At 46.5% G+C, this 1,153,433-nt stretch overlaps 1 protein-coding gene across 1 annotated transcript; it reads right to left on the bottom strand.

Moving 5' to 3' along the window:
* Positions 1-109,147: 109,147 nt before the first annotated feature.
* LOC138480617 (collagen alpha-1(XXI) chain-like) lies at positions 109,148-812,546 on the bottom strand. Its single transcript, XM_069612315.1, has 30 exons — positions 812,359-812,546; positions 594,882-595,001; positions 548,852-549,412; positions 543,771-543,936; positions 540,239-540,464; positions 523,013-523,186; positions 520,993-521,070; positions 473,135-473,146; positions 472,961-473,044; positions 424,323-424,376; positions 415,163-415,216; positions 403,194-403,247; positions 374,636-374,680; positions 372,636-372,689; positions 371,892-371,945; positions 356,172-356,225; positions 340,090-340,143; positions 283,701-283,745; positions 275,396-275,449; positions 263,893-263,946; positions 263,747-263,800; positions 260,483-260,554; positions 231,920-231,955; positions 215,277-215,321; positions 215,133-215,165; positions 166,467-166,613; positions 163,842-163,896; positions 160,096-160,284; positions 111,781-111,858; positions 109,148-110,401 (listed from the first exon to the last, which is right to left on the bottom strand). Exons 2-30 carry the CDS (start codon positions 594,976-594,978, stop codon positions 110,211-110,213), a joined length of 2,874 nt encoding a protein of 957 aa, XP_069468416.1. The 5' UTR covers positions 594,979-595,001; positions 812,359-812,546; the 3' UTR covers positions 109,148-110,210.
* Between the last annotated feature and the right edge of the window lie 340,887 nt (positions 812,547-1,153,433).

Genomic DNA, 1,153,433 nt, shown 5'->3' on the forward strand with positions numbered 1-1,153,433 from the left:
ATGAGCGCTTCAGCCTTTTCAGGTTTCTTCATCGGGCCTGTGTTTATTTTGTGGTCATGCAGGACTGAGTGTATCTACCATAACTACAAAATTGGCGTCTCTTTATATGCGTTTATACATCTGTATTTCATGCAATATTGTGGTCGTGCAGGGTTTCTTAGCACGGCCCTCTCCCCCCTGGTTCATTGCACGTCTATCTATGGGACTCACCTCACTCTAAAGCGCCTAGGGGGGTAGGAAAGGTTCATTTCCTTCCCAGCAACAGTGAGCAGCAACAAGGTCAACTACAAATAGAAGACTTTGGCTGATTACCTACTGATGACAGATGATGGTCTGATGGGATTCAAACACCTAAGTTTTGTTTCACGTACGTGCTGCTAAGGAGCCAAAAGTCTAAGGTTGGGATAGTATGCAAACCAACCAGTGGGGATGGGGGACAGCCTAACATACAACGTGGCAAGCGCCAATCCCCTAATGTTGTGTTGATCATAATCAGTACGGTATGCATTTAGTGTTAGTTCAAGGCATGCCCTACAGACAATGGGTAGCCAATGAAGCACAAATACCTATATATTGTATAAGTAGATATGTTGCCTTAACCAATCTCTCCCTTCGATAGGTTTTGAATTTTGCCATGTAGAATGATGTCATAGATGACATATATTGGGGTATAAAACCTCCATGTAATCAAGTTGCTGTGTGAGTGTGCAAACATCAGTCTGTTGTCTGCCAGATGATCCTGCTTTATTAAACTGATAATAAAGTAGTACTTTGCCATATTCTTGGAGTCTGTCTGGTTATTTGGTCTAAGATCTATTATTGTAATTCCATCTAGCACAAAAGACACTTCAAGATGCTAGAACACATTTGGTAGCAGTGCGGATGGTTACGGTCCAGTCGACCGAGGCCAGATCCAGACCCCCAGACGATTGGCTACTCCTGCCATTAGCCAGACGACCTTGGAATTTCCTGTGGAGCGTGGCAGGCAGAGTCACGTGTAAAGATGATCTGGTTGACAGGTCCTTCTTTGACGAAATTCCTGTCCGGTCCGCGCAGGTGCCCCGTGGATGAAAGGTGAACTGGCCGGTCGAGGGAGAGTCGATGCCGGAAGACTCAAACTGAGTTACTGGTGTAAGTAGAACAAAGAAAGTGGCAAAATAAGAGCAAGGGTTTGTGTTATAAATAAATATGTGTAAAAAGTAACAGAATTCTTTGGGGGCGAGATTATAAAGAGAAAAATATACCTCGATTCCTGATCCCAAGAGGGCAGAAGGGTATGCACTAAGTTACTTAAGATTCCTGAGACATGGTCCATAGACGAGTGCGTATCAAACTCCGGAACGGAGAGACATTGAGAAGGGATACATTAACTGAAATAGTAAAAAGGTGTAAGTAGTAAAAATATTTTTGTGTCTAGACTGATGAATATAAAAAAATAGTAACGCATATAAGAGATTAGTGAACATTTTGACCAAGAGATTGACGTCAATCAGGAAGGGGGAAATCAAAGGAAAATAATATACAAGTAAAGAAGAGACTCTTAACATATAAATAGTAAAAGAACGATATAAAAAAGATTAGTAGAAAGTGTAAATGAAGGAGGAAACAAAACACCATATTTTGATTGGAATAATAAAGAATGATGGATGATGCCTGCACCAATTGATCAGTGTGGTATATTTGATAAAATAAAGAATCAAATAAAACAACAGGTAAGTATCGATGATCGAAACCGATCTGTAATCATGGGGGATACACCTTGTTTATATTTATGTAGGACACTACCTAGATACACAACGAAAAGAAGGAAATATCATTTAGAATGGGTTTGAGACACGGCCAATAAGACACTAATGCCATGGCCTCAAGAAGGTTAGTTGTCAAAAGATGTTTTGCAGCATATGACAAAATATTTGCATGCCACATATTAGGGAAAAAAGCTGCAGAAAAGGTTGGCCATTTTAGAACTTTGGAAAATGTACTAGAGTGAGAAGGAAGATCCAGCCTATAGGATAAAACGCCTTTGCCTCCCATTTCCCCTCCTGAAGAGAAGAGTGCAGACACAGGAGAAGGGATTTTACCCTCTGAAGGAATTAAAAGCAGCGGCGGGGTATGCTAATCCAACATATGCGCCCCCGGTTTACAGTAGCGAGGATAATGCGAAAGAGAACAAGAGCAGAGAACGCAAGAATATATCAGCACACAATGAAAGTAAACAGCGTGATGAGAGGAAGGACAGACAAGATATATACAAATGAAGGTGGAGGAAGAAGCAGGGAAGCAGAAAAAAATAAAAGACAAAGCTATGGAAATAATGATAGTTCAAAATGAATGGATGAGTGGACAAATATTACTTAAACTAGACGAAAAAGGCATTGATGGGGTTCGAGAAAGAGAGGAGACAGAGGAGCGGGAAAGGAAAGAAAAGGATGAAGAAAGGTCATTTGAAGAAGAGAGGGACAAAGTGTGCAAGCAAAGGGAAGAACGAAGAAGACATGAGGCAAGAAAAGAGAAGGAGAGGCTAGAAGAGAAGAAATGGGAAGCGATAGAAGCCCAAAGAATGAAAGTACATAGGTTGCAACAAAGGCAAGAGGAAGATGAATTAAGGGAGATGAGGAGAAAAGAAGGAGAAATGAATAGGAGTAGGGGTTAGAAGTCGATGAAATAGAATATTTATGCCATAGGAGCATTGTACTAATTAATGCACAAGAACGACTGGAGGTGGAGAGAGGGTCACAAAAGCCCCGTAGGGAGCTGCAATGAATGCTGCGGTCAGCATAGGCTGGTGGGTAGGATACAGCAGACATAAAGCGTAGGCTGGGAAGCTATATAGGCAAATGAGGGACAGAGGAAGGCACGAATCCCAAGAGAATATAGAAGGATCCCCATTAAAGGGGACTGAAGGTAGATCAGGTGACATCATAACAGACGAGTATAGAACATTGTATTTAAACAGATTAGATATTGATGATTGCGGAAGGAGACAATAGCCACACAAGCTGGGGTATAATGATGTCAGACAAGGAAGGGGAGGAAAACGAAAGAGTGTGAAGAGAGGGTGCATGCAGGTTTTCAAAAGAATTGAGCGTAGATAAAGGGGTAAAGTTGTCAGATTTAGATGATTCTAAAGAGAGGACACCAGAATCAATTCCATATACTGAACAACCGCAAGCAAGATCGTGAAGTGCAGGTGCTATATGCCCACCATATGTAAGTAGGTTAAGATCATTACTGGGAAGAAATCAAATGGGCGAGGCCAGTTCTGCTGTGAAGACAAGGAGTGTAGGTAAATATGATTATGAATCAGGCTTTTCACAATTCCCATTATTGGAAAAGGGGGAGGATGACCACAATATATGCAATGTCCGCAGATGGATAATGATAATTTAAGGTGTAAGTTGCAGTTTAACTTCCGGTGCGGTAAAATGGATTTATGAATTAGAAAAGATGACATCAGGAATGACACTAGCTATAGGTGACATAAAAGGGCTGCTAGTGACTATTCTAGGGGAGTGAGTTGACGACAATTGGACATGAGCAGGATATGCAGGTGTGACTGTGCAAAACACAAAACACAATGGAGTGCCAATATCCCGATACATCATAAATGGGTGTGATTATAACTAGGAAAGTGGGAGAGGATGAAGATCCTATTGTTTATATTCAAGATATTCAGGACAGATGGAGGCAGGAAACCTTGGGATAAAACTGTAGCATTATTGTACCACATTTTGTGTCAGGGGCTGCCTGAGCCAGTGCAAAGGCAATTGAAAAAACAGGTGGGAATGGAAGCAAAGCCATGTCCAGTGATACAATTGACAATCATGCATCACTGTCGATTAATACAGGAAAAAAAAATAAGAAGAAAGCTAAGAATAGAAAGCAGGAGCAAGTTAGTTCAGAAGAAATTGTCCAAGATAGCCATGGAGGGAGCAGTATTGACAAGTAGCGAAGGAGGGGTGACACAGGAGACATAGTCAGGGCAGCAAAACAACACTGGATATCCTGCAGATCAGATTGGCTAAAGTTTTTGGCCAAGAGGAAGAGGGAATGGGGTTAGAGGAATAGGACAAGGTGGATTTCAAAACTCTCTGGTAAGAGGAGGATTTAATGGTGGATAGCCGCAGCAATGTTGGAATTGTGGAAAAATGGGACATATAACTAGGACATGCAGAAGCAGAGGAGACATGCAACCCTGAGAATACAAAGCTGAGGGAAGCAAAGTTAGTTCAGAAGAAATTGTTCAAGATAGCCATGGAGTGAGCGGTATTGACAAGTAACGAAGGAGGGTTGACACAGGAGACACAGTAAGGGCAGCAAAACAACACTGGATATCCCGCAGATCAGATTAGGTAATATTTTTGGCCAAGAGGAAGAGGGAATGGGGTTAGAGGAATAGGACAAGGTGGATTTCAAAACTCTCTGGCAAGAGGAGGATTTAATGGTGGATAGCCACAGCAATGTTGGAATTATGGAAAAATTGGACATATAGCTAGGACATGCAGAAGCGGAGGAGACATGCAACGGAATTGGCAAGCTCCAAAAGGGTGGATGGGTTATACTCCTGAGCTTAGAGCCCTTTTGATAGCACGCATACAGTGGATGGGATGCAGAATAACCCTGACTCCGAATAATTGAACCAACTCAGGAAGATGGCAAAGTTTTCTGTTTTAATATCAATTGTCTAAAATAGGGAGTTACAACGGACATCTACGGATGTTCGCTCGAGTCTCTCAGCACATTTTACTAAAAATCACATCTTTATACTAAAAATGTGTCATACGTGACGTCATACTACATGGCAAACAAGAAACACCTACAAGGGACTGTGATACGCTCATGGGAATATCTAAGTATACTTTCTATAAGGGCTGGTATTGTGATAGGGTGTCTACTGTCAGGTGGCCAACTTGTGCCTACCTCTACTGCAAGTGATCTTCAACACTATTATGTGCATGGATATCCTCGGCTCTCAAACTATAAGGCCCTTCATTCTACGTCTCTCTACAATTGGTTGGCACGCTTGTGCCATGTCAAGAACATTCGGTTCACTTAGCAGCACGTAAGCTCATACCCAGGTGCCAGGAGGTGGACATGACTTTACCTCCCAACCCAATTAGCCCAATGTCTCTCATCACCCATGCCTTCTGCCATGAAGATTGTCTTTGAACTTGGCCTTGCAGTGTACTCTTGTCTCTAGGAATATAAGGGAGTATCGGGCCCCACTATCGTAGTTTCGGAATGCCATGCCCAGCTCTATTTTCATCCTTGGCTCACGTGACAGGAGCCCACAGTTTGGACAATTTTTCAGCATTTAAATGTGTTAATTGAATAGAACTTGGCATGCCTGCTGTTTTTTCTTTGCACCTTAACAAGGGATGATTCAGCTTCTCACATTTTACTTTCTTTGAGAATAGATAACCGGCCTTGGCTTGCGTCAACTTTAGTATCAGGCCAGGCAGCCTCACCAATCATGTCCACGATCTGAACTAATTCTTTACTGTGACACAGCTCTCAGACTTTCCTCTCCATGGGTCTGGGCTTACTAATTCATGACACTGATGTCCAGCTTCTATATAATGGTGGCTCTGCCAGCAATCTATTCAATATGTAAAGCTAGCTTCTAAGATCACTTAGCCTACTTGCGTTTCTGCATCTGTACAGTTATTGAACAGCTTGCATTTTCTGCAGTGCGTCGTTGCACACGCATGCACTCTTCTTTTCTGCATATTAAAGTTTACTCCATTCTTAACTTCGTCATCAGTTTTTATAAGGTCCATGCATTCTCTTCAGCCAGTCTTCTTTAGTGCGTCACTCTAATTTTTTGTGATGTCACTAGCTCCTCTTTAGCTCTTTCTCATATTCCTTCGGGGAGATTCTTACTCAGATTGTCGTCTCTTTGGGAATACATCTGGTATGGCTTTCTCAGAGGGTATATTCTTTCAAATATTTTCTGTGGTATGGTCATAACTGTTGGTGTCAAGCATGGCACAATTTCAGGCTCACAACATACCAGAGGTAGGGAGCAGGACTTCCTGCAGAGGCATTCAGCTGCTCCTCTACACTTCCCCCTCTATCTATCAATCACTCCTTCACCACTCTCCACATCTTGGTATTTTCTCTAGAAGAAGTGCTTCTTCGGAGTCCAGATCTTCATCACCCGCTTCAAGGTGCCAGCTGATTTGACATGCTCATCCACACTCCATGTCATGTAACTGCACTGTCCATTCAGATTACAATAGACCCATCATCCCACGTACTTCTCATGATTCTTGGGATACAGAAACTTTGTTCCTTCAGGTGCTACAATGCTAGCCTTTATGCATTATTTGATCATTCAACTCCTTGGGTCTGAACCCTGATTCAACAGCAATCATGATCTTCTTTCCTACTGCTTCTTCGCTGTTTTCTTGCACTGGGCGATTATTATTTTGATTATACAAAATCCAAACATCACCATGAGCAACAGTGCTACAAGAAACTTGAAGATATTCGCCAGCCACTGCGGAATCCATGAGAATGTCAACACAAACCAACTGTCATCTGTAATGTCCTCAGTTTCGTCTTCCATCTTGGTAGGCAGGTTCGTCAGCAACGTTATGGCCTCTGTCAAGGTTCAATTCTCATCATCGTGAGAAGTTATGAACCTGCAACATAATGGCCCGATTTTGGCACAAACTCCTCCTTCCATCGCTGGGATCATATCAAGGACATATCTGTTCTGGAGAGCCATCAGTCGTATTGCCCTCAACTCTTCCTTGATAGCATTGAATCCATTTATGGTGGTGTTGATTGTCTGCATGAGCTCCCATCTAGTAATTTGCAACCATTTTGCATTGCCCATTGTATGAATCCCAGGCATGAAGATAGTTGTGAATATCGAAGCAGTCAGACTGAACAACCTATGATAATACAGAATGGCATCAAATGCTTCTATCGACTTAGCTGAGAAGTAAATCTCTCTTCTGGTTTGAATGAGAAATTCAAGTGCTCTTATCTTTCTCAAATGTGCATCTACCTTTGGAAATTCTCCAATATTCAGGTCACTCTGAGGAATCACTAATGCTGGAACATGGACGAGCACCAAGGAACATGTTCCTTCCCAGTCCTTGGGCAATTTCATGTAAGCCCAATATCGATCCATCAGAACAGCTGTTCCTGCTCCCATTCTGGAGATGTCAAATGTAGTTTTGCAACCTTTGTTATCTCCCACACAAATTCTTCCTTCTCTTCGGAAGCACAATGTTGCATTCGCAAATGGAATCACCATCATTGGGCCTGATTCGTTTTCTACCCATGTCAGCAGTTTGACATGCTTTGCCCATGACTTCAAACACCCATTGTTTACTCTCTGTACGTTTTGCACATACTCTGACGTCAGTAGAGGAGCTGCACCGGACATAATTCTTGCTTCCTATCCTTTCTTGGATTTCACTTGTCCATATACTAAGAATTGAGTTTGTTCCCAACATCCAGGCGATCCAGCTATCTCTGTTATATCAGGGCATTCGATTCTCTTCATGTCCTTTATAACTACTTCTTCCTGACCATTTTCAGGATACACAAGCATCTTGCTCTCCCATCCAGGTTGCTTTTCCATCTGTGAAGTCTTGATTTAATTATCCTGGAATGGAAACAACCATTTCGATCTCCATCTCAGTTTAGCCCAACGTCCCTGAAATTGTCCTCTGGTCATGCATGCTGCAAGATGAAAGAGGCATCTGGCATCATGTTCTGGAATCTCTCTAGAAATTAAAGTTTGTGCTGCATTCATGTCATCGGGTATGAGGGCACAGACATAGCAACTTTCCTCAGATGTTCTTTCCCTCACATTTTTCATGTGCTGATACCACATGTTATTACCCACGTGTGCTGCATTATCTAGGTAGGTATTTATCCACTCGTTATCTTCTTCTGCACTTCTCTTACGTCTCCCAAACATTAGGGTTGCATAATACAGAATACGGAAACAACTCTAAAGCAGCTATCATATTGGGGGGAAACTATGATAGTTTCTTTCTTAGTGGTAGTGGGCAAATCAACGGCAGTTCCGATAGTGGTAGGAACTATAGTGGCCTCTGCCTCAGCAGAAATACTAATGTGATAGAGACTGTGAAAAATGAGAAATAGAAAGACAAATAGTGTGATCGTGCAGGCATACATTATACACCATAACATAAGTAACCACCTTTTGTGACATTTTGGCGCTTGTTGGTCATCCTCTAGAACTATATCAGCTTCCAAATTTCTCATCTCTAATACAACTTATCAAACTCCTTTATACCTGCACTTGCAAAATCTTTTCAATAATTGCAGTGAGCCGCCTTCTCTTTCACAGGGCCATTTTTAGGATCCTGTAAAAAAAGTGTGAATATCAACGTCTCTTCTGACAAGAGCAGGATAAGATTGAAGTATAAATACAAAAACAGCAAGCACAAGCCTATGCACATCAGTGTCAGTGAGAACCATAGAGTTTTACTGCTTAGAACAAGTATGCACCATTAAATGAATCTGGATACTGAGCTTGTTTCAAATTTCTGATCAGGAACTGACATTTAGGCATAGCTTTTAATACTTCAATATATCTATAAAGTTCATTTTTTCAAAATTCCTGTGGCTCTCAGCAAGTCCTGGATTCCTATTACATTATCTATAAGGAGTGTCTGTTTGAACCACAGTCCAAATGCAAAGTCTGCATTTATCAGTTGATCTCCTTATCGACCTTCTTCTTTGTCATCGATCGAGTCTGCAAGCACTAAAATTCTTCTTCTTGTCTTGCATCTGGATTGGCAACAGTGGGAGGATAGGTCTCACCCTTACATGCTTTCACATCGCCCAAGTGAAGCCAAGCCCGCTTCCCTTGGACTTTTAGTGCTGCAGGGGTTATATTTTCCACACAGAAGGGGCCATGAAAAGGTGGCTCATGCCACTTCCTTGTGAAGTTCTTGATTAGAACAGAATCTCCAACACACAACTTTAGTGCCGATAAAAGTTTACTTGATCTGGTTGTTGAATTGTCTTCATCTGAGTTCGACCCCCCTGACGCATGCTTGATCTGAAATGACAGTAATGCTAGAGGTCATATATAACAAATAATCATGCAATTCATCACCTAGAATCTTAGCTACACTCTGGGCATCACTTCTACTCCTAGCTCGTGAGGGGTAAGGTGATGATCTGGACCAGGCTTATTCTGAAGGGCATATAAGGCTAAGAGTAGGCAATGTAGCCATACCTTCTTTAATGTGAATTTAATCTTGGCAATCCTTTGTTTAAGGAGGCCATTGAGTCTCTCACATATCCCTTTTGGTTGCGGGTGATAAGCAGAAGAAAACCTTTGTTTAATACTTAATAAGATCCCTATCTGTTCAAACACCTCATTAACAAAATGTGGCCCATTGTCAGATCTCAGCACTTCACACACACCTCTATTTTGAGAGGACTTATCACACTACAAACATTGCTGCGCAAGTGGCATCAGGGTGTGTACACGGACCTGCCTTGATCCACCTGGAGAAGGGACACACCACCACTAATAGATACCCAGATCCATTACAAACTTGCAGCATACCAACGTAGTCAATATGTAAATGCTGAAATGGACAGTTCGGTCGAGTCATTACCCCTCTAATTTTTCTCAGTGTATGCCCAGCCGTAAACCTTTGATATACGATGCAATTCACCATGAAGAATGCAACCTGTTCTAACAAATTTGGAACTAACCAGTCTTCCGCAATGGTTGCAGCAAGACTCTCTCTAGTTACATGTGCAGGGTAATGCAGCTGTTCAAGCTCAACCTTTAATAACGCCACTGGCATCACCGACTTTCCAGTGCTTGTCATGATGCCTACCCCCAGGCATCCTGACCAAGTCCATCAGCCCCGGGAGCAGGCGCCAGGCTCATAGTCATTACTTACCTCAGGCAAACCATGCTGCAAATGACTCCAATACAACATGAAGCCTAAAAGGGACTATTTTTCTACAGGGACTATTTTTTACTCAGGTGTGGTTCTAGGGACTTCTCACCTGGGACTACTTTTGAGGCTATTTAAACCACACCCGACCAGCAACACACGCTTCGCGTTACTCTGCATCCAACAGCGTAACACTCACCGTGCCTGCAGCCTGCATCCAGTCTTCTGCCACACCCGCCTCGAATCCGGAGCTCCTAAAACAAAGAGGAAAGAAAGGGACAAGGTTTGAAAACAAACTTATTTCTATTCCACACCTGATTCTGGATCCATCTTGTCTCCGGACCTGTAAAGAACATCATTTCTGCACGCGCCGCACCTCCAGCTGCAGCGCCGCACCATACTCACCAGTCTTCACAGCATCCTTCGGGTCGGCGCTGCCTCCATCATTTCTTCGCCGAACTTCGGCACCTAGGAGACAAAAGAAAACCACAAGGTGAGCCGAGGGAACCAACAAATATAATTCTTACCACCATAGACTTACCTGATTTACCACCGGAGGCATCCTTTTGTGACTCTCCATATTTTCACGTGCCGCATCTGTAAAGAGAGACAAAACAACATGTTTTCCTCGTGCAACATTTACCGGACAGCGCCAGGTAATACAGACTCTTACCTGAGCGCCACCAGCTGCCACAAGAGCATCTTTTCACGAGCCAGCTGCAAGACAAGAAAGGAAGGGGGGATCAAGAGTGAACATCGGACATATTGAACTCTATGAACTTAATACTTACTGGTCCTCACCAGGAACCTCAGAGTCAATACTCTCCGGAACTCTCCCGAGCCTTCAAACCAGTGAAGTAACTGGAATCGACGCGCCGTGCCCCTGCAAATCCACGCAGGATGGAGAGCTCAACTTTTAAGAATATAAGGTGAGATTGCTGTGAGGGCATTTCGGAGGTGATTAGTTGGGGAGGACTGTGGGGGTGCCATCACTTGAATCCACAAGTGGCTAAATCCATCTATCCACTTGCAGGAGAATATATCTACGGGTTAAGCAGACAAGATTAGGAGGGCAGATCCAGTCAGTCATCGCTGTACTACGCATCACGTGGGTGGAGACCGCAGCTGTCCGGGTCCGACCGACGCCCCTGTGGGAGCCAGGTGAGCGTAACAGTGCTGTCTTGTCAACATAATGCTTCAGTGGGCCATAGAGAACACTCCCTTCGTTTTCACAATTCCTGCTATTTCTGCGGTGCAATCTCTTGAATCTCCATTGATTGGGTCATTGACAATTTTTTAAACCCTTATTATATCACCATGGTCGTGACTACCTTTTTGTTAAAATTCGGAGTATCAAAACTCAGAATGTCTGGAGAATATGTAACCCTTTTGGCTTCTACGTCTGCGGCTTCGTTCCTGCAAGAAATAAAATAGGTTTGCTTAGTGTGCTCTGCGCACTTAACGACCGCTGTGGCTACTGGGAGTTGTAGTGTCTTAATAAGCCTGTCCAATAAGGATGCGTGCTGCACTGGAGTGCCATCCGCACAGAGGTAGCCCCTCCTTTTCCAATGCGCTAGACCTGCGTGTACGGTTGACGTCACATAGGCAGAGTCTCTGTACACTGTCACTTCCTGCCCTTCGTGTTTCCCGAGCGTGACAATAAGCGCTACCAATTCTGCTGCTTGAGCTGAAAAGTGAGATAGTAGCCTTGTACTTGCTACAACTTTGAATTCTCCATTTAGTCTGTGTCTCACTACCTCTGTACCTGAATGTCTCTCCCCACTAGTCTGATCAATTTTCGAAGAACCATTTATAAAGAGAATTTCCCCTCACGCTAAAGCATTTTTTTCTTTTATAAAGGTTATTTCATCATAAAATTCAACATAATTAGCACAGTCATGCACACGATCACCTTCTGCTACAGGCTCAGCTATAAACGTGGCAGGGTTCACTATTTTACATTGGACAATTTGAATCGTTTGGTTTGAAATCATTACTTCATATGCTGAAGCTCTTTGGGATGTCAATGTGCCTTTTAGTTTCTCTAAAATGGTAAACAGAGCATGCTCCACAAAGAGAGTCATAGAGCAGCCCATCACAATACTTGTGGACTTCTCAATTGCGAATGCGGCAGTTGCCAATGACTCTTCGCAAGGAAAGTGTCCTTTCATAATTGGGTCTAGAATCCCACTGTAATGCGCTAAACGCTTGTACCCCTATGTGGTTCTCTATTTAAGCACTGCTGTCATGACTGTCCCATTTGTGTGCGAAAACAGATCAAATTCCTTGGCATATTAGGGAATTCCCAAAACAGGGGCCGTACAAATTGCTTTTTTCAACTCCTCAAACCCTTCCTCCATTTCCTCAGTCCACTTTATTTTTATCTTGTCCACTTGTGCTTTCTCTAAAGCTTGCAAAAAAAGGGGTCTTGTGTACGAACTGTAATCAAACACCCATGCTCTAACATAGTTACATAACCCCAAAAACTGCTGCATCTGTTTCACTGTATTTGGCTTTGGGGTTTTTATAATTGCCTCAGCCCTTTCAGGTGTCACCTTCTTTCCTTCATGTGAAATCAACTGTCCTATGTGTAACAGCTCTTCTTGACAATATTGTAACTTCTCCTTGCCTACTTTGTATCCCTTGTCTGCTAGAATAGTCATCAACTTTATAGAATCTTTTCTGCACTCATCTTCTGTGGCGCTACAAATTAAAATCTGTGCACTGTATCACCACCCCCTTAAGATCAATATTGCCTAAATTCATCTGTAGGACTCTGCTAAAGATCGATGGACACTCACAGTACCCCTGGGGCAAACGGGTATGTTTCAGTCGAGTTTGACGAACGTAAATTAAGTCAAGTCTTGTGAATCTTTGTGCAATGGATCAAGAAAAACACATTCTTCAAATCGATCACAGTGAAATATCGAGCTTCCACTGGGATACTGCATAGTATCGTTGCCGGGTTAGGCACTAAAGGAAACTCTGCTTCTACAATCTGGTTAATCAGTCTCATATCTTGTATAAATCTCCATGACCCTCATTTCGATTTTTTGATCAGATACACAGCTATGTTACACGACGATTCCGATGGCACCAGAAATTCTTGTTTCATCAGTGCTGAAATAGTTTTTAATATGCCCTCATCAGCCTCTCGAGACATGGGGTACTGTCTCGCTCAAGGTCAAATCGCTCCTGGCTTCAGCTTTATTTTGACTTCCTCTATTCCCTTCAGTAAACCTACGTCATAAGAGCCTGTGGTCCAGATGACACACTGCACCTTCTCCAAGTCTTCCTGAAAGTATGCTGGATGCTGCGGCATTATGGCCATTCGCTGTGGGACTTCCCACTTTTCTACCTTATCCAGTATGTGATGCTCATAAAGAACACCACTTCATCCTCTGTTTGGTCTTCCCTAAACACGTTGTCATCAGTGATGTCAGTCAATCTGTATCCTTCTTCGAGAGCTATTACTGTTCTCCATGGTCTACCCTCATTGTCTACTCCTTTGAGCATTGCCATTTCCCTTCCTACTATGGCTGATTCTAATTCTATAGGGATAATGAATGTTTATTCTGCACTGCCTGCTATGCCCAGTGTTGCCCCCATGCCAAATGCTGATACTGCTGATACTGCTGCCCTTATGTCCAATGTCGATTCTGCACGGCCTGCTATGCCTAGTGTTGCCCCCATGCCAAATGCTGATACTGTTGATACTGCTGCCCTTATGTCCAAAGCTGATTTTGCACTGTCTGATATGCCCAGTGTTGCCCCCATGTCTACTGTTGCTACTGCTACCCCCATGACCAATGCCAAAGTCATATTACCCCCCATGCCTGACCCACCTACCGCGCCCACCAGGCCACCCACCTCTACACCTCCAATGGCTCACACGCTCAACTGTGCCCTGCTCAACGCTCGTTCCGTACCTGCCCACGCCCTTGACATCAACGACCTGATCATTAAGGACAATCTTGACCTCCTATTTCTTACAGAAACTTGGCTCAACGAAAGTTCAGGCCCGGCACTATCTCTGGCTATTCCTTCTGGGTACTCCATCTTTAGGAAAGACCGCACCTCTCAGAGAGGTGGAGGCGTGGCCCTCATCGCTAGGGAAACCCTTGCCATCAGAGAAGTAGCAGGGCAACTTGACCACAATAGTGACTACCTCCCACTTAAAATTAATGTCTCCCCTAATCGCACCATAACCATGCACATTGTCTAAAGACCTCCGGGTCCCTGCACTGACTTCCATGACACCCTCATCTTCGCACTGTCCGATAACATCAAAAAGACCTCCCAGGTTATACTCTTGGGCGATCTCAACCTAGGGCTCAATGACCCTAAGGACTCCCATGCCAAATCTCTCAAGAATGCCTTATCCACCTTGGGCTTCGTGCAATCTATTTCTGACCCCACCCACATCAAAGGGCGCACCCTTGACTGGATCAGTCACCATAACAGCTCCTTACTTATCACTGCCAACACTCCCATCCCATGGTCTGACCACCATAACATCCAATTCAACTTTTACACTAAAAGAAAAAGAGAGCCCCTCTCACCTCCCTCCCCGTGCCCAGCAACTTTCGCAAGGAGCTCTCGCCAACTCACAGTTGAGAATATAGCACCCTACCTTCTCAACTCGGCTCTGCAGGCCCCATTATCCAACAACCCAGAAACCCTAGCCAACACATTCAAAGATGTCATCACCCAAGCAGTTGACGCCATTGCGCCACTGACCCTCAAAAAAGCCAAGAAAGCCAAACACTCCAACTCATGGTTCTCCAAAGAACTCCTTGACCAACGCACTCAGAAGAGGACTGTCCTTTCCACTTGGAAAGCCAACCCATCTGAAGCCACCAAAATGCATTCAAAGCCATCTCAAAATCCTACAAAAAAAACATCACCCTAGCCAAAGCTGCCTCCTTTAACGCCAGGATTTATGATGCCAAATCTGGGTCAAAGGAAATCTTCACCATATTTAGGGAATTGGAAAAACCATCCTCTCCCCCCCCCTCTCTCATCAAAGATGATAACTGGTGCAATAGTATTCAATCCACAATGCTAGACAAGCTTAACACTCTTCAAACTAAAATTTGTGGCCATCAAAAAGCCCTCTCCCGCCTCACAGCTAACCTGCACTGCAAACCCACCACGCCCACCATGACCAATTCCTCTCTACCATTTGACTTCAAAGATATTACTGACAGGAGGTTATTGCCCTGCTCAAGTCCATCAAACCCTCTAACTGTAAGGGAGATGCCTGTCCAGCTAGTCTCATTAAAGACTCGGCACAGATCCTAGCTCCCTTCCTTACAGCATTTATTAACTCATCCTTCCAGTCGGGCCACGTTCCAACTGGACTTAAGGAGGCTTGGGTATGCCCACTCCTCAAAAAGCCCTCGCTGGACCCAACGGTCCTGGGGAACTATAGACCCATCACCACTGTACCTTTCCTGCTTAAAAGTTCGGACAAAGCAGCCTACCTGCAAGTCCAAAAGTTCCTTGAAGAAAACCGTCTCCTCGGCCTGCGGCAATCTGGAATCCACCCACGACACGGTACCAAAACGGCTCTCCTGGACTTAAAGAACCAAATGGACAATCTAAGAGACGCAGGGAAACCTGCTCTCCTACTGCTCCTGGATCTATCCGCTGCTTTTGACTTGGTGGACCACAACACCTTGTGCCACCATCTAGCCACGCAAGCTAACTTCTCCCCCAAAGCCTGTGAATGGATTACCTCCTTCCTCCAAGAAAGGGTCATGAAAGTCTTTTCTGACTCAGCTTGTGCCACCCCTAGCCACATCACTTGCGGTGTTCCACAGGGCTCGTGTATCGTGCCCACGCTATACAACCTCTTCACGAGGCCCCTGTTCAGCATCCTTGATTCCCTGGGCATCTCGTATACGAACTATGCGGATGACACACAGGTACTCATGCCACTCACGGCTGACTACCTAGCGGATACAAAAACACTCCCCACCATCTACTCCACTATCCAGTCATGGATGGCAGATAACTGGCTATGCCTCAACAGTGAAAAAACCGAACTCCTCCTCATAGGGGCACCCTCCACCCTGGGGAACCTCGGTGAACAGTACACTTCCTTCACTATTGACAACATTCCCATCAAGGTCTCCAATCACGTGAAGACACTCGGAGTCTACCTAGACTCTGATCTATCCATGGATAGACAGGTCAATGCCATCGCCTCCTCCTCAGCCTACTACTCTAAAGTCCTCAACACTGCCAGACCTTTCCTGTCACGCCAGAATTGCCTCACCATTGGTAGGGCAATAATTGGATCAAGGTTAGACTACTGCAATGCCCTGCTCGTTGGGACCTCCAAAGAAACCTGGCCAAACTTCAGCTAGTTCAAAATAACGCACTGAGGGCGGCCACAGGTACCGCGATAAAAGACCACATCTCCGAAGTCAGAAGACAGGCCCACTGGCTCCCGGTCAAAGAGAGGATTGTTTTCAAAATACTCGCCCTCACCCACAAAGGTCTCCTTGAACTCGCTCCACCATACTTTACCCAAAGAATCATCAAGCATACTGTCACCAGACCATTAAGAATGTGCTACTCCAACACGATTGTCACGGCCAAAACGCGCAAGGTGCACGCCGGTGGCGCCAGTTTTCCCACCCGGGCCGCCACTCACTGGAACGCACTGCCAACTCACGTAAGAATGATTGAGTCCCACCAAGCCTTCCACAAAGCCATTAAAACCAAGCTCTTTGTATGAAACGTACCTGACTGCATTCTATAACTGTACAATGCATATCATGCATCACTTGTAACTATTCCTGTATTTGTGTAACCAAGAGACCTCTGGTCACCTGTAGAACCGCTGAATCAAGAATCCAACATTTACTTGTAACAGCTCCTCGATGCCCCTGGGCTGCAAGTGCGCTATACAATTGCAAATAAATAAATAAATAATCTGTCCCCCCTCTTTGTCCATTGGTATTCGTGGTCTGAACAAGAACTCGTCAGGTATCCTAACAGTTTTTTTAACTAAGCCAGGTAGCCATGTCAGCTGAAAGCTCACTCCATAGAGGAAAACCTCTGGATCTACTGGAACGCCTCGCAGAGCCACTTGCCCTGTAAATGTTAGTATAAATTCACCCATGTTTAAATAGTGTATTCCTGGAGTGGAGCACACTATCCCTTGATCAGTAAATTAAATCGTCATGTTAGGTTTCATCATTAAATCTCTTCCCAAAATATCAACTGGGGTCTGTCATGAATATAGCAAAGGAATAGACATGTCACAGTCTCCTATAGAAACTGGTAATTCATCAGTAAAAGGAACTCAACTTGTAGCTGCAGAGAACCATTGAGTATTCATGGCAATTCCCTACATTGGATATTTGCCCTCTCGTATACATGAGCGAGTAGCCCCAGTGTCTACTAGAAAAGAAAAGGATTTGCCTCCTATTGTTACATCAACCTATGGTTCCTCTTGGGGGTCTGGTGTCACAGATAGTACTGAACACATCAAGTCACCCTGTGAGCTGTCCTATTGTGGGTACAGGCATATCACCGTTCCCGTGAAAGGATTTCCTCCTACCACAGTAGCACCTCCTATTCTGGGTGCCAGAACTTGTCCTGTGTTTGCATACTGCTATGTTTGCATAGGGGCTTGTTGCGACTGTCTTTGTGGTGGATTCATTTGCACTCGCTCTGGTTGCTGTACCTGCTGTACTCACGGCACTTGTGTCTGATACACTGTGTGATCTTGGGCAAACCCTTCTCTAGTTTGTGTGCTATATGGTGGAGGATATGATGTCCCCCCTCTTGAGAACTGGCCATTCTGTGCATTCCCTTGGCTCCCACATACGCGTGCCATGTGCCCTGTCATCCCACACGTCCAACATATTGTGAGTGCTCTTCTAACAAGTCCCCATTGGTTGCTCTGGTTCTCCTTTTGTGTATTCTGAAACCCACCTTGATTATTCTGGAATCCACCTCTTCTTTCCATACCCCTGCCTTGTTGCACAAACCCATATCTATCCACCTTGATCCATCGGACGCTGATTATTCACCTGCAATGTTCCTATTGCCTCCTGCATTCGCAATCCTTCTTCGCTTGTCAACACTGCCCCTTCTTGGGCATATTTTGACAATTTCTTCTGAACTAACTTGGCTTCCTCGATTTTCCTAGCCTCATCTTTCTTCCTATTTTTCTCCTGTAATAGCCGACAGTGATGCATTATCGTCAGCTATATCTCAGCCCATGGTTTTGCTTCCATCCCCACTTGTTTCTTCATCTATCGCTGTACTGGCTCAGGCAACCCCTGACATAAAATGTGCTAAAATAACGCCATAGCTTTTTCCCACAGCTCCCGTGTTTCAAGCTCCCATTTCTCTTGAATATCCTAAATGTAAGCAATAGGGTCTTCATCTTCCTTCATTTTATGTGTCATAACCGCAACCATATTTGATGTATCGGGGTACTGTACCCTAAGGTCCCTCCACACATCTGCTCTACAATTGTTAAACGGCGCTACATCATGCGTTGTGTTTTGTGCTGTCACACTTGAATACCCTGCCCTCCTCCATATTGCCATCAGCTCTCGCCCCTGGAATAGCTGCCAGAAGATCTTTAATGTCCCCTATGGCCAGCATGTTTCCTCCTGCCATTTTCTTCTAACTCATACATCCATTTCCCAGCGCCCGGTTTGAATTAGGCGTTTTTCTGAACCATTTATACAATTTAATAAACACCCTTGAACTGTGATCACTTGTGTCTGTCTTTACTGTTGCCACATAAGTTCCTTACATATGATGTCAGGAGTGGTATCTGATTCAACTGATAAAATTGAAACCCATGCTGATAATTGTCGTACCACCAGAAGGGGAAAATAGAATAGTTGAACTCTCGGACTCTGACCATGTATCCACACTAAAGGAGGTGTTATTCTCCCAACTTCATATCCATACTGGTCAACAGGATTTGTTCTTTAAGACTCCGGTATTATTAGACACCCTTCCTCTTTCCCATTATAATATTATAATATACAACAGTGGGATCGCATACTACTGAAAGTTCGACCCATCTTTACATTCATTAGACCTAGTGCTCTTAACTCCCCCCCTTCAAATCCTTTTTTTTTGGCACCCAAGATTGTTGTCTATAGTGGGGTCTTCGAGGCCTTTTTTCAGCAGTTTCGGACTCAGAAGAATTAGAAGAATTTAAGGCCTTATAAGAGGGAGTTGAGAGTTGCTTCTTTTCCAATTCGGAACCCTCTACTGAGGGAACCCTTACACCCCCGGAAGAAATGGCCAACCTAGCCAATGTGATCAACCAGTTAGCGGCCCATCAGATGCAGGCCGAGGCTACACGCCAAGAAAACATGACCAAAATAGTTGAATTGCAAGCGAGACCCCTACTACCACAAGGGGTACTTCAACCATATCTTGAAGCTGAAGATTTAGGAAATCTTTTCTTGAACTTCAAATGCCTGGTGACCAACTAGGATGGGAAGAGAAACTCAAAAGGTGCTATTTGGGCCCTTTGTTGAAAGGTGGATAGCAAACCTCTTACCAACTACTTAATCTTGCACAGGGCACCACCTTTTTACCCATCAAAGGGGGGGCTGTTAAAAAGAGTGGGACAGACCTGTATTTTTATCGGCAGAAGCTGAGAACTGTTAGATTAAACCCAGGAGAAACCCCCTTAGAAATGGGCTAAGGGGTCAAGAACACAGTGGCTCTGTGGATCAACAACAAATCCTTAGAAAAACTGATGGAGATGTTAACCCTAGAACAATTCACTAATTCCCTTCCCCCTTTTTTGCAGAAAGCTGTGCTGCAATTAAATCGACCTACCTTAGCCACGGCCATTGAGATTGCACAAAACTGCTCAAATGCAGCTAAACAATTCCACTCAGCCCATCGGTGGGAGGATCAGAAGGATCACAAGCATATGCACTGACCTCAAACTCAGGGAATAGATAAACAAGGAGGGTCGTATAAAATTAAAGAAGGGATACACTGAGAAAAAGTAGAAGTCAGAAAACAGATCCTAAAACGAAAGATGAACGAAAAAGGGAAGAAATAAAAGAAGCAGACCACCTCCCCCTGTCTGTTTTTCATGTAGAGAAACTGGACATGTAGCTAGACACTGTCCCAAGAATCTAAGGGATGAACCTATGGAAATAGGTTGTTTAAAGGGTGAAGAATTGGAAGAACCTGAAGAAGAATTAGAGACCTTTAGTATGTGTTTATGCCAGTCTTCGAATGACTTCACATACAAAAAGGCATGGGTAAATGGGCGGCAGGTAAGAGCCTTGATTGATTCAGGCAGTAAGCAAACAATTTAGTTACAACCAAAGACCTAGGAAATACAGCTCTAGTGAGGGAGACAATGAAGTGTACCCTAAAATGCTTGTATTAATATCCGGGGCGAATCGTGTCAAATATTGTCAGTCATAATTCATGGACTCCCCTAAGAAGTCCTTCTGGGGCCGAATATCCCTTCCTTCTCTACTCTCTTACAAGAAACCCCACCTCCATTTGGGGATTTTATACCCCAGAGTCATTGGCAAGCAGACTTCTACTCCCAAAACTCTCCAATATGGGACTGGGAAAACTCAGAACCTAGGAGACCTGAACCAACCCTCGAAAACCACTTCAAAGGCTACTGTAGAGAGACTAGTAAAAACAATACACGTCTACCAACACCAACCATGACAAACCAATGGAATATGCAAGAGTTTTTGGTCATCTCTCGTCCCTGTTCTCTTCCAGGTCTTCACAATGAGGGACCTGGACAAAGAACAAAAGTATCTAATCTCATAGGGGAAGGGTATGTGAGAAACCTGAAGGTGTCTTGCTCGCTAGTCTCCAGAGATCTGTCATCCAGGTGGCCAGGACATGGCCATCACTATTGGATCCAGTTCCTGGGGTTGGACCAGTGGGGAAGGATCACCTGGATGGGGGGGGTCTATGGGGAGTGGAAGTGGGACACTGATGGGTAAGACGCGGTACCCCCTTCCTTATAATACCTTTCTCCCATCCTACCCCGTAGGATACTTAGAAGCTCTACCCCCCGCTTTCTGACAAAAACACTTTCTTACACTGTGAAAGACAACGGACTAACACCAGAGCCGTTTACCTGATGTGTCCCAATACAAGGGTCAGGCAGAGTCAGGCAATTGACAATAACTACACACACTCAACAGCTCTTTCCCTTCCCCGCAGGGATAAAAGGCAGAGCACGATAGCACACTTTGAGCAAGGACAAACGCACGAGGTGGCAGCTATTCCATGATGGCAGTTCAAACAGAGAAGAAAGATAGCGAGACCAGAAAGGACCAGGAGGGAAGTGCCCTTGCCCTTTTCGACCCAAGCACGCAAAGCCTCAGTTGAGCGAAGGTTGCAAACGGCAACTTGTTATGAACAAAGAACTTGTGTACTACTGAACTTTTAAAACCCAGGGAGACCAGCTGCAGAGTGGTCTGGTGCCACGTGGGCATCCATTTGTAAACTCTGTCTGGTCCCCTTTTCTTGTAAATAATATAGGAACAAGAGGCCGTAGGAAAGGCCGGCATACAGAGCTAAGGTGGTCATACAAGGGTCGAGCCAAAATCCCTTGTACAATCGAAAGTCCTTAACCCATTACCAAAGTTGTGACAGTGCGCAACAGGCGTGTGCGCCCGGCCGAGGGAAAACGCCATATGAACGATAAATGTGGAAAGCCTGACTGGGGGCTTGAGAGAAAGCCTGGCTAGGGGCTGGGAAACACTAAGGGAAGTGAATCCTGCAAGGTATTACGAATAAGTAAACTGTGTTAAACTGGCAAATGTAAACCCAGCTGAGGGTTGCCCTTGAATGAGAGCAAAACGTAACACCCCATAAACATTGTGTCGACCAGCGTGAACCCGGTTGAGGGATGTCCAGAATGAACGGGTGTTTAAAAAGACATTGAGACTCTTGAATGTTACAAGTTGCTGAGATCTTGAACAAAAGGCTGTAGTGAACCCTACGGAGGGAGGCTAATGTTGCAAAAGGATCAGAGCCCGGGTGAGGGGGATCAACGTGTGAAAGGAAATCATCCGACAGGAAGATTACTGAAAGGAGCTTTTTGTTTGTTTTTTATAGTGCATCAGGCCCTCTGAGGCAAGAGACTTGGTGTAAAAGAGACTTGGCCACAGAAGGCCCTGATATTTTGGAAACAAACTATAAGCTTGTGCTGAAGAAGCCCAGGAGTGTGCTGTGTTTGAGAGCCCTGCCTTGTCCCGTGCTAGAAACGTGGGAAGGGAGACCCCAGTTATACCGCCCTGACTTATCATTTTGTGAACACTTCTCTCTTGTCTGATGAACATTATCCCAAGCTAATTTGTAACTTAGCGGTAAAGATGGGCAATAGTTCTTTTTATTTTTTCTTATAGGCCCTTTTTATTTGACAAGACGCCACTAGGACTACCTTATTATTATCTTATGTTCGTATCTTGCTCCCATCTTAGATTTAGGTTTCGATTAGGCGTTTTTCTCACCCATTTATACAGTTTAATAAACACCCTTGAACTGTGATCACTTGTGTCTGTCTTTACTGTTGCCACCATGAGTTCCTTACACATCACACAAACACAATAGGGATGTGCCCATTATCACACATCCTATCAGACACAGGCGCCACAAGCACAGCAGGCACAACAGCAGGGGCCAGTGCAAATACATCCTCCGCAAGGCTAATCGCAACAAGCACCTATGCAGACACAACGGAATGTGAACACAGGGCAAACACTAGCACCTAGGATAGGGGGTGTCACTGTGGTAGGAGGGAACCCTTTTATGGGGACAGGGATGACTTTCTACCCTCAAGAGGACAGCTCACAGGATGACTTGATGTGTTCAGTACTGTCAGCGACACCAGACCCCCAAGAGGAAATAACGGTCGATGTGACAATAGGAGGCAAATCTTTTTCTTTTCTTGTAGACACTGGGGCGACACGCTCTTGTATAAGGGAGGGAAAATACCCAATGTCAGGTATTGCCATGAATGCTCAAGGGTTCTCTGGAGCTAAGAATTTAGTTCCTTTTACTGATAAATTACCTGTTTCTATAGGGGAATGACATGTCCCCTTGTTATAGTCGCGAGAAACGCCAGTTAATATTCTGAGTAGAGATTTGATGACGAACCTTAACATGACGATTTCATTCACTGAGCAAGGAATAGTGTGCTCCAGTCCAGGAATAGACTATTTAAATGTAGGAGAGTTTATACTGGGATTTAAAGGACAAGTGGCTCTACGAGGAGTTCCGGTAGATGCAGAAGTCTTCATTTATGGGGTGAGCATTTTATTAACATGGCTACCTATATAAGCAGGGTAAATTGTGAGGATAACTGATGAATTTGTATGGAGACCACAAGTACCCATGGATGAGGAAGCAGGGCAAATTATTCCTATAGAATTGGAAGCAGGTATATACGAGGGGAAATAGCAATGCTTGAAGGAACAGATGACAGAGGCAGAGCATGGAGAACAGTGATAGCTCTTGAGAAGGGATACAGATTGACTGATATGACTGATGAAGATATGTTCAGAGATGAACATATAGATCAAAGACGTCTTTATGGGAGGGCAAAAGGGGCACTTGCCCCGGGCCCGGATCTTGGAGGGGGGCCCCACAAGGCTACATGATCTTTAGAAACCAGTTTCCATTGTTGACCAAACATAAATGGCACATGTTAGAATATTTTATGGGCTGCTGCTGAGGCTTAACATATTGCCTGTCTGTTGTTGACAAGAACATTCTGCTATGAATAATTCATCCTTTAATGCTTTCTTTGTTCACTGTGGTATACATAATGTGTGTGTGTCCACAATAGCACACCTCCCGTAGCATTTTTACCTTTCTGTGAGGACCCTATTGATCATGTGCAACAGCCAAAGTTGAAATGCATATTGATACATTTGAGAACTGCGAGGGTGCAGAAGATAGCTCAGCATGTAAAGCACTCATTGCTGAGATTACAAAACCAAATTCCTGCACGGCAGACTCAACCTTTCCTATGTCTGAAGTTGATAAACCTGCATGTCTATGTACTTTGCTTTTTTGCACATCAGGTGCTATTATCAGAAGTGTACCTGCACCAGATAGCGGTTGCTATAAAAACAAAGAGCATCAGTATAATGAAGGTCTAGAAATCAGAAGTCAGTTGGTTGTAAAACCTAGGCAGCCACCCCGAATGATGAGCATAATGTGTTAATTCAAGATTGTGAAGCCAAGGCGTTCATGCTTGTGGCCTGGCTTTGTCAGCAGATGATACAGTCACCCTGGACAGATCATTTTATATAAGCAACAGTACTGTGCTGTCTTCTGTGAAATGTTTGCCTTATTACATGCTGGTAGCATCGTTTAGCACATTACCGGATCTTACTTTTTATATAGGTAATTTGAGTGGAAGGGGTTCTACACAGAAGGAAACGGACCAGATATTCCATGCCTCTGGAAAGCATCTTTTAAAGTCTGCTCATTTGACACACAAAATGGTTTGCTTCTTTGTACAATGCAAAGGTTTATCTGTGCATTTATAAATAAATAACAATTTCACAAGCCTGTGTTTTGGGAATGTTTAAAGCATTAAAATGCAAAAGAGAAACCGAGATAAAATCTTTTAAGATCGCATCTATTAGTATGCAGGCACTTAAATACTTCCCTTGATGATAGAGAAAATGAAGGTAGAATCAATCCCCATTTTGCAAAATACTCTGCTATAAAATGTAGTTTTTCAAAAACTGCCATGTTGTGTTGTGTGACTTGTGTACTTTCCAATACGCTTCTATACAATTAGATTATTTTAGTTCATCGGAAGATCTGGAAAATAAACTTGCAGAAATTTCAGAATGGGCACGAATCCCAGCATCACCACTTAACCAATGTGTGACCCTCTTCTCATTTAATCTCATATTGCCTAATTTGTCGAAATTACCAGTAGCTAAACCTTTCAAAAATGTCACTGCTCAGAGTGATTTCATTCTCAGGGTAGGGTCTTCAAAAACGCCTCACACATGCTTTCAATGGCTACAGTGTTACTTCCCTATAATAATAGTGAGCATTTAAATACTGCACCCCACAACCACTTGTTTCTTTGCTCTCCAATGGTAACAGTACATGAAAAATATGCCTTTCTAATCTCAGTCTGTCTGGATACGGACACCTTGTTAGTAGCTTCTAATCTTCATCCAGTATTTATGCAATAGTAGGTGTAGCTTCCAGTTGGTCTCCTGTATCCATGCTTGATCTCTTTTGGATTCTGTGAGGCAACTAATCTAAGTCGTCTATCTATTCTGGATTATGTGCACCTTTTTCAAGGGATCTGTGTCCTGCATTCAAACTATGGCCAGTACACATTCCTTGTGGCTTCTATTAATAAACATTGTCTTGTACCAATGCTAGAACACATGTACTCTTTTCGTATGCTGCTATTGTTGTCCTTCAAATGCTACTTCTTTATCATTCTGATTACAGCAAGAATTAAGAGCGTAATGGGACTGAAAGGTAGAACCTATGCTTGTTTTTTGAGGCAGCATATCAAGCTAAGAGTGGTGATCGTGAAGAGAGGGGGTGCAACCAGATATTTGGATCCCTTAATTCTTTTGGTTCAGTGGAGGGGGGCCCCACAGGTGTCTGTGCCCTGGGCCTCAAAAGTGCTTATGATGGCCCTGGTATAGATGATGAGGTAGTGTTATTTTATAAGCATTACATATTGGATAAAGATTGATAAAAGGGAAGTCCCACAGCGAATGGAACTGATGCGGCAAAGACCAGTGTTCTTTCAGGAACACATAGAAAAGGGCCCATATGATGTTTGGCCTTTTGAAGGGAATGGGGGAGGTTAAAATAAAACTCAAGCCAGTCGCAATTTTACCCTGAGCAAAACAGTACCCCATGACTCAAGAAGCTGATGAAGGCATATTTGAGACTGAAATAGGGAATCCTAGTGCCATTGGATTCCTCATACAATACTGCAATGAATCCGATAAAAAATTCAAAAGGGGTGTCGCGGAGATTTATCCAGGACTTGCGCCCACTTAATCAGATTGTAGAAGCTGAATTTCCATAAATTCCAAATCCAGCGACAATATTGTGCAGCATCCCAGTTGAAGCTAAGTATTTCACGCTGATCGATTTGAAAAATGAGTTTTGCTCGATCCCGTTGACAAACACTCAGAGAACCTTACTTTCTTTACTTTCAGACAAAAAAGACTAAAATATACTCATTTGCCTCAGGGGTACTGTGAGTCAACACCAATTTTCAATAAGGTCCTACCGATGGATTTAGGTAACATTGAACTCAAAAGTGAGGTAATTCAGTACGTAGATGACATATTAATATGTAGTGAAACAGAGGATGAATGTAGGCAGGACTCCGTTCAGTTAATGACTGTATTGGCAGAAAAGGGAAACAAAGTAGATAAGGATAAATTACAGTATTGCCAGGAAGAGGCGTTGTACATAGGCCAGATAATTTCACATGAAGGAAAGAAAGTGACACCAGAGAGATCTTAGGTTATCATGAAAACACCAAAGCCAAATACAGTGAGGCAAATGCAGCACTTTTTGGGCCTATACAATTATTGTAGGGCCTGGGTGTTCGACTATATCACATACACAAAACCACTTTTGCAAGCACTTAAGAAAGCACAAGTTGGTAAGGAAAAGATAGAATGGACTGAAGAAATGGAGGAATGATTTGAGGAATTAAAAAGAGCAATTTGTACAGCTCCAGTTTTGGGAATTCCCAATTATAGTGAAGAGTTTTATTTGTTTTCACCCACCAATGGATCAGGCTGTCACAACCTTAGTCTCAGGCCAAGGAACTCGGGCTCTCTGGCCCTCGCCAGAGTATTTTAACAAGGCCCGAAGGGCCCAACTCTGCCCCTCTCGGGTCCCTTGGAGTCAGTCCTGGTGCTGTTGGCATCAGACTCACATGGCAGGTGTGGGTTTCAATGGGCAATGGACTAACATGGCTGCCCCCACAAGGACCAATGGGGAACTGCAACATGCAGTCTAGTATCCGGGGCGGGGTATGCCCCGAAGGCACCTGGGATACCTGCTGGGTATTTAAACCACGCCCGACCCGAGGCACGCGCTTTGCGTTATACTGCTCTTGCAGCGTGATGTTCACCGGGTCCTGCTCAGCATCTTGGCCTGCACGGGCGAGAGCAGAAGAAGAACCACAGTCATCCTTACCTGCCCAGCTTCAGCTCCTCCATCCCCCCGGAATCTTCTTGGTCATCACTATTTTCCTCAAGCAACATCCCTGGGAAGAAGGACGAAAATAAGACATTAAGTAAGCTTACTTACGAAGTTCTCCTGGAAGGCCATCGCCACTCGAACATCGTCCTTTCGGCGACTGGTCCCTTCGATCACCTTCTTCCAGGATTCCTTCCGCAACCTGCAAGGAACAACAGCACAGGTTACCCAACTTTCAAGGACACTTTATCGAGCTCTGCCTCCAGTATCAGCTCGTTTTCCATCATCATTCCTTCAGCATCTGCAACAAAGAAGGAGGAGGTTACTCGGAACATATACAATTAAAGACATTCATTCTTAATACGAAAGACTTACCTGAAAAGTGGAGTCACAGCCGGTCTGGACTCCAGGCCCACGCTAGTGAAGTAACTTGGCGGAACGGTGCCCAGCGATGACGCGCCCCTTCCCAGTACGGCAGGACAGAGAGCGCACCTTAACGAAAACCAAGGTGAGAGAAGTCCCAAGGGGAGCCGCAAGGGAAGCATGGGAGGTGGGCCTTTGGGAAAGAGTAGTAGCTAAAATCCACCTCCTGTCTTCTAGCACTGACCCCTGGCAGCACGAATCACGGAGAAGGTGCGGTGTTCCCAGAAGCATCCCAGACCAGTCGAGTGACGTCCCTGTGGAGACAAGGTGAGCGTTACAGAACGCGAAGCCGTACTTAATCATCCACCTGGGCACCTAGTGTAGAAACCTCGGAAACGGACCAGTTGGCCCAATTGTTGGGGCAGTTACGCGCAGAGGTCCACTCAGCCTGACAAGAAACCAACGCCTTGCAGAGAGAACTAATTGTGGCCAAAGAACGAACTGACGACCTTGGCAGACAACTCCTTCAATCGCAAGCCGGACAAGCCCCGTTGCCAGGAATCGGCCCTTCAACGCCAACTCCAACGAGTAATCCGTTCCAGATCAACCTACCTGGAACAGTACCATTAGCTCCACTGGGGGGTTTCTCGGGGGACCCCCGAAGATACGCGACCTTCATGAATCAGTGTTGCCTCCATTTTCTGTGCAGACCTGGGGCATTTCCCAATGACCAATCGCGTGTGGCCTTCGTTCTATCCTACCTGAGTGGAAGTGCAGCAGATTGGTGGGTGCCGTTTATCAGCCGGGATGATTCCCTGTTACAAGACGTCAGAGGTTTTCAGCAAACTTTTGTCCCTTTGTCAGGGAAGCCAGGATCTTCTGGTCTACATCACCACTTTCAATAGACTGGTGGTCGAAGCAGATTGACTGGAGGACAAATGGACCACCTTGTTCCACCGGGGTCTGTGAGGGGAGCTATAGGACGTCTTAGCTCAAGTGGTGGACCCACCCCGGGATTGTGCCGAGTTCATTAGCTTGGTGGTGCAACTGGACCGGCGACTGCAAGATAGGAAAAATTACTGTAGTAAGCCAGAGACTCGTCCCATATTTGTGCGACCCAAAGATCAAGCCCCGCAAGGATCCGAAGGTGCCACTGAACCCATGCAAATAAGAGGAGTCAGGCCTCCCCTGACCAAAGCCGAATGAGAAAAGAGGAGAGAGCTGCAGTTGTGCCTGTACTGCGGGAAAACCGGCCACTTCCTTAAGGAATGTCCTGTCAAGCCGCCAAGAAGAAATGTCGGAGCTACGGATAATGAGACCTCTGGTGAGGAGTCAGAAAACTGCCAAGCCCGGCAATTGTAGGGGTCCAATTGTCGAGCGAGGAGATTCAACTACAGACCTCCCATTTTGCTCTACCCGTGATCTTAATCACCCACCAGCAGCCATCTAACATGCACTCATTGGAAGCTTATATCGATAGCGGAGCAGTGGGGAATTATATAGATCAGGACCTCGCAGCAAAGATGGGGCTACCACTCTGCCCTAAACCAACCACTGAGACTGTAACCACTGTTGATGGCACTGAGATCGCCTCGGGTCCTGTGTCCAAACGCACCACAGAACTCACTCTCCTGTGTGAAGATGGTCACTGTGAAATCATCACCTTTGATTTATCAAGGCACCGCAGTTCTGGCTAATCTTGGGGATGCCGTGGCTAGTCGCTTATAACCCACGGATCAACTGGCGTGCTTGTGAATTGGTTTTCCCCCACGGCTGCACACACACTTGCTACCCAAAAGGACGGAAGAGGAAGCATGCTAGTTCTCCCGTTCGAGAGGGTATTGTAAGTGTCCTTGGAGGAGTCGCTACTCTGCCAAAGCAATACCCGGACTTCCAAGATGTTTTCCAAAAGGAGCAAGCGAATACCTTGCCACCGCCACAGGCCCTACGATTGCCAGATTGATCTGCTACCTGCAGCCCGGATTCCATGTGGGCGTATTTACGCACTCACTGAACCTGAAAACCAACACCTGAAAACGTACCTGAAACAATATCTAGCCAATGGTTTCATTTTCCTGTCCAAGTCATCGGCAGCGGCTCCGTTATTCGTACCGAAGAAGGAAGGAGAATTGAGAACGTGCATCGACTACCGTGTTTTGAACCAAATCACAATCAAGAACCGTTATCCCCTGCCTTGAATCCGGAGTTATTAGATCAGGTCAAGGAAGCCCAGATTTATACCAAGCTGGACCTTAGATGTGCCTACCATCTAGTGCGTATTAAAGAAGGGGACGAATGGAAAATGGCGTTCGGTACCAAGTATGGCTTGTACAAATATCAAGTGATGCCGTTCAGCCTGTGCAATGCCCCAGCTGCGTTCCAATACTTCATGACCGATGTTCTTAGAGAGCTCATTGAGGTCTGCGCTTTAGTTTACATCGATGACATCCTGGTGTATTCGGCATCCGAACAAGATCACGTTGAGCATGTACGGGCAGTTCTGACCAAGCTCCATCAACACCATCTCTACGCCAAGCTGGAGAAGTGTTGGTTCCATGTTACGGAAGTAGAGTTCCTGGGCTTCATCCTTTCACCGAAGGGCATACGAATGGATGTGCACAAGGTCGACGCCGTCCTCAACTGGCCGGCGCCAAATTCAATCAAGGGAGTCCAGAGTATGTTAGGCTTTGCGAACTTTTACTGCTGTTTTATTCCCGGGTTCTATCAAATAGTACACCCGATTACTTCATTATTGAGGAAATGCAACAAGACATTTTGTTGGACAGAAGAGGCTGAAAGGGCCTTCCAGGAACTCAAGGCAAAGTTTACCACCGCTCCAATCTTGCGACATCCACGCCCAAACCGTCCTTATGTAGTGGAAACGGATGCATCCAGTATGGCAATGGGTGCAGTTTTATTGCAACGGGACTCACACACTGGCCAACTATATCCAGTGGCCTTTTGGTCTCCAGACACACCATTACCGTAATAACGGATCACCAAAATCTCCAATATCTGAAGGATGCAAAGGCTCAATCACCTGGGCGGCTACGCTGGGCCCTTTTTTTTGCAGTGTATGACTATGTGATCACGTACCGGCCCGGGGTTAAAAATGGCAAGGCTGATGCCCTCTCTCGCATGGGCACCGATAAGGTGGCACATGTACCTCCGGACCCCGTGGCCATCATCCCACGGGACAGAATGTTGGGCATCACAACCACCATGACTCAGGACGAACTTCTATATGAAGTCCAGCAAGTTTTAACTCAGGAGCAACTACGAAAATGGGGTTCCAGAGGAGAACCCTACTGTATTAAGGATCAATTGCCTTATTACAGAAACCGGCTGTTCGTGCCGGTGAAAGAACTTCAAGAACAGGTCATCTCGGAGTACCATGACTCCCTCATGGAAGGCCACCCGGGAATTGCTAAGACTTGGCTAAGGTGAAAAGAAGTTACTGGTGGCCAACGTGGCGTAAGGATGTAATTGATTTCATTTCTTCTTTCGGTATCTGTAACCCAGAACAATTCCTCCAAGCAAAACCCGCTGGACTCCTACAACCTTTGGACATCCCACCGGCCCCATGGCACACGGTATCATTAGACTTTATTACCGATCTCCCTTCATGTCAAGGTTACAACACCATCCTGGTGATAGTGGACTTGTTTTCCAAAATGGCCCACTTCTTCCCGTTCAAGGGTCTGCCCAATGCATCCTGTCCTTACTTACCAAGTTCTCCTGGAAGGCCATCGCCACTCGAACATCGTCCTTTCTGCGACTGGTCCCTTAGATCACCTTCTTCCAGGATTCCTTCCGCGACCTGCAAGGAACAACAGCAAAGGTTAGCCAACTTTCAAGGACGCTCTCAGTGCCGCGCTTTGTGCATCTTTTTCCTTCTCGAGCTCTGCCTTCAGCATCAGCTCGTTTTCCATCATCATTCATTCAGCATCTGCAAGAAAAAAGTAGGAGGTTACTCGGAACATCTACAATTACAGACATGATTTCTTAATACGAAAGACTTACCTGAAAAGTGGAGTCACAGCCGGTCTGGACTCCAGGCCCACGCCAGTGAAGTAACTCAGCAGAACGGTGCCCAGCGACGACACGCCCCTGCCCAGTACGGCAGGACGGAGAGCGCACCTTAACAAAAACCAAGGTGAGAGAAGTCCCAAGGGGAACCGCAAGGGAAGCACGGGAGGTGGGCCTTGAGGAAAAGAGTAGTAGCTAAAATCCACCTCCTGTCCCAGAGAAGGTGAGGTGCTCCCAGAAGCATCCCAGACCAGTCGAGTGGTGTCCCTGTGGATACAAGGTGAGCGTTGCACAGTCATGAAAGCAGTACTTACTCAAAGAACAACTCTAGGGTATAAACTTTTGGCCTATTACAGTTGGATTTTAGATCCAGATATGAGAGGACTCTTCCATGCGAACAATCTTTGGGTGCTGCCACATTTGTGATTGAGAAGTCCACAAGTATTACTATGGGCTGTGCAACGCTATATGTAGAGCACGCCTTATTTGCTAATTTAGAGAAACCCAAAAGCACATTGACGACACAAAGAGCTTCTGAATATGAAGTAATGATTTGTAATCCAGTGATTAAAAATTGTGAGATGTAAAATAGTGAACCCAGCCACATTTGCAGCTGAAGAAGGTGATCATGTACACGATTGCACTATGTTGAATTTTATGATGATATACCCCGGGTGAAAGAAAATGCTTTAGTGGGGGGGGGGTATTCTTTTTATTGATGGTTCATTAAAAATTGAGCAGACTAGTGGGGAGAGGAATACAGGATCCGGAGTTGTAAGACACAGATTAAATGGTGAATTTGAGGTAGTGGCAAGTGCAAGATTAGCGTCCCATTTTCAGCACAGGCAGCAGAATTGGTAGCGCTTATTGTTGCGCTCGAGAAACACAAAGATCATGAAGTGATGGTGTACAGTGACTCCGCCTATGTAATATCAACCGTACACACAGGGCTGTCACATTGGAAAAGGAGGGGTTAGCTCTGTGCAGACGGCACTCCAGTGCAACATGCATTTTTAGTAAGAGCTTATGGCATTTTAGTAACATGCGTGCAATGAATGGGTTTACAGAATAACTCTGAGTCCAAATAACCAAACCAACTCCGGAAGATGGCAAATTACTGTTTTATTAACAATTATCTAAAATGGGGTGTTACAATGGACATCAACGGACGTTCGTTCAATTTCTCTCAGCAATCTTGTCACAGAACATAGACTTTATATTAAAAATACGTCATAAGTGATGTCATACTACGTGGCAAATAATGGAAAACCTACTAGGGATTGTGATAGGCTTAAGGGGAACATCTAAGTATACATTACATAGGAACTAGGATTGTGATTGGCTGCCTACTGTCAGGTGGACAATATATGCCTACCTCTAAAACATGTCATCTTCAAAACCATTAAGTACACCGTTTTCAATTGGTCTCCAAACTATAAGGTCCTTCGTTATACGGACCTCTACAATTGGTTGGCACACTTGTGCCATGTCTGGAACATTCGGTCCACGTAGCAGCACGTAAGCCCAGACCCACGTGCAGGGAATTGGGCCTGGCTCTACCTCCCCATCCCATTAGCCCAACATCTCTCATCCCCCAAGCCTTCTGCCATGAAGATTGTCTTTGAACTTGCCTTGCAAAGTATCATTGTCTCTGGGAATACATGGAAGTGCATGCACTCACTATCGTTGTTATAGGACTCCAAGTTCGACTCTATTTTTATCCTTGGCTGAAGTGACAAGAGACCACAATTTGGTCCATTTTGCAGGTTTTAAAGGTCTTAAATTAATAAAACATGGCCCTTTTGGTGTTCTTTTTCTGCACCTTAACTGGAGATGATTAATCCTTCGCACGTTCACTCCTTTCAAGAATAGATAGCTGACCTTGGTTGCTTCAGTTTTAATGCCAGGCCAGGCGGCCTCGCCACGAAGCTCCATGATTTCATCTTATTCTTGCTGCAACACAATTCTCCCTCGCTTCTACATGGGTCATCGCTTACTAAAATTCATGATACTGATGTCCAGCTTCTATACAGTGGCAGATTTTACTGCATTCTCTTCACTACATATATCTAGCTTCTCTGATGACTTAGTTTACCTTGCGTTTCAGCGTCTGTACAATTATTGAACGGTTCATTCTCTGCAGCACTTCGTGCACGTGTCATCTTCTTCTTTTCGTATTTAAAAGTTTGTTTGACTCTTTTCTTCATAGTTAGTTTCTGTCGGATCCATAGACACTCTTCAGCCAATCTTCTGAGACGTCATTCATATTCTCTTAGGACGTCACAGACTTTGTTTTTTTCTTCTTTTTCATATTCATTCAGTGAGTTCCTCCCTCCGATGGTCGTCTCGTCAGGGATTTATTTGATAGGATTGTCTCAATGGGTATCTTCTTTCAAATATATGTGGCGGTATTGGCACAACTGCTAGTGTTATCTTTCTAGCTCCAAACAAACGATCAAAGAAGTTGGTTTTCTAACTTTAAGGCAAAGGTAATCTCGGTAAAGGTAGACAATCAGAATAACAGCAAACTCTCTTACCTTGTCTTCAAACTCAAAGTGGATATTAGGGAAATACCTGAGTCCCCCTCTCCCAGCCTAAGGAAACAGGCGTGGAGTGGAGGCGTCAGGGAAACCCTTGGTCGGGAAAAACCCTTGTTGCTGGGGATCGTTGAGAGTTCCCGACGAGGACTGTCGCGGCTCGTGAGCGTCGGGAGACAATCCCCGGAGGTACGAAGGAGTCGAGGATGTCGGTGTCGTTGTTTTTTGCCTCTGACTGTTGATACAAACCACAAAGGTAAGTGTTCAGTCTTTTATGGTAAAAGATACTCAAAAAGCGGGGAGGAAAGGAATTTCGTACCTTGGGAGGAATTCTAAAAGGTTTCAGGTGTTGGTAACAAGGTGGCTGGCGTTCGGCAGTCTGAGAAGGGTTTACTGGAATTCGTTCTGAAGATATACAAGATAAAGATAAGTAACGAGTACTATTTGACTGATCTAAGAGAGCGGGAGATAAGTAGCGTACCTACCCTAGCATATAATTCCTTCTGTGAGAAGTCGTGACTTCCATGGAAGAGGAGGAGTCTGGGTACTGTAGTTCAAGAGGTGGAATGGGTCTGCCTTTGCTAATACCGAGTGGGAGAGAAAAAAGGTTAACTGCGGGTTCAACTGAGAAGGGGAGAGTTGTGAGAATCGATGAGCTTACTTACTGGGAGGCAAGTGCCGAAATGACTAAGTAAGAGTTGGGTGTCGGGAATGGCTGGCCTGTGAATTGGTCCGCGAGGAGGCAACTAGCGGAACAAGAAAAAAGGGATTAAGCAAGCAAAGTAGGAAAAGAAGAGGTTACGTAGAGCGGTCTGGGATATCCAAATGAATCCTAAATTACTCACGGAGCGTGGCTCACGATAGTCGTAGCAACGCGCTGGTCCATCGGTGTTGATGTGGGAAATACTCTTCCGTGCTGACGGGGAGGAGTCACACCCTCCTGATCTGATCGAAAGACTGGACCAGCGCACGAAGGACTGGGCGCCATTTTGGAAGGATAACTTCGCACCCCTTGTACATACCGCCAACGGCGCCACACAGACCAATTCCGCGTCGCACTCGTGACAGTATGCCCCCTCCTAAGGGAGGCAAACCCCGGCTTCCCCGGATGGCACCTATAGAAACGATGGACCAAACGCAGGGCATGAACAGCCGAAGCAGGTTCCCAAGTTCTGTCCGCTGAGGAATACCCCTTCCAATCCACCAGAAATTGGAGGATTCCTCTTCTGTATCTCGAATCAAAAATACCTGACACCTCATATTCGGGCCCAGTACTGGTCAAGATCGGAGGGGGTGACCCCGAAGGGGTTTTATGGAAACGACTGCGAACATCTGGTTTGAGTTGAGAAACATGAAATGTAGGATGGATACGATTCCAAGAGACAGGAAGTTGTAACCTGTAGGCTGCGGATCCCCTTTTTTCGATCACAGAGAATGGTCCTAAATACCTAGGGGATAGTTTGGAAGGAATCAATCTCCTAGGGAGGAATTTACTTGATAACCAGACTAGATCCCCTTTCCGTATGTCTGGCGAAGGGGTCCGGTGTTTGTCTGCCTGTATCTTGTTTCTGTTCTGAGCTTCTACCAGTGCGGCCTGAGCGTCAACGTGGCCTTGTCGAATGGTTTCTACCAATCCATCGATGTTAGGACAAGGGGAAGACTGTGGCGTTTGATAGGGAAAAACAGAGGGATGAAACCCATAAGTGCAAAAAAAAGGGCTGGTATGAAGAACAGAATGAGCGGAGTTGTTATATGTAAATTCAGCAAGAGGAAGTAGGTCCTTCCAGTTGTCTTGGGCGGAAGAGATATAACATCTTAGATATCCTTCGAGGGTTTGGTTCAAACGTTCCGTTTGCCCGTTGGTTTGTGGGTGATACCCAGAGCTCAGGGCTCTGGAAATACCTAAGGTGTCACACAGGATTTTCCAATATTTAGAAGTGTATTGAGGTCCTCGATCAGATAGAATGGTATCCGGCAGCCCGTGTAAAGAAAAGATGTGCTCTAGGAATATTTTAGCCATTACTGCAGCCGAGGGAACTGAAGGGAGAGGAACAAAGTGTGCTAATTTCGTTAAGGTGTCTATTGTAACCATGATGGCTGTACAACCTTCGGATTCTGGAAGGTCAACCACGAAGTCAGTGGTGATAATTTGCCAGGGTCTTGTAGGGAGAGGCATCCTTACCAATTCTCCGAAGGGAGCTTTTCTGGTGGTTTTAGATTGTAGGCAGACAGGGCAGGAGGCGATATATTCCGTGATATCCTGTTTTAGATTAGGCCACCAAAAATACCTCTGTATTACTTCTAATGTGTTATAGATCCCTCTGTGACCAGCTGCTTGCGAATCATGACACATCCGTAATACCTCTGTTTGTAATCCTACATTGGGGATAAACATTCGCTCCTCCTTAAATAGAAGTTTTTTGTGTTCTGTTAGCTTTAAGCGCGGTGCGAGATCAGGTTGTGAGGTTATCATTTTCTTTGTTTCTCTCTGGATTTGGGTAAGAAAGTTTCGTATGACTGACACAATGAGTGCTGTTGGAAATAATTGTTCCTTTTGAAATGGAGATTTCTGTAACGGGTCCCTTCTGGATAGGGCATCCGCCTTTAGATTCGATTTCCCTGGAATAAAAGAAAATTCGATTCTGAAAGGAGAAAAGAAATGTGCCCATCGCGCTTGTCGACTATTACATGTCTGCGCATATTGAAGAGACCGGAGGTTGTGGTGGTCCGTTCTGACTTCAATAGGTTGCGATGAGCCCAGTAGAAGATGTCGCCATTCCTCAAATGCTCTTTTTATTGCCAGCAGTTCCTTCTCCAAGACTGTATAATTGAGTTCTGCTGGGGACAAAGTTTTGGACAGATAGGCAATAGGTCTTTCAATGTTCCGATCGTCGGGTTGCAGAAGTACCGCCCCTAATGCATGTTGTGAGGCGTCTGATTCCACGATAAATCGCAGTTGTTGATTAGGCATGGCTAGAATGGGCACCTGGGAAAATAGAGTCTTCATTTCCTCAAAGGATTCTTGTGTCTTTGAGGACCATTGAAAAGGAATACCCTTCTTGAGCAAGTGAGTCAAAGGTAGAGTTAACGAAGAAAAATGAGGAATGAATCTCCTATAAAAATTTGCGAATCCCAAGAATCTCTGGATTTCCTTAACCGAACTGGGGATTGGCCATTCCTTTATTGCTATCACCTTTGTTGGGTCCATGGAGATGCCCTCACCGGAGAGTATGTAGCCCAGATAGGCCACTGAAGTCTTGTGGAATTCACATTTTTCCATCTTGCAGAATAAATGGTTCTGTTGTAAACGGCGCAATACTTCGCCTACGTGTAGGTTGTGTTCGGTTGTAGTAGAAGAGAAGACTAGTATATCATCTAAATAGACAATTACATAGTGTAAAAGTATGTCGGCGAAGATGTGATCCATGAATCGCTGAAAAACAGCTGGCGCATTTGATAGCCCAAAGGGCATTACCCGGTACTGATAATGTCCGAAGGGTGTCCTAAATGCCGTTTTCCACTCATCGCCGGCCTTGATGCGTATGAGATGATACGCGCCTCTTAAATCTAGTTTAGTGTAAATGTGAGCTCCCCGGACTGCCTCTAGAATATCCGGAATGAGGGGCATTGGGTATTTGTCGGGTATAGTGATCTTGTTCAATCCCCTAAAATCAATACAGGGACGAAGTTCCGTAGTATTCTTTTTTGGGATAAAGAAAAGAGAGGCAGCTGCAGGGGAATGGGACTCTGTAATAAGACCGTTCTGTAAATTGGTATGAAGGTAGTCTCTTAGTACCTCTTTCTCTTTGGCTGATAATATGTACATTCTGCCAAAGGGAAGTGGGCTGTCCGGGATGAGATCTATGGCACAGTCATCTCTGCGGTGTGGAGGTAGTTCGGAATATTCCGTCTGGGAAAAGACAAGATGGTATTTTTTATATTGAGGAGGCAGCGTGGAGATTTCGTTTACCGAGGCTTTCAAGTCCTCCTGAGGGGTTTTCTGGATCTCTTTCTCCCTCTTTTCTGCTTGAAGACCCATGCATCTACTGACACAATATTCTGAGCCTAAAAAGAGGGTCCCAGCCGTCCAGTTTATATACGGGTTGTGTCTCTTTAACCAAGGAAGGCCCAAAATGACAGGATAGTGAGCCGTTCTTATGATGTCCAATTCTATGGTTTCACTATGGTTGGATAAGGACATGGAGAGGGGAGAGGTGTGATCGGTGATCGGACCCGAAGTAAGGGGACTGCCATCCACACTCTCGACTGGAATAGAAAGGGTTTTCCCTATTCTGGGAATACTATGGTTCTTAGCCCATATGTCATCTACAAAATTTCCTGCGGCTCTGCTGTCTATTAGAGCCGGGACATTTTCAAGACGAATGTTCTTCCAGGATAAAGATACTCCCACTACAACCATGGAACGGTCTGTGGAGGAAGTTTGCGAGGAGGAGAATGCTCCAATGGGGGAACAAAATTTATGGAACGAACCCGGCCCTGTAGTTCCCTTCACGACCGGGCACTGGCGTTTCCCGTCTTCCTGAGTGGAGCTATAGGGCATTCCTTGACCGTGTGGTTGTTGGCCCCGCAATACATGCAAAGTCCTAGGGACTTTCTCCTAGTCCGCTCTTCCACCGAAAGAGGGCCACGAGTAGTCCCAAGCTGCATAGGTTCTTCGTGGGATGCGGTTTTAGATACTATATGGTGGTTGTCTGCTAATGGTCTAGGATTCTTGCCCTTTCTTCTTTCTCGATTTCTCTCTTGCGAGCGATAGTCCAGTTGCATGACTAATGCAATGAACTCCGCCATGTTCTGGGGGCGCGGGACTCGGGACACTTCGTCCTTTAGTTCCTCGGACAGACCACGCCGAAAGACCGTGACTAAGGTATCATCCGCCCAGGATGTGTCTGAAGCATACTGTTTGAATTTAGTAACGTAATCCAGGATATCGAGATTTCCCTGCTTTAGGTCCATAAGACGTTCTTGAGAGGCTATCACTATTTCTTGCCTACCAAACATGCTTTTGACACTGTTACAGAAGGCCGGATATGAATCTAGAATTGGGTTGTTATTAACCACTAAAGGGGTTGCCCAAGCTAGAGCTGCGCCCGTCATTTGGGCTATCATGTGTCCCACTTTATCCCTATCTGTTGGGAAGAAGGCTGTCTTGAAAGTGAATTGAATGGTACAGGATTCCAAAAATTCCTTTACCATATGCGGGTTACCATCAAAACGGCCCAAAGGGAGTGGACCTGGCGGGACCTCCGCACTATGGGCGGCTCGGTGATCCTTTTGTCTTAATGTGAGGTTTTCTTGTTTTAATTGCTGTAACTCTGTGGAGAGCGCTTGGACAGCGTTAACTAATTGCTGTATCTGCTGTTCCATAGTGTCTGGATTCAGATTGTCTTCAATATCTAGATCACCAAAGTCTTTTCTTTTTTAAAGGCGTTGCTACTGTTATCTTTCTAGCTCCAAACAAACGATCAAAGAAGTTGGTTTTCTAACTTTAAGGCAAAGGTAATCTCGGTAAAGGTAGACAATCAGAATAACAGCAAACTCTCTTACCTTGTCTTCAAACTCAAAGTGGATATTAGGGAAATACCTGAGTCCCCCTCTCCCAGCCTAAGGAAACAGGCGTGGAGTGGAGGCGTCAGGGAAACCCTTGGTCGGGAAAAACCCTTGTTGCTGGGGATCGTTGAGAGTTCCCGACGAGGACTGTCGCGGCTCGTGAGCGTCGGGAGACAATCCCCGGAGGTACGAAGGAGTCGAGGATGTCGGTGTCCGTGTTTTTTGCCTCTGACTGTTGATACAAACCAGAAAGGTAAGTGTTCAGTCTTTTATGGTAAAAGATACTCAAAAAGCGGGGAGGAAAGGAATTTCGTACCTTGGGAGGAATTCTAAAAGGTTTCAGGTGTTGGTAACAAGGTGGCTGGCGTTCGGCAGTCTGAGAAGGGTTTACTGGAATTCGTTCTGAAGATATACAAGGTAAAGATAAGTAACGAGTACTATTTGACTGATCTAAGAGAGCGGGCGATAAGTAGCGTACCTACCCTAGCATATAATTCCTTCTGTGAGAAGTCGTGACTTCCATGGAAGAGGAGGAGTCTGGGTACTGTAGTTCAAGAGGTGGAATGGGTCTTCCTTTGCTAATACCGAGTGGGAGAGAAAAAAGGTTAACTGCGGGTTCAACTGAGAAGGGGAGAGTTGTGAGAATCGATGAGCTTACTTACTGGGAGGCAAGTGCCGAAATGACTAAGTAAGAGTTGGGTGTCGGGAATGGCTGGCCTGTGAATTGGTCCGCAAGGAGGCAACTAGCGGAACAAGAAAAAAGGGATTAAGCAAGCAAAGTAGGAAAAGAAGAGGTTACGTAGAGCGGTCTGGGATATCCAAATGAATCCTAAATTACTCACGGAGCGTGGCTCACGATAGTCGTAGCAACGCGCTGGTCCATCGGTGTTGATGTGGGAAATACTCTTCCGTGCTGACCGGGAGGAGTCACACCCTCCTGATCTGATCGAAAGACTGGACCAGCGCACGAAGGACTGGGCGCCATTTTGGAAGGATAACTTCGCACCCCTTGTACATACCGCCAACGGCGCCACACAGACCAATTCCGCGTCGCACTCGTGACAGCTAGTGTCAAACATGGCACGATTTCAGACTTCCAACATATGGGAGGTAGGTGGGCGGGATTTCATGCAGAGGCATGCAACTGCTCCTCTACATTCCCCCCTCTGCTCGAGTCCTTGACCACCTCCTCAATTATTTCCACATCCTGGTGTTTTCTCTTGAAGAAGTGTTTCTTTGGCATCCATATCTTAATCACCCCCCCTCTCAGGGTGCCGGCTGATTTGACATGTTCATCTACACTCCAGGTCATGTAGTTACATTGCCCATTCGGATTGCAATAGACCCATCGTCCCACATACTTCTTATGATTGTTTGTTCCTTTAGGTGCTATGATACTGGCGGCTATATATTTTCTGACAGCTTTATCAGTCAGTACCTTGGGTCTAGGTCCAGATTCGACATTGATTATGATCTTCATTCCTACCACATTCTTTGCTGTTTTCTTGCATTGGGCAATCTCTATCCTGATAACACAGAATCCGAACATCACCAGCACTAATATTACTCCAAGGATCTTGAATATATTTGCCAACCACTGCATAATCCATGGGAACAGGGAGGCAAACCAACTGTCATCTTCAATGTCATCTGTCTCATCTTCCATTTTGTTATGCAGGTCTGTCAACAACGTTATGGCCTCTGTCAAGGTCCAATTTTTTTCATCATGAGAAGGTATGAAAGTGCAACATGATAGACAATTTTGGCACACACTCCTCCTTCCATCGCCGTGATCATATCAAGGACATATCTGTTCTAGAGGGTCATCATTCGTATGGCTCTCAGCTCTTCCTTGATTGCGTTGAATCCCTTTATGGTAGCATTGATTGTCTGCAGAAGCTCCCATCTGGTGATCCGTAGCCACTTGGCATTTGCTACTGTTTGGACCCAGGCATGAATATAGTCATAAATATTGTAGCAGTCTTGCTGAACAACCTGTGTTCATCAGGAATAGAGTCATATGCTGTTATTGATTTGGCTGAGAAATAATTCTCTCTTCTTGTCCGACAGAGACGTTCAAGCAATCTTCTTTTTCTCAAATGGGAATCCACTTTTGGAAATTCACCAATGTTCAGGTCACTTTGTGGAATCACTAATGCTGGAACATGAATGAGCACCAAAGAACATACTCTGCCCCAATCGTTGGGCAACCTAAGATAAACTCTAGATCCACAAGCCCAATATCGGTCCATAAGGACGGCTGTTCCATCTTCCATGCTAGGAACGTCAATTGTAGCTTTGCATTCTTTATTATATCCCACATGATTCTTCCTGTGTCTTCGGAAGCACAGTGTCACATTGGCCAACGGGATTACAATTACTGGGCCTGATTCATCTTCTACCCATGTTAGTAGTTTGGCGTCTTTAGCCCATGACTTCAAACACCCATCATTCACCCTCTGCACTTCTTGTACATATTCTGTCTTCAGCAGATGAGCTGCACAGGACATCATTCCTTCTTCCTATCCTTTCTTGGACTTCACTTGTTCATAGATCAAAAATGTAGTTTGTTCCCAGCACCCAGGTGATCCAGCTATTTCTTTCACATAAGGGCAGTTCATTCTCTTCATCTCTTCAATGATCACCTCATCCTGTCCTGCAGCAGGATACACAAGCATCTTGCTCTTCCATTCAGGCTCCTTTTCCATTTGTAAGGTCTTGATGTTGTCATCCTGATATGGAAACGACCATTTCGATCTCCATCATAAAGTTGCCCAGCTTCCTTGGAATTGTCCTCGAGTTGTACATGTTGCAAGATGACTGAGGTACCTTGCATCGTGCTCTGAAACCTCTCTGGCAATGAATGTTCGTAGTGTATTCATTGCATAGGGGATGACAGAGCATACGTAACAACCCTCCTTAGATGCTTTCTCCCCCACTTTTATTATGTGCTGGTACCACATATTATTCCCCAAATGTGCTGTGTTATCTAGATAGGTATTTATCCCTTCACTATCTTCCTCTGCATCTCTCCTATGTCTCCCAAAGGTTGTGTAATAATCATGGAGTAAATCAAAAGGCAATTTTCATAGTAGGGAGAACCATAGGGACTTCTCCTTCAGTGGAAGTACTAACATGATAGAGACTGTGAAAGATGAGAAATAGAAAGACAAAGAGAACAATCATGCAAGCATATATTATGCATAGGAACATAGGCATTCATCTCTCGCACCATCCTACTACTCGTTGCACTTGCTTATCTTCTAGAACTGTGCCACTCTCTTCATTAATCATTTTTAATACAATCATCAACATTCTTTATGTTTGTAACTGTAACATCTGTTCAATTATAGCAATAAGGAGTCTTCTTATTGCTGGGCAATTTTTAGGATCCTGCAAGAAAGTGTGAATATGAATGTCTCTTCTAACAAGAGCAGGGTAAGATCGAAGTATGAAAACAAAGACAGCTAGCACAAGCCGATGAATGTCACCATCGGCAAGTACCATATGTTTAATCACTTAAAACAAGTATTCTCAATGAAATGAGTCTGGATACTGATCTTATTTCCAATTTCTGATCAAGAACTGACGTTTAGGCATAACTCTAACCCTTCAATATATATTTCTAAAAGTTATTTTCAAAATGTCCTGGAATTCACCGCAAGTCTTTTCACTATCTGCAAAATATCTATAAGGAGTGTTCATTGAATTCCAGTCCAATATAAAATCTGTATTAATCACTCGTTTTGTTGTCCTTCTTCTTTGTCATAGATCTGGTTTGCACACGCTGAAATTCTTATTTTTGTCTTGCTTCTGGATCGGCAACAGTGGGAGGGCAGGTCTTTCCTTTATAGATCTTCAAATCGCCCATGTGTAGACAAGCTCTTCTTCCATGTAATCTAACCGCAGAAGGGGACACTTCTGCTGTGATAAAAGGGCCATGAATACATGGCTTGTGCCACCTTCTGGTAACATTTCTAATCAGGACTAGGTCTCCAACATATAACTTAGGTGGTGAAAATAGTTCACTTGGATTGGTTGCAGAATTATCTTCTTCTGTGTTCTTAGAAAGACCCCCCTGATGCTTGACTTGATCTTAACTGAAAAAAATACTCGGGGTCATACATAATCTTGCATCTCATCACCTAAAGTTTTAGCTATGCTCTGGGCATCACTTCTACTTCTAGACAGAGATGTAAGGGGGGTTCACATTCGATCCCTGTAACTAGCTCATGCGGGGTGAGGTGTGGCCTGATCCTGTCTGATTCCGAAGGGCATATAAGGCTTGGGGTAGGCCATAAAGCTATCCCTTTTTCAAAGTCAATTTGATCTTGGCAATCCTTTCTTTGAGGAGGCGTTGAGTCTCTCACATATTCAGTTCGCTTGCAGGTGGTATGCAGAAGTAAACTTGTGCTTTATGCTTAATAGAAGACCTACCTGTTTGAATAGTTCATTGACAAAATGCGGCCCATTATTGGATCTCAGCATCTCACACAAACCCCACCTTGGGAATACATCGTGCACTAAAAACTTTGCTGCCCAAGTGGCATCAGGGTGTGTACACGGACCTGCTTTGATCCACCTAGAAAACAGACACACCACCACTAATAGATATCTATATCCATTACATATCTGCAACATGTCGACATAGTCGATATGTAAATGCTGAAACTGACCATTTGGTCAAGGTATTACTCTCCTAATTGTTCTCAGTGTATGCCCAGTAGTAAACTTTTGACACACAAAGCAGTTTACCATAAATAGTGCAACGTGTTCGAGCAAATTACAAATGAACCAGTCTTCCGCAATCGTAGCAGCAAGACTTCCTCTACATACATGTGCAGGGTAATGCAGCTGTTTGAGCGCATCCTTTAATAAAGTTACTGGCCTCACTGGCTTTCGGTATCTGGTCTTTCCATCTAACACCTTTCCATCGAATACCTTTCCATCAAAAATTATTAATTGAATGCCTTTCCATCGAAAAGCATATTCATTGAATAATATTAGATGGTTAATTTCAATGGATAGGGTTAGTGTTAGAGTTAGGGGTTAGGATTGGGGCTAGGGTTAAATTTAGGGTTATATTAAGGGTTAGATTAAGGGTTGGGTTAGGGTGAGGGTTAGGGTTGGGTTAGGGTTAAGGGTGGGGCTAGGGTTAGATTAAGGGTTAGATTAGGGTTAGGGTTGGGGCTAGGGCTAGATTAAGTGTTAGATTAGGGTTAGGGGTTAGGGTTGGGGCTAGGGTTAGATTAAGGGTTAGATTACGGTTAGGGTTAGGGTAAGGGGGCTGGGCATGGGGGTTGGAGGAATGGGGGCTGAACCCCCCCAATATACAAAAAAAATTAAAATGTCACAAGGTGCTGGCCAGTATAGAAATTTCAGAACCGGACACCTCCATGTAATGTTTTAATGTAGAAAATAAATGCATGGAAATGCTATCTTTTGTATTTAAAAGTACATATCCATTTGACGGAAGAATTTCGATGGATATGTACTTTTAATGTAAAAAATAGAATTTCGATGCTTTTATTTTCAATGCATTTTTTCGATGCATTGTCATTTCGATGCATCTTTTTCAATGCAATGACCATAAACCCTGGATTTCCAGTGCTGTCCTGTTGTCATAAAGCTTCTGTGGGGGATAATGAGCACCCCTTTCGTTTCCATTATTCTTGATCTTACTGTGGTGCGCTTCATTGAATCTCTATTAATTGGGTTATAAATAACTTATTAAACCCCTCTTGCATGCTAGCATTGTTGTAACGACTTTTTCTTTAATACTCTCAGTGACAAAACTCGATATTCCTGGAGAATATGCAACTGTTTTGGCTTCCTCGTCTGTGGCTTTGTTCCCGCAACAGATAAAAATCTGTTCACTTAGTGTGCGCTGCACATTTACTGACCACTACGGCCACTGGGAGTTATAGTGCCTTAATGAGCATATGCAATAAGGATGCATGCTGCACTGGCGTGTCGTCTGCGCAGAGGTAGCCCCTCCTTTGCCAAAACACTAACCCTGCATGAACGGTTGACTTCACATAGGCGGAGTCACTGTACACCGTCACTTCCTGCCCTTCATGTTTCTCAAGTGCGACAACAAGCACTACTAATTCTGCTGCTCGCACTGAAAAGTGAGACAGTGTTCCTGTACTCATTACTACTTCAAATACTCCATTTAATCTGTATCTTATTACCGCAGTGCCTGAATGCCTTTCCCCACTAGTCTGATCAATTTTCGAAGAACCATCAATAAAGAAAATCTCCCCTCCCACTAAAGCATTCTCTTTCACATGGGGTATATCATCATAAAATTCAACATAATTAGCACAGTCATCATGCACATGATCACCTTCTTCTACTGACTCAGCTATAAATGTGTCAGGGTTCACTATTTTATATCTTACAATTTTAATCGCTAGGTTAGAAATCATTACTTCATAAGCTGAAGCTCTTTGGGATGTCAATGTGCCTTTTGGTTTCTCTAAAATGGCAAATAGAGCATGCTCCACGAAGAGGGTCATAGAGCAGCCCATGACAGTACATGTAGACTTCTCAATCGCGAACACGGCAGCTGCCAAAGATTGTTCGCAAGGGAAGTGTCCTCTCATATCTGGGTCTAAAATCCCACTGTAATATGCCAAAGGTTTGTACCCCAAATAGGTTTTCTGTGTAAGCAGTGCTGTCATGACTGTCCCATTTGTGTGTGAAAATAAAGAAAATTCCTCAGCATAATTGTCAATTCCTAAAACAGGGGCTGTACAAATTGCTTTCTTCAACTCTTCAAATCCTTCCTCCATTTCTTTAGTCCATTCTAATTTTGTTTTACCAACTTGTGATTTCTTTAATGCTTGGAGAAGTGGTCTCGTGTATGTGCTATAATGAAACACCCAGGCTCTAACATAATTATATAAACCCAAAAACTGTTTCATCTGTTTCACTGGTGGTCATTACGACCCTGGCGGTAGCCGTGCTGGCAAATACCGGCACGGCTGCCGCCGGAGTCATGAATTTTCCAGCGACCGGGAATGGGCAATTCCCGGGGCATTACAGCCCCGGCGGACCCGGTAATTGCCCATTCCCGGGCACCGGAAAATTGCACTCCCCATTCCCATTTGAGTCCAATGGGAATAGGGAGTATGGATGCACCGGCACCGTTAATAACGGTGCCGGTGCATCCATCAAGGCCTGCAAGCAGGTACCATTCCACCAACCAGGTCAGACCTAGCGGGCTGAAAGGCACCCACTCACAGACTCATAGTTTGCCGGTACTGTTGTTTCCGGACCGGCAAACTTGTAATGAGGCCCAATGTGTTTGGTTTTGAGGTTTTCTTAATTGCCTCTGCTCTTTCAGGTGTCACTTTCTTTCCTTCATGCAAAATCAACTGACCTATATATAACACCTCTTCTTGGCAGTATTGTAGTTTCTCCTAATCTACTTTATATCCCTTGTCTAGTAGAATAGTCATCAACTGAACAGAATCCTGTCTGCACTCATCTTCTGTGGTGCTACAAATCAGAATATCATCTACGTATTGTATCAGCACACTTTTAAGATCAATATTGCCTAAATCCATCCGTAGGACTCTGTTAAACATCGATGGGGACTCACAGTACCCCTGAGGCAGCCTATATGTTTCAGTCTTTTTTGGCAAAACGTAAATTAAGTCAAATCTTGTGAGTCCTTGTGCAAAGGGATTGAGAAAAATGCATTTTTCAAATCCATCACTGTAAAATATCGAGGTTCCACCAGGATACTACACAATATTGTTGCCAGATTAGGAACTAAAGGAAACTCAGCATCTGCAATCTGGTTTATTGGTCGCATATCCTGGATAAATCTCCACAATCCCTCTTTAGACTTTGTATTTGGATACACTACAGTATTACACAATTATTCTGATGGCACCCGAATTCCCTGATTCATTAGCGCAGAAATAGTCTGCAATATACCCTCATCAGCTTCTCGAGACATGGTTACTGTTTTACCTGAGGTGAAATCACTCCTGGCTTAAGCTTTATTTTAACCTCTCCTATACCCTTCATTAAACCTACGTCATAAGGGCCTGTGGTCCATAGGGGGCATTTGGCACTTTTTCCAAATCTTCCTGAAAAAATGCTGGTCATTGCTGCATCATCACCATTTGCTGTGGGACTTCCCTTTTCTCTATCCTTGTCCAATATGTAATACACATGAAGAACACCACTTCATCATCTGTTCGGTCCTCCCTGAATATATCGTCATCGGTTATGTCAGTCAATCTATACCCTTCCTCAAGAGCTATCACTGTTCTCCATGGTCTACCCTCATCGTCTATCCCTTTGACGATTGCCATTTCCTTTTGTAGTATGGCTGCTTCCAATTCTGTAGGAATAGTCTGTCCACATTCCTCATACATAGGTATTTGTGGTCTGAACAGAAACTCATTAGGTATCCTCACAATCTTTCCCACCAGGCCAGGCAGCCATGTCAGTAAAAGGCTCACTCCATATGGAAAAATCTCTGGATCTACTGGAATGCCTCGCAGAGCTACTTGCGAACGCCAGGATAAACTCTTCGATGTTTAAATAGTGTATTCCTGGAGTGGAGCACACTGTTCCTTGGTCAGTAAATGAAATTGTCATGTTACGTTTCATCATTAAATCTCTTCTGAATATATTTACCTGTGTCTCTCCTGAATATAACAAGGGAACAGGGCATGTAACATCCTCCTATGAAGACTGGTAGTTTATCAGTAAAAATAACTCGACTTGTAGCTCCAGAGAACCCTTGATGGCAATACCTGACATTGGATATTTTCCCTCTCGCGTGCACAAATGAGTTGTTAAATTGTCTACAGGAAAAGAAAAGGATTTGCCCCCTATCGTCACATCGGCCCTTGGTTCCTCTTGGGGGTCTGGTGTGACAGATAGTACTGAACACATCAAATGACCCTGTGAGCTGTCCTATTGTGGGTAGAGGCTCATCCCCGTCCCTGTGAAAGGATTTCCTCCTACCACAGTGACACCTCCTATTCTGGGTGTCGATACTTGGCCTGTATTTGCATATTGCTGTGTCTGCATAAGGGCTTGTTGCGACTGCCCTTGTGGCGGGTTCATTTGTACTTGTCCCTGCTGTGGTAGTTTTCTCTGGTCTGTGTGCTATATGGTAGAGGATAAACTGTCTACCCTTTTGAGAACTGTCCATTCTATACATTCCCTTGGCTCCCACATACGCGCGCAATATGTCCTGTCATTCCTCAATTCCAACATACTCGAGGAACTCTCCTATTAGTCCCTACTTTGTTATATCCTCCCTGAACATTCTGGTTCTCATTGTGTGTACCTTCAAAATTCCACCTGATTACTTTGAAACCCGCCTCCTCTTCCTCTGTAACGCATACCTTTACCTCGTGGTGTGAACCCATATCCACCTTGATCCATCAGGCGCAGATTGTTAATCTGTGTTGTACCCATTGCTTCCTGCATTCCCAATCCTTCTCTGCTTGTGAATACTGCCGCTTCTATGGCAAATATTGACAACTTTTTCTGAACTAATTTAGCTTCCACTATTTTCTATTCTCATCTTTCTTCTTAGTCTTCTCTTGTAATAACCGACAATGGTGCACTATCGTCAGCTGTATCTCAGCCCATGGCTTCGCTTCCATCCCTACTTGTTTTTTCATCTGCCTCTGTACTGGCTCAAGCAACTTCTGACATAAAATAATGCCACTGGGCCTCATTACACGGTAGGCGGTAAGGGTTTACCATTACCGGTAAGGGCACCGGTACCGGTAAACCCTTACCGCCTTACTACGAGGTCCCTTTGCGGGACCCGACCTTAACGGCTGGTGTAGACCAGCCGTTAAAGTTGGGACCCACAAAGGGACCTTGTTGCTAATTACGGTACCGCAATTTGCGGTACCGTAATTAGCTCCTTCCCCATTCCCATTGAGCCGTATGGGGCAAAAATGGGAATGGGGAAGTGCCATGGAGAAAGGGGGAATTACCGCCCCGCCAACCTTGGAATGGGGTGGTAATTCCCCTTTTCTCCATGGTGGTACTGGTATGGTACCGGCGGCAACCATGGTGCTAATATGGTTTACCGCCTACCCTGTAATGAGGCCCACTGTCTTTTCCCACGGATCACGAGTTTCAAGCTGCCATTTCTCCTGAACATCCCGAATATATACAATAGGGTCTTCATTTTCCTTCATTTACGTGTCATAATTGCACCCATATCTGATGTGTCAGGATACTGTACCTTGAGTGCCCTCCAAACAACTGCTGTACTATTATTAAACGGTGCTCCATCATGCACTGTGTTTTGTGCAGTCACACTTGAATATCCCACTCTCCTCCATATGTCATCAGCCCACTCACCAAGAATAGCTGCCAGGAGACCTTTTATGTCCCCTACGGCCAGTGTATTTCCTCCTGTCATTTTCTCTAATTCATATATCCATTTCCCAGCACCCAAAGTCAAACTAGGGAGCTTGCCTCTTAAGTTATCTTTGTCCATTTGTGGCCATGGAATGTATAGTGTTCTTGCTCCCCCTTTTTCTAACAAGGGAAACTGCATGAACCCCGTCCCATGGTCGGATCCCACTATTAGTCTATCTATGGCAGGGATAATCATCCCTGTCTGTCTCTTTGTGGGTAATGATCTTAACCTGCTCACATATGGTGGCGACTCTCCCTTCTCACTATGTGATCGTCCTCGGGGACGCTCAGGATATTCTATAGGATCTGGTGTTCTATCTTTAGGTTGTTCCAGATCAGACCATCTCACTTCTTTATCCATTTGCAGACTTTCTTCAGGGGCGCACGTGTTCTCTCCTTCTGCCCCAAGATCAGACTCTCTTTCCTTGTCTGACATGTTTAGTTCCTAACTAGTGTGACTATTATCCCCTTCACCTTTGTCTAAGTTCAGTCTGCTCAAAGACAATGCCCGACATTCATCACTGAACAGGTCTCCCTCCTCACTTTCTGATTGAGGTACTGGGGATCGATCATCATTCCATTGAGATTCAGACTCGCTATTTTGCCTTAACTGTTGATAGACCTTATCGATCCTTTCGCCACTGCTTTCTGAATCAAATCTTTCTTTGTCTAACACTACTCTAGATGCTGCTGGTTTTATCAGAAGAATCTCTCACTCTATCCCACCATATTTCTGTGCTCGGCCTCATTTGTTCTTTATGAATGAGACTGGCGTCGAGACCTTGCTGTCTCCTTTTCCGTTCTATTTCTTCATCTATTTCTCTTTGCTTTCTCGCATCCCTTCTAATTCTTTCTTCCTCTTGCCTTCATTCTTTAATCAATTCATATCGCGCTGCCATGAGCCCTGAGGCACGAGGGTTCAGACAAAGACAACCAGGTACAAGAAACAAAAATAGGCGGAGTCACAGCGGGTTAAAGAGGGCATTTTTGATCAAAGTAAATTTCAGTGGTAAATAGAAGAGCCAAGTCTTCTCCTCTCCTTACTTCTTCCCTTCTTTCCTCTTCTTTCCTTTGTCTCTGTAATCTTTCATCCCTTAATCTTTGTGCTTATTCCTCCTCTCTCTTTCTTTCCTTTCTGTCCCTTTCCTCTATCGCTCTCTGTCTATTGTTGTTCTTTCTTTGTTGTTCTGCCTGTTCTTCATTTTTCTCTTGTTCCTCCTGATGTATCTGCTCTCGTCGCTCCCAGCATTTCCTGTTCTGCTCATCTTCTTTCAATCTCTTCTCTTGTTCTTTATCTTTTTTTCTTGTTCGTCCTTATCTTCTCTTTGCCTAACTTCCTCAATACTTTCCCCATCTTTTCTTAAGTAATATCTGTCCTCCCACCCATTCGTTCTGCACAAGCGCTATCTCGTCAGCCTTAGCCTTCTCTCCTTTCCATCTCTTAATCACCCTCTCTATCTCTGTCGATAAATTTGACCGTTCACTCTTGTCTTCCTTGTCTTGTATGATCTTATAAATCTCTTTCTTTCTTTTATTCTCCTCCAGACTATCGTCAATACTAAGTGGGGGGTTCATATATTGGATTACTATACCCTGTTGCTGCTTTCAATTCTTTTAAAGGATGCACTCCTATTTCTTCCATGACAACATCCTTTGCTTCGGATGAGGTAAGGTAACCTCTGCTGCTACGCGGAGTGTTTCAAAGAGCTTCTTGTGGGGGTTTTGCAGTATGGAGTCTGTGGCAGTCTTTGGTGAGTCTGTGGCCACAGACCCTCGTGAGCATTATGGACACTAGGGAGGCGAACTTCAACTTAGCGAACTTGAGGCGTCTTCCTTGCGGTCTCCGTGCCCCCATGTCAGCAACAGCAATAGAGTGGTTAGTGTGGGTGCGGGTGCCAGCACGTCAGATCCACTTTGTACAGCTCATAGTGACCGTCCTGTTATGAGCCCCCCAAGAATCTGTTTGCTCCTTACCCTTGTCCCTTCATTGTTGAGGTCGAGGTTATGGCAAGCGCTGCAAGTTGTATTGTTTCTGCAACTACCAGGAACAAAGACCCTTTGCGCATTGAGGAAGGGAGAGCCCCTAACAAGGCATGTGCCCCTTTCACACTGATGGCTGGGTTGTGTACTGTTACCCCGGTGCTGGTGCCGGATCCATGTGGGTCACCCTCTCCTTCCCCTGCCCCGGCTCCAACCTTACTCATTTTGACTCCCCCAGTTGGCTCAATCTCCCTCCTCTCCAGTGTGCAACAATCATGCTTGCTGCCTGCAAGCTTACCTTCTGTTACACTAGCTTATATGAAAGAGGACCCTGTGAAGCCCCTGTCAGCTGATGCATTCCCCCATAACGAATGCCTTACATCCACCTCACCTACGGAATCAACTTTGGGAGTTAAGGACAAACCCCTCATGCCCTCCTTTCCACTTGAAAACTTGACTCCATTTTTGACGCCACCGATTCGCAGCCCAGAGCGAAAGGCTATCCTCCAACTCGAGATTTATCGCTGGTAGCGAGCCCAACGTTTAATCTCAGTTGTCCAGCCTTGGTTCCTGGCAAGTCCTCTATCTCCTTGCTAAAGCAAATTTGGCATCCTACTGGCTTATCCTCAGGATCCTTATTATCTAGCCACATTTTTTTTTTTAGCATAAGCGAACCAGTACTACTATTTCCAATGCAAACCCATCATCCCTGATTGCGCCTTCACAGCCTCCCCCTGACTCACGAGCCAGCGAGGAGGTGGCGGACCACGTGCCACTGGAAACCTTTGAAAACTTTGAGCAGGGAGCCCTAAACAAGTCCTCAGATCAGTTGAATAGACACATGAAGTGTCCCAACAACTGTGAGCCACGTCAGAAAATACCTAAAGCGGTAGGACTGGGCCCTACCAAACCTAAGTGGGCATCCCTCACTAAGGCTCCAAAGCATTTTCCCATGTATCTGGAAACTTCAGAAGGGGGGTGACTGGCGCGAATCACACCGTCAGCCAGGATGCCCCTTTTCAGGCAGACACTTATAAAGCGCCTAATAAAAGACCTAAGCTATCTTCTAACCAAGGCAGTGAATTGTGCGAAGCTGAAGAGGTTGCTGCCCCTCTTAGCTTGCATAAGTCCACATCAACAGCCATATGCACGGAAGACAATTCCAACAGTGCAATAGAGAGTATAAACCTAAAGTCATCCCTGAGCATTGACGTAAACATGATGGCAACGCTAATGTTAACCCTGGCACCTTTTATGAAGCTACATCTAAGCCTCAGCGACCAACTAAAAGACAAAAAACCGTGCTAGCGATGCTCCATTCAAAAATCTTATTTATGGAAGGCTTCATGACAGCCCTGGAGTCCAATCTGGACAATAATGCGAAACAAACGACAAATATATTGCACAGCATTTTGGATCCAATTATTATGGCAAAAGATAACCGCAGATCTGAAAGATCTGCGCTACCCATGCGAGGGGCCCTCAAACATCATTTGTGACCCCCCGTCATCACCAGATAGTCCCCTGCAATACAACACAACTGCACAAGCTAATGAAATGTCCACCATGAAACCAAGCTCTTTGAAAAGACCCTTTGCTCCCTTGATTAACAGGAGAGGACTACCGCTCCAGGTACTAATGAGCAGGTCAAGAGACCCAATATAATCCCTCTGGAGGATCTCTCAGTTGAAGGAGACTTAACAGAGCCAGATGTAAATGGAAGCAGACGGGTCATGGACGGTGTCGAGCCTAGCAAAGTAGCCCACCCTGTGGATCAACAAAACATAGTGGAGAACCATGCAACACAGAATATATTGAAATCTTCCAATGAGGACCCGATGGCCCAACAGAAATATGACATCTTTCACGGTCCCTGAAAGGAAAACTTAAAAAGGGGGAAGTTTATTCAAAGGGACCGTCCTAACATGGGCTGGAAAAAACATGATGAAAACAAAGCAAGTTAAAGAACCCACCAGGGAAAAATCTAAAAATGCCAGTGCCCTCACCAAAGTTCGATCAAATGAGAGCAAACCGTTTATTAGAAAAGTATCCTTACCCACCATCAAAGACCCTCGGCCAACAGCTGTGAAGAGGAAAGAAAGAACATTAGTGGCGGGAGGCAGAACTATGGAGACACTATTGCCTCTACCGCCACCTTTTGCAGTGGACACGCTGTCTTCTTTGGACCTATGCAGGGGTGTTGAAGAGGTCCTATTAAACATCTCTATCTATACCACATCGATTGGGGACGAGACGAGGCAGGACATGAGTGTAACTGACAATCGAGATAGAACAGACGACTCGCCCGGCTCATCCACTGACCATGTATCTGCCTCTATCCAGCCTGGAGAGTCGGCGTGCAAGTCTGATTCTGAAGTAGAAGGCTTCCAGGCTGACATTGGAGCCTCTGTTCAACCACCAGACGTAGCTTCTGGGCCAATGGCTGGGAGTTACAAAGAATCCAAATCCTGTTTGAACAAGCCCTTTCGTCACTTCAAGACCATGGAAATTAAAACAAACCAAAAACAATTATTGAGTGACAAAAGAGTATCCACAGTCTCAGCCCACAGGCAAATCAAGCACCCATGTGGCGCGTGCAATGGATCAGACATAGAAGTCATGACCCGAGAAAGAGCAGCAAGACTATAAGTCCTTTGTGCTTGCTAGAGCACTGGCTCGAAATAGCCCAACTCTACAGGAGCAAGTGGGACATAGACTGGTTACTGTTAGACATCTACCCGCCAAAGGAAAAGAGCGAGGTAGCACTTTAGATCATTCACATCCTACAACCAGAGCCTGCTCTCCATAGGTCCTCAAGAGTCCGAACCATTTTCTAGTAAACGAGAAGTCCAATACGGCCCACCATAGCAGCAGGACAATATCCAGAACGCACGCCGGAGTCCAGTCCGCTGGTTCCCGAACACCCCCATCAGGTGAATTTGCCCTGCTGCACGAACGGATTGTCTATATTAAGGACGGGTTGATAATGCACAGAGCAAATGTTTTAAGATTAATACACCATATTCCCAACCTCAAATTAATTACCACAAACGATTTGAGAATAATAGACTTTCCTGAGGAAGACAGACTTGACATGGTGATCATCTACCTTCAATCGAACTTTGTCAAAAAACAATTACTGGACGAGGCGCCCAATCTATTAAGAATGGCCTTTGATTTAAGGGAATTCACCGCACGAGATGAGGACACTCGAACTGGAGCCAAAAAATCCTCGGTCATGTATAAAGCAGAGAAATCAGACAAAGCCCAGACCCCGAGACGTGCGCTAAACGATCTAGGGGGTTTCAGAGTGACGACCCGAACCTGGGAGTGAGATCTAACAAATGCAAGCTAACAGTTTCTTGAGCGGTTGATAGCCCCAAGAAAACATTAGCCTGTAATAAGGATGTACTATTAAGAGGAGCTTGTCACGATGCAGAAGATTGGAGTTGGTTGATCGAATCCTGGACAGCGGATGAAGCTCGATTATAGCATGATAATCAACAAGAATCTAAAGACCTGATTATGGGAAGTTGGACTACAAGAGGGTTTAGACATCTGTTCAGACAGGAAGGCCTGGCCCCTAACTCCTACACAATGATTTGCCTTCGGGAAACGTGGATGACCAGCCCTCCCATTTTGCATGGCTTCAAAATCTATTTCAATCCAGGTTTCAAAGGTTTGAGGGGTTGACCGATGTCCGATCTGGTGATAGCGATAAAACAAGAAGCGAATTGGAATGTTTTGACCATGGAGAACCCAAGTCCGTGTATCCAGATCCTAAACATCAGAATGGGAGAAGCTAACTCGAGTAAACCAACAATATTGATTGTTTTCAATCTTTCCTGGAACCCACTGGGGCGGGAACATGCCTCTTTTTTAACAATCATCATGGATCTTCTGCCAAAAGGGGAACGGTGGGAAGACCCATATTTAATTCTTTGTGGGGACCTTAATATTCTTTGTTTTTTTCGATCAAACCAAAAGCCTCACCACCACCCATAATCTAGCAGCAACTGAAGCTGAACTGAGATGCCTATCATGGCGCAAGGAGGTTTTGCAGAGGAACATCAAAATCTTGAACGGATGCACAGAGGGGGACCGACCGGCTGGAACAACTTGGGGAAATGGAGCGGGTGAAAATACCTTGGACTTCTTTTTCACCTCGCGCAACTTTCTCTCCCAAGTGAAACATCTAACAGTCTTGAAGACCTCTAAGAGCGATCATAATATATTAAACCTAAGATGTAAGGCATTTGTCACGCAGTTGTCTAATCACCTAGCACCAGCCCTTGAGCTAGCTCTAGGAAGAAACCGCTTACTTATACACTCAGCGAGCATTAAACAAACGACTAATACATTAAAAATCTTGTTTTTCCACGACGTGAACGATACCTCCAAGCAGATTTTGAATTACCCGCAGCTACTGATGGAGTTTATGGAAGTGAGGCGACCACGTATAAAACCCACCTTTAAATCAACACACGTAATTGATGCAGCGGTGGCTGAGAAGAAAAAGATCCTCAACCGTGAGCTTAGGATCACCAAAAAGGTGGGTTCGGAGGAAGCAATGAAGCAGTATAAGAAACTTAAACAAGCATATAGGAAATGGACAAAATTAAGGAAATGCGCCATGGTCCAAGTGAAATATGGCAGCTGATCAATGGCTTGAACGCACCACAGGAAGCTCTACTGACAAATGCTGCCTCGCCGAGCTCTTGGACTGACCATTTCTCAGCGCTTTTTTAGATCAGACGATGCGGCGCAGATGATCAATTGCCTCTCAGAAAGCAAAGGCTGGTCTTTTAACACTACCAGAGAAGACATCTTACACCTGATTAACAAAGCTAGTAACTCGAGAGCTCCTGGCCCCGATAGAATGACAAATGCCATGCTCAAAAAACATCTGTGGGTCTTGTTTAGTCACATCAAGAAATCAAGGAAAATCCAGAGCTAATGAAAAACTTTGATAGTCGTTCCGATTTTCAAAAAGGGCGACTGTTCAATTCCTACTAATTACAGGCCTATAGCACTGTTGGACGTAGCAGGAAATATCTTTGCTTCCTTGATACTGCAGGGCATGGAAAACTTGACCAAGACTTCAGGACTCCTTGATACGCGACAGTCTGGCTTTGTGAAAGGTGTAGGCACTGCCCTGAATGTTTTCTTAATAAACATCTTGAAATGCTGCCTGAAAACGAATACAAATTCTAAAACATACTTAGCCTTTATAGATCTTGCCCAGGCCTTCAACACAGTTGACAGCTTGAAGCTTTGGGCGAAGTTGGAAGCTCGGAACAGATTACGTAAGGGAGTGCTACCGGCAACTTCTGGACCTAACGTGTTACCAACATTTGACTGAAGACCCGACATTACGACTTTTGAAGACAATCACCTTAAAATTCACAAAAGCTAAAGAAAGAGGTTAGATCAGCCAGAAATATTTTGACTTCCTTATCAAGGATAACCCCCAGATCCCAAAGTTTTATATCCTCCCAAAAATTCACAAGGCTGCGATTTTTTTTTTTCAAAGTATTTTATTGGTTTTGTGATAAAAGTGAGACAATACAAACTTATGGATTAAAGCAAACAAAAGGAAAAACAACTTAAACAACAGAAGTCTTCGTGTGATGTAACATGTAGGGTTCGAGATGGTGGTTCAGTCCAGGTTATGACTTCTCAGGAAGTGGAGGGGAACAGTTTCAGGGGACATCTGCATTGTGATGATAGGAACCTGTTACTACAAAACACTACAGGTGTTCAGGGGGGCTTATGGTCCGCGTCGAAGTGCATATCCATCAGAAGAGCCTTCCAGGCGACCAGGGTGCCGCTTGTGGCGTCCCCACTGGATGTAGTTCCTTCCTGCCAGGCTCTGGTTTCTGCAGCTGACCATCTCGCCATTTCGTTTAACCAACGTTCATGCCTGGGGCCTGCGGGTGTCTTCCAGGCCATCGCTATGGTCCTTTTAACAAGTATACATGAAATGTCCATTAGCTTCACAAGGTGTTTGAATTTGCTTGGTCTGGGGTATGTACCCAGTAGGCATTCTCCGGGTGACCATTCATATCTCTCCATTCCGGCGTCTCTGCAGGACTGCTTGGCTTTTGACCAGAGTGGCATCGCTTTAGTGCAGGTCCAGAACATGTGAATCATGTCTGCCCTGTCGTTCCCGCACCATGGGCACACCGGTGGGACCTTCGCGTTGAACGAGGCAACTCTGTGGGGAGTCATGTAGGTTCGGTAAAGGACATTCAGCTGTATTTGGCCAAATCTGGAGTTTCTTGACACTTTCTTGGGGAATATTAATGCTCTTTCCCATTCTTTATCAGTGAGTGGGGCTACGAGGTCTGCTTCCCATTTTGCCCTCAGCGCCGCTCCCTTAGGGTTAGGTTTATCGATGAGCTTGTTGTACAACCTGGAGACCGGTCTCCATCCATCGGAGAGGTCGTACATTTCCTGTAGTAGAGGGTCAGAGGTGGGTTCCTCTGGCCAGGAGTGCCACTGCTTCTTGGCGGTTTGTTTGAGCCTATGGTACCAGAGGAACTGGCCTTTGGATAGTCCTTTGATGTCTTGTATCGATTCAAAGTCCCTGAACACTCCATCTTCAAACAGGTCTCCCCATGTATATATAGCAGCTTCCTCCCACCTCCTTGCTATGGGAAGGTCTGCCTCCGTTTTGCACACATCTGCCATTATGGGATGGTCTGGAGAGTACGGGTGTTGTACCTTCCTAATGTAGCAAGTCCTGGCCCATATCTGTCTGCCAAGCTCCACAACCAAAGGGGTTTCCGGGGAGCGGCAAAGGGGGTTCCATAGGATTTCCTTGGGAATTAAGTTGGTGTGAGGTTGCTTCAGTAGCCCCAGTTCAGCTGAAGGTTCGTCTGACAGCCACCTCGTGATGTGGCTGAGCTGGGCAGCCAGGTAATAGAGCTGGAGATCTGGAAGTTTTATTCCACCTTCTTTATGCGGCAGGGTTAATGTAGCTAGTGACAGTTTGTGCCTGTGGGGCCCCCACAAAAAGTCTTTAATGATGGCCTCCAATTTCTTGAAGAAGGGAGGCCGTACGTAGTGGCAAATGTTCACAAAGAAATACAAGAAGCGGGGGAGGATTATCATCTTGACAATCGCTGCTCTCCCCACCATTGCCAGTGGGAGTTTGGACCAGAATTTTATAGATCGCCGGAGGTTGGTGATAGCGACTTCTGTGTTGTGCTCATGTGTGAGCTGTGGGGTGTGGCTGACATCAATCCCCAAGTACCTGAACTTCTCGGGTTGCCATTTTATCCCTAAATTTGGGAGGTCTTCTGCTAAAACGTCTCTCAATCCGGCCAGGGGGAATGCTGAGGATTTGTGTCTGCTAAATTGGATTCCAGAGTATCTCGCGTAGTTGTCGAGTACCTCCAGTGTTGTCGGCGCGTTGATCTCGGGGTCTTTTAAATACAGGAGAACGTCATCTGCGTACAATGATATTATGTTATAAACGTTGCCCACCTTAATGCCGGCGTCAAAGAGCTGTTGACGGAAGTATATGGCAATCGGTTCCAGTCCCAATATATACAGCATGGGCGAAAGCGGGCATCCTTGTCTCGTGCCCCTCTGTATTTCCCAAGGTTCCGAGACTATTCCGCCTGTCTTGACCCTGGCCACTGGGGAGTTGTAGAGAACCTGGACCCATCTGATGAAGCCATTTCCGAAGCCAAAATCCCGCAAGGCCTCCACCAGCCACTCCCAGTAGATGGAGTCGAAGGCCTTAATAGCGTCAAGCGACAATATCGCTAGGTCTTCCTCAGAATCGTGAGTTTCGGCCATGATGTGTTGAAGCCTCCTCAAATTAGCTGTGGTGTTGCGCCCTGGAACAAATCCGTTCTGATCTTCGTGAATTATAGACCCTACCACTCTAGCAAGTCTGCCGGCCAGTATTGAGGTGAGGATCTTGCTATCGTAGTTGAGCATGGCCAGGGGTCGGTATGAGTCGCAATCAGTGGGCGGTTTGTGGGGCTTAAGCATGGGGATGATTATAGTTTCTCTCATGGTGTTGGGGAGGATCCCGTTTGCGTAAGCTTCCTGGTAGACTTCGTGTAGGATGGGGGTGAGAATGGGCTCGTATGTTTTATAAAATTCCGGCGTCAGTCCGTCGCTGCCAGGGGTCTTGCTGGTAGCGAGCGATCTGATGGCCCATTTTACATCATCGAGAGTGATTTCCATGTCCAGTTCAGTTCTCTGTTCGGTGGATATTTGGGGTAGGTCAATCTCTTCCAGGGTATCTATTATTTCTGTGGTGGGGATCTGGGCTTCATGAGCGTATAGTTTTGAGTAAAACTCAGCAAATGCTTTGTTGCTCGCCATCTGTGTCCTGTGGGATGCACCTTCTGTGTCTATTATTTCCGTTGGTAGGTGTTTAGGGTGCTCTCTTCTGCACAACCAGGCCAACAGCCTACCTGGTTTGTCTGATTCCCTGTGGGATCGGGCGATGTACGTGGCAAAGTCGAATTTTTCCAGCCTGTCCCAGGAGAGCTGACATTTTTCTCGGGCTGCTTTCAGTTTCGTTTCGACCTCTGGGGAGGCGTCAGGAGTGGACTCCAGACGAGTGATCTCTGATTCTTGGGCCTCAAGTGACGTCTTTAGTTGCCTGCGGGTGCCACCAGCTCTTGATATGATTTCTCCTCTGGTAACCACCTTCATGGCTTCCCACAGTGTGCTCCAGGTGGACACGGATCCTTTGTTGATTTCGACGTACCCCTCTAGTCTCTCGGCAAGGTCTTCTCTGAACTGTGAGTCCTCTAATGTCGCGGAAGGCATTCTCCACATGGGGATCGGGGGTCTGGGTCCCCTCTGCCGCCATTGCATGGTTAACGGAGAGTGATCGGAGATAGATCTCCCCAGGTACTCTGTGGCTATTGCCAGCGGGACCTGGTCCCGATCAATGAACAAATAATCTATTCTTGTGTAGACGCTGTGTGGGGCTGAGTAATGTGAGTAGATCCTGTCAGCTGGGTGTTGTATCCTCCAGATGTCCACTAGATTGAGTTGGTCCAGTGTCTCCGCCATAGTACGGGTTGCGGGATTGCTCGATTGGGGGGGAGGGAGTGATCTGTCCATAGTTGTATCCATGACACAATTAAAATCTCCTCCCCATATGAAGGTTTGGCCTCGGTGGTGTGCCAGCTTGGGACTCAGTGTACTGAGGTAAGACGGGATTCCATGTTGTGGGAAGTATGTGTTAGCCAAGCAGATCGGGGTCTGTTCTATAGTTCCCCACATTATTACGTATCTTCCGTCCTTATCGGATTCACATCCGTGTAACTGGAAAGGCACATTCGGGTTTATCCATATTAGCACACCCCTTGCGTATTTGGAGTATGGGGATCCTCTCACAGTCCCTTCCCATCGGTCTGCCAATTTGGACAGAGCGTCCTCGGTGAGGTGCGACTCCTGTAACATCGCAATCGAGACTTTCTTCCTCCTAAGATAAGACTGTATGCGGTTCCTCCTGAGGTACGAGCCCATTCCCCTTACGTTCCACGTCATCACATTGAGTTGTGATGCCATTGGTTCAGTGTTCCGGGTTTGGCGTGAGGGACAATTACGATGGCCTGGTGCGGCATCAAGGCGTGGTTGGTAGGCTGTAGGCGATGGACCTCTGATTCGTCCATTCCTGGAGCGTATCTTGTGACCATCTCGATATTTTCAAGCATCAATGGGACGAAGACTATGAAACTAACTAAACTAATAACATAACTCAAACTGGTGCGCCCAGCGACTACAACAATGTCGCGGTGCTCGGGCGTTCCCGCGCCGTCTAAACCCATCCGGGAATCGGGCGCGAGTTGGGTCGGGCAAAAAAGACCGAACTAGCCCGGTTGGATCTTTCGCTGGGGGCGGGGCTGCTGTGAGGCGGCGAGGCCGAACGAGGGTCGTTTCCATACGATATACTGTTAATTGGATTACCTTCTTGGGTCCGGCTGTTTATGCTTCATGTGTGGGTGGTGCGGAGGGTCCCTGGTGTCCAGTTTTCCTCCCCCGGGGTTCAGTCTTCCTCTCCTGGGTTATCCCCACCGTCAGCGAGGTTATTGTCCTCTAGCCACATGTTGGCTGCTTCCGGGTTTTCGAGAAATATTGCTCGCCCTTTGTGGATGACTTTCAGGCGGGACGGGTACAGCAACCTGTATTTAAGGTTCAGTTGGCGAAGCCTTGCTTTAATCGGAACAAACGAGTTCCTCTCCCTCTGCACTTTCTGGGTATAGTCAGGGTATATGGAAATCTTAGAGTCGCCCTGTACGATAGGGCCTGTTTCCCTGGAGTATCTTAATATAGTTTCTCTGTCTTGGAAATTTAGTATCTTGGCTATTATTGGCCCCCCCGGCTCACATTAGTGGATGTGTGCCGGGGGGAGGTCGTTTCTGGAGGGTCCTGTAGGCCCTCTCCACCGCAAATCCCTGAGTCAACTTGCCGGCCCCAATCTCCTGTAACAGCAGGGTTTCAACATAGGACGTAGTATTCAGGCCTTCATTCCCCTCCGGGATACCCAGGATCCTGATGTTCCCCCGTCTAGCCCGACCTTCGGCTTCCTCTGCCCTTTCTTCTAGGAATGCGACCTTCCTTTTCAGGTTCGAGACTTCGGATTGTAGGGCTGCTGTGGCTCCGGACTTTTCCTCTGTAGATTTCTCCATGGCCGTCACCCTCTCTGTTAAGTTGCGGGCATCTTGGCGAATGAGTTGTATGTCTATTTTGAACTCGTCTATCTTGGAGTCTATATGAGTCTTTAATGAGGCAATAGCGTCCATTATCTGGGAGTGATTATCATTGGGCTCTGTCTCTTGCGAGCAAATGATTTCGGTGGAGCCAGCCCTGGCTTGGGTGGGAGTCTTTGCCCGGGCTGAGACAAAGGAGTCCATGGTGGCAGCTCTGGTTTTGTTTTTAGCGGCCATGTTAGAGGCGCAGTAGCGGTTGCCCTGGAGTCCTGAAACTGGTGGGGTAGGAGTCAGGGCCACTCGCTTATGTGGCCTGGAATGGAGTTCCAGAGTGGGCTGTGCCCCGAAAGTATATTATTGTCAGTGGTTAGGAGCTGTCCGGGGCGCAGCGCTCTGGAGTTATGTATTCCACTGTGCGTTCAGATGCTTTATCCGCCACCTTGGCGCCTATGTCGCTGCCCCTAGACTCGGGGGTGATAGTGTTGGAGCGCTTAGGGCAGGAGTTGTCACCACTTGGTGTGTGAGTCCAATTGGGTGGCCCAGCCGTGGAGATAATGCAGGCTGTGGTTGGGGGGAGCAACAGGGGCCGCACTAACAGTTGTTCCGTGGTTTTACGCACCTCGTCTCCCAGGGCTCCGCCGTCGCAGCTTTCCGAGTCGTTTCTGGTTTCTGAGCCGGAATCCGATCCTTTGGGTGAGGTGGCGGATCGCAGTGACCCAGCGGCTGTTGCTCCTCCGGCTCTGCTTCCCGGCGGCGGCCTCGTTGCAGTTGGATGTGGGCCCGGGGGGCAGAGGCTGGTGGTGCCTCCGTGTGATCCCGTCCTCGGGACGTGTGCCGTGCTTATTTTTTATTTTTTTTTAATATTTTTTGGTAGGTCGCTGGCGGAGGGGAGGAAGAACGAGAGTCTGGTGTGTAGTGCGGTCAGGCGTTGCGTGGAGACCCTCACCGCCGTCTCCGGGATGTGTATTGTGCCGCGGTGGAGCTCCGGGGATACTGCGGCTCTCGCTGTGCGAGGCTCCGGCACGTAGTGTCAACCGGAGCCGTCTGGCGTGGTGAGGGGGGAGAAGGGCGAGGGTCTGGTGCCGACCACAGTCGGATGTTGCAAGGAGGCCAGCTCCGCTGTGATACTCCTCCTCAGTGTTCCCAGCCGAATGTGCTGGCGGGGGTACTCCGCACGGAGGCCCCGCTAAGCTGTGTGGGGCGCCATCTTGGGTCCAGGCACGGCAGGGGGAGGGAGCGCGTTCCAAGACCTGCGCTGCCGTCCAGGGGGCCGGAGAATCCGACCTCTCGAGTAGGTTTTGTGCGGGATCGCCTCACGCACCGCTGTGTACTTCTCAGCGGGCTGCTGTCCCGCTTAAGCCGGAGAAAAAAGATTCGGAAACGGCGTCTCGGCCGGAGCTCGGCGAGTCAGCCTCTGCACGCCATCGGCTCCAGGCCACGCCCCCCACAAGGCTGCGATTAATCCACCGGGGAGACCAATTGTTTCGGGGCTGAATTTGGTGCTAGAACCCCTATCGTGCTTTGCGGACAAATTTTTTCAACCTCTGGTTAAAAATATGGCTTCATTTGTACTAGACACTACACAAGTCATTTCTGAGGTAGAAGGGATGGACTTTGATCCACAAACCGAGATCCTGGTAGGCCTGGATGTAGTGGCCTTATACACAAGCATTCCCTAGAGAGCCACATTGGAGGTGGTAGGGGAGAAACTACTCAGAGACCACATTGTGAAAACCACCCCGGTGTCCTTCATCCTCTGGTGTGCGGAAATGGCCCTAGTGGAAAGCTACTTCCATTTTTAAACAGATACAAGTGACAGCTATGGGTGCAACCCTGGCCCCGAGCGTAGCTAACCTCTACATGTAGGGTTTTGAGAATAATATATTCATGAATGTGACCAACCCCTTCACTAACCACATTAGAAAATGGCGACACTATATAGATGATATTCTGATCATCTGGACTGGCAATGGACAAGAACTGGAACTCTTCCTTGAATGGATCAACCTACAGAACAGGTGCTTACACTTTATGCATCAACACAGCGTGAAATCCATAGACTTTCTAGATATTACGATATCTGCCGATCCAGAAACCAAGAAACTATACGTCAAGCCATTTAATAAGCCCACAGACAGGAAATCCCTGCTACATTACTCCAGCTTCCATCCCCGCCATGTATGGGATAACCTACCACTGGGTCAATTCATAAGACTAAAAAGAAATAGCACCAAGAGAACAGACTTTCAGGTGGAAGCTGAGAAAAGGAAAGACAAACTCACTGGCAGAGGTTACCCACGAAAAGTCACAGAAGACGCTTATAAATGGGCAAACAACAACAATAGAGGAGATTTGCGGGAATACAGAGAACAGCATACACAGAAAGAGAAATCCAAACGAATAGCATTTGTTAACACATGCAGCCACCTTTCAAACGGGATAAAGAAAATCATTGGTAAGAACTGGCATATCCTACAAAAAAGTGAACACCCAGTAGCAAGACCAATAGTGGCATTCAGGAGAAGCCGCAATATGAAGGAACATATAACAAGGAATGACGTAAGAAGGAAACCTCTGAAACAAAAAACACTACCACAACAATGGGGGTTTCAAGATCTAATGGGACACGTACCATGTGGCAAATGTACGGTCTTCCCATTTACTTTTAAAAGCACAGCAGTAGATATTGCTTTGACGACATTATGGCAACAGAAAACATTCACAAACTGTAACTCGAAGATGGTCATCTATGCAGTATGGTGTCCCTGCAAAAAAATGTATGTGGGGAAAACGGACCGGAAAATAAAAGTCCGGATTGGAGAACACAGGAGTTGCATTAGGAAAAGGACTAGAAATGCACCCTTAGTAGATCACTGGATCGAGTTTTACCACACTTTGGATGATCTGAGCTGGACCATTCTGTTTAAACAGAAAACAAGTATGGATGGAAACAAAGACAAAAGGACACTCCTCAAAAAAGAACAACAGTTGATTTTTCTCACCAACAGTATGAACATGGGACTTAATGAAAAAATTGACTGGTGGGCATGAGAATGAGGAAACATAACCATTTGATTAGATGTGACAAATCGATTCAATTCACACTGCTCGAGGGCACAAAACCTACTTTACTAACACTATCAAAAAAACCACAAAGATTGTTTTTTTTTGAGATAGCTAACCCATGAAAACTTCAATCAAGAAGGAGTTTACGCTGAGCAGTGCATACAGCACAATAGGAGTAGTCCGCCAGGGTAAGATAGAGCGCACAGTAGTAATCCGTGACACACGATGAACACAGATGTGGCCGGGAGCGCATGAAACATAACCGGTGGACAAATCCATGATGAACCGAACGCGAATACCAACATTTCAAATGAGAAGTGTGATACAAATGGAGGATAACACAATGTAGAATCCCGTATACGTAATACGAGCGAGTTACTGAACACAGATGAACCTTGAAATACGGTAATTAGTAAACTAACAACGACGCATGTGCCAGGTGGAGATGCAGGAATAAAACAGCCGGAAGCGTTCCCGAGGAACTCAAGCCTCCCCGGAAGCAGATGATGTCGGAAAGATCCGGAAATAGATGGTATCGGAGCGATCCCAAGCAAATCAGAGTGGGTGAACCTGACAGAACCACGGGATAAAAACGGTAAGCAAATGTGCATAATGTCGACGGCAGTAAAAAACTAGTACCAGTACATCTATGAACTAAACGAATGGGAGTATACTACCGATAGCTCATATGTCGCACTCGGTTTCACCTTCGATAGAAAGCATGCGGTCAGCTTAGACAAGATGGGATCCGTTGGTGTACTTTTAGGCGTATACAAGACGATGCCATTAGACATGGGCACATGATCCTAGGAGATTAGATGAACAAACATGTCCATTTCCCTTTATAGTGTCAGCTGCGCGGACGATTACACAGCACGCTAATATTACCCTGCGTTAGCCCGGGTTGCCAAAATTGCACGTGTCCATGAGACTGCAAAGAGTGAGATGATACAGCGTCACCTTTTTGCTGATGAAACTCTTCACTAGGAAAATGAAGTATAAATGTGTCAAAAGCCCATGAATTCGCCGGGCCAGTGCATTCTGCTAAGGGTAGTAGGACCAGCAAATCTAGCTGTAATCAAAACTAATCCAGAGTCAATGACTCACTATTAACTACAATATGTTTTTACCTTTGAACTAGTGAGATACGACTCAAAATAGGATCAGCCACATTAATACGGGAACTATAGCGGAACAAGTAAATACCACATTTTCTTCACGAGAGAAGGACTGAACACATGGACTTGATTAATGAGGTGAGCCTTAGTAGGGCACAAGAATGTAATCATAAAAGGCGTGGCGGGTCTTTGTTCTAATTGAACTTCTCCAATTACCATGCAGAGACACCGTGATTGTGAATGGTGAGACGGTCCCTTTGCCAATGAAATTCCGAAACACTACTTTGAGGACCGGATGACACAATTGAGATATTTCATATGACACCATAACGGTGAGTAGATTTTACCTGCACGATGGGTAACCGTTGATGATGATATCGAGATGAATGTAGCACAGGGATGATTAAGAATATTGATACTCCAACTTGAGTTGAAATTAGGAATCTGGCGATATAAGACACTGAGGGTGTAGGTCACCAGATTAAAGCTGGGACCTCGACACCGAAATATGCACCGTCAGGGTGATGAGCCTTGCATTAAGTAATAGAGATGTATTTCTACTGTACGATGATGTCGTTAGACACTAAGCCAAGACTCCTGTTACTTAGAAATAGTTGTCTGTAAGCTGAGCAGCATGAATAGGTTATTGATATTCCTATTTTTTATCCATTGCTTCCTTGTAGGAGGAGATCCCCTTTTTTTCCGGGCACAATGACCAAAGGGTAATGTCAACCCATGGACTAAGAAAGTTACTATAACTTCAAGAAGGACATTGCAAAAGACTGTTGTGTAGTAGAAACCGTTGGTTTTTGGTTTTTCATTGTGGAGAAAACTTTTTGAATGTTGGTGCAGACTTTACTAACTTCTTATGCTAGCCCCTGAAGAATTTCCATGTATTCAACACAAGACACTAAGATCGGAAAGAAACATGACGGGCATGATACGTGGTTGTTAAGTGATTTTAAGAAAGTGAATGCAAAGTGGAGTGAATGAAATAGGAGCAAGAGTGAGATGTGTAGATTGAGGTGTGACCCCGTGTGAACATCAGCACAGCATAAGACACTTTTTTGCACAGTCAACTGAACTAACATGTTGATTTGATGAGGGGGTAAAGTTGTGCACATATCATAGTGATTGAGTGCTTTGTTCGCTCATTCCATTTTGAAAGGACTGGTTAGATACTACAACAGAATCAGTTATGTTTTTAAGATTTGTATACAATTGAAAATAAAATAAGTATATTTTTGTATAAAGACATTGGTCTATCAGAAATGGTTCTTTATAATGCTGTGAATTAATATGGCACTGGAATAGGAATCTCCTGAGAAAGGTAGCAATCACAACCACAAGCTTTGTGTTTCAAAGTATTAAGTGTTGATCCCTTTAGTTTAAAGGGTATGCTTGTGGATTGCATATCCCTTTACCTCTCTTTGTTGTTTGTATAGGAAGCCCGGAACTGTCCATCAGACATCTTGGAAACTATAAAAGATCTATACACCGAGACCTCATTAAGGGTCAAACTGGATGCAAATGGCTTGCTATCAGACCCATTTAAGAAAGGGCTAAAGCAGTGCTGTCCTCTAGATCTGATGTCATTTAATTTCTTTATTTTGGATGTTGGCGACTCTCTGATGAAAGCTAGAAGCTTCCCACCCAAACTAGGCAGCAAACACCTCGATCACCTTTTGTATGCAGATGATGTAGTGCTCATTGACCAAACCCTGATAGGCCTGCAGAGGCCACTCGATGCCCTCCAAGTATACGTGGACAAAAATGGGCTTAAGATCAATGGAAGGAAATCGGAGATCCTTATATCGGAAGTATCAACTAGCAGGTAAAACAACAAACTTTCCTGGGTCCTGAAGGGTAAGAAACTTGAGAAAGTAAGCTCGCTTACATACCTGGGAATGAGTGTAAGCATCAGTAACAAAGATGCCCCTGCGAAGCAAGATCAAGACCTTAGCGACCCAGGCTAGGATCATACTGAGCAGATACTGCAAGTTTAGCATTGATCCACTGCTGGCATTTTATCGGATGAAGGTAGTTCCCATCATCACCTATGGAGCAGAAGCATTTTTTGCCCTCCTGGTCAAAACCTGGCCCCTTGTAGATGGCTTATTCTGGAAGAAAGTGTTGCACCCGCCACAAAGCATACCAATTCAAGTGATAAGAATGGAGCTAGGCTTGACCTCCATGTATGTTATGGTGGTTTGGCAATCACGGATTTGGCCGATATCGCAAATGTATTGATCCAAAACCTCTTATGAGCTTTAGGTTGGTACAAGAAGCTGTTGCGGAAGGGCTGGATGGTACGTTGAGAGAATGGAAGCTGATCTGCATGGCTAGCCTTGCGGACCTGGGCACTTCGGAAGATTGACTTTTTACTGATCCTACCGGACCAGAGTGAAACACAAGCTATGGGTGCAAGATTGGATTTGCACCCAAGAAGAAAGATATGGTTTTAAACTTTATGGCTCCAGTTACATGAAAGCAAGAGGTTTAAATGTGCTTCCAAAATACCTCAAGAAATTCCCAAACCCTCAACTACAAATATAGTGTATGCGTATTAGATTCAATCTTTATCCGACGCAAGAGGTGCTGTGCGCCAGATCTACAGGACTCAATGGAGAACAAAGTTGTCGATTGTGCCCTCAATCGGGTCTGAAGATAACCCTGCACCATATGATTCTCTTGTGTCAAGGACTAACTGAATTAAGAACCAAGTATTTGGGTACATTTATCATAGAATTTCCGTCGCTGAAGAGTGGTGGAGAATTCTGTTACAAGGGGAGAGACTGTCACTGACAATTGCCTTGATATCTTTTCTAAAGGAATCCTTTCTTCTAATTGAAAAACTTTGAATTAAATTGATTACAGGAGCAACTTTTAGAAATTATTGTAGGGAGTTAGAAGGAACTACTCCTTGAAGATTGGATAATCATGTAAATGCTAAAAGTTTTTTTTTAAACCACATGTTAATAAAATAAAATAAAAATAAAAAAAGGGGAGCTGAGGGGTCAATACCTTCCTCCTTATGCTGATTAAGCATCCACTTCTCAGGTGGCGGGTCTTCTCTCGCCTCTTGATACATCTTCCAGATCTCTAAAATCGCTAATCTTTTCTTTAAATTCTTCCCTATGTACGCAGCATACAAGTATGCGGTCATGTGTTGCAATACCGCTTTTGACAATGATCCCCCTTGTGGCTACGGCATGAACATTTTATCTGCCGTGCCTTTTACCCATTCTGTAATATACTGTTTAAGCTTGGGCATATGCTTTAGCAGTGTCTTGCATAGGTGCATGAGAGGAGTATCCCCCATAATGACAATTCCTAATTGACTGTCGATACTTACCAATTTGTTAAATAAACTTTATACCTTTGCTTAAATCACGACTTTTCAATGTTTTTAAAACAACTCTGAGCAAGAACCATCAATCGGTGCTCAAGCCTCTAATTCTGGCAGCCTATCTATTCACTTGCTTGGCGTAGCTATTCTCTTGATTGGCACCAATCATTTTGCTACACTCAATCACTGTTGCACCTCAAGCTTTTCAATTTTTTTCAATCTCTAATGCTCTTCGATATTTTTTCTCAACAAACAACATTCAGACTAGTTAAACATTACACATTTATAAACACTGTAATTACCTGATCTCTCTTGCATTTATTTATACTCTATACAGGGTTTGAAACATCACCTTCCGTAATCCTGATTACGTTTTATATATTTTACCCTACTCCCATTGGAGTTTGCAATGTCTCCTTTTAACTCCCTTCAGGACTTCTAGGTGCTTCTTCTTCTTCACAATATTTTCCCGTTAATCCAAAATTATTACAATCCCGTCCCCTTATTTGCCATTCCCCCCAGTCTACTCACCAGTCATTAATTGACTCGAGGCCATCAGTATCGACTCCTCCTTCAATCCGACCACTTCGCCTTCCATCCGTGGAAACCGGGCAAGGATTTCATCAAAGGGGGACCTGTCCACCGTCTCGGTTCTTCTTGCAAGTTTATTTCTATCTGCCGACTCCACAGGATACCCCGCGAACTTACAGCTAATGGCAAAGGATGCCTGATCATCCGAAACTCTGGAAACAAACTGGTTTGGATCATTAAACCATCTGCACCACTACCACGTGAGCTTATGGCCCTTTAGAAACGTGCATGCAATGGATGGGTTCACAGAATAACTCTGAGTCCAAATAACAGAACCAACTCAGGAATATGGCAAATTACTGTTTTATTACTAATTATCTAAACGGATGTTTGCTCAATATCTCTCAGCAATATTTTCACAGAAGATAGAATTTATACTACAAATACATCAGAAGAGACGTCATACTACGTGGCAAATAATGAAAAACCTACTAGGGATTGTGATAGGCTTATGGGGAACATCTAAGTATACATTACATATGAACTAGGATTGTGTTTGGCTGCCTACTGTCAGGTGGACAATATTTGCCTACCTCTAAAACATGTCATCTTCAAAACCATTAAGTACATGGCTTTCGATTTGGTATCCAAACTGTAAGGTCCTTCATTGTACATACCTCTACAATTGGTTGGCATGCTTGGGCCATGTCTGGAACATTAGGTCCATGTAGCAGCACGTACGACCAGACCCAGGTACAGGGAGGTGGGCCTGACTCTACCTCCCCACCCAATTAGCCCAACATCTCTCATCACCCAAGCCTTCTGCCATGAAGATTATCTTTGAACTTGGCCTTGCAAATTATCCTTGTCTCTGGGAATACATGGGTGTGCAGGCACTCACTATCGTTGTTCTAGGACTCCAAGTTCGACTTTATTTTCATCCTTGGCTCACTCTTGGTGTTCTTTCTCTGCACCTTAACAGGAGATGATTCATCCTTCGCACGTTCACTCCTTTCAAGAATAGATAGCCGACCTTGCTGCTTCAGTTTTGATACCAGGCCAGACGGCCTCACCACGTAGCTCCACGATTTCAGCTTATTCTTGCTGCAACACAATTCTCCCTCTCTTCTTCATGGGTCATGGCTTACTAAAATTCATGATACCGATGTCCAGCTTCTATACTGTGGCGGCTTTGCCTGCATTCTATTCACTACATATAGCCGGGTTCTATGATGACTTAGTCTACCTTGCATTTCAGTGTCTGTACAATTATTGAATGGTTGATTCTCTGCAGCACTTTGTGTACGTGTAATCTTCTTTTTTCATATTAAAAGTTTGTTTGACTCCGTACTTCGTCATTAGTTTCTGTAGGATCCATACACCCTCTTCAGCCAATCTTTTGAGGGGTCGTTCATATTCTCATATGACATCACAGACTTCGTTCTTCATTTCTTTTTCATATTCCTTCAGGGAGTTCCTCTCTCAGATGGTCATCTCTTAGGGGATACATTTGATAGGGTTGTCTCAATGGGTATCTTCTTTCGAATATACGCTGCAGTATTGGCACAACTGCTGGTGTCAAACACGGCACGATTTCAAACTTCCAATACATAGAAGGTAGAGGGGAGGGATTTCTTGCAGAGGTATGCAACTGCTCCTCTACAATTGGACAGGCTCATTAAGGCACTACAACTCTGATTGGCCATAGCGATCATAAAATGTGCAGCGCATACTAAACAAACATACTTTATTTCTCAAAGAAACAAAGACGCATACTTAGAAGCCAAAAGGGTTGTGTATTCCTCAGAAATTTCAAGTTTTGAAACTGAAAATGTCAAAGAAGTATCAAAAAGAAGTATGTTGGTACAAGAGGGATATAATATGCTGTCAATAATGTAACTAATAGAGATACAGGGTAGAGCCCCACAGAAGAGCAGGAGCTATGGAGACGTAGGAGGTGTTCTTTATCCCGCACTGAAGCACTATGTAGACAGGAAAGCACTGGAAAGCCAGTGATGCCAGCGGCATTACTGAAATTCTTTCTTGAGCAGCTGCATTACCACACACATATAACCTGAGAAAAAAATCTTGCTGCCACTATACAGAGGACTAGTTTGTTCCCAATCTATTGGAACATGTTGCACAGTTCATTGTGAATTGCATCGTGTGTCAGATGTTTACAGCTGTGCATACACTAAGAACCATCTGAGGAGTAATACCCCATCCAAATGGCCTGTTTCAGCATGTGCATATTGATTACGTCAATATGCAGCAGACACATAATGGATATAGGTATCTATTGGTGGTGCTGTGTCCCTTATCTCGATGGATCTAAGCTGGTCCATGTACATATCCTGATGCTGCAAAGTTATTAGTGCGCAAGGCATTTCCGTGATGGGGTGTATGTGAAGTATTAAGGTCCGAAAATTGGCCACACTTTGTCAATGAGTTACTTGAACAAATAGGGCTTTTATTGAACATAAAGCATACGTTTTCATCTGCTTATCACCAACAAGCAAACAGGATACGTGAGAGGCTCAACAGCCTTCTTAAAGAAAGAATAGCAAAGATTAGATTAACTTTGAAAAAGGGATGGCTATATTGGCTACCCCTAGCCTTGTATGCCCTTCATTATCAGCCAGGTTCAGATCATCACCTTACGCGCCATGAACTAGTAACAGGGCGCTGCATGAGGACACCCTCATGCCCCCACCTAGAGTTAGATGTGATGCTCAGAGTGTAGCGCAGACTCTAGATGATGAAATGCATGATTATTTGACATGTATGACTACCAGTGTTTCTTTCATTTCAGATCAAGTCAAGCATTAGAGGGAGGGGTTGAGGAACACGGAAGTGGATGGCCCAGTAACTGATCCAAGTGAATTATTGTTACCACCAAAGTTGTATGTTGGAGATCAAGTGATTTAAAAAAATTGTACACTTAAATGGTATGAGCCAAGATTTATGGACCATATAAAATAGAGGAAGTTCTTCCTACTGCAGTTACGGTGTTGGGAAGAAGAGCGTGGTTACATTTGGGCGACATCAAGATCTACAAAGGCGAGACCCTTCCTCTAGTACCTGCTGGTTGGGAAGCAAGACAAGAAGAAAAATTGCAAGTGTGCAGACTTGATCGATGACCAAGAAGAAGGACAATAAAGCAGTGTGATTAAAAAACATTTCTTTTGGACTGGAATTCATTGGGCACTCCTTAAAATATTAGCAGGAAGTGCATGGACTTGCAGAGAATTTCAGAACTTAAATGTACTTTTTAGAGATTCTTTGAAATAGTTAAATCATATTGACACTATGCCCAAACCCCAATTCCTTATTAAAAACTGGAAAAGAGATAAATACCCAGATTAATTTTGAGAAAATATATTGCAAATATAGCACACAACACCAGTCAATAGTGACACACATAGGTATGTGGTTGCAGTTTTAATGTTTATACTTCAGTCATACCCTACTCTCCTTAGGAGAGATGTTAACATTCTCACTTTTCTCCAAGATCCAAAGAACAGTCCAGTTATAAGAAGGCTTTTGATTGCAATAATTGAGCAGATTTTGCAACTGCAAATGTGATTTGAGTACATGTATTAGGCAAGCAATTCAACAAGAAATGGCATGGCACACAAAATGTTTTTCTAGACTCTTTTGCCAGATATACATTCCGAAGACTTTACCATTCTGATGGTTCAATTGAAATCACCACACATGTGATTTTCCCCAGTATAAGTACAACTGATGCTAATTTTCCTTGACCTATTTGGGCATGTCAAATGACATAAGAGGGATATAGAAGAAGATAACCAGGGGATAAATAACTATCTTGATAATTTAGCTCACATGGGGAATAATATGTGGTACCAACATAGCAAATCGGTGGGGAAGAGAGCATCTGATGAGAGCCTCTGATGAGAGTGGTTATGTCTGCTCTCTCATCCGCTATTCCATGAGTACAGTAAGAACATTCATTTCAAAAGTGATGCCGGCACATGATGCAAAGTGCCTCAGCCATCTAGCAACATGCACTACCAGAGAACAGTTCCAAAGGAGCTGGGAAACCCTGCGATGGCGATCACGACAGACTTTCCCATACCAGGATGATTATATCAAGACAAAGCAAATGGAAGAAGAGCCTGGATGGACAGGCAAGATGATTGTGCATCCTTCTGCGAAACAAGACAAAGTAATAATTGAAGAAATTAAAAGAGTGAATTGCTCTGATAAAACTGAAAAGGCTGGAATGCCTGGATGCTGGGAGCACTCACAGCTGTTAATCCATGGACGAGTGATTATGACCAAAGGATGGGAAGATGGGATGATGTTCTGTGCAGCTCATCTACTGAGTAAAGAACCAGTGCACGAGGTGCAGAAAGTGAATGATGAGTGCCTAAAGTCATGGGCCAAGAACTCTAAACTGCTGACATGCGTGGATGATGAATAAGGACCAGTGGCTGTAGTCCCATTGACTAAACTAATGCAACAATGTGCTTTCGAAGCCAAGGCAAATTCTGGGTTAGAGAGAATAAAGGGTGCAAGAACATCATTGATATCCCAGGAATGAGGACAGGGATTGCTGTCCTAATGGATCGATATTGGGTCTGTGGATCCAGAGCATATATGAAAGTTGCCCAGGAACTTGGCGAGGAGTGTGTTCCATAGTACTCATCCATGTTCCAGCCTTGGTGATTCCCCAGAGCGACCTGCATATCAAGGGATCTCCAAACGTGGACGAGCACCTGAGAAAAAGAAGGTCACTTGCACTCCAGCGGATGAAGAGAGAGAATTATTTCTCAGCTAAGTCACTAGAAACTTACAATGAGATTCTGGATGATCAAAAGTTCTTCAGCAAGACTGCTATGATAATAACATCTATATTTATGCCTGGACTCCAAGCAGCAGTGAATGCCAAATGGTTGCAGATCACCAAATGGGAGCTGTTACAGACAGTCAATGCAACCAATAAAGGATTTGTTTGTTTGTTTGTTTGTTTATTTATTTATAATGCGCTCCAGACCCACAGGTTACCGGGCGCAGCAGCAAGCATATGCGAGACTTACAATGTTACATGAATAAGTTTACAGTATGACAATATTACATGAATGTACAAATAGCAGTTACAAAATTACAAGAATGTACAATTGACAATATACAGAGTTAACAGTTATATACATAAGGGTCACTAAAACATCTAGTACATTGGGTGGGGCTGCACGTGTGAATGGTTCATAGCAGGTGTCTAGTCGTTGTTAGCGTTAATGTGTTTAATGAAGTTCCTTCGGAAGTGTGGGAAAGGTTGGTCTACTCTTAGGTTAGGTGGCAAAGCGTTCCACAAGTTGGCAGCTCTCACAGGGAAGCTGGCACCACCGATTTTAGCAAGTCTAAATCTGGGTACTATCAGGCAGTTAGAGTTGGCGAGTCTCATAGGTCTACTAGATGTTTTTCTTTTTATTTTGTCCGTCAAGTAACTAGGAGCAGCATTATTTAGAGCCTTCTGGGTCAAGGAGATAATTTTTAGGTGGATTTTGTTATCAGTGGAGAGCCATTTGTGTTGCCGCCTAATAATGGAAATATGTTCCCTCTTCTTTATGCCTAGTGCGGCTCTAAGAGCATTGTTTTGTAGAGTTTGGAGTCTTTGGGTGGTGGCTTTGTTGGCACCACTATAGAGGGCATTGCAATAGTCGAGTCGGGAAAGTATTTAGGCTCTGGCCAAGATCAAACAACTAGTATTGGATAGGAAGGGCTTGCCTGCTCTTATCAATTTACAGGTGTAAGCAGTGGTGGGAGGCTAGGGAGTTGACCTGTTTGGTGAAAGACAAGGTAGAATCAAGGTAGAAGCCGAGTGTTTTTACTTCCTTCGAGACTTTGATAACATTTCCATCTATGCTGAATGCGGAGTAGTCCGGGCCCAATTTGTTAATATTGGCTTGTGTACCCAGAATGATTAACTCTGTCTTATCATCATTCAGGCAGAGACCATGAGTAGCCATCCATGCCTGAATGATGAGATACACTTTATTCACCAACTCCCTATCCCTACTATGATCCCCAGAAAGAGGGAGGAGAATCTGTGTATCATCTGCATAGTTAGTGTAGGTGATACCAAGATTGTCCAGATCATCGAACAGGGGTTTGGTGAAAATGTTGTATAGAGTCGGGGACACGCAGGATCCCTGAGGGACTCCACATGTGATGGGTATAGGGTCAGCGGCTGCCGATGGGGAAAAAACTCTCATAGTTCTCTCACTCAGAAAGGATTCTATCCAACTGATGGCTTGGGTGGAGAAGTGAGCGGCAGAGTCCAAGTGTCTGCAGAGGACCTTGTGGTCCACAAGGTCAAACGCAGCTGAGAGATCTAGTAAGAGGAGAAGAGCTGTCTTACCTTGAAGTCTCAGTTCGTCTATTTGGGTCTTTAAATCGATAAGGGCTGTTTCCGTTCCATGTAGTGGGCGGAAGCCGGATTGTCTGGATCCTAGTAGCTTATGCCGTTCAAGGTGTTTTTGAATCTGTACATAGGCCACTTTGTCCAAGATTTTCAGAAGAAATGGAACTGTAGTGATTGGACGGTAGTTAGTGGGGATAAGTGGCCATAAAGAAAGAATTGAGGGCCATAAGGTTAATGACCCTCCAGAACAGGTCAGGCCTTCTTGCTGTACTTTCATACCATCCCATGACAGCGAGAATGGGACTCTGATGGATGCTATAACTATGCTGACAGAACTGCATACGAAAATGGAGGAGGAGACAAAGGCTATTGGAGATGATGATTGGTTTTCATTTATGTTTGCATGGATTCCCAACTGGATGGCAAATGTGTTTAAGTTCCTTGGAGCAATAATGGTGATGATAAAGTTCGGATTCAGTGTTATAAGGATAATAATTGGACAATGCCAGAAAAAAGCAAGAAAAGCAGTGGGAATGAAGATCATGATTGATGTGAAGGATGAAACAGAAGACAACGCGCAGGCTGAAAGTACCATTAGAGACCACATAAATGCAAGTATTGTGACACCTGAAGAAATGCAATTCCTGTATCCAAGAGATCATAAGAATTATGTGGGATGTTGGGTCTTCTGTAACCTAAGCTGAGAATGTAACTACATGACCTGGAGTGTGGATGAACACATCAAAAATGTGGGCACCCTGAGGGGGGTGACAAAGATATGGATACCAAAGAAACACTTCTTCAAGAGAAGATTCAAAGAAGCAGGAAAACCTGAGGAGTTTGTTGAGGACTTGAGCAGAGGGGGCAATGTAGAGCAGCAGACGTACACATCCGCAGGAGATCCTACCCGCCTACCTCCACTGTATTGGAGACATGAGACTGTACCCTGTCTAACACCAGCTATTGTAGCAATACTGCACCAAGTATTTGGAAGACGGTATCCATTCAGACAACCGTATCAAATGTACCCTCGAAATGATGACAGCCTGGGGAGATTCCTGAAGAAATATGAGAAAGAGCTAAAGAAAATGAACTGATGATATCATAAGAAAGTGTGCAAAAGTCCTGAAATACTGAATGAAGACGATAGGCCTCATTACACGGTAGGAAGTAGAGTGATAACGGCGCCGGTAGATCTGTCGGTGCCGTTATCACTCTACCGCCTCATTATGAGGTCTGCTCATGGGTGCCGCTCTGGACGCCTGGTCAGACCAGACGTCCTTAGCGGCACCCGCGAGCAGACCAGGATGCTAACAACGGACCCGTCATTAACGGGTCCGTTGTTAGCATCCTCCCCATTCCCATTGAGCCCTTTTGGGGCTCAATGGGAATGGGGATGTACCGGGTCTGGGTCCTGGGAATGGGAATTACTGGGCCCACAAATGTCGGCATGGCCCGGTAAGTCCCTATTTCTGGGACCCAGACCCGGTACCCGGTTTGGGGGTAGCCATGCCGGTAAGAATGGCATGGCTACCTCCAAACACCTAATGAGGCCCAATGTATGGGTCCTAGAGGAGAAATGACGAAGTGAAGAACCACATGAACCGTAAAAGTGTAAAAGAAGAAGATTACATGATAGAAAGTGCTGCAGAAATCAGAAGTATAATGAATATACATATGCTGAAATGCAAGATAGATCATGTCATTGTATAGGCTAGCTACAAGTAGTAAATAGAATTCAGGCGGAGCCGCCATTGTACAGAAGATGAATTTGAGGTTGTAACAAGGATGAGGTTGCCTTTGAGTTATTCAGCACATGCTTCAGAATTAGTGCCACTCATTGAAGCACTGAGAACATTTGAGGATGCTGAAGTGACAGTGTACTCTGACTCCGCCTATGTGACATCAACCACGCACGCAGGTTTGTCACATTGGAAAAGGAGGGCTTCCTCCAGGCAGATGGCACTCCACTGCAACATGCTGCACTATTGGATAGGCTTTTAGAAGCATTGAGTCTTCCATTAACCCTAGCAATTATAAAATACTCAGCACATTCTAAACAAGCAGATTTAATTTCCTGCGGAAATGAAACCGTAGACATAGAGGCTAATAAAGTGGCCTACTCACCATTCATATTCAGTTTAGAGAAAGAAGATGTTAAACAAATGATAGGACGATGTATGTTGGTAAAGGAGGGCTTTAACATGTTGGGCCTCATTCCGAGGTTGGAGGTAGTCATGGCGCTATTAGCACCATGACTACCTCCAATACCGGTACCGAGTCCGCCCTCGTTCAATGAGGACTTACCGGTAAGTCCCCATTGAAAAAGCCATTCCCCATTCCCATTTCAGCCCCCATAGGGCTCAATGGGAAGGGGGAAGGTGCTAATAACGGTACCACAAATTGCGGTACCATTATTAGCTCTGAAGTCCCTTAACGGGCCCTGTCCATAACGCCTGGTAAAACCAGGCGTTAAGGAAGGGACCCGCTAAGGGACCTCGGAATAGGACGCAAAGGGATTACCGGCACTGATGTCCTTAACGGTGCCCGGTATCCCTTTGCGCCCACCTCGTAATGAGGCCTGTTGTCTATTGTCCAGTTAATTGAAATACAAGGTCAAACTCCATACGAAGAACAGGATCCATGGAGGAAGTGGGGGTATTCTTTATCCCCCAATGTGGCAATTTGGAGGCAAGATAGTACTGGAAAGCCAGTTATGCCTCTAGCCTTATTGAGAGTTGCACTGGAGCAGCTTCACTACCCAGCACACATGACTTGAGAGAGTCTAGCTGCATCAATTGCAGAAGAGTGGTTCTCAACCAATCTCCTGGAACATGTGGCACAGTTCATTGTGAATTCCATTGTGTGTAAGGAATGTACTGCAGGACACACTTTGCGAACAGTATGAAGATCATTCCCTAGACTAGATGGCCCATTTAAACATTTACATATATATTATGTATATATGCTACAGATATATAACAGCAATAGATATATGCTGGTCGTGGTATGTCCTTTTCCTAGATGGATCGAAGCAGATTCATGCACACACCCTGATGCCTTGTGTGCTGCCAAGTTTCTGGAACGCGAGGTGAACTGAGGGTCCTGGTCCCCATCCTCCATCATACACCAGGCATCCATGAACATTCCTCAGAGAGAGAGAGAGAGAGAGAGAGATCAGGCACCTGAGAGTTTCTCAGCAGTCTTTATTAGCTGAAGTTACCTGTTAGGCGATCCTCTGCACACCGATCCACTGCACACCAGAATACTGCTCACATTTCCCCAACACCTCCCTCCAGGGTTCGAGGCTCATGTGATCCGGTTCACCCAAAGGACCGAAAGCTCCGTACCAGGTATGATTTACGGGCTCGATTGCAACCATTCCTGCACTGGCAGTTGCCATGGAGAACATACAGCAGAAGGGGCGGCGTTACATCTCCACGCCGATCGGACACTTGCTCACGTGATCCAGAGTGGCGTTCCTCACGTGACCTTGGTGGACGTCACATGACCCCGAAACGCACAGTATATAAGGCTTGAGACACAGAACACTCATTGCTTCTCAGCTGTCTTCAGACCCTGTTTGGCGTTACGTTTTGGTTTGCTTTTCTGGTTTACCTTGATCTTGGAACTCTCTCTTGGACTCCTTCGGATTACCCCTTGGTAGCTTTGTTTGGAACTGTTTACCTGTTGCTGAATTTCGGACACGAACCTGACTTGCCTTCGGATCATCCCTTGGTACCTTGTTGAACTTCTACGCCATTTCCCTTTTTGGGATTCAAGTCACGCCTTCAGTCTTACAGGTGGTTTATCCTGCATCCACACTTGTCTGCGGTCCTCATGTTCTAGGGACCGGCTCATCTGAGTCTCGAACCTCCCTCCTAGGTTTCCTGGGTTTTTCAAACACCGGATAGGTAAGGCTATTCAGATTCTTTGGTTATTGTGACTATATACTGTAATTGCCTTGTACTTGACCTCGTTCTTTTTGACAGCAGCATTGGTGTTCCAGAGGTTCCGTGGATCCGGGAAGTAACATCTCCCACCTGTGGCCCCAAAGGTCGCACAGCGGGTTTCTTTTAGTTCCCCTGTGCGTCACTTCAGGACGGAGGTTTCAACGGTCTACACGACACTCAAGTCAGAACATTACCTGACACAATCTGGACACACTCAAAGAAATGTTGCCTTTCCCCTATTTTTGTAGTCAGGTGTACACCAAGCCCACATTAGTCATAGCTGGCATCCACAATTTTCTCTGATGCACAAAACTGATAAGCTTATTTTAGACTTGGCTGGACACATTTATGACAGTTCTCAACTTCTGCCAAAAACACCTTGATCACATCAATGTCTACTCTTTATCTGATTTTCGAGGTCCTGCCAAGTTAGTTAGTGCCTTATACTGTTGGAAAAATAGATAAACTCTAGTATATGGCACCAAATAATACAGCTGGTCTCTCAAAATGGTCTGCATGAAGCACATTGTGCCCTCCTCATTAAGAACATAGAAAAATGTATCCAAGTTTCCCTTGCTTTATCTAGCTTCATCAATAATCTTGTCTGCTTTTCCTGCCAAGTTCCAAGTTTAACCTCACAACCCTAATGACCTCACTGCGAGATGCTACCAAAGACTATCTCCAATCTATCAGACTCTGTTGCTTGTCTGAAAACTCTTTGCATGAGTCATAGTTTTTCAAACCTGGTTTAAGACTGGACACCATTTTGTACTTGAGTTATCCATTTTGAAATATATTTTTGTCTGACACTATATTAATTCTCCAGAGAGCTATTATTTATTTATTTAAGCATCTCTCACTTTATATCCCTTATTCATAATATATCTTATGGTATGTGTGTGATATTTAAAGCACCATTCACTTCCTGGGTCATCCTAACCCAAATATGTGCAGTGCCATATGCGCTTTTTACCCTAAATAAAGGCACTATAATCCTGATTTCTGCAATAATAGAACCATTTGATCTACCTATCATGTTATCTATGCTCAGTTGAGGGGGGAGGGGTTGGCACCACGTATATATTTCCCCCCTCTGGTCAATATTTGACCAGTGTTCAATATTCGACCACTACACCCAGTGTCCACCCTCCACCATATGCAATGTACCTATGCATCTCTATCTCAGTCACTCCCTCAGTGTAATGCTCTATCTCAGTGATCGCCAATGTGTAGCTTGGGAGCAACATGTTGCTCACAGCACCCTAAATTGTTGTTCGCCAGTTGCTCTGGGCCATAGTGTGGGGGCCTAGAAGGAGATGCTAACGGGATGAGACCTTAGTAGTATAGCCAGAACTGATCAAGAATGTTGGCCAATGAGCCTGCTGTGGTTCAGGTTGGCTTATTTTTGTAGATGCAACATTTGAGTTATTGACACCATGCAATTTCTTTTTCAGTTAATATCCTTACTTATTATATCAGTGTCAGTGTTAAAACCCTGTCATCTTCAGAGACGTTACTCAGCTGAAAACTGTGTTAATGAGCAACGTAAGTGAACCATGTTCCCACGCTGGTTTCCAGGAGAAAATTGACATCTTCTGTTGCTTTGTACAGCTAGTAGGAGCATAATGGACCAATAAGTGGCATGCATACCCAACCTTCCTTTATTAAATCATTTGCATGTACTGCTTTTCGTACAATTGAGGTTTGTGTTTGATGCCATCATGCATTATATGTATCAGGAATATTGCTTTTATTGTCACCTATATTTATTATTAAATGTCCCAGTGGAAAATTGTCATTGTTTGATACTCTGCCCATGTGAATGATAGGCAGATAAGACAAATGCATGCCACGTTTTTCATAATTCATTTTCACTATATTCAAATCCAATTAAGTTGCTGTTAGATTAAATGAACAAACCAATTAATGAATACAAATACCTATTGAACACCACCACACCCCTCTATGAAGTTGTTGTCAAATGCTCTAGGTTTTGACCAAAGTTTCCCACTATGTTTTGTGTATAATCCTAATGGAAAGAGAAAAGATGCTCTAAATTCTTCATAAAAATATTATTTGTATTCCTAACCACTTTTTTACCAATATAATATGCCCTGATTACTCGATCAATAGTTTTTTTTAATCGTATTTCTCCATTAAGTTAGCAACATTCAAAAACATGTATCATATTTCATAAAATTCGCAACGCACAAGCCCAAAATGAAAAGCAGTTTTTACATATTCAAACAAGCTATATATAAAACCCTGATCATTATTATTAATATTATAAAACATAGCTTCCATGCATGTCCATGCTTACACATAACAAAGAAACAGTGATAAATTAACAGAAAATGAACCAAATGTTCATTGACTCCCATTTTGCAGGCCCATTTTGTGCTTCTTTCCTGCCCACCTTCATTTATTGAGTGGTGGATACCTTTAAATGTACCATTAGCATCAGCATCCTGCTTTCTGGTGATCTTATTTCACATATTTCCCTTTGCCAACTTACGTGTGTAGATAAGTCTGCATATAAAGTTAAGAGGTAGCTTATGTATATTTCAGACATTGCCTCTCTCCCCATCGGACAAGCTCTTGCTTTAAGAACTATTTTAAGTTGACTTAATGTGCCAAATGTAGTTATATCCCATCCTCCTTTCAAAATGTACAGTGCCTTACAACCCCACCCCCTCTCCAACAAGTACTTTTCTTTACAAGGGTCAACACCTTCAAACTGGACACCCCCAATTCTGCTGGCAAGGTGCACCTGGAGGGAGATCTGCTATTTGGCACAGGAATTATTTTGCAACCCCTCCAGGACATGACAGTTCAAAACAACCCTAGATTTTGCTACCATAAAAAATCATGGAACAGACCTTTCCTTTCTACACCCTCAGGCACTTGTCCAATCGAATGCCCCAAACTTGAAATAAAATATTAAAAAGCCCTTTAATCCTTCATGATGCCCTTTCAGCTGTCTTCTTAAAATGATTGACCCAAGCACCGCCCTTTGAGTAGATTAGGCTCAAATGAAAATTTTACTACCTCCTCATCTCTTCATTCACTTTAAAACCAGCTACAAGGTTTCACCCTTTTCCCAAACACGACCATTTTAGTTTTTATCATATTTAATTTCAAACTATAGTCCCAAAATAGTAATTTGTGAATAGCAGACCCTGTTGGAGACCTGCCCGGGTTAAGCCCAAAAATAGCGGTGTCATCGGCATAAAGAGCATGCTATAGAATGCACTCTTTTAAGAGGGTGGATTACATTTCCTAAGGGAATCTCTAGAGTCAAAGGGGCTGATTCATGGAATTTGTGCGCCGAAAAACAGAGATTTGTGTGCCATTCTGCCTGCAAATCCCTGTTTAACAAATGGGGATTTGCGGGCAGAATGGCGCACAAATGCCCGTTTTTCGGTGCACAAATTCCATGAATCAGCCCTAAAGTCTGAAAGGAATAAATTGAGAGCAATCACATTTATTGGTGGGGAAAAACAATATAATATTCACCAATATTGTCTATCTGACAGACATTGAGGTGTCTGCATATCACAGTTGAATAAGAATTAATTAACCATTAGGGACCCGAAGAAAATGTAAATTACACCACAAGATGTTTCTATCAATCAAATCAAATGCTTTCTCCAAATCAGAAAAATGCCACAAATAATCTCTCTCCCTTAAGCTTGCTGTATTTCTCCATGATGATTCTCAGAGTGAAGCAGTGGTCCACTGTACTAAGGCATACGCTAAAAACCGCTTGGGAGGGCCCAAGATATTGTTACTTTGAGCCCACTCCTCCAATCCAAACCTTTTAAGAGTATCTTACTGGTAATGTTCAGTAAGGAAATTGGCCTATAAACGTGGGGGCTGGTGGTCCAAGGAATACTTGTCCAAGGAGATGGCAAAATACCTGTCTCGACAAATGCATTCAACATAAAACAGTTTGGTGTCATTTGAAAACGCGGCCTTCTAAAAGCTCCCATTGTTGCTCAATACATTCTTTTTTTTGGTCTTTTGGCAATTTTGATATGCCCCTTCCAAACTATAAATCTGACCAGCTCCACGCCACTCATTAAATCATGGTTCAATTTTCTTTTCAAGATTATACATTCTACCTCAAACCATGTGGCATCCCTTTCTATAACCTGGAACTCCTGAACTGGGGAAGCCGTTTGCCAATAGCTTGGTCCCGGATAGTTTCAACCGAACACCCACTGATACATTCCTTTGTGGCTTCTGAACTGTTTAACAATTTTAAGAAATATCTTAATTTCTTGTGAATTAGTAATTCCAATGCCTCCTTGTTGAGCTTAGGCATTGCCAACCAGTCCCACTGACTGTTGGGCATCTTCTTCATGGTGCCTACCACTGGCCATTTGAAAATTAACTCAAGAAGATAGTGATCCTCTCTGTTCAATCAGAAATGCAAAATATCATGACATTCCTGAAGAAAAAACAGTCCACAACACAGTAATCAATGACTGAGGAACAGTATTACTGGTCGTGTATGCACTCGGAAACTCCCTGGGCAGAACCCCAAATTATACCTGAAAATCAGTGCTGCATTTGTGCTCAATTTGACTGTCCATACATTTGCAGTACACTTCATTAAAATATTTTGCTTGAGACCTTGAAGGCCCTGCTAATGTTTATTTAGTCCTACTATATCTTCGAACAACTTGACTGGTCCTATCCGTCTAAAAATGTCCTACTACTCTGAGGCAACGGTTGGGGGGGGCATGAGAATGCCCCAGAATGAGTGGCCCAAGAGATTATGTACCTTAAAACTATGGGATTGTGTCGAACTGATTGAGGGTGTAATTTGATATTCTGTCATGGTGCCCAGTGTGAATACTCTGTATTGCCAAATGTGCGTCACTTTTGAGCATATGTTCTATGATTACCTCTTTATACATAAGTTCTGGCAACAACGGACATATCGTACAGCATTTTTTAAATTGATATCCCTCTTTCCTTCACCAATGTTGTTTTGGGGAGAATGACCATTGGTGCGGCAAAATTACAATCCTCCTCTGTCCTGTATGATCTGTTCATCGTCATCGCTATCAAACCTATCACTGCCAACTTGAAACATTTCCAAAACATTACTATTAAAGGCTGTTGAACACCATTTGCTATACACACAGGGTTGAACATCGCATGGCTACGTATTGTGATTTGATACCCAAGTACAACATTAAATGGGCTTATTTCATCAACTATCTGGACTATCATAACATGTCTACACACGGTACATGATTTGCCTTTCCTTTTACACCTATTTGAACATGTTCATTGAAGAAAAAAATACTATGCGCTTTTAATGCTGTTGATCCACAACCAACCATCTTTAATGTGCCATCCTTCCCCACCCGTCTTTCCCTTTTGTGACTCATCTGTCTCCATGTTTGTCCCCCTGTGAGTCCAGTATTCATTCATTCTCTTTTCCTCTGCCGATTATATTGCATTGAGCATTCATCTTATATATTTACAGTCTTATTACACTTACTGTACTCTTCTGTATTTGTATTTATTTTATTTGTAAAGCTCACCAGGCCCGAGAGCATCCGGGCGCATAACTTAGTTACAACATGGTAAAAAGGCAAACCAGAACATTACACTTACAGTATAAATTACAGTTATATACATAAGGCACATTACAGAATAAGCAGAAAAAGCAAGAGGCTATATACATACATAAAGTGAGGCTGGTAGCTATTGCATGGAAGGAGATTGGCCAGTGGCGAGGAGTGAGTCTTGGGCGGATAGCCAACCTTTGGTCACGTTTTTGAATCTATGGAAGGAAGGTTCCGCTCTTAGCAAATTGGGGAGCGAGTTCCAAAGTTTAGCAGCCAGTACTGGGAAACTAGTGCCGCCTGATCTTTGAAGGTTGAAGCGTGGTATGGAAAGGCAGTTTGTCTGAGCGATTCTGCAGGGTCCGTTAAAGTTGTGTAAGGTGAATCTATTAGCTAAGTAGCAAGGTGGTTGGTTAGCAAGGCATTTGTGGGTAAGAGCAAGTGTTTTCAGAGACATTCGTTGTGAGACTGAGAGCCCGCGTATATTACGTCTGGTGTCTGAAATGTGTTGGTTCCTAGGGATGTTGAGAGCTGCTCTGATGGCATTATTTTGGATGGTTTGTAACTTGTTTAGGTTACAACGGTTGTTGCCCAAGTTCCAGGGCATTACAATAATCAATTTTCGACAACACAAGAGTCCTGGCAAGTGTAATGCAGTTAGCTGGTGATAAGAAGGGGCGGTTAGCTGTGATGAGTTTACAAGTGTAAGCCGCTGCAGAGGCGACTGCATTAGTTTGTCTGGCCAAGGATAGAGTGGAGTTGATGTAGATCCCTAGGGTTTTTGTGCCCTTGGAAACCTTAATGATATTACCATCGATAGTGAAGGATTTGAAAGAGGGGTCTAGTTTGGTTAGAGCCAAGGATGGCTTATCTTTTCGTCATTCAGACAAAGTCCATGCATGGATGACTTGGTATATGGCATTTGCAGAGAGTGAGTCAGATGCGTAGTCACCTGAGATAGGGATGAGTATCTGGGTGTCGGCATAGTTGGTGTATGTGACACCCAGATAGTCCAAGATATCAAATAGTGGTTTTGTAAACACATTGTACAAGGTGGGAGAGACACAGGATCCTTGTGGTACCCCTCAGGTGAAAGGTGAGGGTAAGGCTGCTGCTAAAGGAGAAAAGACACGCATTGATCTGTTGTCTAGGAATGAGCTGATCCAAGCTGTAGCTTTATCTGAAAAGTGTGCAGCTTGTTTAAGGTGTCAATACAATATTTGGTGGTTTACAAGATCAAATGCTGCAGAGAGGTCAAGAAGGAGTAGCAATGCAAGTTTACCCTTGTCTCTTAAGTCTTCAATCTGCGTCTTAAGATCGATAAGGGCCGTTTCAGTGCCGTGACGCGGTTGAAACCCAGATTGCCTTAGTCCAAGGAGTTTATTGGATTCGAGGTATTCTTGAATCTGTAAATAGGCAGCTCGGTCATGGATTTTTAGTAAAAACGGCACTGTGGTGATGGGCCTGTAATTAGTTGGAATGTTGGAGTCCAGAGTAGTGGGATAACCCAGGCGTCCTTCAAATTGTTTGGTACGATCCCTGTGCTGAAAGATGAGTTAATGAATGTGGTAATGAAAGGAGCTAGCTCATGGGCGGCCTCCTTGATGATAGGCGTGGGCACAGGTACCCCTGGCAGTTGGAAGGTTTGAGGCTAATGATAATATTTTCCACTTCAGAAATGGAAAGAGGTGAGAAGCTAAAAGGAGTCAATGATTCGGGGGTAGGGTTTTTTATTATCGGTTGAATGTTAGGTTGTGGGTTGAGTTGTGGACTAGTTTGTTTGTCATTAATTTTGGCTTGGAGGGAGGCTATCTTGCCAAGGAGTGCGTTTTGAATATTAGTGCACCATAATGCAATCTTTGGTTCACGTGTCAGGTGCCGAGACAGGGGTTTCCAGTTCTTTTAAAATTCTAAACAGTTCTTTCGTATTAGATTTGGCTTGTTCGATGCGTTTGTTGTAGGTGTCTTTTTTGGCCTGGAGTATGGCTTCCTTACAGTTTAGCATTTCTAAAATGATGCTGGTTTTATTAGCTTCCGTGGGGTTACTTTTCCAATGTGATTCGGCAATTCGTTTTTCTTTGCGTAAGGTTCTGAGCTGGGGTGTAAACCAGGAGTTAAGGTGAGCTCGAGGTTTGGGTTTTCTCAGTTTAGATGGGGCAATGTGGTCAAGGGCTTTCAACATGGTATGGTTGAAGATGTCAACCAAAACAGGATGATCAGTACATGAGAGTGCCTGTTCATTAAGAGGTGGAAGGATGAGAGGGAGAATTTTATCACAGGTTATGTCGTGCTTATTTCTAGTGGGGATAGCAGGTGCAACGTCTGGGGTGGAGCTAATGGTTTTGGCGAGGAGGTTAAAGGTGATTAAATGATGGTCAGTCCAGGCACAGGTTGGTTAGATTCGACGTTCATTTCAAAGTTATGGTCAGCTATCCAGTCAAGGGTTCTCCCCTTGGAGTGTGTAGGATTGTTAATATGCTGAGTAAAGCCTGAGTTTGTGAGCACATTGTCAATCAACAGGGCAACCGTGTCATTGGCGTCGGCGAGGCCCAGGTTGAAGTCACCTAGTACGATGATTTGGGAACTGATTTTAGTATTGTTTACCAGAATGTGGGATAGGTCTTCAGAAAAGGTGGATATGGGCCCTGGGGGACTGTATAGGAGGTGGAGTATGATGGTAAGGTTAGGAGAAAGGGCAGGTTTGGCTGTTAGCGCTTCCATCGTCACCTAGTACGATGATTTGGGAACTGATTTTAGTATTGTTTACCAGAATGTGGGATAGGTCTTCAGAAAAGGTGGATAGGGGCCCTGGGGGACTGTATAGGAGGTGGAGTATGATGGTAAGGTTAGGAGTAAGGGCAAGTTTGGCTGTTAGCACTTCCATCAAGGAGATTTGATGCACCGAAGAGGGACGGAGGTTTAGGGAGTTTTTGTGGATGATGGCAATGCCGCCGCCTTTGGATTGATTGGTATTGCGGTCGTGTCTGATGACATTATAGTCTGTGGGAATGGCTAGAGAGAGTAGAGGCCCAGAGGCAGCATGAAGCCAGGTTTCAGTTACGGCCAAGAAGTCAAGGTTGTGAGTTAGGATGAAATCAGCCACATCTAATGCGTGGGCTGTAAGGGATCTTGCATTAATTAATGCCCCTTTGATAATATTTGTGGCAGCATTGTCGACTTGGGGGGTAGGTGTGTGTGGAGGGGAGGCGGTCCTAGCGATTAGCTAAGGGTGTTTATTCTGACGAATGGGTGTCATGTGGTGGTGAGAGGCATGGGAGAGTCTTGAGCCAAGTCTAGCATTTCTCATTGAAAGTGAGCATGGTTGGTTCGAAGTGGGTCTGGTGGCAAAATGTTGGAGCCATAAGGCAGGGTTATTGAGGTATGGGTTAGTGTGTGGAAGGGTGATGGCCATGGTTGTAGTATTGTGATAGCGAGAGTTGGGTACCAGGGCAGTACTAAGGTTGTGCATGGAAGCAGCATGGAAGGTGAGGTAGAATGTGGATACAAAGGCTAATGCAAATAGCTTTGGGAGAGGAGGTCTAAAGGAGTGATTGGCTGCTAGAGGCCGGGGCATAATGGCAGATCGCACAGAGGCTTGAATGCAGTTGCCGTATTATAGTACTGAGTGCAATTTAATGTGAATACGCAAAGATGCAATTTGGCTGAAATGAATCCTACTGAGCAGTCCCAGCAAGGTAGGCTAATGGGGATACAAAAGTGTGCCTCAAATGCAACATCAGCTAAATAAGAAAAACAAACATTTCACTGAATGCGTGCTATGAGGCAGGCCCGGCAGGGTGGGCATATGGGAGTAAAGTAACGGGACTCAATGCAGCATCAGCTAAATAAGAAAAATGAACATTTCACTGAATGCGTGCTACGAGGCAGGCCAGCAGGGTGGGCACATGGGAGTACAGTAACGTGACTCAATGCAACATCAGCTAAATAAGAAAAACGAACATTTCACTGAATGCGTGCTATGAGGCAGGCCAGGCAGGGTGGGCACATGGGAGTACAGTAACGGGACTCAATGCAATATCAGCTAAATAAGAAAACAAACATTTCACTGAATGCGGGCTACGGGGCAGGCCGGGCCGGGTGGGCACATGGGAGTACCGTAACGGGACTCGAATGCGGAATCAACTAGGTAGGCTAGAAATGCAATTCGGCCAGGATGAATGTTACAGAGAGGTCCATGTACTGAAGGGCTAGGTGAAATTGCCATATAATAGCACAGGGGTTAACAGTTACTACTAAGTTGCGTTTTTAATAGATTGGATAATGCAGAGCTAAGGTGCTGATACGTTGTGTGGCACAACGTGCAAGTGCAGTGAGGTAGTCAAGACAGTTGAGGTGGCAACGAGGCGGTTGTAATGCGTATCATAGAGTAGTGCCATGAAACGGGGGCGATTCTAGGCTAACACAGGTGCGCAAACCACGCTCGCTCGGTCAGAGCGATGTGAAGTATTTAGCTCTTCCGAGTGAATGTGCTTAGGCTGAGTTGTGTGGGCTCGCTTTGCTTCTCTTACCAGATCCCTACCTAAGTAATAAATCACAGACAACTTATGTGTATGGAAAAGTTGTAGGCCGTAGGCATTTTATTTTCTTACAGAAAATACAACACAACAAAATAAATACACTGCCATATGCTTTTGGGCACCTTGTGTCCAGTCCTGAAGTTGCCCAAGGCTCCTCCTGAGTCTTTGTTATCCCTGGGTCTTCGTTCCTGGGCACATGCCGCCTACGACATGTCTTGGACCGTGTACCGAAAGAGTACTCGGCGTTCCCTCTTCTGCCTGCTCCTTCTTTTCTTGGACCGTGTACCGAAAGAGTACTCGGCGTTCTCACTTCTGCTTGCTCCTTCTTTTTTGGACCGTGTACCGAGAGAGTACTCGGCGTACAGGCTCCTGCCTGCACCCCTCTTCTTCCGTTATTATTGTAGGGTGGGTTGGGTGGCAAACGTTTTTCCTTCCCCTTATCCAGGCACTAAGAGCCTACCTGAGAGAGGTGAGCTCTTACCTGGTTTGTGCGTCTCTCCTTTTCCTGGCTTACTTATACACCCCCGGCCTTTTGTTCCTTCTTGGGGGCGGCCGGGTTACCCCCCTGACCCCTTGCAGTTATATTTCGCACCTTCCCAGGTGCTGTTTCTTGCCCCTTCCTGGGCTTTTGTTTCTTGTGGGGCCGTTCGGTTTTCCCCCACCCCGCGCCTAAACTCCCAGACCTTCTATCGTCCCACATTTCATGTGGCCTGGGGCCTGGGTCATAGGCTGAGTAGTGTGGGCTCGCTTTGCTTCTCTTACCAGATCCCTAACTAAGTAATAAATCACAGACAACTTATGTGTATGGAAAAGTTGTAGGCCATAGGCATTTTATTTTCTTACAGAAAATACAACACAACAAAATAAATCCACTGCCATATGCTTTTGGGCACCTTGTGTCCAGTCCCGAAGTTGCCCAAGGCTCCTCCTGAGTCCTTGTTATCCCTGGGCCTTCATTCCTGGGCACATGCCGCCACACCTGAGCGGGTGTTCCTTACACCCGCTCAGGTCCCCCCCAAAAGCACCCTACCAACAACCTCGTTCTTGGAGTGCCCTAAAAATGTTGTCGAAAAAAACCCCATCCCTTTCCTTGATAGGTGTACCCCATCCTGGTGAAACATGTCTGGATTGTTCCGGTGTAAGCCATGTCTTATGAAGTGCAGCCCTGTGCTCCTGCAGTACTTTTCTATTGATTTATTTAGTTTCTTTCTGGCTATTTCGATTGCGTGCCTCTTCTGTGCTCCTTACCAGACCGTTCTTGGTATTATTTCTGACATAAAAATCTCGGTTTTCCACCAGCTGCGGGCTATGTTATGCAGGGACTCGCAAATGTTCCTTTGTAATTTACCCCTATTTGTGCTCACCAGGTCGTTCCCTCCGAGATGTATAAGTAGGTACTCGGGGGGGTCCCTGAAACTTATCCGGTCCGACAGCCTGTCGTGAATGTCCTCCCAGTGCATCCCCGGGAGGCCCCACCAGGATGTAATTGTGTCTCTGAAATGTAGTCCTTGCTTCTCCTCTTCCAGCCACCTGCCTGCCCGGGTCACGAAAGAGTGCCCCACTATCTATGCCGATTTGTAGGGTCCGGCCTCTATGGAAACGGGGAAGATAAGTGTTATATTAGTTCCTCCCTTATGTATTTTTTAAAACATTGCGACTTCCATCCCCCGATTCTTCTCACCTCCTTCGCTCCCAGGCCCCCCGCCCATGCGGAGGTCGCTGCTCCTATCCTGAAAGAGTGTGTTCCAAATTCGGCTGGATCCCATCCTGCCTTTGCCACCGCCTGTTTCAATACTGCCTGAAACTGGTACCTGCTGACCGTCGACCTCTGGTCGAAGATCTAGGAATTCTTGGGTGATGCATCTGGGACAGTGGTCCTTCTCTCTGATGCAATTGAGGTCTATTGCTCTCCCCTTCCCCGTTTGGTCTGTTTTAGATTTCTTTAGCATTATAGACATCCCCTTGTTTCCCATACTAACGTCTTTCCTTGCCAGGCCGTCTCCTGCCACCGTATTACTCACCACCAGTTCCCCTACTCTGAAAGCCCCATAGTATGCTAGCGCAAATGCTGCCCTGAACAGCGCGGTTTTGTACGTGCTGCTGCATGTGTCTCGCAGTACTTTTAACAGAATTATCAACTTCCCAAAATTTACCGGCCTCTGTTATCTGGTTTCATCCCCTCTAATTTCGCCCATCCTCTCATAGCGTATTTTATTTTAGCGCTGTCGGTCGGGTCTGGTATGCCCGCCACTTTTGTGGTATATGCCACTGCCGCTAGGTGCGCTGCTGCCCAGCTTTTCTTTTTTCCTTTGACAAATGCCCCTTTGAGAAATTCACACATTTTTTCCGTTGAAATGTTTTCCACCTCTTTTACACCTGTTTCCACCAACACATCTTTTACATGCTTTTCGTACTGCTTACCCGTTTTGTACGTTAGGGTGTTCCTGGTCTGCTTGTCGATGACCCTTTCCTTACTCCGTTCTTCTCCCACTTCTTTTGAGTCGACCTTGTGGCCAACCATGCTTTCCTTTCTAGTGCCTCCAACGGGACCCATGCCTTCCGCGGCATGGGCGTTCTTTCCTTGTCGGCGTCCGGTCTCAGCTCCCTGAATTTCTCCCACTGAAAGCGAGAGATTGCATCAGCCACCACATTTGCTTCCCCAGCGAGATGCCTCGCCTTTATGCATGTATTCATTTTTAGGCTTTCCAGTGTGATTGCCCTCATTAATTCCAACACTATCATGCATGACGCACTTCCTTTGTTTAACACGTGCACCACCGCCATGTTATCTGAACATACTGCCAACTCCTTGTTTCCTAGCTCTTCCCCCCATGTGCATAACGCGACCCATATCGGGAAGAGCTCCAGCAGCGTTATGTTTTTTGTCCATTCCGCCACCTGCCATGTTTTTAGCCACTTGCCTGCACACCATTGCTTCCCCAGTATTGCGCCAAAACCAAGGCTACCTGCTGCATCGGTGAACAACACCCTTTTACCTTCCTCGTTCACCGGTGAGCGCCATATCACCGACCCATTGAAGTATTCCAGAAATTCTGCCCACACTTCCAGATCTCTCTTGATTCCTCCGCCTAGCCTGACTCTGTGGTGCCCCTTTGTAGCACCTCTCGTTTTCAGCTCAATACTTCTCTGGAACACCCTTCCCTGTGGTATGACTCTTCCTGCGAAGTTCATCTTTCCTGCCAGCGCTTGCAATTCTCTCGCTGTCGCTTTGTTTTTTCCTTGTAGTTCCTTTATTGTCTTCAGTAGATCCGTTACCTTGTCCTCCGGGATCCGACACCTTCCTTTGTTTGAGTCAATTTCTATTCCTAGGAATTGGATAATCTGGGTTGGGCCCATCGTTTTCTCCTCCGCCAGAGGAAAACCCCACTTGCTTGTTATTTCCACGAATTTATCCAGGGTTGCCCTGCATAGCTCTGAACCTTTGGGTCCAACGAATAAAAAATCGTCCAGGTAATGTACCATCATGGACTCCCTCATCTCTTCTGTCACTTCCCATTGCAAAAATGAACTTACCCTCTCAAAATATGCGCATGAGATGGCGCACCCCATCGGGAGGCATTTGTCGACGAAGTATTCCCCCTCCCAATGCATACATAACCATCTTTGCGATCTGCTGTGTACTGGCAACAGGCGAAATGCCGATTTAATGTCTGCTTTCGCCATCCATGCCCCTTTTCCCGCTTTCCTGACCAGTTCTACTGCCTCCTTGAAGTCTGAATATGATACTGTTGCATCACTCTGGGCGATGCTGTCGTTCACTGAGGCCCCCGGGGGGTAGGATTGGTGGTGGATCAGCCTGTATTCCCCTTCGTCCTTTTTCGGCACCAGCCCTAGCGGAGAGCATATAAATTCTTCAAATGGTAAGGCTGTAAAGGGGCCCTACACCCTTCCCAGTTCTACCTCTTTCCTGATCTTACTGGTCACTATATCTCTGTTTTCGGTTGCCGACTTTAGATTCCTAGGAATGTCTTGCGCTACCTGCCCGGTAAACGGGATGTTAAAACCTTCCTTAACCTTGTCTGATCTGGTCTGCCGTTTCTTGGTCTGGGTATTTCTGGAGCCACCTTTCCATCCTCTCGATTTTTACCGGCGTGGCCCCCTTCCTGCCCCAGTTCTTATTTCTGCTTCTCCTCGCTTCTGCCGCTTGGAGCTGCGGCCCTTGTGCACTTGGAGCTGCTGTGGTCACCCTTACATCCCTCGCACTTGTGGCTGAATGTGCACTTCCATCCCCAGCTACAGGGTACCCCCTTTTCAAAACTCCTACATTGTCCTGGTTTGGCTAGTGTTGTCACCGTGCTCCCACTGCCCCCCCCTATGTTGTCGGGGGCAGGCTGCTCTGCCACCCTCTCTGTGACCCATCATTTCTGCTCCGAAAACTCTGGTCTCTATTTCTGTCATAGTTGGATTCGTACTTTCTGCTATTGTATCTATAATCCGCTTTGTAATCATTCTGCCAATACTGCCTTCTCTGCTGTCCCCCGGTGCTCTGCTCCTTGGAATCCCATTTCTCCTTTAGCACATTAAATATGTAGAGATTTCTTCATCCCAACCCATATCCGGAAAGCAGTCCATCTCCTTTCTGAACTCGTGATCATACTCCAGCCATGCGTCACCTCCAAACACTGCGTGTACCTTCAGCACCCTCTGTTGATACGCAACTAATGCTACCCCATCTTCCGGGAATTTTTGTAATATAATCGTAGACATTTTGGTGACGGCCGACATCCAGTTGTCAAAATTCCTTACTACTGGCCCCTTTTTTAGTAAACTTTTCTCATCCTCCTTCATGTCCTCCAGGGCCACATTCATCCCCCTCTTTTGACAATCTAACAATGTAAAGATATCGATCAATTCCTTCCTCCATATTTTTTCCTTTACTTTGTCATTTATGTACCAAGCCATCGCTTTCATTGACCTGCCCTGTGCATCTTTATCCATGTTTGGCCTGCCATATTTCGTCATGAGTAGCCCCCCTATTTTCTGCCGCTAGCACTGTCGGTGCTGCCCCCGGTGGTGTGTCCCCTGCCACTATGTTTGGCCCTGCCGGTGCACATTTTGGTGCCGGGATTATTGGTGCCCATTGTGGCACCGGGACTACTGGTGCCCCTTGTGGTGCCGGGACCGGGGTTTTCCTGGGTTCTGCCCCTGTCCCCCCTGCCCCTCTCTGTTTTTCCCTGCTCACCACTCCTCTCCATTTTACCCAAGCCCTTAGATGATCCCTTTCTTCGTCATCACTGCTTGCTTCAGTTGAGGAACTCCCCTGCTGCTCCTCCCTGGATCCCTTCCCCCGTCTGCTCTTCTTGCCATTGGTTCTGGGTGACTTACCCAAAACCGTGACGCAATTTTTTAACATTTTTACGATTTTATTCCCCACATTATTATTCACAGTACTTTTGTTTTTATCTTTTTTCTTTCTCTTGGTCGGTGCCTCTGTCTGTTCCTCTGATCTCTTCGACTCCGCTCTTCCCCTTTTCTGTCCTTGCGGTACCTCGTCTTCTCCTTCGCTGCTGCTGTTCTCCATGAACAGCAGAGGTGGCGTTGCCTTCGCCCTTTCTTCTTTCTGCATTATCTCCAGCACCAATTGTGCCCCATATTCCTTCTCTGCCTTTCTCGCCCATTCTGAGAATTCTTGGGCCATTTTCGCTCTTCCTTCCGCCATCCTTCTCATCTGAATTCTGTCAGCCACGCTTCTCGTTTGACCACGGCGAAGGTGCTTTGTTCGTTCGTAGCTGGTACTTCTGGGTCGCTCCTGCTCCGGCACCATTGGGCGACTCGTAGCCACTGCGTTTAGCATGAAATCAGAGAGGTAGAAAAATGCGTGAGCCCGCAAGAGCAAATGTTTTTCCTTCCCCTTATCCAGGCACTAAGAGCCTACCCGAGAGCGGTGAGCTCTTACCTGGTTTGTGCCGCCTCTCCTTTTCCTGGCTTACTTATACACCCCCGGCCTTTTGTTCTTCTTGGGGGCGGCCGGGTTACCCCCTGACCCCTTGCTGTTATATTTATCACCTTCCCAGGTGTTGTTTCCTGCCCCTTCCTGGGCTTTTGTTTCTTGTGGCGCCGTTCGGACGCCCCTCCCTATGCTTTCACGCTGTTTTCCCCCTCCCCGTGCCTAAACTCCCAGACCCTATATCGTCCCGCATTTCATGCGGCCCGGGGCCTGGGTCAATTTCAGGGAGGTATGGGCAAGAGTGGCAACGAGCAGAGGTGGTAGGAGGGCTAGAATAGGGAGCTGGTTACTTTGGCCAGTGGAAGGTGCGCGTGTACTAGTACCAACTCAATAAAGTCTAAGGCAGGACGCACACAACGCACAGTACATGTGTACATATACATGGGAACATAGCGGTCTCACCTTGTGAAAGTTAGTAGAGTCAATGGAGGTAGTAAACTGATGTGGGTGCAGCAAAGTACACGACGGCAGAGCTCAGGGACTACGAGCAGCCCGCAGCACGGCACGCTCGGTCTGTTCCTTTTAAATTGCTATACATCTATTCCAGCTTGTTACTATCAAATTTGCTGTATACATTGTCTGCATATTTTTCCCTGAATTTACATGGTCGTAATCTTTATTGGCTTTTGCTCTAATGCTCTACTGTTGTATGTAAGCCTTAATAAAAATGATAAAACTAAAAAAAGAGTGCACGTGTAGAATATTCAAGTAACATTTGGTAACTAACCAAGTTCATTATCTAATGTTTGAAATTGAGTAAGGCTTTCTGCTTTACTCAAAAACATGGACATTGGTACATTTTATATATGGCCCGAAGTGATTGTTCATCCATCCACATTTTCGATCCTCTCTCTTGCAGAGGCAATCTGCAGCCAGTAGGTGCGTATTTTGATCATATGTCTTTTTTTTGGACTTTCTTTCCCAGTTCTCCTCACTCTTATCCTTGCACACACATTTATACATGCTCATGGTTGACTTGCTATGCTGATGATATTTTGGGTTTCACCATTCCCATTCTGTGAGGCCTATATTCATCCTTACTTCTTCTTTTGATCTTAAAGAGACTGCGACCCATATGTGTTTGCAAAATAACCTACAAGGTAATCCTTACTTCTAGGTAAATTCCTTTTTTTCCTGTGGGTAAACAGTCCCAACGCTCATGTTATGTCTACGCTAAAGGTGATTTCCATTTCCTGGCAGGCTTTAGATATAATCTCTGCTTCCGCTGCCAAAAGTACATGTACCTGAGAGTGGCTGGTGTAAAGCCATTTTCCTCTGATGACAAGGAATATGCTTGGTGTGTACAAGCTTATTCGCTATTTGGGTCATCACTAGTTGGTAGGAGACTGAACAAATCTTTGGCATTTCGTACCAGGTCGCTAGGTGCAATATTTGGTGGGATCTCTCCACTTCCTTCTATGCCATCAGTTATCTGTTAAGGATAGCCTCTAAATACTCAAAGGAAATCATGAAGGACCGCATTTTAAGCATCATCCAATAACAGTCACTGACGATCCCTTTATTGCCCTCCTCTTAATGAAAACAAAAGAAACCTTGTATTCTGGTCCAACTCCAGCACTTGGCTTGACATTTTCAATGATATTGATATTTTATTTATATCGTGCCCATACGCAAGTGTTTCAGAGTGCGACAAGGCAAGGGAGGGGTACAGGGTAGAACAAAAACAACGATTTTACTAGGCCCAGTGACATTGAGAACGCGCAAGTGCATGGGAAATGGTTTCTATTCAAGATTCTGCCATTTGAAACTACCAGGGGTTCATGAGATATCAATGCCACCTCGCATGGCCAACCACCCTGATTTACAATTACCATGTAGCATAATGGCAAAGCGATCATTCACAATAATCAACAAAATTTGACTAAATAAGATAGAAAACACCAGACTGGCTCCCGACCTTCTGCCTAGAACACATTCTATGGCACTCAGGAAACTATGACATCACAGAAAGGCACTGCAAACACCCCTAAGAGAATGCCTTCCCTGTCTTCTTGAATATCTAAAGTGCAACACAGGGTATCTTCACGTATCAACCAATAAAGCCAAACACCTCTCACCATAATACAACCAAAAGCAAGACCAATCATTTGAAATCCCAACGTAAACACGAAGAATACTCCCCATCTTTTGACTAACCCTCAGTTAAGCCTCCACCTTACTCACCATATGCAAATGCAAATCAACCATTTGCACACGGCTTAAAAACAAAAGACCCTACCCCCAGACTTCAAAAATCACATATTTACACCTCTTACTACAACTGACATACTCAGCCCCTGACCAACACACACCTACACATAGGCACTAGTACGTCCCTCTGGACCTGAGAGCCTTCAATGCCTCCTACACTTCACACCTAGAAACTTCACAAGCATGCAGAGCTCAGAGTACTTCTGATCTGTAACCTCAACACACAAGAATTCAAATCTTGCCTTTTCCATTTCTCCAAACTAGCCCACCCCACCCCATTTCTTTCAGATCCACCAGCGAGTGTGGAGACCATACAAATGGCAGCGGTGCGTGGCACAAATCCTAATAACGTAACATAATGTAACTTCCTTGAACTCAAAGGAGAAGTATACTACACATGCCCTGTGCCTCCTGATACCTCTACATCTCAAACCCCTCAAACCTCACCTAACGAGAGCCCTGCAAGGGCACACCTATGCTGCAGATTCACCTGACTGCCAAGTCAACCAAAGAAGTCAACTACACCTGAACATTCCATACGCAGGCCTTAGCTACATTATGGACTCTTTATGATTCCCAGTCTGGTGACGCACAGCTTGAATGCCAGGCCCTCTGTCATCCCAGTGGAGAATCACCTCATTCCATGAGCAAACAGCCCCATACGCTCTCCTTACCAATATGGCCAGCTAAAACCTCACCCAGCTCCAGCAATGGTGTCATAAACCACCTATTGCAAATTGCTTCATTAGTCCAGGACCACCCTCCATCCCACCAAAATGTCATGAAGCCAAAAGGCCCACCACTCCACACCAGCCTGTGGTAGAAAGGTTGTGCTCATCATCACACCACAATCATCTCACGTCTCCTTTGGCACACATGCTTTCCATTTTTCTACTTCTGAAACTTGAGTGTAAACTTCAGCACTTCTCAATATGGCCAACATGCACTACCAAGCCTACAGTATAAAAGTAAGATCAGCAGAAAGGTTGCACTGAAGGTTGCCTACGGACCAGTGATTTTTTTGTACCAGAATCACTTCACATACCTCCATGATTGATCAAGAAGCTTTCCAGAGCTGCCCATTTCTGAGCACCTGGAAAAGCAGAAGCACAAGCAGGCTGAGCTACCCTGGCAGCCCCTGATGGCAGCTTTCCTCTGCCCAGTGGGTGTGCTTTATTGCCTTCCGCCCTAATTACCTTCCCTTTGCACTTCTCACGTGGTCAGAGAAGATCTGCAGGTTCACAGCACCACCCAGAGGAATCCTTTTGTGCTGTCCCCCATTTACCAAGAGCGAGACTTGCCGCTCAGCGTTGGACCCTTTCCGTTTCCGGTGCCTCTAAGGTATTACAGTATCTTTGGTTATGAAGCCGGGTGCATGGCTGCTGGGCTCCAAGTTCAGCCTTGTATTGTGCCTTTTAACTGGAAGTACTTGTTGTGGCCTAAATAGATGACAGGACGCTGTAGGGTTTCTAACATTCTTTATTGACTGGCAACAAGTGGAGAGGTTCTAAGGCGGCCTGGTGGCGCGGGGCGCTTACTCACTGTTCAATGCGACCAAGTCCTGTGCTTCCCCAGTTGCTTCACTGTGGATGGGTTGTGCTCACCGGTGGCACGCTGTAAACTCCTAGGGCTCCCATGAAGCCTCCAGTGGCTGTGGTGTTATGCCCTAGGAGCTGTGGTGAGAGTTCTGCAACTCACTCTCCTTCTCATGTAGTCAGGAGCAGTGCTCCTGCACGACCGCTTCAGCTGGCAGGGTCGCCAACTCTGAAGAGGGAACGTTTTCCCGCGGAGCGTGGGCTCGCGAGATCCCGTCTCGCGAGATCTCGTGAGAACATGCTCCCGCGATCACGTGATGTCCCCACACACCTCCTCTGCTGGAAAAAAGAATGGGAGGTCACTCCATGATGAAGTCCGCATATTTCCTGGGTTTCCTTCTCTCTCTCTGGGGCCTGCCAGGATCCGGGTATGGAGTGGGATCGATGAAGTGTCCTTGGGAGGGTGCTGGTGATTCGGGTTCTCTTTGTCCAGCTCCTTGCTGTGATCCCCTGGGTGTAGTTGGGGGAAGGGAGCTTGCGAAGTCGTTGTGATGGTGCGGCTCTATGATGTCTCCACTTGGGAGGTGATGGTTCTCGTATGGCTCTTGGCAGACTTGATCTCCTCCAGTGTCTCCTGGCGAGTGTACAGTGTCTTCTTTCCTGCGGTACATGGCTACCCTCTCTAGATTCCATCTCCTGCCATCGCTGGTGCAGATGTGGTTTGTCCCTCTCTCCATGACTTCTATGGGACTGCTGTATCTGGAACCTGTGGAGGTGTCCTTGTGGGGAAGTCGTATCTTCACCAGATCCCCTTTGTTGACTTGTGTGTGTCGAGCGGCTCGGCGCAAATCCCCCTGTGCTTTCATTGCTTCTTTGTTGCGCTGCATGCGGCACGTTACGTCAACCATGTCAACGTCTTCGTCGGCCCTCACTTGCTGAAGCCATGGTGGTACCAGTGAGGATGCCGCCCTTCTCCCCCTCAGCAGATGGAACGTGAAACACCTGTGACGGCATTGGGGGTGAGACGGTGGGCCGCTACAGCTTCTTTGACCGTCTTGTATGGGTCTAGGCCCGAGGCGTGAGCCAGTTGCAGCGCCCCTTTGATGAAGCGGTTGGCCCGCTCGACTAGGCCATTTGCCTGTGGGTGATATAGGCTTGCTTTTCGCTGTTTGATGTTGTTGAGCTTGAAAAATCTTTCCATTTCTCTGGAGACTAGTTGGACTCCGTTGCCCGTGACGAGTTCTTTGGGCAGGCCCTCCCGCTGGAATATGGCGGTGAGTGTTTCAATGACTGTTCCCGTGGTGATGTCCTGGGTGAAGTCAGCTTCGACCCATTTGGAAAAATAGTCGACCAAGACTATCCCGTATCTGTGCTCTGGGGGCATGTTGTCCAGCGGCCCTATGAAATCCAGCCCCAGTTTTTGCCACACCCCTTTGGGGACTTCGGTGGGCAGCATGGGGGCTTGCCTCACGGCTAGGCGCTTGTCGCTGTTGGAGCATTCGTGGCACCTATCGACCATCTGCCGAACGTCCTGGACCATACCTGGCCATCAGTATGCGTCGCGTATCCTTCTTCTGGTCATGTTGCACCCTAAATGGCCCGAGTGTGCTCTGCACAGTATGACTTTGCGGATTCCGCTGGGTGGGATGATTTGATCACCTCTGAGAATGAGACCGTTCATGGCAGTGATTTCCTCGTTCACCTTCCAGTAGGGACGAAGGCCTTCGGGGATCGCTCTCTCGTTGGGCCATCCATTTCGAACCCAGGTGCTTACGTGCCTTAGAGCGTAGTCCTGCTCGAACTCTTCCTGCCAGTGGCGCTCGCTCATTTCCATGTACTCGACGTTCCTCAGGTCGCCGATGGACGCAACGACACATTCGTCTTCCAGGAATGTGGTGCCGGGGGCGCTTTGGTTGAGGAGCCTGGACATGCAGTCCGCTTGTGGGTTTTTCCAGCCCGCAATGTGTTGTATCTCATAGGTATATTCTTGGAGCTTCGCAGCGATCCTGGCCAGTCTGGGGGTGGCCGTCTTGGTGCCGCCCGGGCTCAGCATGTGAATTAGGGGCTTGTAATCGGTGATCAACTTGAATCTTGTCCCCCATACGTATGATCTGAAGTAGTCGACGGCCCAAGCGCATGCCAACATCTCTTTCTCTACCGTAGAGTAATTCTTCTTGGATGAGGATAATGCCTTGGATGCAAACGCCACAATGTTCTCCGTGTCGCCCTTTTTCTGGGTCAAGGTGGCCCCTAGGCCGTATGCGCTGGCGTCAGTGGTGATGTAGGTGTCCCATTCAGGGTTGTATGGTTTAAGGCACGGCGCGTGTAGAATCCTATTCTTGATTTCGCCGAAAGCCTCATCTTGTTCTGTGCCCCAAGAGTACGCTGCCCCCTTCTTCAGGAGCTCCCTCATGGGAGACGTGGTCTCAGAGAACCTGGGGACGAATTTGGCATAGTACTCAGCTAGGCCTAAGAATGAGCGTAGTTCCTCTTTGGACATCGGCGCCGGTGCCTCAGTACTGGCCTCCATGAGGTTCCTCTTGGGGCTTACCCCATCACTCGAGATGCAGTACCCAAGATACTCTACTTTGTTCACCCAGAAGACACACTTTTCATGGCGTAGGTGAATGCCTTCCTCCTGAAGTCTGCTTACGACTGACTTGAGTGCCTTGTCATGGGTCTCATTGTCCTTGGCGTATACCAGAATGTCGTCTTGGAAGAATGAGACATTGGTGAGGCCTTTCAGTAGGGAGTTCATCATCCTCTGGAATGCGGATGCTGCGGAGATAACCCGAAAGGCATGCGGGTGTATTGGAAGGTGCCAAAAGGAGTGATGAACGCCGTCAGGGGGCGGGAGGACTTGTGTAGGGGAATCTGGTGATAGGCATCACGCATGTCCAGCTTTGAGAAAATGGCCGCCTCTTTCATCATGAGGACGATCTCATTGATGCTGGGGAGTGGGAAGCTATCCGTGATCACCTCCAAGTTCAGGCTTCTCAGGTCGATACAGATCCTGAGGTCGTTGCTGGACTTTTTCTTTACTAGTACTACCGCCACTCCGAGGATTCCACGGTTTCAATGGTTCCTTCTTCGACCATCTTCCTCAGGTGGGCGTCCAAAGCTGGTCTTGCGGTGGCAGGTACTGCCCTTACTTTGTGCTTGACTGGAGTGGCGTTGGGATTCAGCCGAATTTTGTGGACAAAGTTTTTCACTTTTCCCGGTTTCTTGGAAAACAGGCTTGGAAAGATCTCCTTGTAGTTTTGCGCTGCTCCTGACGAGATCATGAGCACCTGTTCCGGAGTGCTGGGATCTAGTTTCATGCTGAGTTTGTGTTGGTCATCCCACCCCAGCACGGCTGGACCTTTGGGAGAAAAATACACTTTGGTGGTGGTAGACCTCCCCTTGAAATCGATACGGGCCTTGATGTAGCCCAACAGGTCGACGGTTGCTCCTCCAAACACGGTGGGTTTTTGCCTGGTTGATCTAATCTCCACTTTTTCTTGTCCCATCATCTCCTTGTACGTGTTGATGGGCAGAATGGTGAGGTCGGATCCCGAATCAGCCATGACGCGCGTTTCCATTCCGTCCACTTTAATGGTGCAGTGGGGCTTTTCTCTTCTGGCATGGGGGGCATTGACCATGACAACCATGGGTCTGTCCTGCAGTTCATCCTCATCGGTTGAGGTGCAGTCACCGTCAACACGGGACACAGTTTTCTCCCGCCACATGCATGCTGGAGCCACGTGGCCAATGCGTCCGCACTTGGAGCACTCCTTATTCCTGGCGGGACAGTCGCGGTCGTTCGCCATGTGCTTGAGGCTGGCGCATCTGTAGCATTTCGGTGCCTCCTTTTTCCTGGGACTTTTGTCTTTGGGGCCGTCGCGGGATTGCTTGTCTCTGCGACCTCTCCATTGCAGCGCCGCCATTTCGGGCACGGGCAGGTGACTTCCCGCCTCCTTGCGTCTGCTGGAGGTTTCTTCCTCCGCCCTGGCAATCTGGATGGCTTTATCGAGGGTGACCTCCTTTTCTTGGATGAGCTTGTCCTGTACTTTCCTAGAGTTGGTGTGGACAACGAGCATGTCGCAGATGACCTGTTCTGCATTTTCTCCGAAGGCGCAAAGAGAAGCGAGTTCCCTCATCCTGGTGATGTAGTCATCCACGGGTTCGCTCCCTTCCTGTTTGCGAGTGTAGAATCTCAACCTGTGCAGTACAATGTTCTCCTTGTTGGTGAACCTCTTCATGATGCGACGAGTGGCTTCTTTGTAAACGTCGTCGTCTTCTGCGTCATCGTCGGCCGCAGGTATTTCTTTAAGGCCGGCAAAGATACGCTGACCTTCAACCCCTAGCGCATTCAACAGCATCGCCCTCTTCCTGATGGGGGCATATCGCGTGCCGTCCACCGCTTCCAAGTAGGTGGAAAAAAGGGGTTCCCATTGCATCCACGGAATCGCCGGTGTCCCTGGCAAGGGGAGAAACGCAGGGGGTGGTGTGGCGCCTTGCATGGTGGGTCCGTGGGACTTCAGGTATCCTCGTCGCCAGTTATGTTGTGGCCTAAATAGATGACAGGACGCTGTAGGGTTTCTAACAGTCTTTATTGACTGGCAACAGGTGGAGAGGTTCTAAGGCGGCCTGGTGGCGCGGGGCGCTTTCTCACTGTTCAATGCGACCAAGTCCTGTGCTTCCCCAGTTGCTTCACTGTGGATGGGTTGTGCTCACCGGTGGCACGCTGTAAACTCCTAGGGCTCCCATGAAGCCTCCAGTGGCTGTGGTGTTATGCCCTAGGAGCTGTGGTGAGAGTTCTGCAACTCACTCTCCTTCTCATGTAGTCAGGAGCAGTGCTCCTGCACGACCGCTTAAGCTGGCAGGGTCGCCAACTCTGAAGCGGGAACGTTTTCCTGCGGAGCGTGGGCTCGCGAGATCCCGTCTCGCGAGATCTCGCGAGAACACGCTCCCGCGATCACGTGATGTCCCCACAGTACTGTACATGTATGCCTGTTTATAGCTGGTAACCTTGGTGGTGCATCGCCATTTTGTTTTCGAATTCTTCACTGTTACTTTCACAGCATTGCTACTGTCAAAGACCTGGCGTTGGGAGCTTGCACGCGCCTGTCATCCGTCATGCTGCCTCTGTATCACCTCCCACTTTTCGCTATAGAGTCACTGATGGTGTGCTCAACTTGTATGGTCTTTTGTCTTGCTATTCTGCAGGCTCCTCTCCTCGCCTGCACTCTTCTAGGATCGCTTGTTGATGTGCCGGGGGTTCTGCATGTACCCTTTTGCACTCACACCTACCCCCTGGACTAATCTGATCTGAACAATGCAAGGCTGTGAATATCAGTGCTCCCCTTCGCCCAATCCCCACTTGTGATACCACTTAGTGGCTGCTCTTCATAGAGGGTACCTTATAAATCAACTATAAATAAATGTACCAATTAAAATATTTACCTTAACTTAGAAGTTCCTTATTTTGCCCTCAAGAGCTTCTGCATGCCATAACCTGTTGTTTGGGCCCAGGTAGAATTGCACTTTGTCGCGATAGATGTATAGCAAGCCTGAAGAGGACGCGAGGCAGTGTGCACATCCTCTACACGTGACCCTACACCCTTATTGATATGATAGGTTATTTATAACGCGCTTAATACCCAGAGGTTTCTAAGCACGGACCCGGGGATCGAACCTGTGGTGCTCTGTGTCGTCTTGCTTCCAAGGCGAGCACATTGCCCCTGAGCTATCCTCCCGACACCTCATAAGGATGCATCCAATGCCAGTGGAGTGCTGTACAGGGGCTTTATTGAGATCAGCATGATACCCCTTAGCCTACTCTTGAGTGTGCTGTTGTCTGTGCTCATGATCATAGCAGGGGTGATGAGCCCTGCAAGCCATCACATACTGAGTGCACCCAAGTACTATTTACTGCCCTACTCTACTCTAATCTACTATTTACTACCCTACTCTATTGTACCCTACTTTCTCCACTGACCTGGACTACGGTCCCCAAGCGCATTCAACCCACAGCACTTTGAGATCATACCAATATTATATAAGGTGCTCTACAAATGCACAATAACATAACAAATGGAATGTTGTCAAACCATCTCATCCAAGGGTTAGGTACGGGGACTGTAAGATGCCTTCCACACATGTGGACAATAGTTTGAGCAAGCATTGCCGAATGTGCAAAGGTATGAGCCTGGGTGCCAATGCTTCTTCTCTGTGTTTAGGATTTAGATTTTCAGCACTGTGGTTGGGACCTGAACCTGGTGCAGTAAAATAACGTAGACAACACAAAAGGTTTTCATTGCCTGTCATTACGGGCAAGCTGCAAGCACGTTTTTCATTGGGTGGGACCGAATTTATTGACTTTACATGTCTTTCCCATATATCATGTTTGTCGAGATAGGCCAAGAATTTCGGAAATCCTTTCATACCTTATGCGCCCTACATGCATGTCCTGGCAGCATTGGACTTCATGCCCTAGGTAAAAACCTGATAACATTTTCCATTGGTGGCCTCATTCAAAGATAGTTCATGCAGAGATTTAATTTCACCAAAATGCCAGGGATAGTAGAAGTGATATCACATGACCCTTGACCTCTGAAGACATCAATGGAAGTGATGTCATTTGATCCCACCCTGAAGTGACATCACAGGAAGTGATGGTACACAACCTTTCACCACTTAACAAAACAGGAAGTGGCTTCACATAGCATTGTTCCTGAGTTCACAAAGATAAATATGGTTACGATATCACTTTAATGTGATATGCATTTCATACAAGAATGAGTCACCATATGTGTCTTTAATATCAGTGTGTATAGGCCGATGATATCAAATGACTGTGAATGTAAGCATACGTCCAAGGCCAAATGGTAATGATGTGTTATTATATAGCACTTACACTTAAGCGCTTTATATAGAACACATATACATACAATATCACCCAACCTGTGTTGGTACTCATTTATTGATCTCAGAAGGATGAAAGGCTGAGTTGGCCTTGCCGAGATTCAAACCTGCAACCTGCAGATCATACACACATTGCAGCAGTGAGTGCTCAACCCAATGAGCTATCTTACTAGCTATACCTATCTCACTGGCTATAGTAAAATTAGCAATTACATGTCTGAACGTTCTCAAAGTCAGAAAGCAAAAAACACTCTGTAGTGGATACCAGTACATTAGTAACTGAGATTTAACAGCAGGCCAGTTCATCTGCAGGTCTGGTGCAAAGTTGGCCACATGTCAAGCCTTCATGGATCTACTTTTCAGGCTTCAGAGGTTGGTAAAACACATACCATTGGGAGGGTTCATAACTGTGAATGAAAGAATTTAGAGTAGCAGAAGGAAAGCAGCTCACTCACAAGGCATCCCGTACTCGTTACCTCATACATGCAAACAAACATCCTGAACAGCATGCCAGGGAGATAGGAAAGATAGACACATTACAACAAAGCATAAATTGTGGCACAATGAAATCAAGGGCCACCTGTGCTATGGTCAAACATTTCTACACTGAGGACACCGAGATAGAATGTCTTGAGATGATCGTAACAGAGATGATGGCAGAAAAAAACATGCTATAACTGCAACTTGCGAAAAGCAAAATACGTATAGTTTTTGTCTGCATTGTGAATTTGAGGTGTTTAAGAACAGACTAAATCAGACTAAATCAGTGACTCACCCCCTGAAGTGTGCCTAAAATGAACCTTTAATGAGTCTAGGAATTATTATATAGAATTCAGAAAGACTATTGATTATTCCTATTCTTTCTTATTTAGGGTCACTGCTCAAAGTGTTACACTTGTGGAACCCCCTGTTTTTTTAGGAGGACTGAACAAGAAAGCCAGCCACTCCAGAAACACAGTCCAGGCGCTTCCATATAAAAAACAAACAAAAAACATTTTTGTTTCGTTTTTTAGGGGTAGCAAGGGAGACCACAGGGGTAGCAAGATGGTGCTGGCGCAGGTGGTAGCGGAGAGGAGGCGCCAGGTAAGTGGAGGGGTATTGTTTGTGTAAAAACATGTAGGTGGGGAGGGACGGGTGTCCAGGTTAGTGGAGGCAGCACAGTGGTTCAGTCTGCATTCCAAGCAGCCATATTGACTGCACCCTGCAAGCCACGTGTTCCTGTAGCACCGGCCCTGCTGAATGGAATGTGGATGCATGCTGGACAAAATAAAGAAAGACAACTTTGCTCACATATTTTATTCTTTTATTGAGTGTTCTCCGTAATCTGAGCGGCAAATGGAGAAATGCTTGTTTGTCAGGAAGGTAAATGGATGCCAGGTCTATCAAATGACGTTTTAAAATCCTACACGGAGTGCCAGACATCTGACTGGATCACAGAATATTGTGCAGAGAATATTAACACGTATAGTGTCCTCACAGTGCTGTTGTGTCACCTTTTTTCTGGTGGTGCTGTAAACCTTCTATTGGCATTTGCAATGTCCAACGCAAATCACTTCTCTGGCAGGGGATCCACACAAGAAGCCACACGGCCGCAGGGTTATAAGCCATGCCTTGTGAACGACTTCTGAACTTCGTGACTTGTGAGCTTTGTCCACCCAACCTGTTCTCCACCTTCAAAAATGTCTAACTTTACGCCTTCAAAACTCATGCCAAAGGTGTTTCTCCTTTCTTGTCGTCTACTTCTCCCCTGCCCTTTGCCACGCAATTCCATGCAACTTACCTTGCCCACCCACCTGCCACCTGCAGGCATCGAATGCTACTGACAACTGTTAGTGAATAGCCTCCTACGTGTCTCCTGGTGGCAACACGTTCCATGTTATTTAGGACACAGCGCTAACTTCACGCTCCTTCACGCTTGACAAACTGTCCTTACTAAAGTAAACTAAGGAAAGTTTTTCATCTTTTAAAAGCAAAACGCAGAGTGTGTGCTGGAATTGTGGTAGACAATGTAGGTCTTCGTGAATTTTATTAACTTTTCCCCAATGGAACTGCACCTTCACTCACTGTAGTCAGGTGCATTTTGGGCTCACACTAACTACCTTACGTTTTCTGTACATTTACTTTATTGATGATTTAATCAAAAATATCACACACAAAATGCATCTTTACAACATTCAAATAATAACAACAGACATTTTACAGATATTTTCACAGAGAGCGGCTTCCTTCCTGAGACTAACGTTGTATTCCACTCCAGGTATTGAGGGTCACCATGGAGTGGCTGGATGGAGGGTGGAGCGGGAGATACCATGCATTCACCGAATCGAACATGAGCTCAGATGCGTTAAGAGTTGGGTCCTTTCCTGAAGGGGTCTTCTCTCACATTGTAAGCAGCGTAGCATGATGACAAGTCACAGACGCCATTGTTGCCAGGTAGTCCACGCTTTCCATGAGTGCCTGGGGTTCCATCCATCCCTGGATTGCCAGGAGGACCTGGCCGACCTTCGCCGTTGTGTCCAGGAGGTCCATGGGAGCCTGTGTACAAACACATATAATTAGAAATGTACACATTTCAAAAGAGGTCATTTGCCACTTTTGATGATGTGACTTTTTGAGATACATAAATGGAGAAAAAACAGAGTTCCACTTTTGGGCTGTGTTTTAAACCAATCAGAAAACTATTTAAGAGCCTGAAGGCTTCTTTCTGCAGGCCACATCACTCCACTCTCTTTTTTATAAGTAGTTGGTCATTAAGGGCGGGAAAACAGGGATCCCACGTGCTCAACGCAAATGTAGGCTATGTGGTGAAGACGTCTTAGAAACACTTGAACATATCATCATTACATGCACCAGTCTTGTTGCCCTAAGATCAAAGTACATGAAGTCGTATTGAAACCGATTAGACTCTACAGACTTATGTTTGATATGGAGGGAAATTATTTAAACCTTACATATTTCACTGTAAAACTTTACTGAATAACTGATTTTTACTTTGATTTTAATAGTATTTTATGGAGTATTGCATTTTATGGATTGTTGTTCTTATGTTGTCTATATATGTATATGAAATTATTATTCCTTATTTGATGACTGTTTTATGTTGTATATACAAAGCTTAACGCTATAAGTATATTAAATGAAATAAGTAATCAAAGTAACCTTCCACGCTCCAGAATTTTCTATGCAAGCACAAGTTATAAGCTATGGCAGGAATCTTCTGTGATGTTTCCAAGCCATACTTTATTTATGCTTTGTTTCCAAAAAAGCTTTGTACATCCGGGTATTCGACTTTGTCTTAAGTTAAGAGTGTTTCGGGGCAGTTGTGTTCTGTTCAGAAACACACATGGCGTAAAAGTCGTGCAAATACCTGTATAGGAAGGGTGATCATTGGACCCAGTGCTATTGACTCTTATGGTCTCATGTTTGCGGTATCAGCAAAAGGCCATTAAACTGCAAAACACTCAGGGACAAGCTCTCTGCATGTTATCCTCCGACGGCCATTTTGGTGTGGGGTCCAGGATATAGGGGGCACGGAGTGGCAATTCCTCTCTGCGCTCCTTCTAGCTCTGTGCAGGGGAGCCTACACTGCCTCTTCCCACATTCTAATTTAATGCAGGCGGGGAGGCTGGAATCCCTCTGGATTCTACATGTTTGTTTTTTGTTGTCTGAAATAAGCGGATGAAATCTTTAGGGAATATTTGTGACGCTGGCCCGCCATATGCACACGATAAAAGTGGATTCTACCTGGGAGGAAAATGGCGCGAGAACGCGGGAGCTGCCCATGTAACAGTGCCATTTCCTACCTAAATTGGAAAGGTATTAAAATACAGCTGAGTGGACCAAGGTCGCATTCACAGTCAGCTCCACCAGCATTCAAAATGAGCCGATTACGGTCTCCACATTTCTCTTCTTACCTGTGGGTCCGGGTGGTCCAGGAAGTCCTATCTGCCGCTCTCCTTTTGCGCCTCTGTCGCCTTTCAGTCCCTTTTCACCTACGCGGAAACGCAAGGTTGCTTTAATAAGTCAAATTCTAGGTGCATGCAGTTAATCATTGTTTAAATCACAGTACAGCGCAAAGTAAGTGCCAGTGCCTCAACATTAGGCATTCCTGTTACTAAACATGTTCATTTGCAATGTAAAATGTCACTATAAGCATTATTTTGTGAGATAAACGATTATTGTCTCCTCCTGCCCCCCATTAAATATTTGCTATATCTACCAGTGCAAGGACAGCTCACGAAGAGACCACACACAATCAGGCAAGTTACATTGCCACACAGGCAAACCGACTCAGGGCCTGATTTTGAGCTTGGGATAAAAGTAGTGTGGAAAGGCCACATTCTGCCCTTCAGTTTCCAGCACCACGATTTGGAGGTGGGTGGAAAGACTGCAGTGAGATGCAGTGCTTTCCAGCAGCAACATGTACCAAAATCTATCTTTGTGGGGCCAACCTGTGCCGCAGTATCACTGTGAGAATTTTGTTAAATGACTGTCACTTTTCAAATTTATAAAAGTCTCCTTAAGCATTCAGTAAATTAGAAAAGTGGTGCTGCGGCCTGGGAAGTGCTAAAGCGGAAAACATGTGCAGTAGATGTAATTTAACGCCTTTATTTTGACATGTAAAAGCAGGGCAAGATGAATCCCTCGCAATGTCTGTCTTCCATTCCCAATGGTTACCAGGTCCATAAATCAGGCACATGCAAAATCCAAGGCTTCCATGTCAGTACACCACATTCTTTCTTTGTCAGAATATGGTGGGTTTAAGAAATGTGTTGTTCCTGCTTGGAACAACACATTTCTATTTTCACACAGACCTCTATATCGGGCCCTGATTCCGAGCTCCATATAAAATAATAAAAGTGTAATTTTGTATTGGAACTACACTTTTGTTATTTGCTTCATATTCTGTATCTTTATAAATGTAGGTACGGAATGTGGAGAAAATAAGAAAAGTGTCCTTCCATCTTTCAGTGAAACTTTTCTTATTTTAAATGGAGCTCATAATCAAGCCCACTGGCCCCAATTCTGAACTTGTGATAAAAGTAGTGTGGAAAGCAGGCATTCTCCCCTCCAGTTTACAGCACGACCATTCTTAGGTGGGTGAAGGGATTGGAGGGGAGATGTCATGCTTTCCTGCAGCAAAAACTGCTTAAATCTCTCATTGTGCACCAGTGGCTTTACAAGCATTTCTGTAAAGACTGCCGCTTTTCTACTTTGCGAAAGTGTCTTTAAGCTTTCAGTAATTCAGAAAAGCAATGCTGCAGTCTGGGAATTTTTAGAAAGGGAAAACGTACAGTGGAGGTGAACGACACCGAACAGGAGTCATATTGTAACTACTCTTTCTTGGCATTGAAAAGAAGGGTTCTTTATATATATAACATTAGACTGTAACATGCCTCCCTTTATAAAATGTCAGTAAGCTATATAAAACGTTAGCAACAGTAAATACACGTTCTCTACTGATTGGTACATTAGGAGAAACCAGTGACCTCCTACCCCACAGATGAACCTGCATCTTTTGCCATGCCACTGGACGAACTGCCATGGCTCAAATCCTTAGTACAGAAGAGTGTGCAGTGAGAAAACGCATGCTGAAAAATCACTTTTCTGGATTTACATTTTGTGACAGCACGTTGTGAGCCCTAAGTTTGGATTTTTTTCAGAAAATGTGCACAGAATGTAATTTGCTGAGTGCGGATTATACTGACTTGATTATTAACGAAGGTGATGCTTTCCAAGAAGTAATTATTTTTGATCAGTAAAAATAAGCAGGCTATAATACTACAGAAACATTAGAGTCGCCCTATCCAGAGCGCTATAACTGCTGTTATTGTCCCACACTCGAGTCTTCATCAAGAGGGTAAGTACAATAACAAATGTTAGAGCCTTCTCCCCAGTGCTGTAATACTATTATAAGATTGGGAAGTTTCTGTGGCCATTGTGAACAATGGGACGGCAGAGATCCTTAACCACTATTAGTACCCGGCGAGAGTCAAGCAGAATGCAACACACATTCTGATTGGCTCTCGCCGGGTCATTACCCGGACGAGAATCCCTCGATTCTCGGCCGGGATTCCAGCCGCCTTGTCCACGGCGGGGGCATGGCAGCCCCTCAGCCAATGAGGAGGATCGAAGCGGGGCCATCCCCGCTCCGAGCCTCCCCACGGTTGAGAAGCTGCCTTTGACCCCTGCCGGAGACTCAGGTAAGGATTTTTATTATTTTTTTTCTTCCTCTTTCCTCCCATCTCCCTGCCCTCTCCACCCCACTTACCTTCTGCCTCCTTTGTCCGCAGCGGGCAGCGTGGTAGCCTCCAGACATGTGGAGGCTCGAAGTGGGGCCATCCCCGCTCCGCGCCTCCACATGGCTGGAGGCTACTATTGTCCCCTGCTGGGGATTCTGGTGCGCATTTTTTTTTCTTTTCCCTCCTCCAGCCCCCAACCCCACTTACCTTCTTCTCTATCGTCTTTCGGGAGCGGACGCGCTGGGAACACTTCTGTTCCCAGTGCGTCCGCTCCCGATGGCTGCCATGGAAAGGGAAAACGGACTCTGCTTTCTCTTTCCCGGCGGCCATTTTCTTGGTCGATTTTTTCTTTTTCTGTCCCGAAACGCTGCAGCGTTTCGGGATAGAAAAAACAGCTTTTAGTGCCCCGGTCAGGCAGATCTTGCGGCCCTGGGTACTAATAGCAATATGCTCCTCGCGGTGGGGGCATTACCGAGTCAGCTAATGCCCCGGGGCCTTCGTTAAGGGGCATTACCTGACTCAGTAATGCCCCCGCCGCTCGGGGCATATTGCTTAATTAAAAAGCTTGATATTTCTCTTCAAACATTCTGGCTCAGTGCTCAATGTCTCCGTTAGCCAACATTCCACCAGAACAATGGTCACATGAAGGTTCTGAGCATGTTCTATAACTGGTTTTGTTTTTGTTTGTTTCTAACCTCTTTTTAACTAGTTTTTATGACTTAGCAATATTATAATTAGGCAATAAATCTTGAGATGGGAGGCATTAGCAGGTCAGGTAAGGCCCCCGGGCCTAAGTTACAGGCCGGAGCAAAGCAAGGGCTTTAACATGAGCCCATGAGCCTTATCACATCTGGTAATGCCCCCCCCATCAACTGGTGTATTGCTTAATTAGCACCACAGCATGTTTTCCAGGGTGCTATTTTTGTTTTTTTTATAAGCAGAGAAATGGCTCTGTGGCTGTTTCTCTACTAAAAAAACACTATGGCCAACATGAACGTGGGGAGAAGGGAACTAAACATAGTTCCTCTTCCCATTCTATGGTGGCTACTGCAGTGAAGGGGAAGGCTCGTAACAGTGAGTGTTCCAGGACAGGCGAGGGTCGAGGTGCCTCAGGTAAGTGGGGCCGGGATAAGGGAGGAGAGTGGGTCGAGTAGTTGGAAATGGGGAGGGGTTCGGAAAGGGAGTGCATGGCACTGAGGACTCACCTGCCAGAAGATGATGCACTGCTTCTGAGGAAGCTGAGAATGAGGGCAATACCATGAGGTATAGCCTGCCTTATGGCTTTCTGATGGCCTTGAGGCCCCTTGCCCTCCCCGCTACCTGGTGCTTACATAGCAATAAACACCAGTTTGGTGGCCTTCACTGCCCAGTAATGGCTCTGAGCCTAGGTTATAAGCCCGAGCGAAACAAGGACCTTAACATCGGGTCCCAGTGCCGTTACCGAGTCAGTGAAGGCCACCAAATGGGTGTGTGGGGTGAAAAAGCAGCCCCAGAGTGACAGAGATTGAGAGGCCATTGAAGGCCCCATTGTAATAATAAAGCTTGCCGATGGGGATACCCATTGGAATATGCAGGCCAGTCCAAAACACTTCTTTTACAACATGAGGCCTGGTGAATGAACGAAAATGGGCCTCCCTCAACTTTGTCAAAATGCAAAGGCACTCAGCTGAAGGATAGTGTGCATCCGAACTGTAACATTGCTAACTGTGTCCAATGGATTCCAAAAAGACATGTGGTGCTGCAAATGCTGACTTTGTGTAAACTGTGAAAAGGCACATTTTAACAAATTCAAAACTGCAGCAGTACACATGGGAAAAGATACATTGAAATGCTAGGCATTTTAAAAATAAAAAGGAGTAATTGTGCCTTTTATTTCTAAAAAGTGAAGCCAAGTGACATATTTCATTTAACACAGAGAAAGACACTTACCTGCCACAAGTAAACAGACATTTAAATGGAAAGGCCTACTTTGTTTTAAAATGGACACTGGTTTCCCATGTTAAATAATAGCCTATGTGTGGAGAAGTCGAGAGGAACACTCATGTATTTTCAACCATCTGACTAAAAGAAATATATTAACACAGGGACAAAAGCCCCATAAGCAATGTAAAAGGTTACATGTAAACACATCTTTTTTGATTTAAAACACTATCTTTCTCGGAATTTTGCATGTAACCGCTTGCTGCTGCTTCCCCCACTGAACTGCTGTGTATCTGGAACTGTGACCTCCAGACCTTTGGCTGAGGCCCACAAGGAGGACAGGCCTGGTTTTCAGTTTAAAATACAAAGAAATATAAAGAATTGGATCAAAATTGTGAAGGTTGCAGATAAACCAACCAACAGAAATGACCTTTAAGGGCTGACTTGACACCAATAAATGGCATCTTAGAGCCTTAATGGATCTTCAAACACTGTGATGAATCAGGCATCTATTGATAAGTAGATGTTCACGTCACATATGACTAAGGAGAAATGAAACTCATGACGGGCTTTTTTGGGAATATGAAACCACAACTTTTCATATGAATGGTTGGCCATTTGATTAACATTGGACTCCCTTTTCCTTAATAACAGGATAACCGTGCGTTCCAGTGGGCTCAGCCAGGACTCATATTAAAGCCCATTAGTTCTATGGGCCTCATTACGAGTCCGACGGTAGCCGTGCCAGGAAACACCGGGGTATTATGACCCCAGTGTTCCTGGAAGTCAGGTGCCGGAAAATTGTTAATCCCCATTCCCATTTGAGTCCTATAGGACTGAAATGGGAATGGGGATGACCGAAGCACCAGCACCATTAATAACGGTGCCAGTGCTTCCGTGAAAGTCTGTAGGCGGGTGCCGCCCTGCCAGCTGGGTCGGACCTGGTGGGCGGAATGGCACCCGCCCACAGACTTGGTGTGTGCCGGTCTGGTAACAAGAGTGCCAGTAGGCTTACCGGCACCATTGTTACCGGACCGGCGCACTCGTAATGAGGCCCTATGTATCTCTTAATTTTCTGTGATGTATAGAATTTGAGTTAGGAAGAAAACTATGATCCTAACTTCATAATTCAGAGGAATTCGAATGTTGGCGAGGTGATAGATTATGAAATTAATGTTTGAATTGTGAAGTGGCATATTTTTTACTATTTCGGCTCAGGGGCAAATTGCAAAAAACAATAGCTCCTCCCGGGAAGGGCGTTCCGAAGTGAAATTAGTATTTCTCGATTCGCCATAAATTGTAGAATTCAAAAATATATATGTTTCTGCAGTTATCTGAAAAGAAAAGGCAGTTGCCATGTAGTGAGATTTCTAGGATAAAACAAAATGTAAAAACATGTAATTTTGAAATGATTCATCTTGCTCCTCCCCCATTATCCATATTGCAGACCTCTAAACTCCTTGCCCTATCAGTTGGCAGTGGGCGTATTAGTGGGAGGGGTAGAAAGTGAGATGTCCAATGCGTACCGTGGGAATATTCATAAAATGTAAGTGTCAAAAGCACTATATAATATCAGTTTTCAATCTAAAGGGGGACAGAGGGAGAAAAAGAGGAGAGCAGACGGACAACAACAGAGAACTGACAAAAGGAAGGCTGACACCCAGGAGAGCAGATAGACAGGAGACCCTGGGACACTTGCTGGGGACCTTTGCCTGGAAGCTGGGAGCCCTATTTGAGAGAGAGGACTAAAATCTGCCTGGAAGGACCTTGCTGTGAATAGAGACCAGTGGTGTGAGCTGCATACCTATTCCTGAAAGAGGGTCTAAAATCTGGCTGGGCTCCTGAGCTAAGAACAGAGATTTCCCATGTAAGTAGATATATCCCAAAGCTATCACTTGTGTGGGGATCTACCTGCCTTAATCCCTTTCCATTAGAAGCAGTGTTGTTGTCGCCTGAGGAGAGCCACGTTATAAACTAAGTAGGTGGCATGGGGGAACTGAGGGCTAGGGGCAGGATAGGCAGAGGGGGGACAGGAGATTAAAGTGGGGAGCGGGGTGATGAGTGGGCTGCAGCTGGATGAGGTTGGCTGGAGGGCAGGTGTATTGAGCACACAGGTTTCTCCAAATCTGGGTTTAGATCATTAGATTCACCCAGAGTTTGGAGCACCCTAACTGTTTAACGCAGATGCCGAGCGGGCAAATTAAGCTTTATAGACCCTGCATGAGAGCCGTATCGGGAATTTTGGGCCCTGCAGGGCAAGTTAAAGGCACAAATGCATCAAGGACATTTAATGAGTTTTACTGGATATCACTCCCGGCATGGCCCAATGATGGAGTCTATAAAGCTATTATGTTCTGTTTAGGGATTTGAAGAAAACAGGCCTGGGAATGAGTCTGGGCCTGGCAACCATGGGGGATTGGATGAGGAGTAACTGGCTCATGCTGAATGGTAGCAAAACTGAGGTGCTGGTGGTGGGCCCTTCTTCTTCAGTTGCTCTCTGGACCAATGTTCCCTCTAATTATTTTTCTACAAGTGCAGATCTGGTTGCCTTTTGTGCACACTTTATTTTCCATGTGTGCAACTGACTAATGATGTAAACCACTTTGCGAGCATGTCTTGTTAATGAGTTTCCATCTCCGAAGAGTTTGGAAAGGAATTTCCCCTTCCCAACCACTGCAATTTTTTACCAATCTGTGTACAAGGTGCATCTTACAGCTCCTTTTCCAAACACATAAGCTAAAAAAAATGGTATATGTGATTATAAAGAGAACTTAACAACCAGTTCAAGATCTCAAGATCTGCCACAGTAGCTAGCAAATGTAATCCTATGTAGAGAAACATGTGTGCTTTATGCTAGTCTAAAAAAAAAACACTCATGTGTATTACAAAAACAAGTATTGCTTTTCATAACTGATGTGGCTGTCAAAAAATCAGACCGGTTACAATATTTGCAGATGGAATAATGGCAAACAAAAGGAAATGGGACAATAAAACATGCCAATAGGAGTTCATGTGCCACTTTAATGAAGTAATTGAAGGGCCAGGAGAACATGCCTCTCATGAGTTGTGTAAGAATGAGAATTACATCACAATAACTGCATCACTTAACATGATGATCAAAATTCCCTAGCTTCTGATTACTATCCACATTACGTTGTCATGTGAGTTGTGACAACACTTACTCAAAACCAGCCTTACAGTCAAGAGACATATACACTATCAATGTTTACTCCCTAAAAACAGAAAAATGTGCCCAACAAAAACAGGAAACAATGAACACATATTAGCCAACCCCCAGCTTCTGCCCACAAAGCTCCACTGATATCTTTTCAAATCAGTGACCAGCATAGCAGTGGCATAGGAAGGAACTCCAATATTATTGCCCAATCTCAAGATATATTTTAACGGGAAAGAACATTTTTAAAAAGCATAACGTATCCTAGTTGGCAAAGCTAATTACTTTTTGACTACCTGAAAAATCATTTCACTCCAAGTAGGAAACAAATTCTTATTGGAACCTTGCTTGTTACACTGACATAGGGAGTAAAATGACAGGGCACATATTACTTCATATAGTTTCAGCCACCCTTCCTCACCACAGCCTAGATAAAAATTGAAAAAGAGCCTACTGAGGTTTCTTATGAGGCTCGGCTGAAGAAAATCGCATATATATGCCTTTTAGATTAATAGCATCAATGCTCAGCGGTACAACAGCTTGAGCGCCTTTTTCTGTAACTAGGGACCCCGCCGTAATTCATTTGTATCAGTTAAATAAGATCCCGGGGGATACTAGAGTCAACATATTTATATTGAAATGTCCTCAGCAGCTGAGCATAGAAAAACACTGAAGGTGCAGTTCTATATACTGTTACTATAGTTTCCTATCCTTAAGCAAACAAACACATTTCCTTTACTTTGCTGTACTGCCGAAACAACTGACTTGGTTTTCTAAAGTTACTGATTTGCTAATCACCCGCAAGGAGTGTTCTTCTGTGCCTTTCCAGTCGTACCACTCTCCGGCTCCTGTGGTAGCTTCCAAAACTAGTTGACAGGGCACGATAAAAAGTGATGGTTCGCAGCAGTAAAACACTCACTGGGATATTTTCAGACTCATAATACTTTGTAGTTAAAACATATTGCGTGCGTCACCATGATATGATATGCATTTTAAGAAGGTGTCATGAATCTGCATGTACACTATTATTTTGCAGTGCATACAAGATTGTTTGCAACTTATCCCACCCTTATATCGTTGGGTAGGATTATACCACTGATAAGTGAAACCGTTTTTGTATAGAAGCGAGTTACAGTATAATTTGTTGAGGTCTATGCTAAACACAACTCTGAACACTTGGAAATGATGCAGATTGTGTGAAAAACATTCTATTATCTGAATATCTGTTAGTAATACCGGGGTTAGTCCATACCAATTATCCCTTGCAGACCAAGTAAATATTGCAATTTTACTCTCTTCCTATAGGGTATTGTTAGCAGTGCTAAAGTAGGAGATGCTGAGCATAACATTTGTCTACTCAAAATCCATAGAGAGAAAATTTATATTTGAGTTTTATAATGCATCAGCTTGCAAGGGGACCCCTTCAAAGCGCTTGCGGGAGATATGTTCCAAGAATAGAAAGCATAGGATGAGGTTAGACATCCATATAGCCTGCTTACTTACAGTCAGTATCCGATATTAAAGATGATATTTGGTTACATGGTGTGGGTGACACTTTCATTATTATTATTATTAGGGTATTTATTGAGCGCAGACTTAGCTTCGGGTAGCAACAGAGCGCTTTACAATCACAGTAAGCGAAGTAGAGAAAAAGGGAATGGGAGCTAACGGGAGGGCAATTTGCAGCAAGGTATCTACAAGCAACCAGGGTAGGAGACAGTGAGCAGCTATGTGTTACAGAGGAGCCATTCCTTAAAAAGGAAGGGCTTGAGCTCTTTCCTGAATGGTAGTAGCAATGGGGTGAGTCTGATGACCGGCTCGTTCTTTTCTTGCTGTGCCATCGGAGTTCAAGTCTGCACATGTCCTGACTTCTGGTGGATCACAGGCCTCAGGAGATGCAGAGTTTCTCAGTGAGGTATCTTGGGCACTTCAGTTTGACAGCCTTGTAGAGGCTTGCAGCAGGAGCCAGTGCAGTTAGAGGAGGGCCAGGGTCGAATTTCCAGAGTCCTTTGATGTGTCGTGCTGCAGCTTGCAGAACACATCTCAGGGGTGCCAGTGTAGTCAAAAGGGCACTTTTGATAAGGCACCATAAATAATAGAAGGTCTGTTGCTTGAACGTTATTTAAATTACAACAAACATAAAATAAGTGTGATGTCATCTTTGATGTCCTGGGTGTTAGTCTTAGCAGTGCACGGTGGTGGCGCGAGTTATGGTTGCTTAGCTTACCATAACTGGTGAAAATCAGGGGTTTTTCGTTTTTACTTGGAACCATAACATCACTTTAACAAAGTTTTTTACTGAATTTCATAGGTTTTTAGTAGCGCGACTTAACCATAACGTCCCTTTAATAACGTTTTTTTACTGAATTTCATAGGTGTTTAATAGCGCAACTTAACCATAACCTCCCTTTATCAAATTTTATTTCACTGAATATACATATTCATAGCGTGAATTTGATAGATGTTTACTAGGAATCCCTTACTTTATATACATGTAACATAGAACATACTGAACCATCTGCTAATGATTTCGATGTCCGTAGACTGTGCGTATGTCTGCGAACGGATGCAGACAACATCAACACTACCCAAACACTCAGGGGGTATCTTAAATTGTTCTATCATGCCATATAAACACCGCACAAGTTCAAAAAGCAGCACATAAACACATTACATGTGATTATAAATAAGAAGTGGAACCTATATATCTAACACATCAACCATCCATTTAAATACCATATGTACTAAAATGGAATATACCAAAACAAAAATGATATGCCTCCAACATAATTACCTCACAGAAACTGCACAGCTAGGAGCAACAGTAGACCTACACAACAGTAAGAATACAACTTAACAGAAACTAATAAGTAAACTTAATTTTTCTTATATATTTCTAAACTTTTTGTATTAGGTACACTAAAATTAATATATTTTTGTTTTTTACACAGAAATTCGCAAGCAAGATGGAACTGTTCTTAGAACACACTTGGTGTTCGGGATGTCCATAAATGAACAAAATGGGGGTGTCCTAAGGACACTATACCTGTCCGTACCGTTCACAGCCAAGATGGAACTGTTCTTAGAACACACCTGGTGTCCGGGATGTCCGTAAGTGAACAAAATGGAGGTATCCTAAGGACACTATACCTGTCCGTACCATCCACAGGCAAGTTGAAACTGTCCTAAGAACATGTGCGGTGTCCGGGATGTCCGTAGTTAAACAAAATGGAGGTGTCCTAAGGACACTATACCTGTCCGTACAGTCTGCAGAACATCTACGCACATTCGCACCACACCCGTAAGTCCTGCGAACATCGTGCCTGTCCGTAACTGTCTGTCTCACTTGTGTTGCACTTTTAATTTGTTTGAGGACCCGAACACTATCCGTAGAACACCCGCGCACATGCGCATGACTGTTCCCGTGCATTTGGTGTCCTGCGGACACCCGTTCCCTTCGCGGACATGTTCCCGACATCATCAAGTGACCGCACCCACGCTGAGCGTGTGTCCTAATTTGCGGACACTGTCCGGTTCCCCAACATTTTAAAAGAACTTTTTCAGACAATCCAAATTATTTTACAGTGAAAATTCACCGTTGCACATGTCCCAGACAATGACCCTGGCTTTCCACATACTTTTTGGAACTTAACCTTTTTGGGGTGTTCGATCTGTCCGCGAAGCACACCTCTCCACCCCTGTAAAAGGCCACACCACAGAGCTGATCTTCATTGTACTTCTGGCTATTGCAGATTGACTTTTGCTGCCCTTGCTGCTCTTGCTGAGATTATCTCATTAACCCTAATGGCATCCATGGCTGCTGTTGCTACATCTTCCTCAGCACCACCCCCAAACCCTCCAACACCACCTCCCCAAGGGCCTGCAGAGGCGAACAGGCATGAGGATGTAGAGAACGAGGATGAAGAGGATGAGGTAGAGAAACTCCCTACTACCAGCACTCGCCAGGAGTCTTGGGTGTGATGGTTGTTTACCATTCATGGTAACATACCAAAAGCATGTGCGAACAAGGTCACCTGCAAACAGTGCAAAATGGTGTTGAGTCGTGGGAGACGTGGTTTGTACAGCTTTGGTACAACATCCATGAAGCGACACCTAACGTCGTTTCACAGTGGGGCCATTCGCAAGGTTGTACCTTGTGATCAACGTAGCAGGTTGAGTTCCTCTACCACATCCTCCATTTCTGCTCCTCTCACCACAAGAGACACTCCTGTGGGAGAGCGCATCCCCCAGCTGCCTCACAGGCCATTCACAATGCTGTTGACCCTTACCTTTCGAGGGTCACAATATTGTGTATGTACTGCGACGCAGTACTCTGCAGGGGGGAGAGTCTTCGAAGTGCTTTCGAGACTATGGTCACAGAGCACCAGAAGACCTGCTACCTACCTAAGTAAGGCCCACCCTACATCTTCCTCTCTCCACCTGCCCTTTCTTATCCCCGTGGTTGGTGTCCCTTCATTAACCTCCTTTCCCCTCCTCTCCTAGTGTGTCGTGTGTAAAAAAAAACAAAAAATATAAAAGAACAAAAATAAAAAAAAGGCTCTTCTCAGAGCCGCCTTTCACAGTTTTAAAATAGAAGTGGCAAATAAACAGTGCAGGGCCATGTGCATTTTTTGGAAGTCTGCGGACAGTCCTAGGACATATAAGGTTTTAGGGTGCTGCCCTAGCAAAACCAATGCACTTTTCTCTGGGAGGAAGTGGTGGCTCTGAAAAGAGCCTTTTGGTGGTGGTTTTGTGTGTTTGAAAAACTTGAAATCGTCAACATCTACTGCAAAATAGATGACTGTAATTCCAAAAAAGGTTGCAATGCATTTTGTACATTTCTCAGAAAAATCTGATTGCCAGCATAAGTAACATAGACTCCATCTCTGCGGAAAATGTATGTGTTACGAAGCATAATATTTTCATTGTGAAAAGAGGACATGCCAACATCTCTTAGAAAGGCACAAACAGCCTTATTGACATTGCGCCTCACTTTCCCCATTTGTGGACCAAATGAAGAAGAATGCAGCACATTTGTCTTTGGGCAATACGAGAAAAAATTACTTGGGAATTTGGAAAAATGTCCATGACCTTCCCAAGTCTTTCTTTCATTGCAAAATGCAAAGAAATTCCAGACACATGTCCTAAACTGTTCCCTCCACAATGAATTATAATTATGTCTGGATGATGCTCTGTCTCTAAAGTAGTACAGAGAGGTACCAAGTCCAGCCACTTCATTCCACGCACTCCATGCCAGTGCACTTACACACGAGGGAATCCAAGATCTGCAGCTACTCCACAGCGTTCTGCATGCACCTCCAACCAATGTATCCATGAGTCTCCCAAAATCCAGATAATCTGTTTTCGGAAACACACAGCCATAGCTATCTGTTCTTCTCTCAGGAAAAAGACGTTCTGACAAACTCTCTCCTTACACAACACAACCAGTAAACTTTATTGACCAATGCCTAGCTCTGATCATTCTCATTTGCATGCCTCTCCGCCACAAAACCCCGGTATGTAATAAGCGGTGTCCGCGGACTACTGCCATGTCCGCGGACATATCGAAAATCTGAGCGTGGTGAATGTACATTTAAATAGTGTGCCCCAGTTCCCCTTTGAGGTTGGCTCTGAAAAGAGCCATTTCTTTTGTATTTTTTTGCCGATGCTTGACAAACACCTGTTATTTTGTATTTTTTGTTTTTGTTCTTCTTTCTTTACTACTAAAATCTTCATATAACCTTCTCCAAAGCAACCCTTATATTCCAAAACAGCATAGCATTTCCCAAAAAAGATAAGGAAATGGCATCTTCTTTAAAATAAACAGCATTACTGGAATCAATATTCTCAGTATTACAGAAAAATATACCAGCTCTAAGCATGAAAGCACACATGCCTCGGTTGATTGCACACCTACCAATGTTTTGCTGAGGACAAACAACAGAACTATTGTCCTATATTGCCCTAGGTAGTAATCCATAAAAAATTACTTTGGCATTTGGAAGGATGTTCATTACTGCTTGAACCAAGTGTTCCAAATCTGCCAACAAAGTAGCGGCACTGATGTAGCCCAAATGGAAAGCACCATAGTGCAAAACTACCAGATGCGACTGTTCATCCTGCCCATATCTTCACAAAGTTGTACAATTCCCTGTACATTGCAATCAGGCACAGTGCTCCACACCACCTCCACTCCTTTAACATCGAAATTGTTTGCCACATGTCTGCATTGAGCATACTGCTGTAAACCATGCACAAACATATCTCCAAGCACCAACACCCTGACTTTCTCCACCTCTGCCATCTTCACTACACACAGTCTCTTTCAACACAAATCTACATCCTCAACATCTGATTGGCTGATCCCTACAGTTCCCTTTCCATGCTGGATTTGCTGTGTGTGCGGTGTCCGCAAAGCGCGTAACTCTTAGCCAGCCCTTTTACCCTTTCCACATCACTCTCTGTGCCATTCCCTCATTGGATACAGCTAAGCAGTCACACAACCATCCACCAATCACATCCAAGACCTCTACATCTAAATCCATCATCAGAGTTCCGCACTTCAAATGTACTGTTGATCACTCTGAGTACAAGTCTCATATCATTGGAAAACACCTACTACAAAAACTACTCTACAAGTACCCAAGATTTCTACTTACAGCTGCATGCATATCCGCATGCATGAATGCAAACTACAGGTATGCATATTTTATTCACAGTACATGTACAACTCTTATGAATGCATATAAACAGAGTAATGCCACTAAACCTGCATAACCTATAAAATGAACTTATTGCAATTTTTCCCATCTACTATAATCAACTGTCACTTCGAAACCAGTCTGCTATCTACAACACAACTTTAAAAAACCAAGTGAATTTCATACACTTAAAATTCTACTCATTTGAAAACCATGTTGAACTAACATATTGTAAATAAAATATAAAGGCTGCACATAGTCAAATGAAATGCATGCATACACTATGTTCATATATCAAACAAGAATACTACTACAAAAACATAAAAATCAACGTCTAAATTAACATCAGTGCTATAAACACACAAAATTACTAACTTCTTTCTTTTACAATTGCAGTGAAGACCACTCTCCTAAAAAGCAGCAGCATCTGAACTACAAACAACATATCCGAAGAAACCGGCTCATTCCACAAAAAAAGAGTAAGTACAATACTACCTTAATATTCTTACTGTTACTCAAACACACTGTGTAGTTCATTCATGTAATTTGCGCACCAAAAAAACAGAGATTTCTGAACCATTCTGCCCACAAATCCCCATTTATTAAAGGCATGGTCTAGTAAAAATTTTTATTGCCACGTTTTTTTAAGCCTAAGTGGCTCGATTTTAGAAAACTTTCCTATGGACCTTACCCGAGTTTTCGTCCATTAAACGCACGTGAAAACAGGCACCAGGCAGACGCCATTTTGTGATAATCCTATCACTTGCCGCATCGCCCTGGCTGACCTGCTTCTGCGGCACTAAACCAATTCCCCCGCCCATTTCCCAACGCCAAAGCACGTCTTGTGTCAACATTCGCTGCGCTTCAGCTAATGACGTGTCGCCATGGAAATGGCAGGACGCCTATTTCCTCAATAAGTATAAACAGACCGTTTCACAACACACAGCAGCAGATTTTTGATTCCATTCCTCTCTCTGTGTTACTTAGAGTATTTTGTGACTCGTTTCTGTGCTCTGGTCAGCTACCTTCGCCGCTTGTAGCCCGTGTGAACACCTGTACCATCTCGGTAAATTATTTTACTTTGTTTACCACACAATGGCTACAATAATGCCCTACATGTTCGAGCCGGAGTATACCGAGAAGGAACTACTGGAAACGGAAGCACGCGAAAACGATGGGGATTCGGACGGCAGTTGGCAGGACGAATCAACAGATGAAGAGCCTGGGCCTAGTCGCATGGACGGCGTCTCCACCTGGTGCGCATTCAATCGGTGCAAGCTAATGCCAACCGAGGAGAACTGCTGCTGCCGAGAAAACTCGGGATGCCTGGCCTACATTTCGGAAGGCGAGCCACGATCACGGAGCTGCCAGACTGCAGGGCAGCCTGCCTCACACGGGCCGTGTTGAGAATAATGATGGTGCTTATGCACGAACTTCGCGCAACTGTTTGTCCTCGTAATCCGAGTAACGAGTAAGTATACTCTGCTTGTCATGCCACTCCTATTTCATGGTCTTCTACTATATCCAAAATTATATATTCATATCATAGTAACGCATGAAAGTCGTTCAATAGTGTGCATTGTCTAGATAGCATTTGCCCATGCAGAATGCCATTAGTTACAAGAATTGTCATTGACAACAAACGTTTATTAAACTTATCTTGGTTATTTAAAAACAGTTTGTTTCATTCCTTTTCACAGGTGGTGCAGGCTGGTGGCCTATCGTTCCTTTACATGGTGGCTCCACGGGAGGCTTGGACACCGCGTTCGAAGAGTGATACCCGCCTGTGCCGTTCGTGCCATAAGAGAAACGTTCCCAAGTGACAGCGGTCAGTACAGGGGATTTTCACTCGCTGTGCTGCAACCTGACCTGTATAATCGTTAAAGTCTTGTATTTTTGTGTCATGAGAATAAGATACACAATAAAACACCACATATATTTTAACAACGGTTGTTTCGATTTTTTAAATGAATCAAGTGTGTCTCCATTCAAGGATGGACGTCAGACATCTGTGCTACGAATGGGTGAAGGTCTGGTCGCTGTGAAGCAGGGTGGTCACTATCTATCTAAGCTAACATAACATATCCTCGATAATGCATGCACTAAATAACACTTGTTCCAAGTCTTTCAGTAGGTTATGGGCCTCATTACGACCCTGGCGGTAAGGGGTTTACGCCAGCGTTAGCTGCGCCGACCCCTTACCGCCAATTACGAGGTCCCTTAGCGCCATGGAGCTTTTAACACCCGCTTTTAGCGGGTGTTAAAATCCATGGCGCTAAGGGACCATGGAGTTAATTACGCCACCGTAATTTACGGTGGCGTAATTAACGCCTTCCCCACTCCCATTATGCCCTATGGGGCAAAAATGGGAATGGGGAAGGGTAAATGGGGATTGGGGACTTACCGCCCCGCCAAGGTCGGAATGGGGCGGTAAGTCCGCCAACCACCATGGCGTAAACGTAGTTTACGCCATGGTGGTAAAGTGACGGCCCAGGCGGTAACTTACCGCCTGGGTCGTAATGAGGCCCTATGTCTCTATAAAAGTCACACATATATCTATAATAACAATTGCCATTGGATTATACAGGCCTTAGGGTCTTGACCACTATAATACACTGGTTGAAGTGTGGGTCTGTGCTCACAAGAATCTCCGGTATGTGGCATTTGTTATTGATAAGCAACGATATACTATCAAAGGCGGTTCGCACCCGGGGATGAGCGCTGGCATGGGGGGCTGTCAGGGGCGTGAAAGGCCAAGGTGCCAAACTACATGTACACTTCAAAAGATATCCCACGCCAAGGGGCCATCGGTCACATGGCCTCCTCAGACCCAGTGTCTCCAGCCAGGCCTCCCCTTGAAGCAGGCCGCCCCCCTGCAATCCACATAAGTGTGTCTCCATTCAGCAGTCTTCCTGTGCCTTATCTGCACGCCCCAGGCCCATCCATCCCACCCCCTCTATCAAAGGCGGTTTCCGCCAGTGGATGCGCGCTGTCAGGGGCGCGAAAGGCCAAGGTGCCAAACTACATGTACACTTCAAAAGGTATCCCACGCCAAGGGGCCATCGGTCACATGACCTCCTCAGACCCCGTGTCTCCAGCCAGGCCTCCCCTTGAAGCAGGCCGCCCCCCTGCAATCCACATAAGTGTGTCTCCATTCAGCAGTCTTCCTGTGCCTTATCTGCACGCCCCAGGCCCATCCATCCCACCCCCTCTATCAAAGGCGGTTCGCACCCGGGGATGCGCGCTGTCAGGGGCGCGAAAGGCCAAGGTGCCAAACTACATGTACACTTCAAAAGGTATCCCACGCCAAGGGGCCATCGGTCACATGGCCTCCTCAGACCCCGTGTCTCCAGCCAGGCCTCCCCTTGAAGCAGGCCGCCCCCCTAATACCACGACATACATACGTCATTCATTCACAAACACACCCCTGTTTCTAATACTTTATAAACCACTTGAGATGTCTCATGAGAACATCTTTGTGCTTTGCAAGTCAACTCCTGAACGTGCTACCTGGCAACCACTGAGATCTACGCTAATCTGCTCGTCGTCGTGCTATCCGTGAACTTCTGTGACCGCTTAGAGCAAACCCATCAGTGTGCTACCTGTGGCCACCCACCTATTCTCCTGCAACATACTGCTCTGCTTGCTAAATCCAACTGTTTGTTGGTCAAGGTAAGGCCATGTATCCTAGTCATATTTCGCAGATTTTTAAATTTCTATCTATTTGCGAGTAGAGTACACAATAGTGCTATGTTCATTGGTCTCATTGATATTGACTCGAGTTTCCATTGCTATGCTATCAATAGATCTATTTATTTTCATCTGTGTCTATTGTCATTGAATTGCATCCTTCGGGGGTCCAGTCTATAATGTAAGCATGTTTCCTTCTCGTGCAAGACAGAACATCCAAGGGACGAGTCACATGTTCAGACTTTAGTCACATCATTTATACATTTCTGCAACTTATGCAAATACTAAGCCGCACATAATGAACTGGTATAGTTCCTGCGACCAAAACAAACCTTGCATTGATCATTGTATCAAATCTTTATTCTTGAAGATTGTATAATAATGTCGATATTTACTTTTCAGATTTATCAACAATGCCTGCCTGTTCGATTAGCGGTTGCCCTTCGAAGACCCATGCGAAATCTGAAGGCACTACAATGCATGTATTCCCGAAAACTGTTGATCGAATAAGAGAATGGGTCAGACATTGCGGATATCCACTGGATGAGCTGGAAAGTAGAGTCCAACAAGTCTTACAGGACAAGAGGGGAGATAGATACCGCATCTGCAGCCGGCACTTTTCCTTGGACATGTAAACAACATCTTAGGTAACAAAGAAGAATAAACGGCGAACGACACGGAAATTGCTTGAAAACGCTATTCCCCTCTATTCGTCCACATTCCGCCACTGGTGAGTCAAGTGTCCGGATTTAGCTTTAGGCCTTGCGGTAGTGTGTAGGTAGCCGAATGGATTAATTGATATTGTAGGTGTTCTATCCCTTGTAATAATTTCGATATTGATATGAGTGTATAGTTTTTTGAATAATGACATTTATCAATATATTCTTTTTCGATTTCATAACCCACAAACGCAATGTATATATATGGGAACGGGGAACTGTGCTGTATTGAGCATTTTTCAAGTATTCTGTCGCCTTACATGGCTATTTTTAATATTGGCATTTCATTATCAATCATTAATTTACCTTTACAACTTCTTGACTATCCCTTGAATCTGAAGCAAGAACATTCTACATCCTTGACGTGGTCGCAGTTATCAACCACTTCTAGCGCGTATCAGGTAATCTTACTAGGCTAATCCGCTACAGACTTGTTTTATGCATGTCAAGTAATAGTTTTATTCTATCGTGTAATTATTTTACCGAATGTTTGGTTAGTGCTTTCCAATGGATATATACCTTAGTTATCGTCCACTGGTGGTTGTTTTCAGTTATAATTAGTGTTATCCATACTAATGCAAGTACTGTCTTTCAGGGAGATGCTGAAGCGTTCGCCACATCTACAACATTTCTAGATGTTCTTCACCAGCAGGAGGTATGGATACTGACAGCTCCATCGAGCGTCATCATCAGAGCTGGAATTCTTGTTGTTTGATTGTTCTACACAATGTTTCATTCGTGGTTAGCCGTTGATATGTACCTGTGCTGTTGACCCCAGGTGTGTGTTATGTTTTCACTATTGTAATCCTCACTAATGCAAGTACTATGTTTCAGGCAGTTGATGGAGCATCAACCCCTGCACTTGATGCAGAGCCTGACATTCAAATAATTCCAGGGGAAGTGGAAGCGGGACCATGCGTATACGAATCTGCGCAACAGCTTTCGGAAGTGCGCACTACATTTGCAACATCCATAGATATTCTTCAGCAGCACGAGGTATGGATACTGACAGCTCCATCATGCGTGATCATATAACGTGATTCCATTTGTTATACTTTCTTCCCTATTAACGCAAGTGCTGTGTTTCAGGGAGACGACGCAGCTTCCACTACAATCACAACATCCCATTTAGATGATGCAGATGTAAATAGATCGGAGAAATAAGTCGATGAAATGTGATCATATTTAGATTTTCCTTGATTCTTTTAGACAATGCATCATTTGTGGTTATCTCTTTATATGTACCTGTGCGTTCGACCCCAAGTGTGTGTTATGTTTCCAATATTGAAAACCATAATAATGCAAGTACTGTGTTTCAGGGAGACGACGGAGCTTCCACTACAATCACAACATCCCATTTTGATGATGCAGATGTAAAGGAATCGGAGAAATAAGTCGATGAAATCTGCATACTTATATTTTCCTTGATTGTTTTAGACAATGCATCATTTGTGGTTATCTCTTTATATGTACCTGTGCCGTCGACCCCAAGTGTGTGTTATGTTTCCAATATTGAAAGCCATACTAATGCAAGTACTGTGTTTCAGGGAGATGCGGATGCCTCCTCTCCAATACAACCATTCATGGCAGTCCATGCAGAGCCAGAGGTATGGATACTGACAGCTCCATCGAAATAGATCATCACTGGTCGAATACTTGTCGTTTGATTGTTGCACACAATGTTTAAATCGTGTTTGGCTATTGAGATGTACCTGTGTGTTCGTCCTCACGTGTGTTTTATGCTAACAATATTTTGATACATAGTAATGAAAGTACTATGTTTCAGGGAGACAATGGAGCCTCATTCCGTGCTGTCTATGCGGATACAGAAAATATAGTCGTTGCAGCGCAAGAGGAAGGGAGGACATGCGGAAACGAATCAGAGCTACAGCGTGCAGATGTTGAAGGTCGAGTCAAAAAAGTTGCAAAGAAAAAAAAAAAAAATGTTAGTTACAAACAGTTCATAACTTTAAAAAAATGTTTGTGCTGGGGACTATTTTATGTTTTTTCCAGTCAATTGGACTACACTTTATCTTGTGTTTAAACTGAACATCCCTTTTCCAATCTCTCCTCCAGTTACCCGTGGGTGTCAGAACTATACATACACAGACAGTGAAGCGAATGAGAGATGTTGCTTGCCAGACCATGTACACTATGGAGGAACTATTAATTGAGGCGAGGCGTGTTCAGGCTCGAGATGCTCATGTCCAATGGCCAGAACATGAATTAACTGTGTTTGGAGAATACAGCAAAGTTGCATTGGACCATTGCTACAGTGCGACCGCACCACCACAAGAAGATGTTATTGAATGCATTGAAGATTGCTCTGAAGTAGTTGCAGATCAATTCACACAATCTACACCCGCCAAAAATTTGCCACCCAAAAACCTGTCGACATTGTTGTGTTCTCCCATCAATGTTGAAGTAATAGATGTCGAAATGACAGAGAATGAACCAGCCTCAGCATCCATAGACGCATCAGAACTTGATATCAGCGATATTACTTTCCAATGTGTTGAAATCTCCACAACGTCACAGGCCGAAACAACGTTGACGCAGGATGACAGTCTAATGAAAGAGAGAAAATACATTGTATTCGACAGTTGTTTGATGGAAATTATAAGTATGCTGAAATGTGTGCATTCCGTTAGAGGGAAAGTATGTGGGAAGCCATTGATTAATGTGACTCGTCAAATAAAAGGCAGTAACGTCAAAATAAATGCCGCCTGTAGATTAAATCATAGGTTCTCATGGTCTGCACAAACGATGCTGGGCAAAATGCCAGCAGGCAATCTACTGTGTGCAGCTGCATCACTTTTTAGTGGCTCCAGTTTTAGAAAGTTAGAGGCTTTCTTTCAGTTTGTGGGACTCCATTTCATTTCTAAATCGCTCTACTTCATATACCAACGTGATTATCTGTTTCCGGCCATTAGTGATGCTTGGAAAATTGAACAATTGTCTCTAGTAAGTACATTCGAAGGGAAACGTTTCAGGCTAGCCGGCGATGGACAGTGTGACAGCCCTGGATTTTCTGCCAAGTACTGCACCTACCACTTTCAGGACATGGATAGTAAGAAAATTGTGAGTTCGGTGGTCGTGCAGGTAACACAATGTACATCCTCAGTGGCCATTGAGAAACTAGGATTTATAAAATCAGTGGAATATCTACAATCAAGGGGAATGCACATCGACCTCATAGCCACGGAAAGACACGTTTCAATTGCCAAGACAATGAGAGAGAAGTTCCCACATATTAATCATCAATTTGACTTATGGCATCTTGCTAAATCAATCAGTAAGAAAATCTCAGCTGCAGGAAAAAAAAAAGGTTTTGAAAGTATTTTGCAGTGCTCCCATTCTATCACCAACCATCTTTGGTGGAGCTCAAAAACTTGTGAAGCGTCAGTGGAAATACTACTTGAAAAATGGCGGTCACTGATGCACCACTGTACCAACGTTCACCGCTGGACAGAAAATCAACATTTCCACCAATGTGAACATGGCCCTTTGTCCCCAGAGGAGGCACGGAAGAAGAAGTGATTGATTCCATCTTCACCGACACACAAAGCCATTGAGAAGATTGTTTTCGACAAAACTCTATCAAGAGATTTGAGAGGACTGACAGAATTCTGTCACACAGGAGATTTGGAGGTGTTCCACAATATGTGCCTAAAGTACAGGCCAAAGCGCTTGCATTTTAGCTTTCGGGGCATGAAACATCGCACTCTACTAGCGGTCTTGGCCCATAACAGCAATGTCGGACGTGAACAATCTAGGAATAGGGGTAAAGTAAGGATGCCTCGCTACACTAAGGTGTTTTCAAAACGAAGTAAGTAATGGGTGATCAAACCAGTCTATGATGAAATGCAGTTCGACTTTGTGAAAGGCCTTATTGTTGCTGTGTTAGAGAAGCACAGATATGGAATTTTGGACGTTTCTGTGCAGAGCAGTGATCCATTGCCACCGAACATTGCAACTGTGCCATGCCCACCCGAAGCACAGCTGGTTGTGAAGTACAAATCCCGGTTTAAATAATTGAAATACGATTGTCTTTTTGTAAATAAATGTTATTGTACAGTGTATCTGTAACCCTAACCCCTACCTTCACCATCATGGGTGGCGAACAAGCTGAGTGTCATCTTTGAATTCTCTCTATTCACCTCATATATGTGTATGTATATATTTTTCTCATGTCTCATCTCATGTAAATGTAAATGCTGCGCACTGTTGCGCACTGTTAACGGAGGGGAGGCTTGCGTATTGCAAATAATAAAACAAACAAACAAAAAATAAATCTCACTTTAAACTCAACTCCTGTGGTACTTTATACTTTCCCTGACCTTCCACCAAAAATTAAATGTCTCCATTTGGGCTGCAAAGCTCGCAGACAACGGGGACAAAATTGGGGGCCTTAGAACGCGCCAAGCGGGCCGTGGCATTTGGGAGAGAAGCCAGTTCGCATTTGCACATTGAGGCGCACTACATAGAGGGATTCTAAACTTCAAGTTCTCACAGATGCCTTTACTACGTGATGTTGCAAATAAAGAATGCGAAGGACAGCGGCTTTGATTTTCAGCTCACGCCCAGAAGAGGCCCACAAGTCGAACTGGAAGAATAATGGTCTATTGTTTTTTGACCTTGAGATAGGGACCATGCCGAAAGAACTACATTTGAAGGGGGTGCGCAATAACGTAAGAGACGATAAGGCAGAAAATGCAGAAACTAGACCGAGTTTCATTTTAGTTCAGTATACGAAAAATCGTTGTCAAGAGCACGGTCCGTTTTACAGACTGCATTACGAAGAGACACAATGGAAATTTCAAATATAATGTGAGTAAATCATTAGACGCTTTTATACCGGAATGAAGATTTAATTAATGGATGCATGAATAAATGAATGAATGAAGAGCTAGGAAAAGCAAGGAAAACGTGTTCGTAGTGGGCACATGGGCATGCAGGTCCACTGGTCTCACCGATCTCGGTCCTTGGCCCAGCCACTTTTCCCTGCACTGCCTACCTGCACTACGGGACTGTCTCTGTATCCTTCAGCCCCTTCTCCCAGCATTTAACTTGCACTTGCCACCAGCTGGCCCTATTATTTATCTTGTATTCGACTAACCATGTACAGCACTTTTTCCCCCCTCCCCCTTCCCCATGCGCGATCAGAAAGACACCTGGCCTAGTAGGATCGTTGTCTGTCTGCCCTTGTTCCCCACCTGCCTTGTCGCGCCTTGAAACACTTGTGTATAGGCGCGTTACAAATGCCATATCATCTATCATATCATTCCACACGCATGTAGACTAACTGTCGTTTATCATTGTGTGTTGGCCTCGATTTATTTTGTTACTTTTCGCATTGATTTTAGAGCCGAACATACTCCATTGAACTATCCTTGCAAGCAAATAGTTTCTGATCGGCTGTAATAAATAAAATGAGTAATATTAATGAAGATCGGCTGGCGAGACTAATTATCATTTTTTTGTTTTCATAACAGGTATTTGCTCCCCTTCTGCTACTGTCATCGGTTTGAGACACCGGCAGACGGTTTCTTCGTGAGACACCTGCAGCTTCGTGTGAACAACTGGAGCACACTGACAATTTTATGGGATGATCGCCAAGGGCCCACATGCCCTTACGCTGTACTAGTGGCTAGAAGCAACATATCAACCTTTACGATGGACGAGTGCCTAGTTGATGGAACAGCCTTGCCGTTCACTGTGCTTCCAAAGTGCTTCTGTTAACGAAAAGCACAACCCTGTGTACCATTGCGGATACAGATAAAAGAAAATAAATGGCTTTCGGAGTTCATATAGCAATTGCTGAATATTCTCTAAACATTTAATGTCAAATATATGTACTTTACCAAATGTACCATGTTGCTGTCTGATTTTAAAGTACAGTTTCATATTCCGAATTGTGGCGCGCTGTGTTGTGAGATGGTCTGTGTTGGTTTCCGGGTTCTGTGGGAAGTCGCGTAGAAGACGACTGGGCGCGTTTGCCTACACAGTACGGTAACGTCACGGAGAGAGGTGGGGAATATGAATGTTTTGATAATGTCAGGCTCAGGGGCGGGGGAATTGATTTAGTGCCGAAAAAGCAGGTCAGCCAGGGCGATCCGGCAAGTGATAGGATTATCACAAAATGGCAGCTCCCTGGTGCCTGTTTTAGCATGCGTTTAATGGACGAAAACTCGGGTAAGGTCCATAGGAAGGTTTTCTAAAATCAAGCCACTTAGGCTTAAAAAAACATGGCCGACCCGTAGGGACAATAAACATTTTTACTAGACCATGCCTTTAAACAGGGATTAGCAGGCAGAATGGCACACAAATCCCTGTTTTTTGGAACACAAATAACATAACTCAACCCCTAGAATGTTAGTACTACAAAACAAAGAACTGTTTTAATTGTATACCATTAGATTTACTATTAGTGCTTCTCCTCACCACTAGCTCAGTTTCTACTGTCATCTGAACCACAGTATAGTAACACACAAATAGAGGAATAGCCTTCACAACTAATTGTAGCTGCCCAATGCACAATCACACACCACCACATACATCTTTACCATCATACTCAGACACTCATGCACACAGCACACATACATTGCAGAACGGCCCAACCCATACCTTATTTTTTTTTCAACAGACCCCAAAGAATGCCTGCAAAAAAGCAAGTCCGTAGAAAGCAACACAGAAATAGAGCAAATGAAAATAAAAGTGTTCAAAATAAGCATCCATCTCTAGCAGAGATTGTACAAAAAGTTCAAACAAAAGAGCTAATACAGTCATTTAGCGAAACAAAACAAGCTTCCATTACAGAAACTTTGCCTCCTCTATCAAAATGTAAAATGAAACAGAAAATGATTAACAAGAATTCAGCTACCACTACTGCTATATAACTGCTCCTATAAATCTTGATATAATAGCAAGTAACCATACCAAAAAAGTATTTTAGCAAAAATGTTCTGCCACAGATTCCTTCAGAATCTTATAAAAACAGGAGACAAATCATGCACAACCCTTAAAACCTACCGTAGAAAATTAATCTTAGAAGCTTTGATAGACAGTGCAATCCTTCTCAAAAGAAAGTTATTTATTTTAGTGTTAAACAGAATGAAACCACTAACAAAACTAACTACTAAATTACAAAAAAGACTTCTCAATAAACGGAATGTCAACAAAAATAACTTAAATATCTGTGGAGGTGAATGGAGTCACACCACCAGCACAGAACCATATTTTAATGAAGAAGCATACAAACAAAACCAAACAAACACTATTACTCTACATAGCAGTGGGTGAGGTTATGAAAAACTTAATAATACCATAATGCAACAACAAATACTGCTACAAAAATATCCCCAGAAAACTCAGTATTACCTCTCCATTCAACTGAACCAGAACGTCCAGTATACAAATGGCCATGCACGTCAATGTGTAACATTCCCAAAAAATCTTTCAAATCTTTACGCCAGTTCCTCAATCAGTATGTGAAAGGCAAAGACAAAATCAAAATGAAAGTGCTGCAAAATATGAATACCTGTCCAGTGCGCAAATACACAGGACTACAAGGACATTCATTAGCCTGCATTTCAGGACCTATTTGCAAAAGCACCTTTCATCATATCAAAATGATATCAACACATCATTCAACTATAAGAAATTCAGTCTATAAACTGTACTATGCTAAAAGTCCCTAGCCAATTTAAATAACAATCTTCTACAGACGCACTCAAAAAAATCAAGCATATCCAGAAAAATATTTTGGAAGTGAAAGCAACTTACAAAATGCAATAGCTTTACAACAGACTAGCAACAATTCTACACATGGCACCCTTCTACTACACACATACAAAAAAGAAATACTAAAATTTAAAAGTACATCCGCTGAAGTACCAAACCATTTGCGTGTGTGTTGCAGCAGAACTACTTATAAAAGTAACACAAAAACTGTAGATGTAACATACAAAATAGAAGACAATGAAGATTCTGTCACAAGTCTCTCCCCTTCTCACCTGTTTCTCTTTGCTTGCGACCTTCTTGGATGTGTTCTTTCGCATGGTCTGGGATTTATACAGGCCCGTGTGCAGGTCTTCGGATTCCAGCGTGAGAATTGCAAGTCCTACGCCAAGTAGCCTTCAAATATCCAGGACCGGGAACCAGGAAGGAAAAAGTATCCTAACTCGGAGGCGCGGAACGCTGTGACCCGAGCACAGGAGAAATACAGGAGGAAAAGCATGGAAGAGGGTAGTTCAAGGAAGGGGAATGGAAAAAGGAGTGTAATCAGGGAAATGGGAAAATGGAACTCGGAAGGAGGCCCCGAGCGAACTCTGGCAACACATGTCTGACTACACTAAGCGGTAGCATTGAGATGCGCATAGCATCGGGGTCGTGACTGTTTTGTAGGAAGTTGAACGTAGCGCGTAAAGGCTGGTAAACTGCGTTTCATATTCAACGGCCATGTTGGAAGGATCACGGAATTCAGTCCTCTATGGGTCAGGGACCACGATGTCTAGAACGGACGTAATCAGCGGTTCATGACAGCATGCCTCCTCTGAAGTGCCGCTCCTCTGGGTTTGCCTGGGTAGACAAAATGATATCTTCGCATCAGCCAGGGGGCATTCATGTTTGAGACGGGTTCCCAAGTGCGCTCACTGGGAAGATACCTTTTCCATTCAACCAAATATTATAGTTGACCTCATCGGTACGTGAAATCACAATTCTAGAGACCTCATATTCAAGTTGGTTATTGACAATCACTGGAGTAGATCTTGGAGCAGTTCGGTGAGGACTGCACATATGGTTTTAACAGAGAAGTGTGGAAGACTGGATGAATCGTTTTCCAGGACTCTGGAAGTCGGAGTTGAAAGGCCACTGGATTAACAATTTCCTTTATAGAAAAAGGTCCGTAATCAGTGTTTCAATCCATGAATCGACCGCAGGAACTGGGTTAGGATGTGGGAGAACTGATGGTAGAACTGAAGGGTGAAATCCTTAGCTACAGAAGAAAGCGCTGGTCTTGATAGCTGAATGATCCGAATTGTTGTAAGCGAATTCAGCCACAGGTATCAAGGGTGACCAATCATCCTGGACTTTGGTGGCGAAACAGCGAAGATACTGTTCCAGGGTTTGGTTTACTCGTTCAGTAGCTCCATTGGTCTGTGGATGATAGCCTGAGGACAAGGCATGTTAGATCCCCAATATCCGACATAGTTGTTCCAAAACTGGGATATGTACTGGGGCCCTCTGTCAGAAATGATTTTGGAAGGTAGTCCATGAAGCCGGAATATTTGTTCTAGACAAATCCTAGCTAGTTCACATGAGGATGGTAGTTTGTATAGAGGTGTAAAATGAGCCATATGTGTGAACAAATCAATGGTAACCATTATAGTCGTGTAGCCTCTGGAAGAAGGTAATTCCACGATAAAATCCATGTCAATGATTTCCAAGGGTTTTGTTGGTATTGCTATTTGGTGTAGGAGACCCGCTGGTTTTCTATTGTCATGCTTATTCTGATTACAGACTGCACAGGCCTGGACATAGGTTTTTATGTCATCCTTCATCCTTGGCCACCAGAATTGTCTTTGTATAAGACGGAGGGTGTTGAAGATTCCACCGTGTCCTGAATGGAGGGTATCGTGGCATAGGTTTGTGATCTTTTGTCTCAACCCTGGAGTGGGAATGGCTAGCCGAGTATCCTTGAATAGGTATCCGTCTTTTATCTTGAGCTTCCACCGATTGTCTCTTCTAAACTCCTTCCAGAGTTCGGAAGACTGAGTTTGAGCTCGAATATTCTCCAGGAGAGTAATGGTTTGAGCTACAAATATTGTGTTTGGAAACATCTTGGGAAAGGTCTGGTTCTCAAGGGGTTCATAATCAGGACGTCTGGATAAGGCATCGGCTATGATGTTATGTGTTCCAGGAAGGTGATGGATTTGAAATTGGTATTGGGCAAAAAAGAAGGCCCAGCGGGCTTGACGGCTGTTTCTGCACTCCAGGGATTGTAGGACTTGAAGATTCCAATGGTCCGTACGGACTTGTACCGGGTGTTTGGCTCCCAGAAGGAGATGACGCCAGTCAGTGAAGGCTTGTCGAATAGCTAGCAACTCCTTCTCCAGGACGGAATAATGAGTTTCACTGGGAGTCAAGGTGCGGGAGAGATAGGCAATGGGGTGTTCTATCTTGTCATCAAGTTCCTGTTTCAGAACTACTCCAATGGCATAGTTGGATGCATCAGTCTCAACAAGGAAAGGACGGTCTGTGTCAGGTTGGGCCAGGATGGGAGCTTGTGTAAACTCCGACTTCAAGCGTTGAAACACCGAGTCTTGAGCTGAGGACCACTGAAAGGGGGTGTCTTTCTTTAATAGTGTGACAATGGGATGTACAATCTCAGAAAATGCGGGTATGAATTTCTTGTAAAAGTTAGCGAGCCCCAGGAAGGATTGGATTTGTTTCACAGTGGTAGGAACAGGCCAAGATAGGATGGAATCAACCTTGGAAGAATCCATTCCAATCCCCTTTGGGCTAAGAACAAATCCAAGAAAGTGAACAGTTGACACATGGAAAAGGCATTTTTCAGGTTTGGCCAGGATCTTATGTTCTCGTAAACGTTGTAAAACTGCCTTAACATGTTCTTCATGTTCCCGAGGTTCCTTGGAGTAAATCAGTATGTCGTCTAGGTATACAATGGCAAAGAGGAACAACATGTCAGAAAAGACTAGATCCATGAAACGTTGGAAAATTGCGGGGACATTAGCAAGTCCAAAGGGCATAACCAAATATTCAAAATGGCCAAAGGGTGTTCTGAAGGCTGTTTTCCATTCATCACCTTCTTTTATACGAATAAGATGGTAGCCACCCCTGAGATCTAGTTTTGTGAAGATGACTGCACCTCCCACAGCTTCCAGGATGTCCGAAATAAGAGGCAATGGGTAACGGTCCTTGAGGGTGCATTGGTTAAGGCCACGGTAATCCAAACATGGTCTAAGCTCCTTGGAATCCTTCTTAGGAACAAAGAAGAGGGAAGCTCCCGCTGGGGACTTGGATGGTCGGATAATTCCATTTGCCAAGTTGGTGTCCAGATACTCCCGGAGGGCTCTTTTTTCAGGTTCGGATAGAATGAACATTCTTCCGAAGGGAATCACTGCTGAAGGCTCAGTGTCAATGGCACAATCCTCAGGTCTGTGGGGTGGAAGAGACTGAACAATAGCTGTTGAGAACACATCTGAGTATGCCTGGTAAGCCTGGGGGATCCGAATAATGTTGGAGACAGTTACTGGGAATTGCTGGGTTTCTTGGGGTTCTTCTAAGGAACTTGGTAAGGTGGTAGGTGACAAACAATGGAACATAAAATGTTCTGAACCAAGAAACAAGGAGCCTGCTGCCCAATTGATGTAGGGGTTGTGTTTTTGCAGCCAGGGCATGCCTAGAACCATGGGATAGTGGGCAGATCTTATGATGTCAAATCTAATCCTCTCTTGGTGGTGGTTTATTGAAAGAAGAATCTCTTTGGTTTGGTGGGTTATGGGTCCTGAAGACAAGGGTCTCCCATCAATGGCTTCAACATGTTGCATTGTCTCTCGTGTTTCGTGGGGAACATTATGATTGATGACCCAATCATGATCTATGAATATGCCCATGGCTCTGCAGTCCACTAAAGCCAGGGTGGGGTAGGATTCTTTCTTAGAAGGTGACAGGAATGCCTGTAGAATCACAAGATTGCTTAGTCCTGGAGAGTTCAAGGAAGGAATTGGTGAGGAGCAGACATCTTTCTCCCGAAACTGTGCCCCACTTAGGATCGGGAGCTGGCGTTTCCTGAACGCCGAGGTGGAGCAATAGGACACTCTCTCACAAGGTGTTTATCAGAGGCACAGTACATGCACAGTCCGGTATGAATCCGACGCATCCTTTCTTGTGGGGTAATGGGTCCTCAGAAGGCTCCTAGTTGCATGGGTTCTGGGTCCGGGGTTGGAGATGCAGCGGTTTCTGGTTTGTATGGGTGGGCCGTAGCAGCCTTTTGGGATGTTGGCTTAGACTTCCTTTTCTCTGCCTTTCTTTCCTGGATCCAGAAATCGATTTGTAGGGAGAGGTCCATGAGAGCTTGGAAGGAGCTTGGGCGGGCTACCCTGGCTAACTCATCCTTTATCTCTTCATTTAGGCCTCTTCAAAAGAGGGGGAAGCTGGCTTCTTGGGACCAATCAGCCTCTTTTACTAATTGTTTAAAGCAGGTCACATACGTGAGCATATCCTGGGACCCTTGTTGAAATTCAAGCAGTCTTTCCTGGGCACTGTAAACAAGTTCTGGGCGATCAAACATGGACTTTAGGGCTTCCACAAACCCATCATAATCATCCAGGAGTGTGTCGCCCGTATTGACTAGGTGGGGTTGCCCAGGTCAGGGCATTGCCCATGAGATGTGATATCATGAATCTCACTTTTGCTCTTGGGGTGGAAAAGTAGTATGGCTTGAAGGTAAAATGTACCAAACATGAATCAAGGAAGGCACAGAGGGTTTTTGAAGAGCCATCGTATTTGTCCACTACTCCTCCCAACAAGACACTTTCTTTGGCTGCAGAGTCACGAGATAAGACTAACTGCTTTAATGCAGCGTTCTCTGCCTTAAGGTTCTGGACTTCAGTGGTTAGTTCCTGCATACCTCACTTGAGGTCTTGAACCACGGCTTCCATCTTTGTATTTGTATCGGGTTTAAGGCATCTCAAGTCTCTCCCCTTCTCACCTGTTTCTCTTTGCTTGCGACCTTCTTGGATGTGTTCTTTCGCACGGTCTGGGATTCATACAGGCCCGTGTGCAGGTCTTCAGATTCCAGCATGAGAATTGCAAGTCCTATGCCAAGTAGCGTTCAAATATCCAGGACCGGGAACCAGGAAGGAAACAGTATCCTAACTCGGAGGCACGGAACGCCGTGACCCGAGCACAGGAGAAATCCAGGAGGAAAAGCACAGAAGAGGGTAGTTCAAGGAAGGGGAATGGAAAAAGGAGTGTAATCAGGGAAATGGGAAAACGGGACTCAGAAGGAGGCCCCGAGCGAACTCCGGCAACACACGTCTGACTACACTAAGCGGTAGCGTTGAGACGCGCAGAGCCGTGGTGGCGTGACTGTTTTGTAGGAAGTTGAATGTAGCGCGTAAAGGCTGGTAAACTGCGTTTCGTATTCAACGGCCATGTTGGAAGGATCATGGAATTCAGTCCTCTATGGGTCAGGGACCACGATGTCCAGAACGGACGTAATCGGCGGTTCATGACAGATTCCAAATGGTTTGAATTAGCTCTCTACCTTGTAGCAGAAAACAAATACGAAATAACTGACCCCTTAATACTTTGCAGTTACTGCACTACAAAACTTGACAACAACCAAACTCCTTCATGTGCTATCACAAATAACTTGGAATTATTCCCACTACCAAAACCCCTACAACAACTCAATGGCCCTCATCATAAGGTTGGCGGAATGGGTTTACCGGCACCAGTAAAGGTGCCGGTAAACCCATTCCGCCCTACCATGAGGTCTCCCCGCGGGACCCGCAATGGGCGTCTGGAAAAACCAGGCTTCCATACCCGGTCCCGCGAGGACACCAGGGAGCTAACAATGGGCCCGTCATTAACGGGCCCATTGTTAGCTCCATCCCCATTCCCATTGAGCCCTATGGGGGCTCGAATGGGAATGGGGATGGACCGGGTCCGGGTTCCTCAGATGGGTGATTACCATGTCTGCCAAGGTTGTGATGGTCCGGTAAGTCCTCATTCGAGGGACCCGGGCACGGATTGCGGTAAGGAGGCAACCATGCTGCTAAAAGCGGCATGGTTTCCTCCAACCTCCTGATGAGGGCCAATGTATATGAGAGCATCATAATTCAAACAGTGCACCCATTTTAAGCAATAATACACCTTCAACCAAAAACAGCAAAATTACCTCCCTCTGAATTGGTGAAAGGCATTTGTGGCAAAGTAGTTTATTTACCATTAGATCTGAAAGAAAATGTGCACACTCTGGGAGTGCAACATCCAATAGAGCAATCTTTAATTGTCTTAGTAAATGGTGTACCAACAAAAGACAAAAATATTTGGCAACAACTCGTAGACTTACATAATGTTAGACAGGCCTTGCAATATCTAAAAGACAATAATGAATACTACAAAGAAATATATATTGAAGAAAACTTAAGGGAAACAACTGAAATAATTCAAGAGTCACCAGAAACTGGTCAATTTGAACTTCTAGATCCTGCTACAGTATCCAATGTTAGACCATTATACAATTCATCCATTACACTCTAATGACACCATAGATGATGCACTAGAAATGTACCAAATGCGACAAACCAAAGGATCACCAATCAGAATATGGGAAAAAAGTATAGAAGCACGTGCTTTTCCTCTGCTCTTTCCTACTGGCAAAGGAGGAAGGTACGATGATAGACCTAGTCAGATAACAGTATCAGAATACCGCTCATTACGAATGTATTCTGAAGATCCCAGATTTAGACAAAATGTGGAATACATATTCCAACTAGTCTTGGAAAGTGAACTAGCAACTCTGTTACGGAGTTGCACACACATTGAAATCAGGAACCCACTTTCAAAATATGTCAGCTACGCAATTAATACAAAAAGTGCAAGAAAAAGATGAGGTTTTACAATCAAGCATTACAAATCGGTTAGCAAACATGCGTGGTACAAAAGAGTACTGGTTCCGACATCACAGAGATGTAAGTTATATGATAAGAAACCTTGGCCCACGCATTTGGTTTGTTGCATTAAGTTGTGCCGAATATGCATGGGAAGATTTACATGATTTCCTACGCATATCAAACAAAAACAAAACAAACATAGATATACAAACACCTGGAGAACTTTGCTCTCTAGATCCTGTTAATGTTTCAAGATATTTCCATCATCGTTTCATTGCTATGCTACACTTTATTTGTAATAAAACTGTTCCTCCCCTCAGTGAAGTGCAACACTTCTTTTGGAGAAAAGAATATCAAGCCAGAGGAGCACCACATATCCACATGGTTTTATGGATTAAAGATGCTCCTAAATTTGGACAAGACAGTGATGCCACTGTTTTACAGTTTATCGAAAAATATGTCACTTGTGAAATTCCATCGGAAGCAACAAATAGTGATCTTCATGCACAAATTGTACAATTTCAAAGACACAAATGTGGCAAATATTGTCATCACAAATACAAAAACAAAGGGAAATACTACACCAAATGCCGCTTTGGTTTCCCTAAACCAGTTACAGAAACAGGTGAAGTGAACAACTTCATGTCTTCAGTTAGACATAGTGTTAAAGGTAAATCACCTAAGAACATATATTACATAAAAAGAACAGAAGAAGCAAAATATATCAATGATTACAATGCAATCATTGCCCTCTTATGGAATGCAAACATAGATGTGCAGTACATTGCAGACAATTCCACTGCAGTTGCACGATATGTTACAGCCTACTTAACAAAAGCAGAAAAAACAGAGCTTCAAGACCTCTGGAATGACCTATCATCGGACAAAACACTATCTCAGAAATTGTACAGCTTAGGCATAAAAATGCTCTCTCATAGAGAATGTGGCTCCTATGAAGCTGCAGATCGTTTTACCGGTACTGCTTTGTATGGAAAATCTGAAAATATAGTATGGCTTAGTCTTGGTCCTGCTAAATCTAGAAAAGGAGTTCTCAAATCATACAACGACATAGAAACAATAGCCAAAAATGATCCCAACAGCCAAGACATTTTGAAAAACAAGTTACTAGACACGTACTACCCAACCAGGAGTACCACTTTAGAAACCATGGGGGTCATTCCGAGTAGGGCGGTAAGGGTTAACGGTCACCGGTAACGAGTCTGGTGCCGTTAAACCCTTACCGCCCTATTCCGAGTTCCCTTTGCGGGTTGGTACTTAACGCCTGCTTTTTGCAGGCGTTAAAAAATCAACCCGCAAAGGGACCTAGGAGCTAATTACGGCACCGTAATTTACGGTGCCGTAATTAGCGCCTTCCCCATTCCCATTGAGCCCTATGGGCCAAAAATGGAATGGGGAAGGGCCCATGGTGAATAGGGAATTACCGCCCCCGCCAACCTTGGAATGGGGCAGTAATTCCGCCATTCACCATGGCGGAGTCGGAAAGATAACAGCGTCAACCAAGGCGCTAATAGATAAACCATGGAGAAAAGAAGAAGAGATACTAGAGAACTATGACTCATATGAAGACGCTTTCAAAGCAAATGAAAGCACTATCACCGATGCAAACTTTACACAGTACAAAACAATGTTGCACAATGAACAGCAACACAAAGAAGAACTCCAGGCCCAACTAGATAAGGACACTCCTGACAGTAGTCAACCTTCTGTAACAGGAAGCCAAGAACCACTGGCACAGCCACTAATAGCAAATGAGGCAGAATTCGCTATGACAGAAGTAGAGAACACCATGTGTCACTATGAAGAAGATACAGAAGACTTAACTGTACTACAATCAAAATTGAACAAAGATCAGCGTACCATTTTTTAAGGAGTAACACAACAAATTGCACATGGTGTACAACATGAACATAAAGAATGTACCTGCCAAAATTACAAACCTATACTACTATACGTCAGTGGTGAAGCTGGTTCAGGCAAAACATTCTTAATCAAAATCATCAGCAAGTTCCTTCAACAATTGACAAACAACCAACTGTCATATGTTGTAACTGCCCCCACAGGTTTAGCTGCCAACAACATAGGCGGTGTCACTCTACACCAATTACTACTCCTTCCAGTAGAACACCAAAACAATTTAGAATATTACAAATTTCTACAGAAGCTTCAATGGAACAACGCAGAGTGTTAAAACAAATGAAAATGCTACTGATAGATGAAGTGAGCATGGTGTCCAACCTAATGTTGGCTTTGATTCACCGCAGATTGCAAGAAGTACTTAAAACAAACTACAAAGAGCTCTTTGGAGGAAAAACCATTATTGTTTTCAGAGTTCTTCAATTGACACCAGTGAAAGGTAAACCTATTTTTAAAACCTTAGGACACAAAATCTGCCGTAAAACTGGTGGCAGCATAGGAAATGTCAACCTTTGGCAACATTTCCAATACAGAGAATTAACAGAAAACATGCGCCAATCTGCAGACCTCACTTACGCCAACATTTTAAAAAGTATTAGAGTTGGTGTACTATCTCAAGAAGCACAAACAATATTAAAAACCTGGCACATACATGCACTTTATGGCCATTACTCCTGTGCTACTGATGTCATGGAACAATTAGCACACCAAAATGTCAATTGTATGTCCTTAATGCCAACTCTTGCAAGCTGTTCCAAATTCAATGAAACAACGTTGAAAAAAGAAATGCAACCAATAATTGAAATTTGCTCCACAGACAAACTGGATGTACATGGTATGACACTACCCATGTGTCAACAAGCCACAACAACACTAAATACCTTCGAAAATTCTATCTCCAACACAGCTGGTTTGGAGAAAATATTAAAAATATCCTTAAACTGTAGAGTAATGCTTAAACGTAACCTTGATGTGGAGCAAGGACTAGTTAATGGAGCACTGGGTACAGTTGTTGGCTTTCAAACATACCCACATGACAACAACATGCAGTTTGTCAATATTCTCTTTGACAAACTTTCAGAAGTAAAAAGGATAGGGTGCTCAACAGCTCAATTCCTTCTTTTCAAAGACAAATATGTACGCAGAGAACAAATTTATCTAACTCTAGCATACGCAGTCACCATTCACAAATCACAAGGTCTTACCCTAGATAAAGCATTGATAGATATTGGGAACACAGTCTTTAAAGAAGGCATGAGCTACGTAGCACTATCACGCTTACGTACACTTGACAGCCTATTTCTAATCAACTTTGATGCAAGTAAAGTAAACGCTGATATTCCTTGCATTTTAGAATATAATAGACTACGTTCACTATACACCCCCATCTAAAAACATATCCTGTTCCACAAAAAGGAAAACGTTGTAAAAGAAAACTAATTCAAACAGAAATGCAACAGGATCTCACTGCAAATCCTCCAAAGAGAGTAAAATCAGCTAATACTTCATCAATTACCACAACCGAAGAAGAATCTATTACTCAAAGTAACTCAGGTACTTCTTCAAAGAAGCAACACATACTCCGTAAAAATGACTTGGACACAGAACTATCTGGTCCATTTAAATTTTCAAATATAACTGTTGTAAATTGCTACGCAAATGTAGCAATCAATATTCTATTTCAATTGCCACCAATTGTTGACAACATTTACTTACACAGTACAATTTTGTTTGCAAATGTTAGTCCTTCATAGAAACGCAACAAACAATCCTGACAACACATATAGTGTTCATAGAATAAGATAAGAATTGGACTACTGTGCTGGAATGGTGAAATTCTCTATAAATTCACAAGAAGATCCACAAGAATTTCTAATGTACTTACTACAAGTACTGGAAAACAAAAACATACCTATAAATTAAATCTTCCAGATTTCACACATGTGGAAACATACATGCACTCTCTGCAACTCTCTGCAACGATGTGGTACAGGAACAAATCCCTAATGAGCGCTTCGTGTATGTATCCATACCTAATTGTGAATCCGTTCCATTTCAGCAACTTGTAAAAAATGCAAACCATGGTAGATTATACTACCTGCAATTCAGATAATCGCTCCACCTTACTAATACAAACACATAGTAAATACATAATACTAATACTTCTAATGTTACAATGCAGATGGTACCAAAAACAACTGCAAGCTGACTGGATTCACACATGGTCAAGTATGACTTGGTAAGAAAACCTTCACAACAATAGGTATAATCTACCACGCAGGAGCCACAACCAATGCAGGTCACTACACTGCATATATATAAAAAAGAAATGTGGATGGTTCTAATGTAATGGTAGTACCATTACTCTAAAGCAGAGATTACCAGCAAATCTTACAAAAGCTTATTTAATCTTCTTAAAACCAAAATTTAATAACTAATCTGTACTTAAACATTAACAAAACTTCAATTAGAAAACTATAAGTAGTTAGAATACGCCAACAGGTATCTAACTGCCCCAAGATTTTGCAACAACCAAACAGATAAATCAATACCACTGAAAAATGCAAGAAATAAACAGTTAGAATACACCAACAGGTACCTAACTGCCCCAGGATTCTGCTTCAACCAAACAGATAAATCAATATCACTAAATTATAAGAAGAAATAAACAGTTAAAATACGCCAACATGTATCTAACTGCTCCAAAAATCTCAACAACCCAACAGATAGATCAGCAACTTGAGAATATAAATAAAAAACTATAACCAGTTAAAATTCAACAACAGGCATGTAAAAATCTGCAACAAGCCAACAGATAGAAAATTAGCCAGAAACAACAAGTGAACACTGAAAACAAACAAACAGACTGAAGCATAACAAAAAAAGTTTTTTTTTAATCCAACATGGATTTTTTTCCCACAGACCCAATGATTTAAAAAAACAAACACAGAAACTGAGCACATTGCACAGTACACTGCTTTGTAAACTACTAAATATGAGGGTCGAAAAAAAGCTGAAATGTCTATTTTGCAATGTAATAAGTCTTTATAAAAGACCTACACTAACATGATCTTTTCTTTTATCACAGAAATTGAAAAAGAATATCTGCTCCAGTTACCCAACTCATGAAAAAAATATATCCAATCACAAAAATCAAACAGTAAGTATATTCTAATAGAAGGCATAAATACTGCTGCATAACAGAACCATTGAAGCAAACATCTAACCGTACACCAAAAGACAAAATGTTTACTTCCATGGATATGTTATACTGCAGTGCTTGTTACCAAACTCTACAATCTTAATGACATGACGTAGCCAAAACCTCACATACAAACTATACAAGTCAAACAGTACACAAACTGTAAATTTGCAAATATTTGATAGATATTCAATTCTATGGGTGTGATCTATGGGTGTAATATGTTGCGGTGGTTGTGGCCAGGGCCGAGAGTCTTGGGTGCATGGCCTACGGCCCTGGCCACAACCACCGCAGCATATCACACCCATAGATCACACCCATAGAATCAAACATTTTAACTGTGTCATATGGGCATTTTTTATGTCCGCGGACACCGCGCGTGTCCTTAGAACAGTTTCAACTTGCCTGCGGACAGCACAGACGGGAATAGTGTCCTTAGGACACCCCTCATTTTGACTAATTACGGACATACCGGACAGCGCGGGCATGGCGAATACATCAGGGGCACCTGCCACCTAAACAAATACAGTATTTGACCCATCTCTTACTCCCCAAACCTCCCCAAGCACTCCTGCACACCAAAACACTCCCCAAAACTGCATTTTGCCTCTGTTCACTGCCGTGCTGTCGGCAGATCGAAGATGGCGGGTGCATCGGAACAATCTGACGCACTTCACGCTCTTCACCATCCAATCAACGAACACGTCACATGTCCGCGGACATGACGTGAGCTGATCAGTCAATCGGTTTCCTGTCCGCGCATTTTTTTTAAAAAACTACTGGACGGATTTTCACCAAATTTACAAAAGCACGCTTTCGGGACCAAGCCGCTGCTCCTGCCACGAATTTGGTGAAAATCCATCCAGCGGTTTGGGCTGTAGGCATGCACAAAGTTTTTTCCCCATTCAGTCTATGGGAAAAAATACATTTTGGGACCCCCTATAACTTTGCCCCCCCCTGGACCAAACCTCACCAAACTAAACTTTGCAAAAAAATTCAGAGTGGGCCATGTACTTTTTTTTTGCAAAGTTTGGTGAGGATCCGTCCAGGGAGAGCGAAGTTATAAACCACCCAAAAAGTGCTCTTCCTATCGTGGCTGTGTACTATATATATATATATATATATATATATATATATATATATATGGAAGATAAGAGGATACTAAATAAAATTAGTAGCTAGTGGGGGCATGACTTTGTCCTCCCAGCCAATGAGAGGCTTGGAGCAGGGGCATTACCATACCGTAATCTTGCCACTCCGTGACTCCATAAGGCAGGAGTCCGCCATCTCTCCCGTAGGGGAAAAAGCTAAGTGCACCCCCGCATCCGCAACCCTCTGTTGCCACAGATCTCACTCCCTCCCCCTCCTGTCCCACTTACCTTCTCTTTTCTGGTTGTGCACCGGGAACAGTAGTGTTTCCGGCGAGTCCATGGTGGACATCTTTTCTTTATTTGGCATTTCACAACTTCCGAAAAGATTCTATCAGTACCCCGGTCCAACGGGCTGGGTACTTATAGCAATAAGCCCCTCGTTGTGGAGGCATTACCGCTACAGGTAATGCCCAGGGACCTGTGCTAGTATGGGCCCGGGGCATTACCTGAAGCAGTAATGTCCCTCCTCGGGGCTTATTGCTTAAATTACATTTTGGTGATTGATATAGCACATTATGAAGATCAGCTTTTAAGCGGCAATAACCAGTATCACTATTATTACAAAGTCATGGTACTCAATGTATTGACTTTGGGTGATTTAAGAGCAGAGTCAGACTGACCAGGGCATTGAACTCATGTTGCATGGTATCTGCCTGTTTTCAAGATGAGGGCCTTGTGCTTGAGCTATCCGACAAGCAGCAGTGCGCCAGATTTAGGCTGGTGACATATAGGAAGGACTTTAGTATTTTGGGAGGGATTGGAAATACAGGAAAGCCAGACTGGGCAGGGGAGTGAGTAGAGGCTCCAAGAATGGCTCTAACTGGCCCACAGCGGCAATAGACACTGCTCAAAGGACCAGACCAAAATGCCATTGGGAGCCAGTTTTCTTTGCCATTGTGGAACACAGAAATGACTTGACGCACTGCGTAGCTGGTAGATTTAGCCGTTGTAACTGACCGAAATGCCACAAAATTTACTATTTCCCAGTAATCTCTTCAAACACTCTCCCACCCACTCACCCAAACAGCTTGTTGTGCGAAATCACAAATTGCGATCCTTAAATGTGTGCTAATTTTGTTTTTGGTGGGCAGGAGTATTTTTGTCCCATTTCTGGTTAGAAAGATTGGGAAGGCCCTGACATTACATGCAAATGAGCCCCTTTGCAGTGGTACAGGGAGAGAGAATGAGACATCAAGAGGCACATTGAGGAGTAGAAACGAAAAAAAAGTGTTTGCAAAGACACCATTGCCCATGAAGTCAAGTAGAGCCATATAAGAGTTGAAAGATGTCAATGGCTGAGATTGTTGATAGAGTTTAGAACAAGGATGAGGATTTACAAGTGAATGCAAAAGAAAATGGTGGGCCAAGGAGCCAGTGTGAAAGAAAAAAAATATGAGACGAACTAGGAAGGTGGAAATCAGAATGGGTGGGGGCGAGGAGACTATCCCTGGGAAAGGTAGGGACAGAACAGAGGGTACAATAACTGAAACAGATAAGAGTGAGGGAATGGCCATTGTTGGAGAAATCTGGGTCAGAAAATGACAGATCTTATAGATGCTGCTAATGGCATTGGAGAGACGTGGGTAGTGACAGAAAAGGCTTGTTTAGAGTATATATGTGGTCAGGAGTGAATCCCCTATCAAAGAGACAGAAGAAAATGCACAAGTGGATGTATCCTGAGAATGATCATTATATGTAGTCCCATTCGTCTCCTTTTATAATTTTTTTAATGGTTTTCAGACCTGTTTTTTTTTCAGAAGCCTTTGATTTTTCTAAATTGGAAGGCAGAATATGGCGAAAGGGCTTAAGCTTACCTAATTGTTTTCCATCTGTTATTGTGAGGTATGAATTTGGTTTAGCATCCACAAAAAGTATTCTGCTATGCACAGTAATGTCTTTTTATAGGAAAATCATTATGGGGACACCTATTTCTTTACATGCCCTAATTGGTAAAGAGATGGAACTGTGGTGAGGCACTTTCCAAATGAAGCATTAGTCTAGCTCTGTTAGTGACAAATCTTACAGCTGCAAAAAAAGAAACTACTGGATCTAGACTGGTGTGAAACCTTTGATAAAAGAAGCTCATTTCAATGGTTTAGTGATTTCTGCCTTGAAAATAAAGGAAGAGGAAGCCTCACAGTTTACATTCTTAAGTGTCCACAAGGACGTGTAGTGAGGACCTTCTTGAGAAGACCGTTTAAGTTAATTCATACACAGGCGATTGATCCTCTTCATTAGGAAGATGTATAAGTAATTTATGTAGGTTTTGTCATCATGATGACGAGTCATTGAAGCATCTCTCTATATATTGCACCTTTCACCAAGATAAAGGACAAGATGTGCTTGTGATGTAATCTACTTAAATGAAATGTCTTTTTGGTTTGTTATTAGATGGACATTCAACGTCTTTATTAATTGTTGCTGCATCATTCCTAAATTCTTTAAAAATGGTGGATAATCCTCTGAATCCAAATTAATACGGTCTGCATTTTAACTGTGATCTCTTGATTCACTCTGCTGTACAATGTGAACCTATACTATGTAAGATATGCGCTCAGCTGCCTCAGGGCACCGACGCGCAATACAAATAAATAAAATACAAATACAAATACAAATTAATTGTGATATGGTTTTGAAATTTCTTTTATGATATTTTGTACTTTTTATTGTTTTTGTTGTATAAGGTTTGAATAAACCAGTACGAATAAACCTTTGAAGCAGAGAAGAAGCATGGAGTGAACACAGGAATTCAGAAAGCAGTTTGTTCTAGAGGAGAGGAAGTTACTGACGGGCCCATTGGTCAGTACTCACCCTCTGGAACTTGTAATACAAGATAGCTGCACCATGTGAGGACAGGGTGCAGGATTCACATACTCCGGCACGGTTCAATAATGAGGACTCAATAAGTTGGCAAAGGGAAGTCAGTTTAATGACAAGTACATCAATAACTGGAAATCAGCAGCATCGCATTCACCTGTCTCGCTCCGACTTCCTCGAACTTCAGTCAAACAGTCGTTTTTATAGGCAAAACTCATCATCATTGACGTCTAATTCTATAAAAAATCATCATGCCATATAATTGGTCAGAAAAGGTAACTTAAGTATAGGTGCTATATCTGTATATGACAACAGAGCATTCGGATTGGGTAACTCTTATCAGGTGGGCATCTACACCCATCCCTCTACATCACACGTGATTGACGTCACTATAAGTACGACGTCCTATTGGTTACAGTGTCTATAGGAACCCTAGATTACATGGTCCATTGTGATTGGGCAAGTTACACCCCTAAACATAAATCTCCAATTTAATTAGCAGCATGCAGAACGGACACCCAGGTGCCTAGTGCTCCAGGATTCACCCTGCCTCCTTTCCATCAATCAGTGTTTTAAGGCGATGTATCAATTAGTTGGCTAAGGACAGCCTCGAAACTGTAGTCTCTTATCAGGAAAAGTTATGGCATCCTCGGGTTCTGGATGACATCAGGCGGTGGTACATCTTCGCGCCTGGCTGGTCACATGTTGGTTCACCATGAATCTGCTTCAGTTTCCAGCTCTTCGTGTACTTAATTCTCCATGTAGCTCCGCCACCTCCCTAGGCCTCCTTAGCTTGACCTTCGCGTGGCAGGCTGATATGCTTTGAAGTTTCGATTCTCCTTAGCTGAAGCTCACCTCCCCTTCTTGGGTTGACCTCGAGTTCCCAGGCCTGAGCCATCCTCTGTTAAGTTTCGATTCTGCTCTTTCCCCTGGCTTGGGCTTGGATACGAAACCCGGCCAGTCAGGTCTTAACCGCCTGGGCGTACTTCTGCTTTTACAAAATGGAGTTGCACGTGCACATTGTGCCATGTTGAGGTAGATATATAGTTGGCGATTGCCGCTCTATTCTTCTACTGAGCATTGCACGCAGTATCGATTACTTAGCTTCTTGCGTTCCAAGCTTATTTACACACAGCTGATTCGATTCTTCCATCTTGGTTCTCAGCTATGCTTCTTTTATATTTCAACATCGTATCATCTTTTGTGTCTCTTGTACCTGTTTTCATGACTCTTCGCACTTACGTGTTGCCTTTTATCGTGCGTTAGTCTGTCCGGGCCCTCGTTTCATCAACATTTGCCTTCCATCAGAGCTCTTTGTGCCTCCTCATGGACAGGCTGCAAATACTCATCATTTCGTATCAGCGGCTGGTATGGCTGTCTGTTGGGGTAACTTGCTGCCCAGGGTTGTCTGGTCACGGGCGCTTCAACAGGTACAGCTCTTTTAATGTATACAGGGCAGAGGCCTACTACAGCTATCTGTTGGTTCAGCTGCTCCTCATACGTCACATACCTTGGCGAGTACTTTACTAGCAACTTGAAATGAGGGGCAGGGATGCAGGCCACGTCTGGGACCTCCTCTACAAGTTTATAATAATTTTTTTCAAGATCATGTATTGTGAAAAAAAGATAAAAGTATGGCGCGCTATATACCTAAAAATGATAGGTGACACGGACAATCAGGTATATGAAAGTAGCGCATGTGATGAATTAAATGCCCAATTTTCATAAAAAATGACAAGTCCCTTTATTCACAAAGATGAAATGTCAATTTCAATGGGGCTGTGACCCAGGGCAAAGGATGCAGTGCCCAGCCCCCTTGCATACATTACTGCCGAGAGCACACTCCAACCATTAAGGTATGACAGCCTCCCAGCACCCACGTGAGTGCTGGGAGTGGATTTCTCAGTGATGGTCCCCTAAAGGTCCTTTCATTGTGAAATGTTTAAAAAAGAAAAACAAATTTCTATCTACATTTGCAAGAGGGAAAACAACAGTTCACGCTCCTGCTGGCCCGCTTGAAAATAATTGCATGAAAGAGTCAGTAATTACACTCAAAGGTATGGTGCGTCCCCCTATTTCTTTATGACAAGGCACAAGGGAAAGCTTGTTTTCTGGGCCTTGAAATGTGCAGAAAAGACGCCTATTTTTGCAATTGTGCAACGGGGTTAAAAAGGGCTACCTGAGCGTCTAGGATGCACGGATTCAGGTGCCCCCTGTAAACTGAGCCAAAGGTTTTCTTGGCAAATGTGAAGGGGATGCGCTACCATAGGGCCCCATACAGTGGACTTAGACGGTTGCTTTTCCACGGAGATAAATGCCACTGACAAGTAAAAAAGTGTAAGTCTGGGAACATGTTTGTGGAAGAAGGGAAGAAAACAACAGGAGGCCAAATCACAAGGAGTTCATGTTCTTCCAATTCACAATTTGGCGGCGGGGAGCTGTTACGTGTTGACATACACGTAGGCGGCTCACCGCCGCCAAGTTCTCGTCATTTGCATGGCGGAGTGCAGCAGGCGGCGTACAAGTGTACGTTACCTGTTGCCCTGCACTTCTGCACTCTGCAGTGCAAAGTGAATATACTCTGACTGGCATGCTCGCATGCCAGGCATAGTTTACTTTTAATTGTGAGTGCTGCTTGCTATGCACGCATGGTGAGCAGTGTTCACAATTGCAATTAAAACCTGCCTGAGGGGTTTAAGTGTAATTGTAAACACTGCCTGGCAGGAACCATTTACAATGGATCCCTAAAGGCTCTGCCTGCTTTATGATGGTGCATAAAGCTGGCTACCACACAGGGATCTTCAGGGATGTCATTTCACCAAAATGCCAGGGGTAGCGGAAATTACATCACATAACCCTTGACCTCTGATGACATCACAGGAAGTGATGTCATTTGACCCCACCCCGAAGTGACATCACAGGAAGTGATGGAACACAACCTCCTTTCACCCTTTGACAACAAAATAAGTGGCATTGCATAGCAGTGTTCCTAAGTACACTACGAAAAATATGGTTAAGATATCACTGTAATGTAATATACATTACAAACAAGAATGAATCACCATATGTATCAGTAATATCAGTGTCTATAGGCTCATGTTACCAAATTACTGTGAATGCAAGCAGACGTCCAAGGCCAAATGAAAATGATGTGTTATTATATAGCACTTAGGCTTACTTAAGCTTTATATAGAGCAAATATACATACAATATCACCCAACCGATGAAAGGCTTAGTTGGCCTTGCCGGGATTGAAACCTGCAACCTGCTGATCACACACTAATCGCTGCAGTGAGCGCTAAAACCACTGAGCTATCTTACCGGCTATAGCTATCTTACCGGCTATAGTAAAATGTGCAATTACATGTGAATGTTCTAAAAGTCAGAAAGCAAATTACACTCTGTAGTGGATACCATTAAACTGGTAACAGATTTAACAGCAGGCCAGTTCATTTGCAGGTGTGGTGCAAAGTTGGCCAAATGTCAAGCCTGCGTGGATCTACTTTTCAGACTTCAGGGGTTGGCCTCACCTGGCATCCCGTACTCTGGGCACTCGTTACCTCAAACATGAAAACAAACATCCTGAACAGCGTGCCATGCAGATAGATAGACAAATTACAACAAGGCACAATGAAATCAAGAGCCACTGTACACACGCTTTTAGGACACAGAGATGGAATGTATTGTGATGATCATAACAGAGACAACATCATAAAAAAACATGCTATAACTGCAATGTGCGAAAAAGCAAAATGCATAGTCCAGAATTGATGCTTATTCTACTAAAAATGCTTTTTGGAAGTTTTTGTCTGCATTGTGAATTTGAGGTGGTTAAGAACAGACTAAATCAGTGACTCACCCCCTGAAGTGTGCCTGAAATAAACCCTTTAATGAGTCTAGCAATTATTGTATAGAATTCCAGAAAGAAAAATTATTTGTTATCCCTATTCTAGGGTCATGGCTCAAAGTGGTACACTTGTGGAACCCCCTGTTTTTATTTTAAGAAGCCTGAACAAGAATGCCAGCCATTCCAGAAACAAAGAGCCACGTGATGCTGGCCCCAGCCCAGGAGCTTCTATCTAAAAAAAGAAAAAGAAAAAAAAAAATATATATATATTTTTTAGGGGTAGCAAGGGAGACCACAGGGGTCGCAAGGGGGACTTCAGGGGTCGCAGGTGAGACCCCAGGCGACCCCTAAATGACGTCTCTCGGGATCTCCAGCATTTGTGCCGGCATTAAAATCCATGCCGGCACAAATGCTGGAGCATTTGAATGGCGCAGTGGAAGAAAGGCGTCGGAAGCGCAAGTTGTGTTCTGCCCTTCCTCTGCCACATACAAATGAAAGAAAATGGGGGGTTACGTTAAAGGAAGGCATAAAGCCTTCCATTAACGTTGCACCCCCCATACAAAATGAGCACAAAAGAATCCTGTTTTCGGGTAAAAGATTCTGCTGGCATACATTATGCCATCATCTGTTCATTGCTCTAATTTGAGGGGGGTTCACAAACATTAGAAGTGAATTTAGGTGCACTTGACTCACAGCAGAAAACGGAAATCGTGTGTTGTGTGCCCAAGTCACAAACGAGAGAGCCTGGTATGCCTGTTTTAGTAGGTGTCTTGCCAGCACACATTGTGGTGGCACAAGTTGCACTGCTGCAGTCACAGGTGGAACACCAAGGGGCCCGAGTCATGGAATTTTTGGCACGGGTCGAAGTGACTTTGCACTGCTGAAAACTGACTTTGCACTGCCGACACAAACCCTGATTCATGGAACTGTGCAAAGTGTATTTCTGAAGTGCAAAGTCAGTGCAACGTTCATTTTGTTCTGCAAAAATACACTTGGCACAGTTCCATGAATCAGGGTTTGTGTCGGCAGTGCAAAGTCACTTTGAACCGGGCCAAATATTCCACGAATCGGGCCCAAGGTGTTATTCGCTAATTAATCCGACAATATTTTTTTCGCCTACTGCAAAATATTTTTTTGGGTATATTTTTACTTTCTCCACAGATCCCACTAATTTGAATGGTTACCTTTTCGCTTTCACAGTTCTCATAAGACATTTACACGCAACAACATTTAAGTGTATTTTGTGAAAGTTTTCTAAGCTACACCTTTGTGGGTGTGTACCTCTTTACCACTGACACACCCACACATTCACTGGCACACTCCTTGACACACCTATTCCAATGGATTGACTGCTTTGTGTGTATCAGTTATATGCGTGCAATTTGCACCGCTTCTTGCAGGACATGGAATTTGCGCCCATAGAAAGGTCACCATCATTTTGTGCTTTGGAATAACTTGTGCCATTGTAAGTTACTCTTTTTTTTCCGAGCAGTAAGGAGCATTTACTCCTAGGACAGGTTTTTGGAATCCGCCTCTTACTGTTTAAAAACTGACAGATGTGGGTACTTTATTGGGTATATTTCTTGATCCGTGGGGCTGCACTCACACATGCAATGTTACATTGTCCAGTAGTGCAAGTAGCCACATCTTTGCAGGATATTATATAGTGGTGGAGTCTTGTCGATTTAGTATCAAAATCTCAGCGCAGGTTTGTGGGAACCTAAAGATTCTTAAGTAAACATCTGGTCGAAGAGGGAAGGCACATTGATGGCTAATATGACTGTTTTTTATAAGGAATACGCGTGATGCCAGGATCTCATGCATGTTTTATTATCATTCATGCCCTTGTGTATTAAAGCAATACTGCCCCCAGCCAGACAGCATCAAGACATGTAGGGTGTAGGAGGACTATAACTCGCAGAATGATGTCTGTGTTCACATATGAAATGGTCACACTCATGGGGGCTTATTTCTCAATAATTCTGGATAGTGCGGGTGTTTTAATAATTAGTACACATGTAGAAATAATCACAGCAACTCAATGAATTAGTGCAAAAAGCATCTTCTCAAAGATATATCAGAGATGTTCTGGTACTCTTGAAGGATGCTGTTGGCCACGTCCTACTGCACACGTACCACTGTCTACATCATGTTAGCAAACATACTGCACATGTGATGCTACCTGTTAGTCCTTGAGCTCCCTGCATCCCTTGCAGGCCAGGATAGCCCTGTCTCCCTGGTCTTCCTGGGTACCCTGGTAGCCCTCTGTCGCCCTGTCTTCCTTGAAGTCCTGGGGTTCCGGGCACACCTTGCTTTGCCTCGCATGTCTGACAGCCGGTCTTTAGGTTCTGGAGGAAGGATGGAAGCTGACCTGTAAAAAGAAAAATGGTAGTGCTGTCAAAACCTCCTTGCTTCCTGACTCATCCAGGATGTAATCAAATCTGTTTCAAGGCTATCCAAAATAATCCTCAGGTTAGAGCCCAGCTACCAAGTCCATGCCAGCCACATGTATATGTTAGAGGCCTGAGGCCTGAGTCTAGCTAATCTAGCCACTGCAGGAGCCAGAGGTTCTTTCCCTCTGGCCAGAGACAAAGGAATCCTGTCCAGAATCACTCATGGCATCTGCACTACAGGCCAGTCGTATGGAGATTTTAAATCTGATCTAGAGGTAGCCTGTCTTGCAGAGGCACTACCCAAATATATAATTCAGAAACTGAATCACTCACTCGCTCATTCACTCATGCACTCAATAGAAATGTGAGTTGAGGTTCCCTTTGAAATGACAAAACATATTATGAAATGACATTGCATGGCAGCAATGATATGTGACGTTATATATTATATCATGCTATGTTATTTTAACTCATAATAATCCGTGGCATGATGCAAAAGGTCATCCCCAGTAATCTCCAGTTTGACATTTCCAGTACGTTTCTAGTGTGACATTCCCAGTAAGCTTGTCATTTCCACTCCGCTCCCAGTAAGCTTGACATTACCACTATGACTGCAGTCAGAGATTGCCATTAAGCTCTCAGTTTGACATTCCCAGTAAACTGCCCGTTTACACAAGCCCAAAGCTCCCAAATTAGCCACACACATTCTAGAGCGCAAGCTGCCATTGCAGAAAAAACTTCTCATCCCTCTGATACTGAAAAGACACAACGCATGCATCTATGATCCATAGAGCATATGGACACACATGTCGATGCAGCTTGGGACACATTACATGGAAACAAAGCTTTCCAGACCTTCTGGAAAAATGCAGTACCTATGATCCAATGAGGTGACAATTTGACATTCCAAGTAAGCCCAAAGTTTTACATTCCCACTACAGACAGCATTATGACATTCCCAGTAAGCTCAGAGTTTAACATTTCCAGTAAGCACCCAGTTATATATTCCCAGAAAGCTTGACACTCCCATTAAGCACCCAGTTTTCACATTGACAGTGAGCATATATCTCCCAGTACTCTCACTTTTACACTTCCAGTTAATGAGAATCTCAAAGTGTGAATTTAGCAGGAATTGCAATCTTCATACAGGAGAAGTATCCAGCTTTAGTGAGAAGCCTGAGCCACAGGTAAACAGATACATGCTGCTTACAAGGCGAGAGGTCAGAAACACATGTATACTTGGTTAGGGGTCCCATCTCTCAGTTGCAGGGGAGTTGTCTGGGCATCTCCTCTCATGAAACGTCTACCCCTGTCGTTGTATTCCTTTTACCTTTGCAGCGAAAAGCGTTGAGTGGTATCACTCTACATGGGACTTAATTAGGTCAATAGACCTTTTTTCAAAAACAAAAAAACGATTTAGTGTGTGACCACACAGAGCAGTCTTTCTAAATCGAACCGTCAGCCCCAGCGAGTCACACGAGTAGGTGCAGGGGCTGACAGGCACGCCAGGACCCGGAAGCGGCCACAACAGAGAATGGGTATGTGTTGCATTTGTGTGTGTGTTGCCTGTTTTTGTGTGTGTTTGTTTATTTTCGAGGGTGTGGGGGGTGGTGGGTGCTGAGGGAGGACGGTTCGGGGGATGAAACCCGCTGATTTTAAACAAATCCCGTCGGGGAGGGTGCGGATGGGGAGGTGGGGAGTGAGGCAATGTGGGTTTGCGCTTTTTGTAGGCTGCCCAAAATCAGCCAAAAAAAAATTATATTTTTGTGCTGGCGACCTACAAAAAGTAAAATGATCACATAGAAACAATTAAATATTTGCAGAAGCCGCTGCGGCCCGTGGGTCATACAGCAGAGGCTATCTCATCATAATTAGAATCTATATATGTGTCCTAAGGCCAACACACACTTTCTTATGCCATATAGTTATGGTCTAATGGCACAGGATGGGCTAAACCTCAGATTTCTGATAAAAAAAAATGTTTTAATCGCCTATATTTGGTTATGCCACTCTTTGCAAGGCCGACACTCCCCGGGATAGCCATTTGATGTCTAGGTGAATATCTGTTTCTTCCGACTCTGATTCTAATGTAGGATTGCAGAGAACTTCTTCATCTCCAATACTGAGTCATTGCTTCAAGAGTCAGTGGGCCTCATTACGATTCCGGCAGATACCGAGGCAGTAAAACCGTCTGGTTACCGCCGGACTCGTATTACCATTCCGCCTCCGTGATTCCCAGAATTACCGGGGCATTACAACCCCGGTTTTCCGGGAATCATGGAGGCGGAATGGTGTTAATCCCCATTCCCATTGAGTCCTATGTGACTCAATGGGAATGGGGATCATTGAAACACCGGCAGCCTCTCGTGATGCTGCCGGTGTTTCCTCGTCCGCCTGCAGGTGGGCGGTGTTAAACCCGCCAGGTCAGACCTGGCGGGAACATCACCTCCCGCCTGCAGTAGTTGTGATCAGGCGGTCCGGAAACAACGGTGGCGACGGTTTTACCGCCACCGTCATTTCCGGACCGCCTGATTTGTAATGAAGCCCAGTGTCTTGCTTTTCTGCGTCAGATGTTGGAGATGTCACTCTTACTCTGTTACTTTATTTGAGTACCGCACATTGAGAAATGCCAAAGGATGTTGGTCCTTTGGCATTCGGACCCGCACAATTGGTAGGTCTGTGGCAAAGAAGAGGAGTGAAGTGCTAATGCTCTGCTTGCATGCACTCAGTCTTCATTACGTTGAGTCCCACTCTCCCTCGATTCGCAAACTTCCAACCTCTGGTGTGCGCTATGCCCTCAACCAATGTGCTACCCTTTGGGTGATGAACAGGGATCTCCTTGGGAAACATCATGGATAATTGTCCTAAGGAAAAATCGAGTGGTTTAACTTTTTGTGTTCACTTAAGGCCTAGTCTGGTTGGCTATTTCTCGCTCATGGGCTTGTCCTCTTGAAGGAAGCCCTTGGATGAGAAAGAAAAGCCTTCTGTAGCATGAAAAATAGCGATTGGGCTAGCACGTTTACCTATGAACAACAACGAAACAACAGCAAAACAAACCAAACATAGCCTCGCACAACAGCCCATGACAGCTACCAACTGAAAACACACCTACGCTCAGTGAACAGTGTCAACCGAACTGAAGTTGCCAACATCACATCACAGCTCTCTTGCTCTTTTCTCCCGCTCAGTCCTACTAAACTTATCCCCCTACCCTCTTGCTTTACAGATCTGCCAGAGCACCAAAGAACCATACAAATGGCGACAGTGCGCAGTATAAGAACCATTAACATAAAATAACATATAAAGTAATTATATGCAAATCTCACAATAATAATTGGAATTATTTGCGAAAAGAAATTAGCGGATAGCAGTTCAAGACACGTGTATTTGAATTAACTGAGAGGCTTGGATCAATCACTCTTTAGTCAGCAATTCCTTACGATGAAAGGGACACACATCATAAAGGAGTTTGCGACAAGGTCTCTATGGCAACGGTGGCAGTCGAGCATGTGCAGAAACGTGCACTGAAACTTACTCTGCAGTATGTTGGTACACAGCTTAATAATGTGGTCTTCTGTTAACGATTTTCCCTAAAAAAAAAGAGCAAATCAAAATTAACATAGGTGGAGGTGTGAATTCCACTTGTCGCGACTTTACGTATTAGTCAATACAATACAATTTACATTTAAGCAGTTCTCACTAAAGTAACTGGCGTAACTGGGGCCCTGCATCCCCTGGGTGGGGGGAGTGGGAGGGGCAAATGAGTCTTAGCCACACCGCTCATGCTGCCTTAAAAATAAAATGAAAAAGGTGCAAGCTCTGAAAAGCTCCTACAGTTGCCTTTTTCATTTTTGCTTTTTTTAGGCAGCGTGGAGCGCAAGCCTTTCTTTCCCTTTCACCTTTAGGTGGTTGCTAGGCAGCCAAGAGCACGGCCGTCGCGAGAAGCAACACTTCTCGCTGTCATTACACCGCCTGACACCCATGCCCAGGACTGGAGACCAGAAGAAGCAGCAGTGTCGAATAAAGTTCGGCCACCAAGGTACGCTTAAAAAGTGTTTGAATGTGCTTGTGTTTATGCAGTACAAATTGGACGGTAAGCAAAGTATATGCTATTCCCTTAGTTCGTGCCAGACGGAAAGGCACCTTTGTTTTTATTACTGCTCCCCTACTTGGGATTAAAACCTGAGCCCTGCTGGGCCCCTACACTGCTCTAACTCGCGATTCTGGGCTGCTTTTCTTTATTTGTAATAGACTGCTGGGACATATATAATTAACCATGGATTGCTGCAGACTGCAGACACAGTTGGGGTCATTACAGGGTTGGCGGTAGCGGTAGCCATGCCGATAAATGCAGCCGGAGTCATTTTTGTACCACCACCTGGCAATGGGGATGTACCGGGACGTTCTAGCCCCGTCGGACCCGCTAATTCCCCTTCGCCGGGTGCCGATAAAAATTACTCCCCATTCCCATATGTGTCCCATAGGACTCAATGAGAATGGGGAGGCCGGTAGCACCGGCACCGTTATTAACGGTGCCGGTGCTACCGTATAGGTCTGCTCTCGGGTGCCGTTCCACCCAGCAGGTCAGACCTGCCGGGCTGAAAGGCACCCGCGAGCAGACCTCGTAGTTTGCCAGTCTGATAACAACGGTTTCTGCAAGCTTACCGGTACCGTTGTTACCAGACCGGCAACCTTGTAATGAGACCCAGTGTGTGTAAACGTAATAGGGCAGGGGGTGGTATACGGGTTAGCTATTGTCCTGGGCATGTCCCTTAAAAGGTGCGAATGGTGGTTGATTGGACTGGAATGGGGATACTACTTAAAGCTGCATGCTGGAGGGCAAATGACAAACGAGTGGTTGGCATTTAAATGCATTTTCTTTCATTGTGATTTTGTCAGCATTGAAGTACTGTTGTAAAACACAATGGTGTGGGGTGAAGTGGTGGCAAGGAAGGAAGGAAGGACCCAGATATGGGGTTTGAATTGGGGGTGTGAGTATGTGGAGAGCGGGGTGGAGGGATAGGTTGGGTAGGGGAAACATAGTTCCACTACTTATTTTTTTACTCTTCGAACAGTGGCATGCACACGGCAAAAGAAATCAATTCTTTCTGATATGCCGCGAGATGGAGGTGCTCTGGCTGCAATGCCCATGTCGGTCACCAGGAAGCAATCCCTGCTTGAGAGCTTCCTGGGTCCTGTATGCATATGGAGTGGAAGCTGCTGACGGAGGCCTGCTGGAGAGGAGGCCCTCTGTTTGTATGCATGTATGCTTGCGTGTATTCAAGGGTGGGCAGGAAATGTAAGGTGAGTTTATTTAGCGTTAAACCACTGCATAAAAAAGAAGGGTTATAGATAGAAAGATAGATAGATCAGTCCATAAAGCTGTGACAGTGGACGCACTGGAATCAGTGCAAGCAGCGCACCAGTAGGGGTTTGATTTTACCAACAAACGGGGGTTCACCGGTTATAGGTTATAGTATCAACTCAAAAGGGTCGAATGACAAAAGGGTCGACATTTTATTTTTTTATTTTTTGGGGGGGTCCCCCACCAAACCCCCGTTTTTGATGTAGAAACACTTTTTTAAGCTAAACTAGAGCAAAAAAAAAAAAAAATACATGATTTTTTTTCCCTCGATCCTTTTGTTTTCGGTCAAATTCACTCTCACCTTTGGCATTCGATCCTTTTGTTTTCGAAACGTTAACTGGACACCGGGATCGGCCCTGGACAAACCTATGCCAGAATGAATAACCAAATCTCTAGGGCATAGATGCATGATAAAATAGAAAATGTCTTAACAATGTGTGTAAAATGGTTTAAAGAAAATATATATTCTCTAATCCATCCACACAAACAATGTAATCTTTAATTGCATATGAAAGAACAAACATTTTCATGCAGAAGTATTCTAAAAGATGACTTTAGTATAGCAAATAAAACCTTCACAAATATGTGGTGAAGACATATTTTTTCTATATGGTCTGGTAAAATGTCCAAGCTGAGAAAACGTATGATATCAGGTGTTGGGGTGCTTGTGGGGGTGCTTCTCCATGTCCTGGACACGATACACACATTCAAATGATTTACTATAAAGGATGCTAATTTCTTATCAAGGTGTCATTAAGCATCACAATAAACCTTCAGGAAATGGGAAATACATACAGGCTTTCCAGGAAATCCAGGTAACCCTGGTCTTCCTTGTGGTCCTTCTCCACCTAGAAAACCACGTGGCCCCGCTGGACCGATAAAGCCAGTCTCTCCTTTGTTCCCCTCCGACCCCTTCTCCCCAGGCTCTCCAGAATCGCCTCTCTGCAATGCAAAACATTATTAAAAGTACAAAGTGCACATTTCACAAAAAAGGTGATTGTCTTGTTCAGAATATAATCAACAGAATTTAAAACTCAAAGTCAAATAACTGCCATATATGTTTTGGGATACTTGCTAATAGACGATGAATTTTAATTTACATAAGAAAACAATACCCAGAATAAATCTGTAGAATAGACTGAATACCCTTCATTATGCACTTTTGTTAATGGTTTTCATTGGCCTGCATATATGTGTTAGTCGATGCGTGTGATGCAAGTAATATTTTAATTAGTGTGCATAGATTTTCTGTGTTGAATGGTTTGTACACATATTTTCAAAGAAGGGTGTGCGACAAGTGTTCAAAAATATACGTACGCAATTCATCAATATGTGGTTTACAAGGTTTAATAGATTCAAGATTGAAACATGAGGTTGAAAATAAATGAATGTTAGACTATTGTGTGAGGCTATAGTGAGGCTAAAGGGATGATATTATAATGATGAAGTGTACAGAGTAAAATAGAATTCACAAAGTAGTATTAAACTATAACCAGACAGCAAACCCTGGGAAGCGGTGGGTGGTGCAGGGTTGAGGTGTACGGGTGGGGTTGGGGAAGGTTTTAGGCACAAGGACTTTGAAGAACAGGCTCCCAATGCTATTTGTAATATTGTTATGGTCATTGTTTTGATTGACACATATCAGGTTCTTTTTTAGTATTATAATTGATGTGTAAGTCGTATAACACAATTGTTAAAAAGGAAGTTGGAGAAGATCAAATCAGCACATAAGACATTCAAACAAAATAGAAAAGAGAATAACTTACATCGAAAAGACATAGGATTGTCTTGTGTTCTTGAAACAATACAGCAATATTGTACATACTAAATATTAACTTAGTGGCTCCATACACTTTTTAAAAGTGCTTACAAAGGCTTAATCAGTCCATATCAATACGGATGTGATACGAATCAATTTAAGCACACTCTATAAGTTATGCCAAACTTGCCTGGCTGTATGGTATAACGAATGTACTTTGTTTTAGTCAGTGGCTACAAAAAGGAGAATTGGAGGGCATTAAGTCTTAATGCAACATTTCGCATGATATACATCATTATTTCAAACAGTCTGTGTCATATTCTTTATAGCCTGAACATTTTCCTCTATTTTAACGTTGTAACTATTAATATTTGTCACCTGTATAACAATGGCTGTTTTGCTAGATGTGTCAAGATGAATGCGGGCTTTGTTATCAGCACACTGCCTGATTGTGCAAATGACACTGGATTGTGTTAAGTTGGGTCCCTGGCCAATAATGACACAGACATCTTTGCAGGAGCAGTGAACTTCTTTACTATGCTCCAGGTACATTATACAAGTACATCATGTCAGGTTAGTACAAAGGGGCAGGAACATCCACCGGCATCCTCTCTCAATCGCCACATCATCTCCACTGACCTTCATGGAACCACTCATAACATAACATTCTCTCACTCGCATTCCACATCAGTCACTCACAGCATTCCATCCATACAAAGCAAGATGCAGGTAAAGCTAGTCATAACATATCTTCCCCCTTTACCAACACACAACAACACTAGAAAGCGATGGACACACCTGACACCAGCAACACATATTTTCTCTATAGACATTCCTACAGTCAAATGAACAATTCTTACATATCATTAAATGATGCACCAACTGTCCACTGTAACACATTTTTCTAATTGTGTAGTCCATAAGGTCCAACCTAAAATATTAAAAGTTAATACATTGTCTTCACAACACTATTTACTAAAATTGCAAACTCTCTAAGTTCTACTACAAGTCCATCTGAAAAAGGAAAAGATTGAAAGATTGCTTTAAACATCTATTTGCAAATAATAATTAATTGCACTCTAATTTACTTAAACAAGCACATTGAAAATGCACCCTAATTGCACTCTGAACATATTCAAGCAAGCACTTCAAAATGCAGCTCAACTCAACACCCAACACCCGGCATCACCTCTCACTGCACCATACCCAGGACCCAGCCAGCCATCCTGATAACCGCAGCATCTCACTGCACCACACACAGGGCACCCGGCATCCTGTAAACTCCATACCACAGGACCCACCCGGCCATCCTGTAGACTGTATACCCAGGACCCGCCCGGCCATCCTGAAAACCACAGTACACAGTGCACCATTCCCAGGACCCACCCGGCCATCCTGTAAAGTCCATACCACAGGACCAACCTGGCCATTCTGTAAACTGCATACCCAGGACCCACCTGGCCATCCTGAAAACCACAGCACACAGTGCACCATACACAGGACCCACCGGGCATCCTGTAAACTCCATACCACAGGACCCACCCGGCCATCCTGTAACCTCCATATCCTGAAAACCACAGCACATAGTGCACCATACACAGGACCCACCTGGCCATCCTGTAAACTCCATGCCACAGAACCCACCGACCATCCTGTAACCTCCATACCCAGGACCCATCTGGCCATCCTGAAAAACCACAGCACCACATTGCACCATACACACAATCTGCAGCACCTCACTCTGCACAAAACCTCACTACAGCACCTTACTCTGCAACACCTCACTCTGCAGAACCTCACTCTGCACTTCACTGCAGCACCAAACACTCTCCAAAAAAGCCTCACATCATCTCACACAAATCTGTTCATAAATAAATATATCTCAGGTCCAACTCAAAAGCTAAATTGCACTTCTCGAAATAACACATTTCTTCCACTGGTAAACTTCACATATAGATCATACTGGACAATGATTCTGCTTCTCCTCCTGCCAGCTCTGGCACAGTACCTCTGGAGACACGGCCACCCCCCCATAACCATCACGTGTACGCTGCTTCACAATCGTGCACACTTCCACACCATACCGTGTACACATCACACCATCCAGCATGCGGGCCCTGCAGCTGGATACACCACACGGAGACCAGATCCAAACCACCTCTCATAACCACATATATATCACCTCATCACTCACTCACCACACCATCATCACCACACTAACCATCCACTAAATATCACATAACACCTCTGATACTCGTGCCACTTGCCTGTACTCCACTTCTAGGCAGCAGCACATCACTACTCAACATAAATAACCTCTATCCAGGACCCACCCGGACATCCTGAAACATACTGCACCTCAAACACACTCAGGACCCACCCGGCCATCCTGAAATACACCGCACCTCAAACACACTCAGGACCCACCCGGCCTCAATTATGCTGCACCTCAATAATCACGCTCAGGACCCACTCAGCCAGCCGGAAACACAATGTACCTCAATACACACACTCAGGGCCCACCCGGGCCATCCTCAATTACTCTGCACCTCCAACACACTCAGGACTCAGCCGGCCATCCTGAAACATAATGCACCTCAATACACACAGTCAGGACCTGTCACACTCTGCCCCTTGTCTCACCTGTTTGTCCTTTGTTGTCTTCTTTTTTGGAGACCTTTCTTTGTTCCTGGACGTCCGGGACTTGTACAGGTAAGGGCGGGTATCCTCCGCCTCCAGTGTGAGGACCGAGACCAGCCTTGCAGAGATGGTAGGAGTTCAGAATTCCAGGAAGGTAAGAGACGGGGCGGTCAATGTCTGGGATGGAACTTGGAACCAGGAAGGGAGTCGCAATACTCGCATAGTGCAGGGGACTGACAGCGAGCATGGAAGGACTGGACAGGGGTCTGGGAAGGAAGAGGAACCGAGCGGCCCTCAGGCGGGAGCGTAAGCGCAACTCAATAGTACACCAGGAAGGAATTAGGATCCGATAATATCGGAGTAGCAACACAGAAAGGAAGGGAGGTAGTTAAGAACACACTTGCCGAGAACCCGGAAGGGTAGTGTTGAGACGCGCAGAGCCGTGAGGGCATGCCTGTTTTCTAGGAAGCAACGGGTCTTATGTAAACACTAGACTGCAGCGTTTCTGTGGCGTCGGCCATGTTGGGAGGATAGAAGATACAACGTTGCGGTGCACAATGGAACATGAAGTCCAAAAGGGGCAAAAACGCAAATCATGTCAGCATGCCCCCTCTTAAACCCCGACCCACCGGGTTTACCTGGTTGAGTTAGATGGAATCTCCATACTAAATGGGGGGGAGATTCATGTTGGAAACTGGTTCCCACATTCATTCACTGGGGGGATATCCTTTCCATTCCACTAAGTACTGTAGTCGACCTCTTCTACATCTGGAATCACATATCCTGGAAACCTCAAATTCAATCTGATCGTTGACGAGCACAGGGTTAGGTCGATGAGCTGATCTGGTGGATTGAAAATAGGGTTTTAGCAAGGAAGTGTGAAAAACGGGATGTATGTTCTTCCAGGATTCTGGTAACTGGAGACGATACGCCACTGGGCTGATGAATTTCTTGCTAGAAAAAGGCCTGTAGAATCTGGGAGCCAGTTAATTAGGTCGCAGGTGTTGAGGCAAGAGTTTAGAAAACAGCCAATTCCATACACGGGACCGGGTCCCCGTCTAATATCAGCATGTTTTTTGACAATCATTCAGGCCTTTTCCAAATGATCTTTAACATCCTTATGTACAGTGACCAGATGTTCAATCCAGGAATCGACCGAAGGAACCGGGGTGGAATGAGGAAGGATTGTTGGCAGGACAGATGGATGGAACCCTTGACTGCAAAAGAAGGTGCTCGTCTTGATAGCAGAGTGGTCAGAGTTGTTGTAGGCGAATTCAGCCACTGGAATTAAAACCGACCAATCATCCTGAACCTTGGCTGCAAAGCATCACAAATATTGTTCTAGGGTCTGATTTACTCACTTTGTTATCCCATTGGTTTGAGGATGGTATCCAGAAGACAAGGCACGTTGAATACCTAACGTTTGACACAGGTGCTTCCAGAATTGGGATATGTACTGAGGCCCATGGTCTGAAATGATCTTGGAAGGGAGACCATGCAGTCTAAAGATGTGATTTAAAAATATTCCTGCCATCTCTTGTGCTGAAGGTAACTTGTACAAGGGGGTGAAGTGAGCCATATGGGTAAAAAGATCGCTGGTAACTATAATGGTAGTAAAACCCTTGGAAGGAGGTAATTCCACAATGAAATCTGTGGCAATTATTTTCCAAGGACCCTCTGGCAATGTAGTTTGGTGGAGAAGACCCGCAGGTTTTCTGTTATCGCACTTATTCTGACTGCAGACAACGCAAGCTTGGATAGATGCATTTACTCTGTTGATCATTTTAGGCCACGAAAATTGTCTCTGAATGAGGCGGAGAGTGGCAGTAATGCCTCGATGCCCAGAATGGAAGGTATCATGACAGAGGTTTATAATCTTGGTTCTCAGTTTTTGCGTGGGTATCACCAATTTCTTGTCTTTAAAAAGGTAACCATATTTAGCAACTAAGGTCCATTGGTTGGCCTTGATGTAATCCTTCGAGAGATCAGAAAGTGTTGTTTTGGCATGGACATTATCCAATATGGAACTGGGCTGGGCCACAAAAACTGTGTCTGGAAACATCTTCGGGAAGGCACGTGCCTCAACTGGCTCGTAATCAGGGCATCTGGATAAGGCATCAGCTTTTATGTTGTTAGTTCCAGGGACGTGATGTATGTGAAACTGATACTGGGCAAAAGAAAAAGGCCAAACGAGCCTGACGACTGTTCCTGCACTCCAGGGATTGCAGAATCTGCAAGTTTCTCTGATCGGTTCGCATTTGTACCAGGAATTTGGCACCCAGAAGTAAATGACGCCACTCAGTAAAGGCAATTCTTTCTCCAGGACTGAGTAATGGGTCTCGCTAGGATTCAGTGTTCGGGATAGGTAAGCGATGGGATGTTCCACCTTGTCCTCAGATTCTTGTTTTAACACTGCCCCAATTGCATAATCTGAGGCATCCGTTTCTACCAGGAAAGGTTTATTGATGTCAGGTTGAGCCAGGACGGGACCTTGAGTAAATCTTTGTTTTAGTTCCTGAAAGGCTGTCTCTTGAGCATCAGACCAATTGAAGGGAATGTCTTTTTTTTAACAATGCCACTATAGGTTGTACAATGTCAGAGAATGTAGGAATGGATTTCCTGTAAAAGTTTGCAAGTCCCAGGAAGTCTTAGTTACTTACCTGTAACTGTATTTCTCCAGCATTGGTATCTTTCATAGATTCACATGCTTGAATATTCCCCGTCGTCAGACTGGGAATCCTCGGTGATAAATTTAATAATAATTTTTTTTTTTTTTTTTTAAATATATACATTGCTACCTAGCAGTGCATGTACATAGTCCATTATGGCCTATGAGCCATTTCATTGTGTAGTCTCTCCACCTCACTTTGGTCCTTTATGGCCCCAGCCAATGAGGTGGCAGGGCTTAAGCTCCGCCCCCGGCAGCCATCTTCAGATTTTGAACCGTATAGATTACAGTATGATGAATGCCGAGCATAGGAGCAGCCTCTCAGGGGAGGCGGGCGGGCGCATGTGAATCTATGAAAGATACCAATGCTGGAGAAATACAGTTACAGGTAAGTAACTAAGACTTCTCCAGCATTGGATCTTTCATAGATTCAGATGCATGAATAGAATACCAAGCAGTTAAAACATGCCATCATTATATACATATATGCATAAATACAGAAAAACATATTTCTGATCAAACCTTTACCATGCAGCAACACAACGGTTATCTACTTCGGGAAAGGTGGGAAAGGAGGCTGGTCCTACCTTATACAAAAAGATGGCGGAGCACTGCCTGTCCAACTGCAGCTTCTTTGTTGGTGTCTTCAGTCAGGCAGTAGTGTTTCGCGAAGGTATGCAGAGTGCTCCACGTGGCGGCTCTGCATATGTCCTTCAAGGCCACCCATGCGTGGAATGCTGTTGACGCCGCCCTTCCTCTGGTGGAGTGCGCAGACGGCGGTCTAGTTAAAGGGTCGCCTTTCAATTGATGGCAGTGGGTGATACAGGACGATACCCAGCGTGCCAGACTTTGTTTAGATATATGCTGACCCTTGGTACGGCCAGAGAAAGAAATGAATAGCCGGTTTGAGGAGCGGAACTCCTTGGTTCTTTGCAAGTAAAACTTCAACACTCTAGCAACGTCTAGAGAATGTAAAGTTCTTTCCGCTTCAGAAGCGTGATTCTGGAAGAAGGTTGGTAACACAATGCGCTCAGTGAACGACATCTCCGAAAGTACCTTGGGGAGGAACTTCGGGTGAGGCCTTAAAATGACGCGGTCCTTCTGGAACAAAGTGAACGGGGGTTCAGAAGACAGAGCCTGTAACTCACTGATCCTTCTGGCTGATGTGATGGCTATCAGGAAAGATGTCTTCCAGGACAAGAATTTCATTTCGCATATGTGTATAGGTTCGAAAGGAGGTTGCATGAGGGCTGTTAAGACGGTGTTGAGGCTCCAGCCCGGAACTGGTGTAGGTGTAGGCGGATAAGTACGCATCAGTCCTTTCAGGAAGATTTTAACCGCTGGTAAGGAAAGTAAGGTTTGCGTCTCCGCGGTTACTGTGTAAGCCGCAATGGCTGACAGATGGACCTTGATAGATGACAGTGAGAGCCCTGACTTAGCCAGGTGTAACAAGTAGGGCAGAATCTGATCAACCGAGGCCGTGAGGGGATCGATTGCAGAGGTCTCGCACCATTTGGAAAACCTGGTCCATTTCCTGGTGTAGGTGACTTGTGTGGACGGGGCTCTAGCGGCCCTGATGATATCCCAGCATTCTGATGGTAACTTTAGGTGCATCAGTTTGCGCTGCTCAGGAACCATGCTTTGAGAGACAGGCTCCTCGGGTCGTGGTGGAGGACCTTGCGGTTCTGTTGTGTCAGTAGATATTGATGTGTCTTGAGACGAATCGGGGGTTGACAGGATAGGTGCTTCAGAGTCGGGTACCAGACTTGCCGTGCCCAATCCGGTGCGATTAGAATCAAAGAACAATTCTGTTCTTTTACCCTGCGAAGTACCCTCGACATGAGGGGAATGGGTGGAAAGGCATAGAGGAACTTCCCCGACCAATTCACTGAGAACGCGTCTCCCAGTGATTGGTGCTCCGGGTATCTTGAAGCAAATCTCTTGCATTTATTGTTGTTCCTGGTGGCAAAAAGGTCGATCTGCGGATGGCCCCATAAGGCAAAAATCCGTTGGGTTTCTTTTCCGTCCAGCTCCCACTCGTGGGACGCTGTGTAGTCTCTGCTTAGTCTGTCCGCTAGGACATTGTCCACTCCCGGAAGATGCTCTGCTCTGATCTGCACTCTGTAGTGCAAGGCCCATGCCCATAGCTGTTGGGCTTCTTGCGTCAGGATCTGTGACCTCGTGCCTCCCTGCTTGTTTGTATAGTGCATGGAGGTCGTGTTGTCTGTCTGGACTGTAAGGACTTGACCAGCATCCACCGGTAGGAAGGCTTTCAGTGCCAACCTTATGGCCCTGAGCTCTAACACGTTGATGTGGAGTTGGGACTCTTGTGTCGACCAAGAGCCCTTGGTTTGGAGGTCCGCAAGATGAGCGCCCCAGCCTGATAAGGAAGCGTCCGTCCTCAGCAGAAGTCGGTGCTTGAAACGGCATCACCTGCAGAAGATTCCTCGGAACATTCCACCATCGAAGGGCCTTGTGCAACGCCGATGGAATCTGGACAATGTCTTCCCAGCATCCTGAAGCTTGTTTCCATTGGTGATCCAGAGCTTCCTGAATCGGTCTCATGCGAAGCCTGCAGTTCGGTATGAGGAATATGCATGATGACATCATGCCCAATAGGGATTTGTAAGAGCGTACGGATGTTGTCTCTTTCTGTAGGAAGTTCGAAGTTAAGCGTAGAATTGCTGCTATTCTTTCTGACGATGGCCTCACTCTGGGAATGTTGGTATCGAGTTTGGCTCCCAGGAAGAGAGCTACCTTGTTGGGAACGGGGCAGGACTTCGTCTGGTTAATGGAGAAACCTAACTCTTTTAGGAGGTTGACAGTCTTCGAAACTGCCGAGCGAGCCTTTGCAGCGGAGCTTGCCTTTATCAGCCAATCGTCCAGGTATGGAAAAACGTCCGTTCCTGCCCTCCTGAGACTTGCCGCTACCGGCGCCATGCATTTTGTGAAAACTCTCGGAGCCGATTTTAGTCCGAACGGGAGCACTTGAAACTGAAAGTGAAGCTCTCCCACCGTGAACCTGAGGAACTGCCTGTGCGCTGGATGGATCGGTATATGGAAGTATGCGTCCTCCAAGTCTAAAGTGGCTAAGAAGTCGTGCTTGTTTAACCAAGGTAGCACCCCTTGTAAAGCTACCATCTTGAATGTTATGCGCTTGATAAATTTGTTGAGTGCCCTCAGGTCCAAGATGGGTCTCCATTGACCGTTTTTCTTTCTGACGAGGAAGAATCGGGAGTAGAAACCTTTTCCCCTCTGAGAATAAGGAACTGGTTCTACTGCTGCCTTCTGGAGCAGTTTTTGCACTTCGGACATGACCTGTCTTAGCATATGCACTCTGCGAGATGTTGGAGGCAGGGAAGGAGGTTGGTCCAGAAATTCTAAGGTGTGACCCTTTCGGATCACCTGCAACACCCATTTGTCCGATGTAATTGATTGCCAGCGTTGGAATAACTGGCTCACCCTTCCCCCCACCGGGGTGTGGTGAGGAGGGGGAAAAGATTGGTCATCAGTTTTGCTTGCCTTGTGATTTCCCTTGGGCGGAGCCACGTCTGCCTCTATGGGCATATCTGTTGGATGACTGATATTTATTGTCTTGGTACGTGCCGCCTTGTGCTTTTTGACCATACGAGGAACGACCGTATCCTCTGAACTTGGAAGATGGGCCTCTAAAGGGACGAAAAGACCTATGGTCCTTAATTTTGTCCTTTAAAGAACTGATGGCTCTGGCTGTGTCCGTGTCTGTCTTGATTCCCGTCAAATGGTCGTCTATCTTCTTTCCAAAGAGATCTTGTCCATCGAACGGCATGTCTAATATCTCCGCCTGGACTTCAGGTCTAAAGTTAGTAGCCTTCATCCAGGCCTGCCTTCTGAGCACTGTGCCGTGCGCCATCTGCCTGAAGCCTGATTCGGCCACATCAACCGCTGCGTCGATCATGTGATCCGATGTAGCTTCACCATCCGCGATTATCGATTTTGCCTCCTCCTGGAGCTCTGGTGGTAATTGCTCCGCCAATTTAGACATGCGGAGCCAGAGCTTGCGATCGAACCTAGCGGTCATGGCCAGCGCATTGCCCGCTCTGATAGTAAGCGATGCAGAAGATGATACTTTCCTGCCCATGGCTTCCAGTTTACGTCCGTCCTTATCCGGTGGTGCCGACAACGGTGAGGAGGGGTTGGCGAGTTTCTTTCTGGCTGCCACTGTAATAACCGAATCTGGTTTTGTATGACCTCTCAAACAAAGCGGTGCCGAATCCGGAGCTTTGTATTTCTTTTCTGGCCTGGACACCAGCGCCGGAGTCGATAAGGGCGTGGATAGTATCTTGGATCCGGAATCCCAGATGGTATCGAGGAGGGGAATTGTGGTCACTGTCCTCCTTCGTTTGTCCCTGTGTTCATAGAGCACTGATTTCTTTTCCTCAGAAGAAACCTGAATTTTAAACAATTCTGCGGCTTTACCTATAATAGTGTGGAAAGAGACGAGATCATCCGGTGGTGAGGCCTTGCCCGGCGAGTCTCTCCTCCTGGGCTTCTCGACTACGTAGTCATCCCACTCACTGGATGCGTCTGGCTCCTGTGTTATTTCTCCTTCTTCTGGTTCCGAGAATTCTCTAAAAGGATCCTCCTGCCAGTCTGATACCGAGATGGTGGACGGTACCATAGTAGGATCTACATCCGGAGATCGCGGTCTGTGTGATGACTGTGGTGATGGGACTCTTGTAGGTGAAGCACTGTGGGTGCTGCTCCTCGGTCTTCGAGCAGGTTCCGGTGATCTCATCCGTTTTCGCGGTCTACTCCTGTGAGGAGAACAACCAGATGTGCCAGGAATCGGAGATGACTCTCTAGGAATAATTCCTGATTCTACAGGATCAATCGGGATTTGCTTCTCCCTTTGTCGTTTGTAAAATTCTTCTACAATCCTCTGCACGGATAACATGAGTATCGGGTCATGAGGATATTCGGATTCTCCCGTGGACGGTAGCCAAGGAGGGCTGTATTGTTTCGGTAAGGGACCGGTGGACTCTTCCACCACTTCCTCATCAGAGAATTCTTCCTGAAGAATTACATCCGGAAGTTCTGCCAAGTGCCCCAAAGGTGAACATTGCTGTACCAGTGGTTCAGTCTCAGCATTCTTCTCAATGACATTGTTTTCAATGACAGGTGTTTCAAATGTGGAAGGCAGCAATTCCTCCGTAACTGCCGAAATTTGTGGTGCCGCTGAAGGTGGTATGGACGATGCTATCTTCGTCGACAAGCCTCCCGTATGAGATTTCGTCGACGACTGAGATTTTCCCGTCGACGAGGGCTTCGCCGCCGACTGAGATTTTCCCGTCGACGACTGAGATTTTCCCGTCGACGAGGGCTTCGCCGTGGACGCAGGCTCCGTCGACGAGAGCTTCGTTGACGAATGTGGAATGTGTTCCATGGACGACTGTGTCATGGATGAATGCTTCGTGGACGAGTGGTGTTTCTTGCTCGTCGACGAATGCTTCGCGGTCGACATGTCCGATGACGATGATCTTATTGGCGATGATGTCTTAAGCGTGGTCGTCGTCGTTGATGGTTTCGTCGACGGTATGGCCGATGACGGGCCTTTACCTTTCCCTTCATTCGTGGACGGTTTTCCCGCCGACGACTGCCCCCCCCCGTTTTTTGCAAACTGCTCCTTACCTCTGGAGGCAGATTTTGCTGACTTTTTTTGGCTTGATAAGTCAACTGGAGGCAGAAAGGGTATCAGTTCCAGCTTCCTCTTTTTGAACTTGGGAGAGGAACTCCTTTCCACTGAAGAGGCCCTTCTCTTTGAAGTTTGTCTCTCAGATGGAGTGCTGGATTGGACAGGAGCTGTTCTCACAGACTCATCGTCCGAAGATTGATCCCTGGATTCCAAGTATGAAAGGAGTCTTCTATGCCTGTCATGAAGGGTCTTGGTGGAAAAGGTTTTACAAATCTCGCATTTTTTAATGTCATGTGGGTACAGACAATAAATGCAATGCTCGTGGGGGTCTTTGTTGTAAACCAATTTCTTCTTGCACCTCGTGCAGTCCCTGAACAGGGAAGGCTTCCTGACAGCCTGAGGTGCCTCCATTCCTGAAGAGAAGTTCAGTCGACGATTTTGAGAGGAAAACAACAAGTTTTGCCTCTAAGGTTAATTGGAAAACAAAGCCCCTAAGAAGGGGAACAAAATGGAATATATTTACCAAATATATTCCACATAAAAGTAGAAAGAATTTGAAAAAAAAGCTCAGAGAGCTTGAGGATTCCCTGTGTCTGTTAGACTGCGGTGAAAAATCTGAAGATGGCTGCCGGGGGCGGAGCTTAAGCCCTGCCACCTCATTGGCTGGGGCCATAAAGGACCAAAGTGAGGTGGAGAGACTACACAATGAAATGGCTCCTAGGCCATAATGGGCTATGTACATGCACTGCTAGGTAGCAATGTATATATATTTAAAAAAAAAAAAAAAAAAAAAAAATTATTATTACATTTATCACCGAGGATTCCCAGTCTGACGACGGGGAATATTTAAGCATCTGAATCTATGAAAGATCCAATGCTGGAGAAGGAATGAATCTGTTTTACTGTTGCAGGGGCTGGCCAAGGAAGAATACAGTCAACCTTAGCGGGATCCATTTCTATTCCTTTGTATCTCAGAACGAATCCTTGGTAATGAACGGTTTGGACATGAAAGATGCATTTTTCTGGTTTAGCCAGGAGCTTATTCTCTCGTAGACATTGTAAAACCAAGGTCACGTGTTCCTGATGTACTTGCGGATCGTTGGAATAGATCAATATGTCATCCAAGTACACAATGACAAAGAGAAACAGCATATCTGAAAAGACTCTGTCCATGAAGCGCTGAAAAACCGCAGGGGCGTTGGCAAGTCCAAATGGCATAACCAGGTATTCAAAATGACCAAAGGGCACCCTGAAGGCGGTCTTCCACTCATCGCCTTCCTTTATGCAGATGAGATGGTAAGCGCTCCGTAAGTCAAGTTTAGTCAATATTACAGCACCTCGAACAGCTTCCAATATGTCAGAAATGAGTGGCAGAGGATAACCAACTTTAAGGGTGCATTGGTTAAGGCCCCGGTAATCCAGGCAGGGTCGGAGTTCCTTAGTGTCCCTCTTGGGCACAAAGAACAAAGAGGCCCCGGCTGGAGATTTAGAAGGATGAATGGTTCCATTGGCGAGATTGGTGTCCAGGTATTCCCATAGTGCTCTTTTCTCCGGTTCAGAAAGAATAAATATCCTCCCAAATGGTATCAGTGCAGAGTCTTCAGTATCGATTGCACAATCCTCTGGTTGATGGGGTGGTAGCGATTGGACAATGGCTGTTGAAAACACATCCGAGTATTGTTGGTAGATCTCAGGTACTTGGGTAATGTTGGAAACACATATAGATGGTTGTTCAGGGATCCGGGGTCCCATGGATATGGTCTGTACCACGTTCAGGGATAAACAATGAGACAAGCAGAATTCAGAGCCTAGAAATAGAGATCCGGCCGCCCAGTTGATATATGGGTTGTGTTTTTGAAGCCAGGGCATGCCCAGAACCATGGGGTAGTGTGCTGCCTTTATGATATCAAAACGAAACATCTCCTGATGGTTGTTTTTCGAGAGTAACAATTCTCTGGTTTGCTGGGTTATGGGTCCTGAAGACAGTGGTTTCCCATCAATCCCTTCGACAGCTTGGATTGTTTCTTTGGATTCTCAAGTAATGTTGTGCTTTAAGGCCCATTTGTGGTCCAAGAATATTGCCATAGCACCGCAGTCCACTAGGGCCAGGATGGAATGTCTCTCCTTATTGGCGGAAGAAAAGAATGTTTGTAGAACCACCAAGGTGTTTTGTCAAAGACAGTTCAAGGAAGGAGAAGAAGCGGAGCAAGTACCTTTCTCCCGAAGCTGGGCTCCGATCAACATCGGAAGCTGGCGTTTCTCGAATGCGTGGGTGGAGCTATAGGACAATTTCTTACAAGATGTTTATCAGAAGCACAATACATGCAGAGTCAAGTGTTGATTCTACGAATCCTTTCTTGTGGAGAAATCAGCCTCGCAAGGAGCCCAGTTGCATAGGTTCTGCATCAGGAGAGTGCGAAGTGGTCGTTTCCTTAGGGCTAGGGTAATCCACGGAAACCTTTGGAGGAACTGTTCTTGGCTTTCTTTTCACTGCCTTTCTCTCCTGGATTCGGAAGTCGATTTGCAGAGACAAGTCTATTAAAGCCTGGAAGGAACCTGGACGGTCTACTCTAGCTAGTTTGTCCTTGATTTCATCATTTAACCCTCTACGAAACAGGGTAAAACTTGCCTCCTGAGAGCAATCAACAACCTCTTTAGCCAATTGTTTGAAGCGTGTTACATTGGTTCCCTTGTTGGAACTCCAGGAGCTTTTCCTGAGCACTGTATATTGTTCAGGGCAGACAAACATGGTTTTCAAGGCTTCCAAAAATCCATCATAATTGTCCAGGAGCGGGTCTCCCGCATTCACCAAGGGAGTTGCCCAGGCTAATGCGTTCCCAGAGAGGTGTGAGATTATAAATCCCACCTTGGCCCTGGGAGTGGAAAAATAGTAGGGTTTAAATGTGAAATGCACCAAACAAGAATCGAGGAAAGAACGCATTGCTTTGGAGGAACCGTTGTATTTGTCTGCTGTGCCCCCTACCAGGGAACTTTCCTGGAATGCCGAGTCTCTGGATAGCACAAGTTGTTTTAGTGCTGCATTTTCGGCTTTGAGGTTTTGAACCTATGTTGTCAGTTCTTGCATTCCTCTCATGAGGTCCTGGACAGCAGCCTCCATGTTGAATTCAGTATCAAGTCTTTGGCATCTCAAACTGTCACACTCTGCCCCTTGTCTCACCTGTTTGTCCTTGCTTGTCTTCTTTTTGGGAGACCTTTCTTTGTTCCTGGCCATCAGGGACTTGTACAGGTAAGGGCAGGTATCCTCCGCCTCCAGTGTGAGGACCGAGACCAGCCTCGAAGAGATTGTAGGAGTTCAGAATTCCAGAAAGGTTACATCCCGGTCAATGTTCGGGATGTAACTTGGAACCAGGAAGGGAGTCGCAATACGTGGAGTGGCAGTGAGTGGCAGTTTTGCAGTCTGCTCTTGCTGTTCCAGTCTTTTGTCCCTGTCTACAGTCTACAGAGGAGGCGTGTTCCTGGCACCACCTTAAAAACTCACTTACTCCGCGGAGCGGACGTGGAGTGGTGGTGAATGGCAGTCTTGCAGTCTGCTCTTGCTGTTCCAGTCTTTTGTCCCTGTCTAGAGTCTACAGTGGAGGCGTGTTCCTGACACCACCTTAAAAACTCACTTACTCCGCGGAGCGGACGCGGAGTGGCAGTGAGTGGCAGTCTTGCAGTCATGCCAGGCAGGATGGCAAAGACTGTTAAGACGGCCACCCCACCGACTCCGTCTCTAGTCCAAGAAGATGACACAGGATGTCGTTTAAGGAGTTCTCGCTCTCGCATGGAACCCTTGGCCGAAACCACAGACATTACACCAGATCTTCAACAATCATTTGAACTCTGGAGTGTCGAGATTGCAGAAAACCACTTGAATATGGGAAGTGCTACACTAACACCTTCCACAGACTTTTGTGAAAACGAAAATCACAAAGCATTAATACTGTGCATCGACCCAAAACAAAATCAAACCAAGGATTGCTCCTTGAAGCAAAAACTCACCTCGAACGAGCCCCGCAGAGAAGTGCACGCCTTTGCCATGCCCCCCGCCCAGGCTAACGCTGAAACAGCTTCCTCCGAAGCTCTGCCGTCCCCCGGAGGGGGGGCTGCATTGAGTTCTCCAGGTTTGCTGGCCAGCGCGCTGCCTGGCCGGGCTGGAGTGGTCCCTTCGGCGGTGGGCGAGACAGCTGGGACGCCGGCTGGGGAACTTTGTGATCGAGGTAAAGAGGTGCCTGCCTCCTCCGTGGCCCCCGCCCAGACTGGTGCTGGTTCAGCTTTCTGCGGGGCTCTGCCGTCCCCAGGAGGGGGGGCAGCATTGAGTCCTTCGGGTTGTGGCCCGTGCGCTGCTTGGCCGGGCTGAAGTGGCCCCTTCGCCGGCAGGCGAGACATCTGAGATACCGGCAAGGTAACTTCGTGATCGCGGAGGCAACCACGGTGGCTCGGGCCGCTTGGCCAGTTGGACGTTCGGCCTCCGCAGATGCCTGAGTCGCTTGTCCCGCACACCTCAAGGAAAGTGAAAACACCAAAGACTCGGCTCCTCCCATTACCGTATTAACGGTAAACGCCCTGATCCATGCTAGTGCAGGGCTTGCCAAACTTACTAAAGCCCAGGACAGTGGGTTAAACAATGTGGAAATTTCACCCTATGCAACCCAGCATGAAAAAACTCAGAGTGCCCGACAAAATCAGAAAAAAAAGATCACGGAAAGTGGGAGACTCGATAGAAGAAATTGAGTCCCCTCATAAAACCAACAAAATAATTAACCCACCTGTAAGGCAAAGGGCCAGTCAAAAGCAGGGCAAGATCAACAAATCTGGCCATGTGGGTCAAAGGTTTACAAAAAAGGGGACAAAGAAACCTCAACCCCCCTTAAAACTGCTATCATATTTTTTTTGTAAACACTCCAAAGCAATTCAAGAAAAATACCAAGAATTGACAGATACTGAAATCCTCGAAGCAGTACACGAAAATACACCACCACGCAAGCAGCGTAAATTGGCTACTGCAATTCGAAAATCTTCCCTACCCCCACCGAGAGGTGGTGACCTCCCCACCCAAAAAATAAGTAAAGATAAATGGCTATTTACAGGAGTCGCAATACTCGCAGAGTGCAGGGGACTGACAGCGAGCACGGAAGGACTGGACAGTGGTCCGGGGAGGAAGAGGAACGAGCGGCCCTCAGGAGGGAGCGTAAGGGCAACTCAATAGAACACCAGGAAGGAATTAGGAATGGATAATATCGGAGTAGCAACACAGAAAAGAAGGGAGGTAGTTACAAACACACTTGCCGAGAACTCGGAAGGGTAGCGTTGAGACGCGCAGAGCCGTGGGGGCGTGCCTGTTTTCTAGTAAGCAACGGGTCTTGCGTAAACACTAGGCTGCAGCGTTTCTGTGGCGTCGGCCATGTTGGGAGGATAGCAGATACAACGTTGCGGTGCACAATGGACCATGAAGTCCAAAAGAGTGAAAACAGCGAATCATGACAGGACCCACACGGCCATCCTGAAATACACCGTACTTCTAACACACTCAGGACCCACCCAGTCATCCTCAATTATGTTGCACCTCAATAATCACACTGAGGGCCAACCTGGCCATCCTGAAACATAATGTACCTCAATACACACACTCAGGACCCACCGGCCCTCCTCAATTACTCTGCACCACAAACACACTCTGGTATGTTGTATTCTAGTTGTATTCTTACTGGGGTTTATATGAGAGAGTGCTGCATGTATGGAATGTTGGTGTAGGTGGAACATTGCTAGCTGTGGATTCGAGTGGAGGCGGTTGATAAGACCTGACCTTAGAGAGGGGCTAGTGGATGTTTTCCTCCATAGTAACTTGCTTCATTAAATATACTTATGCTCAATACTTGTAACGTTGAACTGAAGTAAAGATCTGATGTACAGCTTGTCTCTGGCCTCAAATGATCAGAAGCATAGATGCACCTCACCTCACCAAACTGTGCAAAAAAAGTATTTGGCCCGCTCTGAATTTTGTTTGGCAAGTTTGGTGAGGTTTCATCAAGGGAGGACCCAAAAACCTATTTTTTTCATAGACTGAATGGAAAAAAACTTTGCTCACGCCTACAGCCCAAACAGCTGGACGGATTTTCACCAAATTTGTGGCAGGAGTGGCAGCATGGTCCCGACAGCATGCTCTTGGTGGAAATCTGTCCAGTAGTTTTTTTAAAATGACCAAAAACTAGGTCCCAAGAAATTAGTGATATCTGGGTTCAGTCCGCATACCAATTTCCCTGTTCGGTCCGTGGACAGGCCTCCGATTGGTCCAGAGGGTTATGTAATGTCCGTAGACATCAGATGCGCCCACCGATTGGATGGTAAAAAGCGTCAAACTTATCAAACAATCTCTGGGGAGGTGAGGTTTGATGAGGAAGGGATGGTATATGTCCATAAGAAGCCAAAAAATTGGTGTTTTCCACCGTAAAAGTCTGCGAATGGTCCAGATGTTCGCGACCAGTCCTGTGAAGTTCGCGGACACTTACAGGGTTGGTGAAAAGCAATTCTTGGATGGCTTATAACTTTGGCACCACTCAATGAAACTGCATGAAATTTTATTCCAGGCCTGGTTCTGAAAGGTTTTCCAAAGTTTGGTGGGATTCTGTGAAGAGGGGGCAAAATTATAGGGGGTCCCAAAATAATGTAAAAGCTTATAAATGGGGTGCCTTTTGATGAATATGCACAAACGCTGGCAAAACAATTTGAAATCTAGATATAAATGTTATTGCAACGTTTGCTGGGATTCTGTCAAGAGAGGGCAAAATTAGAGGGGGACAAAATATTGTAAAGGCTTATAAATGTGGTGCCATTTGATGAATGTGCACAAAAGTTTGCAAGACGATTTTAAATCTAGATATAAATGTTTTTGCAAAGCTTGGTGGGATTTTCTCAAGAGGGGCTAAATTAGAGGGGGGTCTCAACATTTTTAAATGGCTTATAGATTTGTTACCATTTGACAAATGTGGAGAAAAGTTTTCAGGAAGATAATAGACCCAACCTTGAATGTTTGTGTAAAGGCTGAATGGATTTTGTCAAGTTGGGGGCTAAGTTATATGACTATTGCAAGTACATACATTTTGACACTTGTTAAAAAATAAAACATGGGCGGATTCCAAGCAAACTCGTGTAAGGAGCATTAGCAAGGACCTGAAAGCATGGTTTTGCAAATGTGCCTGTGTTTTATTTTTTGACAAGTGTCATAATGTAGGTACAAAGAATTGTGATATAACTTTGTTGACTGAGGCAAAGCCTGTGGCCATGGGCCGTGGCCAGATTGTCTGGGTCATGGTATAAGGTAATGACCTGGCCAATCTGGCTACTGGCCATGACCGCGTGGGATGAAAAATTGGGATAAACTGGCCGTGTCCACCTGGGACTGGCTATGTGGAAGAGTTATTCGAAAGTGGGATAGGTTTGAAAGGGAAATAAAATGTGCTTGTGGTAATATGGTCATAGGGTTCTGTCTTTGCCTTCAGCAGGCTGCCATTGAAAGGGAAGAGGGAAAAATAATGTGTTTGTTGTGATATGGTCATAGGGTTCTGTCTTTGCCTTCTGCAGCCTGCCAAGGAAAGAGAACAGGGTCTCTGTACGGAGCCCCGCCTTACCTTACCATGGTGGCCATCTTGGAAAAGGATTTTCCTTCCTTCAGTGGGAGGCTGCAGTCATCTCGTTGTAGGAAGAAAAATCCATTTTTTAGCACCCCGGGTTCTGCTTTGGGAACCAGGGTGCTAATGGCCTTTATCCCCCATCATAGGGCCTGGAATAGAGGATAAGTGTCCGGAGCCCTCGTTATTTATTTATTCATTAGTGTTTCTCATGCTCCTTGATTATAGCTTCAAAAGCACTTCGAAATTGCTTCCCCATGCAAAGAGGTGTGTTGCAGTATATACAGAGGACTTTTGTCTTCGAAAGATGTGGATCGACAGCCTCTTTTATTGCTTGCAAGGTAGCTTGTGGGATTTTGTGTCCCACAGAAGTAGGCTTTGTAGTTACAGTATTGGTGAGGAAGATGATGTGGAGGAAGACAGCCTACTGCTTGCTAAGAAAGGAACAATCTTTCTGAGAGCATTGCAGTGGTTGGATTTGGTGTGGTGGCGCATGGAGGTGATGATCCCGTGGGAGTAATGTCCAGGTAGTACGCGACTGAGCACAAATCTGCACTCAGTGGATTTCACTTTTGTAGCTTTAGCCTTTGGTACATTCCCAACAGTGGTAAAGAACAACCATACCCATGATTCTCTCTGGATGCTAGAGGTAGGCACTTCCTCTATCTCATTTTATTGGTTCTCTTCATTGTCTTTGGAAATACTGTGCTTTTTTTGTTGTGTGGGTCCTCAGCTGGTGGTGGTGGCTCTTGGGGAGGAGGCATGACAATAGCTGATGCCATTTTTAAGATAAATAGCAGTTTTGCTACTATTCTTGCGAGTATGTGCTTTGTACTAGTTTGTTAATGGATAATGACTAAGAATAGGTGTAGGAGCTGTGCAAGGGTACATTTTGAGCTTGAAAGTTCTTAGATCAGTAGAAAATGCAGTTCTGAACTGTCATTGAAGCAAGGACCTGAACGCAAAGTGCAAACTCGTTCATGGGCATGTCATCATGCCGCACGCAAGCGCATGGTCACAGGTCGGCAATGACATCAGACATTTGCGGAGTATGGAAAAAGTATAGAAGTGTTACAAATGATGCTGGAAGGTAGGAAATGGCAGAGTTTTAAGGTGAAATTTTGTAAATTGAACAAAAATGTTGCTATATTGGGTAACTATAATAGCATGCACTGGTAAAAACCCATGAAATTCTCTGAAAAAAGCTTTGTTAAAGGGATGTTATGGTTAAGTTTCACTAATAAAAGGTTAAGTTCCACTAATAAAAACCTATGAAATTCAATGAAAAAACGTTGTTAAAAGGACGTTATGGTTAAGTTGCACTAATAAAAACCTATGAAATTAAATGAAAAACGTTGTTAAAGGGACGTTATTGTTACAAGTAAAACCGAAAAACCTCAGAAATTTACCAGTTATGGTAAGCTAAGCAACCACAACTCCCGCCACCACTGTGCACTGCTAAGACTAACACCCAGGGCATCAAATGATGACATCACAAATGTCATTGACGACATCATTGATGAGATCACATATTTGGCCCACTTGTTTCTGTTCACTGACATATCTAGGCCAGGTGGTTTTGTTCACTGACGGTCAGAATATTAAAATTGAAAAGGTGTTGTTTATCTAGACGTTAACCTTGTCATATGTTCTTAAAGTACTTTCCTTAGGGTTTGGTCTCAGCTCATGGTGCACATACATGGGGCAATAGGCAGTCCTCAAACACACAATTCATGTGTATACATGAAGATACACTTGAATGCTATTTACATTTTCTGATGATGCTGTTTCTTTCTTCCTTACTTCAGTTCAAATTCCCTCAGAACATATGGGATGGATTGCCCCTAGATCTGCATTAGCCTTGAAGGGCATCCACGTGTTGGGAAGACTGATAGATGCTGATTATCAAGGAGAATTAAAAGTGATGTTAATGAACAGTGGGGATCAGATAATGCCTATCCATGTAGGAGATACAATAGCCACATTGATTGTCATACCTGTCAAATTGTCTATGATCAAAAACAGAGAGCCCCCTACAGTGTTGACTATTCAGGGGGACTGTGGTTTTGGTTCATCAGACAACATGGTACGAAGTGCAAAAGTGTGGGTAGAGAAGCAACCTGTACCCGCAGATGTGACTGCATAAGGCAGAGAGCAAGTAGTTCTGGTCATGGAGCCAGGCAAGAAAAAGTGGAATTATGTTCCTGCTGGAAACTGGTATTTAAGAGAATAATTATCAACACTGATATGCCTGTTTCTGGTTTGCTTTACAGATTCTGTACTAGATGTGCCTGACTGGTGTAAGTGCAAGTATCAATGGCTTATGTTTGGAAGGATTAGCTCAAAGAATGGATAAACCAATTCAAAATGTCACATTTGTGCAGAGGAGCAATATCAAAGGGACATAAATGTAGAATGAGATGTGTGGGTTACTTGATGTCAATGTCAAAACACCAGTCCCAGCAGCCACAAAAAATGGATTTGATAGGAAATAAGAATCACTCAAATGATATTTGCTCAAACACAGAATATTTGGAAATATTTTGCCAAATCCTTAACACGTCTTACTTTTGTTTATTGGATGTCCATAATGAAATTGACCTACTGACAACATGTCTGATAGCAGTGCCAACACCAGCTCCAGTATTAAAACAAATATTTCAAGTACTACAGAGCGATTCAACAGTGGAGGACAACAAAGTTTGTCATATGTTTTCCATTTATGATTACTTTCAATTTTTCCAAGAGACAAACGACAAATGGATAAACATGTCCAAGTTATATATCTACAATATAGCCAGCAGAGATATTTGTCTTTGGATGACTTGTCAGCCAAAGGAGGTTGGCAAGTGTCAGTGCCAATGACGAGTATTCTCGTCCTTTTTGCAGAGACTTGCATAATAGCCTAGCAGTTAAGGGGTTAAACCAAGAAATCAACCAAACTGTTTTCAAAGAGAGACTATGTGCGCGTGCCTGAAGCACATGCACCAACGTGACAAATACCATGAAGTGTAATCACACAATTGTAGTGGCCAGTCACTTGAGAACTGTTAAACAACCAATAGGGTGGTTATTCTCCTGTGGAAATGTTAGTTTCACATTTATACCTGCTAACATTTGTGGAGGTCCATGTGCCGTTACACGTTTAGCACTAACAATGTTTCCGTTGCAGCTATCATTACCTAGAATGAAGAGATCCATTTTTGAATCTATAGGGCTACACTCGGATTGCGATTCCAATGTGAAGTTATTGGCAGAGTCCGAGGTCCTAGTCCTTGCTAACTGTTTGGTGGGAGTCTGGGGATTAGCTACTGGGGGCTACCAAGTTCTAATCAAATTAGCATGTTTAATAGTGAAATTATTAAATCATACTTCTCAAGCATTAAGAGAATTGCTTTTAGATAGTAAAGTTATAGGAAAAGCAGTTTTGCAAAATAGAGCTGCTATTGACACCCTATTATTAAAACATAATTTAGGGTGCAATGCGTTTGAAGGGATGTGTTGCTTTAATTTGAGCAACCATTCCCAAACTGTGCAAAATCATATCAACAAATTGAAGGTGTTGACCAATAAGGTTACTATTTATCATTCAAGCAATTGATGCGATTGGCTGTTTGCATGGATCCCAAATATTGTTGAGACCCTATTTTATGCTCTTGCTTGCATTCTTGTTATTCTGATTATTTTGATTGTATTGTGTTGCTGTTTTGCAAATGTGTTTCTAGCTGAGTTGTAATGCTGCATACATTTCAAAAACCTAATTTGGTGCCATTGAGCTATGGAAGTCGAATATCCAAGGGTGGAATGTAATGCATTTAAAAAAATTAATTTCTTTAATTCCGATATGGTGTCTAGGTGAAATGCATTCTGGGAACACAAGTGAACATTTGACTCCAAGCTGAAATAAAAGCCCATTGCTGAGCATAGTGTGTGCTTGTTGAAGCCATGAAAAGACAGCTTGTTTTTGTGTGCAGACCAAGTTTGTTGTGCATTCCGCATTCCACAAAAGGCTGAAGGCAAGCTTTGTCGGCTCTCATGGGAAACCAGGAGTTGTTTTCAGAGCAGTGAGGTTCAATGGCTGCAACGGCTGAGCAACTGTAGAACTTTACTGACTGTGAACTTCTTTGGAAAAATACTAGGTTAACATTAGAGTGAAAGGCATCAGACAGACAGAGTAAAATCAAGTCACTCTCACTTTTTTGGGACTTCGGCTGGGCTGACAGAAGCAGACGTTCTCCCTCAGCCTGTTCCCGTTGGCGAGTGACTCTCTTCCAACCTGGAGTTTCCAGTGAAGTGCGTGGTAGAGATGAGGTGTTTCAAAAAACACTAACATTGATGTATTACATTTCTGCTTTCCTTTCATTTGTTTTTCTTAAGTCTTTAATCTTTGAGATAATAAAGAGACCGGAGAAGTGGCTAATTCAAATCAAAATCTAAATGGAGTGTGAATGAATTCTTGTGTTTCAAAAAAAGCACATTGCCTTCCATCCTTACTAAGGGCATTGTGGTGCAAACATATATATGAACTACTGAGTTTGGGGTAGGCAAAAAATATACCATTGGTTATCTCTAGCATCGATAAAAAATACAATGCCATCTTTTCCATTTCTGAAAAGTCTCATGCTGCAATGCATCATGGGGCTATAGCTATAGCTTCGGCAGCTTCTCCGTCAAATATTCAAAATAACGACTGGACAGAATAACCCCAAACCACAAAAGGATCGCAAGTCAATGCGTCATGCCCAAGTTGTTTTGGACCTGGTCCAAATCCATCCAGCAGTTTGGGCTGTGCGGTGGAGCAAAAATGGACCCTTTTTGTCTCTGGAAAAATTAATGGAGAGTGGGCCGAAAGTGCTTTTTTGTTTTCTTAATAACTTTTTTTATTTTTGAACAAATCTTTCCCAAACTTTCCATTCTAGGGGGATTTCAAAGGGTGGGGGAAGTGTGTGGGGGAGGGATAATCAGACATACAAAATTGTCTGCAAAGGTTTAGCCAAATCTGTTGCCCAACTCAAAAGTTATCAGCAATTCATTTTTCCGATTCCTTATGGAATTCACTACTCACTTAACTATAGGACAGCGCCCGCCGGCCTATAATATATATATATATAATATATATATTATATAATATATATATTATATATATATATATATATATATATATATATATATATATATATATATATATTCACTGAAAAAACTTTGTTAAAGGGACGTTATGGTTAAGTTGCACTAACAAAAACCCATGAAATTCAATGAAAAAACTTGGTTAAAGAGATGTTATGGTTACAAGTAAAACTAAAAAGCCAGCGAAATTCGCCAGTTACGGTAAGCTAAGCAACCATAAGCAACCATAACTGAAGCCACCTCTGTGCACGCTAGGACTAACACCCAGGACATCAAAGATGACATCCAAATGGCATTGATGACATCACCGATGACATCACATATTTGGGTCACTGCTTTTTGTTCACTGACATATCTAGGCCACATGGTTTTGTTCAATGATAGAGACTATTTTAAAAATCAAAAAGTGTTACATTTGTAGATATTGACCTTTTTGTATGTCGTTAAGGCACTTTCCTTAGTATTTGGCCTCAGTTCATGGTGCACATACATGGGAAAATAACCAAGCTTCAAGCACACAATTCATAAAAAAGTCTAATGTCACCGTAATTCTTTAGTGGTGTTGTTTCTTTCCCCCTTACTGAAGTTTCCCTGTATGTGCCTCAGATTTGTATGCATTGTGGGTCTTCATATGTAATGTTTATAGTAACACGAGTATGTAGTCAGTCTTGAATTATTAGCTATTAGGTATCAGCTATTTATTCCATGTTCATCACTATACAAACCTCTCACAAGGTAGCATACATTATTTTACCATCCAAAATTACCAAATTAAAAATATTGTACTTCTATAGTGCATGCTGCAGCCATTGCGGATGTGTATGTATAATAGGCTCCTGTATTAGCAACAACACTCCAATATTATGTTTTGTTCAGAGGAGTACATTCTTTAATACATTAAATAGTTCATGATACCCCTGGCATCTTGTTACTAACATTATAACCACAACCCCTTTTAGAGACTTTTTATCAAAATGAATTTAATACGTGATATCATCAATGACATTTGATATGTCATCTTTGATGTCCTCAGCGTTAGGGTTATTAGTTCACAGAGGTGGAGCAAGTTATGGTTGTTTAGCTTACCATAACAGGGGAATTTCAAGGGTTTTTCGGTTTTACTTGTAACCATAATGTGTGTCGTTATCAGCCGTGCATGCTGGGGATGCAAGTCATGGTTGAATTGTCTTGGCCATGACCACAGCCCCACCAAATCACCCCTGTTATCCACTGGCCCTACCCTGCAACCTAGTTCAGTGTTCACTAAACCCTCATAATGTGACCAATGGCCAGTGCTCATGTCTTGCAGCCACGGGCAGTTTCCACAATCCATGGGGCATGGGCTCCGGCCATGCTGCATTCCCCAATGGGCAAATCAGAGTAGACATCAAATGTCTACTCTGATTTGCCTATTGGGGAATGCATCGGCCAGGCCCACAAAGCAAAGTTATATCACTATTTTTTGTACTTACTTTTTGACACTTTCAAAAAAGTAAAACACAGGACAGATTTGCAAAAGCATGCTTTCAGATCCTTGCTGATGCTCCTCGCGCAGGTTTGCTGCAATCTCGGCTGCTGCCTCAAGCAGACATTTTTTTCCCATTCAAACCTAGGGCTTTGGCCATGCTGCATGCCCCACTAAACAAATCAGAGTGCACGTTTGTTCTTCAGAAACAAGCTGGGGGTGGATCTCTGTCTTCAGCTTGTGCCTCCCTATGGAAAAGCCTCCCTGACACTCTGAAACTTGAGGAGAACCATGTCCGGTTCCAGAAACACCTCAAGACCTTCCTCTTTGCTTCTGCCTTCGTTCCTCCTCTCCCCTGTTGATCTGTTCTGCTTCAGCATCATTCACCTGGTTACTCTCTGACCCTCTGGCCTTCGGCCATGACCCGGACAATCTGGCCACTGCCCATGGCCACAGGCTATACCTCTGTCACCAAATGTATATCACAATGTGTTGTACCTACATTATGACACTTTTTAAAAAACAAAAACACAGACACATTTGCAAAGGCATGCTTTCAGGTCCTGGCCAATGCTCCTTGCACAAGTTTGCTGCAAATCCTTCAATGTTTTATTTTTTGAAAAGTGTCAAAATGTACATACATAAAATAGTCATAATACTAAGACTCCACTTGACAAAATCCATTCAGACTTTGCACATACACTAATGGATTGGTCTATAATCTTTCAGCAAACCTGTGTGTACATTCGTCAAACGGCAACAAAGTTATAATCCATCTAAAAATGTTGAGACCCCCCTCGAATTTTGAACCCTCTTGACAAAATCCCACCAGACTTTGCAAATCCATTAAATTCTGGGTCTAAAATAATTTTGAGAACTGGAACTGGGATGCCGGCCGACATCCCCAAGCCGTGGGGAGCCTCCAATGCAAAGTGGGAGCAAACAGAGCTGCTGCAAAGCCTGAGCAAAGAGGACACTGTGTCTGTACTTGCCGAACCAGAGGAGCCACCTGCATCAGCTGACCTCCAGTCCAGAGGCGAGTGGGGCTCACGGAAACAGAAGCAGCAACCGGGGTAGTGGAGAAAAGCAGCGTGAGCCGCTGGAGGAGGAAGGCGATGACCGGTGACTGTTGGGAAAGCCACACAGAAAACCGGAGTGCTCTTGGTGGGCTGCAAAAGCGTAGAACAGCTCCAAAGGAATAAATGCTTCAGTTACAGATGAATCTGTGATACTAAGTGAATGAAAAAAAGGCAAGTTGTGCGAAGCACAGTAATTGCCAATATTGAATAACGAACTGAAAGAAAGTAGCAAATCAAGTCGCATTAAGGTCTCAGACTACAGCGTTCGAGTCAAGTCTGAGAAACTATTTGTTTGTTCAATAGCGAACTGATTGAACCCTAAAACCGTGCTTATAGGACATCAAGCTACATACTTGAAAGAAGCTAAGCACACAGGGGGGAAATGGTCACCAAAAGTAAAGTGTGAATAAGACCCTGAAATACAATGTGATGTTGAATGTGTATAGAAAAATAATGCCAAGGACTGGCTTAGAGATATGTGGTACTCCATGGAAAATCTAAAAGGCTTACTCAAGAAAGCCAAGTTGAAGAAACTCAAACACAGAGGCAAGACACTGAGAAGCCTATGCGTGAGCAGGAGAACTAAGGGTTTCTGGCTGCGTGACCTGTGATGGGTGGACCGTGTGGTCTGACAACTGCGCCTAGACCACGTGTTGAAAAAGGTCAACATAAATATGCAAAGTGTCAAGAAGGAAAACTATCATTGTCGCATTTAAGCCCTGAGCTGTGAACAATTGTTAGAAATGACATTGAGGACTGAGCCTCAAGACCATTTCTTTTGTGATTACTGTTACATTGAACTTGGGGAAGGGAACCACGAGAAAGACGTGGAATTGTATTACCTTGAGCACAAGAGAAGGTAACTTGACAACTGTTGTGAACTTGTTTGTACTTGGGGAAGGGGAGCTGAAGAAGAAGCCCAGAGATGGAAATAGCTCAGAGCATTACTTTTGGAACAATGTTCAGTTTATGGTTGACATACCTACACGTTGTTTTGCTTTAGGTGTGAGGGCAAGCATAGGTTTTGTACACACACAGGCTTTTAAGTTGAATTTACTGACACGGACTATCCTTAGTTTCTTTAGGTAGGGCAATCCCACCTTAGCATAGGGAAAGTTAGGCCTTATACCAAGGTTGTCCAACATACGGCCCGCGGGCCACAATGCGGCCCTCCAAGCCATTTCATGTGGCCCGCGAGGCTGTACAGACAACATTGAACAAATAAAGAAATACACCGGGCCGTGGTGGAGGACTGTTACTGCCTCTGGTGCCCCCTAAAAGGGGGGGGGCACCAGAGGCAGTAACAGGCCACGGCCCAGTTTATTTATTTGTTCAATGTTTGTCGGGTCCGTTATTTTTGCATTGCAGAAATAAATTAATTAATCGGGTCCACGGACCCGGCAAACATTGAACAAATAAATAAATAAACCAGGCCGTGGCGGAGGACTGTTACTGCCTCTGCCACGGCCCAGTTTATTTATTTATTTGTTCAATGTTTGTTGGGTCCGTGGACCCGATTAATTTATTTATTTCTGCATTGCATTGCAGAAATAAATTAATTAATCGGGTCCACGGACCCGGCAAACATTGAACAAATATATAAATAAACCAGGCCGTGGCGGAGGACTGTTACTGCCTCTGCCACAGCCCGGCAGCACCAGAGGCAGTTACAGGCCACGGCCCAGTTTCAGGGGCGCAGAGTATGCGGGTGCTCCGGCCCCCCAGGCCGGAGAGAAGAGACGCAGTATGGATGGTCCTTTGTTCCATCCATACTGTGTCTATCTCTGGCGGCCCGGGTAAAAGCCGGGTAAAAAACAATGTTTAAAAATTGTGGGACGGATGCAAAGCAAGATGCTCTTGTTTTGCATCTGTCCCTCAATTTCTAAAAATCGTTTTAGTTCGGGTATACTTCTACATCTGTGTGCACGGATGTAGAAGTACACCCAACCCAAAACGATTTTTAGAAATTGAGTCACAGATGCAAAGCAAGTCTGTCCCTCAATTTCTAAAAATTGTTTTGGGTTGGATGTATTTGTACATCTGTGCACCTCGCTTGGCAAGTAGAGGACAATGCTGGCCTAAATTGGTAACAGCCAGCATAGACATGTTGCTACAGAGGCATATTTTGGGCACAACCAGCATGTCAATGTGTTACATCAGTGACAGTGCTGTCTTACACTGTGGACACATTGATCATTAAAATGTGTTGTGTTCTACAATGTTCTTGTCTGCTGTTAGTGACATGGAATGTACATGTTCCCCTTTAGAACTGATTGTAAAGGTATGGCTTTTTGGTCACTTTTCCTGCTGTAAAATGCACAATTTCAGCCCCATATTTGGAAAACAAATCTTGGGGGGGGGGGCCCCCCCAAACCCTCCCTATATTGTTATAGCTCCCTCACTACGCTCGGTCACCCCCACTATTTCCGAGAAATATCAACACATACACACTGGAAGAAATCACAAGAAACTAACCTTTCATCACTGCCCCCGACACCAAAAGCTATCTTTGGGACTGCATGGTTATGCCTTTGATGCTATTGTGTGAAAGGTCACACACCATCGCTTTTGAATATACTGCTTTGGGTCAGGGTGTTCACTTTTGGCTCGCCGGCCCTCCGGGTGACAAAAAGTGAATGCTTCGGCCCCACATTCAAAAAGGTTGGACAAGCCTGCCTTATACCATCCTGACATGTAGATTCATAAAAGTAGTTTTGTTAATATTGAATCTGTTGTCTGTGTCGTACTTCATGATGCCTTCACAGGGCCATGCATCTACTCTTAACACCAGGCAGATGAACAGGTAGGCCATTGAACTCTGGCCTGGCCTGACAAAGGCTATTGGATATGTAGGCTTTTTGAGGAACGCATTTTGCTTATACAATAAATGACCCCGGCTGCCATTTTTTATTGTCGACCACTGGGCTCTGATATGTTTTACAGATTCAGCCTGTATCAGGTGGGAGCTGGAAAGAAACACGGGGGCATCTACTCTATGTGTTGTTCTACCTGAAAAACGTTCCGCCCGAGCCACGGGTAGGCGTCCTTTATTAAAATGAGCAGCAATGAGATACGTCTTCTGCTTGTATTGGCCTGCTTGCATGCGGTTGAGCGCTGGAATGACATTAACCAGGACCATCAATCCATAGAAAATAACACCACTCTAAAAGTTTAAACAAAATATGTTGATCCCTGCACCGGGCGGTTGTTCCAGAAGAGAGTCTCACCCTATCAGCTGGCATTATAGTCCTTCAAATGAGCCAAAATGGGGGGAGGAGGTGTGGCAATTGTGCCTGAGGCCATATCCCTGCTCACCTGGTTCCCGGCTGGGCTCCCTGGACGTCGCGATGATTGGTGTACTCCTCCCAGTCAGGTTCATCACAGGAGATTAGGTCAGGACTGTAATCACTTCTATCATCATCAGCAGGAACATCCTGTCTGCCTGCTGTGTGCTTAGTGTGGCTCCTGACTTTGATGGAAAGTAATGTGGTGTTGACTTGGACAAACTGGTTCCACGGTGTGTTCACATGTAGCTTTGTGGATTTGCCCTTGAGGCAGCCTAATTCAGAAAATGATTGGTATGCCTTACGTGGTTCTGTGAATATGATGCATGCATTTGAAATGTAAATTGGATTAGCTCCGGTGACTCGCTCGGTTTGCAGCTGTGGATCGTGCCCCCCCCAACCACCACTTCATCGAAAAAAACCCGTTCCAAAATGCGATTCCTCCCGTGCAATATCTCAGGCACGGACACTCCTTTGAGGGTGATGGACATACGCAAAAAGGAGTACTTTGGTGTGTTAAAACAGGGGCGTGACTTTAAGAAGTTGAATTTTGAGCATGTTCACTGTTGAACCCGGGTCTTTTACGGCAGACACTGAGATATCATTAAGCTATACTTTTGCGGCAGGGCAGCTTTGATTTTCCACCTCTGGACTATTGCTGGAGTCATGTGTTTCTGCTAACAGTGTTTCTCCAGCCAGCAGCCCCAGCATCCTTACCGCGGGCCCTCTTGGATTTCTTTTCAACGAGGCAGATCATGAGCGGCATACCTTCGAAAAGGCCTTGAGTTTGTTACACTTTTCCATGTACATGTGTGCTGGGAGACAGACATCTCTGTTTCTTGATTGAGGCGACAACTTCTACAAGAGTTGTTGTGCGTGGCCACTGGCTGACTTGTCTGCTGGAGGGCCATGCTTTTTTTGATGGCACGTGCCTTTTTCCCAGTGTGTGTTTGTCAAATGATTTGTCCATTGCTGTCGCTTTATCATCCACCAGATCATCCCGCCATTTCCAGTATTTTCCTACGTGATATTCGTGGATCTCACACAATGTTTCTGTGGAGTTTTACTGACACACATCCTTCAATTATCAGAGCTCCGATCTCGTCTTTGGTATTCACCATTTCACATGAGGCGGGAAGGTACCATTGTCTGGCTTGAAAAGCATTGTGTGATTTACCATCTTGTTGTCACGCTTGTCCTAGATTGAATCCCTCATAGTCAGGATTGAATTCAGGCTTGAAATGTGATGATTTTATGGCTGTTGTTTTGGTCATAATCAACAATATCAGTGCTCACGAGGTAGTTAAACATGTCATGTACCTCATTCAGGACCAGGTGTAGTAGCACGTACCTCTTCATTTCTGGATATGTCTCTCTGACTGCCTTGAAACAGTTGTTGAAGCATGCCACAACTGGGTCCACCACCGGCCTTTCGAAAACCGTCTCTGGCCATATTGAACTTTGGTAGCAGGGGTGGCTAAAACCAGTTGCCCTTGCTGGCCTCTTGGGGCGAATGCAACTGCATCACCGGGGGTGGACATGTTGTAGCCATGGGTGAGCAGGGTCACCTTTTATGAAGCTGCGCCAAAGACAGGTTAGTATCTTTCCTTGATGCGACTTACACTGGGCCACTAAGTTGACGCGTCACCAACAACTGCCTACACTAGCAATGTGTGCTGACTCTTGGGCATCCTCTGTCACTCACTGTGCTGCATACAGGCCCGAAACACTCCTTGCCTGTGTTCTCTCTTTTGTTTCATCTTTTTTTTTCAAGTCAATGCTTGGCAGCTGCCCACTGCATCTGTGCACATGCTGTGATCTGTGCATTGTCAAGGACGGATGTGAATGGGAGGGGGGGCATCCCATCATCATCGCCAGTTGTTATGTTTTAAAGATTTGTCCAATATAGATTGGGAACTGGAAAGAAACATCTAGACTTTTGCTCGGTCTCTTTCCCTGCTGGAAAAACTGCTCGCACCAGCACGGAGCCGGACATCCTTTGTTAAAACTAGCAGTGGCGTGATAGGTCATCTGCTCCTGTTAGTGTGTGTGCATACAGCTGATCAACGGAATGACTTGGACATGAGCTCGGATCATCAATTTCATAGAACATACCCGGGTGACTCCTGAGCAGGCCTGTTTCTAGCTCATCTTTTAGTGCACTGGTGTTGCAAGCCCCTTCATCGGAGGCCGGTGTTGAGGCACAAAATATGAGGCCTCTGCATCTTTCTGAAATGTTCAGCTTTCTCCACTTGGCAGATGAAGTACCTACTACATTGTGTGATCTAGAGCAATCTAGAAAGTACATTCTATTAGTCACATGAGCATTAATGTATAATATGCTAGCTACATGTTTTCTAGACAAACCTGCAGGGAATGCAAATGTTTACCAAATGAGGATATTGGGGCAATGTTTTTGAAGAAAGTTTTAATTACAGGGCAAGCTCTTTGCCACCGCGCAGACAACTTATGTATGAATACTATATATTTTGTTATTGTATTTAAGTTTGAGTGCCTATAATTTCAGGGAAAGCGTAATTGTATGATGTTTAGTCTACAGCATCTGTGATGAGTGCTAGGTCTACCCACCTGAAAGGTCATGTAAATGTGTTACTATGTCCCCCATCTTTGTGGCGTAAGCCTCAAGTTTCTAAATTGATTTTTTGGGATGTTGATCTTTTAGTTATTGTGGTGCTTTCTTGCCATTTAAAGTTCATAGACTATTCATAAATCAGGGTCCCCGTTTCCTATTTGTAATGATTTTCACACATAAAGATAGCAACGCATCTGTTTTCTGTGCTAACCTATTTATACAATGCAGACCGAAATGTGGAAGCGGGTTTATGAGCTTTGTTGGCCATGCTGCCAGTCATGCCTCACAGGCCAACGCCGAGCCATTTAAACTGCTGCCAAGATATATTTGTTTTCTTTATTTAATATATAAAGTGCAAAATAAAACGTGAAACCTGCTTCACAGAACGTAATTACATATAATAGAAAACAATATGACCATATCTATTTCACAAATAAGAAACACAGTGCAACAACCAGATCGATACAAAATAAAGTGCTCCAAAACACGAGGGATTAAGAAAGGGATGTAACCTGGCTCTATAAAGAACAATTATGAACACTGAAGATATGTGTTTTGTTGAACAGTATGCAAGTGGCATCGAGATAGTGTGCCAAGAGGCGCTGTGCCAGGATTGCAAACATTTGTCCCGAAACATCTTACTTTTGACAGAAAGACCAACAAAATGATTTTGGCTGGTGCTGCACAGGAGTCTCTGCGGGCAACAAGGGATGGCCAGCTCTGAGAAAAAATTATCCCCAGGACGCATCCCAGTTTGCCAAAGGATCATCACTGTGGTCACCTTGATTTGCTGATGAATAGCTAATTGCTACAACAGGAAATATGATAAGTATGTTTAGGACCAAAATCAGGTCAATGGCCCTCATTACGACCCTGGCGGAAAGTGACTGACCGGACCGCCACAGCGTAAATAGCGTTTCCGCCATTGCACGAAGGAGCAAAGTGCGGCCCATTCCGACCCATCGAGCACGAGCACCACGGCATGGCGGAAGTGCAAAGTCCGCGATGGCGGAAATGACCCCAAAACGGCCCACACCGCCGCTGTATGGCGCCCTAGGTGCAATACCGCCACCCATCACAGCGGACACCGCAGTGTGCGCCTACCGGAAAGTACGGTGACCGGAAATATACGGAAACAGAAGTAAAAACATGGGCCCGGAACGGGAAACATCCCGCCGTACACCTATAAAACCACTAAAACCACACAACCACTAAAAACACTACCCTGAGACACACCCCAACCCGTCATCCACCCTAGCGAAACCAAGAAAAATGGGAAAAGTAGCGAAGAAAGCGTGCGACCGAAAGCGGCAGGTCCACTTCTCCCGTGAGGAACTCACCGTGCTAACAGAGACCCTCCAGGAGAATGCTGCCGTCGTCTTCTGCACGCAAATGACCAGGACGGCACTTGCAAACAAGAAGGCCATATGGGCTCTGGTGGCACAGCGGGTAAGTGCGGTGGGGACCGCACCCCGCACCCCACAGCAATGCCGAAAGCGATGGGACGACCTGCGGATACGCGTCCGCAGCATACTCTCTGCCAACCGCAACATTGCCACAGCCACCGGGGGAGGTCCTGAATCACCCATCAAGTTGACCCCCTGGGAAGAAATCTGTGCCTCCACCATCGGAATGGAGAGCATAGAGGGAGTCGGAGGGATGGAGAAAGGAGTGCAGACATCCGAAGATTCAGGTAGGTGGGCCAGATAAAACAATGCCAAATCCACAAAGTCCATCCATGTGAAGTACCATGTGTCCACATAGTGCAACAGAAACACATGTCCAGGAGAACGTCCACACACATCGGCCTGATAGCGCACGTTAAAACCCACAATAAATACATAAATAATTAAAAACCCCTAAAACACGCACTACACGTGCAGCAGGCACACCCTAACTGCAGGCTGCCAAACAACTGCACCCTCACTCCACACACAAATGAAAGCACCTCCAAGGCCCCGACCCAAATCACCCTCAGGTACCACCCCAATGCATGTGATACAATGCCATTCCAATTCCCACAGACCCATTGATAACCCTCGCCCTCCTTTACTCCACCACAGGGTCCGATCCAAACGACGAGCATCAGGACACCCCTACCAGCACACCTGCAAAGAGGGCCAAGACCAACGGCCAAAGACCCTCCACCTCAGCTGCACGCATCAAGACACGGCAGCAGCACAAATCAGGTGGCAGCACAGAGGAAGGAACATCAACAGGCACCCCAGCAGCCAGCATGCCCACACCACCACCACCACAGGTCCCCCCTCTGCTGCCTCTGGTGGCAGCAGCACCATAGGTGACACCCCATTGATGGCAGCATGCTCCGACACAGAAGACGGGGATGTCGAAGTCAGATCCATCCATGACCTGTCTCAATCCCCCTGTCTGTCCCATCCCGTACACCATGAGGATACCACGCAGGGGCACCCACAAGACGACGACTGGCCATCCCCCACAAGCCCTGTGGCAAGGCAACATGAGGTCAACAGCCCCTCTGTGACACCCCCGCAAATGGCCATGGCCCAGCAGAGGCAACAGTCCCTCGACCAGTTAATCGTGCAACAGCAGCAACTGGCCACGCTCCTCAAGGACCATGCCGATGAATGTGGGGGCACTAAGGCAGACATAGAAACATCAACTGAGACACTTAGGGCAGAAATGGAGAGAGGTACAGAGACACTAAGGGCACAAATGGAGAGTAGCACCGAGAGCCTGGGAGTCCAAATGGAGAGAAGCACCGAGAGCCTGAGGGGGGAACTGCATGCGACGTCCAAGGACGTATGTGCCGAACTTGCCGCAGTGCGCCGTGTGCTCACTGAGCTCTCGCAAACCCTTAGGGACATGCATGGACGTGAGCAGGCAGAGACATCATCCGTTGCAAGTTCCGTCCAGGGCAGCCCCCAACGTAGATCTGGGAGGAACCTGCGCTCCACAGGCAGGGGTGCCCCTGATACCCGCAGAGGGGGCTTGCAATAGCGACTGCCCACTGACAATGAGCATCTTTGGACACTGGTGTTCGGGGGGGAGGTAGGAGGGTGGAGGGGGTGTGTTGGGCTCACTTGGGTGGCGGGTCGATAGGGTGTACAACATGATATCACATATGCCATAAACAGTGCACGATCAACCAATGAGATGTGTGGACATTGATCTTTGTGTACTAGGCCATCATAGGCGTACAGTCCATATTGTGCATGTCCCAGACACACACAGTGCCACGAGTCCCGTGTCCATGTATCAGCCACCAGGCGTGAGTGCTAGAAGCATACATCAATGAGATGCTGACGAATGTCACGGCCCTCCGGTGCCTCGCAGACTCCTTGAGGTGCTGCCACATCCCCACCCTCATCATGACCATCATCAGGTGCTTGCAGTTCTGCGTCAGGGGGCATGGGCACATTTCTACGTACGCACATGTTGTGGAGCATGACACATGCCATGACCATCTTTGCAACCTTCTCATGGCGGTACAGGAGTGCCCCGCCAGACCTGCTGAGGCAGCGGAAACGACCCTTCAGTAGGCCGAATGCCTGTTCAATGACTACACGGGTACGTGAGTGGGCATGGTTGTAGTCCTCCTCATGCTGGTCCCGTGGGTTCCGGACTGGTGTGAGGAGCCATCTCTTCAGTGGATATCCAGCATCACCTGTATGTGGACGATAAACGTATGATGTGGAATGCCATTGCTACGTACGCACACCCCCCCCCCTTCCTGCCAGGTCATTGCCGAATCACATACCCCACATTATCATGCATGTAATGAGACTCACCGAGTAGCCAGGATCTGTTCCCTGCGTGTCGCTCCATGTAGCGTGGTATTGTAGAGTTCCTCAAGACCATAGAATCATGGGTTGATCCAGGGAATCTGGCACAACAATGTGTAATGATCCTGTTGGAGTCACACACCATTTGTACATTCAGAGAATGAAATTGTTTTCGGTTGCGGTACTGGGCCTCCATGGCATGTGGGACGACCAATTCCACATGGGTGCAGTCGATGGCACCAATGCAACCCGGTATGCCGGCAAGTGCATGGAATCCCACTTTTGTGTTGGTAATTTCCTGCTCCGAGCGTGGTAGAGAGATGTAGTCGTCTGCGTGCTGCAGGAGGGCATCGAGCACTTGCAATAGTGTCCGTGAGAACAGTGGCTGAGAAATGCCATGCAACTGTCCGACTGTGTGCTGGTAGGTGCCTGTGGCCAGGAAGTGGAGTACAGACACCACCTTCAGTAGGGGTGGGATGGCGGTTGGGCTATCTATCATGCTGACAAGGTCAGCCTGTGTCATGTCCACAATGGCGGCTATGGTGTCCCGGTCCAGACGGTAGAGGGTGTGGATCTGCTCATCAGTGAGGTTGAACGGATGTGCTTGGAGGCGTGGGATTGCGGGCTGCCTGCGTGGTGGTAGTGGCTGTGCTGGCGGCCCTTGCTGGCCCTGCCTTGCCCTCCTCCTCCTCCTGCGTATCCTCCGTGCGGCCGGTTGTAGTTGGTGTTCGTCTCCTTCTTGGAGTTGGAGTACTTGCAGTGCTATCAGGTCCCCCAGGGCCAACATCGCTAGTCCTGCCGGTAGCATTTCGGTGTGGTTGTGGGAGGAGACTGGGTGTGCAATTTATGTGTTTTCAGGCTGTATGGCCTCCACCTGTGGTGATTCATTCCACCTGTGCATACTGCTCTCCCCTTTGGCCGAGCACGTCCCGCACACAACGCTGCAATTCGAGGAATGGCATCTTGCTATTGCAATCATGTATTTGTACCCGATGGCCGTGTAACATTGGTTGACATGTTCATTCTGCTGTGGTCCCATTGTTTCACATACTATCTGTGCAGTCGCGAACAGACTTGTGAAGGGCAGTGGAACGTAGTACTCGAGTAACGGTGGGCCCTCATGCATCACTGTACCGAGTTGCAACGACGGGCGGGGCGTCCCATTTGTGGGTGAAGGCAGTTGCCATTTTCACACACAGCCGCACTCGATGGATTAATTAGTGATTTCAAACGGCCACAGATGCCTCTTCGACGTGATGTTGCAAATGAGGAATTCGAAGGGCGGCGCTTTCGGTTTTCAGCTAGCGGCGAGGAAATGCCCACAGGTCTGACTGCAAATATAACGTACTATTGTTCAATGTCCTTGGGACGGGGCCATGGCGAGGATGCAATGATTGATATGAATGGTTTGGGATGCGCAATAGCGACATGGGCGATGAGGCCGGACGTTCCCAAATACATGTTACTTCACTACACTGGAATTACGGGCTGGGGCACTGTGGATTTTGCAGGCTGCATAACGCACAGACTCAATGGATATTTCTAATGTTATGTGAGTAAATATTCAGGCGTTTTAATCCCGGGATGAGGGAATGATGAATGGATGCATGGGCAGGTGATTTGATACAGAGTTTGCCATGTACAGGGCTTCTTGGAATCTATCCGCCTCCCCTACGCTATGTGATGCAGGGCTGCCATAGTGGGACCATCGTCTATCTGGCCTTGTTGAGCCCTCCCTGTCTCGACGCGCCCTCAGACACTTGTGTCCATGCACGTTACCAATCCCATCTGATGGATTCTGTTTTGACAGACGCATGCACAGGTACACTCGTTTGTGATGGTGTTTACACCTCGATATAGATAGTTATGAGTCGCAAGTGGTTTTTGGGTGGTGATGAACCTTTGGAGTGGGCTAGCATGCATATGGCTGTGGATTTCGTGTGATCATTGAAGTGAGTTGTTCGAATGTAGTTCTGATGGCCATTCTATTCTTTTTCTTTTCTTTTGGTTGACAGGTATCTCCTCCCCTTTTGCCACTGCCATCTGTATGCCACTCCTGCAGATGGCTTTTACTCCAGACACCTGCTGCTTCGTGTTAATCAGTGGAGCAGCATTATGATCTTATGGGACGATCGCCAATGGGCCACATGCCCTTACGCAGTACTGGTGGCTCGGAGCAACATTTCGGCCTTTCAGCTGGACTAGTGCCTCCCCATTGGGACGGCCCTGCGGTTCTGTGCGCTTCCATGTTGCCTTTTCGTACGTGAATGTGGCTCTGTGTACCATGATGGAACAGGGCGTCACACAAGTAGTGGCTGGTCATTTCTTGCGGATGCAGCCCACAATGGTGAAATGTGTTTTGGAGTTCATGGCCTAATGGCTGTATGGGCTTGGTGATTTTGTTGTGCATTAAATTTCTATTCTGATTTGGCCCGTGTAGCGTTCTTCTTTGCAAGTGATGTGGCATATTCCTATTTGGGGAGCGATGTATTGTGAGGAGATCTGCATTGGGTTCCAGCTTCGGAGTTTAGTTGCGTGGTACTGTACTGGGCGCGTTTGCCTACGAAGCCCAGTGAGGTCAGGGATGGGGGCTGCCAATCTGACTGTTTGAATGTTGTCATGCTCAGGGGCGGGGGATTGGGTTTTGTGTAACAGATGCCGGTCAGCCAGGTGGACTGGTGGAATGATGTGATTTTCGGAATATTGCTGGTCACAGGTGCCTGTGTTTGCGTGCGTTTCTTGGTGGGGGACTGTGGTCATGTCCATTGGGATGGCTTCTGTATTCGTGCCATCTGTGCCCTGCAGCTCCCATTGGCCCCTGTTGTGTTTCTTTTGTTCGTTGGCATGCATGGGTGACTTGTACATTTCAATGGTTGCATTGTGACTTCATTGCACCTACGGGGAGTTGTACTTTGTGGGCAGGGAGCGGTGTACAGGCACTCAGTGGGGCCGTTTACGGTTGATTCGCGATGCCGTACTTCTCACCATGGCGGAATGGTACATTCCGCCATGCTTGATGGCGTTAGGTACATGTCCGCTAGGGTCGGAATTAGCGTACCCTTGCGCCATGGTGGTGTTTACGGTTTGGCATGGCGCGCGCGCGCGTGCTTGGTGCAGTTAGCGTTGGCGTTCACTACGGTGTCGCTAATGGCTTCGTACTTTGCGGTGACGGGTCATAGTCGCACCGAGCGCTATTCGATGGCGGTATTGCATTTCCGCCATCGTTTTCCGAATTCCGCCAGGGTCGTAATGAGGGCCAATAACTTGATTCTTAACCGGTTGGAGGTTATCCAGAATTTTATTTTGCAGCCTCATCTAGATGCCGTTGCAATAGTGGATCCAAACGAGAGGCAGAACATTGATGCGAAGACACGATGCTCTGGGCTTAGTGGCTTAGGCAAATTATGACTGTTAGGACATATACAGGGAGAAGCTTAGAAGTCCTTTTTCCATGTTCATAGCTAGCGGGCTGATTCTGGGGAGCCGAGCCGCAGTGGACTGAAAAGCGTGAGTGTCAGAAGGAAAAGAGGAAACTGGATTGTCAGAAGAAAATGAACTGCCTGGGGAGACGTCTCCACTGCTCAGGAAGATATTAACGGGGTGGGGATGTGAACCTGAAGAACCCGGAAGCTGTTGACCCACTGCTAGAATGAAGGAGACTGCATTGTCTGTGACAGAAATGCCCCAGGGTTGTTTGCCTGCAGCTGAGAAGTGAGACACTCATTAAGTTCAACTGGACTTGCCCATGACTAGCTGACTCGCTGCAGAGTAGAGATATGCAAGACAACAACTGTCGTCAGAACGGATGATGCAGATTTCAGTGCTGGTAAACCAACAACAAGAAGGAAACGTGGAGAAGGAGCGCACAGCAACTGAGCAGCTGGGAAGCTTGTGAATGCCAGGAAGATCAAGATGCAAGGACGTTGCGATATGAGGCAGGAAAGTGACAGGGAGACCACATCAGATCTAGGATGTTTCTGGAAGTGAAGCAGATTAATGTATGGAAAGGAGTGAAGTAGTGCAAACACCAAATCCAGATGAGTGAGGAGAATCTGGAGGTCTGGAGGGAGTTTTGAGGTGAACGGCGACATGCAAGGTGCAGGCCTGGGGTAGGTGGAGGAAAACAAAAGGCCAGTGAAGGGGACCATGAGATGCCTATGATGGTCTGTGAGTGGACAATAGTTGGTGTTTAAAAAAAACAAAATTTACATATTTATTGAATTTTAACCTTAAAAAAAAATAACATTAACAATCAAGTTCAAACATATATACAAAAGTCACAGTTAGGTCATGTAACATTGGCAAATCTTCGAAATAGATAGTAATTTGCGATGCAAGATCGGCGTTATAGTATCAAAAGCCAGTGATACATCAAGGGAGAGTGAGGAAAGAATTGAAACTCATGCTGGTTACATGTGGTTCAAGAAACCAGCCAAACTCTAAAAAGGATGTGATGGGTAAAGAGACATTTCAATTATATGTTGGTATACTTTCTGACGACTGAGAAAAGAAGAGAATTGACTTGTGGTTTAATAAAACTGTTCTCAGGACAAAAAGCCAGCCAAAGTCTATGAAGTGAAAGACATTTAAACAGCATATTGCTATATGCTGCCCAAGAAATACAAGCTGATAGATGTATGAGAAAATCATTATATGTCTATAAACTGAATGTAACTCGAATTGCAAGCTGGTATATTTGGTCAAAGGAATGAGAAACAATCTAGCAAAGATTAAAAGAGTAAAGAGATATTTGATTTTTATGTTGAGAAAAGTTTAAAGGGTTACAGCAGAACATGAATGTCTGAAGTATAATCAATGTTTTTCAAAAATACTTCCAAAGTCTAAGAAGTGAAAGACATTTGAATTGCATGTTGCAATATCTTGTCCAAGGAGTAAGCCATCATTCCAAAATAACTTATCGAAAATATGGTAATTCTAAACACTGGCTGATATATTTATCAAAATATTCATTTAAGGTGTATGTAGGCATGTGTAGTCCAGGGAACATATCACAATAGAAGAACATTTGAAATAGTTAAGAGACGTGTGAATTTTATGTTGAGTAAAGTACTTAAAGATGTAATCATGGACCAGAAAGGTCTTTTGTAAGGAAAAGTACACTGGGGCTACATGTTGGGAAATCATCTCAAAATAAAGGATGCCTACATAAAGAGATCAAGAAACTATTTGAACTGTTGTTTTGAGCAAAATAGATAAAGATCCAGACACATCAGAAAGTGAATGAGTAGTGCTAAAATATTTGAATCATGTGCTGAAAGAAGTGATTATGAAAACAGGAATAATCGGATCAGAGACCGAAAATTGAGAACCACCATGATCTTGTACATATTAAAGAGAAACCTAAGGGAGAAAGGGGTGGGGATCTAGGAAGTCTCTTGGACTTCTGATAAGAAAAGGCAAACAGAGACGGAAACAACAAGAGACCAGCAGTGGTTCACCGTACCTCTCGGAACCCAAAATCTTGAGCTGTCATCTGATCAAGAAAATTGATTTTTCAACCTGAAAAAAATACCTTTTCACTGAGATAAATGAGCAACATCTTTTCTTTTAGGTGTAAAATCGTCACACAGGGCACAATGTTTGGCAAGAAGACTACTCTGAACATAAGTATGCTACAAAGCAACATTGACCTGTGGTTCGAACGTCAGAGCCGTATCAAAGAAAACACCCAGATTCCACACAACCTTGACAGTCCTCTGGGCATCTCCCGGTGTAGTTGGCCAAACAAAAAGGAGGACCTCTGTGCAAGGACCACACCCAAAAAGAAGACCGCTGACTTGCCTTGATTTCGACAATACGAGTAGTCCTCTTTGCAGGCCACGACACTACAAATAGGCAGAAACCCATCTTGGGCCGGACCCGTGTGGCTGAGTCAAAGATGAGTATCAGCTGAGTGTACATCTGAAAACTAGAATCAGTTTCCTCGAAACAACCTGGCCAGGGGCAACATGCAGGCATTAAAGAACAGCGGAGAGAGAGTGGAGCCTTGAGGACATTTCTCAGGTCTCAGATAATCAGCAATCAAGGCTATGTCCCCTATTAGTGTAACTAGAGCCCAGAATGTCATTTCTTCTCAATGCAACGGACATATAATAGCCATATGTGGTTCCTTTGTGCAGGTCCCTTTCCTGCATGCTGCATGGTAAGTGTGGCTTGACGTTTGCAGGAAGAGGGTGAAGGTGGCCAGGCAGTATGTTTGTTGGGTCATGGTGGCCATGAGCGAAGAGCAGGAAGTGGCGCTAAAGGAATGCAGGGGTCATTCACACACACCTTATGGGAAACAGCAAGGCAGTAAAGAAGGAAGGAAAGGGTAGGGGATGGGGCATGCACAGCGGGGACACAGTGGGGCACAGTGTAGTGAGCATGGAAAAGGAGCTAACAACATAGTGGTGTTGCATAGAAAGTGAGTGAAAAGCATAGCAGGAAAGGAAGATTCAGAAAACGTGATCTGCGTGAAACAATCATGGAACCACAATCACCCAAGCAGCCATTTGTGTTTAAGGTAAACATGGGAATTAATTTGTTCTGGGCTGGGAATAAATGCAGAAAGAATATATGTACTTTAGTTTGTGATAGAACAAACAGTAAAAGTGTATAACTATAAACATAATGACAACAAAAAATACATCACAGTGCAACTGGTTGGGGGTGGGATTGGCTGGCAACGGCCCACTAGCCCGTGCCATGGTGGGGACGAACAAAGCGATGGCCCCAACATGGGCTTAGGGACTTTATGCCTTTGGGCCTTAGTTTGCGCTTTATAAGTTTCTAAATAAATTAATACATTAATAAATAAATATGGTTAAGCTAATGCACCGCCCAACCAGGTGCATAACCATATTATCCACTCCTTTTTGAGAGTTACCTTGAAACATGCTGCAAGGGAGAATTTAGCAGGACCCCAAAGGCTCTCTGAGTCCCGCACCCGACATACGGTAAGATCTGTTATGATGCTTAGTGAAAGTAAGCAACAGCCTGTGGACCCTCATGTACCTAAGCAGTTAAGGAATCAGAAGTGTAATACACAATCTACAAATATTGTTTATATGACCTGTATCCTTAAAAGAATATATTTGAAAATGGTGATTTAAGATTAACAAGTGTATACACTGGGAAAGGCATGTCAAAGGTTACCGATCAGTAATCCACAGCAACATCACCTTCACCAGAAGACGTGGGATTTACAATGACCCAAAGTTTGACTTGATAGAGTTTGGCCTGTCGCATAGGGTTATTTATGATGGCCTCCTTGCTTTGAAATTCAGATCTCCAGGAGAATCAAGGGTCTAATTTCGCAACCCTATATTTTGTAGTTTTTAGTACAACTTACAATATTTAGACGCTGAAAGCAAGACCCACTTATGATATTTAGACGCTGAAAGCAAGGCCCAAGCAACAAGTAACATGTCCCCTGATTTTCTAACAGGGGACTTGATTGTTTTGGATCACTAGGATATAGCTCCCATCCCCTCCTTTCCATCAATCAATCAAACCTGAATAAGAAATTATTTTGTTCTAATTTAAGTATTTTGCCATGGAATGTAGCAGATATTAAATCCAAATGGAACCATACTGGCTGGCAGTGTTTTGTAGGTGAAGTAATATAAGTTCATTTCAGGAGACGTGGGAATTGTCTGCTTTCAATAAACCACAGCATGAACCTTTTTCTATTCCTGCAACAAAAGGGGGGAGGGAGTGATCTAAATGTAGGTGGCTGACCTCGGTAAAGATAGATCTCAACGCAAGAACAGAAGCTAGTTGTACTAATAACCCAGACATTACCCTTTTGAAAAAATTGAATTGACTCATGGTATACTATCGCTTCATTTTAATCTCTATATACGGCCTCATCAATGCCCATCTTCAAAGTCAGCCATCCTCCATCTTGAAAAAATTATCAAGGATGTTAATGACAGATACCATATCTATTGGCGCTGTGTTGAGTTTATTGCTGGGAATTCTAATGTCCAATATGAATCCACTAGCTTATTAAATGGAATATTAGGTGATACTGTTGAAGCATGGGGAATCCTGGTGTTGTACACCAACCCTTTCAGGCATCTACATAAGCATGCCACACTATTGGAGTCTGTACTTGCCAAAACGGGCATGAGAGCCTGTAATGGTCAAGTGCAGGGGTGTTCTGGCTACTCATGAGTAAACATTGGGCAATACATTTAATCACATTGATTGTATTGCTGTAGACTTGTCGAATTGGACATGTGGGTGGGGGCCAAGTTGCAAATGTTCAGGGGAGAAAAGACTGAAGGTTATTTTCTCCCTCGAACATTTCCGTCACAGGTTTCTAACCACAATCCGAAGATAGTGCCAATTTTTAAAAAAGGTGATTTTAACGATACATTCAACCATCGCCCCATTTCCCTACTACACACCTTCCCTACTAGACAGTGTAGGAAAGATATATGCAAAGGTCTTGGAGACTCGGCTAGTTAAATGGGCAGTTGAAAATAATATATTGAGTCATGTTTATGCTGGATTCTGTAAATGAACAGGGACAGTTGATCAGATTTTTAGGGTTGCCCTGATTTTGCTCGAATATGTGAAACAGAAGGACGACCACTATATTTAATTTTTATTTATCTCAAGCCAGCTTTCGAACTGCTAGGGGGGTTAATAGTATCCTTAGGAGTTAATATCCAATTGCATAAACCCATCAAGTCTCTTTATATAAACAATGCTGCAACAGTGAGATGATGGCAGGAAGGTGAGAGAACTGGGGATTTTTCCAGTAATCAAGGGCCTATGCCAAGGATGCGTCCTAGCCCCTTGGTTATTTTCGCTGTTTATTATTTACATCACAAACCATCAGCTTCTTCAGGCAATCGATGCTCCTACAATAGATATGGGAAACATAGCATACTTTTTGTTCGCAGATGATGCCGTCCTCTTATCCACCACGCTTATGAGTCTAAAAAAAGCCTTTAACATACTTATAAATCTATTTAACATCAAAGACCTTGTAATTAATGCTACCAAGAAATGCATTATGAAGAGATTAGCCAATATATACTTGGAATTGAATGGTATTGAGATGAAACATGTTGATAATTTTGATTACTTTGGCGTTTGTCTTAATAAAGAGGGGAATTGAAGTTCACAAATTTCTAAAAAGCAAGTTGATAATGAAGACACGGACTGCCACTACCTTAATGTTTTCAAAATATATGGTAGTCCCAACAATATAGATTTGTAAGGCTCAGGCCCAAAATGCAGTTCTCTATGGTGCCAACGCATGGGGACAAAAGCAGATTAACCAAATGAATGTTACTAAAAATACATTTTACAAAATCTAGTTGGGCCTAGCGTGGGGTTCCCTGATTCGAGCAGTGAAAATGGAGCGTGGACAGAGAGAGGCTAATTAATCATGTTGCCTAATTAAAACCAACACTTTTCTGGATTACATTGTTGGCCATTCCTGACTGGAGCCCTTATAAAGGCTCCAATGCCTGATGCACTAATAGCTAACAATGTAAAAATAAGGCCATGGTCTGAACACAAGAAGTGTATCCTGACCAACACTTCAATGGGCCCTTCATGGAACCAGAAGGCCTTTTAACCCAGTGGAACATACTTACTGGAACTTGGCTGCGACAGATGTCCTGAATCGAGCAAGCGACAAGTCACTACTAACCAAGTATTCTGGTGTAAAATTATTCTTGGGTTATGAAAATTATCTTGATTGGCTTGTTTCCGTGATGGCAAGAAATCTCCATTTGGAACTGACAGTGGGAAAGTTTACCCTTGAACGCTTTTGCCCATTCTTGGGCATCGGATGCTAAAAAGTTATGTCCCATGATAAATCATTGCAATGAGGATGAGTCCCACTTTTTATTTTCCTGCCCATATTTGATGGATCTCAGGAGCAAATGACTGATTTCCTTGATCAGACGCAGTCAGATCACAACCCTTATAGAAGCAGTGGGCTTTTGTAAGACTTTGACATGTCGGTCAATGGTGTTGGCTGTTACACGTTATTTAACCAGTGCCTAGTGTAGGAGAAGAACATTTTTTAAATGGCTACCAAAGGTATTTTGTTTCCTATATTACAATTTGAATTGATGTACAATCACAAATAGTGTTATTTTATTGATTTACCTTTAGTGGCAATGTATTTTGAATATTTATGTATATACTAGTGAGCTTGTTGTGGATATTGTCTCGTTAGCAATGTACTGCTGCCTGATTTTGTGACGGATTTCTTCTTGTGGAAATAAGTAACATAATTATTTTCCTTGTTTCTGTAATGCTTTTATGGTATATTGCCAAACTAAAGCTTCTAATGATGATGATATATTTTTAAGGCAATAGGAAGTGCCAGCCCGATAACCTTTAAAAAAGCCAAGCAAGATAACTGCCATAAAACGTATGACAGAGCGTACGTCTGTTTCTATGTTGATGGTGGCCAGAGTGAGAGGCAAAGGTACGGAGTGGCTGGTAAGGAGAGGAGTATGAGAAGGGGGTAATGGAGATTGGGCTCCGGAAATCAGCAAATATGGGAACTTGGTGGGTGGGGGCTTGAGGTAATACAGTTGTGAGTGGATGGAGAAAGTGGGGAGAGTACTACTGGCTCAGGGACAAAATAAATTGGCGGCAACGACAGAGTCGTATAGGAGCTGAAATGGAAGTCAGCTTATACCGTCAGTTCAAGACCACATTCCAAGCCACCTGATTGGCTACCATCCTCCACTGAGCGCTAAATATGTATAGATACAAATGGAAATGCCAAAAAATAAATTCCATGAAACTGGGACCCTTAATTATAAACTAATTGTTATTTGGTGAGGAAGATCTGATATGAGAATAGTCTTTTTCTGTTGAAGGATTCTCAATATTTATTCAGCGTTGTGCATTCAGGGGTACTGCATCTTTCTTCTTGCCCATCAGGTAAAAAAAGGGCCAGTTTTTCTGCGTAGTCATGACACATCTTGCGGCTTAGTGCAACAAAATACTAGAGCGGATGGGTCTAATCCCTAGGTCAGAAATTGCAACAAAAGCCCATTAATGGTCTTCACGTTTAACTCACAAGACCATTTACGTGCACGTTTTAAAATGAACAAACTATATGCACAACAGAAGGCTCTATCAGTGTGCAAAAATAATCACATTAGGAAATTGGCAGTTAATTAGGAAACTGTGCATCGAAGTTTGGGTGATGTAAATGTCACGTTTGGCAGCAATGGAGACAGTGGGATTAGCTAAACAGGAACATCTATTTGAGTAGCTACTTTCACATATACGACTGACTCTAATTTTGCGTCATGGCTTTAAGAGTTGTCAGTAAAGCTTTCAGAGTGAAACTGTTAGTTTATTTTGTATTTTTTAAATATTAGATTACCTACTGATAATCTTCACCACTCCGAATCCAGCTCTTCCTTGTCAAAGTCTTTGGCATACCTCGCTCACAAGATCCATTGTGGATTTAAACGGTTTGGTGATCAAATAGAAAGTCTTGGTGAGTCAGAGGTCCTTTTAGACCTGGCTTAGGAGAGGAGTTTAAAAGAATGGGAAGAGCAAAAAATAATTTTATGGGGCTTGTGAAATGCCTGTCTCCCAGGAAAGGACTCACCTCATAGAGTAAGGACTGTGACAAGGAAGACGGACGAGGGAGTAATGTTGCTTTCTGATCATACAAGGAGAAGGCCCTTTTGAGCTTTACACCTTACCTTGTGGAAATGCCACCCCGATGCCTCTGCACCTGGTAGAAATAAAATGCATAAGATAAAAATGTTATAACCTACCTCCCCTTTTGCTCCCCTAGGGCCTTCTTCTCCCTGTAGAATATTTGAAAGAAAATACAGTGTGAAGGCTAATAGTTATTTAAAGTATCATTGCAAATAATCTATACACCTGGGTATTGAGTTAATACATGCAAATATGTTTACCCTCATGCCTGAGTTTCCTGGAGTTCCTGCTTCTCCTCTTTCACCCTAAAAAAATTAAATAGACAAGTCTTTACATGTAACCATATTTCCATTCGATGAAAGACATTTCTTTTATAGTTTTCACAGAAATACTGTATCCTCCTGACTGTGATATGCTACTCAAACAGTATGATTATGTCCGACACCCTGATTATCACGATGTGGCAGCTGAAGACGACCGTTCAATGTATACATAGTTTTCATAACACTGTAACCTTAGCACCCTGGGGGAGTGGAATTCCTAGGCATTAGATACTCAGAAGCCTGGCTTTACTTACTGAGTGATGCATGGAATTAAGGAGGGCTTCAGGCGCCAAATGCCTGGGAAGTCCACCTCCTTGGGTGCCAAGGCTTTCAGCATCTACCTGAAAAAAGGAAGGGGCAAGGCGGGACCAAGAGCGGAGTCCACACCACTCGGTGTGGCCATAAAACATGGACGCGCTGTTGGATGCCGCGTCTGCTTGGCAAGTGACGGCGTGAGGTGGGCTGTCACATGCAGAAGAAATTAGGAAGTGTGGGGGATGAGGCCAGGCCCGGAGGTGTGGTGTCAGGTAACACTGATGTCCGTCAAAGCGGGATGGAGGGGAGGACAGGAAGAGTTCCTAGGAGCCTTACACTTGCATAAGCCTTGGCAGGGGAGAGACCTCTGAGCAAATACTGTCTAATAGTGCCCAGAATCTGATTTGAATTCTTGTTCCTGACTAGCTAAGCCAATCAAAATATCTGAACATAGTGCAGAATTCTTTTTTTGCATGGTCTGATTATTGTTTTAATTAACTCTGCTTGTAGCAGCACATGGATAGTCCTTTTTTGATCTGTAACCAACACATTCCAAACGTCCTCCAACCTCTCCCATGACCTGTCCACTATATTCAAGGACTTCTCCAGCCCTCACATCACAGCCTGCTGAGTTATAGGCTCAGCTGGCAGGTGCAACACACTCCTTTCTCTGTTCTCAATGAAAGACCACAACATCTGTAAAATTGCCCTTATAATCCATTACTTGGCAACCACTCCCAACCATCAATTACATAACACCTCGATTTTTCTCATCCATATCCAAACCAAATGTGCTCATGTCATGTCCATAAAATCAACTTCTACTGGCATGGACCATTTACCAATAACTCACCTTAGTCAAAACTACAATGTTAGTTGGTGAATCACAAATATGGAGAGTACAACTGGAAGTAGCAAAGCAAGGACCACATCCACTCGCCCCACCAGAGCTCAGTACACCAACCAGCTAAACATACCACGCATAAAGAGAGCCACAGCGGGAGGTCTAGGCTTCTCCTATATTGCACCGAAACTCTGGAACTTACTCCCTGCCACCCTTAGAGCCGAAACTTCCATCTCTGTCTTCCGCAACAACCTCAAGGCCACTCTCCTCAACTAGCAAGTGGAGGACTTCCTCTTCCACTTCTGCCATGTATATTGTAATATAACACAAATGTAATATAACATATTGTAACCTGTATATATACTGCTAATGACTATGTAACTATATTGCAACCTGTACATATATTGCTAATGATCATGTAACTAAGTAACTAAGCTTTGTACTGTAACAAGTGCCACAATGTCCTTGGGCTGTTGTGCGCTATATAAATACGAATAAAACAAATAGCGTTCACATTATTTTTCTAATAGGTATTAGCACCTGAGGAGTGGCGCCTGCCAATCACGATTCTGGGAAATCACGCTTGCACCGATGGTATAAGCCCTCGTTCCACTGCAGCCTCCTATGCCACTCTCTCTGTGTTGCCATTTTTATTGGTATCACATTTGTTTTCCGACATGATGTTTTTTCGCAGTCATTTTTGCAGACAAAATTACTATGAAAATATATAATCGAAATATATAGGGGGAGGGTGGGGAGGTGGTAGGTGTTGGGGTAATAGCATAGGAAAAAAGGCAGCAAGGAGGGGGCACACCCTCAAAATAAAAAAAATAAAAAAACGTATGAGTTTTTTCATAGTAATTTTGTCAGTAAAAATGACTGCAAATAAAATAATTTCAGCAAAGGGACATAGAACCATTTTTATCACCCATGACCCGACCCTGCTTCCCGCCTTTGTCCGCCCGCGCCATCCGCCATGCCCTCACTCCTCCTCCCCGGTTCTCCTATTTACTAGCCGCTCGAGTTCCACCTCAGTGCCCCGCCCCATTCCCCTACTTACCAGCCACTCCAGTGGATGCTATCAACAAAGAAAAGGGGCTTATGTCCTTTTCTACGTTCTGTGGGGGCCACCTTTATTTATTAAAGAGAAACAGGTTTTCACTCTAGCCGTGCCCCTGATTACCTTTAAAAAATATATATATCAGCACCTCAGAGGAAGCTTGCGGTGCTAACAGCATTATGCATCTGGTTTACGGGTGCGTGCTTGGCCAGTAATAGCCCTAAGGCCTTGCAGGAGCTCTTCCATTGCTTGGGCCCAGCATGGCTCGGGCTAACAGGCTGTTACTGGCAAAGCCCACCCCCTACCAGGTAAGTAATGCTATGTTATTAGCCAGCAGTCAACATTAGATTATTTTGGGCAAAGAGCATAAAACTACAAAACAAACTATTTAACATAGCTATTATAAGTGTCAAGACATAGGTAATAAACATTAAAACTTAATTACTAGCTTTCCTGCTTTATTATATACAACCTTTACCAAAGCTCTAAATTGTATCACATAAATGTTAGTGCATAGTACCTAAATAATGAGTTATACCACACTATTATCAAAAACTTAACCTATAGCTTTAAAAAGGAAAGAGGAAATAGAGATGGGAAATAAAATTAAAGGAACGGAAAGTGAAAGCACAGAAAAAAATAAAGAAAGAAGAAAGAATGAAAAGTGTGAAAAACAAGATGGAGGTTGACCGCTGGCTATTTGTTATAATAAAGCCAGTAGTTACCTGGACTTTCGCTTTTGGTCTTCTTTGAGAGGGAGTACAAGTACATTTTGCTATAATCTGTAGAAATAAGAAAAGAGTGTCGATGGTACAAGAGGAGTCAGACTCAGGGGATGAACGTGCAGTGGTAGTGCAATAGGAATTGGAGGGAAAACATTGCAGTCAGACTCTAAACTGCCTAAGTTGTAAAATAGTAGTTGAAAATTGGAAATTGAAGCTAATGGTAGACAGTTGTTCACCGTACACAATCATTACGAAGAATAAATGGGAAGATTTGAAGAGTAGAGGACTCAGAATAAAGTTTCATGAGCCTGACATTAAGAATCCCGAAGGATTTGAAGGATCGTGGAGTGATATAATTGGTTGGATGAGGCAGGATGGTGGAAGTGATGATGTATGTTGCTAAAAAGGGGTAAGTGTGTTGGGATGGAAAGACCAAGCAGCTTTAAGATTAAAGTCATATCCTTGCAAGACTGAACTTGTCCTATGTGCCAGGAACTCGGAAGACATTTGTGACCCATCTGGCACAGTTTAGAGTGAAGACTTTGCTGAAGTATTCCACCCAGAGTTAGGTTTGCTTAAGGGCTACTCCCACAAGATTACATTGAAACCGGTTGAGGTACCAGTTGTCTTTGAGAAGGCGGGACCCATTCCATTCACATTGCTAAACAAAGTTGATGAAGGATTCGGAAGTTTGTAGAAAGAAAGAGTTATTGAGAAGATTGATTTATCCTGATGGGTAAGCCCCATAGTGGTGGCAATAAAGAATGGAAAATTAACAATTTGCATAGACCTGGGAGATAAAAAAAAATATACAGATTGACAGGCTACCTTTACCCATAATATCTGAGATGCTGGATTGCATACAAGCAGTGGGATTTATTTACAACATTGGACCTTTCGAGTGCTTATCATCAGATAAAATTGACCGATGATTGCAGGGATTTGACAGCGTTCATAACACTGTTTGGAATGTATCGCTATTGGAGAATGCGGTTTGGACTGGCATCTGCAGCACAGTGTTCCAGAAGGTGGTGACATCAATCCTGAAGGGTTTTAAGGGAACTATGGTGTGTCAAGATGATCTTATAATTTATGGAAAGGGAAAGGAGGAGCATGATTGCAGGCTGAGGATACTTTTGAACAGATTGCAAGCGAAACGGTTGAAAGTTGAAAGGAGCACATGTAACTGTAGAAGAAAGGAAGTTAAGTACTTAAGGTATTTAGTGAGTGGCAAAGGATACAGACCCGATGGAGGCTAGAGGAAATGCACTAGATCCCATGGACAAGGATGAATTGAGGTCATTTTTGGTTCTGGCCAAATATTGTAATAACTTTGTGAAGAATTTAGCAAGTTTGACAGACCCTATGAGGAATTTGTTGAAGAAAGAGAGCAACTTTGTTTGGAGCGAAGAATGCGTGGCGACGATGAACCTCATTAAAGGAGGCATTTGTGGAGCAATGGATTTGGGAGGATTTAAAACTGGAAAAGAAACAAAGATCATTGTAGATGCTAGCAGCGTTGGTCTAGCGGCAGTTATATCACAATTTGCAAATGCTAATGAGAAGCCACATGTCATGCATCTAGGGCAGTCACTGACATTGAACAAGATACTCTGTAATTGAGAGAGAGTTGTTGGCATGCGTGTGGGGTGTCAATTATGTTTGTAAGTATTTATGGGGTAAGAGGTTTAGGATTCAAATGGTCGCATTCCATTAGTAGAACTGTTGACAGTGAAACAGATATGTAAAGCAACCCTAAGGTTAGCCAGAATGAGCATCACGTGGCAGGATTTCGACTATGAGATCAGGTATCTTCTGGCAGTGAAGAACAGAGTGGTAGATTTTCTTTCAAGATTGCCAATAAAGATGGAAGAAATTGCAGAGAATAATGAGGAGGATGTAGTGGATGTTGTTTTGGATACTATAACAAGAGAAAGATGGAAGAAGGAGTTGACATATGATGAGCTTTTCCAGAGTGTCATGAAGTACACTGTTGGCGGGTGGCCAGCGAAGTATGGTGTTTGCGCCATTCTGGGAAGTTAAAGGAGAATGCTCTGCGGGGGACAATCTATTGGTCAAGGGAGGGAAGCTAATACCTTCCAAGAATCTGAGGGATGAGTTATTGGAGATGGCGCACCAAGGGCACCCTAGATCTACGAGAACTGAGCAAATGTTGTGAGGAAGATTTTGATACCCAGGCATGGACATAAGAGGGGAACGGTTTGTGAGGAACTGTTGTCCACATCAACATTCTGACAAGAGTTGCAAAATAAAAAAAAAACAAGGTCAGACAGATTCAACGCCCCGATGCGAGCTAGAAGCAAATAGGTATTGACATTGTAGGGCATTACAGCATGTTGAAATCAGAAGGAAAGTTTCTTATTTCTAATGGTTGATTATTGCTCTAGGTGGGTTGAAGCAAAGTTTGTGCGAAATGTGTGTACCAGTGAGGTCATAACATTTTTGGAGCAAGTTTTTCAGAGGGAGGGTTACCCGAAGAAGATTATCAGTGCCAATGGAGTACAATATAGAAGTGAAGAAATGCGAAAGTATGCTCAAAAAATAGGAATTGTGTGAATGTTTTCAGCAAATTATCAACCACAGACTAATGGTTTAGTAGAAAGATATAACAGGGCTTTGGTTGAGACAATAGAGCAGCCATCAGCAATAATTTGGCAGTAGATGAAGATATTGCGGAGAACTTGTGGAGCATCAGGAAGTTATTTAAACACAACACCAATATATCACTTTCAAGATTATGAGAGGGAGAGAATCCAATACTATGTTGAATACAGCATGGGTTAATGGATTCAGGAGTTCAGAAAAAAAGGGGGCAGACAACAGGAAACTGGGAGAAATGAGAAGTTAGGTCTCCTGCTGGGAGATTGGGTGAGGATCAAGAGAGGTGTGGCAACGCGTAAGGGAGGTTCTAATTTTCAGATCCCACGAAGATAACAGAGGTGTTCGTGAATGCTATGAGGGTTGACGATGGCTCGATATGGAATGTGGACAGGTTGAGTAAATGGAGTTGGGATGGTGTTCGTGAGGGCATACAGAGAAAAGAGATGGGGTACAAATATTGGTCGGATGTGGATGAAAGGAGGGAGTACCATGAGTCAAGCGTTACTAGGAGTGATAGTGAGAACAGTCATTTGGAAGTTGGTGAGAGTACTGACCGTGGAGAAGAGGGTGGAATGAGTGGAGTGAGAAGGAAGTTGAGAATACCTCATGTATGGTTAAAGGATTTCGTGATGAGATAAGTTTGCATGAATTATGATAATATTGTACGCGCTTGAATGTTTTCAAATATACGCCAAATATTTTTGCTTGTTTTTAGCAAATTCTTTGTTCTATTTGTTTTGTATTTTTGCATTCCAGTAATTGGGTGTCAATTTAGAGAAACTTTTTTAAATTTATTTCTGTAAGATTTGGTGGGAGGAGGGTGTGTTGTGTTTAAATATGTTGCCAGTGTTCTTTGGAAGGGGTAGGAGCAGAATTGTAATGTGGAGTGCAGGGGAGTGAGGGAGGGTTGTAGTGAGCTGTTGGGGAGAGAGGAAACAAGATGGAGGTTGACTACTGGCTATTTGTTATAATAAAGTCAGTACTTAGCTGCACTTTCGGTTTTGAGAGGGTGTCCAACACTTGCTCCAGTAGCCCTCTGCCTCCTTCCCACGTTTCCTTTCCCCGGGACCACCACACACTCACTCCCACATTTTGTGCTGGCTCTTCTGTCAATGCAAAAGTGGGCAAAGCGGCTTGCAGGATTCTGTCAATATTACAGCGATAAGTGCTTTCCTCCAGTCCTGGAATACGGCTGGATTTTCCCTGATCGGGAATCTCAGATCTGGAAAAACCCCAAACCCTAGTCCCAGGGAGTGTGTTCAGGACTATTTTAAACAGTTCAATCACAATGCCTGTGAAGTTGCTCATTAGAGTTGTACTCTGCAGGAAATAAAGTACAGCTTCTCAGGTTTAAAAGGTGGGCACCTTTTATATTTTGCCAGCAACATTACAGAAAACACTGCTCTCCTGAGTTATTTATTTTGCAGGTGCTTGTGATCAATCTGCTAAGAGGCAAATATTTTTATGGGAGGGGGTAGGAACAATCAACCTTCTCACCGCCCACCGCTGGTGGGATCCAACAGTACATGATTTCCACTTTCAGCAATGCATTCTTCCACTAGTTGTCAAATAGGCCTCACTTTAATACAGAGAGCAATTAAACCGTATTTTTGTAGTAATTTGGACAATGAAATGTGTCGTTTGTACAAGCAAACCATACAAGTAAGCTTCAATCCTAAAAATCTGCAGAGGCTTTAATACTAAAAACATTTTTTTTCAAACGACAAGCCTAGTTACCTAGACACACTATTTTAATTAATAATTTAATTATAATCTAGAAGTAACTGGAGCTTAATTAGCATGTTAAGGGTTCATTTGATCAAGTCTACAAGCTAGGAGTCACATCCCTCAAACATACACAAACATATCGATGCTTGTGTGCAAGCATGGATGGTTTGCAATTCCAACAATACATTAAAAAAACGTGTTGCTCTCAAATTCATAGTCTTTCTTTGGGATTCAATGATGGATTTCAGCTACACATTTTCAAAATACTTTCTGATTGAAGGCAGCAGTCCTTCAGGGAAATTCAAAGAAACTGTGGACTTACGGTTGCAAAAATGAACATGCATACATATTTTGTGGCTTTTTCAATTTATATTTCACAGTTTTAATTGCAGATGATCTTTGGTTCAGCCAGCTTCAACTAACATTACCCCTCTGTTGCGTGCTGCCCCAATTACCATCCAGCGCTTGGACAATCTGACAATTGTGACGAATAAGCAGGCATCCTCACTTTTTCCCCCAATACATCCTCCTCCCAGGTGGACCGGGAAAGCCTGTTGCTATTGGATCCTGACCCTGGGGACGAATATGCATGAGAGGGTCTCCTGGGGGGAGAAGACTTTGAGAGTGGGGATGAGGCACCCTTGGGTGAGACATGGTATCCCCCACATCCCTTTTGTGATGGGTCAAATTTTCCCCAGGTCTTTGTAGGTTAATTACAAGTATCTTCCCTATTTTTTCAGTAAATCATCTCCCAGTAAACACCAGTCAGATACTAGGATGCGGAAGGGACAAACCAGAGCCATTCATCCTCTCTTTATTGACTCATACACACACAGACACCACTCTGGTAGTGGGACGAGGAAGAGGGAGGCCGAGTACCAAGGTCGTTATGTAATGAATGACGATTGCATACCTCTGAAGCCAAGGGGACATTATAAATGGCCCGCTCAGGTGAGGGCAATAGAATCATCTGTGGAATGCTTGCGGGAGAAGCTAGACACGAAGCCAGAGAGACGTGTGTCCCTAGAGCTTATGAGCTGCATTGCAGTAGAAGCTGATTGTGGTGGGAGCATTCAAGGTGTCTCTGGTAGCAGAGCTTGCTGCATACCTTCCAGAGTCAAAGAGACTCCCTCTCCATAAAGCCGTGGCAGCAAAGACCCTGGAGAAGAGGCACACAGAGTCGGGAGAAGGGGCAGCCACACTGAGCCTCCCGGTGTGGAGAAGAGCACCTGGAGACAGCGTACCCATTGGGTACGAGAAGCCTGAGTAACTCCGGAACACTGAGGTGTAGACTGTGTGGTTGCTGCAGGTTGGGTCACTCGCGAGTGAGCGAGAGACCATTTGGCCGATATGAATGCCAGTCAAGTTTGAACGCAGTAAAATTAGTGAATGCTTTTAATAATCACAATGACATGAAACGGCTAAGAAAACCGAGCAAGAGGTTTTGTGAATACCGAACTGCAAAAGAGATGAAAGAAATGCTAACCCGGAGCCTATCAAAATCCCTGGGTGAATTAAATGAATGTGTGCATTTAAGGAAGCTTTTTTGCAGGCCAAGAGAGGGCCAGCGAGAACTATAATATTTGAACTTGAGACTAAGCCGGTGAACAAGTGTATAAGTTCCCAGCAGGAAAGTATGCTGGGAATTTGTTGGTTTTTACAAAGTCACTGGTTTGAATGAAAGGAAGCGTTTTGAATACGGATATGATTGAAAACGATTTTCTGCAAATCCCTGATAAAAAGGAACTGTATAGAGAACAAGCATTGGCAAGCTCTATAAGAACATAAAGAACTATGTAACTTGATAGAATAAGCAGTGGCAAAAGCCAGGAGAATATGTTAAAGTGTAACAAGTGAACAGTGGCAAAACAAGCAGAGATAAAGCATTGAGAGGATGTGAAATGGGAATATGTCAAATGCCACTGTGAAGCTGAAACAGTGGCAACGTGCCTTTGAAGAAGAATCCAGTAAGGTATGTCGGTTACCTGACTTGGACCCTGTGTTCCGACAACTGCGCCTAGACCGAGTACACCCACCTAAGGAAAAGCAACTTAAATCACCCACAAGCTTGTAACTGAATAAAAAGGAAAACTTGTGTGATCTGAAATTAAGCACATTGGGCCTCATTACAAATGTGGCGGTAAGGCAACAACAGCGCTGGTAGTTCTGCTTGCTGGTGCCGCTCTGCACGCCTGGTTAGACCAGGCGTGCAGAGCGGCACCCGCTAGCAGAACTCGTGATTGCACCGGCACCGTTATGAACGATGCCGGTGCAACCATGCTCACCACCTCCATTCTGCCCTATGTGGCAGAATGGGGATCGGGAGCCCGGCCATACCGGCACCTGCAATTGGCCAATTACCAGCCCATTCAACTCGTAATGGGCCAGTAATGACCCATTTGCGGGTGCCGGTAGCGAGTTTAATAAGGGCACGGCCACCGCCAAACTCGTAATGAGGCCCATTAACTTCATGAAATTGGTGAAAGGCAACCAAGACAGAAGAACTGGGAAGTATCCTAAGGAATTGTGATGTTTTGGAAAGTTGAGATACTTGAAAGCTTGGGGAAGGGAACCGCTCTTTTTGTAACATGAACGATCTTGAACCTTGGGGAAGGGAAGCCCCTTTTCCAACCAAGAGCTGGAAGAAGCTCTGAACTTTTATTTCAACACCTCTCTTTTTGATGCTGACGTCCCTATACATGGATTAGATGTGAGTATAGCTATAGGTTTTGGACAAAGACAGACTTTTGCTTTGGACTCCCTGACACAGACCATCAGTAGTTTCATTTAGGTAGAGAAATTCCACCTTAGCATAGGGCAAGTTAGGCCTTTTTCAAACTCACCTTTTGATTTAATAAAGGTTTATAGCCCAAACGTTATTCAGTTGTCTGTGTCTACTTCCTGATGGCTTCTCACAATACACCAAGTGTGTCTCCTACATGTTTGCAGATACTTTTTCTTAATTTGGAGACTTCTGTGTGATTACCCAATTAGAAAGTGGAGGGATAAACACAGGGATTTACTCATTTACAATTACATGACCTGTCTTCTTGAGGTAATCTTACATCTGATGTCAACTCTTTTGTGACTCTGTGTGTACCGGCAGTATATGAAACCTTTCCATAGCAATGCATTTGTGATCCACTTGCCTTGCTTCTGCGACTCTCACATGGCTGTCGCAAGAATCACAAAAGTCAGGTGAGTTGTGATCCAGAAAGCTTTGTGGTTGGTCTCTCTGTCGACTCTCTGCTCCATTTGGGTTGATCCCGGGTGGATCATGCTATAGGCACATGAATATGACATATGCACTAGGCTGCGTTTAATTTTCTAATATCTGGTGGACATGTTTTGCTGCAGGTTACAATAACTCCAGCCGCATGTTGGGAATGCAGTCGATACCAGAGATTATTGTATGATTTCTGAGCATACTGATTGGTTACAAGAGATAAATATTTACTTCCAAGTGTCGATATGAAATAACAAATAAGAAGGTAGTTCTGTCAGTTAATTATTTCAAGTATTGCTGTCAGGCCCGACTCCAGGAATTTTCATCTGGGTGGGCCAGGGTTATGATCAGGGGGGCGCCCATTCCTTTGGGTGTGGGTCTAAGAGTACCCTAAACAAAGTCTTGTTTAGGGTACTCTTAGACCCACACCCAATGATCCAGATCCGGGATCCAGCAAAAAATGTCTTCCCAGATCTGCAAAAATGCATTTGCACCCCTCTATAAAAAAAAAAGAAAGTACATAGATAGCAAAAGAGAAGCAAGGAAAATAGTGTTGCAACATCAATCTACCTATCTTCCCTTCCCATCGGCTCCCCCCTTTCTGTTACATATGATCCTCCTTCACCTTTCACCCTCCAGTCACCTTCCTTCAGCTGCCCTAACCACCGTTCTTGTTTACCTTCCCTCCCACCTATTCACCCCAGCACCCAGCATGCCTTTCCTGGCCTGGCATGGGAGAATTGAGGGTGATGCCGCCTCCTCCTCCTCCTCTGAGAAGGCTGAGCAGTGAGGCCCCCAGTCTTTGTACCATCTTAGATGGTGTCCGCCCAACAATACGTTCCTGAGCACTGTGGCTACTCCCAGCAGGCCCCGGAAGAGATGCTTGTGCTCCCTGCATCTTGTTATGAAAGACAGACCCCCCACCCAGAATACTGGAGCATTTAAAACAAACAAACAAACAAGGAATAGAAGATTTTGTTTCCTACAACAACAAAAAAATCAAACTTCTTTTAATTTCAAGAACAGAACATACCATGTCCAATCAATACAGCGAGTCTTGTTGATCTTAAAAATATTTAGAGCACAACAACATATCCTCCAATAACATACACATGTATACAATCCTCCTTTCACCCACCCATTTCACAACCCTCCCTCCTTCCCAACTGAACCCCTACAGTAGTCCCATTCTGAATTTCTCCCATCAATGGTTCATGCCCAAAATGACATTTCAAACACAATATGTTATTTTTTGTTGTGTTTTTGCAGCACATTCTAATTGAGTTGAGAGTGCAAAGGAATGCTAGGGCTGTAATGGCTGCATCAGGAGGCAGACAGTGCTGGTTGAGGGGTTTGCGGCATCCTGGTATGCTCCTGGTGGGGCGTGCCCCTGTACATCATTGTCTGGTACATACTGTTTACATACTGGTTATAATATGAAAATGTCCATGTTTGTTTGATGTGTTTACTTTGATTTGCTATTGGACGACAATTGTGTTCAATAAATGTGGCCCGGATATTTTCAAAGATAGATGTGTGTGTTTGTGTGTGTCCTAATGTCTGTGCTGCCCATCTATTAAACCATGAGTGAGGCTTTTTGGAATAGCTTATAATGCAAACTGAATCACATCTAGGGGCACTTAATTTTAACAGGTAAGGCATAGTGAAATTGAAAATTATGCCCAGGATCACACACTTTGGTCAAGTGAAGCCATCATTTGGGCCCAGCCTGAAATGCAGATACTTGTTCACACATCTTCTGAGTTCAAGTTGGTACAAATCTGTGTTGAAGTTTGCTTTGAATACCTAACATAATAGTAAATGTTATACAGATTACTTTATAAATGTACAAGTCACATGATAAACCAACCTGACAATGTATTATTGTAGAAACATGTTGATGAAAAGATTAAGGGGGGATTCGTTTTTTAATCCTAAATTGTGCAGAGTGGAATTCTCTTGTTTGCAGTTTTTTGCAAAAGGGGCTGTTCATTAATTTTAATTGTTTCCACCAAGTACTGGAAAAGTAAAGAGTAAAACACAGGCGAAAATTGCCTTTGCTCTTTAGTTTACCACTACGTGTCTGGAAAAGTGTAAATCACTTCCAGAATTAACGATTGTGTGAGCCATCCACAATTCCTTTTACCAGGTGTAAATGTCAGGCAGATCCCATAGGAATCTATTGGTTTTCTGCCAACGTAAACATTAATGCTGGTGGAATACCAATGGGATTTGGCAGGGGGAGTCCAATCTGCTCTCCAACGTTGCCTGTCAAATCACACAAAATCCTGCAGCTCATAAAAAGTGGACCTAAATGCATTTAGTGCCACTTCTTCCACTCCGCTTGACCTGGAAAATGATCCCCTATGACTGTAGCTTTATTTTCCCCATACTGAATGGAAGCCTACAACCTCCAGCATAGCAATTAATGAGAATGTACAAAAATTCTCATACAGACACAAAGTGAAATGAAATGCATGACAAGGTTATTGTATCACACAGCTTGTTCTGTATCCCCTTACTTACTAATCACCCAACAATCATACTTAAATCATTGTCTGGTACATACTGTTTACATACTGGTTATAATATGAAAATGTCCATGTTTGTTTGATGTGTTTACTTTGATTTGCTATTGGACGACAATTGTGTTCAATAAATGTGGCCCGGATATTTTCAAAGATAGATGTGTGTGTTTGTGTGTGTCCTAATGTCTGTGCTGCCCATCTATTAAACCATGAGTGAGGCTTTTTGGAATAGCTTATAATGCAAACTGAATCACATCTAGGGGCACTTAATTTTAACAGGTAAGGCATAGTGAAATTGAAAATTATGCCCAGGATCACACACTTTGGTCAAGTGAAGCCATCATTTGGGCCCAGCCTGAAATGCAGATACTTGTTCACACATCTTCTGAGTTCAAGTTGGTACAAATCTGTGTTGAAGTTTGCTTTGAATACCTAACATAATAGTAAATGTTATACAGATTACTTTATAAATGTACAAGTCACATGATAAACCAACCTGACAATGTATTATTGTAGAAACATGTTGATGAAAAGATTAAGGGGGGATTCGTTTTTTAATCCTAAATTGTGCAGAGTGGAATTCTCTTGTTTGCAGTTTTTTGCAAAAGGGGCTGTTCATTAATTTTAATTGTTTCCACCAAGTACTGGAAAAGTAAAGAGTAAAACACAGGCGAAAATTGCCTTTGCTCTTTAGTTTACCACTACGTGTCTGGAAAAGTGTAAATCACTTCCAGAATTAACGATTGTGTGAGCCATCCACAATTCCTTTTACCAGGTGTAAATGTCAGGCAGATCCCATAGGAATCTATTGGTTTTCTGCCAACGTAAACATTAATGCTGGTGGAATACCAATGGGATTTGGCAGGGGGAGTCCAATCTGCTCTCCAACGTTGCCTGTCAAATCACACAAAATCCTGCAGCTCATAAAAAGTGGACCTAAATGCATTTAGTGCCACTTCTTCCACTCCGCTTGACCTGGAAAATGATCCCCTATGACTGTAGCTTTATTTTCCCCATACTGAATGGAAGCCTACAACCTCCAGCATAGCAATTAATGAGAATGTACAAAAATTCTCATACAGACACAAAGTGAAATGAAATGCATGACAAGGTTATTGTATCACACAGCTTGTTCTGTATCCCCTTACTTACTAATCACCCAACAATCATACTTAAATAGCTTCTTAAAACCCTATATATTCTTTTTTAAAGTGCCACAGCAAAGGTCACTGCCTTTTTAACTTTTTGTCATCTCCAATCACTTCCTGTTGTAAATAATCTGCCTCTGAGACACGTTAAGAAGATAAGATCTCACTGGTAGGGCCTGATCAGCCCTGCTATTTGTATTTGAGGACAGAGAGTAGAGCGGGGGTGGGGGCATTGGCATTTGGTCCTTGTCCAAATGTTAAATCCACCTCTGATTGCACTCTTTAGAAAATATTTAAATACTGCTTTTTGGTTATATAAGATGTACACCTTTTATACTTTGCACGCAACATTATAGAAAACTCTCTTCTTTTTTGTTATTTTACGGGTGTTCATGTTTCATTTCCGGCACCGCCTAAACACCCAGCAACCAGGATTGACATCATACTTTCCAAACAAATCCCACAACGCACATGACATATTCTGTTTGCATGCAAACTCTGTAAAGTTACTCAAACAGAATGAGGTTATCAAGTCAGTACTTATCAGTTTGAATCATGAAACGTTCTGGCAGAGTAGACCAGGCTTCCAAACAAAGATACATTCTATTTAGGTCAGAACCCCACTAGTAAGTATTCATGAGAAGATCTGAAACTGGTCAATACTTGACAACCTAGGATTATTATTTTCAGGTAGGGCCTTGTTGGAACAGCTCAGTGAGGTGCAGCTTGATTCCCTATGCGTAGCAAGCAAGACACCCACATCTGGGCTATGCACATTCACTTAGGGAGACAAACGGAAGCCAACATGCACTGGCAAAGCCAACAGCTTGGGCTTTTGATTAGGCATGGATAGGCATTTGCCAGGCACTGCCATAAGGGCACCACCTGGCCATAAAATGGGAACAGCTGGAAAATGGTGCCAAAAACTGGGTATATGATGGCCTTGCCTGGCAAATGCCTGCTAGTACCTATACACAAGCCTTGTTTAAGACAGGACTTCAGTGCAAGTCACAGAGGCATTGACAAATATATTGCTTATAAAATCAACTGGCTGAAGACACACATTAAGATAATTTTACTACACCAGGAGCTCATTTACAGAGGCAATTAAGTAATTAAACACTCAGAAGAATGCTTAGATACAACACTGGCAGGCCCTATACTGCAACAGGTTTGGTGTTACTTTGTGATAGAGCTTTCTCAAAGAGTTCTAGAAAGGTTAGGTTTTGGTGGTGAGGCATTGATATAGCCATGTGTGTTCCACAGCATGCATTCTGGTTGCACCTAATAGGCAAACGTCTCTGAATCAATAATAACCACCATCATTGCTCTGGCCAGCCTTCCATACCATTGTTTGCATATCAGCCTTGGCCCTGTCACTAATATCAGAAGCCCATCCCAATCCGCTGGAACGCAGGTCCTAACAATGCATGTGGTTGCTTGTGTTCCAGTGCAGATGGAACACGACCCAGCAATTGAGCCTTAACTGCCCCTTTTGTGTGGCAGCACCAAAGGTAATTTGCTAATGGCTTGTCCCCTTCACTAATCACAGAGACATATTACAGAATTATGGCATGGAAGGTTGCGCAGAGCAACGGTAGTGGTAATGTTTTATTCAAAGATTTGCATCTATCACGTTTTGATTTTACTACACACTCCCCTAAAGAATTACATTTTTGTTACTTCCAACATTATCTTTTCACTTATACTCAAGTAGTTAATGCAGCAGAATAAATACTTTGAATGTAATTTGTAAGGGCCCCCAGTCAGTTAATGCACCTTCTGCAGAAATCTGTGTTCAAGCAACTTTACCTGTCATTTATTGTATGATATAGTTAAACCATTTTATTAAGCATGATGTGAAAAACCACTATATTTCTCCCATTACAGAAACCAAAATTGTGATTTTAGGTTTGAGAATATAGTTGTAGGCAGCCTGCTTGGATATGTTAGACGTGAGGATGGCCCTCCATCTCCCTGGTCATTTGTACTTTTATGGTTGTGGGCATAAATCATTGTCTAAGGCAAGAAAACAAATCCACTCCAGGCCTCCTGCAGTTCAGCCTGTCAGAATGATGTCACTGAGGTTGCTGCTGAATGCTTAGTGTGACATCCACCCCCCACTCCTTAAGTTACCAGTGGTGTATAACACCACTGACATGGCCTCCTTTCTAGGGGGGCCAGGGGCTGGCTCTGGGGGAGCCTGGTCCTCCTTAGCCCCCCTGCCGGAGCTGGGCTTGATTGCTGTGCAAAAACCATTAATGCCATCACCACCATAAACTCCAAGGCAAGGCTCTGCGTGGTGCAGACTGCAAATCAGTGCATGCAGATTCATTTCAGTTTGTGAGTCTGGTTTCGATGCTCAAAACTGATATCCATCAATGAAACAACAGAATTCAAATGTAATGACATGCTACAACATTTTGTAAAAACAGAAATATTACCTGTGCTCCTTTGATGCCGTCATCGCCCTGCGAGCCCTGTAAAAGAAGGTGCGATATTATTTACAAAACATTGTAGGTTACTCTTTTTACATTGTCATGCTCCTGCAGCCCATCCCCCTTCCTCCATATTGTAGTTTGCCTAGCAAAGTAGGGGTCAAGTGGCAGACCCTCCAGCCCTTTGCTTGGGTTGCTTGGCCCCGCAGCACCACTGGGACCGCTGCTGGTACTTCTCAACTGGAGCCTCTGTCATAGACCATGGCCACACCACCCTGTAATCGAAAAGCCCTGTTGAGAGAGGAGAAGCTGCAAGAAGAAGGTTTACTAAACTCTTCCCATCACTAACGGAAAGCTAATGTAGGCACCCTCCATTCTGTCTCTAATCAAAAGCTCTGGTGGGAACTCTTTAATTCATTTATTTATTCAATATACATATAGCCACAATGGCTTTGTATATACAAGATGTCACAACAATACATTAAACATGTTTAAAAGAGAGTACATCAAATGCTTATGTCTAAAACCAAATAGTCAATTTCAATATGCAAAGTGCAATCTCAGATAGAACAACTAATTAAGATCTTTAGTGAAAAACTGCCATATAATATGATTTAAGATAATTCTTCTACAATTTTCATAATTTTTGTGTTATTACTTCACCGTAAAATAAATAAAATTAGTATCATGAACGTTCATCCATCTTTTCCACATATTACCCATATCTGCCTCATTTATAGCATTTTTAAAAGCTTTAACATATCTGTATCTATGCCAACCCCACCCTATTTTGACCCGCATACAGACAGGTTTAACAGAGATAGCCAGGACCAAACTTCGACACAGTTATGAATGTGGGTGGCCATCATGTGTGGAAAGGACTGTGGGGTTCGGCCGGGCCCAGATCGGGATGGGGGTGTGGCGATGCCAACGCGCCCCACGAGGAGAGGAAATATGGAAGTTTAGCACTCTGCTTCCTAACTGCTATGCGAACTAACCAATCCACTAACAATTTTCAACCCTCTGCATACACCCCTCAAACTCTAACCAAACACAACCACAGGCCTATAAATGCAACAATCCTCACAAACTTCACTACACTGCAACAACAAAACAAACCACACATAGACTTGCACAACAGTACACAATGGCTGCCGACCAGGAAACACTCCAAACCCAGCCAATGGAGTTAACCGGGATGAGGCTGCCAACAGCACATCACTGCTCTCTTGCACTTTTCCAGCTGATTCCCACTAACTCACCCCCCCCTCCTTTCCTTTCTTTTCTGAGCCGCCAGAGCACCAGGGGACCTCTCCGGTGGTGATAGTGCATGCAATAAATATCCTTTAACATTAACATCTAATCTAATTGAGGCTCTCCCAATGTAACAAGATGTGCTCCACAGATTCAATGACATCAACCCACATAGTCTACACATCCGGTCAGTTCGTGTCAGTCCAATTTTAGCGCCCTTTGTTTCAAGTGCCTGGCTTACATTAAGCTTCAATAGCAGATATTCTTTATGATATGGCCATCAGGATATGAAAACACATAGGGCCTCATTAGGAGGCAGGCAGCCACATAATGAACGGTGCCGGTACGGGACCGACACCGTTCATTACGGGCTGCCCTATTACGAGGACTGCTGCGGGACCTGCTAAGGAACGCCTGGTCAGACCATTCCCCATTCCCATTGAGCCCTATGGGGCTCAATGGGAATGGGGAATGTTTTTTTACAGAGCCCAGAAAAGAGCAATAACCGGGTCCGTCAAGGTCGACATGACCCGTTTATTGCCCTTTTCTGGGCACCGGAAAAAAATCATTACCGGCGGCAGCCGTGCCCTTAATAAGGGCACGGCTACCGCCAGGGTCCTAATGAGGCCCATAGTCCGGGACAGATGTACGCATCATTCGATGCTCAATATATGAACCACTATTTGCATTGGTAGATAGTCTCACCAAACTTGTCTCATAACTCTTCAGTTATGAAAAATGTCTAGTCCATGCGTCCAGCCCTCAGATGATGTCCAGGTCTCTACAGGACCTCCTGGATTACCTTTTTCATTTTGGTACAACGTTGTTACATCAACAGTTTCTTTTACCAATTTTTTTGTTGTTGAAAAAAGTAATCGAAAACTATTTGGGGTGGTGGGCAAGTGTATATAAGAGGTAGGGTGTAAGAGAATAATGTTACATTAATAGGGGGTGGGGGTTGGGGTGACCCCCCAAAATTAAAAAAGACATTTTCAATTTGTTTTTTCAGAAAAAAATGTTTCAGTAAAAAACCCATTGAAAAAAAGACTGTCTTTGCAATAACATAGAACCGTATGTTGCCAGTGAACCCCTCAACCTTTCAACAGATCAACTATTTACCATGAGGGCTTCCTAGAGCCTGATCTTTATAGTATTCTGTTTTGAAGGAGTGGTGGCCCGTGTTTACCCTATTCAATATATTCAGGCGACAGGTCAGTTCTTTTTGAACTACAGCTCTCTGTCCGCGTTGTGGTGGTTCCAGAGGCTTATGGGCTTGACGGCCTCTTGCGTGCTGCAAGTACTCAATGCTCATCTTAAACTAAGGAGAGTCCAGCGCCATTTTGTGAGATTATAGAATAATGCTTCACATTCCCCATCTATGATGATCCCCATTACACAGGACCTGAGGGGGAAGCTTTGGTTGTGTGAGGTCGCCAACCTTTTGGTGGGGATCCCATTCTCTGAGGATTCCATCAGTGAAGATCATCCAAGACTACTCACTGCTGGTGGGAGGAGCCACCTTTTTTTCAGCCTACAAGCCCATAAACGTTGGTTCCCCTCCCATCAGGAACTACATATTAACGTTCTAGAACTAATGGCCTTCTTGGGTGTTCTGTGAGCCAACAGTCCAATCATTGCATGTTGCCTGGTGCAGATTTTGACCGACAATGGCACCACTATTTTCTATGTCAACAAGCGGCAGGGGGCAGTGGGAGTACCAAGTCTCGACATCCCCACAGCTGACAAGGTTGACAGTGGATATATGGGAGTGAACCAACTCGCAATGGATTTCTCATTAAGCGCGCCACTCACTAGGGGAATCCAACATGGGTGCAGATTTTCTGAGCAGATTGGAATCGATCACCCATGGGTGGGGACTCGACCGATAGGTCCATGAGGAACTCTTCAGGATGTGGGGGCTGACCGTGGTAGACTTGTTTGCCTCTCACAGCAACCACAGATGCCCTTGATTCACATATTTGCTGGGCAGGAGCCCAAACTCACTACGGAATTTTCTGGAAAACGCATTGGGAGGGGCTCTTCATCTCCCTTTCCCCCGATCAATGTGACCATCCGAAGATCACCTCACTGTTACAACCAACTTATATGAAACACCCCGGGCCAATGCATTCTATCACCATGGGCACATGAGTCTCCCCTTTGGACACAAAGGCCTGTATGCACTCGACACAGAACACCTAGAAACTGACCCGCACACAGACTCTCCAGAGTACACGCATCAACACAACAGCAAAGCTTTCTTGCACACTGCCCTCTCTTCCCACTGGCCCGGCCCACCTCCCTCTCTTTCAGGTCCAGCAGGGCACCTGGACACCTTGCAAATTGCAGCAGAGCGTGGTATAAATCCCAATAACATAACAAATATGAACCAATAATATAACATTTACAATTGTGCTATGCTGTCAAAATACATGTCACAGACATGTGCAGGTGCAGGAAACACCCGAACAGGTAGCTAAGCTTTTAGGCAAGATTCTGTGAAGTACACTTTGGGTGCACTACAACAACCTTGACCTCCTGGCAATAGGAACCCGACCTTTGGTATAAGTCTGTACTACACAGGTTGGTAGTGTGGCTGAGCAGCCAGGCTTACCCCAAGAGGGGTCAATGTGAGCAGTAGGGGAGTTACACAGAGATTCACAGTGACAATTATCCAAATAAATTCTTACACACAAGTTTTCTTGATTTAAAAAAAGATTAATTTATTTAACAGTCAGTATGAATAAGCCTTCTTCAGAAGGGGCAATATAATAGTAGCACACAGATACACTCCAAAATACACACTCTTAGTTTCTCTAAATCAGCAAATACCCATTTGGGATGTTAAACAGACACTTCCTACACCCTCAGGTGACTTAAATAGATAGGACACTGTGGACATTAATATATCACTGGTACATTTAGAGTAATACTGAGATGAGTGTTAAAGTAAAGAGGTTTCAGAATAAAACAAGAGATCACACAAATATTATGAAGCAGCTAAGTACTTTTGATGCCCCCAATGCAAAGTAAATTAACTCTTTTCTGGAGGGAAGGTAAGACACAAGCAGAGGTGAGAAGTGTCATTCAGGTAGCCAGGCAAGCCAATGTCAATTGGTCAAAAGTCTAGGTGAGCTGAAGCACTTCTTGCAGGTAAGTAAAAGTCTTGCACAATGTTTTAGAAGTCTTTGGCCTCATTACGACCCAGGCATTAATGGGTTAATGGCACCGTAAAAGGCTGCGGCACCGTTAACCTATTAGCCCCTAATTAGAAGGTCCCTTTGCGGGACCTGACCTTAACGGCTGGTGTAGACCAGCCGTTAAAGTAGGGACCCGCAAAGGGACCTGGGTGCTAATTACGGTGCAGCAATTTGCGGCACCGTACTTAGCGCCTTCCCCATTCCCATTGAGCCCTATGGGGCAAAAATGGGAATGGGGAAGGGCCATGGAGGAAGGGGGAATTACCGCCATGCCAACCTTATAATGGGGTGGTAATTCCCCCTTTCCCCATGGCGGAGTCGGTAATTTACCGGCATGGACCATGGTGCTAATAGCACCATGGTCTTCTGCCAGGGTCGTAATGAGGCCCTTTGTAGAAAAAGTAGGATCAAAGCAGGGTTACAAGCTGGGAGGCTTGTGAGAGGTAGAAGATGCAAGCAACTCTACAGAAGTAACCAAGACAAGTCTCAACTGTAATCAGATAAGGCTACAAGACAAGTGTTAAGTTCTCTTAGACTGTACAGTGCCTTTGGTTAGAAGAAATAGTTCCAGCTGGTATCTGTTCCTGTGCGGCTTTGTAGATCCTGCTGTTCCTGGGCCTCAGTCGTGGGGACAAGAGGGAGGACTTCTGGGGGCTCCGACAACAGAACAGGACGGTCAGTGGCAGAAAAGGACCAGCTTCTATTCAGCAGCACTTCGCGGTTTCAGCTCCTCGCGTCTCAGCAAATAGCACCACCACAGACTCCCGGATACCACTTTGGACTTTCCTCGCATCTGGAGTCCAGCACTTTGTATAGGTGGCTCAATCTTGGTCAGTCCTGCTAACTGGGAGTCCAGAGGATCTTCCACAAGCTCGGGTCTGACTTAAAAGTGATGCACTCCGTTTGATGTTCCTCTCCCTGGCACTTAGTTCCAGCAGCAGCAGCAGTGGAGAGGATGTCCAAATGAGTTCACTTTGGAGTTCATTGGTCCCATCAACTCAAGGGGAGAAGTTGTCATTGCAGGGCTTCTCTATTAGAGGCAAATTCTGAGCTTCAGCACACCAGCAGGGCTTAACTGGCAAACCAACGGTCCAGGAGTTGCAGCAGGGCATCTCTTCCAAGTTCCTCTTCGGATTCCTTCATCCAGTGGTCGACTCTGCCTTCCAAGCCAAAAAGCCTCTCCTTTTATGCAGGTTTCTCCCATTAATTCCAGCCGAGCTTTCAATCACACAGCTGGGTGGCTGTCCTTGCCCGACAGCCAGCCGTCCAATCACCTTTGGGTGCATTCCTGTAACCAAGGGGATTAAGCACAGGGAGTTTCGGGTACCTCCCTCACTTCCTGCCCCAGCCAGACATACTGGAGCCAGAGGCGGGCTTCATCGTGAATCTCGCCAAAGACAAAATGAACAAAGGGACCAAACCTAGTTTGACACGCATAGTAAATCTCAAGAAAGACATTTCCAACAAGAAATGGCAAAAAAAGTAGACCGTGGTCATTTTGACAAAATGGGTACCCATGGGTGCATTACTGTAGCTGCGAATGCAGCCCACTGCAAAAACACACAATGGTAGTAAAAAGTAAACCACTGCCACCAGCCATTAATTTTAGCAAGGGTAACATAAAAATGTTACATGAGAAACTAGACAAAGGGGATATTAAGTAACCCCTCTAGCAGCCAATGGTAAGATAGCGTGTGCTGGATCTAGAAAATTTCAAATTGTAAGTAAAGTCAATTTCACTTTACTGCTCTTGGAAACAGTAGTTTATCTAAGAGAAGGTTTTAAACCTTTGGGAAATCTGAGAGACTTCCCTGTGCCACTGCACTGAAGGTGCTGTGTGTCACAATGCAAAGATGATGCCTATGGAGTTTGTCAGACTCCAAAAACTAGAAGAAACACAGAAAACACATAGAATTAAAAGTACAAACTCCCAAAAGTCAGCAAAAGAGCTGGGGGTCTCTAAGGTGGGAGGAATTTAGCACCAAACTGAAAATTCTCCCTAACATAAGCCAACAGTTGATGATTTGCACATGTAAGGCAAAGGATGTGCTCCGAAGTGTGCTCATCATTAACTTCTCTGATCTCGGGCAGGAATGCATTACAAAAGATGTAAAGTGTGAGGTCAAAATGTCACAGGTTGCAGGACATGATTGTATTGTTGTTACTGTAACGCTCACCTGATTCCCACGGAGGCGCTGATCCCGGTTGGGCTGCTATCGTTTCTCCAGCATGGGGTCTGGCATGGATTCACATGCTCATGAATATTCCCCGTCGTCAGGCTGGGAATCCTCGGTAAAGAAAAAACCAGTATCAGTTTCGTTTCTGATCTGTCTTTCGTAGTAATAACCAATCACTGGTCTCTGCGTCATACTGACCACAGCCAATGACTGCCCTCTACCTAAGCACCGCCTCTGGCAGCCATCTTCAGATTTTTACCGCACGTTCATGTGTTGGGATCCTCGTGCTATTGCTCTCGAGCGTTAGTGCTATTTTTTCGCGCTTTTTACAAAAAACTTCGATTCTTTCGGTCAAAAGAGCCTCAAGCTCCACCGATCCTACATCCGATCAACGGGGACCCGTGTTGGATTCATCTGTGCCCCTCAAGGGTGAAGATTTCGTCGAGCTACACTTCGGAGGACTCCAGAAGCTTCTCAGGCCCTGTCTCGGAGATGGCCCAGGAGAAGGGAAGCTCGACGCCCGGAAAGCTGTTCAGGGTCTGCCCTGGATGCCAGCTGCAGAACGTCTTCAAGGAGGACGAACACTCTTTCTGCCTTTACTGCCTTCATGAGGACAAGACGCACGTGGAGAAGGACTGTGCGTTTTGCGGCAACATGTCGGAACGGACCATGAAGGACCGCCATCAACGTCTCGCCAACTGGCTGGAGGGTAAGAGCCCGTCTGGCGAGAAGAAGAAGAAATCCGAGCGGTCTTCTAAGACCTTTGAGGGCGCCCCGGCGACGGGGGCCCAACATAAGGCCAAGCACCGCGAGTCCGCTGGCACCGGGAGCGCCGAACGGTCGGGCTCTGCGGGCGCCAGGCAGGGCGCACCCTCCCCGGCACCATCAACCACGAGCCAACGCTCTGGGTCGGGTAAGAGGAAGGCCGAGCACCCGGCGAAGCTCCTGGAGAGGCCCCGGTCGAGCTCTAAGGCAGAGGAGGAGCGTGGCAGTGCCCCCTCCCTCAAGGATAAGGCGGTGAGCGCACCTAAGGTGGTGAAGGCCTTGATCCATCCAGCCAAGCCCTCTATCGAAACGGTCGCGGCGGCCCTGGCTCAGCCTGTGGTGGCTGCACCAGTGGTGGCGACCTCAGGGCCCAGAATCTCCCTGCCTCCTCGGAGGGAGTCTTCCTTTGTGCCCATCGATAGGACCCCCGTGAAACCCTCCGTGGGGAAGAAGAAGGGGGGGCAGGGCGTCGTCGTAGAGTCGGCCTCAACCTCAGAAGAGGAACTGATCGAGGTCTTAAGCCACGGCCTAGGCGTGGAAGAAGGCCAGCCCGTCGGAATGGACCCCGACGCAGGTGACGACGACGACATCGTCGAGGATACCGACGGGGCCCCTGCTCGCCCGTCGGATTCCCCTCTGCCAGCGCCGCAAGACAACTCGGCGGCCATTTTGTTGGCCATACAGTCCTTATGCTCCGAGATAAGGACGAGGCTACCGTTACCGGCGGAGGAACCTCTCCCGTCGGGGGATCCAGAACCGGGACCTTCTGGTGTTCCCCCTACCAAGAAAAGAAGGATCCATCCACCACCTCCTTTTCAACCGTCGCGCCCCTTCCAGCCCTCCTCCCCGTCCACCCGAGGGGATGATACGGGGACTGACACGGCAGCGACGGGTACGGACGACGAGGCATACGACGAGGATTTTCCGTCGTCGCCTCCCACCAAGGCCTCTCCGCCCGATGAGATCGGATCTTTCCACTCCATGATCTCCAGGGCTTCCGAGCTTTTCCAACTCTGCCCTGAGGAGAAGAAAAAGGAAGGCTTCCTTTATCAGCTGCGCGAGGCCAAGAGGAAGACGGTCCTCGCAGTGCCTCTGTTGGACGACATTTGGGATGAGGGCCTTTCCCTCCTCAAGAACCCTTCCACGACGCCAGCTAGAAGAGACCGGTACGAGAAAAAGTACCGGGTCCCGGACACGGCCCCCCTATGCCTCCGGGCGCAGCCTACCCCGGACTCCGTCGTCTCCGCGGCAGCCAGGAAGAAAGCGGGGGGGGGTGCGGCCTCCACATCGACTTCCCCGCCGGACGGCGAGGGAAAGAAATTGGATACTATGGGGCGTAGAGTCATCTCGTCGGCAGCGACGACGATTAAAGCGGCCAACGCCTTGGCTATCGTGGCCCGCTACGACAGGGAGCTCTGGTACAAGATGGCTCCCCTGCTGGATTTTCTGCCGGACGACAAGAGGGCGGAGGCCCTTGAGATCCTGCAGGAAGGTGAGGTGGCCTCGGACCACGCCATCACCGTGGCGACGGACATCGCCGACACTGGATTCCGCCAGCTGGGCAACGGTGTTTGCCTTCGACGTCGTGGATGGCTCAAAGCTACGGACTTCCGGCAGGACGTCCAGACCAGAGTCCTGGACATGCCCTTCGACGGGAACAACCTGTTTGGGAAGACAGTGGACGATTCCCTTCAGGCCATCAAGGCGGATACTGAGACGGCCCGGGCCCTTGGAGTCCTGCAACGACGGACGCCCTTTCGGAGCGGCGGAGGCAAGGGCGCCTCCAAAGGTTCCGGCGGCGGTTTCGCTTCCTACCGTCAAGCGGCCCGCTCGTCGTCGCAAGAGGCCTACAGAGGACGAGGCAAGTCTAGCGGACCCCGCCGTCGTCGCCAAGGAGGTCAAGGCGGCAAGGCCGCATCCAAGCAGGATTGAACCGGCCTTGGGGTCGGGCCCCCACCGAAGCACCCCGGTGGGAGGCCGGCTGGCGGGCTTCGTCAGCGTGTGGGAGTCCATCTCCACCGACCGTTGGGTGCTGGACGCCCTGGCCCGGGGCCACGCGCTCGAGTTTCAAAGAAGGTGCCCGCGCGTCCCCCCCGTGGCCAGGAAAGAACTTCACGTCCCTCAACTTCTCCTGGAGGTAAAGGCGATGCTCAGAAAGGGCGCCATCGAACTCGTCCCAAAGAGGCTTCGGGGCTCCGGAGTCTACTCGAGATACTTCCTCGTGAAGAAGAAGACGGGAGGATGGCGCCCCATCCTGGACCTGCGACGTCTGAACAAGTTCATCAAGGCGCAGAAGTTCCGGATGGTCACCCTCCAGCACGTCCTGGGTCAGCTGGAGGAAGGAGACTTCCTATCGTCATTGGATTTGGAGGATGCCTACTTCCACATTCCCATCCTAAAGGGGCACCGCAAATTCCTCAGATTCGTGGTCCAAGGGCGTCATTACCAGTTCAAAGCCCTTCCCTTCGGACTACGGTCGGCACCCAGGGTATTCACCAAGTGCCTTGCACCGGTGGCGGCGCAGCTGCGCCGCGAGGGGATCCACGTCTACCCCTACCTGGACGACTGGCTCATCCGCGCCAAGACGAGGGAGCTCGCCGTGGTCCACACGGCAAGGACCGTCCAACTCCTCACGGACCTGGGATTCTCCGTGAACTACGCCAAATCCCACCTGGTGCCCGCGCAAGTCGCACTGTTTCTGGGAGCGAGGCTCGACACAGTGACCCTTCTGGCCTCCCTGTCGGAGGAGAGGACCAGGACCATCTTGGGCAAGGTGCAACGGATGTTGGTGGCCGACGCGGCCAAAGTGAGGTCCATCAAGTCCCTCCTCGGGATGATGTCTTCCTGCATCTACCTCATTCCCATGTGCAGGCTCCGGATGCGCCCGTTGCAAGAATTCCTGGATGCGCGCTGGATCCAGACGACGGGCAGCTTCGAGGAAAGGATCAAGCTCGACGAGAGTTTCCGACGAGCGATACGGTGGTGGGGCACCCGCGCGCATCTGACGGCGGGCATGGACTTCCAGACCCCAGCCCACCAGGAGACTGTGACCACGGATGCCTCCCTGGAAGGGTGGGGAGCGCACACCGAAAATCTGCACGCAAGGGGACTCTGGCTCCCGACGGAGAAGTCCCTACATATCAACGTCCTGGAGCTCCGTGCAGTGTTTTGGGCCCTCAGGTCCTTCCTTCCGTCCCTCAAGGGCAAGGTGGTGAGGATCTTCACCGACAACACCACCACCATGTTTTACATCAGGAAACAGGGCGGAACCAGGTCCCCAGCGCTGTCCAAGGAGGCGCAGGACCTGTGGCATTGGGCCGTCGCCCAAGGGATTTTTCTGGTGCCGTTTCATCTGGCAGGGATAAAAAACACCATCGCCGACTCACTCAGCAGGGAGCTGCGCTCGTGCCACGAGTGGGAACTACGGCAGGATCTGGTGGATCGCCTCTTCCGACGGTGGGGCACACCCCAGATCGACCTGTTCGCGACGGCGACGAACACCAAGTGCCGGAGGTTCGCCAGCAGGTTTCCCCAGACGAGGAGCATGGGCGATGCTTTCTCGTTCCCCTGGGAGGGCCTGTTCCTCTACGCGTTCCCTCCCTTGCCTCTGCTAATCCGGCTCGTCAACCAGCTCAAGAGGTCACGGTGCAGGATGATCCTCGTCGCACCTGCGTGGCCGAGGCAGATATGGTTCCCGGACCTTCTGGACTTGTCAGCGTCCCCGCCGATCAAGCTGCCGGCGGACGCGGATCTACTCTCCAGGGAAGGAGGCGCCATCCTCCACCACGACCCGAAGTCGCTGAACTTGCAGGCCTGGCTCCTGCAGCACTAGAGTTTGGAGGATACGACATACCGGCCGATTGCAGAGAGGTTCTTGCAAAGGCCAGGGCGTCCTCGACTCTTAAATGCTACGGACACAAATGGAAGAGGTTCTCTGTCTGGTGCCACGCACAGAAGATTAACCCTCTACGGATTACGGCTCCCCAAGTACTGCCGTACCTGCTGACGCTGGCCAAAGCTGGTCTGGCACATGCGTCCATCAAGATTCATCTTGCTGCGATCTCCCGATACACCAGAACCACGGGCCGGACGTCCTTGTGGTCTCATCGTCTGGTGAAAGAGTTCATGAAGGGACTGTTCAGATCGTTCCCGCCGGTGAAGGCTCCGGCCCCGGCGTGGGAGCTCAACGTGGTGCTGACCAAGCTCATGGGACCTCCGTTCGAGCCTCTGCACTCGGCCCCGTTGAAGTTTCTATCGTGAAAAACAGCTTTTCTTGTGGCCATCACCTCCGCACGACGAGTGGGAGAGATCCAGGCCCTTTCCTGCAAGGCCCCGTACTTGACTTTCCACGACACGAGGGTAGTGCTCAGGACGCACCCCTCCTTCATGCCCAAGGTACCGTCGGACTTCCATCTCAACGAACCCTTGGTGTTACCTGTGTTCTTCCCGTCGCCTTCGTCGCCGGCTGAGAGGACTTTGCACTCGCTGGATGTAGCTAGAGCGCTGAAGTTCTACGTGGACCGCACGAAGGGTTTTCGGAAGACGTCACAACTCTTTGTGAACTTTGGACCTGTCAATCAGGGGAAGGCTCTCTCGAAGGCTTCCATCTCCAGATGGCTCTCCGGCTGTATCATGTGCTGTCACCGGTTGGCAAACCGACCGCTGCCTGGCCGTCCGAGAGCCCATTCCACCAGAGCGATCGCAGCTACCACGGCGTTCCTATCTGGTGTGCCCCTGCTGGACATATGCAGGGCTGCTACGTGGAGGTCGACGCACACCTTCACGAAATTCTACTGCGTCGACCGGGATTCCAGGGAGGAGTCCAGGGTCGGCCAAGCAGTGCTGCGCAACCTGTTCGCCTGAGGTGAGCCTGGTGAGGAGGTAAGATGCTTAATGTTGAGTTGATGTGATGCTTAATGTTGAGCCTTTGCCACCTCCCGTGGTTGTGCATGTGTGTACTGCTATGTATTCTTTATTCATGAGCATGTGAATCCATGCCAGACCCCATGCTGGAGAAGGAACAAGTTACTTACCTGTAACTGTTGTTCACCAGCATGGGTCTGGCATGGATTCACATGCGAACCCTCCCGCCTACCCCTCTGCGGCTCTTCACTTGGTCATACTGCCACTTCACGTGCTTCCAAATCTGAAGATGGCTGCCAGAGGCGGTGCTTAGGTAGAGGGCAGTCATTGGCTGTGGTCAGTATGACGCAGAGACCAGTGATTGGTTATTACTACGAAAGACAGATCAGAAACGAAACTGATACTGGTTTTTTCTTTACCGAGGATTCCCAGCCTGACGACGGGGAATATTCATGAGCATGTGAATCCATGCCAGACCCATGCTGGAGAACAACAGTTACAGGTAAGTAACTTGTTCCTTCTTCAATTGAGAAGCGTAGAGCTCGGACGACTCTCAGGACTGGGCTTCCTCTTATCGAATGTCTGACTTGCAGGGTAAGTTTTCTGCAGGTGGAAGAAAAAGGGTTAATCACCGTTTGATGGGATTCCCTCTCCCACCAATCGCCAGTTTCTCCCACAGCCTAGCTTTCTACTTGTCTTGGCGAGCTCTCACCTTAGGCGTATAAATGCTGAGCTCTCCATCCTGCGTCTGGTGCAGGGGTGCGTGGATTCCAGTTACGTCACTGGATGAGTTCAGTGTTGAGGCTCAAGTCTTTTGCGGCCTTAGTTGTGGCACTGGTGCTGGGATGCCGAAGAGCGATGCCGCCGTTACTGCACGAGCTGATGCCTGTAAGTATACTGTAGTCTTTAGGCTTTAAAAGATGGGCACCTCAATAATGTCCCTTTTCCTTTGTTTCAGGCCTCAGGATGCTGTGGGCGTAGTTTTCCGTTGCCGCTGCACGTGCCGATGCACGTAAGTATAATGTTCATTGGCCGCTTTTAATGGCACCTCTAACAATGTCCTTTTTCTAGTTTTCAGGTGCCGGGATGCTGCAGGCTTTATATCCGTTGCCACTGCATGTGCCGATGCACGTAAATATAATGATCGTTGGCCGCTTTTAATGGCACCTCTAATAATGTCCTTTTTCTAGTTTTCAGGTGCCGGCATGTTGCGGTTGATGCGGCCGCTTCTGCGCGTGCAAAAACTGGTAAGTTAAGATGAATGCGACTGCCTTCACCCGAACCCCTTCTTAATTATGTCCTTTGCCTTTCAGGTGCAGAGAAGCTGCCGAAGAGAAGGCCGCGGTTAGCTCTGTTGCAATCACGGATGGACCAGGTAAGCGGGCGTGGCTGCGAGCGAGTTGCACTTTTCTAACCTTATGTTTATTCTTTGCAGGTTTTGCCAGTGACTGGATTCCGGGATCTGGTAAGTATTGTTCTGTGTCTTTCTTCATCCACAGGTTGCTGCGCGGAAGCTGAAGATGACTCTGGACCTGGAATGCAGGAGCCGACTCGGTGAGCGTCCTGCTGCTGCTGCAGAATAACGCGAAGCACGTGTTTTCCATCGGGCATGGTTTAAATAGCAGAGAAGTGCTTCCAGTATGTGTTCTTCCACCGGTTCCACCCAGGTAAGAAAAGAGTTCCTGAATGGAGGGAATAGTTCCTCCCAGCCCTGATGGCTGGGGACTTCAACCAGACTGGATTGTTTTGGGTAAATATGCAGCATGGTCTGCCTCAGGTAAGTCCACCCAAGCATTATTACACTGTTTATCAATATCAGCCCGGCGCCTATGGCACCGGGACTGAAACCCTTCATGAGCCTGGCGCCAAAGGCGCCAGGACACGGTCCAAAGAGCCCCTGTAGGGGTCTGCTGGGTCTGGAGTAGTGGAAGACGGGTCTGCTTCCGAGGGCGCTGGGCCAGTCCTGGCCCCTCGGGAGTAGCGCCCATGACAGCACCCCCCCTCAAGGCCCCTCCCAAACTTGTCCTCCCCGGGGGTTTTGGTTTATCGGGAAAGGTTTGGTGAAATTTCTGGACTAGACGAGGAGCATGGACGTGGTCATAGGGTTCCCATGACCTTTCCTGAGGTCCGTAGCCTTTCCAGTCGATTAGGTAGAATAGCTTCGATCTGATGATTTTAGAGTCCAAAATGTCTTTTACTTCAAATTCGGGCTTCCCATTCACTTGAATGGGCTCTGGAGGATTGGTCAATCTGGTTCCAGGTTGCATGGGTTTCAAAAGAGATACGTGAAATACAGGATGTATTCTCATATGGGTTGGCAATTCTAATTTAACGGCCACTGGATTAATTATGGCCGTAATTGGATATGGTCCCAGGTATTTGGGGTTGAAGGTGCGAGGCCCTTTAAGCGATAAATGTTTGGTGGACAGCCAGACTTGATCCCCAACCTGGTATTGAGGGGCATTGCTTCGGTGTTGATCTCCTCCTTTTTCGTACCTCTCTTTAGCTTGTTGTAGATGTGCAGTCGCTTCCTTAAAAGCTTGGGTAATAACGGTGTGCAATTGATCCAGGGCGGGTGTTCCAAGATCTTGAGGTGGATCAAGGTTGGAGGTTTGAGGATGAATCCCATACAAGATGTAGAAGGGACTCTTCCCGGTACCCGAATGAACTGAATTGTTGTAAGCATATTCAGCTATCCAAAGGATGTCCTTCCAGTTACTCTCCGACTGTTGTAGCATGCATCGTAAATATTGCTCGAGAGTCTGGTTTGTTCTCTCGGTTTCCCCGTCGGTCTGGGGATGATGGCTGGTCGAAAGTCTTACATCGATTTGAGCTAATCGACAACAGCTGCGCCAAAAGTGGGAAATAAACTGGCTCCCCCTATCTGAGATTAGTACTGACGGGAAGCCGTGTAGCAGGACGAGGTTTTCAAGAAATACTTTGGCTAGGACTGATGCTGAAGGTAAGCCTTTTAGCGGAATGAAGTGGGCCATTTTAGAAAACAGGTCCACAATAACAAGAATGGTGTTGTACCCGGAACAGGAGGGTAAGTCTGTGATGAAGTCCATGGAAAGGGTATGCCAGGGACACGGCGGGATGTCTAATGGTTGCAGAAGACCAGCCGGCCTCTTCTTCTGACCCTTGGTTTGAGCGCACACACCGCAGGACATCACAAATTCCTTTATGTCTTTTCTCCACGAAGGCCACCAGAAGTGTCTCTTCACCTTTTCTGTGGTTTTGGCAATGCCAGGGTGACCCTCAATTAATGAATCATGATAGCAGGAGATTACCTGTCTTTGTAAATCGGCGTGTGGTAGGAACAATCGTCCTTGGAAATAAGGCAAGTCATTGCTTACGGTGAAATCTTTTCCTTTTTGTAACCAGTTCAGTAAGTCTGGTGAGGTTACAAGTTGTTTAGTTTTTTCTTCAATATCCTCAATGGATTGTGAAGAAATCAGACCCACGATCCTTTGTTCAGGAATTATTGGTACAGGTTCTGGATTGGCAACGTTATCTCCCATTCCAATTCGGGAAAGAGCATCCGCTTTGCCGTTCTTGTTGCCGGGGCGATAAGTGATCACAAAGTCAAATTCAGCAAAGAATAGAGCCCAGCGAAGCTGTCTGGAGGATTGAGCCTTGGCGGTTTTCAGATACTGCAGATTTCGATGATCGGTGATCACTGTGACGGTGTGTCTGGCCCCGAGGAGATAATGCCGCCATGCCTTAAAGGCTGATTTAATCGCTAGAAGCTCTTTGTCTGTGATGGTGTAGTTGATCTCAGGCGCCGAGAACTTCCGAGACCAGAATGCCACAGGATGCAGTTGGTTAGTCTCTGGATCTCTTTGTGATAGGACTGCTCCCATTGCTAAGCTGAAGGCGTCGGTTTCAACGATGTAAGGGAGGTCCGGGCGTGGGTGTTTCAGTATTGGCGCCGAGGTGAATTTAGCCTTTATCTCTTGGAAGGCTTGTTCTGCTTCTGCGGACCATTCAAAGCATTTATTTTTTCTTAAGAGGGCGGTGATGGGTTGTACCACTCGTGAAAACTCTGGAATAAATCTACGGTAAAAATTGGCAAAGCCTAGCATGCTTTGAACGCCTTTCACAGAAGTAGGAGACGGCCATTTGAGGATAGCGTCTACTTTTCTCGAGTCCATGTGGACTCCTTTGGGTGTCAGAATAAATCCCAAAAATTCGACCTCAGTGACATGAAAAACACATTTTTCGAGCTTGGCAAAAAGTTTATGTTGGTGAAGTTTTTCAAGGACCGCCCTAACATGATTTCGATGGTCAGCTTCTGAAGATGAGTACACAAGAATGTCATCTATGTAGACGACAACGCAGACATCAATGAGCTCTCTGAGGACATCATTCATAAAAAATTGGAAGGCGGCCGGTGCATTGCATAGTCCAAAGGGCATCACTTGGTATTCAAATAGCCCATACTTAGTGCGAAAGGCCGTCTTCCATTCATCTCCTTCCTTGACCCGTACCAAGTGATAAGCTCCCCGGAGATCAAGCTTAGTATAAATACAGGCGTTTTTTACCTGGTCAAGGAGTTCCGGGATCAGAGGTAAGGGGTTCTGGTTTTTTACTGTTATCTGGTTCAGAGCACGATAATCTATACAGGTTCTGAGGTCACCTTCTTTTTTTGGTACGAAGAACAGAGCCGAGGATGCAGGGGACTTCGACGGACGGATAAAGCCATTGGCCAGGTAGTGGTCTAAATACTGTCGCAGATGAAGGTTCTCAGGCTCGGTAAGGGCGTAAATCCTACTGCAAGGGGGAGTTGCACCGGGTAGCAAATCTATCTGACAATCGTATGATCTGTGGGGTGGCAAGGTGTTAGCCTGTTCCTTTTGAAAAACATCTTGGAACTCTCGATACTCTAGAGGTAATTGTGGACCGTCAGCCGTTACTGACGCTAGGCCGATGTTGGGTCGTGGATAACAAGTTGGTGTGCACTCTGGGAACTTTATCGTCTTAGCTCGCCAATCAATCTGAGGATTGTGTTTCTCCAACCAAGGAATCCCTAGAATTACTTGGAATTGAGGAGCCTTGATCACGTCGAACACAATTACCTCCTGATGCCCGTCTTGGCCTAGTATCGTCACTTCAGTAGTGGTATGGGTCACTGGTCCGGAGGCGATTTCAGTCCCATCCACCGTGGCAATGACATCTTTAACCACCTTTGGACAAAGAGGTACGTTCATCCTGGAAGCCAATTTGCGGTCCACATAATTTCCAACTGCTCCGCTATCAATGTATGCCTTAATTGCATGCAAATGATCTGGTTGCTCTGGGTTTACGAGGACCATTGGCATTATGAAGTGCGAGGTCAAAGAACTGGTTTTTACGCTCGGCAAGCGGACCTCTACACTTGTCGGTGAGGTCGTTTCCCGGCTCAGGCTTTTCAGAACTCTTATCAGAAGCTCCCACTGTCTTCTTAGGTGGTTTCACCGGGCAATCTCGAAGAAAATGTCCTGAATTTCCACAATAGAGACATAGTTGCATTTGTCGTCTCCTGTCGCGTTCTTTCTGGGTTAGGGGACCCTTTACAACCCCAATTTGCATAGGTTCGACGGCTTCAACTCCTTTGGTGTGACTTTGAGGCTTAGGGAACACTCGTGTTTCAAACCTGGATCGATCCGCCTTTCTGTTTTGTAGTCTGTGATCCAATTGGACCACCAAATCAATGTACTCTGAACAATCCTAAGGAGGATTCACTACCTTGGCAAGGACGTCTTTGAGTTCGCCACGCAAACCCCTGTGAAAAAGCGTGATTCTTTTGTCCTCAGGCCATCTGGTTTCCACGATTAGCCTTTTGAATGATGCAATGTAGGCCAAAAGATCTTGATTGCCCTGTCGTAGGGAAAGGAGTTCGTTGTCCAGGGCCTGCCCCTGGGAATGCCTTGCAAAAAGTCTTTCCATATTTGCCTGGAAGGTCGGGAAATCACAAAGGATCGGGTCATCCTGTGTAACCAGAGGGATCGACCAATCAGCGGCACTGCCGCTCAGATACGAAAGCACAAAGGCTACCTTAGTCTGGTCAGTCGGAAAGGCTGCAGGTCTACAAAGAAAGTGCAATCGGCATTGATTTATAAACACTGCAACCTTTTAGGGTCACCAGAGAAGCGTTCAGGCGGTGCCAATGGCACATTTCCGGGTAGGTTGATTTGAACAGGATTGGCTGTAGCCGCTGGGATATCGCTCCCTCCTGAATTAGGTAGCGGGGTTCGCCCCGCTTGTGTCTGTAATAACTGTCTGGTGAGATCATCAGTTCGTTCTTTTGATATTATCAATTCCCTTCTTAGGGCATTTGTTTCCTGGCGGGCAGCATGAACTTCAGCTCTTAATTCCCCTAATAACTGGGCCAGTTGGTCTGTGTCGGAAGTTTCCATAGCGCCTGGGTAGGAGGTTATTGGTGGGCTTCGCGTTCTGTAACGCTCACCTGATTCCCACGGAGGCGCTGATCCCGGCTGGGCTGCTATCGTTTCTTCAATTGAGAAGCGTAGAGCTTGGACGACTCTCAGGACTGGGCTTCCTCTTATCGAATGTCTGACTTGCAGGGTAAGTTTTCTGCAGGTGGAAGAAAAAGGGTTAATCACTGTTTGATGGGATTTCTTCTCCCACCAATCGCCAGTTTCTCCCACAGCCTAGCTTTCTACTTGTCTCAGCGAGCTCTCACCTTAGGCGTATAAATGCTGAGCTCTCCATCCTGCATCTGGTGCAGGGGTGCGTGGATTCCAGTTACGTCACTGGATGAGTTCAGTGTTGAGGCTCAAGTCTTTTGCGGCCTTAGTTGTGGCACTGGTGCTGGGATGCCGAAGAGCGATGCCGCCGTTACTGCACGAGCGGATGCCTGTAAGTATACTGTAGTCTTTAGGCTTTAAAAGATGGGCACCTCAATAATGTCCCTTTTCCTTTGTTTCAGGCCTCGGGATGCTGTGGGCGTAGTTTTCCGTTGCCGCTGCACGTGCCGATGCACGTAAGTATAATGTTCGTTGGCCGCTTTTAATGGCACCTCTAATAATGTCCTTTTTCTAGTTTTCAGGTGCCGGGATGCTGCAGGCTTTATATCCGTTGCCACTGCACGTGCCGATGCACGTAAGTATAATGATCGTTGGCCGCTTTTAATGGCGCCTCTAATAATGCCCTTTTTCTAGTTTTCAGGTGCCGGGATGCTGCGGTTGATGCGGCCGCTTCTGCGCATGCAAAAACTGGTAAGTTAAGATGAATGCGACTGCCTTCACCCGAACCCCTTTTAAATTATGTCCTTTGCCTTTCAGGTGCAGAGAAGCTGCCGAAGAGAAGGCCGTGGTTAGCTCCGTTGCAATCACGGATGGACCAGGTAAGCGGGCGCGGCTGCGAGCGAGTTGCACTTTTCTAACCTTATGTTTATTCTTTGCAGGTTTTGCCGGTGACTGGATTCCGGGATCTGGTAAGTATTGTTCTGTGTCTTTCTTCATCCACAGGTTGCTGCGCGGAAGCTGAAGATGACTCTGGACCTGGAATGCAGGAGCCGACTCGGTGAGCGTCCTGCTGCTGCTGCAGAATAACGCGAAGCACGTGTTTTCCATCGGGCGTGGTTTAAATAGCAGAGAAGTGCTTCCAGTGTGTGTTCTTCCACCGGTTCCACCCAGGTAAGAAAAGAGTTCCTGAATGGAGGGAATAGTTCCTCCCAGCCCTGTTGGCTGGGGACTTCAACCAGACTGGATTGTTCTGGGTAAATATGCAGCATGGTCTGCCTCAGGTAAGTCCACCCAAGCATTATTACACTGTTTATCAATATGAGCCCGGCGCCTATGGCGCCGGGACTGATACCCTTCATGAGCCTGGCGCCAAAGGCGCCAGGACACGGTCCAAAGGGCCCCTGTAGGGGTCTGCTGGGTCCGGAGTAGTGGAAGACGGGTCTGCTTCCGAGGGCGCTGGGCCAGCCCTGGCCCCTCGGGAGTAGCGCCCATGACAGTTACAGTGCGTGGGCTTGTTTAGTATAAGAGGGTCTGTTGCACTAAAAATATGCATGTTTGCAAAGCGGTTATTTCTATATGTCCAAATTTGTCCGGTATTCATCTTACTCGAACAATTACTCTTTTTCACATTGTACAATTATTGAACAAAAACCTTAAATTTGCATGAAGAGTTCTGCATGATAATCATCGCATAAACGTGCCTTCTGCACAGTGACTGCATGATACTTGTGTTAGAAATATAATTCTTCTAATTACGCTACCCTAAACAAAAGAACGATACATCGTTATATACCACTAAAACAATAAACAGTGGTTGGTAATCCGTCGGATTCTGCCTCGCGTATTCATAATCTGCCACTGTTACTCTGTCCCTCGTATGCAGTGCATTTGGTTTCAGGTTGGCACCTCCCTGGAAGTCTCCAAATACTGCTCCTGAGCCAAAGACTCCTCTTTCTCCTACCACATAAGGAACAAAGGTGATTTTGCCTGTGGCACATCTGGAGACTGGCTGTAATCGAGAATTGTTGAGTTCCATTCAAAAGCAGTAAATTGAAGGCTCCTACGGAAATCAGAAGTCAGACTCTACTGCAGGAGGGCAGCCTTAGCTTCACACCTGAAAATTGAGACTGTGTATACAGTAGCAGACATTTTACTTTTCAGGGTGTATGCAACAAATATAAGGAGCACAAAGCACAGTGTGCATTACATGCTCACAAGGATTGGGTTTCGTGCTTCAATCATTATCACAAGGTTACAACAAAAGAAAACATCATGATAAATCTATCAGCAAGGATAGTGACGACTCAAGAACTACAGACACTACAAAAAGGCTTAAGCTTTGTGCCCACATATGACAGCACCTTATTTGAGTCCAAAATTGAACTATACAAACTAATCAGAAAAATGAAGCTAAAAGTGTTTTTTAGCAAACTAGAAAATGAGGAAACAGGGAACAGAAAAGAAGAAGAATTGAAGGAATTCAGGAGCAGGAGCACTTTTATCCCTCCCATCAGTATCCCATCAGTAGACATTTTTCAAAAACAGGTAACCAGAGACTTCGAACAAATACATTTTAAATCTAAAACTGGACGCAATATGAAACCACACGAGTTAAAATTAATCCAAGACTTATATGGTGATCCAAATATCACAATAAGAGCTGCAGATAATGGTGGTGGTCTAGTTTTGTTGAACACAGTTGACTATGATGAAGAATGCGAAAGACAACTGAGAGACATCAACACTTATGCACGATTAGAAAATGACCCAACAGCAGAAATTAAAGAAAATCTGGGGATCCTTCTAGACAAAGCGGAAGAACTAGAGTGGATAAACCACCACACGAAAAAATTCTTGATGAATTCTTACCCACGGGTACCACACTTCTATACTCTCCCAAAGGTACACAAAGACTCAGTCAAACCACCAGGCACACCAATCGTTGCAGGGATAAACAGCATCCTAGAACCTCTTGGTAAATATGTGGACTACTTCTTACAACCTTTGATTCAAAAAACAAGTACATACATCCGAGATTCTACACACTTCTTGCAATACCTGAATTCAATACCATTTGATTCCCAAAACATTTGCTTTACAATTGACGTTAAGAGTCTGTATACGTCAATCCCACATGATCTGGGTAACGAAGCAGCAGAATGGATACTTCTGAAGGCAGAGGAGATAAGAGCTCAAAAATAATTCATAATGGCACTGCTGGAATTTATCAGCAACAATTCATACTTTAAATACAAAGACAATTACTACCTACAAGTGGCTGGCAAAGCTATGGGGGCCACCATGGCCCATTCGTATGCAAACTCATTCACGCACAAATTTGAAACTGAAAATGTTTTACATAACCAACGGTGGCAACAACATCAGGGTATCTGGATAAGATACATCGATGATATCTTTGGGGTATGGAAAGGCAGTGAACAAGAACTACTTGAATTCTTTGATTACCTAAACAGTAAGGACACGAGAATACAGTTCATACATGAATACTCTCGTGAAAGTATACACTTTCTGGATGAACAGAACAGAATAACCAACACAGGATACCAGACCACAATCTTTCGAAAGCCTACAGATAGGAATAATCTACTCCAACGACTCAGTTTTCACCAACCAAGCCTCATCAAAAATTTACCATACAGCCAGATGCTTCGCGTAAAAAGACTAGTGAGTGACCCTGCAGAGTAGTAAAAAGACTAGTGAGTGACCCTGCAGAGTACGAAAAAGAAGTCAAAGAAATGGGTACGAAATTTCTGGACCGTGGATACAAAAAAGAAGAAGTGACGGCAGCAGAAATACGCATAGCAACTCAGAAAAGGGAAGATCTATTGAGAACTAAAACCGAGAAGGAAGATGAACCCCCCTTAGTATTTGCATCCAAGTACTCAAGACAGAGTAATCGCATCAAAACTATCATTAAAAAACACTGGAATACAGTCACCTGTGACCAACGTGTAGAACATTTATTCAAAGAGGTCCCAACATTCGCTTATCAACAAAGTCAGAATTTGAAAGGTAAACTTGTAAAGACCAGACCAGCACAAAAGAAGAAAGCCACCAAGAGGATAGGTACTTTTCCTTGCCTAAATTGTAGCAATTGTGGCTAGATCATGAAAGGTGATTCTTTGAAACATCCGTATACAGGAGAGAATATAAAACTAAAAAGCTTTGGAACATGTGACTCCCAAAACGTGATATATACCATAAAATGTCCCTGTGGCTTGCATTATGTTGGACAAACTGTAAGAACGGCCAAGACAAGATGGAACGAACACAGATCTTGTATACGTAACAACAACAAAACTTCGGCTGTGGCAAGACATTGGCATTACAAAAAACATAACTTGGATCAGATTCGATTTGCTATCCTAGAAATAGTTGAAAAGAGAGATCCACTTGAAAACGTTCAGAAAACAATGGATCAACGAGAAACTTTCTGGATAGATCTTTGAGTTTGCTGATTCCTAAAGGAATGAATGAGGAGATTAACTACATGTGTTTTTTGTAATTACATATTCATGACTGCGTATGAACTCCCACAACAGCCATCGTAATGGCCAACCAGGTCTGGAGTCCAGTCATTGACATATGAAACAGACATAATTTGACACTTGGAGTGACATTTGTTTCTAATTTCATAATATCATGTACTAAATTGTTTAAAACATTGTTTGGGTGAAGGTTTTCTGCTGGTCCTTCCAGATGAAATACCCTACGTGACGTTTTATTTTAAACGCTACAGTCCTATTGTTTTACATTCACACTGGTGCCTGCTTTAATTAAGACCTACCGTTTGAAACCTGCAAATGAAGAACCTAAATACTTCACATAGTATGTTAATTAGCTTTGTAGAGAACCTGCAAGCATTAGGCAGTAGAAGTAGCAATACATGGTTACCCGCAATAAAGATGAATTTAGAACAGTAAAAACCAGACCTATTACACTTATAATATGCATTCACACTACTTAGTACATGCATTCACACTAATAGTCCGAAAGTAATGTCAATCACACGAGAAAGGCGCTGACAGCTTGGTAACACATAGCGTTTCAGGAGTTGTCATGGAGACATTCCCGCCCCAGGGTAATCGTCCGGGGGTGGGGCGCGAGGCGTACGTGCTCCAGCATTCCTGTCGGACCTCGGCGCCTCGACCCCGTCTCCAAGGCAACTTTTAAATAGAACGAAGAGACGTGCGCGCGCACGTCTCTCTGCAGTAGGCAGAACAACACAGGAAATGAAGGTAAATGTCGGAGAACATCCGCCGCTTTGATCATTAAAGACATGCTAGAACGGTTGTCTAAATAGCCTGTTTCCTTCACAGAGACAAGTTTAACGGATGCGTTTCACCACGCATTTGCAACACACCTGGCTGGAGCCGTGAGGGTTGCAAAAAGAAAAGCCTTTTGGGGCTTACCAGATTTGCATAAAAGTGATCAGGTAGGACACTCTTCTGTCCTTATACTATGTACATAGAATTTTGTAACGCTGATACTAAATGAAAATTCTGTTTTTCATTAACTTTTTCGGGCGTACCAATTGAATATTCGTGGGACAAACAAAATGGTATGTGTGAATTCGATTATGTATTGTATATGAATCCTTCAATGAACTTGTGTTAACATATACATGACTATGTGTAGCTTGATGATGTAATCAAGAGCCTATATACAGCCCTGATGAAGGTTTACACCGAAATGCATTGGCTTAATGTATATTGATGGCAAAATATGATCGTCCAACAGATCACATTCAGAATAAATTTAATTATAAAAACAGGGATGTGAATAAAACATTCCTGGCCAAAACTGCACAGATTTAACTGATGCTTTGATTTGAAGCTTTGATTTGAATTTATGAGAACGTTGGATTTAAATATTTTGGGAATTTGCAGCCCTCTCTAAGGGCCAACTGAGAAGCGCCAGTTATAATAAGGCAAAGTTGCCTTGTTTTCTTTTGTAGGCCAATCATTATCAAAGACATATTTGTCAAATACATACATCTGTGGTGTTTCCTATGTCCTCAAAATTCTCTATGAATGTATGCAATGCAACCAGGAAGCAAAATTGGTGCTCTTTGTCCCCCTCCCCTTTCTCATGGTATTTTTTTAATGGAATAGAGTGATTTACTCACTGATTTAATTGCTTATATACTAAGTGTGAGAGTAATTATATAGAGGAGCACACGCTAGAAAGCTTTATTTAAAATATGCAGACTGGATGCAACCAAGACCACCAGAGACAATGCTGAGTTCACAAAATACATGTTTGCAAAGTCCCATGATGTATTTTTGGGGGCAGGTGGGACCATGAAGGCAACACCTAGCACTCTTCAGGCCTCGCCCAGCACTTAGTACGAGCATCCGTCTTAGAATGTGTTTTTCCTCATACAACTTGCCTATGTAGAGTCATGAATTGGTTTGCACCAAGTGTGCAATATTCTTCATCTGTGACATTGTGCTCTACTTACATTTTCTTTTGATTCACCTGAAAAATCTTGTATTCAAAGGTGCATTTGTAGCTAATGTTTTGGCCTTTGACTGAGGCCTTTAACTTTACAAGTCTATGCTGCTTCAGTTCACATGTTTCCATACTCTATATACATTTAAAATGCAGAATCTTGCAACACGATACCTTTAATATGCAAACTCATATTTTGCCTGCTAGGTCTTAGCTAGTGCATGCATATGCACACTAGATGGCAGCATTGTGTAACAGGTTTTGGAATGTCAAATGGAATTAAAAAAATAGTTTCTGCTTATAATTAAGCATGGGGATCATAGTTACAGGCCTGAGTTAATCAAAGGCTTTAACACAGACCCCAGGCCATTACCTGAAGCGGTAATTCCCCCCCAGCAAGGGGCTTATTGCTATTAGTACCCCAGCCCTTTGGACCGGGGTACTAATAGAATGTTTTCGGAAGTTGTGAAACGGCATCAGCATTTTACAACTGAAAAGAAAAAAAGATGTCCGCTATGGAACGGGAGAAGGGACAACATAGTCCCTTCTCCTTTTCCATGGCAGTGTGTCACAGATCGGGAAAGGACCAGGACCACAAAGAGAAGGTAAGTTGGGCTGGAGGGGGAGAGAGTGAAATTTGGGGCAAAGGGGGGTGAGGGACGCGGGGCAGAGGCACTTACCTTGTTGCCCGGGGTGGGGGGGGGGAGAGATGGTGGCCTCCAGCACTGAGGAGGCTTGCAGTGGCCAGGAATAACATATGGTAATGTCCCGACTCCGAGTGTCTCCATTGGCTGGGAGGACAAAGCTGCACCCCCCCTCCCCCTCCACCGCCAGGTACTAATATACTGTACAATATTAACAATGAGAGTTTGTTCGGAAGGACATGAACCCAAACAAGGGTTTGAGGTAAACATGGACAGGGAAAATCAGGGGATTTCAATTTGGCTTGTTCCAAAACACTGTTTGTTTTCCCGTTGATGCATGCGCCATGGGTTGTAATAATGTAAGCAGGGTGCTTGTTGTTGGCAATACCTTATCTGATCAGAAAGAAAACCATTAACCCCGGACATGTGGATGATTAGAGTGATCATGTAAATAGGAACAGCCAAAAGCTGAGAGGGACTCTGGACCCTCACTGAATTAGAGAAACTCAATGAAATATACTTTTTGGATTGTAGTTTAGGATTCAATAACATAGACACAACTAAGATAGACTATTAAGGGTACTCTTGGAAGGACACAGAGAGAGAGGGGATACAGAGCGCTCAAGCTGCGGCCGCAGGTTAGGGTGAGAAGGCCAGGCACATTCCAGGTCAGTTTGTAGGCTGTTCTCCTGCTGAAGCTGCATTCCAGTGAGTCTCAGCCTATCTGACCTCCCTTAATGCACTGTTGAGTCCCAGGGGCTGCCTCAGCGATTCCCTCTCTTGCCTTCTTCTTCCTCCCAGCATGCCCTAAGGTCTCCCTCAGGCTATGGAACTGCCTTTGCCAGGGCGTCTCTCGACGGGCCGATCAAGGGCGGATCAACCAACAGCAAGAGGGAAAAATATTTTCATGTGACCCTGTAATGGGCTGTTATGTGAAGTGGTCTTGTACAGTGTGACTTCTGTTGTTGTCGTGACCTCTTCGCGCTAGTAATATGTACGCTTCGCATTTCTATGTAAAACATTGCCAATCCTTCGAAAGTACCAAGTAGGAATGCTGTATGTATGAAGCGGAAGGATAGCTCAGGGGCAACACATTTGTTTTGGAAGCAAGACAACACAGTGCAGCACAGGTTTGAATCCGCATCTTTTAATTAGAAACAACTTGTTTGTGTTAAGCGAGTTATAAAAGAACAGTTATAATTTAATAGGTGTTTCCAGGTGAATATGTAAAGACATATTCATTGCAGGCTTATTATGGTGGTTGAGCTTAACATGTTCAGTATTTTAGGAATGAATGGAGAAGTATGCCTCCATTAATTGTAAAGTACCTCCAACTGCTTATCAAGGGAGCTTGAACAGTGTTATAAAACATGCCAGCCTGCAAAACACCTGTAAAAGCCTGCACATTATTTTCTTATTGCAGGTCCATTGTGACATCACTACTGACCTGTAATAGGAAAATGACATCACTTCGGATATGTAATCAGTTATTACAGTCGGATTGTGATGTTTCAATGCCTGATGCTTGGTCCAGCATAGTGCAGAATCCTAGCTGCCACTGCAGATCATAATTAAAGCCAAGGCAAGAACTTCAATAGTTTTTCTTGCACAATCGCTTCCAGCGCCAATTTGCAGCCATTCATGCATAAGGAACTCTTGATGGTAGCATGTTCATGCTGTGCTCTGCCTGGGTTAAACGCACGAGAGCAAGACATTGGGGGTCATTACGAGTTGGGCGGTAAGGGTTTACCGGCACCGGTAAGGATGCCGGTGCCGGTAAACCCTTACTGCCCTATTCCGAGGTCCCTTAGCGGGTCCCAGCAGGAACGGCTGGTAAAACCAGGCGTCCCTAGCGGGTTCCCGGGAGCAGACTCGTAATGGGGCGGTAAGGAGTTGACGGCTCCGGCACCTTTACCGGCGCCATTAACCCCTTACCGCCAAGGTCGTAATGACCTCTTTTGGCTTTCGGAGCACGCCTTTCCCGAGTAAGCATGGCGGCGATGAAGAGCAGTGCCTCCATATATGTGGGGTTTCTATCGGACAAACCTAATTGGCTAGCAAACACGTGTGGTACATCAAGGAGCGGGGGTGAAGAGTTCATAAAGGGGAGAGAGGTACTATGGGAGTGGAGTGTTAACGCAGACTCAAGAATAATTTTGAAATCCACGTCAATCCTTTAAGGAAGTGATTTTCAAGCCCCGGCGGAGACATGAGAGGGTGGAGATCTTCTAATGCAAACATGTGGGAATTGGAGGGACATATTGGTTGAATTCAAGTTGTGAGAACTCCACATCTCCCTGCACGCTGAAACACGTGCTGCGGCAAGCAATTGTGAAACCAAACTTTTGAAATGTTTGATTCAGCACATAGTTCTTTCTGGAATTAAATCTGATGCTAATTTATACCAGGTGTTGTTCTAAAAAATGGCCAACTGTGAACCATTTTGCATTTTCCAGAGCATTAGGAGAACCCCTGACCCACTGGGCTTTGGGATCACCAAAAATATTATTGGCAATTAGTGGCGTCAGAGGGCCCATCATTGATTCAAAAGTAGCTTAGATAACAGGAAACAGGTGGAGCGCAGTTGAGGAAAAAGATACAGTAACATTCATTGTCAGCATTAGGTAAAGTTACAAACAATCATGCTGCTGACCTCCACAAAAGCCTAAATATGACAATGATAGAAAAACAGCAGGGCACAGTAGGATCCTTTCTGGTGTACCTTATGTCCTTCCGGGCCGTGTGCCCCCATCTGGCCAGGCTGCCCAGCGATCCCGGGCTCTCCTTTGGATCCCTAAAAACACATACAGCGAGAAAATGCAAAGCATTATTTCCTGCAGTAAATTATGTTGATAAATGCCCTCTTTTACATATCCATGCTCTAGATAGAAGAAGGCATGCTGCCATCTTTCTCTGGGATTCAGAGTATACCAGTCATCAAGATGCCAATGTATTATACATTTCTAAAGGCACAGTATTCACAAACCTGTTATACCCAACACTTATATTTCTTGTGTATATGTTTGATACTTTTTTGCACATGTACATATTGGGGGTAACCATTTGTTGGACCAAGTCTCTACCTGTGAGTCCCATCTCCCTGTCCTCCTTCTTCCCTGCCTGCAGTGGTCGAAGTGAGTGGGAACGGTCAGGAGCGTTGTTCCACTCCTTTGATTTTTTTCTGTTTACCATTTCTCTACTTTTAACGACCATTTTCACCCTTCTATATAGAGGATTTGTCTATTCATGTCCATTTGCCAGTGTAAAGTTGCAAAACGAGCCGTAGTTACTAGTCACTTATACTATTGCAATGCACTGGCCGCAACACTTGCTGCATGCTGCACTATGCTTCAGTCTACCCTCTCCCCTGTCGAGACCACAGTTCCACTACCTTTTTCGGTACACTTCTACCACTGCCTGCCTGGCCTTTTCTTGCTACGTCTTTCTGTCATCTGCCTGGCTGGTGGGATGGCTTTACAGATGTCTTTTCACCTTCCTATTTTTTTGTCTCTGATTGTAAGTGTGTCTGCTATCTTTCTGCCTGAATTGCTTTTTGCTTGTTTGAGCGTCCTTACACCGATCAGTCTGATTGCTTGCATGCCTATCACCTTGGTTGTCTTGCTGGGTTATTGAATGTCTGATTGTCTGTTTGGCTGTCTGCTGTAATTCTGTTTGCTAGCCTCCATTTCAGGATTATTGGCTCTTCATCTATCCATAAGCCTGTCTGATGTCTATATGGATGATTGGCTTGATTTTTCTCTTTTTCGTTTCCTGATTGTATGTCTTTTTATTTGATTGTCTTGTTGGCTGTTTGTCTGATGCCATACTGTCAGCCTGCATCTCTCTGTTTCTGGATTTGTGTCCATTTGCCTCTCTACCCATTAGCCTGTCTGCTGTCTATATAGCTGATCAGGTGGATTTTTCGCTTTTCAATTGTTGCAGTGTCGATCTGTTTTATTATGTGATTGTCTTGTTGGCTGTCAGCCTGTTGTCAGTCTGTCGGTCTGCCTCGCTGTTTATGGTTTTATCTGTTTGTCCTTCTATTCTCCAGCCTATTTGCTATCTATCTGATTGATTTTCAGGATTTTTCTTTTTAATTGACTGATTGCCTTCTCTCTTTTTTTCTGTCTAGTTGTTTTGATTGCTGATGTCATGCATGCTTCATGCCCCTTACGCCTGCACCTACCCGGCTGGCAGATGTAACCAGATTGACATCTTTTTTCCAAGACCAGAAGCAGGATCAGGAGCAGACAAGGTGCCTGGTGCCGAGATAAGTATGCATTGACCAACTCGTCTGTGGGTTCCGCCGTGATACCTTCACACCACATGCAAGGGAGGCCATTAACCGGGTCCTGCGCATGTGCAGTGTGGCGCGCATCTCCTGTTGCCAGGGAAGCACATTCCAGTGCAGCGAGCCTCACTATCATGCCGGTGACCAATAAAGACCTGGTCTTTCATCTGTTCTTTGCGTCTTAACGCTTCCCTGTCCCGGTTGCACGTACTATTTACCTGGCTCTCTACCAGCTTCTGCCCTTCTTTTTCCCCGTCTCCCCAGCTTGCCTCCTCCTCTTGCCCTGCATCCCTTCTGTTCTGATCTTGGTGCTTCTCCATCAGCTGCCATGCTTCATCACTGCTCCCGGATCCTTTGCCTATTGATTCCCATCACCCTCCAGGTTGCCTGGCCATGGCCTTGGACTACGCATTCCACCTGGCTCCCGCGTCAGTGCATTGCACTGTCTCTGCGTCACGCTAATCAGGGAAGCCCACCCGTTGTGTGGAGAGGTGGTCTCCAAGTGCTTTACAGCTTTGTTATGGCGGGAGCATGCAGAAACTGATCATCATCCTGAACGCAACTCGGCCAAAGGACAGGTACACAGCAGAGATGGGATGCAGTGCTTGACAGCTGATTGTATATACCCCTTTCTTGAAGATCCATGCCCTTTCACACAGCCCTTGGTACTCAAAAGCTGCCACTGTTTGCCAAATTATTATTCACTGTCATAAATGAATCTGATCACCTCCAAATATTTGAATGAATTGTGGCATGCCTGGTTTTTAATAGAGTTTCAATATTAATGTGTAGAATAAAGGGGTTGAATAGCCAGCACTGGGAATTGTCCAACCCATTCACACTCAGACCAGGAGCAGTAAAACAATGGTTTTCTTTCTGAGGGGATTAATCCAGAGTGAAGGCTCATGGGAGTTTTTGACAGCAGTGTCAGGTGGCTTGGTCATCGGAAGATGGTGCTAATTTAGTTTAGTTTAGTTTAGTCTATTTATTTGTAAAGCACATAAAGCACACCAAGCCCATAGACATCTGGGCGCTGTGCTTACAGGTTCCAAATGGATACAAAACATGGAATACAGCAGTATGATACATAAAAGTTGCGTATATACATCAGACATCAGTATAGTGATACAGAGTTACATATATAAATCAGCCAAGAATTTACATACATATGTACATGGCTGGTCATAGTTATACGACCACATTGAGGTCTTGCTCGTGGAGCTATACTTTGACCTTTTTCCGGAATAGGAAGTAAGAGGGTTCCTCTCTTAGAGGTAGAGGGAGGGCACTCCATTTCTTTGCAGCAAGGACTGGGAAACTAACCCCGCCTGCTCGTTGTTGCTTGAAGCGTGGGATGTTGGCACAGTGCGACTGGGCTGTTCTGGTGGGCCGTGTCGTGGTGTGGCGGGAGATAGTATTGGACAAGTTTGGGAGCCTGATTAGATAAGCACCTATGGGTGAGGGACAATGTTTTGAGTGCAATTCTTTGCATAATGTTAAGCCATTTTATTGTATTTCTGGTTTCAGAGATGTGTTGTTTCATATTGTCTAATGTGAGCTTCTCATTTTCAAGATCAGTATTTAGCGTCTTACTCAGTCCACGTGTTGACCAAGCATGCCTGGTGCTGTGCAGCACCGGAAGGGATGCTGAAATGACATGATTCGCTTGTATTTGAAATGCAGAACTCTACTCACTTTTAACCCTGGGAGGCCTGAAGGTCCTGGGAATCCAGCTTCACCGGCAACGCCCTAAGCAGGGAGACAGTGAGAAACTCATCAGAAGGTTCCCAGATGATTACAATTTGATACAAGACAACATAGAGAGAAATACAAAGCTGTACCTTTGGCCCTTCAGGTCCTTGTGTGCCGGGGAGGCCACTGGGTCCATGATCCCCCTACGAAAAAGGATACATATCAAGCATATTGCTTCCGAATTGCATGCTATAGCAGCCTTTTGTTAGAAGGGAATGCACATCACAAAAATGCAAATCCCCTCTTTGTGCATGCGCAGAGTCTTAGCTATTGCTGCCCTGGAAGTGCAGTGTTTCATCCCTGTGGACATGTGAACCAGGTGCTGCTTTAGTTGGCAAAATGGCCCTCTAGGAACTCTATAAACGGACCATGTGAGCCATCCTCTCATTCTCAATCAACATGTGGCCAGCCACAGGGGGGTGGATGCAACATCAGGCTTCTGCAGCGTTCAAGGAGGGTTTGAATAGTCCCCCCACTATTTCAGCGCAGCACCTGCAGTTGTGTGTTCCCTTCTGTGGGGGTTGAGGCATTCATTTGAGTGTATGTCATGCTTGCCTACATTTCAAAATAAGAAACCCGGAGATCTACAGAAACTTAATGCCCTCACCCACACATTCGCAAGGCCACGCCCACATGCTCAGTCAGTTGTGTGCAGTACAGCAGTTTGTCATAGGGTGACCAGACGTCCTGGTTTTGCCAAGACTGTCCTGGGATTGAGACCTCTGTCCCCCTGTCCCCTTTCCTGGCTTTGGGCAAGGGGAGAGTGAGAGTCCCGTTTCTTTTTTTTCACAAACAATTATATAAACAGTATTAGATGTTAAGAATGTTGTCATCTTCGGATGGGTTCGAACTCCCAATGTTCCAGAAACAAGCCTTATGCATTAACTCATTGCACCATAGACACAGGCTGAGAGGAAAGTACATAGCAAGATATGTAATGTCAAACAGAGCAAAAGCACCTTTGTTATTAATATTTACATTTTGTTGTGTTTATAGATGAGATGCTCAACATTTTGACACTAAGCACCAATAACAGTAAAGTTAATTGTAAAATACATAATCCAATCAGTATCTTGCTTGTTTTGTACGTAATTTTATCAACACTCAAAGCCGCACAATTTGTATGCATATACTGTGGGAATGGGGTCGGGGGAGGTCCGGTTACGGTGGGCAGTCCCTCTTTTATGTTGTTGGGTGTCCCTTTTTTTTTCTTGAAAATCTGGCCACCCTAGGTTGTCAGCACTGAGGATTTGCTGAGCGATATATTGTCACAGCGCGACATCAGAAGATTTGTTATCTGCAATGATATTGTGCAACCTACTCAGTGCTGAGTGCCCGCACTGCGCTTGAAAAGTACGAACATAGGCTGGGAGAGGTCAGCACCCAAGGCCGTGTTATGAAAAGCTCAGAGTACACACACTCATTTGACAATGATCAGGGTATTACGATGAGGTAATATGCCATGCTTCAGCTGCAGGACAAGACTAGGCTGAGTCAGGGACGTCATTTCACCAAAATGCCAGGGGTAGCGGAAGTGACATCACACGACCCTTGACCCCTGATGACATCACAGGAAGTGATATCATTTGACCCACCCCGAAGTGATATCGCGGGAAGCGATGGAACACGAACCTTTCACCCGTTGCCAAAACAGGAAGTGACATCACAGCATAGTACAGTACGAAAAATATAGTTACGATATCACTATAATGTGATGTACATTTCACGCAAGAATGGATTGCCATATGTAGCGTGAAGGTCAGTTTGTATAGGCCCATATTACCAAATTACTGTGAATGCAAGCAGACGTCCATGACCAAATGATAATGATGTGTTACTATATAGCACTTACACTTAAGCGCTTTATATAGAAAAAATATACACCCAATATCACCCAACCTGTCTTGGTACTCATTTATCGACCTCAGAAGGATTAAAGGCTGAGTTGAGGCGTTTAAGAACAGACTAAATCAGTGACTCACCCCCTGAAGTGTGCCTGAAATAAACCTTTAATGAGTTTAGTAATTATTGTACAGAATTCCAGAAAGACACATTTGGTTTCCTATTCTTTCTTATTTAGGGTCAGTGCTGAAAGTGTTAGACTTGTGGCACTCCTGTTCTTATTTGTCTTATTTTTTTTTTTTAAAGGGCCTGAACATGAGAGCCAGCCACTCCAGGACCTTGCATTACAAAAAACGAAAAAAAAAAAAGAAAAAAAAAACGAAATGTTTTTTTTTTATTTCTTTTTTTTAACAGAGGTCGCAAGGGAGACCACAGAGGTCGCAAGGGAGACCTCAGAGGTCGCAGTTGCGACCTCTGGCGACCCCCAAATGACGTCCCTGGGCTGAGTATCGAGGCCATGGACTGCCACCAGATCTGTAATGCAGGTCCCCACGGTATACGGCGGATTCCATAGCCCATCCAGGAGCCCTGTACACTATCAAACGCTGATGGCCTGGTAACCCGCCAATCACAATGATGCTCGGACGGATGGACGGAAACCCAAGGACTCCACTCTTTTCCCTGGGGACCCGGAGAAGAGCATAAAAACCTGGCGTCTCTGGGCTAAACCCGGAGGTTAGGCAGGTATGGTGTATGTGTGTGTGAATGAGCAGCTGACAAATGGAATAATGTGTTTGGGTTCATGTAAAGGGGAAAGATATGAGGCATGGTGGTCGTGTCACCAGGATATTGTGTTCCTTGTTTGTGTGGGTTAGCTAAGGTTCTGGATTGTGGAATGTCTGCAGGTTTCAGGGAATGCAGTTGGGATCTTGTGGTGAGTGGAAGGCTGCCTCCTCTGCCTCTTCAATAGAAGACTTTACTCACCTTTTGAATTGAGGGCTGTTCGGTTTGTTCTTCCAGCTTTGAAAGCACTCCAGAATGGGCTCTGCAGCTGAACTGTTGCAAGTGCACATGCTTGCGTGTGCCCCTGTAAACTGAGGTCAAAGTTTGAGTACTTGGAAACGGTTGAGCACCTTGAAGTATACTGATGCCCCTGTGCATCGATGAGGGCTAAAGAGTAGGGTTGTAGGTAGCTTAGCGTAGGTCAGTGGAGCTGGTTTGTTCTCATTGCTGCCGTGTTGACTGGAGTCATGAATCTGAAAAATTGATGTGCATCAGCATGGTCCTTATGATGCTACAAGGTGTGGGCAGTGCAGGCAACAGCCTGTCTGTGTATTGTTGAAGCGTGGTGGCGCGGCAGCGTAAACTGGCGTAAGGTCTAGAACATCGTGTAAGCATACCTGGTGTTGTGAAGCTTTTTAACTTGGAAAGGTCGATCTGAAGCAGATTGGGAACAGTGCTCTGTTGGTGTCATGTGTAAGCTTGCTTGGTAGAAGGCACCGTAGAGTGTTTGTTAGGAGTTGCTGGTTTGCAGTTGGGTAGCAGCGTGGATGACGGTGGCTCCTAATAGTGAAATATGCAAATAGCAAATAACAAGGGGACTCCTGGGAGACTCTCTGCCAGACATGAGTCCTGGTTACAAAAGCTTTTTTTGAAATATTTGCAAGGAACATGGGGTTGGTCACCCTACATTACATGGGGGCAACCAGACGTGGACTCCCTGCTCACTGTGCTCAGAGAGGCACAGCTTCACCTCACTGATGAGGCCCAAATAGGCTGAAAACACGTGTATGGGGTTGCTGTTGGTACTCTTGTTCAGAGAGGAATTGCCATAGCATTTTGGTGCTGGACTGCCCATGTGGGCGGGACAAAGACTGATATGTTGGTGTGGCCATGGGCATCAGCTGAAAGTGTATGGAGATGTCGGTGGTTGTGAAGGTACCTGTTGCAGTGTAGAGGTGACAATGTTGGCAACGTGGGAGTGCATATGCTGGTGTGAGCAATGGCTCCTGTTAGTTTAGCTCGTGGTGATGCTGCCAGAAGCAGGGTGTGTGCTGTTCGCGGCTAGATTGGGGGTAGTCTGGTGGGAATCATAAGGCTGCATGGGCACTGAGGATGCTAAAGGAATGGGAGGAGGCAATACCCCTGCCATTGCTCCACAGGCACGCAGACAATGAGCAGGCTAACCATGAGAAGGGTGCCTTTTTGGCTTCGTTCATCTCCAGTGATGATGCCTAGAGATGTTGTGGAAGATGACCCTCCTTTATTTCTAGTCAAATGCATGGTGGGGAATTGTGCACACACCATCCAACTCAAGAGTGGGCTTGGGAAATAGATTCTAGGATTTACAACAGCAAAGCCAACAAAAACATTTGAAAAATTCAACTTTTCCACTATTTGCATTTCCAGTTCTTTTTTGCATGCATGAACCTAGCCACTACACCACTGCCACGGATTTAAATGTATGAGGGTTTTGTACTAGCATAATACTTGGGATATTCCACGTTGTTTTCTTATTGGGCGTTAGTATGTAACATTGTTTTACCCCTCTCGTTTTGCCTTTTTTACTTTCTTCTTACTCCATAGACTGTGGCCTGCTGACCCCAAGCAGAGGACAAGAAATATGCTTGAATGTGGTTATTGATAATACTGCATACGGGTATTTATGAACTTCAAATCCCCCAAATTAGAACTCTGAGCAAAAGGCAAAACATGTGAGATGAAGTCCTCTTTGTACTAAAGACATTATCAGCCAACAGCTGTGAAGAAGCCGGGTCAAATCCTCGGAAACACACAATCAGGACTACTGTCTCCAACTGGGCGTGACAGGGCGAACCACAGCAGGGGCTTTTGAAACATCTGGAGATACCCACTCACCGAGGGAGATGATATGGAGCTGGTCCAGTTGTGTTTGGACCTGACTCATCTTCATTGGGAGATAGCCTCTGAGTTTTCATCCTGCAAGCAGCCCCCGCAGGAGATAGCCAAGCGCGGGGGCGGCTGGCAAGATGGGGCTGCATTGTCTCTTCTGAAGATGGAAACGTCCTGGGGGGTGGGTGCGAATGTATCATTCTGTGAGCAATCTGACATCTTGGTGACCCGGTGAGTCATTGTTCGGGTGAAGGCTATTGTAGGAGTGAGCGGTCGACTGACTCTTTATTTAACATGGGATATTTCAAAAGGTCCTATGGGACCTCTTCACAATTAACCTATTTGGCGGCACCTTCCATTATGCCAGGACTCTTGTGAATCATGAGTTGCAAAAAGGGCTCTTTGTGGTGCAATACCCTCCCCCTGTACCGCTCCACGACTCTTTGCTCATCCAGGGGGACACCTGCAGAACCCCAGTCCTTAACCCTTGCCCCGACTCTCTACTCTCTCCCAACTTTCTTTCCACTCACCTCGATTCCTCTTTGCGCCTTCCATGGAGATGCGCCGGACCAGCCCCCCCCCGTCCCTCTATGCTAAGCAGCATGTGGAAAGGACGTTTCGCAATGGATTACGTGCAACATCATTTTTCCGCAAAGGAACATTGGGGGCGTTTTCACAGACACCAAGAAGAAAAGAAAGAAAGAAAGAACTATGAAAATGGGGGAAGATGTAGCAAAGGTGCTGGTGACAAAGAGCCAGTTCAATGAGGGGACATCTGGACAAATATGCTCAAAATGTGAATATGTATGAGCAACACGCCAATTATTTTTGCATGCACTGTGGGTGAGCCAAAAGTTATTGGAAGCGGGCATTAGGTTCATGTTGAAGTCAAGACTAGATGAAGTAAAGGCATTTACTGTCATGAGGTCTTTTACAGATACCTTGCACCCGCTCATGTGCAGTTTTGGATGGTGCTACCACTAAAAAGATATTCTTTCAATTCACCAGGACAAACTTTGTGTTAGTGTTCCATTTTAGCACTTAGGACACCTTTTGTACGGCTGCCAAAATGAATTGAAAGAATGTGTGTTTTGACACTTCAGATATTTTTCCCTAGTGCTGATACCGTGCAAATTACACTCGTATCTGTGCAAGGTTTCTGCAACACATCCCTATCTGGAAAGAGCATAATAAAGGGGGACACTATTGTATGGAAGGAATCTTTCCAGAGACTGTTTTCAGTACTCGAAAGGATCCCTCACCAAGCTAATCAACCTCTGGTCCCCTTTGAATATCCTCAGCTCACCCAGGGTAGCTGTGGTCGAGCAGCCAAGGCATAACTCTTAGGAGGTTGTCTGGGTTATCAGAAAGATAATAAATCGTGTTATTGTACTGAATAAGTGAATGCCATTTCTGTGCTCCCACAATTTGTATTTGAGTATTTGTCAGGTGCTAAATTGCATAGGAACCGGACAGGCGAACCTGTATCTGGGCGCAGATATCAAAATGTAGAGCGCCAGACTACGCGACTGAAAAATGATCAGCAGAAGAGGAATGTTTTATAGTTTTCTCCAGAATGTCCAGAGGGAATCATCCAAATACTGTGACTAAAAATGTTTTGCTTATACCGAGAATGGCGCCTTTGCGCCGTTATAATATCCCGACCCCCATTACTCTGACTAATGGAAGCAGGGGTCGCAGGGGTGTCCCCCGCTCCCGTCAGTCAGAGTAATGGGAGTCAGAGGTTGCGGGGTTTGGGATGCCCTGCATCCATTACATGGTAGTGGGGGATAGGAAAGAGCATAGAAAAAAAAGCACCCAATAAGTGGGTGGGAACTGATGCCGCAGGGATCGAGGGAAGTCGGCGGCATAAGGTAAGTGGCCAAGGGGGGATGCGGGCCACAGTGGTCTATCTGATCACTGCGCTGCGCCGTAATGGTCGTCGACATTTTCAAGATTCGTCCAGAGAGTATCCACCTTATGAAGATCCCCATGATTAGGACCAATCACAGCAAAGCGTCTATCGCCCAGAGCAGCAATGCGTGGGAGGAACAACCAACACGTTGCCATGCATAGATCTAAAGCACCTACCTGTCTGGCTGATGCCATTTCAGTAGCACAGTAAAGTACGGTGGGCAAGGCCCAGTTTGCACTTGAAGACTCAGCAAAGGATTGGGAAACGTATTTTCTGCTGGACCAGAAGATAGTGAAGATGTCGTCGTAAAGGTGTCACAGCCGAGCCTTTAGGTAACTAGAAAACGAGAGGAACTGCCTAGTTTTGACTCTTTTGGAGCCTTCCATGCGGGTAGTTCGGTAACCAGCTTAAGGATCAATATAAGAATTGATAAGAGACCTGGTGACCAACTGCCAATGTTCTTTAGGGATGAAGGGCAGGGCTCTTTTCAACAATCGGAGGCGAAAGAAAGCTCCTCTAGAGACTTTTATAATAACAATATGACCATTACAAATGACAAATAGACAATTAGAATGATTTGTCTGATTGTACGATAGGTAAGTATAATGAAAAACTACAGGCGCAGGTAAGTATTTCACATTGAATGACGAATTGGAAAGTGTAGGAAGTGTTTGATCAGTGCGGGTTATCGGGCACTACACGTCAAGCACAGAAAACAGCTGTTGCCCTGTTCACTGGCTTTGGAGTTCTCCAACAGTCTCTGCGAGCCTGCAGTGTTTACAAAGTAGCAACAGTCCTTTGCAGTGATTTGCTGGTTTCTTCTTTAATTGGTGGCACGACTTGTGGCACCTTACATATCAAAAAGAAGCCAATGCAGTGGCAGTCCTTTGTTCACCGTCCTTTTCCCAACAAGGTGATCGACCTATTCAGTGCACCGTCCAATGGAACTTGGTTCAACTTGCGCTTCCGGCTCTTCTCAGATTTCAGTTAGGGTCTTTCTCCATACTTCACAATGAAGCCGTACAGTGTATCAATGAATGTTGTATGCTACAGATCAGAAGGCTTGCTGGTTGTTCAGCAATTCCCAGTACTACAAGTCAGCAGACTGGCGGATTCTTCTGGTATCAGCCTGATGCTCCACTACAGAATGACACATCAGGTTTTCCTCAGCTCTCTCCACCAGGATCCAGCTTTTAAAGTGTTCTGGTCGCAAGATGCACTTGTGAAGCCACTGATGTGTTGTCTGATAGCCTCTGTGGCTGTTGTAGTGACCCCCGAATCAGCAGTTCACAAGGACGCCCCAGGGACTGGAAATTGCATCCTCCGAGACTCAGATGGTCTTAGCAGTCTCTCTCATAATGCTTGCCATGGGTTACAGATGCTGCTTGCCATTGCTGACAGTCTTCTTCTGCCCATGCCTCCTTGGGTCAGGATATGCCCAGGGGTCACAGACAGACATGTTTGGCAGAGGATCTGGAGGACATGCGAATCACTGGGTCTTGGTGGGTTATCTTAGAGGTGGACGCCATCGGGACTTGCTTTTGGTCACTGGAAGACTAGTGGGTGCACAGTCTGGCAGAGGTTTGCATCAGAAAATGTGGTTGTAAGGATGCCGTACAGCAAAGCCTACTCATGATTTGTCTTGGTATAGCTTCTTCCCGTTTCGCGACCTGTCGCCAGGATGACTTCCCTTGAAAGACAAGGTATGGGTGAAGATCTTTGGGTTAAATCGGAATCTGGGGAACTGTGTGCCGCTGGATTTCACTCGTTGACATTTCTGGCACCCGCCACTGGGGTCACATCATTCAAACCCTCCAAAGCATCTTTCTGGGTTTTCACTCAGGCGTGGATTCCAGGAGGCAGGAGCCCTAGTATCCAGCCAGCCCTGGTCCTGCAGCCCTTCCACTTCTGACAGGTGGAAGATGGATGCCATACCATGTGTGGCTACATCTGTACCCTATCCTCACTCTCAGAAGATACAACATTACGCTTCTGAGGTCAGCACTGGTTTATACACAGCGATCCCCACTAGGGGCACCCTTAGGGTACTGCAGGATGCATCCCACTAACATAACGCATTATATATAGTCTGCCACCAACCAGTGGAGCCCACACAAGCCACTGAGCGAGGGGACCTGCATACTGAGCGGGCAGCTTTGGTGTAACCTTACCTTGAAAGGTCAAGTGTCTCTCAGAAGCACACACAGGAATAGCATTCTTGATGAAACTTTGAGGAAGACACATCAGGGAAAAGTCGTAATAACTAGCAGGGCAAACATGATGCAAAAGCTCAGGGGCCTCTCAGCAGTGTTGCACTTTATTTGCACTGTGTGAGAGTTATACACCTCTCATGCACTCATGCCTTTTCCTCTCTTCCTCAGACAATGTAAGGATTCCCTCACACTCACTCTGAGGCAAAAATTCAAGTTAACGAGTAGCTTGGGCCTTCCCAGATCCTTCATGCAGCCTATTGACTAGTAAATGAATGTCTAGCCACAACAACACATCATTCCCAGCCAAAATGTGGACTGGCCATACCCTTCAACGTTTAGTCATGATGACTTCAAGGTTTCTCACCTGTGTGGAAAGGTGACAGTAGAAGTTATTACAATCTTCCCAGAATTTGGCTTTAAGTGGGTGGTCCTGGGGGTGCGATGACTGATGGGCCCCAGGGGCATTACCTTATGCGGTAATGGCACACAGTCTCGGGGCATATTGCCAAAATCAGAACTGATTGGCTGACTGCCAAATGACTGAAAGTTGCATAAGTGTATGATTGGAGGATAGAGACACTGCCTATCGTGGTTGATGTATAATAGAGGACACTCTGAACCAGTTTGATGTTAAATGCTATGACTTGATCCCTACATTCCAGGATGAAGGAATCACTTGGACAGCTCTGATTGCCACATGAACACTTTTGCGGACACTTGGATGGGCAAACTCAAGGGATGGGTATTCCAGAGGAATCAGTCATCCCACACCCGGGCCCACCCACTTAAAGCCCTTTGTGAGCTCCTAGATTTCAAACTCCCCAAAAAGCGAAATATGTTGGATATTGCGGGCCACACCAAATCGGCTGAAAAAAATCTGACTTTTTGGTGCGCAGCCTGCAATATTCCAAATGTTCACATCCAACCCTTTTGTCAATGGTCAAGGAACCACTCGCTTGAGAGATACGGCTAATAGTCCCACTGCCCTGAAAGTACTCTGATCTGATCTGGAGGGAGTTTTCAGTTAAATAGACTTGTTAGGTCAACTAGACTGGCTAGGATCACTGTGAAATGATCGAATCCGAAATGACCGAGGGAGAAAACGCGGACATTTTGGACCACGTGCCCCTCCCACACCCTTCCATATCTTCTGGCAGGGTCCTTTCCTTTTCTTCTCTTTTTTTAAGTTTGCTTGTGACCAGTTTTACTTTTTATGGAAGCGGGGGACACTCCCGCAACCCTTGAAGTCCCGGAATGTCGATCAAAGGTAGCGGGGGACACCCCTGCAACTCCAGCTCCCCTTGATCGACATTTTTGGAATTCGCTTTTTTTTCAACGCCCTTTTCAGAGTTTTCTGCCATTTTATTTTTTTTTCGTTAATTTCTTCAGATTCAGACTGGCTAATGGACCCCTCGGAAATTCTATTCTGCTCCAGTGACTATCCAAATGAAGAATGAAGATGAAGTCACTATTCCTATTAACACACAGGCCAATCTCTCAGCGAAGATGTTGTTTGGGAATTTGCTGACAGAATTAGGCCTATTTCCAGTTTCTAATCACCTAACTCAGGCTGTGATCACCAGATCACACTCACAGCCCAGAACAGACCACGCTGCTAAAGAGGGTACTGCTAGGCCCTTAGCACCACAGCATACTGTTGTGCATTGGGTTAGTTGATGAGAGCAGCCTCGATGGTTGTCTGGCACCAGTTTTTCTAGCATCCCACTCAGCTCTCTATGGTTTGCAAATGTTTCTGGTGCTGGTGCTGTGCAGCCGGTTCCAGCTTCCCTCTTCACGTCAGAGGCTAACACCTATACACCCTCACCTGAGTGCTGCAGGTGCCCAAGGCCCTTGCGTTAACAGGAAAGGATGCCTCTGTGTATGGATGGAGGCTGGGACTCATCCCGGCATGGGCTGAAGCGCACTTCCACCACAACGGCGTGCAGCTCACCCCCCCTAGCACCCGCCACGCCATGGGGACAGAATGAACCTCAATACCTAGATTCTTCAGAAAGCTGGACGAGTGTGAAAGATAGATGTAGCCGCCATTTTGAGGGAACTTCTGAAAGGGTTTTGTTGAAGCTCACCTAAAGGCCATTTGGCAGCAGAATGCTATCTTAATGGAAAACATTACACAGGCAATGTTTCCAGTTTTTATTTTCCAGGAGTTCCTGTAAACCTTACACATGTTTTTATAATCCATTACCCTGAGTTTTTAGTGGCCCCCTCCTCCAGATGTGATAATCAAAGAGACCAATGGCCCTGCGTTACAGGCTCATAGCTGTGGAATCAGCTCTCTCTGGGCACTTCAGCCCTCCCCCCTGGCCTGCTGAAACGCCATCAATACACTTTTGTTCGACTACTTGTTCCCTTGAAGTGTCTACAGTACAGGGGATGTTCTCATGCCTAGATGCGATTTAGCTCCTATGGCGCACCGCAGAAATACTGTAAGTTGATGAATACAATAAATAAATGGTTCACTAAGAAGCTGGAATGCAACGTAGGAGCACATGGTGGAAACCCAGAACCTTTGATTCTTTTGTCTTGCAATCAATACTGCAAGTGACGATGGGTGAAATGACCACATCTCGCCTCTCTGTGGTAGCCTCCCTGAAACCTTGCAGGAGTCTTGAAGGTTGCCATCTTAAGCAGTTTGCATCATAATCTCCAAAATTTCCCTGAGCGCCTGCATCTGGCTGAGTCTGCAGAAGGAAAAAAGTGGGCCTGCATGATGCCCACAACTGCACTTACCATTGGGCCTGGGCTTCCGCTTGACCCTTTCTGACCTGGGAAGCCTCTTTCACCCTGAAATGTACAAATATTGGTCAATATTATCAACCATATTTCAACTGAATGCACATGTTAGCTACTACTCAGCATTCTTTTAAAAAAAACATCAGATAGAGCTCACAGCAAACATGTACAGCAAAACTAGGACACAAAAACAGAGTTATTCAAAATTGTCATTGTCTTATGCTCATCGATTTTTACAAAGAATGCAAAAGAAATGGTGTTGCTATCCCCATTTTATCATATAAATAAGGAACGGTTACAGATGCCAAAATATCGAACAGCAAGTACATCGCCCTAACGTTGGGTGAGCGGGGGGGGGGGGGGGGAGGAAGGTCACAGCAGTATCAAGAATCATTGACTAGTTCCCAAATATTGCCTAGGGTTCTAATGAGCGGAAGGAACACAACAGGACTGCTGCATTTTCCTTTAAGGGCATTAGCTTCACAACTGCAACATAGGACACATATATTTTATTTTCACTGAAGGTCAAATCTTCACATTTTTTTCACCCCTATAATAGGCCGATGGCATCAGTCCATAAAAGAGAAGGTATTACAGTATTTACAGCCTTAATTCTTTGAGTATCCTTCAGAAGTATACTCTACAATATCCCAGTTCTCTGATTGGACAGATTCCAGCCATTCAGAGAAGCGGGGACAGAGCTGCTGGCATACCATGCTGTGGAAGGAGAAGCAGGATTACCCCCCAGATTTAGATGTGGTTGTGTGGTAGGGTATCCCCCTAATCCTACTACAGGTCCCCTTTCGAAAATACAACTGATGAAAAGCTGCAAGGTGATTGCGGTCGAAGGTTGTGCATATGATCCATACAGTACTGTTTCCTGTTTTCGATGTCAGGTGACATGGAACATCGGCAGCATGTGCATTGCTCAATACTGTTCTGCCATTGGCTGGAAAGGCAAGAGGGGGTAGTCCCCTTAAGTCAAATTCACCAACTCAAAATGAGAGCAACATCCCGTCTGCTGCTGCAGGTCAGCCAACAATAAATACCCTGATCATGATTACAGAAATCCACCAAGTAAGGTAAATGCTTATTACCATGTATCCCAACATTACGCTGTTTACAGTGAACAGCCTACTCCCAGAGAAGCATACACTAAAGAGACTAGACATAAAATTAAAAGTGTGGCTTTTAGGTGGGCGATCATGCACTGCAAGGGAAGGAGACATGGAGACTTGCTTATCATTTTCACATTCTTTATTCAACTACCAGACATCCCGTTTCCAGGCTCCTCCCAGGGAAGTCATTTCACCAAATTGCCAGGGGTAGCGGAAGTGACATCACACTACCCTTCACCCCCTGGTGACATCACAGGAAGTGATGACATTTAACCCCACCCCGAAGTGATATCGATGGAACGCGTCCTTTTACCCATTGACAAAACAGGAAGCGCTATCACATTTTGTACATTACAAAAAATATGGTTACGATATCACTATAATGTGATGTACATTTCATACAAGAATGGATCGCCATATGTATCGTTAAGATCAGTGTGTATAGGCCCATATTACCAAATTACTGTGAGTGCAAGCAGTTGTCCGTGACCAAATGATAATGATGTGTTATTATATAACACTTAGGCTTAAGCGCTTTATATGGAAAAAATATACACCTAATATCACCCAACCTGTGTTGGTACTCATTTCTTGACCTCAGAAGAATGAAAGGCTAAGTTGAGGCGTTTAAGAACAGACTAAATCAGTGACTCACCCTCTTAAGTGTGACTGAAATAAATCTTTAATGAGTCTAGCAATTATTGTACAGAATTCCAGAAAGACACATCATTTGGTATTCATAATCTTTCTAATTTAGGGTCAGTGCTGAAAGTGTTAGACTTGTGTCACTCCTTTTCTTCTTTTTTTAAGGGCTTTAACAAGAAAGCCAGCCACTCCAGAACTAAAGAGCCACAGGGTGATGGCCACAGCCCACGAGCTTGCATTACAAAAAAAAAAATATATATGTTTTTTTCTTTTTTTTCTAGAGGTCGCAAGGGTGACCACAGAGGTCACAGTTGCGACCTCTGGCAACCCCTAAATGACATCCCTGGCTCCTCCTCTTCCTCCCAACAGTGACGTCTCCTTAAAGGGGCACGTCCAATTGCAAATCCCTCATAACACCTCCCCCTCCCTTATCGCCTTACGCCCATCTCATACCTCCTCAATGAGTCTGCTGGGCTTTTTGATGAATTTGTCTCAGCCTGTCGTCCTTCTCGGTTTCAACATCCAGGGGCACTGTAACATCCCGCTGTATGGTCCCCCCTTCATCCTTTGTTGTGTCTTGTGTAGTCTGTATCTCAGTCTGTTCATGGCCCAACGCTCCCTCACTCCCAGTTATGAGGTGCGAGAAGAATGACGCATTCCTGGTCACTTCCCTTTCGCCAGATTCATTCCTTCAGCTTGGAGTAGTAGGATTCTTGCAGTGTAGGCCCTCATTAGATAACCAGTTGGTACGCCCGTCACGGTGTGCGGGTTGTTCCTATAGTGATGTAACATTCAGCACAGTGCCCGTTGGACTGGCATTACTTCAATTGCAGCCTTCTGTAGTGTCCTCTTTATGGTTGACATAAATCGTTCCACCATGCCGTTGGCCTGGGGCCACAGCAGGGTTATCTTCTGGTGTGCAAACCCAAGGTGTTTCCCAAACTTGTGAAATTCCTGGCCGTTGAACGGCAGCCCGTTGTCTGTTTTCACTGTGTGGGGAACACCCCACTCACTGAAGGCCACATAGATGACCCCCACCTCCTGTTTGAATGCTGTGGAGGCGGTCCTCACAAATGGACAAAACCTTGAAAACTTTCCCATCATCACCAACAAGTAATCTCTGGTTTCTAACAGTCTGTTAAAGTCCATTGCGACCCTGTCCCACACCTTCCCAGGAATCACTGTAATTTGTAGCGGGAGCAGCAGATCACTCTTGGACGCACACTGGCATGCCTGAACACCTCCTCTACCATTGTATTCATGAATGGGAACCACACTGTCTGTCTGAGCATCTTCTTGGTCGCCTCGACCCCCCGGTGTTCTTCATGCACCTGCATCACTAGACCTCTCCTGAGGGAGGATGGTATCACAAGGTGACAATTCGGAAATGGCTAGCTCTTTACATATTTTTGCCATTCATGGAAGCAGTCACTTGAAGTCCCTCCACTTGTTGGTACTCATCAGTTCTCTGGGCATACTGATTGATGGGTCCGCCTGCAACCCTTTTACCAGTTCTTCTGGAGTCAGTGCGGGCGCTATGGTATGCTCGGTAATGCAGCAGAGATACTCTGCGTCCCCTTCTCTCGGTGCCAGTAGCATGGTGTTTGGGTGCCTAGAGATGTAGTCGGCTGGATTGTTGTCCCCTCCTGGCCAGTGGACGATGTCATAATCGTATTCCTGGAGACGGATGCCCCACCTCTCGTTCCTCGGGTTGCCGAACAGCGTCAGGAGGGCTTGGTGGTCAGTTACAAGCATGAACCCCTTTCCAATCACGAAGTGGTGAAAGTACTGACATGCCCAAACTGCACCTAAACTTTCTTTCTGCGCCTGCGAGTATGCACTTTCTGTCTGCGATAGAGCGCGGCTGGCGTAGGCCACCACAAAACTCGCCAGCACCTCAGGTTGTTCACGTTGGCCAAGTATAGCCACAAGCCCGAGGGGCTGGCATCAACCACAATCTTGGTGTGCCATGCCAGGTTGAAGTAGACTAGATGTGTTGCGCTTGCCAGCTCTGTCTTGACAGTCTCAAACACACTCTGACATTCCTTTGACCAGTGGAACGGCGCATCTTTCTGCAGCAACCTCTGTAAAGGTTCAGTGGTTATGGTGTATATCGGAAGGTACCAGGCAAAGTACCCTGCCATTCCCAGAAATGATCTCACACCCGTCACTTTTGCCGGAAGATCTCTGATGGTGCATATCTTCTCCGGGTCCAGTTGTATACATTGGCTGGAAAATATGTGGCCGTAAAACCATAGCCTGTCCTTGCTGATGTTGCACTTTCATAGTTCAATGTAAGCTCAGCCTTACTCAGCATATCACACAGTGCCAAGAGGGATTTATCATGCTTTTCCTGGGACCTCTTGTACACAAGAATGTCATCGGAGTAGTTAAAAGCCAACCTCTCGGGGATCAGCACCTGCCTGATGGCCTCCTGCAAAATTTCTGCCGCCGAAGCTATTCAAAATGTAGGCATTTATATCGAAACAGCCCATCATGGGTGGCAAATGTGGTGATCACCCTCAATTCTGGATGCAATTCCAACTGGTTACAATCCTGATTGAGGTCCAGTTTAGAACATTTCGTAGAACAGTTCAGTTGAACATTCATGTCCTCTATTTTTGGCCCTGGATGTCTCTCCCTCTCAATGGCAGTGTTGGCCACTCTCATGTAAATACATAGGCCCTCATTACGACCTTGGCGGCAGCCATGCCGCTATTGGCGGCATGGCTGCCGCCGAAATCGCCTCTGGGTCCGGGTCTACAGAATGAGGAATTACCGGGCCATTCCGAGTTCGGAAGGCCCGGTAATTCCTCCCTCCAAGGACCCGGATCCGGTCCTTCCCCATTCCCATTTCAGCCCCCATAGGGCTGAATGGGAATGGGAGAGGGAGCAAACAACGGGCCATTAAGAGTTGGCCCGTTGTTTGCTCCCTCTTCCCCTCGTGGGACCCGGTAAGCACGCCTGGTTTGACCAGGCGTTACTTCCTGGATCCCGCGAGGGGACCTCGTAATGAGGCGGTATGGGGTAAAAAGTGCCGGCACCTTTTATGGCGCCACTAAGCCCGTACCGCCAGGGTCATAATGAGGCCCATAGTCTTAGTTTATTCCCTTCCTTTGGCACTATGACCAAGGGTGAGATCCACAGTGTGGGGCCAGTTGCTCTCTCAATGATACCATGTGATCAGCTGTTTCAGTTCTCTTGACACTGCCTCTAGTAGGTGAAACCCTACCCTTGTGGGCTGCTATGGAACAGGCCTGATGTTTCCACTGATGTGCAGCCACACCACAGTGTCTTTCAGCTTTCCTAGTCCTTGAAACAGTTCCAGGAACATTTCCCCATCAGCACCCTGGACATTCAAGCAATGTTCTGATCTCCCACTAACTCTGCACTGCATCTGACAACATCGTTGTCCTGGAAGAGAATGTCTATCAGGCGAGCTCCTTCGCTGTCCGGTAGCTGAGTAAACACTTCCCACTGACTGGACTTCTCAGCACGTTAATGGTGGTGTCATTCATCTTGCCTTTGTGTGATAGCGTCCCCTGAAACTGTCCAAGTGACGGTAGCAGCGAGTGCGCTCCCCACTGGAAGATGTGCACTTTGGACTGTGTTAGCTCTCTCCTGTCCCCTGTTTGTAGGAACTTCTGCTCCCTCATGATGTTAACAGTGGCGCCCGTGTCTATCAAGAAGCAATACGTTGCATCCCCCATCTTGACCATTACTTTCGGGGCTTCCGTTCCTTCTTGTTCGCTGTGCATCAAGTTGACGAACTCATCAGTGTACTCAGGGTACAATTCCTGCGCATATTCATCATAATCGCTGCATAAGTCTTCTGGATACTGAAATTGGTCAGCGCCATTTCCTGCTTGTGGCATCTGGTCTTCACTTGGGGTTACTCTGTATTCTTGACTCTGGCCCATCACCGTAATTATCCTCCTTGGCATCTGTGGGTAGAATGGTGGTGGTCTCCACTGTTGTTGTGAATTTGATCATCTGTCCAGCAGGTGCCATCCAGTGGGTATCACTTGCGACTGCTGTCCCGGTGGGAATGGTCTCCCTTCCCGGCAGATGGTGTGCAAAAGACCCTCCCGGGCACACCTCGAGCACCCTTGGTTGATGGCCGGCCACATCCCTGAGTACGAGAACGGCTGGCCACATGAATAGCACAGTCTCTGTGGGTGAGGCCCCGTCCTCACCTACATGTAACTGTCTCTCTTTGGGCTTCTATATGTGGATATGTTGATGGTATTGTCCCTCGATGTCGAGAGTGTTGCCACCATCTCCTCCATTTCGTTCGTTTTCCCTACTGTCTCCATGCCGGTCGCATGGATTTCAACTCTTTCGTGGACCCGCACCATCTCTTTAACTTCATTGATAGTTAGCAGCTTCTTCAAGAACTGCGCCCACAGGGCAGACGACACACAGCCCTCTATGACCGGAAGTTGGATCACCTCATCATCGGACAGCTCTGAGATTTTGCAGTGGACTAACTTGTGACGGACGGTTGATGAACTCCTTAACAGTTTCATGGGAGGACTGTTGACACTAATTTGTAGCCCCTTTTGGGCTGTATTACCAGCTTTTTGTTCAGCACCGATACGAGTTTGTCATCGGTGGTCCTCACCTGCCTGGATCGTCTTGATGATGCTCTTTATCTCCTTAGCGACAAGGTTCATGAAGATGTCTTTCAGGACTTGCAACACTTCCTCCCCCGCGGCACTGATGAAATCATAGAAGTCATCAGCCTATTCGATCCACCGTGGCCCTTGTCGTGTTGTGGTAGGAGGGCAAACGGGCACAGTTTTCTGTGAAAAGCCACCTTCGCCGTGCCTTTCAGTGCCAGACGCGGGTGTTCTGCCTGGTCAACCATAATAGCGCCTTGTCGATCACCCTACACACCTGGTAGCTATTCTCCTCTCTCCTTCTCAGGGCATCTGGTCTGCAGCCCTCCATGAAGCATTTGTCACCTCTTGCCACTCCAGTGCACACGTGCCGGTGTGATCGGCCACCTTGCTGGGTGGCTGGGTACCAGTGGTATGCTGTAGCCACAGTTGCAGTGCCAATGTACCCTGGGCCTGTAATGCCAGTGCAGGGATCCACCGCCACCCTCCTCAAAATCCTGATGGCTGTGCTGGGTCAGGTGTTGAACTGACCCTGCACCCGTCGTGGTTAAGTGGCTCTTTGCTTCTCCTTAAAGGAATGTGTTTTTTTTTCTTTCTTTGCCAGTCTTTCTACCGTACTTTCATCCGATGTCCACACCACCTTGTGGGGCAGCGTGAGGCCGCTGCATAGGGCTGTCGTGCCTGGGGGTTTGGGGGCCTCCAGGTCGTATTGCAGGCACCAGTAGTCTAAATGAAGCCTTCAGGCTTCTGGACATGCACACAGCAGTGCACATGGAACCTGCCAGTGGCACTGACACAAAGGAGGGGCAAGCGGATGCCGGCTGCTCCGGCCCAGAACTATGGCTGGAACCCAACGGGGACCCAAGCTGCGGTGCTGGCCAGGACTTGGTGCTTGCCGAGAGGAAGTAGGAAGCAGCATGTGAGCCGCAGTGATGCAGATAATGCATCGACAGACACGAAGCACCGATGGGGCACCAACAGGACGCAGAGGCAGGCAGCTCTCCACAGAGCTTTCAGAGGACGCAGAGGAAGTGCTACTTATGGGAACCGGCTTGTGACCCACTCATCACCAGTTGTTAGGGGCACAATTATGAGGCGCACGGGAAGGAGACATGGAGACGTGCTTGTATTTTTCACATTATTTTATTCAACTGCCACACATCCCGTTCTCAGGCTCCTCCTCTTCCTCCCAACAGTGACGTCTCCTTAAACAGGCACGTCCAACTGTGGATCCTCATAACATGGCAAGATACAACAATGCCTGCAATGCTGTCCTTATAGAAGTCCCTAGAGGGTCTGTGATAGGAAAAGACTTGTGTAATCTCGTGTAATTCAGAGCATTTCCTTCAAATCTTAGTTGCAACCCCATTTAAATAGTGTAGAGGCCAAAGTAGGGAATCACGTAGAGTGGGATGTTTTTTGCTTGCTTGGGGACTAAAGGCCATCTTGGATATCCAAATCTTTGGATCTTGCACCCATGGATTTTAAAAGTGAACCATATACATTATTATGCCAAAATAAACAGTTTGCAGTCCTGTAAATAATGAACTCAGGAGAGTGTTAATTATTACCCGTAGTGGAAAAGTGAAGAGTGAAGGTCGAATTCCTTGGTTTTCCATTACGTGGTGGAAAGGAGGAACATTGCACAGGGGGACTTTGGCACAAAGTGCAAACGGAGCTGGTCCCATTTAGTGCAATCACGTGGGGACCAACATGGCCCACTCCGATATCTTTGAATGTATCAAAGCCTTGCTTACTTGAGGGACTGGACTCATTTCAAATAATGCCAGGCTAGTGGGGGCTTGTCAGGTTATCTCAAGAAAACACATGAAGCTTCTCAGAAGGAGATGGCGCTAACAGACCTAACGCTGTGAGTGCAGAAATACATCACTCTTAAAAGACAGTGGTCCGATTTACCTTCATCCCTGCTGATCCCAGTGGCCCGGGTTGTCCACGAAAGCCCTAAAAAAAGAAAAGAATGAGTTATGCACTTTATGAACCAGTTGTGTGATCACAGAAAACTGGCAACCCATCATTTTGCAGAAAACATTCCCCTGAACACCATGAAAGGTCCCTCCATGTCGCCTATTCTTTGAGGCGGCTATTTTACTTGCACTGCTGTATTTACTTCCTGCTGGCTAAACTTCCTGGCCCCCATTGCAAGAAAACTGGAGCTCAGCATGGGACTAAGATGTGGAAAGAATGGTATTGCACTGTGGCACGGTCACACCTTACCTTTTCTTTTTACAGTATAACGTGTACTAACAGCAACATCAATCTGCGTTATGCTCATGGACCATGCAAATAGAAGAGCTGTCACAGCAATCCATGCCCTGTTTCTGCTGGTGCCAATGGAAAAGCCTTCTTAATCACTAACATCTCATTTGTTGTATATTAATGAAGCATTCTCCTTTGTTACAGCCTCTCCCTGTTGCCTCCCCACTCCCCCAAAACAAACCATACATACCTCTTCACCACCATTTCCCTCCCCACTTAACTGCTGGACAAGAGCTTCGTGCTCCGGTCCCCGGGTCCTCCTGCTCCCAGCCACCACTCTAGAAGTGGAAAATTGATTTAATCCTTTAATCCTTTTTTCTCTATGGCAGCAGCCATCTTTTTTTTTCTTAGGGGTTTGTTGTCGCACAATAAGCGCAGCCTATCTCCTGAAGAAAAAAAATATATTTGCACCACGGATAAACCCTGGGGTGCGAATGGCTTTCACCACTGCGTCGGCAGGCGGACACGGCTGGTAATGGCCCCCAGCCCTCGCTTTGCTTGGCCCTACCCAGTTCGGGCTGGCAGGCCATTACCGGTCATGTCCATCCACTGATGCGGGGGTGAAAGCCATATGAATCACATGAACAGAAACACACACCAGTTTGCAAAAAGTGGTTTCCACAAAATGGACCTATTTTGCCTCGTTATATAGAAATATTGTCTGACAGCAACATGTTTCAGTCTACAACTGTTAGTGTAAGACCTTCGTCAGCAGGTGAAAACATTTTAGCTGCTTTAGGTTGCACAAATCTCAAAAGATTTTAAAAAAATTGAGGACTGGATTAGTGGAGTTACACTTCACGGGTGTGTTTTAATCATTTTATTCTAAACAGAGTGAACTGAACAGTTTCTGCTCTTCCTCGTTAGTAGGCAGGAGCCTTACGTGTGCCAGTGATTAAAAGGTATATATATACCTGTGCAGCTTGTAAATGGCAGAGAAAAACCTTCAGAGGAGGGCAAATGTCTGCTTTACTCAATCGGAAATATGAAAGTGCCTACCATGATTAGATTACTTTTTGACCTTACTGACCCTATGTTAATTTCAATGCCGGATCCTAGAAGGTTAACCATGGGCACCGATTATTGTTCTTTCGTGGGATAAATGTGAAAGTACAAGAGCTCATTAGGCAGGATAGAATGCACAGATGTATAAAAAATATTCTGCTGTTTAATTGTCATTGAGATAAAAGCCATATGGTTTACCTTATGATAGTAGTCAGTCTTGTGTTGAATAATATTGGTAGTGTTTTTATGCTTTTTTGCTTCAATTGACCTGGATGTAGCTTACAGATGAGTGATCATCAACATCTCTGATGTAAAAAGATGGAAAGTTCTCCATGGCTCACACGGGATAAGACATTTCCCAGGGAAAATGTATAAATTCCCCCTCCAAACTAAGGGATCAGTGATGTCACAAGTGTTCCTACCAATTGCAAAGAGAAATTAAGGGTTGCGTGGCATGGGTGATGTGCAATAGAGGTTCACTTTCTCAGGAAGCATCTTCGGCCACTAGCTCTCTTGGCACGAGTAAGAGTACTGCCAACAAGCACCCTGATTCACAGAGCAGTGCAACGTGTATTTTTGCAGTGCAAAGTGATCGTGCAAAGTGACTTTGCACTGCAAAAATACACTTTGCACTGCTCTGTGAATCAGGCTGTTTGCTGGCAGTGCAAAGTCACTTTGCACTGCAAAAATGCACTCTGCACTGCTCTGTGAAACAAGGGGTTTGTTGGCAGTGCAAACTCACTTTGTACTGTAAAAATTCACTTTGCACTGCTCTGTGAATCAGGGTGTTTGTTGACAGTGCAAAGTCACTTTGCACTGCAAAAATGCACTTTGCACTGCTCTGTGAAACAGGGTGTTTGTTGGCAGTGCAAAGTCACTTTGCACAAGTGCAAGGTCACTTTACACCACGCTAAAAGATCCATGAATAGGGCCCTAAATTATATAGTTCTTACTACCGCAGTCTTTGCCATTTGGCAGCACTGTACACACCAGATGTTACTATTACTCATTGTGATTTTTCTCAGTTTCACAACAGAATAAAAGACGGAACGCTCATTTTCTACTGACCGTATACCTGTGCGCACGGGTTTGCGGACAGATCAGGAGAGTAATGAACTGTCTGATCGAATAAACTCTAGAAAACTAACAACGAAAGTGCAGGAGTTGGATAAACAGGAGCGAAACGCATCTCCTGGGTATCTGGGATTAGCCAGTGAGCAGGTGCTACCCCTGGGGAACGAGGAGCTGGTACATAGCGTTCCACACATCTAACTTCCACATAAGATGCACAATTAACATTGTGTCCATTATTTATGACCCCTTATGCATTCAATGGGATATAGATGTGTCCTAACGCCAAATGTAGCTCCTGGTAGCGGCTGGTGTCAAGCTAACCAGGCATTTTGAGTCTACAAGCAGGATATAAACAGCTCTCAGCTCCCCTCAATTTCGAACCGTGAAGTGGGTCTCTGTCAAGTGTCACAGAACATGCAATGTGCTATCGTCCTCCTAATATCTGCTCTGACAAAATACCACACTGTACGTTAGAGGCACAATTGAGCATATTGCTCTTTTTCTCACGCTTACAGCTGTTTCATAAGCGCATGGCACCACTATATTGCTAACGATATCTCCCCAAGATGTAGACAATAAACACACAGGAGGCGTTGACTATCCTTTGTCGATTAGAATGATGAGTGCTTTTCATTTTTGCACCTCTGTCAATCTATTTTAAAAGCACGATTTCACATTTAACACATTTTTTGGCTCACTGGCAATAGTTTAGTGATTCTTTTTTTAACCACTTCACCTTGTGATACAGTCCACAATGTCCTTGCATAATCACAGCCAGTTGGGGGCGCTATTTGTTTCCACGCTGGTTTAGTATGCATGTGTAATTCAGATGGGGGTAGTGACAGTGGGGAACTTAACTATGCCCTGATGCCCAAGGGCTTAGGCGCTTACTAATAAAATAAATAAATAAATAAATAAACTGGATGCTAATAGAGGCAATTTCTACTGGCAAGCCATCAGGCCATCTTGCGTTTACGTTTGCATCCAAAGTTCAAAGTTACTTGACTAGAAGGTATGAAAATCCTGGTGAGTTAACCCTGTTTTCCTTTACTTTGATGCACAGCGCAAGCCCGTAACATTCTGATATTTGACAGCTAGAAGAAAATACAGGCAAGGACATTCTCTTATTTTTTTAGGTATTCTCCTCCAGATCCCTGCTGCAACATACTGTGCCGCAATATTATTTTGAGCTGTGTGTCAAAGGGAACTGTGTTAAACATCAACCTTAGTCAAAGCCACAGTTTCGTTTTTATTTTATTTGTTGTGTTGATGCCTCTCTCGCCGTCTGCCTTCAAAAGTCTCCATGCAGTGAGGTATTCAGACAAGAGGTGGGCGAAATTCCTCAATTTTGTTCCAATGGAAAATTGGCAGATTCCTGGAAAAAGGCACCTGATATGCCAATTTCGCATGCAATTGGTAGTTTCCCACAGAAAATTGAATTTAAAAAAAAAAAAAGAAATTTCTGGTGTTTCGACCACTTACATTTGTTTTGTTCCCGAAATCTCGTTTTTTTGTGTATTGGACCCAAAAAAACATGTTGGGGGAAAAACGACATTTCAAGATGTGGGGGAAAAGGTAGAAAACTGGCCAGCCAGAAAAAAATTATTGGCGAATGTTGCCAATTCCATTTCATCTGCAGTAAATTCGCCCACCCCTAGTCCAGACACTGTTATTCTAACCCTCCTGACAGTGAACTCCAATCTGCTATGAACCTCAACCACATCTTGTGGGCCTCCATCCCCTCCCCAATTGACAGGCCCTACACAGATTTGAGCACAGCCACTTTGTATTTTATTTGTGTTTTATAAAGCGCCTTAAACCAAGGCGCTGTACAGAGGACGAGAAACAGTCCAATAAAATGAGTAAAGAAAAATTCAGAAAAACAATCAATCAAGGGTGTTTCAGCAAGTGAGACTTCAGCGACCTACGAAATAAAGAATAGACAGAGTTAGAACGAAGAGAGTAAGGAAGAGCATTCCAGTGAAGAGGGGCTAAAAGCTTGAAAGTACAAAAGCGGGATTGAGCACAAGGGGAGCAAGGTGCCACCACTAGAAACTGGGAATAAGAGCGCAGAGCATGAGAAGGAGTATAGCAAGATGTCAGAGCAGAGAGATATTTGGGAGCCAGACCATGGAGGAGATTTAAAGACAAGGCAGAGAAAATTTAATTTGATTTGAGTGTGAAAGGATAACCAGCCAAGAGTGGTAAGAGAAGAGGAGATGGAATGTTGTAAAGATAGGAGACAGAGAAGATGGATAGAGGGGTTGAATACAGATTTGAGAGGGGCAAGACAGGAATTAGGAAGTCCAAAGAGGCAGAGGAACAAATAAAAGAGTCGGGAACAATTCAAGAAGGAAATCAGGAGTTTAGAAGCTTGAAAAGTGAGAAATGGCTGTGCTTCACTTTGCGATCCTTTCCACTTTTCTTTCACCCTTATTAGAAAAGATTAGGGCCCCTGCAAAGCCAAAGCATACATCCACGCCTTTTAGTGAGCCTGGGCAAACTTTCTCAAAGGAGATTGGTCGCCCCTGCAAACCTGCTTGTGAGATTAAGGTAGATTTGCTAATTCCCATGGATTTTTCTTGTAGCCATTTTCTCACCTTCCAGAGCCTTACATCTTTAGGGAAGTTTGGAAGAAGTTTGGGGAGGTTCCACCTGATTTGTGGGAAACAAGCATACACAAAAAAGTTAAAAGGCTCCAGGAAGGTGAGTGGTGGCTTAGCAAGACACAATTGAGTCCTGTACATCTGTGAATGTTATTCAAGTAGGACAGCACATTAAACTCTGCAGTAGCATATCTCAGTAGGTGAATGCACCTTCTGCAGAGATCTATGTAACCTGCAGATCCCAGGTTTGAATCTGGGTAAGATGAACTCAGCCTGCCATCATAAAGTTGAAGTGGGGAATTGTAAGATTGCATGCCAGACCAGCAGAGTCTGTCACATGTCAGCCATGCCTGGCTCTGATTTTCATCATTCAGAGGTCGACACTTTATGTATTATTGAGGTTTATAATATTACAGTACAGGGAATTCATAACAGACACTGGGCCTCATTACAAGTCACCCGGTATGGAAATAATGATGGCGGTAAACCCGCCGCCACCGTTGTTTCCATACCGGGTGATCTCGAGTCCTGCAGGCGGAGGTGTCATTCCCGCCAGGTCTGACCTGGCGGGTTTAACACCGCCCGCCTGCAGGCGGACGTGGAAATACCGGCACCATCACGAGATGGTGCAGGTGTTTCCATGCTCCCCATTCCCATTGAGTCCTATTGGACTCAATGAGAATGGGGATTTACCGAATTCCGCCTCTGGAATTCCCAGGTCACCGGGGTTGTAATGCCTTGGTAATTCCGGGAATCACGGAGGCGGAATGGTAATAAGAGTCCGGCGGTAACCGAGCTGGAAAAACCGGCAGGTTACCGCCGGACTCGTAATGAGGCCCATTGACCTCTGAAAAGTCTATAGGGCTGGGAAAGAGTCAGTCATGCATTAGGGGTGTGCAAAGTTTCATCTGGCTGAGTTTGCTTCCGTGAGGAATAATGAGATTATTTATTTAATAATAGGGAGAGACCGTGGTTGCAGGTCAATGGCCTCATATAGGCCAGTAGGACTGAGGCAGAGTCAGTCACATGTCAAGCATTCACGACTCAGACTCTGGCGTTCCTTAAAAAATGCCATTTAGTCGAGTAGGATTTCAATGTTATGAGCTCTGTAGCTGGGAAAAACACATATGGACATTAAGAGGGCTATGGGTGCAGGGCGTGCCCTACCGGCACCCGTGACTCATGTATACAAGGGATCTTGCAAGCATATTATTTTTGCCGCAGCACAGCCTCTTGGAAATGTACAAGCCCCATTTGTGAATAAGGTTACCTGCACAGTTCTCAAAGTAATGCAATTAAAAAATGCACTCTCTGTATGTTTTCTATTTGCACAACCTTTTGTGAATCTTGCACCAAGTGTTTTTTAAAGATTATCCTTATCTTTCAGCTGCAAACAAACAGTTAATTTTGGTTTCTACATCAAAGAACACGCCAGGTGCAAGCAATTAGTCATTTAGACACTTTGCTTTCTTTGGGCATTCGTGGCAGAGAAGATTCTGGACTTATGAGTTATTTCATTAACTTAGTTTGCTTTGATTGTGTGTTTGCAGGAAAAGGTGTGACCTCTTCAATACAATGTTTACAGCAACATTTCATCAGCATGAATTGTCATAGGCTTAACTATCTGTCACCGAAAGAACCTTAAATGTTCGACTGAACCTGAATCACCCAAATACAGTAAACATTTGGGTGATTCAGGGTTTTTGCCCAGGCTTGCTTCTACGGACGAGAAACCCATTGCAGCAACTTTAGATCATACATACTTCAGGGTATGCACAATGTGGCATTTAAAGATCAGAGCTTCCCCAAGACCCAATATGTTTAGCTTTGGCATAGTAAAACAGTAGAAAACAGTACGATTCTCGTAGTAGTGCTCGCTACAGTACCTCATGAGTTGCCATACACCAAGTAACACCAAAGCATGAAACCAGTCCTTAAAAACAGTGGACATTGCAGAAGGACTGGCATACTGCAATCCAGTCTGGGTGATTCAGTAATCAGGGCCACCTGGTTTTTCATCCTGAAAATACAAGAATCACCCCTCTGAAAGGTTTGACTCCACACCTGGCAAGAAACCTTATTGCATCTACCGGAATAGTGTCTCCTGTGACTCCCAAAAGAGATAATGCACCTTGTAGTGATCAAAACAAATGTAGGACTTTTCTATGGTGATGAAAACATCTTTTGACACCATAACCGTTTACATTTAGGTACAGAGTCCGCAAATAAAAGAAAGCCCATTTGGTGTTTAGAGGCCTGGAAAAATAAAAAGATAACACTGGCAGAGAGATTTAAGCCCAGCTTGCAAGGCTTCTTCCTTTTTAAATTTGAGAGTTCAAACCGCTACACTATCAATATTCTAGTGGTCATGCACATATCAGCATATATGAACTTACAAAAGGAGCAGACTACATACAAGTGTGCACAGTACCTTCTCTGACATGGCATACAGTGCCTATGCTACAGGGTATTTATTAAATAATCTGACAAGTTTGTGTATGGCTTTCCACCAGGGCACTGAAATTTGATTTTAGCGCCACGTAGCGCTACATATTAGAGAGAGTATTGTACTTTGGCAAATAGCACATTGCATGCAGTCGACAGGCAACAACAACCACAAACAAAAGTTCTATATTGTATTGGAAGCAGGCACTGTGGGAAATAAAAAATAAAAGGTAAAGATAAGATACTCAGAATCAAAACTTGTAATAGAAGTTTTCACACAGGCAACTTAAAGGGCCAGTAGGAAAATCATACTAAAACACACATTATCTAAAGCCAGACAGAGCAGCCACGAGTTATAAGTACCTGGCACCTGAAAGTAATAATAAGGAAACAAAGGGCCTCCTACACTTATATGTGATTGAACAACCTACTTGATCGATGGCCTTACATTCTAAAAAGCTGCATTGCTTATTACAGCTCACATTTATTGGCAAATAAGCAAAGGTCAAAACTGTTTACCTCCACATCAATGCTCATATGCTACCGGTCAGTGTTTGCATGTGAGTATGAGTGACACGTCCACCATAGACTGTTGTTACTGAGATTTATACTTTGCACCACTGCCATTAAAAAGGCCTCCAGGCACTCTGGTATCTCTGAAGGTGGGTTAGATTAGAGGGGAAAGAGGGAAAATGCAAGATAGCTTTGCTGTTGTGTTGCTGTGTGGAGGAGTTAAATACCCTGACCTTTGTGTGCGTGTTTGCTTCTTGTTCTGTGCTGAGAATATACAGGCATTTATGTCTAGGGGTGAGCCTCAAGTGCCTGCAGTTGTAGGATGCATTGGCCAGGACTGTGAAATGTAAGTTGATTGTAGGCGTGAAGCATTCTCTTGTTTTAGGTCTCATCTGCAGCTTATTCAGTTGCTTTAAATGAGTGGCTTGGTTTGTAAGCGTATAGTGTGTTTGCACATAAAGAGTGAGAATGTTAGCGTAAGGAGTTTAGTGGGGTGCAGTTGGGCAACTTGGAGTAACTATCCTGTGTCGCCATGTTGATGTCTTGGTTGAGGTGCCAATTGGCCAACATCTCAGTAGGGATGTTCTTTGGATAACATACTTGTGAGGAGTTTTCCTGAGGCCTCCTTGTGTGGGCTTGTAGCTCTGGTAGTGTGCAGCAACATGTCCAGGATGAGAGTGGGGGAACATGGGGAGTAGTGGAAGATATAGGTAGCAAGCAGCAGTGAGTATCAAGTAGACAGTGGGAGCAAAAGGTTCCCAATGAGAGCTCAGAGTAAGGATTGTACGGAGGGCAGGGTCCGTAGGGAGTCCCTAGGACTAATTCAGTATACTACATGGTCAAGGGGCAATATCTAGGAGCCCGGCTCATGAATTACATTGGACATCAGGGAGCAAAGTCATAGTAGGGCACTAATTGCATTGCATTGCAGGGACACAAGGCAGATAGATCCCAGAGGGGCAAAATAACAGTGGGAAACCCAGGAGAAATAATTCTGTGGGACACATGGGAGCAAATCCAAGTGAACAGAATCACAGTTGGACACCTTGGAGTGGTATAGTATACAGTAGAAATTAAAATGGTAAGCAGGTTAGTCAGCGTTCTGAGCAATCATGCCACAAATAGCAAGAAATAACTGGCTCAAAGCAAGGCATGATAAGGGCATGACAGAGCATGACAGGCCTTGCAAAGCATTAGAAGTCATAGCAAAAAGACTGAACAAGGCAAAACAACCCAGTCTCCTCCAATGTGCCCTCTAATAACGTTTCTGTATGTTTTGGAAATGTGGAAATGTGTGTTTGTGACCACATTATTTTCCATTTGTGCAACTGACTAAAAAGCTAAGTCATTACTGAGATTTTTGTAGTTAGTGAGCTATCAGTTATTTGCCATAATGTCACTCACTACGGGCTGCATGCCCTTTAAATCACTCCTTTTATGCAGCGCTCACGACACCATCTGTCCTGATTTCTGCTGTACTTTTTTTTTAATGCTGCCTACAGAAGTTTTCACAATTACATTGTCAAACGTTTTTCTTTAGGGTGGTACTAAGAGAGCTCATAAACCAGGTCCAGGACTTCAAGTTCTGCTACGGTACCTAGCAAAATGACTCCTGTGCAAATAAAAGACACATATGTACAAAATATAAAGCATTGTATGAACAGTATAAAAATACAATAAGTTGTGGATATTCATTTGATGAGTTGCAAACACTGCTCAGAGGCAATGAACAGCACTTATTTTGTTACTAGAAAAAAGTTAATCTGAAAATGTATACATAGTACAAATATCATTTATGATAGCTCTTGTGACTGGAAAAACATTCAGACATGATATATTATTTGCCAGACGGAATAATGATAAGCAAAAGAAGTGTGCCAGAAAACATGGCAATAATAGTTCATGTGTCAAACGAATTAAGTATTTCAGAGGCCAGATGAACATGCCTCTAAAAATGTGTATGCTAAGACAATAATTGCATTAGAATTGCTGCTCCACAGAGTATGATAATCAGAATTCCTGGGTATTGCCCAGCAACAAAATGACATTGCCCTATAAACAGAGAAGTAGCAACACTTGTTCATAGTGTGTGCTAGCGATAAACAGAGGACCAGAAACTTTAATTTCCTAAAAACAAATACCCCCCAAAAATAGAGTGTAAAAAAGACATCTGAAAAAAGGGGAAACAATGGAGTCTTGGAAGCCTAGCCCCTGCTCCCACCCACAAAGCTCCATTGATATTTTATTTATCACTGGTACTAGCAGAGACTTGGCACAGGAAGGAACTCTAGTAATTGTACCGCTGGATTGTAATTATATCAGTTGTAGATTTACATATATTTCCTCTTGCCTAAAATTGGCAATGTAAATTACTGGGCATGTGCCAAATTCGGCAGATCTGCTCATAGGGGTGAGGAAACATGATCTTTTGAACCAAGAAGGCCCTGGACTCCAATTGCTTGACAAATGTTGCAGCCATTGTATCTTCACATCCAAATTCTGAAGCTGTCTAAATAAAAATATAGGGCCCATGGTTACAAACACTTTAAGGTTACAGTAAGTGTTCTGAAACATAAAATGAGCACCAAGCCCAGTGTGCATTATGTAGTGTGAATAGAGATTTAAGCATACAACTCTTTTATCACAGATATATTTGTTGAATATAAAGATTGGTGATGATTCTTATGTTCCCAAAATGGCTCTCACCCACATAGGGTGAAGGAGAGGGCAGAGGAAGAGGCTGGGGGAAGAGAGAAAGGGAGAGGGAGAGATAGATTGGCATAGGATATGCCAGGTTGAGCTAGTTATATTGAAAAGGCTCTGCAGGTGAGCAAAGAAAAGAAACAGAAGGTGCAGTTGTCTAGACTGCTACTAGAGGTAGCTGTCCTTTGATGTAAACAAGCACTATGTTTCCTTTACTGTTTGTACATCTGAGTTGGATTTAAAAAGGCTGCTTTGTTCTTTACCACAAAGGATAGTGATCCTTGGCTGCTAACGATCTTGCCCCTCACCCACAAGATGGCCTCTAAGTCTTCCTGACAGTTCTCAATGAAATATGAGGTAGGCTCCTCTGAGGATGTTAGCAGAAAAACACTCACTACAATTGTTGCATACCCACCATGCTTTCCATGCAATAAAATATTTAAAGCCTCACTATTATATTACAGGGCAGTTTAGGAAGAGTGAGAAAAAATGTAATGAACCTTCAACCATACAGATAATTAGCAGGACAAACACGATTATTTGCAAGATCCTCTCCTAATATTGTTGGGTAGGATTATACAAGTGCTTTGTGAAACCTTGATTTAAATGAGAGATCAGTGTTTCCATTGAAGGTATGCATATTGCATGAAAACTATGGAAGAATTCAGTGTAGCTGTTGCCCTAAGGCCACCCATAATACTTTGGACGCCAAGCAAACGATATTGCAAAATTGTTCTCCCTGATAGGGTCATGCTAGCACTGCTAAAGCAGGAAAGGCTTAGTATGAAATGTCTATACAAACTCCATACAGGGCACAGAAAAATGGTTGTACACTCACCTTCACATAGTAGGGATAACATAAACCATTTTAGACCCGCATTTTAAGAGTAGCCAGTGTAAATTAGCTGTCTAAACAAAGAAAGCAAATGGCAGGTAAATGCTGTTGGTTGTGCATGATCAATGCTTGAGAAGGTGGTTATTGTGCGTGTAGGTAATGCTCTTTTGAGTGACACCCCGAGGGATGCTGAGCAAGCACTCATGTGCACAGTTTAGGAGGAACATAGATCTCCTCCCCACAGTCTTGCAATTAGCCTCTACAGACAGCTCCCATTTCACTTTCTCAATATGCCACTATCAAAGCCTTTCGTTCACTCTCTTTCTCTCTCTTACTTTCAATATCTCAGATAGATTGCACACTGTGCGCAGCAAGGATTCATGAAATGGCAGGTGAAGTGAGGGGGCAGACTGGCAACCCCACCCACTATCTTCAGAAATGTGCTAAGGATGATCAGACAAATGATCCGACTTATTCAGAGGAAGTGCTGCCAGAGATAAAACCCACAGGTGCTCACTTCACCTTCCTTAGTATGTTAGTGGGAAGGCTGAGTGATGTCTCAAACCTCCCTCTGACTTGCTCAGCTGGCTCAGTGGGCCCAGCTGTGAATTGTACCTGTTGGGGAAACTCATGTTAGGCAATGAATGGTGTTTTTCAGGCATTTAACAGGAGATTGCAACAAGGACAGAATTCTTGGTTGATTATCCCTGAATTTTACTCCAGTGTCTCCAAAAGGATTCAAATCCCCCTCACACAGAATGATGTTAAAATCCTACACTTGGTCCTTCGATGGGAGATCAGTCGGATAAGGATCCAAAAGCACAAATGTTCTGAGAAATCACCCTGCACTGGCAAGGCCCACCCTAAACTGGTCTAGCAAAGAAAAACTTCAAAATCCTCCAGCGGCCCCTGGAGACACTAGCAGTAACATTTCATGTCACCACCGCCTTACGTTCCTGGGTGATGCGGAGCAGAATATGTGCCTAGCTGAAGGTTTCTTAAATAGTGGATTGCAAATATTAAAAGACTAGGAGATTTTTTAAAGGTGACACTTTTAGATTGGACTGAATGGCACACCTGCTGATGATTATGACAATGAATGCTTGGCTTGCAATATCCTGTCATACAGCCCAGATACAGATGTGCGCATTTATACTTCATAGTTTAAAATTGGGAGCACACCGTATGATGACTATTTATTATTTTATTTTATAGAATCCTTTAATTGGTTTTTCGTTCACATGAAGTATCTCCAGCAAATATTCTCAATGTGACCATTATGGGACCACGTGAATAAATCTAAGATAAAATACCTTAGGGTCATTTTAAATGAAGTGCAAGTTGCGTGAAGGGGACCACCCAATTTAACACGTAAGTGCTGTTGGCTCCTCTGCATGCATTATTCATCATTTATAACGCATAGTGGAATTGTGAAGATCAAAAGGAAGCGAAATTGCCTTTATTCTTCACCTTTACGCTCTCTTTTGCAAAAAAATAAAAATGCTGCCTGCATATTATGCTTTGCAGGCAGCGTTTTATAATGGATTTCTATAGACTCTGCCTGCTATTTACCAGGTGCAAATACGAGACACATTGTATAGGAATCCACTGGTTTTACGCCTGCATGAAAATCCCCTGCAGGTGTAAAACCATGTGCTTTTCCCAGGCGGAGGACGAAAGCAAAGCAGAGTTGCAAATTCCACTTCGCGCCCCTTTCATCCCTCAGAAAGGCACGAACATGGGGCAGAGCATTACATGTAATTACACCTCGCTTTTACACCTCCATTTAATGCACCATCTCTTCACCAATGGACACCCTTTTATCCGATGTTTTTTTTTTAACATGAATTAAACAATATTGTCATCATTCTGTATGAGCGACAATAAAATGCATTAGCCATTTAATCAAGAGACTTCTCATTCAGACATGAATTTGGTACATTTTTATCCTGAAATGTAGAATGTATTCACATATTGAGCAATCTCTTGTCTCAACCTGAGTCTCCACTTATTTTTCTCAGAAACCTTTGCTGCATCCACCTGGGTGAACATGTAGCTTTCCCCTTTACATTGAATTCTGAGCTTTGCAAGTTGCCAAACACAGCTTGGATAATCATGCAAGCGTTAACTTATGTTCTTTCTAGACAGCATTTCCCTAACCCTTGGAGAGTTTTGTGCTAAAAATCAGGACCCATGGGGATTCCACCCTTATCACATTGGCTATGTTTCCATATGGCAGTCAGAGTCCTCTTTCCCATGCTGGGTTCTTGGGAAGTCTTAAAAACCTTGCCACCCCCATTTGAATCCTCTGCACCCTCACAGTGCAACCCTGATAGCTCGCTCCTTTGCATTCACATTCTGGGTCAACCCCTCTTTCAGATGTTTTCTTAGTTTTATTCTCTTCTCCAGAGATGGTATCGCGACGGCGACCTACTCAGATTTTGAATCGCTGCCACCTTGTGTTCCAGCTGGAGAATGGAGACAGCCATACAGTTCTGAGACTCATCTGCCTTCCTTGAAATGGGACTATATCCTGCACCTTATATTCCAAGGCAGCTGAGACTTTCTCCATTCCCTTTTGTTAGATGCCATTCTACTCCCCAGTGAAGTAAACCATCCCAGTGATTAACGCTTTGCGTTGGTTCCCATCAAACGATTGGCAAGCAGAGGCTGTTTCAACATGCAAACTTAGCAAAACAGGTCAAGGGGGATCAAGCACCCAGAACCAAGCACCCAGAAGACCCTTTCTGGCAGGAGGTAGCACATGCTAGGAAAATCAGGAGACCACGTCCCAGCTTTCCTCTATGCAAGATAGAGCCCTCTCCTGGTGGGGAGGGTTTGGGCACCTACGGTCTTTGTGTGAAAGAAAGTCCTCTGAGTAGTGAGCCATTACTGGCAAGGTGGGCATGACACACCACTGCTCGGCAACAATAGGCCTATCCCAGCTGTGCAGGAAGACCACTCTTCCACACCCCATTGATCACACCACCACTCATTGAGGAACCCTCCTCCACCCATCATGCTCAGTGTAAAGCAAATGTCCCCGTTATGCCCCTATTCTTCTGGTTTAGGGAGCCCTAAGTTCATTGGACTACTACACATGATTTCCCCTTAACGCCCCATGCAGCCATTTGAGGGACTGAATCAAAAGGAATTGGTCTAGTTACTTTGTAACCAGAAGGACTTTCACCTGACTGAATTATTATAAAATCTCTGCATCAAATGTTTCAGTTCCGCAATGAAACCCGCGACCAACCACCAACATAGACAAAAATTACAAATCCGAGGAACCTTTCATTGGTCTTATGTAACAGTGCTACACCATTTTTAAATCCACAAAAGCCATTCATTGTAGGCCTGGCATCCTGGCCGTGCTTGTCACATTTACAGCTTGATCAGAAAATCTCACCTGAGGTCCATTTTATGCACATTTTCTCATTCAAATGAATCGTGCATATTCTGAAACCTGCCTGTATTTTAACATTCAGCGGTTAGAGTTGCATTGCTTTATATTTATTTTTAGTTTGGGCTATTAGGTGGCGCTTGCACACTTTTAATACAGAGTGTGCATCTTCTGTTAATACTGACAAACGTACCTTATTACACTGTGGGAGAAACAACATACTCGTTTTTTCTTTTGATTAGCCATAAAGCTTGTGGTGGGCTGTTGCTTTTACAGTGTAGTTTGATATTAGGGTATGCCTTCAGTTTTAGCCGCTATCTATCCAACAGCCTCTCTGTGAATTAAGCCTATGGTCAGTGGAAGACTGCCACTATGGTTGGGGCGGTGGGCACCACGTGCCACCAGTGTGCTTTATTTCCATGGTGGACTGTGCTACCTGCCTCTGAGCAGGAGTGTGTCCACCACTGCGCAATTCTTTTTTTCGTTTGTATGCAACAGACCTAGGGCAATATAATGAGAGGTGGAAGGGAGGTGGAAGCTGGGGCCTCGCTGCCTCTCACTATTGTGCTAGCAGCGTAGATACACTGACTAACAGGAGAGGAACCCTCTTCTGTCAGTCAGTGTGTTCACGTTCTGGAGAAGAGGACCATCCGGTCCTCTATGGCAGCGTGGAATGTGTGATGGTGCATGCAGGTAAGGAAAGTGTTTTTTGTTTAAATGTAATGTGTACGTCTGTAGGAATGTATGTTGGTGTGTTTGTTTTTATGAATGTATGCATGCAAGGAGTTGCATGAATGATCTGTGAATGCTCGGGTGAATGTAGTGTTTGTGTGTGTGTGTGTCTCGACCCCGCCTCTAAAACCAGGGGTGGGGGCTGCTGGGGGAATAGCATTCTTTTTTGCTTTACCCTTGACGCAGAGTACTATGCATCAAGGGTAAAGTAAACATGACATGTTATTACGTGGATAGACTGGCCTACTGTGAACAAAAAAACAGCTTTGCTTTACCCTTGATGCAAAGTAACTGTGCACCAAGGGCAAAGCAAATATATGTGTTAATACATGGCTAGACTGCCCTACGTTCAATGTAGGCCAGTATATCCACGTAATAACACTTTGGTTTGCTTTACCCTTGATGCACAGTTACTGTGTATTGAGGGTAAATCAAACACAATAAGTGTCATTACATGGCTAGACTGGCCTACACTGAATGTAGGGCAGTCTAGCCATTTACTAACACTTATATTTGCTTTACCTTTGGTGCGCAGAGAACACAGTATGTTCACCAATCTCATGACCCAACACCCTTTTCCCACAGTTACCACACTTTTCCTTCACCTCATTCCTCTTCAATCCTACCCTCTTACCCTATGTGATTTTCTAAAGCAGTCCATTTAGAGAGTACTGAGATGAGGAAGATTCCTAGTGAGGTACACACCAGCACTCACTTACTACTGATACGAGGAGGAGGTGCGGATCAATATTGAATAACCATTGGAACCACTTTAACCAGTCTATTTGTTCAAAGCGATTGATTGGAAGAAGCAAGGTAAAAACCAAAGACGGACTTGACAAATCATCAAGCCCTCACTGGAGGAACCGCTAGAGTCAGGAGGAAGCTGACGTGCAGACATGTGCTGATCAGAATTCCAAGAGGAAGGAGAGAGGGTCTGGGCTGGCTCAGGATGCGAGGACCGCACGGCCCGTAGGCAGACAAAGACTCTGGGTGCCCCAGAGAACCAGGAAGCATGGAAGTCTGAGGCTATGCTGTCCTAGAAGGAAGAAAGACTGCGGAGCCACCGCAGAGCAAGGGAATCTCCCGGAAGACACCTGAGCCCTGCGAACGAGCCCAGCTACCTCAAGGGACCTGACAACTGCACCGACCACATCACAAGGTACACAGGTAGTTGGAAAGGAGGTAAAGGCTCAAGGAGGTCATGGTACAAACTGGAAGGCTGGGAAAGGAGGGTCTAGGACCCTAATATAGTTGGAGAAAAGCAGCGAAGTAAACAGAGTTGTACTAGGGCGTGGCAGGAGAGCGAACCAAGCCCACAGAAGGGAAAACTGAGGGCAGAATTGCGAGTCTCGGACTAGCACCCAAATAAAAACAATTGGAACTTGATGGACACTTCATACAGTGCTTAGCAGGTTAGTGAACAAAGTCTGTGTAACCCACTACAGCCTAAGGAGTACATCCAGGCTATTCCTCTTCATCACAGTACCTGGTGAGAGGGAACCAGGTCTGCACACCAGAGTCAAGGACCCCCTTCAGCTTGGGAAGTGTATCCAGGCTAATGTTCTTCAGCTGCAAATCTGCCCTTTTCACACTGCAATATAGTTGTAGGTGTTGGATGCTGCCTCACACACAAGATGCCAGACTCCCACGCTCCCCACTGCAGCCTGTCTGGAGCATTTCAGTTTTCAAAGAGACCTTGTCAGTGCACAAAAGCTCAGATAGAGGAGGGGCTGGAGACCAGGTTGTTCAGCCCTGTGAGAGAAAGTAGGCATTATCTTGCTTCTCCCCAACCAGGTCAAGATGACATTATGACGGTGCATGTACTGCACAGGAGTGGTGGTTAACAGGAATGGAGATATGGGGCAGCAGATGGAAGGTGAATGGTGTGGGAAGGGAAGATCAGTAGATTAATATTTTCACACTACCTTTATTGCTTCTAAGTATCCCTTTTTTCTAGCTCAGTTAATGCACATATAGGTTGATAAAAACGACATTTCAGCGCTTACCTGGTTATGAAGGTGCTAGTTGCTGCTCCTTTGTGGAGGCAGCCCTTTCGCCTGCTCAATCAGGATTCTTCTTTGTTTCCTGTTTCACACACTTTTGGCCACATGCCTTTGGCCCACCCATCAGCCACCTGGCTTAAATATATCACGTCCGGGCGAAGCTCGGGCAAAGTGAGGGTAAAGCCCCCCTTCTTTTTTGTAAAACCTCATTCTCTTGCCTTTCTACTTTATCGTCCTCTTGGTCTGATCAATTGCTTTTGTGATGATATTGATGCGTTGTTGTCTGCTATTTTACCTCCTTGTATTCCACGTATTCTTTACACTGACTTTAATCTTCATCATTCTACTACACATGTATCTCTTCCTCTTCTTTCTATTCCTGATTCTTATTATCTTACTCCTATTTATTCTCCTCCTTCACCTTTACTTCCTCCTCTTTATCTTTATCTCCTGTCCAGGCTATTCTGCCATATTCATCATATCATGTTCTTTTGCATTTGTTTATTTTTCCTTCTCATTCTTCTTCTGGGTCTTCCTCTCATGCCACTTAATTTCAGCACAATCTCTGTGCCTTTAATGCTCTACTGTTTGTCTCTTCTTGAATTTCTATGCTTCCCTCCCATTCCTTATATTCAGATCTCTCTGCTGTTGATGCAGCTACTCTTTCTTCTTCTCTCTCTTCTTCGATTGATTCTTTGTATTCTGTTTCTCCTTTTGTTTCTTACTCGGAAGCCATATCAGCCATGGATCACACTCAATGCAGCAGACCCTTCGCTGTTTGGAGTGTCGCTGGCATAAGTCTCGTTCTGAATCTAGTTGTTCTGCACTGTCACCGCATCATTCTATTTACGATGAAGCCCTTCTTGTTGTTAGGTGTTTCTTTTATTCTGACCTACTTCAATCTGATGCTGCTCACAATTGGGTACTCCTAGATTTTTTTATCTCGGGGGGGGGGGGGGTGACACTATCAAAAGGGAGACTGGTATATCAAAAGGGTAAAGATAGGTCAACTACCCCTTTTTTTTAGTCCCTAAGTTTCAACAGATAAGAACAAACACAATCTGAATAATTCACAAATTGTTACAACCACCACTCTATTATTGAAAAATAACATCTTCATTTATTTTACTGCATCTTGTGCAACATTAAAAACCTTAAACAAAGGATCTATACATAAACACCTAGTAACATATGTTACGTAACCTGTGCACAAGCACTTACACTCTACTGCTGTCAGTGCACCGAGGTTTTTGCAAAAAGTGCCACAGGAAGAAAAAGGAAAAATCCAGCCACAGTTATAAAAAAGATAAAGGGAAAAAGGGAATACAGTCTGAAATGCTGTTCATCTGAAATATGAATAGGCTAATTCTGGGTAGAGTTCGCCTCCAAGGCGAAAAATACACCTTTACAAATAAATGTAACCGTTCTTGTCTATAGAGGCAGCTGTTTCTTCTTTGATGTTTTTATTCTAGCCTCTCTGTGCCACTGTACTGTGTTCATTTAGTGTGTACCTAATGTTACCAATTAGAAACAGGGACACCCTTATGATGTTTAAAGTAGGTTCAAAAAAGACACGGAAACAATACTTCAATCTGAGTCAGCTCACCCTCACCGTCTTTTTCAGACTCTTTCTCTGTTACTTTCCCCTCTGTTTCAGAATTTACTTGCATTTCATCTCTCTGTGCCACTGATCTTGCATCGTACCTTTCCACAAAATATGCTTCTCTCTGTGCTGCTATTTTTCCTTCATCCTCATCTTCTATTCCATCTTCTAATGTTCAGTCAGTGACTATGGGCCTCATTACGACTTTGGCGGTAGCCATGCCAGGGTCGTGAAATTACGGGCACCCGGCAATTGGCATTTACCAGGGTATTACAATCCCGAAGGACCCGGTAATTGGCCATTGCCAGGTGCCGGTAATCATTATTCCCCATTCCAATTTGAGCCCCATAGGGCTGAATGGGGAGGTCGGATGCACCGGCACCATTTATGAATGGTGCCGGTGCATCCTACATGGTCTGCGAGTGGGTGCCGTTCTGCCCGCCAGGTCAGACCTGACGGACGGAACGGCACCCGCTTGCAGACTCATAGTTTGCTGGTCCGGTAACAACGCTGCTAGTAGCTTACAGGAACCGTTGTTACCGGACCGGCAAACTTGTAATGAGGCCCTATGTCTTCCTTTCATCCTATTTCTATATCAAATACCATGTTTTTGATAGCTCAAGCTTATCCTACAGCTGCTCCTGCTGACCCGATTCCTTCTTTACTGATATGTAAAGTCTATCCGTCTTTGGTTTCCTACTTAACATTGCTTTTTAATATTTCTCATCTTTCCTCGACTTTTCCCTCATCATTTAAGCATGCAACTGTTCTTCCTATCTTGAAAAAGGCTTCTTTAGACCCTCCTTTTCCCTCTAATTTTAGACCTATATCTCTTCTTCATTATCTTTCTAAGCTTCTTGAGCACTTGGTTTACTCTCAAGGCTCTTCTTTTGTCTCTGATAATTCTATTCTATCTCATTTTCAATCAGGTTTCCCTTCTCTTCACTCTACAGAAACTGCTTTACTTTCGATATGTGACTCCTTACTCTCTGCTCGATATTCTAAACATTCATCTAATTAAATTTTACTTGACTTATCGCCGCTTTTGATACTTTAGATCACACACTGCTTCTGTCATCTCTTTCCTCTCTTGGCTTTTCTGGGTCTTTTCTTTTATGGTTTTGTTCATATTTATCTAATCGTTCTTACTCAGTATCTTGGGCTGGCAAGTCTTCTGCTTCTGTTCCTCTCTCTCTCTTTCTCTCTCTCTCTCTCTCTCTCTCTCTCTCTCTCATAGGGTCCCCAGCGTTTAGTGTTTGGTCCCTTTCTTTTTGCTCTCTATACTTCTCCTCTCGCATCTGTTATTTCGTCATTTGGGTTGTGTCACCATTTTTATGCTGACACCCAACTTTATCTTTCTTTTTATTCATTTACTTCTGATATTCATGCTACTTTGTCTTCTTGTGCTTTAGCCATTACATCCTGGATGGCTAATCATTATCTTGTTCTAAATTCTGCAAAGACCAAAGTTTTTTTCTTTCCAGCTTTGTTATTTCCCCTCCTGTTCCTCCTACTTCGATTTTGTTTCCTCCTTCTGTGCTTCCTAGTCATTTTTGGCCCATAACTTCGGTCTTTATCTAGATTCTCACTTTTCATTTTCTTATCATATTTCTTCTCTCTCTTGCTCATGCCGCTTTCATCTTTTTAACATTCGTAAAGCTAGACCTTTTCTTATTTTTAATGCTGCCAAATTATTGATTTCTTATTTAATTTTCTCTTTTTTACTTTATTGTTCTTCTACTCTTTTTGGTCTTCATGCTTATGGACTGGCTCCGCTGAAATCTACCTTTAATTCTTCTGTGTGTCTTCTTTGTTCTCTTTCACCTCATGATTTAAATGTCCCTGACTCTATTATCTCTTGGACGGATTTATTTTAATTCTCCTCTTATATTTAATTTCCTCTGTAAAGTTTTTAAATCGCTTCATAACTTGGCTCCTCTTTAGCTTTCATCTTTGGTTTCTATTTATGATCCTTTGCGAACTCTTCGCCCTCAGTCTCTTTTTCTTTTAACTGTTCCATGTCCTCCCTGCGCTCAGTCTCAGTTCCGTTGTTTTTGTCGACTGGCTCCATTACCCTGCAAAGTGCTGCCTCTTTCTCTGCGTTCTATTTCCTCATACTGTTAGAAGAACTCCTAGAAGCCTATGGAGACACTGGAAGTTACATCAACACGATATACTCAGTGGAATCCAAGATGGCGGCTCCTTGATAACATCTCTATCCACTAACAATACAGGTCTAGTCTTTTTCTTTCACTTTGTCCGTCCTCTCTTTCTACCATTGTTCGCACTTATTCCCCGCGAACAAACTGGTAACTGCGTTGCTACTCTATTCGCATTGCTCCCTTGTTGTTGCTCGCTCGTATCTTTTGGTACCGGCTCCACTCAGACCTCCTTCTGAGTCCTCCCTCTTTCCTCCTCCTTTTTCCCTTCCTTTGTTTTTTACCGTTTCTTTGATTTTTTCCAACTTTCCTTTCCTCCCGCTCCCAACTATTCCGCTCGGAGCTTGTCGCATATTAGTAGTCCTCGGCACTGTTTTCTGCTTTCTGTCTTTTCCGCCGCCCTTGGCATCCTTTCTCTCCATTTCCTTTTTTCGCCGTCGCTTGTGGCCTCTGTTTTTTCCAGCCGTTCACGGCTATTTCTAGCACTTACCTTTCCTGCCGCCCTCGGCATTTCTTTTCCTCGGCTTTGGTAGCCTCCGCTTGCAGCTTCTGTTTTCAGCCGCTCGCGGCTCTATTCAGCACTTACCTTTCCTTCTGGCTACTGCCGTCCAGTGATCTACTGCAGTCAAGAATCTTCAGTCAATTTGCACCGATTGGATTGGAATCTTCTTCATCCTTCTACCTGACACTACGGACATTGTGCATCTGATCCTCCTCTACATCTGCACAGTCTGGGTTTCCTTCCCCGAGAGGGTTTGCCAGGGGGCGGCCCCCCGGGGAGCACAGAGCACAGATTATCTGGCCTCTGGACCTCCCGGGGGACGCTTCTTACCTCTTCACGTCAGATCTTGGAATCCAAAGAGCCGTGAGTACCCCGTCTGAGTACCACAGTTGTAAGACGTTGTAAGACATACTCGTCTTTCCATTCTGCTCCTAAAGCCCATCTTTTGTAATGCATTCCATGATATTGTAATCAATTTTATGTACCTTGTTATGACATTGTAAAGTGCTTTGGGATGTAGTACTTAATAAACATAAAATAAATACGAAATATGACAACTAAAAGGGGCATACTTATTCTTAGGCCATGATTAACTGGGATTCACCACTCGGTCTCTTCTTCAGGGGACTGTGGTGTACAATATAGATTTTTCAAGATGTCTCTAAGGCAGTTTTCCCTAAGGAGAAGGGAAGAGTGAATAGGGATGATAAGAGTAGCAAATGGGATGTGAGAGGGGTGGGGGCTCATGGAGGATGTCGAGGGAGCGGATAGAATGAGAGACAGGCAAGGCGGCTTGTGGGAGATAAAGAGGTAGTTGATGGATGGTGAGAGGTGTAGAAAGGCTCATGGAACATGAAGGGAGTAGTGGACAGGAGATGAGAGGTGTAGGAGTTAATGGGTGCTGCAGAGAGTAGTGGATGGAAGGAAGAAGAGAGAAGTGGGTGCTGATGGAAGGGTTGATGGAAAATAAACAGAGTGGTGGATGGAACAAGAGAAGGGAGGGAGCGTATGGGAGGTCATGAGAGTAGCTGATGGCAAGTCACAGATATGTATGGGCTAGTGGAAGATGAGAAGAATAGCGGATGGAAGCAGAGATGGTTTTGGAAGGAAGAGGAGAGGGGTGGGGGCTGATGGAAAAGGTAGAGAGTATCGGATGTTAGGTGAGAGGGTAGCAGATGGAAGGTGAGAGGGGTTGTGGGCTTATGGAAGATAAGAGAGTAGTGATGGAAGGTGAGAATGTGGAGGACCTAATGGGAGGTAAAAGAGGGTGTGGACAGAAGGTAAGAGGGGGGCTGTTGGAAGATGAGACTGGGGCATGGAAAACAAGAGGTACGCGAGGTCCATGAAAGGTGAAGAGCTAGCGGCTGTACAGAAAGAGGAGAGCAGAAGATTTGGGCAGGGGAAGAGAAGAGAAGATTGTGTGATTTTGGACAGGGTAAGTAGAAGGAAGGGTTGAGTGGATTTGTCACTCAAACAAATTGACTGAAGATGGACAAATTACTGCTGAGTCATACTCCTTAACACAGTCAAAAAACACAACTTCAAAAAACATTAAATAATTACCCCTAAAGGTCATCATTGTTTTACTTGTGACAGCCATTAACTCAGCCCGCCTCAACCTTCACATCCTCAACGTGCAGTATTGCTGCCCACTATCAATATAGCCATAGGGCATTCTTCCTTAATTCTGCCACTGACCATGGTCCCCTTATGGATAAATGCTGTGCTTTACAAATTGCATAACACTACCCTCTAATGTACTTCACTACCTGGTGCAATAATAGAGGATGCCTTCTCCATTTTGTGTACTATAGAGGAATGGCCAAGACTCCATAAGAGGTATTAAGCAGCCCGGGGTTAGCATGGCAGACGAGCGGGGGTGGTCATGACAAGCCATCCCAAAAGATGTTGTGATGGAACAGGGAGCAAGCGCCAAACTTAAATAACGCCTGCAAAGGAGCGATGTATTGTGAGTGGTCTGGGGGCAGGGAAGAGGGAGTAAGAGTTTCCAGATCCGATGACATAATGGCATCAGGAAGATTTAACCTGGTAAGAGGGTTGGTGGGCCCTGTCTTAACATTGGAAGGTACGCACATTTCCACCCACAAGGCCTTAACATTATTTTGTCTTGCAGCTATGACTAAAAATGTCTGATAAATGTATTTTATTTATATATTTATTGGAATATTTGTTCAGCGCTTGCCCTAACCAGAGGTTCTTGGAGAGCCTCTGTCACAGGTTGGCAGTTGCACGGGTGACCGAGCACTGACAGAATTACATTTTGAAATGGAAGGTGAACAAAGAGGCTCTAAGCCGCTTCGGAGGCCCAACAGTACAGGACCAGGAAAGTCATGGATTTGCAGCTCTGTAGCGTCAAGCTACAGCCATTTTGAAACAGACAGCACTCCTTTCACCTCACCTCAGGGATGGTACAGTGGACTAGAGAAGCCCCAGCAAAGGTGGGGGAGTGGCACCAGGTCTGTTTCTTGGCCCGGGCGAAGCGGGTAGCTGCCCGGGGCACAATTGCCCCAGGGGGCGCAATTACCCTGCTCCCTGGAGGGGATGAAATCCCCCAGTTTGTGGGGCAGTGCGATTGCTGTGGGCAGAGTTCAGCAGCACAGTAGAGCCGTAGCAAGTGCTGGCGCTGCCTCTTCTGAATGTAATGTCACGTAGTACGCAAGTACTACGTGACATTACGGAAGTCAGGGGCTCCCTCTGACCACTTTCGCGCCACTAGAGTGGGGGCACAAAAGGGCGCCTTTCCTGATGGCCGTCCGCCTTTGGAATCCTGCAGGACTCACACGGTGGAACAAAGACGGCTGCTTTTGGTTCAGCGTTCCTGGCTTTCCTGACCCTGCAAAGCAAGAAGATCCCGACTCGTCATCAGAAAGATGATCGGTACAGCCCGAAGTTTCTTTCAACTCCCAAAGAATGCCGAACCATATGCACAATTTCACTGTGCATAGCGTTCAGCAGTCTTTGGGATGTATTTCATGCTTTATTTACTCCTGACAATTTTGCTAAACCCCTTCTTTTTTTGTTGTGGCTGTTACGTGTCACTGTAAACCCTGTCGATGTAGCTCCATTTTGCGTTACAAAAATAAGTCCACGTGTTTGCCAAGTGAAAAAAAGACACTTGACATCCGTATCGACTTCTTTGCCCAAGTCTCTCCAAATTCTTTCTTTGTAGCCTTCGAACGAAGCAACCTCTCCCTCGAAAAATGGCAAAAATGCTGTCAAATTCTTAATAATTGAACTTGAGGAACCATGTCATGATTTGCGCAGCTCAAAAGTTGCTTACCGCACTGTAAATCAATTTCAGTCTTCCGCCCCGTCCCCGCCACTCATATCTGGCATTATGCATTAACAGCACACAGGATGGCTTTCCACTGTACTTTTCTCGGTAATGTTAATGTTCACTGATAAGCGCCATGGTGCACCTGCGCTCCCCATTCCCCGTTCAATCTTACAGGGCAGAGTACAGCAGGCCATGAGCAGGGGTGTCTGGAAATGTCTGGGGGCCCCCAGGGCCGACATCCGGGGTACTCTGTCTGCCTACTGTGCCTCACAATATCAATGCACTCATGTGGCGCAGTTGAAGGTTTTCAAATGCAAAGGGCAGGGGAAAAACGGTATACATGCTATTTTTCCACAGAAGCAGCATTTACATTTTCATATCCCCCGTGTAAATATGTAATCACACCATTGACCGGTAATAAGGACTGACAAGACTTACCTTATAAAGTAGTATATTGGGTTCCACGGAATTCACAACATTTTTAACATCATCTATTCTGCAGTACAGTATCCTAGACTAACACAATGCTAGCAGCATTGGCTAAATAAACGGTTTCGGCTATTGTGGAGACTTTTGATATCCATATTTCCAGCCACTGTGAAATAACATAAAACGGGTTCTTCCTCCAAGTACCACGCTGGAGACCAGGCAGATTAAGCATGTTTATTCTGCCTAGATGTACACTTGTAGTCTAAGTGTAGTACATACATATCAGCACAGAAAACACTGGCCCATCCACACATCAGGCCAGCTTACTCCAACTGTGTATGGCCCTTATTAATGGAGCATGCAATTGCAACATTGTTCACACAATTTTGCAGGTACAATCACGTGCGAGTAGCATGCAGTTCTGTAATGTAAAAAACGACTGAAATAAGGTGCACTACATTGTTAGAAGTCAATTCTTACTCTAACACACTTTATTATGGACGGGGGTACCTGGGTGTCATTTGTTTACCATTGATTTATTGACTTTGGGTAGGAGTTCCTTAATGGTGTAGTTTGGGAGTGGCACGCGGGGTGTGGTGGTGCACGGGATGCTGTCGGAGTGGTGCGGTGGGAGTGGCACACATGGTGGGGGGCGCATTCCTAGTGTTTCGCCCTTGGCACCAAATGGACTAGAAACTGCCCTAAGTGGCACCATAGTGGAAAGCTGGGGGAATAACCAGGGGCTTTGCTTTGGAAATTAAGTTGACCATTTTCTGCAGTCATGCCAGGCGCCACGATGCCTCCAGGCTGTTTCTGTGCTTTATAAATGCAAATAATTAAAAAATAAAAATTAGGGTCTGATGATCCCTCTGGCGCTGATCTTATTGTAAATAATTGCGGCCCTACCAATTCCACTAAAAAGTACATGGTCTGCCGGACTCATTTGAGTAAAATAATAATGTGGGAGAAAGAGAGAGAGAAAACAGGCCAGGCATATTACATTGTTTGGGGGTGCCATTAGGCAGATGACTGCCTGTGCTTAAATTAGTGGTCTAAGTGCCTGAAGATAATCGACCTCTCGAGTACGTGTGCAATCGATATAGCCCTACTACCTACTGGTAATCTTCATTACAACGAGTCCTAGTCTTCCTCGTCACAGTCCTATATTCCCTCACCGCACCCGAGACAAAGGTCAGCTTGGTATCATAACAGGATGTGGCGGTGGGGGTCTTACTTATATATAAAAACACGGAAACATGGAAGAGGAACTATGGCAGGGCCTGTGCTTCTTTCATGCTCAGGTGTGTTATGAAGGGTGTTACTGGGAGTCTGTCTCAGCAGACTTCGCCTTATGTGGTAAGGACTGTCATGAGGAAGAAGGACGAGGGTGCAATGGTTCATTCCTGAACCCCGATGACAAGCATTCCAGGGTGGGCATAAAAAAGAAAGCTAACATTATTTCATGTGGCTCCAACGCACCTTTGGATATTTAGTGTTTAATCTCCCTTTATCCAAATCAAAATTGTAAATGTTCGCTTATGACAGGTCGCAAAGGCACTTTTTAAAGCTAAAGTTTTATAGAAGCGATTTAGCATTTAATGAACATTTTTCTAAGTGCTGCCTTTTGTGAAAAAGCATTCCCTGTATAAACGTTTATGGTGAATGACGGTGGGGACAGCAATCTTGCAAACTGGAAAACTCTTGAACTACAAGCTATGGTAACCCATCCGTAGCACCAAAACATTGCACCAGTCGCGACACAATCTCCCTCAGAGGCGCCAACCGGTTTCTTGCGTTATCCAATAAGAGAAACAGGCAATCAGGCATGCTATGGAACGTGATGTGCCATAACATGCTGGGCACCAGGAAGCCACCAGCAGCACTGCAAGAAAATGACGGCTGAATTTCTTCTCTCCAGTGACCACGAACAAAACAAAGTAATCAGCCCTGTAGAAAGACCAGCCGCCTCCTCCCCACCCCTCCCCGCCCCCGGTTTGCCAGCATCAATAGAATGAAGTTGATTCCAATGCTTGATAGAGGGAGCTCACAGAGATCCCAGTAAGATGTGTTTAGGGCATGGAGGAGCAGGTTTTGGGCGGAAATGGCTATACAGAGTAGCATGACCGTGTGCAGTCAATGGGCGGGTAAATAACCAAACAACACCCACAAGCTGAATGTCCCTCCTCACATGCCATCTCCCTCTCATCTGTACTCCATTACAATAGTTTCAGCTTACAGGTGGCGCTTAATAGCCCAAACTAAAAAGGGCAAGTCAAAATGTATGCAGGGATAGTAACAGTATCCATGGGAGGACACGGGTAGTGGGTATTTTTATTTATTTATTGTATTTTGTTATACGCCCAAACCCAGGGGTATCACGGCGTAGTTACAGACATATTGATTATAATTCGACAGCATTCAAAGTACATACATTTACCATACACTTACAAGAATATTACAAAATGAGAAAGAGATTGGTTGAAATTACATAGGTCAAGTTACTTATTTACATATTTTGGTCCACGTCATTGTTTATTTTATGAATGTGAAAGGAAGCAAGTAGCCAGCCAGCCAGCAGCATTGACTGGCGCCTTTATCAGGATAGGCCTCATTCACTGGGGATTACGGGGCATATGTAGTCGAGCAGCTGTTAGCCTCCCCTGTGAGTAGAAGGGTGCTAAAAGCAAGGGGGTGATGTGCTGTTGGCTGCAAAGGTAAGAGTAGCTCTTAGTGTGAGAGCACATAACAAAGGTACACAGTGCTTCAAGGGCTACTCACTAGGCATTGCACCCAAGCCAGAAGGGTAAGATTTCTAGCCGCCTCTAATCTTTCTTTTGTCTAAGGTAAATACCTTGACTCAGAGCACACACTTCCAACTGCTCCTTCCCCAACAAATCCTTCCTTCCCTGAAACTGGACCACAAAATAAAAATAGATAAAGCAGTGCGTCTCTTGAACGTTCATTACTGCAATAGCCTACGCATGGATCTTCCAATGAATCAGATCGCATAAGATTCACATGTTTAGGACAGAGCAGTGAATCTACTACCAGGCTTGATCTTCCCGGTACCACCTCAATCCAACTCTAAACACTCTACATTGGCTTACAGTTGAATGGAGGATCAAATTTACAACATTGTGTAGTGTCACCAAGCCCACTGCAATTGGGACCCAAAACACCTAACAAACTAAATCTCCAGCTATAAAGCACAGATAACTTCCTGAACTGCATTAACTAAACAACTTCAATTCAATCCAGCCAACAAGACAAAACCTTTCTCCACCTATGTCCTTCTTTTTTAGATCAAGCTACCAGAATCCCAGAAAGCACTAACAAGTTTAGGATCATCTTCAAAACCGATCATTTTACAAAAGCCTTTATCTAGCCGGTGGGCTCTCCAACATGGACATTAGACAGGAACTGAAGACTATACTTGGAAACCGACCAGCAGTGAAGCGTCTTTGCACTTAGCTGTCCTCACTGAGTGAGACTCAGGATTACAACTAACGTTTACTTGTGATTGAGCCTCTGATCACCTCCTCGCCACCATGTTATTTACCCATCCCTTCTCTGATGCTGGTTCAGTCCCAAAGTTAGTGCAAAGAAGAAATACATTTGCAGCTGGTGTATTTCAAATCATAAATAATAAAATAAACATAATAAGGGGAGACTCGTAAAAAAAAAGAGATGTGATCTAGTAAAGGAAATTGAAGATCTAAAAAGAAACAACATACATATCCATCATGGAATACCGCTGTTAAATCTCTTAAAAATATTTATTGCATTGACATTAAGAATGTGATTAATCCTTCTAAGGTTTTTTTGACATTAGGCGGATTTTAGTTCTTCTGCATAATGCGATATTTACGGTTTCCATTATAGCAGCAGATCAGTATTTATAAGGTGTTGCTTCAAAAACATTTTTTAGACAGAGCAATCTTTTCCCTCTCTTAAAAATCCGAGGGAGCCAACTTCACCTTGTCGTGCTATAGGACACGTGTACCGTGTGTGGGTTATTTCTACTCTTCTTTTCTGGCCAGTGGTCTCATTTTGGATGATGTCTTCAGCAGGAGCTATGTTCCCTCATGGTGACAGTTCCCCGTCACTGCTATTTCTCCTGCGGGCATCAAGTTGATCTTTCATGTGGTGGGTCTGGCAGGTACTTTGATCCTTCATGGTAGAGATGGCTAACTTTTCATGGAGCTGTGCAGTGTAGGGCCATGATGATTCCCTTACTAAGATGACAGATTTCACCACACATGCTGCCCTGTTCCAAGTTGGTGGACCCGTCGACCTGTTCCCACTGGTCTTAATGTTCCCAAATGGAAGCACTAACTTATGTTATTTTTCACAGAAGCGATGTTCGTAGGCCTTAGTTTCATTCCTGCCTCACCTGTTGTGTCACAACACTCCTGCCTTGCTTGGTTTTCGAGCCATTGTGTTTGTGTTTTACCTGGAAAAAGTGTCGACTTCTTGTTTGGTATATGTTTTTTTTTTGCTTTGGCTTTCATAGCACTCACTCTCTGCACATGTGAGGGCTGTGAGAAATTCTACCATCCGGTCCGTCAAATTCTTCACTGTCTCCAGGGCTTGACGTTCCCACTCCACCAACTCACCAGCCTTATTGCTGTGATTAACAGCAGAACATTTGTTGTGCTTAATGGATTTTCTTCTGTGGAGGTCCAACCTCAATTTCAGACCTTTGTTTCCTCTTTCACTGGAAATAAGCCAGGCTTCAGGAAAGGGGTTTCCCAATGCTAGCTCTGCCTCTAAAGAGGAAAGAAGTATCTCCGTTTTTCACTGATACAGAAATTGACCAGACAGTTTCCAAAGTTGTACCACAGGACGCATTCATATCCAGTCCACATGTCTTCAGCTCTGGACACTCAGGGAATCAGCAGCAGTTATGCCGCCTCCTTTTCATTACAATAAGCTACCTATGTCCTTTAACCGTTATTGTGTCATGAGTGAGCTTAGCCCCTCAGCATGGATGAAGCAATACATGCCATAGCTAACAGTAAGGAGAAGCAAATACATTTTCTACAATTTTCACAATTATTTGTTCAATTCACAATCTAGTCAATGCCCCCAGGTATAGTAAAGCAGACAGCCAGCGACAAGTCAAGAAGCAGAGCTGAGTTGAATAAAATAAATCCGATGGTATAGAGGATGATTTATAAAGCACAATATTCAGCCCAAGGGGTATTTTAATGCTACAGCTACTACCTACTACCTAAACCCGGTGGGAAAAAAGTGCAAACTGGTGACTGGCACTAATGTTCGAATAAAGCAGTTTTACGTTCGCTGCATCAGTCGAAGTGTTCATCAAAAACATTTCCAGCGCTAGGTGACCAACACCGAGAATATGCCTCCCTGTACTAACACCCTTTCTCTAGAAACAGATCTAAGGGGCTGTCTTGGGATATAGAAGGCCAATGTGTCCAGAAGGAATGGACGGCCAATGCTGTGCAAAACCTTCTGAACCAGGCACTGTACGTAAATATTATTCCCTCCTTCACTGGGGAAATGCACTGCCAGGGGAGTTGCTAGGTCTGGAAAAGACCCGGGGCTATGCTGATGTTGGAACTGTTGGGACTAGGGGCTAGCTACTCTTTTGGCTGTAGCTCCTGAGATTCTATCCGGGGCTACAACCAAAAGATCAGGGGCTATAGCCCCCTTAGCCTCCTCCCCTAGCAACGCCCCTGTGCACTGCATTTGTCCTGCTTTCGAAGAAAGTCAAGCAGCTGCATTTTGGATAATCAGCAGTTTTGGAAAATTTGACATGGAAAGATACACTGAAATGCAGAAATCCAAGCAGCTGATGTACCAATATTCACCAGCATGACTTTATGTGGAAAGGAAATAAAAACAAGCAACCGTCAAATTGATCATAAACAAACAATAAAACAGCAGCCCAGCGTCAATCGACACCCTTAGGTTATGCACCTGGGTAACACAGGTGGGCAAGAACTGAGAGTGTGAGTCCAGGAATTATAGTGACCAGTTTCACAGTGGTTCACTGAAGAGGATGTGTATTGAAATTGCTACACCAAAGCACCTCTGTTTTAGAGTGCTTGAACTGAGTGGTTGATGATTTTGATTCCTCCAAAGTCTCACCCTCTCCATGTAGCTGCTTAAATGCCCAAAAGTGGCGCTGGATACATCATCCATTCAGAAGGAGAATCTGGCTTTCGTCAGCATAAATGGTGAGAACAAAAGTACGCACCAAGTCGGCTAGTGGTCTGAAATTGAGGCTGAACAGTAAGGGGCGAGGGGAAGAACCCTGAGGTACCCCACAATTGACAGACACAGGGTCTGACTCAAAAAGTGGAATAGTTACTATTTAAACATGGGCAGATACAAAAGAATGGAACCAAGCCAGGGCTCTTTCTCTGCCAAGTCCGAATAAGCGCTCCAGGAGTGTTGCATGCTCAACAGTGTCAATGGCACAAAGAGTTCTAAAAATATAAAGGCCTGACACAGTCAAAATCCACAAGCATCCTAAGATCATCCACCAAAGACACCACCATTGACTCGGTGCTTTGACCAGACTGCAAAATGGTCTGGAAATCACCCAAAACTGAAGAATTGTAAATAAAGGTTTGGGGGTGGGATGTTACAGTGGACTCCATCAGTTTACCTGGGTAGATGAGCTGAATAAAACAAACATGTAATACAAGTGCACGCCAGATAGTAGTAAATAATATTTCATAACTACAGTCAAAGATATTTTAAATATATTTAGGTGCTGGGCAGCCTTGACAGATAGGCTGTGGAATTGAGAAAACAGAGTGATGGTATCCAAAGATAGGATACCCCTGTCCCCTGACACTATAATGAGGGTAAAAACCAGTCAATAAAGGGTATAGAAGAAGTAATGTAAAAAGGCCGAGATCGTTTCTAATAATATCAGAAGAAATCTTTAAGTTCAAAGATAATTCTAAGTCATCCGTATTTTCATAATAGTTTTAATTTCCATAGAACAGAAAGAACTCAATGCGTTTCGGTAAACCAATTCACTTCACCAGGAGAAATAATATTCAAACTGTGAAACAACAGAAAGAAATTCAATAAGGATTTATAATGGAGGGAAATATCCAATATTCGTACATAGACAAGTTCTCATATTATTAAAGAAGAGAGAATATAATCTTCTTCACCAAGATAGCATCTCCAGGATGACCCTTAAGGTTCAACACTCATAGCAAGTAAAATACATGATGTCCCTCATGTGGTATATATAAATATCCCATTATAAATCCCAAAAAGGCAAATAAAGTAGTAAAGGAACAAGTAGAAAAACTGAACTGTACCTGGAGTCAGATTCCAGAATGTATGTCAATGAGGAATAGATGGTTCCTGTAAATTACACCACCATAGGAATCAATCTTGTCTAAAAAGTAGAAGAAAATATCTTGACTATTCAAAAGGAGAGTGAAAGGAAAGGATGTGAATGAATAAGTACAACGTCAAACTCACCAGGAGCTGAGTAAAAGGATCCCCAGACAGTGAATGCTTAGCTTTCTAATAGGTTTGTATTATCACCATAGTGATCAATCAAATCTAAAAGTGGAGAAACAAATCACGACTAGCCCAGAATAGGTTAAAAGAAGAAAGAATACAAGTTATAGACAAAGTCCAACTCACCAAAAGCTTAGTACAAGGGTCACTCACCTGTGAACAATTGGCGCACTAACACACTCGTAAACTGTGTAAAGAACCTATAAACTCAAAATGGCCGCCGCTAGGCTGTGGCATGGCATGAATACGTCCACATGTCATAATGTGACTGCGTATGTACAAAAAATGAAAACTGTATAAAGAAGGTAAATATGTGGACAAATATCCTCTAGGGCACACAAAGCACACTGATTTGCATAGACCCCCATATTATCTGAAATGCAGAGAACGATGGATAAACATAATCTGAGGTGACATCAACAACAACAAAAATGTAGTCAGGGAGGAGCTTAAGGAAGAAAATATAAGAAATTATACTTCTGTATGCCACACTTACAGACTAAAATATAACTGACATAAAAATGATTTGATACCGACCAGGTCAAAAGGACTATACAAACAAAAGATTATCTTAACAGACACAGGTGTATTACTACAGTACTGGTTGAAAATACCTGAAGTCAAGTGTCCAAATGATTCCAAGAATCAAAAAGCAAATGTAACAGACAAATATAAAAAATGAAATATATCAAACGTGTAACCTTCACAGTGTGTGAAGGCATCATGATGTAGACACAGACAACTTGGGGTCATCTTTAACTCCACACTTTCCTTCTCCGCCCACATCTCTGAGGTCTCTAAAAAGTCAAACTTCCTACTGCACTTCCTCAGAGGTACTCTTCCTTTCCTCTCCTTCCCCCAGAAGCTCACTGTTTCCCAAGCTCTGGTTCTCTCTAGGTTGGACTATTGTAACAGCCTCTTTCTAAATCCACCTGCCACTACTCTTCGCCCTCTGCAACTAATCCAGAACAGGACTGCAAGACTTGTCCTTGGCCTCAAGCCCTGGGATCGTATCTCTCCACGTCTGAAATCTCTCCATTGGCTCCCAGTGAATGCAAGGATTAAATTTAACACCCTCTGCATCATCCACAGGGCTTTCGGGGCCTGGGTCCAAAATACCTTCAGCTATCCCTCCGCAAATACCTCCCCTCTCGAGCTCTTCGGTCCTCTACCTCTAACTCCCTCAGGGTCAGTCGTTTCTCAAAGAAGCAAACTGTGGGTAGATCTCTGACTTCGGACAGGTCCTCCCTCTGGAACAGTGTCCCTGCCACTCTAAAACCTGAGGGGAACCATCTCCGATTCCGGAAGCACCTCAAGACCTTCCTCTTTGCATCTGCCTTTGCTCCCCATCTCCCTTGCTGATCTGCTCTATCTTGGCACTGTGCACCTGGCTACCCTCTGTCTCCTTGGCCCAGGTACCTGCTCACCCTGCCACCCTTCTGCACTACGTCCCGGCCACCCCTTGCACTGGGGACTGTATCTGTACCCATACAGTCCCCCAGCCCCTCCCATTTTCTTCTTTGTATGCATCTATCAGACTTTCCCAGTCTGCTGCCGTAAACACAGAACTTGCCACTTGCTGGCTGCACTACCCTTGCTTATTGCTCCATTATCTATTTTATTCTGCATTTATTATTATTTATCCGTCTATCCTCTGCTCCGCACTTTCCACTCTCCCCCTTCGATGCACTTTTCAACTTTCCCTTCCCATGCACTTGCACGTTCTCAATGTCACTGGGCCTAGTAAGATCGTTGTTTTGTTCTCCCCTGTTTCCCTCCCTTGCCTTGTCACGCTCTGAAACACTTGTGTATGAGCGCAATACAAATAAAATATCATATCATATCAAAACTGAATTAGGTTTTTTGGCTATAAACTTTTATTCAAAAGAAAAGAGGGTTGGAAGAAGGCCTAACTTGCCCTATGCTAAGGTGGGATTTCCCTACCTAAATAAAACTAAGGATACTCAGTGTCAGGAAGTCCAAAGCAAATGTCTGTCTGTGTCCAAAACTTATACTTGCCCTCACATTTATTTGTGTACAATGTGCAGGGATGTCAGCATCAAAATGAGAAGTGTTCAAATAAAAGTTCAGAGCTTATTCCAGCTCTTGGTTTTCAAAGGGGTTCCCTTCCCCAAGCTTTCAAGTCTTTCAACTTTTCCAAAACAACACAATTCCTTGGGATACTTTCCTGCTCTTGTGATTTGGTTACCTTTCACCAATTCCATAGAGTTCAATTCCTTAATTTCAGATCACGCAAGATTTCCATATAGTCAAACACAAGCTTCTTTGTGTATGCTTTAAGTGGCTTTTCCATAGATGGGTGCACTCGGTCTAGGCACAGTTGTTGGGCCACACGGTCCTCCGTTTACAGACTTCACGCAACCGACACACCTTAATTGCTCCTTCGTCAAATGCACATTGCCACCATTTACTTGTTGCACTTTCACATACTCCCCTAGCTTTTGCCAATGCTTGCTCACTCAAATTACATAGTTCCTTTCTGGCTTTTGCCAATACTTGTTCTCTGAAGCTGCACAATTCCCTTATGGCTCTTGCCAATGCTTGTTCTCTCAAGCTACACAGATCTTATATAGGGTGTGAATCCACAAACCTTCTTTCATTCATAATGGTATTCAACTGTACTTGCTTTCATTCAGATCGGTATTCAAAAGACTTGCTTTTATTTAGATAGGTATTCAGTATGCTTGCTTTCATTTAGATCGGTATTCAAAAATGCTTGCTCTTGCTTTCATTAACTTCCTTATAAGTCTTACATGCTCATCTGCTGTCCCCCTTCCTAAATTGACTCATCAGTTGGTGCTTTCGGCGTACCAGCGAGGCTTCCAGCGGCCACAAACTATTTCTCTCTCTCATGCATCACCTCGCTCCGTTTCCAAAGTGGCTCTCTGTGGCTTCGTTCCCACCACCGATGTGTCACTTGCAGCTTGGGTCTCCCTTTACAGCTTCGCCTGGTCATGCCGATTCCTTTTCCGTATTCTGCCACAGGCCTCCAGCTTCTTTTAGCCTCCCTTCCCACTGCATACACTCTGCATCTTTCCGGGGTCCTTGAGCACTCAGTCTGCCACACCACCTTCCAGGTTAGGTCTGCTCTTGTCCAGAAGTACATTGACCTGCTTCCACAGCTGCCTCCATTTTCACAGTTCTTCCTGCTTTTAAACCTCCTGCTAGGTTGACTGGTCCAAAAAGGACTAGACCGTTCATTGCTGGTTTGAAAGTTCTGCATAGCTCCTGTTTGCCTCCTCCTTGTCCCAGTGGCTAACAGGTGTATGTGTGTGAAAGTCAATAAAGAGAGGATGTATGGCTCTGGTTTGTCTCTTCCTCGTCCCAGTACCTGACTGGTGTTTACATAGGGGATGATTTATTGGAACCATAGGGAACGAACTGGCAATAGCCTACCAAGGTCTGGTGATGTCAGACTCATTATGAAAGGAAAATGGGGATACTGTCTCTCACCCAAGGGTGCCTTGCCTCCACTCCCAAGTCTTCTCCACCCAGGTAGTCCTCTATCGATTATCCACCCCCACGTTCAGGATACAATAGCGACAACCTTTCCCTGGCCACCTGGGAGGAGGATATCGGGGAAAAGAAGTGAGGATGCCCTCAGATTCCTCACAGGTGAGAATAATAAAAACATATTAACCGAGTATGTCAAATAGTGAGGCAATATTAAACAATATAAAAAAAGACAATTGAACAAAACAACAAAGTTTGTCATAAAGCATAAAGAGAATACAAGGCAGTGATCCAATTGTAATTTTCAACACAATGCATTCTTAAGCTATCCATAATGTGTCAGATTTCATATAACAATCCAAAGAGAATTCCCCATTCAGACCCCTTGGAGATAACGTGTCAAGTAAATCTATCCAGTACATTCCTCTCTGGGAATGTCTCTTAGACAGATCTCCCTCTCTTGTGGGGTTCTTAATCACTTCTAAAACCAAGAATCTCATTTGTGCAATATTATGGCATTTCTCTATAAAATGTCTGGCCACGGGTGATTTCTGGCTGCGTGTGCGTACATTGTATTTATGTTCCCCCCCACATTCCTGTCTCTTCCTTCCTGTATTCCCTCTATTTATATTATTGCAATAGCAGCAATTTAAGCAGGGGGAAATGCATAGATTCTGCTTACACACCAGTCTTTGAGAACTAATCGTGCATTCTGCCTTAACCAGTTTATTCCTGAAGTTCTGTCCCCTCTTCTGCACCTTCAAGGGCGGGGTAGAAAAAAGGCAAGATAACTGTGGGACAAGATATAACAGCTTCCACTTTTTCAAGAATATCAGGTTGTGTGATTATCCGTGCAGGACTCAAAAATTGAATCTATGCTAGGCTTTTTCTCATTGGCCTGCAACCGACCGTGCCCATGAGACCATATGATAGTAGGATGAGCATACGTCATGTTGCATGAGTGTTTGCTAGCCAACATACAAGTATGCATGATGACTAACAGCATGTCATTGTCCACCCAACAGCTACACAGTCAACTCAGGGAGAAGAGGCAGGGCCATCAACATCCCACGGAACATCCACTGCAGAAACAACCTCAACCTCCACTCCTGCACCAGTCAGCCACGGCAAAAGCAGGAGGATAATCAGTAGTGCAGCTGTGCCAAGAAGACATTCTGCAACTGCTCTGAGAAGTGTGACAAGTGGCCCCTCCACCAGCAGTGCACATGCCACTGTGCCACACCACTTGATGACAGCAAAGCACACAAAGCTGCAGATGCAGTATCGCCAGCAGCTGCAACCACCACTCCAAAGGTGGCCGCTTTGAAGATTTGTGAGAAGCCACATACAGCCGTTGCCACCATGCCTCAACACCTGCACCCACCCATCTGTCCCTTGACTCCCCCTCATCACCGGAGGCACACATCCAATGCCATCACCTGTGTGACACAGACACATCGAGCAGCAAGGATACAATTGGACCACTTGACGCAGGTGACATGGGGCGCAGATCCCCCTGCTTCAGCACTTCCCTGTTTGTAGACCTCAGTGTGTTCATCAGCATTCCCTTGCTGTGATCTGGAGGAGGCTGGACATGATAGGACAGCGGCAAGTATGCATTGAGATCATTGCTGAAATGCATGTGCAGCATCTGCAGGCCAGTCGTGACTCAATGCATGGCTCATCACGCAGGATTGCCAGGTCCCTGGACCGAAGTGCCAGAATTTTTCTGGTGCAACTGCTGGCATTACTGTTGTGGGCTAGAGGATGAATGAGCACACCACTAGCAATTGCTCATTTGCTGAATCAAAGCACGTCAGCATGCTCCTGACCAGCCAGCACATCCTGTGGCAGGAGTTTGACCCATCCACTAAAGTAACTCCCCATGGAGGGGTCAATGTTTGGGAAACCACGTCATAGCTCCCTGAAAATGTGGACCATTCTCTGCTGGAACAGCCTGACAAGGGCACAGAGCAATGGAAATGATATTATTTTTGTTGACTCTGTTCACAAGGGACATGGGTGGGAATGGGTGTTGGGGATTGACGGAGGTGAGTAGGAATTGGGTGTTTTGCACAGTTCTCAATACAAACATGTACACTTGCACACATGCAAGGACAATGTTTTTTGTGTGAAAGTGAACCATTTAATAAGTATCTATTAACAAAGGTCTGCAGCAGGTGCAAAGAGATGTGACTAGAAAAATTGTCTATAAGTTGCCGTACCAGACGGCCGTCCCTGCCTTTCTCACGCTCACTATGAGGCAGGACTTCAACTACAGAAAGTGCATTGTTGTCCTCTGGGGGAGATCTGTACATCAGGGACCATCTGGTCCTGTGGAGACACCGGAAACATCCCTTCAATGGGCCAAAGATCCGCTCGATGCCGGGTCTGGTCCTGACGTGTCCCTCATTGTAGGCCACCTCCTGTGATGTACTCAGATTGTGCACAGGTGTCAACAGCAATGGGAGCTGGGGGTTTCCAGAGTCACCAGCAAGGGAAAAGGTTACAGGTGTCAGCCACAGTGCATTGAGGATGTGTGGCATTTTTCATGGAATGTCGATGGGCACTCTCTTGATGCAGTTATGGTGCAATGTTTTTCAACATGGTTTTCCATCCCAGAATTGAATGATGTGTGATATATTACGTGAGTACATATGCATTGTCACTTTGAGAAAGCCTGTGCACACAGCTCACAACCACCTGTTTTAACATTCATGGCTTATGATAGGATTTGCAATAACTATGCTGTCTGTGTTGGCCCTGTGCTCTGCTGTCATGCATGTGCTCTAATGGATGTTTGGTTGTTGTTGTGCATGTTATACAAACATGGTTAGCAGCTTCCATGCCATCATTGTGTGCCAGTTTTTCATTATCATTATGCAGTGCTGAATTGTGCTATTGCCTTTGTAGGTATGCGTTCCTTATGCATTGTGGTGCCTATAGCCTTCTCTTTGTGGTTTAATTACTTGTTTGGGCAATATGTGTTACTGACTTACTACTGCTTTGTCCTGCAGGAACTAGGCCTGTGGTTTGGTGGATGGTATGTGTGGGGTGAGCAGACAGGTCCTGCATGATATGATATGATACAAAATGGCATTTATAGCGCGCCTATACACAAGTGTTTCCAGGCGCGACGAGGTGGGGAGGGGCAACAGAGGGAAGACAGACAACGATCTTACTAGGCCAGGTGTCATTCAGATCGCACAAGTGCAATGGAAGGGGGAAAGGGAAAAAGTGCAGGGGGGAAAGGTAGGGGAGAATGCAGTACATGGGATAATAAAATAACCACATAAATAAAAACGGCCAGCTGGTGGCAAGTGCAGGGTGAGTGAAGACATAAGTGCTGATGGGGGGGCACTGTAGGGATACAGAAAAAACAGTCCCCAGGTGCAGGGGTTGCCAGGGAGGCAGTGCAGGTGTGCAACAGGCAGGACTTGGGCCCGAGAACAGAACCAGTAACCAGTGCAGTATCAGCCAGGAATTCAGCAGGGTAGAGGGGGAGAGAAAGCTGAAGTAAAGAGGAAGCTTTTAAGGTGCTTCCAGAACCGAAGATGGTTCTCCTCAAGTTTCAGGACGGCAGGAAGGCTGTTCGCAGAGCTGCTGTGCACACGATTGCTGGTGAGTCTCTTTTGGGGGCTGTTGTGACTTTTTCTGTGTTTGGTGCCCCCTTGGCCCTTGTGTTCCCTTTTTCCGCCTTGCTACGTTCCCCTTGGTTCCCCGCCCTTCCTCCCGCCGAACCAACCCGCCCATCTACCCCTGATTGGCCACTCCATTGATCTGACTGACCTTCCCATGGCAGCCCCTGCCCGGCAGTCCCCCACGGCTAAGGGCCCCAAGGCAAAGGGCGGCTCAATTATAGGCAGCTCCTGGTTGTGTCTGCAGGTGTCTGCAGGGGACCCCAGTCGCCAGTCACCTTCCCTCAGGCCTCCCTGCTTACCCCACCTCCACCTGCAGTTGTGTGTTTATTTATTCTTTCCCACTGTAGTTTATAACTTGCACTGTATCAGTATTTAAAATGGCATTGTGAAACCTAGGCCTTTTTCCCTCTATTCAGGATTCTCAAACTTAGGTGTGTTTTTTTTCCCACTGTAGTTTATAATTTGCACTGCATCAGAATTTAAAATTGCATTGTGAAACCTAGGCCTTTCTCCCTCTATTCAGCATTCTCAAACTTATTTGTGTTTTTTCCCACTGTAGTTTATAATTTGCCCTCTATCAGTATTTCAAATTGCATTGTGAAACCTAGGCCTTTCTCCCTCTATTCAGGATTTTCAAAGTTAGGTGTGTTTCTTTTCTCCTGTCTTAAAACGTGCATTCGGATAGTTCTTAATCCTAAGTGTTGTCTTCTTGACCTATTGCTCCAGCCTGCTTGCTTCTCGCTGTCTCGCCTGCCTGCACCCTGCCCAGTGTCCTTCCCTAGTGTTCCCCCTTTCCTCTCCCTTCCACCTCTCTCCTCTCCCCTCCTACTCTATGGTGCTCTCCGTCTCTTCTATCTTTTCTAACTGCTTCTCTATTGACTATGCTGCCCTCCTCACTAAATCTGGTAGGAAGAAGTTTAAAAAGGACATCCTGGTCTCCAACCCAGGCCTCCCTATCGCTGACACCTATACCAGTACCTGCTCCAGGCAAGCTTTCACCAACATCCTCTTTGTCGTTCCCTCGCCAGACCTATGGACCCTACATATGGTCTCTGTGCTCACTCCTTTCTCTTCTTCTTCCATTAATGGCGTCACCCGGTGGGATGCCTTCCTGGCTTCCTTCCATTCCTCTAAGGTCATCATTAATGTTTATTCGAATGGGACCGTCCTGGTCCAAGGCCCTCAGGCCAACCATCACCTCTTTGATAGACGGTTCCCGCGCCTCATCAATTTCCTTTCTTCTCCCGATGTCCCCTCTCCCCCCTCCACGGCCTCCTCGTCTCCCCCTGTTGCCTCCTCCTCGGCTACCTTGCCCTCTCATTCCCTCTCGGCCCCCCCTCGGGCTCCTTTCACACCTTCGCAGGGTGTACCTCTGATCTGTACGCCTCCCCGGAAGTCCTTCAAGGATGGCAACCATCTCCACATCGCCACTCTTAACTCTCGTTCAGCTGTCAAACACTCGTCCGACATCTGCCGCCTTCTGGAAGAACTTGACCTTGATGTCCTCGGTCTCACTGAGACATGGTTCACGGCCAGCTCTGTCACAAGCATTGACACGCTCCTCCCTGATGGCTACAAGATCCTCTCTCTGCCCAGGTCCAACCGCTCCTTAGGGGGTGTACCCTGATCTTTGCTGAGTGGATTCCGGCCTTTGTCATTCCTACGCAGGCCTACTCCTCTTTTGAATGCCTCATCTGCAGGCTCTCTCTGTGACCTAGCCATTCCCTTACTGTGGCTACTATCTATCAGCCACCTGGCTAGACGTCCTCCTTCCTCTCTGAGTGGGCGGACCTCTCCTCCTCACTCCTGGCCTCGATCACTCAACTTCTCCTTCTTGGAGACTTCAAAATACACCTGGATGCCTCCTGTCCTCCCTCTGGACTCTTTTGCGACCTCTGTGACTCTCTCTTACTCACTATTCTCCCCTCTGGCCCAACTCACTCTGCAGGGCACACTCTGGATGTTATGATCTCCTCAAACCTTCCCCTTTCTGTCCTTCTCACCACTCCTCTCCCCTGGAGTGATCACTTTCTCCTTTCCTCCCATCTCACCCTCTCTACCCCACAGGCCAAGCCACTTCGATCACTGCCACCCACCTTCTCGGTCATCCGACACATGAAGCGGGTGTCAGTTGAGGCTTTCGTCGCCACTTTCTCACCCCCCTTCCCCCTTTGGCTGACTCTCACCCTGACACAGCCCTCTCCATGCTGCTATATCTGATACTCTTGATATCCTTGCCCCTGTCATGAGAATCCGCCTGAAGCCCAAAGCCAAGTGCAACTCCTGGTACGACTCAGACCTTGTCACCCTTAAACACTTGTACATCCTGACTCTTCTTGGCCAGCTAACTACCGCCCTATCTCTATCGCCCCTTTTTTGGGCTAACTCATGGAGAAACTGGTCATCCCCAAACTGACCCTCCACACTGAAACGGCTGGCTGACTCCATGACCACCAGCCCGGTTTCAGGGCATCCAGAGGTACGAAAACTGCTCTCCTGAACACCCGCTCTCTCACCTGGACTCTAACACTCCATCAGTTTTGATCCTCCTTGATCTTTCTTCTGCCTTTGACACAGTCAACCACTCCATCCTCATAAACTGTCTCCATGATACCCTAGGCATCACAGACCGCGCACTGGCATGGCTGACTTCCTTCCTTTCAAACAGACCCTTCCAAGTGCAGATGGATTCTTTTATCTTATCCACCTCAACCTCTACCTGTGGCATCCCTCAGGGCTCTATCCTATCACCATGGCTCTTAAACATCTACCTGGCCCCTTTGATCTCAACCTTCTCCCCTCATTTTCAGATGGGGAGCAGGTGCAAGTGGATCTAGGTCACCTGGCCTAAGCCCCGCCCACCTGGTGCTTTCCTGCCCGCCGCTTTGTTTCACCACTTAGCAAGTCCTGCCCACCTGGTGCCTTCCTGCTTGCCACTCTTTTTCACCCCTTAGCAAGCCCTGCCCACCTGGTGCCTTCCTGCTTGCCGCTCTTGTTCCCTACTTTCAGGAGCTCTCCAGCCTCTTTTCCTTTGCAGCTGGGGAGCAGGTTCAGGTGGATCTAGGTCACCTGGCCTAATCCCTGCCCACCTGGTGCCTTCCTGTCTGCCGCACTTTTTCACCACTTAGCAAGCCCCGCCCACCTGGTGCCTTCCTGCTTGCCGCTCTTTTTCACCACTTAGCAAGCCCCGTCCACCTGGTGCCTTCCTGCTTGCTGCTCTTTTTCCCTACTTAAGGAGCCCTCCAGCCTCTTTTCCTTTGTAGATGGGGAGCAGGTGGAGGTGGATCAAGGTCACCTGGCCTAAGCCCCGCCCACCTGGTGCCTTCCTGCCTGCCACTCTTTTTCACCATTTAGCAATCCCCGCCCACCTGGTGCCTGCCTGCTTGCTGCTCTTTTTCCCTACTTAAGGAGACCTCCAGCCTCCTTTCCTTTGCACCACCCACCTTCTTAGCCCTGCTTCTTCCTTCCTGCTCTTAACTATTAGATGAAGGGCGTCTCTCGCCCCAGCGTCCTAAGCGAAGGGCTGATGAAGAAAAGGGCAATTCCTGTTTGGACCTGTTCGGACCAGGAGGACCCCCTGCTCAGACAGCAGGTAAGCATGCACCAACATGTGTTACTCCCTCTGTCCCCACAGGCCATCCCCACCCGCTCTGGTCCCTCCGTGATGTTGACTTGTGCCCCCACCATTCTCGCACACAGGTGTTGCCTGTTCTGCTTGATTCTTCTACCCGGCTCAAGCCTCCTTCTGCAGGAGTCTGCACTAAAACATTCTGGTTTCACCATCACCGTCTTGTGGCCAATGCTGGATTTGACTTTATGGACATCATTCATTCACGGTGAGTTACCCTTTCGCAACTCTGATGCTGGACTTCCTTTGCATCTTGTACTCATGGTGGCCCTGAATCATGCTGTTCCAATCTTCATCTTGTATCCTGGTTTGCAACATTATGTGTTACTACTGACTTCTGCAATTGTATTCACTCTCCCCTCTTGCTTCTCCACTATTTTTGACTGCTAACTCTCTGTTCTCTCCTCCTTTCCCTTAGCCCTCTTCCTATTTCCTCCCCTTACTTTCTTCTATGCACTTACTCTATCAGAATGTGTCCCTGGACTAGTATGATAGCAACCTCGTCTGTCTCCTCCCCCCTCCCCTTACTGGTTTCTTCCTCCCCGCACCCCTGCAGCACTATTGGAAATATTGTCAGGCCTAGTATGATAGTCGCTTGTTTTGTTCCTCCCCTACCTTTCTGCACCCCTCTCCCTCACCTCTTGTTTTTCTCCGGCTCTACCAGAAATGTTGTTAGGCCTAGTACGGTAGTCGCCTGTCTGTTTCCATTTCCTTCCCACTCTCCCCATCCCTTCCTTATCTATGTTTTAGCTCTTGCACTATCTGAAATGTCTCAGGCCGAGTATGATAGTTAATTTCATATCCTTACTGTTCATGGCCTGTACGAATGTCATTGTATTTTCCCTTGTTCCCTCCCTTGCCTTGAAGCACTTTGAAACGCATTGTGTATAGGCGCTATATAAATAAACTATCATATCATATCATATCAGTGTTATGCAGATGACATACAGCTCTCCTTCAAGCTACCATCCTCTACCTCCTCTCCCTCCTACGTCATACCTGACTGCCTGACTGCTATTCAGGCATGGTGCTCTGCCAATGATCTCTGCCTTAATGCCAGTAAGATGGAAATCCTTCCTATTGGGACACCTTCTCCTTGTTTCCCCTCCTCCCCACTCTCTGGCCAGCCTCCTTGGGTCCCCTCCCCTCACCCACGTGTGAGGAAACATACCTTGGGATCATCTCTGACTCCTCACTCTCTTTCTCTCCACACATCACAGACCTTGCCAAGAATTCCAACATTCAGCTCCACCTCCTCTGGGGCATTCTACCTTTCCTCACCTTACCCCAGAAGCTCAATGTCTCCAGAGCCCTGGATCTCTCTAGGCTGGACTACTGCAATAGCCTCTTCATCAATCTGCCTCTTTCCTCCCTTTGCCCCCTTCAACTAATCCAGAATAGAACTGCAAGACGTATCCTTGGCCTCAAGCCCAGGGACCACATCTCTCCAGCCCTAAGATCTCTCCACTGGCAACCGGTGACCGCAAGGATCAAATTCAAGACCCTTTGTTTGCATCATCCACAAGGCTGTCTGGGACCTGGGTCCTCTCTACATCCAGCTTTCCCTGCCTAAATACTTCCCTGCCAGAGTCCTTCTGTCCTCTGGCTCCAACTCTCTGCAGGTCAAACATTTCGCCAGCAGAGAGTGGGAGGTAGATCCCGTTCCTCAGCTGGTTCCTCCCTCTGGAACGGCCTCCCTGATCCCATCAGACTTGAGCCAGATCTTCTTGAATTCCATAAACTTCTCAAGACTTTCTTTTTCTCTTCTTCCTTCCATCTACCTCTCCTGTGCTAACTCTCCCTCTGCCACTGCGAGTGGGGCATGGTCCCTTCAGAGTCATACAGCAGGCAGACCACCCCCTTACCGATCCCCCCAGCATCCCTTGCCAGCACTTGCCCTCGGGCACCTTTCCCTGGACTAGCCCTAACCTGGTCCACCCTGTCCATCGAAATCATCCTTTTTCCAGCCTCTTTCCCATGGCACTTACCATTTTGGCCCCCCAGCATTTGCCCTCCCCCTCCCCTTGAGCACTCTGCACTTCTTCCTCTAAACCCCCCCCCCTGCATTTACCATCTTGTCTTGTACTTGCACGGTAGGATTGGCGCAAGGCCAATATAACCGTTTTTGTTGTTCTACTTTCTTCCCATGTTCCCCTCACCCCAACTTGTCTTGTGGTGCCGGGAAACGCTTGTGTATAGGTGCCATACAAATGTCCAATACATAAATAAATTAAATAAATAGACAATGTGAAAAGTATAAAATCTACATTTTTCAAAATATTTTTAATGCATTTTTTTTAGCAGCCTGCAATGCTTGCATTTTTGTGTGTGTTGGAAATCTTCAGCATACTTCCCAACAGGATACAAACCTGCAATTTGGCATGTGGGTAGGTTTCATGGTGTAGACAATGCAAAAAATATAAAATATACATTTATCTATGTTTTTTCTTCTTAGGTGGTCTGCAATGCTTGATATGTGGGTGTGTGTGCCTGTTCGAAATGTTTAGCATACTTCCCGACATGCTACAACCCTGCAATTTGGCATGTGGATAGGTTCCATGGTGTAGACAATGTAAAAAGTCTAAAATATACATTTTTCTAAGTTTTATTTTTTAAGCGGTCTGCAATGCTTGGCTTTGTGTGTGTGTCTGTTGCAAATGTTCAGCATACTTCCCAACATGATACAAACCTGATATTTGGCATGTTAGTAGGTTCCATGGTGTAGACAATGTAACAGTTATAACATATACCTTTTTCGGATTTTTTTTTTTTTAAGCGGTCTGCACAGCTTACCTCTACCATATGGCACCCTGCACTGTAATTCTGCTGTAGTTCTATGTTCATTGTTTCTAGAGTTCAGCAGTTCATGAAAACTTCAGAAGTTCAGTGTTCCTAACCTTCCACACTATCAGCATTCTAGCTGACATAGGCAGCACTCACTTTTGAAGTAACGCGGGTGACAGGAAACGGTGCATGTTTCGTCAATAGTGTCCGCAATTATGTTGTCCGTCACATCGTGGAAAATCTCTCATGATTATTACAGGAACGTCATTTCCCATGGAAGTTGATGAATGTATGCCATATCAACCGTACCAAGCTTACACGCTTCAGCCCTACAAGTACAGCGCTGATGTTGAGGTCGCTTCCGCCTTGGCTGTACATCGGGACACCAATAATGTTGCTGCGCAATTTCAACGCTCCGACTCAGAGTAGCTGGAATCCATTTACAGGATTCATGCTTTTCTCATGGTGAGCTTTATGTGGCTTGCTCCAGAATTGGAAACAAAGGCAATTTGTTCAGACTAGCTCCTACAGGAAAGGCTGGCAATGTTGTCTACAAAGAAGCATTGGTTTAGTTCCTTAAATAAACTTCAAACTAGGACTGAAGCAGAAATTTCTGTGCAAAGCACAGGTACACCTGCTAGTATACAAATAAAAAAGACTTACTTTGTACTCATAATTCTAATCAAATATTGAACTCAATATATACAGTTCTATGTGGTACCACAGTTACCCTTGCATTCAGTTATAATGCACTAACTGCTGACAGTTCTTAAAAAGCATTACAATTATTAGGCAATGTCTACCCTCATAGACATTAAAGTAGAAATGTAGCCAATGCTTAGAACATTGGCTGAATGCTTTCTTTGAGAATAAAAATGTAACACCGTGTGAGGATCCCCCCACCTGGGCAACCTGTAAGAAGAAAGTAAGTTGCACTTTGCTTTAAAAACAATTTATATGTTCAGTAATTGTCTGCTTTTTTTTCTACAGATCCCACCACCCCAATGTACCTGGGAAGCCACAGGAGAACAGGATCCAAGATGAATCTGGGACCATTGGATGAACCCTGAGGATGGAAGACGCTTGTCCTTGTCACAGTACCTCGCCCAATCCTGACCAGGTTAACTGTTCAATTCTAACCTGACTTCCAAGGCAACCCGTGGTACAGCAGTACGCACTGCTCTCCCTCAACATTACCTCCGCACATTTCTTGCAGTCTACCTTTTTTTCTTAGATGCCCCTTGGTACTGGCCACCTTTCACTTGCCCATATGGTGCATCCTCTGCAATCCCAACAGCAAGACAGAACCCTATTTACTTTTGCCCTGGATGAGGGGATTTTACATTTAGGACAGTGGGTCCTCACTTTCTGCACTCCTCCCCCCTACAGCAGCTTACTTGGTGTGTTTCCCAGCAGTCACTGCACAGCTGACTTGTTCCCTTTTCCTACTTGAAGACCAACATGTTGCCAGTGTAGTAAGGATGATCGGGAGCCACATCAGGTACGTTACATGTAAGTCCTTTATTTCCGCTACTCTTAAGTGCTTTTGTTACAGGAGAGGAGGCCACTGGCTCCTACCAACCAGGCTACATATATGCAACGCCCTGTGTTTGAACACCAGCAGACAAGCGTTTCCTCACTCATACATCCACACTCTCTCCTACCAACATTCTCTCTGACCTCATGCATTCCAGACCAGCATGCATCCACCAATCAAGCAAAGCACTTCACAACACACATCCCTTCCTTCCCAGACTCACCAATCACAAAGCACTTTGCAACACTTTCGCTTATATCAACGTAGCAGGTTGGGTCCCTGTCCACCTCATAAAAGAAGAGGCTCAAGTGTAGGACAAGCAGAAAATTGCCAATTTAAGATGAATAAATATCGGTGTTAATTAGGTTCCTGTTTGTCATGATGGTTAATTATAAAATGATCATGCGAGTTTCCCGATATAGGCTACAGGATTATGATACTATATAACATCTCAGTACATAGTGTATGATTTTACTTGCAGTGGGTATATTTATGAATCTTGAATTATATCCTTAATAGCTGTCCATTTTCTAAGTTTGCTTAATGCTTAGTTTTTATTAATCTTTCTTTTGCAGGAATTTTGTGACTTGCAATGGAAACTGATGAACAAAGAAGTTAAAATAAAATGCAGAATTGCAACCCACATCTTCTATTTGCAAAGTCTCAATTTTGCCACATGACCACATATGCTAGATGGATTCTCTAAAAATGTTTTAATTTAATTTAGGCTCAGTTTATTTCTAATTCATTCTAAAATTGGCAGGTAAGAGAACTGAAGAACAGGGAAATAAAGTGATTTCCCTTGGGTCAAAATGATGTAGTCGAGTAGGGAAGGCGAACATATGATTACAAAGTCAGTAACTTGCCCTTCATGCTATATTTCTGTCACTCTCTTTTCTGCCAAATCTTTTTGCAGATCATGTAAAAATGGTGAGATAAAGGGATTTTCCCTTAATGAAACAGTTTTGTTAAAATGTGAAAGAAATATTAGAAACTGAATCCCCCTATTTTGGCTGTTTCTAAAAATGGCTTTTAAATATATATATATATATATATATATATATATATATATATATATATATATATATATATATATACACACACATAGAGAAAGTTATAGGGCAGCAGTCGCCACCCCCTAGTTAAAATGAAGACACACCAATTTACATTTCTATTGTTAATAACTTTTTTGACTCTGTACAGATTTGGATGAAGATTTCCCAAAAAAGCTGCCTACCATGGGCCTCCCCAAACTGGAGATATTGACGAAAACGTGTTAGTTCAAAGGTGAATAAGAAAAAATGCTGTTTTAGGCCTATTCCCATTCGTTTTAAAATGGAGAAAAGGGTGTTTCCATTGGACGCACGTAGCACTAAAACGGCTGGATGGATTTGCACCAAATAATCAACAACGTGGGCACAAAGCACTGCAGGTGTGCCTTTTGTTGGTTTTGGATATCACTGTGAAGTAGTTTTGAAATACTTCCCTGGCGGTAGGGGTGTCATTTATATATCTATAATGGTTCATTGCATCAGGGAGCCTTTTCAGAAATGAAAATTTGCCATTTGTTTTCGTAGTAATCGCAGAAATCTGAAAAGAAAAGTGCTCATAATGATATTTAGAGCAGGTAAAGGGGTAGTTTTTATCAGGGTAGAGGTGGGTAGGGGGGGAAAGGAGCACCTGTGAAGTGGAGTGTTAGGGCTGGGCTGGAGAGCCTGTTCGTTCCAGACCATTTTCATCTTATCAGGGGATTCCCGCAATTATATCTGTGGGATTCAAGCAGAAATGTTGCAAGAAAAGTTTGGAAAACAAACCCATCGAAATGAATCAGCGAGAGAAAGGGGGCAATAGTAGAGGATCAGGGAGTATTTTCACAAGGGGTACCTAGGGTGATGGAGGAGACACATGTCAAATTGCAATGGGGACAGGGAAGACTTTTAAATTATTGGGATTTTTCAATTCCCGCAGTCACCCGTCAACTTTTTTTAATGTCTTATTTCCCTGTCATACTGAGTGCAATCAGCATACCTATTAAAACCACTCTGATTGTTTACTGAACTATATCAACACCATTCACTAAACTTAGGTTCTCTTTGTGGAACTGTTGTAAATCCATAGTTAGACATTTCTCTGTTTCTTACAAAACCAGTTGTTCATTGTTTGTAAATTGCAATTCCAGATTTTAGCATCATATTTATTAGTTTTGGAAGGAGGTCCAACAGAGCAATATTGCATATGCAAGCTGGGATTCTTTTGTTCAGAATGTTTCTAGCTACTGTGCGTCAGAGTGACATTATAGCCATGTAGACAGAGAGGGGGGGGTCATTATCTCGGGATATGACCCACTCACGAGTTATGGCCTAAGGCAAAGCTGAGAGCCATAAATTGGGGAAGGGTCCTTAATCCCAAGCGATAATTACCCCTCCCGAAGCCTGTACGGCTATTAGCACATACCGTAATAGCAATATAGGTTTCAGAGTTGTGGTTGTAAAGTAGAACATGTTTTATAGTGAGTAAAAGAAATACTCAAACCGTGTCAGAAAATTAAATGTGCTTTTATTTTGTAATATTTAAAACAATGGGTGTCTTTATAAGTTAAGGATTTTAATTGCAAACTTGATTGAACTAAAAAGAAACGGGTTCTCTAGAAGAAAGTGAATATGTTTCAGCTTTCTCTGTGGTGTGGTAAATTAGGTGTTGCACTGGCAAAAACACAGATGTTTTGTTAAACAGAATCATACCTAGAAAATGTATTGCTGTTTCCCTGTCTGCTTTTGAAGTCAGAATATTCTGAATGCAATCAATACCATTAGTTATTGACTGCACACTGAACATTTTGATTGGCTGGGAGGAGGTCAATAACGACTTCCTTGTCCTATTTGGACATATCACCCCTTTTTCTCACTGTAAAGTCTGTTTCGTTGACAAATGCTGCCACTGTTTTGACGCCAAATATTCTAAACATGCCACTGATGCAGCTTTGCATTTTTCCACTAGGTGTCTCCTGGTCATTCATCAGTGGTTAGCATGTCTGCACATGCATGCCACATCCACACGGCGCACGTGCTCACCCTTCTCAGGCATGCCAGTGCTGTGCTGCACATCATAGCCTGAGTCAGAGCATTAGCGTTTAGAATGTACACTGGGGAAGCAATCAAGCACCAATCAAGCACCAGTGCTGGGTTTGAGCTGCCTCACTAATGCACTACTTTAACATGTTTACATTTTATTTTTGTGCAGCCATCGAGAGAGATATATGATAAGGATTCCATTGCAACAAAGCATTATGTTAAATGCAATGTTTCAAATATAAACTCTTAGGGTCCGATTCATGGAATATTTGCCCGGTTCAAAGTGAATTTGCACTGCTGAAAAGTGACTTTGCACTGCCGACACAAACCCTGATTCATGGAACCATGCAAAGGGTATTTTTGCAGTGCAAAGTCTGGGCAAAGTCAGCGCATAGTCATTGTTGCAGTCCAAAATGACTTTGCCCGGGGTTTGCACTGCAAAAATACACTTCTTCACAGTTCCATGAATCAGGGTTTGTGTCGGCAGTGCAAGATCACTTTTCAGCAGTGCAAATTCACTTTGAACCGGGCAAATATTCCATGAATCGGGCCCTAAGTATATACTACTGAGTAGGTTGTTAAACGATGGGTTTCAAATTCAGGTAGGGTTTTCATTAGTAGAGTGGAATGGATCGATAGAAGCCATACAAACTGTCATCAATCTAATATCACACATTTACCCAATTGAACCCTGCTTAGGCAACCAATGCTCATGGCGGAACTAACAAAGGCACGTGGATGGGTAATACCCCAAAAGACCGAATATGAAAGACTGAATAGGAGATTTGGTCGAATTTCGGCCGTACCAAAAATTCGTACAGCGGAAAAGTTGGACCAAATCCCCCATTCGATGGCATTATAGTGAACAAGGGTAGCGGGGGCTGTGGGTATGTCCCCCGCACCCTTCTTCACTATAATGTCAGCAAGGGTTGTGGGGGTGTCCCCCGCAGCCGTTTGCACAAGGAAGAAAAAAAAAAGAAAAAAATAAAGGATCCTGCAGCGCGGCCTGTTCCAGATCACAGAAGTGAGTGGGAACAGCCGTCGCAGGGACACCGCTAGTCGGCAGCAGATAGGCAAGTGTGCTGCAAGTAAGCGGGTATGGTGGAGTGGGTGCAAGCAGCTAAACTGTTGGTTTTGGGTTGTTTAACTGTAATGGAAATAATGTATTTTCGGACAAAACCGCTAGTCTTTTCCGTCGTGTTTTTTTTCGATTACGGTAAAACAACCCAAAATCACGTGGATGTAATTTTTGCACCTGTTGAATTGATCGAGTTCATCCCCCTATACAACCAGTGCTTTTTTTCTCTAATTGTGTTCACCTTGTTCCATCTGTTTCAACAGTACGCAGTAAATGCTTACTGTAGTCATTTGTACAATATGAATGTAGATGTTTTTTTTTAACTGTTTAATTTTGTTGTAGTGGCAAGGACCAATGCCTTGCTTGATTCCAACATTTATCCCACTGTAGGGTGTCCGGATGCTGCTCTTTCAACCTCAGGCATTCCCCCTACCCCCTGCTTCAGTACTTTGAGTGTGGTTATGCACTACTCATCTTTCCATCTCCCAAAGGCTTTGATCTGTAGGTTTGGATTATCATGGATGCAAATCCCAGGCCTATGATTTAATTTCTCTGTCCATTACATTCTGGAAGAGGCAGGCTGTAATCAAATACAGAATATACCTATAAAGTACATATGTTCAGCAACCAAATAAAAGTAAGATTGGCTGTCTAGAGGTCTAAAATGTCTGAATCCAGGTTGTTGATTGCATTCAGCTTTTGATACATAATTTTCAGCATTTAAGAACATCTTAAAAATAATCTGGAAAACTGCATTATAAATACCAACCTTTACACTGTGCACGAATTACACTTCACAAACAGCTGCTTTCTATTTTTCATCTAAATAAATGATTTGCCTGTTTTAGCACCTTTCCCAAAAAAGTAGGGAACATATGGGACTACATATGAACATGACAAATATTATATCATTATTTAGGCTGATACAGCACTGTAACTGTGATGGCCCCTCTATTATGCCCTCGCTTGACCCACTCCTCCCCCCAAACTACTGGTCTATTTCCAACACCCGCTTCATCACTAAACCCCTGGGCCACATTGCATATAACCAGCTCTGCCTCTTCACAGAATCCAACAACCTTCTTGACCTTGGCCCAAACGGGCTTCAGACCCCTCTGATGAACTGAGCCCTCTCTTGTGTCAGTTTGGGATGACTTAAAAAGAACAGCAGAGGCAGAAGGATGTGCAGGGCTCATCCTTCTTGACCTACCTGCCGCCTTGGACACCACTGACCAGGCTACATTCACAGACAGGCTACACTCCCTAGGAATCAAAGACTCAGCTCTAACATGGATCTCCTCTTTCGTATTGAACCCCTCACAAATCATGCTCCCCTCTTTGTCCTCCCTCTTTCGCTCTGTGCCAAAAGGGGTTGCGTAGGGACCCTCCCTCTCTCCCCTCCTCTTCAATACCTACCTTAGCCCACTCACTGCACTCATTCGATCTCATAACCTCATCTGCTACAACTACACAGACAGCACCCAGATCATCCTCCAAATCCCCAAATCACCAGCCTCCACCTGCCCTAACCTCTCTTCCTGTGTTCCTGATATCAACCACTGGATGACAACCAACCATCTCCTACTCAACCCTGGCAAAACGGAAATCCTAGTATGTGACAAATCCGCTCTCCTCCCCCAATTTACCCCCTGGCCAGAAACCCTAGGACCTGCCCCCTGCAACATCAACTTCTCTATAAAAAAACCTCGGATGCATGCTGGACTCGACTCTATCCCTCTCCCACTCCACAAACTCTGTGTCCAGAACCTGCTTCCTCCACCTATGCATCCTCATGTGAATCTTCCTGTACCTCACCTACCCACACCAACTCTCTGCCATCATCCTTTCGAACATAGACTATGCAAACTCCCTTTAACTAGGCGGTCTGCACACCAGCTCAGAAAACGCCAAAGACCCCAAAACGATGCTGCCCATCTCCTCCTTGGCCTCTCACTGAGAGAACATATTAGCCCTGCACTCAGAGTCCTACACTAGCTCCAATCGGCTGACAGACTACCTTTAAAGCCATGTGTATCACTCACCATGCCCTCCACAACATCACATCCGAATTCCTCTAGGATAAACTCACATGATATCAATCCACCAGGAACCACAGATCGCCTGCTCTCCTCGTTATCCCCATTACAACTGCACCAGATAGGGAGGATCCTCGTTCTCCATCCCAGCCCTTGCCATCTGGAACGCACTTCCTCTCCACATCCGCTGCATTGATTACCACCTCTCTTTCAGAAAGGCCCTCAAAACTTGTCTGTTCCCTACGGCAACCTGATGCCCTCTCTCCAACACTATTTCCATCACCAGAGCCTCAGTCGCATACATCATCCGCACCCACATCTATATTCCAACAAGTCACGTTTGCAGAGCATGCCTGCTGTTGTTGTGGTGGCCCGCCCTACCCACTTCAAGAACACTGTCAACCCTCTTATACATAAACCCAGAGGCGGATGCCGGCCGTTGTCGCGGAGGCTCACCCTACTCACTCAACTCGGGTACCTTTCACTGTACACAAACACACATCAACCCTCCGGGCAACCTTCGCTCTGACTGGTACCCTTAAGCTTAAATTACACAACTCTGCCAACGCTATATGTGGATTGCTGTGGTGTAATACACACTAGGGTGACCGCCAGTCCCACGGGAAAGTGTGTAAGGCTGCAAGAATGGACCATATCCTTTGGAAAGGTGACCACCTGAAACTGGCACTGGACTTGCTTTGCTTCTCCCACTGCAGTCAAAGAAAACACACCATGCACTGAGTGCCATGTACCAGCCTTAGTGGGGCTGATACCCAGGCTACCCATAGGAACTGATCATACTCGGCACACCGGACAGAGCCCTATCCGCAGCCTGCCACACTTGATTGACCTTTAAGCAACCCACACATGCTCATGAAGTGAGGCACTGGAATGCTCCGAACCCTAACAGAGAACACAAGTGCTTGCACTTCAGAAACCTCCAAGAAATGCATCTATTGGGGCAGCAAACATGGCACCTTGTAACAACAGAGTGATACAAAATAAGACCAAAACTTCCCATGTGGCTTGATTCGAACCACCCTCAAACTCCACTGCGACTATCCAATTTTATGATCTGGATCTTTGGTTGATCACAAGGTGCCACCTGTCATGATAAATAATTAATAAAGTAATACAAAATTGTCATATATGTCTAAATAATGGGTGCACAACCTTGGGCCCTCCAGTTATTTGGACTACAACAGAGTTTAGTGTGCTATATAAGCAAATAAAACAAACAAACAAAACAAACAAACAAACAACTCCCATCAACCCTAGCCGGCATAATTCATAGTGAGTGAGCATTGGAGTCGTGGACCAACACATCTAGAGCGCCATAGATTGCAAAACCCTGGTCTGCATGCAGCAAGTGCATACACCGAAGACCCAAGGTGGGTGCCTGGTCAACAAAATAGAAAGGAACAAGCCATGCATAGCACACCTCGCCCAAACCAGCAGCAACATACTCTTTTCATGGCTGCATTTCCAAGATACACTGAAGAGTCATCCAGGTCGCGATTCATATCCTTTCTAGGTTAAGGCCGAAACATGCATGTTAGCGATCCATGGGATCAGTGCTCTCGGCCACAGAGCCCATGGTTTGAACCTGGCAACCTGTGGCGCTGCTTCTTTGCAGATGTGTGCAGCCCTGCACCGAGCACTTGAACCCAGGAAGCATTCTTCTTAATACATAAAACGTGCTTCCTCTATAACCACTGATGTAAGCAACGCAATTCCCCTCGCTAATCCAGACAGCTGCTGAGTCGCCATAGTTAGAATCCAGAGCAGAGCATGACAGAGAGCGTCATATCCCCTCATTTTAGCGAAACGGAGCTGTCTGAGTCATTCGAATCCACAGAGACAAGCTTGGAAGAGCATTTCTGCTTTTTTTAAATTTCAACTTATTTCTGATTTTAGCATAGAATAAAGTGGAGTCAATCTCTTACCGGGAGTCCAGGGGGTCCATCTGCTCCTGGCTGACCTTGCTGGCCTGGGTCTCCCTAAAAGCAAGTTAAAAAAAATATGTTATTAATGCATTGTGCAATGGGGCACTTTGTGGAGGTTTACACAATCCTTCTGGTGTTGCAGAAGTTGAGATGACAATGTCAGGAAAAATAATTTCGTTGGATTTACTATTTGGAGATTAACAGTTGCTGAGCGCTCCTTGTGTTGCATGTACCATGTATGTATGTACCATGTATGTATGTATGTATGTATGCATAGACACGCATAATGGCCCAGCAGTTAAGGTGTTAAATGTTTCTACAACGTCTTGTTAGAACTACACAAGCACAGAGGTCTACCAACGCGCAGTTACTTGACTGCGCATGAACGTGCCTGCTTGTTTTGATTGCTCATTATAAATGGAGCTCTTTTCTTTTATGTGGTGGTTGTTCAATCGGGTTTTTCCTGCAGGAGGGAATACACATTTTACTGATTGACAAACTGCTCCCTGAGTCATCTGAAGTAGTGCAGACAGCCTCACACACTGCGGAAACCGAATGCCACGGGCCGGTAGCATTGCTTCATAAACTCTCTCTCTGGTTCAGCATTTGCACGTTAGGGGCCTCATTCCGACTCTGGCGGTAATCCTGCCGGAGCTACCGGCGGGTTGCTGCTGGACTCGGAATAATTTACCGGCGCCTGACCTCCCGGTGCCGCCGACTCATTCCGAGTCCAGCAGCTGAGAAGTCAGGCGCTGGTATATTTGTAATTCCCCATTCCCTTAGAGTCCTGTGGGACTCTATGGGAGTGGGGACACGGGAGCACTGGCACCGTTGTTAACAGTGCCGGTGCTACCATGAAAAATCTGCCAAACGCGACCGTTGCGCCAGACAGTGAGCCAGACACCCTTGTTTCCGGAACGGCAAACTTGTAATGAGGCCCCAGTTCATGTCAGAGTACGTGCAGAATCCAGCGGTCTTCAAACTGTGAGGCTAGTGCGCCCCTAGCCCCTCCCACCCCCCAAACGAGCCTGGGCGATGTCCAGCGTGGTTGTGCAGCTCTTTCAAACAGGAAGATGGCGAAGGATAGAACATTTCAGCTGTTCTGGGATGTGGAGGAACCTGTGAACCGAGGATAGCACCGGGGGCAACGCGCTGGTCTTGGGAGCAAAGCCACTCACAGCAACAGAGATGAGGATCCGCGGTATTAAGCGCATTATTAAAACCACTTAAATAAAATGCCCAGTGGCATGGAGGGAGGCGCTGAACATGAGAAACAAACGTTATTCGCATTGCTCTATACCTTCTTGGTCTGCAGTATGCTGCTGGGGTCTGGGGAAGATTAGAAAAATAAGAACTAAAAGGACTGTCAGAGTGTATGGAAAGAAAACCAGATCCCAAGGCGGGGTGAAAGAATGAGAGAAACCTAACCCCAAAGCGGGGTAAATACCAAGAACCTTCCCTGGCTGGAGAGAAACCCGGGAACTTTAAGGGTGCGAAAGTGGTTGCCGGTGGCGCCCTGCTTTCCGATGCCAGTCTTGCCAGTAAAACTGTTCACTGTGAAATGAGACCACAGTAGACTGTCTTGTTGCTTCTTCAGGGCAAATATTGTTTTTGCGCTTGTGAAGTGTTTGTTGGATTTATACATTCACTATACAAACACGTGGGGCCTGATTTACAAAAGCGCTTTTCAATGGGGAAATCTCATTGTAAATCAGGGTGTGGTGTTTACTTTGGTTGCGTATTCCGGCTCTACATAGTGATGGTTGCCGGAGAGTGGGCGGGCGAGCCTGGAGCACCAGAGATAAGCGCCATCATGTGGAACAGTGCATAAAGGAGTCTTCCGTATCAGGGCTTCCATTGGCACCGCGGTTTCATGGTGCGCGCAGTCTGCGTCAGGAACCCTCTTCTTGTCAAGTTGTTTTGACTTTCCTCTGCAGCACTCATTGAAAGACGTGCTGTCTGAGCCTGTGGGTGGACCGGAAGCTCAACCATTCTTCTGGGGCTTTCTGAGCTTGTCAGGTAGGCTTTTTGAAGGCGGGTCCATGAAAGAATCGAAATCTTGCTTTTCTTGATGTGATGCTAAATCAAGTTACCTCACATTGTTGGTTGAACTCAGCACCACTGACGTGAAGTGAATGGGTTCTGGGCAGGGCCGGCATTAGGGGCAGTAGCGTCCTGGGCGAATTGGCGCACCCCCCCTTCCGCCATGCGCCCCTGGTCAACAGGGGGCAAAGCCAGGAACTTTTTTTTGTTTAAACCTCCTGCTCCGCCAAGGATGTAATTATATGAATAGGGCGCATCAAAGCCCTGTTGTTGTTGAATGCGCTTCGCCACTGTGGGCGCATTTGGTAACAGTGAGGCGCCTGCCACGCCTTCAGCCACTATGCCAGCTTGGGGGAGCCCTTGAAAGACTCCCCCGAGCTGGCATGGTGGGGGGCTAATGGCGCCTTTTGTTGTTGAGGACGTCCGGGGCGTAGGGGCGCATTTGGTGACAATGGGGTGCTGAGCACCCTATTGTCATTCAATGCGCCCGCCGCTGCGGGTGCATTTAATAGAAACTGCCCGCCTGCCGCGCCTTCTCCCGCTACGCCAGCTAGGGGGAGCTCTTGAAGAATCCCCCGAGCTGACGTGGCGGGGGCTAATGGCACCCTGGGGGCTGTGGCGCCCCGGGCGGTCACCCGGCTCGCCCCCCCCTAAGGCCGGGCCTGGTTCTGGGTGAAGTGTTTGTAGCAAAGGCTAGGACTGCATGCCACTTAAGGACAGCAAATGCAGTGCAGCCCAGTTGTGGCGTACCAGCTTACAGAAGCGGGGATAACCGACCATTTACCTATGTATGCAGTGGAAACCCCTGTTTACCCTGACACGCCTGAATAGTCACGCTCTAAGAAAGAACATGGCCTCTTCTAAGGCAAGGGCGTAAACTGCTGCTTGGCACAGCGCCAACCACAACTGGGTCCCAAATGTGCCCTACAAGCATCGTTAGGTTTGTGAACTGTCAGACACCTGCCTCCACAAACTCCCCGCTGAGCAAACCTTACCCCTGAGAGCTCAAAGAGAATGGGCTGAATAGGGAACACAGGCCTCCACCTGTAGCAAAATATGCTTATAAGACATCAAGCCTCCAATATTGGAAGAGCGGGCTTGCAGTGCTCAGATGGGGAATTTGTCATCATCTTGCGTTTAATTCCATTTTAGAGCAAATTAAAGACCTTTGTCTAGATGAGCAGAGATGGTTCCAAACATTATTGGCATTATGACAACTCCAGTTTGGAATGTTGTCATTTTGGCAAGAAAATCTTCTTTCCGGTGACCACCAGCATTGTAAGTTAAGGTTGGTTAGAGATCTTGACTGAGTGCCTTGCAAAACTAAAAGTATATATAAAGTTCTCAACAAGAACACGAGTAGTGGTCAAGAACATCACGTGGAGCTCAGCCACACGCCACACGTGCTCGCTAGACACTCCCCACCCCCAATCAACAGCTCGCCTTTCTAAGCCCGCAATGAACAGACTTGGAGAAACCGATGTGTCGATACACGGACTTTGCGCACTTCCTCGACTTTCACAGACAGCTGATGCTCACAGTCACTCAAGCATCAGAAGCATGAACAAACCCCACAAACCAAGGGCGCCTGGGGGCTATTGCAGCCCATTCTCTGCCAGCTCCTACTTGCAAGAGTTTGGAGACAGCTTTTGTCAGTGGCAGCTTGATTCCCCTATGACCATCAGCCCGAGAACTTTCCCCATAAAGGAGATCCATCCAAAATAATATTGCCATTATATACTTTAATTGACCCATTCTAGGATTCTAATCATACATCTTTGTTAGTCAGTTATGATTCTCTCATGTCTCTTCTTCTAAGCCGCCAGTGTAATGCTGCTGTGGTTGAGTGTTTCTGATGTCCGGTGAATGCAGGATGTCTCTCATGATGCCGCAGTTCCATGTTTTGCTTTCTGCGGCACGCGCTTGTCGCGCCCCAGCATCTGGATTTTCCTCTCCCAGAATATGCTACTCGCACTCTTGCCATGCACGTGTGGTCCCTGCCTGTGTGGAGCACATCACGTTCTGTGACTGTGGGCTCCCCACCGCATTCTCTGGTTTTAGGATTTCACTCCCTCTCCCTACCACACCACAGACTACTAATATCCATCCTTCATAGCTCACCCAAGCCTACCATCTCCTACCTACACTTACCAGGCCCAGTCTATGTGACTATGCTCACCACACGCACTCCAGCTCACCCAGCCTGGTCCCAGCCCCAAAGTTCACCCCAGTTTAGAAGCTCAAACGCACTTGATAACCCCAGCTTAACGCCACTAACCCTCACTGGCTCAAACTAGCTTATATGGCCCAGCCTAGTTTACTTCTCCAATCCACTGTAACTCACCCCAGCTTACCCCAACTCAGTTACCCTAGCTCACTTCAGCACAATCTAGCAGCCAGCCACAATCACCCCGGCTTGCAGTTCACACACCCCAGCTTACGAGCACCCACCCGTGCTTGCCCCAGCTTAAGCTGGCCCCCTTTCTTACCCCTTCCCACAAAATCTAGCTCACTGTAATTTACTACCATTCACCATAGCTCACAGCAGTTTACCTCAGACATCTTTCCTAGCCCACCCCCTGTTACACCGACACTCTCTGGCTTATCTGAGCTTACCACCACCCGTACATTTTCTCAAGCATTTTCCAATTGCAGTGAATCCCGATAATATAGTGGTTTACACATTTACTATGCACTGGCATCATTTGCGCAGTTATTCACACCATTTACAGTGTAGGAATACTTCAGCTTGCTCACTTGCGTAGAAACCTCAGTACGGAGGAGGGAAAAAAAAGAAACCTGAGTACATACCATGGTATGTGCTGGTATCGCCTTGCAACTGTTTGGCAAATGCCTACACAAAAGTCAAAACTATTGGACTAGTGAATGCTTGTTTCTGTTGTTTCTTCTTTCTTTTATCTGGACATTTTGATTGTCATCGTCTTGGGGAGGTGCATGCACACTGTGTTGTGATGCATATTTCCTGTTACAGCATTCATCTGTAAGTCCTCGGAGGTGGTGTGTAGAAGGTCCCATATCCTGGCGCGGTGCTCTGTTCTGTATCTCACATGCCAGCCACGCAGTAGTATTTGCAGGGCTGGCGCCTTGTACTTCAAGCCCATATGAAAACCATCTGCTGTGGCCCGCCTCGAGCTTATATATGCAATGCGAGTGTATAATTTGAGTCTTGCGTTCAGAGCCATTCATTTCATAACTCTCTTTCAGAATGATTTTAGCACACTCACCCAAAAGTAATTGATGGGAAAGTGGTTCAATTATCCATTGGTTGACCTCTTTGCCCTCTCATATAACACTCACTGAGTAAGCAGCTGGTGTCTGTTCTCACCCTCACCAGTGCTGCATTGGCATTTCTGGGCTTGTTGACTGACCTATGAATCCCTTGCACCTCGGGACCGCCTCCTTGGTGCAGCCTTTGGTGCTGGCAGCCCTTGGGGAATCCTGTCCAGTTTCAGTAGGCATGCAGTTTGGATACACCTCATATGACATTCTCCTGAAAGACAGAAGACTGTCAGAGTGCATGGAAAGGAAACCAGATCCCAAGGCGGGGTGAAAGAAGCCAGACCCCCAGGGCTGTGCAGAGTGAATGTGTTTACCCTGCGCACATATCCCTATGGATGAAATTAGGAGTGAGCAGGAAAGTGGTTCAACCACTGAGAGATATGCTCTCTCCGGTAGGATGTTGCTGGATTTTTTGCCAAGAAAGTGTAGGAAGCACTGTGAAGAGATTGCTGTGACAAACATATTTAGAAACAGGATGTAATCCTTCCCTTTCACTTGTGTGTAACACATTTGCAAATGTTTTCTTCAATACATTTTCAACAGTGCACGCCCCCACTACATAATTGCACACAAGCTGTCAACTGGTGGACAGTCCAGCATGAAGGTCACTGCTGTGGCTTCATATGATATGATAGGTTATTTTTAACACGCTTAATACCCAGAGGTTTCTAAGCGTGGACCCGGGATCGAACCTGTGTTGCTCCGTGTCGTCTTGCTTCCACGTTGCCCCTGCGCTATCCTCCCGATACTTGCCAGCCATAAACCTTTGGCTTGACCTGCCTCTCATACTTCAGCCTGGGCACATTGTTGCCCCTGCGTGCCCTTGGAGGGAGCTCTCCTGACCCTCTTTTGTACTGGACCTCTTCCTGCACCCCAGAACCATCCTTAAATAATGATGTCCCTTCATGGAACATCGGTTTCTCCATCCCAGCCTCCTTCTGAGTGCCCTAGATCCGAGATGCCGAAGACCTGTTGGTGGGAGACAGGAAATCATGTTTCTACACTGAACGGAGAAGCCGCCTCCCCTTACGACCACAGCCATCGAGGAGAAAGTACGCGGCTGACAGAGAGGAGCTCTAGGAGGGAGGTGAGGCACTGAGTTCCCCCCATGAGGGGGTAAAAAGCACTACCAAACCCAGACAGCCTGAGAGGCCAGATAGTCCATGATGGGCTGAGCAAAAAGATACCCTACAAGGGGGTGAAAGCACTACCAACCCCAGATGGCCTGAGAGTTTAGATAGACCATGATGGTCTGAGCAATGAGATACCCCATGAGGGTCAAAGCCTATGAGGCCAGATAGCCCACGCCAGGTTGAGCAACAAGATACCCCTGAGGGGGTGAAAGTAAGAAGAATCCATGAAGGGCTGAAAAGCCTCCTAGCCTACGCAGGGCTGAGAATCCAGGCACCGCACAAAAGGGGGAAAGAGGTGACAAGTCGAACAGGGCTGAAGAGCCAGATATCTGAAGCTGGGCTTAGATTCAAGATACCGCACAAGGCAGTGAGAAACACAACAACCCAACCAGGGGTGAAAGACATTGGGCCTCATTATGAGAGTGGCGATCCAGAAACTAGGGTGCCGGTAATTGTATCGGCATCCTTGTTTCCGGACTGCCAAACTCTGAGTCTGCCTGCCGGTGCCACTGCGTCCGACAGGTCTGACCATGCCGGTCACAGCGGCCCCGGTAGGCAGACTGATCATGGAAGCAACGTCACTGTTAGTAACTGTGCCAGTGCTTCCGTGACCCCATTCCCGTGGAGTCCTATTGGACTCCACGGGATTGGGGACTAACATTTACCGGCACCTAGCTTCCCTTTCCACCAGGACTTGTAATGTCCCGGTGGCACCGTAAACTAGGTGTCAGTACAATGTTACGAGTATGGCAGCAACCCGTCGGAAGCACCGGCAGGGTTACCGCCAGACTCGTAATGAGGCCCATTGTCTTTTATGTAAAGACAGTTAAAAGGCATACTAATAACACGTGTTATTTCTGACGAGGAGCACCAATAGAGACCCCTTGGACAGATTTTGATGTTGAACTGTTGAAACAGATACAAGCATTTGGGTGGGGCCCCGTACCAAGCAACACCAGCAAAAGAGGAAGGCTTAAGATCTTTGAACTACACCAGCAGGCCCATGGCCTGGAAGAGAACCAAGAACTCTTTGGGTGGAGGTCAGAAAACCAACCATCACTAGCCAACTCAAAGCAGGAGTAATTATTCCCTGGGCTAAGTTTCTGTTCGCATTTCGTATTAGTGGTGGGGCCAGAATTTGGTTGGATTAGGTTGGGCCATAGGACAACAAATGTTTTTGTAAGACATCCTGAAGAGCTTTATCTCAAAAGTAGGGAAACCATTATCATAGAAGTACGACTAGCAGATGCATTGTTTCCTTTAATAAAACCAAGTCGGTTTAAACCATGTCTTCTTGTCCGTCTCCTATGTCTAAGATACCACACACAACATTTGTTTTGTCTTTAATTAAATTCCCTCCGGGTAGGGAGTAGGAAAGCAAAGACACCGGTACCTGTTAGTATCATAGCTATCTACTACTGGGGTCTGACCTGCCCTCTGGCTCTTCATTTGAAGAGAAAAATTGATGGAATCCAGAGTTGCTGAAATTCTTAGGCATTGCACATATTAAAGCCTCTCTTAGAAAATGTTAGAGCGATAGTACGTTGATGATGGACAAAGCACGCTGATCACCTTTAGAGAGAAATTAACACAATCTGCCTAACAACCAGGAGTGATTGCATTTCTTATTAGAAGAGGGAACGTTTGATATTGACCTCTTGTCTTTTCATCATTCAAGCATGGATGAAGGAGAGCTGCTTATAAACGAACAAAAGTACAAGCAAAATGATTATCTTGAAAGCGGGTAGCAAACCTATGGAAGTAATCTCTGAGTGACCCTTGACATGTTCTCTTCCTATGCCCCTCCCCTCCCCCGAGTCAAAAGAGACTGTAAGGAACTGTTTCCTGGTAATAAGAAAACGTACTGGTAATCCCTGACACTCAGCATGCTGTGACAGTTGGAACTATGGTCAATTCCAGCCTTCGTTACTATGATGAGCTACAATGGGACCGTCTCATGTAGTCGAAAATTGAGTTTCAGAAGGTACAGAATTGTGCTGTCCATTTTATCAAAGAACTGAAGAGATGTGAGTAATTGGAGGAGGAACCTTTTTTGGCTCCTTATTCGCAGTAGAATTCTATTTAAAGACCTAATACTGGTCGACAACTGCTTTGCAGGCCAGGCAGGCACCAAAACACACTATAGAGTTGTCACTATACGCCTTATAGGAGTCTCCAGTTTGAAACAAATACATTTCCCAAAATGTCAAGCACTAAATACAGTACGTCAGGCGAGGGGACAGGCCATTCTGCTTCTGAGGGTGTGACAGAGTCCCATATCTGAAGCCAGGAAGGGGGAAGGAGAGTCCCCTGGCCCAGGGAAAAACACATGTTATGTGATGTCGACCGGCAGGTGGTATATGTTTGTTTCTCCAGGGCCTCTTCCCTCTGCCTGGCCTTTAAACAAAAATGAAATAACGTCCTCATATCAGGACTGTCCTCGCATTCAAAGGTTTGCAGATGCGTGCATGTGCAAGCAGAAATTGCGAACTGCAAATATTTACCTCTGAGACTTACTAGCGCATGCTTGTGACCCGCAGAGTGGAATGGCCACTCATCCCGAATTGTAAGACAGAGACACTGTGGCATTGACCACAAGCATCTAGATATCCATTAAACAAGAAAACACCAAGGCCATTGAGGGAATCATTTTAGAATCAGGCAGTCACCATGACAGGGGTTACTGATTCCAAGATGGCGGCCCTGTTTGTTACAGATTTAGCACAGGAGACATGCCTGCTTAGTTTCCATTCCCACTCAGCCAGTTACACTGGGGCTGGAGGCAGAGCAGATGAAGGATGATCAATGAACACCATGAGCAATAGCCCGTACAGCTGCACACAGTCAATTGCTTCATGAATCTACTTAACTATGCGCCTGTGTATAAAAATGGACCCTACGCCAGCACTAGGATAGTAGTTTAGCGCCCGTTGTAGTCGAGAGTGAGACCGAGTAGAGAAAGAAACGTAGAGAAGGGAGAGGAACAACCACAACAAAAAGGACAAGTGCCTGTGGAAGGAGGAGAAATAAGTAATCAGGAGGATGAAGGAGAAATGCAAGCAGTGGAATGGGGGAGGGGGAAAAGAAGGCATTGCAAAAAGGAGAGACCAGGAGAGGAAGGAGGGAGAACACCTGGGAAGTGGAGAGCTGGAGAATAGAAAATTTGGAGGAGGAAGGAGGAGATCAAGAAGTGGAAGGAGAAAGGTCCATGAAGGCAGAGGAAGGAGTTGGAGGAGGGAGAGGTCAGGAGGAGGAAGGAAGGCACATTTTGAAAGACGTAAGAGGAGCAAGAGGGAAGAAAACAAGAAAATGTAATGAAGATAGCGAAAAACCAGGTCAGTGCATTGAGGCAGAGGTCAACCAAAGTTTGACCAAGCAGAAATGGCCAGGGAGCAGAGGGGGAACTAGGAGATGAAAGTTGAAATCAGTCTGGCCTCCAGTGACTGTGGCAGAGAGCTTGTGAGGAACAGACCAAATCACACTGAGTAGACAGAACAGACTAACACCAGCCAATAGCCCTATACTAGAACTGGTGGAATTGGTCCACCAATTGCACTAAACAATACTTTCCACAGACAATAGATTGAAGTCTCGAAGAAGAGAACATGTGAAGAGGTATCCTGATTCTGTTGCGGCTTAGTCCACCAAAAATACGAAAGAACCTTTTCCCAGCAGTCTGAAGGCACTGATTGCTGACTGAAAGCCCCCTTGGAGACCTGCTGACTAGTAGAAGCCCTTCAGGCTTTGCCTGGGCACAAAATACCCGGAAGAAGAACTGAACCTGGGGCACAGTCTCATGAGAACCACAAAGAATACTGCAAGAGATTGCCTTTGGTGGGCGGATTATAATCACAATGGTCTGAAAAAAAACTATTCAGACCAGATAAAGATGCCAAGTGCAGTGGTACATTGATGGCCATGGAGGGCCAGCCATTGCCAAAGAGATTTTCCAAGAAACGTCTGGGACATTGGAAGAGAGCAAGAGTGGCTGTTTGAATGGAACCTCTGGAACAAGGGCACTGAGAAAAAGCCCTGAGATCCAGAAAATCATTTTGCTACAGACTCGGTGTTTAGAGAGCAGGACCCTACTAATTAGGAGGTATATAGTTCAGAGTGAACCATCCTGGCTCTGAAATGATATTGGGGGTCATTACAGGTTTGGAGGAGCGGTAAAAGTGGCAATAAAAATGCAGGTAAATCTGTTACTGGCACCTTTACCGCCCTGCCAAACTACAGGTTTGCCAATGGGGATTACCTGATTTACCTCCAGCCAAGAGCTGGAGGTAAATCAGGACCCCACCGGAAAAAATGGCCAGAATTAGGAATTACTGGCATTCCCATCACCTGTAATATCACAGAAATACTGAGATATCAGGCAACGGGAATGCTAAATCGGTTTGCCGGTATCCTACTGGAATTACCGACGGGATATCGGCAAACCCATAATGACCCCCATTGTCTTTTATGAACTTGTTTTCCAGACTGACTGGTTCTGAGTCTGTGAATATCCCTGCACGTCCGATTTCTCCTTGCGTAGATGGACATTACCTGGGTATTCTCTTTCTTTTGCTCTTCGGCCAGTGTGTACAGCACCATGAATCACACTCTGCTATTTCACCAGACCTCTTGAGTCCTTTGTTCATCTCCTTCACTATAATATAAAGGGGCAAAACCATGGAATAATCCGCCAGCCACACTGAGGTACTCTTACAACCCAACTTTTTATGCCAGTAACAAGCACACCAAATATACCATTCGGGCCGGTTGGACCACTCTAACCCCCACATTAGGCTAGTGGCTAGAGACTATTTGGTTTGTAAAGGTGCTCTTTAAATGCATTCATTCACTCACTGACTTGTAAAAGTAAGATCCCAAAATAAATAGAAAATTGGCATGCAATGAGTAGTGCCCATCATTGCTATTTCTTGCTATTTTCTCAGAATAGAGAAAGGATTGTATATGAAGGGTAAATTGCATTTTATTGGGCATTGCATAAAAGATCTATATAAATGATGTGCTATGATTATGTATCATCTAAACTGATATCTGGAGAGTTGGCACTGGTTTTAAATGACCCAGTTGGTGCTTTGTCAATCATGATGAGAATACTGTGGGTTTTTCAATATGATCATGTTATATGTCACACCAACAGCGGACAAAAAACATGCAAGCAGTACTCTTATTTCCTTATTTTTTTTAAATTGATTAGAACATTCTGGAAGTTATTAATTGTTGACCTGTAGAAAGTGCACCTGGGGTTCTCTTAGACTCTAAGAGGAATTGATGGTTTTGGCACGCAGTACTCTGATCAGTGAGCGCAGTGGAGCAATAATCAGCAATAAGTCTAATAGCAGAGCGTGTGATCACTGATTAGGTAAAATAGGATAATACAAACTGATTCATTAATGGGAAAGTAGCAATTTAGGACATTAAATGCTCACGGTTAGTGCTGCTTTGATGACATAAAGCACAATAGTGCGTGATATGTTAAGTATGATCATTTGCACATTTAGATATTGAAAGATGACATGAGATTACTATAAAAAAAATCCAAGGAGTCATTACTTATGACAAAAAGGACAGAATATGTACACAGACACAATTCGTTAGGTATCTCTTGAGATAATAGATATTTTTAAAGATAGAATGGGTGCGATGCAGCGTGAACATAACTGTGAATAGAGAATGCTTACTTCTGATACCTTTAAATGATACCTTTTAATCGTTACATGACCAGCCGTGGTCGGTTATTTTTTCGAAAAAATAATGTCCAATGACAATTTTTTTGAAAAAATAATGTCGAAAAAAAAAATGTCGAATTCCGTTTTTTTAAATTATATATTTATTTTGGGGTTCGGGATTAAAAAAAAATGGGTAAAACAAAATAAAATTAAAAAAGGGGGGTTGGGGGAACCCCCCATTTCGAAAAAAAATGCATTCAAAAAAAAATTCGACATTTTTTTTTTCGACATTTTTTTTCCCGAAAAAATGACTTTCGATATTATTTATTTCTACATTATGACTATAAACCATGACCAGCATTTGATGAAGAAGTCTATGGGGCTTGGACAGCTGATGTATTGTACTTTCGCAGCATAATATTTTCAATTGGTCCGATAAAAGGGATCACATCTTGTATTTCGTGTAATGTTATTTTGGAGACTGAGCTAAGTGTAAAAGCAAACTGGTTACAAATATTGTACTATTTTCATGATTTTAAAGTTATGTTGAATGTTCTGTTATTAAAACCATCAGTAAATGAATCAGTGGAAACAGAAACAAAGTTTGATAGGGATAAAAACGATTTGATTGGCCGAAGGAGGTTTGGCCAATGTTGCATTTCCATTCAGAAAACACGAATTTGGGACGTTGTTGTAGTACTTCATCTAAGCCTGAAGCAAGCCACAGTTTTCCCTCCTGAGCACACGGGCAATCTAATGAACTCGTCAATCACTTTTAAGTAAGCAGATTGTTGATATCTGAGCAGGTGTTGGTGCTTGACCATGAGCAATGGAAACTGCCAACACCTAGGTTCATGGCTGGAGGGGGGGGGGGACAGCGCGTTTGTTATTTGTGACTAAGGTAACGAATGCCACTTTTTCAAAGGATCTTGTATCCTGATGGGCTGATGGGAGGCGTTTTATCTATAGTGCATATAGAATATTCATGAAATCGCTCTATCTGAATAGAAAGTGAGGTGGAGGCAATCCGAAAGTGAGGACATTCTCTGAGTCATGACAGTGTTCCCCAGACTAGCCACAATCACTCTAGCAAAATCACCAGATTGTCATGGCTGTCACTGTCGCACACGTGTCATTCTCTGCTCAGATGCCCAGACACAGGGCCCGTATACAACATTGTATGAAACCCACATAATTGAACTTTCCAATATCAACAAATGCGTGACCTATAGTTCATATTTTACTCATATGCCAACGAACGCTGGCAAACTAAAGTGAAAAACCTGTGACATATAACTTACTTCCTGGCTGTGGTGAAGTGAAGTCAGACTATGCCCGGTCAGTGCCCCTTGAATGCCCCACACATGTCCCTCGACCCTCTTTAACAAAGAGAAACAAAGCAGACCAGTTCAGCCGGATGTTCACCCCATCTGCACCGCGTGGGCAGCTCCCGCGGGGCACAGTACGATTTTGAGTGCAACGGACGTCCTGGTTCTTGGCTGGGAAGAATCCATGGCACTGGACCAAGGCCTGCGCGAGCAGCCTGCAGACCACACCCCACTGCCACTCTCCATTATGGAACTAATAACGCCTCTGCTGGGCCGCTTCCATACACTGGACAGAGTGCCCGATGCAGAGAGCTGGACCAAGACTGCCAATGACGGCAGAATAAGCACTGTAGCGCCTTGAATACCTGATCCAAAGATTTAGATATGACCTGAGGTTTGAAACACAGTAAAATAAATTATATCTCAATTACACATGAAAAACATGAAAGCGCAAAGCATTGTATGATGCATTACAATGTGGCATATTGGGGGGGGTGGTAATTCCACGTCAGCGGAATTACCGTTACCACTGTAGTGTCGGGTGGAATTACCGCCGTATTACAATTTGGTGGGAGTGTACACTCACCAATGACGGTATCAATAATTCCGTCTGGCGGAATGACCTCTGAAACTGAGCCCACAGAGGTAATTCTACCTGTATTCGGCAGAACTATTACCACTGTACATCCAGTGACAATTTCACGGCTCACATTTTGGCGGTATGATAAAAAAGTGGCAGTAATTCCGTTACTGTCCCTTTTACCGTATACGGGCGAACTCATAACGAGCCCCAATACACTTAACATTCCATGATGGACGGGCTGGCCGCCGAGAGTAGAAATGGATGGGGTTTTTTTTAAAGACGGACAGCATATCCCGATATTGCTGAGCATTGTTGTTTTAACCAATAAGACTGAATTTAAAACAAAAAAATTATGTTACACATTTTGCAATCCAGGAAAATGCGAGCATGTGCTTGTCCTCGTTGCTTTTGAGTGTAATTGTGTTATTCCTGTGCTGCGCTATTTACTCGGTTCAGTTTCTTTTTTCTGACCTTGGCAGCATGATTCTATGTGTCCGCTGGATGGACTTTTACACTCGTAGGTCTCTTGCCTCCTGTAAAATCAGGCCATGATTACTTGTTCCTTCCTGCTTTGGAGCGAACAGTGTGCTCTATCAAAAGAGTTTTCAGTTTAATTCAATATTGACTATCCCTTTTCCTTAATTTCATCAAAACACTAGAACACTCACGTTTTGTTTGTTAGATGTTTTAAATGGGGTCTAGAACTGTGCAGCATATCAGGAAATGGGATGAGCCCGCACAGTTAAAGGAGAAGACATATTCTCCTATCCAGAAAACGATGCTTCCCAATGAATCCTTCATGTTGTGCTTTGCCTCAGGTTTGTGCTAAACTAAACTCAAACACTGGACTCCTGACTTTAGTATGTGCCTAGACAGCGTCTCCAGAAGGGATCCATGCACTGATGGAAGTGTGTGTGTGTGCCTAGTCAACATCTCCAGAATGGGCCCTTGCACTGTTGGAAGTGTGTGTGTGCCTAGACAACGTCTCCAGAAATAGCCCATGCACTGATGGAAGTGTGTGTGTGCCTAGGCAACATCTCCAGAAGGGAACTATGCACTGATGGAAGTGCGTGTGTGTGCCTAGACAGCGTCACCAGAAGGGGACCATGCACTGATGGAAGTGTGTGTGTGCCTAGATAGCGTCTCCAGAAGGGGACCATGCATTGATGGAAGTGTGTGTGTGCCTAGGCAACATCTCCAGAAGGGAACCATGCACTGATGGAAGTGCGTGTGTGTGCCTAGACAGCGTCACCAGAGGGGGACCATGCACTTATGGAAGTGTGTGTGTGTGCCTAGACAACGTCTCCAGAAGAGGCCCATGCACTGATGGCAGTGTATGTGTGCCTAGACAACATCTCCAGAAGGGGTCCATGCACTGATGGAAGTGTGTGTGTGCCTAGACAACGTCTCCAGAAGAGGCCCATGCACTGATGGAAGTGTGTGTGCCTAGACAACATCTCCAGAAGGGGCCATGCACTGATGGAAGTTTGTGTGTGCCTAGACAACATCTCCAGAAGTGGTCCATGTGATGATGGAAGTGTGTGTGTGCATAGACAACGTCTCCAGGAGAGGCCCATGCACTGATGGAAGTGTGTGTGTCCCTAGGCAGCATCTCCAGAAGGGGCCCATGTACCGATGGAAGTGTGTGTGCCTAGGCAACATCTCCAGAAGGGGCCCATGTACCGATGGAAGTGTGTGTGCCTAGACAACGTCTCCAGAAGCGGCCCAAGCACTGATGGAAGTGTGCGTGTGCCTAGACAACGTCTCCAGAAGGGGGCCATGCACTGATGGAAGTGTGCGTGTGCCTAGACAACATCTCCAGAAGCGGCCCAAGCACTGATGGAAGTGTGCGTGTGCCTAGACAACGTCTCCAGAAGGGGGCCATGCACTGATGGAAGTGTGTGTACGTAATCTGAAAGAAAGGATGAACATAAGCTTGCACGTAGATAAATGTGAAATCCAGAATAAATTAGCATAAAATGTACATCGAAAAAATATAACCCAATGAGCTGACCTTTAAACCCGCTGCTCCTGGTATTCCATTTCGGCCAGTGGATCCTGGCTCCCCCTGTAGAAAAAGCAGTACGCTGTTTAGTATGCGGTTCTTCACTGCAATGCTTACTGTTCATATAGAATTCTAGTTATCCAGAGAAAACATTCCTCCATGTTTAAAAACATACAAGACAAGGCCTGGGGCAGCTTAAAATATAACACTTCTAACAATCTTATTCTGCTACACATTACCCAAAGGCTGAATAGAACTTTTCCGGCTGATTAAGTATGTATGTAAGTTAACAGAACAAAACTGTCATTTAAAGAAAAATCTGTTTAATGCTATGGCTCAATGGGCCTCATTACAAATCAGGCGGTCCGGAAATAACGGTGGCGGTAAACCCGCCGCCACCGTTGTTTCCGGACCGCCTGATCCCGACTCCTGCAGGCGGGAGGTGATGTTCCCGCCAGGTCTGACCTGGCGGGTTTAACACCGCCCGCCTGCAGGCGGACGAGGAAACACCGGCAGCATTACGAGATGCTGCCGGTGTTTCCATGATCCCCATTCCCAGTGGGAATGGGGATTAACACCATTCCGCCTCCGTGATTCCCAGGAAAGCGGGGTTGTAATGCCCCGGGAATTCCGTGAATCACAGAGGCGGAATGGTAATACGAGTCCGGCGGTAACCGGGCAGTTTTACCGGACTCGTAATGAGGACCAATGTCTTTGTATATGTTAGTGGGTCTGGCCTGGTACACTGATAGTCTCATGCTGTCAACTGCAAGCACATTGTATACGTTCTCTCTTCCATTTTTACAAGCAACCCATGATTAGCTTTTTTTAAAAAAAAGTTTTTAAAAAGTTTGAAGATTATCTTGCACATATGAATGCTCAAAACCAGCAAATAACCCTATTGTTTGCTCTCGATGTAATATTAATATAAATAAAACATATGTGTTATGGTAACGCTATTGCTGTCAATTCTACATGACTAGCGACCAAAATTAAACTTTGGCCTGAAGAAACACCAACCCTCTAAGGCCACTGTACAGTCTAACAATTTCTCATTTTTTCATTTGTGAAATATATGTAATTTTTAGAGAGCCAGATTTCGAGAATTGTCTATGAGTCTCTACACAATGTTTATTATTGACTCAATTTTAATGAGCCTGACTTATTTTAAAGAGGTGACTTATTTTCAACCACCTCTTCTCTGGACCAGAAACTGAACATTTCTAGTGGTACTTCTCTAGCGCATGTTAAAGACCTCCCCCACCAGCCACAGTTAAAAGAAAGAAATCTCCAAATCAATCTGTCTAAGGTATTTAAATGTCTTCCGGTGGAATTGGGAACTGAAAATTCACCAAATATTTTGTTGCTTTTTAAATAACCTTTAAATAGAGTTCTCAATTTGTATTCCAGAACAGTCAAAGAATGTAATCAGGTGAAAACAATGAAGTATATTAAGCATGTTCATATCAGCCATCAATACAAGGAATCTGCATTTCTTATCCGTAACATAAATCATTCTTATGACATGCATAGATTATGATGGCCAACGTTGCTCCGCAAAGTCGATCCCGTTGTCAGAGGCCCTCTTCTTTTTCTTGGAACAGAGTTTGTTACTGTTGACCCTCACATGGTCGACACCCATCCTCTGTATTGCAACACCAAATTGTTCACAACAACATGAGTCTTTCCATGCCTTCCTTCCATTAAGACTGTTTGGCGCATAGCTTTTCTACCAGTTTGGGGTTGCCTAGGATCGTCCAAGCTACCACGGTAGAGAGTTCTCCCAGTACCTTCTACCATACTTTGACAATGCGTTCACAACCCCTGTGTGGAAGGAGCATCCACAAGCCGGCTTGCATCTCAAATAGTTTCTGTGCTGAATTCTCCCCATCCCATGGAGCCTATTCCAGGAGTAGTGCACCCTATGTAAGTGTTTACATTGTTTCAGGGGACTTCCTGAATTAGAAGAGATGTCTCAAGGTGATTGCAGCCCATCTCTCCAATCTTCCCCTAAGAGGTTGCCCACATCTGCAGACCATCGACACATACATTTCTCCAATGGTAATGTCTCAAAAGCTGCTATCGACTTATAAGGTGTACAAGAGGGGCTGGCTAGGAAGACTCAGGTCAGGCCCGTCTTTCGAGTTAAGGCATGTCATAGTTGGAGCTTTATGTACAAATCTGTTTGCTCAAAAGCAAACTCCTCCTTTAGAAACTAGAATGTTTTAAAAACACTGTTGATCTCTGTTTTCCCAATATGGATACGAATTTTTTTTCCTAAGCATGAAACTCTTGCAACCGACTAAAGCTTCTTAACATAGTATTTTGGAGTCCTCAATTACAGCCTACCCTGCCAACCCAGCCAGTGGTGCACTTGTCTCCGAAATGATCCAATCACTTTGATCAATGGTGCATCACTGGATATGTCCCTATTATTGTACAGCATCTTGACTACCTAATCAAAGGTGCTTTTACATGTAAATCGTTGAACACTGCCGCTGATAGCATTACAGTTAAGGCAGCCCCAACTCCCCCAACTCTAGGAGGGCAATTCTACCAGATCAACTTTCAAATATATTCCTCAATTTTGTGGAACTCATCTTTTTCGAAAACACTGCATGAATTCCAGACAATGTAAAGAAGTCTTGGGAAGGGCACCATTTTGCCTAGTACCACCCTGAGCAGCTTTTCCCAATGAGCGAATTCGGCCATAAAGCGACTTATCTCTGGGATCAGGTAAGTTGATTGGAAAGTATGAGTGTTTCCTCTCACCTTCAGTCCTTATTAGCGTCAAGGAAAATTCAGCCTTCTGTGGTCTATGGGAAGCGAAGGCCCTTCCTCAGAGAGTCTTCACATATCCACTCTGCCAGTGCCAAAAGGAGCAGAGAAAATTGGGCAGCCCTGGCATGCACTCCTTGACAGGCCAAGTTGCCTGGATGCGATTCTAAGAGCTCTCACCCTGGCCTGGGGCTTGGTATAAAAAAGCCTAACCCAAATGAAGCCACTGAGGCTGAATATTATCATTTCCAGAAGGCCAAACACTAAACTCCATTCGACAGAGAAAAATGCCTTTTCTTTTTTTTTATAAACTTGTCTTTATTGATTTTCACGTGTCAACACAACAACAACGTTGCAACTCCCCCCACCCCCCAACTCCCTTCTCCCTCTTCTTGGGGCATGTGTGTCCATCCTTCGGGGATCTCATTATGCGCTGAAAATGTCCGCTACTTTAATGTTATGGGGGCCATGTTAATAAAGTCTGATTGAAGATATTCTTGAACCCCTCCCCATTCCTTTGCAAACATGTCCCTCGTACCTTGGAATGTGTGGGTGACTTTTTCCATCGCCATTTGGGCCCATACCTTTTGAAGCCACGTAAATGTCAGTGGGGTGTCTTTCTTTTTCCAATTTTGGGCGATTGTTGTCCATGCCGCAATGAGCAATCCCAGAAAGCTTCTCCATTGTGTTCTTTTGTATTTCCTTGCTATTTCGTCTCTCATTCCACACATCAATACTCCCTCTCCCATTTGTCCCACCTCTGGAAACATCTTCTCCATCTCTCTCTTCACCTCTTCTCAGAAGGGTTTTATCCTTTGCATTCCTACCAGGTGTGCTTCCACGTTCCCACCTCATCACATCCCCTCCAGCATTGATTTGAAGTTTGGGGGAACATTGCGTGCAGTCTTTCTGGGGTATAGTGCCATTGTGTTACTATTTTGATCCACATTTCCCTTATCTGTGCTGAGCATGTCATCTTGGGAATCAATTTCCATAAGTCCTCCGACTGTTTTCTTGTTGGTTCCTCCCCCAATGTCCTACCCCACTTGATCATATATGACCACTTGATTTCTTCCTCCTGCGAGTTTATGAAGGAGTAAAGTGTCGATACCCATTTCTTCGACCCTGTATTGGAGATAACATATTTCTCAAACAGCGTTAGTTTTCTCGTTGCTGCTTTGGCTATTTCCGGGGATTTTAACCATTGCCTGAGTTGTTCGTATCTATATTTATCCCTTTCGTTGTCATTGAACATTTCCCTTATTTTCGTGATTCCTGCCTCCTCCCATCTTACATATGCCCCTTGCTCCATCCCTGGTGGGAATTGGGGATTCCGACATATGGGTGTGAAAGGGCCTAGGGAAGTGGTCATTATACCTTTACGAGTTTGGCTGTCCCACGCCTCCATTGTAGTCTTCATTATTTTGCTTATCCCTATGTTGGGGTGTCTGTGATGTCTCTGTTTCCAGAGTAGTTCCACCAGCGGTGTTCTCGCTACTGCCCTGTCTTGTTTTGCCCAAATCGGCTGTGGGTTTTCCCCCATCCATTCCCGAAGTACCTTTAGTTGCGCCGCGTGGTAATATTTCTAAAAGTGGGGAAGCGCCACCCCCCTCCCTGGTTGGTGCTGTGAGGATCGTTCTAGCTATTCTCATGGTTTTCCCTTTCCATACAAAGGATGAAATCACCTTAGATAGTGTTTTAAAAAAGGTGTTGGGGACTCCCACCGGGAGAGCCTGGAAGTAGTATAGGAGTTTAGGGAGGATGGTCATCTTGACTGGTTGTATTCTGCCCCACCAGGAAATCATCAGCGGGTTCCATCTTTCCAGGTCTCTGCATATGTTTGCGAGAAGTTGTGGGTAGTTTTCCCCGTACAGTTGGCCTACCGGGTGTGTTAAGGTTATCCCCAGGTATTTTATGCCCTCTGCTGCAATCTTAAGGTCTAGTAATTTAGCTTCTCCTTCTATTTTTTCCCGATCTCACGCCAGTATTAGGATTTCCGATTTTTTTCTGTTAATCTTTATGCCTGAGATGGCCCCAAAGTCTTCTAGCTCCCTTACCACTACCGCTAATGTTCTCCCCGGGTCTTCTATGGTTATTAGCATGTCATTCGCGTATGCTATGACTTTGTGTTGCATTCCTGCCATTTCGATCCCTTTAATGTGGGTGGACTGCCTTATTTTCATTAGCAGGGGTACCTAGAAAGATAGCATACAGTAAAGGGGAGAGCGGGCAACCTGGCTTTGTTCCCCTTGAGATTATTACCCTTTCTGTTACCTCCCCGTTGATGGCTACTCTACTAATTGGGGAGCTATAGTTCGCTTTCACTCTTGCAATATACTGCTCCCCAAAACCCATGCATTTTAAGACATTAAATAACATCAACAATTCCACCCGGTGAAAAGCCTTTTCGGCATCTACAGAGAGTAGTATCGCCGGGGTGCGTGTTATGCCTATATTTTCCACTGGGTGAATGAGCCTCCTGAGGTTGTCATGGGTTTGTCTGCCCGGGATGAAGCCCGATTGATCTAGGTTGATCAGTTTTGGGAGGAGCGGGGATAACCTTGTGGCTAGGATTTTTGTGTGTATCTTTGCATCTAGATTTATCAGGGAGATTGGTCTATACGATGCGGGGTATGTCATTTTGTGGAAGACTAGCACCTTCGATTCATTCATTGTGGGGGTCACGTTGCCGCTATCTTTAAATGAGTTTAGGAGCCTTGTTAAGACGGGGATTAGCTGGTCCGCATATTTTTTATAAAATGGGGCCGAGAAGCCATCTGGACCAGGTGCTTTATTTATTGGGAGTTCAAGTATTGCTTTCCTAACTTCCTCTTCCCTTATCGGGCTCTCCAGGGCCAGTCTATCTTCTTCTGGAATTTGTGGGATGGGGAGGGATTCTAAATATGTGTCCTGTGCTTCTACATCCGGACGATCTGTGATGTAGAGCTTCTGGTAGTATTCTCCAAATGCCTCCCCAATGTCTTGTGTGTGCGATAGTAGTTCCCCTTTCGTGTTTCATATGCTCTAAATCGTTGTGTCTTTCTGTTTCGCGCAGAGTTGCCTTGCTAGGAGCCTGTCTGCTTTGTTCGCTTTTATGTAATATCTTTGTTTTAGATAGAGTAGATTCCTCTGTAAGCCTTTTGAGCGCAGCATGTCTAGTTGGCCCTGCGTGTGTCTCAGTGTTTTCTTTAATGCCCTAGTGGGGTAGGTCAGTATTTTCTCTTGTATTTCTCCTATTGAGGTCTCCAGTTCCTTTTCCCACCTGTACCTCTGTTTCTCCTTTGTAATTTTCATCGCGACCATTTTCCCCCGGATGACTGCTTTGAACGCCTCCCAGAACGTGCCCAAGGAAACTTCCCCAGTATCGTTGTGAGTGAAGCATTCTTCTATCATTTCCCTTATGGATTCCCCTGCTATCGGGTCTTGGATTAAGTCCTGGGGTAGCCTCCACCTCCAAAGCCCATTTGTTTTCCCCGGGAAGTTCAGCTCAAGCCACAGCGGTGCATGGTCCGAAAGTGCAATAGCTCCCAGCTACACAATTTGTATCTTACCCATGAGGCCCACCAATACCCAGAAATAGTCTATCCTAGACATAGAGTTGTGCACATGAGAGAAGTATGTATACCCCCTTTGTTCCCCCTTCAGTTCCCTCCATACATCGTTTAGGGCCATGTGGTCCATCTGTTGTTTGAGGCGTTTTGAAGGTGCCCCTTGGCCATGCACATTCCCTGTGCTTCTATCTATTTGTGGGTTCCATGCCATATTGAGATCTCCTCCCAGTATCACCTCCCCCCTTGCAAAGCCTTCTAGCTTCCCCAGGAGATCCTTAAGGAAGCCATCCTGCCCCGTATTTGGTGCATATACTGATGCGAGGGTGATGCGGTGTCCTTGGGCCTCATTACGACCCTGGCGCTAAGGGATTACCGGTACCGGTAAGGGTACCGGTAATCCCATAACACCTGATTACGAGGTCCCTTTGCGGGTTCCCACCTTAACGGCTGGTTTTACCAGCCGTTAAGGAATGGACCCGCAAAGGGACCTTGGTGCTAATTACGGTACTGCAATTCGCAGTACCGTAATTGCCGCCTTCCCCATTCCCATTATGCCCTATGGGTCAAAAATGGAATGGGTGGTACTTCCCCATTTCACCATGGCGGACTCGTTACAATATTGGCAGCAACCATGGTGCTAATAGCGCCATGGTAAAGCGCTGGTGTTGTAATGAGGGCCCTTCTATTACCGCATTGGCAAAGGCATACCTCCCCTCTTTATCGGTGAGTATATCTTCCAGTTTGGCTTCTCCCCCTTCCCTTATCGCTATCAACACCCCTGCTCTTTTTTCGGTTGAAGTTGCTTGCAACCATATTTTGTATCCCCTTATGCGGGTTTTCGGTGTGTCCCTCGTTCTGACATGTGTTTCTTGGAGCATAAGTATGTCCGCTCTTTCCCTTTTGATCTGTTTCTCCAGTTTTACCCGTTTCATTGGGTGATTCATACCCCTTATGTTGAAGGTTAAAATGCGTATCTTCCCCATTTTGTTATGCATTCGTGCTTAATTCTTGGATCCCCTGCCTTGCCCATTTCTCCTGTTTCATGCTCCAGCCCCCCCTCCCCTTCCCTTTAACTCCCCCCAAATAATAAACATAAACCAAACAACTTGCCCCCGAGTTGGGCGAGGGTTCCTACTGTTGCTAGGGCATTGCGCCCATCGCTCCCTGCCCACCATACCCTCAGGGGAAATGTTTGTGGGGGATCCTAAACCCCACATTTTCATCTGTCCTTACCGAATTCCAAGACGGTGGGTCCTTCCCGGGCTGCCGTCTCTGTGTAGCTTGTAGCAGTTCATTTCATTCCTCCGGCCCCCTGCGGGATCCTTGTTTAGCTGTCGCCCTACATGTGCCCTCGTCGTTCCTTCTTTATTGGTTCTTTCATGATAGTTTCTTGCGGCCTTCCCTTCCCGTGTTTGGCCTCTTCTGTTTGATCGTTTCCCAGCCTCTTGGTTGTCTCAATCGTTCTCCCCTTCGTTTAGGCTCTTCCGATTCCTCTACACCTTCCTGGATTCCCATTATATTGAGGCCTTCTTCCCATGTGGTCGCTCTTCTCTGTTTCCCCTCCCATGTGAACATCAGTCCAAATGGGAAGGTCCATTTGTAGCGGATTTCTTTCGCCACCAATGCCTTGACCAGCGGGGCCTTCGCTCTTCTTTTTTGCAGGGTCACCAGAGATAAGTCCTGATATAATTGTATTTCTTGCCCGTTCATTCTAATATGCTCCATTTCCCTTGCCTTCCTCAATATCTGTTCTTTTTGTGGATATGAGGAGAGAGCTACTAGGACATCCCGTGGTCTTTCTACCAGTGCCCCCGATCTCTTAGGCCCAACCCTGTGGACTCGGTCCACTATAATTATTTCTGTCTCTGGGGCGTCTAGGACATCTCTAAACAACTCCTTCACTGCCATCTTGAGGTCTTTGTCAAGGACAGATTCCGCCATATTTTTGATGCGTATGTTGGACCGTCTGGAGCGGTTCTCCAGGTCCTCGCATTGAATTTCCAGGTTTTGGGTGAGTCTCACCAAGTGTTCTTGTGTTTCGCTAACCTGTTGTGTTTCTTCTTCGACACTCTGGATTGTTCTTTCAATTATGTCCGTTCTCTCCTCTAATTTGGCCATGTCTACTTTCATGCCTTGTACTACCTGCTTCATGCATTTTTCGTGGTCGTGAATTGTTCCTGTACTGTGGACATGAATTTGTCTTGAAGGTCCTGTAACCATGCTTGCATATCCTCTCTCGAGGGCAGTTGTTGGTGTTGGGTAGAGATGTCGCCCTCCCCTTGTGGGTCTTCCTGGGATTTTCCTCTAGGTTGTGATGAGTTGTCCGACGACCACATTTGCAGGATGCTTGCGTCCTGTTTTGAGGTTTGTGTGTCTGTTGCGTGACGTTGCCTTTCCCTTTGGCTCTTGACATGTTATATTGTCTTTCTTGGGGTGCTTTATTCCTTCGTGTTATATGTAGGATCTTGTCCTAGGATGGGTCTGGGCTTGTGCGTTCTGTTTCGCCCATACCCCTTTTGGTGGCCCACTTCCTGTGGGCTGGTGTGTGCTGGTCTGTTCCAGGTCTCTTCTTCCCCCTTTTGCTTGGGCGGATTCCCCGCCGGGGCATTCCTCTTGTTCTCCCTTTCCCCTTAAGTGGGGTTCCCCTATATGTGCTTTTTATGTAGTTGTGGGGGCTGGCCTTTTAAGGTTGCTGGTTTGTGGGGCGGCTGATTGCCGGCTGCGGTATGGTGATCTGTGGGCGGGAGTCCCTTCGCGCCCTCCTTTTTGCTTTCTTGTCTATTCTCTTGCCGTCCCTTTGGTGCTGGGGCTACTTCCCTGTGCCCTGTTTCTTATGGGCTTCTCTTGGGTTGTGGGGCGGGCGGGAGTGGGGGGCCATCTGGAGCGCGAGGGAGAGCACCGGGAGATCTCCTCTGCCCGAGCTTGCAGCGCCTCTATCACGTTGTCTGTGTCCCCTCGCCTTGGGGGCTTCTCACCTCTGCTATTTGCTTGCTGGATCTTCCGAGTGGCCCCTGCTTTGTCTGTCGGAGCGGTCCGCCCCAGACTCTGCCGTCTGCACCTCCGAGTCCCTGCTCACCTGTGCAGACCTCCGTCTGGAGGGGCTCGCTGCGGCTCTCTGATGCTTCCTCCCGTCTGCTGGTGTCCCGATGCAGATACTTCCCTTGGTGCTGCTCAGATCGTCGCTGCGGGGGCATTGGGCACCCCACGAAGCTAGCGCCTCCGCTGTCCCGGAGGTGGGGGTGTTATGGAGTCTCTTCCGGTGGGGGGGACCGCCGGCCCCCTCTATTCCACTGCTGGGCCCTGACTCCTCCTCCGGCCCCTTCTCCCGTATCCGGCTCCAGACAAGATCTCTGTTCTTCCCGATGGGGGAGGGGAAGTTTGTTCCCTGTCCCCGTCTGGCCTGCTGCTGCGGTCCGGGGCTGTGGTGATTTTGCTGGGGGGGTTTTTATACTGGTAGGAGTGTGTTCACTCTGGTCTGCTCACGGCTGCTTCGCTAGTTGTGCTTGTTTTTGGTGGCCCGGGCCGAGAGCGTCTCAAGCGCATCTCTTCACCCCGAGCGGCCATCTTGGACTCCCCACAAATACCTTTTCTGAGTCGGAAGACACGAAACTCAGGGGCATATGAACTCTCTCAGCCAATCCCAATGCTGGATGCCGCCTTGTGCGGTTAAGCCTGGGAGAGATTTCTGGGCCAAAGTAGTTCTGATCCTGATGTATTTGGCCCAGGTGCCAATGAGCAAGCTCTTTGGTCAGGGTTGAGATTTGTACCTTCTATGGTCACATATCCACTTCCAAATTCTATGTAGTCTAATGCACACATCCTGCATAGGCAGCTCACGCTATATTTTCTCACTATGGGAGGCTAAGTATTGCTACACCTTGATAGCCTAAATCCAAATATGGCACTGCACTGTCATACTGTCACACTGTGAACTAAAATAAAGTGTAGCATGATATGACATGGAACAAACTCTTAATAATAACCATTTTGACCACAAGGTGCCAGGCCTCTTTAATTTGACCATTCCATCCCCTTAGCTTCTGTTGCCAACAACATCCACATGTATGCACAGTCTATTCTTGACTACGCCACTCTTGACTTCGGCATTGCGGCCGCAGAATTAACATTCTGTTGTTTGACTTGGGGGACAAAGTATAGAGATGCCCAGGCAAATAACTGTGGAAGACACACGGGACACCGTGGATGATTCCTAGAAGGACATCCAATAGCTAATAAGTTATTACACCAACCTTGAGGGAGAAAATACCCATCAGGTAACCAGAGCTAGAAGCAAGTTATCAGAATCTGCTGGGCTCACAGAGAGAGAGATATGAAAATAGACTGAATACTAATGCATCTTATAAGGAGTGGCAGGCACACAATTATTGCAACAAATACCAGTGATTGATAGATTTGATATTGATTACCAGCCTTGAGAAAGACCAGTGGTGGAAACACGGGTCGGCTGGTCTGTGGCTTTGAAAATTAAATTGACATTTTTGAGACCTACTAACTCTACTTTATTATTGCTGGACTATTATATCTGAGGAGACAGGGGACTGTATTATGATATATTCAATCATGTACCCAATCGTGAGAGTTAATGTATGAACCGTGACAGGGGGTCAAACATGGTGAGCACAGATCACTGGTTTAACTTCGTAGCCCAGGCAAATAAGACAGCAAACTTAAAGGATTGCCAGAGCACATGTCCTCTTGGGGCCTGTAACTATTTTAGTGTGCTATCCATCTTTAAACAAGGGTACCAGTAAGTAGGCACTTGAAAGTGCCTGATACGCTGATGCGTCTTTAGTTCTCTTTTCCCATCGACATGGGAGTCACTCTTTAAGAGTAAACTGTGGCTTGGATTTGGTGACCTCACTGCAAATTGTGAAATTAGATTTGGTCACACTCACACAGTAAACACAAGTATAATGTACAAGTCTCCGGAGGATAGCTCAGGGGCAACATGCTCGCCTTGGAAGCAAGACAACACGGAGCAACACAGGTTCGATCCCCAGGTCTGCGCTTAGAAACCTGCGGGTATTTACGCGCTTAGACCCGCTGGGTCTTAAGCGTGTTTTAAATAACCTATCATATCATCCCAGGGGGTTTATGTTCTGTGCGCTCCATTAATTAGTCCTTCTTCCGCTTGGATCATTTCACTTGTACCAGGTAGGATACTTTTTTCATCTGCATTCACGCTATTCCATCAGTTCCATAAGATTTGGCAAATACTTCTTCTCTAACTGCTAAATGCTGTTATTACTTTTTTCTATTTTCACACTGCAGTGATCTACAGGATTATAAGGCAAAAGCTCTTACAAATGTTTATTACACGCCTAACCTTTGACTCTTTTAATAACATTCATAGACCATTCTCTCTGAACAAATCCATTAGGTATCATTGGTTTTCTTCATGAAAACGGAGTTCCTAGTACAATTCCACCAAAAATTCAAGAATTTAACACAGGGAATGAACGTGGGTGGAAAACATGACCCGTGGAGATGTTTCTTTTTCCTGAAAACCATCCTTTCAAGTCTACTATCAAATAAGTTTCTTTGCAAATATGAATAATCTGAAGACTCCTATTCTGCAGTATATTTCACTGCAGGTTTAATTAATTAATTAATTACATTTATAAAGCGCTCACACAGCCCGCAGGCATCGAGGCGCTGTTACAGGAATAGTGTTTTTGTCTTAGTTACGTATTTATAACGCGCTTAAACACCCAGAGGTTTCTAAGCGCGGACCCGGGGATCGAACCTGTGTTGCTTCATGTCGTCTTGCTTCCAGGTTTAGATTTAAGAAGGAAGCGAGAGAGAAAAAGGAGAGATGCAGAGAGAGCAAGAAATAGCGAGAAAGACGACAGAGAACAAAAGAGTGAAATCCATAGAGACAGAAGACAGAGAACAAGAAAGAGAAATCCAGGACAGAAGAGACAGAGTCAAAGCCATGCTCCTACAGCCTTAACCCCTCCGTGACAGCTGCTTCTTCCAGCGATTTGACTAAGAGGGCGTGGCGCTATATAGATAAAATGCAATTTAAAAAGAAATACATTGTGAAAGAAAAGAGGCAGAGAAAAGAGACAGTGGGACGATGACTATTGGGTAGCCTCTTATCATGGCCGAAATGACGCTTCTATACAAATCCCTTTTTTATGTTTACTTTAATCTTACATGACCCAAACACAGAATTTCTGCTCCCGCTGGAGTCAGTTCTAGTGTGAAAATATGACACACATAACGACTTCACTGTCACATGCCTCAGACAGAGGCATCATATCTTATTATTGTGCGTGTAGATCTGTTTGCAGCTGTGCCTTCAGCGCCCCACCACCCTTTTCAGGTACTGCAAGTGAATCTATGCATAGCATGTGAATCTAGGATGGAGGGGGCCCCTCCGATTTACGTTCATAACTTCTTCTAGAGACGGACTATACCAAAAAAAGACCATTGAAGTTTTTTTCACCAATCTTGCAGTTCTTTGTTTCCAGGCTGGCAATGGCAAAGCTTCTGTCTGTGAATTTCCTCGGCTAGGCAGAGTGGCGTTTTGGCAATGCCGGCTGTCCTTAACAGGATGCCTGCTTGAAGTCAGAAAGGGCAGTTCCTTGAGAAGGGGGTGAAGTGGTTAATTTATTATAGTCCTGGGAGGAGGCTTGCAGCAGCGAACAGAGGAGCTTTGAAGGGCCACTACAACCAAAAGACTTGGGGGTAAGAAACCTGCATGTACTGGTACATTGTATACCTCTCACTCCGCAGTCTGCGGATATACAGAAACGCAGTTTTCCTACATGTCGCGGCAGTACTCTACTCCATGTAGCTAACAATGTTCCCGAGCAATGCAAAGGGCAAAAAGGGCATCGGCTCTGGATCTTCGGGCACCCGGCGCGCACTGCCATGTCGCGGGACCGCCCCCTTTATTACAATACATGTGCAACGGCAGAACTTTGCCGTCACGCCACTTGACAGTATCACACTCTACTCCATTTAGCTAACAATGTTCCTGAGCAATTCACTGCATGGGCAAAAGGGAATCGGGTCTGGATCTTGAGGACAGAGATTCATGCCTACCCAAAGCATGCAACGCCAAGCTAGCAGCAGCTCAGCACCTAACAAAACTAGTTAGAGGAGGGATCTTAACTTTGTATGATTCCAAGAGACAATCTAGAAGACTAGCATTCCTGGAAGCCCAGGGGAAACCACTGGGGAGGGGGTTTGAACTGACACACCATTGGGAGCAATGCTCTCAACTGGGCTGCCTGAATGCTCTTGAGGCCAGAAAGGAGTTTTAAGGGGCTGATTATAGTAGTGTAGTCCACTGGAATACTCTTAGTCTGAGGGGGGCTCTTCTGGGCGTTAACATGCATAACCCAGCCCTGTGTGTCATTCTTCAGCTGGGCTGCAGATCTCTTGTCCTCTTAGGAGGTCAGCAGGGGGTTCTTAGGTTCAGCTGATCTGTAGCGCCTCCTTACCAGAGTACATGTGCATGTGTATTTTGGACGCTACATCACTTTCCATGAACAAGTACCACTTGCATCTATTATCCATTTGGGCATTTTGTGGGGTGCTACATGCCACCTTCCGGCTGCTTCAAAGGCATTGTACAAAGCAACAGGACAATGTGTACCGAAAAAGATGACAAATGAGCAAAACACAGATAAATCCGAAAAATGCTATTCGGTTAGACACTCCTACATTTGGGAAGGAGAATACAAAAATAAACATGACAAGGGTGGAACACAGTTACGCATATGTGCAATAAGGGGGGGGAACCCCACTATAAAAGCAAAACAAAATGAAGGTGTACATAAGAAAACGCAATGGGCCTGATTACGAGGAGTGCGGTAGAGGGTTAACCAGGCGTCCTCAGCGCGAACGGCTAGCAGACCAGGATGCTAAAAACGGGCCCGTCATTAACGGGTCCGTTGTTAGCATCCTCCCATTCCCACTGAGCCCTATGGGGGCTCAAATGGGAATGGGGATGTACCGGGTCCGGCTTCCAGGTATAGGGAATTACCGGGCCATCCAAGGTTGGAATGGCCTGGTATTTCCCCATTCCTGGAACCCGGACCTGGTACCCAGTATGGGGGTAGCCATGCCGCTAAAAGCAGCATGGCTACCTCCCTACTCGTAATGAGCCCAATGTCATGTTAACATTTTCAATGAAGAAAACATTGATCATAACAGAGCGAGATAATATGCTCATGCAGCTTAACATGGCAAGGCTTCCCATAGCATACAAAGCCTAAAAAAACAGAGCATTGCACAGCAGTGCATGGCATAATTAGGGCATCAGAGCATAATCGCATGCCATAACCTAGCGCACCATCCGATTTCGGATTGGGCTCGGCGATCCACCTGGGGCATCAACCCTCTTCTGACTCAGGCAGGGGATCAGGGGGCATATGGGGGCAGGCCATAGCTGGATGGGGCACCGCCTGAGGTATGCTGTGCCAGCCCTTTGTTATGGTGGAGATTGGAAGGGGATGGCACCTATCCTTTCACCTCTTCCCTCCCTTACTTCATATTTTATTGCTTACCATTCAGAACTGCTTCATTTATTTTACCTCGTAAGCAACACATATACTTAGGACATTTCTCCTTGGCCTTGGACAACCTATTTATCAAGACCTTTTAAAAAGACATGCTCCCATCCATTGGGAGGACCCTGGTCGAACCTGCCCACACTATGCTTTGGCTACCCCAAGCACATCTCAAGACCCCCACACTCCCAAACGTTACACATATATTTAATATACCGCAATCTCCACCTATCGATCACCTGCTTAAACTGTGGTATACTAATTGACCTTTTCACAATTCACCTCAGGAGAATTGACCTCGGGAGAATTGACCTAACTTAGACATATATGTGGGGGAAAACCCCCACAATCCCCCACCCAATCCCCTTATATTATTTTTAATACAAAACCAACCCAATACATATATAAAATAACTAAAATAATATAAAGGTCAATTGTGCAGAAGGTCAATTAGCACCACTATAATTAGGCCAATTGTGCAAAAGGTCAATTGTAAAAGGTCAATTTGGGTAATACCACTTACACACCTTCTCATACTCTGCACCAGCGTTTACTTCTGCACATCTATTTTCTTATTTTACGCCATTTTCTTATCAATGCATCGTAAGTAGTCTAAGGTCCTGCTGTCCCTGGGCGGGACTTAATGCACCTTAAATCGGACAAGGCTTACGCGCTTTGAGACTACTACAGTGGCAATCTGGTACAGCATAAAACCAACTAATAACAGCAATGAAAATGCTACATTTGCGGATGCAAGTTGCTATTTGTTACGCGGGCACCTAATTTGTGACCTTAAATCAAATGAGTATCTTGTTCTAGGAGGGCGGACTCCTTTACACCGATATTTGACTTACCGGTGGTCCTTGATGTCCATGAAATCCTTGTGTCCCTCTTTCCCCTTTGCTGCCCTACAATTGTGATATGACAAAAAATAAATGAATCTTAAAGACACAACATTGCATCTAGACAAGTCACACCCAAAGACTGCCATTAACGTTGTGCCTCTTCCTACCAAAGTGATAAGAAAGACCAAAGGGGCATTTATAGAAAAGATCCCTCAGAATCAGCTTGATATCACTTTAACCAGCGGAAACTAAGAAGACGGATGGAAGAATGGTTCAGATCAGTGGACTCTGCAGATCGTTTCTGGCTCATGTCCTAGCATGATGACCACGCCCCTGTGTGTGGCCATGAACCTATGTGTGCATGCGGCTAATCAATTATACACAAATCAAAGTTTTTAATGCTTAAGGGGTTTCAGATCTGTAAACACATAATACATAAGGTGGGGGTATTATGTTGCCTATAAACTCATTAATAGATTTGTTAAAAAGGGAATTTGTATACCAGAATGAATCCAATTGTTAATAAAAGAAAATTTCTACAACAAAAAAAACAAATTCGTTAAAAAAGTTATTTTTTATAAAAAGTAAATGCATTTGTTAAGATTTGCTCATTTGAATCCCTGGAAAAAGCTCACGCTTACTGTGTCACTGAATAGAAAAGTATTCTGATCAACCTTACGTGTTATTCACAAAAAAGGTTTGCACAGCAGTAGGGACAACAGCAAGTACTTGAAGCATGTTCATCTGCATTACCTTTTTGCCTGGAATTCCCGCTCTTCCTTCTTGCCCCGCTGGCCCTTCGGGACCCTGAAATGTAACACAACATTATTTGTCCAGCATGCACTGACATGAACTGCATTCGTCAAATGTATCCAGGTGAACAAATCACAACAGTGTGAAATCTTAATGACGTGCGCTTCCTATGAATGTTATTTGCAATTCAATGATCATTTCTGCTGCAGAATTGCTCCGGATTTGCAAAATTATGAATAACTTGTGTTGGAAGCTTGATTTATAGACGAGCGGGATACAGGAAAATACTGATATGTCTGCAGGTCTATTTTTGATACATTGTAACTCGAGCAGCCTTAACTTTGTTTTGAAAACAAAAACAGGCATGTGGTATGATTGATTACATGTAAAATGTTTTCACAGAGAAGCTACTTGCAAGGTGAATTTTTGGTGCTAATTAAAATATTTCTACAAGTCTAGTGCTGTTCAACAAGGTCCATCAGATGATTACTTCAAAATTTCAACAATAAAGGGTGTGGTTTACAATGGGATTTTCTATTGAAAAACGCTTTTGTAAATCAGGTTCATAGGATGCCCTGGAGTGCCCTTTCAACATGAAATTTATTTCACATCCCGCCCAAAGTAGAATGTTGTACCATTAGTCAAAGGAGTATATTAGGACCCAATATAACCTTCACAGCTATCAGGCCCTTGGCATCTCCAAAATGACTCAAGGACTGTACATGCTAACCACTGTGGACCCGATTCATGGAAATGTGGGGAGATATCCTACAAGAGCTGTGCGCCGAGAAGGACACTGCACGAGCCTGCGAGCAGAAAGAAAAATCTGCGCCCTGCGTATTCATGGAATTTACAGCGCAAAGTAACCGTAATCGCAAGTCGTGCCGGGAACGCCCCCAACACCCCACACGCAAAGCATGAACAGCCAGAACAGCTACCTTTGCGCGCTCCCCCAGGCGTGAATACACACACCCTTCAAACAGTGTGTGGGTCCCCCATAAGCAGGCCTGCAACTCAGGGACCCTGCACAGGGTCCCCCATAACGGTGACCCCGACAACATTGTATAAAAATATCGTAACTCAGCAATAACTCAGAACCCTGAATTAGTACACATACCCGGTAATCTGACATGCAACCCCCCCTGCATGCTGCATTTCCTACGCGCAGGTGTACTTATGCCTGCCATTGGGAGGCGAATCGTATGAAGGACTTGCGTGGTCATTTACCAGCCGTGACGTTGCACGATCGAATCCATGAATACGTCTCGTGCCACGCAATTGTGGGCGTGCGAGGGACTGCCTGCAGGCCGTCCCTCGGAATGTCAACCTTTTCGCAAGTTCTTCCCCATTTTGGTGTTCCGCCCCCCCCCCATCCCATCCTTCTGTGCAAGTCACGCACATGCTCTGCTTGGAGTCTCATGCAAGGCCCTCAACGGCTCACACAGACGTCCCGAACCAGTGTACTCCAGCAAGTCCAGGAAAAGTACAGCACATTCGATTCCATGAATCCACAAAGGCAGATTTGCACGCAATTGCTCACGCCAAGTACCCTATTTTCTGTACAGATAATTCCATGAATCGGGCCTTATGTTGTAAAGATAGTGTAACTATTGCTCACTCGGCTGAATTGACTGCATCAGCAATTGGTCCTCAGCATCACGCAGTGCAGAGTATAATTCGATAGAACAGACTCAAAATCATCCCTATTCACCTTCTTGGGTGACATTTGTCTAAAGTTGTATCCGGGAAACAATATGTGAATATCAGGACATGCCTAAATCTGACATCATAGCCCTTCCTCTTTCAGGGCAGCAACCAAAACAAAGTCATGGCCATGCCTTGAGCAGTGGAGGTTAAACCAATATATTAGTATTTGGCTCAAGAAATTGACGGGCCTCATTACAGAATACATTGAACAGACCCAAAAAAGCAGGCAGAGTTTCTTCCAGTGTTGGTAGAATTACAGGGAAAGTTACAATCTTTGTACATTGAAACTATACCTTTGCTCCTACAGCTCCTTGCGAACCCGGGAGTCCTGGTTCTCCCTGCAACACATACAATGCGATTATTTATTTTCAGCATTTTTGGCAATCAGTTTTCTGAACATACTCAACAAATGATTAATTATACATTCAAAATGTTGCTGCATCGCCTAAAGAACACTGGTATCTACCTTAAAGGAAACATGGAAAACATGAAAACAAAGACCATAATCGTGCAATTTTTATGGCAAGGCATCATCTTTTTATTTGGAAATGCAAGTTGCTTATTTAGTAAGGTTAAACATTGGATTGTATTGTACTTGTCACTTATATAGCGTCTTTTATCATTATTATAGCATCAATGCACTGGTGGTGGGAGCGCCCTCGGGGACCGAAGTCCAGAGTGTATGAAGTCACACAATAAGCTTACAATGCGTGTGTGCATTTGGCCAAATTAGGCTTATCAGGGCTGGCCAGGCTCCGGTAGACAGCACCCATAAGGTCAGGCATGTGGATGGGTGCTGAGGAGAGGAGTCAGGAGAGGGCGTGAGTGCTAGAGACTTGCTATGTGTTCAGCGTGCCTGAATATGTCATAGGTCTGTGCTGCATACTGATTTCAGAGGCGTTGAGGCATAGTCTGGTGTTAGTAGGTGGAAAATTATGTGATCAGCATGACCACATTTTTTCATAGTCCTTGCTGTATTCTGATGTGTGCGGGTAGCCATGCCTGTGGCCAGTGCGCACCCAAGTGTTGCGTTATGCGTACCTAGCAGATTTGGTGGTGATTTCCTTCATTCATTTGTAAATTCTATATGCCTTTCATCATAATTATGGTCCCAACGCACTGTTGGCTGAATTCTCTCGGAGGGACGGGAGTCAAAATTTGAAAAAATGGGAGGTGCTATTATTTATGTGTGCATTTCAGCCATTAAACTTATGTGAGGGTGGCCAAGACCGTGCTAGTCACCAATGTCTGAATGGTGTGTGGATGGGTTCAGCAGAGGTATACTAAGTACTAGACAGGGGTGGATTGTGTTTAAGGAGACAGAGCATTATTTGGGAAGCTACAATTCGAGTTTGTCATTAAAGGTAGCTTAATTCTTATGGCAGAAGTGTTGTGCAATAGTGTTTGTGTAATACATGAGTGCAAGGTGTGTGGAATTAGCCCATGATTTTCACTAAATTACAAAGGTGCGGTGTGCAGGAGCAGAAAATGGGTTAGTTGTACAAACAACAATGCCTACATCCTGGGGTCCATCTGTACACCTTGCACAATTTGGCTAAATGCAAAATATTTCTCTCTTACACAATAAGCTTAATGCGAGATATGGCTGAGTATCACAGCTGGGTTAAAAGCAGGGTAAGGATACCTTACACAATTAGGCTAAATGTGAGATAAGGCTGACTAACACAAATTGGCTAAAAGCAAGGTAAGGCTCCCTTACACAGTTAGGTTAAATGCGAGATATGGCTGACTATCACAGATGGTTAAAAGCAGGGTAAAGATACCTTACACAATTAGGCTAAATGCGGAATAAGGCTGATTAACACAAATGGGCTAAAAGAAGGGTAGGGATACCTTACAATATTAGACTAAAGGCAAGCTAGGACTGACTAATACAAAAGGGCTAAAAGCAAGGTAAGGCTCCCTTACACAGTTAGACTAAATGCAAAATAAAGCTAGATAACACAAATATGCTAAAAGCAGGGTAAGGATACCTTACACAAATAGGCTAAATGTGAGATATGGCAGACTAACAAAAATGGGCTGAAAACAAGGTAAGGCTACCCTGCACAATTAGGCTACATGCATGTAGGTATATGTTATTAGGTAGTAAGAGGGTTGAAGCCCATGGCATATTAAGGACAGAAAGAGTGGAGTAGAGAGAAGAAAAGATGAGCAACCAAGAGAGAGCATGTATTGCGGATACTATTCAAGTTAAACTAAAAAGTGATAAAAACATTCATAACAAAATAAACTCCCCAAAAAGTCACTTTAACAAGTGAAACTACAACAAGGATTCATAATTAGCCAAAAATCAAAGCGATATCAAAACAGCAAGATGGAAATCACACCTACAATTACTAAAAGTTACCACAGGAACTGGGCAAAATCAGGTTAAAAGACTAAAACAAACATAATCAAAATGTCCACTCTGCGTTCAAAGCTGTGCAGATCATTACGGTGGCCATATAGTATATAACTTATACAGAACATAGAAAATGAGCAGAGGATGACCTGAAGGGAGGACAGGGTATTTAAGATAAGAAAGGACACATTTGAAACTGCACTTTAAATTCTCCTGGAAATGCAGCTGGCACAAATAATAGTTAGTTTTGCCACACAAGTAGGGGACAGATAAGGCATTAGCTTGCACAATTAGTGTGTTTTAAAATAGAATAGATCAAGTGACAGTAAGGCGTGTACCCAAGTTAGTGGCTCACTACACAAGTAGGGCAGGGAATTGTAAGACAGATAAGGTTGCTGATACCCATAGGTAGGGCGAAATGTAATATGACAGGCATGCATCAGGAACTCGGTAGATAGAAAACAAATGTGTCCTGCAGAAGAAAATAACGTGACAAGCAGCTGCCATTTTAAAACTGCACCAAACACAGCAGAGAATTAAACCCTGCAGCTTTAAGAGGGTACCCAGTTAAGCATGCTATGTGAACAAATACATTTAATTCAGGAAAATGCTGTCCAGCTAGATGTAGCTACCTCAAAGGAATGCGAAGGCAAAATACTCTGTAGGGGAGGGTACATGGAGGAACAAGATATCATTGTGTGCATCCAACTGCCAAGGTGAATCAAGTTACGATAATACGGCAGACTATTTGAAGTCTATGGGACAAACTGAACATCCCAGGACATTTCATAAGTAGTTGGCAGATTAATGTCTCAGTGATCGGCGAGGCTTGACAGAGAAATGCGACGCGACAGAAAAGACAAGTAATTACTGCGCACGTGGTGAAAGCAGAATGATTCATAATAATAATTATTCATAAATGTGTCCAGAAGAGGATGGTGCGATTACTGTTGCAAGAAGTGGTCCTTGAGACTCGAGATATCATGGCAGGGATAACATGGGCTGTTTCATTTAAAGAAGAACAAAGGCGATACGCTTGTCTTCTTCCATCTGCATAAAACATTTCATCATGCAACCAGTTCATGGAGAGTGTAACCGCAGGTTAACCAATAAGCACATGTCTTTTTTCACAGCAGAAGTAATTTAGAGCCTACCAATAATAGTCAAGCATGATGAGGTAGCACACATTGTTATGGCATGGTTCATGGGTGGGATCTTAGATAAAGTATTGTTCAATCATTTTTAATGGACATATAAAATTATATATGTAGCTTAGTATAGGGAGCCAATGACCAGAAGCAACAGGTTTTCATGACGGTGCCATCACAATGTCTATAAAAAAAGCTGTTTCCTGCTGAGATGTGGAGAAAATCTTGAGTGAGAGCTTGGCTGTTAATCTTGTTTTTTCCACGAGTTTATATTGCAATAAAGCTGGGTTACCTTGCATTTGGCATACTGCAATCCACTCAGTATTGTCTCTTTTTTGGCAAATACCAGTTGGAGGGCTATTTGACTTTTCGAGTTCGGTTCCAGCTTGTGGACCTTGGGGTGCCCACCCTGCCACCCTCTTTTTGGACAGCGGATCGGTCAGGAGAGGAGATTTTTTCTGTTGTGCACAACTTAACAGGAAGGACAGCATGGGCCAGCTTTGGAGAGGAACCCTACCTGGTCTCCCACCGCCCAATGGAAGCAACAGGAGGGGCTGGCAAATTGAGGGTACCCCAGGACCCACAACCCTCAAATGTCCACGGAAAAGTGAGTATGCTATGTGCATGGTAACAGTTGTGGGGTGGGAAATTTATTGTATGATATTTAAGAAACTGAAGTTGATTAAGGATAGCCCTAGACAAGGGCTTGGAAGACTTGCAGTAGGGCCCCTGAGGGCCTAACCTTCTTTTGAGGGTAGAGTTAAAGAGATGGAGAGATAAGGATACCCTGGGCAAAAGAAAGAAACTGGAAGACCGTTGTATTTTATTGTGTTGCATTGTGTCTTTACTGACTAAATTGTTGATTGCCGGGATTGTGTTCTGTTCTGAGAAAGGTCCTGTAGAGGTGGGTTTTTCTTTATGTGTTGTGAGAGTAGCAAATAGTATTGTTTGGTAGAGGTTGATGGGGTAAGTATGAACATTTAGATTGTGTAAAGATTTTGTTGTTGTGACCCAGAGGTAGGTTTTGGATATTGGGGCGTGTCCCTAGACAATGAAAACGGATTTAATGTATGGTATAGATTTGAAGTGGGGAAGAGGTGTGAGTAAGAGAAAAGTGTGAGAGAATTGCAAAGACTGTTTCTGTTCTAATTATTGGTAAACTGACGATTGTTTTGCATTTTTTATTCTGTGTAAGTGCCAAGCTGCGCGCTGCTTAATAGTTGTCACCATGTCAGATACCCCAATAATTCACCTATGCAAAGCATTCCCTAGATATAGTGCCAAAATCATTAAGTATCATGCTGAGTGGGTGAAAGGGACTGCTGGGAAGATGTACCTATCGTGGCCACAAGAGGGCACTTACTGTAAAAATGTACTCCAACATATGTGCACATTCTTACACACCACACAAAAGGGCAGGAAGCTCAAGAACAGGTGAGGTTTATTAGAACTCTGGAAGGCCTTTGAGGAAGAGACAGAGGGGCCTAAGAAGGAATGGATGCTTAATATGTGTCAGGTGGAGCACGAGCAGCCCACAGCGCTGCGGCCTCCTCCCTCTGAGGAAAGAGTTTACACACAGCCAACAGCTCTGCCAGCACCAGCTGAGGCAGACGTACACACGCAATTCACAGTACTGCCTCCGTATGAGGAGAGCACACCCGCATGGACCATCCCAGGAATATACCCGGTACAAGCAGCAGCTGTAGGGTGTAGTAATCCCAGGTATGAATCCCCTGATGAGGAAAGTGCTGATAGTACGAGAAGGGTGAAATTGGTAAAAGGAAAGGCGCCATTAATGCAAATGGAGAATGAAGCATGGCACAGCTCAGAGACACAGTTAAGGGATGAGGATGTGTATAGAGAGCTACATATCCTAGAAAAGCAGCTTAGAGCAGCTAATGAAGAGCTCTGGAGAGTGAGAGGCATGCAGATAGATGGTCACAGGGCAAGAAGCGTACCCATAGGTAATGGGGATAGTGGAGAGACTACGATGGAACCAGAGGAATGGGTAGGAGGAAAAATATTGTTGAAACTCGATGGGAAAGACACAGAAAATAATTATGTGAAGGTAGTGGAGTATGAAGAAATGAAGGAAGCAGCCAGGGAGAAAGTCGGGAGGGAGACACAGGAAGAGATAGAACAAAATGCACCAAGGAAGAAAGAGAGGGAACAGAGAGAAGCAGCGGAGAAGATGCAATGTGAAGAACAGGAAATACAAAGAAGGAAAAGGGAGGTAGGAGGAAGGGATGAGTATGTAAAGAGGCTAAATGAGAAGACAGGAAGAACAGGAGAATGGGAAGAGAAAAGGAAGACATTGAAAAAATGAGGAAGGAGATGAGCCAAAAGATGAGCAGAAATATGATACCAGAGATGTGGGGAGAAGGGAGTGGGACAATAACACCAGAGACCAGGGGCAGAGATGTGTTTCCAGAGATAATGAGTGTAACATATGTAAGGCAGCCTGTTAAGGGAGTGAGTTTTGATCTCATACTTGAGGATGACGACAGTGGAGAAAGTGACAGAGAGACAGATTGGGTAGATATTGGTGATGAAGAGGTGGGAGAAGAGGCCGCGCAAGCCCCACAAATGGATACCACAGGGCCAGGTGTAAGAGAGATAGCAGATTTACTGGGGTTAAACTTAAGCCTGTATCCACACCTCACATCAGTACTGCCCATAAATGAAGACCATAAATCACCATATTTCTTAAGAAACTTGACATTACGCCAGCGACACTTGTAGCTGAGACATTGAAAAGGAGAACTTGTGCAGCATCACCTTTGCGCACGAAAGGGGTAAAACAATTCCCACTACTCCACAAGGGATTAGGGCAGCCCTTCTATACTCCATGAAATCAGACAGACAAAAATAACTTGATAGATAAGCTGCCATCACTGACAGCAGGGGCGGGCCGGTGGTCTACAAGCTAGAGCGGGAGACAGATGGGATAGCATTATCTATAGGTGACATGAAAAGCCTATTTGCATCCATATCGGGTGACCAGGCAGAGGACGTGTGGAAGCGAGCAGGCTATTTTGCAGTGACAGAACATAACACCACTAAATATGACGGGTCACCATTTAATAATTGTAGAGCTAATGTATGGAAGGCACTGTGGGTGCTATTTCCAGGTCAATCTCACATGAGCACCATAATGACTAAGAAGATGGGCCTACTGAGGACCCCGCTGCCTATATTCAAGACATTAAAGAACGATGGCGTTTGGAAACTAAAGACCATTGGGATAAAGATATTCCAGTGTTTTATCATATTCTAAATCAGGGCCTAGCTGAAGAAGAACAAGGCAGTTCAAAAAGATTGTTGGGATTGAAATGAGACCATGGCCAGAGATAAAATTAACTATCATACACCACTGTAGGTTAAAGCAGGAGAAGGATCAAAAGAAAATAGAGGAAAGGCAAAAAGAAGATGGGTATTGATAAATACAGGAGACGGGAATATTGGACAGGGAGCTGGCATGCCACAGCAGGGCATGAGTGGTTATTTTGCAGGAAGAGGGGAGAGTAGTTTTTACCCTAGAGGAGGAAGAGGATTTGTTCACAGAGGGAGAGGATGTGGGTTTGGTGGGGGACAGTCTAGCTTTGGAAGACCAGGGGGTACTCGAGCAGTATGTTGGACATGTGGGAAAGTAGGACACATTTCACGAGTGTGTAGAAGTAGAGGAGTAATGCAGCAAGGTGCAATGCAGTATGGGCCAACAAGGGGGATGGCATATCCAGCGCCATATGGTGACACAAGCACAGCAGTGCAGCAACCCCAAGGGCCACAGATACAGCCACAGGTAGCGCCACAACAACCACAGCAGACATTGACACATCAATCACAGAGTGCAGTGCAATCACAAGCAGTGACACAGTGGGATACCAATATTATGTCACAGACACCATGGATAGGAGGAGTGACAGCGGTTGGGGGGAACCCTTTTACAGGGACAGGACTGAACATATATCCTCAATAGGACAGCCCACAGAATAGCTTGATGTTCCTTATCCTATCAGTAACCACAGACCCTGAACAGGAACCGAGGGTGGAGCTATCTTTAGGCAACTGGACTCTTTCCTTCTTAGTTGACACTGAGGCAACAAAGTCCTGTGTCAGATAGGGCAGATTTCCAATGTCATGAATATTCATGGACACTCAAGGCTTTTATGGGGCTACAAATACGGTTCCTTACACTGACAATTTGCCTGTGACAGTAGGAGATCAGACGGTAGCGATCCCATTCCTGTATTCCAGGAAGACACCTGTTAACATATTGGGAGGAGATCGTATGGCCAAGCTCAATATGTCAATATCATTGACAGAGGACGGCATAATATGCTCTACACCAGGCATATATTTCCAGACAGAAAAATAATACATATAAGCCTTTCATGGGCATAAAGTACAGAGGGGAGTACCAGTGGATCCTGAAGTATTTTGGTATGAAGTCCAAGTGATGTTATCATGGCTTCCCCACCTACAGATGCAACTGAAGGCAAACTGGTTACAATTGAGCTACAGATGGCTGTAATGAGGGAGGATAGAGTGATTTTACACGGCACTGATGAGGAAGGGGTGAGTTGTCGCACAGTAATAGCAATTAACGCATCCCACAGTCTGACCCAGTTGACAGATGATGAGTTGTTTGACTACAGTGACTCTGATGATGAGGTATTGTTTGAGATAAATATACCATGTCAAATGAGAATAGAGTATACAGAGGAGCCACAACAAATAATGCTAGCTCAAAAAGTACCATCATTTATGGAAGATTTGGCAAGGGTACCCAGCACACTATGGATGAACGGTCCATATGATGTGGGGCTGTTAAAAGGGATTGGAGAAGTAAAAATAAAATTAAAGAAAGGAGCAATTTTACCTCGAGTAAAACAGTATCCAATGTCCAAAGAATTAGATGAGGATATTTATGAAAAAATAAATGCGCTCATGAAGCAGAGAGTGATAGTGCCATCAGAGTCTCCTTGCAACACTGTTGTACACCTAGTTAAAAAATCTCAGTGAGCGTCCTGGAGATTCATACATGTTTTACGCCCGTTGAATAACATTGTTGAGCCTGAATTTCCAGTGGTACCTAATCCTGCCATGGTATTGTGTAATATATCTCTCACGGGCACACATTTCACAGTGATTGATCTGAAAAATGCATTTTTAAGTATACCCCTTCATGAAGATTTGCGGTATTTAACCACATTCACCTATAGAGGGTAACACTAGAACATTGTCATCTCCCACAGGGGTACTGTGAATCCCCCAGTGTGTTTAACAGGTTGTTGCAGATGGATTTGGGAAACATACAAACTCCCAGTGCCATCATACAATATGTAGATGACTTGCTTGTATGCAGCGACTGTCAGGAACAGCGCAGAAATGTCTCAGTGCAGCTACTGACATTGCTAGCTGAGAAAGGGTACAACGTTGACAAAGAGAAAATGCAATATTGTCAGGAAGAAGTACTTTATTTGGGCCAAATAATCTCCAAAGAAGGGAGGAGTGTGACACCTGAAATAGCAGAGGCAATCAGTAATACACCTCATCCAAACACAGTGAAGGAGTTGCAACAGTTCTTGGGATTATGCAATGATTGCAGAGTATGGGTATTTGACTACAGTTCGTATATTCGACCACTGTTAGAAGGATTAAATGCATCGAATTGCTATCTTTTACATGTAAAAGAACATATCCATTGAAACTTGTCCATCGAATATAGGAATGGACAAATGTTGATGGCTATGTACTTTAAAGTGTAAAAGATAGCATTTCATGCATTTATTTCACATGTTAAAACCTTACATCGAGCTGTCCATTTCTAAAAACTTCAAAGTATTTTGGCACTGGTCAGCTTCATGTAACGTTTTAGTGTTAATTATTTAATGGGTGGTTTCCTCCCCAACCCCCCAAACCTCCAAGGGCACCCCCTAACCCTAGCCCAAACCCTAACCCAAGCCCTAACACAGAACCCAAACCTAATCGAAACCCTAACGCTAACCATTGCCCTAACCCTTGCCCTAACCTTAACCCTATTTCTAACCCTTGCCCTAATCTTAGCCCTAACCCTAATTCTTACCCTTGCCCTAACCTTAACCCTAACCCTAATTCTAACCTTTGTCTTAACCTTAACCCTAACCCTAACCCTAATTCTAACTTTTGCCCTAACCTTAACCCTATTTCTAACCCTTGCCCTAACCTTAACCCTAAGTCTAACATCCATCGAAATCCATCGAATTTCATTCAATGAAAATGCTTTTCGATGGAAAGCATTTCCAATGAATAAAATTCAATGTAAATGCATTAGATTAATCAATTTTAGATGGAAGGTCTAGATACCCTGCAGCAGCATTCACGGTTGAGAAATCATCCACTGTGATGATGGGCTGCTCGGTAACATTATATGTGGAACATGCACTTTTTGCAATACTTGAGAAGCCTAAAATCACATTGACTACACATAGGGCCTCAAGATATGAGGTCATTCTAACAAATCCATCTATTAAGATTGTTAGATGCCATTTGGTAAATCCAGCAAAATACATAGCAGATCCAGTGCAGGAAGATGATTATGTCTATGACTGCACAGCATACACAGATTATTATGATGAGATACCCCATGCCATGGAGGTGGCCTTAGAATCAGGAGTAAAAGTGTTTGTTGATGGCAGTTCAACAATAGACACAAATTCAGGGACAAGAATGACGGGAGCTGCAGTAGTAAGAGCAAAAGAAAATGGAGAGTTTGAGACTGTTGAAAGCATAAGACTACCTGCAGATTTTTCAGCACAAGCAGCAGAATTAGTGGCAATGATTATGACAGTAGAGACACATGAAGATGAGAAAGTTACGGTGTACTCTGATTCGGCCTATGTGACGTCCACAGTGCATTCTGGACTGTCACAGTGGACAAGGAGGGGTTTCCTGTGCGCTGACGGTACACTCATGCAGCATCGTGCACTGTTAGAAAAACTGATTTCTGCATTATCCAAACCATCAGAGGTCGCCGTGGTGAAATGCTTAGCACATACCAGAGGTTCAGATTTAATTCCCCATGGAAACACAGCCAGATATAGTGGAGGTACCAAAGACCATGCAATTACATGCAAAGTTGATGGTAGTGACTGAAATTTACAATGTACTGCCAGTAGCACAGTTAATAGAGATACAAGGGCGTGCATTGCCAGAAGTGCAGAAGATGTGGGGAAAAAAGAGGAGGTTCATTGTGCCCCACGGATCTTTTGTGGCGACAGGGAAGCACAGGAAAGCCTGTAATGCCACTAGAATTACTCACAGAACAGTGACACTACCCGGCACATATTTCCAAAGAGTGCATTGCAGCGCAGAATTCCACTGAGTGGTTTGTGCCCAACCTGCATGAACACGTGACAAACTTCATCATCAATTGTGCAACTTGTCAGAAATATACAGCAGGCCATATACTTAGGACCCTGAGAGGAACAATACCCTGCCCAAGTGGCCCATTGAGACACCTGCATGTAGATTACATTGATATGGCCCAAACGTGCAGAGGATACAAATGTGTAATTATGTCAGTGTGCCCCTTCTCCAGATGGATAGAAGCAGGACCATATACCCACCCAGATGCCATGTCAGCAGTGAAATTCCTTGCACGCGACGTGTTCCCCTGATGGGGAGTGTGTGAGGTGCTGACATCTGATAATGGATCTCATTTTGCAAATTAGCTCTTTGCAAAATTACATCCCAATTAGCAATTAGACATAAACTCTATTCGGCCTACCACCCACAAGGAAGTGGCGTTGTGGAGCGCCTCAATGGCCTCCTGAAAGACTGCATCGCAAAAATGCGTGACACACTGCATAAGGTATCGATGTATTGCCTTCCGCTGGCTCTCTTTACCCTACGCAGTCAGGATCAGACCATCACCTGACTCCTCATGAGTTGGTGGAAGGTTGCAGGATGCATGTGCCCATTACCCCACCCACGCAGACAGATGCCCAAAACACTGCTACTGTGTTAGGAAATGAGTTACATGACTATTTAATGTCCATGACTAAATCTCTCTCTTTCATTTCTCGACAAGTAAAGGAAAGGCAGAGAGGTGTCGCAAAAGGCACAGAGGAAGACGAGACAGAATTGGATACTGCCACAGGTATTCCACCTCTCCAACTGTTCCCTGGGGACCTCGTGCTGTGCCGCAAACATGTGTGAAAGTGGAACCATCCAAAATTCACGGGTCCCCATATTTTGACTTATTCAGTAAAATTGCAGGACAAGAAGGCATGGGTCCACCTTACCAATGTAAAACTATACAAGAGTGCCGCCTCCCTGCCCAACTACCAGGATCCCGAGGGAGAAGAGAACAAAAACAGACCCAGGACAAGAGCTCAAGTGCATGTGGAGAAAGAAGATAAAAGCAATAAGGAACTTGGGAATAAAGAAGATATAAATGATGTTGCACCACTTGAGGAACACTGATGCTGAAATATCACTGGAACAGTAAGAAAGGAGTTGATGCTAAGGACCTTTTGAATACATCACCAGCACAGCATTAAAGACTATTTTTCACGAGAATATACATCTATAACAGACTATTTTTTCTACTCTTCTATCTTTACATTTTTATTGGGTTAATTTTTTATACTATTTTTTCACAAGAAATACATCTATAACAGACAATTTTTTCTACTTTTCTATCTTTACATTTTTTATTGGGACAATGCTTTACGCTATTTTTCTCAAGAGCATACATCTATAACAGACTATTTATTCTACTTTTCTATCTTTAAATTTTTATTGGGACTAGTTCTATCTTCCACATTTTTATATTTGTATGTTTTTTATCAGCACTATTTTTTTATTTTTATATTTTTCAATGAACAACGTAATTGTGAAAGTGGTTTGAAAATCATAAATCAAATCTTTTATTATTGTCATTATATGTGGTTGTAAAATGTTTTGAAAAAGGTATATAGAGCTTGCCTCACTCACCATTGAAAAATAATAAACTACTATTGCCCGGTATTAAGTAAACTGTACAAATGCTTTCATATCCTTATGTTCCTGATATCTTCATAATACCCTGATCAATATGCTGCAGGACAAATCTACACACGACAGACATTATGGCTATTGCGATCCTTCTGTTTTCCTTTCTCTTTTGTTGTTTTTATTTCTTATTTCTTATTTAATCTCACACTGCATTTAACTGATTATGATAAGATAAATGTGTTCCTATGGCATAATGTTAGTAAAAGTGAAAAAACAAGTGGATTTCCAGTTAGAGCAGGAAATGGTATTCCACCCAGTTTTGGAGACAGTTAGGGCTAGGAGAAGTATTGCAGATGATGAATAATATTACATGAGAAGGTACTTTGATAATTCCATAAATATTGAACGAAACTCATGGTATAAGTCAATGGAGAAGGTGGGGAGAGAGAGAGATCAAGGGAAAGGTGCTTTGTTTGCTCACTTATCCCCTATGCCATGACAGCCTCTCGAGTATTTATACATCAAGAAGTACCTGAGTCCAGAGCACACTGCTTGGTACATCTTGCAGTATGCCAGACCAGAGGATGTTTTCTGGGACAATCGGACATGATGAAGTATCTCACAGGATCAGAATTCCCATACGTAGACAACTATGTAAAAGAGGCACACATGATGGAGAACATAAGAATGAAAAGTAAGGTGCTCAAGTACATGCTATCAGGTCAAAAAAGAGGAGATGTCGAAATAGGAGATCACCAAATGTTAAGGTATACAGATGCCCAGTTTAATTTGATACCTCATTGTGCCGACAGACCACAATTACAAATAAAAGTAATTGTGGTCTGTCGGCAAATTCCTCAGGAGGATGGGTTGATGGAATAATGGGATGCGAAGCAGAGGCAGTTTTGACTACACCAAAAGAAGGGAAAAAAACGCAGACAGAGTGTGCCGTGAGGAATGGAAAGAAACTGCAACATTTTTATCATGGGTGGAAGATGAAGCAGGACCATTACCCATAACCAAACTACAAGCACCAACATTGTGCTTTAGAAATAATAGTTCAGTAAAGGTTGGTGACAATGAAGGGTGCCATAGCATTTATGGATTTACCAGGTATGAAAGTTCGCACAGCTGTACTAATGGACTATTACTGGGCCTGAGGTACAAGAGTTTATATGCAGCTTCCACCCAACAGGGGTGGCTTATGTACAATAATGCTACTAAATGCACCAGCACTGGTAATACCACAAAGTGGGGTTGACATTGGGACTTTTCCTTCAATGGCATACAACAGGAAGAAAAGATCCCTAGGCCTAAAATGCACAAAAAGAACAAACTATTTTTCCAAAGAAGACAATGCTGCATTTGATGAAATACCAGAGAGTCAGAAGTTGTTTGTTAAAACAACAACATTCGTCATATCCTTTCTAATGCCTGGCCTGTAAGCAGCGGCAAATGCACACTGGATCCAGATAACTAGGTGGGAACTGCCACAAACTATTAATGCCACAATAAAAGTCTTCAATGTCATCAGGGAGGAGTTAGGATCAGTCAGATTGATGACCCTACAGAACAGGTATGTTCTGGACCTCCTCACAGCCATGGATGGAGGAGTGTGCGCAAAGATAGGAAGTTGCTGTACATATGGACCCGCACATGATGAGGAGAATGGGACCTTGACAGAGGCCGTATACTCCTTAAAAGAGCTGCATGATAAAATGGAGGAGGAAGTGGATGACATTGAGGACGATAGCTGATTCGGTTATCTATTTTCCTGGATGCCTACCTGGCTGACAGATGCATTCAAATTCCTGTTGGCAATTTTGGTACTGGTCCTAATGGCTCTTTGCATATTGAGAATAGCAATAAGCCAATGTAAAATGACTGGTAAGAAGGCACTCCAAATGACAGTAATGGTTAATGTGGCTGACACCGTACATCAGTGCACTTAAACTGATGATGAAGTTTACTGTCCCATGTACCCATTGGGTCAACCAGCTAGACAACCTCGACCATTGTTTATATGCCCAAAAGGTACCCATAACTACAATGAGCACTGTATGAAATGTGACAACAATAGCGAGTGCTGGCTTATGACATGCAGTCCAGCAGAATATGTAGCACAAAGAGGTAACTTGAGGGGGGTCACCAGAGTGTGGCTGCTCAAGGATGGCTATATTATGATGAGAGAAAATGAAGGAGTGGCCGATGATTCGACCAGAGGGGGGAATGTCGTGGGGCAATTATTGACTAGAGAGCATGTTCAAACTCTGCTCCCCTGCCTTCTTCAGAAGAAACGAAATTATAATATGAGAAAGGACACATTTGAAACTGCATTTTAAATTCTCCTGGAAATGCTGCTCACACAAAAAATAGTGAGTTTCACCACACCAGTAGGGGACAGATAAGACATTATGTTGCACAATTAGTGTCTTTTAAAATAGAATAGATTAGGTGATAGGAAGGCGTGTACCCAAGATAGAGGCTCACTACACAAGTAGGGCAGGATATTGTAAGGCAGATAAGGTTGCTGATGCCCATAGTCAGGTAGAAATATAATGTAACGGGCATGCAACAGGAACTCAGAAGAGAGAAAACAAATGTGTCCTGCAGAGGAAATTAACATGACAAGCAGCTGCGATTTTAAAACTGCACAAAACACAGCAGAGAATTAAACACTGGAGCTTTAAGAGAGGGCCCAGTTAAGCACGTGATGTGAACAAATACATTTAATTCAGGAAAATGCTGTGGCCAGCTAGATGGTAGCTGCCTCAAAGGAATGCAAATTCAAAAGATACCGTAGGGGAGGGTTACATGGCAGAACAAGATACCATTGTGTGCATCCAACTGTCAAGGTGAAGTTACAATAACACAGCAGACTTTATGAAGTCTATGGGACAAACTGAACATCCCAGGACCTTTCACAAGTAGTTGGCAGATGAATGTCTCAGCGACCGGCTAGGCGTGACGGAGAAATGTGATGCGACTAAAAAGACAAGTAATTACCGTTCACATCGTAAAAGCAGAATGATTCATAATAATAGTTATTCATAAATGTGTCAAGAACAGGATGACGCGTTACTGTTGCAAGACGTGGTCCTTGAGACTTGAGACATCATGGCAGGGTTAGCATGGGCTGTTTCATTTAATTAAGAACAAAGGCGATTTGCTCGTCTTCTCCTCCAAACTACATAAAACATATCATCATGCAGCCACTTCATGGAGAGTGTGACCGCAGGTTAACTGATAAGCGTATGTCTTTTTTCACTGCAGAAGTAATTTAGAGCATACCAATAATATTCAAGCATGATGAGGTAGCACATTTCTATGGGATGGTTTAAGGGTGGGATCTTAGATAAAGGATTGTCCAATCATTTTTATTGGACATATAGAATTATAGATGTAGCTTAGTAGAGGGAGCCAATGACCAGGAGCGATAGGTTTTCATAACTGTGCCATCACAATGTCTATGAAAACTTCTACTTCCTGCTGAGATGTGGAGACAATCTTGAGTGAGAGCTTGGCTGTTAATCTTGTTTTTTCCCCCAGCTTATATTGCAAGAAAGCTGGGTTACCTTGCATTTGGCATACCACAATCCGCCCTGTGTTGTCTCTTTTTGGGCAAATGCCAGTTAGAGGGCTATTTGACTTTTTGACCTTGGTTTCAGCACATTTGGGGTATGTGTATTTTAAAGAAATTGATTTGTTTAAGAAATGGAAATGGAGGTGAATGCAATGAGTTAGGTGTGGGGTAAGAGTGACACAGAAAATGGGCAAAGAGAGATTGAGCAGTAGGATTAGTGTAGGGAAAAGTGATAAGGCGAGCCTCAGGTGTGCATTGTAGTAAGTGTGTACGTGTAAAAGGTAAGAGTTGTCTAGTCAAGACAAAAAGTGGCCTTTTGAAGTTATTAGTGACCTATGGACGTCCTTATTCACCTCATCTAAGATAATGAGAATGTTTGGAAAGCAGTCAATAACTACTATTAGCTCCCTGCTTGGGATAGCCAGCCAATCAGGTGTCTAGGATCGTGGAATGAAACAGGTGATCTCAGCCTGTGTTCCAAGCCACCTGATGGCAGGTTCCCCTGCCTGCCATCTTACCCTCACCCTCTGGTCCCTTTCTCTTTATTAGATTCGACCCTCCCCACTTGCTTCATTGGGGAATTACATTGCGATTTCTTAAAAGCAGAGACATTCTTTCTGTTTTCCCTGGCCTATAGTGAAGTCATTATTTCGGGAATGCAGTCAATACTATGCCGAAATGGTAATACATCACAGAACTATGAGATGACTTGGAATATACTTATGAAACACAATGCGGGTTACTTTATTCACTAGACAATAATACATGGCAGTCAGTAATATCTGTATAAAAGTACAGAAATAATGTTCTAATTAGAGGCACTAGAGCAGTATGTTGGACATGTGGGAAAGTAGGACACATTTCACGAGTGTTTAGAAGTAGAGGAGCAATGCAGCAAGGTGCAATGCAGTATGGGCCAAGAGGGGGGATGGCATATCCAGCACCATGTGGTGACACAAGCACAGCAGGTGCAGCAACTAAAAGGGCTACAGATACAGCCACAGGTAGCGCCACACCACCACAGCAGACATTGACACAGCAACCACAGAGTGCAGTGCAATCACAAGCAGTGACACAGTGGGATACCAATATTATGTCACAGACACCATGGATAGGAGGAGTGACAGCGGTTGGGGGGAACCCTTTTACAGGGACAGGACTGAACATATATCCCCAATAGGACGGCCCACAGAATAGCTTGATGTTCCTTATCCTATCAGTAACCACAGACCTTGAACAGGAACCGAGGGTGGAGCTATGTATAGGCAACTGGACTCTTTCCTTCTTAGTTGACACAGAGGCAACAAAGTCATGTGTCAGATAAGGCAGATTTCCAATGTCATGAATATTCATGGACACTCAAGGCTTTTCTGGGCTACAAATATGGTTCCTTACACTGACAATTTGCCTGTGACAGTAGGAGATCAGACGGTAACGATCGCATTCCTGTATTCCAGGCAGACACATGTTAACATATTGGGAGGAGATCGTATGGCTAAGCTCAATATGTCAATATCATTGACAGAGGACGGCATAATATGCTCTATACCAGGCATATATTTCCAGAGAGCAAAATAATACATACAAGCCTTTCATGGGCATAAAGTACAGAGGGGAGTACCAGTGGATCCTGAAGTATTTTGGTATGAAGTCCAAGTGATGTTATCATGGCTTCCCCACATTGAGGACAGTTATTGAGACTACCCACATACTTTTTATTCAGAACACAGATACCTACAGATGCAACTGAAGGGGAACTGGTTACAATTGAGCTACAGATGGCTGTAATGAGGGAAGATAGAGTGATTTTACACGGCACTGATGAGGAAGGGGTGAGTTGTCGCACAATAATAGCACTTGACGCATCCCACAGTCTGACCCAGTTGACAGATGATGAGTTGTTTGACTACAGTGACTCTGATGATGAGGTATTGTTTGAGATAAATATACCATGTCAAATGAGAATAGAGTATACAGAGGAGCCACAACAAATAATGCTAGCTCAAAAAGTACCATCATTTATGGAAGATCTGGCAAGGGTACCCAGCACACTATGAATGAACAGTCCATATGATGTGGGGCTGTTAAAAGGGATTGGAGCAGTAAAAATAAAATTAAAGAAAGGAGCAATTTTACCTCGAGTAAAACAGTATCCAATGTCCAAAGAAGTAGATGAGGGTATTTATGAAACAATAAATGCGCTCATGAAGCAGAGAGTGATAGTGCCATCAGAGTCTCCTTGCAACACTGTTGTATACCTAGTTAAAAAATCTCATTGAGCGTCCTGGAGATTCATACAAGTTTTACGCTCGATGAATAACATTGTTGAGCCTGAATTTCCAGTGGTACCTAATCATGCCATGGTATTGTGTAATATATCCCCCACGGCCACACATTTCACAGTGATTGATCTGAAAAATGCATTTTTAAGTATACCCCTTCATGAGGATTTATGGTATTTAACCACATTCACCTATAGAGGGTAAGACTGGAACATTGTCATCTCCCACAGGTGTACTGTGAATCCCCCAGTGTGTTTAACAGGGTGTTGCAGATGGATTTGGGAAACATACAAACTCCCAGTGCCATCATACAATATGTAGATGACTTGCTTTTATGCAGCGACTGTCAGGAACAGTGCAGAAATGTCTCAGTGCAGCTACTGACATTGCTAGCTGAGAAAGGGTACATCGTTGACAAACAGAAAATGCAATATTGTCAGGAAGAAGTACTTTATTTGGGCCAAATAATCTCCAAAGAAGGGAGGAGTGTGACACCTGAAATAGGAGAGGCAATCAGTAATACACATCATCCAAACACAGTGAAGGAGTTGCAACAGTTCTTGGGATTATGCAATGATTGCAGAGTATGGGTATTTGACTACAATTCATATATTCGACCACTGTTAGAAGGATTAAATGCATCGAATTTCTATCTTTTACATGTAAAAGGACATATCCATTGAAACTTGTCCATCGAATATAGGAATGGACACATTTCGATGGCTATGTACTTTAAAGTGTAAAAGATAGCATTTCCATGCATTTATTTCACAGGTTAAAACCTTACATGGAGCTGTCCATTTCGAAAAACTTCAAAGTATTTTGGCACTGGTCAGCTTCATGTAACGTTTTAGTGTTAATTATTTAATGGGGGTTCCCTCCCCAACCCCCCAAACCCCAAACCCCCAAGGGAACCCCCTAACCCTAACCCTAGCCCAAATCCTAACCCAAGCCCTAACCCAGACCCCAACCCTAACCCAAACCCTAATGCTAACCATTGCCCTAACCCTAATTCTAACCCTTGCCCTAACCTTAACCCTATTTCTAACCCTTGCCCTAACCTTAACCCTAACCCTATTTCTAACCTTTGTCTTAACCCTAACCCTAACCCTAATTCTAACGTTTGCCCTAACCTTAACCCTATTTCTAACCCTTGCCATAACCTTAACCCTAAGCCTAAAATCCATCGAAATCCATCAAATTTCATACAATGAAAATGCTTTTTGATGGAAAGCATTTCCAATGAATAAAATTCAATGGAAATGCATTAGATTAATCAATTTTCGATGGAAGGTCTAGATACGCTGCAGCAGCATTCGCAGTTGAGAAATCGTCCACTGTGATGATGGGCTGCTCGGTAACATTATATGTGGAACATGCACTTTTTGCAATACTTGAGAAGCCTAAAATCACATTGACTACACAGAGGGCCTCAGGATATGAGGTCATTCTAACAAAACCATCTATTAAGATTGTTAGATGCCATTTGGTAAATCCAGCAAAATACATAGCAGATCCAGTGCAGGAAGATGATTATGTCTATGACTGCACAACATACACAGATTATTATGATGAGATACCCCATGCCATGGAGGTGGCCTTAGAATCAGGAGTAAAAGTGTTTGTTGATGGCAGTTCAACAATAGACACAAATTCAGGGACAAGAATGACGGGAGCTGCAGTAGTAAGAGCAAAAGAAAATGAAGAGTTTGAGACTGTTGAAAGCATAAGACTACCTGCACATTTTTCAGCACAAGCAGCAGAATTAGTGGCAATGATTATGACAGTAGAGTGACATGAAGATGAGAAAGTTACGGTGTACTCTGATTCGGCCTATGTGATGTCCACAGTGCATTCTGGACTGTCACAGTGGTCAAGGAGGGGTTTCCAGTGCGCTGACGGTACACCCATGCAGCATCGTGCACTGTTAGAAAAACTGATTTCTGCATTATCCAAACCATCAGAGGTCGCCGTGGTGAAATGCACATACCAGAGGTTCAGATTTAATTCCCCATGGAAACACAGCATACCAAGGCCAAACGAGTGGCTTATTTGGCAGACATAGTGGAGGTACCAAAGACCATGCAATTACATGCAAAGTTGATGGTAGTCACTGAAATTTACAATGTACTGCCAGTAGCACAGTTAATAGAGATACAAGGGCGTGCATTGCCAGAAGTGCAGAAGTTGTGGGGAAAAAAGAGGATGTTCATTGTGTCCCACGGATCTTTTGTGGTGACAGGGAAGCACGGGAAAGCCTGTAATGCCACTAGAATTACTCACAGAACAGTTACACTACCCGGCATATATTTCCAAAGAGTGCATTGCAGCGCAGAATTCCACTGAGTGGTTTGTGCCCAACCTGCACAAACACGTGACAAACTTCATCATCAATTGTGTTAGAAATATACAGCAGGCCATATACGTAGGACCCTGAGAGGAACAATACCCTGCCCAAGTGGCCCATTGAGACACCTGCATGTAGATTACATTGATATGGCCCAAATGTGCAGAGGATACAAATGTGTAATTATGTCAGTGTGCCCCTTCTCCAGATGGATAGAAGCAGGACCATATACCCACCAGATGCCATGTCAGCAGTGAAATTCCTTGCACGCGAAGTGTTCCCCTGATGGGGAGTGTGTGAGGTGCTAACATCCGATAATGGATCTCATTTAGCAAATTAGCTCTTTGCAAAATAACATCCCAATTAGCGATTAGACATAAACTCTATTCGGCCTACCACCCACAAGGAAGTGGTATTTTGGAGTGCCTCAATGGCCTCCTGAAAGACTGCATCGCAAAAATGCGTGACACACTGCATAAGGACTCGTTGTATTGCCTTCCGCTGGCTCTCTTTGCCCTACGCAATCAGTCAGGATCAGACCATCACCTGACTCCTCATGAGTTGGTGGCAGGTTGCAGGATGCATGTGCCCATTACCCCACCCACGCAGACACATGCCCAAAACACTGCCACTGCGTTAGGAAATGAGTTACATGACTATTTAATGTCCATGACTAAATCTCTCTCTTTCATTTCTCGACAAGTAAAGGAAAGGCAGCGAGGTATCGCAAAAGGCACAGAGGAAGACGAGACAGAATTGGACACTGACACTGCCACAGGTATTCCACCTCTCCAACTGTTCCCTGGGGACCTCGTGCTGTGCCGCAAACATGTGTGAAAGTGGAACCACCCAAGATTCACTGGTCCCCATATTGGGACTTATTCAGTAAAATTGCAGGACAAGAAGGCATGGGTCCACCTTACCAATGTAAAACCATACAAGAGTGCCGCCTCCTTGCCCAACTACCAGGATCCCAAGGGAGAAGAGAACGAAAACAGACCCAGGACAAGAGCTCAAGTGCATGTGGAGAAAGAAGATAAAAGCAATAAAGAACTTGGGAATAAAGAAGATATAAATGACGTTGCACCACTTGAGGAACACTGATGCTAAGGACCTTTTGAATACATCACCAGCACAGCATTAAAGACTATTTTTCACGAGAACATACATCTATAACAGACTATTTTTTCTACTCTTCTATCTTTACATTTTTTATTGGGACAACGCTTTATACTATTTTTCACAAGAGCATACATCTATAACAGACTATTTATTCTACTTTTCTATCTTTAAATTTTAATTGGGACTAGTTCTATCTTCCACATTTTTATATTTGTATGTTTTTTATCAGCACTATTTTTATATTTTTATATTTTTCAATGAACAACGTAATAGTGGTTTGAAAATCATAAATCAAATCTTTTATTATTGTCATTATATGTGGTTGTAAAATGTTTTGAAAAAGGTATATAGAGCTTGCCTCACTCACCATTGAAAAATAGTAACCTACTATTGCCCGGTACTAAGTAAACTGTACAAATGCTTTCATATCCTTATGTTCCTGATATCTTCATAATACCCTGATCAATACGCCGCAGGACACATCTACACACGACAGACATTATGGCTATTGCGATCCTTCTGTTTTCCTTTCTCTTTTGTTGTTTTCATTTCTTATTTCTTATTTTATCTCACACTGCATTTAACTGATTATGATAAGATAAATGTGTCCCTATGGCATAATGTTAGTAAAAGTGAAAAAACAAGTGGATTTCCAGTTAGAGCAGGAAATGGTATTCGACCCAGTTTTGGAGACAGTTAGGGATAGGAGAAGTATTGCAGATGATGAATAATATTACATGAGAATGTACTTTGATAATTCCATAAATATTGAACAAAACTCATGGTATAGGTCAATGGAGAAGGTGGGGAGAGAGAGAGATCAAGGGAAAGCTGCTTTGTTTGCTCACTTATCCTCTATGCCATGACAGCCTCTCGAGTATTTATACCTCAAGAAGTACCTGAGTCCAGAGCACACTGCTTGGTACATCTTGCAGTATGCCAGACCAGAGGACGATTTCTGGGACAATCGGCCATGATGAAGTATCTCACAGGATCAGAATTCCCATATGTAGACAACTATGTAAAAGAGGCACACATGATGGAGAACATAAGAATGAAAAGTAAGGTGCTCAAGTACATACTATCAGGTCCAAAAAGAGGAGATGTCGAAATAGGCGATCACCAAATGTTAAGGTATACAGATGCCCAGTTTAATTTGATACCTCATTGTGCCTACAGACCACAATTACAAATAAAAGGGAAGGTATATTCCTCAGGAGGATGGGTTGATGGAATAATGGGATGCAAAGCAGAGGCAGTATTGACTACACCAAAAGAAGGGAAAAAAACACAGACAGAGTGTGCCGTGAGGAATGGAAAGAAACTGCAACATTTTTATCATGGGTGGAAGATGAAGCAGGACCATTACCCATAACCAAACTACAAGCACCAACATTGTGCTTTAGAAATAATAGTTCAGTAAAGGTTGGTGACAATGAAGGGTGCAATAGCATTATGGATTTACCAGGTATGAAAGTTTGCACAGCTGTAATAATGGACCATTACTCGGCCTGTGGTACAAGAGTTTATATGCAGCTTCCACCCAACTGCGGTGGCTTATGTACAATAGTGCTACTAAATGCACCAGCACTGGTAATACCACAAAGTGGGGTTGACATTGGGACTTTTCCTTCAATGGCATACAACAGGAAGAAAAGATCCCTAGGCCTAAAATGCACAAAAGAACAAGCTATTTTTCCAAAGAAGACAATGCTGTATTTGATGAAATACCAGAGAGTCAGAAGTTGTTTGTTAAAACAACAACATTCTTCACATCCTTTCTAATGCCTGGCCTGTAAGCAGTGGCAAATGCACACTGGATCCAGATAACTAGGTGGGAACTGCCACAAACTATTAATGCCACAATAAAAGTCTTCAATGTCATCAAGGAGGAGTTAAGAGCAGTCAGATTGATGACCCTACAGAACAGGTATGTTCTGGACCTCCTCACAGCCATGGATGGAGGAGTGTGCGCAAAGATAGGACGTTGCTGTACATATGGACCCGCACATGATGAGGAGAATGGGACCTTGACAGAGGCCGTATACTCCTTAAAAGAGCTGCATGATAAAATGGAGGAGGAAGTGGATGACATTGAGGACGATAGCTGATTCGGTTATCTATTTTCCTGGATGCCTGCCTGGCTGACAGATGCATTCAAATTCCTGTTGGCAATTTTGGTACTGGTCCTAATGGCTCTTTGCATATTGAGAATAGCAATAAGCCAATGTAAAATGACTGGTAAGAAGGCACTCCAAATGACAGTAATGGTTAATGTGGCTGACACCGTACATCAGTGCACTTAAACTGATGATGAAGTTTACTGTCCCATGTACCCATTGGGTCAACCAGCTAGACAACCTGGAACATTGTTTATATGCCCAAAAGGTACCCATAACTACAATGAGCACTGTATGAAATGTGAAAACAATAGCGAGTGCTGGCTTATGACATGCAGTCCAGCAGAATATGTAGCACAAAGAGGTAACTTGAGGGGGGTCACCAGAGTGTGGCTGCTCAAGGATGGCTATATTATGATGAGAGAAAATGAAGGAGTGGCCGATGATTCGACCAGAGGGGGGAATGTAGTGGGGCAATTATTGACTAGAGAGCATGTTCAAACTCTGCTCCCCTGCCTTCTTCAGAAGAAACGAAATTATAATATGAGAAAGGACACATTTGAAACTGCATTTTAAATTCTCCTGGAAATGCTGCTCACACAAAAAATAGTTAGTTTCACCACACAAGTAGGGGACAGATAAGACATTATGTTGCACAATTAGTGTCTTTTAAAATAGAATAGATTAGGTGATAGGAAGGCGTGTACCCAAGATAGAGGCTCACTACACAAGTAGGGCAGGATATTGTAAGGCAGATAAGGTTGCTGATACCCATAGTCAGGTAGAAATATAATGTAACGGGCATGCATCAGGAACTCAGAAGAGAGAAAACAAATGTGTCCTGCAGAGGAAATTAACATGACAAGCAGCTGCGATTTTAAAACTGCACAAAACACAGCAGAGAATTAAACACTGGAGCTTTAAGAGAGGGCCCAGTTAAGCACGCGATGTGAACAAATACATTTAATTCAGGAAAATGCTGTGGCCAGCTAGATGGTAGCTGCCTCAAAGGAATGCAAATGCAAAAGATATCGTAGGGGAGGGTTACATGGCAGAACAAGATACCATTGTGTGCATCCAACTGTCAAGGTGAAGTTACAATAACACAGCAGACTTTATGAAGTCTATGGGACGAACTGAACATCCCAGGACTTTTCACAAGTAGTTGGCAGATGAATGGCTCAGCGATCGGCTAGGCGTGACGGAGAAATGTGATGCGACTAAAAAGACAAGTAATTACCGTTCACATCGTAAAAGCAGAATGATTCATAATAATAGTTATTCATAAATGTGTCAAGAACAGGATGACGCATTACTGTTGCAAGAAGTGGTCCTTGAGACTTGAGACATCATGGCAGGGATAGCATGGGCTGTTTCATTTAATTAAGAACAAAGGCGATTTGCTTGTCTTCTCCTCCCAACTACATAAAACATATCATCATGCAGCCAGTTCATGGAGAGTGTGACCGCAGGTTAACTGATAAGCACATGTCTTTTTTCACTGCAGAAGTAATTTAGAGCATACCAATAATATTCAAGCATGATGAGGTCGCACATTTCTATGGGATGGTTTAAGGGTGGGATCTTAGATAAAGGATTGTCCAATCATTTTTATTGGCCATATAGAATTATAGATGTAGCTTAGTAGAGGGAGCCAATGACCAGGAGCGATAGGTTTTCATAACTGTGCCATCACAATGTCTATGAAAACTTCTGCTTCCTGCTGAGATGTGGAGACAATCTTGAGTGAGAGCTTGGCTGTTAATCTTGTTTTTTCCCCCAGCTTATATTGCAAGAAAGCTGGGTTACCTTGCATTTGGCATACCACAATCCGCCCTGTGTTGTCTCTTTTTTGGCAAATGCCAGTTAGAGGGCTATTTGACTTTTTGACCTTGGTTTCAGTACATTTGGGGTATGTGTATTTTAAAGAAATTGATTTGTTTAAGAAATGGAAATGGAGGTGAATGCAATGAGTTAGGTGTGGGGGAAGAGTGACACAGAAAATGGGAAAAGAGAGATTGAGCAGTAGGATTAGTGTAGAGAAAAGTGATAAAGCGAGCCTCAGGTGTGCATTGTAGTAAGTGTAAAAGGTAAGAGTTGTCTAGTCAAGACAAAAAGTGGCCTTTTGAAGTTATTAGCGACCTATGGAAGTCATTATGGACCTCCACTAAGATAATGAGAATGTTTGGAAAGCAGTCAATAACTACTATTAGCTCCCTGCTTGGGATAGCCAGCCAATCAGGTGTCTAGGATCGTGAGATGAAACAGGTGATCTCAGCCTGTGTTCCAAGCCACCTGATGGCAGGTTCCCCTGCCTGCCATCTTACCCTCACCCTCTGGTCCCTTTATCTTTTTTAGATTCCCCCCTCCCCACTTACCTCATTGGGGAATTACATTGCGATTTCTTAAAAGCAGAGAAATTCTTTCTGTTTTTTCCCTGGCCTCCACTGAAGTCATTATTTCGGGAATGCAGTCAATACTATGCCGTCACGGTAATACATCACAGAACTATGAGATGACTTGGAATATCCTTATAAAACACAATGCGGGTTACTTTATTCACTATACAATAATACATGGCAGTCAGTAATATCTGTATAAAAGCACAGAAATAATGTTCTAATTACAGGCTGGTTGTGACATTACAACTGGCCTGTAAAATGAAAATGACACCACAGCTGCTCTGTAATCAATTATGACGCGTCAGTTGTGATGTCACAATGCCTGTTGCTTTAGCCAGCAGACAACCGATTTCCAGCTGTTCCGGCAGCACTAAAATTATTCTAAATTAATTGCTTGTAAAATGGTTTTCTACGGCACTTTGCAGCCTTTAATTGACAAGGAACTGTTTATGATAGAGTGTTTAATTCATGAATTGCCTGGGCTTATTAAATGGAAGCAAGAATCGCCATGTTATTGTTTATTTTATAGCACAAAATGAAAACGTATTTTCAATGCATTTTTATTAATCTACTTAAAATAAATTCTGCAGCACAGGACCTGCAATCCAGATTGTACATTAATTATATGGCTCAACAAATAGAAGGATCCCTTACATTAGATTAGGCAATTGACTGGGTATTAAAGGGGATGATAGTATGTGGCCATATATTATAAGGAATAAAATACCGCCTAACATACGGAAAAAGGATATTGCAAGTCACCTCAGAGGTCCATGACCATATAAAGGAACTCAGCCTTGGGCCTTATTCCTCTATTTAGTCATTTGACTCATTGGTGACTTGTAACATCCATATAACACACTGTGCGGGGGTACTTTATCCCATATATTACAGGCTACTTGTATAGTCACTACTGTGACGTTAACACCTGATCTGGCGTGCCAGATCGGGTGTTAGTAGCCTGGGGCCCGCAAGGGCATTTAAAGAGGGTCCACGGGTTGCTAACACACGATCTGGCACACCAGAGAGACTGTTAAGGCCATTTGCACCCCGGGTTACCAAAGCGGTAACCAGGGTTCTAATAAAAGGATTTTCCTTCCTTCAAGAAGACGCTATGTGCATACCGTTGAAATAAGGAAAATCCTTTACAAAGATGGCCACCATGGAAAGGGAAGAGGGGCTCCACATGGAGCCTCTCTGCCCTTTCCATGGTGGCTGTTGGGAGAAGAAAGGAAGGTGCGGCTGCAGCGGCAAGTGCCACTGCAGCTGAAATAAAGTTAGTTCTGGGGGGTTTAAACAAATAAAATAAACGGGGATGGAGGGTGAGGGGAAGATGGTGGCGGGGAGAGCTGGCCATCAGGCGGCATGGAATGCGGACTTGCACCGGCGGTAAAAGCCCCCGTTTCTAGCCACCTGATTGGCTGGCACCCCCCACCAGGGTGCTAATGACCTGTAATAACAAAATTACATCACTACTGCTCTGTGTAATCAGTTATTACAGTTCAGTTGTGATGTCACAATACCTCTGCTTGGGCCAGCACAGAGCGACATTTCAGTTGTTAGTGCACCCTTTCTTGTAAAATCCCTATCTGTGACACTTTACAGCCATTAACTAGTAAGGAATTGTTTATCGCAGTATGTTTGTGTTGTGCACTGCTGGAGTTCATACACCTGAGAGCAAGAATCTGCATGTTATTGCTTATTTTACAGCACAAAGTGAAACCTTTTTGATGCATTTTATTAAACTGCTTAAATTATTTTTCAGCAAACAGAAGCAGCATATTTACTGTTGTTATTCATCCAAACAGATTCTACATTTTTTCTGTGTATCAGCAACTGGAAGATCTCTTGCATTACATTAAGCAAGATGCCACGGGGATGACAGGATGAAAGGATGCCCATGTATAATAAGGATTGCAATATCCCCCTACTGTAAATAAAAAAGATATTGCAAGTCACCACAGAGTTTATCCCTAGAAATTAACACAGCCTTTGTCATTGTTCCTCTATTTGGCCACGTAATTCCTCAGTGACTTGCAAAATCCTTATAACGCATGGTAGGGGGTGCTCTATCCCATATATTATGTTGTGTTATTATGTTGCAGTTGACCTGTAATAACAATATTACTTACGGGCATTCATACTAATATTGCAGGTTGCCATGTACCATATAGAATCCTGATATTATCTTTGTCGCTCAGGGTTTCGCCCATTTCGACGGGGGATTTTTTTGTTAGCCGAAACATAAGTTAATGGTGATGATTGCAGTGATGATGATCCACTAGGGGTCAGGGTTGTTACCTGATGATGATCCTTTCACACCAATGTACTGCACCCAACATTCCTTTGTTCTTAACTAAAGATCCATGCCCGGAGTGGAACATGGAAGTCTTTGAAACCAAAAGATACTAAACAACAGCCACCTGATTCTCAGTTACAAGCAGAATCATACTAGTAAAAAAAAGCAAATCATTGGTGTAGATTTGGAGATTTTTCTTACCTTAAATCCTTGCACTCCAGGTTCACCATTCAGACCAGCAGGCCCTCGAGGACCCTGATTTATAAAAGGATAAGCACAATTATTCAACACCTTTTGCTCTTGGTGACATGTCACAAAACCACGCAAATACATGAAAGTAATATCACTCCGCGGCTATCGGTCAAGCTGTCATTGGAATGCAGTTGTAGAATTCGACGGGAGCGGTTGAGAGCAGTGTTCCTCTACGTTTTCTTTTAAGTTTCAGTGTGCTTATACTTTTATTTTAAAAATAAACCGTTCCAGAATGGTTTCATTTAAAAATGAAATTGTAGGAAGAAGTTGAAGCTTGCACTTCAATGCACTGTGCTGAGCATTCCTTTAAATGGCAGGTGTGTTTGTTTGGGGGTTTGGATTGCACGTGGAGGGGCGTGGTGATGGAGTCTGTGGGGAGCGGGGACAGGCCAGCAGGGAACATAATTCCACTACTTCTTTTTGTACACTTCGACCACTGCTGGTATGCTGCTCTTCAAATAAGAAGGCATACCAGCCACTTTCCCTCCCTAAAAACAGGAAAAATAAGAAATGACTGACACAAGGGAACTTGGCCCATGTGCCCCTCCAGAGAGCAATGGCACAAAAACAAGCGCTATCCAGAATTAGTACCCAGTGAGAAACAATCAGATTGTTATACGCAATCTGATTGGCCCTCGCCAGGGCTTTACCCGATGCAGAATCCCTCGAAGCTTAAACTTCCTTCATATCCCCAGTAGGGAGGGGTGGGTTGTGGCAGCCCCTCAGCCAATGATGAGACACGGAACGGGGTAATTCCCTCTCCGAGCCACCACATAGCTGGAGTCTGCAATCCTCACTGGGGATTCAGGTAAGTGGTTTCTCCCACCCCCAAACAATCCCCTCCCCGCCCTCCCAACCCCACTTACCACCGGTGCATCTGGGACGGTTTGTTGCGGTACTTAAACCCCGGCCACACGTATATCTGGTAAAGCCATTTTATCTTAGCTAGTTCTATTTTAGAAATTCTAGTATTGTGTACTTTTAATAATTGGTCACTGCATTGTGATTTTTGATTCATAGAGCGCAGCAAAACGCATTGCTATTAGCATATTGACTGTTTGACTAGCATAAGCAAGTATCTTAGTATACTACTCTTGTTTAATATATTTTTAACAACTGCGTCGATGAAAATAGTACTTTCTTGACTTCGGGGATTGACTGCATTTATATCAGTTGAACCGCAGTGCTTCTGAACTACATATCCCTTCGGCATTGTAGTTCCTGCACCGTACTTTTAGACACGTCAGGCGCATCAGCGCCGGCGCGTCTGGTATGGTTTGTTGTGGTTCGTGGCAGTGAGTACTTGTACTTGTCACCACTTATATCATATTATCTGTTAAATTCCTCCTGTCAATCTAACATGACGTCTCGATGTGATTTGGTAACAACTATTTTACGAAATCATAGAAACAGGTTAGATCTGGCAACACATGATAATACTGTTGCACATCTTGATACTGCCCCAACATGTGCAACATGTGCGACAGTAACTCCTACTCCGAGTCACCCTAAGCAGGCCTTGCAACCGGAACCTACATCCTACGTGGCTTCAAACACACCAAGTAAAATAACATTTAAGGACACTACAGTGAAATATTTGCGTTTGAACACACGTTCAATGGTCAAGCACTGCCATGAGATAGCTGACCTTATCGTACAAACACAAGTGGACATATATGCGCTAACAGAAACTTGGGTACATGATGCTGCGTTTCATTCTCTTCAGATGGCCACCCCGCCTGGGTATCTGTTTTTTCACTCAGATAGACAGGAAAACGGGGCAGATGTGTGGCTCTACTATACAGATCCACTCTTAAATTACATGAATCAGGTAGACCTGTTCTGGATCATTGTGAGGTGGTTTTTTCTCAAACTTAGTCTTAATCCAACATCCTCTCTTAATTTACTGCTGTTCTATAGACGCCCTACCCATACACCTCTTTTTGAAGAACAAATACTGGTGTTTGTTGCTAATTCTTGTAAGCCACATTCTCCGACCATTCTTATAGGAGATATTAACTTATGGGCAAACTATTTATCGGATGGAACCTCTATTTCTCTCATTGAGTCCCTATCGTCATTATCTTTTACTCAGCATATTAAGGTTCCCACTCATATAGGTGGCAACACTTTGGACTGGGTTACATCTAAAAATTTTCCTATCATAAACATTAAAGTGGGTAAATGTATCTAGATGGTCAGATCATCACTTAGTATGTTTTGAAACGAATCACGATAATACTATTCATACTGACAAACAGTTACTTGACTAGGAACGTACGAAAAATTACGCAAGGCGCTTTTCGTGCTACGGTTCTCTCATTAATACCATCACTGTAAGAACCCATACCACTCGGAATTTTTGTAGCCAATGTAAGATCCGCAGTTGATGAAGCTTTTGAAGTTCTTGCTCCTCTTAAATCTTCAGTCAAAAAGGTTAATAATCCATCTTATACTCCTTTCTTAGCTGAGATAATTGAAGCTAATGCTAAAAAACGCCAATTGGAGCAATTAGGGCAAAAAACCCCATCTCAGGCATACTCTCTTTCAAATAGGCTAGCCGTCAGATCTTATAAATCTCTCATTCGTCTTACTAAAAATCACATCTTAATTCTCGTATTTTTAAAACAAAATCTAGCTCAAAGGAGCTTTTTACTATTCTTCAGGTACTGAAGGGTTATACTACGGCCTCTGTATCCCAGGCTGATAGTTTGTGATGACAAAACATCCATAATAGTTTTGTTAATAAAACTCTCACTCATCAAAACAATATTAATGCCCAGGTCAAACTTATCTCCAACCATATGACACCTACCATAGGTAGGTTAGACTCTCTTAAGGATACCCAAATTTTTCCTTTAATGCAGTCTCTATAGAGGAAGTTATTGATATAGTTTCCAAGCTTAAACCCACTTCATATAAAGGGGATATATTTCCTACTACCTTATTTAAAGAATACATCCCAACCCTGGCCCCACAGGTGACCACTTTCATTAATCGTTCTTTTCAAGAGTCACACGTTCCTGAAAATATAAAGGAGGCATGGGTAACACCTCTGCTTAAGAAGGAAAATCTAGACCCTGCTGAGGCAGGGAACTATCAAACAATCACGAATGTTCCTTTTATATTAAAAATGTTGGATAAAATTGCCTATTGTCAATACCAGACTTTTGTCGAAGAACAAGACATACTAGCTACCCAACAATCCGGTTTCCAACCTAATCACGGGACCGAGACTGCATTGCTGTATTTGAAATCTCATATTGTGGGTATAATTGATGAGAGTAACACAGCTTTGTTGTTACTTTTGGACCTGTCTGCCACGTTTGATCTTGTTGATCACCAACTTCTGGCGGACAGGCTAACTTCAGTTGGTAAATGCTCCAAAGCAGCGACAACACGGTTTAAATCGTACCTGGGCCCATGTAACATGAGGGTAACTAAGGACAATGTTTATTCCATTGCCTCTACACTATTATGTGGTGTCTCTCAGGGTTTATGTCTTTCGCCCTTGCTTTTTAATATCTATTCACTTCTTCTCTGCGCTTTTTTATCGGCTATGAGTATATATTTTACTAATTATGCTGATTATACGCAGATTGTTATTAAACTTACTGGCGAGTATCGAAAAGATCTAGAGCGTATTAATTTCATTTTTTCCGAAATTCAGAACTGGATGGCACTTAACTCTTTGGCTCTTAATAATGCCAAAACTGAATTGTTGGTTCTGGGCACGCAGCAGCGACTCAAGAAACTGGACACAAAATATGACAATCTTTTGATTGGTCAGCATGTAAATCAAGTATCAAAAACTGTAAAAACTCTTGGGGTCTTTTTTGATCCCCAACTGTCTTTTACTCGACAAGCCAACTATCTTAAAGTGTCTTGTCATTATTATATTCAGCTCCTACGTCAGATATGGCCATATTTGTCTAGAGATAATCTTACATTGATTGCAGCTTCAATTGTAAATCGCAAACTGGATAACTGCAATAGCCTTTTGATTGGTATATCCCAGGCCAATCTCAAGACATTGCAGGTGATCCAAAATAGTGCAGTGCGAGTTGTGATGGGACTTATGCGTAATTTGCATGTCTCTGAAGCCAGAAGCAGCCTGCACTGGCTGCCTGTTCAACAACGGCTGCATCATAAGGGGCTGTCCATTGTGTACAAGTGCTTGATAGGTAGATAGATAGATAGATAGATAGATAGATAGATAGATAGATAGATAGATAGATAGATAGATAGATAGATAGATAGATAGATTTTGGTCTTTTTGAGAGTGAACATGCTGAGAACACTTCTGGCCCCAGCGTGTACGCTCTCTATGGCCGCCATGGAAAGGCACAACTGATTTCATTTTCCCTTCTCCGGCAGGCATTTTTTTTGACATTTTATTTTTTTCTGTTCCCAAACAGTGCAGCATTTCAGAACAGAAAAACAATGCTATTAGTACCACGGTCTTGCAATAAGCCCCTCACCGCGGGGGCATTACTGAGTTAGGTAATGCCCCGGGGCCTTCGTTAAGGCCCTGGCTTCACTCGGGTCTGTAACTATGGGCCCGGTGGCATTACCTGACTAGGTAATGCACCTGTGGCTCGGGGCTTATTGCTTTATTATTGCCTGATTGAAAAGGGAACTTCTAACTAAAAGTGCATCCTTTCATTTGCATGAATTACTAGGTGCAATGAAGTACGGGTTGCAAAAGATATCTTTCCTAAACAATACCCCTTTTGGGAAAGGGAATTACTTTTTTGCTATCAAACCATGTATTTTACTCCAAACACTGCAATAATGGGAGTTACTTTTAAAAAACGTATCTAGAATGCTGCTCGTTTTTGTGATGGAACTACTTTGATGCCAGGACAAGAGTTTTGAGTCCCTATCAAACAGGATTGTGTTGCATCCTCTCGGCCCATCATTGCCCATTCTGCTGGCCAAAACTGTGGTGGGCAGAAAGGATGAGCATGTTGGAGCACGATATGCTGCTATGCTGCCCAATCCAGCGGCCAGTCCTGGGGGAGATACCCACAGCAAGTGCTGGAGGTATCTGGAAGTATCCCCTCCGCCTTCGGTGTGGGAAAGTGTGGGTTAAGGAATTGCTGCCATTTTACAGCCGCGTTTTTCCCTTGCTGGCAAACGTGTAAATAGTTCATTCTGAACGCTGGGTGCGGTTAGATACCACTGTGAAACTGTATGAGCGCAGCTTTCCTTTTCTTAAGCCATGCTGTGGTCGAGGACACATTAATGTGCAAAACCTTTTCGCAAGCATATGCCTTTAGCAGAACTAGCTGTGGCTTGGGGTGTGGTTGCATGCAGAGATACCTGTCTGAGCTACATTTGTGATAGTGTGCTATTTAATTTAAGCAGCTTAGTCAGCAAACTATTGACAGTTATTATGATTAATGTATTACTGATTTTAATTATGCAGAAATTGATTGCTTATGAATTCAATAAGTGTTGAGACTTGAGTATTCTTTTTCTTTCATAAGGAAATAGGAAAGGTGGTTAAGGGCAAATGAGCTTGAGTTTTGAGTGGATGTAAATAACTATGCATGTTAACATTTAGTTGTCTATTTTGTATGTATGCTAATGCATTTTTTGTATTATTCGGCTTAAATGTGGATCTGTCTATATGGTGTGAACAGACCACAAACACATTAGTGTTACATGCAATGACATTCATTTTGGAAAAATCGATATCCACCAGGATCCCTCTATTTCCCAGCCCACGAGGGGCTTGCTGGTACATATTTATAGAATTGCAGATGGGTAACCATTAGCAACGGAGATATATTCCATCTATGAGCTGGAATGCACCTGTTGCTGATAGGGAGCCTCGTGCAATGTGTGTTCCATGTGCCCCAGACCCTTTTCCACCCCTATTGCTATCCTCATGGACTAGCACTGCAGGATTTGACATGGTGTGTATGACTGAAGGATGCACAGCATTAATGGGTGTCTCCCTCACAACATCCTCACCTAACAAAACCAAAATATACCCGCCCTCTCGCCACTTTCCCTCATAGTCCTCATGTTTGCTCTGCCTCACACACTCAAAACAAAACAATGTTCTATTACGTATGGTCATTTTCATTATTACTAATCGCCCAAATCATCACAATCCTGACATAATGAAGGACACTGCCCCTGGACAACCCCTAATTTCGCTTATTACCTCTTTTATTTCTACTTTTTGTAATATAAGCTTCTCCCACGTTCTAATTTCCTCAGCACATGCCGAGAACACCAGACCACGCGGAACAGCGAGGGAGCACAAGGACCCTGGTGATTGGGGTTATTAGGAGTAATGAACGTTACCATACGTAGTGGATCAGTACCTCCCATTCCCTCTCACAACAGTCTTAATGAAGGCGCACACAGCAGTGTGTGTGGATGAAAGAACCACCCGTATCCTGACACGGTGCCTGCAGATACATTTGAATGTAATCAATACACAATACACTGACTTCAGTGCCCAGATGAAAAAGGACAGTGGTCCCAAATGATGTGGAGAAAGGGCTTCCCACCTGGACGTTATAACGAGTCATGAAGCATTATAACGGGTCATGAAGGCCTACGGAATCGCCCACGTGAAATTTAGTATAAGCCATGGTGCACTAAAACTGGGACCAAGTCTTTAGCCAAGCCCCATGTTGTAAACGAAACCTAATTGTGACTATATTAAACAAGTATCGCCAGATGGCGGATTCTTGTATCATCGTAGCTGCACCTCGAGACATCCTGAAGAGCTGGAGACTTGCCGCTCAATTGCCATGCTGGCCGGATGTAGCTGCCGTAGATTATCTTCTGCGAGGGGTGGAGAGAGAATCAGAGGCAGGTACAAGAGGAACATCATCGGGGCGTCCACCATCAAGTGTCACAGCAGGGGACCACTGTCCAGACTGATGCCACCAATAGCACTTCTGCCTTGTATTTCTGGATCTTCCTGAGGACCCGCGACAATGTGGGCAACGGTGAGAAGATGTACAGTAGTCCTGATGGCCGAATGTGGCACCTGGATCCAAACTTAGGGGCCCACCTAGAGTGCTCTGAACAAACACACTTGCCTATCGTCCCATATTGCAAAGAGGTCCAACGACGATCTTCCCCATTTCAGCACCATCAACTGGAACATCCTGGAATCCAGTTGATATTCCACAGGGAAATTGCGACTCAGACGGTCTGCTGTTGTTTTCTCCTTGCCTTGCACGTTTACTGCACTCAGGGATTGAAGGTGTTTCTCTGGCCAGGTGCTGATGTCCAATGCAATCTTGTCCAAGGGGCACGCATGTGCACCACCTTGCCTGTTTAGGTATGCTCTCATCACCTGATTGTCTGTTCGGACCAAAACATGATCCATGGCAGGAAGAACCTTAATGCCAGCTGTACTGATTGCAACTGACTCCAGTTCGAGTACACCTATGCAGGAGGGTCAACCCCCCCCTCCCCCACCCGATGTGACTGCCATTCGTAGTGATCACCCTTGGGGTCAGGAAAAATAGGTTCATACTTTTCATGAGGCTCTGATCTTTTAGCCACCACTCCAATTGTCAAGCGATCTGTGCGGTGGTGGGAATCAGGCGTTCATCATTTTTACTGACCACGGGCCAGAAAGCGGCTAGATGTTCCAGCAGTGGCATATGCAATCTGACCGAAGGAACCACACAGGTCATAGCCGCCATCTCTCCTTGAGATCGAAACCAGAGATGGGCTGACACCTGGTCGCGGCTGAGCAGATCCCGCAGGTGAGCTTGGAGGGAGCACATTGTTATAACTGGAAGATAGGCTTTGTTGTATGCTGTCTCCAAGTGAAAACCAATACAAAAAACAGTTACTGTTGGAATTAGGTGGGACTTCTTGATAGTTAGAAAGAAACCATGTTGGATCAAAGTGTCGGAACAATCACTGTGCTGGCAATGGCCTCTGATTCAGACACTGCCTGGACCAGTAGATCGTCCAAATATGGGTTGGCTCCTCTCATTGCTTTCTCATGGAGAATCCTGATGATCAAGGCCAAGCTCTTGGTAAAGAAATGTGGGGTGGTGTAAAGCCCAAGGGGAAGTACCTCAAACTGGTAAGTAACCCTTGTACCCCTGGTGGTGAGCTTGGGAAATAGGAATGTACATATATACATCTTCCAAGTCGACTACCATGAGCCAGTCGTTAGGTTGAATCAAGGAGATGGCATAATGGGGCATCTTTATCTTGCAATGTGGTGCTTGAAAGAAACAGTTGAGTGCTTTGAGGTCTATTAAAGGACAGAGCTCTACCGTTGGCTTTTTTACCAGAAACAATGGGAAAAATCCCTGGCGTTCTTCTGCCTTTGGAATCACAGAGATAGCTTGCTCCTGCAGCAATCGGTGAATGCCATACATTACTGCCACTTTCTTCACAGCATCCCAGGGTACTGGGTTGACCGGGATGCCAGAGGCCGGGTTACCAACTCTAGTTTGTAACCTGAAATCACAATGTCCTGCACACAGTTGTCCTTCACATCTTGCCAGGCCATCTGGAAGTGGCTAATCCGGCCACCCACCGGTGAGGGCTTACTGATATAGTCAGGGATTTGGTTGAGCTGGGGTGGCTAAAGTCATGTGAGGGGTAGCTCTGCTGTGGGGCCATTCTTTTCCCAAATATCGTCTTATTCTTCCTTGGAAGGAAGGACCTGGTCCAGGGGCTGGTACTGATGTGCTGCATCCTGTTGTTCATTGGCCCATGCTCCTTGGGCATCCTCGGTACGAGAGCATGTGTTTGTGGTCATTGAAAGACTTCTCAAGAAAGGAGTCCAAATGGGGGCCAAAAAGGCATGGAGCCAAAAAGGGCAATTTGGTCAAGGACACTTTTCGCGCAGGCTCCATCTTCCATGTTCTAAGTCATAGCTGTCGCCTGGCTGCATTGTGAAGATACCTGCAGATGCCGCTGCCCTCAAGATATCATAGTTAATACCTGACAGATATTGTGCTTGCTTATGTGACATCGCCTCCGAAATGTCTTCTCCCTCCTGGGAGGCTGTCTGGAGGTTTTGAAAGTTAAGCATCAGGTACTGAGACACACAGGCAGAGTAAGAACCCACCTGATAATGAGATTCACAGCCAAACATTTCAGGACATTCCCTATCTTTCAATCCACCGGATCCATTGGCAGTGGATCTTCTGGAGAGAACTTTTTCTGACCAATAAGGTCCTCAGATTGTGGGTCTGCCCTAACGTTCCCTGGGTGCTGGTCATAAAATCCTTCCAGGGGGTGTTGCTTATATAGATATCATGAGAAGGATGTCTTCTCTGTCATTCCATTATTTTAACAACAGTTTCTGTATACCCTCATATGGTCAAAAAAGCTGTACTGGGAGCCCCCTTAAACTGTTTGAACATTTATTTTTGTATGGTCCGTGCTGGAGCAGGAACATCTAGGTTAGCCCTCATACGGTCCAATATTACTTCCAGGTCCTCTTTCTTTACATGTTTGCTTGAAAATGTGGCCACAGTTTCTTCTGGTTCATTGAGTGGGATCTGGTCATCCTCCTGTATATCGGCCGTACGTAAGATCCCCTTCCTGAGCCTCCAAGGTGTGACTATGTGAGGCCACCCCCAGGACATGATGTGCCACATTAAAATTAGGGATGGTGGCATGCATGGCAACAGCCCCCTGATCTGTGCACAAGGCGCACCACCTCCTCCTCAGACATATGCCTCCTGGAGTGTTTGTGTCTATGGTGCTTTCTCTAATCCAGGGAACAGGAGGAAGCCTCAATATGTTTTCTCTTTTCGGTGCACTTCTTGAATTCCATTATGGCATTAATGCAGCTCTTGATCACTTAGGCAGACCATTCGGCTGTGTATCTGGGCCAACTGGTTCCAGTATGCACCAAGTTGCATGGCGATACATTACTCTGTGTTCCCATGTGTCTCCTGGTGCACACGCGCGCTCATCCGGCGAATGTGCTGCTATGTGCTGCCTCTCACCCAGACACACAACGGCACGGTCTAATGAGCAGGTGGGGCGTATCACCACCCCACTGAGGGAACAAGCCTGCAAAAGCATGAGCTCCACTGGTGCAGCGGCAGCGGGTGGATCGCAACAACGTGCCCCTTACTGCCACCACAGCACTTCAGGGGCCGCCGGCCTACAATAGCGCTGCCTCCATGGAGACCCAGCACTCCCACTTACTGGTGTCCTGAACGGCACCACACCAGCTTGAAGATCATTCTGCTGCTGGCAACGGCCCACAGCCGCTGGTACAGGTGAACATAAAAAAACAGAACGTTGGTAAGGAAAACTACAAAAACTAGAATCAGAAGAGGGATAAGCTAAAGGAGAGGCTGTTCTGTGAGGCAGAGGCCTTCATTATGTAAGGACTGTGGTGAGAGCCGAATGGAAGGTAATGTCTGGTGGCCATGTCCCCCTCCCCAACACCAGCATTTTTGCTGCTCTCCTCCACACACAAAAAGCAAAAGAATAATTGCCATCCTGATGCCCTCCCCGCCCTAGTGTTTACCGTCCCTCTCTCAAGAAGCAAAGGAATAACAGGCCTCCTGTCACCCACCCAGCCTGCACGAGTTTCCTTTTCATGCCCAAGCAGTCTTCTAACTGAAGCTGTGGGCCACTGTTCCAGGTCTGCAGCTCCCCTTCAGTCAGTAAACAATGCTGTGTTCGTCATCCAAATACTTAATGCGCCACTGCTCGATGCCAGGACAGGATCCACAGTCCTATTTCTTTGTCAGGCCCGTGGCTCCCACGCTTTCAGACAGCAGAGCCACGCAAGACAGTTTGCATCTCTGTCCCACATGCTTTCAGAGGAGTGGGCAGGCACAGACATAGCGAGAACCTTTTCCTGGCTTACCTTGGATCTAAGTAGAGTTGTGGGAGGGAGAGAAAAGGCTGGATTCCTCTGCTGTGACTCAAAGGCGTTGCTAGGAGGTGGCTGAGAGGGCTATAGCCCCTGGTCTTTTGGTTGTAACCCTGGATAGAAGCTCAGGGACTACAACTAAAAGGCTATAGCTAGCCCCGAATCCCACCAGTCCCAACATTAGCTTAGCCCCTGATCTTTTCCAGACCTATCAACACCCCTGCGTGACATCATAGTGGAATATGAGTTTGATACGTTTCATATTGCTCTGCCATGTATTACATCTAGTAGGAGGACACGTCAATTTGAAAATGTATTTATTTTGCATTTTTAAAGCGCTCACACAGCCCACAGGCATTGAGGCGCTGTTACAGAAAATGTTTTATTTTTTAGTTGCGTAATTGCGGGGATCGAACCTGTGTTGCTTTGTGTTGTCTTGCTTCCAAGGCGAGCATGTTCCTGCTGAGCTATGCTCGGGAATATAGGTAGCCGATAATGTATAGGCTACCTATGAACTATTTACCCATCTTTGAAAATGCTTTCTGATGATCTCACTCTGCGGAATGAAAGTTTATTGCGGTTGTTTAATGGACACGTCAAGGTGAGTGTCTGCACGATGGTTCCTCTTTGCTGACGTTTGATGATGTCACCAAACCCATGCGTTAGTCAGGCAGGCTACTCTGTTACCATGTTTTGGGCTGTATGCCTCAGGGCGGCAGCTCCTTTAAGCCTTCCTGTGTCCAGCGCACAGCCTCCAGCCCTGGAAGCTTTGAGACTTTGCCTGATTCCATTAAACTACCACCAGATTGTCCAATGACCTACCACCACTGCAGGAAAGTGCACCATGGCGTGAAAGAGTTCAGTCTGCAGTATTGCCCTTGCCTCTGAAAACATTCATCCTCATGTAAAAACAGCTACCAACTGGCCCGTGTCATGAAGGCCACCATCAGCAAGCCCTGGCGTTGGTGTCAATCACGCTTTGGATTCTGGGACTTGTAGTAGGGCTAGTGGAGTGCTAGGTGGAAATAGAATGATCTATCTGCATTACATGTCAGAGAAATACACTTACCTTTTCCCCTGGAGTGCCAGGTATGCCAGGTACACCTGGGTTGCCAGTTAAACCCTGCAAAAAAAGAAAATGATGATGTGATATCAAGGACTACAATGTAAACCCACATGTCTAGCTGGTCGTCCATCTTCTCTGATAACATTCACATTTTTTAGATTGAGAGGGCGTGTTACTCAGATGCTTTGGGAGTTCACAGATAATGGGGCAGTGCAAAGTGACTGCAAAAATAGACTTTGCACTGCTCCATGAATCAGGGTGCTTGTTGGCAGTGCAAAGTCACGTTGCACCAGTGAAAATTCACTTTGCACCGTGAAAAACATTCCATGAATCAGGCCCAATTACTTTTGAACCTTTCTCACTCACTCACAGCCAAATAATGGTCCCCATTCTCACCCCGAGTCCTTACGGAAAGGAGTGATCACCAGGCAGCGGTAAGGGCATCACAGGGCCCGACTGGCCCCATTGCAATAGGGCCACCATTATCCAGCTTTGTATCCGAGGGCACTTCTCATGCTGGGACTTTTAAGCAGATAATGGCAGAAAGGAATGACTGGCACAGCAGGCACCTCCGGCTGATACTATGAAGTCTTTGGATGGATGCCTGCTGCAGCCATTATACAAGACTTGATCGAAAGGAACCCCTTGAACAATTGCCTGACAGTTGATTACACATTTTATATGGTTCCATGTGAAGTAATTATTCAAAGTTTTACTTCGATTATTTTATTTTTTAATTGGGGGGGTCCCCGCATGTCCTCCCTCCCTTTCAGTACTACCCTTACCGCAAAACCCTCCCCAGTCCCTTTTTACCAATTAACCCACAACTACCTATATTATTCGAAGAATCTCAAAGTAATTGTTTCGAAGTAAATGACCCGGAAGTAATTGCTGTCGTTGAAACCACGGGATACATACATTTGATATATTATTGTAATCAATCGAAATATTACGCAGTCACATGTGTGAACCTGCAGCTTTTTTGCTGTTGCCAACTCTCCTACTCACACTCTGATCTTAACTTTGATCTACGGTCACACACACTAAGGGCTTTGACTGCAATATGATTTATTTGGCTGTTAACACATGGGTGATATCATTTTGTAAATAAGCACATGGCTGCCTGCCTCTTTGCCAATGGGAATGCTCAGAATGACGTCAATAAACTCTGGTATGGACTGCAAAGAATTATACTGCTCCGACAAAACTATTATATCAGTACTGCTATAACCATAATATAACCTTAATCTGCTAAAAAGACGTATAGAACTCGGGAGGGGGCAGTTCTTGTTTGAGTTCAAACCTTCCCCCAATTTATTGACCAGAAATTTGCCTTGGCCAATATTCGAGTCAGACATTTTCTAGAAGGTCTGTAAGTCTTAAAATTTATCTTTGATATTTAATTTCGAACAATTTCGAACAGTTCTTCCATGAAACAACATTATAAAGACAACCAATATCGGTATCCGGCGATAAAGCCGCCTGGGAAATGGTCACCAACGGGTAACATTTCCCCAAATTCGAACCCCTAAGAAAATCAAGCACTTTTCCCAAATATTCTACGCCTGCAGTACATAGTAGTAAATGATATCCGTCCTGGAATATGTGGGGAAAGACTTTTAGGGGTGCAAGAAAAAAGGTTGCCTGCTTTTCCCAGGCAACATTATCACATAGAACCCCAATATCGTACAGTGTGCTATTTCTTTAAAAAAAGAAGAATGGCCATGTAACTGTGCTTGCTAAACAGCATTTGGCGGTAGCTTGAAGACCTGCTTGCCAAAATAATCTCTTTAATGAGATTGAAAGACTTTAAATAATGTAACCCGACCTCGGTTCTTTAGGTAGACCTGTGCTCTTTTAAGAGAGGCCTCCTGTCGGACATGCTGGGACTTGCAGTTCAAATTTCCCCAATGTACATCGCAACCTACGAGTCCAGCATGCCACGTAAAAAACCCAGGACCTGCTAGACATAGAGGGCCATCTTTGACGTTGAAGTCTAGCAGCTTTGGGAGCCACTGCTCAGCCAACTGAGCTGGATCGCTACCCTGCATGCAATCTGGAAGCCTCAGGCCCGTACTGTGGTTGGCCAAGACCCAATTTTCTCGGTTGATGGCAATTACTTCTCTGTGTCCACTTGCTCTGCTGTTTTTATTCCTTGTGCATCTACTCTCTTGAGCCTGCTTTCAATCGCAGTGTTTTTTTAATTCCAAGTTACCCACACTTTCGTTCAATTTGTTAAATTTGTTTTTCCAGTCTGGCGCTGGAGCCCTCAGTTCATCCCATGGTGCAGGGATCCTGTTTCTGGACAGGTGATGAGGAACCAGAGGCTCCCTGACCAGTATCTTGGCATGTCTGTGTGCTTCTGTTGGGGCAAAGAAATGATTTGCCTCATCTTCACTTTCTTCTGGCCCTTTCATGCTTCCACTTCTCTGCCTGGTATGAAAGCCCACGGGCAACCCACGTGTGTAATGAAAAGTCTCTAACAAGGAATTCTGCTGCTTTTCAGGCTCTCAGTCCATATGATGGCATCCTCCCAATATGGTGGCCCTGAACTCCATTTTCAATTAGGCTTATGCTGGCCGCCAACAGAAAAGAAGGAATGGAAGTCTCCTGGTACGGGTCAGTTTCTCATCTCACAACCCTGTGACTCTCGGAGCCCCACACCAGAGACAGACTACATTGCTCCCCAATAATAGCACTCCCAGATGGCCGCCAGTCACTGTGTGCCTGTCTGTGCTGTCACGCAACTCTTGACTGTCATAGCTAAGTCTCGTCTCTCCTATACTCTGGGGCATCCTGTCATCAGCCCCCTCTGCTCCTGCATCCAGAATCCCAGAAGATCTCTGGCCTTAGCGCAGCCCCTTTTTTTCTGATCTGCCCATGGAAGGCCCAGGCCACCACCAGGTAGGCATACGACAGCAGCCACCATCGGTTATTGGAGATCCCGTTCAGCGAGCTGATCAATTTCAGCAGCGCACTCTTGCCTTTAGCCTCTGATCCAGGATGACAGCCTCTCCCACAAGCAGAAACAGACACAACACGGGTTGGGGTCAGCTCATGAATCCGATGCGTCCTTGGAGTTGTGAGAAGGCGGCCATCTTGCTAGTGCTCCAAGATACACTATAATATTTCTTTAGTCTGTAATGGAGGCAATGCAGGTCACCAAAAAATGAAATAATGCATACCCAAAATAAGTGGCTACTCAGCATCCTCCAGTGACATAAGTTTAATTTAACGAATATTATATTAAAGCACATCTTCCAAAGATATCAAACACAACCATAGAAATTGAAAACATTTTGAACCTTAAATAATTGTAAAACTACACTTATAGGTATGCAGGGGTGGTGGGCGATGTCACTCCCCGACCAGCGGTAGGTGTTTATTAATCGTTGTTATTGTTTTTTTATTGATCTGCCAAGTCCTGATCGAAATAGAAAAATAAATAGAAATGTAGCTATTCTAACGGTGGGCGAGGGGGTGAAAGCACACAGCCCCGCAGGGCCATGCCCTGCCCAGACATATGCTGAATATCTGGGCTGGGCATGTCTTGAAACACTTGTAGGCGCGTTATAAATGCCATATCATATCATATCAATATTATTTAAGTAATAATATACCTATTAATAGTATTAAAGTGAGATTTAGGATGCAAAAGTTATTAGAGCAAGATAAATGACAATGGATTAACAGCCATCAGAGAGTGCCTGAAGCCATCAAAAATCTGGACGAAAGCTGTAAGAACATCAAAGAATTCAGCGATGATGAATTAGGGGTGGTCAGAAAACGCATATAATATGCATTTCGATAAAGCCCCGCCCACATCGCAGAAAGAAAAGCCGGCGGAACACAGCACACACGCCTGAGCTGATGTGGGAGCCGGGTTGGCAGGAAGGAGCGACCATGCAGGGAAGCAGTGGACGTGGGACATGCCCGGGACAACAATAGTACACCAGGTAAGCCCAGGTGGCAAGGGGAATGGGCTGAGGGGCAGGTGGGGACCATGCCACAACATTCAATCAGAGACCCAGGAAACCTTTGCAAGCTGCCTCGTGCGGGCTGTGTAGGTGCCAATGCCACCCTCCCCTCGCGTCGTCTGCTTCTTTGCAAGCAATTGAACCCCGAGCCTCTGCCTGGACTTCCCTACAATCGACATTAAAACATAGGCTGAAGCCACAGTGTCGGTGCAGTATTGAGGGTAGACTTGGTGTCCAGAGTGGGAAACACTCAACGTGGGTAACCAAAACTAAATCTACACAGTCCAAAACCTCTACCCAAAAGGCCCCACTCCAGGATATTCCTAGCGACGTTCTGTTGGTGTTCCCAGGACCACATGACAGCCCCATCAGAGGTCAGACTGTACGATGCGTAACCTTATGATCTTAACAGACATCCAGTCAGGCATGCCACACGGTGACTGTATGGGTTACTGTCCCAGGCAGCTTTCTTCCACGCAGGTGTTTGCCCGTGGAAAGAAGTGAACAGAGAACCTAAGGTTCCACTGCTGCCCGCTCAAGAGGCAGCCATGCTAGCTTTCTCGCTCTCGCCTCAGGAAAGCAGTGATAGCAGAACCTCAAAGGAAAGGCCGCATGATAAACTCCAAGATCAGGCATGGCAGAAATGACATCCTTCGTGTTTCTGCTAAGGACAACATTCTACAATGTTGCCTTCCTGCCAGGACTCAAAAGAAATGAGTGAAAGTGTATTTTCGTTTGCTTCAGCATCCCCTTCCAAATGGGGAAGGGAAAACCTCCAAGCAGTAAGAAATGTGAGGCAGGGCACACATTCCAACTACATGTACTTCCCTTCCCTCCGCGTTGTCAGGTTGCACCATTTCTGTATTGGTCTGACATCTGCCACCATCAAGGCTGACACCTCTCACATAAGCTTCTCTCGCAGCTATTCAAGTCCATCCGAGCCCAGTCAAAACCAAAGAGGGAAAAAAGACTTCTTTGCCAGAAGGAATTGATGGGGAACACGTGCGCTTTGTCCCAATTCTTCTTATGAACGGTAACCCTTCCCTAGTGGTCCAGAATGTCCAAAAGCAGTGGGCAGGAGACCTTGAGTTTCCAAACTAAGAGTAACACGTTGTGGGCATAGAGCAGAAGTAGTTCTTCTGTCGCACTCGAGGGTATGGACATAACACCCCACGCCTGTGCAAGAAGGCTGACAAGAGCTCCATCACTAGATCCAAGAAGAAAGGGAAGAGTGGGCATCCCTGCCGAGTCCCAGGCACCCTGCCTTCAACAGTAGTGCCATTACACAGGGTTATAAATAAGTGCACAAAACATTCCAGAGGCCAAAGAAGGCCAAAACACCTGAACAATTGCTTTTTCTGTATCAACGCTAATGGGCACTACTGGCCTGGCACTCAACCTGTGTCCTGTCAGCAAATCAGTGAGCACCCTGATATGGTCTTGGCCATACTGACACTTAATGAAGCTCACCTGAGATAGAAAATACAAAATACATTTAAAAAACAGTCAGTCAGTACCAGAGTAAGGAGATTTCTGAATACCCGGTGAAATGTAACAAGGTAGCCATCTACATCAGGGCGGCTGCCCAACTTCATGCAGTTGACAGCGGAGGGGTCTTCCTTAATCACCACCATCACATCCATGAAACTGGAGTTCTCCCCATTTAAATAGGCCAGTGAAATCCCATCAGGTGCATGCAAGTCTCCTTGCTAGCAGTTTCTGGATAGCTATGAAAGAGCTCATAAATCTTTACACTCGAATAATTGAGGCTTTTACCTGCTGTGTGCACCTCCCCTTCATCAGTGCCTATAGATAAGATAGTACTCTAGTCAACTAACTCCGTCAGGGGCGCCTTAGTAATCTATCTGGCTGTTCACCCTGTTGACACCCAGAACAACTGGTGACCACCAAACACAGCCTTCCTCGGCCTGACCATTCGGGATCTGATTAAGTCCTGCACGCAATCTCACAGTGTCCCACAAGTCTGACTCACTCTTCAAAGCGCTATAAAGCAGCTATTCTCTCTTCAACACTGCCTTTGGACTTTTCCTCTTGGCTTCTCTCTCATTCCTTTTATGTGACTCAAAGCTAATGTCATGACCTACCAAATCACAGTAGTTTTCTATTTCTGAAAGGCACTGCGTGCCTCAATAAATAAACATGATCAAAGCCAATAGGTCTGGCTTTGTGAATGAAGATGGTATGGTTTGGTTTGCACATCCTCTGCAGGGGAACATCACTCTTACCCTTTGCAGTTATGAAGCCAGGTCGATTGGCTGTGAGTATGGTTGTAACACTTGGGTGCAGGCATTTTTAGAGACGTCCAATGCTAGAGGTGCTGATTTAAGGGGAACACCATATCCAAGGCTGAGCAGGTTAACAGACAGTAGCTACGACTGATTGAACCGGACCTACCCTGGACGAGGAAAGATAGTATGGTTGTGCGTGCCTTGCAAGAGTTATTCATTTATGTTCAAATCATGTTGCTCGTAAATAAATGAGTAGATCTGATTAATAAAACGAGTGTGTCTCAGCGACATCTCCAACCTCTCGGCTGCTCCTCCTGAGCGGGCACAATGCCGATCAGGTGACCTAGACGTGATCACATGACAGGGATTCTTCTTCTTTGACCCTTTTATGAATCCATTCCGCTGAAGTTCATATCAACAGGAAGTTAGTATATTTCCCTCTTTTTCTTGCGCTATGTCCCTCTTTTACACATGTCAACGTATGAAGGCAGGGTGTGCTCACTGCACTAGAACTTGTGCATGCACATTAGTGGGCCTGGCTGCAGCTTGCAAGGCTCTGCTGCACAGTAAGGGCTCCGCATAATTCATCTGGTTGGCTAAACCCAGAAGATAATGTTCAATCTCCCAATAGACTCGGATTTTCTTAACAAAGGGCTTCCTGTACTTCTTGTTCAAGCGGTGCCTTTTGGTTTTGCCAATTTTTGGGACCAGCCCAGAACTGATTTTCTTCATGCCTGCATTATTTATGACATAGGAAGGCCCACCTGTAAAGTCATTGCCAAACATGTCCTGATGAGCTGTCATTTGCCCTTGCCAGTGTTAGTTATCGAGTCCAATACTCCATAGATTCATTATATATATTCACAGTATTCTCTGCAATTGACTTGGCAACTAGTTTAAGAACCACTGTCATAGCGGCATGACCAACCCCCTCTGACTGCAAACCTTTCTGAATGCTGCCTTGAAGAAATACCTTCATGAACTTAATATTGTTGAATGTAGTGGGAGTTCAGAGCAACATAGATTCTTCGCTCCCCCTAACGCCAGAGGAATTCTAGGACACGCAATACATGTCATGTAAACCTTCTCTTTGTCAGTGACCTGCATCTCCCCTTCAGGTAGCAGGTATGGAATACCTGTGTTATGTCACCAACCATAACAATGCATTGAGGCCTAGGAGCATACTGAAAGGATGGCAGATCCCTTGATACAGTGAGTCTTCTCCAAATGTATAAAAGAAGTGAACAAGAGGGCCAGGGAGCGGGGGGGGGGGGGGGGGGGGTTGGAGGGGTATGGGCAAGAAACTCAAAAGCATCAGGAGAAGATGCGCCCAATATTATCAGGATCCGCCAGGCAGTGAATCTTGTGGAGGGTGATCTATAGATCTGATGCCATACAGTTAAATGATCTTATGGTGCATCAAGGGTGTGTCTTTGTGAAATCCACATAGTGAGCACTGTGTAAATGACATTGGGCCTCATTAGGAGTTTGGCGGTAGCCGTGCCTGTGTGACAGGCACGGCTACAGCCAAACTTGCATCCGACACCGGCACCCACGAATGGGAAATTACCAGTGCATTACGAGGTCGGTGGACCGGTAAATGCCCATTCGCGAGTGCCGGTGTTAACGCACTCCCCATCCCCCATTCTGCCCCATAAGGCTGAATGGGAATGGGGAGCATGGATGCACCGGCACCGTTAATAACGGTGCTAGTGCATCCGTGAGTTGTGCTCGCCGGAGCCGCACAGCCCGCCAGGTCAGACCTGGCAGGCTGTCAGGCACCCGCGAGTCCAACTCGTAGTTTGGCAGTACAGTGATAACGGTGCCAGTAAGCTTACCGGCACCGTTATCAGCGTAACACTAAACTCCTAATGAGGCCCATTGTAGGTAGGACTCAAGTGTGTGCCTGTTTCCATTGCACATATGTGTTTTAGAGACAGACACATATGCCATTCCTGCTTCCACCGATCAGAGATAAGGAGATACAGATAGAGTGTGGCGCTGGATGGCTGGGAAGGCAAAGAAAATGCATAGCCTTCTGTTCGATCTGCCTCTTTACTTTCTTTTGCTCATCACCTAATTTTGTATTTTCTCTGCTTTGTCTATTAAGCTCTTTATGGTCTTGCTCCTCCTTATCTTTGTTCTCTTGTTGCTTTCTACTCGCCTCCTCGTTCTCTTCAGTCACAATTTCTATTTCTTCTTGTTGTTCCCAAACCTCCCCGTGCTTCTTCCCGACTTTGTTCCTTCTCACTTCTCGCACCCGAGCATTGGACTACTTTCCCACGCTCTATTCGGGCATCTCCTTCCTTTCACATCTTTCGTTCACAACTAAAAGCCCGTCTTCTACTTTCTCTTTCTTCTAACCAGTCTTCATGACTATGGATCATTCTGCATAACTTTATTGTACTGTTGTTTCAAATAATTTTTTAGAACGCTTTGGCGGAAGTGGTAAATAAATAAAACAAAATGCACTGCGTTGCCGATCATCGGGATATCCCCATGTGAGTGTATGCACTTTGCCATTTGACTGAGTGCAACATTGCACAGCCATGATCTGTATCAAGAATGAATGATCCTTTTCCTCTATATGAATGAGTGTGCTGTACTGTGAGTGTCTGAGCAGGAGTCATGTTCCTTTACTGCAAAAGTCTGGCTCTCGAGACTACAGACCAATCAGGTCTTCGACGAAGCTACTGAATAAGCAACTGATCTCCCATCTGGATACATTGGATGCACACTTATCCCATGACTGAAAGCCTGACAAGTTAGTGACCCTCAAGAACTAGGAACACTCCTGCAGGAGCATAACGATGTGTATGAAGGCAGGAGTACGAAGGGATGTGGCATGTGTAAACTACACACTAATGCCAATTCTATTCCACTGTTGCACTGTTTTGAGGTACATGTTAAAAATGGGAAATATGAAAGAGTACTCACAGGCTTACCATCAGGTCCCGATGGCCCGGGGTCTCCATTACGCCCGTTCTGGCCCTGCAGAAATAAACAATAGTAGCGACTTAAAAGGTTAATTGAAGAGCACAGGTACACCTTTGCCCACTTGGCAGACAGATCTGGTTCATTTGAATTTGAAGCTGATCGTATCACATGTCGGCTTTGAGAGATTTGCGCTTTGCACAATGGAATTAGAAATGAAGCAAATTAGCACCCTGGAAGGGGTCGCTGGCCAATCAGGATCGCAGGCTGTATTGTAGGGTACAAGTCCACGTTTCGAGCACCATGGGTAGCCAGTGCCTCCTTCCCTTCCCTTCCCTGCTCCCTCACCTCTCAGGACTCAAGTAGTTCCCTACACAGGTGCTAATAGTGTCCTTTTAAAACAAAAATTTAAAAACGGACCTATGCTGCGTGTCCTGGTGCTGCACAGTGCTGACCCCGAATTCCATTTAGAATATTAATGACATCCGTCATCAACATTGAAAACGGACTTCATGGGTCAGACCTGCGCGAAGACGGGCAGCGCAGCAAAGGTATGTTCCTTTTTTTTTAAAGACACCATTAGTACCCGTGTAGGAGACTACACCGGTGCTAATGACGATATGCCCTAACAGCGGGCTGACTCTGTCGTTAATGGCGTCTTCCCCTCGTCAAGGGACCCTCGCTTCGTTCGGGCCCTTAACTTGGGCAGCAGGCTGTTACCAACAGGGACGACCCCTGGCCTCGAGGCATATTGATTCATTCTTAGGGCATCAAGTACAATTTTAAGAGTGAAGCATAATTATATCTATGCCATGCAATCCCTAACTTGACGTCTGATCCTGTGAGCCATAAGCAAACGTACCAGCATTCTTAGCAATCCTAAGAGTATGAGGGACTTTTTGCAGCCTTATTAGACAGACCATCCAATTTAGAGCGATTTTTAACTTTCAACAAATAAACACTTACTTTTACATTTTTATTTTGTGCCGCAAAAGTATAAAAAATTGAGATAATGGGTTGCAATATTTAATATTCATGCTGCTTTCAATTAAGCTGAACGACAAATCATTGGATTTTTTTTTATTTTCAATTCTAACTGCACCAACATCTCCAAGGCAAACATATCATGTAAATGAAGGGGCTTCTTCATTAAGAGCTGATTTTCAGACAGACAAGAAATTGCACCAACGAGGTAACGTAGACTAGGCTCTTCCCCACTCTGTACACCCCTGTAAAGTGCACTGTTATGCATCTGTATTGCTGTACACCTCTGTAAAGTGCACAGTTATGCATCTGTATTGGCGTACACCTCTGTAACATGCTCCGTTATGCATCTGAATTGTTGTATACCTCTGTAAAGGGCACCGTTATGCATCTGCATTGGTGTACACCTCTGTAAAGTGCACACTTATGCATCTGTATTGGTGTACACCTCTGTAAAGTTCTCCGTTATGCATCCTTATTGTTGTATACGTCTGTAAAGTGCACTGTTATGCATCTGCATTGGTGTACACGTCTGTAAAGTGCACCGTTATGCATCTGCATTGGTGTACACCTCTGTAATGTGCACCGTTATGCATCCGTATTGTTGTATACCTCTGTAAAGTGCACCGTTATGCATCTGCATTGGTGTACACCTCCGTAAAGTGTGCCGTTATGCATCTATATTGTTGTATACCTCTGTAAAGTGCTCCGTTATACATCTGTATTGTTGTATACCTCTGTAAAGTGCACCGTTATGCATCTGCATTGGTGTACACCTCTGTAAAGTGCACCGTTATGCATCTGTATTGTTATATACCTCTGTAAAGTACACTGTAATGCATCTGTATTGGTGTACACGTCTGTAAAGTGCACCGTTATGCATCTGCATTGAAAGTGTGCCGTTATGCATCTATATTGTTGTATACCTCTGTAAAGTGCTCCGTTATACATCTGCATTGTTGTATACCTCTGTAAAGTGCACCGTTATGCATCTGCATTGGTGTACACCTCTGTAAAGTGCACCGTTATGCATCTGTATTGTTATATACCTCTGTAAAGTACACTGTAATGCATCTGTACTGGTGTACACCTCTGTAAAGTGCTATGCTATGCATCTGTATTGTTATATACCTCTGTAAAGTACACTGTAATGCATCTGTATTGGTGTACACCTCTGTAAAGTGCTATGCTATGCATCTGTATTGTTATATACCTCTGTAAAGTACACTGTAATGCATCTCTATTGGTGTACACCTCTGTAAAGTGCACCGTTATGCATCTGTATTGTTATATACCTCTGTAAAGTACATTGTAATGCATCTGTATTGGTGTACACCTCTGTAAAGTGCTATGCTATGCATCTGTATTGTTATATACCTCTGTAAAGTACACTGTAATGCATCTGTATTGGTGTACACCTCTGTAAAGTGCTATGCTATGCATCTGTATTGTTATATACCTCTGTAAAGTACACTGTAATGCATCTGTATTGGTGTACACCTCTGTAAAGTGCTATGCTATGCATCTGTATTGTTATATACCTCTGTAAAGTACACTGTAATGCATCTCTATTGGTGTACACCTCTGTACAGCGCTCTGTTGCTTCTCAAAGTTAGTTCCACATCCAACAAATACAATAATAATAACAATAACAATAATAATAATAATAATAATAATAATAATAATAATAATAATAATATTAATAAAAACACAAGATTAATATCATTTTTCAGTTACTTTGACAAGAGGTTTGCTGGAAATGCTGCTTGACATGCCTGTTTCCCATCGCTCAGTACAAGGGCTCTTTTCATGCCACAACGACAGCAAGGGAATAAATGACAGCATGGACTGCCAACATGTCATTAAGCATGCGTGTGATTTCTGTATGACCGCATCTCTTAAGTTCCTACTGCTGGTGTTCACATCCCTGCATGAGCTTGCACCCCGCCTCCACTCCTCCTTCTAGCCCAGCTCCACTGGAACCCGAAGCCACTACTGGCCGCTCGTTCAAATCTCCTTTAATGGAGCGTCTGCTTCCCTCCACTTTCTCCCAGACGCCTGTCCCACTGAGGCCCCATTATACATACTAGCCGGTATATAGTCAGAACGCGGGACCACTGTCTGATACCTGTCTGTCTTGTCCCTGGTTTCTGTACCATGCAGTCCCCTGTGCCCACCGGCTATTTGCTCACTCATTCCTCTGCTGCTGTGCAGCCCACGACTCAGGACTGCTCCGACGACTGTTTGCATCCTTTGTGTTCGTGGGCGGGCATCCTGTTCCCTTAAAAATACAGTAAGGGCCCAATTCATGGAATATTTGCCCGGGCAAAGTCATTTTGTACTGCAAAAATTACTATGCGCTGACTTTGCCCTGACTTTGCACTGCAAAAATACACTTTGCACCGTTCCATGAATCAGAGGTTGTGTCAGTCGTGCAAAGTCACTTTTCAGCAGTGCAATTTCCTTTGAACCGGGCAAATATTCCATAATGCGATGCCGCTACTGCTGAGAAGTACAGATGTTAAAGTGTTACTGGCCATGTAGTCGACTAGTGGACCTGTTGTTTGTTTAGAAATGTGCAGACTGTATTCAGTACATAACTTAGAATTTAGGAACACATTATAACAGTACAGTGCATTTTCCCAGAAAATACATATACGGATGTTGCCCGTTAGAGAGCAAGGCATAACAAATCCAGTCAACTGAAACGTGCATCCATTTTTAGAATTTAGGGGTGATCTAATAGGCTTCACTACGTTAACCAAACTAACAAAGAACATGAAAACAACCACCATATAAAGGCTGCAGGGTACATGTGAGCCCTGAGGAAGCACATAAGGGCTGCTTTTGTTTGGCTGTTAAGCAGTGTTTAAGCGAAATCTATAAGCGGAAACTGTTGCAGTGGAGTACAAATAGGAGGGAGGTGGAGGTGAGGAGGGATACACAGTTTGAGTGTGTTTTGTTGGCTATTGACCTACCCATTGACTGTTCAAGGCCGTGCGAATCCCTACGGTGATACCCAACCACAACCTTCCCCTCCCCACCCAAAACACATCCTCCTGGGATCTCTTTGAGCTAACTCTATCAAGCAGCCACATCACACTGTGTGGCCTTTGAGCTGTAAGTGTTATTTCAAAGCATTCTTCTGTGCGTTAAGGGGTTAAATGCAGCTGTAAATGGGATACTGGTGCAATAAAATCTACTAACCAAGTGACCCTTCTGCCACTTGATTTAGAAACAGTATGTGTGTTCTCACGTTTGTTCCTCACACCAAAGTCGTGTTGAAAACAAGCATTGGCAAAACCAACGGTTTTGGCTTGTGTGTAGGTATTAGATAGTGATTTGTGAGGCAATACTACCACATGCTCAGGTTTGCATACCAGTTACTAGCTGCTGTCATCATATAGAACCATTATGGCAATGTCTGCTACATGCCTATCCCATGCCACCACAAAAGCCAAAACCTTTGGCCTTGCTGATGCTTATTCGAAAATTTAATGGAACACAAATGCTTGAATAAAGCGGATTTTCTTGAAAGAATGCGTCAAGGCATATCATTCCATTATTTTGTCTGCCGAGAATTTAAGAAGCGAATTCCTTTGCGAATAGCGGATACCTGAGAAACAGAACAGAGGCGCTCGTACTTAACTCACTGAGCTGTGTCGCAGAGAGTTTATTATTTAGCTTGCCATAGAATATGAGAAATGTGAAAGCATCCTTGGAGTAATTAAAGATTTTAAGATTTCATTTGTGGGATTTTGCTACCTGGAAAAAAGAACTCACTCTTTCTCCCAAGGAAAGAATGACGTGTTTTGTATATGTATATGAAACATACATTAAATTCCCTTTTTACAGGCCCTAGAGGCTACGTTCCCGGGATCCACGGGGCATGATGTGCCTCAGGCGGTCCTGCCTTCTGGGGTCTCCATGATGTTGCTCTGTGCTATGCCCAAGCCTGAGAGAACTACTTTTCCCATCAGGCATTGCATGAAATGTGGCACTCTGGCATTTGGACCACCGCTGGATCGTTGGGCATTTGATTCTACACGTGTCTAAGAAGAATTCTCGTTTATTTTAATGTAGAAGTAGCTTCTGGAGACGGCCTCTCTCATCAGGAAACTCAATTGACACTTAACTCCGTTCAGTTGTCATTACACTGTGGCTTCTTTGAGGATCTACATACCACCAGCAGTTCTCCAACTCAATACCTCTAAAACAGAGGCTCTCTTCTTCCCCTGAGCATCTCCTCCCCCTCCTCCTCCCACTGGCCGCCTATTTCTCCCCACTCTCTTTCCGTTCTCTCTTTCAACTCGAAACCTCAGTGTACTCTTTGACCCCTCTCTTTCATTCTCTTTTTTCATCTCTAACACTGCCTGCACTAGTCGTTTCTAACTGTATAATCAGTATCCAGTGAACATTTCATCAAGGAAAATGCCCCCAGGGGGCGACATTTCCCCATATATGCACCTCGGTAAAAGCAAACACGTTGCCCAAATATTCTCGAATTGGGGTTTATAATCGTAAATTACACCCCTACTAGATTCTTTGGGGAAAGTATTTTAGGGGTCAGGAAAATAAATTTGCCTCCATGGCGACATTTTTCAGGCGGCATATTCACATGGAAATGTATAATCTTCACTGAGTTTGCAAAATCCTCTCTTTTCATGCTTCTAAACTTTTTATATCTCTGCATATCTTTATCATTGCTCATCTCTCCTTCTTTGACTTCCACACTCTGTCCTTACACCCCTCCATTCTGTCTATGTTTTAGCATTTATACATCTCCTTTTCCAACTATCCCGTCTCTCTGCTGTGTTGGCTCGGACTGGCCTATAGGGCAATAGGCCCAGGGCCAAGGTAAAAATGCAAAATGCTGCTGTGGGCCACTTTTTTTGGTCAAAATTGGCCACTACTTTGGCGAACGTGGGCCAGTTGACGAGTTACTTCACTCTGGGGCTAATAGTTTTGACCAGTGGTGCTGAATAAATATTCTTGAAAATGCACAGTTTGCATCACATGTTATTAAAAATCTCCCTCTTGGGTACTATTCAAACAGTGTCACAAAAGGAATGGATAGCCATTTGCAACTATGGGCCAGTTTTCGTTGAGCCTGAGACAATTTTATGGGCCAGTCCGATCCTGTGTCGTTCTCTCGTCTATTTCTTTCCTTCCTTTTGATTCGCGTCTGTTCTTTAATTCCCTTTGCATAGTCAATCAATCAATCAAAATATCTTGATTTCGACAGACTGTCATAAAGGCACGAGTGCAAATGAACAATAGATTCATACAATCCTAAATTATATACAATCTGCAAATTGAATAGAGTCAGGTCAAATGAGTTAAATGCACATTAAAAGATACAATTCCATAAACGAACACGTTTGCACCAGTGTACGAGCAATAGAGGAGAGAGAGCGCAGGGCGGGGATTGGTGACTTTGATTCTCTCGTGCCGCCTCTCGTCGCTCTAGACACCTTCCTATCAAGTGAAGTGCATACGTGGTTATCCATGTGCTATACAGTCAACGGGGAAAGATGCTGTGTGCAATCACACTCCTGACGAATTACCAAGAGGAAACGCCATTGCTACAGATTCCTATCAAATAAACAAACGTTTATAAACAGTCAACAAAATGTCTTCATGGTCTTGGCACCCCAACCCTATGTCTCATCCTTACTCTCATTCTACTCTTCTGCTCACACACTCTACTCACAGGTTCTCTTTGTACTCACCGTCTTTACGAGTTTGGCGGTAGCCGCCAAACCTGTGATTATTCCGGCACCCCGTAATGTGGATGAACATTGGGAATCCGACATTGTCGGACACGGTCCATGCCAATTGGCGGGTGCCGGTCATAAGGGACTCCCCATCCGGCCCCATTAAGAAGAGATGCCCACTGGCTCAAGATTAAGGACAGGATTTCCCTTAAAACACTTTCTCTCACGTCTAAATGCCTCAACAACTTAGCGCCACAATACCTTGTAGAAAGAATAAATAAGGGAACGACGAACCGACCTACGAGATTGTCCCACTCCTTCATCTTAAAGGTCCCCAGATACAAACGGAGCATAGCCGGCAGATCTAGTTTCCCGTTGATAGCCGCGCAATCCTGGAATATTCCCCCCCTAGAGATTAGATCTGACCAACCATACCCTAGATTTAGACGAAATGTCCTCTCCTGGTTACGAACCAATGACACCTAACCGGACATCCTTTCCTCCTAACTGATCTTCACTCTCTTTACCCATGACTGCGCTCCTCAAGGAGGGCATTGCCGGACTTTGTCAACTGTTTATGTTCTCTACCTTCACTTATCTGTATCGTGGATATATTCATTGGGACCATTGGTCACTGCATACCGGTGCCAGTATCAACGTTATCTTTGTCTATAACCCTGTTGTATCACTATGTATGTACCTCCTTCCTCTGTAACTAAGCCTTTTAAGTTTTCTTGTAATGCTTGCGCCCAGCTACCCTTGGGTTTTGTTTTGCGCTATATTAAATAAGCAAACAAACAAATAAACATAGGGCTGAATGGGAATGGGGAGTCGGATCCACCGGCACCGTTCATAACGGTGCTGGTGCATCCAACGAGTTGTGCTCGCAGGTGCCGCACTTCCTGCGAGGTCCCACCTGGCGGGCAGAGCGAGACCCGCGAGCACAACTCGTAGTATGGCGGTACGGTGAAAACGGTGCTGGTAAGCTTACCGGCACCGTTGTCACTGTATCGCTAGGGTCGTAATGAGGCCCATCCCAAAACCCCCATGGGCTTCCTCTTGGTTGAGTTCCTTCTCTCTTCTTGCGCCCAAGCTTTGGAACGCTCTTCCCATGCCTGCCCGCTCCTCTTCTTCTTACCACATTGTCCGAGCTCGTCTTAAGGCTCACTTTCTTTGATGCCTGAAGGTAATTGTTTTCTCTCCTTTGAATTGCACCATTTTATGACTAGCACTGTACAGCGCCTTGGCAAACACGCTCTTTCAATGTCAATCAAATACATAATACAAACGCCATCAACTAATTCAAGTGGCTCTTACTCTCTCTATCCCTTTGGACTGTTATGCTATGTTATGTTACGGACACTTGTTACGTGCAGGTACGCCTGAAGGTACCTTGGCACGAAGTAGGACATAGCAGGGCCACTGAAAAGGTACCAAAGAACAGGATCAGCGAAAAGACCTAGACTGTGGCCAGGCCTTTGGGCCACTCAATTGACTCTTTACTCTTTCAGTCCTCCTCAAACTTTACTTTTTCTATTCTGCGTCTCCAGCCACTGATCGTTGGGCTGCATGTACAAAGCCGGCGGCAGTTCAAAGGAATCTTTGCTCTTTCAAGTCTCATGTCATCGTTGCTGGCTTTCCCGACCAGCATGCAATCCAGTTGGCTCCTCCCTCTTTTTTCTCACAACACTGGCTCGTGAAGCCTACGTACCTCGTGTGTACCTCAAATTACTACTCTCTCCCAGAAACCTCCATTGCCAAAACCATGGCCAAGAGGGTAAGGAAGAAGAGAGTATTTTTTAAACTTCCAGGGTTATCTTGGAGGGCGTGGGATCATTGGAGAAACACCATGAGAAAGCACAGTCAATAGGATGAGAGTGCGCAGGGACTCCTTTTTAAGATGGCCTTCCTATTTACTAAGTGATTTACAAAAGATATGACTGTATGCTACTTCTAAGGCTAGTCCGTTATTAATTCCTATATTGGTTTTGTTCCTTACAAGCTCTGCTTGGCAACAGCGCCTTGGCCCTTCAACTTGTGCTCCTGCCTCAATGATTCCACCTCTTCTCCGTGTACCACTCCTAGTCAGCTCCTACCTCTTTGTTCTCTTACTATGATCCTGTTCCGTGCTGCTGAGGACACTTCTCTGCTGCCTGTGCAGTGCATAATCTCAGTCCCCACTGCCGTGAACATTTATCTGCTCCCTGTCTAGCACCTCTTTCGCACACCTCCTTGTCACGCATTATTGTGGGCCCAGTAAGGCTTGGTGTTGCCTGGACCACTCTCCTTTATGTTGATTCTAATATCCTCAAATTGTTCCAGGTCTCAGGGCTCTAATCTCTGGTCCTTGATCAGTGATCGAAGTGAGCGGGAACGGTCGGGATCGGTGTTCCACTACTGTTTACCATTCCTCTACTTTTAACGACCATATTCACTATTCTTTTTAGAAGATTTGTCTATTCATGTCCATGTGCCAGTGTAAAGTTGTAATAGGACCCTTAATTACAAGTAATTTAGACTATTGCAATGGCCCGGCCGCAACACCCTGTCACATGTTGCACTATGCGTCCACCTACCCTCTTCCCTGTCGAGAGCACAGTTTGCTACTGTTTTCGTTACACTTCTACCTCTGTCCTTGATTAGTATGTTTACAGTGGCCCTGCTTTCTTGTTTCCCATCTCTCCTCTGCTTCTCTGATGTGCTCGCGGTGATACATTTCCGGCCCGTGCTGTTTTGACTCAGCTCTGTTACCACACCTGTCTTCACAAGCTCCTCCTTGTCTTTGCTGTTCCACACTACGGCTGAGCCCCTATGACTCTTCCGCTGGTGTCTTGACGGTGCCTGCATCCTCTTCCCCCACTCGGCAGTGCATTCTCAGCTGTCTCTTAATGCAGTCAGTCAGACACTTGCAAACACCTACAAGTGCACAGAGTTCTTCTCCTCCGGGGGAAAAACAGTGTTGGGTAACTCAGTAATGCTCGTGAAGAGTTTCACCCAGTGGTCGAAGTGCATGAAAAGAAGTAGTGGGACTTTGTTCCCTGCTGGCTTGCCCCGCTCCCCAAAAACCCATCACCATGTCCCCTCCCACACAAAATACAAACTCCCAAACAGATGCGCCTGCTGTTTAAGGGAATGTTCAGTGCATTGCACTGAAGTGCAAGTTTCAACTGCTTCCTACACTTTTACTTAAAAACGAAACCATTCCGGATGGTTTCTTTTTAAAATGAAAATATAGGAACAGTAAACCTTAATAAAAAAAGTAGAGGAGCACCGCTGCCAACCACTCCTGCCCACTTCGCCCACTGGTTTCACCTCCTCGTATTGAGCCAACAGATCTCGGAGCACTGCCGTCTCCTGGGAAATTCAGGTCCCTCTGGTTCTTCTAGTTCTTTTTCCTTTTTATCTGCCACGGGTCTTAGACTTTCGTAAAGTGACAGCAAGAAGCGAAATGCGACTTCTCTAACCTACATACTCTGCACGCTGCACTTTCGCACACATTCCTTTGAGCCCTGATCCTAAATGATAATTGTAGCATTTATTAACTCATGCACAATTTGCACATTGCACATAGGCTTTTAAATCTATATAATTTGACATTACTAGTATTTTGCTTAGCATATTTGGCCTATATCGATTAGCCAAAAAGGAAAGCTAGTACTTGCTTATCACCACATGACACAACTAAAAGGTCATATTGTGAGGAATTTGACCATCCACACGGTGGGTGTGCGCTCGCCTGGGCTTTTTAAAAAATGTTTAAATAAAAGTGAATCATGGTAGATCAACATCCGGAAAATGTGTTGGTCTAATCCGCACACATTTTCCTATGCTCACTGCATGACATACACATAGGGCCTCATTACGACCCAGGCGGTAAGTTACCGCCTGGGCCGTGACTTTACCACCATGGCGTAAACTATGTTTACGCCATGGTGGTTGGCGGACTTACCGCCCCATTCCGACCTTGGCGGGGCGGTAAGTCCCCAATCCCCATTTACCCTTCCCCATTCCCATTTTTGCCCCATAGGGCATAATGGGAGTGGGGAAGGCGTTAATTACGCCACCGTAAATTACGGTGGCGTAATTAACTCCATGGTCCCTTAGCGCCATGGATTTTAACACCTGCTAAAAGCAGGTGTTAAATCCGCCATGGCGCTAAGGGACCTCGTACTCAGGCGGTAAGGGTCGGCGCTGTTTACGGCGCCGTAAACCCCTTACCGCCTGAGTTGTAATGAGGGCCATAGACCTGTGTACTCTGGGTGGACACAGCCTACAGGCGCTGTCCCCCCTGTCATATTTAGCTGGGATATGACAGCTAGGAGTACACCATGTCATCTTGGAAGGGAGAGGGCCAAACCTGCCACCTGCCATGGCCACCCTAATTAACTAACAAAGGCTCCACGCATTCACCCTGTCCTTTTGTTGAGCCCTGTAGCTCGTGGCAGCATTCAAATACTAATTAGAGTTTAATTCAAACAGGCCCACATGGGACTTGGCTGCAGAGTCTAACAAAGGAGACAGGAAACACCCAACACCCTTTCATATGCACTGTATCAACCTGATGCCAGTTCCTGCCGTCAGTATCGATTGACATGGAAATATCATGTTAGGGACTGCATGTTTAAAGTAGTCATCCCTGCAGGGAGACTCCATTCAGAAGGTAGGAGTATGTGGTTTGAGAGGGACAGACAGCCTAGTCTCGCCGAGCTTAAAGGGAGTCCTGCCGCTTTAATCAGCAACCACAGAGAGCTCCATTAACCAGAGAGACCCTTTGATAAACAACAGACAGGAAGATGGTGGGTCTTATTATTACATGTTTTCACCCCTTTACCTTATCTGTTGAAAAGGACTCTGGTTATGAGTGCACACATCCAGGAGATTACTGGTGGGGACCCAGGATTGGATCATTAAGGTACGCTTAGCCTACACCAATCACTGTGTCCCATTTGGCTTTAAAAGGGGACTGAGCCCCTCTTTTGGCAGATCACCTTAAGACTTTGCAAGGAGTAGAAAGAAGAACTCATCATTGGGCCCTGGCTGAAGGTACAGTCTCCTTTATATCTTCTGCCAGTGAAGGAAGGCCAGAACCTCCAAAGAGGGAAGCAAGATCCCTCCCCTAAACATCTCCCATTGTACAGAGGGAGATAACAAATACAGAGGACCCTCCATAGCTTCAGAACTGGTACGCAGCCAGCACACAGCGTGGCGGTGCTAGGCTCTGCAGGAAGCTTCCTAGGTGGAAAGTGCCAGAGAGTCTCTGACCCAAACCATGGACAAGGGAGCTGCCTGCAACACTCTCCTCTGCTTGAGTCCATCCACTTTGAAGGATGACACAAGCCCAGTGAAGAAGCTAGGAGGAGTGCATCGACAAGCATCTACCGACATCTGCCTTAAAGGTCATTTTTTTAGCCAGTCGAGCTGCAACGGACTAGACCACTAACTGTTGTTATGCTGCAGTCGCTAAAGCCATCCAAGACACCTCGACTAGTGCTTCAGAACCACCAACCAGCACTGAGACACCATGTTGTAACCCCGGGCTGCTATGCATTCCACCCTGCAGCCGCCCGCCTGGCTTTACTCGCCAAACTGCCTGCCGCCTGATACCTGCAGCTGTCTCTCATCTTGTACTCTGCTGCAACAGCTGCAAAGCACCCTGAAGCCAACTCGCCCCTGTTCAGCACCAAGAACTCCTACAGCACACAGTACATTTGTGATGACTCGTCGCCGTCAGTGGTCCGTGTGGCATCGCTGGAGGCATTTGGCCACGGTGCATTGGAGTTCTCCCAAGATGGCGTTGTCTTCCTTGAGTAGTGGTACAGGCTTCAGCCTACAGCTTCCAGTCCTAGCTCCACCCCTGGCTCCTGTGGGGATACTTCCGGGCATCCAGCTGAGCAACTGCGCTTTGCTACTCTCTTTAGTGGTCACGTTCGTGAGTTTGTTTTCTCCATCCTGATCTATTTTTCTAGGATGTTATACTCCCTGAAATACTTATCCCAGCCTTTTTTTCTCATACTCAGTCCCTCCACGATGAACCAGCAAACATCCACTCCCCGCATTAATCGGACACACAACGGCACTCGCAAACATTTTCCGAGGCGGGTACGTGACATTCACAAAGGTTTCCTTCACGAGGGGCTCATTCACTGTAACTAATTTTATCTGCTCTTTTTTCCGCAGCCGTCAAATGGCTCCAGCAGTTTACTCTTTCGGACTACCTCTCCCAGGGTGATTAGCTCCCAACATCAGAAGACACAAAAGCGTACCTTTTTCGGCAACACGCTGTGTTCCTACTCGGGTTACATTCTTCCACTCTCCTTTCAGCAACTATCCTTCTCATCCTTTCCCATGGTGACTCGTATCATTTCTACCTAGGTATCTCGAGATCTACGACCCGTTGGCTCCCACAAGAGCTATCACCGGTTCCATACGGCATACAGACAAAAGGCATTCTTAAAGGGCTAAATCCCAGAGGGTGTAGATATAGTTGATATATATAATTGTTCCTTTGATGTGATTCAAGAAGGGAATATATGAACTAAAGATGTATGTCCTTAAGATTGATTGTTAAATTGGATTTCTTACCCCATATATTGGGTGAAGCGAGAGCATGTGTTTGTTCCAAGGGTTTACTTTGGGATTTTGGTGATGTCATTGACACCCTATTACCTAGGGTTTTACCACTATGTTCCGAATAATTTAGAGCAACTTTCAGTGATTGGTATAAAAGTAGATTGAAGAAATATAGTGCTGCCCAACTTTTCCCGAGAATATTTGTCTCACAGAAAGACCCATCGTGCAACATTGATAATGTTAACAGAGACATGATGGAAAAAGACCTTATAGGTAATATTCCTGTCCCTACCAGATTTGAGGTGCTTGTAGAGCTGACACGTGATTGCACTCCCTCATGTTTATCTACTATAACTACTAATTGCTCAGTGATAATCAGGGGGGCTGATCTAGGGTTAACTGACATAATAACCGCTTCTGCATGCAACCCTGATATACTGATGTGTGAGGTAACCGAGGTTGCTAAAACTACTGATGCCCCGACTGATAAAGCCCAGGACGAAATACTACTACTCCCAGTGGGCTTTGAATTATCTGACTACCTTGGAAATAAAAAAGAATTACGAAAAGAAAACATAGGACAGAGAATTCAACCTTTAGATCAATACCTGTTAAAAATGCAGACAAACAGTACATCTAACGTTCTATCAGAGAATGAAAATGATGACCAGTAAAAGATTAGCGATCCGCAAACCTCTACCAAGAAGCCCGAAAAGGGAACCTTTAATGTATTGCTCAAAACAAATACAAATGGATCGCCAAGTGAGATAAAAGGAACTTAAAGCCTACAATGAAGAATTAACTGTAGTAGACCAGGATATTACTATGGGCCTACATAGGCACGTCCCCTAACAATGAAATAAGTCATGGACACTCGGATATTGGAACACCGTGGGCCATAGACACTTGTTGAAGGATAAGGACATCACAAAGGGTAACATAGATGTAATATGCCTCCAAGAAACATGTCTGAAACTTCCCTTAAACCTAGACGGTTATTGTTCATATGTCAACCCAGCCTATGGTGATGGGAAAGGCAGACCCACTGCTGACCTGCTTCCCCTAATTAAGAATGGAGTTGGCATTGAAGTATCTAAGGTTTATAACCTTAATTCCTTTGTACAAATGATATATGTGACCTTTAAACCGAAACAAGTAAAAGACCAACATGGGGCTTAATAATGAACGTCTACTATGTGATGATAAAAGCCTCCCTCTTTTACACCTAATATCCGAAGCAATTGACCTCTTCACCGGAATGTACGTGGATAGATTCATCATACTGGGAGGAGACCTAAATATCCCCTGTATTAATGAAAGAGGAACCATAATGGATGATGAAGAGGAGTACACCACATACCGCCTGCAATGTGTGGCAATATGGCTTAGGACAATGCAATCCAAAGACCTTTTTCTCCTGAATGGTCAAATGAAAGGAGACCGACCACCAAAAGTGACATGGTCAAACCATTCCCATTCGACATACCTGGACTATATATTTGTCTCGTTAGACATACTAGGAGACATAAACAAGCTGGTGATCACTAACAAAGAAACTAACTATCACGCTTTTCTGAAGGTAACATGGATTTGAAAGAATTACAATACTGAAGAGCGTTGGTGCCCACGTGTAGAAGCAAACAATACAAAAACCCATTTAAGATTACACTCCCAAGAAATCTTTACAATGCTAGATGGCTTTGCAGGACAATGGGAAGAAAGAGCTGACATAAACTATGTCCCCCTTCTGCTAGAAATCACCAGACCAGTTAAAAAGAGACAAAATCTCCACTCACTCCATGTGAATGATGAACCGATAAAACAAGAAAAGAAAATTCTAACAAAAGATCTGAGAGTGATAAAAAAAGTTGGATAACAAATCTTGCTTCACATTCTTTTAAAAGCTGAAAACAAGATATAGAAACTGGCTGTGTGGGTATAAGGCAATACTAACACAAAAAGATGAGGAAGCCATGTTAAAATCATTGGCTAACAAGAATTCAAGACAGATATGGCAATGGTTAAATAATCCTACCACAGCCAAACAAACCCACCCTAATCAACGTGGTAAGTGCCTGGTGTAATTTTTATGGAGATCTATTTGGGATGGGATTGTGTGCTCCGAAAGAACTGAAGAGTGAGCTGAATCATCCATGGACCATTCCGATGGACAGACTTGACCTGGAGATCCTTATAAAAAAAGCAAGCTCATTGAATGCACCAGGCCCGGATGGTCTAACAAACGCGATGATAAAAATCACAAAGAGGCATGAATCCTATTTATCTTTGACCTTTTTACTCAGGTTCAGAGATTGGGTATAATCCCTGATTCCTGGAGGAAAGCTGTTATCGTACCTATCTTGAAGAAAGGAGACAGGACCTACCTTTCAAACTATAACGCTTCTTGGTGTTCTCTGTAAATTTTTGCAGACCTATTACTAAAACCATCGAGAAAGTGGATAGAGGATACCAATGCCGCAGACCCACGACAATCAGGGTTCGTCACATGAGTAGGGATGGAACTAAACCTTTTGAGGATAAACCTCCTAAAGGCAAACGCTCTGACAACGCAATCCAAAATATATCTTGCCTTTATCGATCTAAGGAAGGCATTTGACATGGTTGATAGGTCTCTACTATGTGCTAAAATTGAGGCTGGGAAATGTCCTGACAATATACTGCCCCCCATTAGGGCTATTCACTCCTCTAACAGAGTGCAAATCAGACTGAATGATCAAGGCACACTCACAAAATAAATTCACACACACCAAGGATTAAAGCAGGTATCCCCCTTGGCATCCACCCCATTCAGCTTCTTTATGGCAGATCTACAGAATAGTGGAAACCAGACAACTACTTTTCCACCATACATCTATGGCCAAGCAATACCACCTATTGTATATGCAGATGATATAGTCCTTATGGATCAAACACCCGTAGTACTTCAAAGGGCGCTTACTGACCTCCAAAAATATATGCAAAATAACGGATTGGAGATAAACATGGCTAAAACTAATATCCTAGTGTTTTCCTCTGCTCTTGGAAAAAAGAAAAACAACTTTAAATGGTACCTGGGAAATGAGATCCTCTTCCAGGTTGCGTCAGTGGTTTACCTTAGAATAAGTATAAACCCCAGCTGGGTATACACACCCCAGCAATAGGAGCTAAGGACTAAACTCAAGGCCCTACCGGCCCAGGGCTGACTCATTTGCAGAAAATACTGCACATTTTCCATCCTCCCGATACTTGTCTTTTACAGATCCATGGTCCTGGCCTCTTTGACGTATGGAGCGAGGGCCTGTAAATTTACCCCATGGAAGATCTGGGATATCCTGGAAGCCTTTTTCTGGAGGAAAATACTTAGACTGCCTCAGAATGTTCCGATAGCAGTGATCCTATTTGAGCTGGGGCTGACATCTATGTTTGCCCTTACAATCTGGAAAACCTTATGCCTCATTAGAAAATGTATATTGGTCCCCAAATGTGACTTCTATTCAATATTCATAGAAGAGAAAAACTGGAGAAATAATGGGCTTGTCAACCAATGGGGAAAACAAGTTTGGACATGATCGATTCATTGGATTCTAGTCTGGACACCCTACGACTAAACGCCGGAAAAATGAAAAAGCTTTTGAAGGAAGATGACTGGATCGAAACGCAGAGAAGAATTGCCTCTTACCAGTGTTAAACCCATATAACGAATGAAACTAAAGTGTACGACACAGTCCCCAAGTACCTCAGATGCTTTTCCTCGGACTGGTATCGATCGATTCTTGAGATTCCAGCTTAACATCTTGCCAACAAGACAAGTTCTAAAATCATACGGACAAGTTCAAGATTCAAAATGGATGTTCTGTAATCGGGAAGGAATGATTGAAACATTAAAGCACGTTGTCATAGTCTGCACAGGACTAACTGAGATCTGCACGAGATACATTGGAAATATTATCGAAGCGAGACGTTCAAAAGAAGCTGAAACCATTTGGTCCTGGATACTTGTTGGAGAATCACTATCTTTGATCATTGCGGTCATACAATTCCTAAACGAAATTCTGGGGGTGTACAGCCATGGATACCTACAAGAAATTAATCGATAAATAGACATATGGATATTGTATCTACCTTTTTAATTCCCTCCTGCGTTTGATGAGACAAACAAGGAGTTATGAATATAAATAGTAAATAGTGACACTTAATGAACTTGATGGTCTTCTATCCTTCACTACGCGTTGAAAATGGATGCCTCTTCATTTTCCTTCTTTTCTTCTTTCTCTTCTTTCCCTCTTTAGTAAAGCACGTTTTGAATCTTTTGGATGGAATGATAAATGTTCATTAATTGAACCACAAATCTTGAATAAGAAAAAGAGGGTTACCAGTCAATTGGTCGAAAACATTTGGTCGACAGGACAACTGGTCGACACCATTTGGTCGAATGCCAAATGGTCGAATTTTTTTTTTTTACCCTTTTTTTGGGTTTTTTTGGGGGGGTCCCCCCTAACCCCCTTTTTTTTCTTCTTTTTTTTTTCCCCCCACACGAAAACCCACAAAACACATATATATATTAAAAAAAAAAAAATTCGACCATTTGGCATTCGACCAAATGGTGTCGACCAAATTGCAGTCGACCAGTTTGCTGTCGACCAATTGACTGGACACCGAAAAAGAGAAAGCCCAGGAAGACATGCAAGTCATTAGCTCCACTATGCATGGTGGAACCACCACAGGTTGCCCGTATTATTTACTTACGAAGACCAACGTGGTTTTGGAATGGGTGCAGAAACATTTTCACAAGTGAAACTGGCCCACTTTACTTCAGGAAATGCTTAGAAAATATTCAAACATCTACGATTTGCACCCCTGGTCTAAACGATCTGTTGTGTTCTCTGTTGCCATATGCTAGTTTCTAAAATTGCTTCCTAAAGCACATGTCAGGCCAATATTAGTGTGTGTGCACAAACACCCACACAACGAGGGTTATTGGTACACAAATATACATGGGTAAATGAAGAGAATTTAATTGAAAACTCACTGAAAACGCAGGAAGTGAAAACACATGGTCCTTGACCGGATGACTCCCCAGGAAGTGGCACCACTTGGCTTCCGACTCCTGTAATGTTGTAGTATATGCTTTTTGAATGGGTTGTCGTCTGAGGGAGCCAGTAGGTAAGCAGGGAAACACATCCTACCAAGGGAGAGTGCAATAAACTCCATATTCCCACATAGTTCACTCATAGCTGCAGCACTACCTCCAGCGTTGAAAGACGGGCCTAAGTCTCTATATCGCACCCAAATGAGCAGCATTGCAGAAGGCAGCGTGTCAAAGGCTACCTCCTTCAAAGCCGTGCTTTGTGCCTCCTTCCCGCTACTTTTGGGGCGTCCCCTGAACCAATGTTCCCATTTGGTGGCCCCTTCCCGCCAACAGCTAACCACCATGACATCTCACCTGTCTGTCGCCTGTCCTGCAGCATATCTGCATATTTCGCCATGGGTAGGTTCGTCACTTCCTAGTGCGTCATTCTTTTTCTAGCGGTCTTGTGTGCAGCGTGCTTCCCTCTGGAAGGCTGCAGGGCACAGTCAGGCAAGATTATATGTTTCTTAACAGAATCTGCTGCCAGCCTCTGTGCATGAGACTGGCATCAGCTGGCTTGGTTATACACGTGGACTGGGGACCAATTGGCTAGCGAGGGGGCAGCTGCTGCCTCTCAAATAAAAAAGATGACTTGCTTCAGGCTAGTACTGCTTGAAGCATTTGTCACCAAATGTATCAGCACAATAAGTGCACAATGAGGGGTACCTTGAGGCTGACAGCTGAATGCCTTTTTAATTTGGACTATTAGGTGTTGCTTGCGACACCAATAAGCTTCCAATGGAGATGACATATGAGGATGGAGACATAGGGCCTCATTACGACTGTGGCGGCCACGGTATGAACGGTGCCGCCACATTACGAGTTCTGCAGCAGGTCCCGCTCTGTACGCCTGGCCAGACCAGACGTGCAGAGCGGCACCCGCTAGCAGAACAGGAGGCTAATAACGGATCCGTCATGTTGTTAGCATCCGCCCCATTCCCATTGAGCCCTATGGGGGCTCAAATGGGAACGGGGACGTACCGGGTCCAGGTCCCGCGAATGGGAATTACTGGGCCCGCAAAGGTCGGATGGCTACCTCCAAACTCGTAATGAGGCCCACAGTCTATAGCTGTTGTTTGGTTATGTGTCCACCCATCTCCACCCATTTGTTGGTGAAACATATGTGAATGTCCACCCATGAGCCACCCATCCCCAACCAAAACCACACCCCTTTTTGCACTCTTTTCCTGTATTTGTATTGTAGGCTGAATTTGGCAGCCATTTATACTTCCAAAATGGCGGGTGCCAGATATTAATGCTTTTAAAAATTAATTTTACTTGTTATATGCTTAAACAATGGGGGTCATTCCGAGTTGGGCGGTAAGGGTTTGCGGGCACCGGTAAGGATGCCGGTGCTGGTAAACCCTTATCTCCCTATTCCGAGGTCCCTTTGCGGGTCCCAGTAGGAACGGGTGGTCTGACCATCCGTTCTCTGTGGTTCCCGTTAAGGGACCTTGGAGCTAATAAGGGTACCGTAATTTGCGGTACCGTTATTAGCACCTTCCCCATTCCCAATGAGCCCTATGGGGGCTCAAATGGGAATGGTTTACTGAATGGGGACTTAACGGGTCCTCCAGGGTCGGAATGACCCGGAAAGTCCTCATTCAGCCAGACGGGACCCGGATCCGGACCCGGATTTGGAGGCAGCCATGGTGCTAATAGCACCATGGCTGCCTCCAAACTCGGAATGACCCCAATATATACTGGTGCTTATAAGTTATGCAATCTTTATTTATTTATTCAAAAGAATGAACAACTTTTGACATTAAAAACCAGAACAAATATGTTCTGATCAAAAATGTCCATTTACCTACTTGTCGATGTTGGTCCAGTTTGATTGTGCTGATAAATGGAGCCATAGGGCCAAGCCAAGCGTTTGTAGCATACAGCGTTTGCCATGTTTGCTTGGAAATTTAGAGTTTGGTTACAGACATTCCAAGGCTCACACTTCTACCCTTATTCAGCGCCTAATTGTCATGCATCAAATTCCTTCTTTTTGGACAAGTGTTGCATACTAGCTCTTTCCGGCGGCAGATTGTAGACGAGCTGCGAGGATGAAGTTAAGGTGCTGGCTTTGACAATTAATAAACACTGGTGTCTACGAAATAAAGCAACCATCGGATAAAGAGGTTTTAACAGTTTGCAGTCAAGAGCCCCAGCAGGCGCCGCAATGAGATGCTGAAAAGGATGTAGGCGGAAAGTGAAGAGTGTGGAAAACCAGGTCCCCCTCCCGCTTTCAAGATGGCAGCCTCCTGGGAGCCCGTTTGTCGGGAAACAGCGGGAGGCTCTTCCTGTTCCTACCCAGCTATTACAGGGCCATTGGAGCTGCGATGACCGCTTTTAGGTCACCCTTTATTGGGGACTTCTCCTGCAGTCCATGCTGGCGAGGTATGGCAGCAGTTAGAAGGTAGTGTCCGGGTGTCACAGCAGTTCTATGTTGTTTTTACCAAAAAAACTCATTGAAATTGAATTATTTTTATGTTTGGGGGTTCCCACCAAGCCCCCATCCCCTATTGTTTTTTTAGCTATTCCCGACCACCCCCACCCTTTATATATACTTTTCCAACGCACCCCACACCCCATATGTATTTAGATTATTTTTTTTCGGCAAATGTACTCTGAAAAAAACATTGAAATTCTACCCGCCTATGAAAGAACGCTATACCGTCGCAGCCACTCGTGTGTACAGTTATTTGTAACATGTCACGACCTCTGGTTTAATTTCATACTGCACAATTTGTTCAACACAGTTTAACACTGCAAACTCCGAAAAACACCACACTAACAAAAACTCCAAAACTGCGTGCTCCTCGTTGTTACTGGCCCAGGGTAGATCCTGCAGGAGGCAGGATACATCATTAAGGCCAGGCCAGCCCTGACAACAACGCTTTTTGAGAAGGTTATCTTTGAGGTCGGGAGGATAGCTCAGGGGCAACGCGTTTATATTGGAAGCAAGACAACCATAGCAACACAGGATGAAATCCAGGTCTCGTGCTTAGAAACCATCCCTGGTATCAAGGGAGTTATAAAAGAACCTTTATAATTTGCAGGATCTGAGAGTCAGTGTCCTTTTAGCAGTTCTAGACATATGCGATCTCAATGTCCCCTGGCCTTGTACGATTGTTGTCTCTGTCTTCCCTCAGTTCCCCCTCCCTTGCCTAGTCGCGCCTTGAAACACTTGTGTATAGGTGCTTTATAAATGCCATATCAAATCATATCATATCATGCGTTCATGAGAAAAAGTACGTATTTTTTCCTGTGGTCTGTAACATGCTCACTTTTGAAGGGGCTCCTTTTTCTTGGAACATTACTTCATGCTTCATTTCTTTTGAAAAACATTCCTTGTTCTGCAGTTAGTGAGATTGGTTACCTCATTCTGCCAAAACGTTCACCTGGTGTTTCTAGGTGTAGGTACATGATTGTAATAATTCTGTATATCTCAGCAACTGCTGGTGTAGACTCAACATAGGGAAATGGACTAACCGCAGCAGCACTTATATTACGTACACGGGTTGTCGGATGTCTTGTGTAGGATGTGAACTAATGATTCATGAGGCTTTGTTTTTGATAATATGCTAGTTGCCACCCACATTCATACATTCCACAATGAAACAAGTACCTCTCATGTAGCTCTCACTGGTGAGCTGAAAGAGTGGTTGCCTTCATGTCAATGTGTACTAAAAGCTACCATTTGGTTTTGTGGGCCAACTAGTGACATAGGAACGTGTCTGACACTAAGGGGGTAATTCTTAGAATCCGGCGCACAGGTGGCGCACGTGGCTGGCGCACAGTGTGTGCGTGTGGCAGTCTGCGCCAGCCGCGTGTGCCAAAACCCATTTCAGTGCAGAGCGTATTCATGGATTTTAACATCCATAACCAGCCGTGGTGCAGAGTGGCGCAGCGACCCTGCAGCAGTGACAGTTATGCCCCCAACCCCGCCCCGTGCGCCAAAAACATAGCACAAATCCAGTACATGGCGCAAAGGCCAGTGGACCAGCATACAGCCCCCCAACCATGACAATGCGTGGAAAACTCCCCACGGACCCCTCAGAATACATGTACCCCGCTTGCGCTAGCAAAAACACATGTAAAACTGTCTGCGCACCCTTCGGAATACATGTACACTGCTTGTGCTAGTGAAAAAGTGTGCAAAACTGTCCGCGAACCCCTCGGAATACACGTACCCCGCTCGTGCTAGCGAAAAAGTGTGTAAAACTGTCCGCGCACCCCTTGGAATACACGTACCCCTCTCGCGCTAGCGAAAACGCATGTAAAACTGTCCATGCACCCCTCGGAATACACGTACCCCGCTTGTGCTAGCGAAAAAGGGTGTAAAACGGTCCGAGCTCCCCTCGGTATACACGTACCCCGCTCGTGCTCACGAAAACATGTGTAAAACTGCCCGCGCACCCCTCGGAATACACGTACCCCTCTCCCGCTAGTGAAAACGTGTGTAAAACTGCCAGCACACCCCTCAGAATACACGTATCCCGCTCCCGCCAGCCAAATTGCATGGAGGAAGTCCCCCCTGTGGTGTGGGCTGCCTGTGAGGCATGGCCAGGGTGGATGGTCTGCCTGTGGGGCATGGGGAGGGTGGATGGGCAGCCTGCGTGAATCTCGGGGGTGCATGGGAAGTACCACATGCGACAGGCCCTGTGCGCGTGGGGTACGTGTATTTGGGGGGTACGCGTGGAGTTTCACACGTGTCAGGTCCTGTGCAAGCAGGGTACGTGTTTTTGGGGGGTACGCGTGGAGTTCCACACGCGATAGGCCCTGTGCGAGCAGGGTACGTGTATTGCATGCAGGGTGTCTCACTTGGACTGTGCAGATGGCAGATGCTTCGCAGGGACATGAGTGCCCATTCATGCTCCATGTGTATTCCATGCATGCCCCTATGTGTCCTTGATTGGATGATCATTGTAGTACATGTCCAGGATGACCTACATTTCTTTGCATCATCATCCATTCCATGCCCACTCTGGCTCAGTCCTGCATCACACACATGTCTAGGGTGTCACAGTATGTGCGGGGCACAGGCCTCCCCCCGTTTCAGGCCCACTGACTCTGTTCAACTGGTGTAGCGGCTTCTGCACACATGGCTGTACTACTGAGGATTCATCATGTGTCCTGCTTTCTGTCCCATCATCATCTGCTGTGTTGTCAGTTGACTCAGAAGATGCAATTGATGCTAGCCACCACTATCTGCCAATACACAGGTCTCTTGACACACTTTCACTGCCATGCAATGCATCCCTGCATTTTCACTTAGAGGGGAGTTTGGTTAGAGCCATGCAACACATTGCATGCACATTGCACGTGATGCCTGAACTTGCCCTTGCACTGCCTTCAAGTTAATTGATACACATCATGATGTACTTGTTCATGTAGATAGTGGATAACGTACACATGTTCTGCACTGCATCAACCCACTTCAGGGCCATGTTACACCGTTCTACATGCCTACTCCCTGATGCTATGTCAAAGTGACCTGGCATGCATGCCAGGTTCACATTTGTGTGTGACATGTCTGCTTCATGTGTTTGCTGTCTGTATGATGTCTATGTGTGTGTGTGTTATGTGCTTCTGACATGTGTACTAATGTACATTTTTCTCCACTTTCCAAATGATGACACAATGGAGCCAGAGGATGGTGTTGTCATGTCAGACACAGGTTTGCTATCACACCAGCAACCCATCACAAGTGGGGGTCGTGGGGTGGTAGACCATGAGAACCCAAATGTGTTACAGACGATCTTGTCTGTGGCTGGCAATGAGTCAAGCCCGGATGATCACTCTGACGACAATGTCGAGTTGGATGTGCATCGGGTCCATTCGTCAGGGGTGAGTGATTCTGATGTAGACGCTCCTCTGTCTGCGATACCTGCACTGAGGGGCCAGACGGTGGTGGGACCTCTGCCTGTGGTGGATCGGGAAGCAGGGTCACCCTCAACACCAGTTGCTGATGTGCCTGGGGCATCACGTAGACGGAGGAATGTAGTCCTGCAGCCGCGGGAGGTGCCAACCCAACAAAGACATCGGCGCCTTGGGCCCTGCAGGTGTCAAGCCCAGCAACGCGGTGGCCAAGCGCCACTGGGGTATACTGAGTGGGAGCAAGCCATGGTTGCCAATTCAGAACACCAGGGGGCAGCAATTGATAACATCGCTGAGAGCATGGAGCGTGTGGCCCAATCCGTGCTACCCCCTGCTAGGTAGGTGGAACTCCAGCAGCGGGCGGCACAGTCCACGGCCCGCTCGCTCAGGCTTGGCATGGCGGCCTCAGATAGGGCATGGCGGCTGAAATGGTGTCTTTGCGTCAAGCAATTGCTGCTCACGCACAGGCACACATGGAGGCCCTGAGGGTTGAGTATGATTCCCTCAGATCCACTCTGGGTGTGCTCTTGATGTCCCAGAGGGAGCGGACAGAGGAGAGGTTTGCGCAGCTTGAGCGTGCCATCTAGGCTGAGCTACGTGCTTGCCGAGAGGTGCATCAGTTGTCCAGCCAGGCCACGTAGGAAGAACTCTGTGTTACACGTGCTACCTTGCAAGAGGAAGCACGCATATCACGAGGGGTTCTGCATGCGGACCTACGTGTAATCGCTGCACAGAACCAGGCTCACCCATCCCGCAGACTTACTGCCGATGAGGGGCAAGCTGCGCCTAGGCGTGGTCAGGGTTCTGTGCCACGTCAACCTTTTCAGGAAGAGGGTGGTGAGGATGACGAGATATCTCCCACACAGGTCAGGCTGTGCAGGCGTTGAGCCCACGGAGGTTTTTTTTTGTCTCAACATCATTGCATGTGGGTGTTGAGGTGCATCCTGTACCTCCAACCTCCTGAGTGCCCCCCAGCCCCGGGTCGTATGTGGCCATTTTTGATTTTTCTTCTTAGTTTAGTTAGTTAATATGGTTTTTGAGAGTTAGTTTAAATAGGTAATGTAGGTTTTTTATAGTTAGTTTAATTAGTTAATTTAGTTTATAATTGCTTGTCTATTGTGCATTCATGTGACGGTGTGGTGCTTTGTGGCTTTTGAAAGTATCCACTGTCTGTTCCATCTGGGCCCTTCAAGCTTGTCCCGTGTATGTGTTTGCAGCTTGGGGTTCTGATTCACATAGGCCACTCCTGCTTCCCTTATCCATGGGCTTGCAAGGATGGTTCGGTGTAACAGTCATTTAGACAAGGGCTTTGGACTGTCATATCTGTGGCCTGTCTGCTGCTGTACTACTTGTGTTAACACCCCTAGTGGGGATTGAGGGGGTTTTATAAACAGCATGTCTCTGATGAATTTGGGTGGGTTCATGATTGATGTGTCAATTAATTGATCTAGATTGTGATGTATGTCATTTTCTTTCCTGTATATGTGCTTGATGCACTTCATGCTGTGGACAGTAGCCTGCACCCTTTGCCTGTCAAAGTCACACTGATGGTGGGAGGAGTTCTGATGTAGGTCTCTAACATAGCCATGTGACAACCAGCATGAAGACACACACACAGGGAACTTTCAAGCGTTATTTATATGTTTTTTGCCCTTTCTGCAGGACAAAGAGCCTCCAGTCCACCTTTGCCAGCAGACACACAGCAAACTACTCCAGAAAACTGGCTACGTTTCGTGGTGCAGACATGCACATGTGTGCGCAAGCAGTTGCACAGGGCTTGTGCTCAGACGTCAAACAGAACCAGACGTGTTTCCAGGAGCTCGAAGCAAGGTGAGCAGCACAAGGGGGCCACACCGCGGCCAAGCTTCCACCAGGCCACTTGCACATGCATGCTGAGTAGCGCCACTGATGGGGAGCTTGCCCAGATATTGTTGTAGAAGCACACTGTACAGCTAAGATGCATTGAGGGACAAATGCCAAGTAGCTTGACAAGTTGTCAGGGGTACACGCAGGGGCCATCGCACATATCCTCCAGTCCCCCCCTGCTCCATAGAAGCTGAGTTATTCACACAGTAGCGTTCCGAGCCAGAAACTCATACAGCGCACAGGGACACCCAGCGAGGCACTGACTCATGTGCAGTGCGTGTCATTTGCATGTGCAAATTGCCACTTGCACTACCTTTGTAATCCACGGCTGCCAGAGCACGACTTATACTGAAGTTGCACCTCACTATTTGCGTCTAGCAGATCAGCCAGGCACCATTCTATCATGTGCGATTCTTGACGCATTGGTCTTCCATTTGCCGCGCGCCCACGTGCGCCTGCCTTACTGCATTGACAGTGTAGGAATCATCACAGGGGCAAGCTAACGTATACGTACATAGCAGCTGACAAGGGTGTTTGTTTGTGGAGAAGTCACTTACTTTGGGGCAGGAATGTTGTTGTGTATGTGTTGTCAACACACACAGTTTAGTAACTCACGCTCTCTTTACACCATTGAACTGATCCTGTTACTGGACCTGAGAGTGCGCAGGCAGGAGGCCTGCACTCAACCCCAGAGATAAGTCTCTCTTTGTCTTGTATTTCTCTAATTTCTTACTATGTGCATGTAGAACATGTTTTCTCTGATTGAGTATGTGTTATTGTCAATAGTTGTATTTTGTATTTTGCCTACTTTCCCTTGCAAATCCAACTCCCCTCTCCTGCCCCTCTTTCCGGTTATCCTGAATACCAATGCCTGTCCAACCAATGGATCCCTGACCCTCTTTCCCCGCCGCGGTCTCGGAGGCCTGTGTAAGTTTTACCTTGCAGGCGCCCGGACCATGGAGGGGGTGGTTGGTTCGTGCCACTCCTGCGCCTGGAGACCGGAGCTGTGACACTACCCATCAGTTGTTGCATCCTCATTGTATGGTGTTTCCGGTAAAAGGTACCCTTCATGTTGATCCATTGGTGAACTGTGCTACCTTGGTAGTTCGATCATTCTGCTTGTACATGTGCCAGGTGTTTTCTTTCCACTTCGAGTTATCTACTGGAGACTCTTCAAGGGTATTTTTATGGCAAGAGGCTTTTTACCTGGTTTGGGTGTTTGGCTCCTTGGAGTTGTCTGCGATTTGGTATTTTTTACAGTCAAGGAGGCCTCTGAGGGGGCTTGACCTTATTTACACGCAAGGTGGATCATGAAGGCCAAGGGGTTGGGGGATAGTGTAGCCAGGTAGACTGAAAGGGAGAAGGCTACATACCCCAGACACACTTGTTCAGAAGGTCATGGTGATGTGTAGATGAGGGAGGGCCTTTTCTTGTTGGACAGTTAGCCTGGGCTACAGTGTTTGGCCACTCTCTGACAATGTCATTGTGGGGTACTATGTACATGATGTGTTCTGCTGGTCAATGGCTGTTCCTGTGTTGTATTTACTTTTCAGGTGTCAGGGGATTTTTGTGGTTTGACATGCTGGGGTGTACACATGGGTAATGTTCACATGTGATGTGTATAGGACACTGAGGGTCACTTGATTTGACATGCATTTATTGCGTGCATGTCCCTACTGACACACACAGTTGCACAATGCTCCAACACACGTACAACCACCCTTCCATGCCCACAGGTGCACACATATTGCCTTCTCTGGCACGCTGTGTCCCTGCAGCGCATGATCAATTACCAATTGGGGATCGTGGACATGCATCAATGGGAACATTTTTTTTTGTCCTTTTGATGAGATGCTCAAGGTGTATCCCCAACACAATGGCAGCTCACTGTGCTCTCTGCTGAGCAGTGTGTAGCAGGAGACGCACACAGCACACGGGTTTGGGAGTGGCGATTTTGCATTGCCCAATGTGCATGTGCACAGACATTCAGTGCTGTGTTGAAGCTACCACTGGTGTACAGCATTTGTGTATGACTTGGTATGTGTGGGAGGTTGTTGGTCAGTCATTTCATCTGATTCGATGTCAGGTGTCATTGTCTCGGGCCACTTTCCATTTATCACATGTCACTTCGTATCTTATTAGTCATGTGTTGGGCTTTTGCTATTGCATGCCATGTCATGGTGTGGCAGACAAGGGTGATGTGGGGTGGGAGGGTTTGGGTGACATACCTGCGATTGTCATGGCCTGTTTTGCGGGGGGTGTGATACACACCTTGCATGTGTTCCTTTTGGTCACACGGAATTGGTTGGGTTTAAGTAGCTAGGGATGCACACAATGTAGCACTTTCATGGCAACATTCTCAGAGTGGTAAAGTTGTGACAGTTGACTGTCTCTTTGTCATCATCGATTGTCACCTGGTATGTGCCAGGCCTGTGTGCACTCCGCAGGGGTGGGAGCTAAGGTGAAAAATGTGGCCACAAGCTGGGTCCGGGCTGCCTCGCCACGTGCCCTATCCCCTCCCATGGGCAGCGCCTGTGCCTGTGGTTGGGAATGTGGAGGCACCACCATTTCCACCGGTACACCCTGCCATGTTGCAACTTTGTGCAGGACACATGCTGCCACAATGATCCTGCACACTACTGGGGGTGCATATAGTAGCTGCCCGGTAGAGCGGTCAAGGGAGCGGAAGCGTGACTTGAGCACTCTGAATGTGCGCTCCACTATGCCCCTGGTTGCAATATGGGCAGCGTTGTATCTTACCTGGGGTGGTGTGGTGGGGTTCCGGATTGGCGTCATCATGTGGTTGCTCAGAGGGTAGGCACTGTCCCCTGGGGAGGTGATAATGGTTGTGATTATTAGGGTTTGTGTATTTGTCTGTGTGCGACATGCATGCATGTGCACAGCCATTTGTACTCACCTAGGAGCCATGCGTCGCCATGCTGCCCAGCTTCCAGGGCCCGGCTCAGGGCGGACATTCTGTATATGAAACTGTTATGGGTAGAGCCAGGGTAGTTTGCATAGACAGAGGTGATTATTCCCTTTGCATCGCATACGACCTGCACGTTGATGCAATGCCAGTGTTTGCGGTTTCGATAGATGTGCTCAGTGGCCCTAGGTGGACGTAGGGCCACATGGGTGCAATCTATGGCACCAAGCACTTTGGGGAAGTGTGCCACCCTGTAAAAGTCCTGGACCACGGCCTGCCTTTCTGTGGGTGTTCTGGGCATGTATATGTGCCTGCGGACTGAGGGGCGCGCTGTCTTGATTGCCAACACCTGGTGTAGGCAGCGTGACTGCATGGCCTGTGAGACCCCACCCACTATGGCAGTTGTCCGCTGAAATGACCCAGTGGCCAAAAAATGCAGGACATTGAGCACCTTCTCCAAGGGGCTCAATGCTTGGGAGCACAGGGTGTGGGATGTAAGGTCATCTTCCCACTCCCTGACCAGGTCTAGGATGATACGAGGTGGAAACCTATACCTGCCATAGACCTGGTCGTCAGGCATCCCAAAAAGACTAGTCCGGGGTAATAAAATGCAGGCCCTGGCAATTCTCCTCCTCCTGCGGTGTCCTACGATCAATGCTGCGACAAATGGGGCATTCATCGTAGCTGTATATACATGTTTGTTGTTTGCACGCACTTTTATGCTGTGCGCGGGGACACTTCTGTCTGCCTTCATGTGGCGGACGGATTGACGCCTGTGCGTGTCTTTGAGCGTGCGCGGGTTTCCCGTATTTGATTCCATGAATACGTGTTGTACGCGTGCGTGTGGGCATTCCATGTATTTCCCTGCAGTACTTCCCCAGTTACGCCTTCTTTTTCACGCGTTGTTCCCCATTCCGCGTGTTACGCCCGGTGTCCCGTCCCCTTTTTGGTGTGTGCGCCGATGTTGTGCGCTTTCCCCTGTGTGCGTCGCGCATGGCATTCGGGATGTTTCAATGACGTGTGCGCCCGTGTGCGCCGCGTACAGATTTGCCGCACATCCCAACGGAAACACGCGCAGGGCCTTCCATGAATCGCACGCGTGCGTGTGCGCCTGCTTTTTCACGCTTGCGCCAGCTTGCATCAAGTTTTTTGGCACACATTGGTTCCCATGAATCGGCCTGTTAGTGCGAGGAAATATCGGAGACATTTAAAGCTTCATGAGTGATATGATAGGTTATTTATAACGCGCTTAATAACCAGAGGTTTCTAAGCGCAGACCCGGGGATCGAACCCTTGTTGCTCCATGTCCTCTGGCTTCTAAGGCGAGCACGTTGCCCCTGAGCTATCCTCCTGAGACCGAGAGTTACAGGCAACAAACTAACTTTGTGTTTTACTAAGTTTGTTTGGTTTTTATTCTCAAGTGCATGAGTTCTATGCTTTAGGCTTAACTTAAACCTCAAGTTTTCGCACTGAGTTATATTTTTTAGGACACATTTCTTTCAGGTTTGAACCTACCTAACCTCAGACCATACCCCTGCTCTGTGGGTAGTTGACTTGTGCCATGAAGTGCATCCATACCTTGGTTGCAATCCCTTTTACCATCACTACTTGCAGGGCATGACTGTGTGCCCAGAACAGTCCTACGATTATGCCCTGGTCACACTGTTTGCCTGCACTGCACACAGCATTTCCCAGGGCCATGCCCTTCGGGAAGAGTGTCAGGGGCATAGTCTTCTACCTGCACTGACCATACTCCATACCCCTGCCCTGTAGGTAGTGCACTTGGGTCATGCAAGTGCAGCCATGCCGTTGTGCAATGCCTTTTTATCCTCACTACTTGTGGGGAATGACTGTCTGCCCCAAGCAGGACTGTGGTTATGCCCTGGTCTCACAGTTTGCCTGCACTACTCACTGGGTCCTGTGGCCTTTGCCTGCGGGTAGAGCACCAGGGCCATAGTCTGCAGCCATGCCCTATACACACTTTCTCTACTTGGGCTACCCAATCACCAGGGCAGCAGTGATAAAGTGAACGTCTCTTCACACCATTGTTAGATCGTCTCCTGTGATGAAAACAATCATTTTCGACCCTCATTTCAGCTGGCCTCAACCAAAAGCGGAGGCTTGAAAGGTTTCTTAGTTAAACATCATGGTCATCTTAATTAATGAATTAATATGCGCATGAGCGAAATGCTGAAAAACATTTTGACAAGAGAAATTTCCTTCTGGAATTATGCCAATTAAATACAAAAGAATTCCTTGTCTTTACATATTTTCTATTTTAAACACAAAACTCAGACAAGAAAATAGAAAAAAAATCAATTGTTTCTGTTTCTCTTTATCTGGTAAATAAATACAAATAGCTGTGATTACTCCAGCTTACGCAGGAGACAACTGTAGCTAAATCAGGTACCACAAAAACTAAAAATGGACACAATTCTCCAAAAATTGAGGAACCGTAACAGCAATTGGTGAGCATATTACAAAGTGGCTGGCAGATTTTTTTACATGGAAAATTTGAGGTGTCCCCACAACCAAATATTTTTATTTTTGTATTGTCTAAAACTGTTCCAAAGTTCATGCATCGATCATCAAAGGCACAATTGTTCATGTACTCTCAGTGCAGGAAATGGGCCGGAACAAGATGGCACTCCAGCAAAAAATGTCTTGTCGAGCTGTTCAAACTGGTGTATATGTCCTGAATTTTAGAGACATCTCCTTATTAGGGTGAATATTGAACCAATCAAAACTGAATAGTCCATTATTCGCTGAAAAGGTTCTCTTAATGAATCACAATATGTTTAAAATTTAAAATTGTGGACATTATGTTGTTCCCATAATGCTCTTTGCTTTTATGCAAAGCGCCAGTATTGAGTTCTATTTAGAGACACGTCCCTTGGCCTCCTCTCTTCTTCCCAAAGCCCCGCCCCTCCTAAGAAATGACGTTCCCCCAATAAATGTTTTCCATTTCCAGAAAGTGTACTCTTGGTTACAACACTATGTGAAAAGGGGTCTGGGATGATGTTGGCAAAAACCATGGGCTGGATGGGGAAGCGCCTGCGTGGGTCCGCCCATACATCCGATAATTAAGAAGAAGAAGGATGGGGAAGCGCCTGCGTGGGTCCGCCCACGCTTTCAGTAATTAAGAAGAAGAAGAAGAAGAAGAAGGATGTACAATTATAAAAGTCCAAACCTTTGGCATTGCCAATGCTTGTTTAGAAGGGATTTCCGGAATATGGATAAATGCTGCACTTATCTACCCTTGCAGTTCAGAGGTGTTACAAGCAACAAAATAGAGCAAAGTACTGCCACCTAACTGTACCCACAGTGTGTTTCGCCTTACGTTAGCGACATCACTCATTATTCGCGGAATTCACGTCTTTAAAATGTCCTAATGTTATGCAGCCAATGCACCTTCTGATGTTTCTTTTCTGAAGCGGCTGCAAAAGCACCACGTGCACCACACAAGAAACTATAGTTCAATAAATACCTGGAATTAAAGTGTTTTGGCATCAAGGTTGACGCGTGCTACACCTTCTACGCCCCCATTTTTTCTACACCTTTCCAACAATCACATTGACATTTGGAGAGCTTTGAAGAGTTGGCCGTTTGCTCAGGCACGGGCCAATTCCCTTTTCAACACTAAACATTTCAGTTGAAAAGCAAATGTGGAATTTGGTGGTGTAAATTTTGCTAAAGTGAATTGAGCGACTTACCGTCACCACCTGCGGTAACAGTTTTGTGTCTGAATTATTATGAGATTGCAGTTATACCTTGTGGGATGTATTTACCCATGCATCCAAGCCATACCTCAAAAACTGTGCAGTACTGACATGGAAAACATCATGATGGCCAGAGCTTCCCAGAAAATGCACAGGGAAATGCATGAAGCATAGGCTGCCACTCATTTTTGCCGATGTTATGGGCACAGAAGGACGCTGCCTAAAACCACCATTGGACTACCCACACAGTAGTCTGAAACCATTGGGAGTGGCAATGCTGATTGCCAAAAGCAAACCCATAACTGTTGGGAATTCATTTTCTTAAATCCCAAAAAGGGGTGCAGTACCAGTACTCAGCACTATCCAAAAGCCGGCGTTTTAAAACCACCAGATTTTGTAGAAAACTGAATAAATGAACCCAAAGCAAGCCAAAGAAAGACTTACTGAGAGGTGGATCCAATGTAAAGTTATATTCTGAAGTGATTTGAAGGTTTATAACAAGACTGGCTGAGCTGTGGATTTCAGCAGTTTAAGTAAATTTGGACTGAAAGACACTACAAATCTAAATGTTTAAAAGAAATGAGTGACCTACTTTGAGTGTCACATAGGTTGCAATTGTTTAAATGTCATAGTTTTAAACTTAGAATCAGCATCCTAGCTGCATATGTAAAAAAATGTCTTGACTTAAACTGGGGAACAGAAATGACATGTAGCTAAAAACTGGCTTAAAGAGATTCCAATTTTGACTGGCAACTACCCCCCATCAGGAGTGAAACTTGAGTCACAGCTGTGTTCCCAGGCCTATCTGCCTTTTGCTGGCCACACTAAGGATATGCCATATCTCTGATAATTGAATTAAGGGGAGCCCCCACAGAATACAGGAGATCTGAACAAAGCCCTGTCCTGACCCAGGCAGATGGTTTATTGCAGATGTCGTAAATGTAGCTTCCTCCTGGAAGGACAAAGGAGGGGCACTGCCTGTGAGAGCAAGCTGGCTTGGCAGAACTGGAAAAACCAGAAATTCAACCTTGTGCTGGTGGAAAACCACACCCCTTTGGGGCCAGAACATAACTCTAAAAAGATGAATAACTCATAGTACGGACATGTGAAAATTTTATAAATGACACCATAATTCTTGTGATTTTTCTGCCCACATTTTAAGAGGTTTTTAGAACCGGTGGCATGTTCAGGGGAGTTTTAGCGGAAAAGAGGATATTACTCAAAATGTGTGCATGTGAAAAATCTGACACTTCATCAACTAATGTCCATACTCCTTGCGCACATGTGTGTAAATTTGGGTTAATGTCCGATATTGCAAACCAGTTAAAAAGTGCAAAATATTGCCATTTCTGAATGCAAGCCCCCAGGAAGAGCAGAGTTGGAACAGGGGATACCTCCTGTGATATGTGATGGGTGCATGTAATTTCAAACCACTGTGTAGCTATGAAAGATGTATTTGGTTCAAATCTAGATTTGTGTGCAAGTTGACAGGAGGAGTGGACTTTCTGCAGGCTGTAAAATGACATCACTCTGACACAATTTAGCTTCCCCAATCAGGGGAGAAATGAAAGCTTGGCCAATGATAAGTGGAGAGGGGCTGGCTAGTGATGCTGCTCACACACACCCATTTTAAAAACACATAAAAGCAGAGAGACAGGACAGATAGGGACCTTCAAATCCATTTGCAGCTGGAAGCTCTGCCGGGAAAATCCATACTTTACCTCCATCAACCTTCAGAGACCCAGACCAGACCAGCAGAGTAGAGCTGACCTGTTAGCAGAACCAGAGAGAGCTGACCCAGATCACTGTGAAGTGCAGAGACCAGAGTCCAGTCTAAAACCTGACCAGATCCGTGGCGAGGCCCATTTCACTCAAGAATATAGTGCGAGTACCTAGAAAACTGTGCAGAACCAATCTCTTAGTTAAAATAATATAATTCAATCCTATTTTAATCTAAGTAGAACTGTCTCCTAACTGTCACCTGTCATTTGTAAAGCTGTCACTTGTCATTTTCTAGTTGCAAGCTGCACTTGTCTTTTTGAACTTTAAAATTTAAAATCTGAAAAACGACCTTTATTTAATCGCTCATATCTCCGTGACCGTTAGAGACTTGCAGTAACTTTCCTCTGAAAGCTGAGAATCGTGGCTTTCCTACGAACCTAGAACCGCATTCCTACCCCCTATAGTTTTGCCGCAATCGTGAAAAACGCACTCGCGAATTTACCGCAATTTGCAAATTTCTCCACGTGTGAAAACAGAGGCTGCTTGCCTTCCGTTGCAAAAATTCGTTTGCAACCTGACAACCATTATAGATCCTTGCTAAAGTGATCCTGAACTTATTCAAAGCATATACCACTCACCCTAAACCTCCTAGAGGGAATTAAAAGCATTTTAGTATATTTTTCACTTAATTGCCAGCACATATAAAAGCATTTGGGCCTGTGTTTTCAACTTCTGTAGTCTAAGTTGCTGGGTGAACTGAATTACATTTGAATTGCATTTCTGAGAATTGTGTGCCTTCCTTCCATTTCCTTGCATTGCATAAAAGGGGGGGTGAATTGTACAAGAAAGTGATTACATTGTCTTTGCTGAAATCCTATCAAGTTATTTTCTTTACTGCATTTCATTCCACATTGCATCCATTTGAAACCATAAAAGTATTGTTGCTATCTTATCCATTTCATGTCAACTCCTTAGTGATTATCAAGAAGGGTGCTAGTGCCAGATTCTCCGTTGTTAATCTTGATCATCTCAGATTAAGTGTGATATTCAATTATTAATTTATTATAAAGCGTGATATATATATATATATTGTTTAAATTATCAATTAAACCTTTTAACTTGCAAAACAGAACTACTTCTTGGCTCAGTGGGGTCAGGAGGATTCCAAGAGAGGGGTGTTATATAGGGGTAGTCATCCAGAACGCATGAACTGGACATAAAGTTATATCAATAAGGGTTTTCATTCAGTATTATAGACTAGGCGTTGACTTAGCTGTAGTGTTGAATTGAATCCTCTTACAAATTGGGGGCTCGTCCGGGACGTTTGGATTAGATCTATCACTTGTGCAGATTAATACAGCGTGCCAGCTGACCAGATACACATATCCGGTCGGAGCACACGCTGTGTTACGCTGTAAAGCACTTCTCAAAGGAACGCTCTAAGAAAAAGGTCTGTTTTGCAAAAATAAAATACAAACTTCTGTAAGTCAGGACAGAGACCAATCTCTAGAATGACGACCTTAGTAGACATGAAAATAGCCAGAGAGCACTTCTTACATAAGTTATTTGTGAGAGGTGAGTGGACTCACCAGGACCAAACAGGCTGGTTGCAGGCCATCACACCCCAAATCACGGAAACAGGGTCAGATATATGGAGAGACCAGGGTCCCTTACATGTGGCCCTGAGTGAACTATATATGTCCTCTAAGGCCAAGGATGAGCACAACAAGATTGCCAGGGTAGCGGCATATTTATATTTACATAGGGGAGCCATGCAGGACAAATGTGCTGAAGGCCAAGATTTGGCGAGTAGGCAACTGCTGGCATTGCAGAAGGCCCAATCTGATCTGGACTCTTCTGAGCAGAGGCTGCAGAGGAGCCAGGAGTCAGAAAATGAGAGTAGACAGCACATCATTAAAATAAAGAAGGATATGGACATCCTGCAACAGGAAAAGGCTGACCAGGATACTAGATTTCTGGCCCTGCAAAAGGAGCACCAAGACAGTTTGGACTTCTTACTGCAGAGCCAGAAAAAGCTGGAGCAACAATTAGACTTTAACAGGGCATGCACGGAGCAGGTAGCCACCCTGCAAAGTCATCTAGATAGAGTGAAGGTAGAGAGCAACAAGCTGATTTTGAAAGACCTGGATACCCAGGCAGAGTTTGATGAAGAACGCCAGAAAGCTGGTGCCTTTCAAAGGCAGAGGGACGACCTGGCGGCACAAATGCAGGCTCTTAGTCAGGAAAGAGACGCCTTAGGCCAGGAAGTCTGCCATTTAAAAAGAAAAATGGAAGAAAATCACCTGGCCCACCAGGGACTGGGTGACCTCCAAAAAGAAAACCAGAACTTGGTAGAGCACACCAGAAGGGTGGAAGAGGCTCTGGCAAGAAAGGAGCAGGCCAGTAAGGATGGGACTCAGGAGGTAAACCTCCTGCAGCATAGACTGGCCCAGTTCTCCAGGACCAACCAGGAAGCACAGAGGGAAAATGAGGCCCTCTGTCAACACAATGATAGGCTCCAACAACAGGTAGCGATGCAGGAGAGACTGATAGAGTCTAGTAAGGCCTTAACTGAGGAACTGAAGGCACAAATGCAGGCTCTTGCATTGCAACAGGGAGCAGGGGCGGATAGAGATGAGGTTCGCTGGGAAAGGGAAGCTCCGGAGCATAACCTCAGGAGCCCTAGTACCAGAGGCCCTCATACCTCTCAGTCCCTGGACTCTGCCACCCCCATGTTCCCTGGCGCACATGAGCACCGGGCCACAGGGATGGCAGACTACTATCCCGACAAAAGTATGGGGCTCATAGGCCAGTACCACCCAGGTATGGAGGGGCGGGCATCCGGGTATGGGCACCCAAGTACAGTACAGTTCAATGGGGAACCCCCGGAGAGTAGGCCCCTTAAGGGCATCCTGAAAACCTCTGCCCAGTTAGGTCAGTGGGGGGGTACCCAGCAAATCCTGGCAGCAAGGAGGGATCTGAGGACTCCTCTGAGCACCACAGGAAACAGGAGACCAGGTCCCCACATTCTGCCAGCCATTCCCAGGCTCGCAGAATCCGGGAAAACCTGGAAGAACAGACAGGAACCTCTGGGAGCAGTGCCTCTGAGTCAGAGGATGAATGGACAAGGGTTACCCGAACCAAAAAGGCCAATAAGGCAAAAAGGGCCTTGCTTAAGGACCCCTTAAAGCAGATTAAGGCGATCAGGAGCGTCATCACGCCTTACCATAAGAACGCTAAGTATTCTGTTTGGGAGCACTTAGAGTTGTTTGAGCAAATGATGGAGACTTTCCATTTGAAGGACAGCCAAAGCTGTATTCAATATGTAAAGTGGACCTTCTCCCCGGAATACTCCAGTTTCTTTGCGGGGCTGGAGGACCAAAATCATTTAAGATGGTCCACCTATAAGGCGGCCATCTTGAAACATTTTTCTGTTCACAGAAATCCTCAAGAGGCTCGCAAGGCAGCCTACAATTTGCAATGTGGGGAGGATCAGGCCCCACAAGAATTTGTGCAAGAACTGAAACGTGCTTTTGCGCAGACCACCAGAAGGGTGCGCACAGACAGTAGAGAATTCATTAATACATTTTTTCATGCCTTGCCCAAATACATAATGACCCAGCTCGTGAGGGATTTTCATGAGAAAAGATCTTTAGACTGGGTCATTGAACAGGCTACCCGGATCTATGAGGTGCAGAAACCGGTAGATAGCAAAAGTAATGCCCCGAAAAACCCCAAAGCCAACAGCACCCCTGCTGCTGCCAAGGTGGCAGAGGTAAAGGTCACCCCCGTTTTGGATTTGGAGATGGGGGGCCTAAAAACCTACCTGCACCTAATAATGCTAGGCCCAGAAGGTCCTCGGGCCAGTCACAGACAGGGAGCCAGGGAGGCAGCCCCACAAATGGGGTCCCTCGCTCTCCTGATTATGTAAGTCCCCGTTACAAGGGAAATCGACCCATCCTGGGTTATGTGTGGACTCCTCCAGCCCAAGGGGGGGATCCAGCCAAGCACCTAACCCAGGGAACTTCCCTCCCAACTTCCCACAGGAGGGCAGAAATTCTCCAAATCCTGGGCAGAACTTTTTCCCCAGGTATCCACCCAATTTCCAACCCCAAAATCCTCCACCCTTCTTTCCCCAATTCCCTGAGCCCAGACAACCTAATCCGGGAGAGGGGAGGCCAAAGGTGGAGGGGTACCCAAATCTTCCCAACCAGGGGTACTACCAAAGAAGGGATAGCTACCCTTCCCGGGATCAGCCCAGGGGAGAAAACAGGGCCCCGTATCAGCCTGAGCGGGTTTCCCAGTTAGAGCGCCAGGTTCAAAACATGGCGCGGGATCTGGGTCACATACTGAGGGCGCAGCAGAACCCTCAGATGGGCGTGCCGGCGCAGAACGCACCCAACTCTGGACCTGGTGCTCCAGAACAATGACGGGGGCAGCACCCTGATAACTCACCGGTTCCCAGGGAGGAGGCACAAGGGGAAGGGGGTGTAAAGCCTTGGAGGAAGCTTCCTTCCTCACTTGTAAACAGCCCCTGGAAATCCAGGAAACGGAAACAAAATCTCTTGCCCCTGAAAGTCTGCCTCCTAAGGAGCAGAGGGGGGGTAGGAGAAACAAAAGACCCAAACAGACTCAGTTTGAGGAGGAGGTACAGATCTTCCAATTTGAGGGAGAGGGATCCTCAGAGGATCCTGGGAAAAGGATCTTCTCCTTCAGAGAGGGGGGAACTCCTCCGAAAGAAAAATGGGTCCCTAGGGATGCAAATCCAGACTGGGGAGATGTGGAGACTGAGCTACCGCCGCCCACCATCTCATCCCAGAACCAACAGCAAGAAAATCCCCTGGTTCAAACCCATCCTGGTGACTGCCTCCAAAAAGGGGGGGGCGGCCCGGAACCGGAGCCAGGGGAACCCACAATGGCTCTGATCTCCAGTTGCCAAATTTTTCTTTCAGATTCCCAAGGCTCTCCACAGAATTCCGCCCAAATCTCTTCTCTTGCAATGTCCAAAACCAGAAAGTTAGCCCACCAGTTGTCCAAAAATGTGCATTATCTGTGCCCCCTTGAGGAGAAGGAGGGAAGATACTATGCCCCGGTACAAGTACAGGGGCAAGGTACAATTTTGGCACTGGTGGACACTGGATCTCAAGCTACCCTTCTGTCCAGAAGGGCCTTTGACGAACTGAATGCAGGAAGGGGAGAGAATTACCAAATTCCTCTCACCTCTCTTCCTGGACAACTGCAGAACTTTGACGGGAAGGAAATTCCCGTCGAGGGGACGGCAGACTTGGACATTAAAATTGGGCGACACAAGTTGAAACACCCAGTCATAGTTGTGACTCCAGAGGGCACCCCTTGTTTACTAGGGAATGACCTCCTGAGAAGGTTGTCACCCCTAATAGATTGCGTAAACAAGGTCCTCTGGACCCAGACTAGCCGACCAATAAAATTAAAACAGAGTGTCAACCATGTTAGTTTAAACGGCACCTGCCACATGGTTGAACAAAAATCTGACCAAGTAGAATTTCACTTCCAGAACAACCAGATTCCAGACGTGACAGTAATAGCAGTAGGACAACAGACTGGTGATGGAGGGTCCTCTCTATTTCTGAAAATCAACCTGCCTTTCAGTCTAAAGTGGTACTCCACGCTGGAAGGAAACACTCTGAGATTCTATACTAATCCACAATCAGAAACTCCCACTCCTATAGTCCAGAAAGATGTGAAATCAGCTCAGAGCCTGGCTGATATTCAGCAAATTGGGGAGCAGTTGTTCATCCCTGTCCAATTAAATGATGGGAAGGACTCTGTTCTCGCTCGAGTGTGTGTGAACAACGGTAAGAGCTTCATCAGCGTAGCCATGTTCCGCCAACTCCCAAAAGATCCAGCCATTCCCACATTCAAACTGATAGACAAATGGGAAATGGACCTGGAAGCGCCTAATTCCAAACATCTCCTGCCAAGCAGGTGTATGCTCAAAATCTCCATTGGCAACAAGAGCATAGTCCATAATTGTTGGGTCGTGCGAGACGTCCCTGCCGCCTTTTACTTAGGCAGTGACATTCTCAATCGCTTTGCCATTAGTTTGGACCTAATAAACTTCAAAGCTTGGTCCCGATTAGCGGATAATCCCATGGGCTTTGATGATCCAGAAAAAGCATTTAGGTCAGCTCAATTGCTACCTTATGCAGTTGAAATTCAGATCAAAGAGGAAGTCACCATCCCAGAAAGGACCCGACAATTCTCCCTGGAAGTGAAAGTTAAAAGAGGACAATATTTGCAAAACCCTGATGCTTACATACATCTAAATGCTTCTCTCCAACAGCAAGGGTTGGGGGTAAACCCAACTCCATTAGTCAACATAGAACATGACACCATTCTAATAGAGGTGGATAACAGCGACTTAAAGAGTATTACTCTAGCCGCAGGCACCATTATTGGAATGGCGGTTGATGACCGACATTTTTCCATAGATTTAGGTAATGAACTGTTAGGGCCAATCCCCAAGGACTGCGTTGACAGTGACAGTGAGGACAATACAACACCAGACAGGATTTTTACCCGGCATGGGGGGAACTTCCTGGTGTACACTTCTTGCCCTTATGGTAAGGAAGATGTGACGTGTGACTTCCGGAGGGATGAGGTGATTTTCCAGGTCCATGGGGGCTGCCTTTCCCACCTGAAGCCTCCAGTCCAAATCAGCACTCTGACCAGGGACTTCTCCACCCAGCTGGAGGAGGCCGCGGAGATAGCCAAACCAGAAGTCTTTCCAGGCTTCAGGCAGATGGTGGAAGAGAGAGTCAACCTAGCTGACGCCTGTGTGACTCTGGAACAAAAGCAAAAGTTGAAACAAGTTTTCTTGGATTTCCAAGATCTCTTTGCGGTAGACTCATATGACTGTGGCCGCACCGACATCCACACAACAACAATCCCCACGGACCCTGGCATGACTCCTGTGTTTGTGAAGCAATATCGCTTGCCTCTCGCATCAATGGAGTCCCTTACTGAAATAATTAAGAACCTTGAGTCCCGGGGAATAATCCGTCCAGTCCACAGCACCTTCAATAACCCGGTGCTGGGAATATTGAAGCCGAACGGCCAGTGGAGACTCTGCGCTGACCTCAGGGAGCTCAACAAATGGGTCCATACTTCCCGATGGCCTCTGCCCTACATTGACCAAGGGCTGGCCCAGATCCAGGGGTCACAGGTATTCACAGCAATAGACCTGACCAATGGATACTGGACCGTGCCTGTCAGTAGGGAGGACCAATACAAGCTGGCTTTTACCTTTGGGGGCCAGCAGTATACATGGACCCGGACTCCCTTCGGATACCTCAACTCCGGCAATGAATTCAACATTTTTCTACACAAGGCCATGCCCGACTTGGGTGCAAGGGGTAACCTGGCTTATGTAGATGATGTCCTCATCAAAAGTTCATCTGTGGAGGAACACATAGCGGAGATCCGTTATGTTCTGACGCAGTTGAGGGCCGCCGGAGCAAAACTTTCCTTTCAGAAAGCACAGTGGTGTAGAACCCGTGTTAATTTCTTGGGGCATGAGATTACTCCTCAGGGTCTCTGTCCCCAGGAAAAGAAAGTGGAAGCACTTCAGAAACTGAAAGACCCCACAACTCTGCGGGAACTAAGGAGCCTCCTTGGACTGACTAATTACAGCAGAAAGTTCATTGAGGGCTACGCAGAGATCACCAGACCCCTGATTCATCTCCTGAAAGGGGGGGTCAAGTGGGAATGGGGTCCAGAACAAGCCGAGGCAGTAAGAAAACTCAAGAGAAGCCTCTCACAAGCGCCTTGCCTAGCTTACCCTGTCAGAAACAAGGAGTTCTTCCTGGAGACAGGGTTCTCTAATACGTGCTTGACGGCAGTATTATACCAAAAGCATGACAAGGTCAATAAAGTAATCTCCTATGCGAGCAAAACTTTATCCTCTGTGGAGGAAAAATTCAACGATTGTGAGAAGGCACTCCTGGCAACGGTGTGGGCATTGAAGAATTACCGCCCGTTTATCCAGGGGGAACACATCATAGTGGAGACTCCACACCAGCCTCTGCAATATCTCCAAAGTGACAGAACCCGGGCCGGAAATGTGAGTAATTCCCGAATTACTTCCTGGATTCTGTCAATGCAAGGCTTTCCTGTGGAGGTCAGATATGGCCAAAACAAGAAGAGTCCACTCGCGCAAGGTCTGGCTGACTTGCATGATTGTGCCAGAGAAAACTGTCTCGAGGACGAAAGTCTAAAAATCAAGGACAACATGGAGGCATACCTTAATTCCCCACACAAAGTCTTTGAAGAGGACAAGTGTGAGGGAATGCCCACTGTCTATGTGGATGGATGCTCTTACCATGTTGACAACAACGGGGAAAAAGAACTGGTGGCCGGCGTAGGGAATGCATGGGTGAATGAGTCCCCAGAACCCTCCGCTGGACACAAAATTGGTCCCCGAAGTAGTCAGGTGGCAGAATTGATGGCTGTGCATCAGGCCATCCTCACTGCTGTCCAGCATCAACTCCACGAACTGGTCATAATCACAGATTCGGATTATGTACGGAACGGGTTCGTGGAGCACCTGGTTAATTGGAAAACCAGAGGCATGTTATGTGCTAACAACAAACCCTTGAAACATGGGAAGTTGATCCAAAACATTGATGATCTGGTCACCTCGAATGAGATGACCATCTATTGGAAAAAGATCAAGGGTCATTCCAAAATAGAGGGACCAGACAAAACTGGAAATGACTTAGCTGATCAGCTGGCCAAAACCGGGGCCATCCAAGGGGATCTAATTGAGATTGAGTCCCTGTTGGGGGAAATCCAGGTCACTGCTATCACTAGGTCCCAGACAAATGCTCACAATGACCTTTCAATTGCACAATGGAGTAAGGAGACCCCTGATGCTGATTTGATTACAGCTCAGAAGGGGGATCCAGTTATTGGTAAATTTTACCAACACCTTGAGGACCCTGAGAACTTTCCCCTGACGGATACCGATTACACTGGGAAATAGGACCTAAGAGTGTTGATGAAATGTCCAGAAATGTTCCGAATCCAAGATGGTTTGTTGGTAAGGAAATCCAAAGCTGGCCACGATCAGTGGGTGGTTCCTACCTTATTCCGAAGCCTGATGTTAAGTCACGCCCATGATGCGGCCACCGCCGGTCATAGGGGGTTTCACACAACACTGGGAATCTTAAGAGAGGTTGCATACTGGCCACACATGGGGCAGGACCTCGACCAATACTTGAAGGGGTGTCTTGTGTGTGCACAATTTCAGCCATCATCCCTTACGCACCGTGCGCCTCTCCAAAAGCGGGGGATGACACTGCCATGGTCAGATTTACAAATCGACTTTGTAGGCCCCGTGATTCGCTCTGCTAGGGGGAATAAGTACATGTTGACTGTGACATGCTTGTTTACCAAGTGGGTGGAATGTCTCCCAGCCCCAAATTGCAAGGCAGAAACCGCAGCTGCCTTGATGATTAACCACATCTTTTCCCGTTTCGGTCTACCTCAAAGGATTGAGTCAGACAGGGGTAGCCACTTCACCAGTGAAGTAATGACAAAGATGTGGGAGATACTGGGGGTCAAAAGGAAGTTGCATATTGCTTACCGGCCAGCTTCTTCTGGGGCAGTAGAGAGATATAACCGGACAATTGTGAGCATATTAAAGAAGTTTGTGGCAGATTCTGGGCCAAGTTGGGATATCCCATTACCTCTGGTCCTAATGGCCATCAGATCTACCCCTTCATCTGCAACCAAAATGTCACCATTTGAATTGATGACTGGGCGCAAGATGGTGCTTCCGCAGCATTTGCTCTACAGGACCCAAGAGCAGACACTGATAAATGCCTCCACAACTCATGAGTATGTGGAGAATTTAAGGAAACACCTTCAACATGCTTTTGCTTATGCTCAGCGGAATCTAGAAAGATTGGCTGATAGCATGAAGACCCATTATGACCTGAAAACTTCCAGGAAGGAATATCAGGTGGGAGACCGGGTCTTTCTATACAACTTCCAAAGGAACCAGGCCAAGCAGCGCAAATTTTTGCCTACATGGAAGGGACCCTTTGAGATCATCGACAAGATCTCCCCTGTGGCCTACAAAATCCACATCCCCAAAGGTCCTTTGGCAGCGGGGGAAGACAAGTGGGTCCACATAAACCAGTTGAAATGTTGCCATCCCAGGCACACTCTGCAACAACTGGAGGAATCCTCTGGAATCCTAGCGGGTACTGTCTCAGACTAATTCAGTTCCAACCATAAAACATACCACATCTAGTCTCTAAAATATTGTGATTTGCATGAAACTGTATCTTAGTTATACTGTTTTTTTTTTCAAAATAGGAATGTAATGTTTCGTTATGATGAAATGCATATGCTGCCCCACTATCTCAACAGTGGTGGAAAAAACGTCTATGAATAGGTATTGCCGCTCTTCCTTTGTCGTCCTAGGAGAAAGAAAACCTGGAGACGGGACAAGGAGGACGATCCGGAGACCGGGAGCAGAGACGCAACGGGCCCGGGGTACCGCCCAATTTTCCCATCAGGACCGGCGAGGAGAACCGATCGATCCGACCGGATGGAGAAAAAGATGCTGAACTGTGCCATCTATTGGAAGAAGATGAGGAAACATCCCAGGTCTTGCGAGTCCCATTCGTGAAATAGAATGGCCATCGCAAGAGGGGGGCTTGTGGGATGTATTTACCCATGCATCCGAGCCATACCTCAAAAACTGTGCAGTACTGACATGGAAAACATCATGATGGCCAGAGCTTCCCAGAAAATGCACAGGGAAATGCATGAAGCATAGGCTGCCACTCATTTTTGCCGATGTTATGGGCACAGAAGGACGCTGCCTAAAACCACCATTGGACTACCCACACAGTAGTCTGAAACCATTGGGAGTGGCAATGCTGATTGCCAAAAGCAAACCCATAACTGTTGGGAATTCATTTTCTTAAATCCCAAAAAGGGGTGCAGTACCAGTACTCACCACTATCCAAAAGCCGGCGTTTTAAAACCACCAGATTTTGTAGAAAACTGAATAAATGAACCCAAAGCAAGCCAAAGAAAGACTTACTGAGAGGTGGATACAATGTAAAGTTATATTCTGAAGTGACTTGAAGGTTTATAACAAGACTGGCTGAGCTGTGGATTTCAGCAGTTTAAGTAAATTTGGACTGAAAGACACTACAAATCTAAATGTTTAAAAGAAATGAGTGACCTACTTTGAGTGTCACATAGGTTGCAATTGTTTAAATGTCATAGTTTTAAACTTAGAATCAGCATCCTAGCTGCATATGTAAAAAAATGTCTTGACTTAAACTGGGGAACAGAAATGACATGTAGCTAAAAACTGGCTTAAAGAGATTCCAATTTTGACTGGCAACTACCCCCCATCAGGAGTGAAACTTGAGTCACAGCTGTGTTCCCAGGCCTATCTGCCTTTTGCTGGCCACACTAAGGATATGCCATCTCTCTGATAATTGAATTAAGGGGAGCCCCCACAGAATACAGGAGCTCTGAACAAAGCCCTGTCCTGACCCAGGCAGATGGTTTATTGCAGATGTCGTAAATGTAGCTTCCTCCTGGAAGGACAAAGGAGGGGCACTGCCTGTGAGAGCAAGCTGGCTTGGCAGAACAGGAAAAACCAGAAATTCAACCTTGTCCTGGTGGAAAACCACACCCCTTTGGGGCCAGAACATAACTCTAAAAAGATGAATAACTCATAGTACGGACATGTGAAAATTTTATAAATGACACCATAATTCTTGTGATTTTTCTGCCCACATTTTAAGAGGTTTTTAGAACCGGTGGCATGTTCAGGGGAGTTTTAGCGGAAAAGAGGATATTACTCAAAATGTGTGCATGTGAAAAATCTGACACTTCATCAACTAATGTCCATACTCCTTGCGCACATGTGTGTAAATTTGGGTTAATGTCCGATATTGCAAACCAGTTAAAAAGTGCAAAATATTGCCATTTCTGAATGCAAGCCCCCAGGAAGAGCAGAGTTGGAACAGGGGATACCTCCTGTGATTTGTGATGGGTGCATGTAATTTCAAACCACTGTGTAGCTATGAAAGATGTATTTGGTTCAAATCTAGATTTGTGTGCAAGTTGACAGGAGGAGTGGACTTTCTGCAGGCTGTAAAATGACATCACTCTGACACAACTTAGCTTCCCCAATCAGGGGAGAAATGAAAGCTTGGCCAATGATAAGTGGAGAGGGGCTGGCTAGTGATGCTGCTTATACACACCCATTTTAAAAACACATAAAAGCAAAGAGACAGGACAGATAGGGACCTTCAAATCCATTTGCAGCTGGAAGCTCTGCCGGGAAAATCCATACTTTACCTCCATCAACCTTCAGAGACCCAGACCAGACCAGCAGAGTAGAGCTGACCTGTTAGCAGAACCAGAGAGAGCTGACCCAGATCACTGTGAAGTGCAGAGACCAGAGTCCAGTCTAAAACCTGACCAGATCCGTGGCGAGGCCCATTTCACTCAAGAATATAGTGTGAGTACCTAGAAAACTGTGCAGAACCAATCTCTTAGTTAAAATAATATAATTCAATCCTATTTTAATCTAAGTAGAACTGTCTCCTAACTGTCACCTGTCATTTGTAAAGCTGTCACTTGTCATTTTCTAGTTGCAAGCTGCACTTGTCTTTTTGAACTTTAAAATTTCAAATCTGAAAAACGACCTTTATTTAATCGGTCATATCTCCGTGACCGTTTGTGCTAGAGACTTGCAGTAACTTTCCTCTGAAAGCTGAGAATCGTGGCTTTCCTACGAACCTAGAACCGCATTCCGATTCCCTCTATAGTTTTGCCGCAATCGTGAAAAACGCACTCGCGAATTTACCGCGATTTGCAAATTTCTCCACGTGTGAAAACAGAGGCTGCTTGCCTTCCGTTGCAAAAATTCGTTTGCAACCTGACAACCATTATAGATCCTTTATAGATCCTTGCTAAAGTGATCCTGAACTTATTCAAAGCATATACCACTCACCCTAAACCTCCTAGAGGGAATTAAAAGCATTTTAGTATATTTTTCACTTAATTGCCAGCACATATAAAAGCATTTGGGCCTGTGTTTTCAACTTCTGTAGTCTAAGTTGCTGGGTGAACTGAATTACATTTGAATTGCATTTCTGAGAATTGTGTGCCTTCCTTCCATTTCCTTGCATTGCATAAAAGGGGGGGGTGAATTGTACAAGAAAGTGATTACATTGTCTTTGCTGAAATCCTATCAAGTTATTTTCTTTACTGCATTTCATTCCACATTGCATCCATTTGAAACCATAAAAGTATTGTTGCTATCTTATCCATTTCATGTCAACTCCTTAGTGATTATCAAGAAGGGTGCTAGTGCCAGATTCTCCGTTGTTAATCTTGATCATCTCAGATTAAGTGTGATATTCAATTATTAATTTATTATAAAGCGTGATATATATATATATTGTTTAAATTATCAATTAAACCTTTTAACTTGCAAAACAGAACTACTTCTTGGCTCAGTGGGGTCAGGAGGATTCCAAGAGAGGGGTGTTATATAGGGGTAGTCATCCAGAACGCATGAACTGGACATAAAGTTATATCAATAAGGGTTTTCATTCAGTATTATAGACTAGGCGTTGACTTAGCTGTAGTGTTGAATTGAATCCTCTTACAACCTCATTCCAAAGGTCCATTAGACTTCTTGGCTACAAGATGTACAATCAAGTATGATAATACTGCCGGCACCATTATCACCATTTTATGGCGCTAAGACCGCTCTGCTATACGCATGCAAGCAGTTTTCCCACTTATCGGTTTACAAACCCACCATCTGGTGGACTGAACAAAAAAAACATCACTACCAACTGCTTTTTCAGATACCGCCAGGCTCATAATGAGTCCCAAAATATTAGAAAAGTAGCAAGACTTCCAATATACAGGTATGCCACCCGCTCCTTGCTTTGAGCGCTCAGATAACAACAATGAATGCAATTTTGTTTGCTAGCCTCAAATAAACCTCTGGTCGTCTCCAAATCAGGCCTCATTAAAATCAAGAACTTTCCAATTTGGAAAGATTGACGTTAAGCCACAAAATGGTCCTTTGTAGAGTGACTTACACTGGGTCCAGCAGCACCGGGCCTTCCTGGCTGCCCGTCGGGGCAGTCACAGCGCGAAGCGGGTTGCGCTCTCTCCAGTGGGCACTGCCAACAGAATAATGTCGAAACATCAGCCCAAATCAATATCTCTCAATTGGAACGTCACACAGGACTGATAATTTGATTTGTACTTACTCTTTCATCATCCTGTAAAAAAGGAAAGAAAACAGAATGGGCATTAAAAGCGTGGCCTGGACTCACTCTACGCGGCAGACGCGGCAGAGAACGCCAACATTTCTATACTGGAAAATATGGACCAGGCAAAACATTCTCAGGGGGTGTTGCGCAGCTTTCACTCATGCCATGTGCCTTCATACCACCACAACCAGGTCTCTTCTGGATTTGGGGTGCATATATCTTTTCACATGGAGGCATGTGATTTATTCAAATTTTCCAATAAACATGTAAACACACAATAACTTCAGCAATTACATCCGAAACGTCCTTAAATCCCAATAATAAATATACCGAGAAACCTCCCCTCCCCGCAAACAATCAAACTAGAAGGAGGGGCCTTCTTGAACTTGGATCTGGATTGAGTATATGTTACAAGAAGACGTTTGCAGATAAGATAAGTACATTTTTGATATTCTATATATTTGTAAAATGTACATGTATATATATATTATACATATATATGAATGTGATTTATTGAGCTCTTAATATCACAAGAGCACATTAGTGGAACCAGAACCCTGGGAAACCCTACGGCGCATGTGCGAAAGGGATCCAGAATTTGTGAACTTATTTCTGTGACTTCCTGAAATAAAGTTCATTTAATTCCAGGATTGGCAGACTATCAGGAACTTTATTTGAGCAGCCTGTTCCAGTGGATACATCCAGCAATGCCCTGCAGAACGATGTTGTATTTGTATAGGGTGCTGAAAATAAGATTTTCATGTCATGGTCCAGTTGAAATGTTTCAGAGTTTAAGCAAGCGAAAAACTGCTAAAAAAAATAACAATATGATCAAATTTTTATGGAGCACTTTTTCCCGGTTTCAGACCAAGTCAAAGGTCTGTAATAAAAGGTATTATCATTTCCCAGTGTATGGTCTTTAGTGTATCGACCTTGGAAGGATGAAGGACTGAGGTCTCCAGCAGGGTTTTGAACATCTCATAAGTAAAACACATGTGTCTGAGTTGTGCACTTAACTTGCGGATGCAGCTGACAGAGGAGCGCAACTTCATTTGAGACTGGCACTTAATTACTCTAGATCAGGAGTCTTCAACCTTTGGCTCACCAGATGTTTTGCACTACAGCTCCCATCATACCTAACTGGTGTAGTCAATGGTGAGAGTTCATGGGGGTTGTATTCCAAAACATCTGGAGAGCTGCAGGTTGCAGACACCGGCTCTAGAAAGAAATAAACAAGTAGACATATAGGTTCTTTGCAGTGTGTTTAGGGGACAAAGGAGGCAAGGAATGGAAGCATTCTGTGTATCTCAGAGGGTGCAAAGAGAGCCGGGAACTGGCAAGCAGCATTCACAGGTCATTAGCGTAGGATTCCTGTCTGTGTGCTGAGGTCACGTCTCACCCCTGCGCCATTAACCTCCTCCTCGTGTGGCTCCACAAGGACCTTGTTAGGAGGGACTGCACACACATTCATTGTTTTTATTTTTTTTTATTTTTTACATTTTATTATACGCCCAAACCAGGGTGTGTCATGGCGTAAGTTACAAGTTTACAGTAATACTTTCTGGTTACAGGGAAAGAGTGTCAGGTAAAGGCATTTGACATTGTCGTTGTAAACATTATTACAGACATTTGACATCGCAAACGTTAATACAGCATTGTGGTCAAACAGTCATTCACTATATCATACAGCAGGTGGGTTAGAATTTGTTAAAAAGCCAGGTTTTTAGCAGTTTCTTGCAGTGCATGTGGGAAGGCTCGTTGCTTATGTTGGAGGGGAGTGAGTTCCAGATTCTGGGGGCTGCTACAGGAAAGCTAGGGCTGCCTGTTCTTGAAACGGGGGATGAGTAAGTGAATGTTAGAATTAGATCTGAGGGATCAAGTTGAGGATTTGAGCGTGAGACATTGGATAAGATAGGTGGGGGCGTTTACCATACGACATCCACTTCCTTTGGACTGGAATATTGGGAGAAGCGACTGCTTTCTATTTCTCTGCTGTCGTCCAGCATTCTGCCAACGCATGGTCACTTCCCCACCCACTCAGTTTATGACTCTGCCTCGGTCTCAGCTTCCATGAGTTTATGCAAGGGGCTTCCCTTCAAAGCAGAACTCCCTTTGCTCATCTGGGGAAACGTTGTTGCAAATGGATAAAAAGACAAAGAGGAGATCCTGGAAAGATCCTTTTTTTTTTTAGGTGGAGAGCATCCCAGGTGAAACGCATCAATAAGCCAGCTTGGAAACTTTGCCAGAATAGAGATGGTTGCGGTGATGCCTTGCACTCGAAATGTCCACCACCTAAACCATGTGCTTACTGAGGGGGGCCTCTGTGTGATTCATGCACCTTGTATGTCAATCTATCCTTCCAAGCAGTTTACTTTCCCTTGCACTGGACCCCTCACTCAAATCTTGACAGAGTATATGTTCCTGAACATTTCTAAATCAAGCAAAAGTCAGGCCAGGAATGGTTTGCATTGAGTTCAAGGTTGGTTGGGAGGGCATTTTACTTTTAATTTGGCCATAGCAGTTAATGACCATGTAAGTATTGGAATAGCAGTGGACGATTTCCATTTAACTAATGTACGAAGACTTTACCAGAATACATACAATTGTGCAAGCAAAATTAAGTTTCACTGGTGGTCTTATTGGTTTCACTAGGATAACGTCAGAGCTTACCCAGAATTCCTCTCTGTTTTGCCTAGTTTCGCCATCACCGTAAGTTACCAATCTATCTAGCAATACCTAACACTAAGCACCATGTTTGCTCTGCTAGTATCAGCATAGTGTGCTGATGTCTAGCAGCCCTAACAATCTCAACCCCATGTACAATTCATCATTCCAATGGCAAGGACCGCTGAACCATCTTATAAATAAATATATTAAGCAATTCGATGATGCTGCAGGTTTAAAGAAAGTGGCTAGATACAAGTTCACAATGTATGGTCACCCACTTTTACAAGCTTCACATACAGTACATGTTAAATGACAAAATAGATTTTTATTAAAAAGCTGCCACTCCTCCTTCAGCGTGAAGAATTAATGAATTAATGAATGAATGAATAAGAACACATATTATAGGTGCTTATAAATGCAAGCTATTTATGGACCAGCATCAGAGATAGCAACTTGGGATCTTCAGAAGGCATTGAATCTGCCATGACAAATGCATAAGCGCAGAAGGAGGGCACGTTATGCACGTGAGTTCTGATGGGGGGTGGAGCGCGGGATTTCCTTTAGCAGAGCTGGGTGCAGCTGATGCCAGTGTTCTGATCACCTGGTTACAAGAAGAAGGCCAGAGAACTAAGCTCGGTGCAGGCAAAGTCCCTCCTTCGCCATGCTTCTCAGAGTACAGCGGCGGGAGCACATAGAGTGAGCCCACTAGGGTAACCCTCTGTGGGCATGGCCTCTCGGTCTCTGCCAGAGGCATAGAAGGCAAGGCATCAGCGGAAGGGGGGCATGGCTGCCATGGAGATTCTTCCTGGCACTGATTCCCTTGCGCCACCCACTACCAGGACTCCTCGCAGCATGGGCGCGCCTGCTGGGTGCCCTTTTATCTAGTGGCGACCGCCCATTAACAAAGGAAACGTCTGAGGGAACATGGCGAGGCTATAGTTCCCACTGCACGCTGATACTGCAGGTGCGGACGGATGGCCCCCAGATTAAGCGCCTCTCTCTGGCACTCTAGCATGGTCTAGACGGCACTTCACGCGTTTGAATCCCGGGAGGGCCGATGCAACCCTTCATCCTGCCGAGGCTGATTGAGGATTGTTAGCTTGGGTAATAGTTAGAGCTGTTAATAGCGCTAGGAAGTGGAGGCATCCTGCATGAAGCACTGCATAAAACCTGACATTTCTATTACAGAGCCGCTGCATGAACACCACTGAAGAAAATAATGTGTATTTATTTATTTATTTATTGCTTGATTGTGCATTTGTTAGGCGCTTATACAAGTAAATTGTGCTTCATAGCACCCGTTATGTGTTAGAATGGCTATGTACCACATAGCCCAGAAAGCAGGGTGTAGCTGTTATAGATGCATAGATCTGAGAGGATTATGTGCCCCCATATACAGACATGAAGAGACTTGCTTGGATCCCATGCCATGTGCACATCGCATGAATGGTTTATTCGTCGGAATTATTACTGGGGCCTACCTTTGAGGACAGGAGTGGTGAGATTTAAATGTGTGAATCTTCAAAATTATGCTTTCACATTCAAGCCCCTACGGATTTGATTCCCCCGCACTCTACACCGGGTACACCCCTTTCTAACCGATTCAAGAATTGAGTCGTGCCCCTGGTATATTGTAGACATTGATTATCTTTATAATTATGGCGTGAAACATTCCTTCGGTGTCATCGCATTCCAAAACAGAGATCCTGCTTTCTCATACCCCAGGTATAGCACGGGCTCAGCTCAGACGGTGAGCCCCAAGTGTGCCAAGGACCTTGCCCATTATAAGAAAAAACTTCACATGTCTATCATCAGGCATTCCCTGGCGCAGGACGTCACATACCAGAATAGGAGGATGCTTGGGTCCGCAGGATGTTGTTATATGTAGGGTCCGCAGGATGCTGTTGCATGTAGTGTCAGCAGGATGTTGTTATATGTAGGGTCAGCAGGATGCTGTTGCATGCTGGGTCAGCAGGATGCTGTTATATGTAGGGTCCGCAGGATGCTGTTGCATGTAGTGTCAGCAGGATGTTGTTATATGTAGGGTCAGCAGGATACTGTTGCATGCTGGGTCAGCAGGATGCTGTTATATGTAGGGTAAGCAGGATGTGTTTGCATGCTGGGACAGCAGGATGCTGTTATATGTAGGGTCAGCAGGATGCTGTTATGTGTAGGGTCAGCAGGATGCTGTTGCATGCTGGGTCAGCAGGATGCTGTTGCATCTAGTATCAGCAGGATTCTGTCCTATGCATGGTCGGGGGAATGCTTTTGCATGCTGTGTCAGCAGGATGCTGTCGTATGCAGGGTCAGCAGGATGTGTTTGCATGCTGGGTCAGCAGGATGCTGTTGCATGTAGTGTCAGCAGGATGTTGTTATATGTAGGGTCCGCAGGATGCTGTTGCATGTACTGTCAGCAGGATGCTGTTATATGTAGGGTCAGCAGGATGCTGTTGCATGTAGTGTCATCGTCGTGGAGCGGGCAGGAGCCCCCCACCACCGTCCTGGACCTCAACAAAGACGACTCGACTGGGCCGAAACCCTCGGATCTCACGGCGGCGTTGATCCCCTCACAGGATCTAAAGCAGATCCCAGCTGCCCCTGCATTTGGCCAATCTGCCCCCCCCTGGGCACCCCACCTCAACAAAGGAGTCCCCGCAGCCTCTACAACCCCCAGGTCCGCTCGCGCCGACTTTTTCAAAAACAAAATGTCGGGCGCGATGCGGCCCGAAAGCAAGGCTGGGCGTCCCACGTTGCTAAGCAACGTTGCGTAGGCTGCATTTAAGCCTAAACATCCGCCGGCAGGCGGAAGCCGGCGGCCACCTAAGGCCAACATAAGGCTGCTTGCCCTGTTTGCCCCCACAGACCCCCATCGTCGTGGAGCGGGCAGGAGCCCCCCACCACCGTCCTGGACCTCAACAAAGACGACTCGACTGGGCCGAAACCCTCGGATCTCACGGCAGCGTTGATCCCCTCACAGGATCTAAAGCAGATCCCAGCTGCCCCTGCATTTGGCCAATCTGCCCCCCCTGGGCACCCCGCCTCAACAAAGGAGTACCCGCAGCCTCTACAACCCCCAGGTCCGCTCGCGCCGACTTTTTCAAAAACAAAATGTCGGGCGCGATGCGGCCCGAAAGCGAGGCTGGGCGTCCCACATTGCTAAGCAACGTTGCGTAGGCTGCATTTAAGCCTAAACATCCGCCGGCAGGCGGAAGCCGGCGGCCACCTAAGGCCAACATAAGGCTGCTTGCCCTGTTTGCCCCCACAGACCCCCATCGTCGTGGAGCGGGCAGGAGCCCCCCACCACCGTCCTGGACCTCAACAAAGACGACTCGACTGGGCCGAAACCCTCGGATCTCACGGCGGCGTTGATCCCCTCACAGGATCTAAAGCAGATCCCAGCTGCCCCTGCATTTGGCCAATCTGCCCCCCCTGGGCACACCACCTCAACAAAGGAGTCCCCGCAGCCTCTACAACCCCCAGGTCCGTTCGCGCCGACTTTTTCAAAAACAAAATGTCGGGCGCGATGCGGCCCGAAAGCGAGGCTGGGCGTCCCACGTTGCTAAGCAACGTTGCGTAGGCTGCATTTAAGCCTAAACATCCGCCGGCAGGCGGAAGCCGGCGGCCACCTAAGGCCAACATAAGGCTGCTTGCCCTGTTTGCCACTGTTCGCTCCGGAAGCATACTGATGGACCCCTGATTTTCATCATAAAGGTCGCGCTGCACAATCGCCTCACTAGGGGAACCTTTTTTTTTATGCTCTGTACGTGGGTGATCGACAGTATACTGGACCGTAAACTACGTGAGTACAATCACTGGTTGTTCATTTGCTACGCTATGCAAGTTGCAGCAGTGCCTTTCCTGCTACCCTGACAGATTTCGGATCTAGCTGACACCATATCTGGCATTTGAGTTCACTTAGCTTTTTATCTGAGTTCCTATGGTGTCCTTGCATGAGCTGCCTACTTGCCCAAGCACCCCCGTTTGTAACTGACCTCACAATCTCGCTAGTACGCCACCACTCGTGGGCATGCGAACTGCATTTTTGTTATCGCGACACTTCAAATTGAACTGTTCATCCAAATGCATTACGTGCTGTGCCCCATGGTCTGGCTCAGACACCCATTTGTCCTATGCTGTGCCCTATAATTGCTACGTGACCCATGCTGAGCCCTGTGTTGTGCCCTATGGTCGCCATTAGACCACATTTAACCTATGCTGAGCCCTGTGTTGTGCCCTATGGTCGCCATTAGACCACATTTAACCTATGCTGAGCCCTGCGTTGTGCCCTGTGGTCCCCACTAGACCTCACCTGACCCATGCTGAGCCCTGTGTTGTGCCCTATGGTCGCCATTAGACCACATTTAACCTATGCTGAGCCCTGCGTTGTGCCCTGTGGTCCCCACTAGACCTCACCTGACTCATGCTGAGCCCTGTGTTGTCCCCTATGGTCGCCATTAGACCACATTTAACCTATGCTGAGCCCTGTGTTGTGCCCTATGGTCGCCATTAGACCACATTTAACCTACGCTGAACCCTGTGTTGCGCCCTATGGTCGCCATTAGACCACATTTAACCTATGCTGAGCCCTGTGTTGTGCCCTATGGTCGCCATTAGACCACATTTAACCTATGCTGAGCCCTGTGTTGCGCCCTATGGTCGCCATTAGACAGCACTCTCCTGCCATTGGAACTGGAAGGATGCCACACCTAGCATTAGCCTTCTGTATTATGGCTACAGTCACACAATCGGTCCTCAGCAGTCACGACCATATTATTCAGTCACCAATACCTACTTCAAACTTAAGCCAACTCAATACTAACGCTATGCAACCCAAGCTCTCCACATTCTGCAAGGCCCAAGAAACAATACTTTATGCCTCCCTACCTTGTACCACGTCCAATAGAAACAACAGACTCCGCGCAAGACTAGCCAAATTACATGAACCATTGAGAAGAGCCCTTCCGGCCTCCAACCTCAAAACCAATTACAAACCTAGCTCACGAATGCCTAGCCAGTCCAAATGGCCTACTCAAACATCTACCTTGAATGTGAACACCCTCCAGCTTAATAACCTCCATCCTAAAGTTTGCACCACCATAGACAAACCCATCAGAGCTAACAAAACTCCCGAGGACCCCCCTCTCAAGGGAGCGCTCCTTAATGCTAGATCACTAGTCGCTCACGCTACGGATATTGCTGACTTAATCACGGAAGGGAACCTGGATTTTCTCGCAATCACGGAAACGTGGCTCCATAATGCAGCAGGACCTACCCTCATGTTAGCTGTCCCTGACGACTACACCATTATCAGACAAGACCGTGATAATACACGAGGAGGCGGCATCGCTATCATCTCTAAAATGGCTCTTGGTCTCAGACTAGCCCCCACCCAGCCTCTACAATCATGCGAAACCCTCACTGCCAAAATGCAGATAAACGAGTCACAATCTATTACCATACACCTTATATACAGACCACCCGGCCCTCTTGGTACCTTCGAGGAAGACTTGCATAATATAATTATGAACAACTTGAAACCCTCCACCCAACTACTTATATTAGGCGATTTCAACTTAGGATTCAACGACCAAACAGACAAAAATGCCAAAGAAATAGCTAATACGATCAAAGCACTAGGCCTTACTCAAAAAGTCTCTACACCCACCCACCTTAAAGGGAGAATATTGGACTGGGTAGCGGACCTTAACTGCTCTGCCACTATCACATCCATCCTGCCTTTAGCATGGACAGACCATTCTCTGATCTCCTTTCTCTTATCCACTGTCAGACCCACTCCACTGGCCCGACCACGAGCGCCACCATGCCCAACCAGAAGTAATAAAAGTATTACGGTAGAAAAAATCATCCCCGCCATACTGCCTACTCTCAACGCACTGTCTGATAATCTCGACCCCAGCAGCCTAGTTCAGGAATTTAACAATATTATGCTTACCACTTTGGATAAAATTGCTCCTATCAAACTCAGACCGAGCAAACCCTTAGCCCACCTAAACAAGTGGTTCACCCCATAACTCAAAGACCTTCGCACCTTAAAGAACAAAAGTGAAACAAACTGGAGACTATGCCCCTCTAGTGAGAATAAAGCCAAATTAACTGCACTTTCCTCACTTTACAAAAAGGAAATCTGCCAAGCAAAACGCGACTCATACGACCAACACATTGCCAGCTCAAACTCAAGCATGAAAGAACTCTTCTGCATACTCAAAGAACTAGAGTCCCCTATTGCTACCCCGGACGTCTGCACCAAGAACAAATCCTGGTGCACAGACATACAACAAGCCTTAGCGCATAAAATCGATACACTTCAGAATAAAATTCAACTAAAAAAGAAGGCCCTAAACCTACAGCAATCGCCTAACACTCTCCTGCCCAATGAGCCACCACCGGCATATAATGCCACATTCCACTTCTCTAAAATGTCCATCCTAGAGGTAGAAAAAATTATCCTATCGTTAAAGCCCTCAAACTGTAAAGGGGATATCTGCCCTGCACAGCTAATAAAAGACGCTGCTAGAGAACTCTCCCCATTTATAACCAAACTGATAAATGCCTCTTTTGCTACAGGTACTATACCTGCCAACCTCAAGCAATCCTGGGTGCTACCACTCCTCAAGAAACAAACACTTGATCCCCTCATTCCTACAAACTACTGACCTATTACCACGGTCCCATTTTTACTAAAAATACTGGATAAAGCCGCCTACATTCAAATTCAGAAGCATTTAGAATTGCACAAACTCCTGGGCAACAGACAATCTGGCTTCCGTCCACTGCACGGAACTGAGACTGCCTTAATTGACCTTAAGTCCCAGATAGACGAGCTGAGAGACAAAGGAAGGACAGTACTCCTGCTCCTACTCGACCTCTCCGCTGCATTCGACCTGGTCAACCACAAGGTCCTATGTCGGCACCTTGACTCTTCAGCTCACTTCTCCACGGACGCTATCAAGTGGATCGAGTCCTTCTTGAGTGAGAGGACCATGAGAGTCTTCTCCTCCTCAGCATCTGCCGAGCCTACACCCATCCTATGCGGCGTTCCGCAAGGATCCTGCGTCTCGCCCACCCTCTACAACATCTTCACTAAGCCACTGTTCGACGATCTGGACCAGCTGGGTGTCACCTACACTAACTATGCAGATGATACTCAGATTCTCCTACCACTTTCTGGGGATTACGGTACGGACACGGGCCTAGTGAACAAAGTTTACCTTATCATCCAAGCATGGATGGCCACACACGGCCTATGCTTGAACGATGATAAGACTGAACTAATAATACTGGGTTCGCAGGCCAATATTAAAAAACTAGGTCAAGAATACTCATCTTTCAATATTGACGGCAACACCATTAAAGTCTCCAAGGAAGTAAAAACCTTGGGATTCTACTTGGACTCCACACTATCCTTTGACAAACAGGTCAAATCCCTTACCTCGTCTACGGCCTACACATGCAAACTTCTTAGAGCTGGTAAACCGTTCCTCTCTGACTATAGCTGTCTGATCCTGGCTAGAGCTCTTACACTCTCTAGAATCGACTATTGCAATGCCCTCTACATTGGGGCTAACAAATCCACCACTAATAAGCTCCAAACGCTACAGAATAATGCCTTAAGAGCAGCCCTTGGCATAAATAAGAAAACCCACATCTCCGCCTTGAGACATCAACACAAATGGCTCTCCACATCCAATAAAATACTTCTAAAAACACTCTCTCTGACACACAAAGCCTTGAACAACGCGGCCCCCAGTTACCTTATAGACAAACTTCAGAGAAGAACTTCTCTCAGACCCACTAGAACGGGGAACACTAACTGCCTAAATATCCCCAAATACAAACTTACTACCATCGGGGGCAACAGCTTCACTGTTAAGGCAGCCAGAAGCTGGAACTCACTGCCCCAGGAGTTGAGAGCTGACCAACCATATCCACTTTTCACCCCCATCACCCTCTCCCTGAGGACACTATCCTGCAATCAAGAAACAGTATATCTTGCTATACTATTTCTTTATGTAAATTCTGCAGCCCATGCATTTGTAACCATATAAGTTTTATATCCTAGTGCTTGCACCCTTGCTCCAGCCCTATTGTTCATATTGTATATATCCCGTAATCATGCAATATTGCTTCAGTCCTATTGTTCATATTGTATATATCCCGTAATCATGCGAACTTGCCACAGTCCTATTGTTCATATTGTATATATCCTGTCTGTAACCTGTGTATACGTAATCATGTAAGCCTTGCATTTCCTTGTCATTGCGCCCTTTTACTTACGAGTCTGGTGCGCTAAACAAATGAATAAACAAACAAACAAACAAACAGTGTCAGCAGGATGCTGTTATATGTAGGGTCCGCAGGATGCCGTTGCATGCTGGGTCAGCAGGGTTCTGTTATATGTAGGGTCAGCAGGATGCTGTTGCATGTAGTGTCAGCAGGATGCTGTTATATGTAGGGTCAGCAGGATGTTTTTGCATTCTGGGTTAGCAGGATGCTGTTATATGTAGGGTCAGCAGGATGCTGTTGCATGCGGAGTCAGCAGGATGCTGTTATATGTAGGGTCAGCAGGATGCTGTTGCATGTAGTGTCAGCAGGATGTTGTTATATGTAGGGTCCGCAGGATGATGTTGCATGTAGTGTCAGTAGGATGTTGTTATATGTAGGGTCCGCAGGATGCTGTTGCATGTAGTGTCAGCAGGATGCTGTTATATGTAGGGTCCGCAGGATGCTGTTGCATGTAGTGTCAGCAGGATGCTGTTATATGTAGGGTCCGCAGGATGCCGTTGCATGCTGGGTCAGCAGGGTTCTGTTATATGTAGGGTCAGCAGGATGCTGTGGCATGTAGTGTCAGAAGGATGCTGTTATATGTAGGGTCCGCAGGATGCCGTTGCATGCTGGGTCAGCAGGGTTCTGTTATATGTAGGGTCAGCAGGATGCTGTGGCATGTAGTGTCAGAAGGATGCTGTTATATGTAGGGTCCGCAGGATGCCGTTGCATGCTGGGTCAGCAGGGTTCTGTTATATGTAGGGTCAGCAGGATGCTGTGGCATGTAGTGTCAGAAGGATGCTGTTATATGTAGGGTCAGCAGGATGTTTTTGCATGCTGGGTCAGCAGGATGCTGTTATATGTAGGGTCAGCAGGATGCTGTTCCATGCAGAGTCAGCACGATGCTGTCATATGCAGGGTCAGCAGGATGATGTTACATGTAGGGTCAGCAGGATGCGTTTGCAAGCTGGGTCAGCAGAATGCTGTTATATGTAGGGTCAGCAGGATGCTGTTGCATGCGGGGTCAGGAGGATACTGTGTTTGCAGGGTCAGCAGGATGCTTTTGCACGCCGGGTCAGCAGAATGCTGTTATATGTAGGGTCAGCAGGTTGCTGTTGCATGCAGGGTCAGGAGGATACTGTGTTTGCAGGGTCAGCAGGATGCTTTTGCATGCCAGATCAGCAGGATGTTGTTATATGAAGGTTCAGCAGGATACTGTTGTATGCAGGGTTAGCAGGATGCGTTTGCATGCCAGGTCAGCAGGAAGCTGTTATATGTAGGGTCAGCAGGATGCTGTTGCATGCGGAGTCAGCAGGATGCTGTCGTATGCAGGGTCAGCAGGATGTATTTGCATGCTGGGTCAGTAGGATGCTGTTTTTTCTAGCGTCAGCAGGATGCTGTTCCATGCAGAGTCAGCACGATGCTGTCATATGCAGGGTCAGCAGGATGATGTTACATGTAGGATCAGCAGGATGTGTTTGCAAGCTGGGTCAGCAGAATGCTGTTATATGTAGGGTCAGCAGGATGCTGTTGCATGCGGGGTCAGGAGGATACTGTGTTTGCAGGGTCAGCAGGATGCTTTTGCATGCCGGGTCAGCAGAATGCTGTTATATGTAGGGTCAGCAGGATGCTGTTGCATGCAGGGTCAGGAGGATGCTGTGTTTGCAGGGTCAGAAGGATGCTTTTGCATACCAGGTCAGCAGGATGTTGTTATATGAAGGTTCAGCAGGATACTGTTGTATGCAGGGTTAGCAGGATGCGTTTGCATGCCAGGTCAGCAAGATGCTGTTATGTGTAGGGTCAGCAGGATGCTGTTGCATGCGGAGTCAGCAGGATGCTGTCGTATGCAGGGTCAGAAGATGTGTTTGCATGCTGGGTCAGTACGATGCTGCTTTTTCTAGGGTCAGCAGGATGCTGTTGCATGTTGGGTCAGCAGGATTCTGTTATATGTAGGGTTAGCAGGATGCTGTGGCATGCCGGGTCAGCAGGATGCTGTTATATGTAGGGCCAGCAGGATGCATTTCTATGCTGGGTCAGCAGGATGCTGTTGCATGCTGGGTCGGCAGGATGCTGTTGCATGTAGTGTCAGCCGCATGCTGTTTTATGCAGGGTCAGGAGAATGCTTTTGCATGCTGTGTCAGCAGGATGCTGTTATATGCAGCAGGATGCTGTTAAATGTAGTGTTATTAGGATGCTATTGTATGCAGGGTCAGCAGGATGCTTTTGCATGCTGGGTGAGCAGGATGCTGTTATATGTAGGGTCAGCAAGATGCTGTTGCATGTGCAATCAGTAGGATGCGGTCGTATGCAGGGTAAGCAGGATGCTGTTGCATGTTGGGTCAGCAGGATGCTGTTATATGTAGGGTTAGCAGGATGCTGTGGCATGCCGGGTCAGCAGGATGCTGTTATATGTAGGGTCAGCAGGATGCATTTGTATGCTGGGTCAGCAGGATGCTGTTGCATGCTGGGTCGGCAGGATGCTGGTGCATGTAGTGTCAGCCGCATGAAGTATCAGCAGGATTCTGTCCTATGCATGGTCAGGAGAATGCTTTTGCATGCTGTGTCAGCAGGATGCTGTCGTATGCAGGGTCAGCAGGATGTGTTTGCATGCTGGGTCAGCAGGATGCTGTTGCATGTAGTGTCAGCAGGATGGTGTTATATGTAGGGTCCGCAGGATGCTGTTGCATGTAGTGTCATCAGGATGCTGTTATATGTAGGGTCCGCAGGATGCTGTTGCATGTAGTGTCAGCAGGATGCTGTTATATGTAGGGTCCGCAGGATGCCGTTGCATGCTGGGTCAGCAGGGTTCTGTTATATGTAGGGTCAGCAGGATGCTGTTGCATGTAGTGTCAGCAGGATGCTGTTATATGTTTGGTCAGCAGGATATTTTTGCATTCTGGGTTAGCAGGATGCTGTTATATGTAGGGTCAGCAGGATGCTGTTGCATGCGGAGTCAGCAGGGTGCTGTTATATGTAGGGTCAGCAGGATGCTGTTGCATGTAGTGTCAGCAGGATGTTGTTATATGTAAGGTCTGCAGGATGCTGTTGCATGTAGTGTCAGCAGGATGTTGTTATATGTAGGGTCCGCAGGATGCTGTTGCATGTAGTGTCAGCAGGATGCTGTTATATGTAGGGTCCGCAGGATGCTGTTGCATGTAGTGTCAGCAGGATGCTGTTATATGTAGGGTCCGCAGGATGCCGTTGCATGCTGGGTCAGCAGGATGCTGTTATATGTAGGGTCAGCAGGATTTTTTTGAATTCTGGGTTAGCAGGATGCTGTTATATGTAGGGTCAGCAGGATGCTGTTGCATGGGCGGTCAGGAGTATACTGTGTTTGCAGGGTGAGCAGGATGCTTTTGCATGCCGGGTCAGCAGAATGCTGTTATATGTAGGGTCAGCAGGATGCTGTTGCATGCAGGGTCAGGAGGATAATGTGTTTGCAGGGTCAGCAGGATGCTTTTGCATGCTGGGTGAGCAGGATGCTGTTATATGTAGGGTCAGCAAGATGCTGTTGCATGTGCGATCAGTAGGATGCGGTCGTATGCAGGGTAAGCAGGATGCTGTTGCATGTTGGGTCAGCAGGATGCTGTTATATGTAGGGTTAGCAGGATGCTGTGGCATGCCGGGTCAGCAGGATGCTGTTATATGTAGGGTCAGCAGGATGCATTTGTATGCTGGGTCAGCAGGATGCTGTTGCATGCTGGGTCGGCAGGATGCTGGTGCATGTAGTGTCAGCCGCATGAAGTATCAGCAGGATTCTGTCCTATGCATGGTCAGGAGAATGCTTTTGCATGCTGTGTCAGCAGGATGCTGTCGTATGCAGGGTCAGCAGGATGTGTTTGCATGCTGGGTCAGCAGGATGCTGTTGCATGTAGTGTCAGCAGGATGGTGTTATATGTAGGGTCCGCAGGATGCTGTTGCATGTAGTGTCATCAGGATGCTGTTATATGTAGGGTCCGCAGGATGCTGTTGCATGTAGTGTCAGCAGGATGCTGTTATATGTAGGGTCCGCAGGATGCCGTTGCATGCTGGGTCAGCAGGGTTCTGTTATATGTAGGGTCAGCAGGATGCTGTTGCATGTAGTGTCAGCAGGATGCTGTTATATGTTTGGTCAGCAGGATGTTTTTGCATTCTGGGTTAGCAGGATGCTGTTATATGTAGGGTCAGCAGGATGCTGTTGCATGCGGAGTCAGCAGGGTGCTGTTATATGTAGGGTCAGCAGGATGCTGTTGCATGTAGTGTCAGCAGGATGTTGTTATATGTAAGGTCTGCAGGATGCTGTTGCATGTAGTGTCAGCAGGATGTTGTTATATGTAGGGTCCGCAGGATGCTGTTGCATGTAGTGTCAGCAGGATGCTGTTATATGTAGGGTCCGCAGGATGCTGTTGCATGTAGTGTCAGCAGGATGCTGTTATATGTAGGGTCCGCAGGATGCCGTTGCATGCTGGGTCAGCAGGATGCTGTTATATGTAGGGTCAGCAGGATTTTTTTGAATTCTGGGTTAGCAGGATGCTGTTATATGTAGGGTCAGCAGGATGCTGTTGCATGGGCGGTCAGGAGTATACTGTGTTTGCAGGGTGAGCAGGATGCTTTTGCATGCCGGGTCAGCAGAATGCTGTTATATGTAGGGTCAGCAGGATGCTGTTGCATGCAGGGTCAGGAGGATAATGTGTTTGCAGGGTCAGCAGGATGCTTTTGCATGCCAGGTCAGCAGGATGTTGTTATATGAAGGTTCAGCAGGATACTGTTGTATGCAGGGTTAGCAGGATGCGTTTGCATGCCAGGTCAGCAGGATGCTGTTATATGTAAGGTCAGCAGGATGCTGTTGCATGCGGAGTCAGCAGGAGGCTGTCGTATGCAGGGTCAGCAGGATGTGTTTGCATGCTGGGTCAGTAGGATGCTGTTTTTTCTAGGGTCAGCATGATGCTGTTGCATATTGGGTCAGAAGGATGCTGTTATATGTAGGGTTAGCAGGATGCTGTGGCATGCCGGGTCAGCAGGATGCTGTTATATGTAGGGTCAGCAGGATGCATTTGTATGCTGGGTCAGCAGGATGCTGTTGCATGCTGGGTCGGCAGGATGCTGTTGCATCTAGTGTCAGCCGCATGCTGTTTTATGCAGGGTCAGGAGAATGCTTTTGCATGTTGTGTCAGCAGGATGCTGTTATATGCAGCAGGATGCTGTTATATGTAGTGTTATTAGGATGCTATCGTATGCGGGGTCAGCAGGATGCTTTTGCATGCTGGGTGAGCAGGATGCTGTTATATGTAGGGTCAGCAAGATGCTGTTGCATGTGCAATCAGTAGGATGCAGTCGTATGCAGGGTAAGCAGGATGCGTTTGAATGCTGGGTCAACAGGATGCTGTTATATGTAGTGTCAGCAGGATGCTCTTGCATGCAGAATCAGCACGATGCTGTCGTATGCAGGGTCAGCAGGATACTGTTACATGTATGGTCAGCAGGATGCTGTTGCATGCTGGGTCAGCAGGATCCTGTTATATGTAGGGTCAGCTGGATGCGTTTGCAAGCTGGGTCACCAGGATGCTGTTATATGTAGGGTCAGCAGGATGCTGTTGCATGCGGGGTCAGGAGGATACTGTGTTTGCAGGGTCAACAGAATGCTTTTGCATGCCAGGTCAGCAGGATGCTGCTATATGTAGGGTCAGCAGGATGCGTTTGCATGCTGGGGCAGCAGGATGCTGTTGCATGTAGTGTCAGCAGGATGCTGTCCTATGCAGGGTCAGGAGAATACTTTTGCATGCTGTGTCAGCAGGCTGCTTTCGTATGTAGACAAATGGCACCCCATTTTAATCAACTGTGCAATTTTTCCATTTAGGATAATTCTACCATTGATTGAATGTAATTCACGTATATTTGTGAAAATCTTTCCGCAGACACACTTGTGAATACCAGTCCCCTCTCGCGTGATCCCCTTCACCAGATTGGGGTGTCTGGCTTTTCACTTGTGCGTATGCGGTGGAGACCCCCATGGTGGTCTCCACTAGGGTGTTATCAGCACTTTTACTGTGATGCACTTTATTCTATTACAAAGACCCAATATGTATTATGGTCCAATATAGATTTAATATGTTATTGTATTAATTTGTGAACAATAAAATTAAAAAAAACGTTTTTATACAAAAAATGTTGGGTTGTTTTCTGATCTGTTTGTGCCTCTGTGGGCACTGTTCCATTGAAGTCTGTTGAAATAATCATGCATTAATTTGAATTTAGTTCCGATTGGCATGACCACTGTTTGGCAATTGTTAGTTGTTTCCCCTCTGCCAGCGATGAACGGGACACCATCTTTAGTTTTGTTGTTCGTATGCAGGGTAAGCAGGATGCTGTTGCATGTGGGTCACTAGGATGCAGTTGAATGCAGGGACAGCAGGATGCTTTTGCATGCTGGGTCAGGAGGATACTGCATTTGCAGGGTCAGCAGGATGATTTTGTATGCCTGATCCGCAGGATGCTGTTGTATGCAGAGTTAGCAGGATGCTTTTGCAGCAGGATGCTGTCGTATGCAGGGTCTGCAGGATGTGTTTGCATGCCGGATCAGCAGGATGCTGTTATATGAGGGGTCAGCAGGATGCTGTTGCATCCAGAGTCAGCAGGATGGTGTCGTATGCAGGGTCAGCAGGATGTGTTTGCATGCTGGGTCAGCAGCATGCTGTTACATGTAGGGTCAGCAGGATGCTCTTATATGTAGGGTCAGCAGGATGTTTTTGCATGCGGGGTCAGGAGGATGTTGTTATATGTAGGTTCAGAAGGATACTGTTGTATGCAGAGTTAGCAGGATGCTTTTGCATGCCGGGTCAGCCCGATGCTGGTATATGTAGGGTCAGCAGGATGCTCTTGCATGAGGAGTCAGCAGGATGCTGTCGTATGCAGGGTCTGCAGGATGTGTTTGCATGCCGGGTCAGCAGGATGCTGTTATATGAGGGGTCAGCAGGATGCTGTTGCATCCAGAGTCAGCAGGATGGTGTCGTATGCAGGGTCAGCAGGATGCTGTTGCATGCTGGGTAAGCAGGATGCTGTTATATGTAGGGTAAGGAGGATGTGTTTGCATGCTGGGACAGCAGGATGTTGCTATATGTAGGGTCAGCAGGATGCTGTTGCATGCTGGGTCAGCAGGATGCTGTTGCATGTTGGGTCAGCAGGATGCTGTTATATGTAGGGTTAGCAGGATGCTGTGGCATGCCGGGTCAGCAGGATGCGGTTATATGTAGGGTCAGCAGGATGCATTTGTATGCTGGGTCGGCAGGATGCTGGTGCATGTAGTGTCAGCCGCATGAAGTATCAGCAGGATTCTGTCCTATGCACGGTCAGGAGAATGTTTTTGCATGCTGTGTCAGCAGGATGCTGTCGTATGCAGGGTCAGCAGGATGTGTTTGCATGCTGGGTCAGCAGGATGCTGTTGCATGTAGTGTCAGCAGGATGGTGTTATATGCAGGGTCCGCAGGATGCTGTTGCATGTAGTGTCAGCAGGATGCTGTTATATGTAGGGTCCGCAGGATGCTGTTGCATGTAGTGTCAGCAGGATGCTGTTATATGTAGGGTCCGCAGGATGCCGTTGCATGCTGGGTCAGCAGGGTTCTGTTATATGTAGGGTCAGCAGGATGCTGTTGCATGTAGTGTCAGCAGGATGCTGTTATATGTAGGGTCAGCAGGATGTTTTTGCATTCTGGGTTAGCAGGATGCTGTTATATGTAGGGTCAGCAGGATGCTGTTGCATGCGGAGTCAGCAGGGTGCTGTTATATGTAGGGTCAGCAGGATGCTGTTGCATGTAGTGTCAGCAGGATGTTGTTATATGTAGGGTCCGCAGGATGCTGTTGCATGTAGTGTCAGCAGGATGTTGTTATATGTAGGGTCCGCAGGGTGCTGTTGCATGTAGTGTCAGCAGGATGCTGTTATATGTAGGGTCCGCAGGATGCCGTTGCATGCTGGGTCAGCAGGATGCTGTTATATGTAGTGTCAGCAGGATGCTGTTATATGTAGTGTCAGCAGGATGTTGTTATATGTAGGGTCCGCAGGATGCTGTTGCATGTAGTGTCAGCAGGATGCTGTTATATGTAGGGTCCGCAGGATGCCGTTGCATGCTGGGTCAGCAGGATGCTGTCGTATGCAGGGTCAGCAGGATGTTTTTGCATGCTGGGTCAGCAGGATGCTGTTATATGTAGGGTCAGCAGGATGCTGTTGCATGCGGAGTCAGCAGGATGCTGTTATATGTAGGGTCAGCAGGATGCTGTTGCATGTAGTGTCAGCAGGATGCTGTCGTATGCAGGGTCAGCAGGATGTTTTTGCATGCTGGGTCAGCAGGATGCTGTTATATGTAGGGTCCGCAGGATGCTGTTCCATGCAGAGTCAGCACGATGCTGTCATATGCAGGGTCAGCAGGATGCTGTTATATGTAGGGTCACCAGGATGCGTTTGCAAGCTGGGTCAGCAGAATGTTGTTATATGTAGGGTCAGCAGGATGCTGTTGCATGCGGGGTCAGGAGTATACTGTGTTTGCAGGGTCAGCAGGATGCTTTTGCATGCCGGGTCAGCAGAATGCTGTTATATGTCGGGTCCGCAGGATGCTGTTGCATGCAGGGTCAGGAGGATACTGTGTTTGCAGGGTCAGCAGGATGCTTTTGCATGCCAGATCAGCAGGATGTTGTTATATGAAGGTTCAGCAGGATACTGTTGTATGCAGGGTTAGCAGGATGCGTTTGCATGCCAGGTCAGCAGGATGCTGTTATATGTAGGGCTAGCAGGAGGCTGTGGCATGCCGGGTCAGCAGGATGCTGTTATATGTAGGGTCAGCATGATGCATTTGTATGCTGGGTCAGCAGGATGCTGTTGCATGCTGGGTCGGCAGGATGCTGTTGCATGTAGTGTCAGCCGCATGCTGTTTTATGCAGGGTCAGGAGAATGCTTTTGCATGTTGTGTCAGCAGGATGCTGTTATATGCAGCAGGATGCTGTTATATGTAGTGTTATTAGGATGCTATCGTATGCAGGGTCAGCAGGATTCTTTTGCATGCTGGGTGAGCAGGATGCTGTTATATGTAGGGTCAGCAAGATGCTGTTGCATGTGCAATCAGTAGGATGCAGTCGTATGCAGGATGCGTTTGAATGCTGGGTCAACAGGATGCTGTTATATGTAGTGTCAGCAGGATGCTCTTGCATGCAGAATCAGCACGATGCTGTCGTATGCAGGGTCAGCAGGATACTGTTACATGTATGGTCAGCAGGATGCTGTTGCATGCTGGGTCAGCAGGATCCTGTTATATGTAGGGTCAGCTGGATGCGTTTGCAAGCTGGGTCAGCAGGATGCTGTTATATGTAGGGTCAGCAGGATGCTGTTGCATGCGGGGTCAGGAGGATACTGTGTTTGCAGGGTCAACAGAATGCTTTTGCATGCCAGGTCAGCAGGATGCTGCTATATGTAGGGTCAGCAGGATGCGTTTGCATGCTGGGGCAGCAGGATGCTGTTGCATGTAGTGTCAGCAGGATGCTGTCCTATGCAGGGTCAGGAGAATACTTTTGCATGCTGTGTCAGCAGGCTGCTTTCGTATGTAGACAAATGGCACCCCATTTTAATCAACTGTGCATTTTTTCCATTTAGGATAATTCTACCATTGATTGAATGTAATTCACGTATATTTGTGAAAATCTTTCAGCAGACACACTTGTGAATACCAGTCCCCTCTCGCGTGATCCCCTTCACCAGATTGGGGTGTCTGGCTTTTCACTTGTGCGTATGCGGTGGAGACCCCCATGGTGGTCTCCACTAGGGTGGTATCAGCACTTTAACTGTGATGCACTTTATTCTATTACAAAGACCCAATATGTATTATGGGCCAAAATAGATTTAATATGTTATTGTATTAATTTGTGAACAATAAAATTAAAAAAAACGTTTTTATACAAAAAATGTTGGGTTGTTTTCTGATCTGTTTGTGTCTCTGTGGGCACTGTTCCATTGAAGTCTGTTGAAATAATCATGCATTAATTTGAATTTAGTTCCGATTGGCATGACCACTGTTTGGCAATTGTTAGTTGTTTCCCCTCTGCCAGCGATGAAGGGGACACCATCTTTTGTTTTATTGTTCGTATGCAGGGTAAGCAGGATGCTGTTGCATGTGGGGTCACTAGGATGCAGTTGAATGCAGGGACAGCAGGATGCTTTTGCATGCTGGGTCAGGAGGATACTGCATTTGCAGGGTCAGCAGGATGATTTTGCATGCCTGATCCGCAGGATGCTGTTATATGTAGGGTCAGCAGGATGCTTTTGCATGCCGGGTCAGGAGGATGTTGTTATATGTAGGTTCAGAAGGATACTGTTGTATGCAGAGTTAGCAGGATGCTTTTGCATGCCGGGTCAGCCAGATGCTGGTATATGTAAGGTCAGCAGGATGCTCTTGCATGAGGAGTCAGCAGGATGCTGTCGTATGCAGGGTCTGCAGGATGTGTTTTCATGCTGGGTCAGCAGCATGCTGTTACATGTAGGGTCAGCAGGATGCTCTTATATGTAGGGTCAGCAGGATGCTTTTGCATGCGGGGTCAGGAGGATGTTGTTATATGTAGGTTCAGAAGGATACCGTTGTATGCAGAGTTAGCAGGATGCTTTTGCATGCCGGGTCAGCCCGATGCTGGTATATGTAAGGTCAGCAGGATGTTTTTGCATGCTGGGTCAGCAGGATGCTGTTATATGTAGGGTCAGCAGGATGCTGTTCCATGCAGAGTCAGCACGATGCTGTCATATGCAGGGTCAGCAGGATGCTGTTATATGTAGGGTCACCAGGATGCGTTTGCAAGCTGGGTCAGCAGAATGTTGTTATATGTAGGGTCAGCAGGATGCTGTTGCATGCGGGGTCAGGAGTATACTGTGTTTGCAGGGTCAGCAGGATGCTTTTGCATGCCGGGTCAGGAGGATACTGTGTTTGCAGGGTCAGCAGGATGCTTTTGCATACCAGGTCAGCAGGATGTTGTTATATGAAGGTTCAGCAGGATACTGTTGTATGCAGGGTTAGCAGGATGCGTTTGCATGCCAGGTCAGCAGGATGCTGTTATATGTAGGGCTAGCAGGAGGCTGTGGCATGCCGGGTCAGCAGGATGCTGTTATATGTAGGGTCAGCATGATGCATTTGTATGCTGGGTCAGCAGGATGCTGTTGCATGCTGGGTCGGCAGGATGCTGTTGCATGTAGTGTCAGCCGCATGCTGTTTTATGCAGGGTCAGGAGAATGCTTTTGCATGTTGTGTCAGCAGGATGCTGTTATATGCAGCAGGATGCTGTTATATGTAGTGTTATTAGGATGCTATCGTATGCAGGGTCAGCAGGATTCTTTTGCATGCTGGGTGAGCAGGATGCTGTTATATGTAGGGTCAGCAAGATGCTGTTGCATGTGCAATCAGTAGGATGCAGTCGTATGCAGGATGCGTTTGAATGCTGGGTCAACAGGATGCTGTTATATGTAGTGTCAGCAGGATGCTCTTGCATGCAGAATCAGCACGATGCTGTCGTATGCAGGGTCAGCAGGATACTGTTACATGTATGGTCAGCAGGATGCTGTTGCATGCTGGGTCAGCAGGATCCTGTTATATGTAGGGTCAGCTGGATGCGTTTGCAAGCTGGGTCAGCAGGATGCTGTTATATGTAGGGTCAGCAGGATGCTGTTGCATGCGGGGTCAGGAGGATACTGTGTTTGCAGGGTCAACAGAATGCTTTTGCATGCCAGGTCAGCAGGATGCTGCTATATGTAGGGTCAGCAGGATGCGTTTGCATGCTGGGGCAGCAGGATGCTGTTGCATGTAGTGTCAGCAGGATGCTGTCCTATGCAGGGTCAGGAGAATACTTTTGCATGCTGTGTCAGCAGGCTGCTTTCGTATGTAGACAAATGGCACCCCATTTTAATCAACTGTGCATTTTTTCCATTTAGGATAATTCTACCATTGATTGAATGTAATTCACGTATATTTGTGAAAATCTTTCAGCAGACACACTTGTGAATACCAGTCCCCTCTCGCGTGATCCCCTTCACCAGATTGGGGTGTCTGGCTTTTCACTTGTGCGTATGCGGTGGAGACCCCCATGGTGGTCTCCACTAGGGTGTTATCAGCACTTTAACTGTGATGCACTTTATTCTATTACAAAGACCCAATATGTATTATGGGCCAAAATAGATTTAATATGTTATTGTATTAATTTGTGAACAATAAAATTAAAAAAAACGTTTTTATACAAAAAATGTTGGGTTGTTTTCTGATCTGTTTGTGTCTCTGTGGGCACTGTTCCATTGAAGTCTGTTGAAATAATCATGCATTAATTTGAATTTAGTTCCGATTGGCATGACCACTGTTTGGCAATTGTTAGTTGTTTCCCCTCTGCCAGCGATGAAGGGGACACCATCTTTTGTTTTATTGTTCGTATGCAGGGTAAGCAGGATGCTGTTGCATGTGGGGTCACTAGGATGCAGTTGAATGCAGGGACAGCAGGATGCTTTTGCATGCTGGGTCAGGAGGATACTGCATTTGCAGGGTCAGCAGGATGATTTTGCATGCCTGATCCGCAGGATGCTGTTATATGTAGGGTCAGCAGGATGCTTTTGCATGCCGGGTCAGGAGGATGTTGTTATATGTAGGTTCAGAAGGATACTGTTGTATGCAGAGTTAGCAGGATGATTTTGCATGCCGGGTCAGCCAGATGCTGGTATATGTAAGGTCAGCAGGATGCTCTTGCATGAGGAGTCAGCAGGATGCTGTCGTATGCAGGGTCTGCAGGATGTGTTTTCATGCTGGGTCAGCAGCATGCTGTTACATGTAGGGTCAGCAGGATGCTCTTATATGTAGGGTCAGCAGGATGCTTTTGCATGCGGGGTCAGGAGGATGTTGTTATATGTAGGTTCAGAAGGATACCGTTGTATGCAGAGTTAGCAGGATGCTTTTGCATGCCGGGTCAGCCCGATGCTGGTATATGTAAGGTCAGCAGGATGCTCTTGCATGAGGAGTCAGCAGGATGCTGTCGTATGCAGGGTCTGCAGGATGTGTTTGCATGCCGGGTCAGCAGGATGCTGTTATATGAGGGGTCAGCAGGATGCTGTTGCATCCAGAGTCAGCAGGATGGTGTCGTATGCAGGGTCAGCAGGATGCTGTTGCATGCTGGGTAAGCAGGATGCTGTTATATGTAGGGTGAGGATGTGTTTGCATGCTGGGACAGCAGGATGTTTGTATTTGTAGGGTCAGCAGGATGCTGTTGCATGATGGGTCAGCAGGATGCTGTTGAATGTAGTGTCATCAGGATTCTGTCCTATGCATGGTCAGGAGAATGCTTTTGCATGCTGTGTCAGCAGGATGCTGTCGTATGCAGGGTCAGCAGGATGTGTTTGCATGCTGTGTCAGCAGGATGCTGTTACAGGTAGGGTCAGCAGTATGCTGTTATATGTAGGGTCAGCAGGATGCTGTTGCATGCTGGGTCAGCAGGATGCTGTTATATGTAGGGTAAGCAGGATGTGTTTGCATGCTGGGACAGCAGGATGCTGTTATATGTAGGGTCAGCAGGATGCTGTTATTTGTAGGGTCAGCAGGATGCTGTTGCATGCTGGGTCAGCAGGATGCTGTTGCATGTAGTATCAGCAGGATGCTGTCCTATGCATGGTCAGGAGAATGCTTTTGCATGCTGTGTCAGCAGGATGCTGTTATATGTAGGGTCAGCAGGATGCTGTTGCATGCGGAGTCAGCAGGATGCTGTTATATGTAGGGTCAGCAGGATGCTGTTGCATGTAGTGTCAGCAGGATGCTGTCGTATGCAGGGTCAGCAGGATGTTTTTGCATGCTGGGTCAGCAGGATGCTGTTATATGTAGGGTCAGCAGGATGCTGTTCCATGCAGAGTCAGCACGATGCTGTCATATGCAGGGTCAGCAGGATGCTGTTACATGAAGGGTCACCAGGATGCGTTTGCAAGCTGGGTCAGCAGAATGCTGTTATATGTAGGGTCAGCAGGATGCTGTTGCATGCGGGGTCAGGAGTATACTGTGTTTGATGGTCAGCAGGATGCTTTTGTATGCCGGTTCAGCAGAATGCTGTTATATGTAGGGTCAGCAGGATGCTGTTGCATGCAGGGTCAGGAGGATACTGTGTTTGCAGGGTCAGCAGGATGCTTTTGCATGCCAGGTCAGCAGGATGTTGTTATATGAAGGTTCAGCAGGATACTGTTGTATGCAGGGTTAGCAGGATGCGTTGGCATACCAGGTCAGCAGGATGCTGTTATATGTAGGGTCAGCAGGATGCTGTTGCATGCGGAGTCAGCAGGATGCTGTCGTATGCAGGGTCAGCAGGATGTGTTTGAATGCTGAGTCAGTAGGATGCTGTTTTTTCTAGGGTCAGCATGATGCTGTTGCATATTGGGTCAGAAGGATGCTGTTATATGTAGGGCTAGCAGGATGCTGTGGCATGCCGGGTCAGCAGGATGCTGTTATATGTAGGGTCAGCCGGATGCATTTGTATGCTGGGTCAGCAGGATGCTGTTGCATGCTGGGTCGGCAGGATGCTGTTGCATGTAGTGTCAGCCGCATGCTGTTTTATGCAGGGTCAGGAGAATGCTTTTGCATGTTGTGTCAGCAGGATGCTGTTATATGCAGCAGGATGCTGTTATATGTAGTGTTATTAGGATGCTATCGTATGCAGGGTCAGCAGGATGCTTTTGCATGCTGGGTGAGCAGGATGCTGTTATATGTAGGGTCAGCAAGATGCTGTTGCATGTGCAATCAGTAGGATGCAGTCGTATGCAGGGTAAGCAGGATGCGTTTGAATGCTGGGTCAACAGGATGCTGTTATATGTAGTGTCAGCAGGATGCTGTTGCATGCAGAATCAGCACGATGCTGTCGTATGCAGGGTCAGCAGGATACTGTTACATGTATGGTCAGCAGGATGCTGTTGCATGCTGGGTCAGCAGTATCCTGTTATATGTAGGGCCAGCTGGATGCGTTTGCAAGCTGGGTCAACAGGATGCTGTTATATGTAGGGTCAACAGGATGCTGTTGCATGCTGGGGCAGCATGATGCTGTTGCATGTAGTGTCAGCAGGATGCTGTCCTATGCAGGGTCAGGAGAATACTTTTGCATGCTGTGTCAGCAGGCTGCTTTCGTATGTAGACGAATGGCACCCCATTTTAATCAACTGTGCAATTTTTCCATTTAGGATAATTCTACCATTGATTGAATGTAATTCACGTATATTTGTGAAAATCTTTCCGCAGACACACTTGTGAATACCAGTCCCCTCTTGCGTGATCCCCTTCACCCGATTGGGGTGTCTGGCTTTTCACTTGTGCGTATGCGGTGGACACCCCCATGGTGGTCTCCACTAGGGTGTTATCAGCACTTTATCTATGATGCACTTTATTCTATTACAAAGACCCAATATGTATTATGGGCCAATATAGATTTAATATGTTATTGTATTAATTTGTGAATAATAAAATTAAAAAAAACGTTTTTATACAAAAAATGTTGGGTTGTTTTCTGATCTGTTTGTGCCTCTGTGGGCACTGTTCCATTGAAGTCTGTTGAAATAATCATGCATTAATTTGAATTTAGTTCCGATTGGCATGACCACTGTTTGGCAATTGTTAGTTGTTTCCCCTCTGCCAGCGATGAAGGGGACACCATCTTTTGTTTTATTGTTCGTATGCAGGGTAAGCAGGATGCTGTTGCATGTGGGGTCACTAGGATGCAGTTGAATGCAGGGACAGCAGGATGCTTTTGCATGCTGGGTCAGGAGGATACTGCATTTGCAGGGTCAGCAGGATGATTTTGCATGCCTGATCCGCATGCTGTTATATGTAGGGTCAGCAGGATGCTTTTGCATGCCGGGTCAGGAGGATGTTGTTATATGTAGGTTCAGAAGGATACTGTTGTATGCAGAGTTAGCAGGATGCTTTTGCATGCCGGGTCAGCCCGGTGCTGGTATATGTAAGGTCAGCAGGATGCTCTTGCATGAGGAGTCAGCAGGATGCTGTCGTATGCAGGGTCTGCAGGATGTGTTTGCATGCCGGGTCAGCAGGATGCTGTTATATGAGGGGTCAGCAGGATGCTGTTGCATCCAGAGTCAGCAGGATGGTGTCGTATGCAGGGTCAGCAGGATGCTGTTGCATGCTGGGTAAGCAGGATGCTGTTATATGTAGGGTAAGGAGGATGTGTTTGCATGCTGGGACAGCAGGATGTTGCTATATGTAGGGTCAGCAGGATGCTGTTGCATGCTGGGTCAGCAGGATGCTGTTGAATGTAGTGTCATCAGGATTCTGTCCTATGCATGGTCAGGAGAATGCTTTTGCATGCTGTGTCAGCAGGATGCTGTCGTATGCAGGGTCAGCAGGATGTGTTTGCATTCTGTGTCAGCAGTATGCTGTTACAGGTAGGGTCAGCAGGATGCTGTTATATGTAGGGTCAGCAGGATGCTGTTGCATGCTGGGTCAGCAGGATGCTGTTATATGTAGGGTAAGCAGGATGTGTTTGCATGCTGGGACAGCAGGATGCTGTTATATGTAGGGTCAGCAGGATGCTGTTATGTGTAGGGTCAGCAGGATGCTGTTGCATGCTGGGTCAGCAGGATGCTGTTGCATGTAGTATCAGCAGGATGCTGTCCTATGCATGGTCAGGAGAATGATTTTGCATGCTGTGTCAGCAGGATGCTGTCGTATGCAGGGTCAGCAGGATTCGTTTGCATGCTGGGTCATCAGGTTTCTGTTTTATGGAGGGTCAGCAGGATGCTGTTGCATGTGGGGTCAGCAGGATACTGTTATATGTAGGGTCATTAGGATGTTGTTGCATGCGGGGTCAGCAGGATACTGTGTTTGCAAGGCCAGCAGGATGCTTTTGCATGCAGTGTCAGCAGGATGCTGTTGTTTGTGGGGTTAGCAGAATGATTTTGCATGCCAGGTCAGCAAGATGCTGTTGCATGCAGGGTCAGCAGAATGCTGTTGTATGCAGGGTCAGCAGGACGCTGTTATATGCAGGGGCAGCAGGATGCTTTTGCATGCGGGATCAGCAGGATGCTGTTGTATGTAGGGTCAGCACGATGCTGTTGCATGTTGGGTCAGCAGGATGCTGTTTCATGTAGTGTCAGCAGGATGCTCTCCTATGCACCGTCAGGAGAATGCTTTTGCATGCTGTGTCAGCAGGATGCTGTTATATGCAGGGTCAGCAGGATGCTGTTATATGTAGTGTCATTAGGATGCTATCGTATGCAGGGTCAGCAGGATGCTTTTGCATGCTGGGTCAGCAGGATGCTGTTGTTTGTGGGGTCAGCAAGATGCTGTTGCTTGTGGAATCAGCAGGATGTGTCGTATGCAGGGTAAGCAGGATGCGTTTGCATGGGTCAGCTGGATGCTGTTATATGTAGGGTCAGTAAGATGCTGTTGCATGTGGAATCAGCAGGATGCTGTCGTATGCTGGGTAAGCAGGATGCGTTTGAATGCTGGGTCAGCAGGGTGCTGTTATATGTAGTGTCAGCAGGATGCTGTTGCATGCAGCGTCAGCATGATGCTGTCATATGCTGGGTCATCAGGATGCTGTTACATGTAGGGTCAGCAGGATGCTGTTGCATGCTGGATCAGCAGGATGCTGTTATATGTAGGGTCAGCAGGATGCGTTTGCAAGCTGGGTCAGCAGGATGCTGTTATATGTAGGGTCAGCAGGATGCTGTTGCATGCAGGGTCAGGAGGATACTGTGTTTGCAGGGTCAGCAGAATGCTTTTGCATGCCGGGTCAACAGGATGCTGTTGCATGTAGTGTCAGCAGGATGCTGTCCTTTGCAGGGTCAGGAGAATACTTGTGCATGCTGTGTCAGCAGGATGCTTTCGTATGCAGACGAATGGCACCCCACTTTAATCAACTGTGCAATTTTTCCATTTAGGATAATTCTACCATTGATTGAATGTAATTCACGTAAATTCGTGAAAATATTTCCGCAGACACACTTGTGAATACCAGTCCCCTCTCGCGTGATCCCCTTCACCCGATTGGGGTGTCTGGCTTTTCACTTGTGCATATGCGGTGTGGACCCCCATGGTGGTGTCCACTAGGGCGTTATCACAACTTTAACTGTCATGCACTTTATCCTTATTACAAAGACACAATATGTATTATGGGCCAATATAGATTTAATATGTTATTGTATTCATTTGTGAACAATAAAATAAAAGAAAACTTTTTTTTATAAAAAAAAATGTTGGGTTGTTTTCTGATCTATTTGCGCCTCTCTGGGCACTGTTCCATTGAAGTCTGATGAAATAATCATGCATTAATTTGAATTTAGTTCCGCTTGGCATGACCACTGTTTGGCAATTGTTAGTTGTTTCTCCTCTGCCAGCAATGAAGGGAACACCATCTTTTGTTTTATTGTTCGTATGCAGGGTCAGCAGGATGCTGTTGCATGCAGGGTCAGCAGAATGCTGGCAGGATACTGTTGATGCAGAGTCAGAAGGATGCTGTTGCATGTGGGGTCAGCAGGATGCAGTTGTATGCAGGGTCAGCAGGATGCTTTTGCATGCCTGATCAGCAGGATGCTGTTATATGTAGGGTCAGCAGGATGCTTTTGCTTGCGGGGTCAGGAGGATGTTGTTATATGTAGGTTCAGCAGGATACTGTTGTACGCAGAGTTTGCAGGATGCTTTTGCATGCCGGGTCAGCCCGATGCTGGTATATGTAAGGTCGGCAGGATGCTGTTGCATGAGGAGTCAGCAGGATGCTGTTGTATGCAGGGTCCGCAGGATGTGTTTGCATGCCGGGTCAGCAGGATTTGTTTGCATGCTGGGTCCGCAGGATGCTGTTACATGTAGGGTCAGCAGGACGCTGTTATATGTAGGGTCAGCAGGATGCTGTTATATGTAGGGTAAGCAGGATGCGTTTGCATGCTGGGGCAGAAGGATGTTGTTATGTGTAGGGTCAGCAGGATGCTGTTGCATGCTGGGTCAGCAGGATGCTGTTGCATGTAGTGTCAGCAGGATGCTGTCCTAAGCATGGTCAGGAGAATGCTTTTGCATGCTGTGTCAGCAGGATGCTGTCGTATGCAGCGTCAGCAGGATGTGTTTGCATGCTGGGTCAGCAGGATGCTGTTATATGTAGGGTCTGCAGGATGCTGTTGCATGCTGGGTCAGCAGGATGCTGTTATATGTAGGGTAAGCAGGATGTGTTTGCATGCTGGGACAGCAGGATGCTGTTATATGTAGGGTCAGCAGGATGCTGTTGCATGCTGAGTCAGCAGGATGCTGTTGCATGTAGTATCAGCAGGATGCTGTCGTATGCAGGGTCAGCAGGATTCTTTTGCATGCTGGGTTCTGTTATATGTAGGGTCAGCAGGATGCTGTTGCATGTGGGGTCAGCAGGATACTGTTGTATGCAGGGTCAGCAGGATGCTGTTATATGTAAGTTCAGCAGGACGTTGTTGCATGCGGGGTCAGGAGGATACTGTGTTTGCAGCGCCAGCAGGATGCTTTTGCATTCGGGTCAGCAGGATGCTGTTATTTGAAGGTTCAGCAGGATGCTGTTGCATGCAGTGTCAGCAGGATGCTGTTGTATGTGGGGTTAGCAGGATGCTTTTGCATGCCAGGTCAGCAAGATGCAGTTGCATGCAGGGTCAGCAGAATGCTGTTGTATGCAGGGTCAGCAGGATGCTGTTGTATGTAGGGTCAGCAGGAGGCTGTTACATGCGGGGTCAGCAGGATGCTGTTATATGTAGGGTCATTAGGATGCTGTTGCATGCAGGGTCAGCAGGATACTGTTGTATGCAGGGTTAGCAGGATGCTTTTGGAAGCCGGGTCGGCAGGATGCTGTTGTATGCAGGGTCATGTAAGAAACGCATGGTGAGAATAGTAAGATAGACACGAGTGACCACAGTTCAAGGGTGTTTATTGAACTTTTGCAGGGGTATAATAAACGCCTAGCTAAACATAAATGTAAAGATGGGAGCAAGCTATGATCATCAAATAATGAAGAAGGCAGTCCTGGTGGAGTCGTGTCAACATACAAAGGGCCTATACTAAAAAATCTATTGCCAATTCTTACTACTAATTACAAATAGTGTGGAGTGCAACTCATGAAAAGAGAATAAGTGTTCACAAAATGATAAGTCAGGATACTTGGGCTGTTGGCCTCCCTTCCCCACGTTTTCAGCACAAGGAAGGCAGTTCACTTGAGCCAAAGGCACACTCTGGCTTCTGTGGCATGAGGATACAGTTCCAGTTTCACAGTCCACAAAACTCAAGATCTTCTGTGTTCAAGTCTCTTTACTTCTCACCATTCTCTTGACGCAGAGGGTCTGCTGTAACAGAAACAGCATGCAAATGTTCTCTTTAGCGTTCACAGTATTCACTTGGGGTATTCACCCTGGGTCCCCCTCAGATCCGTTCACCGTTGGCTCCCCCTTTACCAAAACAAGATTCAATTAGTCTCCCTCAGCTGGGCTCGGACCAATTGGATTTACTTTATACTGTTGAAGACTTTCAAATGTGAACAGGGTTTAGCAAGACCCGTTGCATGACCACTTGATTCTTAATATTTCTTTCACACTCAGGATCAGTTGGATACCTAACGGAGACTTTTGAATGAGAACCTACGTGGTGCCAGACCACTCTACGTATGGTATCTTTTCTTTATTTCCCTAGAGTTCAATTCTGAAGTTCGAGTAATTCTTTCTGGCTTTCAATTACAGTTGCATTGCTCATTCTAAACGCTTCATAAAATGTTCCCTTTAAACAATGTTGCTGCTTGCAACCTTGGTTCAAAACACAAACTGGTTTGGTATCAGTCTCTTTGACTCACTGGCTGTGTTGCTTTTTTGGATGCTGCTTTTTTTGTAGGAGCCAAGGACAGTACCACAGCGGCAATCGCTCCTCCCTGCCTTGGTTATCGATGAGAGAGAGCCTCCGACACACTCTGTAGTTTTGATCAGCATTAGTTCCTGGTCTTCGGTGTCTTACTTTCCAAGGCTTGTGGAAATAATGGTCTTTATAGGTCAAGGGTGCTTCCCTTCTTGCAACCGTCTCCAGTCTTGCCGTCTTCCTCCTTGTATTAAACTGCCATCTTGGAACTGCTGTTTCCTTGTGTGTTTTGCCTTGCTCAAAGTGTGCTTTCGTGCTCCGCCTTTTATCCGTGTGGGGAAGTGTGATGGAAATCAGGTGTGTGTAATGATCTGTAATTGCCTGACCTTGCCTGACCACGGTATTCGGGCATGTCAGGTATACGGCTCTGGTGTTAGTCTGTTGCCACTCATGGTGGGCTGTCCCTGAAAAAGCGTGTGTGTCAGGAAACGGCGGGGGGATTGAGTTCCTAGGTATCCTGTCTGATAGGATGGGGAAAATGTGTTATAGGGAAGTGGATACCGCATCTCGTCCTCCGTTGTCCCACTTCCACTCCCCGAAGACACCTCATCCAGGTGATCGCCCGCACTGGTCCAACCCCAGGAACTGGATCCAAAAGCAATGGCTGTGTTCTCGCCATCCGGATGACACATCCCCGGGGACTAGCGGGTGAGACACCTTCTGGTGTCTCACAGTCAGCAGGATGCTTTTGCATGCGGGGTCAGCAGGATCATGTTGTATGTAGGGTCAGCAGGATGCTGCCGCATGGGGGGTCAGCAGAATGCTGTTGCATGCGGGGTCAGCAGGATACTGTTGTATGCAGGGTCAGCAGGATGCTTTTGCATGCTGGGTCAGAAGGATGCTGTTGCATGCAGGGCAGCATGATGCTGTTGCATGCAGGTTTAGCAGAATGCTGGCAGGATACTGTTGTATGCAGGGTCAGCAGGATGCTGTTGCATGCAGGGTCAGCAGGATGCTGTTGCATGCGGGGTCAGCAGGAGGCTGTTGTATTAAGGGTCAGCAGGATGCTGCCGCATGGGGGGTCAGCAGAATGCTGTTGCATGCGGGGTCAGCAGGATACTGTTGTATGCAGGGTCAGCAGGATGCTTTTGCATGCTGGGTCAGAAGGATGCTGTTGCATGCAGGGCAGCATGATGCTGTTGCATGCAGGATTAGCAGAATGCTGGCAGGATACTGTTGTATGCAGGGTCAGGAGGATGCTGTTGCATGCAGGGTCAGCAGGATGCTGTTGCATGCAGGGTCAGCAGGTTGCTGTTGCATGCAGGGTCAGCAGGTTGCTGTTGCATGCAGGGTCAGCAGGATGCTGGCAGGATACTGTTGTATGCAGCGTCAGTAGTATACTGTTGTATGCAGGGTCAGCAGGATGCTGTTGCATGCATGGTCAGCAGGATGCTGTTGCATGCAGGGTCAGCAGGTTGCTGTTGCATGCAGGGTCAGCAGGAAGCTGTTGCATGCAGGGTCAGCAGATTGCTGTTGCATACAGGGTCACACTTTTTTTTGAAGGTGGATGCGTTCAGAAATGGCACTCTCTACCTCTTGTCTCAACACACCTGAAGACATAAATGTAGGGATTTCAACACATATTTAAGAGCTGGAGAAGCCCATCCCAGGAAATAGAGCAGGGGAGAGCTCAGAATTATTCATTCCTCTCCCTCTTGCCTTGTGATCAGTAATCGGAGCTGAAGCGTCCATCGTGAGTGTTATGATACTCTGTTCCATGGCACGAGTTGCAGCACATCACGTGCCAGTTGGGTGCGGGGAGTTTGACAGTTGGGCAGGGTTGATGCAGAGTATCAGTGGCGACTGAAGTGTAGCCTGCCTGCGGGCCCCAATTAAAGGTTTTACCAAACCTACTTGTGTACATTTTCTCATCACCACAGCGAGGTACGGGAAAACAATGGCAGAGAAGGTGCCACTCACTACTCGTCCGCCACTCACTACTCATCTGCGAGAAGATGACTAAAAAGTGGAAGAGGTAACTAAGGAGAAGCAAAGGAAGGAAATTAGGTGCACCGCATTGGCAGAAAAAATACTTTTTGGAGGAGCCAACAACAGAGTAATGTGGGTACGAGCTAAAGATGGCAGCAGGTAAGCAATAAGGGATCAAGGGGATTGTAAAAATAAGGTTCAACCACTGGTTGACAGATGGCCAAGGCAAGGCACAAGTCTACACTCGTGTGTGGGAGGCACAAGTGAATGGAAACAAAAGCTGAAGGAAAACATGGGCTTGGAATCTGTCATGGTTCTCAACCACTGTGCAGTCCGCGTAGTCGTAGTGTCTCCGCGCTTGGGACCATACAGTCTCTCTCCCTGTCCAGGCTACGCGTCGGGACTATAAGCCATGCTGTTGCCATGAAGGCCTACAGGCTGTTCTCGCCCCTTTGTTTATTGCAGCTTTGATGGTTCCTCCGCTGCATTTTTTTCAAGCAACACTTGTCCAGTCCCACACTCTCCAATTACTGTTACGGAGTGGCACGGCAGCACCGGAGTATGGCTTCACTGGAGACAATCTCTGCTGCCCTTGTCAGCAATTCTCCCCCTAGGTTCTGTGTCTGCAGTTTCCCTTTGTTTCCCGGCCACAGAATACCACCCTGTTTGCCCTGAGGCTGTGGGGTCACACTGCTAGCCAGTCTATGATCAAACTGGCTTTTCCCTGATAAAGCACATATAAAATTCTGGGCAGGCTATTCCTGGGGTAAGCTGGCAGTGGATAGTTTCTGGTGCCAGGGTTGTGCTTGTGGTGAGTGGTGGGAGGAGGCCTGGGGTTAATAAGAGATGAACCTTCTACCCTTACCTGCATCTATCTTAGATCATATTGAGTGATTAAATGTTATCAAGGGCTTGACCTTCCCAGAATAGATCAAATGGAATAAGGTCTCTGAATTGCCCACTCATTTACTTGACTCTAAATACCAGAGAGGAAATTCAATTAGGAGTTACCAAATGTATGGTTTAACGAATTAAGTGTGCAGCGAGAGCTGTTCAAATTGTGCCCAATAATCAAAGAGTGGTTAATACTTACAGCACATTAAATCCCACTGAGTGCCCCTGAGTGTCCCTCTGAACTTTCAAATCATATATAAGTCATGTATGTTTTTCTGTTGGCTTTTAAAAGCCACCAAAGCAAATTACACCCTCTGTAAACAAGCATATTTTATTATGGGCTTCTGCAGTTTACTTAATGATTGTATCTTAGTGCTGTAGGAACATAATGCCCCCTTAGGACAAAAAGCACATCGCCTTCAATCAAACATTTTCTCCCCCATTGGGGTCCTGAGGCAATCATCATGGCTCAGTGAGAGACAAGTAAAGAAGTCATGAAGTTAGTCTGAAGTTCAGACGGATTTCATATGCATGCAGACTGGACTGAGAGGTTCACAGGAAGTGCTGATGAAATGGAGACCTGCTGCATAAGGCCTCGAGCCAGCTGGGTTTATAGAAGAAGGCTTTGTGTGAAACTGACACCTGCTGCATGAGGCCTCAAGCCAGGTAAAGTTATAGATGACTGGATTCTGTGGAATGGAGACCTGTTGCTCGAGGCCTCAAGCCAACTACGGTTGTAGATGACTGGTTTGTGTGGAATGGAGACCAGCTGCATGACACCTCGAGCCAGCTATGGTTATAGATGACTGGTTTGTGTGGAAGGGAGACATGCTCTCAGGGGACCAGGGTCAGCCTCCTGGTCGGAGGAGGTGTGCAGGTATCTTCCATGGTGACTTTGATGCTGCAGCACGCTCTGGCCATGGTTTCCTGTAAATTATGCCATCCAAGCACCTGCTTCACAACCTAGTCCCCGGGATCCCATACTCAGGTGGCCAGGGAATGGCCATTGCTTTTGGATCCTGACATTCGGGGTGAACAAGTGAGGGAGGATCACCTGGGTAGAGGGACCTCGGGGAGTGGGGGTGAAGCATCTGATGGTGAGACATGGTATCTCCCTTTTTCCACAACCCATCTAATCCCTTTCCCTGCTTATTTATATGGGAAACTACAGCTCCCATAATTCCTTCCCACTTCACATTGACAACACTATTGAGCCAAGGAAGAGGAGGAATTAGGCCTGGAAGATTACCTCTACTGACTTGCAATGGCCCTGTCCCTTTAAAGTAATCTAAACTATACACACCTGGTGCTTGTTAACACTCTCTGTCAGGATAAAAGGTGGCACGCACAGGCATACTCTGAGCAAGGCTCCGTACAAGAAGGAGCGGCTCTTTTGGTGCTGATGTGAACCAGGCTATGGAAGTTGGAAAGTCAAGGGGCTGATTGGCAGTTGCGAAGAACGAGAGAGAGCCAGGCAAGAATTCCACACTTTCGGGAAGCCGTGAGTATTCCAAGACAGAAACCAAGTGAGCAGAAAGGAGAAACCTTAAAAACTGCTTCAAAGCGGCACGCTACCCTCCTGGGTGAACAACGGAGTTGGGGAGCAGCAGAGGAGGTGTTGGTAATGGCCCTGACTGCTACATGGAAGGCGTTGAAGAGAGAAGCCCAATTAACACGACTGGTGATTTATGGAAGGCAACAAAAGCCTGGTTTGTGTTAAAAGCAAAAGTAAGTGTAACCAAAAGTGGAAGGTTGCATGTGTGTCGATAAAACATGAAATGGTAAGGACAATTGTTAATGATGAAGAAAGTATACAAAGTAATAGAGTGGACCAAGGCAAAATCGCACATTCGAACGTCTATGTGAAATGTTCTGAGTTAAAATGTATTAAACGGGAACCGAAGGCAAGAAAGTAACCGCAAAAGTTGAATAAGTGAAAAGCAAAGTATGTGAACTCTGAATATTGCCAAGAGGGCAAAGTGTATGAACTTTGAAAGATGCAAAGAGGGCATAGTAAAGAGAATAAGAAACTACAAATACCAAGACGTATTGGTGTGGCAAATGAACTTTGAAAAATGTCAAGAGGGTAAAGAAAAGAGAATAAGAAACTACAAGTACCAAGAAGCATTGGTGTTGTGAGATGAGGAATGTTGTTGATTGTTGAATTGTTTAAAGAGAGGTTGAAGTGGTTATGCAGGGATCTACGTAAAATCCTTGTCATTTTGAAAGTCTTTGACAGTAAAAGATACAAGGACAAAACATGGGAAGGGGACCACCACAAAGAGAAAGACAGGCTCAAACCCGGAGTAGAGAAGCCCATGTTGAATTGGGGCAATGTAAAAGTCAAGAATAGAACTGTGTATTTATGAGAAGGCGGACAAAACCTAAGGAACTGATTGAACTGGCAAAAGCTTGAACCCCGAGCCTTACTGTTGAATTGTACTAGTAAGCCAAAGTGTGCAAGACTGATAGAACTGTGCCATCCACCTCTCATTTTTAACAAACTCTCATGACCCTCCGTTGCTGAACATGGGGAAGGGAGTTTTTACCTAATCCCTTCTGACATTTCTTTTAAGACACTATTTTTCCTTTTCTATTCCCTTAACACATTTGTCATTTGAGGAGGAAAAGGTTAGTTTTTTTTGTATAGGCCTTTTTATTTTGACTAGACTCACTTGGACTTCTTTGCTATTTGTTCAATGGTCGAGATTACTCCCATTCTAAAGTTAGGGTCAATTAGGAATTTAAGCAACCCAACCAAAAAACCAAAATAAAGGTTTTTGAAACGTGCATCTATTGTGTCTAGTATTGATATCATGCCTTCCTTACACACTGCTGTGGTACATGCCACATGCAGTGACATCGGCACACCACCTGTTTTCCGGCATCTACCGGCTCATAAGCCGTTGGCTTCCCCTGCACTGCCCTTTTGAACGGATTTCCGTATCCAGAGCAGTGTGCTTTTTGGGTTTTTAGATATCGATTTCTTGGATTTAACCCAGACTGCGTTTGGTTTCTATGTTGGATTTCCCTTGGATTTGGTTGCCTTGGATTTAGACTTGGATTTGGTTCTGGACTGCCTTCGGCTTTAGTCATTTGGATTTTCCCTGGAGTTGGTTGCATTGAATTCAGTCCTTTGATTCTTGTTTACTACTCCTGGCTCTGTGTGATCCCTGTTAACCTCCCAGTGGAACCTTCTTGCCTTTCCTTGTCAGGTAAGCCAGATTCAGGGTGTAGGTAGGGGTATTGGTGGAAGTCAGGAACCCTTCTTACTGCTTTTCCCTTCTTTGGCAGTTTCCTGCAGAGGAACCTTTAGGCAACCCTCTCTTGGCCTTTCGGCCATACTGTCAACCCAGTTTTGTTATCTGAGGGCGATGGTGTGATTAGCAAGGTTTGTCATTCCCTGGTCGAGTGATCCGTGCACTCTCGCAGCACATGTTGTGACACATGCTGCATGAGGCCTTGAGTCAGCCAGGGTTGCAGATGACCGGTGTGTGCGGAATGGAAACCAAGTGCATGAAGCCTTAAGTCAGCTGGGGTTATAGATGAAGGGTGTGTGTGAAATGGGGACCTTCTTTGTGAGGCTTCAAGCCAACTGGGGTTATAAATGAAGGGTTTGTGTGAAATAGAGACAGAGGCCCCGAGGCAACTGTGGTTATAGATGAAGGGTTTTCTGAAATGGAGACCTGCTGCATGAGGCCTAGGGCCAGCGGGGGTTATAGATGAAGGGTTTGTGTGCAATGGAAACCTACTGCGTGAGGCTTCAAGCCAACTGGAGTTATAAATGAAGAGTTTGTGTGAAATAGAGACAGAGGCCCGAGGCAGCTGGGGTTATAGATGAAGGGTTTTCTGAAATGGAGACCTGCTGCATGAGGCCTAGGGCCAGCTGGGGTTATAGATGAAGGGTTTTCTGAAATGGAGACCTGCTGCATGAGGCCTTGGGCCAGCTGGGGTTATAGATGAAGGGTTTTCTGAAATGGAGACCTGCTGCATGAGGCCTAGAAGCAGCTGGGGTTATAGATTAAGGGTGTGTGTGGAATTGAGACCTGCTGCATGAGGCCTAAAGCCAACTGGGTTGATAGATGAAGGGTTTGTGTGAAATGCAGACCTGCTGCATGAGGCCTTGAGCCAACTGGGGTTGTAGATGACTGGTTTGTGTGGAATAGCTGAATGAGGCTGGGTCAGGTGAGGTTGTAGATGAAGGGTATTGTGAAAGGGAGGCCTTGAGCCAGCTGGGGTTAAGATTACCAGATGCATGCTGCAGTAGGTTGGGCTGGCTGGGTTTAGAGATGCCTTGTGTGTGTTGGACGGAGAAATGAGGCCTCGAGCCAACTGGGGTTATAGATGAAGGGTTTGTGTGGAATGGAGACCTCCTGCATGAGGCCTCGAGCCAGCTGAGGTTAACGATAACCAGTTTGTGTGGGATGGAGACATGTTGCATAAGGTTAGCCCAGATGGAGCGAAAGATTAAAGGTATTTGTGAAAGGGAGACCTGGTGCAAGAAGCCTCGAAACATCTCGGGTTATAGATGACCAGTTTGTGTGGATTGGAGACATGCTGCATGAGTTTGGGCCTGCTGGGGTTATAGATGAAGGGCTTGTGTAAAATGGAAACCTGCTGCAAGAGGCCTCGAGTCTGCTGGGTTTAATGATGAAGAGTTTGTATGTAATGGACACTTGGGGCATGAGGTCTAGAGCCAGCTAGCATTATAGGAGACAGGTTTGTGTGAAATGGACATGCTGCATTTGGTCTCAAGTTGGCTGGGGTTATAGATGAAGGGTTTGTGTGAAATAGAGATCTGCTGCACGACACCTCGAGCCAGCACGCCTTGTAGATGAAGGGTCTGTGTGAAATGACTTACTGCACGAGGCCTCGAGCCAGGTGGCGTTATAGATGAACAGTTTGGGTGACATGGGGACCTGCTGAACCAGGCTTTGAGCCAGCTGGGGTAATAGAGGACTGGTTTGTGTGGAATGGAGAGACGCTGCATGAGGTTGGGCTGACTGGCGTTATAGATAAAGGGATTTGGTGTGGAATTGAAACATGCTGCATGAGGCTGTGCAGGATGGAGAGAAGTTTGTAGGTATTTTAGAGCCTTAACTCTAGCTTTGCTTCGAGTGTAGAGCTTGCTTGCTGTCTCTACATGTGGGCTTTGTATTCTCCACCCCATTGCAGGATTGCTCCTCTGTCATCGAGGCTCCAACACGCGGAATGCACATCTGCCCGTCGCTGCCCACATTCCCGGCAAGGACATTGTTGGCATCAGCATCATCACTGGACACGGATCATGAAGCAGACGTCTCGTTGAGTCCTGAAGGAAATTGATAAAGGACACTGGATGCCGCAGGCATCAGGCATCCGGGTGCTGCCTTTATCATTAGCTAGTCAAAAAGATTGATGGCACTGTAGGTCAAATATAGACTAGAGACGCTGATGTCCAAAGACTGATTGGTGGTCATATAATGCCACTAGAAACTGGGGCTGTGGTATGTGGCATACCTATTTTAGACCTTCAGCTCTTGTGGTGAAACCTTGGGGTATGGATGGATATAGATTTGTCCCTGTAGACCCAAATCAAGAAAATCTCACAAACCCGTTTCTTCCAGATTGGGATCTTGAAGAAACTTCATCAGTACTTTTCATTTTAATACAGAGTAACTATTATGACGGCTTAGATTTCTGCTTCTGTGGATTACTGCAATGCCATACACTTGAGTCTTCCTAAGAAGGCCATCCAGAAACTCCAGTGCATTGAAAACAGAGGGGCGAGAATTCTGCCACTTTCTAGTAGATCCAACATTATGCCAGCGCTGAGGCAGCTCCACTGACTCCAAACAGCACGAAGGGAATTGAAGTCTCTTTCCTCGACTCATCAAGCATTACATAACACCGGCCCCTAAAAGCGGCGGCCGAGCCGATAGGTTGCCAACAGGTCTTTAAACCAGTGGCAGAGGCAAGTCTTGGTGCCACAGTGGATGTAGGGCTGCTAAAGGGCCTCCTTCAATAACCTTTCACTACCTTGCATGTGGTAGGCGGCATTAGGATATCAAAGTGCCCTGGGGGACCCACCCAGCACCTAGATCTGCCACCGTCTGCCACACCACCAGATATTTAGAAGGGAGAATAGGTGTCTGTGGGACAGTTTGCTGTGATTCGACAGCCATGCCCGGGATGGGCAGGTGAGCCAATCATAGTTGTAACGCAAATGCCAAAATATAGTTATGGGGGAGGAGAGAGGGTCATTAGGTCAAAGGTAAGTCAGCAAGGTCCGGAGAAGGCGGACCATGAGGGATTGTGATTTCATGGGGCTGGGATTAGAAGTGCGAATTGCTGTCCGGGATGGGGCAGATTTTAGAACGTACCGGTATTGCTTGGCCATGATAGGACAGTTATGATGACAGGTTGGCGGTCTTCACCCTTTGGTTCTCCAGATGTTTTGGACTACAACTTTCGCCAGCTCTAGTCAGCATAGTCAATGCAGAATGATCATGGCAGTTGTAGTCGAAACATCTGGAGAGCCACAAGATAAAGAACCCCGATGTAAGGCAATGGTAAATTGATGTTCTATATGTTTGGATCTATACGTAACAGAAGCAGCATTTCTACAAACAAAGCCCCAATGAAAACTTAAATGATCGTGCTGTCCAGTCTGAGTGCACAAAACTAGTCACGCTGCTGTTCCCAGAGGAAACATCTGTGCTATTCTGAGAGGCAAGTGGAATGGATTAAGACGCGCAGGGGCAGGTTGGACAGCTTGGGCCCCAGGAAGCAAGCAGCGCTCCTCTATGATGAAAGGCTTAGCCGCCAGGTATGCTTCAGCACACAAATGAGGCTTCAATTTGTCAAATCGAGCCAAGATGCCCGAAAAACCTAAAAAAAAAGGTCGAGTTCACCAGTAATGCACTGTGGGTCATTATCGACGTTGCGCAATGATTGCAGAGGAGGGATGTACAAAGCATTTCGATCTTTCCAGGGTGAAGATGAAAGCAGGCAGGCTAAATGAAAGTCACTTGCCTCGGGCGTTCAGCATCGCCGCCATCTTACCTTCCGAGGTTCGAAAGCCGGAAGCTGACCCGTTTGCTCAGTGTTTGTCTGAGAGGTCAGAGTGGTCTTTCTTTTCCAGTTCTTCAAAACAAGTGCAGGGCCTAATGCTCGTGATTTGAATTAAAGAGTAGGTAGAGTGGCACATGGGTACGGCTGATGGCGATTCAGGGCGCTTATCCCGAGAACACGATCTGTGAGAGCTTAAAGGGAAGTCCCAACCCCTTCAACACATTCTCCTGAAAATGCCAACCTCACTGCTGTCTCTGAGTTCCCTACACATGTCGGGGGAGAGAGCTTCAGAATGTATGTCATATTTGGGGGATCTATAGCATGAAGCGCTTCCACTGTCATAACTCTAGGCACTCTGGTGGCTATGAAAGAGGGGGTGGGGGATTAGCTTAGTGGGGAGAGAGGCAACATTCAAGGCAGCTTAACCCCGAACACCATTGCTGGAAATAGAAAAAACTGAACCCCCGCTTTCGTTTGTGAGTAGAGGGGTGTTACGTGGGTGGGGCTGAGTGGCAGAACCCCAGTCGGCCAGTAGACTATCTCTTCAGGGAACCCCACCTGGAGATTTGCAAAAAAGCATTTTGGGAGCATAAGAATGACTATCTTTTACATTTTCAAGATGTCTGTGATAGTGAATCAACATAAAACCCTTCTGATCCAGTAACGCACACCGGACTCTCCGCTCTTTTCGCTTTTCACAGTACTGGCCTGTCATGAGTTGGACATTCATTCGTGCTTGCCCTGGCCTCCTGAAGCTTCCTGCTGGATCAGTGCTCCCGCTTCTTGGCTCAGGAGCAGATTTTGAGGACCGCTGCGGTAGCGCAGCCCCGGGGTTGCTGCCTCTGGATGGAACAGTGCTCAGGCAAGACAAATTTTGCCGGAGCACATCTCCATCTTGTTCCAGCCCATTTCCTACTCACCACTAATAATATACTCAAATTAAATGCTGGCAAATGGGGATTGTGCTGTTGGCATCTCCTTCTCAATCCAGGCTGAAAGGTAAATGGCCTAATGCACTGGGCCCAAGTCACCACCTGGACATCCAAGTCAACCTGGGAGCCCTAATGGCCTCCAGCTATCATTGGGGCGGTCTTAAAAACTGTGTTTCATTTTCTGTGTCTATTCCACAGAGTACTTCCACTTCTGCGCGTGCAGAATAGGACCCAGGCGCTTTTGGCATTGGTAGTGTCTCGGCTGGGCTATGCGAAAAGTGCCTGGGCCTCATTCTGAGGTGGGCGCAAAGGGATACCGGGCACCAATAATGACACCGGTGCCGGTAATCCCTTTGCGCCCTATTCCGAGGTCCCTTAGCGGGTTCCTTCCTTAACGCCTGGTTTTACCAGGACGGGACCGTTAAGGGATACCGAGGTCAATAACGGTACCGCAATTTGCGGTACCGTTATTGATGCCTTCCCCCTTCCCATTGAGCCCTATGGGGGCTCAAATGGGAATGGGGAATGGCTTTTACAATGGGGACTTACCGGTCCTGCAAAGGTCAGACTGGACCGGTAAGTCCCCATTGAACGAGGGCGGACACAGTCCCGTTATTGGTGCTGATCATGGCGCTAATAGCGCCATGACTAGCACCAACCTCGTAATGAGGCCCCCTGTCTGGGTCTCCCAGACTATTTGTTGGCTAGATTACAACGATCTAGTATAGCTCGTCCTGGCCATTTGCCTGCTTTTTTTGCTGCATGTTTTTGGGGGGTGGAGAGGGTAGCACCCATGATCCTGCTCTACGCCCCCACACTTTCCCTGCACCCCTTAAAAATGCCTAAAAAATGCAGCAAAACGACCGGGACGAGTTGGCCTTCTGCGAGTTGGACAGGTACCAGATTACAAGCCATGCAGAACAGGGCTGCTCGAATAATAACCCAAATAGAATGTGGAGAGTCACTGTCAGCTGCACTGAATGTCCTTCACTGGCTACAAGTACGATGCTGAATAATTATTAAGTCACTATGTGTCACACACAAGGCCTTCTACGAGTCAGTAACCAGATTTCTTAGGGACAACTGTGTAGAGGAACAGCCAACTGCCCCTGCAGGAAGTCCCACCCCCCTACTATCTGTATGCTGGCAGCCTGAAATTGTGTTATGCTTGACACCAGCAGTTGTGACTATTCCGCGCTGAATTTTCGAGAAAAGGTATCCACTAAGAAAACCATATCAGATGTATTCCAGAAGAGATGACAATCTCTTGGAGGAGATCCCCGAAGGAATATAAAAAAGAGAGAAAGAGATGTTGGTGACATCACAAGAAATTAGCTTGATGCACAGAGAAGACTGGCTGAAGAAGAGAATGTATGGATCTTATAGAAACTGATGATGAAATAAAGAATCGGGTAAGCTTTCATGTGCGGAACGAAAATTGCCCGTGTGAAGAGCACTGCAGAAAATGTAAATCGTTCGATAACTGTACAGATGGAGCAACACAAGTAGATGAAGAAATCGTAAATGCTGGCTATGCGTAGTGAATAGACTGCAGGCAGAGCTGCCATTATATAGAAGCTGGACATCGGTGTCACAATTTTAGTAAGTTCAAACCCATGAAGAGAAGGGCTGAAAGCTGCATCACAGAAGAGAATTAGCTGGGAGCATGGAAGAATCGAGAAGGGCTGTCTGGCCTGGTGTCAAGATTGAAGGCAGGCAAGACTGATTATCTATTCTTGAAAGCAGAGAACGTGAGAAGCTGAATCGTTCCTTGTTAAGGTGCAAAGAAAGAACACAATGAGTGGCAAGTTTTATTAATTTAAGACAATTAAATGCTGCAAAATGGTCTGATGTGCGGTCTCCTGTCACGTGAGCCAAGAATGGAAATAGACTTGGGCACGCAGTTCCATAACTATGATAAGCGTGTGCTCACACTCCCTTATAGACCCAGAGATGGGAATACATTGCAAGGCCAAGTTCAAAGACAATTTTCATGGCAGAAGGCATGGGTGATGAGAGATGTCGGGCTAATTGGGTGGGGAGGTACAGTCCAGTCCACCCCCTGGCACCTGGGGTATGAGCTTACGTGCTGCTAGTGAGCCAAATGCTCCAGAAGGGCACGAACATGCCAACCAATTGTAGAAGGCCATATAACGAAGGGCCTTATAGTTTGAGAGCCAATGGTGTACTGTGTTTATAATAACTGATGGAGATGACTTCCACTAGGGGTGGGCATGAGTTGTCCACCTGACTGTAGAGATCCAATCACAACCCGATCCCTTATAAAAAAGTATGCTTAGATGTTCCCCTTGAGCCAACCACAACCCCCGTAGGTTTTTATTATTTGCCGCGTAGTATGACGTTACGTATGACAACTTTTTACTATAAAAGTGTTGTTTTTATGAAATGCTTTGAGAGAACGCTGTGCGATGTCCATTGATGTCCAATGTAACTCCCTGTTTTAGATAATTGATAATAAAACAGTAAACAAACTTTGCCATCTTCCTGAGTTGGTTTGATTATTTGGTGTATAGAATTATTCTGCTTCCCATCCACCTGCATGACACGCTCCCAGACAAGGGCCCTAAACTCACCTGTATTCAACATTCACTCCCTTTGTTCCCAGTGTCTTTCTGTTAAAGTCCTACATGTTCCCCGGAGCCAGATTGGGCGGCAGAAGGTTCGCAGGGCAGACCATGAGCCTCTGGAGTAAACTTCTGGGGTCCCTAAAATAATCAGTTACCAGCTTGCCTCTAGGGAACAACACATAACACATATAGTCAAATGTCCATAGACCTACACCTGCCAGTGTTAAGATGTATAAGTGCCGAGAAGCTACCTACCATCCGACAGGGTTCTTCCTCCTGCAAATATTTTATTGAATTGTGGCTTCTGATCGATTGCTTGATAGCGGAGTAAACATCAAGGTTGATAAGAATGATACTGCTAAGGGGATACTTGGGGATTGTAAGATGCTAAGTAGTAAACTAACTTCATAAATGTGTGTAAGGTTTGCGGATGCCAGTGCTGAATAAGTAATTGCCCCCCAAAATGATTGATTGATCAATGCTGTAACGATCATCCCCCAACGCAATGCAAATGTGCATATACTGGGGAGGATTCACAAAGCACCTTAGCCACAGGATGTGAGGCTCAAAGTGCACTTGCATCCTGCATCCACTTTTCCCACTAAATACACTCTTGATTAACAACATGAATTTGTGTGTGTATGGGGTTGGGGGGAGGTCACGGCAGGACTGCCCGCTGGTGCAAATGTCTGGCCTTAGTGTCATACCCATTCTGGACATCTATTTATGACTTGGCTCACTTTGTGGGACAATGCCATCCCCCATCTATGCGGGGCCAGTAAGGGCATTTGCGCTAAATCCTGTCACCACAAATGCCACTTGGACATTTCTATAAATAGGAATTCTCATGGAACTCTTGACAGTTTCTATTTGGGGTGGTGGAATACATGCTTGTGGTCATGGGGAGAGAAGACACAGGGGAAAGAGTTGTAGCGCGAAGCACATACCCTTGCACATTGGGATGTCTTTGCATCTAAAACAGCCACTCCCATAGCATGCTCCTCTGCTTGTTAATTAAAAGTGAATCTGGCCGCCCTCTGCATTCTGAAATGTAGATTTGCGTTTATGAATCAGCACTATCCAGAGATTAAGTGTGTTTTCTGCATTTGTCTGTGCTCAGGATACATGCTGTGATGGACCATCATCTTTGAGGGAATAAAGTCCTGTCTTTGTTTATTTTCATTAGCATAAAATGATGCAGGTCATTCTTCAGCTGAAAGGGAGGCTGCTAATCAGACTCCCTTTCAGAAATGCTACATTCACAAATTATAGTGCATACTTGTGCCTTTGCTGGCACAGCCTACAGACACCCTCACCCCCAGCTCTGTAGTGGCTCGGGGCATGCTCAAAGGTCACATGTGCATCCCTGACAGTTGCAGGAACACAATGTTTCTGCAGGCAGAGGTGGCTTTTGAATATTCTGCACCTCTGATCTAAATTATAATAATTGTATCCCTTAGTCAACCTGGTGGAATGTGCATCTTTACATATAAGCCATGCCTAGTTGTGGCATGGCGACCAGTAAGACCACACAATTATAAAGCCACAGAAATGTTATATCACACCAGTGTCAGCTCTGTGAGCAGGCCTCAGCTATGACAGGACTGATGTGGATTCGCATCTGGCCTACCTGTCTCCGCTACAGCAATGGGGAACAATATCCATGATGCTGCCTCTTTGATTCTCCTGCAGGAAGAGTAACATCTTCCCTCAAGGCACAGGAGCTGCCCCAAGAAGTCTCATTGGGAATCAGTCCCTCAAAGGAAGCTTTGACATAATAAAGCCAAGCTCACACCAGGGCACTGACCACTGGAGTCTCTTTGAAGTCCGCAGGCATGGTAGTGGTGCACAGTTAAAGTAGCCAGAGAGCATAGGAGGGCTGAGAGAAGGGTCCCACCATCTTGGCTTCTGTTAGGGCTCCCTTTCTTTTCCTAGCCCCTCTATTGGGACCATAGTGACTTGTAATCCCCCCTTCTCGCTTATTCCTCAAGACATATCCTTGGAACAGTGACATTGTGCCAATCCTGTGCCTGAACACGCCTTATCATCTATCAATAGTGCTCTTTTCACCAAAGTCTGCATTCCCTGTGTCCTTTCGCAGGGGTGGGTGTTTCTATTGTTTTATGAATACTTTGTTTGCATTTTATTTTTTGATTAAAAGTCTATATGTGTATGGATCAATGATTGGACATTCTTTTATTTTGGACCACTGAACTTAAGTTCTTCGGGTAGCTACTGTTATCGCCACAAGTGCCCCCTTAAGAGTATAGCCTGCAATCATTCCACTTTACCACAAAAAGCAAATGAGGTATACCAGTCGGGCAGCTTAGCCACTACTCATCCTCGCGTCCCTGCAAAGTTGAAGTCATTTAGTCACATATGTAGGTGGATATTTCTCTCATAAATTGGGAACACTGTTTATGGTCTGCGAAACAAAACCTAATTCCAGCTCATCCTAGCCACTGCAAAGCATGTCGGGGAATTGTGAAACATTCCTAGTTGCTGGATTTCCAGGCTTCATGGATACACATGATAGCAGGAAGCAACGCCGCAGCCTGAAAGCCCACTGTGTGGGTAGCACGGATTTCTAACCAGAGTTCCCCTGGGAGAAAGCATGCATTCAGAAACCAAATCCAACTTACCACTGAGTAAATTTCACACGCGGTTTCCCTTTCGCTTTGATGAGGGTCACAGTACAGTCGTAATTTCTGAATATCTAGCTGCAGGAGCAAAAACACTTTAGAAAGGTAACCACGACACACGTATTTACAAGTAGCATGCAATGGGCCAGCCACCATTTTGCTGTGAACATTGGGATGTTTTACATTTTGCAAACACTTTACATCATAATGTGCAACACGTTAGGGTTTCTGTGCATCCAACGCCCCAAAAGGGGGCCTTAACAGCCCTTACTGTACCCTGGCACACTCTTAGCGAGGTTGCAAGGAGGCACTTCTCTTAATTTGCCTGATAGCTAATCAAGCCTGAAAAGGTGGGCCCACTGTCAGTGGCATAGGTGCCATCCCAGATGCTGCACCAGTTGCAGTGCCCCTCCCTCACTGAGTGCGCATTGGGCATCATTACAAGTTTTCCAGTGTTCTGGCGGTAAATGTCCCGGAGTACCGGTAAATGCAATTACCGTTATTGGCACTTGTCTGCCGGTATTACCGGCAGATTACAAGTGCCGGTATACACAGTGGGCCTCATTACGACCCTGGCGGAACGGGTTAAACGGCGCCGTAAAAGGCTGCGGCGCCGTTCAACCCGTTCCGCCACATTACGAGGTCCCCTCGCGGGACACATTAAGCACGCCTGGGAAAACCAGGCGTGCATACCGGGTCCCGCGAGGGGAAGAGGGAGCAAACAATGGGCCATCTCGTAATGGCCCGTTGTTTACTCCCTCTCCCATTCCCATTCAGCCCTATGGGGGCTGAAATGGGAATAGGGATGAACCGTGTCCGTGTCCTCGAGTGAGGAATTACCGGGCCATCCGAACTCGGAATGGTCCGGTAAGTCCTCATTCCGAGGACACAGACAAGGATGCGGTTTTGCCGGCAGCCATGCCGCAAATTGTGGCATGGCTACCGGCATAACTTGTAATGAGGGCCAGTAACTCTCCATTCCATGTAGTCCCACACAAATCCATTGGGAGATTTTGCCTGTATTACCGGCGCTGCCGGTAATACAGGTGTTTTTTTGCCAGTAGGGGTCAGTTTTACCTCCAATTCTTAGCTGTGGGTAAATCAGGTCGCCAAGTCAAAATAATTTGGATGGCTGTAAAAAGCCACCATTTCTAATGCCTACCTTTGAATATCCTTCTTCCTATAAGACCATTTGTTGTTGCTCTGCTTTCAAATAAAGAGTCCCTGTGCTGTGCCAATGAACTATGAAAATCTACTGTAGCATATGCAGTCCATCAAATGTGACCATCCCTGTGTAACCCGAGTCATGTGATTAGCTCTCAGTTACCTTTCCTTTAAACTAAAAGTTGATGACCCTGAACATTTGCACTAGTTTACTATAAACTGTTTGCCATCTTATGTGGACATGTTTTATTGAATAAAGTTAAAGTCAGCAGAGGAAATAAGCCAACGTTCACTACTTTCCTTCAAAAGTAAATCTATGCTCTTAACTGCAACCCTCTCATTATGAGCTGCGCGGTAAGTGAATGAACAGGCAGTGAGGCAGTTACTGCCTGTTTTCTTTAGCCCACCTTGCTATGAGTTAGGATCCCAGAAGGCGGAACGACTTCCCACTAGGAAAACGGTGGCATTACCACTAGCGGTAAAGTAAATCTTCCAAGCTCCAATAAATTCCTATGGGACTTCAAAAAGGGCAGCAACGAAAATGACTGTAACAGTAAATCCGTTCGGCGGTATTATCACTGCTCACATCACCGAACTGGTAATGGGGTCCTATCAACCCTAGCGCGTCCCTTCATATGTTCATGCGCCTGCTGACACAGTTACTAGGTAGAAAGAAACTGACTCTAGAGAAGATTAGAATGATAAGATTAAAAAGAGAAGCCCCTTCCCTTCGAGGTGTTCTCTGGGGTGTACCCACATACAATGCCCGCTGTGGATCTCATGCCAGCTTCACAAATGCCTTGAGGGACTCCATGAGTGACCAGCAGAGACACTGCTCCAGCACACCAATACATACTGTGACTGAGGTGTCGGATGCCACCCGCTTGCCCACTTGAGTTTTGCCATTGATGAAGATGGCCACGTTCTCCTCCAGGGCCTGCCTTTCCATGAAAACATCATCCAGGAACAAGCTGATATTCTTTTCTCTGACGAGGATCTTGAGTTGATGCCACTGTTCATCAAATAGTTTCTGATGACATTAAAAAAAGAGCAGGTATTATAATAGGTAAAACACAAGTAAACGAAAAGGCTGAACAAGAAATAAACCATGCATACATTGTGTTCTAGAAGTAATGTGCCTTTTGCCAGTGTTGTGTTTGGCATTGGGCCTCATTACGAGCTCACTGCTACCGCCACTCGGTCCCGCAGATTTACCGCAGGGTTACGATTGGCGTTAGTCCACATTTTTGGAGTCAAAAGCACTCCACGGGCATTTTTGTAGTTTTACCAGGAGGGGAAAACCCTCTAGAGTCAATGCACTGATTTCTGGAGATAAAGGTGAGGGTTTCGCTTCAGCAGTCTTCCTGGAGGTGATTCCATCACATCACCTTTTCGGTCAGAATTCCGCGGTTCAGTAATATGTCCAGTAATTCCATTACCACCCAAAAAAGTGTTGGTAGCAGAATTGCTGCCATAAATGTACCCCGCTGTCCAACTCGTAATGAGGTCTGTTAAAAGCATAGCAACAATCCCTGAGTTTGGATTTTAATAATACATACAGTATTTGTCATAGCTTGTTTTCAGCAAATACTGCATGTCCTTGTTGTTTAGCACATGAGCTGATATGCAGGGGGCTGCAAAACACTAGTTTACCCTGAGCCAAGCATAGGTTAGCAGACATCTTCAAGTACCATTAAAATAATGGCCCCCTCACATGCCATGCATGCCCCAGACCACTGGGGAACAGTAGCCCAAAGCTTTCAAAAAATGGAATACAAGTATTGATCATTTAATAACATTCATATTACATGATTGAACCTGAAGCAGCCACGCTTTTAGATACATGTTTCCTACTCAGATTTCTCAGACCTATTTTCAAAATACTTCAAACGTTTATGAACAGTACTTACATGTAAAAAGCAATGCCACAGAGCAGGCACGTGTAACATGCGGTTACAGATTTTTATAAAGAAAGAACATATATCGAATATTTTGTTCTCCCCTTAAACCCATTTCCGACCCCTAAAACCTCACCCCAACCATTTCCCAAAAATATGTAACCCTTTACCCCACCCCTAAATGCATTCACTTTAAAATATTTCGATAAAAAATAAATTCGAGATATGTTCAATTCAATATAAAATATTCGATATAAAGACTGCATACAGTAACATGTGTCTCTGTACGTGATTCCAAAGATAGGCAATTGAAAAAGGGCGCAGATGTTGACTGCTGTTATTGACAGACACCACTAGACAGAGCAATGGCAATACCAGACATATTCTGTGTCAGAGCTGAGGCTTCTTACTGTGCTGTTCACCTCCTTTACTGAACACGAAGCAGCAAGACCAGCTCACAAAACAGCAAGACTACCTTACCCAGAAAACTCAGAAGTAAATGTACTCCTAGTAACGGGTCCTCCATTTTGGCCACCACCCGTAGGCCAAAATGAGTCTGCATCCTGTTTCGGATCCTCCTCTTTGTTTTCTGTTCGGAGTGAGAGATGAGCATTGCTTTCACAAGTTCTGGTGTTTTTTGTGTGTTTAAGTGGGTTTAATGTGAATTTGCAATGATAGGGTTTCATTTCAAGGGTCCTGCTAGGCACTGGTTCCCCAAAGTCATGGGTCCTGGGTGTTTTCTGGGTTACTGCATAATGTGAGCACCCTCCACACTCTGGTGTGGAGAGGTTGAGTCAACATGAGGCTGATCACCTCCCCAACCAAAGTGTTGCAGCACTCCTCGCTACTCCAGCTATGGCACACCACATTTAAGCACAGGAGTTTCTGCTTGCGGAGGTTGTTGGCTCAGTCACGCAAAGGAGGGAGATTTTTCTAGGACTATTTTTTCTGGAAAAAGCTGAATGAAATCATAGTGCTACTTGGGTGGACTCACATATGATCCTGCAAGGCAGCCAATGGGGCCTTGTGCTTGCACGGCCGGGTAGCCTCCTTCTAGGGCAAGGAAATAGAGCCCGGAGTCTTAACCATCCAAAACTCCAGAGATACAGGCCTCCACGTCTGGTCACGCCCTCAGATTCCTCAGTCCCAGACAAAATTATGCAAGTCTAGGGACTTCAGTGGATCAGACTTTTCACAAAGCAGTCTCAGCACAGTGACCGTGCACCAGAAGATGTTGTCACTAGAAGAAGGCTTCGCCCAAAGACGCTTCCTTGAGAAAGCAGCAGGCCCAAATCCAGAGTAGGCATAGTGCAGCAGAGCAGGGATCCCAGGGAGGGCTTCTAGTTATCATCACGTGGTCTTGAGGATAGCCTGGGCCCAGACACAGGGGGAAGACTTGACACTAAAACAAACAAATGCTCTTTCTAAGCCGGACGCAGCAGGGAGGCCACAGTCGGGCCTGAGCTCAATCCAAACATACTAGTGACACATTTCTAAACACCACAAGGGCCCTATGAATGGCACTGATCTGTCATTGGGTCCTTTATAGACAAGTTGCTTCACTTATCACGGCCCCTGACCAAGATCCTGGAGCTGGTGGAAGGTGCAAAGATGTCGTTGGTTCCTGTGGACTCATGAATTTGAGGTGGATGGAGGAAACGAATGTGCATGCATTTCAGGCAATTTAAGCTCCTCTACTTCCATGGGGAGGAGATGATAAATCATTCTGGAAGTCACCAACTAGCATCGGAAAAAAAAGCATTGTTGGCCAGCTATATGTGAAGGGCCTATTGTTCGATCACCCATTTCCTGTGGAAATGGGTGAGTCGATAAGAACATACTATACAAGACCCAAACATAAAACAGAACTCTCCATCTATGGGATAGTGGAAGCCAAGACCGAGGGGTGGGGTGCATTGGTGCACCCTCTACATTTGTTTCTTAATCACAGGCTCTGGTGCCTGGGGGATCAGAGCCAGTGATTAAGACATACAAATGAATTGACACAAGTGCACCCCACCTCCTTGTGTTTCTTTGTGAGAGGTACCAAACCCCTCATGCAGCCCTTTAACTCAATATAGCTGTGTGGTTAAAGGGCTGCCTGCAAGGTCGGGGCCCCTCTGTTTTTTCTACTCGGAGGCAATCAGAAGCTTCAACCCTGCAGCCAGCCCTTTAAACACGCAGCTCAGTTGAGCAAAGGGCTGCATGAGGTGTTTGTGATCGCTAGGGCTAATCGGGTAGAGCCCAGTAAAGACGAGGCTCAGGAGGACTTTTTGTATAATACAAGCTATCAGCACTGGCTAGCCATGGCCCACTTAAAGCCCTTCCTGGTATTGTTCCAGTGATGAAGATTCCACAGATAGGTTGAAATTGCCAGGCATACAGGCTGATATTTTTATGAACTCTTTTTGGGCTTCCTGGCCCATTCAAGAGTTATACAGGGGGGCGATCTGCAAAAAGATAACTGGTTTTAGAGAGAGAGGTGGTACCATCCATCTAGAGCAGATCCACATACTGAACGTCTTGTACTTCTTCATGGTGAGTAGCAAGGCATAAAGGAAAGTGACTACCTACAGATCTCTAATGTCTGCAGTGCATATGAATTTAGCAGTGGCACACCAGCTTGACAGCATTATCTGGAATGTAGACTACTTAGTCTAATGGGCCAGACTGGCTACATTGCTTAAGGCAGGATACATGTCACTGGTTTATTAGCAGAGTGCTTGAACAGCTACAGAAATGGCCCGGGAATGACAACTTATCTTGGTAGGTTTCTTTCCTGGAAGCTGATCAAGTAGTTGTGCATGATTTCCTGTAAGCGGCCATTAACGTCAGGTCTAAAGGAAAACTAGAACCTGTTGCATTCCAGTCTGTCTTTTCCAGCCCAGCTAAAGCTCTTGTGGTTATGTGTCTTAAGGCTTACATAGTTAGAATGGACCAATTCTACCCCAGCGGTAAGAGACAATGGCTTGTAGCGTTGAGGAAACCCAGTAAGCCTGTGTCTTCTCCAACTCTGGCCCACAGGGTTACACGGGTTATGCCACAAGCGTGGAGTATGATTATGATTGGTTATTTATAAAGCTTTTAATACTCAGAGTTTTCTAAGCACTGACCTGGGGATCGAACCTGTGTTGTTTTGTGTCGTCTTGTTTCCAAGTCAAGCACGTTGCCCCTGAGCGATACACCCAAGACAGAACATTCAGGCAATGGTGCCGATGTCTTTCCAGCTTGGAGTATGGTTTATGTACATCCTGAAAGTGCCAGATTGTTCAGGTCAAACAGTATTTAAAAAATTCTATTTCAAAACCATTGACAGAATAGCTTAGTGGTAAGTGAGATTCAAAATCCCATAATAGGAAGCCTCCAGTATGACATAAAATGAATATTTTCTAGTTAAATGTATAGGAATGTCGTTATTCTATTAAGACAAATAATTGAGAATGAGCCCTCCATTGGTATTTTCACTGAATAGGACGGTAATGGTAATTTACTCTCAATGCTGTAAGGGGAGGGTTTCATTAAACGGGGGGGGGAAGAAACCCTATTCCTGCAAGAGCATTGGATGATAGTAATTTATTTATGTATTTATTAATATGTATATAGTCACCAAAGACTTTACATATAACACAGAAAATACATAATACCTACTCCACAATATATAGTAATTAGTTGTAATGAATGAATGCTCAATAATGTATGTAGGTTTGATTCTATAATCACTGGATTGTTTTAGAAATGATAATGTTACTAGCCTTGCCTGGCTTATCATACACTAATAGAGGTCTCTCCCTCTCTCTCTCTTTCTCTCTCTCTCTCTCTCTCTCTCTCTCTCTCTCTCTCTCTCCCTCTCTCTCTCTCTCTCTCTCTCTCTATCTCTCTCTCTCTTTCTCTCTCTTTCTCTGCACCCTCTGTCTTCCTCTCTGTCTCGCTCCTCTCTGCATCATTGTGTCTGCGTCTCCCTGTCTCCCTCGCTCTCTCTGTGCCATGTTGTCAGGCAAGCATTGTTTAGAGCCTCCCCAGTCATTGCTGGCAGCAGCGCGACCAAAGAAAAAATACAAATATCTTGCAGGAGACGAGGTAGGTTGTGCTCTATTTTTATGGTTTAAAGTAAAAGGCGATCAGTGACGACAGAGATATCCTGAAGGTAGGGACTTGGGAGGCAGCACAGCGGACTGGTCTATAGCATTAGTAAATCAGGATAATACACTGCTCTGAAACTTTGGAGAATTCCAACGGGAATTGGAAAAATTGTTTGCTAGACACAACCAAGGACAAGCCCTGGATAATGAACTATGGTCCCTCTGACAGGGAAACCATGATCTGCTGACTTATATTGCCACCTTTAATCATCTTGTAGCACAGACAAATTGTCCAGAAGAGAAGAGGACCACACTATTTTATCAGGGATTGCGTGGTGAACTAAAGGATGTGCTAGCACAAGTGGTCAACCCTCCTGAGTGTTGTGCGGAGTACATCAATCTGAAGGTACAACTGGACCATAGGTTGCAGGACCGAAAAATGGACTGCACAAAAACTGAAGGGAGGTCGATCTATATGCGACCCCGGGACAACCAAGTCAAAGCCAATGAGCCAACCAAACCCATGCAGATTGGGGGATTACAGGCCCCTATCTCCAAGACGGAGAGAGAAAAAAGGAGACAATAACAACTCTGTTTAGACTGCGGAAAAGCAGGACATTTCCTCCGGGAATGCCTGATAAAACCCCCCAAGAAAATAATAGGGGCAACGGCAACGAAGAGAAAGAACAAAATCCGGAAAACTCCAATGCCCGGCAAGCGTAGGGGTCCACTTGTGTAGCGAAATGAAGAAAGTTGCACAGACCTCACACCTGGTCATCCCGGTAATCTTGGTCCACCACAATCAACCATCAAAGGTACATGCCTTGGAAGCATATATTGATAGTGGAGCGGTGGGAAATTATATTGTTCAAGATCTGGCTGCACGAATAGGCCTTCCCCTCCAGAAAAAGCTACAATCGGAAAACGTCACAGCACTGGATGGTTCTCAGTTGTCATCCGGCCTAGTGACGCAACATACCGACAAAGTCATGCTGTTGTGTCAAGATGGTCATCGGGAAGACATTTTTTTCGATCTTATCGGGGCTCCCCAGTTACAGATGATTTTAGGAATGCCTTGGCTAGAAACCCATAACCCCAGGATTGACTGGTGAACACAGGTGCTGACCTTTCCTCAAGAATGCACCAAAAGTTGCTACCACAAAGGCGTGAAGAGCCTGAAACTCAAGAAGAAACCTATCCTGGGACTCTCTAGTTCCCTACCCACTGAATATCTGGATTATCTGGATGTGTTCCAAAAGGAGCAAGCTAACACCCTGCCTCCACATAGACCTTACGACTGCCAGATCGATCTGTTCCCCGGAGCACAAATTCCCTGCAGTCAGATTTACACTCTAACTGAGCAGGAAAACCAGCATCTGAAGACGTACCTAGCTAACGGATTCATCTGCCCATCTAAGTCGCCGGCCTCCTCGGCTCTCTTTTTTGTACCCAAGAAGGAGGGCGACCTCAGAACTTGTATAGATTATAGAGCACTGAACCGAATCACAGTTAAGAACAGATATCCTCTACCACTCATCCCAGAGCTGCTTGATCAGGTGAAGAATGCTCAAATCTACACAAAACTGGACCTATGAGGAGCCTATCACCTTGTGAGAGTTAAAAGGGGAGATGAGTGGAAGACGGCATTCCAAACCCAATATGGGCTTTTCAAGTATCAGGTCATGCCCTTTGGGTTATGTAATGCGCCGAAGGCGTTCCAGTTCTTCATGAACGATGTGCTTCACGAATTGTTGGACGTCTGCATGCTTGTTTACATCAACGACATTCTTATCTACTCAACGTCCAAGGAAGACCATGTTGGCCATGTAAGGGCAGTTCTGGAAAAGCTTTGTCAGCATTGGCTGTTTGCTTAATTGGAAAAATGCTTCTTCCATGTCACAGAAGTTGAATTTTTGGGCTTCATACTTACCCCACGAGGAGTTCACATGGACACACGCAAAGTGGATGCCATCCTTCAGTGGCTATCCCCAACAACTACCAAAGGAGTGCAAAGTGTGCTCAGATTTGCCAATTTTTATAGACGGTTTATCCTGAGGTTTTCACAGATAGTCCATCCAATCACCTCTTTACTGAGAAAGAATAGAAATTTCTTCAGGTCCCCCGAAGCAGAAAACGCCTTCCAGGAATTGAAACGGGCCTTCACCTCAGCACCTGTTCTTCGGCATCCCTGACCTGACCTGCCTTACGTGGTTGAAACAGACGCTTCCAGCATGGCCAGGGGAGCAGTATTATCACAAAAGGACCCGGACACGGGGCAGTTACATCCCATAGCATTTTGGTCCTGTACGTTTTCTGCGCCGGAAACAAACTATGCAATCACTGACAAGGAACTACTAGCAATCAAAGGAGCCTTCAAAACCTGGAGACACTACCTTCTAGGGGCAAGACACACGGTCACAGTTATCACAGATCACCGTAATATGCAATACTTGAAAACTGCTAAGGCCCTATCTTCGCGTCAGCTTCGCTGGGCTCTCTTCTTTGCCAAATACGATTTTGTCATTACTTACAGACCAGGGGTGCATAATGGAAAAGCAGACGCTCTGTCACGCATTGCTGAGGACAAAGAAACTTTCACACAATCTGAGCCAGTGGCCATTATTCCCGAAGAACGGATTCAAAATTAGATCGCTGCAACCGCCTGCTGGGAAGACTTGAAAACCAATCTCCAATCTCAGATGGAACAAACAGCCCAACAGGAGTGGTTGGTTAAGGGAGACCAGTACTCCATCAAAGATAACTTACCCTATTTTCAAGGAAGACTATATATTCAGGACAAGGAAATGCAAAACAAAATAATAGCAAACTACCACAAATCATTAGTGGAAGGATATCCTGCGATTGCTAACACTCGGGCCAAAATTAAAAAGAACTATTGGTGGCTAACCTGGAGAAAAGACGTTGCCCAATTTATTGTGACTTGCAGTGTTTGCGCGCAACACAAATCCCAGAAGTTAAGTCCTGCAGGGTTGCTACGTCCATTAACTGTACCACCAGCACCATGGCATATGCTGTCTATGGACTTTATTACCGATCTGCCACCCTGCAACTGGTTTAACAGAATCTAGATCATAGTAGACTTATTCTCAAAGATGGCGCATTTTATTCCGTTAAAGGGGCTTCCCACTGCCTCTGCTCTGGCCACTGTATTTCTGGAGCAAATTGTTAAGTTACATGGTTTCCCATCTGTATTGATTTCAGACCTTGGCACTCAATTCGTCTCAGCTCTCTTGAGGAGGCGTTGTAAGATAGCCCAAATTGATCTTTGATTATCCATGAGTCACCATCCCCAAACCGGTGGTCAAACTGAGAGGACCAATCAGACTCTGAAGCAATACCTGAGGTGCATGTTGTAGCAAACTGAAGGATCCAGGAAAAGCATTCTCTGGTTAACCGAATTTGCCTACAATAACTCTATCCACACTAGCACCGGACAATGCACGGTCGGCATCCTCAGAGGTCCTCCTTTGATCCACTTGATGAACTGGAAATGCCAGGAATTACCTCAATACATAAGACCATTACTCAAACCCTTAAAGAAGCAACCGAAAACCTGATCAGAGCCAAGGAACAACAGAAAAAGTTTGCAGACAGACATATGAGGGAGGCCCTGCATTACCAAGTCGGAGATAAAGTATGGTTGGCATCCAAGAATATTCCATTGGAGGGACCTTGAGCCTTCCGTCCCACGGACCTAGGACCTTATGCCATCAGCTCATTAGGACCGCACATCGGGAACTCTCCTTTGTAGAAACTGCATTGGGTATTAGGACCCATTGATTGTCCCACATTAAAATAAGCTTTCAAACCCTGGACATTTATGGGAAGGTTAACACAATGCGCATGCTATTGGCTCAAATTGGCCTTGAGAACAACCCATTGGTCGAAACAATTTTCGGCTGTATTGACTAAATTAGCTTCTTGAATATCAGCTTTGAAGTGTGTACATTGATTTGTGGAATTTATCTGTGGACAGTTTACATTGTTACAATCCATTAACCGTTAATAAGTGGACATTGATTACTGGATATTACTTGTGGATAGCAGCTGCTCTGATACATTCACACTGCTGCAACACATATAAATGGTCTCGGCACAGGACAGCACTTCCATTCCAAGTTTAATTTGAGGGTGTTTGTTCAAGGGAACCCTGCGGGCTGTAAACTAGCGGCCAGCAGACAAGGTGTTTGTAACTTATAGGACTAGCGCAAACCGCACAGTTACTCCTTGAAACTTAGTATCCTTATCCCATCAAAGCCATCATTAACCCTGCTGCCATGAAATTGGATTGATCAGCCAATATGCAGATCCATCCGGCGTTCCATGTTTCTCTCCTAAAACCAATGAAACCAGATACTCGGATTAAAACACCACCCTAGCCTGATATCATAGAAGGATAACCGGAATATGAAGTCAAAGGCATTCTGGATTCCAAGATAGTCCGATCAAAACTATACGGTTGCCAGACATTTCGTCGAAAAAAATTGGTCGACCAGACAAATGGTCGAACCAATTTGGTCGAAAACCAAATGGTCGAATTTTTTTTTTTTTATTTTAACCCTTTTTTTTTTGGGGGGGTTCACCCCCCCAAACCCCTTTTTTTCTCTAAAAACCCCTTTTTTAACTAAACGAAAACCCGAAAAATAAATATATAAATAAAAAAAAAAATTCAACCATTTGGTTTTCGACCAAATTGCGTCGACCAAATTGCAGTCGACCAGTTTTTTTTCGACGAGTTGACTGGACACCAAACTATACTACTTGATCGACTGGGAGGGTTATGGACCCCAAGACCGCATATGGGAACCTGTTGAATTCGTCCATGCTCCACGACTAATCAGACAATTCCATTGTGACAATCCCACCAAACCGGGACCAGGGATAAGAACGCCTGTGAGAGGGGCCTTGAGGGGGAGTACTGTCATGGTCACAGGCAAGGACCACTATCTTTATCATCTAAAAGGTCCAAATGGACCCAGTCCTGGCACCTTTGGCGCCAGGCTCATAAGAAAGTGAGCTCTGCACACTTTGTGTCTGGGGCACGTGTTACTTCCTCCCCAGCAGGCTCCGTGGTCATTGGGAAAAATTGGGGTGCACGTGCAGCAGTCTCTGGGAGTGGCAAGGTGGGGCCACAAGTCACAGCCAAAGGGGCGTGGCTGGGACCAGGCTATTTAAGCCTGCCCCACCCACATGCAAGCGCTTTGCGTTAGTCTACTTCTTGAAGCGTAACGCTTACCGCCGCCTGAAGTGCTCTTAGCTGATTCCAGTTCATCATCTTCAGCGTGCATCTCACCTGATTCCAGTACATCATCTTCAGCGCGCACCTTACCTGACTCCAGCCACACCATCGCTTGAAGCGCAGCTTACCTGAATCCGGCACCTCATCTTCAGCGCGCATCTTACCTGCTTCCAGAAATACCATTGCCCGAAGCGCAGCTTACCTGACTCCAGCAACACCATCACCGGAAGCGCATCTTACTGACTACTGCAATCCCATTGCCTGCAGCACATCGCATCTTACCTGATTCCCATTGTCATCGGAGTCGTGGCGCATCCTCACCTGTTCCGGGCGTCTAACTATGCGGGAGCTCTTCTTCTCGCCCAGCATCCTCACGGATCCATCCATCCAGTAACCGCTGGCAGGTCTTCGGATAGCCGCCTCCTGTCTGATGCCGCCAGGCCATCCTGGCAAGAGAAAAGGACACACAAGGTTAAGACTACATAAATATCTTACGCTTGGTCGCGCCACTCATAATCCTTGCGCTCGACCTTGAAACCCCAATTTACTTTCTATTTGGGAACCTCGTAAACCTCTAGGGCACCATTGGGGCTCGTTCTAAACACAGCGACTCTGCGTGGCCTTCTTCACACCTATTGGGGAGAAAAAAGACATTACAAGGGTTACGGACAATAATCACGGAAAAAAGACATTGCAAAAGGATACAGACAATAATCATTGTTAAAAACACTTACCTTCAAAGTGGTTCAGCCACAGCTGGTCTGGGCTGCCATGCACACGGACCAGTGAAGCAACTCGGTCCATCAAAGGCGCCCCTGCAGTTGAGAATCAGGACGGAGAACTCATCCTAATAAGAAAACAGGTGTGACTATATGGGTAAACGCATGCTCACCTCATTTTGGAACGAAGGGTTCGAGGAAAATCACAGTCCAACCACAGCATTTTCACTGCCTCTCATATTCTCTCAGGGGCAGTGCCAGCAACCAGAGCAGCCCACACTACAGAAGCAGGGGAAGAAGTCTGATCCAGGGGAGCCAAGTCCAGGGAGGGCTACAACCGTGCCCCAACGTCCCCGCAGAGACCAGGCGAGCGTAACAGCCGGATTCTTGTTAGATCATCTACAAGCATGGGTCATGGAACACAATATCTTGAATCAATATCAGACAGGTTTCAGAAAAGGGTCTAGCACCACACATAAAATCCAACCGCTGACGCTGTGATGACTGAGGCAAAGATCAAACAAAGCCCATCTGTATATATCACCTTTATCGATTTTCGAGCAGCATTTGATCAAGTGAAGCACTTGCTTCGATGGAGGAAACTTCAGACCTTTGGGTGTCCAGAATGGATCCTCCAGATCTTAGTGGCACTCCATTCTAGCACCACAACTCAGATGAGGCTGAGTGATAACGGGCTGTTGTCTCACGAGATATCTATAGAAAGAGGAGAAAAGCAGGGATGTTTGTCGGAAACCCTGCTTTTCAATCTCTATACCTCTGACCTTCCATCTAGGTTGCTCACATATGCCAACCGTCCTCCTAGAATTGCTCAATGCATGGTCGTGGCTATGATATATGCCGACGACCTAGTGTTGTGTGACCAGATATCTAGCGGGATGAGATCCATGTTGTCTGCCCTTACATGTTACGCTGAGGAACACGGGTTAACCATGAATTTTTAGAAAACAAAATCTATGCCGGTTACTTCTCGTCATATAAAAAAATTGCCACTGATTTCAGCTGTCAGAGATATTGAATACACTCAGTGTTACACATATCTGGGCGTTGAAATGTCTGAATTCAAAGGCTATTGTGAATTGGTCACCTGTAGGAAAACAAAAGCTAAGCACATCTCACTAATGGTACGAAGATTCATACATCATCATGCAGATTTTTCACTGGTTGGTATACTCGATCTTTACCGCCAATGGTTTTGCCCAGTTGTCCTATATGGTCTTGAGGCACTTGAAATACAAGATCTCGAATAGCTGAATGTACTTGAAGGATTATTTTGGAGATGTGTTCTTCGTCTTCCTCCCTCGCCTCGAATTGGGCCTTTTATCCTTGAAAGCTCTGGCCATCAAACAGAGAGGCAGGTTTTTTAAAACTTTACCAATCTGTCCCATATTGAGTAGGTTGGGCAACAATTGTCTTGACCATGTATACACAAATGAATGTGTGTTCATGAAGTTGACCCGCAATCTCTTTCATGACTTAAATTGGGTACCTAACTTCCAATGCTGCTCAAACATAATGAAGCTTAAAGGCGCCTTTTGTCAATGCCATAATAAGTGGCACTGTGTTAAAAATGATGACCATCTTGAATCTCTCTGTAGTTATGATCAAGCTTCATTGGTTTGCCACAGATTTATGAAACCTCAACAATATCTTATCCGGTGACCAGACGCCGAAGTGCGAAGATTTAGATTGCCCCTTCGCACCAACCAAATACCTATTACATCCTTACGAGGTGGTCCATGGAAAATCTCTAGAGAAGATAGGTCTCGTAGAATGTGTGAGATTCTGCTCATTGTGAGACGGCGAGGCATGTGATGACCGAATGCCCAAAAATGGAACACATTTATATGATACTGCTTGGACAATTTACTCATGACAACAATTCGATTAAATCCATCGAGTTTTGGTCCTACTGTCTAAACTTTGATTATGAAAGACTCCACATAGCACTTTATATAAAGTATGGTCTAATGGCCATTGAATGGTTAACTGGATTAAGATTTTTGCTATGTTAATTTTTGTCTATGATATAAACTGCCCATAAGCACTTTAAAATGTTGCTAGTTTGCACAGGTACTCAAGTCATCTCTTTAAATAGCTTGAATTTGAAAAATGTTGTTTTTAATACAAAGCTTGTATGTACTGAGCTATCTTACCAGTTAAAGCTATTTTACCGGCTATAGTAAAATGAGCAATTACATATCTGAATGTTCTCAAAGTCAGGAAAGCAAATTATGCTCTGTAGTGGATACCAATAAATAACTGAGATTTAACAGCAGGACAGTTCATCTGAAGGTCTGGTGCAAAGTTGGCCACAAGTGAAGCCTGCGTGGATCAACATTTCAGGCTTCAGAGGTTGGCAAAATACATACCATTGGGAAGGTTAATAACTGTGTATTAAAGGATTTAGTGTAGCGCAGGGAAAGCAGCACACTCACATGGCATCCCGTACTCTGGGCACTCATTATCCCATACATGCAAACAAACATCCTGAACAGCATGCCATGGAGATAGGAAAGACAGACACATTACAATAAAGCATTAATTGTGGCACAATGAAATCAAGGGCCACTTGAGGTGCTATGGTCAAACATGTCTACAATGTACACAAGCTTTTAGGCACAAGGATTTTGTCAAGTGACGGAGGACACCGAGATGGAATGTCTTGTGATGATCCTAATAGAAACAATGGCAGAAAAATAAAACATGAAATAATTTCAACTTGCGAAAAGCAAAATACATATAGTTTTTGTCTGCATTGTGAATTTGAGATGTTTAAGAACAGACTAAATCAGACTACATCAGTGACTCACCCCCTGAACTGGCCTGAACAAGAAGGCCAGACAGTCCAGAGACAAAACCACATGGCGCTAACCACAGCCCAGGAGGTCCATTTAAAAAATAAAAAAAAGAATAGTTTATTTTTGGGATAGCAAGGGAGAGCAGAGGGGTAGCAAGTGAGACCACGGGGTCGCAGTTGCGACCCCTGGTGACCCCCAAATGACATCCCTGATTACCTTGCAACCATAACGTCCCTTTAACAAAGTCTTTTCAGTGAATATTTATATATATGTGATATATAAATATATAGGATGTATGCTCCTACCTGGATTTCTTTTCCAAGATTGTGAGTTAATTCTTCCTGGATCAGAGATAAAGGCCATCTTTGGAGAATATGGATATCATAAGGCAAAAGCAGCTATCAGATGTTTGGGGTCAGTTAGTGGCTTAAAGACTGCACCAAAAGAGACGTCACTCACATCAAAGCAAGAGAACAACAAACGCAATGTGGGCGGTTGTTGGTTCATTGATGGTTCATTGGTTTTGTTTATTGGTATTGATGGTTTTTTCTGGCTTATTGATTATTTATTGGAGTACATGTTTTCTCTGTTATCATTGTTGCAAGGACTTAGTTTACTTCAAAGTTACATTTTTAATGTGGTATAGGTGATTTGTAATCTGCCTTGCACCTTTGAGTTCAGTAATGGAGGGGTTAACAATACAATACCTTTGGGTCTTCATTGGAGGCATCCATATGCAACCTGTAGACTAAGGGCCTCATTACACGGTAGGCGGTAAGGGTTTACCGGTACCGGTATTTTACCGGTACCGGTAAACCCTTACCGCCTTACTACGAGGTCCCTTTGCGGGTTGGGGAATTTAACGCCTACTTTTTGCAGGCGTTAAAAACCAACCCGCAAAGGGAACAGGGAGCTAATTACGGTACGGCAATTTGCGGTACCGTAATTAACGCCTTCCCCATTCCCATAGAGCCCTATGGGGCAAAAATGGGAATGGGGAAGGGCAATGGGGAAGGGGGAATTACCGCCCCACCAACCTTGGAATAGAGCGGTAATTCCCCTTTCCACCAAGGCGGTGCCGGTATTTTACCGGCATGGACCAAGGTGCTAATAGCACCTTGGTCCACCGCCATCCGTGTAATGAGGCCCTAAATCTGCGTTGTCTAGTCAAACATGGGCGGACTGATTGTTCAGCAAAGCTCTTATGCTGAGCTCTGATGGTTGCTAAGGGGATCAGCATGAAAGACAAGCATTGCTCAAAGTAGAGGAATTAAAGGGTGGCCCATTGGAAGAAGCGTGTATCAGGGAAAAGCAACAGCTCGGATATTCTATGAGAATTTCAATGACAATGTCTACTATTTGGGCACCATACTACCTTAATGATAATGTTCATTGCCCCATGAAGGTGATTAAGTAGAAGCAAATCATGTATTTGACTGCACGCCGTCTAGTTCCTATTGGATTACAACAATCAATCTGGGTGTAGATCGTGATTTTCTTGCAAGCCTGTGCTATTCAATAATATATCATTTATTCAAATTGAAAACAGTGTGTGTTGTAAAAAGAAACCTCTCAAAGGGAACCTGTAATTTGGTGCTCTGAAAGCTCACTCAATTTGGGCCCTATAAACACCTGCGGACAGATTATCAAAGGTTTGAACTGGTGCAAAAAAGTGGAACAAATGAATTTAGCACTGATTTTACTGCTTAGATCATTGGGAAGGGAGCAAACAGACTTAGCCCCAATTTGTATTATCTGAAAATGTTTTTTCAAGGCCAAAAAGGAAACACACTATTTTATTTACTATGTTTGATCAGTAACATGAAAAGACTTGTACGAAATATATTTCTTTTTATGTTATGCAGCAAACATAGAACAACAAAAATCGTATGATTTATTTTTGCCCCAGTGTAAACGTGTGTTGATAATACGGATTGTGACAAAACCTGTTTGCTCCATTCTATATTATCAAAGCAGTTGCTCGCTTTTTAGAACGTGGGTAAATGTTAGATAAACGAACCCCAGGGATACAGTGTGAAAACCAGACACCTTAAGGTTGAGATTGCAGCAGCCACTAAGGCCGCTCACAGCACTCACTAACGAGGCAACAACCATGCAAGTAAAGGATCTGAAACCTTGGATGCCCAGGATGTTTTCACCTGCCCTGAAATTTGATGTAGTCTTAAAACAATCACGTGCCCTAAAGAAACCACTGTACCGAAACATGTGTGCACCCACGAGTCCGGAACTAAGACTTTAATATTATTTCAACTGAACACTGATACATTTCTCATACAAAATGTTAGAAATCCATCTTAATATGATTTAAATTGAACACAAATTCATTTCATATACACAGTGCTTTAACCCCGGTTGTACCACAACTTTGGCAGGATGCATTATCACTGAGATGCGCCCGCTATTAGGTCAGGCAAGCTGACAGAAGTGTCAGCCAGCCACAGCAACGCTGTGACTGGCTAGCACTTCTGTCAGTCACTGTAAATTCCTCTGGTGACCCCTCACGCGAGAGGTCACCAGAGGAAGATACTGTGCCTTTGTTTCCCCAGGTCTCCGAGGCTTTAACCCTCGGCGAACCTGGGGACTCCTTGATATATTTCCAGGTTCATAACAGATGGCTTGAAAAGTGCACAATTCAAGCCATCTTTTATAAACATAGAAATGTTTAACAAAGATGGCTTGGAAAGTACACAAACTATAAGGTACGCACACAAATATATAAATACTATATATTTGTGTGCGTAGCTTACTATGGTTATGTACTTTTCAAGCCATCTTGAAGTACACAAACCATAGTAAGGCACGCAAACAAATATATAAATATAAGCATTTATATATTTATGTGCGTACCTTACTATGGTTTGTGTAGTATGCAAGACATACTACACAAACCATAGTAAAGTATGCATACAAATATATAAAATGTTTGCGTACCTTACTATGGTTTGTGTACATTTTAAGGCCACGCCCATCTCACAAGCCACGCCCCCAAATGAGGCCCCCCTCGATTTCTTACCCCACTTAAAGCCCTGTATAGTTTTATCGTTTACTTGTAGATAAGCAGTACGTCTGTTGAACAATTAATACACCAAATAGCTATTCAATTTACGTTGATGTGCCTTGCTACATACAGGCACTTCGCTGCAATCCAAAACGTGTTTCACTGCACTTCATTCAGCTTATATTGGATTAGAACATTTTATCTGAGTTTACATCATGATGTTCTTGTACGGACGTGTTATTCAATGATATTATATTTTCTGTGAAATTGAAAACTTTCAAAGGGTACCTGAAGTTTGCTGCTCTGGAAGCGGACTGTCTGAGAATCGGCCTTCGTCCGTGGGGCAGTCACCATCACAGAATGTCCTCGCCCATCCAGACTGACCGCGGCCTGTACCACCCCAGCCTTGGACAGTATTCTCCAGAGATCAAATGTTTCGGCATTGGTGGGAGTCCTCAAGCGTATGGTTGCCACAAACACATAGGAAGGAGGTAGACCTTCTGGAAAGATGTCTCTGTGTAACACAAAACAGACATTGTCATAATTGGTCACTTTGGTCTGTAGTGAGTAAAGTAAGTGATATATGCCCTCACCGGATGAAATGGATTCTGCAAATGTTGTTATGTGTGTCTTAGTTTAGTTGACTGTATCCCGTCACCTCTCACCATCCCTTGTCTTTTTTACTTTCCGTCTTATGTCACTGCATTTCTCAGCTGTCTGGCTATGGTTTAATGTAACCAAGAACCACAGACAGGTGCTCCTATCACTTTCTGTGTAGCTAAGTAAGCACTGTTGTAAGAGCGCCACGATGCCCACGGGCCGCGTGGGGCGCTTTATACATTCAAATAAAAATAAAAATACAATAATCTTAGTTTTAAAATACGCTGATTCTTGATAAGGACCATTATAGTATGCTGTCTTCACTTTAGACAATCGAGAGCGGTATTACCGAAACTTTGCAGGGGTGAAATGGCAATTAACATTAGGGCAAAAAATGCCTTAGTGCAAAAGAATTCTCTTTAAATGCCATTTTGGACATTGGCAATATCTGTGCCGGTCTTAACACTAGTGTGAAATATGTTCTGTTGCAAAAATGCTTTGAAAGAAGATTTTGTGTTGCACTGGGTTGATTTTTGCCCTAGAGCTATTTACATTTGCACCAGTGCAAAGTTCCTTTCTTACTGCAGCAGAAAGCGTCACATACAGGCACTAAGCAGTGAAGATACTGGTGCTCTCCTTTTGTTCACCTCACAGATTCCAAGCTCTCTAACCAGTTAATAAGCTTGGAGTGAAGGCTCCAACTCCCGGTAAAGGCTGCCTTCCAAGCTTGATCAGTACACACTCAGCACTGGGCAAGGTGAAATGGGCGGGCTGTGTCAAGGGGTGCCCTGGGTGAGCCTATTGGGCTCCTTTGTGTGCTAGGTGAGCTTTGCCCTCGTTAGAGGCTGTCGACTTCAGCCTGGGACAACTCATTTGGGTGGCAGTCATCCGACACACAATAGAGCTCTCCGGTGTGGGCTCCAATGCTTTATTAGAACATGGTATCTAATGGTTCATGCACTCTGACTAATGAGAATCCCCAATGTCAACATTCCGCTGGGCTGACATAAATGATAGAATCTTGAAATACTTCCCCCTCGTTCCTTAGGGTGCCATATGTATGTACCGCTCGGTTACGCACTGCTGCGGGCAGGGGCAGTTTCAGAGCCCTCTTTCCGTGACCGCTTGCGTCATTTAGTCACAAGCCCAGTGGTAGGATCCACAGGGAAACGGTCTGGAGCTGACTGGGTGTTTTGTACCGCTGTTTTACCTGGGAAACTAGAATCGTTTCATTATTGCATTCTGCAGTCGGCAGGCCCAACATCATGGGTATCGTATTCCACTGGAGTGAGTGACTGCGCATCTTCAGAATAGCGATTACCAACATCATTTAAAGACATATTGTACACATAGGTGGTGACGCATCTCGCTGTGTTTTCAGGCAATGATTCTGCAACACAGCCTGGGATTGTGTGTTCTAATGTACAAAGGCCAATCCAAATGCCGAAAGCACGTTCTAGCAGAAGTGCGCACTGCACCCCAAAGAGCAACAGTGTGAACCTATCATCTGAAAGTAAATGACGTACTCTTTTGTCCCTATATTTTAGACTCCTCTGCATATGGTAATGAATCGCCCTCGTTGGAGCACTGCATCAACATCCTCAATCAATGTGCACCTTTTTGCCTCAGGCTTTTAATGCCCCGGAGGGCAGGGATTGACTGCCACTGTGGCCACCACTGTCTGCACAGGCAACCTAACTTTAATGGTTTTGAAAGTCGTCCATGATACCTTGGATTGTGTTGTCTCTTGTATCATCATTTAGCACCTAAAACAGGGGTCTGAAAACTGTGGCTCCCCAGATATTTTGCACTATGACTCCCATGATCCCTCACATTGACTATGCTGGCTAGGGCTGATGGTATGTGCAGTCTAAGGCATCTGGAGAGCCAAAGGTTGTAGGCCGCTGATAAATATGTGTCCCTTTGCGTTTTGCTGTCGAAGAGATTAAGCAGCCATATTGTGGCAGTTACCTTCCCAGAGCATTTACACTGGTGGGCTATGAGTTCCCTTCCTTGTCACATGATCATGATACCATGGCCTCATGGGCAACATCCCTGTACCAGGTCTTCTTGCTGTAGCTCTCCACAAAGTAGCTACCGACGTGAGCGGCACTGGCCGCTTTTTATCACTCATCCATTCCTTTTGCCTATCTTTACAGCAAGTTATTTTACGACGGATTAATCCATTTTCTGGTGATAGGCCTGAATGACTTTGACACACAGGTCAATGCAGGTGTGACCATAGCCCAAACCCACTAAACTATCTTACTCTGGCTGAAAACTGCGACCTGTGGGATTTACATATATGGGTTCAGCTGGGATCTGCCTTAGCGGGAGTGAAACCTATGATCTGCAGTCTGCAATGCAATCAAACTCAGCTGAAAGAGATTGGAATTAAGCAGGCATTTTTGTTTTTAAGCAAGATGTAAAAGACAATGTTATTTTGCAAATCGTTGCTCCTATGGAAGTGAATTTTAAAGTTCTGCTTCCCTGAGACTTCTCTGGCATCACATTTCCAGGGGAATCCTGGCCGTAAACTGTGTGTAAGGATGAAGGCTCAGGTTGACTGCTGAGTTGGGTAAATTGCCCCAAATGCTTAGAGGCCTAAGACACTCTAGTATCTCTGACTGGAACCCTGGTCGCGTTTGAGCCATCTTCTAGAAAGACCGAAAGCAGCTGCTTTTTAAAGATATGAACTTATTCTAGAATCTTCATCACAAACGGTAGCTACACATTTGGGTTGCAAAGAGACTGGTCAGTGGTCTCTAAGTTTCACATGTTCAGCAACCAAACATTGTATTGTATCATTATCTCGCGACTGTCGGGTCTCGGGGCTAGCTAGCCTTTTGGTTGTAGCTCCTGAGCATCTATCCTGGGCTACAACCAAAAGACCCGGGGCTATAGCCCCTCCGCTGCGCTCCCCTCTAGTGACGCCTCTGCATTTGAATACACGTAATCATAACTAGCGGAGTGTAATGAGAAATAATGGATTTGATTCCGGCCAAAAACAATAACTTGAGTTTTAAAATTCACTGACCCTAAATCCAAGTGAGGAATTGGGCCTTGGGCACATTGAGGCACTCTACCCAATACATAGGGACCCAGGCCCTGCTCAGGGTTCCCCTCAAAGCCTCCAGGTGCCAGGGTCATCTTATAACGACGCTACTAAGGCGTGCTTAAACAATCCAGTCTGCTCATCTGAGAACATCCCAGGCCTTACCGTGTATTTTCAGTCACATCCACTTCTGGGGTAATGGTGTAGGCCTTCTCGGAAAGCAGTGACCCGGCAGTGTTCTTCCCTTTCTTGTTAATTTTCATTCCCAGAAGGAGCTCGAAGCCTTTCTCGTCGCGTGATGCTACGGGTATTCTGGTGGGGCACACGGATTCTGTGGGAGACATAAACCACCAGTTTATAAGGTGTTTGCACAATGCATGCCAGGCTGGAGTCTGCATGAGAGGGAGGGATGGCTTCTGATTCTGTATTATGGTTTCAAAGAAGCACCTGACTGGAAGCCCCGCCAAGGAATAATGCGTGAATTCATTGCCGTTATCTTGGTACCATGACAGGGCGTAATACGCAGTAGGAGGTGCGTTTGAGTCATACATGAGAGCCAACAAAAATCAGAGTGTATAAAATATGTGAAAGTGCTTTTTCTGCATGCTCGGTCCAAAGAGATGACAGTGGGCTATTCCAGAAAACCTTATTGTGTTTCCAGCCTAGGCTGTCCAGTCCTGTCAGTGGGATTTACAGTAGAGTGTTGGAAAAGGCACACACCTAGTTCTCGCTTACAGGAAGGAAATTAGATGGGTATGATTACCTTTTGAAGGACCATTTCCCCTAATTTGCGAAGAGAAAATACTTCCAATGAAGAACAATGACAGTGGCCCACAATATGGCATTAATCCCCAGTTCCAAGTGCCGGAACGTGGGGTAACAGCCCAGGACCCCAAGTTATCGGCCCAAGCGAAGCAAGGACAGATAATGAGGGCACTGGGCCGTTTCCCCCCCGTTCCAGAACTTGGAATGGGGGATTAAGGTTAGCACACCGGGTTGCCAAAGAGGTAACCCGGGGTGCTAAAAAAATAAATATTTTCCTTCATTCAACAGGATGCCGCGAGGGCCTCCCGTTGAACGAAGGAAAATACTTTTCCAAGATGGCTACCATGGAAAGGAAGCAGGGCTCTGTACGGAGTCTCTCTTCCCTTTTCATGGTGGCCTACAGGAGTGGAGAGTTAAGAGCGGCGGCGGCAGGGAATGCCGCTCGCCGCAGAATTACGGCATGTGGGGAGTGGGGAGGGGGGGAAGACATTTAAAAAATAGGACGTAGGGTGGGGGGAAGATGGCAGCGGGGGAGCCGGGCATCAGCCAGAATGGAACCCAGGCTTTCACTCGCAGGTCAACCCTGCGTTCCTAGCCACCTGATTGGCTTGATCCCCCGCCAGGGTGCTAATGCCTTTTATTGGTGTACAACCTATCACTTACAGAGAATGATGAGCGCCATAATTGTTGTGAGGAGCCAGAAAGAGTCACTGGAGTGATGCTGCTAACTAAAGGTTAGTCAGCATGGAGATAAGATGGTGACCACAATGTGAGTGTTCAGTCGAGATCCACTGTCCTTTGTCCTGATGGTGGAAACGCTTGCAAGACTCCTATCTATCCTTCCTTCTTATCCCTTTGTTGCTACCCTCTGCTTTTCACCCTGTGCACACCACTTCTCTCCAATGAAGCCTCTCCTGGTCACCAACCCCCCCATTTGGGTGAATATCTCACATGTTCAAGGCCCCCTCGGGTCCAGGTATTGCGGCAGTTGAGCTTGCTTGGTTACCTGGGTCGACTCACAGCCGCTTTCCTAGTTGTTTCTTGGTGCTTCACTGGCATTGGCAGGAAGGAAGCGATTAGTGGGTGGTGGGGCAGCAAGGCGGTGCTGGATTCTCATTCACATGTGTGGCATGTGTCTGCTGCACCAGGAGAGCATTGCACAACCTACCAACGTTCTTGGCAGAGGCTGGAACAGAGAATTTGTGGAGTCCAGGGTGCCTTTGGGCGAACTGTGGAGCCAGTAAAATGAGGCTAACAATGGTTTACTGCAATAATGACACTCTTCTCTTTAGCACAAGTGTAGCAAGCTGTAGACATAGGATATTGTATTCTATACATGACATGATATGATAGGTTATTTATAATGCGCTTAATACCCAGAGGTTTCTAAGCGTGGACCCGGGGATCGAACCGTGTTGCTCTGTGAACTTGTGTTGCTCTGTGTCGTCTTGCGAGCACGTTGCCACTGAGCTATCCTCCCGAGACATAACAAAGGGGGCTTCCCCAGAGCAGTCATTTGATAGCTGTTAGATAGTATACATCAGATATTTGTATAAACACTCACACTTGAGTTTTCGCAGTAGCTAGTGGAGAAAGGATTAGTTCCCCTAGCTCGAGCGGCGTCTTCCAGTTTGGCTTATTATGGTGTCCTCTTTAAAACGGGCCCTTTTGGCAGGACAGAGCAGCACACTGTATGCAGCGTTTGTAGATTGCGCCACAACCTTTGATACATTGAATAGGTCAGGTATTTTGAGGGGGACCTCTTTGGGGTGGCTCAGCATGATAATGAGACTTTTCACCCCAGTCCATATTGACTGGATTTCCGGGAGAATGTACTCGGAATGTGTTTTGAAGCAGGGCTGATGACTGTCTCTGAGCATGCGCACAGCCGTCCGTGTAAACCTTGCAGATGACTGTCTCTGGGCATGCGCACAATCGTCCGTGAAAACCTTGCTGTCCCCTCGGAACTGGAACTGGCTGATGTAAAGTGTTCCGCACAAGGCAGCATGGAACCAGCTGCTGATTAAAGGGTCTAGTAGCCCCTCGCAATTAATGATAGTTTTATCAGGCTTTATTTTTATGTATGGTGGGCTCTTTTCAACCCCCACCGCCACCATCTTCAGATATTTAAGTGATTATGGCATTACTCTACAGCAAGTGTCTTTTCTTTGCCTTTCCCAATTTCCTCATAAGATGAAAACAAAAATGTGAAATAGATCCTCTGTCCTATAGAGGGGTATGACTATGCAAATCATATGGTTTCAAGTGGGCATGACGACAACCTTTACCGTAGCCCTGCTGCCGTATGTGAGTGATTGCGAGAAGATCTGCTTTTCTTCAAAGGAAAAACATAATGGGTATCTTGTGTGCTGTGATTTTTTATTCTATTCCAGATGCTGTTTTTTGGTTTGTGAAGCCGCTGGTTCAATTGCTGGAGCTACTAAAAATATTGTTGTCCATGTTATGTTAAAAGCCCATTACATTAATGTGAATAAATGTGTATCACTATCAGACTAGAAATAAACAATTTGACATAGCATAAAGGTCTGTAGGGCATTATGACCGTGCAATTGAGCTAAAAGGGGCAAGCGTTATTTAAGAGAACTCCCCTCTTTTACTAGGCCTATCCCGTTGCAATCACCTCACAGCATTGGACACAAGGGCTGCTTGGACACAAACACGGGCAGATCAAAGATTGCAAAGGTTATGAACATGATTAAAGTTGAGTCCATAACACATTTAGGTTGCAGAAATCAAGAGGCTGTTAGTTTAGGATTTTGGGGTATTTTAAACCAACTGTCTCATATTGAAGAGGCAATTGGTGTGTGTGCCTGAGAGCAGAGACACATGGGTACATGCCGGGTTGCTTTTGGTTTTTTGAGAACAATAAAAGGCACACTAGATGATAAATCTCTTATTTTTAGGACACGATGGATAAAGAAAGAGGATAATACATTTTATGGACATTTATAATTTGCGAATTGGAGTATAATAGTCAATAACATGTTATTGTAAATGGTGCACTCGATTCAATCAAATGTCATGGTGAAGGGAAATGTATTTAAGATTTTTAATGATCGAAATATATTTTTTATTTATGGAGATGTTTAAGGTTTTATAGAACCATGCAATGCCATAAAAAAAACGAATCTTACAATTTGCAGAAAGCCACTTGAATTAAGCGACATTAGCTATCTGGTTGTGTTTTCAGACTCTTGGCTTTGCCCCTTTGAGCAACAGATCAAGCTGGGAGTTTTGATCGAGCCATTTGGAAGCAGTCTATGTAATGCAAGTTTGCAGGTCAGACACAAAGAGCCCCCCTTAATCCCTAGACATATTGCAAACTGCGATCTTGTCATCAACCATGAGTGCACGTTAGCTTTGAGCAAACTGCACAGTGCAAGCACTACACGCTTCGAAAATGACTTTGTACTTTTTTTCCTTGGAACCTACGCCCAAAACCATATTACAAAATGAATCCTTATAATTATGACTGCTGGCTGTTTATCCTGTAAAATAACGCCCCCTCCCCAAACTGTCCTTAAAGACAAGTGGAATGAATGAACGAACTGAATGTACTTCGAATCACCTGTGTACAGTGTGCGTTATAAATGACACATCATATCATATCAAGGATTCTCCTTTAAGGGGCAACACGCCACAGTGCCCGGATGAAAGCCGCTAACAGCAGGCTAATAATAACCCCATGAAGTGGGAAAAGCCAAGCGGATCATCTGGGTCTCAGAGTCCAACACAGGATTGAAATCAATATTCACGCCCCTTATATGGCTGTGCCAGTGGAGCATTTCCAACATATGAAATCGAAGTGGAAAAGGTGCTGCCTGTCGGATTAAACACCCTTCACACGACAAGGCCATTCCCTGCTGAGGGCCTATGGTAGTCCCTAATGTCCTCTGTCACACTATAAGGTGGTGCAGACAGAGTGTGTCTTGTCCTTTCAAAACTCCAAAGACCCAAATGTCCAACCTGGATTTCACCGGGAAGAACCTTAAGTCCTAGGTCCACATACCCTGCCCTCCCTCCCCTACCAGACTCAGTGATCTGCTCCCCAACTGTCTTCTCCCCCATGCTGCCAATTGCCCACCCTTCCCTGTTTGGAGGGATAGCTCCTGTTAGCTCCCCGCTCCTTTTTTTTCTGCTTCCCTCACTGTGTTCTTCCCCCTATGATTGCAAAGTGCTCAGTTGCTTCTCGAAGCCAGGTCCGTGCTCAAAGAAAACCCTAATAATAATGGTTGCCAGCGCAGGTTAAGCAGAGCAGAGGTACAATGCTTGATGTGCGAAACACGTGCCGGCTTTTCGGCTGCAGCCTTCTGCACCAGCTTTAGCTTTTCTGGCAGACACACATAGCCAATGCATTCATTCATGCCTTTCCCAAATTCTTATATACTGGTAAAAGACCCTTAGCCTTGCAAGAAGCGCCCCTGTTGGGCCTGTTTATATAACGCATGCGTTGTCGTTACCTTCGCATATCTTCTGCTGCATCGCTTCGTTAATCCTCTCTATTGTAGTGTAATCCTCGGCATACAAGACATATGCCGACGAAGGTTTGTTGGCAATAGACACCAGCTCAGACTTGGTTATCTCAGAACCGACCCCTACAGCAAACAAGACAATGTTTTGTGTCTTGGCTTCTTCTGAGAAGTTCACTACATCATCTTGGGACTTTCCGTCAGTGACAACCACTGCAAACCTCTTTTTGGTAACGTTGCTCCTCTGGGAGGAAGGAAACACCTTATCTGTTGCAAATTTGATGGCCTGTCCAGTCTGCGTGTTCCCACCCATGTACTTCATTGCTCTCATGGCAGGCATGAGCTGCTCGATGGATGTGTGCTCCCCCAGGGAGATGTCTAGGCGAGGGGTGTCGCTGTACTGGACCACAGCCACTTGGGTGTACAAAGGGTCAATGTCGAAGCCGCTGGTAACATTGACAAGCCAGCTCTTAGTGGTGTCAAAGTCACTGTGTCCCACGCTCCAGGAGCCATCAACGATGAAAACCAGATCATTCACCGCTGTCCTGCAACCTGCAAAAGAAACCAAAGATGTGTTGGTAAGTTCCAAAAGAGAAAAATGCGCTTTATTGTATATCAGCAAAAAGACTTGGTGAACTTTAGCGAAGATCAAACACCTAACATCCAATTTTACAGTTTAACACGCCATCCATGGAGTTGTTTCCAGTTGTTTTCGCATGTGTAAAAGTGAGGAAAACTAAGATTTTTTTTTTATGATCGATCACACTATGATTGAAAACACATGCCCGATCGATCGAGACAATAACATTTTGGAGCGCACTTTCCCTTTAAAGTTGAATGCTATTTAAAACTAAGAGGCGGCTGGGCCCATTTGAATACCCACAGCCTATGCGCACAGGGAAACCAATATTTTCATCTGAGCCCAATCTGTTGCATGGCTTCAAGCTCAGCTTTGAGTTTACTCTTTGTCCTGGTCCAACCTCCGATGCCATAAACTCCCCAGTATTGGGGCCCAGAGCAGAGGCTTGGGAGCAGCCATACAACATATGTCTATGTCAGACAAAGTTGAGTTAGGCCGCCTTACCACGCCGGACCATTGGCTCAATATGGCCAGCAATACAACGCTGCTTCAGCATCAGTCACTCTTGAGCTCACAGACCGGCAAGGCCATAGGGAGGAAGCAGTCCTGCATGCACTAGTTAGAGCAGATTTCAAATCCTCCCAACTTCGGGTGATTTGAAGTTCAGCGAATCACCACACGAAATTATTTAGGGATTCGAAATGAAATGTTTGAGCAACAGGGTCTTGTGGGGATGTGGGTCTATGGCATTCCGTACAGGACCCTAAAATATAGCCACTGTCTTGCAAGGGTCTGTGTAGCTCCTCCACCCCAGAGGGAGCCCCTTCCACATGGCCCTGCCAACACCCATCAACCCCCTGACATAAGGACATGTTAAACCGCTCTGGCTAAGAATGGAAACAAAATGTTTCTTGCATAGTTTCGTCTCAAACAAAAAAGAGAAACATTAGAAACACATTAGCCCATGCTAGACATATGTATTCATTATTTTTCAGGTGAGGAGTTCTTACTCTACTTAAAGATAAAAAATAAAGTTTCGAGGATGGACAAGCCTTGTGCTCCCCTGGAGGTGGCGTGCCTGAAGGATATCATGGTGGGAGGGAGGGAAGAGTGGCAGGTGGGGTGGGCGAGGCTCTTGAAAAAGTGATTATGGCAACTGCTTGCAATAGAAAATATAAGCAGTCAAAGCTTGTGGGGGAGGCAAGAACAATATTTTCACTCACTGCGGTGGGGCGAGAGCTCAGTTTAATAAAGTTGAATACCATGCGCTAGGAACACTATACTATGTATTGCTATAGTGCAAACGGCCGGCTGGGCAACTGATGTTCCCCACAGATAGAGCCTACGTGCTGCCATGGGGTGCAGATATATGACCCCCCGGGGATGAGCGTTGGGTGTGTGGTGTAAGGAAGGCATGGTGGCAATAGTAAAACAGACACAAGTGACCACAGTTCAAGGGTATTTATTTAACTTTTGCAAGTGTGTGATAAATGCCTATCTAAACCTAAATCCAACATGGGAGCAAGCTACAATCATCAAATAATAAAGAAGGCAGTCCTAGTGGAGTCTTGTCAACAAAAAAGGGCCTGTTATGTTATGTTATGTTATTTTGCATTTATATAGCGCCTTATATACCATTGGTATGGTCTGAAGGCGCTGGGAGGTTGAACGCTCTTGGGAACCGAAGTTCAGGTCAGTAGAGAGAGTAGAGAGAGTCAAAGGTGCATGTGTGCACCGGGTATGTGTGCAGCTGGTGCGGTATTCGTGTATTAGCTGCTTCTTAGCGGTAGGTGTGGTGTTTGAGAGATCAGGAGTATGTGTTCGTTCTGGCAGGATTTATCCAGACCGAATGTGGCTGCGTTAGGCCTGAGGAGAACGCCTGGCTGGGGAGTGTGTAACCAGCAGTGCTTACTTAGAATGATGGGGGGTGAGTGGCGGATGTCGGTATGAGAACAGTTATACCGAATGGTGTCATAGTATCTCTGTGTTCTAGTTGAGTGGTGGTGTAAAGAGGAGAGTAAGCATGGTGGTGTGATATGATGGGTTATATGCTCTTTCAAACGTTCCCTGCATTCCAACCATACTATTAATGTCAGGCAATTCTATGCGCTCTAGTCCATTCCATGCACTCTTATTCATTCCATGCACCCCAGTCTGCTCCACACACTCCGGTCTGCTCGACGCACTCATGCACTCCAGTCCGTCCCGCGCGCTCCAGTCCATCCCACATATTCCAGTCTGCCCTATGCATGCACCCCTGTCTGCTTCATGCATGCACTCCTGTCGGCCTCATGCATGTATTCCTGTCGGCCTCATGCATGAATTTCTGTCAGCCTCATGCATGCATTCTTGTCGGCCTCTTCCCCTCTATGCACTCATCCCTTCTACGCACTTATCCCCTCTACGCACTCATCCCCTTTACGCACTCATCCCCTCTTCCCACTCATCCCCTCTACGTACTCATCCCCTCTACGCACTCATCCTCTCTACGCACTCATCCTCTCTACGCACTCATCCCCTCTACGCTCTCATCCCTTCTACGCATTCGTCCCCTTTACCCACTCGTCCCCTCTACGCACTCGTCCGCTCCCCATACTCGTCCGCTCCCCGCGCACGTCGGCTCCCCGCGCTCGTCCGCTCCCCGCGCTCGTCCGCTCCCCGCGCTCATCCGCTCCCTGCACACATCTGCTCTATGCACTCGTCCACTCCCCGCACTCGTCCACTCCCCGCACTCGTCCGCTCCCCGCACTCGTCTGTTCCCCTCACTCGTCCGCTCCCTGCACTCGTCCACTCCCAGCACTCATCCGCTCGCCTCACTCATCCGCTTGCTTCACTCATCCGCTCCCCGTATTCATCTGCTCCCCGCACTCATCCGCTCCCCTCACTCATCTGCTCTATGTACGCATCCGCTCTATGCGCTCGTGCTTTCCACGCATTCAACTCATCTGCTCTCCGCACTCATCCGGTCCTGGCACTCATCTGCTCTATGCACTCATCCGCTCTATGCACTCATCTGCTCTAAGCACTCGTGTTTTCCACAAATTCAATAACAATATGCGCTCGTCAGCCCTATAAAGTCATTCGCTAATATACAGTAATCCTGTTCTATATATTCATCTGCTCTCTACACTCATCCTCTCTGTACACTCATCCGCTCTGTACACTCATCCGCTCTGTACACTCATCCGTTCTATACACTCATCCGCTTTATACACTCATCCGTTCTATACATTCGCCAGGTCTGCATATTCATCTGCTCCAGCGATCTACACACTCTCCGCACTTCCGTACTCATCTGCTATCGACACTCATCCGCTCTACATACTCATCTGCTCTGAATACTCATCCGCTTTACATAATAAAGAAGGCAGTCCTAGTGGAGTCTTGTCAACATAAAAGGGCCTGTTATGTTATGTTATGTTATTTTGCATTTATATAGCGCCTTATATACCAATGGTATGGTCTGAAGGCGCTGGTAGGTTGAACGCTCTTGGGAACCGAAGTTCAGGTCAGTAGAGAGAGTAGAGAGAGTCAAAGGTGCATGTGTGCACCGGGTATGTGTGCAGCTGGTGCGGTATTCGTGTATTAGCTGCTTCTTAGCGGTAGGTGTGGTGGTTGAGAGATCAGGAGTATGTGTTCGTTCTGGCAGGATTTATCCAGACCGAATAGGCCTGAGGAGAACGCCTGGCTGGGGAGTGTGTAACCAGCAGTGCTTACTTAGAATGATGGGGGGTGAGCGGCGGATGTCGGTATGAGAACAGTTATACCGAATGGTGTCATAGTATCTCTGTGTTCTAGTTGAGTGGTGGTGTAAAGAGGAGAGTAAGCATGGTGGTGTGATATGATGGGTTATATGCTCTTTCAAACGTTCCCTGCATTCCAACCATACTATTAATGTCAGGCAATTCTATGCGCTCTAGTCCATTCCATGCACTCTTATTCATTCCATGCACCCCAGTCTGCTCCACACACTCCGGTCTGCTCGACGCACTCATGCACTCCAGTCTGCCCCGCGCGCTCCAGTCCATCCCACATATTCCAGTCTGCCCCATGCATGCACCCCTGTCTGCTTCATGCATGCACTCCTGTCGGCCTCATGCATGTATTCCTGTCGGCCTCATGCATGAATTTCTGTCAGCCTCATGCATGCATTCCTGTCGGCATCTTCCCCTCTATGCACTCATCCCTTCTACGCACTCATCCCCTCTACGCACTCATCCCCTCTATGCACTCATCCCCTCTATGCACTCATCCCCTCTACGCACTCATCCCCTCTACGCACTCATCCTCTCTACGCACTCATCCCCTCTACGCTCTCATCCCTTCTACGCATTCGTCCCCTTTACCCACTCGTCCCCTCTACGCACTCATCCACTCCCCGTACTCGTCCGCTCCCCGCGCACGTCGGCTCCCCGCGCTCGTCCGCTCCCTGCACACATCTGCTCTATGCACTCATCCGCTCCCCGCACTCGTCCACTCCCCGCACTCGTCCGCTCCCCCCACTCGTCTGTTCCCCTCACTCGTCCGCTCCCTGCACTCGTCCGCTCCCAGCACTCATCCGCTCGCCTCAATCATCCGCTTGCCTCACTCATCCGCTCCCCGTATTCATCTGCTCCCCGCACTCATCCGCTCCCCTCACTCATCTGCTCTATGTACGCATCCGCTCTATGCGCTCGTGCTTTCCACGCATTCAACTCATCTGCTCTCCGCACTCATCCGGTCCTGGCACTCATCTGCTCTATGCACTCATCCGCTCTATGCACTCATCTGCTCTAAGCACTTGTGTTTTCCACAAATTCAATAGCAATATGCGCTCGTCAGCCCTATAAAGTCATTCGCTAATACACAGTAATCCTGTTCTATATATTCATCTGCTCTCTACACTCATCCTCTCTGTACACTCATCCACTCTGTACACTCATCCGCTCTGTACACTCATCCGCTCTGTACACTCATCCGCTCAGTACACTCATCCGTTCTATACACTCATCCGCTTTATACACTCATCCTTTCTATACATTCGCCAGGTCTGCACATTCATCTGCTCCAGCGATCTACACACTCTCCGCACTTCCGTACTCATCTGCTATCGACACTCATCTGCTCTACATACTCATCCGCTCTACATACTCATCTGCTCTGAATACTCTTCCGCTTTACATACTCATCCGCTCTACATACTCATCTGCTCTACATACTCATCCGCTCCACATACTCATCCGCTCTACATACTCGTCCGCTCTACATACTCCTCCACTCTACATACTCGTCCGCTCTAGTTGTCCGCTCTACACACTCATCAGGTTTGTGCTCATCCGTTCTGTACATTCATCTGTTCTACATACTCATGCGTTCTACTCGCTTCTCTGTATTTACGCACTCATCCGCTCTACACGCTCGTCCGCTCTGCACACTCATCCGCTTAACATGTTCATCCATTTTAAACCTTCATTCGATCTACATACTCCTTCGAATTACATACTCATTCGATCTATATAGTCATCTGTTCTTCCACTCATGTAATCTTCCACTCAGCGCATTCATCTGTTCCACACGCTTCATCCATTCTAACTACTTCATCCACGCCATTCGCTTTGTTCGCTCCTTATGCATTATGCCCATTTCGGCAGTTTAAATCTCTTTACTGTTTCCCTATGATTTATTCTTTACTCTTTTAATTCTGTTTGTCCTTCTAGTTTATATTCAGGGTTATTAGCTGTCAATTTCTCGCATCAGGTAGTTTGTTGGATTGGTGTCAATGAGATGCTGTTAGTCTGTTTGGGTTAGTTTGGTACCGGTTGGTTTTAGGGGAAGAGCCAGGTTTTCAGCAGTTTGCGGAAAGACGTTAAATCCTCATTTAGGCGTATGTGGGGTGGGAGCGAGTTCCACAGGGTGGGGGCCAAGGCTGAGAATGATGATCCGCCCAAACTGACTGAGTTTGTCTCAGGTGTGACTAGGAGGCCGGCTGAGCTTGATCTTAGGGTGCGTGGAGGGTGATAGGGTTTTAGCTTGTCTTGAAGATATTGAGGTCGGGTTTTATGCAGTGCTCGATGGGAGATGCATAAGGTTTTGAAAGTCACCCTTCGGGCTACTGGAAGCCAGTACAGAGTCTTAAGGGCTGGGGAGATGTGGTCTCTCGGGCCGAGCGAAAGCAGCATTTTGGCTGCCGCGTTTTGTGCCCTTTGGAGTTTATTCAGTTGGTACGCGTGGACTCCGAGGTATAGGGGGTTTGCATAGTCCAGTCTTGATATAGCGATTGATTGGACCACAGAGAGTCTGTTGGGAAAGGAGAGATATGGAAAGATGCGCCTACGGGTTTTAAGGTGGTAGTAGCAGAACTTTGAGACGTTGTTGACTTGGCGCGAGAGTGTTAGGTCAGAGTCAAGGATGCATCCAAGATTTTTCACTGAGTTGCAGTGGGTCGGTGAGTTGCCCATGGCGGGTGGCCAGGGTAGTGGGTGCGGAAGAAGTTCGGAGTTGCCACATACCATGATTTCCGTTTTGGAGGGATTTAACAGGAGGTGGCTTTGGGTCATCCAGAGTTCTATGTCGAGGGGGCAGGAGGCCAGGTCAGGTCGGGAATTGAGTTTTGAGTTCATTAGTTTTAGAATTAGTTGAGTGTCGTCAGCATAGTTGTAACACAGGATATTGTGTGAACGAATTATTGGTGGGAGGGTGATCAGGTAAAGATTGAATAGGAGGGCGGATAGGCATGCTCCTTGTGGGACTCCCGTGTCGACTGGTCGGGCTTGGGAGATATAGGTGGAGACTATTGTTATTTGGTACCTATCTTTGAGGAATGAGGCTATCCATTTAAGAGCGGTTCCACGAATTCCTAGGGAGTGGAGGCGGTTTAGGAGGATTGAGTGATTGATTGTGTCAAAGGCGGCAGATAGGTCAAGAAGGATTAGTGCGGCGCATCCCGCGGAGTCTGCCGTCATTTTAAGGTCATCCCAGATTGAGGTTAGGGTGGTTTCAGTTCCGTGACGGGCTCTGAAACCTGATTGTGCGGGTTCTAGGAGATTGTTGGCTTCGACAAAGGCATTTAGTTGGGAGTAGGCGGTTCGGTCAATGAGTTTGGCAAGGAATGTGGTGTTTGAGGTGAAGCGGTAGTTTTTTGGCTCAAGAGGGTCGAGGGAAGGTTTTGTAATTAGCGGTTTGACATGAACCGTTTTGAATGCGTCGGGAAAGATACCAGAGAAAAGGGAGGCATTTATGATGGATCTTCGTGTTCTCCTGCACAGGTGGAAGCGAAAATCTCTTTGAGGGTTGTGGTCGGGCAAGGGTCCAGCGGAGAGCCAGATGGTTTGTGGGCAGACAGGAGTTTGAGAAATTGCTCTGGTGATATTGGACTAAAGGATTTGAACGTTGGTTGCGTAGTGGTCGCAGCTGGTGGGCTGGCCGATATGGGGGGAGTATTGCCTGGTGGATATAAGAGAGCCAGTTTGGTGGCTAGAGTATTTGTTCTTTAGAGAGCCGTGGTGAAAAAGTGGAGGAAGAATGAGTCACACAGTGATTGTGAGGGGGTCGGGATGGTTGTGGTGCAAGCCGGTTTGGTGAATTCGGAGATGATTTTGTGGAGTTCTTTGCTTGGGTTTTTGCAGTTTAGGATTCGGGAGGTGTAGTGGGCTTTTTTTGCTTTCCGGATTTCGGCCTTGTACTGATAGAGGTGTCGGGCCAAGGTGGCTCTGCTCTCCTTGGTTTTGTCTTTCTGCCATTTGCGTTCTAGGTATTTATATAGTTGTTTAGTGGTCTTCAACTCAGGAGTGAACCATTTGGGGAAGAGGCCACGGTGGGTTGATGGTTTGCAAGGGGGTGTGAGCCGCATCAGAGATGCGTTGAGCCATGAGTCAAAGGCGTCAGCGGTTAGTTGTTTATTGAGTTGGCAGGTAGGTGGTGGAGACTGGAGGAGCGCGTCAGCTAGGTCCGGGACAATAATTTGTTTTTTCCAGCATTTGCGTAGATTTGGAGGTTCAGATTCGAGTATGGGAAGGGGGTCGGGTGAGCGAATGGCGAACGAGAGAATGAAGTGATCGGACCAGATGATAGGGCTGGGAGGGTTTCATTGAATCCAGGTGTTGGAGCTAAAGATGGCATCAAGAGTGTGTCCTTTATAGTGAGTCGGGCCCTTTATGTTTTGTTGGAGGTTAATTGCGTCTAAACCGTCAACCAGAGAGTGTGTCATAGTGTTGGTGGGTATGTAGAGCCATATGTTGAAGTCTCCAAGAAGGGTGAGGTTGGGATGGTTTAGTTGAAGGGTGGTAGAGTCGCAGAGGTTGTTTGCAAATTGTCTATCGTAGCCAGGGGGCCTGTAGATTAATTGGAAGCTGTGTGAGAGCGATGGGGAGAGGGATAGTTTAACGAGGAGAGATTCGCAGGAAGCAATGGAAGGTTGGTTGTCGATGATTGAGGCGTGGAAGAGAGACTTGAAGACGAATACTACTGCCCCTCCTCTGGAGGGATGGTTCAGTGGGATGAGGGAGTAGTCAGGGGGGAAGGCTTCATTAGCGATTGGGGCGAAGTCGTCAGAGAACCAAGTTTCGGTGATGAAAACCAGGTATGGTTTGTCAGAGGCGAGGAGGTCAAAGATGCAGTGTCTGCTTTTTGCTACGGATCGGGCATTAAATAGGATGCAGTTCACATCGGCAGGCGAGGTTGGTCTCGAAGCTAGAGCGGAAGGGGGTGGTGGCAGAGAGAGTGGAAGCTGGAGAGGGAGAGGGGTAGGGTGAGTGATGATCGAAGGGAATACTGATCGAGCAGAAGTATTGGTGGTCTTCTGGCGGGATTGGGTGGCTGCGTGTGTTAGGAAGATCCGGTCTCGCTCAAGGGATTTGAAGGTGGGGTGTGGGCGGTTAGGAGTTTCAGTTGAAGTTGATGAGAAATCGAGGGAGAGGGGTTTCAGGAAGGGTGAAGCCATGGGGGAGGGAGGTGAGTGGGGGAATGAGGTGGTGGGTTGAGACAGGGGAGGCGAAGAGTGCTGTGAGATTGAGGGGGACCAGGCACGTTTCCTCTTTAGTTTCTTTCTTGCGATTGGAGTGTGAGAGATGGTAGGGGGGTGAGAGGGGGAGAGGGATGCAGCTTCGATTCTTGCTAGGGTTAGGCGTGCAGATTTTAGGGAGGGGAAAGGGTGCGGTCAGCGGGGGAAGGTGACATAACTTGCCTAATTGGTTAATATTTGATCACTATTGGTCTTACTTGCTGAATTGTTAGTGTTAGGGAGAATTCTCTGTTAAGGCTAATTTCCCAAACCTAGTGAGTCCCCCAGCAGCTTTGCTGGATTTTTGGGGTTTATTTTTTTCTCCTGCTAAGAGTGAGACTCTTTAGACATGATTTGAGATATCCTTTGACTTTGTAATGTGTTTAATGGGCTATGGGGTCTTTTACTCCATAGGGGTTCATGTATTTTTGGTAAGTGTGTTACACAGCACCCTCAGTGCAGTAACACAGGGGTGTCATAGTGACCCCCAAACATAGACTCCATACCCTGGGACTGACTACTGTCTCCCAGGGCATGTAAAGTCACCATTGACTTTACTAATCTTAAATTAGGAACAGAACCAATACAAACCATCATATTGTGGAAGTACTGGTAGGGGTAATTAAATTTCCCCTGGGTCTGTTTTTCGAGGGGGCACTGTGCAGTCCCCCCTCGTCGAGTTTCTGGCTGGTGGCAGTGGTTACCACGCAAAATATTGCACCAGAATATTTCCTATGGGATTTTCCCATTCATTTTAAACGCACCACTTTTTGGTGCAATGTTAAAGCTACCGCCGGGTTATTTATTTAATATTTATTCCCCGGTTGGGTCTTTTTGTCAGGTTTTAAAAATGGCGTTTGTGTTCGCCTCTGTAACTCCAACCCAAGTCGAGCCCTTTGTTCCACTTTTTTGGTGGGCTTCTCCACAGAAGCCTCCAAAAGTGGTGCCACTCTGTCTGGGTCTACAGGATGTGTGGGAGGGGGGTTTAGGCACCCTGGACTGAGTTGCCTTGGCAACTCAAGTGTCACTCTTGTGTGATTGGCCCAGTGGTGAGCCGCCCAGCTCACCACTTAGCATGTTTGAGTGACAGCTAGGACTGATGAATGGGGGTTTTCTGCATAAAAGCAGGGCTTTGAGGACTGGAACTTCAGAAGTCGCCACAGGACCAAAGAATCCGAAGAGGGAGAAGCTGAGCCAACCTGCAACGACGACACCACCGGTGGAGCCCTGCGGAACCGTCTCACCACTTCCCAACGACAGAGAACATCTTCATCCCGGAGAATCTTCTTCCTCTGAGCTGGTGGGGATAACCAGTTCACCCTATTTTTCGCCTTCCTGGATCGTCTCGTGGTCAAATCGCCCGTGCCACAATGCTAAATGGATGTGTAACCCCTACTTCGCTGGCAAGAAGGGGAAGCAACTCGCAATACTAAACAAGGTCAAGCCAGCGGATATGAAACTAAGTTCACTTAAGAAAACATGGTTCCAACAAAAACATGAAAGCAGTAGCCCAAAGTCAACTCCACTGATCACCCCATACAGACCACAGAAAAAACTTTAAAAAGATTCATTTTTATTATTTTAGTCAAATTTCATGTAAGAAGATATTAAATAGTTAGAAATACACACAGGAATAAACATACAGAAGTATAAAGTGCAATGTGTGTTAAAAAGTGCTGGTCACGGAGGGAGGCAGCAAACAATTCAATGCCAATGAACAATTCAAGGGAAGAATGACAGTAGTCCCTCAAATAGCTGTTCTGTTGCCAAGGCCACCATCTCCGTTGGGGAAAAAAATGGTCTCTCCGGCGAGAGGAGCCAGGTCAACTGGACACTGATGAATATAGCAATTTGATTCAATTAATACGTTGATTAGTTGATTAAATCAACCTGTCACATAGGCAATTGAAAAAAAGGAACAATAAATTGATCCCAAATAGGGCAGTCCAATGGTGTGTTAACACTGCAGAGCCTCACAATTCTAAAGCCATTCACTAAAAATCTGACATAGGGTGCTATACGTCAACTACTAAGGTGGCATACCAAAATTCACATACATACATAAACACAATGTAGTAGGCATGACACCAAAAAAGGGTAACTTCGATGGAAGAAACATCTAGCTGGATTACAGATGATGTCCATCTTCGTCAGGACGTGGCATCCCCATCAACGTATTCTTGAAGATTCGTCTATGGTTTGTTTTAGATGACGAATGCATAAATTGGTGAATGATAAAAACAACCTTTAAGCTAAAGGTAGTATCACATAGATAGTGGTTCTACCTGAAATAGAAAGAGAGAAAGAGAAAAAAAACAAGCACATAAGCAATACAAATGGTCTGTACACATAAAATAAGGTGATCAGAGGGTTAAACCAGGGGAGCCGCTCCCACATTCATGGAGTCAGCCATGTCAAGTGACTAAGGGGGAGAAAATCTAATTACCATAATCTCAACCACTGGATTGGCAAATGTTTGGGAAACCTGTCTAGAAAGTCCAGGAAATCACAGTCCGGCCATGCCAACAATAGATCACAAATGCATTAGATCTGAAATATAAAGATAATAATTTTACAAAAAATTGAAAGCTAAAAAACGAAGAAATGGCCACAGAAGGGTCATTGAGGTTTTCGGAATTCAAAAAATTAGTGAAAAAATAGTAGAGCACCATAAACCATAAGCCAAGTCAAAGGTAAACTTAATGAAGAGCCAATCAAAACGAAACAAAAATAAACGAAGAGGAAAAACAAAAAAGAATAACACTCGTTAAGCACGGTGATAGAAAGAAAGGAAGAAAGGCGAATAATAAAAGTTAAACAGTCCGCAACAAGAGACAACCGAAAAGATATTAAGTGTGCTGAACCTAGGTAAAGTGCCTAATCGTAGTTAATGAAGCCAATGAGGCTCACCTGGAAACTGGATGAAGTAGAATGTATCCAGGTTTGCCGAAAGCAGCACCACAAAAAGCTGTCCTAGGTGTAAACTATGGCCTCTGGTTGGATCGAAATTCCAAGTCTCCAAGAAATTCCCAGTATTGTGTCCAAAATATGTCAATAAATCAAGACCGTAAGCTGATAAAAATAAAATTAAAATGCAATGTATAAGTGAGGTGTCCAGGTTGGACAAACAGATTGCCGGCAAGTAAGTAACATCCTACAGCTCGCTGGTTAAAGTTCTTATAATTAGAAAAACAACAGTGACTCAGGAGCAGCGCAAATGCGCCCACAAGGGCGGCTTGTGTCGGCTCGCAATTAAACGTAAACAGGGTGAGTTTAAACAGCCCGCACGGGAGAATCTCGTGTGTTCCCCAGTAAAGCACGGACTCTCTAGCAATGCAAAGAGAGCCCAAGGGCAGCATATTGAGGCTCTAGCAGCTTAACTGGGTCGACCGCCTGGGGCGGGGCTGTAGGGCGAAACTGGTCGGATACAACCGAACGTTCACCGTGGAAGTGCGGCTCCATTTAAATCAGCTGAGGGGCGTTGCTAAGTGGAGCGTAACGTGCAGTCCGAAGCCAAGAACGTGTCTGAACTAACGTCACGTGTATAGAGAATCAGCTGGGAAAATAAACTAGAACGAAGAATGCACAAAAAGCACGCGTACAAAATCAACGAAGTAAGGAAGTAAAGGTACTTGGGGGTGTGCCAGAAACTCTAACCCATATTACTGCCATAGATACCAGAAGTTGGATGAAAGAAAGGAAGGGGGGCTAAAGTAAGACCTACTGCACCCCTTAAATAGTAATATGTGTGTGAAAAGGGAGTGTACACGTGTCGAAAAAATGATTGTAACAATGTTGATGAAAGTAAACAAAGAAAACTGCGTAATGAGAAGAAGCAGTAATAGAATAAATACGCCAGGCGAAAGAGGCAAGTTCTATTCACAGGAGATGGAATGGCGTGGAACAAAGGTCTCACATCTCTGATAGAAGTATGTGTAAGTATGTCTATCTTACTGGTCGCTGTCAGATGGAAAAAGACGGGAATAACGGGAATAACGGGCAATGGAAATAATTCCGTAATGGCCAATAATTTAGAAGGGCTGTTTATTGAATAGCGTATGCCATTCTTCTTGAGCATTCAAGCCCACTATATGGCTCTGTGTATTATATATCCACCATTGTTCACGTATAGAAAGTTTAGTAGCAATAGCATAATGGTCTGATCCTGTGACCCATTCAATGCACCACCAGCGTAAATCATCACTCCCATGTTTGCATTCAGAAAAATGCTCAGCTAGGGGTGACGAAAAGTTGGGAGTCCTTATTCTAGATTTATGTTCCGTGATCCTAAGTTTAATGGGTCTAGATGTTTTCCCTATGTATGTCTTGTTGCATGGACACATGACAGCACAGACCACATTTTTAGAATTGCACGTTGTGTGGTCCCTGAGCTTCCAATCTCTATGGTTGATAGTGACAATTTTAGTGGCTGTGGTAGAGACACAATGACAGCAGTGACCACAAGGATAGTTACCAACGACTCTTTCCATACCCCACATTTCAGTGATGGTATTAGGTACTTGGGTGAACTGCAATCGATCAGCCTTGGATAGCCAGCTTCTCAGGTTCCTGCCCTTTTTGAAAGCATACATAGGTTGTTCCAAATTGGACATATTTTTGATTTTGGCATGATGGGTACTGTACGTCATGGCACATATCATACGTGACTGATTTTGGTTGTCACAAGGGTTTTTAGTTAGCAGAACTTCCCGGTGTTGATGTTTCGCTCTTTTGCGGGACTGGCGCAGAATGTGCGCAGGATAGCCTCGCTGAGATAGTCTGGTCTCGATGATATTCGACTGGAACACAAAATCTTTTTTATCTGTGCAATTTCTTCTTGCTCTTAAAAATTGTCCGTAGGGAATGCTCTCCCTTAGAGATTGTGGGTGGAAACTATCAAAGTGTAAAATCGTATTTCGATCTGTCGTCTTGCGGAACAGGTCAACCGTGATAGCACCGTCCTTGGTTTTCAATTCAAGGTCTAAAAACGCAATGGATGTACTGTTGACAGACATGGTGAACTTGAGATGGTCATTCAGAGAGTTGATACAAGCAAAAAATAGTTTGGAATCTCCCTTGATTTTGTCCCATACAATGATGATGTCATCTATGTATCTTTCATAAAAAAGGATTGATTCCAAAAAGGGATTAGAGTTGTTGAATCGCCCATGCCAAGCACCCCGGCGGCTGGATAGCCACGCTTCACCACTACCGCAAATAAAAGGGTAGTACCTTTTAACCGAGAAACTCAGCGGCTGGTTTCTTCCCTGGCAGTGCAACGACCTCCAGCTTTCCTCCACGTCGAGATCTCCTCTTCTCCTGGACGAAGCCCCGACTTGCATCCGCTGCCAGGAACAACTACCCCCGCTGGAGCTTCCTCACCATTTCAGGTACTGAGTCCCGCCTGGTCTCCCTTGCAACAGACTGTTCAAGGTGTCCCGTAAATCCTTGACTTTCTATCCTGGGGTGACTTGGGACCTACTAACTAACTTTTCCTGACTTGAGCCAACCCTTTTGAACTCTTTGCAATGACTCTTTAAAAGAACTAATCAACTGTGTGATCTTGGACACCTTCCGCCTTGCTCTCTTCAAGAGTGGGCCTGGCCTATGACTTTCTTGCTCCTCAGTAGATTCTGCCTTTTCTGACATGCTCTGGTTCTCCTAAAGTGTTGGTGTTGTGTGTGTTCTTAATTCTGCCTTTTTCCCTCCCATTTTAATTAACTTATTGGAGTGCCATCTTAGGTTAAGCGCTCACCTCTGTCTGAATATAAGTGGTGATTTAACTAAGACTTGTTCAATAAGTGATCAGGTATGTATATATATTAATAGTGACTGTGTTTGAACTTGCTTGCCATATTAGTGTATTTTACAAAGTGTGTTTTTAAATAAATAATGATATACTTTTATACCAAAGCTCTGGTCAGTGTTTGCTTGTGCTACCGTATTTTGGTACCTATCTTGTATACTCTATATACTGTCTAACTGTTCTTGAGAGAGGTCTGGCTGCTCAGCCACAGCTACCAGGTAAATCCGGGTGGTACAGACTGCTACCAATTGGGTTTACTGCCAACACCTGTAGTCTTAAGCCTTTTGCAGTGGTCCCTAAGGGAACTGCACAGGTTTCTGCCTAACACTGGTGTACAGCGGTGGGATTTGTATTGAGTATACATTTTAGTGTGCTTATAGATACCTTAGTGCAACTAACCACAAAGCTTAGCACTAAAAAGTTTATTTTCTAACCTGTCAACTATGGAAAGTTATAGTCAAGAGTCCCTTGCTACAAAAACGGCTGATTGTTTAAGAGTTCTCTATAAGCATAAGAATCTCCTGACTAAAGGCAAGAAAATGGAGCTAATAGAAAGGTTGTTAGCAAACCAAAGTCTGGATGGTGGTTCAGAGGAACCTACCACTCCAGCAAATGTAGATAACAGTAATGATATTGATATTGATCCTAGTATTGATAATCTTGAGTCAGAAGCAAAAGAGGAGGGTGAGGATGATGTAGTTGTCCCCCTAAGCCTCTACCTGCTCTGCCAGCTTTACCTACTGGACCTTTGCCAGGTCCCACATTTATTCCTCAATGTCTTGAACTAGAGAAAATGAAACTTGAATTGGAGTTTAAGAGACTTAATGCTCAAACAGAACAAAGGCACCAAGAACTAAGGCTCAGAGAAATGGAGCTCAAGCATGAGTTAGAGATGAAGATATTGTCTGTTGAAAATGCTTCTCTCTCCGGATCCTCTAGGAGTTCCAGTCCCAAAAGATCCCGGATGCCTAAAGAACGTATGGGTATGTATGAGCCTAAGTTAGATGTGTTGGATTGGCTGAGTTTGTTTGAGTATAATCATGGGCTCCAGAACATTATAGGAAATGAGTTACTTTCCTGGTTGTTCTCTAGGCTCCCCCCTGTTGCAACTGATGTGGTAATGGAGTTGGGGGAGGAGGATACAAAGGATTATGAATGTGTGAAGCTAGCTTTGATAGCTAGATTTGGGAAGACCCCTTCCCAGTACCTTAAGAGGTTTAGCACCCTCAAAAAGAATGATGGTACCCCTTGGGCTACCTGGGTGAGTGAAAGTTTGAAAAACTTAGAGGGATGGATCAAGGGTTACAAGGTGAACACTTATGAGGGAATGAAGAATCTTGTGATGTTGGAGTCAATTTATGATGCCTGCTCTCCTGAGCTCAGGCAGTACTTGGCTGATCCAAAGGAATTAGATTCCAGGAAGCTAGCTAAGGCTGCTGACTTGTGGGTTGCCAACAGGGCTACTCACAGGGGTCACTCAGAAAAAGGATGAGGGAAAGCAGCCACCAAAAGGGAACCAAGAGACTTCTAATGCCTCCCAACCTAAAGAGGGCCCCAAACAACAAAATAACCAGGGTAAGCCCCAGGGTAAACCACAACAGGCTAGTGTACCCTCTGGTCACAAACCAGAAGGAGGTCAGACCAAGCCACCCTTTCAGGGAGCATTTGGAACATGCTATCTCTGTGGGGCAACTGACCACATCAAAGGAGATCCCAGATGTAAGGGTAAACCTACAGGGATCACCACAGTCTCCTTAGCCTTCACTCCTGAGGAGGAAGTCCAAATGGCTAGTGCTCACTTTGAAGTCTTTGCTGAAGAACCTTTGGGTCTTCAAGCAAGTGTAACAGTAGAGTCCATGGGTCTGGTTAGTGATCAGAATACGAGTGTGTACAACTCCATACCAGAAAACTCTAAAGGTTATTATGTGGACAGTGTTCTTGTCAATGGCCAGGATACTCCTGCCAGGTGAGACTCTGGGGCCAGCAGAACAGTAGTGGATGAAAGCTTTTTCAGGCCTGGGGATGTTGCTATGGCACCCAAAGGTCCCACTAAGATGTCTGGAGGCCCTGACCAAATGGTTCCAATTCTACTAGCCCTCATTCAGTGTAATAACATGACAGTGAGGATTCCTGTCAGTGTTCAGACTGAGGTGCCTGGGAGAGTCCTGTTGGGGAATGATCTAAGAACTCTAGGAGTAGTATCCAGTACCCCCAGGCCTCCCAGTATGGAGACCCAGAACCAAACCAAATTGGCTAGAGAGGCCACCTTAAGGAACCACTCTAAGCCTGTGGGAACCTCTACTGAGAACCCCACTACAAGCCCTGGTGTTGGTAAGTTGACTCTGACCCAGGCAAATTTTCAGGCTGAAATGTTAGGGAAATGGGAGCCCGAACCAAGCTCCATCATTATTCCCCCAGTTTTAGAGTCTGTGACTCCCCCTGCTTTTAAGGAAGAGGTGGATAGACCAACTGGACCTCTAACTAGGCCTAAGAGAACTGGTAATTGTCAGTGCTGGTGGAAAACCAGGAAAGAAAAGTCTAAGGCCAAACACCTTCAGACTGTTGGACCTTCTACTGAAGACTCCAACTCAAATCCTAATCTTAGGAGTGAAACTCCTAAAGTAGGTAAGGGTAGATCTAAGAGGAAGGAGAAGCATGTACCTTGCTTATCTCCACCCCCTCCAACCAAGAGGCCCAAAACCCAACCTTCTCCCCACAGAGAAGTGGTGAGGAACTCTGGAGGCCCCTCTAGATCTAAGGGAATCCTTTATAAGGGCCCCTTGAAAAAGCCTACCACAGGTTCAGAAGTTGTACCAACTTCTGAGGAACTGGTCAACCAGATACCCTATAGTTTCAAAAAGACTGATGTTCCTCAAAGGGTTTGTAGGGCATATAGCTTACAAAGGAAAACCTTTGGTTTGACCATAGAACACAGGTCAGGGTGTCTCAACCAAAATGCTGATGGTCTCTCTAGGGTGTTTATAACCGACTAGAGGTATGAGATTCATCCAGGAGTGGATTAAATCCTCCTGTCCCTTAACCCTTAATCTGGGGGGGGCAAGTGTTAGGGAGAATTCTCTGTTAAGGCTAATTTCCCAGACCTAGTGAGTCCCCCAGCAGCTTTGCTGTATTTTTGGGGTTTATTTTTTTCTCCTGCTAAGAGTGAGACTCTTTATACATGATTTGAGATATCCTTTGACTTTGTAATGTGTTTAATGGGCTATGGGGTCTTTTACTCCATAGGGGTTCATGTATTTTTGGTAAGTGTGTTACACAGCACCCTCAGTGCAGTAACACAGGGGTGTCATAGTGACCCCCAAACATAGACTCCATACCCTGGGACTGACTACTGTCTCCCAGGGCATGTAAAGTCACCATTGACTTTACTAGTCTTAAATTAGGAAAAGAACCAGTACAAACCATCATATTGTGGAAGTACTGGTAGGGGTAATTAAATTTCCCCTGGGTCTGTTTTTCGAGGGGGCACTGTGCAGTCCCCCTTCCTCGAGTTTCGGGCTGGTGGCAGTGGTTACCACGCGAAATATTCCACCGGAAAATTTTCTATGGGATTTTCCCATTCATTTAAACACATCACTTTTTGGTGCAATGTTAAAGATACTGCTGGGTTATTTATTTAATATTTATTCCCGGTTGGGTCTTTTTTGCCAGGACTCGGTTTTAAAAATGGCGTTTGTGTTCGCCTCTGTAACTCCAACCCAAGTCGAGCCCTTTGTTCCACTTTTTGGCAGGCTTCTCCACAGAAGCCTCCAAAAGTGGTGCCACTCTGTCTGGGTCTACAGGATGTGTGGGAGGGGGGTTTAGGCACCCTGGACTGAGCTGCCTCTGCAACTCAAGTCGCACTCTTGTGTGATTGGCCCAGTGGTGAGCCGCCCGGCTCACCACTTAACATGTTTGAGTGACAGCTAGGACTGATGAATGGGGGTTTTCTGCATAAAAGCAGGGCTTTGGGGACTAGAACTTCAGAAGTCGCCACAGGACCAAAGAATCCGAAGAGGGAGAAGCTGAGCCGACCTGCAACGATGACACCACCGGTGGAGCCCTGCTGAACCGTCTCACCACTTCCCAACGACAGAGAAGATCTTCATCCCAGAGAGTCTTCTTCCTCTGAGCTGGTGGGATAACCAGTTCACCCTCTTTTTCGCCTTCCTGGATCGTCTCATGGTCGAATCACCCGTGCCAAGCACCCCGGCGGCTGGATAGCCACGCTTCACCACTACCGCGAATAAAAGGGGAGTACCCTTTAACCGAGAAACTCTGCGGCTGGTTTCTTCCCTGGCAGTGCAACGACCTCCAACTTTCCTCCACGTCAAGATCTCCTCTTCCCCTGGACAGATCACCAACTTGCACCCGCTGCCAGGAACAACTGGCCCCGCTGGAGCTTCCTGGTCCCGCCTGGTCTCCCTTGCAACAGACTGTTCAAGGTGTTCCGTAAATCCTTGACTTTCTATCCTGGGGTGACTTGGGACCTACTAACTAACTTTTCCTGACTTGAGCCAACCCTTTTTGAACTCTTTGCAAAGACTCTTTAAAAGAACTAATCAACTGTGTGATCTTGGACACCTTCCGCCTTGCTCTCTTCAAGAGTGGGCCTGGCCTATGACTTTCTTGCTCCTCAGTAGATTCTGCCTTTTCTGACTTGCTCTGGTTCTCCTAAAGTGTTGGTATTGTGTGTGTTCTTAATTATGCCTTTTTCCCTCCCTTTTTAATTAACTTATTGGAGTGCCTTCTTAGGTTAAGTGCTCACCTCTGTCTGAAAATAAGTGGTGGTTTAACTAAGACTTGTTCAATAAGTGATCAGGGATGTATATATATTAATAGTGACTGTGTTTGAACTTGCTTGCCATATTAGTGTTAGTGTATTTTACAAAGTGTGCAATAAATAATGATATACTTTTATACCAAAGCTCTGGTCAGTGTTTGCTTGTGCTACCGTATTTTGGTACCTATCTTGTATACTCTATATACTGTCTAACTCTTCTTGAGAGAAGTCTGGCTGCTCAGCCACAGCTACCAGGTAAATCTGGGTGGTACAGACTGCTACCAATTGGGTTTACTGCCAACACCTGTAGTCTTAAGCCTTTTGCAGTGGTCCCTAAGGGAACTGCACAGGTTTCTGCCTAACAGTTAGCGGGTGCAGGCCTACTCCACGTTAAAATTATTAAGGCCACCCCATCCCACTGCACCCCCTTTGACTTTCTTCCTTCCGCCTTTGTACATATGACACTTCAACTCCTCTCACCAACCACTCCCAAGGCTGGGGTCATTATCTCAAGTCTTCCTGAAGGTGCTCTAAATGGGTAACAGAGCTTATTCATCCAGACGAGGCTGGGACTGTTCAGAGAGCTTGTGGAACTCACAACTGGGTAGCGGTAGCCACATTGGGTCAGTAGCTGGAGCCTAAGGTTAGCATCAACTCCCTAAGTGTGCTTGTGGCACTATTGGAACACAAAATGGGACGCATTTGAGCATACTCCTCTGACAAATGATTTGAGCCTTCCCGGGTTTGTAGAATTAAGGATGGGTAAGAGAGACACATTGGATTGGTGGCTGTAGGTCAAGCCAGGGGCAGCACCCCAAGTGTGTTTCATGGAGCTCTAGCTCGGGCACATTCGAACTTACAACTCCTGAGGAGTCTGGGATTCTTCCGGGGCTTGTGGAACTAGTGACTCGGTAGAGGCAGCCAACTCAGGGCGAGAGGGTGGAGCTCTGGGCCTAGGGCAGTGACCCAAGTGCACCTCTAGCCTTTCGGGAGCTCTAAATCAGACATGTCAGATCACTGCTCCCTGAAGGATGCTGGGATATCTCGCAGGGCAGCAGAACCTTGCCCCAGGTAGAGAATGCCACCTGTGCTGTGGTCTGGAGTCCCGGACCATAGACGGTGACCAAAGTTTGCCTGGGGGCCTCCTGAGGCTCTAATGTAGGTGAGCCTGACTTTGGCTACTCAGTGGAGCCAAGGACTCATTGAAAGCCTCGCAGAACTCTGCAGTAGGTAAGCACAGTGACCTTGCATTGGTGGCAGGAGCCCCATACCATGGGAAGTGACAAGTCCACACGCAGCCCTCCTGGAGCTCTAACGGGACACAATTGAGCTCACCCATCCCAAAGATGCCTGACTATGTGTTGTGCTCCTTTAAGTCTACAATGATTAGGCACAGCCACCTTGCTGGAGCCCAGACCATAGGCAGCAACTCAAGAGTTGCTGCAGCCATCCCGGGGCTCTAAAGTGGGCGAGTCACAGCCTGACTCCCTGGAAGAGGGGGAGGCTGGTACTTTCTTCCAGGCACATAGAACTCAGGCCTGCATAGGAACCGCCACCTGATGGAGGTGACTGGGGCCCTCGACAATGGGCCTAAATTAGCTGAAGCTCTCCTGTCATTCTAACTGGGGTGACTGATATCCTATCTCCCCAGAGGTGCCAGAAATTTGCACTGGGTAGAAAAAGCCATCTGTCGTTGGTGGCTGGAGCTCCGGACTAGGCTAGGGACAGCGATCCAAATACACTGGTTATCCTCTTAGAGCTATCAAACGAGTTAGGGGTTGGCTCCCTGGAGAAGGCAGACACACCTGCCTGGGCTTGTCTAGCTAGTGACTGAGTAGGGCAACCACCACGCAGAGATGTTTGGACACCAGGCCAGGGACAGCCTCCAAGTGTATTTACGGGAATTTTGGCCCCTCACTCAACTCTTACAGTAATCTGAAACGTTCTTGTAATCTGTTTAGCCTGGGTTTCTGACCTCCTTTGAGAAATGCGTAAAATGAGCCACTAGCTGGACTTCCAGAGTAGCCTCGTTATCTGGTTGCAACATTCATTTCTATGGTGCATCATGTTTTCAAATGGAAAGTCGGGACAAGGCCCGGCATGTTCCGTCCTTGAGCTGTAACTTGCACGAGTTAGAGGATGGTGCTCCGAACCAGGATGGGACTCATCCCCGGCCTCAGGGGTGTTGCTAGCTCTGGAAAAGATCTGGGGCTACACTAATGTCAGGACTGTCGGGACTCGGGGCTAGCTAGACTTTTGGTTGTAGGCCCTGAGCTTCTATCCGGGCTACAACCAAAAGACCCGGGTCTATAGGCCCCTCAGACGTCCCCTAGCAACGCCTCTGCACTCATTACCCCTCATTCACTCATTCACCCGTCTGTGAAATATGATCCAGGTTGTTCCAAATCTTATGAGTGAGTTTGAGGCAATTCAAGCATAAAATGCCACACAATGAACATTGCGCAGAGGAGGCCGCAAACAAGATCAAGGCGGGCAGGAGGAGGGAGCCGGGCACAGAAAGAGCAGGTGTGTGGCAGGGTACAGGGAGGCAGCATTGGGTTGTTGATGTCGGGGGAGAGCAGAAACTGAATGGGAAACTAGGGGACCCCCAAAAATAAGAAGGGTGTGGGGGCAGAGTTCAACAAGAAAGGTAGTGCGGAGTGAGCTTGAAAAAAGAAAGTTTGGAGGGGGAAGGCGGTGTAATGAGTGCAGCATTAAGCGAGTCACATAAAACACCAGCAGGGAGGAACATGTGCTCCAAATTAATCAAACTATTCCAGGGATGGCCATTTCAGACCAGAGACTGGTCCACGAGCATTCCAGAGACGGCCATTTCAGACCAGAGACTGGTCCGCGAGCATTCCAGAGACGGCCATTTCAGACCAGAGACTGGTCCATTACCATTCCAGAGACGGCCATTTCAGACCAGAGACTAGTCCATAACCATTCCAGAGACGGCCATTTCAGATCAGCAATTGGTCCGTGAGCATTAGCTCATCGCGAAGCATTAGGTGAGTGGGCCAGAGGTGACATGTCACTGATCCATGAAGTGCAGGGCAAAGCTGACCATGTCCCCTGGCAAAGAACAAGGCTGGTCCAGAGTGGGTGGTTGTGCAGAGTAAGGGCTCCACAAGACCCACGAGTGATTATGTTTTGGGCAATTTAGGGTTTAAAGGCAATGCTATCCCATTAAATTTTAAAAGATCCTGTTGTTTGTTCTAGGCTTGCTAGTGTGCACGTGCGTTAAACTTAACAACCGTTCAAAACAAAGGCAAAAAATACACGAGTACGAGTTTTTGTGGGGCTTCTGTGACGAGGCAGCGGGAGCAATCCCAGATGCTCTCACTGCAGGTCTTGGGTCTCGCGATGCGCGCTGCAGGACTTGCATGACAACTACGGCATGAGGCCGCAATCTGGCAACCATTATCCAGGCCCAGGTCCTGGCGTGGGGGGAATTCCTTTCTCTGGATGGTGTGCAGTCATCATATCCTTTCTGGCAGATCACAGCTTTGTGTTGGCTGCGGTTCCACGCGTGGGCTGGCCTCATTAACCAGAGGGATTTTCTCAAAATGGGTTATAAATTGAGCGCTCCCTGCTTGCCAAAAGCTGAAACAGTAGTATGGGCTTCATGCTCGTGAATGTGTACCAGAGCCCTCACGGTTCCCCCTCTAGCCCCCCCCCTCCCGCCCACCATAGTTCCTTTGTTCCAAGTGCTTCCACATTGTAATGTTTCCACCTCCAGCCACCATATGTTTAAGGATGATGAGCCCAAGCTGTGCAGAGGGGGAATCCTTTTATGCGGCTTGACTGACACCTCTCAATGAAAGGAGCAAATACGGCACTGGCAGATATGGCTTTTGGGTGTACAAATTCTATACAGCAAGCCTCCACTCCCCCACCAAAAAAAAGTTGAGCACATGCTGCTTACTTTAAAACATCTTTACAAAAGTCTCCCAACTGGAATCAACCTTTTGGCATCAATATGAGTTATGTGGATTTAACTAAATAACTTAGTTGCATAGGTTACTTGCATGCTTAAGTACTCATAAATCCTCAGCCCAGTCCCTCATTTCTGTGTATCAGCTTCCAATCCTTGCAGGTGGAGGGACTGGCTTGATATGGCATAGCAAGGGGTGCCCAATGCCCAGGTCATGCACAATGCAATAGGCCACTCCCAGCCCGCTTATCCCCTGCCCGGTCCATCTTCCTTTATCAAATAGCGGGGCCGCAAATGAGGCCCCTTTTTTCCTTCTATTTTGACATCCGAGCAGCGGTAGAAGTGTACAGAAAAAAGTAGTGGCACTGTGGTCTCGGCAGGGGAGAGGGTACAGGGAAGCATAGTGATATATGTGACAAGGTGTTGTGGCCGGGGCATTGCAATAGTATAAGTGACTAGTAACTAAGGCTCATATTGCAACTTCATACTCGCACATGGATATGAATGGACAAATCCTCTATATAGAATAGTGAATATGGTCGTAAAAAGTAGTGGAATGGTAAACAGAAAAAAATCAAAGTAGTGGAACACTGCTCCCGCCCATTCCCGCTCACTTCAAACACTGCATCCGAGACCTGGGCCTTGGTGCAGGTGCAGTAGCCTTCCATCTTACGACTTTCAAAGTGAAACCTGCGACATAATACCATGGTTAGCCGCAGTCTTCCAAAGATTGGGGACTTTGGGCCCATGGTTAGCCGCAGTCTTCCCGAGATTGGGGACTTTGGGCATCATTGAGAGTTTTTCAGGAATTTGGGAGGAATTACGGCCCAAACTCGTTTACAGTTACGGTGCCTCAAGTCTGGTAAGGGTAGTAGTTAGCATTTTTGGATTTTGGAGGAATTACTCTGAGAAGTCATTCTACTGCGGTAATCTTACATTTTTTTAAGGTAAAGTGTTGGCGTGATCTCTGTCAATATGCCAAAGGTGAATCCTCATTTCAGCTCCAAAGTCGGCAGTGAGGTAATTCCATTAGTGGTGTTAACCGAATTATTGCCACCATTGCACTGCATGGCCTTCCTCGTAAAGCAGCAGACCAGTGGGGAAAGAGACAGCTTTTCTGTCATGCCTCTTGAACTGGTGGCTTATTTTCCAGGAGCTGTTGTTGTAGCCACCAGGTGGAATTGTCTGGAGGCTAAACACGACCCTGCAATCAAGAAGAACCAGGGGTCCAGCTTGACCAAATTCCCCCATAAATGCCAGCATATCTGAACAAACGGATTCTCCAGTGTTATGTGCAGAACTGCATGCCCCCGAATGGCCCTGAATCACCTATTTCAGCCCTTTCCCAGACCCAGACCAAGCGCTGCAACCTCAGGGTGGCTCTTGGCAAACATTCCTTAATCCCTGCCCGTATCACCAGTCTCCGGTCTTGTGAATGCCATGCTGAAGGACTTCTTTCGGCGTGAGCCGTAGCTTGGTCTTCCAGTCGGTGGGTGTGAAGCCATTTCCTGAGTGCTCCACATTTGCCTTGACTCTAGCAATAGCTCTTTATTGATGCACCGGTCTAGTTGAACGCTACTCTGAGAACGAGTTGATTTCTCCCACTTGTGGATCATCTCTGAGCAATTAATCATTTAGGCAAAATAAGTTAGGAGCATTAATACTTTCAGATGTTCGGTATCCACTACAATCGCTTTTGCTCCATGTGTTTCTCTAACTAGAAATATTAGAAAGTCGTGTGAGATAGATGGGCACATGCAAGAAGGTATCTATCCTTCAGGCCAACAAAACATGTCCACAACCATATTAGAGGGCAACGAGTACCCGCGCTGAAGCAATATACACTCTTCTCTGTCTCTTTCCCAAGCCCTATAATGGAGGAAGGTTCCGGGCCACCTTCCCCCTCAGCAAACCCACCTGTGCGAAATTGCAGTTAGACACCTTCCAGAACCTGCATTTATTTATTTACTTTTATGGACACAATAAACATTGTATAATTTTGTTAGTTACCCATTTCATTGTATCATGTTAATTTATATATATATGTTTGTTTGTTATTGTGTCATAACCAAATTTGTTTTTTTTTACACACACGTTAGTATGTTTCAAAAGTTAAAAAACACCCAAGAAAAATAAGAATAAAAGAGAAGAAAAAACAATATCATATATAAAAGAAAAGTTAAAACGACAGAAATTCACAATATCTGCATCAGGTAATACAGCACAAAATGTAGCGCTACTAAAAAAGAAAAGAGCCACAATTGCATTCCAGCTATATTTCCAGGATTGCACAGTTGTTTAGACAGCATAGTTTCTCATATTAGAATTTCCCTTTTTCAACACTCTGTGGGTCCTCAAGCCTTTCTTTACATTTTCAACTGTTCTCCATCAAATTACACATTTGTAGGACCTGAATCGCCTTTATTGTGAGTGCTGTCTCATTGCCTGCAATTAGTCTGTCCCAGAACATTTCAGATTCTAGTCCTTCTTTTCTGTCCACAAACCTTTGCAGCAGGTTAGCTCTAATTTCCCAGGTATCATTTTAATATTTGAAATGTTTTTTTCATTTTTTATCGTTCAGTTAACACTTTATCTGCAATTTATTGGGCCTAATTAGGATCCTGCCGGTCCGGAAACAAGGGTGCCGGTAAACTCACCGGCACCCTTGTTTCCGGACCGGCATATTGCAGGTCTGCCTGCCGGAGCTCCTGTGCCCGACAGGTCTGACCCTGCTGGGCACAACGGCCACGGTAGGCAGACCGTTCACGGAAGCACCAGCACCATTAGCAACGGTGCCTGTGCTTCCATGTCTCCACTCCCATAGAGTCATATGAGACTCTTTGGGACTCTATGGGAATGGGGACTTAAATTTTACCGGCGCCTGACTTTCCAGGCCGCCGGAATTGTAATCTCTGGTGGCACCGGGAAGTCGGGCGGTGGTACATTTTTACGGGTCTGGCAGCAACCTGCCGGTAGCACCGGAAGGGTTACCGCTGGTAGCACAAGCAGGGTTACCGCCAGGCCCGTAATAAGGCCCATTGTGTTTAGATCAGATGGTGCTACCCCTTGACAGACAGTGGTAGTGTGCCGGTGCCCAACCCCAGCCTACATGCTCTGTTCCCTTTTCAGCCCTTAACCTCTTGGATTGGTGCTATTGCTGGGTAGATCTTCATGGAGAGACTCTGCATCACGATGTGTTCTTCTGTCAGACCTGCCTGAGGCCTGTCCACCTGGCAGGCTTCCAGTGTGCTGCTTTGCTGAGTCCCATTCTGCCAATGCAGACACCAGGGACCTCTGAAATGTGCTTGGGTTCCTGACTTCAAGTGGGCACCCTGCTCCATGTGGAAGCTACTCCTAGCTTCCATTAATCTATGCTTGTGAGTATCTTCCAGGCCATGGCTAAGGGCCCCTTCTTTGAAGCCCCTCTAGGTTGTCTGCTGCCTAACCTGGTATTCCTCCTTCAGTTCCCTCTTTTTTACATATAATGCTTTCTTAACCCTAGTGCAGTAAGCCTCAGCTCATAATAGTTGGCGCTGCACTCACTTTTACATAGACTCACATTTCATGATTAATTGCTAAGATTCAGTTCAGGTTCACTACCTCTGCTAACATCTAGAGGTCTCTCGCTTTTTGTTATTGCATTACTACACTACCCAATGCTTCTCTTGTGCTGAGCGTAATCAACTTTATACATAGCTTAATCAACCCAAGACAGACGGTCTTGATTAAGCTCTGTATAAAGTAGCACTGCCCTCTTAGACAGTCTGTCTTGGGTTGATTAAGATGTGTATAAAGTTGCATTGCCCTCTTAGACAAAGACCATTTCCTGGACAAAAAGGTTTGCATTTGAGCTAATTTGCATACCCACAATGCCTTGCTGTTGTGGCTCAGAACTGGAGGTGAACTTCCAGCAATGGCTACTAGGTGGCATTGTGGCATGTGGGACTTGGCTCAAATGGACTTTCCTACTTTCACATTTCAGGTGAAAGGTTTTTTTTCAAACCTTTTTAAACCCACCATAACTCTCTTGGTGTTGTGAAAACGTGGCCAAATGCTCCAACCACAAAGCTGTCAGGACCATACTGCACTGATGATCCCTTTTTAAACCCACCATATCTATCTTTCTTCTATCTAAATATAAAATAGAGAATCAGTGTGTTTGTTTGTCCCTCATACAATTCCACAATCTACACAATTGTGCACAGTTACCTGTTAGGACCCTCCGGATGTCCCTGGCTTCATTACATGTGGACACTCCACCCTGCTCTCCAGGTTTCAGGCCCTGTACACATGAGATGGTTGCCTGGAAGCAGTGAAACAGCAAGGTGGTTGTAGAAGGACCGAATAGAGCTAATTTCAAGCATCTGAACGCCAGGAACAGAACTGAAAGGTCCCAACAGGACCTTGCAAACCAGGTTTCAAGGCCCTAGGAAATACCACTTCCGAGATATTTGCACTGCAACAGGCAAAACACCAATGTGGTCATAGAAGGACCAGACAAAGCTCATTTCTAACAGTCTCAAAGCCAGGAACAAAACTTGAAGCCCTGTGGGATCTCAAAACCCACGTTTCAAGGCCCCAAGATGCACCCTTTCCAAGATATCTTCACCGCAACATACTGCACTGCGCCAGGATGATGAGGTGACAGGTGCAGAGAGCACACAGACGGTCCCATTATGCTGTAGCACACCAATTCTCCCCTCTGTGATTGTCAACAATTTATGAGAGTGTTATCATGTCTGTCTACAGAACCTGTGCGGAGTATGGGCACTTTTTCCTAGTTCAAAATAAAGCCCCCTTTAAATCAACAAGATAGATTATATTTCTCTGACAATGACAACTAAGTTTACACTTTAAAACATTTGAGTTTATTGATCTTCTTAATGTTCTTGTTAGTGGCACTTAAGAAAGAGTTGGAAGTATATTAGAGCCAGAGGTGAACTTTGTATCTGACATCGAAAGCTAATATTTTTTTACTTGAATTGATTTCCTCTGACAATTAGGTATTCAACTTTCAGAAGGCACCTGGCACTTCAAGAAACTAAATGTAATGTAATGTTTTATGGCATTTGCATGCGCTGTAGGTGAACATCCTTGGAGGATTGAAATCTGAGGTATGAGAGATTAGTCCAAGGAAGTTAGAATGCATGTGTGCATGTAAGCCAATACGAAGGTAGGTAGGGGTGGCTAAGTCCCTGCTAGCGACCCAATTAGAACTGTCTTGTGGTTGGGTTCTGCAAAGGCTGTCAGGAGAGTATGCGAGTCAAGGAGACTGATTTTGTGTCCAGCTAGATTGAATTTTTATCATGGGCCTTAGCTGCATTCTAGCGGCAGAGGGGATGTGCGATAAGAGATCGAGTAGCCGGTGATTGCAGATGGTTGAGTGTGAGTGGTTGTACCTTGGGAGGGTTACAGCTATCTTCCATCGAGATGGAGTGCAATACGTACTCATGAGCCGTGGCTGATTACTTGTTTCGTTGATGGAGCGCTCGTCCTGTCGTATGGGTCTATGTGAATCCTTTCTGAGCGTGCTCAGTCCTTTCTTGGAGTCTCCTCATGTTACTCATCGATGTCCCTGCCTACCTTTCTGGGGGCGAAGTTTACCCCAAGGGCAGATTTGGTCAGTCAAGATGCAGGTGCGTAGAGTCAGGTCTGGAGTGTCTTCTGGAAGGCAAGGTGATCCTCTATGTAGTGAATGCTATGAGAGATAGAGTTCCATATAGTGGGTGCTCGGATGGAGGAGGATCTCCCTATTCTGGTCAATTTAGCTGGAGGGATGGCCAAGAGGAGAGCTGTAACTGATCTCAAATTTCTGTTGGGTCTGTAGAGAGTGAGCTTGTGTTGTAGAAATTCTGGGTCTGCCTTGTGAAGAGCACGATGGGTGATGCACATGGCCTTGAAGGTGGACCGTCGCCCGACAGGGAGCCAGTGCAGGACATGGAGTGTGGGTGTGATGTACTCCCTAGCGCTTAGGGCAAGGAGGAGCCAAGATCCAATGAGTTATCTAAATGATGCTTTAACAACACACGATCAATAGGCAAGCGGTACACCTGTTGGTTCTAACTTGGCTATGATCTTTGATGATTCCTTTGACACAAAAGAGATCATTGGTAGATCACCAGGCCTGCATTCCACTATTGTTTTCCCCACATGGAATCCCCAGCAAAGTATTCCGTAGCTTGTTTTAAGTTGATATACAGTTCTTCTGGCTAGAAATAGTTTCTCTGGGCTGCTCCCCTAATGCAGGGCAACACCGATTTCTTAGCATTGAGAGCAATCCAAAATAATACCTTTGTGTGAAGCCTTTCAGTTGAATGTAAAATGTGGTGCACTTCAGTTAATAAAAATTGATACATATGTATGCATATGGCATTAGAAATCACATTACGTTGCTTATATTTGGTGAATGTGACATGGGCATAGACGACACTCACCAGATTATTTTCCTGCACTGAAAGTGACTTCCTGCAGGGAGATGTCATTATGGGCTTTGCCTAGGCAGCCCCGATACCAAGATGACCACTCGCTTGCGGCATCACACATATGGCACCACCACCAAAGCTGATTTCTGGTTCCAAGTATGTGGTGCACACAGAGAAAAGGACACCCTATCTGTCCACGGAACTGGCATGAAAACGCTACAGGGAATCCTTCGGACATGTTTTCCCTTATGTACTCTCGTGGGCCAGTTTAGTAGGGTCTCATGCTTGATCCGCAAGGGAAAATCTAGAAAGAAGGACGCCGACACCAGGGTTCAATTCACTGTTGTGTGTGTTTGTTTATATGTGGACTACTCCATGCAGCCCACCATGAGGCTGGATGGAATGTTGAGTAAAGAAAAGGAAAGAACAATGGGACTGAACTCCCCTGCCCAAGAATGGGCTGAGCATTGGAGAAAAGAATCTAAAGAGGATTTGAAAAAAAGACACAGTTGAAGGACAGTGAAGAAAAGTCAGGAGAAGAAAAGGAGAGAAGGAGAAAGAAACAGAAACAGAGAAGGGAGAAAAAGAAAAAAAAGAACTCCTTGGGGATCTGCAGCCTGGAGCATCCACCCATGTTCCACAGGCATCATTGCACCAGCTGCATGTGGTGAGTGACCCAGAGAGTGGTCCATGGGGCCGGCCAACACCAGACTGGGCAGGCCCAGTAAGAGCCCAGGCAGCAAACATGAACTGCCCAGTCCAGGGCACTTAGGAGGGCAGGCCGCCCGACGTGCACAAGATGGCCCACCAACAGTGAAGTCCTGTCGGTAGGCTCATGTCATGCGATGCAGGTCGGTGATTGAGGCAAAGTCTACCCCTGAGAAGAGGTGAAGAAAAGCCGTGCTAGAGATGGGGCCTCGTCGTGGCAGCCTGGGGAAGAGAATGCCCAGGCTGCTGCAGCTAGGTAACCTGGGTAAAGCTCCAGTGGCCCACCCCCTATGTCCCTCTGATGCAATGCAGAGGTTGTGGGCCGGGATTATCATCAGACCACAGGTGCAGCTGTGAATAAGGGAGCGTCCCTATGGCACGGGTGCACTTCCTGGACCTAGTATGGTGTGGCAGGCGCACGGGTGCATTCAGCGGCATCCCCACACACCTAAGATGGCAGAGCTGGACCATGGCAGTGATGTGGGTGTCCCCCACCAAAATGGGTCTCCTAGAAGAGTTTAATGGGGGCAAGAGCGTGGCAATGATTGCGGGTGGTCTCCCAGCCTATGGCGTCCGCGCTGAAGGGTAAAGAAGGCCACAAGTCATGGCACTGATGTGGGTGAGCCCTCAATCAGGCAGGCGGCTGCTCAAAAATGTTTAAGAAGGTGGGACAGGAGCAGTGAGTTGGATGGTCCCATGTAGTGGACAGGATCACAGAGAAGAAAGAAGTTGTGAGGCCCATGCCCTAATTTACACCAGGGACAAGCCACCAGAAGGAAAGCAAACAAGATACTGAAAGGGAAAAAATGGAGGAGTGAGAGGCGCGCACTCCAGGTCCTGGTCAATTAAACCTGTTGCAAAAAGGTCACCTGAACTTTAAAAACGTTTTCACTACAGCTGGCAGAATCCTTTGAGTCTAATCAGTAACACCTGTTAAAGAAACACAGCCTCCCTGATGATTATTTGAGATAAGAAAGTGCTTGGAGGAGAACAACTACAGACAACAGAACTGCAGCTGATGGGATCTAACCCTGTTAATACTTGTTCATCTTGGGCATTTGCAGCAGGTGGGATTTAACCCTGGTGAATACTTGTCCATTTTGGGATTTAACACAGATATATATTTTTTGCAACAGGTTTAATTGACCAGGACCTCGGGTGCGCGCCTCGCACTCCTTCAAGATACTGAAAGGGGTGACTGTTTGCAAGAGTCACCCCCATTGTGAAATAATATGTTTTATGTTTTATATGTTGTATGTCATTCTTTGTGTTATGTATATTCATGTATATATAGTTAATTGCATAGTAAATGGTAAATAGTGCAGTGTATATATTTATAAATAGTACAAATGTTAAGTAGGGGGAAAATAAGATTGGGGAAATGTTAAGTAGGACTTGTTAAGTGGGGGTAGAATTCTAGGATTAAATGAAAGGGAGTAGAGGGGAGGTACCCTGGTGTGAGTTAAGGAAGAAGAAGTAGTGGCCTGCCTAAGGCCGCCTAGGGAAGTGGGACTACCCACTGAGGCTATCCTCTGGCCTGACGCTCCAGTGGGTGGTACCAGGAATTAGGTAAGGGGTCTGTTGCATCACCCTCATCGTATAGGTCTCACTGAGACCCCTCCAAGGAAGGGATCTCAGAGAGACCCCATAGAGCAGATCTCCATTTTGAAGGAACTAATTTTGAGGGAACTCACGTAAGGTGAATTTAAGAAAGGGAATAGGGAATTGGTATTATGTGAATCAGTGTTTTTGGGACCACTATAAAATCCACCTTGTTGTTTGTGTCCACTTAATAAGGTAAGAACTCAGGGTGTAGCCCATCGCCTGTTAGCAGCAATTTTATTTTGCAGGTGCAGAGTCCCTCTCTATCCAGCTGGCTTGATGCATGCTCCCATGGTTCCCATGGGGACTGTACCTGGTCTGTGGCGAGCAAGGTGGACACCCGTGCCTGGACTGGGGCCACAAAACAGGGGCTACATTGGAGGTACGGCTGAGATGGGCTAGGCCCTTCAGGGGATATCCTCATAGCTAGGCCTCCTACCGTCACTGTGAGTGGCATTCATGGGGACACGAATTTCCTGAAGGGGGAGTAATGCAGCCTCTAAGGGGCCTGGCTAGAATAGGCGACACTAGTGCCTTGTTATCTCCCCCCCCACCCCACTTTCAGTTTGTCTGCCTATATCCAGCCTGTCGCTGAGTCCTCCTCTTGTGTCATGACTGAAAGAAGACTAGGATCAGACCTGGATTCAATGAAGCTTCCTGACCTGTGCGTGCTGAAATCTGACACGAGGCGTTTTACTGATCCTCCTATTCTTAGTTGTCCTCCTTGTGGTCGTCTACCTTTCAGTTGACTCCCAGAATAGTAGAACAGTAGTGGCTTGGAGTGACAGGCAATACCTCAACCCTCCATGTCATCCAAGGAAGGTTCAGGTGAGGAATGTCGCTGATAGAACATTTCTAAAACGCTTCTTGTTTTCCAATATCTTGTTACTTATAAGAGCCCATTTTCTAGTAATAAATGTGATGCATACATTTTGTTTTTAAGATAAATAATTTATACAAATGCTATCTTTGTACAGAAGATAGTTCTGACCTCCTTTTATGTGTCGAATGCCTTATTTATATTTGGGGAAACACCCAACGTACTGATATGGCACACTTGGTTACAGCCACTACATATATCCGTTCTATGTGAACAAACCTTATTTTAAAGGTTTCAAGAGAAAAAGACCAATTTACAATCCCCGATTTTCTTTTGACCGTAAAAACAGCATAGTATAGGTGTTTTTCTCCATCACTCCCCATCTCTCCCACCCCCACCCTCACACTCAGGATTTCAGCCCCAGTCCCTCCCCCCACCAAAACCAAAATGCATATACACACAACACACACACCAACACACTCACACCCACACACTTACCCGTTCTTCACATCCTGCGCTTCTGGTTCCCAACGTGTCTGTCAGCCCCTGCACGCACTTGTGTGCGGCAGGGGCATGACCGTTCCATTTAGAAAGACTGCTCCGTGCGGTCAAAGAGCGGACTTTATAAATCGATCTTTTAGTGAAAAGATCTTTTTAAAAAGATCTTTTCACTTAGAACGAATATATCTCCTCTTGCCTCCAAAGGCTTTCAAGACTTCCCTTGGCAAACAGCAAGTATGTAGACTGGTCACACAGTGCTTATACATTCAATTAGAGTCACTGACTATAATATTCTCCTCCAGCCAAAGAATTCTTATAATTTTCTAAGTAAGCAACAAGTAAATAAATGGCCACAAAAGTGGACAACCAGTTAAAGCAACTGAAAATGGTTTCCTTCTGCCTCCAAAGAATTGTAAGGCTTTTGAGTGAAAACAAGTATGTGGAGTGCTCACACAAAGATGACAAACTCAATTTTCCGACACTGCTTATACTATCCTTGTGCTGCCAAATCATTATTTTAATGCACATAAGGGTATGTGGGCTGTTCACAAAAACAAAACATGCTGAGTTACAGCCTCTGAATAAAGTCTGCTCCGTCGACCAAAGAATTGCAAGCCTTTTCAGTGCAAGGAGCAGGAATGGGGACTGGCCACACAGTCAGTATCAGTCACTGTAGGCACTACAAGGCCTAACATGATTTCTATGACATTTCAGTCACAGAATGATTTCTTAGATTTTGTACTGCCAGATTTGCACACAACAAATATATAGTCTAACAACATAACGATGGGATACTCAGTCACGGATCCTAAATGTAATTACCTACCTGCCACCACTTCCAAACACATATGTGATCCCATTCTCCTCAATCTGACCAAGCAGTGAGGCACATGCATTTATGTCGTGCATGATGGTCACCAGAATTCTGTAATCCATAGTACTGCAAGAGTGCACTCAATTACAAAGAATCTAATGCCCCCCTACCTTCAAAGAATTCTAAGAATCTTCTATGCAAGAAGCAAGCATGTGGACTTGCCACACAAATACGACACACTCCTTTAAGGCCACTAACTATAGTATTCTCCTGCCTCTAAAGAAGAGTGTTCTATGAAAATAGTGAGTATGTGGTTGTGTCACAAAGAGATTACACACTCAGTTACAGCAACTGAACAAAATCACCTCCTGCCTCCAAAGAACTCCATGGGCCTCACTACAAGTTTGGCGGTAGCCTTGCCGGTAAAACAGGCAGGCTGCCGCCAAACTTGCGAACTTTTCCGGCGCCCGTGACTGGGCAATTACCAGGTCATTATGGCCCTCCCAGACCCGGTAATTGCCCATTCGCAGGCGCTGGAATAAAATGCTTCCTATTCCCATTTGAGCCCTGTAGGGCTCAATTGGAGTGGAGAGGTCGGATGCACCGGCACCATTCAGAATGGTCCCGGTGCATCCGACATGCTCTGCTCGCGGGTGCTGGTAAACCTGCCAGGTCAGACCTGGCGGGCGGGAATACACCCGCAAGCAGAACTCATAGTTTGCTGGTCCAGTAACTAGGGAACCGGCAAGCTTACTGGAACCGTTGTTACCGGACCAGCAAACTTATAATGAGGCCCAGCGAGCAATAAGTATATTGATTGGCTACAAAAAGATTGCAGAATATATTTTTCTCCGCCTTTCAGATATATCTTAGGGCCTCATTACGAGTTTGGAGGCAGCGGAATGAACAAAGATTTTTAAAACCTATAATTTTCAAGACAATGGGCCTCATTACAACCTAGGCGGCCACGGAATGAACGGTGCCGGTAAGGGACTGGCACCGTTCATTCCGGGCCGCCCTATTACGAGGTCTGCAGTGGGTCCCGCACTGGAACGCCTGGTCAGACCAGGCATCCTTAGCGGGACCCGCTAGCAGACCAGGATGCTAATAACGGGCCCGTCATTAACGTCCTCCCCATTCCCATTGAGCCCTATGGGGGCTCAAATGGGAATGGGGATGTACCGGGTCCGGGTCCCGCGAAAGGGATTTACCAGGCCCTCCAAGGTCGGAATGGCCCGGTAAGTCCCCTTTTGCGTGACCTGGACCCGGTACCTGGTATGGGGGTAGACATGCCGCTAAAAGCGGCATGGCTACCTCCATACTCGTAATGAGGCCCTATATCTTACACTTTTATTTCACTAAGGGATTCCAAAACTTTGTATTCACAACTTTGCAGGCCGCATGAATTTGGTCAAGTCTCACAAAGATAACACACTGTGTTACAGCCACTGAATGTAATCTAATGCCTGCTGTTGCCTCCAGCAAATTCTATGACGCGATTCTCCCCAGTCTGACAAGTGATGGCATGTGTGTTTGAGTCATGCATGGTGGTCTCTAGGACTCCCTCCTCCCTCGTACTGAGATGAACACACAGTTAAAGCCACACAATATAATCTAATGCATCCAACGAATTCTAAACATTTTCTGTGCAAGCAACACGTATGTGGCCTGTCCACACAAAGACAGCACAATCAGATTCCACCACTGAATATAGGATTCGCCTGTCTCCCGAAAAATCTTAGAGTTTCTTTGCAAGCAACATGTTTGTGACCTTTTCACAAAAAGACGACACCCTCATTTATAGCCACTGAATAAAATCTCTGTGTCCAATGAATTTAAAGACCTTACAATTTAAGCGACAAGTATGTGGACTGACCCCACAAAGACAGCACACACAATATCAGCAACTGAAGATAGTCTACAAAAAGTCTAAGGCTTTCCTTTAACAAATTTTTTTTTTTTATTTAAATATATTTATTGATTTTTCAAGACAAACTATACAACCAGCATCATCAACATAGCAATCAGTTATATATCCACAATAACTTCCCATTCCCCCCTCCCCCCTGCGAACCCGGACCGGGGTTGCGCGGTCTGCCATTGGTGTTAGGGTGAGCCTGGGCTGTCCAGGTCCTCGCCTGAGGTGCTGACCTCTTTAGGACTGAACAGGGCTGTCGTGAGGGCTATCCATTGCAAGAGGTCTTCCGAGTCACCTATTTTCTGCTGTCGCTGCGCCAGCTCCCAGGCCCCGGTTTCGGCCATAGACCACCTACGGAGGTCTTCCCACCATGTCACAAGTCTAGGGGCCCTGGGGCACTTCCAGGCCATTGCGATGTGCCTTTTTGCGAGGATGTACATCAAATCCTTGAGCCTATTGAGGGGTTTGTTTTTTTTGCCTCGCGGATATGAGCCCAGTAGACATGCCTTAGGGGATTGCACGTCTAGCGTTATGTCCTCCTCCGCTATCCTGGTCTGAATCTGCGACCAGAAGGTTTGTATATCCGGGCAGGCCCAAAACATGTGGGTCAGTGAAGCCGTGGGTTCTTGGCACTTGGGGCACGGCACTACGCAGGCGCCATTGAATCTCGAAATGACAGCTGGGGTAAGGTAGGCCCTGTGGATGATGTAAAATTGGATAAGCTGGAATCGGGCATTCCTGGAGACTTTTTTATGGTAGTGTGTTATTGTTTCCCACTCCGTGTCTCCGAATTGCGTGTTTAGCTCGGCTTCCCATTTACCCTTGCATGTGAGTTCGTTATGTGTGGTGTTGTCAATTAGGATCTCATAAAGCCTAGAGGTTTCGTGTCCCCCCTCTGCAACGCCCACCAAGTTCTCAATGGTCTCGTGTCCGGCGCATTGGGATTCTGCCTCCGGCCATCGCTTCCTAAGCTTGTCCAGCACCGCCCCGTGCAAAAGGAACTGACCCAGTGGGAACCCCGTCAACTTGTGCAGTTCGGGGAATGTGTGAGTGCCCTGGTCGTCTATCAGATCGCCCAGGGTGGCAACACCGGAGGGTTCCCACATGTTCCGGATCGCCTTCCGGTCCTCCGGTCTAGTGGGCATGATGGCGGCTATAGGGATTTGTGGAGAGTAAGGGTCGGTCAGCCTGACCGATTTGCAGGCCCGACTCCAGATCTGAGTGCCTAGGCGGATGAGGTGTGCATCCAGCGTTTTAGGTATCGGTCTGATCCAGAGGAGGTCCCTAAGCAACCAGGGTGCGTCTGGGGGCTGCAATAGGCGTGTGTCCGTCGTGGCATCATCGGCCATCCACTGGATCACGTGCTTAAGCTGGGCCGCTATGTAGTAGAGCTCAAAGTTAGGGGTTTTCAGGCCTCCCTTCTCGTACGGTCTTTGAGTTATGTCTAGGGCAACTCTGTGCCTCCCCTCCCGCCATAGGAGTTTCCTACATAGTTTGTTCAGGTCTTTGAAGAAACGTTGGGGGATGTTGTAGGGGACGTTAGTGAAGAAATGTAGAAGACGCGGGAGTGCGACCATTTTAAGGAGTCCCGCCCTGCCAGCCATCGAAAGGGGCAATTTACACCATAGGTCAATTGATTTAGCCAGTCCCTCCTTAGCCCTGCCCGTGTTTAGTGCATGTTCGGCTTCGGGGTCCCGGTGGATCGCAACGCCCAAATATTTGAACGTGGTGGGTTCCCATTTAAGGGCCAGAGGGGGGAGGTGTTCTTTCTTGGTTCCACTAAGTGCAGCCAGGGGGAATAGGCAAGACTTGCCGTGGTTAATCTGGATCCCGGTGCATCTGTGGAACCCATCTAGGGTTTCGAGAATGTAGGGGAGAAGATGTTCGGGATCCCTTAGGTAGAGGAGCATATCGTCCGCATACATGGAAACAAGGTGGTTCACTCCATTTACCACTATCCCCCCGTCTCCATACTCCTGCCTAAGGTATGCCGCCACTGGTTCAATCGCCAAGATGTAGAGCAAAGGGGATAGGGGGCACCCTTGCCGAGTGCCCCTGACCAGGCTCCATTTTTCCGAAAAGGTGTTGTTGGTTCGCACTCTGGCTGTGGGATTAGTGTAAATGAGTTTGACCCAATTCAAGAAAGCCGTTCCGATCCCCATCTTGGCAAGGGTGGCGTAGAGCCATGTCCATCGGACCGACTCGAAGGCCTTAGAGGCGTCAAGGGACACAACTGCGTATTTACCGCACATGCCGTTTGTGCTGTGTATCACATGATGCAGCCTTCGCAGGTTCTCAGACATGGAGCGGCCCTGCACGTAGCCTGTCTGATCTTGGTGTATAAGGTGCGGGACGGCTGCACGCAGCCTTCTGGCCAGTAGTGCGGTGAGGATCTTGTTATCTACATTCAGCATGGATAAGGGGCGGTATGAGCCGCAGTCAGAGCTTTCCTTGTCGGGCTTAAGTAAGGGGATGATGGTGGCTTCAGTCATGGAGTCGGGGAGGTGGCCTATTTCATACGCCTCGTTGTATACCTTGGACAGTAGGGGGGCCAGTATGTCCTCATAGGTCTTATAAAATTCGCCCGGGAGACCGTCTGGTCCCGGTGTTTTACCAGAGGGCAGTGACCTAATGGTGGCTGTGACCTCATCTGGGGTGACGGGGCCTCCGAGGGGATCTGCCAAGTGGTCCTCCAGGCGGGGGAGCTTGATGGCGTCCAGGGCGTCTTCGATCGCGTGGTCTGGGGGCGGGGCTGGCTCGGAGTAAAGGGTTTGGTAATATTGCTTAAACACTGCGTTGATACCCACTTGCGTGTGGAGGGTCAAGCCGTCTGTGTTACGGACAGAGCAAATGGGGTGTCTGGGGGTTTCTCGTTTATAAAGCCATGCAAGAAGTTTCCCGGGTTTGTCGCCCAGGGCGTGATTCCTTTCTGTGAATTTGGTATAGCTTAGCCTCCCTAGCGTCTCCCAGTGTGTTAAGCATGTTTGTTTAAGTTCAATCGTTTTCTGCGGGTGGGCGGGATCAGGGGATGGGGTGGCTTCGAGGTCTTGGAGTTCGGTCTCAGCGTGCGCTAGCAGGGCCGTGACGGATTTCAGGGCCCCTCCGGCCGCGGCTATCATTTCCCCTCTAGTTACCACCTTGTAGGCTTCCCATGCTGTGCCTAAGTATCTGACGCTATCAATGTTGGTTTGCCAGTAGTGTGTGGAACCCTCCCTAATTTGTTCATTGAAGGCTTTGTCTAATAGCGCTTCGCTTCTCAATTTCCACGTCGGGATGGGGGGCCTGGGAGCTGTGGTCACCCACGAGGTCATCAGTGGGGAGTGGTCTGAAAGTACCCTGGCTAGATACTGCATGTCCTCGAATCTGGCCACGTGCTCTTCGCTAATGAACAGGCAGTCTATCCTGGTGTGGACCTTATGTGGGGGGGAGTAAAAGGAGTAGCCTCTGATTTCGGGGTTTTGCGCTCTCCACAGGTCTTTCAGGGCATATTGCTGCGTAAGGGCGTTCAGTATCTTGGCGGGTGGGGAGGGGTCACCATGCTTACCATCCGATCTATCTATGCGAGGGTTTAAGGTACAGTTGTTGTCGCCTCCCCATATCGTTATACATTCGTTGCTCGGGGACAGCCGGGCGTACAACGAACGAAAGAAAACAGTGGCATCATGATTCGGGGCATAGGTGCAAATCAGGCGAACATCGCGCCCCTCTATGGTGCCCTGTATTAGGGCCATCCTACCTTCGTTGTCTGTTTTGGTGTGGATCAGTTTGACTGGGACAGAGGGGGCAATCCATATCAAGACTCCTCTGGAGTAGGTGGAGTAGGAGGAACCCACTAGGGTACCTCGCCAGACCTTAGCCAGCGCTGCAAGCTTGGGGCCACATAAGTGGGTCTCTTGAAGGAGAGCGATTCCGACTTTGTAGCGCTTCATGTAGGCGTGAATGCGGCGCTGTTTGATGTAGCTGTTTAGTCCCCTGACGTTCCAGGACATGACTCTGATCCTCTCAGCCATAGTCTGGGTGTGGTCGTGTGGCTGTGGGAAGCCTGAGGTTGAGGTGTTCGGCGAACTTGGTCATCCTGGTGGCGATTCCGCTGCGCTTGGTCCCGGTCCGGTTTATGTCCGATTCAAACTGTGATCCCAACTTGGGGTTCAGACCCCCATGAACAACAACGTCTAACTCAACTACAAACACAACTTCAAACACAACACGTCTAGCGAGGTTGCCCTTGCTCTGACATCCCCGTTTCTGCCCCATCAGACCAGGGTCTTCTGGTGCCCTATGGGCGGGTGAGCTCACCCAAATTTTCCTGGGGATAGGAGAGGGGCTGCCTCCGAGGGTGTTATCAGGAGGTGCGCCACGACCGGCGCGGCTCCGGTACCATCAGTGTCGCCACTCTTACTGGCGTATTGACGTGCGATCGGTTACTGCAGCCAGTAGGTAGTGAGGAGAAGTCCCTTTGTTACAGGCGGCTAGGGCCTGCGCTGCCTCCGTTCAATGTCTGGGATCTGTTCTCTGTCCATCCATTCACAGGCCTCTGCGGGAGTGTCAAATAAGTGTGCCTTATTGTTGTGCAGGACCTTAAGTCTGGCCGGGTAGAGGAGTAGGTAGCGCAGGCCTGCTTCTTTGAGTCTTGCCTTGGTGTGGTGGAACTGGGCCCTGCTCCTTTGAACCTGCAAGGTGTAGTCGGGGTATATTGCGATCTTCGCGGCGTCCCTCTGTATGGAACCGCCCATCCTGGTAAAGGCCAAAATGGTTTCCCTGTCCCTGTAGTTGAGGACTTTGGCTATTATGGGTCTGGGTGGGCTCCCCGGTGGCGGCCTCCTGGCTAGGGAGCGATGGGCTCTTTCTATGGTGAAGCCCTGCGACAGTTTCCCAGCCCCAATTTCCTGTATGAGCAGGTTCTCGATGTAATTAGTGGGGTCGCTGCCCTCGATGCCCTCTGGCAGGCCGATAATTCTGATGTTGTTCCTGCGGGCCCTTCCTTCGGCCTCCTCAGCTCTGTCTTCCAGATTCTTCACTCTTTGCGCCAAAATGTCCACATCCTTTAAGAGCTGGGTTTTGGCATCGGTGTTGTCTCGGACTTGGATCTCAAGAGCGTCCGTTCTGCCGGTGATAGAGCGCACATCCTGCCTCAATAGGTTCAGGTCGATGGCGACCGCGTCTATTTTGTCCTCCATTGTTTTCTGGAGTGTCTTGATGGCCTCTAGCAGTTGGGAGTTGGCCGGCTCGGGCCTCTCGGCGCCCGACGCCTCCCCAGGGGCTAGAGCCTCCCCGGGTCCGGTCGCTCCAACGGCCGCGAAGGACTCCATGGTGGTTTGGCGGTGTTTGCTTCGGGCGCCCTTAGTGGTCATGTCCTATCCGCAGGATCTGCTCGGCCCCGGCGGGCACTATACGGTCTATGTCCACTGGCGCCGTGCGGGAGATGCTTCGAGAGGGGGGTTGTGCGTCGTCCACCCGCCGGGCAATGTCAGTGGGCCGCTCGGCAGGGCGGTCATGCACAATCCTGCTATGAGGCTCTCCGCTCCGGGCCCGGCGGGGGATCTCAGCTTAGGCCACCGCTGCCGCTTCAGTTCGAGTTCCACTGAGGCTGATCCCTGGTGGGCACCTCTGGGATCGGTCAAAGGGCTCCGCTACAGCGCTGGGCCGGGGATCATCATGGCCGCCATTTCCTGCCTCCGCATGGCGTTCTGCTTCTTTTCGATGGTGCGGGCCAACAGAGGGACGTGAGGTTCCGAAACTTCGACAGCAGGCGGAACACACTTTCACACGACCAGTGTTCGGTTTTCAGGTGATTGCAGTCAAGTTAAGCGATAGTTGGCGGCGGATCCATAATCGTATCGAGCGGAGCTGCGCCGAACACGTCTCTCCTACATGGCGGTTAGCCACGCCCCCCTCCTTTAACAAAAATATGTGTACAATTTTAATTAGCAAGGAACACATATTTGGTCTGATAAGAGAAAGCTGGTACACTCAGTTATAGCCACTGAATGTAATTGTCCACCTGCCGCTTCATCCAAACAATTCTGTAATGTTATTCTCCTAAATTGGCAAGCAATGACTTGTGCATTTAGGTCATGCAAGGTGGTCATGTGGATTCTTTACTTCCTACTACTGAGATGGCACACCCAATTACAGACAGTGAATGAAATGGGGCTCAATCTGAGTCGGGCACTCTGGTAAAAAAGTGCCGGTATCCGAGGATACCAGCACTTTACTGGACCGCCCGGCTACAGGAGTGCCAGTGGGGCAGCTGGGTTACCTCCAGCTAAATACTGGAGGTAAGTCAGGTGCCCTATTGGCCAAAAAAGCCCTCGTTACCACCACTGGCACTGCTGGTGGCGATAACGACAGAAAATCCGCTCATGGAGTCCTATTGAACTTCAATAATGGGGATCAACACTGCTTCCCGGGCACCTATAATCCGGCGGCAATGCCGCTGGACCGGGTGCCGGAAACGGTATCCACATTTGCCGGTATCCTGGCGGGTCTACCGCTGAGATACCAGGAGGGTCGAATGAGGCCCAATGTCTTTCTGCTTCCAAAGAATTCTAAGATCTTTCTGTCCAAGCAACATGCATAGGTGTTTTCCACAGAAGGACAATGCCCTCCGTTACAGCAAGTGTAAGGAAGAATGATAAGACTTTTCTATTCAAGCAATATATATTAGGAATGGACACAAAAAGTAAAAATGCACAAATACACCCATTGCATGAAATCCTATCCAGTCTCCAATGACTTACAAACCTCTTCACAGCAAGCAACAAGTAGGTAGGGTGGACACTGAAAGATGACACACTCAGTTACGGCCACTGAATATAATAACCTCTTGCCACCAAGGAATTGCAAGAATGTTGTATGCAAGCAACAGGTATGTGGGGTGGCCACAAAAAGACGATCAACACAGTTTTTGTGACTAAATGCACCTTTTACCTGCAATGTTTTCTAAGAAGGTTCAATCTCAAAAATGTTTCAAAACTTTTTCTTTCACAGTAAGAATTCCAACACATTGAATTTGCAACTTCACAACCAACGTATATTTGCAATGGCCACAAAATATGGCACACTCATTTACAGACACTGGCCCTCATTACGACCTCAGCGGTAGTCATGCCACTATTGGCGGCATGGCTGCCGCCGAAATTGCGCCTGGGTCCGGGTCCACGGAATGAGGAATTACCGGGCCATTCCGAGTTCGGAAGGCCCGGTAATTCCTCCCTCCAAGGACTCGGAGCCGGTCCTTCCTCATTCCCATTTCAGCCCCCAGAGGGCTGACTGGGAATGGGAGAGGGAGCAAACAACGGTCCATTACGAGTTGGCCTGTTGTTTGCTCCCTCTTCCCCTCGCGGGACCCGGTAAGCACGCCTGGTTTGACCAGGCGTTACTTACCAGGTCCCGCGAGGGGACCTCGTAATGAGGCGGTACGGTGTTAACGGCGCTGGCACCTTTAACGGCGCCATTAACCCTGTACCGCCAGGGTCGTAATGAAGCCCACTGAATGTTATCTCCTGCCTACCAATAGATGCGATGCTCTCCTCCTCAGTCTGACAACGGCATGCGCATTTATGCCATGCAAGGTAAGCAGTAGTCACCAGAAATTGGCTTTCTTATTTCTATGTTCTGTCTCTCCCCCAACTACGTCTTATTTGACTTTTCTACATATCATGGGAGGGTCCGGAAGGATAGCTCAGGGGCAACGTGTTTGTCTTGACAGCAAAAACAACACAGAGCAACACAGGTTTGAATCCTGGTCCCGCGTCTCCAGTATTAAGTGTGTTGTAAAAAAGATGTATTAATTATCTCGCAACTAAATCTATAGCATTTAGTTGAGGAAGAGGTAGTCGATGGAGAGGAAGAAACCTAGTTCTACTTCTCCCTCAACTAAATGCTTCCATTTTCTCCAGAAATACAAACCTATCCATTCTATACATATCCCTCAGCTAAAGCCTATTCCCTCAACTGCTGTGCAGACTCCTTCCGAGGAGTACAAAAGACAGATTCCAAGATTTGCATGTGATTGTCCTATGCATGCTGCTCGAACCACTCCAACCCCTTGCTTAACCCACCCACAATGTTAAGGAGAGCAGGATTCACATGAGAAGGTCCAGGTCCATGGGGAGGACGTCATGGACCGGAATATGTTCGCCCAGGCTTAGTGCTGGGATATGGAGAGAGCGCCGGGGGAATAGGTGTGCTCTGTTAGTGCACCCTGATATATCATGACCTTATACACAGCATATGAACGTAGCACCCTCGATATGGTTGCTCTATTCTCACTTCTTGTCATCTCATTCTCTCATACGGGCCTAAGGTCACGGGAAGGCACTTCCTGTGCTGGCATCAGGGATACCTTCACACGACACCGTTTCCACCATTTCCTGCAAAGTTATCGGCCATGTGAGGGCCCCTCTGCTACCCCTAGCATTTTGGTGAATTGATGTCCAAGACTAAGGGCCCGATTCATGGAATATTTTCCAGGTTCAACGTGAATTTGCAATGCTGAAAAGTGAGGTTGCACTGCAGACACAAACCTTGATTCATGGAACCGGGCAAAGTGTATTTTTTTCCGTGCAAAGTGCGGGCCAAGTCAGCGCATAGTCATTTTTGCAGTACAAAAGGACTTTGCCCGAACTTTGCCCGGCAAAACTACCATTTACACAGTTCCATGAATCAGGGGTTGTGTCGGCAGTGCAAAGCCACTTTTCAGCAGTGCAAAGTCACATTGAACCGGGCAAATATTCCATGAATCGGGCCCATGATGCTCAGTTTCTATGAAACACGTTGATGAAAAGGCAGGGTTTATCATTCATATCAACAGCATCGGTGCCCTGTCCACCTGCAAAGAATCAAGACATTTGTTTTGAAGTGTGAAACTCTTCTTGGAAAGTGTGCCTATTGGTAAGATAGCAGTTCCCCCTAGGGCAAGAATTAATCTCCTAATCTAAGTCAGTTAAAGGGACATGTTGAGTGTCCCTGTGGGCAAGTACAGCAGGCTGGACCTGATAGAGAAGGATCAGTGCAACAGGGACAAGAATTATATCTCAGTGTCATCGTCAACCAGAAAACAGTGTATGAAAGAGAACTGTGGGAAAACATACATTTCAGGATTTTTTCAAAATCAGTAGTGAGGTGCACAGTTCTTTTGAAGGTCATGCATACCTGCTTGGACATCATCTTCCTTCTCCCTGGCAATCTGGGCAACAAGTGAGCTGATAGCCAAAGTTAAAGCCAATAACTGTACCATGCAGGGCTTCATGCTGACTGCGCCTCACTTCTTGCCTGTGAAAAGAGAAAAGATTCAATGTATTTACTACACGCCAATGTTGTAGGCATGAGTTATACATCCACCCGTGCACTATCGACGATTGTTTGGAGTCAGATAAACATCTCTCACATACTTACGCAATATAAAATGTGATTGGTCCACTATTTTAGAAAAGGTCGCTTGGATTCTTGACTTAGCCACCTGCCCAGAATCCTCTAATCAGATAGTATTCCAACAACTGAGAAATAATTCAATAAACAAACGAGTAGGTTCTGGGCGCAATTATATTTACCTATTCATCCATCAAGTCGTCTTTCCATGCATCCATCCATCTGTTGTCCACCCACCTTTCCATCTGCCGGTCCACTGATCCATATATATGTCCTTCCACCCCTCCATCTTTATATCCATCCATCCATCCACCCAACCACTCATGTGACCATCCATCCATCATCCATGCATCATCCATCAGTCCATCCAGCCAGCCAGCCATCAATCCTGTATGACACATCCAACTGTCTGCCAGTCCATCACTAATTAGGCAATTCATTGTTGATGGCTGTATAGATTGGGTTACAATATATTGTATCAAGGGGTGTTATATTATTTTGATTGTGTTAGAGTGTGTCCAGTACCTTAAGCGGGATCAAAAAGATGGAGGCCTCTGAAGCATCATGTAAGGGTCACAACCTAAGATGTAGATCACGTGGCCTGTTAAAAAATATGTCCGGTTTTGTTATTCTTCATGATATCAGCAGCCACAAGCTTGCAGGCTGCCCAGAGTTTGGAACCCTTGTCCATGTACATTCAGTATTGAGAGTGTATTGTTGCTCTGCATATGTGAGCTTACAAGCAATTCATAGGAATTGCACACAGCTCAAACCTGTACACTGAGCTTCCCATATGCACTCTTGATCAGCACAGAATGACGCTTTTATGAAAAAAGCCTAGTTCTTAAAGTCATCATTTGCAATGATCCCCAAATAGTGACTGATGCAAAGAATGGTACCTCGCCTCCAGGGCAGTGACCTATGGTCCTACAGGGCCTGTAGAGGGGGATATTCGGGCAGTCGCCCACTTGCTCCATGTGACTTATAGGTAGACAAGGCCTGCCCCAGCACCAGGCGGACCATAGAACAGGAATACCTGCACTGTGAAACTGATATGGGTTGAAAGGAAACCTTTTATTTAAAAAGTGATTTAAAATGACATGGAGACCTATGGACAGCCCTTGTTTTCTTTGGGCCCATACATCTCAACCTCATAAAGGTAGAAGGGTAAACATGTTTTTAAATAGTTGGGCATGTGATCTAGTCAGACTTTTCTGTTGTGACAGTTGGAACCGTTTTACATTTTTTCACACTCACTCACCCTGTAATGGAGGAAGATTGGGCGGTCGAAAAGGAAGTAGGTTAACCATGCCAGAGCTTGTCCAGTGATTCCCATGGTGTCACAGAGACGTGTGATCAGGGTGTTGTGGTCTACCATGTCAAAGGCAGAGAAGAGGTCAAGAAGAATTAGGACAGACGCAGTGTTAGTGTCAAGGTTTGAGAGCAGGTGTTCAGAAGAGCAGTTTCCGTGCCTCTGGATGCTCTAAAACCAGACTGATGGTCGTGGAGGCAACCAGCAGATTCAGTGTGGAGCGTGAGCTGAGAGATAGCCAGCTTCTCCAGGAGTTTGCCTAAGAAAGGGGTGAGAGAGATAGGGCGGTAGTTTGCCGGAATGGATGGGTCGGCAGAGGGTTTCTTAAGCAGAGGGTGCAAAATGGAGTGCTTAAGGGAAGTAGGGAAAACTCCAGTGGCAAAAGAGAGATTGCAGAGATCAGCCAAGGCTGGAGCGAAAGAGTTGATGTTGTCCTTAATGGTTTTGGAGGGGTAGGGGTCCACCTGTTTGCATGAGGCCTTCATAGACCAGAAATGTCTGGTGACCTCATCAGGAGTGATGAAAGTGAGATAAGAGAGGAAAAGCGGTGGAGGGGCCAAGGGAGGCTCCAGAGGTGTTGGTGTATTAAGTGGTGTGGAAGTGCGAGAGGAAAGGATGTCTTGGGTTTTTGCGGTGAAGTGTGCAGCCAGGGCCGAGCAAAGGTCCTGGGTGGGTGTGGCAGAAGAGGAGGCTGCTGCAGGATCGGCCAGTCCCTTACAGACTTTGAAAAGTTCAGCTGTGTTGTTTGATGTCACGGAGATGCAGGCTTCAATAAAGACTCTTTTCTTGGTTTGGATGTAGAATCGAGATTGCTTTTGAAGGAGGCGGCAGGCCAGTTTGTCGTTATTGTCAAGAGTACACACCCGACACTAATAAAATACCGGCACCCAACCCAATAGGCAGCTTTGAGCACATTTCACAGTGAAATGTGATAGAAAAAAACTTCTATTCCTTTTTGAGGGATAGATATGCTAGGGGGACTTCAGTGGTTCGTACCGCTGCTGATCCACTTTTAAAAAAAATGGATGAGGGCGTTGTGAATGGCCTTGTCATTCGATGCATATCCCTCTGTGCCTGTTGCAATCAAGCGCAGGGGGTGGCATTGTTTTCAGTGCATCTTAAACTGTACCCCATTTTTGGATATGGATGCATCTTAAAATGTGCTGCAATGCCTTCAAATTCTCTCAGATGCACTTATTTGCACAAATGCACAAAAGGAGAAAAGAGGGACATTGAATGTGCACTTCCAGGATGCACATACATAGGGCACATCTAAAAAAAATACTTTAATCATCTGGCACTTAATATATATATGCAATATAAAGCAAGCAGACATGCGTTGCACCTGCGCCTCCACAAGATGTGATCTTGGTTAATGGAAAAACATTCTGATGCCACTACCTCAGAGTACTCAGCTCCAATTGAAAGACCGCGGGAGGCTCGAGCTTCTCTGTCATTGCCGCAAAGCTCTTGAACAATCTCCCGATTGCACTAAGAAAATAACCTTCCTACTGAAGCTTGAGGAAAAACTTGAAAACCTGCCTCTTCGCCTGATGCACCTTGTTCTAAAGACACATTGCTCCTGCAACTTCTCCCAAACGGACACACCAACTCTTTCATTGTGTCTGATTGCGCTGTCTCTTACCTGACACCCTACTTCTCCTTCCCCTTTGTACTTGTCGTGTCTCCTGCCCCAATGTATCTAGCGCCTCGATACCCGACAGTGCCATGCGCGGCCACAAATGCAAACATAACTGAATAAATAGATGCAAGTCTGGCATTACGCAAATTGTTTTTCGCACACTTCCAACTTTCTGAATGAGCAAGAACAGATGTTGCATTCAGCTGCACCCTCCCACTGTATGCTTGTTGCCTCTGGTTATCAGTCCTCCGGTATCGCCGGTTTTACACCCGACCATTCTCGTGCTCTCTCCCATCCCCTCCCCTTAGTGGGTCGTCCACACTTTCCAAGGGGCACACGGAGAGGGACTGGCCGTTCTTGCAGTTGCCCCCAAGTGTGATCAGCACATTTCTTTAGAGAGGTGCTACCTTGGAAGTAGCTACACACCTGCTACAGACCGCTAAACATGGTGCAGATTGATTGCAGTGCACAGATTTTAGAGGGGCATTCCTAAATGGCTGCTTAGACTCCCATTCCCAATCCTTTGCACATCTCCTGCAAAAGAATTAGGAGCAGCCATCACAGAGTATTTACTTTGCTCTCTAGCCTGCGCGCGGGACAATAGCACAATTTGCAAACAGATAGACATGCACCTATGCATGTGATCAAGTGCAAGATGCACCCATCACCCACAAGACAGAGAAACGAAGGCTCATGACCTGTAAATTACCTGACTTCGATTTGCAAACTGGAGTGCCAACGCATCCATTATCCAAATGGTAGGAACAACCGCTCGGGAAGGTATGTTATGTTTTGTCAATAGACTTTGTATACATGGATATCCAGCCCTTAGTCTGCTGGAGGAATGAAAAGGAGCAAAGGGAAGGTCAGAGGATAGCAAGTCACGCCCTCTGATTGCACGCCCAACTGATTGCACGCCCTCTGATTGATTGCCGCTGATTCTCCAAACGGAGGCACGCGATTTGCTTTGAGTTCTTCTCACTTGGAGCTGCTCCAATCCAAGACGCAACCTAAAACTTTAGATGAAGCAAATGAGCAAACTTTGCCAAATTGGTTGCACAAGCACCCACTGTCATTATGTGTAGAATTAGTATCATGTGTTTCTTTAGTTAATTCATTCATTTTATTCAAAACATGTAAAACAAAAACTCAAAAGATGTGCTTCCTAAAAAACATATTTGGGCCCGATTCGTGGAATTGTTTGCACGATGCAAAGACACTTTGCACTGCCAACAGACACCCTGATTTACAGAGTGGTACAAACACCCTGATTCACTGAGCGGTGCAAAGTGTATTTTTGCAGTGCAAAGTGCATATCACTGAAACTGTGAGCAGTGGCATGTAACATGTGCATAAGCAATACACTTTGCACCGCGCTGTGAATGAGGGTGTTTGCTAGCAGTGCAAAGTCAATTTGCACCATGCTATAAATTCCATGAATCAGGCCCATTGGGTCATTTCAATCGTGTAAATAATTAGTAACTTTGCTCAGGGGGCTATGTATAGGGAGAGGGTGATGGGAGAAAAATTGTGCAAGAGAAGACTCACATTTTACAGCAGTCTCTTGATGAGACTTAGGACCCCCAATTTCCGAACACGTACCATGGGCAGGATGGCTGGCGAGCGGGATCCATGGCCCTCACAAGCTATTCCAGCACATAACGAAACCCGTAATAACCCTACATTCCAAGATACTGAAGTTATATATTATAGCAAAACAGTGTCCTCTCCAGTGCCCTATTACACAATTCAGCTGGTAAAGGTGTGCCTGCTGGGCCCATGCATGCACACAGCAACATGCCACAGAAATTGCATGTCAGGTACAACAATGTCCGCCGAGTCTATACTGGAGCACGTTTTTCAAGTTTCCTTGGTGCAATTGACAGCACACGTGTGGGATTATGCCACCAGCCAACAGATCTCTTTGCCACAATAGGAAACACTCACCTGTGCTGCTGCTCAGGCAAAAATTGTGCACATGATTGCAAACCTCCACGTTTATGCCCCGAGTGGTCATGCATGTTTCGAATAATCCATTAAGTAAGAGCTTTAGAACAAGTTCTACAAACAAAAAATACCCCATCTACTCCCTCTACAACAGCCTTCGTGCGTGTCCCTTCCATCGTATGTGCTTGTTTGGTGGTTCGGTCACAGGTGGAGACTTTTGTGGACCTGCCTCCCAGGATCTGTAATCAACCTCCATCTTTGATTTGCAACGTTCTGTTTATTTGATATGTCTGTTCCGATCGTTTGCCATTTAGATCTGTTTGGTTTGATCCCATGTCTAAAAATCTTCGGAAAAAATGTGATTTCCTGTGTGCTTATTGTGACTTTGTACTGCGAACAATTGCTCTCCTGTAGCATGATCAATGCAATGGCATGCCTTGTATATTGCCTTGGGCATATACATTGTAACATGTCAACATCCATGTGGCGGTGCTGCATGCGTGCAGCAGTACAGGCATATGTCTCTGGAAACATCACTATGTCCAGATCACCTCTGCTTAGCTTCCAATGGTACTTACTTTGAAGGCTCCACTCTCCTTGTACCCTTAAACTAAAAACAGAGCCATCTTTTTTTAATGGATGCTTTTGGAGAAATGCATCCAATCTGATGCATGCATCGCAGTGGTGCATTTCAAATGTCAGGCCCATTCCTCTATCCGGACTTACGCAAGTTGCGGACCCAGCTTCACCAGCATGCAGCGTGATCAGAGCGCACGAGCGCGCTTATGCACATGTTACATGCAACTGCTCACAGTTTCAGTGATATGTCCAGATTTCCCTGGGTCGCAGTGAACCACAGACGACAGTGATGGTAGGCTGGTACCACGCAAATGGCGGTCGGGTGTGGCGCGGTCATTCTGATTTCTGGTGTAGGGTGATCTCCTGACGGTTCCCCTTTTTGCCTCGTCTTGGCGGCAGTTCCCCGTGGCACACATCCGCAGCTTTATAATGCCCTGGCCAGTTCTGGTAGGGTGAACAATGCCAGGGTAGGGATGTCCAGATGCCACGCCCAAACCCAACATCATTGTAGACGAGCATGCATGTCTGCACCAAATGCACCCAATGTTATTTGACATAACACTCAGCCCATGTGAGTGACGAAATAAATCCATTCATTGCATTTTTCCAGTGACAGGTTGCCTGGTGCCCATTCAACCACAAATGCCTCGGTGGGCATGGCAGATATGTACTGGCAACTCTATGGCAAACAGTTGCAGCCATGATTGTGCTTGAAAATGCCACTACCTTTCACACATGTGTGTTTGCTGAACATTGCTGTGTCATTCTGCAAAGGTGATTGCAACATGGCACATCTTGTGCTTTGTTAGGTGAGTTGGGCTTGACAGTGGGCCATAGATGATTGAAGTACGGTGGCCGGTATGCAATGGCCACTGGTGATGGCGTGTTGTTCACTTTACGACACGTAATGCCGCACTTTCCAGAGTGCTCCACATGTAGAAAAAGTGGGATGACCAGATTCACCAATCAGCCCTACAACATGTATGACAGAGCAGACCGGCTGTGCTCACATTGGCCCTCATTACGACCCTGGCGGATTTTTTCCGCCATCGACGGACTTTCCGGCCATGGCGTAAAGTCCGTTTACGCCATGGCGGATGGTGGACTTACCGCCCCATTCCGAGGTCGGCGGGGCGGTAAGTCCCCATTGACCCATTTACCCTTCCCCATTCCCATTTCGGCCCCATAGGGTATAATGGGAGTGGGGAAGGAGTTAATTACGCCACCGTAAATTACGGTGGCGTAATTAACACCAAGGTCCCATAGCGCCATGGATTTTTACGCCCGCAAAAAGCGGGCGGAAAAATGACCATGGCGCTATGGGAACTCGTAGTTGGCGGTAAGGGGTCGGCGCAGCTAACGCTGGCGCAAACCCCTTACCGCCAGGGTCGTAATGAGGGCCATTGTGATGAGTGTTTCAGAGGTTTTGGACTTTCAGCAGGACCTAGGGTATCGCTAGCCCCTCTGAGAGTCGTTGCATACCCCAATGCAACCATTTCAGGAATATTTTCAAAGGTTTAAACATTTTGAGGGAAGTTTGGATTCCTTTGTCTGTATTGTACAGGAGTGCAACAATGACAAACTCTTATGTCTCGGGCAACGCGCTCGTCGTGGAAGCAAGACGAAGCCGAGAAACACAGGTTCGATCCCCGGTTCTGCGCTTCTAAACCTCTGGGTATAAATAAGGAATTATATATTATATCATGAATATGACCAGTGGAATCCGGGCTCACCTCTTCTGCTCTTGCTCAATGCTGGGTTCGTGTGACTTGCATTGTCATATAAGCAGCATACAAACAACTTGTAATAATGAACAGTAACAGCAATTTGACATCACTTCAGCAGCCTTCCTCCACATGTGACCCATGTTCCCCGCTGAATGGCAACTGTGGAAAACAGGCATATGCCACTGACCTGTACAGGGCGAGGGGGGGGCGTGTTAATCTCCCCTGGAGTACTCTGCCTGAGCACGTGGCTGTTTTAATGACAGTGCCACCAGCTAGAGCGATTGGGCAAACCCCAGGATCCATGCAGGAAAATGGGTCATTAGCTGTGCTGATAACAGCGCTCTGGCACAACTGAACTGCAACCTTATTTTTTAGTAAAGTGTATCTCAAAAGGGTCAAGGCAACAGATAATTGGGATATGCTTGTAACCCTATGGATACCCACTGCCACCCAGAGATGCTCACCCACTTACATGTCAGGCAGCATGGTGGCAAAGTTGATCATGCAAAGGCCAGAGATCCAAATACTCACCCTTTTCTACCTTTTGCCGCATGGGCCACCAACAACTTGGCTCTCCGGGTGGAAATGTTCAGTTTCCCGGCTGCGAGCTGCCATTCCTATTAAAGCGCGCAAGCTGCCACTGCGGGCACCGGTCCGCTCCCCAGCGTGTGATGTGGGCTAATCCACCTGTAACTTCATTGCCATAAAGCTAAATATTGCAATCACCTTATCTAGTATGTCCTATCTCTTGGAGTACTAATAACGGTATCCAGTCATTGCCTCGACAGCCAAACCATTGACAACCATACCCTTGAAAAAAAAGCATCGGCAAAAAAACATCTAATGCATTTTTTTCAACGGTAAAGGGTTTAGTTTAGCAAAAATGTGTTTTAAAGGTTCAAAAAGGGCGGTTGAAGGGGAACCCCCCATTAAAAAAAAATGCATTAGATGTTTTTTTTGTCGATGCTTTTTTGTCCATGGTATGGTTGTCGATGGTTTGGCTGTCGAGGCCATCACTATAAACCCTTACAACGTGTTTGTGGTGGTAATTATTTGTCTCCTGTAAAATATCTTTAATTCAGTGTTTGCAACATCTTAAATGGTGTTGACCCCGTGGGTCCATTCCTTGAACAACACGCTCCTGCCTTATTCATTCAGGTCCTTCATGCCACAGTTACAAAGAAATAAAAACGAAAAAAGAAATTCTGCAGTCTATATTCACATGTCCTGTGGGCATGTTGCCCATGTATTCGATGTTGATTTCAACAGCGTTCATAAACACCTGTTGTGCAAATCAACCTTTTTAATCAGCAGTAAGTTAATAGTCACAATCAGTTCCAAGGACGAGTATGCTCGTCCTTTTTGCATGGACTTGCCTAGTAGCCTGGCACTTAAGGGGTTAATAGCATTCTGCTTGAGTTTCTCCATCAGCAGATGGCCAAAAGCATTCCCTCCGCATTTTATTGCATTCACATTGCTTCTAGTATTTGCGTTTAGCGATCCTTCTAATGGGCTGCAGTGGGGGCAGGGGGGAGGAGGTAAATCTATACACGCGACCTCTTGTGAGCTGCAAGAGAGCATTACTCTGTAGTACCAGAGCACATTCCTTTGTGCTGTCCTAAAATGTCCCAACTTGCAACCAACTGCCTGCCCTCCCATGCCACTTCTTTGTTCTGTTGTTATTTTGCGAGCCAGACCCTTTCATCTGGGCTCCACTAATAGTTATTGTGTAAAACGTGGCTTCTATTGTAGATGCTCACACTTTCTACCACTGTGCTTTAGCCAGGCATGCCTAGGGCGGCAAAGGAGAGATAGGACTGCAAGCCCAGTCCGTCCTCGCTTTCCATGCCGAGACTGCCAACAAGTAAGTGCCTGTAGTTTCTGTCAGTTGCAGTCTGTTGCCGCATAGCAACGCTATTCTTCATGCTCAACACAGACGGCTTTTCACTGAAAACAAGATCGATCTATTGATTTTATCAGTGCTTGTCAAATTGTCCTCCTCAGCCAAGAAAGCTCAGCCTGACCTATGCATGCTGCACTTCTGCACATGCTAGTTTCCTAAAGCCTGTGCATTTCCTGTCTACGTCACCAGTAGGGCGCAGCGTTCACTGCGGAGAAGAGGTCAGCAGCAGACAAATGGAGGGTGCCATTTGAAGTACTTTGTCCAGATTTCAAGAGGAAGGCTGCGTGCCCTTAATAACCAGCGAGGTGATTTATGAAATGGAGGAAAGGTTTTCTGAGGTCAGGTGATCTGTAGCAACAGGCCTGCCGCTCTCAGCCCGAGTCTGCACCTGCCACAACAGCTACCCCTGAGGGGTGCAGATGCAAAGATTGAGGGGAAAGGTTATTCGATAGCTTTCCTTCTTGCTCAGTGTCTTAATGGATGAACAAATATCCCCCTTTCCCGACCTTTAAAATTCTTTCTCTAACAGCCTGAAGTGGCCCCATGCTATCCCTCCCTTCCTGTGTTTGCAGCATTTATTTTCCTCTTTCACATCCTCTTATCTCCCCCCCCCCCCCGCTCATTTTCTTTCTTCCGCAGACAAAGGTCTGGATATACCACTGGTGAGGCACAGTATGCCACTGCACCTTATCCCGTGATAATGTCGCAGTGAAAATGGCTGCCAGGTGGCGAAATGCACCCTCATACAATCAAACACTTGCCCCAAATATTCTAGGATTGGAGGTAGTAATATATAATTATACCCCTCCTAGAATATTTGGGAAAGAACTTTAGGGGTCAGGGAAAAAAAGTCACCTACCTGGCGACTTTTTCACAGCGACATTATCACATGCCCCGAAACTACTAGGCTGGCGATTTGGTGAAGCATAACAGTATATTAAGATAGCATAACATTAGTATGTATACGTATTACTAGTTGATTACACTGCTGGAGCTATCAAGAAGGTGACAGTGGCTTACACCTTTGGCCGCAGCTCTGAGTCTATAATAGTATGTTATTCAGTTAGCCACTATATAGGTGGACAGCCAGGCTACAGAGACGTAGAATTTAAGAATCCCTGTTGCTGTTAGCCGATCACATTCCCTGGTTTCTATGGGCATTATTCCTTTGACTTTTTTATACATCTTGGTTTGTCTGGATTGTTAGTCAAATGTAATTGTTATTTTATAGATTGCTATTGTACAGGCTCCTCCGTTTTGGCAATACCAGTAGTAAACCAATGCCTTTCTGATCTAGCCATACACTGAGGTGATATTAACTGAGGCGGCGGGCTGACCCTTCCGTTTATGGCCCACTGCCCAAGTTAAGGGCCCGAGCGAAGAGGGCGACGGTGCCGTTACTGGGAGAGTCAAACTGCCTCAGGGGTTAATATCGTCCTTAGCACTCGCGAGCCTGCTCCGCGGTGCTAAACAGTCGTACACAAACAACGGGTACATCCTACGATGCTGGTGTCAGGTGGTTTGGGCCTTTTTGTTGATCTGTTGTCTGAAGGAGAGAGTGCTTTCTAAAGTGAACCCAAAAAATAATGACCTGTTTAGATGGTAAAATATAATATAGAGTAGGTGAGAACTACTTTTGGATATTGGCCACTACGCAAAGTGTCGTTTTGCCTGCTACCTATCAGCCAACCTTCCACTACCTTCCCGTCTCACGAGATTAACCCCCCCACTGATGCTTTTCCTGATTGGCCAAGATCAGAATAACTGCTTGCTGTGTGAATAGAGCATTCATGTTCATTTCTGAAATCCTTTCCAATAACCATTGGCTTGGTCAGGCCTATGCACCAATCAGCGCATGTCTCAGACTTCCATTGTCTAGATTTCACTAAGTGAGACATTAATTAAATATTTGTGCCCTTTGGGTCTCTCATTTATAAGTATAGCATTCACACAACCTTACAGTCTCTGAAATATTAGCTAAATAAAGTTGAGCGATTGGTATAGAAAACACACTAAGGGCCAGCTCCAAGCGTATTCATATTATGTTACTTAAAATTATGTGCTTTGAGATTTTCATGAATGCAATACAATTGTTACACTACAGGCTTATTTAATTTCCTATAGCTCCATGTTAGGCATACATCATATGGGAGCAAGTAGAGTGTCTGCGTTCTATGCCAGAGTCTGGGAGCCATCTTTCAGGGGGCGAGGAACCATTTTGCAGCCCTACACACTATATGTAACAGGAGCAATGACAACTTGTACTAATATTACAAAGACATTCAAATGTAGAATCTTTGACTTGGAATGTCTAAGAAAGCCCTCACGAACAAACATGGTCCCTGTTCCACAAAATTGCACTTTGTTTTGAAAAGTATAAAACAAGTAACAGTTCTGCTATTTAGTCATCTTAAGATGGGTTCCCCCTAAATCCCTCTACCTCCTTGGATGCCCTTTAGGCTCCTTATTTTACGCAATGTGTTAATGGCTCCCACTGCTGAAGAACTCCACTTTGGATCCTTCTAGCCTTACCAACTGTCAGCCTATATCTCTGCTTCCAGCCTTTGTTAAGTTAATGGAGTTTACAGTTACGCTTGGCTGTGGAACTTTCTAGAGTTCACCAGTGCTCCCACCCTCTTCAGGTGGGGGTTCCATGCCTCTGGAGATACTCAATCTATTTCGGTAGTTGCTTTTGGCGACTTGCATCTCACTACAGATGCCAGCAGTGTTTTCACGCCAATTTTATTATATCTGTCAGCAGCGATTTGACGCTGTGGACCATGCCATTTTGCTGACTCAGCTCGAGAACTTAGGAATCGGAGGGGCTGCCTTCGGACGTTCTGCTCCTTAGTTGGTGATGGTACTCAATGAGTGGAAATGGCACCTTTTTTTCTGCTCCTATTGCTCTTTGTTGTGGGGTGCTAAGGGCGTTGCACTTTTTCCTCTTTTTTTTAAGGTTTATTCCAATTCTTTGGTGAGATTTATTCATCATCGCGCTTTCTGTTTTTATATTTATGTGTAAAATACCAGGATCCTGGCCAGTTTGGACAAGGATCTGAGGGTGTCTCAGTCAGCATGACATTTCTAACCTTTTAAGCACATTGCGCATTGAGTAACAAGCAGTGTTTATTGCACTTAAATAGGTTGTGGTGTTGCTTCTATTGACTTTAAAATATTAGTTGTACAATTCTAAGGTCTGGCCATTTTCAAATCACAGGTGGCAATGGGCTGCCCGATCATCTCCGTTCTTCCCACGAAGAGAGGAGCTGAAAGGCGTATGATATGATATTTATAACGCGCTTAGTGCAGACGCGGGGATCAAACCTGTGTTGCTCCGTGCCATCTTGCTTCCAAGGCAAGCACATTGTCGCTGAGCTATCCGCCCGAGATATCTTCCCATAGGTGTGGATTTCACTAATTCAAACAACTCCAACACAGCTTCATTTAACCCTTATCTCACAATGAACCAGTTCGTATACACACTCACTTTAAGTACACAATTTGATTTACATCCATAGCTAGAATGAGTCTTGTGAAGTACTGGTGTAGTCTGAGTTAAGATTTAATTTGCTGTGTAGAGGAGTTTGTTTCTTATAAACGAGAAATACTTCATTTGGTCAGAGTGGTTGTCCCTTAACGTTGGAAATTTCAACATGTGTGGAGTTCACATATTTATACGTAGTAATCTTAATTATTTTCTTAACTTGTTTCCTTTCGATCGTGTTGGGCCATATGTACAATAAAGGCATACATTTATTTACAACTGAATGGTTATTCGTAAAATATTTGTTTGGAGTCTGAACTTCTCAGACTTGTTTAAAAATGTGCATTTCACACGCATTGATTATATTCAACTAATAAGTAGTAATCTTGGTCCCTCATTAGCAACAATTGCCTACTATCTATTAACTATTTGGCTTGTTTGGTCCATAAGACAGTGTGCAGGGGACTGGATTTCCCCAACAGGGAACATTCTCATTCTTTGTTATATATACAGCCTAGATGCCAAGGTTGTGGTTTTCTCCCATGCACCTAGAAATGTATTACGTCTCTGGTTTAAATTATATTGATTTCACCTAAAATCAGTTTTTCGAAAATCTTTTGGAAGCAACCTAATTAGGTGTGCATTGTGTCAATTAAGTCTGGTTTGTATGTTACCCTTAAATGGTTTGGCATATAGCTACACATTGGCACCCACCCCACGACATGTCAGTTTAAAAAATAAATTAATTAACTGACAAATATGCCACCACGTTGGCATTTAGCGAAGAGGAAGCAATAAGGATCTTGGGGTTGATCAATGATACTGACAGAGAGACAGCCGGAGATGAGAACCCAGACAGATTAATACAAAAACTGAAGAGACTAATACAGGGTGAAATTTCGCAGAAATGACATGTGACAACTCTATCCCAATACTACAAATCCAAAAGAATACCCAGAAGACTAAGAGTGTAGTTGAGACCTACCCTGTGTAAGGATAATCAGGGGTTTGTTAAATGCTAGGAGCAGATTTTAAACAAATACTCATTGGATTTAATTTTACTCAACTTTCGAAGAACTTGCTGAATCATTGTCAACTATCAACCAAGAAATTGAAGAAGTCTCACAACAGTTGTCAAAATTAAAGACTGGGGCAGAACTCAAGACCATTCTGGAGGAGACAATCTAAAAGCAGACTTGTGTAAAATAGACATTGACTAAAGAAAGACATGGACATTCCAGAGAGACACCTTGGTTTACGCCCTTGACATCGTTTATATGTGGCAAGAAATTTATAACAACTGTAGACCACCTCCAAACAGACCAGGGAGACAATTGCCCACAAAAAATAACTCTGAAATCAGTGACATAACCAGCGGCGAAGCTGAGACCAGCAACACTGCACTATCTAATATACCAGTAGTCCCTCCGGTAGATGAGATTGTGATAGTACAACCTTATACATCTCTGAAAACCTTTTTTAGGTGAAGGAAGACCAGAAGGGGGAAAAAGAAAACCGCGACAGAAAAACAAATAAGGCAATCCCTAGTCTTGAATATTTCATCAAAACAATTGTCCAAAGCACAATTGGACTCACTCAACTTGGGAATTTCCTTTATTCCAACAAACAACAACACCTTGTTTGAAGAAGAGGTCACCCTCTTCAAATTGATTAGAAAAATGGAGCTAAAGTCTTTTTTGATACCCTTCTTGACACAACAGGTGAAGTTGACTTACCAGAATTCTTGGAAATGAAAAATAGAAGTACTTGTCCCCCTCAGACTAATCATCCTTTGATCAACTTGTTTAAACTTAAAACTACAAAGGACTTAAAATGCCTTAAATATGATGTTACACGCGCAAATAATATCAGGAAACATCAATTGAAACTAATCAAAGAATTAGCAGATGATACAACAATAACTTTGAAACAAGCTGACAAAGGTGGGGCTCTAGTACTGATGGACACCACTCTTTACAACAAGGGTTGCTTTTCACTCCTAGCAGACCCCAGGACATATCTGATATTAGATAATGACCTAGTGGCTGAGATTAAAGACATTATTCAGGAAACTGTTGATAAAGCATACCTGTCATGCTTCGGCAATCGAAAGCTTTCTGTTCTCCGTTGAGTGCCTGTTTCTTACGGAACGCTGTAAGAAGCTGGAATCCACTAAGGCATTGTTATTGGTTGCCATGGAGGTTACAGGTAATTTGGTCGAAAATAAATGGTCGACAGGACAAATGGTCAACGCAATTTGGTCGAAAGACAAATTGTCGAATTATTTTTTTTTTTGTATTTTCACATTTTTTTGGGGGGGGGAGGTGTCCCCCCGCCAACCCCCTTTTTTTTCCTAAACGAAAACCTGAAAAATAAATATATAAATAAAAAAAATTCGACCATTTGTCTTTCGACCAAATTGCGTCGACCATTTGTCTGTCGACCAAATGACTGGACACCTGCCATGGAGACTGGGAAAGTCACATATACGGACAAGTCAGCTGACAGCCTCCAGACATGCTCTCCGTGCTGTGAAACCACACCCCCCTGCGGTTTAAAACCTGCGGCTGTCGGATTACACATTGCTGCTAATTGAAGTTCAGTCCGCGGCGTGTTCATTTTCTCCTGTTTCTTCGGATTACCCTCCGAACTGCTCTTGTTGGATTACCTGGTTTCCGGACCCTTTTCTTGCTTTGGACTGCTTACTCGGATTCCCCTCCTGATACTGGTTACTTCAGCTCCTCGATCCCGTGTGGTTTCTTCCGCACGTCGGATCAGGTTTCCTTCCCCGCTACAGTCTCTCATAAGCGGGCGGAGCTCTGACCTTCCTTCCGCTATGCAAATCGGAATTCCATCGCGCTGCAGCTCTCCATTGTATGCAGGCAGAGCTTCTCATTTCCCGCTCTGTATGATCAAGACCTCCCTGATTCTCAAGCACTGCCAGCCCAACACCTCCAGTTTTGGCAACACCTACTGAAGAGAAGATCAACACGATGAGTCCGTATCTTACTACTTATCTCCACCAATCTTAGAATTCCTGTGTTGTGCCTCATTCTGGAACTATACCATTCATATTTGAACTTGCCTCTATGAGCTACAAAGTGCATTTGAACGCTCTCCAGTACATGCACCAACCCGGACCTAGTGCGACTCTCGTGCCGACCGGGTGTATTTACCCATACTAACTCCCCAGTTTGTTATTTTGTCCTGTCATTGTTTTTCCTTACCTTCATTACTCTGCACTACATTACCATTTCAGGTTAGTTTCATCCTGTACTACTCTCATAAATAAAACCTAGCATTGGTCAACTCTTACTTGGGTGTCTCCTTTCTGTAGGTACAAGATTGGGGTTCAAGTACAGAATTACCTTCCTCTTAAGTCAGGTACCGGTCGTTCCAGTTAGACTTGTAGTTAAACTTGATTTCATTTGTCTAATCATTTTTCCTATTTCCTTGCAGCATTGGGTTGGCGGTGTGTGCATTCCCTGCTCTTTTATTTGATAGACAGCTCTGACTGTATACACCTAAACAGCAGAGTGGTACATCACAGAAAAGAGCCCCTCATTAAGAGGAAGCCTGACTCTTTGAGATCAGGGGACCTGGAGGCAGTGTTTGAGGCGGTTCCATACTTCTCAGCATCCACCACGCATCTTGGGCAGTCACAGACCACCGTCCAACGTGGTGAGTAACAATACCATATGGATAGGATTTCCCAAAAAACTGTGAATTTCTCATAAAACCATTCCCTATCACACCAGTATTTAATGCATTGCCAAAAATACATAAAAACATAGCAAATACACCTTTTAGACCTATCGTAGCTAGGACAGAAAGCATCTTTCATCCATTGGCGATTTATCTACATACAGCATTGCAACCATTTGTACAGGCAACTCCCACCTACTTGAAGGACCCCTCACATTTTTTGCAACTAGTAGGAGAATTAGACACTAATGATTCCAACTTGCTACTATTTACAATGGATGTAAATAGCCTTTACACATCTATAACCCACAGTGAGGGGATCAAAGCGATGGAGTGGTTTCTCCTAAAACAAGATATAACTTTGGTACAAATGTTTTCGCAAATTAATTAATTAATATAATCTTGTACAATAACTACTTTAGATTCAATGGGAAATACTATCTGCAGATAGCTAGCACTTCGATGGGGTCATCCTTGGCACCATCATATGTTAATTTTTTATGTACTTTTTTGAGCATACACACGTCTTGGACAAACAACCATGGAACAACAAAATCAAATGTTCCAACGATAATATTGATGACGTGTTTGGAGTCTGGCAAGGCAAAGAGGAAGAACTAATGGAATTTTTCAACTAAACAACTCTAATGAAAGGATTACCTTCACGATAGAGATAGGTAGGCCAACCATTCACTTACTGTATGTAAATGTGACCCTGACTAGGACTGGAATTGAAACAAACATCTACAGGAAACCAACAGACATCAATAGTACTTTACACTTTCAAAGTTGTCATCCTAAACATCTCAAAGAAAACCTCCCATACAGCCAGTTATTAAGACTGAAGAGGGTTACCTCAGACTCTGTTAACCTACAAAGAGAATGTGATACTATAAAGTTAAGATTCACTAACAGAGGATTTCTGGAAGATATTCTCAATAAAGCCATCATCAGAACAGAACCACTTAAACATGAAGTACGTCTACATGGAAATAAAAGAAAAGAAAACTGCAAACTCATACACTCTTTAAAATATTCAAGCCAGAGTTACCAAATCAAACAGACTATTCACAAAAATTGGAACCTCATCAAGGAAGACTCCAATCTTAACTGACTTTTCTCAGAACCCCCCATGCTTGCTTACAAAAGAGGTAGAAACGTCCGAGATACCTTGATTAGAGCAGAACGACCCAAGAAAACTGGGCAAATGACATGAAGCAAGCCTAAATGCAGCAATTTTGCCTGCCTGAACTGTCAGCATTGCACTGCTATCGTAAAAGGTGATTACATTAGACACCATTAGACACTGGCAAAAAAATCCCCCTTAAGGACTATGCTACCTCTGATAGCACAAACGTTATTTATGAACTGCGATGTCCTTGCCAGAAGCACTATGTAGGCAAAACAACTAGAAGGGCCAAAGAGAGATGGACAGAGCACAAGTCCAGCATTATAACTGCCAATAACAAATTACCGGTATTTAGACACTTTAAACAAAATCAACATACTAGCAGTATTACACCCTTCTACCATGAAGAGGGGATTTGTTTAAAAGACTTTCACAATGTGAACTCTACTGGATCCATAAATTGGATGCCATGACACCTCTATGGATTAATGAAGAATACTATCTGGGTCCCTTTCTTTAGATCCTTAAGGTACCATCTCACCTGTTGAAGCACTCGTTTGACACAAACACATTGGGCCTCATTACGACCCTGGCGGAGTGGGATACCGCCAGCAGTAATCGCGGCGGACCCGTCCGCCCTACTACGAGTTCCCTTAGCGCCATGGAGGTTTTCTCCGCCTGGTTTTACCGGGCGGAGAAAACCATGGCGCTAAGGGACCTCGTTGTTAATTACGCCGCCGTACTTTACGGCGGCGTAATTAACTCCTTCCCCACTCCCATTATACCCTATGGGGCAAGAATGGGAATGGGGAAGGGTAAAATGGGGATTGGGGATTTACCGCTCCGCCAAGGTCGGCATGGGGTGGTAAATCCGCCAACCCCCATGGCGCTATCGGCGGCTTTCCGCCATGCTCCGCGGTGCATTTTGCACCGCGAATTCCGCCAGGGTCGTAATGAGGCCCATTGTTTGGAAACAAGCTACAGAGTGTGAACTCTTTTTGAGTCTGCCATGTACATATTGAAGTTGTCATAGCTGTAATTCTACTAAATGTATTGCCAGATAACAGATTGGCATCGAAGTCTGTATTTCACTGGAATGTGCACTCAGTTGAGATAGCTAATTCAATTTTAGAATACATTTTGCAGGTGCTAAGTAAGCAAATAATCGTTTTACAGAGTATTATGCTTACAAAAACGTTTCTCTTCACATCAGGTATGACTGTATTTTTTTAGAATTCGTAGTGCCCTGAAATTTTTAGAATGCTAACCCGATAGAAACAGATTGCTATACTAGGAGATCTACTTCTGAATCTCTCTTCCGCTAATCTTCCTGAATTTGAGGATAGGGAGAAAATCTAAATCCACTCGTTTTATTAATCATATTATGATCCATCAAGGAATCAAAAAAAAAGGACTAACTGGTATTTTATTCCAAACCAGTTTAGATAATTGCAGACCTCCCTTACTCCGACACAAGGAAAATCAACTTTTGAACTTTGAGTGAATCATTACTAACCTGCAGACATCTACCAACACCAGTTGTTTAAACTAGGGGCCTTTATTGACCTGAGGGTCACTCTTATCCACTGGCCACAATAATCTCAAGAGTTTCTCTCTTACCACTGCTTTACTTTGTCATTTCGACAGAGATTTTCCTTCCACATTGCCATTCTTGCCATTTACAATTCCATGTAACGGGTTCGATACTGGGTCCACATTTTTTACATTATTTACATTCTGGTAGTATTGATTAGCCCCACTAGTTGACCATCACTGGTCCTTCTGCCGCTTGACATCATACACAGTAATCCTCACTAGCTGGCGGGACCAATTTTGTAGCTTTGATTTGTACAGAGCATAGCTCTAGCATTGATTCTTTCTTTGACCTATACATCCCAAACCACTCGGTATATCATTGTCATGTGATTGGCAATACAGAAACATACATTCACAATTGTTTTAGACAAGAGTTACGTTCATGCAACTCGTACTAATAAAGATCAAAATAAAAATACATTTTTTAAAAAAAAAACAAGTGTTTACAAAAGACGTCACACGCATCTCAGTGTGATGATGTCATGAGCTAACACCGCTAGAAATATGCAGTCATTTTGAATAATTGCCTACCATTCAGCTCGAATACACCCGGCAGTCTCCAGCAGGATTGATAGAGCATCAAATGCTTTGAAAGTAAGTAGCAACTTAAACTGGAACTGACTTGTGACTCAGCTCATCTCACAACTGGGGCATTACAATGCCTCTAGAGGAACGCTTTTATTAATTTTAGTTTAGTTTTATTAAGTTTAGTTAGGGACAGGAGCAGCTTTTATATCTCTAATATTTCTATGCACATCCCACGTACAACGCAAATGAAAGCAGATTGTTTGGAGTTTCCTTTATGAAAACACACCGCATACATTGGAGCAAAGTGTTCATTACTTCATGTTCGAATATCCCCTATTTATCTCATAGATGTGGTGGTGCATCTTGGCTTACATATATTACCATTATAAAATGAGTTGTTTTAGAACCTCTTTAAGGAAGATCAACAAAATAAAAGTTGTTACACATAGTTGAATTCGCTACTTATCCAGGAATCAGGCCGCTCTGTACCTTAACATAAAATACCTCACATGTCCATGTGTGGTTTGTTTGGATGTTACAAACTTGAGAATTCTAAGAAATGTTCAGGATCCAGGAAATATATTACTTACACTTTTTTAGAACATGTTACAAAACATTGTTACTTGTCTTATCTCTGTTTGAATTTTTTGTAGAAATCTTGTGATTAGAAGCACCTGATGAAGAGTTTACTCGAAACACATTGGGCCATATGTACAATAAAGGCATATATTTATTTACAACTGAATGGTTATTTGTAAAATATTTATTTGGAATCTGAACTTCTCAAAATCGTTAAAATATTTGCATTTCACACGCATTGACTATATTCAACTAATAAGTAGCAATCCTGGTCCCTCATTAGCTACAATCTAGTAACTATTTGGCTTGTTTGGGCCATAAGACAGTGTGCAGGGAACAGCAATTACCCAACAGGGAACATTCTCTTTCTCAATTCTAAGGTCTGGGCATTTTCAAATCACAGGTGGCAATGGGCTGCCCGATCATCTCCCTTCTTCCCATGAAAAGCGGAGCTGAAAGGCGTATGAGGCGATAGAATATTTATAACGCGCTAAATACCCAGAGGTTTCTAAGCGCTGACCTAGGGATCAAACCTGTGTTGCTCCGTGTCGTCTTGCTTCCAAGGCAAGCACGTTGCCACTGAGCTGTCCTCCCAAGACGTCCTCCTTTCGGTGTGGATGTCACTAATACAAATCACTCCAACACAACTTCATTTAACCCTTAACTCACAACGAACCAGTTCTTATACACACTCACTTTAAATACAAAATTTGATCTACATCCATAGTAGGAACGAGTCTTGTGAAGTACTGGTGCGGTATGAGTTGTGATTTAATTTGCTGTGTAGAGGAGTTTTTTTATGATCGATAAATACTTCATTTGGTCAGAGTGGTTGTACCTTAATGTTGGAATTTCCAACATTCTTTTCTTAACTTGGTTCCTTTCGATCGTTTCCTCTTTTTTACCATTTTGTGTTTCCTTGTGTATTTATAATGTAATTTGAGGGTTTTTTTGTGGTTTTTTGGTATCCTTGTGCATTTTCTGTGCATATTATATACATTCTTCAATTATTCATGTTATTTGTTATGGGTTATTCTTATTCTGACCTGTTGATATTATTCATGCAGTGGGCCTTTAAGTGAAGGTGTTGTATGTGAAAATTACTAAATTACACCATTGCACATAAGATCTGTACATGTTGTGTGTGTTGTTTGATTTTGGTATGGGATTGTGTATACATACATCAACCAAAATAATGTATTTATTGTTTACATTTGTAAAGCGCTCTAAGCCCAGGTGAGACAAGGTGCTAGTTCCAGCACAGGAAACAGAATGGGCAAAAGCATAGCCCAATGAATGCCAAGGCTAGTGGTAGTAGGAGAGAGCTGATGTGGGCAAACTCTCTGGTTGAAGAGGCACGTTTTCAGGTATTTGTGGAACGACCAATGAGACTGCTCACATCTCATTGCTATAACCACATATTACTTCATTCTCTCAGAAGCCTAACGGGTGTGTGTATGTGTGGTGTGTTCTCTGCATGTGTTATACTGATCCTGTTGATGATGATCATGTTGTGGACTTGTATGTGCATTCATGCTGCGTAAAGCATGTAAAGCTGCGTTTGGTCACAAGTGTGTCTTGTCTGTGCATGTTAACTAAAGCTTGTTGTTGCTAGTCATGCTGTCCTTCTGCATGTGAACACACATCATACTCAAACGGGCCTTTTCCTACACTGCACGTTTACTGCAGATATGTGAATTTACACACGTGACTATGCTTTTGTGGTGGATTATATACCACACGTTTGTGTTGTGTGTGTACCATGTGTCTGCATCGTCTGGGCACACTGTGCATGCTGCTGTTTCACATGTCATATGCGGCTGTTGTCTCACCCATTTGTCTATGCCGCTGTTGTATTCCTCACCTTCTCTGCTGCGTTGTCCTTTTTGTGGTAAATTGTCTTGGGATCGCATTATGCATGGGATGCGCGGGTGATGTGGGTGTCTGTTGTCTGTTTCTTTGCATTACACACATCTTGTTCAGAACATGTTGTTCTTTTTCATAGCGAGCCTTTGTGGTTTGTCTGCGTGCATTGGTCTCACGTCTACTCTGGGCCAGTCGCTGTCAATTGTAATGCCCCGCAACACATGGGACCCTGGCATGATGTGTACGCCTGTTGTCTGTTGCACTAAGTTGCATTACACGTCCACTTACGAGCATGCTGTCACTGGGCGCGGTGCACACGTGTGTGGTGCCTCTATGTATTGCTCGCACATCTAGTCTTGGTCCATTGTTGTGATTTGTATTCCAGGATTGTACATTTGATTTTAGCGTTGTATTAGCGCATGTTGCCAACTGTGCTAATGTGTATTGTGTGCTTATTATACAGAGTGTGTCCTTGTTGCATTATATGTGAAACAGGGTAAAGTTGGTAATATGTTCTCTGTACATTTGTTTTCTTAATAAGTAAACTTCTTAAGTTTGGCCGACCATTTTTTGAATTGTCACGATAGGTTGCAGGTCAAGGCTATGTCAAGTACAAACGCATTTGAAAATCGAAGGCGACACTTTCAAGGTTTGTGTCGCAACAGTGTGCTTTATGATTGGGTTATGGAAACCACAATGCATAAAATGCCTTCTAGTTGTATTCTTTTTCTGCATGAAATCGTCCATGAAATTTGGCATAAGCGTTTGGACATGACCAGATCAGCTGCTTGCAAATTTGATGTACTGTGAGCTTTCATGGACGGGGTCAAATGTTGCAGAGCAAACCAATGTGCCTGCTTCCTATGTAAAGTGCCATGTAACCTTAACTATAAAGTCATGGATCTCTCCTATCCTACTCTCACCTATATCATGTACCATACAGCATATGATGTCACACATGTGACATATGTGTGTTGTAAATGATCCAAGCAACGACATGCACTTGGAAGCATATAGGTCAAATTTAGGCCAGCACGTACAGTGTTAAGTATCAGCATGAGGCCGGTGAAGTTCCTGCACTTTTGCTAAAGCAATATTTTGGAGAAGCGGGTAGGGGGCTAGAGGTTGCAATAAGGGGGTTGAAATAGCGCGTGCTTGTGCTTTGGGTACAGCCCTTGGAGCACCGAGGCGAAACACGAGGGAAAACAGTGGCCTGGATGTGCTTTAAGGCACAGTGGGTGGTAATTCTGCAGTAAATCTGTGGAATTACAGGCAACATAGATTCCCTTCCCCACCACTCAGTGCTGTGAAATTACCGTGGGATTACGGGGGGTGGCAGGGTGGGGTTTGTTTTTGGAGGCCATAGGAGTTCATGGGGAGTTTTACGGAATTTTCTGTGAGCAGTAATTCCTCTGTGGTAAATAAAAGGATTTTTGGCAGTCAGGTGACTGATCAACCTCCAGCTTTTTTGCTGGCGGTACATCCTGCACTTTATTGCCAAAACTCGTAGTACAGAGGTGTTATAAAGTGGCAGCAAAGTTGCAGTAATGGAAACACCATGGGCCTCATTACACGGACGGCGGTAAGGGTTTACCGGTACCGGTATTTTACCGGTACTGGTAAATCCTTACCGCCTTACTACGAGGTCCCTTTGCGGGTTGGGGAATTTAACGTCTGCTTTTTGCAGGCGTTAAAAATCCAACCCGCAAAGGGACCAGGGAGCTAATTACGGTACCGCAATTTGCGGTACCGTAATTAGCGCCTTCCCCATTCCCATTATGCCCTATGGGTCAAAAATGGGAATGGGGAAGGGCAATGGGGGAAGGAGGAATTACCGCCTTCCCAACCTTGGAATAGGGCGATAATTCCCCTTTCCTCCAAGGCAGTACCAGTAAATTACCGGCATTAGCGCCATGGTTTACAGCCTACCGTGTAATGAGGCCCAATCACTTAACTGACAATTGTACCAGCATCGCTGTACTCCTAATGAGGCCCTGTGCCTCTTGCCTTGTAGCAGGTCAGAGAGAGATGCTAATATCATTTATGAGTTCACAGGCCATAACTTTGTGATACAGGCATATGGCACATACGCTATAATCTCATTTGTCATATGCATGACATGTATCTAATACACCAAAAAATGGAAAAGGCAGGGATCCCCGGAATCTTGGACCAGGGGAACACAACAAATACTGAATGAAATTCTAGGTCATATTTCTTTAAAACAAACGTTCTTTTTATTCAAAAAGGTCTTATTTCATAAGCTACTCCTCACTGATGATGCCCAATAAGGCTGAAACATGTCTGGGATGCTTGTGGTCTCGTGCAGAAGGGATGTGACCTAGCAGTTGGGGCTGGACTGCCCCTTTTGGAGCTGACCAAGCCTATTTTGCATATGGTTTTTCCCCTTCTGTAATGGCTTGGCAGGCTGAAAAACGATGGTCTGGAGGGTTGCCCAGAGCTTTGCCCGTGGTTATGATTAATTCAAAACCTTCCAGCAATCAACATTCTGTTTTGCCAAAGTCACCCCGAGTGGGATCGGTATGCCCAGAGATGGGTCCCGAGTTTGCCCGGCCTAGAGACCCAAGCTACTCCTCACTGATGACGCCCAACAAGGCTGAAACATGTCTGGGGATGCTTGTGGTCTCGTGCAGAAGGGATGTGACCTAGCAGTTTGGGCTGGACTGCCCCTTTTGGGGTAGGACCAAGCCTGATTTGCATATGGTTTTTCCCCTTCTGTAATGGCTTGGCAGACTGAAAAACGATGGTCTGGAGGGTTGCCCAGAGCTTTGCCCGTGGTTATGATTAATTCAAAAGCTTCCAGCCATCACCTTTCTGTTTTGCCTTATTTCATAAAACGACAGAACATAAATCATACAATTCTGTCAACAAGAAATAATCATACAATTCAGAAAAACAGTTAAAACAAATGAGCTGCCCATAACTAAACAGAAATTGTGCTAATCTAAACCACATCAGATACAGCAAAATGTTTCAAACTTACCATTCACACGCATACAAATTCAACCACAATTAATCAAATGACGTTACAAAAAAAACAATATAGAAATGTTTTGTGCATTGGAGCTTTATGGATACATATTCCAAAAGAACAGACCACGGTTCCCACATGGGAAAAATTAGAAAACCCTTGAATTAACCAAACCCAACCGATTTCGACGTAAAGCTGATCAAAACGTCTTCATCAGGGGAGAACAGACACAATTTGGAAAGCAGAAGTCCAAAAACAAGGGCACAGGGAAGGGTGTAGATTGAGGCTGGAGGGAGTGGTCAAGAATTCCACCACAAATCACCAAATACCTCAAATGCAGAACAACAGGCGACAATCCTGACCAAACACTGCCAAATGACTCAGGCTGTTGCAGCTACTATAGACAGCAGCAGCGGTGGAAACGGCCAAATGTTAATTGGGGGGGGTGGGGCAAAGTTAGAAACGCTGTCCATCACCTCAAAATGTCCATGGGAGTAAACAGCAGCTGTGGAGACGCCCGTTTCGCACAGCCTGGGGGTCTTCACCATGGCATCGGGGCATCTAATACACAAACTATATTTGACGTATGCCACTTTTCCATCTATCACATATCTATATACACCGATAAATAAAATGAAATAAACAACAAAAAGTTTCAAACATATCCCATATCATATTTTATATAGATGTTCTGGTTGACATTCATGCACAACCAGTGCGTACATCACCCTAAACCCTTGCCTTTCTGCCGAAAAAGCAAGTACGGGGGCCAATGGATACCCTGTGTCTCGGTGCCACTAGTGCAAGGGCTTTCCTGACACAGGCCGTGGGCATATACGCCGTAGCGGTACTTTAACCGCCAAACTGCAATCACCATAGTTTCTATGCGGGCACCCATCCTACTGCTGCGATGGATTATGGGGTAGCACAGCATTTGCAAATGCTGCAGACGTTTTCACCCCAAAAAATATGAATCGTTACAGTGATGTAATCAAAGGCTGGACTTCGCCAAGGAATCCTCTTTTTTGCGCTCTTGCATATAATACAATGCATTCATACAGTAAGCCATTACAATTATTCAAAAACTTCAACATAAATTATTTCACAAAATATATATAAGCATGTATTGTCTGGGCTTTTCTGACACATCCACCTAGTCAAAAATGACCATGAATTTGATTTTAGATTTTGTGGATTATACTATTACATCTTGCACCTTTCCTATAAAATGTCCCACATATTCATCCACAAACACTCCTTTCTTCCCCCATTCGTTCCACGTCCTCTTTTTTCACCAGGTTTCTTTCATGGATAAAGTTGATCTCTGTTACATTTCTTGTCGAATTTACATGGAAATTCATAAAGATGGCGTTCGCTCCTCTTTATAAATATGTCCTTTGTACATTAGCAAATCCGGTGACCATTGATCAGCAACCTTTTAATGGGCCACTTTAACCCAACACATTTCTGTCCATTACTTGACACTTATGCTTGGACATCGTGCAGGGGTTAACATATATGTATATACTTATTGTATGCTGGGATATGTTTGGAGCTCTTAAGCAGGCCTCTGCGCTCTGTTTGGGGCTTGAGTACTTGGTTGGGCCCTGTGCCCTGCAGGCAAGGAGAAAGCCTGAACCACTGGCACTGAGCTTTGTTAACTGAGAGTTCAATGTCTCTCTTTCATTTGGCTAAAACATTCTTTGGTTTCCACACACATTTTACCTTAGAATGTCCTCTGTTCAAAAGGACGAAGAAGCATAAACTGCATCGTAGAAATGGTAGCATCTTTCTGTATCTTCTTTTTAATCTTCTGCTAATGTTAAAATATGCTGATTATCGTGGTTCAAACTGGCTCGTTTCTTCTTATCGTCAATGGAAACTATATCAAGATATTCTCCATCAAACACATCCACAGATTCAACGCATGGTTCACATCGATTCGCCCCTGGATGCCCAGTACTTACCTGAAGCACAACAACAAACACCCTGACACAGTGTTCGAAGTGTGCGAAAAGAAGTAGCGGAACTATGTTCCCCGATGGCTTGACCCTGCCCCCCCGCAAACCCCATCACCACGCCCCCTCGCACACACAATACAAACCCCCAAACACATGCGCCTGCTGTTTAAGGGAACGCTCAGTGCAGTGCACTGAAGTGAACGTTTCAACTTCTTCCTACACTTTTATTTTAAACAAAACCATTCAGGAACGGTTTCTTTTTAAAATAAAAGTATATGATCAGGAAAACGTAATTTAAAAAAGTAGAGGAGCACTTCTCCCAATCGCTCCCACCTACTATGACCACTGCCCTGACATCCAGACATGGCCTTCTGCTATGGCTTCCAAAGGCTTCAAACACCAGCTCCCGACCTAGGTCTAGTCCATTGGGTTTGGCATAGACAAACACCTTTCCTACAAGCAGCATACAGGAAGCAAAACACATACAGCGTAGTGCCAACTTTCTCTCCTGTGGAAAATCAAGCCCTTCATCCAAGAAGACAACTTCAGATCCTCAGTTCCATTTGGGGAGGCCTTCAGGCTACTACCCTGGATCTCCTAAGATGTGTGTAACATGCTGCAGCATGACTCATCGAAGGACTTCACCACATCTCCCTAACCATCATCAAACTGCACTGGCTACCTCACTGAAAAGCACAGCATCTCCCAAGGCCTATGATGCACCAGAAGTGAGGACATGTGCCGACTTCAGCTCCGCTGGCACAAGTAGGAGAGAACCAGAAGACAGACCTTCTTTGTCTATGACTCCCCACAGTCTGGGACCCCCCTCACCATCAAAAGCAGACTGACCCCTTTGTTTCCACATTTCAGGAAGGAGCTTACAACCCTTCTCTTAAAGGAATGGCTCCTACCTAATGCGCTCAACTCCATGCCTAACTTGAGACTGGGTGATCTGCTCTCCACTGTATCGTCCCCTGGTTGCTTGTAGATCCCTTGCTGGCACATTGCCACCTTCTCCCTCCCCGCGTTGTTAGCCCCCCGCACCCCTCACTGTGTCCTTCCCTGTATGACTTGTAAAGCACTCCAGTGCTCGCCAAAGCAAGGTCTGTGCCCAACAAATACCCTCATAATAATAACTGCCAATGGCCTAGAGCGCCACGCCCCATTGCTATGACAGGTTGTGGTGAGGTGAATCAGGCAGGCTAGATACACAAACCTGCAACCTCCACACTACCCTAAAGTATGACTACAACTGCTTACACATGTTAAAGTAGCACACATTCCTAATCTCCAGTTTTGAGGGGAGCTTTTGCATTCCCTGAAGTTTTAGGGGGCTGAAGAGGGCACTTTGTAACATCAAATCTCTGCCTAGTGTTACAGCTCATATGAGGGAATGCGGCCTAACAGAGCATTGGGCCTGTTTCAGGCCTACAGTACATATTATTTGGAGCACATGTCAGCATGAAATTCTGATGTGAAACCTTTATACAGGTCTTCTACGTATGGTGTGTATACAGATATGTATTGATTTATTGTTATCTATTACATGTATGACATCAACATGACATATGCAAAATATAACATGCATTTAACAAATGTCACGTATACATCTCATATCTAATTGATATATATCACATACGTGAAACCTACGGGATACAATTGAAGTTTTGATATTCATACAGGGGTTGAAAGTACATAGATGTGATACTGAATTCAGAATGAGCCCCTAAACATCAAGAAAGAGACCTACAGCATGTTGGTTCCATATGCATGTGACACAATGCAAGTGTTTTTGTTGATGCAGGGCATTATTAAATGACGGCACTACCACAGTTGTCATCTCCTTGGGATTTCTGGCGGTAGCCAGGGACACCATAGCACATTGGCATGATGGCCTGTGGCCAGGGCTGCCTTAAGATGTGTCTGGGTTCATGGGTGACAATCTCAATGTGTTTTGTGGGGGCCCTTTGCCCACAGTTCAGAAAAACAGTCTGAAGCACTCGTTGGATGCTTTAAATGTAAGTGAGACAATGGAATGCAGCGAGGATGTTAATAGCTGCAGAATATCACAGAAAAGGCAACCAGGTGGGAATGAAATACTTAAGGCCTGATTCATGAAATAGTGGGCAGAGATCCTGCAAATCCCGCATGTCGGGAACGACACTGCGCGAGCCTGCACGCAGAGGTTTTTCAGCATGCTCCACGTATTCATGTAATTGTTTGCGCAAAGTAACCATATATGCAAGTCGCGGCCGGAACGCCACCTACATGCCCCCACGCAAAGGAAAAACAGCCAGAAACCGCTATCTTCGTGTGCCCCCTCGGGGCGAAAACAGCACCCTTAATACAGTGTGTTGGGTCTCAAGGACCCTTGGCGGGGTTCCCCGCAACTGTTACTGGCACCCCGACAACATGCGTGCGATTTATTGTAACTCAGTTAAAACTTGGAAAATCTGAATGCAAACCCCCGTAAACCATTCCTGCTCCCCACTACACTGTGTAAGCGCACCTCTACGTTAGATCAGGACCTCAGCTGCGTACACGCACCCCTAAATCCGACACCCAATCTTACCTCTGCAGAGTGAATCATATGCACAAGTGTCTGTATGCCTGCCTTCGGGTGGCGGATTGAATGAAGGCTTTGCGTGGCCATTTCCCTGCCGAGAGGTTGCGCAGTCGCATTCAAGAATACGTATCATTCCGCGCAATAGTGGGCGTGCGATGGACTGCCTGTGGGCGGTCCCTCGTAATGCCCACATTTTCCCTTGTTCTTTTTCATTTTCTGAGTTCCACCCCCTTCCCTGCCTTCTGAGCAAGCCACTCCCATGCTCTGTGTGGTGTCTCACGCAAGGCACTCAGCCACTCGCAGAGACGTGCTGATCATGTGCAAAGCCCCCGTAAGTATGAAAAAGTGCCACACAGTCGATTCCATGAATCAACAAACAGAATTTTGCATGCAGTTTGGCACTCAAAGTCCCTATTTACATGCAAGTAATTTCATGAATCGGGCCCTGTATGTCCACTGAAAAGCTGTTAATCAGTGTTTATCAGCAAGGGGCTAATGTAGACGAAGTCAGTGTAAATGCAGTGGCGTGATAAAAATGCTGCTGGATCCTGCAAGAGGCCCCAGAGAGGTTGCAGCAAAGGCAACCTGTAACGTGCACACGGAAAAGCGTACGTTTCATGTCCTGAATTAAGGTGACAGCTTGAGGGCGCCAGCAAAGCCAACCTGTAACGTGTGTGCGGCAAAGCACACATTTACTGTACTGAGTTGTAGAACTATGTTGCTGTGTCATAAAACTGCCAGCATGTTGGCAGCTTCTCAGGGGGAAAGGTGAGCCATGAGGCTCAGAGCCCATTTCAACTGAAACAAGCTTTATCAATGCCAACAGTTTGCACTTTTGTGCAGGCATGGTAAAGGCATTTGCCAGGCAATGCTGTAGTTGTATTAACTGGCATTTGATGGTAGCTGGTGCAAAATGGTGCAAGTATCTGCGCAGCTAATATCAGTGCCTGGCAAATGCCTAATAATTATACACAGCAAAAACTGTTGGCTTTGCCAATGCTTCTTTTTAGCAGGACTTTAGTGAAGGTCACATATAGTTCTTATAAATCGAGTGGCTGAAGGCAGATCTAGTTAAGACATTTTTATTATCCAGTAGTGCGTTTACACCTCCGATTAACTCATTAACTCTCAGAAGACTGCTTTGAGACAACACTATAGGCACTTTGAGTGCAATATTTGATGGTAAGGTTGATCCGAGCTGAAAGAGTTCCCATGAGGAATTGTTGTGGGCAGGGAGGGGCAGGAACTGGGTGGGAATGTTCATGGGGATCATGGGCAGTAAATGGGTGGGCAAATAACCAAACAACACCTATAAGCTGTGTGTGTTTGCCCCTCCTCATATGCCATTAGTCTCTATCTGTACTGTTTTGCAATAGTTTAGGCTTATAGTTAGCGCTAAAGCGCCAGCTAAGAGTCCAAACTAAAAATGGAAAGGTCCTGACTGCGTCTCTGGCTAGCAGCAGGCCATAGCTTTGATGACAGTGGTGCATATAAAGTAATACAGTGAATAGCTGTGTTACCTTTAAAGCACAGGAGCCCCATTGAAATGTGCTATAGAGTGCACAAACGTGATAAAAATCGTGGCGCGCATGTTGCAGGAAGAGAGTGACCCTCTGGCAAGAGTTCCACATATGATGGCTTCTTGCCGGATCTCTGCACTGTCGTCAGCATTTGTACGTGGAAATCTCAAAGAATGCACTTCTAAGATGCTACATTTATTTATTTATTTACAAGGCACTGAAAGCACCCAGGCATCAGAGCGCCATGAAAAAATATAACTTACAACATGAAATACAAATGGAGGCAACACACCTTCATCACAACAGATATAACATGGCAAAATTCATCTTAATACAGCCTTCTCAAGGAGAAATATAAGCTTTTGGGCTAGTATTTGTATTTATTTTATTTGCATAGCGCACCAGGCCCAGGGGCAACCGGGCGCATCACTTAGTGATTGCTTTGACAAGGCAGACAAAGCAATCATTACAATAGTTACACATATATAAGAACAGTAGGCAGACAGAGCAAATGTTATTTACAAAGTTGCAGATATGTACAGGCAGTTACAGGGTGAACATCATAGCTAGGGGTCTTGGGCAGACAGCCAAGCTTTGGCTGAGTGTTTGAATCTAAGGAAAGAGGACTCAGCTCTTAGCGCATTAGGGAGCGTGTTCCATAATTTAGCTGCCATAACTGGGAAGCTGCTTCCGCCTGATCTTTGAAGGTTGAAGCGTGGAACAACAAGGCAATTGGTTTGAGCCATATAGTCCACTATAAGTTTCAAATTTGATGAACCTCTGGCTACATATTTGTAGTTACTAAGGTAACTTGGTAGGTTACTAGTCCCACATCCGACCAGACACTAAAAGGAGCCGCCACATTTCAGTGTTTTGATCCTTGGAAGACTAAAGGGGAGCGTCCTATAGCGAGACTCAGATGGCCAAGAATATCTAGCATTCTTCAGGCTCAAACACTTTCCCAAAAGCGTTTGCATATGAAGGGTTGCACGCAGGTGACTGCGCTCCACCAATGCACCCGCCTGCGGATTCATGGCCGGGAGGAGACAGGGGTGAAGAGGTTCGCCCCGATCCCATACGTCATCTGTCGTCTCCTGGCAGGTGAGCAGGGAAGAGAAGGGGGACACAAATGCAAAACACGGCAAACATGCTTTGAAAAATGCCTACGTGCTAAGTGGAAAAGAACAGACAATTCAAAGGAGACGCAGAGAGTGGGCTTTTGACACATGCTCTGAAACGTGAGCAATGTCGCGCGTGTTTACACTGCTGCAGGGCACTGACCTCCCCCCCCCTTCCCCCTACCCCACCCTCCGGTGTTGAGAAATCCATGCATTACAAATTGACTTCCATTTTGGGTTTGCTAGATTTCTAGTTTCAGTAACAACTGAAACAAGGCACTGCCAATACCTACTGCGTCCAGTTAGCTCGCATCTAAATGAAGGACTTGTTCACGCGGGGGGGGGGGGGGGTCCCCTATTCAGACACCACGAAACGAGAAGGCGTTTGATATTGCAGCCCATGAAAGAGCTGCAGGGCTTTTCGTCGCACCCCTCGTACATATCCAGTGCCAACGGTGGGTTCACGGAAAAGAGCACAAGTTGCATTCCCCTTAACATTTTTCATATAACTGATCAATTATGCTGTGCGCATGCGCATTGGAAATATGACAGTGTCTTTTTTCATTGTATATACTTTTATTGTAATAAACGCAGCATTAGACAGTGGTTGCACACAAACAGAAATGGTTCCACCCCACAACATGTCACAATGGTTGTTCTCAATGCGCCTGCGGCTGCGAAGGCAGACGTACAAAGACCAGGGGGCAACTGATAAATAAATAAATGTTGCAGAGTTTTTTGGGGGAGGTATTAATGGAAGCAGACAAATGAACATGTGTTAGATCGGGCCATTATATGTAGGGCATGGAACTTCGTAGGACTGGTTATACCTTTCCTGTCCTGTCCTGTCCTACTACTATGAATTATACCTTTCCTGTCCATATTTACTACTATGAAGTAATGGGGTTCTCAGGCTCACACATCACGCTGGAGTCAGGAGGCACGTTACAGGTAAGTTTATTCCTGACTGTGAGCACAGGTAAGTCAGATGATAGAAATACTGGACCTCCACCCCAGCCAGCACAGCAACTCCAACTGTCACTGTAGGAACCCATAGACCCAGTCACACCAACACTCCAGGGTCCATGTGACCTCACCATGCTGCATCCACACACAGATGCCCATGTGACCTCACCATGCTGCATCCACACACAGATGCCCATGTGACCTCACCATGCTGCATCCACACACAGATGCCCATGTGACCTCACCATGCTGCATCCACACACAGATGCCCATTACAACCTACTAATCCCCATTTCGTGAATGCAAGGCCTCAGCTTTAACCTGCAAAGATAGCGAGCGATTGGCTGAAGGGGAATATGGAGACAGTGTGGTAGGTCAGTCTCGGCCACTGGTGTCAAGATCGCAGAGCATAACTTGCTGATTCTTCAGGGGACAACGTGTGGCACAGCTCTCACTGGTTGAAGGGGCAGAGGGGTGGGGGAGAGAGAGAGATAGAGGGAGGGAGGGAGTGAGTGAGACAGAGAGAAATAGAGAAACCGAGAGAGAGGGAGAGGGAGGGAGAGAGCTTGTGTGTATGTTCGCATGCACGTGTGGTGATAGGAGCGGGGGGCCGAATGGGCTACTTGCAAAAGGGACTAAGTGCAGTGGTGGAGGCAGCTTTTCGTGCCGGGGTGGATAACTCCTGAAGGGACACAAACATTCAAATGATTCCTGGGTGAGCCCTCACAGCGTGGTGAATGTTTTCAGTGGAGGTTACTAAATGTGTCTGCAAATTAGCATGAGGGACTGAACATAGCGAGTGAGCCCAACATAATGAAGGGGAGTGCCTTGCCAAAAGACTTTTTTTAAATAATGCAATGAAATGATTCAGTTTGCTGCACATTTATTTTTACAAAACTTGGAAACAAGCCATACAATTTACAGTTGATTATCTAGGCTTTCACATGAAAACATCCACTAAATGCCATGTCACCAACAGTATCCTTCATAGGAGCACTTTATACCATTTTCATTAGGCTGCAGTAATAGTCAATGCAAATCGCATGCATGAGGCTGCTGCCACAATCTATTTATGCCAGTAATGGTCAATGCAAACTGCATGCATGAGGCTGTTGCCACAATCTATTTATGCCAGTAATGGTCAATGCAAACTGCATGCATGAAGCTGCTGCCACAATCTATTTATGCCAGTAATGGTCAATGCAAACTGCATGCATGAGGCTGCTGCCACAATCTATTTATGCCAGTAATGGTCAATGCAAACTGCATGCATGAGGCTGCTGCCACAATCTATTTATGCCAGTAATGGTCAATGCAAATCGCATGCATGAGGCTGCTGCCACAATCTATTTATGCCAGTAATGGTCAATGCAAACTGCATGCATGAGGCTGCTGCCACAATCTATTTATGCCAGTAATGGTCAATGCAAACTGCATGCATGAGGCTGCTGCCACAATCTATTTATGCCAGTAATGGTCAATGCAAATCGTATGCATGAAGCTGCCTCCACAACCTATCTATGCCAATAATGGTCACTTTGAGTCACAAACATGAAGCGCTTGATGCATATGAATCAAAGTGCCCATTACAGGCATAGATAGGACAGCCTCCTTCGCTCTGCTGAAATGCGTCTCTCTCTCTTTTCCTCTTGGTGTTCTTTTTCTCTTCAAATTTTGACCTATTTTGCTCCCAAAAAAGTCTTCAAAAATCAGTAGAAAGCAGTGTTAAGGGCACTACCAATGGTGGCAAAGTGACAGGTAGGCTTAAAATCACTTATGTTTGGCAACAGTTATATTTTTGGGAGGTGAAGTTCACTGCAACATCCAAGTTTTACAATGTAATCCTCTGCTTGCTTTTATCAGTGTTTCACCAAAAAGGACACGCTGCGTCTCTCCACATGAGAGAAGCCTCTCACAGTAGGTTTGCTGATGCAAAAATGCATGATAGTTGGTTCTTTCAAAGGGTGTAGTTCTGAGAGAGGTCATGGGTGGTGCCACCTCCTAGGTCCCACTTGACCACCATACTCTCACCATTACCTTTGCACACATTCATCATCTCTGCATCACGCTAACAGAAATTATTTGTATTTAATTTGCATTTGCCCGATCGACTTTCCATAAAGAATTTAACAAATCCTATATATTTAGAATAAAATGAGAGTATGCACCAGGGAAACTGGGTGTGGAGAAGAGGTGCGGTGTCATAGGTTAAGAAGGAAAGAGAGGAAAAGTGGAAGGAAAAAAGAGGGAGTCAAAAACAAGTTCAAAAAGGGAGTACGCTTGGTGGTGGAGAACACGTTTTCGGGGCAAATTGACCCTATATGTTTCTGTGGTTACTGTGCCTTGGCCTTCCAACGCCCTCTTACATTTGAGTATTTGGGCCTCATTACGAGTTTGGCAGTAGCCATGGAGAGATTAGATCCATGGATGCCGCCAAACCGGGCTCCTTTACCGGGTTCCCTGAATGGGGAATTACCGGGCCATTCCGAGTTCGGAGGGCCCGGTAATTCCTCCCATTGGGGACCCGGACCTTCCCCATTCCCATTTGAGCCCAAATAGGGCTCAATGGGAATGGCAGAGGGAGCTAACAACGGGCTGATTACGACCGGCCCGTTGTTAGCTCCCTCTTCCCCTCGCGTCACCCGGTAATGACGCCTGGTTTCACCAGGCGTCCTTACCGAGTCCCGCGAGGGGACCTCGTAATCGTGCGGAATGGTGTTAACGGGTCCGCATCCATTAGTGGAACCCGTTAACCCATTCCGCACGGGTCGTAATGAGGCCCTTTGTCCTTATGGCCCACTTGGTTGAATTTCCGATCAATCCGGTGGCTTGACATTCTAACAACGGTGGTTCTTATAGCTCAACGCCTAGCGGTTCCCTTGCTGCGGAAGCTAATGTTTCTTCAACCTGAGATCATCACTGGATCTCCTCAGAGGTGTTTTGTTCCTCTTCATCCCTTTCTTGATGGTTTGTTTGTTTATTCATTATTATGGCGCTCCCGACCCTGAGGTATTTGGGCGCAGTACATTCAATGGTTACAGACATAGTGGAGAGAATCCAATTTACAATTACATTTTGGCCAATTATCACTTATTTACAGCAGTAGTCCTATCTCTAGGAACAGAAACGTCATTGTTATATATATACAGTTAATAAACATAGTTACAGACAATATGGAAAGTTATTAACAAGTTATTTACAGCAGTACTTATATTTACAGGTATGGATGAGTCATCGTTCTGCACAGGTCATATACAGCGATCAGCCGATCGCAACAAGACTTTTACTTCATTCTTGAAGGTTTGAAAGGATGCTATGGCTCTGGTGGAGTCAGGCAGTGAGTTCCATAAATGGGCAGCCATAACTTTACTTTAATTTACTTTACTTTAATAGATTTATACTGCACAGCCATTGACCCTTGGGCTTAAGGGCGCAACAAGAACTGGACAACAAGTAACAATAAAGGAAACAGAAGCCATGATAGGCGCCAGGCCCTAGGATTGCTGATGTCTTAAACTAGGCAAACAGATGAGTCTTTAACTTTTTTCTAAATATATCCAATGATTCGATGTAGCGTAGTTCTAAGGGGAGGTCATTTCATGCCTTCGGGGCAATGGCATATAAGGCAGCTTTAGCGACCTTCACCGTCCTACATCTTGGAATAGTAAGAAGGTTCTGGTGATTAGATCTTAGTGATCTGGCGTGGGTATTAATGATCAGAAGTCATAGTCTGGCAGAGTCTGAGGAGTGATTGCCAGTAACTCTACTCTTTCTACTGTGGGAGTGACTTCAAAAGCTGACGATCCCCGCGGAGCGGGCGCGGAGTCTGGCAGAGTCTGAGGAGTGATTGCCAGTAACTCTACTCTTTCTACTGTGGGAGTGACTTCAAAAGCTGACGATCCCCGCGGAGCGGGCGCGGAGGTTGGCAGAGTCTGAGGAGTGATTGCCAGTAACTCTACTCTTTCTACTGTGGGAGTGACTTCAAAAGCTGACGATCCCCGCGGAGCGGGCGCGGAGTCTGGCAGAGTCTGAGGAGTCCGAGGAAGTCCGCGGAATCTCGGACTCCCCCTGTGGGCTCTCCTCCCCTCTGCCCCTTCTAACTTTCTATCACGATCATGAGGGTGAACATCGCTGCTACTGCTGCCAAAGGCAAAGCAGCGTGCCCATCAATGAAGACACGAGCCCAAAGGAAGCGGGTACGGGAGTCGCCGTGCACTGACTTGGATCAATCTTGGACATCGGCGGCTTCTCCCGAACTCCCTGACGCCCCTCAGAAGATGACTCCTAAAGAGGCACTTGAGCCTAGTTTGGCTCCACTCACAGCGGAGCACAATCGTGTCCCAGAAGACAAACGAACGACGCCGACGACCTCGATGGCCTCGAAACAGACAACAACAATTCTCACAAAAGTAAGTGAGTGTGTGAATATTCCATCTATACAAGTGTTGGTGCTACCTGTGGCTTGTTCCGCGTCGAGGGGCAAGGTCAGTGACGCAAGAGGCATGGGTGGTAACTTTGCAGCGGACTCCTCCGCACCTTCCATACAACCGAAAACACACTCTGCCTCTATCTTTGCGAGCTGCGTTACGCAAGAGGTTTTATCTACCTCTTTGCTAAACGGAAACTCCACTCAAGATAAAGCCCGAGAAAACGTGTTCGACACGGTCACAAGTCATAGCCCCATCAAGTCGATCACTGGTACTCCAACAAACGACCTGAGCGATTGGCAATCTGAGTCTGTCCTGATGTCTGTAACCACAATGTCAAAGTGCAAATCTACTGGCGAACAAGCTCAGAAATCGAGCGCATGTGCGCTGAACAAAACAAACAATACAGCTCAGGAAGAGACAAGTACGGGCTCGTACCGACCCAGATTCTTCACTGCGTACGATAATCTAATACCTTTGTCAGCCACATCTCCCAACAGGGCCCAGGCTGAATTCCCTCACAGCGCTGCTTCCTCACACATGGACGCTGCGGAGCATGTCTTTGAGCCGTGCCTAGTGGCCCCTAACTGCCACTCGACTGTAGGAGCTGTCTGGGAAACATCAAAGCCATCGGAAGACAAGGTTGTTACTAACCGCAGAAATTCTTTAGATATCGTTAACAAGCTCCTAACAGATCTGAAACAGATAAATAAAGAAAGACTCCCTACCTCACCCACAAAAGACATCACAACGGGAGTTGTGGATACAAGGGAGGCCGTATCGCAACTTATGCACACGGCAAATACACATGTATCTGAAGCCGTTACAAATGCTAAACCACAGGCGGACGTAAGCATATGCCAACTGCAGAGCCCTCCTAAAAACAATCTGATGAAAAGGTGAAGAGTTTATTCAAGTACATCTCCGAATATACAATGCTCACAGAGGAAGCTCCTTAAAATAGGCCTCGCGGCTGCAACGCAAAAGCAAAACTGCTCATCGAATACCGCACGAAAGGATGCATGTGGCTCTCTATTGAATGATGGGAGTGCTGACTCCACAACTGACTCTTCATCCTCTGATTCATCCTTGATGGAGCGACCCTTTCCTAAAATCAGACGACTTCCGCTAAACAAAAAACGGCAAGTGAGTCACACAACAGAGTCAATTGCCAATGCACGCCATTTGCCAAACATGCAAGATCTACAGACCATCATCATGTGGTCAACAACGTTGTCGTTGTCACCTTTTCTCAAAATGTATGAACATTTGAATGAAAGCTTAAAAGATCTGTCAGTAGCTGTCTCTGGAATGAACACTAAGATTGCTATGCTCGAAAATACGCAGACGTCCTATATGGACGTTGTGCTAAACACTAACAAAAAGGCTGAAATGGCTCTGGGGGCCCTAACAGACTGCAACAAAAACGCCTATTTAGACAGAAAATTACTGGCAGATGTGGCAAAACAAGCTCTCAACCTGTTTCATCAAAAGTCAGCGTACCACCCGTGCAACGGCCTCTTAGACGACAGAAGAAACGAGTCCTCTTACAGCTCACACCAGTCGACATTTGGTCTCCCTAGTAGTCTGCCTGAGACCTCCCGCGCGCAGTCCGTGGAGAATCCTGCAACAGTTCACACAGGTTGTAAGATTCCGACGATTACAATGGAAGAAGCTCCTTCGATAAGTACCCAAGATCTGACGACTGTGGTGGAGCTCTCTGCTGGTAGGCAACCTGGGGCTCAGACAAGTAACGATCTTCCAGCTTCAGCCGGGCCTAACCCAAGCAACCCTCCACAGTTTCGAGACATATTGTTGGCAACTCAAGCCGTTGGAAATTTGGCTTTATTAGATCCTCAACCGGCTTCCTCATCGACTAGGACCCGAAATCTAGACTTAATCGGCGAGGAGCCTATAGTCGTATCAGAAGAGGCGTGGAGCGTTGCCTCGGCTGTCTTTGATATTTTCAAATTTGCCAAGAAGGATCCTCCGGTTGGACCTAGTGCTAAAATCGGCAGAGGAAACGGGCTGAAAAAACCTAAAAACATGCCCCTGAAAAAAACAAAACGAGGCAACGACTCGAGGAAATTTCTGAGAAACCTGAAAACAGTTAATGTAACTGTCAACAAGACGGCGCTAAAAGAAAAAAGTGGAGTGTTGGACACCAACTCCAGAAATGTTGTCACTGAACTGGACCTACCGACTGGAGCCAAAACCTACTCCGGAAAGGGTGTCATTGAACAGGACCAATCGATTGGAGCCAAAATCAACTCATGTGACTCTTCCGAAGAACTACTAAACATGTCAGTATACGAGGATGTAGAGACTGAAGATCTGGGTGAGGTCGAAGATACAAAAATCTCGCAGAGTAACTCTGCCAAAGTTGCTGAACCTGCAGAGATCAATTCAGATTTTCTGGCAGTGGGCTGTGCAAACTCAGAGACCAATGGAGCCGCAATTGTAAGCTATCCTTGCTTAAACAAGTCATCTCAGCCATCAAACAGAGTGGTCACACTATGCGAAATCAGACAATCTAAAATAGCTCCAGCGGACAGCCTGAACTGTCAAAAGAAGACATTCTTGACCCTAGACGAAAAGCGTTCTAGGCTGGCAACATTATCCCACAATCTGGTTTGTCAACCAGACGAGACAAGTGCCGAGACAATGTTGGATAATCGTGGAAAGATGCCAATATCCGAGACTGTCACTTTGGACTCAGCAAACAAAGGCCCAAGGGCTCTCATTTTGCCCACACTCCCTCAATCGACCTCAAATGTGAATCCTTCATCGAGACCAACAAGAAGTAACCTACTAAACGATTCCAAAAAGGCCAATCCTCACAAAAAAACAAATGAATCTTTGCTTTATCAGGTGCTCTTGTAACGTATCGACTCTGCAGATGATTTGATCATGAATCGGCACAACATTTTATGGTTATGCCATCTCGTCCCAAGTCTTAGAGCAATTGAATCCGAAGATCTAAAAATAGTGGAATTCTTCGATGAGACGAAAAATGACGCAGTCATCTTACACGTGCAGTCCAAACTGATAGTTGACACACTTCTCCAAGCCGGTCCGGTGTTATTGTCTTTGGGCTTCGACATCTCCATGGACCCGCACCCTTACTGGCGTACCAAAAGCAGTTCTTAACATGGTACATGACGATAAAACAAATCAAGTTTATAACATGAAGACAAATGATTTTGTTAAAACGACTTCTTGTGTTAAATCACAATGTCCTCCAGTAAATAAATGGAAGCCAGCCTTCGATCCATCTAGCAACAATCGGATAAAAATAACAATTCAAGGTTCCAATCTAACACACGCTAAAACTGAAGCAATTGATTATTGCTTGTCGCACAAAACGAGTGGAAACGACTGGTCCTGGCTCGCTGAAACTTTAAATAATGACCAGTCATGCTAACGCCAGGCACCTTCTTCACGCAAACATTACACACTAGGATCCTGGAACACCAGGGGCTTCAATCATCTTTTCAACACAGCCTGGGCCGCTGAATTGGACATTGCTTGCCTGCAGGAGACGTGGCTTTGTGACAAACCAATACTGGAAGGTTTCGAACTTGCCCATAACCCTGCAATTAAACAGAGTAAAGGCAGACCTATGGCAGGTTTGCTGGTGGCAGTCAAGCTGGATTCAGGTTTTCGGATCCTAGGTTCTACTAACATTTCTCCCTTTATCCAAGTGGTAAAGATTGCCTCTGGAAAGGCAGCCGATGGCTTGGCTAAAAATCTTCACATCGTCAATCTCTATTGGAACCATGAAGCTGCTGAGTCTAAACACTTTATAGACGAAGTTACAACTGCGCTGGACGAGATTCTGGAAGTTGGCCCTCAACATGAGCTGATCATTTGCGGCGATCTTAACATCGACTGCCTTAATTTCTCAAATCTATCGGGTAATAAGAAGAGTTTAAACAACTTGGGTCACCAATTGTCATTTCAATGGTGCTTAGAAATGGAGCTACGTGACTTGACAATGCTAAATGGTCAAACCCTTGGTGATATTCCGGCGGCTCCAACCTGGAGAAGAGGTGAACAAAAGTCTACACTTGATTACATCTTTGTATCTTCAACGATTCACAAAAGAACTGACAGGTTTAATGTCATTAAAATGATTCATAGCGATCACGACATGGTGGTACAGAAGTTTACTTCGAATCTTCACCCTTTCCAGGACCTATGGTCTTACTCTGTTCGAACAAGAACTGGCCGGGTTCGTTTAAATCTTGAACCAAGTGAGGTGAACAATATTCTTACGAGATTCCAGTCTTCCGACTCCCTGGAGTATGACCACTTGTTGACGCAATACCAAGAACAAAAGAATTCTCTAAGAAACACCCAATTTATACCTAAACATAAATTTGATCTTGAAGTACAACAACGGAAACGCCTTCTACGCCGACAGTTGAGAATGGCACAAAAAAAAAACACAACAGACGGTGGAAGTCAAGCTCAAAAGATCAAACAGGACTATAAGAACTGGTTAAAGTCCCATAAGGCTATAATGCTGCAAAATGACGCAGAGCTCATGCTGGCAAAAATGGAGTCCGCTATTCCAGCTGATTACTGGAGACTCATAAATGACCATCTTGCTCCTCAACATGCCCTTCAGGCCAACCTGGTGCCCGAGTCAGAATGGATAGATTTCTATGCTGATCTATTTCGTAAAGGCACTCATAATCATACCTGGAAGCCCCTAAATTTACCACACTGGGATCTCGCATTTGGATACGAAGACATCCTGAGAGTCATCAGGAATGTACATGACTCTAGAGCGCCTGGTCCTGATGGGCTAACGAACTTCACGATTAAGCACCAGCCCAAATATTGGGCAACCTTCTGTGAGGCACTGTTCAAAAGGTCCATTGAGTGTCGCAAGACCCCCAGCTCATGGAAATCCGCAGTGATCATCCCAATCTTCAAAAAAGGAGACCGCAGTAATCCGAAAAACTATAGACCTGTTGCACTCCTTGACGTGTTGGGAAAGGTGTATGCCACCCTGCTTCAGCAAAAACTGCTGGAGTGGTCTTCAAATAACCAGCTCGTAGACCCTAGACAGACAGGTTTTGTAAAGGGTGTAGGTTGCTGCGTTAATCTCCTACTGTTGAACCTCATGAAGATGGAAGCGCTTTGCTCAAATGCCAAGATCTATCTCGCGCTGGTGGACTTATCTCAGGCGTTCGATAGCATAAACAGAGAGCTATTATGGAAAAAAATGTCCAAATGGGCCTGCCCGCCTAGTTTGTTGGACGCCATTTGTGAACTCCACACAAATACCTCAATCAGAGTGCGATTAGATCTAAAAGGCAAGTTATCAGCTTCTATTAACACTTATAGAGGTGTGAAACAAGGCTGTCCCCTTGCAGCAAGCATCTTCAATCTGTTTATATCTGACATCAAAGACGCTTTCGACGGTGTACGTACGTTCCCACCCAAAATTCACGGCACACACGTAGACTATTTAATCTATGCGGATGACATCATCTTGCTAGACTTAACACCTATAGGTCTACAACGCAAACTTACTGCTGTGGCAAAATACTTATCAGAGAATGGACTAAACATCAATAGGGGGAAATGCGAAATCATCGTCTTTGAGAAACTGCAAGGTGCAAAAACAAATAAGAGGACATTCAAATGGTACATAGACAAAGAACCCATTGGGCGTGTATTAAACACCCGATACTTAGGGATGCGTCTAAGTGCAAGTAGAAATGACGCTCCTTGGGTCGAAGAAGCAAAGAGAAAATGCCGCCAACTAGCATGTCAAGCTTCTCTAATAAACAGAAAATTTGGAAAATTTTCCTTAAAACCGACCTTATATTTTTTCCAGCAGAAGGCTGTTCCCTCACTAATCTATGCTGGTGAAAATGCCTTTGGCTGTGGGAACGAAGTGTGGAACACTCTTGAAAATATCTTTTGGTCCAAAGTTTTACCTCTCCCAAAAGGTATTCCCACGGTTTGTATTAGATATGAGCTTGGGTATATCTCCCTACACGCAAGGGTTGCTTGGAATCTGCTAAACCTTTATAGGAAGCTAACACAAACAAAACCCATGCTCCAAACGGCAATCCTCCAAAACCCAGAGTCTGCCAATGCGCCGTCAATGGTCCATCAATGGAATGAGTTATGTCAGGAGGTTCTTACCTCATACGATATTACGTTACAACTACTGTTAGAAAATCCAGATGCAGCCAAACTGAAGCTCTGGAGAAATGACTGGATAAACACCTGTGACCAAAGAGCAAAATCAAGGTCAATGCAAGAAGTTCCGGGAGAAGCTAGAGCCTATGGCTGCGTGCCGACCTACTTGTCACGGTTTCCGGATCAGTGGTTGCGTTCTCTATACCTACATTTCAGATTGAACGCTCTGCTGACGAAGGAACGGTTATGTTATTGGTCCCAACGACCTGACTCAGACCTTAGATGTCGCCTCTGTAACAGCCCAAATGAAACGCTGAAGCACTTGACGATGTCATGCTCTGGTCTTGAGCAAGAAAGAAATCGCATTTTTTAGTACAATTACAAAGAACTTTAAATGCTTAACTCGTGACGATTGGTGGAAAGCCTTGTTTGATGGTTCTAACAAACCTGTTTTGTATGCTCTGGTATCTTTTCTTCAGGTAGCTAAAGCTTGCCTATTGGCTATGATAGCCATAAAAAATGAGGATTAGCCACGGGGTGGTTGATGAGTTCGGGGTGTAGTCACACATACTAAACCTAAAATGCAAAGTTATGAGGGCTGTTTTTGAAAGTCTTGTAAAACTGCTCCTATTTTTAAAGGTTTGTACAAAAACCAAATAAAATAAAAAAATAAAAATTAAAAAAAAATTAATGATCAGAAGTTCTGGTAGGTAGGAAGGCATTTGTCCCTGAAAACATTTCTGTGTGATGGTAAGAGTGCAAAAGAGAATTCTTGATTCAACTGGTAACCAATGCAATGCACATGTTGCAGCCGTGACATGATCTCTACTTCCAAGCCTCTTCACCCCCCTTACTGCTCCATTTTGGGATACTTATAGTTTGTTGCATAACACTTTGTCAATGCCTATTAAAAGGCTAGAGCAATAATCAACTTTTGCCCCATGACCGGGAAGCTAGTTCCTCCAGTCTTTTTTAGTTTGAATTTAGGGATCCTGAGTCTGTTGGTTTGGGCCATTCTTATGGGGCGTGCTGAGGTGTGTCTAGTAAATCTCTCTATTGTGGTGCCAAGTTGGCCAGACATTTGAAGGTAAGTTTTAGGGATTTGAACTTAATTCTGTCATTTATGGAGAGCCAGTTAGTGTCACACCTGGTGTGAGAAATATGTTGGTTTTCGGGATAGCTAAGGCAGACCTTAAGACATTATTTTGGAGTGTTTGTAGTTTGTTGATGTTGTATTTACTGGTACTGAGTTATAGAGCATTACAAAAGTCCAGTTTTGATAATATGAGGGCACATGCTACCGTGATGCAGCTTTCTGTGTAAAGGAATGGTTTGCATGCATAGATCAGTTTACAAGTGTCGCTGGTGGCCGAAACTGTCGCTTTTACTTGTTTATTAAGGTTCAGAGTTGAATCCAGATAAAAACGTAAGGTTTTTACCTTCTTTGAGACTTTAATGTTGATTCCATAAATAATGAAGGCAAGTATTCCCAAGTATTCCTACTAATTATAGGCCAATAACAACTGTACTGTTTCTTCTAAATATCCTAGATAAGGCTGCCTACCTCCAGATGCAATTCTATCTGGAGGTTGACAACCTACTAGGCACCCGTCAATCAGGCTTTGGACGGAGACATGGGACTGAGACTGCCCTCATCGACTTAAAGAACCAAATGGACAAAAGGAAAGACAAAGCTGAAGTCTCCATTCTCCTCCTAATGGACCTATCGGCCACCTTTGATTTGGTGGACCACAAAGTCCTGTGTAACCACCTCAAATCTGCTGCCCACTTTTCAAAGGAGGCCACTACGTGGATTAAATCTTTCTTAGATAACCGCTCCATGAGAGTATTCTCCCCTACCTCTGCAGCAAATCCAGTACCCATCACATGTGGAGTCACTCCAACTATGTACAACATATTTACTAAGCCCTTGTTCGATATTCTGGATATGCTGTGTGTCTCATATACCAACTATGCTGACGACACAAAGATTGTTATCCCTATTCAAGGAGACTATAACACAGACACTGCACTGATCAACAAAATCTATTTGCTCATACAGACCTGATGGCCACATACGGTCTTTGCCTCAATGAGGATAAGACCGAGCTCTTACTCATCGGGTCAATAATGAAGGATTTGTACTGGTGAGAAAGTTTGTTTAGTTTTAAGGGAATGCAGAAAATGTTCTTGCTATATTATAAAAAAAATTATTTACACATACATGATCTATTTTGATGGACTCTGAAGGAATGCAACAGTCAATGCCTGATAATGTTTAAATTCACAATTCTAAACCACCATAAGTTTGCAGCAGGAGGGATCACTTTTTTCCTCAGCAGTAACACATTAAGGGGGTAATTCATAGAATTCAGCGCACAAGTGGCACACGCGGCTGGCGCACAGTGTGCATGTGCGAATCCCTGCGCCAGCCGCGTGCGCTAAAATCCATTTCCGCGCACAGCGTATTCATGGATTCCAGCCACCAAAACCAGCCGTGGCGCACAGTGGCGCAGCGACCCTGCAGCAACGCCAGTTACGCCCCCAAGAACGCCTCTCGCGCAGGGAAAAGCCATCAAAATCCCCAATCCAGCGCAAAGGGCTGTGCTAACCCTGTACCAGCACGGCAAGAGGGCCACGTGTATCACTGGGGTGCGCGGGAAGTACCTCACGCGATTGGCCCCGTGCGAGCAGGGTACGCGTATTTCAGGGGTGCGTGGGAAGTTCCACACGCGATTGCCGCAGGGTACGTGTATTTCAGGGGTGCGCGGGAAGTTCCACACGCGATTTCAGCAGGGTACGTGTATTTCAGGGGTGCGCGGGAAGTTCCACACGCGACATCAGCAGGGTACGTGTATTTCAGGGGTGCGCAGGAAGTTCCACACGCGATTGGCCCCGTGCGAGCAGGGTATGCGTATTTCAGGGGTGCGCGGGAAGTTCCACCCGCGATTTCAGCAGGGTACGTGTATTTCAGGGTGCGGGGGAAGTTTCACACGCGACATCAGCAGGGTACGTGTATTTCAGGGGTGCGCCGGAAGTTCCACACGCGATTGGCCCCGTGCGAGCAGGGTACGCGTATTTCAGGGGTGCGCGGGAAGTTCCACACGCGATTCCAGCAGGGTACGTGTATTTCAGGGGTGCGCGGCAAGTTCCACACAAGATTTCAGCAGGGTACGTGTATTTCAGGGTGATCGGGAAGTTTCACACGCGACATCAGCAGGGTACGTGTATTTCAGGGGTGCGCGGGAAGTTCCACATGCGATTGGCCCCGTGCGAGCAGGGTACGCGTATTTCAGGGGTGCGCGGGAAGTTCCACACGCGATCTCATCAGGGTACGTGTACTTCGGGGTGCGGGGGAAGTATCACACGCAACATCAGCAGGGTACGTGTATTCCAGGGGTGCGCGGGAAGTTCCACACGCGATTCCATCAGGGTACGTGTATTACAGGGGTGCGCAGGGAGCGCCACACGTGAATTGCACATGTGGGTCCTCCCAGGTGTTCCCTCTACACCCTCCACAGCCCCTGCAGGTGGCTCACACCACAGGGGCCTACCCTGCACATGTCCTGCAGGCACCCCATCCACCATGGCCATGCCCCCCAGCCAACCCACATGTCAACTTGCACTACTGCCCACCAACGCATGTCCCCCTGCACCCCCAGCCACCAGGGGCACCCTCCACCAGGCCCCCACCCATGTCTCCCACCACCCCCACCCCCCAGCAGTGCAGGGGCACCCTCTACCAGGCCCCCACCCATGTCTCCCACCCCCCCGCCCCTCAGCAGTGCAGGGGCACCCACCACCAGGCCCCCACCCATGTCCAACTCATGTTCCCCACCCCCCACCCCCCAGCACTGTGGGGCACCTGCCAGCAGGCCCCCACCCATGTCTCCCACCCCCCCACCCCCCAGCACTGTGGGGCACCTGCCAGCAGGCCCCCACCCATGTCCAACTCATGCTCCCCACCATCTCCACCCCCCAGCAGTGCAGGGGCACCCTCCACCAGGCCCCCACCCATGTCTCCCACCACCCCCACCCCCCAGCAGTGCAGGGGCACCCTCCACCAGGCCCCCACCCATGTCTCCCACCCCCCCCACCCCCCAGCAGTTCAGGGGCACCCTCCACCAGGCCCCCACCCATGTCTCCCACCACCCCCACCCCCCAGCAGTGCAGGGGCACCTGCCAGCAGGCCCCCACCCATGTTCCCCACCCCCCTACCCCCCAGCACTGTGGGGCACCTGCCAGCAGGCCCCCACCCATGTCTCCCACCCTCCTACCCCCCAGCACTGTGGGGCACCTGCCAGCAGGCCCCCACCCATGTCCAACTCATGTTCCCCACCCACCCCCCCACCCTCCAGCACTGTGGGGCACCTGCCAGCAGGCCCCCACCCATGTCCAACTCATGTTCCCCACCCCCCCACCCCCCAACACTGTGGGGAACCTGCCAGCAGGGCCCCACCCATGTCTAACTCATGTTCCCCACCCCTCCCACCCCCCAGCATTGTGGGGCACCTGCCAGCAGGCCCCCACCCATGTCCAACTCATGTTCCCCACCGCCCCACCCCCCAGCACTGTGGGGCACCTGCCAGCAGGCCCCCACCCATGTCCAACTCATGTTCCTCACCCCCCAGCACTGTAGGGGCACCTGCCAGCAGGCCCCCACCCATGTCTCCCGCCCCCTCACCCCCCAGCAGTGCAGGGGCACCCACCACCAGGCCCCCACCCATGTCCAACTCATGTTCTCCACCCCCCACCCCCCAGCACTGTGGGGCACCTGCCAGCAGGCCCCCACCCATGTCCAACTCATGTTCCCCACCCCCCCCACCCCCCAGCACTGTGGGGCACCTGCCAGCAGGCCCCCACCCATGTCCAACTCATGTTCCCCACCACTCCCACCCCCCAGCAGTGCAGGGGCACCCACCACCAGGCCCCCACCCATGTCCAACTTATGTTCCCCAGCCAACATGTCATCACAATCTAGATCCCTGGTCCCTATGGTCAGCCTCCAAATGCAAAACACCCACCCGAGTATTGCATCCACCCACTCATAATTGGCAATTACATGACAGAACACCAATTGCAAGTTCCGAAACAAACACATTTCCCTCACATACACCCAATGGGTGTCAGTGAATCTCAAAACCCATATCATGATATGCATGAAACCAATGAGATGATACTACACATTGAAGTTTGATAAAAAAAAAATATGTATTAAAGGAAACATAAATAGAATCAAAAATAAAGAAACATAAATGGGAATGTACAAAAATGAAAAGAAGCATGTCCGTGAAAAAAAGCAAAACCAAAAATCAAAATCCAAAGTAATGGTGTCCAAAGTCACTGTCCACAAAACAAAATCCAATGGGAAATAAAAAAGAAAGCCATTGCTCCATGGTTAAAATGTGAAAGAAAAATACAATCCAACAGTGAACTATGTACATACGAACAAGCCAGGGTCCATTATCCCAACAAAAGAAAGGAAACCTATCTAACTACACTAACTAATAAAATAAACTATATACAAAAATGTGGCCAATGTCCAAAAGGTCCAAAATAAATCCCAAAAAAAATGAAACCTAACACTACCTACATAACTATGTACAAGGGCAGCGGGCTAGTTTGACGGCTCACTTTTGGATGTCCCGGGACCAGGGCATCATCGAACTCCTGCTCAATGTCCCGGAGGCGGTCCTCCTCCATGGCCCCGAGGGTCCGCAGGGCCGTCGACGTGTCCACCTCCAAACCCCTGCGGATTGCCTCGAGGCACTCGGCCCGCCTCAGGGCCCTCCGCATGGAGTTCTCCGCCCTGACCATTGTGAGCCGTGCCTCTTCCTCCCGCTGCCGCTCCGCATCTATGGCGTGGCCCAACCGCTGCCACACGGAAGACACTCTCTGTCCTTGGTCCTCCTGCCCTCCGGCCGATGCCTGCCCCTCCGATGTTGAAGGCCCCGAGCCTTCATGGCTTCCACCACGTTGCTGCTGCTGCTGTGCCTCTGCCCGTGCACTGCCTCCTGCTGCCTGCACATCCTCCACCGGCTGGGGTGCAGTCGTTGATGTGGCCACCCCTGCTGGACGTCCGACTCCCGACTGTGGCAGGGATGCCTCCTCCACCAGCCTGGCCACACCGTCAGAGGCAGCTCCACAGGGCACCCAGGTGACTGATGGGTGGGAAGATGGCACGGAGGACGACTGGCGCGTAGGGGGTTCAGTTGAGGAGGGGGTCATAGCAAGCCCCATCATACGGAGGAATCCGGCTTGGGTGACCTGTCCCAGCAGGCTGACGTGGTCAACGAGCCATTCGAGATGACGTGCAGTCTCCTCATGAAAAGACTGCAGGTCACCTCGCATGGCCCGTTGACGCAACGCCACACCAGTCAGAACAGGCTCAACCCGGACCCGGATAGCCACGTCGGCAGGCAGAGGAAGGCCAGTTGTCGTGAGCTCATCCCCTGCCTGAAAACGGGTCTGGACGTAGGCATCCCTGCTGGTGCAAGATGATGCAGGGACAGGATCAGGGACAGAATTGCACACAGGCACCTCCGCGACGGCCTGTGCTGCCTCCTGTCCTTGGTCCTGCACTGCACGACTAGCACCAGTGGGATCCCCACCTCCAGACCCCGTCTCTGGTGCTTGCACAGCCTCCTCCTCCACCAAACCCCCCACCAACCTGGATGACTCCGTGCCATCTTCCCCTGTTGGGCCCTGTGGGGTCCCAGCTGCCCCTTCTGCTGCTGAGGAGTCCGACTCGAACCTCCGCCTCTTGGACCTCCCCCCGGCAGCTGCGACCTGGGACGCGGCACCGGACTCCTCACTCCCCGACGAGATGACAACATGGGAGGGGAGCCGGGCCTTGTGTCTCCGGCTGGCGGTGGGATCCCCGCCGCTGTGCTCCACAGCACCTTCTCCGCCCTCTTCATCAGTTGACGCTGCAGACAGGGAGAAATAAAACACAGGCACCAGGGCACTGTACAATGGACACATACACACATGACAGTTGTACATGAGTGGCATTGGCAAACCTCAGACATGTCATCACAATCCCCAACACACATGCATTTTCAACTCGCACACATGAGCCATACCACAGCCATATCGCAACTGCCAGCACCATCCATACACATTCAACAGCATGAGCAGGCAAAGGTGAGCCAGACATCACATGCAACACAGGAAGTGCACCACACATGTACACACACCACCACACTTGCATGCATGTGTACACCTCTGCCAAGTGTCGCAGTGTTCAGATGGGCATCCATGTCACATCTGCCGATCAGGCTTCCACATACCGCTGTCACATGCATCCATGTTGCATTACTGTTGCACCCTTGTCAAATACACACAGATGCACATGTACACAGTGCTGATACATGCAGCAGCTGAAAACAACATACATGCGTGACATCACGGACATGTCTACTTACATACACATTCATCCAAACATGTGTGCCCACACAACTGCATTTGGCATGCAAGCCTCCACACAAAAGCACCATCCATGTCTCACACATTCCAGCCCTCGCATGTGTTAGCCCCACGGCCCTGTACACCCCCACCCATACTCGACCCCATACAAACAGATGTGCAACCTGCACACTACTGAAAAATCACCACACGCACATCTCACAATCAGGATGCATGTACACTTACCGCTCGACTCCAGACGGGTCTGCCTCTCAAGTACCTGGACGTGGAGCGCTGGGGATATGCTTTCCAGGACTCTCATCTGTTCTTCCGACAAGTGGCCTCGGCACCCCTTGGCATCCGCTGCCTTCAAGAGGCGCCGGGCCTTGTTCAGGGTCCTGGACCTGAAGTCCTCCCAGCGCTTCTTGACATGTTGTAAGTCGCGGACTGCCACCCCCTCCGCGTTGATGGCAGTCACAATGTCAGTCCAGATCCGAGTCCGTCCTCCCTTGTCGGCGCGGGAACTTCCGAAGAGAGCATCATACTGCCCCAGGACTTGCTCCACCAGGACACCAATTCGGTGGCACTGAAGCTGGTGCCCCTCTGCCTCTCTGGCCGGGGGTTGTCAGTGGTCTCAGATGGTGTTTGCCCCGACATGACAACCCCAGAGGCAGGAGTGGGTGGGCAACTGGGTCCTGGGGCTGGGCTGTGGAGCGATGGAATCCCAGTCGGGAGTCTTCGGTTCCAGCAGGGGTGGTCACAGCAACAGCACCCCTGGCTGATGTGCAGGCAGCAAATGGCAGGGCCCGTGGGCAGCAGGCAGTCAGGCAGCAGCAGATGGCAGGTGGGAGCGTGCTCGGGGCTCTGGGGGGCAGTAGTTCGGCCTTCTGGGCAGGAGCGTGGTCTTCCGTGTGCTTACGCGTGGCCAGCTTGATACGGAGTGATTTGGCACGTGAAAATTCGGCACGTAAGCGTGTAATTCGAGCAAAGGCCCTTAGCGCGTAAGCGCGTCTGCACGCATATGCATTTTCATTGGACAGAAGGCCCCTCAAGCGCAAGCGCCCCTGTGACGTGAAGCGCGCAGGCGTGCATGGGCATTTCAGCGCGCATGAAAAACTGCACATCCGCGTGTAATACGACGAAAGGGCCCATGCGCGCAAGTGACGTGCCGCGCGCGTGCGTTTCCCTCAGCCTGGGTTAAAGGTGAGCGGGCCCAGCAGTTCGCTGTACGTGCCTTTCGTGGGGACCGACGTGTGTTGCTGCTTCCTGTTGTTTCGCGCGCCATCACAACTTCACAGCTATCAAGGATGTATCTCTTCTTTTGGCGGGGGTATTGGCTATGTGTGTTTTTCTGCATTGCGCTAGTCAGACGGTGAGTCGCACACGCTCTTTTTCCCACTGCGGGTGCCCCTGTGTATCGCACCCATTTTCGATGTCATAGTAGCCTGCGTGTCCCATGCGTACGCGTTATTCGTGTTACTGGGTGCCACCGCGTACTGCGGGAGGTTGAATCCACGCACGTAGGCTGCAGGGTTGCGTACACGGTTTTACTGCAGTTTTGGGGTGCCTGAGCGTTGCGTGACCCGTCACCACATCACCGGGGTCACATGCAGCCTTGCAGGTGCAGGGGGGCTGTTAACATCTTGCTTCCCACCCCCTTCACCCCAATTGCCCAGGTCAATTGTGGTGTACACCTCCCATTGGCACCACTCCATCTGTGCCAGCACTTCTACATCAGTGCCATGGTTGGGAGGCCACCAAAGGTGAGGGCCGCCTCAGCTGGGCATCCTCCTCGTTGCGGGCTTGGTCGGGGACGTGGCCGTGGTGACCAGGGAGTAGGGGGACTCCAGGGTGTCCAGGGCGGCCACAGAGGGGGAAGAGGCAGGGGTGCGCCACTTGAGCACAATGTTGTGCCATGTGTCGATGCAGTCATGCCACCACCCCCTCTGGTTCCGGGGGATGCAGCTCCTGCATCTGGCACTGGCACCCGTTCGACCCGGCAGTCCGTTCCATCGACTGCCACGGGCCCAAGGGTAGTGGTAGCTGCAGGTGCAGCTGTGGACACCGCCACCCAGGCTCAGGGTCTGCCAGCGCAGGCTGCGTTGGCACTTGAAGAGCCCTTGGTAGATCTCCAACAGGCCAGGGGGGAAACCATAGGGGCAGGCCGGGCTGATCAGACCAAGACACGTGTCCCTGGGGCAGTCATGTCATCTGCTGCCCCGAACAGCCGGGTGTTGGCAAGTGCAGGGGCAGATGCACCCAACAGCACCCCGGTTGTGAGTTTGCCAACCAGGACCGTTGCGGTCAATGACCCTGCCACAGCTGATGTTGCTGCGCAGGGTCCATTAGTGGGCACCCAGCTGCCACTGACACGAGTCAGGCCTTTGGTCATCCCTCCACCTGCCACTCCCTTGGCTCATTCCACCGAACCCACTGGCCATACTGGTCAGGGCGGCATTAGCCAGCCAGGGTCTGCGCCACAGTCCAAGAGGAGGAAGGTTGCACCTGCAGCACAGGCTGGGACCCCACACACAGCCACGACCTCCTGCACGTCAAGGAAGAAGCCTTTCTGTAAGCAGGAACTGGACTTCCTCGTGGACTACGTGCGGGGCCACAGCCGTGACATGCTAGTGGGTGCCAATAGTCAGACTATGGCTGCCCAACGTGACACCCACAGGAAGCATGTTGCGGAACATGTCAGTTCATTCAGCCATGAGGTGCGCACGGCGCAAGAGTGCAAAAAGCGTTGGAATGACATCAAGCGCAGCACTAAGGCTAAGCGTGCCTCTAATTACAACTTCACTCTGGTGACTGGCGGTGGGCCTGCACCAGAGGAGGAAGAGCTCACTCCGCATGAGGCTCTCGTTGCGGAGTTCATACCACCTGAATTGGTCGAAGGAGTGGGAGAGATGCTGGACTTTGATGCGCAGTCCAGTGAGTGTTGATGCGTGTTTGTTGAGGACGTGTGTGTTTCACTTGTGGGATGTGTTGTGCATGATTGCTGCTACATGTGACGTGTACATGGTTCTGATGTGTAAGTAATGCAATGCTTCCGTCATGCATGTCTCCTCTGCCTGCATGCGGGACTCCATGTAGGCATGCTCCCTTGCCCCTCCTCCGCCACTCTGCACCCCAGTTCAACCTTTGCACTGGTCTGCTTCAATCTTGCCAATGTGTAGTTTCTTGTTCATGTGTCCTGTGTAGATGCTAACTTCCAGCGTAGAATCTGCAGACATATGCCGTGTGGTACAGCCTTAGTACTCGATGCAGGGTATCCCACTTGTACTGTGCATGGGTCAGATGTCCCGCAGGGACATGAGTGCCCATTCATGCTCCATGTGCATTGCACGCATGCCCCTGTGTGTCCTTGACTGGATGATCACTGTAATATAAGTCCTTGGTTACATACATTGCCTGCCATCTCATCAGCCTTCCCATGTCAACTGTGGCTCAGTCCTGCGTTGCACACATGTTTAGGCTCTGACAATCTGTGTGGCTCACAGGCCTCAGCCTGTTCAATGGCCAATGACTCTGTCCAACTCTTGTTGTGTCTTCTTCACACGTGGGCGGCCTCCGGAGTTTTCATCATGTGTCCTGCCTACTGTCCCAGCATCATTTGCAGTGTTGTCATTTGAATCACATTAAGCTGTTGATGCCAGTCAACACTGCCTGTCAATACACAGGTGTATGGTCAGCCTTTTGATACCATGCTAGGCATCCCTGCTTTGGTACTGGGGTGGAGGGGTGCTTGGCTTCTAGATATGGTACACATTGAATGCACAATGCACGTGATGTCTGAATTTGACATTGCACTGCCTTCACATTTCCTGGCACACACCATGGAGTGCTTGTACATGTAGGTAGTGAGTGGCGTACACATTTTCTGCACTGCATAGACCCACTTCCATGGAAACTGCCACCTTTCAACAGGTCTGATCACAGAAGCTATTCAAAGTTGACCCAGCATGCATGCCAGGTTATATGTTGTGTGTCACATGTCTGCCGGATGCGTTTGCTCTCGGTGTGTGTGTGTGTCGTGTGCTTCTGACATGTGTAGTGACCTTTTTTCTCTCTATTTTTCAGGTGATGACGCAATGGAGGCGGAGGATGGTGTTGTCATGCCAGACACAGGGTTGGTAACACCACATCAACCCGGCACTAGTGGGGGTCGTGGGGTGGTAGGCCACGAAAACCCCCAAGTGCTGCAGTCCATCTTGGCTCTGGCTGCCTATGAGTCCAGCCTTGATGACGACTCTGACGTCCATGTTGAGTTGGATGAGCATCAAGCTCATGTGTCAGGGGTGAGTGATTCTGATGTGGACACTCCTCTGTCTGCGACCCCTGCACTGAGGGATCAGACAGTCTTGGTTCCTCCGCCCGTGGTGGATCGGGACGCAGGGTCACCCTCCACACCAGTCACTGATGTGCCTGGGACATCACGTCGACGGGGGCATGTAGTCGTGCAGCCGCGGGAGGTGCCAACACAGCGAGGACCCCCGGTCCTTGGGTCCCGCAGGGGTCAAGCCCGGCAACGCGGTCGCCGCGCGCAACCGCTGTATACTGAGTGGGAGCAAGACATGACTGCCAATTCCGAACGGCAGGGGGCAGCAATGGAGAACATCGCTGAGAGCATGGCGCGTGTGGCCCGATCTGTGCTCCCCCCTGCTAGGCAGGTGCTTCTCCAGCAGCAGGCAGCACGGTCCACGGCCCGCTCGCTCAGGCTGGGCATGGCGGCCTCAGACAGGGCACACCAGGCTGAAATGTCGTCTCTGCGTCAAGCAATTGCTGCTCACGCAGAGGCGCACATGGATGCCCTGAGGGAGGAGTATGCTTCCCTCAGATCCACTCTGGGTGTCCTTATGATGTCCCAGAGGCAGCAGGCAGAGGAGAGGTTTGCACAGCTTGAGCGTACCATCTCGGCTGAGCTACAGGCTTGCCGGGAGGTGCAGCGGTTGTCCAGCCAGGCCTTGCAGGAGGAACTCTGTGTTACACGTGCTACCATGCAAGAGGAAGCATGTGTATCACGTGAGGTTCTGCATGCAGACCTACGTCGCATCGCCAGACAGAACCAGGCTCATCCATCCGGCAGACTTGCTGCCGACGAGGGGCAAGCTGCGGCTAGGCGTGGCCAGGCTACTGTGCCACGTCCTCCTTTACAGGATGAGCCAGACTCGGACGACCATCTATCTCCCACATAGGTCGGGCTGTGCAGGCGTTGAGCCCATGGAGGTTTTTTTTTGGCTCAGCATCATCGCATGTGGATGTTGAGCAGCACCCTGTGCCTCCCCCCTCCTGGGTTCCCCCCCCCCGGGTCGTATGTGGCCATTTTTGATTTTTCTTTTAGTTTAGTTAGTTAAGTTTTTGTTTGATAGTTAGTTTAATTAGGTAATGCAGGTTTTCCATTGTTAGTGTAATTAGTTAATAGTTGATTTAGTTTAAAATTGCTAGTCTATTGTGCTTTCATGTGACGGTGCGGTGCTTTGTGGCTTTTGAAGGCATCCACTGTCTGTTCCAGCTGGGCCCTTCAGGCTTGTCTTGTGTATGTGTTTGTTGCTTGGGGTCCTTGACTCACATATGCCACTCCTGCCTCCCTTATCCATGAGCTCGCAAGGATGGTTCGGTGTTACAGAATATTACACAAGGGCTTTGGACTGTCATATCTGTGGCATGTCTGGTGCTGTGTGACTTGTGTTGACACCCCTAGTGGGGATGATTTTGGTGTTATTGTCCACTGTTCAGCTTTTGCTAGATGGGGTGTGTCATGATTAATGTGTACATTGATTGCTATGTATTGTGTAGTATGTTTCATATCTTGCCTGTACACGTGCTTGTTGCAATTCATGCTGTAGATAGTGTCCCACACTTTGGATGTGAAAGACGGTCTGATGGTGTGATTTGTGATGTGACTCTCTGACATGGTCAAGTAATGCGATGCCTGATGAGACACACACAGATGACTTTGAAGCATTAATCATGTGTTTCATGCCCTTTCTGCAGGGGGATGAGCCTCCAGAGCACCTTTGCCAGCAGACATGGCCCATTGGACGACGGAATTCTGGACCCGTTTGTTGGTGCCCACATGCACATGTGTGCACAAGCAGAGGCACAGGGATTGCAGACCCACATCCTAGAACTGCTGACATGTTCCAAGGAACTCCAGGCAAGGTGAGCAGCGCAGGGGGGCCACGACACAGCAAAGCTTGCACCAGGCGAGTTGCACATGCAGGTTTACTCACAGCACTGAGGGTGAGCTTAGACGAATATTGGTGTTGAAGCACACAATGCAGCTCCGATGTGTTGGTGGACTGATGGCTGTTGATAGTAGGGTTGTCTGGGACACATGCAGGGGCAGTGGCACATACCCTCCGGTACACCAAGGTCCATTGAGGCACTTGTATCAACCATGTAGCCTTCCGAGACATGGAAAGGGGCAGCTCACAGGGACATACAGCAAGGGACATACTCGGGTGCAGTGCATGTCTTTTCCATGTACTTTATGATAAATGCACTGCCAACTTTGTTTCGGTCATGGTGGTACGCAACTTGCTCTGAAGTCATGGCTTGCTATATGGGTCTGTCTGCTTACCCAGGGAACATTGCATGTTGTGTGAATTGTGACACATTGGTGTTCCATTTGCCACGCACCCACCAGCAGCTGACTTACTGCATTGACTGTGTATGACCCGTCACAAGGGTGATGTTATATATGGGTACGAAGCATCTACACCAGATTGTCTGTTTGTAGAGTGGTTTGTTGTTATGGGGCATGTTTGGTGTTGTGTTTTTGTGTAATTGGCACATACAGGTTGTTGACTGTGGCTCTCTTTGCAGCATTGCAGTGCTCCTGTAACCGGACCTGAGAGTGCGCAGGCAGGAGGCCAGCACTCAAAACCAGAGCTAAGTGTCTTGTTGTTTTTCTTTTGAACTGGTCTGCATAGGCTTGCTGGGGAGTGTACTAATGCATTGATGTATGTGTGGTTCAATTTGGTATGTTTTTTCTCCCTAATCACCCCTGATCCTATGCATTTTTGAACCCTGTACCCTCTACCCAGTGTTCCTGCTTCCCGTACCTATCCAAGCAACGTTCCCTGACCCTCTTTCCCCGCTGGGGTTGCGGATGCCTGTGTAAGCCCCGAACTTGCAGGCGCCAAAACCCTAGAGGGGGTGGTTGGTTCGTACCACTCCTGAGCCTGGACTGCAGAAGGCCATGACAATGATGTCCAAGTTTGTTTGGATTCTGTATGTGTTCATGCAGGTAGTACATTTTTGTGCATTCCCTAGTTTCATGTGCCATTCCTCCTCCCCTCTCCTGCCACTCATTCCAGTCATCCAGTGTGTCAACACCTGTCCCGACTGCATATCCCTGAACCTCCTTCCCCACCAGGGTCTCAGGAGCCTGTGTGAGTTTGACCTTGCAGGCACCCGGGACATGGTGGGGGTGGTTGTTTCGTGACACTCCCGCGCCTGTACAGGGGATCTATGACAGTACACATCCGTTCATGGTGCATCATCCTATGTCATGTACCACACATGTTTCACATCCTGTCGTGACATTGTTTTACTGTGCTACCTTGGTTGTTGCATCATTGTGGTAGTACTTGGCCTTTGTGAGGTACTGCTACATCAAGTCATCTACTGGAGGGTGTTCTGGTTCGTTTTTCTGGCTTGGATTTTGTGATTTTGGACATTGATTATGAGGGTGCAGGCACCTTTTTACACACAAGGTGGGAGATGGTGACGAAGGGTAAAGGTGATCCTGTGGCCAGGTGGAATTGAGGTTTGAAGGCTCCATGACCCAGGTGCAGTTGTTCAGTGGGTCATGGTCATTTGTGAGGGAGGGGGGGTTTTTGTTGATAGTTGCCTTGCCCTGCAGTGTGATGGGAACTCCGACATTGTAATGGTGGTATCCTATGTACATGTTGTGTTCTGCTGATCAATGCCTGTTCATGTGTTGTGTTTACCTTTCAGGTGCAAGGGGATAGTTGGGGGTTGACATGCTGGGGTGTACACATGGTGAATGTTTACATGTGATGTGTAGAGAACACTAATGGTCACTTGAGTGCACATGCATATGTGGAGTGCATGTCCTTGCAGAACCACACACTTACACTCTGATGCACTACATGTACTCCCACCCTTGCATATCCACGTGTACACTGTTTGCCTTCTGGTGCCCACTGTGTCCCTGCAGCACATGTTCTGTGACCGATTATGGATCCTGTACATGCCTAATTTGCTGTTTGATGTGGTCTGTCACTTAGATGTGATGCTCAGGGTGTGCATCACACACAGTGGCTGTTCACTGTGCTGTGCGCTGAGCAGTGTGTTGCAGGAGTAGGACACTGCACACATGAGCTGCAGTGTTGATTTTGCAATGCACAATGTGCATGTAGACAAGCATTCATTGTTATGTTATGTCTACGACTCTTGTAATGCATTTGGAAATTACCTATTTTGGGTGGGAGATTTTGTTGGTCTGTCATTTCATCTGATTCCGGGTCAGGCATCATTGTCTGATGCCACTGTACATTTAGGTCATGGCAATGTGTACCTTATCGTTACTGTGTTGGTGTATGGATATTGCTTGCCATGTCATGTTGTGGTTTCGGATGGTTTGAGTGACATGACAGTGATGGCCATGGCCTGTTTTGCAGGTGTGTGTGATGCACACCTTGCATGTCAGGGTCATCCGCTTCTCAGAGCAACTAGCTGGGGGTAGATCTCTCTCCGTGGCAGGGCCCTCCCTCTGGAACAGCCTTCCTGCCTCACTTGAACTTGAGGGGAACCATCTCGAGTTCTGGAAGCACCTCAAGACCTTCCTCTTTGCTTCTGCTTTCTCTCTGCCTCTCCCTTGCAGAATTCTTCACTGGAACTGCACTGGAGCTGCAACTGGGCCACTCTCACTGACCTCGGTCCCTGGCCCAGCCACTCTCCACTCGCACTGCCTCCCTGGCAACCCCTGCACTGCGGTACTGTCTCTCTATCCCTACAGCCCACCCTTCCCAGCACTTGTCTGCACTTACCTTTGCAGTTGCCACCAGCCGACCTATGTATTTTTTTTTTGGGCTACTTCCCCTGTACTGCACTCCCCCCCTTCCCCTTGCACTTTTCCCTTCCCCCTACCCCTGCACTTGCACAATCTCAATGACACCTGGCCTAGTAGTACCGTTGTCTGTCTTCCCTTGTTCCCCCCTCCCTGCCTCATCGCACCTTGAAATACTTGTGTATAGGCCACATCATGTCATATGTCATATGTGTGCCTTTTGGTCACACGAGGGATATCTTGTATTTAAGTAGCTAGGGGTGCAGACGATGTGGCACTTCCATGGCAACTATCTCAGGGTGGTAGGGTTGTGACAGTTGACTGTCTCTTTGTCATCATCGATTGTCACCTGGTATGTGCCAGGCCTGTGTGCACTCCGCAGGGGTGGGAGTTTAGGTGAAAAATGTGGCCACAAGCTGGGTCCGGGCTTCCTCGCCATGTGCCCTGTCCCCTCCCATGGGCAGCGCCTGTGCCTGTGGTTGGGGATGTGGGGGCACCACCATGTCCACCGGGACGCCCTGCCGTGTTGCAACATTGTGCAGGACACATGCTGCCACAATGATCCTGCACACTACTGGTGGTGCATAGAGTAGTTGCCCACCAGAGCAGTCAAGGGAGCGGAAACGTGACTTGAGCACTCCGAATGTGCGCTCCACTATGGCCCTGGTTGCAATATGGGCGGCGTTGTATCTTACCTGGGGTGGTGTGGTGGGGTTCCGGATTGGCGTCATCATGTGGTTGCTCAGAGGGTAGGCACTGTCCCCTGGGGAGGTGATAATAGTTGAGATTATTAGGGTTTGGATATTTGTCTGTGTGTGACTTGCATGCATGTGCAAGGGCATTTGTACTGACCTAGGAGCCATGTGTCGCCATGCTGCCCAGCTTCCAGGGCCCGGCTCAGGGCGGATATTCTGTATATGAAACTGTCATGGGTGGAGCCAGGGTAGTTTGCATAGACAGAGGTGATGATTCCCTTTGCATCGCATACCACCTGTACATTGATGGAATGCCAGTGCTTGCGGTTTCGGTAGATGTGCTCAGTGGCCCTAGGTGGACGTAGGGCCACATGGGTGCAATCTATGGCACCGAGCACTTTGGGGAAGTGTGCCACCCTGAAAAAATCCAGGACAACGGCCTGCCTTTCTGCGGGTGTTCTGGGCATGTATATGTGCCTGCGGACTGAGGGGCGCGCTGTCATGATTGCCAGTACCTGGTGTAGGCAGCGTGACTGCGTGGCCTGTGAGACCCCCCCCCACTATGGCAGTGGTCCGCTGAAATGACCCAGTGGCCAAAAAATGCAGGACATTGAGCAGCTTCTCCAAGGGGCTCAATGCTTGGGAGCAAAGGGTGGGGGATGTAAGGTCATCTTCCCACTCCCTGACCAGGTCTAGGATGATATGGGGTGGAAACCTATACCTGCCGTAGACCTGGTCGTCAGGCATCCCAAAAAGGCTTGTCCGTGGTGCGAAAATGCGTGCCCTGGCTATTCTCCTCCTCCTGCGGTGTCCCACGATCAGTGCTGCGACAAATGGGGCATTCATCATAGCTGTATATACGCGTTTGTTGTTTGCGCGCACTTTTATGCTGTGCGCGGGGACGCTTCCGCCTGCCTTCGTGTGGCGGACGCGTTGACGCCTGTGCGCGTCTTTTGCCGTGCGCGGGTTTCCCGTATTCGGATCCATGAATACGGGTTGTTTGCGTGCGTGTGGGCGTTCCGTGTAGTTCCCTGCAGTACTTCCCCAGTTACGCCTTCTTTTTCACGCATTGTTCCCCATTCCGCGTGTTATGCCCACTGTTCCGCCCACTTTGGTTGTGAGCGCCGCGCTATGTGCGCTTTTGCTGTGCGCTTAGTGCACGCCTTGTATGCCTGCGTGCGCCATGGCTCGATTGGGCGCACGGACAGCGGGAAACACGCGCAGCGTCTTCCTTGAATCGCACACATGCGCGTGCGCTGCGTTTCTCACGCTTGCGCTCCCTTGCGCCTGCTTGCGCATGGATTTTCGGCGCACGTTTGTTCCATGAATCGGCCCCTACATTTTCCCAAATGTATTAAATGATTGACCCAAAACAGTTCAGCAATTGCTCCAAACCAGAGCCTTAGTGGCCAAGTTCCAACAAAGATATTACCTTAAGTTACTTATTAGTGGCCAAAATCCGATCAGATGATTGGCCCAAATTAGCAGGGCATCATCACATTGATTTACAGAACACACTCTTTATTTCTGGCACTCAAAACTGGTCAAGTGAATGATAACGACAATAGAAATTGTTCAAAAATAAAGATTCCCACAACTGCGTGAACAAAACAAAAAAGAAGAAGAAAATGCACACGTTCATTCAAAGAAATGCAACCATATCACAATCATATTTGAAATAGAAAGAAAGTAATGAAACAAAAAGGCAATTTATTTATTTAAAGTGTGATTAAAAAAGACAAGAAACTTAACAGAATAATTCATGTAGTGAGCATAGAACAACTCCAGCGTTCTTATTTCATAATTGACCATTTAATTTGACATACTTGATAAAATCTCGGCCTACATGTTTCAATTGTAAGTGCCATGGTAGTGGCCATGCAGTTATGGCTAAGTTGCTGTTTCCATACGAAGAGCACTTTTTGGGCGGCTTATAACTTCGCTCCCCCTGGACGAATCCTCACCAAACTTTGCAATATGTCCCACTCTGATTTTTTTTGCAAAGTTTGGTGATGTTTGGTGCTGGGGCGAAAAAGTTATAGGGGGCGTCAAGTTTTTCCCCCATTCAGTCTATGGGAAAAAAAGACGTTTTGGGACCCCCCCTATAACTTTTTCGCCCCAGCACCAAACATCACCAAACATTTTCCCAAAAATTCAGAGTGGGCCATATACTTTTTTTTCTAAGTTTGGTGAGGATTCGTCCAGGGGGAGCAAAGTTATAAGCCGCCCAAAAAGTGCTCTTCCTATGGAAACAGCAACTTAACCATAACTACATGGCCACTACCGTGGCCATGTAATATGTATATGTATGTATATATATTATTTATTTTGATTTGTATAGCGCACTACAGCCCGGGAACATTGAGGCGCTGTAACAGGTAAATATATATATGAGCCAAGTCACACATTCCACAACGCCATCACTGGAAGTTAACCTCCAGTTCTGAGCCACAACAGCAAGGCGTTGTGGGTATGCAAATTAGCTCAAATGCAAACCTTTTTCTCCTGGATAATGTCTTTGTCTAAGAGGGCAGTGCAATTTATACATAGCTTAATCAACCCAAGACAGACATTTGCAAGACTGCCAGGAAAGCCACATACCTATTTTCACCCTATTTGAGTCTCCCACGACCCCATATAGAGATTTGCATGTCGGCCTATACATGACCCCATCGCTGTTCCCTGAGTTTGTGTATACATCTGGTTGCCATACATAAAGTGGTTGTGCTCCAAACAAAATTGCAACATATCCAATAACATTGCATTATGTACCTGAAAGCTAATAGATCTACTTTCTAGAAAAAACCAACAGGCAGTAATGCCTGCCATATGCTTAATTGAGGTGTAGAAGGAGACAACATCAAGGGACACCAAGATGTAATGTGGTTCCCAGTTAATGTTGTTGAATTTGGTCAACAAATCTGATGTGTCCCGTAGAAATGAGCTCAAACCAAGAACAAATGGTTGAAGAAAGAAATCTAAATATTTGGAAGTGTTTGGGGATTTTGAGAAACACCTAAATACGCAGGGAACCATTGTGGTATTACATCAGGACATAAGATGGGGAATAATTAATGGAAAGCCACTTGTCATGCTTCTAAAGGCGCTCCCTTTGGGTTGAGGGATGTGATCTGCAACATTTGGTTGCAGCACACGATCCTGATATAATGTATAGCGCATCAGCGCAAGAACACAATTGATTTTTTTCTAAATATCTTTCATAAACAAAAGCACACAATTGTAGCAAGGCAAACTTGTCACTGGTGCCGGTTATTAACATGTGGCAAAAATATCAGTGTACTCAATTATGGAATGTAGATGCTGTTTTAATCAATACAGCGAATATTACATCATTTTGAGATGGATGAAATTTTAGCGTGCGATTGACGAATATGTCACGATCACGTAATTATGTCACATAGAGGCAGAAGGGCGCAGTTTGCCACGCATGAGAGTGTTGCTCTTTGTTTGTCTATATAAGCAAGTGTTCGATCAGGTTACGGATATTTAAAAGCCTGACGAAGCCCAAGAAGTGGGTGGAACGTGTGGCGCTAGTCCACCCAGGAGGGTGAGTGTCTTGCTAACTTTGTCTGTCATGGGAGTTTGAGCTTCATGCTTATGCTAGTTTTACTGTGTCTGTACGTTATGATTAAAATAAACATTTGAATCTTAACACTAAGATAGCAGGGTTTTGTGTGCTTGGACATTCACATGCTTTATTTTCTATATTTTTTTGGAGTATTACATCACTCATGAATCTGGCGTGCCTCGATGATGACAAATATGACCCCACCAATGTTGATGTTTTTGACTTTGACATTAATCCCAACTGGAAAATACGTACTAAACTTAAAAATAAATCAAGATTCAACCCACAATTCCCAGTGGGGGGATGTATCGAGGCATTCCATGACCTTTGTGTGAATGATTTGAGAAGACTCCATCAAAACACAAGTACCACCAAACAGAACCTAACTATTGCCCAACGCCTGGCCATTGGTGAGTTACAGCAGTTATCTAACATCGTTATCAAACCAGCAGATAAGGGCTCTAATATCGTCATCCAGGATCGAACAAAATATGTAATGAAGGCAAATTGACAATTACATGATCGTATGTGCTACATAAAACTGTTGAATTACCCCTTTGAAGAAATCAGGACAGACTTGATTGCTCTATGTACCAAGTGGGCGAGTGAAGACCTACTGGAGGATGATCTGATCAAATTCCTCACTCCTGCATGTTATACTATAGCCACGATCTACTTTCTCCCCAAAACACATAAATGCCTGAACCATCCCCCAGGTAGACCTATTGTTACTTTGTGTGGCTCACTATTGGAACATCTAGCCCAATTTGTCGATGAAACACTGTGTCCATTTGTATCATTGTTACCGTCCTACCTGAGGGATACAAAGGATTTCCTGCAACATGTTACTAATACACCTTGGAAGGAAGGTTTGCTCTTGGCTACATTAGATGTAATTTCTTTATACACATCTATTCGTCACACTGTTGGTATTAATGCATGCAAATATTATTTGGACACTCGCACTTTAAATTACCTTGGACACAGCTCTATGATTCTGGACATGCTTTCTTTCTGTCTACACAACAATGTTTTTCTTTTTGAGGGTTCCTTTTTTCGACAGGAAAGGGGGACTGCGATGGGAAGTACCTTTGCACCATCTTATGCTAATCTCACAATGGGGTGGTGGGACGCTACTTTTCTGTCTGATTTATTACTTTCTTCCTTTCCGACCCAGATCATTTCTTGGTGGAGGTACATCGATGATGTCTTTATTATCTGGAAGGGTTTGGAGAGTGATTGGTTGTTGTTTGTCAAAAGTATAAACAGTAATCACGTTAATCTTGCCTTTACTGAATGCCGTAGTCGGTCTGAGATTGTCTATTTGGATGTCATCGTAATGATGGACAACTCAGGTATTCAGACGGCACTTCATAAGAAACCAACTAATACTGGTCTACCTCTCCATGCCAACAGCTGTCATCGTTATCATGCAAAAAATCCATCCCTTACGGTGAATTTATCCGATATCGCCGTAACTGTACGAACATTGCCTGTTTTGATCACCATTGTGCACTAACAGCCAGGGATTTTCTGAAACAAGGATACGATAAAAAAACAATCAAAATGGCTTATCTTCGAGCACGTGGAATGTCCAGAGACAAATTACTGTACAACACCAAACGCAAAATTTCTGCTAATGATGATCCCAGACTCATGATTTCATTTGATACTGCCTCCAATAACATACGGAAAATCATTGAAAAACATTGGCATGTTCTTACTTTAGACAATGATCTCAGGTCTATTTTATCCCGTCGTCCAACTATGACATACTAACGGGTGCCTTCCCTGAGAGATAAACTTGTGTCCAGTTTTTTACCTCCAGGCGGTAAAAACCAGCCTTCTACCACCTGGCTCCCCGCTTCTCCAACAGGATTTACAAAATGTATGAAGTGTAAGGCATGCGCCTATGCTACTGTACAGAAATCATTTGTACATCCAGTCACGAAAATTCAGCAAAAGATCAAATGTTCTATTAATTGTGACACTACTTTTGTCGTGTATGTGCTTTCCTGCCCATGTTTGAGATGGTATGTCGGGAGTACAACATGCAAACTGAAGCTCAGAATCTTGCAACATCTAAGAGCAATTAAGAACTCTGACCCGGCATACCCCATGGCCAAGCACTTTAAATCTGAACATGGCAATAATTTGAAAATGTTAACCTTCTTTGCAGTGGCGCATGTGCCTCCTCGCCCCAGGGGAGGTGATCGGGTACTTAAATTGAGACAACTTGAAACCAGATTTATTCTGGATTTTGATACTAAGTATCCAAAGGGGCACAATGTAGACGAGGAGTTGTACACCTTTCTGGGCACCTGATGATCTGTCGTTTTTCACATACTTTTATGTGAAATTTTGTTCCTATTTTTGATATTGCCTCTTTTTCTTGCATCTTGTTCCTTCTTTTGTCTGTCCAATTGGACTTTAATCTTATGTTCTTGTATGGTTTCTTCAGTTTTGGATGATTATCGTATTTTGCATCCTGTCTCTTTATTTTTCTTGATTTATTAATTAGCTGTATATTTTGTAATATATGGGGAGGGGCACACTTGCATTCTGTCATGTTTATCTCACTTAAGGTTTATACACAGCCCTCTATATGTCTGTGACTTTTATTATTCGTTTGAGGTCTTTTCACTGTGCTCTGAACTAGTGGCTTTTCCAGCTTTGATTTCTGATTTCTTTTCCATTATGTGATTCTGGGCTCTTTAACATTTTGTGTCCATTGACAACCCCAGTCCCAGGTATTGGTAACTGGGTATGTGTTCTGCTGCTGATGCACTAGCACTTTATTACAGCCTCATCATTATGAGGGTGGATAGACACACTGCTGTCTTGCTGCTAAGTATGCACTTTAGATAAGGATATTGGATCCTCCAGTATGGTTTTTGCTGCTGATGCATTTGCACTTTAGTACATCCTCATCATTATGAGACTGGACAGGCACTTTGCTGTCTCGCTGCTTTAAATGCATTTTAGTTAAGAATTGGCACTTTGAACCTTTTTGGACACAGAATATCTAATTATCCCTTTTATGCATTACCAGATGGACATTTTAGCTGTTTCTTTTCCATGTTCGGATAATGGACACACTTCTCGCTAATTGGCTTCCATTATTAGGCTGTGTTACTTCGTTTACGGCCATACTGTGTTATGGTTAGGTCCTTTCTTTTCTATGCTTCGCAGGTTTTAACACTGGACGATTGTCATTTATATGCTATTGTATTGAAAATATGGAGTATTAATAATTTTATGTACAGGTATACAGTATTTGCCTAATTCTTTACCAATTTTACTGTCAAATGTATTTTTTGCACTGTGCATTCAGTCTGTAGCCATCGGTACCTTGGTTTTTCTCTCCCCCTTGCACTTTATAGGGCTTTGCTCCAGTACCTGTACCATTTTCACTATGTTTTTGCACATCTGGACCCCTTTCCAACATGGCCGCCATTGTGCCTACATGGAGTCATTACCTAATGTTGTCACAGACATAGTGGTAGGACTGTGTTCCTCATGTGTATTTGTACTCTTCTATCCTTCCTCCCCCCACGTGATCAAGCGCTGAGTTAGTGCGAAACGCGTTGTTTTGCAGGCTGCACACCACGGCGTCCTGCTTTTTGTTCATCTCTATGTTGCTGCCCATGCCTTGTATTGGTTTTTCACAATGCATATTTTAAACTGCTAAACTGTTAAAACATTAAAACATTAAAAGACACCTATACTCCGTGGATGGTGCCTGTGTATTTTTGGTCTGGACTTCTGGAGAGTGCATTCATGTCTGGCCCGCCAGAGTGCGGTTCGCCATTTCCTCTCTTCTTTTCGAATTTTCTCTAACACGAGCGTTCCGTGTTTGAACCAGCACCAGGATTATTTTTTTGCGCGCATCCCTTTTCAGCTTTCGCTTTATGAACGGGATCGCTGCCGCTGGTGGCAGACTAAGCTGCCGACGGGATCGGGAGTGACTGCATGCATGGGAGACTGCCGCTGAATCCACCTTACCAGCTGGCGATTCTACACGTGCCGGAGGACGCGCGGATGACCGTCACACGGTGGGTGTGCATTTCGGTCTGCTTTTGTCTCTGCCTTGCAACAGATGTTTATACTGCACTCTGTATCCATTTCCGCACCAGCCTTTTCTCCTTTGTTTACCGTCTTCATAATTACAAGTCGGTACTCCGCCTTGGCCTCCCAGTTGGACCATATCATTATTGTTTAGCTCTATGTATTAAGGCAGCCATAGTATGACAATATGCTGGACGCCTGGGTAGCAGCCCGGCTACTTCAAGCTAAGGATTTATTCTGTGAACAACAGGAACCTGCACTTACAACGCCCATCATTGGGGCTAATAAAAAGGCTAATGTTAATAGCAGCAGGGAAGTGATTTTATTGAAGGAATTTGAGAAGCTACGAAGAAAGGAGATATCAAAATGGTGGGAGGAGCATTCCCTTCAAAATTATTTGGACATTGGCAGAATGCCACGTGGTTTACGTATTATGACCACTCCCTCTTTTGAGGATCAAGATCCACTGATGCTTCAGGAATGGTGTGAAGCAAGCAAGGACTGTTCTGCTAAATTTCTTAAAATTTTGGTCAAATATGCCAAATTGGACCGGGAACAAGCACTTAAAGATCTGGACAAGGTTAAGTCTGAACTCACTAAAATTCACATAACAGAGGAAGGCAAGCAATTACATGCGAAAATTGATGAAGCCTTAATCTCCTATGAAGATGATATTAAACAAAGAAAACATAGAACATTTCTCAGAGACAAAACAGACTATGAGATGGGCCGAGTTTTCACCTTTGCTAAACGTTTTGACTCCCTCCGCAAAACTAATGCCATACAGTCAGCATCTCCTAGGTCTGGGGATCCAGTGGCTGCAACATCTGAGTTGGACATATCTGCATCTGAAACCAACAAGCCTATACCTAAAATTAATTTTTTAGACGAAATGCAACTGTTATGTCAGGATGGGAAAAATCAGAAAAAAGGCAGGGGTCGCGGCAAACCAAAAGGAAGAGGAAGAGGGCAGAAATCACAGACAGGAAAGTCATCCGCCGAGGCTGACGTGGGAACCTGTTTAAAAGGGCAGCAACAGGGAAGATTAATGCGCTCTGGTGTGAAAAATTAACAACTGATAATATGAAGAGCTGCCAAATCATTAACCTTTCGTCCCTTGTTCTCATCAAATCTCAGACCTCGCTCCTGTCCTTGGGTCTCAATTTCTGTCCCACTGAGAATTATGACTATGTACAAGTACGCATAGATTTCGATAAATTTCTGCGTAAAATCAAGCTTTAGAAATTCTTTGCCAATACTGTCATCACGGCCAAACAGTCAACACCACGCACTGGTGGCACTGATCTTCTTATCTCTGACATTCCATCACTCATGGATCTGGCGTGCCTCGATGATGACAAATATGACCCCACCAATGTTGATTTTGTTGACTTTGACATTAATCCCAACTGGGACATACGTAATAAACTTAAAAATAAATCAAGATTCAACCCACAATTCCCAGTTGGGGGATGTATCGAGGCATTCCATGACCTTTGTGTGAATGATTTGAGAAGACTCCGTCAAAACACGAGTACCACCAAACAGAACCTAACTATTGCCCAACGCCTGGCCATTGGTGAGTTACAGCAGTTATCTAACATCGTTATCAAACCAGCAGATAAGGGCACTAATATCGTCATCCAGGATCAAACAAAATATGTAATGGAGGCAAATCGACAATTACATGATCGTATGTGCTACATAAAACTGTCGAATGACCCATTTGAAGAAATCAGGACAGACTTGATTGCTCTATGTACCAATTGGGCGAGTTAAGACCTACTGGAGGATGATCTGATCAAATTCCTCACTCCTGCATGTTATACTATACCCACAGTCTACTTTCTCCCTAAAACACATAAATGCCTGAACCATCCCCCAGGTAGACGTATTGCTACTTGGTGTGGCTCACTATTGGAACATCTAGCCCAATTTGTCGATGAAACACTGTGTCCATTTGTATCGGTGTTACCGTCCTACCTGAGGGATACAAAGGATTTCCTGCAACATGTTACTAATACACCTTGGGAGGAAGGTTTGCTCTTGGCTACATTAGATGTAATTTCTTTATACACATCTATTAGTCACACTGTTGGTATTAATGCATGCAAATATTATTTGGACACTCGCTCTTTAAATTACCTTGGATACAGCTCTATGATTCTGGACATGCTTTCTTTCTGTCTACACAACAATGTTTTTCTTTTTGAGGGTTCCTTTTTTCGACAGGAAAGGGGGACTGCGATGGGAAGTATCTTTGCACCACCTTATGCTAATCTCACAATGGGGTGGTGGGACGCTACTTTTCTGTCTGATTTATTACTTTCTTCCTTTCCGACCCAGATCATTTCTTGGTGGAGGTACATCGATGATGTCTTTATTATTTGGAAGGGTTTGGAGAGTGATTGGTTGTTGTTTGTCAAAAGTATAAACAGTAATCACGCTAATCTTGCCTTTACTGAATGCCATAGTCGGTCTGAGATTGTCTATTTGGATGTCATCATAATGATGGACAACTCAAGTATTCAGACGGCACTTCATAAGAAACCAACTAATACTGCTCTACCTCTCCATGCCAACAGCTGTCATCCGGTATCATGCAAAAAATCCATTACGGTGAATTTATCCGATATCGCAGTAACTGTACGAACATTGCCTGTTTTGATCACCATTGGGCACTAACAGCCAGGCATTTTCTGAAACAAGGATACAATAAAAAAACAATCGAAATGGCTTATCTTCAAGCACGTGGAATGTCCAGAGACAAATTACTGTACAACATTAAACCCAAAATTGCTGCTAATGATGATCACAGACTCATTATTTCATTTGATACTGCCTCCAATAACATACGGAAAATCATTGAAAAACATTGGCATGTTCTTACTTTAGACAATGATCTCAGGTCTATTTTATCCAGTCGTCCAACTATGACATACAAACGGGTGCCTTCCCTGAGAGATAAACTTGTGTCCAGTTTTTTACCTCTAGGTGGTAAAAACCAGCCTTCTACCACCTGGTTCCCCGCTTCTCCAACAGGATTTACAAAATGTATGAAGTGTAAGGCATGCGTCTATGCTACTGTACAGAAATCATTTGTACATCCAGTCACGAAAATTCAGCAAAAGATCACATTTTCTATTAATTGTGACACTACTTTTGTCGTGTATGTGCTTTCCTGCCCATGTTTGAGATGGTATGTCGAAGTACAACATGTAAACTGAAGCTCAGAATCTTGCAACATCTAAGAGCAATTAAGAACTCTGACCCGGCATACCCCATGGCCAAGCACTTTAAATCTGCACATGACAATAATTTGAAAATCTTAACCTTTTTTGCAGTGGCGCATGTACCTCCTCGCCCCAGGGGAGGTGATCGGGTACTTAAATTGAGACAACTTGAAACCAGATTTATTCTGGATTTTGATACTAAGTATCCAAAGGGGCACAATGTAGGCGAGGAGTTGTACACCTTTCTGGGCACCTGATGATCTGTCGTTTTTCACATACTTTTATGTGAAATTTTGTTCCTATTTTTGATATTGCCTCTTTTTCTTGCATCTTGTTCCTTCATTTGTCTGTCCAATTGGACTTTAATCTTATGTTCTTGTATGTTTTCTTCAGTTTTGGATGATTATCATATTTTGCATCCTGTCTCTTTATTTTTCTTGATTTATTAATTAGCTGTATATTTTGTAATATATGGGGAGGGGCACACTTGCGTTCTGTCATGTTTACCTCACTTAAGGTTTATACACAGCCCCCTATATGTTTGTGACTTTTATTATTTGTTTGAGGTCTTTTCACTGTGCTCTGAACTAGTGGCTTTTCCAGCTTTATTTTCTGATTTATTTTTCATTATGTGATTCTGGGCTCTTTAACATTTTGTGTCCATTGACATCCCCAGTCCCAGGTATTGGTAACTGGGTATGTGTTCTGCGGCTGATGCACTAGCACTTAATTACAGCCTCATCATTATGAGGGTGGATAGACACACTGCTGTCTTGCTGCTAAGTATGCACTTTAGATAAGGATGTTGGATCCTCCAGTATGGTTTTTGCTGCTGATGCATTTGCACTTTAGTACATCCTCATCATTATGAGACTGGACAGGCGCTTTGCTGTCTCGCTGCTTTAAATGCACTTTAGTTAAGAATTGGCACTTTGCACCTTTTTGGACACAGAATATCTAATTAGCCCTTTTATGCATTACCAGATGGACATTTTAGCTGTTTCTTTTCCATGTTCGGATAATGGACACCCTTCTCACTAATTGGCTTCCATTATTAGGCTGTGTTACTTCGTCTACGGCCATACTGTGTTATGGTTAGGTCCTTTCTTTTCTATGCTTCGCAGGTTTTAACACTGGACGATTGTCATTTATATGCTATTGTATTGAAAATATGGAGTATTAATGATTTTATGTACAGGTATACAGTATTTGCCTAATTCTTTACCAATTTTACTGTCAAATGTATTTTTTGCATTGTGCATTCAATCTGCAGCCATCAGTACCTTGGTTTTTCTCTCCCCCTTGCACTTTATAGGGCTTTGCTCCAGTACCTGTACCATTTTCACTATGCTTTTGTACAAACTCGAAAATGGGCGTCGACACAGGGCATGCCAGTAATACTATCCCTAGTGTGACGTCCACTGTACCCATGATCCCCCACACGTGTAGGACCCTCAGATTGTTTTTTTCCACCATACTTGTCGGAAGCATTGCGCGGAGTTCCCTGGCTTTAAACCATTTTGCCAAAATCAATATTAATTTCCCCGTTCTTTCACTCCCACGTCGAGACATCGAAGATTGACGCCGGTCTGAAGAACAAACAACCGTCGAGTGCTGCACGGTGGACTTTGGGCCTCGGAAGGCCTCTGGCCTCGGTCCGGGCCTCAGAAGGCCTGTGGCCTCGGCCCTGCAAGTCGGGAGAGTGGGGGGGTGGAAACATACTCTACACTCTTTATTTTCCTACACACACTAGCCCGCTGCCATAAGGTGACATATGGAGAGTATGCCATTTAAGTTTTTGCCCCAAGTACAACCGCGAGTACCCTTGGGTTGACAAACACGCCACCTGTAATCTCTGCTTGCGGAGGGACCACCCCGAGGCTAACTGCAGAGCGTGTAGGCTTTTTAAAGCAAAAACACTCAAGGACCGCTCCACTAAACGTTGGGCCCACCACGCCAGGCAGCTCGAGGCCATGGAAGCAGTGGGTGCCTTCAGTGATGCCAGCGACGCCGCCCTTTCGGACGGCGAGGGCACCGGGGTGTCTAAAGACACCCAAGTGCTAGTCCCCGACCTCAGAGGATTGTCCGGCAGGGCAGTAATGGGGAACACACCCAGCGACACAAGCGCTACCCAATCTTCTTCTACACCTAAGAACACTAAGGCCAACCGAGACTCGACACACGTGTCGAGTTCACGGAAGAAAGAGGCACAAAGAGAGTGGTCCACCGAATTGGTGTCCTCTGGGCATTCCAGGTCGGGATTGCCGCACGACACAATGGCAACCGTCCACAGTTGCCAAGAGTGCCTCGCTCCCTAAAGTAACGGGGGTACGTTCGTCAGAAGATGAATCCGACCTCCATCCCCAAGCCGCACACCCAAAGTCGGCTCCGGCAGCCCGTTCCGCGTCTGCCTCCGATTCCCGACGTGCGCAATCAAAAGAAAGAGAGAGTACCCCTGAATCTCGATGCCAGGCATCTAAAGATTCCGTAAAAAGCCAAACCGTCAGGGAAACATGCTTCCACTCACGGGAAAGGGGACAAACAGCAGGAAATGTCTACACATTCAACGTCTGCACCCCAGGTACACAAGGACAGACACAGATCGTCAGATAGGGACAAATCTAAGACCCACGATATGGGATTAGAAGATGAACCTCAACAGGAGGTTGTCATCCCCAGTTCCAGAGAATGGAGCATGGAGGACATAGACAGGGTGATGAGGGGGTGGGGTAACAGGAGGAAGACACGGGGCATGAGCGGGGGTGGGGGGAACAGGAGGAAGACACGGGGCATGAGCAGGGGGTGGGGGGAACAAGAGGTCAACATGGGGCATCATAGGAGGGGGGAACAAGAGGAAGACACAGGGCATGAGCGGGGGTAGGGGGAACAGGAGGAAGACACAGGCATGAGAGGGGGTGGGGGAACAGGAGGAAGACACGGGGCATAAGACGGGGACAGGAGGATGGCACAGGGCATGAGTGGGGGCGGGGGAACAGGAGAGACACGCGGCATGAGCGGGGGGTGGGGTGGAACAGGTGGATGACACGGGGCATGAGCAGGGGGTGGGGGGAACAGGAGGGCGACACGGGGTATGAGCAGGGGGTGGGGGAACAGGAGAGAGACACGGGGCATGAGGTGGGGGAACAGGAGGAAAACACGGGGCATGAGTGGGGGGTGGGGGGAACAGGAGAGAGACACGGGGCATAAGCGGGGGTGGGGGGAACAGGAGGAAGACACAGGGCATGAGCGGGGGGTGGGGGGAATAGGAGAGAGACACGGGGCATGAGCGGGGGTGGGGGGTACAGGAGAGAGACACGGGGCATGAGCAGGGGTGGGGGGAACAGGAGGAGGACACGGGGCATGAGCGGGGGGAGGGGAGAACAGGAGAGAGACACGGGGCATGAGCGGGGGTGGGGGGAACAGGAGGGAGACACGGGGCATGAGCAGGGGGTGGGGGGAACAGGAGGGAGACACAGGGCATGAGTGGGAGGTGGGGGAACAGGAGAGAGACACGGAGCATGAGCGAGGGGGTGGGAGGACAGGAGAGAGACACAGGGCATGAGCAGGGGGTGGGGGGAACAAGAGAGAGACACAGGGCATGAGCAGGGGGTGGGGGGAAGAGGAGGAAGGCACGGGGCATGAGCGGGGGGTGGGGGAACAGGAGGAAGACACGGGGCATGAGCGGGGGGTGGGGGAACAGGAGGAAGACACGGGGCATGAGCGGGGGGTGGGGGGAACAGGAGAGAGACACGAGGCATGAAAGGGGAGTGGGGGGAACAGGAGAGAGACACGGGGCATGAGTGGGGGAACAGGAGGGAGACACGGGGCATGAGCGGGGGGTGGGGAACAGGAGAGAGAGACACAGGGCATGAGCGGGGGTGGGGGGAACAGGAGACAGACACGGGGCATGAGGGGGGGAACAGGAGGGAGACACGGGGCATGAGCAGGCAGTGGGGGAACAGGAGAGAGACACAGGGCATGAGCGGGGTGTGGGGGGAACAGGAGGAAGACACGGGGCATGAGCGGGGGGTGGGGGGAACAGGAGGAAGACACCGGGCATGAGCAGGGGGTGGGGGGAACAGGAGAGAGACACGAGGCATGAAAGGGGAGTGGGGGGAACAGGAGAGAGACACGGGGCATGAGTGGGGGAACAGGAGGGAGACACGGGGCATGAGCGGGGGGTGGGGAACAGGAGAGAGAGACACAGGGCATGAGCGGGGGTGGGGGGAACAGGAGACAGACACGGGGCATGAGGGGGGAACAGGAGGGAGACACGGGGCATGAGCAGGCAGTGGGGGAACAGGAGAGAGACACAGGGCATGAGCGGGGGTGGGGGGAACAGGGGAGATACACGGGGCATGAGCAGGGGGTGGGGGGAATAGGAGGGAGACACTGGACATGTGCGGGGTCGGGGGAACAGGAGAGAGACACGGGGTATGAGTGGGGGGTGGGGGGAACAGGAGGAAGACACGGGGCATGAGCAGGGGGAGGGGAGAACAGGAGAGAGACACGGGGCATGAGCAGGGGGTGGGGGGAACAGGAGGAAGACACGGGGCATGAGCAGGGGATGGGGGGAACGGGAGAGAGACACGGGGCATGAGCAGGGGGTCTGGGGAACAGGAGAGAGACATGGGGCATGAGCGGGGGGTCGGGGGAACAGGAGGAAGACACGGGGCCTGAGCGGGGGTGGGGGAACATGAGAGAGACACAGGGCATGAGCGGGGGTTGGGGGGGTACAGGAGGAAGACATGAAGCATGAGCGGAGGGGTGGGGGGAACAGGAGAGAAACATGGGGCATGAGCAGGGGGTGGGAGGGGAACAGGAGAGAGACACGGGGCAAGAGCGAGGGGTGAAGGAACAGGAGGAAGACACGGGGCATGAGTGGGGGGAACAGGAGAGAGACACGAGGCATGAGCAGGGGGTGGAGGGAACAGGAGGAAGGCACAGGGCATGTGCGGTGGTGGGGAGAACAGGAGAGAGACACGGGGCATGAGCAGGGGGTGGGGGGACCAGGAGAGAGACACAGGGCATGAGCGGGGCGTGGGGGAACAGGAGGAAGACACGGGGCATGAGCAGGGGGTGGGGGAACAGGAGAGAGCGACACAGAGCATGAGCAGGGGTGGGGCGGAACAGGAGGAAGACACGGGCATGAGCAGGGGGTGGCGGGAACAGGAGAGAGACACTGGGCATGAGCTGGGGTGGGGGGAACAGGAGGGAGACACGAGGCATGAGTGGGGGGAACAGGAGAGAGACACGAGGCATGAGCGGGGCGTGAGGGGGGACAGGGGGAAGACACAGGGCATGTGCGGTGGTGGGGAGAACAGGAGAGAGACACGGGGCATGAGCAGGGGGTGGGGGCACCAGGAGAGAGACACAGGGAATGAGCGGGGGGTGGGGAACAGGAGGAAGACACGGGGCATGAGCAGGGAGTGGGGGAACAGGAGAGAGACACAGAGCATGAGCGGGGGTGGGGGGGATCAGGAGGAAGACACGGGGCATGAGCAGGGGGTGGGGGGAACAGGAGAGAGACACAGGGCATGAGCGGGGGGTGGGGGGAACAGGAGGGAGACACGGGGCATGAGCGGGGGGTGGGGGGAACAGGAGAGAGACACGGGGCATGAGCGGAGGGTGGGGGAACAGGAGGAAGACACGGGGCATGAGCGGTGTGTGGGGGGGGACAGGAGGAAGACACGGGGCATGAGCAGGGGGTGGGGGGAACAGGAGAGAGACAAGGGGCATGAGCAGGGGGTGGGGGAACAGGAGAGAGACACGGGGCATGAGCGGGGGTGGGGGGAACAGGAGGGAGACACGAGGCATGAGTGGGGGGAACAGGAGAGAGACACGAGGCATGAGCGGGGGGTGGGGGGGACAGGAGGAAGACACAGGGCATGTGCGGTGGTGGGGAGAACAGGAGAGAGACACGAGGCATGAGCAGGGGGTGGGGGGCACCAGGAGAGAGACACAGGGAATGAGCGGGGGGTGGGGAACAGGAGGAAGACACGGGGCATGAGCAGGGGGTGGGGGAACAGGAGAGAGACACAGAGCATGAGCGGGGGTGGGGGGGAACAGGAGGAAGACACGGGGCATGAGCAGGGGGTGGGGGGAACAGGAGAGAGACACAGGGCATGAGCGGGGGGTGGGGTGAACAGGAGGGAGACACGGGGCATGAGCGGGGGGTGGGGGGAACAGGAGAGGGACACGGGGCATGAGCGGAGGGTGGGGGAACAGGAGGAAGACACAGGCATGAGCGGTGTGTGGGGGGGAACAGGAGGAAGACACGGGGCATGAGCAGGGGGTGGGGGGAACAGGAGAGAGACAAGGGGCATGAGCAGGGGGTGGGGGAACAGGAGAGAGACACGGGGTATGAGCAGGGGTGGGGGGAACAGGAGGAGACACGGGGCATGAGCGGGGGCTGGAGGGAACAGGAGGAAGACACAGGGCATGAGCGGGGGGTGGGGGAACAGGAGAGAGACACGGGGCATGAGCGGGGGGTGGGGAGAACAGGAGAGAGACACGGGGCATGAGCGGGGGGTGGGGGGAACAGGAGGAAGACACGGGGCATGAGCGGGGGTGGGGTTACAGGAGGAAGACACGGGGCATGAGCGGGGGGTGGGGGGAACAGGAGAGAGACACTGGGCATGAGCAGGGGGTGGGGGGAACAGGAGAGAGACACGGGGCAAGAGTGAGGCATGGGGGAACAGGAGGAAGACACGGGGCATGAGTGGGGGAACAGGAGAGAGACACGGGGCATGAGTGGGGGTGGGGGGAACAGGAGGAAGACACGGGGCATGAGCGGTGGTGGGGGAACAGGAGAGAGACACGGGGCATGAGCAGGGGGTGGGGGGAACAGGAGAGAGACACGGGGCATGAGCGGGGTGGGGGGAACAGGAGGAAGACACTGGGCATGAGCAGGGGTGGGGGGAACAGGAGAGAGACGCGGAGCATGAGTGGGGGGTAGGGGGGAACAGGAGGAAGACACGGGGCATGAGCGGGGGGGTGGGTGGAACAGGAGAGAGACACGGGGCATGAGCGGGGGGTGGGGGGAACAGGAGAGAGACACGGGGCATGAGCGGGGGGTGGGGGGGAACAGGAGGAAGACACAGGGCATGAGCGGGGGGTGGGGGGAACAGGAGAGAGACACAGGGCATGAGCGGGGGGTGGGGGGAACAGGAGGGAGACATGAGGCATGAGCGGGGGGTTGGGGAACAGGAGGGAGACACGGGGCATGAGCGGGGGGTGGGGGGAACAGGAGAGAGACACGGGGCATGAGCGGGGGGTGGGGGGGAACAGGAGGAAGACACAGGGCATGAGCGGGGGGTGGGGGGAACAGGAGAGAGACACAGGGCATGAGCGGGGGGTGGGGGGAACAGGAGGGAGACATGAGGCATGAGCGGGGGGTTGGGGAACAGGAGGGAGACACGGGGCATGAGCGGGGGTTGGGGGGAACAGGAGAGAGACACGGGGCATGAGCGGGGGTGGGGGGAACAGGAGGAAGACACGGGGCATGAGCGGGGTGTGGGGGGAACAGGAGGAAGACACGGGGCATGAGCAGGGGGTGGGGGGAACAGGAGAGAGACAAGGGGCATGAGCAGGGGGTGGGGGGAACAGGAGAGAGACACAGGGTATGAGCAGGGGTGGGGGGAACAGGAGGAGACACGGGGCATGTGCGGGGGCTGGGGGGAACAGGAGGAAGACACAGGGCATGAGCGGGGGGTGGGGGGAACAGGAGAGAGACACAGGGCATGAGCGGGGGGTGGGGGGAACAGGAGAGAGACACGGGGCATGAGCGGGGGGTGGGGGGAACAGGAGGAAGACATGGGGCATGAGCGGGGGTGGGGTTACAGGAGGAAGACACGGGGCATGAGCGGGGGTGGGGGGAACAGGAGAGAGACACGGGGCATGAGCAGGGGGTGGGGGGAACAGGAGAGAGACACGGGGCAAGAGTGAGGCGTGGGGGAACAGGAGGAAGACACGGGGCATGAGTGGGGGAACAGGAGAGAGACACGGGGCATGAGCGGTGGTGGGGGGAACAGGAGAGAGACACGGGGCATGAGCGGGGGGTGGGGGGAACAGGAGGAAGACATGGGGCATGAGCGGGGGTGGGGTTACAGGAGGAAGACAAGGGGCATGAGCGGGGGTGGGGGGAACAGGAGAGAGACACGGGGCATGAGCAGGGGGTGGGGGGAACAGGAGAGAGACACGGGGCAAGAGTGAGGCGTGGGGGAACAGGAGGAAGACACGGGGCATGAGTGGGGGAACAGGAGAGAGACACGGGGCAGGAGTGGGGGGTGGGGGGAACAGGAGGAAGACACGGGGCATGAGCGGTGGTGGGGGGAACAGGAGAGAGACACGGGGCATGAGCAGGGGGTGGGGGGAACAGGAGTGAGACACAGGGCATGAGCGGGTGTGGGGGGAACAGGAGGAAGGGGTGGGGGGAACAGGAGAGAGACGCGGAGCATGAGTGGGGGGTGGGGGGGAACAGGAGGAAGACACGGGGCATGAGCGGGGGGTGGGGGGAACAGGAGAGAGACACAGGGCATGAGCGGGGGTTGGGGGGAACAGGAGGGAGACACGGGGCATGAGCGGGGGGTGGGGGGAACAGGAGGGAGACACGAGGCATGAGCGGGGGGTGGGGGGAACAGGAGAGAGACACGGGGCATGAGCGGGGGGTGGGGGGAACAGGAGGAAGACACAGGGCATGAGCAGGGGGTGGGGGAACAGGAGAGAGACACAGGGCATGAGCGGGGGGTGGGGGGAACAGGAGGAAGGCATGGGGCATGAGCAGGGGGTGGGGGAACAGGAGAGAGACGCGGACATGAGCGGGGAGTGGGGGGAACATGAGGAAGACACGGGGCATGAGTGGGGGTTGGGGGAACACGAGGGAGACACGGGGCATGAGCGGGGGGTGGGGGGAACAGGAGGGAGACATGGGGCATGAGCAGGGGGTGGGGGGAACAGGAGAGAGACACGGGGCATGAGCGGGGCATGAGGAGAACAGGATGAGGACACGGGGCATGAGCGGGGGTGGGGGAACTTGAGTGAGACACGGGGCATGAGCAGGGGTGGGGGGAACAGGAGGAAGACACAGGGCATGAGCAGGGGGTGGGGGAACAGGAGAGAGACACGGGACATGAGCGAGGGGTGGGGGGAACAGGAGAGAGACACAGGGCATGAGCGGGGGGCGCGGGGAACAGGAGGGAGACACGGGGCATGAGCGGGGGTGGAGGGAACAGGAGGGAGACACGGGGCATGAGCGGGGGGTGGGGGGAATAGGAGAGAGACACAGGGCATGAGCGGGGGGTGGGGGGAACAGGAGGAAGACACTGGGCATGAGCGGGGGGTGGGGGGAACAGGAGGAAGACACGGGGCATGAGCAGGGGGTGGGGGGAACAGGAGAGAGACATGGGGCATGAACAGGGGGTGGGAGGGAACAGGAGAGAGACACGGGGCATAAGCGGGGGGTGGGAGGAACAGGAGAGAGACACGGGGCATGAGCGGGGGGTGGGGGAACAGGAGGAATACACGGGGCATGAGCGGGGGTGGGGGAAAAGGAGGAAGACATGAGGCATGAGCGGGGGGTGGGGGGAACAGGAGGAAGACACGGGGCATGAGCGGGGGGTGGGGGAAACAGGAGAGAGACACGGGGCATGAGTGGGGGGTGGGGGGAACAGGAGAGAGACGCGGAGCATGAGCCAAAAACACAGACCGATATCTGGGACATGGGGTACACAGCGCCACTATCTCCCGCTTACCTTCGCTCTCAGACAACCCTGGCAGACCCTCTCCGGAAACCGGAAACCAGGAAAAACCCAGGGTCTCTGTTGAGAAAGCCCCCCTTGATGCGAATGATAAACAAAGATGGCGGGCGTCTCTGAAAATACGACGCACTGCATGCTTCACCAAAGCCAATGGGAGAGCGTGTTACATGTCATCAAACGTCACACAAACCGCTTGCCCAATCCCTGTCCTGTCCGTGGAGCGAACAGGGAAGTGTGTCCGCGGAGCGGACATAGATATCACTAATTTTTTTTACTTACATTTTCGTCACACATTTGTGATGTCATCTTTGATGTCCTGGGTGTTAGTGTTAGCAGTGCACGGTGGCGCGAGTTATGGTTGCTTATCTTACCATAACTGCCGAATTTCAGGGGTTTTTCGGTTTTACTTTGAACCATAACGTCCCTTTAACAAAGTTTTTTTCACTGAATTTCATACGTTTTTAGTAGCACAACTTACCCATAACGTTCCTTTAACAAAGTTTTTTCACTGAATTTCATAGGTTTTTAGTAGCGCAACTTCACCATAACGTCCCTTTAACAAAGTTTTTTCACTGAATTTCATAGGTTTTTAGTAGCACAACTTAACCATAATATCCCTGACTTCATATACATGACATTTGTGATGTCATCTTTGATGTCCTGGTTGTTAGTGTTAGCAGTGCACGGTGGCGTGAGTTATGGTTGCTTATCTTACCATAACTGCCGAATTTCAGGGGTTTTTCGGTTTTACTTTGAACCATAACGTCCCTTTAACAACGTTTTTTTCACTGAATTTCATACCTTTTTCGTAGCGCAACTTAACCATAACGTCCCTTTAACAATGTTTTTTCACTGAATTTCATAGGTTTTTAGTAGCACAACTTAACCAAAATATCTCTGACTTCATATACATGTAACATAGAACATACTGAACCCCCACGTAGTGATTTTGATGTCCGCGGACTACCGCCATATCCACGGACATATCGAGAATCTGAGCGTGGTGAATATAAATTTAAATACTGTGCCCCATTTCCCTTTTGAAGTTGGCTCTGAAAAGAGCCGTTTTTTTTTTTTTTTTTTTTTACAGATGCTTGACAGACACCTGTGATTTTGTATTTTTTTCTTGGTTTTTTTCTTACTTTACTCCTAAAATCTTCACATAACCTTCTCCAAAGCAACCCTTACATTCCAAAATAGAAAGGCATTTCCCGTAAAAGATAAAGAGATGCCATCTTCTTTAGAATTAACAGTATTACTGGCATCAATATTCTCATTATTACAGAAGAACATACCAGCTCTAAGCATGAAGGCACACATGCCTCGGTTGATGACACACCTAGCAATGTTTTGCTGAGGACAAAAAACTGAACTATTGTCCCATATTGCCCTAGGTAGTAATCCAGAAAAAATTACTTTCGCATTTGGAAGGATCTTCATTACGGCTTGAACCAAGCGTTCCAAATCAGCCAAAAAAGTAGGGGCACTGACGTTGCCCAAATGGAAAGCACCATAGTGCAAAACTACCACATGCGGACTGTTCATCGTGGCCATATGCTCACAAACTTGAACAATTCCCTGTACATTGCAATCAGGCACAGTGCTCCACACCACCTCCACTCCTTTCACATCAAAGTTCTTTTCAACATGCCTGCATCGAGCGTACTGTTGTAAACCATGCACAAATATATCTCCAAGCACCAACACCCTGACTTTCTCTACTTCTGCCATCTTCACCACACACAGTCTCTTTCAACACAAATCCACAACCTCGACATCTGATTGGCTAATCCGTACAGTCTTCTTTCCATGTTGGATTTGCTGGAAAACCCCGGATGTAGCACGCCCTATCCACGGACAGCCGTGGTGTCCACGGACCGCGTAACTCTTCGACACCCCTTCTACCATTTCCACTTTACTCTCTGTGCCATTCCCTCATTGCATACAGCTAAGCAGTCACACAATATGAAGAACGTCCTCAGAACACCCCCAATTTATTTATTTTCGAACATTTCAGGACAATTATCATTTCAATATTCAACATATTAACATTACAAATATTATACTTTCATCTTGTACACTGCACACAATGCTATGTTTCTCCATTAATAGCTCAGTATACTAGATAGAACGCCATAATACAATGCTATTTCTATCAATGCATCGTTCAAAGCACTAATTACGGTATGATATTTATTGCAATGATCCTTGACACTTTTTTCGCAACATTATAATAAAAAGCCCTAGTACACAAATTTCATGAAAAGTAAATGCACATGTGATGTCATCAGTGATGTCATCAATGACATTTGCGATGTCATCTTTGATGTCCTGGGTGTTAGTCTTAGCAGTGCACGGTGATGGCGCGAGTTATGGTTGCTTAGCTTACCATAACTGGTGAATTTCAGGGGTGTTTCGGCTTTACTTGGAACCATAACGTCCCTTAAACAAACTTTTTTTATTAGCACGCAAACAATATACAAAGATGTAGTGTAATCAGCAAGTTCTCACAGATGGCTTTACACAGAATGTTGCAAAGTAAGCATTTCTGCTCGTTCACAGTGAAGGTCAGCTGCTTCCATTTTTTCCTCGCGGCTCGGAGAGGCCCACGACTCCCAGTATAAGGTTCTATTTTTTTTTTACCTTGACAGACAGAGATTGTGCTGAAAGACTTCTTTTGAAGAAGTGTAGCAAAAACGTAAGACACGATAAAGATGAAATTTCTGAAACTAAACCACTTTTGTATATTATATCACTTTGAGAAAGATCGTTGGCACACGCAGAGTCGTATTTTGGGACTGCACTACACTTGGACAGTGGAAAATGCAATTATAATGTAAGTAACCCTTCAGATTATTTTATACCGGAATATAATAACAATAGTGTGGCATTAAAGCCCGGTCAAGTTGTACTTGTTCGCTCAATGTGGCATATTGTTTTCTACCGCGCACTATCACCGCCGAATTGATCCCCTGTCGTTTAGAGGGCTCTGAAAAAGGCAAACGACATAGGGTGGGTTAATAGAAATAATTTAACCGGTCTGTAGCCGGTCAAGCGCTCTACTCGCTGTGCCACTGCACTGTAGCCGGTCAAGTGGCACAGCGAGTAGAGCGCTCGCTTTGACATCCGTGCACAGCTTGCTAATGCATGTTTGAATCCCGGCACGGCCAAACTCAGCCTTTCATCCTTCCGTGGTCGATAAATGAGCACCACACACCGTGGGTAATAATAAGCAGCGCTGAGATACCTGACGGTTCTTAGCGCTATATAAATGCGAAAATATTATTATTTTATTATTAACATACTCCGTTGCACTATCTTCGCTAGCAAATAGTTTCATGCCCTAATAAATAAAATGAACATTTTTAATAAAGATCGGCTGGTGAGACTAATTCATGTTTTTTAAAACAGGTATGTTGCCCCATTTTGCCAATGTCATCATTTTCAGACTCCAGCGGATGGATTTTTCAACTGCCAGGTGCAGCACCATGTAAGCAACTTCATGACCCTCACCATTTTATGGGACAATCGCCAAGGACCAATATGCCCTTACGCAGTACTAACGGCTAGAAGCAACATACCAACCATTATGGTGGTCTAATGCCTCGTTGTTGGAGCAACCTCCCGATTATCAGTGCGACCATTTACTGCTTTTATCATAAACCAATAGCCTATCTACCGCAAAGGAACAGCGCGTGGCTCAAAATAAACTTTTGCTGATCGACAGCAGAGACAATTGCAAATCGCTGAATATTCACTAAACATTTCATGTGAAATAAATGTACTTTACCAAATGTACAATCCTGCTGTTTACTTTTAAACCACAGTTTCATATTCCGAATTGTGGCGTACTGTGTTCTAAGCTGATCTAAAATCCCTATGTACCGCAAAGGAACATCGCGTGGCTCAACATGAACTTTTGCGGATCGACAACAAAGACAAATGCAAATCACTGAATATTCTCTAAACATTTGATGTCAAATAAATGTACTTTACAAAATTTACAATCTTGCTGTTTGCTTTTAAATCACAGTTTCATATTCCGAATTGTGGCGCGCTGTGTTGTGACATAATGTGTGTTGTCTTCCGGGTTCTGTGTAAAGTCGCGTAGGACTGGAGACGACTGGGCGCGTTTGATGACGCACCCTGTAACGTCACGGAGAGAGGCGAGGAATATGAATGCTTTCATAATGTCAGGTTTAGGGGCGAGAGATATGATTTAGTGTCGCAAAAGCAAGTCAGCCAGGTCAATAGCGCCAGTCATAGGATTATCACATAATGTTGGTGCACACCAGCCTGATTTATCGTTTCTTTAGTGGACAAAAAGTCGGGTGAGGCCCATAGGAAATTGTACTATCAGTGGACAAAAGGAGGGTTCGTAGAACACTTTCAACCTGACAACGAACAATACAAACAACGTTCTCAGAACACCCCCATTTTGTGTAATTGCAACCATTTCGGGACACCGCGAGTGTTCTTAGAACACATTCAACTTGACAGATTACAATACGGACAGTGTCCTGAGGACACTCCCAGTTTGTGTATTTACGAACATTTAAATACACCGCAAGTGTTTTTAGCTCAATTTTACCTTCCTTGCTAACAAAAAGGACACATACTCTGTCCTCTGAACACCCCACCATTTAGTTTATTTACAAAATGTCAGAACAGCCGTGTTCTCCGCGGACAAATCGAACACAACAAAAGCGTATAGCACATAAAAAACAAAACATTGAACCTATCTCATACTCCCCCACCCTCCCCAAACATTCTTACACACCAACACACTCCACTAAATACAATATTTAATCCAAGTTTCACTGCGCTGTCCGCCGTCAATGGCGAATACAAGATGGCGGGCACCACAGAAAATCTGACGCGCTCCACACCCCACGCCATCCAATCAGCGAACACATTGCATGTCCGTGGACATGACGCAAGCCCATGGGCCAATCGGGGTGCTGTCCGCGGAGCGAACAGGGAAGTCCGTCCGCGAAGCGAACACAGATATCACTAATTTTTTTGCCTTACATTTTGGTCATTTCTTAAAAAACTACTGGACGGATTTACACCAAATTTGCAAAAGCGCGCTTTTGGGACCAGGCCGCCGCTCCTGCGCAAATTTGGTGTAAATCCGTCTAGCGGTTCGGGCTGTAGCCGTGCGCAAAGTTTTTTCCCATTATGTCTATAGGAAAAAACAAAAGTTTTGGGACACCCCCCTATAACTTTGCCCCCCCTGGACCAAACCTCTCCAAACTTTGCGAAAGAATTCAGACTGGGCCATATACTTTTTTTGCAAAATTTGGTGAAGATTCGTCCAGAGGGAGCGAAGTTATAAGCCACCCAAAAAGTGCTCTTCCTATGGAAACACCAATTTAACCATAACTACATGGACGCTACGCGTCCATGTAATTATATTACACGCCCACGGTAGTAGCCGTGTGGTTATGGTTAAATTGCTAATCCCATAATCCCATAGGAACAGCACTTTTTCGGCGGCTTATAACTTCGCTCTCCCTGGAAGAATCCTCACCAAACTTTGCAAAAAATGTATATGGCCCACTCTGAGTATATTTGCAAAGTTTGGTGGGGTTTGGTCCGGGGGGGGCAAAGTTATAAGGGGGTCCCAAAATGTCTTTTTTTCCCATAGATTGAATGGGGAAAAAACTTTGCTCACACCTACAGCCCAAACCGCTGGACAGATTTTCACCAAATTTGCGGCAGGAGCAGCAGCCTGGTCCCGAAAGCGTGCTTTTGTAAATTTGGTGAAAATTAGAGTGGGGGTCCCAAAATATTGTCAAGGCTTATAAATGTGATGCCATTTGACAAATCTACACAAAGGTTTGCAAAAAGATTGTAGATCTAGATTTAGATGTTTTCGTAAAGTCTGAATGGATTTTGTCAAGTGGGGGCTAGGTTATATGACGATTGTATGTGCATACATTTGACACTTTTGAAAAAATAAAACATGGGTGGATTTCCAGCAAACTTGCGCAAGGAGCATTGGCAAGGACCTACAAGCATGGTTTTGCAAATGTGCTAGTGTTTTATTATTTGACAAGTGTCATAATGTAGCTACAAAAAATAGCGGTATACCTTTAGTGACTGAGGGGTAGCCTGTGGCCATGGGCAGTGGCCAGATTGTCCGGGTCATGGAATAAGGTCATGATCCGGACAATGTGGCTACTGGCCTTGACCACAAGGGACAAAACATAGGATTAAAGTGGCCATGTCCACCTAGATTTGAAAGGGAAGAAAAATGTGCTCGTGGTAATATGGTCATAGGGTTCTCTTTTTGCCTTCTGCAGGCTGCTATGGAAAGCGAAGAGTGGCCCTGTATGGAACCCTCACCTTCCCTTTCCATGGTGGCCATCCTGGAAAAGGATTTTCCTTCCTGCACGGGGATGCCGCAGGCGTCCCAGTGTTGGAAGAAAAATCCTATTTTTTAGCACCCCGTGTTCCCGCTTTGGGAACCTAGGGTGCTAATGGCCTTCATCCCCCATTTCAGGAGCTGGAATGGGGGGATAATGGTACAGAGACCTCGCTATCCACCCTCACTTTGCTTGGGCCGATAACTTGGACTGCTGTTCCGGTATCCACCGTTCCAGTCCCTGGAAAAGAGGATGAACGCCACAATATTCCCATTAGCATAACACAAAATGCAAATGGCGATGTTGGAAAATCTTATTTAGTCTGTACTTTACTGAGAAATATAAAGTAGATGGAGTCTATACATTTTTTTTTTAGTTCTATTTTTTTTAACTGTGAAAGGTGGTTCCTAAAGGAATATGTCATTTGTTGTTTTTGGATGTATTTTTTTTGGCAGAAGAGCTGAGAACGAAAGGTGGGGAGGGAAATGAGGGAAGAGGCACCAAACACTAATATGGAGGGGTAGGTGGACAAGGGAAAATGTTCAGCGTGTGTCATTTCTAAGTTAGGGGGTACTGTTTCTCATGCTCCTTGATTACAGCAGTGGTGGTGGCTCTTAGGGAGGAGGGATGGCATTAGCTGATGCCATTTTAAGATAAATAGCAGTTTTGCCAAAAGTATGTACTGTGTACTAGATTGTTAATGGATAATGAGTAGGAATAGGTGTTGGAGCTGTGCAAGGGAAATTGTGAAGTTGGAAGTTCCTAGATCAGTAGAAAATGCAGTTCCGAACTGTCCGCCAAACAGAGATCTTATTGTGAAGTGCGGACGGGTGCTCAGACACGTCAACATCCCGCGCGCCAGCGTATACTCATGTGGCACTGACCGGAAGGTCCGCTATGAAGTCAGATGTTTGTAGACGTCTACGGATGCAAAACTAGCTGAAATAGTTGCAAGAAGTGTATAGAAGTGTTAAAAATTATTCCAGATGGTGGGAAATGGCAGGGTTTTAAGGTGAAACTTTGGAAATTGGACACAAATATTGCTATATTGGGTAAGCATGATATTAGTAAGTTGTAGGAAAATAGCATGCACTGGTACAAACCTATGAAATTCAATGAAAAAACTTTGTTAAAGGGACGTTATGGTTAAGTTGCACTAATAAAAACCTTTGAAATTCACTGAAAAAACTTTGTTAAAGGGACGTTATGGTTAAGTTGGACTAATAAAAACCTATGAAATTCAAAGAAAAAACTTTGTTAAACGGACGTTATGGTTCCAAGTAAAACCGAAAAACGCCTGAAATTCGCCAGTTATGGTAAGCTAAGCAACCATAACTCGCGCCACCACTGTGCACTGCTAAGACTAACACCCGGGACATCAAAGATGACATCACAAATGTCATTGATGACATCACTGATCACATCACACGTGAAATACATTTTGATGAAGTCTCTACAAGGAGTTGTGTTTATATTGTTGATAACAAGATGTTAGGAGTGATCGGGAGACCTATCATGAACTACTTAATCTATTAAAGAATGTACTCATCTAATATCATTGTATTGGAGTGTTGTTGTTAATACAGAAGCCTAATCATATATAAACATAGGCAATGACTGCAGCATGCACCATAGAAGTACACTATTTATAATATTGTAATTTTGGATGGTACAATAATGAATGCTCCCTTATCAGAGTTTTGAGTAATGTTAAACATGTAATAACTAGCTAACAATTCAAGACTTACAGCACTTGTGCTGGTACAAACAATACATATGAAGCACCACAATGCATACAAATCAGAGGCACATATAGGGAAACTAAAGTAAGGAAGAAAAAAACTGCATCATCAGAAAATGTTAATGGTATTAAAGTTTATCTTCATGTATACAAATGAATTGTGTGTTTGAGGCCTGCTCATTTCCCCATGTATGTGCACCATGGGCTGAGACCAAACCCTAAAGAAAGTACTTAAAGAACATATGACAAGGTTAACATCTAGATATATAGCACCTTTTTTGATTTTATTATTCTGACTGCCAGTGAACAAAACCACCTGGCCTATATATGTCAAGGAACAAAAACAAGTGGCCTAGATATGTGATGTCATCAGTGATGTCATCAATGACATTTGTGATGTCATCTTTGATATCCTGGGTGTTAGTCTTAGCGGTGCACAGTGGTGGGGTGAGTTATGGTTGCTTAGCTTACCATAACTGGCTAATTTCAGGGGGTTTTCGGTTTTACTTGGAACCATAACGTCCATTTAACAACGTTTTTTCTTTGAATTTCATAGGATTTTATTAGTCCAACTTAACCATAACATCCCTTTAACAAAGTTTTTTCAGTGAATATATATATATGTATCGAGAAAAAACAAATCCCCTATATGCAAGACATGGTAAGTACCTTGCAAAGGGAAAGTAAAAAAGTGCTTGAATTCGTTTTAATAGTGCAACATTTCAGACAAACAGGATTGTTAAATCGATGCAATCCAACACGGACCAGACAGAGCTTAAAAACATTTACCCCTATCGGTAAGAAAAACACCACGTGTTCCGTCCAAACAGGGGCTTTCTCAGACTGCAAATGAACATAGCAGTGTGTTCATTTCCTTCTATATTAACTGAACATTAGCTAAACGGTCAATCACTTTCTTTCTCTGTCATGTGATAACTATAGAGTTTAGGTGTTACAAATGTAGGCACCATCTTAGAATGGACATATAATCATAATACATGTCCCATAAGTACTTTATTAGGCTCTACAGTGATCAAAGGTAAATGCTCTTGAATGCTCTTGAAGAAATTCTGCCGACTCAATTGTAAAATTACAAATGGCGAATGATACAATATCAGAAGGCAATTGTTCAGAGGCCAGCGTTATATGATATATTTAAATCATGGAAAAATTGATATGCTAGTGTGCATTATATTTTAAGTAGTGTGCCGGCTTGAGATGATAAAATATCAAAAACACGCTAATACCCACCAGGTAAGTGCATAACAAGAACAAGTGGCCGCATGGCATCTAAAACATCACCACATGTGTACACTCTTATGATATAATCTTTTTGAGTATTGTCAACGTAGCAGAATTAAGCATCAAATAAATCTAGCTAAAGTTCAAATTCACATTCATAAATGAAAGCATTAAAGTGAACATGGGCATGGGGTAGGAATGCATATGGCTAGGATTCGTATAATGCCATATAGTTCTCCTATAAATATAACAGTTAGCTAGCTAAATCCTAATGCCACTAAGCAGCAATTTGAATAGCAGAAAATTACAATAGCTTAAGTGCAAGTGCAAAAAACTGAAATGAGACATAGCAGCAAAATATTAGTTCCATCAGGTGTCATCTGCATCTACTAAAATTTAAATTGAAATGCAATTAGATGTCACATAAATTGTAATATTTCTGAAGGCATTGAAGACCCCTTTTGTTCATGCTAAAGCGCCAGTGCCTTAATTACAGTACCAAAATGCAACAAATAAAGTGCAAGTGCTACAGTACAAAACAATCGCAGAACAGTGGTCATAATTATCATACGGGCTATAAATATGAATCAAGCAATATTAATTAATGAAATCTAGATAGAAAACTTGTCTCTTAATTGATTTAGTAAATTCATAAGAGTTATAAAAAATATGCAAGGACCTTGCTCAATCTCTAGCTATATGCCTATGAAGTGACAATAGTGCTTTTTCTAATAATACAAACAATCTTCTGTCGATGCCATTTCAAATCCATACCTCATGTACTGAAAGCAACAACTCATAAGTGTACATTGTAATGATGTTTGATGCCATAGTCTAGTTTAGAAATACATACATCTCAGAATCAGCATTAAGTCTGACAGGTTTCAAAATATTCCGCTTGCAAATTAATCTGGCTTTTAGTTGTCTCAAAATCAATTTGCTGTTCCCTTTCCTTTCTTGTTCCAGGATATGAGCCAGCCACAGAAATGTCCTACTGTGTAAATCATTGTTATGCTTTTCTACAAAATGCTGGGTTAGAGGATAATTCAAATCAAAATTTTTGATAGCCATATAGTGTTGGAGTATTTATAATTTAAGTGGGCCTATGGTTGACCCCACATATTTCAAACAACAACCACATATGACATCATATGCAACATATTTTATAAGGGACTTTATTCTGTGTTTATGCCTCCATACATTCCCTTCCAATGTTTTGAATGTATCTGTATACATGATCACACGTTTTGCATTTTTGACATTTAAAAATCCCTGTAGTCTTAACTGTGTTGGAAAGCCAATTGGTGGGCTTTTGGTTACAGTGTATATATAGCACTTGGCGACAGTATGTTTTTGAGGGAAGGCACTCATGAAAAAGTAACTTAGGGAAAATGATCAAGTACTTTGGAGAGATCTCTATCACTGGTGAATATATGCCAAAGTTTGGCTAGAATAGAACAAACATTATTGTCTTGATGAGTATATTTGGTGATAAATCTAATATTCCCATCTGTAACTTTTTTTATTAGATTTGAATTCTCTATGTTTAGCTTTCGTTTTCTCAAAACACGTATTCAGAGTGGAGCGTTCATAGCCTCTCTGGAGAAAGCGTGAACCCATTTTTCTGGCCTCTTTCTGATAATCACTGTTTTTGCTACATACTCGTTTAGCCCTTAAAACTCACCAAAAAGGGATAGAGTTTTTTTAGCTTTGTAGGATGATGTCTAGTCGCATGCAATTATAGTTTGTATCTTTTCTATATAGAGTGGAGACCAATTCTCTTTCTATAATTTCAAAATTAACATCTAGAAAGACAAGTTCTTGAGAGCTAGCTCTCATGATAGGTTTGAGATTCATATGGTTGTTAATCAAAATGTGGACATATTCTACATTTTTTTCTTGTGTTCCTTCCCATATGATAATAGATCATCTATATAGCAGTACCATGCCACTGTCTTTTTTGAAAAGGCATCTAAATCTTCCATCTATGCCATTTCCTGCTCCCACCACACACACCATGTATAGATTTGCATAGTTGGGGCCATACAGGAGCCCATAGCAGTGCCATTGGTTTCTTTGTACAGGATGTTATTATAGAGAAAATGGTTGTGTTCTAGGCAATATTTCAACATTTTCAATAGCATATCATTGTGTTGTCTATGGCTAATCGATCTTGTTTCCCAAACAAAATAGACATGATAATAGACCATATTCATGTTGAATGGATGTATAGCGTGACACCACATCTAATGAGACCATAAGGTAATGCAGTTCCCAATTAATGTTATTCACTTTGGTGAGGCGATCTGATGTATCTTTGATGTATGAATTGAGACTCTTTACAAGTGGCTGGATGAAAAACTCCAGAAATCTTGACATTTTCTCCAGCAAGCTATTTATCGGTGAGACAATCCGTCTCCCTGGTGGCATCCACTGATCTTTAAGTATTTTAGGATTAAAGTTTATTAGAGGCGTCACTTGATGTTTGTTTTTAAGAAAGACATATTAAGCTTCATTTATAAGATCTGCTTCCAACCATTCAGTAAGAAAAGAAAAAAAAGTTTTTAGTTTCTGAGAGAATATCTTCATTTATAATTTGATAACAAGATTCCTCACCAAGTTGTCTAGCAGCCTCTTTAGTATACATGCTGGTGTCCCTTACGACTATCCCACCCCTTTATCTGCTTGATGTATCACAATATTGGTATCTTCCTGTAAGGTATGCAGTGCCTTATTTTGTAAAAAGGAATAGTTCTTTAGTTTGGGTGATATAGTAGTAGTTAGATTCATTAGATCTTTCGACACCAGTTCATCAAAAACTTCTATTTGGCTTTTGCTGATGTTAGGGCAAAAGGTGGATTTTGGTTTAAAGGCAGAATATTTACTGATGTTTGTATGTATATCATGTTTTTCCAATAAAGTGCAATTATCAATAGCTTTCTGTCCAGTAGATAAATCCATAGGATCGTCATGCAAAGTAGTTAGGCTGGTGAGACTAGCCATGTCTGCTACTGACAGAGGGAATATTCCGAAAGTTGCCTTTGTCTGCCTTCATCTACTTTTGTCACATAAAATTTGGTACATTTCAATTTTCGCACAAACTTGAAGATATCAATTCGTTTGGAGTTGAAATCGTAGGCGTATGTAGGGCAAAATGATAGCCCTAACTTCAAAACGGGTTCATCAGTATGCGTAAGTGGTCTTGGTGATATGTTAAAGATTTTTAATTGTAAGTCCTCCTTCTTTGACTCCTCCCCCTCTGTCCTCTCCCAGAGCGTGCTGTCCTGCCCGTTGTGCTGTCTCCGCCTTCTCTGCCATCCTCGTCCTGATTTGTTTTTCCAGTTTTTCTTTCTGTTCCTCTTCAGCGGGTAGCATATTTTCCTCTCCCCCTCTTGTCCAATTTGTTGTCCAGATGGAGCAACTTCAATTTGTCTAAAAAATTAATTTGTTTACTTCTGACGTAAGGTTCTGTGGTTTAAACCTCTGAGCTACTTGGATATTCTGATATTGTAATGATTTGATGAACTGTTTTCTCTGAATTATCCAATTTAGCTTTGATAGGTCCATCAAAACGTTTTGCAAACGTATAGATCTGTCCGTGCTCATAATCAATCCTATCTCTCTTGAATTTTTGTTGTTTCCTCTGTCTTATCTCTCCTTCAAATCTTTCGAGATTTTCATCCATCCTGAGGATGCGCCTTTTACATTCATCTGCTTCCTCAGAAGTAAACCGTTGCTATTCTATCACCTCTATTTCTTTCATAAGTCTCGACCGTCTAATTTGGCATATTTGATTAGACTCTCCATCGTTTTGGATCAACAAGTATTTGTATGCTGTGTCCATTCCTCAATATGTAAAGGGTCCATGCCCTCAAATGCCCGCAGGCATCGAGGCGCCGTTACAGGAATTGTTTTTTTTTTTGCATAATTGTTTTTGTCTTAGTTGCGTATTTGTAACACGCTTAAATACCCAGAGGTTTCTAAGCGCGGACCCGGGGATCGAAATGTGTTGCTTCATGTTGTCTTGCTTCCAAGGCGAACACGTGTTAACTGTTTTGTAAAGACAACAAAATTGTTCCGAAATACACTGGGAAGAAACAAAAAACCACCTACCTGGGGATTTATATGGTGAACAGATGTCTGAAGAAACCCTGGTGGATCTTCGAAGAATAGGAGAAATCCCCCTGAGAACTCCTCAAAGGACCTGCAAAAGCTTGTCCTTCGTGAAACTCTGAGGGAAACCCTCATGGGGGATAAAACCCTGGAAGAGCTGCTGGTGGGTGTTGTCTTCCTGTGGAGACCCGGTGAGAGCTGGTCTAGGTATTCTTTCTGGCTGTTTTAGACGAGAGGCCTTTGAAACTGAGCTAAATATAGTGGGTAAAAATGAACACAGTTATTCCTGAAAGTAAGGAAAGGAGAAGTTCCTATAGAGGGTTCTAAGAGCTTACCATGTGCTAGACATGAAGAGAGCGGAGAGGTAAGGAATCTCCGTCGTGTTGCAAAAGTAAGAGGGCACTATGATGAGGGAAAGAAAAGACCCGTAAGATTTAGGGTGGATGTATCTAGTTCTATAAGAGTAGGATGAACTAGGAGAAAGCCTACCCTTTTACTTCCAAGTCCTTTTGGGCCAGCCTGAGTGGATGAGGAAAATCGGGAGGTTCCCAACAAGGTATTGCTATAAAGGAAGGGTGAGGAGTTAGAAACAGAAGTCCGATAGCCAGGAGTGAATGAAGAAGTAAGATGAAAAGTAGATTAGTACCTAGAGACTCCCTGGAGGGAGGTATGGAGGAGATTCCGGGTCTAAGCGTGCTTAGAAGTAGAATCGATCCCGAAAATGCCGGAAATGAAAATGAAAGGTTCCGTAAAGCCTTCTGAAATAAAAGGGAGGAATGGAGAACAAGAAGGTGAGTAAAGTAGACAAAAAATGGTTGAGAGGAAATGTCTTCGTAATCCTAGTGAGGCGAACTTACGAAGCGTGTGCCGGCTCCTGAGAGAGTAGCAACACATCTTCCTTCTGTTGTTGCTGGATTATAAGGGAGTGAACAGGAAGTGATGGTGGAAGGTTGCAAGGCTTCCTGGGAATTAACAACTAGCCTGCATTGTACGCTAGCGATGGTAACCGCTGTGGCGGCCATTTTGGAATCAGTCTGAACTAGACTGTGGAGTAGTCGATTTCCTAGTGCAGAAGTGGCGGCCATGTTGGAAATAGGTCGGAAGGTGAAATGCACATTAGAAACCATCACAGTATGCCCCTTTTTAGACCTGCTTCCTCCCGGTTTAGACGGGTGTTTGAGGTGAAATTTCTTAATAAGGCGGGGAGCATGAATCTCAGTCTAAGGTTCCCATGTGCGGTCGGCAGGAGAATACCCCTTCCAGTCCACAAGATACTGTAACCGACCCTGATGGTACCGAGAGTCACAAATTTCTTTGACTTCGTATTCTGGTCCGGTTTCACACATCTCTGGGGGAGGACGAACCGAGACCACAGGGTGAAAAATACTTCGATTGTCTGGTTTCAATTGTGATATGTGAAAAACAGGATGAATCCGGGATGAGGAGGTCGGGAGTTGGAGTTTAAAATCTGCGGTACCAATCGTTGAAATAACCTGAAAAGGTCCAAAAAATCGAGGAGAAAGCTTAGATGGTACTAAATGGCGAGGGAGAAATCTAGAGGATAGCCAAACCCAGTCCCCTTTCTTGATCACTGGTGCTGGGGTTCTGTGGCGATCTGCAAAATGTTTCCTTTTAACTTGTGAATTTTGTAATGCGGTCAAGGCAGAGCTATGTCCGTGACGTATCTGGAGCATTAGAGAGTCCACATCTGGAAATCTGGTTTCGGATCTTTTCATTATCGGGAAAGAAGTGGGATTGAATCCATATGTACAATGAAAAGGAGTTGTGTTAATGGCAGAATGGTATGAGTTATTGTATGTGAATTCGGCCATGGGCAGGAGTTCCTTCCAGTTATCTTGGGCTGCAGAAACATAGCTCCGGAGATATCCTTCCAATGTTTGATTGAGTCTCTCAGTCTGGCCATTCGATTGAGGGTGATAGCCTGAACTGAGAGCCCGAGAAATACCGAGGTGTGAACAGACAAGCTTCCAATATCGTGAGGTATACTGTGAACCCCTGTCAGAGATGATAGTCTCGGGTAAACCATGTAAGGTGAAGATGTTACTGATAAAGATGCGGGCCATTTGTGCAGCCGATGGTACTCCTATCAGAGGAGTGAAGTGAGCCATTTTGGTAAGGGTATCGATGGTTACCATTATAGTGGAACAACCCCCTGAAGGTGGAAGATCAACAATAAAATACGTTGATATTATCTGCCAAGTGCGAGAGGGTAATGGCATCTTTACCAATTCCCCAAGAGGTGCTTTTCGAGGAACCTTGGTTTGTAGGCAGACAGGGCAGGACCTAACGTATTCCTTGACATCCTTCCGGAACGTAGGCCATCAGAAAAAACGTGAGATCAATTCCAGAGTTGACAGGACTCCACGGTGTCCAGCTATCTGTGAAGAGTGACACATGTCCAAGACTTCTTTCTGGAGTGGTCGAGTGGGAAAGAATGCCTTATTTCCATGAAAATAACAATTGTCTTCCTTGATCAAAGCCGTTTTATCGGTAAGTGACAGTTGGTCCTTGGTAATGTGCCTAGATTGGACCTTAAGTCGTGACAAAAAATCTGATGTGGTTTGTAAACCTGAAGCCATCAGGGGAAAGATGGGTTCTGTCTTGAAAAGTTTGTTGGGAAGGTGTTCCTTCCGTGAAAGAGCATCCGCCTTCGAATGATCCCTTCCAGGAATAAATGAGAAAGTGATCCTGTATGGAGAGAAGAAATGAGCCCAGCGAGCATGGCGGCTATTACAGGTTTGTGCGTACTGCAGAATCTGGAGGTTGTGATGATCTGTCCTGACTTCAACAGGATGTCTGGCTCCTAAGAGTAAATGATGCCACTCCTCAAAGGCTTGCTTGATGGCTAAGAGTTCTTTTTCTAGAACAGTATAGTTTAGTTCGGCAGGAGCAAGTGTCTTGGATAGATATGCTACAGGGCGTTCTTGATTAGAATCGTCTAGTTGAAGTAGAACTGCTCCTAGAGCGTACTGTGAGGCATCGGTTTCAACAATAAACCTGCGGGATTGATCAGGTGTTAACAGGATAGGAGCTGAGGTAAACAATTCCTTAAGTTTATTGAATCCTTGGTCTGTGATCGGAGACCATAAAAACTTTTTTCCCTTTTTTAGTAGATTTGTCAAAGGTTGAGTAAATCTTGAGAATTCGGGAATAAACCTTCGATAGAAATTAGCGAATCCAACAAAGCGTTGAATGTCCTTGCCGGAAGAGGGAGTGGGCCAGTTTTTGGACAGCAGACACCTTTTCAGGGTCCATTGCTATTCCTTCGGCCGAAAGAACATATCCTAGGTAGGTAACCTGAGTTTGATGGAAGGAGCATTTCTCTATCTTACAATACAAATGGTTTTGTTGGAGCCGCCGTAACACCTCTTCAACATGTTTCTGATGTTCTTGTATATTGAAAGAGAATATCAAAATATCATCTAAATAGACGACCATATTATGAAGTAGCAGATCTGCAAAGATGTGATCCATAAACCTTTGGAAAATAGCCGGGGCGTTGGACAATCCAAAAGGCATCACTCTGTATTGAAAATGTCCAAACGGAGTTCTAAATGCTGTCTTCCATTCGTCACCCGGTTTTATTCGAATAAGATGATACGCTCCCTTGAGATCCAATTTGGTGTAAATGTTGGCCCCTTTGACTGCTTCAAGAATGTCGGGTATTAATGCCATAGGGTATTTGTCAGGAACTGTGATTTTATTCAGCTCACCGAAATCTATGCACGGGCGGAGTTCCGTAGAGTTTCTTTTGGAAACAAAAAACAAAGAGGCAGCCGCAGGTGAAGTGGATTCGGTGATCAGTCCATTCTTAAGATGGGTTCGAAGATACTCACGTAGAACCTCCTTTTCGTTTTCAGATAAGATATACATTCGCCCAAATGGTAATGGCTGGTCAGGAACCAGCTCTATAGAGCAGTCATCCCTACGGTGAGGGGGAAGTTGAGTGTATTCTGAGACAGAAAAAACTTCCTGGAATTTATGATAGCGTTCTGGAAGCCCAGATACATGGTTAAGGGAGGTTACCCATTGGTGATTCAAGGGAACTGGAGCAGAGTCAACCATCACCTTTTGCTGATTTTTGACACAATGGGTTATGCAGTATTCAGACCCCAGAAAGAAAGATCCAGCTGTCCAGTTAATGAACGGGTTGTGTTTCCTTAACCACGGTAATCCTAGAATTACTGGATGATGGGCTGCCCGAATGATATCCAACGTGAGAATCTCTTGATGACCAGAGATGTTCATCAAGATTGGATTAGTTTGATCTTTGATGGGTCCGGAAACCAAAGGGCTACCATCCACACTTTTCACTGGAATAGGTTCTACTTAGTGGACCTGGGAATTCTGTGCGAGATGGCCCATTGATCATCAATGAAATTTCCGGCCGCTCCACTGTCCACTAGTGCCGGTATGTTCTGCAGCAGACGATCACCGAAGGAGAAAGAGACCAAGAATACCACCATATGAGAATCGGTCTGACTAGTACAGAAAGAGGAGTAAGAGGTTTGTGAGGAACCCTGTTTAGGTGTTGGTTCACGTACCGTGGTTCCCCTTACGCCCGGGAGCTGGCGTTTCTCGAACGCCGAGGTGGTGTAATTGGGCAATCTTGTACCGTGTGGTTATTTGAACCACAGTACATACAAAGACCCAAGGTCCTCCTCCGGTTTCTCTCTTCGGGAGTCAAGGGTCTTCGAGCTGTTGAACCCAATTGCATCGGTTCATCATTGGACTGAGGACGAGAAGAAGAAGGAGAGAACGTAGTTTGTGTATTCCTTCCCTTTTTTCTCTCCATTACTCTTTCCTTCATACGGTAATCTATTTGCATTACCAATGCGATGAATTCAGTTAGTGTAGAGGGGCGAGGGACCCGAGACACCTCGTCTTTGAGGTCTTCAGATAAACCTCTTCTGAAGAGTGTGACCTGAGCATCATCTGACCAAGTGGTTTCGCTTGCCATCTGTTTGAATTTGGTTATGTAAGCCAAAATATCTAAACTTCCTTGTTTTAGGTCAAGGAGGTGTTCTTGTGACGCTACACAAATCTCTTGGCGGCCAAACATGGTAAGGATGCTATTGCAAAATGCTGTATGAGAGTCTAAAATAGGGTTATTGTTTGTGACTAAAGGTGTTGCCCAAGCCAATGCTGGTCCAGTCATTTGTGAGACCATATATCCCACACGATCTTTATCAGTATGAAAATAAGCTGCTTTAAAAGCAAATTGCACAGAGCAGGAGTCCAAGAACTCCTTAACCTTATGCGGGTTCCATCAAACTGTCCTCCTGGTAAGGGTCCTGGAGGAACGTCTGAGCAGTGTGGGATACAAGGGGCTGCAGCCTGTTGGGCCGTTTGCTGTTGGAGCTGTCTTAAGGAGGCATTCTCATGCTTTAACTGCTGTACTTCAGTAGTTAGGGATTGAACAGCAGCAATCAGCTGTTGAATTTGTTGCTGCTGTTGCTGATCCATGACTTGTGATTCCTATGTTTCTACCCAGAGTACTAGGAACAAAAGATAACACAGGCGTTGCTAACTGTTAACTGTTTTGTAAAGGCAACAAAATTGTTCCGAAATACACTGGGAAGAAACAAAAAACCACCTACCTGGGGATTTATATGGTGAACAGATGTCTGAAGAAACCCTGGTGGATCTTCAAAGAATAGGAGAAATCCCCCTGAGAACTCCTCAAAGGATCTGCAAAAGCTTGTCCTTAGTGAAACTCTGAGGGCAACCCTTGTGGGGGATAAAACCCTGGAAGAGCTGCTGGTGGGCGTTGTCTTCCTGTGGAGACCCGGTGAGAGCTGGTCTGGGTATTCTTTCTGTCTGTTTTAGACGAGAGGCCTTTGAAACTGAGCTAAATATAGTGGGTAAAAATGAACACAGTTATTCCTGAAAGTAAGGAAAGGAGAAGTTCCTATAGAGCGTTCTAAGAGCTTACCATGTGCTAGACATGAAGAGAGCGGAGAGGTAAGGAATCTCCGTCGTGTTGCAAAGGTAAGAGGGCACTATGATGAGGGAAAGAAAAGACCCGTAAGATTTAGGGTGGATGTATCTAGTTCTATAAGAGTAGGATGAACTAGGAGAAAGCCCACCCTTTTACTTCCAAGTCCTTTTGGGCCAGCCTGAGTGGATGAGGAAAATCTGGAGGTTCCCAACAAGGTATTGCTATAAAGGAAGGGTGAGGAGTTAGAAACAGAAGTCCGATAGCCGGGAGTGATTGAAGAAGTAAGATGAAAAGTAGATTAGTACCTAGAGACTCCCTGGAGGGAGGTATGGAGGAGATTCCGGGTCTAAGCGTGCTTAGAAGTAGAATCGATCCCGGAAATGCCGGAAATGAAAATGAAAGGTTCCGTAAAGCCTTCTGAAATAAAAGGGAGGATTGGAGAACAAGAAGGTGAGTAAAGTAGACAAAAAATGGTTGAGAGGAAATGTCTTCGTAATCCTAGTGAGGCGAACTTACGAAGCGTGTGCCGGCTCCTGAGAGAGTAGCAACATATCTTCCTTCTGTTGTTGCTGGATTATAAGGGAGTGAACAGGAAGTGATGGTGGAAGGTTGCAAGGCTTCCTGGGAATTAACAACTAGCCTGCATTGTACGCTAGCGATGGTAACCACTGTGGCGGCCATCTTGGAATCAGTCTCAACTAGACTGTGGAGTAGACGATTTCCTAGTGCAGAAGTGGCGGCCATGTTGGAAATAGGTCGGAAGGCGAAATGCACATTAGAAACCATCACAACACGTTGCAGCGGAGCTATCCTTCCGGGACGTATCTGCGCTACTGCCACACCATGGCTATGCAGAGCACTGCTCTCAATGCCTCCAGTCACACCCAAGGGCACCTCAGTGACATGTGCTCACTTCTCTTCCTCATTGTGCAACACACCCACCTCTTCACTCTCGAGGGTGGTTAAGCAGCTTGGACTAGCACTGTACAGCACCACTCTCAATGCCTGTCGTCCTCCCAATGCGATAGGAGTCACCGGCCTAGGATGCACCCATTGTCCAAACTCCTCCTCGGGCACTTGGACAGTTCACATGACAAGCTTGGGCGAGGATACAGTGGCAGTGGATCCCGTCCTCGCTGCCAAAATCCAGTGTGTCAGCGGCACATCAAGGACACTCGTGAATCACTTTTAGGTAAGTGGCGTACTTTTTATTCTGCTACAATAAAACAGGTCTCACTTCGGCTATTCCCTCAATTCTAACCCCCGACCCCACATCACCAACCACCTCCCACCGAATCCCTGACTGCCAAACACTCCATAGCAAGGGGAGCAGCACTGCACTTGCAACAGACAGGCAGTCATTTTTAATGTTAACAAAAAAGTGCGTAACCAACCATCTAATTTATTCTCAATCTAGATGCTAACCAAACAAGTTGTTTTCCATAAAGCCGTCATCATGGCACTGCGGGTGACATTGTGAGAGGGAACAGACTGGTACAATGGATGCTTGGCAGTTGCAGCGATGCCACAAAAAAACCGAACGAAGGTAGCTAGACCAGTTTTCAAAATATACTGTTTGAAACTCATCACTTAGTTGCCTTGATCCATTCAGCCACTATCTCCCTCAGTGTTGCAAACTACCAGAGACGTCACGATTCTCTTCATCCTCCATTTTGGGGGCATTCACCGTTTCTATCGAATCTAAGGCCTACCAGAGCAGTACGTGCATTCAGATAGGAGCGAGCTGGGTCCTTTCTCCTTCAAACTGGCTCACCTCTTGGCCCTCCTTCCAGGACCTTTGAGGAGTTTCATAGCAAACAAAATGTGAAGCATAGCATAGGGTTGAGCATGGCCGGCCTTAAGGGCAGCAGCGCCCTGGGCGAATTGGTGCCCCCCCCTCGCCCTCCGGCGCCCCTGGTTAACAGGGGGCAGGGTGGAAGGGGGGAGTGCCAGGAGGGGCCCATTTTTTTTTTAAACCTCCTCGCTGTGCGAGGAGGTAATGGTGTGAATAGGGCGAGTTAACACCCATTGTTACTGAATGAGCCTGCCGCTGCGGGTTCATTCAATGACAATGAGGCGCCTGCCATTCCTTCTGCCACTACGCCAGCTCGGGGGAGCCCTTGAAAGACTCCCCCGATTCGCGTGGTGGGGAGATATGGCGCCCTGGGGGGCGTGGCGCCCCGGACGGTCGCCCGGCTCGCCCCCCCACCCCAAGGCCGGCTCTGGTGTTGAGAAACTGGGTACACGCGTTTCAGGAGCAAAGCACACTAACCCCTACACCGTGGACACTGACAGCGTGCTGATCAGGAACATGTGCGTAAGCGCCGATGACTGGCGACTCTGCACATGCTTCGCATCTGGCCCTGAATGCCGGGATAAATGGTCCTGTGCCATTTAGTCATGTTTAATCTGTCTGGATGCTTTCCATGCCTCCACAAATACTGCCTACATTAGCTCATGGGCCATTTTCAAAGCTATTACCCTCTGATGAGCGTAAAAAACAAGCATGGCTTTCATTTAACTTTCGAAATCGCACCGGTCTCTCCTTTTCAGTTTGCCCAAATGATTCCAATTAATGGACGGGTAGTTTGTTAAGTCCACCAATAAGGAGTAAAACACATTTAGGAGAGTTTGGATAAAAAAAGAAAAACACAAACCTGCAGGACATACAAGGCCGAAGCAGCAGCTGTAGCAATTTTAACTAAAATAAACAGAAATACGAGTTCTACAATATCGCTAATGTCAAAACAAAACAAAATTTGTAGTGATGTTGGGCGTATGAATAACAAAAAAAAAGGCATCTCCTGTCAGCCAAAGCGGGTTCTTCGATATAAATCAAGCATGAACTCTGTTGGCAGGGTTCCTTGTGAGTGCATGCTGGTGATTAACCAACAGCATGGAGGAGAAGGCAGTGGGCCTCATTACAAGTATGGTGGTAAGGTAACAACAGTGCCAGTAGCACTACCAGCACCGTTGCTACCGTACCCCCATACTACGAGCTGTGCTCGCGGGTGCCTTCCAGCCCGCCAGGTCTGACCTGGCGGAATGAAAGGCACCCGCGAGCACAGCAAGTCCGATGTACCGGCACCGTTGTAAACGGTGCCGGTGCATCTGACGTCCCCATTCCCATTGAGTCCTATGGGGCTCAAATGGGGATGTATCCGGCCCGACACCCGCGAAAGGGCAATTACCAGGTCCGGCTGGGCCGGAATAGCCCGGTAATTGCCGGACCCGTTTGCGAGTTTGGAGGTAGCCTTGCTGGTTTTACCGGCAAGGCTACCTCCAACCTCGTAATGAGGCCCAATGTAATGCAAGCATCTAGACATGAAGCAACGGTGAAGTGAGAAGCCCACTCCTGAAAACAAGCAAGTGTTTCATGGCATGGTGCCCACTCAGGAGGGTCTACAATCAGGTTTTAGCTCACCATCCCTCGCCAGATTAGAAACGCTCTTATTTACATTGGTCTGGTCCAGCCCACAAAGGCAGTCAGTCCAGCACTGAAATGCCAGGCAATTCTCTGAACACCAGCAACCTCAGGCACGTGTTTCAGCCTGGTTGGGGGTCATCAATGGAGTGCACCATCTCTCTACGCACAGAGTGCACCAGCCAGGGAAGGGACCTCATTCAGACTTTGAATCTATCAGCAGTGACAATTTCTGCAAACACTATTACGTTTGCGGCCATTGGTAACTGTGAAATGTCCGCCTGAGTAGGAGTTGTGGTTCGTCCTCATTCTGAAGTCCCATAGGACTTCATTGTACCACTCAAAATAATTCCAAATGTGGCAATTCCTCCATTTTTGGAGTTAATACCTCCATGTCTACGCTGGAGGTTTTACCTCCTTATGGATTTGCAGCTCATAATTAGGACTGAAAAGACTGGTGGTAATTCCATTCGTTCCTGTTTTTTCCTGTTTTTTCAGTTGCACCAAACTCATAACGAGGACCAATATATGGTCCATGAAATGAGCCAGTGGGAGAGAGAGAGAAAGAGAAAGAGAGGAGGCAGGGGGGCGTAGAGAGAGAGAGAGAGAGAGAGAGAGAGAGAGAGGGAGAGTGAGAGAGAAAAAGAGAGGCAGAGAGAGACAGATATAGTGGCTAGTGCAGGGCTCAAGTCGAGGGTACACGTGGGTCACGGAGTCCACCCACTTTTTTCAGAGGGTGGACTCCGTCTCCCCCCCAGCTAAAATAATAAACATTGAATGTCCTCTTTGAATTTATTAATTAGAGCAGACCTTGTGGATCAAACAGTGCAGTCGTCAGGTTTGAAGGCCGGAGACTTCACCACTGCAGTATATAACCTGATGAAAAATAACATACAACTTAAGGTGAAGTGTCCCATTTCGGTACTGCAAATTCCCAGGAAAACATTGGTATTGGTTCTTGGAGTTTAAAACATGCGCACCTTTAAAAGTTTTCAAAAACACTATTAGAAGAAAATATCCTCTCTTGGTTTTGTGTGTGTGTTGATTTTATGAAAGGCAAATGCTGTCATGTGCAATTTGGGTGGTTATGCAAAGCCAATTTAATGAATGTGCATATTTCGCCTTGATATGCTAATTTCTGGCGACGTCACATCCCATTGCATTTGTTGATGAGTCCCCCCACTTTAGTTTTTAGGACTTGACCCCTGGGCTAGTGGGCAACGCATGGATTCTTTTAGTATAATGTAAACAATGAAAACAAATACTCTGTGGAATTAACAAACATAGGTCCCGAGTCACAAAAATAGTGTGCTGCTTGCCAGTTTCAAGTGGGAAAATATGCACACCGAAACCTGCATGCACTGATTCACGTGTGCCTTGCTTTTTGGCCTTGACACAGAATCTGCGTGTGTGAGGGGTGCCGGAGAAGTGAAACGCACTTCCCAGAATGCTTCTCATTCACAAAGGGATGCGCTATGTCTGCAGCCCTTTCTCTTGTAACTGGGCCTAATTAGCCAAGATCAGGCAAAAAAATGCCTTCCCCTGATCTAGGATTTGGAGCAATCCAAAAGCCCTTGTCCAAACTGTCAGTGGACGCTGCACCCACAGTGACGCAAGCCAGATGAAGTGCAGGTGGGTCATGGTTCAGAGCTTCGCCGTGCTCACTGTCTGCAAGCGAGGGGGCTCTGGAACGTGGCTTCCTGGTCTAAGCGGCATGTGGTTCCTGTGCACAGTACCAGTGTGCGGAAACACAGTGTCAGACACTGTGTATCTGGTAATGTACAAGTGTGTCGGCATCAGGCTGAGAGGTGCACGTGCCTGCGAGCGCGTGCAAGAGTGAGAGGTGAGGCTGTCTGCAGGTGTGTGAGCTGCCGGCCTGCCGCTGTGTGTATATGAGCGTATGCGAGCCTGAGAGACACAGGAAGCAGCGTGTGTGTGTACAGGGCATTAGTCGAGCAATCATGCAAACACTTGTTTTCAGAGGCTGGATTCCATCCCCTCTGGATGTTTGAGTAATTAAACATTAACTTGGTCCCTGCAATTGGTCTAGTGTGTTTGGAAGCCAAGATTCAAACCCAGGTCGTTAGGACCGGGGGCAAGACACTTACCCGCAAGACAACGTGAACCGCTGAGCATACGGACTGTGAAGTCGTTCATTAGGATTTTATTTGGCAGGGAACATTTAAATACAGCTTTCTAGGTTTAGAACGTATGCACCTTTCATACTTTGCCAGCACCATTGTAGTATCGGCTTCTATTTTGAGTTATTGTCCAGGTGTTCATGGTTAATCATTTGAGTGGCAGGCAAGTGCTTTTTTTTCTGTGCACTATATTCAATTGTGGAAAGACCAAGTTGTTTTAAATTTGAATATTTCATTGTAACTCCCTTCCTACGATGTCAATTGCCACCCCAAATGTTACTGAGTCCCCCCACTTTTTTTTAGGACGTATGGTTTATATTTGTAAATGCGTGTGTGCACATGTGTCTGTGTGTATGCGGACGTGCACGAGGGGAGCAAGGCAAGATGGGTCTGTGTGCTGGGCAAGGCCAATGCATTCGTTTATGGTCACCAGCATTAGGGAATTCGTTTAAAGTGGCAATGACCTGTCGCGTGTCAAAAGCATTATGAAAGTGATTTACAGTGGCAGTGATGACATATATTTGGGCCAACGTCATGAGAAAATGATCACGGAGGAGGGGGGTTGAAAACCATTCCCCCACCACCTCCTTCCGCTGGTAGGATCCCACAGTAAGTAATTCCCATTTCCAGCACTGCTTATATCAGACCTGCCCAGGCGGAGGCACGGGCTCAGGGGAATGAACAGTGTAACCTTTGAGCAGGGCTGGACTGCCAACCAAAAGAGGCCCTGCAAATAATATTCAAAGTGGCCCCATATTACACATTTTCAGCAAGCCCAACACTTTTCCTATTAGAAAACGTGGTAGTTACCACACAAAAGAGGCCCAGGGTGCAGAGGTCCACTGGGAAATCTCCAGAGTTCCCTATAGGCCAGTCCACCCATGCCTTTGAGAACCCGCACCCCGTGCATAAAACTGCTGTCGAGTAGGACTGGGAGTCACACTGGAGTCACAGCGGCACTTTCACAGGCAGCTTGCCCGGGTGGCACTGGTACAAATGTGTCCGCAAAGTGCGTGCACTGGCAATGCATGATATGATAAGATATGATTGTTTATTTATATAGCGCCTATACACAATGTGTTTTAAAGCGCTTGATCCCTTTGTGAATCAGGCATAGTCTGCCATAAAGGCATTAGCATGTGACGGGAGATGCACATCCACAAAGGCATTTTCATTGGAAATTCTATAATAGCCTTTTTGCATAATCGCATTTATGTGCAATAATATATTTGAGAACTTGTATTTGCTCATTTGCACATTATGGCTATTTCCACTCTCTGAATTTGCGTTGCTTAGTTTAGTTCTTTTTTAAATATTTTTTGGGGAAAAGTCTGTTTGATGTATTGTTCAATGATTGTATACCAATACATGTTTTGCTACTACCACCACTCGACATCTGTGCATTTGTGCAAATGGCGCCTTGCACTCATGCCAATGTGACGGGTGGAGGCCGAAATGGAGTCAAAAATCAATCAATCATCCATTTCAGAGAACATGATTTCTTTGCCAGTTCAAGTCTTATTTTATATTATTAGGCGAGAAAACATTGAAATCCCATATACAAAGAACCCACAGAGTTTAACATAGCGTGTAATGCGGCTCGGTGCCCACTTCAGAATTGATTTTTTATAACAGCTATTGAATTTAGCTCACGAGCTGTGGAGAAAAAAACAGTGAAGGGCCCGATTCATGGAATTTTTAGCGTGGTGCAAAGTGGCCTTCACTGCCAACAAAAATCCTGATTCACAGAGCAGTGCAAAGTATTTTTTTCCAATGCAAAGTTACTTTGCACTGTCTTTGTATTGGTGTAAAGTCACTTTGCACTGCAAAAATACACTTTGCACCGCTCTGTGTATCAGGGTGTTTGTTTACAGTGCAAAGTGACTTTGCACTGTCTTTGTATTGGTGTAAAGTCACTTTGCACTGCAAAAATACACTTTGCACCGCTCTGTTTATCAGGGTGTTTGTTTGCAGTGCAAAGTGACTTTGCACTGTCTTTGTATTGGTGTAAAGTCACTTTGCACTGCAAAAATACACTTTGCACCGCTCTGTGAACCAGGGTGTTTGTTTGCGGTGCAAAGTGACTTTGCACTGTCTTTGTATTGGTGTAAAGTCACTTTGCACTGCAAAAATACACTTTGCACCGCTCTGTGTATCAGGGTGTTTGTTTGCAGTGCAAAGTGACTTTGCACTGTCTTTGTATTGGTGTAAAGTCACTTTGCACTGCAAAAATACACTTTGCACCGCTCTGTGTATCAGGGTGTTTGTTTGCAGTGCAAAGTGACTTTGCACTGTCTTTGTATTGGTGTAAAGTCACTTTGCACTGCAAAAATACACTTTGCACCGCTCTGTGTATCAGGGTGTTTGTTGGCAGTGCAAAGTCACTTTGCACCTCGCCAAAATTTCCATGAATCGGGCCCTGAGTGTTGTAGGGTATCTGCTGTTTCCAAACAATATAGATCTCCCGGTGACACTGGGCTGCTTTCTCGGGCAAAATGCAACTAAAGCTGCTCAGGGGAGGGCCAATTACAATCACCTCATTTTTCCTTAAATTACTCTACCTTACTGGTGTAATTACTGCAGGGTAGGAATGCAGGCCCCCTGACCCAGGAAGGTCAAGAGTTATATAAAACATGTCCTCCTTCACCGCACCCCCAACGGTCCCCCGTGGCCCACCTCCCCACAATCAAGGCAGCATCCCTACAGATGGGGAGCTCCTTTGAAGCAAGCACTGGTAGGGGAGGCCAGCATGCTCTTTATCCTGTGCTTAATGTTTGCAATCTCAGAAGAAGCTATCCCTTACACATATTGTAGCCCAGGGGTTTGCAACCTTTGGCTCTCCAGATGTTGTGGACATCAACTCTCATCAGCCCCAGCCAGCATCGGCAATGTGATAGATCATGGGTGTTGTAGTCCAAAACATCTGGAGAGCCAAATGTTGCAGACCCCTATAAAGATACTCAATCCACAATCTTTTTTTTCAAAGAAAAGCAAATGTTCCCCATCACAAAAGCATCCTGGTTTAGATCATGAAATATATTTATCGCTTAGCAGTTAACACGTGTTTTGCATTATCCTACCGTCTGACCAAGCAAGCTTCTCCATGGAGATGATTGTAGCTGTACATGTGTGAAATATTGTGTGTAACCTGGGGGAGTGCAACCCTAGCGGAGAGGGGTGTTTGAGGGCTAGAGCCACATCTAAGTCAGGTGTTGGTGCAGAGAGGGCCTAGAGGGATAACAAGAGCTGTGGATGCCAATGAGTGGCACCTCCCGGCAGCTTTGCCTTACTAGCTGCAAGACTGTTTTGTGGGGCTTGGAAGCCCTTACTTGCATGGGGAAAAGTGAAACTACAGCTCCCAGCAGGCCGTTCTGCTGTTGTCCAAAACACCAGGTACCCTAAGCACATGGGCAGGACGTGACAGCAGGATGGGGAGGACATGTGCAGGGTTGGAAGCATGGTACAAAGTGGTGAAATGAAATGAAAATGAAATGATATTTTATTTATATCGCGCTCGTACACAAGTGTTTCAGAACGCGACCAGGCAAAAAGGGAGGGGAACAAGGGAGAAAAAAACAGAAACACAGCGATCTTACTAGGCCCAGTTACATTTAAGAAAGCGCAAGTGCATGGAAAATGAAAATGGGGGAAAAATGCATAGAAAGGGGGGTAGTAGAAAGTGGGAGGCAGAGGAGAGAAAACATAAATAAATATTAAATAGAATCAATAATAAATAAGGACGATAAACCATGGTAGTGCAGCCAGCAAGTGGCAGGTGAAAGTTAGTCAGAAAGGTATATCTGATAAGTGCAGAAGAAACGTGGGAGGGGGACTGTATGGGTACAGATACAGAACCCTAGTGCAGATGGTGGCCTGGAGGCAGTGCAGGAGGGTGGCAGGGTGAGCAGGTACCTGGGCCCGAAAGAAAAGAGGGCGGTCAGGTGCACGATGCCAAGAGAAGAAACAGATCAACAGGGGAGAAGAGGGACAAAGGCAGAGGCAAAGAGGAAGGTCTTGAGAAGTTTCCGTAACCGAAGATGTTTTACCTCAAGTTTCAACGTGGCCTGGAGGCTGTTCCAAAGGGAGGTACCAGCCGAAGACAGAGATCTACCCCCAGCTCGTTTTTTTGCAAAACAACTAACCCTGAGGGAGTTAGAAGTAGAGGAGCGAAGGGCTCGAGAGGCGAGGTATTTATGGAGGGATAGTTGAAGGTATTTTGGACCCAGGCCCCAGAAAGCCTTGTGGACAATGCAGAGGGTTTTACGTTTTTGTGAGAACAAGGTGTTCCAGGAGGCCGAATAGGATATGTGCTGCGGATCTAGTGGCAGCACCAGGGCACAGGTTTGGCGGCGCAGTGATTATGTACTAGAATACAGTGCAGAGGACAGGTGCACACTTGTACGCATGAGGTGGGAGCTCGGTGCATACGTTTTAGAAGGGTGCACAGGTGGAAGGAACTGGGTGCAGGCATGGAAGCTGTGCGCAAATGATAGGTGTGGAAGTATGAGCAGTGTGAATTGGTAGGGACAGTGCTTAGGGGATAGGACGGGGTATGGATAGAGGATTGATGCCTGGGTTGCAGTATTGTGGAGGAACCGTAGCAGTGTGCAAGCAAAAAAGCAAGATGCAGAGGGTAATTGAATTGGTTTGGTAGACCTGCTGTGAGAATATAATGAGGCCTGTGCATGGTAAGGTAATACAGAGGTTGCTATAAAACATCTTGCTACTGCAGTCCTAAAAGACATGCAATCAATTGCAAGCGCTTTAAAAATGCAAATAAATAAAAAAATAAAGAACACTTCCGGAATGGTGAAAATGGTTGCAAAAAGTAATGTAACTGTTACAGTAAAAAATAAAAGTAGTGGAACTCTGCTCCCAACTATTCGAGCTCACTTCGACCACTGGAAAGAGAGAAGAGAAGGAGAGAGGCTTAGCTGGGGGCCACTGCCTCGCACAACCCCTAAGGGCCATAATGCATAAATGGCACCAGGCGGAGCATGGGGGAGCCCCCCCATAGACTAAACCAGGGGGCTGAGCTGCTTTTGCCAGGGGCAGCTTGGCCACCCTGGGGCCGTTCTAGGTGTCAGCCTGTCTATAGAATCTGCATTGTCAAGAGCCCGGTCCCGGACAGTGTGCAGGGTGCTTCCCAGGCTGAAAAGAACAGCCAAGCCAGGGCCACATGTGGGGGACCCAGCTGTGCCCCCTCTCAGCCCACCACATGGCCAGCAAGGTGGACATATATCAGGAGCAGTCCAGGAGGTGAAGAGAAGGAAAGTCTGTTTCACTGGATGGAGCAGTGGAGCAGTGAAGTCAAGTCCCAGGTTGGCCATTACCAGCCAGCCCAGGTGAAGTGGAGGAAGGAGGAAGTCCCAGGCTGCTCCGTTGGGCAGCCCAGGTGAAGGAAATCCCTGCCCAGCGAAGCATCCCAGGTGAAGACTCAAGGCCCAACTCCTGCATCTCATGACACACTGCAGAGCGGGGTGGGCCGATAACAGGCCTCGGCCTGCAGTGATGAACATGGTGGTGTACCCACTGCCATGGGGACGCGGTCTGTCTCCAAAACAGCTGCGAGAATGGCAGTGAAAGCGGCAGTGTCCCCACAGCTCATGGGACACCAGCTAAAGTGGTAATGGCAGCGCTTGCCACAGCAGAGTTGTGGGGCGGGCCCCATGCTAATGGGGCCACCCTGAAGATTTTCAAAATACTGTGGATGCAGCAGTGAGTGCGGGTGGGCCTCCCAGTCAACTGTACCCATGCAGATTTGTAAAGGGCCGCAGGAGCAGCGATGATAACAGGCAGACTCCCACTCATGCCAGGGGCCCACAGAAGCCATGAAGCAGCATGGATGCACTGTGAAGGTGGATGGGTGCTCCATGGGGTCCAACCTGAAGATCTGAAGAGGCCGTGGGGCCCACGGTGGTGCTGGCCAGACCACCACACACAGGGATGCCCAGGACAAGGAAGCACAGGGCTGAGCAGTGAGTGCAGGTGGCCTAATGATGTGGATGGGGTTACCCAGCTGTCATTATGGGGATAGGCCTCCACCCACCACTGCAGCCCGCCATGCAGCTAGCCAGCCAGCCACCGGGACAGACCCACAAAGGTACTGTAAAGGGGATGAATGACTGCAGCAATCACCCCATTGTGACATTGTTTTTATGTGTGTTATATGTTGTTTGTAAATATATTACACGGCCTGCGGTAGCGGGCGTGTAGTTATGGTTAAGTTGCTAAACCCATAGGAAGAGCAGTTTTTGGGCGGCTTATAACTTCGCTCTCCCTCAACCAATCCTCACTAAACATTGCAAGAAAAGTATATGGCCTGCTCTGAATTATTCTAGCAAGTCTGGTGAGGTTTCGTCAAGGGGGGCAAAGTTATAGGGGGGGGGGTCCCAAATTATTTTTTTCTCCATAGACTCGATCACGGCTACAGCTCAAATCGCTGGATGGATTTTCACCAAATTTACGGCAGGAGCGGCGGCTTGGTCCCGAAAGCGTGCTTTTGTAAATTTGGTGAACATCCGTCCAGTAGTTATTTTTAAAATAGGCAAAATGTAGGTAAAATAAATAATGATATCTGGCTCCGCTCCACGGACCCATTTCCCTTTCGCTCTGTGGACAGGTCTCTGATTGGTCCGGAGGGTGATGGGATGTCCGCGGACATTGGACACCCTCCCTGATTGCATGGCGAAAAGAGTGAAGCGCGTCAGATTTCTGGAAACGCCCGCCACATTGGATTCACGGACTTCGTTCGATGTCCGCGGACATTGCGGTAAAACATATTAAAAAAACACAACATTTCACTTGGCAAACTAATCAAACAATCTCTGGGGAGGTGAGGGGTGATGTCGATGGGATAGGATATGGCCATAAGAAGCCAAAAAACGGGTGTTTTTCACCATAAAAGTCAGCGAACGGTCTGGATGTTCGTGAACAGTCCTGTGAAGTTCGAGGACACTTCAGATGTTCGGGAGCAGTTATTGATTGGCTTATAACTTTGGCACCACACAATCAAACTGCATGTAACTTTGGGATTCTATTCTAGACCTGGTACCAAAAGGCTTTGCAAAGTCTGGTGGCATTCTGTACAGTGGGGGCGAAATTAGAGGGGGGGTCTCAAAATAATCTAAAGGCTTATAAATGTGTGTGCCATTTGCCGAATCTGCACATAGGTTTGCAAGACGATTTTAAATCTAGATATATGTGTTCTTGCAAAGGTTGGTGGAATTCTGTCAAGAGGGGGCAAAATTAGAGGGTGGTCCCAAAATATTGCAAAGGCTTATAAATGGGGTGCCATTTGACGAATCTGCACAAAAGTTTGCAAAATGATTTTAAATCTATATATAATCGTTTTGTAAAGTTTGGTGAGATTTTCTCCAGAGGGGGCTAAATTAGAGGGGGTCTCAACATTTTTAGGTGGATTATAACTTTGTTGCCGTTTGACAAATGGGGACAAAAGTTTTCCCGAAAGATTATAGACCCAACCTTTAATGTTTGTGTAAAGTCTGAATGGATTCTGTCAAGTTTGGGGCTAAGATATGTGACTATTGTATGTACATACATTTTGACACTTTTGAAGAAAAAAAAACATCAGCGGATTTCAAGCAAACTTGTCTAAGGAGCATTGGCAAGGACCTGAATGCATGGTTTTGCAAATGTGCCTGTGTTTTATTTTTTGACAAGTGTCATAATGTAGGTACAAAAATAGTGATATACCTTTGGTGACTGAGGTATAGCCTGTGGCCATGGGCAGTGGCCATATTGTCCGGGCCATGGTATCAGGTCATGACCCGGACAATCTGGCTACTGGCCTTGACTGCAAGGAATGAAAAATTGTGTTAAAGCGGCCATGTCCACCTGGGACTGGCTGTGTGATAAAGTTATTCGAAAGTAGGGTAGGTATGAAAGGGAAAAACATGTGCTCGTGGTAATATGGTCATAGGGTTCTGACTTCGCCGTCTGCAGGCTGCCATTGAAAGGGAAGAGGGGCTCTGTACTGAGCCCCACCTTTTCTTTCCATGGTGGCCATCTTGGAAAAGGATTTTCCTTTCTACAGCGGGATGCCTCAGGTGTCCCGCTGTAGGAAGAACAATTTACTTTTAGCACCCCGTGTTCCTGCTTTGGGAACCATGGGTGCTAATGGCCTTTATCCGCCATTTCAGGGGTTACAATGGAGGATGATGGTCCAGAGCCCTTGTTATTTATTTATTTATAACACACCGAAGCCCGCAAGCATCAGGGCGCACACACACACACTTCGCTTGGGCCAATAACTTGGGCTGCCTGGCCGCTATCCCCGTTCCAGGGGGAACGGGGGATAAACGCCACATTATTCCCATTAGCATAAAACAAAATGCTAATTGAAATGTTGGAAAATGCATTGAATCTATGTATGGTCACGTGGCACTGTCCGTAAGGTCCACAGTGACGTCAGACGTTCACGGACGTCGACGGAAGCAAAAACAGTGGAAAAAGTATAGAACTGTTAAAAATGATGCCAGAAAGTGGGAAATGGCAGGGCTTTAAGGTGAAACATTGTAAATTGGACACAAACATTGCTAAATTGGGCTAAGTATGATATTAGTAAATTGTCGGAAAATAGCATAAACTGGTAAAAACCCATGGAATTCTCTGAAAAAATCTTTGTTAAAGAGATGCTATGGTTAAATTGCAGCAATAAAAACCTATACAATTCGATGAAAAAACTTTGTTAAAGCGACTTTATGGTTAAATTACACTAATAAAAACCTATGAAATTCAATGGAAAAACGTTGTTACAGGGGTGTTATGGTTACAGGTAAAACCGAAAAACCTCAGAAATTTGCCAGTTATGGTAAGCTAAGCAAACATAACTTGAGCCACCACCGTGCATTGCTAACACGAACACCCAGAACTTCAACGATGACATCACAAATGTCATTGATGACATCACTGATGCCATCACATATCTGCCTCACTCAGGTTTGTTCACTGAAATATCTAGGCCAGGTGGTTTTGTTCACTGACAGTCAGTACTTTCCTCAGGGTTTGGTCTCAGCTCATTATGCACATAAATGGGGCAATAGCAGGCCTCAAATACACAATTCATTTGTATACATGAAGATAAACTTTAATGCTATTAACATTTTCTGATGATGCTGTTTCTTTCTTCCTTACTTTAGTTTCCCTGTATGTGCCTCTGATTTGTATGCATTGTGGGTCTTCATATGTGTTATTTGAACTGGCACAAGGGTGTAGTAAATCTTGAATTGTTAGCTAGTTATTATATGTTTAACAATACTCAATCACCCCTGACATCTTGTTACCAACATTATAAACACAAACCCTTGTATGGACTTTTCACCAAAATTAATTTCACATGTGATGCCATCAGTAATGTCATCAATGACATTTGTGATGTCATCTTTGATGCCCTGGGTGTTAGTCTTAGCAGTGCACGGTGATGGCGCGAGTTATGGTTGCTTAGCTTACCATAACTTGTGAACTATTACATATCTTATACCTCACAATCTAGAAGAAGAAGAAGAAACCAATCATGAGGAAAAGAAATAGACAAACATAGATTAGATCATATTGAAACTCGGATTAACAAATTATGTGTACATAAGAATCAAGTTACAAATCAAATTACAGAACTATGTATATATGTCAAAAATCATGGCAATCGAAATATTTATTTTCGTTGGCTTAACTGTACCTGTGACTCCTTCCCCCATCATTGCAAGAAGATATTAGCGATTAACGGTTTAATGAGATTTATATCCCTAATACACCCAATCATTAAAATAATCACCCCCCAAATTCCCTTATTTTTTTTCTCCCTTCGGTGATTCTCCCTACCTCTCATAATGTATATTAATTTAAATGTGATGTAAATATGTGTTACTTTTTTTTACAACCACAATTTGAAGTCCATGGAGGACTATATACATTTTCGTGGCCTCGGTATCGCATGCAATGATGTAACGAGATGTATTGACATTCGTGAACAGACTGCAGTAACAGCGATGCACTTTTTTTTCATTTGCAAATGTCAGTGGGGTGTCGCGGGCCAGATAGTGCGCCCCAAATTACATTACCCGGCTTCTCAGACGTTTGTGAACAACGAACATGTCCACAATGACAGGACGCACTTTTAATTAGTTCGTGAACATTAGAGCACAGTTGTGGTCCCGATAGTGCACTGGAATGATGTCACCCGGCTTCACAGGCATTCGCAAACAACGAACGTGTCCGCAATGACATGACACACTTGTAATTAGTTTGTGAACATTAGAGCGTGGTGGGAGTTGTTGCAGCGTACCCGCATTACGTCACCCGGGCACAATAACATTTGCGAACGTCACGACGTGGCACACCCATGCAGGTTGATGACATGTCCGTAGTTGATGTCCATGTTTCGTGGACATCTTGATACCAACCATTCTGCTGTTGTAACAGCCCCCTCGGGCCTATCTGCTTACAACATGCGAGGTGTAACTTTACACTGACTACCCCTTATCCAAGTAGAACACCAAAACAGTTTAGAATATTACAAACTGTCAGCAGAAGCTGGAAATGAAGTACACATAATTCTACGACAAATAAAAGTCCTCCAGGTAGAGGAAGTAATCATGGTTTCTAACATAATGCTTGCTTTAACTCATCTAAGAATGCAGGAAGTCCTAAAAACTGGATACAAATACATGTTTGAAGGAAAGCATGTTATTGTTTTTGAATACCTCCCACAGTTAACACCAGTGAAAGGGCAACCCATATTTAAAACATTCGGCTACAAAGAATGCTGTAATACACCCAGCAGCATAGGCAATGTCAATCTGTGGCATCATTTTTGCTACAACGAACTTGCACAAAACTTACATCAGTTTGCAGATCTAACGTATTCTAACATTTTAAAAGGTCTAAGAACTGGTGTGCTTATTGAAGATGCAATGTCATCATTGAAAAGTAGATTAATAAATGAGCTGTATGGATAAATCACATCTGCCTCATACGTAATAGAACAATTAACTCAACAAAGTAAAAAATGCATGTGCTTGATGCCATCCCTTGCAAACTGTAACCAATTCAATGAAACAATGCTGAAAAAACAGATGCAAGTGTCATCAGTGGCCCGGCAAGGAATATGTGGAGCCGATGGAGGAGTCACCATTGAATGTGCCGCCAAGTTTTATCTGCAGCAGTCTAGTCTTTTCCATCCAGCAGCCTTATCTGCCCCTTGGCCACACCCCTCTGTGCGTTGCAACTGTTTTTTCCCCATTTGCCTAATGCTGTGCCCGGTTCGCTTGCATTCCAAGCATCTACTCCCAGTATCCGCCTACAGCCTTCTTTGTTCCCCTTCTGCCCATTCCTTTTGGGGGTCCTTTCTAACCTTCGTCTCATTTTTTATCTTCCGTGTTCTACTGGCATTTTTCAACGGCTCTTTCAGCCTGCTGTAATCCTCCAGCATTCGCAGCCACCTTACAGCCTCTTTTGTTCCTGTCTGTCTTTCCCCTTTCACCTTTGCGGCATTCTTTGCCATTTCCTTGTTTCTGCTTCTTTTGTTTTGCTGGTTTTCGGCTTTTAGCACTGAGGCAGGCTTTCCACTCTCTTGCTACACTCTGCGCGGTGCCTTATTTAACTTCTTAACAACGTTCTTGCCGTCCTTCTCTCTCTCTTCCTCTCTCTCTCTCTCTCTCTCGCTCTCTCTCTCTCTCTCCCTCTTCCTTTTTCTAGTTTTCATGGTTTGTTTCTGGCTTCAGTAAGGGCTCTCCTCTATTTACTTCCTGGATTTATGTCATTCCCTTGGATTAAGAAGCTTCTTGCTTTGCTTGTCCATATCTTTTCTGGGGGACTTTACTTGTGTTTTGGGTGTTACTGCTATTTTCTACACTCTGCTCCTACCATTCAGCCAAATGCACACAAGCTTTCTGTTGAGTCTGGACTACCTATGACTGTGTATCTTCTGTTTTCTACTGTATCACTCTTCTTATATCCTCATTGTAGTGGCACATTCTTCCTGTGCTGCTTACCAAATCACTTCCAATCTTCTCTTTGGAATTTACTCAGGAGTGTCCTCCGTACTATCCAGGAATAACTTCCATCTGGCCATCATGTACTACTGTTTTTTTTTTCCACCGTTGGCTTTTTCCCCAGAACCTGGGCTGTGCAGAGGAGACATCACTTTTGTTGTGGTGGTGCTGCCTCATATGACAGTGGTGAGTTCCCAGAACAGATCATACCTTTTAGAAAAGAAGGGATCAACAGAGGAAAGTATTGCTGAGATTTCAGAATTGGGCGCCTTGAACAGTGACAGTGATTCAGAGACTCAGGTAAGATCTGCCCAATTTGACAGCAAGTCCACATCATCTGCACAGACAAACTAGATGTGCATGGCAAGACATGCCCTATGTGTCAACAAGCAACAGTAACGACTAAATCACCTAGAAAAATCCATCTCAAATGCAGCTGGATTAGAAAAATGAACAATTCTGTGCCTAAACTGCAGAGTAATACTAAAACACAACCTTGACATAGAACACAATTTAGTCAATTGAGCAATTGGAACAGTTGTTGACTTTCAAACATAACCACACGAAAAGCAAATACAATTTGTCATCATCAGTTTTGACAAACTTGAACAAACTGAAAAAATCTCCAGCACCACAGCTCATGTCCTTCTTTTCAAAGATATGCATGTACGCAGAGAACAAGTCTCTCTGTCTCTTGCATATGCTGTTGCCATTCACAAGTCACAAGGTCTAACTCTCGACCATGCACTTGTAGAGATTGGCAGCAGAGTCTTCAAAGAAGGTTTGAGTTACGTAGCACTTTCATGTCTTTGTATGCTCACTGGCCTATTCTTAGTTAATTTGATGCAAACCAAGTCAACGCTGACATTAATTGCAACACAGAATACAACAGGCTGCGTGCACTGTACACTCAACATCTGGATATGACCCTGTACCTCAAAAAAGAAAACCTTTAAATATACAACTTGTGCATAGAAAAACCATAGCAAATCGCCCCATAATCCCTGTAAAAAAGGAAAACAAATGAAGAACCGTCTAACCAAATAAAGACCAAGTTCTCGGCTCCTTTTAAATTCAGCAACACAACTGGAGTACATTGCTATGCAAATGTAGCAATCAATTTTCTATTCCAATTGCCACCAATTGTGGACAATATGTACTTAAATGGCTCAGAACAGCTATGTTTACAAATGCTCATCTTGCACAGAAATGCCACTAACAACAAAGAGACTTTCTACAGTGGGCCTCATCACAAGTTGGGCTGTATCCCGGCTGTAACACCACCGACTTTAATAACTTTAGCACCCATCAGTCCTGCTGTATTACCGCAGGATAATGGGTTGGGCGTTAATGGTAAATCTCCATCCCCCATTGGGTCCATTGGATCCAATGGGGCATTTTGGGCGCCAATAGTGCGGGCTAATACAGCCAGCAGTAATACTGCTGAAAACAGGGAGCTAAATGGGATTTTCAACTCCAGAAAAAAGCTGGAGGTAAAACAGCCCATTGAGCGCCCAACTCGTGATAGGGCAAGCCCTTAAATGCGGCAGTAATAACGATACCGCCACATGTAGAGGCTACAGCCACACTCGTAATGAGGCGCAATGTCTCAGGAATAAGACAGGAATTTGATTAATGTGCAGGAATTGTTAAAATTCGCCCTGGACACACAGTAGGATCCATAAGAAATCATAATGTACTTACTAACTACAAGTACTAGAGACAAAGAACATCCTTTTAAATGAAATCTTTCAAATTTCATAAACTTGGAAACATGCATGTAGTCTCTGCAACCAAGTTTCACAAGAGCATATCCTAATGAACAATTTGTGTATCTATATATACCAAATTGTAATTCAATTTAATTTCAACAGTTTTTCCAAAATGCAAATCATGGTGTATTATGTTCATTTTGCAATACAGGCATTCTTTCAAACATATAGATATACAAAAATACAAATTCCCATGCCCAATATGTAATATTTATGCTTTTAAGATGCAATGCAGATGGCACTAAAAATAACTGTAAACTCACTGACTGCACACATGCCCAAGAATTTCTTTCTAAGAAAACATTCACAACTGTAGGCTTAACATACTGCACGGTGCCACAACCACTTCAGGGCACTACAATGCATATTTGAAAAAAAGAGGTGGTTGGTTTGAATTTGATGATACTTCCATTACTGAAAAGAAAGGTTACCAGCAAATCTAACAAATGCATATGTAATATTCGTGAAACCTAAATGTAGTCACTAAATTATGCTTTAAATTCTCATTGGCATATTCTAACTTTATAGTATTGTAAAGGTAGTCTAGTGGTAGTATGGATGTATTAGGTTATACAGTTAGAATATGCCAATGGGTATTTAACTACTTTAATCCTAGAAACCGGTGTCCACAGACTGTGGAGCACTTGTGTCCCCAGCACACCTGATTATAAGGAATACCAGTCAATATTTATAAATGTTGGATTCCCTGAAGTAAATATCCACTCACACACACTTTTTGTATACAAACAGAATTCTTATTAGCAATACAAAATCTTTTTTAGGAATAGGTAGGAGGGTGCAGGGAAGAAAATAGCTATTTTCTACCTACCTATTCTCTAAAACAGTAGAAAGTGTTGTACTCTAAATGCACTGGAGTGCACCTGTATACTAGACTGGGTCTCTGACTACAACCAACATAAACAAACACACACAACAAATATTCCTTAAGTTCATCACCCTTAAAACACACAATCACCCGTGTAATTACTTAATACACCCATAGTACCACTGTTCCACTTCATGCACATCCAAAATGTGTCTCCCTTTCATTAATGTAAAGGTCTGAAATAGAAATGGAGAACATTTGAAGAAAATGTAAACTTTATTAACAGTAAATGTAGAAACTTGTTTTTTTTTTCATTCCACCTTGGATTTTTTCCCCATGAGCACCCAATGATTACAATTTGTGTCTAAATCCTTAAAGCATGTATTTCTTCCGTACCATCTTCTACAACTAACTATATGTTCTTTTTTTTTTACAAAGAAACATAGATGTTCCCTTGTTACCATGTCCAAATGATCACGCTGTTATAGCCACAGCCAGTAGCCACATTGTTGCACCCATTCAACCCAAAGTAAGCATACTATTTTTGCCATAGCCAATCGCCACATTGTTTAGACCATGTCCCAACCAATCTAGCCACTGGCCATGGCCACAACCATATGTATTGTTATTACTAATACTATATCCATTCTCCATGCAGCCATGCCCCAAACAATATTACCTTATTATCATGTCCAACTAAGCACAATATTGTACCCAAGGCCAATAGCCACATTGTTGCAGGCATTTAACCCAAAGTAAGCATACTATTCTGGCCATAGCCAGTAGCCACATTCTTGCATTCAACCCATTGGTGTAAGTATTCAAACCAAAGTAAACTTACTATTGTGACCCTGGCCAGTAGCCGCATTGTTCCACACATTCAACCCAAAGTAAACATATTGTTGTGGCCATGGCCAGTGGCCATATTGTTCGAAGTAAACATATTTTTGTTACCATAACATACTATTGTAACCATTGCCAATAGCTACATTGTTTCCACACATTCAACCCAAAGGAAACATATTGTTGTAGCTATAGCCAGTGGCCAGATTGGTTGGGACATGGCTTTCATCCAATGGGCCTCATTACACGCAAGGCGGTAAGGGTTAATGGTCACCGGTAATGGTACCGGTGACCGTTAACCCTTACCGCCTGATTACGAGGTCCCTTTGCGGGTTGGTACTTTAACGCCTGCTTTTTAGCAGGCGTTAAAAACCAACCCGCAAAGGAACCAGAGTGCCAATTACGGTACCGCAATTTGCGGTACCGTAATTAGCACCTTCCCCATTCCCATTATGCCCTATGGGGCAAAAATGGGAATGGGGAAGGGCAATGGGGGAAGGGGGAATTACCGCCCCGCCAACCTTGGAATAGGGCGGTAATTCCCCTTTCCTCCAAGGCAGTGCCGGTATTTTACCGGCATGGACCAAGGTGCTTATAGCACCTTGGTCCACTGCCTACCGTGTAATGAGGCCCAATATGTTTTATTATTACCACTACTATTATATCCAAACTCTGCGACAAATCCACTTCATTTTTACCCACAATAACACATACATTTTCCCTTTCTTCTTTACCGCATCCGCCACAAACAGTTTTTCATCCTCAAAATAACCAAAATGAACAGACCTATAACCACACACAAAAGTTTCATTGCATACATATAAAACCCAAAGTAAGCATTGTTGTAACACATAACATAACTCCAAAGCCTGAATGTAGTGGATGAAGGCGGTTATAGGTCAAAGTATCGACTCAAAAGGGTTGAGTCAATTCGACAAAAAAAAGGATAAAAAAAGATGTATTTATTTTTTCAGCGGGGTCCCCCCCAAACCCCTGTTTTTGGTGTAAAAACACCTTTTTTTAGCTAAACTATAGGGGGAAAAAAATATACATTTTAAAAAAAAATTGATCCTTTTGTTTTCGGTCGAATGCACTCTCACCTTTAGCATTCGATCCTTTTGATTTAGGTACTTTAACTGGACACCGATGAAGGCTGGTACATGTGCTCTGCACACTACACGTTAATATTAGAATTGAGCTGCGTTGCAAATGTCTTGGCCAGGTAACCACTAATGCCTAGTAATGTAGATACTCTATAAAGAGAAGTGACATGCAAGTCGCCCTCTTCATATAACTAAATCAAGTATAATTATACATGATATCCCAATCTTGCACAAAATGTACGTTTATTGATGATGTAAATAGACACTCTATTTACATCATCAATAAACGTTCATTTTCATGTATAATTATACTTGATTTAATTATAGGAAGAGCGCGACTAGCATGTCACTTCACTTTATAGAGTATCTACATAACATAAATCCACCATTTTAGTGATGTCCGTATTGGTCACAGACATGAAAAATTACAGTAGACTCGATGGCAACCCCACTCTCCCCAAACACTTTTCCATCCTCAAAATAACCAGAGATGTATGTTTCAGAGTTTTTTGTATCGCAATCTCCACGGACTACGGCGCTGTTCACAAATTCAACATGGTGTCCACTTCATATGTTTTGACGCACCTCACATTTCTAATTGACTAATCAGCGGCCACATCCAATGTCTGTGAATGCCACAAGGCTCACTGATTGACATAGAGACATCCACGGACATTGAATCAGGAAGTGGGCCCAGAGACCGGACTAAGATATCACACATTTTTGTGGACCTAATTCTTGGCCATTTTTAAAAAATCTATTGGACAGATTAACATCAAATTTGCAAATAAACGCTTTTGGGACCAATCTGACACTCCTCACGCAAGATTGGTGCAAATCCTTCCCGTTGTTTGGGCTGTGGCTGCAAGCAAAATTGTTTTCTATTCATGTCTATCCAGATTTCAAAGGTTTTGGGATGTACTCTTTAACCCCCCTTAACAAAATTCTATGAAACTTCTCAAAATAATTCAAAGGTGGCTGCATACTTTTTTTGCAGTTTCATGAACATTTTTGGCAAATGGCGCCAAAGATATGAGCCGTCCAAAACTGCTCTTCCTATGGGTTGAGAAACTTAACCATAACTACAGGGTCTCTACCATAGGGTATATTGGGGATGTCACAGTCCTTCTAGGAGACCAGAGGACCAGCCTGCAGGTTCTTGTTATTTTCTATTTTGTGTTAATTATTAGTGTTTGTTTTAATATGAGCAAGGCCCTTTCCAAGGAGCAAAGACATTTTTAGAGAGAAAATAGTGTGTATTCACAGCAAAACCAGCTCTTTAAAAAAGGAGTTGTCTTTTTAATAATTGCACAAGGTTCATTTACAATGCTCATTGCCAATATACATTGTAGTTATAAAAAGAAAGTTAATCTTATCATGCTGCTCAAAACACATAATCAAACACGAAGTACTTAAAGCACACAGGACTGTGTGCTCATTTCATTTTACCCAGTAGCCACCCTAACATTACAGTGTTTACATCCATGAACCATATGAACTCATTCATTCAGCCCCAGAATGTGCATGTGAGGATAACATGGATGCACCATCTGTCATTCCATCAATGCCTCAGGGCGCAATTGAGGCAGAACTTTAGCAGAGGAAGGTCTGAGAGGGGAATCCAGAGAATAATACACAAATGTAGAATTCTAGAAGACACACTAGCACTCTAGATGGAGAGATGGATGGGAATGACATTTATGTTGATGAAGAAATACCCACCGAAGTGTACACGTTTAACCCTGGAATTGTTTATCATTGCCAATCGCTGTATCAGCTCAACAAGGACAGATGAAGATTATGCAGGTGTAAGATAGCCACAGAAGACATGCCATTGTTTACTTTGTTTGGAGTCCACGCAGTGCAGTATTACTATAGACAGGGGCATTCTCAGCACCATGGATAGCTCCATACGCATGCTCCAGCGTTGCACTTCCTTGCCTTAGCCCAATCAAAGGGAAAGATGAATGCTTTGCTGTTGCTGCTTAGTGACGTCACCAGTCTGCAGAGCTCACCCGTGCAGAGATCTCATTTTAAAGTATTATTTTTTTATACTGCATGTTCCGCGCAAATCACATGACGAGGACTATCAATGCATTGTTCTACCGGAGAGAAAACTGCAAAGTATAGCAAATAATATCACTAACGTGTACCTGTACATACTTATATCGTGTCATATAATACATAACACGACTTAAAGTAAAATGCAGATAACCAATATACTCTAAAACATTGGCATGCACTAGAGGACATTTTAAAACCTAAGTATTTCGTTTTTATGAGAGGCAAATCATGAATTCTGTCTTTCTTAAAGAAGGAACATCAAGAATGAGTACTTCCTTTGAACTCAAGCAGACACACCCCTTATTAGCAGTTTACACGACAGGAGACAAGGTGTTTCAGGATGAATATTCGTATGCGCGAGGCAGGCTGGGTATAATGTGATCTTATCAGGTATGGAAAATAAAATCCCAACCGCTACAGTCAATAGAGACTATCGCATGGTGGAAAAACTCTTGTGGCAGGTGGCCCGGAATATTAGATAGCATACATCCCTTGTGAAGTAGCGGTGTAGTGTGCGTTAAGGTTTAATTTGTATGTGTGACTGTAGTAACCTTAACGTTGGCATTTTCAGTTTGTAGACTTTACTTTTAAACAGATGTAACCGTTGCTCTTTTAACAAATAAATGTAACCTTTGCTCTTGTTTCCTGTGTCAATGTGTGTGTTGTGGGGTGTGTGTGTGTATGTGTGTGCGCGTGCGTGCGTGTGTGTGTGTGGTTGCGCACGTGTTGTTTGCCTACGTGTTCACTGTTTGCTGTATCTGCAGGAATATTTTACAGTATCCCCTCTTTGAGTATGCGGGTTTGTTCATGCAGCTAACATATGCACGGGCAAGTCCAGACAGAATGGGAAGGTTTTGGCGTTTGTGTATCTGAATTCCTCCTCGCTGTGCCTAGTATGTATGCGTGTGAATATGCATGCATAATCAGCAAACTCACCTGTTTTTTTTTTTTTGTTGTATCTGGTCCTATCTTGCAGGCCTAAATTTAAAAAAAACGAATATTTCGAATTTTGGCTCATTCGATTTGCAAATGTGTTCTACCATGTAGTAGGCAAGAACTAGGTGAATGGCAACAATCTGGAAAATCCAAGTGGACGATTTCAATGAATGTGTCCCAAAACCCCCTGCTCTACCCCAGGGATCTAATATTTCTCCCTGGGTCTTCACCAATACCTACCACCTCTCGCGCACCACATAGCTGCACTCTGCTCCAACTTCCAGTGCTATGCGGGTGACAGCTCACTTTCAGCCTCCCCTCAGCCGCCTCTTCACCCTCTCTCATCTCGGATTGTCTGTCTGCAATCCAGGAGTGGTGTGCTGCCAATGATCTCTGCCTTAAAGTCAGCATGACGGAGATACTCCTCATTGGCTCACTGCACCTAACTTTCTTGTCACTCTCTGGCCGCCCACCCTGAGCCCTCTTCCTGCTCCTACCTATGATGCTAAGAACCTCAGAGTCATCTTTGACTACACACTCTTCTTCTTTCCTCACATCTCTGACATCTCTAACAAATCAAACTACCAGCTGCACCTCCTCAGAGGTATTCACCCTTTCCTCACCTTCCCCCAGAAGTGCACTGTCTCCAGAGCTCTGGTTCTCTCTAGGCTGGACTACTGCAACAGCCTCTTTCTAAATCTACTTGCCTCTACTCTCCGTCCTCTACAACTCATCCAGACCAGGACTGCAAGACTTGTCCTTGGCCTCAAGCTCAGGGATCGTATCTCTCCAGCCCTGAAATCTCTCCACTGGCTCCCAGTGGCAGCAAGGTTCAAGTTCAAGACCCTCTGCATTGTCCACAAGACCTTCTGGGGCTGGGACCACAATACCTCCAACTCTCTCTTCAGAAATATCTTCCTACTCGAGCTCTTTGCTCCTCCACCTCCAACTCCTTGAGGGTCAGTTGCTTCTCGAAGCAACAAATTGGGGGCAGATCTCTTTCTTCAGCTGGCACCCCCCTCTGGAACAGACTCACTGCCTCTCTGAAACTGGAGCCAAAACATCTCCAGTTCTGGAAGCATCTCAAGACCTTCCTCTTTGCTTCTGCCTTCTCTCTTCCTCTGCCCTGCTGATCTCCTGTCTGATACTGCACTGGTCACCTGGTTACCCTCTGAACTTGGGCCCAGGTCCCTGCCCATCCAGTTGCACATCCACACTACCTCCTGGCATCCCCTGCACTGTGGTCTGCATCTGTAGCCCTAAAGTTCCTTTCCTGCACTTATTGACAGCTGTTGTCTGCACTTTAACACTTGCACTTACCACCTGTTGGCTGCACTACTTGTATTGATTACATAACTTGAACTTGCCCATCCTTCCTCTTCCCCAGCACCTCTCCCCTCCCGGCTCCCCTGCACTTGCGTGATCTCAATGTCAGTAGGCCTAGTAAGAATGTTGTTTTTTGTCCTCCCTCTGTTCCCCCTCCCTGGACTCGTCACGCCTTGAAACACTTGTGTATAGGCGCGTTATAAATGCCATATCATATCATACACGGAGTAGGACAATGTATTTCTTGTTTATTTTGTGTGGACAATTATATTACTTTACAATATCTATTGCTGAATGTGTTATTGTCCTCCCCCTTTTTGGGGGACTTTTACCTGTCTACTTACATTGTTGTATGGGGCTCTCCCGTCTCCAGATTACTGGAGGAATTTACTTACTTTTCTCTAATTTGGGTGACCACTATGGATAACAGGAAGTCTTTCTGGTGACAGCAGGAACACTTAGAGCTAGCTATGTTGTATTTGTGTTTATCTCTATTGATTTGTTATTATGAGACATGCAGTGTTATTAAGGAGATAAACGAACACACATGTATGTAAATATGATAATAAGTTGTTTTTTCATTATCTTTTGCCCTATGCATTTGAGGGTTTCTCCCTGATGATGAAACGTCAGGTCCCGAAAAGTGTAGGATTTTTGTACCAACACATAACCCTCATTTCTGGTTGGAAGAACTTTACTTGAGTACTAATTGACCCAATACTTATTAAGAACTGGAGTTCTATGATTGTATCTAAGTTTGTTTCCTTAATGACCTGTCTGAGATAAAAAGGAGAATTACTTGTAGCTTTTTTCCGAAATTAAAGTGTATTTTTTCAAATGTTTGCTTATGATTTATGTGATAATAGGATTTACAAAATGTATAAGGCTCTGACCTTATACTGAGACAATACATGTGTCTGTTTCATTCATGTATACACATATTGTGTTTGCTTTAAGATTGGCTCAGACCATTGCTGATAACATTATTCACATCATTGTCTGATAACATGAAAGGTGAGTTCACACATAAAGTGAGTGCTGGCTGTGCTCTGGGCTGTATCATTCCAGACAGTAACATTGTTCTGCTCCACCTCAGCCTTCTCCATTATCTTCCCTCCAACCTCTTCCTTCTCTTCCACCTCAATCAGGCCTTCTCCATCCAACCTCCACCTACCACCATGCTGCTACCTCACTTTCTCATCAACTACCTCTGCCGCTGGAACTCCACCTCCGTTCACACACGCGACTCCCTGAGCATATGCAGGTTGTATTATGCCTCAGCTGCTCCCCTGGGCCTGTCCTCTGGAGGAGTGCTTGTGTCTGTCTCTGTGTGATCATGAAGAATGTATTTGTATCAGTGTGTCAGGATTTGCAGATTAAATTCATCTGTTCGTTATCGGGAACCACTGTGTGGCATGGCCGCATGAAACAAACCTTGTCAGCGATCTTGGTTTTAATACCAGTAGCTGTGCCACTGATGTGTGAACCGGGTGCACGTAGCATTTCCCCGATGGGCTCGTGCAGCAGCCACACTATGCATTATGCCAGTCCTGCTCACACTGAAAGGCTCAAACAAACCTAGACCCACTTTCTCCACCTCAACAGCCTCCCCTGGATGTGGCTGGTTAACCAATACAATTACTCTGATTCTCCATAAAGGTATGGAAACTTCTTAATGAGGGATGTACATATTTTGGTGACAATCGTCTACCATAGCCCTTGGTAGAAATGGGGTAGATTGGGGGGATCCCCCATGTGCTTCCTTGTGGCTCAGATAAATGGTGTGGGTGGCAACACCCAGCCCCCATTACCAGCCCATCCAACAATCCCAGGCACGGGCAGGGGACCTAGTCATTCCTCCCACATCAAAAACATCATTACCATCTACTCCATTACATCTGTACTGAAGATCCGCCTCGTAAGCCTAGACGAGCCCCCTTAACTCCCTGGCTCATTCCCCCCCCCCACCCCACATGACCACCTTGTCTGCAGCTCCTCTACACTTTGGACCATGTACATATGCATCGTTTATGCAAATAAATGTCTGATTTCAAATACAAATTGAAACATTTTCTGTTTGAATGTCAGGCTCCCTAATGTTATATGCTAATGTCAGCTAAAAGAATGCATAATATTTTAGCCTGTTCTTTTAAGTACAGTGGAGGTCTGTTTCTTTTTGTATTATGTCTATGTTTAATCTTTGGTGACAATGTTTTATCATATTGTGGATTGTATATGTTTCTGCTTTATCTATCAGCTCCTTGAAACTAGTTTGCCTGATTTATGCTGCGCTCAGTACATTATGTAATACATTATTTGTTCTACTACTATGGTTAATGCAGTCCCTTGGACTACTGTTTGTTATGTGCCCTGTCCTGTCTATGATTTCTGTATTTGCTATGCCACAACATAAACTGGTCAGTCACTCATCATGATTCCATATTGCGTAAGGCACCGGTTACAGCTTTTCCCCATCGGCAGTTGTTTCTGTGGAAAGGGTTTCTGGTCAAACACCTTGTTCCTGCAACTTTATTTAATTAAGTGTCTGCACATTTCACACTGCAAAGTGTAACTATTGGCTGAGACCAGCATGATGGAGCGAAGGAGCAAATGAAGAGGGAGAAAGGGTAAAAAGATTAGGATTTGTTACAGAGTCAGGTATTTAGGGGTTTTCTGAGAAACATCGGTCTTCCTCGTCCATGGCATTTGGAGGTCAAGATCTTGCATTGCAAAACAAAAGAGGTGATGGCTGGAAGGTTTTGAAATATTTGAATTAATCTGAACCTCTGCCATTGCTCTGGCCAGCCCCCCAGACCATCGTTCTTTGCCTGCCAAGCCATCATAGAAAGGGGAAAGAGCATATGCAAATCAGGCTTGGTCCCACTCCAAAAGGGGCATTCCAGCCCAAACTGCTAGGTCACATCCCTTCTGCACGAGACCACAAGCAACCCTCAATGGGTGTCCTCAGTGAGGTGTGGCTTGCGTCAGCAGGTACTGGACCCACTCAGCGTCACTAAAGCAAAAGAAAAGAGGTGATGACTGGAAGGTTTCAGATTAATCTGAACCTATGCATTGCTCTGGGCACCCCTCCAGACCAGCATAAAATAAAACCAATATTAGCACTAAACAAAACATAAACTGTAGCCATCAACACAATTTACTTTTTATTGCTTTTAAAGTTTTTGACTCAGTTTAGTTGTATAGGTTTTGCATGTTTTTCTTCTCATGTACAAAATAATAGTTTGTTCACTTGTTACCAACTGAGGTAATACAGTTTATATTTCCTCCTAAGTATACTTCTTATACTATGAAATGATTTTGGCTTTTAGAGGTCCGATATGCCAAAGCGACGCCAATGATTCAAGCAAAAAAAAGGATTTATTTATCTTGAAAAATTGTAGACCATGGGCCTCATTACGACTTTGGAGGCAGCCATGCCCTTAAAAAGAGCATGGCTGCCTCCAAAACCGTGTCCGGGTTCCCTGAATGGGGAATTACCGGGCCATTCCGAGTTTGGAGGGCCCGGTAATTCCTCCCTCTGGGAACCCAGGCCCGGACCTTCCCCATTCCCATTTGAGCCCCCATAGGGCTCAATGGGAATGGGTGCGGGAACTAACAACGGGCTGATTACGACCAGCCCGTTGTTAGCTCCCTGGTCCCCTCGCGGGACCCGCTCTGGACATCTGGTAAAACCAGATGCCCAGAGCGGGTCTCATGAGGGAACCTCGTAATATTGCGGAATGCGTTTAACAGCGCCGGCACCATTACCGGCACCGTTAAACGCATTCTGCAATAGTTGTAATGAGGCCCCATATGTCGCGTCTTCCTGAGTTGTGGTTATAAAGCCGAAAACCATTCAGAACATATATTGAACAAAATTACTCAGATTTCAGACATCGCCAAAATTGGTGCTCAAAACATAAGTTTTATTTTGAATGGTAGCCCTTGGTGATGACACGTGTTTCGGCTTATCTTCAAAGCCTTTATCAAATCAGGGGCTTAGTATACTGTATTCAACAATGGTTTCAAATACATAGTTAAGAATGTTTGCCAAAGTGCACACAAATCAAAAGTTGTCAAAATTCAAACATTACATATAGATTGTTTTGAACCATTGCACAAAATAATAAATGATGTATGCACAAGAATGAATTGTTCATTCACACTCATTATTGTGCATACATCATTTATTATGGTTGAATACAGTATACTAAGCCCCTGATTTGATAAAGGCTTTGAAGATAAGCCGAAACACGTGTCATCCCCAAGGGCTACCATTCAAAATAAAACTTATGTTTTGAGCACCAATTTTGGCGCTGTCTGAAATCTGAGTAATTTTGTTCAATACTTCTTATGCTGCAACATAGGAATGCAGGCTCCACTTTTTTGGATTCTGTGCCTTTGATTTGGCTTGTGTTGATGAGATGTTAATATTTGTGCACCTTACGGGATGCCAAAGTATCCTTTCGGTGAAGGTTTGAATATGTTTCCAGAAATACATGTGTTACTTAATAAGAACACACCCTAGGACTGATTTGGTTTTGCTTATTTTCTTTGCTGGTTATTAGGTGTGCGAATGAGCATTGATGCAATATTTGTTTGGAGCTTGAAGCTGTGACATGGAACTTTGGCTAGTCTGCAACAAGTTCAGAGCACTTTATGTACCTGTATTGTCACACCTGATGAATTATATATGGAGACATGTCATCTTTTATATTAGTCCTTGCTTGTTGTCATTGGTGGTGGTGTGGATGAAAGTTCATTCCATGTGTTGTTTTTGGAGGAGCAAGCGAGGTGTTATACATCAATAGTGTAATGTTCCATATAACTTACTAGTGCTTTAAGGATAGGTGACATATGTGTAGTTGTGGGCCTCTTGCCGTACGTATTGCTTTGCATTTCAGAGTAAATGTTGATATGATAGTTTATTTGTATCGCAATCATACACAAGTGTTTCAGAGAGAGACGAGGCAAGGGCTGGGAACAAGGGAGGACAAGACAACGATCTTACTGGGCCCAGTGACATTGAGAACGCGCAAGTGCAGGAGTGAGGGAAGGGGGAAAGTACAAAGGAGAGGGGAGAGGTGGAAAGTGCTGAGCAAGGGATAAAAACAACAAAAACTGGTAGTGCAGCCAGCAAGGACGCAAGTGCAGACAAGAGGTATCTTATAAGTGAAAGTAAGTGGACTGTACGGTTACAGATACAGACCCAAGTGCAGGGGTTGCCAGGAGGCACTGTGGGTGTGTGGCTTGGTCCTGGGCCCGAAATATATGATGGCTGGAGTGCCATGTGTTATATGCTCCATTAACTTTACAAATTATATTTTGTTCCGCGCACTTCTTTTTCAGGGGTGTCTGTATGCTGTTACACATCAGTGGTGTGATGTTTCAGATCATGTTCTGGTGTGGTATGGACCTGTGACATGTATGAAGGTAGGAACTTTTGTCTCATATTAGGGGACCTCTTACTGAAGAATGTCACATGCATCAAAACATATTTTATTACACAATATTGTGTTTGGGTGAGGTGTGGATTAGTGCTGGGGGATTGCTATTAGGATTCCCTGTTATTAGGTATCATGTACAGGCTGTTCCTGCTTGTGCTTTGATGCACTTTGATTCTATGCCGTATGTGTCCTCATATTTCACACTTGTAAATGTGATTTGGCTACGGGATCTTGTGTTTGGCTCTATAAGATTTTAACCAACATAAAATCAATAATTAAATGTTAACGAACCCAAAATAAAAAAAGAAATATCAAATTATTGTTATTGCGGCGGGTCCCCTCTCTAAACCCCATGTTTCAGCATGTTTAAAAACCCACCCGGCCCCCTCCACCCAGACTTAACCCGTTACCCCACTACCATATATATATATATATATATATATATATATATATATATATATATATATATAATTTTTTTATTCAGTATTTTTTCATTGTGTTTTATTCGTTATAATTTCATTCTTTATTGTTTATTAGGTATAATCACTGGATACCCTTGTGTTTGCTTAGGGTGTGAATGAGTTTTGGATGTGGCTATGGGGAACCCCGTCATTAGCCAATAAACGTTTCTGTGCGTTTTTGATGTGCTTCAAAACTTTTTCATATGATTTGTTTTTGAGGTGGTATAAGAGTGTTATTTGTGCAAATGCATGTTATTACTGCCAGTTTGTTTATGATTTGGTTCTTTTTTGTTTTTTTGCAATGGAGTTGTAGGCTTATTTTTTGTTACTGGTGTGCTGAAGTGCTGGGAAGGTGCAAAGTTTTTGGAGGGGGTGTCCCAGGGTGCTTGATGGTGTTGGGTACATGATTGTCAGAGTTGGGATCCTGAATCAGGTTCTGTGTGGTTTACATCCTGTGACAAAAAAGGAGGAAACATTAAGTAGTAATGTGATTTGCTGGTCTGTAAACGTGTGGATAGTTGTTAAGAATTCTCAAAATGTGCTAATTCCTCCCTACCTTAGAGACCCCCAACTCTTCGGTACTTTTTAAGTCTGTTTTATGTGTTTATTCCGTTGATTTTGGAGTTTTAGACAACTCCATAGGCATCATCTTTTCATTTGTGTCACACAGCACCCTCAGTGCAGTGACACAGGAAAGCCTTTTAGGCTGTCCCAAGGTTTAAATACCTTCTCTGGGATCAACTACTGTTTCCCAGAGATAGTAACGTGAAATTGACTTTACTAGTCTTTTCAAATTCCTAGACCCAGCACACCCTATCTTAAAATAGAGTGCTGGAGGGATTACTTAGTATCCCCTATGTCTAGAAACTCATGTAGCAGGAAAATGCTACCCTTTCCTCTCAAAATGGATGGTGACAGTGGTTTTACAACGAGCTACCATGATTTTTCCCGACCGTGAACACCGGTAGCGTTAAATCGCGGGAGCCATGTTTTTCAAGATGGCGTCTGAGCCTCCTTTGTTTAAACTGGTTCCGGTCTTCTTTTTTCACCATTTCTTTTTGGAAATGTCCTTCTAGAGTTTGTCACTGTGCGGCAGACCAGGTTTGGTCCCTTTGTTCCTATGCCTTTGTTGGGCTTCAGGACTGAAGACTGCCTTTGGTGCCCAAGTGTCTGGGGTGGGCAGGAAGTGAGGGAGGTGTCCGGAACTCCCTGTGCTTAGTCTCTGAAGAGACCCAAATGCACTCTGCCATGATTGGCTGTCTGACTGTCTGGCAATGACAGCCACCCTGCTGGGTGAGTGGCAGCTAGGCTGGAATGAATGGGAGAAAACTGTTTGAAAGGCGTGTCTCTTGCTTGGAAGGCAGAGTCAACCACTGGAACGAAAGAACCAAAGACGAGCTGGAAGAGGACGGCTGCTGCAACTCCTGGCCCGTTGGTTTGTCCGATGAAGCCCTGCTGCAGGTCCAAATCGCCAGGTTTATCACGACACAGAAGCCCTTCAAGGACGACTTCTCCCTTTGAGTTGGTGGGACCAATCAACTCGTAAGTCACCTGGATACCATTCTCAGAGCTGGTTGTATTTTCCTCAGACTGCTGCAGGAAACCGAATAGCCAGGGAGAAGGACACCAGTTTGTGTGCTTGACGACAGCTACCGGAATCGAAGATTTGCCAGTTTGCTAGCTTTGTGACTAGTCCCCGTGCAGTGCAGCAGTCCCCCGATGTCCTCCCTCTTGTCCCCACGATTGAGGCTCAGGAACAGCGAAATCTGCAGGAACTGCCAGGAACATAATTCTCCAGCTGCATCTTTTTCTTCAACATAAGGTACTGTGAAAACCCGACCGAGAGAACTTACCTCTCATTGCGAAAGTGCATGAAACTTTGGCAACATGCAGGCCTTGTCAGCTTGTGACCCAACATATAAAGCTTTCTTCTATGAAGTACTTCTGGGAACCGTGGCAAAGACTTTTCTGTTTAACTACCAGAACCGTTTTTACTGATACAAGACTCTAGCCCATTGACTTTGGCCTACCTATTGCATTGGACCAACTCCTCTGGTGAACTCAAAGTATTTGCACTGTTTAAGAATAACTCTACTATTCATTTTATTAATTTATGCCTTTTTTTCTCCTACTTCAAATGCTCTGAATGACATTTTTCTCCTCCTTCAAAGTAGTTTAAATGCCTCAGAAGTGGGTAGTGTGAAGTACTGTAGAATATTTTTGTGTGATATTGATTGCCTCCTTTTAGTGAATGTTTTCTAACTGACTGTGAAATATATTAATACGTGTTTTACCAAGAAACCTTGAGTATAGGAGCCTATATGAATACTTGTGATTGTAGCAAGTACAATCCTCTGTGTAACATCAGTACAACTCACATTTCCTCTTGAGATAAGCTTGGCTGCTCAGCTCGCTACCAAACACTGTGTGGTACAGACTTATACCAAAGGTTGGTTTTGCTTACACCTGTAGTCATAGTTGTGTGTAGTGGTCCCAGAGGGTACTGCATGCAAACATTGCCTAACACTAGTCATTGCAGGACTGTGAAGGCCTGCCGAGTGATTGTGCAGATGAAGCTTAATGTATGATAGGTTGCAGAGCACGAAGGCATGACAAATAAAAGTGGCATAGGTGTGGGGTGGCTGTGACTATGGCCTATAAGATGCTGGTAGATTTCTTAGGCCTTTCTCCACGAGTTTGGGTAAATCCTCAAAGTGATGATGGAATTAAACCCAGTGGTCAAAAGGGGTGCACCGAATTCCTCAAGATTGAGAAAAAGATCCGCTGGAATGCCATCCGGGTCTGGGGATTTATTAAAGAGCTGCTTCTGTATTGCAATGAAAATCTCCTGTATCCAAAAGATAATTGTATGTATGCCCTGATGGATCACTCGGTTATGATTATTTGCCATTATTTCAGAGTTTGTCAAAGTAGTACTTACAGTTGTGTTATACAAGGCCCAATTATACTGTGTCCACTCACAATCCTGCACTACAGTTTCCAACCCTGTATGCGAACATGAGTGCTTAGGGCCCCTACTAACCATTTGCCAAAAGCTTCGAGGAGGTCCTCCCATGCCACTGCTACCAGGTAAGACTTACGCTTTTCATTTACATGTCAGACCTTTCTCTGAGTCCTCTTGGGTCACGATTTTCTCTATCACGGATGTTGAATGAAGTATGCAATTAGAATTAAAAACATATTCTAGAGAATTGGATCTTTTTACGTGAATTCATTAACGTTAATTTGCATAAATGGGGTATTTTGATCCGACCAGATGTAGGTTGCAGCCCTGTGATTAATTGATTTATTTATTTATTGTTTGCTTGTTATGCGCTGATTGTTAAGAAGATTGCATGGTTATCGCTAATCAGATCCGGGTTGACATAAAAATCAGCAATGGATGACCATCTATTGACCGAAAAACACAAAAGTAATCAATGGTTGAGGGCAATAAAGTAAATTATTTACAGAGAAGCAATAAAAAAGAAAATGTATTCAACAAGAAAACTCAACTTATAACACTTCTGTAGCCCATTAGCAAGATATAAGTCCGGTTCATCAGGCAGCTGTCAGAGAGCTCTGTTGCTGCAAGCTACTGTTGCCTTCAATACCACCTCGCACTTGCCAAATCTAAATGACAGCATGAACGAGCCAATGGTATGTTGTGTTGTGACGTGTGAGCCACCAACGCTTGCCTGAGCTAGGAGAGGGTGGGGTCATGGGTGCATTTTCTAGCATAGATGCAGTCATCTGCCAAAGGCATCCTCTCTGTTTCTTACTTATAGCATTTGTTTTTGGTTAAACATATGAGCTAACATGTTAAAAGGCAGATGGTCTCATTATAAGTCTTGCGGTAGGTAGTCTCTTCAGTAACGCAACACAAACTGTTTGACGTTATGCATGATGCAGTGAGCATGTGTCAATCGGGCAGGTCCACATGATTTAGAGTCATGCAGACCCTTCAATGGGACTCCATTGGGAGCATAGAGTATTACAGCATTCTCAGGGACACCAACCCTATGCATTGTATGCATTGTCCACAAGGCCTTCTGGGGCACAGGAGTTCAATACCTTCAACTCTCTCTTCCTAAATATCTTCCTTCTCAAGCTCTTCGCTCATGCACCTCCAACTCCCTCAGGGTCAGTCACTTCTCCAAGCAACGAGTTGGTGGTAGATCTCTTTCTTCGGCTGGTGCCTCCCTCTGGAACAGCCGCCCTACCTCCCTTAAACTTGAGGAGAACCATCTCTGGTTCCGGAAGCACCTCAAAACCCTTATCTTTGCTTCTGCCTTTTCTCCTCCTCTTCCCTGCTGATCACCTGGCTGTACCCGGAATTGCACTGGTTACCTGGACACCCTCCGATCTCTGGCCCAGGTCCTCCCCGCCAGTCATACACACCTGCACTGCCTGCCTGGCAACCCCGCACTTGGGGACTTTCTCTGTATCCCTACAGTCCCCCTACCAGCACTTGACACCTGATGTCTGCACTTATCCTTGCACTTGCCACTTGCTGGCCTTTACTTTTACTTATTGTTATTATCTATTCCCATGTACTGCACTGTCCCTTCCCCCATCCCATGCACTTGCACAATCTGAAATGATACCTGGCCTAGTAGGATCGCTGTCTGTCCTCCCTTTGTTCTCCCTCCCTTGCTCGTCGCGCCTTGAAACACTTGTGTGTAGGCGCGTTATAAATGCCATGTCATATCATATCATATTGGGACTGTTGCAATGGGCTCCATTTTAGGGGGGGACAGGGGTATTTGCCCCCCCCAACTTTCATGGCATACCATTTTGTCCCCATTCATTTGGCTTGGGCCCCTTTTCTTCAGATGTCATGTCCCCCCCAACATTTTCAGACTACAATTTATGGATGAACGCATACCCCGTTTTGCCTTCAAAAGAGCAAGGAACATCAGGGAGTATTTAGTTCATTCTTCATACAGTAAAAGTCCACCACGTACAGGTCTGTGGAACTTACGCAAGATCACTGGACACTATCCGTGTGGGTCATGTTCGGTATGTAAATTTACAAAGAAGATACAAACATTCAACATTGGCGACAGACAATGGGTTCTTAACAATCTATCCAATTGTAACACCAACCAGGTTGTATACTGTATTGAATGTCCATGTGGTCTTCGATACGTGGGACAAACCATGCGAAATGTTGGAATTCGGATCTCGGAACATCGCTCAAGGATCCGATGCAAGAAAACTACCTCTCCCTTGGTAGCACATTTCCTGGCCAATTCTCACACTCCAGACGATATTCTATGGTGGGTCCTGGAAGGGATCCATTCAGGCCAGAATGTACAACACAGACTCCTTGAATTGGAAAAAAGATGGGTCTACAGATTGGATTCCTTGGAGAATGGCCTCAATGAATTACCTCCTTCCTAACAGCTCTCCCTAGATATGGGCAACTAATCTATCCTAAATTGATCTGAGCACTTTTTGTTCCACTTGCCCCGCACTATAATTCCAGACAGGGACCGCCATGGGTTCCATATGCGGTACATTTATCTATTTGGAACCTCCTTTTTGAGACCACTCAGTCTTATGGTCTTCTCGGGACTTCCACCCCTTTCCACCACACAGCCTGTGAATCTTCACAGTGCAATCTGCATGACCATACCTCTCTCATGCAGACTCATCTATTGCAGATTTACCTGGCAGATCCCTCTGACCAGCCATAGCCTCTACCGAGCACAGGCTCCTACATTCTCGAACTCCAGGCTCTGACATCCCCGGGCTCCGTGGAGGCAATCTTGTCCACAGGCCACTGGCCACTTTCAATTTTTGCGTTAATATAGTCTCACGCTCCAGTCAGCTTTAGCAGCCGACTTTCTACCTGGGGAATCGATCACTCGCTCCCCGGGCGCCGATATGCTTTATTTAGCAACCAGCACCGTCACGCGCCTTTTGGTCCCCGATCCAGCACACATGATTGGACATTCGGGCCACACACCCCTCTGTCACTCTGCGGATGTGCAGGCACCGGATTGGTTGCCGCGCACACACCAGGCTCCAGCCCACATGCCCGCCCTTACACATCACGGCGGCACCCTGGGAACGAACGCTCTTCTTCCGCATTCCTGCAGCCACTCGGAACAGAGTTCCCAGCGCGGCACACACCTGGCCGCAGGCTGCTTTTCTCTTCCTCCAGCCTTGACTGCGGACCGTGGAGCTCTGGACTCCATTCTTTGAGGTACTGTACGCAACCACATTTCCTCAATTGTTCCGGCCGTTACCTTTGGCACAGCCATTTATATTTATTTTTATTTTCACTTTCTGGTACCTTGTCGGGCAACTCCCCGTCCAAGTGCCCCCTTTTTCATTGTCCTTTCTGCTCCATTGTGTTTCTCTCCAGTTGCAGAATCATGGGCCAGAACGCATCTGAGGACATGAACCCAATTGATGCACCATTTCTTTTCACTGATACCACATAGGACTCAGTGACTCCACAGCGATCAAAGTCGGATATACCTGTCCTTTCTGTTGAATACAGGACAACTTGTAGGTAATCTCACGGTTTATCTGCCCCGCCACCTATATCAGGGAGGCCCATATGGCCAGCTTGCTGACCCCACCTCCCTACACCTGTCTGGTTTTCACATTACATGGACACTTTTCTTCTGTATATTTCCAGATACTATCTACATGGTCTGGCGGTACCAACTACCAGGACGTCTGGACTCTGGAGACTTCCCAGTGTTTTCATACAGGCACTACATGCACCTTCTGATGCCTGAACAAACGACTACGTGCCACAGGTTCCTATTCTTTCTGCCACCACCTGTGGTAAGTGCCGTTCAGTTTAGCTTCCCAGTCATTTTTTCCAGTCCACTTAGGCCCTCACTGGCTGCTGGCGCTCTCTCGCCCGCCGCCCCTACTGTCCCATACCCAGTAGGGTTGTTGGACCATATGTGGGAAGTTGGGGCCCATGCGATTTGTGCTTGAAGGGGAAACCGCACCATTATCTTTTGTTCTCCAAGGGGGGGGGACCCACGGGTAGTCTACCTGGGTATCCCCGCATGTTAGGAGACCTAGACATGGTTAGGATGTGATTGGCAAACATGACCATATTTATTGGTTTGCATTTAGTCTATTGCAATTTGTCTACATTACATTGTTTTATATAGAACATTCCCTTCATCATGTCCACTCCATTCTTTTTCTTTCCTCTAACTCCTTTTTCTTTTTTACTAAATGTATCTTTTCCTCCTTCCTTCCTTTTGTTTCTTACAGGGTCTTGCTATCACTGCCCTGATGAAGGCGGAGCAGTCTCTTCAGTTATGAAGAGCAACCTTTTTCATCCACTTGATACCGCTGAAACGCATCATGTTTTAGAGGAGATTTGAGGTCCCTCTTGGAATATCTGATAAAAATTGGACCTCTCATTCAATTGAAAGTTTGTTTTTTCAGCTAGTCAGGATTTTTTCTTCAGAAATTCTGTTGACTTCCTGGCTCCATTCTCCTTTTGCCTTTTTCTTTCTTTCCCCCTCATGCGCTGGCAGACCCCTACCACAATGTATTATAATGTTTACATTGAATGTTCATAGGTATTCAATTTGACCACACATTACTGGAAAAAAGTATTTGTTACCTTTTTCAAGCTTTGTCCATTTTGATGTTATCACAGTGTGGGAAATATTACATTGATTTCTCATCATGTTTTAATGGCTTTTTTGTCTCTCCTTTCTTAATTTTTCATTTTTGGTTTGTTTCATTGTACTTTGTTATTTCAATATATGTTTAGAAGGATTTTTTTAAGTATGTATAAACTGTGTCATTGATTGTATATGCCCCAATTTTTGGGCGTTCACTATATGCACAATTCTTTAATATAAAGCCTTGTTTCAAATATTACACAAGCGTGAATGATTCCTTTTGATGTTTGGTTTGAGATATATACAAATTATATGTAGATGCAAGTACCCAAGAGGGTACATAGGATTGGACCAGAGGCAGGGCTTTAATTCATGTATACCTCCCTATAGGCCAATCTGCATACGTACCAGTACCTTGCGTTAATCTTACCCCCCAACATTTTCAGCAAAGTTACTCCACTGACTGTTGCGCGTGCTAGAGCTTTTGTGTGAAGGACATTTTCTTCACAGAAAAACAGACAGTTTGGAAGAGTTCGAAATTCGTGATTTGGTGGATTTCTCGAACATCTGGATATTTTACTTCTACCACCAAACTCAGAATGAGGCCCACCGGGTAGGGAGGGTGCCCCGTGCCATCAAGCAAAGCCAGAGAAGATGCTACGGTGAGATCTACAAAATCCCAGCATCTCCTTATATGGTGTCCAAAAAAGCTCCCAGGTGACCCAGTCCCTTTTCCTGGCCTTAACTTGTTTTCAATTCTTGGTAATTGTTTCATACTGTTTGCAAGACTGAACCTGCAAAAATGCATAGCACATGCTTTGAGCAAACACTGCAAGAAGGGGCCGTGCAGAATACTGCAAGCAATTATGTCCTGAGCTGGTTAGTATCACTCCACAGGACCGTTTCAGCAAGTACAGGGCTGGTGTCCACAAGGCACTGCTGGCTCACTGCACAGGGCGCTCATAAGCAAACAGAAACGTCGGATGTGTGTCGAGGCAGTCAGACTCGGAACCTTCCCACTTACACAGCATGTTCTCATAAATGCCACGAGGTCATTCCTGTTCTGAAAGCTTCGCATTTGGCACGAGGGTTTGACCGTTTCGAATTGGATCAAAGGACAGGCTTGTAAAGGATTTTGGCGCAGTTTCTAAAAGATCAATTTTAGAATGATTTCACCAGGGCAAGGCGGTGCCAAATGCATGTGAAAACGTTTTTGGACTTTATACAACTGGGGCGGCAATTAGATTACTGGGAGAAATCGTTGTAGTAGACTAAGGTTTCAAGGAAAGCCTTGTGATGGAACCCTAGGAGACAAATGACGCTCAAGCAGGATGAGTGCCAGGCCGCAAAGACTGCTGGTCTACGATGCAGACGGCAATGAGTCTCAGAGTCACCTTACTGCATTGCTTGTTTCCAAGGTCTTTGTTTAGTGGGTATTGCGTCGCGCCATGGTTACCGCATCACCATCTGTGCTGTTGCACGTTCCTACTGTGTGAACGTGTTTCAGTTCCTTTCTTCATTGAGGGCAAATTCAAATATGTGCAAGGAAGGAAGTAGCATTTTTTGCATGCATGGAACAAGGTTCCTGGCTTCAGTTGAAGTAGCAGGGGGAGTGCCCAAGGGGGAGTGCCAGAGAGAAGGGAGGGAAGGAGGGAGCAGGGGTCCCAATGGGAAGGATCTCAGTTTTACAGGAATTGAGGCAGAGATCATTGGAGGCGCACCAGGACTGGATGGCAGATAGCCAGTCAGGGATGATGGATGGTGCAAGAGGGTCAGAGGGGAGTCTGAAGAAGAGCTGTGTGTCATCTGTGTAGCACTGGAAGTTGGAGCAGAAAGAGGAGATGAGGCGGGCAAGGAGAGCAAGGTGATGTTAACGAGCCTGGAGGAGAGTATAGAGCCCTGGGGGACCCCATAGGTAGAGATGGAAGTAGGAGAGGAGAAGCGACCTAGGATGTCTTGTAAGCAGCAGTTAGTGAGGAAGGAAGACAGTCAATCCACTGCCCGATCCGAGATAACAAGTGTATCATGGAGCCTTTGTATGAGGATGGAATGGTTAACTTTGTCAAATGCAGAGGAGAGATAAAGAAGGATAAGGAGACCTGGGGAGTTGGAGTCCAGAGATACGAGCAGTTCTTCACAGGTGTTCAGAAGAGCAGTTTCCATGCCTCTGGATACTCAAATCCAGATTGATGGTCATAGAGGCCAACAACAAGTTCAGTGTGAGAGTTACCTTGAAGCAAGGCCAGATTCTCAAGTACTTTCCCCAGATAGAGATAGGGCGATAACTGCAGGGCAGTTAGGGTCAGAAGGTGGTCATTTTAGGAGTGGGCGCACAAGGCAGTGCTTGAGAGTGGAGGGGAATGACCCAGTGACAAAGAGTGATTGCAGAAGTCAGCGAGAGCAGGGGCAAGAGAGACAATGTCATCCTTGATGGTCCTGGATGAGCAAGGGGAGACCTGTTTAGTAGAGACCTTCATGGAGCAGACAGCTCTGATAACCTCTTCAGGTGTTACAGGGGAGAACGAGGAAAAGGAGGAGGGAAGGGGTATGGTGGAGGAGGAGTGAGAGGGGTTTAGAAGGGATGTACAGCGGGTGGACAGAATATCCTGAGTTTTGGTGATAAAGTGTGAGGCCAGTGCATTGCAGAGGGCCTCGGAAGGAGAAGGGGAGGAGGAGACTACAAAGGGGTTTGGCTAGTTCCCTCCAGATTTTGAAACATTCACAGGAGTTATTGTATGCACTGGAGACCCGTGCCTGAATGTGGGCTCTTTTCTTTGCACAGATGGCAAGTCTGTATTGCCTTTGGAGCAGACGGCAAACCACGTTGTCAGAGGGTGAGCCTGAGGTTTGCCACTTTGTTCTGCTGTCCTGCATTTTAGCTTCAGGGTTGCAAGTTCAGTGTCGTACCAAGAGTTACTCTTTGAGGTAGGTTTCAGACGGATCGTCATGACTGGGGCAAGAATGTAGAGTGTGTTAGTGATGGAAAGATGGAGGTTGGTAAGGGCAAAGTCAGAGGTAGAGTCAGAGGAAGGGGCTGAAGGGGGGTGAATGTGGAAGTGAAGGCAGCCACTGGCACACGTTTCATCGGATGGAAGTTAGGTTGGTGCCACTTTGGGTGGGGCTGTCAGTGGGCCAATGGGACCAAGATGGTAGGAGAGGAGAAAGTGGTCTGACCAGGAGAGTGGTAATTAGCGATAGGGAGAGAGAGAGGTTAGAGTGTATGAGGGCATCCAGGGTGTGCCCTTATCTGTGGGTTGGCCCAGAGGTCAGAATAGAGAGGGAGATCGAGGAGCAGAGGTCAGTGAATAGGGTGGATGCAGAGCCAGGGGAGTCCAGCTGAATATTGAAATCACCCAGGAGGAGAAGTTTAGAGGTAGAGGAAAGTAAAGAAGAGCAGAAGTGTTAGGTCCCTAACACTGCAAGGGATCTCGCTGCATGTCCCGTTTTCTTTTTCCTGGGTGATATTGTATCATCATTATTTGCGGATCTCAATACTCTCCCGGGGGTGCCTTTTTTTAAGTAAGAGTTTAAATATTTTGGGGGCAGGACACTTTGTGTAGAATTCGATTCTCCACTGGGAGCCAATTGAGGGTTTTAAAGCCTGGTGACATATGATCCCAGGGCTTTGGATCCAGCACACGGCTTGCTACTTTGTTTAGAATTAGTGTCAGGTGTTTGACTTTACCTTTGTTTAACCCCAGAGGGAAACTATTAGAGTTGTCAAGGAGTAAGAGGACCAATGGTCTGGTAACTACAATGGTGTGATTTATGCCAAGGTAAGGAACAAGGATGTGGAGACACAAGATGGATTTTTGTGCCAGTGAGTATATTTGTGATGCAGTGAAAGTTTATCGTCGGAGGTTATTCCTATGTTTTTAGCTTTGTCTCGGGGCGCTGGGCCCATGAGGTGTGGCCATTTGAACACTTCAGTGAAATGGCGGTAGGTAAACAGAAGAGGATAATCACTGTCTGGCAGCATTGCCTTTGAAAGCAGTGTAGGTGCCTGTTCGATGTTTCAGGCATTTTCTAATTCATATACGTTAAGGCCCATTTTTGCATAAAAAATGTTTGCAGTGAGAAAGTGCTCCAATTTTCTTTCCAGGTACTTCTCTGCTATATGTCCGGGCGGTTGATGAAAGAGGCAGTGCCAGTGAAAGGGGCCAGGGCTTAATCTTACTGAAGGATCTTCAGTTAAGCAAATATCTTGAATGTTTGATTCTAAACAAATCCCCACTGTGCTCTAACAAATACAGATGAAAGATATTGAATTTCTATTCAAATATGATTATCCATAATCAACCTTGTTGCTACATAATAACAAAAAATTGGTTCATCCTTTCGTCGCATTGATCGTTAATGCAAGGAAAATAATTTATTTCCTTGGTTACAGAACTAGGTTTGTTGTCTCAAAACATAGATTCTTTAAATTCCTTAAATTTGTCCATAAATGTGTCAAAATCATATCACAATATTACAATGATCTCATATTATCTGTGCCTACTGCCAACACATGCTTCACTAATATAGATCTGCATGCATTCATTGAGAACTACAGTGAGCTTCTTCAGGGCTACTTTCCTACACAGATATGCAACATTAATCAAATATTAAAAGTATTAGCCAATTGTTTATTATATAGAAACAAGTTTGATTTTCAATAATACAACTTTGAATAGAAATTCAATATTTTTCATCTATGTTTATTAGCACACAGTGGGGGGTTCTTTAGAATCCAACTTTGTGGGATATATGACACTTACAGGTTAGTGTGTGACCATACTGAGTAAAGCTATAACAGTTAAAGATAATATAGAATGCACTGAAACAAATATAGATAGTTAGAAAAGGGAAGGGCAACCCGGATCAGCATTAGGCGCCTGCCTTTTTATCCAGCTTTAGTTAACTAGCTTGCACTGAGCTAGCAGCTCCTGTTCATCCTTGCTGAGCCTGCAATTGCTTCTAGTTGGGTCAGTGTTACATTTCAAGCCACACTGGTACAAACAGACATCCTTTTAGATATGTATATTTTGAATGGATTGTGTCCTCCCACATATTCCTCATCTTAAATATATCCTTACTTTTAGGTTTCGCCTCAGAATTTTTTTTCTCTTTCTCCAGCAGAGGGTGCTCCACTCGAGCTCACGGCGTCGATGTCCCTTGGCGGCATCCGTCGAGTATCGACGTCATCCCTCGTATAAGAGCCTCGAGCGCGCCCGTTGGCCTCAGTTCCGTTTTTCCGTTAGCTTCGCTTCGGATTGAGTAAAACAGCGCTTCAGTATTTCGTGACAAAAAGCGATGTCGTCGTCTTCGAACCCTTCCACGCCGAAGACAGGCTTTAGAAAATGCCTAAGATGTGGAAAGAAAATGTCTTTGACGGATCCACATAAGAACTGTCTATGGTGCCTCGGCCCTGACCACCGAACGGAAGACTGTGGTTCGTGCCAGTCGATGACCCACAAAGCCCTAGAAGAGCGTAGAGGTAAACTGGCGATGGGGGAGGGTTTATCGAAGCTTACTTTAAAAAAGAAAGACTCGGACGAGTCTTCGAAATCTCATCGTAAAAGACATTTGAGAATTAGATCGAGGAAATCTTCTTCTTCGTCTTCTAAGAAGGCGAAGAAAAGACGGCATCGATCTCCTTCATCCTCTTCGACATCTTCAGAAGAGGTTATAACATGCCCATCCAAACATGACTCTCCCACTCATACTAATTTTCCAGACATTTTTGTTACCCTTGTCAATTACAAAGCACTCCAAGAACTAAGAATTCTTCCAAAATACATAACCTAATTCTTACTTGATATTTGTGACAATAGTTCACATTTGGGGGTATCATTGCATTATTTTGGTCTTTGTCCATTATCTAAATCTTCTGAATTTTGTGAATTAGCTCTGTCTGCGCATTACATTTTTTATCGCTTGAGTTGTTTTGAATTCTGTTTTGTTGTTGCTGTGATTCGACTTTGCTATTGCACACTGCACACTGATATTTTCGGCCTTGTTATGAGTGTGGCGGTGCAGTAATCATGGTAGTAACCCCGTTATGTTATGTATTGCATTCTGGTTTGGCATGATTGATTCTGATCCATTCATTTCCAGTTTAGTTAAATGGACCCCATCTTTACTACACAGCACAGGATTTTACTTTGAGCTGTGGACAATTAGTGGCTTAGATACGTTTTTCACATCAGGAACACAGATTTGGCCGTGATTATGTAAAAAGATGTCCGTAATGCATTGGCTTCATGTCGTCGGCCTTGGTTGTGTCAATGAATAAGATGCTGCTTTTATTAAAAAACATATTATCAACATTGGATTTGAACTTCGTGGACAACATATTTTGACGACTAACTTTTTTTGAGAATGTGGATAACATAGTGCAGTGATTACCACTATGTGGGTGCATTCAGTAGAAGGGGAGGATTCCCTGGTCTTTTTGGGGTGTTAGTAATTCCGTTACAGCCCTTATTTTTGGCAGGAATGTTTTCCGCAGTGACAAATTCTGAGTTTGGCAGTGAGGTGGATGATTTACCTTTAGCACGTAGCAGGAAATAAATCCTCTTCCACTGTGGGCCTCATTAAGAGTTTGGTGGTACAGCCAAAAAGTGGTAGTAACGCCATTTCTGCCACATACACTGCACCGGCAAACTTAAGAGTTTGAAAGTAAAACTGATAAAAATCCTCCTCATTGTATGTGGAAGAAATTTCCTCCCCCACAAAACCACTGCTGCGTGCAGTAATTCACCAAGCAACCATTATCGCATGTGATAAATAACCGATCCCTATGGAGTCAATCGGACACCAAACTGCGGATCAACTGACGGGTCATACAGCATCTGTTACTGAAATATTTACCTCCAGAATTCAGAAGATTTACTTTAGCAAAACGTCTGCTCGTAGTAAGTCCGCCAAAATTCCTGATGGACTCCAAATATGGGGTCTAACTCCACTGTAAACCGACTCATAATGCGGCAGTAATTCCGCTGGACGGAGTGGCAGTAAAAAGTGTTTGAGTTTAGTAGTAATTCTTCAAAATAATTACAGAATTATCCCCAAACTGAGAATGAGGCGGTTTATTTCCAAAGATTCCAGGCAAGTAACTCCCTTTAATGAGACATTGAGATACTACAGAACTAGCCTCCTCGATTGTTAGTTTAAGAGGAGAACGTAATAATGGCGCATTTCATACGAAGAAACATAGGGCCCGATTCATGGAATATTTGCTCAGTTCAAAGTGAATTTGCACTGCTGAAAAGTGACTGCCGATTTTGAACTGCAAAAATTACTTTGCCCAGACTTTACACTGAAAAAATACACTTTGCACAGTTCCATGAATCAGGGTTTGTGTCGGCAGTGCAAAGTCACTTTTCAGCAGTGCAAATTCACTTTGAACCGGGAAAATATTCTATGAATCGGGCCCTAAATGTTACATTACATTAAATATTTAAATGACAACTTCACGCTTGCATTACTTTTTCCAGGCACGTAAGTAGCAGATGAGATGAACGTTCCCTGCACTGACACACAAGTCACATTAACCCTGCTTTCTGGATGAGTTTATACACACACTGAAGAAAATACACCCAGAAGCTTGCCCGGCTGGCAGAGCTCATGTTACCGCCCTTTTATAATGTCATGAAAAGAATCAGGCCCTCACCAGGCATTTCTTTGGATGTGAAAGCACAACCAGCTCACAGTGGAGCTGGGATTTAACATTCCATTTAAGAAGCACATGTTTGAAAACGGAAAGTCAGGTTTTTGGGGAAATTACACAGTGAATGCCCACCACCACCTTATTCGTGAGGAAGAACATGCAGAGAGAAGACTGAAGAGGCGACCATCATGTCACGAATAGGGAAGTGGGAAGTGAGTAAGTATAGCCCAGTGGTAGACTCCAATCTCTGTTTTCATAAGGTCTCTACTTCATTTAGTAATCACTGTCTCAAACCATGTGTAGAGGGTATTTTCTTTATGGTGGAGGCTGAGGTCTAACTCCCCAGGCATCTCTTCCTTAAGCAGCTGAGACCTCCTTCTAACTGAAAGGCACATTCTGCTGGGGGGTGAAGCTGAAGCACCAAAATATTATTTTTATGGTGAAAAGACTCATGGTTGCTACTAAGTTTCCAACAACTTTGTCCAGGCATATTTTATGACCAGACTCAGTACCTCCATGAGAATCAAAATGACTTAAAAACAATTCACGGAGCGTGAGCAGAGGGTGAGCAGTCGTCTGTGTCTGCAGTCTTTTCACCCTGTTTTCTACTGGAAGTGTTTAAAACCACCTACACCACCGCGGAGCGGTGAGCAGTCGTCTGTGTCTGCAGTCTTTTCACCCTGTTTTCTACTGGAAGTGTTTAAAACCACCTACACCACCGCGGAGCGGTGAGCGGAGCGTGAGCAGAGGGTGAGCAGTCGTCTGTGTCTGCAGTCTTTTCACCCTGTTTTCTACTGGAAGTGTTTAAAACCACCTACACCACCGCAGAGCGGTGAGCGGAGCGTGAGCAGAGGGTGAGCAGTCGTCTGCAGTCTGCTGCAGGAGCCATGGAGCTCCCTGACACGTGTGAAACTCTTCCTGCACAGTCCGAAACAGATTACATCTCAGAGGCCTCTTTGCGAGCACTACGGAGTTCCTCAAAAACATTTGACGGTAAGAGCGCCAAACCAACACCATGTTCAAAAAAACTAAAGGAGCACCGACCCCCCTTGAAGGAAACCATTACCATCTCCTCGTGTACTACGCCCACAACGAACATGGCTAGCTCTGCGCCTCTACCGAGCCGACCAACAATCCATATGAACAGAAAGGACCGAAACTCTGCGGACCCCTCTGGCGCCATGTGCCCAGTGCCCAGTGCTTCGCCTCAGTCATCCAATGATTCCCCAAACCTTTCAAATACTCTTGATGTATCTACATACACCTCAGCCAACAAAGTGTTTAAGTCTGGGCTGACGAAAATAACGACGACTATTAACGCGGATGAACCATCAGCCCCCACCCTTCCCGCGTTCTCCCCAGCACTAAGGACTTACGGTCTGGTGCCATCTGATGCAGCGTTTCAGCAAACGGGGGCCCGCCAGATCTCTTTCGCCATCGTCCCGGCGGCTCGCTCCAGCCCGGTCTGCAGCCCATCCCCCGCCTGGCAGGCGTTGCCTCACCGTCTCGTCAACGAAACGAGGGACACCTCGGCCTCGGCTGTCGGAGGACGGCCGGCCCAGGCTCCTGTGCAGCCTGCCTGCGGCGAGGGCTATGGGGCTTGCTTCTCCAGGAGCGAGCTGACTCCGGCAAAGGCGGGGCCATCCAACGAGCGTGGCTGCTCTTCGACACAGGCGCTTGCAAAGCTGTGCCCGAGCATCAGTACGGCGCTGGTTCCACACGCACACTCAAACCAAACCGCCGCTCCAACTACGCGGTCTGATTCGGAGGGCCCTACGAAGGTCTCTCCAATGGACGTAGTTTTAGCTACGAACCCAACGACAATTGCGGTGGAGGCACAAGTCCATGCCTCATACCAAGTGCAAAGTAACAGCGCCTCTCACTTGGCCCCTCGGGCCCCTCCACCATCGGACTGGGATCACATACCCACACAGAATAATGCTGAAACAGTAGATGCAGCGCCGTATGTTACCCCCAAGTCCCCCCTTTTGATATCGGGGAACACTTCTATCCCTTTCTCTACGGAAAAGTGGTCAGATCAATCCAACACCCACTTAGAGGCCGACCTTATGCCTGATTCAAAAACCCTAGACCCTAAAAAAGCTTTCAAACAAACCAATAAAAGAAACAAAAAGTCCAAAACAAATACAAGTAAAAAAATAAGTAAAGTAAAGAAAGCAGGGAAGCCAACTCTACCAGCCCCTCTTCTGTCCAGTGCCCTGAAAGACTTCATAAACAAGCAATATAAAAGAAAATTGGACCAGACGAAAGAACTTTCAGATTCTGAAATTTTGGAGGCTATCCAGGACCTCCCGCCCATGAGCAAAGCAAGAAAATTAATGCCGGGGACTCAGATTCACGGCCGGACCCAATCACCATCTCAAAACCAATCAATGGGATTAAGAGAGCCTTTTAGTCCGCCCAGATCTGAATCGGCACCGATAAAAGTTTCGGCAATTCTAAACAACAAGGTGCCCCGGTGTAAAGAAGTGAACGTAGATCTTGAACCACAGAGAGTGACTCCCGACCCACAAAGGAAAGCAGCAAACTGCACTAATGAGGTGCCCTCTGGCGACCCCATGAATAAAGACTCCGAATTACAGGGAGTGATCGCCGATCCAAAGAGCATGAACCCAAGGGGCACCCACTACACCTCAGCATTGGAAACCAGCACCCCTGACGTAAGCAAGTCTACATTCCCTAAAGATCCTGGACTACCATATGACAATCACATTTTTTCTACTCCCATACGAGTGCGTAAATCGGGAGACAGTACACCGCTGACGTCCTGTCCAATTCGGCCTCTGGTTGATCACCTCATTCCTGACGAGGTTTCGTCTCAAATAGACGACCATTTACCACCATCAGACCCATCGCCCCAATTCACCCCACGGCCCAGATCCCCGCCAAAAAATAGAAGATTGAGTGAAATCACAACTTCGGAATCCAAGTCATCGCCCTCGAAAAAACCTGATTTACCAATAATCATGTCCGCAATCACAATAGCTTTAGCCCCATTCGGAAAGCTATACGAAGCTATTAACGACTCACTGAAGGACAGCAATGTTCTTACTGCAATGATACATAGCAAAATGATATTTGTTGAAGGTTTCATTACAGCCCTTGAACAAAGAAACAGAGAGCAGAGTGCGACGTGGGACTCAAAGCTGAGCAGACTAGAAGAGCTCTTAAACTTTCTTAAAGCAACTTCACCAGCAGCACTGGATAAAGAGGCTCAAACAGAAGCTGTGGCATATTCTCCTCACCCAGCCCCGATTTTTAAAAGCCAAACGGAAAAGCCCACACAATCAAATCGAGTAGTGGCTAAACATCAGAGATCAGAGGAAAACCAACAAAAGACAACACAGAGCATTAATAGTAAACCACTGCTGAAAATCTCTACGGCTAATGCAATGACCACCAACGATGCACAAACAGTGTTGGCTCTTGACCCTCTGATGGCAGTGAGAACAAAACAAAAAGAGTCATCAAAAGAAAAACCAACCACATCACAGCAAAAACCAAGCCCAAATAACTTGGTTATCTGCATCTCTTCCTCCCCAAAATCTACTGACAAATTCTTGGCTCAGAGTTCGCTGATGAACATAACTCAACATCTGGACCTAACTGAAGGTCCACCACCGAACCAAGACATTAGAATTGAAATGATTTCATCCACTACGCCAATTCCAACTGACCATAAACTCACCAAATCCTCTTTGGTTACAATGACCCCGAATCAACAAACAGCATCATTACCAGTATTAAGCCATACCAACCTGAATCCGAGTGTATCGAGATGCGGACTGGAGAACCGTGTCAATTTAAGCAGGGCGTCCCTACCTTCGTCCCGTCTGTTCAAAATCGAACAAAAAACCTCCAACGACCGTTACATGATTTTAAACCGTAACACGGTTTTGAGAACACTCAAAAAGGTGAAAACTCTACAGAACCTACAATCGGACGATTTTACTCTGATCGAACCATACCACAGAAAGAATCAAGCGAAGGCCTATCTACATATTAAAAAATCTGCATTGGATGAATTACAACATGACATATTTGCTGAACTAGCCCTACTGGGCTTTAACCTTTACGAGATGCCCTCCTCGAACTTTAAAGAACCGTCAAAAGACAGCTACAGAGCATCTCCGAAAAAAAACTATAGATTTAAGTCACGCACAGAAGACCTATCGATCAGTGAGAAGGGGCAGAAGTCCAATATCACCACCTAAAAAGCGCTCGACGAATAACAGATCACCAGCAGAAGGACGCTTTGCAACAACACGCCGAAGATTAACTTCAAGGAGAGCTGAGAGAGTAGAGCACAGTGAAGACTGCAGACAAAAACACAATTCCGAATGGCACCATGGACATTCCCCAACTTCACGGTCGAGAAATCAAGTCAGCAAAGAGGTTCTGCCGAACGACAGAATTTCAAGTAAAATCACAAAGCAGACCTCGATCGATTCCCAAATGGAATTGGTGTCGCAGTGTCCTGACTCCAGGGGTGAAGAGATAGCAACCACCGGGGGACGTTAAGGTGACGTCACCCACATTCAAATCATCTCAGCAACTACCCTGGAGAACAAACATAAGCATAGCCTCATGGAACACTAGAGGCCACGTTCATCTTACCAAGTCTGACAGTCAGGATCTGAGTCCCTACGATATTATATGCCTTCAAGAAACGTGGCTATGTGAAAAACCGGCCCTTGACGGTTATTGCACAGAAATATCTCCAGCTTCTAAAGGACCATTGGGTCGTCCTTCGTCGGGACTATTAACAGCAACCCGCATTGGATCCGGTATAACCATCACAAAAGTCATCACCCGTTGCTATGAAATTCTGGCTATTCTGACCACATGGAACTCTGAAACTCCATCAACTAAGCCCTTAATACAGGACTCGGTAGCAATTATTAACGTCTACTGGAACCCCCAAAAGACCTCTACTGTGAACATGTGTGAGAAAGTGTCTAGTATAATTGACGAAATCAATATCAAATATAAATCCTCTAACATTTTGATCTGCGGTGACCTTAACGCGAACTGCCTTACAGTTAACGCTCCAGAAAGACAAGATCTCATCAATGGCTCTGCTTTAGATAGGGGTTTCACATGGAGTGCTACTATGAAATCCCGAAATCTCCTCAACTCAGCTACTATAACAGATTCTGGAGCCTTGATACCAACTTGGGAACGTGGCTCGTCACCAGCCACCCTGGATTATATCTTTGTCTCTGATCCTGTGTATTCCAACCTAGTCTCATTTAACGTCATTAAAACAAAGTACAGTGATCATAATCTATTGAACCTGATCTGCAGAAATAAAGAGACCATTTTGCAAATTTACGAAACTCAAATCGAGACAAATTCACAACAAACTCGTCTTCGATTGATCGCTCCAGATATTCGTAAACTAACAGATCAATTTGTCAGCCTGACATCAGATCCCGCATTACAAAACAGAGTGGCCAGATCGAGCTACATTCCCCTTCTGCTGGCTTTCAAAAAACCCAGGAAGACTTCCAACACCCGAAGTATACAACACACCCATAAGTATAATGCGACCTTGGTTGCTAAACGGAAACTCCTCAGAAAATTGAAAAGAGTGGCAGTATCATCGAACCTACCAATAGACTGGGAAGCCCTCAAAGTAGAAACACGAAACTTCAAGCAATGGCTGAGAAACGAAAGAAGTGTGTTATATCAATTGGACACCGAAGAGATGCTGAAGGCCCTCTCAAACAAAAAATCTTGCGACTTCTGGTCACTTATCAATAAATCAAATAAGTTCTCAAACTCGCACATGATAAATCCAGTACCGGAAGAAAAATGGGCCACCCATTTCTTGAACTTATTTCACTCAGCAGAAGGTAACGACGAAGAAACAAAGCGTACAGAGGTCTCAACCTGGGTGGACCAGACTGACATTAGCGACATCAAGTCCATAATTCTGAAATTGAAGTCATCAAGAGCGCCTGGGCCTGATGGCCTAGCGAACTATGATTTAAAACAACATCCGGACGAGTGGTCGATCCTCATCAGCTCAATTTTCAAAGTCTGCCAGGATAGAAGAACGATTCCGGACTCATGGACGAACGCTGTGATCGTCCCAATCTTTAAGAAAGGAGCAAGAGAGGACCCCCTGAACTATCGGCCAATAGCCCTTCTCGACGTTATCGGGAAGGTGTTCGCCTCACTCCTTCTATTACATTTCCAGAAATGGACTTCTGCCTCTATGTGCTTTGATTTCCTGCAAACAGGATTTCAAAAAAATGCGAGCACCAGCGTCAACATAATGTGTTTGAACGTACTGAAGGAAAGAGTTTTGACAGGAGCTCCTCGGATTTTTGTAGCATTTGTCGACCTGTCCCAAGCTTTTGACAGAGTGGACAGGTCAAAATTGTGGTCGAAACTGAGGACATGGCACTGCCCGGAAAGCATTTTGGAACCTATAATCAGTCTCCACACGAACACCAGCATAAAGGTTTGGCTAAACAATCAAGGTCTCATTTCGAAGTGCATACCGACCTCTCGTGGAGTGAAGCAAGGTTGCCCCTTGGCCCCCGCCCTGTTTATATCCTTCCTCAGAGACTTCAAAGACAGCGAGGAACAGATAAGGTCTTTTCCTCCAAAAATAGGCTCTACAAGGGTTCCCAGACTTCTGTACGCGGACAACCTGATCCTACTTGATCTAACCCAGGTCGGTCTGCAACGTCAACTAAATAACCTTTCAACTTACATCATTAACAATAACCTCGAGATCAATAAATCCAAAACAAAAATAATGATCTTGCAAAAACCAGGGAGCAAAAAGAAAGATCGTTTTCGATGGCACCTAAGCGAGACAAAAATCGAAGTGGTCGACTGATTTAAATACCTAGGAGTCCAACTCGATACCACAAAGAATTCCCAGAACATGCAAGCTACCCTTTGGGCCAAGGCAAAGAACCTAGCCGCCCAATTAAGAGCAGTTGATCGAAAATATGGCAAATTTTCACTTCAGCCAGCAATCAGTTTCTACAAGGCAAAAATCATCCCTTTTCTGACGTACGGCATGGACGCCACACCCTCAATTCCCTCACATCTCTGGTTAAGACTTGAAGGTTTAATTTGGAGAGCAGTTCTAGGACTACCTAATTCTACATCGGTAGCGCAGATCAGACGAGAACTCGGCCTCACATCCCTGAAAGCAGCGGTGGACCACAGTACTCTACAGCTATACAGGAAAGTCATCCATCCAGATAGCCTGAAAGTGTATCACATGATAGCTGAAGAAATTGGAAAAGGCAAAGACCGCTTTATGAATAAGTGGGCCATGGAACAAAAACAAAAACTCCACTTAATTGCCTGTACGGAAGAGGAACTGAAGAACAACCCAACCAGGATCAAAACCAAACTGGATTGTTGGGACTGGAACACCACCATTGATAAAGCGACTTCTAACAAACTTCTAGTCCACCTGCCAATGAATACAAATAAGCTGAAAGAACCAATGGCTTACTGTAAAAGATACCCCAGTAAATCTCTTATGAGAACCTTTTTGAAAGCCCGTTTGAACGTGTTACCGACGCAAGAAATCCTAGCTATTAGAACGGGATCAAAAGTAAAAACCTGCAGACTTTGCCAAAACTCTGAACAGACTGAATCGATAAGGCATCTACTGATGTGCTGCCCTGCCTTGCACCAACCCAGAATCGCCTATTTCAGTTCTCTGACAGCCACCTCTTTTGCGGGTAATGAAGACATCTGGTGGAACCGCATTATCAACGGCGAAAAGACTCGACGGCACACGGCAGCCGCTAAACTTCTGGAATTTGCAATTGAAAAGATAAAAATTAGCACGGCCGTTGATTCCTCACCTACAGAAACTTGAGACTGTGGTTCATACTACTGTCAAACTATCCGCAATGCAAAGGGGATTCGCTTCGAGTGGAACCAGTTCTTGTAAAAATCTGATTTCTGATTATATACAAGTAATAAAAAAAAAAAAATTAAAAAAAAAACAATTCCATCGCCAAAATGATCGATTGCACTGACGCCTCCCCTTCAAACCTTTTCAGGACCTCAGATACAATACGTTCATCATTCTGCGGCCTAAACGCACTGACTCATGCAGAATTACTTTTCACAAAGGTAAACCCAAAGGTTAACTCAAAGGTAAACTCAAAGGTCGATACAAATGTAAACGTAAAGGCAACTCAAAGGTAAACTCAAAGGTAACTCTAAGGTAAACTCAAAGGTAGACTCAAAGGTAACTAAAAAGTAAAATCAAAGGTTGATTCAAATGTAAACCTAAAGGTAACACAAAGGTAAACTCAAAAGTAACTTGAAGGTAAACTGAAAGGTAAGCACAAAGATAAAATAAAAGGTAACGCAAAAGTAAACTCAAAGGGTAACTCAATAACAAACACAAAGATAACTGAAAATTAAACTCAAAGCCAAACATAAAGGCAACTCAAATGTAAACGTAAAGGCAACTCAAAGGTAAACTCAAAAGTAATTTGAAGGTAAACTCAAAGGTAGACTCAAAGGTAACTCAAAAGTAAACTCAAAGGTTGATTCAAATGTAAACCTAAAGGTAAGACAAAGGTAAACTCAAAAGTAACTCAAAGGTAACTCAAAGGTAAGCACAAAGATAAAATAAATGTTAACGCAAAAGTAAACTCAACGGGTAACTCAAAAATAAACACAAAGATAACTGAAAATTAAACTCAAAGCCAAACATAAAGGCAACTCAAATGTAAACGTAAAGGCGACTCAAAGGTAAGCTCAAAAGTAACTTGAAGGAAAACTCAAAGGTAAGCACAAAGGTAAACTAAAAGGCAACGCAAAAGTAAACTCAAAGGTTAATTCAAAAATAAACACAAAGATAACTGAAAATTAAACTCAAAGCCAAACATAAAGGCAACTCAAATGTAAACTCAAAAGTAACTCAAAGGTAAACTCAAAGGTAACTAAGGTACACTCAAAGGAAACTCCAGTGTAAACTCAAAGGTAAAAACAAGCAAATGTGAAGCTTGTACTCAGAGTTCTTCAAAGTAGTTACAAATAGGTGCAAGTACTTCTACGTTTGCTAATTTCCATGCCGCTTTGGTTCCTACTCGTCTCAAACAGGACTATCGTGTTTGCACAATTGCTCCCCTAGGATAGTGGTGAGACGTTTAGATTCCATGTAACATTTTCTTTCCCTGCAAGAAACTAGACCCACAATTGAGAAAAATGATAATTGTACTTCTGAGCGCAGCTCCTATCCAGCCTCCTATAAGATCAATAGCCGCAAAGGTATCTTGCCACTGAAAAATATTTATTTTTTGTGGTGTTATTTTTCCTTTGCAGATTTTTACTACATCGACCAAGCTCTTTCCCTCAGTTCAGTGGTCCTGACTGGGCATGTATATTTAAACAAAAAAATAATTTTATATATATATTTATTATTGAGACTTTCAAAACAATATCATGACACACGAGACAATGATTAATCAGTGTAGATAAAGTACCTATATAAGATACAAACCACTATCTCTGATATCTGTAATGCCTGCTGTAAAACGCGAAAGTACACCTGACTGCAACTCGTCCATGAAATGTACTACCAAACAAGTATGAATACCTAGGATGATAAACAGATACTGAATAAACAAGCATTGGCAAAGCCAACAGTTTTGGCTTGTGTAGAAGTATTAGGAATTGCAAGGCACTGCTATTATATGGTGAGGTACTCGCAAAATTTTGAAGCTGCTACCATCGTGGCCAGTCAATACCACTACGGACGTGCCTGGCAAACGCCTTTCTCATGCCTACACAAAAGCCAAAACTGTTGGCATTGACAATGATTGTTTTACAAACTAAAGTGAGCACCCAGTCCTGGTGAACTGTCAGCAGGTGGAATTCCAGACTACCTCGAAGCCAGTGATTATATGTCCTAGCTAAGTAATAGAACAGCACATTTGGTCACCAACTCTAATATGGAAAGAGGCAGATGAAGGAAATACCTTGGTGGGGGCCATGAGGGTCCAAGCCCGCAACCCTGCACGCAGCATGGAGAAACGTTTGGTGAGCATCCAACCCTTTCCTCAGGATACCCTGCGAGTGCGGTGAAGAGCCACTGAGACATATACAAATGCAAAAACGAGATACCTTGTCTATAGTTCTGACTGGCCAAAAGTTCCATATTTTGCTTCCGTCACTGCAAAGAAAACAGGAAAATGTAGTACCCAACCTGACAAACGCGGTCAAGGAGAAGCAGCCTTTGTCTCTGGACCGGGCAGCTGAACAATGATGCCTCATCATTCTCTTCAAGACGTCAGATCGCGCAGAGCTCCAAGCTCCCTAGTGCCAGACCCTGCAGTGGCATTAAGGACAGAGGCGTTGATGGGGGGGGCTAAGGGGGCTATAGCCCTGGGTCTTTTCGTTGTAGCCCCGGGTAGAAGCTTGGGTGCTACAACGGGAATGCTCCCTAGCCCTGAGTCCTGCGAGTCCTGACATTAGCGTAGCCCCTGATCATTTCCAGACCTAGCAACACCCCTGGGTAGGGCTATAGTTATTTTTTATACTGGCCTAGGTCTGCCATTGCTCCTGCACAGGCCTCAATTGGGCACCCTAAGGGGACACTTCCAAACCCCAGACCAGACCACCGAAACCCTGTTTCGTCCCTGCTCCTGCTACCGAGGGCTAACCTGCCTGTGCTTTTTAAATTCATTGACCTTAGTGTGGAGACTTTCACTTGGCTCGAGCTGCGCTGTGCTCCACAATCCTGAAACCTCTGCTGTCGCACTATATGCTATAATGGGTGACTCCTCTCCCTTAACAATGGACAAAAGCTTCCTGGTCCAGTGATCGAAGTGAACAAAAAGAAGTAGTGAACTATGTTCCCTGTAGGCCCACTGCCGCTCCCCACAAACCCCATCACCATGCCCCCTCCCATGTGCAATTCAAATCCCCAAACAAACACACCTGCTATTTAAGGGAATGTTCAGTGCAGTGCACTAAAGTGCAAGTTTCAACTTCTTCCTACATTTTTATTTTAAAAGTAAACCATTCCAGAACAGTTTCTTTTTAAAATAAAAGTATAGGAACAGTAATACCGCTCCCAACCACTCCCGCCTACTTCGACCACTATCTGCGCCAAACAGGTTCCCCAGCAGAAGCCCCTAGAAACAATAGACCCTCACCATGGTGGAACTCATTTGCTCCATTGCCTGAGGGACAGCTGCAGCCCTTACCAACACTGTGGGTCCAAAGCCGAGAGTCGAGGCTACTTTCCCTTGAGCAGCACTGCAGCCGCTCTGCTACTGGTTAAGCTGTGGTTACTGAAAAATCACCCAAGGATGGTTGGTTTCTTGTGGGGCAGTGGGTGGCCTTTTTTTATGATGATATGATATGGCATTTATAACGGGCCTATACACAAGTGTTTCAAGGCGCAACGAGGCAGGGGGTGTGGAACAGAGGGAAGACAGAGACAGCGATCTTAATAGACCAGGTGATATTGATATTGCGCATGTGCAGGGAAAGGGGGAAAAGGTAAAAGTTCAGGGAGAAGGCAGGAGGGGTCAGTGCAGTACATGGGATTGACAGTAAAAAATAAATAGAATAAATAAAAGCAATAAGTAAAGGTGCGGCCAGCTGGTGGCAAGTGCCGGGGTAAGTGCAAACATCAGGTGTCAAATGCTGGTAGGGGACTGTAGGGATACAGAAAACAGTCCCCAAGTGCAGGGGTTGCCAGGGAGGCAGTGCAGATGTGCAACTGGAGGGGGAGGGGACCTTGGCCTTAAATCAGAAGGTGGCCACGTGACCAGTGCAGTTACAGTTTCAGCCAGGAGAGAAAGCGCAAGCAAAGAGGAAGGCTTTGAGGTGCTTCCGGAACCAAAGATGGTTCTCCTCAAGTTTTAGGGAGGCATAGAGGCTGTTCCAGAGGGAGGACCCAGCCAAAGAAATAGATCTACCACCAGCTTGTTGCTTGGAGAAGTGACTGACCCTGAGGGAGTTGGAGGCGGAAGAGCGAAGAGCTCGAGAAGGAAGATATTTAGGAAGAAAGAGTTGAAGGTATTGAGGCTCCAGGTCCCAGAAGGCCTTGTGGACAATGCAGAGGGTTTTGAACTTAATCCTCGCGGCCAATGGGAGCCAGTGCAGAGATTTCAGTCCTGGGGAGATACGATCCCTGGGCTTGAGGCCAAGGACAAGTCTCGCGGTCCTGATGAGTTGCAAAGGGTGGAGAGAAGAGGCAGGCAGATTTAGAAAGAGGCTGTTGCAATAGTCCAGGCTAGAGAGAACCAGAGCTCTGGAGACAGTGAGCTTCTGGAGGAAGGAGAGGAAAGGAATAATACCTCTGAGGAGGTGCAACTGGTAGTGCGACTTCTTAGAGATGTCAGAGATGTGATGAGAGAAGGAGAGCGTGGAGTCGAAGATGACCCTGAGGTTTTTAGCCTCAGAGGTGGGAGCAGGAAGAGAGCCAAGAGAGGAAAGAAGGGAGCAGGTGAGCTGATGAGGAGAATCTCAGTCTTACTGGCATTAAGGCAGAGACCATTGGCGGCACACCACTCCTGGATTGCAGACAGACAGTCAGAGATGAGTGAAGGAGAACAAGTGGCGGGAGGGAGCCTGAAAATGAGTTGACTATCATCCGCATAGCCCTGAAAGTTGGGGCAGAGAGCGGCAATGTGGTGGGCAAGAAGTTCCAGGTATTGGTTGAACAGCCAGGGAGAGAGGTTAGACCCCTGGGGGACACCACTGATAGAGATAGAGGAGAGGAAGGACCCAAGTTGGACCTGGGAGGGTTGATCAGTGAGGAAAGAGGTCAGCCAGGCCACGGCCTCATCGGTGATACCCAGGTTATCACGGAGATGGTTGAGCAGGATGGCATGGTTGACCGTGTTAAAGGCAGAAGGAAGATAAAGTAAGATGAGTACACAGGGGTTGTTGGAATCAAGGTTGGAGAGCAGGTCTTCACGGATGTTCAGGAGAGCAGTTTCTGTGCTTCTGACAGCTCTGAAGACATTCTGATGGTCACGGAGACAACCAACAGATTCAGTGTGGAGATTAAGCTGGGAGATGGCCAGCTTTTCCAGGAGTTTGCCCAGGAAAGGAGTGATGGAGATTGGGCGATAGTTAGCAGGGCTGGACGGGTCGGCAGAGAGTTTTTTAAGAAGAGGGTGCACAAGGGAGTGCTTCAGTGGGGAAGGGAAGACCCCAGTGGTGAAGGAGTGGTTACAGAAGTCAGCCAGAGCAGGAGCCAAGGTGTCGATGTGGTCCTTGATGGTCTTGGAGGAACAGGGGTGAACCTGTTTTGACGAGGCTTTCATAGATCAGACTTGTCTAGAAACGTCATCTGGGGAGAACAGGGGAAAGGAAGAGAAGGAGGAAGGAGAGGCAGCCGAAGAAGGGCCAGAAGAAGAGCAGGGAGTAGAGGGAGCAGGGGAGAGGAGGAGAGAGAAGACAGGATGTCCTGAGCTTTAGATGTGAAATGAGAAGCCAGTGCTGTGCAGGGGGCCTAGAAAGGGACAGGAGAGGTAGAAACTGCAGCAGGAGTGGCCAGCTCCTTGCAGATTTTTCAAAGAGTTTGGCCGAGTTGTTGAATGCTGCAGAGACGCGGACTTGGATGTGGGCTCTCTTCTTGGTGCGAACAGAGAGCCGGTATTGCCTTTGGAGCAAGCGACAGGCCAGTTTGTCAGAGGATGAACCGGAAGCACTCCATTTCCTCTCAGCCACCCTGCATTTGCTTTTAAGGGTGGTGAGGTCTGAGTTGTATCAGGAGTTCCACTTGGCTTTGGGCTTCAAGCGAATCCTCATGACAGGGTCAAGAACATCAACAGTATCAGAAATAGCAGAGTGGAGCATGGAGAGGGATGTGTCAGGGTGTGAGTCACTGCTTCCCCACCAAAGCACTTTTGTGGGTATTCGTATGGGTTAATTCCAGCCTCAAAACGCTGTTCCAATCTTACTTCAGTGAGATGGTTCCGAAGTCATAGACCAGACGGCAGCCTCATGTTAGAAAAGTTTAGGTTACATTATCTGCATATTGCTGCGACCCTTGTGGTAGTTACACCGAGACGGGGCAAACCTATTCTCCCTAAAACAGCAGGGTCAGACTGGCCAATAAAATTGCCTTGGGCATCAATGAAAAAGTGGCCCACAGTTGCAAATGGCTATTTATTACTTTTGTGACACGGTTGAATAGTAACCCAGGGGGAGTTTTTTTAATAAAGTGTGATGCAATTTTTTTAATGAATATTTAATCAGCAATACTCATCAAAACTGAAGAGGGAATCAACTCATCAAACTGGCCCAAACTGGCCAAAAAATTGGCTCACTTTGGCCCAAAAAACTGGCCCCCACCAGCATTTTGTGTTTTTGGTTCGGCCATGGGCCTATTGCCCCATAGGCCAGGCCGAGCCTGTAAGTCAGTCCAACCAACACTCTCAGAACCCGTATTCAAACCATGCCACAAACATTCTCCTGAGCGGTCCTGCACCCGGCATGCATGAACAGTCTACCAGCATTCATGGGCTCCCAGCAGACAAACAAACCCAAGTCACAATATGGTCCAAGAGGGCACAGCTCTTGGCACACTGTATTTGGATTGTGTTATACATGCAAACGCCTTCAATACACCGTTACAAACTGTGATGCTTGGCGTTCATGTAAACAACAATATGCTTAAAAGGGGCACCTAGAAACTGGAACTGATTGTTTTTAAAAGCTTCAGCACTGTCTCAAATTCACACGATTTTGAAGCGGAGACCCAAGGAACTCGAAATGTACAACACCACGTTTTTATGATTTGCGGAGGGCCGAGCGTCGGTTTCCTTTTTATGTAACATCCATGTTGAGAACAGACACTCCGAGACGCATCTTCGGAAATGCGTCGAAGGATTTCGGTAGAATACTGAATACCGACAAGTAGCTTAACTTACAGGTCAGGACACCCCTAAATGACAGAAACAGTTTTGCATGAACATTAGTGCCTCAATTTGCATTCAGGGGCTGGTAGACAGACGAGGAGTCTTCCGCTCCCGCGAATCCTAGTTCTGTGCCGCTGTAATGAGCAGAGAAATAATATATGTGTGTGAAGGCCACTCTCAGCAGGCCTTTTAACCGCTAACCAAGTCAAGGCCACGGCACGCTGCGGATTCCCTGCAACATGGTGGAAGGCAAGGCGACACCAAACCATGATGTGTAAAAAGACAAGGACTCATTTAGAGACTCTCAGCTCTCAAACAGTACTAATAAGAAAGCATCAATCAATATTGTACAAGTAGTAATCATTCACTTCTGAAGAAATAATCCAAACAAATGAAAAATACCACATACAGTAATGCATGAAGAGGGTGCTGAAAGCATGAGTGCACAGAGTACACTTTAAGCACTAGGGCTGGCTAGGAAACCAATTAAGACTTTGTGACAAATCAAATAATACTATTAGTTACCTAACTACAACAGAACCGCATGCTCTAGCAAGGATCCCGTATCCTATGTGGCTGAATAAAATGGCTGCCTGGGCGAAAACAAGCACAGATTGGATATCACATCATACTGACATCACTAGCTGGAGACCCAATCGGGTACTACAGCAGTAAACACTAGACACCCACAAGCAAGTCCATGGACAATTTGAAAGCTATTTTACCAAACAAGTATCTTTAACAGTAAATTCTTTATTTTGAAAACCAAATACATTAAAATATGTAGCATTACTAAAAAGATGGAGTAAATATTTTTAAGAAGTAAGTCAAATAACGTTTTAATAACATTAAAACATGGCAGCTGCCAATTTTGGAAGGAAAAATGGCTGACAAACCCACCACACAGTGGAAATTCAGGCAAAGAGTGCAAAAAGAGGCGTGTCGTGGGCAGAGATAGGTGGGAATGGGCGGAAAAGCCCATTGATTTCACTTAGCAATGGGCTTTAAACTACCATGTCCATCCTCATATGCCAACCTGCATTGAAAAGCATTACAACAAACCTGCATCCAAAGCCCCTGTTTCAAAGCTCTCCTGTTAAAGCTCTATTTTAATGACAATAGCTTCAGCTTGATAGGCAGCGCTTTCAGCGCCACCTAATAGCCAAAACTAAAAATGAAAGGCTATTTGTTTGAACACATGCGTATACTTGCCTTTTAAACACACTTCAGTAATAAGTATTACTCCGTTGGGACTGTGCATGTTTAATTGCTTGGCTCTCCCCTCATCTGATTCCAATCATGCCCCACTTTGGCAGCATCTCCCGTTTGATGAGCATAAGGCTCCCAAATGATGGTCATCAATGCTTTGCGCGGTATTTGAGCAATGTCTTTCGGTAGGGGGTAAGGGTTAATGGTCACCGGTAATGGTACCGGTGACCATTAACCCTTACCGCCTTACTACGAGGTCCCTTAGCGGGTTGGTACTTTAACGCCTGCTTTACGCAGGCGTTAAAAACCAACCCGCTAAGGGACCTTGGTGCTAATTACGGCACCGCAAATTTGCGGTACCGTAATTAGCACCTTCCCCATTCCCATTATGCCCTATGGGGCAAAAATGGGAATGGGGAAGGGCAATGGTAGAATGGGGAATTACCGCCCCGCCAACCTTGGAATAGGGCGGTAATTCCCCTTTCCACCAAGGCGGTGCCGGTATTTTACCGTCATGGACCAGGGTGCTTTTAGCACCTTGGTCCACCGCCTACCGTGTAATGAGGCCCTTTGTCTATGTTTGCTGTATTTCTCTGAATGCAGCCCATAACCAAATCAGCCTAACCTCACTGCTGTGTCAAAGCTGGGCGGTGATGGTTGGGTCACTGCTTATGATGGTGAAAAACCTACGCCTAAAACGCCGCCCTATTAAAAGTGGTTATTTAAAAGGTTCTTCTGTTGCAGTGGAAGAGTAAAACAAATCTGTCATGTGTCAAAAATGTAGCCATGCAGCAGAGTATCTAAGTAAAAAGTACTGTATTTTTAATCCAGGAAGTGATATGTACAATCAGAACTGAAGAGATCGGCATGCTGTGTGGTCCTTATCCAAGAAAATGGGAGGATAGCCAGGAGGATAGCTCAGGGGAAACGTGTTTGTCTTGGAAGCAAGACTGTGCATAGTAACACAGGTTCGAATCCCCGTCTCGTGCTTAGAAACTGGTCTCTGGTGTTAAATTCGTTGTAATAGAACAATTATAATTATAGGAGTGAATCAGAACTGCTCTGCAGTGCTGGCCCCATGCACATCTATTTGTTGCACAGGAAGTAATCTGCTACTCCTCTGGCTGAGAATATTTCCAGAAGTGCCCGGTGCACCTAATGCTAAGCACTGACAAGCCTCTTCCTCTGTGGGGGAAGCGCATGACTAAGAGTTATTAATCTGCAGTCCGAACCTTGTCAATAGAAAACCTTCCCTTTGGGCGATGCTTCACGCCAGGTATCGTGTGAGCTTAGAGCAAATTCTGGTGGGAAAAAACCGGCCAGAAAACTCTTAATGACTTGCAGACTCTGCCTGGTTCCCCATCTGCGCGGCTGTTTCAATCCCCTCAGTTAGCAAAGCCTCTGCACTGATTTTGACCACTGAAGAGGAAGGATATCTGTTTACTATGCGCAGGGCCCCCGCGAAAGGTTGCTCACTCTGCCTGTCAATGCATGCACTTCCCCCCCTAGAGTGTGGGGATGCGGAAGACTGATGATTTCTGATTGCTCTGAGGGAGGAGGTCTTGACCTCCGTTAGAAATTCCACCTTGAACCTACTTTATTCATTTGTCCAGTTTCATCCTGTGGAGGAGGGCTTGGCTGGACTTTTGGTCACTTGATGCCTGGTGCAGTGTTCCAGACAACTAATCGCAATCTCGAAGTGTGAAAATCAATCACCTGTGAATAACTTAAGAGTGCCAGCCACCAGGACCCATATACCCCTGGAGCTTCTGCGGGGTGGCAGACAGCATATCGATCACACAGTCTCCTCTAGGGGGCTCAAGTTTAGGCACAGTTATTTGCTTGCACAGTGCTGTGGTGAGACTTGGGCAGAACTTGGCCTTGCGATCAATGTACAAAAACGTGCACGGATCAGAGTCTGTAAACAATGGCGTTCACATAATTATTCGGGAGGATGTTTTAGCATGTGTGTTGTATCACACATGGAAGAGAATCCAGGGACTGAGGTTTGTGAGGTGCTATGATGGAAGTGACGTTCATGTGTACAAACGTGGTGATGCACCACGCTGCTTTAATAAAGGGGATGGCAGGGCTTTAAGTGGGCCGGGGCCAGCTTTTGTGCGAGAGCTTCAGGCATCAGTAAAACATTTCTTTAATCCATAATGGTGTCGCCGCAGCTGCGAGGCATCCCTTCAAGCAAGACATGCCCGTGGGCCGGCGCCACCATTATGGAAGAAAGGCTTTAGCAAAAAAGTCCTCGGCTTTCAGCGGCCTCACCTTGTCAGCCTTAATGGTGATGATATCCCAGCCTGGCAAGGGGCAGCGCCACCATTAAGGCTAAAAAGACGAGCTGCTGTCCCCTGCCAGGCAAGCCTTTAGCAAATAAATGCAGAGACAAGCCCCCTCTCCACAACTGAATCTCTACAAAAGGCTGCCTGGCGGGGGTGCCTGTAGCCCATTGAGCCAGGGGTCCTCGCGGGGGCATGGACTAACGAGCCGGCAGGCGAGCCCCCGCCATTAGGCCACACCCACTTGATGAGCACCAGCTCATTTCCCAGTGACAATTAAGGTATCGGGGGATGGCCACTCAAAGAGTCGCTAGCACACTCCCAAGTGCTTCTTTCGTTTGCTGTATTCTCTATTGCATCTCGAGGGCACAGGGAGCAGTGCCCCACTGGCAGCTAATATTGGCAATAAAGCAGTGAGGACTTGCGCACCTGAACGTACTCATACCGCGGTTTGCTGACACAACGTGTGACTCTGGGCGACGTCCTAGCGAATGGCTCATGGTCTTTTTTCTAAGCCCCCTCCCCCTGCTGCTGCTGCGATGCTCTGTGAGTCCTGCCGGTCACGTGGACTTGCATAGAACTCTGGAACATAGCGGCACCCAGTGCGGAGCGCTCATGTGCCCTCTGCCGAGACAGAATCAATGAACATTTGCAAGGGTGTGATTCAGTGAAACAGAATAAAAACAAAAAAAAAATAAAAGCAAAAGGCGATAAGGGGCACAGAGCTGCATATGTAATTGACAGCAGGTCACTATAAAAACCGTTATTGCTAAAATGGGGGTTGATGAACAAGCAGGAAATAGGCTTTTCACTCCACCCAGGCAAACGGTTGGCATATATCTGCTGGTAGAATTCCATGTAATAGGGGCTCCATTTAGTCAAGGCCCTCGATAGTCACTATGGGAAGAGAGATTAGAGTTATACTTTAGAATTATTAGGGAAGAGGATGATGCCACAAAACGCTCAGTGCTGTTGTACATACCTGGCTCATGTGCCCACCAATTCTTTTAAACTCTCTCTGCAACAGATGACTGGTTCCAAGGCACATACAAGGCTCTAGCCAACTATTTCAGCCCCGTGGTGAATGCAAACTATGAAAGGTTCCTACTTAGGGATGACGAGCAGGAGGTTGAGATGCTGAGACGGTGTCCAGACATTTGGTCGAATGAAAACTGGTCGAAAGACATTTGGTCGACGCAATTTGGTCGAAAACCAAATGGTCGAATTTTTATTTTTATTTATATATATATTTTTCGGGTTTTCGTTTTTAAAAAAAAGGGGGTTTTAGAAAAAAAAAAGGGCGTTGGGGGGAAAAAGGGGTGAAAATAAAAAAAATAAAAAATTTGACCATTTGGTTTTCGACCAAATTGGTTCGACCATTTGTCTGGTTGACCAATTTCTTTCGACCAAATGACTGGTAACCGCTGAGACAGCTGACATTCACCAGCACATTAATCAGTTAATATGATGACGTCTGGGCATAAGTCATTCAAGGATGTTTTTCAGTAAAATTAGAAATCCTGCGATAATCTTGTTTCTCCCTGATTAGGGTCCTACAGCTCGGCAGTGCCCATGAATTGGCTGCTGAGAAGGCGCCCACATTGTGCTGTATCCAGGGCAACGCCTAAGGTGCTCACCAGGCAACCCCAATCACAGATGTGGATGAATCCATCCAACAACTTAACTACTGCAGAGTCTCATGTCTGTTCTTGCGAGAGAGGGGCGCCCGCTACCTTTGTAAAACTCTCACTGCCACATGCCTGGCCCTGCCCAGCAAAAGGGCAAACGTGTAGGAGATGTGCAGATTTCAATTGCCACACCAGAAGCAAAAGAATCGGTCAATCAAACAGGAGTTCAAAAAAGGAGGAGCTAAAAGAGCCAAAGTGGAGACATCTCAACATGATCCAGAGCACATGTCACAGCAGGAAGATGAGGAAATGTTCTTCGTTTTTGGCAGTGCTTGGTGCCAGAAGGAGGTGCAAGAGGCAATCTGTCTACGTAGTGTGACGATTAACTGGATCTCGTCACTTCTTCCCAGAAATAAGCCCTTCTCTATTAGGCTCGGGAGGTGAGGCTGCTGCCCAATAGCCCGCTAGGGGTGGTAAAAAGTGGGAGGACCTCATAGGGAGAGGCTCCCCTCATGGGGTTAACAACTCCTTTCCTGTGAAAGACCTCCCTAAACCCTTTTTCCCAGATGCTATGGTCCTGTTGACTCCTTCTTCCTAAGAACCTGAAACTACTACTGTGTGTTATTGTGAAGACTCTACTATTGCATCTGCCAGACCAGTTGGGACTGACATGAAGAAGCACTAAAGAAACACACAGAACAACAGGAGAAAGGATTACCTAAGAACTGTGACGAGGTGACCACAAGGAGGCATGAAGATAACATCAAAGGCTTTGACAACGACATTGACGCTACAGTAGGGGGACCCAGCAGGTAAAGACTGAGGAAGGACTACGTGTGTTTGGGAGGACAAAGAGTAGTGAGAAAAGCTTGCGTCCGTCCTGCCGGGCCCGTGAATTTCAAACCCGCGCTGCCCGAAGCATTGAGAGACAGACAGTCTCTGAAGAAGAGGCCAAAAGTTATTACTCGAGCCGGAGGGTAACTCGACTCGCTGCAGAAGCAGGAAGAATCCAGTGGTGGCGTGGACTCTGTGAGGTAGACTGTGTGGTCCACCAAACATGCTGAGATCACCGCAGCAAGAGCTCCATGGAGCCGAACAGACCAGAGAGGAGTAAAACAGGAAGAGGCGCTGAATGCGTACAGAACTAATAGTGACCTGACACCCCAGGAAGAACTGGTAACACTCCTCAGTGAAGAAACAGGTAATGGGAGTTGCGGGATAGCCATGTGGGGTCCAGAGAGCCCAAAGAGTCAAGTGATCTCCCTCATCACAGTAGTGATACCCAAAGAACCAAGAGCCAATTCTTCCTTTGGAGTGATCTCCCTCAACACAGTAGTGCGACCCAAGGAACCAAGAGTCAAGTATTCCTCTGGAGTAATCTCCCTTGTCACAGCCGTGATACTCAGAAAACAAAGAGCTAAGTATTCCTGAGGAGTAATCTCCCTCGTCACAGTGGTGACCCGAGAAACCATAAATCTCCCTCGTCACAGTGAGAAACTCAACATATGTGAGGGAAACCAAAAGAACCAAGAACTGTTAGGGAGTTTTCTCCCCAATAGTCAAGATATAAAAAAGTCCAGACAAAGCTCTAGTAATAAGAAGAGTTGATAAAGTCTTAAATCTGTTGTTCACAAACCTTTTTGGAGGAAGTAAACCAACTTCTAAAGACTTGTCCAAAGGACTATCAAGGAACAGTCTCCAAGCTCTTCCATATGGACTGGGAGAAGAGTGTCATTCTCCTGGTCTAGGCATGTTTGTTAAATCAGACCCTATTGCAAGAGACTGCTGTTAAGTCAACCTAAGACTGGATTGTTTCACCAAGAGAAGAGAGACATTCTTCTGGTGGCTTGGATCAGAAGTCCATTGAATCTTTTCTTCTTGATTTATTTGTTTGGGGTAGGGATTGAGTAGTTAGTTTGGACAGAGGATGGTATATTGGTTTCTTTTGACTTAAATCCTGACGAGCAACCGAGTTATTCTGTAATGAGGTTGGGAAAATCCCTCTAGAAATAAGGAGAGACAGGTTCTTTTCTTTTGGTGAGTAAAGATCTATAGCCAAAATGATAAAATCTTGTCAGCATCCTTACTCTATCACGTCAAACTGTGAATATCGAGGGCACATCACCCTGGTATTTATCGACACTGATTCTTACGCTAATATTATGGTTTACTCACACTTTGCAGGCACTAAACCAATTCCAATAGAAGGCACTTTCATGGCAGACACTTGTCATGAGTGCAGGAATGTTACTTCACAATTGTATGTCACGATAATAAGTGAAGATACTATTTTGGAATGTGAGACAGCAAAAGCTCTGCAAGTGGTACATTTTGCATTTGGTGTGTGTACAGATGATGTGGCTAGCCTAATCAGAAGACACCACAAACACTTCAAGGGTGTTGGAAGCCTGACGGGACAATCTATATACCTACATATTAATGAGACACTACAGCTAGACCCATTGAACTACAGAGGGGTATCTTTTCATCTGGGAGATAAAGTGGAGCAGGAGCTTGAATCATTCTTATGGGAGGGCATAATTGAAAGGGTGTCTGGAACATGCCATGGGTGACCGCTTAGTAATTGTGATGCAATCCAAGCAACCAGGATCTGTTTGAATCTGCATGGACATGAGGCTCCCAAATACAACCATCAAACGAGAAAGGCATTGATGCACAAAACAGATGTTTTGGTGGCAAATCTTCAGGTTGCAGTGTTCGTCTCCAGATTGGATCTTAATGCTGAATACCATCAGGTAGTGCTGCAGCCAGGGTCAAGATACATCACTACATTTACCACCCATAAAGCTCTCCATCAGTATAGAGAGGCTTAGTTTTAGGATATCCTCTGCAGCTAAGAAATTCCAACACACCATCAGGAGTGTATTGGCAGACCTCCACGGTGTTCTGAACCTAAGTGATGACACATTAGCCTATGCCTCTATGGAGTCAGAGCACTTGGAGCATCTTGCTAATGCATTGACCGACTGCAAGAACAAGGACTGAATTGAAATGTCTGAGTTCCTGCCAACATTTTTTGGTTATTATATTTAAATCAGCATGAATCTTGGCTGATCGCCAGAAGGTCAAGGACATTCACATGTCTCGAGCATCACAGAATGTCTCTGAAGTCAGGAGTGTCCTGGGCATGGTCACATATTGTGGGAGGTTAATTTGGGATCTGGCCACACTATCAGAACTCCTACACAACCTCACAAAGCGTGAATCTACATGGAAATGGACTACCCTGGAAGAGAGAGAATTCCAAGACATCAAGGCAGCATTGAACTTAGCATGATAACAGGGTGGTTTGTGACTCCATAAAACAGACCAAGATCTCTGTCGATGCAAGCCCTTTATGGTCTGGGGGAAGTTTTCATGTAAAAGGACCAAAGTGGCGAGGGGTTGCCCATAGCATATGCAAGTAAATCACTATCTGGAGCGGAGCAAAGGTGCTGCCAAATTGGACACGAAGCTCTAGGGGTCTGCTGGGGTTATTGCCACTAGCAGGTATGAGTGTATGGCAAACCTGTAACAGTGACGTCCGACCACAAGTCTTTGATACCAATTATGTCATGGGTGGCGCTTCGTCTTCCTGCTCAAATAGAAAGGGCACTGTTACAGATCCAGGAATATGGTATAGCTCTATCTGATAGGCCTGGAAGCAACAACTTGGCTGATTACCTGTCCCGCCACCCAAAGGATTGCCAACAAACAAAAGCTTGAGGAGCTACTGTCAGAGGAACACATATGCACGATAACCAAGGCAGTCGTTCCAGTGTTCATGACACTAAGAAAACTAGCAGGCATGTTTTCAAATGGCAACTGTTTACCAATGGTCTCAGAGGCAACAAGGACCGGTGGATGGAGAGAGCTCTTGGTGCTCCAAGACCGCTTCATTTCTGGTGCCAAAGTCGTCCTGCAGAGCTTGTGGAATATCCACCATGAACTATCTGTCTCGCCAGAGGGTCTATCTATGAAATGAGCGCATCATCGTCCTTTCAGCTCTAGTTCTTATGGTGTTGGAGCTGGTTTACAAAGGACACCAGGGGTCAGCGCATACCAAAGCAAGATTAAACGAAAAGGTCTAGTTCTCTGATCTAGATGCTAAAGTCGATGAGTTTGTGGAAAGGTATCTCTAGTGTCAAGCATTGACTCATGCCTTGTGCCCACCACCCATACAATCCCAGTACAGGAGCACAAATCCCTGGGCACAACTCAGCATGGATTTTGGCACTATCAACACTAACCAACATTTTGTAGTTGCCCTCCATTAATGGCCAAGTTGACCGGAAGTCGCTTTCATCTGCTCCACCAGTGGCAAGTGAAGTCATTCCAGCCTTGGAGAAGATTTTTGCTACTTTTGGCCTGCCCATAGAAATCAAGACTGATAATGGTCCCAATTTCAAAAGGAGAGGATATCAGGCACTTCTAGCAGAATTGTGTATTGAAAATATGCTCCTCACACGCCTGTGGCCTAGGGCCAATGGGGACACAAAATGCTTAATCCTTACTCTCAATTAAGTATTCAGGATTGTGAAGGGGCAAAAGTCCGGCTTTATATAAGTTCCTCTGGGACTATTATACCATTCCCCAATGGACTTCAGGGGTATGTACAGCTGAGGCGCTCATGGCACGGTGCCAGAGGGGAACACTCCCTAACCCCTCATTGAGAGAGTGTCACATATTTGCTAATGAAGTGGTGCAGTACAAGCAGGACACAGCCAATGTGAGGGGGAGCATCCACAGATGCGTGGTATTAACCGAGATTAGAGAGAGAGACAGGGTGTTAGTCAAAAACAGAAGGCCAGAAAACAAGTAAAGTCAGCCCTTTGAATCACAAACATGGCAATTTACCAAAGTACATGACTTCATGGTGACAGCTCAATGGGCTCCAAGATGTTCATCCAAAATTCATGTTTCTTCAGGCGACTACCTCTCTGGAAGAAGTCGACTAGCAGGCTGAATCACCATATGATAGTGATGAAGTTGATGGGCAACACAGGCAGGCGCACCACCACAAGAACTGGTCATGCTGGGGGTAAGAATGCATCATTCACAGGTGGTAGAAGAAGCCTTTTTTACCACAGTAAATTGGGCTGAACGGCAAGTACCTCCAAGATAGCCAAAAATGCTGATAGGGGCCAACCAAGAAATATGATCAATTATTTGTTGTATGTGTATAAAAGGCATAGTACTGAACATCTGCAATATCTCAGATACCACGAGTGTGGGGCAGTGGTGCCTGTGGTATTCTGTTTATAAATTTTGTGTTGTGATAGCACTGTATCTAGTTGTTTGTTTCATGTTCATGATAAAGGGTGATGTTATGATGGAAGTAACATGGCTTATGCTTAAGAGTGTAGTGATCAGCATCACCACGCTGCGTTAATAAGGGGGCCAGTACACTGAAGGGGGAGGCAGTTTCTAGCACACTCACATCTGAGTGCAGAGTCCTTCTTTTGTGTGCTGTGCTTCCTATTGTATCATGAGGAACCAATGAGTGGTGCTCTGCTCACAGCTTACATTTGGGACAGCAGGCTTTGCCAAAGCCAGATTTTTTGAGGCTGCCGTTTCGGCACCAGCCTTTGTGGAGCAGTGCTCTCTGTGCAGGTCCCTTTTAGGTGCTGCCTATTGGCCACAGCCAGCAGGCCCCCGTGATCTATCCGTGCCGGGATGTTACTTTTTTCATGCATGTATGGTTTTCCAATGCACTAATACATGCAGTGCTTCAGTGACAGTTTGTTTAAGGAAAACACTCCAGTTACAGTATAAATCCATGTACTGAGCGTGAACGCTCCATGTACAAATAGGTTGCTGTGTCCTGCATAATATGCAGGACACAGCAACCTATTTTGTACATGGAGTGTTCTTTTACAGCACAGCTTCATGTACTGAGCGGGAAGTGTTTTACTTAAATAAACTGTCATCCGAAGCACTGCATTTATTGGTGGTTTGGTGACAATGCATGTAAGAAGAAAAATATATCCCAGTATGGATAGGTCCCTGTGCCCTGCTTGCCACAGCCAAGATGCGCCCCCTTAAAGAGACCTTCACCGAGAGTCCAGCACTGTGGGGTTCAATCGAAGGCCCCAAACAAACAGAACTGAAGAGCCCACTGGAAAAATGACCTGCCAGCCTTAAAAAGCTTTCCCACTGAAAATCGGTTTACTAAGGCAGACTGTGGGGGTTTCTGCAAGTACCAACAAGGAAGTGCTATGTTAAAGGGCCAAGCATTGGAAATTGAAAGGTCTATCTGTCATTAAAGAAAGGAAAGGTCGAATTGAAAAACAGCCTTTTAATTCACAGTGGCATAAGAAAGTCAAAGGCCCCTTTTACATGAAAAGCAGGATTTTCAGACAATAACACTAGAATGGCTTTGCATGTGCGTTTGCAGTTTTAAAGCAAGCAATGAGAAAAATGATCCCCTGCTAACATAAAGATATCAGGGAAAAGACTTGCTGTGTTTTGACAAGATGCAATGTATTAAATGATATGTTATGCTTCAAATGCAAATTATCGGCAACAATTGAAAAGGAACGGCCACTTTTTTCCATGGGTCATATGTACGTTTTATTTAGGCCCGAGGCTGACCCTTTTCCTTTTTCTTGTGCAGACTTCACAAAGGACTCTCCCATTGGAAAGGGGATCCCTTTGAGGCTAATGCACCCCAGCTATTTATGACCTGCAGTCCACCAACTTCAAACAACAGAAGGGCAAATGGCCTGCTCAAGGCGTGACTGGAATGTAGGTAGGAACTGAACTCTGAAATAAATACAAGAAAATAGAAGGTTTTCAGATCAAAATGGTGGTCAACTTCAGATAACAGGACAGGATGCCAGATGTCAGCAGGGCCTTGTGACATCACAGGGCGGGCCTAGATCATTATCTGCAGTGAGGGATCTCTGTGTAGTAGATGCATCCCAACTATTTACAACCAGCCCACCAACTTCAAACAACAGAATCGCAAAGGGCTGGAAGAAAGGAGAGGAGATTTGCATGCATATGAAGATTTCTCATTAGTTGAAATGGACTATCATAACTAATGATCTCAATTTTTTTGTCCAACTTCCCCAACACAGACCTTTAAGTGAGGGGTTCTGAAAACAAACTTCTAAAACTGTTCCCACTCCCTAGACAAGGCCTTTGAATAGAAGCAATTGATGTGTGGGTTTTTGGGGCTGGGGGAGAAGTGCTTGCAAAAGTGAGACCCCATATAGCCAATATTGTAAACCAAACTACTAGCCATTTTAAGTGTGCAGGAAAATCCAAATTGTACAGTACTGCTTATGTACATTGATTTTGTTCATTGACCAGTGTTGATTATTCCTTGAATTGAAATCTGTATAAAGTAAAGTATTGTGATTTGAGTTTTCCCAACCAACTGGTGTGGTTTATTTATGTAAAAAAGATGTTTAATTGTGGGCCACAGAGAAGGTGGTGTGTAGTTTTAGTGTGATCTCCATTACCTGTAATTCAAATAAATATAAATATACTTTCTGTACACCGGCCTGGTTCTTGGCTCATTGGTGGCACAGGCGGAGGGACCCAAGGTGAATGATATGAATCTGAAATAGGGCCATGAAAGAATCCATTAAACAGTTGGTTGTGTGACATCTTGATTGGGGAGGGAAGGAACTCCCTGTGTTGAGGGTGGCCTCTCAATAAACAGTTAAAGCGCCAAAACAAGCTGTGCCAAAACCACCTGTGCCAAAACCGCCACACCAGTAACAGGCATCCCGGCTTTCATCCCTGAATCTAAGCAGGATGCACTTTCACTGATATCTAATAAAGGGACATCAGTACCGGCACTAGAAAATGTTCCATTGTGAATAGAGTTGCCACATGCCTGGATTTCGTCCGGACTGACCATATATTTCGAGCTCTGTCCGTTTTTTAAACAACAAATCTGAATTTTATCTGTCTCCAGGCACAGCAGTCTATCTTTCAAAACCTCCCAAGTGAGGGATGTTGCAGCCGGAGCGGCATCTGGGGTTTTAAGGTGTGTGTTAGCCAGAGCTGAATGTACTTCCTGTAATGTTCTTTGGAGCTGTGATTTACAGCTCTGTTTCAGATAAGGGATGCCTACTAGGCACAAATTAATAGAAAATGGGTCAATGGTACATGTCCACCTTCAGTAATCTTTTCATGTTCGAAATATCATCTCAACTTCCAAAGTATTAATGTTGGGGTTGTTCATTTTGATGGCCCATATGCAAGTCCAGACAAAAGGCCTCCCAGGCTATTTGGTTTATTTCTGAAAGAATAGGTCAATTGTATATTTATAGAAATGTACATGCCTGCTTGCTTATTTCAAAATGGCACATTTTATTTACACTTTTGCATAACTATATGCTAGATGCCTGTTTTTAAACATGAAATAAGCAAGCAACGTTTATTAATAATGCAACAAGCCCACACCAGACTTGAGACACCTCCTGGTTGCAGTGTCACGTGTGAATAGGGCATCCATACCTGCCTACTTGTTTGCATTCTGTTACTTACAGCTCTGAAAAAGTGAATGAAAAGCAAAACTATGAATATCAAAATGCACAGAAACACGCTGCACCAGATGCACCACTTACACCTGACCGACATGTGCGCAAAGGCGTGCACATCTATGCTTCAAAACCACCAGATAGAACAAGGAGGCGGTGGTCGGAAAGAAGCTGACTTGTGGCCAGTGTTTGCTTTTTTGGCCAATTTGTATTTTATTTACAATACACACATTTGGGAAAAGCTAAACTACAAGTCCCAGAATGCAAACGGCTGTCGAATGAATAGTCATGGATAGGAGTAGCCAAACATGTCATGGGACCAATTCTAAATCCTTAAAGCTTTGTTTCAATGTAGTCCCCTCTTTGTAGATCAGGGATCCCTCACCATTGGCTGTGCTGGCTGGCGCTAACGAGAGTTCTAGTACAAAACATCCGGTGAGCCAAAGGTTGTAGGCCCATTCTGTAGGCCAAGCTAACCAATTTCTAGTGAGAGTTACACCATTCAAACAGCTTTCTGCACAGCTATTTAGCCTCTGGGACTGCCCAGAGACTCTGGGATTTCAAACCTTTCTCCGGTTACATAGGGAGACCTAAGGATTTCTCCTGCGCACAGCCGTCTCAGTGGCGGCGGGGTTATAAAGCTATAAAGCTTAGATCCCAAACCCGGGAATCGAACTTGTGCAATGCAGTACCTGAGTTCAGTGAGATGAATGTTCCTATCTCGCACATTCAATGTGAGGTTAAGTCCCTCAGTGGTGGACTGATCTCAAATCCTAGCTTCATCTTTTAATTAAAGTGTGTGATCCTGGGCAACTCAGTTTATTCAAACAAAGATGGCAACACTAACTGCGAAAACAAGCTTCGGGGGTGTATGCAACAGTCTACTGCCGAAGGTGCGTGCAGTTACGCGCAAAATGGTAGCTGCACTGGGGAGTTTGCAAATGTCTTGAGTCGTCAGAAACTATTGCATACTTTGTGACTTCAGAAGTGCTTGCAATGCATTGAAGTGTAAAAGAGGTGGAAATCCTAGAGTTCCTGCTCCCTCGCTCTTGTGAATTGCAAGAGTGTAGTAATATGAACATTTCAATTTCCAGCGGCAACCCTGGATTGCAATGGTCCATTTATGCACTAAGGGTCCTGTTTGCGAAGGCAACACCAGTTGCTACATTCAGCGGCACATGGTTGTGTGGAAGCAGACAAGCCCCACATTAGGGCTTTAAGTGGGCCAGGGCTATCTGGGGCCAAGCCCCGGCAGTCTCCAGGAAGGGCTCCTGAGCCAGGGCCATGGTGGGGCCCAGCCCGACTAGCCCCAGCCATGGCAACACCTCAGGCAGCATGTGTAGCGGCTGTACGGTTACACGAGATGCCAGCAGGTGTCAGCACTTTGGATTAAAAAAAAAGAAAAGGCACCGCCTTTTCTTTTTTCTAAACAGAAGAACTGACACCTGCAAGCTGATGGTGTAACCGTGCAGTGAGGGCTGCCTGATGTCTGTGTACTCGAACAGGAGGAGGGCTCGACAAAATAGACATCACCCCGCCAGGGTCGGACTGGGACAAGAAATAGGCCCGGACACCCCAAAAACAAGTGGCCCTCCCCTCGCCTCAAGACCCTTGACCTCTGATGACATCACTGGAAGTGATGTCATTTGACCCCACCCAAAAGTGACATCCCGGGAAGCAAGGAAAGACGGCCTTTCACCCCTTGACAAAACAGGAAGTGGCATCAAATAGCATTGTTCCTAAGTACACTGCAAAAAATATGGTTAAGATTTCACTAATGTGATATACATTTCATACAAGAATGGATCACCATATGTATCATTAATATCTGTGTGTATAGATCCATATTGTCAAATTACTTTGAAAGCAAGCAGACGTCCAACGCCAAATGATAATGTTATTGTATAGCAATTACGTTTAAGCTCTTTTTATAGAACAAATATGCATACAACATCACCCAACCTGTGTTGGTACTCATTTATCGACCTAAGAAGGATGAAAGGCTGAGATGGCCTTGCTGGGATTCAAACCCGCAGATCACACACACATTGCAGCAGCGAGCACTCAACCCACTGAGCTATCATATCAGCTATAGTAAAATGAGCAATTATTCTGTAGTGGATACCATTAAACAGGTAACTGAGATTTAACAGCAGACCAGTTACGTTCATCTGCGGGTCTGGTGCAAAGTTGGCTACATGTCAAGCCTGCATGCATCTACTTTCAGGCTTCAGAGGTTGGTAAAATAGGGAAATCAGCGCACTCACAGGACATCCCATACTCTGAGCACTCGCAAAAGGCAAAATATATAGTCCGAAATGGATGCTTACTCTACTCTAAAATTGGTTTTTTATCACTAATATCACTAATACATATATATCACTAATACAACAGCACAGCAACTCCAGGGGGCACCGTGCGCCCTGGAGTGGCGGCAAAGTGACAGTCCCCGGCACGGCGGCAGCCCCAGCCCCTCAACTTTGCATGCTGCAGCAGCATGTGAATGATGCATGCAAATAAATCACCAAAGCAAGGTAATTATGCTGTTGCAGGTATTTTTTTTCACCAAAAACATTTTTTGCAAATTTATTTTTTGGCCAAACCGGCCCAGACATGGCCAGAAACCGGCCCCCACTCTCCAGGGACGATTTCGGCCCGGCCACGAGTGGCCAATCCAGCAGGGCCATCATGCCTTACAATGGAGAGCCACAACCATGGCTTTCCCTCTCCCTCCATCAAGGGGAAGATTTGTGCTATGGATGGAGTTGTTTCCAGCCACCTGCAAGAAAAATTAAGTGTGAAAAATACAAGTTCCAGAATCCTTAGAGTCAATTAACTTGCCACTCCTAAAAAAGAAATGAAGACACGCCTGAAAAAGCAAAGAAACACAACCTCCCTGAAGATTGATGGAGTTATGAAAACGTGCGTTTGGAGGAGAAGCTAATGCAGGAAAACTTGACTGGCAACAGAGCGCCTGCCTTGTCACTGATTTTTAAGCAGAGCGGCCAATCCAACCCTGCACCCCGCATGAAGCCCCTTTGCTTCATGCTGGGTGATGACTATATACTCGGAAATAAAAGGGGAGCTGGGCAGTCGAGCCGTTCCCCAGTTTCAGAGTACAGAGACATCAGCAGCATCAAGGAGCCCCGGTTAAAGCGTTGCCTACCACACGGCTCCTTTAATTAAAGGGCTGCGTGCGAGCTGGGGCCACACTGGTGTCACGCCTTTGGTGCGCCCAGCCCCTTCTTTTGTTTAAAAGGAGGGGCTGGGCGCATCAAAGGTAATAATGCCAGTGTGTCCCAGCTCTACTTCTTTTAGCCGCCCCCCCCTTAGGCGAGGGGGGCACTAGTTAGGGGGCATGGTCTAAGAACACCGGTATTTAGGCCACACTCCCTAACGAGAGCCCCCCCCTTCGATTTCTAATCCAACTTAATGCACTGCCCTACATTATACACCAAGCAGTCGTTTATATGCCAAAACGCTTCTCGCACACATGTAACACGAAATGTCCACTGATGAATATGAAAAGCCAACTGTGACAGATACTGTGTGCCTACACCTATGCTCTTTTCCTATTTTCTATGTCACGACAGAATGCTCTGAAAGCAAAGCCAAGACTTGATATCGAACTTCAGGAAGATCGCTGCCAAACTGGCCCCATTCACTCAAAAAAACCCTAGCCGTCCCATCGCCTTAGCCACCCCCACGTTTCCCATAAAACTCACTGCACTCTGAGTGGACGTGCTTTGGAAATGTCTGACCGATATATTCCATTAGCACTGGGTTTCAAAAACAATAACGCTTAATTGAGAAGGCATTGAACATGTACTTATGCAGGCCACAATGTGCAAGGCTGTGATATTCCACTGAGGGAGTCTGGACTGATTTAGCTGCCAAAAGAGACTGCAAAGATCCCTTCTCTTCCTGCATCTATAGGCGTCCAGGTGGAAACCCCGTCTTTGGCTGAAGTACTGCCGACACTTTTCGCAATTACATTACATGAGCTTTACTCTGATGATGGACAACTGTATATTTGATTAAGCGATAGTTGCCAACTTTATAAAAAGAAGAGGCAGCAGCACGTTAATGACCCTAAACTGTTCCACATCCGTAATAGGAGATGGGGCATCGAACCGCCACTCATTATGGATTAGCCAAGCCAGCCCAGTGAAAACACTGAGCGTTCCCCCATCTGCAGCAAACAGCTGAGACAGCATTCCCAGGATGGCTTTAACTGAATTGTTTCCCTTTGGCATTTCAATTGTACCGCAATGCATATGCCCAGTGAGCCATGCAAGGGCGAGGGCCTTTTCCTTCCCCAACCTGGCATGGCCCATTGGGGTGGAGGCCAGAGTACTGGGGGGCTTGCACCACCCCGCAAAGGGCAGCACGATGAAGTTGCTCTGGCTCGAGCGCACTTATGCCGGCAGGTAGCAGCACTCTCTTCTTCCTGGTTCCAGTTGTATAGTGCGAGTGAGGTTGGAGGGCCTTCATTGCAACTGACGACGTGCAGCTGAGCCGATTGAGGAATATGGATTGGGAATGCAGTTGAGAACGTTTTTTAGAAAGTATGCGTGAGTGTGCAAGTATGCGAGCGTTTGTGTTTATAAGTGGGTATGTCACGTGAATTAGAGTGTCTGTTGTTTGGGTGCATGCGTGAATGTGAGAGTGAATGAATGCTGATGTTCGTGAGTGAAGCTGAGTGAATGAACAATGAATGCTTTATGAATGATGAATGCTGATGTATGTGTGCCAGGCCGGACCGCAGCTCTCTTTTTACGTGTTTTCAGGGTTGGAAAGGGATGGCAGCCAGGAGGACATTTTTGCTTATTGCAGCATGCCACTTTTTTACTGGGCATCAAGGGTGAGAGCAGCATGATGAGTGCTCCTACGCGGTACTGGCCCAGATTGGTGGGTCTAATCTGAACAAACCTTCACCGTTGTATGGCATTTTTACTGGGCAGCAACGGTGATGGCAGCATAAGGAGTGTTCTTATGTCGTGCTGACCCACATTGGTGTGTCCAGGCTGGGCATGTTTCTTTACTCTAGCATGGCATTTTTTGTTGGGCATCATTGGAGAAGGAAGCATGATGAGTGTTCCTACGTGGTTGGGCCACATACGTGGGTCCAGTTTGGACATGTTTCTTTACTGTGGCATGGCATTTTTTACTGGGCATAAAGGGGAAAGGCAGCATAATAAGTGTTCCTACATGGTACTGGCCCCACATTGGTGAGTCCAATCTGGACATGTTCATTTACTGTAGCATGGCATTTATTACTGGGCATCAAAGGTGAAGTAAGCATGAAGAGTGTAACTGTCCAGTCTGGACATATTTCTTTGCTGTGACCTAGCATTTTTAAAATGGGCATCAAGGGTGGTAATGACCCACATTGGTGGGGCCAGTTTAGACCTATTTCTTTACTTTGCCATTACCTTTTTGTTTGTGGGGCATCACGGGTGAAGGCAGCATGAGCAGTATTCCTATATGGTACTCACCCACATTGATGGGTCCAGTCTAGACAAATCTTCACTGTGGCAAGGCATTTTGTACAGAGCATCAAGTCTGAAGGCAGCATGAAGAGTGTTTCTACCTGCTACTGGCCCACATTGGTGGGGCCAGTCTAGACCCCTTCTTTACTTTAGCATGGCATTTATTTTACTGGGCTTCAAGGGTGATGGCAGAATGATGAGTGTTCGCCTGTGAAACTGGCCCACACTGGTGGGGCTCGCCTGGACATATTTCTGTACTGTGGCATGGCTTTGTTTACTAGTAGTATGATGCGTATTCTTATGTGGTACTGGCCCACTTTCGTGGGGCCAGTCTGGACATATTTATTTACTGTGTATTTTTTACTAACCATCAGGGGTAAAGGCAGCATGATGACTATTGTTATGTGGCAAGACTGATCTACATTTGTTCAGCCAATCTGGGTATATTTTCTTGCTGTGACAAAGCATTTATTATTGCGTAATGCAAGCAAGATATTGTTATTGCCCAGCTAGACTGGCCTACATTGCAGATAACAGGAACAAAGAAACAAGCCGAAAAAGGTGATGGCACACTTTTACAAGATCAGTAGTAAGGTTAGTTAAATCACAGTGGTTAAGAAGAAGTCAACATTGCAATAGCCATAATGCGTGGTGCAGTAGTGCTCCCCCGCTCAGGGGCTGATTCTGAGCTCATGATAAAAAGTGTGTAGAAATACTACATTCTACCCTCCAGTTTCCACCACCACCAATCTGAAGTGGATGGAAGTATTGGAGGGGATATGTCATGCTTTCCAACAGCAAAAGCTGCTTAAATCGCTAATTGTCGGGGAAACATGTGCTCCAGTGGAATCGCAAGCATTTCTTAAAAGACTGCCACTTTTCTAATTTAAGAACATCTTCTTAAACTTTCATTAAACTAGAAAAGTGGTGCTGCAGTCTAAGAAATGCTATATTTATAACAGGAACAAGTGTGCAGTGGAGTTTAACAGCACCTCACAGGTGCCATATTTATACTCTTTTTTTTACATGTGCTAAACCAGTGCTGCTGGGAGGTGAATCCCCTTCATGTGGCTTCCCTGCATTCCTGATAGTTGCTAGGGCTATTGCCATGCATTAATCAAAAGGTGAGGCTTTCATGTCCCTGTACCACATTCTTTCATTATCAGAATATGGTGTTTCTATAGGAAGTGTTCCTCCTTCATTACGTTTGGACGCACCTCAGAATTGGCCCCCAAGTATGCTGGAGCCTTCACTGTGTTCTATGTGCATTTGGCCTGGTCACTTTCCTCATTTGCACTTTCTTCTTGCGGATGTCCTCATTATCGTTTTCATTTTATTATCTTGGGGGTTTCCTCCAAGCCCCCTTTAACCATTACCCCAACCCTGACACCACCAATCCCTAACCCCCTGCACCCCCCACACACAACATATACAATGAGGAAAACTACACGAGAAAAGTGCAAGCAAAGTGACCACTTAAAATAAACGGTATCGGGTAATAATGTTCCCACACAAAATGTTCCCACGAAAACCCTTTGGCGACACTATATATGGTGACATTATGTATGGGGAAAGGATGTGGGGATGTCCCATGATCCCATTTAAAAACAAAAAACAACAAAAATAAAACAAGGGTTGCGGGGGTGTCCCCAGCATGTTCAATGTAATAATGTCTCTGACTTTTTTGTCAGGGACATTTTTGCGGGACATTATTACATGGAACTAAATAAATGCAGTATGCTTAACAGATTATGGCACTCAGTGTCATGACAGCATAACAGTCTTGATGCTCGCTCCCACTGACACATATGTCATTGTGTAGCATGTGCCTTTTCATACTCGCAGTGCAGCATGGTGTGCAATATTCTGGCATCAATGTGAAAGGCAGCATGGGCTTGGGCAATCTTCTGGGGGAGCAATATGAAAGGGGTCAGAGACAATGGGCAACCATCAATGGGCAATATGAAAGGGGCATGGTGCCATCTGGGAAAATCTGAACCTTTCTTTGTTGCCAGTGGGAAGAGAAATTAGATGCTTTTTGGTGGTTACATGAAAGGCACACTGCACATCTTTTATGTGTGAACGTTGTGACAGGGTCAAGGTCATGATCCTGTCATGGAGGAACAGGAACCCTTCCCAGAGGTGGGGAGAGAGAGTTGATGGTGCCCCAGTCCCTGTTATATACCATGCATGTTAAAAAAGGTACCAGTGTTTGGCCAGAAAAAGTACTTTGAGGCATTATTTGACAGTGCTTTCTCTTTTCTCTTTCAGGTCTACAACTCCCAGAGTGCACCTGGGAGCAACTAAGAAAACCCAGACCAGAGCCAGGAGAACGGAATCAAGAACCGACAGGCAATTATCTGGTCATTTCCTTGGCAAACCCAAATGAGACACCCAACACCCAAACTACCAATCCCAGATGTACCCCAGGTAAATGGTGGAGCATTGGACAATGAACTGGAAGTAAGGGGAGGCTGCAGGGGAAGAGGAGATAAACAGAAACCTTCCCCAAACTGAATGAACAACAAACCTCACCAGGATGTGAGGGAAGCCACAGGGAGAATGAGTAGCCTGAGTGCCTGGCTGCTACCCCACCATCAGAGACTGCAAACAGAGTCATGCTTGAAAGGGGGAGGGCTAGAGTTTTTTTTTAAAGCTTTACCTCTGTGTAAACCAGTCCCTGGTTAAAAGACAGGCACGGATTTGTCCATAGAGTCAGGTAAGTGCTGGAACCAATGGCAGGGGGCAGTCAAACCAGCAGGAACACAGTATAAAAGGGGAGTGAATGAGATAAGGAGTGGGGGTTGCAGGATTGAGGTCAGGCGCTGTGGAGGTGGATCGAGAGACCAGCCAGAGGACAGATGGAGGAGTGGATTGCGGAAGTGTTGGTTGCAAAGTTGGAATAGAATGCATGTGAGTTATTTGGTGTGAGCGAGAGCAGTACTAGTTGCATGGAGTGTTCTGTGGTGAGGTGAATGTGTAAAAGATGAATGGCGAGGAAGGATATAGAGGAAGACATACAGGGGGAAATAGAGGGAGAGACTGAAAGTGAGAGATAGAGTGTATGGTGGGAGGGTGTGGAGAGAGTGAAAGAGTGCAAGGCAGTAGTTGCAGTAGTGGTAAGGGTGTTGTGAAGCATGAGAGGATGAAGGTAGTGGTAAGAGATAGACCGAGAGAGTGTTTTAAGGTGTAGATAGAGAAGAGGGGTGTAGGAGAGGAAAGGGGTGTAGTGAGAGGTGAAAAGAGAAGTGTGGTGAGGGATAAGAGAGGGGGCGAGTGAAGAGGAGAATGTTTGCGTCTGTCACAATCTTAACAACATCATTTTATCTGGAGAATGGTTAGGGTACCCTTAGGAAGTCCCTGCGGGAGAAAGCTATACAGGTTTACGGTCTTTAGGCCTCCATCCATAGCCAGTAAGCTTTTCGATAGTAGGGGATGTGGATCTCTAGTGACCGTCATCTTGGGGATTAGGAAAGTCGGGTCTTGGGTGGAGGGAGTCCATAGGAAGATGAAGGAGAGAGGGCCATTAGTTGGACCCCCTAAAAAATCCAAATTAAAACAATTGAACTGCCTTTGAGACTTTGTGCATTATTCAGGGCATCTGTGAACACATGAGGTGGCATAACTCAATCTTCTGAAGGAAATGATAGTAGCATGGCACTATATTTGGAGCTTAGTATCAGCATGAACCATGTTCTGAGGACAATGCAAAAGGGTGAAGGAGCAGAGGGGAATATTTCCGTGTCAATGTGAAAGGAGGTGAGGCATCCTGCAACCTCTTAGGAGCAATGTGAAAGAGTAAAATGGTCATGCGAATTGTATGTATGGTGTGATATGGGGAAATCATGTGGCCAATTGGACATGGGCCAGTAGCATCGGGCAATCTTCTGAGTGTACTATGAAGGGGCATGGGACAATCTTCTGGCTGCAACATGAAATGGAGCACGAGCCCAGTACACAATTCTTGAGTGAATATGGAAGGGTGCACATGCATTGGCCAGTTCCCTTGGGGAAATATGGCACCGGAGAATGTATGGGGAAATCTTCTGGCAGAATGTGAACGAGTCAGGTGTATTTCTCTGGGGGTAAAGTGAAGTTGCATGGGACAGGCATCTGGAGGTAATGTGAAAGGATATATGGGCATTGGGTGGAGCCTTCTTCTCAGGTCAATGGGTAAGGAGGATGTTTCACTGACCTATCATATAAAGGTAATATCAATGGGGGTTAGTCGACATGGCAATCTTCTGTGGACAATATTATAGACATAGGGCTTTTATCTGGTGCCAGGGAGCGAGCTGGCACATCTTTCTTGGGGGCAATGCGAGTGGAGCATGGAACCTTCATTCTCACTGGGCAATGTGAAAGTGGCATGGGAGAATCTTCTGGGGGTAATTTGAGATGGAACGTGGAAAGGGACAAAACTGTTGAGCCACATTGGTATGTGGCAATCTTCTGGGCTAATGGGCTAATGTACAAAGGAAAGGGAAATATTCGGTGGTCAATGTGAAAGGATGCAAGACCTGGGGCAATGTAACAGAGTAAAGGACAGGTTAAACAGCACTGGTACTAGTAGTATTTATTATCAAGGCACAACATATATCACCAACACAAGTCAGTTTCAAGGTGCTCAAACATACAAACATACAGAACAATTTAAAAATAGTTATACATATCATAATAAAATCAGCATTCAATTAATTCCAGAAAAAGGTCACCCAGCAGATACTTTCAACATTTACTTAAGGCACCTCAAAATAGGATAAATGTTGTTTTATCCGCAGCTTAAAAACTTGCAGAGTAGCACTATTTCCAACACTGATTGGAAGCTCATTCCACAAGCGGCATTCTAAAGTGCGAAAAATGTGGCCAGCCGGCAAAAGTAAACATTGCCTAGGTGCTCATGTAGGTAACAGATCATTGGCGTTCATCTAAGTGTGACCTTTCCAAGGAGGAAACATCTTCTGAGACACACAATGGTTCATATGTTTAGGAAAATTAGCGATGGACAAAAAAGGAAATTATTTAATTTAACTAACATTGTAAATTTACCGTTTTTAATATTTTAAAATGTTCACTTCTAATGATCACTTGTAATAGTCACAAGAGCCTTACGCATTCCTTACTGAGCAAAGCAGTTTATAACATGCATTGGAAAAGCCAACAGTTTGGGATTTGGAGTGGGCAAGGCATGTGTATTTGCAAGGGACTGCCATACTGATACTACTTGGCCATAAAATGACAAAAGCTGCAAAATGTTATGAGCACCTGGGCATATGACTTCAGTGCGTGGAATATGCCCATCTAATACATACACACAAGCCAAAACTGTTGGATTTTCCAATGCTTGTTTTTAATAGGGCTACAGTACGAGGAACAGATGAGAGGACCCACAAACTACTTATAAATGAAGATGCAAGCAGTCTTGGTTAAGACATGTTTATTACATATGTAGCATATTTAAAGCTGCAATGAAGGCTATAACTCACAGAAGACTGCTTTCAAATAACAAAGCCAAGCCCTATAGAGCACAAAGTTTGATGTTAGTGCTTGTTAGCGCTAGCTCAAAGAGGTCTCAGGAGTATGTGTTTTGGGCAGGGAGGGATAGGCTGTGGGTGGGAATGGCCATAGGAATTAGCATAGCCATGGGAAAAGCAATGTGTAGGTAACTAGACAAACAGCATCAGGAAGCTGTGTTTGTTCCTCCTCACATCTCATCTCCCTCCTAGCTGCACTCTAATGCAATAGTTTCAGCTTGCTGGTGGTGCATCATCACCCTTAATAGTCAAGACTAGCCACCTAGAATTATCCAAAAATGGCCATTCTGGCATACTCCTATTGTACTTTTTCAAAATGCACCTCTGAGAACGGAGACACATATTACCAATGAAAGTTCCAGGCAGATTTGCAAAGGGCATTCTGGGAACATAAGAATGACCACAGATCTTTATATGTCATAATTATGTCTGTGCTAAAAGAATTGAATGTTGGAATCACTAGGTGCATAATGTACACTTTGCTTAGCTCTCAATTCCAATTTCGCAACACTCACCATAATCTTACAGTGTTTGTAACAATGAACCATACTCATTCAGCCATCCGTGGAATTTACATGCGAGGATGACATGGCTGTGACATCTATTGCTCCGTTTGTGGGTTGAGGCCTAGAATTTTAGAAGAGAGGCTGAGGGCCAGTGCACATCCTTAGACAATCATACAGATAGGATTAAAGTTTATCATGCGTTCAATTGTAAAGTAATTTTGGTATCAAGTTCAAAGTGAAAACATGTTTAAATGCCATGGACATGATTGAACCAATTACTTTGGTTACAGTAAAAACACGTTGCACAGTAATTGGACAGAAACAGAGAGGTGTTGTTGATTGCTACAGACTAAAGACGTCTGCATTATTTAACTTCCAAGAGTTTTAAAAGTCAACCGTTTTAGGGTATGGAAGAAACACGCGGCTTTCTACGTGTAGTTACTTTCAAAGAACGCTACGACTGTTTCCATTAACAAAGAATGTGTATGTATGTGCAAGTGACCTTTTAAGAAGAGGAGGGAGGGCCCATTCCATAATGTGACGGAGCAGAGGGCCTGTCACAATGTGCTATGCTGATCCTGGGGGCAGCTTTGTGTGAGTATACAGGGGCACTCGACCCTGAAGCAGCCGTCTGCGTTGTGCCTAAAGCACACCGAACCTGGGGCATACATGTTCCTTCAAAAAAATCTTCTTGACATAACGAAAACATTTTCAGGCATCAGCCTAAGTGGTGTTATCGTAGGGGAACAGCCAATCGCCTGCGACTGTGCATTCCCCCATTGTTCTATAAGGGAACGGGGCGGAGCACAGTGAGTATATTGTTTTGTGGATGTAGGGTTACGCCAGTGGCGTTTGGTGCTGGGGTGGGGGGTGTTAATAGGGTGCCAGTGGTAGGCTGGGGAGCACACTGGGCAAAAGGGGTCCAAGGGTTGGGGTCCCCCCCCCCCGCCACCTCCTGGCTCCTCCACTCGTTTACCCGCTGAAATCAGAAAATGAACAGAGTTGAAAAACAAGACCTTCCGCGTGGGAATAATACAGCATGTAAGTAATGACTGAAAGGAAAAGCACAGCTCATAACCCCATAGAGATATGATTTGCACCAGGAGAGCACAATCAGTGCCTTAGGTGGGAAAAGAAATGAGTTGTGAAAGAATATGTGCGGGCAAGGCCTAAGAAGTGTGTGTTGCGGCCTAAGATTCGCAAGTGGTTATAATAACCCGCACGCCTCCTATGTCAGGATTCCGCTCTACGGCTGGAAGAACTGTATGCAAAGGGCAACTGTAAGCCTTCAAGAAATGGCACACACTACACAAATAATGAGGTCCAGGCAAGAGGCACCGTCTTCTGCCAAAAGGAATGTCCCACCACAAAGCAAAATATCCCTTTCTCGATCAGGTAGTGTCTCCATGACAAAAACACCCCTCTTCATAAAAGTAGTGCCCATTTCCAAGCAAAATATGCCCTTTCCTCGTGTATGGAGTGTCCTCTGTCAAGCCAAGTATAACTTCCGCTCATACAAGTAGTGTCACATTCCAGGCAATGTGTGCCCTTCCTTGTACAAAGTGGTGTCCTTCTCCAAGAGAAGCCCCCTTATCCTCATCCAGGTTGCATCCTTCTACTAGGAACGTACACCGTTTACGTCATGGAAATAGGGATCCTTTCTGGGTGGAAGTATTGCTACTCTCAAAAGGAAGAACAGCCTCTGCCCCACACACATGGTCTTGCTCTCCAAACAAATATGATAGTAATAATATTAATAATAATAATGTGTTCTTATATAGTGCTTCATGCCGGACTCCTCTAACTTCTGAGCTTAGTAGTAACAGGTGCTCCTATTACACCATATTGAATATATAGCCCTTATCCCTCAATCAGGAGCCCTTTATATGCAGTGAGTAGTTTCTTCCAATGAATGTACGCCCCCTCCCCTTTTTCCAACTAATGTCTCTAGTCAGGAACAGTGTGCCCCTACAACTGCATGTGAGCAAAGATCCCTCAGATCATGATGTCAGGTTACATGTAACAGGTGCACCTTCTCATGAAATATGTGCCTCTCGCCCTGACAACTATTACTTTCATTGCAATATGTGACTCCCATCATCCAAGAAGTGCCTGTCCACAATTGCAACAAATTAAAAAGCATCACTTCTGTTTCCTCACGGCTGACTTAAAACTTGTTTTTAAACAAGGGAAAACCTTCCCCCATCAGATTCAAAGGTCAAACACTCCTTCACCTTTCCATTTGGTCAACTTTTTTGAAGCTCAGCAGAGCCAGGAAGGGAAGGGAGCTTGTTAATGGGAGGAGGTTTATTGGTGTGAAATGATGACTGCTGAGTAAACAAAATTGCAGCCCATTGATTTTGAACTTTTTAAAATACTTAAAATTAAATTCATTTTGTGGTGGGATCTGGGCTGACTGACAGTTGAAATGCACCAGAGAATGTCACATGAGTCAGGGGGTGGAGTTATACCACTCTGCTCAAGAAGATAAGGAGACCCATGCTTAGGTCCTTAGCCTTGAAAGAATGTTAAGTAGTTTTATTGCAGACTAGGCCAAATAAAAGTCAGATGGCCAGGCCTACATACTGGTTTTGGGAACAAAAAGGGTTATTAATTAAGTGAAAAAGTGTGCATGAAATTAAAAGGGTCTCATAGGATGATATGGGAATCTTATTTTGCTCATGAACTGGGAAACCATAATAGATACAGAGGTGGTTCATATGTCATGAAAAGCACTATTTGTTGGCAGGAATTCCTTCAAAATGTTACCTTGGGAACCAAAGTTATAGGATAAAATGTGATTGCAGTTTACCAGAATAAATTACGGATAGGAGAGTCAGGTGTATGGTAGCTTATGAAATCAAATACCTGTCTGCAAAATCTCATGATCATAACATACATTTTCTCTGTAGAAATCACAAAAATGTGCTATTCGCACATGCAACCACGTGCTGATGCCAGACACGGGTTATTGCGACCAGTATGATCAGACCAATTTAGATATATATGGATTATGACCCGTTTTTGTAAATTAGAGAAAAGTGTCATGTAGAAGATTTTTGAATTCATATCTGAATTGTTCAGAAATGCAATTTCGGATGGGTGGAGCAAGAACTCCCCAAATTTGGGCCTGCAAACCTAAGAACCAATCAGAAGGAAGAGGCTGGGCCTTGTATAGGGGGTAAAACAATCAATGTCCAGTTATAATCATTAGCCAATAAGCCATTCTATCCTAATTTAGATATTGGTAGGTGTGGCTATGGTTTTTTAAAAGTGGACGTGCAGTGGGAAAAGGGAATCTTCATCTTCCTCGTTATCAGAATTCCAGGAGAATCTTAGACAACCTGATCAGATTAGAGACCAGACTGGACACTGGGATGAGATCAGACAAGGAGGAGTCAAGGATTAGACAAGAAAGAAAGTTGAAATCAAATCTGGAGGAACCGGGAGAAGGGCAGAGGCTGGGGACATCTATAATCAGAGACCAGGAGAAGGGCAGAGGCTGGAGGCCATCCATAACAGAGTCTGGAGAGTCAGTCCAACCAGGTGCTTATGCTTCCCATGATATGACCCAGGATGCCTAATGACTTTTCTTGTGCACACACCAAGAGTGATTTAAAGTAAGTACACACGTCAAACAGAAGAAACTATTGGTTGGGATCTGCTTGAATTCATATCAATCCCCCTAACAATGGGGTGGGAATACATAAGTAGATCCCTAGCATTTCCCTATTCATTAATAATTGAATGAATCCCCACATAGTCAACAGATACTACAAAGATGTTGGGGAAATTTGAAATCTTCAACTCTTTCCAAGTGTGAATAAGGATATAGCCATTTAATGTAATTTGGATCACCTATATCCCTTTTTGCCAATCCCAAAAATCCCATGAAGAGGAGGAGACCCTGCCTTGAAGCAGAGGAGTTCCCAATGGTAAACTGAATCTCTGGATCTGTGCAGAAAAGTGTCTTCATAGTTAAGCGTTTCTCTTTACAGGTTTCCAGGGGGACTAGAGAGCAGAAATTAAAACGGTACATGTGGTTGTGTCTTCTATTTTACATGAATTATAATTATAGAAAAACGAAATGGTGGTTTCAACTTGTTTGCTAGTGGTGTGAAGTTTCGTCAAGAAGTAAAGGTGCTGTTCAACTGAGTAAGGTGGCATGCATTTCGATAATTATTGTGTGATAATGATTTTGTTTACTTATTAATAAATCTATATTCTTTCTGCACATCGCCCTGGTTCTTGGCTTCTATATTGTGCAAGGGTTTAGGGAGCACTGTGGTGTTATATGGGTCAAAGGCATAGTTAGTTAATAATCTAAGTCATTGCTCAATTGGTGTAGTGCTCCTGATTTGTGCAGCACTGCAAAAATTGCTTTCCCATAAATATATTGTACACTAGCTATGTTTACAAGTTAGTAATCCCATCCGCCTATATGACTATCACAAGGAAGTGAATAACTTTTTTCTGGAGTGCCTGAACTCTTCGCATCAGTCATTATTGCCTTTGTCTGCAAGGGAACTGCCATCATTCCAAAATTCCAATTAAGCATTATCGCCTTCCACCACAGGCTATAATGGCTCACAATTTCTGGAAACCTAAGATAATGGCAGAGTGAAGCAAGGGCATTAACAAGGGATGAGGGACGTTGTGAACGCATATAGCCCAAGGGGGAGGGCTATAAAGGTATTATAAGCCATACCCACCCTCAAAAGGGCCGAAAATCATAATTGTGTGCAAATATCTGCCTGGGTACTGGGCGGTTGTAGGAAACTGGTTGCTGCTCCACAGAAAATGTGGGGCAAACATCCATGTGAGGAAGTAGAGTGGAACAAACAAGGAAAGAGGTTAACTCTGACAGGGCATGGACGGAGGGGCAAGGAGCAATGCCAGAAGAGGACAGCAAGATGGTCGATACAGCAGCGTGGCACAGTGGATGAAATAGCAACCGGCCGACATTGGAGGAATTTCGAGGTGAGTGACTGATGAATTGCCATATGGCAGTTTTTAAATAAATAATGAAATTATGCAGATATTTCCATCTCTGAAAGGGAAATCTGCTTATCAGATTCCCCCTTCATAAGCTCCATTATATAAGCAAGGTTTGTACGTGTGCCCTGCTGCATTAGCATCCTGGTTCATAGCACCTGCTCTACCAGTGGCACAGAGCTTGTTCAGAGGTCACAGTGCCCTCTTTACAGCTGCAGTGACACCCAAATCTCTGCAGCGCAGGGGCTGCGTTTAAAATATGCAACCCTGTTCCAAAAATGACATAACTCTGAAGATGTCCTGGTGGCACATAAAACTGTAAATATAAGCCATACCTGAGTTAGGTTATGGTGGCCAGCCTCTCTCAGAGTTATCTCAGCCTCATTAAATCGATATCACCCATGTGTCAGCCCTGTGGATCCAGTTCAGCTGTGGAAGGGTTATGTGTACTCCCCCAGACAGACTGGACCCCCCTACTGGCAGGAAGGTAGCCTGGTTGGGTTTGGGTGCCTCTGTTTGTTAAGTTATAAGGGCAGGTAAGCACCTTTCTCCCTGGGATAGACAATCAATGGGACACTGGCCTTGGAGCAGGATCCAAGAGGGACACCCATTCGCAGAAAGCCATGCCTCACACAAGGGGGCTGCATTTGATCCTATTTAGAAGCAGAGGGGGCAGAGTTAGGGTAAGGCAGAGAGGGATCCGTACAGTTATGGGAGGGTTCTGCGACCTTGATTCTCTCCGCCTCAGTTTCTCTTTCCTTCCCCCTCCACTTCCTCTGGAGCAAAGCACTTTGGGTGTGACATCATAAGGACAAAGTGCACACATTTCAAGAGCAGGGATTAGTCCCGTAAAGCGTGCTAGCTTTAGCCCAATCCCCTGGGGACCTTTGCCTATAAAAGGAGGGATCTCCCACCACTTCTTTGAATCATCTTGGGAGTCATCTTGAAGCATCTTTGCAGCATCACTTGAGAAGATTCCACTGGTCTCTTCTGGGAGAGTAGTCCTTTCTATAGTCCTTCAGTTCTGAGGTGAAGGCAGGGTTCCAGCGCAGACACCAGCTATGTCCCTTAATCATCCGCAGGGACCATTGGGGTGATCTGATGCTGGAACAGGCCCTACCTCTGCCAGTTACAGCCATACCCAGGTCCTTACCCTATTGGAGGACAGCTGCAGTTGTGTGCCAGCCTGCCCCGTGTTTGGAATACCGAGAACAAGGCCCCATCTTGTCCCTGAGTCCTTGAAGTGGAACTCACAGCACCCTATGAAGTGACCTGCTGCTGGAGCAAGACCACCTCTCTGCCAGCCACAGTGGTACCGAGGACATCACCATGGTGGAGGACCTCTGCAGTTGTGTGGCAGTCTCCCCATGTTTGGGAGCACAAGAAAAAGACTAATCTTGCCCCGGAGCCCCTGGATTGGCACTCACAGCACCCTGAGAGCCAAGACATCCAGGATCCTAGTGTTTTTCGCTGCTGAACTGCTTGGACTGTGTTTCAAGAACTGTTCCACACATTTGAATCAGCAAGGACCCTCCGTTGCTGCCTTTTGCTCTTTCTCGATCCTCACACAGCACCAGGAAGTCTGGTTCAGCTTTGCTGAACCAGCAAGGACTGCAAAGAAGGCACTTTTGATTGCTACCTTTCTCCTTGGTCTGTTTTCAGGACCTAAAGACTGGTTAGGTCGCTTTGAACCCTTTTTGCTCACAAGTACACACCCTCAAACCTGGCCAGAACATTCACAGATTCAGAATCCCTCTCACCGCATGGAGTCAAATATGTACTGAACCTGAGATGCAGAACTGTAAAGCGAGAGAGATGGGAAGCAGGCCTTCTCAGCTCACTCTCCCAGGATGTGCAGTTTCCTTTAGCAACAAAGCCGATTTGCACCCATCTTCCTCCAGTTCCGGAAGCCCTTGACAACTGGCCCAATCAACCAATGCCTACTTCAACGCAAACAAAGAGCAACCCCTGTTACAATGATCCATGAACGCTTTGCAGCGAAATCTCTCAACTCAACCTTCCTCCCCACACCAACGCATGTGGCCTATAATACTGTGTTCTCAGCTCCCCCACAGTAACCCTCTTCAGCTATGCCACAACTGAAGCTGGGCTTGAGTCTACTGGTGTTGACCTGGTTCTCATGTCAGTTATTTGTCCCCGTAACCCTCTTCAGCTATACCACAACTGAAGCTGGGCTTGAGTCTACTGGTGTTGACCTGGTTCTAATGTCAGTTCTTTGTCCCTGTAACCCTCTTCAGCTATACCACAACTGAAGCTGGGCTTGAGTCTACTGGTGTTGACCTGGTTCTAAAGTCAGTTCTTTGTCCCCGTAACCCTCTTCAGCTATACCATAACTGAAGCTGGGCCTGAGTCTACTGGTGTTGAACTGGTTCTCATGTCAGTTCTTTGTCCCCGTAACCCTCTTCAGCTATACCATAACGAAGCTGGGCCTGAGTCTACTGGTGTTGAGCTGGTTCTCATGTCAGTTCTTTGTCCCCGTAACCCTCTTCAGCTATACCACAACTGAAGCTGGGCTTGAGTCTGCTGGTGTTGACCTGGTTCTCATGTCAGTTCTTTGTCCCCGTAACCCTCTTCAGCTATACCACAACTGAAGCGGGCTTCAGTCTACTGGTGTTGACCTGTTTCTGAAGTCAGTTCTTTGTCCCCGTAACCCTCTTCAGCTATATCTCAACTGAAGCGGGCTTCAGTCTACTGGTGTTGACCTGGTTCTAATGTCAGTTCTTTGTCCCCTTCTCTGCAGAGCGATTTCTTCCTTTTGGAAGTTAGCTGAGTGCTGCATGAATACGCATTGTATAATAAATGAAATGAATAAACGGGCATGCTCACTCTGCTCAATTATTTTGGACATTCACCTAAATAATAACCCTTTCATAGCTGCCATTATTACCATTAGTGATAATGACTGTTGGCCGGAGGCTTGGATTCTCTCCTTATTGTCCTAGGCAACGCTCTGTTTATTGCAATTTATGATTGCATATTCCTATTATCGAATGATTATGGAAAGTTTTGTCATATGAACCTTAGGCCACTCGACCGTTACAGTGGTACCAGATTTCCAAATAATCGCTGTCATAAATCTACTTCACATTTTATTTCAGAGGATATGCATTAATGAGCAGTATGACATAAATAGGAGAATGTACAAAAGTAACAGGGTAATTTGCATAGTTTGGGGCCAATCAGTGCACTTAATGTTCACCTGTATTACAGCATGCGCTGTCACTTCCAATTAGTCAAACCAACGCCACATTGCATGGACATGAGGTTATGCTGTGTCTACTTTCTTGGGGCCTCTTCGTGATTTTGAGGCATTTTTCAACAATATCAGTTTTGTGCAGCCACAGGATTGCTCAGTAGTGGGTAGAGTGAGCAGCCATACCTCTACATGGCACGGGTTCAAACCCCAGCAGTGGGCATCCAATCGTCATAATTGAGGCAAAAGGAGAACTTCTGGCAATGGTAATCGTAATGCTGTTTTAGAGGGTGCCCAGGGGCATCTGAGTTTCTTATTTTCTGCATTTCATGATTTTAAGTAAATCCATACTACATCAGTTTGAAACAAGAATAATATATCCTTTAAGGCAGCTTATTGGGAAGATGCTCCAGCCTCAGACGTCCAAGTCACAGGTTCAAATCATAGCCAGGGGCATCTATTCTTTAGAGGTCGACAAACTGAACACTATTGATTTACCTGGTTAGTAATAAGACCTGTTATGAAAAGGGGAGTGAGGTGGCACTCCCCCATTGGCCAATTTGCGAGCTGTACAAGCCGATATGGCTTACAAAAACAATAAAAGACCTAAAAATTGGCCAATGATAGGGGGACAAAGCAAAAACAAAGAGGTGATAGCTGGAAGGTTTAGAATGAATCGTAACCTCTGACATTGCTCTGGGCAACCCTCCAGACCATCGTTCTTCTCCTGCCAAGCCATTACAGAAGGGGAAAGACCATGTGCAAATTAGGCTTGGTCCCTCCCCAGAAGGGCTGAAACATGTTTGGGAATGCTTGCGATCTCTTTCAGAAGGGATGTTACCTAGCAGTTCGTGCTGCACTGTCCCTTTTGGGGTGGGACCAAGCCTGATTTACAAATAGTCTTTCCCCTTCTGTAATGGCTTGGCAGGCGAAGAACGATGGTCTGGTGGGTCGCCGAGAGCAATGGCAGTGGTTAAGATGCTTTCTAAACCTTCCAGCCATCACCTCTTTGTTTTTCCTGTCACCCCGAGTGGGACAAGTATGCCCGGATGTGGGTCCCGTGCCTGCTGGGCCTAGATACCCAAGCTACTCCTCACTGATGAGGCCCAACAAGGCTGAAACATGTCTGGGGATGCTTGTGGTCTCATGCAGAAGGGATATGACCTAGCAGTTTGAGCTGGACTGGCTCTTTTGGGGTGGGACCAAGCCTGATTTCCATATGGTCTTCCCCCTTCTTTAATGGCTTGGTGGGTGAAGAACGATGGTCTGGAGGATTGCCCAGAGCAATGTCAGAGGTTAGGATTCATTCTAAACCTTTCAGCCATCACCTCTATGTTTTTGCAAAGATAGGGGGAGCCCGGTGACTGCCCCAGTCCCTGCCTCCAGCCGGGCTGTCAGTGCGGCACTCTCGTGATGACACGGAGTGCTGCGCTGACAGCCATGCTGCTAGCAGGGCTCTCAGCACAGTCACGCTTTGCTGAGAATCCTGCCTCCTGCCCGCACCATTAAGTCTGCCTGGGCTACCCCTGGTAGACGAGGCCAGAGCCCAGTGAATCCTATGTGCCTAACCCCCTCCTCCTTATTCGCCAGGCCGCACCTGTCAAATGTGGTCCGGCTCCTTCACTACTGGAATTAATCTAAGCCCTGCCACTCTCTCCTCATGACACTGTAAGTGGTTGCTGGGAACCAGATAGTTCCCAGCAACCACTCCAGGCAGATTTATTTTCTTCTTAAACCTCCCCTGCCAACAATGGATTAGAATAATTTTATAGACCATGCCTTCTGGCAGTAACTGGGGCTATGGGACCATAAACCTTGTTAAACACCCACCCTTGTTGTGCTCTGGCATTATCTCGGTCTTCTCTGACTGAGTCACCCCCAGCACTGCCAGGCTTCTTTGCGGTCATCTGGGCCAATGGAACAAGTGTCAGTCGCGGCCTTTGCCTCCACCTTCATCTCCCCTCATATACCCGCTTTTGGCTCTCCCACTGACTCTGACCTTGCCAATCTTCACCTTGCTATCTCTGACATTCTTGCCCTGTCATGAGGATCCGCCGGAAACCTGCCTCCAACCATTACAGCTGGTTTCACTCCCATCTAGCCTCTGTGAAACGCAAGTGCAGAGTCGCTGAAAGTAAATGGCAGACCTCAGGCTCTTCCTCTGACAAACTGGCGTGTTGCCTACTCCAAAGGCAATATCCTCTCTCTGCTCCAAGAAGAGGGCCCACATCCAGGCTCGCATCTCTGGAGGCACTAACAACACAGCTGAATTTTTCAAAATCTGCAAGGATCTAGCCAACTCATCTGCAGTCTCTACCCCGCCTCTTCCTTTTCAGGCCCTCTGCACTACATTGGGCACTCATTTCACCTCTAAAACTCAGGCCATTTTTACCTGTCTGTCTCCTCTCCCCATCCTCTACTCCTCTCCCTGCCCCCTTACCGTCCTTGGCTTCTGTTCCAACCCCACCCACTCTCTCTTTTTTTTCACCTATCACAACACATGGGGTCTCTAGAGTAGTCCGCTCTATGAAGGTCTCATCCAAACAGGTGCCTCCCTGTTCTTCCAGAACCACTAAGGACAACATTTCCTCTCTCACTCCGGCTCTAGCTGACTTCTGTAACCACTCCTTAGCCTCTGACTCTTTCCCTCCTTCTCTCAAGCACTCCCTTGTGCACCCCCTCCCAAAAAGGTTTTCAGCCGACCCCTCCTGTCCAGCCAACTACTGCCCAATCTCTACTACCGCTTTTCTTGGGAAACTCCTGGAGAAGTTGGTCTTCTCCCAACTGACTCATCACACTGAACTCAACGGTTGTCTTCAGGACCATCAATCTAGATTTCGAGCATCCAGAGGCATGGGAACTACTCTCCTGAACACCTGTGAAAAACTGCTCGCAAATCTCGATTCCAACTCTCCTGCTGTTCTCATTCTCCTTGACCTCTCTTCTGCCTTTGACACGGTCAACCATTCTATCTTCAGAAAATGGCTCCAAGATACCCTTGCTATCTCAGACCAGGTGCACCTGGGTTCTTATCCTGCCCCACCACTTGTGGTGTGTGGTCTAGCCCGGGCTCTATACTCTTTCCCTGGCTTTCAACATCTACCTTGCATCTCTCACTCACATGATCTCCGCCTTCTCTCCTCTTTTCTCCAGTGTGATGCGGATGACACACAACTCTTCTTCAAGCGCCTTTTCCCACTCCAGTGCCACAATCGACCATTAAAGTCTTATCCAAAGGAGAAGACTGGGGGATATGACCCACCACAGAATAATTTGTCTTGTTAGTATTGCTTTATAGCACTTTTTTCCACTCTTCTATCCAGCCCCCTACCATAGGTTAAATTAAAGTGCTTATTTCATTGCAATGCACCATTGTTTATGTGTTCCTCTGGGCGCCATTTCTGGGAAAAATGCACCTTGCTAAACAAATACAAATTGGTGGGATCGTAATGTGTCTAGTCACCGATTGCTATACACTAGTGAAAGAAGAGGGGCCCCAAACTAATTGTCAGGCATACAGGCAGGGGATTATAAAGTACACATCTAACTATGAAGCAATGGAGCGCTGTACATGCGGGCGCACCCAGGGGGGTTGCAAATAAGGGTGCTGGGGTTGAACAAAATCTTCCTTCCATACATATATACATGGTTGATGCCACCCTATATAAAATTAATATCCACAATGCACAGGCTGCCAAACAAATGCATCCATAACTGATTGCACGTGAAAATGTTTCTAATTACCTACTGGAAGCCATGTTGACACTAGAGTACATCAACAAGCGCACAGTGCCAAAAGGCCTCCAAATAGTAAAGAAACCTGTCTATGTCAGCAGGCACTTGGCCAACATTCTATTGCAAAAGGGAAGGCACTCCAATGTGCAACACACCATATGTATGTACTGCGCCGAACATTACCAGTGACGCTGACAGCATCACCCCTGGCTTTATGAAGTGTATTCAGGGGTGAGGATATGAGGAATCCATCATTAGGGGCTCTCTGGTGAGGAGCATTGCCTACATTGCCTGGCACATGGACGCCGTAATGCCATACGAACCCTAGCCAACAAGGCAGCATTACTACTGCATAAGGAGGCAAGGAGTAATATTAATGCAGAACTGCTCAAGTAGAGCAGGGAGCTGCTGCAGAAAAAGTAAATCACACACCATGACAGGTGATGGCTTTGAGAGCACATCTGTGATGCTCAAGTCACATGTATACTGTCTGCTTAAACCTGGGCGCATGAGTGCCTTACAAGCAAACCCTTGCAAAGGATGTTAACATGGCAAATACTGCCCGAGATGTACATTTTGAGGAACCTCATATACATGGGAGACACAATGGATAAAAACAGAACACCAGGCCTGTTGAGGCATATCAATGAAAAGTTCCCGCAACATCATGCGGATCGGAGTAAAACAGCCTTGCATAACAATCTGTGTGCATCTGTACTGCAGATGAATCAAGGAAAATACACACTGAAATGGAGATGTATTCCCAACGATGGGTACAGTGCCCTTCAGTAGAGTGCATAATGCATGTTCACCTCCAAATGGGTTTCCTGAACTGGCCACCTTTGCATGCTGTATTATTTTCTCAACTCGCGCTTAGAAACTCCTTGTTGGTATTAAGCGCGTTATAAAACAACAATTATAATTATAACTCCACTCTGGATAAAGTCATGTCAATTGGTGCTTTTCAATGTGCATCCTGGTGTGTCTTGGGCTGGCATAGCTGCGAGGACTGCGGCAGATGAGGAAAGACCTGCAGGTGGCACACGTGAGACGCGGATGTGGTGAAAATTGTGTGCCAATGCTACAAGACTATCACCTGAGTGAAGAGGGCCTTTACATCCATCACCTACCTAAGGACCTTGCATAGCCTGGAGACCCGGGCTATGCAAGGGTTATTGATGCATTGAAGTGTTTTCAATCTTCAATCTGAGGTGCCCTCTCTGAGTTACCCTCGGGTGTTCTCCCTGCCTTTCATTGGAGATGCTGCATAGGCAGGTCACAGAGGTCAAGTGTCACCACCTACAGTGTGATGGTGATCCTGGGGGCGGTAGATGGGGCAGGGACCCAAGAGATCCCAGTTCATCATGAGTACAGCTGCTGTGGCAAGGTATTAGCCTCTGCACTATTGTATTGTAGTCGTCATTCATATAGCACCTTTTACCATTACTGTGGTGTCATCGTGCTTGTGGTGGGAACGCCCTTGTGGACCGCAGCCCAGAGTATGGGGAATTCTCATTGAGGTTTAGAATGTGTGTGTGCATTATGGCCAAGAAAAGGAATTAGGTGGGCTGGCCGGGCTCCTGTAAGCAACCCCAGAGATCAGGCATGTGGACGGGTGCTGAGGGAGGTCAGGAGAGTGTGTGAGTGCAGGAGACTCGTTATGTGCCCAGTTGGAGCTAATTTTGTCATAGGTCATCACTGTATTTTAATGCCAGAGGTGTTAAGGCTTAGTGTGGTGTAAATAGGCGAAACGTTATGTGCCGAGCTAGACACGAATTTGTCGTAGAACGTCTCTGCATTCTGATGCAAGACTCTGGGTAGCCATGCCCGCAGCCAATGTCCACCAAAGTGGTGCGTTTATACATACATTGAGGCCTGGATGGAGCTTTGTTGTTGGTGCCGTCCTCCGTGTGAGGGAGTCCTCTAGGCCCACTAGCCGGATAGCCATAATAGTGTCATGTACAAGCTATCATATTGCATCTTCTAGGTGTGATACACTGGTTGTCTAACTATCTTCTAGGTGCAATATCGGGGCGCCCCACTTATCTTTATTTTCATTCGCTGGCAAAACTCATAAGAAGGCGTATTAGACAGGCTAAATCCAATCTTCTATGTGTACTAAGAGAGGTGAGTCCGGAGGATAAGATATCCTATTACCGAGTTCGAGTAATGGAAGGAAATCGTAAGGCTTGGAGTGCTTGGGATAGTTTATAGACTGGACTGTTGATGTCCACTGCATATATAGAGGGATGCGGGTACCCCTATGCGGGGGCCACTGCAATAAAGAAAATCTGCGCTCACCTGATTCCCCACTCACAAAGAAGTCTAATCTCTACCCTTTTCCTTGGCAGATTTGAGTGTAAGATCCTCCCCTAACTCTTCACACCAACACCATGCTGCATGGCTCTCCATACACAATCACTCTCTTTAAATTCCTACTCCTCATCTACAAATCTATCTATGGTCTTGCATCACCCCTCTCCCTGCTTAGCTAGCTAAGTGCATTCTTCTTTAGTTCACCCCTCGAAATCTGCACTCCTTCCCATTCCTCAACCACTCTGTTTCCCAAATCCACATACCACGTCCCATTTCCACTTCTTCTCTCTCCTTTCCCCATTCCACTGGAATGCCCCCACCTCACATCTTTAAAAGTAGCCCTTCATTCCCACTGTTTAAAACACGGCCCAGAATTCACACATTAATCACAGAAGGGGCGCTTCTCATGCCACCTCTCGACTCCTCAAATTGACCATAGTCTATGCCACCTGAGGGCACCCCACAAATGTGTGCACTGAATTTAAATTTGTATTATATTCTGTAATGGAACAAGGCCCACCCTGTTTAGTGTATTCATGGCTTCCCTTTATCTACCTCCCTGGTCAATGTCCCTTTATGTTGCTTCTTCATCAAATAGTTCACTCTCACTCACACTTCCAAAAGCATTCTGCCTATCATACATCCTAGCACTATGGAAAGATGAGGTTCCTTTCTGGACACAAATGGCATCTATGTCCTCCACCTAGACCATGTAAGAAAAACCCCACATACAGTACCGGGTACTTCTGAACTGCACACATCAACACCCCTCTCCCTGCTTAGCTAGCTAAGTGCATTCTTCTTTAGTTCACCCCTCGAAATCTGCACTCCTTCCCATTCCTCAACCACTCTGTTTCCCAAATCCACATACCACGTCCCATTTCCACTTCTTCTCTCTCCTTTCCCCATTCCACTGGAATGCCCCCACCTCACATCTTTAAAAGTAGCCCTTCATTCCCACTGTTTAAAACACGGCCCAGAATTCACACATTAATCACAGAAGGGGCGCTTCTCATGCCACCTCTCGACTCCTCAAATTGACCATAGTCTATGCCACCTGAGGGCACCCCACAAATGTGTGCACTGAATTTAAATGTGTATTATATTCTGTAATGGAACAAGGCCCACCCTGTTTAGTGTATTCATGGCTTCCCTTTCTCTACCTCCCTGGTCAATGTCCCTTTATGTTGCTTCTTCATCAAATAGTTCACTCTCACTCACACTTCCAAAAGCATTCTGCCTATCATACATCCTAGCACTATGGACAGATGAGGTTCCTTTCTGGACACAATGGCATCTATGTCCTCCACCTAGACCATGTAAGAAAAACCCCACATACAGTACCGGGTACTTCTGAACTGCACACATCAACACAACAGCAAAGCTATCTTGCCCCCTCCATCTTCTCCCACTTACCTAAATTCTCACCTTCTCTCTTTCAGATCCGCCACAGTGATTGGCAATGGCAATGGTGCATGGTACAAATCCCAGTAAGGTAACACAAGATAGGCTGAGCTTGCTCACTTACCATTAATAGCCCTGGTGTGTTTCGCACTAGTGCCCTCTTCCTCGACTGGGATGAAAAAATCTGCCATCCATGTTGTTCCCGGGTGACGAGTCCTGGCTTGAGAACCCTTTTTCAGTGTGGCCCCTGCTGGCTGACATGCAGTACTTGCTCCCTGCTGGCTGACATGCAGTACTTGCTCCCTGCTGGCTGACATGCAGTACTTGCTCCCTGCTGGCTGACATGCAGTACTTGCTCCACTGCCTCATATCAGGCCACTTTTTTCAAAGTGCCCACAGCATTCACCTGAGGCAAAGCTCTTACTTAGATAATGAATACAGCGCTAAGGGAGAGCCTTTGAGAATTGATGGCTACAAGACTCTTACAGCAGCTCCCCAACTTACTCACGCGGATCTGACATTCAATGTGAGAGGGGTGACTTAGCCTTTTCTCTGCACCTCTTGTTGCTGTCCCATATGCCTCCCATGCCCACTCGAGTGACTCTGATTTAATCTAGCCATAACAACCCGTTCCACAGGTTGGAACTGGTGGTAACGTCCTGGAGCCCAAGTTAATAGGGGTGCCCATGCCATTACCACCTGTTCCAGCCCATGGAACGGGTGGTTATGGCTATCAGAATCCAGAGTTTCCAATCCGGAAACCCAGGGTGCTAAGAGCAAAGTGTTTTGTTCCAGCATGGACAACGAAGCAGAAGCAGCAGCGGTGGGCGCTGCCACCGCCGCATTAATCAGGTGTAGGTTGGGTGGGATTGAAAATAAGAAGGGGGGGCATGGGAGTGTGGGGGGAAGATGGTGGGGCATGGGAATCAGCCATCAGGTTGGTTGGAAGGCAGGCTTGGATCGGTAGATTGAGCCCGTGATCCAAGCAGCCTGATTGGCTGTGTCCCCCGGCCTGGGTAATCATTTTAAATATACTGCTGTTTTTTTTCAGCATTTGAAAAAATGCCATGCCTGTCCTGACCTTGTCTACTCTACACCATGCCAATAGGACCATGCATGTCCGTACATCAATGTACTGAAATGATGCTACTGCTCTAGCGTGTGGCATCACTCGTGTGCCATGCCACCAATTCACTCACCTATGTCTTTGCATCTTACTCTGGGTAATTTGATGCAGCACACTATTTGCACTATAGCCCGGTCTTTAATATATTCATTGTGGTCTGTTCTTTTTTTCTCAGAATGTGGGTGCTGCAGGCTGCGTTTTGCCAGAAAAAAAAAGCCATAAACAACGTCCAGCACATTTTCCAAACATTGTATGCGAGCTGTAAAATCGTACTGCTGCACGTGTCCACTACATGTAACTTGAAACTACATTTCCAAGACCATGAAACCCCATTGCTGACAAAATACACACAGGAAACCCAAGGCAAGTTCAACTGCTTGCCCTCGACAATTATTTTGAGATTTTGTTTCCATTCCTGCACAATGTCAGAGCAAGTTGTGCAGAGTCGCTTGATTGGAAACCCTGTTCAGTTTGCTGCGCTGGGACCTTTAAAGGAATCGTAATCCAGTTTAGCAGAACGCATTCACCTGGTCAAGAAACCGAATGTTTTGGTATGAATCATTAACTTGTCACCAAGTTACAGAAAGAAGGGGCCATCACAAAGTGCCAGCAATAGCAGAGATAGGCACAAAACTGGCTTTCTTTCTCCCAAGTTTTATAATCATGTGTATACATAATAGTTGACAAGCTCAGCACAGGATAAGGATTGCTTATTTGTTCATGTCACTTTGAAAAAGTGGAATTCCTTATTTGGAAATTGAATAGGCAACAGATGCAAACGGACGAGTTAGCTTACAGTGGGATTCCAAATTAGCCAGAACATTTCCTATAAGCTAGTCATGCCACCAATCAAATTGCTTCCGTTGAAATGCCCCCTACTCCTAAAATCAAAGCTTGATTACTTCCGAGTTAGCGGGTGCCATTCACTTCCGAAGCATATTTAAATACTTCCAAGTCAGGTATAACTTCTGGTTGTTTTCACCGTCTGACGTTTGCCGACACTGGCGTGGTTGGTGGGCCAGCCCCACACCACAATTGATGAGTGAGTTAAAAATGTCCCCATTGTGAGCGGTTGTGTTCCTCCTGGGGCCCTCTACAATAGCCCTATTGCTGCCCCCTGGGAATGTTCCGCCTAAACCTTTGTGTTATGGTAGTCATCAGCTGGTGAATTCCAAGGGAAGAAAAGGGGCGCGTGCCCTCTGCCCGCAGCTCAATACATATCATTGGCCCTGACCCCTTGTCCCAGGTGGAGGCACGGGAAAGGTCTCTGACTGCTGGGATTACCACTAGTGTGCATGGGCGTAATTTTAGGGGGGAACAGGGGTGTTTGTCCCTCCCAACTTTCATGACACACCATTTTGTCCCCATTCATTTGGCTGGGGCACCTTTTATTCAGATGTCATGTCCCCCCCAACATTTTCAGCAAAGTTACTCCACTGCTAGTGTGTGGCCCCTCCAGGTAAGCTCTATAGGGTGCGTCTGGATACAATGGCAAAGTTGAGCTCCACTGGTCATCACTGACTTAGCTCTCATGTTACTTTTTGAGCTTACATGCTTACATGTGATGCATTAAGGGTGGCACACAGAGTTGCATAGAGCCCTTTCCCAACAAATCCTTGATGCATGGATGTCTAGTATAACAGAGGACTGGTGGCACTTAAGCATTCCGTACTTGCAGTTATTAAGGACATGGTGTTTCAAGCAGAAGCATTTACAGAGCAATAAATGGTAGGTCAGGCAGCCCTTCAGGCAGGTGACTCAAGGGGGATTTTCGATGAATGGATGGTAGTCACATGAGCTGCATGAAGGGCGGATAAAAGTGGGTCACTTTGGGACAGCTGATGGTTGCTCCGTCAAGATGTCGGCGGTGAAGACTGATGGCTGATTTGAATAACTACATGTGGGTGGTGTTTTTGATGTCGAGAGAAGGGAGCTCCAGTGGAGGAGCACAATCGGGGAGAGGGAACTGAGGCGAGAGGGTACATAAAGTGTGGGTGAGGGGCAGATGGATTGGGGAGGCTGCTAGATAGAAAGGTGTGAGGAGGAGAGTAGCGAGAGATGGAGGCAGTCGGGTAGGGGGGCAAGCCTTTGAATGTATTTGAAAAAAAGAAGTACGAATTTGTGGGGAGATCAGTTGTACCTGGATGATTGTCTCGGGAGGAAAGCTTAGGGGCAACATGCTCGTCTTGGAAGCAAGATGACACAAAGCAACACAGGTGCGATCCCCGGGTCCGCGCTTAGAAATCTCTGGGTATTAAGCGCGTTATGAATAGCCTATCATATCATGTCATATTCACCACTTTTGCTGAATTACAGATAGATGATGGGTTTTGTATATAGAAAGAGAGGTTGGGGGACCTGCGGGTGGAATCCCTCTATTTTTTGCAGTTAACAAAATGGCAAAAACAGCTAAATACCGGCCGAAAAAATCAGCAAAATGTTATTCAACAAATAATATTCAACCAAACCTCATATACCTGCTTGGATAGCCAGCTAGCATGAAGGTCGTGGGAAGATGTGGGAAGGGATAAGAGGAGGCGGTAAGGGGTCTGGTATTGAATTCGTGGATATTGTCAAGGGGAGCAAAAGAGTAAAGGGGGGCCTAGGTGGAGGCTCAAGCAATAATCTAGGGGACTAAGAACCAGGAAGCAGATGAATGTTTCGGTAAAATGTCAGGTGAGAAAGTGGTGGCTCGTACAGTTTAGTTTAGTTTAGTTTATTTATATGTACCGCGCGCCGAACCCTGGGGTAACTGGGCGCCGGAGACTTAGAGACAGTTACAACATGGCAAAAATATACAATACAGACTGTGATAAAACAACAATAGGTGTAGCAGACCGGGTTACAAGGTGGTAAACAGAGACATGCAGAGAGGAAGTACATTAAGCAGCGTTTTTGTTGGAAAGCCATGTTTTTGTTTTGGCTGTAAAAGTCCAAAATGAGGGTTCTGCTCTAAGGTTTGGTGGCATAGCGTTCCATAGTTTGGCAGCTAGGACCGGGAAGCTGGCGCCACCTGCTTTTTTTAGGGAGAATTTGGGAACGGAAAGGCAATGTGAGTATGGCGTTCTAGTTGGTCTAGTTGAGGTGTGATTGTGGAACTTGTCTGCCAGGTATTTGGGTGCGTCATTGGAGCGGCATTTATGGACGATGACGAGGGATCTGAGAGTGATTCTGTCTCGTACCGGGAGCCAGTGAGCATCTTGTCTGATGCTGGAGATGTGGGCGTTTCGTGGGATACTGAGGGCGGCTCTGATGGCATTATTTTGAAGCACCTGTAGTTTGTTCAGGTTGCGTTCTGATGAGCCGAGAAAGAGGGTATTGCAGTAGTCAATTTTTGAGAGCACTAATGCTCTGGCTAGTGTAATGCAGCTGGAAGGTGATAGGAAAGGTTTGCAGGCGTTGATGAGCTTATTGGTGTAAGCTGTGGATGAGGCTGTGGCGTTCACCTGTCTTTTGAGCGAGAGAGTAGAGTCTAGATAAACCCCAAGGGTTTTAATTTCTTTGGCTACTGTGATTAGGTTACCGTCTATGTTGATGGACGCGTAACAGGGGTCTAGTTTGTTTAGCCGTGGTTGGGAGCCGACAAGAAGGAGCTCAGTTTTCTCGTCGTTGAGGCATAGACCGTGCTCTGCCATCCATGCTTGTATCTCCAAATAAAGGTTGTTGATTCTGGTGGAGTCCTCATTGTAGCATCCTGATAGGGTGATGAGAACCTGGGTATCGTCAGCATAGTTTGTGGATGTGACAGCCAGGTTATCTAGGCGGTCAAACAATAGCTTAGTGAAGATATTGTATAGGGTCGGCGAGACGCACGAGCCTTGAGGAACGCCGCAGGTGATGGGGACAGGGAGAGCTGATGCCCCCGGGGAGAAGACCCGGGTGGTTCGGTTGGCTAGGAAGGACTGGATCCAGGCAGTCGCCTGGTTAGAGAAGGCCGCTGAGGTCATCAGATGTTCCGTGAGGATCTGATGGTCGACGAGGTCGAAGGCAGCTGATAGATCTAGCAGTAGGAGAATGGCTAGATTACCCTTGTCCTTTGCCTCGTTCATCTGGATTTTTAGGTCCAGTAGGGCTGACTCTGTTCCATGCCTTGGCCTGAAGCCGGATTGTCTGAGACCCAGGAGGTTGTTATCTTCCAGGTGCTTCTGTATTTGCAGGTAGGCCACTCTGTCTAAGATCTTTAGGATGTAGGGAACGGTGGTGATTGGCCTGTAATTAGTTGGGTTATTGGGGTCTAGATTAGGTCTTTTTAGAAGTGGCATGACCCAGGCCTCCTTGAGGCTACTAGGCTCTGAGCTTGATTTGAAGGATGATTTGATGAGGGCTGTTATGAAGGGGGCCAGAATGTTGGCGCCTTCTTGGATGATGGGAGCTGGGCATGAGTCCCCTTGGCATCTAGAGGGCTTGAGGCCCTTAATGATGCTTTCTACTTCTTTAGTGGAAACTGGTGAGTAGGAGAAGGGGGGGCAAGTGGGTGTTTTGGGGGTGGTTGACGGTGGATGGTTTGTTTTTTTTCGCTAGGCTGAGCTTTTTCTGTTCGATTTTGGATTGTAACATGGTGATTTTGTCTGCTAGGGCTTTTTGAATCCTCTCACACCAATCTGCATCTTTCACGCAGGTTTCAGCCAGTGTAGGGGGGGATTCGAGTTCCCTGAGGATATTGAAAAGCTCTTTTGTTTTGGATTTGGCGCTCTCAATTCTGTTATCATATGTCTCTTTTTTGGCCTTGAGGATAGCAGTTTTGTAGGTGGTGGCTGCTATCGAGAGTTGAGTTTTGTTGGAGCGGTTGGGCATTTTTCTCCAGGTGGCTTCTGCGGCTCGTTTGGATTTTCGGAGGATTTTTAGCTCTGGTGTGAACCATTTGTTCATGTGGGCTGCCGGTTTGGCTTTGGTGGGTTTGAGTGGAGCGATGGTGTCTACTGCTGATTCTATCGTTTTGTTGTAGAGGTCAGCAAGTTTCTACGCATCTAGGTTGGCGTAGTTTGTAGGGGTACAGATATTGTCTATAAGTGGGCGGAGGTTTTGTAAGGTAATGTTGCGATTATTTCTGGTGAGGGTTTGGGGGATGGTAGGGGTTGGTGTGTTTGGTTGTGATTTCCCTTGGATGGAGAAGGAGATGGCGTGGTGGTCAGACCATGCAGTTTGCTCGTTTTTTGTGATGGCCGTAGAGCAGTTGAGATCCGCTAGCCAGTCCAAGGTCCTGCCTTTGTTGTGGGTGGGGTCTGTGATTCTGAGCTTGAACCCTAGTTGGGAGATGGTGCTTTCCAGGGAGAGCGCATTGGTATCGTTTGGGTCGCCGAGACCGAGGTTGAGTTCACCAAGTAGGATAAGTTGAGATCCTGTTTTGGTGTTGGTGGTCAAGAGGTCAAATATCTCTTCCTCAAATGTGGTGATGGGGCCTGGGGGTCTGTAAAGGAGGTGTAATAGTATGGTTTGTGTAGCAGTGAGTTGGAGCTTGGCTGACAGAAGTTCTGCAGATCGGAAGCTGGGCGGAGGGGTTAATCTAAGTCCAAGGGATGTTTTAGCGATGAAGGCTACTCCTCCTCCTTTACCTATGTCCCGGTCTTTCCTTAGTATTGAATAACCTTCTGGGATGGCGAGGGATAGGGCTGGGCCTGCTGCTTGATGCAGCCAGGTTTCCGTGATAGCCAGGAAGTGTAGGTTGTTGACAGAGATGAAGTCTGCGATATCTAGCGCATGGGCGACCAGGGAGCGGGCATTGACGAGGGCGCCCTTGATTAGTGGCTGTTCAGAAGTGCTCAAGGGGGCTGTTTGGGTGATGTTCAAAATTTGAGCGGTGTTCGCTTGAATGTGTGTGGGATGAGAGGAGTGTCTTTTGGCGAGTGTCTTGGGGGTTATGAACCTAGAGCCGAGTCTCAGGTTTCTGTCTTTCAATGTGCATGGGTTCCAAGGAGGGGGCGGAGCAGCAAATCGGCGGATCCATTCTATGGGAGTGAGGGCGTCAGGCTGGTCAATATGTTGGGCCTCCAAAAAAAACATAGTCGAGGTGTATGAGGGATGTTGGGTCGGGAGTGATTGCGGACGGGGTTTGTGGCGGGTGGTGTTGTTGTGGTGGAGCAGGGCGAGTGTAGCCGTTAATGTGAGCGTGGCTAAGTAGAGGTTTGCCATGGGTGGTCAGAGTAAGACCAGGATGTAGTTGGGTGAGGTTGGCTAGATGGTAATAGAGTAGTTTGAGGTGAAGCGGGAGCCGACTGGGTCGGGATAGGCAGGAAGGCAAGTAGTCAAGATCATAATAGGTACAATGGGCAGGCACAGTGGTCAATAGACCAGGCACAGAGGCTAGCAGATAGGCACATTCACAGTGGTCAACAGACTAAGGCACGGTGGCTAGCAAATAGGCACATTCAAAGGTGAGGCACAGTGGTCAACAGACTAAGGCACAGTGGCTAGCAAATAGGCACATTCCAAACTGAGGCGCAGTGGAAAAGTACATGCTAAATGTCTGAATCATATGCTATAGCGCAGGTTGTGGCTCGGCTAGAAATAGATATGAGGTGTAGGTCACATATATTGAGTATACATGTCACTGATATTCGGCACAGTAGGTTGTAAACAGAAATCAAATATTAGAGAGCAACAGGCTAAATGCGTATTTCAAATGTTAAAGCATAATTGGCTATAGGCGTAGCTCAGATGTTAGGGTACAATGTACTGGATGCATAGCTAAAATGAGTGCGCAGTGGTCTAGGTACGAGACTCACGTGGGGCAGATTAAGCTAGATACACAGCTCATGTAAAGGGTACAATAGGCTGGAGGTGGACTCTGATGCATGCACGTTAGGCTAGATACAACGACTCACGTGTTAAGACACTGTTAACTCGATACACATCCGAGATGGTCCACAGGGCACTGGACAGCATATCTGGCCCCGGCTCAGACAGCTCACGACAGGCTCCTCGGTGCCTTCGACACGAGTGCTGGCTTTCGCCTACAGATGTTGAGAAGAGTGACCCTGGCCACAGTGTCTGTAGAGGGGATGAAGTGATGGAGCTTTATATTGCTGTCAAAGAGAACCCAAAGGTTGCTTGCCTCGGGGGATGGTTGGAGGACGTCAAAGGAAAAGGAAGTTGGGGTGGTGAGCAGAGGATCAGCATTTAAAGCTGAGAGAAAGAGCACTTGCTTGCTGGTAACGCTTGGAGTCATATGCCCTGATTCCTGATTTATCAGACAATGCACAAGACACGTGAGGATAAAAGGGCTCAGGGACCATAACTCTGATGTTTCCCAGACCCAGGCATTAGAAATATTTGCACTGGCCACTGTGTTTAAAAATTGAGGGTCAAATCAAAATACAAACCCATTTGAAGATGGTTGCAGAGCATATACCATTCGGCAGTAAGTAGGGGCATGGAAAGGGACGAGCGGGCATCTAATCTAGACTGTGGTTCATCCAGCCTTCAGGAACCTTGTCATGTCAAACACTGTGGAATGCTGTCCAGAATCCAAGGATCCTGATTGGCTGGCTGGATCAGAACGTTTCAGTCCAGGTGCCAATACTGTATGTAAGTGGGACACTGGAGCACCTCACTGATTTGGCACACGCCATGAGATCATTACCAAGAGTTTCAACCCATGCTCAAGAAATCACTATCTGGGCAGTAACGCAATATGTAATACTAGTGTAGAAGCCCATGTACACACGTCAAAGTGCGTAAGGGAAGACATTTCAGACTGTTAACACATTATGTGGTATATTTGATTGTAATTGATTGTAATTCTAGTTCATAGAAAACAAATATTTTGTAGGTTTTCGTTAACACAATAGGACACTGTATGACCTAAGGCATTAGCTCCCTCTAGTGGTGACAACACGCAAAGCGGGCCAGTAGGTTTTCATTCACACAGTAGGACCACTATATATTTCCTACGGCAACAGCTCCCTCTAGCAGTGACAACAGGCGAAGCAGACAGTCTTTACTGTGCGTGCCTGCATCGGACAAACATACATCTGGCCTTTTATTATATATAGGATAGGATGTGCTGGTCATCAAATGGTTTCCTTTGATATGAGGCCAATACAATGTTCTCAAATTATAAGACCACCCATGTGGTGGCTAAATACTGTGTGCAGGTTGTGGGTGGTCCTTTTGGGAGGTGTGAGTGAAAAAGCCTATGGCATTAGTAGGAGTGATAGAGGATGCAGTCAGAGAACACATTCCACTAACTCTGATCCTCTGAGCACCATCCCATGGCTGCTCATCAACTATGGTAGAGGTGTCACTGCTCTCTCTCTCTCTCTCTCTCAGATGCATATGCATACACTCTCTCCCTCTCACGCATAAATACAAACAAAGACACAAACACTCTCTCTGCATCTCTCTCTCTCACACACACTCTCTCATGCATACATACACACACACCCACACAGACACTCTCTCTCTCATGCATACATACCCACACACACAGACACACTCTCTCTGCACCTCTCTCTCTCACACACACACACACACAGTCTCTCTCATGCATACTTACACACAGACACACACAAAAACACTCTCTCTGCATCTCTCTCAGAAACCCTTTCTGCATCTCTCTCTCACACACACACTCTCTCTCACGCATACATTCACACAGACACACACACACACACTCTCCTCTCTCTGCATCTCTCTCTCTCTCTCTCTTTCTCTCTCTGCATCTCTCTCTTGGTAGGTTGGCAGTGCTAAACATTAACTGATCACGGCAAATCATTTGGAAATGGGTGCCCTTTGCGTCATCCCGCAGATGCGCTTTCCCGCCCCTCTAATGCAGCGCTTCATTGTGTGTGGCACGGCGCAGCCCTCTGTCCAGGGTAATGGGCTCCGCTTAATCTGCTTTGCATGGACAACAGGTAGAGGCAGGCGCTTAGGGATTTAAGCACTGTATCCTGATAATCCCATCCATTGGTTAATCTCTACCAGAACTCTATGCTTGGGAAGAGCTGCAAAGTGCAAACACACTGTGACCCTGCACTGGAAAACCTCACACTGGATCGTTGCCGAAAGCATAACAGTATTTTTTAAATCAAAAGCAATGTAATTGTTGTCGAATTTTGGTTTTATGCCAGTAAAGCATCCCCTGCCATGATGTCACAAGAATACTGCAAATCGCAGAAGAGTTCTGTCACCAAATTGGAGCAAAGCCAAATGGCAGCTTCGCTTATGAGCTCCCAGAACTCTGAGCTGACTCGCAATATCCTTTTCACATATGGTGGGGTGTATTTTATTCTTTATAATATAATTGTTCATTTATAACGCATTTATAATAAGCGCAGCATCGGGATTCGCACCTGTGCTGCGCTGGTTTTGCTTCCAAGACAAACACGTTGCCCCTGAGCTCTCCTTCCTCCCGTTTAAATCCTAGCCCTTTGCTTCATACTGTGTGGAAGATATTTCTGATGTTGATACCCATAATAAGAATAGAATGTGTTCAGATAAAAAACAATATGATATTCATCGTTCAGTGTCTTGTAGGGAAATAGTGTAAGAAGTCTTGAAAAATGCATTGAAACGCGTTTTATGTTTATAAGACATGTTATACTCCAGCAGTGCACAAAACAAACATACTACCATAAACCGTGCCCTATCCATCAATGACTGTAAGTTGTCACAGAAGGCTATTGTGCAAGAAAGGAATTTGAAAGGCTAGTCATGGCTTGACGTAAGTGCTTGGGTGACAGCTGGAATTCTGCTCAGCGCTAGCTCAAGCAGGAGGCATTGTGACATCATACATCAACTTGAATCAGTTATTACAGGTGCAGCGGTGATGTCATGTTCTCGCTACGGGTGAATGGTGATGTCACAACCGGCGTGTAGTAACAAAGCATAGCGTATAATCTTTCATACAGGTATCCCAGGCTGGAATGCATTAAAGTAGATATAGGGCCCTGCCGACACAAACCCTGATTCATGCAACTGTGCAGAGTGTATTTTTGCAGTGCAGAGTCAGTGGCAAGTCAGTACAAAGTCATGTTTGCAGTACAACTTGACTTTGCACTGCAAAAAATACACTTTGCACAGTTCCATGAAGCAGGATTTGTGTCGGCAGTGCAAAGCCACTCTTTAGCAGTGCAAAGTCACTTTGAACCGTGCAAAGAATTCCATGAATCGGACCCATAACTTTCGAGTGAGAAAAAACCCACTCTTCAGCCTTGATGCCATATGTGTTTTCCCCTCCCATGGATAATGGTGCCCTGTGTGACTTTTTCTTTAAAAATTACATGTTGTTTCAAAAAAAGCAATCTGGATCGTTGCACGTGTCGACCGACCCCCTTTTCCAGCTTCCCCGCGGCTCCTGCTGCCCCTGATCGTGTTGCATTTGGTTCTTGAATGCCTTTGGTTGTAAACGATGAGAACAGCCCAGCCTGGGGTTTTTCTTTTCTGATAACGCTTAGATGATCAAAACAGCGAATCCACGCCCCCCCCCCCCAGTCCAAGTTCTAAATCTTGGCGCAGATCCACTGTGTGATATAGGACATACCGGTTTCCCGTGCATTTATGTATCCAGCTGCGATTGCTCATACTTTCTCTCCCTCCTCGAGTCCTGTTATACAGCACGCGACAAGTGTGCACGCCCACCCACCCATCTTCTGTGCAGAGTTGTGTCTGCGTGCAATATTGAGAACACACCTAATTCTAAATCGGAGAGTTCTGGGATGTTGCACTGCCCCCACTCATACCCAACATCTGTTTCTTTTCGACCCTAAGCGCCCAGTGCACATGCCCCAGTCTTGCTGTCACTCATTTAGGAATCTGGCAGCTGTCCTACGGCCACCAGCGGGGATTACAACGGACAAGCACATCAGCGGGCATTTGATCGTGTCCTGCACTGAGAGGCCAACTGACACCTGTCCCTGAAGGCAAAATGGCGGCGGACGCCCCCCAACGGGGTGTGCCAGAGGCTTTGCTCCGCGGTAATTTGGAAATCTCAGTCACCATCTTCAAGTGGACAGTCAGTGCCTATGCCACGCCGGGGCGATGCCGAAGGCTGCTTAGCCATGATTATATCGTGCAGTCGCTCTATGAGGGGTTCTGCACACCTGCGTCACACCTGTAAAGCCTGTCAGGGTCACTCGCCCATAACATTGGGTGAACAGTTAAACATTTGTGAATGGACAACCTCTACAACTAAAAGCTCCCTGCCCCATCAACAGGCCTATACTTATAAAATGCAATATTTAAGAGGGTGTCAGAAGAGGAATGTCCATGAGAATTCCGAATGGAAGAATAGACAGGAGTATGCGCGCACATTGGCTAATGCCTGCGCCTGAAAGGGAATGGCAGAGATGTACATTTTAATACTATTAAGCTGGTCCGATAGCACAGCGAGTAGAGCGCTCGCTTTGACATCTGTGCAGAGACTGCTGACACAGGTTCGCCAAACTCAGCCTTTCATCCTTCTGAGGTCGATAAATGAGCACCACACACCGTGGGTAATAATAACCAGTGCTCAGATACCTGAGGGTTCGTAGCGCTATATAAATGCAAACTTATTATTATTATTAAAAATGCAACTAAAAACCATTAGAAAAATGAGACTTTCTCATCCCAACCAAGTGATTGCATTCGCCTGTTTTTGTCAATCGCAGCCACACATATTTTATTTGGCAGCGGTCCATTCAATTTGCTATCTTTATTAAAGACGTTGACATCCAATCTAACTCACATTGTATTCAAGTAATGGAAAATGCAGGCTGCCAATTGCGCCTCCGCATATCGAAGCTCTTTTGTCAAGGCGGAGAGTGTTCTTAAAAGCATCCATTCCTCGCTTGAGATACAATCTGACAAGTGGCATGGCATTTTAAACCAAAAACATGTATAGAGAGAATGTACTAAACCGTAAAGCAACTTACCCTGCAAGTGGAAGCCCAAGCTGTCCTGACAGGATGCTTATGGAGCGCTGGCCAGGGATCCCTCACAGCTGCCGGACCCGCGGAGGCCCCTCGCTGTCCAGGTGCTGCTCCCGCCCGTTCAAGTTACTGCGAGCAGAGGCTCTGCCTGGGACAGAACGCAGCACCATACCGGCAGGGCTCACATAAAAAGCGCGCCCTGGGGCTTCCCACCTTCTGACGTCACGCGGAGCACGTACCGTCACGCCAGGCGCGGCCTCTCCCGGCTCACCCACTGCCACTGCGCAAGGCATGAAAGGGGGAGAGGGCAACGTGAACTAAACTGGAGACCGCACACATTGAGCGGAAAAGTGGCAGTCACAGACGGTCTGCTCCATGTGTGGAAACCGTGCAATTAGTATGACATTTCAAATTCTATCTGTTTGACATTCCGATGTACGCAGTGTATATTGGTGAAATACGTGTAGTGCATTTTGGAAAGGCACGTGTCATGCTTCGCCTGTCATCGGTCATTTTTCAAACTGTGAACCGTATCGGGACGTACTGTTAATATATTGCAGATTGAAAGTGAACAGCGAAATGTTTCCATGCCTACTCCCTTAACTTGAACAAAGGAAGTTTTAGGAAAAGGGATTATTGAGTGAGTTCAGCACATGTTAGTAGTGGTGAACTGACATGAATGCAGTTTATGGTTTGAAACACCTCTTTAGTGATGGAGCCAGCCGGTTTCTCATTTTCAAGTTTTCTCTTTACCCAATAGCCAGTGTAGCATACCCAGTATTGCCAAAGGTGGCTTTGCATAGGATCTTTTCTAGCCAGGGGACAAGTCCTAAAAATTAAAGTGGGGGAACTCATCAACAAACGCAATGGGATGTGACATCTCCAGAAATGAGCATATTAAGGTGAAATAGGCACATTTCATTAAATTGACTTGGCATAACCACCCAAATTTCCAGGACAAATGGCATTTTCCTTTCATAAAATAAACACACACACAAAACCAAGAGAGGATATTTTCTTCTAATAGTGTTTTTGAAAACTTTAAAAGGTGTGCATGTTTTAAACTCCAAGTTTAAAGTTTAAACACAAATGTTTTCCCTGGGTCTTGGAGTACCGAAATGAGACATTTCACCTTTAGTTGTTTGCTATTTTTCCTCAGGTTATATAGTGCAGTGGTGAAGTCTCTGGCCTACAAACCTGACGACTGCAGTTTGATCCTTGAGGTCAGTTTTAATTCATAAATTCGAAGAGGATATTCAATGTTTCTCATTTTAGCTTGGGGGGAACGAGTCCACCCTCTGAATAAAGTGGGTGTACTCCGTCCCCCTGCGTGTACCCTCGACTTGAGCACTGTTTCTAGCCCAGAGTTACAAAAACATACTGTCCCTGTATCACATAAACAAACATGGAAAACGTGTTTGCTCCATGTCTAGTAGAGATGCTGAATAATCCCAGTCACAGCCCTTCAGGAGGAGTAACGCCGGATAAGATATTGTGTAGCACAGTAGTTTGCAGTAAGGAATACATATTTAAAAAGAAAAACACTCTTTATTTAAGCTCACACATTAACATTTAGCCAGACAATAAAAGAAACATAGGGTTTCTAAGCCTAACCGTTATGGGGTTATCAATATTAAGAGGTGTACTCTGGCCCGGTTACACTCACACTGTTTTGACAGGATCTGTGTGATTTATTCGCGGCAAAATTTCCAGCGACAGAAATGTCTGCATTTAAAAGTTACATTTTTTTTCCCGGGTCAGCTGCGGGGGGTGTCCCCCGCAACATCCCGCTCACTATGTGTCCCCCACAACTCCCACTCACTATACTGTAAAGTATGGTGAACAGGATGTTGCGGGGGACACCCCTGCATCCCCCGCAGCCTTTTTATTTATTTTTTTACCAACCCCACTAAAACATACACATCACCAAAGGTTCGAACTTTTAGTAGTTAGAACTTTTGGTGGTATGCTTTTTAGGTCTTTTAGTGGGGTCGGTAATTTTAACTCAGTCATTTCGTCCTATGCCGTTTTTTGACAGGCCCTACAGGCTGGCCTTTGTGTTCGCCACCCATCCTGCTATTCCGCTCCTGATGAGTCTATGAAGGAGCGAGCCCTCCGCCTTAGAGGTGCCACACAGGTGTTTGCCGCCCTGGACTGAGCATTGCCAGAGAGGGTGCTTTGGTGCTTGGATGCTGCTATACCTTGATGGCGGCTTTTGGCCCGTGGGTATAGTCAGTACTCACCGCACAAGCTCCATGTCTGAGGCACATGCACCCAGATTGTGTGTCTCCATTTCCACCAGCAATGGGTCATGCTTGGGAGCCCATGAGATAACTCAAGTGTATTATTTAATTGAATATATTGCACTCCAAGAAATAATCCCTGGTGTGAATATTGCTTTGCACTGAAATAGCAAGTGGTTAGTGTTCAGCAGGCAAAACAAAATAGAAAAATATGTTATGTTGTATGCTTTAGTGAAAATCAAAAATGAAATGCAAAGGAGCTTCTGTATTCAGGCTGTCATGAGAAAAGGGAACAGGGTGACTTCTGTGCTTCTTGAATTTTAGTATTCCCTAGTGAAATGATGTACAGAAAGGAATGTACCGGATTCACTACTCTGAGGCGGTAAGTAGCCATGTATGCAACTTTATTAAACAGTGGGACGGCACATCGCTTCCCCCCATTAACTTCAGTCCCCTGCCCCACTCGTCATTTCATCCAACATTCTACGTTCCTAGTTCCACACTTGCGGTGCCTGCGGGTGTAGGAACTAATACCACAATACAACACATCCCTCTCCCCATAGATATATAAACAAAACAAAAGTGAGAACAATGTAAATAGTAAGCAAATTCATATTAAACGAACCGCAATAATATAACATGAAGAATGAATGCTCTAACACACAACAGGGTCCTAGGACACTTCCTTACTTCACAACATAGTTCTTGGACCAAACAGGTGGTCTGCAAATTCTGCTCCCTGCAATAGAATCATTAACACTATTTCCTCCTCCATCATGCTTTCCTCTTGTATGCAACCATCACCACATCCACTGGTGCAAGGCATCCACTTATGTTTCTCCCTTCAATAACTACTTCATCCACATCTTCCTTCTTTCACGAATATCCAAATCCATCCTTTCACCACTCCAATTCCACCCACTCAACCTACTCATATTCCACACAGTCCCATTGTAATAGGTTTTTGAGAAGCCACCCTCAACACGGGGAGTTCCTTCCGTCCCCACTCAAGTGGTTATGCAACAAACTGCTTACCAGATTCTTTTTTTTAGCCCTATCTCAGACACATATCATGCCCCTTGGATCCCTCTCCCCTGAGCTACCAATGAGCCAAGAACCAGGCCGGTGTACAGGAAATATATTGGTATTTATTTCAATTAAAAGTAATAGAAATTAGCACGAAAATGTCAAAACACATTTTATCCGTGGTACAACACAATCAACTTCTCTCAGCATAAACAAATCACAACAGTGAAATTAAAAAGAACACAGTCACAATCCTTACTTTCTGCAAATTTCACTTCACGAAATAATTACACTGATCAATGACAAAGGCTATTATGTACTGTTGTGTGATTTTGATTTTCCTGCAGGCTTAAAAGGCTAGCAGTAGGATTTCAAGATTGGTTCAAATACATATGGCAATTATGATTTCGCCCACACTTTTGGTTTAAAATAAACACATGGGGGCCGATTCATGGAACAAACGTGCGCCGAAAATCTTTGCGCAAGCAGGCGCAAGCGCAAAAAAACAGGCGCACGCGCACGCGTGGGATTCATGGAAGTCCCTGCGCGTGTTTACCTCGGGATGTGCGCTAAACCCGTGCATGGCGCACAAGTCACTGCAACATCCCGAAAGGCGTGCGCGACGCGCACAGTGAAAGCGCACTACCTCGGCGCATACACCAGAAAGTGGGCGGGACACGGGGCGTAACGCGCGGAATGGGGAACAACGCGCGAAAATAAGGGCGTAACTGGGGATGTACTGCAGGGAAGCAGACGGAACGCCCACACGCACTCGAACCACACATATTCATGGAATCGAATAGGGCAAAGCCACGCACAGCCAAAGAAACGCACAAGCTGAAACACGTCCGCCACACGAAGGCAGGCGGTAGAGTCCCAGCGCATCACAAAAGTGGCAACATACAGCAATTGGGCCTGTGCGAGCGAGGCACGTGTATTGCGGGGGTGCGCGGGAAGTAACACACATGATTGAGCGGGGTACATGTATTTCGGGGGTGTGCGGGAAGTTACACACGCGATTGAGCGGGGTACGTGTACATCGGGGGTGCGCGGGAAGTTACACACGCGATTGAGCGGGGTACGTGTATTTCGGGGGCGCGCGGGAAGTTACACATGCGATTGAGCGGGGTACGTGTATTTCAGGGGCGCGCGGGAAGTTACACACGCGATTGAGCGGGGTACGTGTATTTCGGGGGCGCGCGGGAAGTTACACACGCGATTGAGCGGGGTACGTGTATTTCGGGGGTGCGCGGGAAGTTACACACGTGATTGAGCGGGGTATGTGTATTTCGGGGGTGCGCGGGAAGTTACACACGCGATTGAGCGGGGTACGTGTATTTCGGGGGTGCGTGGGAAGTTACACACGCGATCACATCAGGGTACGTGTATTCCAGGGGTGCGCGGGAAGTTCCACATGCAATTCCATCAGGGCATGTGTATTACATGGGTGCGCGGGAAGTTCCACACGCGATCTCATCAGGGTACGTGTATTACAAGGGTGCGCGGGGAGCACCACACGTGAATAGCATGTGTGGGTCCTCCCTGGTGTTCCCTCTACACCCTCCACGGCCCCTGCAGGTGGCTCACACCACAGGGGCCTACCCTGCACATGTCCTGCAGGCACCCCATCCACCATGGCCATGCCCCCCAGCCAACCCACATGTCAACTTGCACTACTGCCCACCAACGCATGTCCCCCTGCACCCCCAGCCACCAGGGGCACCCTCCACCAGGCCCCCACCCATGTCTCCCACCACCCCCACCCCCCAGCCACCAGGGGCAGCCTCCACCAGGCTCCCACCCATGTCTCCCACCACCCCCATCCCCCAGCCACCAAGGGCAGCCTCCACCAGGCCCCCACCCATGTCTCCCACCACCCCCACCCCCCAGCAGTGCAGGGGCACCCTCTACCAGGCCCCCACCCATGTCTCTCACCACCCCCACCCCCCAGCCACCAGGGGCAGCCTCCACCAGGCCCCCACCCATGTCTCCCACCACCCCCACCCCCCAGCACTGTGGGGCACCTGCCAGCATGCCCCCACCCATGACTCCCACCACCCCCACCCCCCAGCAGTGCAGGGGCACCCACCACCAGGCCCCCAACCATGTCTCCCACCACCCCCACCCCCCAGCCACAAGGGGCAGCCTCCACCAGGCCCCCACCCATGTATCCCAGCACCCCCACCCCCCAGCCACCAGGGGCAGCCTCCACCAGGCCCCCACCCATGTCTCCCACCACCCCCACCCGCAGGCAGTGCAGGGGCAGCCTCCACCAGGCCCCCACCCATGTCTCCCACCACCCCCACCCCCCAGCACTGTGGGGCACCTGCCAGCAGGCCCCCACCCATGTCCAACTCATGTTCCCCACCACCCACACCCCCCAGCACTGTGGGGCACCTGCCAGCAGGCCCCCACCCATGTCCAACTCATGTTCCCCACCACCCCCACCCCCAGCACTGTGGGGCACCTGCCAGCAGGCCCACACCCATGTCCAACTCATGTTCCCCACCACCGCCACCCCCCAGCACTTTGGGGCACCTGCCAGCAGGCCCCCACCCATGTCTCCCACCACCCCCACCCCCCAGCAGTGCAGTGGCACCCACCACCAGGCCCCCACCCATGTCTCCCACCCCCCACCCCCCAGCAGTGCAGGGGCACCCACCACCAGGCCCCCACCCATGTCTCCCAGCACCCCCACCCCCCAGCCACCAGGGGCAGCCTCCACCAGGCCCCCACCCATGTCTCCCACCACCCCCACCCCCCAGCCACCAGGGGCAGCCTCCACCAGGCCCCCACCCATGTCTCCCACCACCCCCACCCCCCAGCAGTGCAGGGGCAGCCTCCACCAGGCCCCCACCCATGTCTCCCAGCACCCCCACCCCCCAGCCACCAGGGGCAGCCTCCACCAGGCCCCCACCCATGTCTCCCACCACCCCCACCCCCCCAGCAGTGCAGGGGCAGCCTCCACCAGGCCCCCACCCATGTCTCCCACCACCCCACCCCCCAGCAGTGCAGGGGCACCCTCCACCAGGCCCCCACCCATGTCTCCCACCACCCCCACCCCCCAGCACTGTGGGGCACCTGCCAGCAGGCCCCCACCCATGTCCAACTCATGTTCCCCACCACCCCCACCCCCCAGCACTGTGGGGCACCTGCCAGCAGGCCCCCACCCATGTCTACCACCACCCCCACCCCCCAGCAGTGCAGGGACACCCACAACCAGGCCCCCACCCATGTCTCCCACCCCTCCACCCCCCAGCAGTACAGGGGCAGCCTCCACCAGGCCCCCACCCATGTCTCCCAGCACCCTCACCCCCAGGCACCAGGGGCAGCCTCCACCAGGCCCCCACCCATGTCTCCCACCACCCCCACCCCCAGTAGTGCAGGGGCAGCCTCCACCAGGCCCCCACCCATGTCTCCCAGCACCCCCACCCCCAGCCACCAGGGGCAGCCTCCACCAGGCCTCCACCCATGTCTCTCACCACCCCCACCCCCCAGCACTGTGGGGCACCTGCCGGCAGGCCCACACCCATGTCCAACTCATGTTCCCCACCACCCCCATCCCCCAGCACTGTGGGGCACCTGCCAGTAGGCTCCCACCCATGTCTGCCACCACCCCCACCCCCCAGCCACCAGGGGCAGCCTCCACCAGGACCCCACCCATGTCTCCCAGCACCCCCACCCCCCAGCCACCAGGGGCAGCCTCCACCAGGACCCCACCCATGTCTCCCAGCACCCCCACCCCCCAGGGGCAGCCTCCACCAGGCCCCCACCCATGTCTCCCAGCACCCCCACCCCCCAGCCACGAGGGGCAGCCTCCACCAGGCCCCCACCCATGTCTCCCACCACCCCCACCCCCCAGCAGTGCAGGGGCACCCACCACCAGGCCCCCACCCATGTCTCCCAGCACCCCCACCCCCCAGCCACCAGGGGCAGCCTCCACCAGGCCCCCACCCATGTCTCCCAGCACCCCCACCCCCCAGGGGCAGCGTCCACCAGGCCCCCACCCATGTTTCCCAGCACCCCCAACCCCCAGCCACCAGGGGCAGCCTCCACCAGGCCCCCACCCATGTCTCCCAGCACCCCCACCCCCCAGCCACCAGGGGCAGCCTCCACCAGGCCCCCACCCATGTCTCCCACCACCCCCACCCCCCAGCACTGTGGGGCACCTGCCAGCAGGCCCACACCCATGTCCAACTCATGTTCCCCACCACCCCCACCCCCCAGCACTGTGGGGCACCTGCCAGCAGGCCCCCACCCATGTCTCCCACCACCCCCATTTATTTATTTATTTATTTATTTATTTATTTAGATTTATATAGCGCGCAAGCAGCCCATGGGCATTGAGGCGCTGTTACTTGTGAGAGCTTAGTTACAGAGGTACAGGAATGGTAGCAGTTGTTGGTACATTATAAGTATTACAGACATAATACAATACTTACAGCTTCTGCGATTGGTCATTACATTCCAGCTTATGCAGTGGGTCAAAATGTATAGTATTCATGCTGATGTGAGGGACCTTATGTGAAGAGGATGGTTTTCATAGCTTTACGGAAGGCGATGAGGGAGGCCTCACCTCGGATAGTGGGGGGTAGGGCATTCCAGTGTGTGGGTGCAAGATATGGGAAGCTGGAACCCCCCGCTCTGGCTCTTTTTACTAGTGGCACATAGAGCATGTTGGTATAGGGTGATCTGGTTGGCCTTGTGGAGGAGACAGGGTGGATCCTTTCGGAGAGGTAAGCGGGAGCAGTGAGGTGAATGCACTTGTGGATCAGTGTAAGAGCTTTGAAGACGATTCTTTCCTTAATTGGGAGCCAGTGGGCTAGTTTTCTGGCCTCCGAGATGTGTTCTCTTTTAGCAATGCCTTGGGCTGCACGGAGAGCACTGTTCTGTATGACTTGTAACCTTTCCAGATTTTTGTTGGAGGTTCCTAGGAAGAGTACGTTGCAGTAGTCTAGCCTGGAGCCAGTGATGGCCCTGGCTATGTTTGTGCAGTTCTCTTTGGAGAGAAAGGGCCTGACTGCGTTGATTAGTTTAGCGTGATATGCAGCTGAGGAGGCTATTGCATTGACTTGTCTCTCCATGGATAGGTTGGAATCCAAATAGACTCCAAGGGTTTTGACTGAGTCGGAGACAGGTATTTTGATGGTGTCGATGGTGAAGTGACTGAATTGGGAGTCTAGATTTCTTAGTGTGTCGGTGGAGCCTACCAGGAGGAGTTCAGTCTTATCGGAATTGAGGCATAGTCCATTGTCTGCCATCCAGGCTTGAATGGTGTTGTAGAGGTTGTTAAGGGTCAAGGAGTCAGTGTCGTAGTTGCCAGTGAGGGTAAGGAGGATCTGGGTATCGTCAGCATAGTTAGTGTATGAGATACCCATAGCGTCGAGGATGAGGAAGAGGGGCCGTGTGAAGATGTTGTACAGGGTGGGAGAAAGGCAGGAGCCTTGGGGCACACCGCAGAGTATGAAGAAGGGTGAGGCGGAGGCTAGGTCAGAGAATACTTGCATGGTTCTGTCTTGTAGGAAGGAAGTGATCCATGCAGTGGCGTCAGGGGAGAACTTGGCAGTGGAGGAGAGGTGGTGGCAAAGGACGTCGTGATCCCCCAGCAGTGCAGGTGCACCCACCACCAGGCCCCCACCCATGTCTCCCAGCACCCCCACCCCCCAGCCACCAGAGGCAGCCTCCACCAGGCCCCCACCCATGTCTTCCACCACCCCCACCCCCCAGCAGTGCAGGGGCAGCCTCCACCAGGCCCCCACCCATGTCTCCCAGCACCCCCACCCCCCAGCCACCAGAGGCAGCCTCCACCAGGCCCCCACCCATGTCTCCCACCACCCCACCCCCCCAGCAGTGCAGGGGCAGCCTCCACCAGGCCCCGACCCATGTCTCCCACCACCCCCACCCCCCAGCAGCGCAGGGGCACCCTCCACCAGGCCCCCACCCATGTCTCCCACCACCCCACCCCCCAGCAGTGCAGGGGCAGCCTCCACCAGGCCCCCACCCATGTCTCCCAGCACCCCCCCCCCCAGCCACCAGGGGCAGCCTCCACCAGGCCCCCACCCATGTCTCCCACCACCCCCACCCCCACCCCCCAGCAGTGCAGGGGCACCCTCCACCAGGCCCCCACCCATGTCTCCCACCACCCCCACCCCCCAGCAGTGCAGGGGCAGCCTCCACCAGGCCCCCACCCATGTCTCCCAGCACCCCCACCCCCCAGCCACCAGGGGCAGCCTCCACCAGGCCCCCACCCATGTCTCCCAACCGCCCCCACCCCCAGCAGTGCAGGGCAGCCTCCACCAGGCCCCCACCCATGTCTCCCAGCACCCCCACCCCCCAGCCACCAGGGGCAGCCTCCACCAGGCCCCCACCCATGTCTCCTAGCACCCCCCAGCAGTGCAGGGGCAGCCTCCACCAGGCCCCCACCCATGTCTCCCACCACCCCCACCCCCAGCAGTGCAGGGGCACCCACCACCAGGCCCCCACCCATGTCTCCCAGCACCCCCACCCACCAGCCACCAGGGGCAGCCTCCACCAGGCCCCCACCCATGTCTCCCAGCACCCCCTCCCCCCAGCCACCAGGGGCAGCCTCCACCAGGCCCCCACCCATGTCTCCCAGCACCCCCACCCCCCAGCCACCAGGGGCAGCCTCCACCAGGCCCCCACCCATGTCTCCCACCACCCCCACCCCCCAGCAGTGCAGGGGCAGCCTCCACCAGGCCACCACCCATGTCTCCCACCACCCCCACCCCCCAGCACTGTGGGGCACCTGCCAGCAGGCCCCCACCCATGTCCAACTCATGTTCCCCACCACCCCCACCCCCCAGCACTGTGGGGCACCTGCCAGCAGGCCCACAGCCATGTCCAACTCATGTTCCCCACCACCCCCACCCCCCAGCACTGTGGGGCACCTGCCAGCAGGCCCCCACCCATGTCTCCCACCACCCCCACCCCCCAGCAGTGCAGGGGCACCCACCACCAGGCCCCCACCCATGTCTCCCAGCACCCCCACCCCCCAGCCACCAGGGGCAGCCTCGACCAGGCCCCCACCCATGTCTCCCAGCACCCCCACCCCCCAGCCACCAGGGGCAGCCTCCACCAGGCCCCCACCCATGTCTCCCACCACCCCCACCCCCCAGCAGTGCAGGGGCACCCACCACCAGGCCCCCACCCATGTCTCCCAGCACCCCCACCCCCCAGCCACCAGGGGCAGCCTCCACCAGGCCCCCACCCATGTCTACCAGCACCCCGACCCCCCAGCCACCAGGGGCAGCCTCCACCAGGCCCCCACCCATGTCTCCCACCACCCCCACCCCCCAGCAGTGCAGGGGCAGCCTCCACCAGGCCCCCAACCATGTCTCCCACCACCCCACCCCCCAGCACTGTGGGGCACCTGCCAGCAGGCCCCCACCCATGTCCAACTCATGTTCCCCAACACCCCCACCCCCCAGCACTGTGGGGCACCTGTCAGCAGGCCCACACCCATGTCCAACTCATGTTCCCCACCACCCCCGCCCCCCAGCACTGTGGGGCACCGGCCAGCAGGCCCCCACCCATGTCTCCCACCACCCCCACCCCCCAGCAGTGCAAGGGCACCCACCACCAGGCCCCCACCCATGTCTCCCAGCACCCCCACCCCCCAGCCACCAGAGGCAGCCTCCACCAGGCCCCCACCCATGTCTCCCAGCACCCCCACCCCCCAGCCACCAGGGGCAGCCTCCACCAGGCCCCCACCCATGTCTAACACCACCCCCACCCCCCAGCAGTGCAGGGGCAGCCTCCACCAGGCCCCCACCCATGTCTCCCACCACCCCCACCCCCCAGCCACCAGGGGCAGCCTCCACCAGGCCCCCACCCATGTCTCCCACCACCCCCACCCCCCCAGCAGTGCAGGGGCAGCCTCCACCAGGCCCCCACCCATGTCTCCCACCACCCCCACCCGCTGGCAGTGCAGGGGCACCCTCCACCAGGCCCCCACCCATGTCTCCCACCACCCCCACCCCCCAGCACTGTGGGGCACCTGCCAGCAGGCCCCCACCCATGTCTCCCACCACCCCCACCCCCCAGCAGTGCATGGGCACCCTCCACCAGGCCCCCACCCATGTCTCCCACCACCCCACCCCCCAGCAGTGCAGAGGCAGCCTCCACCAGGCCCCCACCCATGTCTCCCAGCACCCCCACCCCCCCAGCCACCAGGGGCAGCCTCCTCCAGGCCCCAACCCATGTCTCCCACCACCCCCACCCCCCAGCAGTGCAGGGGCAGCCTCCACCAGGCCCCCACCCATGTCTCCCAGCACCCCCACGCCCCAGCCACCAGGGGCAGCCTCCACCAGGCCCCCACTCATGTCTCCCAGCACCCCCACCCCCCAGCCACCAGGGGCAGCCTCCACCAGGCCCCCACCCATGTCTCCCAGCACCCCCACCCCCCAGCAGTGCAGGGGCAGCCTCCACCAGGCCCCCACCCATGTCTCCCACCACCCCCACCCCCCAGCAGTGCAGGGGCACCCACCACCAGGCCCCCACCCATGTCTCCCAGCACCCCCACCCTCCAGCCACCAGGGGCAGCCTCCACCAGGCCCCACCCATGTCTCCCAGCACCCCCACCCCCCAGCCACCAGGGGCAGCCTCCACCAGGCCCCCACCCATGTCTCCCAGCACCCCCACCCCCCAGCCACCAGGGGCAGCCTCCACCAGGCCCCCACCCATGTCTCCCACCACCCCCACCCCCCAGCAGTGCAGGGGCAGCCTCCACCAGGCCCCCACCCATGTCTCCCACCACCCCCACCCCCCAGCACTGTGGGGCACCTGCCAGCAGGCCCCCACCCATGTCCAACTCATGTTCCCCACCACCCCCACCCCCCAGCACTGTGGGGCACCTGCCAGCAGGCCCACACCCATGTCCAACTCATGTTCCCCACCACCCCCACCCTCCAGCACTGTGGGGCACCTGCCAGCAGGCCCCCACCCATGTCTCTCACCACCCCCACCCCCCAGCAGTGCAGGGGCAGCCTCCACCAGGCCCCCACCCATGTCTCCCACCACCCCCATCCCCCAGCCACCAGGGGCAGCCTCCACCAGGCCCCACCCATGTCTCCCACCACCCCCACCCCCCAGCAGTGCAGGGGCAGCCTCCACCAGGCCCCCACCCATGTCTCCCACCACCCCCACCCCCCAGCACTGTGGGGCACCTGCCAGCAGGCCCACACCGATGTCCAACTCATGTTCAGTACCACCCCCACCCCCCAGCACTGTGGGGCACCTGCCAGCAGGCCCCCACCCATGTCTCCCACCACCCCCACCCCCCAGCAGTGCAGGGGCACCCACCACCAGGCCCCCACCAATGTCTCACAGCACCCCCACCCCCCAGCCACCAGGGGCAGCCTCCACCAGGCCCCCACCCATGTCTCCCAGCACCCCCACCCCCCAGCCACCAGGGGCAGCCTCCACCAGGCCCCCACCCATGTCTCCCACCACCCCCACCCCCCAGCAGTGTAGGGGCACCCACCACCAGGCCCCCACCCATGTCTCCCACCACCCCCACCCCCCAGCCACCAGGGGCAGCCTCCACCAGGCCCCCACCCATGTCTCCCACCACCCCCACCTCCCAGTCACCAGGGGCAGCCTCCACCAGGCCCCCACCCATGTCTCCCAGCACCCCCACCCCCCAGCAGTGCAGGGGCACCCTCCACCAGGCCCCCACCCATGTCTCCCACCACCCCCACCCCCCAGCCACCAGGGGCAGCCTCCACCAGGCCCCCACCCATGTCTCCCACCACCCCCACCCCCCAGCAGTGCAGGGGCACCCTCCACCAGGCCCCCACCCATGTCTCCCACCACCCCCACCCCCCAGCACTGTGGGGCACCTGCCAGCAGGCCCCCACCCATGTGCAACTCATGTTCCCCAGCCAACATGTCATCACAATCTAGATCCCTGGTCCCTATGCTCAGCCTCCAAATGCAAAACACCCACCCGAGTATTGCATCCACCCACTCATAAATTGCAATTACATCAAAGAACACCAATTGCAAGTTCCGAAACAAACACATTTCCCTCACATACACCCAATGGGTGTCAGTGAATCTCAAAACCCATATCATGAAATGCATGAAACCAATGAGATACCACACATTGAAGTTCACCAAAAAAAATATGTATTAAAGGAAACATAAATAGAATCAAAAATAAAGAAACAGAATGTGAATGTACAAAAATTAAAAGAAGCATGTCCGTGAAAAAAAGCAAAACCAAAAATAAAATTCCAAAGTAATGGTGTCCAAAGTCAATGTCCACAAAACAAAATCCAATGGGAAATAAAAAAGAAAGCCATTGCTCCATGGTTAAAATGTGAAAAAAAATACAATCCAACAGTGAACTATGTACATGGGAACAAGCCAGGGTCCATTATCCCAACAAAAGAAAGGAAACCTATCTAACTACACTAACTAATAAAATAAACTATATACAAAAATGTGGCCAATGTCCGAAAGGTCCAAATAAAATCAAAACAAAAATGAAACCTAACACTACCTACATAACTATGTACAAGGGCAGCGGGCTAGTTTGACGGCTCACTTGTGGATGTCCCGGGCCAGGGCATCATCGAACTCCTGCTCAATGTCCCGGAGGCGGTCCTCCTCCATGGCCCCGAGGGTCCGCAGGGCCGTCGACATGTCCACCTCCAAACCCCTGCGGATTGCCTCGAGGCACTCGGCCCGCCTCAGGGCCCTCCGCATGGAGTTCTCCGCCCTGACCATTGTGAGCCGTGCCTCTTCCGCCCACTGCCGCTCCGCATCTATGGCGTGGCCCAACTGCTGCCACACGGAAGACACTCTCTGTCCTGGGTCCTCCTGCCCTCCGGCCGATGCCTGCCCCTTCGATGTTGAAGGCCCCGAGCCTTCATGGCTCCCACCACGTTGCTGCTGCTGCTGTGCCTCTGCCCGTGCACTGCCTCCTGCTGCCTGCACATCCTCTGCTGGCTGGGGTGCAGTCGTAGATGTGGCCACCCCTGCTGGACGTCCGACTCCCGACTGTGGCAGGGATGCCTCCTCCACCAGCCTGGCCGCACCGTCAGAGGCAGCTCCACAGGGCACCCAGGTGACTGATGGGTGGGAAGATGGCACGGAGGACGACTGGCACGTAGGGGGTCCAGTTGAGGAGGGGGTCGTAGCAAGCCCCATCAGACGGAGGAATCCGGCCTGTGTGACCTGTCCCAGCAGGCTGACGTGGTCAACGAGCCATTCGAGATGACGTGCAGTCTCCTCATGAAAAGACTGCAGGTCACCTCGCATGGCCCGTTGACGCAACGCCACACCAGTCAGGACAGGCTCAACCCGGACAAGGATAGCCACGTCCGCAGGCAGAGGAAGGCCAGTTGACGTGAGCTCATCCCTGCCTGAAAACGGGTCTGGACGTAGGCATCCCTGCTGGTGCAAAATGATGCAGGGACAGGATCAGGGACAGGATTGCACACAGGCACCTCCGCGGCGGCCTGTGCTGCCTCCTGTCCCTGGTCCTGCACTGCACCACTAGCACCAGTGGGATCCCCACCTCCAGACCCCGTCTCTGGTGCTTGCACGGCCTCCTCCTCCACCAAACCCCCCACCAACCTGGATGACTCCGTGCCATCTTCCCCTGTTGGGCCCTGTGGGGTCCCAGCTGCCCCTTCTGCTGCCGAGGAGTCCAACTCCAACCTCCGCCTCTTGGACCTCCCCCCGGCAGCTGCGGCCTGGGACGCGGCACCGGACTCCTCACTCCCCGACGAGATAACAACATGGGAGGGGAGCCGGGCCTTGCGTCTCCGGCTGGCGGTGGGATCCCCGCCGCTGTGCTCCACAGCACCTTCTCCGCCCTCTTCATCAGTTGACGCTGCAGACAGGGAGAAACAAAACACAGGCATCAGGGCACTGTACAATGGACACATACACACATGACAGTTGTACATGAGTGGCATTGGCAAACCTCAGACATGTCATCACAATCCGCAACACACATGTCATTTCAACTCGCACACATGAGCCATACCACAGCCATATCGCAACTGCCAGCACCATCCATCCACATACAACAGCATGAGCAGGCAAAGGTGAGCCAGACATCACATGCAACACAGGAAGTGCACCACACATGTACACACACCACCACACTTGCATGCATGTGTACACCTCTGCCAAGTGTCGCAGTGTTCAGACGGGCATCCATGTCACATCTGCCAATCAGGCTTCCACATACCGCTGTCCCATGCATCCATGTTGCATCACTGTTGCACCCTTGTCAAATACAGACACATGCACATGTACACAGTGCTGATACATGCAGCCGAAAACAACATACATGCGTGACATCACGGACATGTCTACTTACATACACATTCATCCAAACATGTGTGCCCACACAACTGCATTTGGCATGCAAGCCTACACACACAAGCACCATCCATGTCTCACACATTCCAGCCCTCGCATGTGTTAGCCCCACGGCCCTGTACACCCCAACCCATACTCGACCCCATACAAACAGATGTGCAACCTGCACACTACTGAAAAATCACCACACGCACTGCTCACAATCAGGATGCATGTACACTTACCGCTCGACTCCAGACGGGTCTGCCTCTCAAGGATCTGGACGTGGAGCGCTGGGGATATGCGTTCCAGGACCCTCATCTGTTCTTCCGACAAGTGCCCCCGGCGCCCCTTGGCATCCGCTGCCTTCAAGAGGCGCCGGGCCTTGTTCAGGGTCCTGTACCTGAAGTCCTCCCAGCGCTTCTTGACATGTTGTAAGTCGCGGACTGCCACCCCCTCCGCGTGGATGGCAGTCACGATGTCAGTCCAGATCCGAGTCCGTCCTTCCTTGTCGGCGCGGGAACTTCCGAAGAGGGCATCATACTGCCACAGGACTTGCTCCACCAGGACACCAACTTCGGTGGCACTGAAGCTGGTGCCCCTCTGCCTCTCTGGCCGGGGGTTATCAGTGGTCTCAGATGGTGTTTGCCCCGACATGACAACCCCAGAGGCAGGAGTGGGTGGGCAACTGGGTCCTGGGGCTGGGCTGTGGAGCAATGGAATCCCAGTCGGGAGTCTTCGGTTCCAGCAGGGGTGGTCACAGCAACAGCACCCTTGGCGGATGTGCAGGCAGCAAATGGCAGGGCACGTGGGCAGCAGGCAGTCAGGCAGCAGCAGATGCCAGGTGGGAGCATGCTCGGGGCTCTGGGGGGCAGTAGTTCGGCCTTCTGGGCAGGAGCGTGGTCTTCCGTGTGCTTACGCGTGGCCAGCTTGATACGGAGTGATTTGGCACGTGAAAAATCTGCACGTCAGCGTGTAATTCGAGGAAAGGCCCTTAGCGCGTATGCACGGCAGCACGCATATGCGATTTAATTGGACCAAAGGCCCTTAGCGCGTGAGCGCGTCTGTGACGTGACGCGCGCGGGTGTTTCCCTCATTGCACGTGATGACAGAACACACGTGGATTTCCACCAATCGCGTGTGAAAGTTCCCGCGCACCCCGGAACACACGTACCCAGGCTAATCGTGTGTGGAACTTCCCGCGCACCCCGAAACACACGTACCCAGGCCAATCGCGTGTACGCTCACTCCCCTCCGATCACACGTGATGACACTCGGACGTACAGTCTTACCACGTATCCGAATACGGGAAACCCGCGCACGGCAAAAGACGTGCACAGGCGTCAACGCGTCCGCCCACACGAAGGCAGCCGGAGGCGTCCCCGCGCACAGCATAAAAGTGCGCGCAAACAACAAACGCGTATATACAGCTACGATGAATGCCCCATTTGTCGCTGCACTGATCGTGGGACACCGCAGGAGGAGGAGAATAGCCAGGGCACGCATTTTCGCACCACGGACAAGCCTTTTTGGGATGCCTAACGACCAGGTCTACGGCAGGTATAGGTTTCCACCCCATATCATCCTAGACCTGGTCAGGGAGTGGGAAGATGACCTCACATCCCCCACCCTTTGCTCCCAAGCATTGAGCCCCTTGGAAAAGCTGCTCAATGTCCTGCATTTTTTGGCCACTGGGTCATTTCAGCGGACCACTGCCATAGTGGGGGGGGGTCTCACAGGCCACTCAGTCACGCTGCCTACACCAGGTACTGGCAATCATGACAGCGCGCCCCTCAGTCCGCGGGCACATATACATGCCCAGAACACCCGCAGAAAGGCAGGCCGTTGTCCTGGATTTTTTCAGGGTGGCACACTTCCCCAAAGTGCTCGGTGCCATAGATTGCACCCATGTGGCCCTACGTCCACCTAGGGCCACTGAGCACATCTACCGAAACCGCAAGCACTGGCATTCCATCAATGTACAGGTGGTATGTGATGCAAAGGGAATCATCACCTCTGTCTATGCAAACTACCCTGGCTCCACCCATGACAGTTTCATATACAGAATGTCCGCCCTGAGCCGGGCCCTGGAAGCTGGGCAGCATGGTGACACATGGCTCCTAGGTCAGTACAAATGCCCTTGCACATGCATGCAAGTCACACACAGACAAATATCCAAACCCTAATAATCTCAACTATTATCACCTCCCCAGGGGACAGTGCCTACCCTCTGAGCAACCACATGATGATGCCAATCCGGAACCCCACCACACCACCCCAGGTAAGATACAACGCCGCCCATATTGCAACCAGGGGCATAGTGGAGCGCACATTCGGAGTGCTCAAGTCACGTTTCCGCTCCCTTGACCGCTCTGGTGGGCAACTACTCTATGCACCACCAGTAGTGTGCAGGATCATTGTGGCAGCATGTGTCCTGCACAATGTTGAAACACGGCAGGGCGTCCCGGTGGACATGGTGGTGCCCCCACATCCCCAACCACAGGCACAGGTGCTGCCCATGGGAGGGGACAGGGCACGTGGCGAGGAAGCCCGGACCCAGCTTGTGGCCACATTTTTCACCTAAACTCCCACCCCTGCGGAGTGCACACAGGCCTGGCACATACCAGGTGACAATCGATGATGACAAAGAGACAGTCAACTGTCACAACCCTACCACCCTGAGATAGTTGCCATGGAAGTGCCACATCGTCTGCATCCCTAGCTACTTAAACACAAGCTATCCTGTGTGACCAAAAGGCACACATATGACATATGACATGATATGGCCCATACACAAGTATTTCAAGGCGCAATGAGGCAGGGAGGGGGGAACAAGGAAAGACAGACAACGGTACTACTAGGCCAGGTGTCATTGAGATTGTGCAAGTGCAGGGGTAGGGGGAAGGGAAAAGTGCAAGGGGAAGGGTGGGGGGGAGTCCAGTACAGGGGAAGTAGCCCAAAAAAATAATACATAGGTCGGCTGGTGGCAACTGCAAAGGTAAGTGCAGACAAGTGCTGGGAAGGGAGGGCTGTAGGGATAGAGAGACAGTACTGCAGTGCAGGGGTTGCCAGGGAGGCAGTGCAAGTGGAGAGTGGCTGGGCCAGGGACCGAGGTCGGTGAGAGTGGCCCAGTTGCAGCTCCTGTGCAGTCCCAGTGAAGAATTCTGCAAGGGAGAGGCAGAGAGTAAGCAGAAGCAAAGAGGAAGGTCTTGAGGTGCTTCCAGAACTGGAGATGGTTCCCCTCAAGTTCAAGTCAGGCAGGAAGTCTGTTCCAGGGGGAGGGCCCTGCCGCGGAGAGAAATCTACCCCCAGCTAGTTGCTCTGAGAAGCGGATGACCCTGACATGCAAGGTGTGCATCACACACACCTGCAAAACAGGCCATGGCCATCACTGTCATGTCACTCAAACCCTCCCAAACATCAACATGACATGGCAAGCAATACCCATACACCAACACAGTAACGGTAAGGTACACATTGCCATGTCCTAAATGTACAGTGGCATCAGACAATGATGCCTGACCCGGAATCAGATGAAATGACAGACCAACAAAATCTCCCACCCAAAATAAGTCATTTCCAAATGCATTACAACAGTCGTAGACGTAACATAACAATTGATGCCTGTCTACATGCACATCATGCATTGCAAAATCAACACTGCAGCTCATGTGTGCAGTGTCCTACTCCTGCAACACACTGCTCAGCGCACAGCACAGTGAACAGCCATTGTGTGTGATGCACACCCTGAGCATCACATCTAAGTGACAGACCACATCAAACATCAAATTAGGCATGTACTGGATCCATAATCGGTCACAGAACATGTGCTGCAGGGACACAGTGGGCACCAGAAGGCAAACAGTGTACACGTGGATATGCAAGGGTGGGAGTACATGTAGTGCATCAGAGTGCAAGTGTGTGGTTCTGCAAGGACATGCACTCCACATATGCATGTGCACTCAAGTGACCATCAGTGTTCCCTACACATCACATGTGAACATTCACCATGTGTACACCCCAGCATGTCAAACCACAACTATCCCCTCGCACCTGAAAGGAAAACACAACACATGAAAAGGCATTGATCAGCAGAACACAACATGTACATAGGATACCACCATTACAATGTCAGAGTTCCCATCACACTGCAGGGCAAGGCAACTATCAACAACAACCCCCCCCCCTCCCTCACAAATGACCATGACCCACTGAACAACTGCACCTGGGTCATGGAGCCTCCAACCCTCAATTCCACCTGGCCACAGGATCACCTTTACCCTTCGTCACCATCTCCCACCTTGTGTGTAAAAAGATGCCTGAACCCTCAGAATCCACACTCATTTCCAAAATCACAAAATCCAAGGCATAAAAACGAACCCGAACACCCTCCAGTAGATGACTTGACGTAGCAGTACCTCACAAAGGCCAAGTACTACCACAATGATGCAACAACCAAGGTAGCACAGTAAAACAATGTCACAACAGGATGTGAACCATGTGTGGTACATAACATAGGATGATGCATCATGAACGGATGTGTATTGTCACAGGTCCCGTGCACAGGCGCGGGAGTGTCACGAAACAACCACCCCCACCGTGTCCCGGGTGCCTGCAAGGTCAAACTCACACAGGCCCCTGAGACCCTGGTGGTGAAGGAGGTTCAGGGATATGCAGTCGGGACAGGTGTTGGCACACTGGATAACTGGAATGAGTGGCAGGAGAGGGGAGTAGCAATGACACATGAAAGTAGGGAATGAACAAAAATGTACTACCTGCATGAACACATACACAATCCAAACAAACTTGGACATCATTGTTATGGCCTTCTGTAGTCCAGGCTTAGGAGTGGTACGAACCAACCACCCCCTCTAGGGTTTTGGCGCCTGCAAGTTCGGGGCTTACACAGGCATCCGCAACCCCAGCGGGGAAAGAGGGTTAGGGAACGTTGCTTGGATAGGTACGGGAAGCAGGAACACCGGGTAGAGGGTACAGGGTTCAAAATTGCATTGGATTCCCGGTGATTAGGGGGATAAAAACATACCAAATTGAATCACACATACATCCATGCATTAGTGCACCCCCCCAGCAAGCCTATGCAGAGCAGTTGGAAAGAAAAACAACAAGACACTTAGCTCTGGTTTTGAGTGCTGGCCTCCTGCCTGCGCACTCTCAGGTCCGGTTACAGGAGCACTGCAATGCTGCAAAGAGAGCCACAGTCAACAACCAGTACGTGCCAATTACACAAAAACACACCACCAAACATGCCCCATAGCAACAAAGTACTCTACAAACAGACAATCTGGTGTAGATGCTTCGTACCCATATATATCAGTACCCCTGTGACGGGTCATACACAGTCAATGCAGTAAGTCAGCCGCCGGTGGGTGCGTGGCAAATGGAACACCAATGTGTCACAATTCACACAACATGCAATGTTCCCTGGGTAAGCAGACAGACCCATATAGCAAGCCATGACTTCAGTGCAAGTTGCGTACCACCATGACCGAACCAAAGTTGGCAGTGCATTTATCATAAAGTACATGGAAATGAAATGCACTGCACCCGAGTATGTCCCTTGCTGTATGTCCCTGTGAGCTGCCCCTTTCCATGTCTCGGAAGGCTACATGGTTGATACAAGTGCCTCAATGGACCTTGGTGTACCGGAGGGTATGTGCCACTGCCCCTGCATGTGTCCCAGACAACCCTACTATCAACAGCCATCAGTCCACAAACACATCTGAGCTGCATTGTGTGCTTCAAAACCAATATTCGTCTAAGCTCACCCTCAGTGCTGTGACTAAGCCTGCATGTGCAACTCGCCTGTTGCAAGCTTTGCTGTGTCGTGGCCCCCCTGTGATGCTCACCTTGCCTGGAGTTCCTTGGAACATGTCAGCAGTTCTAGGATGTGGGTCTGCAATCACTGTGCCTCTGCTTGTGCACACATGTGCATGTGGGCACCAACAAACGGGTCCAGATTTCCGTCGTCCAATGGGCCATGTCTGCTGGCAAAGGTGCTCTGGAGGCTCATCCCCCTGCAGAAAGGGCATGAAACACATGATTAATGCTTCAAAGGCATCTGTGTGTGTCTCATCAGGCATCTCATTACTTGACCATGTCAGAGAGTCACATCACAAATCACACCATCAGTCCGTCTTTCACATCCAAAGTGTGGTACACTATCTACAGCATGAATTGCAACAAGCACGTGTACAGGAAAGATATGAAACATACTACACAATGCATAGCAATCAATGTACACATTATTCATGACACACCCCATCTAGCAAAAGCTGAACAGTGGACAATGACACCAAAATCATCCCCACTAGGGGTGTCAACACAAGTCACACAGCACCAGACATGCCACAGATATGACAGTCCAAAGCCCTTGTGTAATATTCTGTAACACCGAACCATCCTTGCGAGCCCATGGATAAGGGAGGCAGGAGTGGCATATGTGAGTCAAGGACCCCAAGCAGCAAACACATACACAAGACAACCATGAAGGGCCCAGCTGGAACAGACAGTGGATGCCTTCAAAAGCCACAAAGCACCGCACCGTCACATGAAAGCACAATAGACTAGCAATTTTAAACTAAATCAACTATTAACTAATTGCACTAACAATGGAAAACCTACATTACCTATTTAAACTAACTATCAAACAGAAACTTAACTAACTAAACTAAAAGAAAAATCAAAAATGGCCACATATGACCCGGGGGGAGGTACAAGGTGCTGCTCAACATCCACATGCGATGATGCTGAGCCAAAAAAAAAACCTCCATGGGCTCAACGCCTGCACAGCCCGACCTATGTGGGAGATAGATGGTCGTCCGAGTCTGGCTCATCCTGTAAAGGAGGACGTGGCACAGTAGCCTGGCCACGCCTAGCCGCAGCTTGCCCCTCGTCGGCAGCAAGTCTGCTGGACGGGTGAGCCTGGTTCTGTGTGGCGATGTGACATAGGTCTGCATGCAGAACCTCACGTGATACACATGCTTCCTCTTGCAAGGTAGCACGTGTAACACGGAGTTCCTCCTGCAAGGCCTGGCTGGACAACCGCTGCACCTCCCGGCAAGCCTGTAGCTCAGCCGAGATGGTACGCTCAAGCTGTGCAAACCTCTCCTCTGCCTGCTGCCTCTGGGACATCATAAGGACACCCAGAGTGGATCTGAGGGAAGCATACTCCTCCCTCAGGGCATCCATGTGCGCCTCTGCGTGAGCAGCAATTGCCTGACGCAGAGACGACATTTCAGCCTGGCGTGCCCTGTCTGAGGCCGCCATGCCCAGCCTGAGCGAGCGGGCCGTGGACCGTGCCGCCTGCTGCTGGAGAAGCACCTGCCTAGCAGGGGGGAACACAGATCGGGCCACACGCTCCATGCTCTCAGCGATGTTCTCCATTGCTGCCCCCTGCCGTTCGGAATTGGCAGTCATGTCTTGCTCCCACTCAGTATACAGCGGTTGCCGGGGGTCCTCGCTGTGTTGGCACCGCCTGCGGCTGCACGACTACATGCCCCCGTCGACGTGATGTCCCAGGCACATCAGTGACTGGTGTGGAGGGTGACCCTGCGTCCCGATCCACCACGGGCGGAGGAACCAAGACTGTCTGATCCCTCAGTGCAGGTGTCGCAGACAGAGGAGTGTCCACATCAGAATCACTCACCCCTGACACATGGACTTGATGCTCATCCAACTCAACATGGACGTCAGAGTCGTCATCAAGGCTGGACTCATAGGCAGCCAGAGACAAGATGGACTGCAGCACTTGGGGGTTTTCATGGCCTACCACCCCACAACCCCCACTAGTGCCGGGTTGATGTGGTGTTACCAACCCTGTGTCTGGCATGACAACACCATCCTCCGCCTCCATTGCGTCATCACCTGAAAAATAGAGAGAAAAAAGGTCACTACACATGTCAGAAGCACACGACACACACACACACCGACAGCAAAGGCATCCGGCAGACATGTGACACACAACATATGACCTGGCATGCATGCTGGGTCTACTTTGAATAGCTTCTGTGATTAGACCTGTTGAAAGGTGGCAGTTTCCATGGAAGTGGGTCTATGCAGTGCAGAAAATGTGTACGCCACTCACTACCTACATGTACAAGCACTCCATGGTGTGTGCCAGGAAATGTGAAGGCAGTGCAATGTCAAATTCACACATCAGGTGCATTGTGCATTCAATGTGTACCATGTCTAGATGCCAAGCACCCCTCCACCCCAGTACCAAAGCAGGGATGCCTAGCATGGTATCAAAAGGCTGACCATACACCTGTGTATTGACAGGCAGTGTTGACTGGCATCAACAGCTTAATGTGATTCAAATTACAACACTGCAAATGATGCTGGGACAGTGGGCAGGACACATGATGAAAACTCTGGAGGCCGCCCACGTGTGAAGAAGACACAACAAGAGTTGGACAGAGTCATTGGCCATTGAACAGGCTGAGGCCTGTGAGCCACACAGATTGTCAGAGCCTAAACATGTGTGCAACGAAGGACTGAGCTACAGTTGACATGGGGAGGCCGATGAGATGGCAGGCAATGTATGTAACCAAGGACTCATATTACAGTGATCATCCAGTCAAGGACACATAGGGGCATGCGTGCAATGCACATGGAGCATGAATGGGCACTCATGTCCCTGCGGGACATCTGACCCATGCACAGTACAAGTGAGATACCCTGCATCGAGTACTAAGGCTCTACCACACGGCATATGTCTGGCAGTTTCTACGCTGGAAGTTAGCATCTACACAGGACACATGAACAAGAAACTACACATTGGCAAGATTGAAGCAGACCAGTGCAAAGGTGGAACTGGGGTGCAGAGTGGCGGAGGAGGGGCAAGGGAGCATGCCCACATGGAGTCCCGCATGCAGGCAGAGGAGACATGCATGACGGAAGCATTGCATTACTTACACATCAGAACCATGTACACGTCACATGTAGCAGCAATCATGCACAACACATCCCACAAGTGAAACACACACGTCCTCAACAAACATGCATCAACACTCACTGGACTGGGCATCAAAGTCCAGCATCTCTCCCACTCCTTCGACCAATTCAGGTGGTATGAACTCCGCAACGAGAGCCTCATGCGGAGTGAGTTCTTCCTCCTTTGGTGCAGGCCCACCGCCAGTCACCAGAGTCAAGTTGTAATTTGAGGCACGCTTAGCCTTAGTGCTGCGCTTGATGTCATTCCAACGCTTTTTGCACTCCTGCGCCGTGCGCACCCCATGGCCGAATGAACTGACATGTTCCGCAACATGCTACCAGTGGGTGTCACGTTGGGCAGCCGTAGTCTGACTATTGGCACCCACTAGCATGTCACGGCTGTGGCCCCGCACATAGTCCACGAGGAAGTCCAGTTCCTGCTTACAGAAAGGCTTCTTCCTCGACGTGCAGGAGGTCGTGGCTGTGTGTGGGGTCCCAGCCTGTGCTGCAGGTGCAACCTTCCTCCGCTTGGACTGTGGCGCAGACCCTGGCTGGCTAATGCCGCCCTGACCAGTAAGGCCAGTGGGTTCGGTGGATTGAGCCAAAGGAGTGGCAGGTGGAGGGATGACCAAAGGCCTGACCGCACCTGCAGCTTCCACTACCCTTGGGCCCGTGGCAGTCGATGGAACGGACTGCCGGGTCGTACGGGTGCCAGTGCCAGATGCAGGAGCTGCATCCCCCGGAACCACAGGGGGTGGTGGCATGGCTGCACCGACACATGGGACAGCATTGTGCTCAAGTGGCGCACCCCTGCCTCTTCCCCCTCTGTGGCTGCCCTGGACACCCTGGAGTCCCCCTACTCCCTGGTCACCACGGCCACGTCCCCGACCACGCCCGCCACGAGGAGGACGCCCAGCTGAGGTGCCCCTCACCTTTGGTGCCCTCCCAACCATGGCACAGATGTAGTAGTGCTGGCACAGATGGAGTGGTGCCAATGGGAGGTGTACACCACAATTGACCTGGGCAATTGGGGTGAAGGGGGTGGGAAGCAAGATGTTAACACCCCCCCTGCACCTGCAAGGCTGTATGTGACCCCGGTGATGTGGTGACGGGTCACGCAACGCTCAGGCACCCCAAAACTGCAGTAAAACCGTGCACGCAACCCTGCAGCCTACGTGCGTGGATTCAACCTCCCGCAATACGCGGTGGCACCCAGTAACACGAATAACGCGTACGCGTGGGACACGCAGGCTACTATGACATCGAAAATGGGTGCGATACACAGGGGCACCCGCAGTGGGAAAAAGAGCGTGTGCGACTCACCGTCTGACTAGCGCGATGCAGAAAAACAAGCATAGCCAATACCCCCGCCAAAAGAAGAGATACGTCCTTGATAGCTGTGAAGTTGTGATGGCGCGAGAAACAACAGGAAGCAGCAACACACGTCGGTCTCCACGAAAGGCACGTACAGCGAACTGCTGGGCCCGCTCACCTTTAACCCGTGCTGAGGGAAACGCACGCGCGCGTCACGTCACTTACGCGCATGGGCCCTTTCCTCGTATTACACGCGGACGTGCAGTTTTCCACGCACGCTTACGCGCATGGGCCCTTTCCTCGTATTGCACGCAGACGTGCAGTTTTTCACGCGCGCTGAAATGCCCATGCACGTCTGTACGCGTCACGTCACAGGGGCGCTTGCGCTTGAGGGGCCTTCTGTCCAATGAAAATGCGTATGCGTGCAGACGCGCTTACGCGCTAAGGGCCTTTCCTCGAATTACACGCTGACGTGCAGATTTTTCACATGCCAAATCACTCCGTATCAAGCTGGCCACGCGTAAGCACACGGAAGACCACGCTCCTGCCCAGAAGGCCGAACTACTGCCCCCCAGAGCCCCGAGCACGCTCCCACCTGGCATCTGCTGCTGCCTGACTGCCTGCTGCCCACGTGCCCTGCCATTTGCTGCCTGCACATCCGCCAGGGGTGCTGTTGCTGTGACCACCCCTGCTGGAACCGAAGACTCCCGACTGGGATTCCATCGCTCCACAGCCCAGCCCCAGGACCCAGTTGCCCACCCACTCCTGCCTCTGGGGTTGTCATGTCGGGGCAAACACCATCTGAGACCACTGACAACCCCCGGCCAGAGAGGCAGAGGGGCACCAGCTTCAGTGCCACCGAAGTTGGTGTCCTGGTGGAGCAAGTCCTGGTTCAGTATGATGCCCTCTTCGGAAGTTCCCGGGCCGACACGGAAGGACGGACTCGGATCTGGACTGACATCGTGACTGCCATCAACGCGGAGGGGGTGGCAGTCCGCGACTTACAACATGTCAAGAAGCGCTGGGAGGACTTCAGGTCCAGGACCCTGAACAAGGCCCGGCGCCTCTTGAAGGCAGCGGATGCCAAGGGTCGCCGGGGCCACTTGTCGGAAGAACAGATGAGGGTCCTGGAACGCATATCCCCAGCGCTCCACGTCCAGCTCCTTGGGAGGCAGACCCGTCTGGAGTCGAACGGTAAGTGTACATGCATCCTGATTGTGAGCAGTGCGTGTGGTGATTTTTCAGTAGTGTGCAGGTTGCACATCTGTTTGTATGGGGTCGAGTATGGGTGGGGGTGTACAGGGCCGTGAGGCTAACACATGCGAGGGCTGGAATGTGTGAGACATGCTTGTGTGTGTAGGCTTGCATGCCAAATGCAGTTGTGTGGGCACACATGTTTGGATTAATGTGTATGTAAGTAGACATGTCCGTGATGTCACGCATGTATGTTGTTTTCGGCTGCATGTATCAGCACTGTGTACATGTGCATGTGTGTGTATTTGACAAGGGTGCAACAGTGATGCAACATGGATGCATGTGACAGCGGTATGTGGAAGCCTGTTTGGCAGATGTGACATGGATGCCCGTCTGAACACTGCGACACTTGGCAGAGGTGTACACATGCATGCAAGTGTGGTGGTGTGTGTACATGTGTGGTGCACTTCCTGTGTTGCATGTGATGTCTGGCTCACCTTTGCCTGCTCATGCTGTTGTATGTGTATGGATGGTGCTGGCAGTTGCGATATGGCTGTGGTATGGCTCATGTGTGCGAGTTGAAATGACATGTGTGTTGGGGATTGTGATGACATGTCTGAGGTTTGCCAATGCCACTCATGTACAACTGTCATGTGTGTATGTGTCCATTGTACAGTGCCCTGATGCCTGTGTTTTGTTTCTCCCTGTCTGCAGCGTCAACTGATGAAGAGGGCGGAGAAGGTGCTGTGGAGCACAGCGGCGGGGATCCCACCGCCAGCCGGAGACACAAGGCCCGGCTCCCCTCCCATGTTGTCATCTCGTCGGGGAGTGAGGGGTCTGGTGCCGCGTCCCAGGCTGCAGCTGCCGGGGGGAGGTCCAAGAGGCGGAGGTTGGAGTTGGACTCCTCGGCAGCAGAAGGGGCAGCTGGGACCCCACAGGGCCCAACAGGGGAAGATGGCACGGAGTCATCCAAGTTGGTGGGGGGTTTGGTGGAGGAGGAGGCCGTGCAAGCACCAGAGACGGGGTCTAGAGGTGGGGATCCCACTGGTGCTAGTGGTGCAGTGCAGGACCAGGGACAGGAGGCAGCACAGGCCGCCGCGGAGGTGCCTGTGTGCAATCCTGTCCCTGATCCTGTCCCTGCATCATCTTGCACCAGCAGGGATGCCTACGTCCAGACCCGTTTTCAGGCAGGGGATGAGCTCACGTCAACTGGCCTTCCTCTGCCTGCGGACGTGGCTATCCGGGTCCGAGTTGAGCCTGTCCTGACTGGTGTGGCGTTGCGTCAACGGGCCATGAGAGGTGACCTGCAGTCTTTTCATGAGGAGACTGTACGTCATCTCGAATGGCTCGTTGACCACGTCAGCCTGCTGGGACAGGTCACCCAGACCGGATTCCTCCGTCTGATGGGGCTTGCTATGACCCCCTCCTCAACTGGACCCCCTACGCGCCAGTCGTCCTCCGTGCCATCTTCCCACCCATCAGTCACCTGGGTGCCCTGTGGAGCTGCCTCTGACGGTGCGGCCAGGCTGGTGGAGGAGGCATCCCTGCCACAATGGGAGGCGGACGTCCAGCAGGGGTGGCCACATCTACGACTGCACCCCAGCCGGCGGAGGATGTGCAGGCAGCAGGAGGCAGTGCACGGGCAGAGGCACAGCAGCAGCAGCTACGTGGTGGGAGCCATGAAGGCTCGGGGCCTTCAACATCGGAGGGGCAGGCATCGGCCGGAGGGCAGGAGGACCCAGGACAGAGAGTGTCTTCCGTGTGGCAGCGGTTGGGCCACGCCATAGATGCGGGGCGGCAGTGGGCGGAAGAGGCACGGCTCACAATGGTCAGGGCGGAGAACTCCATGCGGAGGGCCCTGAGGCGGGCCGAGTGCCGCGAGGCAATGTTTGGAGGTAGACACGTCGACGGCCCTGCGGACCCTCGGGGCCATGGAGGAGGACCGCCTCCGGGACATTGAGCAGGAGTTCGATGATGCCCTGGCCCGGGACATCCACAAGTGAGCCGTCAAACTAGCCCGCTGCCCTTGTACATAGTTATGTAGGTAGTGTTAGGTTTCATTTTTGTTTTGATTTTATTTGGACCTTTCGGACATTGGCCACATTTTTGTATATAGTTTATTTTATTAGTTAGTGTAGTTAGATAGGTTTCCTTTCTTTTGTTGGGATAATGGACCCTGGCTTGTTCCCATGTACATAGTTCACTGTTGGATTGTATTTTTTTTTCACATTTTAACCATGGAGCAATGGCTTTCTTTTTTATTTCCCATTGGATTTAGTTTTGTGGACATTGACTTTGGACACCATTACTTTGGAATTTTATTTTTGGTTTTGCTTTTTTTCACGGACATGCTTCTTTTAATTTTTGTACATTCACATTTCTGTTTCTTTATTTTTGATTCTATTTATGTTTCCTTTAATACATATTTTTTTTGGTGAACTTCAATGTGTGGTATCTCATTGGTTTCATGCATTTCATGATATGGGTTTTGAGATTCTCTGACACCCATTGGGTGTATGTGAGGGAAATGTGTTTGTTTCGGAACTTGCAATTGGTGTTCTGTGATGTAATTGCAATTTATGAGTGGGTGGATGCAATACTCGGGTGGGTGTTTTGCATTTGGAGGCTGACCATAGGGACCAGGGATCTAGATTGTGATGACATGTTGGCTGGGGAACATGAGTTGCACATGGGTGGGGGCCTGCTGGCAGGTGCCCCACAGTGCTGGGGGGTGGGGGTGGTTGGAGACATGGGTGGGGGCCTGGTGGAGGGTGCCCCTGCACTGCTGGGGGGTGGGGGTGGTGGGAGACATGGGTGGGGGCCTGGTGGAGGGTGCCCCTGCACTGCTGGGGGGTGGGGGTGGTGGGAGACATGGGTGGGGGCCTGGTGGAGGGTGCCCCTGCACTGCTGGGGGGTGGGGGTGGTGGGAGACATGGGTGGGGGCCTGGTGGAAGCTGCCCCTGGTGGCTGGGGGGTGGGGGTGCTGGGAGACATGGGTGGGGGCCTGGTGGTGGGTGCCCCTGCACTGCTGGGGGGTGGGGGTGGTGGGAGTCATGGGTGGGGGCCTGCTGGCAGGTGCCCCACAGTGCTGGGGGGTGGGTGTGGTGGGAGACATGAGTTGGACATGGGTGGGGGCCTGCTGGCAGGTGCCCCACAGTGCTGGGGGGTGGGGGTGGTGGGAGACATGGGTGGGGGCCTGCTGGCAGGTGCCCCACAGTGCTGGGGGGAGGGGGGGGTAGACATGGGTGGGGGCCTGGTGGAGGGTGCCCCTCCACTGCTGGGGGATGGGGGTGGTGGGAGACATGGGTGGGGGCCTGCTGGCAGGTGCCCCACAGTGCTGGGGGGTGGGGGGGGTGGGAGACATGAGTTGGACATGGGTTGGGGCCTGCTGGCAGGTGCCCCACAGTGCTGGGGGGTGGGGGTGGTGGGAGACATGGGTGGGGGCCTGGTGGAGGGTGCCCCACAGTGCTGGGGGGTGGGGGTGGTGGGAGACATGAGTTGGACATGGGTGGGGGCCTGCTGGCAGGTGCCCCACAGTGCTGGGGGGTGGGGGTGGTGGGAGACATGGGTGGGGGCCTGCTAGCAGGTGCCCCACAGTGCTGGGGGGTGGGGGTGGTGGGAGACATGGGTGGGGGCCTGGTGGAGGGTGCCCCACAGTGCTGGGGGGTGGGGGTGGTGGGAGACATGGGTGGAGGCCTGGTGGAGGGTGCCCCACAGTGCTGGGGGGTGGGGGTGGTGGGAGACATGGGTGGAGGCCTGGTGGAGGGTGCCCCTGGTGGCTGGGGGGTGGGAGTGGTGGGAGACATGGGTGGGGGCCTGGTGGAGGGTGCCCCTGGTGGCTGGGGGTGCTGGGAGACATGGGTGGGGGCCTGGTGGTGGGTGCCCCTGCACTACTGGGGGGTGGGGGTGGTGGGAGTCATGGGTGGGGGCCTGCTGGCAGGTGCCCCACAGTGCTGCGGGGTGGGGGTGGTGGGAGACATGAGTTGGACATGGGTGGGGGCCTGCTGGCAGGTGCCCCACAGTGCTGGGGGGTGGGGGTGGTGGGAGACATGGGTGGGGGCCTGGTGGAGGGTGCCCCACAGTGCTGGGGGGTGGGGGTGGTGGGAGACATGGGTGGAGGCCTGGTGGAGGGTGCCCCACAGTGCTGGGGGGTGGGGGTGGTGGGAGACATGGGTGGAGGCCTGGTGGAGGGTGCCCCTGGTGGCTGGGGGGTGGGGGTGGTGGGAGACATGGGTGGGGGCCTGGTGGAGGCTGCCCCTGGTGGCTGGGGGGTGGGGGTGCTGGGAGACATGGGTGGGGGCCTGGTGGTGGGTGCCCCTGCACTACTGGGGGGTGGGGGTGGTGGGAGTCATGGGTGGGGGCCTGCTGGCAGGTGCCCCACAGTGCTGGGGGGTGGGGGTGGTGGGAGACATGAGTTGGACATGGGTGGGGGCCTGCTGGCAGGTGCCCCACAGTGCTGGGGGGTGGGGGGGTGGGAGACATGGGTGGGGGCCTGGTGGAGGGTGCCCCTGCACTGCTAGGGGGTGGGGGTGGTGGGAGACATGGGTGGGGGCCTGCTGGCAGGTGCCCCACAGTGCTGGGGGGCAGGGGGGGTGGGAGACATGGGTGGGGGCCTGGTGGAGGGTGCCCCTGCACTGCTGGGGGGTTGGGGTGGTGGGAGACATGGGTGGGGGCCTGGTGGAGGGTGCCCCTGGTGGCTGGGGGGTGGGGTGGTGGGAGACATGGGTGGGGGCCTGGTGGAGGGTGCCCCTGGTGGCTGGGGGTGGTGGGAGACATGGGTGGGGGCCTGGTGGAGGCTGCCCCTGGTGGCTGGGGGGTGGAGGTGCTGGGAGACATGGGTGGGGGCCTGGTGGTGGGTGCCCCTGCACTGCTGGGGGGTGGGGGTGGTGGGAGTCATGGGTGGGGGCCTGCTGGCAGGTGCCCCACAGTGCTGGGGGGTGGGGGTGGTGGGAGACATGAGTTGGACATGGGTGGGGGCCTGCTGGCAGGTGCCCCATAGTGCTGGGGGGTGGGGGTGGTGGGAGACATGGGTGGGGGCCTGCTGGCAGGTTCCCCACAGTGCTGGGGGGTGGGGGTGGTGGGAGACATGGGTGGGGGCCTGGTGGAGGGTGCCCCACAGTGCTGGGGGGTGGGGGTGGTGGGAGACATGGGTGGGGGCCTGGTGGAGGGTGCCCCTGGTGGCTGGGGCGTGGGGGTGGTGGGAGACATGGGTGGGGGCCTGGTGGAGGGTGACCGTGGTGGCTGGGGGGGCGGGGGTGGTGGGAGACATGGGTGGGGGCCTGCTGGCAGGTGCCCCACAGTGCTGGGGGGTGGGGGGGTGGGAGACATGGGTGGGGGCCTGGTGGAGGGTGCCCCTGCACTGCTGGGGGGTGGGGGTGGTGGGAGACATGGGTGGGGGCCTGCTGGCAGGTGCCCCACAGTGCTGGGGGGTGGGGGGGTGGGAGACATGAGTTGGACATGGGTGGGGGCCTGCTGGCAGGTGCCCCACAGTGCTGGCGGGTGGGCGTGGTAGGAGACATGGGTGGGGGCCTGGTGGAGGGTGCCCCACAGTGCTGGGGGGTGGGGGTGGTGGGAGACATGGGTTGGACATGGGTGGGGGCCTGCTGGCAGGTGCCCCACAGTGCTGGGGGGTGGGGGTGGTGGGAGACATGAGTTGGACATGGGTGGGGGCCTGCTGGCAGGTACCCCACAGTGCTGGGGGGTGGGGGTGGTGGGAGACATGAGTTTCACATGGGTGGGGGCCTGCTGGCAGGTGCCCCACAGTGCTGGGGGGTGGGGGTGGTGGGAGACATGGGTGGGGGCCTGGTGGAGGGTGCCCCACAGTGCTGGGGGGTGGGGGTGGTGGGAGACATGGGTGGGGGCCTGGTGGAGGGTGCCCCTGCACTGCTGGGGGGTGGGGGTGGTGGGAGACATGGGTGGGGGCCTGGTGGAGGGTGCCCCTGGTGGCTGGGGGTGCAGGGGGACATGCATTGGTGGGCAGTAGTGCAAGTTGACATGTGGGTTGGCTGGGGGTCATGGCCATGGTGGATGGTGTGCCTGCAGGACATGTGCAGGGTAGGCCCCTGTGGTGTGAGCCACCTGCAGGGGCCGTGGAGGGTGTAGAGGGAACACCTGGGAGGACCCACACATGGAATTCACGTGTGGTGCTCCCCGCGCACCCCTGGAATACACGTACCCTGCTGATGTCGCGTGTGAAACTTCCCCCGCACCACGAAATACACGTACCCTGATGAAATCGTGTGTGGAACTTCCCGCGCACCCCTGAAATACATGTGCCCTGCTGATGTCGCGTGTGAAACTTCCCCCGCACCCCAAAATACACGTACCACGATGAAATCGCGTGTGGAAATTCCCGCGCACCCCTGAAATACACGTACCCTGCTGCAATCGCGTGTGGCACTTCCCGCGCACCCCTGAGATACGCGTACCATGCTCGCACGGGCCCAATCGCGTGTGGAATTTCCCGTGCACCCCTGAAATACACGTACCCTGCTGAAATTGCGTGTGGCACTTCCCGCGCACCCCTGAGATATGCGTACCCTGCTCGCACGGGCCCAATCGCGTGTGGAAATTCCCGCGCACCCCTGAAATACACGTACCCTGCTGAAATCGCGTGTGAAACTTGCCCCGCACCCCGAAATACACGTACCCTGCTGAAATCGCGTGTGGCACTTCCCGCGCACCCCTGAGATATGCGTACCCCGCGGAAATCGCGTGTGGAACTTCCTGCGCACCCCTGAAATATGCGTACCCTGCTCGCACGGGGCCAATCGCGTGAGGTACTTCCTGCGCACCCCAGTGATACAAGTAGCCCGCTTGCCGTGCTGGTACAGGGTTAGCGCAGCCCTTTGCGCTGGAATGGGTATATTGATGGCTTTTCCCTGCGCGAGAGGCGTTCTTGGGGGCGTAACTGGCGCTGCTGCAGGGTCGCTGCGCCACTGTGCGCCACGGCTGGTTTTGGTGGCTGGAATCCATGAATACGCTGTGCGCGGAAATGGATTTTAGCACACGTGGCTGGCGCAGGGATTCGCACGCGCACACTGTGTGCCAGCCGCGTGCGCCACTTGTGCGCTGAATTCTATGAATTACCCCCATGGTGTTTTAACGCTTTGTTTTTCAGACTCCCCCCCTCTTGCATTGGGCTATTTTGGGAAGTCAGACAGAAACATTGGAATGCTATAGGGAATTTTGGATTTCAAACCCCCCCTTACTGAAAGGCAGATGTCGGGGTCAGCTCTACAATAAGGATTACCCAATTAATATATAGGCTATAGTTTTCAGCACACACTGGGAAGCAAGCTTTGTTAATTTCGAATTTTAACATAATACACCCGCTGTGTTCTGCGAAATGGGGAATTAATTGAATTAATATTTGTGGTTACATAGGCTGAGGTACATAGGCTAAGGATCTACCCAGTTTTGCCCTCCCCTTACCCACTGTAAAGGGAAAGGATTCAAGGCAAGCAGACTCTCCCCACCTTTTGGTTTTCCAGGGCTTAGTTCTACTTGCATAGCAAGCCTCTGTTTGAGGTTCAGGAAGCCAGCTGCATCTCAGGACACTCTGAAAAGATAGGACAGGGGTCTGGTCACTCCGCTCCAAAGATGGCCTCCCATGCTCCACCACAGGCGCCAGTCAGCTTTGAGGCCTTCCTAGAAATAGACAGCTCCACCCAGATGTACTCTCAGCAATCTCCTCTGGTGTCTCCTTACAGCTGTCAGATGGTAAGTTTCAGCAGCCTTTCTGATGGTCTTTCTCCTTTTCTGACTTTCCGGTTTTTGTGTGTCCTGTCCTAGTGCAGTCCAACTTATATAGCAGCAATGACATCAACAATTTTATAATCTTGGGGAAGTACCCTGCAATATTCTTGCCACTAGGATTGGACAGTTACCCTTCTCTCTCCTCCCAACCCAGCTTCCAAGTCAGAATTGGTTTAGGGGTCTGGAGCAACATATGGGAATTGCTATTTCTAATCGCCCCTATGTTCTCCTTTCAGCTTTTTGGCAAAAACTAGTTATGTATCTCAACTTCATAATTTTACTAGCAAGTGCCATACTAAACATATATTCTGTTATAGCTGATCATGGAGAATCAGATAAGCTGACCACCAAATCTGTATGATGTAGCATGGCCATGTGTATCCATAAAAAGCACAACAGTTATGAATATGTAAGTTACTAAGCATATCCCTAATTTCATTTTCCACCCGCTCACCAACTCTCACATTTGGTACATGTTTAGATCAGCCAGAAACCTAGTTTAACTGGACATTACAGTTCCCTGAGTCACAGGTAGATGCATTTTATATCCCCCAAATCGCCTAGAAATCACATAAAAAAATGGTACAAAAATGAAATAAATCCACATTATGGTTGTGGAGAAAAAGACCTAAATGATAAAAGTCCTTTTATCTTAATTGTGAATCTTTCTGTGGGACAAATGGCAATTTCCGCTTCTGACCATTTGTTTTCACTGGGTCAGCCTGTACTTTAGTCAGTCTACTTGGTGTTGGAAGCTTGCCCTTTGAAGTGGGTGCCCCCATTTTCACACATACTAGTTGTGCTCCAGCCAAGGGTGGCTTTCCTTGAAGAACCTGCTTTCAGAGCCTGCAGGTCCGGAGAACACTGAATTTCAACGCCCTTAGCAGCACATTTTTATTGCGTGTGGTCATTAGATTTGAGATGTGACATCCAGGCTGGAAGCAGGAATTTTCCCTTGTGAAGTTTTGCCCACAGCCAGAAACAGGGTCTGCCTTGGCCTGACATTTTCCATGAAGACAAAGTGGCCCATGAAATGTCACTGGAGTTTTGTTGGTGAAACATAACATACATTGCTTTTGTCAACCCGCACATCATGTATTATTTCCTGGCATTGTTCTGTGAGCAGTGATATTTTTTTTCACTTTTGCTTTTGAAGCAGTTTTTATTTGCACACACATGTGCAGGCTGTTTTTGTTTTCAATGTTTACATTTTTTTCCATGTGACGGGGATCTTTGATTCCTCCTTTTGTAAATTAAAGTACTGCTTGTACATTGGTAATGACAGGTAGGCCCCTTCCCACATGGCTCTTTAACTTTACCTGAAAAACAGAAACGAATTCCAGGCCATTTTTGTTTCAGTGTTTGACATCTTGCTATTCATGTGAAAGGGACTTCTTTTTTGGCACCTTTAAATGTGCCCACGCCATCTTCAACCCTGACAGACTTGTTAAATACTTATTTTATTCTCGATGGGTCTGAGAACTTAGAACATCCATTAACGGGAAACACACCTTTCTTTAATCATAACCACCCAGCTTGAATTTCGTCTTGTTAGAACTCATCATGTCCAAACCTCTTCGACTTCAGCTCTCCTTCTCAAAACATTCCTTTAAGTTAACCCATGCTGGATTAAGCATGGTATTAGGTTGCCCGCTACTCATAATCACAAACATTGACTTCCCTGAATCTTTACACAATGATGTCCTCACACACCACAACTTTTCCTCAATCGCCGACCTCACATCCCAATTGTTTCTGACCACTTGCTCTACTGCTTCCACCATAACACCTTTCCACCTTACCATTGATTTGCAGGTGGTAAAGCGCTTAAAACCCCCACTCAATACCAACCATGCATGCTTACTTCATCGTTTCCTGAACTGTACCCCATTGTCACTCACCATCCTCTTGGGATAACCTTCTCTTCTAAAAACATGTTCCAAAAACTGCATTACCTCATCCGTACTGACACATCTCACCCATTTGGCTTCAACCCATCCAGAACATTGATCCACCATCACTATCAGAAACCTCTTCTCTCTCCATAACCAGTTGTATGGCCCTACAATATGAATTCCCAAATGCTTCCACGCGTCATCCGGTTTGAGCACCACACTCAAATCGCTACTCAGACACATGCAACTTCTATCAGCCCTCTTGAAAGGCCAACAGTCCTCACAAACCTACCTCTCCACCATCAAATCCATGCCTGGGAACCAATACTTTGCTCTTAAATTACACTTTGTTATTGTGGAACCAGGATGACCTTGATGTGCCTTCTCCGTCAAGTCCTTCCTCAATTTCTCTGGTGGCACCAACTTGTCTCCTCTGACTAATATTCCACACTCCATTGAATATTCCTCTCTGACCTCCCAAAGCAGCCTTACATTCTCTTCTAACTCTCCTTTAGCTGACCATCCTTTACTTGTAAATTCTACTTTCCTTAGTAATTGGTGTACTGTAAATTCCTCCATCCACTTGTCCTTGGAAATTACCTCACTGACTGCTGCCACAACTTCCTCTTCTAGGTGTTCTTCATCATCACTTTGATCTTTAACCGGTAAACGTGAGAGAAAATCTGCCGCATTATTTCTCACACCTGGTACATACCTCACTACAAAATCTTAATCTTGTAATCTAACACTCAGTCTCACCAATCCTGGGGTAGCTTTGCACAAGCCTTTGACTGTCAACAATTCCCCTAAGTGTTTGTGGTTCGTACTTATGGTAAATCTGCTTCCCCAGATGTACTTGCGAAAGTAATTCACGCCCCACACACAAGCCAACTGCTCCCTGTCTATAACCGAATATTTACTCTCTACTTCAGTAGCAGCCTTTGAGGCACATCAAATCACCTTTCATGTTTTTCCACAACCTGGAACAAAACTGCTCCCAGTCCTACTCCACTGGGATCCACAGTAAGCTTTGTTTCTCTACCAACTACAAAACCACCCAGTTCTACAGCTCCACAAATATTGTCCTTTATGACATTGAAAGCATGTACACACTTCTCATCCCACACAAACCCAATGTCCTTCTTCAGTAACCTCGTAATAAGCTCTGTGATACTTGCAAAATCACACACAACTTTACTATAGTGCTCACACACTCAATTTTCTCGATGACATTCTCTTTGTCCAATCTGTCTAACTCTGCCTCTACTTTATCCATGAACACAAACGGGACAGGTCTGGCTTTCTTGTGTATCACTGGGTTCGCCCTGGGGTTGAGTATGAGTCTGTGCGCGTACCCTTTGATCAACCCTAACTTAGCTTCCCTTTCTTCTTCACCTCCACTAGTTTCACATCTTCTTCCATCTCCGTAAAGCACAGGATCAATCTCAAATGGATCAAGATGAATTTTCAGCTCTCCAACCCAATACATTTACTCCTTTCTTGGCCACATATATTTTAATTTCAGCTGTGCGGTCCTTAAATTGCACCTTACCTATGAAGTAACCTACCAGGTGTATTCTAGATCCTTCGAACCCCCGTGGATTACGTATGTCTGACGCAATCTATGTTTCAGTCCTTTATTTGCTAACACTTGCAATTGTTTTCTGTAATGACCATATATGATGAACAACTATCCACCATCATTTTCTGTGTCTGATTTTTGCCAATTACTTCACAACTAGGGCACTTCTGGCCTTGTTGGCTGTCTTTGCGCACCACTACTACTCTTTCTTCCTCATAATCAGACTCTTCCTGGACAACTGGCACTCTCTTTTTATTTCTGCATACTACTGCAAAATGGCCTCTATCCTTACCTGTGGCACACATTTTGTCAATGGCTGGGCAGTTTCTGGACGAGGCATAACGTCCTGTTCGTCTGCATCTGAAACACCTCTCTCTTTCTCTTGTTTATCCTGACCTGCATGTGCTCTTCCTCATAGGTTTCTTTTTTTCTTTAAGGACATTGCCATCCGGGTCTTTATTTCTAAATAGTGGGCCTCATTCCGAGTATGGTGGTAGTCATGGCGCTATTTGTGCCATGACTACCTCCCATACCGGTACCGACTCCGACCTGGTTCAATGGGGACTTACCGGTGTAGTCCGACCTTTGCGGGACCGGTATTCCCCATTGAAAAAGTCAATCCCCATTCCCATTTTAGCCCCCATAGGGCTCAATGGGAATGGGGAGGGAGCTAATAACGGTACCGCAATTTGCTGTACCATTATTTGCTCCCTGGTCCTTTTGCGGCTCCCACTAAGGGTTTCTGGTAAAACCAGGCACCCACAACGGGACCCGCTAAGGGACCTCGTAGTAGGGCGGTACTCAGAATGAGGCCCAGTGTCTCACTACACGACTCTTCTTCTTTCTCATTCCTTGTCTCCTTTTTTTCTCACCTCTGTTACATCTCCTTTTTACCTCCTTCAGAGTGCTGTACCTCTTTTTTCTAATTTTTAATTTCTTTTGAGCACCTTTGAGTGTGTACTATCCTCTTTGCAATGGCCAAAACGTTCTGTAGTGATGGGTCTCCTACCATCCATAATCTTTCTTGTATCCCAGAATCTTTAATGTGTATAATAATAATCTGATCTCATATTAACTCTTTCATCGTAATTCCTACACCAAGTTTACACGTAAGCGCTCATTTCTTTAGAGAGCATACATATTCCACAACTAACTCTTCTTCCTTTTGTATCCTCGTTAGGAAGTTGCATCTGTTGATAGGAGCATTAGTTTCTGGTGCGTAATAATGATCCAGCTGCCTGATAGTACATTCATGCGCATCTATGTCTCCAGCATCCAACTGTGATAGTACTACCAACTCTCTATATTTGCGCTGCCCTTCTGGGCCAAGGACATGTAACAAGAGTAACCTTTCCTTCTCAGCAGTAAGATTTTCTTGCTCAACTGTCTTGATGTAATAACACTAATATTCTCTCCATTCTTGGACCGCATTGGGGAGAAAACTTTCTGGGGGGTGCACCGTTATTTCTTGCATGGCCATGTCTTACTGTAGCTATAGCCTTTTATCTTTAATTTTCTATTTTTCTTTTATGCAGTTCAAAGATTCATTAATTTAAACCCTTAACTTACAGTTCAATGTGTGACTCTTTTAACCTCTTACATTTGTTTGTTTAACTAAAGCGCTGCGAAGAAGAAGATCATGCTAGTTCACCTACATTTACTTCATTTTTACTATTATAATGTGGCGAGTTAGATGGGTATTCATTTCTTTGATGTAATAGATATTTACCAAACCAAAATGGCTGCACATCGTACGACCTTGATATGACCTTTCTTCTAATGCCTGTCCATGAGCAGAGCGTGACCGTGCCTACGTTGTCCTGAAGCTCAGTTCCTTGCTCTTATCATCAGCACCTTGTGCCGGCTTCTAGCATTTGCGCTGGCCCCCCAAGAAATGGTCCCATTTGGTGCCTAACAAATGCAGTGTACCTGGCAGACTCTTGACAGTACTGTGTCACTCCTTACTCTGTTGCTTGCAACCACTTCAAAGGACGCTGCAATCCTTATGCAGAGTCACCGATTCAGGACAGCTACCTGTTGCCTTGCGTGGGTCTGCCCCACCTCTGCAACCCCGCTGCCAAAATGATGTACAAGATTCACTGCTCTGAGGTGGTAAGTAGCTATTTATGCAGCTTTATTAACCAGCGGGACAGCACAGTGCTTCCTCCATTTACTTCAGTCTTCGCCCACCCATCCTTTCACCCAACATTCTGCATTCCTAGCTCCACAATTGTGGTGCCCGCAAGTGTAGGAACTAATACCACAATACAACAGAACATTATTACAAATCACTTGAGTGATCAAATATGTATATGAATCAAATAATATATTACCCAATTGCTTGTATGAGTAAAAATTACACACAGAGAATATTTTCTTTATATGCAACATCAAAATTGTCAATTTAGTTTGAACTCAAGCCCTCTTTGTGCAGAATTCAACTCTGCTGTGAAGCAGTTAACTCAGAACCATTATCGTTCACTTGAATACATTCTTAAAAGAGTTCAAGAGCCCATATCGGGGTACCGAAGATAAAGCCGTGTTGCCAAATTACAAAAATACATTTAAATGCTAGTACTTTGCACCAAAACATCAAATCCATGGGCTTACATTTTTAAGCTTATCTGAAAGTGGACAATTTCAGTGCCTGTTCCACTATACAGCCTCTTAGAATAATTATTTTGTTCAAGAGAATGCCTTTTTCAGCAGATGCTCTCTGTTAAAAAGGCCAGGCCATGTACAATTCAAATGCAAGTCTGCTAAAATATATAACGAAAGCCGATTTAAAAATGTAGATTCATAGAAGACAAGTTGGGAAAGCATTTTTAGTTGTAATTTCAGAACAGCTTGGCGATCTGAAAAACAAAGATCGCAATTCAGCAAAAAAGGAGAATCATATGCATGTAAAAATGATAACTGTTGTGGATGAAGTAACAGACATGTAACTAATATCTGTGGATTCAAACTATTCTTACGCATGTGAATACATAATTCTCATCAATATCACATGTCCATACAGAGACATGTGATATCATAGGTGACACATCACCTTATGACACAAAGTGCCAGTGGGAGACCTTACCACCTTAGGCTTCGTGTCCGTAGAAGAGAAGAGGTAAGGCCTGTCCTTCCGAGTCTCCACCGTGCAACCCAAATATATAAATCAGGGGTGGATAGGGGCCACCCAGAGAGCCAGGTCTCAAGGAAACAAAACCTCCAGGGGAAAAAACCGGAGCTATGATGCAGTCCAATGTATTGAAGCTGGTGGCATAGCGTGGAGGATTTGCAATTGCAGCTGACAAAGGAATAAACCCGACAAATGTGGAGAAGTTGGTGAAGCAGAGTAAGTATCCACTACGGCAGCAAGCAGAACTGCAGGACTGAGTAGCAGTAGAAGGAATGAGCATCCACTGAAGGCAGAATGGAAAGGAGCCAAGGGGAGAGTAACGAGTTGGAGAGAAGGCAGAACAGAGACAAGGAGAGCGAGAAACCATAGGAGCCATGCTGCGGCGAAACCAGAATCTGGAAACCAGGAGAGAGGGACAGGTGAGGCAGGAGAGCAGAAGGGCAGCCGAAGCCATGAAGAAATAAATTAGCTGAGTGTATGGGAACCATGGGTAACAGTTGCAACGCACAGCCTACCTGTTCCGTTCCTCTCTTATTTCCTGATCGAGCGCTTCTGACCTGAATGCAAGCGTGGTACATCACCGTGCTCCATGAGCCGTTGGGCGCCATTTTGTTTGGGATCCCTTTCTCCAAATTTTCCATAGGGACACTTGACTAAAGAAACTCCACGGTTAAGGGCAGCTAGCGGGATGCATTACATCAGGCCCCCTTATATGCTGGTAACCTCCCGGTTTCCAAGGGTTGCGTCAATGAAACTCCTGAACCAATCGTTGGGCATGCACATTGGTCATAGGTTCCCAGGACCGTTCCGCAAAGGAATCACCCTTCCAATCCACTAAATATTGAAGAATACCACAATAGAATCTAGAATCACATATCTTACATACTTCATGTTCACCCACATGATCCTTCAGCGGGGGAATGATGTGTTCTTGGTGTCTTCCCGTAAACGGCTTCAGTAGGGAAGTATGGAATACTGGATCTATGCGATGCCAAGTTGCTCGTAACTGGAGCTTGTATGCTATGGGATTAATGCATTTTTCAATAGGAAATGGTCCAAAATATCTTGGAGAGAACTTGCCAGATTTAAGTCTTCAAGGTAGATATTTGGAGGATAACCAGACTTGGTCACCTTTCTGATAGTCCTTTGCCTTTCTCCTCTTTGGATCAGCAAATCTCTTATAAATTAACTGAGCCTCTTTCAGAGTAGTTTGGAGAGTCTGTTGTTGTATATCCTGTAAGTTCTTGATGTTTTCTTCTACAGAAGGTAAATGAGCAACAACAGAGAAGAGTTTCGGGAACAATGTGGGATGAAAAGCATAGGAACATAGAAAAGGGGTCTTTCCTGTAGCTGAATGAATAGTATTATTATAGGAAAATTCTGCTAAGGGCATAAGAGACACCCAATTGTACTGAGATATATTAGTGAAGCATCGGAGATACTGTTGAAGGGTTTGATTAAGGCGCTCCATCTGTCTATTGGTCTCTGGATGGTATCCTGATTAAATGTTTCTTGAGATTCCCAAATGCTTACACGAGGCTCCCCAAAACCTGGATGTGTATTGAACTCCTCGGTCAGAGGTTATGGACTCTGGTAAGCCATGCAATTGAAAAGCATCCCTCAGAAAAACTGCCACCATCTTCTCCTCCGCGGTAGGTATCTTCTTTAAGCTGGAAAAATAAGCCAGCTCTGTGAAAGAAACAACAGTCACCATTATCACTGTGCAGCCCTGGGATTCTGGTAATTCCACAATGAAATCAGTAGACAGTTTCTGCCAAGGCAAAGAAGGAGAACAGAGTTGACCCGCTGGTAGTCGACGAAGCATCTTGTTTTGGGCACATACTGAACACTCGATAAGGTAAACGTTTACATTGCGCGCTAAGTTGGGCTACCAAAAGTATCTCTGGATGAGATCTGTGGGAGCCTTTTGTCCACAGTGACCCGCCACCAATGAACTGTGTCCTAATTGAAGAATCTTCAACCGGAATTCAGGCGTGGGTACATAAATTGCTGAATTGTAATAGTACATACCGTCCTTATGAGAGAGAAGAAAATGTAATCTCGGATCCGGAGGGTTTCTCATACTGTTGGCTTGTAACTGCTGCAACCACGTATTGATGGTGAGTATAAAAGTAGAAGTTGGGAACATCGTCCCCCAAACTGGTTCTTCTAATGTCTGATGACCGTTTCTGGACAAAAGATTGGCAAATATGTTCTTAGATATGGGAATATAGGTAATGACAAAGGATTAATGAGAAAAGAAGTGAGCCCATTGAGCCAATCAAACTTTTGTAATGACATTAGGTTGCAATGATCTGTTCTTCGATGTTACGAGATTTATCAGCTTCCGCAAAGCCTAAGTTACCTCTTTCTGTTTTATCTGGTTCACTTTCTTTAAACTGAGGAAATAGAGCTCTTTCCAAAATTCCCTGAGCAATTTGATATCCACGACGTACCTGAAAGCGGATCTCTCCATGATTCTGTGAGAGAACATTCAAATCTCCCCGAAAGTCGGGATCAATAACGCCTGCTAAGACATTTATACCAAAAATCCACACTAGGCCAGATTTCGGGGCCAATCTTATGTAGCACCCCAGATGGGGTATCAAAACTAAGTCTGTAGGAATCATTCTGTACTCAGGAGACCCCCGGCCGGCCCATATAGCTGAGGTTTGCTCTGAGAATACTTTAAGACGAGATAGCTGCACCTTGAGATGGATGGGGGTGCAGATTTATTACTCCAACACCAATCAATAAGGACAACTCAACGGTTTGGCAAAGGGAGTCCGTTTAATGACAAGTACAAAAAACGGGGAGTCATGACAATCAGCAGTGATGCGATAGTTTGTCTCGCTTCAAACTTCATACAAACAATGACATTTATACTCAAAACTTGTCAAAATTGACGTTTTACACTTAAAAGTTAACATACAATTCTATTGGCTAGGAAAAGGTAACTTTAATATAGGTACTATATCTGTATATGGTAACGGAGTGAGGGGACTGGGTAAACACTGTCAGGTGGGCATCTAAGCCCTTCTTTCAAAAATGACTACTGTAGACATCACTAAAAGTACGACGTCCCATTGATTCTACGAACTATAGGACCCTAGATTATTTGGTCCATTGTGATTGGGTTGGCACCAACACCATGCATACATTTCCACTTTACTTAGCATCCTGCAGAATGGTCAGCAAGGTGCAGGGTGCCCCCTCAGCTACCCGGCCTTCCTTCAATTAAGGTTACAATCAATCATCGCTTCAGCAACTATGTGTCAATTATTTTACTGTGGTTGGCCTCGAAACTGCATCTTCTGTCTGGAAAAGTTCTGATATCTCTGTCTGGGCGGATGCCAAGCGTAGGTGAGAACCCGTGCTTCTCCTCACTCGGATGGTCATGTGATGCAGACACAGTGAATTTGTCTAGTTTCTCTCAATTTGTGCATTTCATTCTTATTCGGCTTGCCACCTGCCTACGCCTCCTTATCTTGACCTTTCAGAGACAGTATATTCTGTTCTTAAGTTTCAATTAGATGTAGCTACTGTTCGTTCCTTCTATTGGTATGACCTTGACTCTCTTGGCATGAGTTGCATCTGCTGAGTTTCGATTCAGCCGTCTCTTCTCATTTTGCTAGAATATGGATCTTGTCTTGTTTGGCCTCTGGTAACCTGAGTTGATTCTGCTTTTCGTGTAAAGTGGAATCGCACTTGTAATAATGTGCTTCGTTTTGAGGTAGATTATGTACAATGGCGCTTGCCGCGCTTTTCTTCTACTTAGCAAAGCAAGCTGCACTGTTTTCTTAGCTTTCTTGCGGAGTCAAGCATATGTACAGGCGTTAGCTGGTTGAATATCTTAATCTTGTTTACAGCTTAACTCTCTTACGCTTTGATAGCTGTCTATCACTTTAAGCTCACAATCTCTTTTCTCATGGCGTTTCGCCTCCTTGTGTCATTCTTGGTTCGTCATTTGTTCTATCTGTGAGTCTGTCCGGGGTCTCGTGACATCACCATTTGTCTTCCATTAAGACCTTTTTGGTTTCTTCTGGGACGGTACTTAGGCAATCTTCATTTTGTCTTATTTGTTGGTAGGGTTTTCTCAATGGATACCTAACTGTCCATGGTTGTCTGGGTAGTGGTACTTCAATGGGTGTTGCTCTTCCGATGTTTACTGGGCAGAGCCCTACCGCGGCTCTCTGCTGGTTTATTTGCTCATCATACGTCACATATTTTGGTGTGAATGTTCCTGGTACTTCAAAATGGGCAATGGGAGCGCAGGCTTTATTTGGGACCTCCTCTACACTCCCCCGCTGGGTGATTCATTGACCACTTTCACCACTTCAATTTACTTGATTCTTCTATGTTTATCTTCACTCCATCACCTGGGTTCATTCCTTCTTCATCTTCTGCATCTATACATGATGGTTTGAAGAAGTGTCTCTTTGGAGTCCATATTGTTATTACTCCTTTCAGGGTTCCTGCTGTCCTTACATGTTTGTCTTTATTCAATGTCATTAGTTGACATTGTCCATTTGGGCTACAGCAAACCCATCTTCCCACACAGTTTCTGTGCTTCCTGGGATAGAGAAACTTTGTACCTTCTGGCGTGTGCCTGATGGCCTTCACAAAGTCTATGATTTCTTCATCAGTCAGGTCTTTGGGCTTCCATCCTGGCTTGACATCAATCATGATCTTCATCCCTATGGCATTCTTCGCAGTTTTCTGGCATTGCGAGATTATTATTTTGATAACACAAAATCCTAGTAATATCATCACTAGCAGGGCTCCTAGGAACTTGAATATGTCTGCCATCCATTGTGGGACCCAAGAGAATAGTGATCCAAACCAGCTGTCATCATCAACTTTGTCAGTTTTGTCGATCATCTGGTTCTGTAGCTTCATCAGCATACCTTTGGCTTCTGTTAAAGTTCAATTTTCCTCGTAGTGAGAAGGTATAAATGTGCAACATGATTCTCCTATTTTTGCACAAACTCCTCCATCCATGGCTGTGATCATGTCAAGCACATATCTGTTCTGGAGAGTCATCAGTTGGATGGCTCTTAACTCTTCCCTTATTGTATTGAATCCTTTTATTGTCGTGTTGATGGTCTGCAGTAACTCCCATCTGGTTATCTGTAACCATTTAGTATTTGCTCCAACTTGGAATCTTAGCATGAAAATTGTTACGAACACTGATGAGGTGAGGCTGAACAGCCTGGGTTCATATGGGATTGCATGAAAAGCTTCTTCTGATTTAGCAGAGAAGTCATTCTCTCTTTTCCTCTGGGTTATCAATTCCAAAGTTCTCTTCTTCCTCAGGTGAGCATCTGCTTTTGGGAAACTGTCAATATTCAGGTCACTTTTCGGGATCACCAATGCTGGAACGTGGACATTTACTATCGTGCATATGCCTCCCCAGTCTCTTGGCAGTCTGATGTATGCTTTGGATCCACACGCCCAATAATGATCCATAATCACTGCAGTTCCATGTATCATTCCTGGAGCGTCAAAAACTTGTCCACAGTTCTGATTCTCTCCCATCTTCCTTGTGCCATTATTCCTGAAGCAGAACTTTGGGCTCTCCAGTGGCACTATTTGCAAGGGTCCTCCTCTGTCTTCGACCCATGTAAGTAGTTTTGCAAGTTTTGTCCATAATGGCTTGCATCCGTTTCGCACCATGTTGATGGTTGGCTCGTAGTGACCGAAGACCATCCATGCTCTGCATAGCACTACTCCTTTCTCCCATCCGTCTGGTGAAAGCACTGTTCCCCAAATTTGCATTTGGCCTCGATTCTTCCATCTCCAAGCTTCTTCTGGAGTTTTCCCTTGGACATTTAGCTTCTGGTTTGCTTCTCTTCTGATCTCTGCTCCTTTAACTCCAGGCTTCTCATATCTGATCACAATGTGTTTCGTCTTTCCACTGTTTCTTGTCTTTATGTCCTGGACATAGTCGTCTTCATTTGGATCAGTTGCTTCAGTTTCCCATTTCAGAGAGGAATCACTACCCATGAACTGGCCTCTGGTCTTGCACATTGGTACGTGCAACATACAGTGTGCTGTCTGGACATCGATTTCTACAGCTACAAAGATCTTGGACTTCCCCATGCTGTATGGTAGGAGTGCGCAAACAAAGTATTCCCATTCTGAACTTCGTCTTCCAACTTCTTTCATGTGCTGGTACCAAATGTTGTTTCCCAGATGTGCTGTGCTGTCCAGATAGTCGTTGAGTTCATTGTCATCTCGATGCATACTTCTCTTGATTCTTAATGTTTTCCTGTAGTTGGCTATGACTACATCCCTGAATGTATCTGTAAGGCTTTTTCTTGCTGGAGGATTCTCAGGTATCCTAGTCCATGGTGCAGGCCTCCTCATCTGCACCATTCGAGTGGACAAGAGCCTAGTAGCTCTTTCCCTCTCCTCATACATCTTCCTCCTGCTGGTTACAAATGCCCCTACCAACCAGCCTGACACTGGTCCGGTGTATGGTTGTATTGTAGAACTGGTACTTGTTTCTTGCGTTGGAATATATATGCTTGGTAATACAGTCTCTGCGATGTTGTTCTTCAGTTACTCTTGCAGTTCCCTTGCTCTGGCTATGTGCAGAACTAATGAGTCTACTATCAGTTGTGTCTGTGCAGAGAGTTTCTCAGTGTTGGCTCTTGTTTTCTTAAGAGGTTGTGATATAATTGCTTCTGTTGGTTTTTGCTTTAATTCTTGTTTTCTCACAACATCTGCTGTGTAGTTTCTTATGGCAGGCAGTCTCTTCTTCTCTGCTGCTTTGGTTTGTGGTTCTGCAGTCATTGACACTAGGCCTGTTTCGTGTGCATTCAGTGTTTGCGTGTGTGTAGTTGTCAGTGATGTTACTTCATTCATCTCTTGCCGACCCAGTCTCTGGCTTTTCTTTTTGTTCATTACCACAAGTGTGTGTGTATCATTGCTAATCACATCCATTTCAAGTTCATTCACTCCACCGTCAGATCTTCTAGGGACTGGAATGACTATACAAGGTCTGGGTGCTTTTGTGGGTTTTATGCGTGCATCATTAGGTGGGTGCACTGAAATTGGGACTCTTTGTGCACCAATAAAGAATGCATTCTTATCGTTAATGACAGTAAAACATTAATGAATATGATGCATCAGTACATTATGCCCCTGTAGGTCAGGCGGCAGCATTTTCTTCCAGAGAAGTGTGGGTGCCTCTCTTCTTGTGGGAGGACGAGATTGCTGCTCTGGACCCCTATCTCGATCATTCACCAATTGTCAATGTTATTAGTCCCTTAACCAATATCGTCTTCTGAGTTCTGAGCTTAAGAGTGTCAGATGTTTCACAAGTGTCCCCCCCTCTCGCAAGTGACAAATTGTCTCTTATGTCAGGATACAGTTCCTTTGCTAGACTATGGGAAAAATCAGAAATAAAATAACATTTTGGTGAGTTCCTTTACTCTGCATGTTCAAAATAGGTAAGCTCCCAATCCACTCCTCGGATTTGCTTCAGTCCTGAGGACATAGTGTACGTTTATCAGTATGAAGGATTAGGGACAAAATAACAACAAATATGACACGTGGAGTTCTTGGCACCGCTTCCTTGATCTGTCCCTCGGCGGAAGGTTCTTAAAATCTCCTCTGATAGCTCCTCTGATGGTTAGAAAGTTCCACTTGGAGTATGATTCCGTGTAAGAGCATTTCCATCTGTGCAATATTAGCTGGGTCTCTGATGAAAGTGAGGATGTCAACATCGATTGGTCTCCCCACTAGCTCTGGAAAGTCAGTGACTAGACGAAAAAGGACTTTGTGTGCCAACCTGCTGTCTTCTGGGGACAGGGACATCTATCCTGTCTTTGCTGAGGTTCAGGATTATGCGTTCATTTCCTTAATGTAAAAAATATCTGCACTGTCCGATCGCATGGAGTACAACTAGTGTCTTTTCGTTTTCAGGATCTTGTAGGAAGTCAGTGACACTGGTGAGCCTCCCTACCAATGACGGGTATGTTCTTAGCACTAGATCAAAATAGGTTATTATGTCCTTTGTGATGTCTCTACTGTGGGACACCATAAGTGATTCCGAATAGTGTCTCGGTATTAAACGAATCGGGATACTGTATTTGCTTCCAATGCAAGTGTCCCCGGTCAAAATTTGGCATATTCTTTTCTCACAGCTTAAGTATGCCTCAGTTCAAAGTTCAAAGTCATCAGACTGTGTTGTGGCTTGTGCGTGCAATTTTCTTCTTCACCCTGCAAGTAGGATGCACAGAGTGTCTGTCTTTTATGTCCTTATCCCCTTTTTTGCTTAGAGGAAGTGCCCAATTGAAGCCGCAATTTGCAAAAAGCTATTTGTCTTTGTCTGGCTGGTAATGCGTCCTTCTTCCTCGTCACGGATCTCGTCTGCACATGCTGTGGATCTTCCCCGTCGCTCGTCAATTCCTCTCGTTGGGGTGCAGGCAGGGGGCCTTCTCCGATGTAGGGTTTTATATCGCCAAGAAAAATCGAAGCTCTCTTAACTTGTAGTTTCACTGCAGACGGAGTGCAGTCCTCCACTGTAAAAGGACTGTTGAACCTTGGCTCATCCCACTTTTTCCTTGTATGATTCTTCACAAGGATGGCGTCTCCAGGGAAGACGGATGGAAAACGTAGACCTTGAACTTGGTCTGTTGTAGTGTCTCCTTCTGTGTTCTGTGCTGCTCTGCACTCTTTTCGTCGTCGATGCAGCTGGTCTTTTTTGCATTTCAGACCCTAAAACCTCTCCTGTTGACTGGGCATCACATCTAGCTCTATCTCAGGGTGTCAGAGGAGTTCTCATTCTTCTTCCTGTGGCTATCTCGTGTGGCGTAAGATGATGGTCGGACTCGGTTGGTTCCAAAGTGCATACAGTGCCAGTGGAAGGCAGTGCAACCATCCCTTCTTTAGAGTGAGCTTCAACTTGGCTATCCTTTCCTTTACCAAGCCATTGAGCTTCTCACAGATCCCATTACCTTGTGGATGATATGCCCACGAGAACTTGTGCTTTATACGTCTATATATGTCTTTTCTCTCCTTGCAGGTTGCAATGTTCCTCGCCGAGCGCCGTAATGTTCCAGCAATGATACTGACCAGGAGATGACTACCCAGGTAAGAATTGTGTGGCTTTCTTCATCCGGGAGTAAACGTGAGTAAACGCTTACTAACGCTGTCTTTCGTTAACCTCTTTTCAGGTTAAGGTATTCCAGGATGCATGCGGTGCCGGATGATGGAGTTCGTATTTTCAGGTGAGTGGAACTGAAGTCAGCAATGGATTGAAGACAGGATACTGTTCCAGGTAAGTTTCGTAGTCTTCTTTCTCTCTCTGCAGGTCCTTGATTTCAGGTAAGCTGGCATCAAAGAACTGGACACAGTGAGCATTACGCTGCCCACAGCAGAATAACGCAAAGCATGTTCTGCTGTTTGGTTGTGGTTTAAATAGTCTCAGGTAAAGTAGTCCAGGTAAAATAGTCCCAGGCCTGACACACCCAAAGTAGTCCAGGTAAAGTAGTCCCAGGCCTGCCACACCCAAAAGACTAGACCGCATAGCTCAGTTCCTTGTAACTGAGCTATGTGTGTGCCTCCATGTTGGCTGAACCCCTCCAAGTTAATTAGTCCCAAGTAAATAGTCCCATTCTAATGTTGGTCTTCATGATGGTTATGAGCCTGGTGCCAGAGGCGCCAGGACTGACTCCAAGAGAGTCTTGGATGAGGTTTTAAGGCCTTTGACCTGGCCCTAACTGGAAGGCTGACTTGCCAGTGAAGGCCAGGGGCAAGGGTCATGACACTGACATAGTTGCATAGGCCTAAAAAGCTCTGCATCTGCTTTATCGTGTGTGGCTTAGCCATGTTAAATATGGCTTCTGCCCTTTCTGGGGTCACTTTCTTTCCCTCATGTGATAGCTGGCCTATGTACAGCACTTCTTGTTGACAATATTGTAACTTTTCTTTGTCAACCTTATGTCCTTTCTCAGCCAGTATAGTCAATAGCTGAACAGAATCGCGCCTGCATTGTTCTTCTGTTGTGCTACAAATTAAGATGTCATCCACTTATTGCACGACGACACTTTCTAGTGCGATATTGCTCAAATCCATTTGCAGGACTCTGTTAAAAATAGAAGGAGACTCACAGTACCCCTGTGGCGGCCTCGTGCTTTTCAGATGCATTTGTCTGAACGTGAATGACGTCAGATCTTGTGAGTCACGGTGCAATGGGATTGAGAAAAATGCATTTTTCAAGTCAATCACCGTGAAATATTTTGCCTCAATGGGTATGTTACATAGAATTGTAGACGGGTTAGGGACTAGAGGGAACTCGGCCTCAACAATATAATTTATTGGCCTCAGATCATGAATTAGCCTCCATGACCCCCCTTTACTTTTTTCACAGGGTAAACTGACGTATTACATGACGACTCTGACATCACTAAGACGCCTTGCTCTATCGTAGCAGAAATTGTCTTAAATCCCCTCATCTGCCTCTCTGGACATGGGATATTGTCGGGCTCTCGATAGAATTGCTCCTGGTTTCAGTTTAATCTTCACTTCTCCAACCCCTTTCAAGAGGCCTACGTGATAGGGGCCTGTAGTCCATACTGAGACAGGCACCTTGGCTATGTTGTTATCAAAATATTCAGGACAATTTAGTGCCAACATCATTCTCTCAGGTACTTCTCTTTTAATCATCTTTACCCAAAAGGTGAGACTCACTTCCACCATTGTCTCTCCTCTATCTGTTTGCTCTTCAAACAGATCGTCATCGGTGACGTCAGTCAATCGATATCCTTCTTCAATGGCGATTACTGCGCACCACTGTCGGCCTTCGTCGTCATAACCATCAATCAAGGCCACTCTCCCTTTCACTGCAGCCGTTTGTATCATCACGGGAAATACTTGTGCCTTCTCCTCATGCATCAGTATTCTGGGTCTGAATAAGAACTCATCAGGGGTTCTCATGATTTTGTCTGCAAGGCCTGGCAATCCTGCCATAAGTACACGCATACCATGTGCGAACATTTCTGGCTCTAATGGTATGGCCCTCATGGCTATGTGTCATGAGTATGCTCTAATCATTTCGCATACATTTGAGTAGTGCATTCCTGGAATGGAACATACTATTCCCTTCTCCGTGAACGAGATTGTCATGTTTAACTTTGCCATTAAATCTCGACCCAAAATATTTACTGGGGTCTGCCGAGAATATAATAAAGGTACATTCATTACACATTCTTCTATGGAGACTGGAAGTGCATTTGTGAAGGGAACATGAACGCTAGCTCCTGTAAAACCCTGAGTATCTATGGCCTCGCTGGACAAGGAAAACTTGCCTTCACGTATGCACAAGCGTGTTACACCCATGTCAACTAAGAAGGAATATTCTTTATCCCCTATAAGGACATCCCCCCTAGGTTCTCTGTGAGGGTCTGGTGTCACTGATAGGATAGAACACATCAGGGTTCCCAGTGAGCTGTCCTAGTTTATATGCAAATTTGGCCCACTGTGTGCTGGTGAATTTCCCCCATTCCCATTGTTACTTCCCATTCCAGGGTTCATGGTCTGCGATAGTTGCAGCGGTGCCTGTTGGGAATGTCCTTGTGAAAAATTCCCCATGCTTTGCGGTTGCACCCCTTGTTGCGCTCCTGGCACTTGTTGTTGCACCGTGTGATTCTGTGCACCACTCTGCTCTAAAACTGGAGGGGGATTTGCCATGCCTGCTCCTGTTCCTTGGCCGTTCTGCATCATGCCTTGATTTATGCATGTGCGCGCCAAATGCCCTGCCATTCCACACAGCCAACAAATTGGCGGTGGTCGGATCATTTGCCCATTTGACATATCTTGGTTACCATTTTGCATATTTTGAAAGCCTCCTTGATTATTTTGGAAACCTCCCTGATTGCTCTGCCATCCTTTTCCCCTAAATCCTCTTCCCCTGGGATAAAAACCCATATTGCCCTGATTATTCTGCTGTGGACTAGCCACCTGCTGCATGCTTGAATCAGCTGTGCTAGTTGTCATGGCTCCCTCAAGAGCATATTTTGACAATTTATTTTGCACCAATTTCGCTTCCTCACCTTTTCGAGTTGCTTCCTTTTTGTGATTCTTTTCCTGCAGCTGTCTACAATAATGTGCAATGGTCAACTGTATTTCAGCCCAAGGCTTGGCTTCAATTCCCACCAATTTCTTGAGTTGTTTCTGTACCGGCTCTGGCAGCCCTTGGCACAGTATATGGTAAAACACAGGTACAGATTTCATCTAAGATTCGTGAGTCTCGAGTACCCACGCGTCTTGAAAATTCTGTATGTAAATTAACAGATCTTCAGACTCCTTCATCTTTCGAGTCATTATAGCTCCCATGTCAGAAGTATCTGTGTATAGTACTCGTAGCGCTTTCCATGCTGCGGCTCTACAATTGTTGAATGGAGCTCTGCCGTGCGCGGTATTAATTGTGGTTACGCCAGGGTAGCCGGCTCGTGCCCACATATCGTCTGCTCTCTCACCAAGTATGGCGATTAGGAGACCTTTGATGTCCCCTATGGCTAACGTGTTTCCTGCTGTAATTTCTTCTAACTCATCTATCCACTTTCCGGCTCCCGATGTCAGCATGGGAAGCTTGTTTTTCAAATGTTCTCGATCCATGTGTGGCCATGGTATATATTGCAGTCTTACTCCCCCTTCTCAAGCAATGGAAATTGAAATGTGTAGCCCTCTCTCTCTTCTTTCATTGTTCTCCTGTCTATTGCAGGGGTAATATTCCTGCATCAGCGTCTACCTGGCAATGCCCTTAGTCTGTCCACATAGGCCGGCGAAGACACCCCCCTCTGACCGTGAGATACTTCTTTATATCGGTCAGTCTGCGTGGCGGACTCTGATGCTCTCCGTGCAGATTTGCTATTGTCTGACCACCTTATTCCTTTTTCCCTTGGGAAACATCTTTCGCTCCGTCCCTCTTCCTCATTTTCCTCGCGCTACTCCCTTTCGGAGTCAGACATTGTCTGTCCCCAACTAGTGCGACTTCTCGTATCCTCTTTGTTTCCCTGCTTATTTCTAATCTATCCAGGGATAGCTATCTATTCCCACTACTTCGGGTGACATCCTCAGTGTCATAGACCTGAGTGCTCTCCAGGCGCTCATCTTCCCCCTCCCCTTGGGGTATGTGTTCTAGCCCCATTTCATCATATATTCTATCGATCTTTTCTCCAATGCTTCTGGTGTCGAAGTCATCGTCAATATTTGCCCTAGACGTGCCTGGTACTGAATCGTACTCAGGAAAGAATTCCTTTCGTCTCTTAACTCCTTCTCTTTTCCCTTTCACTGTGTCTCATCTAACCTCTCTTTATGTTTTGCGTCACCAATGCCTTTGCCATCGAGTTTCAATAAAATGTGTCCTCCCATCCATTCGTCTTTTGCGAATGCTATCACATCAGTTCTATCTTCGCTTCCCTTCCATCTCGTCCCTTCTCTTCCTTTGTCGAGAGATGCACTTGTCTGTGCCTGATCTCTTCTTTCGTCATCACGTCTCTCCTTGTCCCTTGGGACTGCAGAGGCGATATTCTTATCCTCATCTTTCCCTTGATTTTGATTTTCGTCATTACTATGTGTAGGTGACTCATGTGTGGGGTTGCTGTACCACGTGGCTGCTTTGAGTTCTCTCAGTGGGTATAATCCCTCATCCTTACTTTCTTCAATTTTCGTTTCGGGTGGGGCAGGTGGCACGGTAGGCGTCTCACCCCCCTCTGTGCATACATTAAGTATCCAATCTGTTGGCAGCTCTTCCTCCTTTCCCTGTTCATACATTTTCCACAACTCGAGAACAGCAAGGCGTTTTTCTAACTTCTTGCCTGTATATGTGGCATGCAAATATGTCGTCATATGTTGTAAAACGGCTTTAGATAAAGACCCATTTTGTGGCCATGGCATAAACATCTAGTGGGCGGTACCTGTAACCCACTCGGTACTGTATTTCTTTAGCTTGGGTGCGTGTTTTGGCAACTGCTTGCATAAGTGTGCCAATGGAGTCATATCTTCCATGATTAAATCTGTTCCCCTTTCTCTTATATAACACTTGTCAACGCTTTTGTGTGGCTTCAACAACTTCTAACAGTATGACCAAGCACCAAACGCTGCAAGCTCCAATCACACTTTTCACAAAATTTGATACTTTCTGATTGACTCAAAAAACATCAATTCATATGCCATTTTATCTCAGCTATTAAATCGCATAACATTTAAATCAGTTTTTTCTAAGATTTTTTTTTACATCTGAAGTCACAACAAAAAACATGTAAGACAGATGCTTGACACACTAGAAGGACACCAGCTGGACACAGATATCTCTGCCTCTAATCATTACCCCTTCATGGAGTGTAAACGTACCTCTTTCACAAAATCTTTAAACATTGCTGTAGTCTATTTGTTCCCCATTATGTGGGACTATGGGTACACGTTTCTTCTAGCCGTTATATCAAAGCATAGGAATAAGACGCATCCTCTCACTTCTCGGGTGTCTGCCCGGTAACCTCTCTCTTCTCGGGTGTCCTCCCCAGCAACCTTTATTTATTTAATTATTCCCCACTCATTATCCCCTTATATATATATACAGTCTTCTCTACTTCAAACTATATTTAGTATTTTTTTCCCGCCTCCCTCTGTTACCTTTTCCCATTACTTGTTCTAAAGCATGCACTTTTGCCAGAACATTAGTCTTTTTCACTCACCGTTCGCATGGTTCCTCTCTGGACCCTCGGGATCACTGCCTTTGTTACCGCCTTCTTCAGTTTTTCACCCGTTCAGCTGCCTGTAGGAATGGGAAGGGACGCGTGGGGAACAGGGGTCCCTTCAGGCCCTGTCTGCAGTTTCTTTACGCTACCATTGTCTACAGGGAGCTTCACGGTCTACTCAGCCGAATGGCAAAGGACTCGTGATATTGCCGAAGACCTAGAGATACTTTATGTCGATGGTCAATAGGTGTCTTATTCAAATTAATAATTGATAATCAATAACCATCCTCTGCTACCAAATGTACTAGGAGACCCCCGGCCTGCCCATATAGCTGAGGTTTGCTGCGAGAGTACTTTAAGACGAAATAGCTGCACCTTGAGATGGATGGGGGTGCAGATTTATTACTCCAACACCAATCAATAAGGACAACTCAATGGTTTGGCCAAGGGAGTCCGTTTAATGACAAGTAGTCAAAACGGGGAGTCATGGCAATCAGCAGTGATGCGATAGCCCCTCTCGCTTCAACTGCAACAAACTTCATACAAACAGTGATATTTATACTCAAAACTCGTCATAATTGACGTGTTACACTTAAAAGTTAACATGCAATTCTATTGGCTAGGAAAAGGTAACTTTAATATAGGTACTATATCTGTATATGGTAACAGAGTGAGGGCATGTATGCCCTTCCTTCAAAAATGACTACTGTAGAGGTCACCAAAAGTACGATGTGCCATTGGTTCTACTAATAATAGGACCCTAGATTATTTGGTCCATTGTGATTGGGTTGGCACCAACCCCATGCATAAATTTCCACTTGACTTAGCAGCACGCAGAATTGTCAGCCAGGTGCAGGGTGCCCCCTCAGCTACCTGGCCATCCTCCAATTAAGGTTACAATCAATCATCGCTTCAGCAACTATGTGTCAATTATTTTACTGAGGATGGCCTCGAAACTGCATCTTCTGTCTGGAAAAGTTCTGATATCTCTGTCTGGGCGGATGCCAAGCGTAGGTGTGAACCCGTGCTTCTCCTCGCTCGGATGGTCACGTGATGCAGACACTGTGAATTTGTCTAGTTTCTCTCAATTTGTGCATTTAATTCTTATTTGGCTTGCCACCTGCCTACACCTCCTTATCTTGACCTTTCAGAGACAGGATATTCTGTTCTAAAGTTTCAATTAGATGTAGCTACTGTTCGTTCCTTCTATTGGTATGACCTTGACTCTCTTGGCATGAGTTGCATCTGCTGAGTTTCGATTCAGCCGTCTCTTCTCATTTTGCTAGAATATGGATCTTGTCTTGTTTGGCCTCTAGTAACCTGAGTTGATTCTGCTTTTCGTGTAAAGTGGAATCGCACTTATAATAATGTGCTTTGTTTTGGAGGTAGATTATGTACAATGGCGCTTGCCACGCTATGCTTCTACTTAGCATAGCAAGCTGCACTGTTTTCTTAGCTTTCTCGCGGTTTCAAGCATATGTACAGGCGTTAGCTGGTTGAATAGCTTCATCTTGCTTACAGCTTAACTCTCTTACGCTTTGATAGCTTTCTATCACTTTAAGCTCACGATCTCTTTTCTCGTGGCGTTTCTTCTCCTTGTGTCATTCTTGGTTCGTCATTTGTTCTATCTGTGAGTCCGTCCGGGTTCTCGTGATGTCACCATTCGTCTTCCATTAAGACCTTTTTGGTTTCTTCCGGGACGATACTTAGACAATCTTTATTTCGTCTTATTTGTTGGTAGGGTTTTCTCAATGGATACCTTGCTGTCCATGGTGGTCTGTGTATTGGTACTTCAATAGGTGTTGCTCTTCTGATGGGTACTGGGCAGAGCCCTAGTTCGGCTCTCTGCTGGTTTATTTGCTCATCATACGTCACATATTTTGCTGGGAGTGCAGGCTTTATTTGGGACCTCCTCTACAATTCCTCTTTTCCGCGGGGGAATTATAGCTTCACTACTGCTACAGGTATGAAACCCTATTGATTCCTTAATGGCGATGGAAGGGTTATAAGCTCTCTGACTAAGTTTTAAAATTTTTAGGGTTCCCCAATTAGTTTCAATTGAGTCACATCCCACTCCAGACACCATTTGTAAGGAACTCATGGTGGCAACAGTAAAGACAGACACAAGTGATCACAGTTCAAGGGTGTTAATTAAACTGTATGTGGAGGTTGGAAAAACGCCTAATCTGAACCAAAATCTAAGATGGGAACAAGCTACGACCATCAAATAATAATAAGGCAATTCTAGTGGCGTCTTGTCAAATAAAAGGGCCTATACTAAAAATAAAATGATTGCCAATCCTTACAACCAAATACAAAAAGAGTGTGGGATAAGATTCCCAAGAAAGAAAGAAGTGTTCACAAATGATAAGTCAGGATGTGGTAGCCCGGGGTCTTCCTTCCCCACATTTTTGAGCATGGGACAAGGCGGGACTCCTGAGCACAGCAGACTCTCGAGCTTTCCCAACTCGAGACGACAGTTCCATTTTTCAGATATCAGGAGCTTGGGTGGTTAAATCTCTTTTCTATAAAAAGTCTCTTACCGCCGAGGACCTGATGTGTTCAGAATAAACAAAAAGTGCCTTTCCAAATGTACGTTCAGTGATGATTTATCACCCATGGGTGCCCCTATTCTGCGCTTAGACCCTTCTCGAATATCAGCCTCCCTCCATCGGGTGCACTATGGCTTTTTCTTAAAACAATTTCACCTGTGGCATTCACAAGCCTTAACGTCTTTTTAAACAGCTCACTGTGGGCATCCCTCTGTTGGGTTCACTCCTGTGAACACACTTTTCATTGGGACTTCAGACTTCGCACCTTTCCATCGGCATCCCTCTGTCATGTTCACTCTTGCCAACTCTTGTAAATTACACAGTTCTTTCTCTTTTGTCACTATGCAGGATTCATCTTCCTTAGCTTTTGTGCAGGTCAAAGACTTTCGACTGTACAGAGGTTTTTCCTATACCCCTGTATGACCACTTTGACCTTTTCCTTGCAGTTCTCCTAGGGCCTTCTGGTATTGGTAGTTTCAACAAATGGGAGACCGCATCTCAACCGTCGGTGTCCCGCTTTCACTCCCCGAGAACACCCCATCCAGGTGATCCTCCCTCACTGGTCCACCACCAGGAACTGGATCCAATAGCGATGGCTGGGTCCTGGCCACCTGGATGACAGATCCCTTGGGACTAGTCAGGCAGACACTGTCAGGTTTCTCACAGCTAAATCACCTGTAGATGTGTGCTGTGCATATTGTCATAATTCTCCTGTATACTCTAACGGAGACTGTCACTCAGCCAATTTACCAAAGCGTTGTAATCGCCATCCACATCTTAATTCCGGCACTTGCAGGCACTTCCCCAGATCCCGAAATCTCGGTTTGCTTAAAAAAGCCATCAGTAAAATTTTACAGGGGTGGCACAGAGACCTGGTGAGGCTGTCAAAAATGTTTTCAGGAGTGTCCCCCGAATGCCCAAGGGGTTGCGGTCAGGTCGGATAGAGGGGCCATATGTGGTGGCATTGCCCAAAGGTACAGGCGTACTGGGAGAGGGTAAGGGGTTGGATCGCGGAAGTCTCAGAGGAACTGCTCCGCCAGAACCCCCTGACAGTGCTGCTGGGTCTCCCCCCAGAAGACACGGACACATATAGATACCCCAGAATGTGGGAAACAATGCTAAGGGCGGGGAGGGTGGCCTTGGCCCAGAAATGGAAGAGTCCGGAGACCCCTCAAAGGAGGACTGGCTAAAGAGGTGAAGCAGATGTTCTTGATGGACAAATTGATAGCAATGGTAAACAATGACTCTGCCTCATTCCAAGCGAACTGGTATGGGGTGCAGGAGTCCTGGGGATGGGATGTTCATTGAAGCCCGGTGGGGGGTGAGGGGGGTGAGGGGAATGGCCAGGAGCTCGGAGGAGGGCGGATGCCCACGGCCCGGGGAACGGTGATCGAACAACAGTCATGGAATAATTCAGCGTCCACAGTCACTTCCAAGCTCTGGTTACATATGTGCACTCAAAGTGTCTCCCAGTTATTTTGCACTAGTTGAAATGTGCTTTTGTTGTTTCCCCTCTTTGTTTCTTTTCTTCTTCTTATTTTCATTTTGGGGGGGGGGGCTGGGGTTGTAGGGCGTACCGATTGTCTATTCTTTGATCATGCTTTGACCCTGTTTGTTATACCATGAAAATGTTAATAAAACCAAAGTTAAAAAAAAAGCCATCAGTGCCAAATATGTCTATATTATAAATATTGAATAACTCAAGAGGTCGAGGGATATGTTGCATTTACAGTTTAAAGCCTACAAACGCACCCTCCTTGCATAAAATGTGATAGTTCTGTGACATCCATATCCTCTAAGGTGTTAGGCTATGTGTTCAATACCCATGTGAAAAGCAGGGAAGGCAGGGGAGATCCCTGCCTAGTTCCAATTGTCATTTTTATTTCTCCAGATCAAGTATCATTAGTTAGAACACTTGATCCAGGACCTTTGTAAAGTACATTAACCCATTCCATAAATGTTAACTCCAATCCTGATCTATGTAATACTTCAAAAAGAAAGGGTCATTCTACTCATTTGGATGCCTTTTAAGGCATCCAAAGAAGCCATTCCCCCCACTAATGTTTTGCATTATAGTAGAGAGACGTCAAAGGTAATTTTGTGTTGAGCACCCAGGGATGAAACCAGCCCGTGCTTGATTATTAGTGAGGATGTATGAAGTAACAGACATTCAACTATGATTTAAGAAAGACTCTTGTTTTCAGTATCTATCAATGACACAGACCAATACAATGACTAGACATGGAAGGCTTTATTGGGATTCAGTCGTACCCTACTAAGCATTGCATTGGTGGTTTTAGGTCATGCACACTTGTCTAGATATTCCTCAAACATACCTAGTAATATTGGAGCTAATTCTATTTGAAAGGACTTTATAAAACGTGACTGTGAGGCCATCTGTCCCTGGGGCATTGTAGTTTGGTAGTTTTGTTTTATAGTGCTGATTATTTCCTCTACTGTTATCAGTTACTGATTCATGCTCACTTCCGGCTCTAACCAACTCAGTGCTAAATCATCCAGAAAAGCCTTCATGTTTTGTGCTGTAACTGGCCATGTAGAAATATGTCGCTGTTCGTAGTACTTAATGAAAGTGATGTTAATATATTCACCTTTATATCTTGTGTCTCCCCCCTCCACTGCAACAATATAATTATCACCCCTTTCCCTCGCAAAGTACCATGCAAGCTAGCGTCCGAGGTGCTCACTTTCCCTGTAACATCTGGGTAGAAACAGTCTTTCAAATATTTTGTCTCTCTCTGTGCCTGCTCCCTAAATGTCTCTCAGTGCTTAATTTGTAAAAAAATAAGTGCCATTGGCCAAAAAATATTGGCCCCATAATGTCGCGTGCGCGGCGCCACCCACAGTGCATGCACACGGCCTCTACCAGTTCAGTGCTAGACCTAGATCGGCCCACCACCAGCCCATCACACTGCTGCTGCTCCATGTCACATGTTTGGTGCTGCAGCAACTGCTGGCACAGGCTAGTAGTGGGATGGATGGGGGGAAGGGCACACATGGGTTGAGAAAGTATAATGCTTTAAAGTTGGAAAACGCTTGTTAGGTAGATGTAGTGGTTCCAGCACCACCCCCACCTCATCCCCCTTCTCCTGTGTGCATCAGGTCCCTACTCTTCTCTTTCTGCATGGCTCCCCTATGAAGCCTTCTTTACATTTTAGACATTCAAATAGGACGTCTTTCCTTAAGGAGCCACCATCATTCTGGTTCCCCTCCATGTTTAAAGACAGGATTTCTGTTTCACACCAAACGCTCAGCAAGCAACCATGACTCACCGCACATACAGCAAAGAGCTGATGGCATTAGAGATCAGTGGGCAAAACCAGTAACAGATTACTCTTAATCACCATTAACAGGCATCACTAAAATCTAGAGGCTGAGAAGAGCAATATATTCATAGAATAGTATTAGCCTAACAGCCCAGCCATAAAACCAACACTCATTCCCACCACTACAAGCATGCACAGATTTAGTTTAAGAGACAGGTAGGCAGCCTTGGTCGTCTGAGTCCGACCAAGGCTGCCGCGGGGGTGGGGCGCTTTCCGTGCCTCACGCTTGGCTTTGCTCCTTCCCCTGCCTTATTGCGGGGCCGGGCATGTGGGATCTCATCTGCATCGTCAATATTAATGCATGCAGATGATCCCATAGCCCACGCAGCCCCGAAGAGTAGAACTACAGTACAGATAGATAGACAGTCAAGTAAAGACAGTCACAAGTTAAACTTTCACTTCACTTACCGGCGGCTCCGCGTTGTTCAGCAAGTGCGGCCTGCCCCTGAGGAACTCAGGTAGGCCCGGGCCGCAAACACAGAACGGAACACGAGTCTCACGCCCTCACGCCATCGCCACGCCTTAACAAGTGTGCTCCTGAATCCTGCCTCTGCTCAACAACAGACCCACGTGACTCACCCACCCCCACACACTCACGTCATCATGTCATTTCACTGGCTGGAGCCTGGAGACTAACAACAGCCAATGAAAAATGTACATTCTGTGTTACTATACATAATGTATCAGATACTGCATAGTAACAACAGAATGTTGGTTTTCATTGGTGGCTGTTGTTGTTGTACTCTGTAGGCCCAGCCAGCCAGGAGCCAGCCATGGCCTGCAACTGCAAGGAGAGCAGCAGCAGAATGATTTATGATCTTGAAACTAGTTAAAGTGAACAAACAAAGGAATTACACGTGCGCCAGCCGCCCAATGATGTTCCGGTCCCCAAAAAAGAGTTCCAGTGTTGGCCACAGGCAAACCCCGGCACAAATTAAGCACTGATGTCTCTCCTGTCTCCTTAATAGCAGCCACAGTCTTTAGTGATGTGTCTCTGGCACAGATCTCCCCTAGCCTCATGAGATCATTTTCTAACATGTTGAGAGTCAGTCTTAGAGATTTTCATACAGCATTATTCCTCAATACACCTGTTCTCCTTATTAAAGCCTTTAAAGCCTCCCATAAGGTTCTCTCATCAATGACTGATCCAGTACTAGTATCAGCACACAGATCAATATCAGTCGCTATTGCTTATAATGCATCACACAGCGATTCTCACCGAAAAGGCCCTAGGCAAGATTTTTTGTCAAATATGAGATACTGATTGTGAGTACGACCAGGGAATGGTTTGAGAGGATCCTAGGGAGAATTCTGGAGCCAGATAATGCCTGTATCATTGCGCGAGTGACCTCTAAATAATTGAGTTTGAGCAGGTTGTCATGCACTGTAAAATAGTGCATATATTCCTTCACCACTGGGTCAAAATGTCAGCATGCATCATTAATCATAGTAATCCTCCAAATCTCAACATTACTTTTTTGCCTTTGGGGGATTTCTTGTAGAGCAACCTGGCCTATCCATGTCTACATTGCGGGCAACATTAACGTCCCTGCCCATATTACATGACAGCCCATGTATTTGAACAGATTGCAATACTGTTCTGGAAGACATCTGGATAGTCAGTACAATGTACACATATGTTTACAATCCCCACTTTCACTCCTTTAAAATAAACCACTCGTAATAAGAACCTGCCCTCCATGTTCCTCTCAATAGCATGGCAACTAAAGTGTAGTAACCTGTGTATATAATGGGCCGCCTGCCTTGCGTTGGGGGTGTAGGAGGAATAATACCTATGGGTGCCCCAGCCTAGGGCAGGCAGGACACGCTTCATATCTCTAAGGAGAGTTTCCTGTAACATTAATATGTAATTTTTCCTTACATATTAATGTATGTTCCTCTTATGTCCAATATCCTGAACATTTCTTGTAATTATGTTGATGTCCTCACAGACTGAGGGAGACTTCCCTTCTAGATTCCATGGCATGAACTTTGTATAATGCAGGCATTACAATGTAAACCACCAGCTTTGTTTGTCTCAAATGTGTGTGATATTTGTGAGTATATGTGCAGTCATGCATAGTGTCATATGTGTGCCTTATTCTTTCAAATGCAAAAATAACACACACACCTAAGTCCCAATCAACTCTTCTCCCACGCCTGTTAACCTTACTGACCGGCTGTAACAAATAGCCCCCTTGATCCAACCCATGTTAAAAAGAAATGTAATTTTAACTGTGACCATTCATGGTCTTGAACCACCCACTGAACAGCGACACTTATCTCACAATAACCAGGGATCACCCATAAGAAACAATCAAAGTGATTGTATCAAGCTCAGCACTAGTCAAGAATTGGCACAATTAAGTGGGTTTAAAAAGGGCGCTAACTAAGCCTGGAGCTAGGCTGCCTCATTTGCTAACTTTGGGCTGCCTCATTTCCATCTTTTGTCCAGCTTTCTTGGAAAGTCGAGGGCTTGTGCCAGGTCTATGAAAACATAGATCTCACCATCAAACATTAACATCAATCTAGGAGAGAGCAACAGTGTATATGTTATTTCCAGTTTCCTTAATACCTTTTGGTTTACTTAGTTATTTTTGGATACAAGTCTGTAAATCTGCAACTATACATGAATTCATCCAACTATTTTAAGTCCAACTAAGAAGTCAGCTCATAGTGAAGAAATCATATCCTAATACTATAATAAAAGCATGTAAATAATGTTAATTACTATTACCAGAGTTCATCCATTCTGAAGACAATTCTTTTTTTTTATAACTCTTTTTTTTTTTGTTTTACAAAACAAGAAAACAAAATGAATACACATTAGCAGCACAGGCAGTGGGGTCGTAAGAGAAACAGAGTAGACAGTTAACATTGGAGGTCATAACTGAAGCCTCAGGGTTCACCGACTGCAGTGGGGGTGAGAGGGGGTGCTCCATTGTTCTTTGGGCTCAATGTTTATTCATCCCACTTCCCCCATATTTTCTGAAATTTCCAGGGGCATCACCTGGCGGTGTAGATGCATCTTTCCAGGGAGGCACATCTGTTCATTTTGTTGGACCAACAGTCTATGCATATTCTATCTGCAGAGCCCCAGGTGGCGGCCGTTAATCTCTTACCCGGCCCTTTAGCGCCACTCCCAGAAATGCTTTTTCATATTTGGTGAAATCCGTTTCTCCCCACACACCCAGCAGTATCAATTTTGGGTCCCTTGGTACTGGGGATCCCATTATCCTGGAGAGTCTAGTGACACAAATTTCCCAGAATTCCTGTAACACTGCACACTCCCAGATCATGTGGAAGAAGGTGCCCTCTGCTCTTTTACATATAAGACATTCCCCATCCACGGCACCCCCCACCTGGCCATCATTGTTCTAGAACAGTATGACCTATGTAGTATTCTGAGCTGTATCAGTCTCAATTTGGCATTGATGCCTATTTCACGGGGAAACATCAGCGCCTCCACCCATTCTTCAGCCTCTAGAATGCCTAGGTCATGTTCCCATTTCCCTTTGAGTGTTGTAAGTTCCTTGGTGCTGAAGGAGTTGAGTGCCTGGTAAAGAGGTGAGGTAACCTTAGATGGTATGCAGTCCGGGAGGACGTTTGTTTCTAGGGGGGAGCAGGCAGGTATGTCAGCAAGACTCGGGAATTGGACAGTGATAGCATGTGCGAGTTGTGCATGTTTAAAGCGATCCATAGGTTGCAACCCGTAATTCGTACTCAGGGTTTCAAACTCTACCAGTCGCCCATCCTGAATAACGTCTGCCAGTGTAGATACCCCTTTCCTCTCCCATGTTCTGAAGTGTCCCATCTTCGGTATTTCGGGGAGATGTGTGTTATGCCACAAGGGCTGGATCAGTGTTGGTCTGCCGCCCCATCCTGTGTGCCTGTGCGCCTCCTTCCAAATGCGATGGATATGGAGTGACCCTCTTGGTACCTCGCTCAGGTTCTTGCTATCATTGTATAGTATCCGGAGGGGGGAGGGAGAGCTGCCATCGCTTCTTTCTACCCGTGTGTGTGGGAGCTTTGGGTCACCATGTAGCCATTCATTTACTACCTCTGTTTGCACCACCCAATAGTAGATACGGATATTTGGTAGTCCGATACCGCCTTCCCACACTGAGCGTTGGATCGTTTTAAGCACAATGCAGGGTTGTTTCCCGCCCCAGAGTAGTGTGCCTAGGGTCCTTTCAATGGTTACATAAGTGTCAATGGGGATGGTGAGTGGAGCGTTGTGGAGGACATATAGGAGCCTTGGGAGCGTCATCATTTTGAGCAATGCCACCTTCCCCAATTGTGATAGTGGGAGAGACTGCCAGTGCGAAACATCGTTCATGAACCTTTGCACCACCGGTTGTAGGTTGAGCCTGGGGAAGTCGTCCAACGTCGCACTGACCCGTATGCCCAAATAGGTGAAGCCCAATACCGAGACGGGGTATGGACAGGGTTCTGGGATCGCTTCATCCCCACCCTGAATAGGGAAGTATTTTGTTTTTTGTATATTTACTTGGAGTCCCCCAAAGTGTTAATATTCCGCTAGGATTCGGGACACAATCGGCCAGGAGATCACTGGATTGCTGATGTATGAAAGGAGATCATCCGCGTACAGTGAGATGCGATCTTTTCCTCCCTTTGGCCACAGGAACCCAGTCCAGTGTATGTCTATTCTCAGTCTGATCGCTAGAGGTTCGATTGCGAGAAGGAATAATAGAGGTGAGAAGGGGCATACTTGCTTGGTCCCCCGGCCCAGTGGAAACATCCTGGAAGACCTCCCGTTTACCCTTACAAATGCTTCGGGAAGAGCGTAGAGGAGTTTGACCCATGACATGAATGTCTGTCTGAACCCCATCCGCCTCCTGATTTCCCATAGAGCGTCCCACCCCACTGAATCAAAGGCCTTCTCGAAGTCGACCGCAAGGAGAGCCAATGGGTCCGGGATCTCGGGTGCTCGGTCTAGGGCGATCTGTACCCTGCGGAGGTTAATTTGTGTACATTTGCCTGTCATAAATCCACACCGGTCTGGGTGGACCAGATATTCGATTACCCCAAGCATTCTGTTGGCTAACACTCAGGCCAGTATTTTTCCTTCCCCATTTATTAGTGATATGGGTCTATATGAGGCACAGCGGTCTGGTGGTTTCCCCGCTTTGGGGATTACCACAATACAAGTTCTCTGGAGGTCCAGGGGGAGGCTGTCTAGTTCCCTACTGCGGAGGAACATGCAGCGCATGTGTCCCGTTGGCGTCCCGCCCAACCTCTTCCATACCTCTACTGGAAAACCGTTAGGGCCGGGAGTCTTCCCTGTCTGTAGCTGTGTCAATGCTTCACCCCCTTCTTCTTCTTCGGTGATGTCAGCGTCTAGCTGTTCTGCCTGGTGTCTAGAGAGCTGAGGGATCGTGATCGAATCAAGGAAGTTTGGGGTGTCTGATGTGGGCTCTATCACTGGGGGGATGCACAGTTGTTCATAGTAGTTGGCTAAGACCTCTGCGATATCGGAGTTGCCTGTCAACGTTTCTCTGCTGTCGACTTGAATGACCTGCACCTGTCCCTTACTTTGTTCTCGTCTCTCTAGCCAGGCTAGGGCTTTGCTTCCTTTGCCCCCCATTCATAAATCTGGCTCCAGACAGTCCAATGAGCCCGAGCGTTAACCAGGCCAGTGTTCTTCCAAACCTCCTGGGTTGCTCCTCCCACCTGGCCACCTGGGCCTCTGCCTCGGTGATTGTCTCGATGTGTCGCTTACGGTGAGCAGCCACCAAGGATATCGCTTCCCCCCGCAGGACTGTTTTATACCCTTCCCACTTTGTAATCAGGCAATCTACCGATTTTTCATTTAGGTCAAAATATTCCAAGGTTTTACTAGAGAGTCCTTCCACAATCTCGGGCACCTGTAGGTAATAGGTGTTCAAGCGCCAGGTGGGTTCTCTCTTGTGTTGTGTGCCTTTTAGTTTTATCATTAGGGGGGAGTGGTCCGATATCCCTCTCGCCAGGAATTCTGTGGATAGTACATTCTGAAGACAATTCTTGAATCAATTTGCCAAGTTGATACTTGGACCACTCCCTTCAATTCCTAGTGTCGTTCGGCATAATGCATTGTTTAAAGAAACAGATAAAGTAAACAGTGCACAAAACATTTTTCAACTATTGATACCTACAATTAAAATCACATTTAAAAAGCATGTGAGAGATGTCAACCCATAACGAGAAGAGCCTATTTCAGTAAGTGAATCCTGCATGGCAAAGCTCCCAATAAGAATCTTACAACAGCCTGTGCCACATGTGGATCCATAGAATATTTGCACAGTCATTCAGCTTTAGCAAGGTCTCTGATGCCATCCTTACTCAACAAGCCCTTCAGGTATTGCTTGTATACACCAGACAGTTACTTGGATATTCTGTCTTCCAAATACTGGAGACTTTTGCACCAGGAAAAATCCCATATCTAAATTTGGTTTATATACTTCTTGCTTAGGACGAGTCAATCAGGTTCTGTCATCTCTGCTATTCAGTCTCAGTCTTAATCTCTAGATTTGATAGAGAATATTTGCTATCACAACATGAGATGCTATTTTCTTGCTGTAATAGTCTTCAAACGCACCTTTTACCTTTTGTTTTAAACATGTTGTTGATTGAGGTTAGGTCATCACGTAGAGACTCCATATTTGGTGTTTCAACCAACCTTTTTAAATAACACATTTTCTGAAGTCCATAAGCTGTTACAGTGTTGATAGCCCCACATGTCTTCTCCATAAACAGGAAAAGAAACTGACTGCACTTTATAAACCTCTAGAGTTGGTTTTATCATGTGTTTACCAAACGAAGCATCAGAGTTCAATAAGGAAGAACTGGACCTCACTAATTGAATTTACTTTTCTGTACCATGACCCCACATTATTAAATCTTAAACCCAGATAAGTAATATCAGAATCGTCATGATAGGCACATGGTGTATGATCCCAAACTCAACTAGATTTGTAAAGAATTGCAGTTATTATGGAAGCCAAAAATGCTAAGCCTTGGGAGATTTGAAGGCAGGGTCCATTGTGATATTATTTCATTTAAAGTATTTATAATGGTATGGGATGTGCCGTTTGGAAAAATACTTTGATAAATGTAGCCGCTCTTATGGACTCAAAGGCTTATTAAGGCATAAGGAGAATGAAAAATGCCAATGTGAAATTCAAGCAGAAATAAAAGTATACATATCTATGGAAAAGCCCTGGGGAGAACGCACAGATTATGTTATGTTATCCATTTTTGTACAGTGCTACTTACGCTCAGGGGCCACTTGGCGCTAATAGAGCTTCCAGAAAGCAGAATACATCAGCCAGGCATATGTAATCAAAATAGCAGGGTTTTCAAAGAGCGACGAAACTGCAAATCATCAGCAGTAGATCTCAGGACTATCGGAAGGGCATACCAGAGTTTAGCAGCAGCCACTGAAAGGTCTGACCACCTATCTGCACATATCAAAATCAAAATCTAGGGACAGAATTAAGGAATCTATCCCTAGAATGAAGAAGATGACAAAGAACCTAGGGGTGGTGCTTGAGCTGCAAATATTCATCTCCCACAACATGAAATGCCCTTTGGACCAAACACAAAGATTAAAAATGCACGCATTTGGCCACAGGGAGCCAGTGGAGAGCCACCAGAATCGGAGAGATGTGATCCCTGAATGGAGTACCAGTGGCCAACCTGACTGCAGAATTCTGAAGGATCTGCAGGCGCTCCATCAGAAAAGCGGGTTACATACAGGGAACAGTAGGGCTGCAACTACAGGAGCATGAAAGTGCTGAGGAAGAAACCAGAGGATCTTTGTCAAAATCTTCAAATGGAAGTGTCACGACTGTACCAATCTGAGCTGGCATAGAAAGTCACGCAGAAAAGTTAACATCCACATTTTTAACTGTGGGAATAGGAGCAGGAAGGGGCCAGTAAGGCAAAAAAGAAGATGTCAAAGAAAGAACGATAAGACAGGACACACCACCATCACCTCAGACTTTCCCCCATTTAATTTGAGCCAGTTGTCCCTCATCCAGCCCCCCATGGCACCTAAGCAGTCCCTGAACTGAGACACATTGGACCGATTCTGAGTATCATCAGTTTATGAATAACAACGAAAACCGTAGGACTGAATGAGTGCGACAAGGGGGTTGTATGTACATGGTAAACAGAGTAGGTGAAAGGACAATACATTGTGGGACACCACATGCCAGAGAGGAAGCTGTATAGCAGAATGGGGGGAGAGATAAGGACTGTGAGCGATTAAAGAGAAAAGAGTGAAACCAGGACAAAACCACACCAGAGATCCCGGCCACAGAGAGATGACTGAGCAGGGTGAAGTGGTCGATGGTATCAAAAGCAGCTGAGAGATCTAAACAAATCAGTGCTGCCACTCCACTCTGGTCAGGGCGTCCAACACAGACACAAGAATAGTTTTGGGGCCATGACCTGGCATGAACCCTGCTTGAAATGCATCAAAAAGGCAGGTATCTTCACACAACCTACCTAGCAATGGGGAAATCAAAGATTCTAAAAGTTTCATTAAGAAGGGGAGTAAAATTATCGGGCAAAATTAGCTGGAATTAACGGATCCAGAGATGGCTCCTTGAGCAGGGAAATGACCAGGACATCTTTAAGCTCAGTGGGATTCTCAATCACAGAGCAAGAATGATTAATGTTATGTTATGTTATTTGGCATTTATATAGCGCTCTATATATCATTTGTATGGCCTCAAAGCGCTGGTAGATTGAACGCCCTCGGGGACCGCAGTCCAGGTCAATAGAGAGAGTCAGTGTTGTAGGGTGCACCAGTTATGTGTGCAGCTTATTTAATTGCCTGATGGTAGCTGCATCCTAGCGTTAGCTGGGGTGGTGAAGATATCAGTTGAATGTGTGCAGTCTGGTGGGTGGACACCAAGACTGAGTTCTGGCTGCGTTAGGCCTGTAGGACGCTTATGTGAACAGCTAGGGCAGTTTGTCGTGGGGTATAGCTGCGTTTTATTAGAGTGATGAGGTGTTCATGGGGTAATGTTTGTATGCCAGCAGCTAGACTGGATTTATCGAGGGGTATAGCTGTATTATAATTGTGTGATGGTGGAGAGTTGAGAGTAAGCGTAGTGATATGATATGTTAGTTCATTCATGAAGCGCTCATGCACAGTGCGCTTCTAAACAGCTGGGTGACAATGAGGAACGAGTGAGAATGCATAGACACTTCCGCAGGCTAAGCGCAGCACGAATGTGAAGATTAGCTTGGTCTGGGGACACCCAAACTGTGGAAGTGCTAAGGTACGGACAGGAGGGCATGCCTGGGAATGGAACATGAGGACAGGAAGGGCTGGGTACACAGTGACATTGCAACACTGGGGTAGGGGCAAACAGAAAGCACGCAGGGACCAGAGGTGCAGAAAGACATTATCGGACCAGAGGGGCTGGGAGTATAGAGTGGCATTAAGGGGACGGGATGGGGCTGGGCACGCAGTCACTATGTGGGACACGAGAGGGGCATGGATGTACATCGATATCTTAGGGGACCAGGAGTGGAGCTGCAGGCGCGTAACATCACCGAGTGGTGGCAGGGGCTGTGCACACAGTTGCATCATAGTGGACCTGTGGTTTGGGGGTGCAGTGATGAGAAGGCCAGTGAGATGTGGGAACCCAAGGGGTTGTGGGAACACAGTGACATTGAGGGGAAATGAGGGGTGGGTAAAAGCAACTTCACAGGGGTCAGGGGCGAGGGTATGCATTGACAGCACAGGGGCACATGGAAGTGTCAAGGGACTAGCGTGCAGGGCATACAGCAACATCAGCCAGGGGGTATGGCGGCCAGGGGGTAACAATAAATGCACGGGTAGCTAGTGGGCAGGGGAACACAGGGATAACACGGGGAACATGGGGCTGGGTCATATGGAGATATCAAGGGGACTGGAGGGGCTGGGCAAACAGCAATAACACGGAAACAGAGGGGTAGGTAGTGATATCACCGGAGTCAGTGGGTGGGGTGTACGCAGTGATAACACGGGGGCTACCAAAAACACAGGGCCTAAGGGTATGGGGTACGCAGTGTTATACAGTGGTCCGGGGTGTGGGCATATAGCGAAGGCACTGGGGCCAGAGGGTACACAGCGATATCGCGGGGAACCCGGGTGGGGGTGCACAGCGACAGCATTGACCAAACGGGCTGGGGGACATAGTGGTCTCATGGGAATTGGGAGGAATTATGATCCAGGAGATCATTATTCTGTATTCAGGGGTATGGTTGTTTATGGTCAAATTAATGGGCATTATCGATGACGACATGTTCGGGAGTCCCATTCTGTACTTAGTCGTTGGTTGTTGGAAATTCAGTCGTTTCTTAAGGTTGTGGTTGGTGTTATGGAAAGAGCCACGTTTTTAGTACTTTGCGGAAAGTCATATAGTCTTGGGTGTGTCGAATATGTGGGGGAAGCGAGTTCCACAGAGTTGGGGCCAAGTCTGAGAAAGCAGATTCTCCGATCCTGACAGAGTTGGTGGTTGGGATCATTAAAGGAGGGCAGTGCTTGTGGGGTGGGAGGTAAGGTTTTAACTTTTCTTGCAGGTATAAAGGGCCGGTCTTGTGGCTGCACAGTGAGTGATGCAGAGGGTATTGAAACAACATTAATGGTGGAAACAACATAACAATACTGGTATTATTTCTTTATACATATATATATATATATATATATATATATATATATATATATATTTAAAGAAATGGCATCAATAGGGGATGCAAATTTAATACAAGATCAGTAGAAGGCAGAAGAGCAGCAGGCTCATTACTCCTTAAACCAGAGTGAACAATAGCGTCGCGAATATCCACAATCTTTTGTACAAAAAATGTGTCAAGGAATCACAAGAAGAGTTCGAAGACAGAGAACGCACCACATTAAACAGTCTTTGGGTTGGTTAATCACATTCTCTATCTGACATATAAAGAAATTGTGCTTAGCATCACTAATGGCCCTATGATTGGTGATGGTAATAGAATGAAAGGACACCCTATCATTACGAGTAGAGGAAGTGGGCCATTTCTGTTCAGCTTGCCTGTGCTTAAGGCGCAACAATTTCAGATCCTCATTAAACCATGCCACGGCCTCCAATACTTTTTAGAGGAGCTAACAGATCAACTCTAGTAGAAGAAATATGAGATAGAGAAGAGAGGGCTAAAACAGGAGAGTTGGCACACAAATTATTAATATGGGAAGAAATAGAAGTACACTCATCCCAACACCAGTTGCGTTTGAATATATTTTGGTTCTGAGAAAAAGATAAAGCGTCATTAAACTCAAGTACAAAAGGTATGACAAAATGATCATAACATGTTACCCTAAGGGCCGATGCTACCCTAATACCTGTGACCTTAGAAACAATCATATCAAGTCGATAACATTATACATGCGTAGGCTCAGTCACTGGCTGGACCAGGGCCAGGTCTGCCATGGCAGGGATAACATTAGAAGCAGCATGATCTGCTGGATCATGACATTTATAGTTAAAATCACCAACCACAAAAAGACTGGTATATCGCAGCTGAAGACTGGCCATCAGGTCAACAAAAGCAGGGTCAAAGCGAGGGGTGGCGGGTCGGGGGCAATGAACAATAAATAAATGAACAGACCTAGAGGCTGACATAGCCATACAAACTAATAAAGCTTCCATCATAATGTTGGAGGAAAAGGGGATAAAATTAGAGAGAAACGCAGATTTACATAAATAATTGTGACACCACCTCCAGGGTGTTTTGAGACACGATCCGAACATACTATGTTGTACCCATCACGGAGCATCGAGACCACAGCAGGACCAGAGGAATCAGACAGCCAAGACTCTGTCACCAGGAAACAGTCAGGCATAACATCTTGCAAAATATCATAGCATTCCGCAGCGTGAGCCACCAGAGGCCACGCATTGCATAGCGTGCATTTCAGCTCACTCTCAGGAGGATAGCTCAGTGGCAACGGGCTCGCCTTGGAAGCAAGATGACACAGAGCAACACAGGTTCGATTCCCAGGTCCGTGCTTAGAAACCTCTAGGTATTAAGCGCGTTATAAATAACCTATCATGGCACATAGATGCATAGAGTAACTCACATGACCCGGTGGGGGGCAGCCAGTGAAGAAATACTGCTGAGCAGAGGCAGCGTTAAAATGTAAAAAAGGTGCAATGTCACCCAAGCAGACACAATCCATCGCCACACTGGGGGAGATTTGGGGAAGGAAAACACGGTAACAGGCACACATCCATAAAATAGGGCAGGATATACATGCAGTGCTAAATAAAAGCTCTTGCTTCAAGAGTATAATGTGAACACTATGAAAGTTAGGACCTATACATAAATTCTATGAGCAATTAAATGGTTAAAGAAACAGATGGGTCAGTGGTTTAGATCAACCCAGTTCAGTGTTGCCTGTGATTGGGTGTTGCAAGATTAAAAAAAAATAACGCAAAAGCAGAAAAAACATAAGACCATAATGTATGGATTTTTAAACTACCCAGCATCGCCTAAATCTTATGAATGATGCGTTGCATATTATATGATACTACATCTATACGATAGAGAACACTTCTTACCCACCCTGATCACTCTAGACTGGCTCCTAGCATGTGGAAGAATCGCTTTTAAAGCATTACTTTGAAGTTATTCTTGGAACTTGACCCAAATTCTGGGCAATGCTGCTGGGCCGCCCAAAGCGAGGCAGGGTAACTGCTGGTACCATCTGGCAAGCATGGGAGAGGGGCAGCTGCCTTCCCCCCAGGCCTGCTCCCCTCTCCCCCACAACACAGAGAAACACAGTCTCTCCTCACTACAAAGCGCAGGAAGGGTGAGGTGTGAACAACATCTCACCCTTCCACAAAGCAACAGGGTGCTAATCACCCAGAGGAAACAAACAGGAGGCAGGAAGGAGTACAAAGACCTGCCCCCCGCCCTCCTCGTCGGGCCAGACAGTCGGCTACAGCCAGGCTGGGGGCTGGGCCAGCCTCCACAGCTACACATCAAAGACCCAGGGCCACCCCTGGGTCTTATATAAGAGCTGCACAGCTCACAGAAAAATACAAACTGTTTGTGGACCCTGAACGGGGACCCAAACAGTCAGGAGGTTCGCTGTTCACTCAGCATCCTCCGCTCTCTTTCTTCTTTTGTTTCACGTTTGCTGTGCACTCAGCATCGTGTATTTCTTTATTTTCGTGTTCGCTGTACACGCGGCGTCATTTTTTCCAGCTTTGAACATTGTACTGTTCATTTGAAATCCCAGGCTTCCACGCCTCGCCATAGCGGGGAAGAACAACAAACATATCACCCACATCATAAGGAGGCCCAGCTGCTCACGGAACAACAGAGCGAGATGGTTTGAAGACCAGGGAGCCGTGAAGCTGAAGCAAGAGCCTTCGGAGCGAAGCACTGAAGAAAGGAACCCGGCGCTGCAGCGACATTGCAACATTATTTCAAGTAAGTCAGCCACGGCGCCGGGGGGATGCAGTGGTGCCCGCTGCTCATAACCACGCGGCCGAAATGAAATAGACTAAGCCTCCGATGGAGGCAAGGCAACGCAAAACAACAGGTCCGCTACTTACGCGGCCGACCCAGCTTGATAGGAGGGGGCGTGTACGCCGCAGTGGGAAACTCCATTGACTTTGCTTCCATTGGAAGCAAGGCAACATAAAGCAACATGGTCCGCGATAACTTGGCTGGTTTTTAATGCCTAGAAATGGCATTCTTTCCGATTTACAAACATGTAGCGAAGTTATAAGATTAACAGGAACACGGGGGGCGGCCGGAGTAGGAAACAGCAGGCCAATAGCAAGAACACGTGAAGGTTTTACTCTTTAAGGGTTGTGTTTTAATTGCAAAGGTGCAGAGCATAAAGCACCTGCAGATCCATGTGTCATGCCACAACAAGCGTTTTTAAGCAGGCGCAAAACTAAGAAGGAATACAAAATTAACAGTATAACTGCCAGGCCACAAATCAATGAGTTTTCAAACAAAAAACTTTCGTGGGGAAGAACTTGTACCTGAACACCACATTTCCATTTGGTTAGAAAACAGGCAGTGTGCTGGGGAAACCTTTCGATACAGTTAAGAGACTATTTGTAAAATATAAACAGCATGTCCGTAAGCCGGTCCAATAGCACAGCGAAGAGAGCGCTGAGCGTGCAGAGCCTGCTGATGCATTTTCGAATCCCGGCAGGGCCAAACTCAGCCTTTCATCCTTCTGAGATTGATAAATGAGCACCACACACCATGGGTAATAATGAGCAGCGCTCAGATACCTGAGGGTGCGTAGCGCTTTATAAATGCTAAATAATTATTAGCAAAGTGCATGCTCTTACATTTTGTAGACCTTGCCAATGCAGATCAAATACAGGCAGGCCCAAACTCAGCTTTTTATCCCTTGAGGTCGATAAAACGGCACCCACACACCGAGGGGGATAAGAAGCAGTGCTCAGATGTCCGAGGCTTGTAGCACTAGTTAAATGCAAATTATTACAGTGATCAGATGCCCGAGGGTCGTAGCACCAGTTACATGCAAATTATTAAATAGCGGGGCTATGACGAATAAAGACGAGGGGATTGTTCTCGTAGTTAGCATAATAACAGTGGCACACACACCGCAGACCAGAGGAGGAGCAATAAAACCAAAAAATAGTAAATCATAGTTTGTTTCTAATAAGGGGGAGAAACAGGAGAACGTTTCCATGTTTATCATAATGACATTGGCACACACAGAAAAGGCCATTAACGGAGCAATAAAGCCACGATGGACCCCAGCATTCCAGACACCCCAGCACGGTTGTTTAAACGCCAGACACGGCAGGCACCTGACCCCGACCCAACCCTGCTTGCACTGCAGAACATGCCTCTGGGGAAAAGTTGAAAGAAAACTCAAGTGGGAGTCGATATGACACAAAAGCAAGGGGCCGACGTCCGAAGATAAATGAATAAAGAATGGTAGTTACACCATAAACATGCTTTTGTGGAAACATGGGCAAGTAGACACCAAAACACGATGCAATCCCGCAATAGCAGAGCACGTTCTCTTTTACAAAATTACTGCAGCATCCACCAGTACCCTGATACGGGTCACGGCACATCATTTAGCCTGACACTGTCGAAAAAGACCGTTTTTCAAACTGCTGGTCAGAGAGCACAGCGTTTAGAACGCTCGGCTGTGGCATCCGCACAGAGCCTGCCAACACAGTTTTGAATCCAGCCAGGCACCAAACTCAGCCTTTCATCAGGGCTAAACTCAGCCTTGCGTCAGGGCCAAACTCAGCCTTTCCTCTTTTCAAGGTCGATAAATAATCATCACACACCTATGGGCATAAACAGCGCGCAGAGGCCAGAGGGCTCTTAGTGCCATATAGGTGCCAAAACAAACAAAATGAAACAATTGGTTGTCATGACCATGAGACAAGGGTTTGTTATCTACATACCAGTACCCCGACAAAGGTCACACCAAGACATAGAACATGCCACCCAACAAAGAGGGTGGACCTGGGACAGCATCCATCAAGCCAAATTTCCACAAAAACTTGCACAAACACTACAAATCAGTGTAACCAGCCATGTGACAAGTTTATATCTACAACACAGTACCCTGATACGGGGCACAGCAAGGCGTGGAACATGCCACCCAACAACAGGGGTAGGCCATGGACAGCACGCAACAAGCCAAATGACCAACAAACAAGGCAGTTTCTCGAATTGCCAAAGTGTTGCAGCACAGGCAGCGCCAAGACACAAGCCTCCCGCATAACACAGCAAGTCTGAGGGTGGATCAAGGGACAAGATGATACAGCATAAGCACTAAAAATGTTGTACACCCAGACAGAGTATACTGGTGCGGTTTTGAAGCATGGCAGAGACAACACACAAGCCAATGTGTATCAGCATCGGCCTGAAACAAAGGCCACAAAAAAAAGAACCAATTGAAAGGGATCTCCAACTAAATACAGCTATCCAAAAACGATTCTGGGCAAATATTTCTGTATACACACAATAAACACAGAACCCTGAAACGGGGTCCAAAACAACACACAACTAAGGAAAACCTGTACTCAGGGGACCCAGTTGCAACAACATTACTGAAGTAGTGCAACAGATCCAGACCACAGGTACGAAGGGGGGCAACAACAATACGACAAAAGAGCACAGAAGCACCTAGGACATCGGGGGCTAGTGGTGAAATGCCAGGTGAAGAAGGGGCGATGACACCAAAGCCACCACGGCAAGGTAAGTAAGATTGCACCCACACAGGGCACCAGAAGACACAAATTCCACACACCCACCAATGGTCACAACCAGCCAGGGTCCCAAAAGACACACACATGCAGGCAGACGAACGGCGAGCCAGCCCCATAAACAGTTCAAAGAGCTGAAACAAACAGCTAGGACAGGACAGACAACCTAACAGTCAGGTAACATAGCAAGCAGAGCGTTTTGCAGCCACAACTCGCACTAGAGGGTGGTTTCAGAGCCCAGTCCAGCCCACACCAAACACAGCCCAACAGGCCCAAAATATCAAAAGATGTACCATCTAATATGGTAAACCCGCACAGAAAAACAGAGCCGGGCCATTTAGCACAACTATCGTCACACCTCAGGGCAGGGGCAATAATAAATATGCAGAACCAAAGTGAGAGCCGAACGACTACAACAAAACCCAGAAACTAAGACACCAACAAGCGAGAAGTGTTCCAGACCATCAGGATCCCCCACAACATGCAGGTAGTACTCAAGCGGAGGACCAGTTTCCCCAGCGGTTTGAGGTGGCCGAGATTGGAACAGAACAGCATCAACACAGGTAACAGGTCAAACAAGCACAAACCGGGGGCCAGAATAAAAACCCAGGCTTGCCACTAAGGGAAGCTAAGGTAACAGATAGAGGATACATTTCCAAAATATAGTCACACCCTCCAAAACGGTACAGCGAGTCAGATAGCACAGCAAGTAGAACGTGCACCTGGACATCAGGGCAGAGCCTGCTGATGCAGGGTCGAACCCCGGCAGGGCCAAACTCAGCCTTTCCTTATCTCCAAGATCGATAAATGAGCACCCCACACTGTGGAAAATTAGCAGTGCTCACACGCCTGAGGGTCTGTAGCGCCTTATAAGTTACAAAAACAAAACATGTGATGCATGTGTATCCAGAACAGAATAGGGAAGGAAAACAAAAGAGGTAGCGGAATATACAAGAGAAAAAGGTGTATTTTATAAAGGAAAGACCATTGACACATGAGTAGCATCACAAGTCAGCCTGACAGTACACCAAGATGCCAGAGAATAAGGTTACAGCCTACCAGGCAGCAAAAATACGCAGAGGAAAATACAAGCAAGAAATAGAAGGCAAAAATCCAAACAACCATGGGCTGAGGCCTGAAAACTGCAAGTAGTACTGAACCCAAGAACTGGTTCTACAAAAATAATAAGCAGTGGGGAATGAACACCACACAACAAAACAGGCTGATGCCCGAGAAGTGTGGCAATTAGCACGGAACCTGAAAACAGGTTCAACAAAATCAGGATGCAGTGGGGAAAAAACACAACATAGCACAACAGGCCAACGCCAGAAGGCCGGGGCCAGGGTGCGATAAAGAGCACCGAACCTGAAAATGGTTTCCAACCAAACCAATAAGCAGTATGGAAGGAACACCAAACAGCACAACAGACCAACGCCCGATGGCGGGGGCCAGAGTGCTAAAAGCAAACACGCAACTCGGATACATTTTCAAAAAATTTAAAAGCGAAGGGGAAAAAGCCCCACATAGCGCAATACAACAGACCAACAGACGCCCGAGGGCGAGGGCCAGGGAGCTGCAATGTAGCTCGGAGCATAAAGGCAGGTACAAAAGTAATCCTTTTGCTACCAATAAGAATATAAAAGGGGTGGACCGTCCCTTAGAAAACCCGGGAAACCCCACAATGGTTACTAAGCCTCGGGGCACCGGGGAGAGTTACCCACACATATAAGATAAAGGGCCTCAACCGCTGGAAACAGGTCCTGGGATCCAATTTGAACAATTACCCTAGGGCTCCCCCAACCCTGTCCACAAATCCACCTCGGGTGGACAAAACACCTCACAGCACAGACAAACAGGCTAAACGCTGCAAGAGCCGAGGCCACGCTCTAAAAAATTTCCAGAAAACTCAATAAAAGTTTTTTAAGACAAATAAACAGGCCAATGCCACAAAGGGCTGAGGCCACGCTTCTAGAAGCCCAAAAAAGTTTTTAATAGACAAACAGGCCAACGCACGCACAAAAGCCAGGGCCAGTAAACAGCCAAGCTAGCAGATTTCTTAAACTGTTTGGACATATGAGCAAAACACTGTAAATCCAGGGGAACCGAGCAAGGCTCCCCGGAAACATGCGCAAAACACTAGCATAAGTTGGGAATCGAAGTATAAAACAGAGACAGCGTATGGCCCATAAGGCTCCCCCAAACTGGGCCATATTAAGCATGGCACCAGGCACAATCAAAGGAATAGCCACACTAAGGGGAACAGACAAGGCAGCTAGGACAAAGCAAGCAACAACTTTTGGGGGAAACCTGGACAGCCGGTAACCCATCCAGGTTGTGGCGGCACGGGCCAGAGGGGGCAACCTCAGGACCCCGTGCCCAAAAGTATGATATTATTAGGATATGCGATTATTGTTATTGTTTCCATAACCATATCTGTAACAATAAGATCCTACAGCCTTTTATTGCCAACACTTGACAAACGTGTGGTCTAACCTTTCTCTGGGGAGTGAAAGGGTTCCGGCAGCCCACAACCACCTTACGAAAAGCACTAAGGTAAGTTGCGTGCTTATGGGTCCAGCAGTTACTACAAGAGGAATTCAATTAGCATATACCACCCCACAACCTCTGATCTCCCTCTACTCTCTACCTGTTGCCCTCCCCCCCATACACGAAAAAGAAACTTGGAGGATCTTCCTTCTCAGCCCCCCATCCATGGAACAACAGATACTTAGACTTCAAAATAGGCATCCACACATGGCTCTTCACCTACCAATACGTTGCTGAGGGTTCCCCCATACAGAGCCGATACGATTTCAAGCTTGCAAACTACTTAGATCCAAACATCCCCTCCCCTCTCCTCCAGCTTACCAAACTTCTGGCATTAAAAAGTGACACACCAGGTTATCTGTAAAGGCAGAAAATCCTCCCAAATATCTTCAGACTAGCTGGTGGTACCCTTACTATTCGTGATCTACAGAAATAGACATACACCATGAACCTTTCAAACAGGTAGGCATCTCAATTCTAATTAGATAGCTGTATTTAATAGCATGTTTTCTGGAGATGATTCACTACTTACCAAAACAAACACCGGACAGTTAAAGAATGCAAGGCTGTGCCCTACGATGCCGAAGCCTGAGATGTACGTCTTACATGATACGTCAACCTGAATTTAATTTTCTTTGAGCAATCAACTGTTGCCTTTTACCCAACAGTCTACAGCTGTTTAGTTCAGTACTCATTTTGCTACAAGGCCTGGAAAGATGAACCAAGGTTAACATTTTGATCTGCTCTTGGAGGAAGATCTGGGACCATATGAAAACCTAGCTGACTTAATATGGAAGGACACATAGGGCTGAACAGACACCCTCTAGAAATGTAGTCCTAGGACTCAATCCACATGTGCCAACAGCCCATGGGACACACTCTAGCCCTCACACCAGGACGATGACACACATGCACCCTGTATCAGTCATAGACCAGCTAAATATTGTTGAAGCTGCATAGGCAACCCAGACCCCAGTACACTGTGCAGAGGACATACATGGCACCCAAATGTATAGATGGACTAGGCCCCTGACAATTCCCTGTGTTCTGTACATGTACCTGCCACAGTATACATGACAAATGGATCTAGGTATTTACTCTCAACCAGGCGCCTCCACATGCTGTGTCCATCAACACAGCAATTGACCATGCAACTCCATCTACCACTTCTGCCACCCATGCATACCAGACATCACGCAGTCAGAGCAAGACCCCAGCCAAGAAAGCTGCATCAAAGGTGTGCCTGGAAGAAGCTGACATCACTACCAGCATTTCCACCCCTATAGTGACTTCTGCAACTGCCACTGCCACCAAGCTGCCTACCCCCACATCTGCTGCAGCACCCATCATTACCTCAGCTGCAATTCCTATGCTGGTTGTACCATACCTCACTTCAAGTACGAGCAGTGTGCCTGGGTCTAGTCAAGCAGTATTACCACTCATGACCAAGACCACCAGTCACCCTTTATCAGTCTCCAGCATCAACTTGTCACCCTCCAGGCATTGTTTCTCCTGTGATCAGTCCTCCCATTATCCCTGTTGCTAGAAACCTGCAGTCACTCACAGAACATGATGACGGTGGTGATGCTTTGGACGGTGGTGATGCAGAAATCTTTGAGGGTGATGTCAAACGTACCACCTCACCTGTTCACCCCCCTTCTTTCCTGCCCAGTGATGCACTATCTGCCAGATGGGAGAGGCTCACAAGAATGAAGCAGCGGCAGGAGAGTATGGAAGAGCTCAAAGAACTCCACCTGCAACATGTACAGGCAATGCATGATGCAGTGTAAGGGTCCTCAAGGAGAATTACTAGAAAAAGGTCACATCAGTGTCGACACCTATCTGAGTCTACATTAGCGATTGCTGTGGTGGGCCAGAGGGTATGGGATCTTACTAAGGCACTGACCTCTGTCCTGGAAAATATGCCGAAAGAACTTCTCCTCATGATGCAACACATGCGTGGTATGGAGCATGTCATCTCTGTCTCCATTACTCCCACACAAGGGTCACAAGCATGAAGTCCCCGTAGGAGGTCATAGCGCAGCACCACTGAACACAGAAAAGATACCGGCTGACAAACAGGAGTACTGTAAAAGAGATTTGCCTGAAACCAGGATGACATTGGGGATTGTATGAAGAGGGAGGGCATGGATGTTGGGGATTAAGGGAGGTGAAAGGATATGGGTGTTGGAGAATGAGAGAGGAGGAGGGTATGGGTGTTGTGGATTGTGGGAGATGGAAGGGCATGGGTTTCACAGACTTAATAAATAGAGTTTGCATCACAAGTAAAGATTGGTAGTCTTTTGGGTCGTATCATAGATTGTAATGCAGTGATTAACTATTTACAATTTGTATTGTGGGTATTGTTTTCAGAAAATAATGTCTGTCAATTTTTGATGCTACATGCGCCCATCCCTCCCTTATGCAAGCTGATCCTGTGCTGGTCTGCCAGCCCATGTCTCATCAAATCTATATCATCACTGCGCCGCCCGTAACTGCACCAATGAAAATGTTGATGCCAATTACGACACAGCGCAGTCATCAGATAGATCACCTTTCCCTGCTATACTCCAACCCCCAAACCACATCCCCCACCCCACTTACCTTTACCGCGACTCAGTTCTTTGTGTGACACCGACTCCCTTGTACACCTGTGGCATCAGTTCCTCCCACTTAAGTGGGGCTGTGCTGAGGCTGCTGGGTACTTTTTAAAATCTTTTTTTTCTTTTTCCTGCCACCCGCATACTATAATGGTAAGTGGGGGACACCCCTGCAACCCCCAACTCCCATTACTGCGACCAAGGAGAGTTGGGGAAACCACTGCAACCCCCGCTCCACTTGGGTGCAGTAATGGGAGTCAGCATTCTCTGAAATGCCGACAGCACAGTAAAAGCAAAGTCAGCATTTTAGAGGCACAGTGATGGTATGATTCCGTGCAAGTACAAATTCACCTTTGGTACAAGCTTGTACTACACAGTAAAGTGGTAGCGATGGCTGATCAGCCAGACTTATCTCAAGAGTAAAGTGAGCAGTATCAGAAGTTACACAAAGAACAGCAATTACTATGGTTCAAACAAACACTGACTTAAGGTTTCTGAGTAAAAGAATATACATTTATTTACATCATCAGTTATAAAACAGTTCACTAATATAAAGCAGCAGAAAATCACAATCTTAATACACTACACAACACCCAATCAATTCTGGACAAGTTAAGCTAAAAAATTAAGTGTGAGCAAAATGGCACTCCAGCGGTGGCCAGCGAGCGAGCGATGAAGACGTGACTCGTCGGCGCTCCCGCAGCTGCCTGAAAAATCCTGTAATATCCTGCGTTACGAAAAGGTGAAATCGCTAAAAAACAATAAATCCGGGCAGCGGAACATTATAGCAGCACCTAGCCGTGAAAAGGGCCACATCCACGCCGGAAAACGCAAGATATCGGCATTGGAAACTGTAAAAATGTATCGCGCGGCCCCAACCAAGATGGCCGCCTCCGAGTCGCAACGAACTGAAACGAAGACAAACGTGGGCAGCTGCGAATCCTAACCGCCGGAGCAGATGCGGTGCTAAATACCCTCAGAGCAACCGAGCGATATTCAAACCACAGACCCCACACAGCGGTGGACCATATCCTGTTGCTTTTGCCGAGAGCGGGCGGACTGTGCGACTTCCCCCCGGGCACACGACGGTGGAATTGACCCACGTAACAACGCCACTCCCGGGCAGCGGCACCTCGAAGCACCATTTGGCTCTAGGGCGAGCAGAGCCTGAGATATCGGCTCCGGGACACCGCGGAAAGCATCGCCCGGCCCAGTCAAGAGGACCAAACCAGAACGGCGGGAACAGACGTGAGGGGCCTGTGACCCTCTCTCCCCCCCCGACCACTGACATCCTACGCTGCCTGGCAACCAGGCGAGGCAACCTACCACACTCCTGTTGCGGTGCGGTCGCCTGGGGAGGAAATAATCGAGAACTTTGTGGAATACTGAACGGTACCATATTTGCGATGAAAGGGGAGAATTGAGCAGGCGAGTTGGCCCTCCTTGATATGGAAGTACATACGAGCGACGTACATCAAGCTACTAAGGAGGCAAGATAAACCTCATCAAAAACAAGGTGATACCCCGGACAAATTATCGGTGAACAGAACCATACTGTACCTCAGGGAGACCACTACCGCTTAAGGCTTTTGAGACTACAACACTGTAAACGAGCTACAAGATCACGGTAAAGGCCCGAGATAAGGCGCGAAAAAACGGCTCCTCCAGACAGGCAATAAACGACCCACGCAAAGCAACACCATGGGCAAGGAAAGGAATAAGAAAACCTCAACCCAATGCACCATGGACCAATACGCCACAAGCACAACTACGACACTAAGCACCGAGGACTCGAGAGTAATCCCCTCCCCACCAAAGGAACCAGAGGAACCACACTCATTAAAGGATGTGATGGCTGCCATCGAAAACTCGCGCGCCTCGGTGGAGCAGAAGATGGACACCATCTCCACCGAAATCCCCTTCCTCCGCCACGACCTCCAGAAACTCTCATCCCGGACCGGGGAAACGGAACAACGAATCTCCGGAGTGGAGGATGACCTGAGCGGGGTGCACCAACAACTCGCGCAAACATTGAACCGGCTGAAAACCCTGGAGGCCCGAGTCGACGAGGGAGAGGGAAGGTCCCGCCGCAACAACATTTGCAACCTGGGACTACCGGAGCGTGCAGAGGGACCCAGCATGGAGCTTTTCTTGGAGGAATTGCTGGCGGATCTCTTTGCACCAAAGACCTTCTCAAAAATGTTCTCGGTGGAGCGTGCACACCGCATGCCCACGGGACGCCCGACCCCCGGGGCTCCCCCGAGAACAATCATCGCGAAACTGCTTAATTACCGCCATCCTACAAATGGCCTGTACTAAAGGGTCAATGACATATAACGGAGCCAGAATTGCCTTTTTTCCAGATTACCCCCGTGAGGTCCAACGGGCCAGGCAATCCTTTGAACACCTAAAGAGGAAACTACGCTCCATTAACGTGAAATACGGACTGCTGTTCCCAGCCCAACTGAAAATCCTGCATGAGGGCAAAACTGTCCACTTTACTGACCCGCAGGAGGCCTGGAGATGGGCAGAAACTCACATTGGGGGGGACTGGACTGGACCGAATCAAAATCGCAGAAGTAGATCAAGACCTCAGAGTCTTTGCAGAGGATCACACAGTTCAAATTAGTTTGCGGTTAAGTCTTTGCCAAGAGTTCAAAACGAAGTTGGTCGGAAGAAAAGTTATACGAAAAGGAAGAGAAGGACAAGCCTTCGTAGAGGTGAAAGATTTCAAACACTTTCACTGCGGCCGGACGAAGCGAACGGCCACATTTTGCACAGTGCCTTAAAGATGAAGAAGGCTCTAGCTGAGGGAGTTGTTCCTGGCAGTTCCTGCAGTCTCGCTGTTCTGGGAGCTTCAGTCGAGGTGGCAAGAAGGAGGATGTCTGGAAGTTCCTGCACTGGCCAGGGAAGAGGCCAACAGCGCAGCAAAGCGACGAATAAAAGGTGCGCGCCTTAAAAGCACAAATGGACTCTCTCCCACTGGCTATCTGGTTTCCTGCAGCATGGCACAGCAAATATGACCAGTCTGGAGAGGAGGTCCAGGGGCTTTGTGAGCTGGTTGGTCCCACCAGGCTCAAGGGAAGAAGTCTCCTGGAAGGTCTTCTCTGTCGTTTGAAGTTTCAGGCAATTCGGACCTGCAGCAGGGCTTCACCGGGGTTTCCAGTTGTTGCAGCAGTCTCCTTCCTTCAGCTTCCTTCTGTTCTCTCGTTCCAGTGGCGACTCTGCCTTCCAGTCCCAGAGGCTTGCCTTTTAAGCAGTTTTCCCCGATTCACACCAGCCTAGCTGTCAATCACCCAGCAGAGTGGCTGCCCCACAGTCGCAAACTCCTCCCTCACATCCTGTCCACCCCAGACACTCAGGCGCCTAAGGAGGGCTTCTGTGCAGAAGCCTGCCAAAGGATGGGGAACAAAGGAACCAAACCTGGTTTGGCGCGCAGAGAAAAACACGAGAAGGACCTTTACAAAAAGAAACGGCGAAAAAACCCAAACTGAACCAAGTTAGAATAAAAGTGGATTATCGGGTTTAGTTCAAGGCTACCACCATAGCCTCTAAAGGTACCAAAGACTATTTTCATAGTCTGCGGTAGAATAAAAATGGTAGATACCACTGCCACCAGCCAAATCATAGAGAAAGGGTAACATAAAAATGTTACATGAGAATCAGACAAAAGGGGATAACTATTAACCCCTCCAGCACTCTAAGATAGTGTGTGATGGGTCTGTAAATTTAAAAAGACTAATAAAGTCAATGGCAACTTTACATGTGCTGGGAGACAGTAGTCAGTCCCAGAAAATGCAGTTTAAAGTGGGAAGTCTGAAAAAAGACATCCCTGTGTCACTGCACTAAAGGTGCTGTGTGACACACAGTAACACGAGGATGGCTATGGAGTTGGTGAGACTCCATATCCATGAACACAAAAAGTCAAACACACAGCAAAATACATGAAAGAGTGGGAAAAAAGGCTCACACTCTTACCAGGTAAACACAATTCAACCCTAGAAATCCAGCAAAGCAAAGCTGCTGAGGGACTCGAAAGGTAAGGGAAAGTAGCCATTCTGGGGAATTCTCCCTAACACAGCCCAACTGCTTAGTTGTGGAGGGGGCCTGGTATGGGATGTGTGCGAGGCCATATGGATCATGCCCCAGGATACTCTGTGCTACATGTGCCTGATTACCCCCTCCTTCACTTCCACATTCACCTTTGTGGCTACATGCCTAGGATCCAAGTGTGCTGTCGTCTCTGGATCTACATGAGCACAGGAAAGGTGCTGCTTCTTAGAACCATGGCATCATGACTTGAACATGGGAAAGGGTCACAGAAGTCGGTCACAGTGAGGTCTGTGTTGCATGTAAATTGCACATTCAGGGAATGGTAGTGTTTCCTATTTGAAAACACATGCTCTGATACCTGGGGTGCCACTAATGCCACATGTGTGCAGTCCAGAGCTGCTACTGCATTGGGGAAGTGGATAGTGGCATACAATTTGGCCTTTGTGGCATGGACCACTGCAGGGGTGCTAGGCAATTAGAGGTGCTGATGCACATGTTTCAGTAGTGCATCCAGTACTTCTCCTACCACTTTGGAAAATGTTTGTGACATGTGACGCAGCATGCTGACGATGTGCTGATATAAGCCTGTGGCACAAAGGTGTAATACTGATATCAGATTCATCAGCGGTGGCATGGGTGTTCGTATGTTGATGCTACTCTCAATGCCTGGCTGGATAACGGTGAGGAGGTCTGCAATTATTTGACTGTTGAGGCGATAGAGTGTTATTAACTGTGCATCTGTCAGTGTCCAGGGCAATGGTCTGACTCTGAGAATGGATGCCCTCCTTTTCCACCCTTTGGCCATGGTAGGTTCCGTTGTTGCTGCTGGTGTGCTATCCTCTGTAGGTCAATATATAGTAGGAGTCCCTGGATATGATAGTTGGCAACTGCCATGCACTGCACAGGGCTTGGACATTGTTTTGTGGAAGGGAAGGTGTATTCCTTTTATACCCTGTTTGAATCATTTGGGTACAAGTGTGGCTATATTTTCTACATCTGGATGCATTTACCTCCACCTGTTTGATAAAGGTAACTTTGCCCAATTTTTGCCAGAATTACCACTTGTAATACAGTGAAATTACCATTTTGATTTCTGGCGGTAATTCCACCAGTGGAGTTACCACTGTGGCCATGCAACAGGTAATCCCAATAGGAAGTGGTATAGTTTCTAAATCCATATGTCTCCATGTGGATTTGAATCTGTATGTCTCCAGACATGTGTGTGCTACAGGGTATGAGGGGGGGGGGGTGCTTTCCTTTCTGGTATAAATATTTAAAGCACCTATGGGCTACCCTACATCTGGATTCTTCAGAATAATCAGCACGTATACAGATCGAACCAGATAAATATCTCACTAAATATTACCATGCCCCCTCAGTAATGACACCCTTTTACTCCCACAAACACAAGTTTACAACAAAACAATTGATCCAATGAGAACACAATATTATTGGGCTGTATTAACTATAAATGGAGTATAATCAGTTCCTTATCAAAATACAAAAATATAGACCAATATACTAAGTGCCACATGATTCACAGAATTACTACAATTACATATTAAAATCACATGACACACAAACTCTGCAGTAAAATATTGCGAGGAGAAAACAGTATAGGAGAACAGTAATATTGTATGTTTGATTATCCTTGTGGCCTATTCATGACCTGATAGGGAGCAGATGCAAGTGGATCTTCCTGCCTGCCGCTCTTTTTCACCACTTAGCAAGCCCCGCCCAATTGGTGCCTTCCTGCTTGCCGCTCTTTTTCACCACTTAGCAAGCCCCGCCCACCTGGTGCTTTCCTGCTTCCCGCTCTTTTTCACCACTTAGCAAGCCACGCCCACCCGGTGCCTTCCTGCTTGCCGCTCTGTTTCCCTACTTAAGGAGCCCTCCACCTTCTTTTCCTTTGCAGATGGGGAGCAGGTGCAAGTGGATCTAGGTCACCTGGCCTAAGCCCCACCCACCTGGTACCTTCCTGCCTGCTGCTCTTGTTCACCACTTAGAAAGCCCTGCCCACCATCACTGTCTTGTGGCCAATGCTGGATTTGACTTTTATGGGCTTCATTCATTCATGGCGCGTCACTCTTTCTCAACTATCATGCTGGACTTCCTTTGCATCTTGTACTCATGGTAGCCCTGAATCATGCTGTTCCCATCTTCATCTTGTATCCTGGCTTGCAACATTATGTGTTACTACTGGCTTCTGCAATTGTATTCGCTCTCCACTCTTGCTTCTCCACTCTTTTTGACTGCTTATTCTCTTTTATCTTCTCCTTTCCCTTCTCCCTTTTCCTATCGCCTCCCCTTACTTTCTTCTATGCACTTACTCTATCAGAATTTGTCCCTGGACCTAGTATGATAGCAACCTCGTCTGTCTCCTCCCCCCTCCCCTTACTGGTGTTTTCCTCCCCGATCCCCTGCAGCAATATTGGAAATATCGTCAGGCCTAGTATGATAGTCGCTTGTTTTGTTCCTCCCCTCCCTTTCTGCACAGCTCTCCCTCACCTTTTGTTTTTCTCAGGCTCTATCAGAAATGTCGTCAGGCCTAGTACGGTAGTCGCCTGTCTGTTTCCATTTCCTTCCCACTCTCCCCCTCCGTTCCTTATCTATGTCTTAGCTCTTGCACTATCTGAAATGTTGTCAGGCCGAGTACGATAGTTAATTTCACATCCTTACTGTTCATGGCCTGTAAGAATGTGGTTTTTTTTTCCCTTGTTCCCTCCCTTGCCTTGAAGCGCTTTGAAACACATTGTGTGTAGGCGCTATATAAATAAACAATCATATCATATCATATATCATATCATACCTCCAATCACCCTCGTCTTAGCTGGGTGCAAAAATAATAGTTTACATACGTTTTAATTCTCACTAGGTCACAGGAGGGCCTCCTCATTTTTGTCAGGACCACTTTTTGTTACTTGATTTACCAGCTACAAATAGTGCGAATCAGAGCCTTGTATGCCTACAGGTCTTGTTCATTCATTAAATGTAACTGTTCATTAATTCTGGTGTAATCATACCCTACACAACCCACTCTCCATTTCCCATGTGAGTGACCGCCTCTTATTCCTCATCCAGGCAATTGGTCTATTGCAACCGCGCTTGCAAGCATCTGATATTGAGGCCCTTGCCCTATACACCAAATCAAGTTCCACCACACTCGAGTCATCTTTTCTAATGCATTTCAAGAACAAGCACGAGGCCAACATAGTGCACCATCAATGTTATGTTATCTTGCATTTGAATAGCGCCTCCTGCCATAGTTGATGGCGTCGAAGCGCTTTGCCCGTTAGAGAGGCATGGACCAAACGCTAGGTATGAGACCACGATGCACAAATATATCAGCTTGTGTGTTAATCAAACCACGGTTTAAATGCATAGGTCAGGTGGGTGGCAAGCATGTAATGCAGGAAGGGAAACAATATACCACCTCTTTTGACAATCTTCGACATCTTTAGACCACTATGATGTTGAATGGCTCAGTACAAATGTTCATTAACATAACATAAAATGACATAACATAGACTTACCTTTACAACTGACTCAATCAACAAGTAGCTGTGGTTTCGCCTTGGTGGAGATCGAATAGAATTTCAAAACTATCAACATGCATTGAAAAGAGTACAGGTATTGCCTTAAACTGTAGACGTGAAACTGAATAAAGAACTTACTATTTCTGCCTATTCTAGGCAATTTACCCTGTGCTTGCAGGTAAGGCAAGGCCACAAACCCTTAGTGGGCGTGATTCATTCATGCACAGTAACAAAAGCTCAAAGCAACAAGGCCCTGTTGCCAATCATGCACCCTTGATGAAGATGACACTTTACTATTTTCACACTTTAGTCTATAAATAAGAACCCCACAATGTTCATGTGGGAAAAGAGGTTTAGGATGGTGACCGATAACCAATATTCTGCACCACTAATTTGACTAATTTTGTTTCTGGCGTATTGCTAAAAATGCTGCTGATGAAAATGTTGATGTTACTGAAGTTATTTCAAAGGGATACTCAAACACTGCAGCCCGTATGTCGTTTTGATTCAAAGGAGGTGACTAGTCAAAGAAAAATAAGCGATAGCTTTCAGAATTAAAAATTGTTATCTGAACCCCTCAAATATGCTCATTGAAGGGGATGAGACGGCAAGACAGATGTTCTCTGCAGCAGCATCCATCCGCTCAGTTGGAAAAAGCTAAAGAAATAACTCCATTGGAGCCATTCTCCATACAGCCATATCCTCAGTTCTTCCAAATAGCTAGTGAGCAAATCAACAAGGCGGAAGTATCTATCACAGAAGATGAGAGACAACAATTAAGACAAATATTCAAATAATTTCTAATTCCAAATGAAGTTCTCCCCTAAGCGTATAACTATGGATTGACTCACCTTCATACTTCCACACTTCCATTGGACCCTCAAATGCCACACGCCAGTCTTTGTTATGACATCATTCAAACCTGGATGGTACATAATGGTCTGGCGCTAAATAAGGAGAAGACCGAACTTATGGTGCTGGGTACACAGAAGAAGATTTTGAATTTAGGGCCACTGTACAGTTGTTTTTCCATTGCAGACTGCAAGATTGAGGTGAGAAAGAAAGTCCAAACCGTAGGCATAATTCTGCATCAGAACCTTAACATGAAAGCGCAGGTTAGTAGTTTGGTTTTAGCTTCAACGTATTATATAATACTACTTGCTCACCTCCGGCTGCTCATTTCTCAAAGAAATGCTGAGACGATTGCTAGGCACATAATAGGCTCAAAGATCGATTATTGCTGCAGTCTTTTGATTGGTATTCCACAATCAGACTGTAACCGGCTACAGGTTATCCAGAATAGTGCAGTCATGGTGGTCAAAAGTCACAAGTGGAGAGACCATGTTTCAGACGCAAGGCGCAGTCTGCACTGGCTCCCGCTGAAGGCTAGAGTTCAGTATCGGATGCTATTAGTTATCCACAAATGTCGCATGGGACTCATGCCAACCTACCTGAAGGATTGTCTGGTGGAGAAACAGAGCCTTAGAGCTCAAGATCTAATAATACCAACCAATTGGTGACGCCCTGCTGTAACACCAGCAAAGTTCTGAAGGGAGCTTTTATCTCTGCTGACCCAAGAGCATGGAACAGTCTAACTGCAGATTTAATGGAAGCTCTACTGTACTCTTCAAACAGAAATTAAAAACCTTACTATTTTGCTAGGATGTACGTTTTCTTTTTCTCCGTGGCTCTCTCTTTCTGGTTCCCCTCTTGCGTAGATGCTTTCTCCGTCTCTTTGGACTGTTACTGTGTTTTGTTTTGTGTGCCCCCTTAATCCCTAGGGTCTGTAGGGTATTTTGTGGAGATTTGGGGCCTGACGGTATTTTATTACCGCCGAAAAATAACTTAGCAATAATCACTCTTTGTATTCAGATTTGGCCATGTGCAACAATAATACAATGGACATGCATTATTTCAGCACCCAGACCTGCATATTTGGTATACGTGGTTGGTAGGCGCGGTTGGTGGCATTTTGGTGAGCATAATTCCCTTGTTTTATTTGTGGCCCCAATGTCCAAAATCCCTTATCTTTGCTTAGATTTTTCGTGTGATCACTAGAGAGACCTCAGACCTACATTTTAGGAAGACCACATTTTTCAGTAATAGTGATGGTGTGCCACCATGGGCGAACTCACTGACTTATTTACGACAGAGAGCTATATATGGTAGTCTTGTGGTAATTTCCACTACCTTATATACGGTAGGGAGCTATGTTCAGAGAGTCTCTCTTCCCGTTGGCTCATGTACCTCCAACAAGCTATGCTACAGTCACTCACAATTATTCATACTGATTCTGACATGCACACATCTGTCTTAAAATGACCATTGCACTGTTTAAAAATCTCCCCACATCATCGGCATTGTAATGGTAAATATTAAATACACCACCCGTCTGTTTTCAAATATTTTTCTGTATTATAAAATTTGCATTTAAACACGATCTCATTCTTTACAGAAATAAATAAAATGGTACAGTAAAAGCATTGTCTATGACACACTGCGAAGAGCGTGGCGGAGAACAGAACTCAAATTGCAACATTAGCATTTGATTAAGGCATGCACAGGAATCCTACACTGACTGCATATTACCGTACACACTCAGCTCCCACACTTCTCATTACCTTATCTTTTTAGTTGTTCTCTTTGGCTGTTCTCTTTGTGAATGTGGCTCCCTTGGATTAACTCCAGCAAAAAGGAACGCTTGCCTTCTCAAACCGGGGTCATTGCCTGGAATTCTCAGCTTTTGCAGATAGGAACGCCTCAGCCAGTGGAAAGGTCCTTCTTTCAGCTCTCCCCAATCTCGACTGCCAAATCTTTACTGTAGCAGGACGCAGGGATCTGCATTCAGTCAGGAGTCCCACAGCCAGGTCTTCTCCCCAGTAGTGCAGAAAAATGTCTGCCTGTCTTTTTCCCCGATACTGCCCACTAAAACTTTCATCTCAGCCCTCTGTATGACGTGTCCCAATGAAATCCATCATCTCTCATCCTCCTACTCTCAACAATAGCTTCGCTTATACATTTGCAATTGTTGCAAATCTGACTTCCTTCTTCCTGCAGTTACTGTGCACAAAAACACGGAGAAGCAGACAAAGAAGAGAAGAAAAAAAAATCTGCACACACATTTAAATGGTTTTCAGAGTATGCCTAATTCTGCAGTGGAGAACACATTTCATTAGTGGGTTATGTTAAATAAGGTTTTATTAGTCAGGTTAATGGTTAATAGGTTAGCTGTTAATTTTCAAATGTGTCTCTCGCACCATAGGCATTTCAGGTGAAAAATAGTGTGCATTTTTAAATGAGCACGTGTGCTTTTAACTGTAAAAATAGATTTGCATCTTATATGTTAAAATCGTTTTTGACTGAATAGCCTGTCTTTCCTTGTTAATCTGGTAACCCATATAGCAATGCACCGCACCCTTGTGGTGATGCTGCAAAAAAAAATGTGCTACTTGTGCAGTAGTGCTGTACTCTGTGCTGTAACATGCCAAATATCCTTACATATACCCTCCTTTTGTTTTTAAAACTTGGCTATAATCCAAGCCAATTCCTAAAAACAACTTGTTCTTTCTTTTTCTTTTAAAATGCATGTGTATTGGGATATCTTTCTCTTCCTGACGTAGTCAGTAAAATCAGTAACATTTTCATTTTTACTGATAGCACAATCAACCATCCACCAGGATAGCCAAACCCACTATTGAGCGTTCCCCCCAGGTTCCCCAATTAAATCTTTCCACTTCTATTATGCCCAGATTACTAATTGTAATATTGTTTTTTCGCAAATTCATTTTCATAACATGTCTTTCTTTGTGATTCAATAAATATTCCACATCTGGATCTATTGGAAAAGTATCCCTTTGAAAAAAATCGATATTTTCCACTTGGCTTTCCCAAACATCATTTGTTACATGAAACAATGTTAATCCCCCAATTGACACAATTGCATCCTTTGGAACCTGTTAATAAAAAACATTATATTTTACCTGTTTAACCACGTATGTTCCATGGTTTAAATGTACTACCGTCATGTTCTTTAAACAGGTGCTGACCAACCATTTACCTCTGACCATTTTAGCCTGTGCCATTTCTTCACTCCCCATATTACTAATAATCACTTCACATCCCTCTGATATACTTGGGTCAGATTTCAACCCACAAATAGCATCTGTGGCATCAGGAACAAACGGTTTACCTGGACACATATAATTTTGTTCTTTAAATGTTACACATGTTTCCAGGTTTGGTATTAAATAAACTTCAGGTTCCCATGACTGAAATGCCACCACTTCTGGAGTCTTAATCTTAATGAATTTGTCCTCTTGCCAAAATCCCACGTTGTGTACCCACTTCGTTTGATAAATAAGTTCAGGGGCTACAAATGGGATGCATAGCAAAAATCCGATCTCTAGTCTTTCCAAGTCCACATATAACGGCATTGCATTCCCCATTTCGAATGCAATTTTTACCTGTATAAGGTCAATTTCCCTCCTGGTCAATCTTTCTATCATTTGACGAATGATATCCTGCGAAACAAAATACAAGGGAATATGTCCTTGAATCAATTGTGAAACTGCAGTTTGAACTTCTCTCATATAATTCGTTAATAGTCTATCAACAGGACTCATTATGTTCAATATTTCATTTAAAGTTCTGTCATGCTTAAGTATTATTTTAGTCGCCCGTTGCATCACATCCGCTTGTTCATTTAGAATGATTGCAGTTTCATTTATGAATCTCACTTGTTCATCCAGTCCCCCTCTAATTCCATCTAATGTTTTTTGTATTATTTCTAGGTCAATACTCAGTTGTTGTGCTTTAGTACTCAGTGTTCCTACCGAAATAGAATTGGCTGTTGATATTGTGGTACCTATTATTGCTCCAATTATAGACATTACCATTGATATCGCGAGCATCACCGCACCTCTCTTTCCTCTCTTCTTCTTAATGTCTGCTGAATTCACAAATGTTTTTTCCAATTGCATTAATATATCTCTTATTGACTGCTTAGCGTCCTCTTTTCTTATTTCCAGCCACTCTTTAGTCTGTTCAATCTTAATTCCGGTATTGTTCAATTGTTTTTCAATCAAAATCTCAGGATTTAACGGTATGTATATATTTTGGAAAATCATCCTTCTATCACTCATGATGAATCCTGGTGCCTCTTCCACCGCGATACCAGATGCTGGTCCAGGTTCAATGACAACCTGTGCTTCTGAATTCTTGAAGATCCCTCCAAATATCATCATCATCAACCAGATCATCGGTATCATCTTCAATGCTGATCGCTTTGCAGCCTTGGTCTTCACCCCTCTTTGGGGCTTTCCCGGAATCCGTCCTCGTGGGTTCCAGGACTCCATCGTCTCTCCCGTGGGCTCTGATCCCGGAACCTCCGACCAAATAATGTTAATTGTCTAAATCAAAATAGAAAATAAACAGATTAAGTACATAGCGTAATACTAACTTCATCCTTTTGCCAAAAATAAAACATGCTTGGTAAAAATATTTCATTTTTTTTTTCTGAAATTAAACACAAGTTAAAAGAAAACAAACAGATATTCAATATTTAACACACTTTCTCTCTGCACACCAACCATGAGCTTCCATTATATGTGCATTTATTTATTTATTTATTTATATTATATATTTTTACATATATTACAGTGTTTATGTGCCATCATAACAATCAACTTTTTTTTTTAACTTCTTTGTCACTGCCTCCTGACTACATCCACTTATTTTCTCCTTTTTTTTAAGGGACTTTATCTGTCTCTACATGCTCAAGCTGCCTGATCTCATGTCTGGGATGGCATGGTTTGATTTGATTTACATGGACAAACTGCTCTATTGCTGTTTCACCTTCATTTTTCAAAATTTTATACACTACAGGAGAGACCTTATCTATAATTCGAAATGGCCCCTGCCAGGCCGCTAGAAATTTAGAATTTTTCTGTTTACTTTTTCCAAAATGAAACTTGTACACCTGATCCCCTACACTGTATTCCTTTACTGATGTCTTTTTATCATAATATGACTTTGCACTGTCAGCAGCTCTTTCCAGATTTCTCTGCACAAAAGCAAATGCATGTTGCAAATGTCTCCTCAGTTCATCAATATATTCATGAACTGTGGATGCACTCACAAGGGTTTGCTCATGTGTTCTGTATAGTAGGTGTTGTGGTAACACCATTTTCCTACCTGTTAAGACCTCATGGGGGCTAACACCTGTTGCTTTGGCAGGAGTCGACCTGATTGCCATCAAAACCAATGGTAAACGCAAATCCCAGCTGGAACCTGCTTCTGCCACAAATTTCCACAACAGACCTATTGCTTCTTTCAACTGTACCTGAAGACGCCGCCCGATATGCGATATGTAGTTTCCTTTTCACACCTAGTATTTGCCATACCTTACTCATTAGAGCACTTGTGAAATGACTTCCTCTGTCTGACTCAATTCTTTGTGGCAACCCAAACCTTGAGAACACATGGTTCACCAGCAATGTGGCTGCTGTTTGCGCACTACAATCTGGTGCAGGAATGCACTCAATCCACTTCGACATCAAACATACCACACTCAAAATATAACGGTGTCCCCTGCTCGACCTTTTTAAAGGACCTACATAGTCTATTTGCAAATCTGACCATGGGAGAGTTAGGCCTCTTTTCATCAATGGTGCTCTATGCATTGGTGAAGCAGGTTTAAATTGGGCGCATACTAGACATCCTCTAGTATGTAATTCCACATCTTGGGACATATGTGGCCAGTAAGCATAATCTTTTAATATTTCTAATGTTTTTTGTGAACCTCTATGGCCCGCAGTTATGGCATCAAGTGCATGGTGTAGCATCAGTCCTCTGAATGAAAGGGGTACTACCCACTGTATTTGTCCTGTTATGGACTCTCTAATCATGAGTCCATCCTGTAATCTGATTCGTGTTTTGTTCTTTAATAACACCCTCAACTCTTCTTTTCCCATACAATCATTTTCTGTTAAAGGATTTTGTTCAGGATCTATCAAATGATTATAATAGATTCCCAAAATGTGATCATTCTTTTGTGCCTCAATCAAATCTTGGTCTGGCGTGTCATGGCTCCACTGCACCACCGGTTGATCTACCTCCTTTGGTGCTTTAGAACGTGTGACTGCATCAATTTGTATTTCACCCATTAAATAATCAATAGGTAGCAATTCTCCCATCACAGCCCCAATCTTAGCCAGGTGGTCTGCCTTATCATTTCCCTCCTTATCCTCTCCTGGTGTTTTTAAATGCCCACGAATTTTTCTCCAGTATATTGTTAAATTATTTTCTGACACCAATTTGTCTATGGCTTGTATCATTTTTCCATGTTTAAGTGGCTTTTTGTTGTATGTAACCATGCCTCTTGCTTTCCAACCAGGCAAATACTCCACAAAGCTATTCCGTGCATAGTCAGAATCAGTCACCAGGACAATTTCACTGAACTTTTTATCAACTGCAGTAGCAATTGCTTTATAGATGGCTGTCAATTCCGCCACCTGACTGCTCCTATCTCCAATCCTCATCCCTATACTGGGAACGCCTTCACATTTCAACCAGACATTTCCTATTCCTGCCACTAATTGTTTACTACTGTCATTTTCAATGTGAAAAGCACAACCATCCACATATACAGTTGGTAAATCCTTGCATGTTTTTTCATCAAAAGCTTTGTGTGATGATTGTTCAAATTCCTGCAAACTAGTTTCCACTTCCATTTCATTTGGTATTTGTTCAGCTGCACAATCATGTAAGTCAGCTAACCCTTGAGCAATTGGGCTCTTTTTATTTTGTCCATATCTCACTTCTACGGGAAAACCTTGTAATGCCAGCGTCCATGAAGTGATTCTGGATTGCGCTAGATTGCCTGATCTAATTCTTTTACTCTCTAAAAATTGCAAAGGTTGATGATTTGTTTCAATAATCACCTTTTCTCCCTGAACAATGGGGCGGAAATGTTGTAGCGCCCACACAGTGGTTAATAGGGCCTTTTCACATTCATTAAATCTCATTTCAACTTGGGAAAATGCCTTACTTGCATATGCAATGGTTTTGTGATTCAAATCGTGTTTTTGTGATAATACTGCTGACATACAATGTTCAGAAAAACCTATTTCTATAAAGAAATCCCTGTCCTTTATGGGGTATGCTAAACATGGTGCCTTTACAAGACATTCCTTCAATCTAGCCACTGCATCAGACTGCTCTCTTTCCCATCTCCAGGGAGTATTTAGTTTAAGCAGTTTAGTCAATGGTTGAGTGATTTCTGCATAATTCTCAATGAACTTTCTGTTATAGCCTGTCATCCCTAATAAACCTTTTACTCCTTTCACATCTTTAGGATCTTTTAATCTTTGTATGGCCTCTATTTTCTTCCTTTGTGGATTTAGCCCACGTTCAGTCACTTCATGCCCTAGAAAGTTCACTTTTTTCTTGCACCATTGTGCTTTTTGCAAAGATACTTTGGCGCCTGCTTTCTGCAATTGGCCAAGCACATGTCTTATTTCATCAAAATGGCTTTTCAGGCTTTCATTTTTTATCAGGACATCATCCACATAAACTATTGTTCCTCTTTCCGCTGCATCCGGCATGGCCTTTCTCAAAAATATGCCAAATTCACTCCCACTATTGATGTACCCGAACGGAGCTCTAAGCCAGGCATATTGAGTCCTGTCAAATGTAAAGGAAAATAAGTGTTGTATCTCCTCTGCCAATGGCACACACCAATATCCAGATGTGAGATCTAACGTGGTAAATACATTTGAACCATGTATCTGAGCTAGGCCCTGATCAATGAATGGTAGTGGCCATCTAGATACTGGTACTCTTTTATTTAACTCTCTTAAGTCTGCACACAGCCGCCATTGACCATTTGGCTTTAACACACCTAAAATAGGCGTATTGGATGTGCTATGAATGGGCCTGATTATTCCCCGTGATTCCAAATTTTTAATAATCTCTGCCAATGATTCTAAACATGCCAGCGGTAGTCTATACTGGCGTACAAACACTGGATTTCTGCTACAACCTTCTGGTAGTGTGGCCACATGTAAATCAGTTAAACCACAATCATAAGCATCTTTTGCAAATACATCCTTAAACTCCATAAATATTTCCCTCAGGTCGTCTCTATCCTTATCGCTGTCACATGCATCCGCTAAGGAGATCTGCTCTTCTACCATTTTGGAAAATTCTGGAAACTCTTCTGGTAAAGGAATCTCAGCGCTTTCCTCTAACTGTGTGGCTGTGTCTTTTTGTAGAGCTGCCACTTTTAAATATTTTGGCATATCAGCTTCCACTTCAATGGGCTGATTTCCTGTTTCATTTTCATTTAAATTAAATATTATGCAATCCTCTTGATGGCAGCACACTGTCTCATTTGAATCATAAGGATACACAGAATGAATTTTAAATATTCCTTTGGGCTGAGAGTCCAGGTGTTCTGGCAACTCGCCCTTGGCATCTACATATTTTTCAGGAATATTCCCAATCACCATGTTATTTAAATCTGCCGTATAATGTGATTTTTGTATGGCCATTCCTAATGGGGTGTTTTCCTCTAAATGAATATCCTGACAACCTTTATTATTTACCATGATTTTTACAGATCCCTCACCAATGTCTACCAATGGAATGTATTCATAATCCAGGCCTTGCTGTTTTATGGATTCATTCAGGCATACAAATGCATCAGAGCCTTTCATCTGCTGTCCATTTTTGCATTTCAGTGTTATTGCAAACTGTTTTGTAAATGCAGGAATAATAGTATTTTTCCTCATTTGTAATTCGACTGCATAAGGAACCAGTTGTGCACAATGATAAGCCCTTCTTTTGTCTTCAAATTCAGGTGCCGGACCACCTAGGCGTGACCATATTTTTTGATTAAGTAAATCTAACACCATACACATTCTGTGCATGATGTCATTGCCCATGTAAAATTCATTTTGTGCTCCACTCACTATCCATACATTATGGTAAATTGTTTTCTGCCCAATGCTAATTTTAAGCATGCATCTGCCTGCAATTCGGTTTTCAAAGTCTGGACTGTCCAACCCAGAAACATATTGGTTTTTAATCCTAAATTTCGGGATTTCTTCCCTCTCCATAATTTTTTGCAACAATTTCTCATTAATGAAACTCCTTTCATGTTCAAGTGCTAAAGTGGCTTTTATTGTTTTAAGATAATCATTTATACCAACATGAACCCATGGTTGCTCATCTTCCATGTGTATTTCTGCCAGAGTGGTAATGTGTTTTTCTGAATCTGTTTTAGGAGCAATATTCTGTTTGCATGTTTTCTCTTTTAAATAGAAGCGTAATGTGTGCTCATCTATGGCAGTCTGCCAATCTTTCCTTGGGTCCAAGTATATTTGTACAGGTAGTTTTTCATTGTCGCTCTGCATTTTGTCTTGACACATTAATATAACAGTGACACTAGGTATGCAGCTATTCTGGAGATATACCTCCACAGCATCATTTGTTTTGGCAACGGTGTGACATTCATTTATATTGCTGTTTTGTGATTTTAGTTTCTTAGGCCTCAATGGTTTTTTGGTTAAGGACCACAGCACTCCATTCACCCCATCTATGAGAGGAGACAATCTTTTCAGGCAATCTGTCCCCATCAGAAATGGAATTTCACAAATAGATGTGATCAATACCTCTTGTTTCATTCTGTGCTTTCCTATTTTTATGTCAACCTCAGTTACACCTATGATGGGCACCTCCTCCCCATTAAAGTTATGCACTGGGCCTTGATTTGCCTTCACTGTGATCTGACTCTGTGGAGGCCTCCCTTCATTGATACTCTTTACCAGCTCCTTGGACATAATTGTGGCCTGTGCGCCAGTGTCAATCATAGCGAAGGTGTGGCATTTTTTTTCTACAGTGATGGGTGCATAATATCTGTCCTCAACTTCCTCTAATACACATAAGAAATGTGAATTCTTACTGATTTCAGGGCTCACCTTTCTCAGATCTTTTTCACTTTTGGCTAAGCACATTGGTAAATGAAAAGACATTTTTCCCTCCTTTTTACCCATTTCTGTGCGAGATATTTTATTCATTTCTCCATGTTCAGAGGTTTTTTGGAGTGTGGCCACTGTTCACCCATCCATCTGGGTAACATCAGAGACCACATTACAACCTTCCAACTGAACATGTGTAACAACATCATTCAGCAATTTGTCATTTTTTAATTCTGTGCATTTGTGATCATTTAGTGTAATACCAGCCCTTTCAGCCTCTTCAAAAATATGTGGCTCAAAGAATTCTTCAGGTGATTGACTTGTACCCTCCTTGTGAGTATTTCCTTTTTCTGTCTGTGTTTGGTCATTGTTTTGCTTGCCCAGGGAAGGAGCTATGGCATCCCCACTTACCCCCTGTTCACTGATATTCCCCATGCATGAGTCATTTTTCTTAAATCTGTTCCTTTGTTCTTTTGGAATTCCTAATGTTTCTTTTTCATTTGTGCAAATCTTTACTGTTTTATTTAGCTCTAAGTTAAACCGTACCTCTTTTTTAGAAGTATTTGCACTTTCTATCACAATTTCATTTACTGGTACTTTCATTTTTAATCCATTAGTCATCTCAGAGTTGTTATGCAAAATTATATCAGAGCAATCTGTCATTTTGGCACTGCAGTTATCATGAGTACTTAGTCACTTTTCGGAAGCCCCCAGGTCATTGCTATGGCCATCAGCCCCCTCTTTGGAAGGTTGTTTTTGCGCTGTATAGAGCTTTCCTATTTGCTCAGCTAACATTTTCACTTGGGCCTCAAGGCACTGGAACCTTTCCATCTCTCTAGGATCCTCTTTCTGTGGCCTAGGTCGATATTGGTTGTTTTCCCCCTGATTGGATCTATTCTGATACCTCTCAGGTGATTGATGTCGGTTGGGATGGTTTCTGAACTCTTGATTCATTTGTGGAGGGGAGCGGGTTGCACCCATCCTTTGATTATAGTCCCCTGGTGGGGAATCATTGTACTGGCGTGGATTGTATTTCACGTTTTGCCTCATGTCCTGTCTCTCAGATTGTGGGTACTGGCCCCTATGTTGATTTCCATTATCAGTAAATCGATCCACATATCGGGGCCTATCCTGATTACCATATATCATGGTGCTGGGATCAAATCTGCTCTGTGTCCCCAGTGACTGGTAGGGACCATCATTTCTTTGATCTTGATTTTGTCTCTGGTTATTGTTCATACCTGCCATATCAGGCCGATATCCTACCCGGGGTCTATCCCCTAAATATCTAGGGCTGATGTAGCTCTATTACTAGGATCATGTGTTTGGAACATTGGTACAGGAAATGGCGATCTTTGTTGATTACCCCTTTGTTCAGGTGTCACATTATTTTTACCTTGGCTTTGAGCAGACTCAAGGGACATTTTGGCTGACCTGATTTCCATTACTGTGGCTGAGGGTTCTTTAGATTTAGGCCTGGTATTTTTCATTTTATCACTTTCTCTACCCTGACAATAGAGTACCTCATATAGCTTTGTGCTTTGATGTACAATCCATTCAAGGGACTTGTCACGGTCAAATTCACGGACCAATTGGGATATGATGTCTTTCTGTAGCCCATAGAAGTATGCGGTTTTAAACTCATTGGAATTTGAGTCAAAAGATACATCAAAGCGAGAGAATGCTCTTTTTAAGTCTTGTAAAAATTGGCGAGGGGATGTATAGGTCCAGCAGTAATTGTGTACGCGACTTTCTTTGCCTCCTGCAATGACTGAAAAGGAGAAAAATGACGCCTAATTTCTTTTTCAAACTCCAGCCATGTCATATTCTGCTGTTCATTTAATCCCCTTATGATGCTGGCCGTCGGGGCATCTAAAGTTAAATGAAAATATTGTCTGTACTGTTCCCTAGGTATCTGGAGTGCTTTAAAAATGTCATGCACCGCTTCTAAGTGATCCTCAATGCAGCATTCACCTCCCTTTTTAAATGGTTTTATCAGGGCTTTAATGGATTTCATTATTTTTATGGGGCTACTTGTTGCAATGCATGGAATTGCACTATTTTGTGACTCAATCCTGTTTTCAGGTGTATGAGATTGGTGGCTGCCCCCAATGGGAGTATCAAATCCCCCAAGGGCGCTGCAACCAAGTTCAGTCACCGGCCCAGTCACTGGGGCACTAGCTCTTTGGGCATAGCTAGAATTCACCTCCACTCCATTGAATGTGGTACCCTGCCGCCTCTCCTGGGACCTGGGAATGCACATTTGCTGTTCTAAGTCCTTACACTTTTTAAGGAGTCTGTTGGCTTCATCTTGCAAATAATTATTTTCATCACTCATTTTATTAATCACCTCCTGCATATCGCACATTTGCATTTGGCATTCATTGAACTCTTTATTTCTCTTGTCTCTTTCTTGAATCATTTTAATCATTTCTTGTTCTGCACTCTGGAGATCACCTTCTTTTTCGCAATGTTCTTTTTGTAAAATCTGCATTTCTGAAACAACCTCATCTTTATCCTGCCTAATGTGATCCACTAAGGCTTTTAAGTGTGCCAATTCTTGCTCACTATCTTCAAATTGTTTCTTGCTTTTGGATAACTGAGTATCAAAGTCTCTGCATTTTAATTGCATGTCTTTTTGGCATACATCCAATTCTGCTCTCAACATTTCCTGATTTTTACTTGCCCCCTCTAATTCAGTCTTTAACCTGTTAATTAGCTGAGTATCATTCTCTTGCATTCGCAGGGATTTGTTTAAAATAAACCATATTTTGCCGCATAGCCGTATTAAACAGTCTTTCTCTGCACTTTTATCGGCTGCATTCAATAATCTTGTAAGGCAGACCTGAATTATGCTGCCTTCTGCAAAAATATTGTCTAGTTTTTCTTTCTGCACCTCACCCTGAATGCGGTTACTCCATTCTAACGTGCTATTCGAAGACCAATTCCCATGTGCAAATAACTTTGCCTCTAAATATTGCACTAGATCTGAGAATGTGGTTTCCCTTTGTGACATTCTGAAATTCGTTTTTAGTGGCACACTGCTATTATAAAATGGGTTCCCTTTAATGTGCAAATGGCAGTGTGAGACACACTTGCCACGCCCAGTAGGTACTCTATGATCACTTTCCCGGCCTGCAACGCACCATAAATATGTAGGGTATTTTGTGGAGATTTGGGGCCTGACGGTATTTTATTACCGCCGAAAAATAACTTAGCAATAATCACTCTTTGTATTCAGATTTGGCCATGTGCAACAATAATACAATGGACATGCATTATTTCAGCACCCAGACCTGCATATTTGGTATACGTGGTTGGTAGGCGCGGTTGGTGGCATTTGTGTGAGCATAATTCCCTTGTTTTATTTGTGGCCCCAATGTCCAAAATCCCTTATCTTTGCTTAGATTTTTCGTGTGATCACTAGAGAGACCTCAGACCTACATTTTAGGAAGACCACATTTTTCAGTAATAGTGATGGTGTGCCACCATGGGCGAACTCACTGACTTATTTATGACAGAGAGCTATATATGGTAGTCTTGTGGTAATTTCCACTACCTTATATACGGTAGGGAGCTATGTTCAGAGAGTCTCTCTTCCCGTTGGCTCATGTACCTCCAACAAGCTATGCTACAGTCACTCACAATTATTCATACTGATTCTGACATGCACACATCTGTCTTAAAATGACCATTGCACTGTTTAAAAATCTCCCCACATCATCGGCATTGTAATGGTAAATATTAAATACACCACCCGTCTGTTTTCAAATATTTTTCTGTATTATAAAAGTTGCATTTAAACACGATCTCATTCTTTACAGAAATAAATAAAATGGTACAGTAAAAGCATTGTCTATGACACACTGCGAAGAGCGTGGCGGAGAACAGAACTCAAATTGCAACATTAGCATTTGATTAAGGCATGCACAGGAATCCTACACTGACTGCATATTACCGTACACACTCAGCTCCCACACTTCTCATTACCTTATCTTTTTAGTTGTTCTCTTTGGCTGTTCTCTTTGTGAATGTGGCTCCCTTGGATTAACTCCAGCAAAAAGGAACGCTTGCCTTCTCAAACCGGGGTCATTGCCTGGAATTCTCAGCTTTTGCAGATAGGAACGCCTCAGCCAGTGGAAAGGTCCTTCTTTCAGCTCTCCCCAATCTCGACTGCCAAATCTTTACTGTAGCAGGACGCAGGGATCTGCATTCAGTCAGGAGTCCCACAGCCAGGTCTTCTCCCCAGTAGTGCAGAAAAATGTCTGCCTGTCTTTTTCCCCGATACTGCCCACTAAAACTTTCATCTCAGCCCTCTGTATGACGTGTCCCAATGAAATCCATCATCTCTCATCCTCCTACTCTCAACAATAGCTTCGCTTATACATTTGCAATTGTTGCAAATCTGACTTCCTTCTTCCTGCAGTTACTGTGCACAAAAACACGGAGAAGCAGACAAAGAAGAGAAGAAAAAAAAATCTGCACACACATTTAAATGGTTTTCAGAGTATGCCTAATTCTGCAGTGGAGAACACATTTCATTAGTGGGTTATGTTAAATAAGGTTTTATTAGTCAGGTTAATGGTTAATAGGTTAGCTGTTAATTTTCAAATGTGTCTCTCGCACCATAGGCATTTCAGGTGAAAAATAGTGTGCATTTTTAAATGAGCACGTGTGCTTTTAACTGTAAAAATAGATTTGCATCTTATATGTTAAAATCATTTTTGACTGAATAGCCTGTCTTTCCTTGTTAATCTGGTAACCCATATAGCAATGCACCGCACCCTTGTGGTGATGCTGCAAAAAAAAATGTGCTACTTGTGCAGTAGTGCTGTACTCTGTGCTGTAACATGCCAAATATCCTTACAGGTCCATGGTGCGTGGTATACATTTAAAGTAAAGTAAAAAGTAAAGTAAATGTAATGCAGTGACACTTAAGACTGGTACCACCGGACTCTGTATACAATGTATAAAGAAATTAGAGTTTAAATGAATCAATCATATGTCACGCTTAAAGTACCTTCATCAATTCTGTATTTGTATGTATGTATTTATTTTTTGTATAGCGCCGATAGCCCGTGGGCATCAGGGCGCTTAGGCAAACAACGAAAAACAAAACAATACAATAGGAACGTCTGCGCTAAGCCATGAGGTGGTCATAATCCCCCGTATCCCAGTTCATCATCTGAAAAGATGAGTCTTCAACCCTTTCCTAAAAACAGTAAGGTTGGTAACGGTTCTGAGTGTTTCTGGAACACTGTTCCACAAGCTGGGGGCCTGCACCAAAAAGGAACTGCCCAGCCCAGATTTCAATTTAAACTTGGGGACGATCAACAGGCATTTACCCTTTGAACGAAGATTCCTACTGGGGGTATGAAGCACTAAGCCCTTTTTCAGATACTCAGGAGCAGAGCCGTACAGGCATTTATGCACCAGGCAGAGAGCTTTGAATTGAATACGCTCCTCCACTCTGAGCCAATGCAAGGCTATTCTCTCTGCAGTAACATGATCTCTTTCTTCAGATTTTTTACCAGCCTAACCGCGTTGTTCTGAAGCACCTGACAACTAGAAACATCCTTAGAGGAGGCCCCTAATAACAGGGCATTGCCATAGTCAAGCCTTGATAGTATAATGGCCCTGGCTACGGTGGCCATATTACCCTCATTAAGAAACGGCCTAATGGCTTTCAAGAGCCTTAAGTAATATGCCGTATTTTTCTGTAGGTAGCTAGTCTGGGCATGAGAATCCACCTGTGAGTTGACCATTATTCCCAGGTCTTCACTTTCTGGACCACCTGGATAGTGGCATTCTTGATTTTAAACGATTTATACTCAGCCCCCAAGTTCGCTAGCTGATGACTTGATCCAAACAACATCAGCTCGGTTTTAGAGTCGTTCAGACACATCCAGTTTGTCTGCATCCAATCGTCGATTATCTTATAAACCCTGGCTATTATTTCACTGTCTGAATCATAGTGGCTGCCACCCAGTTCCAGAATGAGTTGGGTGTCGTCTGCGTAATTAGTAAACGACACCCCCGCATTCACCAGTAGACTGCACAATGTGCGCATGTATATGTTAAACAACATGGGGGACAGACTGGCCCCTTGTGGGACTCCGAATAAGATGTCATACGGATCGGAAAAACTACTGCCCCAATGTACTCTTGCTTGGCGATCCGAGAGGAAAGACAAGAGCCAATCAATGGCTCCTTCCGAGCAACCCACATTCTCTCTAAGCGCCTTGATAAGAAGGCGATGATCCACCAGATCGAATGCGGCACTTAGATCCAAAAGCATAAGTACTCCCAACTTGCTTTTATCCATTAAGCTGAGCATCTGGTTCTGCAGGTCCAGCATGGCAGTTTCCGTACTATGGGATGCTCTAAATCCAGATTGTTGTTGATGCAGGATCTCCTCATTCTACATTAGGAATGATCAAACTCAATGTTCTAGGGCACTCATTTGAAGACCGATGAAGCTGATGAAAAGGGTGACAAATTCAAGATGGCCTCCCAATAGATTGTCCAAGGTTTGACAAAGATCCAAGGTTTCAAAGTGTTCTCTTTTGTAGTTTTGAACTCTGGTTAGTGCTTAGTATCAGTGTTTGGACCACACCAACACTCTCTAGTCTTTATAGCAGCCCCTTTTGCTTAATTAACTGTGGGGGCGTATTTAACATATTCTTTCAGAAAGCAATGCCAGATGCAAAAGTAAGTGGAACACCACATACTTGGAAGATACCCTCTTGACAGGCAAAAATATAGCAGAACACATAGCAGAAATCAGACATGTTTTGTAGGGTGAGTGGATAGGAGAGGTAGCTCAGATGGGTAAGGCGAGATGGTGAAGGTGGGAGCACCAGAGCGACACAAGTAGTGCTGACAGAGCAATCAGCGATTGGGCTAGATGTTTTTTGAAGAGTAGGCCCTTCAGATCCTTCCTGTAGTGTGGGACGGAGGAGCAGTCTTATCTGCATTGATAACTTGTTCCAGAGACAGAGTGCATACAGGAAAAGGTCTCGTCCCATGTTTGTTCCTGATTGCAGGTCTTTTTTTTCCAGTCTGGCTATGTTGTGACTTCTGCTGGTACATTGGCCTCCAAAGATCCTGAGATTCTCGGCCAAGAAGGATGTTTTTTGGTTCTATTTGTTAAGTGATTCATTCTGTCTCGAAGAATGTTTCATGCTTGAAGGGGCAGCTTGTGCAGCTCCATGAGCATGGGAGGAGGTGGGGTGATTGAATTATTTTAGCCATGTGATAAGACAAACTTCTTAGACCCTGAAATCCCTGAAGAGTGCCTTAATCGTCAAAAGAAGGTTGAAGGCTTAATCAACGTAAAATATTCCACTACAAATAATTGTATCTAACTATCTATTTAGCTAATTGTAGCCATAAATGTATTTATGACTGTGCAGAAATGATACAACCACCAGAAACAAATGAAATGAGAATGTAGTGATTCTCAATGTCAGTCATAGAAACATCGAATGAAATGCTTGTTTGGTGTCTGGCATTCAAATTAAAGGGTTCTTCATAGAAAGAGAAATCTCAGTAAACAAAGGGTATTATCACACACTAAACTTCTGTATAGTCATGTACAACACTAAGAAGGATTACAGTGGCAAATCAGTACAGTACCAAGAGATAGTAAAAAAGTCTAGTCGTCTCTGGCAGACCCACCCTCTGTTGATAGGATAGGATGGCGTGCCGCCTAGCTATGAAATGGATAGAACAAGAGAAATACCTGATTCTTCCCTCTTTTTATCAACATTGTCTGCCACTCAACCGTCTCATGACTCACTAAGACCATTTTTTTATATACAGTGTTTTTTTATGTTTTTAAGTCACGAGTAAGACAGTAACTAAAAAGAGATACCATGGTCTACAAGACTCCAATTGTATTCGTCCCATACGTATGGTTTCTCAATCTAAAAAAGATTTGCTCATTTAAAAACTGCGAAGACGTAAATTAGATTGGTTAGCAGTGCTTTAAAGATCTATAATACCAAAGTATGCTATATTGTGACACTACTCTCGGTTTGACAACAGCCAGGATAGGCTCTACAATGGCCCTATTCCTGGTCATTATAGGTGGACCGGTTTCGGTAGCCTCCAAGATTTCAAGCCACCTTCTTCATAAGCACCTCTGATTTCATTAACCCATATGTTTATGAATGAATGACTTTTTATTAGGTAACAATATGCTTTTATACTTGCTAGTCCTAGCTTGGTCCCCAGGTGACCTTGAATGAGACTTGCTCTCTGCACCTAGTCAAAAAATGTGAAAGAGCACAAAACACCCAACTCAATTTCCATAAGAGTGTGCGGGAAAGCTTTATCTGCTTCGGTTTATTGTTCTTAATGCCAACGCAGCGTACTCACAAGTGACAGAAGCTGCCAGCGCTTACTTCCCTGTGTCATTCGACTAGTTCCTCAGTTTATCCCATCCCCAGTGATATTGATCCGTGTCTCTCACTACGGGCCGCAACAACATTAGGACATAGACCGGCAAAGCATTACTCTCTAAAGGAGCAAGATTCAAGAAGTGAAAAGAAGCCGTTCTGGCATATGTATGGTGAGTCCAAAAATTCAGACCGTTCAGTCAAGGTGAAAGATTGAAACTGCTTACCAACCATTGTAATACCTGAACAGTGGCAAAATATGGGCAAATAATGTATTAATGCTTGCTCATCATGGACTTTAACAACGCAAAGGTTTGCTATTAAAATTAAACTGAGTACAAATAAAAAGAGACCAGTATCAATTGGTTTGGCTAGAACTGCACTGTTCTTTGATGGATCATTGTACAGAGGAAAATGTGAACGTTTCAGATAATGCAGAGGACTAGTAAGTGTATTAAGAAAGACAGTGCAAAGGATTGCCCACACTGCGTATGGAAGGTTACTGTTTTCACATGAATGAAGACAATGACAACCAGGGCATAGTATAAGACACTGGAAATACTACATTTTGGAAAATATCAAAGGTCACTCCAAATAGAAATAAATAAAAAAGAAAATGATCAAATTCCCCCTCCCCATACCACCTTTAGCACTGGCAGTAACCACGCCCTAGTGCTAAAGGCGAGGGAAAAAGAAAAAAAAGAAAAACTTACTATTCTTCAGGTCTGCAAAGTCGCGTAAAACTGACTCCTGTTCCCGATTCGGCATCAGAGGACGAAGCAAATGTAATTTTTTACTTTTACTTTGCTATGTGTTAACTAGATGTAAAGCGAAAACTGCATATCGAGTATTGCCCTGCTTCTAGTGGAGGAGTAGAGAGATATAATCAAACTATAGTCAACATGTTGAGGAAATTCATAAGAGGCAGATCCAAGTTGGGATGTGTGCTTTCCACAACAACTAATGGAATTTAGAGCAACTCCGGCATCAGCTGCCAACTTCGCACCCCATGAACTAAACACAGGAATACAAATGGTGCTCCATCAACATTTACTTTATCAAACATAGGAAGAAACACTAAATTAGGCATCGACCATAAATGAGTACATTGACAATTTTAAAAAGCATTTGCAACAAGTGTTTGTGTTCTTTCCAAAGGATTTGCAAACGACACCGAAGTGCACCAAAACATATGATAAACTGAGAACCTCCCAGAAAGAATGCCCAGTGTGAGATAATTTTTCTCATTTTCATTTTTAGACAAATAAAGCAAAATATCTAAAGTGATTTCCTTATCAGACAAGTACACATGCAATACTTGATAAGATTTCATCTGTATACCAAATATTGGCGATAAAATGAGCACTGGAATTAGAGCAATTTGTACACGTATGAAAATTCTGTCATCCTCAAACTGCTCTTGAAAGGATAGAGAGAATTTTTCTTCTCCAGAAAAGGATGGATGAACTAGGGGGTAAATAAGGCAACACTATGTGATGAATATAGAAAGTTATCATTAAGTGGATATTTCAAAGCAAAGGTAAGTGTGCATGCTTAGAATGAAAGAAAAAATGAATAGCATGTTAAATAAATAACATCTTGAGTCAGGACACAAATTAAAGACCCTGGAGATTAGTCAAATGTGTTAAAACGTATTAAAACATGAAACTTAAAGCGTCCCCATCTTTTAATCTACCCTAGAAACCGTATCACCTCTTCCTTTATTAAGAGTACTGGTACCGGAGGTCGAGATGCCAGTAGCCACACACAAAACCTACAAGAGAACAAATTATTTCCCATTTCTCATGTGTAAAATCCTGGAAAGCTAACACTGGATGAGGCAGGGTGCTTACTTTATTCAGCCCTAAGGCCATGAAAGTACATCCTAACACATACAAAAAGCAATAAACGTACAATAACAATGCAACCTTCCATAAAGCAATATAGCATTTGCTATGACCTAAATCCAGGGTCCCGCTAGTAGCCGTCAAGCCATTGCTCAATCACATTTTTCACAGATCAATAAGAGGACCACCTGTCCCTGCCCAGGTACAGTTACCCAAGGTCCTATTCCCCAATGGTATAGTGTAGGGAGCAGTTAGCACAAAGTAGTGGGGCCTGCTTTCAGAAGGATGGTCATCATTGTAATGGAAGTAAGGGCTAATTACAATCGTGCTGTTTGGTATTGGGCTGCATCTGGTATTAATACCCAGGATACCACTGTCCACTCTCTGGTCCCTGAATTCTATCTGCAGGAAATCACATGCACGTTCACCCTCATAGTGCAATCTGGATTAGTTCAGCATGGACTCCCAAGTTGTAAATAGGCAACCACGTACAGTGCGGAGCCAATGCATGCATTTATTTATGACCGCATCCCTGGGTTCTTGCTGTTTGGGGGACAATTTAGGGACTTGTGCAGGAATACTGTGCCCCTCCTAGGGCCCCCACTTACCTTGCTGTTGTTTGTACCCTACCCGGGGTGAGGTCTACATACCCTACGGCAGACAGCATGGGGGGCATGATTTCGTGCACCTAACCAACCCTGCCATCTGGTTGATCATTCATTGAATTTGTGCTAGCTATTTTATCAGACTGCATGTGTGTGGACTGCTGGGAAGAATGCTGATTTTGGTTCCATAGACTTAAGTTTGTCACAGGGGAGTCACAGTGGATTGAGGCCTGCAGCGCCTTATTAGCCATGGCACTGTTGTAACCAACATTTTCTTCATGCTTGCAAGTGAGCCCCCACCCCATCATACTGAAGCTCATTCTGGTTATGTGGCCATTGGTAATGAGTTGTACTATCTCCTCAGGAGGTTGGTAAACACCCATAGCATCAGCCAAGTCAGAGGGAATCCCCCTGTGACTCCCCCTCTCCCCTGGGCTTCTATCAGAACCAAGAGCAGCCTCGTAATATCTGCAAGCCCGGACAGAACTAGCCTACATTTACATCCACAGTATGTAAGTGCCACCTTGATGACTGGCTCAGCAGTGTACAGAGTGAGTGGGTCACGTGGAGTGGTGATGCTTGGGGGACTAAGACTCAACACGGGGCTACTCGCAGGGCACGTGTACGACACATTCTTGTTCTTAGCAGTGCCAATGAGGGAGGGCCTGGAATTGGTGAAGGCTTCAGCGCACCCTCAAATTCCAGTCGTTCCATTTGTTCTGGGAGTCTATTAGTCTCTGCAGGCGATACCAGCAGCATCTTAGCTTCTAGATTAGGTCCCTGTGGGGTTGGGTTTCATTAGCCTTACGGTCGCTCATTGGGATTTTCCTAGTTATCACTCCCATAGCCCCATGTCCAGTTTGGAGGTTGACTGATAGTGAGGGCCTGCCCTATCCTTCCAAATGATAGCACAGGCCCTGACTCTAGTTCAAATCTGTTCAAGTCATATCTGTCAATAGTGGTGGTGGCAGGGCTGGTAGCTGGAGACCTATTGGGGGTCGAGAACTCAAAGGCCGGGGTGGTTGCAGTGTCTCTACTACTGCCTCCTAATCCCCCTTCACAGCAGTTGTATCCACCTGGGGTGCTGGGCAGGCCCTCATTCATTAGTAGGTCGACTAGTGGTTCTAAGATAACATTTTCTACTGGATTGTCTGTGAACAGGTGCCCAGGACTGCAGGTGACTACTGCGGCTGGCGCAGATAGTGTGTTGTTTATCTTTTGAGTTGCTGGCTGGGCCCCCCCAGAAATCCTGGTTAGTGTCAAGGACCTGATGGATTTCTTTTATCAGGATATACGCCTCTCCCGTGAAGTTTATGGGACTATGGACTTTTTTCTTGAGAGCAGTGTCAACGCCCTCCTGGGCCCGAAAACAGGAGCGGGATACCTGCGCCCTTGTCCCAAGGGCTCCTACAGTAATACACCTTCTTACATGTTTGCAAACCTTAATGACCCCCAGGCCACTGCAAAGTGCTGTTTGGACCTGTTGTTCTTGGAAGAAACAACATGGAGACAACGTATTTCCTATTCCACTCATCTTTAAAAACAATCTGGTTACCGGCCTTAAAAATGACCTTGACAGATTATTTTAAGACGCATCATGCTTCAACCAGAACTATTTTGATTTCTCCTCCATCAAATTGTGACTATTTTCTAAGAGTCTCAATGTTTATTGTACTTAGCATGTATGTGTACATATTTATCTAAAACATTTAATAGGATGAGTTGAACAGCCGAAGTATTCATTGGCAATGCAAAAGTGTCTTTGGTAATCCACACAGTCAAACACCAGGGAACAGAAGCCAGAGCTTCTCTGGTTCATCTATAAAAAATCATGTATTTTTTTATGTCATTGACCATTATTTATGTCACCAATAAAGACTTTTAAAAATAGATTTTGGACCTCATACACTTAACGTTTCTTTTCGTTCAGCTTTATTTCAAAAATTGTCAAAAACGCACATAAAATCACACATCAGAAAATCATTGCAATCTTAAATCAACAGCTATCAAAATATTACTATAAAAATACAAAATAAAACAGATTATACCAATAAGAAATATACAAGACAAATACCACGAAGAAATATACAAAACAAATTACACAAGAGATTTGTGAATAATTTTGATTCCTCTGAGCCAGGCATATAGAATGCCTCATGACAGCATAGGTCACACTAATAATGATACAAAACCAATTATCACAATGCATTTTAAATAGTTTTGTTCTTTGGGCGAGGCATATATGTGTGTTAAGTAAATGCTTATTATAGGATGTATTGCATTCTCAATGTATTCTATTACAATGTGTAGAATGTTATGCATTATGCTTAGCTTGGTGTGTCAGAACATTCTTATTAGAACTTCCAGAGACAGGTTTGTTATGTCTCAAAGTTGTCAGTTGATGGAGGTTGCTGAACAGGTTGGGGGTCTTGTCTGTATCTCTTAATCTATGCTAATAAACCCACTTCAAGGAACTGTGCCGGTGTGGTTATTAGCACAACAATGGCGACGAGGATGGGATGGTGCTAACTGTACCCCAGGCACCCACCCTGACTTTCAAGACCCCCGACCAGCAGGCGAAAAGGCGGCGTTTTCCTACTTTTGGGAGGCACCCAGCCACGTTGCCGCTCCCACGCTGTGGAGAGGAACAGAGTGACTTGCCAGCGAGCCTCCGCCCGCTGTGCCCTGGAAGACTGGAGAGGAGCGCTGGAAGGAGTCTCCGTAAAGCTTGGAGGGAGACTCTCGGAGGCGGCGTTCAGGCAAGGAGGCAAGGCAGGCGTCAAGGCACTGAGGGAAGTTTCACCTGGTTTTCCCTCCCCAACGCCGGTGAGTCTCGTCTTTGCCCCCCCCACGAGCCAGGAGCAACGGCAAGGTGCGCGTGGAGGAGGGAGCCTCTGCGCGTGAGCGGACATACTAGCGCAAGCTCTGCTTTCCCCTGTCTCCAGCAGCCGTAGTCCGCGTGGAGGAAAGGACCTCTGCGTGCGTGTTATCACCCGACCGCAAGCTTGGCTCCCTCCCTCCCTTCGGCAGGAGCAGCTGTAGTGCGTGCGGAGGAAAGGACCTCCGCACGCGAGTGATCACGTGAGCACTGCTCACTTCCAGTCCGGAAGTCCTTCGGTGCCGGGTGCGTTGCGGCGAGCTCGGGATGAAATTCGCTTGAGCGAGCCGAAGCAGCAACTCTTGCCTGTGGTTCTGAGAAAGGAAGGAAGAGCGTGTGACATCCTTACACGCACTGCAGGATCTAACCGCTGGTTATTACAGGTGAGAATAGCACTCACAAGGAGTACTGTTGGGCATCGTGAGTGAGAGGAGCTTGTGACTTCTTAAATGACTTTTGGTTAAAAGAAGAAAGCAACTTCTTGGGAAAAAGGTACATTTCCAGTGGACAGTAAAGCATTCTTTGGAGTGAAGAGGAAAGAATGATGTTCTGTATGACATTGTGGTGAAGAGGAAATCAGTCCCTGTGGAGTCGCATTTTGTGGCATTTCTGGTGGCATTTTGGTAACTGATTCCTGATTCTCTATAAAGACACCAGGAAGCTAGTGAACTATTCTGTGTTGGAGAAAGAGGCTCTGGCATGTCACTGCGGAATAGAAAAACTCAAAAACTTTGTGTGGGGACAAGAATTTACTTTGAGAACTGACCATAAACCTTTGAAGGCCATATTTGAAACAAAAGGTCTTGATAAAGTATCAAGGAGAGTCGCATGTTGGGTGACTAGGTTGCAAAGTCACAAATTTGTTATAGAGGTTGTTTCAGGTAAAGATAATGTACAAGCAGATCATGCGTCCAGGGTGAGAACAAAAGAAAATAAGGATGCGTAGAGAGAGAGTTGTTGAGATGGGAAATATGGTTTTTGCCACTGCAGAGGAAATCATACAAAAAGATGAATGGATACGCATAATGGAGTCTAATGGGATGTGGAAGCGGATAGTGAATTTTGTTAGGGAGGAGTGGCCTGAAAAAAGGTTGTTGTCTGGTGAGGAAAGGGTATTATGGGAAGTAAGATTTGAGTTGTCGGTAAAGGATGGGTTGGTCTACCGGTGGGATGAATTGGTTGTCCCGTATTGTCTGAGGAAAAGACTTGTAAAAACTGCACATCAGGGACACGTAGGTGTGTACAAAACTAAAGAAATAATCAAAGCTGATTATTGGTGGCCAGGTTTGGAGCGTGAAATTGAGAAGTTGGTTGGTGGATGTGCTGATTGTATCAAGTCCGGGAAGAATTTGATGGCTGTGACACAACCAATGGGGAAGGTACAAGCACCCAGGGGAGTGTGGCAAGATGTAGCAATCGATATTTTGGGACCTGTTGATATGGGAATGGGGCGAGGGAGATTTATTCTCGCTTTAGTAGACACATTCTCAAGATGGACTGAATTTAAAATATTTAGAGATGTAACATGTCAGCAGGTTGTGGAATTTCTGTCTGGAATATATGAAAGGGAAGGATTACCCAGGAGCGTACTCACGGATAATTGTCCATAATTTGCTGGGAGATTGTTTGAAGAGTATCTAGTGAAATGTGGTATAAAGCACAAAAGATCTGCTCTGTATTATCCACAGGGTAATGGAATGATTGAAAGGGCAAACCGGTCCATAATGGAGGCCATCAGAGGAGCAAATGCGTCTGGTTATGATAAGAAAGTGGCAGTGAAAGAACGATTGTATGCCTTGCGGATGGCGCCATGTGTAGAAACTGGTACCAGTCCTTTCGAGCTTATGAGGGGTCGAAAGGGTAACACGATGCTGTCACCTGCCTGGCTAAGAAGAGCAAGAGAAACTGATATTGTTGTGGATGAGGTAAGACGAAGGATGGACGACAGAAAGGATAAGCTGGTGAGAAGATTGAATGAGAGGTTTCCTAAAAAAAGAACAAAAGTTGAGGTGGACGACCTCATTAGGATAAGGGGAGCCGTTATATCTAAAAAGGGCGAACCACTGTATTCAAACCCAGTGAGGGTCACACAGGTTTATGAAAATGCAGTGAGACTGGAAAGTGGACAAGTGTGGAATTTGTCCCGAGTGGCGAGAATGAAAAAGTAGGAAATGTGTATATATTATGATGTTGGGTAGTCCAACATTCCACAGTGAGATGTCACTTAATTGGTATGTAAATATAGAATGTTGGGATAGTTCAACATTCTACAGTGAGATGTTACACTATTGTTCTAAAAGTATAGAATTTTGTTGGTTTTTGTTTTTTCTTAATTAAGGGAGGGGGATGTGTTATGTATATGCTTATTATAGAATGGATTGCATTCTCAATGTATTCTATTACAATGTGTAGAATGTTATGCATCATGCTTAGCTTGGTGTGTCAGAGCATTCTTATAAGAACTTCCAGGCTGTTTGTTATGTCTCAAAGTTGTCAGTTGATGGAGGTTGCTGAACAGGTTGGGGGTCTTGTCTGTATCTCTTAATCTATGCTAATAAACCCACTTCAAGGAACTGTGCCAGTGTGGTTATTAGCACAACAATGAGGTATCTGGAAACAGCATAAATTCAATCCATGGTAGATAGTGACTTACAATGAAACAGTCGGAGGGCAGAGTGTGTACATTCTTATTCCTCAGCCAGGGATTTGAGTATTTATTCTGGATATCCGGACAGATGAGGACATTACAGCTTTTGTCATCACTAAACATAGACACAGAGCTTGCCTCAAGAGAACGGCATTGTTGAAGATAATGCAAAGCCTACAACTAACACTTAGATTTTGAATGGAAGAATGGCAATTTGAATGCATTATTGTAAGTTATATTCAATATTGATGCCTTTTATTCTTGTATTCATTATTCATTAATGTTCACTTGTACATACTTTGCACACTTATGTCTGTCTAATAATTGAATGCATATGTCTTAAATGTATTCACATGCCTAATGATTTTGCATCTATTAAAGACACATACACAAAACAAATCTATGTCAATATATGCTGAATATAGGCATAGGCTATGTAGGATGTTCCCCAAACTTTATCTACATGCTCAGCAATGATCAGAACATTCTGGATTCCATTTCCACAATAGTACGGCTGTAAGTAAAATGCCCAGTCTCAGGTTTATTAAAAGATGCATGATGAAGTGACAGGTCCTAATTCTGTGGGATCTATTGACCCACTCCGCTACCTTATGTGGCATCTCTCTGATAGTTCTGGTGCAAGGAACAGCAACAATGACGGCAAAACTCTTATGCGCGCCAGAACCCTCCAAAACCGCGTGTTTAAATGCACAAAAAATGGATGCACAACCTGCCACCTATGGTGCATATGTGGTGGGATAGAGCACACACTGAAGAAAATGTGCCATTGGGCTCCATGACCAGCAAACAGAGTGCAGAGATAGAAGCAGCACTTTGCAAATGAAACTCCAGAATATGCCTATAAATGACATTTGCTTTGTTGCTAAAACTAAAAACTCTGAAATTCATGTCATCTAATGAAGCATGGCGAATATACAAATTCCTAAAGTCTAAAGAGCAAAACATTTCCTCAGACAAACTGGATTGTCTGTAAACTGACAGCACCTTTCAAAATCTGTGTGCAGTACACTGGGCTACCTGTGAATGGCAGCTGTCAGATGAGCTCCTGATGAAACTTCAAAGTATTTAAACTAAAAGTCTGCCGGACTAGCAAACATAAAAGGATTGTTGCTAAAAAGAATACAGATCTCAGTTGTTTTTGATCCTACAGGTTTAAAGCTAAGAAAGTAATGTATGTATGTTATTTGATGCAACAAGTTTGGTTTTTGCTAGTTTCTCCCAAGGGGAGAGAAATCCTCTCAACAGAAACTCACTGGTAGATTATAATTGTGGGTTAGGCCAGAATTTTGTCTACAAAAAGAGGATGAACAATGGCAGATCCTCCAGCCCAGGAAATGGATGTGTGAAAGGGTTGTAAACTGCTCCTGGAAGGAATTTCCCAAATGAGGGGGCTACTCCTGGACTTCAGGGAGAGGGGCGAACCATTTGCTATTAAGAATGAACAATGAACAATTTTTAGAGACTCATAACTTGTTATTCAAAGTGGTGAAAAATATGAAAAGGACAGAGTTGTTAGTCTAATTTTTGGCTGCACGTTTTAAGAGTTGGTAGAACTGTGTAACATATTCTGGACAGGCATGGCAATGTATGTGGATTTATGTGAACTGTGTTAATGCTAGCATTGTGAAAATATACACACGCATCCCTATGTTAAACACACACATGTGTGCAAAATGGCAGACAATTTGGAAAATGTGTTCATGGCGAAAAGGACAAAATTCTGTAGAACAGTGAAATAAGATCCCACAGCTGCGGGATTTTGATGAACAAATGCTACATAAAATATGGAATCTTTGTGTGTGATATGTGTAGAGGTGACCAATGTAGAAATATGTATTTAGGATAAAATCTGATTTTGACACTAGTGGCTGAGGGGAGGTTTCTAGGGACTATAAAGCTAAACCATAAATGTAACATCATCCGGCCTTCATCCAATCACTCAGATGCAAGGCGGAGATGAGGCCCTGATCCAATGCCAGCTCACAGGGGCAACCTTAGTTAAGCCGGCCCATACACCCGTTTTGTGATGTCATTTAAAAGGATAAATAGAGACAGCTGATAACACAAAGGGACTCACTGATTCACTCACTTTCCTGATTCCGGCGAAGCACTTTGTTCCAGCATTCAACATCCAGCTTTAACATCCTTCCAGATCCAGATGCCAAGACTCTTGCCAAGCAGTAGAGAACTGTTGACTTTCAGCAAGGCCTAAATCTTCAAACCTATTCTCACAACCCAGTGTAGCGCTGTGGTGATGGAAAGCCTTCTGAACTAGTATCCTGAAACTCTCTGGCTTGCCACCACCAGGCTTGCCTGAGGAACTCGATATCCAGCTGAGCTGAAATACTCAGAAACAAGAGGGGCAGATCCTGTGCAAATCCGATGACAGGCCTAGCTGATCCAGTCCCGCACCCGATGTGCTGTCCTTCCTTGAAAGACCCAATCCATGACCAGAACTGACGGTCCAATTTAAAAACTTATTCTGTAAGTATTAATAGAAAGAACAGTGACCCATAATCTATCTGCATTGTATGATCCTAATCTCAAACCCATCCCATATTTAATTCAAAACCATAGTATTGCTAGAACTATCCTTGCGCTGACCTTTCTCTCATCTGTGATACTAAACCCTAACTTCTTATTGATTTGATTAAGAAAAGTAATTCCCAAACCAAACGGAAACTAGAGTATCACACATGAATGGTTATGAGCGGCTGTGAATGACTCAGTCCTGTGTGGCATTCTCTTTTTTGTAGTCCTTAACATAGTATAAGAAAACCTATCTGTCAATTTTAACCCGAATTTCTGTTTTCGATTCTCGCGCCTATTTTGCAAAAACAACTCTTACTAAAACCTCTATAACGCCCTCAGTTTTTATGATAGAAGCGAAATTTCAACTCCTACTTGTACCTAACATCCTTAGCTATCCATACAATCTTAAACCGCAGTGCGACACAGTGTGATTGACCCGTTATAGCGAAAATCGCACAAGGAAAAGTTTGCAGTGATTTAACATTCTGAAAGATTTTACACGTGTGAATTAGCTTTAAATTATTTCCTACTTTGACTTTGAGATTCCAAATGTTTTCGTTTGACTAAATCATTGCTTGTGATTGTGTGCATCTGTTCAAAGCGGCTCCCATAGAAATGTATCATAATTTAAGCATTTTTGACCACATTTGGGGTTTTTGCGCAGACAATTTCAAAGCCAGTCTGACAGTTGAAAAATCAACCCTGTTCTTCTCTTGTGTTTAAAAGGGGGAAGGTGGGAGTGATATTCTGTTTGATTTGTGATATTCCTGAATACCTGCTCTCTCCTCACATCTATTTAAAGTGCCTATTGGTGGGTTGAGGGGTGTTGCAGGGGGAACCTCTAACCATAGTGCTATCTGTTCCAAACCAACACAACCGTATACTTTTCTGTGCTGCATTTGTTTTTGTGTTCATTAGTTTACTCCTAGTGCATTAAAGACATTATTTAGTGTTCTGTCACCCCATTGGTGATTGTTGTTACCTATTAAAATATATTGGGCCTCATTACACGGTAGGCGGTAGGGGTTTACCGGTACCGGTAAGGGCACCGGTACTGGTAAACCCCTACCGCCTTACTACGAGTTCCCTTTGCGGGACCCGACTGTAACGGCTGGTTTTACCAGTCGTTAAAGTAGGGTGCCGCAAAGGGACCCCGGAGCTAATTACGGTACTGCAATTTGCGGTACCGTAATTAGCACCTTCCCCATTCCCATTATGCCCTATGGGGCAAAAATGGGAATGGGGAAGAGCCTTGGTGAATGGGGAATTACCGCCCCCGCTCACCTTGGAGTAGGGCAGTAATTCCGCCATCCACCAAGGCGGACAAGGTAAAATACCGGAGGCAAAATGGCGCTAATAGCGCCATGGTTACCGCCTACCGTGTAATGAGGCCCATTGTGATTTAAGTTCTAAATACATGAATAAATATTTACCTTTGCAAACCAGCCTGATTCCTGGTTCAGTCTGACCAGGGGGGGGTCTCAGGAGAAGGGTGTGATATGAGTGGTATATCGTTCAGAATATTGAACTTATAGATAAAATAAATAAGGGTTTCATTTGTGCACTACATGCTGGGCGTGACTCGGGTGTGTGCCAGATTGAAATCACTTACAGCTCGCAGAATGTTTTCCAATGGGGGTTTGCCATTATAAAACGCTTCAGTGAATTTGGCCCACTGTGTGCAAGATCAAGATACTGCTCATAATAAATAAAAAAAGATTGACGGATAGCTGAAAAGCTGGTTGCTATTTGAGCATTTATACAATATTTTTTCTTGGTAGCATGCAAAATAAAGTTCTTTAACCAATGATCTGGATGTCTTATTTTTATTTATATTATGTAGACTTGTGTGGTAGCAGGGGAGCTCGAGGGACCGGGTTAGGTGTGGGGAGACAGCTATGTTTTGAGGCTCTTACAGAAAGTGGTGACTGAGGGTAAGCTTTAGAAGTCCCAGAGACTTCTTTATCAGATGGTGGTCACACAATAAGTGAACAACGAATGAACAAAAGCTCTGTAATAATGTCATACAGAGGTTTGAAAATTTGCTACAGAATTTGGACACTTCTTGAAGCCACAGGTTTCACATGAGACAGGGCCGAAATAAGTGAGCTTCTCTATCTCGGACATGGTCAAGTAATGGGCACCAGGTCCATGTGTATTTAGGAATATAGTTTGTCAAGAGAGCCGTAATCCTCTCCATGGCCACGTCGGGGGGGGGGACCTCCTGGGTTTTCCAGAAGCGGGCTCTTGTGATCTTCGCCGCTAGGAGTAGCTTGGTTGTTAATGAGGCTCTGGGTCCCGTGAGCGGGTAGGAAGCATCCTCTGGTATGTCTCTGGGTAAGACCACCAGGGGTCAAAAGGGAGCTAGGCCCCTGTTATCCCTTTAGATCCACACTAAGACCTCCTTCCAGTATACAGCTATGACGGGCAGGACCAGCACATTTGCAGCATACTACCCACCTCCCCGCACCCATGCCAACATCGGTCTGATAGTTCCGGAGATATGTAATGAAGCCTCACTGGTGTGAGGTTCCATCTATAACAGAGTTTTATTGCCCCTTCCTTTGTCTGCGTGGACCTCGAGCTAGCATGTGATCGCTGCCATGAATCATCTGGGATTAACCACCCTAGGTCTTGTTGCCACTTGTTCATGTAAGGGTGCTTAGTCCCACCCTTCGTGTTCCCCAATAGCCTATATAAATGTGAGAACTTCCCAGAACCCCTTCCTTGCAGGGCTGTGAGTTCAAGCCCCTTGAAGGAGCTGCCCACTTGGTTGTCGGGTTGGGGATACAGTTCCTAAACTGGATATAACTGAATCGTTCTGTTTCAGGCAGGTTCAATTTGGCCTTACAATCAGCAAAAGTCAGAGGGTCCCCTCGTGGAAAAGATTCTGTAGTTTCAATGGGGCGCCCCTCTCCCAGTCTATGTAAGCCCCCCCTGCCTTCCCCTGGAGAAAAGTCTGGGTTACGCGTAACAGTTGTGAGAGGGCCAAGCCACCTCAGGATCCCCAGAAGCCGCCACGCCATATCCCAGTGTGCCAGGGTAACAACAGTCGTGGGTAAGATTCCCCGCCCTCTGGCTGCCATCGATAAGAACGGGATCTTATGCAACAGGGTTGATGAGCTGCTGACTCGATATCCTTCCAGCGTGAAGCCCACATCTCTGGCAGCCAGTCCAGCACTGGAGCCACTTGCGCCGTGACAGGGGCTTTGAAAAGTACTTTCTGCAGGATCCTCGGATGCCTGCCCCCACAGATAAATTTAACAATGTGACCTTGGAGCCCCTTGAAATCTCTCACTGCACCATCATAGGCAGCTCCTGAAACACATTTAAGATCTTCGGGAGCAGGGTCATCTTTACGGCAAATATCTGGCCTAGCCACAAGCTTTATTGTTGGCCCCATCTCACCAGTTGGTCCCGGGCATCCATTATCAGGTTCGGGAGAATCGAAGTCATCAGTGACAGAGACTCACAAGTACGATAGCCTATCCAACACCCAGCGATAGCCAGAGTTTCCATTGAGCTCACACAAGGTTTCACAGTTTTCTGAGATATTCAGGGGCAGGAATTTGTCTTTGTTAACCCTAAAGCCAGACACCTCTCCAAATTCATCCAGGGCCTTTGTTAGTTCGGGCAGGGACCTCCACTTGTAGGGTCACCCCAGGGATCAGCGGGTTGCTCCGGATGTGTTGGACCAATGGCTACATTGCCAAAGCGAAGATGTGGGGTGAGAGTGGACAGCCCTGCAACATACCTCTTCCTGCTTAGATAAATTGGGAAAGATGACTGTTAATGTTTACTCTTGTCCTAGGGGCCTTATAGTTGGCCATCACAAAGCGAATAAAGTTTGGGCCAAAGTTGCAGTGATGTAGGACCCCTTCCATATACACCCAGTCCATGCTAGTGAATGGTTTGCGTATGTCGAGGGACAGCAAGACAAACCGCTGTTGTATTTCATATTTGGCTGCAATTACATCCAGTACTCTACAGATATTATCATGTGCGCACTATAAAGCCTGTTTGATCCTGGTCGATCAGCTTGGGGAGTACCTCGGTCAGCCTACAGGCCTGAACTTTGCCATAGATTTTTCCATCAACATTCATAAGGGCTATTGGCCTGTGTGCCGAGCGATCCTCCCTGTCCTCCCGTTCTTCAGGATGAGTGTGGTGGTAGATTCTGCCATGTTGTCCGAGAATGCCCCTGAACTTAGAAAACTATTTAACAGTTTGGTCAAGTAGGGGACCACCACGGGGAGAAGGTTTTGTAGAATTGGGTGGGGAAGCTGTCAGGACCCGGTTCCTTCCCCACAGGGAGACTCTGTATAGCTCCCAGGACCTCCTGCTCAGTGATGTCAGTTTCAAGTATCTCTCTATCTCTCTGTCTTCCGCTGTACAGCGTCCCTTCTGGGCCTGCTTCCTGGGAATTCTCGCCCCAGCTCTCTAAAGTACTTTTCCATGAGTGCAGTGGTCGAAGTGTACGAAAAGAAGTAGTGGAACTATGCCCCCTACTGGCCAGCACCCGTGCCCCAAAGACCTCATCACCATGCCCCCTCCTACTCACAACAAACCCCCAAACACATGTGCAAGCTCTTTAAGGGAACGTTCAGTGTAGTGCACTGAAGTGCAAGTTTCAACTTCTTCCTATACTTTTATTTTTAAATGGAACCATTGCGAAGCGTATAGGTAAAGTATAGGAACAGTAAAACCTAATTAAAAAAAGCAGAGGAGCACTCCTCTCAACCACTCCCACCCACTTCGACCACTGGATAAGTGCCACTTTGGCCACCTCCTGGGTGACCCACCTACAATCGTCATCAAGAAGGACAGGGATATAATTACGCTCAGCACGCCAACACAGCTTTGCTGCCAAATGTCAGTTGGCTTTGTTGCCCCGTACATAATAGTACTGATAGGCAGAGAGCCATGCCTGCTCTACCTTATCTATGAGATGGACTTCAAGTAATTTCTGCATGGCCCGCAGCTCCTTAAGGGACTTGCGTGAGTTAACTCGCTTGTGACTGGGCTCCCGCTTGTGGACCTGCCTCTAAAATGCTTCCTCCCTAGCTTTCCAGGCTTTGGCGTTTGCCACAGAGCGGCTAATGATAGTGCCTCGAAGGACCGCTTTGCCAGCGTCCCAGACTGTATGTGGGTCCATGGTCCCCATATCGTTACCTTCGCAGTAGTTGGCAAACACTTCGGAGATGTGTGCTCTCATTGCGACATCCTTCAAATGCAAATCATTTAACCACCACAGCTTGCGCTGCTGGTTCGCTGGAACCCTGAAGTCCAGGAAGATGTGGACTGGGGCATGGTTGGAGAGGACCCTCAGGAGTATCTCACACTGAGTGACCATCGGGACAAGAAGCCCAGAGATCAGTACCATGTCCAATCTAGAGTGCCGATGATGTACCGGGGAATAAAAGGTATATACTTGTTCTTCTGGATGGAAGAACCTCCAGGCCTCTATTACCGAAAGGTCCCTCAGCAGCTTTGTTAGGGACCAGAAAGTTGCGTTATCCTTAGTGGGATCTATGACGGAGTTGAAGTCCTCAGCTATAATTAACTGTCCCTCCAAGAAGCCCAGTATTGTTGCTGTGGTTCACAGGACACAAGGATTCCCTACAGTTCCTACCACCAAAAGGAAGGACCTCAGTTGCCACTCGACTATGCAGTGCCTGGGAAGTTTTAGCTTGCCTTCGTGCTGGGGCCACTGAGTAACAATGCTGCCCCTCTTAACAAAACAGAATCCCCCTTTCCAAAAATCCTGAATAAACAATAAAAGCAAAAGAGAATAGAAAACCCCAAAAACATAAATCCCTCAGATATCTGTGCTCTATCGGGTGTTGTACTGGGATCACCTCCCCGCAGGACCTTTCCACTTTAACAAACTGCCCAAAACCAAGTGTCAGGTCGACGTACAACTTCACAATTCAACTAGAAACCATAACACAACAAAGATGACATGCCCTATCAGCCACAGCCCTCCCTTCAGGTGACCCCAGCTCGACTATCCATCAGTAACTGCCAAGCGAGAGAGTCGGGTCAGTGCATAATGCGCACGCACCAAGAGTCAAGGATCTTCCTGCTGCTGGAGGGCTCTCTTCTTTGAGGTTCCCCTCGGGCCCCTTGGGACACTCTGCAGGTCTTTCGGGGGGTTGAGGGGAGGTGTCACGCCCTCTCACGCAACCCATCTCTCACTTCCCCCCTCACACCTGTCTCCTTCATCAGGCGCTTCTCGCCGTCGTATTTCCCATTCACATCAGCGGGGGAAACACGGCAGGCGGAATACCATGTTGGGCGGACCTGCCTCTTTTCGCCCTTTTCCGCGTTGGCGGTTGCCATGGCGCCTCCAGCACAGCCGACAACGCCAGGATACCAGGACGTACCGACAGCCCCAATCGCTGGCCACGTTGCGCTCCACGCGACGTGCGCGAGCAGTCACGTGATACCGCTCGCCTCTTCAAAAGAAGCCGGCAAACAAGACTCTTTGCTTCACAGCTACTTCTACGGAGGACTGCCAGGCGTTACCTTTGCTTCTTGTTTTCCCACCTTGCTTCGACCTCGGAACGTTTATTTGGAACTGCTCTTGGATTACCCTTGGACTCTGGCGTGCTCTCGGATTTCCCGGACATCTGACATCTATTTGTACTCTGGACTTGCTTTTGGATTGCCCCTTCTGTTTTGCAACCCTCGGATTGCTTCACGCTTTGCCACGGATCCAGTCTCGCTCCACCAGGTGCCTTCAGGAGTGTTAACTACATCATTCCAGCCTGCTGTGGGTTCCCCTGCATAGGTTCCTTACCTACACTCCACCCCTGTTAGGTAAGCTGGTGTCACTGCATCTTGTTTACTCCTTCTGTCCATTGCCAATTGCCTTTTTGAGTGTTTTCCTTGATTATAACCCTTTGCCTTACAGTACTCAGGGGTCCTTCCGGCGTTCCCGATACCAGGCTGACGACAACACTCCCACCTGTGGCCTCAAAGATTGCTTGGGCAGTAATTTACTTTCTGCTCGAGCGGTACTTGGGGACGGAGGCATTACATAACTGCACGACCATCAAGTCGGACCCATCAAGTTAGAACAGACTGTGAAGCCTTATGGTCGTCCAGTTATGGATGTTTCTGCCGGGGACCCTGTGACCGCTTTAATGCAAGCAGTGACATCGCTTAGGACAGATATGGCAGCTGCTACCACTGCCCTCCGCACTGACCTGGCATCTGCCACCACTGCACTGAACCACCGTCTTGACGCCATGCAAAGCACACGACATCCATTACCTGTTGACGCCGAGTTCGGCGATGCTGCCCCATCCCAAAATCCGATTCCCGTCACACCACCCATTCCGCCATCCCCGTCTGTGGTGGTTCAGACCCCATTTCCTCTAGCGGCCCCTGAGAGGTATCAGGGGGATCCCTTGAAATATCGCACCTTCATAAATCAGTGCAAACTGCATTTCTTATGCCGACCCCAGGCCTTCTCTGATCCTGTCTCTAAGGCGGCTTTTCTTTTATCCCATTTGTCGGGTGTGGCAGCCACATGGGCTAATCCATTGTTGCAAGGCAACCACCCTGCTCTGTATGATTTTGAGTTATTGACCCAAGAAATGGCCAAGGTTTTTGACACTAGATATAAAGCCCAATCCAGAGACATGGAACTCTTAGATCTTACTCAAGGCCGATCCACTCTCATTGAATATATCACCAAGTTCAACCAACTCGCTACTGAGACTTCATGGCCAGAGAACAAGAAAGCAGTGGTCTATTATAGGGGATTGTGTGGGTCCATGAAGGACGCTTTATCTGTGGTGCCTTCTCTTCCCTCACTATATATCGATCTAGTCGATTTGACCTTGCAAATTGACGCCAGACGGGCAGAACGTAAGGGGGTAGCAGGGTTATCCCAGACCACGCCTTCATCCTCATCTGGCACCCTACCTGAACCCATGCAGATCGGCGGGGTACGCAGTCCTATTACTCATGCCGAACGAGAGCGCAGAAGGGCGGACAACGCTTGCTTCTACTGCGGTCTCAACGGACACTTTGTAAAGGAGTGTCCCCGCCGGCCAAGGAACAAAGCTCCGGGTTTTCCGAAGACTCGCCCTTGAGATCAGGGGTTGGGGCGAGTCCTATACAAAATACCTCTGATAAAAAAGAAACACCCCGAACCGGTTCATGCAGTAGACGGGATGTCTCTAGCCTCTGGACCAATCTTACAACAGACAGCCCCTATGGAATTAGTCATACAGGAAGTCCATAGAGAGACCATGTCATTTGATCTCATAGCCACGCCTCAGTTCGGTGTTATCCTGGGCATTCCTTGGCTAAAGAGGCACAACCCCCTGATAAACTGGGGCACGGGTCAGGTCTCCTTTGAATCAGAAACGTGCCAATATTACTGTCTGCTCGAGACACCTCGGGTTTCTAGTCCCGCAGACATTCTCGGGGTAGTCGCTTCTTTGACCATAGAAGATGGATCCGACGCCCAGGACACTCACATGATAGGGGCGGTCATGTACAACATACCTCATGAGTATTCTGAATTTCGGGCTGTGTTTGACAAAGGCTCTGCGGAAGGTCTTCCTCCGCATCGATCCTACGATTGCCCCATTGATTTAGTCCCAGACGCCCCCATCCCAAAGGGGCGGATCTACTCCCTAACCCAGACAGAAGAACGAGTCCTGCAAGAATACATACAGCAGGCCCTGCGTCTGGGTCACATTCGCCCATCAACATCCCCAGCTGCAAGTCCTATCTTCTTTGTGCCAAAGAAGGAAGGGGATCTCCGTCCTTGCATTGATTATAGGCGTTTGAACGCCATCACGGTAAAAAACCGCTATCCTATACCTCTCATTACCCCGTTGTTAGATAAACTCACTCATGCCACAATCTACACTAAACTGGATCTGCGGGGAGCATACAATCTCATATGCATGCGAGAGGGAGACGAATGGAAGACGGCCTTCTGCTCACGTCAAGGGTTGTTTGAGTATACAGTTATGCCGTTTGGCCTCTGTAATGCTCCTGCTACGTTTCAGCGCTTCATGGATGACATATTTTGCGATATCCTGAACGCTTACGTAGTGGTGTACTTGGATGACATATTGGTTTTCTCTTCCTCCCTTGACAAACACATCACGCATGTCAAGGAAGTGTTGTTGCGTCTTCAAACCAACACACTATTCGCTAAACCCGAGAAGTGCATTTTCCACACCAGTCAGGTCGAGTTCTTGGGGTTCCATATCTCTCCTGGGGGTCTCTCTATGAATCAGTCCAAAGTCCGGGCAATTAACGAATGGCCAATTCCGACCACGCTCAAGCAACTGCAATCATTTTTGGGTTTCGCCAACTTTTACCGACGATTCATAGCTGGGTTCTCCTCTATTGTAGCACCACTCACTGCGCTCACTAGCCCTTCAGTCCCCTATGTCTGGTCCGTGAAACAACAAAACGCCTTTGACTCCCTGAAAACTATGTTCACCACTGCCCCGGTGTTACAACATCCTGACCCTGAACTCCCGTTTGTCCTCGAGGCAGACGCATCCTCTTATGCACTAGGAGCTGTACTGTCCCAACCATGTCCTACCACTGGTCGTTTGCATCCGGTTGCATTTCACTCTCGTAAGTTCACGGCAAGCGAATTGCACTATACAGTCACAGAAAAGGAACTATTGGCCATTAAGGACGCCCTACAGACCTGGAGACACCACCTCCTGGGCGCAAACCACCAGACGGTGGTGTTCTCCGATCATAAGAATCTCCAAGACCTTGCCTCCCTGAAATGTACAAACAGCCGACAAGTACGTTGGCATCTCTTCTTTGCCGCGTTCGACTTCGTGGTCAAACATAGACCTGGTGTCGGGCATGGGAAAGCAGACGCTGTGTCTCGTTCCCCTGGGGGGGAGGTTCTCCCATCCTTCCCCGAAACCTTGTTGAGTGAGACTCATGTAGTTTGTGTCTGCACACCATCACCTTCATTACAGTCCGCCATACGACACTGGGTCTCCCGCTATCCACAGTCACTAACAGAATGGGATCCGGTCATGCAGGATGGGCTGCCCTTTGTACACGGGAAGCTCTTCCTTCCCACAAGCGAGACCAGGAACCTGGCGTTGGAGTGGTCTCATGATGCTGCCATCAATGGTCACCCCGGGCAGCATCGTACTTTGGAATTACTCAAACGCTAGTGTTGGTGGCCGACTATGAAACGCGACGTACAAAATTACGTCAACACATGCTCAGTCTGTGCCCAGGGCAAGTCACGCAGGGGCCGACCTTTGGGTCTTCTTCTTCCTCTCCCGGTTCCTCCACGTCCTTGGCATACGGTCTCAATGGACCTGATTACCGACCTGCCACGTACACAGGGTTTCGATACTATTTGGGTCGTTGTCGACTCCTATACCAAACTGGCCCGTTTTGTACCATGCAAGGGGGTACCCTCAGCCCCGGTCTTAGCCAAGCATTTCTTTAGGTCTGTCTTCTGTCTCTTTGGCCTGCCCCATGTTTTGGTGTCCGATCGAGGTACACAGTTCACCTCCCGATTCTGGCGGGCCCTCACCTCTCTGTTGGGTATTGATGCTCATTATTCCTCTGCTTACCATCCTGAGAGCGACGGGCAAACCGAGAGGGTCAATCAGTCATTGGAGCAGTATCTACGCTGCCTGACGTTACAGTATCAGGACACTTGGCTTAATCTCTTGCATCTCGCCGAGTTTGCTTACAACAATACACTGCACTCTGCTACTGGGTTCTCTCCTTTCTTCGCCCTCTATGGCCAACATCCCCGTACTCTTCCCATTCCGGACTTTTCCTCTTCTGATACCCCCGCCGCTTCAGCCTGCGCTCGGGATTTGGTCTCGGTCCATGCCCAAACATTGGTCCACCTGCGTGAGGCCCAATCCTCCATGAAAACCGCTGCTGACAGGAAGAGGGCGGTTGCACCTGCATACAAGGTGGGGGACCGGGTTTGGCTCTCTACCCGCCATTTACACATCCCTGGCTGTCGCAAACTTCTCCCTCGGTTTGTGGGTCCATATGAGGTGGTCAAAGTCCTGAACCCGGTGGCTATGCGCCTGCCGTTGCCCCTCGCCTGGCGGATCCATCCGGTTTTTCACGCCTCCCTGCTTAAACCGTGCCCTGGTCCTACCCGGTTGGCTACCCCTCCTGCCCCGGTCTCTGTCTTGTCCCCCGATGTATTCGAGGTGCGGGCTATTCTGGGTTCCCGTATTCACATGGGCGGATTACAGTATCTCGTGGACTGGAGGGGGTACGGCCCTGAGGACCGCTCCTGGGTTGCTTCCCGGGATGTTCACGCTCCCCGCCTGGTGGCCCGGTTTCACCGGGAGCATCCTTCCAGCCCACGCGGTCGTGGGCCTTTGAGGGGGGGGGCTCTGTCACGCCCTCTCACGCAACCCATCTCTCACTTCCCCCCTCACACCTGTCTCCTTCATCAGGCGCTTCTCGCCGTCATATTTCCCATTCACATCAGCGGGGGAAACACGGCAGGCGGAATACCATGTTGGGCGGACCTGCCTCTTTTCGCCCTTTTCCGCGTTGGCGGTTGCCATGGCGCCTCCAGCACAGCCGACAACGCCAGGATACCAGGACGTACCGACAGCCCCAATCGCTGGCCACGTTGCGCTCCACGCGACGTGCGCGAGCAGTCACGTGATACCGCTCGCCTCTTCAAAAGAAGCCGGCAAACAAGACTCTTTGCTTCACAGCTACTTCTACGGAGGACTGCCAGGCGTTACCTTTGCTTCTTGTTTTCCCACCTTGCTTCGACCTCGGAACGTTTATTTGGAACTGCTCTTGGATTACCCTTGGACTCTGGCGTGCTCTCGGATTTCCCGGACATCTGACATCTATTTGTACTCTGGACTTGCTTTTGGATTGCCCCTTCTGTTTTGCAACCCTCGGATTGCTTCACGCTTTGCCACGGATCCAGTCTCGCTCCACCAGGTGCCTTCAGGAGTGTTAACTACATCATTCCAGCCTGCTGTGGGTTCCCCTGCATAGGTTCCTTACCTACACTCCACCCCTGTTAGGTAAGCTGGTGTCACTGCATCTTGTTTACTCCTTCTGTCCATTGCCAATTGCCTTTTTGAGTGTTTTCCTTGATTATAACCCTTTGCCTTACAGTACTCAGGGGTCCTTCCGGCGTTCCCGATACCAGGCTGACGACAACACTCCCACCTGTGGCCTCAAAGATTGCTTGGGCAGTAATTTACTTTCTGCTCGAGCGGTACTTGGGGACGGAGGCATTACATAACTGCACGACCATCAAGTCGGACCCATCAAGTTAGAACAGACTGTGAAGCCTTATGGTCGTCCAGTTATGGATGTTTCTGCCGGGGACCCTGTGACCGCTTTAATGCAAGCAGTGACATCGCTTAGGACAGATATGGCAGCTGCTACCACTGCCCTCCGCACTGACCTGGCATCTGCCACCACTGCACTGAACCACCGTCTTGACGCCATGCAAAGCACACGACATCCATTACTTGTTGACGCCGAGTTCGGCGATGCTGCCCCATCCCAAAATCCGATTCCCGTCACACCACCCATTCCGCCATCCCCGTCTGTGGTGGTTCAGACCCCATTTCCTCTAGCGGCCCCTGAGAGGTATCAGGGGGATCCCTTGAAATATCGCACCTTCATAAATCAGTGCAAACTGCATTTCTTATGCCGACCCCAGGCCTTCTCTGATCCTGTCTCTAAGGCGGCTTTTCTTTTATCCCATTTGTCGGGTGTGGCAGCCACATGGGCTAATCCATTGTTGGAAGGCAACCACCCTACTCTGTATGATTTTGAGTTATTGACCCAAGAAATGGCCAAGGTTTTTGACACTAGATATAAAGCCCAATCCAGAGACATGGAACTCTTAGATCTTACTCAAGGCCGATCCACTCTCATTGAATATATCACCAAGTTCAACCAACTCGCTACTGAGACTTCATGGCCAGAGAACAAGAAAGCAGTGGTCTATTATAGGGGATTGTGTGGGTCCATGAAGGACGCTTTATCTGTGGTGCCTTCTCTTCCCTCACTATATATCGATCTAGTCGATTTGACCTTGCAAATTGACGCCAGACGGGCAGAACGTAAGGGGGTAGCAGGGTTATCCCAGACCACGCCTTCATCCTCATCTGGCACCCTACCTGAACCCATGCAGATCGGCGGGGTACGCAGTCCTATTACTCATGCCGAACGAGACCGCAGAAGGGCGGACAACGCTTGCTTCTACTGCGGTCTCAACGGACACTTTGTAAAGGAGTGTCCCCGCCGGCCAAGGAACAAAGCTCCGGGTTTTCCGAAGACTCGCCCTTGAGATCAGGGGTTGGGGCGAGTCCTATACAAAATACCTCTGATAAAAAAGAAACACCCCGAACCGGTTCATGCAGTAGACGGGACGTCTCTAGCCTCTGGACCAATCTTACAACAGACAGCCCCTATGGAATTAGTCATACAGGAAGTCCATAGAGAGACCATGTCATTTGATCTCATAGCCACGCCTCAGTTCGGTGTTATCCTGGGCATTCCTTGGCTAAAGAGGCACAACCCCCTGATAAACTGGGGCACGGGTCAGGTCTCCTTTGAATCAGAAACGTGCCAATATTACTGTCTGCTCGAGACACCTCGGGTTTCTAGTCCCGCAGACATTCTCGGGGTAGTCGCTTCTTTGACCATAGAAGATGGATCCGACGCCCAGGACACTCACATGATAGGGGCGGTCATGTACAACATACCTCATGAGTATTCTGAATTTCGGGCTGTGTTTGACAAAGGCTCTGCGGAAGGTCTTCCTCCGCATCGATCCTACGATTGCCCCATTGATTTAGTCCCAGACGCCCCATCCCAAAGGGGCGGATCTACTCCCTAACCCAGACAGAAGAACGAGTCCTGCAAGAATACATTCAGCAGGCCCTGCGTCTGGGTCACATTTGCCCATCAACATCCCCAGCTGCAAGTCCTATCTTCTTTGTGCCAAAGAAGGAAGGGGATCTCCGTCCTTGCATTGATTATAGGCGTTTGAACGCCATCACGGTAAAAAACCGCTATCCTATACCTCTCATTACCCCGTTGTTAGATAAACTCACTCATGCCACAATCTACACTAAACTGGATCTGCGGGGAGCATACAATCTCATACGCATGCGAGAGGGAGACGAATGGAAGACGGCCTTCTGCTCACGTCAACGGTTGTTTGAGTATACAGTTATGCCGTTTGGCCTCTGTAATGCTCCTGCTACGTTTCAGCGCTTCATGGATGACATATTTTGCGATATCCTGAATGCTTACGTAGTGGTGTACTTGGATGACATATTGGTTTTCTCTTCCTCCCTTGACAAACACATCACGCATGTCAAGGAAGTGTTGTTGCGTCTTCAAACCAACACACTATTCGCTAAACCCGAGAAGTGCATTTTCCACACCAGTCAGGTTGAGTTCTTGGGGTTCCATATCTCTCCTGGGGGTCTCTCTATGAATCAGTCCAAAGTCCGGGCAATTAACGAATGGCCAATTCCGACCACGCTCAAGCAACTGCAATCATTTTTGGGTTTCGCCAACTTTTACCGACGATTCATAGCTGGGTTCTCCTCTATTGTAGCACCACTCACTGCGCTCACTAGCCCTTCAGTCCCCTATGTCTGGTCCGTGAAACAACAAAACGCCTTTGACTCCCTGAAAACTATGTTCACCACTGCCCCGGTGTTACAACATCCTGACCCTGAACTCCCATTTGTCCTCGAGGCAGACGCATCCTCTTATGCACTAGGAGCTGTACTGTCCCAACCATGTCCTACCACTGGTCGTTTGCATCCGGTTGCATTTCACTCTCGTAAGTTCACGGCAAGCGAATTGCACTATACAGTCACAGAAAAGGAACTATTGGCCATTAAGGACGCCCTACAGACCTGGAGACACCACCTCCTGGGCGCAAAACACCAGACGGTGGTGTTCTCCGATCATAAGAATCTCCAAGACCTTGCCTCCCTGAAATGTACAAACAGCCGACAAGTACGTTGGCATCTCTTCTTTGCCGCGTTCGACTTCGTGGTCAAACATAGACCTGGTGTCGGGCATGGGAAAGCAGACGCTGTGTCTCGTTCCCCTGGGGGGGAGGTTCTCCCATCCTTCCCCGAAACCTTGTTGAGTGAGACTCATGTAGTTTGTGTCTGCACACCATCACCTTCATTACAGTCCGCCATACGACACTGGGTCTCCCGCTATCCACAGTCACTAACAGAATGGGATCCGGTCATGCAGGATGGGCTGCCCTTTGTACACGGGAAGCTCTTCCTTCCCACAAGCTAGACCAGGAACCTGGCGTTGGAGTGGTCTCATGATGCTGCCATCAATGGTCACCCCGGGCAGCATCGTACTTTGGAATTACTCAAACGCTAGTGTTGGTGGCCGACTATGAAACGCGACGTACAAAATTACGTCAACACATGCTCAGTCTGTGCCCAGGGCAAGTCACGCAGGGGCCGACCTTTGGGTCTTCTTCTTCCTCTCCCGGTTCCTCCACGTCCTTGGCATACGGTCTCAATGGACCTGATTACCGACCTGCCACGTACACAGGGTTTCGATACTATTTGGGTCGTTGTCGACTCCTATACCAAACTGGCCCGTTTTGTACCATGCAAGGGGGTACCCTCAGCCCCGGTCTTAGCCAAGCATTTCTTTAGGTCTGTCTTCTGTCTCTTTGGCCTGCCCCATGTTTTGGTGTCCGATCGAGGTACACAGTTCACCTACCGATTCTGGCGGGCCCTCACCTCTCTGTTGGGTATTGATGCTCATTATTCCTCTGCTTACCATCCTGAGAGCGACGGGCAAACCGAGAGGGTCAATCAGTCATTGGAGCAGTATCTACGCTGCCTGACGTTACAGTATCAGGACACTTGGCTTAATCTCTTGCATCTCGCCGAGTTTGCTTACAACAATACACTGCACTCTGCTACTGGGTTCTCTCCTTTCTTCGCCCTCTATGGCCAACATCCCCGTACTCTTCCCATTCCGGACTTTTCCTCTTCTGATACCCCCGCCGCTTCAGCCTGCGCTCGGGATTTGGTCTCGGTCCATGCCCAAACATTGGTCCACCTGCGTGAGGCCCAATCCTCCATGAAAACCGCTGCTGACAGGAAGAGGGCGGTTGCACCTGCATACAAGGTGGGGGACCGGGTTTGGCTCTCTACCCGCCATTTACACATCCCTGGCTGTCGCAAACTTCTCCCTCGGTTTGTGGGTCCATATGAGGTGGTCAAAGTCCTGAACCCGGTGGCTATGCGCCTGCCGTTGCCCCTCGCCTGGCGGATCCATCCGGTTTTTCACGTCTCCCTGCTTAAACCGTGCCCTGGTCCTACCCGGTTGGCTACCCCTCCTGCCCCGGTCTCTGTCTTGTCCCCCGATGTATTCGAGGTGCGGGCTATTCTGGGTTCACGTATTCACATGGGCGGATTACAGTATCTCGTGGACTGGAGGGGGTACGGCCCTGAGGACCGCTCCTGGGTTGCTTCCCGGGATGTTCACGCTCCCCGCCTGGTGGCCCGGTTTCACCGGGAGCATCCTTCCAGCCCACGCGGTCGTGGGCCTTTGAGGGGGGGGCTCTGTCACGCCCTCTCACGCAACCCATCTCTCACTTCCCCCCTCACACCTGTCTCCTTCATCAGGCGCTTCTCGCCGTCATATTTCCCATTCACATCAGCGGGGGAAACACGGCAGGCGGAATACCATGTTGGGCGGACCTGCCTCTTTTCGCCCTTTTCCGCGTTGGCGGTTGCCATGGCGCCTCCAGCACAGCCGACAACGCCAGGATACCAGGACGTACCGACAGCCCCAATCGCTGGCCACGTTGCGCTCCACGCGACGTGCGCGAGCAGTCACGTGATACCGCTCGCCTCTTCAAAAGAAGCCGGCAAACAAGACTCTTTGCTTCACAGCTACTTCTACGGAGGACTGCCAGGCGTTACCTTTGCTTCTTGTTTTCCCACCTTGCTTCGACCTCGGAACGTTTATTTGGAACTGCTCTTGGATTACCCTTGGACTCTGGCGTGCTCTCGGATTTCCCGGACATCTGACATCTATTTGTACTCTGGACTTGCTTTTGGATTGCCCCTTCTGTTTTGCAACCCTCGGATTGCTTCACGCTTTGCCACGGATCCAGTCTCGCTCCACCAGGTGCCTTCAGGAGTGTTAACTACATCATTCCAGCCTGCTGTGGGTTCCCCTGCATAGGTTCCTTACCTACACTCCACCCCTGTTAGGTAAGCTGGTGTCACTGCATCTTGTTTACTCCTTCTGTCCATTGCCAATTGCCTTTTTGAGTGTTTTCCTTGATTATAACCCTTTGCCTTACAGTACTCAGGGGTCCTTCCGGCGTTCCCGATACCAGGCTGACGACAACACTCCCACCTGTGGCCTCAAAGATTGCTTGGACAGTAATTTACTTTCTGCTCGAGCGGTACTTGGGGACGGAGGCATTACATAACTGCACGACCATCAAGTCGGACCCATCAAGTTAGAACAGGAGGCGATCATCCCCATCTGACTCCTCCTGGGAGGGGTGATGCTCATCAGTCCCAGAGCTCTGCCTGTCATCTTCTGGCAGCTTGAGGAATTCTTCTGCTTCCTTCTCTGATCCTATCATGAGTCTCAGGGCCCGGCGCTTGAAGCCCTCGCTCTCCAAGCCAGGCTGTGAGAGGACTGAACCGGTGCAGCCTGGTGAAGTTCCCTGGAACTATGTCTTGGAACAATTGAAGATCTGTTTCATGGAAGGTCAGGGAGCCTCTGGCTTGGCCGCTGCCAAGACATGCTCCTTCTGTTTAAGAAAGTGAACCCAGATCAACACATTGGGAAGCAGGTTCCTCCGCAACTTGTGTAGAGGAGTATACTCTATGGGATCTGTCCAAGATAAGTTCATTATTCCCCAGGGCTTGCAGGTAACAGAAGAGCTCACGCATGTATTCCTCTAGCTCTTGATCTTTCACTCGGAAGGGGATCCCTCAAAGGCGGACATTATTGAAATGGGAGCGATTTTCCATATCTTCCTGGTGGAGCCATATTTGTTCCACCTGGTCCTCTACCATAAGGTGTCTCTGCTAGAGTTCTATCTGCCCCTGTTCGTGGTCACAGTGCGCTGTCTCCAGGTCATCTAACCTTTTCTCCACCGAGCAGACATGATCCTTCAGCTCTGCTATAGATTTTGAGAGTCTGTCTCTTGAGCTCTGTGATTCCTGTTTGAGCTCTGCTAAAATTAGCAGCAAGTCGGATTTGGTAGCCAGACCATCCTCACATTCCCCTGCGGTCTCCGGTGCATGGACCTGCATGGTAGCCGATAGGATGTGTTTCTCCTTAGGGTCCTGTGAGGGCAGAATGGCCTTTATGTCTCCCTGCTTTGGTTTGCTCTGGGCCTTAGCCATTCCAGTGCCGGTAGGGGGGGTCCACCTGCTCCCCTCTTCTTCGAAGAGGCAGGCTCAATGGATTTCAGGCTGGTGCGCTTTGCACGAGGCAAGATCCCTCCGGATCAGGACATAAGCAAATGACAAAATGGCAAATGTCCAGGTGACTGGGAGGCCCCTCTCCCACTCACTAGTGCAAGAGCCCCAGTGGCAGGACCAGAAGTGCAAGGATTCCCTGCTGAGGGTGATGCTGAGGGTGATGCTACGAGGCCAATTTCAGAGTGTTCATTGTGTGCTATCTTCTTCGCTGGGCCCCTCCTGCAAAGCTGATTGGGGCACCGGGGCTAACAACCCCACCCTTGGCCCCACCCCGGGACCTTCCGGGCACACTTACTTGTTGTGGGGAGCTGGCTGCATTGGGTCAACTGCTCCACTTGTCCGGCCACTGTGGGATGGATGCTTGCACTCTCTGCAGGCTGCCCTGCCAGCTGCTCCTCTCAGCCGGTCTCTCACTCTCCACAGGAGGAGGCCCGGGGGCCCGAGCGCTCTCCCAAGCCAGCCCAGACAGGCAGGAGTGTCTTTGAGGACTGCGTGTCTGATGGATCTTCCTACACAGCCCAGTTATGGCACCTGCATCCCTCGCTAATCGGGCCACCCTTCTCTCACCTGTTGCAAAGGTAGTTTGCAACTGCAGTACTTTGTTGCCTCCTCCCTCCCGCAGCGGCCGTGTGCAGGGCTTTAGGTATTCCCTGCATCGTCCTTCAGATGGATTTGCACTGAAGTGCTGAGGGACAGTCAGGCCTCTTCATGGGGCGCCCCGACAGCACCTGTACCTCGCCTGTACCCCACAGCTGCCGGAAATAGTTCTGCTCGGCACGGTCAGGCTACCGACTTCGTAGGCATTGATGTGGAGAGGGATTGGGTGCAACGCTCTGACGGGACCACTGGCACCTTCTCTATTTCTGGCTGCCACATCAGTGGTGATGCCCAGAGCGGCACACTTTCGGGCCGTGGCAGTCCGCTCTGACAGGGCTCCCCAGGCTGTGGTCCCCCTCCGGCTGCCACCTCACTCGCTTGCCACGGAAGTCCCTGCGGGTTGGAGGTTACTACACGCCTGTCACAGCTGCCCCGCTGGGCCTCTCCCTACCGCCAGCAGGAGTCAGAGTGGGGCTCAGGCTGCCAACTGTCTTAGGAGTGGCCTCCTCCTCATAATCCGTAATAATACATAATAATCATAATCGAAGCTGTGCCGTGAAGGCCTGAGGGAAAGGCCTTTGGTGCTCTCAGCAGCAAGCACCAGATGAGCAGCTAGATGATTTCATCATATTCTGAACATTGGAGTGTTCCCCTACTTTCACTGGGACCGCCGCGTGGAGCATATTGACTGCAGATCATAAGATTTCTGCTGAGGTTGCCCCAGCAACCAGCAACAACAAAAATGCCCCCGGAATCATCACCACCACAAGCCTGAGGTCTGATTGGCTTCTCTGGCCAGGCCGCACCTGCCTTCCCACCTTAACGCGAGAGGGAGTGCGCCGGCATGCGAAGCCATGCGGTGAAGCACTGAGGGAAAGGCCTTTGATGCTCTCAGCAGCTCTGCTGCGAGCACCAGCTGAGTAACCAGCTGATTTCATCATATTCGGAACACTGCGGTGTTTCCCTACCTCCACTGGGCCTGCCGCGTGGAGCACGACGACTGCAGCCCATAAGATGGCCGCAGAGGTTGCCCCGGAAACCAGCAACAACAAAAATTCACCCGGAATCATCACTGCTGCAGGCCTGAGGTCTGATTGGCTTCTCCAGCCTGCCCGCACCTCCCTTCTCGCCTTAAAGGGAGAGGGAGTGCACCGGCAGGCAAAGCTGTGCGGTGAAGGCCTGAGGGAAAGGCCTTTGATGCGCTGCGAGCACCAGCTGAGCAACCAGCTGATTTCAATATATTCGGAACACGGGAGTGTTCCCATACCTGCACTGGGCCCGCCGCGTGGAGCACGACAACTGCAGCCCATAAGATGGCTGCAGAGGTTGCCCCGGAAACCAGCAACAACAAAAATGCCCCCGGAATCATCACTGCCACAAGCACAAGGTCTGATTTGCTTCTCTGGCCTGCCCACTCCTCCCCTCTCACCTTAAATGGAGAGGGAGTGTGCCAGAAGGCGAAGCCATGCAGTGCAGACCTGAGGGAAAGGCCTTTGATGCTCTCAGCAGCTCTCCGCTGCTTGTCGATGCCAGCCACTAGCCTTGGCTGTACTGCAGGTACGCTTCAAACAGGTCTCCATACAAGCATTGTTGAGCACTGCACGCTGTCCCCTTTCCACACCACCCCCTTGCAAGCCAACACAAGCTACACTACTACATCTGCAACCCCTTACCTGTTTTGAAGAAATGCTCACCTCGGCGCCCGTACGCACTCTGAGCCACATCTTGCCTCTGCAGCAGTCATCCCCCACCATAACTCGCACCTGACTAACAGGACCACCACCCCTGCCCAGACCAGGGTACACATTTCATCCTATGGCACACTTACCTTCAAGTCGTGATAAGCACTGTTCTCACCTTGATTCCCGACTTAGTGCGGAGACCTGCAGCACGATGATGGATACTATGCACGCGTCCAGCATAATAAATGGGCTGGAACACTCCACCCATTCAAGACTAAGAATCCAAAACTGCAACAAGAGACTGGCCCTGGCCCAACCGCGGACTACCGTAAGGTCTGCCACACAACATACCAAAAATGCACCAACCACCAAACCCAGTGAGACCACCCCCACTGCAATCAATGATGATATGGCTAGCGCTATAACCAACATCACTGTTACTTCTGATATTATTGATGTATCCTCACCTTGTGCCAAATAATGTCATACAAATACTACTATATCTAATCACCCTGTTGATGTAAACCTGTCACCTGTTATAGCTAATAATGCAAATTCTACCTTAAGTAACCGTGTTCTTGATGTGACCATGCCTACTGCCATAGCCAGTGATGCCAATTCTACCTTAAGTAACCCTGTTTTGATGTTACCATGCCTACTGCCAGAGCCAGTGATGCCAATTCTACCTTAAGTAACCCTGTTTTGATATGACCATGCCTACTACCATAGCCAGTGATGTCAATTCTACCTTAAGTAACCCTGTTTTTGATGTAACCTTGCCCACTGCCATAGCGAGGGAGCCCATCTCCTCTGCCTTCAACACCCCACACCACCCCACCACCATTCCACCTGCGCCACCCCATGCCTATCCTCAGCCCCCAAGCCACACCCACCCAAGTCCAAACCTAACACCACCCTCCCAACTCAGAATACATTCCTGAGCTGTGATATCATCAATGCCAGGTCCATCAACGCCCACACCCTGGACATCCATGACCTCATCACCACACAAGACCTGGATCTCCTCATGATAACTGAACCATGGCTACATGAAGCCTCCGGCTCTGCCCTCTCCATTGCTCTTCCAACAGGATACACCATTGTGCGACAGGACAGACCCACCAAGGAAGGGGGAGTCGCCATCCTAGCTTGAGACAGCCTACCCATCGGAAAATCAGACAAAACCATGGACAGTAGCAGTGATTACCTCCTCATCAAACTCAACCTCTCCCATAACTGCACTATCTCCATTCACCTCGTTTACCACTCCCCTGGTCCCTTAGGAGATTTCCAGTCTGTCAATACGCGCTTCCTCTCAGACAACTTGAAAAAATCTACCCAAGCCATTCTCCTAGGGGACTTAAACCTAGGATTCAATGACCCCAAAGATCATGCAGCTAAGTCCATCAACACTGCTCTCCTGACACCAGGGTTCTCCAACACCATCTCCGAACCCACTCACGCTCCAGGTTGCACCTTCGACTGGGTAGCCCAACACAACTGCCCCCTCTCTATTACAGATAATGCACAGGCCCTGTGGTCAGACCACAATGTTATTCAGTTCAACATTACCTCCACTCGGAAAACACACCACACCATGCCCACTCTTGCACCAGCGATTACCAGAAACTCTCGTCAGCTCATGGCGGAGAGATCACTTTCACACCTTCAAGTCCCGGCCTTTAGGCCTACCCTCTCCAATGATCCTGAGACCCTAGCAATATCATACAACACCGCTATTAAACTAGCAGTGGACACCATGTGCACCCCTCAAAGCGCGGAAAGCCACATCCACCACGCACACCAATGCTTGCTTCACTGATGACCTCCTAGAACTTTGGTCCAAAAAACATGCTGCACTTTACCACTGGCAAACTATCCAGTCAGAAGCAGCCAAGCAGAACTTCCAACTCCTCTCTAAAATATACAAAAAGCTATCACCCAGGCTAAAGCCACATCCTTCAAAGCAAGGATCTCAGGCGCCAAATCTAACACCAAAGAAATCTTCTCTATCTTTAGAGACCTGGAAACCCCTTCCCCCCCCCCCTCAGAACATGACCAAAGACAAAACTTGGTGTGACGAAATCCAAGCAGCCATGCTGAACAAACTTGACTCTATACAAGCTAAAATCAAAACTACTCAACTATCCATGATTAACTCCCCCTCACTGAACCACCTTAAGCTCGAGAGTCCACCCCATAGTATTTTTTTTTTGTTTTTGTTTTTTTTTGTTTATAATTGTTACTTTGACAATTTTTACAAATGGTGCAGCAAATTTCGTGGTCGATACTGTAAGGAAGATTTGCTGTGCTCAGTCTTGCGTCGTCATCTGTTGTTCTGGTGGGCTCCTTATACCTATGACTGGTTTTCTTTAGTCCGTTCCGTCGATTTTTCTGCTTAAGTACTAATGGTTTGTGCTTTTCCCTGTAGGTTCAGGCTCTGTAGAAACTTTGCTGTAGCGATGGTCAGGAATGTGTTATCTCAGCTCATCATCCAATTCCACCAGGATTCTTCATCGAGTGTAAGCTGCTTGTGCCTGTGGCGTTATAGGTATCTGAGTCTCAGATTTGCAGTCCATGGACAAAGTAGAAGGAGATGTTGCACCGACTCGACTTGATTTGTGTCCTTACAGTAGCGACATCTGTTGCTTCAAGATTGTTTTCTGAATGCTAATACCTCATTTGTTTTCAGGACATTCAATTGTGCCCTTAGATATATCGTGCGCAGAGCCTTATCAGGGATCTTTTTTAGGTAGTTTCGGACCTCATCTACCTTTTGCGTGTTCATTGACAAGTGAGCTGTTGATTTGAACACCTTTGATTTGTCCAGTGTCTCAATCCAGTCCCAAATTTTCAATTTTTCTTTAACTTTGCTTGGTCTATGTTCGAGATCCCATTGGGAGCTTCCAATTTTTTTGACCAGGTCTATGGTTTTTTTTGCCCAATCTGCCAGCATCCGGCTTTTCCTGTTCGTCATTTCTTTATATATGATTTTGAGGATTTTCGGCCTGGATTTTCTAAGATTTTTCCAAAAAACAACAAGCTGTTCCTGTCTGCCACAGATTTCAGTGATGGCAAAACTGAGTTCCCTTCTAATTACAGCCACAGGGGTCAAGAGTGGCAATTTCAGGACCTTACGCCAGAATAAACCTTCCAGTTTGGTTCCGAGAGTGGCTGTAAATTGTGCCATTGCCTCTGCGCCGTAAGTGATTGCTGGTATAACTTTCGCTTTGTAAAAGTTTATCACTAGTAATAGTGAGAACTTGCCAAACTTTCTTTCCAGGATCGATGCTTGAGCTGTTAATGTAGTTATTTTGGCATAGAGAACTCCTGCATAGTCGTTTCTATTATACTTTGCGTTATTTTAACTCCCAAGTAGGTAAGGTTGGTCACAATTTCCAGGTTCTCTGTATGCATAAACCAGTGTACTTTTCCTGTTGATTTTGTTGTTTTCTCGATAATCAAGACCTTGGATTTGTTTGTGTTATTTTCCAGGTCATTCTTTTTTAAATATGCTGAGAGGCTGTTTAACTAGCTTTGTAATCGAATAGCTGTCTGGTCCAGGAGTATTATGTCATCCGCGTAAGGGAGCCTTGTGATCTTTGACTCTCCTATTGTAGGAGGGAAAGAACAAGTGTTGTTTTCGATGTCTACGATGTCAGCCATGAAAGTATTATATAATGCTGGTGCCAAGGGACATCCTTGTTTAACCCCTCTGTTTGTCTTTATGGGGTCTGATAATTGGCTGGCTGCATTAAGATGCACTTTCATCGAAGTGTCTGAGTGGAGTGCTCTGATTGGTTCTAGAATGGCAGTTGGGCACCTGGCTTTCTTTAGTTTTAACCACAGCTTTTCTCTATTTACTCGGTCGAAGGCCTGGACCAGATCTATTGAGGCGATTAATATTTTAGGGCGCCTCTCCATCACGCCGGCCTTAAGGATGCTAATCAGCATGATGTTGGTAGTTGTACCGAGATTTTTTACAAAACCTGATTGGTAAGGGTCCACCGTGTTTGTCTCTTTCTACCAATCGTTGAATTTTTCCAAGACTAAGGACCCAAATAGCTTGCCCATCACGTCGAGCAAAGCTATTGGTCGATAATTTTTGGGTTCACTTTTCGGTCCTTTCTTGTAAATTGGCACTACGTTAGCAGTTTTCCATGGTGGAGGCATGTTTCCTGTGGCCCGACATCTGTTTATGATCTCTGAAATCAAAGTTGCCCTTTCTTCCGGGTCTTCTTTTAGTTGGACATTGGAAATGCCGTCTGGGGCCGGGGCTCTTGAGTTTTTCAAGGTTTTTATCTTTTGCAATATTGTAGTTTTGTTGTGAGCAATGGCCGATTCACAAAAAGCTATTTTTTCAGTGTCAAGTACTCTTGTTGCGGGCTGTTGAAACAGGTTGGTGAAGAAGGATAACCATGCTTCCTCACTAACACAGTTTAGTTTGTTGTTTCTGTCGTCGATGTAGTGTCTTTGACTATAGACCAGAAGTCTCTATAGTGTCTACTGCAGATAGCATGTAGCATTGTCTCTGAGTCATGTTGGTATAATCTTCTCCAAAATGTTTGTAGACAGGTTTTATAACTTTTTAATGTTTTTGCCGCAAGAGCTGAGTTCTGTTCTGATGGATAGGTTTGAGCACGTCTTGTAGCTTTTCTCATGCTCGATCTCCTTTCCCTTAGTTCTTCGTTGGATCTATGTAGATGTTGATTTCCTGGACCCCTTTTTGCTGTCCATTGAAATAAATAAGGGAGAAGGAGCAGGCGATAGTCCAGTTCTGATGTTGTCGAGACTTCAGAACTTGAAACGTGCTCTCCTTTATAGCTTCTTGTGATCCGGCTAATTTCTTCTTTTTTTAACTTTAGTCGGGTCCCATGAGAGTCGGCTTCTACCTGGGCTGTCATTATTTGGTATGTTCCTTTAAATGCTGGCCATGATGCTTTTAGAAGGTTATTGTCGCTGCGATTTGTTTTGATCACTTTAAATTAATTAATGGTCGCGTCCAATTCTTTGGAAGCATAGATATGGTTGATGGTGCTCTTTTGACCTTCTCTCTCCCAGATCGGCTCTGGCGGTGTAAATTTGTCAAGTTGATTTAAATTGTACAGGTCTCGAGAATCCATAAGGTCAGCCAATGCAGAGCCTCTTTGGGTTGAGTGTTCTCTATAGTAATTGCCAATCGATGGTTCAGCACTTTCTTTACCTGTCTCTGGGCAAGTGGCATTTAAATCTCCACATATCAGAGTGTGGGTTACGATGTTAGCTGTCGTCACTTCTGTTAAAATTGAATCAATAGAATTTAAGACGTTTTTTGTTGTTTGTGCTGTGGGATTCCAATAGGTGTTTATCAATAGGATGAGTTCAAGCTTTTTGTTCTTTGATGATCTCGCTCTTTGGTTCCATTCCAGAATGAAAGTGGATGAGACTAGATTGCATTCTATTCTCAGGGCTCCTCCCGAGCGAACTGCAATTAAGAGACCAGATGTTGGACGGCCTTTGAGTCCTTTGGGTGCAGGAGATAATAGGATCTCATAACCGTCTATACTTGGTGGTGATGTAAGCCAGGTTTCTTGGAGGCTTAGAAGGTCGAATTGACCTATATTCATATCTCCGGCCTTCATGAGATGGGTATGGCCTCTGGTGTTCCACTATCCTATTGTGAATCTTTGTTCTGGGGCCTTTTCTTTGCCAGCTCCTATATTATAGCATTTAGGAGTTTTTGGTGATTGCTATTTACGAGTGTATCGTGCCAGGGCGGCAGGAATGTAACCCCATCTGTTTGAGTCTTTATCAGCTTGCTTTTGTTGCAATATTGTTTGAAGAGCTGAGTTAGTCTTCTTCCAGATTTCTTTGTTTCTGTCAGGAAAGGCTCTCAGACCTTTCGGTTTTAGGGTAGAGTCTCTATCTGTGTTTGAAAGGACCTGTGGTGTCAGCCGAGGAGACGTCTTGTTATTTTGATCCCGGATTGAGTTATTGTGCTTCTTGTTAGTTTGAGCTTTGGTTTCTTCATTAAGGTCTCCATCTCGGGCTCTCGACTGACTTGATGATGTTTGGCGTGGGTAGTCAGTCCGGTCCAGTGCTGACTTGTTTACTTCTTTCCCGTTTTGACTACTGATTTCTTCTGATCGATTTTTTTTCCCTCGCCTTGTAGAGTAAAGTTTGATTCCTCTCTCTTCCGAAGTGGTTTCCCGGAGAAGGAATCCCATCTTGTAAAGTTTATCAGCTGTATGAAGGAGTGTTTTCTTTGTCATCGGTGATGTAATATGTAGAAAACTGCGGTCTGTGCGCTTTTTATGAGCGAATCCTCTGACCTTTATATCTTCACTTCGAATCAAATCTTTAGTCAAGATTCTGTCAAACAGTTTCAGGATATTTTTTCTGTTTAAGATTATCGCTTTGTCTGTGTTTGATCGCTTTTCTAATGTTAAAGCCCTTGTAGATCGACTCTTATGCGTGAAAAGAGCCGATGTTCTTATTTGTCCAGAGATTGAGGGCCTCATCACGAGTCTGGCGGTAACCCTTAAATGCGGCGGTAGCGCTATTACCGCCGCATTTAAGGGTCTGCCAGATCATGGCTTTGGCGGATTTCCCCCCCAGCTCTAAGCTCTAAATTGACGATTTTCTATGCGATTATCGCCGGCGGGAAATCCGCTGGCGTTAATAGCGCGAATTTTCCACATTGGGCCCAATGGGGAATGAGGAATTCCCAAATGGGCCCAATGGGGAATGGGCAATAACCCTTCCGCCAAACCCGTGATCCGGCGCTAATAACGCCGGGGGTTTGGTGGTAGGGCTATTAGCGCCAGCGCTAATAGCGCCGGCGTTACCGCCCAACTCGTGATGAGGCCCTGAGTATGAATTGTTTTTTGAATTTCTTAAGGTACGACGGACCTCGTTGGCGTAATCTGAGCTTGCCTGCTCGTGGAAGTATTTTGGTTTCTCTTTGTTTCTGTGTGTTCAGAAATTGTTTTCTCTGTATGTTCTTTCCTTGATGGCCATGTCCTTGCTGGTTTTTAGGCTAGATGGTCGACAGATTCTCTCAGTCTGTGGATTTAACCAATTTCTCTCCCTGGGTGCCTCCTTGCTTTTCTCGCGAGTCGCATTTGGTGGTACTGTTGTATCCTCTGATCAGTGCCTCCTTGATTCGTGTGGAATAGGTTAGTCTTCAGCGAAGGATACTTTTCTTTTTCGCCCTGTCTAAGCTGGGAACTCAGATTGTGAATTTTCTATTGAATATACACTAATGTTTGACAAGTCCAGTGTGTTGTTCCCAGATTCTTTGTGCAGCCTGTTTGTATCACCTCTGGAATTTGATGATTTGACTTGAGCTGGGGTCCTTTTGTCAAAGATAGTGACCCATTTTGTTTGGGTCTCATGTGGTTTGATGGAGTTCTCCATTTGGTGTTTGCTGTAAGTCAGTTTGGCTTTCTTGAACACTGGTTCTCGGATAATGTATTTGTTATTCACCAAGTTGGTTGTGTATCCTTCTTTGTAGAATTCTCATAGAGGTTTACACAAGTGGCTACTAGTTCGCTTTTTCGGAGATTCTGGTTTGCTTTTATTCAGCTCGAAATCAGGGCCGTTGTGACCTTTCTTTCCGTCTGATTTTGAAGTAGGGTTATTTCTCTTTCCTTGCCGTTCCTTCGGGTGGCTACGTTCCGCTTGCTTCTCCGTCGTTGTAGTTTTAATGTACTTATCGCTCTACATAGTGCTTTCCGTTGTTTTATTACTGTTCATGACTTGTGATGCCCCTAGATCGCTGTATTGAGGTATCTCCTCATTTTTCATCATGTTAAGGTCTTTGGTCGCGCTCACTTGAGCTTCTTATTTACTTCTTTCTAAGATTACTTCTTGAATTGGTTGAGTTCCAGTAGTTATCGATCGTTTTTTGAACTGGAATACCACTTGTTTGGAGGAGTCAGATAAATTGTCAGGATCTTGTGTGTTATTATTCATCGTTCCCTGGTCTCTTGTATTTGCCTTCCAAGCTTCAGAGGCCATAATGTAACCTTCCAAGTGTGTCAATTTGGTGTTCATGGTGGCTGTCATTGATGTGTGATCTTTAAGTGTTTCATTCAGTGACTCGTATAGTTTCCCAAAAGGGGCCAGGGCAATGGTTACTGCTGACATTATGACGAAAATGTCCAGTTTTTTTACTCAGAGAGCTTTTGTCCGTCAACTTGGAGGTATCTCTTTCTGATTTCCTCTTGGTTGGGGTGGAAGACAGGGACCGAGATATGTTCACTGGTAGATCGTCTCTGTGATTCTGTAATGTTAATTTGAGTCGTTGTTTTGCCTCGTTTTGCTTGGTGATGTTAACTTCTTTATTGGTTCGTGAGTCTTCTACCCATCTGCCTTCTTCGTGCCCTACAACCAAGGGATTTTCATCCATAAATTTGTTCCCTTATTTCTCTGGTATTTGACTTCAATCTGGGCTTTGTTTTCCTTTGTGGCAGGGTTGTGGTTTGAGGCTTTGAGCTGTATGCTTTGAGTGCGCTCTTTCTGTTCTAAAGGCGTAATCGATCCTTGTAAATGATTTTTTGGACTCTTAGTGGTAGGAGTCTTACATTGTCCATAATGCCATAGTACTGAGGTCAAAGTAAGCCCGCACACGGGCGCCGCTCCATTTTTTATTTGCTCACTTCTTCTCTCTAGAGGTGTAGCTACTGCCCCATCAAGAATTTCAGCATCAGACAGTTCACGTGGGTTGGTGAAAGAGGTTTTGCCCAGTTTGTTAAAGACAATTCCAATTAGGTTGTTGGTGTACGGCGTGAATATATTTGCTTTCCTAGAATGGCCAATTTTCTCTGTTTTTGATAATGGCCATACTTTTTTGTACTGGGTTTTCGTTGTGATCGGTTGTTGAAGTGTTACTGATGAAGTTGTGTTGATTTTATCCGGTTTGTATGGTTGTGAACGTGGTTCTTCGGGGGAGTTTTGATTTCCCATCTCTTCAGTATCTCTTCCAGTTTTTAACATGTGAGGTACGTGGGGGGTGTTCTACTATCAGGAAAACCTAGAGTGGTCTCACCTTCTGGGTTTTCAATTACGGAGTAGTTCGACTCGTTATTCCCGTTGTGTTCTCTTAACAAATTTAGATCATCTGTTTCGGGGTCGTCTGAATTATTTGTGGTTATGTTGGGCAAGTAGTTTTCTTTGAGGTCAGTTAGATCAAGATGGGGACTGGGCAAGTCTCCCCTTGCTGTGACCGGATGGACCTTGCTTTCTTCAGGTAAGATATGCTTTGTTGATTGTAGCTGAGTGTTGATATTGTTTCTCGTGTCCTCAGTCAATAGGGCAGGGTTGGGCTTGGTCTCTCCATTGTTCTTACGCTCATTGCTGCTTGTGAGGGTTTCTTTTCTTAAGAACGGGGGAGGAAATTTTGTCGACAAAAAGCCGTTCCTCTCTCCCCTAGTTTGCTCGCCTTCTGGAGCGACACCAAGCTCTTTCCTCGATGGCTGGGTCTGCCTGCTTGTGCCGCTTTCACTTTCTCCCTCCTCCCTCTCCGACTCCTCCTTCACTCCAGCCTTTCCAACCACCGGCTGGTCTCGTGTTGAGGCAGAGGGCCCGCTCTGTTTACAGAGCGAGCCCTCGTCACTCGTGTGATCCAGGCGTTTGGGGACTCAATCCAGAGAGCTGCCTGTAGGTGGTTTTTGTGGTAATCGGAGCAGTGGAATGGGGGGGACTTTGCTGCCGATAACTCGCTCCTGTAATTGCAGTCAATGTTCAGTGGTTGGGGCCTAGTCTGGCTGTCGGAGCTTGAGTCTGGGGGATGGGGTGGTTGGGGGAAGACCATTTGAGGTATGTGATGTTGGGTTTGAAGTTGGTGATCCAGGCGGCCTTGGATTATAAGACGGCTGCCTCGCAGATGCCTCCCACTCTCCTCTACTACTGGCGCCAACTTCTCCTTCTCCACCGTTTTTGCCATTTCCACCGTTACAGCTGTGTTAACCTTGCCGGATTGCCGGACTGCCAGACTGCACCTCCACGCAGCTCTCTGCGGCCCCTCCACAGCCGGGATAGGTATTTGAAGGGCCGCCTTCAAACAAAAAACATGGTGAAAAGACTGTGGTCTGTTTCACCAGCAGGAATTCGGTACTGCCAGACTGCACCTCCACACAGCTCTCTGCGGCCGCTCCATGGCCGGGATAGGTATTTGAAGGTCCTTCTACAAACAAAAACACGGTGAAAAGACTGTGATCTGTTTCACCTGCAGGAATTCGGTACTGCCAGAGTGCACCTCCACGCAGCTCTCCGTACCCCTATATTCTCCTTCAAAGAAATTCAGGAACAAGATATCATAAATATCATGAAATCAATTAAACCCTCCAATTGTAAAGGAGACCGCTGCCCTGCTTCTATCATCAAGGAATGCGCCAGCACACTCGCCCCCTTCCTAACTGCCTGCGTGATCGCCTCCTTCTCCACCGGAAAAGTTCCCACCTGCCTCAAATAAGCCTGGGTCCGCCCGCTTCTAAAAAAACCTACCCAGTCCTAGTCGCCCAATGACTACAGACCTAATACGACCGTCCTGTTCTTTTCTTGCTTAAAATACCAGACAAAGCTGCTTATTCACAAATTCAACTCTTCATCGAAGAGAACAAAATCCTTGGGCTGCGACAATCCGGGTTACTCCCAGGCCACGGCACTGAGACAGCCTTACTCGATCTCAAAAATCAAATGGATGAGGTGAGAGGCGCAGGCAACCCTGTGCTTCTCCTACTCCTAGACCTCTCTGCGGCATCTGACCTTGTCGATCATAATGTCATTTGACACCACCTCAACTCCACAGCATACTTCTCACAAAATACAACTGCTTGGATCACCTCCTTCTTACAAGGCAGGTTCATGCAAGTCCTCTCCAAACTAGCATCCGCCTGCCCTACTATCATTTCATGCGGTGTACCTCAAGGATTATGCATTTCACCCACACTCTACGATAGGTTTACAAGGGCCTTCTTTTACATCCTAGATTCACTAGGTATCTCATACACAAACTACGCGGACGACACACAGATCCTCCTCCCACTAACAGGTGACTATGACTCAGACGCCAAAGCCCTCAACATCATCTACTCGACTATCACAGAGCTCGTCATTTTAGGGTCCACTGAAATCCTAAAGAACCTCGACTCCCAACTCAGTCATTTCTCCATTGATAATAACATAATCCCAGTCTCTGACTCAGTTAAAACACTAGAAGTATAAGTAGACTCAAAGCTTTCTATGACTAGGCAAGTCAATGCCATAGGATCGGCCGCCACATACCATGCTAAACTTCTGAATGCAGTCAGACCGTTCTTATCTAAGGAAAACTGCCTGACCATCGCCAGAGCCCGGTTATTCAAAGCAGCGCTCTACGTGCAGCACTAGGCATCCCCAAATGGGGACACATCACTGCAGCCAGGAAACAGGCACACTAGTTACCTATCAAAGAGCGCATCCTATTCAAGACCCTCGCACTGACCCACAAATGCGTCTTCCAAACTGCCCCTACTTACTTGCATCAAAAAATATGCACCTACTCAACACCGCCAGACCTTACAGAACTCCACATTCCAACATGCTAACGGGGCCCAGAATCAAGAGAGTCAGAGCAGGTGGAGCCAGCTTCCCCTACCTTGCAGCCCAGCACTGGAATGCCCTCTCCTCAGCACACAGGGGAGAAAACTCACCCATTGCTTTCCGCAAAGCAGTTAAGACCCTGCCTTGCACCTAAACTCACCAGCACTCACCCAGTTGCACCTTACACTGTTTGACAAAATGTATTCTGTATATATGCAACTAACTTGTATTGACTCCAACAGCGTCTCCGACGCACTCTGTAACTAAGCTTCTCATGTGACAGCGCCTCGATTCCCCCAGGCTGTTTGTGCGCTATATAAATCTGAATAAATAAATAATCCACCAGCAGCCGCCATTTTGCTGAAACATGCAGCAGCCAAGTGTCATGGAAGGATGGCCCTGGACCGCTTTGATGCCCGTGTTCGTTGAACCGCTAGCTACATGGGCCATTCATGAGCCGCATCGCTAAGGTTGGGCCTTAATTACTAGCATTTCAGTGCTGCAGTCAGGCCCTCGCGGAAGCTCTCTCGGGAGTTTACAGCAGACCCGTCATCTGGGTCCGCCGCCTGGACACGCCCCCTGTATAGCGCCTTTTCATAATTGGTATGATCTCAAAAGGTGTAGTGACAGAAGAGTGAGATGTGCAAAGGTTGTTTTAAAGTAGGGTACTTCATATTTCCTCACCCGGGTAACACTTTCGAGTAGGAGCCTTCATATTCATTTGGGTTATTGCATAAATTATACCCTGAAAAAATGGTAATCCCCTCGAAAAACGAATACAAAAGCAACGAGGACGAAAATAGCTAATTTCTTTGGTAGAACGTTTACATTTTTTGCAACTTTTTAAACAACAAATAGATGGGGGTTGGAAAAGGGTATAAAAAAGATGTGGATATGTTGGGGGAGCAGGGGTCTCCTCTACATTTAAAAAAAAGTAGAAAAGTGCAAAAAATAAAAACATATTTTCGAAATTCGGCGCAAAAAAATTATTTCTTTTTCGACATTTCAACGTGGCACCGAAAAAACAAGCATATGAAAAAACAGATCACAAGAATTACAGCAGCGTGCCTTGGGAATGTCTTTGCTAGGCCAGAGGGTAGCTTTGAAATGTACACGTTATTCATCTTTAGCGGTTATCGCACATGCGCACTGAATCAGTTCCAAGTGCTTTATCTGCAAATTGATTTCATTAAGACCTAAATCCCTGCAATACATAGGTATTTTTGCATCATCTTCAAGCAAGGCAGATTTCGCGGGTTCCTTCCAATCTGAACTCACCTTCTCCCCTTGTTAAGATCACCTTTCATGCAGTGTCTGCCTGTGATTGGCAGCTGCAGGCTGGTGATCCCTGGCAGGTGTAATGATCTACTGGCAGGGCGCGCGACCTCTGCTACCGGGATCTGACACCAACATCTGTGTGGAAGCTTGATGGTAACGCTGAAGCTGGAAAGTTTGGGTTTATCCATGGGCCGCAGGCAGGCGCTGCGCACGGGCTGGAGGGCGCATTCTGTAATGGCGCGCTGCAGGCACCCAGGGGTCAGCTTCCAGAGACATAAACAGGCGGCCAGCTATCCGTCATGTCAGTGTTTGACTTCTGTCTTCAGGCCGGCTGCAAAGCAAACGAGGGTGCTACTCAAAACCAGAGGGCGCCCATTATGATACATTCGAAAGATCAGTGGTAAAGCTAAACAAGAGCTCAGGCGAAAATACGTTGCTAAAGAAACATTTTCAGGAATGTGTTTGTGTTTCTGCTCAAATGCAAGAATCGCCATTTGTGTCGTACGAAGAAGTCGTGCCTTAATCTTGTTCGGACAGACAGGGATTTGTTGTAAAAAAGACAGTTCTTTAAAACAATATTGTTGCATGGGAAGGCCAGGGCTCCACAGAGTCATTAATCCACGGTACTCGACTTCACGGCATTGCAACATTCTTGCTTTTCACGGCGGGCACGTGGCGACTGATGACCCTGCAGGCAGGTGTGCTGTACATGCCCGCTCCAGATTGGACAGAGCGAGACCGTCCAGCACAGATGGGTTTGTGGCATTTATGCCCCCAAGGAAAGGTTATATACAAATGGGTGAAAAGGGCATTTCATGTGTGAAATGACCCTCCTCGCACCCCCCTCCCGCTTTTCCTAAAATGCACTGGGTGCTTGATTTGTATGCGTTGCAAAGTGCGTTTGTGTTTTGTAAAATTTGGGGTGCACTTTATAATGCACAGCAATACCCCCCTTTGCTCAGATATGCACACGAGGGGGAAAAGAGACCCGGATGTAAGCATCCATACCGCGCATCCTCAGGTGCCCGTTGTAAATAGAGTAACACTTTAATGGCACGCAAGTGGACGGGATGAGCCAGTGCAGTGGTCTTTGGCTCTGCAGATGTTTTGTACTATATCGCCCAACAGCCAGTATAGCCAATGGTGAAGGACCATGGCTATTGTAGTCCAAAACATCCGGAGAGCATCATGTTGCAGACTTGTGAGCCAGTGCATCACAATGAGTGTGACGCACTGAGAAGAACAGTTGAAGAAGAAGATGAATAGTCCTTATAGAATGTGATGACGAAGTAAATAATCGAATAAACGTTCATATGTGAAATGAAAATTGCACTTGTGAAGAGTGAAATACAAGCCATTTTCTAACTGTACAGCTGCAGCAACGCAAGTAGACTAAGTAATCATAAAGGCTGGCTATACATAGTGAATAGACTGCAGGCGGTTCCGCCATTATATAGAATCTGGACATCAGTGTTACATATTTAGTAAGCGTAGACCTGTGAAGAAAGAAGGATCGAAAACTGTGGCGCAGTAAGAAAACAGCCGAGGATCGCGGAAAGGTCTGGAATAGCTGCCTGGCCTGGTGTCAAGGATGGAGTGGCCAAGAACTGGTTATCTATCCTTGAAGAACAGAAAACGTGTGAATCAGCACTTGTTAAGGTGCAAGAAAGAACACCATGAGTGACAAGTTTATTAATTCAAGACAATTCATTTTTGCAAAACAGGCCGAAATACAGTCTCCTGTCACGTGATTCTAGGATGGAAATAGGAGTTGGGCATACAGTCCTGAACTGCGATAAGAGTGTGCCTATACTCCCTTTTATTCTAAGGAGCAGTGATACTTTGCAAGGACAAGTTCAAAGACAATCTGAATGGCAGACGGCATGAGCGATGAGAGATGTTGGGCTAATTGGATGGGAAGATACGGTCAAGTCCACCCAATGGCACCTGGGGTACCAACTTAGGTACTGCTAGTGAAACAAATGTTCCAGTAGGGTACAAGCGTGCCAACCAATTGTAGAGGGCCATATAATGAAGGGCCTTATAGTTTGATAGCCAATGATGCACCATATATCTAGTAAGTGATGAAGATGACTTGCACTAGGGATAGGCATAAATTGTCCACCTGACAGTAGACAGCCAATCACAACCTGATCCCTTAAAGAAAGGATACTTAGATGTTCCCCTTAGTCCTATCGCAACTCTCTGTAGGTTTTCTTAGTTTGCCACGTAGAATGAGATCACGTATGACGAGTTTTTGCTATAAAAGAACTGTCTTTTATTAAATGCGTTGAGATCATGCTGTGCGACATCTGTTGATGTCCGTTGTAAAACTGCCAGGGGAGACTCTTTGCCAACTTCCTGAAGTGTAGGATGGGCAAATAAGAGTAAATTACAGAAGGTCTTCTGCCAGAGCTTGTCATAAGGAGCATTGTTTTACGTTAGCATCGCCTGACCATAGGGAGGTTGTTGCTCTAAGAGGGAGGCAGATGAATCTAACTCTAGAGACGATGTTACTTTCATTCGGAGTACTAGCCAACACCAAATACTTTTGGAAATAATATACACAAGTACTCCTTTGGCGCGCTCCAAATAATTTCAATATTGAGTTTTTCAATTTTTTTGATGAAAATAACAATCATAAAGTGTACTCAATTCATACATCGTATCAAAAGTTCAACATGTAATTCCTTCTGTCAATCAGAGAGTTCCTTCCCTCTTTCCAAATTCCTTCCCTCAATTCCTTCCCTCTACACGTGTTTCCCCATCTTATCAGGTGGTTTTTCAGGAGGGATTCAGTGTTTTGTTGGAAAATTAGTATCTTTCAATTTATTTTTAGAATGGTTTTTAGAATATCAATTGTGATCATAATGGCTTGGGAACAAGATAATTATGAGGTTAGAGCACTGAGTAGATTAAGCAATGTGATTGATTCATAAAGATTACATCATAAATTTACTTACATTGATGGGTCCATCAATGTTCACGGTTGTTTCCTATATTCTATTCACCAGTTCGTTGTTGGTATCTTGTTTATTCTTTTGCCATTCCAGTTTGGTCAAATATTATGCCACTGTGCGGTTTTTCAACATTCTTTCCAATTTCCTTTTTCCCCCTTTTTTTTCCTGTGCTAATGTAAAGATGACAATAATTACGTGTTACCTTTTCATAGTGCTTACCTGCTCATATTTGATACTATAATAAGTTTGGGGCTTATTTCTGTTTTGCTTACCTTATTTATCTGTTCCAGTTTTCACCAAAACGAAAAACTGCATGTGAATTCGGACCTGATACTCCAAAAATGGCTCCAAAATGGCCGGTTTTGTATACAGCGTCATTTACGCAGATGTTTATATGCATAATGATGTCATTACGTTATTGCGTGTCAGTCACAATTTTGGGTCGGGATGTTTACATCGCAAATCCCATTATATGGCATAACTTAAATATGGAAAATTCTAATTACATTATTTTTTCGATTGGTTTAATTATTGTATAACATTATATGTTCTAGATTTACATCTAAACGAAATTCTTAAAGTTCGAAAAATAATCAGTTCTATATGTCACTTAATTATTCTCATGACAGTATATTTGATATCATTATGAAGATCAGTAATCATATTTCAACCCAAAATATATAGATATTATCTGTGTATATGTCCCAAGTGAGTTCTACTGTTCCCTTATGTCTTCATAAATAATACATGTAAACATATGCACATTGATTTTTCATTCATATTAGACTCCATATCTGAAATACAACATTATATTACAAAAAATGATATTACAAAAAATGTCCCATTTCCGTATCACAATTAAGGCCAATTTTTACGGCAGTCAAGGTTACAAATCCATATAGCTTCATGTTGACGTAAACGTTTTTCTCTATTTCCACCTCTGGGCGGAACCTTCACTATTTTTAGTCCATAGTATTTAATTCTATTTGAATTGACATTCGGATGTTCTAATTCAAATGCTAACCTAGTGGGTATCTTGTGTCTTTATTTTTAATTGCCCTTAAGTGCTCGGAGAACCTGATTTTTAGTGTTCTTACTGTGCTCCCTACATAGAGTTTGGAGCAGATGCATTCTATTGTATACACCACAAAATTTGAATTGTAATTTATGAAGTCATCGATTGCGTGCTTTTTGTCATTGGGTAACGTACTTTCCTTTTTGCCATTGTCTGAATATATACAGTAATTACAGTTTCCGCATTTGTATTCCTTTTAGATTGTCAATTGACCATAATTTTCTTGTCAGCATTTTGAAGATTTTGAAGGACTCAGCCAATCTTACTGTACGTATATTGTTGCGGCGGGACCTCGATTCCAAGTCATTGCATTTATCACGCAGTTTGGTCATTTCGCCCTTCAGGAGAGTTATGTCACGGGTATTTTGGCCAATGGAGTCTTCGTTGATTCCAATTCTATTCTCTATCTCAGTTATCCTTGCGCTTTCTTTGTCTAATCTGGTCTGGAGTGAGCCAATAGTGGCGACGATATCATCCAATTTAACATTAACAGACATGAAGCCATTCTGTACTGAATCGCTCCTCAAAGCTTTGTTTGGGGAACTCCTTTTCAGAACACTTTTTGGTGGAGAGAGCACATCGCCCACATGCCCCTGTGCCCAAGCTAGGAGCCCCATCCCGCACCATTATCGACAAACTTCTAAACTACAGAGACAGAGATCCGGCCCTTCATTTGGCAAGAGAGTTGGGACCACTCCGACATGGCGGAGACAACACCCATATATACCCTGACTTCGCCATGGGGGTACAGATGCAAAGGAGATCCTACGACCCGGTTAAGAAGCAACTTAGACTGAGAAAAGTCCCATATGCCTTGATGTTTCCGGCGAAATTGCGCATAAAACATGGCGGCCGTGCACATTTCTTTGAACACCCAACAGCAGCCATGAATTATATAGAGGCCTCCATTCCACTTCCACCGCAAGGACGAGAGCCAGACCAGAATGACCTCCAACACCCGGTTGTTGACAGGAGAGGTCCCGATGACTGAATGGGGGAAAACTACGATATCCTTTGACAAAATTCACTATTGGTGTCTGGGTGGCACTGATTCATGTTTATTAGTGGTTGTCGGATGATTGGGGCTTGGTATCATGGAGCCTGCCCGCAACGCTTGCACCCCCAGAAGGCTCCACAAGTTAATGAAATGGGTTCATCGTCATGTTGGGGTTGATGGTGCGGGTGAGGGTGGGGGTGAGGTACAGGGTAACGTTTCCCTCGATGCCTGCCCGAGACTTGTTGAGAATGTTAACTGTTTAAAATCAGAGAGTCTTATTGCATCAGACACAGCTAAAATAGCAGATTCTTTTTGCTGCCCAGGACGCAGATCTATGATTAAGGAGGACTATGGCGCAGGTTGATAGGGGAATGATTTTTAAACTCCTTTCTTGGAACGCCCGGGGCCTTAACAACCCTGTTAAGTCCCGGAAAACTGCAGCGTATATTACTAGACATAACCCCCAGATCATATTGCTACAGGAGACATATGCGCTTGGTCAGGTCTGTACTGGTTTTCTCCCAAGATGGGGTCCGCTAAGGTATTACACTGAGTACTCGACCCATGCTAGGGGGTTGCTCACATTAATCCACCCAAAATTAGGATTCCTGGCATAGCACCCACATTTGACAAGGCATTACAGAGGGCATGGGATCCAAATAAACATTTTAAGATGCGCAATATGTTTCCGGATGGCAAGTTCTGTGAACTGGGTGACTTTGTTGAAGCAGTGGGTGGGGGACACCTCAAGCGATTCCAGTTCTATCGAATGAAAAACACTTTTGCCGCCAAATGGCCCACATTTCCATCAGAGCCCCCTATTCACAAATGTATCAGTGTAATAACGGTAATGGGCGGACATAGGAAAGGAGTCTCCTTTCTATATAACTTGGTCCAGACACACTAAAAATCATGTAATAGCATCGAAGAGGCTTGGGAGCGGGACCTGGGATTAGAACTGGGTGAATCTAGCTGGTTGCGATGTTGCCAACTCACTAAGAATGTCTCCATGAACTCGGATCTGAGACTAATCCAATTTAAGGTGTTCAACCAACACCACTACACGCCCGCCAAACTAGCTAAGTGGACGACCACACAGGCAGATGCCTCAAGTGCGACGCCCCAAGGCAGATGCGTATCATATGTACTGGGCGTGCCCCTCCATAGCTAAAATCTGGGGGGAGGTGGCGGATATCCTAGAAGACATCACCATGATATCGGCTACACCCTCCCCATTGAAATATCTGTTTGGGGATATTGGCAAGGTGGCCGAGACCACCAGGCGACTGTTTAACATTGCATGTGTTGTTGCAAAGCGAAACATTCTGAAATGCTGGAAATCCACAGAAGCATCCAAAAGGGAAGACTTTCTGAAAGACTTATCAATAATAAATGAATTTGAGGAACAATTTGTTATAACTGTACCGTCGACCTAAGGACATATGGTCTCTCTTCCGACTTTACCTATGTAATATGCTCCCTGAAGATGATAGCATTGCATTGTCGCCATTCTAACCGACTGTGACTATTGTGACTATTGTGAAATGTAAAAATAGATATCTGTGCACTATCTGTCATTCCAATTTACTGATTGCTTTGAGCTCTGTTTTTGATGTAACTCTATTTGAAAAATAAAAGTAAAAAAAAAAAGATGAATTGTGATAGCCCAGCCTTTGGATTGCTCCAGGTATGGATCCAATGCAGAATTGGTTGAGCCATTATGTCATCTTTTAAAAATGAGATACCTAATTCCATGTGAACGCCAAAGTTAGGGGCTGAATGTGGGAACCCTAACACCATTTTAAAGACATGATTCTCTGCCACCTGAATGACCTTTGGGTTGACCTGCACCCATAGTGAGGCCTCCTTCTTTGGTCACAGACACTGCTTTGCTATAATGTAATTTTTTAATCAAGTCAAGTGGTTGAGATTTTAACATTCTCATAAACTGGGCAACTCCCCTCTTCCCACCAAGGCTTGCTTAGATCTGAATGTTTGTTTGAGAATGTGTGCTTCACCAGACAGTTTGGAAGAAATCGTATACCTAAGCAATCACATTCCTTGACTAGCAGCATTATGCTATTATTTCCGAACATGGATGGCATTTTCAATTGCACCTTCCTGCCTGCTATATCATCAGTGCCGATTTACCAGCATTTATGTGAAGATAAAGGTTGTTCATAAAACTACTGTAGGCCGTGATTACCTGTTGAATTGAGCGCAGCGCTTGGGTAATTACCACCATATCGTCGGCTTAGGCCAGGACTGGAAGGACACTATTCCCCAATTTTAGTACATCAACTCCCATCTGTACCAGAACTGGATAGAGCCCATTGGCGCATAAAGAAAACAATAAGGGGACCTGTATGCATCCCTGGCATAACCCTGTGTTTACCGAAAACTGCTCAGTGCATTGTCCATTTGCCCCACTCCTCACACATGCTTTAGTGTTGTGGTGAAGGCCAACTAACAGGTCTATCAGGACAGGTGGACAATCCAGGGACCGGAGCACGCACCACAGCTTCTGGTGGATTACCTTGTCAAAGGCTGTTCTCAGGTCCATGAAGGCCAGATATACTGGTTACTGTTTCAAATACACTGAATTGGTTATTAGTAAGTAAAGGTTCAAGGTCTGCTCTCCAGTTGTGAAGGAAAACTCAGCTGGACTATTGACAAAATGCAGTTAGTGTCGGCTCATTGTTCTATTTTAGCCAAAGGAGCCCAATTAAAAATTCTAAAGATTGAATCAAGGAGAGAGATAGGCCTATAAGAGGCCGGGTTGTCCCTGCCTCCTTTTTCATAAATCAGCTGCATTGTGGCCATCTTGCATTAATCGGTAAAAATTACAGTTCTATTAAGTCCATTGAAACTGATTGACAATAAGGGGGCCTACAAATCAATCTTCGCCCGTAACAAATCAGCGGGAATGCTGTCAAGGCCGGAATGGTGATTACGTTTTTGTGAGTTGATTGCGTTCCGAATCTCTTCAATGGTAAATTTAAGCAGGAGTGTGTCGGTAGAATGCCCATTAAGAAGGTGCAGATTAGTGTTACAAGTTGGAGGGGCAAACGCCTGGGTCAGATGGCTTGATTCTACATTGTGCAGTAATCTTCAGTCCACCATACCTTCTTTCGTAACTAGGGCCAAACGTGAACAGTTCCCTGAATGTCTTAGCGTTATTGCCTTCTGCTGCCTCTACTAACTCATTCCAAGTGTTGGTGTCAAGTTCATTTTTATGGGCCATTATCACACCTTGCTTTTAGATGTAGCCAAGTTCTTTAATGATAGCAGCAATCTCCTTTTTGCTCTGCTGCAATCACTATTAAACCAGCCACTTGGATTCTTGTTCTTAAAGGAATGGTTCGGTCAAAAAATATTATTGCCCCTATGGGTCGGCCATGTGTTTTTAAGCCTAAGTCGCTCGATTTTAGAAAAATTTCCTATGGACCTTACCCGACTTTTCGTCCATTAAACGCACGCGAAAACAGGCACCAGGGAGCTGCCATTTTGTGATAATCCTATCATTTCCCCCATCGCCCTGGCTGACCTGCTTTTGCGGCACTAAATCATATCCCCCGCCCCTGAGCCTGTCATCAGCAGACACGTACCGCCCATTTCACAACGCCAAAGCATGTCTCGTGTCAACAATCGCTGTGCTTCAGCTAATGACGTGTCGCCATGGAAATGGCAGGACGCCTTTTTACTCAATAAGTATAAACAGACCGTTTCACAACACACAGCAGCAGATTTGCGATTCCATTCCTCTCTCTGTGTTACTTTGAGTATTCTGTGACTCGTTTCTGTGCTCTGGTCAGCTACCTTCGTTGCTTGTAGCCCGTGTGGACAGATACCAGTACCACCGCTATCAATTATTTTATTTTGTGCAACACACAATGGATACAATAATGCCCTACATGTACGTGCCCAAGTATACAGAGGAGGAACTACTGGAAAGGGAAACACGGGAAAACGATGGGGCTTCGGACAGCAGTTGGCAGGACGAATCAACGGATGACGACACTGGACCTAGTCGCATGGACGGTGTTTCCACCTGGTGCACATGCAATCGGTGCGAGCTAATGCCGACCGAGGAGGAGAACTGCTGCTGCTGTGAAAACTCGGGATGCGTGGCCTACATTTTGGAAGGCGAGCCACGACCTCAATGCATCACCGAGCTGCCAGACTTCAGGGCAGCCTGCCTCACATGGTCCGTGTTGAGGATAATGATGGTGCTTATGCACGAACTTCGCGCAACTGTTCGTCCTCGTAATCCGAGTAACGAGTAAGTATACTCTGCTTGTCATGCCACTCCCATTTCATGGTCTTCTACTATATCCAAAATTACATATACATATCATTGTAACGCATGAAAGTCTTTCAATAGTGTGCAGTGTCTAGATAGCATTTGTCCGAGCAGAATGCCATTAGTTACAAGAATTGTCATTGACAACAAATGTTTATTAAACTTATCTTGGTCATTTAAAAACAGTTTGTTTCATTCCTTTTCACAGGTGGTACAGGCTGGTGGCCTATCGTTCCCTTACATGGTGGCTTCACGGGAGGCTTGGACACGGCGTTCGAAGAGTGATACCCGCCTGTGCCGTTCGTGCCATAAGAGAAACGTTCCCGAGTGACAGCGGTCAGTACAGGGGATTTTCTCTCGCTGTGCTGCAACCTGAACTGTACAATGTGTAAACTTTTGTATTTTTGTGTCATCAAAATAAGCTACAAAATAAAACACCACATATATTTTAACAACGGTTGTTTCGATTTTTTAAATCAATCAAGTGTGTCTCCATTCAAGGATGGACGTCAGACACCTGTGCTCGGAATGGGTGAAGTTCAGGTTGCTGTGAAGCGGGGTGGTCACTATCTAAGCTAACATAATATATTATCAATAATGCATGCACTAAATAACACTTGTTCAAAGTCTTTCAGTCGGTTATGTCTCTATAGAAGTCACACATATATCAATACTATCAATTAACATTGGATTATACAGGCCTTAGGTCAAGGGTCTTGACCACTACAATACAGTGTTTGAAGTGTGGGTCTGTGCTCACAAGAATCTCCGATATGTGGCATTTGAAGTGTGGGTCTGTGCTCACAAGAATCTCCGATATGTGGCATTTGTTATTGATAGGCAACGATATACTGCAGTAGGGGTCTAATGTTAGTTGGGGATCTGCTAGGTGGCCATCATGGCGTGGTCAGTGGTCTGGCACATGAAGAGAATACCTTGCAGGAACACAGGGTCAGAATGGCAGTAACTTTCCACTGGCGAGGGTGCGTGGGCAAGGACACGTTTGTGGAGATGAACGAGCCATGTGCTTGGTTCAGGCCGGTTCACATGCAGGACCGTGATCTCAGAGAGTGATGTGTTACATTTATTAGCTGTTGCAAATACCTCTGGGGTTTTCCAGTCAGAGTGGGAACGAGGCTGTGGGCCATGTGCTCTGCGCGCTGTACTATCGCAGTGAGGCCTGGTCACCAAAATGGAGTGGAAAGGTGGTACGAAAATGGATGCCCCGTGTCCTGCTCAGTGTTCCCATCTACGCGAATGTCATGCAAAGTTAACATCACATAAGGGCAAGGGACGGGCGCAAACGGCCAAGGTGCCAAACAGCATGTACACTTCAAAAGGTATCCCACGTCCAGGGGCCATCGCTCACATGGCCTCCTCAGACCCCGTGTCTCCAAGCAGGCCTCCCCTGAGGCAGGCCGCCCCCCTGCAATCCACATAAGTGTGTCTCCATTCAGCAGTCTTCCTGTGCCTTATCTGCACGCCCCAGGCCCATCCATCCCACCCCCTCTATCAAAGGCGGTTCGCACCATGGGGAGCTGTCACGGGCGCAAACGGCCAAGGTGCCAAACAGCATGTACACTTCAAAAGGTATCCCACGCCCAGGGGCCATCGCTCACATTGCCTCCTCAGACCCCGTGTCTCCAGGCAGGCCTCCCCTGAGGCAGGCCACCCCCCTGCAATCCACATAAGTGTGTCTCCATTCAGCAGTCTTCCTGTGCCTTATCTGCATGCCCCAGGCCCATCCATCCCACCCCCTCTATCAAAGGCGGTTCACACCCGGGGATGAGCGCTGGCATGGGGGCTGTGACGGGCGCAAACGGTCAAGGTGCCAAACAGCATGTACACTTCAAAAGGTATCCCACGCCCAGGGGCCATTGCTCACATGGCCTCCTCAGACCCCGTGTCTCCAGGCAGGCCTCCCCTGAGGCAGGCCGCCCCCTGCAATAAACATAATACCACGACATACACACGTCATTCATTCACAAACACACCCCTGTTTCTAATACTTTATAAACCACTTGATATGTCTCATGAGAACATCTTTGTGCTTTGCAAGTCAACTCCTGAACCTTCTACCTGAGAAGCACTGAGATCTATGCTAATCTGATCGTCGCCGTGCTATCTGTGACCGCTTCGAGCAAACTCGTCAGTGTGCTACCTGTGGCCATCTACCTGTTCTCCTGCAACATACTGCTCGGCCTGCTGAATCCAACTGTTTGTTGGTCAAGGTAAGGCCATGTATCCTAGTCATATTTCGGTCATTTTTACATTTCAATCTATTTGCTATTACAGTACCCAATAGAGCTATGGTCATTGGTCTCATTGCTATTGACTTGAGTTTCAATTGCTTCATCTGTGTCAATTGTCATCGAATTGCATCCTTCGGGGGTCCAGTCTATACTGTAAGCATGGTTCCTTTTCGTGCAAGACAGAACATCCAAGGGACGAGTCACATGTTCAGAGTTTAGTCACATAATTTAAAAGATTTTTTTAACTTATGCAAATACTAAGCCGCACATGAACTGGTATAGTTCCGGCAACCAAAACAAACCTTGCATTGAGCATGGTATGGTTCATTTACTTTTTTATGACATTTTTATTCATCAAGGTTTTATAATAATCTTGATATTTACTTTTCAGAATTTTCAACAATGCCTGCCTGTTCGATTAGCGGTTGCCCTTCGAAGACCCATGCTAAATCTGAAGGCACTACAATGCATGTATTCCCGAAAACTGTTGATCGAATAAGAGAATGGGTCAGACATTGCGGATATCCACTGGATGAGCTGGAAAGTAGAGTCCAACAAGTCTTTGAGGACAAGAGGGGTGATTGATACCGCATCTGCAGCCGGCACTTTCCCTCGAACATGTACACCACATCTTGGGTAACAAAGAAGAACAAACAGTGATCGACACGAAAATTGCTCGTAAACGCTATTCCCACTCTATTCATCCACAATCCTCCACTGATGAGTCAAGTGTCCGTTTTTAGCTTTAGGCCTTGCGGTAGTGTGTAGGTAGCCGAATGGATTCATTGATATTTTAGGTGTTGTTTCCAATTTGTAATACTTCTGACATTGATATGAGTGTATAGCTTTTTGAATAATGACATTTATCAATATATTATTTTTAGATTTCATAACCCACAAACGAAATCTATATATGGGCACAGGGAACTGTGCTATATTGCGCATTACTCAAGTATTCTGTCTCCTTAAATGGCAATTTTAAATATTGGCATTTCATTATCAAACAATAATTTACCTTTACAACTTCTTGACTATCCCTTGAATCTGAAGCAAGAACATTCTACTTCTGTCACGTGCTCGCAGTTATCAACCACTTCTAGCGCGTATCAGGTAATCATACTTGGCTATTCCGCTATAGACTTGTTTTATGCATGTCAAGTAATAGTTTGTATGTATCGTGTGATTATTTTACCAATTGTTTGGTTAGTGCTTTCCAATTGATATACACCTTAGTTGTCGTCCCCTGGTGTTTGTTTTCAGTTATAATTAGTGTTATCCATACTAATGCAAGTACTGTCTTTCAGGGAGATGCTGAAGCGTCCACCACATTGACAACAGCCCTAGATGTTCTTCAGCAGCCCGAGGTATGGATACTGACAGCTCAACTGACCGTGATCATCAGGACTGGAACACTTGTCGTTTGATTGTTCTACACCATGTTTCATATGTGGTTAGCCGTTGATATGTACCTGTGTGGTCGACCCCAAGCGTGTGTTGTGTTTTCAATATTGTAATCCTTACTAATGCAAATACTATGTTTCAGGCAGTTGTTGAATCGTCAACCCACGCACTTGATGCGGAGCCTGACATTCAAGTAATTCCGGTGGAAGCGGGACCATGCGGATACGAATCGGCACAACAGCTTTCGGAAGTGCTTTTCTTTTAGACAATGCAACATTTGTGGTTATCTCTTTATATGTACATGTGCCATCGACCCCAAGTGTGTGTTATGTTTACGATATTGAAAACTATACTAACGCAAGTACTGTGTTTCAGGGAGTTGCTGATGCCTCCTCTTCAATACAATCATTCGTGGCAGTCCATGTAGAGCCAGAGGTATGGATACTGACATCTCCATCGAACTAGGTCATCAGAGCTCGAATACTTGTCGTTTGATTGTTCCACACAATGTTTAAATCGTGTTTGGCTATTGAGATGTACATGTGTGTTCGTCCTCGCATGCGTTTTACGCTAACAATATTTTGATACACAGTAATGAAAATACTATGTTTCAGGGAGTCGATGGAGCCTCATTCCGTGCTGTCTATGCGGATACAGAAAATATACTCGTTGCAGCGCAAGAGGAAGGGGAGACATGCGGATATGTATCGGAGCAACAGCGTGCAGATGTTGAAGGTCGAGTCAAAAAAGTTGCAAAGAAAAGAAACCAAAATAAGGTTAGTTACAAACAGTTAATAACTTTAGAAAATTTTTTGTGCTGGGGACTATTTTATGTTTATTTCCACAGTTTATCTTGTGTTTAAACTGAACATCCCTTTTCCAATCTGTCCTCTAGTTACCCGTCGGTCTACAAACTATACATACACAGACAGTGAAGCGAATGAGAGATGTTGCTTGCTTGCCAGACCATTTACACTATGGAGGAACTATGAATTCAGACGCGGCATGTTGAGACTCGGGATGCTCATGTCCAATGGCCAGAACATGAAATGAATGTGTCCGGAGAATCCAGCAAAGTTTTATTGGACCATTGCTACAGTACGACCACACCGCCGCAACAACATGATACTGGATGTATTGAAGATAGCTCTGAAGTAGTCGCAGATCAATTCACACAATCTACACCCGCCAAAAAATTGCCACCAAAAAAGCTGTCGACATTGTTGTGTTCTCCCACCAATGTTCAGGTAGCAGATGTTGAAATGACAGAGAATGAGAGAATGAACCAGCAGCAGCATTCACCGACGCATCAGAACTTGATAGCAACGATATTTCTTTCAAATGTGGTGATATGTCCTCAACGTCACAGGCCGGAACAACTTTGACGCAGGATGACAGTCTAATGAAAGAGGGCAAATACATAGTATTCGATAGTTGTTTGATGGATATTATAAGTATGCTGAAATGTGGGCATTCCGTCAAAGGGAAAGTATGTGGGAAGCCATTGATTCATGTGACTCGTCAAAAACAAGGCAGTAACGTCACAATACATGCCGCCTGTAGATTACATCATACGTTCTCATGGTCTGCACAACCGATGCTGGGGAAACTGCCAGCAGGCAATCTACTGTGTGCAGCTGCATCACTTTTTAGTGGCTCCAGTCTTAGAAAGGTAGAGTCTTTCTTTCAGTTTTAGTCTACATTTCATTTAAAAAAACTACAAATACCAACATGATTATCTGTTTCCGGCCATTAGTGATGCTTGGAAAATTGAACAATTGTCTCTAGCAAGTACATTCGAAGGCAGACGATTCAGGCTAGCTGGCGATGGACAGTGCGACAGCCCTGGATTTTCTGCCAAGTACTGCACCTACCACTTTCAGGACATGGATAGTAAGAAAATTGTGAGTTCGGTGGTCGTGCAGGTAATACAATGTACATCCTCAGTGGCCATGGAGAAACTAGGATTTATAAAATCAGTGGAATTTCTACAATCGAGGGGAATGCACATCGACCTCATAGCCACGGACAGACACATTTCAATTGCCAAGACAATGAGAGAGCAGTTCCCACATATTAAACATCAATTTGACGTATGACATCTTGCTAAATCAATCAATAAGAAAATCTCGGCTGCAGGGAAAAAAAAAGGTTTGGAAAGTATTTCAGAGTGGTCCCAGTCTATCAGCAACCATCTTTGGTGGAGCTCCAAAACTTGTGAAGGGTCAGTGGAAATACTACTTGAAAAATGGCGGTCACTGATGCACAACTGTACCAACGTGCACCGCTGGTCAGAAAACCTACATTTCCACCAATATGAACATGGCCCTTTATCCCCAGTGGAGGCACGGAAGAAGAAGTGGTTGAATCCATCTTCACCGACACACAAAGCCATTGAGAAGATTGTTTTTGATAAAACTCTATCAAGAGATTTGAGGGGACTGACAGAATTCTGTCACACAGGAGGTTTGGAGGTGTTCCACAATATGTGCCTAAAGTACAGGCCAAAGCGCTTGCATTTCAGCATACAGGGCATGATACATAGGACTCTACTTGCCGTCTTGGCCCATAACGAGAATCTTGGCCGTGAACAATCTAGGACTACGGGTATTGTAAGGATGCCTCGCTACACTAAGGCCTTTTCAAAAAGAAGTAAACAATGGGTGATCAAACCAGTCTATGAGGAAATGGAGTTTGACTTTATCAAAGGCCTTATTGTTGCTGTATTAGAGAAGCACAGATATGGAATTTTGAACGTTTCTGTGCAGAGCACTGATCCATTGCCACCCAACATTGCCACAGTGCCATGTCCACCCAAAGGAGAGCTGGTTGTGAAGTACAAATCCCGGTTTAAATAACTGTAATACGATTTGTCTTTTTGTAAATAAATGTTATTGTACAGTGTGCATACAAAGTACGCTAACCCTAACCCCTACCTTCACCATCCTGGGTGCCGAACTACCTGGGTGTCATCTTTGAATTCTCTCTCTATTCACCTCATATTGCTGACCTTGTCTATATGTGTATGTATATATTTTTGTTGATGTAACTCATTTACACTTATAAATGCTGGGCACTGTTAATCGAGGGAAGCTTGCGTATTGCAAATAATAAAAAAAACAAACAATAAATCTCACTTTCAAATCAACTCCTCGGGTACTTTATACTTTCCCTGACCTTCCCCAAAAAATTAAAAGTCTCAATAGTTAAGGTTCTTTGGGGCTTCAAAGCTCGCAGACAACGAGGACAAAATTGGGGCCTTAGAACGCGCCAAGCGAGCCGTTGCAGATGGGAGAGAAGCCAGTTCGCATTTGCACATTGAGGCGCACTACATAGATGGATTTGAAACTTCAAGTTCTCACAGATGGCTTTACTACGGGAAATTGCAAAGAAAGAATGTATGCTCATTTCTAGTGAAGGTCAGCGGCTTTGATTTTCAGCTCGCGCCCTGAAGAGGCCCACAACTCGCACTGACAGTATAAGGTTCTATTGTTTTTTGACCTTGAGAGACAGGGACCATGCAGAAAGAACTTCATTTGAAGGGGGGTAGGGGGGGGGGTGCAATAACGTTTGAGACGATAAGGCAGAAAATTCTTAAACTAGACCGAGTTTCATGTTAGTTCAGTATACGAAAAATCGTTGTCAAGAGCACAGTGGGATTTACAGACTGCATTACGCAGAGACACAATGGAAATTGCAAATATAATGTAAGTAACTCTTTAGACGCTTTTATACCGGAATGAAGAATTAATGAATGGATGCATGAATAAATGAATGAATGAAGAGCTTTGAAAAGGTTTGTCGGATCGTCCTTGTAGCGGGCACATGGGCATGCAGGTCCACATTCCACACGCATGTGGACAAAAAGTCGCTTCTCATTGTGTACCAACCTCGATTTATTTCGTTAGTTTTCGCATTGATTTTATAGCCGAACATACTCCATTGCACTATCCTTGAAAGCAAATAGTTTCAGCTCGGCCGTAATAAATAAAATGAATAATATTAATAAAGATCGGCTGACGAGACTAATTATACATTTTATGTTTTCAAAATAGGTACATCTTCCCTTTTGCCCCTGCCACCAGTTTCAGACACCGGCAGATGGATTTTTTAACCGCCAGCTGCAGCTTAATGTAAACAACTGCACCATTCTGATGATTTTATGGGACGATCGCCAAGGGCCCATATGCCCTTATGCGGTACTAGCGGCTAGAAGCAACATATTAACTTTTACGCTGGCCTAGTGCCTACCTGATGGAACAGCCTTGCGGTTCAACGTGCGACAAAAGTGCTTCTTTGAACGAAAACCAACAGCCTGTGTACCATAAAGGAACAGCGCGTGACTCACGATAACATTTTACGGATTTGCGGATAGAGATAAAAGAAAATAAATGACTTTCGGAGTTCAAATGGCAATTGCAGAATATTCTATAAACATTTAATGTCAAATAAATGTACTTTACCAAATTTACTGTGTTGCTGTTTGATTTTAAAGTACAGTTTCATATTCCGAATTGTGGCGCGCTGTGTTGTGAGCTGATCTGTGTTGGATTCCAGGTTCTGTGTGAAGTCGCGTAGAAGACGACTGGGCGCGTTTGCCTACGCAGCACAGTAACGTCACGGAGAGAGGCGGGGAATATGAATGTTTTGATAATGTCAGGCTCAGGGGCGGGGGATGTGATTTAGTGCCGCAAAAGCAGGTCAGCCAGGGCGATGGGGGAAATGATAGGATTATCACAAAATGGCAGCTCCCTGGTGCCTGTTTTCGCGTGCGTTTAATGGACGAAAACTCAGGTAAGGTCCATAGGACATTTTTCTAAAATCGAGCGACTTAGGCTTAAAAACACATGGCCGACCCGTAGGGGCAATAAAAATTTTGACCGAACCATTCCTTTAATATTCAGAACACAATTTGGAATATTTCTGTGATGCTGCTTCGAAAGGAATTACATTTAGCTACCACCTCTAATGGGTCTTCATCCGATGCTGAAAAACAGCAATAATCTATTGAGGACTGGCCTTGGGTACTCCTGAATGTCAATTTACCTGTTCCAGCATTAAGTTCTCTCCCAAGAGGAAAACAAAAGACCATCGGCACACATTCCGAAGTCCCCCTATGGAGTTCTAATATGGCTAGATATACGCCAAAGACAATGGGTTAGTCATACAAACTACTAAAACTAAGATCCTTTCCTTCAGAAAAGCGAGGGCAAAGACCATCGGTACTGTTGGCAAAGTTGGTTGTATCCCTCTGCAGCTCTCAGAGTCTGTTTGATATCTGGGCTTTAACTTTTCGGATTACCTAGGCTCCAAGGTAGTGACTCAGCCTCTGTTACTAAAGGCGAAATTGTTCGAAGCACAGATTGTTAGGATTGATAGAAAGTTCAGTAAATTTTCTCTCAAACCTGCAGTGATGTTTTTTGAAGGTAGAATCGTCCCCAAATTGATTTACGGCCTAGAACTAAAATCTGACAAAGTATGTAAAATCCTCAATAGAATTGAGGGCCATATTTGGAGGAGAATACTGGGGGTCCCAAATGCGGTACCCATTTTGGCTATCCACTTTGAATTGGGGATAGGCTCCTTGTAGGCACAGGTACAATGGGATTGTCTTTCCCTTTATTCGACAATTAAGGCTCCAATCCCGAATACCCTGTATCATCTAATGGGAAGAAATTTTAATTTCTCTCGGGTCCTTATTTCTATAAGGGATAGATCAGAACGGGTCCTCAATGAGATTGGTGTCGCTTTGGAGACCTGGATAATTAATCTCATGAAGGCTAAACAAGCCCTATTTGACTCTGATTGGACTCAGTCAGTTGAAGATTTCCATTCTTACCCTTCCCTGAGCCATTTGAAGCACGAGCACAGACGTATAGTCTCCTTAATGAAGATTTTGCTCCAATTCCCAAACAGATTCTATAGAGGCATTTTACTCAGGGTACGGTGGAATGTGCTCCCACCAGGAAAATTCAAGCGAGGTGGTCATTAATTCCGGTGGAAGCAGCGTACTGTAGGTTTTGTACAAGAAACTGGAGACCTTAACGCACTTAGTTCTTGAGTGTGTGCCACTAAATACCCTAAGAGCTAAATTCCTCATGCCCTTGAATGTGAACTGCATAATCTACAACGAAGACTGGGTATGGAAGCGTTGCCTCTACATTCACAATATTCATGAGGGTCTGGCCTTTCGGTCTTCATCAAAAGTCTGAATTTGTAGAGCTGAAGCATTAATACTTGTCTGCTCATTGATTTTATTTTATAGGCCATGGTTTATTTTTCTGCAATGTTAATGTATCTCATTTCAAACATTGAGTTTTTTGGCTTGATATATTCTGTACATATCTCAGTGTTCTAAGTTCTTAATGTTTTCTTTTCTTTTTCTTTTTTACTACCAATTGTAAATAATTCCTTTTTTATTACCTATGTTCATCTCTTATCAGTGTATGCTGTGATCAACTTATGCTTTTATGTTTTTTATTCTTTGCTTTTTGCTAATTCTTGCTTTTTTGTAAAGGTTTAACCAAACCAATTGCAATAAAAAATAAAAATAAAAAAAATATATGGTTAGAAGCCTGTCCTCAGTATCATTGAAGATGTCCGATGGAGGCCTGTTGCCAATTTTTAAATTGAAATCTCCCACTACAATTGAAATAGCATTCCCTCTTAATGGAGTTAATAATCATTTTTTAAACAATTGCTTAAGCGTGATAGACAGCTATTTTAATTGGCTTTGTGTGGGCTATTATAGACGATGGCAATTACCAGGTCCTCAAAATTATCCACCTTAATCGTTACAATTTGTAGAAATGTCAGACATTGATTTGTACCAATTACATGGGAATCAACCGTCATTTTAACAAATATCTCCATTCCCCCGAAGGATCTTACCCTAGGTTTTTTTTTTAGCGGAATTCAAAAGACTGGTAACCATCAATAAAAAGGTCATCCATTGACCACATCTCCTGCAAAAGAATAATATCAAACCAGATTAAATACTCCATGCTATCAGGGCGTTCAAACTTGCACCTTGCCCCTGCAATGTTCCATGAAGTCAAGGTTATCATCCCTTGGCTGTGCGGGGGTGGATCATTGATGTTTGTACCGTAACTGTCTGTTCAGATGCAATGGGCTTAGCCAGTGAAATAGGTTAACAAAGCAAGGATACCGATTGAGTCATAACAAGATTAATGGGGGCAGACACTAGTCAGTCTATTGTCTGCAGAGAACTTAAACAGTCAAAATTATTTCTGGTGGGACTCGTGGGAGTCTTCAAAAGAGACTGCCGGCCTAAAGATGCAGAGTTAATGACAGCTCCAGAAGGTGCACTCTTCACACGTTAGTTTGGAATCAAAGCTTTGACCAAGAATCTTTTTTTTTGGGCCAATGTATCTGAGGAATTAGGCCAACACCCATACGATGAGGGCAGATGGTGGTTGTTTCCCAAATTAAAAATGTGATTGAGACAAGCAATCTGCTGGACACAGCTCAGCTCGGTTTCAGACCTTTGCATAGCACAGAACCATTGACCCCTTCAGTGATGGGCCATCTTAGGTTCAGGGTAGATAAGAATGAAACAGGGGCTTTGATCCTCCTGGACCTGTCCATGGCCTTTGACACCATCGATCATCAGATCCTGCTGTAGAGGATCTATAACATGGGTGTGGATGTGGATTAAATATTTCTTCCAGAATCGTACCCAGCAGATCCAGCTGGGTCAGTTTCTTTCTTCCTCTTTCACTCTTGATTGTGGAGTGTCTCAGAGATTGAGCTTATCCCTCTTTTGTTTAATCTGTATCTTCAACCACTAATGCATGTCCTCCAGCTGGCTCAGGTTATCTTCTTGAATTACACCGACGATACCCAGATCCTGGTAGATCACATTAACCCGGATAAAACTGAGGTCTTAATTATAAACAATAACCCTAATTTCTGGTCCCCAACATGCTGACTTGACTCCTTTGGGCAATGCCCCAGACCTAGCCCTGTGAAGAATCTGGGCGTTATTATCAATAAGAACTTGTCACCGAATGCACAAGTTACAGCAGTGATAATATTGTGCTACTTCATTATCAGGACACTAAAGAAAATCTGTCCCCATCTAGCACAACCACGCCAGGTGTTGTTTTGCAATGCCCTGGTCGCCTCACGCCTGGATTGTAACAACACCATTTATCTGGGCCTGCCAGACTTTGACATTAACAGGATGCAAAAGGTACACAATACGGCAGCCAAGCTTCTAAGCAGGCACAAGAAATTCCCACACATCTCTCTGGTGATCTGCTATCTAGACTGGTTTTCGGTGAAACATTGAATCACCTTTAAAAGCATGTGCATTGTATTTAAAAGTCTGCAACATCCAACTGTTACCCCTGTAGTAACAAAGCTTAACACCTTTGCTAAGGTACCCTCGGCTAGATTAAGGCTGGACAGACGACTGAACCCGCCTTCCTGCAGGAAAGCGAGAGCGTGTGGCCGCTCTTTCCTGGTGCAGGCCATCAGATGCTGGAACACCCTACCCGCTGGCCTATGGAAGGAACCAAACCTTTTATCACTTAGGAAAAAGTTAAAAACCTATCTTTTTAGGTCATGTGTGTTTCTGGGCTCTCTATTCAACTCTCTACAGCGGCGAGATACTCATTTGGGTGATTGTGGCGCATAATAAAACTCATCCATAACATAACATAAGAGAGAGAAAAGGTTCTGATGGGTAGGAAAAAGATAATGGAAGAATCTTAGGCCAACGTGGCTGACCTATTTGCAGATTGGACATCAGCAATCTACCCATCAACACACAATGAGGCAGAGTAGCTGAAGCCTCAAAAGAATTGACAAAGTGGGCAGCAGTAATGGATGGTGAAGGCAGCGGACTGTGGGCTGCTAGGCGCGGTATAGCAGGTGTGCATAGAAATGTTTGTGCCCTGGTAATTATTTTCTTTTGCAAATTAAGTATTGCATCTGCAACGCATCATGTCTGGATCTGAAAATTGTGAGTCTGATGATGCAGTGCTTTCATTGGGCCGGATCTTCCCCGATCTGGGATCCGGCAAACAATGTCTCCCGCTCCCCAATCCCAGGGAATCCGTGGGCACTTCACATTTATTTTTGAATGCTGCTGTGAGTACGAGTCAGGGCCAGGATTTGAACAGTGCTTGCCCAGGTTGAGAGGTGAGACACTTCCCAACAAGACTACTGAGGTGTCTGAGCAGGAGGCTTCTGGAATCCCATGTCAAGGCTGCACTGTACAGGAAATATTGCTGTGCATTTTCTTTTGGTTTAAAAGGTGTGCATATTTTGAACTTTGCTGACAACATTATACGAAATACGGGTATACAATCTTTATATCGAAAATTATATACTGACTCACTTATATATCTAAACATATACATTGAAAACCCTTATATCAAATATATTTATGGTGAGGTAAAGGGTTAATTTATTTTGGAAAATGGCCGATATGGGTTTTTAGAGGTCGGAAATAGAGGTTTGGGGGGACCCCCCTGGTCCCCAAAAAAAGGGGAAAAAATCTATATTCAGGTTTTCAAGGTAAATGTTTGGAAATATAAGTGATTTGGAATATAATGTGTCTGCAGGTGTCCGCAGGGGAAGCCAGTGAAGCCAGCAGCCAACAAACACCAACAGAAACTGTGAGTGTGGCACGGGTGGGGAGTAGAGCAATCACTCCACTCCAGAAAACCCCTGCCAATCTTATCTTACCTCCAAATAACATAGACTGCCATGGACTCACATCAGGTACACTCAGAGATATTTGTAACCACCAGACTGAACTTATCCATGACAGGATTGTAGAAGTTGCCTTGCATTACATAGTAACATAGTTGTCAAGACCAACACGCACCGCATTTAGATGGAATTGTGAATATTGGCCTGTGTTGCATCTAGATAGGACTTTGAATATTAGCATGTCCACACTCTTAACTTTAGCCACGTCACATCTAGATAGAAATGTGATTATTAGCATATGCCACACCCAGGATTCTTAACTTTAGCTTGTGCCGCACCTAGACAGAAATGTGACTGTTAGCATGTGCCACACTCGTATGGAATTCTGAACCCTAGCTAGCGTTGCATCTAGATAGAAATGTGATTGTTAGCATGTGCCACACTCAGGACTCTTAACTTTAGCTCGCTCCGCATCTAGATAGAAATTCTATTCTTAACATGCACCACACTTAGAATTCAGAACCCTAGCTCACGTTGCATCTAGATAGAAATGTGATTGTTAGCATGTGCCACACTCGTATGGAATTCTGAACCCTAGCTTGCGTCGCATCAAGATAGAAATGTGACTGTTAGCATGTTCCACACTCGTATGGAATTCTGAACCCTAGCTTGTGTCGCATCTAGATAGAAATGTGACTGTTAGCATGTGCCACACTCAGGATCGTTAACTTTGGCTCGCTCCGCATCTAGATAGAAATTCTATTCTTAACATGCACCACACTTAGAATTCTGAACCCTAGCTCGGGTCGCATCTATATAGAAATGTGATTGTTAGCATGTGCCACACTCGTATAGAATTCTGAACCCTAGCTTGCGTCGCATCTAGATAGAAATGTGACTGTTAGCATGTTCCACACTCGTATGGAATTCTGAACCCTAGCTAGCGTCGCATCTAGATAGAAATGTGATTGTTAGCATGTGCCACACTCAGGACTCTTAACTTTAGCTCGCTCCGCATCTAGATAGAAATTCTATTCTTAACATGCACCACACTTAGAATTCAGAAACCTAGCTCGCGTTGCATCTAGATAGAAATGTGATTGTTAGCATGTGCCACACTCGTATGGAATTCTGAACCCTAGCTTGCGTCGCATCTAGATAGAAATGTGACTGTTAGCATGTGCCACACTCAGGATCCTTAACTTTAGCTCGCTCCGCATCTAGATAGAAATTCTGTTCTTAACATGCACCACACTTAGAATTCTGGACCCTAGCTCGCCTTGCATCGAGATAGAAATGTGATTGTTAGCATGTGCCACACTCGTATAGAATTCTGAACCCTAGCTTGCGTCGCATCTAGATAGAAATGTGACTGTTAGCATGTTCCACACTCGTATGGAATTCTGAACCCTAGCTTGCGTCGCATCTAGATAGATATGTGACTGTTAGCATGTGCTACACTCAGGATCCTTAACTTTAGCTCGCTCCGCATCTAGATAGAAATTCTATTCTTAACATGCACCACACTTAGAATTCTGAACCCTAGCTTGCGTCACATCTAGATAGAAATGTGAATGTCAGCATGTGCCGCACCTAGATGGAATCCCATAATTGCAGGGACAGCAATGCCAATTAAACAACCAACTAACAATATCATGCCTCTGCATACACCTCTCTAACTCTAACCAAAGACAACCACAAGCCTTAACCGCAGCAATTCGCACAAACTTCACAACAATGCAACAACAAAACAAACCACAGCACACAACGACTATCGACCGTAAAAAACACCCCAAGCCCAGCCAACGGACCCACCGGGCTGAGGCTGCCAACAGCACATAATGCTCTCCTGCACTTTTCCAGCTTATTCCCACTAACCCACCCCCTCTACTCCCCTTTTTCAGAGCCGCCAGAGTGCCAAGGGACCACTACGGTGGTGATAGTGCACGGTACAAATGTTCTTGAACATTAACATTAACATATAATACCTCGGTATAAAGACATGTTACTGAAATACGGCTATTTTCCAGATGTTCATTATTTATCTTCTGAGAGGCTGAGAGGCAAATTTTTAGGGGGGGTGACTAAAATAACAACCCCCGCTCCATGTTAAAACCCCCTTTTGCCCCTACGGTAGGTGGGATCCCACGGTATAAAAATGTCAATTTCCACCTCTGGTCTGATGGAAACAATGGATAGACAAAAAGACACACGTTTTTGGACACATGATTTAAGCAATGTTGCATGATAATGTGTGTCCCTACTCTCTGGAAAATGGCATTGATTATTTATTAATTACATGGCAGTTGGAATTACATCAATGTTTAATATTATGACAGGAGATATAATAGCACAAGTTTTAAATGTTGAACCATGATGCGTGATCCATGCCATTGTTCCTGTTCTAGTTACCAAAATACAAACAGGATAGTAAGAAGATAAAATACAGCAGGTGTTGCTATTATATGCTTGGGTGATGCCACTACACGCCAAGTTACTGCCAATGTGAGTTTGAGTTTTTCTCAAATAATACAGGATGTTAGTCATATACAACTATATTGTTCAATGTGCTAACTTGAAGAGGTGGTGCTGTAAAAATGCTACAGTTCAACTCAATGTACAAGTCTGTCAGTTTCAATTAATAATGGTTTTTTTTATGGCATATCTTTACACGGTTCTATGTTATGTTCTTAGATTGCCAGGCTTTTTTTGCAGCGTTTTTTGCAGAAAATGTTCGGGCAAAAAAAACTAATCACATTTCTTTTTTTATATTTGGGGGTTTCCCCCCCAAACCTCCCTCTTTGTAATCAAATGACAGGAATGTATAACTTTGAGAGCCTTAATTTAAAAAATGTACCTTCGATTCAAGCCCAAACTCCAATTTGTGTGGTGTTCTGGGGCAAAACCCCACTATTTATGGATACTACAGACTCTGTGTTTAAGCTAGAGACATGGGAATTTACTGGAGTATGTATGGACAGGCCGTGTATATGTATATAATTTTTAATGAAAAACCAATATTGCAATACCAGTTAAAGAACGCAAAATGTTGCCGTTTCTGAATGCAAGCTCTTAGAAACATCAGAGTTTGAACAGAGTATACCTCATGTGATACGTGATGGGTGCATGTAATTTCAAACCACTGTGTATCTATGAAATATGTCTTTAGGTCAAATATAGATTTGTGGGCAAACTGACCAGGGGAGGATCCTCTGACCCATAAAACCTACAGAATCACTCTGACTCACATTTCCTTCCCCCAATCATGGGAGAGGGGAGAATTGGGCCAATGACAAGTAGAAAGGGGCAGGCTTAGCTAGGCCCAGGCACACACCCACTTTCAAAACACATAAAAAGAGACTGCTGGGACAGGTAGAGACATTCAATTCCATTTGCTGCGGAGCATGCTGACCGACGACTTCACATCCAGAGATCCAGACTTCAAATCCATCAATCTCCAGAACCTATAGCAGTACCCAGAAAGCAGAGCAGTATCCAGAATCCAGAGAGGCTAGACCAGCAGAGCAGAGCTGACCCAGACCGCTGTTCGCAGAACCAGAGAGCTGACCCAGATCACTGTGAAGTGCCAAGACCAGAACCGGAGTCCAGTCCAAAACCTGACCACATCCGTGGCGAGGCCTATTTCAAAAATATATTGTCAGTACCTAGCAGAACTGTGCAGAACCAATCTCTTAGTTAAAATAATCTAATCCAAACTATTTTAATCTAACCAGAACTGCCTCCTAGAAGTTGTCACTTGTTATTTTGCAAAGCTGTCACCTGTCATTTTCTAGCTGCAAACTGTAACCTGTCGCTTTGAACTTTTAAAATTTCAAATCCGAAAAACAACCTTCACAAAATCGTTCATAACTCCGTAACCGTTTGGGCTAGGAACTTGGTTTAACTTTCCTCTGAAAGCTTAGAATATTACCTTTCCAACAAGCCTAGAACCGACGTCCTACTCCTTATACATTCCCCGCAATCACGATCCACGCGTTCGCGAATTTTGCCGCGATTTGCGATTTGGCCCGATTTCTTTACTGTAAAAATCAGCAGCTTTTGCCTGAACTGCTCAAATTTCGTTTGCCTCTCAAGAACCATCCCTGAATCATTGCTAGAGTGAGCCTGAACTCATATTAACTAGATACCACTCACCCTGAACCTCCTGAAGAGAATTAAAAGCATTTTCAGCATATTTCTCACTGCATTGTCACCATATTCAAAGCATTTTGCCTGTGTTTCAAAACTCCTATTGTTGTATAAGCTGCTCAGGGGGAATTGAACTGAATTCTATTTGATTGCATTTCTAAGAACTGTGTGCTCTCCTCTTCATTTCCTTACATTGCATAAGGGGGGGGGGGTGGATTGAAAGTGATTACATTGTTTTGTTGAAATCATATTGAGTATTTTCTGTATTGCATTTTCATTCAACATTGCATCCATCTGAAACTAGATAAAGCATTCTCTACCACCTTATTCTTCTGTTCCTATTCCCAAGCGTGCTACCTCATCTTTTATACTACTCCTGGGTAGTCAAATCAGTTTATTAGTAGAACATTACCCATTGTTGTTAACTGCTCATGTTCTGAAGTGTGATATTAATTATTAATTTATTATAAAGTGTGATATATATATATTGTTTACATTCTCAAATAAACCGTTTAAACTTGCAAAAACAGAACTACTTCTTGGCTCAGTGGGGTCAGGGGGGTTCCAAGAGAGGGGTGTTATATAGGGGTAGTCATCCAGAACTCATGAACTGGACATAAAGATATATCAATAAGGGTTTCCATTCAGTATCCCAGACTAGGCATTGACTTAGCTGTAGTGCTGGATTGAATCCTTTTACAAAGTGGGGGCTCGTCCGGGATTTGGGTTAGATTTATCACTTGTGCAGATTAATACAGTGTGCTAACTGACAGGAGACATACATCCGGTCGGATCACCACACTGTGTTACGATGTAAAGCACTCCTCAAAGGAACGCTCTAAGGAAACGGTCTGTTTTTGCAAAAATAAAATACAAACTTCTGTAAATCAGGAAGGAACTCAAATTCCAGAATGACGACACTGGTAGACATCAAAATAGCCAGAGAGCACTTCTTACATAAGCTATTTGTGAGAGGTGAGTGGACTCATCAGGACCAAACGGTCTGGTTGCAGGCAATCGCGCAACAGGTCACTGAAACAGGGTCAGATAAATGGGGAGATCAGGGTCCCCTACATGTGGCCCTGAGTGAACTATACATGGCCCCTAAGGCCAAGGATGAGCACAACAAGATTGCCAGGGTAGCGACATATTTATATTTACATATGGGAGCCATGCAGGACAAATGTGCTTAAGGCCAAGATCTTCTAGTAGGCAACTGCTGGCATTACAGAAGGCCCAATCTGATCTGGACTCTTTTGAGCAGAGGCTGCTCAGGAGCCAGGAGTCAGAAAATGACAGCAGACGGTACATCACTAAAATAAAGGAGGATATGGATGTGCTGCAACAGGAAAAGGCGGACCAGGATACCAGATTTCTGGCCTTGCAGAAGGAGTACCAAGAAGGTTTGGACTCCCTACTGCAGAGCCAGAAAAAGCTGGAGCAACAGTTAGACTTCAATAGGGCATGTGCTGAGCAGGTAGTCACCTTGCAAAGCCACCTAGATAGGGAGAAGGCAGAGAGCAATAAACTGATTTCGAAAGACCTGGATACCCAGGCAGAGTTTGACCAGAAGCGCCAGAAAGCTGGTGCCTTCCAAAGGCAAAGGGACGACCTGGCGGCACAGATGCAGGCTCTTAGTCAGGAAAGGGATACCTTAGGCCAGGAAGTCTGCCACTTAAAAAGGAAAATGGAAGAAAATCACCTGGCCCTCCAGGGACTGGGTGACCTCCAAAAAGAACACCAGAACTTGTTAGAGCACACCAAGAGGGTGGAGGATGCTCTGGCAAGAAAGGAGCAGGCCAATAGGGACACAGCTCAGGAGGTAACCCTCCTGCAGCAGAGACTGGCCCAGTACTCCAGGACCAATCAGGAGGCACAGAGAGAAAATGAGGCTCTCTGTCAGCACAATGATAGGCTCCAACAACAGGTAGCGATGCAGGAGAGACTGATAGAGTCTAGTAAGGCCTTAACTGAGGAACTGAAAGTGCAGGCCCTTGCATTGCAACAGGGAGCAGGGGCGGATAGAGACCAGGTTCGCTGGGAAAGGGAAACTGCTGAGCATAACCTCAGGAGCCCTAGTACCAGAGGCCTTTATCTCTCTCAGTCCCTGGACTCTGCCACCCCCATGTCCCCTGGCGCACATGAGCACCGGGCCACAGGGATGGCAGATTACTATCCAGCCAGAAGCATGGGGCTCATAGGCCAGTACCTCCCAGGAATGGATGGGCGGGCATCCGGGTATGGGCACCCAAGCACAGTGCAATTTAGTGGGGAACCCCAGGAGAATAGGCCCATTAAGGGCATCCTGAAAACTTCTGCCCAGTTAGGTCAGTGGGGGGGGGGACCCATCAAATCCTGGCAGCAAGGAGGAATCTGAAGACTCCTATGAACGGCGCAGGACACAGGAGACCAGGTCCCCACATTCTGCCAGCCATTCCCAGGCTCGCAGAATCCGGGAAAACCTGGAAGATCAGACAGAAACCTCTGGGAGCAGTGCCTCTGAGTCAGAGGATGAATGGACCAGGGTTACCCGAACCAAAAAGGCCAATAAGGCAAAAAGGGCCTTGCTTAAGGACCCATTGAAACAGATTAAGGCAATCAGGAGTGTCATCACGCCTTATCATAAGAACGCCAAGTACTCTGTTTGGGAACACTTGGAGCTCTATGAGCAAATGATGGAGACTTTTCATTTGAAGGACAGCCAAAGCTGTATCCAATATGTAAAGTGGATATTCTCCCCAGAGTACTCCAGTTTCTTTGCGGGGCTGGAGGACCAAAATCATTCAAGGTGGTCCACCTATAGGGCGGCCATATTAAAACATTTTTCTGCTCACAGAAATCCCCAAGAGGCTCGCAAGGCAGCCTACAATTTGCAGTGTGGGGAGGATCAGGCCCACAAGAGTTTGTGCAAGAATTAAAGCATGCTTTTGAGCAGACCACCAGAAGGGTGCGCACAGACAGCAGAGAATTTATCAATACTTTTTTCCATGCCTTGCCCAAATACATCATGACCCAGCTCGTGAGAGATTTTTACGAGAAAAGATCTTTAGACTGGGTCATTGAACAGGCTACCCGGATCTATGAGGTGCAGAAGCCTATCGAAAATAAAAATAACGCGCCGAAAAAACCCAAAACCAACAGCACCCCTGCTGCTGCCAAGGTGGCAGAGGTAAAGGTTGCCCCCGTTTTAGATTTGGAGATGGGGGGGCCTAAAAACCTGCCTGCACCAAATAATTCACAGCCCAGAAGGCCCTCGGGCCAGTCACAGACAGGGAGTCGAGGAGGTAGTCCCACAAATGGGGTCCCCCGCTCCCCTGACTATGTAAGTCCCCGCTACAAGGGAAACCGACCAATCCTGGATTATGTGTGGACTCCTCCAGCCCAAGGGGGGGGTCCAGCCAAGCACCTGACCCGGGGAACTTCCCTCCTAACTTCCCCCAGGAGGGCAGAAATTCTCCAAATCCTGGGCAGAACTTTTCCCCAGGTATCCGCCCAATTTCCAGCCCCAAAATCATCCATCCTTCTTTCCCCAATTCCCTGAGCCCAGACAACCTAATCCGGGAGAGGGGAGGCCAAGGGTGGAGGGGTACCCAAATCTTCCCAACCAGGGGTACTACCAGAGAAGGGATAGCTACCCTTCCCGGGATCAGCCCAGGGGAGAAAATAGAGCCCCGTATCAGCCTGAGCGGGTTTCACAACTTGAGCGCCAGGTCCAAAATATGTCACGGGATCTGGGTCACATACTGAGGGCTCAACAGAACCCTCAGATGAGCATGCCACCGCAGAATGCCCCAAACTCTGGACCTGGTGCTCCAGAACAATGACGGGGGCAGCACCCCGATAACACACCGGTTCCCAGGGAGGAGGCACAAGGGGAAGGGGGTGTAAAGCCTTGGAGGAAGCTTCCTTCCCATCTTGTAAACAGCCCCTGGAAAACCAGGAACCGGAAACAAAATCTCCTGCCCCTGAAAGCCTGCCTCCCAAGGAGCAGAGGGGGGGTAGGAGAAACAAAGGACCCAAACAGACCCACTTTGTGGAGGAGGTACAGGTCTTCCAATTTGAGGGAGAGGGATCCTCAGAGGATCCTGGGGAAAGGATCTTCTCCTTTAGAGATGGGGGAACTCCTCCCAAGGAAGAATAGGTCCCAAGGGATGCCAATTCAGACTGGGGAGATGTGGAGACTGAGCTACCGCCGCCCATCATCTCATCCCAGAACCGACAATACCGAAATCCCCTGGTTCAAACCCATCCTGGTGACTGCCTCAAAAAAGGGGGGGGGGGGCGGCCCAGAACCGGAACCAGGGGAACCCACAATGGCTCTGATCTCCATTTGCCAACTTTTTCTTTCAGATTCCCAAGGCTCTCCACAGAATTCTGCCCAAATCTCTTCTCTAGCAATGTCCAAAACCAGAAAGTTAGCCCACCAGTTGTCCAAAAATGTGCATTATCTGTGCCCCCTTGAGGAGAAGGAGGGAAGATACTATGCCCCGGTACAAGTACAGGGGCAGGGTACAAGTTTGGCACTGGTGGACACTGGATCCCAAGCTACCCTTCTGTCCAAAAGGGCCTTTGAGGAACTAAATGCAGGAAGGGGGAGAATTACCGAATTCCTCTTACCTCTCTTCCCGGACAACTGCAGAACTTTGACAGGAAGGAAATTCCCGTTGAGGGGACTGCAGACTTGGACATTAAAATTGGGCGACACAAGGTGAAACACCCGGTCATAGTAGTGACTCCCGAGGGCACCCCTTGTTTACTAGGGAATGACCTCCTGAGAAGGTTGTCACCCCTAATAGATTGTGTAAGCAAGGTCCTCTGGACCCAGACTAGCCGACCAATAAAATTAAAACAGAGTGTCAACCATGTTAGTTTAAACGGCACCTGCCACATGGTTGAACAAAAATCTGACCAAGTAGAATTTCACTTCCGGAACAACCAAATTCCAGACGTGACAGTAATAGCAGTAGGACAACAGACTGGTGATGGGGGGTCCTCTCTATTTCTGAAAATCAACCTTCCTTCCAGTTTAAGGTGGTATTCCACACTGGAAGGAAACACCCTGAAATTATTTACTAATCCACAATCAGAAACTCTCACTCCTATAGTCCAGAAAGATGTGAAGTCAGCTCAGAGCCTGGCTGATATTCAGCAAGTTGGAGAGCAGTTGTTCATCCCTGTTCAGTTAAATGATGGGAAGGACTCTGTTCCCGCTCGAGTGTGCGTGAACAATGGTAAGAGCTTCATCAGCGAAGCCATGTTCCACCAACTCCCAAAAGATCCAGCCATTCCCACATTCAAACTGATAGACAAATGGGAAATGGACCTGGAAGCATCCAATTCCAAACATCTCCTGCCAAGCAGGTGTATGCTCAAAATCTCCATTGGCAACAAGAGCATAGTCCACAATTGTTGGGTCGTGCGAGACATCACTGCCGCTTTTTACTTAGGCAGTGACATTCTCAATCGCTTTGCCATTAGTTTGGACCTAATAAACTTCAAAGCTTGGTCCCGATTAGCGGATAATCCCATGGGCTTTGATGATCCAGAAAAAGCATTTAGGTCAGTTCAATTACTACCTTATGCAGTTGAAATTCAGATTAAAGAGGAAGTCACCATCCCAGAAAGGACCCGACAATTCTCCCTGGAAGTGAAAGTTAAAAGAGGACAATATTTGCAAAACCCTGATGCTTATATACATCTAAATGCTTCTCTCCAACAGCAAAGGTTGGGGGTAAACCCAACTCCATTAGTCAACATAGAACATGACACCATTCCAATAGAGGTGGATAACAGCGACTTAAAGAGTATTACTCTAGCCGCAGGCACCAATATTGAAATGGCGGTTGATGACCGACATTTTTCCATTGATCTAGGAAATGAACTGTTAGGACCAATCCCCAAGGACTGTTTTGACAGAGACAGTGAGGACAATACAACACCAGAGAGGATTTTTACCCAGCATGGGGGGAACTTCCTGGTGTACACTTCCTGCCCCTATGGTAAGGAAGATGTGACTTGTGACTTCAGGAGGGATGAGGTGATTTTCCAGATCCATGAGGGTTGCCTTTCCCACCTGAGGCCTCCAGTCCAAATCAGCACTCTCACCAGGGACTTCTCCACCCAGCTGGAGGAGGCGCTGAGATAGCCAAACCAGAAGTCTTTCCAGGCTTCAGGCAGATGGTGGAAGAGAGAGTCAACCTAGCTGATGCCTGTGTGACTCTGGAACAGAAGCAAAAGTTGAAACAAGTTTTCTTGGATTTCCAAGATCTCTTTGCGGTAGACTCATATGACTGTGGTCGCACCGACATCCACCCAACAACAATCCCCACGGACCCTGGCATGACTCCAGTGTTTGTGAAGCAATATCGCTTGCCTCTCGCATCAATGGAGTCCCTTACTGAAATAATTAAGAACCTTGAGTCCCGGGGAATAATCTGTCCAATACACAGCACCTTCAATAATCCGGTGCTGGGAATATTGAAGCCAAACGGCCAGTGGAGACTCTGCGTCGACCTTAGGGAGCTCAACAAACGGGTCCATACTTCCCGATGGCCTCTGCCCTATATTGACCAAGGGCTGGCCCAGATCCAGGGGTCACAGGTATTCACTGCAATAGACCTGACCAATGGATACTGGACCGTGCCTGTCAGTATGGAGGACCAATACAAACTGGCTTTTACCTTTGGGGGCCAGCAGTACACATAGACCCGGACTCCCTTCGGATACCTCAACTCCGGCAATGAATTCAACATTTTCCTACACAAGGCCATGCCCGACCTGGGTGCAAGGGGTAACGTGGCTTATGTAGATGATGTCCTCATCAAAAGTTCATCTGCGGAGGAACACATAGCGGAGATCCGTTATGTTCTGTCCCAGTTGAGGGCCGCCGGAGCAAAACTTTCCTTTCAGAAAGCACAGTGGTGTAGAACCCGTGTTAATTTCTTGGGGCATGAGATTACTCCTCAGGGTCTCTGTCCCCAGGAAAAGAAAGTGGAAGCACTTCAGAAACTGAAAGACCCCACAACTCTGCGGGAACTAAGGAGCCTCCTTGGACTGACTAAGTACAGCAGAAAGTTCATTGAGGGCTACGCAGAGATCACCAGACCCCTGATTCATCTCCTGAAGGGGGGGTCAAGTGGGAATGGGGTCCAGAACAAGCCGAGGCAGTAAGACAACTCAAAAGAAGCCTCTCACAAGCGCCTTGCCTAGCTTACCCTGTCAGAAACAAGGAGTTCTTCCTAGAGACAGGGTTCTCTAATACGTGCTTGACGGCAGTATTATACCAAAAGCATGACAAAGTCAATAAAGTAATCTCCTATGCGAGCAAAACTTTATCCTCTGTGGAGGAAAAATTCAACGATTGTGAGAAGGCACTCCTGGCAACGGTGTGGGCATTGAAGAATTACCGCCCGTTTATCCAGGGGGAACACATCATAGTGGAGACTCCACACCACCCTCTGCAATATCTCCAAAGTGACAGAATCCGGGCCGGAAATGTGAGTAATTCCCGAATTACTTCCTGGATTCTGTCAATGCAAGGCTTTCCTGTGGAGGTCAGATATGACCAAAACAAGAAGAGTCCCCTCGCGCAAGGTCTGGCTGACTTGCATGATTGTGCCAGAGAAAACTGTCTCGAGGACGAAAGTCTAAAAATCAAGGACAACACGGAGGCATACCTTAATTCCCCACACAAAGTCTTTGAAGAAGACAAGTGTGAGGGAATGCCCACTGTCTATGTGGATGGAGGCTCGTACCATGTTGACAACAACGGGGAGAAAGAACTGGTGGCCGGCGTAGGGAATGCTTGGGTGAATGAGTTCCCAGACCCTCCGCCGGATACAAAATTGGTCCCCGAAGTAGTCAGGTGGCAGAGTTGATGGCTGTGCATCAGGCCATCCTCACTGCTGTCCAGCATCAACTCCACGAACTGGTCATAATCACAGATTCGGATTATGTACGGAATGGGTTTGTGGAGCACCTAGTTAATTGGAAAACCAGAGGCATGTTATGTGCTAATAACAAACCCTTGAAACATGGGAAGTTAATTCAAAACATTGATGATCTGGTCACCTCGAATGGGATGACCATCTACTGGAAGAAGATCAAGGGTCATTCCAAAGTAGAGGGACCAGACAAAACTAGAAATGACTTAGCTGATCAGCTGGCCAAAACCGGGGCCATCCAAGGGGATCTAATTGAGATTGAGTCCCTGTTGGGGGAAATCCAGGTCACTGCTATCACTAGGTCCCAGACAAATGCTCACAATGATCTTTCAACTGCCCAATGGAGCAAGGAGACCCCTGATGCTGATTTGATTACAGCTCAGAAGAGGGATCCAATTATTGGTAAGTTTTACCAACACCTTGAGGACCCTGAGAACTTTCCCCTGACGGATACCGATTACATTGGGAAAGAGGACCTAAGAGTGTTGATGAAATGTCCAAAAATGTTCCGAATCCAAGGCGGTTTGCTGGTAAGGAAATCCAAAGCTGGCCACGATCAGTGGGTGGTTCCTACCTCATTCCGAAGCCTGATGTTAAGTCACGCCCATGATGCGGCCACCGCCGGTCATAGGGGGTTTCACACAACACTGGAAATCTTAAGAGAGGTTGCATACTGGCCACACATGGGGCAGGACCTTGACCAATACTTGAAGGGGTGTCTTGTGTGTGCACAATTTCAGCCATCATCCCGCACGCCCTGTGCACCCCTCCAAAAGAGGGGGATGACACTGCCATGGTCAGATTTGCAAATCGACTTTGTAGGCCCTGTAATCCGCTCGTCTAGAGGAAACAAGTACATGTTGACCGTTACATGCTTGTTTAACAAGTGGGCGGAATGTCTCCCAGCCCCAAACTGCAAGGCAGAAACAGCAGCTGCCCTGATGATTAACCACATCTTTTCCCTTTTTGGTCTACCTCAAAGGATTGAGTCAGACAGGGGTAGCCACTTCACCAGTGAAGTAATGACAAAGATGTGGGAGATACTGGGGGTCAAAAGGAAGTTACATATTGCGTACCGGCCAGCTTCTTCTGGGGCAGTAGAGAGATATAACCGAACCATTGTGAGAAGTTTGTGGCAGATTCTGGGCCAAGTTGGGATATCCGATTACCTCTGGTCCTAATGGCCATCAGATCTACCCCTTTATCTGCAACCAAAATGTCACCATTCGAGTTGATGACTGGACGCAAGATGGTGCTTCCGCAGCATTTGCTCTACAGGACCCAAGAGCAGACACTAATAAATGCCTCCACAACTCATCAGTATGTGGAGAATTTAAGGAAACACTTTCAACATGCTTTTGCCTATGCTCAGCGGAATCTAGAAAGATCAGCTGAGAGTATGAAGACCCACTATGACCTGCAAACTTCCAGGAAGGAATATCAGGTGGGGGACTGGGTCTATTTATACAATTTCCAAAGGAACCAGGCCAAACAGCGAACATTTTTGCCTACATGGAAGGGACCGTTGGAAATTATAGACAAGATCTCCCCTGTGGCCTACAAGATCCGCATCCCCAAAGGCGGTTTGGCAGAGGGGGAAGACAAGTGGGTCCACATAAACCAGTTGAAGTGTTGCCATCCCAGGCACACTTTGCAGCAACTGGAGGAGTCCTCTGCAATCCCAGAGGGTACCGCTCCAGAGTAATTCAATTCCAACCCTAAAATATCCTACATATAACCTATCAAATTCTGTGTTTCTCAAGTTTATGTGTTCCTGTCACTTAATTTAAAAAAATGTTCATGTTCATATCTGTTGAGTTCTAAAATATATATGCCACCCCACTATATCAATGGTGGGGGAGAAATGTCCATGAATAGGTATTGCCGCTCTTCCTTTGTCGTCCCAGGAGAAAGAAAACCTGGAGACTGGCCAAGGAGGACGATCCGGAGACCGGGAGCAGAGACGCAAGGGGCCCGGGGTACCGCCCAATATTCCCATCAGGACCGGCGAGGAGAACCGATCGATCAGTACCGGATGGAGGAAAAGATGCTGAACTGTGCCATTTGCAGAATTGGGAGAAGATTATGCGGACATACCAGTACATGGGTCAAAACACTCTTTGCACCCGACTCCCCATCGACTCAGATTTAAAGTGCAGTCGGGTGGGGGGGCTTTGTTGGGTGTCCTGACCCACATTTGAGCTATCATGCTGCAACATTTGGTGCTGTTGGCTTAGAAAATCCAAGATGGCCAAAAAGCCCACATGTGCGCCAGAATCCAGGAGAACCACGCAGTTTGTGAGCACACCAAGATGGTCACCCAAGGTGCCACCCATTTTTGCCTATGTTGTGAGCACAGAAGGGCACAGAGCCTAAAACCATTGTAAAAGGGGCAATGCTGATTGCCAAAAGAAACCCATAACTGTTGGGAATTCGTTTTCTTCAGGCATGGCTAATTTATGGGCACAAAATTATTTTACTGCAGAACTACACCAATGCCATTTGTTGAACCTGGACAATATACTTCCATGTAATATCTCTTGTTTGAAATGCTTGAATTCAAGACTGATCCAAAAAAATGCATGCAGTACCCGCTTTTGACTGAGGGTGGCGCTAGCGGTCTAAACTCTGACAGGGAAACTGCATGTCAGGAGTTGCAGGAGAGGCCTTTACATCAAAGGCTGGGAGTTAATTAAAATCTTAACCACATGCTGTTCCCAGAAGACAATCTGATTTAATTAACAGGCCAAAGGCTGGGAAACCTCTCACCTCCAGAGATTCACACCAGGAGTCAGAATCTCACATGACCTTTTGATTGATAGAAGGCAGACTGGCTGGCAGCCTCCTGGAGACCACACAATAGGCTCTTGCACTTGAATAGAATATGCTGATGTTGACTGTTGACTGTACACAAAGAGCTCCCAGCAGAAGACACATGTGATCACTGACCCACCCAAGTCTTGGAGGCGGATTCCAACACTCTGAGAACTGAATTGAAGGCAAAATATATATTTTACAGAAACACTGATAACTCTTTGTAATCAAATGACAGGAATGTATGACTTTGAGAGCCTTAATTTAAAAAATGTACCTTCGATTCAAGCCCAAACTCCAATTTGTGTGGTGTTCTGGGGCAAAACCCCACTATTTATGGATACTACAGACTCTGTGTTTAAGCTAGAGACATGGGAATTTACTGGAGTATGTATGGACAGGCCGTGTATATGTGTATAATTTTTAATGAAAAAAAAATATTGCAAAACCAGTTAAAAAACGCAAAATGTTGCCGTTTATGAATGCAAGCTCTTAGAAACATCAGAGTTTGAACAGAGTATACCTCATGTGATACGTGATGGGTGCATGTAATTTCAAACCACTGTGTATCTATGAAATATGTCTTTAGGTCAAATATAGATTTGTGGGCAAACTGACCAGGGGAGGATCCTCTGACCCATAAAACCTACAGCATCACTCTGACTCACATTTCCTTCCCCCAATCATGGGAGTGGGGAGAATTGGGCCAATGACAAGTAGAAAGGGGCAGTCTTAGCTAGGCTCAGGCACACACCCACTTTCAAAACACATAAAAAGAGACTGCTGGGACAGGTAGAGACATTCAATTCCACTTGCTGCGGAGCATGCTGACCGACGACTTCACATCCAGAGATCCAGACTTCAAATCCATCAATCTCCAGAACCTGTAGCAGTACCCAGAAAGCAGAGCATTATCCAGAATCCAGAGAGGCTAGACCAGCAGAGCAGAGCTGACCCAGACCGCTGTTCGCAGAACCAGAGAGCTGACCCAGATCACTGTGAAGTGCCGAGACCAGAACCGGAGTCCAGTCCAAAACCTGACCAGATCCGTGGCGAGGCCTATTTCAAAAATATATTGTCAGTACGTAGCAGAACTGTGCAGAACCAATCTCTTAGTTAAAATAATCTAATCCAAACTATTTTAATCTAACCAGAACTGCCTCCTAGAAGTTGTCACTTGTTATTTTGCAAAGCTGTCACCTGTCATTTTCTAGCTGCAAACTGTAACCTGTCGCTTTGAACTTTTAAAATTTCAAATCCGAAAAACAACCTTCACAAAATCGTTCATAACTCCGTAACCGTTTGGGCTAGGACCGACTTCCTACTCCTTATACTTTCTCCGCAATCACGATTCACGCATTCGCGAATTTTGCCACGATTTGCGATTTGGCCCGATTTCTTTACTGTAAAAATCAGCAGCTTTTGCCTGAACTGCTCAAATTTCGTTTGCCTCTTAAGAACCATCCCCGAATCATTGCTAGAGTGAGCCTGAACTCATATTAACTAGATACCACTCACCCTGAACCTCCTGAAGGGAATTAAAAGCATTTTCAGCATATTTCTCACTGCATTGTCACCATATTCAAAGCATTTTGCCTGTGTTTCAAAACTCCTATTGTTGTATAAGCTGCTCAGGGGGAATTGAACTGAATTCTATTTGATTGCATTTCTAAGAACTGTGTGCTCTCCTCTTCATTTCCTTACATTGCATAAGGGGGGGTGGATTGCCAGAGAAAAGTGATTACATTGTTTTGTTGAAATCATATTGAGTATTTTCTGTATTGCATTTTCATTCAACATTGCATCTATCTGAAACTAGATAAAGCATTCTCTACCACCTTATTCTTCTGTTCCTATTCCCAAGCGTGCTACCTCATCTTTTATACTACTCCTGGGTAATCAAATCAGTTTAGTAGTAGAACATTACCCATTGTTGTTAACTGCTCATGTTCTGAAGTGTGATATTAATTATTAATTTATTATAAAGTGTGATATATATATATTGTTTACATTCTCAAATAAACCGTTTAAACTTGCAAAACAGAACTACTTCTTGGCTCATTGGGGTCAGGGGGGTTCCAAGAGAGGGGTGTTATATAGGGGTAGTCATCCAGAACTCATGAACTGGACATAAAGATATATCAATAAGGGTTTCCATTCAGTATCCCAGACTAGGCATTGACTTAGCTGTAGTGCTGGATTGAATCCTCTTACAATGCCGATGCCAGTTTGTGAATGTATTTGTATGCTACAGAAGCACTTTAAAATTCCACTCTCTTCTGGACTGGGAGCCAGTGTGTAGAGCAGCTAGAAGCCGAATCATGACCATGCTTGCACAATCCGCCAACGAGGTGAACGGGCATATTCTGGTATCTTTGAAGTTTAGCAAGAAGGCCCTGCGAGAGGGCGCTGTGGAGAGAGTCACAATAATCCAACCTTGAGTTGGTGGCATCACCTATGACAAGAGCTCCCAGTTGTGAGAAAGTAAGAGTATAATCCTAATTTGTCTAAATGGGAAGAAACAATTACTGACCACTGAGTTAATTGCAGGCCATGAGTCACATTTCCATCAAAGTAAAAACCATGGTTGTGTACCTTGGTTATCCTGGAGAGTGAATGTGCCAGAGGGGGGGGGGGGGTAGAAGAGGGGGACGTGGATGAAATACTCTTTAAGGTTTTCAGATTCTTGGCCCCAAAAAAAACTGTTCTGGTTTGGAACCACTTAGTTGTGAATGGTCAGATTGCATCCTAACTCTAGAGGTAAGATGAGAATCTTTATATATGAAGAACCCCCTGTAGAAGTCTGACATTGTAATGTAAGTGTGTGTGTTGTCAGCGACTGATTTCACACTGATGTCCCAAGATTGAAGCAGACTGGACTAAATGAACATGGAAGAGGATAGGGGATTGAGGTACTGTGCAAGTGGCCATTGAACTAGCAGAGGAATAAGGGCCAAGAGGGGCTCTACGAGATCTTTTCCCCAGAAAGGAGGACTTAAACCACCACTAAACAAAACAACTGGTTGCCTCGGCCACAGAAGACAATGTGTTGATTAAGATAAAATGATTGTTTAGTGTCAAATGAAAAAGAAAGATCCGACATGAGCAGCAGTGCCCGATTCAATCACCACATCTACTGCCCGCAGGGTGTCATACCAGAAGCCCGATAAAGCTGTTGCTGTTCCATGACCCAGACAAAAACCACACTGAAAAGGAGATATACAGGCGTTAGATTACAGAAAAGTTTAAAATTGCTTGACCACATATGTTTCCAAATGTTTGGAGAAAGATTAATAATGGGCTGAACATCGGCTTAGATGGTTATGGTTCCGCCTAGGTTGATTAGCAGTGGGGAGATTATACCCTTTATAAGATCTGTAGGAACAAAGCCTGAACAGAGACGGAGGTTGATAAGAGTTATAAGACATTCAGCCAAAGCCACAGGATAGACAGTGCAGCATAGGTTTCCTGTGTAACGCCCTACTTCTCCACATCCAAGAGCAGCCGTCCTACCTCATCTTCAGAAAACTGCAAAAAACGTGGCTGTTCGACAAATATGACTAAACTGAAACTGGGGTATTCCCGTTAACTGGCTATCGGCAGCATCTACTATCATGCTTATGTACCTTTCTGTTTTTGTCTTGTTCACCAATGTACCAGCGCCGTGATACTTACGGGTTTGGGCGCTGTCAACAAATACAAGAAATAAATAAATAAACCATTGCGGGGAAAGCAGTGTCTAGCGATTTTCCACATCATCATGGCACGTTCACATTGACCCAGTTAAGCACTTTATCATGTCATTATGTTGCTCCAAAATTACCAGGCCAGATTAACATTGCACCCAGGAAATTAATGTCCCAGTTTCACTTTGACTTTCAAAATAATGTCATACCATGTTTAACAGTGTCACGACTGTTTCACCTTTCCCTAGATCAGCACCTTAACAATACCCGGTCACGTGGCACAGACCATCACCACGTAGGCTTCGCATCATCCTAAATATCATCATGCCCATTTTATACTACCTTCAAAATGTTCACCATTCCAGTTTCAAATTGCTTTCAGAAAATGATCATTCCGCTTGTCCCAATTATTTACCTTGTCATGCCATGTCATTGCCCACAGAAAATGTAATTGTCAGTTTCCCATTTCCACACAGAAACCTGTCCAGTTTAATTTTCACATTGCTTCCAGAAAAAAGCCTTTTCATTTTCAAAGGTTATATGAAATATTCAGCCATGCTACGTTATTGTCTAAAAAAAATCACCATACCAGTTTCACTTTACTCCATGATAGTCGCCCTGCCATTATTTGTATGCTAACTTCACTTTGCCTAAATTATGGTATGCAACGTCATTGCCCCACAAATAATTGCCTTGCAGGGTTCACATTGAATCGTGAAATTGACCTTGTTAGTTTGACCGTATTGCCATACAATGTTATCATTCTGCTTTCACATTAATTCTAGAAAACTATAACATCAGTTTCACATTGCCCTCAGAAAATTGTCCCATTCGAGTTCCCCGCTGCTCCTAGAAAATTACTCTGACAATATGACATTGCCACTAGAAATACTTGGATTGCCCCAGGTGAGGCACACACTCACCACACACACAGTGTTATCGCCCACCCCTTATGAACACACAGACACATTCACACTAATCAGAGCGTTTCTTGCCCCCTAGCAGCAGCTTCCTTCTGGAAGCTCTGTCAATTGAGCTACAGCTGTGGATATACACATGCTGTGTGTGCTTGTGCACAGCGAGAGGGATTGCACTGACTCGTGGGAGCGAGCACTGAAGAGCAGACTGCTCAACCTTAGGGTTGCCCCTCTTTGTGTGTCCTCTCTGCCATTGGCTCATACCCTAGGGGTATTTACCACCTGTTGCATAAGAGCCTTAACTGCTGTTTAATTTTATTTTGCCATCACAACTACTCACAAAAACGGAGAAAGTCTTGCCAAAGCCAATGGTTTTCACCTTCCCGCGGTATTATGCTTTTGATTTTACCATCATCGCCATCCGGCTGGTATTTATGAACGCGATCAGGAATGGCCACAGAGCCTTTTCACGCAGTCACCATCAAATTACCACTATCAGATTAGTGATAATCCGGTCATGCTGCTTCCCCTGGTAGTTCTTGATCATTCTCACCACCCCAGTGGATCTAGTCCTTCAGGTACTTAAGACTGTGCTCGGGGAGGGAGACGGCAAGGCAGGCATATAGTGGAAGCAGCAGTGGTAGTGAAACTATGAGTCATTGGCAGCTGGTTCAGGGATGCGGGTTGCCTTGCCTTTTTCCACTTAGCCAGTATGCCCATCCAAATGTGGCATTGTTTCCAAGGTGGAATACTGTTCGCCGGCTTTGCATCCCAAGCCTCACTCTCTGATGCAAGGCTGCTGTTAACTGAGAACCTGCACGGCCAATGAGGGCTGGTGCAAAAAGGTTTGCAATAACAGACTGACTATGTTGCCCTCTTCCACCCGTTCCACCTTATGCCCTGCCTCAGACATGTGTCCGTCCTTCATATGCATATTCCACATGGCATGTGTACAAATAGTAGTATATTCCTCTACACATAGCGCGCACCTCTCTGATATGGAGAAGCTACTGCAAGGAGGATGGTTTGATACTCCGCTAGACCAACTCATGCCTTTATTCTTCTCAAATGGAGCACCATAAAGTGGGTAATAATGACGGTAATTACTAACACCTGCTCCCAAGTGCTAGAATCACTGATAGAAGCACTGCATCACACAGTGTATGATTATTCTTTTGTAATGCATCAACACCCTTCCTATGTCCATATATGTTAAACTAACTTTGTATGACACAGTAAAGTTAAATAAATCAAGCACAAAATAGCTCGCACAATCAGGCAGGATAAGAAACTATGGACATACCAGACAACATTAGAAATTAAGATCATAGTCAGGAAGAGCAACATTCACCATGTCAGGCAGGATAGAATGCATTATATCACACACGAATAGCAATAACACCTGAACACACAAACTTAGAAATGTCCATTTCAGGTCAGAATATAAAGTAGCATATCATTCTGGACAATAGAGTACCATATCAACCAGGATGAGAAAAGACTGGATCAGCCGGAAGTAGAAATTACCATATTAGTTATGATTACCAATTACTACATTGGGTATGATTGGAAATGGCTATAAAAGAGTGGTTTATACATTAAACATGGGGTAGAGATAGAATTGATCATAGCAGGAAAGAATAGCCATACTTACAATATCATGGAGTGTTATTAATGAATATATTAGACAATACTAGAAATGACCACATCAGATGCAATTAGAAATGATCATATCAGAGACCATTACAAATTACCTCATAATGCTGGAATTTAAATTGAATGACAGGCAAGAAAAACAATCACTGCAATAGTAGGCAGGATTAAAAAAGGAGCATATCAAGCAGGATTAGAAAGTGACATATCACACAGTTTAAGAAATGACCTTTCACACTGGAATAGTCTAACTATTTTTTATTTTATTTATTTGTGTATAATCAAAATATTTTTACAAAAGCGATTCCAATTAAAAAGATTCACGATGAAATCTCGAAAGAGACGCCGATCTGTAGTTTGGACGGCAGTCTTTTAATGTTAGACAGGCAAAGTCCCGATGGCAGTGCTCAATTTTGTTCTGTCCATTGCCAAATTCAAAAGTTTAGCAGCCGCTGTATGCCATGGGGTCTTAGCGCCTGCAATAAGGTGATTTCACCAAGTTGCTTCATTGCCAGCGAATGAGGGACTAAAAAAGGCGATCCTGGCTTGGTGCAGGGCAGCACATCAGCAGGTGTCTAATGGTTTCAGTCTCTTTGGGATTTTTACAGAGTCTGCAGGCTTTTTCCTTTGATCCGGATCTTATCGCTAAGATTTCCTGCATCAGAAGGACATTAAGGCCAGCTTTCAGAAAAGTTCTCATCAGTGATTTACTAGGGTATCTTTTACAATAAACCATTAGTTCTTTCAGTTTATTGACAGTCGTAGGGAGATGGACTAAGAGTTTATTGGAAGTTGCTTTTTCCATAGTATTAATCCAATCCAAACATTCCAATTTTGTTTTTATCCTGACAGGGTGGTTCATCAGTTCTTCTTCAGTACAAGCGATTGTCTGAAGCTTTAGGTTTTGGTCCGTGGCCCACTCGTTCATAGAATGATTGTTGCCTTTTTCAAATTCTTCTGCTATCATGCGGTAGATTTCCAGGCTCTCCGGGTGGATGACTTTCCTTTGTAGCTGTAGAGTGCTGTGATCCACCACTGCTTTCAATGAGACGAGGCCAAGTTCCCGTTTTATCGGTGCTACAGCTGTGGAATTAGGTAGGCCCAGTGCCGATCTCCAAATGAAACCTTCGAGTTTTTGCCAAAGTAGAGGAGGAATTGAGGGTGTGGCGTCCATGCCGTATGTCAGTGAAGGAATGATCTTGGCCTTGTAAAAATTGATCGGCGTTGGAGTGAAAATTTGCCGTATTTTCGATCGACTGCTCTCAGTTGTGCGTCTAAGTTCTTTGCTTTAGACCACAATACTTCTTGCATACTCCGGGCTTTCTTGGTGCTGTCAAGTTGCACTCCAAGGTACTTAAATGAGTCAACCACTTCAATTCTTGTCCCCTTGAGGTGCCATTGAAGGCTCTTTTTCTTTTTGGTTCCTGGTTTTTGCTAAATCATTATTTTAGTTTTTGATTCATTGATCTCAAGGTTGTTTTCAGAGATGTAGGTTGTAAGGTTATCAAGCTGTCGTCTAACTAACTGTCGTCTAACTATAACGGCCATATCAGACAGGACTGGAAATGGCAACCTAAGTCAGAAGCAGCAATAACGACCTTACCAGAAAGGATTATAGCTGACTATATCAGCCAGGATTAGAAATGGTCCCATGTCATTCAGCCAGAATTGTCCACCCCAAACCCAAAACAATGAAATGCAGCCGGATCTCCAAGCATGCATTTGCAAAGAATCCACACGAATACACACGGATAACCACGTATCCGTTCACCAGCAACAGGAATGCTGAGGTTCTGGTAGAGCGGTATCTTGTCCATTTTGAGTGACGTGTAAGGTCAAGATGATTACTGTGAAGCTGAACAAGCTATAAGGGCTGATGGTAGGACAGCCAGAAAACGTCACTTTAAAAAAAAATCTATTCCCTTCTCTTATCTGATTTCTCTTATTGTCTCGTTTAATTTCTCATATCTTTAGTTATCCTGTGTTTATGTGTGCCCCGATGCCTGTGGGCTACCGACGCGTTATGAATGAACAAATAAATAAAATAAAACTGAAGAGTTCTGTGTGTTAGGAACATGGGATGAGCAGTGTTGGAGGTCAGAGCATCAGTGGCTAAAGCTGTTATCACTGGCATGCCTGAGTGTTGAGTAGTGCTGGGGTTAGGGATGAAGAGCTTGGCATCTGGGAGCAAGGGATGAAAAATGCAAGGCAGTGATGGTGATAAGAGGAGTAACAGGGAGAGCTGAAAATTTGTGAAATGGGTAGAAAGATGTGTACTGTGGATCTGATGGAGTCAGATCAGGAGATGACCAGGGGTTAGTACAGAGGTCAAGGTGGATGTTGAGGTCATATTGCAGTTTAGATTAAGCCTGCAATGACTCTAATCTTACAGAGAAACAACAATAGAAATCACAATTCCAGGTAGGAATGGCAATAACTAGAAATTATCATAACAAGAAGCTATTACAATAATGACAATATTAGACCATATTTGAAATATGACCCCATCATGTAGGATTAAACATACCCCCATGTAGCTAGCAGATTTGTCAATACAAATATCAGGAACACTTCTGCTCTTTATAAGGCCCCCACAAAGACACGTGGCTGCATGGACAAGTGGCCTTCAAACCTTTTGATACCAAGCTCTTCCCTTGAGTAAAGATATTGTTTCTGGGTGCCCCCTTCTCTCCCCTCCCACCTAGGGTTTGGCCCTCCCTAGTGGCACCAAAGGATGTCCGGGGGAGGGCAACCTCTTTAAAATATAAGCAGATTTTCTACTGCTTATATTTTCTATTAAAACAGTAACCTTAATCCTTTTTTTGAATATTAAAACAGTAATCTTAATCCATTGTCAAAGAGTCTGGCCCCCCGGACATCCTGTGGGGCTCCACCAGGGGGCCAGGCTCCTAGTTTGAAGACCAATGGAATAGACAGAGAGACGGACACAGACACACACACGCCTTCTCTCTCACTCGGCAGAGGGACAGATGCACACACACCTTCTCTCTCACCTGGTAGTGCAGCTTCTAAACTTCCCATTCATGTTCAGGGATAACTAGTGCCAGGGCTGGCTGCAGAGGGTGATTTGAATGAATCAGGTTGTGCAAGTGGAACCAATAAGGACGATCAGGGACAAGGGGTGAAAAGTGTTGGTGGGTACAGCAGAAGTGAATGAAGGTGGCATCATGCCCATGGGGTGGCCAGTGAGAAGTGCTTTGGAGTAGTGGCTGAAGCGCTTGGGTCTAGGAAAAGAAGGAGAGCAGTGCCTGGGATGAGGGTGAGTGCTAGGAATCAGGTAGTGATAGAGGTGGTTTCTAAATTGAGGGAGGGGCATGGCGCTAGTGCTGGAAAAGTGTCAGATCACAAAGGTGAAGGGGAGAGTGCTGAGAGTTAATGGGTTAGTTGGTGACCAAGTGGCCTGAGTCACAGCGGGTCCAATATTTGTCTCAAGCTGGGCTATTGTGAGGCCCCACTGAGTGGGTGGTTAATAGTCGATAAAAACACTCTTCCCCTGGGACAGAAGGATGATCCTGGGGCATATGTCTCCTCCTCTTCCAAACCAAGGCTCCAACAAGATGTTAGGAATCCCTGAACTTGATGGGAGAAGTAGGGTAAGTCCCAGGTCGTGTCAGGATTCTTTAAGATAGACCGGGCTGCCAGGTCTTCTCCACCAAAGCAGGTTGCCTTTACCAACTGGCCCAAAGTGCCCAAGGGGAATTCCAGGCTTGTCATGTCCAGCAGCAGACCCCCCGGCATCGCCTTAGCATGATGGAGAGCCCAAGCCAAGACAGTGCTGCATGAGAAGGTCAAGGAGCTTGGGTTGGCACTCCAGAGCAGGAGGCTATCTCAGGCCGAATCAAACAACTTCATTGGAAGAGAAGCCTAAACAAGTCTAGCGCCAGATGCCCAGGTTGCCATAGGGTGAATCCCAGGCTGAATGCCCTACTGTTGGAGCTGATGTAATTTTGGTTTTACTTGTCAATCTCCTGCAACTAGTGTGGTTATTGTTGGTAATTATTCCTTCCCCTGATGCATCTATCTTTAATGATTTAACTTTTCAGCATTTTATCTTTGCATTTTAATTCATCGCTCTTTGCTGCTTCACAGTGGTCACTTAATCATTTACTTCAATGTGTTATTTTACTTATCTTTTTTTTGCTCTCGCCTTAGTGTTTCTCCTTGGGGCTTCTGACCCCTTGGCACACATTAAGTGCTTTGGACTACATTGCCCAGTGACTTCTTGTTGCAGTACGGATGATGTTATGGTGTTGGATATATATATATTTTGTTAATAAACAAGCACGCTGTTTCATATATCCTTGCTCATCTTTATTCTTAACACAACTGAACTTCCAACCTCCCACATTCCAGAGCTTAACCTTCCAACCTTCTACACTCTATATTCTATTTAGATTGTCCCCATATTAATGTGTTACCAACACATAACAACCCCCCCTTACTTATCATCTAAATCCCTATACACTGTAAATTCAACTGTAAACTATAAATGTTTATTACTTATCATCGAAATGTTTGTCAAACAATAAATTATTGCATTTGTTCAATTAGCCTCGCTGGCTTGCGAATCACTCTTTGACGCCTGCTTCTCATGTCCAAATTCCGAGATTCATCATTACTTTTCATGTCTCTAAGATCCAAACAACCATCCAGTGGCCAGTCTTTATGTCCAGAGTCCCCTTCACCCAGGCTCACACTTCCACCAACATTTGTTACCGCTTCCCTTTGGACTGCTCTGCACTACAATCCAACAACTCACTTGCCTCCGGGTACAACCATGTTAAATCAATATCCATGTCAGAGCTATTCACCTCCCTTGCCCCATTAACCTTGTCCCAGCCATTCCCTTTATACCCTCTCTCCTCACACCCCTTTTGTGCGAATTTTCGGAAAAAGGATACATTTCTTGTTATTTCACCATCAATACCAGCTGCCGTAACCATGGATCCCTTTATGTTTTTGACCTTTAACACCATCGGCCTATACTTAGAGTCTGTCTTCCTTCTCTGTTTCTGTTTCACTATTACAGCATCTCCTTCTTGCAGGTTTATTTCCGTGGCCTTCCTTTTACGTTCCACCCACCCCTTGACCTTCAGTCGTTTCTTTTGATCCCGCTCTCTGATTTCCTCGTCCTCCTCAATTGTGTAGTCATCCACTCTAGGAAGTCGAATTCGTGGTCGATATCTAATCATCAATTCTGCTGGAGTGTGCCCTGTCATTTCATGTGGGGTATTTCTGTAGGCCCTTAACATCTGCGAAATTGCTTGTGGAAACGACACATTGTCCACAACAGCCTTCTGTCTGGTCCTTTTCAAAGTACCCATGAATCTTTCCACCATCCCATTCGCCTGTGGCCACAAAGGTGTTATCTTCTGATGCCTGAATCCCATGTGGGATGCGAATTTACTAAAATCATGTCCTTGGAAAGCTGCACCATTGTCCGTTTTAACTGTCTGTGGTATCCCCCACTCACTGAAGAGCTCATCTAAGACTACTACGACATGATGAAATGCCGTGGACTAAACATGCTTCACTAGTGGAAACCTTGAGTACTCATTTAGGGCCACAAGTAAATACCCTTCTTCTTCTAGTTCACCAAAATAACCCAAGGCCACCCTGTTCCATGGCCCCTTAGGCAACGGCACTACCTGTAGAGGGGCTGCTTTAGCAGCAGGGGACGTTAGCTGAAAAGCAACACAATTCTGTATAGTGTCTTCTACAATCAAATCCATATGTGGAAACCATACTTGATTTCTCAAGATTTTCTTTGTATTCACTACTCCTCTGTGCCCCTCATGAGCCAGCATCACTAAGGTTTTCCTCCAGCTCTTGGGCGCTACCAGTCAGCTCCCTCTTAGGAGTATTTCATCTTTTGTTGCAGATAGTGCACTGCTCACCTTTGCTAATTTCTTCAAATCCTTCATGTCCCCCTCCTCCAAACTTTTTTCTTGATCAACACATTGCCATTTTCCATTCTGTGGAAGCCCAACCACTACTTTTATCAAGGGATCATTCTGACTTTTGTCCACAAACATCTCTTTTGTTATTGCCAAAGGCAGTGCATTTAATGATATATATGATATGTATTGTTCCGCTTCCTTCTGCATTTCTTGATCCACGATGTTCACCGGAAGTCTTGATAAATAGTCTGTTGGATTTGCATCCTTCCCCGGCCTATGTAAAATCTTGTAATCATATTCTTGTAATCTCATGCCCCACCGCTCAATCCTGGGGGGCATTTTAACTCTTGGGTTCCCAAACAGAGAAATTAGTGCTTGATGATCCGTCACCAACACAAAAGGCTTTCCAACTATGAAGTGATTAAACTTCTCGCAGGCCCACACAGCGACGAGGCTCTCCCTTTCCGCCTGCAAGTAAGTCTGTTCAATGTCACTCAGCGCCCTGCTAGCATACGCAACAACCTTCAGCTGTTGGTCTTCGGATGTCTCATTAGGATTCATTTGTGCCAGTATTGCACCCAAACCCACTGGGCTAGCATCAGCAATCACTTCCATATCCCATTTTGGGTTGAAATATGCCAACTGTCTGTCATTTGCTAGCTCTCTCTTTATATTTTGGAAGCTCTCTTCACACTCTCCACTCCATACGAATGGCACATCCTTCCTCAGTAGATGTCTCAACGATTCAGTGAGTGCAGCATATCCTGGCAAGTATCTCGCACAATACCGTACCATTCCAAGGAAAGACCTTAGTTCTCCTACATCTTTTGGAGGTTTTAAATCCAATATTCCTCTTATTTTATCTGGATCTGCTTTCATGCCCTCCTCAGAGAATATGTGTCCAATGAATTTTAGGCTCCGTTTGTTTATCTCACACATTTGAGCATTCAGTGTTAGACCACTCTCTTGTAACACTCTGCATACTTGTCTCAAGGCATCGTCATGCTGTGCCTGGTCACTTCCATATACAAGGATGTCATCGCTATAGTTGAATGCATTTGGTGCTGGCGCTATTACTTTCCTGATGGCTTCTTGAAAGATCTCAGCAGCTGAAGAGACTCTGAAACTAAGTCTCTTGTACCTAAATAAACCCTCATGGGTGCTAAAAGTAGTTATCGGTCGGGATTCATCATCAATTTCAACTGGTGATAACCCTGGTTTAGATCCAATTTGCTAAACCTTTTAGCCTGATTTAGGCGAACGATCATGTCTTCTGTATTTGGACCTTGATGTCTCTCCCTCAATATGGCTGTATTTGGTACCCTCATGTCCACACATAGTCGAAGCCGCCCATCAGCCTTGGGAACTACCACCAGAGGAGAGACCCATGGAGTCGGGCCGTTCTCAACTCTTTCAATTATGTCATTGTCCCTCAATTGTTCCAGTTCTTGAGATACTTTCTTCTGCAGATGGAATCCAGTACGTCTTGGGTGTTGAGGGATGGGGCGAATCGAACTATCAATGTGCAGATGTACACTGTTGGATTTCAACTTTCCAATTCCCTGGAACAATTTTGGGAATTCCACATTTAGTTTGTCTAGATCCACTGCTCCTTTAGTCAGGAAACTTATGCTTTGGGATTTCGAGGGAACGGCTTGTATCCATTCATATTGGTTATATTGCACATTGATGAGTCCCAAATTTGTTGCGGTTCTGCAACTGAGGAGGCACCTGCCAACAGTAGGGGTCTTAATAACATGTATTTTGGCTGGTATGCTCTTTCCCATGTAGATCAACTCACAGTGGAATAACCCTTTGTTTAACAAAGGCTGTTCTGATCCCCACTGGAATATTACAGCTCGTGATGTATTCAGAGGATATTGTTCAGCTACCTATCTATACATTTCCTCACTCATAACGTTGACTGTAGCACCGGTGTCCACTAGGAACGGTATGTCTTCTCCATTCAAGTTCACTACCACCTTTATTGTGTTCTTTTCACTTTCTTGGTTGCCTATGAATCTCACATATTCCCTGCTATATATCTGTCATATTCATATTCTTGTAGGTAGCCAAGAGGTTCTCCTTCTTCCTCATATAACACAGTTGGTACCGGTGGGTTCTCATATGGGTCATCATAATTTATTCCTCCTTGAACTGGGGTTACATTATTGATTGTTGTTTTTGGTCTAACGTTTTGTGTTTGTTGATCAGTTGTCTAAAGTTGTAATTCATCCATGGCTCTCACAAACCCTGGTCGAGTAGTATTAGGACCCATTCTCGTTCCCGAAAATAGTCGTGCATCTTTCCCCCCATGGTGTAATCCTCCACCACTGCTTTGACTGTCATATCTCCTGTTTGGCATGCCTTGTGATTCATAAGTGTTAGGCGGAGCATTCATTCTTTCTCTGCACATTGTCTGGAAATGGTTCTCCTGTCCACACCTTAGGCATAGTTGGCCCATTGCGGGGCATAACCCTTTGTGGGGAAATTCAAAACCACACCTGTAGCATTGTCTCTCCCCACTTTCTCTGCGTCTCAAAACTGGTGATCCTGTTGCAGGATATCTCTTTTGACACTGAACATTTCTATTCATAACAGCGATAGTGTCCATCTTTTTCAGGTTTTCTATGTTTGCCGGCGGAGCATCCACCCTCTCGTATACCCTAGCCAGTTCCAATACCTCCTTCATCGGCAAAGGTTTCTTTAGCAGATGTTTTCTAAATTGCGATGATAAACATCCTTCAATTACTCTTAACCGTATTGCCTCATCATCGTTGAAATTAGTAAATTCACAGAACGTGGTCTTTTTTTGCAACCTCAGTACAAATTGGGCTATTGTCTCATGAGGGCTCTGTGTGCACTGGTTGAAAACATACCTCTCATAATCCCTATTGAGTGGGATTACTATTTGAGTATTGATTGCAGCTACCAACAGAGGATAGGTTGTTCTTTCCTCAGGCGGAATGGTTTTTATGATGCTTTTTATTTCCTTTCCAACCAAGTTTGTGAAAATGTCCATTTTATTTGGTGCATTTTGATCTCCTACAGCTCTCAGGAACTCTTCAAACTCCTCAATCCACTCTTGCCATCTCTGGCCTTGTGTCTCTTGTGGGTCTAGAGTGAAGGGATTTGGCCTCCTTAAGTAATTTAAAGGGTTTGTTGACATTACAGTACTTGCTGCTGTTTGGGGCATGCTTTGTTGTTCACTCGTATCGCCTGCCGAATGTAAGCCCCCACCTGAGTGGGTGGTTAATAGTCGATAAAAAGACTCTTCCCCTGGGACAGAAGGATGATCCTGGGGCATATGTCTCCTCCTCTTCCAAACCAAGGCTCCAGCAAGATGTTAGGAATCCCTGAACTTGATGGGAGAAGTAGGGTAAGTCCCAGGTTGTGTCAGGGTTCTTTAAGATAGACCGGGGCTGCCAGGTCTTCTCCCCCAAAGCAGGTTGCCTTTACCAACTGGCCCAAAGTGCCCAAGGGGAATTCCAGGCTTGTCATGTCCAGCAGCAGACCCCCAGGCATCGCCTTAGCATGATGGAGAGCCCAAGCCAAGACAGTTCTGCATGAGAAGGTCAGGGAGCTTGGGTTGGCACTCCAGAGCAGGAGGCTATCTCAGGCCGAATCAAACAACTTCATTGGAAGAGAAGCCTAAACAAGTCTAGCGCCAGATGCCCAGGTTGACATAGGGTGAATCCCAGGCTGAATGCCCTACCTGTTGGAGCTGATGTTATTTTGGTTTTACTTATCAATGTCCTGCAACTAGTGTGGTTATTGTTGGTAATTATTCCTTCCCCTAATGCATCTATTTTTAATGATTTAACTTTTCAGCATTTTATCTTTGCATTTTAATTCATCACTCTTTGCTGATTCACAGTGGTCACTTAATCATTTACTTCAATGTGTTATTTTACTTATCTTTTTTTTGCTCGTGCCTTAGTGTTTCTCCTTGGGGCTTCTGACCCCTTGGCACACATTAAGTGCTTTGGACTACATTGCCCAGTGACTTCTTGTTGCAGTACGGATGCTTCATTTCACTGTGTCTAAAAGGCTGAAAAGACTTGCGATGAGGAGAAGCCTGTTTAGTCCACTACGGGCATGGGCAGGCACACAGTCAGTTGGTGCATTCCTGAAGCAAGATAATCCAGACAGGGTAGCATTACCAGGCCAGGTAATGTCCCGGCAAGTTAGACGCCTGAGCAAAGCAGACCAGCCCTAGTGCCCCCCCTGCAACGGTTATATTGCTATTAGTAGCCCGGCACCTTGTACAGGGATACTAATAGTGTTTTTTTAAAAGTTGAGAAACAATGTGTTTGCCGTTTCTCAACTTTAAAAAAATACAAAATAAAATGGTCACCATGGATCAAGGAGAAGGGAACTACACATAGTCCCTTTTCCCTTTCCATGTTGGCTATTGCCGTGTCGGTGACACACCGGCTCGAGACCAAGCAGTGGCAACTAAGTGGGGCAGGGTAGAGGGTGAGACAAGATGTGGAAAAAGGGGTGGAGTTGGGAAGAAGGGGACGGAAGGGAGCACTCACTTACCTGGTATCCGGTGGGGCAAATGGTGGCCTTCAGTTCCGAGTAGGCTCGAATTGGGGGCTTTACCTTCTGGTAAAGCCCCCATTATGAGACTCCTCAATGGCTGGGAGGTCGAAGCCACTCCCCCACCGGGGGACTAATACTAGTTTTTGTTGTCTTGGTAAGCCACTTCTCTTGTTGTTTTATTAGTCTTGCCCAGATGTTCTATAATGAATTGCTATTCACTTTCCATAAACTAATCATGGTTGGATTATGCTGCAGACTTAACTATTTTAGGCTCCATGGTGTTTATGAAAGCTCTACAATGTCTTTTTTTTTTAAATAACCCTCTACTATTTCTTCCTCCTCCCCTTAGTGTGTGCTTTATTCATTCAGCTTTGATTGGTCTTGTAGGTGGTTTTCCACTATTCCATTTTTCAGAGCCAACCCCAAATGCACACTCCCTGTAAAAACAGCTTGGTGAACCATTAAATGTCCTAGACTTGCTCAATGGGGTAGGGAATGAGCGACAACAGGTAGTGTTTGCTTGATTATGATCTGGTTTAGCTGCCTTTAGTTGATGCATGGCCAGATGACCCTGGATTGATTTGTTTATGAAAATGATCGGGGTCGCAACAGGTGACGAAGTTCAAATTAACCCCTTCTGCAGGAAATTGTCTCTATTCTTCTGTTGACAATGGGAACACTCACTCATGTGGCATATTTTCAGGTATTAGGTCAATTTGTCATTCATATGGGTGATGTCGGGTTAACTATCAGCATCTGTCAGTGACAAAAAGTCAGTGATGTGTCCCTCAATAATGTGGTTTCAAGAAGGGTACACCATGTACCTTAGTATTGCCTTGTGAATACAATCACACTGTGAGTAGAGTAGCTGATTGGTTGCAGGCAGACTACCTGATTAATGTTTTGAGATACAGGTTGTACCGCAGTGATGACTCTATGGAGCATCCCACCGAAATTCTGATATATCAAAGCCATACTGATGGCAGTAGTCGCTATACAAATATCAAATAGCATAACATATATGGTGGTTTCACTGACAGAAAAATCCTTAGTTGAAACAGAGTTAAGATGATCCAATTTATCGCAAAAAAGCATTGAAATTCAGTGGGTGTGGGAAGTGACGACTCTCATAACTCCGAGGCAGCCCGTCATTGTCCCCCATAACATCATTATTTATCTGATTGGTAATCCTAATGTGATGTAATTTATGTACTCATGGTCTTGTCTCAGGGGTCCTCCAAAAGCTTGTAATAAATAATTGCCACAAGTAGTCCAAAAAAGGAGTGCACACCGGGCAAGAAGTAATGTTGTTTATTACAGCTGGGCACACACAAATCAAACAGATACGTGGAGCATAATTAGTTGATGAGAGCTGACAAACTGGTACCCAGCGAACATCATTTCTATACTGCTAATTCAATGTTCATGGTATTGGAAACAGTTGAACTTTAAACTTCACGTTTTTTCGATTCCCACAGAGGTTATTGGTTAGAATACGTCATACCCCCATAGCTGGACATACTTTAGTCAAACATGATAAGAGCAAACAGATCTGCTTTCTCCCCGCTCATCTCCTCCCCATGTGGTACCACATTGCTTCCCACTCCTCCAACAAACAGTTTGCAATTAGTAAAAAGATATTCGTGCTGACCTCTGGTCCTTTTTCCATCTGCCATTGGTCAGCACCACAGCGGAAGGAACACGAGATACCGTGAACTAGTCGAAAGCAAGACATTCAAACGGCACCTGCAAGAGAGCGGCCTTCGAAAACACTGTGGTGGACATTCTGAGGGCTGGTTGCTTTCCAGGGACACCGAATTGTACCCTCTGATAGGTTCTTCAAGGATCGTGGCTCCATTACACCTTCCCATTCCCATACCCGCTGGCCAAAAGGCAATTAAGACTGTGTGAGTGTTCATCTAGATCAGGGTAACTTCCCAGGCCCCACAAGAAGCCGTGGCATTGGCTCGCCGACCTTGATTACATCACCCAGCGCTGTCTCAGTGACTATAGTCTGCTGCAGACGTACAGCTTAAGTTATGTGTCCCCCCTCCCTAAGCCGTGGTGCATGGGTCATGTGTTCAAGGCGGCCCTTCTGTGTGATGCTCAACCTGTGGCATCCCCACTGAGTGCGTTTACCTGGGGTTTCCCCTTTCACATGCTTGTGCATACACATTCCTTGTGCTGATGTCATATACATGGTATCCTCACCTCCTTATCCCTTCCCAGGCCTTATTAAATTGCAAACTACAATTCCCAGTGTTCCCTTGTTTCACCCCTAGAAGGTGTCCCAGCCCATCGCACCTATTCCTTCAAATCAGCACCTTCATTACATTCCCCCCTTTGATAGATCTTTCGAGCGATACCTTCATACCCATCAGTTCCTTAGGCATCCATAGTTTAGTCACTCTGCTCATGTCCCCTCCTTCTTCTTCAGACCCCTTCAGTGTGTCCCCAATTGTTAGACAATCCCGTCAGTCTAGGCATCATGTCACCCAGAAGGCGTCATAGTCTTCTACATTTGGTGAGGGATGCTGCAAAAACCAGATGCACTCCTTCCTCACCGTTATTCATCCCTGAAGGCTGCTCATCTAGTTCATTACCATCCTCACCAATTTTATTAGCAGACATTATATATCGTGTTTCCTTCTTGCGCCAATCACACCGGCCGATGACCCATTGACCGAAGCAGAAGGCAATGAGCATCACGACGAGCACTGGGACAGTTATTTTTTACATAGCCGCTAGCCACTCTGGCAACCAGGCAAATAGTGAATTGAGCGAATTGGCCATTTTCCATTGGCAGCTGCTTGCACCCTGGGAAGCCGGAGGGATGTAAAGAACACAGATGCTTTACGGAAAAGTATCAAATGCTGTGGGATTGCATCCAAGCTCTGTGTTGATTCGGCAGATATATAATTACTGTCCCTTTTCTTCCTTGTCATTTATTTTGGCTCATCACTCACCTCCTTTAGTTCTTTTTTCCTTATTCTTCCTTTTCAGAGTGGCATTCATTAAATGGCAACAATTCCGCCAGGGGCACGACCAATGTAGGGCTGTGAAGGGTTACAACTGCGCATAATCCACACCAATCTGAAGGTAACTGGGCATAGGCTCTGGACCCGCAGGCCCACCAGACGTCCATCACTGCTACAATCTCTTTCTGCAGTGCTGAAATGCCCATCGTCCTTCCGCAGCCAGTGTTGACCCCTAGCGATGGTCCCGGTTGCTCTGAAACACAAAGAATACTGTGTGAGCGGTTTTATGTAACTGGGCGGTGTCTTTCATCTATCCATGTCAAAGCATGTACATTGGCATCCCATGTTCCTTTACAGTCGTTATTTATTTTCTTCCCTACCCTTTCTTCATACCCCACCAGCCCTTCAGCACAACACTGTACAATCCCTCTTTCCCACTTTCCTCTGTGAAACACTGAGCCCGTTAATCAAATCGGGTGGCATAATCAACAATTACAAGGATATAATTGTTACCCAGTCTAGAGGTTTGCAAGGTTCCAATGATATCCATCCCAATCCAGGAGAAAGGGATTTCTATTATTGGTAAAGGGTCCAGAGGGGCAGGCAAGGGAATGTGCATACTGGTTTTCTGTCATGATGCCTACCCCCAGACATCCGGACCAAGTCCATCAGCCCCGGGAGCAGGCATCTAGACATTTAGTAAAACCTCAGCAGCCCCGGCTAGGGGCTATCTGGGTTCAGTCCTGGCGCCTTAGGCGCCAGGCTCATAGTAGGAATCAGTCCTGGCGCCTAAGGCGCCAGGCTCATAGTCATTACTTACCTCAGGCAGACCATGCTGCAAATGACTCCAATCCAACATGAAGCCTGAAAGGGACTATTTTTCTACAGGGACTATTTTTTACTCGGGTGTGGTTCTAGGGACTTCTTACCTGGGACTACTTTTGAGGCTATTTAAACCACACCCGACCAGCAACACACGCTTCGCGTTATTCTGCATCCAGCAGCGTAACACTCACCGTGCCTGCAGCCTGCATCCAGTCTTCTGCCACGCCCGCCTCGAATCCGGAGCTCCTAAAACAAAGAGGAAAGAAAGGGACAAGGTTAGAAAACAAACTTATTTCTATTCCACACCTGATTCTGGATCCATCTTGTCTCCGGACCTGTAAAGAACATAATTTCTGCACGCGCCGCACCTCCAGCTGCAGCGCCGCGCCATGCTCACCAGTCTTCACAGCATCCTTTGGGTCGGCGCTGCCTCCATCATTTCTTCGCCGAACTTCGGCACCTAGGAGACAAAAGAAAACCACAAGGTGAGCCGAGGGAACCAACAAATATAATTCTTACCACCATAGACTTACCTGATTTACCACTGGAGGCATCCTTTTGTGACTCTCCATATTTTCACGTGCCGCATCTGTAAAGAGAGACAAAACAACATGTTTTCCTCGTGCAACATTTACCGGACAGCGCCGGGTAGTACAGACTCTTACCTGAGCGCCACCAGCTGCCACAAGAACATCTTTTTACGAGCCAGCTGCAAGACAAGAAAGGAAGGGGGGAACAAGAGTGAACATCGGACATATTGAACTCTATGAACTTAATACTTACTGGTCCTCACCAGGAACCTCAGAGTCAATACTCTCCGGAACTCTCCCGAGCCTTCAAACCAGTGAAGTAATTGGAATCGACGCGCCCCTGCAAATCCACGCAGGATGGAGAGCTCATCTTTCAAGTATATAAGGAGAATATTTCTACGGGTTAAGCAGACAAGATTAGGAGGGCAGATCCAGTCAGTCATCGCTGCACTACGCATCACGTGGGTGGAGACCGCAGCTGTCCGGGTCCGACCGACGCCCCTGTGGGAGCCAGGTGAGCGTAACATTTTCTGACATATTTCATATATCTGAATGAAGTTCTTTATATCAGCATGGATACCTGTTCAGTAAGACCTCCCACTGTTGTGCGCCTGGGTCTTAGATTGTCCTTAGTGTCCCCTTGTCAAATGAGAATGTACAATCTCTAGCGCGATCTTCTGATGGGTTTTGGGGTTACTAACTGAGTTTTACTCAGGCCTTTTACGGAGGTTTCCTTTCTGTACAGTAATCCTTGTATTAGGAAGAAAAAAGGACTACCCTTCTCTAATTCTTCCCCCTCAGGAATCACCTGTAAGAAAGCTTTGGTGTGTGCTGGATCCTTTTGCTGGGTCAAGCCTAGGTCAGGAAGGATGGTAGGTTCCCCTTCCCTTTTTCCATCCGTGGTAGATGGTTCATCAGCTTCCCCAAAGCCTAAGGTACCTCTCTCAGTTTCATCTGGTTCACTCTCTATAAAACGGGGAAATGGAGCCCTTTCAAGAATTCCCTGTGCAAATCTGTCCCCACAATGTACTTCAAATGGATTTTCAACCATGGTTCTGTAGGAGAACCTTTATGTATCCCCAGAAGTCAGGATCTATGACGCCCGCTAGGACAGCTAGACCGAACTTCCAGGCAAGGCAGATTTTGGAGTCAATCTTATAGAACACCCAGGAGGGAGTATCAAGACTAAGGGCCTCATCACGAGTCTGGCGGTAACCCTTAAATGCGGTGGTAGGGCTATTACCGCTGCATTTAAGGGTCCGCCAGATCATGGCCTTGGCAAATTTGCCAATTTTCAGCGCGTTTACCGCTGGCGGGAAATCTGCCAGCGGTAATAGCGTGAATTTTCCCCATTGGGCCCAATGGGGAATGAGGAATTCCTGAATGGGCCCAATGGGGAATGGGCACTAACCGTTCTGCCAAACCCGTGATCCAGTGCTAATAGCGCCGGGGGGTTTGGCGGTAGGGCTAATAGCGCCGGCGTTACCACCCAACTCGTGATGAGGCCATGAATCTGTGGGAATCATTCCTGTTTTCCATGGAGGGATGGTAGCTTATTTGCTGCTACAGATATCAAAGCATATGGATTCTTTTGTGGTGATAGAGGGATCTGAGGCTCCATGTTTGAACTTCTGGAATTTTAGGGTTCCCCAATTTTTCTCAATTGAGTCATATCCCACTGCTGACACCATATGTAAGGAAGGCAGGGTATCAAACAGTACGACACACACAAGTGATCACAGTTCAAAGGGTGTTTATTGAACCTCAACTGGGTTTGAAAAACGCCCACTAATCCTACATCTAAAGATGGGAGCAATCTACGACCATCAAATAATAATAACACAGTCCTAGTGGTGTCTTTTCAAAATAAAAGGGCCTATACTATTAAAGCTTTTGCCAATCCTTACTTCTAAATACAAATAGTGTGGGAAACAATGTTATGCAAAAGAAAAGTGTTCAAGAAATGATATGTGAGGATATTCAAGTCTTTGGCTTCCCTTCCCCACATTTTCAGCTCAGGACAAGACAGCACATTCAAGTTTAGCGCAGTCTCTGGCTTCTCTAGGAGGAGGATGCAGTTAAAATCTCAGTATCAGGGCCTTCTGTACCAAAGTCTCTTTGCCATTCAAAGTCTCTTACTTCAGAGGGCCTAATATGACAACCATTCAAAAGTTCCTTTCTCCTCAGGATTCTGATGTACAACATTTCTTGGGTGATTTTCGATTCACCCCGGGTTCCCCTTTGCTTGGCTCAGACCCACTTCAACACAAAACCATCTTAGGTGATTCACTGTTCACCCTGGGTCCCCCTCTGCCAGGCTTGGACCCACTTTAACACAAAATCTTCAATTGGTCTCCCTCTGTCGGGCTCGGACCAGATTCACGTATTTTTCCAAACTTTCTCTGTTTCATCAAAATGAACGACTTTCGACTGTGTGTGGGATTTTGCTTGACCCGTCGCAGCATCACTTCGATTCACATTTATTCGTTCAGCTTTTGGTGACAAAGTATACTAGTGTGCATGCAATGTGAGATGCTGACAGCAAGGCCTTTGACAGGAACAGTTGCCAGATTGAGATGTTGAGGGCATGTGAGGTACATTTATGCACGCTCCTCTATGGGTTGTTCAATTGTTTATGATGATTGCATCATCTACACTCAGCAGCTCAGACTGACACATGTATATGGATGTGGGGTCATGTCAATTAAGTGCATTTGACTATACGGATCAACATGAGAACCTGCCAGGCCACTGAACGAGGGGCCATTGATGGTGTGTCATCATGACATTTATTTGTGTTGGGAGCGAGAGTGTTGGTGCTTGATCCTCAGCAACGGGTGCATGTACGTGTTGCATGCTTTCATGTTGGACTGTCAGGGGTGCATGTTGCTACATGTGGTTGGATGGATATGTGCCTATGGTGCCACGGGCACATGTGGTCAGTTGCCCTTTCCAGGGCCCTGCCTGCAGGATACACTTTGGTCACTGCTTCATTGTTATTGTGATGTGAAATGAGCTGTTGTCATGTGTATGTGGCCAGACATCAATGTGCTTGTTAGAGTTATAACTCTGTTGAGATTAGTACCTCTCGGTATTGTGTAACCAAATCCCAAAAACGATATTTTAGGAGAACAACTACTAACCTGATCGGATGCCAACTTGTTCGGAGCAGCAACTGCAGAGGAGAAGAATCACCCCGGAATCCCTGTTCCCCCCTAGCACCGAACATATAAGAATCGGTGAGGGGAAACACGAACCCCAGGGAAACCCTCTGGGGAATAAAACCCTGGAGATCTTGAATCAGTTTTCTTGAAGGAAAGACTCCGGACGTCAGGACTGGCTTTCTCACAGGATGGCCCTTCTCTAGGTGGTGTAGTGGAAAGAGACCTACAGGACGAGAATTCCCGGTGAGTATAAGAAGAGCAAACTGAAGGGTAAATTGATGTGGAGAGAATGAAAACTAACTTTAGGTATGACTGGAGTTAGATCCTTCGAATGGGTCTTCCCTGGCAGTTGAAGGAGTTGTAGTCCAAAGAGGAGGATAACAACTGACAAAGGAAGAATGATAAGTATGGTTCTAAACAAGGTAAAGGTAAGTCAAATGTAGGAACTGGACTTACTTCCGCTAGACGGACTTGCTGTCTAGAGCGGGATATCAAATGGAAGGCCCCGATTGAAGGAACGGGGGAATCCCCTGGACTGATCGAGGGAGAGGAAGTGAGCAGCCCGAGACGAGACACAATTCTACAACCAAAAGGAACGTTAGTGAGAAAAAGAGAGTTAGATAATTGTCGATAGAATGGGTTCGGGGATCAGAATCTTTGAGAACTTACGGAGCATCACATTCAGCAGAAGCGACGCGCCGGAGCGGAGTTCCGGGTTCCTTAAGAGGGATCAGATGACTGATCACGTGTTCCTGATGGCTACGTGAAACAACTAGACTGCTGACACAGGTTTCTCTTGCTATAACGGAGTTTCCTCGAATCATAGCTCCACACAGGGACCAATGACGCCTAATCTGCCATCGGCAAAATGGTGTAACAATATGCCCCCTCCTCAGGGGAGGCGAACCCGGTTTACCCGGGTGAAGGTGAAAGAAACGGCGCACCAATCGAGGTGCATGTACACCTGATGCCGGTTCCCATGTTCTGTCAGCAGGGGAGTAACCCTTCCAATCAATAAGGAATTGGAGACGGCCTCAACGATATCTAGAATCACAGATACCGGCAACTTCATTTTCAGCCCCAGAAGTGGTCATAACGGGAGGAGGTAATGGTTTGGTGGACCGAGGGAATCGGTCTGGTACATCCAGCCTGATCTGGGACAAGTGGAAAACAGGGTGAATGCGAGACCAAGAGGGAGGTAAGGTTAATCGCACTGCCACAGATCCCACCCGTTCTAGTACTTCAAAGGGTCCAAAGAATCTGGGGGATAGTTTGGAAGGGATCAGATGTTTGGGGAGAAAGCGAGAGGCCAACCAAACTTTGTCCCCTGGGTTTAAAATTGGCCTGGCTTGACAGCGTTTATCTGCATATTTCTTGGCCTGATCTTGTGCTGTTTGCAGTGCAACATGTGCCGTTCGATGTCCCTCTTGTATATCAGCTATCAAACTGTCCACTCCAGGAATTCTTGATGAGGTTGAGGAGATGGACTACATAAATGAAGGATAGTATCCATAGGAACAGTAGAAGGGACTTGTCTTTAATGCTGCATGCCTGGCATTGTTATAAGCAAACTCTGCAAAAGGTAAAAGCTCTACCCAGTTGTCTTGAGCAGCCGACACAAAGCAGCGGAGGTAGCCCTCCAACGTCTGATTCAAATGTTCTGTTTTCCCGTTGGTCTGGGGATGATATCCTGAACCCAGAGCTCTCTCGATGCTTAAGGCTTGGCATACTCCCTTCCAGTAACAGGATGTATATTGAGGACCTCTATCTGAAATGATGGTATCTGGAAGACCATGTCTTGAGAATATTTCTGAGATGAATATCTTAGCCATCTGAGCAGTTCCAGGAAGCTTGGGTAATGGGAGTGAAGTGTGCCATCTTGGTGAAATAGTTGTCAGTGATCGTAATAGTAGTATTTCGAGAAGAGGGCGGAAGATCGACTATAAAGTCAGTAGAGATTACTTGCCACGGTCTTTCTGGTATAGGCATGCGGGCCAACAATCCGAAGGGAGGAGACCGTAGTGTCTTCGATTGTATGCAAATACTGCATGCCTTCACATAATCTGTGATGTCCGACTGAAGGGTAGGCCACCAAAAGTGTTGTTTAATCAAGTCGAGAGTAGTCTGAATGCCTCGATGTCCCACTGCACGGGTGTCATGACACATCCGAAGAACCTCCAATTGTAATGGGTACGTAGGAATCAATACTTGGCCTTCATGAAAATACAATCCCTGATCGCTGGTTAGATGGTAGGAAGTAGCTAATCCTTCACACAGTTGGCTTTGATTCGAGGTTTCAGATTTAAGGGCTTGGAGAAAATCAAAAATGACAGAGACAAATCGGACTCGGGGAAACATTTTTTCAGAACAGAACCTAGTAGCATGAGGATTCTTACAAGATAACGCATCCGCTCGTAGGTTCTGATTCCCTGGTAAAAAGGTGAACTCAATCCGATATGGGAGAAAGAAATGTGCCCATCTTGCTTGTCTGCTATTGGTGGTTTGGGCCTGCTGAAGTACTTTAAGATTATGATGGTCTGTACGTACCACTACTGGGAATGGAGAACCTAATAAGAGGTGTCTCCATTCTTCAAAGGCTTTCTTTATAGCCAGAAGCTCCTTTTCAAGTACAGAATAATTTTCTTCGGAAAGAGTGAATGTCTTCGAAAGATAGGCTACGGGTCTTTCGTCATCAGTACTTGATTGTTGTAATAGGACCGCCCCTAGCGCATGATGAGAAGCGTCAGTTTCTACAATAAATGGACGAGTCTGATCTGGAGTGATCAAGATTGATGCAGAGGTAAAGAGGCCTTTCAAGGTATCAAATGCATGTTGAGCCTGTTCGTCCCACTTGAAACGTACGCCCTTCTTGAGTAACCTTGTTATGGGTAAGACAGTCTCAGAATAACAAGGAATAAACTTTCGATAAAAATTTGCAAATCCTAGAAATCGTTGGATCTCTTTAACCGATGTGGGGGATGGCCAATCTAGGATGGCTGAAACCTTCCTCTGGTCCATGGAGATACCATGAGCTGATAGGACGAATCCCAGGTAGATGATCTGTGCTTGATGAAACTCACATTTTTTGGCCTTACAATACAGTTGATTAGCCTGAAGACGCTCCAAGACGATGTTCACGTGGCAAATATGGTCACTCTCATTTGCAGAGAACACTAGTATATCATCCAAATAGATGATTACAAAATGAAGAAGAATGTCGGAGAATAAATGATCCATAAACCTTTGGAAAACAGCGGGTGCATTTACCAGTCCAAAAGGCATCACCTGATACTGAAAGTGTCCAAAGGATGTGCGAAAAGCTGTTTTCCATTCGTCTCCGGGGGCGATTCGGATCAGATGGTAAGCCCCGCGAAGATCCAGTTTGGTGTAAAGTGCTGCTCCTTGAACCACTTCCAGGATGTCTTTAATCAGTGGCATCGGGTACTTATCTGGGACGGTGATCTTATTGAGTCCTCGATAGTCTATGCAAGGACGTAACTCCTCTGAGTCTTTCTTTGGGATAAAAAAGAGAGAGGCCCCAGCTGGAGATTTGGACTCAGTAATTAACCCATACTGTAGATTAGAATGAAGATACTCCTTGAGAGACGCCTTTTCTTTTTGGGACAGGACATACATCCTTCCAAACGGAAGAGGTTGATCGGGGAGCAGGGTGATGTGGCAATCATCCTGGCGATGAGGTGGTAAAGAGGGAAAGAGGGGTTTTGAAAAGACTTGCTGATTGCTGATGACATTCAGGCACTGTCTGTAACTGATGAATAGAGGAAGTTGTGGGAATATTGGAAATTTCCGATGGAACTTGAATTCCGACCGCCACTTGAGATATACAATGGGCTAAACAATACTCCGAACCCAAAAAAAGAGTCCCTGCTGTCCAATTTATAAATGGGTTATGAGTGCGTAACCAAGGGAGTCCCAAAATGACAGGGAATTGGGCAGCCTTTATCAGATCGAAAGTCAAACTCTCCTTATGTGAGGCAATCAGACAAGTCACAGGACTGGTTTGTTCTCGAATAGGCCCAGCGATTAAGGGACTGCCATCTACACCTTGGATTGGTGTGGAGCAAGATTTAGGAGTCCTTGCGATGCCATTTGTAGCTGCCCACTGGTCATCCAAAAAGTTTCCCGCCGCCCCACAGTCGAGTAAGGCTGGGATGTTTTGGATTAAACGATCTGGAAGACTAAAGGTCAATGCTAGTAAAATCATGGATTGTTTGAAGACGGGTTGTTCAGGAGACAATTCTAAATGATGTGGGGAACTCTGAATGGATTTCCCTACTGTGGTTCCCTCTAAGGCAGGGTTTTGGTGTTTCCCGCCGTCTGAGGTCTGGTTCTACGCGGAGGAACAATCGGACAATCACGTAATATGTGAGAAGAGGAGCCACAATACATACAACGTCCCAGGGTCTTCCTTCGTTCTCTTTTGGTGTTTGTTAAAGGACCCTTGACGGATCCAATCTGCATGGGTTCATCCACTGTAGAGGCTTTGAGAACACTGGGCAGAGGATCAGAATGAGTACGGATTCCCTTAGGCTTCTTCTTTTCATGCGCCCTTTCTTGAAGCCAGTAGTCTATTTGCATGGTGAGGGTTATCATTTCAGCCAAATTGGCCAGTCGAGGAACTTTGGAAACCTTGTCCTTCAATTCCTCGGAGAGTCCTCGGCGAAACAACGTTAAAAGACCGTCATCTGGCCATCCAACCTCTGAGGACAACTGTTTAAACTGGGTGATATAAGCAAGAAGGTCCTTGTTTCCCTGGCGGAGATCAAGAAGCTTCTCTTGCGTAGTAACCGACATTTCCTGGCGACTAAACATAGATCTCAAACTGTTTACAAATGCAGGGTAGGAATCTAATACAGCGTTACCTGACGTAACTAAAGGGGTAGCCCAAGCTAGGGCAGGACCAGATAAATGCAAGATCAAAAATGGCACTTTATCTTTATCGGTTGGAAAAAATCTGGGTTTAAATGTGAATTGCACGGTGCAGCTATCCAAAAATTCCTTGAGTTTGAGGATCCCCATCAAACCTGCCCATACTCAATGAAATTGGGGGAGTCTCGGAAAAGGCTTGGGTCACCTGTTGCCTTAATTGAGCATTATCCTGCTTGATAGCTTGCATTTCTAGTGACATAGACTGCATAGCGGCCATTAATTGTTGCATTTGCTGCTCCATGTTATTTCCACCTGATCTTGTCAGCTATATTAGGCGTCGCTTACTGTTAGAGTTATAACTCCGTTGAGATTAGTACCTCTCGGTATTGTGTAACCAAATCCCAAAAAGGATATTTTAGGAGTACAAACACTAACCTGATCGGATCCCTGTTCCCCCCTAGCACCGAACATATAAGAATCGGTGAGGGGAAACACGAACCCCAGGGAAACCCTCTGGGGAATAAAACCCTGGAGATCTTGAATCAGTCTTCTTGAAGGAAAGACTCCGGACGTCAGGACTGGCTTTCTCACAGGATGGCCCTTCTCTAGGTGGTGTAGTGGAAAGAGACCTACAGGACGAGAATTCCAGGTGAGTATAAGAAGAGCAAACTGAAGGGTAAATTGATGTGGAGAGAATGAAAACTAACTTTAGGTATGACTGGAGTTAGATCCTTCGAATGGGTCTTCCCTGGCAGTTGAAGGAGTTGTAGTCCAAAGAGGAGGATAACAACTGACAAAGGAAGAATGATAAGTATGGTTCTAAACAAGTAAAGGTAAGTCAAATGTAGGAACTGGAAATACTTCTGCTAGACGGACTTGCTGTCTAGAGCGGGATATCAAATGGAAGGCCCCGCTTGAAGGAACGGGGGAATCCCCTGGACTGATCGAGGGAGAGGAAGTGAGCAGCCCGAGACGAGACACAATTCTACAACCAAAAGGAACGTTAGTGAGAAAAAGAGAGTTAGATAATTGTCGATAGAATGGGTTCGGGGATCAGAATCTTTGCGAACTTACGGAGCATCACATTCAGCAGAAGCGACGTGCCGGAGCGGAGTTCCGGGTTCCTTAAGAGGGATCAGATGACTGATCACGTGTTCCTGATGGCTACGTGAAACAACTAGACTGCTGACACATGTTTCTCTTGCTATACCGGAGTTTCCTCGAATCATAGCTCCACACAGGGACCAATGACGCCTAATATGCCATCGGTGAAATGGTGTAACAGTGCTATGTACGCATGTGCATGCCTCTATACACTATACAAACCTGCGGTAGGTTTTCCCCTTAACCCCTCATCACCGGAGATGGATAAACTAAATTCAAAATCATATTTTTTGTGTCTGAAGGGATACTTTTAAACCAATTTAAATACGTTTTATTAGATTAGGATGCTTAAAAAGCTGTCCTTGCAAGAGTAAGTCACATACTCCTTAAACAATCAAATATACAATCAACATGGAGATAATAATACATAGTCATCGAGCCAACACTGATATAAATACACTGTTAAAATAGTACAGCACATAAAGCACATGGTACATAAATTGATATAATTACATGAAAGAATAATATGCAAACACTGAAAGGTCGCCTACTAGAGAGATCTAAAGTGCAAAATGTTGAGATGCGACTCTCTCACAACGCTAATAAAACCTTTTGACATCATGGGTATACAAAAATGGAAAGTTATTTTGGAATTCAATTTTTTAGACGTCTACTTGTTGAGACTAGGGGGTACTATGTGGATTTCTGGCCGTGCACGAAGGCAGCGATATTTAGGGGGTACCACAAAGATTTCCTGCCGTTCGCACAAGTAGCAAAATTTAGGGGGTACCACATGGATTTCCTGCCGTGCATGGAGTCAGCGAGATTTAGGGGGTGCATTCATTCCTGTGCAAAGCGCTCGCGCAGAGGGTCTTAGTGGGAGGATTTAGTCCGATCTGTGAATCGGAAAAGCCATTGAGCATGGCGCAAAGGGTACTTTGCAGTGCAAAGTCACCTACTCGCTGGCGCAGGTACATCATCTACCCCTCGAAATTCCTAATAGCAGCAGCAGGCAAAGCAGTTTCAATGAATTTATAAACGTGGATTAGTGAATTTAAATGGCTATGACATAAAACATTGAAATTGTGTCAAATATCTTAGCACGTTCATTCCAATTAAAATAGTTCAATTTAGTTATGAGCTGGCGTGTTGAGCATTTCGGGACATTGCCATCTCCGTTCGTATTATTTATTGTGTCTGGATGAAGATACACCCCCGTTGCTCCACCCACCCCTCCTGCCACTGTTACATCGACGGTGTCTTGTCAGAGCAAAGGGTCTGGGCCTCCTGGTATGTATCACATTCTGTACAAATAGCCCGATTCACTGATTGCTGACCAACACTGGAGGCAGCCAGGAGTGCTAACAAGTGGCCAAGAAAAATAGTTGCACATTGACTCTGTAGTGATCTATAATTGTGAAGGCATTCCTCGATAACAAGTCCATGCAGAGAGTATTTGTTCTGTTGTAGGTCAAACTGCAAGTACACGGCGATCTTCCTTGATTGGAGTGAGGCAACGTACGCCATCGCTAGTACTGGCAATTTCAGTGTCACCTATTTATCTGCTGTGATTCATGGTCACGGAAGGCTGAACTGCCTAGGGGGCATCTTGCTTGAGCAACAAAGTCCACGTGGCTGCTGCTTTGTAGTATCTGTGGACTGTCCCAGGAAATTGTAGTTCATTAAAAGACGATTGGTCTGGCTGTTTATTTTTTTTTTACCATGAAAAGCTTTTCTGCGTGTAGTGTGTACGGCTCATGGCTTAATGGTATTTACTTTCTGGCGCTTTCAGTCTGCATTCATCCATATGTATGTTTTGGCCTTTTTTGCATTTGTCTGAATTGTCTTATTTGTCATGTAAAAAGATAACTAGCACCCAATATTTTTTAAAAAAATGTGTTTACTGCATTCAAATTGTAAAACAATTTTTTAGCAATGACATTTACAGAGAAAGAAAGAAAAAAAAACAAGAAAAAAGAGAAGTCACAGCTTTAGAAGAAACAATAACACAACCATTTAAACCAATTAGCTTTATGTTCCAGAATCAAAAGATAGTCACGTGAGAAATTGAACCGGGGCTATAATGTACTTAATTTTCACACCACCAATTAAAACTGACCACCAAACATGAGGTTCAGAAGCAATGAAATCAGCCACTATTTTTCTGCATTAGAATGAAAAAATGCATCTATTAAAACACACACACAGCATGGGCTTGTCCTTGGGCTGAATGCAACGTTCACGAGCACCCACGAGATCCGATTGCTCTGTATGGCTCCAGGAGGCAGGCACTAGCAATTATTTCCCATTTTGAATGAGGAAACCTCTTGCTGTGATGTCATGGCAGAGGATTATTGAATCCACAATTGAATGCCATGACATGTCAGGAAGGAAATATGGAATTTTCTCTAGCAGACATGTTTTATGGGTTATGTGAGAGGGAACCTAGGATTTTTCTATGTTTACAGTTCCCTCAAACCTCCCCTCTCCACCTCTTGCAATACTGGCCCAAAGGGGCAGCACAGGGAGCTGGAACAGGATTATGCGAGGGGGCACACACACCATACAATTGGAGATGGGTAGCTTTCAACTGCAGGGTGTGTTTCACCTCAAAGTTCTGAGAGAAATTATAGACAACTGGAGCTTCGGTCCCACTGTCTGTCAGATGTGACTCTGAACCCGTAAGTGGGCGATATATCCGTGGTCGATAGCTACCCACCTTTATTTCTTTATATGGGCAAAGATGTCAGACTTGAATACGAACCTCCATTATTATTGTTGACAATTGATGCCCACAAGCCTTTCAATCACATTCAGCAGGGATATAGCTGGTCAACATTGGCATTGGGTTCCTGAATAGCTTATCCCTGCAATCACGACCTTATGTACTGACCCCCCATGGCTATTATGTTTAATGATAAGGTCTCTACTGAGTTTCATATAGGATGTGGGACTCATTGAGGTTTCCCCTTGAGCCCAGCACTCTCCTTCTGAAAACAGCTTGGACACGTTTTGGTCGAAAAGGTCAAAACAGAAAAGCTGAATGTACATTTGGTGCCCATTCAGCATGATAAAAAAGACTACAGCCCATAATACTGAACAAGGGGAGCAGGAGTTGCGGGGGTGTCCCCTGCTCCCCTAGTTCAGCATTATGGGCCGCAGGGGTTTTGGGGGCGTCTCCCACATACATTAAATGCACAGCGAGGGACAAACAACCAAAATCCAAAAAGCTCAAGTTACAAAACGCAAACAAGTGAGCTTTGCATTTTTGTAACTCAGGCTTTTGGGATTTGGTTTTTCAACGTAGATCCCTTTGTACAACTACTTGACAACCTGTGTTTGATCATATGGGCGGCAATTTGGATGATGTGCAACTGCTTTATCAGGTGTTTTATGTTTTTTCCCTACTCTCATCTTAAAATGAATGGAGAGTTTCACTTTTTTCCCCCTCTCTACAAAGTAGATGATTTAAGGATGATGTAATGTAATATTATGGCGTTAATCCCCCATTCCAAGGAGTGGAACAGGGGCGATAACGGCTCGGTAGCCCAAGTTATCAACCCGAATGAAGCGTGGGCAGATAACAAGGGCTCCAGACTGTTACCCCCGTTCCAGCGCCTGGAACTGGGGATTAAGGCTATTAGCACCCCGGGTTGCCAAAGCGGTACCCGTGGTGCTAAAAAAAGTATTTGCCTTCCTTGAATGGGTCACTCACGCGTCCCCTTGAACAAAAGAAAATACTTTTCCAAGATGTCCACCATGGAAAGGGAAGGCAGGGCTCCGTACGGTGCCCCTCTTCCGTTTTTATGGTGGCCAGCGGGCGCCGCTGCAGAAATAAGGAAAGTGTGGGGTGGGAGGGTGAAAAAAAACAAAAAAGGGACGGAGGGTGTGGGGAAGATGATGGCGGGGGAAGCCAGCCATCAGGCGGCATTGACTGGGCCTTTCACCAGCAGTTCAAGCCCATATTCCTAGCCACTTGATTGGCTGACTCTTCCTGCCAGGGTGCTAACATGAGACAATGGGCCCCATTACGAGGTTGGAGGACATGGCTTAATAAGGGCATGGCTATCCCCAAACTCGGGTCCGGCACTGGGTCCCGCAAAAGGGGAATAACCAGGCCATTCTGACCATTGCAGGCCCGGTAATTCCCCTTGCGTGGGACCCAGTGGCGGTACGTCCCCATTCCCATTTGAGCCCCCATAGGGCTCAATGGGAATGGGGAGGATGGTAGCAGTGGTGCCATTCATCTCATGGTCCTCGACTTTCGCTCCGAGGCGCTGTTCCTCCCTTATTAGCCCATTGACGTCCGTTGCCATGAATGTGCTATTGTCCTCCAACAAGCTGATTCTCTGCTCGTTATCCGTCGTATGGTCTGCCTGTGCTTTGAGTCTTATTTGCCCATCTTACAGGTCTCTCTTGATGTCCTGGATCGTTTTCTTTGTCTCCTGCATCATTTGGCTGATGGATTTCATTTCTTGCAGGATCGCCTGGAGCTGAATTTGGATCTGCGTCTCCATTGTGAGTGGTGTTTGCGCCGATCACTGCAGTGGTATGGCCGCTTTCTCCCCCTCTAGAATCGGCTGCTAAGCAGGGACACACGCAGAATGTATCATCCGCTCCAGGGGCCATAGCAGATAGGCGTGCTGGGGTGACCCATGGGTCCAAAGCCCGCGGTGGGAGGGAGGGCTGCCCTCGCTAACTGCTAAACTGCTGACATATACCTTCTGAGACTTGTGTGCCTGGCCGTACCAGGGATTACAATGCCCTCACTGTCACCAGGTCATTGTAGGCTCCTTCCTTTTTCCTGTGTGGTGTAGGAGGCGGATTACGATATACTGGAATGAAGTTCAGTATGGCGGCTTCCCTGGCTGGGTCATCGCTGTGCAAAGTGCCACTGGCAGCAGGTAGCACAAAACGGCAGGTGTGTGTTGATCTTGTGAGGGATTTATGGGGAGTTTGCCCAAATCCCTTGTCACACAGTGACTGGCTCCTTCTCCTTCGAGGTCCCTTTAATGCTCGGTGAGGGCTGTCATGGAGTGTCTTGCCCTCTCCTTAATGGTCGCATGAGGTGGCTAACCAGGGACCGTTAGGCGGTCGACACCATGAAATCCCTCCGCTCTCTAGTTCATCTGCGGGCCGGGTGGGAGGTAGCAGCAACGGGCTGTCAGTCCCTGCGATATGCTGTGTACCGTGTCTGCCCCATCCGGACACCAGTGAAGCTCCCTGCGATCTGCAGCTGGAGGCGGCGTGCATGCCTCCCCACCAGTCGGTTAGGGGCAGGGTCGACCTGAGCGCTCCGGCCCTCCACCCCCACTATGCTATGGCTATGGCTTCTGTAGCAGCTGTCGCCCCGGGCCAGGCAGCGATCGGGTCGCACAGAACATGCAGGACGCTGCGTGTGCTCATAGTCATGCAATGAGGTGGTTGGGTTTCACAAACCCCTCAGTCCGGTCCATCCCGGGTGACGCCAATCAGAGCGCAGTAGCTGGATCCTTCGTGGTATGCTCTAGCAGTCAGGTTGTTGGGCCGGCGGCATCTGTACATGGCCGCTCCTCTCCTCAGCAGGAGATTTCAGGAGAGCGGAGGCTCCAAACAAGCCCTGCTTCTGTCGGTGGCACCTCTGCACATTCTGCCATCTGTCCCTCCATTTTGCACTTGTCACCGCATGGGATTAACGGGTGATTTTATCTCAGCAACATCTACAGGCACCAGAGCTCCTTGGGCTCTTGTGCTCCCCACCAGATTTGTAACTTCTGATTTGGGCTTAAGACATGGGCCATATTTGATTAGCCAGAGGAATTGGTTCCAATATTTTAGGCTCTCATTCACATCTAGAATCGCCGTTTTGCTAGGGTTGATATTCAAATAGTTGAGGTTAATCCAGTTTTAGATAGAGAGCAGGCAATCTCTAACTTCAAAGACAGATTACTGTCACCCCTGTCTAAATCCACCAAGAGTGTCATCAAAGTGATTAAAAAAGATTAACCCAGTGGTGGATCATGTCCATTAAAGGGCCGAGGCAGAGGTTAAAGAGAATGGTTATAATACTGAGTCCTGTGGGACCCTGTATGTTTTAGGTAAGAACAGAGACAGGAAAGATTTTACGCGCCCCTGTTGTGATTGGATCATTAGAAAGGATTAAATCCATTTAAGAACTGGTCCCCGAAAGCCTTGCCATTCAAGTCTAGAGTGAGGTATTTGATGATTGACCATGTTGAACGATGCTGATAGGTCAACTAAGATCGGATCCCAAGAACCTTTATATTCCTTTTCTCATAAATTGTCTAGGCCAGAGCTGTCTACGAAGGCCTGAATTTTGGTAATACAACTCCTTCCAGCTGTTTCAATAAGAAAGATAGTTGGGAAATAGGGTGAAAGTTTCCTGAATCAACAGGGTCCAAGGATGGTTTCTTAAGTAAATGTTTTATCACTGAACCTTTCCAAACAGTAAGGAACATTTCAGTGATTAAAGAGGAGTAAGATGTCATCCTGTAGCAGAGGGAACAGAGAAGGTTCTAGCTCTGGTGGGGGTAAGCCTAAGGACACCCCAAACATTTGGCCTGGAACAAAAGATGTGACAGTCTGTTTTTCTATGGTAGCACATTATGGGTTATGGGTTGTTGGTTTATCTTGGTCTGTCATTACGGGGAAAGAATAAGGCTTGGGCTTTGCGAGAGATAGATATCTCCTGATTTTGTGTATTTTATGCACAAAGAATAGAGCCAATTGCTCAACCAAAGGTTGAGATGGGAAACAGTTGGCTGCATGTAGCCTGTTACAGAGTTAGTTCACCACAGCAAATAGTACCTTTGGGGCAGATTCAATTTTTTGGTCGTAGTAAAATATTTTGGCTTGTACGATTTCCTTTTTACAAAGTAGATGTTGTTGCCTTAACTCCATGTTGTCTTGAAGATTATACAATCATCACCAGTCTCTTATTTAGGTTTGTAACCTTTTTACGAAGTAGATGAAGTTCCAGTGAGAACAATTTTTTACTCAGTTTCTGCATAGGTTGCCCCCTTGCCATAGTTGGTGGTGCAATTTGATCTATAATCTTTAACATGTGAAAGACCAGAGCCCAAAGGATCTCATCTGGGATGATGGTTGTTGATTCTGATTGCTGGGTAATAGTATCTTGGTTATGGCTTCATTGATCATTCTTTTCCAAGAGCTGGAGATGTCAGGGGGTGCTGATTGAGTCTTCGATCGGACATAAGGTATTTAAAATGGACTACGGAGATGGTTGGATAGAGATTGAATAAAGGGGGAATCAGTGTGTAATTCCGAGAGCCCAGAAAAGATTTGGCCCAGGCTATGTCCAGGCTATGTCCAGCCTTAGGCATAGGTTGATGAACTTGTGCTCTAAGACTAGGGTTCTGTAGTGATTTCATTTGTGCATTTTAGTGGTATAAGTTACATTTCTTGTTGCATTTTTAGTTTGGTTTTGTACCAGGTTTTTACCATCAGCAAAGTGGAATGAGCAAAAATATGGCAAAAATGTATTTGGCAGCAGATTTCACTACATTTGAGTGAAATTGCTTTTTGGTGCTTTTTGGTGTTTCTGTGGCCAAAACCGTTCTTTTCGAGACACCTATTTGGCCAAAAGATAAACATGCCTAAAGTGAATTGGGCCAAGTGCAAAAATGTCCATGTCTAAAAATTGATGTATTTGCCCATTTAGCTCTGCAGCCCAAAATTCACAATTTTTTTCCGAAGAGTGAAATTTGTATATTTTGCTCATCCTTATTCCTTCCGACCTGCTGCGCGTGCCCAGTGCCACTGTGGTTTGTATGGTTCAGAGGATCATGTTGTGCATTTCTTTCATTTGGCAGTATGTGTTTCATTTTGTTTTGTTGCTCCAGCCCTACTTTGCACGAAAGGTGTCCCTACTGTGTGTTTGGTGTATACTGTTTGTTTGGTGTGGGGGATCATTTTGTGCAAGTTGCAAGATATTTTCATTTGACCATATGTTGTTCATTTAACTGTTTCCTTCTCGGGAGGATAGCTCAGGGGCAACGTGCTCGCCTTGAAAACAAGATGACAGGAAACAGCACAGGTTCGATCCCTGGGTCCGCGCTTAGACACCTCTGGGTCTTAAGCACGTTATAAATAACATATCATATCCTTCCAACTCGACTGTGCATGACTCTGTAAGTGGGTGTTAGGACTGAGGATATTTGTGTACATTTGCCATATATTTGTAATTGCTTTTTATACTTTCTACCCAACTGTACTGATGGTGATAATGTTTCCTTTCTTAAAAAGTGGATGTCTCGTGTTTGTCTGGGTTGATTTTTTAAATCTGTTCAGTGTGGATAACTCCCAAATACGAGCTACATGTGCACAATAACTTTAAAAGTCAATGGGCCTCATTACAAGTATGCGGCATGGCTACCCTCATACTGGGTACCGGGTACCGGGTTCCTTGAATGGGTAAATACCGGGCCATTCCGACCTTGGAGTGCCCAGTATTTACCCATTCAAGGAACCCGGACCCAGTACATCCCCATTCCGATTTGAGCCCCCATAGGGCTCAATGGAAATGGGGAGGATGCTAACAACGGGCCCGTTAATGACGGGCCCGGTTGTTAGCATCCTGGTCTGCTCGCGGGAACCGCTAAGGACGCCTGGTTTTACCAGGCGTCCTTAGCGGGACCCGCGAGCAGACCTCGTAATGAGGCGGTAGGGGGTTAACAGCACCGGCAGCTCTACCGGGGCCGTTAATCCCCTACCGCCTCGCTCGTAATGAGGCCCAATGTATATCATTTCGAATGATGGGGGTCGAAAGCAGGACTTTTAAGGCTCGGAGGAAACCACAATGCAAAAAACATGCTTTTTTCAGCAACGATTTTGGAAATTAAAACTTTAATGAAGCTTTGCTAAATTTTACACAAGTGTTTGGATTTGGCCTGGTAAATTACCTGCCCACTTTTGTGAAATGACATGGATGAGAATAAAAGCTACAGACGAATTAAAATGTCATGTCACCTTAACTATAGAGGGATGATTTCTGAGTGCATGTATGTGTTAGGGATTTCCCAGTACAAGCTTAAATAGCATTGCAAGTGTTATATGTTGGTATGGTCCAAGTAACTTCACCATTATATTCCTTGCAGAAACGGTAATGATTGGCACAAGCCCACTGTATATAGTTAATTACTGTGAATTGGCAGCGAGCAGAGCAATTTTGTTTGGAGAGAAGCATTAAGAGGAGAGCCGCACCCTATAAATGTGAAATTCAAGGTAAAAAGTAGCACACGCATTACACTAAACAGGTTGTAGTTCTGATCGGCTAACGAGCAGGTGGCATCAATATTAAACATTTATTTCTGGATTACATTTTTCGGAAAGGTTGATGAGGGCAGATGTAGTTATTAAATGAGGAACATAGCGTGTTATATCATGATTGAAAACAAATATTTACAAATTAAAAGTAATGTAAGCATGGGATAATATTCCAATAATGGTACAGTGACGTAATTATTAATTAAAGGTGGCAGCCCAGTAAGCACAGGCCTAGTCCGTCCATAATGTTCATCACCAACAGGAAATAAAAGAATCAAGAAAGGTGGCCTTAATACCAAAGCATTTGACAATAAAAACTTGTTATCACTGCCAAAGGGGAGAGGGCGGGGGCAGCTTGCCCTTTTAAGAGCTAGACCAGACAATGAGGGTGCTGAGCAGGAGCACAGTGTTCCTGCTCAGCACCCTCATTGTCCTGGCAGCAGGACACCTTTCCCATTCGTGTGACAGTTCAAGCTCTGGGCAGCAGAGCGGCTCTCCCAGGGAACTGACGCGTTGCTCTATTTCAACAGAGCATTGCAATGGCAGCCATTAAGCACTGATGGGAGGGAGTGGGGACTATTAGCCGGTACTTTTGTCCCATAAGAAATGTGAATGGGGTGATCAGAAGTGGGAAGGATGCATAATGCGGCATGCTTTATGAAATAATGACTTTGGATTTAAAACCCAAGGGGGATTTGTTAGGCTCACATTAATCTGCAGGAGGCTGTTGTGACTTTGCATGCAGGATGGGGAGAAAAAAGCCATACTCTTATTGCTCAACATATCTCTATGACGATATATATAGTGTAATGTTAGTTTATTGTGAAAGGCTAGTTTATTATGTAATGTAGTTTGCTTCCAAGGCATTGCTATAAATAAAACATTATTTAAGGACATGCAATGCAAAGCAAAACCTTAATAAATATCTATATCAACTAAACCTGTGAAGATGTGTTCAGGTGCTTAGATTGTCCACATCCCAGTTTCCCCATTTAACCAAAGTGTGTGATCCTGGGAAAATCATGTAATCGCACTGTGTCTTATCTGCAGCTACATACGTGATTCACTTCATAGCTCATGATACACATCATGCTATTATAAAAAGCCCAATGACTATAGAGGGGCTGCATATACAATAATAGCACAATTTAGGTATTTTGTACCACAACGTTATTTGCCACTTGGCTTACTCATGGCAACTTATTCTAAAGTCCCTTCCATGGTGCCACATAGTATCAAAGACTGATGATGCTCCTTGCAATGTCCTTTTCTGCGCAATCCATATGCCAATTATGGGTGTTGCATGTATGTGTTATTACTTGGCTAGACTGGCATTTGTGGGCAGCCAGTCTCGCCCCTTTTTACTGTGGAATGCCTTTTTTTCTAGGCATCCTGTCCGGGACAGCAGTGTTGCTGTGTGCTCTTGCTCGGCCTGGCTGCCTGTAGATCCGCGGTCTGGTGCAGGATCTGGACAGCACTGTGGCCGTATGCTCCTGCTCTGCACCCTCCATATCCCACCCCAGGCTGTTGACTGCACTGCAGGCCAAAGAAGGGGCAGAGCCAGATGCAGATCGGGAGCACACAGCTCCATGCCCCACTGTTTTTCGAAAGTTGCAGGGAGAGGCTAGTGTCAAGTCATCATATGGGGGGAAGGAACGATTGTGTGTCAGTTTAGCATTAATATTCCAAGGTGCATTGGGGGTGGAGGGAAAGTAGCAGGACATTTTCCGTCCCCTCACCCCACTCTTGCAATGCTAGAAACTCCCCTGCTGCCACTGTATACTTAAATATGGCAGCTGAGTATTGTACTCACCTAATCAGGTTCTATATTTACCCCCGCCCCCTTAGAATTAAAAGAATCAGGAAGTGGTGCCTGTTTACTAACAGACACGTCAAATACAGCACAAGAGCTCCGGGGAAACAACCACCACTTCAATAGGTAGGCATTTTGTTAGGGAAATCAGATCACATTTTGCAGAATCGCATATCACTGTGGGTGGGTGGAAAGGGGGTACACATTACAAATGTCCTCCATTTAAAACATGGGGCTTCCTTGGGTTTTTGCTCTTGCTATTTTTGTCTTTTCTCCTCATATTATAGCGCAAAGTGGAGGTAAACACCGTCGCAGCATACTAAATTGCCGCTTAACATAAGCGATTGATTTCAAGTTTTGGCTGTAGCAAAAACAAGAAAAACAATGATAAGAGACCTGGTAGTTATGTGCACTTGTCAGAATATTAGGATATATGGATTTTGGGCCATATTATCTCATTTATATGGCTATTCAGAACACTGATGATTGGGCATGAAGTACAAACTTAAGACCTGAAAAAGATTGAAGCTCATCTTCTGAACTCCGTCAAATACCCTCTGCACCATGAGCCCTTGATGAGGTTCAACAGGTAACCTAGCAGCTGTCTGCACCTTAAGGATACCCCTAAAACAGATAACCACAACTCACCTGAAGTGGCAGAACTCTAGACAGGCATCTACATGTCTGCACAGCGTACTGTCAGCATCCCAGTACAGGGATAGAGCAAGTGAATGAAATATCTAAGATTACTACTCATATAAAATGTTATGGATAACCTTATCAATATTATGTATTTAAATTTCAGGAAGTATTTAGTGCACCAATCCCTCTGAGTGACAATTAGGTGAAAACATCCCAATGAATGCCTTGAAAGAGTTTGCGCATAGCGAAACACGTGTCAGCACTTGTAAGGCAAAATATTGACTTTGCCTAGAGTATAACCCTAAAACCGCACGTTGAACCAGTAGCGGTATATTTTAAGCTGCGTATCCTTAGGATGAACAATGGAGCCTGTGTAGTAATGGAAACTTTTTGAAGTTAAGCAAATCCTTTTCTCTTATAGCCTGAAAAGCATGCTTATAAACCACGAGTTCTGTCAACCACAAGCGCTTATATAAAGCACATGCATTATAAGTGGATAGCAAATAAAACATACAGGTCAACATGTGTATCATATCTACTTTGCAAAACAGTAATTGACAACTGGGCCTGTAGAGGATGGCATGCATTAAGTCTGCGAGAGAGATAGCCCTCTGTAACCTGACCTAAAAAAGAATGCAAACTCGAGAACTGAATGAAAAATGTAAATTAATAGAGACATGGATTATGGGAAGTTATATGGTACAGTGGGTCTAATAACTTCAGGTATGTCGATTCACCACGGCCTTGCCATTATGCATCACTGTTCTATGAACTACATTAAAAGCCACATTTTGGCTGGGACTTGCCCTGCTCGCTGTATTTGAAATATTTGCAGCAGCTCAGGACCGTCATAAGTTACGGGCTTCACTGGCGTGCTAGGGTTGGCATTTAAGTGCCCCGTGGGAACGCAAGCTTCTTGAGCATGTGATGCTAAGCTGCCTTTCATTTGTGGATGTGTGCATGTGGTTCCATTTACCAGCTAACACGCCACATGCAAAAGGGCATTGCTGTGCACTGACATTCTGGATTACTGCCTTTACATGCTTACATGGACCTGAGGGACCGGAAGAGACATAGGGAACATTCAGCAAATATGTGGTGTGTTCCGGTTTCTGACAATGATAAATGAATCCCTTCTGTGGAGTTCGCAAAAATCTACTGTTAGCTTCGTGTAGTTGGCAATAACTCAGAGGAACATATAGCACGCTAGTGTCTGGGGGGGGGGGGTTGGGGGTTATGGGAGTCAGTGCCCTTGTTCCTCCATATTAATATGATAAATCTGCAAATACCACAATGTGTGTGGACATTGCATATAACATCGGGTACTGGTTCTGCATTTTCATTTTTCATATTAACATTTCGGCTTTTTTCTTATTATTTCTGGCCACCTCTCTCAATTGTCATTAAAAGGGTACATTAGAAGCTAGAAGACCAATTGTAAGTTTTCAGGCTTGGTATTCCTAAAATATTACTTTAGATTCCAAAGTGTAGGACATCGCAAAGAGTTTCACCCTCAAACAGTCTCACAAACTGCTTTTCACGTGTTTGCTACAAAAGTCAATTACAAAGCTATTGTAAAATCTCCCTGATTAGTAAATTGTATTTCGCAATTCATTTGGAAATTGCAACAACAACAAAAAAAGGTGCATGTGTAAGATTTAATGGGAGTGAGTGGGAAGAGGCAGTCAAAGGGAAGTTATGGGCGCCGCCACCCCTTAAAAACAACTGAGAAGCGTTCAAGGAAAAACATTTTCGAAATGTTTAAAAGCGAAATGACCTGATGCAATTACATCGTTCTTTCTCTAACCTTATTATTTTCTCCAAATGGTGCATTGACCTGGCTCTATCTGTGCTCCCTTGCTCTCTTTACACATTTGCAGTGCCAGCTGGGGAATCTCTAAAGTAGTCCGGCATTACTATTTACCCCAAATTGACCCAAATAATTGAGTGGTCGAGGATGGCGAGCAGGGACGGTTTACTCGCCCAGAGAATTGTTTTTGATAAATGGGTCGAAATGGTGCCTTTTCTAGCACACATTTCAGAACATTTGGTAATAAAACGTAATTGAATTCCCATTTGGTTCCGTGGGGGACCCACAAAAGATTCCATTTGATGGCAGGTTAGCAACAACAGGCATGAGCATTTTGCAACATATTTTCATGCTGACAACGGCCCAACTGCCAGGGAATATCATGAGACTGGAGTCGACAATATCATTTTTTAATGCATTTTTTGTTGTCAATTTTAACATGCACATAGAACACGGTGTTCACTTCCAAGCTCAGGAAATAAAGTTTGTCCCAACAATGGGGGTAATTCATGGAATCAAGTGCAGAAGTGGTGAGCGCGGCTGGTGCACAGAGGGAGCGTGCACCAGCTTGCGCCAGCCGCGTGCACCAAAACCCATTTTCACGCACCGCGTATTCATGGATTTCAACATCCATAACCAGCCGTGACGCAGCGACCCTGCAGCAGTGCCAGTTACTCCCCCAACCCCGCCCCTTGCACCAAAAACAGCCGCACAAATCCCCTACATGGCGCAAAGGCCAGTGGACCAGCATACAGCCGCCAACAACGAAATCGCGCTAAAAACGCTACTCACCCCTCACGCGACAACCAAATCGTGTGTAAAACTCCTCGCACACCCCTCGGAATATGCGTACCCCGCTCGCGCCAGGCCAATCGTGTGTAAAACTCCTTGCGCACCCCTCGGAATACGCGTACCCCGCTCGCACCAGCCCAATCGCGTGTAAAACTCCTCGCGCACCCCTTGGAATATGGGTACCCTGCACGCACCAGCCCAATCGCGTATAAACTCCTCGCGCACCCCTCGGAATATGCGTACCCTGCTTGTACCAACCCAATCTCATGTAAAACTCCTTGCACACCCCTCTGAATACACGTGCCCCGCCTGTGCCAGACAAATCATGTGGAACAAGTCCACCCTGAGGTGTGGGCTCCCTGCGGGGCATGGTCAGGGGTGATGGGCTGTCTGCAGGGCATGGCCAGGGGTGATGGGCTGCCTGTGGGGCATGGCCAGGGGTGATAGGCTGCCTGCGGGCAGGGCCAGGGGGGATGGGCTTCCTGCGGCGCATGGCCAGGGGTGATGGGCTGCCTGCGGGGCATGGCCAGGGGTGATGGGCTGTCTGCAGGGCATGGTCAGGGGTGATGGGCTGCCTGCGGGGCATGGCCAGGGGTGATGGGCTGCCTACGGGGCATGGACAGGTTTTTAGGGGGGTCCCCTGTGGTGTGGGCTACCTGCAGGGCATGGTCAGGGTAGTAGGGGGGTTTCCCTGTGGTGTGGGCTGCCTGCACGGGGTGCATGTGGCTCCTCACCACACGGGTGCGCGAACATGGGGGTACGCGAGTGCGCTTTTCATGCGATTCCGTTGGCACAAGCGGGGTACTTGTATTCCAAGGGGTACACAAGGAGTTTTACACGCGATTGGGCTGGTGCGAGTGGGGTATGCATATTCCGGGGGTGCACAAGAAGTTTTACATGCGGTAAGGCTGGCGCGAGCAGGGTATGCGTATACCGGGGGTACTCTAGGAGTTCTACATGTGACTGGGCTGGCGTGAGCGGGGTACGTCTATTCCGTTGGTGTGCGAGAAGTATTACACGCGATTGGGCTGGTGCGAGCGGGGTACGCGTATACTGGGGGTATGCAAGGAGTTGTACATGCAATTGGGCTGGCACGAGCGGGGTACACGTATTTCCGGGGGTGTGTGAGAAGTATTACACGCAATTAGTCTGGCGCGAGTGGGGTACGCGTATACCGGGGGTATGCGAGGAGTTCTACATGCGATTGGGCTGGCGTGAGCAGGGTACGCATATTCCGTGGGTGCGCGTGAACTATTACACTCAATTCGGCTGGCACAAGCAAGGTATGCATATTCCGGGGGTGCACAAGAAGTTTTACATGCGATTGGGCTGGCGCGAGTGAGGTACGGGTATACCAGGGGTACGCAAAGAGTTGTACGCGCGATTGGGTGGCGCGAGCGGGGTAGGCGTATTGCGGGGGTGCGCGAGAAATATTACATGCGATTGGGCTGGCGCAAGCGGGGTACGCGTATACCGGGGGTACACGAGTAGTTCTACATGCGATTGGGCTGGCGTGAGCGGGGGACGCCTATTCTGTGGGGACGCGAGAAGTATTACACTCGATTGGGCTGGCGTGAGCGGGGTAAGTGTATACCAGGGGTACGCGAGGAGTTGTACACGCAATTGGGCTGGCATGAGCGGGGTATGCTTACTCCGGTGGTGCGCAAGAAATATTGCATGCGATTGGGCTGGCGCAAGCGGAGTACGTGTATTCCAGGGGTGCGCGAGGAGTTTTACGCACAATTGGGCTGCCCACCACCAGTGACGGTAACCTGCCAGCAGGCCCCGACTCATGTCCCCCCAACAAACACGTTGTCACAATACAGCTCCATGTTACAAATGCAAAACCCAAATCACAACCCACGCTGCACCACCCCAGTCCAAATACACCACCATCCATTGTACCCACTCCCCAGTAAATGCCCCATTCCATGACATTCAGAAAGGCACATGCATGCACCCAAAGACATGTCCAACAGAGACACACAGCAGTTACACATGACTGAGCCAATGCTGGCTGACACATGCACAAAACCAATGAGAATAGACCACACCAATAATTAACATTTGTGAAATGTATTAAAATAAATATGAAATGACAAAATGAAATGAAAAGATGAAACTGAAACAGTCATGAAAGTTCAAATCATAAATTATGCACAGTCCGTGAGAAATAAAAAATAAAAAGAAAGGCAAACTTCAAAGTGGTCCATCTCCAAAGTCCAATAAACTCAATCCAAAATGAAAAGTATAAAAAAAACCATTCCTTCATGGGATCATGAAAAAAAAGTATGTACAGGTCCTGAACTATTTACACTGAAAGTCTGAAGGGTCCATGATCCCATGATAAAATGAACCCTACATAAAACCCTATGTAAAACAGAACTATATACAAAAAGTGGAGCAAAGTCGGTGTACTCCAAATCATAAAAAAAAAAATTAGACCTAAACCTAAAAAACTATATACAAAGGCGGCGGGCTAGTCCGATGGCTCACTTTTTGATGTTCCGGGCCATGGCATCATCAAACTCCACATCAATGTCCCGGAGGCGGGTCTGTTCCGTGGCCTCGAGGGCTCGGAGGGATCTTGCCATGGACTCCTCCAAGTCCCTGTGAGTTGCCACGAGGCAGTCATCACCCGCCTCAATACCCGGTGCATGGAGTTCTCCGCCCTGACCATCGTGAGCCAGGACCTCTCCCCCCGCCGCTGCTCTACATCGATTTGCTGGCCCAACCGCTGCCACACAGAAGACACTCCCAGTCCTGGGTCCTCCTGCCCATCGGCCGATGCCTGCCCCTGGGATGATGTTGTCCCCGAGCGATGACACCTCCCACGCCGAGCCCGCTGCTGCCTCAATGCCAAATTCCTCTGCCACCACGATGGCCTCTGGGATGATGGTATCCCCTAGCGCCGTCGTGCACATGCCATGCTCGATGATGCCTGCACATCTTCCATTTGCTGGGGTCCAGTTGGTGGTGTGACCACCCCTGCTGGACCTCCAACTCCCGACTGTGGCAGGGATGTGCTCTCCACCAACCTGGCCACAGGCTCAGGGGCAGCTCCACAGGGGGCCCAGGTGATACATGGGCGGGAAGATGGCACAGAGGATAACTGGCGCATAGGGGGTGCAGTTGAGGAGGGGGTCGCAAGAGCATCCAGCACACGGAGGATCCCTATGCCGGTGACCTGTCCTAGCAAGTGAGGCGGCCACACAGGTATTCAAAATGACATGCACTGTCCTTCCTAGAACCATGCACGTTATCCCGAATACCACGCGTGCGCAACGCCACACCGACTAGGACAGGCTCAATACGGTCATGGATTGCCACGTCCGCAGGGAGAGGACAGACAGCTGTTGTAGACACATCCCCTACCTGCGAACAGGCCTGGACAGAGGCATCCCTGCTGGTGTGGGATGATGCAGTCACAGGATCAGGGACAGGATCACACACAGGCACCTCTCTGGCAACCTGTGCTGCCTCCTGCCCCTGGACTGCACCACTCACATCAGTGGAACCACCCCTTCCAGGCCCCATGTGTGGAGCTGATACGGCCTCTTCCTCAACCACACCCCCCACCAACCTGGATGACTCTGTGCCATCTTCCTCAGTACGCCACTGTGGGGGCTCAGCTGCCCCTTCTGCTGCCGAGGAGTCCACCTCAAACCTTGGCCTCTTGGACCTCCCCTCGGCAGCTGCGACCATGGACGCGGCACCAGACTCCTCACTCCCGGATGATATTACAACCTGGGAGGGGAGCTGGGCCCTGCATCTCCGGCTGGCGGTGACATCCCTGCCGCTGGGCTCCACAGCACCATCTGCGCCCACTTCATCAGTCAATGCTGCAGACAGGGAGAGACAGAACACAGGCATCAGGGCATGGTACAATGGCCTGCTACACAGGTAACAGTTGCACATGAGTGTCAGTCTCAGACATCACAGATGGCATCACACTCCCCAACACTCATATCATTTGAACCCACACACATGCACAAATAAACTGGGATTGTGCAACAGGCATCTTCATCCATTCACATGAACGTGCATTTACATCCCAAGGCAAGCATCATGGGGCATGACAATCACATGCACACATGCCACCACACAGATATGCTTATGGCCATCTCAGGCTCCTGTCACAGTGCAATCATCACCAACTGTCTCAAATCAGCCAATCGGGCACCCTGATGTGCGTGTCACATGCATCCATGGCGTCTCACAGTCACACACATACTAAACAGACACACGCACATGCACATCATGCAAGTAGATGAAGGTGGGAAGGGCATCCATGTGTCACACAACAAACATGGCATAGTACACACCCAGACATGCAAACATGCGTGCATCAACACATGCAGTTGTGCATCATGCATCGGAATACATACACCACTGATGTGCACCACACATGACTTGTCACACATGCAGCACGGTCATGTCCCTGCACACAGACATCCATGAATGGGCAATGTCACACATATGTCCAAGCTGCACACCTCTGCCACACCTCAACATGCACTGCTTGGAATGAGAATGCACGGACACTTATCGCTCGACTCCAGACGGGTCTGCACCTCAAGGACCTGGTGGTGAAGCACTGGGCAAATACCTTCTAGGACCCTCATCTGGTCGATGGTAAGCTGGACCCGGCGCCCCGCTGCATCCACTGCGTCCAAGAGGCGCCGGGCCTTCCTGAGCGTCCTGGACTTGAAGTCCTCCCAGCGCTTCTGGACGTGTTTCAAGTCGCGGGTTACCACACCCTCTGTGTTGATAGCAACCACGATATCCGACCAGATCCTCCTCCATCCTTCCTTGTCGGCGCACAGTCGTCTGAAGAGGGCAACATAATGCCCCAGGACTTGCTCCACCAGGATTCCAACTTCTCTGGCTGAGAAGCTGACAGCCCTCTGCCTCTCTGGCAGGGGGTTTCCATTGGTCCCAGATGGAGTTTGCCCCGACATGGCAACCCTCGAGGCAGGTGTGGGTGGGCAACTGGGTCCTGGGGCTGGGCTGTGGAGCGATGGAACAGCAGTCGGGAGTCTTCTGTTCCAGCAGGGGTGGTCGCAGCAACTGGACCCCTGCAGATGGCTGATGTGCAGGCACCAAATAGCAGGGCACGTGGGTAGCAGGCAGGCAGGCAGGCAGGCAGCAGCAGATGGCTCGTGGGAGGCTGCTCAGGGCTCTGGGGGCAGGAAAATGGCCTTCTGGGCAGGAGCATTGTCTTCCGTGTGTTGTCGCATGGCCAGCTTGATGCAGAGTGAATTCGCACATGCAAAAACAGCACGTCAGCGTAAGATTGCGTATAATTCGAGGAAAGGGCCTGAGCACGTAAGCGCGTAAGTGACGAGGCGCATACAGGCATTTCCCTTGGCACGGCTTAAAGGTGAGCATGAGCCAGTAGTTCACTGTACGTGCTGTTCGTGGAGACCGACGCATGTGTTTTGCTGCTTCTTGTTTCACACGCCATCACTTCACAGCGGATGGAGGACATACCTCTTCTTTTGGCGGGGCTTTTGCCTACGCGTGTTTTTCTTTCCCACGCTAGTGAGTTGGTGAGTCGCGCACACTATTTTTCCCACTGCGGGTCCCCCTGTGTATCGTGTACCCGTTTACGAGGTCATAGTAGCCTGTGTGCCCGACGCATATGCGTTTTTTGTGTCCCTGGGTGCCACCGTGTACTGTGGGAATGTTAATTCCACACACGTGGGCTACCAGGGGTTGCGTGCATGGTTTTATTGTATATTTTGGGTGCCTGAGCGTTGCGTGACCCGTCATTTTCCCCCATGGGTCACATACAGTGTTGGGTGTGGTCAGGGACATGGCCGGGGTGACCAGGGAGTAGGGAGAGTCCAGGGTGGTCAGGGTGGCTGCAGAGGGGGAAGAGGCAGGATGATCTGCCACGTGTTGGTGCAGTCATGCCACCACCCCCTGCAGCTCCGGGACATGCAGCTGTTGCATCTGAAACTGGCACCCATGTGACCCGGCAGTCAGTTTCATCTACTGTCATGAGCCCAACAGTAGTGGTAGCTGCAGGTGCAGCTGTGGCGACCACCCCCTGGGCTCTGGGTCAGCCAGCGCACCTGAGGACTCCCAGGCTGAATTCCAGGTGGTCAGGAGGCACAAGCAATGTGCGTGCACGGATGCTCTGACCGAGGCACATGTCCCTGCGGCAGTGTTGTCATCTGCTGTCCCAAGCAGCCGGGTGTTTTCAACTGCATGGGGAGATGCAGCCAAAACCACCTCGGCTGCGGGTCTGTCAGCTAGGACTGTGTCGATCACAGACCTTGGAACTGCGGCAGTTGCTGCGCTGGATCCTGGTAAGAGCAATCAGCAGCATTTGACGCAAGTTTGGGCATCTGTCCTCGTTCCACCAGCCACTCCCTTGGTCCAGTCCACCAGCGCCACTGCCCCTACTGATCAGGGCGGCATTTGCCAGTCAAGGTCCGTACCACTGCCCAAGAGGAGGAAGGTTGCTCCTGCACAAGAGGCTGGGACCCCAGAATAAGCTCTGGCCTCTGACACGTCGAGGAAGAAGCCTTTCAACAAGCAGGAACTGGACTTCCATGTGGGCTACATTTTGGAACATGAACGCAATATACTAGTGGTCCCAAATTGCCATACTACACCTGCCCAGCATTGGGCCCACTGGCAGCATATTGCGGATGGTGTTAATGCATTTGGATATCAGGTGCGCACAGCTCAGGAATGCAAAAAGCATTGGGATGATGACCTCTGACGCTGTGCAAAGCAAAAGCGTGCCTCCAATTATGCCATGTCTCAGGTGACTGGCAGTGGGCCACCACCTGAGGAGGAAGAAATCAATCCGCATGAGGAGATTGCTGCAGAGTTCATCCAGGCAGAATTGATCCAGGGAGTGGGAGAGATGCTGGATTATGATGCATCGTCCGGTGAGTGTTTTTGCATGTTCCTCCAGCCCATGTGTTGTTTGCTTGTGTGATGTGTTGTGCTTGACTGCCACTACATGCTGTAACACTCACCTGGTATCCACGGGGACATCACTCAGCCTGTTCTGACCTCTTACGACCTCAAACCCTTCCCTGGAGTCTACTCAACTGGAGACTGGAGACTGGGCCTGAAACACAGGATTGGTAGAGTTTAACTCCCTATTGTCTCTGTGTGCTTGAACCCCTTCTTCCCCGGGGTCCAACCCTTCCCTTTGATCCACAGCTCACCTTGTTTTCTTGGAAAGTGTGCTCCCCGTCCTGCTTTCAGCGCAGGGGCACGTTGATTGATGCAGGCTCGTTGCTGCCTAGTTCCTTCACTGGCAAGAGTCTGACAGGTAAGTATAATGAGTCTTTTGAACAGTTCTCTAACTTCGTTCCTTTCCTTCCTTAGATGATGGCCGGCGTCCGGGGATGGCGACGTGCTGCTGAGATGAGTAGCGCTGAAGGTGAGTGAGATGCGCGATGCAACCCTTTCGTATTTGTATTGAACTGAGTTCTTTTTCTGTGTCTTTTAGGTGCCGCGACGTTTTCAGCGTGGATGCCGTTGTGAAGAAGAAATGCGGTGAGTAAGCGTGGTATGCGGCGCCTCTAGATGTGTCCACGCTAATCTGGAGTGTCTTTTCCCTCTTGCAGATGGATGAGAAGTTCCGGAGACGGAGTTCCCCCAGAAGCGGCTGGGATTCAGGTAAGCATTTGAAGCTTGTACAGTCTTTAAAAATAAGCGAAGATTTGCTGAATGCTTACTAATGCCTTTTTTCTGTTCTTTTCCCTTTTCTTTAGAAAGCGGCATGCCGGGATGGGAATGACACCGCCGAAGATGCCCGCAGAACAGAAGGAGCGATGAATGATGGGCAGAAGTGCCGCAAAGTAAGGGTGTTCGTAACAGTGTTCTTGTTCTTGCAGGAGCTGAACGCAGAAGAAAGATGCAGACCTACTGGAGACCGAGCCGAACACGGTGAGTGTCACGCTGCAGCTGCAGAAAACACAAAGCATGTTTCTCAACCTGGGCGTGGCTTAAATAGTCTCTGGGTATCCCAGGTGTCTCTGGGCTGAACCACACCCAAAAGACTAGACTGCACATGCATTTCTGGGAACCGAAATATGTGGGGGCATCCATCTTGTCCCCATCAATGCACTACAAGTCCAATCCCCAATATTATCCTATGGGAGTGAGTGAGTCTGGTGCCACAAGCGCCAAGTCTGACTCCAAGTGGGTCTTTGGAAGGATGGAGAGGCCCTTGAGGGCCATGTAGGTGATCGTGGCCTGGCTCCAGCCTGACATCTTGGAGGGCTGGGGACATGATGGGCAGGAATCATGACAGCACTCCCCCCTAAGGCCCCTCTCAAGGTGGCTCTTCTGTCTGGTCCTGGTTTGTTTGGATGGTTTTGATGAAATCGTCTAAGCAAGCGAGGTGCATGGATGTACTCACAAGGCTCCCATGTCCTGTCTTGTGGACCATACCCCTTCCAGTCTATTAAGTAGTATAATTTGGATCTGACGTACTTTGAATCCAGGATGTCCTTGACTTCGAATTCTGACTCCCCGTCGACTACTACTGGCTGCGGTGGCATTGATACCCGGGTCCCAGGTTGAACAGGTTTAAGGAGAGACACATGGAACACAGGATGAATTTGCATGTTTGACAGAAAAGCTAGTCTGACCGCAACAGGATTTATCACGGAGGTGACGGTGAATGGACCCAGGTATCTTGGACGGAAAGTTTGGGTTCCTTTAATGGACACGTGTTTAGACGCCAGCCAGACTTTGTCTCCCACTTGGTAGTTGGGGGCCTTTGCTCGGTGTTGATCAGCAAACTTCTTTTGGCGATTCTTAGCTTGAAGTAGGTGTTCAGCTGCCCTTTTAAAGGTTTGAGAAATGGTCATGTGCAAGGTTTTGACTGCTGGCATTTCCAGGGTTGTAGGAACGTCCAACTCAGAAGTACGTGGGTGCCTTCCATACATGGTACAAAAGGGTGTCTGCCCAGTGCTGGTGTGTAGGGAATTATTATGAGCATATTCCGCTATCCATAATAGGTCGAACCAGCTTCCTTCAGCTTGGTGTAACATGCAACGCAGATACTGCTCGAGCATCTGATTTGTCCTCTCAGTTTGACCATCCGTTTGGGGATAGTGACTGGTGGATAGCTGGATGTCGATCTGGTGAACGCAACTGCAGAGGAAAGAGGAAGTTTGGAGGGAAGGGGTTTGAGATGCCCAGCGAAGCTAAAATTGGAGGCCACGCTTAAACTGTCCAGAAGCAAGCGTTGCAGAGAAGTGGTCTCTCCCTCGCACATTCCAGACTCCACCTCAGCGACTGTAAGATGGCACATCGGCCACCAAGGAAGCACAGTTCTACACACAGAGACCAGGATTAAGAGGTACTGAGGACTATACCAAAAAGCTCTCTACAGTCTGCACCAGCAGCCGTCTGCCACGGATCCTTTGCGAGTGCCCCACCCTCCCCGGATTTCCCAGGAGACTTGGGATCTTGATACCGATGACGCCACGAGCACAGCCGGGTCTACCAATTAGACGCCCTGAAGAAGGTGCCTTGTACTTTGCAAGTACTTTAAAGCACCGAAACGTGCACACACTAATCAGCACACAGATGAAGACTATGGACAGAATATTTACCTTTTCTTCACCCATTAGTGTGTTAAACAAATGTTTTTTGAACACGTTGGCTAAATCTAGAGATATCCCTAAAGTCCAAAGACCTAGACTTTAAAAAGTCAACCTTGAGCACTGAAGTTGAGAGAACTGTTAATAATACTCTGCTCAAATAACCAACCCTCGAGGAAACCGCGCCTCAGAACTCATGTGACACTCCATACATGTTCTATAATTGTTCAGTTTGATTGTATGTCACGAAAAATATGTTGTAGGAAATATTTAGGCTGAATTTATGCTTATTCCTTCTTTGTACATTGATTGTTTGGCACTAAGAATTTAAAGTGCAACACGGCTATACTTTGTTTTATTTTGGTTACACACTGTATATATGGTTTATAGTCATAATATCGAAAAAATAATGTCGAATTACAAAAATGTCGAATTCAAAAATGTCGAATTCAAAAATGTCGAAAACACATACATATAATAGAAAAAGTCATTATTTCGAAAATAAAATGTCGAAAAAAAAATCGAAAAACCAATGTTAAAATAACTATGTAAAATGTCACACATGCTAACGTTTTTTATTGGGGGGGGTCCCCCCCAACCCCCCATCCCAAAACCCTACCCCAACCCTCCACTCCTCCCCATCCCCCCCAACACCCCCCATGGATATACCTTTCATTTTTTAAAAAAAAGTATTTAATAAAACAATTAAATAATTAATTATTAAAAAAAACCATCCCAAACCCCTACCCCAACCCCCCCTTCTCCCCATCCCCCACACCCACCATGGATATACCTTTAACCATTTAAAAAAATTATGTTTTATAAACTATAATTAATTAATTATTTATTTAAACATTAATTCGAAAAAAAATCGAAAAAAATTCGACATTTTTGTAATTCGACATTTTTATTTTCGACTAAATTTTTTCGACATTTTGACTTTCGACATTATTGTATTCGACATTATGACTGGATACCGTATATATGTGTCACTGTAAATTGGTCGCTACACACTTGTACCATATAAATTGTTCTTTTACTATATAAATTGTTTTCTCAATACACTTGGTTGCATACGGTCATTCTTCTTTAGTTTGGCAGCCACAGGGCCCAAATTAATAGAGGCATTTGTACAAACTATAGAAACAGACATAGACTGCGACCAATGCAGAGAAATGTGAAGAGCTCCTCAGTAATCCCCTTGTCTAACATCCAGTGACGATTCAGACAAAGACAAGGCAGGAACAAGTTTATGCCCCCATCAATCTAAGGAGGGCCACATAGAATTTGTAAAATGGGAAAGGGGACAACTTTTTCTTTGTTGGATGTCGATCTGGGCCATAGAGCAGCATTTTCTCCAGAAGTTAGATACAAATTGAGTAACTCGGTCTGAGACTAAAACTGAAGGAAACCCGTGGAGCCGTACGATGCCTTCAAGAAATACCATTGCCAGAGTGGAAGCATTTGGGAGCCCCTTAAGAGGAATGAAATGTGCCATTTTTGAAAATAGGTCCACGACCACAAGAATAGTGTTAAACCCTTGACTGGGTGGTAAGTCAGTAATAAAATCGAGGGACAACGTGTGCCAGGGTGCTGGTGGAATTTCCAATGGTTGTAATAGCCCAGCCGGTTTCTGCTTGGATGACTTGTTTTGAGCGCACACTCCACAAGATAGGATGAATTGGATAATGTCTTTACGCCACGTGGGCCACCAATAATTTCGTTTTACCTTGGCTAGGGTTTTAGTGATTCCGGGGTGGCCCTCGATCAAGGAATCATGATAACCGGACATGACTTGTTCTCGTAGTTCTTGGTTTGGTAAGAATAAACGATTCGTGAAGTAGGGCAACCAATCTTTTATCATGTAATATTCTCCTTGTGCACTCCACGCTTGTAATTGCTCCAGACTCATCAGGTTTTGGATTTCTTCATGTAATTCTTTCTGAGTTATGGTTGCTGTGATTCCTAGGAGCTTGTCACTCGGGATGATCGCTATTGGGTCAGGGATCTGATACCCTTGCTCTTCCACCCCCATATGGGAAAGGGCATCAGCCTTCCCGTTTTTCACCCCTGGTCGAAATGTAATCATATAGTCATATTCAGCAAAAAAAAGAGCCCAACGTAGTTGTCGTGGGGATTGGGTCTTTGCCGTTTTTAGGTACTGGAGGTTTCCGGTGGTCAGTTATTACGGTGATTGTCTGTCTGGCGCCAAAGAGGTAGTGCCGCCATGCCTTAAAGGCTGACTTAATGGCCGGGAGTTCTTTGTCTGTGATAGCGTAATTGAGTTCAGGGGATGTGAATTTACGCGACCAGAAGACAACAGGGTGTAACTGGCCCGTTTCGGGGTCCTTTTGTGAGAGGACGGCTCCCATAGCCATGTTTGAGGCATCCGTTTCCACCAGGTATGGGAGATCAGGGCGAGGGTGGCGTAAGATTGGGGCAGATGTGAATCTTGCTTTGAGTTCCTGGAAAGCTTCCTCAGCTTCTGTTGTCCTCTGGAACTTTTTGTTGCTTTTCCTTAGCAATGACGTAATGGGATGCACGATTTGCGAAAATACTGGGATGAACCGGTAGTAGAAGTTTGCAAAACCCAGCATACTTTGAACCCCCTTGAATGAATTTGGGGATGGCCAGTTCAGGATAGCATCTACCTTGTGTACATCCATTCGGATTCCATTCGCGCTGAGAATAAAGCCAGGAATTCCACCTCCGAGACATGGAATGAGCACTTTTTGAGCTTGGCGTAGAGCTGATGTCGACGGAGTTTCTCTAATAAGGATCGGACGTGTTTAACGTGGTCCTGCTTTGATGCAGAATATACTAGAATATCGTCGATGTACACTAGAGCACAGACATCAATCAATTCCCGTAGGACAAAGTTCATGAAGTATTGAAATGCTGCAGGCGCGTTGCAAAGGCCAAAGGGCATTACTTGATATTCGTACAAGCCGTATTTGGTGCAAAAAGCGGTTTTCCATTCGTCCCCCTGATTTACGCGAACAAGGTGATATGCCCCCCTCAGGTCTAGTTTTGTGTAGATTTGGGCATCTTTGACTTGATCAAGCAATTCACGGATCAGTGGCAGGGTATAGCGTTTTTTTATGGTAATCTGGTTCAGTACGCGATAGTCGATGCACGTTCTCAAGTCCCCCTCCTTTTTCGGTACGAAGAATAGAAGACTGGCTGCTGGAGACTTCGAGGGACAGATGAACCCGTTGGCCAGGTACTGGTCAAGATAGGCCTTCAGGTGCTGGTTTTCTGGTTCCGTGAGTGCGTAAATTCGCCCACGAGGGATTTGTGCGCTGGGTGTCAGGTCGATTTGGCAATCGTATGGTCTATGCGGTGGCAGGGTATTAGCCTGTTCTTTCTGAAAGACATCTTGAAAGTCCTGGTATTCACTTGGTAGGGTGCCGATTGCCACAGTCGCAAGCGTGGAGGTTCTGGTGTCTATTGGTTGTTTCTCTTGGCGATAACATGTGTGGGCGCAAGTCTCGGGAAAGGCCAATTCTTTTGCTCGCCAATCGATTTGAGGATTGTGAGCTACCAACCATGGCATTCCCAAAATCAACCGGAACTGTGGTGCCTTAATGAGGTCGAAAATGATAGATTCTTGGTGTCCATCCTGGCACAGAAGGGTTAAAGCTGCAGTGCATTGGGATACGGGACCAGAAACTATTTCCGTGCTGACGACAGTGGTAACAGTGTCGGTGGTTGATTTAGGGCATAACGGAAGCCCCATCTTTGCTGCAAGATCCTGGTCGATGTAATTCCCAACGGCTCCACTGTCAATGTACGCTCTTTCTGCGTGCATCCGAGATGGTTGTTGGTGATTGATCAAGACCACAGATAGTGCAAAATGGGAGGTCTGTACTTCACTTTCTTTGCTCGACAAGTGGACCCCTACACTTGCCGGGCTGGGGACTTTTCCGATTCCTTGATGGTATCTTCCTTGTTTGTGGCCCCTACCGTCCTCCTCAGTGGCTTCACAGGGCACTCTTTAAGGAAATGACCTGACCTTCCACAGTACAAACATAACTGCTGCTCTCTCCTTTTATCCCTTTCCACTTTAGTCAAGGGGGATCTGACCCCCCGATTTGCCTTGGTTCTCCTGAACCTTCCGTTGTGCGGGCAATATTGTCCTTTGGACGCACATACATAGGGCGAGGATCCGGTCTGGTTCGATCTGCTCTTCGGTCCTGCAACCTATGATCCAGTTGAACAACAAGGTCAATGAATTCTGAGCAGTCTTTCGGGGGGTTCACTACTTGTGCAAGAACATCCTTGAGCTCCCCCTGCAACCCCTGAAGAAATAACGTGGTTCTCTTCTCCACTGGCCATTCTGCTTCAACTACGAGTCTATTGAACGTGGCTATGTATGTTAATAGGTCTTGATTCCCTTGGCGTAGGGCCAGAAGTTCGTTGTCTAATGCCTGCCCATGAGTACGACGGGCGAACAGCTTTTCCATCTCCTGCTGAAAGCCCCTGAAGTCATGCAGCAAAGCATCGTCTTGGGCCACAAAGGGTACAGACCAGTCTGCGGCGCTACCACTCAGGTAGGATAGCACAAATGCGACCCGTGTTTGGTCATTCGGAACGGCCCCTGGTCTACAAAGGAAGTGCAGGCGGCACTGGTTCATGAACGTTGCAAACCTCTTGGGATCCCCCGTAAATCGTTCAGGCGGGGCCAAGGGAACTGCCCCAGGAAGGGTTATCTGAACGGGATTGGCTGATGGTGCTTGCATCGAGGGCACGCTTCCCGTCAATGGTGCATGCCCTGCTTGTGACTGGAGAAGTTGCCGGCTTAAATCATCAGTGCGTTCTTTGGCTACTATCAGCTCTCTCCTCAGAGTGTTGGTCTCCTGCCTGGCTGCATGTACTTTGGAACGTAGCTGCCCCAACATGTGGGCTAACTGGTCGGTTTCTGACGTTTCCATGACGCCCAGGTGGATTTTGATGTGAGGCTTTGTGTTCTGTAACGCTCACCTGGTATCTACGGGGACGTCACTCAGCCTGTTCTGACCTCTTACGACCTCGAACCCTTCCCTGGTGTCTACTCGACTGGAGACTGGGCCTGAAACACAGGATTGGTAGAGTTTAACTCCCTATTGTCTATGTGTGTTTGAACTCCTTGTTCCCCGGGGTCCAACCCTTCCCTTTGATCCAAGCTCACCTTATTTTCTTGGAAAGTGTGCTCTCCGTCCTGCGTTCAGCGCAGGGGCGCGTTGATTGATGCGGGCTCGTTGCTGCCTAGTTACTTCACTGGCAAGAGTCCGACAGGTAAGTATAATGAGTCTTTTGAACAGTTCTCTAACTTCGTTACTTCCCTTCCTTAGATGATGGCCGGTGTCTGGGGATGGCGACGTGCTGCTGAGATGAGTAGCGCTGATGGTGAGTGAGAGCGCGATGCGTGATGCGACCCTTTCGTATTTGTATTGAACTGAGTTCTTTTTCTGCGTCTTTTAGGTGCCGCAACGTTTTCAGCGTGGATGCCGGTTATGAAGACGAAATGCGGTGAGTAAGCGTGGTATGCGGCGCCTCTAGATGTTTCCATGCTAACCTGGAGTGTCTTTTCCCTCTTGCAGATGGATGAGAAGTTCCGGAGACAGAGTTCCCCCAGAGCGGCTGGGATTCAGGTAAGCATTTGAAGGTCGTACAGTCTTCAAAAATAAGCGAAGATTTGCTGAATGATTACTAATGCCTTTTTTCTGTTCTTTTCCCTTTTCCTTAGTAAGTGGCGTGCCGGGATGGGAATGACACCGCCGAAGATGCCCGCAGAACAGAAGGAGCGATGAATGATGGGCAGAAGCACCGCAGGGTAAGGCTGTTCCTAACGGTGTTCTTGTTCTTGCAGGAGCTGAGCGCAGAAGAAAGATGCAGGCCTACTGGAGACCGATCCGAACACGGTGAGTGTCACGCTGCAGGTGCAGAAAACACAAAGCATGTTTCTCAGCCTGGCCATGGCTTAAATAGTCTCTGGGTATCCCAGGTGTCTCTGGGCTGAACCACACCCAAAAGACTAGACTGCACATGCAGTTCTGCGAACTGAAATATGTGGGGGCATCCATCTTGTCCACATCAATGCACTACAAGTCCAATCCCCAATGTTATCCTATGGGAGTGAGTGAGTCTGGTGCCACAAGCGCCAAGTCTGACTTCAAGTGGGTCTTTGGAGGGATGGAGAGGCCCTTGAAGGCCATGTAGGTGATCGTGGCCTGGCTCCAGCCTGACATCTTGGAGGGCTGGGGACATGAGGGGCAGGAATCATGACACATGCTATGTGTACATGGTTGTCATGTACGAGTCATGCAATGCTTCACTGATGCATGCCTGTTGTGATGCCTGCTGGACATGTGAAGCAGACGGGGACTGTCCTCATCACCCCACATGCACCCTACTCACATGCTAGTCACCCGGCTGCCCCTCCGGTGCATGTTCCAGCTCACTGACCTGTCTACATGTAGCCTGTGGTGTATTTGAACTCAGCACTCGGACTCTGTCATCGCATAACTGACATGCATGTGTGTTCAGCCTGCATGCGGGTACCCCACGCAGGCATACTTCCTTGCCCCTCTACCCCCCTGCACCTCAAATTCACCATGGCACTGGTGGGTAACATGTTGGACTACTGCAATGGCCTGTTCCACGCTCCTGTGTACATGCACACTTCCCTCTGCAAACCTGCCAAACACATACTGTGGGGTACATCCTTTGTCCTTGATGCAGGGTGTCTCACTCGGACTGTGCAGATGGCAGATGCTCCCTGGGGACATGAGTGTCCATTCATGCTCCATGTGCATTCCATCCACGCCCCTATGCATCCTTGGCAGGATGATCATTGTAGTACGTGTCCGGGATTACATATGTATCATGACATTTAAGCATCCATTCCATGCTCACTCTGGCTCAGTCCTGCATCACGCACATGTTTAGGGTGTCATTGTCTGTGTGGGGCACAGGCCTCCCCCTGTTACAGGCCCCCTGACTCGTTTCAACTGGTGTAGTGCCTTCTGCATGAATGCGTGTACTACTGAGGGTTCATCAGGTGTCCTGCTTACTGTTCCATTCTCATCTGCTGTGATGTCAGTTAACTGAGATGATGCAATTGACGCTAGCCAACACTGTCTGCCAATAAAGAGTTCTCTGGTCAACCTTTCATTGCCATGCAATGCCTCCTTGCATTTTCACTGAGGGGTGGGGGGTTAACTGTAGCCATGCAACCCAGTGCATGCACATTGCACATGATGGATGAACTTACCCTTACACTGCCGTCATGTTAAGTGATTGACATCAAAACGTACTTGTTGATGTAGATTGTTGGTAACGTACACATGTACTGCACTGCACCCACCCACTTCTGAGCCATGTTACACCATTCTTCATGCCTACTCACTGCTGCAATGTCAAAGTGACCTGGCATGTATATTCAGATGTTCATCCCTTCACTGTTGTTGAACGCACTAGCACAGGTGCATCCTGTGACACTCTGTATTAGAACACACTAGCGGGTGTTTAGCAAAGTTGATTGGTCAATCTGCGGGCTAAACTAACTGGTATAGCCCACAGATTGATTATAGCCCGCAAATCGGGTTGTAATTACTGTGGAGCTGCCTGCATGTGTGTATGTGTACACTTTCACATACATCAAAGCAAGCAGCGTTGAAGCTTCTTGCTTTGCTATATAGGAAGGTGTTCATAAACACCATACGGGTGTATATGAACACGGGTGTATTTGAACACTTTCACATACACATATGCAAGCAGCTTCAACGTTGTGTTGTGCAACATTGCAGCTACTTACTTTGGTGTGTGTAAAAGTGTTTATTTACACGTGTTCTCAGCAGCATTTGTGTTAAATAACTAATATGTTGTTATTTTACGAAAAAATGCTGCTGAGATTTCAGCATTGCGCCCATTATGTTAAACCAGCACAATCCTGAAGGTGCACTGTCGTGCACTACGAGTACTCCCAGGCCCACTTGAGAATACTGGTGGAGCCTGGGCTTAGTCATTTGACACACTGATTTACGGTTTTTGGCACATTCACTGCACAATATGCTGTATCAGGCCCTGAACAGTGTTCTAAAAGCTTCATGGACCGGCAGCTTGGACTGTACCAGCCGTTATGATCCCTCATACCTCGTTGAAGGCCCTCGCTTTGCTCGGGACATTAACTATGTCTTCAGGTCCCATGACGCCCGGTACGGCCCGAGCTGCAGATCGATGAAGCTATATTGGTGATGATGATTTAGTGATGCATGTCTACATGCATATTACGTGTGTCATGGTGTGTTTTGATTTACTTGCAGCTGTGACCATTTGGCTGTTCAAACATGCTTATGCTACGTGCCATCTCTTTGTTGCCATCTGTCATTTCTGCCTGTGATATGTGCCTGCCAGAGGTTGTGTGTCATGCAGGTGATATACTACATTCAGTACATGTGTAGGCTTCGCAATTTACATGCATCCATTTCTGCTTTCGGGATGCTGTTGCATTTCAATGCCACTGGATGCATGCCAGAGTTTGAGTTGTGTGTGACATGTCTGCTTCATGTGTTGGCTGTCGATGTAGTGATGTCTATGTGTGTGTGTGTTATGTGCTGCTGACATGTGTACTCATGTTTGTTTTGTTCACGTTACAGGTGATGACGCAACGGAGCCAGAGGATGAGGATGTCATTCCAGACACAGGATTGATTTTATATCAACAACCCGGCACAAGTGGGGGTCGTAGGGTGGTAGGCCACGAGAACCCATCTGTGCTCCAGACCGTTGTGCCCGGGCTGGCAATGTCAAGCTCTGATGAACACTCTGAGCACGTTGTTGAATTGGATGCGCATCATGAGGATTTGTCGCCAGTGAGTGATCCTGATGTGGATGAACATCTGTCCGCGACACCTGCAGTGAGGGGCCAGGCAGTGTTGGAACATCTGCCTGTGGTGGTTCTAGGCACACGGTCAACCTCCACACCAGTTGCTGATGTGCCTGGGGCATCATGTCAATGGAGGAATGCAGTCCTGCAGCCGCGGGCAGTGCCAATCCAGCAAGGACCACGGCTCCTTGTGTCCCAAAGGTGTAATGTCTGGCAACACAGTGGCCTTGCGCCACCGGGGAGCACTGAGTGGGAGCATATATATGCGAGTTCACAGCACCAGGGGGCAGCTATTGAGATGATTGCTCAAGGCATGGAACGTGTGGCCCAATCCATGCTCCCCCCTGATAGGCAGGTGGAGCTCCAGCAGCAGGCAACGCAGTCCACGTGCCTCTCACTCAGGCTGGGCATGGCAGCCTCAAACAGGGTACGCCGGGCTGAAATGGTGTCTCTGCGAGAAGCACTTGCTGCAGAGGCACACAGGATGGCCCTGAGGGAAGAACACCAATCCATAAGATCTACTCTGGGTGTGCTCTCGATGTTCCAGAGGCAGCGGTCAGAAGTGAAGATGGAGCAGCTTGAAAATACCATCTCAACTGTGCCACGTGCAAGCCGGGAGGTGCTCCGAATGTCATGTGAGGCCATGCAGGCAGAACTCCGTCTTACACGTGCTACCTTGCAAGAGGAAGCACACGTATCACGTGAGGTGCTGCATGATGACCTACGTGCCATTGCCACACAGGACCGGGCTTACCAGACCCTCATGCTTGCTGCCATGGAGGGGCAAACTGCGGATAGGCGTGGTCAGGCAACTGTCCCACGTCCACCTTCTGATTTACATCCAGAGGTTGAGTAGGATGACGACTTATCTTCCACACAGGTCGGGCCATGCAGGCTTTGAGCCATGGAGTTTTTTTTTATCTCAACATCATCACATGTGGGTGTTGAGGTGCCCCCTGTACCTCCCCCCTCCTGGGTGCCCCCCCACACCTTGGGTCATATGTGGCCATTTCTCTTTAATATTATTGTTTGTCTATTGTGCATTCATGTGATGGTGTGGTGTATTGTGGCATTTGAAAGCATCCACTGTGTGTTCCAGCTGGGCCCATACAAGCTTGTCTCATGTATGTGTTTGTGGCTTGGGGGTCCTGACACATATGCCACTCCTGCTTCCCCTTTCCATGGGCTTGCAAGGATGGATCGGTGTGACAGCAAATTACACAGGGGCATTGGACTTTTATCATATCTGTAGCCAGTCTGCAGTCCTACTTGTGTATACAACCCTAGTGAGGATTAAGGATGTTTTCTCCACGGCATGTCTGCAATCAATTTCAGTGAGTATATTTTTAAACTGTGCTTTTTTTAAGTTGATTGTGATGTTTTTTCATTACTTGCCTGTATACGTGCTTGATGCACTTCATGCTGTAGATGGTAGCCTGCACCCTTTAGCTGTCAAAGCCAAACTGATGATGGGAGGGGGCCGTGTGGTGACAATGTCAAGTTGGTACACTTGGGCTACAGTGATTGGTCACTGTATGACATTGTCAATGTGGAGTACTATGTACATGATGTGTTCTGCTGGTCAATGGATGTTGGGTTTACTTTTCAGGTGTCAGGGGATTGGTGTGGTTTATCACACTGGGGGGTCCACAAGGGCAATGTTCACATGTGATGTATACAGGACACTGAGGATCACTTCATTTCACATGCATGTATTGAGTGCATGTCCCCACTGACACACACACACATACACAACGCACACCACACATACAACCACCAATCCATGCCCACACATGCACACAGATTGCCTTCTCTGCCATGCTGTGTCCCTGCAGCGCATGATCACTTACAACTTCTGGATCGTGTACATGCCTCACAGGGTAATTTTTGTTGCTTGTCATTTTTTATATGATGCTCAAGGTGTATCCCCAACGCATTGGCCGCTCACTGTGCTGTGTGCTGAGTGGTGTGTTGCAGGGGACACACACACAGCACACAGTTTTGTGATTTGAAGATTTGGATTGCCCAATGTGCATGCCAACAGGCATTATGTCTTTTGTTGATGGTACCTCTGGTGGCATGCATTTGTGTATGACTTTTGTGTGGGAGGTTGTTGGTTAGTCATTTCATCTGATTCCGTGTCAGGTGTAATGGTCTCAGGCCTGTTTCCATTTATCACGTGGCACCTTGTGACGATTGTGTCATGTGTTGTGCATTTGGTTTGCTCTTTTGCTGTTGCATGCCATGTCATGGTGTGGCCGACGAGGGTCATGGGGGTTGGGAGGGTTTGTGTGACATACTAGTGATTTTCATGGCCTGTTTTGCGGGGGGGTTGGGATATGCACCTTGCATGTGTTCCTTTTGGTCACACGGGATTGGTTATGTTTAAGTAGCTAGGGATGCACACATTGTAGCACTTCTGTGGAAACATTCTCAGGGTGGTAAGATTGTGACAGTTGACTGTCCCTTTGTCATCATCAATTGTCATCTGGTATGTGCCAGGCCTGTGTGTACTCCGCAGGGGTGGGAGTTTAGGTGAAAAATGTGGCCACAAGCTGGGTCCGGGCTGCCTCACCACGTGCCCTTTCCCCTCCCATGTGCAGCACATGTGCGTGTGGTTGGAGATGTGGGGGCACCACCATGTCCACCGGTATGCCCTGGTGTGTTGCAACATTGTGCAGGACACATGCTGCCACAAGGATCCTGCACACTACTGGGGGAGCATATAGTACCTGCCCGCCAAAACAGTCAAGGGAGTGGAAGCATGACTTGAGCACTCTGAATGCGCGCTCCACTATGGCCCTGGTTGCAATATGGGCTGCGTTGTATCTTACCTAGGGTGGTGTGGTGGGGTTCCGTATTGGTGTCATCATGTGGGTGCTCAGAGGGTAGGCACTGTCCCCTGGGGAGGTTATGATGGTTGTCATTAGTTGGGTTTGTGTATTTGTCTGTGTGTGACATGCATGCATGTGCCCAGACATTTATACTCACCAATGAGCCATGTGTTGCCATGCTTCCCAGCTTCCAGGGCCCGGCTCAGGGTGGACATTCTGTATATGAATCTCTCATGGGTAGACCCAGGATAGTTTGCATAGACAGGGGTGATGATTCCCTGGGCATCGCATGCAAACTGTACGTTGATGGAATGCCAGTGCTTGCGGTTGCGGTAGATGTTCTCAGTGGCCCTAGGTTGACGTAGAGGCACATGTGTGAAATCTATGGCACCGAGCACTTTGGGAAAGTGTGCCACCCTGTAAAAGTCCTGGACCACGGCCTGCCTTTCTGCGGGTGTCCTGGGCATGTATATGTGCCTGCGGACTGAGGGTTGCGCAGTCATGATTGCCAACACCTGGTGTAGGCAGCGTGACTGCGTGGCCTGTGAGACACCCCCAACTATGGCAGTTGTCTGCTGAAATGATCCAGTGGCCAAAAAATGCAGGACATTGAGCACCTTTTCCAAGGGGCTCAGTGCTTGGGAGCACAAGGTGGGTGATGTAAGGTCATCCTCCCACTCAGTGACCAGGTCTAGGATGATATGAGGTGGAAACCTATACCTGCCATAGACCTGGTCATTAGGCATCCCAGAAAGGCTGGTCCTGGGCAAAAAAATGCAGGGCCTGGCTATTCTCCTCCTCCTGCGGTGTCCCACAATCACTGCTGTGAGAAATGGGACATTCATCGTAGCTGTATATGCGTGTTTGTTTTTTGTGCGCACTTTTATACTGCGCAGGGGCGCTTCCACCTGCCTTCGTGTGGCAGACGTGTTTATGCCTGTGCGGGACTTTTGGTGTGCGCGGGTTTTCCCTATTCGATTCCATGAATACGTGTTGTCCGCGAGTGTGTGGGCGTTCCATGTATTTCCCAGCAGTACTTCCCGAGTTACGCCCTCATTTTCACGCGTGTTCTCCCATTCCACATGTTCTGCCCCCTTCTTGGTGTGTGCATTACGCACAGCGTTCGGGATGTTGCAGTGACATCAGTAAAGTAGGCGCAGATGAGGCGCAGCTCCCAGGAAAAACACAAACACAGAATTCCATGAATCGCTTGCGTGCAAATCGCTGGATTTTTCACGCTTGTGCCACCGATTTCAGCGCACAATTGTTCCATGAATCGGCCCCAATATATGCCAGCGCACATGTTTTACAGCTGCTTGTTTCCATAGATTTATTTCTTTACTTTGTATTTTTATTTTAAGAAAAGTATTGTCAATTTCGATGGTTGTGGGAGCAGGAAGGAGATAGGAGAGGTGAGGGATGGCAATGGGAGGTGGGAGAAAGATGGCTTCTGTTTTTGAAGAGTCCAGCAAGAGACAGCCGAAGGCCTACCTGTGATAGTTTGCAGTGAGACAGTTGGTAGTCCATTCCAAGATGGCTCGGAGGAAAGGAGAAAAACATTTGAGTGTCACTTACATAGAGGCAATGGTGAAAGCCAAAGGACGAGGTAAGTCTTCCTGGAGCAGATGTATAGAGGGTGAGGAACTGAGGTCAGGATAGTTCTTTGTGGGGAGAGTAGTAGCCTTGCTCTGGAGGTGCAGGTACTATGCTTATGGAATACAGTGATGTGCTTTGGAATGTAGCTAGGTCATTGTAGAATGTTGTGTGTGGGGCACTGCTGGGGATTCTATGATGTGGCTGTTACATCTTGGAGCTCAAAGGTGTGGATGTGCCACCTATGTATGTCACTTACTTGATGTGTACCTTTAGACAAATAAACTTACCTTAAGTAGCCTGGATCACTGTGTCTTCATGGCTAAAAAACCTACAACAGAGAGACAACAGGGAGAAGGTGGGGTCAGAGGTTTATGAATTCCAGGAGATTTTAAAGGAGCGGGCATCCAGGTAAAAGGAAATCAAGGCTATTGCAGATTTACGAAACCCAAGATTTTGGAGAGTGGGGAGGAGAGATACGTGGTAAAACAGGAGTATCAGATTTGAGGGGTGTTGGTACAGGTGGAGAGGTGAGGGGTTACAGTAAGGTACAAGTTAGACTGAGTTATGGCTGATTTTATCCACGGCTACATTTCCTGCGATGGAAATTACCGCATTTAAAAGGTCCGGTTATTTTGTTTTTTTCGGGTCAGCTGTGCCCCCGCACCCTCACTATAAAGTATGTGTTTGTGATGTCATCTTTGATGTCCTGGGTGTTAGTCTTAGCAGTGCACGGTGGTGGTGCGAGTTATGGTTGCTTAGCTTACCATAACTGTCGAATTTCAGGGGTTTTTCGGTTTTACTTGGAGCCATAACGTCCCTTTAACAACGTTTTTTTATTGAATTTCATAGGTTTTTAGTAGCGCAACTTAACCATAACGTCCCTTTAACAAAATCTTTTACTGACTTTCATAGGTTTTTAGTAGAGCAACTTAACCATAACGTCCTTTTAACAAAGTTTTTTAATGAATTTCATAGGTTTTTAGTAGCGCAACTTAACCATAATGTCCCTTTAACAAAGGTTATTGACTAAATTTCATAGGTTTTTATTAGTGCAACTTAACCATAACGTCCTTTTAAATGGATGAAGGCCATTAGCACCCTAGGTCCCCGGGGTGCTAAAAAAAAGATTTTTCTTCCCACACCGGTACGCCTGCAACGCGTGTGCGTGGTCTTCGCACTATGTGTATTCTACAACACGTGTGCATGCTCTTCGCAGCTACGTGTTATCTACAGCGCGTATGAGCGGTCTTCGCAGCTATGTGTTTTCTACAGCGCGTGTTCGGATGAGGCGCTTGTGAGCTCGGATTCATCTAATTTCTGCGTGTTTTTCTTCAATGTGTGTGCGTGTTCGGATAAGGCGCATGTGAGGTCGGATTCATCTTTTAAGAGCGCGCGTGAGAGTTTGAAAAAGATACACTGCTACATGCTTCCTTCAACGCGTGTGCGTGCTTCATTCAACGCGTGTGCCTGGTCTTCTCAGCTACGTGTTATCTACAGCGTGTGTGCGCGGTCTTCGCAGCTACGTGTTTTCTACAGCGCATGTGCGTGTTTAGATGAGGCACGTGTGAAATTGGAGTCATCTCATTTCGGGGTGTTTTTCTTCAATGCGTGTGCATGTTCGAATAAGGCGCGTGCGAGCTCGGATTCATCTGTTAAGAGCATGCGTGCGAGTTTGAAAAAGATACACTGCTACGTGCTTCCTTCAACGCATGTACGTGCTTCATTCAACGCATGTGCGTGGTCTTCTCAGCTATGTGTTATCTACAGCGCGTGTAAGCGGTCTTCACAGCTACGTGTTTTCTACAGTGCCCTTCGCAGCTACGTGTTTTCTACAGTGCGTGTGCTTGTTCGGATGAGGCGCGTGTGAAATCGGATTAATCTCATTTCGGCGTGTTTTTCTTCAACGCGTGTGCCTGTTCGGATAAGGCACGTGTGACCTCGGATTCATCTGTTAAGAGCGCACGTGCGAGTGTGAAAAAGATACACTGCTACGTGCTTCCTTCAACGCATGTGCGTGCTTCATTCAACGCGTGTGCGTGGTCTTCTCAGCTACGTGTTATCTACAGCGTGTGTGCGTGGTCTTCGCAGCTACGTGTTCTCTACATCGCATGTGTGCAGTCTTTGCAGCTACGTGTTTTCTACAACGAGTGTGCGTGGTCTTTGCAGCTACATGTTATCTACAGCGCGTGTGAGCTGTCTTCACAGCTATGTGTTTTCTACAGCGCGTGTTCGGATGAGGCGCGCGTGAGCTCGGATTCATCTCATTTTGGCGTGTTTTTCTTCAACGCGTGTGCATGTTCGGATAAGGCGCGTGTGAGCTCGGATTCATCTGTTAAGAGCATGCATGCTAGTTTGAAAAAGATACACTGCTATGCGCTTCATTCAACGCGTGTGCGTGCTTCATTCAAAGCGTGTGCGTGGTCTTCTCAGCTACGTGTTATCTACAGCGCATGTGTGTGGTCTTCGCAGCTACGTGTTATCAACATCGCATGTGTGCAGTCTTTGCAGCTAGGTGTTTTCTACAGCGCATGTGCGTGGTGTTCACTGCTGCGTGTTTTCCGTTAACTCCTGTGTGCGGTCATCATTTCTGCGTGTTTTCCTCAACGCGTGTCCGTGTTCGGATGAGGCGCGCATGCGAGTTTGAAAAACAAAAGTGTCTGCGTGTTTTGAGCGGTGCGGTAATGTCAAAAGCGGGTGAAGTAGTTCTGCGCATGCGCTTTACTGCATGAGCGTGGTCTACACCGCTAGGTGCTTTCTTCGTGTTCGGGTGTTTTTTAGTTAACACGTTTTTTTGCTTCTTGCAGCCATATTCCATCCCATCCTCATCACCGCTCACCTCCCCAAACATTATTTGATAAGTTTGACGAGTGCAATGTTGTGTTTTTTAATGTTGTATCGCGATGTCCGCGGACACCGGAAGAGAATCCAAGATGGCGGGCATCTCCAAAAATCTGACGCACTTCACGCTTCACCCCCGCCAATCGGAGAGCACGTCACATGTCTGCGGACATGACGCACGCCGTTTGGCCAATCCGTGTCCTGTCTGCGGAGCGAACAGGGAAGTGTGTCCGCAGAGTGGACATAGATATCACTAATTTTTTTGCCTTACGTTTTGGTCATTTAAAAAAAACTACTGGACGGATTTACACCAAATTAACAAAACCACGCTTTCGGGACTAAGCCGCTGCTCCTGCTGCAAATTTGGTGAAAATCCGTCCAGCAATTTGGGCTGTAGGCGTGAGCAAAGTTTTTTCTATTATGTCTATGGGAAAAACAGAAGTTTTGGGACCCCCCCTATAACTTTGCCCCCCCTGGACCAAACCTCACCAAACTTTGCAAAAAATTTAATTGGGTCATATACTTTTTGTGCAAAGTTAGGTGAGGATTCGTCCAGGGAAAGTGGAGTTATAAGCCGCCCAAAAAGTGCTCTTCCCATGGAAACAGCAACTTAACCATAACCACACGGCCACTACCGTGGCCGTGTAATAGGGTTGGGTCCTGTCGAAGTGCTCTGTTTGTATGGTCACCCTTTTCCATTAGCAGTGCAGACATGCTGTGTACATAACTTTGTATTTTGCACATCTCAGCTCAAGGAATCCCAAAACGGATCCCTGGGACTGACACCAGTGATGCAAGCTCCCCTAGCCCAGCAACTCCCATGATACCTCATCATTGACCATGCGGTCCAGGGCTGATGGGAGCTGCAGTTCAAACCATCTGGCAAATCAAATCAACCGTCCCCCCTGTATATTTTAACACATTAAGGGGCAGTGACCACAGCCTTTGGCCGAGCTCTTTCTATGTTTTCAAACACTAACAGACGCCTAGCCATGGCCTTTGGCCGTGCCCACTGTATATTTCACAGCACTAACCAGCAACTAGCAATGGCCTTTGGCCATGGCCAGTGCCCACGCCATTTAGCCGTCTCCCCTGTATATTTTAACACATTAAGGAGTAGTAGCCGTGGTCTTTAGCCATGGCCAGCGTCCATGACCTTTGGCCGGGTTCACTCTATATTTACAAACACTAACAGACCCCTAGCCATGACCTTTCAACCGTGCTCACTGTATAATGTACAACACTAACCAGCCAGTAGCCATGGCCACGGCCCAAATTATTACTTAGTTAATCAAAGCTTTTATTAGCTAAGTCATAAATGATGTCTGATGTCATCACAGATGTAATCAGTGGTGTCATATGTGATGTAATTAGTGATGCCACCAGTGATGTCATCAGTGATCCCATCAGTGATTTCATTAGTGATGTCATAGATAATGCAATTAGTGATGTCATCTGTGATGTCATCATTGTGGTCATAGGCTGCGCAACAGGGTGAGGAAAGTTAAGGTTGCTTCAGGTGATTTTCAAGGGTTTTATTGTGTTACATTTTCACCTTAATGTCCCTGCAACTAACGTTTTTCCCTGAATTTCAAGGGTTTTGCTATACCATCATTTTTACAACACATTTACTACTTAGACCGTGCCCACTGCATATTTTAACGCATTAAGGGGCCACTAGCTATTGCCTTTCGCCATGGCCAGTGGCCACAACCTTCGGCCATACCCACTGTATATTTTTATTAACACAGGCCCCTGGCCAGTGGGCACAGTCTTTGGCCACGCCCACTGTATATTTTAAAACACAAACAGGCCACTAACCACGGTCTTTGGCAATGGTATATTTTAAAACACTTGCAAACCACTGCCCATGGCCGTGCCCACTGTGTGCACACCACTGCCCACAGCCTACTGTCATGCCCACTGCATATTTTAAACCACTTACAGCCTACTGCCCATGGCCTTCGGTACTGCTTAATGTATATCATGCCCACTCGTTCGTTCCCACTCTTTACGTTAAAAGTCTACTGTGTCACTGGCCATGGTCCCCAACCTCACTGTTTCTGTTAAAATCACAAAATACTTTTTTATTATTACATTTTGCCATAGCCACGGGTATAATTAGAATTAGGGTTTATGTTTTCAGTGTTTATTTTTTTTTTACTTCTGGGATGTGTATTTTCAAAACATTTCAGAATCTGTGTTTATCAGTGTTTTCCTGTTTGCCCCCTTCAAACAACCACGGAAAACAGTAGTTTCTTCCAGTGTAAATACACACATATTCTTGTATTGGTGCATAAGTAGGGTAATATCTCTCATGACTGGCTACAAGAATAACATATGCCCAGGTTTGAAAGGTTAACATTGAAATGCATCCTAATGCAACCATTGCTCAAAGACCTTCATTAACCACAAACTGATTTTGACCTGTTTTGACAGTGGTATTGTTATATATAAAAGATGGCAGGCTTTGAGAACTCACAAAGTTTATAGGCAATGTGCAGTGAGCAAAAGGCAAAACAACTGTCTCTCTCTGGACCTATCAGGGGGTTTCTTGGTGACATCAAAGACACATGCTGATTGGATGTTCAAAAACATGAGGTGCATCATCATTTTTGAAACAGTTGCCATATTGGATCCATGGACAACCGTCGTTGTCCAAGGACAGCGTGATGAGAGAAAAGTCGGGAAAATACACTTGGGGTTATTTTGTGGCTGAAAGAGGGCATAGAAAGGGTGGGGAGTGGACAAAAATGAAAATGAATATGGAGCTGTTTTTATGGATGAAACAAAGTTGTGCAGGTGCCGCCGAGTCTGCAGTCAATGTTACTGTCTGTGGACGTCACTTGGATTGGGGGGGGGTTCTGGCCGAGTCTTGCTATTTGAAGGTGTGTTGTACCTACTTGTTATATGGATTATTTATATTTTGGTTTTTGTGGCCAGCGGTCATATTCTTGGGGCCATAGATGTAGGAACCAGTATTATTTGTACCACGCCAAGTGATTTGTAATACTTGACTGCAAAACTTAATCTTTGTCTTTTATCTTTTGAAACAGTTAGGTAGAGGACATGTCTAAAACATTAGAGCCTGTTTTTAATGTGTGTGCAACTCCATAACATAGAGTTGCTAGTTCACTTTCGAAAGAGTAGAGGAAAAGAACGTGCTTCTACACTTTTCTCCTACATGCTTATTGGGTGGCCTTTGGCTTGACGCTTTTGATATGTTTCTAACGCATCTTCTATGGTGTCTTTGGAGTGCAGTGCGTTAATTGTATACTGGTCTAAAATGTTGGCTGCAGTAATAGGATCTACTTGTTCAAATTGGCTAGTTTGTGGTGAATCTTGAATTACTTATGAAGTGTTTCTTTAGGTTTTTCTCTATGTTTATATCTTTCTAGTATTCATTATTTTCTTTGAGATATTGTCTAACTTTGCCTAACTTTGTTCAAGTCGACTAGTCGTCACATTTTATTGTCTTTTGTTGGTACACCATTAACTAGTACGGTCAATGATTGATCTATTGGCCGTTGTACTCCTAGAGTTTCTACATTTTCTTTAAGATCTAATAGCAAATATACTACTTTGCCACAAATGCCTTTTAGTACCTCGGTGGGAGGCAATATGGCTGTTTTTGGAGGAAGGCGTATTATATCTTGAAATGGGTTTACTGTTTGGATTATATTGCTCTCATACAAGTAAAGTTGTTGCAGAGCTTTTGGAAGTGGGCAGATTTTCGAAGTTATTAGTGATAGCATGTGTGGCATTTGGTTATTGTAAAGCTTTGTATTGCAGTATGTGCAAACTATTGAGGGATCAGTTATTTTGTATTTATTTCCTGCTGTTAGATATAAAGCTAATTGGAACCATTTGCATTCCTCATTGCCCTCTATTTTGTAGGCCATACCGACTATTTTTGTACTCTTTTTATAAAAAGGTCTGCGACAGCAGACACATACTTTGTCTGGTATTTCAGTAGATGTGTTTTGAAACTTAGCTATTTCTTTTCTGTATGTGTTTGTAAGGTGGTTGGTGTTTGTGAGGTTTTCACTAGTGCTTTCTAAAGTTGCTGAATTTTCTAAGTACTTTGCATGTGGTCTATTTCTTGAAGGAGTTGCTTGCCTGTTCCATGTAGGAGAATGTTATTTACATTTTGTAGTTCTAGAGCAGCGGTTTTTGCATAGTACAGTCTATGAACAACATTTCATATAGCAGAATGGTGTGTTGCTAACATTTTGATGTGGTGGAAGGGCTTTTGCAATCAGTTCCTGAAATGCAGGCTAACACATGTTGTATGTGCGTGCGAACGGGGCATGAGTGCATGGTTTGAAAAGTTTTTAATCTACTTTTGTCTTTCAGCTTCACAAATTGTTTGTGGAATTGTCATATAGATTTGAAGGATTGTTGGCGTACTTTACATAATGAGCTGCACGTCCATTTGTACACTGGATGGTTTGTTTGGGCAAAAGTAAGATTTGGTTGAAGGTTTGTTGGGGAAGTCTTTTCTATAAGGGTTTCTTTTACCATCATGGTGTCTCCTAACATTTTATACCCTCGTCCATTATTGTCTATGGCAATAGTTTTCTTGTTCTTGTTTATAAGCATCTTCATTGAAATATGGTTCTGTGCTGCTTGTGGGAATTCATTCACATTCACAGAAGTTTGAAAAGGTATCTATATTGACATTGTGCATGTTTAGAAGTACTTTTTGTAATGTATTGATTTAGTTAGTGGTTTCATTCTGTTTAAAATTAAAATAAAGAACATTTTATTTAGTTTTTAACTGGTAGATCGTGATTTTTAGCTGTTTTCATAAGATTGTTAAGAACTCTCCAGTGGAAAATGTTTAATAAACTTGATTTTTTGGTATGCTATACTGTGGCTACGTTAACATTGGTAGATATAGTGTTAGTTTCATTAGTAGGTCTGCTTTTGTTTGTACATCTTTTTTTACTTTTAATTTTTGCAAGAGGGGGCCTTATTTTTTTTTTAGTGGTGGCTGGTTTCGTTTTGTTGAGTGAGGTTACTAGCTATGCTTCATGTTTTCTTTAAATTGCTTCGGAGGTGGATGACTATATTACTTGTTTTTATTGTTCTCTGCTCCATTTTGTCTTTGTTTTCTACAGAGTTGGTTTTTAGTAGGCATTCTTTTCTGTTTGTTGGGAAAAAATAAAGTTTGGGGTTAAAAGTTGTGAAATGTATATGCATGTTTTATGCATGGGTGTGTGAGTTTGATTGTAGAGAGGAATAGAGCGCTGTGTGGTTTTGTAGTGGAATGATAGGTGTGGTTGGGAAGATTGTAAAGAGTAACAGGCTGTGCAGTTTTAATGGGCTTGGGTTAGTGAGTAAGGGAGTGGTGGTGTGATTCAATAAATAGGGACATTGTGATGCTATGAGGAAAACAGTGTTTGTTTTAATGGCGTGATTTAGTGCATAGGTATGAGGGTTGTGTGGGTATAATTTAAAAGTGGTGAGGAAGTGTGTGTTTGTGTGCTAAAGTGTGTTAGTGATTTGGAATGCAATGAGTTACAAGTTGTTGGGTTGGAATTAGGACCTCGTGTAAATAGGGGTATCAATAGTGAGGAAGTGAAATTGTGGTATAGAAGTTTATGAGGGATGGATGTGCTCTTGGGCAGTAAGGGGGGGTAGTGTTTTTAATAAATAGCAATGATTAGATGGGAATAGAGAGAATGTGAATGTTCTAATATAATGAGTAAGAGTGAAATACAATATTGTTGAGTTGAAAAGAATACTCTATGCTAATATATAGTAAAAGTACTTTGTTACAAATAGAGAGATATACATGCTATATTAAGGTACTTACTTTGTAGGACGTGAAGAGTGTACTTACTTTGGTAGCTGTGATTGTCAATCTTCTTTTTCCTGTAATTGTAAAAGAAGGTTAGTGGGTATATGTGGTAATGGTGAAGTAGTTTTAGTAAGAGAGGTTGTTATTTATTAAGGTAGGAGGATTTGTTGAGAAAAAGAGTTAATAAAGTTGTCTTATGGGTGGTGTAGTAAAGTGTGTTAACTGTGTTGTTAGAACAATTGGGCTATGACTAGGGCTGTTTGGGAAATTATGAGGAACAGGGAAACAAAGGGTTATTTGTGCAGCACAGGAACGTTTCTTGTAGAGCTAATATGTAATGGTCTTAGTTGTGCAGCAAAGTTTGGCTTCATGTAAACATTGATGAAAAATGTTTGTTTTTGCAGTATGGCACTTTGTGTGTTGGTGATTTTAAGAAGAGAAGTGATCTGTGTGTGGTGCAAGGTATTTGTAATGTGTTGCAGTGTTTTTAAAGAATAGGGAAACTGTGGCCTAGTGGCAATGAAATGTCAGATTGCAGTTGGAGCACCGTATGGTGTCTTATGGTAGTGGTTGGAAAAGAACAGTACTTAATATGTAAGGAGAAGTGTTGTATATAGATACATTGGCAGTATACACATATGTGTGAGTGGGTGGAGAATGGTGGCACTACAAGGGATGTAATGAGAAAGGTTCGAAAGTATGACATCGATATGGAAGGAAACATGCAAAATGTTGTGCGTTTAAACATTTTTCTTTTTAGGAGCATTATGTTGAAAGTAAAAAAATGTATTTTTGCATTTACAGCAGAACTGTGTGTAACTTTTTTTTCTAAAAGAAAGGAAAAGAAGATGCAAATGATTTGGAGAACATTGTTAAGTGGCACTTGGTGGGTGGAAGTTAAATATGTTGGCAGTACATGTAAGTAACTGCCACTTGATGTGACCAGTTGCACAATGCCGCAATACATGGCATTTGATAAAGTGGTTAAAAAAGAGAATATGCTTATTGAGAAGCTTATTACAGGGTAAGTGGCAGTAATGTATATATAATATATTCACTAAAGGGACGTTAAGTTAAGTTGCACTAGCAAAAACCTATGAAATGTGATGGAAAAACAGTATTACAGGGACGTAATGGCAACAGGTAAAACCTAAAAACCCACGTAATTCGACAGTTATGTAAGCTAAGCAACCATAACTCGTGTCACCAGTGTGCACTGCAAGGACTAACACCCATGACATCAAAGATGGCATCACAAATCTCATTCATGACATCACTCATGTAAATAGTAAATGTTGTTTAGTGTGTCAGGAGGCTCTCTTTTTCTGTTAACAGTGCATGATAAATCTGTACCGCACACCGGCCGAGATAACTATAGATGAGCAATATGAACGTTTCCTAGGGACACTGCACCTAGTTGTATGTGCAATCACACTGTAGCTGTTTGTAGGACTCCATCACAGGCTGCATGTCCGCATCTTTGAATGTACTAGTAAGTAGCTGGGGAAGGGCAAGTTTTTCCATTCCACACCTAGACCCATGCATAGGTCATCCACTGTATGCTGGTAACACCGTCCCTGTCCCTAGCCCTACGGATTCATGCAGTAGTCTACCGCATTTGAGGTACTGCTGCAGACTTCCTGGGTGGCTGTGCAAACCTACCAATGTGTGGCAAAGTACTCGTAACTGTATAACGGCCACTGGTAAACAAGGAACAGCAACCTAAATGTCACGTGGGCCAGTGGTCAAAGTGTATGAAAAGAAGTAGTGGAACTATGTTCCCTACTGGTCTGTCCCTGCTCAGGACAAACACCATCACCATGGCCCCTCCCACGCACAAGTCAAACACATGCACCTGCTGTTTAAGGGAACATTCAGTGCAGTGCACCGAAAGTGCAAGTTTCAACTTCATCCTACACTTTTATTTTAAAATGAAACCACTCTGGAACAGTTTCTTTTCAAAATAAAAGAATAGGAACAGTAAAACCTAATTTTAAAAAGTAGAGGAGCACCGCTCCCAACTGCTCCCGCCCACTTCGACCACTGACGTGGGCGTGGTAAATGTTGCTTTACCTTGATTTATCTGGTGGTTGCCTTTCCATGACACGTTAAACAGATACATTGTGTGTGCACTCGGCAGTGTGACTGAAGGTATCAAGAGGTCGCCTGCCGGTCGTGCAGTTGAAGACAAACATGCAACTGCAGGTGGGACAGTTTGTACTAAGTCTGCAAAATGGCAAAGCTTGTGTACCTTCCTCATGCACATACTAGTGCATGTAAAGGCAAATAAAAAAACGGCAGAATATGCAGAGCTCAAACAACCTTAGTGGTGGTTGGAAAAGCGCGTTAGCTGCATGGGCCGCACACAATAAATGGCTCCCTGCTGCACGTAATGAAGCTGTGCTTCCCGTTGTTGTAAACATTCTTGTATTCCACAATGTATGCATATCTGTGACTACTTCCCCTAACACTAATGGCGTAGCATAAAGTGGTTATACTGTATGTGACGATAACTGAAATGAAAGCACAGGGGACCAGTGGGTAGGCTACCGCCCTTCCAACAATTACGTATCCTACTTTCATGTACAGCATTGCCCACAACTGCTACAGGCAACAAGAGGGGCACTACTGTAGGCCAGCAGAGCTCTAAAACAACCTTAGCAAACCTTAGCAAACCATGTGCCACACTTCAGACCCTTACCCAGCAAAGGGCATTGTATTGTGCATGTACTGGAACGTGATACTGAACAGAGGGAAGGTACTTCGAAGTGCGTGGGTATGGTCCTTACGGGAGCATTACAATGACTGGCACCTATGTACGTGAGGGCCGCCCCATAATTCTGTCTCCTCGCATATCCCCTATAGTATCCAGGTAGGTTCTGCCCCTTCTGTACCTGAACTTTGCTGTCGTCCCTTCTGTGGCGTGTGTGGGAACAGTATGATAAATGAAAATGAACTGGGAAAGGAACAAAAGGTAAATAAAGAAAGCACCTTGCACAGATCAACCACGGAACTGCCAATGCACACATGCACGACTAAACGTGTGGCAGTGTGTGAAACACTGTAGTGGAATCGATTAGAAAGGGGGTCGCTGTACAAATAGGATTGTTTACGTGTTGCAGAGTGTTTTCAAGAGAGTCACAGCACAACAGTAACTACAAATAAGTATGAATACTTTCAAGAAGGGCACCAAACCAATGTAGAGGCGGTGTACAAAAATTGGGATTGCTGGCATACTAAGATGAACGGTATAGCTGACGAAAAGTATTTGTGCTGTGAAGCGTCATATTCCCAAGGACAAAGTATGTCATTGGCACATGTCAAAGGAAGGCAGAAATACACTTCTTTGCAGTGTACTGCGCTGTCTGCATTCACGGACCAAATAGAAAATGACGCTCCCACATCGGTGACTGCATAATGTGGAAAAAACATATACAAAAGATCGGAAACAAACGAATAAACTGGGACAGTGCCTCCTTCATCGCAAACGGCACTGAAACTTGTGTAACATGCTGTGCAATTTTCCTTGCACAATCAACAACAATAATATTGGCATGGTTGCTTGCCACCAAAGTGTCACACAGAGAAACCAAAATCAGGCACTTCATTGTAGCTACTCCATAGCACTACACATTCACATCATAGATTGCAAAATGAGTAGCCAATGCACAGCGTTTTCCATTCATTTTCAGGCAATGTATGTTGTAATAGCCTAAAACCCACACTCTGTGCCTCGTGAAACACACAGCCATAGCCGCACCCTATGCATTTCTGGCCACGAATACACCATGTAGCACAGCCTGTCTGTACATACCACACCCACAAACTTTGTTACCCAATCCTGTAGTGTCCTGTAGTGTCCGCAGGCCCATTTCTATGAGCGTCATATGCAAAAGGGGCATATGTAACACGTGCCACCCTACAACAATCGTGATATTCGCAGACTTTTCGTGCTGGGTGCACGCAGGAGTAGGGGAATATCTTTGAACCAGGGGAGCGGACGTCGTTAATTGTGCTGGCTCTGAAAAGATCCTTTGGGGGTCTTTGTGGGTTTTTTTTTAAAGGTGCTTCGCTAGAAACACTGTTTTTGCTGTTTTTATACATAAATGTGTGTTTTGAACATTAGCTCACATTCTTACAATAGGCTCTTCAGTGCAGTGTGTAGATTGCGAAACAATACTTCATTGCCAATGTACGACAAGGACATGCCATTTGTCGTAAAAAGGTGTATGTGTCATGAACCAATGTTGTCATTCTCACATTAGAACATCCCAGCAGCACTTAAAAAGTCACACACGCTTCTGTTGATGAGACCCCTTCCAACCTCTGGCTGGCGACAGGAATCATTTGAATACTTCCACTCTATTCTCATGGGTATACATGAGAAAAGCACCTTGGCAGCAGGATAAAAGTGCTGCACTGCTTTCATCAGAATCTTCAGTTGATGGAACACACGGGAACAGGCATGTAACCCATAAAGAAGGCTCCAAAGTGCACAATCACTACATGTACAGTTGACGAAGAGGCCACGCGTCGACATTCTAGAAACAGTCAGCCGAAACAGCACGATTTGAGACTACTCCACATAGCATCCACTCCCTCCAAACCAAAATTGCCAGAAATGTCTTCTTGGAGGGTATACACGCACAGATCTTCCACAAAGCCATTACCCACAACGAAAACTGTACATCTTGCCATCCTTGCCAGCCGCAGTACACAAAGTAATGGGGAAAGTTAATGCCTCCCTTTCCTGTGATGCACACCCAAAGCGCCAGATTTGCCAAAGGCCATCGTCCCATTTCTATTGGCCAGCATGCTCACAAACAAAGAATGTGGCACGTGTGTTTCTCCAAGTACCGCCAAGGCCACGCCCCAGTAAAGTAGGAGGAGTCCTTCTTCCTATTGGCGCAACTTTCCTCTGACGCAACTCTGCTCAGCACACGATAGGACAATCGCTACAGTCCCATTTCCATAGGCCAGCATGGTGAGGAGCGTCAAATGTGGCACGTGCGGGTTCACAAGTACATCGAGGGCCAGTCCCCAGTGCAGCAGGAGTCCCTCTTCCTATTGCCGCACATCCTAAGCAACTCATTAGACAATCCCCAGAGTTCCATTTTTTTACCCGCCACCCGCAAAATCCCTGCATGTGACTTTCGCGCTGCATGCGCGTGTGGGGGATTAACTTGCAACCAGGGCAGGGGGAGTTTGTAGTAAGGGGCGACTCTTAAAAGAGTCTGTTTTTTTTGGGTAGATCCTTCTATAAAAGCACCTTTGTTGTCTGTTTTTAGTAGATTTTATGTTTCATTCTATGCACATTAGTTCTGTAAACTCTTCACTGCATCCTGTAGACGAGAAAACTGCATTGCCAATGGATGACAACAAAATGCCATTTTCTTGGAAAAACTCTGCATTTCCACAAGCAATAAGGTCATTGTTGCAGAAAAACATTACACAAGTCGACCAAAAAATGTACATGCTTTTGTTGATGAGACACCTTCCTTTGTCTGGCTCAGAACAACATCCATGAGCAGTAGGCCATACTCTTTGCGGTATTAGAGATGAGAAAAGCACCTTGGCAGTGGGAAAAAGCGTCCTCACGACATCCAGCAACCTCCTCAGTCTACGGAACAAATGTAAGCAAGGCAGGTAACCCATATGCATGAACGTGGCAAGGTCTTTGCAAAGTGCATGCATATCGACGAAATGGCACTCATACACAGCGTTCCACAATGCGTCCACTCCTTCCAAACCAAAATTGTCATCAAAGTTTCTTTGCAGGGCATAGTTGTGCAGATCTATTACATAGGGATCACCTACAGTCAACACAATATGTTTCGCCATTCAGCCACACTCAGTACCCAGAGTATAATGTGCAACCGTTTCACCTCCCCTTCCTGTTAACCACACCCACACTACCTGATTGGCTAATCCCCACACTGCCATGGCAATTGGGCAAGGTGGTGTAAAGGGCAGATTTTGGTATGTGTGCCTACCAAAGTAGCGCGTGGGCCGCACCCCTGTAATACTGGAACAGTCCTTCTTCCCATTGCATCTTCTCAACAGCTCTACTTCATAATGTTACTGGTAAATAGGCACACACGCATCCACCAATCACATTAAAGCCGCTATCATCGAACAATGTCACTGCTGTACAACACTTGAAATGTACCGTTACACATTTAAAGTACAAATGTCGTGCCATTCTAAAGCACGTCCACTACAAAGTTCAATGAAATTATGCACGATTTCTCCATCCGCATCCATCCACATAGCCACCCACGATGTGGCACATGCCATCCTGAAAGTACCACGTAATCCATACCTTTTTTGTGATAGTGAATGTGGGGTGGGAGGGGGGTAGGTGGTAAACAATATGAAACTGGGCAGGGGATTCAGGCTTCCAGCATATGTGTATAAAGTTTTTTTTTTTTACGTGCGTGTGAGCAATTTTCTTTTGTTTTTTCTCTTTATATGCATTTCTGTTTGCCTGACCTCACATTTTTACAACCTTCTGGTCAATGCTTCTTGCACAGTAGGAAAGAAAACAGCATTGCCAATGGCGCTCAAATGAATGCCATTTCTACGGAACCACTGCATATTTTGTGACCTCATGATCTCATAGTGGGTGGAGAACATGCCAGCAGGCTGCATAAACTGACGCATAATTCTGTTTATAATGCACCTTCCGACCGCTAGCTGGGGACCAATCACACCGTCATGGACCCACACTGCTCTTGGTGTTATGCATGAGAAAACCACATTGGAAGTAGGAAAAATATACATCACTGCGGTCAGCAACCTCTTCAGGAGACAGATTAATCATCCACACGACATGTAACCCAAATGTACACTTCCATAGTGCACCACGACACAGTCCACGTTCGTGACGGATGCCAAATATCTGCAAAGGCGAACCATACCGCTGAAACTGCAGTCACCCTGACAAGAACAGAAAGCGTCCACTCCTTCTAACCCCAAATTACCAGCTACGCCTCTTTCCATGCAACACCTGTGTAGATGGCACACAAAGGTATCACCGACGATAAGCACTGTGCGTCTCTCCATGTCGCCAACCCTCACGACACAGTTTTGTGATGAAATGGTACTGCCCCTTCCTATAAACCACACCCACTCCTAATTGCCTATTTTCCACAATTCCATTTCCATTTCCACCCTGCTCAAAATGAGAGGATGTGCATGTGTGCTTTCCCATCTACAGTGAGGGCCACGGCCCAGTAAAGTCTGACAATACTTCTTCCCTTTGCACGGTCACTTTTTGCAGCACTCCCCCAATTGGGTGCTGTCACATTTCAAAACACACATGCACCAATCACATACAAAACCTCTGCATTGCACACTGTCATTTCTATATACCACCCCTTATTTACCGTTAAACACATTCAGTACACGTTCCATTTGATTACAAAGCTCCTCCATCAGAAAGTTCTGCTAAATGTTCTTGCAGCATCCACAAACATCCTAATACGCCCCCAGCACAACTTTGGCTATGCACACAACATTGTAACCCTTTCATACCCACCACAACACTATACATCCAAGCAAGCGACCATGTGGGCACCTAAGATTACTGGACTACTCCAGATCACAAAAAGATAATCGATGTAGTAGAGCCACAACACGATTTTGTCTGTAAAAGCTTAATTTTCCTCCGCTCGTTCCGTGAATTTCTTCCAATAGCCCATTGTCATATTTTTGCTGAGACTCAAAAGAAAGCCAGCAAATGTTGTTGAGAAACAGAGATGGCGTCACAGATAAGGAGGAGCCAGACCATGTATATATTTAAAGACTGTACAAAGGAAATTGAATAGAAGACGAGACTCAAAAGAAAGCCAGCAAATTTTGTTGAGAAACAGAGATGGAGTCACGGGGAGAAGGAACAAACAGAACATGCATAGATGCATGATAAATAGAGCAGAGAGAGAAGCTAGTTGAGGTGCACCAAGGAGAAGACCAAGGAGAAGACTATAGCAGTGGAAAGTCCGGATAACACTAAAGAAGAAATGAAGAGCTTGGAAGCCTCAAAAGTAAGGAAACTACGGGTCTTGTCAATATTAAAAAGCTGTAAACGGCAAGACTTTCAGATAAAGGCACGATGGGAAGTGAAAGAGAAGGAATTGTCAAAGACAACGGCCGAGTTACGGGCAGAGGAAGAGAGGATGACAGGATGGAGGAAAGGAGATAGAAAGGGGAGAAAGAGGAGGGAAAATTGTAGAGGCAAGGAAAAAGAAGACTTCTGTGTTGGAGGATTCAGATGAAGATAGTGAGAAGACATCCGAGCTTGGATGGCAAGGAGGCAGTTAGAAAGAGTAGAGTGAACAGTGTCAGAGAGTGAAGAGAAAGAGTGAAGAAGGTGTCGGCATAAAGGTGGCAAGTAAGGGCTCAAGAGTAAATAATAGAAAAAAGAGGGATAGTGTCGAGAGAAAAGAGAGGAGGGCCCAATATAGGGCACGCTGTGAGAGAGATGGAAAACGGGAGAGGAGTGTCTAACCCAGGAAACCGAATAGGTGCGGTTTGAAAGATAAGAACAAAACCAGTCAAGCACAGAGGAGCAGAATCCAAGATGGTTAAGAGAAGAGTAGAATGATCGACAGTAGAAAAAGTGGCCAATAGGTCAATCAGAACCAGCACTGAGGATATTTTAGTAGAGACATGTGAGTGGACGACGTGCTCAAGTAGTTTAGAAAGAAAGAGGAGTAGGGAAATTGGGCAAAAGATCGAGGGGCGGGAAGAATCAAGGAAGGGTTTCTTGAAGATAGGAAGGATAGAAGCATGCTTGAACATAGAAGAAAAGGTGGCAGAACAGAGAGAGGTGTTAAAAAGAGCAGTGAGGACTGAGACAAGCGAGGGGTAAACAAGATGGGTGAGTTATGTGGGGGGGTTGCCAGGGGCAGAAGTAGGATGAGCAGTACGAAGGAAAAGTAAGATATCAGACAGAGAGGGGAAAAAATCATGAGCAATTGAGGGGAAGAAGGGGAAGGAAGAGGGTTTCCGGATGAAGATGGGGAAATAGAGGAGTGAAGAAGAGAGATTTTAGAAGAAAAATAATTAGCAAAGTTGGAAGCAGATAAGGGAGAGAGGAAAGCAAGAAAAGGCAAAGGGAGGAGAGAATATGGTTGAGGCTCAGAAACAGTCAGCGGGTGGAGGCAGAAAGGGAGGCGAATAGATAATTGAAATAAGTTTTGCAGAAAGAAGCATTGAGTCATAGAGAGAATGAAGAGAAGAGAAAAGATCAAGATCAGCTGGTGCCTTGGATTTACACCATCACCGCTCCGCCCTACACAAAGAGCAGCAGGTAGAACGGAGGGTGTGGCTCATCCAAGGTTGAGAAGGTTTACGTGAGCCAGAAAAGGAGGAAGAGGGACGAAGAAGATCAAGGGTGTCTGCAAGGCTCGAAGACAGAAGAGCAGATGCAGAATCATCAGGTAGAGACGAAAAAGACATTAATAGAAGGGAGAAGAGAAGAAAGCCAGCTAGAAGGATATTCATAGCTCTTAATCTTGAGAGGGTGCTGTCAATTTGGTGTATCTTGGGAGTGGTGTAGCCCCGAGCTATTAAATCTGTACCAGTTTGCTATCTTCAACATTGCTCAGAGAAAACCATCTTCGATTCAGTAAATCTCTCAGAACTGACTTGCTCTGAAAAGCATGTTCTTAGTCTTTTCTCCTTTTTCATGATGTAATCAAAGAAACACGGACACAGCATCTGGCTGCGTCCTGATCTGTCTAGAGTTTTACCTTGATATCCATTCCTTACCATTCCCATTTTGCGCTTTTAAGTGACTTATTTGGCCATGAAGTGTGAACTGACCAGGATATGGTAAATACAAACAGAGGCCACTGGATCCATGAAACAATGTAAGTAGGTTATGGTATCCGCTTGCAGGCCAGAAACATGAAGTTAAGTACATAACGTAAATCCATAGGGAGACTATGCACATTCCCACCCAGCCAGCATCCGGATGCAACTGTCACCAATGTGACACTCACTCAGCCACTCACAGCCATTCTGATACACCATTGCACACTGACATCACAGTCTCTGCAAGTGCAGCCTCAAAGACAGAAACAGCAGACGACTACAACATGGATTACAATACCCAAATCAGACAAATGACACGTGATTCAGGTCACTCCATTTGGAGCTGCCAGACACAAACCAAATAAACGTACATGCCCTTCCACTGGGGCTGACACTCGGATGCAACTGGAGCCTCGTTCTGGATGTTCCAGTGAACAAAGGAATGACCTGACGTGACCACTGGGGCATCAGTGTGCTCAGTCTGTTTCGTGTTCATTTAGATGATGCACTTACCCTGTGGTCCCGGGTTCCTGTGCATTTCACCCTGCGGGATCTCGACTGCACGTGCAGGCACACGGCGGATATGCTCAATGGCGGCTTACATGACAAACATGGGGCCCGTCATTTCTCCTTTGGGTTCTGCGACTGAAGCAGCTTAAGTGTGCAGAGTCTGTATAAAGCATGCTGCTCCAGGGGGGTCTAATTACTGATCACCGGGGAGCCGCGCTCTAGAACCCACCATGGTGTGAATGTCGTTTTTTTCTGCCTCCGCCCCATTAGGAATGAGGCTGTTGGAACGATGAAACACTGTGGAATATACATACTCCACTTAACATCGACAAGTAAATATCGATGAGCAAAGAACTTCAAACATTTGTTTAAAACAATGTGAGAATGGCTGCTTTCAAACTCCTTCAGAACTACTAATTTAGCGGTTATTTTATGCATATTCATTCACTTCGGCAAACACATGAGACCCGCTACTCAGTATCAATGTGCTGCGCGTCAGTGCAGCGGTGACATCAACTTCAAACGATTAATCCAACGCAGCATCCACAATTCAAGATTGTGAGTGGAGGGATGGCTCGACCGCTGGCTAGATAGATATGTGATGGCATTTTCTATCTGTCACTTTGTGGGAGACCTACAATCGCCTATTCTTTACAAGGAAGCTCACGACCACGATTAGAATAATGTTTGGTTATGTTCACAGAGTAATCACTTGTCTACTTTAAATTATTATATACGTGTTTTAATGTAAGGCCCTCTGCCCATTTTTCTGTGGTATGTTTATGCCACATAAAAACGTTTACAAAATAGATGGATTTATTGAACCTGATCATATTTGTGCAGTGATACATTTTAAATGCAACCAGTTGGCACGAGGCATATGTAGTGAGCCTTGTCAAACATAAAGGCCTGGCATGTCCCTGTTCTTTTTAGTTTGGGCTATTAGGTGGCGATAAGCAGAAACTATTGCATTAGGTTGCAGATAGGGAGAAATGACATACGAGGAGGGACACAAAGCTTGTAGGTGTTGTTTGGTTATTTGCCCATCCATTGGCTGCCCATGGCCATGCTAATCCCTGTGGCCATTCCCAACCAGTTCCCAACCCTCCCCACCCAAAACACCTCCTCATGGGAACTCTTTGAGCTCGCTTTAATCAAGCCTTACCATCAAACGTTGCACTCGAAGTGCCTGCCAGTGTTTCTTCAAAGCCTGAGAGTTCATTACTTCATTGGAGCTGTAAAGGCGCTGCTAGTGTAATAAAAATGTTTTAAACAGGTCTGCCTTCAGCCACTCTATTTATAAGCACTAAGTGTGTCCTCCACTGAAGTCCTGTTAGAAACAAGCATTGGCAAATGCAACAGTTTTGGCTTGTGTATAAGTATTAGGCATTTTCCAGGCACTGCTGTTAGATGCCAAGGTACTTGGACCATTTTGCACCTGCTACCATCAAGGGCCAGTTAACACCACTACCACAATGCCTGGAAAATTCATTTCCTATGCCTAAACACAAGCCCAAACTGTTGGCATTGCCAATGCTTCTTTTCTAGAGAGGCTAGATTGGCACTAGGCCTGCTTGAAATCCTCTAAAATAGCCCCTCAAACCATTTAATGGGTGTTCAATCAGGCCTCTACGGTTTATTTTTACTACAACTCCTGCTCTAATCTCAAACTGGAGTATGGCACTTGCAGTAACGTTGGGTGGTACATGGCAACTAATAACGCGCTCTCAAACGTCAAGAGAAATGTCAGACCCTTTTCAGATCCCCCTACAGCCAGTTATTGTGATTAACTAAAAAGAATGTGTTTAGTTGCCATTCATAGGGGTTTTGTGTTCCCTCGCCCTGAACGGAATGTAATTCTGAAGTCAGTACTGAGAGTTTCTGATCCCTCATGAAAATGCATGTCTGTTATTCTACATTTTTGTCACTCCCTGAACACGGTCTCGTAGTTCCTGCTCTAATGGGGAAGAAAGAGAGAGAGAGAGAGAGAGAGAGAGAGAGAGAGAGTGCGTGCGTGCGTGCGTGTGTGTGTGTACCCAGTCACTGATATTCTGTGCCCTCAGAAATAAAATGTGTGTCACACGCAGAACCAATCAGGAATAATCTGCTCACCTCACTAACAGAACATTCATGTGTCACAGGCTATTATTTTAATTATTTTTGCAGAAGTATCAACTGTGCCCCAATGCGATTTTCACTTCTCGCAACAACAAAAAAATTAAGTGCTCCACCCACTACGTGTTTCTGTTCTCTCATGAAAAAAAACAAGTGATGCCTTCTTCTCTACCCTCGTTCTTATTTCCTGTCAAACGCCTGACTGCCATTTCAGTTATTTTACTAAAAATAAAGAACCCACTTCACTCCATTAGCCTGACAACTAACTTCCCCCTCCTGCCTCTCCAAATACGTTCCCCCTGTTTGACCCTGAACCTGGAAGCACGTGCCTGTATGCAGGTATGACGACGAATGAACTCAAGCCTCTTTTACCCGAACAGTGAAAAAGGTTTGAAAAGTTCGACTTGGTCAAAGATGCCGGAAGTCAGGAGAGATGAGCTTTGCTGAGTCCGCCTCTGACTACTGTCCACCATCACATAACAACTTGAGGTTGTATTTGCATTGTGTGTAATACATGGGGGGTCGGGTGCGTGTGTCCATCGTGGATTAGTGTCTAGAGAATTTGAATGGCTGTCAGTGTGACAGCATCAACAGAGCGCAGGAGCATGACGTGTGGGTTTTGTTCTTAACCAGCAGGAAAGACTCACATCTCAGAGAGCGCATACCGTCAACAACAGGATAAAAGTACACACAGTCGGAATGTGTCTTTAGTTTGTCCATTAGTCACATTTTTCTGAAGAACAAACATTGTCTTGTGCCCTCAGAATCACCTGGTTACCCTTCTTTTTACAACCCAAACATTACCCATGTCGGCAATTGCTTCATTAAGCATGATTGACTGCTTATGGGCAATGAGTACCGCTGTGGGCAATGACATATCAACATAGCCGTTCTCCTTTCAGCAGTACTGACAGCATGGAATCCTATTCAGCTACCCATGTCTCCCAGCACCCACACCCCCCAGCCACCAGGGGCAGCCTCCACCAGGCCCCCACCCATGTCTCCCACCACCCCCACCCCCCAGCAGTGCAGGGGCACCCACCACCAGACCCCCACCCATGTCTCCCACCACCCCCACCCCCCAGCAGTGCAGGGGCACCCACCACCAGGCCCCCACCCATGTCTCCCACCACCCCCACCCCCAGCAGTGCAGGGGCACCCACCACCAGGCCCCCACCCATGTCTCCCAGCACCCCCACCCCCCAGCCACCAGGGGCACCCACCTCCACGCCCCCACCCATGTCTCCCACCACCCCCACCCCCCAGCAGTGCAGGGGCAGCCTCCACCAGGCCCCCACCCATGTCTCCCAGCACCCCCACCCCCCAGCAGTGCAGGGGCACCCACCACCAGCCCCCACCCATGTCTCCCAGCACCCCCATCCCCGAGCCACCAGGGGCAGCCTCCACCAGGCCCCCACCCATGTCTCCCAGAACCCACACCCCCCAGCCACCAGGGGCAGCCTCCACCAGGCCCCCACCCATGTCTCCCACCACCCCCACCCCCCAGCAGTGCAGGGGCACCCACCACCAGACCCCCACCCATGTCTCCCACCACCCCCACCCCCCAGCAGTGCAGGGGCACCCACCACCAGGCCCCCACCCATGTCTCCCACCACCCCCACCCCCCAGCAGTGCAGGGGCACCCACCACCAGGCCCCCACCCATGTCTCCCAGCACCCCCACCCCCCAGCCACCAGGGGCACCCACCACCAGGCCCCCACCCAAGTCTCCCACCATCCCCACCCCCCAGCAGTGCAGGGGCAGCCTCCACCAGGCCCCCACCCATGTCTCCCAGCACCCCCACCCCCCAGCAGTGCAGGGGCACCCACCACCAGGCCCCCACCCATGTCTCCCAGCCACCAGGGGCAGCCTCCACCAGGCCCCCACCCATGTCTCCCAGCACCCACACCCCGCAGCCACCAGGGGCAACCTCCACCAGGCCCCCACCCATGTCTCCCACCACCCCCATCCCACAGCAGTGCAGGGGCACCCACCACCAGGCCCCCACCCATGTCTCCCACCACCCCCACCCCCCAGCAGTGCAGGGGCACCCACCACCAGGCCCCCACCCATGTCTCCCACCACCCCCACCCCCCAGCAGTGCAGGGGCACCCACCACCAGGCCCCCACCCATGTCTCCCAGCACCCCCACCCCCCAGCCACCAGGGGCACCCACCACCAGGCCCCCACCCATGTCTCCCACCACCCCCACCCCCCAGCAGTGCAGGGGCAGCCTCCACCAGGCCCCCACCCATGTCTCCCAGCACCCCCACCCCCCAGCAGTGCAGGGGCACCCACCACCAGGCCCCCACCCATGTCTCCCAGCACCCCCACCCCCGAGCCACCAGGGGCAGCCTCCAACAGGCCCCCACCCATGTCTCCCAGAACCCACACCCCCCAGCCACCAGGGGCAGCTTCCACCAGGCCCCCACCCATGTCTCCCACCACCCCCACCCCGCAGCAGTGCAGGGGCACCCACCACCAGGCCCCCACCCATGTCTCCCACCACCACCACCCCCAGCAGTGCAGGGGCACCCACCACCCGGCCCCCACCCATGTCTCCCAGCACCCCCACCCCCCAGCCACCAGGGGCAGCCTCCACCAGGCCCCCACCCATGTCTCCCAGCACCCACACCCCCCAGCCACCAGGGGCAGCCTCCACCAGGCCCCCACCCATGTCTCCCACCACCCCCACCCCCCAGCAGTGCAGGGGCACCCACCACCAGGCCCCCACCCATGTCTCCCACCACCCCCACCCCCCAGCAGTGCAGGGGCACCCACCACCAGGCCCCCACCCCTGTCTCCCAGCACCCCCACCCCGCAGCCACCAGGGGCCCCCACCACTAGGCCCCCACCCATGTCTCCCACCACCCCCACCCCCCAGCAGTGCAGGGGCAGCCTCCACCAGGCCCCCGCCCATGTCCAACTCATGTCTCCCACCACCCCCACCCCCCAGCACTGTGGGGCACCTGCCAGCAGGCCCCCACCCATGTCCAACTCATGTTCCCCACCACCCCACCCCTCAGCACTGTGGGGCACCTGCCAGCAGGCCCCCACCCATGTCTCCCACCACCCCCACCCCCCAGCAGTGCAGGGGCAGCCTCCACCAGGCCCCCACCCATGTCTCCCAGCACCCCCACCCCCCAGCACTGTGGGGCACCTGCCAGCAGGCCCCCACCCATGTCCAACACATGTTCCCCACCACCCCCACCCCCCAGCACTGTGGGGCACCTGCCAGCAGGCCCCCGCCCATGTCTCCCACCACCCCCACCCCCCAGCACTATGGGGCACCTGCCAGCAGGCCCCCACCCATGTCCAACTCATGTTCCCCACCACCCCCACCCCCAGCACTGTGGGGCACCTGCCAGCAGGCCCCACCCATGTCTCCCACCACCCCCACCCCCCAGCAGTGCAGGGGCAGCCTCCACCAGGCCCCCACCCATGTCTCCCACCACCCCCACACCCCAGCAGTGCAGGGGCACCCACCACCAGGCCCCCACCCATGTCCAACTCATGCTCCCCACCACCCCCACCCCCCAGCACTGTGGGGCACCTGCCAGCAGGACCCCACCCATGTCCAACTCATGTTCCCCACCACCCCCACCCCCAGCACTGTGGGGCACCTGCCAGCAGGCCCCCACCCATGTCCAACTCATGTTCCCCACCACCCCCACCCCCAGCACTGTGGGGCACCTGCCAGCAGGCCCCACCCATGTCTCCCACCACCCCCACCCCCCAGCAGTGCAGGGGCAGCCTCCACCAGGCCCCCACCCATGTCTCCCACCACCCCCCAGCAGTGCAGGGGCACCCACCACCAGGCCCCCACCCATATCTCCCGCCACCCCCACCCCCCAGCAGTGCAGGGGCACCCACCACCAGGCCCCCACCCATGTCTCCCACCACCCCCACCCCCAGCAGTGCAGGGGCACCCACCACCAGGCCCCCACCCATGTCTCCCAGCACCCCCACCCCCCAGCCACCAGGGGCACCCACCACCAGGCCCCCACCCATGTCTCCCACCACCCCCACCCCCCAGCAGTGCAGGGGCAGCCTCCACCAGGCCCCCACCCATGTCTCCCAGCACCCCCACCCCCCAGCAGTGCAGGGGCACCCACCACCAGGCCCCCACCCATGTCTCCCAGCACCCCCACCCCCCAGCCACCAGGGGCAGCCTCCACCAGGCCCCCACCCATGTCTCCCAGCACCCCCACCCCCCAGTCACCAGGGGCAGCCTCCACCAGGCCCCCACCCATGTCTCACAGCACCCCCACCCCCCAGCCACCAGGGGCACCCTCCACCAGGCCCCCACCCATGTCTCCCACCACCCCCACCCCCAGTCACCAGGGGCAGCCTCCACCAGGCCCCCACCCATGTCTCCCAGCACCCCCACCCCCCAGCACTGTGGGGCACCTGCCAGCAGGCCCCCACCCATGTCCAACTCATGTTCCCCACCACCCCCAGCACTGTGGGGCACCTGCCAGCAGGCCCCCACCCATGTCCAACTCATGGTCCCCACCACCACCCCCCCAGCACTGTGGGGCACCTGCCAGCAGGCCCCCACCCATGTCCAACTCATGTTCCCCACCCCCCCCCACCCCCCAGCACTGTGGGGCACCTGCCAGCAGGCCCCCACCCATGTCTCCCACCACCCCCACCCCCCAGCAGTGCAGGGGCAGCCTCCACCAGGCCCCCACCCATGTCTCCCAGCACCCCCACCCCCCAGCACTGTGGGGCACCTGCCAGCAGGCCCCCACCCATGTCCAACTCATGTTCCCCACCCCCCAGCACTGTGGGGCACCTGCCAGCAGGCCCCCACCCATGTCTCCCACCACCCCCACCCCCCCAGCACTGTGGGGCACCTGCCAGCAGGCCCCCACCCATGTCCAACTCATGTTCCCCACCACCCCCACCCCCCAGCACTGTGGGGCACCTGCCAGCAGGCCCCCACCCATGTCCAACTCATGTCTCCCACCCCCCAGCACTGTGGGGCACCTGCCAGCAGGCCCCCACCCATGTCCAACTCATGTCTCCCACCCCCCAGCACTGTGGGGCACCTGCCAGAAGGCCCCACCCATGTGCAACTCATGTTCCCCAGCCAACATGTCATCACAATCTAGATCCCTGGTCCCTATGGTCAGCCTCCAAATGCAAAACACCCACCCGAGTATTGCATCCACCCACTCATAATTTGCAATTACATCACAGAACACCAATTGCAAGTTCCGAAACAAACACATTTCCCTCACATACACCCAATGGGTGTCAGTGAATCTCAAAACACATATCATGAAATGCATGAAACCAATGAGATACCACACATTGAAGTTCACCAAAAAAAATATGTATTAAAGGAAACATAAATAGAATAAAAAATGGAGAAACAGAAATGTGAATGTACAAAAATTAAAAGAAGCAAAACCAAAAATAAAATTCCAAAGTAATGTTGTCCAAAGTCAATGTCCACAAAACAAAATCCAATGGGAAATAAAAAAGAAAGCCATTGCTCCATGGTTAAAAAGTGAAAAAAAAATACAATCCAACTGTGAACTATGTACATGGGAACAAGCCAGGGTCCATTATCCCAACAAAATAAAGGAAACCTATCTAACTACACTAACTAATAAAATAAACTATATACAAAAATGTGGCCAATGTCTGAAAGGTCCAAATAAAATCAAAACCAAAATGAAACCTAACACTACCTACATAACTATGTACAAGGGCAGCGGGCTAGTTTCACGGCTCACTTGTGGATGTCCCAGGCCAGGGCATTATCGAACTCCTCCTCAATGTCCCGGAGGCGGTCCTCCTCCATGGCCCGAGGGTCCGCAGGGTCGTCGACGTCTCCACCTCCAAACCCCTGCGGATTGCCTCGAGGCACTCGGCCCGCCTCAGGGCCCTCCGCATGGAGTTCTCCGCCCTGACCATTGTGAGCCGTGCCTCTTCCGCCCGCTGCCGCTCCGCATCTATGGCGTGGCCCAACCGCTGCCACACGGAAGACACTCTCAGTCCTGGGTCCTCCTGCCCTCCGGCCGATGCCTGACCCTCCGATGTTGAAGGCCCCGAGCCTTCATGGCCCCCACCACGTTGCTGCTGCTGCTGTGCCTCTGCCCGTGCACTGCCTCCTGCTGCCTGCACATCCTCTGCCGGCTGGGGTGCAGTCGTAGATGTGGCCACCCCTGCTGGACGTCCGACTCCCGACTGTGGCAGGGATGCCTCCTCCACCAGCCTGGCCGCACCGTCAGAGGCAGCTCCACAGGGCACCCAGGTGACTGATGGGTGGGAAGATGGCACAGAGGACGACTGGCGCGTAGGGGGTCCAGTTGAGGAAGGGGTCGTAGCAAGCCCCATCAGACGGAGGAATCCGGCCTGGGTGACCTGTCCCAGCAGGCTGACGTGGTCAACGAGCCATTCGAGATGACGTGCAGTCTCTTCATGAAAAGACTGCAGGTCACCTCGCATGGCCCGTTGACGCAACGCCACACCAGCCAGGACAGGCTCAACACGGACCTGGATAGCCACGTCCGCAGGCAGAGGAAGGCCAGTTGACGTGAGCTCATCCCCTGCCTGAAAACGGGTCTGGACGTAGGCATCCCTGCTGGTGCAAGATGATGCAGGGACAGGATCAGGGACAGGATTGCACACAGGCACCTCCGCGGCGGCCTGTGCTGCCTCCTGTCCCTGGTCCTGCACTGCACCACTAGCACCAGTGGGATGCCTACGTCCAGACCCGTTTTCAGGCAGGGGATGACCCCGTCCAGACCCCGTCTCTGGTGCTTGCACGGCCTCCTCCTCCACCAAACCCCCCACCAACCTGGATGACTCCGTGCCATCTTCCCCTGTTGGGCCCTGTGGGGTCCCAGCTGCCCCTTCTGCTGCCGAGGAGTCCAACTCCAACCTCCGCCTCTTGGACCTCCCCCCAGCAGCTGCGGCCTGGGACGCGGCACCGGACTCCTCACTCCCCTACGAGATGACAACATGGGAGGGGAGCCGGGCCTTGCGTCTCCGGCTGGCGGTGGGATCCCCGCCGCTGTGCTCCACAGCACCTTCTCCGCCCTCTTCATCGGTTGGCGCTGCAGACAGGGAGAAACAAAACACAGGCATCAGGGCACTGTACAATGGACACATACACACATGACAGTTGTACATGAGTGGCATTGGCAAACCTCAGACATGTCATCACAATCCCCAACACACATGTCATTACAACTCGCACACATGAGCCATACCACAGCCATATCGCAACTGCCACCACCATCCATACACATACAACAGCATGAGCAGCCAAAGGTGAGCCAGACATCACATGCAACACAGGAAGTGCACCACACATGTACACACACCACCACACTTGCATGCATGTGTACACCTCTGCCAAGTGTCGCAGTGTTCAGACGGGCATCCATGTCACATCTGCCAATCAGGCTTCCACATACCGCTGTCACATGCATCCATGTTGCATCACTGTTGCACCCTTGTCAAATACACACACATGCACATGTACACAGTGCTGATACATGCAGCCGAAAACAACATACATGCGTGACATCACGGACATGTCTACTTACATACACATTCATCCAAACATGTGTGCCCACACAACTGCATTTGGCATGCAAGCCTACACACAAGCACCATCCATGTCTCACACATTACAGCCTTTGCATGTGTCAGCCCCACGGCCCTGTACACCCCCATCCATACTCGACCCCATACAAACAGATGTGCAACCTGCACACTACTGAATAATCACCACACGCACTGCTCACAATCAGGATGCATGTACACTCACCGCTCGACTCCAGACGGGTCTGCTTCTCAAGGACCTGGACGTGGAGCACTGGGGATATGCGTTCCAGGACCCTCATCTATTCTTCCGACAAGTGGCCCCGGCGCCCCTTGGCATCCGCTGCCTTCAAGAGGCGCCGGGCCTTGTTCAGGGTCCTGGACCTGAAGTCCTCCCAGCGCTTCTTGACATGTTGTAAGTCGCGGACTGCCACCCCCTCCGCGTTGATGGCAGTCACAATGTCAGTCCAGATCCGAGTCCGTCCTTCCTTGTCGGCGTGGGAACTTCCGAAGAGGGCATCATACTGCCCCAGGACTTGCTCCACCAGGACACCAACTTCGGTGGCACTGAAGCTGGTGCCCCTCTGCCTCTCTGGCCGGGGGTTGTCAGTGGTCCCAGATGGTGTTTGCCCCGACATGACAACCCCAGAGGCAGGAGTGGGTGGGCAACTGGGTCCTGGGGCTGGGCTGTGGAGCGATGGAATCCCAGTCGGGAGTCTTCGGTTCCAGCAGGGGTGGTCACAGCAACAGCACCCCTGGCTGATGTGCAGGCAGCAAATGGCAGGGCACGTGGGCAGCAGGCAGTCAGGCAGCAGCAGATGGCAGGTGGGAGCGTGCTCGGGGCTCTGGGGGGCAGTAGTTCGGCCTTCTGGGCAGGAGCGTGGTCTTCTGTGTGCTTACGCGTGGCCAGCTTGATACGGAGTGATTTGGCACGTGAAAAATCTGCACGTCAGCGTGTAATTCGAGGAAAGGCCCTTAGCGCGTAAGCGCGTCTGCACGCATACGCATTTTCATTGGACAGAAGGCCCCTCAAGCGCAAGCGCCCCTGTGACGTGACGTGTACAGATGTGCATGGGCATTTCAGTGCGCCTGAAAAAATGCACGTCCGCGTGTAATACGAGGGAAGGGCCCATGCGCGTAAGCGCGCGTGGACAACTGCACGTCCGCGTGTAATACGAGGAAAGGGCCCATGCGCATAAGCGTGCGCGGAAAACTGCACGTCCGCGTGTAATACAAGGAAAGGGCCCATGCGCGTAAGCGCGCGTGAAAAACTGCACGTCCGCATGTAATACGAGGAAAGGGCCCATGCGCGTAAGTGACGTGACGCGCGCGTGCGTTTCCCTCAGCACAGGTTAAAGGTGAGCGGGCCCAGCAGTTCGCTGTACGTGCCTTTCGTGGAGACCGACGTGTGTTGCTGCTTCCTGTTGTTTCGCACGCCTTCACAACTTCACAGCTATCAAGGACGTATCTCTTCTTTTGGCGGGGGTATTGGCTACGCGTGTTTTTCTGCATCGCGCTAGTCAGACGGTGAGTCGCACACGCTCTTTTTCCCACTGCGGGTGCCCCTGTGTATTGCACCCATTTTCGATGTCATAGTAGCCTGCGTGTCCCACGCGTACGTGTTATTCGTGTTACTGGGTGCCAACGCGTACTGCGGGAGGTTGAATCCACGCACGTAGGCTGCAGGGTTGCGTGCATGGTTTTACTGCAGTTTTGGGATGCCTGAGCGTTGCGTGACCCGTCACCACGTCACCGGGGTCACATACAGCCTTGCAGGTGCAGGGGGGCTGTTAACATCTTGCTTTCCACCCCCTTCACCCCAATTGCCCAGGTCAATTGTGGTGTACACCTCCCATTGGCACCACTCCATCTGTGCCAGCACTACTACATCTGTGCCATGGTTGGGAGGCCACCAAAGGTGAGGGGCGCCTCAGCTGGGCGTACTCCTCGTGGCGGGCGTGGTCGGGGACGTGGCCGTGGTGACCAGGGAGTAGGGGGACTCCAGGGTGTCCAGGGCAGCCACAGAGGGGGAAGAGGCAGGGTTGCGCCACTTGAGCACAATGTTGTGCCATGTGTCGGTGCAGCCATGCCACCACCCCCTGTGGTTCCGGGGGATGCAGCTCCTGCATCTGGCACTGGCACCCGTATGACCCGGCAGTCCGTTCCATCGACTGCCACAGGCCCAGGGGTAGTGGTAACTGCAGGTGCAGCTGTGGACACCGCCACCCAGGCTCAGGGTCTGCCAGCGCAGGCTGCGTTGGCACTTGAAGAGCCCTTGGTAGATCTCCAACAGGCCAGGGGGGAAACCATAGGGGCACGCCAGGCTGCTCAGACCAAGACACGTGTCCCTGGGGCAGTCATGTCATCTGCTGCCCCGAACAGCCGGGTGTTGGCAAGTGCAGGGGCAGATGCACCCAACAGCACCCCGCTTTTGAGTCTGCCAACCAGGACCGTTGCGGTCAATGACCCTGCCACAGCTGATGTTGCTGCGCAGGGTCCATTAGTGGGCACCCAGCTGCCACTGACACAAGTCAGGCCTTTGGTCATCCCTCCACCTGCCACTCCCTTGGCTCAATCCACCGAACCCACTGGCCATACTGGTCAGGGCGGCATTAGCCAGCCAGGGTCTGCGCCACAGTCCAAGAGGAGGAAGGTTGCACCTGCAGCACAGGCTGGGACCCCACACACAGCCACGACCTCCTGCACGTCGAGGAAGAAGCCTTTCTGTAAGCAGGAACTGGACTTCCTCGTGGACTACGTGCGGGGCCACAGCCGTGACATGCTAGTGGGTGCCAACAGTCGGACTACGGCTGCCCAACGTGACACCCACTGGAAGCATGTTGCGGAACATGTCAGTTCATTCGGCCAGGAGGTGCGCACGGCGCAGGAGTGCAAAAAGCGTTGGAATGACATCAAGCGCAGCACTAAGGCCAAGCGTGCCTCAAATTACAACTTGACTCTGGTGACTGGCGGTGGGCCTGCACCAGAGGAGGAAGAACTCACTCCGCATGAGGCTCTCGTTGCGGAGTTCATACCACCTGAATTGGTCAAAGGAGTGGGAGAGATGCTGGACTTTGATGCCCAGTCCAGTGAGTGTTGATGCGTGTTTGTTGAGGACGTGTGTGTTTCACTTGTGGGATGTGTTGTGCATGATTGCTGCTACATGTGACGCGTACATGGTTCTGATGTGTAAGTAATGCAATGCTACCGTCATGCATGTCTCCTCTGCCTGCATGCGGGACTCCATGTGGGCATGCTCCCTTGCCCCTCCTCCGCCACTCTGCAATCCAGTTCCACCTTTGCACTGGTCTGCTTCAATCTTGCCAATTTGTAGTATCTTGTTCATGTGTCCTGTGTAGATGCTAACTTCCAGTGTAGAAACTGCCAGACATATGCCGTGTGGTACAGCCTTAGTACTCGATGCAGGGTATCTCACTTGTACTGTGCATGGGTCAGATGTCCCGCAGGGACATGAGTGCCCATTCATGCTCCATGTGCATTGCACGCATGCCCCTATGTGTCCTTGACTGGATGATCACTGTAATATGAGTCCTTGGTTACATACATTGCCTGCCATCTCATCGGCCTCCCCATGTCAACTGTGGCTCAGTCCTGCGTTGCACACATGTTTAGGCCCTGACAATCTGTGTGGCTCACAGGCCTCAGCCTGTTCAATGGCCAATGACTCTGTCCAACTCTTGTGTCTTCTTCACACGTGGGCGGCCTCCGGAGTTTTCATCATGTGTCCTGCCCACTGTCCCAGCATCATTTGCAGTGTTGTAATTTATTTATTTATTTTATTTATTTATATATTTATAACGCGCCGAAGCTCGCAAGCATCAGGGCGCGACAAACACACGAGAGGACAGATCACAGGACAACATGAAAAGGGGGGACGGGGGACTCAAGGGAGTCCATGCTGAATATGTAACGAATTATCGAAAGAGTAGCGTTTTCAGCTGCTTCCTAAATAGCGAGTAGCTACTTTCCAATCTTAGTTTCTCGGGAAGCTCGTTCCAGAGCGCAATAGCTTTGGTGGGGAAGGCTCTCCCGAGTCCAGTAGCTTTGACTCTAGTGTGGCTAACTTTGAGTAGCCCTTTTTTTGCTGATCTAAGACAGCGGCTTGGTTCATACCAAAGAAATTCCTTCTCTAGGTATGTAGGAGCCGTGCCAAAAAGACAGCGGTGAACAAGTGTCAGGGATTTGAATTTAATACGCTCCTTAATGCCGAGCCAGTGAAGGCCTATTCGGTCATGGGTGATGTACTTGCGCTTGGACTTCCCGGTAATAGTTCTAACAGTGTTATTCTGGATGATCTGGCATTGTTTAATGCAAGATTTGCTTGAACCGAGCATCAGCGCATTCCCATAATCCAGTCGGGACAAAATCGTGGCTCTAGCAATGGTGGCGCAATTTGTAACATTGAGATATGGCCTAATGCGGCGTAGTAATCTCTGGTGGTATTGGCAGTTCTTTTTAAGAAAAGCGACTTGAGCGTCTGCTCCTAATGAGGATTGCAGGTATATGCCAAGTGTTTTCACCTTAGTTAGGACCGTGATGCTAGAGTCCTTGATAAAAAATGATGAGTAGGCTGGGCCTAGATTGGATAAGGCTTTTGAAGATCCGAATGTCATAAGTTCTGTTTTTGAACTATTCAGACACATCCAGTGGGCTTTCATCCAGCTTTCTATAGTATTATAGATTGCTGAGAGTCTGTTGTTGTCTGTGGTGTGGTCTCCACTGAGTTCTATAATCAGTTGAGTATCATCTGCGAAATTGGTAAAGTAAATATCCAACTGTGAAAGAAGGGCACAGAGGCCACGGATATATAAATTGAATAGGAGAGGGGAAAAGCTAGCACCTTGAGGGACGCCACATTCCACTGGATTCGTGCCAGAGGAATGTCCACCCCAGGTGATTTTGGATTTTCTGTCATCCAAAAAAGAGGATATCCAGTCGATGGCTTCCGCGGCACAGTTACCTGCTTTTCCCAGGGCCTCACGGAGCTTCCCGTGGTCTAATAAATCGAATGCCGCCGAGAGGTCCAATAGAATGAGCAGGCCGGCCTTGCCTTTATCAAGGATTTCTAGCATTTTAGATTGAAGGTCGAGTAATGCTGATTCCGTGCTATGTGCACTTCTGAATCCTGATTGCTGTGGATGTAGCAGGTCGTGCTTGTCAACATACTCTTGAAGTTGATGAGTGGCCACCTTGTCAAGAACTTTCAACAAGAAGTTGCAATTCGTGATAGGGCGGAGATTGGCTGGATTTTGCTGGTTGAGGCCGGGTTTTTTAACCAATGGTGTAACTGTAACTGTTTTTAGGCTGATGGGAACCGTCTGGTCTCTAAAAGACGAGTTTGTCATGCGGCAAAGAAAGGGTGAAAAAGTGTCTGCATTATCTAGGATGAATTTGGGGGGCAATATGTTTTCAGGGCATGTAGTGCAATTCATGTTAGAGAGAGTCTCCGCCATGATTTCTGGTGTTATTAGTGTGAATTGGAATTTGGGTACTTTACTCTCGGGATTAGCCTTGTTGTAAGTCATTGGGGTGTCAATAGTTTTGCAATTTAAGATGGTGTCTCTAGCTTTTAGAATCTTTTGAGAAAAAGCAGTTTGGACCATTTCGCAGTCCAGCAAAGATGGCTGGAAGGGAGGGGTGATGGCTGGAATTTGTATCACATTAAGCTGCTGATGCCAGTCAACATTGCCTGTCAATACACAGGTGTATGGTCAGCCTTTTGATACCATGCTAGGCATCCCTGCTTTGGTACTGGGGTGGAGGGGTGCTTGGCTTCTAGACATGGTACACATTGAATGCACAATGCACGTGATGTCTGAATTTGACATTGCACTGCCTTCACATTTCCTGGCACACACCATGTCGTGCTTGTACATGTAGGTAGTGAGTGGCGTACACATTTTCTGCACTGCATAGACCCACTTCCATGGAAACTGCCACCTTTCAACAGGTCTGATCACAGAAGCTATTCAAAGTAGACCCAGCATGCATGCCAGGTCATATGTTGTGTGTCACATGTCTGCCGGATGCCTTCGCTGTCAGTGTGTGTGTGTGTCGTGTGCTTCTGACATGTGTAGTGACCTTTTTCTCTCTATTTTTCAGGTGATGACGCAATGGAGGCGGAGGATGGTGTTGTCATGCCAGACACAGGGTTGGTAACACCACATCAACCCGGCACTAGTGGGGGTCGTGGGGTGATAGGCCACGAAAACCCCCAAGTGCTGCAGTCCATCTTGTCTCTGGCTGCCTATGAGTCCAGCCTTGATGACGACTCTGACGTCCATGTTGAGTTGGATGAGCATCAAGTCCATGTGTCAGGGGGGAGTGATTCTGATGTGGACACTCCTCTGTCTGCGACACCTGCACTGAGGGATCAGACAGTCTTGGTTCCTCCGCCCGTGGTGGATCGGGACGCAGGGTCACCCTCGACACCAGTCACTGATGTGCCTGGGACATCACGTCGACGGGGGCATGTAGTCGTGCAGCCGCAGGCGGTGCCAACACAGCGAGGACCCCCGGTCCTTGGGTCCCGCAGGGGTCAAGCCCGGCAACGCGGTCGCCGCGTGTAACCGCTGTATACTGAGTGGGAGCAAGACATGACTGCCAATTCCGAACAGCAGGGGGCAGCAATGGAGAATATCGAGGAGAGCATGGAGCGTGTGGCCAGATCTGTGCTCCCCCCTGCTAGGCAGGTGCTTCTCCAGCAGCAGGCGGCACAGTCCACGACCCGCTCTCTCAGGCTGGGCATGGCGGCCTCAGACAGGGCACGCCAGGCTGAAATGTCGTCTCTGCGTCAAGCAATTGCTGCTCACGCAGAGGCGCACATGGATGCCCTGAGGGAGGAGTATGCTTCCCTCAGATCCACTCTGGGTGTCCTTATGATGTCCCAGAGGCAGCAGGCAGAGGAGAGGTTTGCACAGCTTGAGCGTACCATCTCGGCTGAGCTACAGGCTTGCCGGGAGGTGCAGCGGTTGTCCAGCCAGGCCTTGCAGGAGGAACTCTGTGTTACACGTGCTACCTTGCAAGAGGAAGCACGTGTATCACGTGAGGTTCTGCATGCAGACCTATGTAACATCGCCACACAGAACCAGGCTCACCCGTCAGGCAGACTTGCTGCCGACGAGGGGCAAGATGCGGCTAGGCGTGGCCAGGCTACTGTGCCACGTCCTCCTTTACAGGATGAGCCAGACTCGGACGACCATCTATCTCCCACATAGGTCGTGCTGTGCAGGCGTTGAGCCCATGGAGGATTTTTTTTTTGGCTCAGCATCATCGCATGTGGATGTTGAGCAGCACCCTCTACCTCCCCCCTCCTGGGTGCCTCCCCTCCCCCCCGGGTAGTATGTGGCCATTTTTGATTTTTCTTTTAGTTTAGTTAGTTAAGTTTCTGTTTGATAGTTAGTTTAAATAGGTAATGTAGGTTTTCCATAGTTAGTGTAATTAGTTAATAGTTGAGTTAGTTTAAAATTGCTAGCCTATTGTGCTTTCATGTGACGGTGCGGTGCTTTGTGGCTTTTGAGGGCATCCACTGTCTGTTCCAGCTGGGCCCTTCATGGTTGTCTTGTGTATGTGTTTGCTGCTTGGGGTCCTTGACTCACATATGCCACTCCTGCCTCCCTTATCCATGGGCTCGCAAGGATGGTTCGGTGTTACAGAATATTACACAAGGGCTTTGGACTGTCATATCTGTGGCATGTCTGGTGCTGTGTGACTTGTGTTCACACCCCTAGTGGGGATGATGTAGGTGTCATTGTCCACTGTTCAGCTTTTGCTAGATGGGGTGTGTCATGATTAATGTGGACATTGATTGCTATGCATTGTGTAGTATATTTCATATCTTTCCTGTACACGTGCTTGTTGCAATTCATGCTGTAGATAGTGTTCCACACTTTGGAGGTGAAAGACGGACTGATGGTGTGATTTGTGATGTGACTCTCTGACATGGTCAAGTAATGAGATGCCTGATGAGACACACACAGACGACTTTGAAGCATTAATCATGTGTTTCATGCCCTTTCTGCAGGGGGATGAGCCTCCAGAGCACCTTTGCCAGCAGACATGGCCCATTGGACGACGGAATTCTTGACCCGTTTGTTGGTGCCCACATGCACATGTGTGCACAAGCAGAGGCACAGTGATTGCAGACCCACATCCTAGAACTGCTGACATGTTCCAAGGAACTGCAGGCAAGGTGAGCATCACAGGGGGGCCACGACACAGCAAAGCTTGCACCAGGCGAGTTGCACATGCAGGCTTAGTCACAGCACTGAGGGTGAGCTTAGACGAATATTGGTGTTGAAGCACACAATGCAGCTCAGATGTGTTTGTGGACTGATGGCTGTTGATAGTAGGGTTGTCTGGGACACATGCAGGGGCCGTGGCACATACCCTCCAGTACACCAAGGTTCATTGAGGCACTTGTATCAACCATGTAGCCTTCCGAGACGTGGAAAGGGGCAGCTCACAGGGACATGCAGCAAGGGACATACTCGGGTGCAGTGCATGTCTTTTCCACGTACTTCATGATAAATGCACTGCCAACTTTGTTTCGGTCATGGTGGTACGCAACTTGCTCTGTAGTCATGGCTTACTATATGGGTCTGTCTGCTTACCCAGGGAACATTGCATGTTGTGTGAATTGTGACACATTGGTGTTCCATTTGCCATGCACCCACCAGCGGCTGACTTACTGCATTGACTGTGTATGACCCGTCACAGGGGTGATGTTATATATGGGTACGAAGCATCGAGCACAGATTGTCTGTTTGTAGAGTAGTTTGTTGCTATGGGGCATGTTTGGTGTTGTGTTTTTGTGTAATTGGCACGTACAGGTTGTTGACTGTGGCTCTCTTTGCAGCATTGCAGTGCTCCTGTAACCGGACCTGAGAGTGCGCAGGCAGGAGGCCAGCACTCAAAACCAGAGCTAAGTGTCTTGTTGTTTTTCTTTCGAACTGCTCTGCATAGGCTTGCTGGGGAGTGTACTGATGCATGGATGTATGTGTGGTTCAATTTGGTATGTTTTTTCTCCCTAATCACCAGTGATCCTATGCAATTTTGAAACCTGTACCCTCTACCCGGTGTTCCTGCTTCCCGTGCCTATCCAAGCAATGTTCCCTGACCCTCTTTACCCACTGGGGTTGCGGATGCCTGTGTAAGCCCCGAACTTGCAGGCGCCAAAACCCTAGAGGGGGTGGTTGGTTCGTACCACTCCTGAGCCTGGACTACAGAAGGCCATGACAATGATGTCCAAGTTTGTTTGGATTGTGTATGTGTTCATGCAGGTTGTACATTTTCGTGCATTCCCTAGTTTCATGTGTCATTCCTCCTCCCCTCTCCTGCCACTCATTCCAGTCATCCAGTGTGTCAACACCTGTCCCGACTGCATATTCCTGAACCTCATTCCCCACCAGGGTCTCAGGGGCCTGTGTGAGTTTGACCTTGCAGTCACCCGGGACATGGTGGGGGTGGTTGTTTTCGTGACACTCCCGCGCCTGTACAGGGGACCTGTGACAGTACACATCCATTCATGGTGCATCATCCTATGTCATGTACCACACATGTCTCACATCCTGTCGTGACATTGTTTTGCTGTGCTACCTTGGTTGTTGCATCATTGTGGTAGTACTTGCCCTTTGTGAGGTACTGCTACGTCAAGTCATCTACTGGAGGGTGTTCGGGTTCGTTTTTATGGCTTGGATTTTGTGATTTTGGAAATGAGTGTGGATTCTGAGGGTTCAGGCATCTTTTTACACACAAGGTGGGAGATGGTGACGAAGGGTAAAGGTGATCCTGTGGCCAGGTGGAATTGAGGTTTGGAGGCTCCATGACCCAGGTGCAGTTGTTCAGTGAGTCATGGTCATTTGTGAGGGGGGGGGGGTTGTTGTTGATAGTTTTCTTGCCCTGCAGTTGATGGGAACTCTGACATAGTAATGGTGGTATCCTATGTACATGTTGTGTTCTGCTGATCAATGCCTGTTCATGTGTTGTGTTTTCCTTTCAGGTGCGAGGGGATAGTTGTGGTTTGACATGCTGGGGTGTACACATGGTGGATGTTCACATGTGATGTGTAGGGAACACTGATGGTCACTTGAGTGCACATGCATATGTGGAGTGCCTGTCCTTGCAGAACCACACACTTGCACTCGGATGCACTACATGTACTCCCACCCTTGCATATCCATGTGTACACTGTTTGCCTTCTGGTGCCCACTGTGTCCCGGCAGCACATGTTCTGTGACCGATTATGGATCCAGTACATGCCTAATTTGATGTTTGATGTAGTCTGTCACTTAGATGTGATGCTCAGGGTGTGCATCACACACAATGGCTGTTCACTGTGCTGTGCGCTGAGCAGTGTGATGCAGGAGTAGGACACTGCACACATGAGCTGCAGTGTTGATTTTGCAATGCATAATGTGCATGTAGACAGGCATTCATTGTGATGTTACGTCTACGACTGTTGTAATGCATTTGGAAATGACTTATTTTGGGTGGGAGATTTTGTTGGTCTGTCATTTCATCTGATTCCAGGTCAGGCATCATTGTCCAATGCCACTGTACATTTAGGACATGGCAATGTGTACCTTATCGTTACTGCGTTGGTGTATGGGTATTGCTTGCCATGTCATGTTGATGTTTGGGAGGGTTTGAGTGACATGACAGTGATGGCCATGGCCTGTTTTGCAGGTGTGTGTGATGCACACCTTGCATGTCCGGGTCATCCGCTTCTCAGAGCAACTAGCTGGGGGTAGATTTCTCTCCACAGCAGGGCCCTCCCCCTGGAACAGACTTCCTGCCTGACCTGAACTTGAGGGGAACCATCTCCAGTTCTGGAAGCACCTCAAGACCTTCCTCTTTGCTTCTGCTTACTCTCTGCCTCTCCCTTGCAGAATTCTTCACTGGAACTGCACAGGAGCTGCAACTGGGCCACTCTCACTGACCTCAGTCCCTGGCCCAGCCACTCTCCACTTGCACTGCCTCCCTGGCAACCCCTGCACTGCGGTACTGTCTCTCTATCCCTACAGCCCTCCCTTCCCAGCACTTGTCTGCACTTACCTTTGCAGTTGCCACCAGGCGACCTATGTATTATTTTTTTGGGCTACTTCCCCTGTACTGGACTCCCCCCCACCCTTCCCCTTGCACTTTTCCCTTCCCCCTACCCCTGCACTTGCACAATCTCAATGACACCTGGCCTAGTAGTACCGTTCTCTGTGTTCCCTTGTTCCCCCCTCCCTGCCTCATTGCGCCTTGGAATACTTGTGTATGGCCCATATCATGTCATATGTCATATGTGTGCATTTTGGTCATACAGGATAACTTGTGTTTAAGTAGCTAGGGATGCAGACGATGTGGCACTTCCATGGCAACTATCTAAGGGTGGTAGGGTTGTGACAGTTGACTGTCTCTTTGTCATCATCGATTGTCACCTGGTATGTGCCAGGCCTGTGTGCACTCCGCAGGGTGGGAGTTTAGGTGAAAAATGTGGCCACAAGCTGGGTCCGGGCTTCCTCGCCACGTGCCCTGTCCCCTCCCATGGGCAGCTCCTGTGCCTGTGGTTGGGGATGTGGGGGCACCACCATGTCCACCGGGACGCCCTGCCGTGTTGCAACATTGTGCAGGACACATGCTGCCACAATGATCCTGCACACTACTGGTGGTGCATAGAGTAGTTGCCCACCAGAGCGGTCAAGGGAGCGGAAACGTGACTTGAGCACTCCGAATGTGCGCTCCACTATGCCCCTGGTTGCAATATGGGCGGCGTTGTATCTTACCTGGGGTGGTGTGGTGGGGTTCAGGATTGGCGTCATCATGTGGTTGCTCAGAGGGTAGGCACTGTCCCCTGGGGAGGTGATAATAGTTGAGATTATTAGGGTTTGGATATTTGTCTGTGTGTGACTTGCATGCATGTGCAAGGGCATTTGTACTGACCTAGGAGCCATGTGTCGCCATGCTGCCCAGCTTCCAGGGCCCGGCTCAGGGCGGACATTCTGTATATGAAACTGTCATGGGTGGAGCCAGGGTAGTTTGCATAGACAGAGGTGATGATTCCCTTTGCATCACATACCACCTGTACATTGATGGAATGCCAGTACTTGCGGTTTCGGTAGATGTGCTCAATGGCCCTAGCTGGACGTAGGGCCACATGGGTGCAATCTATGGCACCGAGCCCTTTGGGGAAGTGTGCCACCCTGAAAAAATCCAAGACAACGGCCTGCCTTTCTGCGGGTGTTCTGGGCATGTATATGTGCCTGCGGACTGAGGGGCGCGCTGTCATGATTGCCAGTACCTGGTGTAGGCAGCGTGACTGCGTGGCCTGTGAGACCCCCCCCACTATGGCAGTGGTCCGCTGAAATGACCCAGTGGCCAAAAAATGCAGGACATTGAGCAGCTTCTCCAAGGGGCTCAATGCTTGGGAGCAAAGGGTGGGGAATGTGAGGTCATCTTCCCACTCCCTGACCAGGTCTAGGATGATATGGGGTGGAAACCTATACCTGCCGCAGACCTGGTCGTCAGGCATCCCAAAAAGGCTTGTCCGTGGTGCGAAAATGCGTGCCCTGGCTATTCTCCTCCTCCTGCGGTGTCCCACGATCAGTGCAGCGACAAATGGGGCATTCATCGTAGCTGTATATACGCGTTTGTTGTTTGCGCGCACTTTTATGCTGTCCGCGGGGACGCCTCCGGCTGCCTTCGTGTGGGCGGACGCGTTGACGCCTGTGCACGTCTTTTGCCGTGCGCGGGTTTCCCGTATTCAGGTGTCATTGCGTGTGATTGGAGGGGAGTGAGCGTACACGCAATTGGCCTGGGTACGTGTGTTTCGGGGTGCGCGGGAAGTTCCACACGCGATTAGCCTGGGTACGTGTGTTCCGGGGTGCCGGGAACTTTCACACGCGATTGGTGGAAATCCACGTGTGTTCTGTCATCACGTGCAATGAGGGAAACACCTGCGCACGTCACATCACAGACGCGCTCACGCGCTGAGGGCCTTTGGTCCAATGAAATCGCATATGCGTGCTGCCATGCATACGCGCTAAGGGCCATTCCTCGTATTACACGCGGACGTGCATTTTTCCACGCGCGCTTACGCGCATGGGCCCTTTCCTCGTATTACACGCGGAGGTGCATTTTTTCAGGCGCGCTGAAATGCCCATGCACGTCTGTACGCGTCACATCACAGGGGCGCTTGCGCTTGAGGGGCCTTCTGTCAAATGAAAATGCATATGCGTGCAGACGCGCTTACGCGCTAAGGGCCTTTCCTCGAATTACACGCTGACGTGCAGATTTTTCACGTGCCAAATCACTCCGTATCAAGCTGGCCACGCGTAAGCACACGGAAGACCACGCTCCTGCCCAGAAGGCTGAACTACTGCCCCCCAGAGCCCCAAGCACGCTCCCACATGCCATCTTCTGCTGCCTGCTGCCCATGTGCCCTGCCATTTGCTGCCTGCACATCAGCCAGGGGTGCTGTTGCTGTGACCACCCCTGCTGGAACCGAAGACTCCCGACTGGGATTCCATTGCTCCACAGCCCAGCCCCAGGACCCAGTTGCCCACCCACTCCTGCCTCTGGGGTTGTCATGTCGGGGCAAACACCATCTGGGACCACTGACAACCCCCGGCCAGAGAGGCAGAGGGGCACCAGCTTCAGTGCCACCGAAGTTGGTGTCCTGGTGGAGCAAGTCCTGGGGCAGTATGATGCCCTCTTCGGAAGTTCCCGCGCCGACACGGAAGGACGGACTCGGATCTGGACTGACATCGTGACTGCCATCAACGCGGAGGGGGTGGCAGTCCGCGACTTACAACATGTCAAGAAGCGCTGGGAGAACTTCAGGTCCAGGACCTGCAGTCTTTTCATGAAGAGACTGCACGTCATCTCGAATGGCTCGTTGACCACGTCAGCCTGCCGGGACAGGTCACCCAGGCCGGATTCCTCTGTCTGATGGGGCTTGCTACGACCCCCTCCTCAACTGGACCCCCTACGCGCCAGTCGTCCTCTGTGCCATCTTCCCACCCATCAGTCACCTGGGTGCCCTGTGGAGCTGCCTCTGACGGTGCGGCCAGGCTGGTGGAGGAGGCATCCCTGCCACAGTCGGGAGTCGGACGTCCAGCAGGGGTGGCCACATCTACGACTGCACCCCAGCCGGCGGAGGATGTGCAGGCAGCAGGAGGCAGTGCACGGGCAGAGGCACAGCAGCAGCAGCAACGTGGTGGGGGCCATGAAGGCTCGGGGCCTTCAACATCGGAGGGGCAGGCATCGGCCGGAGGGCAGGAGGACTCAAGACAGAGATTGTCTTCCGTGTGGCAGCGGTTGGGCCACGCCATAGATGCGGAGCGGCAGCGGGCGGAAGAGGCACGGCTCACAATGGTCAGGGCGGAGAACTCCATGCGGAGGGCCCTGAGGCGGGCCGAGTGCCTCGAGGCAATCCGCAGGGGTTTGGAGGTGGAGACGTCGACGGCCCTGTGGACCCTCGGGGCCATGGAGGAGGACCGCCTCCGGGACATTGAGGGGGAGTTCGATGATGCCCTGGCCCGGGACATCCACAAGTGAGCCGTGAAACTAGCCCTCTGCCCTTGTACATAGTTATGTAGGTAGTGTTAGGTTTCATTTTGTTTTTTATTTTATTTGGACCTTTCGGACATTGGCCACATTTTTGTATATAGTTTATTTTATTAGTTAGTGTAGTTAGATAGGTTTCCTTTATTTTGTTGGGATAATGGACCCTGGCTTGTTCCCATGTGCATCGTTCACAGTTGGATTGTATTTTTTTTTCACTTTTTAACCATGGAGAAATGGCTTTCTTTTTTATTTCCCATTGGATTTTGTTTTGTGGACATTGACTTTGGACAACATTACTTTGGAATTTTACTTTTGGTTTTGCTTTTTTTCACGGACATGCTTCTTCTAATTTTTGTACATTCACATTTCTGTTTCTTCATTTTTTATTCTATTTATGTTTCCTTTAATACATATTTTTTTTGGTGAACTTCAATATGTGGTATCTCATTGGTTGCTTGCATTTCATGATATGTGTTTTGAGATTCACTGACACCCATTGGGTGTATGTGAGGGAAATGTGTTTGTTTCGGAACTTGCAATTGGTGTTCTGTGATGTAATTGCAAATTATGAGTGGGTGGATGCAATACTCGGGTGGGTGTTTTGCATTTGGAGGCTGACCATAGGGACCAGGGATCTAGATTGTGATGACATGTTGGCTGGGGAACATGAGTTGCACATGGGTGGGGGCCTGCTGGCAGGTGCCTCACAGTGCTGGGGGGTGGGGGTGCTGGGAGACATGAGTTGGACATGGGTGGGGGCCTGCTGGCAGGTGCCCCACAGTGCTGGGGGGTGGGGGTGCTGAGAGACATGAGTTGGACATGGGTGGGGGCCTGCTGGCAGGTGCCCCACAGTGCTGGGGGGTGGAGGTCCTGGGAGACATGGGTGGGGGCCTGGTGGTGGGTGCCCCTGGTGGCTGGGGGGTGGGGGTGCTCGGAGACATGGGTGGGGGCCTGGTGGAGGCTGCCCCTGCACTGCTGGGGGGTGGGGGTGGTGGGAGACATGGGTGGGGGCCTGGTGGTGGGTGCCCCTGGTGGCTGGGGGATGGGGGTGCTGGGATACATGGGTGGGGGCCTGGTGGAGGCTGCCCCTGCACTGCTGGGGGGTGGGGGTGGTGCGAGACATGGGTGGGGGCCTGGTGGTGGGTGCCCCTGGTGGCTGGGGGGTGGGGGTGCTGGGAGACATGGGTGGGGGCCTGGTGGAGGCTGCCCCTGGTGACTGGGGGGTGGGGGTGGTGGGAGACATGGGTGGGGGCCTGGTGGAAGCTGCCCCTGGTGACTGGGGGGTGGGGGTGCTGGGAGACATGGGTGGGGGCCTGGTGGAGGCTGCCCCAGCTGACTGGGGGGTGGGGGTGGTGTGAGACATGGGTGGGGGCCTGGTGGAGGGTGCCCCACAGTGCTGGGGGTTGGGGGTGCTGGGAGACATGGGTGGGGGCCTGCTGGCAGGTGCCCCACAGTGCTGGGGGGTGGGGTTGGTGGGGAACATGAGTTGGACATGGGTGGGGGCCTGCTGGCAGGTGCCACACAGTGCTGGGGGGTGGGGGTGCTGGGAGACATGAGTTGGACATGGGTGGGGGCCTGCTGGCAGGTGCCCCACAGTGCTGGGGGGTGGGGGTGCTGGGAGACAAGGGTGGGGGCCTGGTGGTGGGTGCCCCTGGTGGCTGGGGGGTGGGGGTGCTGGGAGACATGGGTGGGGGCCTGGTGGAGGCTGCCCCTGCACTGCTGGAGGTTGGGGGGGTGGGGAACATGAGTTGGACATGGGTGGGGGCCTGCTGGCAGGTGCCCCACAGTGCTGGGGGGTGGGGGTGGTGGGGAACATGAGTTGGACATGGGTGGGGGCCTGCTGGCAGGTGCCCCACAGTGCTGGGGGGTGGGGGTGCTGGGGAACATGAGTTGGACATGGGTGGGGGCCTGCTGGCAGGTGCCCCACAGTGCTGGGGGGTGGTGGGGAACATGAGTTGGACATGGGTGGGGGCCTGCTGGCAGGTGCCCCACAGTGCTGGGGGGTGGGGGTGCTGGGAGACATGAGTTGGACATGGGTGGGGGCCTGCTGGCAGGTGCCCCACAGTGCTGGGGGGTGGGGGTGGTGGGGAACATGAGTTGGACATGGGTGGGGGCCTGCTGGCAGGTGCCCCACAGTGCTGGGGGGTGGGGGTGCTGGGAGACATGAGTTGGACATGGGTGGGGGCCTGCTGGCAGGTGCCCCACAGTGCTAGGGGGTGGGGGTGCTGGGAGACATGGGTGGGGGCCTGGTGGTGGGTGCCCCTGGTGGCTGGGGGGTGGGGGTGCTGGGAGACATGGGTGGGGGCCTGGTGGAGGCTGCCCCTGCACTGCTGGGGGGTGGGGGTGGTGGGAGACATGGGTGGGGGCCTGGTGGTGGGTGCCCCTGGTGGCTGGGGGGTGGGGGTGCTGGGAGACATGGGTGGGGGCCTGGTGGAGGCTGCCCCTGCACTGCTGTGGGGTGGGGGTGCTGGGAGACATGGGTGGGGGCCTGGTGGTGGGTGCCCCTGGTGGCTGGGGGGTGGGGGTGCTGGGAGACATGGGTGGGGGCCTGGTGGAGGCTGCCCCTGCACTGCTGGGGGGTGGGGGTGGTGGGAGACATGGGTGGGGGCCTGGTGGTGGGTGCCCCTGGTGGCTGGGGGGTGGGGGTGCTGGGAGACATGGGTGGGGGCCTGGTGGAGGCTGCCCCTGCACTGCTGTGGGGTGGGGGTGGTGGGGGACATGGGTGGGGGCCTGGTGGAGGTTGCCCCTGGTGACTGGGGGGTGGGGGTGCTGGGAGACATGGGTGGGGGCCTGGTGGAGGCTGCCCCTGGTGACTGGGGGGTGGGGGTGGTGTGAGACATGGGTGGGGGCCTGGTGGAGGGTGCCCCACAGTGCTGCGGGGTGGGGGTGCTGGGAGACATGGGTGGGGGCCTGCTGGCAGGTGCCCCACAGTGCTGGGGGGTGGGGGTGGTGGGGAACATGAGTTGGACATGGGTGGGGGCCTGCTGGCAGGTGCCCCACAGTGCTGGGGGGTGGGGGTGCTGGGAGACATGAGTTGGACATGGGTGGGGGCCTGCTGGCAGGTGCCCCACAGTGCTGGGGGGTGGGGGTGGTGGGAGACATGGGTGGGGGCCTGGTGGTGGCTGCCCCTAGTGGCTGGGGGGTGGGGGTGCTGGGAGACATGGGTGGGGGCCTGGTGGAGGCTGCCCCTGCACTGCTGGGGGGAGGGGGTGCTGGGAGACATGGGTGGGGGCCTGGTGGAGGCTGCCCCTGCACTGCTGGGGGGTGTGGGTGGTGGGGAACATGAGTTGGACATGGGTGGGGGCCTGCTGGCAGGTGCCCCACAGTGCTGGGGGGTGGGGGTGCTGGGAGACATGAGTTGGACATGGGTGGGGGCCTGCTGGCAGGTGCCCCACAGTGCTGGGGGGTGGGGGTGCTGGGAGACATGGGTGGGGGCCTATTGGTGGGTGCCCCTGGTGGCTGGGGGGTGGGGGTGCTGGGAGACATGGGTGGGGGCCTGGTGGAGGCTGCCCCTGCACTGCTGGGGGGTGGGGGTTGTGGGAGACATGGGTGGGAGCCTGGTGGAGGCTGCCCCTGCACTGCTGGGGGGTGGGGGTGGTGGGAGACATGATTTGGACATGGGTGGGGGCCTGCTGGCAGGTGCCCCACAGTGCTGGGGGGTGGGGGTGGTGGGGAACATGAGTTGGACATGGGTGGGGGCCTGCTGGCAGGTGCCCCACAGTGCTGGGGGCTGGGGGTGGTGGGGAACATGAGTTGGACATGGGTGGGGGCCTGCTGGCAGGTGCCCCACAGTGCTGGGGGGTGGGGGAGCTGGGAGACATGAGTTGGACATGGGTGGGGGCCTGCTGGCAGGTGCCCCACAGTGCTGGGGGGTGGGGGTTGTGGGGAACATGAGTTGGACATGGGTGGGGGCCTGCTGGCAGGTGCCCCACAGTGCTTGGGGGTGGGGGTGCTGGGAGACATGAGTTGGACATGGGTGGGGGCCTGCTGGCAGGTGCCCCACAGTGCTGGGGGGTGGGGGTGCTGGGAGACATGGGTGGGGGCCTGGTGGTGGGTGCCCCTGGTGGCTGGGGGGTGGGGGTGCTGGGAGACATGGGTGGGTGCCTGGTGGAGGCTGCCCCTGCACTGCTGGGGGGTGGGGGTGGTGGGAGACATGGGTGGGGACCTGGTGGAGGCTGCCCCTGCACTGCTGGGGGGTGGGGGTGGTGGGAGACATGGGTGGGGGCCTGGTGGTGGGTGCCCCTGGTGGCTGGGGGGTGGGGGTGCTGGGAGACATGGGTGGGGGCCTGGTGGAGGCTGCCCCTGGTGACTGGGGGGTGGGGGTGGTGGGAGACATGGGTGGGGGCCTGGTGGAGGCTGCCCCTTGTGACTGGGGGGTGGGGGTGCTGGGAGACATGGGTGGGGGCCTGGTGGAGGCTGCCCCTGGTGACTGGGGGGTGGGGGTGGTGTGAGACATGGGTGGGGGCCTGGTGGCGGGTGCCCCACAGTGCTGGGGGGTGGGGGTGCTGGGAGACATGGGTGGGGGCCTGCTGGCAGGTGCCCCACAGTGCTGGGGGGTGGGGGTGGTGGGAGACATGGGTGGGGGCCTGGTGGTGGGTGCCCCTGGTGGCTAGGGGGGGGGTGCTGGGAGACATGGGTGGGGGCCTGGTGGAGGCTGCCCCTGCACTGCTGGGGGGTGGGGGTGGTGGGAGACATGGGTGGGGGCCTGGTGGAGGCTGCCCCTGCACTGCTGGGGGGTGGGGGTGCTGGGAGACATGGGTGGGGGCCTGGTGGTGGGTGCCCCTGGTGGCTGGGGGGTGGGGGTGCTGGGAGACATGGGTGGGGGCCTGGTGGTGGGTGCCCCTGGTGGCTGGGGGGTGGGGGTGCTGGGAGACATGGGTGGGGGCCTGGTGGAGGCTGCCCCTGCACTGCTGTGGGGTGGGGGTGCTGGGAGACATGGGTGGGGGCCTGGTGGTGGGTGTCCCTGGTGGCTGGGGGGTGGGGGTGCTGGGAGACATGGGTGGGGGCCTGGTGGAGGCTGCCCCTGCACTGCTGGGGGGTGGGGGTGGTGGGAGACATGGGTGGGGGCCTGGTGGTGGGTGCCCCTGGTGGCTGGGGGGTGGGGGTGCTGGGAGACATGGGTGGGGGCCTGGTGGAGGCTGCCCCTGCACTGCTGTGGGGTGGGGGTGGTGGGAGACATGGGTGGGGGCCTGGTGGAGGTTGCCCCTGGTGACTGGGGGGTGGGGGTGCTGGGAGACATGGGTGGGGGCCTGGTGGAGGCTGCCCCTGGTGACTGGGGGGTGGGGGTGGTGTGAGACATGGGTGGGGGCCTGGTGGAGGGTGCCCCACAGTGCTGCGGGGTGGGGGTGCTGGGAGACATGGGTGGGGGCCTGCTGGCAGGTGCCCCACAGTGCTGGGGGGTGGGGGTGGTGGGGAACATGAGTTGGACATGGGTGGGGGCCTGCTGGCAGGTGCCCCACAGTGCTGGGGGGTGGGGGTGCTGGGAGACATGAGTTGGACATGGGTGGGGGCCTGCTGGCAGGTGCCCCACAGTGCTGGGGGGTGGGGGTGGTGGGAGACATGGGTGGGGGCCTGGTGGTGGCTGCCCCTAGTGGCTGGGGGGTGGGGGTGCTGGGAGACATGGGTGGTGGCCTGGTGGAGGCTGCCCCTGCACTGCTGGGGGGAGGGGGTGCTGGGAGACATGGGTGGGGGCCTGGTGGAGGCTGCCCCTGCACTGCTGGGGGGTGTGGGTGGTGGGGAACATGAGTTGGACATGGGTGGGGGCCTGCTGGCAGGTGCCCCACAGTGCTGGGGGGTGGGGGTGCTGGGAGACATGAGTTGGACATGGGTGGGGGCCTGCTGGCAGGTGTCCCACAGTGCTGGGGGGTGGGGGTGCTGGGAGACATGGGTGGGGGCCTATTGGTGGGTGCCCCTGGTGGCTGGGGGGTGGGGGTGCTGGGAGACATGGGTGGGGGCCTGGTGGAGGCTGCCCCTGCACTGCTGGGGGGTGGGGGTTGTGGGAGACATGGGTGGGAGCCTGGTGGAGGCTGCCCCTGCACTGCTGGGGGGTGGGGGTGGTGGGAGACATGATTTGGACATGGGTGGGGGCCTGCTGGCAGGTGCCCCACAGTGCTGGGGGGTGGGGGTGGTGGGGAACATGAGTTGGACATGGGTGGGGGCCTGCTGGCAGGTGCCCCACAGTGCTGGGGGCTGGGGGTGGTGGGGAACATGAGTTGGACATGGGTGGGGGCCTGCTGGCAGGTGCCCCACAGTGCTGGGGGGTCGGGGAGCTCGGAGACATGAGTTGGACATGGGTGGGGGCCTGCTGGCAGGTGCCCCACAGTGCTGGGGGGTGGGGGTTGTGGGGAACATGAGTTGGACATGGGTGGGGGCCTGCTGGCAGGTGCCCCACAGTGCTTGGGGGTGGGGGTGCTGGGAGACATGAGTTGGACATGGGTGGGGGCCTGCTGGCAGGTGCCCCACAGTTCTGGGGGGTGGGGGTGCAGGGAGACATGGGTGGGGGCCTGGTGGTGGGTGCCCCTGGTGGCTGGGGGGTGGGGGTGCTGGGAGACATGGGTGGGTGCCTGGTGGAGGCTGCCCCTGCACTGCTGGGGGGTGGGGGTGGTGGGAGACATGGGTGGGGACCTGGTGGAGGCTGCCCCTGCACTGCTGGGGGGTGGGGGTGGTGGGAGACATGGGTGGGGGCCTGGTGGTGGGTGCCCCTGGTGGCTGGGGGGTGGGGGTGCTGGGAGACATGGGTGGGGGCCTGGTGGAGGCTGCCCCTGGTGACTGGGGGGTGGGGGTGGTGGGAGACATGGGTGGGGGCCTGGTGGAGGCTGCCCCTTGTGACTGGGGGGTGGGGGTGCTGGGAGACATGGGTGGGGGCCTGGTGGAGGCTGCCCCTGGTGACTGGGGGGTGGGGGTGGTGTGAGACATGGGTGGGGGCCTGGTGGAGGGTGCCCCACAGTGCTGGGGGGTGGGGGTGCTGGGAGACATGGGTGGGGGCCTGCTGGCAGGTGCCCCACAGTGCTGGGGGGTGGGGGTGGTGGGAGACATGGGTGGGGGCCTGGTGGTGGGTGCCCCTGGTGGCTAGGGGGTGGGGGTGCTGGGAGACATGGGTGGGGGCCTGGTGGAGGCTGCCCCTGCACTGCTGGGGGGTGGGGGTGGTGGGAGACATGGGTGGGGGCCTGGTGGAGGCTGCCCCTGCACTGCTGGGGGGTGGGGGTGGTGGGAGACATGGGTGGGGGCCTGGTGGTGGGTGCCCCTGGTGGCTGGGGGGTGGGGGTGCTGGGAGACATGGGTGGGGGCCTGGTGGAGGCTGCCCGTGCACTGCTGGGGGTGGGAGTGGTGGGAGACATGGGTGGGGGCCTGGTGGTGGGTGCCGCTGGTGGCTGGGGGGTGGGGGTGCTGGGAGACATGGGTGGGGGCCTGGTGGAGGCTGCCCCTGCACTGCTGAGGGGTGGGGGTGGTGGGAGACATGGGTGGGGGCCTGGTGGTGGGTGCCCCTGGTGGCTGGGGGGTGGGGGTGCTGGGAGACATGGGTGGGGGCCTGGTGGAGGCTGCCCCTGGTGACTGGGCGGTGGGGGTGGTGGGAGACATGGGTGGGGGTCTGGTGGAGGCTGCCCCTGGTGGCTGGGGGGTGGGGGTGCTAGGAGACATCGGTGGGGGCCTGGTGGAGGCTGCCCCTGCACTGCTGGGGGGTGGGGGTGGTGGGAGACATGGGTGGGGGCCTGGTGGTGGGTGCCCCTGGTGGCTGGGGGGTGGGGGTGCTGGGAGACATGGGTGGGGGCCTGGTGGAGGCTGCCCCTGCACTGCTCAGGGGTGGGGGTGGTGGGAGACATGGGTGGGGGCCTGGTGGTGGGTGCCCCTGGTGGCTGGGGGGTGGGGGTGCTGGGAGACATGGGTGGGGGCCTGGTGGAGGCTGCCCCTGGTGACTGGGGGGTGGGGGTGGTGGGAGACATGGGTGGGGGCCTGGTGGAGGCTGCCCCTGCACTGCTGGGGGGTGGGGGTGGTGGGAGACATGGGTGGGGGCCTGGTGGAGGCTGCCCCTGCACTGCTGGGGGGTGGGGGTGGTGGGAGACATGGGTGGGGGCCTGGTGGTGGGTGCCCCTGGTGACTGGGGGGTGGGGGTGCTGGGAGACATGGGTGGGGGCCTGGTGGAGGCTGCCCCTGCACTGCTGGGGGGTGGGGGTGGTGGGAGACATGGGTGGGGGCCTGGTGGTGGGTGCCCCTGGTGGCTAGGGGGTGGGGGTGCTGGGAGACATGGGTGGGGGCCTGGTGGAGGATGCCCCTGGTGACTGGGGGGTGGGGGCCTGGTGGAGGCTGCCCCAGGTGACTGGGGGGTGGGGGTGATGGGAGACATGGGTGGGGGCCTGATGGAGGCTGCCCCTGGTGGCTGGGGGGTGGGGGTGGTGTGAGACATGGGTGGGGGCCTGGTGGTGGGTGCCCCTGCACTGCTGGGGGGTGGGGGTGGTGGGAGACATGGGTGGGGGCCTGGTGGAGGGTGCCCCTGGTGGCTGGGGGTGCAGGGGGACATGCGTTGGTGGGCAGTAGTGCAAGTTGACATGTGGGTGGCTGGTGGGCATGGCCATGGTGGATGGGGTGCCTGCAGGACATGTGCTGGGTAGGCCCCTGTGCTGTGAGCCACCTGCAGGGGCCGTGGAGGGTGTAGAGGGAACACCTGGGAGGACCCACACGTGCAATTCACGTGTGCTGCTCCCCGCGCACCCCTGTAATACATGTACCCTGATGATATCGCGTGTGGAACTTCCCGCGCACCCCTGTAATACACGTACCCTGATGGAATTGCGTGTGGAACTTCCCGTGCACCCCTAGAATACACGTACCCTGCTGATGTTGCGTGGGATACTTCCCCCGCACCCTGAAATACACGTGCCCTGATGAGATCGCGTGTGTGACTTCCCGCGCACCCCAGAAATACACGTACCCCGCTCAATCGCGTGTGTAACTTCCCGCGCACCCCCGAAATACACGTACCCCGCTCAATCGCGTGTGTCACTTCCCGCGCATCCCCGAAATACACGTACCCCGCTCAATCGCGTGTGTAACTTCCCGCGCACCCCCGAAATACACGTACCTCGCTCAATCGCGTGTGTAACTTCCCGCGCACCCCCGAAATACACGTACCCCGCTCAATCGCGTATCTAACTTCCCGCGCACCCCCGAAATACACGTACCCTGCTCAATCGCGTGTGTAACTTCCCGCGCACCCCCGAAATACACGTACCCCGCTCAATCGCGTGTGTAACTTCCCGCGCACCCCCGAAATACACGTACCCCACTCAATCGTGTGTGTAACTTCCCGCGCACCCCCGAAATACACGTACCTCGCTCAATCGCGTGTGTAACTTCCCGCGCACCCCCGAAATACACGTACCCCGCTCAATCGCGTATTTAACTTCCAGCGCACCCCCGAAATACACGTACCCCGCTCAATCGCGTGTGTAACTTCCCGCGCACCCCCGAAATACACGTACCCCGCTCGATCGCGTGTGTTGCTTCCCGTGCACACCCGCAATACACGTGCCCCGCTCGCACAGGCCCAATTGCTGTATGTTGCCACTTTTGTGATGCTCTGGGACTCTACCTTCGTGTGGCGGACGTGTTTCAGCTTGTGCGTGTCTTTGGCTGTGCGTGGCTTTGCCCTATTCGATTCCATGAATACGTGTGGTTCGAGTGCGTGTGGGCGTTCCGTCTGCTTCCCTGCAGTACATCCCCAGTTACACCCTTATTTTCGCGCGTTGTTCCCCATTCCGCGCGTTACGCCCCGTGTCCCGCCCACTTTCTGGTGTATGCGCCGAGGTTGTGCGCTTTCACTGTGCGCGTCGCGCACGCCTTTCGGGATGTTGCAGTGACTTGTGCGCCATGCACGGATTTGGCGCACATCCCGAGGTGAACACGCGCAGGCGCACGTTTGTTCCATGAATCGGCCCCTTAAAGTGGCTGTGGCAGGACATCTTGTCATCCTGCGAGAGCACATAGGTCTTGGTATCACACCTCTGAGAAGAAGAACATCTGGTCTCAGCTTGGTAGATCTGCCCCTGGGTACAGAAGCAAGACTGGGCACATCCATGGGTTGGAAGTTGCATTCCAGTGAATGCATCCGATGCTGTTGTGGGGTTAGGTGCAAGATTCCATTGGCAATTGTGGGAAGCACAAATGGGACTGAGACTGAGGTGGAATAAGGACTATCACAGTGGCAAAGTTGTCAGCCTAAGATATGGAGGTCGGACTAGATGATTGTTAGCGGCATGGAAAGGTTCCAACTGGTATCCGGGCAGGCGTGTTGAATCATTTCAATGTCAGGGGCAATGGTAGGAGGTGCTGTGGAGGCTAGGTGACAGGTCGCCATGGGGATTGGAGCACAGGAGAAGGTACCACCCATGCCAGAGCACCAGATGAGAGAATAGAGCAAATCGGAGCAGGAAACTAGTCTACACTCAGTGGTCCTGTGCCATCATTAGTGAGAATGAGAGAGAGCTCCATGCTCCTCCCTTAAGAGGTAAGCTTACTTATTTTAACTGTGGTGCACAATACGAGTGCGCAATCCTGTGCACTTTTTTCCATTTGTATCAGTATTGAGGAGACAACACTAATGTCACCTTTTTTGCTTGTATACAGGAGTCCAAAGGGACTTTCCCAGATGAAAATTCGTTTTCTGCTTGAACACCTGTGGCATTCTTTTTTGCACAGGTAAGCAGTGTCCAGTATTAATACATGCCATGTTTAGTGATGGAATCACCTGTTAAGACTACTTGAGCACTCCCCTGACCAAACCTCCTTTTCACTGTTCACAGCACTCCATGAACATCCAGCTCATACAGTTCCCCGTCCTGAAGAAGGCCGTGTCAGATATGAGGCATACTAAGCCCCTATAGACGGCTGAAACACCCCGGTGTAGACGCACTTTTTAACTGCAGTGTTACCAATGTATTGACACTGTTCAAAAGAAACCTGTGTTTTGTTTTTTTCCTTGTTATAAATGTTCACTTCTATTGTTTTGACACTGTTTGCCATATATCAACAGTAGATGATTTATGCATCTTTCAATGCACAAGCAAATGTATTGATTTAGTGCCTTTGGTCTTGTGTTTTTTTCTGTATGACCAATATTTAGTATTTTGTGATGTCCTATATTATACCATGTATCATGCAAGTTTATGCTAACCCATAAAAACCAAGCATTTACCATCTCTGGGTACAACGTGAAAAGTGTTTATTTAATTTTTACGGTGACTGGACAAAAGGAGAGTGCACGAGTGAATCACTGACCCATTTCATGTGTATCCTTGTTCCATAAGAAGCCCTCCTGGGCAGAATAGGGTCCTTTCCAGGAGCCCCAATTTCTAAATCCTTGTGTAAAGCTAATACAGAGTGGAAAGGGGATCGAATGCTTGAAAGGAAAAGGGGCATGGCGGTGGGGCAGAATGGAGAAGAGGGAACACGTCTATGTTCCTTGACAGTGTACATTTTATCTAGTGGGAGACATGTGGGTGAGTGGATATCCGGGTGTTGGAAATGCATAGAGGGTCGGGTGAAGAGGGGACTGGGGTGTTGTGACAACTCAGGGGTGGAAGGCGGTAAAAGCCCTAGAAGAGAGTGTACCAGAAATGGGAAAGAGGTCAGAGAGGCTTCCACATATGGGTATAACAGAACCTCTGGGCTCCTATTCGATGGTGAATTCAGGGGTGAGAACATGGAGATCTTTAAGTTGCTACACAGTGAGATGAGGGCAAAAAAGGGGCTAAGGAAGCGGTAAAAGAATTGGCTAAGAGATAAGGGTTCCCAACAATTTAGATGATAGAACATTTGCAGTATTCATAGGAAAATCAAATATATACTAAGAGATGTTCCCTGTGAAGAGTGTGGCTCCCTTAAAGTACATGGATGTTATCTGAAGGTCAGAGACGAGTCTCAGGGGGATAGTTTGGCTCTGGTATGATGAGGAATTTAGGTCAAGGATGGTGTAGGATCAGTTCGTGTCTTGAGGGGTGGTGCATATGGATTTTTGACTACAATGGATTTCTCGCACCTGAACCATATATTGTTCAAGCAGCAAAGCAACCTCCTCATCACCCACCACCTGCCCTACCTTGTAGCATTGCACGTGTCCTAAGTTAAAGTGGAATATGGGCTTTAAATAGTGTCAATTTTTAGCCTTGACACCTGTTTTACAAGGGGCTGTTCTTCATTTGCTAGCCAGAATAATGGGATGGCGATCTATTCAATACTTACATTGAAGGGAGCATTAGAGCATACATTCCCTGGAATGACAGCAGCCACTGGAGACGGCTCACCATCTGGTTCACATTTTTTCACAGTAGCACATGAAGTGGCTGACACAGGTGTCCATGATGTGGACATGGGAAAAGAACACTGTGGAATACTTGCCAGCTGTGTGAAGAAGCATTTCACGATGCAGTGTGCCGAATAGTGCTGTATGCAGAATGTGAACGGCACTAAAGAATTCATTCACAGTCTGTCTCACACTTGTCTTGGTGGTTTATGGCTGTTTGTTTCAAGTGTACCTGACCTTTGGCACCTTGCTATATTGATGACATGGAGAGGTGAACAGCTGTACTTCGATATATCTGACCCCATGTCCCAGAGCAACCAGTTCATTCTTTCTGGGGCTAAACTCGGCAGCCATGTGTTTCCGCCATCTTGCCGCTGAGGTTGACTATAATGTCAATGCTGGGTAGCCGTGTGCACTGTGACTCTGATAAAGCAGTGTGTGAAGGCACTGCAAGGGTGTGCTTTCCGATTGTGTGTGGACAAGACGAGGCTGTGCGCTAGGCAGATATCTATAAGGAGCCACCATTTCTAATCAAGTGGCAGACATTTCATGTGACGGATCAAGTCAGGTTGGCTTTAAGTAATTGTTGCCACTTGATGACTGATCAGAGGGACCCCAGTATACACGTGCCAATCTTGAATCACCCTAAAACTGCTCAGGCCTTCTTGGCACAAACAAAATGGGAATCCTTTCTCTAATGCTACTGCACTGCCTACATAAAACTCCAGGAGCAAAGAAATAGCTGAACATTGGTTTGAGGGACAGAATTCAAAGACCAGAGAGGCTAGGAACAGGTGGAAAGCAGTCCAGCAGCACTAACAGGAGCAAGGAGATAGTCAAAGAAGAGGTGTAGTGTGTCTGCACCTGAGCCAGCACTTTTGTGTGCAGACTACACAGCAAGCGGCAGGAAGGAAGTGATAAGTCTTGCGGCTGTGGGAAGCACAGAACATTAATGCCTAGGAAGAAAGCGAGTTTAGAAATATTGTCAGACATCTTGGAACAGTCAATATAGCCGTCACGGCCACTCATCCAAACCCAAACTTCAGGGAAGACGCTAATCCAAAGCATGCACAGGAGCACCCCACAAAGTGCTGCAAGCCAAACCTGAAGCTGGAAGACCATAACATCTGGTCCGAGGCCCATGACTTCAAACCAGACGCAAATCACCTCAACTCTGACTCGGCCACGGAACAGCACAGGCTGCCATGATAATAATGATGTATAACAGCCTCCACTGCCTCTGTAAATCTACACCATGTCCAGAGTTTTATATAGGGCCAAGCACATTACCTCACCACTCAACAGCACTTAAATGTGACTGACAAATACACCCTTCTCTGCTATCAGCTGATGTTAAAAGAAGAAATGTTTGCTTTAAACTCCAACTAAAACAGAAACCTCGTATACTGAAGCCATACTGTTCCCCACCCTCATTTCTGAATCAGAGTACAGCTGAACCAGGCTTTATATAAGGCAGATGCTTGTGGTTTCTCCATTAAGCCAAAAGGGCAACCCAGGAAGCCCAGGAGTACTGGCAAATGACATTCCATCGAAACAGAGGAGGCTGTGGGTGGGGTCAAAGAGTTAAATATCATTGACTTTATTGGTCACAATGGGTGTCTGAAGACTTTTGCTTTCCTTACAGGGTGCCTCACAAGCCTATCCCATGAAGCATGTAATGTAACAAACGCATATGGGGAACTGTGGCTGGGGGGCGGGAATCCCCACCCACCAGTATGTCAACAAAGCCCAAGAACATCTTGGAACCATTGGTGGCTGGCACCCTTCACCTTAGGGCTGTCTTGAAAACATAGAAGGCTCAATGTATCAATATTCACTGAACTAATCAGGACTAAAACAAGGTTTTCGCTTAGTAGCTTCAATCACTTCTTCGCCGTCTTCCTCTTTGGTTCAAACCGGGCTGACCTCGCTCTGTTCTATAGCATATCTGCTGCCCTGGCATAATTGCTGGCAACATTTAAATGGTATTGCTTTTTTTCAAAGCAGTTAAACCCTTTTACGCTTCATTTCTACAATTTTTATCTGTAAAACAAAATAAATCCTTTTTTTGTTCCATTAGATTTTATTCTGGTGTACAGGTTCTGGTTGTTTCCTGGGTCTTTTTGTCGCTAGCTTCCCATTACCCTGCCTCTTCCTTCTCAGGGGGATACTTCATACCTCTGCAAGATTGCAGGTGGATGCAAGCACATTAAATTGAATCGCTCCCATCATGTTTGAGCTATGCTGGTTTAACCCTTCCATACAGAATTCATTTTCAGGTCTAATGTCGTCTTAACTTTAATGCCGTTGTCTTAAAGCAACTTTAATATTGCGCTGAGAAGCTGTCAACCCCATGTATATCATATCTGACCCACGGCAATGACAATATTTTTCGATATTGCTAAATGTCTCCCTGCCTCCTCGGTTTTAATTCCAATGCTGTCAAATTCTCTCCCTGGCAACACTCGTCCACTCCACTCATGTTTGGTCTTTAGGAAGGCTTTAAATAAACCTTCGATTTACTTTTGCCTTTGTTTCTATCCTTGCATAAGTACGTCGAATGCTTTCAGCTGCATTTATATTTGTTTTATTTTGTTGTTTCCACTGCACTATTTTCTTTGGCTAATGTAATCATTTGCACATTGTACGTGTATTTAAGATGCATTGCACATTGTGTAAAAAACTTCACATATGCATACAAGCAAAACCTAAAATAAATGCTTATCAGCATTTGTAAATTATTTTCACCTGTACTGTGCGCTCCCTGCAGGGATGAAGGCTTTTTTCGATTTTTGTTGCAGGGCATCGTAGTCCTGTTAGAGGGAAGAAAATGCTTTGTTGAACAAGACTGGGAAGGCTTGTGCAAAGGAGGCCTTGCTTCTCCTGCAGAAGCCTCCAAATAATTTTGCAAATGCTCATAAATGTGCAGTTTGAATAATCCTAAAGTTATTTCAAAGCTCCCGTAGTGCAGGCAAGAACCCACAGGGCTATTGTACATTTGATATCGTCTGTTTCTGTTGTCACTCTAACTTGGAATGGCAATTTTACTGAAAAGGTTAAACTGCGTATTTACTGGGAATGTCAAGCTTACTGAGGATGTCAAACTGTGAACTTTCTATTGATGTTAGGATTCCCGAAAACGCCAAACTGTAAGCTTACTGGGAATGTTAAGCTTACTGATAATGTCAGTCTGGAAGCTAACTGAGAATGCTACGCACTGGGTTTACTGGGCTTACTGGGCTTCTCAAACCAGGAACTTACTGGCATTATCAATGAGGGAACGCACATAGAATATAAAACCTACTGGGACTTTCAAACGGGGCTACAGGAATGTCAAACTGGCAGTTTACAGGCAGTGTCAAATAGGGAGCTTACTGGAAATGCAATGCTTGCTCTCCGTTTACTGGGAATGTGAAGTTTACTGGAAATGTAAAACTGGGAGCTTACTGGGAATGTCCAACTGGAAAATTACTGGTGAGGTATAGCTTAATGAGAATATAGAGCTGGGAGCTGGGAATTTACTGGGAATGCCAAATTGTGGGTTTCCTTAGAATATCAAACTGGAATCTTACTGGGAATATCAAAATAGGTGCATACTTGGAATCTCAAGTTTACTGAAAATGTCAAACTCTAAGCTTCCTGGGAATTTCAAATTGGGAGTTACTGGAAACGTTAAGCATAGCGATTATGCCCATTTGGGGGTTGACTAGGAATGTTATGCTTACTGGGATTGCCAAACTGAGAATTTACAGTTAAAGCGAACCGGGAGTTTACTGGGATTGCCATTATGTCCAGACTATATGACTGCTTGAAACCACTTTGTAATTTAGAACCAAAGCCTAAACCACAAAAGAAGTGATCAACCACTCATCTCCCTCATCAATTTTCTTACTGGGATCAGCAACCTTACTAAGAATATTAAACTGGGATTATACTGGTAATGTCAAACATGGAGCTTATTGGGACAGTCGAGTTTCCTGGGGATTCTTAATTGGAAATGACTCTGAATGTCAAAATGGGTGCTTACTGGGAAAGTCAAACAAGGATCTCAATGTGAAGATTACTCTTGATGCGATTTTCAAGTTGAGAGCTTACAGGGAAATAATAAACCTTTGCAATTAGCATACATGTATCTGTATTAACAAAAATGGTCCAATTTTGCCTTTGGGTCCATATAAATGTTAATCAAGTTACCAGACTTTCAGACCCCTTGGACAGTCAAATGGTTAATCTTGACTAGCATATCAAACTGGAAACCTACAGGGAGAGTCAGGTATAGTGGTAATGTCAAAATGTAAGCTTACTGGTAATGCAAACTGGGAGCTTACTGAGAATGTCATACTGGAATCTTTCTAGCAGTGTCAAACCAGGAGCATTCTAGGATAGTCAAAAGGTGAGCTTACCGGGAACATCATAACATGATGCTATATCATGGAATATCCGTCCATGATGTCATGAATATATCATGTCATGATGACATATCGAACATCATGACATAGCATAACATGGCATCTCACAATATAAAATATAATACTTTGAGATAAAATGTCAATAAGTGATTTCACATCATAATACATTAGATACCATGGAAGAGCATGTCATACGATGACACTGTAGAGGAGCAGCTGCATGCCTCTGCAGGAAATCCCACCCCCTACTTCCTATATGTTGGAAGCCTTAGATTGTGCCATGCTTGACACCAGCAGTTGTGACCATACCACAGCGCATATTCGAAAGAAGGTACCCACTGTTAAAACCCTATCTAATTTATCCCAGAAGAGACAACAATCTGAGGGAGGAACTCCCTGAAGACTATGAAAAAGAGTGCAAGAGAAGTTGGTGACATCATGACAGATGAGCGTTTCGCCCTGAGAATACTGGCTGAAGAGAATGCATGGATCTTATAGAAACTGATGACAAAGTTACTGTGGGGTACATTGACAAGCACAGCAGAACTCACCCACCTCACCAAACTACATCTCAGCAGTCACCAGCAGAATGGCTGTACTGGCACTGTTGAGCACTATTGTCCATTAAAACTGTGCTTTGCAGTCTCCAAAATGATGGCTGTGCCATCTTACCAGCCACACATGGGGTAAGATGGAACATGGAACACCCAGAGAATGGCTGCCAGTGTGTTCCATATGTGCACCAAAGAAAATAATTGAAAAGCAGCGCTGCTATGCTACCAGCTCACAACTTTCTCACTGAGGAAGAAAATATTCTGCCTTTTAAAATGACTGTGCCCTGAGGCTCTTTTTCATCTGTTCAAAAGTACACAGTTCTGATCCAGTGAGACCCAGCTAGGTCCCTCAATATTCAAGGTGCTCCAGCAAAAATGGGGCATTTCTCATTGAATGACAGGCTGTGTCAGGCAAGATCCGTGAAATAACAAAGAAACTTCACTTCAAGCCGTATGCAAAAACTTTTTACCTTTGCAACAAAATAGCACAGATAAACCCTTCATAAGAAGCTTTCTCTCTCTTCGCTCATGTCAGTTCATATGGCCCTTGCTGTGAACAGATTCCTGTGTAGTAAAAATTGACTATGGCCATGGAAATGCTCAGAATAAAGATACCAGGAAAAAACACATTTGAAAGTGACAGCAAAGGAAAAATAGACCTAGAGTAAATTGGTGCTTTTTACAAACAAGAATAGATCTGTTTAAAAGTGAAATGTTGAAGGCCCTGTCCTTGCAAAGAAATGTGATGGTGGTTTGTTTTAAAACATATATAGGATGTTTAATGCCAACAGTCTTGCTTTCTGGTTCAGGAAAAGAACACAAATAAATAAATACAGTTACTGTGAAACCAGCAGGACAGGTTTTTTAGGCCCTGGCTTCAAATGCCTGACTACAGGATCTACCTTCCCTCAAGTGTGCCAGCATCTGGGACCTATGAATAGGCAGGGGTGAAGCATTTCACACCCTCATCATACTCTGTGGCAGTGCTCCAGCCGGGTACAATGGATTTCTGGGACACATAGGTGTGACTTTTTAAGCAGCACCTCCCCTCAACTTAAACTGGGGAGCTTCATAGACAAATCCATGATACACAGGGCTAGTGCCTGACAGTTGGCTGTGGGTTGAAAGAAAATGCCCTTATTTGGAAGACAATGCTGGCCATTTGGGGCAAAAGACTGTTCTGAATTAATAAACTTTAAGGCTTTTATTTCTGCAACCGGGTAACGCAGGAATGCACAGGTTTAACAGTTTAAATGTAATTTTTGTGGCATTAAAACAAGATATTTTGGCTTTCCCTAGCATGAAGGAGACGCAAACGGCAGACAAATGTAAATCATGGTAAAAATATACTTGGTGCAACTTTAAAATTTAATGCAAATATGTTCTGTGATAATATGTACACATATATAAAATTGTAGAATGTTAGGTGAAATATTTACCACTGAAAAGTGTGAAAGATTATTAGGAGGGCGAAATGAAAAAGTACAGACTTTGGAGATGGAATGCCATGCTCTGTATGAAATGTGTCATTTGCCTATGTGATTTTCAAAAATGCCACAACTGTAAAAATGTGCAATTTATGTCATAACTTATTTTTGGCAAAAATGACTGTGGGAGGGCATGGGCAATTTAAGCTAAGAGCATAAGACTGATGGCATGTTCTTGAAGCCCAAACGGTTGACAGGAAGACGGTAACAGTAAACCCTGACCAAGTCAGTTTTTAGAGGTATGTCATGCCAAAGGCCTGCCCCCATGGTAAATCCTGTGATGTCACCAGCCTTATAAAAGGGAGAGACTCAGAGAGACAAAGGACACTCTCCTGAATTTTCCAGCTCCTGCACATCCAGATATTCCATCTTCACTCTGCAAGATTCCAGATTCCATTGCCAGGCCAGAGCATAGCTGACCTTATCCAGGTAGGACCATTGATCCAGAAAAACCCCACTAAAAATCCCAAGAGATTCAGGGGAAAAAGGTGAAAGGTGGCTGAATCCTCAGTGGAATTATCCAGTGCTGCAGGCTTGCCCTGCTATCCGCTCTATCCAGCTGAGGTGCAGCTGTGTCGTGACCAGACCTTTGCCCAGCTGTTTTCTTCTAGGAGGGATCGCCGCTTTGACCAGTGACCAAATATTGCCTTGCTGTCCAAAAACCCGGTGCGCTGTCCAAAATACCCCATTCAAGTGGTGGTTGTGAGTATATCCCTTCCCCAACAACCGCAGACTGCTTCCCTTGCTCCGTACCTTGTATTAGGTTCCACCCCATAGAAATCCCATAACTGCCTTAGCCGAAATCCTTAAAACTGTCAGAGTTCTCTGTGCATCCTGTACTTGATCTCCAAGTGTTAGCGCCATTCTTACACTAATTTCTGTCTTGTGAAAGTCCTTAGTATCATTTTGATTAAAGTAATTAATTCCCACATAAAGAGCCACACGGCGCGAAGGGGTTACACTTGCAAAGTAACCTGTGTCATGGGTGGCATCTCTCTTTTACATCCACTAAAATATAGTTTCTGTAAGACTTGTCCTTTCCTTTTTAAACCGATTTTCGCTGTCAACTGCTTTTATTCGTAAAACTGAATGTCCTTTCCCATTGAGAATTTCATCCTGTCATTAATTTAAAGTCACTCTTTCACTTTAATATTATTCCTGTGATGTTCATCTGTCACTCAGCATAAAAACCGCATTCTGATTTTGTCTATTTCACCCGTTCTTCAAACCGTTTTGACATTTAAACCTGTGTAAAAAAGCAAATGCAATTTCTATGCGCATGATTTGGGTGCACTGTGTTTTTCACTTTCAAGTTGATTTTCTGAATTGTATGCCCGTTGTTAGGACATTGCTTGTAGTCTGTTAGTGCTCTTTACATCTGTGATAGTGCCATACTCATATTTACCACATTTATTCAATATTTATAAAACAAATATTTACTAATTCCGAGTGTAATTTTGTGAAATTGCAAAGGTTTTTAAATCATGGGGAAAGGTCGGATTTTTATTCTTTTTGCTGCCTAGTATACCTGACTCCTTGCTGTTCCTTTCTATCCAATCAAAATTCAGTTAATAGGGGTTTGAGGGAGTATTGCAGGGGGAAATCTTAACTGGGGTGCTATCTACCCGAAAAGTAAAATTGCTCACATTCATTTGTGCTTGTGTATTAGAAGGTCACACAAACAGGCCGATTCATGGAATAATTAGCCCGGCGCAAGTGGCCAAAAACGTGCGATTCGCAGTGGAATAGCGAAAATCGCAGTGCAAGTGCGAAAATCGCACGAAAAGCAGCGCACGTCGATTCATGGAAGTCCGTGCGCGAGAAAACCAGCGGATGTGCGATAAAAAAGTGTGCGGCGCACGTTGGCGCACAGGCCATCAAACAGCGTGCGCCAGGTCACAGCGAAAATCGCACAGGCCACAGCGAAAATCGCACATAGCGCGGCGCACGCAACAAAAGTAGGCGGAACACGGGGCGTACCACTCGGAATGGGGAACAACTTGCCAAAATGTGGGCGTCACGGGGGAAGCACAGGGTACAAGTGCGCGGAACGCCCACATGCTCGCCTACAACACGTATTCATGGAATAGAATAGGGCAAAAAAGCGCACGCTCAAACCAGCGCACAGGCACAAACACGACCGCCACAAGAAAGCAGGCGGTAGCGTCTCTGCGCCTGGAAGAAATGTGCGCCAAAAGGTGCGCCAACAAATAGCACCTATATACAGCCATGATGAATGCCCAATACTGTGGCCCTCCAGGACAAATGACGTGCAAAGGGGTACCCACAAACACAGACACGTGCTGACAGAAAAAAAACGTGTGCGTGTATACCGGGGTGCGCAGGAAGTCTCACACGCGAATTGGCCGGGTACGTGGATTACAGGGGTGCGTGGGAAGTACCACATGCGATTTGTCAGGGTACGTGGATTGCAGGGGTGTGCGGGAAGTTCCACACGCAATTTGGCCGTGTATGTGGATTTCAGGGGTGCGCGGGAAGTACCACACGCGATTTGGCCGGGTACGTGGATTTCAGGGGTGCGCGGGAAGTTCCACACGCGATTTGGCCGGGTACGTGGATTTCAGGGGTGCGCGGGAAGTACCACACGCGATTTGTCAGGGTACGTGGATTGCAGGGGTGCGCGGGAAGTTCCACAAGCGATATGGCCGGGTACGTGGATTTCAGGGGTGCGCGGGAAGTTACACACGCGATTTGGCCGGGTACGTGGATTTCAGGGGTGCGCGGGAAGTTCCACACGCAATTTGGCTGTGTGCTCCCAGGTATTACCTGTACACCCCCCACGGCCCCTGCAGGCAGCACACACCACAGGGGACTACCCTGCACACCTGCTCATGTCACCCACCACCCCCACCCCCCAGCAGTGCAGGGGCACCCTCCACCAGGCCCCCACCCATGTCACCCACCACCCCCACCCCCCAGCCACCAGGGGCACCCTCCACCAGGCCCCCACCCATGTCTCCCACCACCCCCACCCCCCAGCAGTGCAGGGGCACCCTCCACCAGGCCCCCACCCATGTCACCCACCACCCCCACCCCCCAGCCACCAGGGGCACCCTCCACCAGGCCCCCACCCATGTCTCCCACCACCCCCACCCCCCAGCAGTGCAGGGGCACCCTCCACCAGGCCCCCACCCATGTCACCCACCACCCCCCAGCCACCAGGGGCACCTGCCAGCAGGCCCCCACCCATGTCACCCACCACCCCCACCCCCCAGCAGTGCAGGGGCACCCTCCACCAGGCCCCCACCCATGCTTCCCACCACCCCCACCCCCCAGCCACCAGGGGCACCCTCCACCAGGCCCCCACCCATGTCACCCACCACCCCCACCCCCCAGCCACCAGGGGCACCCTCCACCAGGCCCCCACCCATGTCACCCACCACCCCCACCCCCCAGCCACCAGGGGCACCCTCCACCAGGCCCCCACCCATGTCTCCCACCACCCCCACCCCCCAGCAGTGCAGGGGCACCCTCCACCAGGCCCCCACCCATGCTTCCCACCACCCCCACCCCCCAGCAGTGCAGGGGCATCTTCCACCAGGCCCCCACCCATGTCTCCCACCACCCCCACCCCCAGCAGTGCAGGGGCATCCTCCACCAGGCCCCCACCCATGTCTCCCACCACCCCCACCCCCCAGCAGTGCAGGGGCAGCCTCCACCAGGCACCCACACATGTCCCCCTGCCCCCAGGTCCTGACGATACTCAATCATGGCAGTAATGGGCAGCATACCCAGCACAAACACCCAGGCAAGGATTGCATCCACCCACATAGTGAATGCAATTACATGATACAACCCCAATGGCAAGTCTGTAAATGAACACATGTCCGTCACACACACATACACAATGGGTGCAAGTGAATGTCAAAACCCATATCATGACATGTATGAAACCAATGAGAAAATTCCACAAGTGAAAGTTAAAAAAACATGTATTAAAGATGAAAAATAAGTTAACAAATCAAACATACAACAATGGGGATAACAAAATAAATGGTCCATGTCCGAGAACAAATGTAAAAATAAAAAAAACAAAGTAATCCAAAAACAAATGTTGTCCAAAGCAATATCATGTGGAAGGAAAATAATGAAAAACCATTTCCTCATGGTGAACACAATAATTAATAAAAAAAAAATTTCTTCAAAAAGCAAACTATATACACGAATATTCCAGGGTCCATGAGCCCAACACCATAAATGAAACCTACTACTACCTAATGAAAATAATATATACAAAAAAGTGGCCATTGTCCAAGCCGTCCAAAAAAATAAAAATTAATAAAGGAAACCTAACACTAACTAACTAAATAACTATATACAAAGGCAGCGGCCAAGTCCTGCGGCTCACTCGGTGATGTTGCTGGCCAGGGCATCATCGAACTCCATGTCGATGTCCTGGAGGCGGGACTCTGTCCTGGCCCCGAGGTCTCGCAGGGATAACCCCATGTCCAGCTCAAACTCCCTGCGAGCTTCCTCGAGGCACTCAGCCCGCCTCAACGCCCGACGCATGGAGAACTCCGCCCTGACCATGGTGAGCCGCTCCTCTTCCGCCCGCTGCCGCTCCGCACCTATCCGCTGGACCAACTGCTCCCACACGGAAGACACCACCATCCCAGGGTTGCCCTGCCCTCCGGCCGATGCCTGCCCCTCTGATCTTGATGGCCCCGAGCCATGATGCCTCCCACGTCGAGCCTGCTGCTGCCTCCGACGCCACTGCCTCTGCCAGCACAACGGCATCCAGGCTGATGGAAACCACCGACGCCGTCGTGCACGTGCCCTGCCCGATGATGCTGTCACATCTTCCATCTGCTGGGGTGCAGTTGCTGTGTTGTCCACCCCTGCTGGACCTCCGACTCCCAACTGTGGCAGGGATGGGATCCCCACCGAGCTGGCTGCATTGGTCGGGGAGGGTCCACAGGGGGCCCTGGTGGCATCTGGGCCGGAAGACGGCAAGGAGAACGACTGGTGTATAGCCTGCACAGAGGAGGAGAGGGCCGCCAGATTGGCCAACACATGCAGGAAACCCCCGAACATGGCCGATCCCAATTGGGCCACGTCGGCACGGTGCACTTCGTGATGACGTGCGTGCTCCTCCTGGGAAGCACGCACGGCATCACGAATCACAGCCGTGCGCATCGCGACCCCAATCAGGACCTTCTCCACACGGCCAGGGGTTCCCACGTCCGCAGGTGGAGGGGAGTCAGGTGACATGGACATCCCCTCTACCTGCGGACGGGCCTGGGACGGGGCATCCCTGCTGGTGCATGGTGGTGCACTCACAGGGTCAGGGACAGCGACATGCACAGGCCCCTTCCTGGTGACCTGTGCTGCCTCCTGCCCCTGGCCCTGGACTGCACCACTTGCACCAGCAGGGATGCCCCCACCAGGCCCCATGTGTGCCCCAGTGGCGGCCTCCTCCTCCTCTGTGCAAACCACCAACCTGGATGGCTCCTCACCGTCTCCCACCGTAGCAGGCCCCTGTGGGGGCTCACCCACCCCTTCCGCTGCAGCCGTGGGGGCATCCCCGCCGCCTTGCTCCACAGCGCCGTCTCCGCCCTCTTCTTCATTAGCCGCCTTGTAGAGGGAGACAAAGAACACAAGCATCAGGGCACTGTACAATGGTCCCCTAGACAGGAAGCAATAGCAGATGAGCACCACTGTCAAAGTACACTTCCATCATGTCCCTCCACAACACATGGGTCAGTCCAGGCAAAACACACACAGTAACAGGCATGGTGCATTCCATGGACATTTCCATACATGTTCAATGGACTCTTGAAACATTCAATGATATGTAACTCACATGCATCATGGCTATCACATGCACACACTTCACCTCAGTCACATCCATCTGGCCCCAAACACACCAAACACAGCGGATACAAGGGTAATTTGGCTGCTTCACTGAATCTGTGCATTGTCACACACATGTGTCATGCATCCATGGCATGCACAAGTCACAGACACGCAGGTCAGGCACACAGACATGGCTACCATATATGTACCTGGCATCAGCACCCATCCCTCACCCCCACCCATGTCCAGGTACAGAGACTGGCATGCTCTCATGTTCAAAATCTGCATAGGGCTCCCCATGCGGCATTTGAACACATGCAACAACCATGTGGGTCACACATCACTGGTCGCACATGCATTACCATGATGTCCCTGCACACATACATGCATACATGGCCTATGGCACACATACAGGCAAGTATCATAGAACCAGCACACCGCAACATGCCCTGTCTCACACAGTAATGCTTGGACACTTACCGCTCAACTCCAGACGGGCCTCCCTCTCAAGGATCTGGGCGTGGAGCGCTGGGCGTACGCGTTCCAGGACCCTCATCTGGATGGAACTCATGCGGCCCCGGCCCCCCTCCACGAGGCGCCGGGCCTTCACAAGGGTCCTGGACCTCAAGTCCTCCCAGCGCTTCTTGATCTTCAGGACGTTGCGGGTTGCCACCCCCTCCGCGTTGATGGCAACCACACAGTCGGCCCAGATCCTCTCCCGTCCTTCCTTGCTGGCGCGGGACGATCCAAAGAGGGCATCATACTGCCCCAGGACATGCTCCACCAGGACACCAACTTCGGTGGCAGTGAAGCTAGTGCCCCTCTGCCCCTCTGGCCTGGGGTTGCCACTGGTGCCAGATGTGGAAGTGCCCGACATGGCAACCCCAGAGGCAGGTGTGGGTGGGCAACTGGGTCCTGGGGCTGGGCTGTGGAGCGATGTAATCCCAGTCGGGAGTCTTCAGTTCCAGCAGGGGTGGACACAGCAACTGGACCCCTGCAGATGGCTGATGTGCAGGCACCAAATGGCAGGGCACGGTGGCAGCAGGCAGGCAGGCAGGCAGGCAGCAGCAGATGGCACGTGGGAGGCTGCTCGGGGCACTGGGGGGCAGTAACTCGGCCTTCTGGGCAGGAGCGTGGTCTTCCGTGTGTTTTCGCGTGGCCAGCTTGATACGGAGTGATTTGGCACGTGAAAATCCTGCACGTCAGCGTGAAATCCGAGGAAAGGCCCTTAGCGCGTAAGCGCGTCAGCACGCATACGCGATTCTATTGGACCAGAGTCCCTCAGCGCGTAAGCGTGTCTGTGACGTGACCCGCACGGGTGTTCCCCACTCAGCACGTGATGACGGAGCACACGTGGAAATACTGCACATTAGAGTGTCATCGCGTGTAATTGGACAAAAGTGCCCGTACACGCGATTGGCCTATGTACGTGTATTTCATGGGTGCGCGGGCACTTACACACGCAAGTACGTCAGCGAACCTGTATCCCGTGGTGCGTGTGAATTTCCACACGCTATTGGACTGGGAACTGGATTCCAGGGGTGCACGGGTCACACGCTCGCCTAGAACACGCGCAAAGCATAAATTTGCGCACTTTAACAATAACAAGCTCAGACGCCAGGATGAACATACCGTTCCTAGCAGCAGTGGCAGTGGGCTACCAAAGGAGGAGGAGGAGGATAGTCAGGGCCAGAATATTCACACCCAGAACCAGCCTTTTCGGGATGCCTGATGACCAGGTGTATGGGAGGTACAGGTTTCCACCACACATAATACTGGACCTGGTGAGTGAGTGGGAGGATGACCTCACATCACCCACCCTGTGCTCCCAAGCACTCAGCCCCCTGGAGAAGGTCCTCAATGTACTGCACTTCTTAGCCACTGGATCATTTCAGCGGACAAGTGCCATAGTGGGTGGGGTGTCACAGGCCACCCAGTCACGCTGCCTACACCAGGTCTTGAACATCATCACTGCACGCCCATCAGTCCGCAGGCACATATACCTGCCCAGAACACCTGCAGAAAGGCATGCTGCCGCCCTGGATTTTTACGGTGTGGCACGATTCCCCAAAGTGCTAGGTGCCATCGACTGCACCCATGTGGCTCTACGTCCCCCCAGGGCATCTGAGCACATCTATAGGACCCGCAAGCACTGGCATTCCATCAACGTGCAGGTAGCATGTAATGCCAAGGGAATCATCACCTCAGTATATGCCAACTATCCCGGGTCCACCCACGACAGCTTCATTTACCGAATGTCCACCCTAAGCCGGGACCTAGAAGCTGGGCGGCATGGCGATACATGGCTGCTTGGTGAGTATGTATGCCACTGCACATGCATGCATGTTGGATACTGAGCAAGGTCACAACCCCACCGATGATACCAATCACCACCTCCACAGGGGACAGTGCCTACCCTCTCAGCCCCCACATGATGACGCCAATTCGGAACCCCACCACGCCACCCGAGGTAAGATATAACATAGCCCACATTACGACCCGGGGCATAGTGGAGCGCACATTCGGAGTGCTAAAGTCACGCTTTCGCTCCTTTGACCATTCTGGCGGGCAGCTGTTATACGCTCCCCCAGTAGTGTGCAGGATCATAGTGGCAGCATGTGTCCTGCACAACGTTGCAACACGCCGGGGCCTGGCCGTGGACATGGTGGTGGCCCCACATCCCCAACCACATGCACAGCCGCTGCGCATGGGAGGGGAAAGGGCACGGGGGGAGGCAGCCCGTACACAGCTAGTGGCTAATTACTTCACATAGAAATCACACCCCTGTGGAGTGCACACTGCCCTGGCACATTCCATCTGACAATCAATGATGACTCAACCTGACACTGATCCTGAATGTCTGGAGAATGAACCGTGAATACCATATCAGCCTGAGATTGTTCACCTGGAAGTGTCACAATGTGTGCATCCCTACCCACACAGACACCACCAATGCAGTTTTGTGAAGTTACACATTCAAGCAGCTAAAATGAATACCCACTTGCAAAATGCAACAAGAGGACAGTGCCATGTCAGCCAACCCAACCCCAGCACCGCCACACGACACACCATGCCATGTCATGCTAATTGCAGGTAAACAAAGTAATCCCCACAACATGACACTAGTGTCACTATGTACAGTGTCCCTATTAGAAACCTGCAACACCTGAAATGCTCACAGCAATGCCGGACCAACAACATACTTGAGCACGTACTACAATTAACATGACATCACAAATGTTACATATTAGTAGTCTCACCACCTGGAAATGCCTGCACTCCCACCACTACCAACTGTGCAGTGTTGGCGCCATGTAGAGTTGTAGGTGCACTGCTGCCAACATGGACCCCATCTCCAGACTAGAGGTCCTTGTGTAGACATGAGGAAGGGACCTGCTAATTGGGAGGTAGACACAGAAGATGAGTTACACATCAATGCAACATGCAGTGTACAACACAACAGCAATATGCACTAGGAATGTATACACAGTATTGACTACAGACTGCCCACACAGCTCATGGGAGTCCAACGTCACTGTGTAATTCACTGTCACTTGGGCACACCCTTTGCAAGCCCATGAAAACGGGAAGCAGGAGGGGTGTGTGTGACTCAAACCCAAGCATCTGAACCAAATACATTACAAGCCTGCATGTGCCCAGCCACAATGCAGCGTATGCCCACAGGAACCACGGAAGCCAACAAATCGTCCCAAAAAAATAGGGAATAAAATAAATAAAAATAAAAATAAAAATAAGAAACAATCAAAAATGGCCATTGATGGGCCCGGGGGGGTTGGGGAGGCCACCCAGGAGGTCCGAGGACAGGATGCACACCAGAACCCCCCTGCGTGGATCCTGGGAAAATAAAACACCTCCATGGGCTCATGGCCCACACGGCTACCCTGTTGTGGGAGTATCACTGCTGTCGCTATTATCACCCTGTGCAGCTGCATCCGGAGGTGGTTGCACTATGGGAGGCAGCCCACGCAAGGCCCTAGTCTGCTCCTCCATGGCTGCAAGCATGCGGGTGTGGTAGGTCTGGTTCTGGAGGATGAGTGTGCGGAGGTCCCCATGCAACAACTCACGGGATGCCCGGACCTCCGCCCTCGTTGCCTGCATCTCAGCTGAGAGCGTACGGGTGAGACGCTCCAGCTGCTGTTCTGTCCTTTGGTGTGTTGAAGCCTCAAGCTCAACAAGAGTCGTCCTGAGGTGAAGGAGCTCCTGCCTCAGGGCTTCCCTGTGGCCCTGGGACTCAATGGAGATGGCCTCCTGCAGAGTCGCCAGTGCCGCCCGCCTGTCCCTGTTGGACCCCAACATGTCCTCCCTGTGTGACTGGCAGATGGAGTCGGTTGCCTGCTCTAGTCGCTCCATCAGCCTTTCTGGGGGGACAATGGAAGTGGCCACCCTATCCATGGCCTGAGCCATCATCTCGGATGATGCAGCCTGTTGGGTTGCCATACCGTAAATGGATTGCTCCCATGCGGTATTGCCAGGTGGCGTACGGCCACCACGTCGGCGGGCACCACACCTGTCTGGGGCAAGGCGAACTGCGCCTTGCTGTGCCGGCACTGCCTGAGGCTGCAGGACTGCATTCCCCCTCTGATCTGCTGGCCCAGGAACAGGATCAGATGTCGCGGAGTGTGACCCTGCATCCGTAACCACCAAAGGCGTAGCTGCCAACACTGACATCCCCATGGAGGGTTCTGACCCTGGTGCAGGTGGGTGAGACAGAACAGAATCCCTCCCTGGAACACTCACCTGCGACGGCACGTAGGTCTCATCCGAATCAACACCTGAGTACAGCTCGGGGGAGGTGCAGCCAGAGACACCCCTTGAGAGCACGACCTGCAGCACTTGTGGGTTCTCCCCCACCACCACACCACGTCCCTCTGGTGGTTGGTCGGCCCTCGGACCCCTCCTGGGTCTGCACCATCTCCACAACCCCAGCAGTATCAGGTGCGTCTTCCCCTGCAAAGACATGAAAACAAAGAAATGGAAACAGGCATTAGCACCATGGCACACAATGAGGGCTGAGAAGCAAGAGAACCAGTACTTGATTGACACATGTCCCACATGACTAAAACCCTCCCATGCATGCACCCTCACTGCGTATGAAGTGCAGGCAAATGGCACACACTGATGACACCAAGATGGAAGATGAACACATTTTCTGCATGCTGCCTGGCAGTGGCATCACACATTGGCCTGTGATTGCCAGGTGAAACACACATGCCATCACACAGATGGCATGTACCATTGCTATTGAGTGAAGATGGAGAGGAGGGCAGCACCTATTCATTCAGTCCAGTTCCCGCATGTAATCGCTTTTCTAATTCTAACAGGTCAGATTTTTCACCTGGAGCTGCCAGTCTGAAATGGTCCAATTGCACAGGGACATGTGTGTACAAATGATATCCAGGTAACAAAGTCACTCCACTTTACCATAGCCATGTCAGACATGTGACTAGTGGACAGCGACATGCCTAGTAAAAGTGAGGGAATGCAAACAATCGGACTGAATGAACAGTGAAAAATAAGCAACTATGTTGTGGCAAGGTGACACTTCAAGGGCAACTGGCGTGCAGTTGGGCTAGATGTCTACTGTTGGCAGAAGGGATACTGCTATGGGCAAATGCAGCTGCGCAGGAAGTATTGCATGAAGCACATGGCTGACCCATACGACTCAGGCGCACACACTCTCACCTGGCACACAAACAGAAGCCCTCACACACACACCATGCACATGGATGACACACACATGCATGTGCACTAGCCGGACAATGCCTCGTAATCAGCCAGATCTCCCACGCCTTGGATCTGTTCCTCCGTGACGTAGGTCCCAGCGACTGACTCATGTGGAGTGAGTTCCATGTCTACTACTGGAGACCCACCTCCAGTCACTAGAGTTGCGGCATGACTTGAGGCCAGCTTACTCTTTGCCCTGCGCTTTAGGTCATTCCAGCGCTTATAGCAATCATTGGCTGTGCGCCTCACGATTCCAAGGGCACTTACGATGTCCGCAACGGTCTGCCAGTGTGCCTGGCGTTGTGCAGATGTGGTCTTGGATCCTGCAACAATGACCATCTCGTTGTCATGTCCAGACACATACTCGACAAGTGCATTCAGTTCGTCATCCGTGAAGCTGGGCTTCCTGGACGGGCCGGAGTGTGTAGCCGTGTCTGGGGCATCAGCCTGTGCCGGACGAGCACTCTTCCTCTTCCGCTTGGAAGGTGGTGGTGATCCTGAGTGTCCTGCGCCGCTCTGGACACTAGGGGCAGGAGCCCTGGTGGACTCTGTATCAGGAGTGTGGGATTGCACACTCAGCATGGGAGTTGGTGCAGGCATTGGCTCTAGTGTGATGGTGTCAGGGGGAATGTCAGCAGCATGGACTAGGACCGACACTGTCCTGGCTGGGTGTGTGAGGGCTGGGGTGGATGGAGCCACAGCTGCCCCTGCAGCCTCTCCGCCCTGCCTCCTTGGTGCAGCAGATGACCTTGCTGGCCCAGATGCACGTGGCATGGTGACATCAACGTGCACCAGCGCACGTGACATAGGCCTGCTGACCTGGAAGTCAGCTATGGAGTCAGCCAGATCTGGTGCCACAATGGGCTGGTCCAACAAGGGCTGAGCATGGATGGTGTCAGCCACATCAGCCTCAACGGGAGGGGGGGGGATTATGGGTGCCCTTGACTGGTCCTCCACACATGGGGGGACAGGCTCACCCTGCAAGTAACGACCACGTCCCCTACCGGATCCACCACGGCCACCACTTGTGGCTCTTCCACCTTTGCCACCCTTACGGAATCCTCGCCTCCCAGCCATGGCACTGATGTAAATGTGCGTATGGGAGTGGCTGTAAACTATTGTCCTGGGCAATTGGGGGTCAAAGGGGTTGGGTACCAGATGGTAATTGTACCCTAGTGCTCTTGCAAGGCTGATTGTAACCCCTGGGGAAAGATGACGGGTCACGCTACGCACAGGAGCCCCAAAAAAGGGAGATGACGTGCACGCAACCCCTCCTAGACCACGTGTGCAGAAAGAGAAACCTGCACTACGCTGTGGCACCCAGTAACACAAGAATGAACGTATGCGTGTCACACGCAGCCTAGAATGACCTCTGAAGGGGTAGGCTACACACGGGGCAAGCACAGATGTTAGATACGTGCGTGACTCACCGTCTGCCTGGTAAACGAGCGTGTAAAAGGAGCACGTTTGGTTGGCAACACCCCCGCCAAAAGAAGATTTGTACGCTGTCTGAGGAGACAGGACAACAGTAGAAGGGAACACTGTTTGAGGGAACAGGCCCAGGTAAACCAGTAAAAGCGAAAAAAGAGAAAAAGCTGTCAGAGGTAACAGGGAATACGAACTTGAAACGCCGTGAAGTAAATCGCGTGTGAAACGACAAGAAGTACAGAATTCACCCACTCGCTCTCCACGAAAAGCACGTACAAGGAAAACGTGTTCTACACGTACCTTTTATACAGGCCCACACGTCCAGCGTCACTTACGCGGCGTGTACGCGCTAGGGCCATTTCCACCAATTACATGCTTTGTCACTTCTGCGTGTAGGGCCATTTCCACCAATTACACGCTTTGTCACTTCTGCGTGTGGGGCCATTTCCACCAATCACACGCTTTGTCACTTCTGCGTGTAGGGCCATTTCCACCAATCACACGCTTTGTCACTTCTGCGTGTAGGGCCATTTCCACCAATCACACGCGATTACACTCTGACGTGCAGTCTTTCCACGTGTGCTCTGTCATCACGTGCTGTGTGGGAAACACCCGTGCGGGTCACGTCACAGACGCGCTTACGCGCTGAGGGCCTTTCCTCGGTTTTCACGCTGACGTGCAGGATTTTCACGTGCCAAATCACTCCGTACCAAGCTGGCCACGCGTACGCACACAGAATACCACGTTCCGGCCCGGAAGGCCGAACTACTGCCCCCCAGAGCCCCGAGCACGCTCCCACCTGCTGCTGCCTGACTGCCTGCTGCCCCTGCACTGCTGGGGGGTGGGGGTGGTGGGAGACATGGGTGGGGGCCTGGTGGAGGGTGCCCCTGGTGGCTGGGGGGGTGGGGGTGATAGGGGACATGAGTGGGGGCCTGGTGGAGGGTGCCCCTGCACTGCTGGGGGGTGGGGGTGGTGGGAGACATGGGTGGGGGCCTGGTGGAGGGTGCCCCTGCACTGCTGGGGGGTGGGGGTGGTGGGAGACATGGGTGGGGGCCTGGTGGAGGGTGCCCCTGGTGGCTGCGGGGGTGGGGGTGATAGGGGACATGAGTGGGGGCCTGGTGGAGGGTGCCCCTGGTGGCGGGGGGGTGGGGGTGATAGGGGACATGAGTGGGGGCCTGGTGGAGGGTGCCCCTGCACTGCTGGGGGCGGGGGGTGGTGGGAGACATGGGTGGGGGCCTGGTGGAGGGTGCCCCTGGTGGCTGGGGGCTGGGGGTGATAGGGGACATGAGTGGGGGCCTGGTGGAGGGTGCCCCTGCACTGCTGGGGGGTGGGGGTGGTGGGAGACATGAGTGGGGGCCTGGTGGAGGGTGCCCCTGGTGGCTGGGGGGTGGGGGTGATAGGGGACATGAGTGGGGGCCTGGTGGAGGGTGCCCCTGCACTGCTGGGGGGTGGGGGTGATAGGGGACATGAGTGGGGGCCTGGTGGAGGGTGCCCCTGGTGGCTGGGGGGTGGGGGTGATAGGGGACATGGGTGGGGGCCTGGTGGAGGGTCCCCCTGCACTGCTGGGGGGTGGGGGTGGTGGGAGACATGGATGGGGGCCTGGTGGAGGGTGCCCCTGGTGGCTGGGGGGTGGGGGTGGTGGGAGACATGGGTGGGGGCCTTGTGAAAGGTGCCCCTGGTGGCTGGGGGGTGGGGGTGATAGGGGACATGAGTGGGGGCCTGGTGGAGGGTGCCCCTGCACTGCTGGGGGGGGGGTGATAGGGGACATGGGTGGGGGCCTGGTGGAGGGTGCCCCTGGATGCTGGGGGGTGGGGGTGGTGGGAGACATGAGTGGGGGCCTGGTGGAGGGTGCCCCTGCACTGCTGGGGGGTGGGGGTGGTGGGAGACATGGGTGGGGGCCTGGTGGAGGGTGCCCCTGCACTGCTGGGGGGTGGGGGTGGTGGGAGACATGGGTGGGGGCCTGGTGGAGGGTGCCCCTGGTGGCTGGGGGGGTGGGGGTGATAGGGGACATGAGTGGGGGCCTGGTGGAGGGTGCCCCTGGTGGCGGGGGGGTGGGGGTGATAGGGGACATGAGTGGGGGCCTGGTGGAGGGTGCCCCTGCACTGCTGGGGGCGGGGGGTGGTGGGAGACATGGGTGGGGGCCTGGTGGAGGGTGCCCCTGGTGGCTGGGGGGTGGGGGTGATAGGGGACATGAGTGGGGGCCTGGTGGAGGGTGCCCCTGCACTGCTGGGGGGTGGGGGTGGTGGGAGACATGAGTGGGGGCCTGGTGGAGGGTGCCCCTGGTGGCTGGGGGGTGGGGGTGATAGGGGACATGAGTGGGGGCCTGGTGGAGGGTGCCCCTGCACTGCTGGGGGGTGGGGGTGATAGGGGACATGAGTGGGGGCCTGGTGGAGGGTGCCCCTGGTGGCTGGGGGGTGGGGGTGATAGGGGACATGGGTGGGGGCCTGGTGGAGGGTGCCCCTGCACTGCTGGGGGGTGGGGGTGGTGGGAGACATGGATGGGGGCCTGGTGGAGGGTGCCCCTGGTGGCTGGGGGGTGGGGGTGGTGGGAGACATGGGTGGGGGCCTTGTGAAAGGTGCCCCTGGTGGCTGGGGGGTGGGGGTGATAGGGGACATGAGTGGGGGCCTGGTGGAGGGTGCCCCTGCCCTGCTGGGGGGGGGTGATAGGGGACATGGGTGGGGGCCTGGTGGAGGGTGCCCCTGGATGCTGGGGGGTGGGGGTGGTGGGAGACATGAGTGGGGGCCTGGTGGAGGGTGCCCCTGGTGGCTGGGGGGTGGGGGTGGTGGGAGACATGGGTGGGAGCCTGGTGGAGGGTGCCCCTGGTGGCGGGGGGGTGGGGGTGATAGGGGACATGAGTGGGGGCCTGGTGGAGGGTGCCCCTGCACTGCTGGGGGGTGGGGGTGGTGGGAGACATGGGTGGGGGCCTGGTGGAGGGTGCCCCTGGTGGCTGGGGGGGGTGGGGGTGATAGGGGACATGAGTGGGGGCCTGGTGGAGGGTGCCCCTGGTGGCGGGGGGGTGGGGGTGATAGGGGACATGAGTGGGGGCCTGGTGGAGGGTGCCCCTGCACTGCTGGGGGGTGGGGGTGGTGGGAGACATGGGTGGGGGCCTGGTGGAGGGTGCCCCTGGTGGCTGGGGGGGTGGGGGTGATAGGGGACATGAGTGGGGGCCTGGTGGAGGGTGCCCCTGCACTGCTGGGGGGTGGGGGTGGTGGGAGACATGAGTGGGGGCCTGGTGGAGGGTGCCCCTGGTGGCTGGGGGGTGGGGGTGATAGGGGACATGAGTGGGGGCCTGGTGGAGGGTGCCCCTGCACTGCTGGGGGGTGGGGGTGATAGGGGACATGAGTGGGGGCCTGGTGGAGGGTGCCCCTGGTGGCTGGGGGTGGGGGTGATAGGGGACATGGGTGGGGGCCTGGTGGAGGGTGCCCCTGCACTGCTGGGGGGTGGGGGTGGTGGGAGACATGGATGGGGGCCTGGTGGAGGCTGCCCCTGGTGGCTGGGGGGTGGGGGTGGTGGGAGACATGGGTGGGGGCCTTGTGAAGGGTGCCCCTGGTGGCTGGGGGGTGGGGGTGATAGGGGACATGAGTGGGGGCCTGGTGGAGGGTGCCCCTGCACTGCTTGGGGGTGGGGGTGATAGGGGACATGGGTGGGGGCCTGGTGGAGGGTGCCCCTGGATGCTGGGGGGTGGGGGTGGTGGGAGACATGAGTGGGGGGCCTGGTGGAGGGTGCCCCTGGTGGCTGGGGGGGTGGGGGTGATAGGGGACATGAGTGGGGGCCTGGTGGAGGGTGCCCCTGCACTGCTGGGGGGTGGGGGTGGTGGGAGACATGAGTGGGGGCCTGGTGGAGGGTGCCCCTGGTGGCTGGGGGGTGGGGGTGATAGGGGACATGAGTGGGGGCCTGGTGGAGGGTGCCCCTGCACTGCTGGGGGGTGGGGGTGATAGGGGACATGAGTGGGGGCCTGGTGGAGGGTGCCCCTGGTGGCTGGGGGGTGGGGGTGATAGGGGACATGGGTGGGGGCCTGGTGGAGGGTGCCCCTGCACTGCTGGGGGGTGGGGGTGGTGGGAGACATGGATGGGGGCCTGGTGGAGGGTGCCCCTGGTGGCTGGGGGGTGGGGGTGGTGGGAGACATGGGTGGGGGCCTTGTGAAGGGTGCCCCTGGTGGCTGGGGGGTGGGGGTGATAGGGGACATGAGTGGGGGCCTGGTGGAGGGTGCCACTGCACTGCTGGGGGGTGGGGGTGATAGGGGACATGGGTGGGGGCCTGGTGGAGGGTGCCCCTGGATGCTGGGGGTTGGGGGTGGTGGGAGACATGAGTGGGGGGCCTGGTGGAGGGTGCCCCTGGTGGCTGGGGGGTGAGGGTGGTGGGAGACATGGGTGGGAGCCTGGTGGAGGGTGCCCCTGGTGGCGGGGGGGTGGGGGTGATAGGGGACATGAGTGGGGGCCTGGTGGAGGGTGCCCCTGCACTGCTGGGGGGTGGGGGTGGTGGGAGACATGAGTGGGGGCCTGGTGGAGGGTGCCCCTGGTGGCTGGGGGGTGGGGGTGATAGGGGACATGAGTGGGGGCCTGGTGGAGGGTGCCCCTGCACTGCTGGGGGGTGGGGGTGATAGGGGACATGAGTGGGGGCCTGGTGGAGGGTGCCCCTGGTGGCTGGGGGGTGGGGGTGATAGGGGACATGAGTGGGGGCCTGGTGGAGGGTGCCCCTGCACTGCTGGGGGGTGGGGGTGGTGGGAGACATGGGTGGGGGCCTGGTGGAGGGTGCCCCTGCACTGCTGGGGGGTGGGGGTGATAGGGGACATGGGTGGGGGCCTGGTGGAGGGTGCCCCTGCACTGCTGGGGGGTGGGGGTGGTGGGAGACATGGATGGGGGCCTGGTGGAGGGTGCCCCTGGTGGCTGGGGGGTGGGGGTGGTGGGAGACATGAGTGGGGGCCTGGTGGAGGGTTCCCCTGCACTGCTGGGGGGTGGGGGTGATAGGGGACATGGGTGGGGGCCTGGTGGAGGCTGCCCCTGCACTGCTGGGGGGTGGGCGTGCAGGGGGACATGAGCAGGTGTGCAGGGTAGTCCCCTGTTTTGTGGGCTGCCTGCAGGGGCCGTGGAGGGTGTACAGGGAACACCTGTGAGGACCCACCCAGCCTAATTGCGTGTGATAATTCCCGCACACCCCTGTAATACACGTACCTGGCCAAATCGCATGTGAGAATTCCCGCGCACCCCTGTAATACACGTACCCAGCCGAATCGCGTGTAGAACTTCCCGTGTACCCCTGTAATACACGTACCCAGCCAAATCGCATGTGATAATTCCCACGTACCCCTGTAATACACGTACCCTGGCCAATCGCGTGTAGAACTTCCCACGCACCCCTGTAATACACGTACCAAGCCAAATCGCGTGTGATAATTCCCGCGCACCCCTGTAATACACATACCTGGCCAAATCGCATGTGAGAATTCCCGCGCACCCATGTAATACACGTACCCAGCCGAATCGCGTGTAGAACTTCCCGTGTACCCCTGTAATACACGTACCCAGCCAAATCGCGTGTGATAATTCCTGCGTACCCCTGTGATACACGTGCCCTGGCTAATCGCGTGTAAAACTTCACGCGTACCCCTGTAATACACGTACCCTGGCCAATCGCGTGTAGAACTTCCCGCGTACCCCTGTAATACACGTACCCTGGCTAATCGCGTGTATAACTTCACGCGTACCCCTGATATGCACGTTACCCGCTTTGCGTTCCTTGTTTGGCAGCCCTGTAGACTGGTCCAGGGTTAGCGCAGCCCTTTGTGATGATTTAGCGATTTTGATGGCTTTTCCTTGCGCGAGGGCGTTCTTGGGGGCGTTACTGGCGCTGCTGCAGGGTCGCTGCGATACTCTGCGCCACGGCTGGTTTGGGAGCCTAAAATCCATGAATACGCTGTGCGCGGAAATCGGTTTTAGCGCACGTGCCTGGCGCAGACAATCGCACGCGGACACTGCGCCAGCCGCTTGCGACACTTTTCTGCGAAATTCTATGAATTACCCTGAAAGTGTATTCTATCATTTTACAGTGTTATTATCCCCCCACTTGTGATTGCTGCCCAATATTAAATTGTGTGATTTCATTTGGATTTTCAAAATAAATAAATATTGTATTACTATCCACCGGCCTGGTTCATGGTCCATTGTGACCAGGGGTATTTGTAAAAGGGGGTGTGAGACGAGTGGGTGCCATCTCAATCTGAATAATTAGCAAAATAAAGTAAGAGTGTTTTAATTGTGCACTGCATCCTAGGCTAGTGGCAAGAGTCCTGGTCTGGCGTTTGACGCCCGATTAGGAACCTTAACATTAAGAATCAAGTAATCTTTCATATGAGAAAAGAAGATTGCACGTGTGCAAAGCACTGCAGAATATGCAAGCCGTTCAATGACTTTGCAGATGCTGTAACGCACATAGATTAAGTCATCTTAGAAGCTGGCTATATGTAGTGAATAGACTGCAGGTGAAGCCGCCATTGTATAGAAACTGGACATCAGTGTCATACATTTAGTAA

The sequence above is a fragment of the Ambystoma mexicanum genome, chromosome 5p (genome assembly GCF_040938575.1).
Source record: "Ambystoma mexicanum isolate Mex_15411 chromosome 5p, UKY_AmexF1_1, whole genome shotgun sequence".
Taxonomy (NCBI): domain Eukaryota; kingdom Metazoa; phylum Chordata; class Amphibia; order Caudata; family Ambystomatidae; genus Ambystoma; species Ambystoma mexicanum.

Coding starts and splice junctions, on each gene's coding strand:
- LOC138480617 (XM_069612315.1), bottom strand. CDS start 594,978: ATGAAGCCCTGCATGGTACAGTTATTGGCTTTAACTTTGGCTATCAGC. Junction 424,377..472,960: donor CCGGTGCTGCTGGACCCAGT/GTAAGTCACTCT, acceptor TTATTTCTGCAG/GGCCAGAACGGGCGTAATGG. Junction 356,226..371,891: donor ATGGACATCAAGGACCACCG/GTAAGTCAAATA, acceptor CTTTTTCTACAG/GGGGAGCCAGGATCCACTGG.